This window comes from Mirounga angustirostris, unplaced genomic scaffold (assembly GCF_029215605.1).
Source record: "Mirounga angustirostris isolate CCGP_5_RB_7025 unplaced genomic scaffold, mMirAng1.0.hap1 SCAF_8, whole genome shotgun sequence".
Lineage (NCBI taxonomy): Eukaryota > Metazoa > Chordata > Mammalia > Carnivora > Phocidae > Mirounga > Mirounga angustirostris.
This window is the reverse complement of record NW_026991716.1, coordinates 3,806,541-4,739,902: the sequence shown is the minus strand read 5'-3', so window position 1 is coordinate 4,739,902 and position 933,362 is coordinate 3,806,541. Positions and strand designations below refer to the sequence as shown.

The 933,362-nt window shown below is 44.1% G+C and overlaps 11 protein-coding genes, 3 long non-coding RNA genes, 1 other non-coding gene and 1 pseudogene across 44 annotated transcripts; 4 read left to right on the top strand and 12 right to left on the bottom strand.

Moving 5' to 3' along the window:
- Window positions 1-24,994: 24,994 nt before the first annotated feature.
- On the bottom strand, window positions 24,995-195,433 carry DCDC2 (doublecortin domain containing 2). Its single transcript, XM_045865945.1, has 10 exons — window positions 195,141-195,433; window positions 189,416-189,470; window positions 142,194-142,270; window positions 141,925-142,056; window positions 139,069-139,215; window positions 137,023-137,077; window positions 127,958-128,120; window positions 48,259-48,359; window positions 28,530-28,832; window positions 24,995-25,133 (listed from the first exon to the last, which is right to left on the bottom strand). The coding sequence occupies exons 1-10, from the start codon at window positions 195,431-195,433 to the stop codon at window positions 25,029-25,031; spliced, it is 1,431 nt and encodes a 476-aa protein (XP_045721901.1). The 3' UTR covers window positions 24,995-25,028.
- Window positions 195,434-226,848: 31,415 nt separating this feature from the next.
- Window positions 226,849-260,111, top strand: MRS2 (magnesium transporter MRS2). Of its 3 annotated transcripts, none has more exons than XM_045866297.3 (11): window positions 226,849-227,147; window positions 229,020-229,093; window positions 231,648-231,684; window positions 232,882-232,994; window positions 241,984-242,157; window positions 244,010-244,140; window positions 244,588-244,704; window positions 245,981-246,133; window positions 246,364-246,481; window positions 257,841-257,954; window positions 258,497-260,111. In XM_045866297.3, exons 1-11 carry the CDS (start codon window positions 226,976-226,978, stop codon window positions 258,605-258,607), a joined length of 1,314 nt encoding a protein of 437 aa, XP_045722253.2. In that variant the 5' UTR covers window positions 226,849-226,975; the 3' UTR covers window positions 258,608-260,111. The 3 variants fall into 3 exon arrangements, with proteins under 3 accessions (XP_045722253.2, XP_064453166.1, XP_064453167.1); XM_064597096.1 differs by lacking the exon at window positions 226,849-227,147 and adding an exon at window positions 227,273-227,517; XM_064597097.1 differs by lacking the exons at window positions 226,849-227,147; window positions 229,020-229,093 and adding an exon at window positions 230,936-231,151.
- Window positions 260,112-262,025: 1,914 nt separating this feature from the next.
- GPLD1 (glycosylphosphatidylinositol specific phospholipase D1) lies at window positions 262,026-316,448 on the bottom strand. Its single transcript, XM_045866100.2, has 25 exons — window positions 316,343-316,448; window positions 313,425-313,480; window positions 301,239-301,317; window positions 298,297-298,394; window positions 297,755-297,865; window positions 296,753-296,801; window positions 295,383-295,437; window positions 283,139-283,246; window positions 282,885-282,912; window positions 282,654-282,793; window positions 280,155-280,220; window positions 278,202-278,322; window positions 275,693-275,832; window positions 274,064-274,250; window positions 271,766-271,876; window positions 270,487-270,561; window positions 270,242-270,398; window positions 269,661-269,802; window positions 268,869-268,974; window positions 268,691-268,784; window positions 265,992-266,168; window positions 265,500-265,660; window positions 264,244-264,270; window positions 264,086-264,136; window positions 262,026-262,158 (listed from the first exon to the last, which is right to left on the bottom strand). The coding sequence occupies exons 1-25, from the start codon at window positions 316,437-316,439 to the stop codon at window positions 262,072-262,074; spliced, it is 2,523 nt and encodes an 840-aa protein (XP_045722056.2). The 5' UTR covers window positions 316,440-316,448; the 3' UTR covers window positions 262,026-262,071.
- Window positions 316,449-319,462: 3,014 nt separating this feature from the next.
- On the top strand, window positions 319,463-345,770 carry ALDH5A1 (aldehyde dehydrogenase 5 family member A1). Of its 3 annotated transcripts, none has more exons than XM_045866092.3 (10): window positions 319,463-319,790; window positions 323,250-323,333; window positions 324,144-324,314; window positions 325,899-326,015; window positions 329,484-329,627; window positions 331,712-331,855; window positions 333,890-334,048; window positions 337,404-337,573; window positions 340,811-340,869; window positions 342,178-345,770. In XM_045866092.3, the coding sequence occupies exons 1-10, from the start codon at window positions 319,473-319,475 to the stop codon at window positions 342,381-342,383; spliced, it is 1,572 nt and encodes a 523-aa protein (XP_045722048.1). In that variant the 5' UTR covers window positions 319,463-319,472; the 3' UTR covers window positions 342,384-345,770. The 3 variants fall into 3 exon arrangements, with proteins under 3 accessions (XP_045722048.1, XP_054361681.1, XP_054361682.1); XM_054505706.2 differs by lacking the exon at window positions 342,178-345,770 and adding an exon at window positions 341,272-342,170; XM_054505707.2 differs by lacking the exon at window positions 342,178-345,770 and having other exon boundaries at window positions 340,780-340,869.
- A 3,093-nt stretch (window positions 345,771-348,863) lies between these two features.
- On the bottom strand, window positions 348,864-447,472 carry KIAA0319 (KIAA0319 ortholog). 12 transcript variants are annotated; one of them, XM_054505702.2, is made up of 21 exons: window positions 447,331-447,472; window positions 413,112-413,269; window positions 409,241-409,974; window positions 396,896-397,088; window positions 393,460-393,558; window positions 392,196-392,293; window positions 391,047-391,134; window positions 389,666-389,758; window positions 387,819-387,948; window positions 376,072-376,300; window positions 372,034-372,157; window positions 369,843-369,975; window positions 368,742-368,890; window positions 365,725-365,876; window positions 363,773-363,911; window positions 363,059-363,260; window positions 359,730-359,872; window positions 357,223-357,345; window positions 355,758-355,848; window positions 353,494-353,585; window positions 348,864-349,873 (listed from the first exon to the last, which is right to left on the bottom strand). In XM_054505702.2, exons 2-21 carry the CDS (start codon window positions 413,164-413,166, stop codon window positions 349,584-349,586), a joined length of 3,357 nt encoding a protein of 1,118 aa, XP_054361677.1. In that variant the 5' UTR covers window positions 413,167-413,269; window positions 447,331-447,472; the 3' UTR covers window positions 348,864-349,583. The 12 variants fall into 12 exon arrangements, with proteins under 12 accessions (XP_054361677.1, XP_045722247.1, XP_045722249.1 ...); XM_045866291.3 differs by having other exon boundaries at window positions 363,059-363,257; XM_045866293.3 differs by having other exon boundaries at window positions 363,059-363,218.
- On the bottom strand, window positions 426,118-426,224 carry LOC123838048 (U6 spliceosomal RNA). Its single transcript, XR_006789388.1, has one exon. It is a non-coding gene; the product is annotated as a U6 spliceosomal RNA (small nuclear RNA).
- Window positions 447,473-450,680: 3,208 nt separating the features above from the next.
- Window positions 450,681-465,676, bottom strand: TDP2 (tyrosyl-DNA phosphodiesterase 2). Its single transcript, XM_045866287.3, has 7 exons — window positions 465,454-465,676; window positions 465,289-465,374; window positions 461,604-461,777; window positions 460,796-460,887; window positions 459,220-459,338; window positions 457,562-457,732; window positions 450,681-451,806 (listed from the first exon to the last, which is right to left on the bottom strand). The coding sequence occupies exons 1-7, from the start codon at window positions 465,604-465,606 to the stop codon at window positions 451,525-451,527; spliced, it is 1,077 nt and encodes a 358-aa protein (XP_045722243.1). The 5' UTR covers window positions 465,607-465,676; the 3' UTR covers window positions 450,681-451,524.
- A 132-nt stretch (window positions 465,677-465,808) lies between these two features.
- On the top strand, window positions 465,809-476,056 carry ACOT13 (acyl-CoA thioesterase 13). The gene is made up of 3 exons (XM_045866290.3): window positions 465,809-466,064; window positions 473,015-473,199; window positions 475,804-476,056. The coding sequence occupies exons 1-3, from the start codon at window positions 465,984-465,986 to the stop codon at window positions 475,958-475,960; spliced, it is 423 nt and encodes a 140-aa protein (XP_045722246.1). The 5' UTR covers window positions 465,809-465,983; the 3' UTR covers window positions 475,961-476,056.
- Window positions 476,057-478,425: 2,369 nt separating this feature from the next.
- On the bottom strand, window positions 478,426-494,494 carry CUNH6orf62 (chromosome unknown C6orf62 homolog). Of its 2 annotated transcripts, none has more exons than XM_045866289.3 (5): window positions 493,464-494,494; window positions 489,709-489,885; window positions 488,624-488,746; window positions 484,023-484,157; window positions 478,426-479,826 (listed from the first exon to the last, which is right to left on the bottom strand). In XM_045866289.3, exons 1-5 carry the CDS (start codon window positions 493,503-493,505, stop codon window positions 479,701-479,703), a joined length of 603 nt encoding a protein of 200 aa, XP_045722245.1. In that variant the 5' UTR covers window positions 493,506-494,494; the 3' UTR covers window positions 478,426-479,700. The 2 variants fall into 2 exon arrangements, with proteins under 2 accessions (XP_045722245.1, XP_045722244.1); XM_045866288.2 differs by lacking the exon at window positions 493,464-494,494 and adding an exon at window positions 492,097-493,453.
- A 2,590-nt stretch (window positions 494,495-497,084) lies between these two features.
- On the bottom strand, window positions 497,085-499,076 carry LOC123837397 (protein numb homolog; annotated as a pseudogene).
- Window positions 499,077-499,995: 919 nt separating this feature from the next.
- LOC123837396 (uncharacterized) lies at window positions 499,996-543,514 on the bottom strand. Of its 2 annotated transcripts, none has more exons than XR_006789204.3 (5): window positions 542,596-543,513; window positions 542,186-542,251; window positions 540,185-540,288; window positions 522,812-522,867; window positions 499,996-502,413 (listed from the first exon to the last, which is right to left on the bottom strand). It is a non-coding gene; the product is annotated as an uncharacterized LOC123837396 (long non-coding RNA). The 2 variants fall into 2 exon arrangements; XR_010413469.1 differs by lacking the exon at window positions 499,996-502,413 and adding an exon at window positions 515,507-518,923 and having other exon boundaries at window positions 542,596-543,514.
- Window positions 543,515-543,626: 112 nt separating this feature from the next.
- Window positions 543,627-552,891, top strand: GMNN (geminin DNA replication inhibitor). Of its 2 annotated transcripts, none has more exons than XM_045866285.3 (7): window positions 543,627-543,757; window positions 546,040-546,097; window positions 549,172-549,249; window positions 549,877-550,024; window positions 550,647-550,729; window positions 551,031-551,141; window positions 552,450-552,890. In XM_045866285.3, the coding sequence occupies exons 2-7, from the start codon at window positions 546,047-546,049 to the stop codon at window positions 552,609-552,611; spliced, it is 633 nt and encodes a 210-aa protein (XP_045722241.1). In that variant the 5' UTR covers window positions 543,627-543,757; window positions 546,040-546,046; the 3' UTR covers window positions 552,612-552,890. The 2 variants fall into 2 exon arrangements, with proteins under 2 accessions (XP_045722241.1, XP_045722242.1); XM_045866286.3 differs by lacking the exon at window positions 543,627-543,757 and adding an exon at window positions 543,931-544,779 and having other exon boundaries at window positions 552,450-552,891.
- Window positions 552,892-560,962: 8,071 nt separating this feature from the next.
- ARMH2 (armadillo like helical domain containing 2) lies at window positions 560,963-564,449 on the bottom strand. The gene is made up of 2 exons (XM_045865944.2): window positions 563,767-564,449; window positions 560,963-561,536 (listed from the first exon to the last, which is right to left on the bottom strand). Exons 1-2 carry the CDS (start codon window positions 564,032-564,034, stop codon window positions 561,109-561,111), a joined length of 696 nt encoding a protein of 231 aa, XP_045721900.1. The 5' UTR covers window positions 564,035-564,449; the 3' UTR covers window positions 560,963-561,108.
- A 2,690-nt stretch (window positions 564,450-567,139) lies between these two features.
- RIPOR2 (RHO family interacting cell polarization regulator 2) lies at window positions 567,140-894,579 on the bottom strand. Of its 12 annotated transcripts, none has more exons than XM_064597080.1 (25): window positions 894,340-894,579; window positions 884,094-885,086; window positions 882,326-882,505; window positions 880,260-880,315; window positions 621,348-621,474; window positions 619,855-620,010; window positions 619,041-619,119; window positions 616,922-616,945; window positions 615,770-615,823; window positions 611,835-611,984; window positions 606,887-606,950; window positions 599,276-599,319; window positions 598,000-598,125; window positions 597,605-597,753; window positions 596,232-596,361; window positions 591,969-592,646; window positions 588,793-588,977; window positions 585,945-586,116; window positions 582,867-583,002; window positions 581,502-581,663; window positions 580,114-580,272; window positions 579,371-579,573; window positions 575,249-575,332; window positions 573,056-573,146; window positions 567,140-569,009 (listed from the first exon to the last, which is right to left on the bottom strand). In XM_064597080.1, the coding sequence occupies exons 3-25, from the start codon at window positions 882,355-882,357 to the stop codon at window positions 568,912-568,914; spliced, it is 3,159 nt and encodes a 1,052-aa protein (XP_064453150.1). In that variant the 5' UTR covers window positions 882,358-882,505; window positions 884,094-885,086; window positions 894,340-894,579; the 3' UTR covers window positions 567,140-568,911. The 12 variants fall into 12 exon arrangements, with proteins under 12 accessions (XP_064453150.1, XP_064453152.1, XP_064453149.1 ...); XM_064597082.1 differs by having other exon boundaries at window positions 882,326-882,373; XM_064597079.1 differs by having other exon boundaries at window positions 882,326-885,086.
- LOC135365519 (uncharacterized) lies at window positions 800,936-816,469 on the bottom strand. Its single transcript, XR_010413468.1, has 2 exons — window positions 811,820-816,469; window positions 800,936-811,247 (listed from the first exon to the last, which is right to left on the bottom strand). It is a non-coding gene; the product is annotated as an uncharacterized LOC135365519 (long non-coding RNA).
- On the bottom strand, window positions 853,792-880,252 carry LOC135365518 (uncharacterized). The gene is made up of 2 exons (XR_010413467.1): window positions 876,817-880,252; window positions 853,792-874,996 (listed from the first exon to the last, which is right to left on the bottom strand). It is a non-coding gene; the product is annotated as an uncharacterized LOC135365518 (long non-coding RNA).
- Window positions 894,580-933,362: the final 38,783 nt, after the last annotated feature.

Here is a 933,362-nt window from a genome sequence, read left to right as displayed (position 1 = left end):
ACATCTAAAAGCAAAATCCTCCCACCAAGGAGCCCTGCTCACGGACACAGAGCTAGTGGGTGTACTTCTCATTCCTTGTGGGAGAGATGGATGGAAGACCCAGAATGGCCTGGTCGAGAGCAGATTCATTGCCTCCAATACTCCTAAGCCAACCACGTGGTCCTTCATCCTTAAACATGAAAGTATAGCCAGAATCATCAGACACCTGGGGAAAATCAGCACCTTGAAAGAGGATACACAGAGAATAACAGAGTCCATGGGAAACATAAGTATTTCAGAACTCATAGGAGAACTCTAAAAAAAGTCTAATTAGCTTTCAAGAAGAAATGGCACCCATAAGACAAAAATAGAATACTATAAAAAAGGAACATCAAATAGTTTTAAAATAACAAATTACTACGTGAATAATTTGAAAGGCTTCCCCAAAAAGTAAAAATCCCCTCTCATAAAAATTTTAAAAAGAGATAAAAAATAAAAGACACAGAGAATCTGTCAAAGATAAAAAGATAACAGGAGAAAAATTATCAATAAAATAATAGAAGAAAATTTCTCCTGGCTACAGAATACAGAAATCTTCAGATTGGATGTGTCTGCTGAATATTCAACACTGTGAGTGGTTAAAGAAAAGAGACACATTTTTGTGAAATTTTAGGACAAAAAAGAAAAAAGCATCCAAGCTTCCAGAGAGAACAGACATCTACAAAATAATAGAAATCAGAGTGGGAAGAGAAAAGGGCTGTGATTTCAGGCAATAGATGGGAAGGTTACTTTTAGTCTACAGAAAGATACATTGACTCTTATGAAGGAGAAAAAAAGACAAGCAATAGAAACCCCAAAGGACATTTAGAAATAGGGGCCCCTGGCTGGCTCAGTCGGTGGAGCAAGGGACTCTTGATCTCAGGGTTGTGAGTTCAACCCCCATGTTGGGCCTAGAGCTTTCTTAAAAATAAATAAATAAATGGAAGTTTAAAAAGAGAGAGAGAGAGAAGGGAAATTTAAAAATAAAGTGCACAATGAAATCATGGTCCAAATTATTAAGCATGATTCTCTGATTAGAGTCTAAGACAAGAGAAGCCATGTGAAACCCAACCTTCCTTCCCACTGGGCACCCTATCGTTGGTGGGACAGGAGCTGGGACATGAACCCACAGACAGAGGACCGAACCCTGTGCCTCAAGGGGTCCTGCCACGACAAACACAAAGTCAAAATAGTGCAAACCGATTACTTGTTTTCAACCTTCAGAATCAAACGGTAGACAAACGAAATGCCTAAAATATGATTTTGAAACGGACTGCAAATGTGATCAATCTGATGCTGTAGCAATAAAGAGAGAGCTAGCAAGATGTGGAAAACAGAAGGGAAAGGATAAGGGGAGAGAAGGGTAGGAAGACTGATATCATCATCTGATCTAGTGAGAAATTAAGAGTGACTAAAGGTCAGGGAAAGAAGAAATGCATGTAAATTTAAGAACTTAATAACAAAGAAAAATTTAAGAAACACACTCTCTCAAAAAAAAAAAGTAATTAATTAAATTTAATTTAAAAAGGGGCGCCTGGGTGGCTCAGTGGGTTAAGTCTCTGACTCTTGATTTCGGGTTGTGATCTCAGGGTCGTGAGATCGAGCGTCACATCGGGCTCTAGGTGTGAAGACTGCTTAGGGTTCTCTCCCCTGCACCCCTCCCCACCCCCATGCTCACCTCGCTTGCTCTCTCAATCAATCAATTAATAAAATAAAATGAATTGAAAAAAGAGATAATGGCTTAACTTTAAAATTCGTTGTTAAGAAGACAGCGCAATGAAAGAACTGAAAATGAAGCACAAACATTAGAAAGAGAGGGAGTAAAACGAGCTACAGAGAAGATAAAGGAAACCCTCATCTTCCCATGATAGGAAATCACTCAATATTGTCTCAGTTAATAAATCAAGAAATCATAAATGTGTTATTTGCAGTTATGGAAGGAGCCACTAAGAAGAGCTTCAAACAGGAATTATTAAATTATTAAATTATTAAAAAGAGGTCGCCTCTCAGAGAGGCTGCGGGAAGGAGGCCAGGGCGGAGGCAGGACTATCTGAATTCACACCAGGAAGACCAGGACCAGCAGTGCTCCTGTCCCCATGGCCTTGACACAGACTTTAAGCAAATCGCTCGTGTTAGAGGCTACAAAAAAGGAGCATCCTGGGATCCTGCTGAACAAAGGCATCCGTCCTAGATTAAGTTTCTGGGAAGACCTCCCTGAGGAAATGTCCTGAAATATGAGCAGAAGTTGACCGGAGTGACCCTGGTCTAAGGAGGAATCTGTTCTTTTTTTGGGTGGGGGAGGTGGACTTGGGACTTTGAAGGCTGAAGCAAGAGCACAAAGTGCCAGAGCCAAGAGTGAGCACGGCACGTGGAAAGAACCGGATCAAGTGCGCTCCAGCTAAAGTAGCTCAGGACCCGGGTGGGGGGAGGGCATCTGGGACAAGGCCCTTAACTAAGCTGCAGGACTCCAAAGTGCCCAGCACCCTCTACAGCTGTGCAACACGCCAGACTGGAGGATGAGGCTGAGTAGAGGCAGAGGGCAAGGTTTATCTGCAGAAGGCCAAGATGGGGCCAGAGGAGAGAGGGAAGCTTGAGGACTGCAGAGGGCAGCTCAGAGCAGCCATGCGGGGGAGAGCAGAGGACGCGGATCAGATGTGAACACACCAACCAGGAGAGTGGACGCTCTGCGCCCCAATGCGTAAGGTGCCTTGGTTTTCTCTCAAGATCCCCGTCTCCAGCTCATCAACCCCCTCAGTCTGGTCCAGAGGAGCCGCTCCCTTGTTACTTCTCTTGCCTTTTGAGAACGAGAAACCATCAGCAAGAAACACTGAGCTTGTTACTCCCATGTCTTGCCTGGCCCAGTTTACTCTCGGCTCTGAGGGAAAAAAGAAAGAGAGGAATGTACTTTTTGTTCTGCTAGAGAGTCTGTTCCAGAGGACTGCACAGTGAGATGGACCTCGGAAATGGAATCAAAATAGCTTGCACTTACTGAGCACTTTCTCTGTTGCCCACAGTGTGATAAACACTGTTCTGCCTTTTTTGCATTTAATTTATCCTGGAAAGAATTCCAAGGGTGACCTCTTTTATTTCCTCCATGTTACAGAGAAGGAAGTCTAGGCTCAGAGAGATGAAGTAAGTCTCCCAAAAACATATGGCCAGAAAGTGATCAAGCTGGCGTTGATACCCAGGGGGCTTGACTCAGAGACTTCGCTCCCTTGGATAGATTCTGCTAGAAAGGACGAGAAAGTAGCTGCATCTCACCTCTCTTCAAAATGTCCCGGGTTAAACACGTCCTTTATCACAGAGCTCTGCACTTGTATAGAGCCGAAAAACATGGGCAGGGACTACTATGTACGTATGTTACCATATGCGGGAATTTGGTCTAAATCAGTGCGAGCAATGAAGGCGAGTCCCCCTCAGAACTCAAGCGCTGAGTTTACAAAAGATCCATCCAGAATGCTATTTTTGTGTTTTCCCAGAAATCTTAGAAAGGGCAGACCTGCTCACCTTTGAGAGCCCGGATGGTCAATACCACATCTGACTCATAGCTCTCCCCAACACCTAACATAGTTTCTAGTTCATGGCAGAAGCTCAAGAAATGTTTGCTGAATCAAGGTATGTTAGTTCAAAAAAGTGCAATAATTGTTCTTACCAACCCAATCTCCCAGTGACCTCTACCAATCTGTATGATATTGGTGAGTGTGTTTTGACCTATCCTAAAATGCATTTGCTGGAATTCCTGGAAGGTAGTGGTGCCTCAAAACCCACAGGAGGCTGGTGTATTTTTAACTATGTGAACACAACCCAACCCCTGATGGAAGGAGATAGCAAAGACTAGTGTTCAAGCACACAGACTCTGAAATCAGAATCCATGCATTCAAATCTTGGCTCTATCACTTTGTAGACTGCAGGACCTTGGCCAAGTCATTACAATTCTCTGTGCCTCCGTTTCCTTATCTATCAAGAATTATAACAGCAAGTACCTACTAGGGGTGCTTTTGGACATTAAATGCATTAATGCATCTAAACACTTGCAGCAATGACTTACACAGAGCCAGCACTCAATATAAATGCTAATGTCGTTAGCTGGGACATGGCTCGTTTACAATGCACCCAGTGAAGGCTCCAGTGGTCGGCCTAGGACCCCCATGTCCTGTGCACACGCTTGCTTTCACCCCTACAGCCGCCCCTACTGTCAGGTCTGAAGTGATATGAGCCTGCCAGACAGGGCGCTGACCTTTTCAACATCAAGTTTAATTAAGGCTGGTGAGTAGCTAAAGTGTAATGTTTCACGTCTTTCCATGTAGTTCAGTAAGAAAGATTTATTAACTCATTAAAATGTCTTGTTAGTGAGCTACCCAGAATGACTGCTACTCATCCCAGAAAACACCAAGAATAGATTCCGATTTTATTGACTTCCTAGGTGGCATTTGCATCACTAGACCATGTTGCTCCAACATGAGGATACAAAGCTTCAACAGGTGGGGTGGTTGATTAAAACTCACCTGCTTCTGGTGACATGCAAAAGGCTGAGATGGTGAGGCCACATCAGGCTGACACCATATCTTGCTTCTGAGTGGACTGAGCAATCGAGTTCCAAGAAGCTGGGTCTCTGGGATGTGCTGACCTTGCTTCCTGCAGACCAACCCCCTGAGCCCACCAACCTTGAGCTAATCTACTCTGCTCTCCATTTGGCCCATCAGACCGTTTCCATTTCTAAAATGTAATCTTTCGGGGCACCTGGGTGGCTCGGTCGGTTAAGCATCTGCCTTCAGCTCAGGTCATGATCCCAGGGTCCTGGGATGGAGTCCCGCATCGGCCTCCTTGCTCAGTGGGGAGCTTGCTTCTCCCTCTCCCTCTGTCATTCCCTCTGCTCTTGTTCTCTCACTCTCTCTCTCTCTCAAATAAATAAATAAAATCTTTTAAAAAATAAAATAAAATGTAATCTTTCTTGTTCTCCACCTGCCTCTCCCATCCTTTCAATCAATTTACAAATACATAGTTGTCTTTTCAGAATCTCACTGTTTTGCAGATCAGGGCTTCACCTCAATATCCAATTCCTCAAATTCTCTTCTCACCCCCATCCTGCAAAATGTGCTAAACTCTAGCATGCGATAATAAATTCACATTTATATTTTTGGTCTACGTGTGCATTCTCTCTATTCTTTCTCGTTTTTTTCCAATAGATTAGAAGCAGTAGAACACAGTGGTTAATGATGTGAGCTGGGAAGGGGTGAATCCAGACTCTTCTATTTACTAGTTGTGTGTCTTTGAGTAAATTATTGACTTTGTGTCTCAAGCACTTCATCAATATAATGGAAGTAATAACAGTCCCTTCCTCATATGGCTGTTGTAAGGACTACATTTTTTAAAAGCCAACTAAGGTTCTTAGATGAATGTCTATCAATAATTAAGTATCAAATTAATACTGTCATTTTGTTCTTGTGGTTCTTCGTTGTTTTTGTTGTTACAAGGTGCTAATGGGCAGGGGCCCAATCACCCATAGTGCCAAGCAGAGATCGATATTTAATAAAGTTCTTTTGATAATGGGCTATTGATGAGAATAGGAATGAGGGGGGAAATGCCAAATAAGGCCTAGGTTTTTAATAAAGTAGGCAACAGTGATTTCCCTAGCAACCAGATTTCTGAACGCATTTCCACCATCATCTCAAGCTTCCCATCTATTATGACAATTTCCTGCTTTCAAATATTGAACACTAAACAGGAAACTAGTTTGAGGATGATGGTCTCCATCCAGAAAGGAAAGCAATTTCCGCATCAAGTAACCAGACACTCTTCCTAGGAAGTTTCCTTCAGAAAATGGATATGATGAACATGGACCTTGAAATAATCTCAGTAGACTTAAAAATTTCACTCCTAGAAACGAAGGACACATTGCACTTCTGGTCTGTAGCCCAAATCGTCATCACGATTTTGTTTTATTTTCTAACTGGAGACTGTCTTCCGGAAATGCACAGAGGGATCTGACTCCAAAATTGAAAATGGGTAACTATCTGGTGACTCCCTCCCTCCTTGTACTGGGGTCGCGTCCATGGATGGGACCAGAGATGCTGGGATGCAGAGTTGGGAGGCACAGTGCTGTACATGATGGGAGCTCCATAAACCTTTCATTATGATGAAGATGTTCATGTTTAAAACTTATACTAGTATGATGTCCAAATAGGGGCCTGGTTACCCACTAGTATTTCAAAGGAAGCCTAATGCTGACCACATCACAGATGGCATAATAGACACTTTCCAGTATAACATTCAAATCACCTCTGATATTCTGTTTGGGCTACATGGGTTAGAATCAACAGTAATTAAGGCTCTAAGGTAGATATGAAGACAAAACCCCTGAATCTACATGTAAACAGTCTGTGTGTTCAATGTGGCAAAGCTTAGTAAAACTAATGTCAAGATAATGACACATAAAACAATATGTCTGACATGGGGCGCCTGGGTGGCTCAGTCAGTTAGGCATCCGACTCTTGGTTTCGGCTCAGGATCATGATCTCAGGGTCATGAGATTGAGCCCTGTGTTGGGCTCTGTGCTCAGTGCAGAGTCTGCTTAGGGTTCTCTCTCACCCTCTCCCTCTGCCCCTTCCCCTCTCAAATAAATAAATAAAATCTTTAAAATATACACACACAATATGGCTGACCCATCCCTACTCTCATACAGACACATACTCAGACACCATCAATACCATCTCCCTCTTTTTATATGGGACACCCTGAAAATTAATCAGCAGCTTTAGTGAGAGACAGAAGTCATGAACTTAGTAGGTCCAAGATAATAAAGGTATAGCAAGACCAAAAGTGGTGCTTTGGGGAATATTTTTGTCAATAATGGAAAAGCAACAATTAAAAAAAATTGATTCTGGCTTAAACATAGATAATGTAAAGAAGCAGTAAGAAGTCAGGGAAAGTTGGTAAGAGTTTCAGAAGAAGATGCCAAAAACCAAGTCGAAGCTAATAATCATGACATCTAACAGCTGCAGGGCACTTGCCCTCTGCAGAGCACTGTCCATGTATGCTCTCCATAAATCCTCACAAGTCAACAAATTACTGTTATTTTCTCCTTTGCCTAAATGAGAAAGCTGAGACTCAGAGAGGTTGAAAAAGTTGTCTAAGTCACACCGTCAAGTGCTGAGTGCCAAAACTCAAACCAGGTCTGCCTAATGCTGAAGCCAGTGTACTTAAGCACCAGAGACAGTGAGAATGACCCAAAATAAAAGTGGGAGAGAGTAGAGGAGGCAGCGAGCCCTGAATATGTTGTTATAGCAGCCTGAACAGACCAAGACAGGAACCCCCAAACAACAGTCAGTTTATGAACGAGCAATTAGAAAAATTCTGCTCACAGGCTCCTGGAAATAGCATGGACCTTTTGCTGTCCATACTACCTTCTTGATAGGAAAAAAAATCATATACACGTAAAATTAAAATCCAGCCTTCCAATATTCATGGGGTCCCAAATTTATACTACGCCAGTACTGGTGGGACTCCTCAAACGATGAAACAGAAGACCATGAAACCTCTAGGGCAGTGGCAAAAGGAAATGTGAAGCCTTTCCAGAGACATTTCCAGAACCCAGAGTATACTTGTCTCATGCAAAATAAAGAACAAAGATGAGCTCATGGTAACAAGGTGTAAGCCATGCAAGGGAAAGACCTCGGGAGGTCAAGTCAGCAGACATGGCAAACGGGGAAATGGACACCCAAGGAGGCACAAACAGTAGCTTTTAAAGTCTTATGGGTCTATAATTAAATATTTAAATTTAAGTATGTTCAAAATTATTAAATTTGGAAAAGGGCTTTGAGACATAATAAAACAACAGAACCTCCAAACAGACAAAAGAACCAATTTGAAAAACTAAGTAGAGCTTCTGCCAAAGAACCAGCCATTTTTTCCCAGATTTACTGAGGTATAATTGAACAATGAAAATTTATATATATATAATATATAAATATATATATTTTTATATATATATACATATTTACGGTACAACATGATTTGATATACATATACACTGTGAAATGATTGCCACAATCAAGCTAATTAACACCTCCGTCACCTCCTATAGTTATCTTTTTGTGTGTGGGTGTGGTAAGAACCCTCAAAACCTACTCTCTTGGCAATATAAAATTGTGAACTCTAGTCACCATGTTGTATAAACTAATAAAAAGTTTATACCCATGACCGACATCTCATTTCCCCTACCCCCAGCCCCTGGTAACCACCATCTTACTCTCTGCTTTTGAGACTCCACATACAAGTGAGATCATACTATTTGCCATTCTTTGGTTTATTTCACTTGGCCTCATGTCCTCTAGGTCCATCCATGTTGGCACAAATGGCAATATTTCCTTCTTTCTCGTGACTGAACTATGTTCCATTATATTTAGGTACTACATTTTCTTTATCCATTTGTCTATTGACAGACACTTAAGTTTTTTTCCATGTCTTGGCTAATGTGAATAATGCTGCAGTGAACACGGGAGTGCATGTATCTGAGATACTTCATTTTCTCTGGATGTACAATTGCTGGATCATAGGGTAGTACTATTTTAAATCTTTTGAGGAGGCTCCATACTGTTTTCCATAATGGCTGCACCCATTTACATTCCCATCAACACTGTGCAAGGGACACATCCTCACCAACATGTGTTATCTCTTGTCCTTTTGATAACAGCCATCCTAACAGATTTGAGGGGCTATCTTATGGTAGTTTTGCCATTTCCCTGATTCTTAGTGATATTGAGCATCTTTTCATATACCTGTCAGCCATTTGTATATGTTCTTGGAGAAAATGTCTATTCAGTTCCTTTGCACATTTTTAGAAAAGGTTATTAGGGTTTTTTGCTATTTAGTTTTATGAGTTCCTTATGTATTTTGGATATTAACCCCATGTCAGATAGATGGCTTGCAAATATTTTCTCCAGTTCTGTAGCCTGCCTTTTCATTTTGTTGTTTCTTTTTCTGTGCAGAAGCTTTTTAACTTGTAGTCCACTTGTTTTTTGCTTTTATTGCTTGTGCTTTTGGTGTTAAATCCAAAAAATTAGTGTCATGTCAATGTCAAGGAGCTTTTTCTTCTAGGCGTTCTTCTAAGGGTTTATGGTTTTAGGTCTTACATTTAAGTCTTTAATCCATTCCAGGTTAACTTTTGTGAGTGTCGTAAGATAGGGGCCCAATTTCATTCTTCTGCATGTGGATATCCAGTTCTTCCAGCACCATTTATTAAAGAGGTCATCTTTTCTCTTTGAGTATTCCTGGTGTCTTTGTAAGGATTAGTTGACCCTATAATGCATAGGTCTATTTCTGGGCTCTCCATTCTATCCCACTGGCCAATGTGTCTATTCTTATGCCAGCTCTTTTGATTACTACAACTGTGTAATATAGTTTGAAACCAGGAAGTGTAATGCCTCCAACTTTATTCTTCTTTCAACACTTCAGCTATTCAGAGTCTTTTGTGGTTCTATACAAATCTTAGGATTCTTTTATCTATTTCTATGGGGGAAAATGCCATTAGAATTTTGATAGGGACTGCACTGAATGTGTAGACTGCTTTGGGTAGGATTGACATTTAAACTATTAATTTTATCCTATCTATGAATATAGGATAGCTTTCCACTTGTGTTTTCTTTGATTTCTTTCTTATAGTTTCATAGTCTTATAGTTTTCATTGTATAAATCTTTCACCTCCTTGGTTAAATTGATTCCTATGTAGTTTATTCTTTTGATGCTATTATAAGTGGAATTATTTTCTTAATTTCTTTTCTAGATAGCTTGTTGTTTATGTTTATAAACACAACTGATTTTTATATGTTGGCTCTGTAACCTGCAACTTTACTGAATTTATTAATTCTAACAGTGTTTGGGGGAGTCTTTAGGATTTTCAATTATGATATGTTATCTGCAAACAGTGACAATTTTACTTCTTCCTCTCTGATATGGATGCCTATTTTTTTTTCTTGCTTAATTACTCTAAGAATTCTAGTACCATGTTGAATAGTAGTGGTAAGTAAACACTCTTGTCTCACTGCTAGTCTTACAGGAAAAACTTTCAGCTTTTCACCATTAGGATGTTTTTTGGGCTTGTCATAGATGGCCTTTATTATGTTGAGGTGCATTCCTTCTACACATAATTTGTTGAAGTTGTTTTTATCAAAGGATGTTGAATTTTGTCAAATGTGTTTTATGTATCTATTGACATGTTCATATGGTTTTTACCCTTCATTCTGTTAATGTGGTGTGTGTTTGTTGATTCGCAGATGTTGAACTACCCTTGCATCACAAGGATGAATCCTACTCGATCAGGTGTGTGATCCTTTTAATGTATTGTTGAATTCAGTTTCCTGCTATTTTGTTGAGGGTTTTTGCATATATGTTCACCAGACATTATTGGCCTACAATTTTCTTTTCTTGTATTGTCCTTATTTTGCTTTTGTATGAGAGTAATGCTAGCTTCATAAAATGAGTTTGGGAGTGTTCCCTCTTCTTCAATGTTTTGGAGGAGTTTGAGAAGGATTAGCATTAATTCTTCTTTAAATATTTAGTAGAATTCACCACTGAAGCCATCTGGTCCTCAACTTTTCTTTGCTGAGAGAGTTTTGATTACTGCTTTAATCTCTTTAGTCATTATTTATCTATTCAAATTTTCCATTTCTTCATGATTCAGTCTTGATAGATTATATGTGTCTAGGATTATATTTATTTCTTCCAAGTAATCCAATTTGTTGACATATAATTGTTCATAGTAGTCTTTTGTACTTCTGTGATACCAACTGTAATATCTCCACTTTTACCACCTTATTTGAGTTTCTCCTTTTCTCTTGGTTAGTTTGGTTAAAGGTTTATCGATTTTGTTTATATTTTCAAAAACAGCTCTTAGTTTCATTGATCTTCCTATTGTCTTTCTAGTGTATTTCATTTATTTCTGCCCTAATCTCAGTTATTTCCTTCCTTCTTGCTAACTTTTGGCTTATTTTGTTGTCCTTTTCCTAGTTCCTTGATGTGTAGGCTAGGTTGTTTGAGATCTTTCTTTTCTCTTAATGTAAGCATTTATCATTGTAAAATTCCCTCAGGACTACTTTTGCAGCATCCCATAAGTTTTGGTATGTTGTGTTTCCATTTTCTTTGTCTCAGGATACTTTTTGACTTCCCCTTTGATTATTTAATGCATTGGCTGTTTAGCAGTGCTACTTCATTTCTACATACATTTGCACTTTCCAACTTTTCCTCCTCATTTCTAGTTTCGTACCATTGTAGTCAGAAAAGATTCTTGATGTGATTTCAACCTTCTTAAATTTGTTAAGACTTTGTTTTGTGGCCTACATATCATCTATTCTGAGAAGGATCCAGGCACACTTGAGAAGAATGTGATTTCTGCTTCTCTTGGATGGAATGTTCTGTGTATGTCTGTTAGCTCCATTTGGCTCAAAGTATGGTTCATAGCTGCTGTTTTCTTGTTGATTTTCTGGCTGGATGATCTATCTGTTGTTGAGACTGGGTTATTAAAGTCCCCTACTGTTATTTTATTGCTGCCTACTTCTCCTTCAGTCTGTTAATATTTGCTTTATATATTTATATGCTATGTTGAGTGCATGTAGATTAATAAATGTTATAACCATAGTCATTAATCTTAAAAAAAAAAAAATCCAGTAGGTTAGATGCTGCTAAAGAAAGATGTGGGGAGGGGCAGCTGGGTGGTTCGTTGGTTAAGCCTATGCCTTCAGCTCAGGTCATGATCCTGGGGTCCTGGGATAGAGCCCGAGTCAGGCTCCCTGCTCAGCAGGCTGTCTGCTTCTCCCTCTCCTTCTGTTCCTCCCCCTGTTCATGCTCTCTCTCTCTCAAATAAATAAATAAAATCTTTTAAAAAAGGGAAAGATTTGGGGAACTGAAGAAATATCTGAAGTAATTACCCATAAACCAGCATAAAATATAAATGGGTAAAAATATAAAGAAAGATCATGACTTGGAAAATGAATTAAATGCCCAATACATATCTAAGGAAAGTTATAGGACAGAAAATATAGAATGGAACTAAGGTATTATTTAAAATGGTAAAACTGAGAATTTTCCAGAAATTCTTTGAGAATTTTCTAGAATTAGGAAATAAAGTAAATATGAAAAATAGATATATCAAAATGAGATCACACAATGAAGTAAAAATATATGTAAAGGAAGTAAATTCCCTTTTTAAGCACAAAATTCATAGACTGAATTTTTAAAAATCCACTTATATGCCATTGACAAAAGATACTTTTATAATGGCACAGAGAGGCTGAAAGTAAAAGAATGAAATAAGATACAGCCAACCACTCACCAGAAAAGAGCTGTAACAGTGGTGTGGATATCCAAAGAAATAACATAGCCTTTTAGTAAGACCACGAATGTTTACTCTTGACCAGCCCATAGAAATGCAGATTGATTCTCCTTCTTATTGGGTATTGAAGAGGACACATATGCCTGATCAACACAGGTACATACCATGTACCAGAGGCTGTGTTAATCTTTTCTAATAAAGACACTACATCTGAAACAAGCTTTTGGAATTGGGGCTATTTGTTACATGGTGGTACTGTATTATTGCTACTATTTGCAGTAGCCAGGCCTAGTTAATTAAATGGCGATATAATGGGGCTTCCACCCTTGAGTCCTTTAAATCTTTAAGAATAGCACTGACCTCTGTCATTCTCTCAACATGCGAGAGTTATTCTCTTGGCCTGCAGGGAAAGTTTCTTGGCCTTTCCCTCTGTAATAACTCCTATTCTTCAGGCCATAGGAATCAAGGTGAGGGTTGGGAACGGTCACTCTAATTCTTTATTTGGGCCTGAGGAAATGACCCTGGGTGGGTCTGTGTACCTAGTGGACCCACTGTGATATGGACCTTGGCTGGGACTCCCATGTATGATCTGACTCCCCTATGTCTCTACAATGATAGAGGAGGCCAGGATATCACTTTGGGTCCCCAAAAATCAGTGTCAACTTGGAACCTGTATCCACAGTGCTCAAAGTACTGGGCATATCCCTTTCTTCCATGTATGGTTATCCAAGTACACGTCTATAGTTCCTTTTGGGGAAGGAGTGAGGAAATTACCAAACTGCCCATGTCATGGTGTTTCAGGGTCCTTCTCCATGAGGACCTAGCCTCTGTAGTTAATTGGTTCTGGGACTAAAAAAATAGCACAGACTGAAAACCAGGCAAAGGATTGTGGCCACTTATTGGGGCAACTAACTTCAGCCTTCTGCTCATTCTTTACTCCATTTGGTCATATATATTAAGCAACATCCTTGTTAGCTGCCCATCTATCTTGCCTTTAGGAACACCTATCCTATTGACCATTCTTGCGGATTCTGCAAGGCAGGGTCCTGTGGATGCCAATCCAATACTGCTGTTCACAACAGTAATTACTCCAGCTTTGCTTTGGTTAAGTGCTATTCTGGGATCCCATCATCTTTATTGTTGCTACAAAGCCCAGTTCTGTAACAGCATCTCCTACCATCCATTCTAGCCTACAAAATATAGCTACTGCTGAGCTTCTAAAAAATGCTGGTGCTCACCAGCACATTCATTACCTTCATAAGTGGCATATCTTCCAAGCTCTCCTAACACTTTCATGTCTTACATAGGAGACTTATTCTAGCATGCTCACATCAAGGTATTTTTTTTATTTCTTCCTCCATAGCCTGCCATGACTGCCTGACACCTATATTTCATTTAATTGGAACCAGTGCTTTTTCCAGTCTTCTAAAAGCGATCCCAGTAGCATATTAGTACTGTGTCCCAGGGCCTGTGCTGGGGAATTCAATCTTGTGTCACCAGAGCATGCCTCCAAGTTGGCAAGCTCTCCATCCTGCTGTATATTCTTCCCGACTTGACCCAACATCCCCAGGCTCCATGCAGCCATGTTATTCCGGTTCTTGCAAGATGGGAAGCACAATCCAGTAAATGGTCTGCCCTTGAATGAGACCTCTGCATAGTATTCAAGCAAAGGGGGACTCTAATTTCCAATGAGAGGGAGTAATTTCTTCAGATCTAGAGGGTTCAGGAGAAACTAGAGTAGGTTCAAGGTTCTCAACTGCATCTACCCTGATGGTCCCACACCAGGTCTTGGGTTCCCAGTCCTTCCCCATTTGAGGACCTGGCAATGCCATAAAGGACACTTCTCTAGGCTGACAACTCAGCCTTCTTTGACTTCTTCTTCTCTCATTATGTCCTGGGTTTGGTCTTCAGCTCTATCTGCCTCTGAACATAGTAGGAAAGAATTCTTTTAAATGCTGCCAATGAGGCCCTTGGAATTTCACACTCTGCTTTAAATTGCTGATTAACAGACCTGAACATGTCATTTCCTTTCTTCAGTGTTCAAAGAGCACTTAGCAAGAGCAACCTAATTCCAGCCTTCCTCCTTAGTGTAACCACTTCCCCCATGTACCTCTCAAATTCCAGAGACACTGCACCAGCCAGTACACCCCTTCCACCTACATGCCCTCCGACCTTACCACAGATGACCCAGTACCCCAGAGACTATCAGAACTCCACCTACCTCCAGTCATGGGACACCCATTGCTGTCTGACTCCTGAGGGCTCCTCCTCCAAAATTCCACCCGAAAAATCTATTTCCCAAGCCCATGCTATTCTGGTACCCCTGTCTTAGGTCATATCTTCTAGATGCAGAAACTGAGATGAGGACTCTTGTATGATCAACAGAAGGAGGGAGAAGAAGAGTGAGAGAAAGAGGAGAGGGCAGAGGGGAAAGTAAAGACAGTAGCCCCGCAGAAAAGTAGCCTGATCTCACGGGGAGGTCTGGAGCACAAACTGTACCATTGAGTTGGTGTCATCTTGAGACGGCGGGGCTCACATTATTTCCTCCCACGTCAGTCGGTCATTGGCTGCAAGCCGTCACTGTGAGAATGGGACCTTCTGGGCAAGACAGTTTCTGTTTGACTTCTTCAGAGGAAGTCAACACTCACAGCACTCAGTGGATGGGTGCACTGGCCAAGTAAAATAAGATCTGGATGGGGTGCCAATAGCATCCCCTGCCCATGCCCCTGACCCGGGAGTCAGTGGGGAAAATAGAGAAACTTACAAAAACTATCTCGAGCCAAATGACAATAAAAAATAACTTATATTGGAACTTGCGGTTATAGGGAATATGCCACATATTGGTAGATGGACAGCCTCAAAGGCACACATTAGAAATGAATCAAGCCTAAAATATGATTAGCAAGGCATTCGACCTAAGGAGTTACGGAAAACACACAGAAAACAGAGGGAAGGAAATATGAGGGATAAGAATCGAGAGCAATAATGAAACCGAAAAAGAGTATAGAGAATCAGAAAATTGGGTATTTTTAAAAAACATTAATAAAAACAAATATCTGGTGATACTGAACAAGGAAGAAAAAGGAGATATAAACAATCCTAGAAATCAAAAAAAGAGAGAACATGACAACATTTAGACAAGAGTTTTAAAATGTTTTAAAAGAATACTATAAATAGCTTTGGCAAACAAACTTGAAACATGAAGGAAATGAACAATTTTCTAGCTAAATATAAATTGCCAACTTGACTCAACAAACAGAAAATCTATTAGGCATGTAACCACTAAAGAAATTAAATTAAAAAACAAAACAAAACAACTTCAAACACACACACACACACGATACAAGGCACGGGCAGTTTTAAAAGCAATCAAGCCCTCAAGAAAGAGATGACCCACAACTGCAAAATGTTTAGTGAACCAGAAAGGGAGGGAAACCCCTCCTCCTTATTTTGGGAAGGAATTATATCTTTGAGAGGAAAACCAGAAAAAGGTCATATGAGACTCAATCGAAAGAGCTCAATTCCATGTACAAACATAGACATACAAATCCTAAGTATTAGCAAATCAAGTCCCTCAATGTATAAAAATGCATGTACATTTTACCAGTTACTATTTGTCCTAAGAAGGTAGTAACATGGGACGCTTGGGTGGCTCAGATGGTTAAGCGTCTGCCTTCAGCTCAGGTCATGATCTCAGGGTCCTGGGATTGAGCCCCATTTCGGGGGTCCTGGCTCAGCGGGGAGCCTGCTTCTCCCTCTCCCTCTCCCCCTGCTCATGCTCTCTCTCTCTCTCTGTATCTCTGTGTCTCAAATGAATAAATAAAAAATATATATATTAAAAAAAAAGAAGGTAGTAACAGCGTAACATTAGTAAAAAAACTAAGGTAATTCACAACATTGAAAAAAACTAAAGGGAAAAAAGAATGAAAATCTTAACAGATGCAGAGTTTTATAAAAATCACTCATAGCTCATCCTTTCAGAGTTCGCAAATAAAGCAACTTCTTAGGAAACTACAGGTGAAAGAGAAATTTAACTTGGTACCTACCAAAAATATAAACAAATGTTACATTTAATGTTAAATACCGGAAGCATTCCCTTAATATCAGGGAAAGACAAAAATATCCACTATTGTCCCTTCCATTCAAGATGTGATGGAGGCTCTAGCTAGTTCAATAAGAATAGGAAAGAAAAAAATATTTTAGGATTGGAACAGAAAAAGAATAAGTGTTAGTTTTGCACACAGCATGATAGTCTTCATTAAAAATCCCACAGAAACTTACAAACTACTTTTAATAAGGGAGTGCAGCAAGGTGCTAAATACAAAATCAATTTACAGAAATCAATGGCATCCCTCAATATCATAAATATATCATTGGAAAACATAACTTTAAAAAATTATTCAATTCCCAATAGCCACAGAACTATAAACTCTCTGGGAATAAATATATTAAAAGATGTTCACGACCTTTACAGTAAAAAGTATGAAAGTTTTGGGATTTTTTTTTAAAGTCCTGGATAAATGAAAGCTTCAAATTTATAGCTATCTCAATATTATAAAGATCTATGCAGTTTTTTTATTATGTTATGTTAATCCCCTACATTACATCATTAGTTTTAGATGTAGTGTTCCATGATTCATTGTTTGTGTATAACACCCAGTGCTCCATGCAGTATGTGCCCTCTTTAATACCCATCACCCTATGCAGTTTTAATGAAAATCTCAACAGAGCTTTTCATGGATCCTGACAAGTTTAGCCTATAAATGTCTATGAAACAATAAAGAGCCAAGATATTTTTGAATGGAGTTGGGGGGTTCATGCAACCAAACATCCCTTCTTATTATAAAGCTATATTATTTAAAAATGAAGTTTCAGCATAAGGAGCTCAACAGAGCAGAGGGGAAGCAGAACATGAGGCCAGACAATCTATGGACAGATCCTCCTCTATAAATAGACAAATAGGCTATTTGTCACAAACATGCTTCCTTCATCTATGAACACAAGAATTTAATACACGATCACAAGAAGAGCTAGGAACCTCCAAGACTTGGACCCAAGAGATTCCTGTCCCAAGAGATCACGTATTTAAAAAAAAAAAAAAAAAAGAGAGAGAGAGAGAGAGATCATATCTAAAAGTTTTGGGAAAGGGAAAGCTTCAAGCATGGAGTATCACATGCCTTTTTAATTAGCACATTGTCATGACCATTTTTGCATGCTTGCTCTTTTTTTTTTTTTTTTTTAATTAGAGAGGAATCCTGCCTTTCAGTACCTTAGATGAGACATGTTTCCCATTGCATCTCGCTCTTGTCAACCATCCTGGATATAAAAGAAAAGAATAGTCACCACATGGGTGGAGAAGCAGCATCCAGACTCTCTATGGGGAGCTTGACCCTGGGCAGAGCCTCCTTGGATCCATGTCTCCACTGAGGTAGCCTCTCATACTCTTCTAAGGAAGGGGGCTCATTAGCAGGAGCCTAGAAAACAAATGTGGATAATATAGGATACAAAATTAATGTTATCTTGAGTATAAAGAGAATTTGTTGAAAATAAAAGTTCTAAACTACTATTTTCTCCTGTATATTCACTGACAATAAAAAAAAATCCTATTACATAATTCAGGACCCAGCAAGAAGGGATCTGTGTTCTTCTGTTTGGTTGCCATAACAAGACACAATGGATGGGGTGACTTCAGCACAGACACTTATTTTCTCGCCGTTCTGGAGGTAGAAGTCCTTAATCAAGGTGCTGGCGGATCTGGTTTCTGGAGAGGCAAACGGAGGGCTGGCTTGTAGAGAATTGCCTTCTCGCTGTGCCTCACTTGTCCCTTCCTCTGTGTGTGCAAGCCAGGAGCAGAAACTCACGTCTCTTCTCTTCTTGTAAGGACACCTGTCCTGCAGGTTTAGGCCCCACCCTTATGACCTCCTCCATGAGGACCCTATCTCCAAATACAGTCACACTGGGGTCGGAGATTTCCACATACAAATTCGGGGCGGGGGGAAGATAATTCAGTCCATAACAGTATTCTCCTCCAATCTTGACCCAAGAATGTCCCTAAAACACATGGGAACTTGGTATCGTTCCCACTACCAATCGATGGGGGAAAAGACAGCATGTTCAATAAATGGTGCTAACGAGATGTAAAGTAAAGCATAGGGAATACAGTCAATAATACTGTTATAACTTTGTACGGCGACAGAGGGTAACTACACTTACTGCGGTGGGCATGTCATAATGTATACCAATGTCAAATCAATATGTTGTACAGCTGAAACTAATACAACACTGAATGTTAATATCCTGGAATTAAAATAAAAACTTAAAAGAGAAAGAAACATGTTGGTTCTGCTTCCCTGCCCTGCTGGCCACTCACAGGAACAATAAAAAAAATTAAAAATAAATATATTTTCAAGAAAATGGAACATTTGGGTTTGAGGCAACTATGGGGTATCCAGCTGAGAGTTGTATGCCCAGGTCTGGAGCTCCCATGCAGAAGACACCTGCCCTGGAGACCCAGATCTGGGAGTCACAAGTACAGAGGTGACTGTTAATATCATGACTGCATGTGAGGTTGCTCAGGGAAACCACAAAGATTCAAAGAGAAGGAAGACAAACCAATAAATTAGCAGCCAGAGTCAGGGGAGAACCACAGTAATCCTCACGCTTCTCTGTATCCACAAAGAACAAATACAGTAAAACCAAGGGGCATCGCCTCGAGTCTTAAACCTGATGTGTATTGTTTTTGTTTTGCATTTTAAAATCATTTTGTTATTATGAAACCAATAACAAATGGAAAGAGAAGTGCAGGATGTCTCTGCATCATTTGTCTCTTTAATGGAAGATTGAGTTTGTGAGGGCATTTGAGAGATCCTAACAAACATTCAAGAGATTAAGGTCCCATTGGGGGAGGGGGGGAAACACTTGGAAACCTGCAGAAAAGCTGTATGTTTATTCTCATAAATAAGAATTTTATAAGCAGTGCATGGCTAGTTGCTTTAGAAATGACAATCGTTGATTGTAGGAAGTGTGTAAGATTTGACTTCGGCAATCCAGATGCCTTCTTTATTGGTGAGGTTTCCTTTTTCACTCTCATAGAATAACAAAGATACTTGGGTCAACTGCTCAAGAGGTATTATGCTCAGCTGTGTACCTCAACCCACATATTTTGTTATTACGTATCAAGAGGGCTCGTCCTTAACGACCTTTGTTTCTCAAACATGAAGGGAAAGCATAAAATGACTTTAATTCAGTAGAATGAAAGCAGGTGACTCGCCCACAATCGGAAGCCGAATTTTAGCTAAACTCTTTGTAAAACTGTAAGTTTAAAAACCGATTGTAAGTTTATTCCCATATCCATATCTACACAAAATATGTGTTAAGTTGGGCAATTTGTTCTGTTTTTAAAGATATCTTTATTTATCACATAACAAAAACTTTGGACCTGTGTTTCCCTAATACCATTTCATAAAAGAAAAAACAATGTTTTTTAATATACCTGAAAATTTCATCAACTAAACAACATGTATATGAAGATGTAAACAATTTTTCTTTACATAATGAAGCTTAATATCCATGCCAAATAGAAACAGAAGTATTGTTTGGTGTGTTGAATTTCCACATGGTTTAAATCAAAAAGTTTCTACTGCATTTGTGAAAAACGTCATGCAGAGAATTGGTAAATGAAATATAACCACACAACATTGTAAACAAACAATAAAACAGCCAGACACATTTTAGTTAAATAAAACAAAGATCTATTTACTCAAGAGATACAGTAAACTTTCATATTTCAGAATGAGCACTGATACAGAAATTAAAAACCTAATGCTCATAGTTTGATCAAAGCACAAATAATTTTCCTTACAAAGAGAAGTTCTAAACATAAATCACATAAAAATGATAAGCACAACTTAACTTTTACTTACATCAATAATCACCCATTATCATTGTACATAGTAAGGATTTAAGGCACAAAAGAAGCAGCGAAGCAAAAACCAGGGTGAGTTTTCTCCAAACTTCTTCGGATACGGACTCTGGTCATTCCCTCCTCCCACTTGCCATGACATTTGCAGCAATAACTCAGTCACTCAATTAGACTGTGTGGTTTAAACTGATCAACTACAGAGAAACTACAGAGAATTCATGTGGTCCCATTTGTAGACTGAAGCTAAGTCTGTTGTTGGCTCAAGTCAACGGAGCTCCATTACTCACCTCCTGATTTTATAAATGTTTTACGGTTATCCAGACATTTTAAAATCCCTTCCTAATTCCCCATATTTTATAGGATGTCATGCCTCTTCCAAAGTGAGTTTTCCTTCTTCGTCGACATGTGGGGACACACTTTCATGCTCTCTCCGAGTCACTTAGACTTCATGGTAGGAAATACGCAAATTTTATGTGGTAAGAACAAAAATCAGACCCATTTCCATACTGGGATAATTTCTGGAAAACAAGAATCTTAGAGTATTTACAAGATTGATATTTAATAACAAAGAACTGCACGTGCTTGTCACCTTAGAAAAACAGACTAACCTTAAAAAAAAGGAAAAAGAAAACAAGAAAGTGTTACCACTCCAGGATATGACAGTTGCTCAAGGACACTACAGAGCTTCTGCACTGAATTAGAACATTATAGATAAAGTGGTAGAACAGTAAGTCAGCCTTGTATTCTATTTGTAGTGCACCTCACTACTTGGTACCAAAGAGAGTCCTCTATGCATTGCTGTAAATCACGTACATATATTCACCAACAGTGATAACCTTTTGACAGAGTCTCTGTTGGTGGGAAATATTCTGCACCTAACGCATATGGTAGTTAAGTCTGGTAACAAAGAAGTAAGAGACTGTACTCTGTCGTTAGGTCAGGAAAACATGACGACCGATCTATCTATCTGCAATCACCCCTTCATAGAATAAGTTTTTCATTAGAATTCCGGTAGCTTTCTTACTTTGAAAATTTTAAATCTTTTAAATCCTACAGAAAACAATTTTTAAAGCACCATGATATAGATCATTTCTCAGCATTTCCTCTCTTTACACATTGCTTCTCTCAAAAAGAGTCTTATTCTATTAATAACGCAGGGCCTGAGGAGGCCCATTCAATAAAGTGTGTGAGTGCATCTGTAGAAGTATTTGATATGTATATGTGAATATCTATATATTCTCTTTCTGTTCAGATTGGCAACAGTTCACATGGAATGCTTTCTCTTGAGTAATTTAATCTGCTTTTAAAAATTTTGCGTTGCTACTTATTGAGCAAACGTGAAAGGACAGAGCTAATTCTTTAGGAGAGTCCGTTAATAACACAAAGAAGCCTTCCTGATGTTCTGTGGCCACAATTCTGAATACACAGATATTTCCTAGGTGAATGAACTTTATTCTTTGTGTGTAAGATAGGTCATTTACCAAAATGTTCCAGGATGTTGGTTTATGAGCTATACACTGGAAAAGCTAGCATGAATAAGTTCACATTAGTATGGCTACATACAAAAGCACTAGAAGTTTCCTTTCAAATTTATAACATCTACATAATTAACAAAAATATTCTTCAATATGAGAAAAATAGATTATTTCTATATTTAAGGAAGACCTGCATCATCTCTTAAAAACTCAGAAAACTAATACAATTATGTTTTCCCCATATATACCTAACAAGGCCATTGTGAGTTCATTTAATTAGCCCACAAAATTGTAATAAGAAAAACTGTGAGCCTGCAGAGCTATCTAATGGACTCTGAGCCACATAGAGATGGGATGGTTCTGTCTTTACAGACCATAGCAGGAACCAACACTCTCAGAATAAAACGGGAGGCATGAGAGTATATGTTCTTCCTGTGAGTCTGGCATTTGAATATTCTCCAGGACACCTAAGGGGAAAAGCAATGTCTTAATAAGGGGAAAGTCATTCTCTGGCTATAGAGAAAAACAATGAGTAAAAAGTTATCACATGGCCATAATATCATGCTGTGTAACTAGAAATCCATGGATGCTCAACAGATACTGAACAGAAGCTACTGAGTGAGATGATGTCCTTAGCATGAAAATGACGTTAGCTAAAAATCTGTATTTTGCTCTGCAAAACTCTAATGTTCCAATTCAACTAAGAAACCAGTTGTTTACGAATGTCTTACAATCCAATTAAGCTTGAGAAACGAGTTCCATAAAACTAGAACGAGGGGGTCTGTACCCACAGCCTCACCAAGAGCTGACATAGAGAAGCATTCCACTGGCTAGCACATCAGAGCTACGTGAGTTTGTCACAGCATCTTCTCTGCTGGAAACAATCCTTGCAGCCTGACCAAGATCTCTTCTGCTCACTCACATAAATGCTCCCCAGATCTGTCTGTGAGTCCAGCTTAACTGGTGCAGCTAGCCTGCCACGAAGACCACGACTCCCACAGAGAACACGTCCACACATGGGGGGTGAATCAGCTTTCCTTCTTCGTGCCAATGTCATCCTCAAAATGATGTTCATGCTTCCCATTCTCTGTGAATGATGTTTTCCTTGGTTAGACAACATATTTCATTCTTTTTTTTTAGTAGTATGTGTTTACAGTTTTAAGGTGATGAGTTGTTGTTCATCCCCTCAAGATAGGTCACAATATGTCTTGTCAACAGGTGGTAAAATATGCACATCCAAGAGAAGAATTATATCCCGATTTTTTCCACTTTTTGCTAGAGTTAACTGAGGCCTGTCATCTTCCTGAAGTGTTTGTATATTTTGTTGTTCATGTAAAACAACATTGGGATTACTGAGATGACTCTTAAAAAGGTCCTGAAAACCTAAGCTCTATAGTATAATGAGGAACATTAGAAAAAAAAAAAAATACAAGATCTCTTTTAAAGAAGGAAAAAAGAGAAACTCATTAAAGGAAGAAAAGTGAAAGAATCACCTTGATAATTAGTTATAATTTCTTGCATTTCATTCCTGATTTCTATAAACTATTGAACATCATTAACCCAGGCCCAATAATGGCATGGGAATTTAATATCAAAAAACCAGCTAGCCTATCTCCCTAGCAACACAAGATTGTTGCTTGTAGTTTACAGCGTTTCATATTGTCCCCTTTGAAAAAAATAAGCCTACCTGTAATAAGCACAATCTAGATTTTATACCAGAAATATAGAACACCCATTCACAATTCATCCTCCCAGATCAATATACCCTTATATCACCATCTCTTTCCAATACTGTTACGTTGTAGTCTCCGTTTATGTTTCTTATTTATAGAAAATATTAAAATAGCTGCTAGGAAAAAAAATACATTCATTTTCTGTAGTATTATTAAGTGCTTGATATAACTACCTTTATTCCAAATGGTTGGTTATGAAGCCTGGAGGGGAAGAAAATCTTTTAACCTTATGATTAATAATGAATTCTACAAAAGCACTAGAAGTTTCCTTTCAAATTTATAACATCTACATAATTAACAAAAATATTCTTCAATATGAGAAAAATAGATTATTTCTATATTTAAGGAAGACCTGCATCATCTCTTAAAAACTCAGATAGCTAATACAATTATGTTTTCCCCATATATACCTAACAAGGCCATTGTGAGTTCATTTAATTAGCCCACAAAATTGTAATAAGAAACTGGTTTCATCATGACAATTTAAACATTTTTCAACAGTTTCTATCAGAGGGCTTCTAATTATATAGGAAGGAATCTGCTTGAAAGTCTAAATATAACTGGCCATTAAAATAGACATTTGCTGATATCCCTAGGGGCAAAAATATGACAAGGCTAATCCTAATAGAAATAAGGCAAAAAACAAGTCAAATGCAGTCTTGGGTTTTTGTTGTTGTTGTTCTTTTATAAAAATCTGGAGAGAATTCGATCTTTAGACTAGCCAATATTGAGTTTTCTAACAGAGTAACGTGATGGAGAAGAGATGGGCATTATTGGTGAAGGTAGACTAGATCCATGAAAGTCCAGAGGATATCAGAACTTGCAAATTCTCCAGCCAGGCTGTGACTATAATTGGGTGTTCCATGGTAAAATTCCTTCCTGAGCGTATCATTGAAGCCATGAGGATGAAAACCTGAAGCACTTGAGGGACAGGGGGGTGCCCAGATGAATCACTAACACACTGAATGGAGACTTCCTCCTTCCAAAATGTGCTCTTTTTAATTTGCGTGAGATGGATTTGGGATAAGGAGGAAGAAAGGAAAGAATATCAACAAGTCAAGGAAACATTTCAATCTACTGCCGTCTCTGAAACTAAATTATAATTTGTTTATTCAAGAGTTTATTGCTTTAAAAAAAAAGTACATGCTTTCCTATTATCATCTCTTTAAAATTCTATGCCTTCCTAGATAAGTGCTTTAGAATAAGCTCCCATTTAATAACCTCACTTCTAAATTTATGGACAAGGTGTGGTCCTATCCTTTTTCATCGCTTACCAAGACAAGTGGCCAATTGTCATCCTGTGCAACTGTCCCTCCGTCCCTCTTATTTAATTTTTCTAAATGACTTTTACAAATACATCCCATGAAAAGAAGCCACTCTCCTTTAGTAGCTACTCAAAATTATCTAGTCTTTCCATTAAGCCTCTAATCTTAGAATCCCATAGGTAGTATTCAATATTGTCACATTATGTTCAGCAGTAACTACATCCTTATTATTCAAGTATTATAACCCTTCATTTTCCTGATAATCAATATACTCTCTTTTTTAAAGATTATCTATGCTACCACAGCACAGTCCTTGTTTTGTTCGTTGTTCTCATTTTCTTGCGGACTCGTGATTTTTACTTCTGGTCTTGGTGGTCTTTGAGGGTCTAAGTCAGCCTGGAAGAAAAGATACCAAAACAAAGATATTTAGCTCTTTAGTCCCAAAGGTCATAAAATTCACAAGGAAAAAAATGACTCCGTATTTCAGGTAATCATATAAATATTCAACTAAAAATAGTTCCCTGGGCCCGTCCCTTTTGTGTTCTAGTTGATCATGACCCAGTGGACATGCCACCCTCAATACCTTACTTGCACAAAAGCCCTACCTGGGACCATAAGAGCACAGACTCATTGCTTGTGCTGCAGGCTTTATTTTTCTCAATTTTTTTTTCTTTTTCTTTTTTCTTTTTAAAGACGTTATTTATTTAATTGTCAGAGAGAGAGAAAGGAGAGAGAGCACAAGCAGGGGAAGAAGCAGAGGGAGAAGCAAGCTCCCATGTGGGACTCAGTCCCAGGACCCTGGGATCATGACCTGAGCCGAAGGCAGATGCTTAACCGACTGAGCCACCCACGCATCCCTCAATTTTTTTTTCTTGATTTCACTTTAAGTTTTTCTTTTCAACAGCATATTTATACTTTTCATTTCAGCATTTTCAGAGAAAAGAGAAAAGTACAGCAATTCTACCTCATGTCACATTACCCCAGCCCCATACCAGTTGTTTTTCTGTTAGTTAGAGCTCACAAATTCCTTGTGAATATGGTACCAAGTACCCTCAAGTATCAGACAGATAAGGGCAGGAAGGAAACCAAGTACAGAGGCAGGATTTCTCCAATGGCATGTGCATCCCTGTGCTTGGACTTCTTTTATGGTATTAAGGATCTTGTCTCATTTACAACATGGCCTTCTCCCACTAGACTGAAATCCAAGGGGATGGGATTAGAATTCGCTGGTTTTCAAACTCTGCTCCATGGAAGGCTGGAGGCTCCATGGCCCTCATAAGGGCCACCCGAGTGGGGACAGGAGGACTAGCTCCAAGGCCCCTGCCCCTACAGCCATAATTTATGCTCTAAAAATGAAAAAAAAAAAATACTGGGACTCTTATTTCACATTGTTATCTCAGGAAGTGTCTCAAATAGAGCACGAGCTCAATCAATGTCCGTCGCTTGTGGTGTGTTTCTCCCGTGCTCCCTGCTGTCTTCCTGTCATCCCAGCACCCTGTGCCTAAGAATGGCTACAGGGCACAAAATGTTTCACGACAAACTGAACCCTTAGTCGTTCTAGAAGTAAACAATCCTTTTGAAAAAGTTAATTTTTAATTCAGGATTAATTTAGGATTCCTATGGATCTTGTTTTTCGCATATTTGATACACTTCAAATGTCCCTGAACGAGCAACGGAGGGAGAATGAAAACAAGATGCCTTGCCATTAGAAGAGAGATGAGTCAAGTAAGATTCAGTCTCTCTGTGGGTGACTGCTCTGCTTCGGCATTTGCAGGGTTAACATCCCTAACTCATCACATAGCAGGTACTTGTTCATTTGCAACCCCACAAGTTTAGATTCACCGTCAGTACATCCCCAGCCCCTGTACTTCACATTATATGACCTTGATCTTGACTGAGACCCGATTCTTATAAGGGGCCTATTTTTAAAAGTTAAATTTACAGAATGGAAAGATAGGCAATCCCTTCATTTCTGTACAACTGTTTCAGGTTATAAAACTGAATTAAAACCTAGAGCACTAGAAGAGTACATACTTGGATCTTATGACTGGGGTCCCACATAGGATCTGCACTTTGATTTCATGCTGTAGACGTTCATCAAAGGCAACGATAGCGAAAGGTTTCATGAAGCCGACTCTTGTAGTTACCATATCATGACAACGAGGACACTGTCCTCTACATTACTGTGCTTTCCAGATGATACCCCCAGATAAACCATAGTGCCTCCCTTGAGAAAGTGTGTGTGTGTGTGTGTGTGTGTGTATTCCTTGAGAAGTTCATTTTGTTTCCTTATTGAGGGAAAGGGAATCATGTAGTGGACTGATTTCCTTTTCTAATTTTAGCTACAAACAACTTCAGGATACGAATTTTCGCTCAATTTCAGTAACTAGGTAGAATGGCATATGGGGAATTTCTGGCTGACTACAACTGTGATTCCCTCACCCTGAGGAAAGATGAAACGGGAGACACACCTTGTGTTTTCACTTAGATGTTGAGAATGTTTTCATATAAACCAGACAACAGATTACAGACAACTCTGTGCTGGTTATTAAAACCTGGCCACAAGAAGGTTTTGCTATTTTACCATTACTAAATTTGATCCCCCCTAAGCAAAATAAAACAGATGAGTCAATAATAAATCATCAAGAAAACCACACTCATGAAACTGGGTGTCAGGAATGAAGACAGCAAGGCCCACTTGAGAGGTTACAGCCTGAGGGAGGTGGACGCTGACCAGAGGGATAGACAGGAAGGCTTCATTCTCAAGGACGGGAGGAAGGCTGTGGCTACCTCTTACACTATGACGTTGAACTTGAGCCTATTCATCAGTCTCTAGTTTAACCATCCATCCTCTGGAAGAATGCCTGCACGTCAGACTATCCTGCTGCAGGGCCCCTGTTTTCCCTGGTGGGAAAACAGGCTAGAAGGAGGCTTTACCATGTAATTCCTTACCCTCTCTGTATAACAAATAAAACCATATCTTATTAAGTGCCTGGTGCATCGAATGCTTAATTCAGTTAAATCATTTAATGTGGACTAAACAAGTGAAACTTTAACATCTCCAGAGTACAAAGCAGTCACCCATGACAGAGGAGATGTTCCTTCTTTCATGTCTAGATCTCATGGCCTTGATGTTCATTTCTTGTCTGTACCTTCCCTGATATTAAATTATTTTTATTTGTGTATATTTGTTATATACATTCTCAGGAGCCTCTGCAAACTCTGTAGAATGAGATAAGGGATGGATGGATGGATGGATGGATGGATGGATGAGTGGGTGGATGAGTGGGTAGATGGGTGAAATGGGTAGATGAGTGGGTGGATGTGTGGATGAGTGGGTGCATGGGTAGGTGGGGAATGAGTGGATGGGTGGATGGCTGGGTGGGGAATGAGTGGACGGGTGGATGGCTGGGTAGGTGAGTGGGTAGATGGGTGGGTGGGTGGGTGGGTGAGTGGATAGGTGGGTAGATGGATGGATGAATGGACAGATGGATGGATAGCTGGGTGATTAGTGGGTGGATGGGTGATACTGGGTGGATGGGTGGACGGATGGATGAGTGTGTGGATGGGTGTATGACAGGACAATGCGTGGATTCTCTGACAGGTGGATGACCATACTTTAAAGTGCCTGAAATAATATAGTCAAGTAAATGGTACTGAGTCCTTCCCTGCTCAACAGTAAGTGGTTTCAACGCAACTCTTAAGTGCTTGAATAATTCCCTAAGTGCATGGGCGTGTGCACCACACACGCATTCACACATGAACACAAGTGAGCAAAAGCCGTAGAAATACCTCATCTTGTCCACTGCCAGCTCCTTGCGACTTTAATTCCTCATCCACTTCCTCCTGAGGCTCAGTATTAACCTGATCCAGCTCCTCGCCATTTTCTTCATCGGTGCCTCCGTTAACGCGGGCGGGAACCGCCTGCTCCTCGCTGTGATCTGGGACCCCCTCAACTTGCTCGGAGGCATCTGTAGCCTCCTTCTCTCCTCCGTCTTCAACTTCACCATTCATTCCCGAAAAATCTTCTTTCTGCTCTGCATTCTTGTTTGCTTTTTCTCCGTCTTCTTCCTCATCTACTATTTCCGCTGGTCTCTGGTGGGTCAGAATGAATAATGGATAAAAGTAAGCAGGGCAACAGAGATTTTCCACTGCACGTTATAACGACGTAAAACTTCCTCACACGTGTGTAGTGCTCTGTAGCAGATAACGTGCTAATCTTTCCTGAGAACCTACTGAATGCACTCTTCACAGGGATTTTTCCTCATTTGCTCTTCACAACAATCCCATGAGGTTGGTATTATTCCCCTTTTACAGGTGAGAAAACTAAGGTACAAAGAGACCAAATATCTAGCCCAAGATCTCGCTGTATGGAAGTGGACAGCCAGGCCTGGACCAAGGCGTGTGACTCCAGGACCGGTGCTCATAAGCCCCGAGGCAGAGACGAGGCCAGACTGCAGGGCCTTTGGCCAATGTAGAGCGGAGTGTCCCGCCCAGAGGAGGAGGTTAAAAAAAAGTCTCTGTGGAGAAGTCATCCTCCTCATCGTGACTGCCTGGTGTGTATTTAGATCTCTAAATAGAGAAAGAGGGCAAAACCCTCCCAACAACCCTGCAAATAGAGAAAGAGGGCAAAGGACGTGAAGCCAGACTTTCTAGCACCAAATGTGGACCTCTGCCCACGCAATGCCTGGGGGCTCACAGTGTATCTCAGAACACAAACACGGTCGTGCAGGTCCAAGGCCAAGAAACCCTACGTCCTTTCTATAAAAATGAGAAGTGCTCAAGAATTTACGAGCTCAAATTAGTCGTTTTCCAAGTTATTTGGATACACGTAAATCTGATTTAAAAGACAGCAGGAGGCCGACTTCCAGAGCCAAGACTTTGGAGAATAGCCCAGGTTCAAGCCCTGGCCAGGCACTTACTGGCTGTCACCTCACTGCTTGTAACATGAGAAGAGTCCCCACTTGTAACATGAGAATATAATAAAACATCCAGGGGAAATGAATGAGAGAAGTTACATGCAGTGCCAACCACTGTATCTGGTACATCACATCCTAAGAAAACACTAGAGTCGCTTCCCATTTGTAGGACACGCTCTGTCCTGGAGCCCTTAGATTCTTCACTGCCTGCAATAAAATAACAGCTTTTCTTTTAAAGTATAGTATAGAAAGAACACAGGATTTATCCTAAGTTAGGACCCTAGACCTGCCTCTTTCTGGTTGACACTGGACAGGTCACATGGTCCTCCAGCACTGTAAAATGGAGGTCTGAGATGCAATTCACCCTGACCGCCCCCACTTCCAGCTCTGGAAGTCCATTCTCCTCAAACTGCTCAGATGCTTGTAATGAGGTCTTAACAGTCTTCTTTTTTTTTTTTTTTTTTTAAAGATTTTATTTATTTATTTGAGACAGAGAGAATGAGAGAGATAGAGCACATGAGAGGGGGGAGGGTCAGAGGGAGAAGCAGGCTCCCTGCCGAGCAGGGAGCCCGATGCGGGACTCGATCCCGGGACTCCAGGATCATGACCTGAGCCGAAAGCAGTCGCTTAACCAACTGAGCCACCCAGGCGCCCTTAACAGTCTTCTTGTAAGAGTTACTGTAATACTCTCCATTTTTGGAAGTAAAGAAAAAAAAAAAAAACAAAAACGAAACAGAGTGGAACCAAAAGTTCAGGGCAAAGCTCCACACAACATTATTTTAAAGAGGAAAAGAGTTGAACTGTGAAGTCTTAAATTCTGCCCAAAATAGAGTCTCAGTTTTGACCGCATGGTATCAAAGATACACTTTTAAAAAAATTAGTTGTTCTTAAGATATTCCAATAACCATGGCGTTTGCCATCATGCAGCTTAAATCATTGTACAAGCGAGGCTGGGTCTTCCACATTTCCATTCAGATGCTTAATGCCAAACAGTGTGGGGCCCCTGCGATCCCTAAGCTTGCTGCCCAGGGTGAGGCCCTTGGGAAGGCCAAATGCTGGACAGAAATGGGCACATACGGGGGTGGATCTGCCAGATGGTGCCAAGAGAAAAGACAAAGATTTATGAATTGGAGCCTACAATGCTTGGGAAGGATGTATAAGACTGAAATGAATGAAGGTGAGAAAAACCTCCAATTTCCAAGAGGCAAAACAGTATGCTCACATGCCCACACCCCTGTCCCACTCTCTCTACAGAGAACACTCATAAGCCAAGGAAGAGTCTGCTGAGCAAGATGGGTGCTGTCATCATGAAAGCAGGGCAGAGGAAATGTCCGGGGCCAAAGGTGGTGTGGATGCACCCCTGAGCAGCAAGGGCTTTGAGGGGGCTTCCTCAATTGGACCCTAGGGCAGAGAGGGGACCGCAGATGGGAAAGAGCTAGAACAAGGAGCCAACTCAGAATCACTGTGGGCAGCTTCCTACTCACAGGTCATGAGAGGCCAAGAAAAGGCTGGGGGGTCTCGAGCCCAGAGACCGCAAGCTCCTTTCTTAGGGACTCTGAAGGATGTGGGGGAGACTCACTGTGTGACCCTAAAAGACATGTGGAAGGCTCAGTCACCGTGATTCATGAATGGGCCTGGAGTACCCATCTGTGCTGAGCAGGACTCTGGATGTTGGGCATTGAGACAAATAGGACAGGAATCAAGGAACTCAGAGCTGGGCAGTCACAGGGCACACTGTAATATGGCCCGAGGAGAAAAGTGCCCAGCATGTGGGTCAGGAAGGGGACCTTTCGTGGCGGGCGTGGCAGCCTGCCACCCGGTCTCGGTCATGGCAACCGATGCAAGCCTGCGGGAACGCTGTGTGCAGGTGGGGTCCATCCACGGAGCCCCCGGCTCCCGTCGGTGCTGAGTGTTATGCTCTGCGCTTACGTGCTCATCATTTCGTGAAACCCTCCCAACAACCCTGCTAAGTACACCTCTTATGTCCCGCACACACATCAGGAAAAGGAGAAACCACGCAACGCCTTCAGCATCACGCGGCGGCGACCACACAAGGCGAGGATTTGAACCCTGGGCGAGAGTTTGCCCCCAAGCCCTGGTGTCCTTCCTTAAAGAAATACCATGAGAAGCTTCTACTTCACGCTCGAGTGTCCTTCCAACGGCCAGGAGGTGTGACCCCGCAATATGCAGCATTGCTTTTAACACTGAAAGAATTACCGACCTGAGATCAAAACATTTCTGGATTTCTACTAAAGACTTCTGGTGCGACCCAGCGAGGGAACGTTATAAAGATGGCTCGGCAGAGTCCCCGAAGCATTACCTAACAGAACTCCGGAAACACTATGGCACTGAGGGCCACCAGAAGCGGCGTTCTTTTTAGACTATTCCTGAGAAGTGGATAATTGTGTATCACCCTGCTAGAAACTTTTAGTGCACCTAACTCGTCCTATTCGGAGCAACATTCGGTTTTGGTTTTAAAGAGAAGTTATACACAATTTTATCATAAGAAACACTGAATGGTAATAACAGAGAAAACCCCAAATTTGCTGTGATCATTTAGGAATGTAGACCTGGGGGCGCCTGGGTGGCTCAGTTGGTTAAGCGACTGCCTTCGGCTCAGGTCATGATCCTGAAGTCCCGGGATCGAGTCCCACATCGGGCTCCCTGCTCGGCAGGGAGTCTGCTTCGTCCTCTGACCCTATCCCCTCTCATGTGTTCTCTCTCTCTCAAATAAATAAATAAAATCTTTAAATAAATAAATAAATAAATAGATAGATAGATAGATAAATAAATAAATAAAGGAATGTAGACCTGTTTCTTGTCTCTCTGAGAACGTATTACAAGAACGTACTGACGTCTGGTAAGGTGACTACTTCTGCGTCAACAGAAGTCTGTTTTCCCTTCCTGAAATCTGGACGTATACCGAAATGTGGCAAAACGGGTGTGAGTTGGCTTTTAGTTTTTAGTTTTGTGTTTCTCATCGTACCCTTTTTCTTCACTCCCGATTCCCAAACACATATACATTTTTTTCCTTCTTTTCAGGCAGGCAGCTGGGAGAGACCCTAACCTCTCTCCAAGGAGGGAGTCGCCCAGCCCTGAACGCGGGTTCTGTTCTCCCCACCACTGTGGGCGCCGCCGTGAACACGCAGTATTACTCTTGCATCCCATTCGGTCTGTTGTGCCTTCCCACCATGGTTACCTCACCGTCATCACAGGAAGCCGCGTCGGGTTAGCTCAGCTTTACAAAATGCAAGATTAAGGTGCTATGCTACCAACTGGATCAATTTAAATAAGACAGTAACAGGAGTTTAAAGGTTTATAATGCTTTAAAATATCCACAGTGTAGAACACAATTTATTATTACTACGACACTACAACTCAGGCCAAAAAAAAAAAAAAAAAAAATTCTGCTATGACGGATCTGTAATGAATAAACGAAAAGCAATGTGCTTTTGGTGTAATCTCCTTTGAAGCAGGCATTAAATTATTAAAGATGTTTCCAGTGCATACATCAATCAAATCATCCCAGGAAGGAACACTGGGTTTCACACCCATACACACACACACACACACACACAGATAAAATCTATGCCATGGCAAGGACCTACAGAGAAGCAAAAGAACACCTCTTCCACAAGACAGTGGGGGTCTATGGTGGGAGGAAGACAGGAGGGAGATTCAGCAAGCTGCACACTCCCTCAATCCTTGCCCTCCTTCTCTTGCTGCAGAGAAACTCTCCGGGAGGAGGCCGGTGCCCCTCACACACGCTGACCTGACGTTCGGCCCAGGCAACGGGACGCCCACAGAGCAGAGTCCACTCAGATGAATGCCGTTCTTAGAGGGCCTTGGGATCTCCCCTCACAGCCAGAAGAGCTCTTCCATGGGGGGCAGGCTGTGAGTTAGCTCCACACAAAGCCAGACACAGAAAGTCACTTATTGTATGATTTCATTTCCACAAAACATTCAGAATAGGTCAAACTATAAAGACAGAAAGCAGATTCGTGGTTGCCAGGCTTGAGGAGAAGGGAGAATGGGGAAAGGCTGCTTAATAGGCAGGAGGTTTCGGGGTGCCTGGGTGGCTCAGTTGGTTGCGTGTCTGACTCCTGGGTTTCAGATCAGGTCATGATCTCGGGGTCCTGGGATTGAGCCCCGTGTCAGGCTCCCTGCTCAGCCGGGAGTATGCTTCTCCCTCTCCCTCTGCCTCTATCCCTGCTCATGTGCTTGCTCTCTCGCTCTCTCTCTCTCAAATAAATAAATAAATCTTAAAAAAAATAGGCATGGGGTTTCCTTTTGGGGAGATGGAAAATGTCCTGAAACTAGACAGGGGTAACAGTGGAATAACACTGTGAATGTTCTAAGGGCCACAGATCTGTATATCTAAGAACGGTTAACGGTTAGTTGTATGTTAGGAGAATCTTCAATTTATTCTCTTTTCTTTCTTTCTTTTTTTTTTTTTTTGAGAGAGAAAAAAAAGGGAGTGAGAGCAGGAGCAGGAGGGGAGGGCCAAAGGGAGAGGGAAGGGAGAATCTTAAGCAGGCTCCACGCCCAGCACAGAACCCATCGCAGAGCTCGATCCCAGGACCCTGTGATCATGACCTGAGCCGGAATCAAGAGTCAGACACCTGACCAACCGAGCCACCCAGGCGCCCCTCTGCTTCAGCTTTTTTTTTTTTTTTTTTAAGATTTTATTTATTTATTTGAGACAGAGAGAATGAGAGACAGAGAGCATGAGAGGGAGGAAGGTCAGAGGGAGAAGCAGACTCCCTGTCGAGCAGGGAGCCCGATGCGGGACTCGATCCCAGGACCCTGGGATCATGACCTGAGCCGAAGGCAGACGCTTAACGACTGAGCCACCCAGGCGCCCTCTGCTTCAGCTTTTAAGGAAACTGTATGCCCCAGACCCTGACCACCAGGTAGAGCTATGTGGCCACCTCTCTGTATCTGCTAAGACGCCCACGGGATGTGCCGCCTAACTGAGGAACCAACCTCTGGTTATCGCCCTGCTTCATTCTGCAATTATACTTCAGCCAGTCGCCTCCTGGTAGGAAGTCACTGGTGGTGCCCAATGACTGAGAGAGCTGAGTGAATGAACTAACAAATAGAGCTGAGACGAGCAGCTTACTTAGAATTAAAATACAGAGGGGCACCTGGGGGGCTCAGTCCGTTAAGCGTCTGCCTTTGGTTGAGGTCCTGATCCCGGGGTCCTGGGATCAGGGTCCTGGGATCGAGCCCCGCATCGGGCTCCCTGCTCAGCGGGAAGCCTGCTTCTCCCTCTCCCGCTCCCCCTGCTTGTGTTCCCTCTCTCGCTAACTCACTCTCTGTCAAATAAATAAAGAAAATCTTTAAAAAGAAAAAATTGATTCTATTAAAAAAAAGAATTAAAAAACAGAAAGTGCTAGAAAAATATTCCTAGTCTTTACAACTGTGTAATTTCCTCAAAATACCCAAGCAGTTCTCAGGCTCCGTGCATTTAGCGGGACCTGCCCTATGGCCGGGCCGGGAGCAGTCGCAGCTAACAAGGCACCGGCGCCAGGTCAGGGAGCAAGGCTTGGGTGCACAGAGCCCACTTTCTGCTCGCACCTCCGAGAACCCTAGGAAGATCCTGGTAACGTTAATAGTTTAGGTAGAGAGGCGTAGACACGAAGCCAAAGGGAGGGGCTGGGGGGTTTGGGGAGGAAGGAGCAGGGATCCCAAAGGAAAAGGTAAGACTGAGGAAGGGCAGTTCATCTCGAGGGAGGTGAGGGAGAAGGAAGAGAAACAGGAAGGAAAAAAAAGTCCTTTCGCCAGGTCCAATCACAGGGTCCCTCCTGCAGATGAGGAAGCAGAGCTCGCAGGTGAGACCTCACCCCTCCGCCTGGCAGAAGCCAGTTCGCAGGTGGTGCCGAGAAACCGTGCGCCTACCCGAGCAAGAGGGGTTCCTGCACGAGATCTAAGACCGCCGATTGCTGCGGGGGGCATCGACGGCCAACGTCAAGTACACACTGTGCGGGGGGGGCAGCTGTGATTCTGCTCCAGGCCAGCGACGTCACTGCACGCGGCCCCGCGGCCCGGCCACGTCACCTCACCTGCCCCCAAGTACTAACGACATCACCGCACTTGGCCTGATTCCCCGCGAAGTCACCACGCCTGGCCCAAGTTCCCTTTGGAATTTGAGGGTGATCACAACGACCTCACAAGATTGTAGGAGGGAACAAATAGGACCGTGCACACAAAAGACCACCGTAAACTTAACGAGCTGTATATGGGTTTATTACTGTTAGCTCACCATTGAGTGGAAGGAGTCTAGAGGTTGTCCGACGGAAGGGTCAAGCACAGGGTTTGCACTAATGAAACTGTGTTCTGGGGGGCCACTTCAAGAGATCTCCCTTCTAAATCTCATGCACATGAAAACAAACAAAAAATCCTATCAGGACACTCAGCTACCGTCTTCCCCTTATGGGTTAATATAGTTAAATGCAGGCGGATGTTGGGGCACCTGGGTGGCTCAGTCGGTTAAGCGGCCGACTCTTGATTTCAGCTGGGGTCTTGGGATGGAGCCCCACCTCAGGGACGGCGCTTAGCGGGGAGTCTATTTGAGATTCTCTTTCTCCCTCTGCCCCTCCACCCACCTGTGGGCTCGTGCTCTCTCTCAAATAAATAAATACATCTTTTTAAAAAAATGCATGCTGACATTTAAACTTCTGGTCTATTGAGACTGTTAGGCATGATTTGCATAGACCATCATCTTTGATCTTGGCTACGCAGGTCAGGGTTTGCCTGGCATGTGTCTTTCACAACCAATTTGCCATCCAAGCTTCGTTTGTTTCTGAACTGCTATCCACTCTCAAAAGTAATACAAACATGCCAGCAAGAGGCACCCAACAAGGCTGGCTCACGTGAATGAGTATGTACATTTGGGTCATGCCTTCGTCTTCAGTTGGGGGGGGGGGCAGGCCGGCAGTAGCCAGTTAGGGGGATGATAAAGACAGAACTGTAGGTAGCACATTAAGCTTCTCAAAGTACCTTCACAAATATTTTCTCATTTTTCCCAAGCAGTAGGCGTGCAGAGTTATCCCCATTATCCAGAGTGGGAAACTGAGCCTGAGGAAAAGTCAAGCAACCTGCCAAGGGTTACGTGACCAGTGGGTGATATCTTTCATACGCATTTAAAAAAATTAATAAAGATTCTAGTTGAGGGACGCCGGTCCCAGTAGTTTATAAACTGGTCACCATGGTAACCAGGCACGCGCCCAGCCCCACTCTTCCCATGGGACAAACAGACTGAAAGACAGAGGGACTGGCTGGCTGAGCTGGGTTCCACCCCTCTGCCTCTCCTCTCTCTACTCGCCACCAAGCACCTGTCTGACAGACACAAGACTTCAAAAGCTGACTCGTCCAGTGAAAATTAGCCTTTTGATTTGCCTGGTAGACAAATCCCACTTTCTCACTCTTTGGGGCTGAACTGTGTCCCCTCAAAATTAACATGCTGGAGTCCGAACCCCCAGTACCTCACAAGGTGACTCTACGTGGAGTTGGAGCCGTTAAAGATGTAATGAAGTTAAAATGAGGTTCGCAGGGTGGGCTGTGACCCAATATGACTGACGTCCTCATAAGAGATTATACATACAAAGACTATGTGAAGACACAGAGAGAAGACATCTATCTACCAGCTGAAGAGAGAGTGCTCAGAAGAAACCAAGCTGCCGACACCCCGATCTCACGATCCCAGGCTCCGGAGCTGTGGGACGGTCAGTGTCTCCTGGTGACGTCACCCAGTTGGTGGGACTTTGTTCCGGCGGCTGAGCAGACCACGACGCTCACCAGGTTCCACCTTACCTCCCTTTTCCTCCTCAGCCCCACACATAGTCATGTCCATATTCATAGTCTTTCCTCTCTCTCCCTCTTTCTCCTTTCCCCCCCGTTTCCCTAAAAAGCCCTTCAGCACAAACTAGGGAAGTTGGGCTCCTCATGAAGGGAAGAGGGCTGACTCGATGTGGTGGGGTGGGGAGGGCAAATCCAGTCCTTCCCAGACATGAGTACTGGGGGCTGGAGAACGTCCTCCATGGAAGAGGCTGAAAGGAGCCCTGTCCCCTGCACCACGCCATTAACTCATTCTGTTCCCTCTACCTTCACCCGGAATGCTCTTTCTTCCCGTTAGACCCACCTTCTCTTCAAGTCTTCCTGGCTCCCTCAAGCAGCCGGCACGCCTTACCTGTGCTCTCATGAGACCTGTCAGATCTCCTCAGTACACTGTACCCACGGTGTGCGATTCTCTCTCTCACTCTGCCCCTCCCCACTCTCCCTCTTGTGATACGAAAATAGTGGGCAAAGATGCCTCGAATGATATTTGGAATGATTGTGGGAAAATGGGGCTCTACAGAGGCCCTCTGGAAGGTTCTAGAAGCAAGAGCTCTTTCTTATGCATCCTTGTATCCATCACCACATTTACCATGGTATTATATAGTCCTTGTCTTGACTTAAACACAAATACGCATCCTACAGGCCAAAGCCAGGGCAATATGTGCCTTTGGGAAGGGACAGATGACGGTGACAAGGCTCCCATTTCTTGGGCACTCTCCAGGTACCTGGTCACGATATGGTCAGAAATACACCACTTTGGGAAGGCATTTTTGGTTAAAATTTCTAATTGTAAATAGTACCTTGAAATAGTACCTCTTTTTTATTTTTAATTTAAATTCAATTAGCCAACATATAGCACATCATTGGTTTTTGGTGTAGTGTTCAATGATTCATTGGTTGCATGTAATAGTGCCTTTTTAAGTGAAAATGGTATTTTTTATGTTAAAAAATACCAATTTTATTGAAAGCTGGGAGAAAATAGGATTGACTGTCGACAGAATGTTGTTTAGCCATAAAGACTATCCTACAAGATTTATTCTAATTATGGCACCCTGCCATTCTTTATTAAGAGTCGTGTTACAGAAAGGAGACACAGCATAGCAAAGAAAACAAATCGGGAAGATGCTTTTACCTATGCTTCAAGTCTTCTCCCCTGATGAAGGGGATTTACTCCTTCCTTACATTTACCTCAAATTTTAGCCAGCTTGTGACTAAAATTTTTAGAGAACCAGTTTTCGGGTAGGAATCGTTTCTCCAAAGAAACACATCCATCCTAAAATCCTAAAATCTCAGGACTAGCTGATGCCTATGAGGAGCTGTGGAATCCTATGTCCTGTATAACGCACAATTCCTATGCTTCGCTGGAGTCAAGAAAGGGCATTCATTAGACCTTCTCCATGACACTCACTAAACCGATGCATGTTAATAGAACAACAAGGATCGCAGAAGTCACTCAAACGATTCCAGCCTCACGGCCTCTCTGACATCAGGAACATCCCCAGCAAGGCTAGAGTAACAGACATGTTGCACATATATGTACAATTACAGACAATATGTACCCTTAAACATACAAGTTTTTGTAAGAAAGCTGAGAACTTTTTTACCTTTCAAAAAGCATGTTACTTAGGGGCGCCTGGGTGGCTCAGTCAGTTGAGCATCTGACTCTTGGGTTTTGGCTCAGGTCATGATCCCAGGGTTGTGAGATCGAGCCCCTGCATCGGGCTCCACGTTCAGTGGGGAGTCTGCTTAAGATTCTCTCTCTCACTCTGCCCCTCCCCACTCTCCCTCTTAAAAAAAAAAAGCACATTATTTATCACAAGAAATTTGCTCTTACAAAGTTCCACTAGAAAAGTTCCACATTTCTCCTTAATATAACACCAGTGTTGGTATTCCAAGTGCCTTTTGCCTGCATTCGCTTATATGCATATCTCACTATTTATTTCGTAACAGACAGTCTGAGATAATGGTTGATTTGTATGGCAAGTCAGGAAAGGTCTGGTAGTTATTAGCGCTGGCTGCGTCCTAGCGGGGACGGCTCTCAGTATTCAGGATTCCTAGAGAGTGTGCATGCGGTGACTAAGGTTAACTCGGGATTCCTGAGTGGTGAGAGGAAAGGAGATGGAATATGGAAATCATATGGAAATGAGTCACAAAATGTCGAAGGCATCAATTACTTGGATGGTATTCACGGACAGCTGGGGCTGCTCGAAGGATTTGCACTTTAAACTCACATCACACCTTTGACAGTCACAGCAGCACCCAAAATTAGAAACGGGAAAGGCATCGAAACAGAGACCAGAGCTGATGTCCCGCCCCCTTTAGCAGTAAACGTTGATTTGTCTTATATTTACATTGAAGTTCCCTGAGGAATATATGTTAAGGTTTAAGACCCTGACTATCTGAGAGAATGGCACAAGTTAGAACTTTCTAGTCAAGGGACCCTCCCTGACCACCACGTCTCCTCCCCAACCCCCCCGTCACTTCCTCCTCCCCGAAACCCACTCCACCAGGAAGGGGAGATCAGCACCAACAAGGAACAAAACGACAAACCTTATGTCCGCTTCTCATGTAACATTTACTACATTCGTGCTTCGGGAAAGAGGGAGGGTTTGTTTCAGGCTCTGGGTAGGAGGCGTTTCTGTGGGGTTCGGGCACTGGGTGTTGCAGACGCCGAAGTCACCCTACTTGTTTTTATTTCTGTTGCCACGGAAACTAAAAGTCATCTCCTACGCAAGTTGAATGAGGTGTTTGGAAATAATCAGTTTCAATTTTTCATGATAGCAAAGTACCGCTTCCTGTTTTCAGCTTTCACAGAGGGGGGAAGAAAAATAAATAAATAAAAAGGTTCAAATGTGGTTTGAAGTACCGTGACCCACAAAAAAAGGGGGGTTTATGTTCACAGGTGCGACCCTGCAAGGACACAGTAGGGTGAGGCTCTGGCCAGCCACCTGCTGAGAGCTGGCTCACCTGAGCCCACAAAGCTCCCCCACGCTCCTGAGACATCCAGGAAGACAGAATACACTGAAACTTATATTTAGATAGCATGAGAACATTTCAGTCATCATTAGAAAAAAAAATCCCCATTAAGTTCTCTCGCTTTAGAAGTAAATGTTGATTTTCTCTCACATCAGAAATCCTCGAGGGCTACATTTTAACGTTTAACACCATTTCCATCAAGTAAACAGAAATCTAGAAACGGGATGTCACAAAGAGCCTTGCTGAGGATGCACGGGGAAATTAGGAAGCCAGGTCACCCGTATCTCAACTCCTGCAGAGGTCACGAGGCTTGCAAGCAGCAAACGTGAGCACGATTCACAGAGAGGATAGGACTTGAAAGAATGGTGGAGATATTGTTTGTTGGAGATATTGTTCCGTGAAGGCAGTGACAGCCGAGGAGCCCTCCACACAGACGGGATGTGTTGCTGTTTGTGGGAAAACTAGAAGTCCGTAAGCTCCCCCATTGCCCTTCCTCGAGGTGTTTGGAGAGAACCTCTTCAACGCAGGGCTTTGTGTCTTCGATGGCAAAATAAGGAGTTTGCACCTACGTCCCTTCTGGTTTCAAACATCTTATAATTCTTATTTTCACAAATCCATTCCACGGAAGTAGACCTACGGGTCTGGTCAGAAAAACCAGCCCCCTTTACACCTTTCTGTGTCTTTTATTACACGTGAAAAAGTAATGCAGGGAAGCTCTCCAGCTAGCTTGCCTTTCCTAGCAGAAACTGCAAGTGGCGGCCGATTCCCCATAAGCAGCAGGTTGGGTAAGTGGTGGGACCACGTGAGGGCACGGAGAACAGGACTGTGTCAATGGGCATCTTGGGATTTCAAACCTCTTGTTTCTGGTTAGACTACAGATTTTTTTTTTTTTTAAGATTTTATTTATTTATTTGACAGAGAAAGCACCAGCAGGGGGAGGAGCAGAGGGAGAGGGAGAAGCAGGCTCCCCGCTGAGCAGGGAGCCCGAGGCAGGGCTCAATCCCAGGACCCTGAGATCATGACCAGAGCCGAAGGCAGATGCTCAAATGACTGAGTCACTCAGGTGCCCCGACTACAGATTTTTTTTTTTAGTGGCATTATGTTCTATATGTGTAGACAAATAATCACAAGCTCAAATGTCCCTGGGAGCTGGGCAAATGACAGAAGTGTGTAATCCAGGAGTGGTGTTAGTAACACGGCGTGCTGGGGTCTGGGGTGCGCTGAAGAGTACCCGGGCTACTAAGGAGATTCTGTAAGCCCTGTGCCAGCCAAAGAAGAATCTCTTGTAGGAGATTTGGTCACAGGCTGCCAGTTTCTCATCATTAATGGAGATTCTATAAAAACAGTTTATTTCCCCTGTGATGAATTAGTGTGGAAGTGATTTCTGGTTAAATAAAGCAAGTTGAACAAATGTGAGGGTTTTGTTTTTTTTTTCACTTAGCTCCCTTCTGACGTCCCTCCAAATTGTCAGTAAAGGCAATTTTTAAAAAAAGGTGAACCTGTAAGGGCACAGAGGCCTGGAAAGGAAATAACAGCCACAAAATTTGGGAAACAGTAAAACCAGTGGATATGAGGCCAGTAAGAGCAGAACTGATGCTGCTCCTGTGGGAGGAGGAGCCAAGAAGCAGACCTCTGCCTGCTGAAGGACCTACAGAAAGCTGAGGGACTGGTGGCACCATCTATCTCTGGAAGACGGGCTGTAGGTGTAACTAAAAATAGGGAGACTGGCTTAGAGTCTTTAAAAGAAGCACAAAGACTCCCAAGATCCCCTCCCTACCCTTAAGAAATACAGGAGGTTTCTTCTCTAAAGATGTTGAACTACAGGGGTGCTGACTCAGCACAGCTGAGAACAAGAGCACCACGGGCACCATACTGAAACCAAGAAGAATAAATCTCTTTACCTAACAGCAAGATCCTCAAGCCCCCATCCCATAGTCAGATCCCCAAATGCTCACAGTCAGGCTGACACCCAAAAGATTCCATTCAAAGGAAACAGACCAACCCAAAAGAACAAAGAAAAATGGAGATCTGCCAATGAAATGGCAAAAACCAATCACTCTACAGTGAAACTCCCCCAACCCGAGGAGCTGAGCCTATGCATACAGAATTTCCCTAACGGTCAAGAAAAATCCCAGGATAACTCTAAAAAGCAGATCCAGAGAACACCTAACCAGCTTGAGGCCGATGACTGACGCGTCTGAGAAAAAGCTGAAGGTGAAATGTCGTCACTGCACATGCTTGCGCATGCCAAGAGGAAACCCACCGCCTGGCAGAGTTTAGAGATGGCTTGGTAAAAGCTACACAGAAAACTAAGCCAATGAATAAAAAAAGGCAATTACTGAAATAGGAAGGAGGAAAAGAGTGTTATGCAAGGAAGGAAATGTAATCGGAGTCCACTCTGTGGCTCAACTAACAATAAGGCTGATGTAGTAAAAATAACGTAGAGATTAAATCCTGACTCGGCCAAAAATCATCATAAAATGAGGGTGGAACGAAAGAAGAAGAGGGTCGTGTATGTCTGTGTTTGTGTGCGTGTGGCCTTATTGGGGGGTGGGGGAGGAGAGTCGGTAAGAGATTTAACCAGCCATCTTGCACAGTCATTAGAGATAAAGTTAATCGTATCTAAATCTGAAAACTAAAATCAAGAAAGTTATTTTATCAAATTTGAAATGTCACCTATTTAAAAGGATCTCCATTAGTTTATGTACCTCTCAGAATTAAAAAAAAAAAATGCCAATTAAACTGTGACATGCAATCACTCGTAAGACCCAAAGATTTCAGAGGCATTAAAATGGAAGGGAGGGAAAGGATGTATGGTTTAGAAATACAGTGGTGTCTTCTATGAGAAAGAGCTGAACTGGTTCAAACGGGTTATCTCTGTGGTCCAGGAATCCAGGTGGGGAGGGGTGAGGCACGTGGTTGCTACTTTTGTTGTAATCTTCGTTAAACCTTAAAAAATATTGTATGTGTCACTTTATTAATGGTTAGTTAAGTTTTAAACAAACAAGGAAGAAGAGTATATAGCACAACCTCCAATTAAAGAAAGCTTTCTCTGCTCCAGTGTCATGACACGGCTTAAATGCTGTTTAATGAAACTACTTAGCATAAAAACATCTTGTGATTCTCATTATTTTACTATCCAAAATCAACTACAAATGGATGAAGAGAGCTATAAAATAATCCGAAACCCTCGGAAGTTACTATCCCCATCTTCTGCCCTCTTCTCTCCAATGGAACAAAATCCAAATATAACTTCTTTTTTTGCCTATTTTATAGGTATTTGTTTGCTTGGGCTTCTGAGATGGGGGGTTCTCCTGCCTGACCCTTACTTACTAGAGGCACTTTACTTTTACTTAACTTTCTTGCCTCCTTAGCTTGGAAAAGCATCACTTTATAAGTGATACATGAGTCACCCATGCTGAAGTACCGCCTAATCAGAACTTGTTCTCCTGCTTATGAGAAACCAGACTGATTTGGAGTGTGCATGCAAAAAAAAAAAAAACCCTAATTTTTAAAAGAATACTTTATTCTTGTTAGACTTAAACTCTCTCCTGAGAAAAGATATTTATTCTCCCCAAATACATTTTAAAAAACATGTCATTCCTCAGTTTCCCCGGGGGTTTGGAAGTAGTCTTAGATCCAGGATTGTCTAAAAAAAAAAAATGACAAGAGTCTGGGGCGCCTGGGTGGCTCAGTTGGTTAAGCGACTGCCTTCGGCTCAGGTCATGATCCTGGAGTCCCGGGATCGAGTCCCGCATCGGGCTCCCTGCTCGGCAGGGGGTCTGCTTCCCCCTCTGCCCCCTTCCCTCTTCCCTCTCGTGCTCTCTGTCTCTCATTCTCTCTCTCTCAAATAAATAAATAAAATCTTAAAATAAAATCTTAAAAAAAAAAATTGTGTCTGATGGGGTGCCTGGGTGGCTCAGTCGTTAAGCGTCTGCCTTTGGCTCAGGTCATGATCCTGGAGTCCCGGGATCAAGTCCCGCATCGGGGTCCCTGCTCGGCAGGGAGTCTGCTTCTCCCTCTGACCCTCCTCCCTCTCATGTGCTCTCTCTCATTCTCTCTCTCAAATAAATAAAATCTTTAAAAAAAGAAAAATGACAAGAGTCTGAACGTTGGGACAGAGTTCAGCCATGTTCTTGGCTGGAATGAGTCTGCATTTACATACTTAAACACACCAACACCGTGCAGTAGAGGCAAGGACTCTGGAAGGTCTGAAATTTTACCCTACTTACAAGCTTACTCATTAGCCTGCCGTGATTTCAGAGACGTGGCAGAAGACATGAGACTCCTGGGTGAGAAACAAAGAACTTCATTGCTCACAACAATAGCGGAAGCCAGAGTATCACTACGGGCACCCACTCCCCGAGGCCCCGTTCCCACAGGGCAATGGGAAGGGGGGCCAGGAGATACAAATAGCAGCTCACAATCCAGGGAAAGGACCCAATCTTCTTTTTCCGAATACTTTTATTGTGCTAAAATACACATAACATTTACAATTTTGACTAATTTCTTTTTTGTATTTGTTCATTTATTTTAGAGGGAGAGAATGCATGCGTGCAGGGGTGAGAAGGGCAGAGGGAGGAGGAGAGAGTCTTAAGCGGACTCCACGAGCCTGACACAGGGCTCGATCCCCTGACCCTGAGATCACGACCGGAGCAGACACCAAGAGTTGGACGCTTAACCGACTCCGCCACCCAGGCGCCCCCAATTTTGACTGGTTTTGAGCATACAGCCTGATGGCACTGTATCTTTTATAACGGATACTAAACCTCGCTGGCCCTGCACCACAGGAAGACATTATCCTTATGACACTGGACAATAAACAAACCTGGCCTTTTCTCCATGCCAAGGGTTCTCATCTCAGTCCTATTAACATTTTGGGCTGAACAACCTTTTGCTGTGAGGGCTATCGTTGCATTACCGGATATTCTGTAGCATCCCTGTCCGCTTCCCACCAGCCGCCAGGAGTACTCCCTCAGTTATAACAATCACAGAATGGCCCCAGAAATGGCCAAACATCCCTCAGAGGCAAGGCTGCCTCGAGTTGAGAATGATTGTTCCGGAGGAAGTCACTAGGTCTGTCTTCCGAGCTTATTCAAAAGATAGTCCAAAGCAAAAGAAAAAAAAAAAAACAGAAAAGAAAAGATAGTCCAGAACAAAGGCAATCTGTCCCTCTGCTCATAAGATATGCAGAAACACAAGAGATCCATGGAGAATTGGCTCCCGGCAATAATTTTTACTTCTAAAACTTGATCTGCTATTCAGGCATGGATACATTACTTGGCCGATTACACATGATATTTGCACACACACACACACACACACACACGCCCTTGCCCGTGGCCCTTCGACTAAAATTATAACATGAGCCATTTAGATGATAGGGAATCAGTCCAAAGAAATTAACTAGGTATGGCCCGAAAGCGAGTGAACCTAAGTGTCGTTCATAGCTGAGCCAAGTAGTATATGATGACTACATTTCCTTTCCTGTGCAGGAATTTTTTTCCTTCCTTAAGCTAATAATTGGCTTTTGGGGGCTTGGGGTTTTGCAGATCACTCATACAATTTGAAATTGGACAGGCTGGCATTCAAATACAAACTTCTCTTTTTTTTAAAAAAAAGATTTTATTTATTTATTTGACAGAGAGAGAGCGAGAGCAGGAACACAAGCAGGGGGAGTGGGAGAGGGAGAAGCAGGCTTCCCGCTGAGCAGGGAGCCCGATGAGGGGCTCGATCCCAGGACCCTGGGACCATGACCTGAGCCGAAGGCAGACGCTTAACGACTGAGCCACCCAGGCGCCCCCCAAATACAAACTTCTCTATATAATGGTACAAGCTTGGACAAGCAAGTCCACCTACGTGAGCTCACTTTCTTTCTCTACATAATGCAGGGGTGATAAGACCTGGGGCTGTCATCACAATCATATGAGATAAAAGTACCTAGTAAGGTGCCTGGCACTTGGGAGGTACTTAGTAAACAGTACCTACTGCTTCATGAAGAACACCACGAGAGTACATCCACAGAGCTGTTCCTAACTATCATGGAGCTTTACGCTAACTCCTCCACACCCTCACTTGGTTCTTCACAGTATCAATAACACAGCTGCTGAGGATAGGGAACAGAAGAAGGTGAGGATAGGGAACAGAAGGTCAGCAGGCCACAGAGAGAATGACCCTGACACCGGACCCCGTAAGTATCTCTCGCCAACCACGTGCACCAGCCAATTCCTGCCCTATTTACCAACGGGGGCAAGGAAGAAAGGCGTTCTGACCTTTTGTTACCGGGTTTCATTTCCTTCGAAGTGACATCAGTGTGCTGACATTGCCCAGCTTTCGCCAGTCTGTTTACCCAGAGTCTCTGCACGCTCGCATGTTAATAAGCTAACCCTCTCCAGTCAAATGAGAAATGGAGGTCGGCAAACACTCAGCCAAGGCTGTTCAGGTCGCATCAGAGACCAGCTCCTTCCTTCTATCAGCTCCCCTTCCTGTGACACAAAACTTACAAGTAACGAAACCCCTATCACAGGTTTTGAAACTTGTTAAGTGATTAACAAAGAGATTTCTCTTTTGGCAATCGCGGTCTGATTCTGTCCTGATATCATCTGGCCTTCTGACTCTGGAATAAATTCGTCTTGTGTTGGGCAGCTCTTCGGGGCTGTACATCCATGATGATTACTCTTCTTTGTCTTCAAATATAACATTTAATTGCAGCTTTCACAGGAGACTTAAAATTCCATTTTCCCTCAGGAAAAAAAAATACCTATAACTGGAGTTTATGAAAAATTATTAGTTGTGGCTAATCCTGGGTAATAAATTGGATTTTTGAAATCTGTGTGATTTTTAACACATGAGGCTTTTCATCAGGAAGGCGATGCTTATGGGAAATGCCTGTAGAATAATCAAGCAGCAATTTCACTGCCACACTGTTAAAGACAAATACAACTGAGAAGATCATCTATGGAACTTGCTGGATTGTGAAATTTGCTTTCTGTAAGGGAAATCTCACATAATAGAGGACAAGTGACAATGCCTAGTGACTTCTCATTCCCTTGAGCCTGAGGTTACGACATCCTCCTCCCCACCTGGATGCCAATCCTCCATCTAGAAATGTAAGAAATCCGGCTGAGCTGTATTAAAAAGCCTAACTGACTTATTTCTTGCATCATTTAACCAACCCTAGCACTACTTCATCCCTTCTATAAGCACATGGACACACACACACATACTCACACACTCACTCTCATTCTCTCTCTCCTACAAGTACCGTGTTCTGTTGGCCGAAAAAGAAAATCAATACACACACAGCAAATAACGCGCATTGTACTTGTATAAGCAATTCTTCTATGAAAAATAAATTCCAACCACACCAATTTCAAGGACCCTAAAGGATAGAATAGCACAGCTTTTAAAAAAAAGAAAAAATTCTTTTCTGAATGGCGGACTTTTTTTCTAGATAAAAACCCCCAGCCAATATGCTTTTTCTGTATCAAACTTTCTCCCTCTTTGCATCTCACGGCTTACCCAATCCACCTTATTCTTCAATGCTATTTATTAAAGTTACATCAACATTATTAAAAAAATTAAAATTAAAAAAAGACAACTCAACTGGCTATTCTTTGTAGGACTACTAGGAAGACCTGAGGGTGTGTTGTGGGCCATTCGACCACCCAGCACCTGAGAGGGTCTAACCAGCCTACTCGTAGGAACAGCCTGGAGCAGATAACACAAAACTTGAAAGAAAAAAGTGGTCATTAGTTTATGCATATTTTTAAAAACATGGCGACTACCTGGTCAACTGGGATCTCAACTTGAGTGTCTTCATCTTCTTGGACTTCTGCTGCCCCCCGTGTCTCAGACCTCTCTGCTCCAGCTTTGAAAACGCCTTCATCTGTTATTGGAGACAAATGCACAGTGAAAATCAAAATCCAATGGTGACATCATGTGGCTGAACATTGAAACTGCAATCAAATACCTAATGAAGATAATGCTTAATAGGTACTTTGCCTCCCTTTGTACTGATGGGGTTTTTGCAGTCCTCCACCCCCTCCCCCCACAACACACACACACACTGCTGCATTTTCACAGGGAAGAGGGTCAGTGGTGAAGACAAGGCTGACCCAGCAGAGCAGAGCTGTGTCCCAGACTCCTCCTCACCCTCTGGCTGCTGATCTAGTAACACAACCCTGTACAGGTATTTAGATAGGAAGGACCTCACACCTGTTATCTGCTCCCCACTCCTATCCACAAAACAGTGATGATGCCTGTTGCCTAAAAATACTAGTTTTAGAGGTTCTTCTTTCCCACGAGAATGCCGGGCACTGAATATAGCGAGTTGGCATAATTCTATTTGGAGCAATAGTAAAATATATATATTTTTTTCCTGCAATAGAATCACTGATTCTGGGTCTCACACAAATCAATCTTTTAGTTTGCAGATTTCCACAGGATTTTCACAACCTAGGTCTCAAAAATCCTTAACCGTAAAATGTAACCTAAATCTCTAAGGCTTTAGGTTAAGCTCCCGTGACTTGTTTTCCCACGGAAAGCAACGATAGCTGTTTTCCGTATCCAAAGAAGTTTTCCTGTTTCCCCTCAGTCTTCTCTCCTCCAGGCCAAGTCATCAAAGCATCACAGAATCGTCGGTCATTCTATCCATGTGCCCCAAACTAGGCTTAAGGCTTCCGTCCTTCTCACAGATGTTTCCTCTGCCCAACTTTTAAGGATCTCCAGGGATGGAGATTTCACCTCCTTCTCTGGTAATCTATTACAGGACTCCCCCTGCAGTCTAGAAAATATGGTTTCATCTTTTATCTTAAAACCTCCTCTATTTCTCCACTGGAAGCTTGTTTCCCAGAGCACAATTATCTGACATGTGTCACACAATAACACTTCATATTGTTAAAGTTATAAAAGTCACTCGTTATTTATGATTAAATGGAAAACATCCCTTTACATTTGTGGAGGATCGAGTACATGTAAGGCGCCATGTGAGTCCATGTGGCCACCGAAGACATACATGAGATGTCGCTCAGGTTGCTTACAGACCAATGAGTGTATATTTGGAGATGTATACACACCCCCAGTAAGGTATTCCCCTGGAGGAAATGCTAGAACAGGTAAGGGCTGGAGTAGAGCACCATGGGCACTCAGAAGATACAGCCAAGTGAAAAAGGGAGGGAAGGAGAGAAGGAGGGAGGAAGTATAACCAAACTCAAGCCCTTCTTGTTTCTCCTAGAGAAACCCTTTTCCTTTTTAATTACTTTTTTGTAACTTGACTGGATATTAGCTTCTCTATTCTCCTTTTTAAAAAGCAGGGACAACAGAGCTGCCCTCGAAGCTGATTATACACGTTAGATTAATTCACATGGATTAACTCATTTTGAGGATTATCTACATCAATCATTTAATCCCAGACTGGTTCTTCCTATCATCCAACAAAGTCTTTCCACCCAATGACCCCTTCTTTCCTTCAGCTCTTGTATGCTTAAGCAATCCAGAGTAATTTTTCATTCACTAGAGTTTTCTCAGTTAAATCATCTTACATGTATATCAAAACTGAAAATATACATAGGGAATCCCTACAAAATCATCACCAAATGAGCATGTCAGCATTGGCAACTATTTTGGATTATTGCTAGCACTAATCCTCGCCAAAGACATGGCCCATGCAGCATTTCCAAGGATTATGTCCTGACTTGGTCTTGTCTTACAACTGAGGACGTGAATCCACAATGAAATCTCAGCCAAAACCTCAGCAACATCAGAAGAAAGAATATAGAAAGTGAAATAGAAAATGTGCTGACGGCCTCATGGATGTAGAAAGAAATACACAGTGTTTTGGTTACGCACTCAACAAAGCCATCTTTGACCTAGCAAGAGTGCAGGGAAGGCCACTTCAAGGGGCTAAGAAAATGGCTCACAATTATTCTGTCATAAAGCAGGAAAAGTGAAAGGGAGTAATCAAGTCTACAAAATTGGGAGTCAACAGATAGATATACGGTAAGCTCTTGGTCTCTCCATCAAACTCTGGGGAACTTGGAACTCAAGAAAACAATGACAGAAACTATACAAATAAATTCTGCCTTAGTCACATGTGGAGTTCATAACCTTGAGAACATGCAGAGGCAAATTTCAAAAAAAGGCTCCACAATTTATCAAATGTTATCTCCAGTGTAGTTTTAAAAGGAAAATGAAGCGTGTTTGACATTCATTGCTACCTTCCGGATTACCTTAGAAGACAGTAATCATACTCGTCCCCAAAATGTCCCTTGAGTCAACCTTCAGTGAAAGATGTTGCGCTCTAGTTATGACCTGAGTACATGACATTTTCGGATGACATTTGGGCATCCAAGTGTTACACTTGCTTTCAAAGACACTACCAAGAGAAACCTACAGATACGAAAGGAATACATTCTTAAATACTCACATCCAATGGAATGCTTAACTTGATCCAACCAGAGCTATGAATGACTTGCAGATGTGTTTTAGAATAAACATTTCACAGGAAAAGAAAAATAAAACCAATAATAACAAACAAAATAAGATTGAAAGGGCACTGGCATGGAAAATGGCAGCCATAGGATATAAAAGGCAAAGGGACACATCAAAAAACTCAACGTTGTGTACGGCGACAGAGAGAACGGAGAGATGAACGTGTCTGTCTGCAGTGTGGGTGGAGAGTCTTGCTCATCAGTGAACTGATGTGGGAGCCATCTCCTTCAGGGGCACGGGGCAAGAAGGGAAGGTCAGAAGGGAATTCACAGGAATAAATGGTGGGTAAAAAAAAAAGGGAAGAACAGCCAGGAAATTACTCTGTGATGGGAGAAAGCCTACTAGGATTTTAATGTTTATTATACATGTCATAAAATTAAAAATAGAGAAATACGAATTTCTAGAGGAAAAATATTTTTACACAGCATGTATTGATGATACATTGTTTATATAATACGTATGCATTTTAGAAAGCTTGGAAAATGAAGAAAACAAACATCCTTCTAACCTCATGACCCAGAGATAACCACCACTAATAATTTGACAACAGACTCTCTCTCCCTACCTTCTTCTTTTTCTCCCTCTCTTTCTCCCTTACACACACAAACACACACACACACTCATAAAAGTGGGATCTTATTGTATATATAATTTTTAAGTGTTTTTTGACTTTAAAATCACTTCCTGAGCATTTCCCATATCATGAAATGTTACCTGAACACACACTAAGTTGCTGGGTGTGGTGGTACCACATTGTAATTAATGACGATACTGAACAATGAAGGATTTTTTTTTTTTTAATTATGTTATGTTAATCACCATACATTACATCATTGGTTTTTGATGTAGTGTTCCATGATTCATTGTTTGCGCATAGCACCCAGTGCTCCATGCAGAACGTGCCCTCTTTAATACCCATCACCAGGCTAGCCCATCCCTCCACCCCCCTTCCCCTCTAGAACCCTCAGTTTGTTTCTCAGAGTCCATAGTCTCTCACGGTTCATCTCCCGAAGCATTGTTTTTAAATGAATAGGTAGATTTCATTCATTTGACTGATGGGTAAATATGTATCAAGATCCACCATATAAAAAATCACTCTGGAAAATCTGAAAGGGTTGCTCTCGACAACCTTAGCAGCTTCTGGAAAACTCACAGACACTTGGGCTATTTATCTTTCCACGTACCTGCCCTGTAGCTCCTTTCCTGCCCTGTGGGCCCTTGTTTCCCAAGAATAAGCACCGTGCACTCCCCACAGTAAGTCCTCAATAAATGCTCATTGAAATTTAAGTGGAAAGACAAGTTCGTGGTTTCATCTCTTCCTGCTCCGCGCCCCTCCCACCCTGCCCCTGTGCACTCCGCCAAGTATTGAATTTGCTCTTCCAAAACTTCCCCTGAGCCTACGGACATCCTGGTTTTGATACAACTTTCGTTGATATGATTAATCTCCTATAAATCCTCAGTCTCTCCTCTGAGTGTCTCATTTTGCAGGAAGCCTCGCCCATCTGTCCCTCTCCATCCTGTATCCACTACCTGAGTAGTTGCAGTACCCAGGCGATGAGCCATTCCACACCGTGGCCTGAGTACTTCAGCATCTCAATGCCACGGACAACACCAACTCCACTTTAGCACACATCCCCTTCATCCTGTGCAGGCACTTCCGTCACAGCCCACCTTCAGAGTCCACGGTGCTCGCTCCCATCTCATGCCTGCGTCCTCAACCTCTGGTTTACTCCTTTCACCCTTGTCCCCATGTGGCTGCCTGCTGGAGTCCGTCTGTAGATCAGTCCATCTGTAGCTCTCCATTTCTCCGTTCAGCTCTCCACACTCTGGCAGCACCACCAGCTGCTGCCTCCCTGGCCAACCCAAGCTCCTCTTGTTCACCTTCTAAGTGCTGGACCACCCAGAGCTGCATCGTGGGTCTACTTCTCTCCTTGGACGGTCTCATCAAGATCATGGTTTGAACACCAGCCATATGCCAATGACTCTCTAACCTAGATCAGCCTCCTCAGAGATCCCAAAACTTATATAACCAGTTGTCTAACTTGACATCTCACCTTTGATATCAAATGGGCATCTCAACCTTAATATGGTCAAAACAGAAATCTGGTCCTCCCCCCACCACCACCACCAACTGCTCATCATCTCTCTTCCCCACCCTAGGAAATGGCAGTACCCCTTAATCCCCAAATCTGGGAATTATCCTCACTTCCATATTGCTCTCACTCCTTGCATCCATTCCATTGTTATCTTGTCAATTCAATTTCCTTTTAAATATATGCCAAATCTGGGAATATAATTTCTGTCTCCACTATCAACTTGGTCTAATCACCATTCTCTGCAGGATGGGCCATTCATTGCAAAGCTTACACATCAGTGTCTCTCTTCTTCACTCTTGCTATCCTGCAATTCATCCTCCACAAAACAGCCAAGTGATCTCGATAAATGAGAAAGACTATTCAGAAACTCTCTAATGTCTTTCCCTCACGCAAAGAACCCAAGGTCTGTACCATGGCTTACAAGGGTGTGATCAGGCACTTACCCCCTCTTGGCACACACTTCATACCACTCTCCCTTGGCCCATTACACTCCAGCCACATTCTGTTTCTCCAACAGAAAACTCATTCCTGCCTTTGTACTTCTTATTCCCTCTGCCTGGAATATTCTTTCCCCTTTTTTCACATGATTGGCTGCTCCTTGCCATTCAGATCTCAGAAACCGTCCTCCTCCCTATTCCAGTAGCCACCCCGTCATTCATACTGCTGTTTTTAATCCTCTGCCTAGCATTTATTATGAGCTGATACTTTTCCTATTTATTTGGTGTTTCAGTGTTTGTCAGTCTCCACCAAACCATAAGCTCCAAGAGCGCAGGCAGCATGCCCATATTGTTCAGTGCTTATCCCCAGCACGTAATAGAGCTCAGCACGTAGGTGTTCAAAAGGTATTTGTTGAGAGAATGAAGAGCAGGCACTCAGAAACGTCTGCTGCACAGAGATGAAACAGAAGGAGCATACCACTTAAAAGCCACTAGCCCAGCCCATTAATTCCTCGTGCTGTTACAGGGTTGATGCCCCATCAGGCCCTACGCCGCACTGTAGCCTTGGATGAGGAAGGGGATATGGAGGTTGAAGAGAAAGAAGGTTGGAGTACCACCTACACAGGGATCGACTGTGTACGCTATGCTGTGGTAGCTAAGATAACAGCCCCCCAAAGATGTCCACGTCCTAACCTCAGAAACCGTGAATATGTTGCATTGCATGGCAGAGGTGAATTAAGGTTGCAGATGGAATTACTGTTGCTAATCAGCTGACCCTGAGATGATCCTGGATTAGCCTTGTGGACCCAGTGTAATCACACAGGTCATCATAAATGAAAGAGAGAGGCAGGAGAATCAGGGGCCCGTGACACAGTGTGAGAAAGACTTGCCTGGTCATTGCTGGCTTTGAAGAGGGAGGGGACCATAAGCCAGGGAATTGCAGACAACCTTAGAAAACTGAAAACGGCAAGGATGCAAATTTCCCCCCTTAGGGACTCAGGAAGGAACAAAGCCCTGCCAACACTCCGCTTACAAGCCAGTGAGGACCATGTCGGGATTCTGACCTCCAGGACCGTGCCGTAATGAATCTGTACGTTGTTTCAAGCCGCCCCGTTTGTGCTAAGTTGTTACCACAGTAACAGGAAATTAATACACCATGCGTCTGCCATTCAGGCCGTGGTCCGAAAAAGCGTGCAAGTCCACCGGCTTTTGTTTTCTTCCTCTGTTGTTACTTCTCCTTCTCACTCCCTTACGAGGTGCAGAAACCAACCACCACCGCCCCCAGACACCACCCCCCATCTGCCAGCAGGAAAGGGATTCCATTTTTTTAATGTCTCCCCCTACCCCGAAACCTCTGTAATAGAAGCCATTTGCTGGGGCGCCTGGGTGGCTCAGTTGGTTAAGCGACTGCCTTTGGCTCAGGTCATGATCCTGGAGTCCCGGGATCGAGTCCCACATCGGGCTCCCTGCTCAGCTGGGGGTCTGCTTCTCCCTCTGACCCTCCCCCATCTCGTGCTCTCTCTCTCTCTGTCTCATTCTCTCTCTCAAATAAATAAATAAAATCTTTAAAAAAAAAAAAAGCCATTTGCTAACAAACTAAAGAGCAGGGATAAATTTGATGCACAAAACTGCTCTCATTCAATTATTCTACTAAGGATCAAATTCAATGCTTGGATGCACATCCACCCAAATGCAGCTCTAATCTTTCTTGTCTGACTCGTGAGTAGACACTTTAGGGTATATTACACCGTAAAATAATAGCAAACGTGCTAGTAAAAATAAAAATGCTCCTCAATTATTTTTCACTTACCCCTTATGAATTTTATTGCCTAAAAAAAAAAAAATGAAAGCAGAGCTGCTAAGGTGGAGTGCTCGCAGCATTACTGTGGAGTTTCTCATAAATAGGAATCTGTTTCCCCGCAGAAAGGGAAAACAGACACTCGTGCTTCTTTAGCCTCTTCAGCTAGAGGGGCGGAAACGAAAGGGTTCCCAGTCTCGGGGTATCCATAGCCCAGTCTAGTAATGTCACAGGACTCGGACGTCCTTGAGTAAGAAAAGTTACCAGATAATGAATGGCAGGTGCATGGAATTGGTGATAATTAACATTAAAGCCCAACCACCTCGTTGAAAGCATACCTCCTCACTACAACTATTAACAATCGTTTTTAAATAGTATTGTAAGCCATATTTTGATGAGTTCCATGTTTTGAAATCAGTGGGAACTTATCAGGACAAATAAGAAGAAAAATCACAGGACAATGCCCAGTTCTGAGTACTCTCTGGAAATATGAGATATCTATTAAGTGGAAGCTCCACATGTAAGCAAGAAAAGTTTAATGTGACTATAAACATTTTACTATGATTTACTACCGAGACTGCCTCATCAAGAAATGGTAAATTAGAAACAAAATGTTAATTTTAAAATATAGCTCATTAAGCCCAGTAGAGAAAAAAATGTGGGGAAACAAGGAGTTTATAGCTCTCAGTGTATAAAATAATATTCTAGGAAGAAAAATATATATATATAGGTCTATTTGCAAGAAAAACTATGCACCCTATCTATGTGTCACATCAGTCATCAGAGACAGAATTAAAATTAAAATGGGTAAGAAGGTGACATTAAAATTATTTTCATTAGCTAATGTTAATGGGAATACATGCGCATGTGAAATATATCCAATTTCTAATACATAACTCTCCGTAGATAGAGATTACCGTCATCATATCTTATTGAAATTTAAAGGAAGCACTTCCCAAAAGCTGACCCCATGTGAGGCAGCCCCCATAACGTTCAGCAAGCAGGGAGGCAGGGCGGAAGAAGGCATCCACATGTAATAACGCTTCCTTATGAGAGGATATTGGCCGACCCTCCCCTGATCCTTGTACGACTTACACAATATCCTCACACCGCTCTCGGCATTGAAGGATATTATCGTTAGGAAGAATCAGAGCACGTGACAGCGAATACTCTGAGCATGTCTGAGGCAGTACAGAAATAAAACCCAAATGTTTTTTAATCACTGATCTTCTCCATGTGTTTCATTATGTCCCACAAACCCAAATGGAAACTCTTTCCAGAAACGGGAATATCACAAGTGATATTTTTCTTTGGCAATTTAGAATATTACAGGGAAACACCTTTATCCATATGCTTCTATAGGCTGAGTTTTCTCGGTCGTGGTTTATGTGTGGTTTCTTTCTATTCCCTGACTCCCACTGCAGGGTATTGAATATCACCTGTGACACAACTGAGGTTTAAATCTGACTGTGAAGCCTGCATAGACTTGATCTTAACCGCGATGGTTATTTTACCTTGACTTGAAATGGGTGCAACGAAATTTTCCAAGTGTAGAAAGAACTTAGAAGTAGGATGATTATCACTGATTTGCCCAGATCACGGGCAATTTTGTTCTTATCCCTGCATTCCTTTTTTAATCTTTTTTTTTTTTTGGATACAGATGTTTTATGATTTTCATCAAACTCAGAAATATTCAGAGGACAAAGAATGAAGCACACATTTACAATACGTAGAATTCATGACTCTTAACCATTTTGTAACCTATATAGACTAAAATCTGTACTAGATACACGGGACTAAGAATAATAAAGTACCTCCGATTAGGTTTGCCTAAGTCAGTAAGAATATAGGGCTTTACTTTTTCCTTTCTAATTTTGTTACCTTATAAAAATTCCACTGCAAATTAGTTTTAGTGTATCAGAATAATTGAGTTGTTCCTCTTTATACCCCAGTGACTTGAAGTTACTTAATAAGTGGCCTAAAATTCTCAGGTCCTGTTCTTAATTCTGGCTGGTCCAACTACCTTCAAACGACCTGTGTGTTCCAGTCTGTAACACAGCCAGCCCTCCTCAGACTACTACTCTACTCTAGGAATTTTCTTGTGGTAACAAACAGAGTACTTGCACATAATAGAAATACAGGGTTCTACTAAATTCCGCAACTTTTTGTTCATTCATTCATTCGCTCATTCATTTTGCCGATGTCCACTGAGCCTCCTCGTGCTCAGGCACGTGCTGGAGGCCAGCCGTAGAAAGATGACCAAGATGCTCTCTGTCTGCTGGGGAATCGAAGGAGAACATCAACGGCACAGAGTAAGCGTAGTGAGGGCTGCACAGCTGTCTGGAGAGAGTGCACAGGAAAGGGGGAACAGACAGGGGGACAGTCAAAGCTTCTGAGAGACAGAAGCCACAAATCCAAAGATGAATGGAACTCGTCCCTGGGGAGCCGAGGAAGGGCATCCAGACAGAAAGATCAGTGTGTGCAAAGCCCAAGAGGCAGGGACTGCAGGGCTGGGGAGGGTGGGGGGTGGGGAAGGATTCGGAAAAACTTGTCTGATAGAACAGACTCTGAACTTGGTCTTACAGATGATGAAGAGCAACCCGAGGGGCTGGGGTGGGGGGGTTGCCCGGTGGGAGGTATCGGGTCAGAGTGAGAAGGCTGGCTGAGACTGTAGGAAGGGAAGTCTGGAATGTGGGTCAAACAGAAGCAACAAGAGGCTTGAATGGGATGGGAAGTAAAGCCTGAAAGGATGGGTCCCCCACATCCATTGTGACAGCAGGACAGGCCCTGCTCAGGGGGACCATGATCTGCACCAGACTTGCAGCTCCCACGTGAAGGCAGTGGGAGTGGGATGGGCAGAGGGACACCAGGGACACAAAGCTATACTCCCAGGGCTCCAGGACCCCCCAGATGGGGGAGGGGAGAGGTGAAAGAGCTGCAGGGGACTCTCAGGTTTCCAGCCCCGGGGGGGGTCTCCATGGTTAGTAGAGCTATTTACCAAGATGAGGGACAGAAGGGAGATGATGAGTTCTGAATTGGATGTCCCAGTTAGAGGCCCCGGGGAAGCAACTCAACAGATGTGTCAGGTAAGTGGTTAGAGATACAGATCTGTTGACTAGGGTAATGTTCTAGGATGAGGACATAGATTTGGGGAGTATGTGAATGCAGCTGGTAAAGAAAGTCATGGGTCTGGACAATAACTTGCAATGAGAATAGAAGATGACCGGGGACGAAATTCTAGGAAGCAATGTTTAAGGGATGGGCAGAAGAGGAACTCATAAAGATTGAAAACAAATAATGACATCTATGAGAAAAAAATCAGAGAGTGAGCTGTCCGGGAAGCCCAGGGAAAGGAGAAAGCAATGACAAAGGAGCAATCAGTATTAAAAAGTATCCCCCAATAGGCAAACAACGACTCATGGATCACTAGATCAAAAACTAATGATGTATTGTATGGTGACTAACATAACATAATTAAATTTAATTTAACTTAAAAATAAATAAATAAAAAGTGTCCTCCAGGGGCACCTGGGTGGCTCAGTCGGTTCAGCATCTGCCTTCGGCTCAGGTCATGATCTCGGGGTCCTGGGATCGAGCCCTGCATTGGGCTCCCTGCTCACTGGGGAGCCTGCTTCTCCCTCTCCCCCTACCCCTCCCCCTCCCCCTGCTCGTGCTCACTCTCTCTCTCAAATCAGTAAATAAAATCTTCAAATAAAAAAAAATAAAAAGTGCCCTCCAGTTTGGCATCCCAGTGATCTGGTCAACGAGGTGAGAGCAATTTCAGTAGAGCATGAAGATCAGATTATATTGGGGTGTGGTTTGAAACAGTGGTGAGGAAGTGAAGACAGGAGTGTGGACCAGTCTTCCAAGATGATTCGCTGTGAAGCTGAGAAAACTTGTAAGACTGAACTCAGAGGCCTGAGGCCATGAAGATAGGGAGGGCTGAACGGGCCAAAGGGGGTAGGCAGGTGTCAAACCCCATCTTTTCTAACTCCCAGCTTCCAATGAACTTGTCACAGATGTCCGCACCATAAAGCTGTAGCTAAACCTACGTCCCCCGTGCACAAGCATGTCTAATGAAATCCAAGCATTCTTGCAAAAACTCAAATTGCTCCCCCAGCCACTCATGACCGAGTTAAACCAAAGCAGACCATCTTCATCTTGATAACACAAATGTTACTAGAACTCTATGTCATGAAAATACCAATTGTTCTTGCTATGCAGACATGTCCTGGAGTTTAAACCTTAGCTAAAATGTCTAAATGGTAATCTGTCTGTGGGGAGTCGGGGTTAGGGGGAGGCCAGGCAGCACCCATCCCAGGAAACAAGGCACCTTCAACCTGCAGGCCTAACTGATTTGGTCATTAACAATCATCTCAGAGAAATAAAAGACTCCTTAACTCCAGAAAACTACTAAGAATTCATTCAAGGAATCTCAAGACCCAAAGACTGAGGAAAAACCAGGATTTAAAATTTTCTAACTCTATCTGCAGTCCATAAAACTTAAGATGGAAGACTGAAACATTTCTCTACATATTTGTTTCCAAATTACATACACAGCATATACTTACGGGATTAAATACCTAGCTCAAACACGAAAATAGAGACTGCATTTTCAAAACTGGTTATTAATCCCAATTATTACTAAATTACTCCTTTGAGAATCTAAGACTCCAACATACACTTTCAACAACTAGCAATGATACGCTTTTTAAAACAATATGCTTGGGCGCCTGGGTGGCTCAGTCGTTAAGCGTCTGCCTTTGGCTCAGGTCATGATTCCAGGTCCTGGGATCGAGCCCCGCATCGGGCTCCCTGCTCCGCAGGAAGTCTGCTTCTCCCTCTCCCACTCCCCCTGCTTGTGTTCCCTCTCTCGCTGTGTCTCTCTCTGTCAAATAAATAAATAAAATCTTTAAAAAAAAAAAAAAAAAACAATATGCTCAACAATGCCAATACTACTGGAAGAATAAAGCCAGAATCACCACTTTTAAAATGAGTCTAATCCTCGAACCATGAGAGATGATGGACTCTGAAAAACAAACTGAGGGTTCTAGAGGGGTGGGGGGTGGGAGGATGGGTTAGCCTGGTGGTGGGTATTGAGGAGGGCACATTCTGCATGGAGCACTGGGTGTATGCACAATGAATCATGGAACACTACATCTAAAACTAATGATGTAATGTATGGGGATTAACATAAGAATAAAAAAATTAAAATTAAAATTAAAATTTAAAAAAAAATGAGTCTAATCCTGAGACCAGTGCTGGAGATTCTGTCAACTGCGGTCCTCACTCAGGGGAAGGGGACCCACAGGGCAAGTGAGCACATTGGCACAAACCAGTCATTCTGAATAAAGGGACTGGATGATTTTTCATCTCATCTATTTGGTGCAGGTAATATGCTTGAATTGTTCATTAAATCTGAGTGGGAGCATTTCAATTTAACTGTTTGGGCATTTTACAGATAGCATGCTTCTATTTGCTTAAGACAACCAAAGCGAGATTTCTTGAACACTTAGCACTGCAGGTGTTGATATTCGCTCCACAGTAATTTCTGGAGAGGACGATAAATTTTTGTCAGAATTGATGGCCTGCTAAAGCTGTAACTTCGCTTTGGTTAACATACAATGGGAAGTTACAATATACTCAATTCAGCATATCTCTATAAACTCTGTAATTCAAGGAACTGTTGTCAATAAATAGTAGACAGAAACAAATTTTTGCATGAGATATTCTTCTCTGCAATATTTTTCATGTTCCAAATCTGTTTTATTTAAAACAGCCTGAGATAAATCCACTTAAGTGAGTCAACTGAATTCCATCGTAAGATAATTATATAACCAGAAATATGTCCACATATCGGCAACTGATATAGACATTCAGATATAAAGTGACTACATATTGACTTAGTACAAAATTTGAGAGGATAAGGGAAACAAAAAAATGTCAAACCATCAATGGGAAAAGTGACCACAGTAGCTTCAATTAATGATGGGAAATATGCAGATTAGCTACAAAACAGTACTATTTATTATGAAACTCTTAAGGATGAAGACAGGTCAAAACAAATCAGTCCACACTTTGTTCATTCAGACTTAATGTTGATCCAACACATATTTACCGGGCACCCACCAGAATCTGCACTCTTTCATTTAGAGATTTAGTCTGTATTATAACAAAAATCTATGGATGATGTACTCTTGCAAAGATAGAAAACATTCTCCTCTAGCATTGTTGCCTATGATTGAAGTTCATCATCTAATAGTTTCCTTCCAAAAGGAATAACTCTGGCTCCTAAAGTTCAGGGAATGGTATATGTCAATTATCCTTGCTTCTTTCTTAACTGATAATTGAGAAATACCAATAATCTACTGGTGGGGTTTGTTTTGTTTTGTTTTGTTTTTAAGAGAGAGCGCACGTGCATGTGCGCACGAGCATGAGGAGGAGGGACAGACATAGAGAGAGAGAGAGAATCTTAAGCAGACTCCATGCCCAGGGTGGAGCCCAACACGCGTCTTGAACTCACGACCCTGAGATCAGGACCTGAGCTGAAATCAAGACTCGGATACTTAACCGATTGATCCACCCAGGTGCTCCCCAATAATCTACTTCTTTTCATCTTGGGGAGGGGGAAACAGAAATAAAGTGATCTTTCATTAACCTATAATTTTTAAGTATTCCCACTGCATTAAGTAGGTAAGAATTAACTTTTATCTCATCATATAATGTTTTCACATACTTGCAGTAAAGATAAAACACAAAGATTGGTAAGCCTAAGAAAATATCTCTTTTAGAATAGGGTAGAAATGCTTATTATCTGGTCAGGAAACATTTTTTTTCTTCAGCATTTACCTAGAGCAAGGTAGTAATAATAGTGACAATATTAATAACGATGATGATTAGCTAATAGTTATCGGATGCTTATTATATGACAGGCATTATTCTAAGCACATTACATGTGAAACTCATTTGACACCCAAAACAACTTTATAAAGTAATTGCTGACACTACCTGTATTTTATGTACAGACAACGAAGGTACGCTGATGTTCCCAGGCGGCAAGTGTTGGAAGCAAGATTCAGATACAGTGATTAAAACTAGACGGCTTGGGGAGGAGCAAGATGGCGGAGGAGTAGGAGACCTGGATTTCGTCTCCTCTCAGGAGTTCAGCTGGATGGGGATCAAACCATTCTGAACACCTACGAACTCAACAGGAGATCGAAGAAAAGAAGAGCAACAACTCTCTGAACAGAAAAGCGACCACTTTCTGGAAGGTAGGACGGGCGGAGAAGTGAATCTGAGGCGATATTCGGGAGGATAGACGGCGGGGGAGGGGCCTCCGTCGGCCGCTTCTGCCAAGTGATAGAGCCGCGGAGCACAAAATCGGAACTTTTAAAAGTCTGCTCCGCTGAGGGACGTCACTCTGGTGGCTAAGCGGGCGGTGGAACCCTCCGGGACAGTGTGGTCTCAGGACCCTCGGGGTCACAGGAAGACCGGGGGTGCCTGAGTGCGGCAGAGCTCCCAGGGATCGGAGCAGGGAAGCCGGCTGCAGAGGCGGAGCCCAGGCGCGGGCTCTCAGCTCGGGGTGGCCATTGACCGTGATCCGCGGCCCAGTCGGGCCCCTGCTCCTCCAGCGGGGACCCAACAAGCGGCAGATCCGGGGAGACTCACCTTCCTCCCCTGGGAGGAGCCGCGCGGGAGGGCACCGCAGGGATCTGCTGGGTTTGGAGACTCCACCCGGGGTCGGGTGCCAGAGATAGAGGAGCGCGGCCACAGGCCGGGTGAGCACGGGGTGCGGCCGGAGACCGGGGAGACGGGAGTGACTGGCGGCTTTTCTCTGGGGCTCACTGAGCGGGGCCCCGAGTTCTCGGCTCCTCTGGGGTGGAGATTGGGAGGCCGCCATTCTCACTCTCCGCCTCCAAAGCTGTACGGAAAGCTCGCAGGGAACAAAAGCTCCGGAGAGCAAACCCGAGCAGATTACTTAGCCCGGACCGGCAAGGGCGGGGCAATTCCACCTCCGGCAAAGACTTTTGGGAACCATGGCAACAGGCCCCTCCCCCAGAAATCAGCGAGAACAGCCAGCCAAGACCAAGTTTACCGATCAATGAGAACGGCAGAACTCCAGCGCTAGGGGAATACTGCACATAGAATTCATGGCTTTTTTACCATGATTATTTAGTCTTTCAAAGTTCTTTTTTTTTTTTAACTGTCTTTTTTTTTTTTTTCTTGAATTTTTCTTTTTCCCTTTTTCTTTTTTTTTTTTTAAAGATTTATTTATTTATTTATTTGAGAGAGAGAATGAGAGAGAGAGCACATGAGAGGGGGGAGGGTCAGGGGGAGAAGCAGACTCCCTGCCGAGCAGGGAGTCCGATGTGGGACTCGATCCAGGGACTCCAGGATCATGACCTGAGCTGAAGGCAGTCGCTTAACCAACTGAGCCACCCAGGAGCCCTCTTTTCCCCTTTTTCAACCAACATCTTATCAATCCCTTTTTAAAAAAAAAATTTTTATTTTTCATTTTTATTTTTCATTTTTAGAGTCATATTCTATCCCTTCATAGTAGTTACCCGTATTTTTGGCATATATATATATAAGTTGTTCTCTCTTTAAAATTTTGAGATCGTTTCTTCTAACAGATCAAAATATACCCTAAATCTCTATTGTATGGTTTTTTTCTACTCCCCTGACTGATCACATTCTCTCCCTTTTTTTTTCTCTTTCTATTTTTAAATCCTCTTCTTTCTTTTTTCAAACAACTTCTTATCAATTCCTTTATTAAATTTTTTATAATTTCCATCTTTACACTCATATTCCATCCCTTCATCATATCAACCCTTATTTTTGTACATATATAAGTTTTTCTTTCTTTAAAATTTTGGGAGGCACTTTCTTCTAACAGACCAAATACACCCAAAATCTAGTGTGTGGCACTGATCTATATACCAGCCTGATCATATTTGATCACATTCTGGTTTTTTGTTGTTGTTGTTTTGTTTTGTTCTGTTTTTGTATGTTTTTATCTTTATCTTTTTTCTTTCTTTTTTTTTTTTTTTTCTTTCTTTTTTTTCTCTCTTTCTTTTCCCACTGCTTCAGGTCTTTTCTGATTTCTTTAGAGTATATTTTCTGGGGACGTGGTTACTCTGCTAGCATTTTGTTCTCTCATTAATCTATTCCCCTCTGCACAAAATAACAAGACGGAAAAAATCACCTCAACAAAAAGAACAAGAGGTAGTACCGACTGCCAGGGACCTACTCAATACAGACATTAGTATGATGTCAGATCTAGAGTTCAGAAACATCACTTTAAAGATACTAGCTGGGCTTGAAAAAAACATGGAAGTTATTAGAGAAACGTTTTCTGGAGAAGTAAAAGAACTAAAATCTAACCAAGTTGAAATCAAAAAGGCTATTAATGAGGTGCAATCAAAAATGGGGGCGCTAACTGCTAGGATAAATGAGGCAGAAGACAGAATCAGTGATATAGAAGACCAAATGATGGAAAATAAAGAAGCTGAGAAAAAGAGAGATAAACAACTACTGGATCACGAGGGCAGAATTCGAGAGATAAGCGATACCACAAGACGAAACAACATTAGAATAATTGGGATCCCAGAAGAAGAAGAAAGAGAGAGAGGGGCAGAAGGTATAATGGAGCAAATTATAGCAGAGAACTTCCCTAATTTGGGGAAGGAAACAGCCATCAAAATCCAGGAAGCACAGAGAACCCCTCTCAAAATCAATAAAAACAGGTCAACACCCCGACATCTAATAGTAAAACTTACAAGTCTCAGAGATAAAGAGAAAATCCTGAAAGCAGCTCGGGAGAAGAGATATGTAACCTACAATGGTAGAAACATTAGATTGGCAACAGACCTATCCACAGAGACCTGGCAGGCCAGAAAGGACTAGCAGGATGTATTCAGAGCACTAAATGAGAAAAATATGCAGCCAGGAATACTCTATCCAGCTAGGCTGTCATTGAAAATAGAAGGGAGATGGGGCACCTGGGTGGCTCAGATGGTTAAGCGTCTGCCTTCAGCTCAGGTCATGATCCCAGGGTCCTGGGATCGAGTCCCACATCAGGCTCCTGGCTCAGAGGGGAGCCTGCTTCTCCCTCTGACCCTCTCTCCTCTCATGCTGTTTCTCTCTCACTCACTCTCTAAAAAATAAATAAATAAAATATTTTAAAAAAGAAAAAAGAAAATAGAAGGAGAGATAAAAAGCTTCCAGGACAAACAAAAACTAAAGGAATTTGCAAACACGAAACCAGCCCTACAAGAAATCTTGAAAGGGGTCCTCTAAGCAAAGAGAGACCCTAAAAGCAACATAGACCAGAAAGGAACACAGACAATATACAGTAACAGTCACCTTACAGGCAACACAATGGCACTAAATTCCTATCTTTCAATAGTTACCCTGAATGTAAATGGGCTAAATGCCCCAATCAAAAGACACAGGCTATCAGATTGGATTAAAAAACAAGACCCATCGATATGCTGTCTGCAAGAGACTCATTTTAGACCCAAACACACCCCCAGATTGAAAGTGAGGGGGTGGAAAACCATTTACCATGCTAATGGACACCAAAAGAAAGCTGGGGTGGCAATCCTTCTGTCAGACAAATTAGATTTTAAACCAAAGACTGTAATAAGAGATGAGGAAGGACACTATATCCTACTTAAAGGGTCTATCCAACAAGAAGATCTAACAATTGTAAATATCTATGCCCCTAACATGGGAGCAGCCAATTATATAAGGCAATTAATAACAAAAGCAAAGAAACACATCGACAACAATACAATAATAGTGGGGGACTTTAACACCCCCCTCACTGAAATGGACAGATCGTCTAAGCAAAAGATCAACAAGGAAATAAAGACTTTAAATGACACACTGGACCAAATGGACTTCACAGACATATTCAGAACATTCCATCCCAAAGCAACAGAATACACATTCTTCTCTAGGGCCCATGGAACATTCTCCAGAATCGATCACATCCTAGGTCATAAATCAGGTCTCAACCGGTACCAAAAGATTGGGATCATTCCCTGCCTATTTTCAGACCACAATGCTTTGAAACTAGAACTCAATCACAAGAGGAAAGTCAGAAAGAACTCAAATACATGGAGGTTAAAGAGCATCCTACTAAGGAATGAATGGGTCAACCAGGAAATTAAAGAAGAATTTAAAAAAATACATGGAAACCAATGAAAATGAAAACACAACTATTCAAAATCTTTGGGATGCAGCAAAGGCAGTCCTAAGAGGAAAGTATATAGCAATACAAGCCTTTCTCAGGAAACAAAGGTCTCAAGTACACAACCTAACCCTCCACCTAAAGGAGCTGGAGAAAGAACAGCAAATAAAGCCTAAACCCAGCAGGAGAAGAGAAATAATAAAGATCAGAGCAGAAATCAATGAAATAGAAACTAAAAGAACAGTAGAACAGATCAACAAAACGAGGAGCTGGTTCTTTGAAAGAATTAACAAGATTGATAAACCCCTGGCCAGACTTATCAAAAAGAAAAGAGAAATGACCCAAATCAACAAAATCATGAATCAAAGAGGAGAGATCACAACCAACACCAAAGAAATACAAACAATTCTAAGAACATATTATGAGCAACTCTATGCCAGCAAATTCGATAACCTGGAAGAAATGGATGCATTCCTAGAGATGTATCAACTACCAAAACTGAACCAGGAAGAAATACAAAACCTGAACAGACCTATAACCACTAAGGAAATTGAAGCAGTCATCAAAAAATCTCCCAAAAAACAAAAGCCCAGGGCCAGATGGCTTCCCAGGGGAATTCTACCAAACATTCCAAGAAGAATTAATACGTATTCTTCTGAAACTGTTCCAAAAAATAGAAATGGAAGGAAAACTTCCAAACTCATTTTATGAGGCCAGCATTACCTTGATCCCCAAACCAGACAAAGACCCCATCAAAAAGGAGAATTACAGACCAATATCCCTGATGAACATGGATGCAAAAATTCTCACCAAAATACTAGCCAATAGGATCCAACAGTACATTAAAAGGATTATTCACCACGACCAAGTGGGATTCATCCCAGGGCTGCAAGGTTGGTTCAACATCCGCAAATCAATCAACGTGATATAATACATTAACAAAAGAAGAACAAGAATCATATGATCCTCTCAATAGATGCAGAAAAACCATTTGACAAAGTACAGCATCCTTTCTTGATCAAAACACTTCAGAGTACAGGCATAGAGGGTACACACCTCAATATCATAAAAGCCATCTATGAAAAACCTACAGCGAATATCATTCTCAATAGCAAAAAACTGAGAGCTTTCCCCCTAAGGTCAGGAACACGGCAGGGATGTCCACTATCACCACTGCTATTCAACATAGTCTTAGAAGTCCTAGCCACAGCAATCAGACAACAAAAGAAATAAAAGGCATCCAAATTGGCAAAGAAGAAGTCAAACTCTCACTCTTTGCAGATGATATGATACTTTATGTGGAAAACCCAAAAGACTCCACCCCAAAACTGCTAGAACTCATACAGGAATTCAGTCAAGTGGCAGGATATAAAATCAATGCACAGAAATCAGTGGCATTCCTATACACCAACAACAAGACAGAAGAAAGAGAAATTAAGGAGTCGATCCCATTTACAATTGCACCCAAAACCATAAGATACCTAGGCATAAATCTAACCAAAGAGGCAAAGGATCTGTACTCAGAAAACTCTAAAATACTCATGAAAGAAATTGAGGAAGACACAAAGAAATGGAAAAACATTCCATGTTCATGGATTGGAAGAACAAATATTGTGAAGATGTCAATGCTACCTAGAGCAATCTACACATTCAATGCAATCCCCATCAAAATACCATCCACTTTTTTCAAAGAAATGGAAGAAATCATCCTAAAATTTGTATGGAACCAGAAAAGACCCCGCATAGCCAGAGGAATGTTGAAAAAGAAGAGCAAAGCTGGCGGCATCACAATTCCGGACTTCCAGCTCTATTACAAAGCTGTCTTCATCAAGACAGTATGGTACTGGCACAAAAACAGACACATAGATCAATGGAACAGAATAGAGAGCCCAGAAATGGACCCTCAACTCTATGGTCAACTCATCTTCGACAAAGCAGGAAAGAATGTCCAATGGAAAAAAGACAGTCTCTTCAACAAATGGTGTTGGGAAAATTGGATAGACACATGCAGAAGAATGAAACTGGACCATTTCCTTACACCACACACACAAATAGACTCCAAATGGTTGAAAGACCTCAGTGTTTTACAGGAGTCCATCAAATTCCTAAAGGAGAACATAGGCAGCAACCTCTTCAACCTCAGCCATAACAACTTCTTCCTAGAAACATAGCCAAAGGCAAGGGAAGCAAGGGCAAAAATGAACTATTGGGACTTTATCAAGATAAAAAGCTTTTGCAAAGCAAAGGAAACAGTCAACAAAACCAAAAGACAACTGACAGAATGGGAGAAGATATTTGCAAATGACATATCAGATAAAGGGCTAGTATCCAAAATCTATAAAGAACTCATCAAACTCAACACCCAAAGAACAAATGATCCAATCAAGAAATGGACAGAAGACATGAACAGACATTTTTCCAAAGAAGACATCCAAATGGCCAACAGAAACATGAAAATGTGCTCAATATCGCTCAGCATCAGGGAAATCCAAATCAAAACCTCAATGAGATACCACCTCACACCAGTCAGAATGGCTAAAATTAACAAGTCAGGAAACGACAGATGTTGGCGGGGATGCGGAGAAAGGGGAACCCTCCTCCACTGTTGGTGGGAATGCAAGCTGGTGCAACCACTCTGGAAAACAGTATGGAGGTTCCTCAAAAAACTGAAAACAGAGCTACCCTACGACCCAGCAATTGCACTACTGGGTATTTACCCCAAAGATACAAAAGTAGGGATCCGAAAGGGTACATGCACCCCCATGTTTATAGCAGCAATGTCCACAATAGCCAAACTGTGGAAAGAGCCAAGATGTCCATTGACAGATGAATGGATAAAGAAGATGTGGTATATATATACAATGGAATATTATGCAGCCATCAAAAGGAATGAGATCTTGCCATTTGCAACAATGTGGATGGAACTGGAGGGTATTATGCTGAGCGAAATAAGTCAAACAGAGAAAGACATGTATCATATGACCTCACTGATATTAGGAATTCTTAATTGCAGGAAACTAACTGAGGGTTGCTGGAGTGGGGGGTGGGGTGGGAGGGATGGAGTGACTGGGTGATAGACATTGGGGAGGGTATGTGCTCTAGTAAGCGCTGTGAATTGTGCAAGACTGTTGAATCTCAGATCTGTACCTCTGAAACAAATAATGCAATATATGTTAAGAAAAAAAAAAAGAAGAAGAAGATAGCAGGAGGGGAAGAATGAAGGGGGGGAAATCGGAGGGGTAGACGAACCATGAGAGATGATGGACTCTGAAAAACAATCTGAGGGTTCTAGAGGGAAGGGGAGTGGGAGGATGGGTTAGCCTGGTGATGGGTATTGAGGAGGGCACATTCTGCATGGAGCACTGGGTGTTATGCACAAACAATGAATCATGGAACACTACATCTAAAACTAATGATGTAATGTATGGGGATTAACATAACAATAAAAAAATAATAAGAATAAAAAAAACTAGATGGCTTGACCGCGCTTTTTTTGTTATGTTAATCACCACACATTACATCATTAGTTTTTGATGTAGTGATCCATGATTCATTGTTTTCGTATAACACCCAGTGCTCCATGCAGAACGTGCCCTCTTTAATACCCATCACCAGGCTAAACCGTCCCCCCACCCCCCTCCCCTCTAGAACCCTCAGTTTGTTTCTCAGAGTCCATAGTCTCTCATGGTTCATCTCCCCCTCGGATTTCCCCCCCTTCATTTTTTTCTTCCTTCTCCTAATGTCCTCATGTTATTCCTTATGTTCCACAAATAAGTGAAACCATATGATAATTGACTTTCTCTGCTTTACTTATTTCATTTAGCATGATCTCCTCCAGTCCCGTCCATGTTGATGTAAAAGTTGGGTATTCATCCTTTCTGATGGCTGAGTAATACTCCATTGTATATATGGACCACATCTTCTTTATCCATTCTTGACCGCGCTTTTAATGCAGGCTTTCTGATGTGCCAGTCATGACCCATTAGTGGATTGTGACATCAATTTAAGGAGTTGTAAGTAGTGGTTTTGAAGTAAAATAGAAGAAACCAGAAAAATGGATTGTGACACCAGGGTCAGCTTCATGGGCGTGGGAGCCAAGACTCTGCACAGGGCCAAGGGGTGGGGGTGGGGGAGTCTGTCTGTCGAGACTCAGAGTGAGTACAAGGGAAGAGTGTTATGCCTGCAACCGAGTTGGGGGCAGTGGGGTCACTGATGGTCCCTCAAGGCCACACATGCCATGAAAACCAGAACTTCCTCCCAAGGAGGAAATAATCCGGTGGCGCTCTAGGAAATACGAAAGACCAAGGATACTCCTGGCTTGCTCTCTCTTACTTGTGTGGCTTCCCTGGAGAAGTTGAGCATTCTGCTGGTAATGACAACACAGCATGGAAAGGAAATAGGTGGTGACACCTGGCCTCCTTTCTTTTCAGTCCTTCCTCACTCACCAGCATGCCATCGGTCGGGAGTGTTGGTAGAATGTGTGCAGGTGAAGGAGTGCGGTGAGCAGCTGAGTGAGTTGTAGGACAGTATTTCCACTTGTCTGGTGAGAGCAGAATGCACACGAAGGTACGAGCTAAGAAATGCAAACTGTGTGACTGGGTGATAGACACTGGGAAGGGTATGTGCTCTGGTAAGCGCTGTGAATTGTGCAAGACTATTGAATCTCAGATCTGTACCTCTGAAACAAATAATGCAATATATGTTAAGAAAAAAAAAAAAGAAGAAGAAGAAGGTAGCGGGAGGGGAAGAATGAAGCGGGGGAAATCGGAGGGGTAGACGAACCATGAGAGACGATGGACTCTGAAAAACAAACAGGGTTCTAGAGGGGAGGGGGGTGGGAGGATGGGTTAGCCTGGTGGTGGGTATTGAGGAGGGCACGTTCTGCATGGAGCACTGGGTGTTATGCACAAACAATGAATCATGGAACACTTCATCTAAAACTAATGATGTAATGTATGGGGATTAACATAAGAATAAAAAAATATATATAAAAAAAAGAAACGCAAACTGTGTCATTGTGTGGACATGCACAAGGTCAATGCTCTTACGTCTCGCATGTAAGACTGGCCTTGCACAATAGAAAGATGAAGGGCAAAGTTCATCCTAGTTACCATTTTTAATTTAATTTTCCTTTCTTTAGAATGACAGTAACAGTAAATAAAAAAACACCATGGAGAAAGAGGAAGACCGTGGAAGCAAGAGAAAAGTATATGTTTAGAGACCTTGAGTAGCACTTTTCTCCTACTTTTGGAATAAAAGGCGCCACGTGCTCATGGTGCACTGGACCCTGCAAACTACACCAGCCGCTCTGTGCAGTCCCCGTAGTAACTACTATTCCACACATCTTTTACTTCATGACACAGATATAGAGAAGCATGTGTGTGTACATGACATTGTACTTTTTTTCATAGTGGGTTACAGAAAATTTAAAAAGCCCTTCACTACACTGGAGAAAATAAAAGGCATAAAGTCTCTCTCTCCTTGCCACCCTGAAAGACAAGCCACTCAATCAGGACAACAGTTTCTGGCAGTCCTGTTCCCCATTATGTTCTAAACCCCTCTGCCCAATGTCTAAGGACCGCCATAATTTGGCCCAGCTTGGACTTTCCAACAACATGTCCCACAGCTCTGCCACTAGGCCCTTGCCCCCACCCCTAGAAGAACCACAGTGGCTCTGGGCCGCCTGTCCTCTCCTCCCCTGTCCCCCTTCAAGCAGGCCATCTCCCCCTTAGCTCGGCACCTCTACTCACGCCATCCCCAAATGGCCACACCCATCAAGATGCAACTCAAGGGCCACCTCCTAGAAGTCTTCCATCTCTCTGAACTTTTCGACACTTTCACTCCGTACCCTAACAGTACCACGTGGTAGACAATTAGACACTGTCACACAGAGGATATGAGATTGTTTCAACTCACTTCACGTCTCCCAACACCCCCGACGTCCAAGACAGTTGGGCTACACACAGCGCTCACCATGGAGCCAGGACAAGGAGAAAGGGGCCAGCTTCTCTGAAAGCCTAATATGTATGCACAGCACATTCCTCACAACCACCCTGTGAAGGAGGTACTTTTATCCTACTTTATGGATAAGGAAACTGAGGTTTCAATAACTTGCCCAAGGTTGCACAGAGCCAGGCCCAAGGCCCAGGTGTCTCCCGCCACAGTGTCATCTACATGACACCCACCTTGGAAGACGCATCCCCACCAGGAAGGCCAACAACGGCAAATTACACCTGCTGGACCGAACCCGAACAGATGTTTTAAGAGTCACAGGGGAGAGCTATTTTACTTTTGAAGTTCTGGGCTGCCTTCTAAGTTATGGAGGAAGAGAAGTAAACTCAAAAGTGAAGAACGGAGACACGGGCCCAGGTGGGGAAGGTAAAAGGGCACACAGTGGAAGGTCATTTTAGGGAAACAAATGAGAAAGAGAGAATATTCTTGACAATAAATCAAAACTGGAGGAAAGTGTAAGAAATGAAACTTTTCAGGAACAACAGGGAGCAGAGAGGTATCAGTTTAAAAACTTTGGCGGGCTCCTGGGTGGCTCAGTCAGTTAAGTGTCCAACTCTTGATCTCAGCTCAGGTCTTGGTCTCAGGGTTGTGAGTTCAAGCCCCAGCCCCATGTTGGGCGCTACGCTGGGCAAAGAGCCTACGTAAAAAATAAAAAACAAAAATTTTAAATGTTGACAACTCAGGCATAGAACTCAAATAATGAGTTTTTAAAAATTAATTATTGTATTTATGATTGATTATGACCTGAGCCAAAGGCAGACGCCTAACTGACTGAGCCACCCAGGTGCCGCTCAAAGTATGAGTTTGAGTCTGGTGTGTGCCCTGGAGGGAGTTTGGAGAAAGAAAGAAGTTTTGTCTGCTTAGGCTTCATGGATAGATAGCTGAAGACTCCATCTGTGAGCTTTTCTGTAAAAATCTCAACCTATGATTGAATCCCTTAACCATCATTCAAGATAATTCTTCCATGTGAAGTAAAACTATTTCTTTTCCTGATTTAGAGTTTAACTGTTGGAACCCTTCCATCAAAGGCATGATTGCCAAAATAACCACAGGGTTTAATACCTGGATGCATCAGAAATGCCAGCGGTGATAAAAACGTGAATGTGGGATAGGAGCGTAACAGACAGTGATACGGTACGAGAACATCCACAACAATTTCATTCCCAGCTCCACAGTGAAAAGCATGAGCTTTCATTTCAAAGAAACTCTGAAAAACCATCTCTTTCCCTCAGATGTTCCTAAGCTGATATATATTGTCTTTTTCATTGAGAGGCGAGTTAAAAATAAGGTGGGAGGAACGTGTTGCGCTCCAGATAGAACAGTATGCCTGTCAGGTGGCAGAATGAAGCAGACGAGATAAAAACAATCAAAATAGTGAATGCCTCTTCCAACAGTGAAGCCCCAAAGTTCCATCATAATCAAAACTATTTTTATTTCCAATCACATTCACTTCTTGGAAAATATTTTCCTTTTTGGGGACAAAAGCTGAACTAATTTTATGGGGGAAAAAAAGGTAATGAGGAAAGTGTGTATTTTCATTGGAGTACTATGTATGAATAAAAAAAAAAATCAATATATTCCTTTTCGAAAAGTCAGTGGCCAGGTGAGTTTAGCACACGTGAATGAATCCCACAGCTGGGTATACATGGAATCTAGCAAACCTCTATTAGAAGACTTTGGAAAAAAGCTTTTAAATAAAGAGGGAGCTCCTAATATTGAAACTGTGTCTCTAACTGGATTGACTTCATTCTGAATGCTATTCAAAAGAGTTCAATAGTCCAACCTTACATTTAAGTGTATTCCACGCTGTTCTTAAATACAACTTAACAAGCACATTTTTAAAGCCAGAAGATGAAACCACACACCAGGGTGGCCGCGAGCAAAGCAGGGCAGGCGGGCAGACGAACCCTTAGTGAACGCACCGGCAGGGGTGACGCGATGCCCGCAGAGGGCCCTTCACTGCTCCCACTCCGCTCGGCTCACCCTCTCCTTCCCAGCTACGTCCCCTACAAAATTCATGCAGGTCGCAGCAATTGTACCTTAACTCCGGAAAGGTCGTTGAATTGTCGGAGATGGTACGTGCTGGCAAATTAAAAACTAAAGAAAGAAATGCATAAAGAAAGAAATGTTTACACTAAATAAACAACCTGCGTAAATCTGTTGCACGTCTGACATACTTCCCTGGATTTACTGGCTTATAAAAGGAAGCTGTAAGTTGCACTGCCCGGGGACCGTGCTTCGCAGGCTTCTTCAAAATTATCCTGTGCCTAAGGATTTGTGGCCCGCGGTACCGACCACACGTGTTTATGTAACCGTCACTCCCGCACTCACCAAGGAAGGCAAAACGGACAGAGAGAAAACCATTCGGACTGCTATTCGTCTGAAGGAGTTTAAGAGTAAAAACTGTTCCTAAACGTCACTGAGCTTTCCCACCAGTGGAACATGAAAGTGAGAACTGGCTTTTGTCTGACATGTCAAATGACCTTGACCTCGCCCCTGACCTTCCCCTTGGCACAGAGGATTGGGACAATCTGGGTCATCTGCGATGCACACACAGAGGAAGAGTGTGGGAAGGTCTCTCCCTGAAGGGTAGAGGCAGTGAGGAATCCGCGTAGCCAGAGTGCACTGGGAACGGTCTCCAGATCTGGCGTTATGGTTTATAAGCCCCCCCCGCCCCCCCCCAACCGGGGCCGTCCATTCATTCGTTCGTTCGCTGTCTGAACTGTGTACCAACCAATCAAAGAAGAAGACAACCCTTGCCCCGACATACGCAGAGCACGCACTGAGGGTTCTGGAGGTCTGATGGACATCTATGTGGGGTACAATGGGGCACCGGGCACAGAGTCATCAAACACCCGAGGAGACGGGCACGGAGGAAAGGGTGTTGAAGCTGGTGCAGAAGGAAGAGTGCAAGGTCGTGCGAGTGAGTTGCAGAGCCCAGTGGCTCAGGTTCATCTGAGGAGCTGTGCAGGACGCCTCTGGGTGACCGACTGGACATTGAGAGAGAGAAGTCCTGCAGGGTCAGCTGAAGCCCCCGGCAGAAGGAGTTCAGTAAGCCAGGAAAAGGGACTTTGGTCCTGGAAAGGGGGGCCTCTGGCAGGGTTTTTAGCAGATGAGGAACACTCCAAGGTCTGAGCTTTAGATAGAGCACTCTGGAAGCGGGTGAGGGACGAGTTGCACGCTGGGGGAAAGTGGGAGGCGGGAGAGTCCGCGGGGGTGGATCACAGCGTGTCCACCTGGGACATCAGGTGACAAACCCAGAGACTCTAACATTGAAGGGGAGGCAGAGAAAGTAAGAGGAGTCAACGAAGAAGGCGGACAGACAGAGAGGCAGGAGGGGAACCAAAGAGGGCTGTCAAAGTTAGAGATGGCTTTAAAACAAAGCGATCAGAAGAGTTAAACAGCACTGTGCAGCCCTGGCTTTGTGCCAGGCACTCGGCATCTATTAACTCAGTGGATACAAGGCTGTGTTAATAATAATACTATTGTCATCTCATTTTATACTAGAGGAAATCGAGGCAGAGGGCATCTGAGGAACACGTCCAGGTCACACGCGTGTGAAGTGACACAGGAGGGGCCAAGAGGCCAAGTGGGAGGAAGCTAGATGCAACCTTCCGGAGGTCAAGGGCAGCGTGTGCCCCTGGAAGTTGAAAACTGAAGAAAGTTTCCGCTAGGTTGAAGCACGACTTGCAGGCGAGCAATTAGAGAGGTCGCGGGCGGAGCGCTCTTCTACGGAAGCCAGTGACACCTGAGGCTTTACTAATATGATCTGCTCCGTTCTCTGCAGCCGAAGCACTTGGCGGGTGTGTGTGTAAGCACGAGCACACGTGTTTGCCCACCCACACGTGCGGTGTGTGCTGGTGCTTGAAAATGAGAAGGGAGAAAGCCGCCAGAAGGCAAAGATCTCGTAAGCCCCTCTCGGGGGCGAAGGATGTAGTCCTCAGGATGGCAGGGAGCCACTCACGACCACCTGACTCCCCACACTTCCTTGAGTCTTCCCTCGTCCCAGCCCCTGGGTCTGCTTTTAGCTATTCCTCTTCTGCAATCCCACGGCCCCGTGGACCCGCCTGTCACAGGGAGCACCCACCACCCAGACTGTAAAGGCTAATGCACCTGACTGTGAAGGCCCTGTTGGAAGGGACCACGTCTTACTCATCTTTGGATGCTTAGCATCTAACAGGGCCATGAAATCAATCAATAAAAAAATAAACGTGCGGGTATGTGTTTCCGGCAGATAATGTGTTTTAGAAATACTCCTCCAAGATGGCCTGGAGAGCCCTGGGGGTAAAGACCTTTCTTCTAAGTCATAAACACGTTTTCTGCTCTCAGGTTTCCCTCCTCCAATTCAGGGGTTCCTATGACACCCACATTTTTGTAAGTGGCTGATGAATCTATGCCCCAACAAAAACTTGTCAATGCATCACTGCTGTGGGACTCCAGGTGCTTCTTAAAAACGTTAAAGTGGAACAAAATGTTTGCTCCATTTCAATGAGACGTACACAGATGATGAGGCTGTCAGTAAGTCATTCTCGAGTATCTGCTGTGCGTTGAACAACTTGTTACGCGTGATCGATCTAGAACAGGCAAGTAGACACGAGTAAATGAACAAGTCTGTCCCTGGTGTGGAAACGCATGCAGCTTAACTGCATAAACATACACGCACACAAATGAGTGTGCACATGTACATCTAGGCACGCGTATCTGTGTTTACAGACAGATGCAACCAGCATGCCACACCAGTCAGACTGCTCAGCTCTTCACTTAACTGGTGGGGAACTTCTAATGCTGGCAAGCCCGTGATTTGCTGATGTTCTATACATTACATAAAGAGAGCCTTCGATGGGAAGTTTTTGTTTGTTTGTTTTGTTTTGTTTTTTTAAAGATTTTATTTATTTGAGAGAGAGAGAATGAGAGACAGAGAGCATCAGAGGGAGGAGGGTCAGAGGGAGAGACAGACTCCCCGCCGAGCAGGGAGCCCGATGCGGGACTCGATCCCGGGACTCCAGGATCATGACCGGAGCCGAAGGCAGTCGCTTAACCAACTGAGCCACCCAGGCGCCCCTTTCGATGGGAAGTTTTGCCTACACGATCACACACACACACGGATATGCATGTTCTGAGACTACAGCTCTTTGGTTAAGTCTGAAACTCCTTTTTCTTTTTTAATTTGACCACCTAATTCAACCTAAATAAAGATTCCTCCAAAATCCTGGCAATTAACTTCCCACTTTAAATACATGTGCCCCGGGCGCCTGGGTGGCTCAGTCGGTTAAGCGACTGCCTTCGGCTCAGGTCATGATCCTGGAGTCCCAGGATCGAGTCCCGCATCGGGCTCCCTGCTCGGCAGGGAGTCTGCTTCTCCCTCTGACCCTCCCCCCTCTCATGTGCTCTCTCTCTCATTCTCTCTCTCAAATAAATAAAATCTTAAAAAAATAATAAATAATAAATAAAAATAAATAAATACATGTGCCCCCACTAATGTCAGAGCAGTAAAAAACAAAAAACAAAAAAAAACAGCGCATCACACCAAATCATAACACAGCGGGACTCGGTACTCTAGCACACGTCAGGGAAACATCTGCATCTGATCTTTCAACTATACACCTGTCTCCTGCGGTGCTATTCCCTCTTGCTTAAAGTCTTTTTTTAAAATAAGATTTTATTTATTTATTTAAGAGAGAGAGCGCGTGAGTACAAGTTGTGGGGTCTGGTGAGGGGGGACAAGCAGACGCCGTGCTCAGCAAGGAGGCCAACACAGGGCTCAATCCCATGACCCTGAGATCATGGCCTGAACCGAAAGCAAGAGTTGGACGCCCAACCGACTGAGCCCCCCAGGCGCCCCTTGCTTACAGTATTAATCACAAATTAGTCAACAAGTATTTATTCTTTGTCACATGTATGTTCGGCATTGTATAAGGATTTTTTAGAAGTGTAACACATAGGGGCGTCTGGGTGGCTCAGTTGGTTAAGCCGCTGCCTTCGGCTCAGGTCATGATCCCAGGGTCCTGGGATCGAGTCCCACATCGGGCTCCCTGCTTGGCAGGAAGCCTGCTTCTCCCTCTCCCACTCCCCCTGCTTGTGTTCCTGCTCTCGCTATCTCTCTCTCTCTGTCAAATAAATAAATTTAAAAAAAAAGAAGTTTAACACATAATATTTGTCCAGTGGTGGATTTGTGTTTTTATTGGAAATGAACATCCACTGATTGAGAGACTTTTATTGATACCCACTCCCACCCTCCGTGATCCAGGCAGGTATCGTCCTAGCATTCAGGACACAAAGATGAACAAAAGATGTGCACCCTGGCCTCAGATAGATCATGTTAATAAATAAAAACACATTCTATGTAATCGATACCATAATGAGGGGGTGCAAACAGCTAATGGTACCCTGAAAAAAAAAGAGTGATTGTTTCTGACTGAAGGCCTACTGATGATTTCACAGAGACACTGAAATTTTAGCTGCGTCCTGCAAGGCATTCACAAGGCCGGTGGCGGGACCGTCCCCTGCACGACGAGCATGAGCAGTGAAGACAGGGCAGACCCGCCAAGACCCACAAGCGACACACAAGAGACGGGCCTGGCTCTGGTGAGCAAGATGCCACTGACATTTCCAGGAGGGAGTCACGATCCCATCTGTGTTTCAGACAATAACGTGCAGCTATCAGGAATAAAGGGGAAGAAGGCTGGGGGCTGAGAACACCTGAGCCAGGGCTGCCCACGGGTAGAGAGAATAGGACCCAGGGTGATGGCGGTGGGGAGCACAGATGACTCTAGAATATGCTGGAAAGGGACCAAACAGCGCCCTGCGGGATGTAGCCAGGAAGAAACACAGCTGAAGGGGGACGCCGAGGGTTCTCACGTAGGTGTCTCAGTAAGATATATAAGGAAGATGTGTCTGGAGGGAGACACAAAGCATGGTTTGATTCAGGGTCTTCTAGGCTTGAAAATCCAGTGGCATCAGCGAAGAGATTCCGCAGGTAGCTGGGATGCAGGACTGGTGCTCCAGGGAGAGATGGAGGCTAGAGATGCAGAACCCAAGGGGGGGGCCTCTGACCTCGCCAAGGGGACACCACACTTGAAGACAGAGAGGCAGGCTGATCTTTCTTCTCAGCCTGAGGAGGAACAGGAAGGTAGAAGGGAAGACAGCAGACAGCACATCACCAAAACCAAGACAAGAGGTTTGAGATGATGGCAGGGTACCCACAAAACTGCAGCACGATGTACTGACTTCATTAAGCGGTAAGTAACACAGACACCTTTTTGGAAAACGAGCCTCCGTACCAGATGCCTGTTTGTGAGTCAGTACGTAGATGCTAAAGGTTCAGGTCAGTGAGCATGAGACTCTGAAGAAGAGAAGCCGAGCACTGGGACATTCCAGGCAGGAATTACAAGCAAGAACGGAGCACTGCCGGAGCAGGGGTAACCAAGGGACCCAAGGAAAGGGACCCGTCTCCCGGGATCCTACTGAGGGGTGGTGGGGGATAGAGCTGGACCCGCTGAAGGGCTACCGGAGAGCCCTGGCAATCCAGCGGAAATGCTGGGACCCTCCCGGACCATGGCCACGCCCCTGGGTCCCATCTGTTCTGTGCCAAAACCTGACCATGACTGCCCCAGATTATTCCTGGCAACTCTCTCCACACCAGCCTGCCCTAACAAGAGGCTGGGCAGGAGGACAGAATGACAGAACCAGCCCACTGCTTTTCTACCAGCACAGGCTACAGACGAGCCCGCCTGCCCATTCTTCCGCTGACCTCGCCAGCTCCAGGTGCACAGCTGACCGTGCCCCGATTGATCCGGTAAACCCAAGGGGGCATGTCAAAGATGCCCAGCGCCCTTAGCCCCGGGAAATTCTCATTAACCTATCGGGGTGGGAAGGGAGAGATAAAAGACCCAGACTTGCTCGCTGCTTAACAATTGTTCAAAGATGGTGATTCTCACACCTGCTGATGCCATCTCAAAAGAGCCTTTCGAGGCCAAAAAAAAAAGAACACTGTTCACTTTTTCTCCCTCATCCTCTTCCTTCTCTTCTGCGGTTTGTGCAAAAACACCCGTTGCAATCCATAGGTAGAACACTGGCCGGCTTCTTAATCTCGATGAAACACACATAGCAGCGGATTATCTGGGGATTATCAGCAACTTACATAACGGAACCTGAGGAACAGAAAGGGGTTTCGCTCTTAAATAATTAGGGGGAGATCCATTCTGGCTTCTTTTTGGAATCTGGAAGCCTCTTCCTACTGCAGACAGGATCAAAAGGTTACAGTAAAGTTTGAAGAAAGGTCTGCACCCAGCTTGGAGAAATTTACACATTGGCTTTTTAAATGAAGGCACTTTTTATAGCATTAATTGGGAGACTTCGAGCAGCAGGGGGTGAGAATTCATTTTTATTTTGTAAGGAAAATTCTAACCTCTGTCAAATGGCCTGGGTAGAAGTGAATTATTTTGAGTTTTTTCTCAAACTCTCAGAAATGGAGCTTTTACTGCCTGCCGTGTAATGGCCTTCTTTTGCCATGGAAATGTGGGATCAATCCAGCTTTAAGCAGAAAGATTTTTCTAATGCGTTTTTGGTATTTTTCAAGCTGTGATACAGCTGATAGGAGTTCTTATAAAATGAGAATTACAGGAAATTCATATTTATAAGCTTCTGCGAGTAATTTTGGAATGCTGACTTTTAAACATCTGCTAATGAAGATCTCCAAGAGCAGCCCTGCGTGCTGACTTTCCACATTCCCCACGTGGGCCCCTCCATGTGGCCCAGGGCTGGGGGAGCGGCCACGGCTTGCGGTCTTTCCCGGGGCAGGGCCCACTCTGTGAACTTCTGGGTGCTGTCCCTGAGCCACAGTGGAGGAGAGAGGGGCTGGACCGCGATCTTTAGGCGAGGTCCCCAGTGGCCACCTGCCAGGCGTGGCAGCCACAGGCCCCTCAGGTGCTTTGTGGTTCTGTGCGTAGCTTTTCATCTTCCCTGGAACACCGGAAATCACGACACTGTGAAGGAGACACATGGTGGAAAGATGCGGAGGCAGGTTTGTGGCCCCTGCTCGCCCTGTCCTGGTTTCTGATTGTGGCAGTAACAAACTGAAACCACACACATTTATTATCTCATAGATCAGGAGGTCAGAGTCTGAGATGCGTCTCACGGAGCTAAAACCCAGGGGTCAGCAGCACTGCCTTCCTTCCTGGAGGCTCTGCGGAAGAATCGGTCTTCCTGATGTCTCCAGCTTCCAGAGGTCACCTTCGTTCCAGGCTCGTGGCCCCCGTCCATCCTCAAGGCCGGCAAGGGCCTACCCACCGTTGAGTTTCTTACAATGTCAACTCTTCTGCCTCCTCCCCCTGCCGTTTAAAGAACCCCTACGACCCACCAACATAATTTGGGACCACTCCCTGTTTTAAGGTCATTTGATCAGCATCCTTAATCCCCCCTTGCCTCATAACATAACACATTCATGGATCCTGGGCATGAAGATGTGGCTCCTTGGGGGCCATTATACTGCCGATTGCATTCCCACTAAAACTTTCGAGAGAAGGTTTTCAAGTCATTTTTACAGTAAATCAGCTAGTCAGATAGAAAAGCTGTTTTCCTCACAACACTGACATTCTAATATGATTTTTTTTAAGTCCCAACACTTATGACCATGTCTTCAAACAACCAGTAAGTGAAGGTGAATCGTTAAGTATCTCTCGGTTACATTATTTTATACATGTGCCTTCAAAACCAACCAACCAGAGAGGCGAGTTCCCATGTCCACACTTAACAGTCACTAATCTTGGAGGGACTGCAGGAGAAGCCAGGGGGTGCTGAGCCCACACCCCACTGCTGGGCAACTCCCAGTCACACCATTTTCCCTGCCCGACCCGGGCGGCTGCCCGGACCACATTCCCCTCCTCCCTGGACCAGAAAAGGATTAGCACTTCTGAACTATCCCCTAAGTCCCAAAAGCAAACAGCCCTTTTGAGATTTTTTAAGAAGAGGGACATTTGAGAAATCCTTTCTTTAACCTTTCATGAATTCAACAATTTTTATTAGGCACCTAGTACTCCGTGTCAGGCCTGGTTCTAAGTACAAGGAATGCAGAGCGTGAACAAAAGCAGAGATCTTTGGCCTCATGGAGCTTGGAGGGAGGAGGGACAAAGGAGAGAGAGACAAAAACACAACAAAGAAAAGTATGACATCATCCAAGAGCTATGAAGTACCTGCCAGAGGATGTAATTTCAGCAGACTACCAGAGTAGGCCTCGCTGAAAAAAATAACACTTTAAGGAAGACCTGCAAAGCATGAGGAATGGGTGTCTGAGGGGAAAATATTCCAGGCAGAGGGAATGGCTGGTGCAAAGGTCCTGAGGTGGGAGCAAACAAAGAAAAAGTTACCAAGTATTAGGAGGGTATAGACTTTTCACTACAAAAGCTACCCCTAAATTTCATTTATATGCAAAAAGATCAAATCTTTTAGAAAAAAATTCTCCTCTACAACCATCTTCATTGTTTTTAAATCTTAAGACTGTCTAGTTATTCTTTTCATCAGCAGATACTCTGCCCGGGCCATGCTCCATGCCATGTGGTCGGGGCCAGCACCAGGGACCCAGGAGAAACTGGGAGAAGTCACCACGGAGGGGCCAAGTGACACAGAAAGGGGGAGCTTATGAGACACATGCTTTGCCTGACCCACGACTGGTCCTCCGTTCAGATGATTCCAGACAAGCGAGGGGAACATGGAGAACACATACCCCAGGGCACAGCGCCCCGTCCTGCTGCGTTTCCTTCCTGGCATCACTGTTCCCTGCCCCGTCCAGTCTCTGCACCTGTTTCCCGCTTTGTTACCTGTCTCCTTCACTAGAGTGTTCACCCCCTAAGAGCAAACATCTTGCCTGACTTGCTCGCCGCACCCCCCCCCGCGCCGTACCACCCCCCCCCCCAAGAGTGTGGCCCAGGGTCGCCTTCAGTATCATCATACGTGGGGTGTTCTTTCTGAGGTGCAGGCCAGGGGCCTGGTTGCAGAAGCAGGTAACCTGAAAAAGGAAAAGATACCAGGCCAGAAGCAATTCTTTCTCTGCACAAACACTGCCATTTCTCCATGCAAGCAGTTTGCTTTTAAAAGAACTTGCTGCTGGGGCGCCTGGGTGGCTCAGTCGTTCAGCGTCTGCCTTTGGCTCAGGTCATGATCCCAGGGTCCTGGCATCGAGCCCCGCATCGGGCTCCCTGCTCCGCGGGAAGCCTGCTTCTCCCTCTGCCACTCCCCCTGCTTGTGTTCCCTCTCTCGCTGTGACTCTCTCTGTCAAATAAATAAATTAAAAATCTTTAAAAAAAAAAAAAAAAGAACTTGCTGCTGCTTCCTGAAACACTTCTTTCCACCCAGCTCAGACCTGGGTCTCGTTGAGGTGAGCACCTACCTTCTGTCACTACCTGGGGAAACCTTCATCTGAGTAGAGAGTGCTGTTCTCCACACTCCAATGGAAAGCAGTGGAGAGCTGGAGGGAAGTTACGGCAGGAGGCATCAAAAAAAAAAAAACCAGAACTGTAATTATTTATATGATGAAAAGGTTGTTCTCGGGATGCTGTGCAGAGCACGACGTGGTGGAAGTATTCCCATCACATTAATAATAATAGTAAAAAGGCCTTCACCTCCCATGACAAGAAGTTGCAAATCTAAATAATTTTTATCTTCTCCTCTATTTCCCAGGATTCAACAGGAGCTCTCAGGCAGAGAGAAATTATTCACTGAGAACATTAAAATACTCCCTTTCAAAAATGACTTTGAGATAATATTTGTTATGTGACTTTGGTAATTACATAGATGTATATATATAAGATTATAATGTATATAATTATATACGCACACTCGTATAAATTTCTTTTACTTAAATGCTCAATTTTGTTGATGGAACGGTTTAAACTTTATCCAGCAATTTCATCTGCGGCCGCATATATGAAAAGATCTATGTCCGAGACATCAGTAATATCCAGGTACTCAAGCACTGCATTTAAAAACATATTCATATGAAATGCCATAAAATCAAAGCACCGCATCTCAATTAACCAGGCTCAGAAATATTTTAACTGTTCTCCCACAGCATAATATTAACTCGTCCTGTGTTCCACCACCCGACCCGTGAACGTTTACAGCTCCCCTACACGCAGGATATTTCCTCGTTTACGTGAGCACAATTGTCACCGAATCTCAGAACTTGGTCTCCTACGCCGGTTCGCAAAGTCAACTCAATCAGCATGCTCAGGCACTAAACCAACTCACAAACACTCAAGTGTGAGCCAGAAGGCCATCAGAATTAATTAGATCATTATATTTTAGAGCCTCAAAGGACTGTCGAAAGCAAACGGTTCAACCCTTTCATTTTCCAGTCGAGAGCAGAATTGTTGAATAATTTGCCTAAGGCATGACTAGACCCACATTTCTCACTTACACAGGCAATGCTCCTTAATCTACAGTATGCTATATCCGGCTAATAGGCAAAATATTATTGGGGGGGCGGGGGGGAGTCAACGTGAATTATCAATTCATATTGTTACTTTAGCGATCACGGAACAGTCTCTAGAGCTCAACAGAGTGCCGTCCAGAGAGTCACTGCTCAATAAATAGTTCCTAAAGGTGAATGAATGAATGAATGAATGAATGGAGTTCTTGAAAAAGTATATTTGTTTCAGATTATACTTCCTTCTGGCCATAGGAAAACCTAGCAAACTTTCTGTTCTGTGTCTGCCTAGGATCAACACAGGGACTGGCGTTCCCAGACTCAACTAAGAACAGCATGACTATCCCGGGCAGCACTCTGTGGCTTTTTCCATGTTGAATTCTTTCTGTTTTTTTTTCCCCTAGATCTAACCTGTTTTCAACCGGCACAAACTCAGGAGGCGAGGTGTTCTATCTGATGACAATGGCTCTCTGACTTCATCAGAAAGTTCTGATAAAATCGTCTGCCACTATTCCAAAAAGTTACATCATTTTTACATTTAGGCGTGTGGTTATGTGCATTTCTACAATCACCCTCGTAGCCTCACAATTAGCTCAACACGAAATCAAGGGAGGGTCTGTGTCCTGGACCTATGCCTGATTCCCTTTGGAACGAATATGATGCTTCTTCCCTGGAGTCTCTGCCCATTTGTCACGTGGCGTGGTTGTCTGCTTGCTTTTTGTTTGCTTAAGTCACTGCTATTTCGTAAAAATGCCAGAGGCTTATCGTCTGTGCCATGCTTTTTGATCCTTGACCACTTGCTGGATTTACTGTTACCTGTTTCGTATTTATGCCACCTTCTCTCAATGAGATTATAAAGTGCTTAGTGTTAGGAGGCGCATCTTACAGCATCACAGAGAGCAGTCAATAAATCCATGCTATTTTACCCCAGGCTTGATTGTCAGAGGCTACTGGAAAGAAAGAACCATGGAAAAAGAGCTGTCCACTCGGGCAGTTTAATTAGAAGCACATTCTTTCCAGAATTGTCTGTGGGCGTTTAAGAAAAGACGCAGCAATGGAAAAAGGTCCGAAATAAGTTCACTTAGCCAATCAGTAATGAGAAAACTTCTTTCCCTTTTCACCAGGTTGCTAGTTTGATAGATGAAGAAAATATCAAACAGAGTATATGCATCTCAACATACTAGTTCATGGATTCACTGGTCCAGAGCTTTGTGTATATGATGGTAAAATTTGGGATGGGAAATAAAATGATTATATGAATTTAAGTAGGTTTATTTGTCCATTACTTTGCTCAACAAATATTTACTGAGTATCTATTAAAGACCAGATGAGGGGTGCCTGGGTGGCTCAGTCAGTTAAGTGTCTGCCTTCGGCTCAGGTCATGATCTCAGGGTCCTCCAGAAGGAAGGATACGTGTTAAGAGGAGGTTACTCCTGCCTGTGGAGAGCAAAGCAGAAGCTGAACAAGCATTGTGGTAGAGAGATGAAAATCAGGGCACCTTCCCAACAGTGAGCAAGGAAAATCAGCAGAACATGGCCAACAACTGGGAACATGTGCTAAGGGGAAGGAAGGAATCGAGACTGTGCCTGGATTTTGGGCACAGGTAGGTGTACAAGTGATGATACTGATCCAGATGGAAAGTTCTGGGGCAAAAGATGGTTGGTTTAGTTTCAGGAATGTCTTTGAACTCTCTCCCCTCCCCCAAAATGCTCACCAGTGTCTGGGTGTCAAATTTGAAGAACAGGTGCTCTCATTGGCCCCTATCTATTTCAATAAACTTATCAAAATAATTGGATACCATATAGATAGGCCATTGTCAAATACCCAGATCATGGTAAGATGGAAAAGATAGCAAATAAATAAATAAATGAATAACAAATTCAAGACCCAAAATGATCATGACAGGCCAAGATACAGATCAACAAAATTAAATCTAATAGGAAAACATGGGGAGTCCTGCATTATGGGATTGGAAGATGTGACCTGACAGCTATTCATGTGAAGATAAATGGAAATTTCAGAAGCACTTAAACTTAATATAACCTACCGTGTCTGCAAACTCGGACTCCATAAAAACATGTAACACATTTTCTAACAACACATTTTTCGGGTTGAGGTGGACCACCAAACCCTCAGAGTCCCACCAAATGTTTCAGTGGCCACCACCATATATGAGGAGGGAAAACACGGACAGGAGTCCAGAAAACTCCCCTCAACCAGAAAAAGATCCCCTTTCTTTATTATACAAAGTGGACTTTGTGTAAAGTTCCCTTATGAAAGCACTCCCCTTCTAAAGCCACTGATTATCATCCTAGGGTACAATCATCCCATAGTAAATTCTGCACAAGTCAAATCACATCTTGGGTGTCTGCACTTTGTTCCAGGCATCACATCTGAAGGTGGCCACGGACACACCCAAAAGTTTATAGGGAGCATGTAACCAGGATGGGGGGGAATCCAGAAATCCTGCTCACTGAGGAATGGCTGGAAAATCAAGGATGTGTTCTCTGGAGAAAGGCCAAGATGAAGGGCAACATCTATCTCCAAATACCTAAAGGGTTGTCAAACGGAAGAGGCCTTCTGACGGGTCCATCGGAAGCAACGGGTGGAGATGGCAAGGGAGCAGATGATGCGTCCACCAGGAAGGGACTGATCATAGTCAGACTAACAGATATGGCTGCCCTGTTGAGGCCTCAAGCTCCCCAAAGGTGTGCAGGCCATTCTATCTACCAGACAACAAAGTTTACCAGGTTTAACAGCTTTGTGTTGCAACTGGATAATAAAAGACACATATCATCCAAAGATATTCTGCGCTTCAACTCCGCTAGACTCTACTTTCTAAGTTTATTCATTTAGCAAGTATCAGGCATTCATGTCTTAACATGAATATCTTCAAACGTGACCAGGCATGGTCGCGACCCTCAGAGAGTCCCCAGCCCAGTGGAGACGGCAGGCTGGTGAAGAAATTATTACACTACGTTGTGTTATGTACGGCCGAGGCAAGGACAAGCCACAGTACCCCTCTGAACACTGAGGGGGGTCATAAATCATTACTCCCCCGCCACAATACTCCCGAGGGGTGGACACATGACATGAAGCCAGGCCAACGAGCATCCTTTCTGTGACTTCATTTTGCAATCTCAGGTTAAAAGGTAAAGCTCTCTTTGCTTTGATATTTGTTCCTGGACAATCCCATCATGTGAAGGAAGTCTGTGCTCAAGAAGGGAGAATGCAGCTGATGGGTAGAGGACAGCTGAATGATGCAACAAGGATGTTGAGGGCATTGATGCTCCTGGTTCCAGCCCCTGAGGTCCCTCGCTTTGCCCTAGTCTTGAGAATTCTTTTTTTTTTTCAATTCTGTTGAACATTCTATATTGAAATCACCTATTTCAATATTCAATGTCACCTTCAACAAAAACATGCATACAATGAAATTATTCTATAAAACTTGCAAAAATTTATTTTCCAAGTCCAAGCTGGTGGAATGTACAAAAAGTAGAAACAGAAGACGTTGAGATTATGTGTTTCCATTTGTTCAACCAAGAACCCTGTTGAGCACTAACAGGGTGACAGGCAATGGGTAAGGGCTGGGCAGAGAACAGAGCGAACAGGTACGCAAAACAGCAAGCATCGGTGTAGACAACAATATAAGGGCGTACAGATTTGGGTACAGATGGAATGTAGTTAAGATACACATAAAGATCATGGGGCGCCTGGGTGGCTCAGGCAGTTGAGTATCTACCTCTTGGTTTCAGCTCAGGTCATGATCTCAGGGTCCCGGGATCCAGCCCCGTGTGGGGCTCAAGGGTGGAGTCGGCTTGTCCCTCTCCCTCCCCCTCTGCTCCTCCCCTCACTCATGCTCTCTCTCTCTCAAATAAATAAATAAAATCTTTTTTAAAAAAATACACATAAAAATCATGCATGGCATTATTTGCAAGTTAAAAAGTCAAAGTATTTTAGAACAAATCAACAGTGGCACAGACTAGCTAGAAAATCACAAACAACCAGTGTGGGTTTTGACCATAATGCTGAGTACCAGCTAAAAATCAGTCCTGATTATAGTCAGAATACTTCTTTTTTAATTCACCCTAAAAATTAATTATCATCCTTGAATCCTCAGTGGCTTTAAGGGGATACATCAGGAAGTAGGAAGAGGTTAGAGGTAGTAATTGAACATTGAGTTTATGCCAGTTTTTCTGATTACAGGCATCATGCAATTTATCTGCTGCTAATTGAACTGTAAAGTTTTTTCCACGGGGGCTTGGGGCTAAATTTGAAAGTGGTGGGCTTTTATGAAATTATTTGGTCAACAAGGTAAGAATAGGCCTGTTCAGCCACACATTGCTTGCCTAGCAATTTCCATGAGCTAAATTCACATAGCAGGCCTACATAGTGGAAAATCATTAATGCTATTATTTTGATGACCCTTTTGGAATAAATGACTTACGGACTAGGGAACCAGTCAATTTCAAAGTCAAAGGGATCCAGAGAGGCGAATCAGTGCTCCGCCGTCACACGTGGGCTGGATTGATAGAACACGGTTAATAGCATTAAGCTGCAGACAGAAACAAGAGACAGCCCACACAGAGGAGTACCAGATAAAGCTGGGAAAACAAAGAATCAATCCCTCGGGCAGCCGAGAGTTTAAAATATTCATAAAGCTTTCACTGCCCCAAAGCATCAGGGGCAGCTTCATTTCAATTAAGAGAACGGGAAGAAAACTGAATATTACAATAAGATAATGGGCTCCTACATGGGCACAACTATTCACGTAAAGTCAAAATGTCTGCTCACCAAGATCCTGATACCGTTAACAACCGTTAACAATGGAAGTCGTTGGTAAACGCTTCCTTGGGCAAAATCATGTTTTGCTGGTTGTGGGATTCGGGTACCCGTCAATTCCTATAACAGAGTACAGGCTGAAGTTTTACCGTTGGATTATAAGACCCATGACCCTCAGCCAGCAGGGGCTGGACACGGAGTTAAATAACCCATTACAGCTGTGCCTACGGTATGATCAACCAACAGACGCATTTAAAGGAGAAAAAAAATGGCTCTTGGGCTTTATACCTTGTAGGCCCTTCCAAACTATGACCAAGTAGAATAAGAAGAACCGTGAGCCCCAAACCTTTATAATGCTAGAATTTTCTACATGGAGCATCCTGGAGGACAGCACAGTTTACGTAAATATATTTCGCATCTTCCTCCCCTAAACCTTGACTGTGTCTGGAGAACAGGTTTCATTTATAGGTCACCATAAAAGGTATCACCCAGGGCGCCTGGGTGGCTCAGGCGGTTGGGTGGCCAACTCTTAATTTAGGCTCAGTCATGATCTCAGGGTCCTGAGATTGAGCCCCCCATCGAGCTCCATGCTTCGCAGGGTGTCTGCTTGGGATTCTTTCCCTCCCCCTCTTCCCCTGCCCCTGCCCCCGGCTGCTTGCATTCAATCTCTCTCTCTCTAAAATAAGGAAATAAATCTTAAAAAAGAAAAAAGCTACAATCACCAACTTCCCTTGCATTTATATGGGTAAGTTTCAAGGGAGAAGTGAAAATTAAAAGATTTGGAGAAAAAATAAGCAGTGAACCATATTTTTAAAATACATATATTTCCTGGGGTTTTAAAATAATTTCTCAAATATTCCCTAACTGCAAAAGCTCTACAGCAAACAAACAAAAAAAAAAACCCTGCTCCTCCATACTCATGAGAAGTTCACTAGGGAGAGTATTTAAATATCTTCTGGCAGTGTTTTTAAAGACCGACAAAGCACTCAGAGAGGAATCTCAAAAGAGCGAGTTTAAAAAGGCCACCCTCCCCAAAGTTCTTCAAACCTGTGATTGTTTACTTTATGTCTTTCTCTATCTTCATGCCTTATTCCTAAAGGAGAGTAGGATATATGAGTACAATTCCTGTTTTATTAGCTGTACAAATGGAGAATACAATTTCCTCAAAGAGAAATTACCCAAATAGCAGACTCCTAGTTTGTTATTATTTGTTGGCATCTGTAACAGTGACAAAACAAAATCTGGTCTCCTTAGCCAGCTCCCCAGGGCCCTTTGAATCCTAGGCCTGGGCTCCCTTCCCAGTTCCGGGTCATTCGACCCCCCAGAGTGCGTTTTACTGGCCTGCCCCCAGCTCACCACGGTCACCCTCACCTCAGAGCCTGGGCACATGCTGGCTCTCTGCCTGGAACAACTTTCCCCCTGTTTGTCTACCTGGAGGAGGTTTACTGCAGCCTCTGTCCCAGAGTCTTCCCCAACGTCTCCCCATCCTCCCCCCGGCCTCGCTCACCCCAGGAAGAGTCGAGTCTGGATGACAGCCCAGAAACCACATCTAACTCCTCACAGCAGACCCTGAGCTCCCCTAAGACAAACACTGCACTTTGCCCAGCATGGAGCCTGATGGAGGGAGACAGTTGATCATGCTGAATGAATGAATGAATGAATGAATGAATGAATGAAAACTCCCCACCAGGAAGGCACAGGACCCTCCCAGTCAAGACAGCCTGGTAGTCTATTTTCTGGGGTTTCTCCTCTGTCCAAACACAATTTGCAATGAGGGAAAACAGAAGAGAAACATTACAAAGACATAACCAGATTCGGAAACAAGCTAAAACTCTCAGCCATCGTGGAGAAGCAGAGTGGTGAGTACGGCGGAAAGCCCAGCCCCTGAGTTCCTTGCCTGGAAGAAGGGAGAAGGGCGGGCAGCTCCACCTGCAGGGTAGCCGAGTGACAGGGACTGGCGCCAGGCCGCACGTGAGAGGCGATGCACCTCTGGAGAGTGAGACACACTGCATCTAATCCAGGCCTTCCTCCACCAGGGAGCTGTGTGATTCTGGGCGTCTTGCTGAGCCCACCTCTGTTCCCTCATCTGTCAGATGAGGCTAGTAAGAGTCCCAGCTCACCGGGTTGTTGGCACTTGGCCAGTGTGGGCTGTTGTATTATTATAATTATTATTATCACGATTGTTGTTAAGAGGACGACAAAACTCCTCTTTTTCTATTGCTTCCAGGGGCTGCAGATGACATGGGGCTGAGGGCTCGTTTGGAAGGAAGACCGAGGCTGGACCCATGGCTCCCATGACTGATTCTGCATGCACTGGAGACCCCACATGGCCAGGACCCTGACTTCTGAGGTGAGTATGGTCTGGCCTGCAGGATCAGCTAAGCAGAGAGAGGCAGCCCAAAAGCCACGGGGAGGGGAGAGTTGGCGCGGGGCAGGGAGGGGAGGTTACTGCTGAGCAGGCCGCGAAGAGACGGCAGGAGAGAGACGGACCAACAAGAGTCTAAAGATAAAAGTCAGTATGTGCTCTCCACCCACTTCGTCACTTGGGTTAATACTTAAGTTCCACTCACACTCCTGTTTCATTTCAGGATTCACCCTATGATGAGCATTCATAAGGCCGGACGGTATGACCTCCTAGGAAAGAGAGCTCACCTCCGATCAACATCGACAGTAGCCTCCAACAGATGTCGGGACAGCCAAAGCTTCTGCTTCAGAAGCAGTTGCCATAAGCAGAACATTGCAACTCAGAAAGTAAAATCTAGAAGACTGCAGAAGGAATAGCTCCTGCTACTGTAACAGTCAAAATGTCCTTCTGTTCCTAACGTCACTAAAGGAAAATTCAGGAATGGGGACCTCCTACCTTTGCTCCTACCAGTCCCAATGGAAAAGGTGCAGAATGATTTGGAATCAAGAAGCCTTGTCAAAAGACTGCTCTTAAAAAAAAGAAGAAGAAGTATGTGAGGTTGGTTTAAAAATGAAGCAGGGTGGTGGGAAAAGGAACAAACTTACCCACCATAAAAATCACACAAGATGAGCAGAAATCACCCTGACCTTTCAGCACGTGACTGCTTTTGCCGCCTTAGATTCTCCTTCATTTGATCTGGCTGAGTCAATGTCACCAGCTCAGTGAGAACTGATTTGTGGGACATAAGGAAAAGCATGGAGGACATTAGGAGAAGGAAGGGAAAAATTAAGGGGGGGACATCAGAGGGGGAGACGAACCACGAGAGACTACGGACTCCAAGAAACAAACTGAGGGTTTCAGAGGGGAGGGGGTGAGGGGATTGGTTAGCCCGGTGATGGATATGAAGGAGGGCACGTACTGCATGGAGCACTGGATGTTCTACGCAAACAATGAGTCATGGAACACTGCATCAAAAACTAATGATGTACTGTATGGGTACTAACATAATTAAAAAAAACAACTGCGAATTATGCATCTGCAGGGCCAAGGCAGGGTTGCCCCTAAGCAAGAACAGGAAGCTGCTCTCTCCCCTGCCTTCCAGTCTCCGTTTCTGTGCCCTCGCCCAGTTTTCCTCTCTGGTCTGCACCCAGAAGACCGATGTAGCTTGTCCTCCTCCCCCAGCTCCTGTCGGTCCCCCCTGGGCACCCAGCCGCCCCCTCTGCTGGGGGTGCTCCGTGTCCCAAGTCAGTCTTTCATCCATCTGCAAACTCAGACAAAATCCCTCAGTGCAAACATGTGGCTGGAACTTAAAGTAATGTGATGCGGGGGGCGGGGGGGTAGGGAAGCAGGCTCACTCCTGCTGCAAACACAGGAAACCGCAGACAACACGTGACTTGGAAGTTTTCATCATAACTGAGCTCCGAAGAAAGGGCAGTCCCCAGGTACTGTCAGTAAAGAAGGCCGTCTCTGCACTTCAAGAGAGATGGACAGAGAGGTCAGCTCTAGTGGTCAGGAACTAGGAGCTTAACATCCACAAGGCGGAGGGCTGGAATGGAGACTGCAACACCAAACGGGGAACATGCCAGGGACTCCCCATCTCTGAGAAGTGGGATTTAAACCGTGCACTAGACCAGAGAGCAGCAAGAAAGCCAGGCATCCTTCCAGGGTCCTTGAGAAATCGAAACTCCAACCATGGACTGTGCAAAAGGCTACAAGATCTAAAGTTATACTATTCAAGTAGTGAAGAAATGTCCAGCCAAGAAATTAACCGTAAAACGGGTCCAAAACAGGACGGTGTCCGTGGCCTCTGCAAAAGCAAATGCAGAACACAAAACACTGTCAAGGGAGGCCTCCTCAATCCCAGGCACACGGGACGGTCCTAGCAGAACAAACTTCCCATTGAATATCAACCCACCACGAAAGTGTACAAACCAAAATTGACAAACTAACCACATGAAGGAGACTCAATAGACACAACAAGCAGAGAGAGTTGGCATTCCCAAGGGCAGGAGAAAATAGGGCAATTATAAAAGAGAGTATTTAGAAGCACATGTACCATCTTTTGCCATCTCCAACATACTCAACAAGATATCCTTGAACATCGATCTTTGGGCACATGTGCTAATTTATGAATAGAATCAGTTTGCAGAAGTTAGGATGACTAGGCCGAATGGTATACCCTCTTTTAACAATGATGTTTTCTAAAGCACCTTAAAATGATTAAAGAAATAAAGAGAATGGAAACAATGCTAAAAGTATACACAAAAACTGGCAGATCTGGAAAAGGATCAAATAGAACTTCTAGAAATGAAAAACGATGTCATTGAAATGAACAACTCAATGGATAGACTGAATACCCAATAGACCAACCAGGTTTTCTCAGTTTAAGACAGCATTAGTGATCTGGAAGATGGGTCTAAAGAAATCACTGCAACACAACACAGACAAAAAGAGTAAAAATCATGAGAGACCAAATTCCACCAAGAGAGCAAGTTGAGTATTTTCCCATAAGGCAGTTTTGTCAGGAAATGATATGCTTATATCTCCAAAGATTATTTCCATTTCTTTAAAAATGTATTATTCCAAATGACTAGATGTTTACTGGTGAAATTTTAGAGAAAAAAACTCCCTACCCCATTGAAATTACCTGCCATCTTACAGGCATTCACTTAATGGACCCGATGATAGGCTCTGTCTTAGACAAGCGAGAAGTCTTAACTTGGTAAAATGGGAGAGAGCCAGTTTTGGAGTTCTGCTTTATTTTGTTTTTTAACTAACTCTTACCTTTCCTGTGTCCATATGTGTGCTTCCTTTTGCATCATGATGAAGGTAATGGGAACTACCACGAAATCGGTCCCATTCTCTCACCGGCTTCCATTATAAAATCAGAAGTGTCCCCACAGAAAAAGATAACCCCAATGGGGATGAAAACATCTAGTCAAACAACTGGTCTTAATATACGTAAAGAGAGTCAACTACTGTTACGTTCTGAAGAATCCCAAGAAAACCACATGAAAAATCTGTTTCCAGCCAGGAAAATAACCCTGCAAATTGCCCATAACTCTTGGAAGAGCCAAACATTAAGGCACTATCACTTTGTAACTTGCTGCAAAGGAGCTTACTGTGGTCTTTACAACATGTAATTTTATTGGGGAGGAAGAAACAAGAGATGCATCGGAGGCTCTAGTCACCCAAAGATGAGGTACAGGAAAGATGGGATGCTGAAGAATGGGAACAGATCCTGTAAAGAGGAAGGAGAAAGCTCTGAATTTCCCAAATAAAACCACTTAGTCACTCAGAGATATGCGGGACTGTCTCCAATTCAAATAAGGACTGGCTACATTCAGTAGGACGCACGCGAAGAGAAACTGGTTTCAACGGGGACAGCTGGGAATACAGGTATAGCAATGGGCTTCAGAGGCAGAGTGATCTGTTCTGAAACTCAACTGTGCCCCTTAAGAGCTGTGTGATCTTAAGTATGTTCGTGAACTTCTCTCCAGCTTAGTTTCTCCATCGGTAGTTTGGGGACATTCAAGGAAAATACGTTGTTGAAAGTGCTTCGTATATACAATGGAATATTACTCAACCATCAGAAAGGATGAATATCTACCATTTACATCGACATGGATGGAACTGGAGGGGATTATGCTAAATAAAATAAGTCAATCAGAGAAAGACAATTATCATATGGTTTCACTCATATGTGGAACATAAGGAATAGCACAGAGCATCACAGGGGAATGGAGGGAAAACTGAATGCGAAGAAATCAGAGAGGGAGACAAACCATGAAAAAAACTCCGGACGCTGGGGACCAAACTGAGGGTTGTGGAAAGAGAGGTGGGTGGGAGGATGGGGTAACTGGGTGAGGGGCATTGGGGAGAGCATGTGATATGATCATGAGCACTGGGTATTATATGCAACTAATGAATCATTGAACACTACATCAAAAACTAATGATGTACTATATGTCAGATAATTGAATTTAAATTTAAAAAAAGAAAAAAGAAAGTGCTTCATCAAATGCCAGCACTAAGTAGCTGCTAAAGAAACGTAGCCATCCTTAGTCCCGCAAGACAGGTATCACTCTGGGGAGCAGGGCATTGGATTCAAACACCAACCCCTTCACTCCCCAGATCTAGGGCTTCATACACAAGTTACGTGTTCTGAACTCCACCAAGCCTCAGATTTCTCCTCTGTAAAACTGAGAGAGTAGCTGTCTCATGGCACCATTAGGAAAATTAAATTATACAACATGCATGAAGAACTTAGTATAGTGCTGGGTACATAGGAAACCCTTAACCCCTGGTAGGCATTATTATTTTCAAGCACCATTCCCTAAAACTAGTTTAACTGGCGGGAAAGGTGTGATTAAACAAAGGCCACTGTGTGACCTTTGGAATATTAAGACACCAAGGGTAAATTTTAATTTGTAGTTCTCCCATGCCATCCAAGGCAGAAGCGTCTGTCAACTACGTGCCAGATCCTCCACATGTGGATAACTCACGCATACAGAGAGAGAGTCCAAGCCACCTCGCAGAAAAGACGCAACAAATAAAAATCATGATGAACATTTTCAAACTACAAACTTCTGCAGAAATGTTAAATTAAGATGGAAGTTCACCAGGGAATAACTCGTAAGATGTTTGAAAATATAAAGCATCTGTCTTCACATTATGCCAATTAACCTAATGCCCTAATCCCTTTAAACCTGCAAATGCCAATTACCAGCCTACTGCCCAGTGAACAGCTCCAGTTTTTTGTTGGCATTAAATCATTTTAGGTATTTGTTCTCAGAAAGGAAATAGAAAGGTGTAAAATGAAGTGACAAAAATCTCAAAGGTCCTTGCTACTTTGATTTCTGTTACTCTTCCTCAATAGGGTAAAATTCTATCCTACAATGAGCCATTCACTCTAAAGTGACTCACTTAAAAATACTTGGTGACCCCCTACACAAAGGAATTAGCAGAGTGAAAGGCTCTGCTTTATGATTCTATTTAAAGGAAGGTTCATGTGAGCAGATTGCTTTCAATGCCTCCATAATTAAAAATATATACTACAATCACAGCTCCATGGAGATGTTTGACTTGCTAAAACCTATTTAACGAGTATAAATTGCTAAAATCCGACTTAAGGGATCTGATAGTTTGAGTTTCATGTCAGAAGACAATTCTTTATTCACCACGACACTTTTCCTTACTCAACTGAGAAATTTAATACAGCTTCTCTTCTAAAATTTTCCAACAGCGAAACCCAACTTTGCTCACAGCTATGCTGCTGAGACACACAGTAATGGAGCCTCTCCTGGAGGAATAATCTCCAAGTCTCAAGAGAAGGTGTCAACGTGCTTGTTGCAAAATGCCTGTATTTTAGGTTTCTTTTTTTTTTTTTTTTAAGATTTTATTTATTTATTTGACAGAGAGAGAGATAGCGAGAACAGGAACACAAGCAGGGGGAGTGGGAGAGTGAGAAGCAGGCTTCCTGCCGAGCAGGGAGCCCGATGTGGGACTCGATCCCAGGACCCTAGGATCATGACCTGAGCCGAAGGCAGACGCTTAACGACTGAGCCACCCAGGCGCCCTGTATTTTAGGTTTCTATCACCGTATCCCTGGTGTGTCTTTTATCCAAATCTAAATAAGCCCAACCAAAAGTGTTAAACTAAAAAAAACAAAAATGTTAAGGGTTGCAGAGTGAAGACAACGTTTATTGTAATTTACTGACTCTTTTGAAGAGCCCATTCCTCAGGAATATCATACCCCTAGCTCACTGTTGGAGAGTAAATATCCCACGTGGACTTGTTGAATGAGTGACTCTAGTCCCTCCCCAACGCCACTGCCCTTTCTCTATTTACACATTTAGGTTGCAATATTCTTTGAATTGTAAATTTAAGAATTAAATGTCTTCTTTTCTGTCTCATAATGGAATCACTGATTACAGTCTAACAGGATGAAATATGTTATGTAGAGGAGGAAAAATAACTTTTGTTCCACCCTCTAAGATTGAGTGATGGGGGTGTGTGAATTAAACTGACAAAAGATTAACAGGAGGGGGGCAGAGCAAGATGGCGGAGGAGTAGGAGACCTGGATTTCGTCTCCTCTCAGGAATTCAGCTGGATGGGGATCAAACCATTCTGAACACCTACAAACTCAACAGGAGATCGAAGAAAAGAAGAGCAACAACTCTCTCATCAGAAAAGCGACCACTTTCTGGAAGGTAGGGCGTGCGGAGAAGTGAATCCGAGGCGATATTCGGGAGGATAGACGGTAGAGGGGCCTCCGTCGGCCGCTTCTGGCAAGTGATAGAACCACGGAGCACAAAATCGGAACTTTTAAAAGTCTGCTCCGCGAGGGACGTCACTCTGGTGGCTAAGCGGGCGGTGGAACCCTCCAGGACAGCGTGGTCTCAGGACCCTTGGGGTCACAGAAAGACCAGGGGTGCCTGAGTGCAGCAGAGCTCCCAGGTAATGGAGCAGGGAAGCCGGCTGCAGAGGCGGAGCCCAGGCGCGGGCCCTCAGCTCGGGGTGGCCATTGACCGTGATCCGCGGCACAGTCGGGCCCCTGCTCCTCCAGCAGGGACCCCACAAGCGGCAGGTCCCGGGAGACTCACCTTCCTCCCCCGGGAGGAGCCGCGCGGGAGGGCACCGCAGGGATCTGCTGGGTTTGGAGACTCCACCTGGGGTCGGGGGCCAGAGATAGAAACGCGCGGTCACAGGCCGGGCGAGCACGGGGTGCGGCCGGAGACCGGGGAGACGGGAGTGACTGACGGCTTTTCTCTGGGGGCTCACTGAGGAGCTGGACCCCGAGTTCTCGGCTCCTCCGGGGCGGAGATTGGGAGGCCGCCATTCTCACTCTACGCCTCCAAAGCTGGACGGAAAGCTCACAGGGAACAAAAGCCCCAGAGAGCAAACCCGAGCAGATTACTCAGCTGGAAGGGGGCAAGGATGGGGCAAATCTGCCTCCGGCAAAGACATTTGGAAACCACGGCCACAGGTCCCTCCCCAGAAGATCAGTGAGAACAGCCAGCCAAGACCAAGTTTACCGATCAATGAGAACGGCAGAACTCCAGTGCTAGGGGAATACTGCACATAGAATTCATGGCTTTTTTACCATGATTCTTTAATCTTTCAAAGTTAATTTTTTTTAACTGTCTTTTTTTCTTTTTTTTTCTTTTTGAATTTTTCTTTTTCCCTTTTTCAACCAACATCTTATCAATCCCTTTTTTTAAAAAAAAAAAACATTTTTATTTTTCATTTTTAGAGTCATATTCTATCCCTTCATACTAGTTATGTATTTTTGGCTTATATATATAAGTTGTTCTCTCTTTAAAATTTTGAGATAGTTTCTTCTAACAGATTAAAATATACCCTAAATCTCTAGTATATGGTGTTTTCTATTCCCCTGCCTGATCACATCCTCTCCCTTTTTTTTTCTTTTTTTTCTTTTCTTTTTTTAAATCCCCTTCTTTCTTTTTTCAAACAACTTCTTATCAATTCCTTTTATAAAATTTTTTATAATTTCCATCTTTACAGTCATATTCCATCCCTTCATCATATCAACCCTTATTTTTGTACATATATAAGTTTTTCTTTCTTTAAAATTTTGGGAGGCACTTTCTTCTAAAAGACCAAAATACACACCAAATCTAGTGTGTGGCGCTGATCTATATACCAGCCTGATCATATTTGATCACATTCTGGTTTTTGTTGTTGTTGTTGTTGTTTTGTTTTGTTTGTTTTTGTTTTTATCTTTATCTTTTTCTTTTTTTTCTTTTTCTTTTTTCTCTCTTTCCCTTTCTTTTCCCACTGCTTCAGGTCTTTTCTGATTTGTTTAGAGTATATTTTCTGGGGACATTGTTACTCTGCTAGCATTTTGTTCTCTCATTTATCTATTCTCCTCTGCACAAAATGACAAGACGGAAAAAATCACCTCAACAAAAAGAACAAGAGGTAGTACCGACTGCCAGGGACCTACTCAATATGGACATTAGTACGATGTCAGATCTAGAGTTCAGAATCATCACTTTAAAGATACTAGCTGGGCTTGAAAAAATATGGAAGTTATTAGAGAAACCCTTTCTGGAGAAGTAAAAGAACTAAAATCCAACCAAATAGAAATCAAAAAGGCTATTAATGGGTGCAATAAAAAATAGGGGCACTAACTGCTAGGATAAATGAGGCAGAAGAGAGAATCAGTAATATAAAAGACCAAATGATGGAAAATAAAGAAGCTGAGAAAAAGAGAGATAAACAACTACTGGATCACGAGGGCAGAATTCGAGAGATAAGCGATACCATAAGACAAAACAACATTAGAGTAATTGGGATCCCAGAAGAAGAAGAAAGAGAGAGAGGGGCAGAAGGTATAATGGAGCAAATTATAGCAGAGAACTTCCCTAATTTGCGGAAGGAAACAGGCATGAAAATCCAGGAAGCACAGAGAACCCCTCTCAAAATCAATAAAAATAGGTCAACACCCTGACATCTAATAGTAAAACTTACGAGTCTCATAGACAAAGAGAAAATCCTGAAAGCAGCTCGGGAGAAGAGATATGTAACCTACAATGGTAGAAACATTAGATTGGCAACAGACCTATCCACAGAGACCTGGCAGGCCAGAAAGGACTGGCAGGATATATTCAGAGCACTAAATGAGAAAAATATGCAGCCAAGAATACTATATCCAGCTAGGCTGTCATTGAAAATTGAAGGAGAGATAAAAAGCTTCCAGGACAAACAAAAACTAAAGGAATTTGTAAACACAAAACCAGCCCTACAGGATATCTTGAAAGGGGTCCTCTAAGCAAAGAGAGAGCCTAAAAGCAACATAGACCAGAAAGGAACACAGACAATATACGGTAACAATCACCTTACAGGCAATACAATGGCACTAAATTCCTATCTTTCAATAGTTACCTTGAATGTAAATGGGCTACATGCCCCAATCAAAAGACACAGGCTATCAGACTGGATTAAAAAACAAGACCCATCGATATGCTGTCTGCAAGAGACTCATTTTAGACCCAAACACACCCCCAGATTGAAAGTGAGGGGGTGGAAAACCATTTACCATGCTAATGGACACCAAAAGAAAGCTGGGGTGGCAATCCTTCTATCAGACAAATTAGATTTTAAACCAAAGACTGTAATAAGAGATGAGGAAGGACATTATATCCTACTTAAAGGATCTATCCAATAAGAAGATCTAACAATTGTAAATATCTATGCCCCTAACATGGGAGCAGCCAATTATATAAGGCAATTAATAACAAAAGCAAAGAAACACATCAACAACAATACAATAATACTGGAGGACTTTAACACCCCCCTCACTGAAATGGACAGATCGTCTAAGCAAAAGATCAACAAGGAAATAAAGACTTTAAATGACACACTGGACCAAATGGACTTCACAGACATATTCAGAACATTCCACCCCAAAGCAACGGAATACACATTTTTCTCTAGTGCCCATGGAACATTCTCCAGAATAGATCACATCCTAGGTCATAAATCAGGTCTCAACCGGTACCAAAAGATTGGGATCATTCCATGCTGATTTTCAGACCACAATGCTTTGAAACTAGAACTCATCACAAGAGGAAAGTCAGAAAGAACTCAAATACATGGAGGCTAAAGAGCATCCTACTGAAGAATGAATGGGTCAACCAGGAAATTAAAGAAGAATTAAAAAAATACATGGAAACCAATGAAAATGAAAACACAACTATTCAAAATCTTTGGGATGCAGCAAAGGCAGTCCTAACAGGAAAGTATATAGCAATACAAGCCTTTCTCAGGAAACAAGAAAGGTCTCAAGTACACAACCTAACCCTCCACCTAAAGGAGCTGGAGAAAGAACAGCAAATAAAGCCTAAACCCAGCAGGAGAAGAGAAATCATAAAGATCAGAGCAGAAATCAATGAAATAGAAACTAAAAGAACAGTAGAACAGATCAACAAAACGAGGAGCTGGTTCTTTGAAAGAATTAACAAGATTGATAAACCCCTGGCCAGACTTATCAAAAAGAAAAGAGAAATGACCCAAATCAACAAAATCATGAATGAAAGAGGAGAGATCACAACCAACACCAAAGAAATACAAACAATTCTAAGAACATATTATGAGCAACTCTATGCCAGCAAATTCGATAACCTGGAAGAAATGGATGCATTCCTAGAGATGTATCAACTACCAAAACTGAACCAGGAAGAAATACAAAACCTGAACAGACCTATAACCACTAAGGAAATTGAAGCAGTCATCAAAAATCTCCCAAAAAACAAGAGCTCAGGGCCAGATGGCTTCCCAGGGGAATTCTACCAAACATTTCAAGAAGAATTAATACCTATTCTTCTGAAACTATTCCAAAAAATAGAAACGGAAGGAAAACTTCCAAACTCATTTTATGAGGCCAGCATTACCTTGATCCCAAAACGAGACAAAGACCCCATCCAAAAGGAGAATTACAGACCAATATCCCTGATGAACATGGATGCAAAAATTCTCACCAAAATACTAGCCAATAGGATCCAACAGTACATTAAAAGGATTATTCGCCACGACCAAGTGGGATTTATCCCTGGGCTGCAAGGTTGGTTCAACATCCGCAAATCAATCAATGTGATACAATACATTAACAAAAGAAAGAACAAGAATCATATGATCCTCTCAATAGATGCAGAAAAGCATTTGACAAAGTACAGCATCCTTTCTTGATCAAAACTCTTCAGAGTATAGGGATCGAGGGTACATACCTCAATATCATAAAAGCCATCTATGAAAAACCTACAGCGAATATCATTCTCAATGGTGAAAAACTGAGAGCTTTCCCCCTAAGGTCAGGAACGCGGCAGGGATGTCCACTATCACCACTGCTATTCAACATAGTATTGGAAGTCCTAGCCACAGCAATCAGACAACAAAAAGAAATCAAAGGCATCCAAATTGGCAAAGAAGAAGTCAAACTCTCACTCTTTGCAGATGATATGATACTTTATGTGGAAAACCCCAAAGACTCCACCCCAAAACTGCTAGAACTCCTACAGGAATTCAGTAAAGTGGCAGGATATAAAATCAATGCACAGAAGTCAGTGGCATTCCTATACACCAACAACAATACCGAAGAAAGAGAAATTAAGGAGTCGATCCCATTTACAATTGCACCCAAAACCATAAGATACCTAGGAATAAATCTAACCAAAGAGGCAAAGGATCTGTATTCAGAAAACTCTAAAATACTCATGAAAGAAATTGAGGAAGACACAAAGAAATGGAAAAACGTTCCATGCTCATGGATTGGAAGAACAAATATTGTGAAGATGTCAATGCTACTTAGAGCAATCTACACATTCAGTGCAATCCCCATCAAAATACCATCCACTTTTTTCAAAGAAATGGAACAAATCATCCTAAAATTTGTATGGAACCAGAAAAGACCCCGCATAGCCAGAGGAATGTGGAAAAAGAAAAGCAAAGCCGGCGGCATCACAATTCCGGACTTCCAGCTCTATTACAAAGCTGTCATCATCAAGACAGCATGGTACTGGCACAAAAACAGACACATAGATCAGTGGAACAGAATAGAGAGCCCAGAAATGGACCCTCAACTCTATGGTCAACTCATCTTTGACAAAGCAGGAAAGAATGTCCAATGGAACAAAGACAGTCTCTTCAGCAAATGGTGTTGGGAAAATTGGACAGCCACATGCAGAAAAATGAAACAGGACCATTTCCTTACACCACACACAAAAATAGACTCCAAATGGTTGAAAGACCTCAATGTGAGACAGGAGTCCATCAAAATCCTAAAGGAGAACACAGGCAGCAACCTCTATGACCTCAGCCGAAGCAACTTCTTCCTAGAAACATCACCAAAGGCAAGGGAAGCAAGGGCAAAAATGAACTATTGCGACTTCATCAAGATAAAAAGCTTTTGCAAAGCAAAGGAAACAGTCAACAAAACCAAAAGACAACCGACAGAATGGGAGAAGATATTTGCAAATGACATATCAGATAAAGGGCTAGTATCCAAAATCTATAAAGAACTCATCCAACTCAACACCCAAAGAACAAAGAATCCAATCAAGAAATGGGCAGAAGACATGAACAGACATTTTTCCAAAGAAGACATCCAAATGGCCAACAGACACATGAAAAAGTGCTCAATATCGCTCGGCATCAGAGAAATCCAAATCAAAACCTCAATGAGATACCACCTCACACCAGTCAGAATGGCTAAAATTAACAAGTCAGGAAATGACAGATGTTGGCGGAGATGCAGAGAAAGGGGAACCCTCCTACACTGTTGGTGGGAATGCAAGCTGGTGCAGCCACTCTGAAAAACTATATGGAGGTTCCTCAAAAAGTTGAAAATAGAGCTACCATATGATCCAGCAATTGCACTACTGGGTATTTACCCCCAAAGATACAAAAGTAGGGATCCGAAAGGGTACGTGCACGCCGATGTTTATAGCAGCAATGTCCACAATAGCCAAACTGTGGAAAGAGCCAAGATGTCCATCGACAGATGAATGGATAAAGAAGAAGTGGTATATATATATACAATGGAATATTATGCAGCCATCAAAAGGAATGAGATCTTGCCATTTGCAACGATGTGGATGGAACTGGAGGGTATTATGTTGAGTGAAGTAAGTCAAACAGAGAAAGACATGTATCATATGATCTCACTGATATGAGGAATTCTTAATTGTAGGAAACAAACAGAGGGTTGCTGGAGTGGCGGGTGGGGTGGGAGGGATGGGGTGACTGGGTGATATCACTGGGGAGGGTATGTGCTCTGGTGAGCGCTGTGAATTGTGCAAGACTGTTGAATCTCAGATCTGTACCTCTGAAACAAATAATGCAATATATGTTAAGAAAAAAAAGAAGAAGAAGAAGGTAGCGGGAGGGGAAGAATGAAGCGGGGGAAATCGGAGGGGTAGACGAACCATGAGAGACGATGGACTCTGAAAAACAAACAGGGTTCTAGAGGGGAGGGGGGTGGGAGGATGGGTTAGCCTGGTGGTGGGTATTGAGGAGGGCACATTCTGCATGGAGCACTGGGTGTTATGCACAAACAATGAATCATGGAACACTTCATCTAAAACTAATGATGTAATGTATGGGGATTAACATAAGAATAAAAAATATATATATATTAACCGGAGAAAAACTCCATTCTACATGCACCGAGCGGCCTCACAGAAGAGAAGTGAAAACCCCCAAAAAAGTGGTTAGGCGTGGGGGCTTTCATACCATTTTAACAAAGAGTGACAATTTGTGGAAAAGTGGGCAGACATAGGAAAAGCAGGGGTGGTAAACTGTGGGAAGGTAAAAATATGGGGAAAATGAATGGAAGATACGGGTTATTTGAGCAAGGTTCATTTATGCAGTCTCAGGTCAGTGTCCTCTCCAACGATTAAGAGCTGTCCTCTCCCTGGTATGTGATGAAGAGACTTTCACAAATGGAAATGTACACTCTGCTTTTAGGCAGAAGGGTAAAGGGCAATCAGTTTCTCTGACATCTACTGTCTCTCAATTGCCTTTCGCTCGAATGGTGGCATATTTTGGGATGGGATATTCTGATCCTCTTCACTCACTTCGAGAATGGCCACATGAGGCGATGAGAGCGAAGACAGTAGTGGGCTTATTCGTTCACCCCCGATGATGACAGTGGTCTGTGCTCTGAGCACAGTGTAATACGAGAGGTCAAGTCCTTTGTGATTTGTCAGGTTTTCACCCCTGTTCCTGAGTAGCCTCCACCCCCATCCTTGACCTTACCTCCCTGATAATCTCTCACTCGAGGCAGTAAGAGGTGAGGGGTGAGTGGGGGAAGACACTTACTGGTAAGAAGAACCTCCAGGCAGGTTGGAATTCATTAAGTCATGGGTGAGTGCAGACCAGTCACCAAAAGCAAAGAAGCCAAAGTCAGATCATCAAGTCCAGGTTACAGGGCCAAAGGAGAGAACAGGGCGGAGGGTAAGCAGAGGGTGGTCTGAACCACAAGCCCTTGTCAATTGCCAGTAATTATAAGGTACAGATCCAGGGTGGCCCCACTCTACTTAAAGGACTAGGACCAAAGGGACCCTACAGAGGTCACAATTTTGCAAATATTACATGCTTCCTCCTCAGGGCAATAAAAAACATGTCCTGAACATGCATTAGAATGTCCATATTCTATGCATTCAATTTCTGAAAGCATAGAAATTGGACCATCCAGAACGTCCATATTCTATGCATTCAATTTCTGAAAGCATATTGCACCTTCTAGTGCTGGAAGGCAAGAGCTATTGGTGGTACAATCTTAACATGCACAATTTGCATACACTAAATATGTAAAATATGTGAACAACTCTTAAAAAACAGACTGCATTAGAAGAACAGAAATAATACACTGTATTCTGCAAAATGTCATTTCCCAACTTACATCCCGATCCTTACACCCATCCTATTAATTCGGTACTAAGAAGAAAAAAAAAAAACCAGAAAATATAAATCATACCCCTAAAGCACTAATACATCAGGTACCAAAATTACATAGCATGATGATGCATAATTACGGCACTTTCAAACAGCATTTGAGAACATGTCACAAGCGATGAAAAATGTAATTTATTTCTACTGACAGATATTAATTGCTCTGTGTTAGAAAATTTTTGAACCATTACTGATAAGCAGAAATGGTCACATAAATGCCTGAGAAACAACTGCAAGGAAAGAAGTATAGTTCTAATCATAAAAACTCCCATAGCATAAGGAAAGGCAATTTCTCAAAGAGGACATCTATTATTAAAATTTGTAAATTGTTGCTGTGATATACAGGAAGAGGCTCAAATGTGAAGTCGCTTCCAGCAGGTCTAAAGTGTTATTAATCTCTGATAGCACTGGCTAATTGGAATTTAGGATTTTGCCTTGTTTCCTCAGCAAACCATCTTTATTATGGCAGAAGTGGAGCCTTCAGGATGGGAGGATACATGCAGAATAGATTCTTTCTTTAACACAGAACCCCAAATGGTCACAAACGAAATTCACTTGTGGTTTAGGAGGGCTGTGCTTTTCCCTCATTACTATTATTTATTACTATTACTTTTTTCCCTTACTACTTATTGCTACCATTCCTGCTAACTGGTTTCAGTCTGTTACTTTAGAGATTGTGGAATGTGGACAGCAGTATTGGGTTACGTTGGCTTCCATAGCTTGTGTGGCTAAACACAAAGTCATCACAGATCTCGCGAGACTCTACTATCTTCAAGGGAAGTCTAGGGGAGGTCCTTCCATCCACCATCTTCACTACCTCCCAACACCTGTGTCAACACCCACACTCTGCACTCTGAGGGCCCACCTAAGCTAATCTTCCCTGTACAACACTGCTTCTGACTCTTTGGGCTTGGGCACCATCTTTGTGTCTAAATTCTGCTCCACATCCTTTGGTCCCTATTTTTGTCAATAGCACCTCTGGTCTCTAAAAAACCTAGGCTGGATTTCTTGAATTATCATTAAATCCACCTTATCCCTTGCCCTAAGTCTCCTTATTGATCTTGCTATGCACATTATCATCTCAAATCAAATCATTTTTCCAGGGTCTTTATCAACTCCTTCCAAATTCATTCCGTCATAACGATCAGATCATTCTCCCTAAAAACATGACTTTCCCCACATCAGACCACTGTACACATATCACAATCTCCAACGCCATCCCTGCATACCTGCGGGATAATGTCTAAATGCATCAGCTTGACATTTAAGGCCCTCTGTGCTCTGGCCTCAATCTACCTCTTTGGACCAGGTAACTGTAATTCTGCTGACTGATACTGTCCCCTCTAACTAGTGTGATCTATGAAATACAAACAGAGAGTAGTGAAGTTTTCCTGCCTCTAGATTTTCACTCAGGCCAACTCCCTGCGGTTCACATCCCTGTGTCTTCCCATTTTTAAATTTCAGAACAAATTCCAGGCTCTCTATAAAGCCATTCCAGCTCATAATGACTGCCTTCTTCCTACTACACTCACATCATTTTTATTAAATACATTCTGGTATTTGTTGTATGTGGGGGTCCCGATTCCAGCCGGATCACAAGCCCTTGAGGGCATGGACTATGTCAAATATTTCTGAAATCCCATAACCTATGCTCCATGATTGCCTGCTGACAGCTGTCTGATCAGCATCTTTAACATGCAGAATCTAAAGGAAGGGGAGAGTGCATGCTGGCCTACTGAACAAAGCCACAGAACCAAAGTGATAAAGGGCAGTAGTAGAAACAAGAATCCTAAGCAGAAGATAGGTCAGAGCCAAAAGAAACCATGTGAAAACAAATGTGAATTCAAATATAGCTAGGCCAAAAGAGGAAGTCATGGTGAAAGCAAACAAGAGAGCAAAGGGATTTAAGGAGCAAAAAAGGGACAAGCAAATGGTAAAGGGAGGAAGAGTCTGGAGCCATTCCAAAGCCACAATGCAAAATTAAGAAACTTGACCTAACTGCAAACACAGGACACAGCACTCAACAATGATGGCACACAAACATTTTCAAGTACCTCTGCAATTGGTTAACCCCTGCAAAGCCACAAAGCATGTCTCAACAATTTAAAGAGGTTAATTTAAGTTACTTAAGTATGTTCTTTTGCCACAAAGGAATTAAGCCCAAAATCAAAATAGGATAACTGGAAAATCAAAAAAATGCGGTTTTGAAATTAAGTCATACCACTTTAAATAACCCCATATCAAAGAAAAAATGGCAATGGAAGTCTGAAAATAATTGGTGTAAGTAATGAAAATAAGACAAATCAAACCCATATACAGCTAAAGCTGTGGTTAGAGGGAAATTTATAGGTTTGCATGTATATATTAGAAAAAAGAAAGACAGAAAATCTATGTTCTAAATACCCTTCTCGAGAAGTTAGAAAAAGAGTAACAAGCTATGTTCAAAGAAAGCCAACGAGGGGAAATAATAAATATAAGGGCAGAAATTCAGTGAAAAATAAAACAAGTTATACAGAAAGATCAACAAAGTAAAAATTAGTTATTTTGAAAGACCAACAAAATTGATGGATCCAAAAAAAAAAAAAAAAAAACTGATGGACCACTAATTAGCAAGACTGATAATGAAAAAAAAGAAGTAAAATTACCAACATGGGGAAATGAAAAATAGTACATTAATATAGAACGTATAGACCTTTTTGAAGAGGATATAACAGTTTCGCACTAATAAATTTTAAGTTTTAAAAGTGAAGTGAATTTTTAAAACACAACTTACCAAAATTGACACTGGAAAAGATAAAAAAATAAATATCCCTAGAGCTATGAAAGAAATCAAGCCTGAAATTTAAAACCTTCACCTAAAGAAAACTCCAGGTCTAAGTGACCAAAGCAGTGAGATATCAGAAGGATAAAATATCATGGCCAATTTGGATTTAATCCAGAAATGCCAATTAAGTTTGATATCTAAAAATCAATGTAATTCACCACATCATAAAGAACAAAGGGGGGAAATCATAAAAACCCTTTCAACAGAAACAGAAAAGTCATTTGATATGATTTAAAACCCATTCCAATTTTTTAAAAAATCTTAGCAAACAAAAAAGGAAACTTCCCCTAATAAATCTGATAGAATGTACAAAAACTTAGAACAGACGTCATTCTTCGTGGTGAATTACTGAAGAGTTTCCTCCTGGGGTCAAGGATGAGATACAGATGTCTGCTCTCACTGATTCTATTCGATTTTGTAACGGAAGTACAAAAAAGTAAGGAAAAGGCTGTATGAGTGAAAAGAAGGATGTAAAGGACTTTTCTGAGTCTGTGAGTTGTTCTAGCAAATTATCAAATGGGGGTGAGGCAAGTTTCAAAGTCCCTGACTTTGCAGCCAAGTAGGACAGAGGTGAGGTCGACTGACACCTTCAACTGCCATCCTAACAGAGGGCCGTCTTGTGGAGCAGAGCCCTTAAACCCATGGGGTCAGCGCAGTGTCAGAACTGGACCAAACCGTGGGACACCTAGCTGGTGCTGGAGAGACGGTGTTGGAAAAGACACCAGGTATTCGGTGTCAAGAAGAAAAGAAAACCTCACACTGGCAAAGTTCTATTTCTTGATCCACCTGCTGGCCACACAGGTCTGCTCAACTTGTAAAGATTCATCAAGATGTGTACTTGTGATCTGAGCGCTCTTCCGTATGTATACACGAATGAAAAGTTTATTAAAAAAAAAAAATGTGCCCACGTCGTATGTGTGGGTCTGTGCAGCCCCTTGCCCCACTGGCAGGTAGTTGGATGCCCAGGTGAAGAGAAGAATCTCCAAATATCGGGCTATTTCTTTTTTTTTTTTTAAAGATTTTACTTATTTGAGAATGAGAGAGAGAGAGAGAGCACATGAGAGGGGGGAGGGTCAGAGGGAGAAGCAGACTCCCCGCCGAGCAGGGAGCCCGATGCAGGACTCGATCCCGGGACTCCGGGATCATGACCTGAGCTGAAGGCAGTCGCTTAACCGACTGAGCCACCCAGGCACCAATGAAACTTTATTTATTTATTTATTTTTATAAAGATTTTATTTATTAGACAGAGAGAGAATGAAAGAGAGCGACCACATGAGAGGGGGGAGGGTCAGAGGGAGAGGCAGGCTCCCGGCTGAGCAGGGAGCCCGATGCGGGACTCGATCCTGGGACTCCGGGATCATGACCTGACCCGAAGGCAGTCGCTTAACCAACTGAGCCACCCAGGCGCCCTATTGGGCTATTTCTGCTAGTTAAAGTCTAAGAGAATAGAGCCCAAGAAAAACCAAATGAATAGAGCAGAGTGAATGGCCTGAGCCTGCGTGGGACCAGGAGAGGGGCTCCTCAAGAGGCTGAGCATGCAGCCTTCGTACAGTTTGGTTTGCGGGGGGCCACAATTCAAAGTTATGCTCCCTCATTTAATGTGAGAAATTAGAAATGTAAATGATCTTTAGTCCAAAGGGGCTTTTAAATCCTCTAGTAATGGAAAATCCAATAGTATGTAGACAGCACTACACAAAGAATAATTTCACATTATAAATTGAGGAAAATTCATCAACTCTGGTTTTAACAGCCTCCGTTTTTTCTAGTGGCGTCTTTTTCAAGCTGGTATCTTAGCAGCACAGCGTACCAATACAGGGGCCATTCAACTACGTTGTGGTGGTTTTTTTATTATTATTCTTGTTAAATTATAACAAGATACATTTTTCGGTTTTCCCCACACAGAGCCATATATTGCACTTGAGCACTAATATTGATTTCTTAAGTCAAGTAAGTGGTCTTGTCTCTAACCTATTACTTTGCCTTGAATTTGAATAAAATGCATCTATTCCCCTGGCTATACATCTACTTCGCCTTTCCAGGGGGTGGCAGGTGCAGGCAGACTCTGTTTACCTCTACCACTATGAGATTAGCGATCTGATTTCATCAAGCGAACCTTGAGTAAGAAATATCATTAATAACTGCAATGCCCCAATTCAAATAAAAGCATAGCCCCCCCCCCCAAAAAAAAAATCATACAATGTTCAGAAAGTTCATTCTCTCATCAACCTTTACAAGGAGCTCACTACATGTTTGAAATCGAGCTGGATGATGAGCTCTCCGGGATGAATAAGGCAATAATGAAGAGGATCCTGGCTCTCAAATTGTTCACAGCCCGGCTTTTATAGAAACAATGATAGCACAGGGAGTCTTCGGGAGAACAAAGCTGATGAGAACTGGGAGGGTATTCAAGGCACACACAAAGGGACATGGAAAAGGTTCACGGAATCAAGAAACTCTAAAAAGTTCTTTATGTCCACCATGCATAGGGTAGGCGGGTGGAAGATGAGGTTGGAAGAGAGGCCAGGAAAGCGATAAGCTTTCTGATAAGCTGATAAGCTTCTGAAGGAATCTCATCAGAAGGGTTTTTGCGGTTTAAGGGCAAGCGGCAGGCAGGACTGGGAAGGACCGACCAGGAAGGAGCTCAGGAGACCATCTAGAAGGCTGCGGTAGTCTGTGTGGGAAATAAGGAGCTTCAATCAGGAATGGTGAGGAAGGCCAGTTTCGAGAGATTTGGAGAAGGTAGAATCAATGTCAATGGCTCGTGACTGGGTATGGAGAATGAGGAGCATAGAAAAATCCAGGCTGACTCCAAAGTTAACAGGATTACAATGATGGAAAGGGTGACGTGAAGAGGATTCGAAAGGAATGGGCAGTGTAGGAAGCAGGCAAACACCGTCTTGGACAAATCGCCATGGTGACCACTCTGCGACGTGAAGCCCTCCTGAGCACCGCCCCCTGCACATTCCAACCACACCCTCAAGCACACCCTTGGGGCACAACGCCCCCCATCTGCACGCTGGAGATCTCAGGACTCTGAGTCTCCAACAGCTCCTCCAGGCGGTCCCCCAACCCCACCACGTGTGCTCCCAGCCTCTAAGAAATGTAAATAATAATTTGTGAAATTATTATTTCACAATGTCACATAGACATAATGGAGCGTTAATTAACGCTCTGTATAATGGGGCAGAGCTTAGGTAGAGCAAGGTTAACCCAGAAACTAACTGGAGTGAGAGAGAATGAATGCCGAATGCCATATTTTTAGAGTTTAAAAAAAAAATTATTAGAAAAAATGACGTTGTTGGGCATAGACATTGAGCGTTGACATATTAATTAACGTTATTAATCCTTATGTGAAAGTCCGCCTTTCACATGGATTCTGTCCTGCCACCTGCCATGTCCTACCATAACCTAGACACACTTCTGAGTCTCCAACCCTATGTTAATCTTCATGAGAAGAAAATCATGTTTTCCCCCATTATGATGTTTCTCCTCCCAGGAGAGCACTCACGCCATTACAATAATAATAAAGCAGGTCTTAGAGGAGGTGGGGTCACCCAAGACACGCTTCTGTCCCTAAGTCCCCGGAGTAAACCATTTCTCTTCGAACTGGACCTGTCAGACTTTTCCTTTGGTCTTCAGGCTCCCTGGGCTTTCGGAGGTTATTTTGTATAGACCTCCCTTCCACGGGACAGGCAGGGACTGCTCATGTCCTGAATCGTCACTGCAAGCTGACGGAAACTGTAAACGCTCCCACGGACCCCCGTCCACACACATGGATTACCCCAGGGTTCTGGTTTGATGGTACCCTGAGCCAGGGACTCTGTGAGGAAAATTAAGCAAATAAAGGCAACGCAGGCTTTGGATAATATTTTGTGTAACACCTGCCGGTGGGGTGCTTGTGGGAAATCAAGGTAGAAATTTCAAGTATCATTGATCCTTGCACAATGTGGGTTTGAACTGCGCAGGTCCACTGACAGGCAGACTTTTTTCCCCGATAAATACAATACAGTACTGTAACTATTTTCTCTTCCTTATGATTTTAACACAATTTTCCTTTCTCAGGCTTACTTTACTGTAGGAATACAGTATGTAACACATACACAAAACATGTGTTCGTTGACCATTCATGTTATCGGTAAGGTTTCCAGTCAACAGTAGGCTATTAGTTTGGTTTTACTCGGATTTTCAACTGCGCAGGGGTAGGCACTCTTTGCCCCCCGCATTGTTCAAGGGTCCACTGCAGTCAGAAATATGGGCCTTCACCTAAGAAAAGTGGTTGAGCCTGCAAGCAAGTTCCAATGTCTCATCCAAAAGGAGGCTGTTGAGAATGTGCCAAGGGCCTTTTAGTGAGGGATTCATGAGAGTGAAAACTTAAAGCCTCCTAGTCACTTTAAGGAAAAGTCCCAATTTTCGTTGTTTTGGGAGCAATGGCTTTAGCATAAACAGTGATGTTAGCTGCCACTATTATGATTTTTAAGAAAAGTACATGGGAACTTTTGAGCTAATCTGAGAAAGGTTATAAAAATAACATTATAAGATTAAACCATCAAGGAAAAGCTCCCCCACCGCCAAACAAACAAAATTACAGGAGTTCTCCACCGTCCAATAAACAAATTCCTGAACAACCCCTCCCCTTACTTGCTCATCTTAAATTCAATTACTATTCTAATTTGGAAGATTAATTAACATTTAACTACTCTGGCTTTAAAATGCATTAGAGATTTAAATGCTGAACTTAGTCCTCTCTTTGCTATTCTTTTCCACCCCCACCCCCCCACCTCCCCCCACCCCAGATTCTATGCCCAGAACTTCGTCTCTCAAATAAATACTACTTCCCAACCTCGGTAATCAGAGTCCTGTTCTCCTGTTCTCAAAGCCTTTCACACGGATTCTGTCCTGCCACCTGCCATGTCCTACCATAACCTAGACACACTTCTGAGTCTCCAACCCTATGTTAATCTTCATGAGAAGAAAACCATGTTTTCCCCCATTATGATGCTTCTCCTCCCAGGAGAGCACTCACGCCACTGACTGTATAATGGGGCAGAGCTTAGGTAGAGCAAGGTTAACCCAGAAACTAACTCGAGTGAGAGAGAATGAATGCCGAATGCCATATTTTTAGAGTTAAAAAAAAAAATTATTAGAAAAAATGACGTTGGCTGCCCGGCTCACCTTTTCCTTCTGTCTCCTCCTAAGCCTTTCTGATCCTGCTGACCTTCACCCGTTAAACACTTACTTCAGCTTTGGGCCTTGGACTGGAGCAGCAACTGAGTCTGGGAGGGGAGAGGGGGGAGAAGCAACAAGGCAGCTCCCTGGGGCAGTGTGAGTGAACGATGGGGCTCCCCAGCCCCCTACCTCCAGGCTCCCTGATTCCAAGTACTCAAGGTCCTCATTTCTGCAGGAACATTTTGGAGACCAGTCCAGACAAATTCATGGCTCCTTACACACACCCTGCAATCAACCAATAGCCTCTTTAGGCACTTGCCACTTTTTATACAAGTGTTCTCCCGTTCATTTTCATTAACGCTCCATCATTATAAAAATGCTAAATAACCATAACTACGCTTCTAAATTATAACCTCAGGGTCAACCTGGGAATAAGGTCTAAAGAGAAATTTGATTGTTCTTCCAAAGTAATTTCTAAAAAATTAAACAGGAAACCAGGCTCACAAATGATAAACCGCCTTATATCCATCTAGCTCCCAAAGAAACTTCATTCCTTTGTCCCTTCTGTCCGAGAAAATAAAAATCCGTAAGGGATGAGTTTGTCCATCTAAACGTGGACTGAGCGCTGGACTAATTAGATCTGGAAGTCTGCTTTAGTTAGCACACCTTACCAAATGGAAAATGCAATAAATCTCAAATGCGCTAAGGCAGAAAGCACCAGAAAAAAATAGGGAGCCCGTCGGTCAGCGATGGTTTGTTTCCGCCCTGGGTGGCTCTTCTTCTTGTCATGCAGGGCAATGACAGCCCACAGCACGCATGCCAACATCAGACGGAATCATTGGGAACTCGGGTCCCAGGGAAGCGCAAATGGTGGCATTCTTCTTTCAGTTGAGAAAAACAGCCATCGTTCCCTTGGGCCCCTAATACATTCTTGGGCTGGTGTGACATGGGGACTTTCCAGCTGGATCTTTTTGGTAGTTCTGCAGTGAGAGAGGAATAGTCCTTCATATTCAGATTGCAGCGTGTTCACCTCTTACTAAAAACAATTTCAGGATTCTGAACTATCATTTCCTTCATATCCCTCATTAAGTACAGTCCGAATCAATTTTCTTGCTATTACTTTTTGGTGTTCAATTACTGCGCATAATGAGTCTGTCTATTTTCGATCTGAGACGTCAACGCTTTCTCACTCGTTGCATACAGGTTAATAACTCCACGCAGGCTACGCTGTGCCAAGATGCTCGGTGATAGGCATAGGGCTTAGCACCTTCTGTCTGGTCTTAGCTTCCCATAAAATAGACCCAGAATCTCTCCGACACATTTGGGCTCTACACAACTACAAAGTCTGATTAGGGCCACTGCGATCATGGAAAAACTCTAAACCTGAGGGCAGCGGACCTTGGCTCACATGCCGGGACACCTTGGCAATAAATGCCATTTGTTACACGCTTTCTGGCTTGCTGCAGACTGCAGGATACTAAATCTTCCTGTACGTTAGTCTTCAGATCTGTAGAATGGAAATTAGGATTTCCATCTATGAACGACACCTACCCCGCGGTGTTTGCGCCCTAAGATGAGCGAGGTAATTAGAGGTGTAAGGACTGTACAGATGTTTTTTCATGCCTACTTCTCCACGTCCTCCTTCTGAACTTGCTCTAAGAGTTGGGGGTTGCCCCTCTCCTCTAGGTCTACGGGTCCTCCCTGGGTCATCTTCTGCACTCGACTTCGATGCTCACCCATCAGCTGATGACCTCAGGAGGTATGTCTGCAAGAGGAGTCTTTCCATTTCCAGCTGGTCCATGTACACCTACACCGAGTGCCAGACAGGTCCCTCTGTCTGCACACATAAGTCTTCCCCTTCTCATGGATGCATCCCCCGAAAGTTAATGACACAACCATCTCCTCAGGCCCCTCGGGTCCCACTTACTCTCTCACACCGTCCCACGTGACCTCAGGTCACATTCATTCTGTCTCCTACATACTTCTCAAACCCGCCCTCTCTCCTCTATCCACCGTCAAAGATTGTCAAGTCCAACATTTTCCCTGTCCCGGGCCATAGCAGGCCACCTCCACACCCTGCCCTCATCCTCTCGGCCCAACCCAGAAGTCTACTGCACTTCAAGTTCCTGACTTTGCCCAAGGCCTTTCTCTGGCCACAGACGTGGACAGGCCAGAGCACCAGGGAGTTACTGTTCCAAGAACCACCCTCAACCAACGAAGGACAGGATTTAGCAGACAGATGTCTCGGTGTCCTCACCCCTGCCTGCACTGGACAGTTTTGAGGTATGTTTCATATACTCTCTAAGAAGGTTCCAGCAGCAAGACTCCCCAGTTGCCCACAGAGGACCCTCCTTAAGAGTAACCCCCCCCCCTTCTAAGCTCTCCTCTCTTCTACGTCAGACCTGCCCATGCTTCTGGAATCACCTCCCAAATGAACTACTTGCACTCAAGTCCTTTTCTGAGATCCTCACCTATCAAGTGAAGTTTTGGGGAAACCCATTCAGATAAGCAGGAGTGTGAATGGCATCGGATTTCTTAACAGCAACAATGAAGTAATACATTCAGAACACTCAGTGAAAAGTATTCCCAACCAAGAATTCTAGGTCTGTCCAAACTAAAAATTAAACATGAGAGCATGATGAAGACACTCTCAGACACGCTGAATGGGATAGCATCATAGAGTAAGAAATACATTTTGGCCTGGTCCGGGGTTCCTGGAGCAGAGCTCCTAACATGTTTGTAATTTCCTAAGTGATAAAGAGGAATGTGAGCATCTTTCAATATTTAATCTTTTGTCCTCAAATAACTCCAGTTCCTCAAACAATTCCAGAGCAGAGGGTGGAGAAGCGTCTTGCTATTTATAACAAGCTCTTTCAACCACATCTGAGTTTAAGCGAATGAGGTGACTTCCAGAGAGCTCCTAAGGATGGGGGCCGGTGGCCAGGAGAACCAACCATGTGATTAGGGGGTGGCAAACTTCCGGTCCCATCGCTGCTCCCACACCTCCAGGGAGGGCCGAGGGGCCGGAGGTGGAGTTCATCACTCCTGGCACTGATTTAATCGGTCATGCCTACATAATGAAACCTCTATTTACAAAACCCTACACAAAGGGGTTTGGAGAGCTCCCAGATTGGCTGAGGCATGGAGCTGGCTAGAAGGGCCGGGAAGCCTCACGTCCCTGCCCCCACATCTTGCCCCGAGCGTCTCTTCCATCTGGCTGCTCCTGAGTTGTATCCTTTACAACAAACCAGTGAGCTGGTCAGTCAACAGTCTTACTGAGTTCTGCGGGCTGAGCCAGCAAACTGTCGGATCCATGGAGGGGCCACAGGAACCTCCAATTTAGAGCTGGCCGGTTAGACGGACAGGAGACAACCTGGACTTGTGGTCGGCGTGGGATTTCCTCACTCTGACCCTGGGTCCTCCATCTCCCACTGCCGTGACGTCTCCTTAAAGCCCCTCGTAGCCAGTAAGGGAACCGAACACGGTGAGGCAGAGTGCGCTAGAATTCTTAGATCTGTCTGAACCTGAGTGCTCTCAAAAGCATGCTGTCGATTTTATTTGGCCGTCACTAATAAACATGACTACTGGTCCCCAAATGCACACACAGGCCATTGTGACTTCCCACTGTCACCCTGCCTGCTGATGGCGACACTCCGGGGCTTCGCTGCCCGGATGCGAGCGAGGCCATGCAGCCTCCAGACAGCATCCTACGACAGACCGAAACCATGGGTCTGAGCCTCCTGCTGGCTGCTTGTTTGGCCAAACGCAAACTTCTTAACCCTTCGGCGTTGTGGTTCCTTTATCAGTTAAATGAGGATGATGCTAACAGTAATGATGCCTGAGTCCTAGGGCTGATCGGAAGGTTTAATGAGACCGTAAACCTACAGCGCTCAGTCCGGTCCCTGGCACGGCCAATGCTCAGAAAAGGTGAGCTGCTTCCATGAGCTTTTGCTCTGATCAGAAGCACACAAAGAGACGGTGTCTCAGTGAATCCCCGTCAGAAATCCTCCCATGCCTTGCAACCTGCAAGGAAGCGGCGCTGTATGGCTACCCAGCCCAGCGCCCCCCACGCTGTGCCCTGCACAACCCGTCTTCCCACCAACCCGCTTCCACAACGGGGATCCAGAGTCTGAAGAAGTAGGGGACACTTCCACGTGAAAGGCTCTGCGGACTCTGCAGCAAAGATGATGGCTGAACTCGGCATAACCCAACATTTCCCAAACTTCTGTTTGAGCTTGGCGCTCTTACTACAAGAAACATCTATTCGGAGCATGCAAAACTGCCGTTCCACAGAACCCACTTTAGGAAGCGACCGTAAGTTCCCTGGGTGAGAGCTGGTGCAGAGCACCGGGCAGCCTCACCAAGGTCGCAGGAATTGTCCTCAGTGACCTGGGTGGAGGACGCCTGTTTCTTACCGTGGCACAGGGAAGACTCCTCCGTAAAACGACTACCCCTTTGCATTGGTGCGCTTCCCATTAGCACCACAAAGCCTGGGAGAAAGCCAGCTCCAATCAGTCCAAAGATGACGGACGTGTGGTCTGAACTTGGGCAGGGGCAGAAGGGGCCTGTCAGCTTCGCTCCCCGTGAAATGTGCCTTTCAGTACGGACGGCATTTTCTTTTCTTTTTTTTTAATGTATTTTTTTTAAGATTTTACTTATTTATTCGACAGAGAAAAAGAGCACAAGCAGGGGGAGTGGGAGAGGGAGAAGCAGGCTCTCTGCTGAGCAGGGAGCCTAATGCGGGGCTTGATCCCAGGACCCTGGAATCATGACCTGAGCCAAAGGCAGACACTTAACGACTGAGCCACTCAGACATCCCGATGGATGGCATTTTCAGGGGAATGATATGTTGCTCAATTTGGTATTATCATCCAGGTGTATAAAATAAGAATAAACAGATAGCTTTAAACCTACAAAACTCAAAAGTACTTTGCAGATATTTTCTCCTTATCTTTACCCTCATGGTGGTGGCATGCTACGTGGTGATTTGCAACACAGGTTATATCTTATTTCGAAAACAACAAGGGTTCCTGAGAAGAATAAAAATAGCGTTCATATATAAAATAGACCCCGGGGTACAAAAGCATCCCGGTGTCTCATATGAGTGGGGAAAGACCCCTGCCCTGTCTTGCACATGGACAAAAGGGATACAGAGGCGTATCAGCAAGAAGGAAAAACGTGTCCAGCACATAGACACACTTCAGCATTTACAAGTGGTAAATGGAGTTGGGTCATGAAAAAGGAGAAGGGAATTGCTTCTACTTTATCAAGGACGACTACTTGGTCAAGGTATAATGATGGTTTCCGGAAGAAACTCTGCTAGTGCTGAGCAGGGAGCACAAAAGAGAGGGAACGGAGGCAGCCTGCTGATTACAAAATGTGTGGTACACTGGAAGCACTCACTGAAGACATGAACGCGATGGTCTTCGAAAGGGGGCAGGGCTCCTACGTCCACGATTCATGAAATATGGAGAAGGAAACTCAGATGCTCAGAAGGGCTTGGGCTGCAAGAGGTGAAGTCCTAGAATGTAACTAAAAATCCTCTCAAAAAAATAAGATTGGGCCATTTGATAAATAAACTAGAGGTCAGCCTCAAAAGTATTCACCTGTTCCAGGCTCCCAAACTCTGAAGACATGGGTCTGAATGCAGCGGAAGGCCTGGACTCAGGTCCAAAGGTAGAGGAAACCCACCATCACACCACATTGCTGAAGAGGAAAATCTCGTTGGTGATAACTCATTCCTCCCACCTACAGAACGGAAAGGGCTCAAATCTGTCACCCCCGTTTACAAAGGGAAGATGAAACATTGAAGAATGGAAGAGAAGAAAGGTGGGAACTCCTCACAATCTCTCAGACAAGCTTCAAGGTCAACTGTGATATGTCAACACTCTCACCACCAAACCAAAGGGAGACGGCTCAGAGCTTCCCCCCACCGAAGCCTCCCTCACTCTCTCCCCCCTCCACTCACGGGCATCTGCGCCCCACAGATAACCCCATGGGGACGTCTGCCTCTCAGCCCGCGATGGGTCAGCATGGCAATTTCCAGAAATCTCTCGGCACTGATAGACCATTTGACTCTGGGAAATTGGGTTTCTCCTCTTTTTCTCTCCCATTTGTAAACCTAAGGAAATGCTATTTCTCTAATTCTGAGGATTGGTAGGCGGAGTTTATAAAATATCAGATTAAAACCCACAATGGAGATGTTCTGGAGCCTGGGTATCAGAATTGTGCCATTCATCAGGGTTTGCAATTTGGAGGCGTTAATAGTTAACACAAATGTAGACATAATGGACCTACACACACACACACACACACACACACACACCCTCTCACTTACTCAACTAACGCTAAGTGTTACTCCAAGCAGGATGTTCGGGGGGCTTGTCTGTGTCTCATGAAAGAGTGACAGCTGAGGAGTTGCCAACCCTCGAAAGGACCCACCCCCTTGTCCTGGTTTTACCTCACCACCTGCTAGCAGAAGAGAGGGGAGCTGGGAAGAGACCTGGCTCTTTCTTCTTCTTCCCTGCACCATGTCAGCCCCACGATCAGCATCTCGCAGCCGTCCCTGACATGAGACCCACCCCAACCCAGCCTCAGTCCGAGCCCCACCTCAGACCCCAGGATGAAAGGCCCCACTGGGGATAACCCAGTTTCAGCTTCTCCCTGAAAAACAGATGAGCCACACTCAAGTTCCTTGAGTCTTTTGTGTGCCAGAAACTCACCACGGGTACAAATTTCGTTTTCTCTAAAGTACGCTAGAGAAAAGTTCACAGCTAACTTTGGAGGCAGCGGGATCAAAGAAATAACTGCGAATTCGTTGGGGCCTTTGAGGGATCAAGAAGTACTGAGGCCCTGTCTACAAGTAATGGGGAGCATCAATGAAAAGGGAAGCTGACGCGCCAAAGCCTAAAGCTAGGGGAAAAAATAAAGATGAGACAATCCCAACGTTCTCCTCTTGCAGAGGATCAAATAATAAAAGAACCTCATCCCAAACCTCAGTGTCCCCCCGACCCCTGCCAAGCCCCATAATGCCAGGTCTGGCCCCCCGACCTCTGCATTCTTCCTCAGACCCAAACCCAGTCAGTTGGATCCCTGACCTCAGCCTCTTTGGCCTACACCAGAAATTTGACTGAGGGCAGCAGGGTACCACGGGTCCTCAGCATTCCAAAATGGAACTTTCAAAAGCTCACTTTCCCACTAGACACACTAGAGTGGGCATGGCAGGGAACGTGCACGGCATGTGTGTGTATGGGGTGAGAATTAAAATGCATTATGGGGAGGGGCGGAGCAAGATGGCGGAGGAATAGGAGACCTGGATTTCGTCCGGTCTCAGGAATTCAGCTGGATGGGGATCAAACCATTCTGAACACCTACAAACTCAACAGGAGATCAGAGAAAAGAATAGCAACAACTCTCTGAATAAAATGCATTATGGGTTACACAGAACTTTGTGGGCTACTTGTATGGAAAATGGGAGGTTAGTACTAAAATACCTACGGAGAGTGAATTTCTGGGATAAAAATCTTCCAAAGGTTTGGAAATAGCTAATGTAATTCAACAGCTCCCTAACTCTGCCTTGTGAAAACAAAAAAGTATCTTCCCACCCCAACCCTGGGCTACATTAAAAAAAAAGCAGCCCCCCAAACGAAATTTCCTACAGAGGTCTCAATCCTACCTCCACTGTAAAAAGAATGGTTTTCTCAGAGTGATTCTCCATCTGGGGTACAAAGTGTGTAAGAAAGCAGGATACAAACAGATTCTCTTTTAAAAAGGTTCTCCTCTCAAAAAAGATAAACATCTTCCTGGTAAGTCAGCCAGCCTCTAATTTTTCAACCTCCCGGAGCTGAAGTGAACAGCAAAGTAGACATTCCTAAACTAATTTTTAGTAAAAGAACTGGAATACCATAATAAACCTTCAAGAAATACTAAAATCCTTTATGTACTAGAATCCCGTCGGACAATAGGTCATTCCAACAAGGATCCCTGAGGTATGGGGGAATGCTTGCTTTATAAATTTTTATCGCCCTGGGACTTGATGTAGTAAAACGTGACCCATATCCCACAGTCCACACTGTCCCACAGTCCGCTTCTGAGCTAAGTCACTGTCGACGCAGGAATGAAAAGCCTGCATTTCTCCACCCAAAGGTGAGGGGGCGGCACCAGACACCAACGAATCCTAAATCTTAGCGCGGAGTCTTAAACAAAACCAGTGCCCTGTTCTGTGAACTCCTCCTGGTGCCTTCTGATAGACTTTCTTCCCGTACCTGATCCCCCTCAGAGGGTGAGGCCTGGGGGAGCCCATTTGGAAACATGCTTCTTGTTCTATTTTCAGAGCCTCCTGTGACTGGGGAACCACACAAGTAAGTGCCTGAGCTGGTTCATGGGCTGAACCGAAGCAGCTCAGGTTTCAACGCCCCGCGATCTGACTGCGAGGACGGATTGCAGTAATGCTCCTTCCCCGGGGGGAAAGCAGCAAAGCATGTGCAGAGTGTAGCTCTTAGAAAATTTAGGAGCGTGACCGCTCAAGGGCACTCACCCAGCAAGGTCATAATATTCAGACATCCCTTCCTGATGCTGCACCTGCTCCCCATCATTCATGAGGAATCTAAACATGTCAAGTTCCTTAGGAACGATCACAGAACTGATGCTGGGAATAAGCCAGGAACTGCATCAAGGAGGATGCTAGTCTGTGTGTGTGTGTGTGTGTGTGCACGCACTTGCATGCTCACGCACATGCTCACACCCGCAAACAGAAAGAGAATCAGGGCGCCTGGCTGGCTCAGTTGGTTAAGCGACTGCCTTCGGCTCGGGTCATGATCCTGGAGTCCCGGGATCGAGTCCCGCATCGGGCTCCCTGCTCGGCGGGGAGTCTGCTTCTCCCTCCGACCCTCCCCCCTCTCGTGCTCTCTCTCATTCTCTCTCTCAAATAAATAAATAAAATCTTTAAAAAAAAAAAAAAGAAAGAGAATCAAACATCCTTCAAAAGAAAACAAATCTTGTTTTTGCTCACGTTTTAAAACTCTGCTTTATGAACATAATAAAAATATAGGCAAAAAAAAGCAAAAACAAAAAAACTCTGCTTTAAAGAAAGTGTTTATAATGATCAATACCATGTAAGCTGCCGCAACACAGCCCTGCTTATTTTTTCTGCAGCCTTTCCAATATTTCCAAGGAGCCCTAAATTCACTGCACTTCCTGGGTTCTGAGGGTTCTAAAGACACTAATTTTTTTTCACATAGAAAATATTTAAAGGGGCGCCTGGGTGGCTCAGTTGGTTAAGCGACTGCCTTCGGCTCAGGTCATGATCCTGGAGTCCCTGGATCGAGTCCCGCATTGGGCTTCCTGCTCGGCAGGGAGTCTGCTTCTCCCTCTCCCACTCCCCCTGCTTGTGTTCCCTCTCTCACTGTGTCTTTCTCTGTCAAATAAATAAATAAAATCTTTAAAAAAAAAAAAAAGAAAATATTTAAAATACCAATGAAAACAATCGATCCCAAAATACTATTTCAAGACAATCATCATTACCACTTTGCTCGTGGTGGAAAGGGTAAGCTAGTTAAGAGCCTCTAAAACGTATCTCAAGGCACCACAAATCAGGTGGAAAGTGTATGGAAAACAGGCTGGCCAGTTAAGCTGGTATTTAAATGCAGCTCCAGAAATGCATTTCACACCCAACTTCATCAATCACCAACCAATCTTACTTTGCATCTTGGCTACCAAAAGAAAATGGGATTTGTTTCCCTGAAGAAATATGTCGCAGCTCTGCTTGAATTATTAAGCTTTACTATTACGGAAAGAAACAGAGTCGGAAAGAAAAAAAAAAAAAAAGAAAAAGAAAAAAAGAAAATTAGAGCCAGGTTGCCATCTACAGACAGTTATCAGCACTGCTCATTCATATAGCACTAGACACCCAAATATCAGTAAATATCAACAGTAGAAGAAAGACAACAGGTATGACTACAGCCTACATTATAATAAAAATCAAGATAGCCTACACAGTCTCTTTCTTCTCATTAACATTAGAACAGTATACAGGTAACAAACACTGGACCAAAAATTTGCACAATTTATCATACGTTACGAGATGATCTAGATATTCATCCTAACTCTAAAATTTAACACTTTGAAAGAAAATTAAATCAACCACTTAATCCCAAATGTAAAATACTGGTAAGTAACATGAAAGAAAATTAAATCAACCACTTAATCCCAAATGTAAAATACTGGTAAGCAGCAAAAACTATGTTTCATCTCTAACATCAAATTCTTGCGTTTTTTATTTGATATTTGTATATATTACAAAACGATCACCACAGTAAATCTAGTTAACATCTGTTACCATACACGGTTACAAAAACAACAACAACAACAAAGTTTTCCTTGTGATGAGAACTTTTAATACCTACTCTCTTAGCAACTTTCAAATATACAATACAGTATTAATTCTTTCATTTTTTACTCATTATGTTGACTCACCACACACCTTTCCTTTCATTTTGCTTACAGTCCTATTGCTTTTACTTTTCTAGACAATAAGCGCTCTTGAGATATGACTATCCAAAAGCACACACTTGGTTCTAATTACTAGAATAGAGGACATTAAAGTAAAAAACAATTGTGAGAATAAATTAATATGAAGCTGAATTAAGGAGTGAGAAAAGGAGAGATTTGAGACTATAACCTGGACAATTTCTACAGCCAAAGACATCTGGAGGGAGAGCTGATGGGGGAAATAGCTCAATTTTCAAAACTATGGACTTAAGCTAATATCCTTAAATTTGTCAAGTGATGATTTAATCTAGTGAACAAAATCCTTTTTTTTTTTTTTCATTTTCCCTGGAAAAAAAAATGTTTTTGGAAGCCAAGATTCATCTTCCAGGTTGTATGTTCTTTCTATCAAGAGGAAAAGATACAAAATGCTTCATCTCAACTCTTATGTACACTTCTGGATCACCTAAGTTTCTTACTGGGCCGGGTGGGGGGAGGTGGGGGGGGAGGTTCCACTCCCCCAAACTGTTGCTTGAAAGACACCAGCAGGGGGTGCCTAGGTGGCTCAGTTGGTGAAGCGTCTGCGTTTGGCTCAGGTCATTCATGATCTCAGGGTCCTGGGATCAAGCCCCACATTGGGCTCCCTGCTCAGTGACGAGTCTGCTTCTCCCTCTCCCTCTGCTCCTCACCCCTGCTTGTGCTCTTGCTCTCTCTGACAAATAAATAAATCTTTAAAAACAAAAAATAAAAGACACCAGAGGTCCAGCAGTTAGAAGCCTACATTTCGCTCATTATAAAACGACACTGGAGAATAGACACTTAACATGGGCAATAATCTAAAACAATTGCCAGGCTCTCCAAAGACAAGGGGTTGAACAACGACGGCCTTCCACCTTTTCCGAGCACTTTAAAAAATAATAATAACTTGCCTCAACGCTCAACGTGTTTCTTATTTTCATCCCCACAGGTACCATTGCTGAAAACTGAGAATTTCTACGAAAGCAAAAGTACTGATCATTTAGCTGTTCCGTAAAGGTTCCTTTCCAGTGCAAGAGGAAACTGTGGGTGTAACCTCATCCTACGTAATTTCTGCAAATGAGAATGACAAGGTGAAGGTCCCCTTTCTCCTGAGAAGCAACTGCTGAAACTAAAGACTTTAAAATACACAAACTAGGAGGAGGAATTGGGATTTTTCACATGCTAAGATGAGCCTCACAGAAAATAAGCCACATTTTACAAAAGCCTTTAATGAAACATATTCGTGAAGAGTTTCAAAGTATTACAGCGACCTGTCTATGTTGTGTTCTATGTTCCAGCGCTCGTTTGCCAATATTTATTAAGGGTCTCGTATCCATCAGACCCATGCCAGTTATTGCGAATAAAAACATAACACTTAGGAAGACCCAGCCCAGGGCCTTGGGGGCTTCACAATCTGGTATACTGATTAAAATAAAGCCTCTATGATTTTAAATCCTCAAGGTATGGCATATTCTTCCAGGCTAGCTTCTTTCCTTTGGTGCCTGCCGTAAAATATGCATTCAATAAACATTCGTTGGCCACATTTGACCCTGGCTTCCCCTGTTTCATCGTCAACTGTGAGGGATTATACAGACTTAACGATAAGCAAACATTCAAGCTAAATCTTAATATGAGCCCACATTTTGCAGAGAGCTGATGTGGCCCCCCAAAGTTAAGTGGCTTGCCCAAGGTCTAGAGCAGAGCTGTAAGGAGAATCCAGGACCCCCCCATCCCCAGCTGGTCTCCATCACTGAAATGATGCAAAGCCCCCTCTGCCCTTCCCCAGCTGGTCTCCATCACCGAAATGATGCAAAGCCCCCTCCGTTCTATCTCCTCTTTGTAACTGGCTCGTCATGCAGGCTGTTTCTCTCACTTACTCTCACGCAGCTTTCCCACGACTCCTTCATCGCCTGCCTCACCCTCTGAACCCCCACGAGTTCATGTGTCCCCTTCGTTGTGAGGCCCACAGTAGCTGTCATTCTAATGTGACTCTTCACAACAAATTCAAAAGAAGCTGAAGCTCCCAAGTGGAAGACAGAGAGCTGGCCATGAATCCACAATAACAGCCCATTCATCCTCCTCCCTCCCGCCCAGCATGTCCCCCGGCAGGTGTGTGAGGGGATCCCAGGGTGAAGGAGAAGCAGTCCCTGCACGGGGCTGTGGCCCGGCCAGCCCTCCACCCCTCACCCCTGCAGGTTCGTCCCACTGACACCACGCTTGGAATGAAACCAAAAAGAGCCTGTCTTCCCAAAAGTTCCCATGAAAAGTCTTCCCATGAAAGTTCACAATTCTGACTGCACAAATCTCATACTGATGAAAATGTTTAAAAACTTAGTTTATGGCATCTCTTACCTGGTGATGCAAGATACAGAACTAATTTGGGGACACGTCCTACTGGTAATGTTCTCTGGGTGTGTCGTATTCTCTTGGATATCAGTAAAATTAGGAAAACATCTTTTTGGAGAAAGGGATCTGTGACTAAAAGTAACTTGTGATCAATGTGAACAAGGGTTGTAGACACACAAGGAAGAGAGACCAATGTCAACAGTAGTTGGTAAACATGTTTATCAAGCCCTTTCAATAGAGGAAAAGGATGACAAGATTCACCTTTTTTTATACGAGACCACCACAAGAAATATTTTACCTCAAAGCATGTGTTCCTGTACACAACCTCTAATTACAAGCAGAAATTTTGGAAGGAGAAACAGAAGAATCTTTCCTACACAAAAATCTTCTTTGAAAACTCTCTTATAGGACGATAAGGAGCATCTTCCATGGGTCCAAAGAAACAAACAGATCTATTTAAGAATTAAAATCATATCAAAGCCTTAAGATGATAATCCATAAAAACAATATAATAACAACAAGGACAAACTTACCACTGTTTGGACTTATTTGTGGTGAGTTCTTTAACTTTACGTTTTGTTTCCCTTTCTTGGGTTTTTCCAAATTCACCTCCTCTTTTTTCCCTTTCCTCTTTGGGGGCTGAGGGGAAGCGTGGTCGTTGGATCCAACTGTTGACTTGGATTGACGATCATTTCCCTGAGTGGCAGAAGATTAGACCCTTACCATGGGCTAATGAAATCCCAAAGTAACTCCTAGTCAATGTCAGTCATTAACCGGCGGTAAACGGGGCAGGGGCGGGAGTGGACATATTCTGCTGATTCCCCATTCTCTGTTTTAATATGTACATTAACTTTTCCTGGTCCCAGGAGAAGGGTATAGCAGAAGCACGAGAATTAAAATATAGCTAAAAAGTACTGAACACTTGGGGCGCCTGGGTGGCTCAGATGGTTAAGCGTCTGCCTTCGGCTCAGGTCATGATCCCAGGGTCCTGGGATCGAGTCCCACATCGGGCTCCCTGCTCCTTGGGAGCCTGCTTCTCCCTCTGCCTCTCTCTCTCTCTCTGTCTCTCATGAATAAATAAATAAAAATCTTAAAAAAAAAATAAAATAAAATAAAATAAAAAGTACTGAACACTTAATATGTACCAGACATTCTATAAAATTATTTCAACCCTCACAACCCTGAGGCAAGCACTGTTTTCGCCCATTGCAGAGAGGAAGAAATGAGTCTTGCCCAAGGTCACGGAGCCAGCAAGGTCATTGCCTTAACCATCCTCTCCCTCCAGAAAAATCTACTGGACAAGGAAAAGTGACAGCCCTCAGTTTGACCACTTAATCTAGAAATACCTTCTTAACTAGTGGTCACTGTGAATACGCGGGTATCATCACACAAGGAGACACACGCTGTGCTTGTAGAAATCCTCAAATACGTACTCATCTGCTGGTGACTGCCATGCTCCCTGAGAATCGCAAATCCAGAGCCACATAGATCCAAGCAGCTCAAGATCACGCCTCTGCAAGGCAACCACCAATGATCACACATTCAGTGGTTGCCTGTGGTCTCCACGTGCCTCTGGGAACGAAGACCTTGCCTCTGCAAAGGAGGCTCTTCAGCATGAAGGCCAGGATGAGTTTCCCTGGCCCCAGTACAGCTCCCGGGGAGCCACGTAACAGCCACCACAATGGTGACCACTGTGAGCTCCCAAAGAACAGGTGCACTCAGACTTGGTCTTGCTGCTTGGCCATTGCTACAGCAAGAACCTCCCTCCTAACAAGACACCCTGGTTCTCGGATGCTCAGGTGCTAAACCCACTTGAGTGTCTTGAGTGTATAAGGTGTGAGGCTGCAGGAAGTAGAAAGAATGCAAGTTTTAGAGACCAAAATACGTGGCTCAGAGCCACTTCGCTGCCACTAACCGCCAGTGGGACCTCCGGCTACCTCCTGCCTTCTTTGGCCGCTGCCTTCTCAGTTGAGTGGGGCTAACACACCTGCCTATCTACGTGCTAACACACGATAGGTCTATCGTGACGAGGAAATGGTAACATTTATAAAATTACTAGTACGGTGCCTGTCGGGCAGTATTTGCTTGAAGAGTAGCAGAGTGCTTTCTCCAAGAGCAGAGTTAGTATGTCTTTCCTTAAAAATCAGATCCAACTCACACCATATTGGGTGAAATCTTTATGCAACATCTGTACTATGCTAGGATCTGAAAATAAATGTAGTAATATTAAATAAACAAATCTGCCTAGAAACCTATTATAACTGCTCATTTTAAACATTTATATATTCAGTCATCCAGAAGCACTGAAATGGTTTTAGCCATCACCCAATTAAGAATAGAAAAACTCACAGCCTTACAAATGAAGTTATTTATGCTATTTTGTCATAGCCTACAAGAAAATGAATTATGCATAGATTTATTAACAGTATGAAAACTTGTCCAAATCTCTAACACTCCTTTGCATAATTTAATTTCCCATTCCAACTGCAATTTAAACATAGACTTCCATTTAATTATTGCATTAACTGCAACCAGAGTTGGTGCTTATTTTCCTTCCTTTTCTCCAGTGATTCTTTCTCACAAGGCCCGTGGACTGCCTGGCAGAAGAAACAGATCATGCGATTATAGTGGGGATTCCACACCCATCCGCCAGGTCTCATGTTCCAACCTGTTTTCCATAGCATGTTCGTCCCATGATTTTGAAACTTCAAAAGCCTTGGATGAGCGGAGTCACCCTTCCAGCAAGCCTACTGGAAGGTTCAGAGATGCTGTGGAACTTTCGAGAACTAATATGAAGCTGAGTGAGTGAGAGCCCCTGGATCTGGGCAGGATGGTCCCTCACAGCTCTCTGGGAAAAGGCATTTTCTGCAAATGGTGTGTGACCAGGGAGAAGCGGTATTCATGCAACTTTAAAAGTCAACTCTCTTGTTGACTCTACAGGAAGTTCTGATTTGCTCCATTTCTGATAAGGACACTCCAAAGGGTTTATTTTGGAACATTGAGAAAGCCTGGTGGATTCCAATAACGCTACATAGCATGGCTTTGGTAATGGACCCCCACGCATGCAATTATTGGATCAATGACTGATTGTTGGGCGCTTTGTGAGGACTACACTAAACTAAGACAAAGGGAAGAATTTGTTTTGTAACTAGAAGCCTGGAAACAATTTAAATGCCTGTCTTTTTTTAACGAAGAAAAAAATGTTGATTCATCTAAAGTGCTAGCAATATAAATATATAATAATTATGCACAAACATATAAACTATATAATATATAAATATATTATATTTATATAATTTATATTATATAATTTATATTTAAGTTTATATATTTATATATATTTATATATAATATATTTATATTTAATATAAATTTTAAAATATATTAAATTTAAATATATAAAATATATTAAATTTAAATTTATATGTATTAAATATATAATATATAATATTATATATATTATATATTCATATTTATTCACATAGTTAATTATATAAATTATAGGTGATCTACAAATAAATTAGAGAGGGCAGGGGGGGACAGAGGAATGGAGAGGGGGATTTTTCCTTCCTTTTTTGAGACTTCCGCATGTGACTCACAACCTGGATACATAAATGGAGAGTTGTGGCTATCTGGGGGGCATAGGAAATAAAGGAGTTTTGCCATTCTCATACAGCTCTGCCGGTTCATAAAACAGTATTAACGAGTACTTCTTACGTGCTAAGTACCCGTTTAACACAAATATGGTATTATCGTCACCATTTTGCAGATACAGGGGATTAACTTTCTCAAGGTTCCCAGGTCTGATTTTTCTGCTACACGGAAGCTTCCTGAGGCCACGGCACTGCAAATATTTATTATATGGCATGATTCCCCGAGAAGGCCACCGGGAAGTGACAAACTGTGGCTTCACGCCAAAGGGAAGACAACGAAGCAGGGGCCTGATTTTGCAGCGTGTCCCACGCGGGAACCGGACCCCCGGGACCTGGACCACTGCCCTGCCTCCCACCTGCCACACAGCAGTGCATCTGACAGCTCTGAAAGGTGCCCTTCGAGCTCCCCAACTTTACTGAAACTCGGGGTTTTGTTTGTTTGTTTGTTTTAAGATTTTATTTATTTATTTGACAGAGAAAGAGAGATAGCAAGAGCAGGAACACAAGCAAGGGGAGTGGGAGAGGGAGAAGCAGGCCTCCCACCGAGCAGGGATCCCAATGCGGGGCTCGATCCCAGGACCCTGGGATCGATGACCCGAGCTGAAGGCAGACGCTTAACGACTGAGCCACCCAGGCACCCCAAAACTTGGGTTTTTTTAGTAGCTCCCTAGGCTCTTTCCAACACGAGCCACTCAAGTCAGGTGTCTTTCTTTACAACAGGAAACGTGGCCCCAGCCCCCATGGACACATGCCGGAAAACATGGAGCTTAAGATACTGTTGGGAGGGTCTTGCCTCCACCTCGGCGTGTTTCGGAGACGTGCCCAGGTGGGAGACTCCTGACCAGGAAGCTGGACCCAAACTCAGGCTGGTATTTCTCTCACTGATGTGGCAAAAAGCCCCTTTATCCATACCAGACTCGGTTTCCCAAAAGGCAAAATGGAGCTTTGGGAGCATCTGGAATTTATCTTGCTTCACAGTGACCTTGTGATACACGGATAATCGTGTTGGGTTTTTTGTTGTTGTTGTTTTTCACCAGAACGTTAGCAATGACGATATTTGAGTCTGTAAACTACTGATCACAGGCTATATCGGCCACGTGGTAGTAAGAACAAGAACTCGGGCTTTACTTTTCAACTATCTCCGAGTTTACACGTCTTCCACTAGGGGCCGCCTTGATCCTGCGTGGTGTGCCCCAGGGAAGCCTCCCGATCAAGGGGGTGGTTCTTCTCACTTAATAGGATTTAACACAATTCCCTTCTATCTTCCTTTTGTTTTCAAGGCCAGAACTGCAGGTTAAATGACTCTCAGTTTGCTCATGTCTGTGATCCCCCAGCGCTAGGAGTCTGTGTAGGGAATGGCTTTCTGGTCTCGTTCCTTAGCTGCTCTGGAAGGGTCTGCCTGAGCCCAGAAGCCCCCTCATCACCCGCACTCCCTACCACAAGGGTAGGGGCCCCTGTGCAGACTCCTGCAGCTTCTCTTTTTTTCCCACTAAGTTCTATCAGGCCCCCACCCACACTCCCCTTCCTTATGCACCAGAGTGATTCCTAGAAAGCCCTGCGAGAAATGAATTCCTAAAAATCCAGCTCTGCATCCCCTTCGACTTGTATCACCAGTTTGGGGGGTGCCTTTCCTGCTGCCTCCGGGGTGGTCCCTGCAGTCCCAAGCTAGGTCTCCCCCAGCCCCCTCATGCACACCCCCACTCAGTGCCAAGCAGTTAACGATCTTTAAAAACATGTACATTCTCCAGGGACCCAATTAATTAAAGGACAGGAGTAAAATAATCCTTCAGTTAAAAAACCAAGTCTGTGACTTTGGAATTGCCGACGGAGATGGTCCCTCCGTGAGGCTCACTGCCAGGCATCACACACCCACTGCACAGGGTTAGTGAGCCCCTGCCGTGCGCCAGGCGGGTTCTGCCCCTCTGCTCGAATATAACCTCCTGAAAGAGGCCTGCCCTGACCACCCAGATGATACAGCCCCCTCTCACTTCCTCTTCCCACACCCTGATGTGTTTTTCTTCAAGCTTATCCCCGATTAGCACCAAGTGTGTTATGTATGTGTCTTTCTCCTCCCCTAGAACGCACGTTCCACATCCTCAGGGCTTTCTCTAGACTCGCCGCCTCCCTCTTCCCATAAGCTCTACAAACAGTGCCCAGGACATAACATGCACTCAGTAAATGCGTGTCGGTTGAATGCACCGCTCAGAGACGACAGTTACAAGATACTCGAGGAGGACTCGTCATAGGCGCCCAGGTCACCTGCGTCACGTGCCTGGGTCCAGCGCCCCACCGCCTCCTGCTTAGGTTCTCCCCCTGACCCGCTTCTCTGTGGACACCACAGCCGGAGTGATCCCTCAGAAATGTAAGACCAACAACATCCCTCTCTTCTTCTCGTCTTCTAACCCTCAGATGGTGTCCCATCAAGGAATAAAATCCAAACTCCTAGCACAGTGTCTACAGACCAGTCTCATCTCAGACCACTCTGACCTTCTTCCTGCCCTCCTCACATGCCAAGATGCCACGCTCCTCACCAAGGGCCTTTGTGACCCTTGCCTCTGCCATAGAGGCTCTTTCCGGTCCTGCCCCGCCTTGCAGGACTGGCTTCTTTAGGTCATTAAGATCTCAGAGAATTTTCTATCAATTCGTGCCTTGCTACATTTTCTTTTCCTCCTAGTGCTTAGCACCATGTGAAATTATGTGTACATTTGTTTAGAGGTTGATAGTCTGTCTACCCCCATTCTCCCACTTCACCCCCATGCCCCGGCTCCACACACACACACAAGCACTAAAAGGAAAGTTCCATGAGGTCTGAAACCTGATCCGTTGGCCCCTGTGAGCCGGTCCTTTAGAGTGGCTCCTGGCACGTTAGTAACTGCTTGATAAGTCTGTCGAATGGCTAACTGAACGAGCAGATGGACAGATGGATGAATAGACAGAATGTTTTTGGAGTGTTGTGGAAAGAGGCAAACTCTACCGTCATTTTATTCTTCTAAGTTGGAGCACAGACATGTAATTTTGAGTCTTTGCTTTCTAGGAGATGGAAACATGTCATGATGTTGAGTCTTTCCTCCAAGGTCACTTCTCCAGGGAAGATCAGTCCTGACCTGCCTACCTAAATAGGTTCTCCTTCCATTGTCTCATATTCTCTGTACCTTTCTTTCATTCCTACCGCACCTTGTAATTATATATTGATTTCTGGAATTGTTAGTTTAACCTTGTTCTCCCCCAAGTGTACCTTGAGCTCAGAGCACCACGTCTTTTTTGCTCATCTCCATCTCCCTGGGGCTCTGTTCCATGCCAGATACACAGGAAACTCCATTTACTGTTAGAGGAAGCAGCATTCACAGCACAGATTCTAAATAACTTCCAAACAAGCAAGCAAGATGGATGTGCCTCTTGCACATGAATTTTAAAGCAGGAAACACATTGGGCATTTTTAATAAAAAATTTAGACCATTCCAAACCTCAGAATAATAAGCCCGTAATTCCAAAGTCTGGTAACTGTGAATGCAAAGAGTTGAGTTATGGTCTTGGTTCTGACACCAACTTTCCCGGCTGACCTAGGGGCACTTACGAAGTCCACTGGGTCTCTCTGTTCTACCACCCCTCTGCACTGGCATCGTGGGAATCGATGAGCCCACTCATGCCTGGGGTAGACAAGGAGATTCTGCCCCCAAAGTCCTGAAGAAGAGCAAGAGGACAAAAGGTCCAAACCCTACATTCATGGGTTCTATTTAGTTCTGGTAGCGGCTAAAATCTATGTTTGAGCCACTGGAACATTCTCTCTCCTCCTCCTCCTCTGCAGACCCGTGCTGTCTGCCTGCCTCAGGGCAGAGTCCTCGGCAGTCTGTGTGCACTCTCTCCAGGATCGCGCTCGACAGCAGGGAGGGCTGCCCCGCGCCGGGCTGGGCCAGGTGCCAGGAAGGAACAGCAGAGTGATGGGTCTGCTCTCCAGCTATGACTGCTACGCGGATGAACTTGCCATCTGCGCCCCAGGTCCTCGTCAGGCCTCGGTCTCCACCAGTTACAGCTGCTTGCTGAACACTTGCAACTAGATTCCACGATGACACCTCCAACTCAGTATGTTTGAAATCAGGCAGGTCATTATTTCCTCCGACTGCCCTCTTCTTGGCCAGGGTTGCACTATTTCCTGGGTGATCCATGCTCAAGAACCTGCACTTATCTCTGGCTCCAACCTCTCCATTAACCCCTGTGTCCCATCACCAAGGAAGTCTTCCATCTCTTCAAGAGCAATAGGCACCTTCCTAGCCTAGCTCTTTCTGCCTGATGCCAAGGCTCCTGCTTGCAATGGCCATGTAACGGATGTCTCTCATCCGTGGCCTCTCACCACGTTAAGTCTTTCCCCACAAAAAAAGATCTGACCTTCCTAGAACAGACGGGTTCACATTCCCACTTCTCGGAAGCCTTCGTGAGCTGCCCTCTACTCCAGGATAAGGACCAGACTCTTGGGTCTGACATTCAAGGCCATGTGAAACTGCTACCACCTACCACTCCAGGCGAACCAGCCTGCACACATGAAGGATCCCCTGCTCCAGTCAGCCTGAGGGACTCCCCGTGCCCCGGGGTCATGAGTGTGAGCTCCCTCCAGACGGGCCCTGTGGACTCAATGGGAGCCTTTGGATGTGCTCCTTCTACTGTCTGTGCAGAATTCCCCTTCCGTGTTTAAGTGCAGATCACAGCCTGCGTGACTGCCCCTCGGAGAGCACATCTTTGCTCCTTTCTCACACCATCCTTTCCATCTGAAACGCCTTCCCCTCATCGACCTTCACCCGTGGCAAACAACCCTCAAAGGCATGGCTCACATTCAACTTCCTTCGTGTACTTTGGCAAACAAACCTTTGACTCCCTCTGTCTTGCGTTTACCAATCTCACCGCAAACTCGCTGTTCAGCGTTAGCTCGTCAGTTACCTTTTCAGGCTCTGTTCTCCACTTCAACTGGACTGTCCGTTTCCTGAGGGCCAAAGCTTGGTCATAAACAGTGTAAGAGCCTCAGCTAACGAACGGGTGATAAATGTCTGTTGTTTGTTATGCTGAGGTCTGCACTACATCGCACAAAATGATTTCTTTTTTTTTTCCCCAAAGAATTTTGCATGATATACAAAAAGGTTGGGGGCGGGGTGGACTAAAGCATCATCAGGAGACACATCATCACCCAGCAATTGCTTATGTCAGAAAACACCAACGGAAGAATTCTGCTTAGTTAAATCAGGGGGCAGCGTGCACACTGGGGGGAAATGTCAAACCAATTCTGATCGCTGCTGGTCAGGCAGCTCAGTCAAAAGGGCAGAGAGAGAAGCCTCAGCCAGAAAAACCTGTCCAAGTGGCCCTCCAAGCCTGGCATCACACCCCTCCCTGCTAAGGGGTACGGACCAAAAATACAAACAGGTTATGAAGTCACCTACGAAGCGCCTGCCACAGTTCCCCCAGGAGAGGTACTGAACGGACATTCACTGAGTTAACAAATGCATGGACCAATCACAGATGGAAAAAATTCTGATAGGGAACGACGTAGAGTGATTCTCAGTCTTCGAAAGGAAGATAACTTGATGATTGCCTTTTTTTTTTTTTTTTTTACAAAAACATCCTTTTTTTAGTCTTTGTCAGAGATACAAAACCAGACTGAGCAGACCACTAATGTGACCTAATCCAAACTCTCCTCTACTTGTATGCATCATTGCCCAGATTTCAACTGTATATACACAAGGAAAAAGACACCTATTTTGGAACCTCTATTTTAAAAGTGTTAGTTCATTTTGAAGACCTTAACCGTAACGTTAATGTTCTAGCGTTGTTTCACATAATTGCTCATATATCACAAGACAGCTAAGTTTTATCTCTTCAAATTTAATTGAAACCCAAAGGACAGTCTCTCTGTGTCATATAGAAATAGAGAATATTTAATGAGTAAAGCATCTGATACTTACACTCCCTTTAGACTTTCTGGATCCTACAATAGGAGGTAGTGAAGAAGCTTTCTGACTGTGGAAACAAATCGCAATTTAGAAATCTGAATGTTATTGACAAATAATACATAATGCAAGATAATTGTCATCCCAACTTATCATCCCAACCTGCAAGTCATCTGCTTAAGGGACACAGGTGTTTCACAAAAAGTACCACATACTTTCCCGATTTCACAAAGACCACCATAAAATCATTAAAATCCAGTCCCAAAGATCTTTAATGTTCAACATTAAATGATTTTCACTGATGCTCCCTATAAACTTTTAGTACCACCTTTAATTTTTTTCGTAGCATTTTTATTCAAATCCCCAAACTTTCTGGATGCATTTCAAAAAGTCACTTCCTAAGCTGAGTGATGGTTTTGCCAGACTGAGTCAAAAACAATAAACGTCCATTGTTTTCATAATGTCTGCCGTGTCTATGTCAGAAGCTCAGAATGGCAAAACACCGGCGTTTATATTCAGTGAGCTTCTAGACCGGTCATTCTCAATAAAAAATAAAAGTTCACTCTGGCGGGCGCCTGGGTGGCTCAGTTGGTTGAGCGACTGCCTTCGGCTCAGGTCATGATCCAGGAGTCCCGGGATCGAGTCCCGCATCGGGCTCCCTGCTCGGCGGGGGGTCTGCTTCTCCCTCTGACCCTCCTCCCTCTCATGCTCTCTGTCTCTCATTCTCTGTCTCGCAAATAAATAAAAAATCTAAAAAAAATAAAAACATAAAAAAAAATTTTTTTTAAAGTTCACTTTGGCTGTAGGAATGTTGTTCCACATATGGTAGGAAGAGACCTATCTTGGAACCCACTGACCCCTCTGAAAAGAAGACCACACACAGATGAAGGTGTGTCTAACTAATTTGTCAGAGAGAGGCAACCCCGAGCTACAGACTTCTCATCGCCCTTAAGAACACACTGTAGCCAACAGCAGGTGCATCCAGTGCTGCTCAGCAGAGATCGTGAAGGATCTGACGTCATGGATGGCCAAGGACAGTCGTCAATAAGTCTGCTGGAAAATAATTCTAAAGTGCTGGAAAACCGTGTGCTCCTGCCCACTCCAAACACCGCCCCGAAAGTCCATTTCATCCCTTACTTATTTGGAAACCCTCCGCCAGCCTCTCCAGCCAGGCTTCACAAACTCCAAATTAATGGAGAACAAATTGGTGACCTTCTGCTATCTCTGTGCAAGTAACCCACACCCCAGCAGAAGGCAGCCACGAAAAGTCAGGTTCTGAGAGCTAAGTGGCCACGGAACATGTGGGAAAAGCAGCACAGGTGGTTAAAAAAAAAAAAAAAAAACCCCACCATGAGGAAGCCAGGGGGTGTCTGCATCTGCTGGGCGGGGGGCCAGGGTTCTGCGTGCATGCCTCCGCCAGCCCTCTGCTCAGCGGAAATAAGGCACCTTTCACAAATATATGACATTTCCTAGAGAAAAAGGGTTACAATGCATTGTGTGTAATTAAAAGTGCAATCTTCAAAATAGAAGTGCAATCTTCAAAATTTTGCATATAATAATTATAGTCTCTCTTGCTGCTCTATTTACTTGCACAAGGAGAATTATATTGTATTTATCTCATTACTATTAAAAGGAGTATAAAATATTTTTTTTAACACTTGTAGATGTTCATATATGCACCAACTGAAAACTATTTGGTCTAGCTAACCAGCGGAGACATTATTAAAACTTCGAATGATGTATGCTATATAGAAGCCCTCAGCTCTGTATCTTCTTCATCAAAATAAATCTTCATATTTACTATGAATTTGTAAGTGAATGGTTAAAAGAGAAGCTATATAACCTTTCATAGCTTCCCCCAAATTATATTTTTGTGCAAAAAAAAAAATCTCCAATCTCCAATAATGGCAAAAATCAATCAATCAAATCAATATATATCAAACATGCTTTCCATTCTAACTTATGAGCAAGATTATATAAGATATACCGGTGGTCAGCATAAGACAATGTTATTTCAAGTGGTAACTAAAATAAGAGATGTGAATGAGGATGAACACTTACCCATAGGACCTTCTCATGGTGGACTTGTCAAAAATTAATTCACCGTAAGGCAGTTTCTTAAACCTATCTCTGCCGACAGCCACATAAAACTGCCCATTCTCCAACTCGGCCCCGCTCTCAACAAGTTTTCCTTCTAACGTGTAAAGTCTGCCAAAACATGAATGCCCACAATTAAAATTTAAACAAGCATGGAAGAGCTACTTAAAATTACAAAGTTCAATAGAAGCATTCCTCTCTTAAGTTGGCTCATTTGTTACTATGCTAATTATTGAATTCAAAATGCCTCAAAGTCATTAGATTCTACTAAATGCCAGTGTTACAATGTAGAGACGGTTACCCTCTCTCTGTGTACAAGTACTTCATCCCAATCAACCTACCAACCCAACAGAAGGATCTTCTCCTGCTGCCACAGTAAGATTTCAGATGGAAAGCCCTGACTCGCACAGAATGTGGTGCTTTATTTTATTTTTTAAGATTTTCTTTATTTATTCATGAGAGACAGAGGGTGGGTGGGGAGGGGCAGAGGGAGAAGCAGGCTCCCCTCCGAGCAGGGAGCCCAATACGGGGCTCGATCCCAGGACCCCGGGATCATGACCTGAGCCGAGGGCAGACGGCTCAACAACTGAGCCACCCAGGCACCCAAACGTGGTGCTTTAAATGGACTCAGCTCCCACTGAAGATCGGTTCTTCTATTTCTATCTTGTGAGCACGTTTACAATTTATTTCCTTAATGTATTTGTCAGGTTGACAAACTTACTGCATTCTGTGCAAGAGCCCTCAGCCAAAACAGTACATCCAAACACACACAGAATGGGGTCCGAAAACAAGAGGCAAAAGAGCCCCTGGAAAGGATTAATGATGCAGAACGCATAGCATTCGTGCCTCTTCCTTTTTTTTTTTTCTTTTTTGCCTCCCTTCATCTTCCCAGAATCAAGGGATTTCACAAGGACCTCCCTTTACTGTAAAACTGCTGCCGCAGAAAACAAGGAATATGTTACTTATTAAAAGAACAGCGATAACTTTACTAGACGACTTAAAGTGTCCACAGAATTGTTTTTTCTAAAGAACAAGAAATAGCCGACTATTAGAAAACACCATGAAAAAGGCTATGCCTATTTTTGAAGGTTATAAACCAGAGTTCGTGACTGGAACGAATTTAGAAAAAAGCATTTAGAAAAAAAAAATTCTCAGACTTCTTATCTTACCTAATAAAGGTTAGTGACATTTGCAAAGAAAAAAAAAAAAGACAAAGGCATTGATCTGTCTGCTTCTTCACCGATGATGTAAATGGACATATCAAAAGAAGCCAAGAAGTACATAGAAAACCGGCCACAAAAACCCTGAAATGTGTTTGGGTTGATTTAATATAAAGATGCTCCCTCTTTATAACACTGTAATTCAATCCCTACAATTCTAATTATCAACACTTAACCCAGATTTTCTGGTTTTCCCTCCTTAACCTAGACCAGGATTTCTGAACAATGGTTCTATTGGCATTTTGGATCTGATAATTCTTCGTTGGGGGGGCGGGGGGGGCCTCCCTGTGAACTAACTGTAGGTGCCTCCTAATAGCACCTTTGGCCTCTACCCACTAGATGGTAGTAGTAGCCGCCCCATCCCCAGTGTGACTACCAAAAATGACTGGATGCTGCCAAATGTCCCCTAGGGGCAAAATCGTCCCAAGCTGAGAACCCTGGCCTGGACCCAGATATTCATTTTCCTTCAAAACAGGAAGATTGGAGTCAGTAGTTAACTTTTATGGCTTGAAATTAAAAGACAGAATCACTGTGGATCTGGAAACAGCCAAGATTTGACTGGTTTCCTCTGCAGGTAGTTAAGCATACAGAATAAATTCTAACCCACGATTTTAGGCTTCTTTTATAGGACTTTATTTGACCTGCTTTCTTCCCTTTTTTGCAAAGGGCAAGAAACATAAATGGGGAGTTGAATCGGTTTTAATGGGATGTTTCTGATATATAAATATATTGAGGCACAGGGAGGGTCCAACCATAAGACTTTTTAACATTCTGTTAAAGGAAAATGGGCATGTCCCAAGTGACCAGCAACCAAATCTCACTCATATCTGGCATTATACTGAGAATTAAGTTTCTCCAAGTATTCAAATATTGCAGTGGGGGAACATATATTTTCATTTCTGTATTTATACTTGCATATATTTTATTTCCATGTGTGAATTTGTCAGATCAATATATGTATGAACAGGTGTATCTGGGCATGCAACTGTGTGTATATATCTTTGGGTGCTTTATATTATTTATTGAGTGGGTTTACATTTATGTATATGTCAAAAGACACAACTGTATATCTAAAAAAAGAAAGAAAGAACTTTTAAGATCTGCCTTCACTCCTGACACCAAAATAAATCCAGAAGGATCAAAGGTTTAAATGAAATTAAAAGTACAAGATGAAAACACTGCAGAATATTTTTATAATCTTGGAATTAGGAAAAGCTAAGCTAGTCATAAAACTTAATGATCATAAGAAAAGACTGAAAATTTGACTGTACCAAAATTCAACTTAACTGTACACACACAAAAAAAAAACCATAAAGAATCAAAAATACAAACTGGAAAATATTTAAAACTCATAGGAGAAACGGCCAGATGCCCTAATATGTAAAGAGTGTCTATAAATCAATAAGATAAATATGCAAAGGCAATACAGATAGTTCATATATAATGAAAGATAAATTTGTGGGATTTATTTCGAGAATAGCTTAGTAGTTAAGAACATAGGCTCTAGAGTCAGACTGGGGACCAGTGATTCTGGAGCGTCCTGGGATTTTCCTGAAAGCTTCTGAAACCCATCCACCCAGAGAAGAAGACTCGGGCGTACCTGTGGACAGCTCCACTCCTCAAAGTTACTTTTTCTGTGACCATTTGTAACACATGATCCCACTGATTCAAGGTTTTTCTGGGGATGAGGAGGCGAGAAGCCGGACTTACGAGGTCTCCATTTGCAATCAAGCTGGAAAAAAAAAAAAAAAAAAAGCAAAACCAGCCAGCCACGCCATTTGAAACAGTTATACTTTTTAAGCTACAAAACAAATTCCAAACCACAAGGAAAGCAACCTTCCAGCCTCAAGGTAAAAGTCTTCAACTTACAAGATCGTGCAGGGCTCCTGAAGGGGTTTTCTAAAGCGAGCAGACACGTTGATTCTGCTGTGCATTACCGGCTTCACCTTTAAAAAACCAAAGAAATGCACATTACTGAGTGTGTGTTAGGTTTTCTTGTCTTTTTTTCTAGGAGTTGAAAACTGCAGGTTTTCAGGAACGGGCTGAGACCTGTTGTGCCTTTGTTAAAAACTTGTGCTTCTTCCCCCAACTACATAAACACTCCAGGCTCGCTTTCTAGCACTATCGTATACCCCTAACAAAGCTCTCAAGAAAAATTTCCCTTAAGCCCTGGCTTACTGCTCATGATCTGTGCCCACAATTGGACCTATCCTGAGAATTTTAAGGCAACATTTTAAACACTGCTTTCTGTAACACAGAAACAAAATAATCTTATAAAATCTGGAACTCTGAAGGGCTCCCCCTCCAGCCAGGCATACTCCTCTCTGGGGCTGAATCTAGCCCTCTCTCCCCACCCCACCCCACCCCTGCACGTGACCCCATCCCGTTTTCCCCATGGATTCCACTTCTTCCCCTCTCCATCAGCCCACTTTCTCTAGCCTTTGCTTCCAGGCTCTCCACCGCAAGAAGCACAAGGCCCCCCAGGGCCCCCTCTGCCTGAGGCCAGGTTTGGGCTTCCAGCAGCCCTCTCCTCCCTACTCAACTACATAGGGTTTTTTCCTGAATCGCTGCCCCTCATGCTGAACTCTAAAATTCCACTGCACGCACTCACTCTCAGCAGATCATTTCCTTCTGAACTTAAGGAAATTCCGGCAAACGGGCATGAAGACCCTGGAGCTCCCTTCCCTCCACAACCCACCTCATCTCCCTCTTCACCATTTCTCTCTGTTCTGCCTGTCTCCGGTGGAACCTTAGCCCTTTTTAAAGCTAACCCCCACCTTGGTTTTGTCTCCAGCTACCTCTACTGGATCCATTAATCATCCGCTGCCAGTGTCCTTCCCTGCTGATTTTTCCCAGAGCACTTACCATCATCTGACACATGACGTATTTTATTTATCTGATTTTCAATTGCTTGCCCCTACTATGTCCCTTTGGTGTTACCCTCAATATTCCCTAGTAAGGTACTGAGCACATACTTCATACTCTAGTAATTTTGTTCCAATGTCTTGCCTCTTGACCTTGATTATTTAAGACCTTCCTCGTTGGATTCTTGAATTAAAGGTGAAGGTGAACATGTCATATAAACAAATAACTTCAAAATTCTTGTTCAATTGGCTAAAATGTGCTATTTTTCTTTAGAGCATACATATCTATAAACATAACACACAGAAATTGATTAATACATGCCTTAAAAAATAATCATATAATTCTGAGTATATAAGTTGTTACTGGAATTAAATCAAACCACTTGTTTTGAATAGTAATTGTTTTCCTCATTCACCATGGCAAAAATTTTCCCCAAATGTTCATGATTAACCAGGTGAACTGAAGATTAACCTTAAATATATATTTCTTTGAGTCATTATAATTAAATTAACGAGGCTGTTTTCGGATATACTAATAATAGAATCTGAAAAAAAAAATCCAATATATCTGAATAGGAAAAAAAAGTAAGACCATTGTATAACACAATTGAAACTCTTTGGAAAAAGTACTATTTTTAATTTACAGTGCATTTTTTAATTGGCATTTCAAATAATAACTTCAATCGCACACACAAAAATAATCCAAATCAACTGCACATAAGGGAAATTTTTCCAGAACCCTTTTCAGGGATGAGGGATTGGTCATGTGGTGCTAATGTAGAGAATTATGGCTTTAGATAATGGAAAACATAATAATCAATTAAAATATGTCTCTAAAATTTGTAAATTTTCTTATTGGCCCATACAATTTCCCTTGCCTTTTATTTAAAAATAAGTAATATTTGAAATATGAGTATAATGTTAAGTATCAACAACACACCTAGTTAGGGAGGGATGGACACCCAGGGATGGGACGTGAGGTACTCCCACTCAGACCCTGGGTACCAGGAATGGCTTTCATTGGTGACTGATCAACGGCTGGCCAATGTTAGTTGTGGAATCTAGGACTATGGGACCAAATCAAATGAAAAAGTATCAATTCAAAATGCAAACTTTCATTTTGGACCCAGCACACTAATAATCCTCCTGATTGGTTTGGTCAGTTGGGAACCACCACGAAATAAAGGGAGGACATGCTTACAGCTGCTCTCTTGCCTGGATTCTTCACTGGGTTCAACGCTTGTCTCGGAAAACCCAGTTTATCTGGATACCCGAGAAGTAGGTAAGCCTAATTAATCAGAGAGAAGGGTCATTCCCTGAGTGGAAATTAGACAGCTGAACAGGTGGGTAGGTAGGTAGGTAGGTAGAGAGAGAACTGAATAAATATTTGGCTCACATTTTTCTTGAAACTAGTTCTAAAGCCAAAGGTGGCAAAGTGGCATAATCATGTTTACTCTGTTAGAATGAGGTGAGTCAGGATTCTAGTGCTGGTCTTCGGATGCAAATCACAGGTGCTTTCCAAAATATGCCCGTGTCTCTCCAATCTTCTTTAGATTGTGTTTATGTCATAGATGGCCATAATAAACACTTTTCAAAGCCCATAATGCTTCATGTGAACCTAATAAGTCTATACGTAATTTAACTCAAGTTCACCAATTCCACATGACATTTACTAGGACAATAACCACAGCTGGGTCAAATTCAAGTTAAAACCTACATGACTCAAAAAACATGAATCTGTTTGTTATAAAAATGAGCTCAGTGAAAGCAAAGTTGTTGCTTTGAAAATACATCTTTGAAATAATAATGCCAAAGTCTACAAAGGGAGTAACTGACTACAGGTCTACAATTCTGAGCTCTAGGACTGACCGCCAACATTTTCGATGAGAACCAATTCAATGACTTACACCTCGTTTTCTTAATCTGCAAAAATAGGGATAATCCTGCTAAACTAGCCCAAAGGGAGGCTCCATGAACTAATTAACCAAGAGGCAATGCCGCTCCCTGGGGGTTAGGCTGAATGCTTCAGAGAATCCACCCGCCTCAAATCTCAGCACTCATCACCTCTGAAACCTCTAGAAATCTAGGCCAAGAAAATCAAACTCAGTCTCAGGACCTGAGAAAATGATGCTGTTAAATGAGCACCATCCCAAAAATCTAGTGACCGCTGACCTCTTGTAAACACTCATTATACAATTTTAAAAGTCAGTATTAAATCACTTTTTTAAAAAAATACATCAAGTTTTTGTGACTGCCCATAATAAAGATAAATCTAGGCATTTGGGGGAAAAAATGTAATGAAGTTATTTATCTGCCACACACAAAGAGAGTTCAACTCTATTTTCCTTATTGTATGGATTTAAGAAAGAGTAGGTTCTCCAAATGGTAATCTTTGGGGAAACTTTGTTGTTACTACTTTTCAAAGACAGCACATAGCATCAAAGAGGAAAACAAAGTCCTTTACAAAACATTTCATCAGTTTTCACCACTTTCTGATAAATGAGAAGAAAGGAGCCAAACATGTATAGAAGACACCAGAGTTGAAAATAACTTGCCTAGGAGTCAATATAGCAGACGCGTCCAAACTAGGAATTGTTCCAAAGTTTTTAAAGTAATTATCCTTTTTTTTCAATATTACCATTTTTTTTAAAGATTTATTTATTTGTTTTAGACAGAAAGAGAGCAAGCAAGCATGGGGAGGGGCAGAGGGAGAGAGAGAGAATCCTGAAACAGACGCCCTGCCTCGGCACTGAGCTCAAAGTGGGGCTCGATCTCAGGACCCTGAGATCATGACCCGAGCTGAAATCAAGAGTCAAGAGTTGGACTCTTAACCGACTGAGCCATCCAGGTGCCTGTACTAATTTTTAAAGATTTTTTTTTTTTTTTTTTGAGAGAGAGAGAGAGAACACATGAGAGGGGGGAGGGTCAGAGGGAGAAGCAGACGCCCCGCAGAGCAGGGAGCCAGGATCATGACCTGAGCCGAAGGCAGTCGCTTAACCAACTGAGCCACCCAGGCGCCCCCTAATTTTTAAACAGAAGGAAGACCAGCCAAGATGCGTGATGGATGGTGATAATGCAATGTCCTGTGGGGATGTTTTATATGATAATTAACAATTGGAAAATGCCTCTGTCAGGGGGTATTTCATGCTAAGCTTCAAGGAATGAAACCGTTTATCATGGAGATACTCCATGGATAATTACTTTAAAAACTTTGGAACAATTCCTAGTTTGGACGCGTCTGCTATATTGACTCCTAGGCAAGTTATTTTCAACTCTGGTGTCTTCTATACATGTTTGGCTCCTTTCTTCTCATTTATCAGAAAGTGGTGAAAACTGATGAAATATTTTGTAAAGGACTTTGTTTTCCTCTTTGATGCTATGTGCTGTCTTTGAAAAGTAATAACAACAAAGTTTCCCCAAAGATTACCATTTGGAGAACCTACTCTTTCTTAAATCCATACAATAAGGAAAATAGAGTTGAACTCTCTTTGTGTGGGTTGGCATATATTTGGCAGAAATGTGACAAGGGAAGGCTGTGTAACAAGAGGTGGGGACAATAACCAAACTGCTCAAAAGAATAGCTGACTCACCCTCTCCTTGGATTTCTATCAATGATATTACATTGCATCTCAATTAGTATGAGTTGACACATTCTAACCTACAGAGTAACAGAGACCTTCTGAGACACAAAAATTACACCGTTTTCCTACCACTATTTTTCCCTTTTTCATATCTGAGCAAATACATTCTAATAACTGGTATGTAATTTGACAAATAAAATGCATCTGCTCTGCCTGTATCAGATTGTTTTTTTCATTTTAAAGGGTTTTTTTTTTCCATATTCAAGTAAACTAAAGAACAGTTCCACTTCGGGTTAGGAGGTAGAAGGTTGGAGGGGACAACAAAAACTGAAAGATAAGCTAAATAGCATGATTTTTTATATGTTAACTTCCCATGTCATGTGTGTGTGCAACACTGCACAAGGGTTCCTGTTTCCCCACATCCTCACCAAGACTTGTTATTTCTTGTCTTTTTGATAACGGCCTTTCTAATATGTTTGAACCTGTGAACTGATATCTCATTGTGATTTTGATTCGCATTTCCCTGATGATTAATGATGTCTTTTAAGTATCTTTTAATGTACCTACTGGCCATCTGTAGGTCTTCCTTGGAAAAACGTCTACTCAGATCTTCTGCCCATTTTTTAATTGGATTGTCGGCGGGGGTTGTCATTGAGTTGTATGAGTTCTTAATATGTTTTGACATTAGCCCCTTAGCAGATCTATGATTTGCAAATATTTTCTACCATTCAGTGTCAGATTCACAATATCATAACCAAGACCCATGTCAAGGAGTTTATTGCCTATGTTTTCTTCTAGGAGTTTTATGGTTTTAGGTCTTAAACATTCAAATCTTTAATCCATTTTGAGTTAATTTTTGTATATGGTGAGAGGTAGTGGTCAAGTTTCATTCTTTTGCATATGGCTGTCTGTCTGGTTTTCCCAAAACTATTGAACAGACTGTCTCTCCCCACTGTATATGCTTTCCTTCTGGTCATAAATTAATTCACCATATATGTATGGGTTTATTTCTGGGCCCTCTATTCTGTTCTGTTGATCTATATGTCTGTTTCTATGCTAATACCATACTGTTTAAATTACTGTAGCCCTGCAGTATAGTTTGTAATTGGGGAGCATGGTGCCTCCAGCTTTGTTCTTCTTTCTCAAGATTGCTTTAGCTATTTGAGGATTTTTGTGGTTCCATACAAATTTTAGGATGATTTTTTTCTATTTCTTTGAAAAAACGTCATTGGAATTTTGATGGGGATTGCACTGAGTCTGTAGATTGCTCTGGGTAGTAAGGACATTTTAACAATATTTATTGTTCCAATCCATGAGCATGGTAAATCTTTCCACTCATTTATGTCTTCTTCAATTTCTTTAATTAATGTCTTGTAGTTTTCAATACACAGTTTTTCACCTCCTTGGTTATTTATTCCTAGGTATTTTACTCTCTTCAATTCACTTGTAAATAGTACTGTTTTCTTTCTTTTCTTTCTTTCTCTTTCTTTCTTTCTTTCTTGACAGAGAGCATGCACATGTATGCACATGCAGCAGGGAGGGGCAGAGGGAGGGGAGAACCTTAAGCAGGCTCCACCTCAACATGGAGCCCACCATAGGGCTCAGTTTCACCACCCTGGGATCACAACCTAAACCAAAATCAAAACTCAGACTCAACCAACTGAGCCACCCAGGCACCCCTCTTTATTTTTCTAACAGTTTGTTATTAGTGTGTAGAAATGGAACTTTTTTTGTATTAAGTATATATCCTGCAACTTTACTGAATTCACTTACCACTTCTAACAGGTTTTTTTTTGGTGGAATCTTTAGGGTTTTCTATATATAATATCATGTCATCTGCAAGTAATGACAGTTCTACTTATTTCTTTCCAATTTTGATGCCTTTTATTATTTTTTTTTCCTTGCCTAATTGCCCAGGCTAGGACTTCCAATAGGATATTAAATAAAAATAATGAGAGTGGGCATCCTTGTCTTGTTCCTGACCTTAAAGGAAGTTTTTAGTTTTTCACCATTGAGTATTTTAGCTATGGGCTCATCATATATGGCCTTTTTCTATTCCCCCATTCCTACTTTGTTGAGAGGTTTTATCATAAATGGATATTGAATTGTGACAAATGCTTTTTCTGCATCTATTGAGATGACCATATGATTTTCATCCTCCATTTGATTTCATTTATCCACATTTTGTTAATATGGTGTTGTACCACATTGACTACTTTAAGGATGTTGAACCATCCTTTCATCCCTGGAATACATCCCACTTGATTGTGGTAGATGAACCTTTTAATGTATTGTTGGCTTTGGTTGGCTAATATTTTGTTGAGGATTTTTATATCTGTGTTCATCAAGGACACAGGCCTGTACTTTGCTTGCAACATTCCTTGCCTGGTTTTGGTATCAGGCCCAAGGTATCAGGGTAATGCTGGCCTTATAAAATGAGTTTGGAAGGCTTCCCTCCCCTTCTGTTTTTTGGAAGACTTTGAGAAGGATTCATATTAATTCTTCTTTGAATGTTTAGTAAAAATTCACTAGTGAAGCCATCTGGTCCTGGACTTTCGTTTCTTGGTAGGTTTTTGATCACTGATTCAATCCCCTTACTAGTAATCCATGTTTGGATTTCATCATGATTCAGTCTTGATAGGTTGTATGTTTCCAGGAATTTATCCATTTCTTTTAGGTTGTCCAGTTTGGGGCATACGATTTTTCAGAGTAGTCTCTTCTGATCCTTTGTAATTTCTGTGGTATCAGTTGTGAAATCTCATCTTTCATTTCTGATTTTATTTATTTAAGTCCTCTCTCTTTTTTTTCTTGGTGAGTCTAGCTAAAGGCTTGTCAATTTTATTTATCTTTTCAAGGAACCAGCCCTTAGTTCCACTCATCTTCTTTAGTCTTTTTAATCTATTTCATTTATTTCTTCTCTAAACTCTGTTATCTCTTTCCTTCTACAGATGTGGGGCTTCATTTGTTCTTTTTTTCCTAGTTCCTGAATGTGTAATGTTAGGTTGTTTATTTGAGACTTTTGCTTCTTGAGGTAGGCATTTATCACTATGAATTTCCCTCTTAGAACTGCTTTTGCTGCATCCCATAAATTTTGCTATGTTATATTTACATTTTTGTCTCAGGTATTTTTTTATTTCCCTTTTGATCTCTTCTTTGCTTCACTGTTCAGTAGGATTTGTTTAATCTCCACATACTTGTGAATTTTTCACTTTTCTTCATGTAATTAATTTCTAGTTTCATACCACTGTGGTCAAAAGGACGCTTTACGTGATTCCAGTCCTCTTAAGTTTATTGAGACTTTTGTGGCCTAACATAGAATTATGATCTATCCTGGAAAATGTTGAACTCTTTATCAGGTAAATTACTTATCTCTACTTTGTTAAGGTCTTTTTTCTGAGGTTTTATCCTGTTCTTTCATTTGGAATGGATTCCTGCGTTTCTTCATTTTGCTTGACTCTCTGTGTTGGTTTCCATACAGTATATGAAACAACCAACTCTCCCAGTCCCGAGGACGTGGCCTTGTGTAGCAGGTAAGCCCTGTTCAACCCTGCCCCAGCCCTTTGTCATCTCCCAACCTTTGAGCTTGCCTAAGCAGCCTATTATATTTTTAAGAGCCCCCAGTAGCTGAAGATGTGCCAAGACCAGTCAGTGTCCCTAAAGGGAAGCTCTCAGCACCTAGATTCAGGCTCTTCAGAATCCAGATCCTCAGGCAGCAGCTTTTAAAAGCATGTAAATATATATAGTCCTGTATATAGCCTTGGGGACTGCAAACATAAGCCCCACTAGCCTGGAGATCTGGCAGGTCTGACGGGCAGCAGTCACAAAAAATTAGGGTTCTAGACATAAAAACCAGGGTACTAGCTCTAAGTAAAGCTCCCATCTAGGAGACACTGGTGCTCTGGATTATGGCAGAGGGAGAACATAAAGATAGCACCCATCTTCCACCGTCTCTGGAGAAGATCCAAGTTAGTCCCTCAGCATGTATACACTCCTCGGGAAGGAGTTCTAGGTTTTGAGTTTTCTACCATTTGTGGGTTTGCCCTGCCAGGGATGGGGCTTATGGTAAGTTTGTGTCCCAGCCTCTCCTACCTGCTTTGATCTAGTTTTCTTGTTTGCCTTCTGTGTAATTGTCACTCAGCCAGGCTTTAAAGTTTGTTAAGAAATTTGTTCCAAATGTAGCTGTAGACTCAGTGTGTCCATGGGAGGAGATGAGTTCAGGATCTTCCTATGTCATCATCTTAAACTGGAACCCATTATTTTTTTAAATGCATCAAAGAACTTAGGATGCAAAGAAGTCTAAATGATTTGGGGCGCCTGGGTGGCTCAGTCAATTAAGCATCTGCCTTTGGCACAGGTCATGATCCCAGGGTCCTGGGATCGAGCCCCACATCGGGCTCCCTGGTCAGCGGGAAACCTGTTTCTCCCTCTCCCTCTGCCCTTCCCCGCTTGCTTGTGCTCTCTACCCCTCTCTCTCTCTCTTTCTCAAATAAATAAAAATCTTTTTTAAAAAAAGAAGTCTAAATGAACTAAATTCCAGACAGGGATGAGCCCTTTCTTTTTTTTTTTTTTTTTAATTCTTATGTTAATCCCCATACATTACATCATTAGTTTTAGATGAAGTGTTCCATGATTCATTGTTTGTGAATAACACCCAGTGCTCCATGCAGAACGTGCCCTCCTCAATACCCACCACCAGGCCAACCCATCCTCCCACCCCGCTCCCCCCCAGAACCCTCAGTTTGTTTTTCAGAGTTCATCATCTCTCATGGTTCGTAGACCCCTCTTATTTCCCCTGCTTCATTCTTCCCCTCCTGCTACCTTCTTCTTCTTTTTTTTTTTAACATATATTGCATTATTTGTTTCAGAGGTACAGATCTGAGATTCAAGAGTCTTGCACAATTCACGGCGCTTACCAGAGCACATACCCTCCCGAGTGTCTATCACCCAGTCACCCCATCCCTCCCACCCCAACCCCCACTCCAGCAACCCTCAGTTTGTTTCCTGCGATTGAGAATTCCTCATATCAGTGAGGTCATATGATACATGTCTTTCTCTTTTTGACTTATTTCTCTCAACATAATGCCCTCCAGTTCCATCCACGTCGTTGCAAATGGCAAGATCTCATTCCTTTTGATGGCTGCATAATATTCCATTGTGTATATATACCACATCTTCTTTATCCATTCATCTATCGATGGACATCTTGGCTCTTTCCACAGTTTGGCTATTGTGGACATTGCTGCTATAAACATCGGGGTGCACGTACCCTTTCGGATCCCTACTTTTGTATCTTTGGGGTAAATACCCAGTAGTGCAATTGCTGGATCATATGGTAGCTCTATTTTCAACTTTTTGAGGAACCTCCATACAGTTTTCCAGAGTGGCTGCACCAGCTTGCATTCCCACCAACAGTGGAGGAGGGTTCCCTTTCTCCGCATCCCCGCCAACATCTGTCGTTTCCTGACTTGTTAATTTTAGCCATTCTGACTAGTGTGAGGTGGTATCTCATTGAGGTTTTGATTTGGATTTCCCTGATGCCGAGCGATATTGAGCACTTTTTCATGTGTCTGTTGGCCATTTGGATGTCTTCTTTGGAAAAATGTCTGTTCATGTCTTCTGCCCATTTCTTGATTGGATCATTTGTCTTTGGGTGTTGAGTTTGATGAGTTCTTTCTAGATTTTGGATACTAGCCCTTTATCTGATATGTCATTTGCAAATATCTTCTCCCATTTTGTCGGTTGTCTTTTGGTTTTGTGAACTGTTTCCTTTGCTTTGCAAAAGCTTTTTATCTTGATGAAGTCCCAATAGTTCATTTTTGCCCTTGCTTCCCTTGCCTTTGGCAATGTTTCTAGGAAGAAGTTGCTTCAGCTGAGGTCAAAGAGGTTGCTGCCTGTGTTCTCCTTTAGGATTTTGATGGACTCCTGTCTCACATTGAGGTCTTTCAACCATTTGGAGTCTATTTTTGTGTGTGGTGTAAGGAAATGGTCCAGTTTCATTCTTCTGCATGTGGCTATCCAATTTTCCCAACACCATTTGTTGAAGAGACTGTCTTTTTTCCATTGGACATTCTTTCCTGATTTGTCGAAGATGAGTTGACCATAGAGTTAAGGGTCCATTTCTGGGCTCTCTATTCTGTTCCATTGATCTATGTGTCTGTTTTTGTGCCAGTACCATACTGTCTTGATGATGACAGCTTTGTAATAGAGCTGGAAGTCCGGAATTGTGATGCCGCCGGCTTTGCTTTTCTTTTTCAACATTCCTCTGGCTATTCGGGGTCTTTTCTGGTTCCATACAAATTTTAGGATGATTTGTTCCATTTCTTTGAAAAAAGTGGATGGTATTTTGATGGGGATTGCATTGAATGTGTAGATTGCTCGAGGTAGCATTGACATCTTCACAATATTTGTTCTTCCAATCCATGAGCATGGAACGTTTTTCCATTTCTTTGTGTCTTCACCCTCAATTTCTTTCATGAGTATTTTATAGTTTTCTGAGTACAGATCCTTTGCCTCTTTGGTTAGATTTATTCCCAGGTATCTTATGGTTTTGGGTGCAATTGTAAATGGGATCGACTCCTTAATTTCTCTTTCTTCTGTCTTGTTGTTGGTATATAGGAATGCCACTGATTTCTGTGCATTGATTTTATATCCTGCCAATTTATTGAATTCCTGTAGGAGTTCTAGCAGTTTTGGGGTGGAGTCTTTGGGGTTTTCCACATAAAGTATCATATCATCTGCAAAGAGTGAGAGTTTGACTTCTTCTTTGCCGATTTGGATGCCTTTTATTTCTTTTTGTTGTCTGATTGCTGTGGCTAGGACTTCCAATACTATGTTGAATAGCAGTGGTGATAGTGGACATCCCTGCCGCGTTCCTGACCTTAGGGGGAAAGCTCTCAGTTTTTCCCCATTGAGAATGATATTTGCTGTAGGTTTTTCATAGATGGCTTTTATGATATTGAGGTATGTACCCTCTATGCCTATACTCTGAAGAGTTTTGATCAAGAAAGGATGCTATACTTTGTCAAATGCTTTTTCTGCATCTATTGAGAGGATCATATGATTCTTGTTCTTTCTTTTGTTAATGTATTGTATCACATTGATTGATTTGCGGATGTTGAACCAACCTTGCAGCCCAGGGATAAATCCCACTTGGTTGTGGTGAATAATCCTTTTAATGTACTGTTGGATCCTATTGGCTAGTATTTTGGTGAGAATTTTTGCATCCATGTTCATCAGGGATATTGGTCTGTAATTCTCCTTTTTGATGGGGTCTTTGTCTCGTTTTGGGATCAAGGTAATGCTGGCCTCATAAAATGAGTTTGGAAGTTTTCCTTCCATTTCTATTTTTTGGAATAGTTTCAGAAGAATAGGTATTAATTTTTCTTGAAATGTTTGGTAGAATTCCCCTGGGAAGCCATCTGGCCCTGAGCTTTTGTTTTTCGGGAGATTTTTGATGACTGCTTCAATTTCCTTAGTGGTTATAGGTCTGTTCAGGTTTTCTATTTCTTCCTGCTTTAGTTTTGGTAGTTGATACATCTCTAGGAATGCATCCATTTCTTCCAGGTCATTTAATTTGCTGGCCTAGAGTTGCTCATAATATGTTCTTATAATTGTATTTCTTTGGTGTTGGTTGTGATCTCTCCTCTTTCATTCATGATTTTGTTGATTTGGGTCCTTTCTCTTTTCTTTTTGATAAGTCTGGCCAGGGGTTTATCAATCTTGTTAATTCTTTCAAAGAACCAGCTCCTAGTTTCATTGATCTGTTCTACTGTTCTTTGAATTTCTATTTCATTGATTTCTGCTCTGATCTTTATTATTTCTCTTCTCCTGCTGGGTTTAGCCTTTATTTGCTGTTCTTTCTCCAGCTCCTTTAGGTGTAGGGTTAGGTTGTGTACTTGAGACCTTTCTTGTTTCTTGAGAAAGGCTTGTATTGCTATATACTTTCCTCTTAGGACTGCCTTTGCTGCATCCCAAAGATTTTGAACAGTTGTGTTTTCATTTTCATTGGCTTCCATGTATTTTTTTAATTCTTCTTTAATTTCCTGGTTGACCCATTCATTCCTTAGTAGGATGCTCTTTAGCCTCCATGTATTTGAGTTCTTTCTTACTTTCCTCTTCTGATTGAGTTCTAGTTTCAAAGCATTGTGGTCTGAAAATAGGCAGGGAATGATCCCAATCTTTTGGTACCGGTTGAGACCTGATTTATGACCTAGGATGTGATCGATTCTGGAGAATGTTCCATGGGCACTAGAGAAGAATGTGTATTCCTTTGCCTTGGGATGGAATGTTCTGAATATGTCTGTGAAGTCCATTTGGTCCAGTGTGTCCTTTAAAGTCTTTATTTCCTTGTTGATCTTTTGCTTAGACGATCTGTCCATTTCAGTGAGGGGGGTGTTAAAGTCCCCCACTATTATTGTATTGTTGTCGATGTGTTTCTTTGCTTTTGTTATTAATTGCCTTATATAATTGGCTGCTCCCATGTTAGGGGCATAGATATTTACAATTGTTAGATCTTCTTGTTGGATAGACCCTTTAAGTAGGATATAGTGTCCTTCCTCATCTCTTATTACAGTCTTTGGTTTAAAATCTAATTTGTCTGATGTAAGGATTGCCACCCCAGCTTTCTTTTGTTGTCCATTAGCATGGTAAATGGTTTTTCACCCCCTCACTTTCAATCTGGGGGTGTCTTTGGGTCTAAAATGAGTCTCTTGCAGACAGCATATTGATGGGTCTTGTTTTTTAATCCAGTCTGATAGCCTGTGTCTTTTGATTGGGGCATTGAGCCCATTTACATTCAGGGTAACTATTGAAAGATAGGAATTTAGTGCCATTGTATTGCCTGTAAGGTGACTGTTACCGTATATTGTCTGTGTTCCTTTCGGGTCAATGTTGCTTTTAGGGTCTCTCTTTGCTTAGAGGACCCCTTTCAAGATTTCTTGTACGGCTGCTTTTGTGTTTGCAAATTCCTTTAGTTTTTGTTTATCCTGGAAGCTTTTTATCTCTCCCTCAATTTTCAATGACAGCCTAGCTGGATAGAGTATTCTTGGCTGCATATTTTTCTCATTTAGTGCTCTGAATATATCCTGCCAGTCCTTTCTGGCCTGCCAGGTCTCTGTGGATAGGTCTGTTGCCCATCTAATGTTTCTACCATTGTAGGTTACATATCTCTTCTCCCGAGCTGCTTTCAGGATTTTCTTTGTCTATGAGACTCGTAAGTTTTACTATTAGATGTCGGGGTGTTGACCTATTTTTATTAATTTTGAGGGGGGTTCTCTGTGCTGCCTGGATTTTGATGGCTGTTTCCTTCCCCAAATTAGGGACGTTCTCTGCTATAATTTGCTCCATTATACCTTCTGCCCCTCTCTCTCTTTCTTCTTCTTCTGGGATCCCAATTATTCTAATGTTGTTTCGTCTTATGGTATCACTTATCTCTCGAATTCTGCCCTCGTGATCCAGTAGTTGTTTATCTCTCTCTTTCTCAGCTTCTTTATTTTCCATCATTTGGTCTTCTATATTACTGATTCTCTCTTCTGCCTATTTATCCTAGCAGTTACCGCCCCCATTTTTTATTGCACCTCATTAATAGCCTTTTTGATTTCTACTTGGTTAGATTTTAGCTCTTTTACTTCTCCAGAAAGGGTTTCTCTAATAACTTCCATATTTTTTTCAAGCCCAGCTAGTATCTTTAAAGTGATGATTCTGAACTCTAGATCTGACATCGTACTAATGTCCGTATTGAGTAGGTCCCTGGCAGTCAGTACTACCTCTTGTTCTTTTTGTTGAGGTGATTTTTTCCGTCTTGTCATTTTGTGCAGAGGAGAATAGATGAATGAGAGAACAAAATGCTAGCAGAGTAACTACATCCCCAGAAAATATACTCTAAACAAATCAGAAAAGACCTGAAGCAGTGGAAAAAGAAACGGAAAGAGAGAAAAAAGAAAAAGATAAAGATAAAAACATACAAAAACAAGCAAAACAAAACAACAACAACAACAAAAACCAGAATGTGATCAAATATGATCAGACTGGTATATAGATCAGTGCCACACACTAGATTTGGGGTGTATTTTGGTCTGTTAGAAGAAAGTGCCTCCCAAAATTTTAAAGAAAGAAAAACTTATATATGTACAAAAATAAGGGTTGATATGATGAAGGGATGGAATATGACTGTAAAGATGGAAATTATAAAAAATTTTATAAAAGGAATTGATAAGAAGTTGTTTGAAAAAAGAAAGAAGAGGATTTGAAAAAAGAAAAAAGAAAAAAAAAGGGAGAGAATGTGATCAGGCAGGGGAGTGGAAAAAACCATATACTAGAGATTTAGGGTATATTTTAATCTGTTAGAAGAAACTATCTCAAAATTTTAAAGAGAGAACAACTTATATATATATGCCAAAAATACGGGTAACTACTATGAAGGGATAGAATATGACTCTAAAATGAAAAATAAAAATGTTTTTTTAAAAAAAGGGATTGATAAGATGTTGGTTGAAAAAGGGAAAAAGAAAAATTCAAAAATAAAAATACAGTTAAAAAAATTAACTTTGAAAGAATAAAGAATCATGGTAAAAAAGCCACGGATTCTATGTGCAGTAGTCCCCTAGCGCTGGAGTTCTGCCGTTCTCATTGATCGGTAAACTTGGTCTTGGCTGGCTGTTCTCGCTGATCTTCTGGGGAGGGGCCTGTTGCCGTGGTTTCCAAAAGTCTTTGCCGGAGGCGGAATTGCCCCGCCCTTGCCCCCTCCCGGCTAAGTGATCTGCTCGGGTTTGCTCTCCGGGGTTTTTGTTCCCTGCAAGCTTTCCGCACAGCTTTGGAGGCGGAGAGTGAAAATGGCGGCCTCCCAATCTCCGCCCCGGAGGAGCCGAGAACTCGGGGCCCCGCCCCTCAGTGAGCCCCCAGAGAAAAGCCGCCAGTCACTCCCGTCTCCCTGGTCTCCAGCCGCACTCCGTGCTCACCCGGCCTGTGACCGCGCGTTTCTCTCTCTGGCCCCTGACCCCGGGCGGAGTCTCCAAACCCAGCAGATCCCTGCGGTGCCTTCCCGCGCAGCTCCTCCCGGGGGAGGAAGGTGAGTCTCCCCGGATCTGCCGCTTGTGGGGTCCCTGCTGGAGGAGCAGGGGCCCGACTGGGCCGCGGATCACGGTCAATGGCAACCCCGAGCTGAGAGCCCGCGCCTGGGCTCCGCCTCTGCAGCCGGCTTCCCCGCTCCGATACCTGGGAGCTCTGCCGCCCTCAGGCACCCCCGGTCTTCCTGTGACCCCGAGGGTCCTGAGACCACACTGTCCCGGAGGGTTCCACCCCCCGCTTAGCCACCAGAGTGACGTCCCTCGGCGGAGCAGACTTCTAAAAGTTCCGATTTTGTGCTCCGCGGCTCTATCACTTGCCAGAAGCGACCGCGGAGGCCCCTCCCCCGCGTCTATCCTCCCGAATATCGCCTCGGATTCACTTCTCCGCACGTCCTACCTTCCAGAAAGTGGTCGCTTTTCCGATGAGAGAGTTGTTGCTCTTCTTTTCTTCGATCTCCTGTTGGGTTTGTAGGTGTTCAGAATGGTTTGATCCCTATCCAGCTGAATTCCTGAGAGGAGACGAAATCCAGGTCTCCTCCTCCTCCGCCATCTTGCTCCGCCCCCGGGATGAGCCATTTCTAAGTGAGAAGAAACCTATGGCTGCTTTCACCCTCGGGGGCACAGCCAGCCAGCCAGTGTGAGGGCGGACATGACAGAGGAGACCCAGATGTAGGGCAAGTCTATTTCACCCACTCATTCTTCCCCACAGGACCTTCTTTAAGTGCACAGAAGTGTAACAAAAGCTAAGAGCCAGGTAAAAGAGCAGAAAGGCGTTCCCATAGTGTGGAAAGCTGGAGGTGGGGCTGGAGCACAGAGAGAGCTCCAGTGATGTCTAGCTCTGGGCAATTTTCAACCTGCTGCTTTTGCAATGGGTCCTAGGGCGAGCACGTCTGTGCAAAAGCCCTTTGAGAGCAGAGTCTCAGTTTCCTACAGCCGTTTGGGTCTCTTGGACATAAGCCCTGTCAGTTTTCAAAGCCAGACATATGGAGGGCTTGTCTTGCCAGAGCATGGGCCCTAGCACTGGGGGTGCCTGACATGGGGCTCAAACCCCTTGTTCCTCAGGGATGTGCTGCATTTTTGCAAGATCCCTACATCTTGTGGGTAGCTGCGCTGGGAGTGGGGTTTTGGTCAAGACTTGTCTCTGCCTCTCCTAGAATTCTCAATGTGGTCTTTTCATCCTTTGTTTTGGAGTAGATACTCAGGTAATTCTCAGGTCTCTTTCAGAGAGAATTGTTCTATAGGTAGCTGTAGATTTGGTGTGTCTGTGGGAGGTGGTGAGTTCAAGGTCTTCCCAAGGCTGCCATCTTGAATCTTCTCCAGATTTTTGTGATCAATGCAAAATCACAAGAGATACATAATGCCCATGTGCTCTATTCATTTTTGTAACAGATTTCTATTAAAGGGGTTTTTTAAAACAAATACACATTTTAACCTTGGGTATTTCCTACAAAACATATCCTATACAATATCTGACATACTAAAATATCTTTTTCTAGTACTGGGCTCTTTGGGACTTAGGGAAACTAAGGTCCAGAAATACTGTTAATCTGGAATAGATATTTGAGGTATATGATCGTCTATGATAGTGAAGAAAAGCAAACATGGAATGTGTAGCTGGAAATTCCATCCCAGTTCAGCAATATGTTGTCTAACTCCATCCTTCTGTGACCACTGTCAGTTTCCTATGCTAACAAATATTCCTGCCCATGCCTAAATGTTAGTTCTTACCCCAGGATTCCATCCCAGCCTTCTTGGTCACATTTATCCAACTTGATGTTATTTATTATCAACATCACTTTGTTGATGATGATCCAATCCTATATTTAGTCCAGATCTTTCTCCTGATACGAAACCAGTTTTTTTTTTTTTTTAGTGTATACCATGCCTAGAACTGCATCAAACACTTTCCATATGTTGCCTTAACTTTTTTTTTTAAGGTGTTTATTTATTTTTTTTTTTTAAAGATTTTATTTATTTATATGACAGAGAGAGACAGCGAGAACAGGAACACAAGCAGGGGGAGTGGGAGAGGGAGAAGCAGGCTTCCCGCTGAGCAGGGAGCTCGATGTGGGACTCCATCCCAGGACCCTGGGACCATGACCCGAGCCAAAGGCAGACGCCCAACAACTGAGCCACCCAGGCGCCCTGTTGCCTTAACTTTTTACACCATCTTCATAAGATAGTTATTTTCAAATTAAGTTTACAATTGTAAAACACATCAGAATTTATAAAATGTTTTCATTGGGGCATCTGGGTGTCTCATTCAGTTAGGTGTCTGACTCTTGATTTCAACTCAGGTCATGACCTCAGGGTCCTGGGACTGAGTCCCAAGTCAGGCTCTGTGCTCAGTGGGGAGTCTGCTTGAGGATTCTTTCTTTCCCCTTCTCCCTCTGCCCCTCCCCCCACTCATGCACACTCTCTCTCTCTCACAAATAAATAAAACTTTAAGGAAGATAAAAAGCTTTCATTTACAGTGACATTTGTTCCTCTGAATAACATTATGAGGTTGGTATTATTCTAATTGTATAAATGGGAAAAGGAGAGCCTTTCCACCTGTCAAGGTCACATGGTAGGCAAAGCAGCAGACCCAAGAATCCACTTCTTCTGATTCCCAGCCCAAGCAGGATTCAGTCCTACTGCTAACGATGCCTAAGACAGAAATGGGCCACTAGGAGGAGTAGCAGACTCATATTCACACCTATTTAAATAAGATCTTTCTTGAATTATCTGTAATTGAATATATGCAAATATGTATATATACATAAATATATATATATAGGGATACCTAGAATGCCCTTATTCAGTGGTCCCCATATTTTCTCAAGACCACTCAAGTTTCTCACTCTTTGGCTTCTACCTATCAAATAGCCTTTACATGATTATATCAGTATAATTCATGGAACCTCAATGTGAATGAACATTGAAATACTTTAACCCCCAGAACTTCTAGAAATTCGAGGAAGGCATGGTGGCAAAATCAGCCCAGCCACTGAGATACTTTGGAGACAATATATTCATTGCTATATAATAATAAAAAGTTCCAACTACTCTAACTTCAGTGAGGACCTAGTTATAGAAGATGTCTCTAATTATAAAGAACAGGCTGGGGCGCCTGGGTGGCTCAGTTGGTTAAGCGACTGCCTTCGGCTCAGGTCATGATCCTGGAGTCCCGGGATCGAGTCCCGTATCGGGCTCCCTGCTCGGCGGGGAGTCTGCTTCTCCCTCTGTCCCTCCCCCCTCTCATGCTCTCTAGCTCTCATTCTCTCTCTCAAATAAATAAATTTAAAAAATCTTAAAAAAAGAACAGGCTGTTTAGAACATTCCCAGAAGGGTCCAACTGGTTTCTATGTGCTGATGAAACCACTCATCTCTACCTGGGTCCCCTGTAGGTCCCCATGTTGTTCTACCCAGTCCAGGGGCTGATTCCCAGAGGAAGGAGTTAGATTCATCTGTCAAGTGTGGATTAGCGTCTCTTATTCGGGGGCGATTTTTCTGCCAATACAAGATACCTTGGCATCAGTTGGTAGAATTTTCTTTTGAACTATTCTCTAAATGAATGCCTCTCTTCCTTGAAGCAGGAAAACAATTCAAAACAAAGTCACAAATAAATGACATGGCCATTCAAAACCATGGCGAGGTGAAAGACTTCCTTTTAGCTTAAAAGTGACCCAAGAGTGACATGTTATTATGAATTTGTCCAAACCCACAGGATGTACACCAAGAGTGGGCCCTAATGTAAATATGGACTCTGGGCATTATGATGTGTCTATGTACAAGTCTAGCAGGTGACATTGATAATGGGGAAGGTGTGCACGTGTGTGGACGTGGGACATCTCTGTATCTTCCCCTCAATTTTGCTGTGAACATGAAAATGCTCTCAAAAAAATAACAGCTAATAAAAAAAACCTTAAAAAGTGAACCAAAAGATGTCAATTATAAGTAACACATTCCTTGGAAAACTCTTCAGTATAACTATATTTTTAAATAAAGTGTCCAGATTGCTAAACCTTCTTGCCTTAAAAAGCAGAATGCCATCAATTGTTACCAAATTTTGAACCATCAAGTCAGTTTCCCAGCATACCACAAATTTTTAAACCATTGGCATTCTCATTTATTTTCTCTTTATTGCATTCAGTAGAATATTTTTTTTAAAAAGATTTTATTTATTTATTTGAGAGAGAGAATGAGATAGAGAGAGCATGAGAAGGGGGAGGGTCAGAGGGAGAAGCAGACTCCCCGCTGAGCAGAGAGGCCGATGCGGGACTCGATCTCGGGACTCCAGGATCATAACCTGAGCCGAAGGCAGTCGCTCAACCAACTGAGCCACCCAGGCGCCCAGTAGAATATTTTTAAAAATCAGATAATGCTATGGGACACCTGGGTGGCTCAGTCGGTTATGCATCTGCCTTCAGCTCAGGTCATGATCCCAGGGTCCTGGGATCAAGCCCCCTTATCAGGCTCCCAGCTCAGCGGGGAGCCTGCTTTTCCCTCAGCCTGCTGCTCCCCCTGCTCATGCTCTCTCTCTCTCTGTCTCTCTGACAAATAAATAAAATCTTAAAAAAATCAGATAATCGTAAACATTCTGAATATATAATGCTAAACCTCACATTTATTATCTTTATTCTAAAAATATCATTGGCAACAGGCACTTTACCTTATAGGAAAGCTGAACATGACTTGAGTCATTTCTAAGGCACTTATAAGTAAAGTCTGCATGAGTTTCCCTAATGCTGTGCTGAAGAGGGTAGTATGACCCCGACGAAGTTAAAAAATAACTGATTAACCAAGTAACCCAAGAGAACTCACGAGAAATTACAGGAAATACCACCCACCAAGCATTTAAAAAAATTAATTTTTTAATTGTCTTTTCTTTGGAATTCCTTCTTCACTCATTATATATATCATGCTTTACTATTTCGCCACTGTCGTTTTTGTTTGTTTTGTTTTCCCAAATGGGATTTTGGTTACCAAGCCACTGTAGGCAATGGAATGTAAAATTTCCACTAGGAATGTGGAGCAGTGAGGACGTGTGTCCATAACAATGCAAGATGAAAGTTAGCAATGCTGAGTATGCAGCAAGGTCCGGTGGGCGGGGTGGGGAACAGCTTCACCTGCATTTAAATAAGTCACTGAGCCCCAGGACTCCCACTGAGGAATGTGCCAAGTGTACATGATCTACATTCAGTCATTCATAAGCACTAAGGATGCTGTTAACCCAGCAGCAGAGACCAGGGGAAGGGCCCCTGGCGTTCTGAAGACCATGAGGTTTTCACCCACACATGCTGGTTGTGCTCCGCTCTGACAAGGGAGTACTGAGGAGGGCAGAGGGGGGTCTCCACCCTCAGGGAACTACCTGCGGGGTGGGATGTGGGCGTGAACAAGGCTGCATAACATTACTGAGGAGCACTAGGCTGGGAGGCAGCCTGAAGACCTTAGGGGTTCCACTCCTCCCCGAGTCACTGCGGCCAGTCCGCTCACCAACCTGGGCAGCCACATCCACTCAGCAGTAGGATGAGGAGACTGCATTCTGGTCATCTCCTGGTTCCCTTCAAATTCCCCAAATATCTCCCCAAAATGCAGCCTGTCTTGAATGAAAAGTAAAGCTTTTGAAATTAAACAATTAAAAATATCATTTGCTAACCCTGCATGTCGAAGAATGGCTAAGGCAATTGAGATCTCTATGGTTCGGAACAAAACATCATTCTGTACGTCAAGGGGGATCTAATGGGGTGTCGTCTCCTAACGCTTAGAGAAACCCAGTTGACTGCTTACAAGAGGCCCATCCGCAACCATACACCTCACAGAACAAGTAGGATAGTAATGAAATTTGAATTAAAGATTGAATTAATTTGAAATTTGACTCTAACATTGAGAGTCAATGTTAGAACAGTAGTTGCCGACTCACACTGTTCAAAAAAACACCCTCCAGGGCGCCTGGGTGGCTCAGTTGGTTAAGCGACTGCCTTCAGCTCGGGTCATGATCCCAGGGTCCTGGGATCGAGTCTCGCATCGGGCTCCCTGCTCTGCGGGGAGCCTGCTTCTCCCTCTCCCACTCCCCCTGCTTGTGTTCCCTCTCTCGCTGTGTCTCTCTCTGTCAAATAAATAAATAAAATCTTAAAAAAAAAAAAAAAAACACCCTCCACACATCTCATAGTTCGTTTTCTTTCCACATAGAGGGTTCACCCACTCAATGACATCTGTCAGTTGTCACCGTTACCAACTGTGTACCGGGCACTGGGGTAGGGGTTGAGTGCTCACTGGTAAATGAGTCAAGATCCCCGCCCTCAAGACGCCCATAGAATATAGTTCAGGGGTCAGTGACAAACAACAAGTACAAAATAAAACAAGCAAAAAATGCATAATCACGGATGATGAAAAGAGCTCGGAGGAAGAAGAGGCAGTGGTGAGATAAGACAGGTGGGGAGCAGTGGGTGAGAGCAGGAAAGGACAAGTTGGCAGGCACTGTGCACAGCCCCACCAGCCGAGGAAGGGAGGCTCGATGTCAGCCTAGGGGCCGTCCCGCCGGCACATTTCCACAGGGCTCACTCCGGCTGCTGCGTGGGGAGGAACTGCAGAAAGCAAGACTGGAGGCGAGGAGACCAAACGGGGGTCTGGTGAGTTACCCAAGTGAGAGACGGTGGTGGCTTTTCCGGGGGGCTGACTACGGGGAAAGAAAACGTAGGTAGAGGCAAGACATATTGGAGGTAGAAATTAGAACCTACTGGAGGAAGCACAGGGACAGCGAAGGAAGATCTACCCCCGCTGCAGAACCAAGGGTTTCGTTTTGGACGTTTCACTGGAGATGCCCGTGAGACCTCCAAGCAGCGGTGTCACCACGTAGGCGAGCTGGAGCTCATGGAAGAAGCCAGGGCTCGAGAGGCAAAGGGGGGTGCTGAGCGAGCGGGAAGCAAAGACAGGGGCTCAGGACCCAGCCTTGGGGTGGGACTACAGAGGAGAAATCATTCCACAGGAGACGGGGCCGAAGCGGACAGACAAGAAACAGGTCAACCGAGAGAGTGCAATGTTCCAGAAGGTAAGGGAGAGGGCCAGCTGTTGGGAGCCAGAATAAGATGAGGACAGGAAAATGCCCGCTGAACCGGTCACCGCAGACACCACGGGAGAGCTTGACAAGAGCATCATGAGAGGGATTCAAGACACGGAACCCTGCTGAAATGAGTTCAGGGCTTGCAAAGGCGGGTAAAGAAGTGGAGAGGGATCTTTCTGCTTGGCATTGTCAGTGTCTGTAGGAAACAGAATAAATTTAGGAAAAGCTCCTTCCTCTCTATACTTATATCTGCTAAAGCCAGGACGTGTAGGAGGCATTTAGGACGGGAGGAAAGAGAATTTCCAGCTTCCCTTGAAACACAGAAGCAGCTCAACTCAAGAAGCTAAGCAAGGGAGACCTTTGGGGTCACACAATTATATGTGTCACATATAAGGGGTCACAATAAGGAGCGTGCTGAACCCAACCACGAGAGAGGACACCATGGGACCCTCGTTGACCAGAAGGAGCACAGAGGAGGTCGGTTGGGCGAAGGAGAGGGAAGAAGGAGCCCAAGGAAAGCAAACCACATCTGCACCAGGGCATGAGGCTGGATTATCCAAACATAACTGGTGAAAACTGGAAAATTTATATGAAATTACTGTCCTACTTTTCTCTTTCCCTAGAGAAACACATGCCAAAATACTACCAAATTCAGAGTGCTTTAAGAAAATCAAAACTCCTACATGTTTTTGAGACTAATCAAATACCATTCTCCCAATAAGAGGAGATTTGGGGCAAAATTACATTCCTGATAACATTAAATTAAGATAACAGTTTTTCAAAATTCTATGGAGTTTCATATCCAGAGGCATAAATGTGCTGTATATGCCCTCTGACACCTCTCACATTTATAGAATAGAATATATAAATATTCTATTTACAGAATAATTCAGAAGTAGAAAAAAGCTATATCCTGTTATATACTGTTAACTAGAATACTACAGAGCAAAAACAATAGCGATTATCCAAATGTAACTGTAACTTACAGCATTAACTCAATAAAATAGTATACATTCCTATCAAAAATGATGACAAATACTACGTAAAGGTGAAAAATATAAGAGAAACAAGGGAAATACGATCAAAAATATAAAGTAGGTATAAAATATATGTAAGATACGTATAAAATTTGTATAAGATGTATTCTGTGATTACAACTCTCTCTATGCACAGAAAGATAAATAAAAGCCAGACAGACATATATATGGAGAAAAAGTGGAAGAGAATTTACAAAAATGAAATCCAATTGTTTCAATGATGGCCTTAGGGAAAATACAATTTTCACTTTAAATATTGTTTTAACTTATTCTAAGCTAATATTTTGATAATTTTATTTATTTTTGTTTTTTTAAAGATTTTATTTATTTAGAGAGAGATCAAGCGCGTGAGCAGGGGGAGGGGCAGAGGGAGAGGGAGAAGCAGACTCCCTGCTGAGCAGAGCCCAGTGTGGGGCTCGATCCCAGGACCCTGAGATCATGACCTGAGCCGGAATCAAGAGTTGGACGCTGAACCACCTGAACCACCCGGGAGCCCCTATTTTGATAATTTTTAAGCAGCAATTTTAAAAGTTAATTTTAGCAGCATGGCACTTGTGCATTAATAAACAAATAGACCAGTGGCATAGACGAGAAAGACAAAAGTAAGTACACTGGCAATTGAGTATATGGTCAAACAGTCATCTCAAATCACTGGGGCAGAGACAGGCTTTCAGTAAATGATCCTGAGACAGCTGGGTGGCCCAGGTAACTTTGGAAAAAGACAAAATTACATCTCTATCTCCCACCATAGACAAGATACCACCTTAGTCAAGGGGTCAAAACTAATTATCAATAATGAGAAGGGGTATCAAACATCATCTACTCTAAAGACAAAGACAAAACAAGAGGATTAGTTCTCCCTGGTGAAAATAAGTTTTCTCTCCCCACCTTTTTCTCAGAGGATTTACTTTAGAAACCTTGCAATTGCAGGTACTTTCTCCTGTCTCTGAAATGCATGCAACATCTCTCTGAAGATTAGATACCCTTTTGTCAACGTTAGGTCCCAAGAATGTCTTCTTCAAGGACCAAGGATGTAGATAAACATCAAGCAAGCTCGCACCACTATCTCCCAGTTTCAGTGGGTGGACAGGAGCCTAAGTTCGGTGGGCACTTCACTCCAAGTTGCAAAACTATGTGCTGTTATAAAGATAGGAGTAGTCTGGTTTTCTTCTGAATAAAGCCAATTAGCTAACACAGACCGGTCACCTCAATTACCAGGTGAATTCAGGATGAACTATGTGTGTTCTCAAGTCCTCTACTTGAGCAGTTGTTTTTTTGTTTTGTTTTTTTTTTTGGTTTTTGTTTTGTATTGTTTTGTTTTTTGTTTTTATCTTCAAAATCTGTATGGTCAAGGGCATCTGCTTGGTTATATGAAAGAGTAAGATTTCCTTCGGTCTTTGCAATCTCTGCCCCGTGATGCACATCATACTCTGGTTTAATGCTTAGTCAATAATAATAGTGCTTTCTTTCTCTACTACCTTTGTGGAGAGGATTTCTGGATTGAAAGAGGAGATTTTGTGTTTAATCTATTTCCCCAACAGTACCCTCTGACATGATGTACTGGGTGGTGCACAACCTCAACCTGATCACAAGAAAAACATCAGGAAAACCCAAATGGAAGGATGTTTTACAAAGTAACTGGCCCTCCAAGTTGTCATGGTCATGAAAAACTGAGAAACAGTAGCAGCTTAGTAGAAACCAAGAGGACATGACAACTGAATGCAGTGTGGGATCCTGAACTGGATCTTGGACCAGGACAAAAAAAAAAAAAATCAGTGTCAAAACTGACAAAATTTAGATAATATTTGTAAAAAGGGGACGGTATCGATTTTACTATCCTGCTATCAATAACTATACCATGATTGTGTAAGATGCTAACAAAGGAAGCTGGATGCAGTAAAGCATACAAAGGATTCTCTGCACTAGTTGGCAAATTTTGCCTAAAATTATTTCAAAATAAAAAGTTAAACAAATGTGGCTTTTAATACTCCATATTATTAATAAAAATCTAGGGATGCCTGGGTGGCTCAGTCATTAAGCATCTGCCTTCAGCTCAGGTCATGATCCCAGGGTCCTGGGATTGAGCCCCGCATCGGGCTCCCTGCTCTGCGGGAAGCCTGCTTCTCCCTCTCCCACTCCCCCTGCTTGTGTTCCCTCTCTCGCTGTGTCTCTCCCTGTCAAATAAATAAATAAATTCTTAAATTAATTAATTAATTAAAATAAAAATAAAAATAAATAAAAATCTAATACCTAGGAGGCCTCCCTCACCCTGTCTTCGCCTCCCGTGCCCCTGTCTTCTCCCAATTATCAGCCACCACTCTGCATTTAAAATGTTAACAGAAAGAAAAAAAATACTTCTGAGAAAATCAACAATAGACTTTCCATTTGTAACTAGACTAAGCTTAAGCACTTCCGTCTTGTGATTACATTCAGTTTTGGGTTTAGTTTCAAAGACACTCGATCCTCTATTACTTTGTTAAGTCAAGAGACAAGCTGAAAAGAGGGAAAAAATCCTCAAGCTACATTTGACACTAAATTAGTTATTTCTTGCACTCCTAAATCAGAGAAGGACAGTTCTCTCCCCGAAGATCAGTCATGGGTTTTGTCACCGATATGCAAGAGGTGGGGTCTTTTTTCACACACTAGCTCAGAACAGTAAGAAACAGTGGTTTATTGTTAACCAGTAAACCTAGCTTAAGTGGGAAAATAATCTGCATTCCCTTAGGGTACAACTAGGTCAAAAGAATCTCACCCCTATATCAAAACTGCACCATCTAGGAGGTCAAAGCCCATGATGTGCAAAAGAATGTTCAAGGTTCAGTGAGGAATTTTTTTTTAATTACAAGTGTAAGAAAACCTCAAAAAGTAACAGTTGGAGGCTATCACTGGCCCAGTGACACTCCAGTTTATGTAATTCACCCACTGTGAGCTTCCTTCCTGCCTAGGTGAATGAACTACATTCACCTAAGAACAGAAAATTAATGAGAATGCAACTGTTTTGAGGAAAACACAGGAAGAAATAAACTTTGTATTTGGCCCATTAAAGACCTAAGATTTGGGGAGGGGGGAAGCTTATGATACTTCGTGTCTCACTCATGAATAATTGTTAGCAAGAAAATCAAAGTCTGTTCCCTCTGTGTCCCCCATATCTTCATATTTCTCTTCCTTCTCGGTCTGGATTGCTTGGGTGAGAGCAGCTCATCAAAAAGCCTTGGCACTTGGGTATCTAAAATATTTTGACTAAATCAAGGAACATAAGAGATAGAAGAAATTACAATTAAGTGAGGCCACGTTCATCTTATTCCCAGTCTGCCTATTGCAGGGAAAGCCTTGGAACTCATAAGTCCCTGGAGTGAACCTCACCCCGTGGAACAGTCCAAAACCAGAATCTCCAGAGCTGCCTGGTTCAAATCAAACACCGTCTGGGAGGGAGTGGGGGCGTCCACTTCCTCCCTTACCACCCGCCCTTTTCAGATAAAGGCACTCGCAGGTCACCATCTTGAATTGCATGACAGTAAATAGGCAAATCTGGAGGTCTTCCTAGTGATAAGAAAAGCAGCATGGGATGTAGATTATTATGCTTTTAACACGCCCTATGGAGAAACCCTGAAAGTCTTAAAGCCTCAACCAACTAACCGCCTTGGAAAACTAACTTAGACCTTCCCTCCTGCCTGCAAAGACCGCAGATGTTTTACCCTCCACGCTGAGAGACTAACTCCCCCTCATGCATCACACGGGAGGCCCATTTCTGCAAGGTTGTTTCGCAAAGGATGAATTAAAGATTTTAGTTACGTTAGCACCACGTCCTAGTCCAGGAGTTTTCGACAAATGTGTTCCACAAAGTTGCCTGCGATTCGAAGCAGGTGGAGTGGATTTTTATTATTTTTAAAAATAAATTACTGGAGAACATTTTTCTCACTGTCTCTCTCCCTCCTCTGTCCTCACACTCACCTCTCAGCCCATAATAGGGTATATTCCTTAGCATAACAGCAAGATCTGTTTTTAAGAAATAAGTGCATACCTATAAGTGCGAGACGAGTCACCTTTACCTCACCACGTCTGAGTTTTAAAGTAAGAGGACCAAAAACTGTTTTCAGTCACACAACCTCACCGTTCTCACTACCATCTATTCACCAGCCATTACTTCAGACCTTCCTCTTCCACTCTCATGTTCAATCCTAGGCCACAAACCAGTACAGTTTTTCTTCAATGTCATCATATGTGGGAATAGAGAATTAAAATTGTTCATTGGGTTTCACGGGAAGTTCCAAAACCAGAAAGGATGGAAGGAAGTAAAGGAGGAAGGAAGGAAGTGGGGAGGGAACGAGGGGGGAAGGAAAGAAGGAAGGAAGGAAGGAAGGAAGGAAAGAGGAAGGGAGGGAGGAAAGAGGAAGGGAGGGAGGAAAGAAAAATGAGAAAAAGGTAAGAAGAAAAGAAAATTTCTACTCTGGTCAATTGAGGTAATTGAAGAAGCATATGTACCCATACATAATTTGCAATTTTGTGAGTAAGCACATCTACACAAAACTTCCAATTCTCCCTCTAAATGGAGAAAAGAAGGGATACAGATAATCACAACACTGGCTAATCCCAAAGTCATTTAAATTGAAAATTTTTTAAATCAGCATTTTGCCAATATATTTACTTCGCAACCCAAGCTAATGTGAAAGTAAATCTTCCTTTTTAGAACACATCAACAGGCAGAAGGACATCCCTTCGGTGGCTCCCAAGACAGTAGAAAATCAGTCCAAATTTTAAAGTTTACTCTAGATGATCCATAAAATCAAACATTGCATGAAGATTATTAAGAGCTGGCATCAAGAGAACAGACAGAGGAAAGAAGTCATAGTTTATCTAACACGTGAAGTATGGGAAACAGAACGCCCCCGCGACCATTGGTGCATGACTCCAAGATCAGACTCCAAGATCTCTGAGAAAACTCGAGATTGCAGGGTTAAAAATAACCTGAAAGGATCAGAGTGAAATGCCCCTAGGACGTGTGTGGCCAGTTCTAAAGTACGCAGCAAAAGATGTTCTGTAGATAGGAAGCCAGCTGTAAATAACACACTGCACTCTCCTCTCTTTGTTCTCTTGTTCTGTTAATAGCACATAGAGCACTCCCCTCTTTGTTCCTGTGTCCTGTTGTAATGATTTTGTATTCTGTTTTACATCCTTGACCAATCTTGGGGAAGTGGAAGAATGCGCCTTATTATGCCCCTGCTGTAAATCATTATAGATCTATATCACTGTAGAAGGTATATAAGAGTATGGAAAATAAAGCTTGGGACCTCGGGCTGTTTGCTGCGGGTCCCCTGTGCCTCGCTATACTGTCGTCTCTTTTTCTCAGTTCCTTCGCCGCTCCAGGTCCCCGACTCTCTGAGGTCAACAGTGAAGGAAAAAAAAACAACAAAAAGCCCCACCATCGCTCATATCAAATAAAACAAAGAATTAAAAAAGAAGAAGAAGAAACCACGATGAGAATGTATGAAGAAGTTCCACTTACATCCTCATTGAACCCTACCATCCTGCATTCTGGTTAGGACACTTGGGGACTGTAGTCTCCCCGGATGGACCGTTCGCCCTGTGAGCCCAGGGACTGCTTTACCCCTCGCTCTCTCCTCCGGTGCAGCCCAGGGGCTGATACGCCTCCAGCACCAACAGCGGACATCTGGGGGCTTTTGGGGGGCCATGCCCAAGTCAGTCAGAGTTAAGGAAACTGAGGACACAAGACAACCCAGCCCAGCACCTCTGACTCTCAATCCTGAGATCCTTCTACAGGACCCAAGCATTTTGTTTTTGTCTCTGCTGACACTCTCTCTGTTGACCTCCTTACTTGAAACTCATCTCTGCTAATATCTTCGGGGTCTTTTTTTAGCAACTGCCCGTGTGTAAGGGGCCTGAGTCCCACAGATAGAACTAGTTCTCACCGCAGCAATCCACTTTGTCAGCGACCTGTTAACATTATAAACTTACAATAAAGAAATAGGGTGTTGCTAGTCAACAAAAGGAATATTCTTTACAGGATGTTTTTAAAGCCTAGTCTCTATGCTAATGTATGCGTCTTTCCCCTTGCAGGTATTAGTCTCGCTTAATATGTATCTAGCTCGATTGACATTCTCTTGCCCACCATCGGCTACTCTCCAACAGAGGGCTAAGATGGCAAGCACAGAAAATGAGTTCTAGATTAATGTTGGCCCCTTTCAAGGAGGACAATATAGGCTACTTTCTGAGTAAAGTATAAATTCCCTGACGATGGACAAAAATAGTCTGTGTGTCAAAAGATGTCTAATACACTGTATTTGCTCCAGAAACACAGAAGAATACTTTCTCCATCTATACATAAACTTAACAAGTTCCTGCTCAGCTCACAGGGTAATTCTAAATCCCCTGCCTATTGGCACTGAGTTGCCAGCAACCGAGGATTTTCAGGTGGATTCCCCTGTGTAGATTTACCTTTACAGTTAGCAGATCTCCAGGTGATGAAGAGCTTAGATTCCTGTAAAGCCCACGACAAGGGATAGTAACCCAGCTGTTCTTTGGACACCCAAATATGCAATGCTTGTGACTCCAACTACCTGAGGCCACAACTTATATCTGAACATCTCTGGGCAAAGGGGAGTTTGTATACTTAGAATGTTCCAGGAACTGAGAACCCCTGCTTTGGGGCCTGGTTATAGCCCGGGGAGGGGGGGGGGGGGTTGGCATTTCCATAAGGTGAGGCCCATGGCCTCTCATAGCCCAAGGGTCTGTTGCCCAAACTGATATCCACCGCAGTTTAAAAGTTTATGCTTCTGTGTCCTTGCTCATGGGATTCTTACCTCATCTTCAATATGACTACTGAACTGCTGATTTTTTAAGACCCAGACCCTGCCTGAAGTGTCCTCTCTCTGATCCTCTTGCCATGGCAATATTAATTACATTCCCCTCAGAACGCTCGTGAACTTTGGGCTTAACTGTGGTCCGTTACTGTCACTTGGATGCATGTCTATCATTCTTGCTTAAAAAAGGCTAATCCCTATTTTTCATTTTCCATCCTGTTCAGCATCTGGCACATGGAGACCTCTACTTAATGTTTCTTGATAACTAAAGTGCCAAGACAACACTTCTTTCCGCTTTCCAATGAGGAAACTGTACTTTAGGTCTCAGCATCAGAGTTGGAACTCAGGCCTCTTTTGCTCCAAAATTCATGTTCTTTCCTCCAGGCCATGCCATCTCTCCACAATCGTGCTAACCTGAGACATTCAAATAAAAACAGATGGCCATTCCCTTACTGATGGAAGGATATAAGTTAAGACCTGGAGCCTTCATCCAGGGTAGATAAGCTTTGTCACCCAGAACATACGTAGATAATGGAGTAAGCCAGGAGACATACAAAATAAAACAGTAACACGCTGTTACTCCCTCGGCAGAAAGACGCATTTCTTGGAAATGCCTTCACCAAGTTTGTGTGTTGGTTTTCCTGAGCATAAAGTATCATATTGGGAAGAAAAAGCAAGTTCCATTAGATTTTTCATCAACTTGGGTTTCTGGAAACATTCCTTGGAAAGAATCCCACTGCATTTCTGCTTCATTTCAACTCCTCACTTTCGCCTTGCAATCACACAATTATAAAGGAAAGCAGGAATGGTGACCACTCAGAACCACAGACACGCTGGACGGAGACAGACAGCTTGGGCAACACTCCACGTCGGTCACCTCAATTCCAAACAGAATGGGAAATTGAGGAGGAATGCCTGCCATCACCCCCAAACTGTAAACAACCCATTTCTATGATTCGTCTGGGTTTTACAAGAGGTCTAGCTTACTTGGCGCTTTAATTACATTCAGGACAAATAGTTCAAGGAACCAATGAGATGACACAAAATCAGCCCCCCACCCCCGAAACAGTGAGGGGAGTTTGTATACTTAGAATGTTCCAGTTTCCTGCACTATCCGCTCTTCTACCAGCACGTATATTCCTCCTGCCAAAATGAAGACATGAATGAATAACATGGAGAGGGGTTGTTTGTGTTCAAGTTTCCACACTGTGTTCCTTTCCATTTGACTGTAGTGCTTACATAGTACGAAACGCTGAAGGAAAAAGAAAACACATTTATTTAAAGAAAGCAAGCCTCTTATCCTTTCTTGGATATGGAGAAAAAATAGCTACATGAACCTCCAAATGAAAAAGGATGGTCCCTCATCCACTGTCAGTCCCAACTAACGTCTTTAGCAAACACATTACCAGGGATTGCAGAATTATTTAACGGTTTTTTAAAAAGTTCCACTGCACAATGTTTAGAATTACTGTACCCCAATTAGCAATAACCATGCAAGGACCGTCTAGTCAATCCCCGGCTGATCCCTCCCGGTATTGCTTTCATTATGAGCACTCAGAAGAATAATTGTTTGGCTGGCTTGTTGTTGCAATTAGGTTTCCAGGTTACCAACTACCAAACAACCCCGGGGTGAATGTAACTTCTAGACATGCTTTTCCAAAGACTCCAAAACCTGCCCGATGCATCAGAAGATAAATTGTAATCTTCACACCCATAGGGAGTAGTGTAATAAATCCAAGTAAAGGGTCACCCTGTAGAAACAGTATTGGTTGGGGGCACGTGGGTGGCTCAGTCGTTAAGTGTCTGCCTTTGGCTCGGGTCATGATCCCGGGGTCCTGGGATCGAGCCCCGCAATCGGGCTCCCTGCTCAGCGGGGAGTCTGCTTCTCCCTCGCCCCTCCCCCTGCTTGTGTTCCCTCTCTCGCTGTGTCTCTCTCTGTCAAATAAATAAAATATTAAAAAAAAAAAAAAAGAAACAGTATTGGTTGGGCAATCTTGCACTAAAGAGTCATTCTGCCTGGCTTCGAAGGAGGAGCGATTCGGCCTTCCTAAACTATCTGAAAACTTGGCCTTTTAAAATCGGCCACCACGAAGAACGCTTAAGAATTTTGATCCTTGAAATTCGCTTTGCTGGTATGTAATCAGGCTACCTTCCTGATTTGAGACTGGGCCATCTCTTCCTAGATTACTGGGTACAGATAGGATCCCACGATTCAAGAGGAAGAGAGAATTTGGAAGGAAAGAGAGCCCAGCCACCGGGGGACTGGGAAATAGGACCCACGAGGAAGGGTTTTAAACGGACGTCATTCAGTCTGAATAAGAGAAGGCTAGGCTGTGGTTGAATCTGATTGTTCTACACTGTGATGAACTGTTCCCCAGCACAGAGGTGCCCAGCTGAGTACCCAAAAAGCTTAAATTGCAGTTTTCCAAACTAGGTATTCCCATCATTAAAATGAATCACAGTGGAAAGAACTGGAGCATTTTCTCTACTCCACAAGTACAATAGTTGGGGAGAGAAGGAATATTGAAATAAAAGGCTCTTCCTGTGTTCTTTCCAGATCCATGCTGACACCTGTCAGTGCCCCCTCCTGTGTCCCCAGCTCTCCAAATTCCCTCCCATCTTTTACTCAAGCCACCACTGTAATCTCACCCAGGCTATAAGGTCTTTCCTACATAAGTGAGGATGGGAAGGGGCTCCTGTCTGGGGACGTGTCATTTCCATTGGTTTCCCCTCACTCAGCCTTGTAACGCACACCCAGCCGTTTGGAAATCCAAGTCTTATTAGCTCAGTGTGGTTTCACGAGGCTTCTAACCTTTCTCAGCACCTTCTGCTTACATTACAAGCTCCTAAGAACTGCTAAGGACTGCCCTGCTCTTTTCCTTGATAAGCAACCCAGCCCTGGGGGCATGAGGACCGTGAACCATCTAAAGGAAGGGGCAGGCTTGCCCTCTTGTCCTGCTGATGATTTGATAGAAATAGCTTTATTTTGTAATTCCATGGGAAGTCCCTATTAATTTCTTTAAATGACAACTGACATGTATCAGCTTCTGAAAAAGAAAATGCATCTCCTATCAGTTAGGAAAAAAAATCCTTGTGCGGTTTACATGACAAATGAAACAGACACATTCTTGCTTGAAGTCGCACTTCTAATAAATAGATGAAGACCTTTAATTTATAGGACGTTCTAAATCACCTACACCACTTATCCTATTTGCAGGAAACAGGGAACTACTTTTGTCATATTACTAGTGAAGTTTCCTTCTACAGTGTCTTCTAGTTGGGAAAATTTTTATATCATGTTCCTCAGGATGCTAAAAAAAAAAAAAAGAGAGGGAGAGAGAGAGGAGGAGGAGAGCCTGTGTGCTAGTTCATAAGGTTATCATCAAATCTATGGATGCCTGAGGTAAGCAATAACCATATCTAAATGTTGTAAGCAAAAGAGATTTCCGGTGTGGCAGATGGCATTTTCCAAAAACGGCCACAGCAATATTTCTGGCCCACTTCTTTTTCTAGAATCTCGCCACTCACCATCAAGAGGTAAAGTCTATTTCCCCTCCCTGAAAACCTTGGACGGGACCTTGCACTGACTGGAAGAATGCAGTGGAAATGACTCTGGATTTCTCTCCCTCTTTGTCTCTCTCTATCCCCCCCTCTCCCACGCTCCTCTCTCCTCCTCCTTCCTCCTTCTCCTTCCTCCTCCTTCTTCTTCTTCTCTCCCTCCCTCTCTCTCTCTCCCTCTCCCCCTTCTCTCTCCCTGCCTCCCTCTCTCTCTTCCTCTCCCTTTCCTCCCCCCCCCCCCGTCTGTGTCTGTCTCCCCCCACCTCTGTCCCCCTCTCTCCCTCCTCCACTTCCTCCGCCCTCTCTCCCCGACCCTCCCTCCCTCCCTCTCCACACTTCCAACTCTGTGAAGATGCTCCATCTAGCCCACAAGGAGAGACCACATGGGACAGGGCCGGTGAGGAAGAACTAAATAAAGCCCAGCCGATGATCCACATTAGCTACCACTCACGCGAGGGAACAAGCCTTCGAAGGATTCCAGCACACTCCAGGCATGCTGGGGCACAGAAAAGCTCTCTCTGCTGTCCTCTCCCTGACTCCCCGACGACGCACAGGACCCACAAGCAAAATAAGTCCTTGTTTTGATGCTTCTAAGTGTCCTTGTTGAAGAACAACGCCAAGACCCAGTCACACACACAAGTTCATTGTGTGCTATTTTATCTGCTGATGTAGTTCCTTTTTCGTGTATTTATATGATATTCATCTCAACCGTTTATCAGGCATGGACTCCATGGCCACCCCAGTCAGAGGGAGTGATAAGTACCCCGCAGCACCTGTTGAGGGCGGGTCGTCCACGGAACACCTACAGTTACATTTTGCCCTTTTGGCCACCAGCCTGTAAAAGCAGCCAGTCTGAAGTCTTATTCCACGGGCCCGATGAGCCCTGAATGACATCACGGCGATGGGGCACGACACCCATCGACTGAGTTCAAACCGTGCGCTTGGCACAGTGCTGAGAGCTTAATATATCTCTGTGCGTCTAATCTCCGCCACAGTTCTTTGAAGAGGTATTATTATGATTTCCACGTTTCGGATAAAGAAAGTGAGGTCCACAGAGACCAAGTGAATTACACCTTGAGATCTTGGGGGGGGGGGGATGCAATTTGTGTCCAGCACGGATGCATGCCCTCCTCCCTTCTTCCCATCCTGAAGGCTGCTGTGTTAGCTGTTAGTCAAAACATCTGGTCAGAAGGTTTGCCAAAGAGACCGAATGGCCCTTTGGCAGTAAACACGATGACAATTAAAAATTCATTCATGGTTCTTGGTTCGATGTCTCCTTCTCTGACCTCTTTGCACCCTGTGGTAAATTTCCATGTAAAAATATTTTAGGTTTCCTGGGGGAGCCGTTTTATAAGTAGACATGCCAAAGCCATTTCAAGTGCTGTATTGGAAACATTCAGCATAAATATCCTGTCCTAGAGGGAATATTAGCAAAGGTTAAAAAAAAAAAAAAAAGACCATTGAGAATACAACTAAAATAAAGCCAGGCAAGATCCCGTGATGAACGAGAACTTGTTCAAGAGTATGAAGGCTATTGAAAGAAAATCGTGCCCCTTTTCCGGATTCACTTATATATCTTCTCTTTCCTAACATCATTAAAGCAAAGGTAATAAATAAATAAGACCCTTGGCCCTCTCAGTGCCCTTTCAAAACCAAAAAAGACACAGTTGGTGCCTCTCAACTATGAGCTCTGCCGGACCGTGTCTTGGTCACCAGTTTCTTCCTCTGCAAAATGGAAAAGTAACAATCCCCACTGCATACGGTTGTTGTGAGGGGCCTGGAACACTACTAAGCACACAGTAAAGAAACCCTCTCTCTCTCTCCCCACATCCCTCCGTCTGTCTCTTGCTCTCTCCCTATGGTGGGCTCTGGTTTTATACAACTCCCAACATTTGGGTCGGCTCCATGTCCACACAGTTAAGACTTCAAGTACTTCTGATTGTCACTGTTATTAAGGAAAAAGGTGGGGGGGCACCTGGGTGGCTCAGTTGGTTAAGTGTCTGACTCTTGATTTCTGCTCAGGTCGTGATCTCAGGGTCATGGAATCAAGCCCCGCATCAGGCTCCTTGCTCAGCGTGGAGTCTGCTTGTCCCTTTCCTTCCCCCTCTGCCCCTCCCCTCACTCTGTCTCTCTAAAAATGAATAAATAAAATCTTAAAAAAAAAAACAAAAACAAAAAAACATTCTCCCTGTCTCCATGAAGGGGAGTCTATCTGCCCACTGATGATAGAACCGTCTATCCAGTTGCCAGAGCCAGAAATCCAAGAATCATCCACTAATCTTCTCTTCATTACTCCCACACCCAATGAATCACGAAGTCCTGCCTCTCAAATCTGGTCCCTCTACCCTCTCCTCAGCCTCCCCCATCGTGAGCACCATGTTCCTGCCCACTGAGTGGTCTCCTGGCCTCCCGCCTGGCTGGGGCAGCAAAAGCCATCTTGTCGACTCCCTGCTGAACCCCTTCTATAACTTCGAATGGTTTTAGGAGAAAGTCAAAGCTCCTTTGAAAACCCTTTATCGCTGGGTCCCCCTATACCCCCAGAGTCTTGTCTCTCACAGACCCCATCCCCTCCCTGCCACCCCAGTGCCTTCCGGTTCTTCAGCCAAACAGAATTGGTGTGAGTTTCTGAGCATGCCCCATGTTCCCCCATCCGCTGAGACCTCCTCCTCCCCTGTCGGCCTGGCTGACCCCGCTCATCCCTTTAGAGCTCCACTGAAAGGCCATTTCTTCCAGAAAATGTTTCAGGAGTCCCCTGGCTCTGGCCCCTGCCCCTCTAAGACCCTGCGCTTCCTGGGCTGCCTGCTCTGTTAAGATGGCTTGCTTGCCTCCACCAGACAATAAGCTCCATGAAGGCTGTGACCTTGTCTGGCTTCCCTGCCGTTGTAAACCCAACTTAGCATGATGCCTGGCACATAAATAGGGGCTCAATACTTTTTTTTTATGAAAATTTTGTGATACTAATATTTTTACTACCAAAAAGAGCCATAAAACTTGTGTTACTCCCTAAAGCTCCCAACTTTCTCCTCCATGAAAGAAGGCCTAAAATAATAGCAGAGACACAGAGCAATTCATCTCCAGACTCCCCTTTCCCAAGCCCTGCAAACACAGCCCATCTGCTGTGAGTACGAGAAGACTATCATTATGATTTTACGATTCTGCCCCTATACTCAGAGTAGTCACATGGTGTCTGGGACACACAAGCTAAATCAGCATTGCTACCAGATTAGATGTACACATCCAGCCAAGACTGTCTACGAATGAATACATTTATAGTAAGCAGGGGACATGTCCCGTTGACACCAAATTTGATGCAAACAACTCTACTAACTTGATACCAGAAGGTAGAGCAAAGGGAACTCCCAAACAGATGGAGAATCATAATTTGAATATGGTCATATGGAACCAAGTGAATTAGGGAGGTGGGGGAGGTGAACAGCATTTAGAAATACATTACAGTCACTGAGTTAAAATGCTGGAAGTTCCCAAGGACAAATTACATCCCCTTTACTTCATTACATCCAGACCCATACATATGTGATTAGGTAGATTAATAGGTGAGAAGAGCCAGAGTTAATCAATATTATTGATAAAATAACTGAAACAGGAATAACACAAGTGAACAGCAATCTGACCAAGAGAAGCATCGCTTCACAGAAAGGTAATTTAATTCAATTTCCATATCGTCTTTGACTAAATTAAGTATCAGCCAATTGAGCATTCATGAGAAACAAGCTATCCATTTGCAAAAACCATACTAAAAGAGTCTCTTTGCTATAGTAATATATATATAAATATAGTAAAACATATGATATATATATAATTTTAAATTGAGATTTCCAATCACTTTTTTAATCCAGTTTTCAAAAGCAGGGGTGGGAGATCCCATGCTCCTTAATGCAAAACTTGTAGCACTAGAAATCGAGCTATCTGTTCACTTCTAGGAAAACAGGCTGTGAAGATGACGTTTGACTAATTAACGTACACTTTACAACATGGGTAATATTAGATGATTTGTTTTATAAAAATTTCTAAAAGTCGGCAGCCCAGTTACATTAGGTCATACAATCTGAAACAGGAAAGATGGCCATGGAAGTTCATAAATCTCTGAAACTCAAGGTGAGAAAACACACACACACACACACATGCACACACACACACACACCAGCACAGACTGCCATTAGAAATTTCCTAGAGAGAAATGTTCCAGGTTAAACATTAGACATTGCAAATACACCAAGTCAATTTAGTTTTCTCTCTCCCACAATCCCTTCCCACTTCGAGTTTTGTCCCCAGCTAAGAGGTGGGCTGAAATCAACCTTATTTCAACAAACCAAACATCCAAACTATGTAATCATGGGATGACATCTGAGCTTGATCTGGCTGGCTGCTTACAAAGGAGTCTTTCACAATGATAAATGGGAGTTCTCACTAAGGCACACCACCTACATACTTCCTGCTGAAATCAACCAAATGCAAATAAATAGCCCCCTTTTTTTTAAGTTGGCTCCATGCTGGGTGGGGAGCCCAACACAGGGCCTGAACTCATGGCACTGAGATTAAGACCTAAACCAGAATCAAGAGTCAGACTCTTAACCGACTGAGCCCCCCCAGGCACCCCAGTAGCCCTATCTTAAAAAAGCACTGTCATCCATCCATTTTGAAGTATGCTGAAATGTGTTATTTTATATATAAAGATAAGACTAATAGCCTGCTACCTACCTGCAAGATAGAGAACTTTACAGGTGTTTTTCCAGCATGGTGATAGAGGCAAGCTAAATTACGCATACACTCTCACCCATGCCTTCACCAGCACCACACTTGAGAGGGCTGTCTGGGGCCACAGACCTAGCAGAACTAAGAGGCCCATGGGGCCCAAGCACAAGTCCCTAGCTTCATTCCCATTGCTAATCCACCAGCAGAAAGTCCAAGGACTTATTGCTGTTCTGTGCTAGCTGGATCTTTGAAACAGTTTCTACAAGTGACCCATGTGAGAGTAAAATGGGAAAAGTAAACACACATGGACACTTTGTTCTAAATTAAAGAAAAATAAAATTTAAAATTAGGCATACACTGACAAGCTTCAATACCATAATCAGAAATCAATATATCGTCACAGATGATGATGTTATATGCTTGTTTCACATCACTGATTCCTCTGAGTTTCACTTCTCTTATTCCTTTAACATACCACCCTCTTGGGTTTTCTTTTCCAGACTTACATTGTGTGGGAAAAAACTGAAACATCTCTCAGGATGGTTGCTGTATCTGTTGAGGATGCTAGGCTACCTTCACTCCAGGGCCTCCTCCGTGGAGGGGTGGGACAACCCAAGCATGGGTCTTTCTGGGTTTCCCAGGAAGGCTCCCACAAAACCCCAGATCAGAAGGCATTTTGAAACTCATGTCAATCTCAACTCAGCTCTGCCATCTTGGTATGAAACTGAGACGTGCAAGTCAGAAGAATGGGTCTATCATTAGAAATAGGCAGAAAGGAGACATGACCCTTTCAGTAAGTGTTTAGCAGTCTTCACCAATTTTTTTAAAAGTTTTCTTTCAATCTGACTCAAATTCTTTAACCCTCACCCTATAGTTCAATTTTGTTTCCCCCTTTTTGGTACCCAGCTGTGATGGAGAAGAGCTAGTCACCATATTCTTTATAAGTACTGAAGCCAATTATTAATTAGGTCTAAATAAATCATTTTCTCCCCTTGAAGTAACAATCTCTGGTATTATGTTTCAATCTTTTTATTCTTTTTGGTGTATCTTATCTCTTCAAATTCTTTTCAGAGTCCTCTTACAAAAATTACCTTGTTGTACTTTCTGATCTGCACATGGTTAAGTGTCTTTTTATCTCTGTACGGAATCTAGCCCATTGCCTGACATTCAACAGGCTCTTGATAAATATCCTTGAGAAAATATGAAATCATTCATGAGCAGTATTCAATAAATGGCTGAGCATAATTTATTTGTCTTCCTTGGCTATACTTGGCTATTTTTTCAGTCACGCTTTCCCGATTATTCCTACCATATGGAAATCATCAAACTTTCATCACAAACAGTCCCTTTGACCCTACCAGAAAACTCAATAAGCTCCTTCTAACAATTATCCTAAAATGTGAATCTAAGTATTGATTTTCTAGTAAGTGCACAACTAGAAGTTTGGTATACCTTGGCAGAACTTCAAATCATAGTACACATTCCTAAAATTTCATCTTGTATGTGTCTGAATCCCATGCAGTATAAGAACAAGAAGTTTTTCTCTGTTCAGTAGGTTTTGTTGTTTAGTGGGGACTTAAATGTCTTATTACGAATAGTTTGACACTTCAATTAAGTGGTATTTTTAAACACATACATTTAGTTAGCAATTTATTTTATTAGATGCTTTTTCTTTTCTCTTCTTAAAAGGCTGGTAATTCTTTTCAAAAGGTTTATTATAGGTCTGCCTTTGCTCAGAACAGCTTATTACTATAAATTTAAAAATTATACATGTTCTAATTACATGTCTTTCACTTTCACACTCAAAATCATGTCTAAGTTCCAAATAGAGAATACAAAATATTTGGAACAAATGTCATGATTCATGCTAATGGACAAACTAAAATCACCAACCTTTTAGCTTCTGATCAGAGCTAATTAGGATTATTAACAGATAGTTTTCATTAGACCAATATTTTCCTGATTGACATAAATACTTTCTCACTCTTGTTCAAACACACACACGTACACAGCTCAATACTGAGAAAAAAGTAAAACAAGAAAGTGTCAGGGGAAAATGAAGTATAGCCAGTTGTTTTTTGATAGAAAACTGTGTCTTCATAGAGCCTTGGCAAGGTCATACTCACCTTGGAATCACCATGACCACTGATGGGAACTAGCTATCCTTGAAAAAACACCTCTTACTTAGCAGTGATATTAGAGAGGTGGGGGAAGGTAAGAAATAAAAGATAGGGGGGGCCTCAATTATTGTTGGAAGAACTCACAGATGTGGGTTTTCTCTTCTTTGATTCTTCAATAAATTAGTAAGCCTGTCTAACATAACCTGGAAATCTTTCCCTAAGTTAAAGAAAGAAATATTTGGGACTTTAACTATACAGTAGCTCCCCCTTTGAACCCAGAATTCCCAGGCTAAAGATTAGTGAGTTAAACCACAGAGCCCCATGCCTTCCCCACAGCAAGGTTAATAATTACACCCCATTTAATGTCTAGAATCTCATTTCCAAACAAAAGCCTTTAAGTAGCAAATCTCATAGTATGTTTCATTAGCGAGTATACCTAATGATTAAGCTGAAATATGAAATTTTAAAAATTATATTCAAAACCTCAAAGATATGCCCCAGAGTAACCTACTTAAAGTAGGGGCAACCCCCTTACCATAAACTTTTCCATTTTGATATTCCAGAAATCTCTCTTCTGATCTCTCCCCCTCTCCCAGGTGCTCCTACAAGTGTTCCTCCCCACTAAGAAGAAACAAAGTTTACCCAAATTCTCCATTAGTGAAAATCTAAGATGAAGGACATGGATTCAAGAGAATTCAACCTGATGGCTTATCCAACAAGGAGGCTCCCACTTCCTCAAAAAGGCATTCACTGGGTTCTAGTTCAGATTTTAATTTGCAGATCTCTTTAAGGCCCCACTGCTCAAAACTACAGAGAGCATACTTCTTCATGGACAGACCACTTAGACTAAGGAGAGCCTGATCTTCTGCCAGTCATCAGGTGCACGTGTCTGGTACCTCCACTAACATGTGAGAAAGAGCAGATAAAAGAAGGAGAAAACCAAACAGATCCTTGATTTTTTTTCAGAAATATAAATGTGAGGAACAGGCAAAAATCATCTTTTCTGCTGACTCTGAGAACACAGACTAGCAAGATTCAAGAAAAGAAAGCTCCAGGTTGTTCTGTATTAGACATCGATGGAAACTGCATGGGAGGTAGAGCAGAGGAGAACCAGACAGAGGGAGAAGAAGACAGAGGAGGCCAAGAAGGAAGTCCAAAGGCCCGAGCCTGAACTGGCCTAAGAGACCAAGGTAAGTTTAATAACGGGGAAGTCTGACATTCAGTTCAAAAGCCATTTAGCCCTCAAAATGAGGGCCTTGAACCAGACCAATGTACAAGTTCTTCAACAAAGATCATTGCCGATGGAGTTAAAAATCAATCCTAGCAAGCAAGAGAGGCTAAAGGGTAATCAAGTCCATGAGGACAGGGGCCATGTTGCTTGGCTCCCAGGGGACAATCAAAGTCTAGCTCATAGCAGTCACACAATCAATCCTTGTGAAGTGAATAACATTCATTTCATACACCTCTCCAAATTACACTGGAGAGACAATAAATGTATCACACAAAGGTTTAACTAAATTTTAGCCCTGCAACAAAATCTAAATAGATGGTGGCCATGCAGACCTTTAAATTATTTGCAACATCCCGCTCGTATGGGAAACTCGGAACAACCAGGCATGCACGAGGCAAAGAGATGTCTCTCTTAACTGTTGGTAAGGAATATTTGAAAGTATAGGGAATTCAAACTATTATCAGCCTATTAACGCTAGGTACTCTGCAGAATTAGCAGACCTCCCAGAGACTTAACAATTTAAACAGGCAGGTCCGATGCATGCATTCAAGCCCAATCAGCTAAAGACTAACCAGTAATGGGAACAAACTCATAGTCTCATGAAATCATATTTACCTACGTGGTGCAGCCAGGGATGGCACTTGGAGAAAGCACAGGACAAGGCTGAGAAAGAGGGAGGAAGGAATCATCTTTTGTAAGGTCTGGCTTTTCCTCGAAGGATTCTGAAGCCATGGCTAAGAGAAGCAGATTCAGTTCTGGATTGACTGCAGTTTGGAGGTGAGATCAGGAGAAGCGGAGATTAACTAGGGGTTTTTATGAGGTGAGGACAGTTGAATAATTAAAGATCTCCCAGGAAAATATGGGCTGTGCAAAGCAGGCCTGGACCGTCAGCAGTGAAAAAGCAGGAACCACTTAGAGAGGGGTCCCACGACCGTGGGAGAAGCGATGTCATCGGCTAACTTTGTAGCTGGCTTGCTGCGGGTCCATCCTTCAAGCCCGACTGAAGGCAAGGCTGTCTCTGTCTCTCTTCTATCCCAGCTGACTTCCACTCCCTCGGTAAGAGACAGGCTTTGACTCTTACACAGATGTGAGTATTAAATAATCCCCCCTAATCAAGTTGTAGAAAGGGACATTCTCAAAACCTTCATCTAGGAGAAACAGGCGAAAAATGAACAATCCTGACCCATAACCCGAATCCCATCTGCAGTTCCTCGGTCCTCCGAGCAAAGCTCTAGCCCAGCACCTGCGCCCTGGGTAACAATGGTGGGTTTGCTTCCTTGTCTCCTCCCCTGGACTCTACACTCCTCAAGAGGAAGAGCGGTCAAGTCTTCATTCCTGCCTGGCGCCCCCCACGGCCCCCAGCCCAGCACACGTGCTCCAGAGCCAAGCCGTCTGCTAGTCCCCTTCTACATGAATTGCACCAAGGTCTCTCACACGGTGAACCAGACTGTGCACTCCAGATGACTATTAATACCATCCTACTCTGAAGGATGCGCTACACAGGGCAGGATGACCGGTGAGATCGACAACTCTATGTCAAAGAAGGGAGCTTCCATTTGAAGGGTTCACAAAACAACTTTGTTGCAACATGATGGAGTCAAGAGCACATCAACAGCCCCACACAAACTGGACTGAATCCCTACCAAATCGAATCATTTATCGTCTGGTACTAGAGATGGGCATGCAATCGCCTTTTAGCAAGACTATAAATTCCTGGGGGTGAGAGGTTATGTGTGTCTTGCTGAGCTTTGCCCCCAGCACTCTGTGTTGCACGGTATAGACTTCCAATCCCTTGAAGGCAAAGCGGATGAGGTGGAGAAACAAGAAGCTCATTCGGTTAAAGCGAAAGGGAAAGAGCACAGTGGGGCCGGTAAGGAAGAGGAGAAGTATCCCGTGTGCAGATTAGAGGTTTCTAGCACTGGAGGACAGAGGACTCCCACAGCCGGCTTAGGTGGCCGAGGAAAGAGAAAAGCTGGTTGAGTTGACTTGGAACGTGGAAGCATCACAAGAGATCTGCACCCGGGCTGAGAGGCGGGGAGAAGGAAGCAAAGAGAGGACCAGAAAGACATAAATAAGAGATGAGCTGCCAAGGTCAGAAGATGAGCAACCCATCTTTATTAAGACCACCACTGATGGAGGGAGTGTGGGAAGAAAGATGAGGAGACGGCTATAGAAAACGCATGAGGACTGGGGGCATGAGTACAAGCTGATCTAGAAGCTTCCTTTATCTGGATATCAGTAAAAGCAAGACCCGCATATAGGGAGACAAGGGAATTCTGCTTTGAGCCCACCGTGCTACCCCATCTTGGAGCAGGTGCAAACCCCCACAGAGATGCCTTCTCAGTTTCTAATTCTTTTTTTTTTTTAAGATTTTATTTATTTATTTGACAGAAAGAGACACAGCGAGAGGGGGAACACAAGCAGGGGGAGTGGGAGAGGGAGAAGCAGGCTTCCCGCTGAGCAGGGAGCCCGATGCGGGGCTCGATCCCAAGACCTGGGATCATGACCTGAGCCAAAGGCAGACGCTTAACGGCTGAGCCACCCAGGCGCCCCTCAGTTTCTAATTCTTATCTCCTTTTTCTTCTCCCCCTTTCCTCCTGCCATCCGAAGTGTTGGCCAAATAACTAACCCATGCAGTTCTTTGGGGTTAGTGGAAGAGGTCCATTAGAGTTCTGCCTTTCTCTGTCCTGGTGATATGGCCACGGAGAGGAAGAGGAACAGGCCTGGCTGTCCTTTCAGTGTCTCTTCGAAGATGAGCCTCATGGAACAGAAAAGCAATGGCAGAAACCACAGAAGGACTTCAAATGTCAAGGTGACATGCACACTCTCATTACTGTGACCTGTGATCAGCAAGTGGATACCATTGTGTCTAAATTATTAACTAGCTACAGAGCACCCAGATCATACTGTGGACTCGGGTGAGGGTGCTCTGGAGAAGGGAAGGAGTGCGGCTAACTCCCAGTACCCACTGGCCGGGCTTCCTGCCCCGTGTGCGAATGAGCTGCAGGGGCTAGGACACAAAGCTGCACATCCTGCAGAATGCCTCTGAACTATAAAGGGTCTTTCTAGAGTACCGTGTGCTGGGGATTCTTAGAATTAATATGTTTAAGCAATGAGGATAACTGAATCATGTAGGCTGGTCTGATGGCCTTAGTATGTAGCCCAACACGGACAATTCGAACAGTATGACATTATCTCGGTTTTGAGGGAAATGCCTCCAATTTTGATAAGTAACATACTCACCCTTTATACTGGAACGTCTCTGAATAAGCATGGTATGTGCTCGTACTGCGCTGAAATATCCCCCCCTTGAACCTACTCTCCACCCTCCGATTCTATGTATCCATGTTCTAGACCCACTTCAAGAATTCTCTGAATCTCTCCCTGTGGCTGGGAGTAAGATATGTTATCTTCCTCCAAAGAATAGTGGTCATCAATCGCCTCTGACAAGGGGTGCCATCTTTTCTTGGCACTGAATGAAATCACTGCCTTAGATCAAGAAAATGCCATCTATGGGGCTCAGTCGTTGAGCATCTGCCTTCGGCTCAGGTCATGGTCCCAGGATCCTGGGATCAAGTCCCACATGGGGCTCCCTGCTCAGCGGAGAGCCTGCTTCTCCCTCTCCCACTCCCCCTGCTTGTGCTCTCCCTCTCTCACTGTGTCTCTCTCTGTCAAATAAATAAATAAAATCTTCAAAAAAAAAAAAAGAAAAGAAAATAGCCTCTGTAGTTTTTGTGAAAGGCCAGTGTCTATCAAGTCTGTTCTCAAATTTTGAACACAGATAGTCCTCTAACTTTAAACTTGTTGAATTCGAAAAGTTTAATTGTACATCGGTTGTGGAAAAGAGAGAGGTGTTTCCCCACAGTAAGAATTACACACATAATAGGTTCTCAGAACAGCTCACAAAAGCTAGTTCTCTACCTCAAACAACAGGAGTAATACTGTAGAACCGAGAGTTAAAGTGATATCTTTATGAGAAAATGCATTCACACTTCCCTTTGGGGATGCAGGGAACCCCAAAACTCTCCCTTTCTGGCAATGAAAGTAGGAACTCCTCTTGTTCAAAGCAGGTGTTGGGTGTGGTCTTGGTATGGACTTTAGGGAGGAGGGTCTCTGTGCTAAAGATCAAGACCAGGAATGCAGGGAATGAAATCATCCTTGGCTAGACTGGGAGGGAGGGTTGGGGAGGACAGAAGGGGGACAGAGGGCTTCAGGGAGGAGCGGGGCTTGGGTAGTCGAGGAGCACAGACACACTGCCTCTCACCACCTCTCTCATCTCCTCTGCATGCCCAAATTTCTTCTACTTCTTTCTCTTTAAGTCCTCTGGAAAGCTTTGTGGGGAAGGGTGGAGAAGAATTGAAAGGTGACAGCAGGGCCTATGCAGTTAGAAGAAAGGAGAAGAGGAGGGGTTCACCAGTGAGAAATAAAGTGCAAGAGATGCAGTCTCCTAGCTGGAGGGAAGGGGTGGGTTTCTCACATGTAAGATGTGCATCCATCAGTCAGAACCTTGTCTGTGGGGCTGGTGTACAGACCCGCAGGTAAGAGACACCAAGAGCTACTGATCCTCAGCAGAAGAACACTCAGCACATAATTAGAGTCCTTGTGAATGCTTCCCCCTATGAAGGATAAGCTTTTTAAGGAAGTGTATTTGAAAAATTTATTGCACACCTGTTGCACGTTGCCAATGTCTTCATCAAAGACGTAGAATCCAGAGCACCAGAACAAATATATGCTCATTTTTAAAGAATTCACACACCTCAAATTCTATCACAGAAATTTGGCCTTGGTCACCAATTTCAAGCAAGGTAGCCTGCTTTGAACAGTTGCACATCCTTCAAACAAAATTCCATCCAGAACCAATGCACTGATGTACTTTTTACTACTTGCTACCAATTCTAACTAGTGGTCATTCTTCAGCTATAACATAAGCAAAACCTGGAACATGTATATCTTTGTCCATAAATGATTATTAGAATGCTGTCCAAATTCTAAGACATGCTATAAGAAATACAAAAATGGCATTGTTATTTATTTGAACCTTCAAAATATTGTTTGCATTACCTCTGTATTAACAACTTCCATAGGTCTCTTCTTCATTTCTCCTATGTCCAAGTAACTGGGGGAGGAAAACAAAACAGTAAGGGTTTCTTTTATTGCTTTTGTGTCAGTTATGTAAATTTCTTACTAAGAATTATAAAAAAGTAAAGCAAGCCATAGGAAATACTTAAGCCTAAAGCAAAAATCAATAGCTAACAATTGAGAGCAATTAGGGTAGTAGGAACTGCTCTGAGCATCACCAACCAGAGCTGATACATGTCCTCTTCACCCAACGTCAATGAAACTGAAGTCTTAGAAACACGTATTTCCTCGAGGGAACATTTCCCCCCACAATGGTCGGCCCCTGACTATCTATGCGGTATTTCTAATTCTTTTTTTTTTTTTTTTTTAAGATTTAATTTATTTATTTGACAGAGAGAATGAGAGAGAGAGCACATGAAAGGGGGGAGGGTCAGAGGGAGAAGCAGACTCCCTGCCGAGCAGGGAGCCCGATGCGATGCGGGACTCGATCCAGGGACTCCAGGATCATGACCTGAGCCGAAGGCAGTCGCTTAACCGACTGAGCCACCCAGGCGCCCGGTATTTCTAATTCTTAAACCGATTTTGATGGAAAGAGCGGTTTGTGTATACAGGGCCTTAACAGCTCCATTAATCACAGCCTTTAGGTCAAAACAAAGGAAGTCCTGGGGCCCCTGGCTGGCTCAGTCAGGTTAAGCACCCAAGGACTCATGGTTCTGTCTCAGGTCATGATCTCATGGTCGTGGGATCGAGCCCCATGGGGCTCTGGGCTCAGCTTGGAGTCTGCTTCAGATTTGCTCTCTCCCTCTCCTTCCTGCTCACTCTCTCTCTCTCAAATAAATAAATAAAATCTAAAAACAAACAAACAAAGGAAGTACCGATAGCACGCCTTAGACCATCTGTGAAAGAGAAGGAAATCCTCATCCCTATGAAAACACTTTCATGATACGGAAATGCTCAGCCATGGGGGATGGTTTAGGCATTGGTTCTGCTAAAATGCACATGGGTGGACTAGTTAACCTCTGGAGACCCCTATTACTAAATTACTACTTGTTATAGATATTAACTAGTGATCCTTCTTTAGCTATAGCACGAGTACAACCTGTAAACCATACTTCAGTCAACCTCAAGCCCTAAGTCCATCACTGTGATCCAGTGCCCCTGTCCTTCACACATAGCAGGTGGTAATAAATGTTCTGATATAAAAAAATAAGTATAAATCTAGCATTTAATTTACAACCATAGATACAAAGATACCTCAACAACCATCGGTGCTGCGTTGTCAAAAAAAGAGTTTATATCAGAATTAATTTTATCTCTGTTTTGTTATTGTTTGCATTTTTGGATAGAATGCTTTAGTTAATCAATACCACTGGAAATTATATTTTTCTTACATAAACGGTGTTTACATAAGGCAAAACTCCCTCTGTTTAGCAATAAAAAGGCTCTTTTGCAAATCTGCAGGGACCGATTTCTGACATAAGAGCAAAACAGCTTAACTGCCATGTGCAGAAAAGTGATCTCAGATCCACAAGATTAAAGAAATAGAGTCAACTTCCAAAAACACATAGGAAAACTTTAGGGAAAATAACTATCTCTAGATTTATAATAAAGGTTTAAAATAAAAGTTTAAAATAAAATAAAGGGCGCCTGGGTGGCTCAGTCGGTTAAGCGACTGCCTTCGGCTCAGGTCATGATCCCAGGGTCCTGGGATTGAGCCCCACGTCAGGGCTCCCTGCTCAGCAGGATGCCTGCTTCTCCCTCTCCCGCTCCCCCTGCTTGTGTTCCCTCTCTCGCTGTGTCTCTCTCTGTCAAATAAGTAAATAAAATCTTTAAAAAAAATAAAATAAAATAAAATAAAGGTTTAATAGCTACCTCAAGTTTAATTATGGTTTCAAAAATATTAGGAAAAATCTGAGTAAAAGAAATTCAAGAAGGAAGTTGATCATTTTCATTTGAATAATTTTTTCTACCATTGCTAAGGTCCCCAACATCCTTTAGAGCCTAAATGACATAAATTACCCTCAATATCTTCTGGGCTTTCTTTTGTTCTGTCAATTGCCCCATTTGTTATGTAAACTTGCAACTGCTAAGCTTCAAATATATTCAGCATTTAAATCTTCTGGGCCTATCATTATAACCATAGATACTACTACTTTAACAGAAATAAATACACTAATCATCTGTCAGCAATGGAAAACTAACCATGGAAACTGTTATGACAAACTCGGGGTTTTTTTGTATGTGAATTAAAAGCAAAAATAACCATGCATGCAGCCACTCTGGAAAACTGTATGGAGGTTCCTCAAAAAGTTGAAAATAGAGCTACCCTATGATCCAGCAATTGCACTACTGGGTATTTACCCCAAAGATACAAAAGTAGGGATCCGAAGGGGTACGTGCACCCCGATGTTTATAGCAGCAATGTCCACAATAGCCAAACTGTGGAAAGAGCCAAGATGTCCATCGACAGATGACTGGATAAAGAAGAGGTGGTATATATATACAATGGAATATTATGCAGCCATCAAAAGGAATGAGATCTTGCCATTTGCAACAACGTGGATGGAACTGGAGGGTATTATGTTGAGTGAAATAAGTCAAACAGAGAAAGACATGTATCATATGATCTCACTGATATGAGGAATTCTTAATCTCAGGAATCAAACTGAGGGTTGTTGGAGTGGGGGGTGGGGTGGGAGGATGGGTGAGCCTGGTGGTGGGTATTGAGGAGGGCACGTTCTGCATGGAGCACTGGGTGTTGTGCACAAACAATGAATCATGGAACACTACATCTAAAACTAATGATGTAATGTATGGGGATTAACATAAGAATAAAAAATAAAAAAAAATAACCATGCAAATCTCTTGTATCTATATAAAGAATGACTTGAAGTTCCCTTTTATTTGCTTTGAAACCGGACCTGTTTTCATCTTTTGAATTCATAGTGCCAAATAAACAAAAGAGAACGTGAGCTACAAAAGTGAGTCTGCAACTTTGAGCTGTTAAGAGATTCCGAAACAGAATTCCATTCCCACGAAACTGCTTTTTATGGGAATTATTCAATTTTAAAAAATCAACAAAAGACATGATGAAACATGTATTGTACATGGACATAGGGATGCTTTATATTTATATGATATTCTGATGTTGACAGAGCGCGTTCACATCCACAGCGCTCACTTTTCTAACGACCCAGGGAGGCAGGCATGAATACACTCCTTGTCCTTATCAGGAAGCTGACTCGCCGGGTCAAGTGGCTTTGCCCAACGATATGCAGCTAATAAACAGCTCAGCATCATGTCTCTCGACTTTTAGTTCTAAGTATCTTCGAAGCACATGGCTTCGTTTAGTTCTGGTCTACAAAGTTAGACAACGTGTGCTAAAGGAGGTTTCCAAGAAGGGAAAACTAATCCCAATGTATCTGTCACCTCACATTAAAAAGAACGTCTAGCAGAACAAAAAGGCAGAACACTCCGAACTCAGTTGAAGCAGATCCAGGAAAGGAAAAAGGATATGAGACATTAGTGATATTTGGGGAAATATTTCTGTATAGTGAAAATTAGAATTCACAAGACTAGACTTTACAGGAAAGACAACTTTTTGCTATCCCGAGGCCCAAGCCGAATTTCAATTAAAATACTATATTAACAACTATGAAACATAAAGTAATTCCGCTCCTAGGTATATAACGCAGAAAAATGAATACTTGTACACAGCAATATTATTTCATAATAACCCAAGTGAAACAATCCCAATGTCTATCAGTGGATGAACAAAATGTGGCATATCCATAACCATGGAATATTCTTCAACAATACAAAGAATGCAGTGCTGATTCACACTACAACATGGATGAGCCTGGGAAACTTTATGCCAAGTGAAAAAGGCCAGAAACACAAAAGGCCACATGTTGTATGATTCCATTGATATGACAAATCCAGAACAGACAAATCCATAGAGACAGAGAGTAAGTAGATTAGCAGTTGCCAGAGGATAGGGAGAAGGGGGAACTGGGAGGAACGGGGTTTCATTTTGGAGTGCTAGAAATGTGCTAACATTAGTTCGTAGTGATGGTTGCACAACTCCACGAACCTATTAAAAACGACTGAAATAGGTAAAGTTTATGTTACGTGAAATATATCTCAGTAAAGCTGTCAATAAAATCCTATGGAATATTAAATTCTACCTGTCCTCCAATACCCACCCCCACCGGAAAAAATGTCCCTCAACTGCAAACTTCCACATAATTTTATTTTTCTAATTGCAGCTGTTCCTTTGTACCTTACATTAAAATGATCGGTGTGCATGTAGTCTCTGTCCTGTTAGATCTCAAACTCTTAAAGACAAGGAGTCACAACTTGTTCATCTTTGTTCGCTTGGCAGATCCAAGCACAGTGTGCTAACTCACTGCCCACCTACTATGAGTGAGCTCCCTGCCAGGAAGTGGGAGTAAGCACCCATCCTGACCCCCTGGGCTTGAAGGTCTAGCCATCAAGTACCTGCAGACAGAGATACAGGCAAATACCTTTTGGTATTTGGAAAAAGCGCTTGAAGGTCTAGCCATCAAGTACCTGCAGACAGAGATACAGGCAAATACCTTTTGGTATTTGGAAAAAGCGCTTGAAGGTCTAGCCATCAAGTACCTGCAGACAGAGATACAGGCAAATACCTTTTGGTATTTGGAAAAAGCGCTTGAAGGTCTAGCCATCAAGTACCTGCAGACAGAGATACAGGCAAATACCTTTTGGTATTTGGAAAAAGCGCTTGAAGGTCTAGCCATCAAGTACCTGCAGACAGAGATACAGGCAAATACCTTTTGGTATTTGGAAAAAGCGCTTGAAGGTCTAGCCATCAAGTACCTGCAGACAGAGATACAGGCAAATACCTTTTGGTATTTGGAAAAAGCGCTTGAAGGTCTAGCCATCAAGTACCTGCAGACAGAGATACAGGCAAATACCTTTTGGTATTTGGAAAAAGCGCTTGAAGGTCTAGCCATCAAGTACCTGCAGACAGAGATACAGGCAAATACCTTTTGGTATTTGGAAAAAGCGCTTGAAGGTCTAGCCATCAAGTACCTGCAGACAGAGATACAGGCAAATACCTTTTGGTATTTGGAAAAAGCGCTTGAAGGTCTAGCCATCAAGTACCTGCAGACAGAGATACAGGCAAATACCTTTTGGTATTTGGAAAAAGCTTTTCCAAGCATTACGCTAATAGCATAAACATGCAGGCGGCGGGAGGAGGGTCACAACAGTGGGGCGTGGTCAGGTCTACTTGGAATGAAAGTTTGGAAGAACTGAAGCAGGTGGAGGGGCCGAGTGCAGAAAGCAGTTTTCTCCTCTGGTGCCTACATAGTATCCAGTACTTCTAAATAATTTTTAAGAAATCGTATTTAAACTCAAGAAAGCAGGTGCAAGACAAAAGAGGAAAGGAAAGACAGGACAGAACACGCTGACGTACCAGCTGGGTCACTGAATGCTTTCCTGAGATTGCTTTCCTCCCGCTACCCACGTGCAATTCCTTCCCCGGGCACACTTTCAAGCCCCCGCCCCAGCTGCGGCGGGAGCCCGGAGCGCGGCATCCCCGCGCAGGCACAGCCCCGACACGCGGGGGCGGGCGGGCGAGGCGGGGCTCCCTCCTTCGCTCGCGCGAACCGCACACTCGAACGCAACCTTCAGTGGCGGGCGGGGGGGCAGGCGGACTCACTTGAGCTTCCTGAAGGCTTCCCGGCCCCCGGCCACGTAGTTGCCCCCGCTCTGGAGCTGCTCTAGCTTCCGGATGCGGTGCCCGGTCCGCGGGGTGTAGATGTTCCTGACGGCCCCAAAGGGCGCCTGAACGCCGCCCGTCACCTCCTTCAGAAAGACGTCGAAGCTGGACACCTTCTTCTCGTGGATGACGACGCGGCGCCCCGCGAAGAAGGGGTCCCCGTTGCGGTACACCAGCACGCTCTTCACGGCCGGCTGGGCGCGGTGGCTGGACCGGGCGCCCGTGCCGCTCATCCTCCCCGCGGGACGCCGCCCCGCCGGCTCTCAGGGGAGGTGCCTCTGCTGCCCGGCGGCCTCACGCACGCACCCCGCGGGGTCGCCTCCTGAAAGCAACGCGGAACACACAAGCCCGCGGTAAAAAAAAGGCCGAGCGACGCGACGGCCGTGCGCCTGGCGCGCTCCCCGCGGACACCTGCGGCTGCGGCGCTCCGGGCCCACGGCCAAGGTAGTTCCCCGTAGTCCGCACAGCCAATCAGCGCTCGCCGTGCTGGAAAAGCGCGCTACGCGCGGAGCCCGGGGATCGCCACCTCCGGACGCGAGCGCGCGAGGGGCTTTCCGCCCGCGAGCCGAGGCGGCGCCGGGGGGAGCGGGGGGCACGCGTTGGAAGGGTGCTCCGACTCCGTTCCTCGCTTCGCCCTCGTGTTACTCTTCAAACCGCTTGCCTCTTCTCGCCTTGCCCCCTCGCCCCTTCATCTCCTGCTTGCTCCCCAAATGAAAGCACTTAGGATTCTGGCTGGAACGGCCCAGGTTTTTATTTGCCGAAAAATAATGGCCGAACGTGCGTTGAGAGAGAAAGGGGGCGCTGGGGGAGGTTCGAGCTTCTGGGACCCCTCGCTCCCTCCGGCGACCGTCCGCGCCACCGCCGGCGAGGGGCCCGTGGGCACCGTTTGAACACCGTGGCGCGCAACCGAGTCCCAGGGCGGGAGGCAGCGGGTGGGGTCTCGGGGACGCGCCCGCCGCGGGGGTACCTGGCGACACTCGAGGGCCGGCTGCGGGAGGGGCGGCGAGGCCGAGGGCCCCGGGGGCTGGGCGGGGGCGCGGCGGCTCGGCTGGCACCGCGCTGAGCTCGGCGGCGGCGCGGCGCTCCCGCTGTTCCTCCGCTGCCGTTGCCTCGGCGGGCCTCCCTCACCCCCGGGGGGGATGGACTTGTTACTTCTCGCCGTTTCCATAGCGACAGCAGCCACGCGCGGAGCCGAGCGCGCGCCCGAGTCCCTTAGGCTTTGCCCGGGGCGTCCCCAGAGGGAGGGGAGAAGTAAGGGTTCCGGGGGGTGGAGGGGAAGCCTGGGTGGCATTAGCACGCAGTCATAATATGAATGCGCGCCCGCTGTGTGCCAGGCGCTTTGCTGGAGGTTGGTGATACAGGTGCAATATTCTGAGTGCCTACCGCCTCCTAACTTGAGGCTGAGAAGGGGCTTTTTCACTGCCTCCAGAAGGCTAACTGGCTAAACAGCTGTCTGTGCCCAAGACTCCACATCCATGCCGTTCGTGTAGATTGGGTCAGTGCATGGGTACGCAGTGGAACTTTAGTAAAGAGGTGCTGTCCAGTCCACTCTGGGACATACATATTGTGGGGCCAGGAAGAGTCTCCCTGAATGCTCCTTGTTGTGTGCAAACTTCATTACTGACTGTTCCGACTGCATTATATATGAACAAAAGTAGTTATTGATAATAACTGCTAGTAATCCAAAATTTACCAGGTAGCAGGCATTGCGTTAGGGTCTTTATGTAGATTGCCTAATTGAATGCTCACAATAACCTTCAGGGCAAGCATTGTTCTTTCTTCAGATGAGGAAACCAAGGAGTAGAGAAACCAAAGAAACTTACCTCTGGTCACACACAAAAATTCAAGCCCCGTTCTCTGTGATTCCAGAACTGCCTTGACAACCGTGTCATATTAATCTAAAAGGCAAATGTGTAAAACATTGCCATCTGGAACAGAAACATTTTTATTAAAGTTACCTAATACATTAATGCCTGGAAATTTCACAGTTTTCAAAGGAGACTAAAGAGAAGAGAATAATACAGAGAGATAAGAGGAATTTTGTGAGCCAGTTGTAAAGAATGCACAGGTTGAGAGAATGAATGGGGAGATTATCTGTGCAAATATGCTATCAAGCAAGGAAATAAGACAGAATACTTGTTTTGAGGGAAGGAAGGCAGTAAACCAAGTAACCCTCAGGCAACCTAAACCTCTCTCCCACCTACACTAGCCTAGTGTAAAATGAAAACGTGCTGCCCCTTGTTCAAAAATTAAGAATATCAAGATGACAACAGCAAAGCCTTAAACCAAACGTGGGGACGTTCCTAAGCGTGGGGCCTTGTTTGAAGTCCACGAAGCCACCATCCCACATGTACATTCTGGTTCCTTCCACAACAGTACCTCCAGTGCAGATCAGTCTCCCGGGGCCGGACTTATTTATCCAGTTGTGTCTTAGTGATGTGGTGACAAGTATTTATTTACTGGCTGTTGGGATGGGGAAGGCCTTGATTCATAGCTTTTGCCAATTTTTGTAGTTTAAATACTGCAAATGTGGCTGATTTCCAGCTACCAATCTCATGTCACTGAAGGCAAGAGATGCACAGTTGCATGCCCTTATTTGGTATTTCCATCGTACTGTTACGATAGACATGGAACTTCATAGATAATAGTAAAATATAGGTAGTGATGAGTTTTAAAGGCATTTATTACCTTTGCTTTTAATATAATTTATTTAACTGTACATTTATACAATTTAATTTTTTAGTGGCTGTGTTTGAAATTTTTGAAAATTTAGCAATTGACTCTGACAAGGTAGCTCTCAGCACACCATGCTCCTGAACAGCTACCCTAGACTATCAAAAGGCAGCCTAGACTTAACACGTTCACAGGCTCTCGTGTTTTCACCAACACCTTCTCTTTTCCTATGTTTCCCATCCCCATAAATGGGCCCTCCTCTACCCATCTGCACACACGCATTTCTCTTGCTCACAGAACACATTTGACTATGCAGAAAAACAACAGCAAACACAGTCATCTATTCAACCTTTCTGCTCCCTTTATTTGCTGAATTCATTTTGGAGCTGTGCTCTCTTGTGCAGAATCTCAAAACCACCAAGCAAAGGGAGAAGGATTCCAGAAGCCACAAAGGGTACATGAACCCCGACCACGAAGAGCTTAGGTGGAATGAGAAGCCGCTTCTGATGCATGCTGGGGAATGTTAGCATACACACAGAGAGGAGAGTTTTGTTTTTATGCTTCTTCCTAAGTGTGAGAAAGACCTTGAGGGTGAGAGATGGCAAAAGAGGATTCTTAAAGCAGTTTTATTGTGCATTAAAAATAATACCGTAAAGATATGTGGCGTTTCCTCAAGAGCCTGAGTAAATCTCTGAAATGCTTCCAAATCCATCTTTCTGCGGAAATAGTAATTGTTTCGATGTGATACTGTGCTGAAACCAGACCACATTGCTCCCTGGGTTTCTGAGCATTCTTCAGTCAGTCACCAAGCTCTATCCATTCTCCCTCTCAAATATTTCCCCATAAGTGAATCCATTTGCTCATCTCCAAATCCATTTCCACCATCATTGCCTAAAATGCCACCTTGTCTCCAGTTGTGTTTCACTACTCACCATTCTCCACAGGACAGCCAGCCTGAAAGACTGTTGAAAAACACACATCTAGTCATGTCCTTTCCAGCTGAAAACTTTTTGGAGGCCTCCTGTTTTTCATAAGATAAAACCTGACATCATCAACAATGATTCCAAAGCCCTGGGTATGCTAGCTCATAATGTTTTCATTCTATTCTCTTCTCACTCAACTCTCTCTATGGCCTCCCAACGTCAAGACCTGTCCTTCCACTCCTCGAATATGCCTTTGCACATACTTTCCAGCTCCTTGTCCCCCACATGTTTGGCTCCTTCCAACCAATAGTTCAAGTCCCAGTTAAATGTCATTTCCCCTCATTTCCCAGATCAGAATCGCTCTGCACTTATTACATATTTTCCTCCACGGGTCTTATAAGTTGTAATTATAAACCTTTGTAAAATTATATGTTTAATTTTTGTCTTTGTATAACTAGTTGTTTAATCTTTCTATAATTACATGTGTATATGTATAAATTCCCTGAAGGAAAAAAACTATGTCCATTTTATCCCACAGAGGCTGATATATATATATATATTTATATATATATATATAATAGTACTAAATAATTATTTAATGAGTGAATAAAGGCAAAATGTTTTAAGTTTAAAACATAAAAATTAAGATAGAACTTTAAAATATTTAGAAACTGCTCCTGTGGAAGAAACCACATTTTCAGATGAGCAAATAAAAAAGTACTTGACAACTAAAGAGATTCTAAAACTAATTGCTTAGCTTTGGGGAGAAAATAAATAGCCAGATGCAGACGAAAGCGCCTACACAGGAAGCCAGACTCTTTTTTTTTTTTAATCAATTAATTAACATATAGTGTACTATTAGTTTTAGAAGTAGAATTTAGTCATTCATCAGTTGCATATAATACCCATGCTCGTTACATCAAGTGAGGAAGCCAGATTCTTACCCACCACTGAGTTTTGTCAGTCTTTCAAGGCAATAAAGATATTTATAGAATATGGGACACACTCTGCTAGTTTTCCCTCAAAGAGTGTCATCACCTTTACAACTGGTGTTCAAAACTAAATCTCAGAAAGAGCAGCAACTTCAGCTTCTTGAGACTATGTTTCTTGGATATACATTTAGATAACGGTGAGGCTTCTGATAAACCCTGAATTCCTCTTGCCCAATTAACTGGTTCCAGTAACGACTAAACTCTTCTTCATATTCAAATACTGGGTTGTCTACCCCAGGTGGCTATATTTAAGTGCCCAAAGGTGTCTGTAAGAGGGACCATCCTCATCTCCTATTTACAGCCAAATCATGTAGGTTCTATCTACTTAACATGCCCTAAGCCTTCCCCTTCTCATCATGCCCCCTCTCCCTACCTTGGTTTAGAGCATAATAAGAATGTTTGCCACATATCTACGGAGTTATGAATAATAAAAAATAATTGTTTCCTACTTTAGCTGACTTACTGCTATTTAGAATATGAGATGAGTAATCACAATCTCTTGAAACAATAAACTTGAATCTTCTTTTTTTATATTGCTTCCTGTCATAAAGTAAACCTCAAAGGAACCTATAGCAATTTATCTTTAAATTCTACATAAACCAAATATCACATTTTCCTAAGTTACTATTTTCTTCCTCTGAAAGACATACAATTTCAAGGTGAGATTTAATATCAGTGAAAAACTTTGCAGTTCACTAGGGTATGATCTGCAAGCCCAACAGAAAAATGGCAAGTTTAGAGGCAGAGAGATGTTGAGAAAATTTACACAGAGCGCTTCTATTTTCCCTGAACTGCAGAAGGAAATATTATCTTGCCTGAATCTTCCAGCACTTAGCATCATGGTAAAAGCAGATGTTCAATAAATATTTGTTAAATGAATTAATCTGAGAGTTAAGCGTGATGCAGACATGAAGGAAGAAGGAAGAACCAAGCATCTCGAGGAGAGGTGGATAGCCACAATGATGTGCCCAACATTGCATTCAATGCTATTGTGGAATATATTTGTTCATATACAATCTCTGCCTTTAGTGGTTCTTTAAAAAGAATATTGGTAGAACTCCATTTCCAACGTGAGCTAAATATCCTGAATAACTGTCCTTCTAAAACAGTAAAAAAAAAAAAAAAAAAAAAAAAAAAACTAGATTAAAATATGTTGAAATCTTTTTAAATGCACTCCTAACTTGGCAAGAATGAAAAGAATTCAGAAAAACCAAAAGCTGAGTGAAAACAGCAACCTTGGGAGGTAAGCAAGCACTGAAATCAGCTTTAACCCTAAGTACACCTGCCCATGCCCAGCTGACCTGGAACTGATGTTCTGGTAGCTGTACAGGGAGGCAGGCACAAGAGATAAGTCTAGGACCTTCCTGGGATGGACAGAGGAGTCCCCCATGTGGATCTGGGATCTCAAGTTACACTGTAAAGATAATGGGCAACAGGTATTAACTCTCTTCACAGAGCAAGTACAGTGAGGAGATGTGCTTAATTTTACATGCATGCTAGAGGTAGACGTGGGAAGGAGGGATGGAGAAATTTCCCCCAATAATTGATAATCATAACAGTTGACTCTGGGTGGCTACTGAAACCAGTTACTATATCTTTGTGATTTGAATTAGGGGAGGCAGAGAATTAAATTTAAATTTAAAGTGATTCCGGTTAATTCCTGGAATTACCAGAGGCAGAAGTTAAGATAATTAATCTTAATATGTTTAAAGAAATAAAAGTATTGCAAATAAGAGTAAGAAACAAGAGACTTTAAGAAATTACCAAAGTTTTAAAAAATGGTAAGATAAAATGTCTGGAAATGAAAAAACATAAAAACTAAAATTAAAAACTCCACAGAGAAGTTAAATAACAGATTAGTCAAATTCAAAGAGAGAGTTATTGAAAAGTATATTCAAAGAAGTTACCCAGAAGCTGCACAGCAAGATGAATAAATGAAAAATATGAAGGAAAGGTCAGAGGCTAAATTAAGACTATTTACCAGATGTGTGATGAAAATTCCAGGAGAAATAGATACAATGGCACAGAGGCACTATCTGAAGTGTTTTCCAGAATTGTTGAAAGATACAAATCCTGGGCGCCTGGGTGGCTCAGTTGGTTAAGCGACTGCCTTCGGCTCAGGTCATGATCCTGGAGTCCCCGGATCGAGTCCCGCATTGGGCTTCCTGCTCGGCAGGGAGCCTGCTTCTCCCTCTGACCCTCCCCCCTCTCATGTGCTCTCTCTCTCTCTCATTCTGTCTCAAATAAATAAATAAAATCTTAAAAAAAAAAAAGAAAGATACAAATCCTTACATTTAGGAAGTCAAATGAATCCCAAGTAGGATAAATTTAGACAATCACCATCTATGTATATTGAAGTGAATCTGCCATAGAAAATATACAAAATAAGATCCTAAAAGCAGTTTGTGGAAAAAGACAAATTACCTACAAAGGAAAGACATTAATGTCTGATTTCTCTAAAGCAACAACAGAAATTAGAAGAGAGTGAAATAAGATCTTCAATGTTGAGGAAATAATTGTGAATATGAAATTTCTACCCAGCAAAATTATCTTTCTCAAGAATAGGTGCAAATTAAGAGCATTTGCCACCAATAGGAATTCACTAAAGAAAATTCCAAAGAACTTAAGTGTTAAAGAAAAATGGTCCCGATTAAGAGTCTGAAAGGCAAGAAGGAATGATGGACAAAGACATTGTTAACTATGTGGTAAATATTTTTAATGACTACATGAAACAATAATGACAATGCCTGATGTATGGTGTTTATGATACAATTAGAACTAACACATAAAAAAATTAAAAAATAAAAATAAAATAATCTGCCTTAAAAAAAAGAACTAACATATACAACATACATATGCATAATTGCATATAAATGGGGAGAGGAGTGATCAAATGCTATAAGAACTTCTTGTTTTCATACCCACTAGGATAGTTGTAAGAGTTTAAAACAACAAAAATATATATATATGTGTTGATGAGGATGATGAGGAGAAATTAAAACATTCATACAGGGGCGCCTGGGGGGCTCAGTCAGTTAAGCCTCTAACCCTTGATTTCAGCTCAGGTCATGATCCCAGGGTCCTGGGATGAAGCCCTGGGTCAGACTCCCTGCTCTGAGGGGAGTCTGCTTCCCCTCTCTCTCTGCCCTCCCCACCCCCCCCCCCACTCGTGCTCTCTCAAATAAATAAATAAAATCTTAAAAAAAAAAAGTTAGACAAAGTGTATCATGTGACCCAGCAATCCCATTTCTAGGCATATACCCAAGAGAATTGAAAACATATGTTTACACAAAAACATGTAATAAATGTTCACAGAAACAGTATGTATAACAGCCACAAAGTGGAAACAACCCCATCAACTGATGAATGGATATAACACATTTGGATGTAGATGGGGTTGGAAGCTGACGAATGAGATGCTAAACTTTACACTGCCCGTCTCCTGCGTCCTAGCCTTTGTTACTGGGACAAAGTTTACATCTTTTAGTACCTTTAGGGTGAGTGTTTTTCTCTGGTGATGCCTCAGTTTCGCATAAAGACACATTCCTGGTGGGTCCATCTGACAGTCTGGCAGACATGCTCAGATATATGTGAATCCCTGTAGTGGACATAGCTCAGACCCGAGCTGGGACACCTTCTTTCCCTCGCCCCTTCCCTTCCACCTTCCCTCCCTTCCTTTCTCCCTCCTGCTCCACTTTTGTGTGTCTCTCCTTTTACGCACATACATGTACAATGTTCACTTGCTCAACTATTTGGCAGGCACTGCTCTAAGCACTTGACAAAATAGTGTCCCACTCTTCTGAACATTTTAAGAATGGCAAGCGCTATGAACAGGAAAAGGGTATTGTGACGATGACCAGGGCAGTTAGTTAACATACATCGTAACATTAGTTTCAGGGGTACAATATAGTGATTCAACACTTCCATACATCACCCGGTGCTCATCATGATAAGTGCCCTCCTTCATCCCCATCACCTGTTTCCCCCATACCCCACCCACCTCCCCTCTGGTGACCATCAGTGTGTTCTCTAGAGTTAAGAGTCTGTTTCTTGGTTTGCTTCTCTCTTTTATTTTCCCCTATAATCATTTGTTTTGTTTCTTAAATTCCACATATGAGTGAAATCATATGGTGTCTTTCTCTTACTGACTTACTTCACTTAGCATAATATTCTCTAGCTCCATCCATGTCATTGCAAATGGCAAGATTTCATTCTTTTTTATGGATGAGTAATATTCAATATATACCACATCTTCTTTATTCATTCACCTGTCAATGGACATTTGGGCTGTTTCCATAGTTTGGCTATTGTAGATAATGCTGCTATAAACATCAGGGTGCACGTACCTCTTCAAATTAGTATTTTTGTATCCTCTGGGTAAATACCTAGTAGTGCAATTGCTGAATCATAGGGTAGTTCTATTATTAACTTTTTGAGGAACCTCCATACTGTCTTCTAGAGTGGCTGCACCAGTTTATAAAGAACTTATAAAACTCAACACCCCAAAACAAATAATACAGTTAAAAAGTGGGCGGAAGACATGAATAGACGTTTTCTTCAAAGAAGACATCCAGATGGGGCCAAGAGACGCATGAAAAGATGCTCAGCATCACTTATCATCAGGGAAAGCAAATCAAAACCACAATGAGATACCACCTCACACCTGTCAGAATGGCTAATGTTAACAACACAGGAAACAACAGGTGTTGGCAGGGATAAGGAGAAAGGGGAAACTTCGTGCACTGTTGGTGGGAATGCAAACTAGTGCAGCTGCTAAGGAAGGTCTTTCTGATGAGGTAAACATTCAGCTCAGCTAAGTGACAAGAGACTCAGCTGTACAAAATCCCGGCATTTAAGCATTCCATGCAAAGGAAGTAGCAGTGGTTATATTTATATCTTATATATTATGTGCCATAATCTGAGAGCTTCCCTTGCCCCTAAAGATATAAGAGACAGGATTTTACACTGAACCCACCCCTGGTTGGCTTGTTCCACGCACTCAGGTATAATGTTGGAGTCCACCTTGAGCGAGACCCACAGGGCCCTCAGCTGTAGGGATCCTCTGCAGATCCCTCTTGGGACACAGCCATAGTTTCAACTTACTGCACATTCTAATGGGGCCTCTGGGCATATGGTTTTCAGGGTTTCTAACCTCATTCCACAGGGAGGAGAACTTCAGGGAAATCCCAGCCGAGGTGCAGAATCACAGTGAGGAGAAGGCAACAGGGAGCCCACATCCCCCTGACCCCACATCCCTTATTTTCAGGGAATTCCAGATTCCACATAACTAAGCTCTAGGAGATGAAGAGTAGGAATTTCTCCAATCCCTGTTGGGCATTCTGATAGAGCAGGAGCATAAAGCCTGGATTCCCCAAATTGGCTAAGGGACTCAGGGGGCTGTAGCACCCCCATGAGGGTCAGGGTCTCCCTTTCAGCTCCTCGGAGGGGACTGTGGTCACCACCAGCTGGGCCTCCTCTCCGGCAGCCTCACTGATTTCCCCTGGATTTCAGGGCCCTCCCTGATGGGGCTCTGCCACCTTTGCATCACTGCCTTGGGCCACAGGCTCCCCGAGAGACACGGGCCTCCCTACCGTCTCCCGAGTGGGCATGGAAGAGAGGGCTATTTGCCTTGTGGATGCTTCTTGGGCTCATTCCTCCAATTGTCTTTGTTCATCTTCTTTTCCTCATGAGAATTCCTTTCATTTTCTCTCATCTCTTTACTGTATCACATCATAACAGTTCTTTTTTTTTTATAAAGATTTTTTTTTTTATTCATGAGAGACAGAGCGAGAGAGAAAGGCAGAGGGAGAAGCAGGCTCCCAAGGAGCAGAGAGCCCGATGCGGGACTCGATCCCAGGACCCTGAGATCATGACCTGACCCGAAGGCAGATGCTTAACCATCTGAGCCACCCAGGCGCCCACATCATAACAGTTCTTGAAAACCCATCTCAAGACTCACCTCCTCTGGGTGGCCCTCCCTGATTGCCATCGCTTCATTAATGTCTTCTTTGCTGAACCCGGACTAATACTAGTCTCTGACTCATACCCTCTTGGTAGCTCCCCTCCCTTCCTCTCTTTCTTCTTTCTATTCCTTCCTTTCCTTCCTTCCTTCCTTCCTAATAATAAACTTACTCATTTCGACCCTTCTAGAAAAAAACTATTACTATATTTTGAATGTATAATGATAATATTTCAAATGTATGTGAGGGATATAAAACATTAACAATAATACAAAGATATGTATACCCCCCCACCCGCTCAAGAGCAAAATATTACCATTTTCCCATGATATCCCAGTATGCTCCTGCCAGACACATCCCCTGTATTCTCCCACCCCACCCCAATGGGTAACCACTGTCCTGAACATTGTGTCTATCATTCTCCCTTACCTTTCTTTGTAGTTTTACCACTTTGGAACCCTAACCAATGAATTATTTAATTCTGCATGCTTTTGAATTTTACACTAGTAGAATTTTACTATGCATACTGTTTTGTGTGTTATTTTGGACTCTTGGGTTATGTCAGTGAAGATTCTTCCATGTTGGCCCATGCCGCTGAGTACATTTTCAGTGCTATATGGTGTTCCATTGGACGACTGCATCATTATTTGTTTATCCATTCCATTATTCTTCCACCTTAGCATTGTCTGTATTCTTATTATGAGAAATACTGCTATAAACGTTCTTGTAGATGTCTCCTGATGCACCTGTGTGGAAGGTTCTCCAGGATATGCACCAAGTATTAGAAATGCTGGTTCTAAGGGTACACACGTATTGAACTTTACAGACAACATCAGATGATTTGCAGAGTGGTTGTAGAGCTCCTGAGGCTCCACATCCTTCATGACCTTGGTTTGTCATCTCTTAATTTTTGCCAATCTGGGGCAAAATCTTGGAGATTTTAGTTAGAATTTCTCTGGTGTCTGGGGCGCCCGGGTGGCTCCATCGGTTAAGCATCCGACTCTTGATTTCAGCTCAGGTCATGATCTCAGGGTCATGGGATTGAGCCCCACATCAGGCTCCACGCTGGCCATGGAGCCTGCTGATGAGTCTCTTGCCCTCTCCCTCTGTGACTCCCCACCTGTTCGCACATGTGCTCTCTCTCTTTTAAAAAAAAAAATTCTCCAATTTTTAGTGAAGCTAAATATACTTCCACATATATTTATTGGTCATTTAAGTTTTCTCTTTTGTTAAGAGCCTGTTCAAATCTTTTGCCCATTTAAAAAATTGAGTCTAATGTTAGATATTTTTTTTCTCCTTACCTTTTTGGATGTTGAATAGCTCCTTATATATTCTCAATAGCAGTCCTTTATTGGTTATATATTTTACAAATATCACTTCCTTGTTTGTGGGGCTTTGTTTTCAATTTATGACTTTCTTGGAAATGAAGTTCTTAATTTTAGTTAAGTCAGATGTGTAAATCTTTTTCTTCATGCTTTGTACTTTTTGTTATTATTTAAGAAATTCTATCTTGAGATCATGATGATATTCTCTCATATTATCTTCTAAAAGATTTACACTTTTGCCTGTCACATTTAGGTTTAATCCAACATGAACTGATATTTGTTTGCTGTGAGAGAGGGATAAAATTTCATTTTATTCACATGTACAACATATTGTTGGCATCGTTTATTATATAATCTCCAATAACATGCTGCTATCTCTGCCATATACCAACTGTCCAAATATAATGTGGATCTGCTTATTTGCTTTCTCTTCTATTCCATTGGTCCAATTGGCTAGGCTTGCTGCAAAACTATGCTATCTTTATGGCTTATAATAAGTCCTGATATTTTTTTAAAAGATTTTATTTATTTATTTGACAGAAAGACACACAGCGAGAGAGGGAACACAGCAGGGGGAGTGAGAGAGGGAGAAGCAGGCTTCCCGCCGAGCAGGGAGCCCCATGCGGGGCTCGATCCCAGGACCCTGGGATCATGACCTGAGCCGAAGGCAGACGCCCCAAGTCCTGATATTTTTGTGAGGCATGTCCTAACATATTTTTCTTTTTTAAAAAAAAGAACATTTTTGGTATTTTGCTCCCCCATAACAACAACAACACAAAGATAGAACAAAGAAATTAAATTGGAAATGAAAAAGGAGAGGCTAATTGAAGATGCTACAGATATTGAAAAGAAAACCAGAGCATGTTATGTACATTACACCAATACATTTGAAAACCAATAAAGTAAAAAATTATCTAAATATATAACTAAGTAATCAGACTTAGCAAGTGATTTTTTTAAGAATTTTGTTATCTAGTTATTGCTGATAATGTATATAAATGCAATAGATCTTATATTTACTGTGTCCAGAAACTTAAACTCTCCTTGATTTTGTTTGCTAACATTTAGTTTTAGAATTTTTGTGTTAATGTAATTTGCTTTTGTTGTTGTTGCTGTTGGCCTTTCCAGATTTTGTTATGTAAAAGTTATGCTAGCTTCTGAAAGATTTGGTACTAGATCCAAATTATACTTCTTTAAATGTTTGGTTAAAACTCGCCAGTGAAATCACCAGGGAAGTCATTTGGGTCTTGTTAGTCATTTTTTGTTTTAATCAGATTTGGGAAGTTATATATTTCAGCAATATGCCCATTTCCTTCTTTTTCAAGTCCACTGGCATAAAGTCTTATCTTCTAAAGGTCTGTATATGTGGTACTGCCCGTCTTCTCCATTTCTGCTGTTCCTTTATGCTACATTCTTTCACTCCTCATTAATTTCACCAGAGTTTTGTTAACTTTATAAATCTTTTCAAAAGACCAACTTTTGGCTTTATTAATCATCTCTATGGTATGCTTTATCACCTTGTCATTTATTTCTGCTGTTTTACAAAAATGACCTTTCCTGTTATTTTCTTGAGTTTGCTTTTTTCCCCCCCCAACTTCCGAAGATGGAAGTTTATTATTTTTTAGCTTTTCCGTATCGATCCATTATCAGAGGTCGGAAAACTATGGCTGAAAAACCTGAAATAAATACTTCACTATAAAGTCTATAAAGCATTGAGTACCGCCAGCCCTTCTTTTATACAGTGTGTGAAATACAACGTGGGAGGGCAGGGGGAAGAAGAGAGGCATTTTGGTGCAGGGAGCAGGCCCCGCCCCGCCGGCCCCGCCCCGCCGGCCCCACAGGCCCCGCCCTGCAGGCCCCGAGGAGTCCACCGCAGCATCCACGGCTGGGTACCTGGCAGGACACGGCGTCACTCCACAGAGCCGACGGTCTACTGGTGTTGGCATCTCTGCCTTCACAAGCAATAGATACCTCGGGAAAAAGCACCAAAAGGAGTTAGAGCAGGGCATGAAGGACATACATAAACTGCGCTGCTTAAAGACCTCATGCCCTAGGAGCTCCTAGAAATAACAGGAGGGAACGTTCAGAGGCGCAGAGGGTTATGGAATGCACCTGTACTTTTCATGGGAAGCAAGAACTTACTAATTTTGACCAACTCTACCGCCTGGCCCGATATGGCCTGGGAAAATACAGGGCTTTGAGTCATGAGAGCAAGTGAGTGGAGTATCAGCAAAAAATTAATAGAATCTAGTCACGCTGAAAAAGACGAGTTAATAACTATTTTAAATACCAGTTTGTTTGTTTGTTTTTAAGATAAGAAACAACTCTGCATTACAGTTTCATCCAGAGATGCTGAGTTTTACAGGACTGTTTCTTCACCAACCTGCCACTCCTGGAGATCCCATTCTAAGGGGCAGTAGGGTTAATGAGATTCTTTGACCAATAAGCCCACTTGTAAACTACAAAAATTCTCAGAGGGATTCATCAATGCTCCATGCCTTCTGGAGGCATTTAACTAGCCACCTGGAGAATTCCCATCTCTAGACAATTATTTCACAATAAGGACCAAAAAATTGCCTGAGGTTTCCAGCTACAGTTAAATTCATTGGACTCGACATATCAGACATCCTTGTAGCTGCTGCACGTCATCGGTTAGGCACAAAACTTTGCTCTTGAAGGACTGCTCATTTCCTACACTAGATAGCGTATAGATGTGGCCAAAAATCATCTGTTCCAGAGGACAGAGAATCTGACCTCCAAAATCGACCCCCCTCAATATTTGTCAATGACAACAGACTTTTATTACAAAAGACAAATTTCTTCATCTGCTGAGATATTTTATGTTTTAAAATGCATACACATTGTTGGGGCTCCTGGGTGGCTCAGTCTGTTAAGCATCCGCCTTCTGCTTGGGTGGTGATCTCGGGGTCCTGGGATCAAGCCCTGCATCGCATTGGGCTCTCTGCTCAGCAGGGAGTCTGCTTATCCCTCTCCCGCTGCCCCTCCCCACCACTCGTGCTCTATCTCAAATAAATAAAAATAAAATCTTTAAAATGCATACACATTGCAATGCTTTCATCAAATGACTTAAATCTTAGTTCAGTAAAGATTTGCATCTATGTAACCTAGGTAGCCTCAAAATTGATCTTAACTTGGTTCACTCAAAGTGCCTCTACGCTTCACAGTAGATAAGTCGTGTTCTTCTTGGTACCTGTAACCTCCTTTCGAATCCTGGCTCCAACGCTGAACAGCTGGGTCACCATGCTTAACTTTTCTAAGTTCCCTCATCTATAAAATGAGCTACAGAACCCTAGGATTAAAACATAGTGAATGTATGGTGTTTGGAGAAGTGCCTGCCAAAGAGTTTGCACCAAATAAACACTATCTCTTATTTTTTTAAACAAATTTTTCTTGTGGAGATGAGTGTGGTCAATTGCAGGCATTACACAGAGAGCAACTGTAGGCTCAGTAGAATGTAAGAGAGCAGGGAGAAGACAGCCTTGCCTTAGGTTTAGTCTTGAGGTCAGTTGCCTCATTGCCTGAAACAGGCCCTGCTGGTGCTCAGCCCAGGTGCTCTTGGATCCCTGGGACCCTGGGTGTGTCCTATCACTGCCTTCTTTGTGCCACACTGGAGACTCTTCTCTACAGGTGGCCTTGAAGCTACTGGAGCTGCATCTTCTGAACCGGCAGAGAGCAGAGTGCCTGAGAGTGTCTTTCTCTCCCCAGCTTCCACCTACCTAATCATCCCGCACCTGCCCACTGCCCCGCACTCTGTGCCCCCGGTACAAGGGTGTGAAAGCCCAGACCCCTCGCTTTAGGTCAGGTTTCTTCTAAGGCAGAAGGTGTACATCAGAGTTCCCCTGTGGAATCAAGTGGAAGCTGCCCTTGGTGAGATGTTACCCGAAACCACATCATCATCTGGCTTCTTTCCAATTACCCTGGAAGCATTTTCAAACTAAGTCACTGAATACAAACCTATGACCTTACCCATTCTGACTTTCTGACTTCCAGTCCTGGACCTTAGCTGCCTACCTAATGCATCCATCCATCCATCCATCCATCCATCCATCCATTCATTAGCAAATGCTAGCTCAGAATCTATGTGGTACATAGCACTATTTCTCTCTTACACAGTGTAGCTAATATTCCGCCCTTCCTCCATCCATCTGCATCTTCTGTTTCTCTATCCTATATTCCCCAATACTCAACTGTATACTCAGGAATGAAGGGAGGAAGGGAAAGAAGGAAAAAAAGAAGTAAGGGAAGAAAGGTTTGTTTCCAGCTGAGTCCGAGCAGATCTCGGGGTCACGAGCACACACACCCCTCAGCATCCCCCTCCTCTGACTGGTGGTGAAGCTCTGCAGTCAGGACCAGTGGTGGTCAATTTCCCAGCAGTCGCCAGATAGTTAGGGACCATGGGAACCAGCTCCAAGTGAAAAACATTATGCACCTGGGGCGCTGTTGGCTGTTCTTTGTTAAACTGCTTCTCCTACAGACACAACCAGGATGCTGCCAGGATGGGCCCCATCTATAAACTGGACTTAAAACAGAGAACCCTGGCTCCAGAAAGCACCAATGGGCGGCCTGAGTTGCCTGCCAATATTGACCAAACAGGACGAGTCATTTTTCCCCCTTTCCCTCATTAGCATATTGGACCACAGTGGGAAACTGAGCAGGAACTTTCTATAAGCAGGTGTCCCCTCTGCTCTGGGAGGTCGGCCTAACCATTATGTTGGTCCCAAGCTATAGCCCCAATAAAGCCTTTTTGTGCCTTTGGTTTGGGGGTCCGGTCTCATTTTTATCACTGTCGGGCCCAAGAACCCACTCCTGTAACATTTTTAGAGGATTTCCCTGGTGTACCATTTCAGAAACTAGGAGATGCCTAGCATTTAATAACTACTGTATGTCCCACAGGTACTGTGTGAGATACTTGATATGTGTTTTAAATCAAAGAACATAGTGGTTAGTGGACTACGGATTACCTGAATTCGGCACTGAATTCTGATTCTGCACAGTGAGCATGGGACTTACCCTCTCGATGCCCACAGTCTTCCCGCCTGTAAAATGGGAGCAACGATAGTACCTATTTAGGGGGGCCTGGGTGGCTCAGTCTGTTAAGCGTCTGCCTTCGGCTCAGGTAGTGATCTCGGGGTCCTGGGATCCAGTCGGCCTCAGGCTCCCTGCTTATCAGGGAGCCTGCTTCTCCCTCTCCCTCTGCCGCTCCCCCTGCTTGTGCTCTCTCTCTCATTTCTCTCAAATAAATTAAGTTAAAAAAATGATAGTACCTATTTCATAGGTTATAGTGAGGACTAAACAAGATAATACATGTAGAATACTTAGTACAGTACATTATAAATGCTAGTGCTTCTTCTATTTTGAAAAAATTCCTCATATTCTCGGGTCACCTGGGTGGTTCAGTGGTTAAGTGTCCGCCTTCAGGTCATGATATTAAGGTCCTGGGATCGAGTCCCGCGATCAAGCCCCTTGTCTCCCTCTCCCCTCCCCAGTCATGCTGTCTCTCTCTCTCTCTCAAATAAATAAAATCTTTTAAAAAAAATCCTCATATTCCAAGCCACCTTTTTGTGTATGATCATAAGAAGAAAGTATAAATACATGATGGTAATATTCAGAGGCTAACATATTTAGCCTATAATACTATATATTGTAAATACTATGTAATATATAGTATAAGATATTATATATAATATAAATATAGTATAACACTATAATATAATAAAATACTATCTTTTTATATTTTTTTAAAAAACCAGCATCAGCTCAGAGTGATGTATGGAGTTGCTGTGGAGGAATGACCCCTATTTGCAGAACATTGAGGTGTCCGTGGTGTCAGTCCACTGGGGCTGCCATAACAAAGTCCCACAGACTGGGAGGCTTACCAGAAATGTATCGTCTTTCAGTTCTGGAGGCCAGAGGTCCTAGACCAAGGTGTCAGCAGGTGGTTTCTTCTGAAGCCTTTCTTGTGGCTCATCAATGGCTGTTTTCTCTCTCTGTCTTCACATGGTCTTCCTTCTGTGCACATCTGTGTCCTAATTTCCTCTTCTTGTAAGGACACCAATCACTGGATTAGGGCCCACCCTAATAACCTCACTTTAACTTAACTACCTCTTTAAAGACCTGGCATCAAATACAGTCACATCCTGGGACAACGGGGTTTAGGACTTCAACATACGAATTTAGAGGGGTACACAATTCAGCTCATAATATTCATTATTTGTAATTATAGCAGTCCCAATTCTAGCCACCTCATTTCTTTTACACAATGTTTGTCCTAAAGAGCATCTGGTTTATATTTATTAGTTACACCCATTTACTCCCTTTTTGGGAAAGTGGATAGGTCTACAGACTTAGAGTGGACTGAAGTTGACTTTACAGCTGGTGGCCAATGAAAAACACTAATCAAATGTTTCAAAAAGCCTTTAATTTTTTTAAAGCTTTTTTAAAGATTTTATTTATTTATTTGAGTTATTTATTTATTTGAGAGAGAGAGAGCACAAGCAGGGGGAGTGGCAGACAGAGGGAGAAGCAGACTCCCCGCTGAGCAAGGAGCCCAACGTGGGACTCAATCCCAGGACCCTGGGATCATGACCTGAGCTGAAGGGAGATGCTTAACCGACTGAGCCACCCAGGTGTCCCGAGAGAGGGAATCTTAAGCAGACTCCGTGCTGAGTGCCTAGCCCACCTCGGGGTGTGATCCCACCACCCTGAGATCATTGGCCTGAGCTGAGATCAAGAGTTGGATGCGTAACCAATTGAGCAACCCAGGCGCCCCTCCGAAAAGCCTTTAACTGATAGTTCAGTTGCATGAGGTACCAGAGAAGGATGTGGCAGGAGTCAGAACTCAAGTGATTACCAATTCATTCACCTGTTGATTTGTTTCTGTGTATCTGTTGGCATGTTGGTTCACACCCTCTCTGAAGCTTTCTGGATATGATCTGAAACCAGCTGTAGAGAGACATGGAAGGAAGAAGGAGGCCATTCCAGTTTGGCAGGTGACAGTTTTAATAAACAAAGGGAACATTCATGTGAGGTTTGTCTTGTTGGGAGCAAGATGAATGGAAATGGCATCCACCTGCCGTATCTTACATGTTTATAAAGAGGCTGTAACTGGGTTTAGTCATGTATACCATGCAGGTGTTCTCAACACCACATCACCATCTCAAAGCTGTGTCCTTGGAGTAGACTCTGGGAGTGGGAAAGGCAAGTGGGACACACATTCCCAGGACTGGGGAGGGGGTGAAGAGCCTCTGATGCCTGAGTCCAGCTCACAGGTCAATCATGTCTTTTCAATGACCTTCCCCAACATGGCAATATGCATCATTCGTATCACTCATCTCCCTTATTCTTATACACTCTAGTTTCTGGAAACTGAAGGATGAATTACTACACTCTCTTACAGAATACCAGAACCCATGTGAGAATGGATCTGTTATGACCTGTAAGGACTAGAACAAAGAGCTTGGCTTTTTAAAATGATTTCTGCTTAGTGGCAGGGCAAGAAGTTGCTAGGCTGACTTTCCTTGCCTGCAGGACTGGAAGGAGGCTGGAAGGAGATGTGATATTGAAACTTTTCTTTGGGGCGCCTGGGTGGCTCAGTCGGTTAAGTGTCGGACTTTTGATTTCGGCTCAGGTCATGATCTCAGGGTCCGGGGATCAAGCCCTGCAACCGGCTCCGCACTCTCCCCAGAGTCTGCTTGTCCCTCTCCTCCTGTCCCTTCCCATGCTTGTGCTCTGTCTCTCTCAAATAAATAAATAAAATCTTAAAAAAGAAAAGAAACTTTTCTTTGAGTAATTCCACTTACGGCACAATTTACTCTCTCTCACAAGGAGTTTATCATGACACTCTGGTTCTTGGAACAGAAAAGCTGTTTAAACAGAGCAATGTCTCCTCCATGGTGATTTAACAGTCCAGCAGTGGGGAGAATAAAAGCTTTCACAGAAGTAGACAACCTAAGCTCAGAATCCTTTCCACACTTCAGGGAAGTCTCCATTCCCTTCACTGACAATTAAATTATTTTTGTCACTTAACCAAAGCAAGACTTTCTCTGATTCCAGGTTAATAAAATTGTTACTCATTTTCTTCAGCTTGAGTCTGTGAACTGGCACATACCTTAGGAATGGTTTTACTCTGCCAAACTCAGTTTTGTTTTTCTGTCTCTCAGCTCCAATTTATTTATACACATAATCATTAAGTAAGTGGTGTAAATATCTTATTTACATAAGTCAGAAGTGGCGTTTACCGAAACAAATAAAGCCAAAGCTTAATTAGCAGTTACCCCAACTCCCCCGGAAGAATTCAAGGAGCTCTGGGTCAGTGATGGGGTTTGCTGCCACTCCAAGTTTTTATCCGATTTCATTAAAGTGGAAATTAGAGGAATGCACATCCGAGGTTGCTGATTTTTTATTGTTGTTGTGGTAAACTGTGAGTATCCTTGTATCCTTTCATAATTCAGATTTGGAGCAATAGAACAAAGCAATGAAACTGCATTAAAGCCTGTTCTCCACTCTTCCAAGGGCTTCTTTCCTATTTTCACACAACAGACAGGCTAACTGACCTGAATTCTAGATGACCTCAGCACAAAATTTTCTTTTCTTTCTATTTTTTTAATTCCAAAATTAAGATCACTATCCTCTAACACCAGCAAGTGTGCTTAGATGCCTCTGTGTCTGGCTCTATCATCATTAAAAGGGGATACTTCTGGCAAAATCTTAGATGCCCAGTTTGGACTACCATTTTTTTAGTCCGTGCTTTAGAAGAGTTTCCTTAATTCACTGACAATTAGTGGGGTAAAACGGTACTCTCTCTTAGTACCTGGGAGAGTTTTTTGTTTTGTTTTGTTTTAAGGTAGAATGTCTTAAGCCTCAGGGGACTGTAATAAATGGAAGACTTCGATGAAAGCAAACTACCCCCTGCTGTGAACAGCCAGGAGAGAAGTTAACCATTACAACATACCAATTTTGCAGGAAATTATGTCACTGATGCAGAAGTTATTGATTAACTGCCATCCAGTCTCTGGATTAATGGAAAGGGCTGCTTTAGTGAGCTATGATGTTCTGATGTCATTCAAAGTTTGGAAATTCTAGTTTAGAAAATTTGTATCGGTCAACAAAACCATGACTCACATAGGAGGTAGTATTACTGAGGCCAGACACCCTCGTATTTCCTCTTCACATGTATTGATTTCTACCATAATTATAAACTACAGAAGTTTCAATGATTGCACAATACATTTTTCAGCCCATCGGTTTTATGTCCTATTTGATCATTTCCCAGTGACTTTCTCAGATAGTGCAGTAAAACCATAAGGAGCTGTAGATTTGAAAAGCACTTCTTAAAACATCTATGTGAACAAACAAGAAGGCTTTAAGTCCATTTAAGTTAAGATGCAGTGAAACTTTACCTATTAAAAACCCAGCACACCCTGAACTCTGCCTAACTGATTTTCCCCATGATTAACTCAACAAATGACAAACAAAGAAAAAGTTAATATCAGGAATGCATTCAAGCCAGAAGAAATAAGAGAGGAAAGAAGAAACAAACCACCACATTACATTTATTCCAAGATGCCCATTTTTTTTTTCGCCATCTTTAGATCTCTGAAATCAGGGTGTGCCTGATTTTCAAGGAAGTCTTCCACTGCCCTTGACCAAGTAGTGTATCGTGTGAGCAAGGAGGAGGAACCTAGCCAAACTGCTCACGTTGCCACCACTTAAGCTCAGCTATGTGCGTGCCTAGTGCCTCACGTAATGAGCTTTATTGAGTTTTTAAATGAATTTTTTAAGATTACACCATGATTTAGCATTGAAGCAAAAAAGTTTTAGGAATGTCTTCATCAGCATTGTGCTTACATTTTCCCACTTATGTACAAGAATGTTACACAACAAAATCTAGGTCTAAATAAAATTTGAAAAACAGCTTATAGGTTTTTAAAAACCTATAAGAAAGAGGGGCGCCTGGGTGGCTCAGTTGGTTAAGCATCTGCCTCCGGTTCAGGTCATGATCCGGGGGTCGTGGGATCCAGCCCCCTGTGGGGCTCCCTGGTTATCAAGCCCCCTGCTGGGCTCCCAACTCAGCAGGAACCCTCTGCCCCTCTCCCTCCCTCTGCCCTCCCCCTGCCCCCACAGGTGCTCTTTCTCTCTCTCAAAAAAAAAAAAAAAAAACCTATAAGAAAGTATTATGTCATCATTTATTTGAAATCCTTTTCTTTGTTAGGGTTACATTAAACAATGGGGCATCTTGTAATCCCAGATATCTTGCTTGGAAGGAGTGTCATTCCAGTCCGTGGGCATCAGTCCTACGGACTTACATGTGCAGCTGAAAGCCCCCCACCCACCCCCCACTCTTCCCTTCCCTCTGTCCCTGCGGCTGTCATCATTTCTCCACCCCTAAAATCAGAGTCCCCAGGAAAGCGGGAAGCAAAGCCAGCAGCTGCTTCCTCAGGATCCTGCCATCATCAGCCAACTGGGATTATAAAACATTATGGAAATCAGGAGTTCAGTCAGGAAGAATTTACCTTTAGAATCATGACCCAGCCCACCAAAGTTTCACTGACTGTCGCAGAAAAGAATAAGAGTTAGACACATTCCCAATAAGAAAGGTTGGAGCAAAAGTGGCATCTAACCAACAACCCATCGGCTAAATCTGGAACCCACTCCCTGCACTTTCTCGAAAGCTTAAATGATGCCCTCCTGGATTATAATTTGGATCATAAGAGACTTTTCCTTAGGGGCGCCTGGGTGGCTCAGATGGTTAAGCGTCTGCCTTCGGCTCAGGTCATGATCCCAGGGTCCTGGGATGGAGCCCCGCATCGGGCTCCTTGCTCAGCGGGGAGCCTGCTTCTCCCTCTGCCTCTCTCTCTCTCTGTCTCTTACAAATAAATAAATAAAATCTTAAAAAAAAAAGAGAGAGATTTTCCTTAGGCATTTAGGGCTACATTAGAAATGTACGGATGCATCTCTCAGTTTTAAAACTTCCCTTCCTACGTCTGGTAAACTGTGGAAGGCCTAGAACATTTCCAACCCTCCTTGAAAAGTGAAATTCCATTCTTCTCATGTTATCCTAGATGATTCATAGCTGAACATGGTTGGCCATCATGCTGGGAAAGGGGATAGAAGAAGAGTGGCAAATCCTATGATAAGCTGGGCTTTTAGAAGACTAGAATGGTAATATTTAATAATAGAACACACGTCAGACATGTCATTACTCTATTTAATTCTGTCTCTCCCAATCTGAAATACTTGAAAGTAATTTTTCATCAGATTTGCTGTATCGTGTTCTTGGCTGTTATCTGGAGCCAATTCAAGCATATTACAGTATGAAGGGCATGTACGTTTATTTTTTAAAGCATAGAAGTGTAACACTTACGAGGCCCACTATCTTCACAAGCCAAAACGTAAACGTTTGACAGAAGCTAACTCTTTATAAGAAGAGAAAAAAAGAAACAAAAACCCTGGCTCAGATTTAACACCTTGTCAATACATGTGCGGATCGTGCATAAAGGTGGAGGCTGCTTCAGTTACCCGCTGTCTGCACAAAACCACGTGTTCTCTTCAAAGTCGAAGATGTTAGTCCTAACGCTTTTATTCTGAGAAAGTCTTTAAAACAGCCGGGTGGTGCATCAATCTTTCGTGTACAATGCTACCTTGCCATACTGATTTTGAAAATTATAACTGAAAAAGATAAATGCAATGGCAGGTGGGCATGACCTTCGATTTATAAGACTGGAGATGGAGTTAGCGTCCTGAGGTATAATCCAGTTGTGATGGTTAATTTCATGTGCCGACTTGATGGAGACAGAGCGCCCAGATGGAACAGTATTTCTGGGTGTCTGTGAGGGTGTTTCCAGATGAAATTAGCGTTCGAATCAATACACTCAGTAAACTGTTGTCCCCAGCAGGGGTGGGCATCATTTCATCTGCTGGGGACCTGATTAGAAAAAAAAGAAAGAAAGAAAGAAAGAAGAAAGAGAGAAAGAAAGAAAGAAAGAAAGAAAGAAAGAAAGAAAAGAAAGAAAGAAAGAAAGAAAGAAAGAAAGAAAGAAAGAAAGAAAGAAAGAAAGAAAGAAAAGCAGAGGAATTCACCACTTCTTTCTGCATCACTGCTTGACCTGGGATGTCAGCTCTCATTTTCTCCTGTTTTCAGACTGACACTTAAAGCATGGGTTCCCCTGGTTCTCAGGCCTCAGACTCAAGACTGAATCACATCACTGGCTTTCCTGAATCTGCAGTTTACAGAGGGCAGATGGGCAGATTATGGGACTTCTCAGCCATTATCATGGGGTGGGCCAATTCCTCCTAATAAATCTCCTTTTCTCCTATTGGTTCTATTTCTCTGGAAGATCCTGACTAATAGACTAACTGTGCTTCTGATTCTTAGGTTAGGAATTCCCTGCATCGGGCGCCTGGGTGGCTCAGTAGGTTAAGCAGCTGCCTTCGGCTCAGGTCATGATCCTGGAGTCCCTGGATCGAGTCCCACATTGGGCTCCCTGCTCGGCAGGGAGTCTGCTTCTCCCTCTGACCCTCCTCCCTCTCATGCTCTCTGTCTCTCATTCTCTCTCTCTCAAATAAATAAATAAAATCTTTAAAAAAAAAAAAAAAGGAATTCCCTGCATCACTTCACTCTGAAAGCACTTATTAAAATAGTCAATAAATAAGGGCGCCTGGGTGGTTCATTGGTTAAGCATCTGCCGTAGGTCATGATCCCAGGGCTCCCTGCTCAGGGGGATGCCCCCTTCTCCCTCTCCCTCTGCCCCTGCTTGGGTTCCCTCTCTCGCTGTCTCTCTGTGTCAAATAAATAAAAATAAAATCTTTAAAAATAAATAAAATAAAATAGTCTGTAAATAATTAAGCAAGCATAGGAATAGTGCTCCCTCCTGTGGCCAAAGTCCCAGAAAGTTTTCAAACGTGGGAAAGCTCTCACCTGCAAACCCCAGGTGGATCACAACAGAGCCAGACCCCAGAGAAGCCTACAGGTGCTGTATGTAAAGAGGATCGTGACTTTAAAGACTGGGCTTGTGGTTTTGGGTCATGGACACAAAGAAACCAGGACACATGTGTAAGTCATAAAACAAAAATAAAATTTAACTCAGTGCTGGAGTCTGGTAACATTAGATTTGGACATCTTAATGTCTACTATGTGTGAGGAAAATGTCTATCAACATTTAAAGGGATAGATCTTTTAAAAGGAAAAAATGTTCTTGAGGTTTGTGGATTCTTCTCCTTATTATAAAATACAGTGGTTCTCAGTCAGAAGTTATTTTGTTCCCCAGGAAAGAGTGGCAATGTCTGGAGATCTGTTTGGTTGTCACAACTCAGGGAAGGGTGCCGCTGGGACCTAGTGGGTAGAGGTCAGGGATGCTGCTAAACATTCTACGATGCACAGGACAGCCCTCCTCCCTAACAACGAATTATCTGGTCCAAAAATGTCAATAGAGCTGGGGTTGAAAAACTCTAATATTAGAATATTCTCTAATCCTTTTAATTCATATGTACATAAACCTTCAGCTCGTACAAAGAATTTATTCAGTGCAAAACCAAATACATTTTGCCAAATTTCCAGCAATAAAGTCAGAAACTCAGAAAGGATGCTTCTTACGAACTTAGTCCCATGTCTGACTACATTCTTTTGGATTATATATTGTCTTATAACTTGATATGCTTACAATATCTAGCCATTCTTTTCCAAAACAGAAAACGTATTTGATGTTTTGGTTGACATCCTCCATGAGATATAAATTTAGATATTCTTGTCCCTTGGAGAAATACTAGAAGGGTGAAGTTGTTTAAATTGACTCCAGGTGGGTCTGAAATGTTTTCATTAGAAAAACATGCCTGCTAGCAACAGGTGCATTGAGAGCAGGAGAGAGGAGAGAGAAAAATCTACTGCAACATAATCACCCCCTCTGGCAACCAAGGAAAAGCAAGTCTTCTAGGACCAGAATCCCCAGCCTGGGATGCCTGAGGCTCTAGGACAATAAGGAGAGTCTGAAAACTATCTTCAACATCTTAGAAATGATCTAATAATAATTGACCATTTATGTATGAGAAGCTGTATTAGACTCTCTAAAATGAAAAACTCCCACATGCAGACACTTACTATATACAAGTTCATTTCACCTGTTGTAATATTGTAGGAATTTCTAGATCTCTTGTGGGGGGGATCCTTTGTGGTTAAATGAAAAGTTGCAAACCACTGGCTCAGGAAACCTAACAGTCAGATGAGTGAATATGGGTAAACCCATAATACAATGTTGCACCGATCTTTTCCTCCAGCTTAGTACTTGCAGTGCTTAGTACATACTTGGTATGTAACAGTAAATGTAGTAAATATTCTGGCTGAAGCCAGAACTTTAAAAAGGAGTAAAACCTCCTCAGCTTCAGGGTGTCTGGGTGGCTCAGTCAGGTAAGCATCTGCCTTCAGCTCAGGTCATGATCCCAGGGTCCTGGGATCAAGCCCCGTATCGGGCTCCCTGCTCAGCGGGAAGTTTGCGTCTCCCTCTATCCCTACGTCCACTCATGTCTCTCACTCTCTCTAATAAATAAATACAATCTTAAAAAAACAAAACAAAACACTTCCTTAGCTTCAGAATGATAGTGACAGCAGTAAGAAAGCCCCAGGGGGAACAGTGGAAGGACAGTGGACCAGACTTCTAAACCCATTTCAGAGAACCCTTCTCCCACACCACCCCTGAGGATCTGCCTTTGTTTTTTCTAAGGAGGCATGAGGGTTGTTTTCTTATGGAACTTAACGAAAACTCAAGCTCTGGTAACTTCTAGTCCCCTTACCTTCACTACCCTCCCACCAGAGTCAAAAGCAGTATGCTCTGAGGGTGACGCCATTATTTTATTTGGGGTTCCTACCACTTGGGCTAGTACATGCTGGAACAGACCAAGGGCCCACCCCCTCAGTCTCTTGGCGAGCTCCTCCTCCATCCTCCGGTGCTGATTGGTGTCCCTTGGACACAGTGATCTGGACCCTCCTCCCCCTCTCATACCCTCCCCAGGCAACCTCCTGCACACTCACAGCCCCACTTATGATCTACATGCCCAAACTCCCACAGTTACCTGTCTAGCCTAGACTCCCTTCCCCGCTGCAGAGCAATGCATCTGGAGATGTACTCAAACTCCAATTCAACAGGTCCCAGGTGGAAAATACAATTCCCAATCTTTCCTCTAAACTCTTCTTCCTCCAGCTTTCCCTGACTCAGTACATAGCACCATCATTCACCATCTTGCTTCTCCCAGAATCATCGTTTCATCTTTACTTTGTTATTGAATGACTTGCATCCCCAAAGTTGTATTTTGAAGCCCTGACCCCCAGTACCTCAGAATGTAACTATATTTGGAGACAGGCCCTTTAAGGAGGTAATTAAATAAAAATGAGGTCAGGAGGGCGGGTCCTGATGCAATCAAACAGGTGCCCTTACAAGAAGAGGAGATGAGGACGCACAGAGAAAGACCAGAGATGAGCACGTACAGAAAATGTCCATGCGGGGGCACAGGGGAAAGGTCATTTTCTGCAAGCCCAGGACAGAGGTCTCAGGAGAAGCCAAACTTGCCAGCACCTTGATCCTGGGCTTCTAGACTCCCACTGTCAGAAAACAAATGTCTGTGGTTTAAGCCACCCAGTCTGTGAAATTTTGTTATGGCAGCCCTCGCAGACTAGTGTGCCTTCTCCTTCTTACCCATCACCAAGACCTACCACCCTACTTCCATCTATCTCTCCAGTCTTCCCTCTCCATAACCTCTTCCCTGCCCTCACCCAGCAGCCCATCAAGTCTTGTAAAGATGCCTGCAGAAGCCTCCCAGTGGTCTTCCTGCTTCCACTGTTCCCCAAAGACAGTCCAGGGTGGTCATTTAAAAATGAAAGTGGAGGGGAGCCTGGGTGGCTCAGTTGGTTAAGCATCTGACTCTTGATTTTGGCTCAGGTCATGATCTCAGGGTCATGGATCAAGCCCCACATCAGGCTCCAAGCTAGGCATGGAGCCTACTAAATCCATCCATCCATCCATCCATCCATCCATCCATCCATCCATCCATCCATATGAAAATGGAATCCTTTCCCTTGTTTAAAACCCTTTGATAGTTTCCCCATTTCTCAAAGAATGAAATCAAAACTCTTTAACTTGTCTAAAGCCCAGTTCTCGCCTGCCACTCTGGCCTCCCCTAGACCCACTCGAACACCATGTTCCAGACAAGGTCATCTCTGGCAGTTCTTCCAATGGCCAAATAACCCTGGTCTTCCCACCCATTTTTTTACCTCGTTGGGCATTTTTCTTAGTCCCTCACTGACATGTTGCTAATGCTTATGCATCCCAGTCTCAACTGAAGTGTCATTTCCTGAGAAAGGCTGTCCCTGACCTCCCTGTATGGAAGATTTTAAAAAGCTTCCAGAAAGAGGGTAAGTGGAGTGCTTGCCACTCACCTCAAGTCTAGTGAGAGGAACTTTTTAAGATCCCTCCAAGGGCTTAAAAAGGCCCCAGGCTCATACCTAAGCAGGGGATAGATAGCAGCTCTATGCCAGGGAAGTAACTGTGTTCCCTCTAATGGGGCAGATGTGACAGTGGGAAAAATCAGTCTGGGTTGTTTTTTAAAGGATCCTGCCCAAAAGAGCAGCATGTGGGGAAGAGAGAAACCTGGTCATTTGAGGCAAGAGGCAGAATCTGTAAATGATCAGGAGGGTCACTGTTCATATCAAAAAAATGGCAACTAGATAGGCCTGGGGGGAGGGGTAGGTCTTCCAGAGAACCCTGGACCAGCCCACAAAGAGGTCAGCTTTAAAACGTGCCCTGCCTATAGAGAACACGATGCCATCTTTTGGTAAAAATATTCCATTCATTCTTACTTGGCTTCACTTCCCCCAGCAAAGTCGGAAATGGCAGCCACAGAGTGAGAAATGGAGTGGGAAGGGATTGGGGGAGTTGTCTGGGATCCTTATCCACACCAAAAATTCTTCTTTGCCTCCAAGCTCAACAAGAAGAGAGGAATCAAGTCTTTTCTTTGAATTAGCGGTGATTAGTATACAGGGTCTGACACTGCAAATTATTGAATTGAAAATAGTGTATGGAGTGGACATTTTTTTTTTTTAAGATTTTATTTATTTATTTGAGAGAGAGAGAATGAGAGAGAGAGCACATGAGAGGGGGGAGGGTCAGAGGGAGAAGCAGACTCCCTGCTGAGCAGGGAGCCCGATGTGGGACTCGATCCCGGGACTCCAGGATCATGACCTGAGCTGAAGGCAGTCGCTTAACCAACTGAGCCACCCAGGCGCCCCTGGAGTGGACATTTTCAGTTACTGAATTGATGCCGGAGCTAACATAGGACTGAGAGACCAGGAAAGTCATGGAACCTACCCAAGTTTTTTAAGAGGCCAGAGAAGGACTAGCCCCACTCAGCAGGTTTGGAGGAACAAAAATAAAGTGGCTTCTATGATTACACCCCATGAATGCCATGTGTTCCGAGTACTAATCATAGTGGTTTCAGATCGTAAGTTACATAATCTGGGCTAGGTAGAGAAGGGAGAAAAGTTGGCAAGGGTCTGATGGGAGAACATAATTGTTGTGGGTATAAAGCCTCCAGGAGGTGAGGGTCAGAGAGTGTATTATTGGTATAAGATTTCAGACACGAAATAGTTCTGGGTGAGAACACAGTCCAGTGTGTGAGGCTGGGTCAAGGTAACTGACATGCTTTAGAGCTCCAGAGCTAAGGAAAGAGATTAAAGAATCTGAAGGCTAAATTGTTATACAGGTGCAGAAATCTTCTGGGATCCTGTCATGGCTTGGGCCATGGAAGATGACAATCAGATCCCATTCCCTACCACTCTAAGGAAATTGCTCCTATCATGTTCACCAGGAAACTCCAAAGTGTCACTTCCAACATAGGCAATTCTCACTTCTCATCTTATGTGTCAGTAGCGTTTGACATAATTGAACACTTCCTCATTCCTGAAATACTTTCTTCACTTCGCTTCAAGGATTCCACCCTCTGATTTTATTCCTCCTTCCTGGTCACCCCTTTTCATATTCTTCCGTTGGATCCATCTCTTGTCCTTAACCATTGAATGCTAGAGGATCTAGAGTTCAATCATAAGAACTTTTCTCTTTGCTGTCTCACTTCCTAAGAGATCTTACCCTGCCCTATGGCTTTAAATACCTCTCTATAGCCCCCAATATATATGTCTTACACCAATGTCTCCCCCAAACTCGACTGCTTACTTGATATCCCTGCTTAGATATCTATTTAATAGAGCTTCCAAATTCAGCATGTCCAGAAACAAATACCATCCCATAACATGATCTCCAACTAAACTTCTTCCATTCTAAAATTCCCTCTCAGTAGATGGCACCATGATTGCCCAGTTATTTAGGCAAAATATTTTGGAGTCAACTTCTATGCCTCTTTACTTACATCATTCTTGCAAATCTTGTCAACTCAGTCTTCAATATATAGCAGCAAGCTCACCCTGTCTCCCCTTCTCCATCACCTACCTTGGCACACACCATCATCACTCTCTCTCTGTCTCGACACTTATCTCTCTGTAATCTCTTCCCCACGCAGCAGAATGACCCATTTAAACATACATCAGATCATTACCTCTCTGTTCATTGAAGTCCCCCCATGGCTCCTACCCTTCCCAGATTAAATTCCAAATCCTTGACATGAATTGCAAGGTGATGTGTCTGGCCATGTCCCAGAGCTTTTCTAAGACTTTGCAAGGATATCTTAAACAGAGCTGTCTCACTGAGCTGGGGTCAAATTTTTAAAAAGAATTATCATGCTGTCTCAAAGAAAGGTCTCTGAAGGCATGTTTTTGGAAGCTTCAACACTGAAGCTGTTAATAAAATGAAAAATCTACCAGGTACGTTCTTTCCAGATTTTAATGCTTGATGTTTTCCTTTGCCCTCAATGCTAAAGTTAAACATCCTCTCTTCTGTGCTGGCTTCCTAATTCAGCTTCATTCTCAATACCCTACAGAAAAAAAAAGAAAGAAAGAAAGAAAAGGAAAGCTCTCTGTTGTGTTTCCTTAGCTGTGTTTATACACAGTGACTGAATGGCAATCTGTGAAACTCATGTCTGTCTTCTATTACTACTGTAGAAGGGACAAGTCTATTAACTCTCTTAAAGATATGCATATATACTGTATTTAATCACTTCTAAAACCCACCCTTTTTCGTATTTTAAAGACTGAAATTGGGATAAGTCTTGAAATGATACAATTAGAAAGCGCAATTTCTTTTCTTTCTTGGTGGTACACAAAGTAACGATTCCTTGAAATTGACACTATCTTACAGTTGATTAAATACACGGTGTAAATCTTGTGGGTTTACGTTCCTCAATCTTCACACGCGGTAGTACATCATTCCGTGGGACAGTTAATTATTTCTGCTACAATAAATTTAAATATAAATTGAGTTACGAACGGGCATAACTTCCTCACTTCCAAATATACGCACTTTGTCATACGTATGAAAGTGCGCCAGAAACTGCAAAGCGTTACACACAAGCCGGGTATTTCTTCACATGCCTGGTTACCTAGATCAATAACCCTTTACGCTCCGGGCTAACCTCTCCGAGGCCGCAAGGATCCGGGTTCGACGGCTCGCGCCCCGCCCACCAGCCCAAGCCCGGCCCCCCGCACTCTCCAGGTACGAGACGCGACCTCCGATTGGCCACGGGACGCAAGGAGCGCGCCCCCGAGGCATCTTCCGAGCATGCGCGGGAGGGGAGACGCAGGCGCGGCACGCCCCGCGCATGCTCAGTACGGAGCGGTCGCACCTCAGGCCCCGCGCGGGGCCGCGTCGCTGCTGCCGCCGCCGCCGCCGGGCCAGCCACCGCGCGGCATGAAGGGCTGGGGTGTTGCTGCGCCCTCCCGCTCGCTCCAACGCCATGGACTGCCTGCGGAGCCTGAGCCGGTTCCTGCCCCGGCGCACGCGGTGTCCTCTGGCCCGGGGCCTGACCCTTGGGGCGCGCCCCGTTGCCGCCTGCGGCCGCGCGGCCCAACTCCTCGGGCAGAGCCGGGCCGCGCCGCCGTGCGAGCCCCGCCGGCCCCGCGTGGCAGGTACTGCGCTCCCCGCCTCGCAGCCCAGGACGCGGGTCTGGGGTGTCCCCAGGGCCCCGACCCGGCGTGGCCGTGCCTGCCCCGCGCTCGGCGCAAGCCTCGGCCCCGGGTCCGCCCTTGGGGCGCGCGTGCGGGAGTCCCGGCGGCCCCCAGCGCGGACCAGCCTGTGCGCCGTGACGCTCCGGGCTCCCCGCTGGAGCGCTCTGGTGGGAAGGGTTTCTTGGTTCGTTTTTTAGCGAGAGTTTCGTCCCTATCTAAGTATTTTTCTTCCCAGTCTTCTTCCCTTTGGACATGGACACATTTTTCCGGGTGTTCAAGTGAGGAATGGGGACGCACCTGTAGATGAGGCTGAAAACGTCGAGATTTCATAGTAAGAGTGGCTCCCGAGAAAGATTGGTTTTTCAAGTAGGGTGTAGCAAGCCGCAGGGGGTCGGTAGTGGGGAGGAGGAGGAATCGGAGTTATTTTTTCACCAAATGATAAAGCAAATGTTAACATTTTCACAAATGTGAGGATGTAGGTGCTACTATTGCTCAGAAACAAGCGACGTGAAAATGCCTGGCTCCCGAAAGGATTGCGCTGTTCTCGAGTTTTCTCAGTTCTATACTCAGAATCCCACAGTAACTCACCCCCCCCTCACTAGAGTCTGAATTGGGGTACGCCCCATATTCCCTCCTTTAATGCTTGGGAACCCAGTTTCAGCCCATCTGCTGTTGTAGGACAAAACACTGAGATTCGGAATCTCAATGGAAACGTTTTATCTAACTTGTGGCTGATGAGCAAAATGCTGATTTACAGCTCTGACTTTTACCTTTATTCCTCTGACCCTTCTATAAAAGGGAAACAGCAAACCTCAGATGCTAACAAATTACATGAGACGCTATATGTAAGGGGAAGGAGTAAGATCAGAAATGAGTATTTCTGCATGTTCTGTGGAGTCAACATGATGACTTTGGAAGCAGAAAATAATTGGTAATACCTTTACACTTTCTGCCCATTCCTTTTATGTTTGGTATTTTGAATGGTGTCCTTTGTCAGTCCTTAAATTTACGTGGTTACACTTCAGAACTCATTTCGACTCAATCTAATCACGTTTTAAATAGACTTATTTTCAAATAAAGATTTTTCTTCATTCCAGTTCAAGGGCTTATTTCAGGAGTATTCACTAGTAAAGTATGTGGAAAAGTCAATATGGAAGTAAAATCTAGGTTTCATAATTTATACATCAAATAATCCTGATATTGGAATGCTGAAACTGGTGGTATTTAGGATCTATGTTTTCTGAAAGATATTTACCAGTATAATTTTCATGAAGAGCCTTTTTAAATTATGCAAAAAAAAGGTGAACATTTTAATCTCAGAACACTGTTACATATTTGTTCATTTGACTTTGAGGTACCAGTAATAATTAGAATAAAGGCGGTTGGAATCCATAAATTATTCTAGTACCTCACCTAAGCCGTTACTTTTTTTTTTTTTTTTTTAAAGATTTTATTTATTTGAGAGAGAATGAGAGAGCACATGAGAGGGGGGAGGGTCAGAGGGAGAAGCAGGCTCCCCGCCGAGCAGGGAGCCTGATGCGGGACTCGATCCCGGGACTCCAGGATCACGACCTGAGCCGAAGGCAGTTGCTTAACCAACTGAGCCACCCAGGCGCCCCTAAGCCGTTACTTTTAAAAAACATTCCCTGCCAAATCTAACATAATCCCCTACAGATGTTAACATTAGCAAGTAAGAGTGTTTCTTTCTCTTTTCTAGGAAAAAGTTTCCAAAAAATAGTAAAATAGTCAGAAGACCACATAATAGAGTTATATTGTAGCCATATGTTAATACCTATTGTGTGATTACAGAGAATTCTCTGATTTATTCTTCAGGTGAAATGCGCCGGTTCAGAACTTCGGATGCCTCTCAAGCTACTTTATCCAGTGTAGCGCCACTGTTTACTGTGGTGAGTGTGTACGTTTGATAACTTACACAGAGTACTTCCCGTACTTACTAAGTTAACTGAGTTAGACTGGTCGGCCAAGGTAGTACTTATTTTTTGTTTTATAGTGAATCATTATACTTCTAAGTCCTCTTGTCTTTGTGTTTTTTAGCTAGTGACCTGAGTGCCAGCTAGATTTACTTAACAGCACCCTTGGAACTTTGCTATTGACTGTGGAAGTCTTCTTTTAATCCTAGAACTGGTTGTTCGAATCACAGTTCAGCACTTCCTAGTCAAGATTTCCCTGTGAATCCATGTGGACGTCCTTGAAGGCTGTTAGCTGTAGGTGCTTGATCCTGTGCTATGCAATGTGATACATGCAGAAGCATTTTGAAGGCAGCGAAGTGTAATATTTAAGAGTGCATGCTTTGAAGGTTCATGATCTCTGCAACTTTCTCTGAAAAGATTCAGGAGAAAATAAAATAATAAGAAATAACGTGTATCCCACCCACATATCTCAAAAGAGAAAAATTAGGCCATCGGGGCAAAATGTTAGCAAAAGATGAGTAGGTGAAAGTCACATGGGAATTGGTTGTAAGATAGTCTTGCAACTTTTTTGTAGAGCTTTAATTTTTTTTTTTAGAAAAAGTTGAATTTAAAAAAGTAATGTGGTTGTTCTGAACTAGCATTCCTAAATTCAGATCTCAGCTCTGCCTCTTAGTATAATATTTGGTGGACTCTGACAGGGTATGATAACATCTTTATGCCTTTGTTTTCTCATCTATAAACTGGGGATTATAGTACCTACCTTATAGAACTGTTGTGAGGTTTGAATTACGACCGTATATAAAACCCTCACACATGTAAGCATTCAATATATATTAGCCATTATCATCATCATTATTTAGGCTTATTAACATAAGAACTTTTCTTTATAAACTATGCAAACAAAATAACCCCCAGAATTACGTATGAAAGTTCATACTGTTATTCAATGTTCTAGAACATTTGGCCAGTTTGGTTAAGAATAAATTCAGATATTAAATATTGAAAGAAGGTTCTTTGCAGGTGAAATCATTGTGTCCCAAGAACACTTAAGAAAATTAGTTGATACTATTTGAAATGAGAGCTTGCTAATCCGCTCACTCTAGATGATGTTACTTTATAAGATAAACATTTAAAAAAATGAGTTTGTATGATTTTTTATCAGAAAATATCTCATTAAAGGAAAACGGTAAAGATAAATATTAAGATGCAAAAATACTATATTAAGTTGAAAATGGAGGAGAGACTGCAGAAAAATGTAACACGAATATATTGAGTAGGAAAAGTCTGGGAGAACATTCAATAAAATATTGGCATGGCTTTCTCTAAAATTTGTCTTATTCCATGTGATTTATTTTATTTTACTTTATTTCAAATTTTCTGTAGCAGATATATTATTTGTGAAATAAATTTGAAGAAAGCTAGTCTATATTACACAAAATAGTTTCTTTTGATGTAAATTTGCCCTTGAACACTGGTGGCTTATGGTACTCACCTTGCTCTTATCTTTGCTCGTGAAGAGCAAGCTAAAATATACACTGTGAGATTTTATTCTGTTGCTGTTAACAGCATGCATGCGTTTCCGTGGTAAGAACCCAGCACTTGTACCTTCAGCTGGACCTTACAGTCTTTCTGAACATGCGTATTTAGTAGTAATTAGTACATTTCAGCACATATTCACACTTGATAGGTATTCAATACTTGTGGACAAGTATTTCAGAAAAATGTTTCCTCTGCTTTATAGGAAATAAGTATATTTTCTGCATCATGTCCTCTCTTCAAATTATCAGAAGAGGCCTTTTCTGTAAATCTTTGTTGATTCTACAACACTCACCAGAGAGACTCCATAGCCTCCAGTAGATGCTTAGATTCGCAAGATAAGCCACATGTGGTCTCACTCAGTTCAGAAGGATAAAGGATAGGAAACGCACAAGGGCAGCATCAGGTCTTTCCTCTTCCACAAAAGCCCTTGCAGCCATCCAGCGGCTTCTCTGGACCCCGTGTGACAGCAGGTGCAAGGAGTTGATGTTCTTAAAGGTGGGTGCGAGTTCCACCGTAGCTTAGAAGCCCCATACCTTTTAGTGCTGGTATTTCTTGTAACCATCTCCAAAGCCTGCAGCATTCCTGCAGGGAACACGGCCAGTTATAAGAGCCACGCCACTGAAGGAGAAGCAGGGGGATGGCTTCCCACCAGGTGTCCGTAATTCTTTCATAGTCTCCCTGGCCCTAAGCAATCTACCAGGCATTGAGCATTTTTACCATAAGCAATGTTGCTTAGTAACACAGCTGATACTCTTATCAGATTTCCAGGGGAGCCAAGACAGAAAGTTAATCAAAGGTCACATTTGTCCTAGCAGAGGAGAAAGGGATTCTTTTAACCCTTAACTCATCGCTGAATTTAACCTAAAGAAGCAGTTACGGCTTATCTGCACTGCCGTATTTGGGAGCTATCATAATACCATATGGTATAATACTGTAAAGAGCTTAGTCGTTTGGGAGAAAATAATATTTTGTTTTTATTATCTCTCTTCAGACAAAATTTGACAAAGAGGGAAATGTTACTTCTTTTGGTGAGTATCTTTCATTTTCTTACAAATCACTTTTTAAATCTGAGTGAATCTGATGAAAATCAAGAAACTGCAGTGTTTCGAGTAGGATAGTCTTTGTGTGTATGGGTGTATTGAAAGAGATCTATCTTCAGCATTTGTCCATCAGTCCTGCTTGGATCTGGCGACACCTGGATTGTGCATGTTGTCCCAGAACTGGTTTCTGTTTCTTTGTCAGAAGCCACTCTCTCTAACAGGATGTTAAAGGAGTTTTTTGAGAGCAGAGGCTGCTATGCAGCTGGAGCACATTTTGTTTCTTGAGTCTCCCTTTCCATGCCCTTCTCCACATGTACATCTCCTATTCCACATTTAAGGCAGACTTAAGTAGTACTACCGACATTGCAGTGGCAATGGGGGGCGAGACAGGAGGGGCGGGGCACCAGACGGCGCTCTGCTGATGATCGCTCTTATGGACAATTACTTTATAAAAGGAAACTAAGCATCACTTTACTATCTGACCTCAGTTGCCGGCTTCATTCAGATCTCCCATGTGCTTCCAGCCCCATGATCCTGTTCCTGCTCTTGCCGAGATCCTGGTGGGAAATTTGGGGTATTTTTTGCCCATTATCTTCTTCCAGTGACTGTTCTAATTAGCGCTCTGTCACAGGTGTGATTGGACACCACAACTATAGATGCCACTTGAACCATTTCTTGAGTTTCTTCATCCGTTATGCTTTCTCTTAAGTAATAAGGTTAGTTTTCAGGTGGGAGAATCTAGTGAGAAAACTATTTTCTCATTTTGTATTAGTCCAAGAACCAAGAAAATTGAATTCTCTGTTCACAGATTTAAAATACTGAAGATAGACAACATCAGAAATGTAGTTCTGTATAATCTGTATTTAAAAATAAAAATCCGTTTCTAGAGCTTAGAATTGATACTGTCTTAATTGTGTGTGGCTGTGGATTTTTATACTGGTCCCAAGGGACATCTAAATACAAAGAAATTTTATGAAGTATGGGTAAGATGAAAAAAGAATTATTAGAGTTTGACCAAATTTAGCGTATGTTTTTGAGGTAAAAATGGCTATTAAAAAAACTTATTTTGGCTTGTTTCTGGTAGTAGAAAATGATGTCGATGTTGGTGGAAGGGGTGCCCTGATCCTAAAGGCTTCCATTGATTGGTTTGGCCCACTCTCTTTGTTAAAAATATTTCTTTTATAGAAAAGAAGAAAACTGACTTATATCAAGAATTAGGTCTTCAAGCCAGAGATTTGAGGTTTCAGCATGTGATGAGCATCACAACCAGAAACAATAGGATTATCATGAGAATGGAGGTAAAAGGTTTTATGTCATCTACATTTCTCACTGGAATCTTACAAAAGTTACTTCCTAGCTGTCTTGATCAATATCTAGGTTAAAAGCAATTTTGTAATGAAATGGGTGTGTGAAACATAGGATACTTTATAGTATAACGTGTCATTTTGAGTGGAACTCCTCTTTCATGGATGCTGTACATGAAAGGCATAACTCTGCTCTATTTTATGTAGGAAAAGTTATGACTGCAGTCCCTGTTCTCACTGCTTGAATTTGGTCTCTGGTTTCTGAAATGATAAGAAAAAGAATCTTGACTTATAATAGACATGTTCAGTTGCATACATTTACATGTCATTAGAGTATAACTTCAGCTACCAAGAATATATTCTGGTTCTCCAAATAGACCAAGAATATCCCCTGAAGTTTATAATTTTAACTTAAATTTTTATTTTAACCAAAAGCTTCCTAAAATAAATTGTATCTTCCCCTGCCTACTGAGAGTGCACTAAATATAATTTGCCTTGTGATTCAGAGTAAATCTGAACATACGTAATTTTGGTGAGCTGAAGTCTAGGGTTCAGAAATAGATGAGACATGGTTCTCGATGATATGGGCCCTGCAGTAGACATTAGACCTCCTTTCCTCCCTTTTTTTTTTTTTTTTTTTTTAAAGATTGAAGATTTTATTTGAGACAGTGCAAGCAAGAGTGGGAGGAGAGGCAGAGGGAGAAACAGACACCCTGCTCAGCGGAGAGCCTCACATGGGGCTTGGACCCTGAGATCATGACCTGAGCCAAAGGCAGAGGCTTAACCAACTGAGCCATCCAGGTGCCCCTGAAGTCAGTTGCATTTCAATACACTAATAATGAAGCATCAGAAAGAGAAATTAAGAAAACAGTCCCATTTACAATTGTACCAAAAATAATAAAATATCTAGGAAGAAACTTAACCAAGGATGTGAAAGACGTGTACTCTGAAAACAGTAAAACACTGATGAACAATTCAAGATGACGCAAAGAAATGGAAAGATATTCTGTGCTTATGGATTGGGAGGACAGATATTGTTAAAATGTCTATACCACCCAAAGCAGTCTACAGATTTAATGCAATCCATATCAAAATACCAACAGCATTTTTATTAATTTTTTTTAAGTTTTTATTTTTAAATTTTATTTATCCATTAGAGAGAGAGAGAGAGCACGAGCAAGGTGAGGGGCAGAGAGAGAAACAGACTCCCCACTGAGCAGGGAGCCTGATGCAGGGCTCAATCCCGGGACTCCAGGATCATGACCTGAGCTGAAGGCAGACAGCACTTAACTGGCAGAACCACCCAGGTGCCCCTAAGTTTTTATTTTAATCACCAGTGCTCCTCATAGCAAGTGTACTCCTTAATCCCCATGACCTTTTTCCCCCATCCCCTACCTACCTCCCCTCCAGTAACCATTAGTTTATTCTCTATAGTTAAGAGTCTGCTTCTTGGTTTGTCTTTTTTTTTTTTCTTCCTTTACTCCTTTGTTTACTTTCTTAAATTTCACTTATGAGTGAAATCATGTGGTATTTGTCCCTCTGACTCATTTTGCTTAGAATTATACTCTCTAGCTCTATCCATATCTTTGCAAATGGCAAGATTTCATTCTTTTTTATGCCTGAATAGTATTCCATGATACACATATACCATATCTTCTTTATCCATTCATCAACCAATGGATACTTGGGCCACTTCCATATCTTGGCTATGTAAATAATGCTGCTGTAAACATAGGGGTACATGTATCCCTTTGAATCTGTATTTTGTATTCTTTGGGTAAATACCCAGTACTGCAATTGCTGGATTGTAGGGTAGTTCTATTTTTAGCCTTTTGAGGAACCTCCATACCGTTTTCCACAGTGGCTGCACCAGTTTGCATTCCTACCAACAGTGCAGGAGGGTTCCTTTTTCTCCACATCCTCACCAACACTTGTTGTTTCTTGTGTTGTGGATTTTAGCCATTCTGTTAGGTGTCAGGTGTATCTCATTATAGTTTTGATTCGCATTTCCCTGATAATAAGTGATAATGAGCGTCTTTTCATGTGTCTGTTGTTGGCCATCTGGATGTTTTCTTTGGAGAAATGTCTGTTCATGTCTTCTGCCCATTGTTAATTGGATTATTTGTTTTTTGGATCAGTTCTTTATGTTTTGGACACTATCCCTTTATTGGATATGTCATTTGCAAATATCTTCTTCCATTCCGTAGGTTGCCTTTTAGTTTTGTTGACTGTTTCTTTGCTGTGCAGAAGCTTTTTATTTTGATGTAGTCCCAATAGTTCATTTTTGCTTTTGTTTCCTCACCTCAGGAGATATGTCTAGAAAAATGTTACTACAGCCAGTGTCAAAAAAAGTTACTGCCTGTGTTCTCTTCTAGGATTTTTATGGTTTCAGGTCTCACATTTAGGTCTTTAATCCATTTTTAATTTACTTCTGTGTATGGTGTAAGAAAGTGGTCCAGTTTCATTCTTTTGGATGAGGCTGCCCAGTTGTCCCAAACCATTTGTTGAAGAGGCTGTCTTTTTTCCATTGGACATTCTTTCATGCTTTGTCAAGATTAGTTGACCAGATAGTTGTGGGTCCATTTGTGGGTTTTCTATTCCTTTCCATCGATCATTGTGTCTGTTTTTGTGCCAGTACCATACCGTCTTGATGACTGCAGCTTTGTAATAGAGCTTGAAGTCCGGAATTGCGATGCCTCCAGCTTTGTTTTTCTTTTTCAACATTGCTTTGGCTATTCGGGGTCTTTGTGATTCCATACAAATTTTAAGATTGTTCTAGTCCTGTGAAAAATGCAGTTGGTATTTTGATAGGGATTGCATTATATTTGTAGATTGTTTTGGATAGTATAGACATTTTAACAGTATTTGTTCTTCCAACTCATGAGCATGGAATGTCTTTCCATTTCTTTGTGTCTTCTTCAATTTTTCATAAGTGTTCGTAGTTTTCTGAGTACAGATCTTTTACTTCTTTGGTTAGTTTATTCCTAGGTATCTTACGGTTTTTGGTGCAGTTGTGAATGGGGTTGTTTTCTTAATTTCTCTTGCTGCTGCTTTATTACTGGCGTATAGAAATACAAGAGATTTCTGTACCTTGGTTTTGTATTCTGCGACTATTGAATTTGTGTATCAGCTCTAGCGGGTTTTTGGTGGTTTTTAAGGTTTTTCTATATATAGTATCATGTCATCTGCAAATAGTGAAAATTTTACTTCTTCCTTACCAATTTGGATGCTTGTTTTCCTTTTTGTTGTCTCATTGCTGTGGCTAGTACTTCCAGTACTGTGTTGAGTAAAAGTGGTGGGACTGGACATCCTTATCTTGTTCCTGATCTTAGGGAAAATGCTTAGTTTTTTGAGTATGATGTTTGCTGTGGGTTTTTCATATTTGGCCTTTTTATGTTGAGGTATGTTCCCTCTAATCTGACTTTGTGGAAGGTTTTTATCATGAATGGATGTTGTACGTTGTCAAATGCTTTTTTGCATCTATTGAAATGATCATGTGGTTTTTATCCTTTCTCTTGTGAATGTGATGTATCACATTGATTTGTGAATATTGAACCACCTTTACATCCCAGGAATAAATCCCACTTGATCATGGTGAATGATTATTTTAATGTATTTTTAATGTATTGTTGGATTTGATTTGCTAGTATTTTGTTGAGGATTTTTGCATCTGTGTTCATCAGAGATACTGGCTTGTGGTGATTCTTTTTTTGTGTGTGTATGTGGTAACTTTATCTGGTTTTGGTGTCAGGGTGACAGTGGCCTCATAGAATGAATTTGGAAGTTTTCCTTTCTCCTTTTTTTTTTTTTTTTTTTGAATAGTTTGAGAGGAATGGATAATAATTTTTCTTTAAATGTTTGGTAGAATTCACCTGTGAAGCCTTTCTGGTTCTGGACTTTTGTTTGTTGGGAGTTTTTTGGTTACTGATTGAATTTCATTGCTGGTAATTAGTCTGTTCAAATTTTCTATATCAGTCTGTTTCAATTTTGGTACTAGTTTCTAGGAACTTAAGCATTTCTTCTAGTTTGTCCAGTTTGTTGGCATAGTTTTTCATAATCTCTTATAACTGTATTTTTGCGGTGTTAGTTATTATTTCTCCTCTCTCATTTGTGATTTTTATTTTTGGTTCTTTTTTCTTGTTAAGTCTGGCTAGGGTTTATCTATTTTAATTGATTTTTCCCCCAAGAAAACAGTTCCTGGTTTCATTTATTTGTTCTATTGTGTTTTTAGTTTCTATATCATTTATTTCTGCTCTAATCTTTTTTATTTCCTTTTTTCTGCTGGCTTTAGGCTTTGTTATTATTTTTCTAGCTTCCTTAGGTGTAAGATTAGGTTGTTTGAGATTTTTCTTGTGTCTTGAGGAAGGCCTGTATTGCTATATATTTCCCTCTTAGGACTGCTTTTGCTGTATCCCAAAGGTTTTGAACCATTGTATTTTCATTTTCCTTTGTTTCCATATGCCTTTTTATTTCTTCTTTTATTTCCTGGTTGACCCATTCATTGTTTAGTAGCATATTATTTAATCTCCATATATTTGGGTTCTTTCCAGATTTTTTCTTATGGTTGATTTCTAGTTTCATAGCATTGTGGTCAATAAAGATGCATGGTATAACTTCAGTCTTTTTTAATTTATTGAGGCTTGTTTTGTAGCCTAATACATGATCTATTCTGGAGAATGTTCCACATACACTTGAAAAGAATGTGCATTCTGCTGTTTTAGGATGGAATGTTCTGTATATATCTGTTAAATCCATCTGGCTCAGTGTGTTATTCAAAGCCATTGTTTCCTTGTTGATTTTCTGTTTAGATGATCTGTCCATTGATGTGAGTAGGGTGTTAAAGCCCCCTACTATTATTGTATTAGTATTAATTACTTCCTTTATATTTGTTATTAACTGTTTTGTGTATTTGGGTGCTCCTATGTTGGGTGCATAAATATTTACAATTGTTATATCTTCTTGTTGGATTGTCCCTTTTATTATTATATAGTGTTCTTCTTTGTCTCACATTACAGTTTTTGTTTCAAAGTCTATTTTGTCCAATAAAAGTATTGCTACTCTGGCTTTCTTTTCACTTCCATTTGTATGAAAAATGCTTCTCCATCCCCTCACTTTCAATCTGTCTAGGTCTAAAATGAGTCTCTTGTAAGCAGCAGATAGATTGGTCTTGTTTTTTTAATCCATTCTGATACCCTATGTCTTTTGATTGGAATGTTTAGTCCACTTACATTCAAAGTAATTATTGGTAGAAATGTATTTATGCCACTTTATTGTTTTGTGGTTGTTTCTCAAGATTTTCTCTGATCCTTTCTTGTCTTTCTTTCATGGTTTGCTGGGTTTCTTTAGTGATAGACTTGGAGTCCTTTATTTTTTTACATATCTATAATTGGTTTTGACTTGTGGTCATCATTACGTTTGTATATAACATCTACATATTGCAGTCTTTATGAAGTTGATGGTCATTTAAGTTTGGAACCATTCTCCCCCCTGCCTCCCAAGTTTTAGGTATATGGTATCATTTTATATCCTTTCATTTTTGAGTTCATTGACTGATTTTTTATAGGTATATTCATTTTTACTGCTTTTGTGTTTCTAAACTTCATACTGTCATTTGTAGTCTTTCCTTTGCACTCAAAGATTCCCCTTTAATATTTCTTGCAGGGCTGGTTTAGTTGTCATGAACTCCTTTAGTTTTTGTTTCTCTGGGAACCTCTCACTCTCCTATTCTGAATGATAGCCTTGCTGGATAAAGTATATTTGGCTTCAGGTTTTTCCCATCTAGAACTTAAAATACATCATGCCACCCCTTTGTCTTGGAAAGTTTCTGCTGAAAAATCTGCTGATAGCATTATGGGGTTTCCTTTGTATGTAACTATCATCTTTGACTTGCTGCTTTTTATATTTTTTTATCACTATATTTTGCCATTTTAATTACAGTATGTCTGGTGTAGATATGCTTTTGTTGATTTTGTTGGGAGTTCTTTGCCTCTTGAATCGATATCTGTTTCATTACCCAGATTATGGAAGTTTTCAGCTGTTACTTCTTCAAGTAAATTCTCTACCCAGTTTTCTCTCTCTCCTGGGACTCCTACAATATGAATGATATTACATTTGATAGAGTCACTGAGTTCCATAAGTCTCTTCTCCTGTTGCATAATTCTTTTTCCTCCCTTTTGTTCAGCTTGATTACATTACTCTGTCTTCTAGGTCATTAATTCATTCCTCTGCTTCTTCCAGCCTTTTCTTCATTCCATCAAGCGAAATGTTTCTCATTTATTGACCCCTTTATCTCTTTGTTATTCCTCATCTCATTAAGGATCTCATTGGTGTTCTCCACTCTTTTCTCAATTTCAGCGAGTATCCTTATGATCATCATCATTTTAAATTTCCATCAGGCATGTTACTTATGTATGCTTTGCTTAGATCTCTGGCTGTGGCATTGTCCTGTTCTTTCATTTGGTATAAATTCCTCTGTCTTCTCATTTTGTCTAAGTCTCTGTGCCTACTTCTGTGCGTTAGGAAAGTCAGTTACGTCTCCTGTTCTTAAAGATAATGGCCTTATGAAAAAGAGGTCCTGTAGTTCCTGCAGTGTAGTGTCCCCTGTTTCCCAGGGCCTGGCACTTCTGCGAGTATCTCCAGTGTGTGCTGGGAGAGCTCTTCTGTTGTGTCCTGGCCACTTTATCCTTCAGGCCAGTCATCTGCAGAGGCTCTCTTTGCCTGTTGTGGACAGTGTTTGGTCCCTAGCCTGAATGTGGCACATTTTAACTAGGTGTGCTCTGGTCTGCTTGTGAAATGAGAGCTATTGCTACCGCCATGAAAACTAAGGCCTCACGAAACTCCTGGGTCAGGAGATGCAGTATGAGCAAGGGATTGGGCTGGTCTTCTTGGGGAGGGGGCCTGCTGTGCTGGGACTGAGACAGGCGTGACTGAGACGACCTGTTCCACCAGAGCGAGGGGTGGTGAGACTTGGTATAAGTGAGTTAGGTAGCGAGGGTCACTGCTAGGCTGGTTTCTGCAGGTGCCTCTGTGTTTATGCTGAGCGGCAGGGGAGGGAAATGGCGCCTACCTGTTCCTTTGTTCCTAGAGTGGTCTCTCCATGAATGGTGCCTCTCTGGGACACATTCCAAGATGAGCAACTAGCATTTCCCTACTGTGTGCCCCAGGTGCTCTTCAGATTGCTGTTTCCATGCTGTATGTCCAAGGTCTGTTTGCCCTTCCTTTTCTCCAAGAGCTGCCCCAGTGTCCTCTGTGCTCTAAGCATGCTGACCTTTAAAACTCCAGGCTTTAAGCCCCACTGGTTACAAGAACTCATGAAATTCAGGCTCTCCTGCTTTTCAAGCCAGTTGCTGCAGGGATTTGTTTTTCCTGTGCGCTGTCCTGTGTGCTAGTTTATCTCGTGTCCTTCCCTGCAGCCATGGCTCCCTCCCCACCACCTCGGCTACACGTTGCAGCTCCATCCTTCCTACCTTCTTTGTGGCCTCGCCTCTACTTTTGGTTGTGGAGTTTGATCTGCCAATCATCAGATTGATTTCTGGGGTACTTAGGATGGTTTAATAGTTACCTAGTTGTATTGGTGGGAGGAGGCAAGCCTAGTGTCCTACTCCACCACCATCTTTTCCTCCCAATAACAGCAGTTTTCACAGAACTAGAACAAATATCCTAAAATTTGTATGGAACCACAAAAGACCCCAGTTAGCCAAAGCAGTCTTAAAAAAGAAAAACAAAGCTGGAAGCATCACAATCCCAGATTTAAAGATATATTACAAACTGTAGTAACCAAAACAGTATGGTAATAGTACAAAAATAGATCAGGAATAGAATAGAAAACCCAGAGATAATTAATCTTTGACAAAAGAGGCAAGAATGTGCAGTGGGAAAAAGTCTCTTCAATAAATGGTGCTGGGAAAACCAGACGGCCTTATCCAAAAGAATGAAACTGGACCACTTTCTTACACCATACACAAAAATAAACTTAAAATGGATTAAGGACCTAAATGTGAGACCTGAAACCATAAAAATCCTAGAAGAGAGCACAGGCAGAAACAGACTCTTCACTATAGAGAACAAACAGATGGTTACCAGAGGGGAGGTGGGTGGGGGATGGGGGAAATAGGTGTTGGGGAATAAAGAGCACACTTACTATGAATGAGCACTGAGTAATGTATAGAATTGCTGAATCACTATATTGTATACCTGAAACTAAGATAGCACTGATAAGTATACTGGAATTAAAATAATATTTCCCCCTGATCATTTTTTAAAAGAATTATCTCTTTGATGTAGAGAGAAGTGTGTGATAAAGCAAATTTAGCAGAATGTTATTTGTACAGTCTAAATAATATGTATATAGGTGTTCACTGTGTAATTTTTCAACTTTATGTAGAAAAATTTTCATAATATGTTGGGGAAAAATGTGAAAAATCTCTAATTTTTATATCACTAATATAGTGGCCACAGACTACTCTTCTCACTTAACGGATGCCAGTCTTCAGAATAAATTTCTAATTTCTTGGTGCTCTAAATTAGAGTACTAAGGCTATGTTTTATCTTTATAATTTCAAATTAGCTTAATATGTTTTGGTGACAGTTTAAAAAAGCAACTTTCCCACTTCAGCCAAAGTAATCATGATTAAACTATAAATCTTTTCTAAAAGTCTACCAAATACATGACTTAAGAATACCTTATCTTGTTTTCTTTGTTCCCTGTTGTTCTTCTGATTATCCTGGAAGTCTTGATATGTAGCTTAATTCCAGTTGTGTTGAGATTGAGTTAGAAGTACATATATTTTTAGGCTTCCTTTTTTTAAAAAAAAAAGTCTTTTTTTTTCTTTTAATATGATTTGGTTTAGGCTTAATCCGGAATTAAAACAGTATTAAACCCTGTTTTATGAATGTTGTTCTTTTCCTATAGCTCTGCACCTTTCATGTATGCGTGTGTGCTTGTGTGTACATATGGATAATTTTTTTTTTTTTTTTTTTGCAGTATTTGAAAGCTGTGATAACTCCAGAGTGTCTTCTGATATTAGATTATCGTAATTTAAATTTAGAGCGATGGCTGTTCCGGGAACTCCCTTCACAGTTGGCTGGGGAAGGACAGCTTGTCACCCACCCCTTACCTTTCGAGTTCCGGGCTACAGAAGCCCTCCTACAGTATTGGGTAAGCCTGTTCTTACTTCACTTCTTGAATTTGTTCTTGTTTTAAAGTGCTGTTGAGTAGGAAGACAAGTTGGTATTATTTCAGTGGCACCTTCCCTAACCACACCCCGCCTCCAAACAAAAGCATCTGTGAGAGTCCTGGGCAGAGAAAGTACTTACTTGTGAAGCTGTATGACCCAATCAGATGGATCCGAGGTCTCCAGGTACAGTTTATAGAGTCTCTCTGAGCATCATACTATGACATTCACTCAGTTAAGCACATTTTAAGTTGGCTGTCCTTTGTATAATTTTGATAACTGTATTTTAGGGCTGATAATTCAAAATACTTAACATCCTAAATAGGATATAAGAGAACATATCAAAAAAGTTTTAAATGTATTCCATTTTATTCTGTAACTAAATTGTGTGTTGTAAAACTGCATACACATGATAAACATTACAGCTCAAGTAATTCTAATACTTCACATATCACTCTGATTTGTGTGTACAGTCCTTGGAGACCGCTAGATGATGCCACTGTTTGAGACCTACTTTGACATAGGAACCAGGTGTAATTCTTCTAATGATTCCCCCATTATGTGGATAGTTACTGGGTGTCCAGGGACTCTGTCAGGCCCTGAACAACGGTGGTCACTGCCCTCCTGGCCCCACAAATTGTTCATGATCTTTTCTTCTCCCCAGTAGTCAGGATAGTACTGTTCAGGAACTGGCTGCACGCAACAGTTGGTTCTAGGGCATGCTAACCAGAGTGAGAGAAGGAAGCAGGTAAAGAGGATGAGCAGTGGGTGAGGATTGGATCAACCCAGGACCCTTCCTTTCGTCTGCCCTGCTGTACCGAGGGAGTAGGAAATGGCTACATCCCCCACTCGCTCAGGTTCATGAGGGAGGAGCACCAGCTAGTACCAGCCGAGGAGATGGTGACTAGTTGGGGCACAGTTCCTGAACAGGGAACGTGCCGGGGAGGGAAAGGAGGGAAGGTGCGGTCAGTGGCAGGCTACATGGGCTGAATAAGCTCTGTCGAGCTCGTGCTGAGGTAAGTAGTACATGCTGGCATTTATGCCATTTGTCGTTTCCCCAGTCACTGCTTAATTCTGTTACACTGTTTACCAACTGGTATGGAAGTATTTCAGTATTTTAACAGTGGGTGTAGCTGTATCGGTGCTTTCCTGCTGGATGCCTAAATAATAAGTGTACTTTTGACTTGACACTGATTGATTTCTTTTTTTTTTTTTTTAAGATTTTCTTTCATTCATTCATTTGTCAGAGAGAGAGAGAGCACAAGCAGGGGGAGAAGCAGGCAGAGGGAGAAGCAGGTTCCCCTCTGAGCAAGGAGCCCAATGTGGGGCTCGATCCCAGGACCCTGGGATCATGACCTGAGCTGAAGGCAGATGCTAAACCGACTGAGCCACCCAGGCGCCCTGACACTGCGTGATTTCTTAAAATCCCAAGTTATGTTTTGGTTTTTGGAAGAATTTTTTTCACAGGAATTTTGAACTGTATTCTGTTTACAAAGAACATGGTTATTGTTTACCAAGTGTAAAGTATGTGTTTTAACCATGGAATGGCAGGCTTTATTTTAATCAATCTTGCATTCTTTTCATAATAAATGTTTGTGGGGGAAGACTCTTACAAGAGTTAATTCCCAGTCCACCAAATGCCTGGTAGCATTATGCATGGTTATCTTTTAACCTGGTAGATCTAATTTTTGAATCATTCCAGCCCTGACCATGTTCTGAAACATTACCAGCCTTTCTAGCTATTACAGATTTCTGTGTTTAATCAGAGGATTCACTGACCCTGAGTATTCTAAAAAGATTGTTTTGATTCTTATGAAAGGTCATGTTGTTATCTAGATCAGCACTCTTCAGGGGAAACTTAGCATTTTGCAGCCACTGATCCTTGAGACGTTGGAAGCTTTAGTGGATCCCAAACATTCTTCTGTAGACAAAAGCAAACTGCACATCTTACTACAAAATGGCAAAAGGTAAATATGGGTGATTTACCAATTTGGGAGGTAGACAAAAATATCTGAAGCTTCTCTTTTAGTAGTCCTGATAGAAAATGTGTAACATTAATTCAGATACAAAAAAAAAAAATACCAACTGGTTTTGCTAATGGTAATGGTTTTCTCTCTGTGCCTTCAAAGTAGGAAAGTAGCATAGGTGGCAAGTTGAGCTAAAAAGGGCACACAGACTAATGTTTATTGAAAAGCTGTTTTGCATGAAATGCAGTATTAGGGTCTTTATTTTTGGATGCGAATTGATTCTTAATGTGCATGGTAAATATAAAAAAAAAATTTTACAAGTTGGTGTTTACCATGAATATATAAGTGGGTCTACTTGATAAGATACTTTAGAAAGATACTTTTTTAATAGGGAAATGTGTTTATAAGTTAATGTTATTGATCATTTCTCTACAATTACTCTTCTAGTCTGTCAGAGTTAGAAACAGATATTAAAATTTTCAAAGAATCCATTTTGGAGATCTTGGATGAAGAAGAGTTGCTGGAAGAACTGTGTCTGACAAAGTGGAGTGACCCGCAAGTCTTGTGAGTGTACAATCCTGCTTTGTTACTTACTTTGTTAGGATCAGTCTTCTGTGTTCTGCAGGGTAGTTCTTCTTCGAGAACATAACGTTTTCTCCAGAATAGAAAATATAGGCACTTTTTATCCCCAGTTTCACTATTTTCCCGTATGTATTGCATCTGATTCAGTTTAAAGAGGATATATTGAGTGTTTACTGTGTACATGTCACTGTGCTGGGCTGTGATGAATATAAACCATACCTTTGTCTTCAAGGGACTGACCCCCAAAGTGGCACACACCTCTATCTGAATAACTTAGCCTGGGGAGTACAGTGGAAGAGAGGGAAACATACTCACATGGGTGCAGGGAGAGGGGGGTGAAGGAAAAGTAAGACACTGGCATATATTCTGTAGCTTTGGTCTAATATAAAAATACTTATCTTAGAAACCTTTTATCGCTTACAGAATTAGAAATTACTCTTCTTATGCACACTCAAGTTAAATGTTTACTTTTTAAGTACTCAGAATATTTCATTTTTGTTCTTTGTAGACAAGTATTAGAAATTAATGGAGACACCTCTGTAATGTGTATAGTTTCCCAATCTATACAGATTTTTTTAAGCATTTTGGGACATTAGTTATATTCTAATAAGGAAAAATTAAGATTATAAGTGCTGTTTTCTAGCAGATAAATATAGTAGCGGAAACTTGAACACACTTGTAACTCTTGTTTGTTTTGCGTATCAGGCCAGTCTGCGTCTAATACACTCTATAAGTATCTTTCACAGAGTACTTCAGTCCTACTTACTCTCCTTGGTAGGGGGTGGGAGGCATGAGTAAAGAGGCACAAAATGACTATTGACATCATTTAAGAACATCTTTCTTCATATATGAAAATGACATTATCTACCTTGGAAAACAAAAGCTTTTTATGTTTGTTTTTAGTTTTATTTTGCCTTATTTTCACTAATTTGCACTTATTCATCAGCATTTACACATGTGGATTTTCCTATAACTGGTAGTGCATATGTGCATGAGAATCCCTCGACTTGGGGCCACCGAATACAGTGAACCCATCTAGCCTGTAGACTAGAACCTGCGCCCTCAGCTTACTCTGTATAGTGTTTAGGACCACTTGACAAAGCCACTCACTGATTGGCCTCAATCACCTAACAGAAAAAACAAAGGCCACTTTTTTCATTGGTAGTTGAATATTATATATGGATTTGGAAAATTTTTCGTACCAAATGGATGATGGGTGTATTGGGGGTATGCTAATTACGTTAACTCTTAATTGAAGTGAAAAGAGCAGTGCTGGAATCGACCATGCGGAAGAGATGGAGCTGCTCTTGGAAAACTACTACCGATTAGCTGAGGATCTTTCCAATGCAACCCGGGAACTCAGGGTACTGATTGACGATTCACAAAGTATCATATTCATCAATCTGGACAGGTAAGAAAGTATCCTGTAGAACAATTAAAGGAATTCTGAAGTGATAAAGCTTTTAAGGAACTGTCATTTTGGGAGGAGTTATACCATCATTATCCTCTATAAATGCTACATAGAAAGATGTCCTTTTTTAAGGGAGTAGATTTAATTTCTGTGGTCTTTAATAGATGGTTTCGTGAATTTGCTGTGTATAGTTAGTGGGCCCTTCTGATCTAAGGTGTTCCCCTCTCCAGCCACCGTAATGTGATGATGAGGTTGAACCTACAGTTGACCATGGGAACCTTCTCTCTTTCTCTCTTTGGACTAATGGGAGTTGCTTTTGGAATGAATTTGGAATCTTCCCTTGAAGAGGTGAGACTATTATTTCAATAATCTAGGGATTATTTTTTGTTTTGAAGATCATTTTTTTTTAAATGGATTTTAAGGGGTACCTGGCTGGCTCAGTCAGTGGAGCATGCAGTTCTCGATCTTGGGATTGTGGGTTCGAGCCCCACATGCAGAGTAGAGATTGCTTAAAAATAAAATCTTAAAAAAAAAAACGGATTTTAAAAAAAGAGTCTTAACATGTATATACCCCTAGTGAATTAAAATGTATACTCTGATTCATTCAAAATTCAGGCAGTATTTTTAGACCCTGTTGTAACATAAATATAACTGTAGCCGTGGTTACCTCATGTTTCTCAACAAATGGAACCACACATGGAAAAGGTTTGACAAAACAGTATTACACTGTGAAGCAGTGCTGTGAGGGTGTGGTGACGCAGGATCTCACGATGAGATGGTGATCCTGCAGGATCATGCCCCGAGGGGGCGGTAAGCAGGATCACACAGTGAGGCCATGCTAAGGAAGGATTCCTTTTCTAATTCTCATGTGCCAGGCATTGGTAGTTTGCTTGCTTTATTTGGCAAGATCACAGAAGATGAATGTGCTATCCCTACTTTATAGATGAGAAAATAGGCTCAGGAAATTGGAAGTGATTTGCTATAAAATCACAGTTGGGATCTGAGCCCAAGACTTAACACTCTCCACTTTGCTGCCTTTTCACATTAATATAACACTAAGCTGCCAGAGCTCTTCATATCTTCATAGCCTGGTGTTTTCAGAAAATATCTTACTGGAGGATTTCTGGAAAATAATCTGAATATGCATTCAGCACACTCTGGCTCTGTGTCCTCATTAATCTTTTTTTTTCCTAATTTTATTTTACTTAAATTCAATTAATTAACATACAGTGTATTAGTTTGAGGTAGAGGTCAGATTCATCAGTCTTCTATAACACCCAGTGTTCATTACATCATGTGCCCTCCTTAATGCCCATCACACAGTTACCCCAACCCTTCACCCACCTCCCCTCCAGCAACCCTCAGCTTGTTTCCTACGATTAAGAGTCTCTTATGGTTTGCCTCACTCTGTTTTTATCTTACTTTATTTTTCCTTCCCTTCCCCTACCTGTGCTTCTCTCTTTTGTTTCGTAAATTCCACATAGGAGTGAAATCCTATGTCTTTCTCTGATTGACTTCTCTTGCATAATATCTTCTAGCTCTGTCCACAGCATTGAAAATGGCAAGAATTCATTTTTTTGATGACTGAGTAGTATTCCATTTTACACACACACACCCCCCCCACACACATCTTTATCCATTCATCTATCCATTGTGTCCTCATTCATCTAAAAGGTCTGTCCTCGGTCTCTTTGGCTGCCATCCTAGTTCAGCCCATGTCCTCTCTCTTCAGGACCCCCCTTTCGCTTCTGAAAAGTGGTCTGTAAAAGAAGCAGACCTGGTGGTCACTCTTCTGTAAAACTATTCATTGGTTTTTGAGCCCTTAAAATAAACATCCAGACTACGCGGCCTGCAGGCTCCTGGTGTGTGCGCCCACACCTCCAGGCTGAAGCTGGCCGCCTCGCCCTCACTGTGGGCGTTGGATCAGTATTTCCTCACAGGCCTGCTGCCTCCTGGCCCCAGCTCTCCTCGGCTCCCACCTCCCCTGCCTGGCCAGCTTCTGCTTACCTCTCACGTCCCAGCTTATGGGCCGCTTCCGAGGACAGTCTTCACTGAGGCACAGTCAGTGTTGGTCATTTTCATGCTCTTGATGTGAAAGAAAAATAGATGCCGTACGTTCGTTCATTCATCTTATAAACACACGTTTTGGGGCCTGCTATGGACTACGCACTGCTTTCAGCCCTGGGGAAGCAGCAGTGAGGGGCTGCCCCTGCGGAGGTTACGTGATCCTAGAGGAGAGAGCAAATAGACGTACAGTACGTTAGGAGGTAAGTGCCGTAACGAAAAAGCCAGGGGAAGAGATAGAGAATGTTCCCAGGAGGTGAGATAAGGAGCATCTCAGGTATAGGGTGGTTAAGAATGTCTTTCTGAGGAGATGACACTAGAAAGTGGGAAGGTCTGGAGGAAAAGTGTTCTAAGCAGCGGGGTCCACACACGTAGTTTTTGGAGCAGTTAATGGGCTGCGCTTGTCAAGCTCCTGACAAGGTCAGAGGGCAGACAAGTGGGAGATGGTGTTGAATTTGTAGAGCCCAGTGAGGGTTTGGATTTATTTTAAGTGTGTTAGGCATCTGTTGGGAGGCTTTTAAGCCCAAATGCAAGTTATTAAAAAGTTCAGAAGTAACCAAAGAACCTGGTGCAACATAGCCCAACCCTTGAAATTCTCAGAAGATAACTTCTAAAGACCTTTGCAGATTCCCCAGCGTGTGGCTACAGAACTCTTTAAAAGTTCCTGTCATTCTTTCAGATCATTTTTGTTAAGAATTGTGTTTCTGTACATACACTCTACAAGCTAACTTTTATACTTTTTTTTCATTTTATATTTAAATATTTTCTCTCACTTAATGCCTATTTAAAAAAAAAAAAAAAGGATTTTTAAATGTTCCTCTCTGATAGTTCCAGAATATGCAGTCCCAGGTGTAGGGCAACCCAGTTATAATGAGAGGTGAGTGGTTCATGTTCAGCTACTTGCTCAGTACAGGGTGATTGGCTCCCACCGAACAAGATTTGGATCAGTGCAAGGTCTCTGCTTCTGTGTAGACAGGGTTGGTATTGACAATGGTAAGTCTAAGATAGGAAAAACTTTTTTTACTTTTTATTTTAAGATAATTTCAGACACTTCTAAGAATAGTCAAGGAATTGCCATGGAGCTGTCACCCAGATTCTTTTATCACTGACATTGTATCACATTCCCTGTCTCATTCTATCTTTATGTACAGCCTTTTTTTCCTAAAACCACTTGAGAGTAAGCAACAGATGTGATGCCCCGTTACCTCTAAGTATTTCAGTATATGCTTCCTAAAAACATGGCCATTCTCCTCCAGAACCACAGTGCAGATGTGCAAATCAGGAAGTGGACATTGAAACAGTGCTGGTTTACAGTCTGAGGGCCCTCTACAGATTTTGGCGTTTGTCTTGGTGCTGCTCTTTACCTCAGAGAAGATCTTGAATCACGTGGTGTGCATCGTTGTCCTCTTTTCATCTAGACCAGTGTTTCAGTCTTTGTCTTTCATGGCCATGCCATTCACAAAGCGTACAGATTTGTAATTTGTCCCTTCATACCCTGTCGTCATTAATAGATTCTTCCTGTGCACTGTGTCAGTGTGCTCTCATGTTGAGGGTCCCCTCAGGAGGCACATGGTGTTTGTCCCATCACAGGTGGTAGGAACTTTGACCGTTTGGTTAGGGTGGTGTCTGCCAACTTAATCTCCTGTAAAGCTACTCTTTTTCTCTGTGGAACGAAGTTTCTTGTAGGGAGATACTTTGAGACTATTTGTAAAAGTCCTGTTATTCATCAAATTTTCACCCTCTAGTTTTCACAGGCATCAGTTGATCCAAAATTAATTCATGACTGAATCAGATATTACTGTCATGGTTACCAAATGGTAATTTTTTTTCTTTTTTGTTAGGTTTTTATTTTAATTCCAGTTAACATACAGTGTAATATTAGTTTCAGGTGTACAATGTAGTGATTCAGCACTTCTGTACATCCCCTGGTGCTCATCACAAGTGCCCTCCTTCATCCCCATCACCTATTTCCCCCATCCCTCCCACCTGCCTCCCCTCTGGTAACCATCAGCATGCTCTCTGTAGTTAAGAGTCTGTTTCTTGGTTTGTCTCTCTTTTTCCCTTTGCTCATTTGTTTTGTTTCTTAAATCATCTGGTATTTGTCTTTCTCTGGCTTATTTTGCTTAGCATTATACTCCAGTGGCATCCATGTCTTTGCAGATGGCAAGATTTCATTCTTTTTTAAGGCTGAATAATACCCTGTTGCGCATATATATATACACATACCACTTCTTTATCCATTTATCAGTCCTTGGATATTCAGGCTGCTTCCATATCTTGGCTATTTTAAATAATGCTGCTATAAATATAAACACAGGGGTGCCTGTATCTCTCTGAATTACTGTGTTTGTATTCTTTGGGTAGATACCTGGTAGTGTGATTGCTGGATCATAAGGTAGATCTATTTTTACCTTTTTGAGGAACCTCCATACTATTCTACACAGTGGCTGCTCCAGTTTGCATTCCCACCAACAGTGCAAGAGGGATCCTTTTTCTCCACGTTCTTGCCAACACTGGTTGTTTCTTCTGTTCGTTTTAGCTATTTTGATAATTTTGTTTTGCATTTCCCTGATGATAGGTGATGATGAGCGTCTTTTCATGAATTTGTTGGCCATCTGGATGTCTTCGTTGGAGAAATGTCTATTCATGTCTTCTCAGTTTTGAATTGGATTATTTGGGTTTGGGTGTTGAGTTATATTAGTTCATATATTTTGAATACTAGCCCTTTTATCAGATATATCATTTGCAAATATCTTCTCCCACTCCATAGGCTTGTCTTTTAGTTTTGTTGTTTCCTTTGCTGTGCAGAAGCTTTTTATTTTGATGTAGTTCCAATAGTTCATTTTTGCTTTTATTTCCCTGCCTCAGGAGACACATCTAGAAAGAAGCTGCTATGGCTAATGTCAAAGCAGTTACTGCCTGTGTTCTCTTCTAGGATTTTTGTGGTTTCAGGTCTCACACTTCGGTCTTTGATCTATTTTTAATTTATTTCTGTGTATGGTGTAAGAAAGTGATCCAGTTTTATTCTTTTGTATATTGCTGTCCAGTTGTCCCAAACCATTCGTTGAGGAGACTGTATTTTTCCCATTGGATATTCTTGCCTCCTTTGTTGAAGATTAGCTGACCATATAATTAATTGTGGGTTTATTTCTGGGTTTTCTATTGTGTTCCATTGATCTGTGTTTGTTTTTGTGCCAGTACCATACTGTCTTGGTGATGATTATAGCCATGTAATATAGCTTGAAGTCCAGAATTGTCATTCCTCCAGGTTTGGTTTTCTTTTTCAACATTCCTTTGGCTATTCAGGGTCTTTTGTGGTTCCATACAAATTTTAGGATTGTTTGTTCTAGCACTGTGAAAAATACTGTTGGTATTTTGATAGGGATGTAGATTGTTTTGGGTAGTATCGACATTTTAACAATATTTGTTCTTCCAGTCTATGAGCATGGAATGTCTTTCCATTTCTTTGTGTTGTTTTTAATTTCTTTCATCACTGTTTTATAGTTTTCAGAGTATGGGTCTTTCACTTCTTTGGTTAGGTTCATTCCTAGGTATCTTATTATTTGGGGTGCAATTGTAAATGGGATTTTTTTATTTCTCTTTTTGCTGCTGCTTCATTGGTGTATAGAAATGCAACAGATTTCTGTACATTGATTTTGTATCCTGCAACTTTACTAATTCATGTATCAGTTCTAGCAGTTTTTTGGTGTCGTTTTTAGGGTAGGGTGTGTTTTTTTTTTTTTAAGGATTTTATTTATTTGAGAGAGAGCATGAGAGAGGGGAGGGTCAGAGGGAGAAGCAGACTCCCTGCCGAGCAGGGAGCCTGATGTGGGGCTCGATCCCAGGACTCCAGGATCATGACCTGAGCCGAAGGCAGACGCTTAACCGACTGAGCCCCCCAGGCGCCCCAGAGGGTAGGGTTTTCTATCTGTAGTATCATGTCATCTGCAAGTAGTGAAAATTTTACTTCTTCCTTACCAATTTAGATGCCTTTATTTCTTTTTGTTGTCTGATTGCTGTGGCAAGAACTTGCAGTACTGTGCCGAATAAAAGTGATGAGTGGATATCCTTGTCTTATTCCTTAGGGTAAAAGCTTAGTTTTTCCAGTATGATGTTTGCTGTGGGTTTTTCATATGTGGCCTTTATTATGTTGAGGTATATTCTAAACCTACTTTGTGGAGGATTTTTATCATAAATGGATTTTGTACTTTGTTAGATGCGTTTTCTGCATCTACTGAAATGATCATACAGTTTTTATCCTTTTCTCTTGTTGTGATGTATCATGTTGATTGATTTGCAGATATGGAACCACCCTGGCAACCCAGGAATAAATCCCAATTGATTGTGGTGAATGATTGTTTTAATGTATTATTGGATTTGATTTGCTAGTATTTTGTTGAGGATTTTAGTTCTCTTTTTTGTAGTGTCTTTTCTGGTTTTGGTGTCTGGGTGATGCTGGTCTCATAGAATGAATTTGGAAGTTTTCCTTTCTCCATTTTTTTTTTTTTTAATAGTTTGAGAGGAATGGATAATTTTCTTTAAATGTTTAGTAAAATTCACCTATGAAGCCATCTGGTCCTGGACTTTTATTTTTTGGGAGTTTTTTGATTATGGATATAATATCATTGCTGGTAATTGGTCTGTTCAGATTTCCTATTTCTTCCAGATTCAGTTTTGGGAGGTTATTTGTTTCTAAGAATTTATCCATTTCTTCTAGGTTATCCAATTTTTTGGCATATAATTTTCTATAATATTCTCTTACAGTCTTTTGTATTTCTGTGATGGTGGTTATTATTTCCTGTTTCATTTCGGATTTTATTTATTTGAGTCATTTTTCTTTTTGATGAGTCTGACTAAAGATTTATCAATTGTGTTGATTTATTCAAACAACCAGCTTGTTATATCTTCTTGTTGGATTGTCCCCTTTATTATAGCGTCCTTCTTTGTCTCTTGTTACAGTCTTTGTTTTAAAGTCTTTTTTTTCCGATATAAGAATTGCTACCCCAGCTTTCTTTTCACATCCATGTGCATGATAAATGCCTCTCCATCCCTTTACCTTCCATCTGCAGAGCTTAGGTCTTGAGATGAGTCTCTTGTAGGCAGCATGAGATGGGTCTTGCATTGTTATCCATTCTCTTCACCCTATGTCTTCTGATTGGAGCATTTGGTCCACTTACATTCACAGTAATTATTGATAGATATATACTTTTTGCCATTTTGTTGCTTCTTTAATGGTTGTTTTTGTAGTTCTTCTGTGTTCCTTTCTTCCCTTGCTCTCTTCTCTCATTATTAGGTGGCTTTCTGTAGTGTTACACTTGGATTCCTTTTTTTTTTTATATTATTTTTTGCATATCTATTACTGGTTTTTGGTTTGTGGTTACCACTGGTTAGTATATAACATCTTCGCATATAGCAGTCTGTATTAAGCTGATGGTTACCTAAGTTTGAACCCATTCTTTACTCTTCTCCCCCCCACATTTTGGGTGTCATACTTTACATCCTTTTACTATGCATCCTTTGACTGACTTTTATAGATGTACTTATTTCTACTGCTTTTGTGTTTCCTACTTTTCATACTCTCACTTACAGTCTCTCCTTTCCACTCAAAGAGCCACCTTTAACATTTCTTGTAAGGCTGGTTTAGTGGTGATAAATTCCTTTGTTTCTCTGAGAAACCCTTTGTCTCTCCTATTCTGAATGATAGCCCTGCGGGATAGAGCGTTCTTGGCTGCAGATTTTTCCCTTTCAGGACTTCGAATTTATCATGTTACTCCCTTCTTGTCTGCAGTTTATGCTGAGAAATTAGCTGATAGCCTTGGGGTTTCCTTTGTATTTAACGTCTTTCTTTTGCTGCTTTTGAAGTCCTCTCTTTATCACCACTTTTTGCCATTTTAATTACTAGGTGTTTTGTTTTTTTTTTAAGATTTTATTTATTTATTTGATAGAGAGAGGGAACACAAGCAGGGGGAGTGGGAGAGGGAGAAGCAGGCTTCCCACTGAGCAGGGAGCCTGATGCGGGGCTCGATCCCAGGACCCTGGGATCGTGACCTGAGCCCAAGGCAAGATGCTTAACGACTGAGCCACCCAGGTGCCCCTCGGTGTTTTTTTTTTTAATATTTTATTTATTTATTTATTTGAGAGCGAGCATTTGGGTGGGGCAGCAATAGGGAGAGGGAGAAGCCAACTCTGATGAGCAGGACCCTGAGATCATGACCTGAGCTGAAGGCAGGCTCTTAACTGACTGAGCCACCCAGTGCCCCAGTTACTATGTGTCTTGGCATGGATCTCCTGGGTTGATTTTGTTGGGCTATTTCTGTGCCTCCTGGATCTGGATTTCTGTTTCCTTTCCCAGATTCTAGAAGTTTTCAGCTGTTATTTCTTCACATAAATTTGCTGCCCCCTTTTCTCCTTCTGGGATCCCTATAATGCCAGTGTTACTACACTTGATGGAGCCACTGAGTTCCTTAAGTCTGTTCTTGTTTTGCATAATTTTTTTTTTTCTCTCACCTGTTCAGCTTTACTTTCCATGACTGTCCTCCAGGTCTTCTGCTTCCTCTAGTCTACTAGTTATTCCATCTAGTATATTTTTAATTTCATTGATTGTGTTCTTCATCTCTAAATGGTTCGTTCTTATCTCATTAAGGGCCTTACTGATGTCCTCCACTTTTAAGTCCTGAGTATATGATCATTACTTTAAATTCTCCATCAGGGGGTGCCTGGGTGGCTCAGTTGTTAAGCCTCTGCCTTCTGCTCAGGTCATGATCCCAGGGTCCTGGGATCGAGCCCCAGCCCCGCATCGGGCACCCTGCTCCGCATCAGGCTCCCTGCTCGGCGGGAAGCCTGCTTCTCCCTCTCCCACTCCCCCTGCTTGTGTTCCCTCTCTCGTTGTGTCTCTCTCTGTCAAATAAATAAATAAAAAATCTTAAAAATAAATAAATAAATTCTCCATCAGGCATATTGCTTATCTCCATTTCACTTAGGTCTCTTGCTGTGACTTTGTCCTGTTGTTTCACTTGGGACATGTTCCTTTGTCTCATTTTGTCTGCCTCTTGGTGTCTGTTTCCACGTGTTAGGAGAGTCAGCTGTGTCTCCTGCTCTTGAAGGTGGTGGCCTCAGGGGAAAGAAGTTCTTTCTGCCTGCAGCGCAAGGTCCCCTGTTCACCAGAGCCTGGTGCTTCAGGGCTGTTCTCTGTGTGCTGTGTGCACCCTACTGTGTGGCCAGGCCACGTGTGTGCAGTGGCTGTTCCTGCTCCCTGTGGTGGTAACGGGTCAGTCCGGGGCCACCTCGGGCTTCGGTTGGGTCAGAGCAGGCATTTGCCAGAGCTGCGAAAGCACCAAACTGCAGGGTGCCTTCCCTGCATTGTCCCCCGAGAAGCCTGTGTGTGTGGTCAGGGCCTGCAGTCTGACCAGCTGGCTGCCCCTAGCCCACCTTGGGGGCCACACTCAGTGTGTGGTTAGCTTCCCTTCTCCCGGGCAGGAGGTGCTTTGGAGTGGTGCTGGCCCCTATGGGGGCAGCTTGCATGTGCCAGGCTGGGGGTGCTGCATTTGATGGGCTCTTGCTTTGGAGGGGTGGATGCAAACCCCCACCCCCCAGGTGTGGGAGGCTCGGTATTAGCAAGGTTTGTGTGGGTCTTCTGGGGGATGGGACCCTGAGCTGGGACTGAGGCAGGCCTGGCTGGAGGCTGCGGATGGGAAGCTCAGGGGTGGGAAGTTGGGTGCAGTGTAAGCAAATGCTGCTAGTTCCCCCAGGCAGCTGGGGGGGGGGGCAGTGGATACCACCTGCAGGTCCTTTGTTCCTGGAGGCGTCTCCCAAGATCTCTGTCTCTCCAGAACACTCTGAGATTAGCAAACGACTCTCCCACTGTACGCCCCAGGTGTTTTTCAAACTGCTGCTTCTCTGCTGTATCTCCCCAGGCTGTTAGTTGTGTTGTCTCTTTAATGGTGGGGACTCAGTTTCCTCTCAGCCTCTCCGCTCTCCTGAAGTTGAGCCTGGTGATTTTTAAAATTCCAAGTTTTAAGTCCTGCTGATTGTAAAAACTCACGGAACTCAGCCCCTCTGGTTTTCAAGGCCAGATGTTACGGCTAGTCGTCTCCCAGTGCAATAGTCTGGTGCTCCCCCTTCTCTGTGCTGGCAAGTTCCTTCCTCCGGTGGGCAGCCCCACAGTTTCATTTAGCTCCCCACCAGGTCTCCGTACTTTCTGCCCTCATGGATGTGGCCCCTTCTCCCACTTACTTGTGGAGTCTGTTCTGCCAGTCTTCAGGTCCTTTTCTGGGTTTACACTGATGTGAGTGTCGTCTGGTTGTACCTGTTGAGCTTCGGGTCCTCCTACTGTGCCATCTTCCCACAATTTCTGTGTGTGTTTGAAATTTCAAACTTGGTTGGAACTTAACCCCCCTGGTTTATCACATTTTGGCATTCTCAAATTTTTATTCACAGGTGGATTGTGGAACCAGTCTACAGCAAAGACAGTAGTAGTCTATTCTTCTAAATCTCATTTAAACATAATTTTTGCTTAATAAACTAGGCCCTCTTTTTGGATAATTAGAAATATATTCACCAAAAATAGTTAATGCATGTTAGCATTTGTCGTCCTGACGTATGTCTAAGTTCATGTTCCAAAGAGATGGGTTTTTCCTTCATATATGGTGTGCATTTCCGCCGGTGAGAGCTAATCGCTTGTGTAACACACTGCTGTGGGGCAGGGGGGGTCCCACTCTGGAGCTACCTGGGCTGTGGTTGATAGCCGGCTGGTAGCTGTAGACCGGGGGGTCTGTGGTTCCGTCCACGGAGGCATGAACATTACACTGACAGAAGAGTACAAGCTTGAAAATGACAGGAAAAATGTTTACCGTAAGTCAGAGGTTCCCAAACTTTCTTGGTTCATGATGCATTTAGTGTCTAGTGTCTTAGTAATTTTTTCATAGGATTACTAGACCAAAAGTTGTTACCTAACAAGTTGTTTATGAAGTAGCTAGGTCTCTTCTGCAGATGTCATTGTGTTTTCCTTGAAAACTTAAAATAATCTGGGGTGTTGTGATACCCAGGACACCTCAGCTCACAGCTTAGGAGCTATGCCTATAAGCAAAAAATTTAAATTCAGTTGTATGTCCTCTGTGATTAGAACTATTAACATTTGTATAAACGTAAATGAAGATTGGGAGGGAACACAAAGTAAAAGTGGTTATTATGTTTGGCTTATAGATGATTTTAAAATATTGAAGCCCTTTTATATCATGTTTCCCTTCTAATTTATTCTCTGATTCTCTGGGTATCAAGGCTTGTTCTTCGGTCCTTTCTATAGGAAAGAGCTGTACAAACAACGGAAGGCTTCTTTAAGGGGCGCCTGGGTGGCTCAGTCGTTAGGGGCATCTGCCTTCGGCTCAGGTCATGATCCCAGGGTCCTGGGATCGAGCCCTGCATCGGGCTCCCTGCTCTGCAGGAAGCCTGCTTCTCCCTCTCCCACTCCCCCTGGCTTGTGTTCCCTCTCTCGCTGTGTCTCTCTGTCAAATAAATAAAATCTTTAAATTAAAAAAAAAAAAAAAAAAAAGGCTTGTTTAAGCTCTGGGGCTACCATAGTATGGGAATTGTATTGCTAAGGAACCTGAGCTTTTGTGATTTAAATTAACTCTGTGTTCTCTTTTAGGACCACAGAGTGTTTTGGCTGATTACAGGAATTATGTTTATGGGAAGTGGCCTCATTTGGAGGCGTTTGCTGTCATTCCTGGGACGACAACTAGAAGCTCCTTTGCCTCCCGTGGTATGAAGGGTCTGGGTCGCAGCAGTGTAGCCGAAGGTTATGGTCTGGGTCTGCAGGCCGACCGACCGCCTGAGCTGGTGGTGTCACTGGCTTTGTGACCCTGAGCAAGTGATTTCATTTCTACATCTGTCGGTCAGGTCAGTGGCAGTGGTGTCATAGAGTTAGTGGGAGAATTAAATAAGCTGTGGAAAGTACTTACTACTGGGACAGTGCCTGGCCCGGTGAACAGCTTAGTGCTCTATGCAAAATACATCACTCTGGGATGAGCATTCTGCATTTAGACAGATGTTGGCAATTCTGCTGCAGGCTTTGTCATAGCTCAGATTGAAATTTAGAAAATGTAGTGTTCTCATTAAGAAAAGATAGAAAGTTTACCCTTTTTCTTACCTTTCTATTCCCAATTTACGCCAGGAATGAATACTTAGCGTACTGACACAGGGCTTGTAGTCTCCCCTCATCTGCTCGTCACCTTTCCTTTTACTCATGGCATTTGTTTTAAGACAGACCCAAACTAAAGTGATTAATTTTCCTGCTCTATTTAGATGGCCTCTTTACCCAAGAAGTCCCTTCAAGCAGACAGAAGGCTGGAAATGAAGCACAGCTTCCGGCCCGACGGTCTTGGATCAGGCAAGAGCGTCCTGACAAACCGTTAAGAGACATCAACACAGGAGAGACCGGGTTCCTTTTCATGGTAGTCACAGGAAACTTCTGGTACTCTTTTTCTTTTATAGAGTCAGACACTTGAAAAAAAATCACTAAAATTGTAATGTCTGATGATAAAGATATCATGGCGCACTCCACAATGCTGGAACTTAACTGCATTTTCAAAATTGAGGAAAGAAGCAAAAACCTTAAAATGCTGTTTTTATAGGCATGTGAGAATTGATTGTTGTATAGATTTTCTGATTTGTACATGTCTCAGGCCAAGCAAAGCCTGAAAACTTGACAGGCCCACAGTGGCGAGATCAGGTAGCAGTTCTTAGTAAGGGGATCATGTTCTTGGGAACTTTGTCTCAGGTAAGATAGGAAAATCCATAAACGAACTCTGAAAGTTTGTGCTTTAAATCAGCCTGTAACGTACTGTATTTTCTTGTATGTGTCCCCCTTTTATGGATTCCAGTTAATCAAGATTTTATTCTCTTGACCCCTGAAACTATTTTTCTCTGCTTGGCTATAATGGAAGCCTTTGGAAGTAATGCTGAAACTATTTCCATCCTGTTACTGCTCTTAGGTCACTCCCTGTCTTTAGAGTAGATGAAAGTGTACGTAGCCCAGTTAATCGATATGCCTACACCTCAGAGGTTCGAACTTCAGAGTGTCCAGAGCAGCTCTTCTACGACACATGATAATGTTGGGCTTACCTGCTACTGTAATAGGATGTCATGGGAGGCAGTTTAGGAGTCCATTTACCAAGTAGTTTCGTGATGGGAGTAAAAATGCTATTCCAGTAGCTGGTTCGGGAGAAGACAGAGTTGTACCTTTCCCCACTCCCATGTGTGGTTAGAAGAGGCCACTAGAAGCTGGAGGATGCGGTGGCCAGGCTGGGTTGGTCTCAGCACACAGTGGCCCACTCGGCACCTCCCTGTGGGTCAGGGGCACGCTTGAGGTGTGGGTGTCAGAATGTGGGAATACAGAACTCTCTAGCATCATAAATGTGATGACTTTGAAGACACTTTGATAACCTTTCCCTCTCATGGGACACTCCACTTTGTCACTAGGTAACCTATCATTATGACTTCGCTGTGACATGGGAAGAATTGAAAGCCCAAGGGGCTTGATTTGACTCTGATCAGGCACAGAATTTGGGCCTTTTTCTTTTGGGTGTGAGTTTGTGGAATAATTTTTTTTCCAGGAGCAACTACCTCTTAAGTGTGATGTAGAGAAGTTAACTGGTGTTTTATAAAGTTCTTGAAGGTGGTTAGATCAAGGAAGATTTCAAAATGTCAACTCACTCTGCTACCTAAGAAGTTAGGCGATTTTAAATTTTGAATTAAAATGAGCACAAGTGTTTGGTTATGTGAGCAAGCAGTCTTATTCTGTTTAACAAGGTCAAGGAATGATATTAGACTGTTTTTGGAAGGCCTCTAAAGAAATGTGGCTGAAGATAGCGAACTGTGAGAAATTAACCACTAAAATAAAAAGCTTTTGGGCACGTTATTCCAAGAATTGTACACAGCTTTATTTTTGGAGTTACAATACTTTTTCAAAGATTTTATTTGGCGGGGGAGAGGGAGAAGCAGGCTCCCCACGGAGCAGGGAGCCTGATGCGGGGCTCAATCCCAGTATCTTGGGATCATGATCTGAGCTGAAGGCAGATGCTTAACCAACTGAGCCACCCAGGCGCCCCTGGGAGTTAATATTTATCTAACAAACTTTAATAGATTTACTTTCATTACTTTAGTAATACCATGGAGCTGGTCTAATGGTACATGGACAGGGCATTCAGAGATCGGAGTTCATTCCCAAATGCACTCCAAATCTCTATAGGTCTGTGATTCAAAGGCATGGAAACCATGTTGATCGTGAAGTCTCGAAGCAAGTTCTTACATACACAGGTAATAGAAAAACAATCACAAATATGTACATCTGTTCCATGACCTTTAAGTTCAGATTTGTGTTAATCGAGATTAAAACCGTACAAGGTATTTCCATTTTTGTTAAGCATTTCGGAATCCATGCTTAGAGCTACAGTTAATACTTAGATTTAAAACGTAACCCACCTCTGGGGATAATGCACTGGACCCTGTAGACCAGTTTGTACATCTTTGCCATCCAGGTTGACCTTTGATAGTAGGACTTGGCACTTTTGAATACGGGATTAAGATGGTTAAATATCCTGTATAAATCCTATGTGAGAACTTGCTTCTGTCTGGTATGTTTAGACATTGAGAATGATCGTGTGTCAACACAGGCCCTCTTGGTCAGGGAGGTGGTGAGAGAGAACACAGACTTGTAAGGAAGAGGCCCGGTACGCTGCAGTTCATCAGCATGTTCTACTCAGTTAAGTCATTCTGGCCTCTTTCATTGTTCCCCAAATGAAACCAAAGGGTGTCTGTGCTTTTTTGCTGTTCCCTAGGGAACCGGCAGCCAGCACACTCTGTAAGAGACTGTCACACGAGTCATCCGAGGTGCTATCTAGGGGCGTGTGCCCACTCTTCCCTCTGTACTCCCCTTACGCTCACAATGTTAACTTGAGTAGCTTTCCCTTGATTTCTAATTTAACTTGACTCCTCAGCTGGATTCCTGTCTTCTTTGAACCATTCTCTACACTGCCTCTAGAGAAGCTAGAAAGGGTTCTTGCCATCGCTTATTTTGCTCCCTGATGGCTACAGAAGCCGTAACAACGCCTTCACGTGTTCAGTGAAGCTGGAAGCCTGGGTCGACAGCTTTCCGTCGGAGATGCCCTTCCGCAGGGCCTGCAGATGAATCCCGCGTCCCTCCCAGGCGGTGGCCTCAAGCCAGAGGGCGTGCTGGCAGGCTGGGCACGGCTTGTACCAGCCCAGTGCCACACGGACGCCTCTTAGAGGAACCAGGACCCATGTCGAGTCACGGGGTTCAACTGGGCGAACAGCCGCTTCTCAAAGGCAGTTGAGGGCGCTGAAAGGTGAGCTTTGAGTGTCGTGTTTGTCCTTCACTCTCTGACGCCCTGTGGAGTTGTGAGGTTCTCCCTCACCCCCGTACTTCTCACTGTGCTATTTCCCTGCTCACTTTTTCCTTGTATACTGTGCTTTCTATTTCACCTTGATTGGAACGGGTTACCAATTCTAAAAGGACATTTTTAGGAGAAATGGACAGATTTTCGTAAGAGCTAACCAGAGAGTCCTTTCCAGGCATCAGCCCTAGGTATTCACGTGAAGGGGAAAGCAGTTGTAGGGCAGGTCTGAGTCCCAGGTTTCAATACGGGGGAAGCAAGGAAGGAAGCGCTGGAAGGGGACACAAGTAAGCAGAGCATCTGTCGTCATTCCCTGGGAAGAGGCCTGTCTCCACTCCAGGAGCCCCACCTCTCGCAGGATCTACTCAGGCTCCCCTGGATGGGCCCCTCTCCCACCAGAATGTTCACCCTGGAGATGACTTGGCACAGGGAGGGGATGCAGAGTAGGAAGGGGTGGTGAAGTCTTTAATGGAGGTCGAAGCTATAGACGTGCAGTGCCCCGGAGAGTCGGGCTCCCAAAGAACTCCTTCCAGCAGCAACGACAACTTGGTTCTGTAGGGGACACAGAACAGTATGTTGATCATGCCTGTGAAGCTCCTGCCCTAGTCCACGCATCCTGCTGTGCTCGGGTGACAACAGAGATGGAGATGGGTTAGTGCCACGAGGTTTCAGAGACGCAGACTAAGGCAGCTCGGCTCAGGTGCAGGCCGAGTCCTAATTCCAGCCCGTTGCTGGAGGCTCAGTGAGTGGCCACTCTCATCCTCAGACTGTCCATGTCCACTTGTCAGCAGCACCAACAATCCCAGGTAGGTGTCGTGCAAGTGAAATAGTATGAACGTTCACCACAGTGAACTGTAATGACAAAGGTGAACTTGCAGTGTTGTACAGAAAGGAATCAACTGTGAATTACTTTCAGATCTCTAAGTAAGGGTTGATAGGTGTGTAATGTCTAACTTTCAGAAAACGAATTTTAAGAGTAAGCCAAGCTTAGGGTCCCTGGGTGGCTCAGTCAGTTAAGGTTAAGCGTCTGCCTTCAGCTCAGGTCATGGTCCCGGGATCAAGCCCCACACATCCGGCTCCCTGCTCAGCGGGAGTCTGCTTCTCCCTCTCCCACTCCCCCTGCTTGTGTTCCCTCTCCGCGCTGTCAAATGAAATCGTTAAAAAAAAAAAAAAAGACTAAGCCAAGCTTATGATGTAATCTGTCACCAGACCTTTTGAGATTCCCCCCATAAACTTTATAATCCATCGGGTTTTTCTTCTGGATAACCCTACATTTTAATTACCAGGCTTGCCTACAAATAACATTCAAGCAAGGGACACTTGAACTGTGGGCCACCAGAGGGCAGTGTCCCCAAATGCCCGTAAACTGGAGCCAGGTCCACCCCACTCTTTAGCCCTTGGTCCTATCCTGATGTGCATTTTATTCTACTTCCCATGTGTGTAAATGATGTTTTTCCTCAAAGGTGGGGACTTTGTCTCAGAGCCTGCACAGTTCTGTGCAATATCCTAGAGTAAACGAATGTATTCAGTGGTCTAGCTGGAGATGAAGATAAACCCTTTAACTGCTGTATCCATTAAAATCCACAATGTGCATACCCTTTGATCTAGCAATCTTCCAAGAGTATCATTAGCAGGGATATTATATAAAAATATACAGCTGTGCAAGAATGCTCACAATAGTAAGAAAACTGGAAATAATTTCAAGTAAATGTGAGAAAGTGAACCGGATAAAATAGGGTGCATCTGGACAATACTCTGCAGCCCTGAAGAAGGTAGCTCCACGTGTATTTGAGAGGAAGCAGGATACACTGCGGTATGCGAGCAGGAGAGAGTTTGTCCCTAGAGTCCTACAGAAACCCCAGAGTCTGGAAGAACATTAACAGCAGCTGTCCGACGTGGCAGGGGTTTGCGAGGTTCCCTGAAGGGCCCAGACCAGTATTCATGCGTGAGGCTCCAGGGGAAAGCGGTCTCTGAGGCCGCCGGCCAGCTCGTCCAGTAGTACGCAGCCCCGAGGAAGCCACAGACACTGAAATTTAAACTTCATTTCTTTTTTCTCCAATTTAGCTCACGGGCTGTACAGAACTCGAGGCAGCCCACAGGCTTAAGTTGCCGAGCCCTGCCCTCGGGGATGAAACTGGGAAAGTGATGGGACTGTGTGTGGATGTTTTTTTGTGTTTTTCTTTTTTCTTTTTTTTTAAAGATTTTATTTATTTATTTGACAGAGACACAGCGAGAGAGGGAACACAAGCAGGGGGAGTGAGAGAGGGAGAAGCAGGCTTCCCGCAGACCAGGGAGCCCGATGTGGGGCTCGATCCCAGGACCCTGGGATCATGACCTGAGCTGAAGGCAGACGCTTAACGACTGAGCCACCCAGGCACCCCTTTTTTGTGTTTTTCAAACACAATCTGAACGATAAAATGAGATCATCCACACCCCGGCCTTAGCATATAAATGTGAGGAGTGCAGTCCTCCTGCTCACCTTGTCTTTTGACCGCACGGTGACCACAGAGCTCCCAAACCTTGAGCTTGCCTGTAAAACAGGGGCTGTTAATGGCCTTTGGAAGACATGCCATATTTGATCAGTTTAAATAATAAGGGAAAGGGCACCTTCGTGGTTTTCCCGTAGGAGGTACTCACCTCAGGAGAAATCAGTACGTACTCGGCCTGAGAGGAAAGGATGAGAGAGGGACTGGTTACTGGGGGTGTGGGTTTTAACTACACTCTAAGCCCTATGCTTTGTTGCCCTTTGACACAGGAACTTAGCTCAAGAAAATAGATGCACAGAGGTGTTTATACATGAATATTTGTATCCTTATTTATAACGGTGAAATGAAATGGACTAAGGGACTAATAGCCACTTAAGTAATGTTTACATAAACTGGCTTATCCACAGATAAAACAGTAGGCAGCTGGGAAATGTAGGAGAATGTAAGCAGGCATAGAGAAAGGGTTACAGGTAAGACAAAATCTCGTTAAAAATCGGGTACAATAGGTCACAGTTGTTAATAAAATACATTCACACACTCAGTGTAATGATGGAGTGTGTGTTTGGTGCAGAGCCCAGTCCTTTCATTTCCGAGCTCTGTGACCCAGAGCATCTTCCCCTCGGATCCTTTGTCTCCACCTGGCATAGTGCCAACTTACCAGCTTTGATGTGAGTTAAAGAAGGGGCTGGAGGGAGGGAGAGATCTGTTTAGCATAGTGCCAGGCACAGAGTAAAATGCACAGGAAAAAATACCGGAAGGATACACATCAAAAGGTTATTTCTGCAGAGTGCAATTCTAGGTAGAAGATGTAATTTTTAAAAAAACTTCAATTTTACAATTAAATTAAATAATGGGTTTTTTATGCCCAGGGAACCCTTAAGGAAACCCACCTGAGAAAAGGAATAAAAGCAGTGAAACAGGCGCCTGGTGGCTCAGCAGTTAAGCATCTGCCTTAGGCCCAGGTCACGGTCCCAGGGTCCTGGGATCGAGCCCCACGTTGGGCTCCCTGCTCAGCGGGGACCGTTTCCCCCTCTGCCCCTGGCCCTGCTTGTGCGCTCTCACTCTTGCTCTGCACTCTCAAATAAAATCTTAAAAAAAGGCAGTGAAACAGGAAATGAGACTGCAGTGGCCCTGGCCTGTCTTCCTCTGCTGTGGGCTCCCACCCAGGGGGCGGGCTGTGACCAGAAGCAGGTGACACCACGTCCAGAGACCGCAGCCACAGGTACGGAGCTGCAGACCTGCAAGAACGCAGGGCCGCCTGCGCCCACGAACACAGGCATGGGATTGTGTCCTGCAAACAGTCCAGGTAAAAACTCTTGAGGGTCTGCAGTGGACGCCATTTTACGAGGCATCACCAGGTAGCCTCCTTTGCCAACATGGCATAGATTTTGTACAGGCACATGTTACCTTCTCTTCAGGACATGGAGCTATCCATGATTTGCATCTGCCCGTCATGTCGCCGAAGGTGATGTGCTTGCCATTATAGACATAAACACGGCCGTCTTCCCCACCCAGCATTCCAGAGGTGACGTCCGTTATCCTCAGGGGCGCCGCCAGGATGATTTCATCTGCAAGCCATAGAAACCAGAAGGAAGGGGCTCCCTCCTGTCATCCTTTCCGTTGTCCTAACCCAACCTCCCCCAAGTCAGATTAGCGCGTCCTTCATGCAGTCCACCCTCCCCACCCAGCAAAGGCTTTGTTTCCTAGTTGATCATCCATGGATGACAACTGATGTGGGTGGCTCTCCTGGTACCGCCTTCAAGAAGTCTAGCTCGCTTGGCTCTGGTCTCGCCTGACTCAAAATAGACATAAAGGCCCTTGGACTACTGAGCTGTCCATTATGAGGGCAGAGGCTACATGATCCAAAGGGACTTGATCCTTGGCCCTGTTCTTTCCCACCTAAGCCATCACCATCCAGGTCACTCAAGTGCAGAACTCCACCAAATCGAGAGAAGCGGCGGTCCCCGCTGAAGGTGCTGAGCAGAGAAGGCTGTGTGTCGGGGGTCAGTTCATACATCCGAGTGGTTCCGCCCTGGTGCAAGGTCATGGTCAGGAATGCCACTTTGGACACCTCATCTGAAATAAACCAGGACATGGTATCTGCTGCCATCCCGGGAATGAAGAGAAGACAAAGCACCAAATGGAGGCCTAGTCTTGCTTCAGCCTTCCATACCTCAAGTGACACAATGGCTCGGGATCACAGAACAGGCGTCTTCGGTGGGAAGGTGCAGCAGGCTTGGGCACAGAGACCCAGGCGTGGGGCAAGCGCAGGGCTACCCCATCAGACGGCTCTGACCCTGCAGTAGCCTCCACACGACCATCTTCCCTTACACCGCGAACTGCCTGCGTCAGTCACGCTCCTGACAAACCCGACAGAGTCTAAATTCCGGCTCTAGCGTTTCCCCCACATGTCAGAGAACAGAGCTGTCATACAGTCTGTCCCACCAGCCGGACTCCCTCACGGGCCCCAGGGCAGGGGACACCGCTTTGCAGTGTGGCCCATACTTGCTGTAAGTCATACTACTTTGTGTCACTGACTTTCAGGATTACGGGGAAAGTCGAAACTCGAGTGTCGAACTTGTGAATGCCAAGACTCTTTACTATCAGCATAAAAGGTGTGGAAAATGCCCCCCCAAAATTATAAAGTTCTAGAACGTATATTGCTTTCTGGAGCTTGATACCCAACGTGTGTGTTAAAATGGAGATTGTTGCAGATTATATAATTTTATAGTTTTACATTTAGGCCATTTCTAACTTTTTGCTGTTATAATTAAGACTGTGATAAAGATCCTTTCCTGCGGTTTGGAGTAGTTCCTGAGAGCAGATTCCTAGAAATAGTCCAAAGAGCATCCAAGGGAATGAGCATCTTTTGAGGCCCTTGCCCTTCTGCCAAACCTTTCTGGAAGGGGCACCGTCAGTCCACCTGTCACCAGCACCGTAGGAATGCCCACCTCATCTCGGCCTCGCCATGTTTGAGTAGCATCGTTTTCATACTGAAGATACTCCACAGTTCCTCATCAGCACCCTAAAATTCCCACTAAATATTTAAGTGGTTCGTTGTGTACAGTGACCACATAGCTTCAGCGGGAGCCTGAGCCCAGGGGCAGAGGGACAGGCCTGACAGGGTCATGCTCCCGACCACCGCCCTCAGGGATCACCCTGCAAGTACATCTGACCGTTCAAAGTGCAGCGAGTCTGTTACCAGAGAGCCGTGATGCCCAAACTGCACTGAGGGATACTGATCCTGTCTCTCATAAATAAATACATAAGGTTAACTTGTATATAATACAGATACGTAAATTGATCTTTTTATCTTGTTGTATTTTGTAACAGGAAAATACCAAGACAGGAAGGACATTAAAACAAAGTCTGGAAAGCTCTAATCACAGCACTCCAGTAGAAAGAAAAGTGAAGCAAATAAAATCACTCATGTTGCAAGAGTTTGGAAAGAGCTCTGTGAAAGGGGGAAAACCCCAACTACTCCAAAGCTAAGTCAGCATCCGGGGTTACAGTGCTGTGTCCTTAGTCATGCAATGAAAAATCTCGCCATTCTGGGGTGGCTGGCCGGCTCAGTCCACAGAGCATGCACCTCTTGATCTCCCGGTTGTGAGTTCAAGCCCCACGCTGGGCGTGGAGCCCAGTTAAAGTGAAAGAAAAGGAAAAAAAACATCTAGCCATTCTTTTGCCCAATCCACTCTTACTATTCTAATGTTGTGTGCAAAAATCTTCCTGAAAAATAACTTGACAATATGTAAGGAGAGCCTTATTAGTAGACCCTCTAGTCCAGGAATTAAACTATTCAGGAGGCAAGAGTTTTCTGTACACTGACATTCGAGAGAGAAGATGGTATTCACAATAGTGAAAAATTGGGAGCATCCTAAATTTCAGCTTAAGTTTTTTCTTAAATATCTGGATAAGGGGTGATTTCTATATACGTTTTTTCTTTCCACAAATTTCTACAATAATAAGCATGATTCACTTTGAGCATCTTCAAGGGAGTAGGTTTTGTTTTGTTTTGAAGATTTTATTTATTTATTGAGAGAGAGAGAGTGACACAAGCAGAGGGAGAGGGAGAAGCAGGCTCCCCTCCGAGCAGGGAGCCCGATGCGGGGCTCAATTTCACGACCCTGGGACCCTGAGCAGAAGGCAGACGCTTAACGGCTGAGCCACCCAGGTGCCCAAAGGGAGTAAGTTTTTGTTGGCTTTTTAAAACTTTCCCGTAACACAAGTGATGTTTTATTAACATAAGTCCTCAGCAGACCTAGTCCCGGTGAACTGATGTGTAGAATTTTCTGAACACCGCCCCCCCCCTTGCTCCAAGCTCAGTGAGACTGGAGCTTTAACAACACACTCGATTACTTTCATGAGGGATTTTCAACAAATCTGAGGTGGATATTATAATTTGTGTTTTGCGGATGAGGATACTAATGCTCAGGTAGGTTAAGTAACTTCCCCCAGGTTATGCCGCTTGCTATTACCGAGAAAAGGAAATACAGTCTGGTCTGTCTGGCTCCAGATTTCACAACCTTCCCCCCAAGTATGTGGTCAAGAAGCCACCCGACTAAAAACGCAGTCATGTTTCCCGGCGCGTGACCTACCGTGAGTCGGGGCTCCAGCCAGCAACACTTGTTTCCGGGTCCCGTTCACCAGCACGTGGCCGCTGGACAGGGAAGCCCCCAGCTTCCCCATCGTCTGTGAAATGCCGTCAGTCGGCACCATGCAGCTCTGAGAGCTCTCCCCGGTGCCCAGTCTCCGTGGGGGGAGCGGCAGCCTTACCTTGTCTCCGGAAATGGTAAACCAGCTTTGGCGTTGTGGGGGCAAATAGCCATACACCCGTCCGAGGCTCTGTTTCTCGTCGTGAGCGTGGAACAGGTGGCCCAGGCTGGAAGGAAGCACACGCAGACGGGGGAGAAGAGCGGGCCGACTAGTCAGGGCCCGGCGAACACAAGCCCCCTCTGCCCCGCCCCTGCCATCCTGGGATCCTGGGATCCTGGCAGGGGAGCGGGGTGGCTTTCTGCTGATGCGAAGCTCACCACTCTGCCTCCCCACTGAGGGCAGGTAGAGGGAGGGCCACGGCCACAGGCTGAATCGTGTTCCTCCGGAATCCACGTCGGAGTCTGAACCCCAGCACCTCAGAATATGTGTATTTGGAGACCAGGCCTCAAAGAGGCCATCATGGTCTCTGAGGTCATTGGGGTGGGGCCTGATCTAGTAGGACTGGGTGTCCTCGTAAGGACAGACACCAGGTACAGGCGCAGACCCAGGAGAGGCCTGGAGAAGGCGACCCCCTGCAAGACAAGGAGAGAGGCCTCGAGATGGCCGCCGCCAACCCCGCGCCCTGGAGAAGACACATCCTCGCGGCTTCTGCTACCCAGGCTGTGGGACGGTCACAGGAGCCCTGGCAGGCTCATCCCCCTCCTAGCTCCTGCTTCAGCTTCCGAGAATCCGCCACCTTGCTGCAGAGCCACAGCTTTTCCTTGTGGGGTCTGAGCCCCCAGGCGGGCCCCCGCGGCAGCTGGCACCTGCCCCTCGTGCCCCGGGGTCCCTGGCCCCCACGGGAGCACCCACCTACTGGTGTTCCTCCAGGTTGGGCTCCCCACCAGCAGCACGGTTGTGTTGTTCACGCGGAGCCCGTGGAGGGCGTAGCCGAGCCAGGAGAAGTCCGCCTCACCTCGCACCGTCCAGTTGGCCGCCTCCACGCCCAGCTTTTCTACACGAGACAACCAGTGCCCTTTACCTTCCGTGGGAGGCTGTCACAGGACAAGCACATTTCTGGAGCTCACTTCTGTGCGGTGGAGGATGCAATATAAACGGAGACCCCAGCGGGCAGGTCGGAGCATCACTGGGATGCCTTCCGAGTTCCCAGGCTTCCATGGAAAGCCTCTGCCAACAACCTACGGGCTCCCTTTGGATCTGGACCTGGAAGTTGGACCCCTTTTTGTGTATCAGTGATTCTACCCATATCACCTGGATGATAAAGGTAGACACTCTTGTATCTTATCTGCAAGAGGAAGAGCTATTAGAAAATTTAGATGACCTGATAGTGGAAGGAGGGAGATAGGACAGAAGCCCAGAGGCACGAGGACAGACTAGAGCAGGGAGGTCTCAGGACGTCTCCGCCCCCCCTCCTCCCCCCTCACAAGCACTACCTTTGTGGCTCCAGCTGGGGTCGGAATAAAACGCAGCCACCATGCCCTTCTGTTTCCCTCCACCCGGCGCGAAAGGGGAGCCCATCACCAGATCGGGCTCGCCGTCCTCGTTCATGTCTGCGGCCACCAGCGTCCAGCCCAAGTTACAGTAGGTGTCCTGTAGGGGAACCAGGAGAGCACGTCACACTCAAAGGCGGACAGCAGGAGGCAGCGAGGTCTGGCCCTGGCCCAGGGGGTCCCCGTACCTGGCAGGAGATGGTGACGTTGGGGCCAGAAGACAGTCCTCCTTGTCTGGAGCCAAAGTAGACGTACACCGCACCCTAGGCCAAAGCAAGCCGCGGGGCGGTCACTCAGATCACCAGAGAGGGGGTGAAGAGGACCTAGATCACCTGAGTCCCCACGGTCGGGAGCTCAGCAACAAACAGGACAAGTGGTTTTTACGTCTCTCACTTGCATCAGCGTGTTGGAGCTCCCAACACTGAGACAGCCACTCCTGTCCTTTCACACCACACACACTTGTTCACTGCACCGGCTGGACAACCCGCTCGCCTCCCCACATTGAGGCCAGCTCTGTTTCTGGCTCGCCCACGGGGCCTTCCCCTGACCCGGCCGTGATTCCTCAGAACACGACACGGCGTGTGGCCAGCGTCCACAGCCCTGAGACGCATGTGCGTCATCATTCCCTGTCCTGAACCAGCTCCCATCTTGTAACTTGCTGGTCTCCACCCTCACTCATTCAAGAAGCATTTATGTTCCACCACGAGCCAGGTGCAGGGAAGACCGTGTAAGTCAGACCACACTCTGTCCTCCCAAAAAGCTGGTCAACGGGCCGTGACACCACGGTGTGGAAGGGACTAGAGGGAAAGGCTTGTGGTGTGGGGAGAGTGACATGGGGCCTACATCACGGGCTGATGTCAGCTCCCAGGTGGGTGCCCTGTCGCTCCTGAAGGACGAAGGGGAGAAAGGGCCTTCTCCATGTGTCCTCAGGCGAGGGGGCCCGTGGGTCCAGAGGACACACGGCTCACAGAATGGAAGCAGAGAGTGAGGAGACGGGGACAAAAGCGAGCTTGTGGCAGGTCGAGGTGATGAGGGGCCTTTGGCCTTCTGGGTCACATAGGGTGCAGGAGCCAGTGCCCTGCCATGTACAGGGCACACGCAGACGAGAGCCTGCGCTGTGGGACCCGGGACCTTGGCCAGGGCACAGGGATGCAGGGAGGTCTCCACTCGGCGGTGAGGACGGGGGTTCTCGAGTGGCTGGAACCCCCGTCCCCTCACCACCATTCAGTATCTTGGTGGGAGGGAGGGGGCGCAAAATCGGGAAACCCAGGAAGGCAGAACTAGGTGCCGCCCGGTAACCCAAGGTCTTGTCAAGAACCCAAACTGAGGGGCCCGAGATCATCTCCCCACAAAGGCGGGCCTGGTACATTTGGCTGGCTGCTTCCCACGGACCTTCCCCCCAGACGTTCCACCCACCCCTGCCTCCCCCTCCCCGACCGCTCCCCCCGCCAGCTGCAGCAGCTCTACCGTGTAGGCCAGCTTCTCAGAGCCCACCGACGGCGCTCCCACAGCCAGGTCAGGCACGCCATCCTTGTTGAAGTCCAACACGGCCAAGGACGAGCCAAACCGACCTGAGGGCTGAAGCGGCATCAGTGACCCACCCGGGCTAAGCCACAGCCTCCAGAAAAGCAGGCGACTCCCTGGGAGTACAGGGACCCGGGCACCCGACCTGGACGCTGAGGGCCCAGGGACAAATCTGCGGCCGCCAGAGCACGTCCGCACCCCGCCTGCTGGGTGTCTGCCTGGAGGGGACGAGGAGGGGCCAGAAAGAAAAGGGTCTGTTCTCACAAGTTCTGGGTTTTTCGAAAATGGTCCCACATGAAGGGCCAGGCTCCCTTGGGAAGTACCCAAAATAAGAACCCCATACACCAGCAACACTGGCTGCCATGTGACGAGCACTCGGAACGTTCGTCCCACGGGAGGGCACAGCGTGGACAGCACCTTACATGCACGGGGCAGGTACGCTCACTACCCCCGTTCACGGCTTACGGATGGGAACCCCAGTCCATTCGGGGACCCTGCTCTTCTGAGCTGGATTCTCTCCTCCTGCTCTCCAGAACCAGCCTAGTCCGCAAAGCCACTCCCCCGGCTCTCCTGCTCTTTCACAGCACAGGCGACAGTGAGCAGTCTTGCCAAGCGGAGGCTTGCCCCACACGCGTTCCCACGGCCCAGAACCCACATCAATCATGTATTGGCCAATCGGGCTACACCTGGCGTGCAGTGGCCTCTGGAGAGGAACCCCCCTGCGAGGCGGGAACTTGAAGAACAAGAAAGGGTTGCTCTGAGCACCAAGCACAGAGGGGCAGCCAGGGAGTAAGGGCGCCGGGCTTTGGTCGCCAGCTGCATGTCAAGCCCTCCCACGCGTCAACCCGGCGCTCCCTGACAAGCAGACTCTTCCAGCAGAGCCACGCCCAAGGCCGCTCATCCTCCTCATTCTCCAGACAGGGACACAGACAGGCTAACTGCAGGCCTAGGCTACACCCACGCCTTCAGCGGCCATAACACGGCACTGCCTCCTTCCTTGTCCCACGGGTCTGAGAGCGTGCATCCCCCTCCACAGGCAGAGCCCGGCCGGCAGGAGCCCCAACGCTCTGACACGGCACGGCTTTGTGAGGAAGCAAGGAGCAGAGACGCCTGGGCGGCTCAGTCGTTAGCGGCTGCCTTCGGCTCAGGTCATGATCCCGGGGTCCTGGGATCGAGCCCCGCATCGGGCTCCCTGCTTCTCCCTCTGTCTGCTGCTCCCCCTGCTTGTGTGCATGCTATCTGGCAAATAAATAAGTATCTTAAAAAAAAAAAAAAAAAAAGGAATGGGTAAACTTATTTTGGAACATTCTCATGTGGTAGCAGAAGGTTCCAGAAAATGCTGTCCGTCTGGGACTGTGAAACCTCACACACTGGCCAGCCAACGGAGGATCACCTCTCCAATGCAGGGCTCCTTCTGTCCGGTCGTTAACCCCATACCCTTCATGTGTAAAGTATGTCCAGGCATGTCATCTTGTTTTGTCCTCACAGCATTAATTCCACAGCAAAAGCAGTTTCCCCAGGACAAAACCACGGTCTGATGTCAAGTCCAGCGTCCCTTGCCCTGCTGCTTGCTGCTGGGAGCGCGCAGTCCCACCAAAGCCCCCGAGCTCACCTGTGACCAGTCGCAAGGCTGCCTGTCCCCCCTTCCTGCTCCTGTTAAGGACTAATGCCAGTCGAGGTCCCTGCTGTCCCGAGACCGAGCGACACTGACTCCATGCAGAGCCTTTCTCCTACAGTCACCGTGGGGCTTTTCTGGGGATGCATCACCACTTAAAATCAAGGAATGAAATCTGAGCGAAGTCTGGAATTTAGGAAAGAGTCACGTACCAGAGTTGGTTTCTTATGTTTGATACGTTGACACCATAGTTACGTAAGACGCTACCTTAGGGGAAACCGGGTACAGGGTGTTTGGGAACTCTGCACTGTCTTTACAGCTTTTCTGTGAATCTAACATTCTTACAAAATAAAAATTCATATATAAAAAGAGGGAGACTTAAAAAATTCGGGGGGGGTGCTTGTAATCTCAAGAAATCACATCCTGACTGGCGACTCAGAGCAGCTCTGAATAAACAGCAGCTGTGTTGTGGGCGGGTACTGGGCCAACAGGCTTTTAAAAATGTAAGTGTTCCACAGACGGAGGCCACCAGCCATTTCCTGGCTATTTGCTCTGGGGAACCTGCCACGAGAGACGGGCAGTGGCTTATGGACACGAGAAGGGAAAGTCGGAGCCGGACGCCCCACCTGGAAACCCTCCAGGGTCACGTGGGCCTCCTTGTCGAGATCCAGGTCGAGGGGGGGCAGGCCCAGCTCGCTGCCGTACACGAGGTACACGCGCCCAACCTGGCTGTGGCCGGGGTGGCTGTAGCCTGGGGCGCCTACCACCAGGTCCCCGAGCCCGTCCTGGTTGAGGTCAGCCGAGGTCATTGCCCTGTGGGGGAAGAAGAGAGAACACCCCGTCCAGTGTCTAGGGAGAGCCATGGGTGAGACGGTCGCCTGCTTCTCTCTACAGAACTCCCTCTTGCTGCTTTTTTCACCCTGCGTGACTGTGGAGAATATCCACTTCTGAGGTTATATGGTTTGTGAGATCTGGTCTTGCTCTCCAAGAAACACAATAACAACACTGGACACATTAAGGCCTCTGGGCATTCCTGAACCTTATGACCCGAGCAGGTGAAAAGCATCTTCACAAAGCATCACATTCTGTGTGCAAACCCAGAGCCACGAAGCGCGATCCTGGGCTCGCCGGGAACACAGGAAATCTGCATCCGGCCGACGGCACCGGGAGCTTTCCGACAGACCAGGTAACAAACGGAAAGGATGGAGCCTGAGACCAACGTGTGTTAAGTACACCGTGTTGTTTCTACCATAGCTGCATAGGGTACCTTGTACCGTGAGGAAATTACATGTTCACCATATTTAGTGGATGTTTCCAAACGAGGGTCTATGACCCCCGGTTATAGATCAAAGGTCCAAATGTCTTTGTTGGGGCAGCTAGAAAGACCAGAAATCACGTTATTTATTGTAGTTCTCATGGCCATGTAAGGACTCCATGGCAGCACAGAAGGAAAAAGAGAAAAAAAGTTGTTTCTAAAGGGGCTGCCGCCCAGTGAGACAAACCAGACACACTGACCATGGACACACTGCTGTCCCCTGGCTCCCTGGGCTGGAAGCTGGGGAGGGACCTCTGCACCACCCCCCATTCCCCCTTGGCAGCAAGCCCAGCAGGGGACCACCTTTGGCTGCATCAGGAAGGCGGCCAGGAAGAGCCATCATGCACAGGGGACCAGCCAATAAACAGCATTCACCTCCTGTCGCCCGAGCTGGGGCTGAAAGCATCAGGGGCCCCCAAAAAGAAGGGCTGTCAGCAAATCGTTCCAAGGGAAACAGTGTCATCTGATCTGAGAAGTGTGGTTGAAAAAAGAGGTTTCCCCCAAACCGCCATATACTTGGGCTTGGTTTGGGTTGATCATGAAACTCAAGAGGAACCCCCAACATTCTAAGTATACAATTATTGTGGTGTGCTCGGCTTCTGTCCTATGAAGCGATGATATCTCCATCACTGTAATAGCTGTTTATCCACTCCTAACGTCGTGAAATTCCCAGAAGGACATCAAAGCTTGGCCATTGTTCTACAACACTTCATCATGGTAATTATTCAGTAAAGTGAAAGCTCCCTGTGTTTAAACACATTCTGACCCATTTTAAGGAGACAGTTTCATCTTTACAGTAACTTGACCACTATATTAATGTTTTTGTTGATGATAAACTAATTGGAATATAAGGTGCTAACAGGTGCCACCAAAACCATCTGTTGAAATGACTGAACTTCATACTGGGGACAGCTTTCGGGAGTAGGAGAAACACACCTACCAGCCGAGTCTCGCGTAGGGAACAGACAGGAAGTAAGATGCCAGGGGGCTGGAGACATGTTTCCATGACTGCTGGGAGCTGCCTGTGAACATTGTCCGTATGTTCCTTTCCAAAGTCTGGTACAGAAAAGTAAGGGAGTCCTGGAAACACAAAATCATTACAGATAAGGACATGTGGCATAATCAATGAAAACTATTATTTCTCATCAAAAGTATTAGACTTTCTAAAGGAAACCCATTTTGACAGTGCTAAAAAAATAAAGCATCAATTCCTATCAGTAAGATCCCTTGGGATGAGCAATTAGGGAGGGAAATCACGACCCCTGTATGCAGGGAGGGAGGGCAGGTGCGGCCCTAGCGTTCAGGTCCGGATGGCAACAAAGAGTTAGCTGGGCCTTCACCTGAACCAAAGTCAGGAGAGTCCCTACGAACCCATAGAACATAACAAAATCAATTTAACGGATTAAAACGGCTTAAACGTGGGGCGCCTGGGTGGCTCAGTTGGTTGAGCAACTGCCTTCGGCTCGGGTCATGATCCTAGAATCCCTGGATCGAGTCCCACATCCGGCTCCCTGCTCAGCAGGGAGCCTGCTTCTCCCTCTGACCCTCCCCCCTCTCATGTGCTCTCTCTCTCTCAGTCTCTCTCTCGCAAATAAATAAACAAAATCTTAAAAAAAATAAAACAGCTTAAACGTTCAATCTAGAACTAGGACTGTGTGTGTGTGTGTGTGTGTGTTTTTTCCCCCCACTCGGACTGCACCACCACCAGGATGCTGAAAATACCCTCCAAACCACAGCCAAATGGAGGGGCTGCTGTGTTTGCTTAGGCACCAGAGGTCATCTGCCAAGCGCCGGAAGCAAGCCAAGCACGGGGACATCAAGCCCCTCAGCATGGGATCTGAGGTGTTCTGAACGTGGTTGTGCAGACTTGAGTGGCCCCGAATAATCCCGCCCCGTGCAGGACCCATCCACAGCCAGGGCATACAACTCTGAATCCACCAAGGGCGAAGGAGACCTCACCAGGGCTCTGAGGCCTGGCCTGGACGGGAGCACAGTGGGCAGAGCCGGCCGGGGCGGGGGGGTGCCCTGCAGGACGGGGCTGTGCCTCCTGGTTCCGCACGCTAGCGTTCCCCCGTTGGCTGCCCCCAGACGCTCACCCTCATGCCCCCTGTGCCTTGCCCGCTCTTCCAGGAAGCACTTACTCAGCTTCTGTGTGCCAGGCACCAGGACGGGCCTTGGCAACAGAAAGTCCCTCTCCCACGGGACCACCCTTCCACAGAGGAGACCAATCTGAGTAACTACAGGACAACACGGTAAGTGCTGTGGTGGGGGGCCCAGGTCACGGTGGGCTACAGAATTCACGGAGCCCAGTGCAAAATGGAGATGCAGAGCCCCTGGTTCAAAAAAGTTTTAAGAATTTTAAAGATTTTATTTATTTGAGAGAGTGAGTGTGAGCGGGGCGGGGAAGGGAGGGAGGGAGAAAGGGTCTGAAGCAGACTGCGCTGAGCGTGGTGCTCCACGTGGGGCTTGATCCCACGACTGTGAGACCACGACCTGAGCCCGAACCAAGAGTCAAGACGCCCAACTGACTGAGCCACTCAGGTGACCCTAAGTTATTAGGAGTTTTAAGACAGCAAGAGCACTAACCCAAGTGTAGGGCCCTTCTCAGGGTGACTACAGGCCCCCCCGTGTGATAGCATACCCAGAAGCAGGCCTGCCCGGGCCGGGCCCAACTCCCAGGGGCACCAGCTAGATGGTGTCCTCTGAACCCTCCAGACGTTAAGAGCCCTTCACAATCCAATGCCTGCTTCCCTTCCCAAACCCCTCCTAGTGCCTTGTATCCCTGTCTTGTTTTCCAAGCGAACGAGTCTACTCGTATTTCCAAATATCCCCAAACTTTCCCAAGAGATACATGCTCACTGATGAAATACTATCTACTATTCAAGGCCTAATGCAAATGCCGCCTCTGCCGTGAAGCTGTCTCTGATTGATAGCGAAGATGCAAGCTTATCTTATAGGCAAAGTATTCCCCACCCACATGTTATTTCCATTCTATTTGCATATGATTATTTGTGTATTTATCACCCCAATTAGACAAATTTTCTAAAGGTCAGAGTCCATTTCCCTTTCATCTTAAACCCCCAGTTGAACATCTGACACTTAAAAGGTGATCTCACGGACGGATTTCATATGCATCATCCCCCTGCATGGGGCTCTGCACGGTGAGCCTGCCATTTTGCTGACACGGTTTGCCTAAGGGCAAAGCAGGCCTGGCCCAGGTGCCCAGGGCCACCTCGAGCTCAACTGGACTGGCCCAAGGCCACAGAGGTCCACACCCACATCTCAGAACATCTCTGGAAAAAAACAGATTTGGAGGCCAAGGATATTTGTGGCCTGGCTCATGCGCAGGTGACTCTCAGTGAATGACTGAAGGGCCAGTGAGTCTCTAAGGACAAGATCATGGGGGCAGCATGTCCCTCCTTCCCCCACGGGAAGCAGAAAACTCTTACCGAGGTCCAGGAATCCACGCTGAAGAGCACACCTCTTTTAGTATAGCTTATATTTTTCGTAACATCTTTGGTTAGGGATGCCGTCAGATTCCTATGGAAATCATTTTTCTGCACTCTGGAGCTGTTGAAAAGGGAAAACAAAATGGGTCAGACTGAGGGAGCAACAGGCCCCTGAATGAAGGAATTGAAGAATACGTCAAGTCGATCGCTGGTGAGAACGTAACATTCAAGTATCTGGAAGTTGAAGAAACACCTTTCATGTGACATCCCACGGAATTTTAATGAACATGTTTCCAAGGTGTAAAAGCCTGTCCTTTCAAAAATGCTTCCCAGAGCCTCAAAGTCCTATAGCATGAAGTTGTGAATTTCTTCTAGATTACTTAAAAAAAAAAAAAGGAGTTTCAGTATTCCACACAAATAGTCAAGAAATAATGTAGCTATTTGGGAAGCCGGCATGCGGGCGTACGGATTTATCTTTGAAGACCTGCTAGAATGAATCCAACGATAAAAGCACGTTTTCAAATTCATGCATTCTAACGAGACTACGAATCAGGTGCCTAGAGGAGACGGACAGGCTTCCCAAGTGACTGAAGTGAAGCCCACACAATGGGAGTGAGCAAAGGGGCGCGTGTGAAACAGCCCAGCGTGGGGACCCTGACAGTCTAGAGACTGCAAGCCCGACCTAAGGCACTCAAGTCAGTCACCAAAAAGGAAGGGAGGAGGGAGAGAGGGAGCAAAGAAAAGAAAGGAAGGAAAGGAAAGAAAGAAAAGACTGGCCTAATTTAATAAATCCAACCATGAGGGCTTAACTGAACCTGCCTGTCTTCTGTTCTTCTGAAGCTCTCTGCTCTCTGATCTTAGGACCCTTCACTGCTATGTCCTGTTTGAGCATCTAACCCTCGCTCACTCTGAAGTGTCTCGGTTGAAACACTTCTTCACCGAGAGCTCCCCTGGGACGGGGTTGGGATGCTCTGTGGTACATCCTCTTCCCTCCTACACTTGAGAGCATGTATGAGTTCTGGCCAGCGCCCATGCACCTGCCAGGACGCACGCCCTAATACAGCAGGAACGCCTTCTGCCCTGCTCACGAGGCCTCAGCGCCTAAACCAGCTCCTGGCAGCAGACAGGAGGAAATATTGCCTTATTGATATTTGTAGTATTAATACAGTTTTAAGCACATGCAGTTGGCACACGACCCCAGCAGGAGTACCACCCTCTGGCCCCCTTCCTCAGAAACTACCTAGAAGTCTCCTCACCCTGTCTCATCAATGACGACTTTCTCAGGGTGAAATATGGATAAAGGTTATGCATAATAACAGAGTAATATTACTATTACCTGCCATTTTTATTGTTTAGCGAGCAACTTCCTGATGTGCTGTTTACCTCCATTCCTGCATGCTATCCAGGCCATGATTTTGGGAATATGAACTTTACTTTTCTTTTTTAAGGATTTTATTTATTCCCTGAGCAGGGAGCCTGATGTGGGGCTCGACCCCAGGACCCTAAGATCATGACCTGAGCCGAGGGCAGACGCTTCACTGACTGAGCCACCCAGGGGCCCCTACACATGTTTTTTCTATTTTGCCAAAGGAGTAAGCTGTACCTCAAAAAAAATTAGCGACTTGTTCAAAATCACATGGCTGTAAACGGCAGACCTGGAATTTGAACCTCTGTGTGTCTACAAATCCTGTGCCTTCAATGTCTGTTGAGCATCCTTCCGGGGAAGATGTTCTTATTTTTTTTTAAGGTTTTATTTATGAGAGAGAGGAGGGAGGAGCAGAGGGAGAGAGAGCAGCAGACTCTGCACTGAGCGCAGAGCCCAACACAGGGCTCGATCGCAGGACCCTGAGATCACGACCTGAGCCGAAACCAAGAGTCAGTTGCTTAACCAACTGAGCAACCCAGGTGCCCCAAGATGTTCTGTTTCTAGGAACAGTTTTGGAATCCACTTACCCCTGGGTGCTGGCTCGTTGGCCGCCGCATGCAATGAACAGAGGGTTCTCAGGCAGGTTGCAGTCACTGGAAAGAGACGAATCAGGCATTTTTCTACCTCCTTCGCAAGCGTGAGTTTTACTGAGAATCGGTGGTGCACTTCAAGCTGCCTCCAGCAGCCTAATGCGGGGGGGGCTCATTGCCGAGCCAGACATGATGGGCGAAGAACCTCGGTCCTATCTGATGAGGGCGGACGAGCTGACTGCTGGTAGCAGGACGGTAACACAGGCAGCCCCACGCTCCGGTCAGCCCCGACTCACAGCCATCCTCCCATCCTCTTCCTCACCCACCCCCACCCCCCGACTCCACCTGCTGAGCGGTCCCCACACTAACATGAACCATCTGGGAATTCAAGATGGAAAGAAACAGTTTCCCAACTGTGCCCCTCTCTGCCCGATCATGCCCATTTTTTTTTTTAAAGATTTTTATTTATTTATTAGAGAGCACAAACGGGAAGGAGGGCAGAGGGAGAGGGAGAAGCAGACTCCCTCCTGAGCAAGGAGCCCGATGTGGGACTTGATCCCGGGACTCCAGGATCATGACCTGAGCCGAGGGCAGACACTTCACCAACTGAGCCACCCAGGTGCCCCTATGAATAATCTTTGAATTAAGTAGCACTCTGGCTGGGAATGTACCATTCTTTCGCTGTTTCTTTAGGAAGATACGCTACTAGAGTTTTATCCGTTAGCTAAGAAATGCTTATAATATGAAAACAAGTACATTGTTTCTTTCACTCATGAATTTGTCTTCTCTTTGGAGTCCCAAAGTTCTCATAAAGTTCCACAAGTTCTGATGAATCTTCCTTTGTGTGTGTGTGTTGTGTGTGAAGATGCAGTCAATTCATGGAATTTGCCTTGACAAATTAGAACAGAGATCAAGACACAATCTGTTTCTTCACAAACAGCTCTCCTAATTAAAGAATAAAGTCTAGCTGTCTGTAGCTATTTGGACAACCTAACCAAAACAAACACCAAAGCTGCTCTCCACTTGAGGATCATGACACATGGACTTTATAAAAACAAATAAATGCAGGTCATTCACACTCATATGACCAATATAAATTTAACTTCCTTCCAATAATAATTATAATACTAGTAGCCAACATGTATTAAGTGCTCCCTAATGCTAAACCATTTGCATGAGTGACCTCACGTCGTCCTCCCAACAACCCATGGCAAAAATAGAATTATTACTGTCCCCATTTCACAGATGAGAAAGATTAGGGAGGTTTAGCTACTTGCTTGGGGTAACTCAGCAATGAGAGGCAGGTCTTGCCAATTTCAAAGCCCATCCGCTATCTTTGTGTGCACCTAAAAACCCACAGCCACAGAAGGAGAGCCTGGGGATTCCACAGGAGGCTTATTTCACTATTAAAAAATAGTATTTATATTGGATTGTTTACTGTTTACCAACTGTTTAAAACAGGTTTTAATATTTACAGCCTAGTATCGACTTTATCATGCAAGGGAATTTGGTTTCAAAGCATAATATATAATTACGGTTACCATTCTTTGACTACTAGCAAAGGTTTTTAAGGGCACAGAAGAGTATCATCCAGTATGTAACATCCCGAAGCTACACGGATTTAGGTCCCTCCAATTTAGCCCAGCCCTATGCTCCTCCACCTGGAAGAGCCGCCTGGGGCAGACCCAGCCCTCGAACCCCGTCTCCCACTGCACGGCTGCTGCTTGAGCTCCGCGCCCTGCCAGCACGGGGTGGTGCCTCCACTGCTCCCTCTCCAGACCCCCACCCACCCCACCCAGGTCGGCAGCCGCAGACGGCCGCAGACTCCGTGGCCTGCTTGCGAACTGGCTCGGAGGGGAGCCCTGGCCGGCTCACGCAGCCGGCAGACTCTGCGAGCCTATGGGCCACTGCGGCTGGGATTTGGGCGGCCCGTCTACCCTGCTCTACACACCCTGGGCTGAGTCTCTGGCTAACACTCCTCCCGGACATGCATGGCAGGAGCTGGGCCCCAGATGCTGTTCCATACGGGCTGAGTGTCAGACTCCACCAGAAGGCTGTGATTTACAAATGCATCCATTTCTGATTTTACTTTGGAGTGGGGGTGGGGGGTGTTCAGCGAAGCGCTCTTTGAAACCCTTTATCCCTGAGATGACAGCAGGTGGAAAGGAGGCTCGCTGAACCGTGGCCGCTGGAGCCCGGGCACAGCCCGGGTCCTCCCGGAAGAGCAGACATAGCCCAGAGGTGGAGGGGGGCCCTCCCACCGAGCACGGTTCTTCAGGATCTCTGTCCCTGAAACAGGGAACAGCGGCACGTGTAATCAGACGGGAGTGCGTCTGAGTTTTGAGACCGGAGTTTCCATTCTTTTCCTCCTTGGTTAGGAGAGGCTGGCACTTCGTGAGACCTTTTCATCTGATCAAGTGAAAACCTGGGAGCGGCACCAGGAGAGGGAGGGACAGGGCAGGAGTGACTGGTAGAGGAAGTGGGGCAGGGTCTCACCTGGTCCCGTTCTCTAACATGAAGCTCGTCAGACGGTAAATATTAGTGGACCAAAAAGCCATGTCATCCAGTCCCCCCAGGAAATATTCTTGGAATTGTTCCACCAAAAATGGAGACTTTCTGGAGTAAGTGGAATAAAGCTATGGCACAGAAAAAGAAAACTCAGTAAGTTGTTTTTCCTGGTAACTTTATAATCCTTTAAATGAAGATTTTGAAGAATGAAGCCTTTACCTTGGAAATAGCTAACATCTCACCATACCTGCAATGTGAACAAAAATTTTGCCTGTTGAGTTGTGTTTGTACAAAGAAGTGAAGCAAATAAAAACCAAGCTCCATCTACATGTATCTATCATGATGCAACTGCCTTTGAAAAAAGCAAAAATCCAGAAATCCAAAACCCAACTCGGAGACTTAAAATGTCAGCAAGTGCACTAAGAAGTTACACACTCAAATCAACCACAAAGTTTCCTCTGGGTCACACCTACATTTCCAAGAACTGAAGGTATGAACAGTCAATAATTGCATTTTTGGTGATGACTTCTCGGCCATAGAGTTTCTTATAAATCTCCAGCAGATCTTCAATGGGCACATACCTGAGAAAAGCAATGGAATAAAATAAGATTCTGAAATTGAAGCTAATATCAGCAGCAAAAGCAGGGACCATTTACTCCATGATTATTACGTGCCAGGCATTATGCAAAGTGCTTTCCATGAACTATTTATTTAACCTACCTAAAAGCCTAGGTGGTTGGTACTACTACATTCCCACCGGACCTAAGAGGACACTAAAGCACAGAAAACAGAATTAATTTCCCCAAAGATGCAGAGCAAACAACTGATGGCTTAATCCGGTATTTATGAAGGTACATTCAAAGACAGGAAACTAACTCTTAAGGTACAAAAAGGATGTTTAGTCTTGTGAATTCACAGTTCAAGGAGCAATATATTTTAATTCTTTGGAGCACTGAATTTTTCTCCAAAGTTATTATTAATTTTTGAGAGAGAGAGAGAGCAGGGAGGGGAGGGGGAGAGGGAGAAAAAGAATCTCAAGCTGGCTACATGCCCAGAGTGGAACCCAACGCAGGGCTCGATCTCACGACCCTGAGATCAGGACCTGAGCTGAAATCAAGAGTCAGATGCTTAACCGACTGAGCCACCCAAGTGCCCCCAAAGTTATTATTTTTAAAACACCAAAAATAGCTCCTCTACTTAGAGTAAACAGTATAAGATGGTAAGAAGAATTCTAAATCAGGCTTTTGGTTGACAGCTCCTCATTGTTTCAGTTGGAAGAAGAGTAGCACACATGAGATTAATGCTAAATCATCTTCTGTCTTCATTTCTGAAGCCTTAGACTATACTGGACAGAAACCACAACCAAGCAAAACCCGATTTTAGTGTATTTATAAGAAAGAATCTATGGATATATCCACTTTTTAATTTACGAGAGCACCAGAGTTGTCCTCCCAACAGAAATAGCTTCAGGCTAGACACAATAATAAAAATATTTTTTTAGATGAATCACCACGCTAGCAAGAAGGTTTTCTTTTCCAAAAGCCCAAAACAAATTGAAACTGGAAACTTGAAGAGGTAAGCAAATGTGGAAGCCAAGCTTTGCCCCAAGCCCTTGGAGATTTTCCGATGGCTGCCTTGTATGCCGAAGATGTGGGCTGAAGCGTAGGAACCAGCCAAAGCAGCCCATCTCAGAAGAGACTCTGCACTGAAAGCTACACCCTCGGCAGGAGTATCAGCTAGAGACAAACCCAACCTATTAAAAAGGACAGCAAAGAAACTGGTCTTTATCTTGACAATGCACAGAGAAGGGGAGAAACAGATCTCCCCCTAAAACTCGTTAACTACTACCAGTCCCACAAATGTTCTGTCCTGCATTCATGCCATCGCTGTAATCAGGAAAATCTCAAGGGCTGAATGTAACTCAATGTGGTCCTAGGTTAACATGCCTCGAGGCAGCCTGCAGAAGTCCAGACAAACCCTCCCTGGAGAAATGCAACTCTACGGCCATGAGTAATTCAAGCACCATGGGACATAACCAAGAGAACCAGCGTAACTATAGTTAGAGCTGCTAAAATCGACTTGAGGGCAATAAGCATTCATTAGAGATGAGGAGAGTCACTATATCATGATGAGAAGGTTCAACTCACCAGAAACACATGAGATTTTTACACTTGAATGTACCTAACAACGTATCTTCAAAACATATATATACACACACACATACACACACATACACATATACACACATATATATACACACACATATACACATATACACGCATATACACATACATATACACATATACACACACATATATCTATATCTATATCTATATCTATATATCAAGTTGACAGAACCTCAAGGAGAAATGGGGAAAAAAAAATCCACTATCGCTGGGGGAAGTTTTTTAACAAATTTTTCTCTCAGTAATTATTAGATCAACCTAATATAAAATAAAAAGGCTATTTATAATTTTAATAGTAAATTTAATGAGCTTACACTAGTAAGCATATATGTAACATTAGGTCAAAAATTGGAGAACATTCTCTTCAAGCACAGATGGGATATTTACAAGAGTTGATTAATGCTAGACCTTAAATTGAGACTCAGTGGGAGACTCCTGACAAAGATGAAAGATGACAAAGCAGGAGGACCCTAGATCGATCCCATCTCACTGAGCCAACGCTCACATCAGTGCAACAACCTAGAAAACAACCCAAAGACTGGCAGAAGAGTGGCGCCTGGCTGGCTCAGTCAGAAGATCGAGTAACTCTTGATCTCAGGTTTGTGGGTTCCAGCCCCATATTGAGGATAGACATTACTAAAATGAAAATAATTAAAAAAAAAAAGACTGGCAGAAGAGACTCCACAACTAAATGTAGAGAAGAGACCAGCTCAAGGAGAGTAGAAAAGGCAGAGACATGGTGGGGCTGCTAAACCCCATGGGTCAGGGAGGGGTGAGAAGCAGATTATCACACTGGGGAGCCTGCAAGGGGGAGCTACATCCCCACAGCATTTAGCTTTGAAAATGAGAGGGGCCAAATGTTCTGAGTTCTAGCCAGTGGGACTTAAAGGCTAGAATTTAAAAAAATCAGTGGGCTTGGCTCTGGAAGAGCCCAGAGAGTAACAGGAAGCTCCGTCTCTGCCCTTAAAGAAATAGCACGACAGGGCACCTGGGTGGGTCAGTGGGTTAAGCATCTGCCTTCAGCGCAGGTCATGATCCCAGGGTCCCAGGACCAAGCCCCTCATCAGGCTCCCTGCTCAGTGGGAAGCCTGCTTCTCCTTCTGCCTCTGCTGCTCCGCCGGCTTGTGTGCATGCTCTCTAACAAATAAAATCTTGGGAAAAAAAAAAACAGGACAAAAATCACAGAAAGAGACCTAAGCAAAGTAAGTAATATGACTGATAGGGAATTTTTTTTTTTTAAAGATTTTATTTATTCATTTGAGAGAGAGCACAAGAGAGGGGCCGAGGAAGAGGGAGAAGCAGAGTCCGATCCCAGGACCTCTGGATCATGACCAGAGCTGAAGGCAGATGCTCAACCGAGCCACCCAGGTGCCCCGTGATAGGGAATTTAAAGTAATGATCATAAAGATATTCCCTGGACTTAAGAAAAGACTGGAGGCCATCAGTGAGATCCTTAACACAGAGATTAAAAAAAAAAAAATCAAATGAAGAACACAATAATTGAAATAAGAAATACACTTGATAGAATAAATAGGCTAGAGGAAGCAGAAGAACAAATGATCTGGAAGACAGAGTAATGGAAGCAATCAAGCTGAGCAGGTGAGAGAAAAAATTATGCAAAACAAGAATGGACTTAGGGAACTCAGTGGCTCCATCAAACATCATGGCATTCTCATTATAGGGATCCCAGTAGGAGAGAGAGAAGGGGGATTGGCAGAAAATTTATTTGAAGAAATAATAGCTGAAAACTTCCCTAATGTGAGGAAGGAAACAGATACTGAAATGCAGGAGGCACAGAGATAACTCCCCCAAAACTCAAGAAGGTCCACACCAAGACACATAATAATTAAAATGGCAAAAAGTCATGATAAAGAAACAATTTTAAAAGCAGCAAAAGACAGTTACATACCATACCCTGTAAGGCTATCAACTAATTTTTCTACAGAATCTGAAAGCAAGAAGGGAGTAGCATGATATATTCAAAGTGCTGAATGGGAAAAATCTGCAGTGAAGAATGCTCTATCCAGCCTTTAGAAGGAGAGATAAACAGTTTCCAGACAAAAACTAAAGGAATTCATGACCACTAAACCAGCCTTACAAGAAATGTTAAAGGGGACTCTGTGAGTGGAAAGGAGAGACCGTTAAGTGAAGAGTATGAAAAGTAGAAAACACAGAAACAGTAAAAAAAGTACATCTGTAAAAATAAGTCAAGGGATTCACCAAAATAAGAGGATGTAAATTATGCCACCAGATCCCTAAAATGTGTGTGTCGGGGGTGGGGAGTAAAGAATGGGTTCAAGTTAAACAACCATCAGCTTAAAACAGACTATGTGCAGAAGATGTTATATACAAACCTGTGTATGTAATGGTAACCACAAGTCAAAAACCACTAATAGATATTAAAAAAACAAAGAGAAAGGAATCTAAGTCTATCACTACAAAAAGCCAACTAATCATGAGAGAAAAGAGCAGGAGAAGGATCAGAAAAAAAAAAAAAAACTAAAGAAAGCACCACAAAATAAGTAACAAAATGGACTAAAAAACATACCTATTAATAATTACCATGAATGTAAATGGACTAAATGCTGCAATCAAAAGACATAGGGTGATAGAATGGATTAAAAAAAAAAAACACAAGACTCATCTATATCTTGCTTACAAGAGACTCATCTCAGACTGAAAGACACCTGCAGACTGAGAGTGAGAGGATGGAGAGGCACTTATCATGCACATGAACATCAAAAGAAAGCTAGGGTAGCAATACTTATTTTGGACAAAACAGACTTTAAAACAAACACTATAAAAAAATAAATAAAACACTGTAACAAGAGACAAAGGCACAATGTAATAAAAAAGGTGACAATCCAACAAGAAGATACAACAATTGTAAATATTTATGCACCCAATATGGGAGCTCCCAAACATATAAAATAGTTAATAGCAAGTGTAAAGGAAGTAACTGATAGTAATACAATAACAGTAAGGGACTTTAACACCCCACTTAGATCAATGGACAGATCATCCAAACAGAAAATCAAGAAAACAATGGCTTTGAATGACACATTGGATTCAATGGATCTAACAGATATATTCAGAACATTCTATCCTAAAACGGAAGAATACACATTCTTTTCCAGTGCACACGGAACATTCTCCAGAACAAATCATTTATCAGGCCACAAAACAAGCCTCCACAAATTCAAAAAAACCAAAGTCATACCATGCATTTTTTCTGACCACAATGCTATGAAACTAGAAATTATAAAAACTGGAAGGAACATGGGTGGGGGGATGGGTTAGCCTGGTGATGGGTATTAAATAGGGCATGTATTGCATGGAGCACTGGGTGTTATACACAAACAATGAATCATTAATGATGTAATGTATGGTGATTAACATAACAATAAAAAATTTTTAAAAACTGGAAGGAACACAAATACATAGAGGTAAAATAACATGCTACTAAACAATGAATGGGTCAACTAGGAAATCAGAAAAGAAATTACAGATTACACTGAAATAAATGAAAACACAACAGTCTAAAATCTTTGGGATACAGCCACAGGGGTTCTAAGAGGGAAGTTTATAGCAATACAGGCCCACCTCAAGAAGCAAGAAAAATCTCAAATAAACAACCTAACCTTATGCCTAAAGGAGCTAGAAAAAGAACAAAACCCAAAACCAGTGGAAGGAAGGAAATAATAAAGAGTAGAGCAGAAGTAAATGATGTAGAAACTAAAAACTAATAGAACAGATCAATGAAGCCATGAGCTAGTTCTTTGCGAAGATTAAAACTTTAGCCAGACTCGAGAGAGAGAGAGAGAGAGAGAGAGATTTTAAATAAACAAAAACCCCCCAAAGAGGGGAAATAACAAATGACACCACAGAAATACAAAAAAACTCTAACAGAATATTATGAAAACCTATACACCAGCAAGTTGGACTACCCAGAAGAAATGGATAAATTCCTAGGAAAATATAAACTACCAAAACTGAAACAAGAAGAAATAGAAAATTTGAACAGACTGATTACCAGCAATGAGACTGAATCAGTAATCAAAATCTCAAAATCTCCCAACAAAACTCCAGGACCAATGGCTTCACAGGCAAATTCTACCAAACATTTAAAGAGTTAATACCTATTCTTCTCAAACTATCCCAAAAAATAGAAGAGGAAGGAAAACTTCCAGATTTGTTCTATGAGGCCAGCATTACCCTGATAACCCAAACCAGATAGACACCATAAAAAAGGAGAACTATAGGCCGGTAGGTGTCATGAACATGGATGTAAAATTCCTCAACAAATGCTAGCAAACCAAATCCAATAACACATTTTTAAAAAACCATTCACAATGATCAAGTAGGATTTATTCCTGGGTTGAAAGGGTGGTTCAATATTCACAAATCAATCAATACTAATTACATCAATAAGAGGAAGAATAAAAACCACATGATCATTTCAATAGATGGAGGAAAAGCATCTGACGAAGTACAACATCCTGTCATGATTTAAAAAAACAAAAAAACAAAAAAACAAAACCTCCACAAAGTAGGTGTAGAGGGAGCATGCCTCAACATAATAAGGGCCATATATAAAAACCCACAGGGAACATCATACTCGATGGTGAGAAACTGAGAGCCTTTCCTCTAAGGTCAGGAATAAGACGACTGTGTCCACTCTCACCACTGTTACTTAACATAGTACTGGAAGTCTTAGCTACAGCAATCAGACAACAAAAAAGAAATAAAAGGCATCCAAATTGGTAAGGAAAAACTAACGCTTATTACTATTTGCAGATGACATGATACTTTATATAGAAAACCTAGAGACTCCACAAAAAACTCCTAGAGTTGATAAATGAATTCAGTAAGATCACAGGATACGAATGTCAATGTATCGAATTCTGTTGTATTTCCATATACTAATAGTGAAGTAGCAGAAAGAGAAATTAAGAAAACAATCCCATTTACAACTGCACCAAAAACAAAATATCTAGGAATTAACCTAACCAAAGAGGTGTAAAACCTGTACTCTGAAAACTATAAAACACTGATGAAAGAAATTGAGGATGATACAAAGAAATGGAAGGACATTCCAGGCTCATGGATTGGAAGACTATTGTTGACATGTGGATACGACTCAAGGCAATCTACACACTTAATGCAATCCTAATCATGATGCTTGGGTGGTTCAGTTGGTTAAGTGACCAACTCTTGATCTCAGCTCAGGTCTTGATCTGAGGGTAATGAGTTCAAATCCCTTGTTGGGCTCCATGCTGGGCAGGGAGCCTACTTTTAAAAAAATGCAATCCCTATCAAAATACCAACAGCATCTTTCACAGAGCTAGAACAAACAATCCTAGAATTTGTATGGAACCACTAAAGACCCCACATAGCCAAAACAATCTTGAAAAAGAAAAGCAAACCTGGAGGTATCACAATTCCAGACTTCAAGTTGTATTTCAAAGCTGCAGTAATCAAAATAGTATGATAATGGTGCAAAAATAGACATGTTAATCAGTGGAACAGAATAGAAAACCCAGCAATGAACCCATAATTATAGTTCAATTAATCTCTGACAAAGCAGGAAAGGATAGCCAATGGGAAAAAAGACAATCTCTTCAATAAATGGTGCTGGGAAAACTGGACAACTACAGGCAAAAGAATGAAAGTGGACCACTTTCTTACATCATACACAAAAATAAACTCAAAATGGGTTAAAGACCTAAATGTGAAACCTGACTATAAAAATCCTAGAAGGGAGCACAGGCAGTAATTTCTCTGACATTAGCCATAGCAACATTTCTCTAGGTATGCTTCTTGAGGCAAGGGACATGAAAGCAAAGATAAACTATTGGGACTTCATCAAAATAAAAAGCTCTGCACAATGAAGGAAACAATCAGAAAAGCTAAAAAGTATCCTATGGAATGGGAGAAGATATTTTCAAATGACATATATGATAAAAAGGGTTAGTATCCAAAATATATAAAGAATATTAAGTCAATACCAAAAAACCCCCCAAATAATCCAATTAAAAACGGGCAGAGAACATGGACATTTCTCCAGAGAAGACATGCAGATGGCCAACAGACACATGAAAAGATGTTCAACATCATTCATCAGGGAAATGCAAATCAAAACTACAATGAGCTATCACCTCAAATCTCTTAGAATGAATTAAACAACAACAACAATAACAACAAAACAAGCAGCAAGTACTGGAGAAGATGTGGAGAAAAAGGAACCCTCGTGTACTGTTGGTGGGAATGCAAACTGGTGCAGCCACTGTGGAAAACAGGATGGAGGTGTATAGAACTGCCTTATGACCCAGCAATTGCACTACTGGGTATTTACCCCCAAAATACAAAAACACTAATTCAAAGGGATACATGCACACCATGTTTATAGCAGCATTATTTACAAGAGCCAAGTTATGGAAGCAGCCCAGCGACTGACGAATGGATAAAGAAGAAGTGGTGTATACCTACAATGGAGTATTACTTAGCCATAAAAAATGAAATCTTGCCATTTGTAACAACATGGATGGAGTTAGTATAATGGTAAGTGAAATAGAGAAAGACAAAAACCATATGATCTCACTCATATGTGGAATTTAAGAAACAAAACAAATGAGCAAAGGGGGGGAAAAAGAGAGAGGCAAACCAAGAAATAGATTCATCACTATAGAGGACAAACTGATGGTTCCCAGAAGGGAGATGGGTGGGTGAATGGGTGAAACAGGTGGAGAGGATTAAGAACACACTTATGATGAGCACTGAGTAATGTATAGAATTGTTGAATCACTGTATTGTACACCTGAAATTATCTAACACTGCATGTTAACTACACTGGAATTAAATTTAAAAACTTAAAAGACTCCATAAATTTCACAGGAACCTGAAGAAAATAAATATATGAGTAAAAAGTAATAGAAGAGAAAATGAACATATAATAGAGAGGATCAATAAACCCAAATGTTCATTCTTTAAGATAATGAAACTGAAATGAGATTAGTTGTTGAAAAATGTTAAGGAAAGTCAGGATAAAGAATATTACAGATAACAAGGGAACACAAGTACAAATAAAAGAAATAAACAGTAAAGTATTAAGAACAACCTCATGCCACAATGTTTATACATTTAGATGAAATGGAAAAACCCTAGAAAAATAAAACACCTTAAGAAGAAATTGAAAGGGCGCCTGGGTGGCTCAGTCGTTAAGCGTCTGCCTTCGGCTCAGGTCATGATCCTGGGGTCCTGGGATCGAGTCCCACATCGGGCTCCCTGCTCAGCAGGAAGCCTGCCTCTCCCTCTCCCACTCCCTCTGCTTGTGTTCCTGCTCTAGCTATCTCTCTCTCTGTCAAATAAATAAATAAAATTAAAAAAAAAAAAAAGAAGAAATTGAAAAACTGTAGTCCTATAACCATGACTGAAGTTTTTAAGAAGTCCCTATAGAGAGAACACCAGGCCTAGGAAGCTTTACAGATTCTACCGAACATTCAAGCAATCAAAGTTTTGATCTTACATAGACTTCCAGAGAATAGAAAAGGAAGGAACACTTTCTACCTGATGCCATGAAGCTGGCATAACCTTGATACCAGTAAACCAAACAAGGAGAGAAGAAAGGAAAATTACAGTACAAGCTCACCCATAAATAAAAATACAAAAATCCCAGGCTGCAATAAATGCAACAAATATTAAAAAGAAAATATACTATTGCAAAAGTTGGTTTTGTCCCAGGAATTCAACTTGCTTAAATATTAGCAAATAGGGCGCCTGGGTGGTTCAGTCGGTTAAGCAACTGCCTTCGGCTCAGGTCATGATCCTGGAGTCCCGGGATCGAGTCCCGCGTCGGGCTCCCTGCTCGGCAGGGGGTCTGCTTCTCCCTCTGACCCTCCTCCCTCTCGTGCTGTCTCTTGTTCTCTCGCGCAAATAAATAAATAAAATCTTTAAAATATATATATATTAGCAAATAGATTAGTACAATCACTATATTAAGTTAAAAAAGAACTATTTCAATAGATGCAGAGTTAAGAGTTCAATACGTATGAAGTTAATTTATAATAAAAACTACTGGCAAACTGAAATAGAGGGACACTGCCTTAAGTTGATAAAGGATAACAAAAACCTAGGGCAAACATTCTATTTGATGAAATTTTGAATGCATTCTCTTTAAGATCACAAACAAGGTAAGTATGCTTAGTATCGCCAGTTCTATTGTACTGAAAATATTAGCCAGTGTGGTACAGCAGAAAAAAGAAAGTTACAAAGATTGGAAAAGGAAAAGCAAGATGGTCACAATTTGCAGATGATGCATTGTAGAGTCTACAGTAAATTCAAAAAATCTCTGGATATGTTAGAATGAATAAGGGAGCTTAGAAACGTTGCTAGAGGGGCGCCTGGGTGGCTCAGTCATTAAGCGTCTGCCTTCGGCTCAGGTCATGATCCCAGGGTCCTGGGATCGAGCCCCACATCGGGCTCCTTGCTCAGCAGGGAGTCTGCTTCTCCCTCTCCTTCTGCCTGCCGTTCTGCCTACCTGTGCTCTCTCGCTCTGTGTCAAATAAATAAATAAAATCTTTAAAAAAAAAAAAAAAGAAGAAATGTTGCTAGGTACAAAAATCAAAATTAGAAAGTGACTTGCATTCTATACAGCAACAATCAATTAGAAAATAAAACTGGTACCAAAAGTTACCATTCATGGTAGCAAATAAAAAGTCTCTGCAACAAAATTGAATAAAACCTCTAAGACCTTGATGGGAAAAACTTATACAACTTTGAAGTCATTAAAGTAGGCTTAAATAAAATACATAGCATATTTATGGATGAGAAGACTCAATATTTTGAATAATAAACTTCTAAAAATTCCAACAAGATTTTTCTTGGAACATGGCAACTTGCTCCTCTCACTTTATTTGAAAGAGCCAAGGCAAAAGAATTGGCAAGGTATGTCTAAAGAAAAAGGACAGGCTGGTGCTCGCTTCGGCAGCACATATACTAAGAAAAAGGACAGGCTGAGAGACTAGCCCTACTAGCTGTCAAGATGTATTATAAAGTCACTGTAATTTTAAAAAATCAGTATTGCTCATGGACAGGTCAGTAGAACAGAACAGAAAGCCCACAAATGGATCCAAATACATATGAAATTTTATGACAGAGAGGGCATTACAGGCCAGTGAAAAAAGGGGAGACTATCGATAAGTGTCCTGATTTGGGGACTATCTAGATCTACAGAAAGAAATAAAATCAGATTCTCTCTCAGAATATACAAAAAATTAACTCCAGGGAAATGAAAGACAAAGTTTAAAAAAATAAGGCTAAGTAGGAGAATGACCTCATGCCTTCAAGGTAGGGAAGGATTTCTTAAATAAGACATCAAAAGTACAAATTACAATGGACAAGATAGATATATTCAACTACATTAAAATTAAGTTCTGTTTATTAAGATACATCATAAGTAAAAAGACATGCCACAGACTGCAAAAAAATATAATAAACTAAGCAAAGATTAGAAGCCCTAATATACAAGAACACTCACAACTAAGTAAAAAGGCCAAACAAACCAACAGAAAAGGCTAAAAACTAAACAAGATTTTCACTTAATATCAAACACAGATGATCAATAAAATATGAAAGAATACTCAACCTCATTAATCAATGGGGAATGCAAATTAAAACTTAATGAGATACCATTACCCACCAAACAGGCTATTTTTAAGTTGGACAATACCAAGTCTTGGCAAATGCAGAAGTAAAACTACCATATAAACCTGAGGAGAGTATCAGTTGGGAAGACCATTCTCAAAGCCCGGGCTTGCTGATGTTAAATATGCATACACCCTATGACCCATCCCCCAATTCCATGTCTAGTGGTGATTACAAGAGAGATTTCCCTCTGGTGCACAAACGTATGCACAAAAATGTTCACAGCAACACTACATGTAAAGCAAAATCATTCCACACTACTTACATACCCGTCCCCATTGGAATGGAGTACTTCATTTGGTCTATCCATATAATGGAGGACCACATAGCGAGGAAAATGAGCTATAGCCAAACACATCAATGTGACTGTCTCTCAGACAGAAATGTAAGCAAAATTTGAATACACGCTACTCAATTCTATGTATCTAAAGATTAAAACCATGTACTATTTTGTATATGGACACATCCATCCATACTATTCAACTATAAAGAAAAGCAACAAAATGATGAACAGGAACCCCACAGGAGGGCTTACCCTGGTGGGAGAGAAGGCAAGGGGCTTATAAGACACCAGTAAGGCTTGCTTTTGACCAAGTGGTAGCTACACAGCTGTACATGATCTTATTTTTTACAAGTATTCATTTTTAGATGGCATCAGTCAAGTTCAAAGCATTTCCTTAAACTACTCTCATCTGCAGTTTTACTTTTCAAAATTTACAAATGCAAGACTCCTAATTACGTTGTAAGCTACATTTTCTAAGGGGATAAAAAGGGTCAAGCTTCTAAATGCCATTTAGAGAACACATATGTTAAGTGTAATTGTTCTTACCAGTGTCGTGCGAGGTAATTAAAATTGAACTCAAACTGGCTCAACACATCACCTCCTAAGATAGGAGAAAAATATTTACATTTGGTCGGTTAGTGACAAAACATGGCATGTTTCTTTCCACACAGATTTGCACAATCCAGGTCATTAGCTCATCACCTTGTCCACACTTTTCTGATCATTGTTTTAGGTACAAGCAGATCTTTAAGAAAACATAATCATTTCTATCTTAGCCAGTAAAACGTATGAATTAAGAAAGAAACACCATATAACCGAAAGTTTTTCTCTTTAAGGAAGGATGAACCATAAAGATTCTTTTATAATAGATTTTTTTTTAAGATTTTATTTATTTATTCATGACAGACAGAGAGAGAGAGAGAGAGAGGCAGAGGGAGAAGCAGGCTCCCAAGGAGCAGGGAGCCCGATGCGGGACTCGATCCCAGGACCCTGGGATCACGACCTGAGCCGAAGGCAGATGCTTAACCAACTGAGCCACCCAGGCGCCCAAGGATGAACCATAAAGATTCTTTTAAAACACCATTCACCATCTACTTTGGCTACTTCAAGGTAATTTACTATAGGAAAAAGATGGAGGGTACCATTTTAAAGCTAAAGTATTAGGTGACCTTAGGTAATGAATTTTAAGCTGATATAAAGGTAAAGCTTTTGTAAATTATGACACAAGTCAATGATGAAATGTGATTTTTTAAATAAAGAAATACACACATACAACTTTTCAGAAATACATCTCTCTGTCAAATGAGATATACCCATACTATAAATGAAGTATTAAAATAGAAAGCTAGTGGGGCGCCTGGGTGGCTCAGTCGTTAAGTGTCTGCCTTCGGCTCAGGTCATGATCCCAGGGTCCTGGGATCGAGCCCCGCATCGGGCTCCCTGCTCGGCGGGAAGCCTGCTTCTCCCTCTCCCATTCCCCCTGCTTGTGTTCCTGCTCTCGCTATGTCTCTGTCAAATAAATAAATAAAATCTTTAAAAAAATAAAATAAAATAAAATAAAATAGAAAGCTAGTTAGTATACGGACTGGCAAGATGTGATAAAAACACGTATTTTACTTTAAATATTTTACACATTTTGCTGTGCATCGGCACTCCTGTTACCTAGATAACTGCCTGGTTACCAGCCATTTCACAAAGTGACTGAACACCTATTTCATAGAATATGAAAATGACATTTTTACTCAGGAGAACCACACAGCCAGTCCTAATTCATCATGAAATGATCTCAGTTACGGAGAAAGAAGGTTATTCAACATAGGGGGGGAAAATACAGATTTAAGGTGCAGTAGTGACTCCATAACAAATGGGACAGAACTATCGCAAAAGAAACTTTGGCAAATGTAAATAAACAGTACCGAAATCACCCGCCGAATGCGCCTTGGAATAGGAGTAATGAAAATCAACCTGAGGAAGAAAGAGAATCATCTGATGTGTGTTTTTTATATAAATCACAAATTGTAGCCCAAACCCCTACCCCACAGCCCCACCAGGAGTGAGGAGATGAATGCCTAACCCGGTGAATGCTAAGGGTCTGTGCTAGACGGACTCGATTTTCCAAAAAGTTATTGTTAAAAACTGTAGTGGCAGCCAAGCTGTGTATTAACGGCTGGTAACAAAACCACTGCGAACGTCTGCACCTCGGAGGATGAATACACAGTCCCTACTGAGTCCAAGCAGAATGGGACTAAGAGCGACTGGTGACCGGGGGGGACTTGCAGAAACAAGAGCGCCATTTTCAGTTCGGGGCGATGGCATTTACATACAGAAAACGGAAAAACGGGTGCAGGGGAGTGGGAGGTTACGGAGTGGTGAGTCACAGGAATGAAGGCCAGGAGACAGTGAAGGGTAGTGTGGCGGGGTCGTGCGGGGACGGGGGGGCAAGCGCAGCATCTGGTATGGCCGCTGCTCGCCATGTCGTGCACCTGAAGCTCACGGAACACTGCGCCAACTACACGCAAGAAGGAAGTTTTTCTGAATGTTAAAAGAACATTTAAAAAGCACACACACACGTGGAATCATTCCTTCCAAATAGGACTAAGTGGCAGCTCTTCATATCCTTACTAATACAACTTGAATAAAACATGGGATTTCCCAAATATTGTTTGCGATGACACAGAACATCCCATTTATCGCGGATTTCGGTGCACGTTAGTGGTTCTGCCCGTGTGATGGAGTTTACGGAGCAGAAAGAGGAAGAGGAAGAGATGGACATGAAGACTGCTTTGGGCAAGAAGTCTTGCCTCCACATGACCTCTAAAGAGCCTCAAGTTTTCCTTTCCTCTGAAAGGGCCAGTTTTTCATCTTGGGCAGGACAGTGTGACTCCCGTACAGTCATCCACCTGCAGACATGTACTCACGGCTCCCATGGTCCTAAGGAATCCTTGCTCGATACCCAAGCTGTGCCAGCTAATGTCGGCCACCATGTGAGATGTAATGCCGAACAAGAAGGCTACCAATTTCTCTGTGTCCTGCCAAATAAGCAATTAGAGGGATGGGCACCTGGGTTATTTTATAAAGATCCTATTACAGTGTTTAATAAATAGGATTTCCACCCCCAAGACTTAACAATAATAAAATCAGAGGCGGGTACATTGTAGCTTCTAGTGACAAAAACCACAAAGGACTTTTTGAAAGTTTTGCAATGCCTTAGAAGGGCTTTCAGGTGATTTACTCTTGGAGCAAAATGGTGACCTACTGCATTTTTCTAAGTAGTTTATTCAGGTATTGACTAAGCACATCCTATGTCTGGCACTGAAGGTATAAGAGTGAGCAGCCCTCCCGGAGCCTGGGGTGGAAATCCTATTTATTTCCACCCAGGATGGGGTGCAGTGCAAATGCAGACGGAGGATGGGGGTGTCTGGAGCTGAATTTCCTCTTGGCACTAGAGGGCCGTGCCTACCTTCTCCCAGGGAAGAGGGTAGTTCTCTCGGATATAGTGGATGCTTGCATTCAGAAAGGGGGTCCAGTGCGTGCTCTCAGACACGTCATGGAATTGCCCTGGTGAGACAAGAGCAGGTCTCAGGAGTCTTTCTGAAAAAGCTGGAGATTCCCAGTGACATCTGCCACCACGCTACCTCCCGCAACCCTCCTCCTCCTTCCCTCCGAGCCTCTCGGGTTCTTCTGTTGATGTTCAGAGGAAGCCTCTAGGACAGAAGAGCCAGCTGGGAGAGAGAGAAAGCCAGACCGGCTCACAGCATCTGCAATCACCTGGGCTGCTATGAAGGTTGAAGTGTTTTCCATTTCTGTGCTAAAGGGAAGGAGAAAAGGGGTGTGTGGGGGGTGCCGGAGTCAGCAGCAGGGCGGTGCAGGTGGGGTGCAGGGGGGATGGGAGGGGGGCGTCACGTCATGAGGGGCAACTGAAACCAAAACTCCAGAGTTTAGATCCCTCTGTTCAAATGGTTTTGCTGTCGCTGAAGTAAAAACATTCTAACCAGTCTTAAATCATTGGCTTTTCTGGAAATGATTTTCAAAGACATTACAACTATGAAATTTGATTTGCTCTGTTTTCCTAAAAGATAGAACTTAAAATTCTATTTTACAGAATTCCATAAAAATCCAAAATTAAGTATAGCAGCAGCTCTTTGGACAAAAACTCGCCTTAACCAAATTGCCAGATCAAGCAAAGCTTTTTGTTCCCCTCTCTAATCCAACTGAACAGAAGAGAAAGCCCACCCAGAGCCTGCGGGGTGGTGGCAGCCAGATCACTGTCCCCACGCACCTGTCCCCACAGCTGAGCTGTCGCTTACTGAGGGTCAGCAGGGCTGCTTCTAATCCTGGGTGGGCCAGCTGTCATCGTTATTGTTACAGATTTGATTCAGTATTAGGTAAACTGATGAACAGAATATAAAAACAGCTGCCTCTTCGGCAACGGAGTGAGAACATTTGCTCTTCCAAGATGCAATAAAAGTGAGCCCTCAAATCAAAGACGACAGGTGCTGTGCAAGTAGGTATGTGTGGGATCAAGGGAAAATTTGGAAAAATCCATGAAAATCTAAGAGGAGTCTGCATCAAATTCCTCATAGTCAGCGTAGATTTCATAATGCTAATTGAGCTCACTGGTACATCAGTCTGCACTGGTCCTGAGCTTTACGTCAGGGAGGAGGGCATCTACTGGTGGAGGAAAAACAGAGAACGTGGAACACAGAGCCTTCAGCACTGTGAGTTTGGTTGGTCTCTTAAGATGTCATGTATTAAGCAAGTTTTCTCAAATTTTATTGTCAAAAAAAAGTCCTTTTTTGGGCGCCTGGGTGGCTCAGTTGGTTAAGCGACTGCCTTCGGCTCAGGGCATGATCCCAGGGTCCCAGGATCGAGTCCCGCATCGGGCTCTGCTCGGCGGGGAGACTGCTTCTCCCTTGACCCTCCCCCCTCTCATGCTCTCTCTCTATCTCATTCTCTCTCAAATAAATAAATAAAATTAAATTAAATTTAAAAAATCCTTTTTTAACTTCTTATGTAAGATATCAAGGAACAATTATCAAGAGATATCACAGCCTCCTGAATACAATTTGGGAAACGCTAAATTAGAAATAGGTCTAGAGAGAAAAAAACTAACAAGCAGGCAAAATAAAAGGATTAAGAAAACATAGTTAACAGCCTAATAAGGAAACAGAAGAAAAAAAAAAAAAACCCACCCAACCTTACAAATATGACAAATACAAAAGCGTACTTGGTATCATAACTACAGGAGTGGGTAACCCTAAACTTTCATTGAGCCTAAAGGCATTGCTATATTAAAACAAACATTGGTGGGACACCTGGGTGGCTCAGTCGGTTAAGCGTCTGCCTTCAGCTCAGGTCATGATTCCAGGGTCCTGAGATCGAGCCCCACATTGGGCTCCCTGCTCAGCGAGGAGTCTGCTTCTCCCTCTGCTCTTCTTCCCTCCCCAATCCCCCTCGTGTTCTCTCTCTCTCAAATGAATAAAATCTTAAAAATACACTGGGATTTTGACCCTGAGACTCCAAATACGGTTTACGTGACGTAAATGTACTGGGTATCTTTCATCTGTCCCTCCAGACCTGCTGTCCATCCTTCTCTGCCCTGCACAGTGCCCCTGAAGGGCTCTTTGCCCATCAGCTTTGGTTGGGTTGGGTTTGGCCAGTGGGGAGAATGGAGAGGAGACCAGAAAAAAGGAAGAGAGGTGGGGGAGAAATGTTCATTCTCCCAGATCCCCGACTTTGGGGTCTTGGGGGCTGGCTGTGTCCCTGACTGAAGGTCTGGCCCCTTCAGGGAGCCTCCCCATTCAGTTCCAGCAGCTGCTCCCTCCCTGCACTGTTCCTGCAGACTTACATCTGGCCTGTAGCTCTGTAAATGGTCCCATTATAAAACACCCCTCTGACCACTCTGTTGGAGTGCAACTTCCATGCCCGCTGGGGCCCCAATACACCCCATAAGCCCAGGTCACTGATAACACTGCCTTAGATCTGTACAACACTTGACGAAAGAATATGCATTAACGCCAAAAAAATCCAGTAAAGGGGCAAAGCAGGCTTATTATCATTACGTCACAGGCGTGGAAATAAGACTTAGCCTGGCAAGACTTTGAGGGTCACATGCTAACAGACAGCACAGCTGGAACAAGAACCCAGACCCTTCAGTCTCTTTCAAAATCTTTTCTCTTCACCAGAAAGCAGGAAAGCAAGTAAGGAAGCGTAAGATCGTGAAATCTTTCAGAATTTCTACGCTTAAGTAGGTAAGGTTTGGTTAAATGAAAAATGCAGTCATGTGAACGAAGTCACTGACCAACGACAGTGGAAAATACTCCATGTTAAGATTTCTTCTGTCCTAGCTGCTCCTGTTAACCAAGTGAGGGCAACATGGGGCTCTGCAAGACTTGATCTTACCTCTCTCGCAGATGCTGGGGTAGAAGGCATCAGGAAACACGGCTCCAGCCTGATACGCATCCTGGTGCTCAAGCAACAGCTGGGGAAGAGGAAAGAGAGATTAGGGGCAGAGGCAGCAGCCTGGGACAAGCCCGCCCTACAGCACGAGGCAGGATGGAAGGAAGGCGTGAAGTACATATTAAAATCTCGGGCATAATCCAAGACGACGCCCTACAACAGAGAACCTCAGGTTCTCCTAGCAAACACAGGCTGATCAAGTAGCAAATCACTCATTTAATTTCACCTCCTTTGGTTTCTCTGTCCACAAAAGAGCAGGATGTCCCCCCAAGGCTAGTTCACCGAAGGGTCCGTGGTAAGATTTTCAATGATCCGGTGAAAAATCAGTGCAATGAGAGAAATACAAACATATATACATATAACATACACACATACACACGATGTATGCCCATAAACAGTTACACCACTGACCCTTGAACGCAGATTTGAACCACCGGGATCCACTCAGATGCAGACTCCTCACTAGATATAGTAGAGTACTAGAAGTGTATTTTCCTTATTGCATTTTCTCATTAACATTTTCTTTAGCTGTTTTATTAGAAGAATACAGGATATAATACATATAACCTACCAAATAAGTGTAAATTGACTCATCAGTAATGCTTGTGGTCAACAGTAGGCTGGTAGTTAAGTTTAGGGGGAGTCGAAAGTTAGATACGGAGTTTTGACTGCCTGGGGATCAGTGTCCCCTATCCCAGTGTTGGTTCAAGGATCAACTATATATATATATAGAGAGAGAGATCTATTTATATACAAGTTTATAGTTGCTACGTGTACTTTAGATTCAGATGATGCCTTTTGGGCTTTTGGGGGAGGTTAAAAAATCCTTTCCCTTTTAAAATTATGGTAGAAGAACATATTTCAGCGTGCCTGGGTGGCTCAGTCGGTTAAGCATCTGCCTTTGGCTCAGGTCATGATCCCAGGGTCCTGGGATCGAGCCCTCCCTTGCTGAGCAGGGAGCCTGATTCTCTCTCTCCCTTTTCCCCTCCCCCTACTTGTCCCTTCTCACGCCCACCCCCATCTGTCTCTCAAATAAAATCTTTAAAAAAAAAAAAATTATACTTCAATGTTCTGCCAAAAAAAAAAAAAATTAAACTTCAATGTTCTGCTCCATTAACTGGCTCACTCCATTCCCTTCTCACCCCCTTGAGGTGGGCTAGCTGTTGGCAGTACCATTTCCCAGACTCCACGCAGAGCCCCTCTCACCCTCTGCTCCTTCAGCTAGCAGGCACATGCTGGCTTTGCCACAGAGGTAGCCAGGGACCCAGGTGGCCACAGGACAGAGCACCCATTTTGCTAGTAAGGAGCACGGCAGGGACAGAGCATCCCGGAGCCGACAGCCAAGGTGATGGCTGCTTACTTCCCAGACTGTGTAGGCGGCCGTCGGATCCGGAGCCAGCCGCGGGGCCGTGGCCGTCTGACTCAGCACAGGAGGCCCCACAGGCCAGTTCTGTGTGTGGTCCTCGGCGCCCTTCATGGATGCTCAGCCCAGAGCCTGCTCTTCCAGAGCTCAGTTTGTCAGCACCCAGTTCCCCAGTTCTGGGGGGAGCTCAGCATAAGCTAGCCAGAGGGGTTTCCAGGATCTGCAGATGAACTCTGATTGCCAAAGTGAAAGTTTGGTGGGCTAAACTTTTTTTTCTTTTTAAGTATTTAAGTAATCTCTACCCCCCCCCCCAACCTGGGGCTCAAACTCACAACCCTGAGATTAAGAGTTACATGTTCTTCCAACTGAGCCAGCCACGCACCCCCTAAGCTTTAAGTTTTTATTTGAGAGAGCGCATGTGTGTTTGTGTGTGTGTGTATTAGAGAGGGAGAGCGTGCAAGAGCAGGTGGGAGAGGCAGAGGGAGGGGAGGGAGAAGCAAGCTCTCCGATGAGCAGGGAGCCCCATGTGGGGCTCGAGTCCCAGGATCCTGAGATCGTGACCTGAGCCAAAGGCAGACGCCCAACCAACTGAGCCACCCAGGCGCCCCACCCTTAAACTTTTTAATTTATCCATAAGGACTTACTAATCCCCACTGCTACCAGGGTATTTGGCTCAAAGATGCACGTTTGATCAAACCTAGCTCAGTTAGAACCTTCCCTGAGACTCCTCATGGAGAGCTATGTGGAAGACAACCTCTTGTTGTCCCTTGGGGATGTTCAGCCTGAAGGCTGAGTTCTGCATGGTCCTCCACATGGAGAGAGACCACCACCTAGACCTCGGCATGCAGCTCTGCTCCAAGCACTATCAGTTATGTGAGCCAATGACATCTCCTTTTTCTCTAAAGATAGCTTGCCAGGTGGACTTTTGTCACTTAAAAATAATATAACTTTATTGAGTATTTACCTTGTCAGCCATGGTCTTGGTCACTTTATATGAGTAAGACTTGTTGAATCTGCATCTCTAGGTGAGGGAGATGCTGTTATTTAACATTAAAAAATTCTGAAGTAAACTTTGAAAAGTAGATGTGTCAGCAAAAGAGGAAGCTGCTGGTGGGGGAATAAGTACAGGCAGAGGATGCAAACTTCAGATATAAAAATGTATTTTTAAGCTATGGAAATAAAAAGAGCAGGATACTGGAATCAAGAGAGATCAATGAAACAGAATAAAGAGCAAGACACAGACTCAAGTATACACAACATACAATGGGGATGAATGAAGGGTGAAGTAATCAACCGGTGGCATTGGCCCGGGGCAGTGAGGGTTCCATTCTTGCAGGGGATCCAGAGTGGCCTTCATGACGTGGACTGGAAACTAACATTGACCAACAAGAGGCTCCTAGAGCCCCTCATGTGCTTTACGCCAAAATATATACAAGATGAATTAAAGAGTTAAAGGCAAAACGGAAGCCACAAAATTAGCAGGACAAAATTGGAGGGGATAACTGTATCATCTCAGATGGGAAATGATTTTTCTAAGCAAAGCATACAGGCAGAGACCATAGAAGAACAGAACGGTGCACTCAACAACACAAACACTGGAGCATTCTGCACAGTAAAGAGCACCGGAAGCAAACTGAAGAGAAAAATAACCATGAGAATCATTTGACACATGACGGGGCTGGTATCTTTAAGAAGTCATTCTTCCACGTCAAGATAAATATCCTGATGGAGAAATGTGCAAAACACGTAAGTGATTCACAGAAGATGTAATAGAAATAGTTGATAAACACCTGGAAGTGTATTTAACCTCATTAATTAATTAAAATGCCAATTAAGCCTATAACAAAACATTTTCCCACCTACCAAATGAGCAAAAAATGAAAAAATTAAAAATGGGTCCTAAAAGTGAATCTGTTTCCAAATCTGAAGATACTTATTAAGAAATTTCAATGAGGGGCTCAGTTGGTAAAGCGCTGGCGTTCCCCTTAGGTCACGATCTCAGGGTCCTGGGATCGAGCCCCAAATCGGGCTCCCTGCTCCGTGGGGAGTATGCTTCTCCCTCTCCCTCTGCAGCTCCCCCTGCTTGTGCGTGCACGCTCTCTCAAATAAATAAATCTTTTTTAAAAAAAGAAATTTCAATGAAATACACAAGCAACCGAGGATATTAATCCTTCCTCCATCATAGAGATCATTCCTGTTTCATTTTGGTTTTTTCCTTTGTTTCTGGGCCAGGACTCAGCTAGCAGTGCCACAGCTGAAGGGTTTGCCAGAAAAGGTCGGGAAACTGGTCACAAAACAAGGAGACTGGGCACGAAGAATACATATTGAGAATGATGACCAGGCTTCTCACTGTTGGAGAAAGGAGTCGCAGATACGGACACAGAGAACGCTAGAACGAATTCTCTGGTGATGGATCATAATTGGAGATATTCTTGTGTGAACTCCTGGTTTTAAATTAACAGGCAGATGAACACAAAAGCAACTTGAGGCAGAATCTGGGACAATGCAAGCACCAAGATAAATGATGATAATGTAATATAAACCATTAAATAGAATGTATATGGATATAAGTAAATATATGAAATGGGGAAGAAGGAAAGGCTCTATTTAACAGTAGAATGCCAAGAAATGTAGAAAGAGTGATGGAATCAGATAAACAGTTTGGCAACCATCATAATTACTTCAGGCAAGAATTATCAATAGATGATACAACTAGTGGGTAAAACTTTGATGAGAAATAGGGTATTTACATTACCTCAGTATCTCTCTCCACAAAATATTTACTTGCTAATTAAAAAGTAGAAAATACTTACTAACTTTCCAGTGTAAAAATGTGAAGATGTCATCTCAACCAGGTGATAAAAATTATCATCACTAGGACTTCTGCTCCCAGGAAGATGGAATAAACGTACATATTTAAGCACAACTAAGCCCCCTGGGCATTGGACACAAAATGAGCATAAGAAGCCCCTGCAAGGTGGAGGTAAGTATGCAGGTGGCTAGGGAGCTCAGGACCAGAAGACGACACTGTGGTGAATTCTCTGGGCTTTCTCTGTACCTCATAGGTCCCAAACTGGATACCACGAAAGCCTGCCAACCCAGAACCTCTAATGGGCATAAGCCAAACACACAAAAGCCACAAAGAAAGCCTGCTTTCTCTAACCATAAGTAAGACCAGGAAATGGGCGGCCTGGCAAAGACAGAAAACTTTTTGACAATAGCCTTTTACTCTAGCCAAACATCACAGAAAAAAACTGTGGCCCCACCCTCACCAGGACTTTCATTTGTCCCTGATCCCTACCCCTCAGTGTCAGTGGAGACCATGGGGAGAGCCGAGACATCCAGTCCCAACTGCAGTAACATGGCGCCTCTCCTGATCCCCACTGGGTGGGATCAGAAGAGGCCCAGGGAAGAGCAGGATGTCCACCACCACAAGGAGACATGCCCCAGCATCCGTAGAGGCCACAGTGAGGAGCAATAATTAGGCACTTCTACCCTTCCCAGCCGGAGAGGCATCCGTGGAGGCTCGGGGGAATCTTGACTTCTACCCATAGTTGGCAGTTAGGAGAGTTAGGAGGTGGTGACCCTCCCCATTCTGTTCCCCTCCCAAAATGGTGTCAGAAGAAGTCAGCTAAAACAAAAGGTTTCAGTAAGATCCAGAGTCTCATAACCTAATACCTAAAACGTCCAGGTTTCAATCCAAGAGCACTCATCACACCAAGAACCAGGAATCTCAAAAGGAATAAAAAGAGAGAACTAATAGAGGCCAAATGAAATGGTAGACATTTTAGAATTATCTGACAAAATATTTTAAAGCAGCCATCATAAAAAGGCTTCAATTACAAACATACTTCAAACAACCACCACCACCAAAATAGTCTCAGGAAAGGAATATATAAAGAACCACCCAATGAAAATTTTAGAAATGACAATATAATCACTGAAATGAAAGTTAACATCACCAGAAACAGTACACTTGACATTGGGAGTCTTCTGGTATGATGCGATGAGAATACAGCATCGATTCTGTGTTCTGTGGTATTTCTGTCAAAAGATAACCTGCACGGGGCACCTGGGTGGCTCAGTCGGTTAAGCGTCTGCCTTTGGCTCAGGTCATGATCCTGGAGTCCCGGGATCGAGTCCCGCATCGGGCTCCCTGCTCAGACGGGAGTCTGCTTCTCCTTCTCCCTCTGCCCCTCTCCTCCCACCCCTTGTGTGCACCCACAAGCTCTCTCTCTCAAATAAATAAAATCTTTAAAAAAAGAAAAAGATAACCTGCAAGGGGATCTATCATGAGAAACTAGCAGACGAAATCAAGCTAAGGTACATTCTACAGTTATTGGACTGTGCCCTTTCCAAGATATCAAGGTCATTAAAGACAAGGAAGACCTAAGGAACTGTTCTAGATCACATGGTCCTGGACTGGTTCTGGAACCATAAAGAAGATTATTGAGACAAGTGGAGAGATTTGAATGAAGCCTGAGGACTGGGTGAAAGTGTTATTCAATGTTGATTTCCTGACTGTAGTAACTGTGCTGTGATTCCATAGGAGTGTCCTTGTTTTTTGGAAATACACAATGATGTGTTAAAGGATAATGGGCATCATGCCAGCAATTCACTAGAACGGTTCAGGAGAAAAGAAATCAGTATGTATAAGTAGTGTGGAATTGCATGAAATCTCTGGACATGAGGGATTCCATTTTCCTTTCCAACTAACGAGCTCCTAAACTGGGCTGGAAGCAGCAACTGTTTGACAAGCGGTTGTTCCTAACATTTCAACAGAGCCACACGCATTCGGGTCAGAGGACAACAGTAAAGTCAATAAATACAAAGCACGGACTTTCACTTTATAGCACCAGTAATCAATAAGACAGTCATCACAAGCGGTTCGACTGGTCAGCACCAATACAGCAGGGTTTTTTTTTTTCTTCTCTGCTTTATGTAAATCCTGTAATTACTTCTTCCTTCTTTCTCATAAAAGCCCCCTTGCTTTCCCTGCACGAGTGGGACACTTTTCTGGTTACTCTGGAATCTGTGCTCTCCTGAATAAAAACCTTCGGTCCTTTTCTACCTCCTTTCCTTGGGGGACAACAGATAGGATAAAAGGGCAAATACGCCAACAATTGAGGATCTACAGGAATATGGCAAAGGGCATATAGGGATTGGCCTAATTGTCCGGCTTTTCTATTGGTATTTAATTACTTCCAAATAAAAAAGTTAAAATATAGAATTGGTTGAATAAATTATGGTACATTATGGTAATAGAAAAATATGTAATTGTCCTAAATGATTCTCAAGATTTCTTTTGACATGGGAAGTTATCACCGATATATTAAATGAAAAATAGCAAGTTGCATAGTGTGTAGAGTATAATTTGGGGGGGAAGAAGGTACTAATAAATTAAAAAATAATGCTGAGAATGATATAAAGCCAAGTGTCAACACTGGTCGTCTCAGAATGTTTTACAGTGTGCATCTCTCAGTTTTCTAATCAGAAAAGAAGAAATCTCTTCTGGAGGCAGGCAGGAGGAAGTAGGGCAGAGAGGACTGAAACCAACCAAATTAACTACCATTGCTAGGATTTCATGGTTAAAATACCACATTCTGTTTATTTTTATAGAAAGTAAATATATATATAATGAGTCCAATCATCACAGTATGAAACTAGAAATCAATTATTAAGAAAAAAAAAAACTAGGGAAAAAAACACATGCATGCTGAACACCATGCTAGTGAAAATGGATGGGTCAATGAAGAAATCCGAGGAAATGAAACAATACATGAAGACAAACAAAAATGGAAACACAATGACTGAAAATATTTGTGTGGCACCTGGCTGGCTTGGTTGGTAGAGCACGTTGTGACTTAGATCTCAGGGTCATGAGTGTAAGCCCCATGCTGGGCATGGAACCCACTTTAAAAAAAAAAATCTTTGGGATAAAGCAGAAACAGTTCTAGGAAGGAAGTTTATAGCAGTACAGTCCTATTACACGAAACAAGAAAAATCTCAAAGCAGCAATCAAACCTTATACCCAAAGGAACTAGAAAAAGAAAAACAAACCCCAAAGTTAGTAGAAGGAAGATAAAAGTTTAGAGTGGAAATAAATGAAAAAAATATGTATCAGTGAAACGAAGAATTAGTTCTTTGAGAAGATAAACACAATTGATAAACCTTTAGCCAGACTCAAGAAAGAGCAAGTAATAAATAAATAAAATCAGAAATGGAGAAATAACCACCAACACCACAGAAATACAAAGAATTATAAAAGAATACTATGAAAAATTATGTAACAAATTGGAGAACCTAGAAGAGATGGATAAATTCCTAGAAACATACAATCTGCCAAAACTGAATCAAGAAGAAATAGAAAATTTGAACAGACCAATTATTAGTAACAAAATTAAATCTGTAATCAAAAAACTCCCCAACAAAAGTCCAGAACCAGATGGCTTCACAGGTGAACTCTACCTAACATTTAAAGAAGAATTCATACCTATTCTTCTCAAACTATTCCAAAAAAGAGAAGAGGAAGGCAAGGCCAGCTTTACCTTGGGCCAATATCCTTGATGAACACAGATGCAAACATCTTCAACACATATTACCAAGCCAAATTCAATAGTATGTTAAAAGGACCATTCACCATGATCAAGTGGGATTTATTCCTGGGATTCAAGAGTGGTTCAATATTCTCAAATCAATGTGATCTATCACATTAACAAGAAGGATAAAAACCATATGATCATCTAAGGGATCTAGAAAAAGGATTTGATACAATATTTGTTCGTGATAAAAACTCTCAATAAAGCGAATTTAGAGGAACCATACCTCAACATGGTAAAGGCCTTCTTTGAAAAACCCACAGCTAACATCATTCTCAATGGGGAAAAAACAGAGCTTTTCTCCCTAAGGTCAGAAACAAGACATGGATGTCCACTCCCACCACTTTTATTCAACAGAGTACTGGAAGTCCTTGCTGCAGCTATCAGATAAGAAATAAAAGCATCCAAACTAGTAAGAAGTAAAATGGTCACCATCTGCAGATGACATGATTTAACTATACATAGAAAACCCTAAAGACTACCAAAAAAAAGCTATTAGAATAAAAGAATTCAGTGAAGTTGCAGGATACAAAATTAGCATGTAGGCATTTCTATATATTCACAATAACCTAGCAAAAAGAAAAATTAAGAAAACAATCTCATTCACAATTGTACCAAAAAGAATAAAGTATCTATAGTTTAATCAAGGACGTAAAAGACCTATGCCCTGAAAACCGTAAGATACTGATGAAAGAAAACTGAATGTGATGCAAACAAATGAAAGATATTCTGTGCTCATGGATTGGAAGGATTAATATTGTGAAAACGTCCGTATTACCCAAAGCAAACTACAGATTAATGCAATCCCTGTCAAAATACCAATGTCATTTTTCACAGAACTAGAACAAACAATCCTAAAATTTGCATGGAATCACAAAAGACCCCAAATAGCCAAAGAAATCTTGAGAAAGGAGAACAAAACTGGAGGTATCACAATCCCAGATTTCAAAGATATACTACAAAGCTGTAGTAATTAAAACATTTGGTACTAGCACAAAAATAGACACATAGATCAACGGAATGGAAGAGAGAGCCCAGAAATAAACCCTCACTTGGTCAATTAGTCTGTGACAAGAGAGTCATAATACACAACAAGGAAAAGACAGTGTCTTCAAGAAATGATGCTGGGAAAACTGGACAGCAACACGCAGAAGAATGAAACTGGGCCATTTTCTCAAACCAAACACAAAAATAAAATAAAGACTCAATGTAAGACCTGAAACCATAAAAATTCTAGAAGAAAATATAGGTAGTCATCTCTTGGACATTGGCCTTAGCAACATATTTAATATGTCTCCTGAGGCAAAGGAAGCAAAAAAATAAACTACTGGAACTATACCAAAATAGTTAAGATTTTGCACAGAAAAAAAAAAAAAACAACTCAATCGAACAAAGTAACTTACTGAATGGAAGAAGATATTTTCAAATGATACACTAATAAAAGTTTAATATCCAAACTATATAAAGAACTTCTAAAAGTTTAATATCCAAACTATATAAAGAACTTCTACAACTGCGTGCGCACGCACGCACACACACACACACACACAAAACACCTGAACAATCTCATGAAGAAATAGACAGATGGGGGTGCCTGGGTGGCTCAGTCGTTAAGCGTCTGCCTTTGGCTCAGGTCATGATCTCAGGGTCCTGGGATGGAGCCTCACATCGGGCTCCCTGCTCAGCAGGAAGCCTGCTTCTCTCTCTCCCACTCCCCCTGCTTGTGTTCTTGCTCTCGCTATCTCTCTGTCATATAAATGAATAAAATCTTTAAAAAAAAGAAATAGATGACTTAACGTTTTTCCAAAGGCCACCTACAGATGGGCAATACACATATGAAAAAATGCTCAACATTACTAATCAGTGGGGAAATGCAAATCAAAGCCACAATGAGATTATCATCTTAACACCTGTCAGAATGGCTAGATCAAAAAGACAAGAAGTGTTGACGATGTGGAGAAAAAGGAACCCTTGTGCACCATTGGTGGGTATGTAAATTGGTGCAGGCACTGTGGGAAACAGTGAGGTGGTTCCTCAAAAAATTAAAAATAGAAATACCATACGATCTAGTAATTCCACTGCTGGGTATTTACCCAAGAAAACAAGAGCACTAATTAAAAAAGATATATGCACCTGATGTTTACAGCAGCATTATTTACAGTAGCCAAACTATAGAAACAATCCAGGCGTCCATAGCTATGTGAATGGATAAAGGACATGTGATTACACACACACACACACACACACACACGACTATTACTCAGGCATAAAAAAGAATGAAATCTCAGCATTTGTGACTGACAACATGGATGGACCTAGAGGGTATTATGCTAAATGAAGTAAGTCAGAGAAAGACAAATACTGTATTATTTCACTTATATATGGAATCTAAGAAATACATGAACAAACAGACTTCTTTAATACAGAGAAGAAACTGGTGGTTGCCAGAGGGAAGGTGGAGGGTAGGGAGATCAGCAAAACAGGTGAAGGGGATTTAGAGGTACAAGCTTCCAGTAGTAAGTCAGGGAAATAACAAGTACAGCATGTGAGATACAGTGAATAATATTGTGGTAACACATGGTGATGGGTGGTGACCACCCTTATCGTGGTGAGCACTGAGTAACGTGCAGAATTGTTGAATCGCTGTGTTGTACGTATGTAATGTAGCATTATCAACTACACTTTAATAATAAAATAAGAATAGGAAAAAAGTATCAGGGCAATAATGACCACCAATGTGAGGTCAGCTTGCTTCTGACAGTTCTTATAAATACATACACTGATTTTCTCAGCTTTATGCACTTTTCTCTTTGTGTTAAGTCAAAGGTTTCAAAGAGCAGTCACCTCTGGATATAGTAACAAAAGATAATCCTAGAACCAACAAAATTCAGACCTCAACGAGTCCAGAAGTCCCCGAAGAGCAGGTGGACGAGGAAGAAAGAGACACTATAACAAGTCCCACATACAGAGATATAAAGTACATCATGAAAGGGGACCTGACAGTATCATAAAAGGTGAGATATCCCGACCCTTGTAAATTGAAAGTGAAGTATAAGCACTCAGGGCACTTAGTCATTTCCAATGATGTTATCGGTAGCTGCATCAGGACCAATGCGGAGGGGAAGGATCGGTGTCCGGTCCACGTTTCAAATTAAGTTAATGATACAAGCGTGGCTCTCTCTACTACAAAATCGCTCTGCACACACTCTGGATTGATTGTTCGCATGATGAATTAGGCAGGTTCTTGCTTCTCCTCCTCATCCTTGGCTACCTTCCACCACGGTCAATGAAGATAATCAAACACTGTTCAACTGCCAAGTCGGAAAGTTGAAACTAATGTCTACAAGTGGTTTGAAGACAGGATGGATTTCAGTTATCTCACCATCCTGTTTTCCATACTGAACTGTCAAAACTTAATGGTAATAATTTGATCCAATTCTGATGTCACCAAGGAATATTAATCACTCTTATCCAAAGTATTAAGAATCACCTTTGCACAAAGCATTATTTAGCCTAGAACCAGAAATAGTGTATAGGGTCAGAATAGGACCAATTTGAGGATAGGTACAGGAAAGCCATCAGATAGTCTTTACCAAGAATACAGTAGGAGGAGACATCAGACGAGCATCTCAGAGCGGACTTCTGAATAAACATTTCCTGCTCCTTGTGCTGATGCAATTTTTCTATGACACAGTCAAGAGGTGAAAAATTTATCTCAGGCATGACCTTTGTAAAAACAAAAAGCTGTACCATTTTAATTCTTCCTCAATTTTTCAAATTTTGATTCATCATTCGATTATTCCGGTGATACTATTTAAATGATAATATATATCATTACATATAAATTATATGTTTTATACATATAAAAATATAATAGTATTGAAATATTTTAATTGTATAATGTATATAATATATAATATGCATATGTTCAAGTATAAATTATATATAATATGTAAGTATACATAATATATATTCAAGTATATATTATATACCTATGTTCAAGTAGCACTGGAGGGGACATACACCTTTTGTAATGCCAATTATTAATGTTTTATGAAGACAAAAAGGACTGAAAATTATTGCCTAAGTATCTGTTAGGACCTTTATTTTGGCACCTATGGAAGAGAGTTAATGCACAAGGAATAAGAGAAATATTAAACTTTATACCTCTTTGTAGTTAACTCTCCCATCCTGAAGGTGGAGAAACTCCAGAGCTCTGTGTCCTGAGAGAAATATATAAATCAATTAAATCAACTGTAGCTAAAACAGAACTTATTCAAGACGTTTTAAAAGGAAAATTGGGGCATATGGGTGATGCAGTCGGTTGGGTGTAGACTCTTGGTTTCATCTCAGGTTGTGATCTCAGGGTCCTGGGATCGAGCCCCGAGTCAGGCTCCATGCTCAGCATGGAGTCTGCTTAAAACTCTCTTTCCCTCTCCCTCTCTCCCTCCCCCTGCTCATGCATGCACGCGCACTCACTCTCTGTAATAATCTTTAAAAAACTAAAATAAAAAAAATTTTAAAAAAGGAAAATATAATTTTGTCATTGCAACTGTCAAGGAAGGGGGAAATGAAAATTAAGTGTGTACTCACTAGTCATTTTCATTAGGCATAGTAAGATTCATACGATAGTTATATCACTAAAAAATACAATCAAATTTGCATGGTGATTTGAAGTTTCTGCTTAGCTGGCACCATGGCCCTGCAAAGCTAGGTCTCCGTTCCCTCCTAAGTAGAAGTAAATAATTCCCACATTTACAGGTGTGTTCACAGAGTCACACAAAATATATGTGATGTGATGCGCACAGTGGCTGATAAACGGTAGGAGCTCAGTAAACAGAAATGTCATCTTATTTTGCCTCAACACCCACCCCCAACCGAGATAAATGACCCTAAGCAGAAAATAGGATACATGGCCAAAACCATGGACTGAATCAATTACTCTCGACTGTTTTTTCATCAGTTGGGCCACATTAGATGGACCAAAAAAAAAATCCCATGTTACCTGCTCCACCCACTTGCAGGGACACACACACACACATCCACACCCTGAATCTTCCTAGAATCTAAGACGAACATGCCTTGTGAAGTCACATTCAAAGGGGATACCTTACTTCTGTTGTGAATCACATCCAGTTTTGTAATTCATACAAAAATACAGCCACTCCTCTAAGCATAACACTGTAAGATACGGGCTCCCAGCCCACATCAGTAACCTGGACACAGGATTGCCGGGATTTACAGCTCCAAGCCACCGAACGAGACCCGTTCTAATTAACTCACAGAACTGTCAGCCTTCCAACAGGCTTTACATTAAGTGAAAACATGAACCAAGAGATTTACAGAATCCTAAATAATTGGTAAATGTTGGGAGTTTTTTCTTTCACATAAGACTCCTCAAAATCTATGCAGGTTAGAAGTGGTCTTCAATTATGTTCACATAAACAAAGTTTTATAGTAATATATTTAATATCTTATTAAATATATTTATATATTTATGATATATAAATATAATAGATAATACAATGTATGCATATATTTAATATTAATATTTTATACAATGTATTGATATATTTAATGTTATTATTAATAGATTAATATATACAAAACATATATTCATATATGTTTAATCTATTAGGATCTTTGGTACCTACTGAAAAAAGGCAAGCAGTTATCCGATTTTATGAAAACTTCATATTTCATCTGTGTTTAAATACATTATACATTTTATATAATGTATTGATATTGTGTTAATGTATTGATATATTTAATGTTATATTAATAGATTAATATATACAAAACATATATTCATATATGTATAATCTATTAGGATCTTTGGTACCTACTGAAAAAAGGCAAGCAGTTATCCGATTTTATTAAAACTTCGTATTTCATCTGTGTTTAAACTAAGGATTAAAAACTCTCCATTTATACTTATTCTTGAATATTTCCATTTACACTTGTTCTTTCTCAGCCTACAGTTCTAGCAATTTCAAATTCTAAGAATTTACACCTGGACAATACTTTCAAATTCACTAAGACGTTCAGCTTCCTTACTTTACAGAAGAGGAACGCAGAGAAAATGAATTGCTCTGACTCACGTACTTCATTTACAGCTGAGCCGGTTTTAGAACCTGGGTCTAATTCTCTCTATTGTTTCCTGACTGCTCGTAGCAATAAATGTATTTGGAAAGAACACTGGACTGGCTCTCAGGACATGCAATCCTAGGCCAGCCCTCTAATGAGCTAGCTTTGAGATTCTCCAGATCGATTTCCTTGCATGTGAAATACAGGGACTGAGCTCAGTGACCTCTAGTGCCCTTTCAGAAGGCAAAATTCTGGGATCATAGGTTCTTGTCCACCAGAACTCAATAAATACCTCGGTCTACCTGGCACTGATAAGCTTACACACTTTATTTGTAATCTTGTTATGATTGGTACCTTCTGGCCAGGTGGCCTGACTATAAAATATTATTGATTTTATCTAAAAGAAAACCCAGATTTAATCGGAAAACTGTTGTAGAATATAATCCTATTCCATGAGTTAGAAAATATTACAAATACACTTCATTCAAGAACCAAATCCACCTGTATCTGGCACTCTGCCCTCACCCCCGAGCCCGTCCTCCCCAGCTCCTGTCATCGTCCCGGTCCCCTCTAATGCCAGTAGCCAGACGCCCTCGCTTCCTTGCCCTCCCTGGGGCCAACCACTTGACTCAGGGGACCCACTTCCATGGCCACAAGTGGCCCTGTACACACACTTGGAAATCTAAAACAACAAAAACAACATTCCTCACTCCTACTGAGTTCCACCCATCTTCCTCCTCTCCCATTCTATCAGTTCTGCTTCACGGCAACCGTGAGTTTCTCCAGCTCCTCACTGTTTGCCCACCCAGAGAAACAGCCAGGGGCCGATCATCAAGCACCCATCATTCCCTTGCCTCCTGCCCGCCCCTCCACGGAACCCACCTGACTCCAGTCCAGGGAACTTGTTACCAATAGGTGGGACCGACTTCACATCTCTTCCTTAACACCCTTTGACAGACTTAGCAATCCCTAATCCCAGGCAAGGTGCAGGCACTTACCTATCTCGATGTGTGTGGAGATGCCACATGGCGAACCCCCTGGGCAGACGGAGCCCAGTGCGATCAGCAGCCCAGGCCAGAACCTGCAAAGGGACATGCCCTCGTTACTCGCTGCTCCTCGGTGACACGAAGTGCTCAGAACTGCGGTGGCAGGTCCTGAAACCCAAGCCCAGACCTACGGCTTTCCCTCTAAGCAGGTCACTGACCAGGCAACCAAGCCTCATTTCAAAATAATAACACTTGCCAGTCAACTGTTTAACTACTGTTTAACTTCACCAGAACAGCAAACAAACTCCATCTGGGAGAGGGGGGAAAAAAAAAGCCATCAACTGAAATTTGAATGCTCTTAGCGGGGAGCATGGCCACTTTGTGACCCAGGTGTCCTCCAGATTTCTTGTTAACACGAAATTTGTATGGTCACCTTAGCAAAGTTGTCTCCATTTCGCTTTCTTCAAAAAAGACACAGACTCACCTGTCTAGACTGAGGGTCCACATGCTGGACCACCTCGGCTCACAAGGGCTGATCCCTCAGGCATCCTTTGCACACCTGTATCAGGGGCCCCCGAGTCCTCAGCCTCTGAAGCCCCAAGTGCTGGGAGAGCTTTTATGACGATCAGCTGGAGCTGGCTTCTCTTTCAGTATTTGGCAACAGATACTGACATTTGCATGGGATTACACAAGAGCAAGCACTCCTGGTCTATCTGCTTCTGGCTTATGGGGCTTATATCGAGTCTGTTGCATGGTCAGATTCCTGCACCCCAAGCAAAGATGCTGATTCCACTGGGGGCGGGAGATATGGGACAGATTTAAGACCAAGAAACAAGGATTCAGAAAATGCTAGGCTCAGAATATTACCTGTCAAGAAGTATCTGGTCTGTAGCACTTAATCCATGGGAAAAACTCGGTGAAGCTCTTCGTGGAAAAGGTGGTAATCTTACAGCTCAAATTATGCATATTATAAGTGAAAAGCAAGAAAGGGGATCCTGAAAGAGTGGGAGGAAACTGTACTCATGCTCAGGTGAGCAAATGGAAGAGAAGAATAGGAGAAGATGGGATGATTGAGACCCTTAGGTCTCTGTCAAGTTTCCTCTGTAACCTTAGCTTAGCCACCTGCAAGCCCCAAAGAAAAGAAACCCACAGCTCTCCCCGAATCCTGAGGGCATTGGGCCCCGCTGCTCCTGACTGCTTTTAGGCCAGAGGCCATGAACCTTGGCTAAGGTGCTCTCTATACATAGGCCTCATCTCCCCCGTACTGCAAGTGGGGGAGCAGATGGAGAAGGGTGGGAGTAGAGGTGGGAGTGCCCAGGACCAGGCCGGGTGAAGAAGAAAGGTTCCAGACTGACCCATCACCCCCAGCCAGGCTCTGGGAGGCATCGGGCAGCCTAGGAGCAAGACAGGAACCGGAGGGGAATTGTTCCTACTCTGAAAGGGGGCTTGCAGAGGGCACAAGACCGTCAGAGAGAAGGGGCGGCCAACATCAGGACTTTCCTAGGCCTTAGGAACTTCTGCCTTCGTGGGCCCCTTCCTTCCTAAAAATAAAAAATAAGATTTTACATCTCTGTTGACCTAAGTATTAATCTATTTATATTCAACCTAAAAGGTTTTTTTCCCGATTTTTAAAAGAAACAGTTTTGTGTGCCACTGAGCGTACTATGGACCGTAGGCAGAGGGCCTACTGGAGCAGTCAGCTGGAGAAGGGAGGGCATACTGTCCGAAACAGAACCTTACGGAGATTACGCGGACTGACTGGATCAAGAGAGCTGCCACGGTCGTGCCAACAGTAGGGCTCCCTCTGCAGGCAGCAGGTGGAAAGACGCCAGGGATACCCACCGGGCGGCAGTCTCCACTCCAGGACCTCCTCTCTTCCCCCAATTCCTCCGGTACAATACAGGAGGAAACAGCAAATACACACACACACACACACACACACACACAACTCTGCTGTTCCCACTTCTGCTAGATGTGACTCACTCAGGACTGAGTGACGCCGACTCAGCAAAAAAAACAAAGCCAAAATTTAAAGGTACTGCCTCCGCATTTTGCAAATAAGAACCCAACGTCCCAGAGAAAGTGGAAGAGCCCACAGGCTCCGGAAAAGACAGCAAGAGTCTCAACGCAGTAGGAATGGAGAAGCAGAGAGATGCTGAGACTAGTGCTCCTAAATCAATGCGTGGAAATGGGCTTCACTGGAACCCACACATTCGGAAGATTGCCCTGCTAAATTCATCTTTGTATCCTCGTTAAAGTTGAGGCTTCCTTCCTGCTTCCAGATTCTTAGGCTCATGTCTACTTGTAATGATACCTCGCTTGATTCCATTCTGACAAATGGTCCCTCTGACCAGTTGGAGGCCTAACTTTCATCTTAACTAGTGGCTTGTCCTAGGGCAGCTACTAGGACTCTGAACGTTGTGCTGAATTTAATGTAGCAACTCTGCGAAGCCAGTCATTATGTTATCTCACTATAAACGAGAGAACTTTCTGCAAGAGAAGAATTGAGGATGATCTGTGAAGGTCACACGCAGCTTGTCGACAACAGATTCTGAGCTTGGGGCCAAACCGGTCTCTCTGGGGAAGCACTGGGACACATCAGGGGGACGCCCTGCTCCCAGTGATGCGGGGAATAGGTAAACACACACCCAGAAAACCGTCCAGGCGGCAGAACAGGGAGCCACACTTGCCCGGCGCAGAGAACCCCCAGCCTAGACCCCGAGCGCGCGGGAGCTGTGGCGACGGAGAGCGGGGATCACGCCCTTGGCGGCTGGGGCACCCCCAGCGCATCGATGGACCCCGCCCAATTCCAGTGGCGGGGGATGCAGGTGGGGGGAGGGGGTGGACCGCGGGGGCGGCGGGGGGCGGCTGTCCTGCAGCAGCTAGGGAGCTAGGGAGTCATCACACAGGAGCGCTCGAGGCTGGAAGGCGAGGCCCGCGGGCGCATCTCCGGCAGCCCTCCCAGGTCTGGCGGGGAGCGAGGCGGCGCGCCGCGGAGGACCGGCGGCGGCGCCGAGGACGCGGGAGAGGGCGCTGCTCCGCGCCCCCGCGGCCCCGGCGCGCCCCCGCCGCCGCCCCGACCCTTGCACTCGGGCGCGCGCCCGCTTGCCTGCTTCCTGCCGCCGCCGCCGCCGCCGGGGCCATGGCGACCTGGCTGCGGCTGCGGAGCTGCCGGGCCCCGCGCCTCCCGCCGGCGCCCGCCGCGCGCGGCCTGCGGCCCCGCTGCTCGGCGCAGCCCCGCCGCTCTGCCGGGGGCCTGGCGGGCCTGTCCGCGGCGCTGCTCCGCACCGACCGCTTCGTGGGCGGCTGCTGGCTCCCGGCCGCCGCCGCCTTCCCCGTGCACGACCCGGCCAGCGGCGCCGAGCTGGGCCTGGTGGCCGACTGCGGGGTGCCCGAGACCCGCGCCGCGGTGCGCGCCGCCTACGAGGCCTTCTGCAGCTGGAGGGGCGTCTCGGCCAAGGTGAGCGCGCTCGGGGGCCCCGGGCTGCCCCACGGAGGAACCAGCCGCGTCGCCTCCCCCTCCCCGATTCCCCGGATTCCCCGGGCAGAAAGCCATAAAACCAAGACAGAGGTGATCGGCGAGCAGGTGTGGAGCGTCGGCTTGGTGCCAAGCACTGTGCCAGGGGCCAGGGACAGGCGCCGCCCCCCAGCCTCTGAAATTGTCCAGGAGGGAGGCGGAAGCCTTAGCTGCACCATGAAATTACCAGCGAGCCGAGGGCATGGTGAGCAGGTGGAGGGGCCTGAGCGGGGGGCGCAGGTGCGCGCCCAGGGGGCTCTCCCTGGCCGCCACAGTTCAACACAGGGAGGCTAGTCGGGAAATCGGGCTCCGTGCGGGCAGCCGGCCGTTCTCCAGGTTTCGGCCCGAGTAGAGAGACTGCTGTTAACTGACATGTCCTTGGCTTGTAGGTGGCCGTCTGCGCACGACCTTCCCTCTGCATTTGCCGGTGTCCTAACCTCTCCTCGTAAAGACACCAGTCATACTGGATTAAGACCCGCATCTATGACCACATTTAACCTTAATAACCTCTTTCAAGACGCTGTTCGAGATACAGGGGGTTAGGACTTCAACCTATGAGTGGAGTGGGCCCAATTCTGCCCACACATCAGAGTAGCCTCACTGAGGCCCCGGGCTGCAAAGATTGAAGGAGGGACGGGAACTCGGCTGGAGCAGAATTCCTGAGTCAGGGGCATGCCTGACCCGTTTGTAGAACAGCCCGGAGGCAGGGGCAGCTCTGAAGGCCGTAGTAACAGGGGGCGGAGGGGCTGGATCCAGTGGGGTGTGCAGCCATCCTAAGGACTGGGGTTTTACCTTGAGGGAGGCGGGGCACCACTCCAGGGCTTCGAGCAGAGCTGTGACCAGGTTTGCGGTGGGAAAGGGTACTCTGGCCCCAGCGTGGAGAACAGGTGGAAGGAGGGGCACGGTGGCGGCAGAGGCCTGTTAGGGGTCTGTTGGCGGAGATTGAGGCGAGAGGGGACGGCGGCTTGAACCAGGGCGCTCTGCAGAAGGATCTGTTGTGACCAGAGCGTCAGCTGGAGGCCCTGGTGATGTTGGGGTGCGAGCAAAAGAGGGGTCAGCCAGGACCCCAGGCTTCCAGCCAGAGCACCGGGAAGGAAGGAGTAACCACTAACCACCAGCTGAGACGCGGTAGGGGAGGAGAGACCGGGGGTGCTACAGGTGTCCGGGAAGCTCTTCCGGCCCAGACTCGGCTTCGAGACTGGTTGTTCGGAGCCCCAGGGCCGGTGCCGGGACCGTTCACGGCTGCCATCAGCTTGTGGTCACGTCACCCACCTGACATCCATGCCCCTGGAGCGTGAACGTGGCGGCGTCCGCTCGTCCTGCAGGAGCTGGAGTCTTCTCAGAGAACCTTCCTTCTTGGAAGGCTTGTGGAGCGCCTTGCTGAGGAAGTGGTGCTCGGCGGTCCCAAGGAAGGCAGGTCCGCCTCTGCAGGGAGGACGGGTGGGCTGTGGCGCGGCTCCGGTATAAGGCAGCCCTGACCCACCCCTCTTGCCCCCAGGCCTGTCTGTCCGCCCTGCCCACCCCCATCCTCGAGGTCTAGCTCACCTGATGCTTCTGCCGTTGGGCTCCGCTCTCCTCCCCGCTCTGAACGGTGGCTGGGTCCATGCGCCTTGGTTGGCCCTTCCCGGTGACATTGTTTGCATTGCCTCACGTCCTTCTTTTCACGGGTTTTAGGACCTCCTGTTTCCCAGCTCGCGAGCTCCTGCAGGATCTCAGGGGAAACGGGAGCCGGATACTTACGGCTCTGTGAGCTAACGCATTAGTCACCAATGGCGGCTTTAACAAATTAAGGCAAATCAACACGACAACCCAGATCTATTCTCTCACTGTTCTGGCGGTCAGAAGTCCCACGTGTGTTGGCAGGGCTGTGTTCCTTCAGGAACCGTTTGGGGCTTCCTTCCCAGCGTCTGGAGGCGACCCCCACCTCACTCCAGCCTCCGCTTCTGGTACCACCACCTTGTGTGCCTCGGACCGTCCTGCTTCCCTCTTAAGTGAGCCTTGTGGTTCCCTTGGGCCCACCTGGATGCCCTCCTCACCTCGGGATCCTTTACGCGATCACATCTGCAAAATCCCTTTGCCCTGTGAGGGAACAGATTCGCAGGTTCCAGGGATTAGGACGAGGCCGTCTCTGAGGGCTGTTCTGGGCGCGTTGCAGGTGCTTTATCTAGTGCTTTCAGTGGCTCTCTGAGGCAGAGACTTGATGCAGGGTACGGACGAGGAGCATGGCTGAGCTGGGCTCGGAGGCCGCCACCCACCACGCATCCCTGCTCAGGTGGGACGCGAGCCTCCCTGCTGGAGACCGACACACTCTCACAGCTCCTCACAAAGACCGCAGTGGTTTCCGGGGGCTGCCATCGCGAAGTACCACAAACCTGATGGTTTAAACAACAGAAACATACTGTCCCAGCTCTGCAGGCTCGAAATCCCAAGTCAAGGGCTGGTTCCTTCCGAGGGCTCTGAGGGACCGATCTGCCCCAGACCTCTGTCCTTGACTTGCAGGCGGCTGTCTTTTCCCTGTGTCCTAACCCTAACCCTCTGTGCATTCCTGTTTCTGTGTCCAAAGTCCCCCTTTTTACAAGGAGCCCCCTTTTATGTTGGAGTAGGACACACCCTAATTTTAGATTAACAAAACTTTTAAAAAGTTTTAACTTTGAATTTATTAAAAACTGAACGTCACTAACTTGCTTGCCTCGGTCACATCTGTAAAGACCCTGTCTGTCCCTGTCTGAGGTACTGAGGGCTGGAACGGCAGCACTTCTGTTGGGGGCACACACCATTAACCCCCGACACGGGCCGTGCATCCTGAGGGTGGCCCCTTGCCTCCCCTGGCTTCCGGTGTTCGGCCTGGACGTGTGTTTTCCGCCAGCAAGCCGAATCTACTTTGCATTCCTGCAGTTCTCACGCCGTTCCACGTCCTCTCAACCTCTCTCAGGCGAAGCATGGACTCTGTGTCCCGCAGGCCCTGGGCTCAGATCTTTGATTTCTTTCTCCAGGCCACGCCCCCTAGAGCGTAGGCTTTTGTCTCTCCCCCAGAATAAGCACTGGCCTGGAGTCATCAGATTCCTCCCTGCTCCTGCACAGGGTGAGCTCGCAACCAGAGCTGTGTGTGGTGAAGTTACTCGTCTTTGTGCTGTTGGACCCAAGTCTTTTTCTCTTTTACAACTTATGACTCAATACAACCCTTAGATGCAGCTTGAAATGGAATCTTCCTTATTGCTTATCAAAGGAAGGTCTGCACACCTGACACGAACATTGTGTTATATACACATCACTTACGCATCATTTTAAAAAAGAAGAAGACAGGTCAGCGTGTGTCTCCCCGAGCGTGAGACCACACAGCAACCGTTTGAGGACATGGAAGGTTATTTTGTATTTCTGTTGCTCTTTTTCTTTCCTTCCCAGGAGAGGAGTTCATTACTTCGGAAATGGTACGACCTAATGATACAAAATAAGGATGACCTTGCCAAGATAATTACAGCTGAAAGTGTAAGTTCAGGGCCCTAACTTGCTCCCCTAAGAAGCTGTCCCGGAATGCTCAGGCTCAAGCCCGGGCAAGCCTGCAGCTAAAGAAAATGGGAAGTCCTTGCCTAGTGATCAGCTATGCAGTAATTATTGTGTCAGGCCTCACATTTGCTAGAACAGTTTGTATGTTCTACCCTTGAATGATATACGAGAAACATAGACGGAGCTGGAGCCTGTTACACTAAGTGAAATAAGTCATTCTGAGGAAGACAGATACCATATAATTTCACTCATACGTGGGATTTAAGAAACAAAGAAAAAAAAAAGACAAAGAGACAGACTCTTACATACAGAGAACAGCCTGGTGGTTGCCAGAGGGGAGGTGGGCGGGGAACGGGGGGACAGTAATAATAATAATAATCCTGGAGAAATAGATTTTGAGTGGAATTTTGTGAACAATGCTTTACCACCATTCCACATTTTTTCTCTCTGATTGGTGTGGTTGACTTTCTTCACGCTGCGTGTGTGTGTTTAAAAACGTGCCAGAAGTTTCTCCATAGCTGTAATCATGGCTTCACAGCAGGGTCCCAACACCCAGCAGGCGTCCGAGGAGAAACAAGTGCGAAGTCGCCCTTCTAGCTGCCGGGGTGTAGACGGATTGTGGCCTGGCTTCCCGTCTCCACCTGTCATTCGTCTTCTCGGATGCCCGCTGGGGTCGCGCATTTCCCATCGGTCCCGGGGGTTTGGTAACGGGAGAGTGTCTGCTCTGCATGCCACCTGGCAGAGTCATGCCTTTGTCGTGAGACGCGGTGAATGTGTCCTTTTCTGCTCCAGGGGAAGCCACTGAAGGAGGCGCAGGGGGAGGTGGTCTATGCAGCCCTTTTCCTGGAGTGGTTCTCAGAGGAAGCCCGCCGCATCTACGGAGACGTCATCCACACCCCCGCAAGAGACAGGCGGGCCCTGGTCCTCAAGCAGCCCGTTGGGGTGGCGGCAGTCATCACCCCGGTACGAGGTCCGGCAGGACAGGGATGGGGATGGGAAGGACGGGCGAGGTCCCGGGGTAGGAGATGGGGCGGGACTGGGATGACACGGCCTCCTCCCCCCCCCCCGCCCCGCTGGCTCCGTCCCTCCCCTGTCCCGCGGAGGGGTGTATGCGGGTCCTCTGTGACACCCCGGTGCGGGGCGGTGAGTGGGAATGCCTGTTGGGTAACTCCTGCAGAGGCGGACGACCCACAGCAGGACCCGGGGCTTTTCTTCTAGGCCGGGCCTAGCACGTCGGAAAAGATCTTTTTTTTTCCTAAGACTTAAGCTATGACACATTTAATGTGCCATGGTGTGGGGAAAACTTTATGCTCAGTTTACGATTATCATCCACAGCCCAGTATTAGTGTGCCGACCAGCGGGCACTGGGCCGGGTTCTGCAGGTGAGAAGGTCTCCAGATACAGTATTGCGTCTGCCTGGGTGGGGATGCGGCCCCTGAGGGGCGCCCCGCGCTCTCCTGGTGACCAGCCTCGTGTGGCTGCCGTCCACGACGTCCCCCGTCTACTCCTCGAGGGTGGCCGCTGGGTGTCAGACACCCCCTTAGCCCAGCCTGACCAGGTGTGCCTCAGAGCTCACTGTTCCCCAGCTGCGTGAGCCTGGGCGAGGTACTTAGCTTCTCCCGGTTTCCCCAGAGTAATGTCCTCGTTATTCCCCGGTGTAGTAATACCGCAGCGGGTTGAGGTGAGGATTTCATTAATTATCATTTAGAAGTGCTTCCTAGCACAGAATGAGCACTGGACGAGGATTTGTCAAAATAAAAAAAAAAAATGCTGTTAATATAGATACGGTGATAACTACAAATATCCATCCATAAATAGAGAGAAGGAGGTCATAAATCATCTGCCATTTTCAAAATTACCTTGGCTGGTATTTTCTCCCAAAGGGTCAGCGAAACTACGGCTTTCAGGCCTAATCCAGCCTGCTGCCTATATTTATTTATTTATTTATTTATTTATTTTTTAAAGATTTTATTTATTTATTCATGAGAGACACAGAGAGAGAGAGAGAGACAGAGGCAGAGGGAGAAACAGGCTCCCCGCTGAGCAGGGAGCCCGATGCGGGACTCGATCCCAGGACCCTAGGATCATGACCTGAGCCGAAGGCAGACGCTTAACCGACTGAGCCACCCAGGCGTCCCTGCCTATATTTATAAGTAAAGTTTTATTGGGACCCAGCCATGCCCATTCCTGCACACACTGGCTGTGCCCGCCTCCACATCAGAACCACGGAGTCGTTGGGGCAGAAACTGTACATCCCACAGAGCCTAAATATTGACCATCTGGCCCTTTACAGAAAAAGGTTGCCAACTCCTGGTGTGGATAATCTTGTACTGTTTAAAATTCTGGAAAGGTTTCCTATGCCTCCAGAGTCCCTGAGTTGACACCCAGGTGTCAGGTGTCCTGAGAGCTCACCTGAGCAGGAGCCAGAGAACCGCTGTGAGAGTCCGTTGGAGCAATGGAATTGTTGACTGACTTCCTGACCTGCCTGGTTTTGAACTATGGGGCAGTCCATCCTGTCTCATACTTTCTCTGCTCTCCTGTCCCCAGTGGAATTTCCCCAGTGCCATGATCACCCGGAAGGTGGGGGCCGCCCTGGCAGCCGGCTGCACCGTGGTGGTGAAACCCGCCGAACACACGCCCTTCTCTGCCCTGGCCCTGGCCGAGGTGAGCCTCTCCCCCATGTTTGTGCATAGCTGACAAAGTCCAAGCCGGGATTATTTATCCAGGGCAGAAAGAAGCTGATTCGAAGCCTCCTTCTTTGGCTGCATCTCATGCTGGATGGGTTGTGTTTTAACTTCCTAGCAATTATTTTAAGTCAGATATTTGATTTTATTTTTTTAAGTGGGCTCCACACCCAGCGTGGAGCCCAACGCGGGGCTTGAACTCACGACCGTGAGATCAAGAGCGGATGTCCAACCGACTGAGCCCCCCAGGTGCCCTTAAGTCAGATGTTTTAGGAAAAAAACAATGGATGGGGGACTTCCTGACATCTGTAGACAATGTGTATTTTAGGCTGCCCTACAAATAGTACCTGTCCGTCACTTTTATTAAGTAGGCAGGCCCACGACTAAAATGTGGGCATTTCTCACATTTTAGGGAACCTCTTCTTTACCTCTCCCTTCTCCAGTTCAGTCAGCATTCAGTCAGGTCTCGCCATTCTCCTGTTTAAAACCGTCCAATGGCTTCTCATGTCCCCCAGAGTGAAGCCCAGACTTCCTACAGTGGTCTCCAAGGCCCTGTGAGATGCCACCCCCCGAGCCCCAATCCCCCCTCTGCCCTTACCTTACCTGTCACTCCGAAACTCCGTACCCCTCAGCTCTGGCCACTCTGACCCCTTCCACTCCTCAGACCACACCAGGCTCCCCCCAACCGAGCTCTACACCTGCCTTTTCTTCTTCCGGAAAGTTCCTCCCCAGATGCCACCTTTACAGGGAGGCTCTGCTGGCCCCCTTTTGGAAAATCACAGCCTCGGACTCCCGTGCTCCTGATCCTTTCTCTGCTTTGTTCTTCTTCCCGTAGCTCCGAGCCACCTGACATGCTGGCTGTCTCACGGACACGAGCACGTCAGGTCCGCGGAGACGGGGACTCGCCTCTGTTTCGTTCACTGCTGAATGCCAGAACCTTCTACGGTGCCTGGGCCCGGGAGGCCCTCAGGAAATGTTCGGGGTAGGGAGGGCTTCCGAGCCGTGAGAGCCACACTGAGTGTGGGGGTCTGTTTCTGGCCTCGTCATCTGCATCCTTCCTGGGCCAAGAGTCCTCCTCCTTTGGGTCCCTGCGCTGCTGTCTTTGGCCCTGTGGTCGGCTGGAGAAGCTTCTGGAAGGCAGCAACAGTTGCCACGTTTGCTGTTCGGAGCTCTCAGAGACCGGGTGCGGCTCCAGACCCTCAGGGCACTTCCCCCAACAGCATCTTATTTCAGAGGCAGATTGGACATTTTAGTCCTATGGAAACGTTAACCGAACGGAAGGCTTCTTTTAGATGAGCTGTTACGGTTTTCCTTGAAATGATTCTTAAATCTGCACGATGTGTGTAAGTGAACTTACGACTAGACTCCTCAGGCGTGCAGAGTTAGCGATGTGCTTCCTGCAGGTGACGGTGTTCAGAGCCCGCACTGATCTATGACCAGCAGACCCCTCCTGCTTACAAAATTTATTTGGAAACACACATCTGTGTTGATCGGAAAGGCTCAGGACCACGTGTTTTAAAAACCTCTATGAAGGGGCGCCTGGGTGGCTCAGTCGTTAAGCGTCTGCCTTCGGCTCAGGTCATGGTCCCAGGGTCCTGGGATCGAGCCCCGCATCGGGCTCCCTGCTCGGCAGGAGGCCTGCTTCTCCCTCTCCCACTCCCCCTGCTTGTGTTCCCTCTCTCGCTGTATCTCTCTGTCAAATAAATAAAAATCTTTAAAAAAAAAAAAAAAAAAAAACCTCTGAACCTCATCCAGACTTCGTCAGATGTCGGTTCGGCCTCCTCGTGTCCTTTTATCGGGAGACGCATACGGCCAGCTGTCTCTTGTCGTGACGTTGGCAGGGCTGCTGGTCAGTGCTGCTCATTTCTTTTCTTTTCTTCTTTTTTTTTTTTTTAAGGATTTCATTTTTAAGGCCTCTCTATACCGAACGTGGAGCTCCCTGCTTCTCATTTCTGAACCTAGTTTTTCCTTGTATTTCTAATTCTTCCCTGTGTTCCCTTACCTCATTTCCAGAATTTCTCTGATTCATGTTGTTCTTTTGTATCTTGATACTTCTTTTTTTCCTTCGGTGTCAGTTACCGCTTTGATCTGTTTTGTGGGCATGTCTTCTGGGAGTGCTTTTGTTGTCCACGAGGATGCTTTCTGCTCTTTAGTTTCTTCTTTTCTTCTAATCATGTTGTATGGGATTTGATTTGGGTATTTTTCTGAGCGTTTACTTCATTTTTATACGAAGTTGGCTTCCCTAAGCTTTTAGCAGGAGGCCCGATTCTCTAAGTCACGGGTGTCTTTTGTTTCCCCGCCCTGAGATTTCCGGGCTCCGTTCCCTTCCCCGCTTGACCCGAGCCTGCCCCTCCTTTATCACCTGCTCTTGCACCGGGCGGCCCCAGTGCCCTCCCGGGAGCAGCGGCGGGCTGTTCTCCGGCGGCGGCCATGGACAGCTTCCTTCTGCGGCTCCTCCCGCAGGTGCTGACGCTCCCAGCTGTCCCTGGCTCGGCACCCCCGGGTCAGGCGAGAAAGCAGGTTGCCAAACCCTCCCTGTTGCGAAACTTCCCGCGGGAGGGCTGCCTGGCTGCTTATCTCGGTGGTCTGGCCGGCCGGGCCTTTGCCCCCGTCGGCGTCTTTGAAGCAGGTGCCCGGGCGGTCAGACCTTAGGTCAGCCCCGCGGCGCGCTGAGAAACGACTGTCCTGGGCTCGCACTACATCCCGGTCTTGGAAGTGCGGCCTCGGATGCTGTGGTTTGGCTCTGTGATTGCCCTCTCTGCGTTTAGGAGGGGACTCGGAGAGAGTGCCACACTCCGCGCTTCCCGCCGTCTTCCCAGAACCCCAGGCGGATTTGCGCAGGGGTCACAGTCAGTGACATTCAGAAGCTACCGTGATTCCAGACGTGCCTGATCCAAAGAGGGCCGCGGCGGGTCAGCGTGCTGGCCCCGTCCTCCCTGGCGCGCGGCGTGGGCACCAGCCCCCCGCGAGGCCTCCCGTTCCTCACCACTGCCCTGGGGGGGTCCCCCGCGGGAAGGCCTGCCAGTGCCCCCCACACAGCAGGTGCTCCCCTGTGCCCTCTCCCTTTGCTTCTTCTACAGGTGAACCCAAAACTTCCAGAACTCTCCCTGGATTTTTCTCGGGAAAGAAATCCCAAGGGGTTTTTGTTTTGTTTTGTTATTTTTTTAAACAAAGTAGCATTAAAAATTAATTAAAATAAATTTAAACAAGAAAGTGGCATTAAAACCATGCTATAAATATTTAAATGTGTGACAACACATTTAAAATCACTTTAGCATGAATAAGGATCTTATTTCAGTTCCAAACATATTCTTATTCTGTCCCCCAAGCCAGCTTAGTTGTTTTTTTTTTTCCCCCATTACGTTTTTGGATTAAAACCTCTATTTCTCTTTTTCTGTTTTTCCAGTTTGATCATTTGCTGCCCCCTGTTTGCTGTTTCTCTTTATAGCTTGCAAACCAGGCTGGAATTCCACCAGGTGTGTACAATGTTATTCCCTGCTCTAGAAAGAAGGCGAAGGAAGTAGGGGAAGCGCTTTGTACTGATCCTCTCGTGTCCAAAATTTCCTTTACTGGCTCGACAGCGACCGGAAAGGTACGTGACCTAAGTCTCAAAGAAAACAGATGTCATTCTAATATTTTCTCTCTCTAGAGAGAGTAGGAAAATACTAGTTCATCTTTAGCACCCTTCTTAGGGAGATCTGCAGGGGAGGGTTAAGAGGTCTGTGGGATAAAGTAATGTCTGATCACTATCCAGAGACATTTTGGATGGTGTCCCTTACTTACCGTGACATGACAGAGGTCCTCTCGGACAATACTGAGGCATTGGGGTGACCAGAGTTCCCATTATTAGTTGCATGTAAAGTGGCTGAAGGCTCTCCGTTGTATGCCCTCAGTTCTGGAATGCACGTTTCTTTCATAATCTAGAATTAAAGGTTCCAGAAACATACAGCTGATGTTGAAATGGACGTCTTAGAACTGAACCAAAATTGTATTTAGTATAAATGTACTTACAGAAACAGAAAGGTCTTTTTGTTTCCTTAAAAAGCTTTATAATTGTGCATTGAGTTAGCAATTCTATTTCTACAAATTTATACTGAGAGAATAATTGCAGCGTTATTTTGAATAGCAAGGGATTGGAAGCCTAAATTTCCCACAGATGGGGGCTGAATAAATAAATTTATGGAACAGCCTGGCAATGGAACTTTAGGCCGGCATCTAAAGGAATGTTCTAGAAACATGTGTGCTACCATGAGAGAATCTTCACGATATAGTGTTACCCTGGAGGAAGAAGGTATAAGGTGTTATGAACATGTTAAGGTGTTCCAGATATGTGGTTAATTGGGAAGATAGAGCAGTTTACAGAACTGTATAAATCTACCATTCTGTTTTCTTTTTTTTTTTTTTTTAAAGATTTTATTTATTTATTTGACAGAGAGAGTGAACACAAGCAGGGGGAGTAGGAGAGGGAGAGGGAGAAGCAGGCTTCCCGCTGAGGAGGGAGCCCGATGCGGGGCTCGATCCCAGGACCCTGAGATCACGACCTGAGCCGAAGGCAGACGCTTAACGACTGAGCCACTCAGGCGCCCCCTACCATTCTGTTTTCTTAAAAAAAAAAAAGAAGTACATCTATATGAACCTGTGTATGTGGCCAAATTCCGGATCAATATACTTTAAAATTTTATCAGTGGTAAGCTAAGGGTGTGGGGGGCGCCTGGGTGGCTCAGTCGGTTAAGCGTCTGCCTTCGGCTCAGGTCATGATCCCAGCGTCCTGGGATCGAGCCCCGCATTGGGCTCCCTGCTCCTTGGGAGCCTGCTTCTCCCTCTGCCTCTCTCTCAATCTCTGTCTCTCATGAATAAATAAATAAAATCTAAAAAAAAAAAAAAAAAAAGCTAAGGGTGTGGGATTCTGGGTGATTTTATTATCTTCCCTATGTTATGATTAAGCCTATTACCATGTAATTTTTAATAGGTAGTACACTACATGGTGCAAGAAGCAAGGCAGTGTAAACATGCTTATGTTCAGAAGGCTCTTGCCTGCCCCTGACTCCCTCCCTTCTGTCCATGTAACTACTTTGAATTTCTTGTAGCCTTCCTCCTGTGTCTTTATCGTATACAAATATATGTTCTTTTTTTTTTTAAAGATTTTATTTATTTATTTGAGAGAGAGGATGAGATAGAGAGAGCATGAGAGGGGGGAGGATCAGAGGGAGAAGCAGACTCCTCGCCGAGCAGGGAGCCCGATGCGGGACTTGATCCCGGGACTCCAGGACCATGACCTGAGCCGAAGGCAGTCGCTTAACCACCTGAGCCACCCAGGCGCCCAATGAAACTTTATTTATTATTTTTTTATAAAGATTTTATTTATTTGACAGAGAATGAGAGAGAGAGAGAGCACATGAGAGGGGGGAGGGTCAGAGGGAGAAGCAGGCTCCTCGCTGAGCAGGGAGCCCGATGTGGGACTCGATCCCGGGACTCCAGGATCATGACCTGAGCCGAAGGCAGTCGCTTAACCAACTGAGCCACCCAGGCGCCCCTACAAATGTATGTTCTTATGCAAACGGTCATCCTGGAGACACTGCTGTGCCCCTGGCTCGTGCCCTGCTGGGTCAGTGTTTGAAACGAAGGCTTACCGGCCCGATCCTGATCCGGCGCTCACGGTCTATCGTCTGCCTACAGATATTGCTGCACCACGTGGCAGGCTCTGTGAAAAGGGTCTCCATGGAGCTGGGCGGCCACGCCCCGTTCATCGTATTTGACAGTGCCAACGTGGACCAGGCTGTGGCAGGGGCCATGACGTCCAAATTTAGGAACTCTGGACAGGTGAGTCCTGCAGTGTTTTTCAGGGTGTGTGTGGGTGTGTGTGCGCGCACGCGCGCGTGACTGTATTTCACAAAGATCTTACCGCCTAACTCACCTCCTGGAAGGAAACTTGCAGATTCCTTCCATCATTCGTCCTTTACTCACTTTCAGCACATATTTATTAAGGGCTCTTTTTGCCGGCAGCTGTTCTCGGCTCAGAGGGTCCAAAGAGAAATAAGGTGTGATCCCTGGCTTCGAGCAATTTCCTGAACAGATGTTTAATCACATTGTTCTCTTCGTCTTCCTACTCTTTGAATCTGGTTATTTTCATAGTTTTCCCCTCATTGGGCTTTTCTCTACTGAACAGATAAAATCATCTCCTCAGATACAAAACAGCCCACACAGCTAGGGTCTGAGGCCCACAGTCTTAAGGAAAAGGTAGGAAAATGTTGAGATTGTTCTTGAAAAACTCAAAACGCTATTGCCTGGGTCTCACTGTCCCTGAGATGGAGGGGGCCTGATGGGCACATGGTACAGCGTACCCAGGGGGTGTCCAGGTTGTCATCGGGAGAGTGGTGGCTCGAGCTCACACCTCCACAGGAAATCCTGGCTGAGCACATCTGGCATGACCTTCAGAGTGACCTGATACAGACGAGAAAATGGAACTCTGGAGACACTGGTTGACTTGAAGTCCTAGACCCTTGGGTCGCAGTCCCAACTCAGTGGACTGAGGGTCCCATCTCCCAGTTTCTCTCCAAGCTGTTGCCAGGAACCTGGCGTCTTACAAAATATTCTCAAGTACTTTGTCTCAGAGTACCATCAATAAGTGGTTTTAAATGCATTCCAGAGACAATAAAAACGCCTGAAAGGTAATATTGTGGGAAAAGGTGAAATGTTATATAGTACTCTGTATCAAGTAGTTTTCATCCTTGTATTGACCTTCGGTGATTAATTTCTCCCCTTTCATATAACCTTAAATAAGCTTGGTTGTTTCAGAAATACCTTTGTTTCCTTTTAGAAACGTAAAATGTTAATAGGTGTGACCTTCAGAGTCACACTCATAAAGCTACAACTTTGAGGTATTGCTTGAAGCCAATAAAAATGCATAGGACAAAAAATTATGTCTATATCTATTTACCTATAGTTTCTACTAGAAAAATACATGATTAAGAAAAAACACAAGAAGAAAATCTGTCAGCGATAACTGCATTTCCTATAATATGGTTATGTTTTATAATTTAAAAATATTAGGTCTAGGAGTGCTTAGGTGGCTCATTTGGTTGAGTGACAAGCTCTTGATTTTGGCTCAGGTCGTGATCTCAGGGTCCTGGGATTGAGCCCCATGTTGGGCTCTGCACTTAGCAGGGAGTCTGCTTGAGGATTTTTTCTCTCTCCCTCTCCCTCTGCCTCTCCCCCTGCTCACACATGCTCTCTCTCTCTCTAAAATAAATACATCTTTAAAATATATATATTTAGGTTTAATTAGGAAAAAAATAAGCGAGGGTCTTTTCAATAATTTAGGCTGACATGGAAGAATGGTCTTGTGTCCATTTTCAAAATGTCAGATTCAGCCAAACCCTGAACAGTTTAATAAGCTAATAGATATAAGTCAGTTTTTGACTGCCTTCCATCCTGCCCCTGCTCTGTTGTTGCAGCATCACTGTCTCTCATGGAGTTACAGGTTTTTTATGCTCTTTTCTTCTTTCCCTATTTGTTTTATAGTGGCTTACTTAAGCCATTGGAAAAAAACTTGGGTCAGGTGGCTTTCTCTTTTTTACACAGATATTTGTACTTGCTTACTTGTTTAACCACAAGGTGTGGCAGATATGGAGAAGGTTGGAGAAGAATGTGCACTTACTTAGTGCGTTTATCTTCGGGCCCCACCCACATGGGGAGGGACATGGCAGATTGGACACAGGACGAGAGCCACCTGGGGAAGTGTTTTCATATTCAGAGAGGTAGCAGCAGTCACACGTTTATTGGTTGGGTCAACAGCTTCTGACAAACTGTCCTGTGAGTTTGGGTTTTTTTATTTTTTTATTTTTCCCTGTCTAGACTTGTGTTTGCTCAAACCGTTTCTTGGTACAAAGGGGTATTCATGATTCCTTTGTGAAGAAATTTGCTGAGGCAATTAAAACAAACCTGCATGTGGGTAATGGATTTGAGGAGAGAACTACTCAAGGCCCATTAATTGATGAAAAGGCAGTAGAAAAGGTAAGTTCGTTTGATTTTTTGTTAAAGTAAATTTCATGGTTTCGATATCAAAGGCTTTACTAGCAAAAAACACTTTGGTAAAGTGCCCAGCAAGGCTGTTTTGGAAACAATGGAGAAATCAGGAAAAAGTGAATTTCTGCCCATAAGTATAAATCAGGTGGCTTCATCTGCCCATAAGCTTTTCTGGCTCTGGCATTACAGTGCCCATGAGATCTGTCACTTTAGATCTTCTACTGCCCTCCCTAAATTTTCTGTGATTGTGGTGATAATTTTATCCCTAGCTGCCCTAGGAATTAGGATCTTGAAAGACAAAGTTCTTTAATTTTTTGAACACCCAAAAGGAAAGGAAGACTGGTTTTCTTTTTAAAATCATGTATGTTTCAGCTGAAATGCTGGCTTCCATTGACAAAAAAAAAAAAAAATACCCTTCCAGAAGAGTCCTTGACAAAAGCATCCTGGTAGGGAGATACGGAATACCAGAAGCCATGCCCAGGATTTACAGATGGCAGGAAAGGGAAATTGCTTTTAGGAAGGATCTCTTTGTTTATAGAAAGTCACAGTCTAGATAGACCACTAGCTAGTTGTCCTTGTTGTTTTAAGACATAATCTTCTGTTTTAAAACATAATCCTTTTTAAGAAAGAAGATGTGGTGTGTATATACACACACACACATAAACACACACACACAATGGAATATTACGCAGCCATAAAAAAGAATGAAATCTTGCGGGCGCCTGGGTGGCTCAGTTGGTTAAGCGACTGCCTTCGGCTCAGGTCATGGTCCCGGGGTCCTGGGATCGAGCCCCGCATCGGGCTCTCTGCTCTGTGGGGAGCCTGCTTCTCCCTCTCCCACTCCCCCTGCTTGTGTTCCCTCTCTCACTGTGTCTCTCTCTGTCAAATAAATGAATAAAATCTTAAAAAAAAAAAAAAGAATGAAATCTTGCATTTGCAATAACATGGATGGCTCTAGAGTGTAACGTGAAGTACATCAGTCAGAGAAAGACAAATACCATATGATTTCACTCATATGTGGAATTTAAGAAACAGAAAAAAGGCACAACAAAAAAAGCAGACTCTTAACTCTAGAGAACTAACTGGTGGTCAGCAGAGGGGAGGAGGGTGAGGAGATGGGAGATATAGCTGAAGGGGATTAAGAGCGCACTTACCGTGATGAGCAGTGAGTAATATATGGAATTGTTGAATCACTATATTGTACACCTGAAACTAAGAAGGCACTGATGTTAACTATACTGGAATTGAATAAATAAAGGGGGGAAAACCCCCATAATCTTTTTAGAGTTGCTTACAAGGAACTTTCTTAGAATATGAACATCCAAAACAAAAAACAAAAAACGTGAACATCCCATATGTTCCTTCGGTAAATCTCTACTAGTGGAAAGGACTTTAATGAAATCATTTAAAGCAGACCGAAGTTGGAGGCTGGGTTGTATGTGGGGAAAGAAGGGTGACACAGCCAGCCTCCTGGGTGTCACCTGAGGAACCAAAATTAAGTTAGAGCCAGGTCAGCACCCACCTGTGCTCCTGCTGTTCATCGGCCGCCTGAGGACCAAGACCCCAGGGCTGCCCGGCCTCAGTGGGCAGTCAGGTCAGCGTCAGCCCGTGGGACCCAGGGGAAGCATCGAGGCTTGACAGAGCTCTGTATTCTTGCCTTGGGATTGCCCTAAGAGAGAGCATGCGTTAAAGTGTCCCTTGAAGTGCTCCAGCTTCAAGAGTGAGGGTGGGTGTCCTGGAGCTGGGCTCCCCTGCCTTGGCCCCTTGGGGAAGGGGGCTGTCCCTGAAGTGAAGCTGCCAAATCAGAATAAACCTGAGCTTGCCGTTGCCCCTCTTGTTCAGGGGAGAGATTGGAAACCACAAAGCCCACCCATGTCACCCACTTAAGTTAACCAAGCCAGTCCTTCACGAGGAAGGTGAGCAACCAGCAATCATGATAACTTTAGGGCAAACCCTCAGCACATAAGAGGAACAGTCAACCCTCAAGGAAGAGGATGAGTCTGGGAACAGAAAGGAATTTTCTTAGAACTGAATAGCGTTCTCCCTGTGTTTTCAGCAGATTGCCTATCTATAGAACAAAAGCAGGTTCTGTGAAAACGAGGCAATGAGAATGAGAAAGGTTTTAGAAATTAAACACATGATGGTCAAATCTTTTTAAAAAAATCAGTAGATGGGGGCGCCTGGGTGGCTCATTGGTTAAGCGACTGCCTTCGGCTCAGGTCATGATCCTGGAGTCCCGGGATCGAGTCCCGCATCGGGCTCCCTGCTCAGCGGGGAGTCTGCTTCTCCCTCTGATCCTCCCCCTCTCATGCTCTCTGTCTCCCATTCTCTCTCTCAGATAAATAAATAAAATATTAAAAAAAAAAAATCAGTAGATGAAGATGGAAGACAAGATCAGGAAGAGCTCTCAGAATTTAAAGCAAAAAACAAAGAGATGAAAAATATGATAGAAATTTGAAAAGAAATGAATTAATCTGAGGTGAGGGGATATCCATTTTAGCAACAGGTGCTCCAGAAAGAACTGGGAGGGGAAAAGTAGCATTATCAAATCAATAACATGAAAACTCAGAGCCAGGGGAAATGATGCTTCACATGGAAAGACTTTACCAACCACCTAGTGGAATGAAAGGGAAAAGCCCCAGATATATTCTGCTAAAACATGGAATGTCAGGAACATAGAAGAAGATCCTAAACACTTCCAGAGAGTGGGGGTCAGCTACCCGCCAAGAAGGGAGAACTATCTCTGAACATGACTTTCATCAACAACAATAGAAGTAGCGATGTGTACTCCAGAGTTCTGAAGCAAAATGATTTCGGATCACCATTCCGTCCCCAACCAACACAAGGTAAGACATCAGACACGCGTTGTCGGAAAACTCAGGAAGTAGGCGTTTTCAGTGTGCCTTTCCCAAAACAGCCACTTGAGGAGAATGTAATAGAACAGAATGAAAGCCAGGAGGACAACATGGCGCCCAAGAACCTGGAGCTAACTCAAGAGTGCAAAGAACAAATCCCAGGAAAACTGCAGAGTGTCAGGCTCAGAAGGACATCAGGCCATACTAGACCCTTCAACAAATTATAGGATCAGACAGTGGAAAACCTAAGAGCAGAGGAAGGTGGCACTTGCCCACACCACGTGCCGTCTTCCTGCCTCTGTGTCTGTGCATATTTGGTTCTTTCTACCTGGAAGGAACCAGGGCACATTGTTCTCAACCTATTTTTTAAGAAAAAGAAAGAAAGAAAAAACCGTTCCCTATAGATTTAACACTCTTAAGAGATTGTATCATCTCCACAGTTATCTTCAAGCCAGCTCTCCCAGGCTCCTCTTTTTCTCTTCACACAGGTAGAGAAACACGTGAGTGACGCGGTTTCCAAAGGGGCCACCGTTGTGACCGGCGGGAAGCGACACCAACTCGGAAAAAACTTCTTTGAGCCCACCCTGCTCAGCAATGTCACCAGGGACATGCTCTGCTCTCACGAAGAGACGTTTGGGCCTCTGGCGCCAGTCATCAAGTAAGATCACCCCGCCGGCAGGAAGACGGGAGAGGATCAGGGCAGAAGAGGGACACCTGGGCAGTTGGAGTTCTGTTTCGAGGCCCGGGGGTGGGGGGGTTCCTGCAGAGCAGAGCTCTGTTGTTTCAGCCGGAAGCCGAGTCCAGGTCATGGTTCTGGAAGAAAAAAAAAATGTGTTTTTATCATAGACCCCTAAATTCACCAGATTCTTTCCTTTGCCTTCTTACTTCTTGCTTTCGGCTGGTCCATCTTCTCAGGGGAGCACGTCCTCAAAGAGTTCTTTCAAGGGAGTCAGTGGCAGGTGAACTTGCCATGCTCTTAGGTGATGTTTTATCCCACTTTCAAAGGTCAGTACTAACTCACCTGGATAGAGTTCTGGGCTCGGCACTGTGAAGATACCACTAATTGTCTATTGTTTCCGGGGTTGTTAACCGAGAAAGCTGGTGTCTGCTCTTGGAGGGACCAGCTTTTCCTCTTGGAGGCTGTTAGGATTTCTCACGGGTCTTTGACATCCTTAAGTCTTACCGGTGAGGCCCATCGGGAGCGTCTCCACGCTGTGGTCCTAACGACTTCCTTTAATATCCCAGGTGTCTGTCTAGTCCTGGGAAATTCTTGGTCATTGTTTCTCCAGGTATTTCTCTCCCCCCATTGGTTCCTGAACGGCCTCCTAGGAAGCCTGTGGTGGTGCCATGCCCGCCTTACCCCTGCTTCTCTTCACGCCTGTGTGTTCACTGCACATCTTCATCCATTCCCGAGGCCTCCAGAGACTCTGGGTCCCCGCACCTGCCAGTGGAGTCCTGCGTTCCTCAGATACGCGCGCTCTGCTACCCAGCCCATCCGCCGCGCGCCTCGGTTACTCTTCCATCCCTGGCGTCTCCAGTTCATTCTTCCCCGTCATGGAGTCTTCCCGCTTCGTTTTTCTCCCTTACGTTGCCGTGGATGCTTATCCGTTTCTTCCGTTTTATTCTGTTGCTCGGTTTCCGCCTCCTACAGTGTAGGTCGTTCTGTATGTCATGCTTCTCCTTCTCAGAGCTCCTCAGATGTCTTCTCGTTTTCTCTGTGAGCTCGTCTGTAGCTCTTTGAACGCTTAGTGTCTGCCTTGGAGTTGTGGTAAAAAGCTTAGGCCTAGTCTGGGCTGCTTCTGATACATCTGAGCCTCAGGAAGGAAGCTTCTAGTATGAAAGTCCATTCTCAACACGACTGCCTGTGCCCCAGGTGTTTTTGGCTTCCTGGGGTGTTTTGTGGTTACCTCTGGAGTAACAAGAGGGGTTCAGGGGAAGAGGCGTCTGGTTCATGCTGTTGTCTTCACTCGTTTTGGGTGACTCACCGAGCCAGCGGGGCTCGAGTTCTGCCTGGGCCCCACCACCCTGAGCTGGCCCTGCTGCTTTCCTGCTTGTAGGCATGTACCATTGGCCCAGGGACCCAGGTCTAAGGCAACAGCACCTGAATCCGTAGGCACGGGGGGGGGGCGGGGGGGGCGCGGGTGCAGCCCCTCCCCCCTCCCCTGCAGGCTCCATGGCGCTCCGGCCCTTCCCAGCCCTCCGTGGGTGGCCCCTAGCTCTCTCCCACCTGAGGCCATCATTCCCTCAGGATCCAGCCACCTTCTCGGCCCCCAGAAGCGTCTTGTGTTTTTGGTCTTAGTTGCTAATTGAGGGTTTTTGAGCTAAGACTCTCTCTCTCTGTCCTCTGGCATCTCCAGCATCAGGTTCCCAGGGAGAGCTGGTCCCCGGCGCTACCCATGCTATCTTGTCTGGGACAGAAGTCTCTCTTGCCATATACTTTCCTGGCTTTGTTACCGTCTTGCCAATGAAATTCACATATTAATCCATCACTGGGGAAATGGACCGCTTGAAGAACTTTTGTCTTGTCTTTTTTTTTTTTTAAAGATTTTATTTATTTATTTGAGAGAGAGAGCACATGAGAGGGGGGAGGGTCGGGAGGGTCAGAGGGAGAAGCAGACTCCCTGCCGAGCAGGGAGCCCGATGCGGGACTTGATCCCGGGACTCCAGGATCATGACCTGAGCCGAAGGCAGTCGCCCAACCAACTGAGCCACCCAGGCACCCTTTTGTCTTGTCTTAATAAAAATTTTTTTACCTAGGATGTGAACTTGACATTTCCAAGGAGCCTAGAGGATGCAGTCAGTGGTGAGGAATGCAGGCTTTGGAGGTGAACTGGGTGTAGATGTAGGCTTCGCTGCTTCCCACCTGTGTACCCTTGGACGAATTAACTTCTCTAGTCCCAGGGTCCTCGCGTGGGAAAGGAACAGAACCAGTACCTGCTTCGCAGAGCGGTGACGGAGGTTCCGTTACGTGATGTGATAAGGCACGTAGCACAGTGCCGAAGCATTATGGTGGTCGTTTCGTCATCGAAGCGTGAGGTCAGGGAGGGGGACAAGTTGCTGCTAGCGGGCTCCGCTCTTCCCACACCTCTCCTCTGGGTACGGTGCTGGGCGCACAGCTCCAGGGTGTGCGGGAAGGTGAAAATCCTCAGGGATGCCACAGTCAGTGAGGTGATGACTCTGTTTCTGAGGGGGAAGTGGGAACACCAGCCGCGCGCTGTCACTCTGCTCTCCGGCGGGCAGAACGCTCGCCGTCTGTCTGCAAGTCGGCAAGCCTAGGAGGTACGGCTGCGCATCCTCGCGACAAGTGATGCTCCTGGGGTCCCCTCCTTGATCTCCCCCCGGAGCCCTCTTCTCTCCCTTCCCCTTGTGTAGACGGGGGCCCCTGCTGGCTCTGCCCGGTGCCAGCAGAGCTCGGAATTTAAGGATGGGGGCTGAGAGCCCTCTGCCCCAAAGAACGCTCCTCACATCTTGTTCCAGAGGAACAGTGGCAGAGCTGGAAGGGACCGCGGAGGGCTTTGGAACGACCACTCGGCGCCTCAGGCAGGAGCAGGGCCCGGCGCCGGCCCCCGGGAGCCTCTCTCCTCCGTTCCGCCTGCTTCCGAGTGGGCGCTGCTTGCGCTGCGGTCTCAGGACGTAGCAGAGCGGTCACCCCTTTAGAAGGCACTCGGTCTGACGTTCGGATGCGCTGCATCCCACCAGCCTGCGTGCCTCCTGTTCTCTGGCAAGAGAGGAGCCAGCGTGTGGAGCAGCGGGGCTGTTTTCTTCCGCACCTGCCCCGGGGTCTCGGTGCCGTTTAGCCCCTGCCGTTATTTGGGAGGCCAATCGGGAGACAAGGCAGCGGGTTTTCCCTACTGTCGCCTACAGATTTTGCTGACCGCGCATTCCACTTCGGCAGGTTCGACACAGAGGACGAGGCTGTGGCCATCGCTAACGCGGCCGACGTGGGGCTGGCAGGTAGGCGGCCCTCCTCGCTCGGCGCCGTGCTCCCCGTTTCTCGAGCTGGTGCCGCGCTTGCCTTTGAAACATCGCCCTGGGTTTTGAGAAGGAGACGCCATTGGGGTGTATGTTTTGTTACTTTCCGGGGCACAGGTGGGTTTGTGCAAGTTCCCGGCCTGCCGTCTGGTCCTTCTGCGTGTGGGCGCTCCCTGCAGAGAGCGGAGGGAGCGCAGGAGAAGAGGGGGGCAGCTTGTGGGGCAGCCCACGCCCCAAAGTCCCGCGGCCTCCGAGGCTTCATGCCTGCAAATGCCAAGTCTGTCTCTTTCCATTCTACCTGGCTCCCGGCGGCCTGACCCAGACTGAGGGCAACGGCAGTGGGCGAGTGTGCAGACAGAGCCTGAGTGGTCCCTGTCCCTTTAGTTTGGAGGTGGTCAGGGCGGCCGCAGCACGTACCCCGTTATCCTGACATCATTAGATGCACACACATGCACCCGACAAATCGACGTCAGTGCCCGCAGTGAGGGGAGTGCTGAGGAGGATACAGAGAAGGCCGTGGCTCCACAGAAGCTGCCCCTCCGGCTGTAAGAGAAGTATTCATAACAGGAAGGACGCGCACACCGTGGAGGCCCTTCCCCCATGCCGCCTGCAGAGAGTTATCCTAAGGCTCGGGTGAGAGGTGTGCGGGAGCACCTCTGGGACACGGCTCCGTGCTCCTTCCCTTCAGGGTGGGACGAGGGGAACCGCACCCTGCATTAGGTCAGCAGTGATGGGCAGCGATCTGATCATGCAGAGGTGGGAGGAGAGAGATTCTGGGCAGAGGGGACCAGGGGAGTTAAGAAGGAAGGACAAGGACAGTTTGGCCACAAGGACAGGATGGTTGGTGATTGGCATGATGGAAGGGAACGCTGAAAATGTTGCCTGAGTTCACACTGGGGAGGGTTCGAGTACCCACAAAGAATTTAACCTTATTTTGTAAACAGCAAGGAGTCACCGGATGGGGGGGCAAACAGAGCATGAGGAGAGTCCCACAGTCGGGTCAGAGGTGTGCAGGAGAGCCTGGGCCGCGCACGGCAGGATGTGGGGAGGTTACGGCTGCAGTCCTGGGAGGCAGTGAAGCGAGCCCCCGTGAGTGGGACAGAAGCAGAATGACGATGTCCCACGGGTCTGCGATGAAGCATGGACAGGACCAGCGTGGGGCCCCTATGGGAGCAGGGAGGATTCCAGGCCCGTGACGAGACACGCCGTCGCTGGTGGTATCCTCAGCTTCAGACGTGAGGTCTTTCACGACTGTCCTACGTGCTGTGTACGTCCTTATCCCCATGACAGGTTACTTCTACTCCCAAGACCCGGCCCAGATCTGGAGAGTGGCAGAGCGGCTGGAAGTCGGCATGGTTGGCGTCAACGAGGGACTGATCTCCTCTGTGGAGTGCCCTTTCGGTGGGGTGAAGCAGTCCGGCCTCGGGCGAGAGGGGTCCAAGTATGGCATTGATGAGTATCTGGAGCTCAAATACGTGTGTTTCGGAGGCTTGTAGGATTCGTTAGTTCTTTAAAAAAATAAAAAAGGAAGCTTACTTACATATATGTGGACCTGCCATCCATTATTTTAAGTGAATGAATAGGTTATTGGAATTAGGAATTTTTAAAAACTCACCGCATGCTGATCTCAAGCAGAGGGGAACCCCCCCTCCCCTTACCCGACCAGGGACCAGCAGATGCCACATGCCTGTGGCAGCCACAGTCTCCCCAGGAACCCGCACGGCCCCGGGGTGGGGGGGACGTCCCAAAGGCTCCATCACAGCCGTCCCCCCCGTGGCTCCGAGCCCCGACTGGAGGTCTGCAGGGAAGAGCCCTGAGCACGACGAGCAGGCACACCATCCCCAGCCGTCCGCCCCCTCGGCGCTGCAGAGCCTGCCGCGTGTTTGGAGGTGTTGCCGCACGGGCTGAATCGATGGGTTTTCAAGACCTCTGAAACAGCCCCGAATTGCCTGTGTTTCTGTGAGGAATGAAGGAGCACCTTTCCCTTTTCCTGGACCTTTTCTTTTTTTTTAGTTTATTTTTGTAGTCACCTCTACACCCAGCATGGGGCTCGAACTCACGACCCTGAGATCAAGAGTCACACACTCCACCGACTGAGCCAGGCGGGCGCCCCTGGACCATTTTTTAAGTTGAAGGCTTCACCGCCCTAAATTTGCTACTTAAAGATGATGTTTTCATTTCCGTCCTGCGGTCCACTTCATTGTGTTTCCTTTAGGAAACGAGCCTAGGCAGAAGGCAAAGCCCCTCCCCTGCTCGGCTGTGGACGGCGGCTCCGTCCCCCCGTAGTAGCCTTGTTCCGTGGACCTGCCGATCAGCACCCGTTCCTCCCGCAGACTGGAGACTCTGTACATGCCTCACTTAGCTCCATGGGCTCTTGTGAGCCTGACAGAAAGCGAAATACTCGCCAAAACAGAAAAAAAGAAAAGGAAGAAAACCTGGTGTAAGTACAGGAGCTATTAATACTAGTAGCAGCAAAGCCCCCCTTGGGCATCCAGCTGGTGAGGAAGGCTGGTGCCCACCTGCTCTCCCCCCTGGGACGAAGCGGTGGTCACCTGCAGCCTGCTCTTCCCGCCCTCATGGGGTGCTGCGCTCCTTCGCCTCCAGAAGAACAAACACAGTCTCACCACGGTGATCTCGAGGGGAAAACCAATTTCCATAATGGCCAATCCACCTAATGGAAGAGGCATGAGCCCTTGAATGTCAGGCACCCTTTATCCAATAAGAGTTTTTACGGTTTGTTATTTAAAGCAAAAATGACCGGTGTCTCCTATCACTCTGAAAGAGGAACTCTGATTCAGAAAATTCTAGGTTCTTCTGGACATGTCTCCCATCTGTACTCAGACACCGAGGAAGAGGAATCAAGGCTGTTCCTGGCTGAGGAAGCCAAGATAAAGCTCTTTCCTTTCCCACTCTCTCTGTGTGTGGAGTCCACTGACATTCTGGGGATATTCTGGGTAGTGGAAGGAGAGCCTGAGGGCAGTTCCTGCCACCCCCTGGGGCTTAGCATTCTTCCCTACGCCCCTGGGGAGCCGAGGTTAAGTCACCAACAGTCTGGAATGCCCGTGGGCACAGAGGAACTCACCTCCGGTCCTGGAGCTCCCTTCTGTTAGCCTGCATCATACCGGCTGTGTCCGAAACCCACAGAAGAAACGAGCTGACATCCACCTCCTGGTGACATAGCTCACCTGCACCCTGTTAGGAATCACATACGCGGCATGTTGTCAGTTTATTTCTTTTTGTTTTTATAGTTTTAGGTGGTTTTCTACATTCTAATTACTGAAGATTTGGATGTGTCCATCTGGTTTCTCTTAACAACAAACATGCTGTAACATTATTTGTTAGAAGTCTGGAACACTGATGCTGGGAGGTGTTAGGAGAATACATTCGCGTATGTGGGTAGCTTTGTAAGCCAGTGGATTCCTTGGCTGGGTGGTAGATCTGAGTTTTCTTGTCTGTTTGGCTCACCCGGTACATAAATTCAGGTCCAGAGACTCACTGCAATGTCTTTGATTAATTTTGTATTTAAAATGATTTGAGAAGGAAATAGGTTACTGTTTAGTAAAACTGTTGTGGGTTGTGGGAAGAAAGAAAAGTGTCTCTAACTGAACATTTCAGGGGATTATTTTTCAATAAGGTAACCCTATGTGATTGGGTTGCCAGGGGTTGGCAAACTACAGCCCACAAGCCAAATCTGGCCTGCGACCTGTTTCTGTACAGCCCAGAGCTAAGAATGGTTTTGTATTTCCAAATGATTGGGGTGGGGGGGAATCAAAAGGATAATATTTCATAACACAAAATTACAGGAAATTCAGATTTCAGACTCCATCAGTGAAACTTCATTGAAACACAGCCATGCCCATTCACTTAACACTGGATCCACGGCTACTTTCTAGGCAGGGTTGAGTACTGGCAACACAGACTAACAGTATGGCCTGCAAAGCCTATGGTATTGACGCTGAAAAAGTTTGCCAGCCCCTGATCCAGAGCTCCTGAGGCTGAGGGAGATACTGATCTTCCTGCATTTTTCAAGCATTATTTTATTTCATTGAACACCTGTGTAAAATACTTTTCTGGGCATTGCTCCAACGAGTTCTCACCAAGAACTTGCCGCAGCGGTGATCGTAGAACTCAGATGAAATTACCTGGGTAACAAGAGTGTGTTGGCCTAGAGAAAACTTCTCAATTTATTTTTCCCAGCTAGGCAGGGATTAGCATTGAAACAGCTTCTCTGCATGTTGTATTTATCCCTTTGAGTGGCTTTCAAACATGATTTTATGTCAAGAGTTGTATTCTTTTTTTTTTTTTTTAAAGATTTTATTTATTTGACAGAGAGAGACACAGTGAGAGAGGGAACACCAGCAGGGGGAGTGGGAGAGGGAGAAGCAGGCTTCCCGCGGAGCAGGGAGCCCAATGCGGGGCTCAATCCCAGGACCCCAGGATCATGACCTGAGCCAAAGGCAGATGCTTAACGACTGAGCCCCCCAGGCGCCCCAAGAGTTGTATTCTTTTCTCCTTTATTCTTATGGAAAGACTTCATGAAAATAAACATCAGAAGCACAGTGCAAATAAAATTTGATTTTACTGTTATACTGTTAACTTTAAATTGTGCCCACATGCCTGCCTTCTCAGAAGGCTGGAACCCGGGGTTTTAATTATTCATGTGCAGCTGTGTTAGCCTTTTACTTAATATTTAAGCTGTGATTTTTGTGTGTGTGCTATATTTTGTAGGATAAAACTTGGGAATAAGTGTAGTGGCAAGTGTGGAAACATTTTGCTTTTCAAATGTGCACAGAACTCATTTTTCCCGTTTTTGATAATTGTGTACATGTATCCATGCTCGTCAGCAGAGTTGTGTGTAATTAATAAATGTTGCATTAACAGAATTTCCTGTTTCTGTGTTAAGCTTTCTGGTTGTGGTTATCTCCGGTTCGTCATTTCAGTTTATATTGGGTATTATTAGACCAGTTCAGGTATGTATGAAGAATAGCAGTATGCCATCCCAAAATATGCTGCTTTGATGTAACAATTATTGTGAACTGAAGATGTCTAAAAGAAGCAGATACCAGAAAAGCTGTCTGCCCTCCCCCTATTTTCTTAAAAGCAGGACCTAAGTTTACAAAGGTGCCCCCACCCCTGCAGTAGGAAGGAAAAAGGTTGATCCCCAGAGACAACTCTAGATCCTGTCGGCCTGGAAAGGGCACCACAGGAATCTACATAACAGATTTTACCAACTGGCTTTTGTCTCTACCCTTGAAAGCCTACAGCTGCTTTCTTTCCTCTGTCCTGTCATTTCTGCACAAATGTATTGCTCTTTGTTGAGGATGTTATGTAAGCCAGAGTTTCAAGCCACCTCTTTCGAGTTCCTCATTCTTCCCTGGGTATCTCCCATGTGTACATGAGACATACATGTTAATGAACTTGTTTTTCTCTTTTTCCTCTAGCTTTTATTTCAGAGGTCTCAGCCAAGAACTCAGAAGGGTAGAAGGAAAATTATTTTTCCTCTCCTGCAGGTGTAAATAGTGCTCCCTCCCCAGAGAGCTTCTAGTCAGTGAATGCCGTGGACCAGGAGCATGCATGTGAGATTTTGTACCCTAGCATCTTCACGAGGATCTGTCCCGTGGTTTGTGCTCTTTGAATGTTTGCTGAACCAGACTGAAAATTTACATGGTTTATAAGTGTGGCTGTGTGAGAAAGTATACTCCAGCTTTCTCAAATTTGCCAGTCTCTTCTACTCACTCCACTGTTACCCATGACGTACTTTTCCTCAAGTTTGGGCTTTTCTGATACAGAGCAGTATGAGGAAGAAATTCCCTGAAATCCTGCTATTCAGATATAATCACCGTTAATTATTTTAACAGTGTATCTTGTATTTTCACCCAGTGCTCATTACTTTTTAAGAAATTTCATGTGGCCTCATTGAATCTGACATTGAACAGAAGTAAGTTCTTCATCGGAAGAAAAAGCAGTGCCACTGGATATGTCTTTCCCTTTGTTCATTCCACTGAATTCATGCATTTCTTTTCCCCTGCTTTGGTTTTTTAAAAAATGAACATACGGGGGCGCCTGGGTGGCTCAGTTGGTTAAGCGACTGCCTTCAGCTCGGGTCATGATCCCAGGGTCCTGGGATCGAGTCCCACATCAGGCTCCCTGCTTGGCCGGAAGCCTGCTTCTCCCTCTCCCACTCCCCCTACTTGTGTTCCCCCTCACGCTGTCGATTAAATTTTAAAAAAATGAACATACGGTATTTTATTTAACTCATTAATGAGGAAGCTGGTAAGGGTATTATAACCAGTTGAAAGAATAAGTGAAAAACTCCCACAAATTTTATATGGATGAGAAACCTTGAAATGAATGTGCAAATGGAAGAACACTAGCTTCTTCCACACGTGGGAGGGAAGTCAGTCAGACTCCCAAGACGCCAGAATTTGCGTTTTGCACCACTCTTCTCTACAATGGTACAGGGTCAGAAAGTGCCTCAAGGGCACTGAATGCGGGAATCAGAGAACCCAGGAAGGCCTGCTATGTGTAGACAATGCTTAGTGTTCCACTGAACCTGCTTTTAATTTTTAAAATTACTTTATTACCAGGAGAAATTACCCATTTACCTCTCAGTTTGGGGGGGGGTTCTTTACATCCTTGGCCTAGGCCTCTGCTTAAAAGCAAGTGTTACTTTCATCTTCTTCCTATTTCTTCCATTCTCTATCAGTAAATGTAAATGCTACAGCTTCTATTTTAGCCCGCAGCAAATTAAAAAGCAAATCAGTATGGTTTTCATTGATGAAATCTGGCAAAACTTTCTGGAAAAATAGGCCCTGCTTCATCTAAGAGTGTTGAAAGGCTACCAGCATATTCTATTTGCATGTGCTATTTATAAATGAATGGAAATGGGTTTGGAAATTGGCAGTCTGAAGATTTACTTACCATCCATCCATTTTATCAGCTAACTAGGAAGGACTCGCCACAGTGTAGGCTGCGAACAATCCCCCGTCCTGGTGATTCAGGGGACATGGACGTGTTTGCAGGTGTTGTGTCAGATTAGGTAAGACTGTGTGCTTTCTTCCGGTTGTGCTAAGACCTCAGGCCTGCAATTCTGGGCTCGTCACCTTGGGACAGAGGTGATAATAGGACACTTCAAATGCAGGAAATTTGGCCATTCCCTAAACTCATCTCAAAAAGGGAGACTGTTTAGTTGGAGAAATGCTGGTTGTTGTTGTTGCTGACTTCAATGGAAGAACTTTTAGGATTTCACTGTTAATCACGAATCTGGCTATTTCCCCTCCACCTCTTTCAACTTTTTATTTTGAAGTAATTATAAACTCATGGGAGGTTGCAGAAGTGGTACATTCTGCCATACCTCCCACCCATTTTCCCCCCGTGGTTACCATCTTACATAGTATCAGGGAACTGACATAAGTATCATACTGTTAATACAGACCTTCTGGCAGTTTCCCCAGTTTCTTGTACACTCATTTATGTGAATGTGTGTGTTATCCAACTTAATCCCATCGGTAGGAAGGTTTGTGTAATCACTGCCACAATCAAGATACAGAATTGTATCTGTAACTGTAACTGTGTCCACCTGTAACTGTAACTGTGTCCACCACCACCAAAGAAATCCCTCCTGCTAGCCCTTTATACTCAGCTTTGGAAGTAAAATCACTTGGCAAGGTTTCTTATTCTTGGGTGATGGGCATGAAGGAGGACACATGATGTAATGAGCACTGGGTGTTATATGCAACTGATGAATCGCTAGATTCTACCCCTGCAACTAATAATAGTCTATGTTAACGAAATTGAATTTAAATTAAAAACAGTATTTTTTTAAAATTTCATTCAATGTAACATGCATGCCAAAAAGAGTACAGAAGTGAACAACTTGCTGAATCTTCACAAGCTGAGCACACCCTGTGACCAGCACCCAGAGCAAGAAACAGAACACTGCTAGTCCCCGCCTGTGCCCCTGTTGGAATGACTACTTTTGTTTGGTTTTTAAAGATTTCTTTATTTATTTTGGAGAGAGAGAGAGGGCATGCGAGGGGGAGGGGCAGAGAGAGACGGCAGAAGTGCGGGGCTGTGGGGCTGGGCACATGGTTCTGAGAAGGGCCAGGAAGCGGGTATTTGGGGTTGGGATGGCCCTGCACACCGCTCCTCTGCCGTCCTCCAAGCAGGAGCGGGGGGCGCGTCTTCCATCACGGCTGTCTTGGTGCACAAACTGAAATCCAACTCCACTGAAGTCTCACCACAGCCTCACCATTTCCCCAACCATTTGGAAACGTGAAAACAACCGCGGGCTTTCGGGCCGCACAGAACAGGTCAGGCCAGCTTGCCCACTCTCACCCCAGGGAAGGCCCTCGCGCGACGCGGGAACTACTCCCCTGCTCCAACGGAAATACAGGCACCTTTATTTAGACTGGCCATGTCTCATACGTGGTCCCACAAATAAGAGCTGGTCAGACCTGGGAAATAGCGCAGGGCGGCCGGGGCGCCCGGGACCCTCCGCCCCCGGGCTGGGGTGCCTCCCGCGCCGCCTTTCGGCTGCATTCTTCGGCGACTGGCCTCAGTACCCAGGTCACATCCCCTTGCACTGACTGAAGGGCCTCGTGGGCGGGCTTCTCCATCAAGCAGCTGGAGAACCTTCCCTCCCCTGGCCCTGGGGGAGCTTCTGCCCTGGGTGGCGGGCAGGAGGCGGTTCTTCCTCACCCCGATCTCCGCCCCGCCCGGGGTCCACGGGATACCCAGGGCAGACCACCTCCTGGTGCACCTGAGGTCAAGGTGCACCCGTGGGGGAAGGGAGGCCAGGGGAGGCGGAAGCAGCACTCGAAACCAGAGCGCTGCCGCAGGGTGTGATCCCGCAGGAGGGACGAGGGAGGCTTCTCTGCGTCCTGTGTTCTCGCCATCGTCTGAAGGAAGTCCCCTGGGTCCCAGGAACAAATGGTCCAAAAGGCCAGCCAGAATCTGCTGTCCAACAGCTGAGGGTGGCAGTTCTCTGTATAGTAAGGGAGGAGGGTGGAAAGCATGGGCTTCACAGCTTAAAAAATTTGCATTCCGTTCGCAGATCTAGCACTCTTGGGCTGTGACCTTGCACAAGTTGCTTAACCTCTCTAGGACTCCAGGTCGTTCTCTGCCACATGAGAATAGTATCTCCTTTTCCAGGCTGACTGTAAGGACCAGTGGGGTATATATAAAACATGTATTATGCACATAAAGCACTTAAACGTTCACTCTTCTTCATTGCACGCTATCCACCTCCTATTCTGCATTCCTCGAAGCTGGAAATTTCTGGTTGTAGACAAAACAACTCTGTTCACTAGGTATGTGAGGGATTAAGTTTATGAAGATAAATACTGGTGTAGAAACCATCACATCTTCCTTCTAACATCACAGATAGACTGAACTGACTAGTAATACAGAAAGTGGAGGCATAAGCAAAGAAATTATTTTTTAAAAATAAAATTACAGTCTTATATACTTTTTAGTTCTGCGGTTCCCCAGAAAGTACAAAAATTGAAAACAAGATGATCTCATGAGGATGAGTATGACCAGAGAGAACAAAAGCATCTGCAAGCTTAATTTTGTTCAGGGACCCACAGCAACTATTTTCTCCCTTGTTCCGTCCTGATGGTTTAAACCTGATCCTCTTGCTTTTCCACTTAATCATGGTAAAGCAATCCTAGTTTCACAGAAACTTGTGCACCAGGATCCTGTTTAGGTGTGTTCACGCCTGAGGCCACAACACTGATTCTATCTGTGATGGGCCCCACCTCTATTCTAATCTTTCCAAAGAATGCCAAGGGCGCCTCCCAGGTCACCAGCCTCAAGACTATGGATGGAGAACCAACAGGGGCCAGCCACCTCCTCAGGCTATAGTTCACTCCAGGTCTGCTCTGGGGTGCTCTGTGGTTGGGGATGGGTTCCCCCCACCCATATATTTAAAGTGAGATTTATCTGGTTAAAAAAAAATGATTTAAGGGGCGCCTGGGTGGCTCAGTCGTTAAGCGTCTGCCCTCAGCTCAGGTCCTGATCCCAGGGTCCTGGGATGGAGCCCCGCATCGGGCTCCCTGCTCAGCGGGAAGCCTGCTTCTCCCTCTCCCACTCCCCCTGCTTGTGTTCCTGCTCTCGCTCTCTCTCTCTGTCAAATAAATAAATAAAATCTTAAAAAAAAAAAAAAAGATTTAATATATTTTTTTAAACCTATGAAGTGAGTGTCTATGTCAATTTGTTATCATGGAAAGTATCTGTAGGGGCCAATTATCATGAGCATCCCATCCTAATTAAGACGGACTACGTTTCTGAGTTTGAGAATATAGACAAAGTTGCTGAGTCATTATTCCTATCTATGGCAATCTAAATACATGCCTATGGACATACTCAGTACATGTTCCATCAGTTAATAATCACTTTTATCGCGTTTAACGTACACTGGGGCTAGGAGAGGCTTCGAGGTAGCTTTTCTAGGAGAAGGAAAAGGCAAAGGATGTTACCATGTGACCTTCAACTTTCGACCTACAGGTCGTGATGCCCCCACGTCCCTTTCTATGCCTCTGGTCCTCATCAGATGATTCTTACTCAGCTCTCCGATTCCCAGGGGCTGCTGTCAACACAGGGCACACGGTGGCTGGCCACAGCAAGGAATAAGCATACTGGGGGGCTTGCTCTGTACGGGGGTCTCAGTCAGCACAGAAAACCTGCCACACAGAAGACAACCCACACCTCAAGTAAGCTACTGTAACACACGCAGCCATGTGATTGTGTGGGTCCTACCAGAAAAACCATGTTCGGAACGTCGTCCTCAAGGGCAATCGCAGCTCCAGAGAGAAATCAGCCCTCTTTAAATGCGTGTTTAACTTACCTAAAGGTCTGCGGATAGACACAGGGGTAGTCTTTATTTCCACCTAGGTAATATAAATACCGCGCCACCTACGAAACACGAAACTCTTCTACGGGTATACCTAGTATCTGACCCAACCTGTATCCCTGTTAGCAAGCATCTCTGTTTAAAAGAGCAACGTTTCTGTTTTGTTTCATGTCTCCAACACCCCAAGAAAACAGATCTTTTAAATACAGGGACACACATCCAGCCCCGTGTGAAAGGACATTAATGCACTATTCTAACAAGAGTTAGTTCTGTGTTTTAACTCCCAGTAACTGGTCCTGGATTCAGCGATTCCTGTGGGTAGCCTTCGAGTTTACAAACTGCTCCATTATCTGTCCTTTGTGCAATAGCTGAAAGAAGCTCCGTTTCTGAGGGAACCATTCATAGCAACTTTTGGATTCCCTCTCTCCATCCTCTCTCGGCTGAAGATTGTGTCCTGATCACTGTCAAACTCAGACTCGGACACCATCAGGCTGGAGTTGTGCTCTGTGCTTCGGTGTTTAATACCTAGGGAGAAGCAGACAGATGCATCTTGGGGGAAACGGCCTTTTTCGCTCTCAGCTGTCTTTCTGGTTGTAGGTCCCATGTACCCAGTGGTGTTCTCTGCACCTTCAGAGCATCACTCACAACAGAGCAGGGGTTGGGGGCCCTGGTGAGCAGCAACAGGGGCTTTGGAGTCACCCCTGAGCTTGAACCCAAGCTTTGACACTTACTAGCTAGCTGTGTGATGCTGGACAAGATGCCTAACCTCTCTGGGCTTTCAGGCTCCATAACCATTAATACTGGGAGATGACCGAGCCCGTACTCCACGAGTTTATGGTGAGCACTCCATAAAACAGTGCAGGTGAAGCTGATGCCTAGGAGTTAGAGCTCAGTAAGCACGAAGTGAAAGCTGTTATGGTCTTACGATTTGGTTCAATCAAAATATTTTTGGTAGAATATGTGATTGCTGCTGGTCAAACTAGGAAATGTGGTATAAGATGCGATCCCTGCTCTCAGAGAATTTACAGTGTCTAGCTAAGGGCTTAAGACAAAGACTCCTGAGAAGATGGTTCAAAACAGGCAAGAAACGTTGAAAAATCAATCTTACAGGAATCAAGAACGGATAAGCACACACCGATCGGCCAGCATTGCTTCAGCGATATTTCATACAGGCAGGGATTTGGACAGGAGGACCGGGGAGGGCATGGAGTGCGCAGAGAGGCACCAGAAACACTGAGAGAAGCAGGTGGCCCGGCCCTACCCACCACGGGCCCTCGCCGGCTCTGTCAAAGCTTCATGTTCGCCTGCATATGGATCGTCAGCTAAGGGAAATGCTGTCGGGGAGCAGGCCTGCGGGGCGCAGCGCTCAGAGGGGCGCTGGGGCGGAGCGGGGCCGCACGCCCGACAGCCCAGCTGTGCCAGAGGCAAACCTGTTTGAAAAGCGGTCTTTGCCTGCAGTGGGGGCAAAGGGGGGGCTCAGCTGATAAGAGGCATTTCATATCTCTCAGCCGTTAAGGCCTCAAAGTGCGTCCCCAAAATTTCATGAAATTTAGAATACAACGATGCCTCCCCGTTGCATATCCTTGGGATTGGTGTAGGTTTTCCCTCCCACAAGCTCAGACTCACTCTTCCTTCCCAATTAAATTGCTGGCTCCAGCCTGTCGCTCCCCCTTCACCCAAGGGAACGCTCAGGCAAACCCCCCGATTCGATCCTTTCAAGCACCGGGCAAGCATCTTGCAGACCACCTTACCATACTTGGGCCTCAGCTCCATTCTCTCCTGGTCGTCCATGTTATCCAGGATGGTATACTTGGTTTTCTTCGTTATTTTAGTCCTTTTTCGTCTGGGAGGAACAACGAAAAGCCCAACTCAGGTTCTTAGAGAGGGAACCGGGAGCCAGGAATTAAAACACTAAAGGAAATGGTTTGCCTTTAGAATGGAAGGGTCGGCATGTGTAGGGATGATGTGCGTACAGAGCCAGGGCTGGGTTCGGTGGGGCTGAGGCACAGCGTGCATCCTGAACAAACACAGGAGCAGGGCGGCCGCCCCCCAGCGCCCACCTAACCGCAGGCTCTCGGCCAGGGCCCCTGGGAGCCACCGTCTGAGTACCTGAGTGCTGGCACAGAGAGCTTCCCCACGGGTCCTTCTTTACTCGGAAAAACCTGGACGCACACATTTCCCCCCTGAACCTACACTGCCTAGAAGGTCCAAAGATGCAAAGATGATATAAACTAGCAACCAGGAAAAACAAACAAACAAATATAACAGATTCCCCAAATTAACTGGCAACAGCCCAGGATTTCATTTTTCACAACGCATGAAAAACTGGTCCTTTGTGCATCGTCCTAAGCTGCCGAGGATTATGTGAAAACACACATCAAAGCCACGGGAAGGTTATGCTGAGGACAGTCCCAGGGCATTCAGTTTCCAGACAGGGTGGGGACTTAGAGCATGGGCCTCTAAAGCCTGATTCAGTGCTTACTAGCTGGGTGACTCTGAGACAATTTTTTGATACTTTGTGACTCCAAATTCCCACCTGTAAAATGGAAGTAAAAACAGTCCCTTTTTATACGGTGGTGGGAGGACTGAATAATATACATAAAGCACGGAGAGCCATCCGTCACAATGGCGAATATTTCATATTACTTCTTAATACGTAAAAAGGTCACGGTCAACCACTTTCTTCATCATCACCATCATCTGCTTGATATATATGCCACAAAACTGCAGAATGTGTATTTTTTTTTAAATTTTCATTTATTTTTATTTTTTGCAGAATTTTTACAGCCAAGCACAGCAGGGTGCCCATGGTCCCAAATAGCTCTGGGAAAGTTTACTGGGATTTAGGCCTCTGAGGACCTGTGCCCCCCCTTCACCAGCCTCACTATTGGGAAAGGAGTCACAAATAAAACCAAGATAATGTGAGCAGTTTCAAAAAATAACTATTAGTTACCGTACACATTAGTTTTTTTTATCGTGTCTTCTTTGGAGAGTATTTAGTGTTTTGTGTCGATAGTGGGCCACCGACATTGTCTTCTAAGGACTCGAGAAATCACTGTCCCTACAAATCTCCTCACAGAGGGCTGGGCACAGAGTTCTGGAAGATTGAGACAACAAGGCAGCTCAAGGGCTTCTCGAGGTCAGCTCCACCGAAGAAGGAAGAGGGAAAACACCGAAAACAAAACTTCTCTTTGGTGACTGCATGGTCTGGATTAAGGTTTTGCATTTATTCAATAGGATTGAGATAGATTCCATTGTTGCTTCACACAAAAGAATCAAAATCTAAATTTGCATCAGAATGTTTCTGGAACTCCTTCCTGTGAGGGCTGATCAATGAGGCCATTCCAGGAGTGTCTTAGTAAAGGGAAGGTGAGACTGATAGAAAATAACATTAGATTTGATACAGAAATCACTGAGCCTCCTAGGAAAGAGGAAAGCTGCATAAGAAAAAGCCGCCTCGGGCGCCTGGGTGGCTCAGTCAGTTAAGCGGCTGCCTTCGGCTCAGGTCATGATCCCAGGGTCCTGGGATCGAGTCCCGCATGGGGCTCCCTGCTCTGCGGGGAGCCTGCTTCTCCCTCTCCCTCTGCCTGCTTCTCCGCCTACTTGTGCTCTCTATCTCTCTGTCAAATAAATAAATAAAATCTTTAAAAAAAAAGAAAAAGAAAAAGCCGCCTCTGGTATTATTCCATGTATCTGGGCACACATGCCTTGCAGGGGGTGGGGTGGGGTGGGGTGGGGTGGGAGTACAATATAGAGGCTTTTGTTTTTTTAAGTAGGCCCCACTCGGAACGTTGGTCTTGAACTCAAGACCCTGAGATCAAGAGTCGCATGCTCCATCGACTGAGTCAGCCAGGCGTCCCCATAAAGGACTTTTAAAGTCTAGTTTGTCTTCATATAAAAGTGACTGTCAAATGGTTCAGCAGCTTAAGAAACCCAAGCTAAAGCTACTACAGCTATCGAGTTCCATTCCATGACGTGTCTTTATTCCAAGTAAATAAACGAGCAGGCGGGGTACCTCTTGCAGCAGTAGATGCAAAGCCAGGGCGAGCCCCCGATCAGCACGAGGACAGTGAGAGCCAACGCCGTCACGTAGAATATACTCCACTCTGGGAAACAAGAAAGCCAGAGGGGACACGGTTACACGCTGTTCGCAAAACAACTTTATTTCAGTGACTCACAATGAGTGTTTCTGAGTTCTTACGAGCAAAGGCCACCTACGGCCTCATCGGGCTGAGCAGAGCATAAACATGGTAAATGCAAATAAATCAAGAACAACTTAAAGGTACCCAACTTCGGTGCAATTGGTTCAGGGACCTCATGGGGTATATTTCATGCTGACTTAAGGACAGAATTATCAAAACCAAATTAATTAAGAAGTAATGCTGTGAGGGGCGCCTAGGTGGCTCAGTTGTTAAGCGTCTGCCTTTGGCTCAGGTCATGATCTCAGGGTCCTGGGATCGAGCCCAGCATCGGGCTCCCTGCTCTGCGGGAAGCCTGTTTCTCCCTCTCCCTCTGTCTGCCACTCTGCCTACTTACGCTATCTCTGTTAAATTAAAAAAAAAATCTTAAAAAAAGAAGTAATTCTGTGAACACCCATGTATGACACATCACAATATTCCTTCCATAATCACAAGAAACACAACCCTCCCCACCAAAATAGTTCTGGCTTAGTCTTTAATAAGGCAAAAAAAATATCTGTATGGCTTCCTATGACACATACACACTTCCGAGAGCCAGACAGTAATTCAGAAACCACCTGATCTGCATTCCTTCCACATCCTTGCACAAATCCAGTATAAAAAGCTTTGCAAGAGCAATTCGGGACAGAGAAACCAAGGGCCCAAAGACATAGGCTTAACCCTAGTAAGTGTTATATATGCTCTTTGGAATAATGACCCAAGGGCTGGCTATTTTCAAATTTCTCGGCCAAATACGTGCATCTGGATCCCCAAGGCAACAAAATTGCTCTTGGAAATAGACTGGCATTAAAACAGATTCCTCCCCAGAGGAGATGTCGGGGCACGAGCTGGGCTAGCTGAGAAGGTGGCTCCCATTCTTGGTGCCTGCCCGGCAGACATCCACGAGGAGTGGGCCAGACTCTCCCGTTCATCTGCGTCCAGCAGGTCCACACCAGGAAACACGTCACCAGAAGGCCAACTGAGCCCGAGCCAAGGCAGGTGCACCCCAAAAATGGCCCAAGGGGCACAAAGCAACTCTCTCGGCAATGCAGGCGGTGATTAGCCAACTCTGCTCTGCCCAAGTGGGTCTCCTTATCAGGAAGGTTTGCGGAAAAGCCTAGGCACGTCCGTCCACACTGATGGCAGGGGGTGGGGAGGATCTTAACTCACTGCGCCTTGGCTTCAGGCAAGGAGAGGGCGAATGTTTACAGCAGCAGAATGGGGCGGGTATCTCTGGTATTTCAAAAACCGGTGTGTCCCGACGCTCCTCGCCCACAGGCGCACCCCCAGCCCCAGACTCACCGCAGTTGCTCTCCCCATCCCGGATGTAACGCTGTATCAGGTTCTCCATCCACAGCCAGGAGCACACACAGCGCTTGGTGACGGGGTCGCAGTGACCGTGGCCAGAGCACTGCAGAAGGCAGCCTGCGAAGAGGGGGTGCAGCTGAGGCCAGTGTGGCGGCCGGCAGGAGGGCAGAGCCTGGCTTCCGCCCGCGGTGGGTTTTCATTAGCTTGGACCCCGATGGACGCATCTTGCTGACTCAAGAGCCTCTTACGGCATGCAGGGGGCCCAAGGGGTCTCTCTCATCAGGAAGCAAACGGCAGAAAAAAGCCAATCCACACCGGGTAACAAAAGCCTTAAAAATGTAGCCAACACGTAGTACCCTCTGGCCTAAGAGAGATACATTCTAAGAATTTATCCAGTGAAAATAACTGGGGATGTGCACGAAGATTTGTCTACAATTACAGCATTATTTAAAATCAACCTAAAGTCCTTGAGTGGAGGACTGGTTGAACGTATCCAGGATGGAGGACAATGCAGCCATAAATATCCTCTATTGAGGGAGAAATCGTAAAAGATTCGAAAAAAATGATAATATGATTTGCACTTAAAAAGCAGATTAAAAATATTTATCGAATTATCCTGATTGTATCACATGTTTCCAGAGAGGGAGGAGCTGGAAGGAAATACATCAGAATATTAACGAAAGTTAAATTTGGAGGGTGGGGATTCTAGGCTCAAGAATCTAGAGGATTGTTTTTTTTTTTTTTTTTCCTTTCTAGATATTCCAAATTTCCTATGATAAATAAGACATTACTTTTGTAGCTAGAAAAAAGGGGATTATTAAAAGATTTAAGTTAGTGGGGCGCCTGGGTGGCTCAGATGGTTCAGCATCTGCCTTCGGCTCAGGTCAAGATCCCAGGGATCTGGGATCGAGCCCTGCGTTAGGCTTACTGCTCAGTGCAGAGCCTGCTTCTCCCTCTCCTCTGCCTTTCCCTCCACTTGTGCTCTCTGGCTCTGTCTCTCTGTCAAATAAATAAATAAATAAATAAATAAATAAATAAATAAATAAATGAAATCTTTAAAAAAGATTTAAGTTAATGCACGTTGAGGACATCAGTTGTGGACAGACATCTCTCTGAAACATGCTAAACCGTCCACCCGACACTGCCGTGTCCCTCCCGACGCTCACACTCCTTGGCGCCTGTTGGAATGGCCACTTACTTCATCATGAGGGATCATGTTCCTCATAAGGTAGAGACAGAGAACTTGGACCAAGACCACATTTCCGAGCACACCCGTGAGTCAGTCTGGTGCCAGGACGGGGCAGCAAGCGAGGCGCCAGGACGAGGGTCCAGTGGGAGGCACCTGGAAGCTACCCTGCCTTTCCAGGAGTCCAGGAAACCCCACTGTCACAACACCGTGACGCCCAGGGAAAAAACTACATGAACATAAGCTTTTCCAGCCCAGAACACTTGTCTTTAAAACTGTGCTGACAGCTTAAATATGAAATTTCTGACAATGACCATTATCTGGAGTATAGTTTTAAAAAAACTGACCCAGGACTGCTGTTTCTCTTGCTTCCCTCAGAGGCAAAGAGCAGGTGGTAAACGTGCTGGAGGAAGCCCACTGTAAACATAAACGTGAACCAAGTCTCTGGACGCTAAACGTGAAAACTGTCACACCTCACTCCTCTTTCCATGCCAGTAAAACTTGGCCCTGACTGGCAAGGCTGAGTCTGATTTTTTTTAAGAATATTCCCAGAGGAGGGCGCCTGGGTGGCTCAGACAGTTAAGCGTCTGCCTTCGGCTCAGGTCATGATCCTAGGGTCCTGGGATCGAGTCCCGCATCGGGCTCCCTGCTCCTTGGGAGCCTGCTTCTCCCTCTGCTTCTCTCTCTCTCTCTCTCTCTGTCTCTCATGAATAAATAAATATATAAAATCTTTAAAAAAAAAAAAAAAAAAGAATATTCCCAGAGGAGGGCGCCTGGGTGGCTCAGATGGTTAAGCGTCTGCCTTCGGCTCAGGTCATGATCTCAGAGTCCTGGGATCGAGTCCCACATCGGGCTCCCTGCTCCTTGGGAGCCTGCTCCTCCCTCTGCCTCTCTCTCTCTCTCTCATGAATAAATAAATAAAATCTTTAAAAAATAAATAAATAAAAATAAAAAAAATAAAAATAAAAAAATAAAAAAAAGAATATTCCCAGAGGAATCAACCTATAGGCATATTCTTGGAGGAATTAAGCTCAATATTTAATTTCTGATTAGACAAATACTGGACTTCATGCCCAGTCAGTCCCAAAAGACTACGTGACCTCACTACTGTCCTGTCAGACTGCAAACACATCTTAGATCACCTCGTCCAAGAAATCTGTCACTTTAGCCTCAACGGGTATTTGGGTTTCTATGAGATTCTCAATGCATCTAATTTGATGGGATGTTTTGCTCAGTGCCATCCAATTCTGAATAGACAGCAAATATTTCTACTACTTGGACCCTGAAAGAAGGACTATTCCCATAGAAGACATACCTGCTGTGTCGATCCTCAAGACTTTGAAGAGCAAGGAATCGGCCTTCTCCTTTGAGAGCTGCCTATGCAAACTGTGGACCACGTCGGCAGCTTTGAGAACCTCGAAAGGCGGCCCACTCTGGACATAAAACACAATCACGGTGCTGCAGAGCAGACAAGAGGGAGGACAGCCACGGGGTCAGGCAGTGACCGACATGCCACATCCGCACCGGCCGTCTGACCTGGGAGGGTTTTGACTGCCCCAGCCGGGTGGTTTGGCAAGGACACGGGGACGTATCTCGTGGGCCAAGGAACTGATCCGTTTCTAGTCACAAATAAAGGCTCTTCAGCCCCAGAGCTATCTATTCACCTGATGACAGATAGACCTTTAGATTAAGAGGAGCAATATGCGTATGTGTGCAAACAGACTCAGCCGAGCGCGGGGAGATGTCCTTACTTTTATCTGTTTATTGAGATATAATTTACTTCCACTGGAATTCACCCTTCTAAATCGCATCACTCAGCGGCTTTTAGTATATTCACTACACTGTGTAACCATCGCCATCATCTGACTCCAGAACATTGTCATCACCTCAAGGAACCCTGTGCCCATTAAGGAGTGACTCTTCTTCATCCCTTCCTCTCTTCAGCCCCTGGCAACAACTCATCCACTTCCATCTCTCCTGGTTTGACGGTATGTCTGATACAAATGAATACACGAGGCATTCTGTCCCGCTTCTTCCACTTTGCATGATGTGTCCCAAGTTTATCCACGTCCCACTGTCTACCACAAATTCCTTCCCTTTTATTGCCAAACCACATTCCATTGTACGGACATTGCTCATTGAGTTTATCCATTCATCAACTGCTGACGTTTAGATTGTATCCACTTTTGGCTGAACGTATAAATCTTCATGTGCATGTTTCTGTGTGGACACACATTTATTGTTTCTCTTGGGTATGTATCTCCGAGTGGAATCACTGGGTCGTCTGGGAACTACGTTCAGCATTCTGAGGAACTAATTCCACACTGGCTGCACCCCTGTACATTCCCACCAGAAATGCAGTGTTCCAATCCTTCCATGTCCTCGCCAACGCTTGTTATGGTCCGTCTTCTGGATTACAGCCAACCTAGCGGGTGTGAAGTGGTATGTCAAAAGGATTTTGCTTTGCATTTCCCAATAGCTAATGACGTTGAGCACCTTTTCATGTGCTGATTAGCCATTTGTATGTCTTCTCTGGAGACATTTCTATTCAAATCTGTATTCGTTTTCAAGGTTGCCATTAAAAGTACCATAAACTGGGTGGCTTATAACAATGGAAATTTATTCTCCTACGGTTCCATAAGCTAGAAGCTCAAAATCAAGGTATTGTCAGGCCATCCTGTCTCTGAAGGTGTTAGAGGAAACCATGCCCCACACCTTCTTGCAGCTCTCCACAGTGGGCGTGCTTGGAGACCCATCAATCCACTGTCACCTGGTGATCTCCCTGTGTGTCTGTCTCTGAGTCTCTTCTCTTCTTACAGGGACACAATCACCCTGGATGAAGGGTGCACCCTACGGCAGTTTAACCTTATCTCAACTACTTCCATCTGCAGAGATCCTGTTTCCAAATTAGGTCACACAGGTAGTAGGGGTTAGGATGTAAATGTATCTTTTGAGGGGCCACAACTCAGCCTACAAGTGTTTTTATCATGAAAGGCTGTTGGATTTCATCAAATGCTTTTTTTCTGTGCCTACTAAGATGATCATATGGTTTTTGTCCTTTATTAATAGGGTTTATTACATTTATTGATTGACTTACCCTGCATGCCTGGGATAAATCCCACTTTGGCTAGGGTGTCTACATCTTTTAATATGTTGCTGGATGCAGTTTCAAAGTATTTTGTTGAGGATTTCTGCTTCTATATTCATAAGGGACATTGGTCAGTAGTTTTCTTGGGAATGTCTCTGGTTTTATTTTTAGTTTTATTTTTTTTAAAGATTTTATTTACTTGAGTAGAGAGAGAGAGAGTATGAGCAGGGGAGGGGGCAGAGGGAGGGGGAGAAGCAGACTCCCTGCTGAGCAGGGAGCCCTACATGGGGTTCAATCCCAGGACCCTGGGATCATGACCTGAGCTGAAGGCAGACACTTAACCGACTGAGCCACCCAGGTGCCCCTCTGTCTGGTTTTAATATCAGAGTAAAAACTGGCCTCCTAGAATGAGTTGGAAAGTGTTCCCTCCACTTCTCTGTTTTGGAAGAACTTGTGGAAGCGGTGGTAAATCTTTAAATGGTTTGGTAGAATTCACCAGTGAAGCCATCTGGTCCTGGGCTTGGTGGGAAGTTACTGATTACTGATTTAATCTTCACTTGCTATAGGTCTGTAAAAAATTTTAATTTCTTCTTGAGTCAGTTGGTATAGTTGTGTCTTTCTAGGATTGTGTCCATTTCATCCAGGTTAACTAATTTGTTGACATACAATTACTCAAAGAATAATCCTTTTTATTTCTATATGGTTGGTAGGAATATCCCCTTTCATTCTTCATTTTACTAATTTGAGTCTTCTATTTTCTTGGTCAGTCTAGCTAAAGGTTTATCAATTCTGTTGATTTTTCAAAGAAACAGCCTTTGGTTTTGTTGATTTTCAGACTTGTTCAGTGTTTGATATTTTGTAAGTAAGGGAAATGTGTGATTTGTTTTGAAAGAATGAAAAAATAATGAAATTTATGAAAAAATTAATTAAAATTCTATGAAAAAATAATTAAAATTCTTTTAACTTGGTATTTTTCTAAGTAAACTTCAGTTGTCTGGGAAAAAAACCTGAACAGAGTAGCTGACAATAACTGGCCAATGGATTTACTGTGAATGGTAGATTTTCATTCCCATACTCTTTCTCTCCTCCCACCCACCCTACTACTCATAGATTGGATAAGCATTCAAAAACAAAAGCTCAATTAAATATATAAATCTTATATAAAGGGCAGAGGTTTAGCCTCCTACACTCCCAGAAGACAGCAATGGTAATCGATGCTCCTCTCACACCGAGAGAAGCCTCAGCCCTGGGAATGTGGGGTAGGGATGAAGTCTGGCTGTGACGCATCCTCTGTGCCAGCCCCAGGCCATTTGCACGACCTCTGAAGATAGCAGAGCTAACAACCAGTTCCGGCTGATGATTGCTAACTCCTTCATCTGGAACATTCTCGGTCAACAAACATTTACTGAGACTTGTAGGAGGGACCTGGAATGACGTTGTCCTTACTGCTGCCCTTTGAGAAAAAGAATGTATGGATGGGATACAAGCATGTGCAAACCCAGACAACACGCAAAGGGAACAAACAGGATCCTGCCGGACAGGTATGCAGCTCACACCTGAGGTCCGAGTGGGCCTGGATCTTCTGAACCTTAACGTCTGAGTCTGGCACGTTCAGCAGGGCTGCCAGGTGTCTCATGAGGGTGTCCTTCTGTTGCTCGGTCAGCCGCCCCACGCCCACCTGCAGGGTCAGCTCCACCAGTCCACTCTTCCTAGGGTCTGCGAAGCCAGAACACACGGGAGGTCCGCTCTGAAATCCTGCTGGACAACATAAGGGGCAAGGCCCGCACAAGGGTTTAAAGAGTTTAAAATGATCCCGGGGTAACTTCTCAGGACTTAGGACTTTTCCTGGGAGATCTCCTGGGGAACCTAAACAGCCTCTGGGCTACCTTGAAATTTTGGCTCCGCACACCCTTCCCTCAGCCTCAGCTGCGGGAGCCGCTCCCGCCCCGTTTTCGTGGGGGGCTTGGAGGCCCCTCACTGGAGCTGCTCCCCCGCGCTCCCACCCTGAAGCTCATGCGTCTGCTTCACTTTCCGACAGCAACACCGAAGGGACACAAGATTCCTGCTGCCACATTCAACTCCGTGTCATGAGCTGAGAGGCCGGGTCTGTCTGGGGATACACAGTGAAGAGAAGGAAAGCCGCACTGTGGCTCTGGCCAGGAGCGGAAGCCAGCCACGGGAGGCACCCCAGCCGGGGGGACCCCGTCCACTGCGAAGAGTCCGAGAGCGGGCCGCCTATATCACAGACCAGCACGTTAGCCCAGGCGCACCTGGCCGCACTTCCACGGTGGCCGTGTCCGTGTCCGAGGCCCCCTGACCATCAGCAACTTGCAAGCGGAACGTGTAGACGCCCTCCACCAGATTGGTAAGCTGCAGGGCTGCGCTGCGGTCGGAGCCCTCGATGACATCCTGCAAAATAACGCGATTCTCAAGTCGATGCTCAGTTCCCAACTTCTGGCCCACTGCTGATCCCAGACCTCAGGGGCCTATGTTTCTAATGTGTGCATGACTGTAAGGGGCAGGCTGAAGAGGAAGGGGCTGGTGGGTTAGCTGAAGAGAGGGGAATCCTCAGCAGCTCTTCCAAAGACAGCACCAGGACGCACAGATTCCTCAGACAGAACTAATGGGCTGCACTTAGTAAGGGCTGTCCAGCCATTACCGAATTGTTCAGTTCATCCAACACAGGGGATAACCGTTGAGATGAGGGTGAAGCACCCCCTCTGGAGAGTTTCTGGAGATTTTCAAACACAGTTTTACAATAGTCTCTAATGTATCACATTTACCTTCTCAAATGACCCAAGAGCCCAAGTAGAATATTTCCGCTCCCGGGGGATCCAAGCTCCAAAGGATTAGAGCAGAATCTCAGACACCCCTGCTCTGCACTTGGTGACAGAAGAGGGTGGTAAGCAAAGGTAACAAGTGCTCTGAACAGAGAGTCGCTATACCTTGAAGCTAATCTACCTTTTGGCTGAAGAGCATTCATTCCAGAGGTGCTTCAGCAAGTATAAAGCATGTTCAGTTCCTTCCTTGTGACCACTTCTCTTATTTTTTTTAAGATTTATGTATTTATTAGAGAGAAGGTGAGAGCGTGCATGCACAAGCTGGGGGGAGGGGCAGCGGGAGAGGCAGAGAAGCAGACTCTGCGCTGAGCGCGGAGCCCGACAAGGGGCTCGATCTCACAACCCTGAGATCATGACCTGAGCCGAAATCAAGAGTCAGACGCTTGGCTGACTGAGCCACCCAGGTGCTGCTCATCTCCCCCCTCCCCACAAGACCACTTCTCTGGGGCACGTCCAAGAGTACGTCTGCAACTCTCAAGTCCTTAGCAACAGCAGGAGTGAAGATGTACCTAAAAGTATAGCCTAAGAAGTGGAGGGATCTATGCGGAGAAACGTCTGCCAGGAGCTAAAAACTTGGGTCTGCCTGGTTTGATTAAGGATGAGTTGGTTGACCTTGGCCAAGTCATTTTCCATCTCTGCATCTCGCTTCCTGTACTTGTGAAATGGGAACAGCGATCCTGGACCAACTGACCTGTTTGGCAGGATGGGAGGAAATGGAAAGAAACCACTTGGACCCAAAGAGGAACAGCGGGGAAGCTGAGGAGCAGAACGATTCCCACGGGAAGACTTGGCTTTAAAGTCCCCCCCCAGGCTGTGGTCTCCTACCCCAATGCAAAGTCTGGTCCGGGAAGACTTCAGCCTTTGCTTGAATCTAAGAGTAGCTGGCTGCCTCCGGGCCTCAGAGGAAACCCAGAAGCATAAACACCTTAGTGGGGAGCATGGAAAGGGAGATGAGGTCATAATAGAAATGCTGCTAAGGACTTAACTGTGTGGCCTTCACTTTCATCTGCTGAAGCCCTAGCCCCTAGTGCAACTGACTGTGTTTGAAATCGGGCCTGTAGGGAGGGAGGTAGGGGTTCCGTGAGGTCATAAAGGTGGGGCCCTGATTCCACAGGATTAATGTGCTTGAAGAAGAGACCGCAGAGAGCCAGCCCTCCCTCCCTCTCTGCTGTGTGGGGAAGGCAGTCACCTGTGAGCCAAACAGAGAGCTCTGACCAGGAGCCAAATCATCCAGAGCCTTAAGCTTGGACGTCACAGCCTCCAGAACTGGGAGACACGTCTGTCTGTGGTGGAAGCCACCCAGGCCACGGTATTTCCTTACAGGAGCCCGAGCAGACTGACTCGGCGTGATGTAAGCGGGACGGCTCTCATGGAGCACTCACCCCAGCAGCTGGGCTCTGGCCGTCCCGGACCCACAGGTAGGACACAACTCCTTGGTCATCGGTAGACCTCGAACCGTCCAAAGTAACGCAGTTATTGGGAAGCACAAGCACGTGGCGGCCACCGGCGTGGGCTCTGGGAGGACTGTTATTTCCTAAGTCAAACAGCAAAGATGAAAGCAAAGAGACGGATGTGAAACGCAGGGGGCAGAAGAGTGCGGTAGACTATCCACGATGGCTCCATCTTGCACATACGCAGATTTAAGAGCCGAGAGGCACTGTTTTCCACCCGTAACATATAGACGTTCTTGTAGCTCTGTTTACGCGTAGCTGTAATCTGGTGGTCTGTATACTGGGGAGATTTCTAACAACACGACAGTTTCTTTTTGAAAAAGAGAAAAAATTACCTTACTTACCAGGGTCCAGAAAGGGAAAATATTTTAGTTTAAAATATATTCTGAATCATTATGTACTGGTCCACACTCTCTGGCCATAGAAATATTTATTTCTACCAGGGCCACACCTTGCTTAAGCAAATCAAAACTTGACTCAAAAACAATCAGGCCTTCACTCCTCCAACTGTGTGTTAAATATGCATGAACAACGTTAAGAGCCATTTCTGATAAAATCGACTCAGGAGGGAGGAGCCAGGAGAATGGGGTGCAGGGGGAGACCATAATAAGACACAGCCCCACTGTGAGGATGAGGCTGCTGTGAGGGAAATCTGCGTGTTCAGGTGGCGTTCTGGGACCCTACCTGACCCTTGACCCCTTGCAAATGCCCCTTAAAAACAAGTCAAGCAAGTCATGGGGTGAGCATAGCCAGATGTTGATCCCAGGGAGCAATGAGCATCCCGCCAATCACCAGCCACTTTCCTCCTGAGAAAACACCCCAGAGGTCAGAGCAGAGGCACCTGGTACCATTAGCAGCATTTCCACATTGTCCACCACACGCCTTTTCTGGGAGGACTTGTGGGGAGAACCTGGTGTAAAGGAGGCTTAATTCCACCGTAGACCAAGGGGGAGGTGGAACCCACAGAAACAGACTGGCAGTAAGACTGCGTAAGCCCAAAAATCCTTCTGTGAGAAATGATTACTAGACCCTCTCTCGCTTCAAGGCTGGACTTAAGGCAGCCACCCCCTTCCATGCTTATGTCCCCGCAATCTTGAACTCCGTCAGGACGCTCCCCGGGCACTCTCCAGACACTCCATCGCCACAAATCTGCTATGTCCAAACTCAACCCCCTGCAAACCCAGGGATGCTCTTCTCTGGACGGAGGTCAGAGCATGGCACCACCACCCACCCATGCACTGAAGTCACTGTCCCTGAGTCATCAGGACACCCACCATCCTTCTTCCCTCCAGAACCACTGAGGCATCAAGTCCTGAGACTTCAGGCTCTAAGATGTCTTTCTAGTCAATCATTTCCCCCCTGCTCTCCCTGCTGCTGACCTCTCTTCCCATCAAACCATCACCTGCTTTAAAAATCCCTAACTCTCAGGTAAAATGATGTGGTGCTAGGGTTTGCTTTAAAATACTCCAACCAATGGGGCACCTGGGTGGCTCAGTTGGTTAAGCGACTGCCTTCGGCTCAGGTCATGATCCTGGAGTCCCGGGATCGAGTCCCGCATCGGGCTCCCTGCTCGGCAGGGAGTCTGCTTCTCCCTCTGACCCTCCTCCCTCTCATGCTCTCTGTCTCTCATTCTCTCTGTCTCAAATAAATAAATAAAATCTTTAAAAAAATAAAATAAAATAAAATACTCCAACCAAAATAAAAGAAAATATGAATGGCTAGACGACACAAGATTGGCAAACTGCTCTTGGCTGTTGAAGCTGGGTGATAGGGACATAATGGTCCAATGAGCCTACTTTCTCTACTTTTATATATGGTTGAAAATGTCCAGAGTAAAACATCTGAAAACAGCCAGACCCATGTCACTTTGCTGATAAAACTGCTTCAGCCTCTCCCGCCTGGCCAGCAGACGAAGTCCCAGCCTCCTTGGCCTGACACATGACCCTTCACAGGTTGAGGCAGAAGCTCAGCCACTCCCCAGCACACCCACCACTGGCTGGTCTACAGTACCTGACTTTGTCTGTCCAGCATGCTCTTGGACACCCCTGTGCTTCAACACATCATGATCTTCCATCCATCCATCCATCCATCCACCCACCCATCCATCCACCCACCCATCCATCCATCCACCCACCCATCCATCCATCCACCCATCCATCCATCCATCCATCCATCCATCCACCCATCCATCCATCCATCCATCCACCCACCCATCCATCCATCCATCCATCCACCCATCCATCCGTCCACCCATCCATCCATCCACCCACCCATCCACCCATCCATCTACCCATCCACCCATCCATCCATCCATCCATCCATCCATCCATCCATCCACCCATCCACCCACCCATCCGTCCGTCCGTCCGTCCACCCGTCCGTCCGTCCGTCCACCCGTCCACCCATCCGTCCATCCACCCACCCATCCACCCATCCATCCACCCACCCACCCATCCATCCAACCATCCATCCATCCATCCATCCATCCGTTCCAGTGCCCAGCATTTGTGAGTTGACATGAGCCTTGCATTGTCCCCCAGAGGACACAGAAATGTCTGGAACGAAGGTCCTCAAGCAGAGTGGCACGAGACTAGACCACAAGTTAACAAACAATATGGAACTTGAAAACATCTCTGCTCTTTGATTCCCAGGGAGGAGAGAGCGAGCATAACGCCATCACATGGACGCAGGTGTTTCATTGCCAGTAGTCACAGAAGAAGAGGGAAGCCCATAGAAGTTTCACTCGACACACAAAAGGAAATGCTATTTCTCTGCAGAGGGAGACTGGGAACAGCGAGCATGCTCAGGGGAAGAATGGCTTTTTCTTGGCCGACATGAGTTCAGAGTCTGCGGTGAACCGATAAATACCAGTGCTTCTGAACAATCATGGCTGAGGGTCTTGTGAGACGGGAAAGAAGGTGCCCACCCGCCCCGGTGCCAGGACTCACCCTTCTTCACGGCCACAGTGAGGGTGGTTGTGCTGCTCAGCCCCTGCCCATCAGTCACCGTCAGACGGAAGCGGTGGGTCCCCACCCGGAGCCTGCGCACCGTGGCTACGGCGTCGTCGGGATTTTCCATCTGCACGGCGCCAGGGCCTCTGTGGAACGGAAGTGAACAACAAAGCAGAGCAGGCATGGTATTCTGATTATGGCAGGCATGATGTTTGTGTCCTTATAAAAGCCCGTTTCTACAGCTAAAACACAGCATCTAGAGAATTCCAAGATAACTTTTTAAATCCACTTAAATTCTCTAGTTCAGGGTACGGGTCATAAGCTAATGCCTATTTTAGAATGAGCCTGCGAGATTTTTGGGGGGTTATTTTTTAAGATTTTATTTATTTATTTTAGAGAGAGTGCGCACGCAGGGGAAGGGGCAGAGGGAGAGACAGAATCTCAAGCAGACTCTGCGCTGAGCGCGGAGCCCAACACGGGGCTCATTCTCACGACCCTGAGATCATGACCTGAGCTGAAACCAAGAGTCGGGTGCTTAACCGACTGAGCCATCCAGGTGCCCCCAGACCTGTTTGGTTTTTTTTTAAATTGAACTGTCAGTGAAATGATTTGTCCTTACAAAACGGAGTCTTAGAAACTACTCCCATTCCCTCTTTGAATGAAATTAGGTTAAATCCTCATCTATCTTGACAGAGAGTATGGAAGAGGAAGGGATGAGCCAGATCACAGATCTCCGAAGGGCAATTACAGTGCAGTTATTAAGACTGTGGGCCCTGTCGTCGGAAAAACCCAGCTGCCCCCCTTACCGTCTGGGCAAACCTAGGCTTGTGATGTCACTAGGCTCTGAGAGGCAGAGCAGATGGTTTGAGTGAGTGTAGCCAGGAGGCCTCTGAGGGCCTCCCACAGGTCTCCCAGCACCTCGTCAGTTGTAAAGCTCTCCCACCCCAGATGGCCCTGTCCACACTTGATCTGCTCTTCAACAATGCTCCTCACTCCCCAGCATGCTCGAGTTGACTAATTTGGGCCCTCCAGAGAGGGGGCGATGTTAGCCCTGGGCCAGGGACGTGACCCCCACGGCTCAGGGGTAAGACGGCCTACCGGACGTGCTCCCAGTGGTAGAGGACGATGCCCTGGTCGTCAGTGCTCCTGCTGCCATCCAGGGTGGTGCTCTCCACCGGGAAGACCAGCTCCTTGTCTGGGCCGGCCACAGCCACTGGAGGCCTGTTGCTTTCTAGAATTACAGAAATGGTGGGAAACACTATTATCTCTTGGGATTAAGTCTTCGATCCCCTGCTGTCTTGATTTTGGCAAATTACTCCTATTTGGATCAGGCGGGGACTAGAGTGTACGGGACACCCGGGGAAATCCTGGGGAGAAACACTGCAGTTTTGAGGGTGAGGCTGGGGGGTACAGACAGAAGGAAATATTGTTCCCTAATACATATATGTTTGGTTTCCTTAAAAAACCTCAAGGGGCGCCCTGGGTGGCTCAGTCCGTTAAGCTTTTGACTCTTGGTTTCGGCTCAGGTCATGATCTCAGGGTTGTGAGATCAAGCCCCCCACCACCGTCAGGCTCCACACTGAGCGGGGAATCTGTTTGAGGATCCCCCCGACCTCGTGCATGTGTGTGCGTGTGTAATCTGTCTCTCAAATAAACAAACAAATAAAATAAAAGACCTGGAAAGTCATGGAGTCAAGAGAGAAGGAAAAGGAACAGGATGGGCAGATGAACGGAAGAAGGACTGGGGAGAGTGGGGGCAGGCAGGCAGGAACTGGGAGGAAGTGAGTTGACAGCTGCTTTGTTAGGCAAGACTTACTTCATTTTGTCTTTGTAGCCTCAGGGCCTAACACAGTGCCTGGTAAAGAATAAATGCTCGAAACATTTCAGTTAAGCGTTGAACAACAGTTAAAGGTATAAGGGGCGCCCGGCCAGCTCAGCCAGTAGAACACACGACTCTTGATCTCAGGGTTTTAAGTCCAAGCCCCGCGCTGGGTGTGGAGAGGACTTAAAAATAAAATCTTAGGGAAAAAAAAAAGATTAAAAAAAGCAAAAGATATAAAGTATTGCTGATATTGATATTGAAATAGACAAATTTTCTGTTAAAATAAAAGTCATGGAGTCAAAAACTGAGGCAGCTATGACCCAGTATCTGGACCATGTCCAACCCTCACTGTGCTACTCAGTAAAGTTCAGTGAGGCCGTGGTTTCTCTTGTCCTTAGGATCAAACGCGTGACCACCCATTACAAAGCCCTGGATGGGAGCCCCACCTCTCTCCAGAGCATCTCTTGGCATTCTAATCCCTGTACCTCACACTCCCACGTCCTCGCTGCTTTCTCTTGTCCCACTACGTTCTTTTTAATTCCTTCAACTACCAAACTCCCTTTCATCCCATGGCTTTCATACACCGTTTCCTTCACCTAAAAAACTCTTCCTCTTGCCCTTCTCTCCCCAGATTCACCTGGCCAACTGCAGACCTGAGCTCAGGTAAGACTCTCTGCAGATGCCTCAAGCCCACATAGGTGGGTCCTTTCATGGGCTCCAGTAGCGCTGTGTCCATCCCCTAGAAATGCACCGATCCTGTGGTTTTTCAGTGGACTTCCCCATGAGCCCTGGGAGGACAGAGACCAAGTCTTTCTTGTTTAATTCCACATCCCTGGGGTCTAACCACTAGCACTTACTACATACTAAGTGAATAAATAAAACAAATAAATGCGTTGCCTATAAGCTGAGTGTATTTTCAGTTGCCAGTACACTGGATGGTTACTGGGATTAGCAGCATCTTCTAGAAAAGTTCTAAAGCAAAGAGCACTGCCATGCAAAAACTAACCCCCCTTAAGGATATTTAAATCTGCAGGAAGGCAGAGCCCTGGCTTTTCATGAAACCATTAATGGACTGAGAGCTGACGTGGAGTCAAGTCTCCACCTGACTACGAGCCATTGAGCTACCAGGCCACACATCATGACCAGACTCTTCAAGAAGGCCCTGGAGCTCTGCAGCAGAATGGGACACATGGAGGAGTGTCTACCTGGCAAGTGGAGCCCTCGAGGGGCCCTGAGGATGTCCATCTGGGCCTCCGTGCCATGGTTTAAAGACACAGTCAACACAAGATTCCGAACTACAGTAGAAACCTGGCTTTGTATTAAGATTCAGCTCCTCCAGCCCCAATTTCTAGATAGTTAAGACATTTAGAGAATTTGCCTCCAAATTTCGCTTGTCTGAAGCACAGAAGCCCAGGTGTCATTTCTGCCTTAATCTCTGGGGCCAAAGCCCCCTTCCGTCTCACCTACCGGGCTGGACAGTCACAGTGACCACAGCCGTGGATCGCTGCTTTGAAGAATCTGTCACCATCAGCTGGAACATATAGTCTCCTTCCTGCATGGCCGACAAATGAAGGTATGGTGTCTCAACGCCCTAAGTAAAAGCAAGCAGAGATGAGAAAGAAAAAAAATGATAATTTTAAGAAGTAGCATGACGTAATGAAAAATGAATGCTTTTGGCTAAATATGGAGATCCTGCGTGAAAAAGAAATGTGTGTGCCCCAAGGAAATGCAATCTGAAGTTCAGTGTGTATCCTCACACGCTGCTGAAGAAGTACAAATTAATTTGGCCTTTTTGGAGGCCCATCTGGCAACATCCACTGACATGTTAAATGAGCATACTCCAACCAGTGATTCTACTTCTTACTACCTACACTAGGGAAATGCCCATGCACACAAGGAGCCTCACACCTGGATGCTGACAGAAGCATTGTTTATAGTAGCAAACAATGGAAACAGTCTAAATGTTCATCAACAATGCGGCACCTGGGTGGCTCAGTTAGTTAAGCAGCCAACTCTTGATTTCAGCTCGGGTCAGGATCTCAAGGTCATGAGATCGAGTGCTGGACTCCACACTCACTGGGGAGTCTGCTTGAGATTTTTTCTCTCCCCACCACTTGCACTCTCTCTGTAAAATCAATCAATCAATCTTTAAATAAACTTTCATCAATGGGGTGTGGCCAGACCCACCATGATACACTACAATGTTAGTTTAAATTTAAAGTTTAAAAGAATAAGGTAGATTTATACATATTGAAATGGAGTTGGACTCCATGCTAGGCGTGGAGCCTACTTGAAGGAAAAAAAAATGTCTGTAGCTTATAAATAATGAAATGAAAGATGTCAAAGACATACCATCAAGCAAAAAGAGAAAGTTGCAGAACAATGTATAGAGTGTGACAGATATTTCTATGTGTACATATGCATATACACAGAACACACAGAAAAGATTCTGTAAGGACAGACATTAAGCTGATAAAATTATCACCATAAGGGGACTGGGGTACAATCAAGGTGTATTTGTACTTTATCAGAAGTTACCTTATTTTTAACTACAAGAAGCAATTCATGCATTACTCTTACAAGTAAAAATAATTTTTTAAAACTCTAAGACAACAAAATTTTTCTTTTTTTTTTTTTAAGATTTTATTTATTTATTTGATAGAGACACAGAGAGAGAGGGAATACAAGCAGTCCCAGGGAGTAGGAGAGGAAGAAGCAGGCTTCCCGCAGAGCAGGGAGCCCGATGTGGGGCTCGATCCCAGAACCCCCCGATCATGACCTGAGCCGAAGGCAGACGCTTAATGACTGAGCCACCCAGGCACCCCAACAAAATTTTTCAATAAGACATTTTTTCAATTGAGTATACAATAGCTGTACTTGTCTCCAGGTTAACAACTTTCACTTTGTTGCTATTGTGTTGCTGTTGGTAACATTTCCAATTATTGCTTATGTTTGAAATTCATGGCATCATGGAAAGGATTTTTAATCCTAAACCCTATTATAATTTATTTACTTTTATAGATCCCAAGATTGTCTAAAGATAAATGTATCTGCATGTGTCTATTAAAGGTTTTAATGGAAAATTGAAAAAGAAAACTGATAGAAAATCAATTGTGTTATCACGAGGGGAACTTGTGAAATTTGAAATACATACTTTTAAGAACTTAGAAAAGGTGTTTTCCCCTACTTTGACTAAATAAAGCAAAGCATTTTGCTCTGAAAAGCTGTACAAAAGTATAATTTCCTAGTGCTTACTTCAAAATTAATATGGTTACATAAATGCTTATGCACACGGTACAGGGAATGTTGTGGCAAATGGTAAGTGGGCAGACTCACACATGTCACCAAGCATCCTCAAAGCCACTATAATCTCCAGGTAACAGCCTGGAGCCTTCAGATGGCCTTCCCCCATCTAAAGCAAAGCCTCGGCAGGATGCCCTACACGATGTTTAGACTAATAATCTAAGACTCCAGCTGACAGAGCCATCTTTGTGATTGCCCAGTTAATAAAAAGATCACCCCTTTTAACATCTTCATCTATCAATCACAAGACAATAACCTTGTTACTAGGGATAATCTCAGAGTGTCCTCTGCAGAAGGGCAGGTGTGGAGAAGCTGGCCCCACACCCAGCACTAGCTGATTCCCTTGGACATACGTTGGGCAGATATGGATGAATTCTGGGGTGTGAGCTTTGGGCACATAATTCTCAATAACTAAAGGAAAGAAAATTTGGATTTTTTAAAAAAATTTTATTGGTAAGTAATCTCCACATCCAACGAGGGGCTCTAACTCACAACCCTGAGATTAAGAGTCGCACGCTCTTCTGACTGAGCCAGTCAGGCACCCCTGGAATATTTTTTTAACCAAGGAAATACAATAATGTCCCATCTTTCTGTTTTGCAGGCAAAGCCCTCTGAATCGAAAGTCTTAGCACAACAGCAGCAAACAGCACGTGCTACAACCCTTAGACAGAGATGGACACTATGGCATGGCCCTCTCAAGTCCCATAAACCCAACCAGTCATTTTAAATTCATCACAATTGCAAAATACTGTCCAGAAACATCAGAAAGTAAAGTAGGTAAGCTTTCATGGGATATCTGACTTCATCTAAAATACTAACAAGAAATTTATGTTGGACAGATGAGATGGAATTTGAAGGAGAAGTACAAGGTGGCAATACAAGGTCCTACCTTTTTTCCATTAAACTTTCAAATAATAACCTGAAACTAACAACACGGTGTGTTAACTGGAATTAAAATAAAAACGAAAGGGGTGTCTGACTGGCTCAGTCAATAGAGTATGCAACTCTTGCTTTTGGGGTCGTGAGTTCAAGCCCCACATTGGGCGTAGGGCGTGCTTACATACATACATACATAAAATAACAAAAAAAGAATAAAATGAAAACTGTCAAATAATAACTTAAAAACAGCAAACTGGTTAGCAATAAAAACAAAGAGTTCTGGCCAGCACCAAGAGAAGAAGAAGCAATAGCGTACACTCATGTGCATACATACCACTCACAGCAAAAGTGTCTACGGTAGTATGTCTTTAGACAAATATATTTAAGATTTGAGCAAATTAAAATTTAGATACAAAAAGCTCTTAAAAAGAGACCACTAGATCCAGAAAAGATGACAATGAAGTTTCTAAAAATATGAGAAACAAAATAAGGAAAAATTTCCTGATAACAAAGTTCATGTTGGATTATTTCTAAAGTTTCTCCCAATATTAAAATAATATTTCTGTAGCAAATGTTGGGTCATACTTTCCCCAAACTAGCCTCAAGGTCAAGCTATCAACACAGGACCCACTTAGTTTCTATTCTGTGCTTACAGAGAACGGGTGAGGGGAAAGGATGTAAGTTTGGAAAATCTATGAATTTAGGTGCTCTTCTAATAGTTGTAATACATCAGACAATCTTATAAAACATTTTCTGGATTTATACCACATAACAATAATTTAGGTAGGTAGGAAGGTAGATAGATGTGTGAAGTTTTAAATGGACAGACATATAGATGGATGGATGGATGGGTAGATGGGTAGATGGATGGATGGGTGGGTGGATAGATGAATGGATGGGTGGGTGGATGGATGGATGGGTAGATGGATGGATGCGTGAGTGGATAGGTGGACAGGTAGATGGATGGACAGGTGGGTAGGTGAATAGATGAATGGATGGGTGGGTGGATGGATGGGTAGATGGATGGATGGGTGGGTGGGTGAATGGATGGATGGGTAGATGGATGCACGGGTGGGTGGGTGGATGAATGAATGGATGGATGGTTAGATAGATGGGTAGGTGGGTGGTTGGACAGATGGGTAGGTGTGTGGGTGGTTGGTTGGATAGATGGGTAGGTGGGTGGGTGGGTGGGTGGGTGGATGGGTAGATGGATGGATGGGTGGGTGGGTAGATAGATGGATGGATGGTTGGTTAGATGGGTAGGTGGGTGGGTGGTTGGATGGACAGACAAGTAAAAGTTTGAAGGCAGGATAGAGAACTTGCCTGCATGGCCACCTCTTTGCTCTCACTCCCTGGACCCAGGGACCACTCATAGAGGACAATCTGGTGATCATCACTGCTCTGGTTTCCATTCAAAGTGATGGAGTTTTGGGGCAAAGTTATGGTCTGATTTGGTCCTGCATTGGCGACTGGAGGATGGTCCACAGCACTGTTGACTATTAGGGCTGCAGTTGTGGAGTTAGAGGCTCCATCCGAGTCTGTAACAGTCAATCTACAAAAGGGAGAAATATGAGAAATAAAATAAGGAAAATGTTGCAAAAAAAAATCATGTTGCAAGAAGATGCCAAGTCTTAAGGCAATGGTCCATTTAGTCTGCCCATGGTACATTTCTCAGAAAAACTCAGAAGATGTGTAAATAGAAATTTGAGGATGAGGTTGAGAAAAGAACAGAGTATCCGAGGGTTTTTTTGTTAATGTGTTGCTGTTGGTTTATTTTAGTTTTAGCTAGTAATACAGCCACATGATGGAGTTGTATCTCATATGGGTTTCTGACTAGTCTTGGAGACGCCAGATGAATAAATCTTCCTCAACCAACATAGGAGCCTCCCTCTAGTACCTGAGACAAAGAATGTGTCGGAGTTAGGTCCTGCCTTCAGGTCTGAGCACGTGGAGACACTACATCACTCATCAGTTTTCATCTACAAAGATTTTGCATTTTTTTTATTCTCTTCTAGAGGACTTAATATAATTATGTTTTCAGAACACTCCTTGCAGACACTCGTTCAGGACGTCCTGTGGTGAACTCACTGCTGATGAGGTCCTGGATCAGGAAATAATATGGTCACTTCATCCTTCTGGGGTAAAGATGTCGGTTCTGAACAGTGATGAATGTTATACAGGTGTTAGTAGGAATAGGATAATGAAGCTATGGGAGGAACACAGGCTTTACATGTAGTAAGGTATGTGTATGGGGCACGTGTATTCTGTGCACCCTTTCACACTATCCCACACACTCCATACAACCAAGATCCAAACTCTGGTTCAGGCTCTGACACCAACCAAGCATCTGAGATCCTTCCTCCTCAGCCAGGCTGTCGGGACACAAACCGGGGCCCCTAAGGGGATTTCTTCATGGTAAAATGGAGACAGCAGCAGTAATGTGCCTCAACCAGATGATGAATTAAATAAAAATGAAATGGGGAGGAGTTAGGATGGCAGAGGAGTAAGGGGACCCTATGCTTGCCTTGTCCCTCAAACACAGCTAGATAAATATCAACTCATTCTGAACACCCAGGAAATCGATCTGAGGGCTGAGAGAGCAAACTGCCGAAGTAGAGGGAGAAAAGAGGCCACATTGTGGAAGGTAGGAGGTGCGGAGATGTGATTTGGGGGAGAAGAGAATCCCGGGTGCCGCAGAGGGGAGGGAGCCCTGATCACAGAGAGAGCAAAGAGCGCACAGGGGATTGAATAAGAAGAACACTTCCCCAAAGCCACTGACTGGGAAAATGAGCGAGCCTGCTTATTGTGAGTTTTTACAATCAACAGAGCTCAAAGACTGAAGTTTTAGAAGTCCGCACTGCAGCCAGTGTGGAGCCCAGTGGGCACAGTGGGGCTCCTGTGGAGAAGGAGGGCAGAGGCCTGGGAGTGGACAGCGTGGTCTGAGGATCCCCTGCATCGCACTGGAGAGACAGCTCCCCCTCCTGGAGTGTATTTGGGAGAAGTGGTACTGCCTCACGGGGACAAAAGAGCTGGCGGGCACCACGGCACTGTCCTGTTCATCAGCACAGGGGCAGAGGCACCTGCTGAGAGCAGCCAACCTGGACACCAGCTTTTTGCTGTGCTTTACTCTGAACTCCAAGCACCTGTGCATTCCTGCAACTGCCCTCTGGGGCAAACTCCTACCAGCCCCAGCGCCCCAAGACCCTCCTCCAGAGGATCATCGTGGGTCCAGCAGCGCCGAGTCCCTAAAATTTGGAGTTTTGAAACTCTGCCAGGTGCCAGAGATAAAATATAGAAGCACTGTGCCACCAGGTGGGCAGACAGCTCAGTCGCAGACACGGTGAAGGCAGAGATCCGAGGGATACCTGGCACACAAGGAAGATTCTTCACTCTTCTGTGAGGGTTTCCTGGACAGTGGGGGCACAAATTCAGGGACCTAATTTGATTAGGTCCCTGGCGTGTCCTTTTCTTGTTCTTCCTTTTGGGTGGGGGCCCAGGGAGAGGGTGGATGCCATTTTCTTCCTCCACCCAACAGCACCACTGGATTTCAGTGAGCAGCAGAGTGAGTGCCCCCTCCCCACACCCGTCCAGGGGAGGCTGGAGCCACTTACCCCAAACCCCACCCCCTGCACTCTGCAGGTGCTTCTATGCTAGGGCAAGTATGCCTAAGAGCCAGGGCAGCAGGCCTCTCCCCCAGAAAACAAGCACAAATCCCCCGCAAGCACCAAGTCTACTGATGATAGAGTGCTACAAAGTTACAGCTCTAGTGGAAATAGGATCCGGCCTTTTTTAACAAGCAGATGAAAGCATATCTAGTTAAAACTCATCACACACTGGACAAGGTCCAAACACTCCTTAGTGCAAGCAAGGAAAAACTCAGCAGAGGGCTGACCTGAGGGAAAGAGCCCCCAAAACACAGCAGCAGGGTACACGTAGCACAGACCAGACATACATCCCGAAGCACCAGGCCCTGGACAGTATATGACCTCTTCTTAATAAGCCATTACTCTCAGGAGCAGGAAACGTAACAGGCTTTCCTAACACAAAGAGGATACAGACCTAGCCAAAATGTCAACACAGAGGATATCATGCCAAAAGGAAGAACAAGAAAAGGACACGCCAGGGACCTAATCAAAACAGATATAGGGCGCCTGGGTGGCTCAGTTGGTTAAGCGACTGCCTTTGGCTCAGGTCATGATCCTGGAGTACCGGGATCGAGTCCCACATCGGGCTCCCTGCTCGGCAGGGAGTCTGCTTCTCCCTCTGACCCTCCTCCCTCTCATGCTCTCTGTCTCTCATTCTCTCTGTCTCAAATAAATAAATAAAATCTTAAAAAAAAAAAACAAAACAGATATAAACAATATGCCTGTTCCAGAATTGAAACAACAATCATAAGGACACTAGCTGGGCTTGAGAAAAGCATAGAAGGTATCAGGGAGTCCCTTACCACAGAGATAAAAGACCTAAAAACCAGTCAGGCTAAAATAAAAAATGCTGTAACTGAGATGCGAAACTGACTGGATGTAATGACCACAAGGATGGAAGAAGCAGAGGAGAGAAGAGGTGACATAAAAGACAAAATTATGGAAAATAATGAAGCTGAAAAGAAGAGGGAAAGAAAAATATTGGATCACAAGTGTAGAATTAGGGAACTCAGCAACTCCATAAAGGGCAATATCATTCATATCATAGAAGTCACAGAAGAAGAGTGGGAAAAGGGACACAAGGTTTATTTGAGCAAATTATAGCTGAAAACTTCCCTAATCTGTGGAAAGAAACACTCAATCCAGGAGGCACAGATAACTCCCATCAAAATCAACAAAAGCAGGCCAACTCTAAGATATATCACAGTAAAATTTTCAAAATACAGAGATAAGGAAAAAATCCTAAAAGCAGCAAGGGAAGACAAATACAGTTAGCAGCAGATCTATCCACAGAAACTAGGCAGGCCAGAAGAGAGTGGCATGATACATTCAGCATGCTGAATGGGAAAAATATGCAGCCAAGAACACTTTATCCAGCAAGGCTGTCATTCAGGACAGAAGGAGAGATAAAGAGTTTCCCAGACAAACAAAAACTAAAGGAGTTCGTGAACAATAAACCAGCCCTGCAAGAAATATAAAAGTGGACTCTTTTGAGCGGGGAAGAAAGACCAAAAACAACAGTGGGAAAAAAAGACCGAAAACAACAAAGACTAGAAAGGAAAAGAGAAAATCTCCAAAAAACAATGACTTTACAGGTAACACAATGGCATTAACTGCATATCTCCCAATAATCACTCTGAACATAAATGGACTAAATGCTCCAATAAAGAGAAGCGGGGTATCAGAATGGATAAGAAAACAAGATTCATCTATATACTGTCTATAAGAGACTCATTTTAGACGTAAAGACACCTGCAGATTCAAACCGAGGGGTTGGAGAACCATCTATCATGCTTATGAGCATCAAAAGAAAGCCAGAGTAGCCATACTTATATCAGACAAACTAGAGTTTAAAACAAAGACTGTAACAAGAGATGAATAAGGGCACTATATCATAATTAAAGGTTCTATCCATCAAGAAGATCTAACAATTGTAAATATGCCCCCAACTTGGGAACCCCAAATATATATATATATCAATTAACAACAGACATAAAGAAACTCATTGATAACAATACAATAATAGTAGAGGACTTTAACACCCCACTTAAATCAATGGACGAATCATCTAAGCAGATCAACAAAGAAACAATGGCTTTGAATGACACACTGAACCAGATGGATTTAACAGATATATTCAGAACATTTCATCCTAAAGCAGCAGAATACACATTCTTCTTGAGTGCACATGGAACATTCTCCAGAATAGATCACATACTGGGTCACAAATCAGCCCTCAACAAATACAAAAAATTGAGATCATACCATGCATATTTTCAGACCACAATACTATGAAACTTGAAGTCAACCACAAGAAAAAATTGGGAAGACCACAAATACACGGAGGTTAAAGAACATCTTACTAAAGAATGAATGGGTTAACCAGGAAATTAAAGAAGAAATTTTAAAAAATACATGGAAGCAAAAGAAAATAAAAACACGACAGTCCAAAACCTTTGGGATGTAGCAAAGGTAAGTATATAGTGATAGAGGCCTTCCTCGAGAAGCAAGAAAAATCTCAAATACACAACCTAATCTTAGACCTAACGGAGCTAGAAAAGGAACAGCAAATAAAGCCTAAATCCAGCAGGCAAAGGGAAATAAAAAGATTAGAGCAGAAATAAATGACATAGAAACTAAAAAAACAACAGAACAGATCAATGAAACCAGGATGTAGTTCTCTGAAATAATTACTAAAATTGATAAACCCCCTGCCAGACTTACCAAAAATAAAAGAGAAAGGATCCAATTAAATAAAATCACAAATGAGAGGGGGGAAATAACAACCAACACCAAAGAAATACAAAAAAAGTATAAGAGAATATTGTGAAAAACTATAGGCCAACAAACTGGACAACCTGGAAGAAATGGATAAATTCCCAGAAACATACGAACTACCAAACCTGAAACAGGAAGAAATAGAAAACTTGAACAGACCCATAACCAACAAGGAAATTGAAGCAGTCATTAAAAATTTCCCAACAAACAAAAGCCCAGGGCCAGATGGCTTCCCAGGGGAATTCTACCAAACATTTAAAGAAGAGTTAATACCTATTCTTCTCAAACTGTTCCAGAAAATAGAAACAGAAGGAAAACTTCCAAACTCATTCTATGAGGCCAGCAATACCCTGATAGTAAAACCAGATAAAGACTCCACTATAAAAGAGAACTACAGGCCATAATCCCCGATGAACATGGATGCAAAATTCTCAATAAAATACTAAAAATTGAATCCAACAGTACTTTAGAAGAATCACTCACCACAGTCAAGTGGGATTTATTCCTGGTGGCTGCAAGGGTGGTTCAGTATTTGCAAATCAATCAATGTGATTAGTTGACCACATTAATAAAAGAAAGAATAAGAACCATACAATACTGTCAAAGGATGCAGAAAAAGTATCTGACAAAGGACAACAATCATTCATGATAAAAGCCCTCAAAAAAGTAGGGACAGAGGAAACACCTTAACATAATGAAGGCCATATATGAAAAACCCACAGCTAATATCATCCTCAATGGGGAAAAATTGAGAGCTTTTCTTCTATGGTCAGGAAGAAAGGAATGTCCACTATCACCACTGTGATTTAACATAGTACTAGAAGTCCTAGCTACAGCAATCAGACAACAAAAAGACAAAAGTCATCCAAATTGTCAAGGAAGAAGTCAAACTTTCACTGTTGACAGATGACATGATACTCTAGGTAGAAATTAAATACTCCACCAAAAAAATTGCTAGAACTGGTACAGGAATTCTGTAAAGTCTCAGGATATAAAATCAGCACACAGAAGTCTGTTGCATTTCTATACACCAATAATGAAGCAGCAGAAAGAGAAATTAAGGAGTCAATCCCATTTACAATGGCACCAAAAACATAAGATACCTAGGAATAAACCTAACCAAAGAGGTAAAAGACCTGTACTCTGAAAACTACAGTAAACACTTATGAAAGAAATCAAAGATGACACAAAGAAATGGAAAAACATTCCATGCTCATAGATTGGAAGAACAAATATTGTTAAAATGTCTATACTACCCAAAGCAATCTACACATTTAATGCAATCCCTATCAAAATACCACCAGAATTTTTCACAAAGCTAGAACAAATAATCCTAAAACTTGTAATGGGAACCACAAGGGACCCCGAATAGTCAAAGCAATCTTGAGAAAGAAAAGCAAAGCTGGTGACATCACAATTCCGGACCTCCAGCTCTATTACAAAGCTGTAATCATCAAGACAGTATGGTACTGGCACAAAAACAGACAGATCAATGGAACAGAATATAGAACCCAGAAATGGACCCTCAACTCTATGATCCACTAATCTCCAACAAAGCAGGAAAGAATATCCAATGGAAAAAAAGATAGTCTCTTCAGAAAAGGGTGTTGGGAAAATTGGACAGCCCCATGCAGAAGAATGAAACTGGACCGCTTTCTTACACCATGCACAAAAATAAACTCAAAATGGATGAAAGACCTAAATGTAAGACAGGAATCCATCAAAATCCTAGAGGAGAGGGGCACCTCGGTGGCTCAGTCGTTAAGCATCTGCCTTCAGCTCAGGTCACGATCCCAGGGCCCTGGGATTGAGCCCTGCATCGGGCTCCCTCCTCGGCGGGAAGCCTGCTTCTCCCTCCCCCACTCCCCCTGCTTATGTTCCTTCTCTTGCTGTTTCTCTGTCAAATAAATAAATAAAATCTTTTAAAAAAAAAGTCCTAGAGGAGAACACCTGTGACCTCTGTGACCTCGGCCAGAGCAACTTGTCCCTAGACACGTCTCTGGAGGCAAGGGAAACAAAGGCAAAAATGAACTATTGGGATTTCATCAAGATAAAAAGCTTCTGCACAGCAAAGGAAACAATCAACAAGACTAAAAGGCAACCTACAGGATGGGAGAAGATATTTGCAAACAACATTATCAGATAAAGGGCTAGTATCCAAAATCTATAAAGAACTTATCAAAGTCAACGCCAAAAAACAAATAAATAAACCAGTTAAGAAATGGGCAGAAGAGTCTACGGCCGTACCACCCTGAACGCGCCCGATCTCGTCTGATCTCGGAAGCTAAGCAGGGTCGGGCCTGGTTAGTACTTGGATGGGAGAAACGGGCAGAAGACATGAACAGACATTTTTCCAAAGAAGACATCCAAATGGCCAACAGACACATGAAAAAGTGCTCAACATTGCTCGGCATCAGGGAAATCCAAATCAAAACCTCAATGAGATACCACCTCACACCAGTCAGATTGGCTAAAATTAACAAGTCAGGAAACGACAGATGTTGGCGGGGATGCGGAGAAAGGGGAACCCGCCTACACTGTTGGTGGGAATGCAAGCTGGTGCAGCCACTGTGGAAAACAGTAGATTTCCTCAAAAGGTTAAATATAGGACAACATTATGATCCAGCAAGTACACTACCAGGTATTTATCCAAAGGATACAAAAATACTAATTCAAAGGGGCACATGCACCCCATTGTTCATAGCAATATTATCAACAATAGCCAAATTATGGAAGCAGCCCAAATGTCCATTGGCTGATGAATGGATAAAGCAGATGTGGTATATATATAATGGAATATTACTCAGCCATCAAAAAGGATGAATTCTTGCCATTTGCAATGATGTGGATGGAGCTAGAAAGTACAATACTAAGTGAAATAAGTCAGAGAAAAACAAAATCATATGATTTCACTCATATGTGGAATTTAAGAAACAGATGAACATAGGGGAAGTAAGAAAAGAAATGAAAAGAGAGGGAGGCAAACCATGAGAGAATCTCAACTATAGAGAACAAGCTAAGGGTTGCTGGAGGGGAGGGGGGTGGGGGGATGGGGTAACTGGGTGATGGGCATTAAGGAGGGCATGTGATGTAATGAGCACTGGGTGTTACATGAGACTGATGAATCACTGAATTCTCCTGAAACCAATACTACATTATATGTTAGCTATCTAGAACTTAAATAAAAACTTGAAATAAAAAAAAGAATCAAAATAACCGCATAAAGTGGCATGAACATATACAATATGAGTGTACAAGTATCTGTTTGAGTCCCTGCTATCAATTCTTTGGGGGTCTATCTCTATCTAGAAGCAAGTTCTTCTCTATCTAGAAGCAAGATACAGACATGGTAATTCTATGCTTAATGTTTTGAGGAACTAACAAACTATTCTCTGCGCAGGTGCACCATTTTACTTTCCCACCAGCAGTGCCCAAGGGTTCCCATTTCACCATATCCTCACCAACACTTACTTTCCACTTTTTAAATAATAAGCCATCCTAATGGGGTAAGCTACTTCTTAAGCTGAGATTTCAAATAAACGTTTTCACAACACATGTACAATGTAAAATACTCTAGAGCACCTCTGTGAACTTTTTAGTCAAAGATGAATCCAATCAGATGCCTGGGAATTTCTTACCCTAGTCAGACTTCAGAAGATTCATAGATATATGGATGCATGGATAGATGGATTTCTTTGAAATCATTAAATTCTTCAAGGCCTTAAAAATATAATAAGCCAAAATATGTGGGATACAATTAAAGAGTACTTAGAGGAAAATTATAGTTTTAAAGTCTTGATAGACATTTAAGGAAGATTTATTTATTTATTTAAAGATTTTATTTATTTATTTGAGAGAGAGAGCACAAGAGCGGGGAGCGGGAGAGGGAGAAGCAGACTCCCTGCTGAGCAGGGAGCCTGATACGGGATTTGATTCCGGGACTCCAGGATCATGACCTGAGCCGAAGGCAGTCGCTTAACCAACTGAGCCACCCAGGCACCCTTAAGGAAGATTTAATATGAATGATCCAAGATTCTACTCTAAGAATTTAGAAGAAGAGCAAAGTAAATCAAAAGTAAATAAAAGTAAAGAAATAATAAAGATATGAGCAGAAACCAACAAATTAGAAAATAAACAAAATTAACACAGCTCTAGTTAGGGGTTCTTTGAAAAGATAAACAAAATTAACAAAATCCTTAATTAGACTGATCAGAAAAAAGAGAACACAAGTCATCAATAGAGTAAATAAAAAAGGAGTTATCACCACAGATTCTATGGGTATGAAAGGATAATATGAAAATACTATAAAACCCTTTGTGCCAACAAATTTGACAATTTAGATGGATTAGACAAGGTTCTTGCAAAATACAACTTATCAAAAACCTATGCAAGGAAAATATAAAACCAGCAACAGAAAATCTAAATAGCCTTACAACTATTTTAAAAATTACATTTGCTATCAAAAACTTTCCCAAAAAGAAAACTCCAGGCCCAGTGATTTTACTGGTGAATTCTATCAAACATTCAAGGAAGAAACACCACAAGTTGTTCACAAATGTTTCAGAAAGTAGAGGAGGAGAGATCACTGGCCACCTTGTTTCATCAGGCCAGAGTGATCCTCATACCCAAACTTGACAAAGACACTGCAAAAAAAAGAAAGAATGGCATTGACCAATATCTCTCATGAAGATAGACAAAAAACCCTTACCAAAATATTAGCAAGTTTAATCCAATGCTATATAAAAAGGATATCATGACCAAATACATTTACTCCATGAATGCAAGGTTGATTTAACATTCAAAAATACCACACAATACATAAAAATAACTCAAAAGAGATCAAAGATCTAAATATAAAACCTAGAACTACAGAGGTACTAGAAAAAAACATAGGAAATCTTTACAGTCTTAGGATAGGCAAAGCTTACTTAATTAGAACACAAAAAGCATAAAACAAAAGAAAAAAAATTGATGAATTAGACTTCCATCAAAACGTAGAATTTTTGCTCTTTCAAAGATTAAGAAAATACACTTGATCTTAGCCAAAAGGTTGAGAAGCTATTGAAAGATTAAGAAAATAAAAAAATCATATACTGACAGAAAATATCCACAACACATATATAAAATAATGAGCTTGTTTCAGAATGTATAAAGACTTGGGGTGCATGGGTGGCTCAGTCGGTTGGGCATCTGCCTTCGGCTCAGGTCATGATCCCAGCATCCTGGGATCGAGCCCCACATCGGGCTCCCTGCTCAGTGGGAAGCCTGCTTCTCCCTCTCCCTCTGCACCTCCCCCTGCTCTCTCTGTCAAATAAATAAATAAAAATCTTTAAAAAAAGAATGTATAAAGTCTCTTAAAACTAAATAAGACAAACAATACAATTTTTTAAATAAGGAAAGAAAGGGCACCTGGCTGGCTCAGTTGGTAGAACATGCGACTCTTGGTCTTAGGGTCATGAGTTTGAGCCCCCATGTTGAGGCAGTTTACTTAAAAAAATAAAGGGGACATTTAAAAAAATAAAATAGGAAAAGGATACTTCACAGAAGAAGTTATATGAATGGCCAATAAGCACCTGAAAATATGCTTATTATGATTGGTCATCACGAAAATGCAAATTAAAACCATAAGGAGATACTACCATTCATTAAATTAAATTAAAAAGACTGACTATACCAAGTATTGGTGAGTATGTGGAGACTGGAACACCCACCTCAGGAAAGAGCTTGGCAATTTCTTAAAATGTTAAACATAAACTCACCATAGAACCAGACCTTCCCACTATTCCACGATTTACCCCATAAAAATAAAAATACCTGTCCACACAAATACTTAAAGTAAATGTTAATGGCACCTTTATTTGTAGTAGTTCAAAGCTATAAATAGCCCAGATGTCCATACTAGATAGATGGAAGGATAAATAAATTGTGGTATATCCACAGACCAGAATAGTAGTCAGCAACAAAAAGGAACAACCTATTGGACAGACGATATGGATGAATCAAAATCATTTGCAGAGTGAAAGAAGACACAGGTAAAAAGGAGTACATATTATATGATTCCATTTATGTGAAATTCTAGACAGTACAAAATAATTTAAACTGACAGAAAGCAGCTCTGTGCTGCCCAAGGACAGGAGTGAAGAGACAAATGGAAATCCAAGGGGCATGAGGAGACTTCCAGGTTGAGGGACATGTTTATTATCTTGATTGTGGTGATGGTCTTCCAGACAGTCACATGTCAAAACTCATCAAGTGTTGTATCTTAATCATGCACAGTTCATTATGCTTCAGTTATATCTTTAAAAGTTATGGAAAGAAAAAGATTAAGAAACATAAATCACACAACTCTGCCTCACCCTGAAGATACAAAATTTCTTTCACATAACAACACAGCAAAAGGATGCCATCCCCATACCATTCCTACAAACAAAACCAAATGTTTCCAATAACCAGGCCCTTCCAATTCATACTCAGTCATGAGCCTATCAGTCGAAAGTGGCTGCCAACCAAAACCCCCAAGGAAACCTCAACGGCCTTGACCTCTTGATCAAAATGAAAAGAGACACAGTGTAGTGTAAAGGCAGGAGTTTAAGGAAATAGTCACAACACAAGTTCTGAAAGCACAACAAAGGTGGAGAAACCACTTGCCTGAAAGTGTAGTTTCCAGGAACGAGGTTAGACAGATGTAGGACGGGGGAATCTGTGGGAGTCTCCTCTCGGAAGGGGCCGCTAATTTCTTCCCAGTGGTAATTGACGATTTTAGTGTCATCCGTACTTTCTAGAAAGATTTATTTACTTATTTAAATTTTGTTTTATTTTATTATGTTATGTTAATCACCATACATCATTAGTTTTTGATGTAGTGTTCCATGATTCATTGTTTGTGCAGAACACCCAGTGCTCCATGCAGAACGTGCCCTCTTTAATACCCACCACCAGGCTAACCCATCCTCCCACCCCCCTCCCCTCTAGAACCCTCAGTTTGTTTCTCAGAGTCCATCGTCTCTCATGGTTCATCTCCCCCTCCGATTCCCCCCCTTCATTTTTGCCTTCCTTCTCCTAATGTCCTCCATGGTATTCCTTATGTTCCACAAATAAAGATTTAAAAATAAGTGAAGGCTAGAATGAAATGCAACAACAGTAAAACATAAATTTTGTAATTTATTGTCTTCATGCTTAAATTTGTTTTTGCATTGAATTATAGAATTACATAGATTTCAATGGACATGTCTTATGTGCTGGCAGGAGGATCTCTTCTTCTCCCTAAACTATCATCACTATTTTCCTCCTGAATTTCCTCAGTTGTGAATTTAAAAAAGCACAGTGACAGGCACTCTTGCTTTTTGAAGAACAGGAGTCAAGCAGATGTACCATATTGAAATGCTACTTCTACTCATCTCGACTACAGCACGTGATACCTTCCTGGTATTTTCCGTACGTATCTGAAGTGACCGATAAAGAATTAAGAGATGCTTACATATAAATACAACACGCCTTTACTATCCCCATCATTCAGGTGTAAATCCAGACAAAGGTAGTACCCTACAAGAAAACTTCCCTTTTCTGCTTTGGGAGAGAGCAAACCAATGTGCTGCGTAGAATCAGAGACTTAGACCTGGAAGGGAGCCCGCTGCATCTAATGCAGGGAAAGAACAAACTAGTTCAAATGACAGATTAATAACCCCACTTTCCTGTACCTGAGCTGTCCTGCATTAGAGAAATCAAAATGTGGTACATTCCCTCATGTAAATATTTTCATCTAAAATATGCTTTGTTTTCAAGCTGGGAAGGGGGGAAATGTGGATATTTATATTTGAATAGGCACAGATGGTGAGGTCAGTGTGATTTCTGTGTATTTGCAGACTTGCAAAATGGAGCCGCATTAGCTGCTGACAATTACCCTTCTTCCAACAACCAAGGCAAAGATTCTTTACTCCACCAGCTCTGGTATTAGCTTTGTGATGAAATGTACATAAATGCAAATACCGGTTACACTGAGATTGAACTTATTTTGTCATACGTCTCTGTCTATATTAATATACTGCCAAACGTAGGGAATGTTTTCATCTCTCTTCACCTGCACGGAGGCCTGGAGTCAGGGGCCCCTTCCACATATAAGAGAAGGAATGAACTCCGATTGAATAATAAACCCTACCCACCCTAGATGAAGGCAACCCTTCTCATATTTGTGAACGTGGTTTTCCAATTGCTCATCACATACACCTCGTCAAAAGGAGATTCTCTAAGAATCGCTTTAATTCCAAATCGAACAGTTAGGCTCTAAGGAAGTCTTCACGGACAGGTGGGACATACTGCAAGATGAGCTCGGCACAAAGCTGTGATGAAGGGGCCCCAGGGCTGTGAGCCACACGCACAACGACAGAGACGCTCTTGCGTCCTCCTTGGTGCATGAGCCCTCCCAGCCTCCACCCACAGCACCATACAACCTCGCCCTGTGCAGGGCGGAGAGGCCCTGACGCGTCGCAGGTACCCACGGCTGCCATCGAGGAAGGCCGACGTCCAAGGCAGGGTGAGGGCTTGCATCTGGGGAGAAACCACCGCTGTGGGGGGCAGGTTGACTCTTCTGGCTGTGTGACAGAGGAAGGGACACTGAGCCCCTTACGTGTGCACAGATCGTAACCCCAATAAAATCATCTGCTTTTTAAAAGTTGGTTAAAACATCCTGTCAAGATGGTGTTTATCCCGGGACGCCTGGGTGGCTCAGTCGGTTAAGCATCTGTCTTAGGTTCAGGTCATGATCCTGGAGTCCCAGGATCGAGTCTGCATCGGGCTCCCCACTCAGTAGGGAGTCTGCTTCTCCCTCTGCTCCTCCCCCTGCCCATGCTCTCTCTCTGTCGCTTTCAACTCTCTCTCAAAAAAATAAAGTCTTTTTTTTCTATTTTATTTTATCTTATTTTGTCAGAGAGAGAGTGAGCATGCACAGAGGGGAGGGGCAGAGGCAGAGGGAGAAGCAGGCTCCCCGTGGAGCAGGGAGCGGGACTCGATCCCAGGACCCTGGATCATGGTCTGAGCCGAAGGCAGACGCTCAACGACTAAGCCATCCAGGCGCCCCAATAAATAAAATCTTAAAAAAAAAAAAAAAAAGGCATTTACCCTACAGGCTCAACTGTGGAGAGTAATTCCGAACGGTTTGGAACTTTCCTATTAAATTTTAGGAGCTTGTCTGCAGATTTACATTTCTGCAGATAAGCCCAGGCTCAGGGGACATGTGTGATGATAACCCAGGGCTTCATCAAGAACATGAGTGCTAACTGCAGGCAAGGAGCAGTGGAGTCCAGTTCCAGCTCCTAGAGCCGTCACCTGGGTGTTCAATCTTCGAGTGCATGCACCCTCCCCTCCCCCAGCACCCGCTCTGGCTGGGATAACAGTCAGGCAGAATGGGCAAAGCCTGAGGGACAGCTGGGAGGCAGAGCTGGCAGAACGGTGGGCCGCCTCAGGTGCGCAGGCTGGGCCCACGCAGACAAAGGGCCCCGCTTCTAATTCACACGAATGCACTGGCCTGTGGGTTGCTGGCGGCCTGACCTCAGGTGCTCAGCGGACGGTATCTGAAACCCGCACCCCCCGACCCCCGCGGAAGGTGAGGCTGAGTCCTGGGGAATGGAAGTGGAAGAGTGCCCAGAGCAAAGGAGACGGCCAAGGGGCGGCCCTGTGCCACCTCCTCAGGTCAACCTTAAATAGCAGCGTTAAGCAAGTACTAAGAATTACACAGACCTCGGAAAGGAAAACAAAAGAACAAAGGAGAATCGTTGCATATGTTCTCTAGAGTAGAGCCAAACGTAAAAATAAAAAAGATAGATTAGCAAGTTATTCAGGCACCCAAAACGGAGATACACGCATTCTCTCACACAGGCTTACCTGGCTTAACTGTGACATTGACAAATCCTTCTCCAAAGGCATTTTCACCAGAAACTGCTACTTTGAAGGCATAAAGTCCTGCTGACAACTGCAACGTAAAGAAAAGTTACACAGGTAAACACACCGAAGACGTGACGGGTCCACTGCCTAGAAAGTGCTAACACCTCACAGAAGCCGCAGTCCTGAAGTGAGCGGAGCGCAGGGGCTGGGGAGCGTCTCCTCGGGAGAGGTGCCGACAGTGCCCCAGGGTCGAGGGTCACGCAGGAAGGGCCCGCGGCCTGGTTACGGACGCTCACGGGCGGACAGACGCCCACGGAGCCCGAACGGCCGAGGGCAGCAGCTCGTGGGCATGGGAATCACGCTGTTTTTACTAAGTCGCTGGGCGAGGCGGCCGTCGGTGGTCCGGGTGCCACACTCGGAGAAGCAGGGCTCAGGGACGCAGGCGAGAGGGGAGCTCACGCTCACCCCCAGCTGTGCGGTCTCAGGAACCAAGAGGAGATAGTCATCCGGCGGGAAACCAGACCCCGGGCAGCTCAGTCAGTTTATTGATCCTTATGGTTCGGGAGGGGGGCGTGTTTCTTCTGGTGAGGGGCCTACCTCCTGGAGCCAAAGCATTCGGCAGCTGGAATGGGATTACTGGCAGCTCTGCTGGGAAGCAGACAGAACCAGAATGTCTCTACCACTGCACAGAGAACAGGGCCGGGGCGCCTGGGCAGCTCAGTCATTAAGCGTCTGCCTTCGGCTCAGGTCATGATCCCAGGGTCCTGGGATCGAGCCCCGCATCGGGCTCCCTGCTCAGCGGGAAGCCTGCTTCTCCCTCTCCCACTCCCCCTCCTCTCTGTCTCTCTCTGTGTCTCATGAATGAATAAATAAGATCTTTGAAATAAAAAAAAAGAGAGAGAGAGAGAGAATGGGACTTGGAAGACAGACTTTGCAACCTCACCACAGAGACCCTTGGGCAACCAGCCTCTTTTCTCCAAGCTGATATGCCAAGTCATTCAAATAAAGAAAAACCATCCGAAAGTCTCCTTCTTTCACCATCTGCCTGTCTGTCTACACAGCAGGAAGTTCATTCATTTATCACCTTCTGTCATCATAAAACAGATTTCGGGGTTCAACCTCTGACACAAACAGCCTCCAGTTACTTACATGAGAGACATGAAGAGTTTGCATGTGTCTTTCTTTTATTTCATCTCGGTAGTTGACAGGGTGGCTTATTAAACTCCATTCGTAGCTGTAGGTGGTTTCTGGGAGCAAAAACAGAAATATGAGTCGTCATAAACTCGGGAAGGTCGCCGTACACAATCTGGGCGGAGGCAAGAGGATGACAGCCCTGACTCCAGCGGGAGGGGTACCTGAGACACTCTGAACTCTGCCGCCAACCTTCATCCAGGTAAGGAATAGCAGGGTTTCCTACCCTTTTAGTTTCCGTTCTATCAGAAGAACATACAGCTTATGCAAAATTCATGACATGTAGAAGGTGAAAGAAAGAAAAACATCTCCCTGATCTCCCACGTAGCATCTGATGACATTCCTTTCAGGGTGACTACGGATGTGTATCTACATTTCCACCTGGTATAATCCACTGTACTTCTTCTCCTTTTAATAAAAGGCAAGGAGATTTCCATTGGTTTCATCTGTTGTGGGGTTTCTTTAAGGACACCAACACGATGAAACCTTCTGTATGAAGGTGAAGCGGTCTCCCACCGTGAGATGCTAGTAGTTCAAGGGAGAAGTGCCTCAGCCGACAGCATTACAGACAAATGCCAAATATCATCACCTCTGCTTCAATGTCGACCCATATGTGGTAGGGGGAACGAATGAAGGAACACCTGCATGAGAACCACTCAGCACTGTGGGAACGAACACAGCCTAAGAAAGAAGACCTCTGACAGGTCAGGGGGAGAGCACCCATGTTTGGGGAAGAGGAGAGCGCTGCTCGAGCAGAAGAAAGGGCACTTTGAGCAACACGTTTCAAGGAGCTGGCGTGAGGCACCCTGAGCACCCCAGAGCCCTGCTGTCAGCAGGGGCATACCTGTCAACAGAGCGCGGCACACACCCCGTCGCCTCTCAGTGCAATCTTCCCGGGCTCTGTGGGTCAGCACAGCTCAGGCTCTGGGACGGGGACACCTCTCCTGCGCTCTAATTCACCCCTTGCTTTGCATCCTCAGCAACGCGTGACCTTCTGTCCCAACCAATGGAAGGACATGTCCTGTATTCAGTTTCCCACACTCCTCGATTTTAAACTATCTCAGTGAGGCTGAATGCTTACGACCAGCAGAGCCTCGTCAGCGCTCTCGGCCTTGGCCTTCGGTCGCGACCTCTCACGGTGCGGTGAGTAACCTGTAAAGACCGGTGAAGAGCGACCCAGCCCACCGGCCTCTGGTGTCACGAAGGGAAGTCAAGCTCTCACCTGCAGGGGGCGCACGCACAACAAAAGCCTTCAGGTCCACTTGGTCCTCCGGTAAAGTCATTACGAGATTGTCGCCGGCGGACACCGTGAGGGCTTTCACTACAAGTTGATTAGAAATAGTACAGTCCTTTATAAACAATAATGATGTTATATTACTGCCCTATAATAGGTTTGTTATTTATTTACTTATTTTTTTAAGATTTTATTTATTCATTCGTGAGAGACAGAGAGAGACAGAGAGGAGGGGGAGTGGGAGAGGGAAAATGAGACCCCCCGCCGAGCAGGGAGCCCGATGCGGGGCTCGATCCCAGGACCCTGGGATCATGACCTGAGCTGAAGGCAGACGCTTAACAACTGAACCACCCAGGTGCCCCTAGATTTGTTTTTAGATAAGATAACATAACATACTTTTATAATAGTTCTCCCTCTGATTTTATCTAAGACACTTCTTTCCTCTGGCTACTAACTGCACCACGACCTATATTATGATGCAGGGCAGATTTCGTAAATTTTAAGTCATCCATGGGAGGTGACAAGGTAAAGAAAATATGATTTGGGGGGCGCCTGAGTGGCTCAGTCAGTTAAGCATCTGCCTTCGGCTCAGGTCATGATCCTGGGGTCCTGGGATCGAGTCCCGCATCGGGCTCCCTGCTCGGCGGGAAGCCTGCTTCTCCCTCTCCCACTCCCCCTGCTTGTGTTCCCTCGCTCGCTGTGTCTCTGTCAAAAAAATAAACAAAATCTTAAAAAAAAAAAAAAAAAGAAAGAAAATATGATTTGGATTGACTGAGCACAGTGTTGGGTAACAAGGGTACTGTGGGTTGAGTCTCTTTTCTCTCTTACCAGACTTAGCACTTCCTGACTCCCTGGTATGAGCTATTTTTATTAAAAAATTGAGTGTAATCATAAGTGTTTCTGTATCATTAGTCACATACCGCTCAGTTCTGATAGCAGCCTCATGAATTATCGCTAATGGCCTTGCTCTTGGAACCTTTCCAAGAGAAAACCCAACCTCCATAAAGAGGCGATTTTAACTCAGGCAGCGGGGACATTCACTCTCATCAAAAGCACTTACCCACTAAGCCGGCCTTCAGAACCATGTCCATTCACCTTCTCCATAACCACGTTCACTCTCATCAAAAGCACCCACTAAGCCGGCCCTCAGAACCATGTCCATTCACCTTCTCCATAACCACGTTCACTCTCATCAAAAGCACTTACCCACTAAGCCGGCTCCCAGAACCATGTCCATTCACCTTCTCCATAACCACGTTCACTCTCATCAAAAGCACTTACCCACTAAGCTGGCCCTCAGAACCATGTCCATTCACCTTCTCCATAACCACGTTCACTCTCATCAAAAGCACTTACCCACTAAGCCGGCTCCCAGAACCATGTCCATTCACCTTCTCCATAACCACATTCACTCTCATCAAAAGCACTTACCCACTAAGCCGGCCCTCAGAACCATGTCCATTCACCTTCTCCATAACCAGCACAACACTGATGTACCCACTGGCTGGATGCAACTGGACATTCGTTTCACTTGTACAATACAACTGAGATAATGTCAAGATATCACACAGACAAAAGCAAAGTTTTTTTTGTTTCTTTTTTCCTTAAGCTGAGTGCTCTTTAGAGGTCTCAGCTCCTTGGAGATGCTGGGGGGCCATGTGGCTCAAACCCGCTCCTGTCCTCAGTCAGTATCCCGTCCTTCCAGTGCCTTCCTACACCAGCTGCAGGGGCCTCCCTGGTGTCTCAGGCTCCTCTCTCCCATCATTTCCACGGACTCTGCCCTGAAAGTCAGCAATTGTGGACCCAGAGGGGACACTGGTCCCAATGTATCATTTTACAGATGAGGGAACCGAGCCCTAAAAGGCCAAGTAATTGCTCAAAGTTATACGAATAATTAGCAATAAGAGATCCACTAATAATTAATTTAAATGTATTTATCTCAACAGACACACATACCAGATTACACTGTGCCAGGCTCCATTCCAAGGACTTTAAAATGATCACTTCATCTAAGCTTCTAACAACTCCATGCAATAGGTCCTATGAGAACCCAAGGCTCCTACTTCCCAGGCTGGTTTCCTTTCCAAAACACCACATGGCTTCTCTTCTGCTATTACCCTTCTCTGTACTCAAGCTCAGGATCAAAGCAAATCAACAAGGCAGAGAGAGTTATCCCCATAGAAGGGCTTAGGAAACGAGGTCTCCAATACCTCCTTTATTAGTAAATCTAATGGGAGCTCTTCAGTGTTTGCCATGATCTCTGCAACCCCTGGCTCCTTCATGACATCTTCCTACTCGGAAGTTTCTCTTTCCTTCCCTCAATCCATGCCCTCCTCCTGATGTCCTGCCTCTCTGGCAAGACCACTCAGCCAGCTCTGGAGGCTCCTTCTGGTCTTCCAGCTCCTAATGTAATGACGTCTCCAGAGTTCCTCTTCAGGCCTCTCCCAAGCTCACCCACTGCCCTCCGTGGAAGGTCCCATGTGTGCCCTCAGGCTTCAGTCACCACCTCTCTGCTGACGACTCCTGATCCTTTATCTTCAGCCCACCGCTCATCTAACTTTTAGTCCCATGTGCTCATCGATCTCAGAGTCCTGAGATTCTGCCAGTAGCCACTCATCAAATCCTAATGATCCCAGCCCCCTGATACCGCTTCAGTCTGGTTCCTTCTCTCCATCCTTGCAACCACTCCCTCTAGTCCTAATGGATCTTCTTGTCTCCAGTTGACTCCATATTATTTTCTCAAAGACAAATCTCATAATTTCATTTTCCTGCTTAAAATCACTCAGAGATTCTCTACACTTACCCGATAAAGCACAAACTCCTTAGCACAGATTACAGATCTTTTGAAATCTTGCCCTGCTTCCCACTCCAGATTCATACCTTGCCCTTCCCTCTCACGCACATGATCAGCTCCAGCCAGACTGACCTCCTGACTGCTCTCCCAAAATGTCAGAGCACCCCTGTACTTTCATTCTCTTGCACGGGGCAGGAAACGCTGGGCACAGTGCCCAGCGTTCCGTGAGTACTCACTGAACAGAATTATCATTATCGTTATTGCATGTCGCTGCCCTGACCTACACAACACACCAACCCCACTTCAGCTTGTTCTATCCCAGCACCGCCACCTCTGGAAAGGCTTCCTGGCCCTTCAGAAAGGTCAGGCGCCTCCCGTCGCTCCTGTCACAGCACTTCCCGTAGTATATGAAGACCAACTATTCACCCGTCCCTCGCACTGGCTGCCCTACAGATCACTGAGGAACAGACAAAGTTCATGTTTTCATTGCTGGTGGGGAGCACCGTGTCTAGTGCAGGAGAGAGGCTTAAAGATGTGCCTGGAGGGGACGAGTAAACCTTAACGTTGCCACTAGTCTATTCGACAGCATGGTTTTGTACTTTTCTCCAGCTGTATTGTTCTCACAGTTACCTGTCCTGGGAGCAGCGGTCGGAGACGCAGGTTGCTCTGGTGGGGTGGGCTCAGTGGGGACAAGGCTAGTGGGAGGGGTCAGGGCACCATGCTCTGGGCTCCGCACGGGGACTGTGGGAAGTGGGCTCTTCTCTGTGGAGGCTGGGCTGAATGCCACTCTGGCTGGAGGAGGATGACGGGAAGATATTAAAACCTAGGAGATCAATCACAAACTGTTAGGAAAGAAAAAAACAAAAAATGGTTGACCTCGTCAAGCAACACAATGTCACTGAGCTTTTACATAAATGAGATTCAATGGCATTCAAAATACCATGTTTAATATCACAAAATGTTAGAACTCTAGACCATGTTTTTTTTTAAGATTTATTAATTTATGAGAGAGACAGCAAGTGTGCACGCATGTGCTTGTGAGTGGGGGGGGGGAGGGAGAGAGAATCTCAAGTAGATTCCCCGCTGAGCAGGGAGCCCGATGTGGGGCTCGATCCCAGGACCCTGAGATCACGACCTGAGCTGAAACCAAGAGTTGGATGCTTAACTGGCTGAGCCACCCAGGCACCCCTAGACCATCTCTTTCAAATATTCTTTCTGCTACCTACTAAAAAAATATAAGAAAACTATGGGTTGAACAGTTATTATAAGTGAACACCACATGCAAGATGAAAAGAGAGAAAATAACTGTAGTGGGTCTCTGAACTAGTCAATAAGGCAAAAACTGAAGATAGATAATTCAACAGCCAGGCTTCTAGATTAAACAATCTTTGATTATAACAACTATTGTGTATAAAGTAACCGGAAGTTACAGTTCTAGTTAGCCAACTAAAGTGTTTTTTTTTTTTTAAGATTTATTTATTTGAGTGGGGGAGGGGAAGAGGCAGAGGGAGAGAAGCAGATCCAACTAAGCAGGAAACCCGACATGGGGCTCGATCCCACGACCCCAAGATCATGACCTGAGCCGAGATCAAGAGTCCAACGCTTAACTGACTGAGCCACCCAGGCGTCCCAGCCAACTTCAAGTTTTTAAATTATATACGATGTGCCAGAGAGGAAAGTTTCATCGTATAATAATAAAATGCTCTCCTGGGCCTCATCTGCCAGTGACTGTAGGGACCACGTAAGTAAAAGTCAGGCTAAGAACACAGGGGACCCACAGGGGAAGGTGCAGTGAGAAATCCACAGAAAGAAAAGCTCTAACTCCGATGTAACCCAGGGAAGGGGCTGCAGGTGTTTATAGAAATCGCACATTGGTATCTGCTGCAGTTAAGAAAAGTGAGGACACAGCAGACGTTCTGTGATTGGACACCTGATAGCTGACATCACTGCTAATTTTCACTGAATACCAGATATTTCAGTTCATAAACTGCCAGGTATTACTAGACAACTGGTAAAACCTTCAACAACAAATTTCAGGAACCAAGGCAAAAAGAAGATGAACCATAAATTTTTGAATATATTCATCAGACCAAGACAAATCAACTGATAACCGTTTTAAAAACCAGGCAGTGAGGGGCGCCTGGGTGGCTCGGTCGGTTAAGCATCTGCCTTTGGCTCAGGTCGTGATCCTGGAGCCTTGGGATCAAGTCCCGCTTCGGGCTTCCTACTCAGTGGGGAGCCTGCTTCTCTCTCTCCTCCCTGCTCCTTCTCTCTCTCAAGTAAATAAATAAATAAATAAAATCTTAAAAAAAAAAAACAAACAGGAGGGGGAGGAGGATGGTGGAGGAGTAGGCCACCTAAATTTCGTCTGGTCCCAGGAATTCAGCTAGATCGGGATCAAACCATTCTGAACTCCTATGAACTCAACAGGAGATCGAAGAAAAGAATAGCAACAACTCTCTGAACAGAGAAGTGATCACTTTCTGGACGGCAGGTCGTGCAGAGAAGTGAATCTGAGGTGATATTCAGGAGGATAGACGGCGGGGGCGGGGGCCTCCATCAGCTGCTTCTGGCAAGTGATAGAGCCGCGGAGCACAAAATCGGAACTTTTAGAAGTCGGCTCCACTGAGGGACGTCACTCCGGTGGCTAAGCAGGGGGGTGGAACCCTCGTGGGACAGTGTGTTCTCAGGACCCTCGGGGTCACAGGAAGACCGGGGGTGCCTGAGTGCGGCAGAGCTCCCAGGTATTGTAGTGGGGAAGCCGGCTGCAGAGATGGAGCCAAGGCACGGGGTCTCAGCTCGGGGTTGCCATAAACCGTGATCTGGCACAGTCGGGCCACTGCTCCTCCAGCAGCGACCCAACAAGCGGCAGATCCGGGGAGACTCCCCTTCCTCCCCGGGGAAGAGCGGCGCGGAAGTGCACCACAGGGATCTGCTGGGTTTGAAGACTCCACACTGGGTTGGGTGCCAGAGACAGAAGTGCTCGGTCACAGGCCGGGTGAACATGGAGTGCGGCCGGAGACCGGGGAGACAGGAGTGATTGACTGCTTTTCTCTGGGGGCGCACTGAGGAGTGGGGCCCCGAGTTCTCAGCTCCTCCGGGGTGGAGATTGGGAGGCCACCATTTTCACTCTCATCCTCCAAAGCTGTAGGAAAGCTTGCAGGGAACAAAAGATCCCGAGAGCAAACCTGAGCAGATTACTTAGTCCGGACCGGCAAGGGCAGGGCAGTTCTGCCTCTGGCAAAGACATTTGGGAACCACGGCAACAGGCCCCTCCCCCAGAAGATCAGCAAGAACAGCCAGCCAAGAACAAGTTTACCGATCAATGAGAACGGCAGAACGCCAGCACTGGGGGAATACTGCACATAGAATCCATGGCTTTTTTCCCCATGATTCTTTAGTCGTTCAAAGATAATTTTTTAAATTTTCTTTTTTTTTCTATTTTTTTTAGTTGAATTTTTCTTCTTTCCTTTTTCAACCAACATTTTATCAATTCCTCTTTTAAAATCATTTTTAATTTTTATCTTTACAGTCATATTCCATCACTTCATCATACTTACCCTTATTTTTGTATATATACAAGTTTTTCTTTTTTAAAAAGTTTTGGAGGCAATTTCTTCTAACAGACCAAAATACACCCAAAATCTAGTGTGTGGCTCTGTTCTATTCGCCAGCCTGATCATATTCATTTTTTGTTTGTTTCCCTTTCTTTTCCCCCCGGTTTTGGGTCTTTTCTGATTTGGTTAGTATATATTTTTCTGGGGTCATTTTTACCCTTTTAGCATTTTGTTCTCTCATTCATCTACTCTCCTCTGGACAAAATGACAAGATGGAAAAAATCACCTCAAAAAAAGAACAAGAGGCAGTACCGGCTGCCAGGGACCTAATCAATACAGACATTAGTAAGATGTAGGAACTAGAGTTCAGAATGACAATTATAAAGATACTAGCTGGGCTTGAAAAAAAGCATAGAATATACTAGAGAATCCCTTTCTGGAGAAATAAAAGAACTAAAATCTAACCAAGTCGAAATCAAAAAGGCTATTAATGAGGTGCAATCAAAAACGGAGGCTCTAACTGCTAGGATAAATGAGGCAGAAGAGAGAATTAGTGATATAGAAGACCAAAAGATGGAGAATAAAGAAGCTGAGAAAAAGAGAAACAACTACTGCATCACAAGGGCAGAATTCACGAGATAAGTGATACCATAAAGTGAAACAACACTAGAATAACTGGGATCCCAGAAGAAGAAGAAAGAGAGAGAGGGGCAGAAGGTGTATTGGAACAAATTATAGCAGAGAACTTCCCTAATTTGGGGAAGGAAAAAAGCATCAAAATCCAGGAGGCACGGAGAACCCCCCTCAAAATCAATAAAAATAGGTCAACACTCCGACATCTAATAGTAAAACTCACAAGTCTCAGACAAAGAGAAAATCCTGAAAGCAGCTCGGAACAAGAGGTCTGTAACCTACAACGGTAGAAACATTAGATTGGCAGAAGACCTATCTATCCACAGAGACCTGGCAGGCCAGAAAGGACTGGCATGATCTATTCAGCACACTAAATGAGAAAAATACGCAGCCAAGAATACTATATCCAGCTAGGCTGTCACTGAAAATAGAAGGAGAGATAAAGGGGGCCTGGGTGGCTCAGTCAGTTAAGCATCTGCCTTCCGCTCAGGTCATGATCCCAGAGTCCTGGGATCGAGCCCCGCATCGGGCTCCCTGCTCAGCGGGGAGCCTTCTTCTCCCCCTCCCTCTGCTTCTCCCCCTGCTCATGCTCTCTCTCTCTCTCTCTGTATCTCTGTGTCTCGAATGAATAAATAAAAAAACTTTAAAAAAAAAAAGATCAACAGGGAAATAAAGACTTTAAATGACACACTGGACCAGATGGACTTCACAGACATATTCATAACATTCCATCCCAAAGCAACAGAATACACATTCTTCTCTAGTGCCCATGGAACATTCTCCAGAATAGATTACATCCTGGGTCATAAATCAGGTCTCAACTGGTACCAGAAGATTGGGATCATTCCCTGCCTATTTTCAGACCACAATGCTTTGAAACTAGAACTCAAATCACGAGAGGAATGTTGGAAAGAACTCAAATATATGGAGGCTAAAGAGCATCCTACTAAAGAATGAATGGGTCAACCAGGAAATTAGAGAAGAATTTTAAAAATTCACGGAAACGAATGAAAATGAAAACAGAACTGTTCAAAATCTTTGGGATGCAGCAAAGGAGGTCCTAAGAGGAAAGTATACAGCAATACAAGCCTTTCTCAAGAAACAAGAAGGGTCTCAAATACACAACCTAACCCTTCACCCAAAGGAGCTGGAGAAAGAACAGCAAAAAAAGCCTAACCTAGCAGAAGAAGAGAAATAATAAAGATCAGAGCAGAAATCAATGAAATAGAAACCAAAAGAACAGTAGAACAGATCAATGAAACTAGGAGCTGGTTCTTTGAAAGAATAAATAAGATTGATAAACCCCTGGCCAGACTGATCAAAAAGAAAAGAGAAAGGACCCAAATAAATAAATCATGAATTAAAGAGGAGAGATCACAACCAACACGAAAGAAATACAAACAATTATAAGAACATATTATGAGCAACTCTATGCCAGCAAATTAGATAATCTGGAAGAAATGGATGCATTCCTAGAGACATAGAAACTACCAAAACTGAACCAGGAAGAAATAGAAAACCTGAACAGACCCATAACCAGTAAGGAAATTGAAGCAGTCATCAAAAATCTCCCAACAAACAAGAGCCCAGGCCCAGATGGCTTCTCAGGGGAATTCTACCAAACATTTAAAGAAGAATTAATACCTATTCTGAAGCTGTTTCAAAGAATAGAAATGGAAGGAAAACCTCCAAACTCACTTTATGAGGCCAGCATTACCTTGGTCCCCAAACCAGACAAAGACCCCATCAAAAAAGAGAATACAGACCAATATCCCTGATGAACATGGATGCAAAAATTCTCACCAAAATACTAGCCAATAGGATCCAACAGTACATTAAAAGGATTATTCACCATGACCAAGTGGGATTTATTCCTGGGCTGCAAGGCTGGTTCAACATCCGCAAATCAATCAGTGTGATACAATACATTAATAAAAGAAAGAACAAGAACCATATGATCCTCTCAATAGATGCCGAAAAAGCATTTGACAAAGTACAGCATCCTTTCTTGATTAAAACTCTCCACAGTGTAGGGATAGAGGGTACACACCTCAATATCATAAAAGCCATCTATGAAAAACCCACAGCGGATATCATAGTCAATGCGGAAAAACTGAGAGCTTTTCCCCTAAGGTCAGGAACATGGCAGGGATGTCCACTATCACCACTGCTATTCAACATAGTAGTAGAAGTCCTAGCCTCAGCAATCAGACAACAAAAAGAAAGAAAAGGCATCCAAATCGGCAAAGAAGAAGTGAAACTCTCACTTTTTGCAGATGATATGATACTTTATGTGGAAAACCCCAAAGACTCCACCCCAAAACTGCTAGAACTCATACAGGAATTCAGTAAAGTGGTAGGATATAAAATCAATGCACAGAAATCAGTTGCATTTCTATACAACAACAAGACAGAAGAAAGAGAAATTAAGGAGTCGATCCCATTTACAATTGCACCCAAAACCATAAGATACCTAGGACTAAATGTAACCAAAGACGCAAAGAATCTGTATTCAGAAAACTATAAAATATTAATGAAAGAAATTGAGGAAGACACAAAGAAATGGAAAAACGTTCCATGCTCATGGAGTGGAAGAACAAATATTGTGAAGATGTCAATGCTACCTAGAACAATCTACACATTCAATGCAATCCCCATTGAAATACCATCCACTTTTTTCAAAGAAATGGAACAAATCATCCTAAAATTTGTATGGAACCAGAAAAGACCCCCCATAGCCAGAGGAATGTTGAAAAAGAAAAGCAAAGCTGGCGGCATCACAATTCCGGACTTCCAGCTCTATTACAAAGCTGTCACCATCAAGACAGTATGGTACTGGCACAAAAACAGACACATAGATCAACGGAACAGAAATGGACCCTCAACTCTATGGTCAACTCATCTTTGACAAAGCAGGAAAGAATGTCCAATGGAAAAAAGACAGTCTCTTCAACAAATGGAGTTGGGAAAATTGGACAGCCACATGCAGAAGAATGAAACTGGACCATTTCCTTATACCATACAGAAAAATGGATTCAAAATGGATGAAAGACCTAAATGTGACACAAGAATCCATCAAAATCCCTGAGGAGAATACAGGCAGCAACCTCTTCGACCTCAGCCGCAGCAACTTCTTCCTAGAAACATCGCCAAAGGCAAGGGAAGCAAGGGCAAAAATGAACTATTGGGACTTCATCAAGATAAAAAGCTTTTGCACAACAAAGGAAACAGTCAACAAAACCAAAAGACAACCCACAGAATGGGAGAAGATATTTGCAAATGACCTATCAGATAAAGGGCTAGTATCCAAAATCTATAAAGAACTTATCAAACTCAACACCCAAAGAACAAATGATCCAAACAAGAAATGGGCAGAAGACATGAACAGACATTTTTCCAAAGAAGACATCCAAATGGCCAACAGACACATGAAAAAGTGCCCAACGTCGCTCGGCATCAGGGAAATCCAAATCAAAACCTCAAAGAGATACCACCTCACATCAGTCAGAATGGCGAGAATTAACAAGTCGGGAAATGACAGATGTTGGCGAGGATGGAGGATGCGGAGAAAGGGGAACCCTCCTCCACTGTTGGTGGGAATGCAAGCTGGTACAGCCACTCTGGAAAACAGTATGGAGGTTCTTCAAAAAGATGAAAATAGGGGCCCCTGGGTGGCTCAGTCAATAAGTGTCTGCCTTTGGCTCAGGTCTTGATCCCAGGGTCCTGGAATCGAGCCCCACATTGGGCTCCCTGCCCAGTGGGGAGCCTGCTTTTCCCTCTCCCTGCTCCCCCACTTTGCTCCTATTGTCTATCGCTATCTCTCTCTTAAATAAATAAATAAAATCTTAAAAAAAAAAAAAGTTGAAAATAGAGCTACCCTACAATCCAGCAATTGCACTACTGGGTATTTACCCCATAGATACAAATGTAGGGATCCAAAGGGGCACGTGCACCCCAATGTTTATAGCAGCAATGTCCACAATAGCCAAACTATGGAAACAGCCTAGATGTCCATCAACAGATGAATGGATAAAGAAGATGTGGTATATATATATACAATGGAATATTATGAAGCCATCAAAAAAAAAAATGAAATCTTGCTGTTTGCAACGACTTGGTTGGAACTAGAGGATATTATGCTAAGCAAAATAAGTCAATCAGAGAAAGACAAGTATCATATGATCTCACTGATATGAGCAATTTGAGAAGATAGACGATCATAGGGCAAGGGAGGGAAAAATGAAACAAGAGGAAACCAGAGAGGGAGACAAACCATAAGAGACTCTTGATCTCAGGAAACAAACTGAGGGTTGCTGGAGTGGAGGGGTTGGGAGGGATGGGGTTGCTGGGTGATAGACATCGGGGAGGGTATATACTATCGTGAACTCTGTGAATTGTGTAAGACTGATGAATCACAGACCTGTACCCCTGAAACAAATAATGCATTATATGTTAAAAAGAAAAACAGGTAGTGGGTTATAGGAAAAGAAAATTAATTTTCCTTATACCCGTCTAGCTTTTTGGGTGAGACCACCACTCCCCATAATAAAAAGGCAGATTAACAGAAGAAAAACAAATTTAATTATGTATGTACAGGTATCCCATAAGGATAGGAGATGCAAAGAGACGACCAAAACAGAAGATTTAATACATTTTAGACAAAGAAATAATAGAGTTGTGAAGAACTGACAAGACAAAGGGGTTTGGACTTGGGGGCAGTTAACGGTAAAGAAGGAACAGAGTTTGTGTATATTGTCTTCTTGAATACAGTCTTCTCTCCTAAATGCCCTCCTGGCACAGGGAGGTGGGTCAGATTGTCCTTCCTACACCGTCGTTTCCTAGGTACCATTAATTCAAAATAATCAATATGCCAAAGTGCCATGTTTGGGGATGACATTCTGAACCCCTACAGGGTCGACCACAATTTTAAGATGCTTGGTTTCTTTGAGGTTTCAGATATCAAGGTTTGTAAAGTGAGTGCTAATATAAGAGACTGTTCATCACATCTGTGCTGAGAATAGTAGGAAGTTCAGAATCCCTGCAAACCAGAGCTCCGGAACAGGTGTTCACAGCATATTATCGTGGTGCCTCTGTAGAGAATAGAAACCTGAGTAAGGGAGAAGGGCCCACAGTGGCCCCCTAACCCCCTGGCCTGAATACAGACAGGCTCTAAGGTGACACACCTCAAAATATCCATAACCCCAGGTGATCAATGGGCTACTAACACCTGAACACAGGTCCCAAAAAGGGAAAACTGCATACGTCCCCACACCTCCTCACCTCCCCCCCCCCAACAATTCCCCCTTAACCAAAGCCCCCCACCACCGCCTCCTGGCAGCCCTCTCTGCTTTGCTGTCCTGCCCACAGCTCCCTTGCAGTGTTCAATAAACTTCTATCTCCTCTGTTCTGCCCTGGGTGAATTCTTACCCACGCCGCTGGCCTCCACCTGACCAGCTTGCCCCACATTTGGTGGCCCCTCCCATCCGATCAAGAGACCCCACAGCCTCTGTAGATTCCACAAGATAAACCAGACTTTTTAGTTGTAGAGAGTCTTGAAAAATTACTACCAAGTTGAAATAAAGAATGGAGTCCATAGACAGTGGTGGGAAACATTTGAAGGGTTCACAGCCTCCACCAGGTCACGGCTGAGGGGCCGACTCCACTCCTGCCTCCTCTCCAGACCGATTCCTTTCCCACCACGGCGCCTCTCGAGGCTGGAAGGGCATGCCAGTTCCTCACTCACTCTTGGGCCCTGTGTCCATGGCCTCCACAGAGAGCTCCTGGCTAAGTTGTCAGCATGCAGGTCCTCCTTGACATAACCCACCCAAAGAAAATGGATCCTCCATGGAAGCAATGGGCACCCCCCGCTCCCCATTTCGACCTTCAATTTACATCTGGCTTGGTCAGCAAGAGTCTCAAATGCCTTTTTTCTTTTTTTCTATTCTTAATTACTGTGAAACACCTTCTTGTAGGTGCATCCCTCTGGTCTTGCGCACTTGAAAACAAAACTGCAGGAAACATCGTTTATCCTCTACGAATTTAATCTGGATGGGTTTCAAATTTCTTGAATTTGTCCTGTTCAGTCGCACTATTTTATGAATAATGCTGTTATGCGTCCTTGTATGTACAAATGCTTTCGTTCCTTTTGGGTAAAGACTTAGAGGTTGAGTGGCTGGGTCATATGATAGCTCTATGTTTATCTTTTTTTTTTAAGGTTTTTGTCTTGTCTTGTTTTGTTTTTAAAGATTTTATTTATTTATTTGACAGGGAGAGACACAACAAGAGAGGGAACACAAGCAGGGGGAGAGGGAGAAGCAGGGAGCCTGATGTGGGGCTCGATCCCAGGACCCTGGGATCATGACCTGAGCTGAAGGCAGACGCTTAACTGATGGAGCCACCCAGGCGCCCCTTGTTTTGTTTTTTTTAGAGACAGACAGTGCGGGTGTGCCAGCAGGGGTTGGGGAGGGGCAAAGGGCGAGGGAATCAGAATCCTAAGCAGACTCCATGCTCAGCATAGAGTGATCTCATAGGTCGTGATCTCAGGACCTGAGCAGAAATCAAGAGTTGGACATTCAACCAACTGAGCCACCCGGGTGCCCCACTATGTTTATCTTCTTGAGGAACTGCTGGGCTGTTTTCCAAGTGCCTAAACCATTTTATTCTCCCACCAGCAGTGCCTGAGGGTTCTCATTTCTCCATCCTTACTAATACTTGTTCTCTTTCTTTTAAATTCTAGCTACCCAGAGGAAGTGGTATCTCACCATGGCTTTGATTTGCATGTCCCTAAAGATGAATGCTATTAAGTTAATTATATAAGGAAGCGATTCTACCGAAGACAAAGAGAGACGCTGGAGGTGGGGGGCCAGTTATGAGAGGTTTCCATGAAGAACACAGAAAATAAAGATAAGGTTCTTATACATACAGGTTTCACTCCCTGCCTTGTCCAGCAATAAGAGTTTGTACTGATTTGGAATCATCCTCTTCCTAGTTCAGAGGAGGAGAGGCTTACAAATGGAGATTTCCCTTATAAATGTAAAGTTCCCTTATAAAAGGATAAATTGATTTTTTTTTTTTTAAGATTTTATTTATTTATTCATGAGAGAGAGAGAGAGGCAGAGGGAGAAGCAGGCTCCCAAGGAGCAGGGAGCCCGATGCGGGACTCGATCCCAGGACCCTGAGATCATGACCTGAGCCGAAGGCAGACGCTTAACCATCTGAGCCACCCAGGTGCCCCAAGGATAAATTGCTTTTAAGAGCTTCTCTTGTTAGTGTATTGTCTCAAAAATAAGCAGTTCAAGTCATCCTTACGCCAAAAGGGCATATTTTGGGGTCACATATTCTGATATCCTTCAATCCATTTTGAGTCAATTTATGGGGCGTAAGGTAGGGATCTAAATTCAGTTTTTGTATGGAAATATCCAGTTGTCCCAGTACTGTTTATTGAAAAGACTATTCTTTTCCCCATGGGATTTTCACGGCACCTTTATTAAATACAATTGTACTATTTTAAATACTTTTTTTGGTGAGAGAAGAAATCTCTGTTTTTGTCATTAATTCCAAACTTTCTACTTTAGCAGAATAAAATTATATTTCTTATGCTGCAGATCTAATGTTTATCAACACTAATTCAAGGATTATCTACAACTCAGTTCAGTTCAAAAAAAATTAATTTGAACGAAGGGCAAAATTTGTATTTCAGTGGAAAATGAAATACTGTCTATAGGCTTTCCCAGTTCTCTGATTCTAGACTTTCTTGTATGTGAGCTATTTTACAACTCTATCAATTGTAGGTAACTGATAATGATGAGGGAGCAGAAGGCTCGCTGAGGACAAAGCAGCAGCTGACCCCCTACCCCCCCCCATGTGGTATGTGTGACATTCCTCAGGCACTCCCGGCTGCCCTAAAGGAAAAACGAACGGTTAACCGATAAGATCACAGTCCTGCAGGACAGGAGTCTCCCTCAGTTTACCAATGTCCTAGTGATTTACAAGGAAGCTTTCTCATCAATAGCCTAACTTCCAGAGACCCATACCTCGGTTCCTGAAGCCCTAACATCACCCTCCCCTCCATAAAATTAAGGGAGGCTGAGGCGGAAGGAAATGCAAATAAAATGGAATTTCTTCTAAACCTGAAGCCCACTGACAAGGACGTGTGATAGGAGGAATGTAACATTCCTCCGGGAAACCCCCATCTGTCTTCCTGTTCGTGCCTCCTTAGAGGGGAAAACAGCCTTGGCCTGACGATGACCAGGCCTCCAGGACCCCGAGAGTCTTTAGCACACAACAGTCCTTCTGGACTCTCGCCTCCCCAGCTCCCAAGTATAAAGTCAGCCACACCTCACAAACCGGAGCAGCTCTTTCTGCCCACGGGTCCTGTCCCCGGGGTCTAATACAACCACCTTTTTGCACCAGAGACGCTCAAGAACTCTCTCTTGGTCGTCGGCTCCGGAGCTCACATGGCCGAACCTCACTTAGGTTCTAAAACTTCATCAAGTCCATCTGGGGCCTGGGGGTTTTCTCTGGGAAAGTGTGCTGTGCCTCTGGGCCTGCTCCCGGGACACCGGAGATCCCGGGGGAGGCGTGGCGAGGGGGAAGTGCTAAGTCGCCATGAGATGACTGGCTCGAGGGTGGAAGCCCGTTCCTTACGCCCTGGGCGCCCTGAAGGCACAGCGGAGGAACAGGTTCCGTTCCCTGGAAGGCTCTGGGAGCTCTCTCCCCAGGCGCCCAGCCTCCAGCGCACCCAGCCCCTCCCAGCCACGTCCCAGCCCCGAGCAGCCAGGCCCACCTCTCCTCCGGAGCCGGCGCTGGGTCGCTCCTGGCGCAGCAAGGCCTCCTTTCCCAACGCCTGTCCCCAAGGTGGGGCTGTCACCGAGGATGGCAACGAGCCGCTCTCCCGAGACCGCTGTGGGGCCGCGGCCCATGGGGGCGCGTTCGGCGGCCGCGGCGCAGGGTGGTCCTGCTTCTCGGCGGCCGCTGCAAGGCCGCCTCCGGCAGAGGGGCTGCCGCCGGCCCGGCCGCCCCGGCGCGGGCCCCAGGCCGAGGGCTCGGCGCTCCCTCTGGGCCCCGGCTTGCCGAGGGGCCGCGCGGGGGCTTGCTCGGGTTGCGCGCTGTCGTCCGAGTGCCCCGGCGCCTCCTCTGGGCCCCGCTCTGGGCCTAGGAAGGGCCAGTCCTTCCCGATCTCCTGCGGCGCGTCGCCCCACCGTCCCGAGGGCGCCCCCCTGTCGCGCAGCATCGCCCCGCGGTCCAGCAGCCGCGCCGGCCTGCGCACAAAGGTGAGGAAGGACCCGGGGGCGCCCACGGCCTTGGGCGCACAGCTCTCGGAGCGCGGGCAGCTCACCAGGTAGCAGCGGCCCTCGAGCCACCAGGCCAGGTCGCAGCCGGCCAGCTCACAGCACGCGGCCGTGCAGCGCACCGCGGGGCTGCCCGGGGGCCCCCGCGCGATCCTGGTGGTTGCCGGGTCCGGCGAAACGACGGCATTGGCGAACGTCCTCCCCTCGCGGCACGGGCCACCGGCACAACCTGCGAACAACGCGGTCCCCGGTGAGGAAAGGCGGCGCCCAACGGGAGGTCCCCGCGCCGCTCGCAGGCCTCGCCCCCCGCCCCCCTCTGTCCCGCCCGCCGCCCACCTGCCCGCCGGGCCCTCCGTGCTCTCTCCGTGTGCCTCCGTGGACTGAACAGAAGCATCCTTTTCCAACCGCGTCCTGCTTTTGTTTTATTTGTAATATTTTGCTCCTCACCCAAAAGTCAGTTATAAAGGTTTACTCTGGGGACATCATATTATTGCTGCTGTTAAACTGATTTTTTGTTTTTTTAAATCTCACAGGTTATTCTGATGATAGGTCAGTTGCCGGGGAAATATCAAAGGAGAGAAAAACTTGCCCTCAATACAGATCTGTAACAACTGGTCTTTTGGTTTTCTTTTAAAGATTTTTATTCGACAGAGAGACAGGGCACAAGCAGGGGGAGCAGCAGAGGGAGAGGGAGGAGCAGGCTCCCGGCCGAGCAGGGAGCCCGATGCGGGGCTCGATCCCAGGACCCCGGGATCATGACCTGAGCTGAAGGCAGACGCTTCACCGACTGAGCCCCCCCGGCGCCCCTGTAACAACCACCTTTAATCAGATTCTAAATAGCTACAAATATTCCCAGTCCGCAAACAGGACCGGTCCGAGGGCAGCTACCCCGTGTTCTGCAGACACAGGGTGCAGGCCCACAAGACAAAATGACAGCAACTGAGACTTTCAGAACCTTCGGCAGCAGTCTGTCATTCCCTGAAATCCAGAGGCAAAGTCACTTTTATTCTTTATTTGTTGGTAGAGATTTCTTTCCTAGTGAGGGCTTGTCACTGACAATTTTTTAAATTACTGTTATTTTCCTCATAGTGACAATCAGAGAGCACTTCTGACTGGAGGGAAGAGAAATGGAGTCATTTTTATTTTTACCTATATATACGTGATCATCATTATACACTTTGAAGAACTGTTCAGTGCCAAACACTGACTCTATAGGAAAGTCTAATTGGTCCAATTTAATAGGAATTAGATGTAACAGATACGCATCTTTCCAAATGAATAATCTAGCAACAAACTAATTCAACTGGAAGGATATTTTCTCAAATGCAAATCTACTTAATAGTTTTGGCCTTTTTTTTTTTAAGGCAAAGATAGTCTTTTTTTAAAATTATTTATTTATTTATTTGAGAGAGAGAGAGAATGAGAGAGAGAGAGAGAGAGAGAGCACATGAGATGGGGGAGGGTCAGAGGGAGAAGCAGACTCCCTGTTGAGCAGGGAGCCCGATGCGGGACTCGATCCTGGAACTCCAGGATCATGACCTAAACCGAAAGTAGTTGCTTAACCATCTGAGCCAACAGGCGCCCCTAGCCTTTTAATTTCTAACAAAAAGCTTAATATCGGATATAGAGGGGGGAAAAAGCCCTCCAGCTGAACATAAAAAAATAGCATCTTTAATTAAAACCAACTGATGGTGTACAACAGACAGGTAATCTCGGACTCCCACCTCTACTCTCAAAAATATTGCCTTTATTTGTAAAGATACCACTACATCCCTGAGTGGCCTTTGAAGACCCAAGCTAGAAACTTCTTCCAAACACACATGGTAGGATATGCTTTATTTCCCTGGAAAAACTGTTAGGTCATCTTCTTTTGGACAGTGTGATCCACAGAAAACTGCCATGTCTCATTTCTGGCGTTGGCCACCAGGCAGCTCAAAAGCCAACTTGTAAAACTGTCAGAAACCACCGTACAGAAGGCAGGCTGTGATCCTAAAGCAAGCAAACTGTTTCAGTGGCTAAGGAGAACTTTCCATGGCAGAAGCCTTGGAAAAGCTTAAAGTAGTTTTCAATCAGGTGGAGACTGCCATACACTTCTGGGGGTACATCATCCCTTTGTTCTGCAAAAAAAAAATCACCTGAATGATCTGTATGGACAGACATACCTTACACAGAGGTCTTAGTGCTCAATAAAGAAGTTTGAGAGGGTTTCCAACAACTAAACCATGCTTCTGTTGGGCCAAGTGGCCATAATTACTTAAGACTCTATCAGACTCACTCAACAAAAGCTCTTGAAGAGAACAGAGAAGACTTACTCATGTTCGTACCCTCTACACTGTCCCAGCCCAATCTAGGAACATAGTCACTCCATGATTGTTGACAAATCAATGAAATCATTGGCTAGCATTCTGTCAAAGGTAGAGAGGATAGAGAGGGAAGACAAAGAAATTGCAAATAATGTTCCTAATAAAGTAATTCAGGAATTTTAAATTAATGGAAAAATCACAAGAAAAAGACAAAAAGGAATGAAAAAGTGGGGATTTGAGAGAGGAAAAAAAAAAAAAGAGTGCTCAAACATTAGTAATCTATTGGGGAAGGACCGGGCTTTTCCAGTGGGAGCGTTTTCTGAAGGGCCCCTATATACACCAACAGTGCTTATAATAATTTAGCTGCTTCAGACCCCTGAGCCACACCTGCTCTGGTTCAGTAGGTCTGAATGCAGATAAAACTGCATTTTAACAAGGGTCACTCTCAGTGTCAAAAAGAAACAGGCCCAAAATGGAATCACTTATGTTAACCCCACAGAGATGACCTAATTGTAACTGCAGAGTCAGTCTCTTCCAGGAATGCAACTGAGACTCCTCAGTCTGGAATGTCCTGATCTACTCCTGAGGTCTTCTGCCTGCCTTGCCCTAAGGGAAGGTGACCTTGCCTCCTTCTGCCTTTGTGCATGAGGTCTGCCTTCGTGCCTTTTATATGTAAAATAATTCTGTTGGAAAGCAAACACACAGCACCTTCATTTCAGGTTATCTGAGTTGTTTTGGTTTTGTTTGTTTGTTTATTAGTTTCAGAGGTAGAGGCAGTGATTCATCGGGTACATATTACACCCAGTGCTCATTACATCACGTGCCCTCCTTAATGCCCGTCACCCAGTTACGCCATCACCCCCTACTCCCCCTCCAGCAACCCTCAGTTTGTTTCCTGTGATTAAGAGTCTCTTATGGTTTGTCTCCCTCTCTGGTTTCGTCTTGTTTCATTTTTCCCTCCCTTCCCCTAGAATCCTCTGCCTTGTTTCTGATCTGAGTCGTTTAAGCCAAAGACAGGAGGCTCGTGTGCGATGCTAGGGTCTCCAGGGTGATGGTTTCCTACCTGCAACAGCCGTCAGCAGCAGCAATGACGAGGGCACACTGGTGGGGGGTGCCATCCCGTCTCACACAGTGGATGCAGTCCGGCTTCCGAGGAGACCCGGGGGCCTCCAGTGCAGGCTTCCTTTGATGTTTCTTAGGAACCAGATTTGGACTCGGGAACTTCAAAGGAAAATTAGAAAGCAAACAGGAAGGAAGAAAAAGAGTACGTAAATGAGGAAACACACAAAATTATTTGTAGGATTTATTCATGTCACTGGGAAGCCTGTCCCGTTAACACCACAGGGCCCTATTCCAGGCAAGCCACCCACCCCAAGTTTGTGCAAACAGAAAGTACAGTTCCTGAGATGAGACAGAGGCTTTCATGCTTCTGTAGGGCCAAGGGCAGGCAGCCCCAAAATGGGCCACTTTGGCACGAACACTATTTTGAGTTAAAAGCAATCCAAACCCAGCAGATTCAGGAAAAGCTCTTTATCGCCTCTCAACTGCCTACTTGTATCAGGAAGAGAGCTATTTTTTAAAAAGATTTATTGATTTATTTATTTGAGAGAGATAGGGAGCACACACACATACACAAACACACACGTGTGTGAGCAGAGAAAGGGGCAGAGGTACAGGGAGAGAACCTCAAGCAGACTCCCCGCTGAGCACAGAGCCTGATGTGGGGCTTAATCCCACAACCCTAAGATCATGACCTGAGCCAAAATCAAGAGTCTGAGGCTCAACCAACTGAGCCACCCAGGAGCCCCAGGAAGAGAAATATTAACAAAGATTCCTCTCTACCTAAGAAACTTCTCTACCTGTGGTTTCCAAACACCTCCTTTCACCTTCCTGCTAGTGGTCTTTCTCCCCTCAGTATTCTCAGACCTCTACCCCTCTCTTTAGCTCATCATATAAGCCTCATTGTGCCTGACTGTCTTGGGAATTTCCATGCCTGTGTGGATTCCCCATACGTACACTATTAAATTTGACTTCCTCCTGTTAACTGTTTCCTGTCAATTTGACTCTTAGTCCAGCTAGAAGGACCTTAAGGGGCAGAGGAAATTCTTCATCCCCAACACTTGCTCCCCTTCCAAACCCAAACCTATGAAATAAGATGAAATCAATTATACTACTATATTTTGTCAATTCTGTAAGTTACATATTTTCATACTTGACCCCTGGAATCAGGATGTCTTAAGTCGGTCAAGCACTGGGCAGGAAATAGATACCATTGCTTGTATGTACATATTGATTATGCAGAACTGGTAATCTTGGCTTGGAAGAAAGACAGTATGAAGCACTCTTTTAAGAAATATTGCATCCCTACTGCTCATGATGATACACAGGCAATGCTGTGTGGGAAAAACTCAGCCTTGACAAATGATTCAGCAGAAGTAGATCAAGATTGTAGGGAAATTCAAGAGCACCTTACTTTATATTCACTTAGAGTTCCTTTTTACCAATGCACAAGGATGATTTATGATAAAAATCTGTCCAAATAAATCTATTTAAATGTGCGGAAATTTTCTGACAAGAAAATGAGGTGCTGTGGATAACTGACAGGATTTTTTTCTTCCTTAGTGGTATTTAAAATAATGATGCCTCTTATAATCACTACCATCGTAGAACAGACAAAATGTAGTAACAGTGGCACTTCATTTTTGTCTGGTAATTTCTTCAATGTGATCTTCATAACAACCCAGCCAATATTATTATCTCTGTTTTAAAAATGATGAGGGGCACCTGGGTAGCTCAGTCGGTTGAGCATCCAACTCTTGATTTTGGCTCAGGTCATGATCTCGGGTTGAGATAGAGCCCCACAACAGGCTCCACACTGGGCATGGAGTCTGCTTCAGATTTTCTCTCTCCCTCTGCCCTTCCCCCCCACCTCCCTCTCGTAAAAAAAAAAAAAAGGATGAAATTGAAGCACCAAAAAGTTCACTGAGGGGTGCGTGGGTGGCTCAGTTGGTTAAGTGTCTGCCTTCAGCTCAGGTCATGATCCCAGGGTCCTGGGATGGAGTCCCCTGTCAGGCTCCCTGCTTTGCCCCTCCCCCTGCTTGTGTTCTCTCTGTCAAATAAATAAGTAAAATCTCAAAAAAAAAAAAAAAAAATGTTCACTGATTTGTCCAAGGCTGAAAAATCAGTACTAGTGTTACTGGTCATCACTAACTCAGGAAACACATGGGTGAGCCCTGGTGCACTGCCTCAGCTGTTCCCTCCCAGGGAATCTCAAGGATGCTAGACAAATAGAAAGCAAAGTTCCTGGCTGGGTTTTCCAACACTGCTGCTGAACAAACTCAGGTAAACTTATTGTAAGAGAAGCCAATAACTCAAGAGAGAAGGGTTTAGAAAAGAGAATGGAAGAGATTTATTTTGGGTGCCTGCAGCAGGTGCAGGTGGCAGGCTCAAGCCCTAACACCTGACCCCTCTGCTGGCAAGAGAGATACCTTCTCATAGGGAGAGAGGTTCAGGGGGTATGTGCAAGAGAGCAGGCAGACAGCATGTGATCATAGATGGGGGTCGGCAGATGTTCAGCACACGATCATGGGTGGGGAAGGGGACAGGTGGGGTAGGGACTTCTAGGTATTAGGGCTTTTCTGGCCTGGTGGGTGGAATGCTCCAATCACTACAAAATATCTTCGCCAATGCCTCAGAAATAAGAACAATGGGTTTCAGGTAGAGCATCAGTTAAGGGGTCTTGTCTATTTCTGGTTTTAACTGTTGGGGTCTAGGGTTGAGCAAGAGGACTAGCTGACACTAGGAGGTCTGGACTCCAAGAACTTGCTATTTCAAGTGTGTAACAAAGGCTTCCAGGAGGAAGCACACCTGGATAAGGGCTTTCTAATGGGTGTGTCAGAACCTTGCTGTGGGTTGCAGGTTGCTATGTTCTTGTAAAGGAGATTGTGGTTCCAGTTCATACCATTCTTTCCCCACCCACACCTTTGTTCCCTCCCCTTTCACACATACACTCAGCCTTTTAGGAGAATACAAGACTCCTTGTCTTCCCTCTTCCCACCGCCCTTTCTAGAAGCAACACAGGACATTTAGAATTTCAGAGGGTGGAGGGGAGGGATAACAAAGAATGGGGCATGCCCCGACACAGACCTCCCGGCCCTCATTCAGGAATGATGTGGTGATCTAGGGGACAGGAGAGGTTCAAATGACAAAACTAAAACAATTTCAAAATGAGTCTGATGTCCTTTAGTCAAGGGAAAACAATCCATGGACTGGGGGCACACAGTGCCTCACAATCACTGCAGCAGTCTTCCCAAGGGGTGTGGGCAAGAGCAAGTTCTATAGTGCATGAAGGGGAGCGGAATTTGTCACCCCAAAGCATGCCACTTTGGTGTGAAGATTATTTTGAGCTAAAGGTAATCAATACCCAGCAGATTCAGGAAAAATTCTATACCTCCCCCTCAATTGCCTACATTTACGTTGGAAAGGCAGCCACTTCCAGGAAGAGAGCTATTACTAGAGATAATTTTTTTACCTAAGAAACTCATCTGTATAACAGGGCAACCTTTGTTTTTCAAACATCCCCTTCTTTCCTGTAAATGGCCTTTCTCCCCTTTGTATCCCTAAACCGCTACTCTTTTCCTTAGCTCAGGATGTTATATAAGCCTTAACTACCTGGCTACCTTTTTGGGTTCCATATTCTCATATTTTTATGGGGCTCCCACACATATGAAATTAGTTTTTCTCCTGTTGATCTGCCTTATGTCAATTTGATTATTAGAACAGCCAAAGAACCTAGAAGGGTAGAAGGAAAATTTTTCTATTCCTACAGGCATTAGAAGAGGCAACAAGAGAAAAGGGCATGATTGGCTAGGAAACAGGGGGAGGGATTCCTTATAAGGCTAGCAGGAACTGTTTTCTAGGGTAAGGTAAGCTCGCTAAAGCTGTTTGAGGACTGTGATTGGTGTATGTTAAGTGTCCTTGACAGATGTTTCCACAAGTGCAGGCTGACTTAGGTTTAGATTTGTGATGGCCTGGGCCACTGGGGCAGCCTCCATTTGTGGGTCCTCATAACAGATTTACTTTATCAGAGGCACCTGGAAAGGATGAGGAGTCTACAGACAAAATCAAACACAGCATTCCATGGAAGGAGGGTTTTAGAACTGCTAGACCTTGCTTTTGAGTCTTCATCAGGAAACAACTCAAATCACGAGGATGCCTCCTGTTCAGCTTCGCTGACAGCTCTGCCATCGACCCCTTGGAATAAGGCTGCTGCCCACCCTGCAACCATCACTGGTCCAGGCCCAGGGGAGGCCGAAGAGGGCCTCCAAGGGCCTGGTGTTACTGAGTTGACCATAGACTACGAGACCAGAAAGGAGTGCAGGTGACCTAAGGAAAAGTCAGGAGATGGCTATAACCCTTCTCCATGTCACAATAACAGAGGGCACCAGAACACTAACCTCCATAAGGTAAAGTAGGGAATGTCAGCATTCAGTAAGAGTCCCGCAAGCTTCCTACCTAAGACCCCAGAAGAAGAAAACCTGGGAGTGCAAACAATTTGCCACCAATAACTTCCTTTGTCTCCAGCAAGGAAAGTGTGGGTTGAGAGGCAAGTGGATAGAAGGGAAGACCAGCCATCTCCCACCTGCAGTAATTGACCAGTCTCTGCCGGAAAGGCAAGAGAAGAGCAGCTGGGGCTCCAGTAACAGCATTCAGTCAGCTGCCCAGGATGCTGCCCCACAACAGCAATGCTGCTGTCAGCCAGGGAGAGTTGGTCAAGAATCCCATGGATAAGGACCAGTCCTCTACCATACCATTGGGTACCTTCGGCCAAATTAAGAAAAGGCACCGCTCTAAGCAGAGACCACTCCAAAGGTTCACAGTTTGGCAAACAGACTGTGTGCCAAATTTCCAACCCCTCAGTGCTTTGGCAGATACCCCTGTGCAATGCACTTTCACAATTACATTGTGCCTGGACAGGAATTCATTGTCATTTGCTCAGTGGAAACAGTTCTCAGTAACAAGGGCGTTTCCTAGTCTCAATACCATAGTTAAGGTTCTCTTTATTTAGGACATTAATATGAGCAAACAATGGACCTCCATTTCCTCAGCATTAACCGGCATATGGACCAGATGTTACCAAAAGTCTTTTCAGCTCTAACACTTTATAAGTTTTACATTTTTAAATACATAGGTAGTAGTTTGTGGGTTAAATTATGTTTTGACATATCTTCCTATTTGATCCCCATAACAACTCTCTCTAAAGTAGTTCTTATTATTGCCATTTTACAAGAAAGGAAACCAAGTTTCAGAATCAGATCTCAAGGCTTCCCTGCAGTAGCCCCCGTCCACCTCTATGGGTCTGGAAAGTAAGCACATTCCACTCTGAGTTCCTTAACAAGACCTTCCTGACTTGTTCAGTCTCTGAATTGCCAATTCTCTTAAAAAGGGTCATGGTCTCTCCTGCTGCTTGCCTTTTGCCCACCTTCCTGTTGTTTTACGTCTTCAGTAAAGGGAAAGAAAAATATTAAAGAATTCACATAGAAAACCTGTCTACCTTCCAAAAAAAAGTTCCATCAAAGGTAAGGTTGCATCTGAGTGATAAAATAGGACTCTTCAAATAAGGCTTTACAAGTTCAAAACATTATAAATAGTACAAACCCATATGTCCTTACATAAACTCTGCATGGATCACCTTTATACACATAAAGATCTGAAAGAAATGCCCCTCCCAAGGTGAAAACCGGAGAGAATAATTTTCTTCTTCCTTTTCATGATTTTTTTCCTCTTCCTTTTTTCTTCCTTTCTTACCTGTATTTTCTTTCTTTTTCCTAAACCAGAACACATCTTACCTTTGCATTCATAAGATAAATTATAATTTTCATTTCTAAAGAAGGCTTAGGTATTTCGACATGGTCATTCTAACATGGCAGCTATTTAAAAAGTTACCAAGTGGTGTATAGAATGGATATTTCTTTCTTCTTCTTTTTTTTCTTTTAAGATTTTATTTTTATGTAATCTCTACCCCAACATGGAGCTTGAACTTACAACCCCAAGACCAAGAGTCACGGGCTCTACTGACTGAGATAGCCAGGCGCTCCTCGAATGGATATTTCTGGCCTGTTCTTAAACCTCCCTCCTTCTCTGAGTGTCTTGTTGTCCATGACCACTAGAACATGTGGAAGCCTTGACCCAAATGCATTCTTTCTCTTTGGATGATAGTGATGATTCAGAGATGAGGTAAGTAAGGCTCAGGAATAGGATCAGAGAATGAATGAGTAGGAATGGGGTGAGCCCAGGTGTGAGCAAAGTACAAAAGTATTTCATCAAGCAATAACAGAGCACTTCTTGTGCCAGGACCTGGACAAGAAAGGGATGATGAGCATCAAGGATGTAAAAACAGAGAGACTCAAGGATAAGGTGGTGGTGACCATGGCCAAGACTGCTCCTTGTCTATGCAGTGAACACTCTTCCCTTACTCCTTAGGAATAAGACTCAGATTGTTATTTGGAACACCAGGGTACCCAGCTACAGGACTACATTTCCAACCCCCCCCCTCTGCCTGCCACTTAGTGAAGCCATGACAGTCCCTTCTGTTGGCTCAGATATAAAAGGAACTGTTGGATAGGGCTTCTAGGGAAACCTCTTTTTGCCTTCCTCCTCTTTCCATCTTGCTGCTGCCTAGCGAGGGCATGAGGGCCAGCCAGCGGCTGGCCCTCTGCAACCATGGAGAAACCTCGAGAATGTAAGCCGGTTCTAGAATGGACATGGAGCTGCCAGAGCAGCCCTGGGCCACCAACCTTTGAGCTTTTCTGAGGAGGAAATAAACTTTTATGTCCTTTAAGCCACTGCCTATCTTGAACTATTATAAGGACCTAGATGTCATTTTAGTTAATAAGTAACATTACTCAGGCTTTTTTGTTGTTGTTCCGTTTATGGGCTATAAAACGCTTAGGTTCAAGTAAGCTACAGCAGAGACAGAGTAACAGCTGCTTTATGGAATGTCAAATGACAAAAATAAAACAATTTAGCAACAAGTTTGAGGTCCTCTATTCAAGAAAAAAAACAGTCCATGGATTGGAGGACTACAGTTCCTCACAAGCAACGGAGCATTCCTCCTGAGAGGTGGTGGGCAAGAGCCAGTCTTACTGAGCGTTAGAAGCAGCAATGCTTAAAAGGGCATGAGAGGCTGGGAGGTTGGCTGGGAGCTCTGGCATCTCCTTCTAAGGCTAGCAGATCCTATTTCCTAGGTAAGGTAAGTTAGCCAAAGCGGAGTTGGAGGACTGCCATTTGTATGTGTTAGGATTCTGTGACAGGTGTTTCCTGTAACTTAGATTTAGCTTTGTAATGTGGGCTGGTCCAGGGGCAGCCTCCATTTTCTGGGTCCCAATATATGAATAACTTTATCAGAAGATTTCAAATACGTGCACCTCAGTGGCTCAGTCCATGAAGCATCTGCCTTCGGCTCAGGTCATGGTCCCAGGCTCCTGGGATCAAGCCCCACATCAGGCTCCCTGCTCAGCGGAGAGTCTGCTTCTCCCTCTCCCTCTGCTCCTCACCCCTGCTTGTGTTCTCTGTGTCTCTCTCAAATAAATAAAATCTTTAAAAATATATCTTAAAAAAGAAAAGAACATAAATGATATAACAGAAAAGTGTAGCCACAATAGCAAACAAACAAAAATAATAAAAACCAGAAGACCTAGGAATGAATTCACCAAGATATCTGCCTATTTTAAGACTTAAAAATGGAAAGCTGTGGGAAACACAGGAAATAAATGGAGAAATGAATAGATGTTCTTGAATAGATAGGCTCAACATCAGAAATGTCAATTTTCCTAAATTAACCTATACATTTCTATGTTTCCAATAAGAATGATGCTGGCAGAAATTTTAATTGGGGGAATGGGAAACTAGACAAAACTGATTACAAAGTTCACATGGGAGAATAAACAAGAAGGGGAGGCAAGAATTTTTTGAACGAGGAGAGAAATAAGGGGAAATTAGTCCTACCAGACAGTGAAACATACTATAAAGTGACAATCATTAAAACAGACAGATATAGGTGCAAAAATAGGTAAGTGAATAGAAAACTCAATAAATGGGTCCAAATATTTGTAAGACTAAAGGACATGATTTAAAATGGCATCTCAAATCAATGGGGAGAGAGAGATTATTAAAGTAAATGATATGGGAAAAATGGCTAGCCATTTGAAAAAATAGTAAGTTGTATGCCTACCTCACACCTTATACTAAGAGAGATTCCTAACATAAAAAACAAAACCATAAAAGCACTTTAATAAACCATGGGATTGGTTTCTGACAAAGGTATCAGGATAGTTCAGTGTGGAAAGAAGTCTTTCCAACAAATGGTACTGCAACAACCAGGTATCAACATGCAAAATAATGAAATTTGACATCTACCTCACACCACATACAAAAATCAACTCAAAATGGATCAAAAACCGAAATGTAAGAGCTAAAACTATAAACCTACTAGAAGGAAACATAGGTGTAAATCTTTATTACCTTGGATTAAGCAACGGTTTCTTAAATATGACACCAAAACAAAAACAACAAAAGAAGAAAATAGATAAAATGGACATCAAAATTTAAAGATTTTTTTTTTTATTTATTCATTTGAGACACAGAGATACACAGAGAGAGAGAGAGAGGGAGAGAGCATGAGCAGGGAGAGAGGCAGAGGGAGAGGGAGAAGCAGGCTCCCCGCCGAGCAGGAAGCCCAATGAGGGGCTCGATCCCAGGACGCTGGGATCATGACCTGAGCCGAAGGCAGACGCTCAACCATCTGAGCCACCCAGGCACCCCGGACATCAAAATTTAAAATCTTCTGTGATTGAAAAGACACCATCAAGAAAGTGAAAAGACAATCCATAGAACAGGGTAAAATTTCTGTGAATCACATATCTAATAAGGAACCTGTATCCAGAATATATAAATAACTCTTACAGTTCAATAATAAAAAGGCAAATAATTTTCCCAATAGGCAAGGATCTGAACAGACAGTTGTCCAGAGAAAATGTATAAATGGCCAATAAGCACATGAAGCCATGCTTAACATCATTAGCTATCAGGGAAATGCAAATCAAAAGGACAAAGAGATACTACTTCACACCCACTAGCACAACTAGTATCAAAAAAAGCAAACAATAAAAATGTCAAGGATATGGGGAGAGAGAAACCCTCACACATTCCCGGTGGAAATGTAAAGTGACATGGCCACTCTAGAAAACAGTCTGTCAGCTCCTCAAACATTAAACACACTTAGCATATGATCTAGCATTTCTACTCCTGTGTGTGTATCCCAAGAGAAATGAAAACACATGTCCGCATAAAATTTGTGCATGAGTATGCACTGAATTATTCACAATAGCCAAAAGGTAGAAACCACCCCAATGTCCACCAACTGAAAAACTGATAACATGATGTGATATATCCATAGGTGGATTATTATTCATCAATAAGAAGAAATGAAGTACGGAAAAAAATTAAAATATTATGCTAAGTGAAAGAAGCCAGTCAGAAACAACCATGAATTAGATCATTCTGTTTATACAGAATACGCAGAACAGACATCCCCATGAACAAAAAGTAAATTAGCAGTTGCCTGGGTTGGGAGACTGGAGTAAAATGACGAGCGAATTCTAACAAGCACAGGATTTCCTTTTAGGTAATGAGAAAGTTCTAGAACATATTGTGGTGATGGTTGCACACCTCTGTGAATACACAAAAAGTTACTGAACTGTATAGTTTCCACTGGTGAACTGTATGCTATATGAACTATAGCTCAATAAAGCTGTTTTTGTTTTTTTTTTTTAAAGAAAAGAAACTACAGGACACTATATATAATGATATAACTATATAATCTTTGAGTGAGGAAGGCTTAGGAATGATATGAACTCAGAAGTCACAACAACAAAAAAATATGGGGATGCCTAGGTGGCCCCGTCGGTTAAGCAGCTGCCTTCGGCCCAGGTCATGGTCCCAGGGTCCTGGGATCGAGTCCCACATCGGGCTCCTTTCTTAGCAGGGAACCTGCTTCTCCCTCTCACTCTCTCTGCTTGTGCTCTCTCTGTCAAATAAATAAAATCTTTAAAAAAATATATGAATAAATTGATCCATTAATAAAAGGTAGGGATATAAATAAAAATTTTCATAGAAACATTACCATATATAAAGTCAGTGTCAACAACAAAGTGGGAAAAACATTTGCAACTCACATTACAAAGAATAATTTCCCTAATAAACAAGAATGCCCTCAAATCAATAATCATCCAAAAGAAAAAGTCCATAAACAGAACGCAGAAAAGAAAATATAAATGCTTTTTAAATACCTCAAAAGAGGTTCACAGTCAGGAATAAAAAGGGCTATCATTTTGTCACCTATGAGATGGTCATATATGAAAAAACCTTCCCACCTTCTTCTATCGGTGAGAGTCTGGCCACCCAGGCGTTCTCAGTCCTCGCTGATGGGAGTGTAATTGGCATAGTGTCTCTGGAGGGCAGGGTGGCACTTCGTCCTTCCAGCAAGCAATCCTACTGCTGGGAATTTATGGCATGAATATGCCTGGGCACTTAGGAAATCATATGCACAGCTGGTTACTCCTGGGTATAATATTGGTATTAGCCAAGAGGCTGGAAGCAACCAAACTTCTATAAGTGGGGAAGCAGTTAAATAAATTACAGTCTGCTCCTAACATGAAATCCCCTGCATTTGTGAAGAAAGAGAAAACTCTTAGCGTGCTGGCATCTAGCAAGCTCTATTGTTACGTGAAGAAAGAAAATGCAGAATAGTGATTATGGTCTTTACTATTTGTGCAAAAAGGGATTGGGGTGGGAGGAAATATAAATATGAATTTGCTTGAAAATAAATTACCCTCTAGAGGAATATACAAGAAACCATTAATTTTTTTTTTTTTTTAAAGATTTTGTATTTATTTATTTGACAGAGAGAGACACAGCGAGAGAGGGAACACAAGCAGGGGGAATGGGAGAGGGAGAAGCAGGCTTCCTGCTGAACAGGGAGCCCGATGTGGGGCTCGATCCCAGGACCCCGAGATCATGACCTGAGCCGAAGGCAGACGCTTAACGACTGAGCCACCCAGGCGCCCCCAAGAAACCATTAATATTTATTATGACTAGGGAGAGGGCAGGGACAGAGCCTTTTTTTTTTAAGCAAATAGCCTTTTGTACCCTTTGATTCCTGTGAATGTCTTTAATATCTTATTAATAAATAAATTTAATATTCTTGCTATTCTGCTTGGTCACTGGAGGCTTAGATCCACCGGCATCGAGAGCCTCAGTAAATCACAACAGCGATAGAGAGCCCGCATGAGGTTACACTCAGGAAATGTGTGTGACACACAGAAGGAAAGGGGATGAATAGGGCAGCCAGACTTAACAAATACGCATACAGGATTCCCAATTAAATGTGAACTTTGGATAAATCACATTTTTTTAATCATGCAATATTTAGGACATATTTATACTGTATCTTATCAGGCAACTCTAGCTAATCAGAAACACAATTAGTATATGTTCCTCCTGAGAAGAAGGTCTACATGCACAACACTATCAAGAAAAAGAGCTGACACTGATTCTTCACTCACGGAAGTAACAGCCTGACCCAGTCATTAGGCTGAATCCCCGCTGATGTATGAAATCATTTAATGTAAGCACGAACAGCTTGTGAACAAAAGAAAGAACACAAGGAGTTACCATCTTTCAAGGGAAAGGGAGAAAGAACCAAAGTGAGGGAAAGACTGAGCAAGCCAGTCTGTGTAAATAAAAAAAGGGATGTTTTCATATTTTAATTTTCAACTTTTTAAATTCAGCAATCCCAATTTCAAAGAGATACAATTATCGTGGTTCTCGGAAATATATTTTCAAATCCAGCTGACAGCTTGCATCTCAGCTGGAGCTGAGTGTATAGAAAAAATAAAATGCTGTATGTGACAGCCAGAATCCAACACTTCCAATATTTACTTCCTACAGTCTCGGTTTCTGGGTAAGGTTTGCCCACAGTTATCCATCTCACTGCAATGGAGCTCACTTTGATTCTGGAGGAAGTCACTTCATTAGCTGTCACCCATGAACTCAGGTCAAGGAAGAACCACCCCAGTGGCCAGTGGCCGGCTTCCCAGGACTGGGATGGACTGGGATGGACTGGGATGGACTGCTTACACGTCACACAGGCTGGTTCAGATGATGATAGGAGGCGGTGTTAAAAATGCCTGGACAGGACAGAGGCCTCAGGACGGGAGAGCGAATTGGTCACACCACCTCTCCATTTACCCTCCTCCTCCCAGCCTTCTTTCTGACGTCCGTACATCCGTCAGTCTCCCCACACTCTCCCTATGCTGCCAACATCCGGCTCAAAAGCCTGTTCTTCTAAGATGCCTTCCTCAGATTCCCAAACAGCCTCCAAGCCGAAGTCATTGCTCCGTCCTCAGGAGATGTCCCAAGGCTACGTTATCACCACAAGTAACACGCTGTATTAAAAATACAATTAACACTACAGAAAGTACTACTTACTTCATCATGTCCCCAACATTGTACAGGCATTAGTTTAGTGCTCTAACCCCCCCACCCCCTTACATTTATCATCCCCATTCCTTAGATGGTGAAACTGAGGCTCAGAAATACTAAGATGTCCAAGAACTGGAACGCAATCCAGGTGTGGCTGATACCAGAGAATATGTTCTTCCCACTACGGTGTGCTGTCTTATAGCTCTCTGCACTGAAAAAAAAGGCAAAGTAAGTTTTCTTCTAAGTTAGAAAAGCAATAAATACAACAGAAAATCTAAGCAACTAGGTGTAGCAGAACGAGCTTGCGTTACGCGCCAGTCCCTCTCTGTCACTCCTCCACTCTGCCAAGTGACCTCACAGTGCCATCCCTGGGCATCTCAGAGCCCAGTTTCCACGCATCACATTGTAAACTACAGGGCAGGGACTTGGACTGGTTGCCGTGCCAACCCCAGGAGCTGGAAGAGAGGTTAGTATGTGCCAGGAGCTCAGATGTAGCGAATGGATGTATGCATGAATGAATGAATGGTCAATCTCTCCTGGAGTAAGTGAGTTTGCGTGTCATCCTCGTGCAGGGACCATGCTCATCTTCTCTGTGTCGTTCTAATTTTAGTATATGCGCTGTCAAAGTGAGCACTCTCCTTGAATAAGTGATGCGTGACTTTAAAACTCAAATAATTATGAATTTTTTTTAAAAAAAGATTTTATTTATTTATTTGAGAGAGAGAATGAGAGAGAGAGCGCACATGAGAGGGGGGAGGGTCAGAGGGAGAAGCTGAGCAGGGAGCCCGACATGGGACTCGATCCCGGGACTCCAGGATCATGACCTGAGCCGAAGGCAGTCGCTTAACCAACTGAGCCACCCAGGCGCCCCCAAATAATTATGAATTTTTAACATGAATTTAATTATTTTATGTTAGACGCCTTTTTTACTTTGGTTTTTATTTACATACATGCAAAATGATATATGTATATTGCAGCACTGTTAATAATAACAAAAGCTTGGAAACAACCCAAATGTCAATGTCAATTGACAGCAGACTAGTTAACAAATTATGATCTATCCAGGTAATGGAATACTACGCATCTATAAAACAGAATTTTATAAACACACACATATATGTAATATCTATACACTATATGGACACATACATTCCTATATACTATATATGCATGTATAACATATAACGTATGTGCATAAATACACGTATGTACTGTGTATTACATACAGCACACATTATACACTTCGTGCATCCATACATAACACATGAATACACACACACACAAGCATATATATTATATACACACACTGACAATATTAGAAGATCTTTAGATATTAAATGAAGCAAGCAAGCCAGGTCAGTGTCTACAGTATGACACCTTTCTGAAGAAGACAGGATTCCTGCTTGCTTGTATTTGCAAAAAGACATCATGGACACGTATAAAATCAACAGAGTGGCAGATGTGGAGGGTGGGGAAAGGAACTGGAACAGAAAATAGACAAGGGCAGGAGCAAGACTTCTCACAGAGTATGCTTTTAAATTTTTTTTTTTTAAGATTTTATTTATTTATTTATTTGAGACAGAGAGAATGAGAGAGAGAGAGCACATGAGAGGGGGGGAGGGTCAGAGGCAGAAGCAGACTCCCTGCCGAGCAGGGAGCCCGATGCGGGACTCGATCCTGGGACTCCAGGATCATGACCTGAGCCGAAGGCAGTCGCTTAACCAACTGAGCCACCCAGGCGCCCCAGAGTATGCTTTTAAATACGTTTATTCTAGGTAATGTGATATTACCTCTTATCTTTTTAAGTTAATCCGTTTTAAAGGCAAGGAGAACTCCAAAACAGCCTCCCTCCCCATCTCCAAGGTCTGCTCTGAAGGAGCAACCAGCCACTTTCAACACCTGCAGCTCTACTTTCCGGTACTTGCCTTCACCTTTTAAAATACAGTTCTTGGGCACCTGGGTGGCTCAGCTGGTTAAGCGACTGCCTTCAGCTCAGGTCATGATCCTGGAGTCCCGGGATCGAGTCCCGCACCGGGCTCCCTGCTCGGCAGGGAGTCTGCTTCTCCCTCTGGCCCTCCCCCCTCTCATGCTCTCTCTATCTCATTCTCTCTCTCAAATAAATAAATAAAATCTTAAAAAAAAAAATAAAAAATAAAAAAAATAAAATACAGTTCTTAGCATTACTTCTTTTTAATTTTTTTTTTTTAAGATTTTATTTATTTATTTGAGAGAGAGAATGAGAGAGAGCACATGAGAGGGGGGAGGGTCAGAGGGAGAAGCAGACTCCCTGCCGAGCAGGGAGCCCGGTGCGGGACTCGATCCCGGGACTCCAGGATCATGACCTGAGCCGAAGGCAGTCGCTCAACCAACTGAGCCACCCAGGCGCCCTTTTTTTTAATTTTTAAAATTAACATATAATGTATTATTTGTCTCAGGGGTACAGGTCTGTGATTCATCAGTCTTGCACAATTCACAGCGCTCACCATGGCACATACCCTCCCCAATATCCATCACCCAGCCACCCCATCCCTCCCACCCCCCACCACTCCAGCAACCCTCAGTTTGTCTCTTATGGTTTTTCTCCCTCTCTGGTTTCATCTTGTTTCAATTTTCCCTCTCTTCCCCTATGATCCTCTGTCTTGTTTCTCAAATTCCACATATCAATGAGATCATATGATACTTGTCTTTCTCTGACTGACTTATTTCGCTTAGCATAATACCCTCTAGTTCCATCCACGTTGTTGCAAATGGCAAGATTTCATTTTTTTTTTTTTGAAGGCTGCATAATATTCCATTGTATATATATATATCACATCTTCTTTATCCATTCATCTGTTGATGGACATCTAGGCTGTTTCCATAGTTTGGCTATTGTGGACATTGCTGCTATAAACACTGGAGTGCAGGTGCCCCTTCGAATCACTACATTTGTATCTTTGGGGCAAATACCCAGTAGTGCAATTGCTGGTTCATAGGGTAGCTGTATTTTCAAATTTTTGAGGATCCTTCATACTGTTTTCCAGAGTGGCTGCACCAGTTTGCATTCCCACCAACAGTGTAGGAAGGTTCCGCTTTCTCCGCATCCTCTCCAATATCTGTCATTTCCTGACTTGTTAATTTTAGCCATTCTGACTAGTGTGAGGTGGTATCTCACTGAGGTTTTGATTTGGATTTCCCTGATGCCAAGTGATGTTGAGCACTTTTTCATGTGTCTGTTGGCCATTTGGATGTCTTCTTTGGAAAAATGTCTGTTCATGTCTTCTGCCCATTTCTTGATTGGATCATTTGTTCTTTGGGGGTTGAGTTTGATAAGTTCTTTATAGATTCTGGATACTAGCCCTTTATCTGATAGGTTATTTGCAAATATCTTCTCCCATTCTATCGTTTGTCTTTTGGTTTTGTTGACTGTTTCCTTTGCTTTGCAAAAGCTTTTTATCTTGATGAAGTCCCAATAGTTCATTTTTGCCCTTGCTTCCCTTGCCTTTGGCGATGTTTCTAGGAAGAAGTTGCTCCCGCTGAGGTCAAAGAGATTGCCGCCTGTGTTCTCCTTTAGGATTTTGATGGATTCCTGTCTCACATTTAGGTCTTTCAACCGTTTTGAGTCTATTTTTGTGTGTAATGTAAGGAAATGGTCCTGTTTCATTCTTCTGCATAGGGCTGTCCAATTTTCCCAACTCCATTTGTTGAAGAGACTGTCTTTGTTCCATTGGACATTCTTTCCTGCTTTGTCGAAGATGAGTTGACCATCAAGTTGAGGGTCCATTTCTGGGCTCTCTATTCTGTTCTGTTGATCTGTGTGTCTGTTTTTGTGCCAGTACCATGCTGTCTTGATGATGACAGCTTCGTAATAGAGCTGGAAGTCCGGAATTGTGATGCCGCCAGCTTTGCTTTTCTTTTTCAACATTCCTCTGGCTATTCGGGGTCTTTTCTGGTTCCATACAAATTTTAGGATGATTTGTTCCATTTCTTTGAAAAAAGTGGATGGTATTTCAATGGGGATTGCATTGAATGTGTAGATTGCTCTAGGTAGCATTGACATCTTCACAATATTTGTTCTTCCAATTCATGAGCATGGAGCATTTTTCCATTTCTTTGTGTCTTCCTCAATTTCTTTCATGAGTATTTTACAGTTTTCTGAGTACAGATTCTTTGCGTCTTTGGTTAGATTTAGTCCTAGGTATCTTATGGTTTTGGGTGCAATTGTAAATGGGATCAACTCCTTAATTTCTCTTTCTTCTGTCTTGTTGTTGTTGTACAGAAATGCAACTGACTTCTGTGCATTGATTTTATATCCTACCACTTTACTGAATTCCTGTATGAGTTCTAGCAGTTCTGGCGTGGAGTCTCTTGGGTTTTCCACATAATGTATCATATCATCTGCAAAGAGTGAGAGTTTGACTTCTTTTTTGCTGATTTGGACGCCTTTTATTTCTTTTTGTTGTCTGATTACTGTGGCTAGGGCTTCTAATACTATGTTGAATAACAGTGGTGATAGTGGACATCCCTGCTGTGTTCCTGACCTTAGGGGGAAAGCTCTCAGTTTTTCCCCATTGAGAATGATATTCGCTGTGGGTTTTTCATAGATGGCTTTTATGATATTGAGGTATGTACCCTCTATCCTTACACTGTGAAGAGTTTTAATCAAGAAAGGATGCTGTACTTTGTCAAATGCTTTTTCTGTATCTTCCCTTCTGTGTGAAGAAAAAATTCTCTCTTAAGAATTGGCAACCACAGGTTTGGTCAACCACAGGTTTTCATTGCAAGTTTGGTCTCCCAAGAGGAGAAATGAGCTTAAAGTGGACCTGGGTTGCCGGTGACCATGGGTACCTGGCAGGGGCAATGATAAATCCTTTCTGGAAGAGCTCTCCTTAACTCCCAGAGAGAACCCAGACAAACTTGAATCTAGAATTAAAAATTACAAAACATACAGGTACCCTCAAGAAAGGCAACAGAAAAGACAGGAGGATTAGGTTTCTGTGCTTTCCAGACAACAGAATTCTGGCAAACAAAAATAGAAAATAAGATGTTTAAAATGTTTAAGGAAATAAAATCACTAATAAGATGTAAGATTTGTATGACAAGAAGACCCTGACGGATTTGAAAAATAGCCAAGCACAAATTCTAAAAATAAGATATCATCTTTGCTATCAAAAGCTCAATGCAGGGGGCGCCTGGGTGGCTCAGTCAGTGAAGCGTCTGCCGTCAGCTCAGGTCATGATCTCAGGGTCCTGGGATCAAGCCCCGCATCGGGCTCCCTGCTCGGCGGGAAGCCTGCTTCTCCCTCTCCCTCTCCCCCTGCTTGTGTTCCCTGTTCTCGCTGTGTCTCTCTGTCAAATAAATAAATAAAAATCTTGAAAAGGAAAGAAAAGAAAGAAAAGAAAGAAAGAAAGAAAAGAAAGAAAAGAAAGAAAAGAAAGAAAAGAAAGAAAAGAAAGAAAGAAAGAAAGAAAGAAAGAAAGAAAGAAAGAAAGAAAGAAAGAAAGAAAGAGAAAGATGCCCAAGCTCAGAGGAGAGAGGAGCTGGAGAATCATGACCATATAGCTGGTGTTAAAGCCACAAGACTGGTTAGTTTTCATCTTAGCTAGGAAGCTTCCAAAGAGGCGAGCCTGTTCAATTTTACCCTGAAGGAAATGCTGACCATCCAGAATTGTGTTTTGCTTTTCCTATCCTCAACCTATCCCTCAGAACCTCCTAGCCTTACGCCTGTGCAGACGACTTACTGCCTACTGCCAAATCTCTCTGGTATTTCATTTCACAGCAAGAAACGGAAGCAATGTATCAGCCAGAGCTGACACACTGGATGCTGAGAAACACCTAGCTACGCTCACCTCTCCTCCTAGGGGGTCTCACTCAGGTCCTCCGCAGTCCCTCCCGCGACTCCTTTTCTTTAGGTTTCCTTTAGGTTTCTATAAACCCAAGCTTCCAGGAAAGGCATTGGCCACGACCAGTATGGAAGCCCTAAGGTCTTACTCTTTGTGAGGATGCTAGCAATTTCGTAAGGAGATTCCTGGGCACCAAAGGAGCCCCTTGCAGACAGAGGAGGTATGGGAGACCTGTGGGGCACGGGTACTTGTCTTAGGTTCTCTAATCACAGCCACCACTTAGCACCACCTCTGTTATCATCCAAGCTTGAGAGAACCAGGCTGCTGCAGTAACAGACCAAATACCCAGGGGTTCATGGTTGGAATGAACAGAGGCATGGTTCCATCCTTGCTGTTCAACGTGTCTGATCTCTATACAGAGGCAGATCCTGGCGGCAAGGACCACCATTATTTTGAGGACTGTCCAGAGACGGCACACAGGCAGAAAATCATACACACTAATCTTTCCGGGGGGAATCAGCTTCATTAGTAGAACTTTGGCAAGCTACGAATGAAAAGAAAACTTTCTAGTTCAAGATGGCAGACTGCACATAGGTCTATTTCCCCTTTCTAATGTTCCCAGTAAAAAATAAAAAATACAAAGAGAGGGAGAAGGCAGGCAGGACATTTGAACAGATGGAAGAAAAGGGGAATCTGAGACAAAAAGATGAATGACCTGATCTATGAGAAACAGTGCAATGCAGAAGGCGAAACGGTCAAAAGGAAAACGGAAGATGACCCTTAGAAGATAAATGGAAAAACCCTGTCACTCAGAATCCATCTGCACAGCTTCATATATCCCTTCCCAGAGTAGAGATGGAAATGTAAAAATTATGTTGCCCAGACGTCCTTGCACGTAGGATTCTGAATGCAGTTTAGAACCACTGAGATACACTCAAGTGAGATTTGGAAGTTGGAAGTGAAGCCGTGGCCCCCTCCTGATTTCCCTCAACGTGGAAGGAACAGTGAACCGGTGGGGGTTTGCCACCTGGTCCTGACCTACTCAAATTTGCGCTCAGCCTTGAGACCTGAACAGTGCAGCCTCCTATAACAAGTCCTGTTTTCCTTTTACGTCTCTATCAAATTGTCCACCGAGAATGAGAATAAAAATAGCGCTTTCCAGAGAAATGATGAAGTTACCATGTCAACCTCATACCATATACAAAATAAATCTTAGATGAATTACAGACCTAACTGTGAAACACAAAGTTTTAAGATTAAAGGAAAATATAATAGAAATATCTTTATAACCTCTGATTAGGAATAGCTTTATTAACAAGACCCAAAAAGCAAAAAGTGTAAAGAATATATAAATGATTATATAAAAATTTGTTCATTCTCAGGTATCTATTGATTCCTCAACTTGATAAACAGAATCTATGAAGACTCATCACTAACATCATATTTAATGGTGAAAGACCTTTCCTCCAAGATCAGGAACAAGATTGGGATGTCTGCTCTCCCTACTTCTATTCCACACTGTACTGGAGGTTCTAGGCGGGACATTAGTAAGAAAGTAAAATAAAAGCATACAGATTAGAGAGAAAAATAACAATATTTCTGTTTGCAGATGACACAATGTCACATACAGAAAATCCTAACGGGTCTATGAAAATACAGTTAGAGTTCAGCAAGGCTGCAAGATAGAAGATCAATATATAACTCAACTGTATTTCTATAGCAATGAACAAGAAAAAATAAAATTAAGAAGCATCATAATGAATGTAATGAATATAATGAATATTTGGTAATAAATTTAACAAAGTGTAAAATCTGTACAGTGAAAACTACAAAGTATATTAAAGAAATTAAAGAAGACTTAAATGAATGGAAAGATAACCTATTTTATGGTTTGGAGTACTGAACATGATTAAGACAGCAATATTCCCCAAACACAATTCCTGTCAAAATCATGACTGTCTTTTTTGCAGAAATTGATTATAACATTCATACAGAAATACAAGGTACCCAGAATAGCCACAAAAATCTGGGGGAAAAAAAGAACAAGGTTGAAGGAGTCACACTTCCCAATTTCAAAACTTACTACAAAGCTACAGTAATTAGGACTATATGGCGTATGGGCATAAAGACAGACAAATAGATTAATGGGATAGAATTGAAAATCCAGAAATAAACCTTTACATTTCTGGTCAGCTAATATTCAACAAAGGTGGAACAATTCAATAAGGAAAGAATAGTTTTGGGGCACCTAGATGGCTCAGTCATTAAGCTTTTGCCTTTGGCTCAGGTCATGATCCCAGGGTCCTGGGATCGAGCCCCACATCGGGCTACATGCTCAGCAGGATGCCTGCTTCTCCCTCTCCCGCTCCCCCTGCTTGTGTTCCCTCTCTCGCTGTGTCTCTCTCTGTCAAATAAATAGATAAAATCTTACCAAAGAAAAAAAAAACTTAAAAAAAAAGAGGTATGGGGCACCTGGGTGGCTCAGATGGTTAAGCGTCTGCCTTCGGCTCAGGTCATGATCCCAGGGTCCTGGGATCGAGCCCCGCATCGGGCTCCCCGCTCCGCAGGAAGCCTGCTTCTCCCTCTCCTGCTCCCCCTGCTTGTGTTCCCTCTCTTGCTGTGTCTCTCTCTGTCAAATAAATAAATAAAAGCTTAAAAAAAAAAAAAAAAAGGAAAGAATAGTTTTTTCCATAAATAGTGCTGGGAAAACTGGATAGCCACAAGCAAAAGAATGAAGTTGGACCCCTACCTCACACCACATACAAAAATTAACTTGAAATGAATCAAAGGCCAAAATTATAAAAGTGAAACCTATAAAACTCTTGGAAAAGAGATATATGTATCTTTGTGATCTTGGATTAGGCAACGGTTTCTTAGGTATGGCACCAAAGGCACATATAACAAAAAGAAAACTAGACAAAATAGACTTCACTAAACTTCTAAACATTCGTGTTTCAAACCATGCTATCGAGAACATGAACACACAACTGACAGATGGCAGGAAATATTTACGGACCATATATTTCATAAAGGACTTCTACTCAGAATTACAACTTGACAATAAAAAGACAAATAGCCCAGTTAAAAAAAAAATGTGTGCAGGATCTGAATAGACAATCTCCAAAGAAGATACACAATTGACCAAAGAGCACATGAAAAGATGCTCAACATTATCAGTCATTAGAGAAATGCAAACCCAAATTACAATGAGATACCCTTTCACACCCACCAAGATGGGTATCATCAAGTATCTCTAATAAACAAGTCTGGAAGATGTGAAGAGATTGGAGGCCTTGTACATTGCTGGCAGGGATTTAACATGGTACGGCGTCTCAGGAGAACAGTCTGGGCCCTTCCTCAAATGGTTAAGCAGAGTTACTAACTCCATTCCTAGGTATGGAGTTGGAAATACATGTCCACACAAAAACCTGTACGGGAATGTTCACAGTAGCCAGAAAGCAGAAATAACCCAAATGTGCACCAACTTAAGAATGGATAAACAGGGGTACATGGGTGACTCAGTCGGTTCAGCAGCTGACTCTTGGTTTTGGCTTAGGTCATGATCTCAGGGTCATGAGATTTGAGTCCCACGTGGGGCTCTGCACTCAGCATGGAGTCTGCTCCAGATTCTCTCTCTCTCTCCGTCTGCCCCTCCCCCTGCTCGCAGGCGCACTCTCTTAGACAAATAGAATCTTAAAAAAAGAATGGATAAACACAATGTGGATTATAGCGGTATATCCATACAATGGAATGTTGCTGGCAATGAAGAGACGAGGTCGTACTACAACAGGGATGATCCTAACAACACTGCGTCAAGTGAAAAAAGCCTCATACATGTTGTATGATCCTATTTATATGAAGTGTCCAGAATAGGCGAATCCATAAAAATAGAGAGTAAATTAGTGGTGCCAGGGACTGACAGGAAGGACTGCTTAATGGGTATGAGGTGAAGAAGATTTCTGAAATTAGATAGGGTGAGGTGTGTATATCTGTGAATATACTAAAAACTACTTAATTATATAAAAGACTGAATTTTGTGGTATGTAAATTATATCTCAATACAGCTGTTATTTAAAAGAAAGTGCATTGGGGGCACCGGGTGGCTCAGTCAGTTAAGTGTCCGCTGTTGGCTCAGGTCATGATCCGGGTGGCCTGGGACCGCAGAGTCAGGGTCCCAGCTCAGCAGAGAGCCTGCTTCTCCCTCTCCCTCTGCCACTCTCCCATGCTTGTGCTCTCTTTCTGTCAAATAAATAAATACGATCTCTAAAAAAAATAAAAATTTTAAGTGTATTGAGCACCTACATATGCAAGGCAGTATTCTAGGTTCTTCCCTTGAGGAGCTTATATTCCAGTGGGAGGCCCAGATAAAGTGTGTCCCGAGATACATAAAGAGTTTGCAGGTTTGACTGTGCAATTAGTCTTGGTAAATCATGCAGAATTATAGAGACAAAGAAAGGTTCTAGGAGGAAAAAAAAGAGGTTCTAGGAGGCTTCTAAGATATGAGTTCTGATTTTCAGGAAGGCAATAAAGGGGATTTCTAGAAATTGCAGATTGAGATCTGGATGCCAACCTCCAGGACACTGTAGAGTGAGACACTGAACAGATCATTCATGAGCACTTCAGAAAGGAAGCAACGACCAATTCCTAAGTGTGGTCTTTCAAAGAGTAGGACAGGCGAACCGAACTCGACTGTTTTTCTCTTCCTTCTACTTTTCTGCTCTAAATTTTCTATAATGATAACAGTAACATATCTTTAGTGACAAAAGAGGACTTTCTCTTCTTTTTAGTTGGCTATTGTTGGGATGGTGTCAGAGAGAAAAAATGCTATAAGCATGACAGGCTGTGTGACAAGATACCCTCTGTATGCGGTGGAGAAAGGCACCATGAGAGATCACTGACAGCTGGGGGTAGTGATTTCCTGCTCAAAATTTCTGCTGAGGATTTAGAGCTCAGTCATAGCCATGGATGGAACCACAGTGAGAATAAATTGGGAGGGAGGGTGGTCAGGTCTGGGTGAACGTATTTATTTCCCTCCCACTTTCCCTCCTGCCTTCCTTCCTTCCTAAACAGATCAGGATGAAGGAATGAATGATACAGGGAGGGGTCGGTCCACAGCAAAGAGCCTTCCTAAGTCATGAGCCGTGGCCCTGGCAGAATTAAGAAACCAACCGGATGGGGCGCCTGGGTGGCTCAGTCGTTAAGCGTCTGCCTTCGGCTCAGGTCATGATCCCAGAGTCCTGGGATCGAGCCTGGCATCGGGCTCCCTGCTCAGCAGGGAATCTGCTTCTCCCTCTCCCTCTGTCTCTCCCCCAGCTTGTGCTCTCTCTCTGTGTCAAATTTAAAAAAATTTACATAAAATTATCTGAAAAACTATTAGTTAGTACCCACAAATGATCTGGAAGAGGAACATTTAATTGTGTGGGTCATTTATATTCATTATTCAAAAAGTATTAAAGACTACAAATAACAGCATAAAAGTTCACCAGAAGAGTGGGAAAAAAACATGTAGTGCTAGACAGCATCAGCAACGACTGTAGAACATAAGCAATGAAAATATGTAAATAAGTCAGTGGAGTTTTGCCTTTATAAAGTCTAACTTGTTCTAGAGGAAGCACTGGTTGGAACTGTCATGTATTTTCACTTTTTATTTTTTTACTTTCAATGCAATAATTTTTCAAAGCAACCCTCTGTTTTCCTGTCTCCTAGCCTCGAAGTTCTCTTTAAATTGCTTTAATTTCAATACGTCGTATTTGATTCATACAAAAGTCATGAAACGTAAAATCATCCTGCAGGTTGTTATTAAAAGCCTGGACAAGGTCCAAAATGCCTTCCCCATTTCTATGTCCCCATTAGGTACTCATCAAAGTATGTATTTATTTGATATGATCCTTGCATTTTACTGTCTGTGTTTGTTTCCTGGGCTGCTATAACAAAGTCCAACAAACTAGTTGCCTTAAAGCAAGAGAAATCCATCCTGTCACAGTTCTAGAGGACAGAAGTCCACGATCGAGGTGTCAGTGGGGCCGTGCTCCCTCGGAGCCTGGGCACAGCCCTTCCCGGTGCTGCCTGGCAGTCCCTCCCATCCCTCGGCTTGTGGAGACAGCCCTCTGGCTCTGCCTCTGCCGTCCCGTGGTGTCCTCCCCGTGTGCCTCTATGTCCACACCTCCCTCTTCTTACAAGCCCATCAGTCCTATGGATTACGGCCCACATTGCTGACCTCGTCTTAACTCGATGACATCTGCAAAGGCTCTGTTTCCAAATAAGGTCGCATTCCACAGGTAGAGAGGTCAGGACTTCACCCTATCTTTGGGTGGGGGGGGGTGGGGGGCGGGAGACAGTCCAACCTGGAACACCATCCTTTGTACTTTTCAAAAGATGGGCTTTCTGGAATTTGCCCCCTTATCCTAACCCATGGAGTACCAAGAACAGAGAGCATTTTCCAAGTGTAGGGGGGGAAAAAAGCCAAATATCTTACGGTGAGAAGAAAGAGTAATTCTGGCCATCGGATACTAGGGGTTTTCTTTCATCTCTGCAGGCCAACTGACAACCAAGGTGGCATCCATGACGAAGGAGCTCGGAACATGTGAAACATCTGTTCCAGAACATGGATCCTTTGTCCCTGAGCTAAAATTTTGATCCAGGGGCGCCTGGGTGGCTCAGTTAAGTGTCTGCCTTCAGCTCAGGTCATGATCCCAGGGTCCTGGGATCGAGCCCAGTATCAGGCTCCCTGCTCTGTGGGAAGCCTGCTTCTCCCTCTCCCACTCCCCCTGCTTGTGTTCCCTCTCTTGTTATGTTTCTATCTGTCAAATAAATAAATAAAATCTTTAAAATAATAATAATAATAGAAGTCCAATGCACTAAAAAAATAAAAACCAAAAAATAATAATAATAAAAATAAAATTTTTGATCCAGGGGATAAGTATGATTTTTAAAAATTACATACTGCAAAACCCCGAAGAGGTATACCCTAGAACTGGCTTTTCTTGGTTGTATGTGTGTCCGTCAGCTCTCCCCGGACGGAGCCTTTAAACAGCATAACAAAAATGTACACTGAAAAAGTTATAATCAAATCATACTAACGAATGACTATTTTCTTCTGTTAGGTTCTCCTTCCATTTATTCAATATGTGTACATTTACGTTACCAAAACTATCATCTGAGGTTAATACAGTTCTTATTTTCACTTACTCGTCTGTCAGAAAAATGACTCTTCATTGTTACATTCTGCATAACTATTCTTTTTTTGTTATTTTGCAACGGTTCCACTGAGGTGATTACTATAATTTACTTCACCATCTCCTTACTGTTCAACAATTAACAGTTTTGTTTCTGATTTTTTACTTATATAGATAATGCTGGAGTGAAATGCTTCTGCAGGCTCAGAAAAAAAGCCAGTCGCAGGTCTCCTGCCTGAGGGAAAGGAAAACTGCGCCAAGGGGCCTCATCTTAGAGACCCGCGTGCATCTGCTGACCAGCATCTTCCTGCAGGCTCAGGCTGTACCAATCGCTTGTCCCTTGTGCGGTTTACTGACTAACAAAGCTAAGGCGGCAAACTCCTGCTTTTCAGAACTAGCAAGCTCAAACAACACAGGGCTGCGTTTCTATTTCCACTTAGCCACTGAGGCTGCCCAGGATGTTCTCTTCTTTCTACGATGCCTCCTCCAGGACTTCGCGGTCACTATGACAAAAACTGTCTGTGGAGGCAGCCTTCGACCTCAGGGGTGACGGTGGGCCAGGGGTACATCATCTAAACATCTCGGATTCAAGGAGTCAAATAAACAGCAGAGCTAGAAAGGAACTTGGCGATTTCCTGCTCATTTGGGGCGTGACTGGATAAAGCAGGTAAAAGAACAGTTCAAAGGACACATAGACAACATTTAGAGATAGGGTATACGCTGGGAGGAAGAAAGCTAAAAAGACAGTTACACTTAAATTTATTTGTGCATCGATCGGCCAACTGCTAGAGTAAATATTTTACCATCTTTTCTAAACTGCTGCAAAATTAAGACACTGCCTCTCGGCCCTCACACCGTAAATAACGCCACTTTTATATTCCTGGAGACACTGCTCCTATATTTAGAAGAAAAACTACAGCAGGTAAAACCTTGAGTGTACATCATGGGCTTTAAATAATCTCCCTAATGATGGGAATAGCTCAGTTTTCAATTGGCTCAGCACTTTTATTTCTCCCTAAATTCAATTCTTACCTAATGGGGTCATCACTGCTACCTAAGTAAATGCTTTGTCCCGTGCTATAATAATTAAATTAGCACCTCTCGAACACCCGGCAAGGGCAGGCCGGCGAGTGGGCAGGGAAGCCCCATCAGTGCTAGGTGATAGCCAGGTCCCGGGGCTCAGAGCTTGGTGTGTCAATGAAAGCGAATCCGCTTTGTGTCAAATTCTGAACACAGCTGGTGATTACTGTAGGGCCCAAGGGTGGGCTGCCCCCAAATGTGCCACTCTGTCATATTGATTATCCTGAATAAAAGCTACTTAAAAGACAGCCTGCACAACCAGGACACGCAGACCTTTCTCCATCTCCCGTGTGAAAGGCACCCTCCCTGTACCAGGAGGTGAGGAGACATCCTTAGCACCAGAGATGGGCAGTTTAGAGCCTAGAAGGCTGCATTAACACCTCTTGTTACTGTTTACTAATTTACCACCCCAGCCCAAATTCTGTTTAGAATTCCTCACTAATCAAAGCTTCCAAAGTTAAGTTTTCTTTGTCCTATCCATTTCTCAAAGATTTATTGTCTCTTTGTCTAAAATGTATAAAAACTGCCTGCCTTGGTCATTTCTTTAGGTCTCAGTTTCATCATTGGGCCTCCATGTACACATGTAATAAAACTTGGATTTTTTTTCCTCCTGTTAATCTGTCTCTTGTCAATTTAATTTTTAGTCCAGCTGGAAGATCTTGAAGGGTAGAGAAGAATTTTTCCTTCTCTTTGTTACTAAACTTCTGAATCTGGCAAGCCATTCATCAATTCGGAGACTGTTCAGTCTTTCAATTCTATTTATCAGCAGGCCTATGATCAGCTAGCCAAATAAAGTTTTCCTTTAGAATTTAACTTCTTGGCATTAAGTAAATAATTTGTTCACTTATTCCCTATGGTAGCAAAGGGAAAAAAAGTAGAATATTGTCAGCTATTAATCTATCCTAATTTTTTTTTTAAAGATTTTATTTATTCATTTGAGACACAGAGATACAGAGAGAGAGCATGAGCAGGGAGAGAGGCAGAGGGAGAAGCAGGCTCCCCACTGAGCCAGGAGCCCGATGCGGGGCTCGATCCCAGGACCCTAGGATCATGACCTGAGCCGAAGGCAGACGCTCAGCCGTCTAAGCCACCCAGGTGCCCCTTAATCTATCCTTCTAACAACAAGGAAATAAATGGTTTGTAATATTTATCATCACCATCATCAATATAACAGCCATTCATAATAGTGCTTATATTCACAAGGTAATTTTACATACTTCATATCATCTGAGCCTCCCCATAACAATCTGAGAGGTAAGAGATTGTGATCCTCAACAGGTGCGCAGAGTATTCTGTCTGAAGTGGCCGAAGTTCCGTGGCTCACCACTCAGGAGTCAGTTTCCAATTTCTCCAAAATGAGCTTCGAAGTTTTCAACGGGTAGGGAACATCCTCGCCGGCAAACGAAGGAGATGGAAGGAGATCTAGACAGCATGTGCAACTAGGGGCCGAGCCAAGAACGTAAAAACTTGGCAATGTTTCAGCACCATATCCTACGCTCTAACTTTCTCCCCTGGAAGCTGATAAAGTAAAGTAAGTTCTAGGAAATCTGTGCCAGTCAACACAGAGGATTCCCCAGGACTTCACTGGCAACAGAGGTAATGCCTTACAAGTACAGTGTAAAATGACGCCCTATTAGGAGATCAGATTTAAGGGAAACACAATCCAGCCAGTGTTGGGTTTTAAACATAGGAAGGGCAGTGCTGTGGAATGGGGAGTGAGCAGATTCTGTGGGGCCCCCAGGGGCAGATCAGGGAACAAGGGGGAGAAAATACAGGCCGAGAAAAAGGACCGACCCCCAGCCCCCATTTGTCGGCTTTCTAAGAATCCGGTGAAATGGTGAGATGTTTCCTCGTCATCAAATCCACCGCATTAATGAAAGAAACACAGACATTAGGGTTAGTATGACCAGGCCGGTGACGACCGACTAGCAAACTTCTTAGAAGTAGGTGCATCCCTGCGCAGCAGACAAATACACAGCTTGACAGGCACGAATGCTGAGAGCCTGTTCCCAGGCGTGGCCCGAAGCATGACAAAGATGTGCAAGGCTCAGTCTCTTTTTCAACACAATTACAAAGACCGTACTGAGAGACATGACCGAAGAGATGAGTAAGTGGGGATGAGATGTGGTTGAAAGACGACAGGGCGTGAGGTTCACAAAGAAACGGAGTATGAATTAAAACTCAGCAGAATGCTGTCAAGTACTTAATAGGATTCATTTGTAAAAAAAATAAAGAGGCAAAACTATATAAGGATATTTGGGGAATTAGAAGAAAAAGCAAAGGTAGATTCTAATACTCATTATAGAACAAAAACTATCTAAAATATAAGAACTAAAATGACATTTCATTATGGCTTACTCTATAACAAACTAGGAGCAAAAAAAAAAAATAACCCCAAACAAACAAAAAAACCCAAAACAAAACAAAAAAACAACCCAAAAACAATGGGATGGCAATTATGACATAATAAATACTATCATGACAACTATATGTTACTCATGAGGAGGAAGATTTACCAGAATGTTCAAAAGACTAACAAAATAATTAATGCCAATAGTGAAAAAAAAATGAAGGAGAAGGAGGGAAAACAATCTGGTTTCAAATGCAGGGGCAAAAAAGTAAGTTGGGACAGTTAAGGAATTAGACACTATGAAAGACAAGGCAAAATATTCAAAATATTCAAAAGTATTCAAGTTCCACGGAATTCAAAAGTGTTCTCCCAACGGCATTAATTTAACACCTGTTCTGAATGAACTCGGCGCTAAATGCTGGGAATACAGAAACAAGGCGGGTTTGCCGGGGACTGGCCTGGCCGACCAGCATGGGGACCCTCCTTCCAACAGAGGAATGGCCAGGCAGGACACAACACACGCACACTCCCCGTAATACACACTGCTACAAGCCACGTGAGTTCTAGAACACGAGGTCTTGTTTTATCTGCGGCAGTCTCTTTTTCTGGGGGACAGTCCGTGCTCTAGAGAAGTGGTAATCCACAAAGGATGATAAAAGATGTACAAGTAATCTTACCAGACCTGCCAAAACCAAAGAAGGAGCATCACAGCAAAGACTAAGGCACAAGGTTGACTGTGGCCCTGCGTGCAGTCAGGAAAATAGTCAGGTAGACGAACTGTAATCAGCAAGGGTGACAGGCAAATTCTAAGGCGGCCTCGTGACACTCATCCAGGGGCGCTGCTCCCGGGATTATGTTAGGATTCCCGGCAAAGATAATTTTGCAGATATAATGAAGGTTACTAATCAGTTGGCTCGAAGACAGGGAGACTGTCGGAATAATCCGAACCTATCATCAGAGCCCTTTAAAAGAGTTCTCTCCCTCTGCTAACAGAAAGGGAAGTCAGAGAGAAGATACGGAGCATGACAGAAACATTCTGTTGCTGGGCCTGATGATGAAGGGAGCGATCTGGAAAGAACCTGAGAGCTGCCTCTAGGAGCTGAGAGCCAGGGCTGGGACAGCTGTCAGGGAAGGGGCTCTCGGTCCTAGAGGTGCAAGGCATGGGCTTCTGCCAAGAGCCTGAATGAGCTGGGAGCACAGTCGTCCCCACAGCCTCCAGAGGAGAAGGCGCTCAGCAGATAAGGTGATGTGGGTCTAGGGAGACCCTCATTCATGCTAATACATGGGTGTTGTTTTAAGCCCCTGAGTTTGTGGCATTTTGTCCTGCAACAATAGCAAACTGTTACAGCAAGAAAGACGGTGGACATCCACTGACATCATGAAATACTACGGAGAGCCTCACAGACGCCACCACAGCCTAGAGAGACCAATGAACAGGGGCCAGAAGAAAGCAGAAGCATCCCATGGTGAGATGTAAAGCAACCGGGACTGCCCGGGCATGCCTCTTCACAGGGACTCTGTGTTGGGAGTTTTAGCTCTGTTCCCTTCCAAATGACCTTGGTAGAATTACGTTAGCTGTTGGAAAGGACCTTCCCAGGACCTTCCATATCCAGGCTAACTGGAGTATATGCATATACAACAACAACAAACCTTTTTTATTAACACATGGATAAACTTCTAGGCAGAAGCAATGCAAAATCTGTCTCTTTCTCTAAAATAAATAAATGAATCTTAAAAAAAAAAAAAGGGAGAATGGTCAACTGAGTGGAAGAAGACTAGGATAATAAGGTCAAAAAGTTTCTTCAGATTTGGGAAGAGCGGGTTCAGCATAAGTGGATAGAAAAGCCCAATGCAAGAGGGGGAAGACTAGCTAGTCAGCAGAGACGCATAAACACATATGACAGGGACTGGGGATCTCAGTCCTATAACGAGAGAGGTCTTTTACTCCAACAAAACGTGAGGCATGTGACATCTAGAATTTGGAGGTTTTGTAGCTTTAGGACAAGGAGGTTGAAGATACTGAACTAACAAAATATTTCAACCTCCTGATAAATACAAATACACTTGAGAGAGATGATAAAGATAATAGTTCTTTTAAAGGTAAGACATCTTCAGAAGCTGTTCTGAAAAAATTTTAAAGAAAGACAAGTACGTTCTATTGACCAGAAGACAGTGCGGTTATACATCGTCTACTTCGGTTTAATGACAAAAGCCAAAAAAATGGTAAGGTATGCTGATAGTCACAATCCTAGAACAGTAGGATCATCATCATCCTAGAAAGGTACAACCTCCTCACCTCATGAAGAAACATACTGCAAAATGTAATACATAAAATTTGTGGGTGGCAACACCGGAGTCAATTTGTTAATTTCCCCTTGATTCTCATAATTCTGGTGCTTTAAATTATGGCATGGAACAACGCCATCTTTAAAAATTCGTGTTGAGGTCTGAATTACGCCCTTACTCTAGCTATACTGCTTAAATTAAACAGATGTTTACTAGAATCCCTTGCTCTTTTTGAACTTGCGGAAAAGAATGTGCAGCTGGTTGGACATCGAAAAACCTTCCAACAGCTAACATAATTCTACCAAGGTCATTTGGAGGGAACAGAGCTAAAACTCCAACACTGTATCTTTATCTACCTGTGTATTATTTCTTTAAGAAGCTTTGCTCTGAAACTCAAGCATCCATTGTTAAAAGACTCTGAAATATGACGCAAAAGTAGATGTTATTTTGGCCTAAGCCTTTTTACTGCTTAGCGGAAATAAAATAATTTCTCACTATTGAATTCACATGAATAGTGTCTAAAAATACAGATTTAAAAAAAACAAACAGAACAAGAACCTACTAATTACTCTAGGCCTACTAAAACAAAACTCCCTCCTTCCTTGTGGTATTACTTATTTGGAATCACATGCCTTTAAGATTGTGATTATATTTAGCCCTGTTGTTTTGTTGTTATAACAATACTGCAAAGAAAAATTATGCATTTTATGATGGTTTGACACTATCAGTCAGAACAAGCTTTTGTCACATCAAAATAATTCTTAGTGCCAAGTTATTCTGAAGACAGAAAATACTTCCTAAAAAGAAAACTTATTTCAAGAATGATAATAACTTTTATCGATGTGTTACTGCATGCCAGGCAGTGAGCAAAGTGCTCCTATCAGTACTACTTTATTTAATTCTTAGAGGAATTCTATTAAGTAGGTCCTATTATTACCCCCATTTTACAGATAAAGAAACTGAAGCTCAGAGGGATTAGGGAATTTGCCAAATGTGACACAGCCATAAAGTGGCAGGTCCACGACCAAACCCAGGCCACCTGACCTGGCAATCTACATCAACTGTCCCCCAACGTGAAAGAGTCGTGCCTCGCTCTACATATTTATTTAAAGAGAATGCGTCTTCCCTGCTTGGCTAGAAAAAAATTAAGTCAAGAAAATTTGACAGCAAATCCATTCTTTTACATTAAGAAGTTACTGAAGCTCTCTTTTGACTACTTTTAATACGTAAAGATTTTGGCTGAATTATTTTTGTTTTGCTGAAAGAAAATTAAGGCCCCTCATGGCAAGGTGTGATTAGTCTACTGTGGTTCTAAAAAGTCTTGCTATGTGTTCACATCTCTTTCTCAAATTACAGAGGAATTCATCTTTCTCTATGACTCCTACATCTGTGACTGAATTGATTATCTCCAGTTTTCCTCGTTTATATGAGAAGTGATCTAAAATAATAAAAACAGAATAAAATACTGTATTTGCCGTAACTTCAGTGGTCTCCATGATTGTGGTCTTCTTACCACAAACAGTTTGAAGTGTTCAGACAGTGAACATGCATTTCAGGAATAAAGGAATAAATACCAAGGTTCACCTCAGAAATCCTTATTTTTGGAGAAGGAGGGCTGTCTGCAATTTGCTTTTTCTATTACCAAAAACATCATTCAACTTTTTTACGTAAGCACTCTTTAAACCAATAACATTTAACCCACAAACAAAAATGTTCGGATAGGGCGCCTGGGTGGCTCAGTCGTTGTGTCTGCCTTTGGCTCAGGTCATGATCCCGGGGTCCTGAGATCGAGCCCCGCATCGGGCTCCCTGCTCTGCGGGAAGCCTGCTTCTCCCTCTCCCACTCCCCCTGCTTGTGTTCCCTCTCTCTCTCTGTCTCTCTCTCTGTCAAATAAATAAATAAAATCTTAAAAAAAAAAAAAAAGTTCGGATAAAGAAACCAACAACAAAAATGGACATGAGTATGTGTATCATATTCTTTGCTCTTCCCATATAATTAAGAGAAAGGATGATGGAAAGAATGGGGACTCTCCTAATGTCAGTCCGATGCTCTTGATTAATAGTATCTTTTTTTTTTTAAAGATTTTATTTATTTATTTGATACAAAGAGAATGAGAGACAGAGAGCATGAGAGGGGGGAGGGGCAGAGGGCGAAGCAGACCCCCGCCGAGCAGGGAGCCCGATGCGGGGCTCGATCCCAGGACCCCAGGATCATGACCTGAGCCGAAGGCAGACGCTTAGCGACTGAGCCACCCAGGCACCCCATCAGACAATTTTTTTTTTAAGATTTAATTTATTTGAGAGAGAGAGAATGAGAGACAGAGAGCACGAGAGGGAAGAGGGAAGGGGGCAGAGGGGGAAGCAGACCCCCCGCCGAGCAGGGAGCCCGATGCGGGGCTCGATCCCAGGACCCCAGGATCATGACCTGAGCCGAAGGCAGACGCTTAGCGACTGAGCCACCCAGGCACCCCATCAGACAATTTTTTTTTTAAGATTTAATTTATTTGAGAGAGAGAGAATGAGAGACAGAGAGCACGAGAGGGAAGAGGGAAGGGGGCAGAGGGGGAAGCAGACCCCCCGCCGAGCAGGGAGCCCGATGCGGGGCTCGATCCCGGGACCCCAGGATCATGACCCCAGCCGAAGGGTCCACCGACTGAGCCACCCAGGCGCCCCTGATGAACAGTATCTGGATCAACAGCCATTCCGTGGAGCAAGTTCAGAGGGCAAGGGAGGTTTAAGCTTCGGATGACGGGGAGGGACAGAGTCAAAGGGAATCCAGCAGATGACAGCAAATCTCACGTAACTGCTACTGAACGCAGTTTAAAGCGCGCGATTCCCGGGGCCGGGCACAGACCCCACCCTGCTCGGACGCCGCCCAGCCGCGCCGCAGCCGGGGACGGCGCTTGCCCGGCGCCCCGCGGGGCCTGCGGGAACTGCCCCCCCGGCCTCAGGGCGCCGGGACCCCGCCTTCCGCGCGGCCTGGGCCCCGCCGCCCTCGCCTCGCACCGCCCGGCGCGCCGAGCCTCACCTGCCCGCGCCCGCCGGCCTGGCGCGCCCACACAGCCGCTCGCACGCGCCGCCGCCTCACGGGAGGGGCCGCCGCGCCGCGGGCCGCCCACGGCAGAGCGCCGGGGCAGCGACTCCGGTCCAAACGCGGCACCCGGGAGGCGACCGCGGCGCGCTGACCTGCAGCGGCGACGGCGAGCCCGGCGGCCGCGCCCAGCAGCAGGCTCCGCGCGACGACGGCGCCGCCGCTCGGGCCCCGCCCGGCCGCCGCGGCAGCTCCCGCGGGAGCCGGGGCAGCGCGCGCCCGTGACGCAGCGCCCGTTCGCCGCGCGGTCGCCGCGGCGACGCGCGCGCACGCGCCCCCAGCGAGGGGCGGGCCGCGGCCCCCGCCCAGCTGCGGCTCCCAGGCGCGGGGCACTAGCGGAAGGCTTCCGGGAGGGCGGGCGGCCTGGGTGCCCACCCCTCCTCCTTCGCCATGATCCTAGGCGGCCAGGGGGACGAGCCCCCGTCCATATGCCCGGGCCAGAGGGGTTCGAGGAAGCCAAGAGCGCACCACCTGGGTTAAAGACCCTTCGCGAATGTGTCCCCGAAGGGAAGGTACCCCACATGCACAGGCCCCGCTCCTCCCGCGGGAGCCTCTTTGGGCCCCACTGTGTCTTGAGCACCTGCTACTTTCTGATTTAGGTTTGCCGGTGCTGGATGGGGTCCCGTCAACTCCATGCGTTGAGTTAACTGGGTGCCCAGCGTATTTAGACTGCATTTGCGTCTACGGGAAGGTGATGATCTGAACCACAGGAAAGTCACGAGGAAGCCTCTTTCTTGCATTTATTCTGTTTTCTTACCATAAAGATGCTCAAGCATCTAGGTATGGTAACATAGGGCAGAAAAAGAAGCCAGGGCACTCCTCGAGCATTCCTCGCGCATTCCCATGCCTGGGAAGCATACAGCACGGAGCCTCACAGACCCGGTGCGCAAGCCCCTGCTAGGCTTCTCGATGGCTGCAGATAGGCCTTGGACGACTTACATAATCTTGCTAAACCTGTTTCCTCAATTATAAAATGGAGATAATAGCACTCATATAGGACGATTGTGGGAACTAAATAATGAACACTGAAAGAAAAACCTGTCCAGGACTGAAAGAATGGAAATCAGATTGGACCAAAAAGAAAAAAACCCTGCCATTGATCAGGCTGGGAAGACACAGATGAAGCCAGAAGCAAGTTAAGAGGAAATACTGTTTCTCCCAAAGTCATGCAATCAGGATGACTTCCCCAGATGTCAGAAGAACCTTCCTCTTAAACTCACACCATAAATGACTTAACAATCCTCTCTGTAAGTGACTATTGCTTTCTTACCCCAGACGCCCCCCTTGCTTTGCTATTCCCACCCAGACTGGCGATGCCCGGTTGCTACGCTCTCCTCTGCTCATGAAAGAACCCAATCTCTAGTTAACCCCTTTATTTTCCAATCTGCCTCTGAAACAATAACCCAAGACCGTCACAGAATCCTTCAGTGGGAACCCACACCTTACAAAAGGTACTTCCCTTTCTCCTCTCACCTGGCATTCCACAATATCCTGAGTGCCCTCTCACTGCACCAACAAATCTGACTTAAGACAACAGGCTTGTTCCCAAGGATCTTTAATACACGTGAGCTTAGCCCAGAATGTTCAACTTTTAACATTTTTTAAATCAGTGCCATTACAATGAATACCTATTTTGATACACATATAAATTTAGAATCTATTTTGGTACTGCATGAAAATGTTAGTCTGCCTCCCTAGGACACTAATGCTAGGACCCTATCCACTTCTCATCCGCATTTAATGGGCATTTTTTGAGCTCTTGCTACATGCCAGAGACTATAATAAATATTAAGGGTAAAAGTATGTATCTTTAATATAGCTTTTCTGACTTTGTCTGCTCTTGTTTATATGCTGTTGGCTGGGGTATTTGTCTTACCAAACTGTACAAGAAAGACCGGAATTACTCTATTTTGAAGGTGGGAGAAACTGAGGTCTAGCAAGCTTCAAGTATATTCCACACCAGGCGCAAAGAGGTGTTTAGCCTATTGAAATAAATACAAGATTCTGAGTTGGCATTTCCCCAACGGAAGTAAGGTACTCAGAGCTACTATACTGGAAAAATTTGAGAGCCAAAGTAAAAAAAATTCAAGATATTGAAAATTAGTAGGTTCTTAATTCTTGCATTTGTTGGGAATGGTTTAGGGGTGCCTGTCGGTTGAGCGTTCCACTCTTGATCTCAGCTCAGGTCTCCACCTCAGGGTTGGGAGTTCAAGCCCCTCATGGAACTCCATGCTGGGTGTGGAGCCTACTTTAAAAAAAATTAACTTGTGGGGCAAATGGCTGGCCCAGTCAGAGGAGTGTGCAACTCTTGATCTCAGGATCGTGAGTTCAAGCCCCACATTGGGTATAGAGATTATTTAAAAATAAGTAAGTAAACTTTTTTAAAAAGTGATTTAATTGTTCCTATGGACATCAGTCAAAAATGATTTCTTAGAAATTTGTCATTATAAACAGTAAATGGGAAAGTATTTCACTTGAATGCTCTGAGTCATATAAAAAAATGATGCTCCTGGGGCGCCTTGGTGGCTCAGTCGGTTAAGCGTCTGCCTTCAGCTCAGGTCATGATCTCAGGGTCCTGGGATTGAGCCGCATGTCGGGCTCCCTGCTCAGTGGGAGCCTGCTTCTCCCTCTCCTCCCCGCTTGTGCTCTCTCTCACTAGCTGTCACTATCTCTCTCAAATAAATAAATAAAATCTTAAAAAAAAAGAAATGCTTTCAAGGTTTTCAAACAATTTGATAATTATTTAATCTAATACACAGTACTATATATTCTATTTTTTATAATTAGCCTTTCATTCATCTAAATTTTTTTTATAATGTGATGTAAGGTATGGTTCTTTCAACAACTATTCTTCCAAGTGAATAAGCAATTTATGCCAAAAACATCCTTTTCCTATATAAATGAACTATTGCCTCCATAATGTATGCTATTAGCATTCTCATTTGAAATGATTAAATAAGTATAAACAAATCTCCTTTCCACTGTCACTACAAAGGGAATATTATATATAAATTCAGCTTGTCTTTTTTTAGGTGTTTCCGCTGTTAATTTTGACACCCCTGATGAAAATGAGGCTCTGTGACTTCTCATTCTAATTATTCCCCCTGGCTTTCCTTTTTTACACTGAGGTTGTCAGTGTATGCTTGGTAGTTCTTGGTGGCTTGAGAAGCTTCATAGACGCAGTTTTCTTCCTCACAAAGGTGAGTAGCAACAGTGGGCCAGAAACAGGAAGCAGGTAAAAACTTCAATCGCATCATGGGCACAAAAGCATACTAAAACAAACTATAAACAAGTAAAATTCTTTATTTAAAGTATTTTTTTTACAGGGAGAAAAGTTTCTTTAAAGCACGTTTAAAAAGTGCTCCTTATCCCTCTCCTGTAAAATAATTCAATTTTATAAGAAGTAAAACTAAAAGGCTATTCCTCTTTAAACATTTATTTTTCTCTTAGGAAAAAAGCCCAAATGCAGCTAGAACACCGACTTTAATCATTATCAAGCCTAATTTTGCCTCTGTTGGCAACATAAACAGCGACATGTTGACAAACATGAGTTTTAAAAAGTAAAGGAATTTCAAATCAGAAGATTTCATTTATAGCTTACCAATCACATCCTCTTAACTGACAAAAATAGTCTGCTATAGGACAGTTGACATCTACTCAAATGGACATAATCATGGCTTTTTTCATTTAAGATTACCTGAATTAAAAGATCCACTTCCCCCAAACACAATAACCTCTTATTTTTATTTTTAAAGATTTACTTAAAATATAAACTATTTAGTGCCTGATTTTAAAAATAAAATATAAAGGCTAGCCCAGGGACAACATGGCCCTGCTTGAGAACCAGCCGGCAGCTCTGAGCAGGATTAGGAGCTCTGACGGTCTTGGTGGCTTTTATGAAGAAGTCTCATATTCTGTATGCTTTAATTTAAATAAACATCAATATTTAGTTCTGAAATTTAAGGACACAATCCACAAAATAAAAATCACAGTAGTGTTTTCTTCTGTTACAATGATGTAGTATATTAATTCCTCCATATAACCTACCTTTCCAGACAGGTAGAAATTACATTTACAAAAATCCAGAACAAAATTACTCAGAAGATAGAAAACTCTTATTTGGAAAGCATTTCACAAGATTACATCGAGGTTGCACAGAAGACCCCAGTGATCACTAGGAAATCTACCACAGTCCAGTTTTTCCAACCCGAGGAGGTCCAAACTTTGGGGAACGATATGGCCACTATCTGCTGCTGTCCTGAAAAATATTCGATCAAAACGAAGCTTACGAGCAGCAGATATTCCAAGATTAGAGTTCATCTGTGTATCCCATGTATATTGGCAATGCTTAGGTTTGCCCAAGAACTCCCAGACATCCAAAATGTTGCTGGGTAAACCACCACACTGGGTGACCTGAAATGAAAAAGAAAACTCTTTAAGATTCAGTCCTTTTCCTCCTAAACTAAAAAAGGTTTCACTATTATGTCTAAGTGCAACATTTCAAATCAGAACGTCACAAATTACTGCCCCAATGCAAGATTATGTATTAATATTAAATATATTATAAAATGTATTTTGCTGTATGGTAATAAGTAGGTAGTATAAAAATACCTAAACAGCCAGAGGTCTGGAATTTGCCCTTCTCTTCTGCCGTAAATAGATTCCTAAACTCTGGGTAGCCGATAAAACTTAAAAGGCTGGAAACTCACAGCCTCTGTTATTGCTATTAGTTTTTGAAAAATGAACACAAGTGAAAAGCAGGCAAAACTGTTACTCTATTTTAGTCTATAAATGTAGACGTATACCATGTATGTGATCGACTAAGGTCAACTGCCTTCAGTTTCATTTGAAATTTATATCAAATCCTCCTCCCTCTTCACACTCCAGGATTTTAAAAACACTTCACTGTGGTAAAATACAGGCATGCCTCCTTTTATTGCACTCCACAGACACTGTGTTTTCTCCAAGCTGAAGGTCTGTGACACCACTGCATTGAGCAAGTCTGCTGGTGCAATTGTTTCCACAGCATTTGCTCACTTCGTGTCTCTGTGTCACATTTTGGGAATCCTTACATTTCAAACTTTCTTACTATTTCTGTGTTGGTTACAGTGATCTGTGATCAGGATCTTTGATATTACTATTGTACTTGAGCCCATATGACGGTGAACTTAATGTTGTGTGTGTTCTGACTGCTCCACTGAGCAGGTTTCCTCTTAGGAAAAAAGCCCAATGCAGCTTTTCCCTCTTCTCTCTCCCGCTCCGTGCCCTGAGACACAATATTGAAATTGAGTCACTTGTCTCCCACTTTAAATCGAAAGCTAGAAATTATTAAGCTTAAAGAGGAAGGTATATCTAAAGCCAAGATAGGCCAAATTGTAGGCCTCTTGCCCTACGCAGTTAGCCAAATTGTGAATACAAAGGAAAAGTTCTTGAAAGAAATTAGAAGTGCCACTCTGCTGAACACATGCATAGTGAAACAGCATTGCTGTTGATACGGAGAAAGTTCGAGCGGCCTAGATAGATCACACCAGGCACGACATTCCCTTAGGCCAAAGCCTCATCCAGAGCAAGGCCCTAACTCTCAATTCTATGGAGGAGGAGAGGTGAGGAAGCTGCAGAAGGAAAGTCTGAAGGCAGCAGAGGTTGGTTCTGAGGTCTAAGGAAAGAAACCATCTCTGTAACCCAGAAGTGCTAGGTGAAGCAGCAAGTGCTGATGGAGAAGCTGCAGCAAGTTCTCCGAAGACCGAGCTGGGAGAGTTAATGAAGGTGGCTGTAATAAAAAAAGAGATTGTCAATGCAGATGAAGCAGCCTTCCGTTGGAAGAAGATGCCATCTGGGACTTTCACAGCTCGGGCGGTCAGTGCCTGGCTGTGGAGCTTCAAAGGACAGGCCGACTCTTTTGGGGCTAATGCAGCTGCAGACTTGAAGTTGAAGCCAATGCTCAGTCCCCATTCCAAAAATCCGAGGGTCCTTAAGAATACTAACTCTGTATGGAATTGTTCAATCACTGTATTTTACTCCTGAAACTAATATAATACTGTATGTTAACTGTACTGGCATTAAAATAAAAGCTTAATAATAAAAAAGGATTATGCTAAATCTACTCTGTGTTCTACAAGTGGAACAACAAAGCCCGGATGACAGCACATCTGTTTACAATATGGTTGACTGAGTATCTTAGGCCCACTGTTGAGACCTACTGCTCAGGAAAACAAAACAAAAAACTCCTTTCAAAAGGTTACTGCTCACTGACAATGCACCTGTTCACCCAAGAGCTGGAGATGGACAGTGATATGAATGTTGTCTTCATGCCTGCTGACAGAGCATTCACTATGCAGCCCATGAAGCAAGGAGTCATTTCCACTTTCAAGTCTTATTATTTAAGAAGTACATTTCATAAAACTATAGCTGCTGTATATAGTGATTCCTCTGATGGATCTGGGCAAAATCAATTGAAAACCTTCTGGAAAGGATTCAACATACTAGATGCCATTCAGAGCATTCATGATTCATGGGAAGAAATCAAAATATCAACATGAGCAGGAGTTTGGAAGAAGGTGACTCCCAACCCTTGTGGATGACTTCGAGGGGTTCAGGATTTCAGTGGAGGAAGTCACCGCAGATGTGGTAGAAACAGCAAGAGAACTAGAACTAGTGGAGCCTAAAGATGAGACTGACTTGCTACAATCTGATGATAAAACTTGAAATAATCAGGAGTTGCTTCTTATGGATGAGCAAAGAAAGTGGTTTCTTGAGATGAAATCAACTCCTGGTGAAAACTGTTGAAATGACAACAAAGGATTTAGAATATTATGTAAACTTAGTTGATAAAGCAGTGGCAGGGTTTCAAAGAATTGACTCCAATTTTCAAAGAAGTTCTATTGTGGGTAAAATGCTATCAAAAGGCATCGCATGAGCTGGTGCAGCCCCTCTGGGAAACAGTATGGAGGTTCCTCAAAAAGTTGAAAATAGAGCTACCATACGATCCAGCAATTGCACTACTGGGTATTTACCCCAAAGATACAAATGTAGGGATCCGAAAGGGTACGTGCACCCCGATGTTTATAGCAGCAATGTCCACAATAGCCAAACTGTGGAAAGAGCCAAGATGTCCATCAACAGATGAATGGATAAAGAAGATGTGGTATATATATACAATGGAATATTATGCAGCCATAAAAAAGAATGAGCTCTTGCCATTTGCAACAACGTGGATGGGACTGGAAGGTGTTACGCTGAATGAAATAAGTAAATCAGAGAAAGACATGTATCATATGACCTCACTGATAATGAGGAATTCTTAATCTCAGGAAACAAACTGAGGGTTGCTGGAGTGGGGGTTGGGGTGGGAGGGATGGGGTGGCTGGGTGATAGACACTGGGGAGGGTATGTGCTATGGTGAGCGCTGTGAATTGTGCAAGACTGTTGAATCACAGATCTGTACCTCTGAAACAAATAATACATTATATGTTAAAAAAAGAAAGAAGATAGTAGGAAGGGAGAAATGAAGGGGGGGGGAATCGATGGGGGAGACGAACCATGAGAGACTATGGACTCTGAGAAACAAACTGAGGGTTCTAGAGGGGAGGGGGGTGGGAGGATGGGTTAGCCTGGTGGTGGGTATTGAGGAGGGCACATTCTGCATGGAGCACTGGGTGCAATGCACAAACAATGAATCATGGAACACTACATCAAAAACTAATGATGTAATGTATGGTGATTAACATAACAATAAAAAATTTAAAGAAAAAAGGCATTGCATGGTACAGAGAAATTACGAAAGCAAGAGTCAAATCAATGCAGCAAACTTCATTGTCTTATTTCAAGAAATGGCTACAGCCATCCCAACCTTCAGCAACCACCACCCTGATCAACATCAAGGCAAGACCCTCTACCAGCAAAAAAGTTTATAACTGGCTGAAAACTCAGATGATGGTTAGCATTTTTAGCAATAAAGTATTTTTTAATTAAGGTATGTACATTGCTTTCTTAGACATAATGCCAGTGCATACTTTAAATAGACTCCAGTACTATAAACATGATTTTATATGCAGTGGGAAACTAAAAAATTTGTTTGACTTGTTTTATTATAATATGCACTTTATTACAGTAGTCTGGAACTGAACCTGCAATACTTCTGAGGTATGCCTGTATATGTAAAAGTTAGCACAGTTCTATGGCACTAAGTACATCCACGAAACTGTGCAACCATCACCACCAACCATCTCTAGAACCTTTTCATTTTCCCAAACTGAAACTCTGTACCCGATAAATACTAACTACCCATTCCATCCTCCCCTAGCTGCTGGTAACCACCATTATACTCTCCGTCTGTATGACTTTGACTACTTCAGGAAACTCATAGGAGGAGTCCTAAAATATTTGTCCTTCTGTAACTGGCTTATTTCACTTAGCGTAATGTCCAGGGTTTGTCCATATTGTAGCATGCTGTATTTCCTTCCTTTTTAAGGCTGAATGATACTCCACTGCACGCATATACATTGTGCTTATCCATGCATCTGTCAATGGTCACTTTGGTTCTGTCCGTGTTTTAGCTATTGTGGATAATATTAGCTGCTATGAGCACAGTGCACTGACTCTTCAAGACCCTGCTTTTCTTTGTTTTGGGTATACACCCCAGAAGTGGAATTGCTGGACCATATGGGAATTGGAGGAATCACCACACAATTTTCCACAGCAGCCATACCACTTGATATTCCCATCAGCACTGCACAAGGGCTCTAATCCAAATCCTCGCAAACGCTTGTTATTTTCTGGCATTTGGCTAATATTGATGCTAATGGATGTAAAGTAGTTTATCTCATGGCTTTGATTTACATTTCTCTAATGACTAGTGACGCTGAGCATCTTCTCTTGTACTTATTGGCCATCTGTATTTCTTCTTTGGAAAAATGTCTATTTAAGTCTTTTGCTCATTTTTAAATCAAGTGGTTTCTTTATTGTAGAAATTCTTCATATAACATCAATATCATATTAATTATATTATTACTCACTTGTCATCTATAGGATTTGCAAATATTTTTTCCACTCCATGAGCTGCCTTTTCATTCTGTGATCATGTCCCTTGATGCACAAAAGTTTTTCATTGTGATAAAGTTCACCTTATCTTTTTTTTTTGTCTATGCTTTTCGTGTCACATCCAAGTCGTTGCCAAATCCAACGTCATAAAGCTTTTCCCCTTTGTTTTCTTTTTATAGTTTTAGCTCTTACTTATAATAGGTCCTTGATCCATTTTGAATAAACTTTCATATAGGGTATATAAAGCAAGGATACAACTTTGTTTTTCTGCATGTGAATATCGAGTTTTCCCAACACCATTTGTTGAAAAACAGGATTTTTCTTTTAAGCAGGTCAGTCAACCAGGTACCACAAAACAGCTACCATGAAGTTACTGATTTGCAAACAGTCCACTAGTTAGACTTTTTAAAAAATGATTTGTGTACAAGGGCACAAAATCATAAAGAGAAGCAGAGCACCACTTTATTTAGGATACTGCCTTCACTTCCGAGGTCCTGACAGGCTTTCATTTCTCATTTCACTTCTTCCTCTACTCCTGGAGCTTAGGACAGTGAAATGAACGTTTCAATTCACTTCTAATCTGATGTGAGTTCAGCCAGAGTTGGGGGAAAAGGCAAGGCCAGCTTACCATTTAATATGATCTAAGTCTACAGATCCTGAAAAATCCCAACGCGTCTCAAATGAACTAAGGGGAAAGAGACTTTGTTTCAGTCCTGGAGATGGCAGTACCAGGAAAGGGGGTAAAAAAAAAAAAAAAAGCTGAAAAAAGAAAACTCAGAAGAGAGGTAGGGACAATTGTGATGGCCAAATCTTTCTGTTCTTTTCACCTTGCAACTCAAGATACTGCAAATAAATCTTTTCTTAACTCTTTCTCTATACCTCTTTTTAATCAACATATATTGTTCTGTGTTGTCTGTTTCAGATGCAGTATTTCTGTTTTCCCCCAATAATGGAAGCGCTCCTACTGCTTCTGCTTCCCCAGTGCCCAGGCCTACAGCACAGGCCAAGTATTTACTGAGTTGCATTTGCAAGTCACTTACACATTGTAACAGCTTTGCTCAAAAGAAACCTAAATTAGTTTCTACAGCAATAATCTGCCCACAAGCACAGAACGGACTTTGTCACTCACTTCATAATCCCTTAAATTTGTATCTCCTGCAAATATAACTGTAGCTGACTCTGGAGCCTCTTGCATTTTCTTTAAAACCGTTTTTAACTGATTCATTCGTTCCTTAGCATGCCCTCTGGTGCTCTCCAAATGAGAAGTCATAAGGCAAAGTTCATTTCCCGACACACTTGCCTGCAACAGGATAAACAGTTATAGTTTAAGTTAAAGTTCACTAACCACTAATGCTGAAAAATTTGATAACAGAATCGACCGATTATTCAACTGATTGGTATATATTTACCAAAGCAAAACTATATAATCAGCACTGTGCTCATATTTCTAGGTCAAGGTGTAACATGATAATCCTGCTCCCAAAGAAGACTACTTAGCAAACACCCACTACTACTTCAAGACCTACCTCAAATGTCATCTCCACTGGAGTCCTTCCCCAATGTCCCCAGGCAATCAGTGGCTCCCTCTGCTATATTCCTATAGCATTTTAAAGTTCCCTTCACTGAATTACAGCATAATTATTTCTCTCCTACAAAGTCATGAGTCATTTGAAAGAAAGATGGTTGTTTTATTTTCTGCTATTACCAAGAGCTTGGCACATAGGTACTCAAAAAAAAAGTCAGTTTAATGAATGAGAATCATTTACCATTTTGCAGTTAAGATACTAAAAATGCAGGATCTATTAATTATTTAAACTAACTGCCTGCAGAATCAAGTCCAGATTCTTTCACACTGGGCATTCATGACCTTCCGTAATTTGGATCCAACCTATTTTACCAACTTCTTGTCACACTACCCCTTTTCATGCCCTCTATACCCAACTGAATATAATGTTCGTTTATACTTATATATGTCCTTTCTCATATACTTATATATATATACACACATCCTGCAATATACAATTTGCCAAAGTTTGCTCATGGTGGTTCTGCCACCTGGACTCTTCTTAACGCCCACATCTTACAGATTTTTCAGGGCTCAATTCAAATACAAATTCCCTCATCAAACTTTCACTAAACAACCTAGCTAATCTCATCACAAGAAAAAAATTTTGTGACCGTGTATGGCAACAGCTGTTAACTGGATACTGTGGTGATCATTTTGCAACATATATATATCTATCCAATCATTGCATTGTACACCTGGAAGTATACACTGTTGTGCCAATTATATCTCAATTAAAAACAACAACAACAATCTAGCTAACAGTTACCTCTAAACTTCCATGGCACATCATTACACCTCCTCCAGGGGCATTTATGCCTTTCCTTTATTTTAGTTACTATATACTACACTCTCTCCCTTGCTAATCTATAAGCTCTAGGAGAGTAAGATCTTTTGATTCATTCTTGTAAGCCTCACGAGTTTAACAGAGTACCATATTCAATGCATTTAGGAAAAAAAAAAACATTTTAGGAAGCAAATGTGAACTGTTAGTAAATTCTTGAGTATTCTTAGGAAGATACCTAATGGGTCAGGATTTTATGTTTACAAATTTTTATTGAAATTTGTGTAAAAACTTAATTTACAATGTTCTTTAAGACTAAAAGAATGTAGAAGAGACAACATTTTCTCTAATGGCAATTAAAAAAAAAAAAAAGATACCACAATGGAACTATAAGAAACAACTCAATCTTTAAAAAAGTCAATTTAAAAAAATTACTTACATACACACACAAAAGGTTTCTCATCATTTTTGTATTTGGAAAAGGGATAATCTCTTGGCTTTTAAATTTCACTCTCGATTTCTTCAACATTATAGCTGTGAAATATCCTTCTTCACGACCTTCAAATGTTTGTGGAAAAGAATTTAGGCTGAGAAGTCAAGAGTATTTGCAGTTTATCACAAGTTCCCCTACTGAAGGTTTTATAACAGGTACAGATACTTAAATGGATCTGAATCTTCAAAGTAAACTATTATTTCAAAATAGGTGAAGACAGCCAACTGAGTCCCTATGTTTACGCCCTCCCCCCCAACATAGCTGGATATATCGAAGAAATATAAAAATGAAAAAGAATTCACATAAGTGCCAAAAATAGTTAATGCCAATATCAAGCAAGTAAATTTGAGAAATTTCTGAAAGGAAAGATGAGACTTACAACTGAGCCAAACTAACATGCATTTACTTCTCACCATGTAAGCACCAGAAAAATTATAGTAAATGAATAAAAAAATTAGAAATGTATAAAATCGTAAGAAGAGGAAAGAATAGAAGTAGAGGGGCAGTGAATAAAAGCTTCCAACTGTTTTTCAGAAAACAAACTAGCTGAAAAAGTGGAAAGTGATTTACTGGAGCAGAGGGAAACCAGAAAAAGAGGAAAGGGGGAAAAGGAAGAAACAAGGGAAGGAAAGGGAGGGCTAAGGAGGACAGCAGGTGGGCTAGAAAAATGGCAGTGTGCAAGCAGGTAGGGGAGGGTGAGTGGGACAGAGGAGAAAAGGAGAGAGGGAAAGAATTTTCCAGAACTGAAGGTCACAGTCCTCCAGTTTGAAAGTTCCTACACAAGTTCAGCACAATGGGGGGAAAAAAAAAAAAAGACCCAATAAAACAAGGAAGGAAACCAAGTTGAAGGAATAGCATGGTATTCAGAAAACAGAAATCTAAAACAGAAGAGTCAAAAAAAATCCCCAAAGAATGCAGAAAAGTTGTCCCACAAAGACAGAAAGAAAAACAGAAACAAGAGATTACCTTCTCCTTAGCAACTGAGAATTTATTATAAATCAAAATTAAAATCACATACTATGTAAAAGTGAAAGTCAAAGAAAACACGAGATTTCGCCAACTATTACGGAATGTAGCCAGTGTGTGGTACATTAAATGCATTCAGTAAAAACAAAATAGGTGGAAAGTCAAAAAACTATTCAGGGCAAAAAACTAGGAAAAAACCCAAAATCAATTAAAAGGAATAAAAACAGACTTTTAGAAAAAGTATAACCAAAATGCACACTTACCACACTTAAAATTTTTAATAAATTAATTTCACTAAAAAATTACTCCAGGTCTCAAAATTTTGGCTAAAAATTTACATTTTCCTTAAAAACCATCCATTTCCAATACTTTTCACATATATTAAGCTATAAAACATATTCTCCTATGGTTTTTCTAGTATCCTGTGTCTGGCTTACTTTTTTCAAACTTTTTTTATTTTTGCTTTTTTTTGTGTGTGCTCCTGTAGGCTAACCTTGATTTATCTCTTTCATCAACTGTTTTTCAAAGACAAAGACAATAACAGGAAAATTGTTACCTGTAATAATCTCGTAACTACTTGCTCTCTTCTTTAGGTAGCTACAATACGGGGGAATAACTTCCTGTAGGAATACCACATCTGGGCTGTACCTAATTCAAAACATCAATTTATAATAAATCCCAGGTATACTATTTCATTTGCTGACACCTAGATTAGCAAAAAACCACAACATAAAAGAAACACAAAATTACTGCCCCCCTAGGGCACCTAATATTCAATGTTTATACTGATATTTGATAACTATAAAATGAGAAAGATCTGTGCTATTTAACAAGTACTGTAAAGATCAAATTAAGTAAGAAAAACACACATATCACTTTCAAGTGAAAAGAACTGGAATCACTGACTACAGAAATCAGTATATGGAGAGCCTACAAGGGTCCCATACTCCATTAGATGCCTTACAAATTATCAGTCCTTGTGGAACAGTTAACCATGACGAGGAAACTGAGCTGCAGAGAGCTCCGGTGGTTCACAAGGGATTACAGAAGGTCATAGAGCCAGTGGGTAGCAGATACAGACCATTCTGATAATTTTACTTTCAGAGCAATAATTACATACAAAGTTTAAGTGAAACAGTACTAGAAAGCATCTAACAAAAATTAGTGTTCCCTCCCCACCTTGTCCACACTCTTGCTCTCAGAGGCAGTCACTCTCCATTCTTTTACATGTTTCTTCTGAGAGCTAGACTTTGAACTCAGATCAGATTCCAAAGCCCATGATCTTGACTGTTACCCTCTTTGTAGATAGGTAAGCCACGTTGCACGTTATCATGCTACCATTGAACCTAAGTAATAATACTTACAAAGTTAGATAGGAACACACCCCTCGAGCTCTCTCTGGCAGATTGTTTAGGTCCAGTCCATCAACATTCCAGGTAATGAGAGAGAACACGCTGCCATCTTCTTGCTGATTCCCTTCAGATGTACTGGCTTTAGAACTAACGGAATCAGTTGTCTCCTCATTCGTTAGGTCAACACTGGCAAGATTACAGTGAAACACAACTCTGCAAGTCATCTCTGATCAATTCTAAATTATTTTCTAACTATTTGTACTCCTCATCTTACAGATAAATAAATTTTAAAAGAACCCTAAAAGTATCTGCCTATAGAAGAGCAGAAGTCATACAACTAAGGAAAAATAGATTCTTACGTGTTATCCAAATGTTTGCTCACTTACATAGTTAGAGCCAACTCAATATCCCTCAATGACATGGGTCAGTCACTAAAATGATTTTGTAAACTATGACCTGAAATTAGACTATGTAGTGTAAGATTTCCATTTTGGATTCACTTTAAATCATATGTGAAATATATGAAACATACGGAATGAAAATCTCATTGTGAGTAACAGCTGCCATTTTTGTTAGTCCCCTCACTGAAAGGTGAAGTCTAACACCTCTCCCCCCGAACCTGGGCCTTACTGACTTGCTTGACCAACAGAATATGGTGGAAAGGAAATCCCAGCACTTCTGAGGCTTGGTCATATGAAACTTTGCAGCTTTCACTCAAGCCTTTTCGAACACCGTCTCCTGAGAGATCACCTAAGAGGTCTGACTACCCTGAGACTACCACACTGGAGAGGCCACACGCACAAGCTCCAGTCCATGGTCCTGACGCCACCTCACACCATCCCCACCAAGGACAAACCATTATTAAAAGGTGACTGCCAAGCAGTTATATACCATACATAAATTTAAGAAATAGGTTTTTATATTTATAACTTTAATCAATTTAATGTCAGTATTTTAACTTTTTAATTAAAAAATTTTATTGAGATATAATTGACATATAACATTATATTCCTTTCAGGCACAATAAAACGATTTAGTATTTGTAAACATTGACATGTGACCACCACAATAAATCTAGTTAACTTATTATTTTAACTTCTTATTTTGAAATAAAATCAGACTTTCAGTAAAACAGTAAAAAGATTTCTTTTCACCATTCACCCACATAAATGTTAACATTTCACGTAACATTTACTTGCTTTGCTCTTTTTATTCTGAAATGTGTGCATAAATACCTTTGTATGTATTTCCTAGAAACAAGGACAGGCTTACCTGTATACCCAGCATTACTGAACATCAGAAAGTTATCACTCATACAACATTATTATATAATTTTAAGACCTAATCAAATTTTGCCAACTGTGTCACAAACGTTCCAGTTTACCATTCTGGGATAGGGAACTCCTAATGGTCCTCCCTTCCACCATTACTCAGCTGGATTCACATTTTTTCTGTGGGACTATTTCAGGGAATCCACTTCCTGTTTCCATTTCTTTCTTTCTTTTTTTTTTTTTTAAAGATTTTAATTTTAAGTAGGCTCTACACCGACCATGGGGCTTGAACTACAACCCCAACATCAAAAGTGGCATGCCCAACTGAGCCAGCCAGGCACCCCCTGCACATACTTTTTTTTAAAGTAGGCTCCACCCTCAAAATAGTGAGGGCTTGAACTCACCATCCTGCATCAAGACCCTCTGTTTCAATTTCTTTACTGGTTACAATTTAGGTTGCAACGGACAGAAATTAACTCAGGCTCCTATGAGCAAAATAGAGGAATTTAGAAGAAACAGAAACATGTCACAGAGCCAGGTATGGGAATGCAGCTATCCCTGAGGAAATGCAATCAAGGCTTTCTCTTATCTGACTCCACGGACTCAACTTCCCTCGGCTTCATTCTCCTTCTGCAGACCACCGTTCTCAGCTTTCCCCACAAATACTAGGTTAGCATGTGACCATTCCAGCTCCACAGGAAGATTCAGACTGAGCTCTCTTCCTCCCAGTCTGGAAATCCCAGGAGAGAGGATCTGACTGGCCAGCTTGAGCTAGGCGAATACTACAACATGGGAGGCAGAGCCCTGTCACTGCGGATGGGGGACAATTCCCCCTTAAATAAGAGGCTAGTCAGGGAAGGGAGCCTAATGAAAGGATCTTACTACATCTGTAAACTGGTGCAGCTGAAAAGATCATAGGGAGAAAAGTGTCTTCACTATGAACAGTTAACTCCACAGGTTGCCCATATATCTGGGAGAACTTTATATACATTTACTGAGAGATTATGTGCCAAATACTGTACTAGACTTTGGGAAATTAACAATGTATAAAACAGATACTGACTTCGCCAAATGGGTGGGTAGTTTAGTGGGAGACAAAATATTAAACAGCAATTACAACATAAACTAAGTTACTATGCGATCATGCAGGATGCTGTAAGATTACCTACAAGGGGAAACCTACCCAGACTTGAGAGATCAAGGAATGCTTCTTGGGAGATAAGTCCTGTCTAAGATGGGCCTTCAGGTAAGTAGGACTTAGCATGGAAAGAGTCGAACAAAAGGTTCTAGGCAAAGGTAATAAATGATGTGGGAAACAAAGGCAAAAGAACAGCTAAATTTCCTTACTACCTACATCCCGTTGACAAGTCCTTGAAACAGGCAGAGTGACCTTCCTCTAGGGGCTCAGCTGCGTTGATGTTAATGCTTTGCTAAGGTCCAAAGTCAATCTCAGCCGAACTCCCCAGGATCCTGTAAGTCAACTTCAACGTATAAAAAACACCCTTGGGAACTTCCTCTATCTCTACCATCCTCCCCCAAGCTACACGGTGGCAATCGTCGTCCCCCAAGCATATGGCCACCGATACTCATCTGAAGGGTCTCAGGACTGAGTTTTTACTAGACAGTAACAGATGACCTCCTCCTAACAACAGCCAGCCCCCTCAAGGTCCTGGAAACCCTGCTCCAAAATACCCTGGGGGCTTGGGCTGTCCCCACCCCCTCCCAACTCGAAAGCATACAATGGGCCACTGCTCCCAGTGCAGCGCTCTCCGCCCAGGGGTCCTGTGCCCGCGCTGTAACAAGACCGCCTTCTTTGCACCCAGGACGGCTCAAAACTTCTTCCCTGGGAGCTGCGTGGCTCGGTCCGTTCCGGGGCCGCCTTGGGCTCCGGCCATGATCTCAGAGCCCTGGGATCCACCCCCGCACCTGGCTCTCAGCTCCGCCGGGAGCCCGCTTCCCCCTCTGCCCCTCCCAGCGCTCAAGCGTGCGCGCTCTCGCTCGCTCGCGCTCTGCAACAAAATCTTAAAGAAAGAGTTCCTTCTTGGCCGTGGGCTGCAAACCCCGACCGTTTCTACGCCAATCAGTACCTTCACAAAGGGCGCAAGGCAAGAGAAAACGCCCACTGGAGAGAGCGAAAGCTGGGTGCCCCGTGACCCCCGCGGCGTGCGAAAGAGGCGGTGAGGGGCCCAACCCGGGAAGACGGGCAGGGGTCCAGCCGCGCGCCGGTGCCAGGCGGCTGGCCGGCCGAGCAGCGCGGAGACCAGCCTCCGGCGGCCGCGGGCAGGGAATGAACGAGCGGCCCAGGACGCCGCGCACGCCCCGGGCCCCGCTCTCCCGCAGCGCGCTCGGCCTCCCTCCTCCGGGCCGTCGGCGCACGCGGAGAAGCCCCCAGCCCCGCGCCTCCGCCCGGCCGCGCGCCCCCTCACCAGGACTCGGGCCCCGCCGCCGTGTGAGGGCGGCTCTCCGCGGCGCTCTCCTGCCCGGGCGGCTCGAAGAAGGAGTTCAGCGCTCTCTGAAAAACACACACAGCCGTGAGACCCGGGCGCCCCCCGGCCCGAGGTAAAGAGGCCGAAGAGAGCGGCGAAGCCTACTTCCATCTCCCAGTCGTTCTCGGCCAGGTAGCGCTGCGCCACGGCGGCGTCGCAGCTGGCGACCGAAGCGAACTCCACACGCAGCCGTCGCCGCTTCTTCACCTCGGGCTCGCCGTCTGCCCGCTCCGCCTCCGAGCCGCTCGGCTTTTCCATCGGCTCGCCCCGGCCCCACCGCGCCCCTCGCCAGGGCGGGAGGGCGGACGTTCGATCTGCGCAGGCGCGCGCCGCCCCGCGCAGCCTCCTCAACGGCCCGGCCGGAACCGCGCTCCGCCCCCGGACGGCGATGGGCGTGGCTGCGCCGCGGGAGAGGCGGGCGGGGCGGGGCCCACGGCGCGTGCGCGGTCACGGCGGGGCGGGGCGGGGCGCGACGTCGGAGCGCGCGCAGCTGGCGGCCGAGCGCCCAGCGGGCGGGCAGGGCGCGGCTTTCCTCGCCCCGCTTGTCCTGGCTCGTTCGCGGACGCCGGGCCCCCGCCCCCCGGCTCGCCCGGGCGTCCTTCCTGCGTTGTGCCCGGGAGCCGCGGCGGCCCACGATGAGCTGCCTGACGCAGAATGTGCGCGAGCTGATGAAGGCGATGACCCGTGGCCCCGGTTTTGATAGAGTTTTGGAAAAGGTATTGGGGGGAAGCGGTGGCTTCTACAGAAAGCACGATGCTGGGAGCGGGTTGCGCGGAATTGGTGTCTCTCGCCCGATTCTGCTGGACCGCCGCGGCAAACGCACCGACTAGTAATGACCGCGTGTCCGGCCAAGCGCGTGGCGTGTTCCGCGGGCACGGACATAACTGAGCTCAGGTCTGCCTCGATTTACCGTTGGGTTCCTTCCGGGTCAGACCCGCTGCCGGTTGAAAGATCAACCCCCTCAAGGTCCTGGAAACCCTGCTCCAAAATACCCTGGGGGCTTGGGCTGTCCCCACCCCCTCCCAACTCGAAAGCATACAATGGGCCACTGCTCCCAGTGCAGCGCTCTCCGCCCAGGGGTCCTGTGCCCGCGCTGTAACAAGACCGCCTTCTTTGCACCCAGGACGGCTCAAAACTTCTTCCCTGGGAGCTGCGTGGCTCGGTCCGTTCCGGGGCTGCGCCAGTGTTGAGGGTGCGCAGGTCACTTCTCAGCCTGCAGCTGGGCCGAATCGTCCAACAGCGCCTGTTCCGTAAAAGTGTTGAGCGTCTCCTGTAGTTTACTGAGGACTGTACTGCAGCTGAAAAGGGAAATGGTCGTATAGGTACAGAACTTTGTTTTATTTTTTGTTGTTGTTTGCTTTTAGAGAGAGAGAACCTTAAGCAGGCTCCGGGCCCAGTGCGGAGCCCGAGGCGGGGCTCGATCTCCCATGAGATGCAGCCTGCCGGGCGCTCTGTGGTCCTGACCTGAGCCGAAGTCGAGAGTCCGAGGCTTGACCCACCGAGCCACCAGGCACCCCTAGTTAAAGAATCATCTTGAGTGTAGTCGCTCACCCTCCTGCTGTGGCCTGGGGCTGGCTGGGAGCTACCGCCAGCTCACTGCCACTGCCCGGCATGTCGAGAGCGTGGCAGTGTGTGACTAACTTGGGAAAAGCTCCAGATTCAGAATTCGAAGTTTCTGTTGGATGTGTAATGCTGTCACACCGTCGTAAAGTTGAAAAATCTTACGCCAAACTGTCATAAGTCAGGGAATGTTTAAATGATTATCAGTTGTGAAGACAGAATTGCTTGGTTTCAGAGCGGGAAAGGACTTTAGAGTTCGAGCCTTCAACAAACAGGTACCCCTAGTGCTCTGACGAAGAGAGTAAGAGACACTGTCTACACTTAGGATGCACTTGCCCGGACGCCTGGGTGGCTCAGTCGGTGAAGCAAGCGTCTGCCCTCGGCTCAGGTCATGATCCCGGGGTCCTGGGATCGAGCTCCGCATCGGGCTCCCTGCTCCGCGGGAAGCCTGCTTCTCCCTCTCCCACTCCCCCTGCTTGTGTTCTCTCTCTCGCTGTGTCTCTGTCAAATAAATAAATAAAATCTTAAAAAAAAAAAAAGATGCACTTGCAACCTCGAGGATTAGAAAATAAGTAATTGCAGTAAGGTAGGAAAGCCAAGTTCCAGGTAGAGTGGTGCTACCTGGAGTCAGGCAGGGTTGGCGTCTGTCCGCGTGGCGCATGAACAGACTAGCCCAGATTCCTAGTTTTCAGTGTCTTTGTAGAAATCATGTTATGTAGGATCATTTATAAATAAACATGAATAACAGAAGCCCTTGGTTATGGCAGATTTGGAAGACATTAACCTAAGAACTTTTAGGTTTTTTCTAAATATTTTAAAGTATGCATGCCTGTTCCCCCCCTTTTTTTTTCTTCTTAGAGAGGGAGGGGGGTCAGGAAGAGGCTGAGGGAGAGGGAGAGAATCTTAATTAAGCAGGCTCCATGCCCAGCACAGAGCCAGATGTGGGATTTGATCTCACAACCCTGAGGTCATGACCTGAGCCGAAATCGAGAGTCAGACGCTTTCCTGACAGAGCCACCCAGGCACCCCTGCTTGTTTTCCTTCTGATTAGGCAAGAGTATTGGGAAATTGCCAATACGTAATTTAAAAGTGGAGTTTAAACACAGACCAACTGCAGTCATTTGTAGGAAGAATGTAGGCTGTTGGACCAAAGTCTTCCTTCTGGAAACAACATTTGGGCTATATTTTCAACATGTAAGTAACTTTCCCTAATTATATCCAAGGGCTTTTGTGAAAAACATAGGAAATAATACTTAGACAAATGTATTTAATGTTTTCAAATAGCAAACACTATAAAATCCAAGGATATGCTACTTTTTAACAGTAACTTTTGAGAGAGATAATATGCAACAAAAGAAGCGTTGGAAGCAGGGGAAGAGTGTTCCAGGCAGGGGAACAGCAAACGTGAAGGCTCTGAGACTTTTAAACACCGTGTACTTGCGGCAATTCCAGAGGAATCCCAGGCGGGCGAGCTGGAGGTGAGATCTCACATACGGCTTCATTGTTACTGTAAGGACTTCGGTTTTTACTTCAAGGGGTTTGCACGGAAGACTGACAGAACTTGACGTGTGGCTGGGTCAGTCCCATTGCTAATGAGCGAGCCGACACAAGGCCGGCCAGGGCGGGAGCAGGAAGGTGAGGGGGAAGGCAGCTGCCACGCCTGGAGAAGTGACAGCTTGGGCCACAGTGGCAGGGTGAGGAGTCGTGGATGGGGGCTAGGGATGTGACTGGGTCCTGGCCATGTCGGAAGATACAGCGGACAGGGTTTGCCGATGGAGGGCGAGTGAGGACAGAGGAGTGAGAACTCCAGGCTGGGGGCACCTTTCCCTCTCAGGCTGTTTGTCCCTCGAAGACCGTCTAGCCAACAACTATCTGAGATTGCGCGTGGCTTGCATCGCTCACTAGACTTCTCGCTTTCTCCCCCTGCCCCGCCCCCCAGAGTTACACTGCCTACAACTTGAGCACTAGTATTCGTATGCTCAGAAAGGAACCAGACTGCAGAAGGTTACGCGGGGGATCTGATCCGATCACCTTCAGAAAGGCACCTGCTCAGTTTGTTCAGGCCTCGCAAACGAAGCAGAGTTTAATTCTGATGGCGAGAAGAGCAGGTGGGCTGTGGTCTGTTCCAGTAATGACATTTATGTTGAGTATGCTGAGCCAGACGCCGTATTAACAGTTTACCTACATAGTTCGTGTGGTCCTCCTGACCATGCTGGGAGATAGGTACTCTATGCAGGAGACAATTGAAGCTAACTTTCCCAAGGCCTTACAGCTAGGCAGTGGGGTCTAATCCCGTGTCCGCTCCAAAGCCCTTGCTGGTGACAGTCTGATAGTGCGTAATGTTAGAGAACCTGTCCTCTAGCTTGCAGGGTGAAGCTGAAAGCAGGTGTGGCCTTGGGTAGTCTTGTGAGGCTGAGTGATCAGTTGACCCTAAGACTCCGGTGGGCCCTGGAAAAGAAGCCAGCAAACGGATGGTGGAGTGGCCAGTGGAGGAGGAGGAAACCCAGAAGGTGGGCTTGGGAGTTAGGGAAGGGCCAGGAAGCACTGAGAGGGGCTGAAACGTATCCGTTGAGTTTAATAATTAGGTCTTTCAGGGACTGCATTTAGTAAGAGAGACAGTTCCAATTGGGCAATTTTAAGAAAGATCCATGTGAAACTATACAAACCGACTTGCAGTTTGATGGCTGTGTTCGAGTCACAGCTTTAACAGGAAGGATGAGAACTCAAGTGTTCTGTGACACGCCAGGCCTTGCTCTCGTTGCTCAGCTTGAAGGTTATCTTAATCTTGACAGAACCTACGAGGACAGTGCTGCTATGTCCACTTTACAGGGGGGAGACCTCGGTGAAGGATCCGGCCCAAGGGCTCCTCACCATCCCTCTACAGCCACCTGTGTTAAAGACACACGCTGCACACCCGAGCTGCGGGCCTGCCCCCGCAGCGTGACCCGCGCAGGCCCTGAACATAACTGTGCACGTTCACACGCTGTCCGCAGACACCTGGTATCTGCACCGGGTCGCCCAGGAAATCAGCAGCGTCTGTCATCAGGGCAAACTGATGCCAGACAGTTTGCCAACAGCCTCTTGCACAAATACATGAAACTCTCGTTTTCTGTGCTTTTGGGTGTACATGTGGGCCTCAGCCTCCTGTCTTGGGGGACTCCTGTTTTCATATACCCACATGTTCTCATGCCGTGGGCCACCCTGCTTTGGGCCCGGCACAGACACCCTTACCGAGCTGGAGACCGACCGACCTTCATCCGCCAGCAGGCACAGTGAGCTAGTCCACAGGGATCAGCAGCAGGCACAGTGACGGCGGTCTCTTCAGGACAGAGCGAGCGGACACATCAAGCAAGGCCTGAGGAGAATTCTGGGGTCTGGACAGAGCTCCTGCTAGGGACCACCTCCTTCACTGCTCTTGATTACTGGGCATCCCTTCTGTCTTTGCTGAAAAGGTAGAGGAGGAAGGGGGAGACTGTCACCTCAGGTATGCTATGTGTGATGGAATTGGAGCCTAGGTGTTTGGGTGAGAGGAGCAGGGCGCCATGCCGCATGAGTCACATAGACTCAGGTGAATGCATGAGGAACGGGGAAGACACAGTTCATTGCAGGCCTACAGAAAAGGGAGAGATGATTGTATGTGCACATACATAATTTTTATGATAAACCAAGGAGCCCATGGGTCAGACTGGGCTGAGCCACAAAGGTTCTTGTCAACCTCCTGCAGCTGCCCGGCCCGTGGGATCCTGGGAATGGAATGTATCCGGGCAGTTAATTCTCTGTATTGTTGGGGCCACAGCAAATATATTCCTGACCCCACTGCATCATAAAAGGCTTTCTTGCCATCCTCCCACAAGACACCGAATGAATCGGGACCTACTTGTCTGCAGCAGTCCAGGTGAGACGTGAAGGGAGGGCATTTTGCATAGTGGTTAAACCTGAGGTGTCGGAGTTCAAGGAAGATAAAAGTGTCGACTTCACAGATGAGTGAAGGTGGAAATAATGCATGCAGGGTTGCTGAGTATGGCCCCTCACACAAAGTTAAACAGGTGTGTTCCCTATAGCCCATATCTTAACTGAGACTGAGATCTTCTTTTTCCTTTTTTTTTTTTTTTTTTTTTAAACAGTATTCTCCTCATACCCCCATTCTTCATCAAAGAGAGGTTAGCTCTCCGTTGGCCTCTTCCCCAACAAGATTATTAATTAGCTTTGGGAGGTTGGCTAGGACATTCCCTTTGTTAGCTCCCATTGGCTGAATTCCTTTATTTTATGTAGGGAGACGAGAAATGGCAACACATAAAAGCATTTCTCTTGCAGTTATCAGGGTGACCGTCACAGAATGATCTCTCTTCCAGTATATACTTTAAACCACTCTTGTACAGGAGTGTGTCCTTTGGCCTTTCAAGTTGGGAGAAAGAAAGAGTTAAAAATTGTATTCTGCAGTAGAAAGTTAACATTTGTATTACCTGCTGTCATCTCAGCTAAAGTTAGATAATCAAGTGGGACTTTAACAACTAATCTCTACTAAACACACCACACCTTTACATTGCACCAAACTACCTTTGGTGTCTGTGAGGCTCCCTATTTAGTTCTCTTCCCTGAGCTGCCTGGCTTCCTTCCCCATTTTCACTTGCCTCACTCTTCCCAGCCTGTCAGGATTCAGTTGTCATTGCCCAGGAAGCCTTTCCTAATGTCTGTTCTCTGAAAACACATACTTCTGTAAGTTAGATATCCTTCTAGCAACTTGTATTTATTCTGTCTCTAGGAAGTCCGTCCCCCATGTACTCACCTCTCTCTTTAGGTTGTGAACCCCTTAGGAGCAGGGATTGGATTTCATTCATCTTCACATTGCCAGTGCTTGCTATACTCATGTAAATGCCCAAATAAGGGGAGTTTACGCCGTGGTCCTGCTTGATGTGTCTGTTTATGAGGACATCCTGTGGCTAGATCATTTGTTGTATGAATACACTTGATCCTGTTCTAGTATTTACTTGCCACTGATGTACCTGTTAGGTAAAACAGGACATAAAATTGTTTAGGATGATTTTTGTTGTATGGCTCTGTTTCTGTTTTACTACAGGGCCTAGTTTTCAGGAATAAACAACAGCAAAACCCTAAAGTTGGGCTTTTGAAACTCCAAAGTGTGTTCCTGGTGGGAGCCATTAAAGGCCAGTGTATATCCAGAGACTTCATAGTTAGTGTTGAGGGAGACTTGAAGACAGACCTAGATCTAAATCAGTTCTGTCACATCATAAGTGACCCCAGCAACAAACCACTCTGAATTTAAGTTACCTACAAAATGGAAATTATCCCTTCCTTATTATGTAGCATATGTTCGTGTCCCGCTCAGCGCCCAGCATAGGAAAATGCTCAAGTAGCATTTAGGTAGAATCTAACCATTTAATGCTTGAGACACTTTCATGCAGTTCTTTTTCATTAAAATACTATAAATGGGCAGGGCCTTAAAAGCCGCAGTTCAACTCTGCTGGATTCTATTGTTAAGCTTTTTATATTAAAATGGGTTTATGGTATAAGTTTGTTGACTCTGGTAACTCACTGAATTACTGAATTTCTTCCAGCCTGTTTTTTAAATTGTTTAAACCATTCATTACAAAGTCATTATAAAAATTATTCTCTGCAAAAACTAGGGAACATCCAAATCACAGGGACCAGCTAGCTTTGTTGGTCCACAATTTCTGTGGAGACATTGAGAGATGTCAGGTTGTCACACATAAGGCTGAAAAGCTCAGAATATTTCTGCAGGGTGGAGATTAACAAAAACTCTTTCCCTAAATATTCCTTTTTCTTTAAGAAGAATTTACATATGGGTTAATTTCTGTCAGATATTGGTAACATTTGAATTTCTAATCAACTTCTTTGGGATGACCTAGTTTAAGATTTTATTTTTAAGCAATCTCAACACCCAACGTGGGGCCTGAACTTACAACCCCGAGAGATCAGGAGATGCATGGTCTACCGACTGAGTCAGCAAGGCACCTCTGGAGTGACTCCATTTAGTCCAGGGATAATTCTTGATGGGCTGTTTGGGCTTTCTTAATACCAAAGAATGGTCAAAAAAATTTTATTTATTTTATTTTTTTGCACTTAGGTGACTCTGGTCTCTGCTGCCCCTGGGAAAGTGGTTTGTGAAATGAAAGTAGAAGACGACCACACCAATAAATACGGCACTCTCCATGGTGGTCTGACGGCCACCTTAGTGGATAACGTATCAACAATGGCTCTGCTGTGCACTGAACGGGGGGCACCAGGAGTCAGTGTGGATATGAACATCACGTATGTATCCAGACTGTACTACAAGTAACTTTTTTTAATGTGAAAACTCACTTCAAACAACTGAGACTAAATACCTTTATAACATAAATACAATCGGGGGTGCCCTGAGCTGGTCACCCTGAAGTGTACCTATCGGTGGGCCCTGAAAGATCCCACAGCCTTAGAATCTACCAACTAGAGGAACTCATTTCCACATCAGGAATAAAGGGGCAATGACCTAAACATTCCAAACAGCAAACAATTCAGTTCCTGTTATGTATACGGGGCGGGGGGTAAAGCATCACAGACTCACGGCCTGGAACTGTTCCAGTCCTTACAGCTGCCACTTGTCCGGAGGTCTTAGGGCTGTACTGAGTGCCTAGAAAAAAGCCTGAATAGAACTCAAAGAGAAGTTGGATAAGCCTTCATAAAGTATACACTGCCTTGTAACAAGGTGAACACAAGTGTCCAGTTTTGCAATCCTGTATGTTTCCTTGCAACCTCGGACGTGCTCTGCAGACATAAACTACATGATCAGGACGCAGCCCCCCAGAAGTCAGGCTGTCACCCACCACTGTGACAATGCCTGCAGGGGTCATCCGCTTTCCAGGGTGAGAAACTCACTTCCAGCATCAACCAGTACCACTGCTGGTCCCACCAAGAGTGCAGCGCCCAGGGGTTTAGTTTCAAGACAGCTGCTTTTTCCACCTACACAACAGAACAATGACTTTTGTTGGGGGGACAGGCAGCGATTGTGAGGGGGAAGCCAATGTTATGCAACATGAGGGCAATGGAAAGAATGTCAGTTATCAGATTTTTTAAACAGTCTAAATCTTTTATTAGGCTACCTTAAGAAAGTTCAGCCCTTCTTTACCATAGGAGTAAATTGAGGGTGCAGTAAGCAAATCACAGGACAAGAGGCAGATGCTCTTGAAATTAAGATCTCCAGAGGTTCTGCTTATTGTGCCGGTGAGTACATTCTGCAGTCCTCACCTTAGTCCACCTGGTGAGGGGTCAGGCCAGCTGATGACTCCATTTTGCCTCAGGAGCCTCTGTTAAGAGCTGAGGTCTTCAAACAGCACTGCATCTCATGATCTTCTGAGATACTACTGCTCTCACAAGCCTAGAGAATTTTTAGTAAGTCAAACATAGTTTCCACAAATGTGTGGTCAAAGTATTGGTCACAATAAAGAACGGCCTGAGCTTCAAAAGCTGACTTACATGAACAGAAACAGTCTCAAAGATTTACTGTAGATATTTCAAAAATAAATGAGTGACAGCTTATGACTAAGATAGGTAGGGAAGTGTCTCTTAAAAAATATATACAACTCATCACCAGGATTCTAAGGGCCTCATATCAGTTCTTGTAATTCTTATATTAAATAGTTTTGAGTGCAGTAAAGTGCAGAATTTACTCAAGTGCAGTTGAGTGAATCCTAAATACTGATATGACAAGATACAGTAGTCCCCTTATTACCCCCAGTGGATGCCTGAAACCACAGACAGTACCCAACCCATTATATACACATATATATGCTTTTCCCTATACCTACATAGCTATGATAAAGTTTATAAACGAGGCACAGTAAGATTAACAACGATAACAGAACAAGTGTTAACATGCTATGATGCTGTACGGATGTGGTCTCTCAGCCTACCTCGGACTGTGCGCACCCTTCTAGTGAGGATGTGAGATGCAGGGCGTACATGATGAAGTGAGGGCAGTGACAGGCGGGGGTGCGGCATTAGGCTACTGTTCACCTTCTGACAGTGTATCAGGAGGATCGTCCACTTCCTTCTGGACCGCAGGTAGGGGGAATCTGCAGTAGAGACGCCAGGCAGTACTTCACCAGGGAAGCTGAGTAGATTAAATAAAAGCTGGGGAAAATCTTTCACCAGCCCCAAATAAACAGGAGGTGGGAAACTTAAAGGCGTGGGGGGAACGCCTTCCCATATTTATGGGAAAAGAAACTTGTGTGGATATGGAATGGGGAAGATGAACTTGGTCAAGGACCAGCCATTCAAATTTGATAGGACAGAAAGCTTACTGACACTATTCCTAAGCTACTTTGAGGAGGAAAATAAGCAACACAAAAGAAGGCTGTTAAGAGATGCACACAACTTCCCTTCTTAAAAAAATTGCTGTTAGGGGCGCCTGGGTGGCTCAGTTGGTTAAGCGACTGCCTTCGGCTCAGGTCATGATCCTGGAGTCCCTGGATCGAGTCCGGCATTGGGCTCTGCTCGGCGGGGAGCCTGCTTCTCCCTCTGACCCTCCCCCCTCTCATGTGCTCTCTCTCTCATTCTTTTTTTTTTAAAGATTTTATTTATTTATTCGACAGAGAGAGAGATAGCGAGAGCAGGAACACAGCAGGGAGAGTGGGAGGGCGAGAAGCAGGCTTCCTGCTGAGCAGGGAGCCCGATGTGGGACTCGATCCCAGGACCCTGGGATCATGACCTGAGCCGAAGGCAGACGCTCAACGACTGAGCCACCCAGGCACCCTCTCTCTCTCTCATTCTCTCTGTCTCAAATAAATAAATAAAATCTTTTAAAAAAAATGCTGTTAAAAATTGGAAAAGTAAAAAATTATTTGCTGTTAACTATATTTAAATCTGTTTCCCTTCAAGGTACATGTCACCTGCTAAAATAGGAGAAGACATAGTAATAACAGCGCATGTTCTGAAGCAAGGGAAAACACTTGCATTTGCCTCTGTGGATCTGATGAACAAGACCACGGGAAAATTAGTAGCACAAGGCAGACACACAAAACACCTGGGAAACTAAGCCCAGCAGTTTGGCCCAGACACCCAGCAATAAAGACCAAGCGTAAATTTGACTGCAACAAATGTAACTTTCAAAATAAATTAGCACAACCAGAAATAGTTATTTTCTTTGGGGAAAATGACGAACCAAGTGGGACATAGGATGGGACTGTCTCCTTTTTTTTATTTTAAACCTCTTCAGTTTGTTTATAATCTTATATAGATACTTGGACGAAAAAAAACCTTAGCTGAAAGGGTTTCTGAAAACTTAGGTAAAGCAAAGAAGCCAGCAAGACCATTTTGAGATGAGATTACTTTAAAACTGAAGCCAGAATTAAGCTATGAGAGAGAGAGGAAGCAACTTTAAATAAATTTGGAAACCCTATCCACAGTTAAATGCTGATTTTTCCTTTGCTTGTCATGCTGCTCTCTGCTCAGAGGGCAGAAGTAGACTTCCCAGGAGCAGTGAGCACACAGGGCGGGCACCCAGTTCTTAACTTCTAGTATTTCCCTCTAAAAGGAACCCGGGCTTCTTGGAGAAAAATAGCTGATTTCAGGACTGGGAGGCTGGGATAGGGAAATTGACATTAACACATCTTGTGCTTGAAAGTAAGCCAAGTGTTCAAGAAAATGGTTTAAGAGGATGCAAACTGCAGCACTGAGAAAAAGAAATTGCTCAATCACGGATCACTGAGGTAGATAACGTGGCAGAGACAGGAGGGCTCCTCACGACAATGCTGCTCAATGTGGAGGGGAGGGGTAGATATTACCGGTTGGCAACTGTCACGTGGTTACAGCAGGGGCGCCTGGGTGGCTCAGACGGTTAAGCGTCTGCCTTCGGCTCAGGTTGTGATCCCAGGGTCCTGAATCGAGCCCCCCCCGCTCCCCAGCAGGGAGCCTGCTTCTCCCTCTGCCTGCTGCTTTCCCTGCTTGTACACTCTGTGAAAAATAAAATCTTAAAAAAAAGAAAAAAAAGATTGGTTACGGCAAAAATGAGAAATCATCAGCCGTGCTTCTGATAAAGAGCAGGGCATGTTCATGTTTCCCAGATTGCTTCTTAATTGCAAGGAGAAAAATTGTAACTATACAATGCAGAAACAGGACACCACCTTGACCAATCAAAATTAACATCAACCAAGAGCAAAGGGACAGTGCATTTCTGGATATTAACTGGAAAGAGTGAGGTCACTTGAATTGGGTACTGGCCAGAGTGCATAACCGCAAATTGAACCATGAAGAAACCTCGTTCAAATGCAAAATGAGGAACACTTTCTATTTTAAAACATTAAGCCTACTCTACAAAAATGTCAAGGTCAGGGGTGCCTGGGTGACTCAGCGGGTTAAGCATCTGCCTTCGGCTCAGGTTGTGATCCCAGAGTCTTGGGATCAAGTCCCACATCCGGCTCCTTGCTCAGCGGAGGGCCTGCTGCTCCCCTTGCTTGTGCTTTCAGTCTATCATCTTAAAAAGTCATCAAACAAAAGCCAGATTAGAGACTAGAGATTTGACAACTAAATGCAAGGGTCCTGTAGTGAATGGTAGGGAGATTAAAAAACACAGGATATTAGGATAGGACCTGAGAATATTAAGACAATTAACAGAACTGGAATATGGACGATAGATTAAGGTGTATCAGTGTTACATTTCCTGAATTTGTTAACTTTACTGTGGTTATGCAAGAATATCCTTGTACTTGGGACAAATGCTAAGTACTAGGGGGTAAGGAGTAAATATGTATGCATGATGTATGGACCAAACTCTCAAATGGTTCAGAATAGATGTATAAATATATGTAGAAAAAGTGGGGAAAAAATGTGGCTAAGACATGGGTAAAGGTTATACAGGAGCTTTCTATTACAACTTTTCTAAATTTATCCTAAAATAAAAACTTAAAAACCAAGGGCTGCTAAAGTGCATGACTTAGTAACTACACAAGTATAATTCAATATAGAACAGTTAAGAGCTTGGATTCTACAGAGCCAGCCAGCCTGGTCTTAAATCCATCCCTGCTCTGGATGTGAGCTTGGGCAAGTTAACTAAACCTCTGTAGCTCTTTCCCCTCGTAAGACCAGAGTTTTGAACAGGGACTGCCCATGATAAACATTCACAGGCATTTGGTTCAAACAGATTCTAATTCTCAACTGATGAGAAAACATGTGAACACCTTTTGAAATAAAGAATATTTTTCTGAGGCACCTGGCTGGCTCAGTCAGTGAAGCCTGTGATTCTTGATCTTGGGGTTGTGAGTTCGAGCCCCACCTTGGGTGTGGAGCCTACAAAGTCTGTTTTTCTTTTCCATGAGGCAGGGAACAAGCCAACCTGCTCACTGTTAAAGCTGACAAAATGTCTTTGATTCCTATTCCTGAAATCACAAACGCATCTGCCATTTTTTGTCCTTCTGAATTGGCCGTTGAACTATGGACTGTAAAATAACCCCCAAGGTCGTAACACCTACCCATTGACTTGGGAAAAAAAGTTACCACATCAAGTTTTGTGTATTCACCTGAATAGTCAGGGAACTTTCACCTATTTTATTTAGGTTTTCATTTTTTCAAATTCCAACCAGAAGCTAAATACAATTGGAAACCAGTAAGCACTAAGTTTTACTCCAAAGGAGTAGGATCATTCAGATTTACTCCATAAAAGTATGCAACCCTTAAGCAAAGCTTTTCTTCATTAAAAAGAAAAAAAAAAAACCAAAAACCTGTACAGTAGTCTTTCCTTATGTTCACTGCACAAAATGAGTTCTGCTTTTAGAGCTTTGACACTCAATGGTTTTTTTAACAATTTTAGATACCAACTTTAGTAACTTTTCTCTACTCGAAAAAACCCTCATACGTTTTTCTTTAGGATGGTGTAGAAACCAGTATTTCTGCACCATTCACTGGATTTTCTTTCTTTGTAATAAAAATCTCTTTAAAACCAAAAAACAAAAACCAAAAAGGAAAGTCCTCTACCTATCATGGTTTCTGCAGCTATGAATGTATTTCTCAGTTTTATAGCTGCTTTAGCTACTTCAGACTCCTGATCTGCTTTAATGTGTATAAACTGTATCCACATTCAGCAGAATACTCTTACAACAGCAACTTGGGGAAAGAGATCTGGAAATAAAACACATACATTTATGAGTACCAGGAAACAAACATGGCCCAGTAAAACATGAGGCAAGAATGCCTACAATGAGATGCTTTTTTTTTTTCCCATTTAAGATTTCTTTCCCGTGGTTGTGTATCTATGTATTTTTTTTTTAAACAACCACTTCTGGTCATTAGAGTGAATCTGAGAGTGCTCCGGAACAACGGTGATTACAGCAAAGCTATTAAGTTTTTTTAAATGTTATTTATACCTTTTACATTCACTTCTCACCCTCCAAATACCGCTGACAGATGTCAAAGAGGCAAAAACCAGCACAAATGGAAAGACCATCAAAAATGAGTATCACCTTGTGCTTTCAGATACATTTAAGCATTTCAGTGAACAATAGTCCTTTCATTTCACATTTTTAGTAAGATGCTAATGCAGTGCAGCAAATATGCAAAGCATCTTCTTTCACACAGTCCGTGCAGAAGACACCTAATTTTTTTTAAGTTCTGAGACACAATTAAAAAAAAAAAAAAAAAAATCCAGGATGAACAAGTTTCAAAATGCATAGTGTTCTGTGCATGAGTCCATTTTCTTTAAACTCTGAAAGAATAAAGTGTAAGAAAACAAGAAAACCAATGCTGCTGCACTCTCTGATCTTGTCCATTTTGCCGGTCAGCACTCTACTCTGGCATGTAAGGATGGAGGTGGTCCTCTATGGTGCCAACTGCCCAGTGGGTAAGCTGCTCCTGTGGCAGGTAGAGGCAGATGCTGCATAACTTGAAGATCGTAGCTTTGTTTTTTGGAGTCTGAAAGGGAAATAATTTTAATAATCTTAATAAAGCCTTAACATAGCTGATCAACTGTCACATGAAGTCACTCTCCCACAACCGTATAAAGCACTTACAGACACAGTAACAAAGCATACAGAGTAAGGGAATAAATTATGGTCTGTACCCACAGGGACCTCAATCTAGTCAGGAAGACAAAACCTTGCCATATAAAATACAGAAAGAATAAACATGATTATAAACTAAATGTTTAGAGAATTTATTCAAAACAAAAAATTTAAGGTCCGGAAAGTCAACCATGACAACTTGCTAATGGAAAGTAAAGTTAAAGACATTTCACAGAGACAGATGATCTAAACAGAGGCATGAAGCTGTGGTCTGTATACAGAAAAGACAAGAAATGTCAGAGTAGAAGAGAAAAGGTAAGAAACAAGTAAAAAAGAAAAGACTGAAGCATAACCTTAGGGTAAAGGGCTGGAAGAAAGCAAAGGTATTACCATTATTATTAGTTTCACATCTGACTTATGGCAACACGTGCGAGGTGCCTTCACAGATCACCACTGCGAGTAAATGGAAGTTACCCCCTGACCCGCCTTCAAAGAACTACTTTTCACCACAGCACCTCTTAAAAAAGGGCAAAAGCAGTCTATATATGTGATGAACCTATACATTACGCATTTTTTTTTCATTTTCAATGTTACAACCTTTTATCATTTACCCAACAAAGAACATGCTCACAGAAGATGTCCTAGCCAGTAGAAGGTTGCATGTGGATTAGAATCCAGACTCCAGGAACATGCCTCTCTACCACTTGCCCATCCAAAATTATCATTTGGTCTAGCTCTTTTTGTACTTTTTTTTTTTTTAAAGATTTTATTCATTTATTTGACAGGGACAAAGCAAAAGAGGAAACACAACCAGGGGGAGTGGAAGAGGGAGAAGCAGGCTTCCCGCAGAGCAAGGAGCCCGATGTGGGCCTCGATCCCAGGACCCTGGGACAATGACCTGAGCTGAAGGCAAACACTTAACGACTGAGCCACCCAGGCGCCCCTCTTTTCATACATCTTACGTTTTGATAAAGGACACAAGATCTCTGCTAGATGATCAAGTTCCTTAGTTTCCTGATTTCCTCACCTATAAAATAGGAGTAATAAGATCTACAACTCACAGAATTTTTGGGAGGATTAAGTGAGCTCCTACTTGTAAAGCTCTTCCCACCTGGTATGTAACAGGCTCTGTGCTGGCCACTCTCCTATCAGTTCCCTCATTCTTCTATATAGCACAAATGTGGCCACAGATCTCCAGTTTATGAAGATCAAGAACAGAACCTGAAAGAAGGGGGACCTACGAGCACTGAAGACCAAATGCATCTACAATGAGGGTGACACCAGCCATCCCACTTTGCCCTGGGGATTGAGGTTTCTAGGACTTGGGACTTCAGTGCAAAAACCAGGCCATTCCAGACAGACTGACTGCTGGTCACCCTACCTACAACCCAAATTTATTAGTTTATGAGCCTACAATTCTCTCTTCCTTAAAAGATTGAAGCTATTTGCTTCAAAAGCACAGAAAACATCAACCTTGATATAAAACAGGAGACAACTTAATACTTATTTAACAAAGTAACTCCAAGTCACCAGTTATTTCTATATATTACTGATCTATATATTTGCAGGAAAATGAAATCTCTACATTAGTATATAGTCATTATTAAATCTTCTAAGACTAAAGGTCTGTTGTAGAATCCATAAAGTCAATAGCCTGCTATACAGTATTATCTCAATAAATTACTCAAAGTACACAAGTAGTTAAAAATGAAAAATAAGGCAACTTAAAAATATCCACCATAGGAGAGCTAAGGTAAAGAAGAAATGCAAAAGAAAACCCCCAAAACCCAACCAAGTCATGGGTTTTCTGTTTTATGAAATGCCTTCACTGAAATCAACGTTCTGTTAATCCCCACAGCTCATATTTGTACCTATAATACCATATTTACTTAGAACTTGCTTACAAGATACCAAGTCCACGTGTAATCTTGTCAAGTGGTTCTTCCGCTCCTTGAACACAACAGTATGATTCACCTTTTTATTTTTTACTACTTTGCAGACTCTAAGTAAAAATAAACCCATGCTCTAAAATGCAAAATTAGGGGCGCCTGGGTGGCTCAATCAGTGAAGTGTCTGCCTTCAGCTCAAGTCATGATCTCAGGGTCCTGGGATCGAGCCCTGCATCAGGCTCCCTGCTCAGCAGGGAGTCCGTTTCTCCCTCTCCCTCTGCCTCTCCTGGTTCCTGCTCTCTCTCAAATAAATAAAATCTTAAAAAAAAAAAAAAAAATCAAAATGAGTATCGCAAATACTCTTCTAAAAGTCTTTACTTAAACTGCCTCCGCAGAAAGGCCCCCTCCGGTGTCACCATCAGAGTTCATACCCAACAGCTTACACATCCGCACCACTTCCTCTGAGCGCTCACCAACTGCATACTGTTCTGCCCTACTGCCTCCCCCATAATGGAGTAGAACTTCTGTCTTGTTCACAGTGTACAGTGCCTGGCACACAGCAAGTAGGCACTCCGTTGTTGAATGAATGGTAATTAAAATGCTACTCTTAATTTTTTTTTTTTTTTTAATATTTTACTTATTTATTTGACAGAGAGAGACACAGTGAGAGGGAACACAAGCGGGGGGGTGGGGGAGGGAGAAGCGGGCTTCCCGCTGAGCAGGGAGCCCGACGCGGGGCTCGATCCCAGGACCCTGGGATCATGACCTGAGCCGAAGGCAGACGCTCAACGACTGAGCCACCCAGGCGCCCCTAAAATTATTTTTAACAAGACATCTGTTATAAATTCCAAGTGAGGATATTCAGATTTAGGTTGATGAAAACAATGTTCTAGAGAATAAAAAATAATCTGGAATACCTGGATTGCTTAAATTGGAAGTGCTTATTTAGAACACATGTGGAGACTCTGAGAAACAAACAGGGTTCTAGAGGGGAGGGGGGTGGGGCGATGGGTTAGCCCGGTGATGGGTATTAAAGAGGGCACGTATTGCGTGGAGCACTGGGTGTTATACGCAAACAATGAATCGTGGATCACTAAATAAATAAATAAATAAATGTTAAAAAAAAGTAGTAGATACACAGGTTATATGCCAATAACAACTCAATAAAGCTATAAAGTAAATAAATTAAAAAATAAGTAGAGGGTTTTTAAATATATCATTCTCAGTTTTGGTCTAATCTTGAGAAATATGTAAAATAATTTTTAAACTATGAACTATCAGATAAATTAATGAATTAGGAGGACTATTTTAGTGTTTAAAAAAAATAAAAAAATAAAGCACATGTGGATCTTTTAAATACAGATATACTTCATCCCTTTAGATTTTTATTTAAAAGGTCTAGGGCCAAAGCTTCTCAAAATATAATGTGTTACTACTCATCTAAGGATTTTGTTCCAAACACTGATTCTCTGACCGAGTAGGACTGGAGTAGCGCATAGATTCTACATATTTAAGGATCTGTTACCACCATCTTGTTGACCATACTTTACATTAGAAAAGCTCTATCAGAGCGTTTCTTTTTAAGATTTTTATTTTATTTATTTGCGACAGAGAGAATGAGAGAGAGAGAGCACATGAGATGGGGGGAGGGTCAGAGGCAGAAGCAGGCTCCCTGCTGAGCAGAGAGCCTGATGCGGGACTCGATCCAGGGACTCCAGGATCATGACCTGAGCCGAAGGCAGTCGCTTAACCAACTGAGCCACCCAGGCGCCCCTATCAGAGCGTTTCTTAAACTCTACTGCCATTGGAATCATGACGTTTAAAAGCTCCCAGGTAGTTCTACTATGCAGCAAAATTTGGGAACCACTGTTCTAGGGTGAGGCCCAGGATAGCTGTTTGATTTTTTTTTTTTTTTAAAGATTTTATTTATTTATTCACAAGAGACAGAGACAGAGAGAGAGAGAAGCAGAGGGAGAAACAGGCTCCCAAGGAGCAGGGAGCCCGATGTGGGACTCGATCCCAGGACTCTGGGATCATGACCTGAGCCGAAGGCAGACGCTTAACCATCTGAGCCACCCAGGAGCCCTAGCTGTTTGATTTTTAAATAACTTCAAATATAATGCAGTGTTGAAGTGGCAGAACAGAATTAACATAGATAGAAAATAGTCTAACAAATGAGCTTTTTAAATGAGCTGTTAAGTAGTTAAACAAAGCTTACCTGCAAGTGCTGTCTGTCAATGAAGAGAAACACGGACTGGTTAGGATTGTTGACAACAATTCCAGTCTTGTCCTTGCGGCTCAGTACATGCAGAAACTGTTTTTCATAGTCACCGTGATGAAACTCAAATTTGGCCTACGGAAGAAATACATTTACATGTAACTACAAAGATGTTACCCTACCTGAAACATCTATTACATCTATATGCTGTCCAACATGGCAGCCAATCGTGCCTACTTAAATTTAATTCATTAAATGCAATTTAAAATTCACTTCTTCAGTAACTCTAGCCACATTTCAAATGCTCAATAATCCGATGTGGCCAGTGGCCACCATTCTGAACTGAGATATATTCCTTCATCACAGAAAGTTCTAGTGAACAGCACTCCATTATAGAATTTGACCTTCAAGAAAAACTTTGCATCAGAGTGACTTGATCTAATTCTCAATGATTTTAGGTCAAATTCTATAAAACAAGATTTTCTTTCTTTTTTTTTGAGAGAGGGAGACAGAGTGTGCACATGGGGGGAGGGGGGAGGAGGAAGGGGGAAAGAGACAGAATATCTCAAGCAGACTCCCCGCTGCGCTGAGTCCAATCTCAAGACCCTTAGATGATGACATGAGCTGAAATAGTCAGACAATTAGCCGACGGAGCCACAGATGCCTCTAAAACGAGACTTTTCAAACCTATTTTGCTCAAGACTCCCAACTTAGTACTTTTAATTAAGCCCAATGACATCTCCCTCCTTTCTATTTACAAAGAATACCCACTACGGATGGCTTTTGCAAAGAAATATATTCCAATCTTAGCTGCACATCTCACTGCTTATGCAACCTTGTATATATCCCTTAACTCTTCTAAACTTCACCTTCCTCTCCTGTAAAATAAATGGGTTCTAACAATCAAAACAGTTAATGAAATGAAACAGTGGGGCTTTAAAGCCCACACCTGAAATATAGTTCCAGTCCTCACACAGATGGGCTTGAGGATATATGAACCCCTCAAAAATTTTTAAAATGTTATGCACATTTTTCAGATTAAAAAAATTTTAAGTTATGGAAGAACTATTACCAAATCAGAACAGTCTTTTACTCTTTTAACATGAGGAAGATCAACTCTATCCTCCCACAAAATGTCTGCGGAGACCAAATGCTGGGTGAAATGACTAGGCTAATGGAGAATTCAAGAAACGGAAATCTTAAAAAATCTCTTATTTAGATAATGTTGAATTATTAAAAAAAATAAAAGACTGTTAGTCCATTTGATTCAGTTTTTATTCTCTCATTATGTCAAAGACTATAGGAAATACTAACATGGAAAAATCATCAGTTCCTGCCATCTGAAATTTTAGCACCCAGCTTTTCTTTCAAGCCGTAAGATACCCTATCCCTACAAACGATTGTGTAAATATGATATTCAATTGTACCTCTGCACAAATTCAAATATTTACTGAACTCTTAGTATATGAAAAGAATGTCATTAAATACCAAAAAATATGAATAAGGTTATCCCACCCTTAAGGGGCTCTTATACTGCCCAAAAGGGCAAAGCACATGCAAATATAAAACCTAACTTGCTTCAGATCTTTCCTAGAATAAGATGTCGTTATTTGTAAAACCCTAAAATGGGTTATCTTCAAAGTCCATGTGAAGAAGGGAGAAAACTAACACAGTAGGCACTGTGGGCAGTATTAGCAGGTGATTTTTGACTGGGCCTTCAAAGAGGACAGTAATTTTCCCTGGGGAAAGCACTCAGAAAAGGTAACCTGGGAAATGCCATTCCTGGAACAAGACCGACATAAACACGTGTCAAAAATCAGACTACTGCCTGGGACACCCGGGTGGCTCTGTCGGTTAAGCATCTGACTTCCGCGCAGATCATGATCTCAGGGTCCTGGGATCGAGCCCCGACGTCCGGCTCTGCTCTGTGCTCATCAGTGAACCTACTGGTCCCTCACTCTCTGCCCCTGGCTCCTGCTCATGCACTGTCTCCCTAGTGAATATACAAAGGTTTGGGAAGGAACAGTCCACACCAAAAAGAAAACTCTAATTAAAGCAGCATGAAAGCAATGCCCAGAAGTAACAAAATATTTGAATAGTGTGATAAAAACTACCCTGCAGCAAGAGCATTTAGGGATAAAGAGGAAATAAGAGATATTTTAATAGCACCTCTCAGTACCCCATAATACTCTGAATATAGCAGGAATTCGTTATTGAAACAACCTTTACGATGGTTCCTACTAAATCTCATTACTATCTAGATCTTCAAGTGCTTCAAGACAAGAAAAAAAAAGGTTTTCAAGTTAAAGTTGACCTTTCCTTTTCTCATTTGCCTTAAGAACTAAGTTATTTATATTTAAGGCTTCTCATTCAGGATCAGGATACTCATTTATTTTAAATTACCGGGGAAGTAAATTCATCTTTACACTGAACTTGTTTCCTGTAGTTGAACTCTAAAATTACACATTACCTCTATCCTACACAGTGCTTATATTCAGTCCATAATTTAAGGTTTTCATAGTACAGGGCACTTCCCACAGTACAGAGTAGCAAATTAAAAGCATAAACTTTACAGGATTTATGTCTTGACTGCCACTTAACTACATGATCTTGTGCTGTTTACCTAATCTCTAAGTGCCTCAGTTTCTTCCTTTGGAAAAGGAGGTTCTTATCTGCATAGTTCTTTTAAGGATGAAGACTAAATGTATATAAAGTATTCAGGACACAGTCTAGCACAGTCAACACTCAATAAACAGCCATGATTTCAAAAAGTAGGACTTAACTTGAGACAAGACTATTTTAACAACAACTATTCCAAATAATGTCTCAGATGGAAAGATACAGTATTAGAAATTTTAAAAGGGGCGCCTGGGTGGCTCAGTCGTTGGGCATCTGCCTTCGGTTCCGGGATCGAGCCCCGCATCGGGCTCCCTGCTCAGCGGGAAGCCTGCTTCTCCCTTCCCCACCCCCCCTGCTTGTGTTCCCTCTCTCGCTGGGTCTCTGTCAAATAAATAAATAAAATCTTAAAAAAAGAAAAAAAAGAAAGACATTAAATAAAATATGAATAATGCACCAAATTTTTTTCAATGGAAATTGCTGAATTAAAAAAATAATAAAGGGCGCCTGGGTGGCTCAGTTGGTTAAGCGACTGCCTTCAGCTCAGGTCATGATCCTGGAGTCCCGGGATCGAGTCCCGCATTGGGCTCCCAGCTCAGCGGGGAGCCTGCTTCTCCCTCTGACCCTATCCCCTCTCATGCTGTTTCTCTCTCTCTCTCTCTCAAATAAATAAATAAATAAAATCTTTTAAAAAATAAAATAAATAAAAAAATAATAAAAATCCTAAGAGTGCCTCTCAGTTGAGGTGCAAGACCTGCTCTGATAAACATGCCTTACCATTCCTGTCTTCCTGCTTTTTATATCCAACTTCTATTCTCCAACAAGTTCATGTGAGTCAGATATTGTCCACTGAAGACACACATAAATACAGAATACTTTTACCTTTCTTTAGGCTATAGGTTATCTTTAGAACTTATTTCTGTCAAGTGAATCTTAGAAAAAGGAATAATAATTTGAGCTGATGGGTAGGAACATTACCATGGGGACAGGGGGAGTATACCAACTTGTCTATCATACACAAAAGCACCATAAAGATGGTTCATAGTAATGGATGAATGCAAATTTTTTCAATGATAACTTTGTATTTCTAAACAATCAGCCTAAAATAGGCATTCTAATATGTAGTTCAGTATGCTTAAAATGAGTCTTTAAATGTCTTTATTTAGGTTTCTGATTGTGAACAAAAGTATGATCATTGTAGAGTTATGAAATGTGTGTACATACACACACACACACACAGTTAGCTACCTGACCTAGAACTAACCATAACTAACATTTTGGTGGATATTATTGTACTTTCTCTTTTATTATAAATAAAATTAGGATCATTGACACTTGGGCAAATGCTCTTAAAAACTGGAAATTATCTAGTACCTCAGGTGACAAGTCCAAAGTTAGCACAGTGTCGAGGAAGAGTACTGAAGAACCACTACCAGATTAACTTATCTCCTGTATAGTTTTATACACAAATCTATTTTTGGAAAATGATTTTTTTAAAAAGACTATTTCTCTGAGAGAGGGAGGGAGGGAGGGAGGGAGAATGAGTAGGGGAGGGGCAGGAGGGGAGGGAGCAGCAGATGCTGAACCGACTGAGCCACCCAGGCGCCCCTGGGAAAGGGTTTCTGAACGCATTTTGCATTTCTTAGATCAGACTCGTTAGAGAGCCCGATGGTGCAGGGGAGAGATCTTCTCAAGACAAGTTCATTCACAGGCCCTTCGACAAATCAACACACATCTACCCTGAAAGGTTTTCTCTGGCCATTATTTTAAAGACACACTGAGGTAGTTAGGACTACCTCATTCTCAAGAGATTCTGTCACCCAAACGCTTTCTCCTCTTGTATCACAATATTCAAACAGATGGGAGCAACTTATGAAGTAATAAAACCGATTAGAGTAATGCATATTCCCCCAAATTTTCTTAACTTAGGCCGTATTCCAGAAGTTTTTACTCACTCAGCGCACACCACACTTAGAATAAAATACCTGAACAGGCCTAAAAGGCTCATCAGATTCCTTCCACCTAGAAAACAGGAGACAGACAATTTTCTCAATATCATTCCGAGGCCAAAGAATGAAATCCATCTCCTGAGTACAGCCAATTACATCCTATAAAAGGATTAAAAAAAAAATTACTTTCAGAGAAACAAAGCTGTAACAAGGTATGTCACAAATTATAGGTTTGATTATAGAAACATTTCACAATACAAAAGGTCCACTATGTATCATCTTATATACCGAGAGATAATAGGACTGTATATAATCTGAATACCTCATGGCCTAATTCTAATTTTTATCTTGTAGAGTCCACCTACAGCCACCCAGTCCAGTGTTGCTCACACCAAGACCTAAATTAATCAGCACATGGTGAAGACTCCAACTGAAGCTGATTTTTTTTTCTTGTGAAGTCCCTGTATTTTTATTTCCATTCTTCAAAATCAGAACCTAGTTAACATTTAAGCAAAGGTGTCTTGAAACTTCTAATATTACTCACATTCTTATTACAGCTGAAGTGCTATTTTTATTATATACTTACAGAAAACTGTTTTTTCCATTCTCGTTCCTTATCACAGTCCAATGTATTAATTTTCAAAGGCCAATAAACCTTTTTCAGACCAGTACATGGTTCTCTCTAGCCTTCCCCAACGCCAGTAATTATGAGGATGTCTTTTCAAGTATGTTCATTTTAAATTCCAGTTGAGTTACAGAAGTTTAGAAGGTTGGGAATAATAATTCCTTCTACTTTAAGTTCCTTATTTATAAGGAGCATGATGTTAGTTCTCACCCCAAAAAGAAAAATCTAATGAACAGTAATATAAAACATTATTCCCAGCAATAATACACACCATTATCAGCATAATACCACAGAGGAAAAGTTATCCATGTTTTATCTGAACTTAAAAAAAAAAAAAAATTTTAGACCTGAGCTGAAGGCAACTGCGTAACAGACTGAGCCACCCAGGCGCCCCTGAAGTCAACTCGTGACCACAGTAACTACCCATACTTAGCGGGGAAAATGCAAGTTTAACTCACAAAAACTTACCAAATCAAGACCGAAAAACAGAACTTACCCTTCTCATAGACTGGTATCGAGGAGCATGGAGCTGTACCACATCCTTCTGTAAAAGCTCTATGGAACTTTCCAAGGAATAGCTGGAATCTCGCACACCTTTCAGGATATTTTCTTCGTAATTATTTGTCATAACTGGTATAACCTCAGACACTTCAAAAAGTGCTGATTTTTTCTTCTAAAAGCAAAAAAAAAAAAAAAAAAAAGGTCTATTAACCCACCAGTAGCACATTGTCTTTTAACACCCAGTTCATATTACAATGTCATGTACCTTTACTCTAACTCAGCAAAATTATTAACTCAGGTAATTTTTGTACTGATTTTCAAATAGGTGGATCCTTCTGTTATTTCCCCAAGCCCCATTACCCCAGCCACACACAAACAGGCTATTATCAGACTGTTTTACTGCATGGTTTTATAGTATCATGGTATCCATTACAGGTAACTTATTTTAAACAGTATTTCTTCAACACTGAGAAACAAACACTAGACATACCTAATGTTTAAAAAAAAAGTGGTTTACTCTTGATATATTTTCATTTAACTGATTCTACATACAGCTAAATTAAAATCTCAGCAGTTTAAAAACAAAGCTGTACAAATTAACATATTTTTAACTCCTTAAGGGGTTAAGTTCCATTACTCCTTTTAGATATAACAACTGTCAATATATGAAACAAGAAAAAAAAGGTCTACCAAGGTTGAGTTTCAAATTTAGTTGTGACCAAGTGCTCATCAATTTAGGATATAAAACTCATGAACCTACTCAGGACAACTGCCTGCATACTGTCCATTCCTAAGAGTAACAATGGGGTTTTATGGTGTTAAAGAACTAGATGGTACAACTTGGGGCATCTCATATATTAAATACCAAAAACTCATCTTACCACTTGTATCTTGTATTTCTAGTGAGCTTACATTATAATATCCTCAGTTAAAATCTGATCGTATCAATTCTGCAGTCAACATATTAACAAGACAGAATGGAGAAGTAAATCCTGGGTACTACCCAATCTTGGGATAATCACTTCGAAACAAACCACTGTGAAACCACTTTACAATGCTAAACTAGAGCTGCTAAGAGCATTCTTAAACACAGGCATACCTTGGAGATATCGCAGACCACAACAATAAAGCAAGTATCACGGGGAGTTGAATTAATTTTTTGGTTTCCCAGTGCATATAAAAAGTTTGTTTACACTACACTATAATCTATTAAGTGTGCAATAAGCATTTAGGTCCAAAAAAACAATGTACATATCTTAATTGAAAAATAACGCTAAAAAATGTTAACCATCATATGATTTCAGTAACTTGTAGTAACTGATCATAGGTCACCGTAACAAATACATTAATAAAAACGCCTAAAACATTTCAAGAATTAACAAAATGTGGCAGAGAGACATAAAGTGAGCAAATGCTGTTGGAAAATGATGCTGATGGACCAAGTCAACCCAGGGTTGCCACAAACCTTCCATTCGTAAAAACCAAAATTATCCACAAAACGCAATAAAGTGAAGCCCAATAAAACTGAGGAATGCCTGTACTAATAAACTTTCATAAGAGTTAAGAATGGGATAAATACTCGGGAAACTTCCGAACATGAAGTACATACCACACTAAGAATATACTTCTAATTTGAAAGTAGCTCACAACTTAGTTGCAAAAATCAAAGTAGTATTTCCTTATACTCATAACCTAATCTCATGTCAAACAGATTTAAAAATACTGCTTTTATCATGTTCTCCTTGACTACTCAACAACTCCTTATTTGCTATTTAACTGTGAAACGAATCCTGATTATGTTCGCCAGCCACCTCAATGTTTAAATTTCCTCTTCAGGTCCTTTTGAATTTTAATAAATTGCACTTCCAAACACAAATTAACCATTTCAGTATGTAACTGTTCCTAAAAATTAAAGTGTACTGTATTTCATCAAATGTACCACGAGAAAAGGTATCTTTAGCATGAAGTTGAACAGACTATTTACTTTTAGCATATAAACATTGATTCTAATTCACCACTTTCAACTATCCCACTTTAGATAATGCTTAAATTCAGCTATAATGTTCTCTATGTAACTCCACATAAATGAAATTTCTTGTGAAACATAAGTGAGAGTTTTACAATGTTGCTCACCCCAGGTTACCTAAAAAAGGACCCTACCGAGCTTTAGATCATTTCCAACCCAAGGAGTACCCAAGCCTTCCATTCGTAGTTACACCGCAACTACACATGCAGAGAACTACCCGGGAGGGTTCAGGTTAAAGCAGACACGTAGATTTTTGTCAACCACTCTTTAAACTAATATACAGTTATTTACGGGTAACAAACAATATACACTTACAAAAATCACTTGTGCTAATTCACATTAAGAATTTTAAATTACCTTCTCCTTGAATACAAAGGCAATATACATCTTGAAGTCAAACTGGTCAGCTAGAGATTCTTTTTTCTTTCTAAGCTGAGCACGTAGTCTGTTCAGAGCTTGTTTCTTCCGGGAGTTTGGGTCCCCCATTTTGAAATACAGGTGGTACTAAAGCCTTTGGAAATTGTCACTAAACTATGGGCACTTTTTCTTAAGACTCAAGTACAACAGAAACAAGTCATTTTTTTCCTGCTAATATGATTGAATAGCTAAAATCACGACTGTAACCCAAAAACTGCACCTTCTGGCGATATTAGCAGACTGTCATATTACAGGGTCAAGAAACAAAAGCTGCTGTCCAGTCATGTTTGGACAATAACGTTAGGGGTTATGGGAAAAAGGAAGGGGAGGAAGGAAGGAAAGAAAGAGAGGAGAAAATACTTGGAACTAACTTTTTGGAAAACACATCTGGCTTAAATGCCAAAATAAAGGCTTTGGCGGGGAATGAAAAGCCTATTATCGGGATTTAGGTGTGCAATAAAACACAGCTGACACCAGTCCAATCCTTAAAATCCATCCGGATTTTCCCCCCTCTTTAGAGAAGGGATTATGAGAACGAACGGGGAAGGGGAAGTGTGATGATCCCTGCTTTCCAAATACCAAAATAAAAAAAAAGAATCACAAAGAAAAAGGGAGAAAGAAACCCCCCCCAACCCCCCCCCAACACCAAAACAGGGTAGGTGAATGAAACCGAAATATCCAATTGGATTTTACCCAGCCAGACCCATGGCTGTAGTACCTAATTAATTCTTAAGTTATCTCAGATTTCACTATTGCTATGTATTGTCAGTGCTTGTTATTGATTACACTTGGTGGTGAGCAAAGAGAAAAGTGCAAAATCGGCAGAGCAGGAAGGGGAGAGGTACAGGGCTTCCCTGCAATCAACTACAGTGTATACCGGGGGCGGACAGCTGTTGCCCAAAGGAGCCATGAGAAAAAACAGCGGAGTCATTTCCAACTTCCCCATCACCCACATTTTCACCCCCAGGCGGCTGCTAACGCTGCTGCCATGGAAAATCATGATGGCAGAGAGAAAGGGGGTATATAATACGATATAATTATTCTTCCGGCCCTGTGGTTAGACCTGATTAATGCCCGGGATCCCAACACCCCCAGCCCTGCGGTGAGTCCTACATTCCCCGAGGGAGCCTTCCCTAGAAATCTGCCCCCGTTCCAGATCGTGGGCAGCGCGACTTATCTTCCTGCGAGCATTGCTGAGGCAAAGGTGGCGGGCTCTGCTCCCAGACCCCAGGCGGTGCCCAGGGACCACCTGCCTTCCACCCCCCAGGTCCCACCCCCACCCTTTGCCTTCAGCGGCAGCGACTCACTCGCACCACGGGAGACACAGGATCACTCAGGTTTTCACTCATTTCATCGTGGAAACAATTCCCGCCCGGGTAGAGTAGGCGGGAGAGGGTAAATGGGAAGGATCAGTGGGGAAAAAGAAAATAGTTGTGTTACTATTAATTACTTTTTGGAAGTATGCCCAGCCCACCCCCCCCCCAAAAAAAACCCCTGAAGTTCCCGGATTAGCTCGCTCGCTCTCTCACGTTGAACAGACCATGTTTCCCGAGTTCGGACAGTTTAGGGTGGGGTCCTCAGTTTGCTTCCCGAGGGGGCAGGGGTGGAACTGAGGCAGCTGGGGCGGGCGCGGGTGACGGGGCAATCCCCTCCCTGTCCCCGCGGAGACCGGGACTCACTGACCGACTCTCGGGCGGGGTTCGGGCCCTCTAGCCGCAGCCTGCGGGCGGAGCGGTGGCGGCGGCAGAAGAGGCGGCGGCGGCGGGGGCGCTGCTCGCGGCACGGGCAGGAGCCATGTCAAGAGAAAACCACCAGCCAACTGAGCCCCTCCATCCCCGCTGCAGTGCGCACTGTGACCGGGCCGCCCGCGCTGCTGCCGCCGCTCAGCCCCCACCTGGGACCCATAGTCTGGCTCGGCGCCCCGGGCGGCGGCGGAGGGAAGGACGCGGAGGCGGCGGCGGAGGCGAGAGAGAGGAGAAACGAGGTGGAAAGAGGGGTAGGGCTGGTTCTGGCGGCGGAGGGGGAGGGGAGGAAGGGGAGGGGAGCCCTGCGCTAAGGGTCTGTCGGCGAAGCAAACCCCCCAAAAGAAAGTTATTTCAGCTCAAGCATCGGCTCTCGAGTCTGTCTTCCCCCCGCGGGCGGGTCCCGGCGCTCAGCAAGGAAGCTCGAGGAGACCCGGAGGGGGGAGGCCGAAGCGCAGCGTGAGCGTCCGCGGTGGCACAGCCTCGTTGCCCCCAACCGCTGGCTGCGGAAACGGCGGCGGCCTCGGGCGCCTCCCGGGTCCGGGGCAGAGTCGCGTTTGGGAAGGGAAGCGAGAACAAACAACTTAAGATGGCAGCGACGGCCGCTGCGTCACACGCCCCTCCGCGGCACCGCCCAGAACGCTCTGCGGCTGCGCACCGCGCGGGCCGCCACCATCTGCGCCGAGCGAGGGGGGGGGCTGGAGGCGGAAAGTGCTTTGCGCCAGTCAAGCGGAGAGGAAAGACGGGCAGGGCGAGAGGCCGTGAGGAAGCTCTGAGAAGGGGGAGTCTTTGAATTTAGACTTCTTAGCTGATATTCCCGCCTCAGAGGGGAGTTCGCGGCTAGAGACGCCCCTCTCGAGCAGTATGGAGCTCCCACGGGGCGGGGCAAGGGGCAACCCGTACTCCCGCCGCCCCCTCCGTCAGGAAGTCCCAGCTCCTGAGTTGGCTCCTCGCCCCTCCCCCCGCCGTCGTCATAAGGCCACGCCCTCCTCGCTCCCGGACAAAGCACCCGGATGGAGTCGCTCTTCCGGGGTCTGGGCCAGCCCCTCCGATAGGTCTGGCCCGAGCCGGGGGGCGGGGCGGAGGCGAAGGCGGGGGCGGGGCGACGGAGGGCGAGGGAAGTGTGTGTTGGAAGGCCGGGGAGAGCGCCGGGTCGCCTCCCTGCGCTTGAATTCTAACCGACCGCAGGGTCTCGCAGCCACAGGCGCACTGGGGGCCTCCGTGCCTGCAGGGTCAGCAGCGCGCCGCTGCGGGGAGACTCTTGCGCCGGCCCCACGCGGCTCCGTCCCCACCTCGCCACGCGCGCCGGCACGGGGGGCGGGCCGCCGGCTCCGGGGAAGGTCAAAGACGCCGCCCCGCGACCTCGTCCCCGCGTCCGGAGTCGGGTGCTGTCGGGCCCCGCCAGGACCTCGGGGCCGACCCCCGGTGGGTCCACCCCTCAGCGAGATGGGAGGAGGGTACTGCTGGACGTTTGCTGCTCGCTGAATCCCACGTCCTTGGCTCGCAGGACCGCTGATGTGCTGACGACGCGGTTCCGTGTCAGAGCAGCGAAGGTCAATACTTGCCGGAAGCGAAGCTGTGCTCCTTTATGAACCAACTGCTCACCGTGGTGAGATGTGCGGTGCGTCCTCAAATTACTGCCCTTCACTTGGGAAAACCAACGCAGATTACCTGCAGTAACCTTTTTTTTCCACTCGGGAGCCACCCTTCCATATCAATTCTTGTCCAAAACTGAAGGATGAAATTCCCGCGGTTTCCAAATTATTGCTAACCTTGAAAAGATGAAGGTAACATTTTGCTAGTGCTTCCCTGATCGATTTTCGCAATCGCGCACTAACGATAATTGGAGATGATCACAACTGAAGGTTTAGGGTAGTTTGTAACATTTGGGTTACCAAAAAAAGGTATTTAAAAAGTTGACACTGGTTCTTGTCTTTTTTTTTCTACCACCAATATTTGTTTTTGTTACAGCAGATTACAAATTCTCATCAGTATAAATATATATAACTTACATTTGCTTGTAAGACCAACGTTCAAAAGTAAAGATGAGATGGGGTCTCTAGTTGTTACCAGAGGTCCAGTGGCTGCAACTGGCACGAGGATGTTCTGTTCTTCACAAGTCGGGGGATGGACACACACACAGCTAATAAAACTAGAATCTCCATCCCCACAAAAACTTGCGGGGACAAACCTAAAGGGCAAAACAAAACCTACCAAGACTCACATGACAAACCAACAGTAATCTGCACTCCAGTCTATAGCTATGATCGTCATTGTCACCTTAGTGTCAAAACAAAGTAGAGGATTAACAGAAGGAAACTGCAGCTGTACATAAAAGAAAATACATATTCTCTGTAGAGTGTATTTAGATTGATTTTGTTAAATAACGACATTAGAATTTCACAGGTTTTAAAACCAGGACAATACTGCTCTTTGATTTTCTTTCTTTTTTTTTTTAAGATTTATTTATTTTAGACAGAGTGCATGAGTGGGAGGAGCAGAGGGAGAGAGAATCTCAAGCAGACTCCACACGCTGAGCGTGGAGCCCCTCACAGTGCTCGATCTCACCACCAGGAGATCACAACCTGAGCAGAGACCCAAGAGGCGCCGCTCAACCAACTTCGCCAGTCAGGCGCCCCGGATTTTCTTTAAAAGTCCAACCCAGTGGCTCTGTTGCTCATATGCATGATTTGTTGCTGCAATGTGCTACGTAAAATGAATGGTACCAAATAAGCTAGGGATCCCATCTGCAAGCCCCAGCCTTTCCCCCGACTTCAGTAGGCATCACTGATAAATCAATCTTGTGTACAATTCCTTACGGCTAACCCTTTCACCTTCGGCAAGGTTACTTAAAACTCCTACAACTTTTTAATATTGAGAACCATTTAAAATATTCTTAATGCATAAACACAAAGATTTGGACTTAAACCAGGAAAAACAATAAAGATTTTGGCTTTTTTGATAAATATTTATAATATTTATTCTTCCTTAAAGTGGAAGCTCAACTTTACCCCTGAAATGTAGCTCTGCTAGGCAGCTGCTGATGTGCCCTCCTGGGAATTCTGCATAGCCTACCTCTTGTCCCCAGCCCAAGCACAGGCCACCATGGTCTTGATCTCTAAGACAGGCCAGCACTGAGGATGGCAGGTGAATGGCTTAAAAACAAGGGAAATCATTTTGCTTCCCACACTGTTTTATATTCCAGTAAATACGCTTTGAATACAGATTCTTGTTCAGATACTTCTGCCTCTCCATTGTCAGAGATTTGTAAGGGGCTATGGGAGTCAGAGCGGAACAGAGGGCAACATTTCCTTGACTTCTTTAGCCTAACTGCAAGACAACTCTTCTCTGGAATGCTTTTTTTCCCCATTTTTCTCAAAATCACCTCCCACAGAACTCTGCCTGGACATGCTCCTTGGGACCTTTGGAACTAGTGAAAAGTATACTGATTGGAAACACAAAGTTCCCTTTGCTCCTTTGGCCTCTGCCCCTACCCTTGCCTAAATACAGACAAAATACAGAGGCCACAGAGACTGCTTAAAGCTCAATTTCAAACGTCTTTTGTAAGTCACTGGAGAAAGGGTTGGTGGGAGAGGGGTTAGTACGCTGCCGGGACTGGGCTTTCTAATGCTGCCCACTGGGCTTCCAAAGGATCCATGGGGCAGGTACCTGCAGGCCCCTCTGCGTGCTTATCTCCTGAGGCCAACCTGCCATCATCTAACACTAGATGTACTAGAACCACTGAGGTGCTGAGCAGTGGCTTCAGGAAGGGACTGGAAGCAGCCTGCCCGTCTCAGGCTGAGGGAATGTCGGCCGCTTGACCAGCCTGGGAGACGGAGGGGGGTGGGCGGCCTGAGGGTGGCCTGCGGCGCCGAACACGTTGGATACCGTCTGGGAGGGAGTGATGCCCACCACAGGCACATGCGGGGCTGGGCAGGGCATCCTGGTGGCCACAGGATAGGACAGGGCAGGGACAGAGGCTGGCTGCGGGGGTGGGACCACGCCCACTGGCACCGACTGAGAGGTGAGCAATGCATTTCCTGGGAAAGGCCACGCTGGTAGGGTAATAGCAGTGAGTGGAGGAGGCTGGACAACTGGCTGCAGAAGGACAGCTGAGGGCTCTCGGACCCCTCTTGTAACCGGCGGTCAGCCTTGGCGGGAGTGCTTCTGCGACCAGCCCGGGAGAGACCCGGAGACGCAGCGCCAGTAGACCGACCGCACTCCGTCCCCGAATGTGGGGCTGCCGTTGTCTTGTTCGCAGCGTTGGGGGCCTGGGCACAAGGGTTGGTTTCCGCACAGGCACTGCTGTTGGTGCAAGAGCAGTGAGGTCTGGCTTAGCAGCAGGACCACGGAAGGCTGAGTCAGTGTCATTATCGTGAATGTCAGGAGATTGCGAAGCTACCCCTGTCACTGGCTTGGTCCTCAGGGCAGATGGGAGGACCTCTGGGGGCCCTGGGAGGGTGTGCTGAAGGCACCAGGGGTCTGTGAGCGCGGGGAGCTGATACTCTCTGCTTCCCCTCCCACTCCTGGCACTTCTTGGCATCTTGGATTTGTTTCAGACTCTCCTCTCTTACTGTTTGCTCGGTGGTGGCTGTGACACGGAATGACCCTTCCCTCATCACTGGCATCAAAAGTAGCAGTCACTCTGTATTCCTTCTCCTGCGTCTGCTTCTGTCCTAAACAGGCCGCAAAAGCAGAGCCGATTGCGTGGCTCAGTCCTTCACCCGTGTCCTTGACGGCCAGGAAGCAATGACAGATCCAGCGCCCAGTGGTGCCGTCACGACTTATGTCAGAGACGGCTCTATCAAAGGTCCTCTGTGGGGCACAGGAAGAAACTGTTTCTGTTGTCTGCTCAACTGTGAGGTCCTTCGTTTTTTCATCCACAACTCTGAGTCCACTTGCTGATGCCCACAGGACTGCCTTCCCTGCTTTCTTTCCAGTTTTTCCAAAGAAGCCTTGGGAGAACTGCCTTTCAGCTTTCAATCTTTCAACAGCATCTTCACCGATGCGCATTTCTCTTGACTCGTCAACTTCTGCGAGGCCACGGTCCTTCACTGGGAAGCGACATTGTCCAGTACGAACCCCTCCTTCATCTGCTGTCTGCCACTGGTGTGGACGACTGGCCTCTGGAACCTAAATGTCTTTCTTTCTCCTAAAACTTTGCCATAGTTTCTTCATTTTACTTTTTACAAGCTGGCTCTGAGTCTTGGCTGTGCCCTTTACACCCTGTGTGACTCTGGACAAGCTTCGTAACCCCCCCAAGCCTCAGGTTCCCCATCAGTCCTCAGTGAGGTGTCTGAGGATGGCTGGTACACCAATATTCCGATCTATGGATGTGAATCAAGATCTTGGGTCGCAACAGCAGCTACGCGGGACCTCCTCTCTGGAAGAAGTTGCTCAAGCCCCAAGTCTGCCCCTGCCCCTGACCAACTCCAGAGCCAATGCCGAGACTCGGCCCCCGGTCACCACCACGCACCACCACCTCCCCCATGACAACAGGCCCCTGGTTCATGCTTGTTGATCTGGCCCTGACTTGTACCCATGTCATCCCCATAGGAGAGTTCTTTTAATAACAGCTACATTCCATAAAATTTACCTAAAGTGTACAATTCGATGGTTTTTAGTATTTTCAGAGTTGTCCAATCATCACCGCAATTTTAGGACATTTTCATCACCCAGACAAGGAACCCTGTACCCATTAGCAGGTACTCCTCTTCTTTCTCTCCCTCAGTCTTAGGCAACCATTAGCCTATGTTCTGTCTCTGTAGATTCACCTTCTCTTACATTTCATATAAATGGAAGCACACAATGTGTGTTCTTTTGTGACTGGCTTCTCAGCATAATGGTTCATTCATGTTGTGCTGTAGTATGTTTCAGTACTTAATTCCTTTTTAATGCCGAGTAATAGTCCACTGAATATTTCATATTTTTTTATTGAGGTAAACTTATATGTAAGTTTCAGGTATACAACATTATAATTCGATATTTGTGTACACTACAAAGTGACCACCCCCAAAAGTCTAGTCACTACCCATCACCATACAGCTGAGCCCCTTTACCCATTTCGCCCAGCCCCCAACCCCCTTCCCTTCTGGCAACCACCGCTCTGTTCTCTGTATCTATGAGTTTGTTTTCCTCTTGTTGGTTCGTTTGTTTTACTGTTTAGACTCCACTTATAAGTGAAATCATACAGAATTTGTCTTTTTCCAACTGACTTACTTCACTTAACATATACCCCAAGGTCCATCCATGTCACTGCAATGGTAGATTACCTCCCTTTTTATTAAGGCCGAATTGTATTCTATTGTATTTATATACCACATCTTCTTTTTTAAAAAATTTATTTGAGAGAGAGAAAGAGACAGAGAGAGAACACAAGTAGGGGGAGGGGCAGAGGGAGAAGCAGACCCCTGCTGAGCAGGGAGCCCGTTGTGGGGCTCGATCCCAGGACCCCAGGATCATGACCTGAGCCAAAGGCAGAAGCTCAACTGACTGAGCCAGCCAGGTGCCCCAAAGACCACCTCTTCTTTATCCGTTCATCTATGGATGGACACTTGGGGCTGCTTCCCTAACTTGGCTATTGTAAACAATGCTGCCATGAACATAGGGGTGCATATATCTTTTCCAATTAGTGCTTTCATATTCTTCAGATTAATCATCTTTCGTTTATCCACTCACCAGCTGATGGATAGTTAGGGTTTTTTTTTTTTTTCCTCCTTTTTGGCTATGAAGAATAATATTGCTATGAGCATTTGATTAAAGGTTTTGTAGAGACATATGTTTCCAATTCTCTACAGAGAGAAATGAATTGACCTAGCAGTGAAATTACTGGGGCAAATGTTAACTCTATCTTTAACCATTTGAGAAACTGCCAGACTGTTTTCCAAAGTGATGGCACCATTTTACATTCCTATCAGCAGTGGATGGGGACTCCAATTTCTCCACATCCTTGTTATTATCCCTCTTTTTGATTCTAGCTATCCTAGTGTATGTGAAGTGGTATTTGATGGTGGTTTTGATTTGCCTTTCCCTAAATTTTAAGGCTGTGAAGCATCCGTTCATGTGCTTTTGGCCATTTTTCTGTTTTCCTTGGAGAAATTTCTTCTTTTTTAAATTTATTTTTTAAATTTAAATCCAATTAATTAACATATAATGCATTATTGGTTTCAGAGGTAGAGGTCAGTGATTCATCAGTCTTATATAACACCCAGTGCTCATTACATCACGTGCCCTCCTTAATGTCTATCATCCAGTTTCCCCATCCCCCCACCCACCACCCCTCCAGCAACCCTCAGTTTGTTTCCTATGATTAAGAGTCTCTTATGGTTTGTCTCCCTCTCTGGTTTCATCTTATTTTATTTTTTCCTCTTTTCCCCTATGATCCTCTGTTTTGTTTCTTAAATTCCACCTATCAGTGAGATCATATGATAATTGTCTTTGTCTGACTGACTTATTTCGCTTAGCATAATACCCTCTAGTTCCATCCACGTCATTGCAAATGGCAAGATTTCTTTTCTTTTTTTTAATTTTATTTATTTATTTGACAGAGAGAGAGACAGTGAGAGAGAGGGAACACAAGCAGGGGGAGTGGGAGAGGGAGAAGCAGGCTTCCCACCGAGCAGGGAGCCCGACATGGGGCTTGATCCCAGGACCCTGGGATCATGACCTGAGCCGAAGGCAGACGCTTAACGACTGAGCCACCCAGGCACCCCAAGATTTCATTTTTTGATGGCTGAACAATATTCCATTGTATATATATACCACGTCTTCTTTATCCATTCATCTGTTGATGGACATCTTCGCTCTTTCCACAGTTTGGCTATTGAGGGCATTGCTGCTATAAACATTGGGGTGCACATACCCCCTTTGGATCCCTACATTTGTATCTTTGGGATAAATACCCAGTAGTGCAATTGCTGGGTCATAGGGTAGCTCTATTTTCAACTTTTTGAGGAACCTCCATACTGTTTTCCAGAGTGGCTGCACCAGCTTGCATTCCCACCAACAGCGTAGGAGGGTTCCCCTTTCTCCACATCCTCGCCAACATCTGTCGTTTCCTTTATTCAGAGATTTTGTCCATTTTTTTTTAGTTGGGTTGTCTTTTTATTATCGAGGTGCAAGAGTTCATTATTCTACATATAAGTCCTTATCAGATATATGATTTCAAGTATCTTCTCCCATTCTGTGGGTTGTGTTTTCACTTTCTTGGTGCTGTTCTTTGGAACACAAAAGTTTTAAGGTTTGATGAAGTCCAATTTATCTATTTTTTCTTTTGTTGTTGCTTATTCTTGTGGTGTCTTATCTAAGAAACCACTGAAAAGTTTTTGCACCACTATAATCATGAATCATGAAAACAGGAGCAGATGTCGAGGTAAAAAACGAAGTTTCCCATTTCAGCTACTAAGAAACAGAATTGGAGATTCTTGGTCACAGCTGAACAACTCCTATAACACTGTGTTCTGAGGGTCTGTGTCACGTCTCAGTGAGATGAGTCAAGAAATATCAGCAATGTGCCCTGGAGGAAGAAAACACTTCTAGCTCAATTTTCTCTACAATTTGGAAGGGCTTTAAAATTGGAAGGATAATCAAAGGGAATACATTTTTAAAAAGCCATGACCGCAATGTTCTGATGAAATTCAGATAAAAGTCAGATAGAACTCAGTTAAAATTTAGCTTCGTTAACAATGGAAAAACCTTACCCAATCACGTTAGAAATGGCTTCTTTGAGTTAGGCTGCTTCTAACAGTGGGATTTGTGGAGTGAGGAGGATGGCACCTTGATTAAAAATATCTGCTTAGGGGCGCCTGGGTGGCTCAGTCGTTAAGCGTCTGCCTTCGGCTCAGGTCATGATCTCAGGCTCTGGGATCGAGCCCCGCATCGGGCTCCCTGCTCCGCGGGGAGCCTGCTTCTCCCTCTCCCACTCCCCCTGCTTGTGTTCCCTCTCTCGCTGTGTCTCTGTCAAATAAATAAATAAAATCTTTAAAAATAATAAAATAAAATAAAAATATCTGCTTAATCTCCCCTTGGAGGGTTTAAATGGCACCATTAGATACATCGTGTAACATCTTCTTAGTTGGAAAGCAGGCACCACCACAGGTTACATTTTTAGTAAGAGAACACTTTATGAAGGTTCTGTGCTAGCTCGCTCCCTGGATCCAGAAGGCTCCAAGTCTAACCTCCTGACCTCTAGGCAAGCCACCTCTTCTGGGTTCATTCCAAGTCAGGAAATGATTACTCAAGCATATGCTTACATAGCCTACATATAGGATAGTAAGAAAGCCAATGACGTGTTTAACAATTGTTCTTCACTCTTCTAAAAGGAACCAGATAATTTACCTTTAAAATATACGTTGTCTGCACACACCTTCTCTTGTCTTAGAAAAAATCTGGTTTTCTCAACATCTCCCCTCATACTTATGACCATGCTAGATTTTTCAGGAATTCTCAAATATTTTGTTCCTTCATTAGTGCTATTAGGTTTATGAGACATGGTCTTGACTTATGGTCATATTTATGATACAAAGATTAATAAGCACGATACAGGACAAGTTTATGCTTAAACTATGCAGGCCTGGAGAACTATCTCCGATACTCTACAATTTGATCCTAGAACCAGCAGCACCAGGGACCTGGTCTCCAAATTTCAACCATACAGGTTTATCACCTAAGGTAACTATGATAATGTGGGCTAAGAAAAATTGCACAGTCCAACAGAGCTTATTCACGGCATAGACTCTAGCATATACAGCCTTCCCATCCACAACGGAGTCACAAGGTTACTAAACAAAAATGATATAAAAAGGAAAAAGAAACTATGTTTTGAGACCTTTGCTGGGGTGGGGGTGGGGGAGTAGGAAGTTTCTTAATTTCTCCTCTAATCTGAGCCTAATTTCATGTGGGCCCAAACTAGGGAGGTCAGTACTCATTTGCAGGCTGACAGTGGGCTATTTGTTTAGTGAAGGCCTAAAGCAAGACAGAGGCTTGGAAAATGAGATTTGGCCAGGTTACCAGCATTGTCCCCAAAATTGGAATGTGGTTGAGAATCCAAGGAATATGCATGTGAATACTCATACTGTACCATGGATTTTCTTTATTTTTTAACCTTTTTTCTTTCCCCACTCCCTTTCTCTCTCTCTGTTTTTTATTTTCTACTTCTCGAACTCTTGGCAGGAGGCTCGGTTTCTCACCACGTGGGCTTCTCCGTAGGACTTCTTGAGTGCCCTCAGAGCATGGTAGTGGCTTGTCCCAGAGTGAGTGATCTCAGAGAGAGAGAGATGAAAGCCACACTATCCTTTATGACCCAGGCTTGGAAGTCACCCTCCATGACTCCCACATTGCTTCCACAAGTCAGCTCTATCGGGGTGGGAAGGAAGTGCACATGAATACCCTTGTGTTCAGAGTTGGGGATCACTGGTGCCATCTTGGAGGCTGACTACTATAAATATCTTTCGTGTTGTGTACAAAACATGCGAGGGAACTTATCAAAGACCTCCAGTTCTATCATAGTTAGGATAGACTAGGCCAGAAGTCAACACACTTTTTCTTAAAGAGCAATAGTAACTATTTTCAGCTGGCAGGCTGTATGGTCTCTGTTGTAATTAGTCAGTTCAGTGGCAGCATAAACAAGACATAAGCAAATTTGCATGTCTGGGTTCCAATCAAATCTCATCAAAACAGGCAGTTGGCCCATTGGAGGGAGTTTGCTGACCCTGAGCAGCAATAATTTATGCTCCGTGGCTTAAACCACAAAGGTTTATCACTCACACTATTTCCAAAACAGGTCTGCAGGGAGACTGTTCATTATGGACTTTGAGGAATTCAGAATTAGAATTATGGAATACCACATGCTTCCACAACCACTGAAACAGAAAACAGGAATATGGCAAATCCCTCATGGGCTTTGAAAGCGACCACCTGAAATGACATCACTCCTACTCTCATTTCTTTGGTCAAAGCAAGTCACGTGGCTACCCTTAACTTCACTGGATCCCAGCAGTATGACCGTTCCATGTGCCCAGAGGAGAGGGAAGCAGATCTATTTGGTGAACAGCAGTGATTACCACCAGAACCATATTTTCTTTATTTTTTTATTTTTTTAAAGATTTTATCCATTTATTTGTCAGAGAGAGAGACAGAACACGAGCAGGGGGAGAGGCAAGCAGAGGGAGAAGCAGGCTCCCTGCCGAGCAAGGAGCGCGATGTGGGACTCAATCCCAGGACCCTGGGATCATGACCTGAGCCGAAGGCAGCCACTTAACCGACTGATCCACCCAGGCGTCCCTCTTTCTTTTTTTTAAAGATTTATTTTTTGAGAGAGAGATTGAGTTCACAGCTTGGGGGAGGGGCAGAGGGAGAGAGAAACCCAAGCACACTCAGTGCTGAGCACGGAGCCCAGAATGGGGCTTGATCCCACAACCCTGAGATCACAACCTGAGCCAAAATCAAGAGCTGGAGTCTCAACCGACTCTACCACCCAGGTGTCCCCAGAAGCATATTATTTCTTACTACTTGTTCTTGTTCCACCACTAGACCTCTTTCCTTTTAACTGAAGATTTTATTTATTTGGCAGAGAGAGAGAGCACAAGTAGGGGGAGCGGCAGAGGCAGAGGCAGAGGGAGAAGCAGGCTTCCTGGGATCATGACCTGAGCCGAAGGCAGATGATTAACTGACTGAGCCAATGAGGCGTCCCTATAAAGTCTATTTTCAAATCACATTTTGCTACTTTGCTTTTCCCAAGCCACTCTCACCTCAATTGCTTCAACTCTGGCGGATCTGTATTGCCCTGGCTTTCAGCAGACATTTACACTTTATAACTTACATTTTTTTCCTTAGTGAAGAAAAATCAGCATTTCCTTTGCCTGAAATGGAGCATCCCTAATTCAGCTTTCAATTAAAAGATAAGTGTTTTACTGTTTCCAGCAGAAAAAAATATAAGCTATTATCTACTTTCTTTCTTGCAAATAGCAGGGAAGTTAACCAATTACAAATACTTATTGAATATCTATTATATATGCATACTGTGCTATGTGTTTTGAAAGACAGAGAAAAATAAATTCTTGTCCCCAAAGACTTTTTAATAGTTACCAACATAATAATGAACATTTGAAATAAGAGTGAGCAATACTGGACTATATAATTAAGAGCTGAATTGTGAACAATAGGCATTGAGTTGAATAATAGTATAAGATAAAAGGGAGGCCAATGAAAGATGAATTAAATAGATGGGATTCATGCAGGAATACGCTCAAGTTCACTTCAAAAGTTGGGAAGAATTTCACTAGGTTAAGGTGGGAGAAAAGGGAAGAGAAGAAGGAAGTTTCTGAAAAAAGGAACACAATAACCGAGGGCACTGAAGGTGGATGCGAGTCTGGCATATCCATGAGAGAGTAAAGATATCAACCCAAATCCAATGAAAGATGCCCATTTAGAAAGAGCAGGAAATAATTTAGTAAAGATAGAATGAAGCTTTCGTTCCAAACGGCAGCCACTTGTCTCCCCCCTACTTCCAATACACAATTAAAAAGAAGAGTAAATCATTTTTTTAAATGAATAAAGCCATAACAGCTATGAGAAATGAGAAAAGAGCAATCAGCAGACAATAGCTTGTATATAATACCGATGGACCGATGCTAGCGGGGGTGAGTGGTAGCAGCCCAGCAAAGCCCTCCCCTCTCTGGCTCCCCATTTTTTCATTGTAACAGGAAGCCTCCCTGTGTAGCAAGCTCTGCTCATGAACACAGAACTCCCTGCAGCCTCTTCTGCTTTCTGGGTAATTCGCGAGCAGGAAAACAGCTCCATATGCAATAGTACAGGAAACACATCTAAAAAAAATCAGCTTATTTTCTCTTTTTTAAATATAAAAAACACCCCCCCCCCCCCCATCACTGGGCACGGGAGGGAAATCAGTTACATAAAAAGAACCAAAACCAAACAAACAAACAAAACCAGAAGAAGCAAAAGTAAAGGTTGACCTCACAAGGACCAATTTGGGTAACAGAAAAATAATTTTCCACACCTCTAGTTAATATTTTTGGAGGTATTCTAGATACAATAAATACCTAAAGTAAAAACAAGATGCCATAAATAAGGAACAATTAGAGAACAAGAAAGAGTACTTGGAAATTAAAAATATGCTTGCCAAACTTTAATTTTTTCTACAAAGGTAGAAATATGACATGAGAGAAAAAGAGAAAGACAAAAAGTAAAGAGAAAATATAAAAGAACTGGAGGTCTGTAACAGGTCCACAACACAACCAATACGTGTTCCAGAAAGAGAGCCCAGAGAAAATGCAAGGATAGAAGTTATTATAGAAATCACTGAAGAAAATCTACCAAAGCTAAGATTGAAAGAGGATACTGAGAGATTAGCAGGATAATATTAGATGTACTAAGGAAAAAAAGAAGATCCAGAGAGCACTGAAAGAGGGAAGAAATTGGTCACCTTCAAAGGAATAAACAGGCTATCTGCAATTATTAGACATCAGAAAACACTAAAAAATTTTTTAAAATGTATTAAAACAACTGGATATCCATATAGAGGAAAAAGAAGAATCCTGAGCCCTACCTCAAACCATACATGTAAACTGAGATGAGTTCCTGACTAAACATAATAACTACAACAAAAAGATGGGAAAAAACACAGGAGAATATATATCTTCACGACTTGGGGGTAGGAAGGACACTGAAAGCAAAAGCTGTAAATGGAAGAATTGATAAATTCATCAATTTTAAAACTTCTGTTCATCAAAAGATATTGTTAAGAAAATGAGTAGTCAAATCACAGATTGAGAAAAAAATATTTCCAAAACATACTTGACAAAGTTCTAAAATCCGTAATATATAAAGAACGCTGCAAGAAAGGAAAAAAAAAAAGACCCCTACAATTCAAAAAAGATAATCCATGTTTTTATTTTTTATTTATTTTTAAAGATTTTATTTATTTATTTAGAGAGTACATGTGATTGGGGGAAGAGCAGAGAGAGAGGGAGAGGAAGGGGGAAAGAATCCCTAGCAGACTGTGGGGCCATCCAGGTGCCCCAGATCATCCATGTTTTTAAATGAGTGAAAGATTTAATTAGATACTATCTAAAGGAAAATTCACAAATCACACATGAAAAACTGCTCAAAATCATTAGAAATTAGGAATGAAAAACTAAAACCAAAATGAAATACCATTATATAGTCACCAATATGGCTGAAATTGGGAAGACTGACAACAAATGTTGGCAAGGGCTGTGGAGCTACTGGAACTCTCTTGTTGGCAGGGCTATAAAACAGGAAGACCATTTTGGCAGAAGATCTGAAGGTCCTCATAAAATGAAACTACTCTATGACTTCACAACTCCACCCCTAGCAATCTGTCCAAGAAAAATGGAAACTATGCCTACCAAAAGATGTGTGCAAGAATGTGTGTAGCAGGGCGCCTGGGTGGCTCAGTCGGTTAAGCGACTGCCTTCGGCCCAGGTCATGATCCTGGAGTCCCGGGATCAAGTCCCGCATCGGGCTCCCTGCTCGACGGGGAGTCTGCTTCTCCCTCTCACCCTCCTCCCTCTCATGCTCTCTGTCTTTCATTCTCTCTGTCTCAAATAAATAAATAAAATCTTAAAAAAAAAAAAAAAAAAGAATGTGTGTAGCAGCTTTATTCACAAAAGCTGGAAACTGGAAACAGTCCCCGTGCATCCATCAGTAGAAAAATGGATAAATGGTGGTACATTCATACAATGGAATGGATAGAGACCACAACACGGATGAGTATCAAAAACATGATGGAAAGAATCCTTACACAAAAGTGTGACTACTGTATGAGTCCATCTACATAATGTCCTAAACAGAGATAGTGAATCCATGATGCAAACAAATCAGAACAATGGTTACCTCTGGTGCAGGGATTTACTGGGAAGGGACAGGAAGGAAGGTGCAATGTTCTGTATCTTGATATGGGTCTGGGTTGCATTGTCAAAACTCACTGAATGGTACACTTCAAATTTTGGCATTTTGCAGTCTAGAAATTTTAGCTCAAATGAAAAAAATCGTAAACAAATATCAAATTCTAGGTAATGATATGCATGCTGACGGGTCTGGGAGTCAAGGGCAGGGTCGTCTGCGACTTATTTTGAAATTCTGAGAAAATAAGATGGATCAATAGATGAACAGAGGGATGGATAAATGGATTTTAATAAAGCAAACATAATGTTAATCATAGAATCTAAGTGATAGATGGGTGTTCAATATAAAATTCTTTCAATTTTTCTGTACTTTCAATTTTTTCATGACGTAGGGATAAAAGAAAACAATGAAATATTACTTTCAACATTTTGGAAGAAAATTATAAACCTAGAATTTTATGTACAGATGAACTGTCAATCAAACTATTGATAAAGCTATTTTAGGCTTTGCAAGAAATCATGAGTTTTTTGCCTACCCAGAATCACTTAGGACACCATCTCTTCCTCATCCATGGGGTAGGGTCATCCTACCTCTCAACCTTAGGGGTGGGCAGGTGACCCAGGTTTGGCCAATAAGCTCACTTCATGCCCTGGGCCACAGGGATTGTTCAAACATGAGCCAAGCAAGGTCCATTAAGAGACTTCCTTGGGGATTTTACTGGAACTGTCAGTAAAGTAGTTTTAGTTTTGCTAGGATCACAGTCTGTGAAGAAGACATGAGCCTGGAGAGATGCTGGAACCTATCTTTGCCAGCACATGAGGTAAGCTTGCTTGAGCATGAAGCTGGCCTAGAAGGAAACAAATGCAAGCACGGAAAAGAAGAAACAAGGCAGTGATGACACTGTTTGAGCTCCTGGATTCATTGTGGATCATAATTCTCTCGTTCTTTAAATTACAGTGGAGAAAATTATCTATCTATCTATAGATTTTATATAAATTCAAATTAATTAACGTATAGTGTATTATTAGTTTCAGGGGTAGAATTTAGTGATTCATCAGTTGCATATAACACCCAGTGCTCATTCCATCACATTCCCTCCTTAATGCCCATCACCCAGTTACCCCAAGCCCCTCCCCTACAGCAACCCTAAGTTTGTTTCCTGTGATTAAGAGTCTCTTATGGTTTGCCTCCATCTCTGTTTTTATGTTATTTTATTTTTCCTTCCCTTCCCCTGGGTTCATCTGTTTTGTTTCTTAAATTCCACATATGAGTGAAATCATATGGTATTTGTCTTTCTCTGACTTATTTCACTCAGCATAATACTCTCTAGCTCCATCCATGTCATTGCAAATGGCAGGATTTCATTCTTTTTGGTGGCTGAGTAATATTCCATTGTATGTATATGTGTACATATATATATATATATATATATATATATATATATAATACATCTTCTTTATCCACTCATCAGTAAATGGACACCTGGGCTCGTCCCATATTTTGGCTACTGTGTATTTTTAAAAAATATTTATTTACTTTAGAGAGAGAACAAATATGCATGAGTGGGGGGAGGGGCAGAGGGAGAAAACCTCAAGCGGACGCCTCACTGAGCACGGAGCCCAATGCGGGGCTGATCCCACTACCCATGAAATCATCACCTGAACCGAAACCAAGAGTCAGATGCCCAACTGACTGAGCCACCCAGGAACCCCCAAATATTAATAATATAGTGAGAAAATCATATTTTCCCCTTGGTCGTGAGTTGAACAGTACCCCCCCCCTTAAATTCATGTCCACATGGAACCTCAAAATGTGACATTATTTGGGCATGGGGTCTTTGCAGATATAACTAGTTAAGGATCTGGAGGTGAAGGCATCCTGGATTTAGGGTAGTCTTTCTATGAGGAGGAAAGGACACACACAGAGTCACAGGGAAGGAAGCCATGTGAAGAGGGAGGCAGAGACTGGGGTATTGAAGCTGCAAGACAAGGAAAGCCAGGACTGCCGGAGCCACCAGAAGCTAGAAAGAAGGAAGGATTCTCCCAGAGCCCAGAGACAGCATAGCCTTGCTGACGCTGTGATTTCAGGCTTCCAGTTTCCAGAACTGTAGGAGAATAAACTTCTGTTGTGTTAAACCACCTGGTCTGTTGTCACTAGGAAACAAAAATACCTCTTAATAAGGAAAAAAAAAATTAGAAACACTAAAAGCAAAATGTCCAAATGTGAAGCAAACTAAAATGTGGCAAGATTTTTGAGCAACTGGTAGAATGAAAGAAAAGAGGATGTGTTTGTACAGATGTTAAGAGCATATTGTTTTGAACAGTCCAGGGATGGTTAACAACGGATCTTAGGGGGAAAAGTCTACTCCTGGCACAATATTTGGCTCCACTGTGAACAATATTTATGTAGTCATAATAACATGAGGCCTATGTATTGACATAATATTTTCAGAATAAACCCATAAACATAAAGCTCTTAAATACTCTCACACACAGACTGTAAATGTGATGATCTTTGACAATGTGAAGCTAAAGATCTACCTGACAGAAATTGTTGGTGGAGTGTGTGACTCTTGATCTCAGGGCCGTGAGTTTGAGCCCCATGTTGGCATACAGTTTACTTTAAAAATAATAATAATGATAATAATAATTAATAAATTATAAAATTACCATCATTTAAAAATTTTAACATTCTTTTTTTTTTTTTTTTTTTAGGTAGGCTCCATGCCCGGCATGGAGCCCAATACAGGGCCTGAACTCATGACCCCAAGATCAAGACCCAAACTGAGATCAAGAGTCAAATGCCGAATCAACTGAACCACCCAGGTGCCCCCCCCAAAATTCTTAAACAAAAAAAAGTTGAAAAGTGGAAGGAGAAAGAGAAACGGAAGAACAAGAGCCCTAGTAATCTCATTTTACTTTGTAAGGAATTAAGAAATACTCTCAAATGTCGGATGGCAAGAAAAAAGCTCAGGACTAAAAATAATTTATAACTATCAAAAACTGGAAGGCAGAATGAGGCGAGATGATATGGGGGCAGTGTTTCTGAGCCTAATTCTTATCTTTCATAAAGAGCAGAATGTCTAAATTGATAATAAATACATGCAACTTAAAAATACTTGTATAATATTATTATTTAGAATTATGGAGTAACCAGCAAGGCAAGAAAAAAGAGATCCAGGGTGCCTGGGTGGCTCAGTTGGTTAAGCAACTGCCTTCAGCTCAGGTCCTGATCCTGGAGTCCCTGGATCGAGTCCCGCATCGGGCTCCCTGCTCGGCGGGGAGTCTGCTTCTCCCTCTGACCCTCCTCCCTCTCATTCTCTCGGTCTCAAATAAATAAATAAAATCTTTAAAAAAAAAAAAAAGAAAAAAGAGATCTGGTGGAAAGTAATTTCCTCAAGCATATTCTAGATCAAGGAAACTACACTGAAGCCTACATCTGGGCAATGGGCCTAGGGTTAAGGCAGGACTGTTTTTGTTTTCTGGTTTTTTTTAATATTATCATTTCTATTTTTTATGTACATGAATGGCTTTGATAAAAATGCCAAAAGAGGGGCACCTGGGTGGCTCAGACAGTTAAGTGTCTGACCCTTGATTTTGGCTCAGGTCATGATCTCGGGGGTGTGAGACCGAGCCATAGAGCCTAAGGTCAGGTTCCGCACTCAGTGGGGAGTCTGCTTGAGATTCTCGGTCTCTCCCTCTCCCTCTGCCCCTCCCCCTGCTCGTGTGCTCTCTCTCTCCAGAATAAATAAATAAACCTTTTTTAAAAAATGCTAAAAGCAAAGATGAGGTGGATCAGATTATAGATGGCTTTACAAGGACTGGGCAGGGAAATTTATACTAGATTTCGACCTGACGATGGCACTGGGACAGGTGGTAAAGACATGGATTTAGCATTTACTAGGGAAAGTCCAGAAGACCCAGCATCTGGGTAGAAGATGACAGAGGTAAAAACAGAGGACAGTAGAGTTTTTTGGCCTGGGGGACTGTAGTGGATGGAATTACCCACCCCCTTCCCCAGGTCTGTGTTAAAGCCCTCCAAATCCAGTACTCCAGATTATGCCCGCATTTGGAGTTAAGGCCCTTAAAGGCATAATTAAGGTCTAATGAGGTCACTGGGGTCGCTCTAATCCAGTGTGACTGGTGTCCTTCTAAGAGGAGGCAGAGACACCAGCATTGTGTGTGGACACGTAAGAAGGTGGCCAGTCTGCACACCATGGAGAGGCCTCAGGAGAAACCAAACCTGCCAGCACCTTGATCTTGGACTTCCAGCCCCCAGAACTGTAAGGAAGTAAATTTCTTTTGATTAAGCCACCTTCAATCTCTCTCGTTTCTGTGGGGTTTTGCTACGGAAACCCTATAAAACTAATACGGAGATGAAGAAAATAGCCATGCCATGACCAAAGGCAGGACAATGGGAAGGAGGAGTGAGTTTGGTAAGACAGATACCTTCAAATTATGGTTCGAGTGAGCTAACCAAGAGTTTCTGCATGGTAAGCAGCGAGGGGCACATGCCTAAGTGAGCAAGGGGCCCAGGCCTTTCCGGCACAGAGGTAACAGCTGTAGGAAAGATGGGATTTTGGGATTTTGGAGTGAAAGAGCAAAGAGAGCCTGGGGGCCTTGGGGGCTGAGGAATGGGAGTATCCAGCAGGGGGAGGGCATGAGGGGGAGAAGCTGCACAAAGAGAAAGAACAGCAAGCTAGCAGGATGGAAGCCAAGAAGAGAGCATTTGAGGTAGGAGAAATCTTTTTTTTTTTTTTTTTTTTTAAATGCACCAAGAGGTCAAGAGATTGAGAAACCAGAAAAGAATAATGGGGATTTAGCTAAAAAGAGGTCATTGTTGACCTTTAAGAGAACAGTTTCAGTGCAGCTGTGGGGAAGGAAACCAGATTGCCAAATATGCAGTGGGTTGAGACTATGGACAGAGGAAGGCAAGGAGGATTCAGGAGATCAGGGAGGCCCCGGGGAGAAACAGCATGGTGGGAGTGACGAGGGACTATCCAAGGACCCGTTGCAGCTAAACGCAGAAGGAACCAAGGAGGTGGGAAACACAAGAGAAAGAAGGGAAGTCCTCCAGGGTGGTGTAGGATGGGTGGGAGCAGGAGGAATGAGTTTATTTTAGAAAGGAGGAAGGGTAAGACTGCCAGGGAGCCAGGAGGGAAGAGGCTGCAGAGATTTTGGGAACTAGGCGTCAGGATAATTGCGAGACTGATTAGGAAGTCAATGACTGCGAGGGTCAGGGAGGGCAGAGGGACCTGGGGGAAGGAGAGAAAGTCTGTTAGAGAGATTATGAGTTCAATAGAAGTCAGTAAGAAATCGGTGAGAGGCCCCAAGCAGTACTAACACCCCGTGACTATGGGAGCTTAAACACTCATAAGAATAAAGAATTCAGGGCTGCCTGGAGCAGTTTACGTAACCTTTGTGTGACCTCAAGAAGCTCCTTCCTGAGTCTTTTTCTGTGATTGCACTGCCATTTCCAGTGTTCTGGAATTCCATCCCACAAGCTGAAAGCCATTTATATACTCCGACACCAGGAGGAGTCTCTGCTAGGAAGATTTTTAGTACAAAATCAACTATTCTCTGTTCCAAGTGAAGGATCTAAGTGGTCTGCAAAAGGCAACTGGCTAACAGCTTTGCAGAGGAATATTCTGCTAAGCAAGATTAACCGAGACCTCTGCACATGCTAGGCCCGCAGAAAGAAAGGAACTTTGGAAGTAAAGATACGAGTCACTCGGCAGCTTGGCAGCCGGCATGCACTCAACGGCTCAACCGTGGCCTCCGCACGCAGACTCCTTGCTTCTGCTCTGCCAGGCCTATGCTGGTGGATTCATGAACTCAAAATGGTTCCCGTGGCTCCCAGCCTCTCAGCTACATTCAAAGGCAGAAAACAGCATAAAAGCCTCTGTCCTCCTGGGGCTCCTCTCATCAGGGGAAAACATGTTATTTCCCAGCCGCCCTGCAGTGGTGTCCCCTCAAATCCACTTGCCATGCAAACAGATCACAGGCCTGGCTCCTCTTAGGTGTAAGGGAGGCCGACAAAAGGCTTGGCTGCTAGTGACTTATCCCAAGGGGTGGGTTTACCCCCCAAACAAAAGCAGGGGGGTAGCTGTAGGGTAGGTAACAGTGTCTGTCACAGTGAAGCTAACCCATGCACATAAACATTTGGTCTTAATTCTGCATCACATTTTGTATCATGTTTTCTGGGGGTTTTGGTTTTGTTTTTTTATGATTTTTTAAATCTTTCCTTCCAGGGACTCTATTTTCTTGTATGGGTGTGACTATAGTGTATATGGGTGTTTTTCCTAATAAAGTATAAGGAAATACCCATTTGTATTTTTGTTCTAGTTGATACCTTTAAAAATATAAATTCATATCTTACATGTAATCCTCTATTTCCTTTTTTTTTTAAGATTTTATTTATTTGAGAGAAAGAGAGAGAGTGAGAAAGAAGCGTGATCAGGGGCAGAGGGAGAAGCAGACTCCCCACTGAGCAGGGAGCCCGGCATGGGGCTCGATCCCAGGACCCTGAGATCATGACCTGAGCCGAAGGCAGACGCTTAACCAACTGAGCCACCCAGGTGCCCCTCCTCTATTTCTTTAGACAGGACGAATGACTCCTTACTATGAGAACTGGTGAAATTAGTTTATTAACACTTCTTCCCTCCTCCTGCTCTTTTTAGTATTTATCTTTACATTTTTAACTACACTTATTCTATAACACTTGATTTATTAGTTTTAAATGATCTATTATTATCACTGGCTATTAAGAATGATTGAATCAGCACAACTTAAATGACCTTCCTCTTTCTGTCATTTTTCCTCTCCCTACTATGTACTTTCTGTCTAGTCAAATGGGAATTGGGAAAAGGCACGTGGAACTTCCAGTGACGTACAAGGGAGATTTTCTTGCTTGGGAGATTGGTAAGAAGATGGCTTTTCACTTTGATACGGAACTAGATACATGGCCTCGTTGTGAAGGAAGGACCGGCTTCCGGCTCAAGGTTATCCTGCTGAGATGTACAAGTACCAGCATCTTATAATCAGTAGTGTGTGGAACTAAATATTAAGGGAAGTCTAGTAGCAGAGTCTAATATCCAGCATCTCGTACTCAGCATCCATCAAAGGACTCAATCTGTATGAATGTGCAGTTCCCCTCAGGTCTGCGTTAAGCAGGCTCTGCACCCAGGATGGAGCCCAACATGGGGCTTGAACTCACCACCCTGAGATCAAGACCTGAGCTGAGATCAAGAGTCAGATGCTCAACCAGCTGAGCCACCCCAGCGCCCCTGAGGTCTTATTTTTTTTTTTTAAGATTTTATTTATTTATTTGAGAAAGAATGAGAGAGACCACATGAGGGGGGGGGGGGGTCAGAGGGAGAAGCAGACTCCCTGCTGAGCAGGGAGCCCGATGCGGGACTCGATTCCGGGACTCCAGGACCATGACCCAAGCCGAAGGCAGTCGCTTAACCAACTGAGCCACCCAGGCGCCCGAGGTCTGTGTTTTTAAACACAGACTTTCTTCTGAATGTCATTAGTAGTTTGGGACCTAAGGCTGTCCAACCCAGAAAGCCGTGTAAAATGGGATAATCCCCTTTGCCCTAAGATTACATCTTGGGTTTGGTGTCACCCTGCTTGTTCATGCAGCTTCTGCAAACTTTGACCTTCTAGACTCTGCCTAGACCACTCATACCTCATGTCTCCTGTTTCTGAGTTGACTTCCTAACATGGGATCTTCTTTCTAGCACATCACCAGGACCTGCCTAGCCTCTTTGGCCACATATTAGCTCTTCTGGTACTTGACATCTTACCTTCCTGCCTGTTCGTGTCCACCAGGCCCCTCCTGGCTAGCCACACTCTCAGTCCCCTCCTCACTAGACCGAGCCTGCCCCATTGCCACTTCAATCCCATAGTGGCACTTAGTTGGAAAGCCAAAAAATGAGAACACTGCTCTGAAAACCCAGGAGGAGGAGTGTGCATGGGGGGAGTTGTCTACAACCGACTGACGAACTTTTTCTGGAAAGGCTCGGAGAGTAAACAGTTGAGACTTTGCAGGCCGCGCAGTCAGAACCACTCAGCTCTGCCTTTGCAGGAGGAAAGCACCCATCCCGCTAGGGTGGATTCCAATAAAACTTCATCTATAGATGCTGAAGTTTGAATGTCATTTCATGTGTCATGAAATAGTCTTTTGGTCTTTTTTTCTTTCATTATTTAAAAATGTAAAAAAAAATGTAAAAACCATTCTTAACTCGTGGACTGTTTAAAAAAAAAAAAAAAAAAAGACTACAGGCCAGATGTGGCCTGCGGGCTATTCTTCGCCACTGTCTGGTCTCTGAGACTGAATGTCAAACACTGAGCTGGCCCCGTGTGAATCCTAATGGAAGCAGGTTCTGTGGTTCTGTCTATTTAATGAGAAGGCATGTGATATCCTCAATGAGTGCTACAGAATTATTTATTGAAGGAGTCCTGTATCTCAATGGGATCTTACCATTGCCCTAAGTTCAGGAATATCTAAATACCAGAAAGTGGAAAAAGAAGGAACACGTGGACATCCGATCCCCCACAGTTCTTTGTTTTTCTTCCAAATTAACCAGAAATGCAGGAGAAACTGACAGATAACAGCCTTGTTTTGTTCAAATGGCCTCATCTAGCTTATTCTAGCCTCAAGAAAGACAGCATTTCTGGCGTCCTAAGTACCCAAAATATTAGAAAACTGTTCTTAGTCTGATTGTGTTTGATTGGCTCCTTGTTAGTTTAGAATCAACAACCTGAGCTGAATATTTTAACATGGATTTTACTTGGAAAATGTCAAATCTTTAATTAACAAGCTTTTTTAAGGTATAATTTTCATGATTATAGTAATCACCAGGATAATACTGAGCAGCTCATTATCCATACATCCATTGTTTTACTCAACATCATAGGTTAGGCTTTTTTTTTTTTTTTAATAAACTTATTTTAGAACACTTTTATGTTTACAAAAAGTCAAAAAGATAACAGAATTCTCATATAATTCTCATGCACTTTCCCCCAGTGTTAACATTTCACATTACTGTAATATGGCTGTTTTATTGTCTTACTCAGCTGTTTTACTTCTGTTAAATCTGTATCGGCCACAGTTTTACCATATTTGGGAAATAATAGAAAATTAAAAAAGAAACTATCCTGCTTTTTAAGCTAGTTCCTTTTTTTAAACTTGTCTTTTCCAATAATAAACACATATGGCTTATTAAGGGTCATCTTATATGCTAGTTTATTTTCTGCATTTTGTTGATTTAAACATCCAAATTTCTTACTCCACTTAAAAAAAATAAAATAAAAGAACCCCACTCAAGGACTCAGCTAGCCTCCTCTCTTGTTCCTTATCTGATACATCAGCGCTGCATACTGCTCTCTCTCTTTCCCACTCTCAAGGTCCATCTCACCTCTGCCCAGCCTTACTTCTCAGCGCAACTGAAAGCATAACTCCTCAACAGCAAAGAATTTCTGAAGGGAACATTCACCTCTCATTCAGGTAACAGAGGGAGTTAGTTGAACAAGCTTTTCCCTTTTGATGCTAAGAGGATTAGATGTAGTCCTTTCAAGCGAAACAGATTCATTAGCTCTGTGAAGCATTAAGACCAGAAATCCATGTGTACTGAGTGTATTTAACCTGTTAATGGGGGTTTGTAACCGTCAACTTTAAATTATCTGTGGGGGGGGGGGGAATTTTATCATGGACAAATGACATCCCGCAACTTTATAATTGAGAAAGATGGTATTTATTCTGCTTTAATCTCCACCAAATCTTTCCCTTACGCCTCTAACATTGCAAAATCGTTTTTGCTTTTTACCTGCATTCCTCCCTCTGGATAGTTCCGGGTATAGTTTCTCAGTAAACATGCAAAGGCCAGAAGATATAGGACTGGAAGGTCAAAAGGAAGGAGCAGTGACTAAGCAGTTCATTCTTAGCCAGACATTCTCATGGGTTCTCCCACAGGAAATAATTTCTTTCCATCTTCTGGTGCCTGATAGGCCTTTCATAGAAGACAAAACGTCCTGGTTCTTAATTTGAGATAAAGGATGGAGCTGGGGCCATTTAGAACACCCATGTTCAAGGGCAAAGCAGAAAGGGGAGTTGGTGAAGGGTTCTGAGCAGGGACCCTGAAAAAGCAACAGAAGGAGCCAAGTGTCATGAACACTTTCACATGGTCAGTTAAAAAGAAAAAGTATCTGCAGAGAGATAAACATGGCAAGATGTTGACAGCTGTTGAATCTAGGTGATGGTGACGGGCACACAGGCCTTCATAGTATTATTCTTTCAATCTTCATGTACACACAAAATTTTTCAAAATAAAGAGGATGTGAGAAATCTGTGGATAGACAATATATGTTTGACCTTTTTCTTTTAAAAATACTGGGAGAGAGGCACCTGGGTAGCTCAGTCGGTTCAGTGTCCAACTTGATTTTGGCTCAGGTCATGATCTCAGGGACGTGTGAGCAAGCTCCACACTGAGCTCCTCGCTGGGGTGGAGTCTGCTTAGGATTCTCTGTCTCCCTCTGCCCCTCCCCCCACTCTCTAAATAAATGAATAAATATTGGGAGATATCCAAATATGATGGGAACATAAAATCACCACTGAAAAGTCATGATTAAATGTTCATAGTCATACTTGAGGGAACGCAGATCATAGATCTTTTTTTCCAGTTTCTTTGGCACTTTTTTTGGCAAGCGAAAAAGGTCATAATGTTTTCATGCAATACATACTTGGTTCTTTAACAACTGTGACAAATAGCAGAAAGAATTAAAGAATGCTACACTTTAATCCATTCGAAACACCAATATTTTGGGTTGTACATAATTAAAGAAATGTCTAAAACACTTTCTGAATCACTGTAGTAGCCCATACGGAGAGGCAGGCCTTCGGTGGGCAGGGGAATGCAGAGTCACAGAACTCCTCAATGTTACACAACTTCTATATAGTACCTTGACTTAAATCCAAGAGCAAAAATTAACACTTTCCTCTATTTTTGGTGAACAACGCATGTAACCTTAAATATCCTTTCCCTCTGGATTCTACCTAGGAACAGTCTAAATTTTTTTTTTTTTTTTTTTTTTTTTAGGCTTTCTAATTTTTTATCTAAGAGAAGGCAGGCTTGGCACTTTTATACTTACATCATCAATGTTAATATTTCTTGGGATTGCAGGAAGATTCATATTTTTTTTAAAGATTTTATTTATTTGACAGAGAGAGACATAGCGAGAGAGGGAACACAAGCAGGGGGAGTGGGAGAGCGAGAAGCAGGCTACCCCTCATCCACTTTCAGCAATTACCAGCATTTCCCAGGCTTGTTCCATGTGTTCCCCACACTGTTTTTTCTTCCTCTGGAGCATTTTAAAGTAAATATAGATAGACACCATATCATCTCACTTATAATATAGGAATACTTTTTAAAGATAAGGGCTTTTTCTTTTTTCTAAATATGCCAACAGCGTCATCATCACACCTAACAAAATTTATAGTGATTCCTTAATAGCATATATTTTGGAGTAAAGTATTAAGTTTCCAATAATTCTTAATATAATTTTGTTTGAATTTTCTTATATTGGCCTTAATTGGCCTTCTAAAGACTGAACTAACATGATACTGAAGAAATAAATATCTATATTTGCTATGGGCTGAATGTTTGCATCCCCCAAAATTCATGTATTGAAACCTAATCCCCAAAGTGCTGGTATTTGGAGGTGTGGCTTTTGGGAGGTGATTAGGTCATGAGGGTGGAGTCCCCATGAATGTGATTAGTGCCCTTATAAAAGACCTCAGAGGGGCACCTGGCTGGCTCAGTTGGTAGAGCATGTGACTCTTGATCTTGGGGTCATGTTTGAGCCCCATGTTGGGTATAGAACTTACTTTTTTTTCCCTTGATATATGAATACTTTTTTTTTTTTTAAGATTTTTTTATTTTGAGAGAAAGAGTGAACCTGAGAACACAAGCAGGGAGAGGGGCAGAGGCAGAGGCAGAAGCAGACTCCCCATTGAGCAGGAAGCCCGCCATGGGACTTGATCCCAGGACCCAGGGATCATGACCTGAGCCAAAGGCAGACGCTTAACTGACCGAGCCCCTGAATACTTTTTTTTTGGTAAAGTATTTATTTTTAGTAATCTGCACACCCAACATAGGGCCCAAACTAATGATGCCAAGATCAAGAGTCACAGGCTCTTCTGACTGAGTCAGCCAGGTGCCCCAGCTTAATTTACAACAATAACGACCACCACCACCACCACCAGGGGCCTCAGAGAGCTCCCTTGCCCCTTCCAACATGTGAGCATGCACACGAATTAGGAAGCAGGCTCTCACCAGACACCAAATCTGCCTGCACCTTGACCTTGGGGTTCCCACCCTCCAAGTCCATGAGAAATAAATTTCTATCTTTTATAAGCCACGCAGTCTATGGTATTCTGTTATAGCAGTCTGAAGTACAGTAAGATAGTACTCACGCACCGGCCTTTAAGAAACTGAAGCTCATGGGCACCTGGCTGGCTCAGTCCGTAGAGTATGTGACTCTTGATCTCAGGATTATAAATCCGAGCCCATGCTGGGTATAGAGATTACTTAAAAAAATGGAATCTTTAGGGGCGCCCGGGTGGCACAGCTGGTTGAGTGCCCGACTCTTGGTTTCGGCTCATGTCGTGATTTCAGGGTTGTGGGACTGAGCCCATGTCAGGCTCCATGCTCAGCACAGAGTCGGCTTGGGATTCTCCCTCCCTCTCCCTGCCCCTCCCACTTCTTTGCCCAATCTTTTCGGTTTCTCATGCTTCTCTCTCTCTCTGTCACATAAATACATGAATCTTTATACATAATCTTTGAAAAAGAAACTGAAGTTCAATATTGCCAAAAGTATGGCAAGACAAGTTTTGTCACTGCTTATTAGTGGGCATGTAAGCTGGTTAGCGTACCAGGCGGATGGCATGTCAAAAGCGTAATTGAAGGCAGTTGGATGAAAGGATTACTCACAGATGTGCTCAGAGCTGAGGGCTCCTACAAGGGTCGGTGAAGCACCAAAGTGGAACAGCTGCAGGAAGTGGTTCGCACGGGCGCTTGCAGAGCCAGGGGAGGGGGCTCTGACTGAAACATGGCAGGAGGGGTAGGGGAGCAAGCCTGGGGCTCCTTCCTCCCATCCTCCCATCCTGCGCCTGTGTTTCCCACGGGGAACCTGACTGGAAGTCAGTGGGTGAAGACACTGTTGATACAGTTTTACAGAGGTCGGCCTCTGAAGGTACAGAGGAGAGTGGAGAGAGGCAGTGTGTATCTATCTAGGGGGCAAGCAGGTGATCCAACAGGGAGACAAATTCACACCATCTACCAGTTCTATTTATTTATTTATTTTTTATTTTTTAAAGATTTTATTTATTTATTCATGAGAGACAGAGAGAGAGAGAGAGGCAGAGGGAGAAGCAGGCTCCCGCGGAGCAGGGAGCCCGATGCGGGACTCGATCCCAGGACCCTGGGATCATCACCTGAGCCGAAGGCAGACGCTTAACCATCTGAGCCACCCAGGTGCCCAGTTCTATTTATTTTTGAAGATTCTATTCATTTATTTGACAGAGAGAGAGCACACAAGAACGGTGAGTGGGAGATTGAGAAGCAGGCTCCCCCCTCAGGCGAGAGTCCAATGTGGGGCTTGATCCCAGGACCCTGGGATCATGACCTGAGCCAAAGGCAGATGCTTAACTGACTGAGTCACCCAGGCGCCCATTATCTACCAGTTTTAAATGAACACCTTTGTATCTAGCAATTTGACTTCCAAGAACTCACCTTACAGAAAATCTCAATGTAAATCAAGTTGGAAAATGAAAAAAATAGGCTTATTTCGTATTTGTCGAGAGCTTACTGTGTATGAGGGACCAAGCAAGGCATTTTACACTTCATCCACACAAGAACCCTATGAGTTTGGCATGATTACTACTGCCATTTCACACTTAAGGAGATTACAGGTCCGTAAAGCTAAGACAGGGCCACAGAGTTAATCAGTGACAATACTGGGACTTACCCGCAGTCAGTCTGACCCCAGTGTCCGAGCTCTAGGGAAATCCACGGCAGCACCGTCTGTAAAAACAAAAGCCTGAGTACAACCCCGAGACGAGGTAAATCAATTATGCTGCATCTACACAACAAAATGCTGTGTAGCTTACGGAAGAATGGAGTAGGTCTACAGATACTGCCATGGAGAGATACACAGTACGTGGGCGGAAAACAAAGGCACAGAACGTTGTGCCCATTCGTACACAAACATGAAAGGTATGCAAGAAACTGAACAAGGGTTATCTTCTGGTTACCAGAACTTGTAATCAAGGGAGAATTTTCCATTGTGTACCTTTTAGTCCTGTATTTTCATATATACATTATTTTTCAATAAATATGTGATTTTAATATGTCTTATTTTTCTTTTTTTTTTTTTTTAAAGATTTTATTTATTTATTTGAGAGAGAGAGAATGAGAGACAGAGAGCATGAGAGGGAAGAGGGCAGAGGGAGAAGCAGACCCCCTGCCGAGCAGGGAGCCCGATGTGGGACTCGATCCCGGGACTCCAGGATCATGACCTGAGCAGAAGGCAGTCGCTTAACCAACTGAGCCACCCAGGCGCCCATTATGTCTTATTTTTCAATGTGACTGAATAAAAAGTCACACACATCGCAGGCAAACACAGGTAAAGTGTCCAGAACTGAATAACAGGTAACATTAATAGAACACTAGTCTAGAGGGTTTTTTTTTTTTTAAAGGTTGTATTTATTTATTTGAAAGAGAGCAGAGTGAGAGAGAAAGAGAGAGAGAGCAAGAGCACGGGGCTGGAGGGGGGGAGGGTGGGCGAGGGCAGAGGGAGAGGGACAAGCAGATGCCCCGCTCAGCAAGAGCCTGATGTGGGCTCGATCCCAGGACCCTGGGATCATGACCTGAGCCGAAGGCAGGAGCTTGACTGAGCCACCCAGGCGCCCCTAGATAATTTATTTTTAACTAATCTCTACACCCAACCTGGGGCTCGAACCCACAACCCAGAGATCAAGAGTCGCATGCTCTACCCACTGAGCCAGCCACGCACTCCAACGAACATCTTTTTTTTTTTTAAACCTAAACACATCTCTTTACATTTATTTTAGTTGAAGTATCAACCTGTTAGTTTGGAATTGGGATTCCAGCCTGGGGAGATGGTGGTGAATCCATACTGGAGAGTCCACCCTCCCTCCCACCTTGAGGAGACTCTTTAAACCTGAGGAGCACACCTCCTGCACCACCATGGACATTGCTGAGAAAGCTACTACGCTGGGCAGTGAGTGCTGGGCAGGTCTGGGACACCACCTGGACGGGCTGACTCTGATGCATTAATTAATCAACAGTCTGTATGGTTAAACTGCTGATTCATCTGTCCTCATTTCTTTATCTTGTCCCCAAGGACAACATGCTAGGTTTTTCTCATCGTTTTGCTGGAATCACCGGTTTTATTCCATTGATTTAGCACTATAATTGCACCTCTGTCATCACCTCCTTTTTTTAAGAGAGTCAGGATTGAAGGGACTTGTTTACAGAGCACCGGTGGGCTTCTGTCCCCATGTCATTCTTACAGACGACTCTCTGAACCATTCGTGTAGTGCAGTTTGCTCACAATTTTTTTTTTTTTTAAGATCTTATTTATTTATTTGAGACAGAGAGAATGAGAGACAGAGAGCATGAGAGGGAGGAGGATCAGAGGGAGAAGCAGACTCCCCACTGAGCAGGGAGCCCGATGCGGGACTCGATCCAGGGACTCCGGGATCATGACCTGAGCCGAAGGCAGTCGCTTAACCAACTGAGCCACCCAGGCGCCCAGTTTGCTCACAATTTTACCGACAATATACATTTCAAATTTACTAGTCCCTATTTTGAGAATTAAACTTTCTCCTGTTTTTTTCTTCCCCTCAAAATTTGAGATTTCTTTGCCCAATCTTTCGGTTTCTCATGTGTCCTATGATTTCTCAAAGACTAATCCCGACGACTCAGCATATGGGCCGATTCCTACGTTATCCTATTTTGTATAGTTCTAGATACTTTAATTCATTTTAAACACCTGCATTATTGGGCTTCAATTCGTTCCTTTGTTAAAACTTGGCAGATTACTATAAACTTTGCTTTACAAGGAGATGAAGAAAAATCATGGGCTGTTTTCCTGGCTTATTGCTATCTCTTGGCATGTATGCTAATTCCATCAAAGTGGCGAAAATACTGCTCTTCCTGTTTTTAAAGCCAAATATGCTTCTCCCAGCCCTTTCTCTCCCAGTGGGGTGGGAGGCCTGGAGAAAGGCTCCCTGTTGTCACCTCCATCCTGTTGTCCTCCTAGAAGAGCAGCTACTAATTGCCCGGACCCAGGTCGGTGGCTGGGATACTCTGCTTGTGGGAGAGGTCACCACAGGGCACTCTTCTACTCCCCCTGGCTGACGTGGTGCCCTCCAGGCAGGTCGGACATTTGTCATTTTTCTCTTCTCTGTTTACATAAAACCTCAGGCAGCGGTCTCAGTTCCTGCTTGGCAGAAAGATTTAGGTCCTGGGCCTAAATTGTGCCCCGGGGCCCCGTGGACCAGAGAGCTAAAAAGGCCGTTACAGGAACCTGCATACAAATGAAGAAGTTGGTAGAGGTTCCTACATACACTGTTGACACATCTTGAGAGCCTTCAAGGGAGCAGAGATGGTTGGGCTGAGGCAGGGTTTGGCGCCCTGAGTCGTCCTCCAGGACCTGCTTCTTGAGTGTTCCCCTGAGCAGTTGCTCAGAGTGGCCCCGTGCTTGGTTTTTATACTGCTCTTACCATCTTGAAATTAGGAGCAATTTTCTTTAAAACGGGGACTCTCGTGATCATCCTACACTGGGCCCGCCCAAAGGATGCAGACAGTCCTGACCTGGACGTTACTGCTCACAGAAACCTTCAGCTTCTAAGGGGGAGGATAGAACTCTGTTGTAGGTTTCACACCACTGTGTAGGTTTTTGCTCCTATTGCATTCATTTCGAGGAAGGTACTCTCCCCTTTTATCTTCTCTACAAACCTTTTAAAATCCTGAACTTCCGAAAAAACTGTACTAGTCCTTCAGACGCCTCCCTTCTCTTTTCATTTTCACAGACATGCACGATTGGGGCTGGAGCTTGTTTTTCTAATTTTCTTAAACACTCCAGGGTCTCGAATCCAACATGAACATAGTTGGGGATATATGTGGCTTCTTTTCATTGAATTTCTTTTTCAATCTATTTTCCATAAACCTATTTCATATCTAACCCTTACATACCCCAAAGGAAAAAAGTTGCATTAGCAAATCTGTAAGACATATAAGACATCCTATAACTTCCCCGGCTTCTCCTTTCCATGGAGGGTAGCACGGCCTTAGCTCTTCTAATTTCTCATATGCCTACTTAGACATGCCTTGCTCGCCCATGACAATTCTCTTTTCTTTTTCATTCTGGGAGGAAGAAAGTGATTCTTTCACACATCCATTTCAAAATTATTTATCAAGTCTCTTGCAAGAAAATAGCCGTTCTCGGACGGTAGAAAGTAACTTCGCTCTCTCTGATAGATTGATTCCTTGTGATTTCTCTCAAGGTCAGTGAAACATGGTCATCAGGCCAAATTCAGCACATGGTCTGTTTTTCTCTTGCCTGAGAACTAAGAATGGTTTTTTCCTTTTTTAAGGGTGGTAAAAATAAACAGACAAACACTATGCAATAAAGAAAGCCTAAAATACTTAGTATCTGTCCCCGTAGAGAAAAAACTTTCCCAAACCTGGATTTAGAGAACTGTAACAATCTGCCCTCCCTCTAAACAGAAGTCAACAGAAAAAGTTACTCTAAGCGTTGGCAACAATGGTCTTCAGCGTCTACAGGGTCCTGAATCCTGTCTTTCCTCTCTGTTCTTCCCGCACAGCAGTGGTTTACAACCATTTCTACTGTGCCTGAGAGCATCCTATTGGGCTCTAGGCCCTTGGCAAGCCCACAGACCTTTCTGAGGGAAGTCGTCCCAAACACAAGCTTCCCACATGAAATATTTGTGGCTTGTGCTCTTTGCCAGAAGCCAAGCCTGCTGTCCGGACAGGAGTCCAAGGCAGCCGGGGTAGAGGGAGAAACTCCCCTCCAAGAGGAGGGTACAGGGGCATTCTTCCCAGCGGGGATGCTCATGCTGGAGAACACCGGCAGACCCACCCAATCAGGCGCTCTCTTTTATAGGCCCTACAAATGCTCAGATGTACTCAGAAGAGCCTCAAAAACTCAGGTTATTGGGCGCCTGGGTGGCTCAGTCGTTAAGCGTCTGCCTTCGGCTCAGGTCATGATCCCAGGGTCCTGGGATCGAGTCCCACATCGGGCTCCCTGCTCGGCAGGAAGCCCTCTTCTCCCTCTCCCACTCCCCCTGCTTGTGTTCCTGCTCTCGCTATCAATCTGTCAAATAAATAAATAAAATCTTTAAAAAAAAAAAACAAAACTCAGGTTATTTGGGGCACCTGGCTGCTCAGTTGGTGGAGTGCGCAACTCTTGGTCTCAGGGTCGTGAGTTCGAACACAACACTGGGGGTAGAGATTACTTAAAATAAAAATTAAAAAATAAAATCCTCAGGTTATTCACTCAGTTCTCAGAGGCCTATTGCTAATCTCGGCTTTGGAAGTAGTGTGACCCAGGGTGACTGGTCAGCTGCCGAGGGGGGCTGCTACACCACGTCTGGGCCCTGAGTCTCCGTGCCACGTACCTCCACGTGTGTCTCTTTCTCGCGGTGTACCTGAGCCTAAATAGTCTGCCACAGGTGCAAGCCTGCATCAGTTTCCCCTCTCTCCCGGGTGGTCTTCCTGCTACCACCCTCGCCTCAGCAGCAAGCCTGCGCCTTGCTGAGCCTCGTTTCAGCCTTTCCTTCTGCCACGGGAAGCATGTCCACGTGGCCAACCTAGGAGGGGACGGGGCGGTATTAGCCGACACCCCGCAAGCCTGTACCTGGGTGGACTGCATAGCTATCCAAACTGCGTAGCTGGTCTTCTACCCTCACCATGGGCTAGCTATTCTAAACAGCGTCACATAAAATACTCCTGCCTGAGAACAGTCTTGCTGGTGGGTTCCAACCAACTGTAGCAGTTACTGTTGGGTTTTCCTAATATCTATGGATAAGCCTGAAATGAGCACTTTTTATTATTCCTTTAGTAAACATTGTACTCTCCATGCAGGTATTCAGAGACCTCCCAGTTATGTGGCTGGCATCCCACACACCCACCCCATCATTTCCTCTTTTTTAATTGTTTAAAACTAGAAAGTGACTCATATCCAGTCAGGGGCGCCTGGGTGGCTCAGTCGTTAAGCGTCTGCCTTCGGCTCAGGTCATGATCCCAGGGTCCTGGGATCGAGCCCCGCATTGGGCTCCAGCCCCGCATTGGGCTCCCTGCTCGGCGGGAAGCCTGCTTCTCCCTCTCCTACTCCCCCTGCTTGTGTTCCTGCTGTCGCTATCTCTCTCTCTCTGTCAAAAAAAAAAAAAAAAGAACATATCCAGTGGTAGTATTTAGTATTTTCCCCTAAATTGTATCTTTTGCATGCAATACAAAAGTATCAAAGTATTACTTCCCCCCTTTTTTGTATTGTAATTTTTCTATCAAAAATTTTTTTCCTACTCACATATGTACAAAGTTCAAACCAGAAAATTTTCACTTTTTGCATTTACTCTCTGGTCGTTTTACTATTAGCTTCATTTCATGATTCCTGAAAATAACATTTGTTAAAAAAAGATCCACTCTAAAAAAACTGGTACATGCAGACAATGAAATATTATTCAGGACTGAGAAGAAATGAATCATGAAGAGACATGGAGGAAACTTAAATGCATATTACTAAGCGAAAGAAACCAATCTGAAAAGGTTATGTATTGTTTGATTCCAACTAAATGAGCTGTGGAAAAGGCCAAACTACGGAGACAGTAAAAGGATGAGTGATTGCCAGGGGTTGTGGAAAGGGAGGGATGAACACGTGGAGCACAGAGGAATTTTAGGGCAGTGGAAATATTCTGTATGATATGATGCACACATCATTACACGTCGGTTCAAACCCACAGAATGTACAACACCAAGAGTAAAGCCCGAGGTAAACAAACTATGGACTTTGGGTGATAAAGATGTATCAGAGCAGCCTCATGAACTGTAACAAACGTACCACTCCCACTGTGGATGCGGACAACCCAGGGATGGGGGCAGACGGTATATGGGAAAATTCTGTACCTTTGGCTCAATTTTGCTGTGAACCCAAAATTGCTCTAAAAAAAAAAATAAAGTCTTAAAAAAAATCCATTCCGGGACTGAGCTCAGTGCACCTCTGGGCGTCCCTCTTTCAGTCCCCCGTGTTTAACTTCTGTGCTCTCCCGCCCTCCCAGTGGCCACACTGGCTTCCCAGCCTTACCTGTTTTTCCCTTGCCCCCTGCAACCTCTCCCTGGCTCCTGGCTCCACTCTCGCAGCATGTAAACATGCTCAAGCATTTTCCTGTCTTGTCTTCCCTCCCCTGCCAGACTGCTCTAGAGTTTTCTGTGCTTGCTGGTTCCACAGGTTCACAGGCTCCTCTATCCTCCATCCACTGGGGTGTGACTGCAGTCCCCACCTCCAAGATGCCACGCTCGCCTGCTTTCTCCTGCCTCCTGGCTTGCTGTCTTTTCTCCATCTGTGTCAGACTTAGAGCCTGAAGTCCTTACATCTCCCGCTCCACAACGTCCCTGAGGGATCTCAGTTACCTTCAGAGTGAGGACACCTAGACCCAAAGAGTGCAGAGATCCAAGGTCACACCGTGTGACAGCATTAGAAGGTCGTGTTTAATCTAAGTTGACTGTGTGCTGGACACTGTGTTGGAGACACAGCTGAGAATAAGATGGCATTCGGCCCCCTCCGACTTCTGCAACCTGCAGAGCCCTCCCTTCTCCCCCCATTCCACCCCCACCCCAGCCCCCCGTTCCACTGGGCCCCGGCCTGTCTAGTGTCAGGTCTAAAATGTCCCTTCATCTGAGACGTCGTCCCTGACTGCTCTTAAGACTGGCTGGGTTCTTGCCTTGCTGTGTGCCTAACACTGCCCCCTACCTACTCCTATGCATTTCTTACTATGCCTTGTAATCGTTCGCTTATCTATTCTTCCCCACGGGTGCCTCCGTGTCTTACGGTTGTAGATCTTTCCTCTGCTTGAGCTGAGAAGAACAGAGCAAGCCGTGCTACTAGGAGCCACACCAACTCTATTTTGGGCAATGGACAATAAGCTCACCGAGGGCATCAGGCCTGCATCTGCAGGTTCTGTCACGTCCATGATACCGGGCGCACTACCTGGCATACGGTAATTACTCAGAAAGTGTTTGCTCTTTGAAGAATGCACGGAAACATGAATGAATGAACCACTTGACTTTATGCTAAATGTTGGAATGGAACTTTGAGAAATACCCTAATTTCTTGGGCAGAGAAAAATAATAGAGTAGGAGGGCTATTCTGTTTGGAGGTAGACAAATGGACTAGCCAGCCTCTGTGGGTCCCTGCCAATCCAGTGATTCTCAATTTGGAAGTAGGATTTATTTTTCTTTGTTACTAAAATTCTAAAGAACATTGCTTTGCAGAGATATTAATGAAAGGATAGTTCGTTCACTCAATAGGTGAGAAAATCAATATAGTATATAGCTTGTCAGATGCATGAGTCTTTCAAATTCAAGTTCTGCTTTTAGTTACATTAGATAGTATTGCCACCTAGTGGGTAATATAAAAATTCTTCCTGGAACTACAAGCCATGACTATTTGGTAAATTATTGTGAATAAGGTGATTAACATTCTGAAACTGAACCTAAACAAGCTATTTCAGGTCTCTGTTGGCCTGGTATTTCCTGTAACTCAGGAGATCTGACCGACCTGCTTATCATGAAGTCAATGGAAATTTCTAATAAGGAAAGTTCAAGATTTCTTTGAAACTTTTTGTCTTTAAAATACATTCCACTCGGGCGCCTGTGTGGCTCAGTGGGTTAAATGTCTGCCTTCAGCTCAGGTCTCTGGGTCCTGGGATCAAGGCCCAAATCAGGCTCCCTGCTCAGCAGGGTGTTTGCTTCTCTCTCTCTCTCCCTCTGCCCCTCCCCCCTGCCCGTTCTCTCTCTAATAAAAGAAAAAAAAATACATTCCACTAAGAGTGCACAGAGCACTGTGTTCAAAATGTACTTGAATTAATTCTTTTCTCTACGTGGTTACATTACCAATTTAATACACAGGATTGCTTTAGGGTTTGCTTTTGTTCATTCATCTTCACTTAATTTTTTCCAACATTTTATTATAAAATTTTCGAACAGGTAAGCTGAAAAAACTTTTAGAGAACATCTGTACACCCACTACCTAGAGTCTACCATTAGCATTTTACTATATTTGCTTTACCACATTCATCTAAACATCCCTGTATCCACCCATTTTATGTTTTTGAAGCATTTTCAAAACAAACTGCAGATACTGGCTTGTTTCCCTCTAAATACTTCAATGTCCATATCATTAATAGAGTTTTTATTTTTTCCATTTGTGAAATAGTCACATAGTTCAAAAGTAAAGAAGTAGATGCTCAAAAGTCTTACTCCTATCCTGTTCCCCACTCCCATTATTATTATTTTTTTTAAGATTTTATTTTTATTTATTTGTCAGAGAGAGAAAGAGCACAAGCAGAGGGAGTGGCAGGCAGAGGGAGAAGCAGGCTCCCCGCTGAGCAAGGAGCCCAATGTGGGGCTTGATCCCAGGACCCTGAGATCATGACCTGAGCCAAGGCAGACCCTTAACTGATGCCAGGCGCTCCCCAGCCAGCCTCCCCACTCCCATTGAATAACCATATTCCATTTCCATTGGCTCCTGATTGAGCCTCTCTGTTTCTTTTTTATGAAAATATAAGTACAGACATACATTCTCAATGCTTTCTTCACTAAAGGTAGAATGCTATATATACTTTCATTCTACTCTTTTCATTTAATGCCATATTGCCGTGGGAATTCTCCATTTCGGAGATCTCCCTAATTCTCTGTGTATGGCTTCATAGTGTAGAGAAACCGTAATGTATTCAGCCCACCTCCTACTTACATGCAGTTGAGGTCATTTCCGATAGTTCGGCATTATACATCATGCTCTAGTACATACAGCCAACTCCCATGCGTCAGCCGTGCGTGAGAGCGCTGTGTCCTCCCAGGCTCACCGGTAAGAGTTTTTATTAGTATTCTGTTTTATTAGTGTTTTATTACTATTCTGTTGCCGTGTGGCAGACTGTCATGCTCTTACCAGCTTAAAACCAAACACATTTATTATCTCATAGTTCCTGTGGGTCAGCAGTCTGAGCACAGCTTAGCTGGGCCCCTTGCTCATTACACAGCTGTAAATGAGGTGTTGGTCAGGCTGTGTTCTCATCTGGAGGCTCCGCTGGGGAACACTCTGACTCTGAGCTTGTGCAGGTTGGTGGCAGAATTCATTTCTTCGGGGCTATAACGCTCATGGTGGCTTGCTTCTTCAAGGCCAGTAGGAGAAGGCCTCTGCCCTCAGGAGAGCCCTCTGTTGAAGGGCACCCTACTAAGACGTCAGGGCCACCAGGATAGTGTCCCTTTTGGTTAATTTAGAGCCGAATGATTGGGGCCTTAATTACATTCATAAAATCCAACTGCCTTTGCCATATACTATAACCTATTTAAGGGCATAACTCCAAAGATCAGATATCATGGGGGGCTGCTTTAGGATTTTGCTTACTGGAAGAACAGTTGTCAAGCTTTTGAATATTTGCCAATCTGCTTGGTGAGAAATAGTTTCTCAGTGTTTTAATTTGCATATGTCTTATTATGAGTGAAGTTGAGTGTTGTTTCATACATTTAAGGACCATCTGTAGATCTTCTTCCTTGAACTCTCTGTTCCTGTGTTTAGCCCTTTTTCCCATTGAGTTTGTGGCTTTTTTCCTTCAGTGTTTTTAGAGCTCTTTATAAATTAGGGAAATGAGGTCTTTGTTTGTGAAATACATTGCACACATTTTCTCTCAGCTCGTCATTTGCATTTTGTCTCTGCTTATGGAATTCATCAGGTTTTGAAGATGTTGATAATAAATTCAATTTTTTAAGACAACGTATAGGCCACTACTTATATAGGCTAAACAAAAAATACCCAGAGGCCCACGTACAGCACATGGACCACTATCCACACCATCCTCTGCACCAACAGTGTCCCCTAAAGACAGCTGACTATATACAAATATACTACATATACACACTTTTTAACATCACTTGAGTCATAAATTTTGAGCCTCCGTTGATAGTATGTTTCACCACTTCACTTCTCTTAGCTGTGCTTATAACTGCCTCAAATGGCTCGTCAAAAAAATAAACTGGTGCAAAAATCTGTGGGTGCCAAGGTTTTTATGGCCAAATATTTTCCAATATTTCCACCCCTTCACTCCTTGTTTAATCCTTTTTAAGTTACTATTTTTAAAAAAATTATTATTGGGGCACCTGGGTGGCTCAGTCGTTAAGCGTCTGCCCTCGGCTCAGGTCATGATCCCAGGGTCCCGGGATCGAGCCCCACATCGGGCTCCCTGCTCCGCGGGAAGCCTGCTTCTCCCTCTCCCACTCCCCCTGCTTGTGTTCCCTCTCTCGCTGTCTCTCTCTCTCTGTTGAATAAATAAAATCTTTTAAAAAAAAAAAAAATTCTTTTTTTTCTTTTTTTCCTTCTTCCTTTTTTGTTTTGTTAAAGTCTTTTTAAATCTTCATCTTTAGAGTTACATTCTATCCTTTCAACGTATTTATTTTTGTATATAAATAAGTTTTTCTTTCTTTACAATTTTGAGATGTAATTTCTTCTATAAACTGACCAAAATACACCCAGGATATAGTGTATTGCTCTGTTCTGTTCACCTGTCTGTGTATCTCTCTTCCCTTTTTTTGTTGTTGCTGGGTTTTTTGCCCCCTCTTTTGTTTTTTCTTGTCTTTTAAGTTTCATTTTTACAATTACATTTTATTCTTTCATTATATTTAATTATTTTTGTACATATATGTTTTTCTTTCTTTACAATTTTGGGATCTAGTTTCCTAAAAAACAGACCAAAACACACACAGGATCCAGTGTATTGCTCTATTCTGTTTACTTGTCTGATTATATTCTCTCTTTTTTTAAAATTTATTTTAATTTATTTTATTTTTTCAGTTTTGGGTCTCTTCTGATTTGTTTAGTATATATTTCTTTGGGGTCATTGTTGCCATTTCAGTATTTTCTTCTCTCGTTCATCTATTCTTGTCTGGACAGAATGACAAGATGGAAAAACTCACCTCAAAAAAGAGAACAAGAGACAATACTGAGTGCCAGGGACTTAATTAGTATGGGCATAAGTGAGATGTCAGAACAAGAGTTCAGAATAACGGGCGCCTGGGTGGCTCAGTTGGTTAAGCGACTGCCTTTGGCTCAGGTCATAATCCTGGAGTCCCCGGATCGAGTCCTGCATTGGGCTCCCTACCCGGCAGGGAGTCTGCTTCTCCCTCCCTTAACCCCTCTCATGTGCTCTCTCTCATTCTCTCTCTCTCAAATAAATAAATAAAATCTTTAAAAAAAAAAAAAAAGAGGGGCGCCTGGGTGGCTCAGTCGGTTGAGTGACTGCCTTCGGCTCAGGTCATGATCCCAGGGTCCTGGGATCGAGTCCCACATCGGGCTCCCTGCTCTGCGGGAAGCCTGCTTCTCCCTTTCCCACTCCCCCTGCTTGTGTTCCCTCTCTCGCTGTGTCTCTCTGTCAAATAAATAAATAAAATCTTTAAAAAAAAAAAAAAAAGAAAACCTTTAAAAAAAAAAAAAGAGTTCAGAATAACAATTATAAAGATACTAGCTGGGCTTGAAAAAAGCATAAAAGACACCAGAGAACTCCTTTCTGGAGAAATAAAAGAACTAAAATCTATTCAAGTCGAAATAAAAAAGACTATTAATGAAGTGCAATCAAAAATGGAGATTCTAACTGCTAGGATAAATGAGGCAGAAGAGAGAAATAGTGGTATAGAAGACCAAATGATGGAGAATAAAGAAGCTGAGAAAAAGATAAACAACTACTGGATCACGGGGGGAGAATTCGAGATAAGTGATACCATAAAGTGAAACAATATTAGAATAACTGGGATCCCAGAAGAAGAGGAAAGAGAGAGAGGGGCAGAAGGTATATTGGAACAAATTATAGCGAGAACTTCCCTAATCCAGGGAAGGAAAGAGGCACCCAAGTCCAGGAGGCACAGAGAACCCCGCTCAAAATCAATAAAAATAGGCCAATGCCCCGACATCTAATAGTAAAACTTACAAGTCTCAGAGACAAAGAGAATATCCTGAAAGCAGCTAGGGACAAGAGGTCTGTAACCTACAAGGGTAGAAACATTAGACTGGCAGCAGACCTATCCACAGAGACCTGATAGGCCAGAAAGGACTGGCGTGATATATTCAGGGTGCTAAACGAGAAAACATACCTAAATATCATAAAAGCCATATACAAAAAGCCCACAGCAAATAGCATATTCAATGGGGAAAAAACTGAGCATTTCCCCTAAGGTCAGGAACACAGCAGGGATGTCCACTATCACCACTGCTGTTCAACATAGTACCAGAAGTCCTAGCAACAACAATCAGACAACAGAAAGAAATAAAAGGCATCTGAATCGGCAAAGAATTCAAACTCTGAGTCTTTGCAGATGACATGATACTTTATGTGGAAAACCCAAAAGACTCCACCCCAGAATTCCTAGAACTCATACAGGAATTCAGTAAAGTGGCAGGATATAAAATCAATGCACAGAAATCAGTGGCATTCCTATACACCAACAACGAGACAGAAGAAAGAGAAATTAAGGAGTTGATCCCATTTACAATTGCCCCTAAAACCATAAGATACCTAGGGATAAATCTAACCAAAGAGGCAAAGGATCTGTACTCAGAAAACTACAGAACACTCATGAAAGAAATTGAGGATGACACAAAGAAATGGAAAAATGCTCCATGCTCATGGATTGGAAGAACAAATATTGTTAAAATGTCCATGCTACCTAGAGCAATTTACACATTCAATGCAATCCCTGTCAAAATAACATCAACTTTTTTTTTATAGAGCTGGAACAAATAATCCTAAAATTTGTATGGAACCAGAAAAGACCCCGAATAGCCGGAGGAATATGGAAAAAGCAAAGCAAAGCTGGTGGCATCACAATTTTGGACTTCAAGCTCTATTACAAAGCTGTCATCATCAAGGCAGTATGGTACTGGCACAAAAACAGACACATAGATCAATGGAACAGAATAGAGAGCCCAGAAATGGACCCTCAACTCTATGGTCAACTCATCTTTGACAAAGCAGGAAAGAATGTCCAATGGAACAAAGACAGTCTCTTCAACAAATGGTGTTGGGAAAATTGGATAGCCACATGCAGAAGAATGAAACTGGACCATTTCCTTACACCACACACAAAAATAGACTCCAAATGGTTGAAAGACCTCAATGTGAGACAGGAGTCCATCAAAATCCTAAAGGAGAACACAGGCAGCAACCTCTTCGACCTCAGCCGCAGCAACTTCTTCCTAGAAACATCGCCAAAGGCAAGGGAAGCAAGTGCAAAAATGAACTATTGGGACTTCATCAAGATAAAAAACTTTTGCAAAGCAAAGGAAACAGTCAACAAAACCAAAAGACAACCGACAGAATGGGAGAAGATATTTGCAAATATCAGATATCAGATAAAGGGCTAGTATCCAAAATCTATAAAGAACTTATCAGACTCAACACCCAAAGAACAAAGAATCCAATCAAGAAATGGGCAGAAGACATGAACAGACATTTCTGCAAAGAAGACATCCAAATGGCCAACAGACACATGAAAAAGTGCTCAACATCACTTGGCATCAGGGAAATACAAATCAAAACCACAATGAGATACCACCTCACACCAGTCAGAATGGCTAAAATTAACAAGTCAGGAAACGACAGATGTTGGCGAGGATGCGGAGAAAGGGGAACCCTCCTACACTGGTGGTGGGAATGCAAGCTGGTGCAGCCACTCTGGAGAACAGTATGGAAGTTCCTCAGAAGGTTGAAAATAGAGCTACCTTATGACCCAGCAATTGCCCTCCTGGGTATTTACCCCAAATATAGTGATCTGAAGGGGCACCTGCACCCCAGTGTTTATAGCAGCAATGTCCACAATAGCAAAACTATGGAAAGATCCTAGATGTCCATCAACAGATGAATGGATAAAGATGTGGTATATATATATATACAATGGAATATTGCTCAGCCATCAAAAAAAAAAAAAAAAAAGAAATCTTGCCATTTGCAACAACGTGGATGGAACTAGAGGGTATTAGCCTAAGCAAAATGAGTCAATCAGAGAAGGACAATTATCGTATGATCTCACCGATACATGGAATTTAAGAAACAAAACAGAGGATCATAGGGAAAGAGAGGAAAAAATAAAACAAGATGAAACCAGAGAGGGAGACAAACCATAGGACACACTGAACTCTAGGAAACAAACTGAGAGTTGCTGGAGGGGAGGGAGGGAGAGGGAATGGGGTAACTGGGTGATGGGCATTAAGGAGGGCATGTGACATAACGAGCACTGGGTGTTATATAAGACTGATGAATCACTGACCTCTACCTCTGAAGCCAATAATACATTATAGGTTAATTTTAAAAAAGAAATAATCATAACAAAAAATAAATATTACAGGGAAAAAAAAACTTAAAAAATGTATTCTTTTCATTAAGAACAAGATGAACAGATTTTCCAAAAAAAAGGGTTTTTTCTCCTCTTGAGAGCCTTTTTAAGCTTTTTAAAAGTAAGCTCTGTGGGGCGCCTGGGTGGCTCAGTTGGTTAAGCGACTGCCTTCAGCTCAGGTCATGATCCCAGGGTCCTGGGATCGAGTCCCGCATCGGGCTCTCTGCTCCTTGGGAGCCTGCTTCTCCCTCTGCCTCTCTCTCTCTGTCTCTCATGAATAAATAAATAAAATCTTTAAAAAAAAAAAAAAAAAAGTAAGCTCTGTGCCCATGATGGGGCTAGAACTTAGGACCCTAATATCAAGAGTCACATGAGAACCATTTTAAAATGTAGGAACTGCTTGGCTCTTCTTCTAATACAATAAAGTTCAAATGACCACAAAAAGGAAAAGACAACACACATGGCAGGACTACTCAGGTACTTGCCCTGATCAGTCCTGGAGTGCATGCTGGCTACTCCCGCTTTGAAGTGAGGAGCAAGCAGTTGAGTAGAGTAGACTACGAAAGCTGCAAGCTTTCTGTTATGGGTTGAACCCACCCCACCAAATCATAGGCTGAAGTCCTAACCCACAGTACCTCACAATGTGACCTTATTTGAAGACAGGGTCTTTATAGAGGCAATCAAGTGAACACGATAGGGTAGAGCCTGCCTTACTCTGTTTGGGCTATTATGGCAAAAATACCAGAGACTGGGTGACTTAAACAATGAACATTTATTTCTCACAGTTCTGGAGGCTGGGAAGTCCAAGATCAAGGGGCCTGCAGATTCTGTCTGGTGAGGGCCTGCTTCCTGGTGCTTCTTGGCCACCTTTGCACTGTGTCCTTACATGATGGAAGGAGTGAGGGAGCTCCTTGGGATCTCTTTCATAAGGGCACTGATTCCATTTATAATTACTGCCCAAAGGTCCCCACCTCCAAAGAGTATCATATCGGGGATTAGGTTTCAAAATTTTGGAGGGACACCAACATTCAGTCTATAGCAGATCCTAGTCCAATATAACTTATGTCCTTACAAAATGGGGAAATTTGGACACAGAGACTGATGCAGGAGGAGGAGGATGGGAGGAAGAGTAGGGAGAAAGTGGCTATGTCCAAGGGCCAGATCCTCCCTTTACAGATCTCACAAGGAGCCAACGTCTGCCACTAGGAAACAGAGCTGCAGTCCTTCATCTGAACATAACACTTCACAGTTTTTGGTTCCTTTGAAACTAACAAGACATAAGGCACAATTTGCTCTCTCCTTCATAGAAGATGTTCCTACTAACCCATCAGCTGAGCATGGGGTGTAGTGTACTTCTAGGCCTTCCCATTTGAAGGGGATCCAAGTGCATCCTCAGTCAAGGTCCACGGAAGGCTTTCTTTCCCATTGTGGTGCCTCATTTTAGGTAAACCTGACTGAGCCATCGGGTGCCCAGATATTTGGTCAAACATTATCTGGGTGTTTCTGTGAGGGTGTTTTTAGATGAGATTCACGTTTAAATAAGTAAACTGAGCAAAGCAAATAGTCTTTTGTAATGAAAGCCTGACCCTCCCCCAGCCCCATCCCCTCAATCCCCTCCCATAGGAGAGAAGCCTCCTGCCTGATGACCCTTGAACCGGGACATAGGCTCTATAGAAGCTTCAGGCCTTCAGATTCAAACGGGGACATTGGCTTTACAGATTGTGGACTTGCCAGCTGGCGTAATCATGTGGGCAAATTCTTTATATCTATATCCATCCTACTGGTTTTGTTTCTCTTGAACAAATACCTAATACACCTGTCCTCCCTTATGTAGCCAGCAATTCATTCTCACCACATAAGCTGACTCAACAAGTTCACTTTTATAAAATTAACTCTGTGAATTTTGTGACAATTTTCTCCATGCCCAAATCCTTAGAGAAATGGTCTGGGTTTAAGAAATAAAACATAAATAAATATCAAAGGAAAAGAGAGATTAAGAAAACAATTTCTGCTTGGAATGCACTTGTTTTGAAAAAGGAACACAGACAGCCCATTGTGAAATTTTGGCAGCTTCTTTATACAAATGACAACTAGCAGATCTAGATATGTCTTTTGTAAATAACGAACTTCTCAGGATCAATACTCATTGTTCTGAAAAGTGAAAGTTAAAACATCCTTTTTTAAAAAAACAAAACAAAACAAAAACACCCTTTTAAAATTACACTGGGGCGCCTGGCTGGTTCAATAGGAAAAGCATGCAACTCTTGATCTCAGGGTCCTGAGCTTGAGCCCCACACTGGGTGTAGAGATTACCAAAAAAAATAATAATAATAAATTTTATGGGGCGCCTGGCTGGCTCGGTTGGAGGAGCATACAGCTCTTGATCCCAGGGTCATGAGTTTGAGCCTCATGTTGGGTGTAGAGATTACTTAAATAAAATGAAAGAAAGGAAGTGAGAAAGAAAGAAGTTAAGCTTTAAAAAAAAATTAAAAAAATAAAATACAAATACAGTGAAAAGAAAAATTACATATAACGGCTTATTACATATAATGGTGTATGTTCATCATGGACTACATTCACTATGTGTTTTTTCATTTCCTTGGTACTTTATAATCACCTATTTACTGCCTTTTATCTTAAAGCTGATTTATCATCATTAAAATTAGTATGTATCTCATGTTATTAATTATTAAAATGTTACCTTAAAAATAAAAACACTAGGGTGCCTGGTTGGCTCAGCTGGTAGAGCATGACTCTTGATCTCCAGGTTGTGAGTTCAATCAAGCCCCACACTGGGCATACAGCCTATTTAGAAAAATTAAAAAATTAAAAAAATTAAAAAATAAAAACCCTAGGGGCGCCTGGGTGGCTCAGTTGGTTGAGCGACTGCTTTCGGCTCGGGTTATGATCCTGGAGTCCCTGGATCGAGTCCCGCATCGGGCTCCCTGCTCAGCGGGGAGCCTGCTTCTCCCTCTGACCCTCCCCCCTCTCATGTGCTCTCTCTCTCTCAAATAAATAAATAAAATCTTAAAAAAAAAACCAAAAAAACAAAACAAAACAAAAAAACCCCTAAATCTGATAAATTGTTTGCATCTGAATTTCTTTTCTGCTCTCATTTTTTTTCAACTTTGTGCACATTTCAGGTAACCTAAAACATAAATTCAACTATTTTAATATAATTCACAGTAGAGGAACTGGATCACTACAAATGATCCTATATGAGCTTTTTGAAAAGACTGTAATAAATTGTTATGTGTTCCCCCAGGGAAGCTTTCAGAAAAATAGGGATTATCATGTAATAGGCAATTTCTGAACTCTGGCTGAAAACCTTGGGAATTTAGTTTAGCCTTAATAAATGATAAATTTTAAAAAGGGACATGTCCTCTCAGTTGGTCCTACTGCCTTTCATTAACATTTTAATTTATCATTATTCTTTATATCATGTTAAATGACTGGTTTTGTTTTTCTATTACAGTTCATTATTGTGCTTCTTTTTCTTTCCTTCTCTTTCGGTAAACTGATTATAAATGTTCTTGGGCAAGACACGAACAAACAGCTCTCTACTGCACAGCAATGTGGAAGTGGCTAATAGATTACAGAGAAACATCCGTGAATTTTTTTTAAACTTGTGCATGTAACATTGCAGTCAACTGAAGGATTATACGCGAGCCAATGTTACTGCACAATCTCATCCGATCAATACCCGTAGTTTCCTTAGTGCAGATAAGACTACAGGATATTTGGATGTCTAGGGCCAAATTCTGATTAAACGACAACCACTTGCCACTTTTTTCCAGATCCCTACAAAATTGTTTTCCCTATAAATTTGTTCTTCAAAAACAGTATGAAAGCATACACTGTAGAGACATTCCCAGTAGTGTGGGGGCTTGAGGATCTTCTGCCTCTGGAGAGAGGAGTATTTTCAGAACCTCTCTCTTTCCATATGTGGACTTCGAGTCAGGAGATCCGAAGTCTGTCTGTCACCGGCTAGTGGTCTGAGATCTTGGGCCTGTAATTTAGCCTCTCAGTCTTGTGAAGTAGGGAGTAGAAAACATCTCCCTGACAGGGCTACTAAGAAGATTCACTGGGATGACGTATGTTGTGGTATTTTAGCACAGTCATGTCTCACTGAAATACAATGTGAGACACAAACGTGAGCCACATCGATCATTAATTTTTTTTTCAGGTAGCCATATTTTAAAAAGTAAAAAGAAACCAATGAAATGAATTTTAACAACACTTGCATTTTTTTTTTTTTTAAGATTTTATTTATTTATTCATGAGAGACAGAGAGAGAGAGAGGCAGAGGGAGAAGCAGGCTCCCGCGGAGCAGGGAGCCCGATGCGGGACTCGATCCCAGGACCCTGGGATCATGACCTGAGCCGAAGGCAGACGCTTAACCATCTGAGCCACCCAGGCACCCAACACTTGCATTTAACCCAGTATATCCAAAGTATCATTTCAACATGTGATCAGTACAAAAAATTATGGAAATGTTTTACATTCTTCTTTTCACTCTAAATCTTTGAAATTCAGTATGTATGTTACATGATAGCATATTTCGATGAACACTAGCCACATCTCAAGTGCTCAATAGTCATTGTGTGACTAGTGGCCACCCAACTGGATAGTGCAGGTACAGATCTGAATTAGTCACATTAACTAGTTGATCATTTAGCAGGCAAAGCAAAAAGGATCTTACCTAAGCTGGTAAAATGGTTGTTTCAGACTCTGGGAGCCTCACGATTTTTCCTAAAGCAGGAATCATCTTCGGTATGTTGAATTAAAAAAAAAAAAGTCAAGCAATACTGAAATGTATAATGTAAAAGTCTCCCCACACCATCCCCAAACTAAGAAATACTATTAGCAACTACAGATAACATTTAGGTAAGTGGGTTTTGTGATACTTCTGGAAAATCACCAATTCTCTTATTGCTCCTCAGGCTTTTAACCTGGTGACCTCATGATTCTACCTCCTTGGTTTGCTTACCATTTTCTTATGGAAGAGATTTGTCTTTCCCAGTTTTTTTAGTTCTGTTAGGAAACATTATGAACTTTGCTTTATACTCTACCCAGTACAGGCTACCTGAATAGAACATTGTATATACTTACCATTTTGGGTCTTTCCAGCGATGCCTTTTTATCATGCGGCTGAATGAAGAAACTGGAAGTCAGAGTCACTATTTTGACCGGCTGGTGTTTCACAGTCAAAAGACGCTGTGCTTGTACTTGGCACTGGTCGTCAGGATCTCACTTTGGAAATCCGGTCTACGGATCGTTTTCCAATCAATGGACTGTTTCCTTTACGAATTTAGATTTTATGTATGTCTCCCAAACAAAGCCAGGACCACAGCACTGTGCTCTGTACATTGTGAGCTCGGTGGAAGAGAAACCGGGGCGAGGCAGGAGGTGGGCAGGTGGGCAGGTGGGCGCACAGGTGAGACAGCTCCGCCCGAGAGCGGCGCTGTGCGCGGTGCGGGGCAGTCCTCCCTCTGAGAATGACAATCCCAGGAAAAGTCAAGGAATGGGAAAACAGATGTGCGCAAAAGGCCAGGCTCCGGTGACCCCAAACGTGCTCTGTCACAGAGGAGCTGAGATTTTGCAGACGAGCGATAAAGCAAAGCTACAGGCGTCGCGAAGGGGACCCCGCTCCTTGCATTCCCGCGCCAGATCAGTCCTGGGCGCGCGCCGGGCGCTCGGCGAGCGGCGGCAGGAGCACCCGACGGCCGAGTCCAGCCTGCGGAGCCCCCAGCGAAGCGCAGCACAGCCAGGGTGCACGCAGCCGGAACACAAGCGCCCGGAACACAAGCGGGAGTCCGCGCAGCCACGGCTTCGCCCACAGGTACGCCGGGCGCTTCCGATACGACAGCTTGTTCTCCCCGACTGCGTGTCTAGCGGGAGGGCTTGCCCCGCCCCCTGCCCTTGACAAGGGCAAAGAGAAGAGAGCCTTGCACCGAGGGGAGAATTCCCAGGCAAGGTCAGAGGGCAGCGACCGCCCCGCCGGCAGAAACCCCCGGGCGGCCCCGCCCCAATCCGCGCAACTCCCACCGCGCAGGCGCAGGAAGGGGCGGGGCCGAGGGGCGGGGCCGAGGGGCGGAGGCGGGAGGCGATTCGCGGGATCCGTCTGGCGTCAGCTGGTCACGTGGCCGTCGCGCCGACGAGCGGAGTTCGCCAGCTTTCCCAGCGGCGGTGGACCGTGTGCGAGGCGCTCCCGCCGCAGCTCCCTGCGTCCGCTACGAGGACCGAGCGCGCCCGTCCGATAAGCGTGAGAGAGGTGGGAACGCGGGGGCCGCTCCTTTGACGGCTGCCGGGCCGCGGCCGGAGTGGACGTTGCGGGGAGCGCGCGGGAGGCAGGGCCCCGCGGACGAGGGGGCTGCCCCATTGGCTGGGTCGGTTTTGGCGCGCTCTCCTGTCCGCGCTCCCGATTGGTTGGCGGGCGCGTCCCGGACGCGTGCCCGCGGCGGGAGCCCCGGCGCGCCGCCCCGAGTCCCGCCGACCCCCGGCTTGCGGCGGGAGCCCCGAGCCCCGCCGACCCCCGGCTTGCGGCGGGAGCCCCGAGCCCCGCCGACCCCCGGCCTGCGCGGGGAGCCCCGGTGGGAGCCGCGGCGGGAGCCCCGAGCCCCGCCGACCCCCGGCCTGCGCGGGGAGCCCCGGTGGGAGCCGCGGCGGGAGCCCCGAGCCCCGCCGACCCCCGGCTTGCGGTGGGAGCCCCGAGCCCCGCCGACCCCCGGTCTGCGCGGGGAGCCCCGGTGGGAGCCGCGGCGGGAGCCCCGAGCCCCGCCGACCCCCGGCCTGCGCGGGGAGCCCCGGTGGGAGCCGCGGCGGGAGCCCCGAGCCCCGCCGACCCCCGGCCTGCGCGGGGAGCCCCGGCCCGCCGCGTCGAGGGGCTCGCTGTGCCCGGAGCCTGCGGAGTCCTGCGTCGCCCGCTGAAACGACCCGCGGTTGGTGCCGCTGGTGTCTCCCGGGGCGCCAGCCCCTGCACGGCTGCCGACCGGAGTGTGACAGGCCTAGGAGAGACTGCGCTGGGCCAGGGGCTGCCACCTGTTGGGGCCGCGGCCCTGACGGAAGCTCACCGCACGTCGCAGTTCGGGATGCAGCCCGACGAGGCAACGGGAAGTTTCACGGAGCCGTGCTTGCGCCTCGCATGCTGTGCGCGCGGTGTTCTCTCCACGGTGTTCGAGGCCCAAGTAAACGATTGGGGGATCCCGGGCTGCGACGTGCGGTTTGGGAGAACATTGCTCCGTTTCGTGGGTCCCCGTCAGCTTTTGCCTAACGTGAGCTAGAAGGGAAGATAAGGTGCGTACACCGTTAGGGGCTTTCCGGTTTAAACGCTCGTCTGGGCTCGTGCTAGGCCCGGTGTAAATGTGTGAGCCGGAGGGGAGTCGCGGGCGAGGTCTGAAAGCCGCCGCGCCGAGTAAAGGCATACTCGGCCGCAGTCCAGATGTTTGGCAGGCGCAGACCTGCCCAGGCGGTTCGGAGGTTGGGTTTGGCGCGAGTCTGGCCCAGGGGTCTGGTTAACCACGTTGCGTAATCCCTTTATCTTCTGCCCCCTCCTCCCTGCTTCCCGCAGTGTCTCAGTCACGGTGATGGTTAGACGTTCCCTACCAGTGTGAATACATAAGCTCAGATCGGATATTAAATCACTGCAGACCTATTGCTGGCTACCAGGGCCAGTTTTATTGTAGCTTAAAACTGCCTTTGAAACAACAGCAAAGTTAGAATGCTCTTTGTTTTTTAAGGTTTTATTTATTCGTTTGAGAGAGAGAACAAACGGGGAGCAGCAGACAGAAGCAGAGGGAATAGACTCCCCGCTGAGCAGGGAGCCCAACATAGGGCTGGGTCCCAGGACCCTGGATCATGACCCAAGCCGACCTGATTGAGCCACCCAGGCGCCCCTAGAATGCTCTCCTTTATTTTTTTTTTTTTTTAAAGATTTTATTTATTTATTTGACAGAGAGAGACACAGCGAGAGAGGGAACACAAGCAGGGGGAGTGGGAGAGGGAGAAGCAGGCTTCCCACGGAGCAGTGAGCCCTATGCGGGGCTCGATCCCAGGACCCCGGGACCGTGACCTGAGCTGAAGGCAGTCGCTCAACCAACTGAGCCACCCAGGCGCCCTAGAATGCTATCCTTTAGGACAGACTTGAGCATACCCACGTACCTGGTGACCATTTATCGTTTTGCTTTTCTTGGTGACCATTTCTCAGGTTTTTTTGAGTCCTCTGTTTAATCCAGGACACCACAGTGTTTTGTAAATTTGTTTAGAATACCTAATTTTCCTGTTGTAACAAGATGTTTCTAACCAGAATTATTGTGTGTGTGTATGTAATATAGATAGTAAGAGTCACAAACTTTAGTCCCTGTAGTCATTGATGGGGCTGAGTTTGGGTACAGTGAGAAAAGATCATAGTTTTACTGTATAGTAGTAATGAGTTCTATGATTGTAAATACTTGTAAATACTTGCAACAACAACAACAAAAAAATCTAAACTCCACCTTCGGGTGCAAACCACTTTCTGTTTATGGTATAAATTACTAGTTTTTTGTACTTCACCAGGTGTATAATGAATCCAAATATGAAGCAGAAACAAGAAGAAATCAAAGAGAATGTAAAGGTATGTGATAGAATCACTTTCATTTGTTGAAGAAAGCATGTGGTTAGAAGCATTTTGATATGATTTAACTAAATTTAATCTGGCTATTGTTTCTATAAACTTTGAAGTGCCGAGCTTTTAGCTAGAGGACAAGTAACACTAGAGAACTTTAAAAAAATTAATTAAGGTTGAACAGTTAAGTTTTATGATCCCATTGCATGGAATCTCTTTCCGTTTGTTTAGGTCTTAATTTCTTTCAACAATGTTTTGGTAGTTTTCAGAGTATTGAGTTTTATACTCCTTTTGCTTAATTTTTTCTTAAGTATTTTTAATGCTACTGTAGATAGAATTGTTTCTTAAATTAAATTTTCTGTGTGTTCATTGCTACTGTATGGAAAACAGTTGATTTTTGCCTTTTGAATTTGATCTTAAATCCTGCAACCTTGCTGAACTTATTAGATCTAGTAGTTTTTTAGTAGATTCCTTAGGATTCTCTGTAAATAAGATTGTGGTTGCTTTCTTTCCACTCCTCCATTTTATAAAATGACTTTACTAAAATCCTTTGTATCTTGAGAATTGGTGTCTTTGACTAGAGACACATTTTGCGTTACAGTGCACGTGTGTCCAGAGAAGATCATACTCATTACCATCGAACCTGCTTGTTTTGCTACGCTTTTTGAATCCCAGTATGATGCCATCACTGGAAATCTTATCCCAAATATTTATTCGTATAACAATAAGAACAGAATTTAATTTTGAATTTGTAACTTTGACTGATTTTGCTCTTAAGGTTCTAAATGAATTTACAACTTAACAAGCTTCTGCCACACAACTTAGAGGGTGAGGGTTCCCGGTAATGAGACCACATCTTCAGGAAAACTATCATTTTTAATTTAAGATTTAAATTAAATAGAATAAATAAAAGCCTTTCATAAGTGATAGCAGATGCTTTCTGATAGATGGCTTACCTTGCCTTAGTGTCCTTACATTATTTTTCGTAAATAATAACTGCATTGATAATTTAAGTCCATCTCTTTCCATTTAGGATGATGACATTTTCCCACTGGGCTTTGTGTGTGTGCTTAAACTTTTTCTTATGAAAATTTTCAAATATTCAAAAATAGAGTCAATAATATAATAATCTCAACTTTACAGTTTTCAACAGTTATCAATATATGGCTAATCTTGTTTCATCTACATTTTCATTCACTCCTCCTTGAGCCACATAATTATTTTGAGGCAGATCCCAGACAGTTTATATCATTTCAGCAGATCTTTATATCTAAAGAAAAATGTAATGTGTACTAGCTAGAGTACAACTATCTTGGATATAAAAGGACTGGGTTCTGTTTGATTCTTGATTTAGCCTCCACAGCTCTGATGTTGGGTGAATTATTTAGCATCCCAGCCTCAGTTTACATCTCTGTAAAAGGAAGAGATTGGACTAAAACTAGATCTATAAGAGTGAATTATAGGAGTTCATGGATTTCCTACCAATTAGGCAAAACTCCATGTGAGTAGTGCTCTTGTGTGTTTTTTTTTTTTTTTTTTTGAGAGAAGGGTTCCCAGAATCCCAAATGGTTTTCTAAAAAGATTAAGACCTATTAATATCTAAGAACCTGAACCTCTTGGCTCTAAAGAGTCTGGTATTCCAATGCATGATCTGTATGAAGAGAATGATAATAGCCATATTCCATCTTGGGGGCTGGGTGCTTCAGGCTTATATGTACAAAAGTTAATCTTAAAAATGGCCATTTTTTTGTGTGTGGCATTGATTTATCTGGCTTCTTTGGCCATTATTAGTAGCAAGCATTTAAATAAATTAACACCTCCTATTCTTAAGGGTCCAGAGTTAGGTTTTCTTCTGTTTGTCTGTGGACTAATCTATAATCTAAATTACATCTGAAATGTTGTTATAATATTTGTTCTCAGAGTAGCTGGCATTTGTTCTTCAGTTCAATAGTGAGATAATAATCGGCAGTAGAAACTGTACCGTGGGAAAGGTGAGCTCTCGTCCTGTGAAGTACTGCATGGAAGCAGAAACTTTCCCACGCTGCTTCGGTGTCATGTTCTTGCTGCCCTTGTTTGAGTGTTCACCATTGTTTGCTATCCCATGGCGGCAGGATAACTAATGATTTTTTGCAAAAAGAGAGAGCGCTTTCAGATCAGGAAATATATGGGAAGCTATTTACATGTTATAAGGAAGGCTAAGTTTTTTCCAAAACAGTAGTGTAGGCAAATTCACAGTATTCTCGTGTGCCTCTGGCATGGACTTTGTGGCCGTCTCCTAATGAATGGGCTTGAAGCAAAACTGCTTCTGCAGTCAGGTGAAGATTGCGGGGGGCGGGGGGGGGGGGGTTGTCCTCTTAGATGTGTTTTTGGTTCTGTATAAAGGTGTGTTCTGAAAATTGTATTCCTTTGGTGAATACATATACATGTGTTAGGGGATAGTTGCTATTGAAAGGAAGTCTGAGATGAATCTTTTTGAGTAGGGGAAGAAATATTTTGCAGTGTAAATAACCTTTTTTCCCCCAGTTTACCCCTTTTTGGGTTTCTACTGTAAATGTTATGATGTCTGGTAGGTTTCTAGTTTCTGTGTGGCAGATCTTTTTAAGAGCGAATACAAATATTCCTGTTGTACTGCAGTTTCATCAATATGGTCTGAAGTATTAGAGCTTAGAAATTTTGTTATATTTTTTAACTGGATGTGATTAGTTAACAAGGTGACTATAATACAGCATGTATTGAAATGGAAGGAGAAAACAATGAATCATGGAACACTTCATCTAAAACTAATGATGTAATGTATGGGATTAACATAAGAATAAAATAAAATAAAATGAAATGGAAGGAGAAAAGCTACTTGTGTCAAGTTTGGGTAATGTGATCCATTAGGCTTTCTTTAAACTTTATTATAATTTAGGGAAATAACAAGTTTGCCAGTTGAAAAAACCAATATATTGCTCCTATTTAATTATATAGCAGACCAAATACTAGTATTCTTAGTGTTTCCTCTTTCCTAAATTATAGGAGTACGAGAGTAATAACCCGTATAACAACTGAGTAACCAGATAATAAATTTCGTTGACTTTTAGAATAGTCCTGTGCCAAGAAGAACTCTGAAGATGATTCAGCCTTCAGCAGCTGGATCACTTGTTGGAAGAGAGAATGAGGTATGTGTTATCGGGCTAGAATGGTACAAATGATACTAACTTTACATTAAAGACCTTTCCAAGATGTCCTTGATCCGGAGGTGCCTCGGTCATTGAAACTTGGAAATAATTCAAGAATAACGATTGTGTATTTCTCTCAGAAATGGTTTTTGTATTGATCGTTCAATTTAGGAAGTTCAAAATTTGTATGAAGACCTACAGTAGCACTGGGATGATGTAAGAAGTTATGAGTTAGCCAACAGGAATAATGTTTGATGTTTTGGGAATAAAATGTTACAGTCATTCATTTACCCCTGTCTGTAAAGGATAAAATTACAGATGAGGGTGTCTAGACTTTTACAGGTCTGAAAATACGGCCTTTCTGTGGTACTCAGTTATTTAAACAAAAAAAATAATTTCAGCTAAGCCTTAGACCTAAGTCTAATCTAGGATAGTTGCTGCAAATAAAATTCCTAAAAAATAACTACATTTTGGTAGAGTTTTAAATTTGTGATTCTTTTAAAAGATCCAAAGATTTCAAACAGACATATGAGTGCTCTGTTTTTAATACATACATGATAAAACCACCCAACTTTCTTGTTCATTAAATCAAAATAAATGAGATTGATGCATGTATTTTCATTGTAGTTGGTTAAAGCCTTGTCCAAAAGGAAACATTGGAACGACCAGTTAACATCTAAGGCTTCCAGCTCTGGAGTTGTTTTTGTCCCAGAACATAGTGAAAATAAAAATTTTAGTGAAGTTACTCAAGAAGCGTTTGATCTTATGATTGCAGGTATGAAAAAATGTATAACTTTTCTTAAATGTTTTAGTTAATGATAAATTTAAATTATTAATATTAATAACTAATTTAATATTTAATTATTTAAATATTAAATAAAATAACAAATCACTTATTATACTGTTACAAATCCTGCCCACAGCCTCTTAATCTGGAGACTCTATTAGGTATTTTACTCAAATGTTTAGATAGTTGAAAATTTCTTATGGTATATACTGTGAACAGGCTTTACTGTTTGGTAAGATCCAAATATGGGTGAAATATTAAAAGGTTAGTGATTAATATGACAGCTCTGACATTAGATTTTCTTAAGTGTCACAAGACTTGGAAATTGTCTTTTCAAAAGAAAGTATCTAGAGAATGATTTTGAAGAAAGGAACTTGCACATAGCAGAAAATGAAGGGACCCAGCAGCAACGTGGCTGAGCTAGAAGGAGCCTATTGTTCGTCCTAGTTCTAACTGGAATGGCAGTGGAAGTCAACAGAGGAAGCTGGTGATGTTCCATAAAGTGTTGTGGGAACATTTTTTTTGTAGAAAAATCATTGGGTTTTTACAGTAGCATATAATAGTATAATAATATTTTCAAGGTTTACATGAAAACGTTAATTTATTTTAGAAAATCCATCCTCTCAATATTGGAAAGAAGTGGCAGAAAAACGGAGGAAGGCGCTCTATGAAGCACTTAAGGAAAATGAGAAAGTATGTACTGACTGTAGTTTGTGGCAATCTTCAACATTCCAGGATTACTTTCCTTCTGCTTGGTTGGAGTGATATAAACTAGCTTTAATGTTGGTCTAAGACAAGTCTAATCAGAAAGGGAGCTCTGTTACCAGAACTGTTACACCAAAGGAGCTCATCGAGAGCCAGAGGTAGCACTGTTGTTAGGAACTTTGTGTAAATGTGTCTGTCGGTTATTCTCCGTTACAGATTTGGAGGCATGGTAGTTTGGTTTCTAGCATGGCAGATCAGTGGAATACTGAACTTTATTTATGTCCTATAGCTTCACAAAGAAATTGAACAAAAGGACAGTGAAATTGCCCGCCTGAAGAAGGAAAACAAAGAACTGGCAGAGGTAGCAGAGCATGTGCAGTATATGGCAGAGGTGATAGAGGTAGGTATTTGAACACTCACCTGACTCCGAATCCTCTGTTTTTTCATCATTTGAGGTAGCAGTGTAATCAGTAAGTGTGCGGGCTCTGGAATCAGATTTCCTGGGTGTGAGTCTTCGCTCCCTGCCCAGCATCATCACGTTTGTTGAGTCAAGCAGGTTATGTATGTTGTCAGGGCTTCATCTTCCTCATTTGTAAGATGGGAGTAAAATATGCACTTTGTAGACTTGTCATGAGAATAATGAGTTATAACGATGAAAGTGGAGAGAAGTCCCTGCCCATAAGAGCCCCAGTGACTGTTAGATATTATTATTATCATGAAGCAAAAGAACATCTATTTTCTTGTAGAAATATAAAAAGGAATTTACTTACATATGGAAAATTTTTCTTTCACAGTTGACAAGTTTTTTGACAGGTTTTAATATAACGAATGCCAGTGTGACATTACCGTCATGTATAAAACTGTTAATTGGTAAACTAAAGTTTGGTGGTCTTATCTGACGTTTTATTTGGAAGAAGCTAATGTGTTTATAAGAACTAGCCTGGGGTTGGGGGGGGGGGGGCGGGCGCCTGGCTGGCTCAGTCAGTTAAGTGTCCGACTCTTGGTTTCAGCTCAGGTCATGATATCAGGGTCTTGAGATCAAGCCCGGCATCAGGCTCCGAACTCAGCAAGGAGTCTGCTAGAGTTTCTCTCTCCTTCTCCCTCTGGCCCTCCCCCTGCACGCTCCCTCCCTCCCTCCCTCTCTCTCATAAATAAATCTTTAAAGAAAAACAAAGAATTAGCATGACTACTTCACTTACAGTATTGGACTAAAAAAGTAGGTCTTAAACTTATTCACGTTTTCGAAAAATCGTATTACTGATAGGAAGAAAGTTTTTCAAATATTAGCTTTTCTTGTACTGAATTGCTTACATTTTAAAGCCGTGACAGACTTCCTGTTCGAAGTTTTCCCTTGGAAGTAGTGAATAGCTCTCCCAGCTGCCCTGAGTGTGTTGGTCCACTGCAGACTGGAAATCAGAAAACCTGGTTCTTCGCTCTAGGTAGCTTGAGAAGCACTGACTCGAGTGGACTGTGGGGGCATGTCAGTGCTTTAAAAAGATGAGCAAATGGTTAGGCGCTGTGACTTCGCTGAAGTGGGATCTAGCGTGGGGGAGACCTCGATAAAACACCTGACTGTCCGTGAATGTAATTGGGAGACTTTACGAAAAGGACCTCTTTAGAACCTTGAGGGTCAATGATGCCAGCACACTGCTAATGGACTCGGCCTGTACAGTGTTGATAGTAAATTGTTGGTTTATTCTTTCAAAAGAGACTGCATGAGGAACCTCTGGGTAACTCTGAATCACCAAACAGTCAGGAGTGTGACTCGGAAGAGGAAACCAGTGAGGACTCGGACGTGGAAGCCCCAGATGCTGGTACGTGTGCTGAAGATGCTGTGTCTTCCTCGACAGATGCAAAACCGTGTGTGTGAAAGTCACGCTTGTCTGACTTGAGAAACTTACTGCCAGAGTTACCTCCACTAGAGCTCTTTGTAGCAGAGCAAACAGCTGTACTGCGGAGTTGGAATCAGACCTCCTTGTTTGAATCCTGGGACCCCCGTTGCATTAAAATACAAATACTATGTATTTTTAATCTGTGATGTTTTATGTAAATAGCATTTTCTCAGTGGTCAAACATGACTTGTGTATATGATAAATAAACTTCAGTCTCTTGTTGAGCATTGTGTGTATCTGGGAAGAATGAAGTATAACCAGGCTAGAGAAAGTGTGTCTGTTTCTGTGGTTTTATGTTGTTTTCTTTCTGTTGCTCTGCTATCTTGGAGAAAATGAATTTATCCTTTTTTTTTTTAAGTAAGCTCTACACCTAGCATGGGGCTCAAACTCACCACCCCAAGATCAAGAGTTGCTTGCTGTACTGACCGAGCCAGCCAGGAATTTTTTCTCTCTCTTAAGACTGAGATGGTTGAGGTTTTTACTCCCAAGTCTGGTTGTACTTCAAGCTCATTGTAGGGACTGTTGATTTCCATATACTCTTACTCAGTACTTCTGATGGTGGAGTGTGAGAATCTAGTATTGGACGCTCCCCACATGGATCTGAGTAGCCAGGAAAAGGCCCAGTTGGCTGGTACAATCTGACTCTTCTTGGAAGCTTAAAATGGTGGGTGATTGTTCCCAGGAGGGTGGGGGGGTAAACATTCACTTAGATGCAGGGAAAAAGCCAAGGGTTGTGAAATTTTCTGTTGACATATTTCACATATGTTGCAGTACAGAGTATGTATATTGAGGAATAAGAAGGGTGGATTAATTAGGGATTTCCCATATGTACTGTTTCGAATGAAGAACAGGAGAAAGGAAATTGTTTACGAAGTACATAGCTTTGGGATGGAATATGTTCTTTGAGAAGCATACCAAGTACTTTTTATATAGATGGGCAATAAAGAGCTTGTCGAGCTTTAAAGGATTCCTTTAGGCAAGGTGTATTTATCCTTACAGAACTTGAATGTTCTTACCTCTCATATTGAGTTAGTCTACCTCAGTGTTGATGGTTAAAGCTTCTATTTCAGAGCCTGAACTGAATGCTTTGAAAATGGAAGTGATATTAATGTACAGCAACATTGTCCAAAAAACTTCGGGCCACCTAGCATGGTGGCCAGTTCGCCGCACGAGGCTGTTGAGCACGTGAAATGTGGCTAATGTGAATGCGGAACTGAACTTTGATTTATGTTCAAGTAGCTGCATGAGGCTGCTGTGTTGGTGCAGCTGTTTTAGGTATGGGCCAGTAGCCTAAGATCCAGTTAAGGCGATACATTTTATGCTAAGTGTTTTTTACTACAGTAAAAAATAATCTAAAGAATATTACGGGTTAAGGGTAGAAGGCAGTCAGCCAAGAGGCTATTAGAATGAATGAGAGCTAAGCAGAAGAGGGTGACCTGGCAAATAGAAAGTATTTCTGGAAAATGCGAAAGATGGATTGCCAGGATTTGGCGGTGGGGAGCAAAGGGAAAAGGGAAGTGAGGACTTTACAATTTAATGTAAAAGCTATCACTATTAATCTAGAAGAAAATAAAGGGAAAAATTATAGTGACTGGTTTTGGCAAAGATTGCTCAAAAAGGACACAAAAAGTACAAATTCTATAGTAAATTGGACTTCATAAAAATCAAAAACTTCTCTTTGAACGAAGAGAATGAAAAGATAAGCCATAGACTGACAGAAACTATTTGGCAAAATCTCCAACAAAAGCTTTGTATCTCTAAAGAACTCTTAAACTCAGGAAGTAGACAGCCTAGCTTTTAAAATGGGGAAGATTGGGACACTTGACCAAAGGGTGTATATAGCAGACCAGCACATGACAAGATGTCTGCAGCCTCGGTCGTTAGGGAAACACAAATCAAGCCTGCAATGAGCTGCTGCTGAGCTGGCAGAATGCAGCTGGCAGAATGGAAACATGACCATACTGTGGCGACATACTAAGGCCATGAAGCCAGGGCATCTTCCCTGTACTGCTTGTGGCCAGGTTCAGTACTACAAATGCTGTGGAAATGGCCATTTCTTAAAAGCTAAACCTGCATTCCTTAGGATCCAGCCATTCCACTCCCAGGGGTGCTTACCTAACAGAAATGAAAGCATATGTCCACGTGAAGACTAGTCGGCATATTCTCAGTTTTATCTGTAGTAGCCGAAATGTCCACCAGCAAATGAAAGGATGAACAGATGGTGGTGTATCCATACGGTGGAATACCACTCAGCAATAGAGTAACAGTTGGCATAAACAACATGGACAAATCTCAAATGATGTTGAGTGGAAGAAAGCAGGTAAGAGTACCTGCTGTTTGCTTCCATTTAGATAAAACTAGAATCTTGAAGGAAAGCAAATCAGTTGCCTAAGGACCTTGGCGTGGTTTTGGGGATCGATTTTTAAGTCTCCAGGACCTGGGAACTGTGACCCTAGATGATGGGGAATTTGGAAGAATTTACTTAAGATGATGAGTCTGATTTTTAATTAGGTATCAAATGCCAGAACACCTCAATGAAATGCCAATGAAGGTCAATCACGCCTGGCAAGTTAGCATAACTTACTTGAAGTTGACTTAAAAAATTCGGGGGAGGTTCTGTAAGGATAACGGCAACAGGTTAAGAATCAACTGGAAAAACGTTACGTGTGAAGCCTGGATTAGACTGAACTTGTCAGTATATTCTATAAGGTCAGTATTACATACTAAAGTAGCCAGGATAGCCCACAAAAGGGTTTGGAGCAGGGGGAAACGAGAGCCCTGGTAATACAAATGGACAAATCCTAAATAAAATGGTAAATCTAATCCAGTTATATACTGAAAGAGAAAACATGATGACCACGTTGGGGTTTATCCCAGGGATGCGAGATTGTTTCAGTATTAGTACACACTTGAAATTCTTCACATTGAAGGGCAAGAAAGCCCATAATCCTAATAAAATAGCATCAATAAAATTTAACAGCTGGGGCGCCTGAGTGGCTCAGTCGTTAAGCATCTGCCTTCGGCCCAGGTCATGATCCCGGGGTCCTGGGATCGAGTCCCACATCGGGCTCCCTGCTCCGCGGGAGGCCTGCTTCTCCCTCTCCCACTCCCCCTGCTTGTATTGCCTCTCTCACTGTGTCTCTCTGTCAAATAAATAAAATCTTAAAAAAAAAAAAAATTAACAGCTAAGCCAGGAAAAGACTTGATAAAAAGCTATCTTCCTACGCCTAACAAACATGGTGAATGATTAATGGTGAAGCTTTAGAAACAGTTGTAAGGTCACGAACTAGAGAAGAATGGGCCACAATTATTACTAATTATTTTTGAGGTCTCAGCCTGGTGCAATCAAATCGAAGAAAGCTAATTATGGGAAGGAAAAAGAATTCATTTACATAAGAAAGTCCCAAGAGCGACTAGAAACAAATTAAGTGGCCAGATTTTAAAATCACCTTAAATTAATTGCTTTTCTATATACAAGCACAGACAAGTTTAAAAACAGTGGGTATGGGGGGATGGTGAGAGGATCTGTGATGAGAAGTAAATGTTACTAAGATGTGGCAAAAATATTCTTAAAAAGTTCTGGGACATGTTCTGTCTCTTCCTGCCTTCCTCAGAGTTCTTTTTAAAAAATAGAAACTGTCTACTGTGAACAGAAACAGAATTCACTGGAAGAACAGAATGGTCCTGAAGAAGCAGAAACCAGCATGGGGGACCCTCTAACAGGTGCTCATTGGCATTGTCTTAGTGCTGATTTTCTCCCCTTTCCTGACATGGCGAGATTGGCGTGGCCTGGCTTATGTCGCTGCTCCTTGGGAGGGCAAGATGGCTTGGTTGACAGTCTCTTAAGATGACACCGTGGGCCAGCTATCCCCTCGAAATTGCAGTGTCTCAGAAGAAAGAATCAATTCTAGTTAACCAGACACAACACATGTCCACTACTCAGCCTTGGGCCCTTGCAACTTTGCTCTGTTTAGAAAACTCCCCCACTAACCCTGTCGCCTTCAAGAAACCTCAGTTGAATTTTAGGTTCTAGCTCATTAGGTCATTAGGTCAAGAAGGATAGGAGTTGGCATATTTGAGCTCCTGGGGCCTCTGGGTGGGATAACTCTGAGGTGCGTGTGTTGTGTATTTACCAGCAGGCCCTCAGCAGGATCACAAGTACCGTCTACTTATGGTGTAACATTCTTGACCACACACCTACTCGCTTTCTTCCCTTCCCTGTTGCTAGTTCCTTGGATCATCTTCCAAATACAGTTCCTGCACTCAAATTCTTGACTCAAGTCTGTTCTAGGAGAACTCAAATGTTGGGGAAGGATGAAGTTATAAGGGGTAACAAAGGAAAATTTAAAACTAATTATTAGAACTTTGGCAAACCAGTTTTAAATTCAAAGCTTAGCATAAAAATACCCCAAAGCCCAAGTCTAAGCCTTATGTTTTACCACCTTCAACTTCCAGGTGAGCCAGAGACCAAAAAAAAGAACTTGAATACAGCAATAGAGCCAGGCTGCCTTTCAAGCTACACCTCTGTAGATAAAATGTTAACCCAGAGTTCTCTAAGCATTGTCAGAAGAGGGGCCTTAGCAATTTCTGGTTAAGCAGGAGAGTCAAACACAGCCGTTTATCTCCTGTGTCTCCCTAGATCCCATTAAAGATAATAGTAAACTACAATCAAAAACTAATGATGTAACGTATGGTGACTAACATAATAAAAAAAAAAAGAATCCATATTCCTACTAAAAAAATAATAATAGTAAACTACAAAAGACATAATCTCACCCTGATGAAGACAGCTAATAGTCCAGAAAAGATGAGGGAAAGTGACAAAGCAGGGCCCAGAAGGAAACTTAAATGAAAATATAAATATTGCCAAGAAACCCATTTCTAGAAATCTATTCCACAGATGTACTCACACGTGTGAAATGATCTATATTTAAAGTTATTACAACTTTAACCTGTCAAAAGACTGGGAATAATCTAAATGTCCATGCTTAAAATTATATAAATTATAGTTCAGTCATACAGTGGAATACTCTGATGCGGTAGAAAAGAAGAAACTCTAAGATACAAAAACCAAGACCAAGGATAAAGTATTGGTATGTACAACAACATTTTTCACAGAACTAGAACAGATACTCCTAAAATTTGTATGGAACCACAAAAGACCCTGTATAGCCAAAACAATCTTGAGAAAGAAGAACAAAGAAGTATCACAATCCCAGATTACAAGATCTACAACAAAGCTGTAGTAATCAAAACAATATGGTACTGGCACAAAAATAGACACAGAGGTCAGTAGAACAGAACAGAGAGCCCAGAAATAAACCCACACTTGCATGGTCAATCTATGACAAAGGAAGCAAGAACATACAATGGGGAAAAGAATCTTCTATAAATGGTGTTGGCAATACTAGACAGCTACGTGCAAGAGAATGAAACCAGACCACTTTCTTACACCATACACAAAAATAAAATGGATTTAAGACTTAAATGTGAGACTTGAAATCATAAAACTTAGAGAAGAAAACATAGCCGGTAAGTTCTTTGACGTCAACCATAAAAACACTTTTCTAGGTATGTGTCCAGAGGCAAAGGAAACAAAAGCAAAATTATAGTATTGGGACTACACCAAAATAAAAATCTTCTGCCCCGCCAAGGAAACCATTAACAAAACAAACAGGCAACCTACCGAACGGGAGAAGATACTTGCAAATGATACATCCAATAAAGGGTTAATATTTAAAATAGGTAAAGAACTTACACAACTCAACACCAAAAAACCAAATAACCCAATTAAAAATGGGCAGAGGACCTGAATAGGCATTTCTCCAAAGAAGAATACAAATGGCCAACAGACACATAAAAAGATGCTCAACATTGCTAATCACCAGAGAAATGCAAATTAAAACCACAAAGAGATGTCACTCTATGTCTGTCAGAATGGCTAAAATAAACACAAGAAATAACAAGTGTTGGTGAGGATGTGGAGAAGAGACACTGTGGAAAACAGTATGGAGGCTGCTCAAAAAGTTAAAAATGATCCAGTAAATTCCACTACTGGATATTTACCCAAAGAAAATAACATTAATTTGAAAAGGTATATGCACCCCTGTGTTTATTGCAGCATTATCTACGGTAGCCAGGATATGGGAGCTGACAATTACACAGTGTGAAACTATGGAGAGTGGTTGAACAGCTATAGAGAGTGGGAATCAATCAGTGAAACTAAAGCCACAAAACAAAGGAACAAGACTCCAGGGAAAACAGAGTTGTACGAAGAAGAAAATCACACTACGCGATATGACTTAGCCATGAAAAATGTTGAAGTATTCCTATTTGTTTTAATTAACAAGTTATATAGTTAATTAACAGTGATATAGGTAATGCATCCTTTTTTTAATTTAAGATTTTATTTATTTATTTGAGGGAAAGCGGCAGGCAGAGGGAGAAGCAGGCTCTCCGCCGAGCAGGGAGCCCGATGCGGGACTCGATCCCAGGACTCTGGGATCATGACCTGAGCTGAAGGCAGACGCTTAACGACTGAGCCACCCAGGCGTCCCAGATCTTCCAATGATGGCATGATTATTCCTGAGAGAGGAAGAGAAGGGCATGTGGACACAGGCAAGGGACAGGGTTACAACCCTAAGTCTTATCTGTCATATTAAGAAGTAAAAGGAAAAATACCTAAAATTGAAAAAAAATTAGCAATGTATAAGGGGCGCCTGGGTGGCTCAGTCTGTTAAGCATCTGCCTTCGGCTCAGGTCATGATCCCGGGGTCCTGGATCGAGCCCCACGTCGGGCTCCCTGCTTGGCGGGGAGCCTGCTTCTCCCTCTCCCTCTGCCTCTCCCCCTGCTGTGCTCTCTCTCTCTCTAATAAATAAATAAAATCTTAAAAAAAAAAGAATTGGCAATGTATGTGAACTATTTACAGCTATGGAGGTAAGTAAATACCAGAAGAAATGGCCAAAAGAATTCCAACGGTTACCTCTGGGAGTGTGAATCAGGAGGGAGTTTGGGGATTGCTATTTTTCTGTCAGAGGCCTTGGGTTATTTGACTTTTAAAATCATGTTCGTGTATTACTTTGAAATATAATAAAATTTAATTTAAAAAGCATTTAAAACTACAGGCAGGCAGCTCCACCGCACAGACCTCCGAGTCCAGGTGCTTGTGGGACCCGAGTTGTGTTTAAGTATTTATTTAAAAAAAAAAAAAATCATGTCTCCTTCTGTACTTAAGCACTATTCTCTTTTGCACAGCCGAATATTTACAATTATGTTTCATGTCGGGCATTCTGCTGCAAAACCATAAAAAAAACGGGACACAGGAAAAAAAAAAGTAATTTCTGCCCACGACCCAGTCTCTCAATGGGACTACCGATTTGCAACCCTTAATCTACCCCGGTAAATGGGATGCTAGCTGGAGAAACTCTGCGTTCACAAAAGCCACCGTGGATGAGCACGTAACAGGTGCGCAGCAAAACACAGCTTTGCCTGGTTGAAGGTCTGGGAACACCTCCCCCACCCCCGCCCGCGAGAGGCCTGTGAGTCCACATGGTGTGATCCGCGTCCCTCTCAGCGTTCCTGTAATAAATACAAGTGGGGATCACAGAACGACACCACCTGTTTAGTAAAGGCGGAAGCATCAGGCTGGGGCACAGCCTGGTCAAAGCCCATTGGTGACAAATGAAAGCGCATAATTCAACCTACGGTGGCCGCAGGTCAGCTAGAGGTGACTGTTAGTGTAGCTGGAGAAACGGGTGCACGTCCCTTAGGCACTTGCGATAAATATTACCTTTTGCAATAAAGCTTTTCATGACCCCGGGGAACACAGAAGTCAAGTGCAGGTTTTCTGTTACCTCTCCCCTAACGATCCAATAGGGAGGGTGCACATCTTGGTAGGAAAACCCAAGGGCCTACCTTCAGGCTGTCTAGGGGTCGGAGCAGAGGGAACCCCACCTCCATCCAGAGCTCCCTCAGGGGAGCTGAGGGCTGCTTTTCTGGGATGTTCATTCCCCCGAATTTCCTGCTGGCCCGACATACAACAGAATCATGTTCCGGTGGCCAGAAGAGCCTCTCGGCTAAAGGCGTGGCAGCTGGAGGGCCGGCACTGAAATCATCGGGGCTGAGAGGATACAGGTGGGGTAACAGTGCCCTCTACAAGGGGTAGCTGGGGGTTGGGTTGGGTGCCTTGGCTGTATGTCATCTAATAACCCCCAAAACATACCATTGCTCCTAACAGTTATATACATAACTCATCTTTCAATGAATCCCCATATTATGAATTTAATTTTTCTGAGGTCATTTTAAAGAGTGGCCCTTTTCCTACGTGTGGTTATTTCAGTGACCGTTGAAGATTTATGTAGAATTTCTTAACTACCTAAAAGAAGACACCGAAGAAGACTGTATCGACTTTTTATTATTTATTCCGGTTTTCCAGGCTGTGGTATAGACAGCTGCGTCAGCTGCATTCGGAGAAATTAATTCCTGTGAAAACCAATTAGGAAATACAGCACCTCTGCAAAATTCTCAGGCCACCCAGACCAATTCTCAGTCGCCAGTATTTGCAAGTGATATTTCAGAATACTGTAGTTTTTAAGCTCCTTTACGCAGGACAAGTTATTGCACGTCATGACGGAGAGAACATAGCAAGTCCAGAATTTAACAAGGAGGCCGTTGTTTATTTCACTTTTGGTCATAGAGTCGAGTTTGTCCTCAAAAACCTCAACGAGGATAGGAATAAACTTCAGATGTTTGGCCCTCTTCTGGCTGACGGGGTTTAAGTAACACCAACACGCTATACTCTGGAGCAACAAGATCTTTACCTTTGGTGCCATGTCATGATCTTTCAACAAGTGAGCTACTTCTTTCATGTACTCAGCTGCAAATTTCCCAGCAGCTGGTCCTCCTGGAAAACAAGTATTTGCATTTCAGAAGTATTGCTAGCAACATTTGAGTGCTGATGCCTCCATATTCTTTCTGCTGTATACTGACACGTTGACTCCTGCACTTCCCTAGGCAAAGCCCTGGAAATTCCCTGCCTGCCTAAGCCTCCTCCCTCGTTCCTTCATTCAAGCACCCGACCGTCAGTATCTCAAGGTGAGCAAAACCGGCGGTGCTCCCTCATGGTCTTATTCCGGATTCTCTGTCTTCAGTCCTTGAAAAATACCTAGAGTGTTAGAGCAAACAAAAAGAAAAACCAAAATGCCGCCTTGCAAAGCCAGCAGGGTCTAACTGATGAGAGAGAGGCTTTTCATGAGTTGTCCATTGCTATCCCGTTCTCTCTGATTTCTCATCTCTCAGCCCAGCTCTTGCAGATCGGGGAGCAACGTGACCTTAAAAGATTTTTCTTGCTTTGGTTACGGACCCAACCTGGTCCTAGACTCTACTTTCATCATATACCTGAACCCCAGATTTCCCTTGTGCAAATCTCAAACCCCAAGAAAGTAGCCGAGAAAACATGGGATGAGGACTATTGAGACGGGAAGAAGTAGGTGGCATGGTTGGCCAGATTCTGGCCACTGGAGCTGTGAACCGGCTTGCATTTCTCTTATTGGCACTCTCATAGTCCTACAGGCCCAAGGATATTCTAGCCAACGATAAAGCTTTCGTTGAAAGCCTGGGCATAAGCCCTTCCCTGCTTCCCACCAGGATAACTAAGACTATATAACATCAAGTTAAGGAATTCTGACCCTCTTATAAGTAGCTAGCTCTTCCCCCAAATGGCTAGACAGGCAACTGGTCTTCTCAAGCGGTGGGCTCCTTTCCTCCTTCCTTCACACAGGCGTCTCTGGTCTTCCTTCTAGCTCTATGCCAGTGGTTCTCACCCATTCTGGCCCCTAGAACCCCTTGGTCCTTGAAAATGGTAAATGTTTTCTCTCATGGACACCATTTGAAAAATGTAGTCTCTCAAACTCCCATCTAGGTAACTCATTTTACCCTTAAAAAAGAGATCAATCTATCTCTGATAATTAGAGCTACCAGCCAGAGCTTCTAATCAAGAGACATGTTGTTGAGATGAATGGATAATGAAGAGGTGGTATATATATATATATATAAAGGAATATTACGCAGCCATCAAAAATGAAATCTTGCTTTTGCAACGACGTGGATGGAACTAGAGGGTATTAGGCTAAGCGAAATAAGTCAATCAGAGAAAGACAATTATTAGATGATCTCACTGATACGAGGAATTTGAGAAACAAGGCAGAGGGTCATAGGGGAAGGGAGGGGGAAAATGAAACAAGACGAACCCAGAGAGGGAGACAAACCATAAGAGACTCTTAATCTCAGGAAACAAACTGAGGGTTGCTGGAGGGGAGGGGGGGTGGGAGGGATGGGGTGGCTGGGTGATGGACATTGGGGAGGATATGTGCTATGGTGAGCGCTGTGAATTGTGCAAGACTGATGAATCACAGACGTGTACCCCTGAAACAAATAATACATTATATGTTAATAATAAATAAATAAAAATTTAAAAAAAAAGAGATGTGTTGTTGAAGATTATCTATAAAATTTCATTGTATATCCTGAAATTTATTAGGAAAAAAACGTGGGAGTGAGTTTAAACCTGATGATTACTAGAGCAGTGTGTGTTTAAGCAGTTTACCACTTAACTTTCTGGCCAAATATACATTAACAGTTGCTTTTCACTGATGTACTGACTGTCTTTCCTGGTAGGTGTTTTAATAGCATTAAGCTCTTAATGATTTTTCTAAGGTAGTTTCCGCGTGACGCATTTTTACAAGATAAAAAATAAAATCCCAAGCGCTTTTACTCTGTGTTGAAATCATATTACTCGGTGGGAGTTACATCAACTCAGTATAGATTCTTTGATTTTTTTTTAACATAATAATGAGAACTTCGTTAGGCAATTTCGGTATGTGTGTTTTTAACTAATAAAAGTGGGAAAATTCTCCATCATTTACTTGATGGACTCACTCTTGCAAAACATGAGATCCTTGAGAAAATGATTGGCAAATGTCTTTGGTCGTACAAAGACAAAGAACTAAAACTTTAGGCAAAGGAAACGTCCTGGGCATCTAAGACCAGACCTCTGAAAAGTCACTAACTTACGGTGTTATAACAAGCAAAGAGATTTCGGGGAGCTCTGTGAGGCCAGCTGGCTCAGTCCGTACCTGTGAAGGCCAGCAGTCCAATTCGGTGCGCAGCTTGAGCCCTCTTCTCAATAGCTAAAGATTCATCCTTTAATAAATGGCCAAGCACCACGATTTTTTCTTTGTGAAAAATACTCTCAGCGGAAGGGACATCTCCTTCCTCCTCCTTCTTCACGAAAAAGGGCTTGACAGTGACATTCCAGAACTTCTGCACACGCCAACACAGCCCCGAAAAATAGCGGTAAATCCGCGTCCAACACTGCACATAATAAACACGGGTCTTAGCCATCGCGTGGAAAGAGCCAGTGGTGGTTCAGCAGCCGAAGTTCATAGTCAAGAACTCTGGAATGCATCACTTAGCAACCCTGGAGAACGGAATACACAGTCAGGGGGAAGCAGGGATGCCTTGATTCTTCAGGCCGGCATCGAAGGCCGTCTGCGATTTCAGCTACACCAAGTTTCCTTTCACTTCTCTGGGTGCGTAGCATCTCGGCTTGGACCAAACCGGTTCCCCCTCACGCACATGAGGCGCATTCCTGCCTTTGCACCTTTGCTTGGGCAGCGCCTGCTAGCAGCTTGCCTGTTTCACTTTGCTTATTCCGACACATACTGAACCTCCTTCCGTAGGATTATCCCTGTTCTGCTTGTTTGTCACGTAATCAGACTTTTTCTCCACATCACTGATGTCCTGTATTGATCCTGTCTCGCTGAGAAAATAGAAGCAGGCTAAAGGGCACTTGCACAGTTGTCTTCACCGTGCCCACCTAGCTGCATCGTGCACACGGACCCCTGCTGTCCGGTTATGGACGCCCTCTCCATTCATGCAGCATATTTCAGCCACCCCTCGCCCCACTCAGGGAGATGGCTCTACAGCTCTTCTCTTGCCTTAACTAATTTTTCCATCGCGACTGGATCGTTTGCATCATCAACAAGCATGCTGTACTTTTTCTCAGTAAAAAAGTAAAACGCTTTCTTGACCTCATATAACCCCTCCGCCGAGTTACTGCTCTGCGCCCCTTCATACAACAACTCTTCAAAGAGTGGCCATACTCACCGTTTCAAGTATTCTTCCATCCTCTCTTGGATGTACTCCAAAGAGAGATTTCCAACCCACGAATCTACTGGGATTGCTCGTCAGCGTCACTGATGACCTTCATTCTGCTGAATCCAATTCTCGGTCTTCAGCATTTGACACTTTCTCCTTGAAACGCCTTTTTTCCTAACTTCTAAGCTGTCGTACCCAATTGTTCTTCTGCTTACCACCCTCCATTTCCCTTTGCTGGTTCCACCTCTTTATGACCTGTAAATAGTGGAGTGTCCCAAGCCTCAGGCCTCATAGGCTCTTCTTTGTTTCGATCTATACTTCCTAGATAAACCAGTCTCCCGGCTTTCAGTGCCATCCATAGGCTGAAGACTCCCAATTTTATATATATATATTTCAAACGTTTTATTTTTAAATATCTCTACTCTCAATGTGGGGCTCAAACTCACGACCCCGAGATCAAGAGTCACATGCTCCGACCAACTGAGCCAGCCAGGTGCACCCCCCTCCCCCAATTTTATTTTTAACTGGATTTCTCACCTGAACTCCAGACATATTCAGTCGTCAACTTGATAGCCATCCAGTTGGCTGTCTAAGAGGCTTCTCAAATATAACATGTCCAAGTCAGAATTCCTGGTCTTCCTCTCTAAGCCTGCAGCAGCTCCCTTTCTCTGTCTTGGAAGATGGCACCCCATCCTTGCACCTGTTCAGGTTGAAAGTGTTGGATTCATCCTTGGCTTTTATCTGTCTCACATTTCACTTCCAACTTATCAACAAGGCTCTGCTTGCAAAGTAGAAATGTGGACCTCCCCGTCCAGATTTGGGATCTTCTACAAAGTGTTACACGCCTGGACTCTTCAAATACATCAAGGTATACAAGCTTGAGAGGAAAGGGGGTGCGGGGCTACTGTTGTAGATTAAAAGAGCCTGAAGAGACATGACAAACATGTAACCCACTGTTGGAGCCCTGGATCCACACCTGTGTGCATGCACGTACGTGAGCACGTGTGCAGATGCAGTCAAGGGCAGGAATGCGACAGCGTGGGAAACAGAGACATGCATTGTCCAGCACGGTGGCCACAGGGGCTTTGGAGCGCGTGAAGTGTGACGAGTCTGAACTGATATGGGCTGTAAACGTAAACTACATACTGGATTTTGACGACTTAGGATGAAAAAAATGCAAAATATCATACTGCTAATTTTTGTTATTGATTACAAGTTGAAATATTTTGGATATGTTAGGCTAAATAAAAGATGTATTACTAAAGTTAACGTCCCCTATTCTCTGTACTTTTTAAAACGTGGCTACTAGAAAATCTAAAACCCCAAGCATGGCTCCTCTTCAAGGCTTTTGTGCTTATTGTTATCTCTGCTTGGAATGTTCTTCCCGGAGATATCCACATGGTTCACCCCATCAGTTCCACACGTGCAATTTTCTGTCAGACCTTCCCGGACCACTCTCTTCTACCCCGTGACCTTTGCCCTGTCACTTGTCCCATCCCCAGCCTTGTACAATTATGACTGCCTTCCAGATCTTGTTTTCTCGCCTTGCCAGCATATAGGGCAAAGATTTTTATGCCTTTTGTGTTTTCTTCACTGCTGATCTGCAGTGCAAAAAACAGTCATATTCTTTGAGCGTACACCTTATTCACAGTAAGTATGCAAAAAAAATTGTTGCATAAATGAAAAATTAGAGATCTAGTTTTTAGCAAACACACAAAGTATACTTAGAAATTTCTCAAAATCAAGGTAGTATTTATTTAATAAGAGATATTATCTCTGGGAAAATTTCAGGGATAAAAATCTTTATTTTTCTATTTGACTAATTTGCTTTTCGGATACAGTGAGAAGTGCTGGTGTTGTCTGCTGAATGGGGGTTTACAATTTTACTTTATATTTTGTGAAGTAAGGAAGGCAATTCAGTTAAACAGTATAGAAATGAACCTTATAGGGAAAAAAAAAAAAAATCTTTTCCTGCTGACTCAGCAAAAACAATCACTGGTATTTGATGTCAGTTGGTGAATACTTGTGCTCACAGCTGAATGCGAGGGGCCCGTCTGTGATGATGCTGGTGGGGTATGGGCTGGGGCACACACAAATAAATGAAGGCTCTTTTCATCTTCAGGGGGCTCATGGTCTCTGCTCATAGATAACACGATTCTGAAACACAGCTCTTTTTGCTCCCATTAGCTTTACAATAAATCTGAGAGGGCAATATTATGATCCTCATTTACAAGTGAAGGAATTTCAAGATAATGATAAATTCAGGTTGAGAATGAGGTGCACCGTGTTGTAGAAATGCCAGGTGAAGGAGGGCATGGGAAAAACGTAGAGCAGGCTCTGCACATGAGACTAGTAATTCAAAAATAATTTTTATTTTAACTTACATGATTGAAAGAGTGATGGATACAAATGCCACAAAACTAAAAGCACCCCCTTCGAGCAAAAATAAAATGCAGAAATGAATACAAAAGATATGGAATTAATTACTCATGCAATATTCAAAAAATTAGAAAAAAAACCCAAACAAACCAAACAAAAAACTGTAACATTTGTGATTTGACTTTCTGTAAAAAGAATCATTTCAACCATTTAACATAGACTATAGACTATACATACTAACCATAGACTGTACAATGTACCTTTAAAATGAAGGATATATGCATATATATAATATTTATAAATATACAAATATATATACACATTATGACTTCACAGTTGAAAGAACTATTTGCCAGGAAGCCTGGCAAACAATTTTTACTTTTTTTTTTTTTAATTTTTTATTTTAAGTAGGCTCCACGCCCAATGTGGGGCTCAAACTCATGACCCTGGGATCAAGAGTCACATGCTCTACCAACTGAGCCAGCCAGGCACCCCAACAATTTTTACTTTAAAATGGAATACGAGTTGTTCTTAAAGGTCTTGCTAAAATGTAAATATTTGAAAGACACCTAAATGATATTTTATACAAACACGTCCAGAATACAGTTGATATTCCACAGTTTAAATAACACTCACACATATTATTTTGAGATCTTGGCATATCCCATCATGTATACTCTTAAGAGGAAGAAAAGCTATTGAGTGGTCTTGTAGTTTATTTAGAGGACTTGCTACCCTGATAGGGAAGCAATAAAGGAAGCTGTTACTTTAACTATTTGGCCAAGAGATCCCACCCAGGGATCAATGATTTCTCTGGGGGCAGTGACGGTCCCTAGGGGCATTCTTCTCCTTCCTAATCTCATGGTAATTCCTGTAGAAGCAAGGACCACTTGGAATGTCCTTCTGCTCTCACCCCATTAAGAGTCCTCCAACTTCCAAGTACTTCTACTTCAAAGAGCGTCACAGCTTTCTGAATCCATGACTTTTGGTTTTGATTGGTCATAGCAGCAAAATATCTCTATTGTAAAAGTATCATAAAAAAATGGCTCTTGTTTAAAAAAGCTTAAACTTTGAATGTGTTTTTTTAAGGAGTACAGGTATAAACTTAATAAGGTAGCTCTTAGTCATCCACCTGTCTTTTAACCATGGAAACATGCTTTTGGGACTTTCAGGATGGAGAAAAGAAACAAAAGAAGTAGTGGAGGCTTGAGGAAAATAAAATTAAAAGAAAAATTAAACTCTTACAATGTGTCGTTTTACCAAGTTCTGCAGGCAAATCTTTATTTGAAGAAATTCTTTTTTTTTTTTGTGCTTTGCATTAAGGTGAAATTAGGTAGCTAACGGGGCCACTCAACCCTGAGAACACGACAGAGAAAAACTGCAAGGCGTAGGATAGGCATCAAAGCATCACGTGACTATTTTAGGCTTATAGAAGAACTTCCAAAAAAGTACAAAGATGGCTGTTTTAAAATTCCACACATACGCGATAAGATGGGCTCTTTAACTAAGTACTGTCAGACGCCATCGACAATAAAATCTACAGAGTACTACACAGCCCGATTCTACTGGCCAAAGGAAAAGTGGCTAGGTCCTGGAAAACTCGATTTTGAATTCTATCTATAACACGTTACATTTCCAGACAATCTCAACAGAGCGCTTCAAGTTGTAAGCATTCCCGCTCGACCCCAGCACCACCTTGATGAACAGGGCCATTTAGAAAGAGAGCTGTACAGGAGAGCACATTAAAATGCCGTAGCGACTTCCGTCCCATGGCGCCCTCCAACGTGAACACAGTGAGGAAACTTGTCCAGTTGTTCATATGCCAGCCGCCCGTCTTCCCCTGCACACAGAACATCAAAAACCAACAGCAGTTGGAACGTGGCTTTCTCATTCATCCCTCAGGATAACAATACCAGTTGTTTGGGAATGGATCGCTGTGTAATTTCGCTGTTAACTTTACGTAGGGAAATCATCTTCCGATACTCTTAATTATGTTGTTTTCTAGGTAATGTTTAAATGACCAAGAACTTTTTTTATGGTTTTTTTTTAAGATTTTATTTATTTGAGAGCGAGAGAGAGCATGGGTGGGGGGAGGGACAGAGGGAGAGGGAGAAGCAGGCTTCCTGCTGAGCAGGGAGACTGATGCGAGACTCGATCCCAGCACCCTGGGATCATGACCTGAGCCGAAGATGGACGCTTAACCGACTCAGCCACCCAGGTGCCCTTTAAAAAACAAACAAACAAAAACTCCCAGTGCAGTTAACATACAGTGTTATATTAGTTTCTGGTGTACAGTATAGTGATTCAACCATTCTATACCTTATTCAGTGCTCATCACGATCAGTGTGCTCTTCATCCCCATCACCTCCACCCCCACCCACCTCCCCTCTGGTAGCCAGCAGGGTGTTCTCTAGAGGTAAGAGTCTGCTTTACGGGTTTGTCTCTTTTGTCCTTCGTAGAACAAACAAGAACTTTTGAGGGAATGCAAGAGACTAAATGAATGTCAGGGTGTGAAACAGTAGAAGTTCTACGGGCTTTTGATGGGGATAATTTCGCACGATAGATTTCTTCCTGAGAAGTCATATGGATTATATTTTAAGTGCGTTAGGGATTTCAGTATGGCTGATCCTTGACTTCAAAGCATTGAACTTCGACAGGACTTTTACTTTTTACATTACATATTGGCATATCTAAACGGTCTTTTGTAAAAGTCAAACTTAGGCTGTCACACTTGAGCTAAAACATTACTCTTTGCCATGGACCCATGTGGTGATCTGTCTACCAGCCAGCAGCTAGGTCACTTCCATCAGTAGTCATCTCGAACAGCCAATACTGATTTGCAAATTATTTGAACACTCCGTACCGTTTTTCCTATCTAAAACAATGATTAGGAAATGGGAAAAAAATCATAGATAACTAGTGATAAGAAGCAGGCGTTCATGCATTTAATACAAGAAGGACAAAGATGGGAGTATGAGTTGTGCTCAATCACAAGTTCATTGCGAAGAAAAAAAGATTCATGAAATGCTGGGACTACATTGATGTTAGTGGGTTTTTGAAAGGGAGTGTAATTATGGGTTTTATAATATACTGTAGTCCCTGAAAACAGAAGCCTCTCAATCAACCAAAAGTTTGTCTTTGCTTTTAGGGGGGGTACATTTAAGTTTTTCAGTCATACATCACATAGAAAAGTAGGGATTCGCCTGCATTTAAAAGAACATGGTGAACTTTTCTCTTGGCAAAGGCCACCAATTTTTAGAGATTTCTGTTGATTGTTTCTGCATGCCTTGACTTTTCTGAGGCAAATGTTATATTTTTTCACCTTTTTTATTACTTTGGAGTAGAACCCTTTATTTGAAACAAAATATTTACACAAATCCCTGATACATAAAACACTGAATATAGCATCTTTCCAGGTGATGACAGGGGGAGACAGAGACAGAGGGCCTAAGTTAGGCCCATTCCTACCTCGCCTACTTGCACATACCCTGGATACCTTGGCTAACTAACCCTATTTAAAAAAGAGCGAATACCTGGCCAGTTCCTAGTTTGCTCATGGATATATTGCAAATCAGAAGTGTTCAGTTCTTTCCCTAGAGTCCCCCAGAGTCTGGGTGGGTCAGGATTCCATCCCGGTGCTTACAAGTTCTGGGGATCCATAGGTGAGTTATGCTTCCATGTACCGCTCCCTAAAATGGGACTATTTGCACTTTTCCCTCATGGAGTCCATGGGATGATTAAATGAGCTAACCCATGCAGATCCCTCAACCCAGTGCCCGGCACAGAGCAAATCCTCTACAGCTGTACCCCAACATTACCACGGAGATACAACCAGGGCCGGTCTACGGGGCACCTCACCCTGACTAACGTCCAGTGGCCGATGACCTGTGTTGGCTCCTCCTCTGGTCTTTTAACAGCCCTGTGAAGCAGTCAGGGTGTTAGAGGAGAAGGGGCCTGCGCTCTGGGATGTCTGGCATGGGTTCCAAACCGGACTGAGATCTAGCTGGAGCACAATGGAATGGCCACAGCTAATGGGGGAAACTGCTCTGCCCGACATGGCAGCCACCGGTCTCGTGTGGCTATGCAAGTTTAAATGCTCACTGCTCAAAATTAAATAAAATTAAACTTCAGTTCCTCATTCACAGTAGCCATATGGAAATGCTCCCTAGCCACCTGTGAATACTGGGACAGCCCCGTTACCACAGGGGGATCCAGTGGATACAATTACTGATTCAGCCATCTGTGTGAGACTGTATTTGTGTATTAGGGTCAAAGGCGATTCAGAGCATTGAGTTCAAACTTGTTTCATGGTAGAATCACCTGGAGGCTTTTAACACAGTGCCGAGGCCCAATGGAAAGAGCATCTTTGGAAGCAGAGCCCAGGCATGGGCGCATCTTAAAGCTTTCTTGGTGATGCCGATGTGCGGCTGACATTGAGAACCACCAGCTGGTGGTGTGAGGGGGCACGGGGATTGGGGGGAGCAGCGCAGGGCAAAAGCCAAGGTGAAGGGGCGCCTGGGGGGCTCGGTCGGTTGGGCGTCTGCCTTCGGCTCAGGTCATGATCCTGGGGTCCTGGGATCGAGTCCCGCATCGGGCTCCCTGCTCAGCGGGGAGTCTGCTTCTCCGTCTGCCCCTCTCCCTGCTCATGCTCTCTCTCTGTCAAATAAATTAATTAAATTAAATAAAAAGCCAAAGTGAAGCGCGGATAAGGATGCCTCCCGGAGATGCTGCTGGGGGTGCAGCTTAAGTGAAGTTTGGGGCGCCCCCAGCAGGGCTCACGCTCTTCAGCTTGCACTGGGTGAAAAGGCGTTGCTGGTTCTGCGTTCCTAACGTCCGGCTTACCTTCATTGTTATTTCAGGGCACGAAGGGGTAAAGGAAGCTCGAACTAATAACACCCTGGGCACATTTTTAGGGAATTACATCTTTGTATGCCTAAAACAGCCATAAGGAATAACTGTTTTATCCTTTAAACAAACATACGCTGGCTTGGATTTCCGTGCGGTGGATGATATATTCAATAGCAGAAGGAAGTGTTATTACACCAACAACTGTAAGAAAGGACGCCTACAATGGATGTGATCTTCACGGTGATTACAAATGCCATGAGAGTCTCCCTGACGTTATTAAGCCACTATAGTCAAGCCGGGGTGGCTTTTTTCCAACGAGTGGTATCAACCGGATAGAATTTGAGGACTTTCGGGAGTCTAGTTTTTACACATTGAGAGCAGGTGTAGCATTAAAATAGCAACTATCTGTTATGCAGGATTAAGAGAGCCTCTCTCCACCCTCCTCACTCCCCAGCAGGAATAAAGGTATGCAGCCTGGTGGGCACGAAGCTTTCTAAAGTGAAGTGAAGGGCAAGATTTATCTGGCTATTCCAGAATAAAAGAAACACTTCACTTCTTCTCTCTGGTGTCAGGGCTCAGGTGGGCATTGGCCCACGGGGCAACCAGGGGTTCATCGGAGAGCCAGGGTGAGGCCCTGGGAGCAGGGGGTTAGGGCATACCCTGGGGCGCGTCTCCGCAATCTCAGCCACTCACCGATCCCTCTACGAGGGCCAGCCCAACCTTGCCATCCCAGCTGGATTCCTGACTACTGTCTCAGCCTCCCGGTTCAAATCTCTGTTCTTGATTCCAGAGAGCGCACAGACTGATCCATCTAGAGAGGCTCCAGAGAGCAACCCTCACCCTCTACACCGGACGGTGAGAACAGGGCATTGAAGCAAGATGGAAACTGACCAGTTCCTCATACCCTGTGTGAGTGTGTGTGAGTGTGAGCAGAGAGCCCACGGAGGGAAACTGCTCAAACAGTGCACACGAAACATCTCCTTTCACTTCCTTCCTGAGTGCCAAAAGGAAACAATCGGGTAAAAAAAAAAAACTCACCGAGAGACAAGAGGGTCTCGGAGGCCACGTTTCTGATTTCTTCAGTGTCGGACTGACACAATGTCACGAGCATTTTAATGCTTTCGGTGGCCTGCAGGGAGAAAGTCGTGAGATAGCGCTCTGACACTTCTGTCTGGGGTCCCCCGAGTCGCAGTACCCCACAGCTGGTGCGGACGTCAAGGCCATCTCCCCCGGGGGGCCCCACGGCTCGCTGAGTGTCATCCAGGGGGCACGGTACTAGAATTTCCTGGGACGGAGCCCAGGGCGCGTGCTTGCAGGAGCCCCGACAATCTGCTAAACCCCTCATTTCCCAGAGGACACCCCAGAGGGCGTCAGGAAGCCGGGAGACCAGCCTGCTTTCCAGAAGAGAAGCCACTCCTGGGAGTTCTTTCTGCTGTACCTCCCTGCTTCCAAGACAGCGCTAACGTACGAATTGTTAATGCTTAGTTTAGACCAAAACGGAGGCGCGGAGTAAAGGTGGGTGGTGGGAATTCGTCTGTGTGTTTACTGCGCATTCATCTAGCACTTTCCGAACAGGGCAGTTCGCCAGGCACGGGAGACTCAGCCATGAAGACATGGTTCTGGCTCTCAAGAGGTTACACTCCCGTGGAAAGCCAGACGGTGGGACAGAGAGTTACTACAGGGCATGACATGGCTGGGAAATGGGACCTGGTCTGACCAGGGAAGTCTCCACAGAGGAAGGGCGGTCGTAGAGCAATTAGCCAAGTGGGGCAGTGTGTGTGTGTGTGTGTGTATTGGGGGGGTGGAGAAGGACATATGTTCCATGCGAGGGGCGCTCCTCAAAGACAGCCTTACAAGCCGCAGGAAGGGTTTGGGCCTTCACTCATGGAATCATGGAAAGCTACAGCGGGGCTTGGGAAGCAGGGCTCGTGTTGTGTTAAGAGCGTTCTCGCCGTGGCCGAGAGCACGCACGGAAGGCGTTGGGACTCCGAGGAGGCAGAGGCCGCTGGTGGGGAGGTGGCTCGGATCCGGTGCACAGAGCGGGGAGGCAGGGGACAGACGCGGGCTGGAAGGACGCAGGCTGTACAGGGTGTGAGGGTGAGCTGCACGACCCACTGAGATGCCGAGGGCTGGGTGCATCTGCGGTGACTTGCTAGTGGACACAGCCAGCAGCAAGCCGGCTACATGCTGGGGTGGGGCGCGGGCTGGGAGTCATCAGTGCACAGACGGGGACGGAACACGGGAGCGAGCGCGGGGAGGCGGCGGGGGGCCTAGCGTGGGGTCTCTCGGCACAACACCGGCCAGGGCCAGGGCGGCTGGAAGCGCAGGAGCCCGCGTGGGGCGACACAAAGAGCTGCTCCTGAGATTCTGACGAGCTGACAGAGGGACCAGAGGGCGACGATCTTTCCCGGGAGAAAGCCAGGCCCAGGTAGCGCTGGTGCGAGGGGACAGCTGACCGCGGTGGGCAGTGTGGGCAGACCACAGCTTATTTTAGCCCAGAGCGACAGAGGAGGGGCCCCACGCGGGGCTCGATCCCAGGGCCCGGGGATCAGGCCTGAGCCGAAGGCAGACGCCTAACCGACTGAGCCACCCAGGCGCCCCGTCCCTGCTGTTTTTTTGTGCATGAGAAAGACTGGGGAAATCATCATGTCACCTCTCTTTTGGGATAAGGTCTACGTTTCTAACCCTGACCTGCGGGCTACTGAAACACACGACTGTTTTCTGAAAGTTGTTGGCTCTAACAAAGTCACATTTAGTGAGCAATTTAAGAAACACAACAGGGGATCCTAGGGCAAGGGAGGGAAAAATAAAACAAGACAAAATCAGAGAAGGAGACAAACCTTAAGAGACTCTTAATGACAGGAACCAAACTGAGGGTTGCTGGAGGGGAGGGGGCCGGAGGGATGGGGCGGCTGGGTGACGGGCATTAGGAGGGAATGTGACGGGATGAGCACTGGGTGTTATATGCACCCGACGAACCACTGACCTCTACCTCTGAAACTAATAATATGTTAACCACATTGAATTTAAGTAAAGAATTTAAAAAGAAGAAAAAAGAAAAACGAAAATCAACAACAAAGATCCCCAAACAAACACACAGGTTCCACAGCGAAGGAAGTAAGATGCGCTGCTAACACAGTGCTCCCGAGCACGGGGAGAGAGCTGTTGGGCGTCCGTGGCCCCCGCCTTGCTCCGAGCTGACCTGTCTGGGTCTCTAAGGCTGGGTTTTACCTGCAGGCTCTTCAGGGCCAGACAAGCTGCCTTCTGGAGCTGGAGGTTTGCCTTTGTCAGCGCTTCACAGTAATAGAGCAAGGCCTGAAAGAGAGGGAGGGACCCCGTCTGTGGTTTTAGAGCTATCACTGTAGATAAGACATGTCACACTACCTTCAGAGCAAAACAAAAATCCACTAAAATTCATGTTTATTGAAAGAGCTGTCTCTTAATTCAATACGCTAATTGCTTATATTCTGCCAGGTCACCGACACTGGGCAATCGAAGTTGGAAGATCCCAAGTGACGACTGCAGCTTTCCAGAGACCCTCAGGGCTAGCGAAAGTGCTCAGAGTGTTTAGAAGGAAGGCACAGAAGAGATAGATGTGTTAGCTCCAGGGACGGCTGCGCGAGGCTAGGGGAGTCACGTGGAAGACAGTCACCTTCCAAAGTCACAAGGCAGGCTCAGGAAAGCGATGTGTGGACTGGCTGGGAAGGATGGGTTAGATGTCAGCTGGGAAGAGGACATCCCAGCAGGAAGGAGGAGTGGAGGAGGCGGGCCCAAGGATGCTCTGGATAAGAATCTCAACGTAAAAATTAGTTATTTCACGAGAAAGCTCGTGTCTTTCTCCATGCCTTATATTTCTTAGATTTGTCTCTTCCACAGCCACATGTCTTGTCAGGGTCTTGATTTCATGCCTGGATCACCAGCCACCACATTTCTGCTTCCAGCACCTGATGACGAGGGATCCCTTCTTCAAGAGCACGTGGCGTCCATCAGGAGCCCACCGACTGGCCCCTCTCTCAGAAGAGCAGAGGCCTCCCTTCTTTGTTTGTGCCCAGCATCAACGGGGAATGCCTGACTCCTTATGGGCATTTCCAGATCCTGCGAAGTTGGCTCAGCACCCCCTCTGGGTGCCCGCTGTTCCTGCCATGCTCACAGATGTGCCCGGGTGCCATCCTTCGCACAGGGGGGCCCTGTGAGCTCTGCTCCCCTTTGGACAGACCTCGTTCCTGATGATCTTCAGAACTGGTTCAAGAACCAGGCCCTGCTTCACCAACCACCTTGGGACCGGCTCTCTACCATCTTCTCTCTGATTTCCTATGACTTACCTTTTCCTTGGTTCTTACTAAGCTAATTATCATTACTTACATACATCTTTGTTTATAAGCATCAACATTACTTTTTTTTTTTTAAGATTTTATTTATTTATCTGATAGAGACAGCGAGAGAGGGAACACAAGCAGGGGGAGTGGGAGAGGGAGAAGCAGGCTTCCCGCCGAGCAAGGAACCTGACGTGGGGCTCGATCCTGTGACCCTGACATCATGACCTGAGCCGAAATCAAGAGTCAGATGCTTAACCGACTGAGCCACCCAGGGGCCTCTGGTTTTTTGTTTTTTAAATTGATTTAATTCCTAGCACCTAGAATGAATAATACCCTATACATAGTGAATGGCCCAATCAGATCTGATGACACCATAGTGCCTGGATGAAAGAGCGTGAAAGTGTCATCAACCACCTGATGATGTGTTTGCTCATGACACGGCACATAGCTGTGATTAAACACGGCCTGTTTTCTCAGTTCTATAGAACGACCTACTCTTCTAAAAAATGGAGATACAATTCACATACCACCATATTTGCCCTTTAAAGTGTTTGACTCAGTGGTTTTTTGTGTACTCAGAAACCATCATCACTACCTCATTCCAGAGCATTTCCATCAGTCCCCAGAGAAATCCTGTACCCATTGGCAGTCATTCCCATTGCTCCTCTGTCCGGTTCCTGGCAACCACTGATCTCTGTCTCTCTCCGTGGATTTGCTTACTTTGGACATTTTGTGGGAATGCGATCACGTCATACGTGGCCTTTTATGTCTCGTGCTTTCACTGAGCACGATGGCTTCAGGGTTCATCCGTGTGTCAGCACTTCGTTCCTTTTAGGCTGAACGATATCCCATTGTAAGGAGAGATCGGATTTTGTATATTCATCAGCTGATGGACATTTGGATTGTTGCCACTTTCTGGTTGCTAGGAATTAATAATAATACTAAATGTTCCATTTCACTTGGGCTTTTGCATAGTCCTCATCAAGTGGATGAACTTGAGCACACAATGATTCTCTATTTTCCCATTTCCCTCTGGTACCCCTCCCAAGAGCCCCCAGGTTTAGCCACCAAGCCAAAATTTAACCAGTTCCCCAAACCATACATTCCAAGGCTTAAATGGCCGATAACAACTTAAATGGTCCTTGCTCTCAGGCATGTTTGCATTGTAACAATGATTCCAGAGGGATAAGGTGCTGGATGTGGGCCTGGGTCAGTCCACCACTAGTAGTAGGATCTTTGGATGAGACTTCTGGACCATACTGTCCCTTTGAGCAAGAGGACTGAAACTCTGTTGGCTTGAGCAGGAAGTGGGCACTGTTTCCCGACTCGACAAAGCATTCGGCACTTCCCTGTGCCTTGCAGAGACGTACAGTCTCACAGAACAAGTAAGCGTCACCTTGCCCACTTGAATTTGAGCAGTTGCCCAAGAAATGGTGGCTGCCACGATACTCAGCTTGGTAAGAGTTCCAGGAAGCCAACAGGAGGTGCCCTGGGAAGCAAGAAGTCCCTGTCACCTTGCAAGGTAGTAAGCGTCTCCTCTGGTGGGTCCTAGATGATTACAGGAGCAACAACACCCCAACAGACAGAAGAATAGATATTTCCCACTTATTTGGGTCCAGGGAGGAGGGGTGAGTAAAAAGCATCAAAAATGAGCCAACATACGTCTAGTTTGCTTCAATATCTATGGTTTTCTGAAGGTTTGAGATCTACAGAAACACCAGGTCTCACCGAGGTAGTTTTGTATGGCTTTAGCCCTTCACATCTGGTGGTACAGAATTAACGTACTAACGTTTGCTGTTTCATACATGAAAAGATGGAAAGAACTCAAGGTTTGGGGAGGGCGGGTCAAACACTTCTAGGTGGTATCTAAGTTGTTCCTCTTAACTAGTGTGCCACCTAAGCCATCTTCAGTTAGTGAAGGTTCATTCGTGAGAAATGAATCCAAGACCTAAGGATGAGATTTGAACTGGAGACGCAAACATTCCACCACTCCCTAGCTTAGCTAATGCCTTAGAAAAGTTCAGCCCTTCTCAGAGTTCAACATTTGACCTTTCCAAGGATAAGAAGGGACCAGTTTAATTTTCTTGAGCTGATCTGAGGACTGACATGAGTTATCTTTTATTTTTTATCTTTTAAAACTTTATTTGAGAGAGAGAGGGACAGGGGCAGAGGGCGAAGGAGAACCAGGCTCCCCACTGAGCAGGGAGCCTGATGTGGGGCTTAAACCCAGGACCCCGGGATCATGACCTGAGCCAAAGGCAGACACTTAACCAACTGAGCCACCCAGGCGCCCCACGAGTTAGTTTTTAGAACAACTGTTCAGATTGTCAAGGGTTCCCAGAGGACCAAGGCTGCCGTCTGTACAGGGCCCCTGGGTGCTCGAATCACAGATGCCTGTTACCCCTGGATGGTACTGAATGAAAGCCCCGGACGAGGTACACCGCCTCTTCCCTGGCAATGAGGAGTGATAGCTTTTAAAATTAAAAATATTCTTGTTCTTTGAGCCAACAGTTTGATAGCTTGACCCCAAACTACTCATAAAATATGTGTGCATGTATGCTCACCATGATATTTTTCAGAGTGGGGAACTAGACTAATGCCGATCAATATGGAACGAGAAAATAAATTAGGGAATATCCATGCCCTGAGATGTACATTAATCCATCAAATGGGATGAAGTAGATCAACATGTTCTAACAAGGAAAATCACCATGACATAGTACATTTAAGAAATCAGTTACACAACAGAACAGTGTGATCTCATTTAAGGAAAAAATAATTATATATGTGAGCAGATATGTAGAAAAACATTGGAAGGAACATACACCAAATTATTAACAGTACTCTCTGGGGGCTGGACTTATAGGCGCTCAAATATTTGCAGTATATTTTTGTAGTTTATGTGGTGTGACAGATTATATGTTATTAATAGGCAGAAGAAAATTATTTTGATAAAAAACAGATGGCAAAATATTCATAGTAAATGATAGAAAATTAAACAAGCTTCTGGCTTGATGTCCATGATTTGGGGCTTTACCTTTTCCCTGAAATGCTCATCTCTGGAGGCTGCGGCCAGGTAAAGCATCACAGCCTGGCTCACTTGGCTGTCATTCCTCATGAGCAGCAGGGCCAGGGTCCGGAGTACTTCCTGCTGGGCTGGGAGGCTGCTGGGTGCGAGGTCACTCATGGCCTGCAGCAGTTTCTCATCTCTCAGCGATTGCAGAGTCTGAATCAAGGAAACTAGCGAGTAAAAAGAAAGCAGAATACCTTCTAGTTCCATCCACATCATTGCAATAAGCTTCATGCCACACTCCTAGGCTGGTGCCCATTCTTTTCATTTCCTGGATTCCCAGCCGGAGATCTGGTTTTCCATCCTCCCTCCTTCCCTTATCAACATGTCACTGCATCTGCCTTCTTGTGAACCCCACTTCTGCTTATTATCATGAAAGCACCACCAAAAAGGGCAACCTAAAATAGTACTGCCTGTAGACTTGATCCCACTAATGGCAAATACTATACACTAATGAAGAAAAGGAATTACATCAGTAAATCATTCAGTAGCTTCTCGTCAACACTACATCCCTTCTGGATGATTGGGATGCTCTTCATAAATCCCCGCTTCATTGCCAAGAGGCTCGCTAATGTTAAGGGTCCAAAAGTCATTGAAAAGGCAGATCTGATCCCAGCTGTTGACTTGGGGGAAAAGGAAAGGTTCATCACTAAAAACTACGACTGAAAAGCCCGGAGCCGACTCCAAAGGGAGCCAGCAACGCGTCCCACCTTGCTTGGCCAGCTGGTTCACGTGACTCTCGAGGTCGCTCACACCGTGGCTGGTAAAGTAACTGTAATACTGGAAAACAGTGATGACTTCCAAAGGGAGGCTGGAGGGGAGCAGAGGCTCAGCCCGGTCCAGGATTTGGGAGACCAGGGTGCGGAACACTGTTTGGAAGGGAAAGAGGGGAAGCAGCTTTGAGGAGACGTGACCATTCATTCATGTTTTACTGAGGTACATGGCAGGGCGAAGTCCGGCAGGTGAGCTGATCCTCAGAGTGAGGCTGCATGAGTTTTGCGTCTATGTGTACACCCACCTATGTGACTGCCATTTGGGTCAAGTTACAGAACACGGCCGGCACCCCAAGGGTGAGCTTGTGACCCCCGAGCACCATAGGTTACTAATAATCTGACTTCTGTCAACACGTATTAGCTTCACTTGTTCTTGAGCATCATGTAAATGGAATTATCTAGAATGTACTTTTTGTATCTGGCCCCTTTTACTCAACAAAATATCTGTGAGATTCATCTAAATTGTTGCTTGTAGCAGTAATTTATTATTCTTTTTTTTAATATATTTTTTATTTTTTTTAAAGATTTTTATTTATTTATTAGAGGCAGAGACAGCGAGAGCAGGAACACAAGCAGGGGGAGTGGGAGAGGGAGAAGCAGGCCTCCCGCCGAGCGGGGAGCCCGATGTGGGGCTCGATCCCAGGACTTTGGGATCATGACCTGAGCCGAAGGCAGACACTTAACAACTGAGCCACCCAGGCACCCCGTAATTTATTATTCTTTTTAAAAACTGCTGTGTAATACCTTATTGTATGAATGTTACTATATATATATATACAATATATACATACACATAATACTATATATATATACACATTCTATATACATACAGACACACAGAATACATTCATTTTCTTGTTGGTAGGCATTTGAGTTGTTTCTTATTTTCAGCTTTTGTGAAGAAAGCTGCTATGAACCTTTTTTTAGGCGTGTCCGTTTTTGTGAGTATAATCATGTATCTCCCTTGATATATTTAGGAGCGGAGTCGCTGGGTCATAGGGTAGGGGTATATTTAGCTTTAGGAGAAAATGCCAAACAGTTTTTCCCAAGTGGTTATCCCCCGTGACACTCTCGTTTTGGTGACATTTTAATGAAAAAAGTCTACAGCCACCTAAATGGCCATACAGAAACACAGTGCTTTTAGAAGTCACTGCTGATACTCTGAATTAAAACACGTTCAAGTCTTTCTTTCCTTCGATGGCACTGAGTAGACGAGGCTTCCTCTGCAGGGTCAGCCTGTCCCAGGGGAAGGGGGGCGGGAACCCGCCGGTGCCCACCTGCAAGTCAACGGCAGAGACGCCTTCCTCCCCACCACTGCCCCGTACCTGGGTCTGCAAGTCCTGGGTATTCTCTGTTGATGGTCCTGGCGAAGCCAGCTTCTAGCTGCTTCATCACTCGGTCGGCCGAGCTGTGGTAGACGGCCACTGGGCTGCAGCACTTGGTCCAGAAGGACAGCAAAGACAGCTTTTTGTGAAATTCTGGGATGGCTGGAAGAGAAGAGCAGCCCCCACCCCACGACGCACGTTCTGAATGAAGCAGATGAAGAGATGTACCTGCGCGGGGGCGGGGCCGGCACCAGGGCCTCTCTCTTTCTCTCTCTCTTTTTCTTAAGACTATAGTTTTTTTGTTTGTTTGTTTGTTTTAAGATTTTATTTATTTGCGAGAGGGAGAATGAGAGGCAGAGAGCACAAGAGGGAGGAGGGTCAGAGGGAGAAGCAGACCCCCCGCCGAGCAGGGAGCCCGATGCGGGACTCGATCCCGGGACTCCAGGATCATGACCTGAGCCGAAGGCAGTCGCTTAACCAACTGAGCCACCCAGGTGCCCTTAAGACTATAGTTTTAAATTTTTTTTTTTTTTTAAGTAGGCTCTACACCCGATGTGGGGCTTGAATGCACAACCCCGAGATCCAGAGTCGCGGGCTCCACTGACTGCCAGGCGAGCCAGCCGGGCGTCCCCTAAAGATTGTGGTGTTGAATTGGAACTACAAGATTCCTCTGTATGTGACAGATTTTCCAAAGGGCAAAGACGTTATTATTAAGGAACTCCTCTAGCCTGGGCAGCCAAGAAAATGCAGCAAAAGCAAAGCTGTTTGCTTTTAGTGAGAGAAAACACAGTAGCTCTACGCTTGGAAGATGCTCCCACCATCTCCTCTCTGGTAACTCAACAGCAAAACACCGTATAGGCCCAGAGAAGGACACCTCAGGCGGTTTTTCTGCAGGGGATGACACAGAGCGGGAGGTGGCTCGAGGAGTCTGACACGCTGCCCGGGGGGCTCCCGGGCTGAACTCATGAAGAGCATCGTGCCAGGCCGCACAGGGTCGGCGTTTCTCCTGCGTGTGCTTGTGATCACGAGGAGGCGCCTGGGAGCGGGGAGGACATGGGTCACTCGCACCCTGAGTGTCCGATCCCTTTTCCTGCCTCTCAGCCATGTGCCAAGGTCCCCCGCGCCCGGGAGGAGCCGAAGAGGGGGCACAAATGCACGAGGAGAACCTACAGGGCCTTCTGTTCGAGGCTTCATCAGACCTCACCTGGAAGACCCTGGTGTCTTCCAGTGTGCAGCCATTCCTCCACGTTGGGGCCCGAGCGTGGGCTCCTGCCGTCCTGACACAGCAAGGATGAATGTGGCCAAGGAGTGTGGGCCAGTGGCCGCCGTCTGCGTGGACAGCGGTGTGACGCGCAGCTCGCTTACCTTCAATGACGGAACTCATGTTCCCTATGTTCTCATGGCTGACTGCTGACAGTTTCTCCACCACCTGGATTTGCCTAGAAAGCTTCTCTAAGAGATTGCTCACCACGAATGGGGTTTTGCTTGAGAAAACAATTTGCTGAGGAGACAAACAGAACCAGTGAGTCAGTTAGGTTGTTGTCGACCAGGGTTTCCGGGCCCAACCTCCTCTGTCCTAACTCGGCGGTGAGGATAACTCAACCCATTCGGGGGTTTGGTTCCAGTTTGAGAATGTTCCTCATTCCATGCCGATGACAGCATCTGATGAAATCACACCCATGTTTTTGTTGCTTTAAACGTTTTTTTCGCGCCCAAATAGATTCTGGAACGTTCTCAATAATAGAGCTGCAAGGTTATTATAACGTTGCCTTTGCTTTTATGTATTGTGACTCTGTAAATCCTCTTTGAGACTTGGAAGGCATATTTAGGCTGCTTATCTGTGTGCTAACAGAAAAAAAGATTTATTTTACAAGTAGTAATTTTTCACAGCGTGGATTTCATTCCTTATTTTCAAGCTGAAAATTAAGAACGTGTTGTAGAATAATCATGATTATAATCAAGACTACCTCGTTCTAATTAACGAGTGCTTTTTATGTACCATGCACTGGTCTGAGCCCATGTATTAGCTCATGCTATTTCTCACAGTCACCCTGTGAGGTGGGTACTATTGATAGTCCATTTCAAAGATTTTATTTATTTATTTATTTATTTATTTATTTATTTATTTCCTTCCTTCCTTCCTTCCTTCCTTATTTATTTATCTAGAGAGTGCCCGAGCAGGGAGAGGGGCAGAGGGAAGAGGAGAGAGAATATCCCAAGCAGACTCAGAGCTGAGCAGGGCTCAATCTCATGATTCTGGGATCACGACCTGAGCCGAAACCAAGAGTCAGACGGAGCCACCCAGGTGCCCCTTGATATTCCATTTTACTGCTGAGGAAACTGAGGCCAGGGAGATCAAGAAACGTGCCCAAGGCCACATAAATAGCAAGTGATTTCACCTATGTGCAGGTCACAAGAGTCAAGGGCATGAGGACAGAAGTCAGTTGCTGCCTGAACGTTCTCGACCTTTCTTTGTCCCTCGGAGACCTGTCCCAATCACGTGGTAGGCATGGATGCAGGATGCAGCCTGTAGTGTCTTCCTGTATGAAATCCTCTAGACTACACAAATAGGATTTTCAAATTCAGAGGTCTAGTGTAGCAATTATGTACTGATGCCTTTCATGTAAGTAAATACAGTAGAAATGAACTGACTTGGGGCATGGTTATAGCTATTATGATCCTTATGGAATGCCCATTTTTATCTCTTTGCAATTATATACCAAATGAAGACATTAACTCACCGATTCAGCAGTGGATGTGAGTTAGAAATTAAGTTTCTAATCCTTACTCCTTCATTCTACATCTTTATATCTACCTCTTTTGTTTTGCTGGCGCTGATCTTCCCCACAGAAGAGCTGACTTGTTATAACCATGGCCTGAGTACAGACAAGAACATGGCACTGAATATTGCTTGCCAATTCGTCTTTGAGAGAAAACATCCATTCCTTCATGGAAGAGAATTCTCTTACGTTTCACAAAATAATGGCTTTCCCTCTAAAAGGCAAATGGGTCGCTGGCTCAGCCCAGAATCAGGCTCAGCCCAGAATCAGGCTCAGCAAGGACAAAGAACTGTGAAAACTGTCTCATTCAAGTAGTTGGGGAATAGAGAAGAGCTATAAAGTAAACCACAATCCTTGCCCATTTTGGCCTGAAAAAAAAAAAAAATTGCACCTCCTGCCAGATTGTCAGTAAATGGCTTACAAATTCGACAGTCAACAGAAGAGATCAACTGGGACGTTGGCCAAGTTAGTGCAAGAGTCCTAATTGCCAACCAGTTTCCCACAGCGTCTGAGGTGACTTTGCGGTTCTTTATTCGTGGAGGAGAAGCATATTCTACATCTCCTCACAAATGTATTATGGAAGAAGCACATTAACCCACTTCTGGCCTCTATGCGACCCCTTCCTCCTTACCCTGCCTCTTGTCTTCCAGTGGGTCCCCTGCTCTTAGGAGCATGATTCCTCCTTCTTTGACACCCTTCCTGCCTGGCCAATCCCCCCGGAAGACCATTACGTTTGCTTTCCCATTCTCATCCTGTTCCCCACACATGCAAGTAGGCTGGAGCAGACAGGCAACCAGGCAAGGAGGAAGCATTTAAGTAGATGCTCAGGGAAAACGTTTTGTTCAAGAAGCTAAAGCACTTCCTGCAACAAAAGAATTTTGAAATATTTGCTCCACTGTTACAAAATCTTAACCGGTAAACAACCTGAAATGAAAAGAAAAATAAGCCCCCAGTGTCCCAGGATGAGAGCTAACTGGTGATGATAATGGCCTATGAAAGTATTCGTTCTCATTGCTGATAGGTATTTATTCAAGATCTGGAAAGCCCGGGTTATATCCTGCAGCATTTTGCCTTTAGCTGTCCAGGTGGTAGAAAGCTAAGTCAGGGGACAACTGCACGTTAACAGACGCTCGTAACTCCTGCTTTCAAAGTCCATTCATTTGCAGATGGCAGAATACAATTTTTTTTTCCTTAGTCATATTTCTCTTTTATCAAATGATTTGAGATCAAGTGCTAACCTATGACCTTTTAAAGTGTGGAGAGCTAGGGGGCACCTGGGTGGCTCAGTTGGTTAAGCGTCTGCCTTTGGCTCAGGTCAGGGTCCCGGGGTCCTGGATCGAGCCCCATGTCGGGCTCCCTGCTCTGCGGGGAAGCCTGCTTCTCCCTCTCCCTCTGCCGCTCCCCCTGCTGTGCTCTCTCTCCCTCTCTCTCAAATAAATAAAATCTGAAAAAAAGAATAAAGTGTGGAGAGCTAGGTTTTAAGACAGAAAACCCCTGGGTCCAGGGAGGATGGCCACGCCCACGAGAATGTTTGAGTTGGCCCAACTCGAAGGAGGACTGTTGTCTTATTCCTGAATTTTCCTTTCTCGGGCATAACTGAGAAAGGAAGCCCACCTGCTTGTGCACCCACACCCTGGGCTCTAAAGCCAACACGGTCACCCACCTGAACGAGCCGGGTGCAGTATTGAAGGTGCCCGACAATGGCGATGTCCAGACTCTCATTGCCTGTGGTCAGCGGCAGGGGGCTTCCGGCCACACTAGTCCCAACTCCCGTGTCTTCCGTCAGCGCTTCGCTGAGGTGCCCCCTGGCTTCGGGGTGTACTGATCTGTAAGTGCTGAACCAGGAAGGGGGGCGAGATGTTAGATTCTTTCATCACAGAAACGCCAGGTCACCTCAACAAAATGAGGGAAGGCCCCCCTGCCCCATGGTGCCTACCGAAAAGGAGGCTTCCACTAAGCCTGCCTTGAAAAACCGAGATACCTTTCAAAAGCTACTTCTTGGTTCAGCCTGGCCACCAATTTGCCTTGTTAAAAGATCACGCAAACAGACTGCTTCCAGAGTTCTCTGTTTGCCGCCCAAGCACAATGAGCCGTTTGTGAAGCCGGCACACCAAGGAGTCTTTGAGACAGGCTCTCATTTTGCACTTGCTACACTTTCTTGCTCTGTGGATGGGGGTGCTTTGCCAAAGTTTCTGGGATTAAGCCACTCTCTATATTTGCAGTGGCCCCCAAGAGCAATACCATCAAGAAGCAATGTCAAGGCGTCTTCTTGGCCTCAGATCAATTGCTACTTGAAGAAAAGGAAAAAAAGGAAAGCTGCCAACAGGAGACATGATGTTCTGCCCCAGACAAAGGCTACAAGGGGGCATTTGAATCCTTCCAGGAGGCGCCTGCTTCTGCCTCTCCTGCCCGGTTTTAGCCTCACCGTGGAGCTGTCTCAAGCTGTATCACGATGGGCACTTACATTTTCTGCTGCTTCTATTATCCAATTTTGTTCTGAAAATTAATCTGTGTGGGAAAGAGGGAGTAGTCTCATTTCACACGAGGGAGGGCTGCCTGGCAGAGATAGTCACCACCGTGTCCTGTTACACAGCCGGGGGGCCAGGCAGCTGGTGGCTCCTGGGCTCATGCCCCCAGCCCGTGATTTAAGAAGATCGTGCACCCGAGCTTAGAGGCCTTGAGCGCTTTACTCCAACCCCCAGCTGCCTCCAAGGGGAAAGCACTCTCTGTCCCAGCCATCCGCACATGTTTAAAACACACACACAATTTCTACAATTTCCCCTAATCCCGCTGATGACATAAAATCAAGCATTTTAGACAATTCAATATCAACGGTCTATAAAATGTACAAAACCCACGATTTTTTTTTTTTTAAGATTTTATTTATTTGACAGAGAGAGACACAGCAAGAGAGGGAACACAAGTAGGGGGAGTGGGAGAGGGAGAAGCAGGCTTCCCGCGGAGCAGGGAGCCCGATGCGGGGCTCGATCCCAGGACCCTGGGATCATGACCTGAGCCGAAGGCAGACGCTTAACCAACTGAGCCACCCAGGCGCCCCAACCCACAATGTTTTTGTTGTGAAGATGCTTCTGACGGCAACAAGAGTAAGAGTTTAGACCGATGTCTGACTTTGACATATCATGTAACAGCTTAAGCTAACGAGTAGACGGATTTTTGGTTTAGAAGCATTTCACAAGTTCGATCAGGTTAGAAAAATCTCAGCACAGAATGTAGGAGCATAACGTCAACCTTCCATTCATTACATTTTGTTTGCCATGCCCTCAGCTTGCTCAGTGGATAAATTCTGTTTCTCACGGGCGCCTGGGTGGCTCAGTTGGCTAAGCAGCTGCCTTCGGCTCAGGTCATGATCCTGGAGTCCCGGGATCGAGTCCCGCATCGGGCTCCCTGCTCGGCAGGGAGTCTGCTTCGTCCTCTGACCCTATCCCCTCTCATGTGTTCTCTCTCTCTCATTCTCTCTCTCTCAAATAAATAAAGTCTTTAAAAAAAAAATTCTGTTTCTCACATTTTTGTTTCCTGATTTTGGAAGAATGAGCCCTCTAGGGACAAGAAAGCCCTCAAAAATGTTACCGGAACATCACCCACAGAGAGGTTGGTGAAGATGGGATAGCTGGAGCTCCCTGTGACTTGAAAACTTGTTTGCATAACATGTCAAAGGTAAAGATGGTGGAGATCCACCCTTTCCTTCGGGAAAGTATGTGTGGGTCTCACCCCAACAGTTAATGAAGGTGAGTATGCTCAACTGTGCTTGTTTTGCTTTAGCTGAAGTCACAAAATAGACCCCAGACTCTAGCTCCAAACACAAGTTCTGGCTGTCCAAGAAAGCCTGATGGAGAAGGTGATGGTATTTCACCTTCATTGTCCCTTCCTGCTGCCTCACCCCTGCCCGCCCCAGAGAAGGCGCATTCTCCACCTGGTAGACTGGAGAACAAAGCAATCAGTTCTCAGTGATCAGTTGGGCATCCCTCGTTCTAAGAGAAATAGGTGGCCGGGGCTGAACCTGGCTTGGATATGGGCACTGATGAGCTTGATCTACAACTACTTTGCCAAAGGGGGCAAGAGGTAAAGGGGTGGAAAAAGCAGAGCATAACAAAATGAAGAGATTAGAAATCGGACGAGAACCAAGTACAAACGGATCATCCAGTAAGAGTTCTCCGGAAACATAGCATATCTAGTTAATTTAGAATTAATTACACTGGGGTCAGGTTGTAGACCCCAAACCCTCTAAGATGTAGGCGCACACACACACACACTCATACAAACATGTCCCCTTCATTTATGAGGAAGAAAAGAAAGCAATTCATTTTTTCTTGAACTGCACAAAAGAGGTTAATGATATTCAAAAATTGTCTTCAACAATAACGGGGAACCGAAAGGCAATGGCCAGTCCTGTGGGGAGTTCTCCTCCCGGACAGGTACCCAGGTGCCGCCCGAGAGTGACAAAGGACCACTGTACAGATCTTAGAGGTGTAAGCACAGAACTTTACACTTACCTATTTTTCTCAGTCTCAGTGTCTGAAAATACTGAGTCCGCGCCTCCACCAACATTACAAACCTCATCACCATCCTCCTCCTCCTCGTCAAAATCAGAGGTGTTCAGGAAATCAAAGCTTTCTAAAGCACTTTCAACTGTAAGACTTAAACTGGAAGACCTGCTGCGGCTTCCGGCTGGCTTGCACTGCAAAGGCAGAAGGCATCAGGGAGAAGATCAACACATCCAGAAGCAGAAAACGCGGCACACAACATTCAACTTGAGATGTGACACTTTCTGGGTTTTTTTCAAGCTTTTATTTTTTTATTGAGCTTGGCGTTAAAACAAAATGCATTTAAAATCTTCATATTTAAAAAAAAAAAGTACAATGATGGATAAAATGACACAGTATCTGGGGTTTGTTCCAAAATCATCTGGAGGGAAAGAAGCAGGGAGAAGAACAGACAAAACAAGACTGGCCATGAGTTGACACTGTGGAAGCCGGGGGTGGGGGCCATGGGCACATGGGGAGGCATTATAGGATTCTCTCTATTTCTGCCTGAAAGTTTTATAATGAAAAGTTGAGGGAATACGACAGCCCAGAAAGCCCTGGGAAACAGAACTGCTCGAGCCCTCCCTCTGCCTAGTGCTCAACCCCAAAGAAAATACAACCAGCAGGCAAATCTAAAGAGTCATGGGGTCAATGCCAAATGCTAACCAGTCCGTAAGGTTATGTGGTCATGTCTGCACTGTCCTGAGACAGAAGCTGGCTGCCCAAGGAACCTGTTCTAAAGGATTAACAAAACCAACCCCAGAAAGAGAAAACGACTCCCACTCACCCAACTCATACTCCCTACGTAAGTAGACTTCAGTATTAATTTTACATTCATGGCATGTAATTGGCTCTGTGCGTCGAGGAGAAAAGGAAGGGCATGGGCGGCGCAGGAAGGAGCCCCGCGTCCTCTATGGCTTTACCTCTGCAGGGACAAGTTCCGCCGCTTCCCTGACTGGGCCCTGGGATTATGTGAGCACACCCACTCCGGGGTCTGCCGGACACAGACAGAAGCATGACAAACAGAACAACATCAGCTGCCAAGGGCACAGGGATGGAAACACGTCCTTCCAAGTATTCAAGAGGACGGACGCTGGGGTGCATTGAATGGGACCAGTCCTGCAAGGCAGAAGAACCAAAGGTCCTCCATCCAGTTAGGTGGCCCTCCTTGCTCACTTCGTAACATAAGGCAGGCAGTGCCTGGCGGGGATCTGTCTCTGAGACTCAAGGTGGAAAAGCACAGGGGAAACCGTCTTTTGGTCTCTTAAATCAGAGTTGTTTCATTCACCCTCAGTGATCTCCGTCCCAGAGGCAGCATCATTTAGTTTCTGATCCTCAAGAGGCTTAGCATCCTGGGAATGTGAAGGGGGGAAAAAGAGAAAGCTTTGTCTAGCAGATGCTTTAATTCCGGCTGGATCCACAGCCACTTGCCCCAGACCTAAACTCGAATGCTGTTTTCAATCACAGAGAGCGAGAAGGAGCCAGTCCAGACGCAACCCAGTCCTAGGGTCTTCTTTCTTAATTAGCTATCTGCCGAACTTGACCTCACGCAGGATGGATGTGTTCAAATATCTATCGTAACAAAGGGATGGACACTTAAGGATTTTAGAGGCAGGATCGTGTTGGAACAACAGCAGATTGAAATAATACTCTGGAAAGAAATCTGTGACCACCAGGTGTTTATAAGACTCACAGATGGCTTGCTCAGTGTTCGCTGGTGGATCCAGCTACTTACCAGCCATCTAGATGCCTAGAAATGGGAGCTGCTCTCCCCACTCGCTTTCTCTAAGGCGTTTGCTGTAGGTGGGGGTCAGTTGTGTCTTTAAATTTCACACCTTTCGCCCACTAAGCAAAGCTGGTCAACTCTGAACACAACAGTTTGTTGAGGGAGTAGAAGGTGTTTTCACTGGAGAATTAGACAAGCAGCCTCCATGCCTGAGTCCTGAGCGGGGGCTTCTGAGAAGTGTTTTCCAGAAAGCAGATTCAGAGAGCCCTGGCCTGCTTCTCAGAGGGTGTACTTGCAGCTGAATTAGTCTGTCATGAGCACTGGAGGACCTGGAGAGTTGGGGCAGGAAGTCTCATCTGCCCTGGGGACCAAACCCCTCGGAGGTAGGTAAGCACCACCGAGAAGGGTAAGACAGTCAGCAAAGCCCTGGAAATGTGTTTCCATGTGCCACTAAAAAGACCATGTTTTACGAACAGTCATACAAGGGGATGAGACAGCCTTCTGTGGGCTGAATCTCAGCTTGCCCCGGCACCTTATTTTCAAGCCCATTTGATAGGAAAGGTCACCAAAGAACAGCTCTTTCGTGGAAAAGGATCCAATTTCTCTTCTGTAGAGCAATACCAGAGTCGCAAAGCCAAGAACACAAGAGGGGGCAGTGGGATTCGGGACAAAATTCAGCTTCTGTCTTCCTGCGCGGTGTTTTAAAAAGTTTGATCCATATGCCCCGTGACAACATATCTGCTCTGGTGTAGCAACCATAACCTCATTCTTAGGTCCTCCCCCGGCCTGAGAGGAAAGCATCCCTCTCGATCTCCCCTCCCACCTGGTCCACCCTGAGCTGTCTGACCAGGAGCAGGGTTGAGAAGGATAGCTCTGCTGGCCTTGGGGGTCCCTGACTTCCAGAGCACAGGAGATGGTGATTCGTGCATGAGTAATCGCAGGTTCTGACTCACGGGTCGGGACCAGACCAGAGAAGGGGGATGCAGGGGGAGGCAGGGCGGGGGGTGCAGGGGGAGGCCGGGTGGGGAGATGGGCCTGTGGCTCCCACATCGGGGTTGCCTGACTCTTGACTTCGGTCAGGAAGGGACTCTATCCAGTCGCATCTCAGTGAGATTATGATCCTCAAAATGCCTCCCTTTCCCATTTGGGATTGCAGTGACTAACTCTGGGGCTGGAGGAGCTCAGACATTCCTCAGGGCTGGTGATTTAACTCCTAATCATCTTAGTGAAGCTGATCTGCTGTCAGGGAAATAAAAATGAACATGCGCTCCTGGTGTTTAAAACTCAGTGCCATTCAAATGACGATTATCGGTTCTGTGATGAAACAGGATAAAACATAAAGATACACAACTTTCAAGAGGATGTTGGCTCCAGACACCTCTCTCCAAACCTAATCCAATTTCCCTAAAATGGTACTTACTTTTAGGATATCATCCAAACGCATGACTTCCTGGTTCAGATCCTGAAACTCTTTGTACTGCTCTTTATGTGGTTCTAATGCAAGGAATAGCCCACTGAACGCATCCTCCAAGCTTCCATCGAGGAAGGATCTACAGCCTTCGGACTCTCCACTGACAGAGCCCTCAAAGAGCAGCCTCTCCGTGGCCACCGGCACCTCGGCCGAAGTGAGCCTCTTGACCAGCTGCTTCGTGATGTTTCCTTCGAACGTGTCCAGCTCCACGGGCTTGAGCTCAGAGGCCTCGTCAGACTCTCGCAGGAGAGCCTCTGCCACATCCTTCTCCAGGAACAGGTGCGCCGGGCCGGCCCCTGCAGACGCTTGGCCCGCCTCAGGGGTCCGGGGCCCGTCTGTGTCCTCCTTCACCTGTGGCTCTGGCTCTGGGCCTCCTCTGGAGGAGCTTCTGGAAGATGCTGAGCCGGAGTCCTCCGTGCCCTCGTTCTGGGAGGCCAGGTTGCTGTGGCTGAGCTCTGAGGGGGTGATGGTAATTTCTGGATTTGCTGAGCCCGTGGTGGACGGAGAGCCGGTGGGGTGGGGGGTGAGGGCACAGTCCCCGTTGGGCAGGTCGCTGACGCTGAGAGACAGGGGCGTTTTCTCCTCAGCTGCCTTTCCGTGGTCAAAGACGTCATCAGGTAGATTAGACTGTGGATAAAAGGCATCTCGTTATTATTTTAAATATGAGTGATGTGCTCGGTGTGATTTATTTCCAGACAAAATGCCAGGCAATGAAAATACACAACCAGCACTTTCATAACGTTAACATGTTAGTTGTTGATTCTGTGCATGCGTGTGTGTTCACACACGTGTGTGTGTTTGTGGTTGGAAATGTGGCAAAAGAAAACAAGCCCTTACAAACCATTTCTGGCGTTGCAGCTAGGTCGAAGTTCATTATTCTATTCTTGGGTTTGACATTTTTCAAAAGGAAAGATAGGGGGCGGGGAGGGAACAGAGCCTGTTTCCTAAAATCCAGGATCTCGCAGTATTTGGCAGCCACGGCTATGAATAACACTACCACATTTTTTTTTTTTTTTTTTTTTGGCATTTGTCTTAAAAGACTTTCCAACACTCATGCTAGTTCACTCAAAAGATGTGCTGCTTTGTTCTGCTTCAGTTCTCGTAAATTATTTTAAAAGAATCTCTACCCACAAATCCCAAGTCCTTGAAAATGTTCTATTAATTTAGTAACCATGCCACAAATAACTGAAGGCCAGGAATATACTTGCAAAGCCTCCATAAAATGGGAGAAAAAGATGTTTTGGTTCTTTTTCAGGATTGCAAAGCCAGAACTCTTGGGGCGTCTAGAAACACCACGTCCTCTTGTCAAGCTGACCCAGGCTGGGTCAGGTACGCTGTGATTCATGAAGCAGAACTCAGAAGGGAGAGAGGTCACAAATATCCAGGTAATCAAGATCATTTGTTTATGCAGGCATTGAAATGATTTCCAAGTCATCGCTCCCTGTGCTGTGGTCTGTGTGGTCTCTCACTTCCCAAATGCTGCTCCGTGGAAAAAGTTTTCTAGTGATTGGAGATCAGCTCCTTCGAAATGGATGATTTCTCTTGGGTTCTGGATTTGATCTTTTAAGTAAATGGTAAGTACCAAGCTCATGCCTACTTGAATTCTATGGGCAGCAAGGAATGATCACAATAGTGCTGGGAATAAGCCCAGGAAACAAAAATGTTTCCGGCAGTGAAATGGGAGCAGACAGAAAGACAAAAGCTCCCCGTCCTCCCCAGCAGTGTTCCTGGTCCCCCCACTGCTGGATCGGGGCCCCCCAGATCCTAACATGTGCAGTTAGCTCAACCCAAACTTTCCATTCTCATCGGGTTGGAGGGCGATTCATTTTAACCACGGGATGAGTAAAAGGATGGGTCCCCGGGGCACTCAAGTAACATCTGCAGGCTCAGGGTCGCCTCTAAAGAATGTTTTCTTCTGTTAATGATCCCCGAAGTGTGCTACTCAGAGGTGCTGAGGGTGGAAGGAATTCTGGAACCTTCTCAGCAGCTGCCAAGGAGCAGGTGGGGCCCCAAGGGCTCCAGTGATTGTTTAATTCAGTGTCCTCTGTCTGCACCCCACACCTTCCACCTCAAGGAGAGAGAAAGGGGGAACTTATGGTAGGAACGGGGGTCCCTTAGGCATCCCCCAGAAGCCTTGGGCCCTCCAGGTGGTCCTGCCCCATCTCATCTCATCTTCAAAGCACCTCGCCTGGCAGCTTGGGGTGGTGGGAGGCCCCATGCTCCTCAAGCCGATTTCTCTTGGGCCTCGTGCTCCTAAAGCCAATTTGTGCCTATGTAAGTGGACAGCGTGGAGTTAGACTGAGTTGAGGGGACTTACGGTATGCCAAGGGGACGAGCCCATGAACAGACACACGACAGTGCGAGGGAGTGTGTTCTAACTGAGGCATGGCATCATGAGGCAGGATCCCGGCACGGGCAAGGCTGCTGCCCGGGAAACAGGTGGTCCCGGAGCTCAGCCCCGCAGGATGGGGAGGTGTAGGCGAGGAGGACGAAGTGCCTTCCGGAAGGAACAGTGTGTGCGTACAGATGGCAGCCCCCGAAGAGGGTGGTGGAGCTGGAGGGTGGTGGGTGTTCAGGGGGCTGGAGAAGGGGACCAAGAACGGGCAATGGCAGGCATGGCAAGCTGCACTGAGGGCCAGACGGGTGCAGCCGCTCTGAGGAATCCGCCTTTATCCAAAAGGCCACGGGAAGCCATCGAGTTTTTTCTAATCTTGCTCTCATTTAAATTATGCCATTAAAACCCCTACCAACTCCCTCCACAACTCACAGTATGTGAGCATGAGTACACACGTTATATCGATAGTTACGTATACAACTGCTTCCACTATACATCCGTTTTTTGATCCATGCGTTCACACACATTTCCCTCCTAGAACGTTCCCAATTGCCTTGGAAACTCCACTGCGTTAGCCTGGCCCTTCTCACCTGTGCTTTGTAATTCACCAAATTAGATGCGATTACTATCATCATTAACTAGAAAACTTTTAGTCCTTTCCTTTCTGCACATTCAAAGATTACTCTTCTTTTTCCCCCCAAAGTAACTTTTATACGTCTGCAAAGAGCAGGCTCTTCACGTCTGTATGTACATGTGTGTGTATCCTCTCGTGACAGCATGTGTGACACAGAGAATGTAGCCGACCTATTGCATTCCTGACTCCACCATCGAAGGAGCTCCGTTTACTAACATAGTATAAAACTAACAGACGCTACCCCGTAAACTCAGGCTAAGAACCGCTTTAAATAAAAATAGCTCTAGGAAAACTGGCCTGAAGCCTTCTGACTCCCTTGAACCCCAGGTTTTGAAGGCTAAAACCACGTGTGAAGACTGTCCTCGTGATAAACTCGCCTCACTTGGGAGCGAACACCTTCTTTTCCCGCGAGTGTAATTGTATTTTTCAAAAATGACAATCTTGTTACCATGGATATCTTGGCCACCGCGGCGAGAAATCACAGCACAAAAGCAGGGCGCAGGGGGGAGAGGGTCAAGCGGTGGCTGTGACGAGGGCGCATGCAGGAGCACCCTGCCCGCCCCAGGGACGGGACAGCTGTGACCACCGCCCCGTGAGCGACATGGAGGAGAGACACGCCGAATGAAGCAAACGGGCCCCGAGCCCCCCGAGGCAAGCACTGCACCGCAGCCAGGCCACCCACACTCACGGAAAACTCTAGCTCGGCCTTGGGTCTCAGCCTGAGGGAGGGCAGGTCACTGAAAGAGCAGCTGCGGGATAGCTTGGCAAAGAAAGTGTCCTGTAAGGCACTCAAGACAGACAGCCGCCGCGGCTTGGCTGCTGAAGGCCGCAACCACCTCTTCAGAAGTCAAAGCAAGATGGCGGAGTTAGCGGAAAGCCCCGGTTACCATGTTTCGTTAGCGTTCTAGCAAGCATTTCTGATTACAACAAGGACACCGTTATTTACATCCGTTCCTCTAAGAGACTGACCTCAGAGAATCTCCAGAAAAGTCTGCATGTTAACAAAGCGGTCAGGGGGCCGAGGGGAGAGGGAAGATGGGAGGTTTACTGCCCGCGTGCAGATGGCCCAGGGCCTCTTGGAACATGCTTTTCTTGGTCACTCCTTGATTAGGGGGAGCTTTGGGATCAGCATGGTCAGGAATTACTGAGAACCCCTAACACCGGACGTCAAGGGTTTCACATACTGGGTGTAAGGCCCACCGCGAGTTTGACATGTCTCCTCCGTAAATCACAGTGAACTTACGAAGAAGGAGTGATCCTTCAAAGTGGGCGTCTCTGGAGTACCCTGGCTGTACATGGACATTCTCCTCTGGAGGGCTGCCGCCTTGTTCCCAGCGCCCGAGGACGCGGTCATGTCCTCCACATCAAATGGGCTGCAACACAACAGATCCCATGAATGCACATTCGTTAAAGTCCCCTCCAACCCCTGGACTGCAGGCTGAGAAAGCACCTCATCATACTAAAGTCAACTCAAACCAGTGGGAATTGGGCTGGCAGAAAATGAACCAAGATAAAAGAAAGTGGAGCAGAAAACGGAGCCCAGACCCACCCAAGGGACCACAGATTAGCATTCTAGCTTTAAGTGCAACTTATCTATACACCTAGACACTAGATAAACCTGTTTCTCTGCTCATATTAGAAATGTAAACATTAATGCTTGTCCAACACACAATGTTGAAGTCTGTAAAAAGTCTTTGAGCTTTGCAGGGACAGACGGGTTAACAATACAAGAAAGTAACAGACTATTGTTCTAAAGAAAACAAACGTAGACTCCCACTTGCTTCCGTGGACACAGAGACTCTTGCAGCCTGCGAGGAGGACAGTCTGTCCACCATGACAACTTATCATCATGCCATCCGGTTCATCCAGCGAGATGAATGATCTTGTGTTCGATAGGTCAATGACTACAAATTACAAGGAGGGAAGGCCGGGCAAAAGGCACAGACAGTGTTTCAGTGACAAGAAGCAGGGTCCCTGCTCCTTCTGTGGCTCACCCTCCATATTGGAAAGGGGACCCTGGGATCATGAGCCAAGCCGAAGGCAGACGCTTAATGACTGCGCCACCCGTGCCCCCCAGAAAACCACCTTTAAGTTCACTGCTCTGACAAGAGGTACCTCTTGCCCTTTGGAAATGTTCTATTGCAGGAGAGTGTGAAGGATATTGAAAAGTCTCCGAGGGCCACGTACAGTATATGAGGTGAAGTGGGAGAGGTGATGAAAACCCTATAGCGAGAATCGGGATCTTTCCAAGGGTGAAGTATCTCCTACTGGACAGTTATTTTCCTTCCAAATTAGCTTGATTAAGAGCTATATCTTTTTAAATATATATATAACGGTTGACAGGGAGGGAAGGCAGCAGGATAAAGTATTTTAAAACAGGAAGTAGGAGAGAACAGTGATAAGACAGGTTCTCCACTTATGGAGACAACAGCGCACGAGCATCATCTGGTGAGCCAGGGGACAGATCCTCAGGCCCTGAGAGGTTCCGACAAAGGTCTCGGTTGGACCCGAGCATGTCCTGTGATGAGCTCCCTGGGGACTCTGACGGTCCAAGCGCCACCCTCGAAACAGCCCTAGCCTGCAGCACGGATTTTGGAACAGAAAAGGGCCACTTACTACCAGGTGATCTCCAGGCTCAGTTTGATGGTGCCGAGGTCGTTAATGTCAACGGCCACCACCTGAGGTCGGGCAGCAAAGAGCTCTTTGGTCTCGCAGGTCACACTGCCGACCAGGAGGTGTGTGGCGAGCCCTTTGAGTTCTGTGACCTGGTGAGAGAGGGGGAGGGAAGCCTTAAGGGGAGCACGGGAGAAAGGCCAGGCACACTTCCCCCGTGCTCTTCTCGGCCCCCTGTGCGCGAGAGCAGTGGTCTTCACCACGGACTCGGGGTGCAGAGAGGAGTCTGCGAGGCGGGGGTGGGGGGCAGCGGGAAGCAGTCATGAACACAGGTCCCCACCCACGGGCCACCCAGCCATGCAGTGGGAAGACAAGGAGGGGCGGAGATGATACTAAACCTTGATGGAGATGAATCCAACGATCAGGGGCAGGAACACCACTTCCTCCCCATCCCAGCTCTGCTTGCCATTGGCTTCTATCTTGCCTTTCAGCTTCCACCTCTGTCGGCCGTACTTCATGAAAATCTGCGGAGAAGAACCACACCTCAGGTTCCAGGCCTTCCCCATCCCAACACCAAGATAAAAAGGCAGGGAAATAAGGCAGCTGCCTCTCCTCCCCTTCTCCATCCTCTTCCATCTACCCTTCTGGTGGGTTCTTCCAAATTTCCTGGGGCCAGGGTCGGGGGTGGGGTGGAGTGGAGAAGAGGCTTTCAAGGGGGAGTAAGGTCTGCTTCCCTCCAAGAGGGCGTGGAGGGCCTTCTGTAGTAAAAGGTCATCACACCGAGCCCTTCCGTGTCACCGCGGTCATGGGGACCAGTTCCCCCATGAGGCTACGAGAACTACTCCCCGGCTCCCTTACAGGGAGGAGAAACCATCAGCTAAAATCTACTTAGCAGCCAGAAGCAAGAAGTAAGACTCCCTCCTCCTGGATGAGGAAGACAGAGCTGAACAAGGATTCTGAAATCCGACATAGTCCCGGGAGAGGGTCTCCAGCTCTCCTTGCTCAGACAGGAAGGTGCTCCTCCCCCTGCCCTCCCCAAGAAGAACGATCATAGAGTGTTTTGGAGGAGACAGTTAGATAAAATAATTAAGGGAAGTTCCCTTTTGAAAGGGGAAAAGATAAAAGGCTTTTTACTTTATGGAGTATATCTTTATACAGAAAGGTCTAGATACTAGTGTTCTTTATGAGCACTCATGATCCTGGATTAGCTTTTGCATCAGGAGAAAAGACTTCTATCAAGTACAACATTGGAACACTAGGGAAAAGATCAGTATGGATCATATAACAAGTAAGGGTAGCTAAAGGGCCAATGTTAAGTTAGCTGTGTTGAGAACTGCACAATGAAGATAGGAGAGCATGTCCTTCTGTTTTTAGGAAAATCATTTAGGGGCAAAAGGTCCCAATGTCTGTGCATTAGTCTAAAATGGTTCAGCACAATAACAACAATCATAGCAGTAATAATAAAGCCAATGTGACATAATGTTAAAAATTGGTGTCTGGATGAAGAGTATGTGGGGGTCTCCATCTCCAAACTTTCTCATTGGCTTAATTTTTTTTCAAAATCAACAAACGTAAAAGGGAAAAAAAAAAGGCAATTTAAAAGCAAAATAATGGCCACCTGACTCCTGCCCCTCAAATCCTCGATTCCAACCCGCAGACCGACAGGATACTTACTTCATATTGATCTCCCGGACAGAGGCGAGCAAAACCAGCCAGACCTGTAAGGAAGCCACTGGGATATGAGGTGTAGAATAGATTCCCCCTCTTCACAAACCCACACCAGCACAGTTACAAACCCAAGCGTCAGACCTCTGTGAAAGCTCATGCTATGGTTTTGGGGGAGCACCTGACAGCACAGCCACGGCTGGGAATTCCATCTATCCCGGTCGGAGAGAATATTCCTGACTGGATTAATCAAAGATGCTGCTTTCTGGGGCAAAGGAGACTGTCGGGCAGGGGCTAGAACTCTATGTACCTTTGGCCAATTGAGGGTCCACCCAGATTCCAGGATCAGAGAATTAGGGCCAGAAAGATATATTCATTTATTTACCCAAAATATTCCCATGAACATAAACGGCTCTCCTGTTTTTCTCTCTGTCCCAAGATTTGTGATTTCTGATAAGTGCCTCTCGTTTGGGTGAAGATTCTATGGACCCTTGCCTCTCTCCAATTCACTCATTCCTGTGTTTTCCTTTTCCTATGTACCTGGCCTAATGATACCACCATCTACTGTATTATGAAACCGCTTAAAATGGATTATCATCTACACAAAGCCAGTGATTAAGAGAACAAAAACCAACCAACCAAATGACAACAACCCACACTCCCCAAATGGAGATGGGCCTTCCCTTCGATGGCGCCATTCCTAGCTGGGTCTGCTCAGGCTGAGCTCCAGCCCCAGGCCTGCCGTAGCAGCAAGAACACATCATGTCACACCACTGTCGTGGGACATCTCAGGGACCCTGGGTCTCATCAGTCTTTTCTTTCTTTCTGTAAATATTTGTGGAGACTCAATGTGTGGGAGGATCTGTGCACTGGGGTAACAATCTGCAAATTAAGAGAGACTTCCCTGGTACCCAGAAAACAGAACAAAATGTGGTTCAAGTGCACAGGGACGAAACAGACAAGGACAAGACACAGTAAGAGGAGTTAAAGCTGAAGTTGATTTCTGTTTTATCTTACCAGTGAGCCCCCTCTAGATATTAACTCCAGTTTCTTCACCTTTAAAGGGGGGTAACAATGTCCACCTCATAGATCTGTTTGTAAAGACAATCGATGGCAGTGATTGTAAAGACAACATGTAGTAATGATTATATATTGGGGAGTGGGATAAACTATTGCTTGAGCATGAGCCAGACACAGTCACCTAAAAGATGTTATCTGTATGAAAAGACAGCAAATTGATACCCATCAGAGATGGGAAAAGCAATAAAGAGACAGTAAAAGGAGGTTTTTTCCTATATTTTGTATTTTTGTAAAAATGTGTGACTTATATAATTGAACAAGAAACTCTATCTCATTTAACATAGGATAGTTTCATGGAGGAAGGTGGCATTTGAACAACAGAATATCTCCACCGGCAAATGAAGGCTTGGGGAAGAGGACACTTCTGGGTGGAGTGAGTGGCCTGTATTCACTCAGCAATATTTCCGGAGTGCCTACTGTGTGTCAAGCATGAATAAAATTGTGGGGAGGGAGGTACGCACATCACACGTACACAGTAAATGTAGGGACTAAACTTGTCAACAGAGGCTTATCAGTAATCCTGGCTCATTGTAATCAAGGAGTGAAACAAATTTAACAAAAATGGGCAAAATCTTTAGTACTTTCTCATTTTCTAAAGAAAAAAAAAAAACCAATACAATTTTATGATAAAGAATTCCAGTTAAGAGTTTAGTACAAATGGTTATATACAATGGACTATTACTCGGCCATAAAAAAGGATGAGATCTTGCCATTTGTGAGAACATGGATGGAGCTAGAGAGTCTAATGCTAAGTGAAATAAGTCAGGCTGAGAAAGACAAATACCATAGGATTTCATGTATATGTGGAATATAAAAACAAAACAAATGAATAGACAAAAAGCAGAAGCAGACCCATAGATACAGGAAACAAACTGATGGTTGCCAGAGGGGAGGAGGGTGGAGTGATGGGCCAGATGGGTGAAGGGGAGGGGGAGGTCAGACTTCCAGTTACGGAGTAAATAAGTCATGGGCATGAAAAGTACAGCATTGGGAATACAGTCGATGGTAATGTCAGAGTGTTGTATAGGGACAGATGGGAGCTACAGTCATGCTGAGCACAGCATAACATATAAACTTGTCAAATCACTATGTTGTACACCTGAAACTAATGTAACATTGTGTGTCCACCACACTTCAATTAAAAAAAAGAGTTCTGTACAGATGTTTAGGTATCTTTAATAAGATAGGCAGAGAAAAGGCTATTTGGGTATTCATGACAATGTTTACAAAGTTTAACACTGGTGGAGTGATTATGACTTTAACCTTTTTGTCTATTTGCCCATATTTTAAAAAATGAGAAAGTACCATTTATAAATTTTAAAACAGATTCGAGCAGAACCGTCCCTCACTTTTAATAGAGGCGGCCAGAGAGGAAATTCTTTTGAACTGCTGGTACAGAGCAGCCCTGGGACTCTTCCATTCCCTCACACACAGGATGTTCATTCGACCAGCAGATCCCTTGGTGGCTCAGTCTCCTCAAGCTGCCATTTATGACCTTTGAGTTCTTAGTTGTTTTTATATTAGCTTAAACATGGTTCTACCCATGGAAAGATGATGAGGACGGTATCACACAACGTATTTTGCCTGCTGTGAGTAGCCCCATGAAGCTGTGAGACTGTGGAATGAGTGAATCTGCTTTCCGCCCATCTCAAGGACACTCCAGGATTAAGATGATAGACAAGGTCCAGGGAGGCTTAAAAAAAGCACCTGCTGTTACCACCATCTGTCAGTAGATGGCAGCAACCCACCAGCTCGTTCTGCCCCCCTACCCTCAACGCCCCTGAGGACCGGTCTAACAATTAGAATCTAAGAAGCCACTTCAACAGATTTCCTGAAATAAGAGCACAATTTAAAAAGTCAATGTTCAATAATCATTTTCTGGAGGATTTGGATTTTTTTTTAATACATCAGAAAAAAAGCTCAACTGACTGGTTTCTACAAACGGGAATTGGCGAGACATGCCAATTCTAAGAAAATCCAAAGTGCCCTTTAAACCTCTGCAGAGGGACACCTGAGCGGCTCAGTCGGTTGAGCGTCCAACTCTTGGTTTCTGCTCAGGTCATGATCTCTGGGTCGTGAGATCGAGCCCCGCATCGGGCTCCCTGCTCGGCGGGGAGCCTGCTTCTCCCTCTCCCACTCCCCCTGCTTGTGTTCCCTCTCTCGCTGTGTCTCTCTCTGTCAAATAAATAAAATCTTTAAAAAAAAAATGACCAGAAATTTCATATCTGAACTTAAACAAATGGGAAAAAGGTACTTGGAAGGCATGGCTTTTGAGCCCAGGAGCCCAGGTTATTAAAGCAAAACTTCTTGAAACTGCTTGTATTTTTTTTTTTTTTTTAAGATTTTATTTATTTGACAGAGAGAGACACAGCGAGAGAGGGAACACAAGCAGGGGGAGTGGGAAAGGGAGAAGCAGGCTTCCCGCCGAGCAGGGAGCCCGATGCGGGGCTCGATCCCAGGACCCTGGGATCATGACCCGAGCCGAAGGCAGACGCTTAACGACTGAGCCACCCAGGCGCCCCGAAACTGCTTGTATTGACATCACCCCGAGGCGCTGATCACCAGCATGTTGTCGACCGGCACCAGCCCGGCAGAAGCGGGTCTGCTGCCTGCTGTGCTTCCTGAAGTTCCAGCTGCTCGTGTAAGCCAATCACCGTGGGGCTTGCAGGATTGAAACCAACAGCGGGGCAATTACAGTTACAGCTCGATGTCTTTCAAACCCGGCCAGAGGCCTGCTGGGATTTTCACAGCTGGGGAAAGGTTCATGTTTTCTCAGCAGTTTTGTGATGACTGCTGCACCGTCTAGAAAGCGCTCATGATGGCCACTCTGCAGGCCGTCATGGGGGGTGAGCGTCTGGGGTGGGTGGGGGTGGGGGGCTTTTATGTCTATGGTGCCTCTTCCTGTACCTTTGGCTGTTTTACCGTAAACACCCAGATACAACGGCTCTTCTCTGGCCTCGTTTGGAAGGCCCAGATGCCACAGTACGTAGCCTCCCACTTTTCCTTCCTTTGCTCGGAGACTTTTCTGCTGGAAGAATGCTCCCCATTTTTGCTAGTTCTATGATGAGCTTCCTTTCCAAAGATAAAACAGATCGTACCTGCTGACAGCACATATACACAGAAAACGATGGCTGGGTATTCGCGACAATGTTAACAAAGTTCCGCACCGGGTGGAGCGATGATGAAAGTAAGGAAGTCACACTTTGCTCCAAGGAAAGGAGCCAAGCGGCTGAATGGCCAGGAGTTCTGTTCCAGGCCTCCGTGATTTATTGACCAGGCATACACTGTGCAGATTCACTAGCTCACAGGCAGTTCTTCCCTCTGCCCTGAAAGCCGGGGAGGCAGGCCTGGGCTTGGAGATACCCACTACCTGGGATTGCACTGGAACGGAGCACAAGCTGGGAGAAGCAGCAGCTTTCCTTGAGAGACCACTTTTCATCTGGGTCCTGGCTAACAAGAGGCCCCCTCGTTAGCCTGACATTCAAGGCCCACGGACGTCCATAGCTCTTCTTCTAGTAAAGGCTCCCGCCCAGCCAGGCCACCTGCCATTTGTCAACGAGCTCTTCCCTCTTTGGTGAATGCCATTCCCTTGCTGTTCACCTGCCCAGAGCAGCCCCTCTCGTTCTAATTCAAGGGTTACACTGGGGAGCCTTCCTCCTTCCTTCCTGCTTCCCTCCCCCTAGATAGGTGAGTGGCACCCTTCTCCCGTCACCCGGGGAGCTTCAGAGACAAGCTGGCCACCCCAGTGGTCTGGGGTGGGTCATTCATTCCACTGAACTTAAATGCACTGGCTCATACATCCATTTTTCTCCAGTGGACTGTGTGGAACTCAAGGCCAGGGGCCACTCATCTGGATGCAGCCTCGTGCTCGGCCAAGAACAAGAGTTCTGTAACCGATCAGTTGTTTCTATCAACAAGGCACCCACACCCCCGGGGGCCCAAACTCTGACACACACACACATGAAACCAAAAGGGTTGTTTTCTTTGTGTTGGGTGGTGCAGAAAGGGAAGTGTGGAAGGGTGTGGCTGGAGGAAGCGGGGTTACCAGGTCTGACAATATTATGAAATATCCTCAGTGGATGTCAGTATGTGTGCTGTGGGGTGGTTATGTTTTACCAGAAGGAGTCACAGATAAGAAAGTAGCTGATTGCAAAGATGCAAGATTTCTTGGCAGCGTGAGGAGGCTTCCCTTTTATCAAGAGAGAGGAAGATTTCCATGGAGGTGTTTCCTTTGAAAGGCTTCCTAGTTGTCGTTTGAGTTTTCATGTTAGATTAGGGACGTGCAAAGGGAGAATAATCTGTAATGAAAAAGGAGAGTATGTTTTGGGCCTAGAGTCCCCCTGGGGGAAACCGAGCGCCCAGACAGAAGTGATGGAAGCAGACCAGGCGGGAAAGAGAGAACAGGCAGAGGCAGAGAAGGAATTGCTCGGTAAACAGGAGGTTCTGTCAGCCCACCAGGATAACCCTTTAGGACCCAGGGCTATTATTTAGCCGGCGCCCAGGTCCCCCAGGGATGGTGGGCCCCCCAGCACCATCATCTGCCGGACCCCCAGGCCTGAAGCTCCACACCCACGCTGCCCATGGGCTGGGCTGGAGATGGCCCTCCCACAGAAGAGGCCATCCGTGGAGCAACAGTTTCTAGTATTGGCTCTGCTCTCTTCGAACTTCCCGCCTCATAGGAGACCGAGTGTGGGAATATTCTAGAAGCCAGGAGCCCTGGAATTCAGTTTCACGTTTGACTCCAACTCACTATGTGACTTCTGGGACAAGTCATATAAAATGGGGAAATGATCATCCTGCCAAAAATGGATGCCTTGGATAACAGAAATCAGGGAAATCTGGTACTCCCTGTGTGAATCGTGAGAAGATGTGTGACCTGAGTCTCTCCCAGCTGTGAGACCGACAAGTCTGCACGGATGGTGCCGAGTGTCAGGGCACATGAGAGGGACGTGTTTTCTGCTAAACACTGATTCGGGGCAGTTTTTTTCCAGAATGAGGCTGCTGATGAAATCATCTTGCGAGTCTTAAGACAAAATCTTCCAGGGCCCACTCTGACTTGCTGGGTCTGGGGCAGGGCCTGAGCGGTTTTGGAATCTCAGACTCAGGTAAGAGGACCCAACATGAAGACAATAAATGAAAAACTGACAAAGCGCGGAGGCCCCACCCCAGTGGGACAGCAAGTGTTGAGATTTCACACTGAATGACAAACCAGTTCACACTCAGGTCTGCCATAGAGAAGAATGCAGCCACTGGGGAAGCTGAAGGTCAAGGTCGTTGGTATTCTAGGAATAACTCATTCAGAGTGGTTCTCACGGGGGTGCCTAGTGCTTGATAGAAACAGTTCCTGCAGACTAAGATGACTCACTCGAAAACGAAGCTCTCCTGTTGAGCACTTAAAAAAAAAAAGTGCCCCTTCCCTATTCCCTTAATTGCAAAAAGTCGACAAGAGGGTGATTAAGTCTCCATTAGCAACAACCCAGGGATCAAGCTGCTGCAGAAACAGGACCAGAGTAGCTCCACCCCAGTTCTCTCTTTGCCACAGTCAATGGGTCCACATTCAAGACAAACGGACTCGTGGCTGCCAATTGGCGAGCCCTTCCCGCAACACCCGGGCCACGCTCCGTTTCCTAAAGCTGGCGTGCCTTTTTTTGTTCTGAAGATGCCACGGTACAGATATCAACAACCAATCATGCTTCTAGATCAGAGCTTTCCAGAACAAACACCAGAAATGCACTGGACAGAGGAGGAAAATGCACAGTCCTCTGTGGGTTTTACACTAAAAATAAATACCATTAAGTAATGGGTGGGTAGTTTGCAGAAAATGTGAGCAGGAAGGAGCGACTGAAACGATACCCAAAGAAGCCAAGAGACAGATCGAGGACGTGGGATGGTCTGTACAACATTGGTTTCTATGCCAAGTCAACAGTAGGAGGAAAATGGGAAGGGTCTGCTTTAGATGAAAGGAAGCCTAAGAGACACCTAATGACCAATCACAACGCATGGACCTTATTTGGCTCCCAGTGTGAACAAACCAACTGTACAAAGCATTTCGGAGACAGCTGGGGAAACTGGATAATGGAGTGGATGAATAACAAAGGCATATTAATTTTATCAGATGTGATAATACTTGGCATTGCGATTATTTACATAAGAAGCAGCCCCCGTTCTTTAAGGGATGCATATTGAAATACACACGGGCAGACTCATACATCTGGGTTATATATCATCAAAGGGAAAAACAGGGAAAAGCAAATGTGGCAAAATCTTGCTAATTATTAAATCTAGGTGATATGGGGTTCATTGCAACATTCTCTTCATTTCTGTGTATGCTTGAGGTTCTGCCATAATAAAGATTTAAGGGTGCAGGCAAGTCTCAGGACTAGAAGGTTCTGGAACATCAACACATTCACAAATGGGGAGGGGTGAGCGTGGGTGGCACAGTGTCCTTGCAAGAAAAGTAAAAATAGCGTGTGCACCCAAACTTCAAGAAGCTCTGTCTGTGGAGACGGCGCCTTCCTCTCTGAACAGGGGAAAGAGTACCTTTCATCTTGATGGAGAACTCCCCCAGCAGATTCTCCAGCTCTGCCTCGATGGTGCACATATTCTGTGAAGAGGACAGAAAACGGGCATCAGCACGCGGCTTCTGTCACCAACAGCGCAAAGCACGTGATGTTCTAGTACCTGCAGACAACTACAGCTCGAGGCTCGAACACCAGCATTCACCTGTTTGCAGAGAGCTCCCCAGCCCTGCCGTGAAGCATTCTGGACAAAATTCCACCCCCCACCCGGAGTCTACGCAAGCCTTCTGGTGTACGGGAAATTTAGAGCACAGAAGAACAATTTCACTTATTTCCATGCACAACGGTGAGGATTGGGATGCTAGACAAAAAGGAAAGCAGTCTGGGGGCGCCTGGGTGGCTCTGCCTTCGGCTCAGGTCAGGATCTCAGGGTCCAGGGATCGAGTCCAGCATTGGGCTCCCTGCTCAGCGAGGAGTTTGCTTCTCCCTCTCCCTCTACCCCTCCCCACTGCTCGTGATCTCTCTCTCTCTCTCTCAAAGAACTAAATAAACAATCTTTTTTAAAAAAAAAAAAGGAAGAAGGAAAGTAGTCTGCTCCTAAATGGAGAAGATCAAGGTTCTTAAGTCGCTGACTTTGGGACCTCCTACAGCAGAAGACTCGCTGTGTTTCCTTCAGATGTTACATCAATGATCTCATCACATTATATCATAAACAGACGAATCCAGAACGTGATATTCTGCAGGAACTGGCCTGGATTCTACAAAAAGGTAATGTGGGAAAAAAGTTCTAGACCAAAGGAGCTAAAGAGACATAAAAACCAATGCCACCAGTTACCTCCCAATAGATCCTGACTTGAAGGACAATACACTAAGACAGTTATCAAAGACATGACCGGGCCAAATAGCAGCATCTGAAGATGCACAGACCATTGGATAACTCCGTTAATTGACTAACTGTCTGAGTTGTGGGAATGGCGTGTGTTTGTGCAGGGAGACACAGGCGGCCCCTGTGGGTTCTGTGCAAAACACTTATGGGCTGAAGGGTCGCCATGTCCATTACTTACTGTCAGATGACTCAGCAAAAAAACAAGGATAAAGAACGAAAAAGTTGAGCATAGGTGAGAGAAGGAAAGCAAATATGGCAAGACGTTACCAACTGGTAAAGGCGGATGGTGTTTATTTTTTTTTTAATTTTTATTTATTTTTTTTAAAGATTTTATCTATTTATTTGAAAGAGAGAGAATGAGAGAGAGCACATTGGGGGGGGGAGGGTCAGAGGGAGAAGCAGACTCCCCGCCGAGCAGGGAGCCCGACGCGGGACTCAATCCCGGGACTCCGGGATCATGACCTGAGCCAAAGGCAGTCGCTTAACCAACTGAGCCACACAGGCGCCCAATGAAACTTTATTATTTTTTAATAAAGATTTTATTTATTATTTGACAGAGAGAGAATGAGAGAGAGAGAGCACATGAGAGGGGGGAGGGTCAGAGGGAGAAGCAGACTCCCCGCCGAGCAGGAAGCCCGACGCGGGACTCGATCCCGGGACTCCAGGATCATGACCTGAGCCGAAGGCAGTCGCTTAACTGACTGAGCCACCCAGGCGCCCCAGATGGTGTTTATTATAATAGTCTTGACTTTTCTGTCAGTTGGAAATTTCTCTGAATAGAAATCGGGGCCATAATAACAGCAGTTCTGTGTCCTGCAAAGTGAGTGAAGCTGGCTTCCTGCGGTAAAGGCCACGTGCCCCCAAAATGATTCCTGGGCCTGACAAGAGTCCTCCGCTCACGCTACTGCTGAGGGCCCCCCGAAGGCAGGAGGAGGGACACCATCTAAGTGCGTGGTTAGACAGGTCACTACGAGCACCGGCCCTGCTTCCTCCGGATCTGAGGACCTCAACAGAGCAGTCGGAGCTAGAGATCGAAAACGGAAAAGTGCGCGGCCAGGGCTCTCCCGAGGCGGCCTTGACCGTCCGGCCCCCGGGAGTGGGCTGCAGGCTTCTCCCCCAGCAACCGGCCTCCATGGTGGGGGGCGGGGGTGGGGGGCACTCCTGCTAGCCCACAGCCCCGTGGGCACCGACAGGGAGTGCTCTGTCTGCACTTTGTGGGCTCAGGACTTCAGGATTGCTGAGTGAGGCGACAGCGCCCTGTTGTTCTCTCCAGAAGATGCTCTCCCGCACCGGTGTGTCGATGGGGTGGGAAGACGGTGGCACTGCCTTTGCCCTTGTGAGCTCTGGGTACCTCAGAGAGCTTCGCAGACCTCGGGGAAACGTCCTGAAGCCTGGGCTCCTGCCACTTGAAACAAAGCCTCAGTATCGAAAACCGCTTCTCTCAGAGCGCTGCGCGGCCCGGTGAAGGAACACATGGCACTTTCCCGAAACGCCGGGGACGTTAGCCTGCAAGCAGGGTTGCCACGAGCGTCTTCAAGAAAACATGGGGGCGCAGCTAGTTTAGCAGGTGATGCTCTTCCGATTCAGCCGGGCAGCTGTGGAGGAGCCCTGCCGCCCCTGCAGCAGGCCCCCGAGCCTCTCCTCCAAAACGCTCTCTGTGATAAAATCCCGGCTCTGCGGCTCCGTGAAGACAAAAACCACCCGATGTCAGGTAGGACGCTACAGAAGTCCGACTCCTTTCTCCCCGAAGGCGCAGTTCCTCTTGCTGAAACGGTCCTCTACATCTTCGAACATGGGAGCGGAGTCTGATGCCACGTGCCGGCACCTGGGCAAGGATGGGTATTTCGGAAACAGCCGGCGAATATTCTAGAAGGGGCAGCTTCTCCAGGCTGCCGGTCAGTTACCTGCTCCTGGACTCCGAATGACCGTTTTAAGTGCTCTTCTATTTCTGAGACATGCACAGATGAGGTCTCAGGGACCAGGGCTGCTTCTAAGACAGGGCGTCTCAAGCCCTGGGGCCACGAACTTAGATGGGGGGAAGAGAAAGTCCCCATGATTTCACAACCAGTGAAATGCATGGCGTGGAAGCATCACGGATGTGGGAAGCCCCAGCGGTATGACTGGTACCTGTGGGTCTCTGACACATAGAAATCACTGGTGTGTTCATGCCACACCACTGGTTCCAGAGAACCTTGAACAGTCACTCATACTTATGGCTACTTTAAAAGTTTATAACTTCTGGGGTGCCTGGGTGGCTCAGTCGGTTAAGCGACTGCCTTCGGCTCAGGTCATGATCCTGGAGTCCCGGGATCGAGTCCCGCATCGGGCTCCCTGCTCGGCAGGGAGTCTGCTTCTCCCTCTGACCCTCCCCCATCTCGTGTGCTTGCTCTCTCTCATTCTCTCTGTCAAATAATAAATAAAATCTTAAAAAAAAAAAAAGAAAACAGTCTCTTTTTATACCCTCTCTTGTAGAATTCAATGGCTAGGAAAAAGAAAATTCAAAATGGGTTATATGAGGGCGCCTGGGTGGCTCAGTCGGTTAAGCGACTGCCTTCGGCTCAGGTCATGATCCTGGAGTCCCGGGATCGAGTCCCGCGTCGGGCTCCCTGCTCGGCGGGGAGTCTGCTTCTCCCTCTGCCCCTCCCCCCTCTCATGTGCTCTCTCTCTCTCTCATTCTCATTCTCATTCTCTCAAATAAATAAATAAATAAAATCTTTAAAAAAATAATATAAAATTTTATAACTTCCAGAGCTGATAATTTAGATGTGCTAATAATAATGTGGCATAAACAAAGCACAGCACTGTATCAAAATATTTTGCTTTTTAAGATATTTTGGTAACTGTACTACTAATACTGAAATGACTATTTCAGTATCATTAGTTTCTTCTGAGTTCCTGGATTCCACATATTTTATTTTGTGCATTTAATAAGCATTCTTCTGAAAGGGGAATATAGGCGAAGAAGCCGAAACACGGAGAGAGAGACAAAACGGTTCAGACCAGAGACACTGCTGGAGCGACCATACAAGGTGACCCATGGGGTCAGAGGCTCAGCTCCGGGAACTGCCCAGCAGACCCCATGAACCCTCAGGAGGCTGATGACTTCATTTATGAAATTCGATCTGCGAGCAGACACTCGGGTTAGTGAGATGTGCAGCTTGAATTGTTCAGTCTTCCATCAAAGACACTTGGTATCAGGTGACCCCAGGAGGAGGGAAGGCCTCCCTGTGTCGGATGCAGGGGCCTCAGAGACAGAAGCCAGGGGAGGCCCACTTCTGCTTGTGGCTCTTTATCTTGTCTCCTTGAAGAGAGAAGGGGACTTCCTTAGCATAAAATCATCACAGGCTGGAGTGTTGGTGATACCCAGCTTTCAGGGCAGCTATCTTAACCGCTAGGGTGGTTCTACTTCTGGGAATAAAGCCAGATTTGCCTGGACACTAGAAAACTTAGGAGTGCACTTAGAGCGTCAAAAACCAGGGCCCTGGGCGCCTGGGTGGCTCAGTTGGTTAAGCGACTGCCTTCGGCTCAGGTCATGATCCTGGAGTCCCGGGATCGAGTCCCGCATCGGGCTCCCTATTCGGCAGGGAGTCTGCTTCTCCCTCTGACCCTCCTCCCTCTCATGCTCTCTGTCTCTCATTCTCTCTGTCTCAAGTAAATAAATAAAATCTTTAAAAAAAAAAAAAACCAGGGCCCTGTGGCTGACCCATGCATTCGCTGAACTTCTCGACAAGCATTCGTAGCCTCCCTATGCAGAGATTGCAAGGCAGCAGGGAGCACAGAAGAGTTCAAGACTTGGTCAGTGAACGGCTTCGTAGCATCTGACATCTTGCGGCTTTTCAGTTTCATGAGCAAGCACGGTCCAAGGCACTAGGAGATGAGTGACTGCCAGGTGACGCTCGGGGACCAAGAAAGGCCAACGGAGGCTGTGGAGTCCACTGAAGACTGACTGAACCAAAATACGACCGACAGAGGCGCCCGAGACTCATCTTAAACAATTCCACAGACAGCCCCCAAAGAGTGCAAGAGAGGCAAATGGTAAGACAGCTCCCTTAAGGGTAGGATGAGGTAGCCAACCGGCACATACCTCCGTGTACTCCCTGTAGCTGCGACTGATCTCCGACAGGCTCTCACGGGCAGCTCGGCTGCTAGGCGAGGCCGCGAAGGCTTGCTTCATTTTGCTGGCACCATCTTGGAGGCGTCTTTGGATACAGTACCCTTCGTAGAGTTCATCTACCTGTCAGAATCACAGGAGGGAACACGAGGGATGTAACTATTTAATCCCACTTGAAAGAAGTTACACAGGCCATTGTTCAGTCCAAAAGATATTTATGTTTCTGACCTCAACAAGGAGACTCTAGTAGAAGTGTCATCCTTTTATTTATTTATTTATTTATAAAGATTTTATTTGAGAGAGAACGAGAGCATGAGCAGGGGGAGGGACAGAGGGAGAGAGAGAAGCAGACATCCCTCTGAGCAGGGTGGCTCAGCTGGTTAAGTGTCTGCCTTTGGCTCAGGTCATGATCTCAGGGTCTTGGGATCGAGCCCCGCATCGGGCTCCCTGCTCAGAGGCGAGTCTGCTTCTCCCTCTGCCTCTGCCCACCCCCCGCCCCCGCTCTTGCTCTCTGTCTCAAATAAAATCTTAAATAAAAAATCATCTTCAATAAGGAGCCTCAACAATATAGAAAATAAAGGTATTAAATTATTCTTAAAATGAGGGTGAAGAGGGGCACCTGGGTGGCTCAGTGGGTTAAGCGCCTGCCTTTGGCTCAGGTCGTGATCCCGGGGTCCTGGCATCGAGCCCCGCATCGGGCTCCCTGCTCCGCGGGGAGTCTCCCTCTGCCCTTCCCTGCTGCTCATGCTCTCTGTGTCTCTCTCTCAAATAAATAAAATCTTTTTTAAAAATGAGGATAAGGGCGCCTGGGTGGCTCAGTTGGTTAAGCGACTGCCTTTGGCTCAGGTCATGATCCCGGAGTCCCTGGATCGAGTCCCACATCGGGCTCCCTGCTCGGCAGGGAGTCTGCTTCTCCCTCTGACCCGCCCCCCTCTCATGTGCTCTCTCTCATTCTCTCTCACACAAATAAATAAATAAAATCTTTAAAAAAAAAAATGAGGATAAAACACAACTGTCAAAACTTGATCAAACTGAACACTTAAGAACTATGCAGTGTTTGTTTGTGTAAATAATACTGCCACTAAAACAATAAATGGAAACACTGGAGGTGAGCATTTTTCTGCTATACATCTACATTTACGTCCAAACAATCATACGCTGTTTGCAAATGACTATTGATCATACTCATCTTATAAGCCTGAGAATCACTTACTATCTTGAAGACAGCGATTCTCAATCAACCCAAGGCGATTTTGACACCCCAGGGACATTTGGCCAAAGCTGGAGCCGTTTATTTCCAGCCTCACAGCGGGGAGGTATTATCACCATCTGGTAGGGACAGAGGCCAGGGATGCTGCGAAACATCCTGCGGGACAGAGGACAGTGCCCTACAACAAAGACTAGCTCCAAATATCAATAGTGCTTAAGTCGAGAAAACCTGGTTATTGCTGATCACGTATATGTCCACAGTCTTGCGCTCTCCCCCATTATCAGCTCGCTCCCCAGTTAACCACAGGAGTTTGCAGGCAGATGAAAAGGACACGAACCCCAGGTGTTGGCAGAAGCAAAGGAAATCAGGGACTTCTGTGAGGCAGGGATCTGCCTCGGCCAACTTGAATTTTTCATTTCAGTACAAACTTTATTCTCTCAAACGGCTGTAGAACCAGAGGAAGGTGGAGATGAATATAATGGGTTTCAGAGTTTAAGATTCCTCTTTTGTTCTGAAAGCAAGTTTTTGGGTGCTGACGACAAAGCATCAGGAGGACCTGTTAGAGTAGGTGGAATTTTCCACCATTGCAATCTCTGTCTAGACGTCAATCACACTCAACTTAGAAGATGCACATTAAGAGACTGGAAATTATTCTCTGGTTAAAGGATTCTCTGTTGCTCTTTCCTTCAACAACTCACTCCACTTTGGTGAGAGCAATTGCCAAACTCTGGAAGCAGCCTTTCGTCTTTGGAGTCGATGGGTTTGTCTCCGATTAAGAGGGAGATGTAAGGTCAAGGGTGGTGAAGCTGCTGATGAAATCTTTGGGTTCGTGACTGGCAGAGAGGGTGGCTGCCATACCCTAAAACCAAGCTAAGACTCACCTGGTGAGCTTGTCAAAATGCTGATGCCCAGGCCCCCCCCCTCTGAGATGCAGATTCAGTAGGTTAGGGCTGGGCTGGAATCTGGAATATTACATAAACATTGCAGATCGTTCTCATGGGGTTGGTCCCCACAAAACCCCTAGAAACACAAGAGCTGATCCCTCTTCCAGGGCAGGCCAGACTGTTTCACCCATGGGGTCCCCTGGGAAGCTGCCCCTTCCTCTGTTTTCCCCACTACTGGGTTTGCTAAAGTCTGAGACTGTAATCCTCTCTATAGGAAACTGCTAATCCTCTCTATAGGAAACTCCTCATGGGGACATCAGGTTAGCCCTAAAGATGCAGTCTGTTACTCTGCATTTGCAGAAGAGTTAATTCTTTGTTTTCATTTCAGTGCCAGCCTATCCTAGCCCAGTGGAGTTAACCTGTAGGATAAAGGGTAACTCTGTACCCACTTGAGTGGGAACGGGCCGACTGTAGGCAAGCGTTGGTCTCATCCACACGTCAGCAGGGACCCTCACCAAACCAGCTGCTGGACTCATTCAGTTAAATACCATTTGTGAGACATGCTGTGCTTAAGGTGCTGCAAACAGACCGCCCCCAACCTTTCGTGCCCCCCGGGGTCGTCATGGCTAACCACGACGGCTGCAAGGTGGATAAATACACTCCTGCCTGAGAGGGATTTTGTTTTCTTGCTGTGTTTCTAACTAAACAGAGTAATTTGCCAACACCTGCCTGCCACCCAGATACATCTGAATGGATGTCATTGTTTTATTTGAGTTTAACAGAAATAGGAGCAATTTCAGATTCGCCCAGGTAATAGATATTTTTCAAAGTGGAAACATGCAAAGACAGCTGCATATACATATGTTTACATACATCTAAATCGTCACAGAATTTTAAAACAAAAGGATTCTTAGGCTCATTTAGATTGAATGCATGCACCTCCCGGCCCCATTTCACGGAGTGGAAAACCAAGGTTCGCATGGGTGATATAGCCCAGAGAGTATGTGACTGGAGCCTAGGGCTTCTGACTCCTAGCGGAGAGATCGAGGCTGGAGACTGAAGGCTCCAGTCTCTCTACTTGGAAGAGAGGCTGATGCACATGGATGCATATAGGAATGACCATTGGTGGGATTTAGCGGCTCCCAACGGGAACGGTTTTCTGGTTGCCCCAGTAACTCTTGGTAGTGTCCAGAACAATGGGGTGACAGTCCCACTCCATGCTAGCCTGGTTGGATCGTCAGTGAATGGTTTGTAGGGTTCAGGGCTGGGTGTCAGGGGTCCTGAAAAAATGGCCCACGTCGACGGGGGCGACAAAGATGAAAGAAAAGGTGCCTGGAAACCACGCCATGTGAGGAAGGACAGAAGGAGCCAGGAGCTTGAGAAAGAGTTAGGGACGTACATGGCACCTGCCCTTAAGTACTTTCAAGGCCCTCGTGAAGAAGTTTACGGGGTACCAAGCTATATGCGTGGCCCCAGAGGGTCCAGTTATGCAAGTGTGAAGTTTCGTGTAGGGGTGAGTCTGGTTCGATCTTTACCAAGACTGCACAGGGACTAAAAGCCCAGCAGGAGGCTCTGTGGGAAACACTTCAATGTTTGTTGAATGGAAGGAGAGTCAGAGCTATGCCAGACTGTCAGGCTCTTTTCCCCTTTTTCTCCATCTTTCCTGCCCATTGGAGGACTTAATTGATAATCAGTTTAGGAGTCAATTAGGTAAGACATTCTCCGCGGACTACGTGCCATGCTTAGGCCAAAGGCGTATTGATTAGTGACTGAGGACAGAAACCCAGAAGCCAAGACAACGGGAACTTCATTACCTTACTAATGTGAAATTCCAGGCGTCTCATGTATCTTTCAATCGTTTTAATTTGCTGGAATTAAAAGAAGAAGTTTGAAAAGGTACAGCCATTTACAGTTTAACTGATCTAGACCAACAAGAATATCTTCTTCCTGATCTCAGACCCCAAATTGCCAGAAAATGCTAAATACCTCCCCTTCCTTCCAATCTTGGCTATTTCAGAGAATCTCTAATACCAATTTGGAAAGTATTTACTAAAACATCGAATAAATATTCTGAGAGATGAGCTTGAGTTAGTAATGGGAATCCTTGTGTTGAACATTGAGGGAGGCCAATCAAATGGAATTCACTGGGTTTCTAACAGGGCAATATCCTGTTGGGGCCTTCTTCTAATCCTTCACAGTAACATATTTTATCATCTCGAAGATGAACTCATGCCCCTACAGTTTAGTGTCTCTGAAACCGGGGTGCATTTTGAAACTACTGTCCATTCGTGCTCAAAGATAATCACAGTGGTTCGTGTGTCATCTCTTTGAGTTATAAATATTGTTATTACATGCATTAAACTTAATTACCCTCTCCAGTGTCTTCAAAAAACATTACACCATGATTCAGCATTAAAATTACGTATATACAGAAAGGCATGCGAAGAGACCAGCAGCATATATGAATAAATAAAAACAAACTCTACATTTAAAAGAAGCCTAGAAGAGTTTTGTCACGAAGTATAAAATACACATTTTAAGTGAACAGAGAAAACCGTGCCAGGGTTTACCTGGAATCACTTTTTTTCCCTTAGGGAGATATAAAATAATGGTGTGTTTTTCAGTCAAAGATGTCTTCAATTTGATGAAATACGGCAGTCAATTAGAGAGAACACAGGTAAGGACCTTCAAATACCTGGAAAGTTCTTGAACTTATCAGTGCACAGAGAAACCCTACAACCAAGTGGCATTTTTATGGAAGTGACCTTCAAGATGTTATTGGAGCTACAGATCATGGTACTTATTCACCCGCCCTCATTAGATACAAGAATGACTTTTACTAGGCTTAGAAAAATCATCAGTTCTTGGAGATCTGGTTATGCCTAAAGAGGAAATCACAGACCTCTCTGCAAACATGCAGTGTTTTATTTTTTCGCAATACTCCCCCCCACAGAATGATAACTTACCTTGTCTAGGTCATACAGCACACCCTAAAATAAAAAAGGAGTGTCCGGATTAAAACATAGTTTCCTCACAATTGTTAGTGATTTCAATAGAGGGATTCAGTTTGCATTTCTGCATTTCCGGGGAAGAAATGATCACTCTTGCAAAGTTCTGCTGGGTTATTTGAAATAGCGGCGAGAGTACTTTTAGGGGCCCGTATTTATTTTCCCTCTGTGTCTCCAGAATTCCACCCCAATCTCTCTGCACCCAAGGGTCTCACTTGCTTTCAGCTCTCCTCTCTTACATCCTGAGGGGCACATAAATTCATATTAACTTTTAAATAAGGAAAGCAAGTTAACATAGAATGGAGCAGGGATAGCACTTGCCCTCCCATTTAAACATATAAAACTGGTGTTTAAGGAGAGTCCTGGAGGGCAGTGATAGGCTTTTCACAAATTGTTTTTTTTTTTTTTTTTTAAGATTTTATTTATTTATTTGAGAGAGAGAGAATGAGAGAGAGCACATGAGAGGGGGGAGGGTCAGAGGGAGAAGCAGACCCCCCGCCGAGCAGGGAGCCCGATGCGGGACTCGATCCTGGGACTCCAGGATCATGACCTGAGCCGAAGGCAGTCGCTTAACCAACTGAGCCACCCAGGCGCCCTCACAAATTGTTTTTTAAGCAAGTTCATTTCCTGTGTGTTTGTAATAGCACAGTGTAATCAGCACAGCATCCCCATGTCCCCCATCAGGAGGGTTTCTCTACGGAACACCAGGTTCCAGCAAGAGCTCCTGCGTCCATTCACTATTGTTCTCCAAGGAGAAACATGTGTTGCCACTGAGGATGCTCAAGGGCATTCCAAAGCGGAAGGCCATTCCATAAGGAGTCGCTCCCCACAGAGATGGGGCGGTTCCTACTGTAACATCATCGGGGGATAAAATCTTTTAACTTCCGTAAAGCTTTTAGCCTCTGAGCCTTTGGAAAGGACACGACTACGCATCTTAGCAGATCTCCGAAAACAGAAGAAGACAGTGGCTATGGATGCACAGCTCTACCTCTTAGTGCGTGGAGACTTTTCCTGGGCTTTCGGACACCTTGGAAGATTAAGATGTAAGATCATTTTGAACGGAACAAAATCATTTAAAATAGTGTATAGGGGAGAAGCACCTCTTCAACCAGGTAAGTCCTCACAAATTTATTAGAATAGAGGACACCTGTGAGCTGCGGGTCGTAAGGACATGTAATGGAACGGGCTCAGGGGCTGCTCCCACCTTCTCGTAACAGGTGCCCCTGGGATCCCCTTGCCCTCCCTGACGTCATTGACCTGTACTGTTTTTTTAGTTGTTCTGGGCTCCAAATTCTGTACTAACAAAATGCTAGGAGAACCCCAACTTTTCATTTCCTTATATGATTTGGAGGAGGGGTAGAGGGGGTTGCAGCTGCTTCTGTTTAGTATTTTTTCCTGATTATAAAGCGTATCCACATAAACATGCTTGGAAAATACTGAGAAGTATTAAGAATAACTTTAACTGGGGCGCCTGGGTGGCTCAGTCGGTTAAGCGACTGCCTTCGGCTCAGGTCATGATCCTGGAGTCCCGGGATCGAGTCCCGCATCGGGCTCCCTGCTCGGCAGGGAGTCTGCTTCTCCCTCTGACCCTCCGGACCCTCCCCCCCTCATGCTCTCTCTCTCTGTCTCTCTCTCAAATAAATAAAATCTTAAAAAAAAAAAAAAAGGTGAGAAGACGGGGGCGCCTGGGTGGCTCAGTTGGTTAAGCGACTGCCTTCGGCTCGGGTCATGATCCTGGAGTCCCGGGATCGAGTCCCGCATCGGGCTCCCTGCTCAGCGGGGGGTCTGCTTCTCCCTCTGACCCTCCCCCCTCTCATGCTCTCTCTCTCTCTCTCATTCTCTCTCTCAAATAAATAAATAAAATCTTAAAAAAAAAAAAAGAATAACTTTAACCTTCTCATATATGCATGAGGAAGCAGATAGTACTCTCCCCCTTGGATCTACTTTTCTTAAAGGTTCTTCCTCATCCCTGTACCCTTCCCCAGACCCCTATCCCCATCCAGTAGGGAAAAAAAAAGATACTCAGCCCAAAAAAAGGAATACTGGGTTAACATCCTAATGATCGGATGGTACCTACCAGGCGAGAGTTTCTTCTCATATCTTTTAACTGAGCTGTCAGCTTGTCCAACTCTGTCTGGTGAACCTCCAGATATTCACTGCAAAAAGAACAGGAAACCTACTCGTGACCTCTGTACCGTGCTGCCCTTGTCCTTCCGAAGGGGACGAGGAACCTGAGCCCTGCTCTGGGGAGGGGAGAGTCGGTGGGGAAGAGGCTGCATATCTCCTAATCTCTCAACTTTCTGAAAGCTCCGGGAGTTGCTTCTGATACCATCCAGATGGTCAAAAAGGAGAGCCCCTGTGAGGCTGCAAGTCCAAAAAAGAAAAAGCAGAGGGGAGGGAATGGCGCAAATGATGTTTTGGGTCTCCTGGGTCCAGGCTCACAGAATTCTATCTAGTGAAATATGACACCAACTCTAGAGGTCTCCCCACACACCAGGGAGATTTTATTCTGGGCCAACAATCCGTATAATAATAGACTATAATATATAACATAATAACTTGGGAAGGTTTCAGAATCCTTCCTCAGCGATCACTAAAATGGAGCTGTCTGTCCATCACCGTTTATGTGAAATCCCAACACTGCGCTGAGTTAAACACATCACTAGTTCGGATCTCCCTCAATGCTATGGATGTGATGCGGAAACTTGACATATTTCACATGTTTGAGACTCATTGAAGGCTTCCTCAATTACGGTGCAAGAATAAAATGTCTAGTACAGAAATAGACATTTTAAAATGATCTCTTAAAACTTTCCCGTGCACCCCTCCTCCCCGTGAGGATTTTAGAAAGGAAAAACGTTCTAGGGCGCTCTTAGCGTCGATGTTCTTACTCGAGTCCGTTTTTCAAGGCTCTGACGACCTCTTCCACCCTCTGAGGCTGAGGCTCTTTGGGAGGGTTGTTGTTTTTGTGTCCTAAATTGTGCATTTTCTTCAGTTTGGCCTGAGGCTTCTTGAGAGCGGAGGGATTTTCGATGAAGGAGTTACATCTGTGCAAAGGAAAAAGAAATTGTGAGTCTCGGCATCCAAAAGGGTCTGAGCAAAGAAATGCCCTCTGAATCATTTTGTGTTCATATCTGTGTCTTGTGGGGAAGGTACGGGTCCCCGATAGCTGAATAACCTGAGCCATCCCACGTGTGGTTTATTGGTGGATTTGCTATTAGATTTATGAACTGCTGAAATCTGGAAGCTCCGCAAGGCAGTGGCTCCCCAGGGTCAGGTCAGGGGCTCTGAGTGAAGACACACCATGCCACTGAACCCTTACAGAAAGCCGAGGACAAGTGCTTCCAAGGAAACGAGGAAGCAGAACCGTCTAATCCGACGAAAAAAATACGCGTGCTATGCAATGTTGAGCACAAGCGTCTGCTGAACTCGACTAGGATGTGAATGAACAGTTTCTGGATAAAGGGCTACTCCAGACGGCGTTAGAGAGAGGCACACGTAGCCGAACCCATGGCTTTGTGTGAGCTTTCTTTTTCTGGAGTACATTATCTTTAGGTAGAACGCAGAACTCAGCATCTCTGTTAGTGGCAGGGACGCAGCCTGCAAGCAGAGATGGACACCTGAGAGAACTTAGACCCCAACCCCGGATCTGATTAGGAGACCGAGAGTCCAGAACCTCACCGACCCAGCTGTCAAAGGGAAAGCTGTGACCTCCGAGTCTGGCAGGTGCCCGCCCTGCACCTCCCAGGCTAGTTACTCTTTTCCTCAGCATAACTGTCCGTACCAAAGGGGACAGGACAGGTCGAGGACGTAGGCCCCTGAGGGCCCAAGACCTCTGTCGTGTCGGAAAAACTGAAGACAAACTTTTTCCATGTTACCTATTTCATGACCCGTGTGTTCCTTCTTGAGTTCCCCGAAGTCCTATTTTAGAGGAAGGGAGATTCAGGAGAAACCGGAAGACTAACTTTCCCAAGCCTGTGTCTGAAGGACATCTGCTGCCCAGAGTCGCTCAGCAGAGGCGGTCTTTACCCACTGCGTAACTTAGAGCAAACACAGTCTCCCCAGTCTGGCTGTGGTGGGAGACGTGCGGCCCAAAGGGGAGGGGGCGGGGAGAGCCAGGCACACAGACTGCTAGCTTATCCCAAATCTCCAGCCATCTGCTTGGCAGGAGGAATTCTAGATGACAGAAAGAAATTACGGCACTTAATTTTTGGTACATTACGTCTTTTCCTTGGAAGAGATTAAAATACCATGCACGCGTGTGTGCGTGCATGTGCATGCGTGTGTATGTTTCAACAAGGCTGAACGCTCGCAGAGCCTCTTGAGGGCATGAGCTCACAGCCTTCTCGAGCTGCGTCCCGGGACAGAACCACACCCGACTTGCCTGGACCGTCTCTCCTGAAGGCCGCTGAACCCCGCGAAGGACTGGCTTCTGATGATCCCATTGGGCCCCCCAGGAGAGAAGGACTGGGATCCTACCAACATGATTTCTGGGAGTCTGGCTGGTAGTCCTGGAAGACAGTGGAAAGATTAGGGCAAATTACAGGCAGGTCCAGACAGAAAAAACACTACACTTGTCAACAATGGCAAAGGTGAGGGGAGGTGAGGTGAGTCATGAGACCATTAGTTGTTTGTAAGTCTTCTTTCCTACGACCTGTTCTTTTCAAGCCAAAGGGTTCAGCTCTCAGGTGAAGAAAAAAAAAGATACCCACCTACGGAGACAGAAATAAACAGAGATTGCATACAATCATCAGTCATTTTAGGTTTCTTTTCAGGGATTTTTTTTTTTAGACAAGGTTCAAGAACATGGACACTTCGGAATGTTTACCTCCGTTCAACAACAAAAACAACAGCAGAAACACACAAATAGGCCAAGTCAAAGTGTCAGCCGGGTCCCGCATCACATTCAAAACACAGTCCAATCTCAGGGGAGAATTCGACACTGAGACGTCAGATGGCCGAAAACACTAGTTTTCTTTAAAGATGAATTGACTTCAACGTGTTCTCCTTTTCTCTACCCTTAAGTCTATTTCGAAAGATAGGATTGCGTCACTCTTGTGGGAGCATGAAAGAAAACCAGTAAAGAGAGCGTTCCCACAAGTGCTGATCATCTATGTTATTATGATACGAATACCGGAGCAGAGGGACAAAGAGAGAGGGCAAGACCGCAGGAAGCACACCCCCCGTTTCGGTCGCTTGCTTGGCTCTTGTCGAGACTCCCCTCGAATGACTAAGATGCATTGTCCAAACACAGCTTCGGCGGGCCCGCGAGGCCAAGGTCAGTTCCCCCCAAGGCGGGCCTGAGCTGTCAGGTAACGCTTTCCCCCGAGGTCAGGCGCAGTGGAAGCACATACCATTGTGTTAGCAGGGACCCTCAGCCCAGAGAGGGGGGCGGCCGAGGAGCAGGCTCCCAGGAGAAGGGGGAAGCAGCTACTGTCCAGACTGAGGACGTCCAAGGTGGGCAGACACCAAGTTGGCCTGTGTGAACGGCATCAACCACCGTCCTCCAAAGACCCAGCCAGCCAGCAAGAACAGCTAAGAGACACAGCAGAACTTCTGCGGTCTATCCAGATGTGATAGGAGATGGGACAGGATGATAGGATGTGATGGAGGAGCCACCCCACCAGGCCCTACTCAGGCATTCTATTCTAGGCAGCTGAGCAAAGGAAGGAGGCTGCAGGGAGCTGCCTCCCCAGAGAGAGGACACGCAGGCCCCTCCCCCGTACCGCGACTGGCTGGGGTTTGCAGGCATTCTTGCAGGGCCCGGGTGCTGACTCACTCACGATGGGCCCTGCAGGAGGCAGCAAGCCTGCTCTTTGACCTGGCTGGGACAAGAGTCCCACCCCTTCCATTCCAGCCTTGGGGGGGGGCGGGTGGTGGCCGAGTTTAAGTTTTGCAGGCATTCTTCAGAATTTTCAAACTGATAAAGTGGAAGTGTGTGTGTGCGTGTGCAGTAAAGTTCAATCTAGTGCACCAAGGGCAGGACAAAATGCAGGACTTAATGAGGTTCTCCTAAGTGCCCTTGGCTGCTTACGAAGAGGTCCGTCCCCTTCTCGGGTGCATGAAGCATGCCTGTGTGACCTTTGTATCCACATTCAAACTCGTCATCAACATCAAGAAGACATTATAGCTTGCGTTATTTCTGTACTCAAAAGGGTTATAATCAAAAACACATCTTAAGGTCCAAATTTGGCAATTTTTCTTTTTTTAAGTAGGCACCATGCCCAGCATGGAGCCCAGTACAGACTCGAACTCACGATCCTGAGATCAAGACCTGAGCAGAGATCAAGAGTTGGACGCTCAACTGACTGAGCCACTCAGGTTTCCTGAAATTGGGCAAATTTTGTTAGTATTGTCTCTCATTTTGTAAATTATTGTTCAATACATCTGTTGTTGCATTACGGAGTTCTTTGACCACAGGAAAAGAATGAAAGCATTTAAAAATATTTTAATGGCATGATTGTCTTGTACTTCCTAGAAATTTTTAAGCCAAAAAAAATTTTTTTTTCTCTTATCCATTGGATTGGTAGTTTCCACTATGGACATCTGGTTCCCTCTGCCCAGGCATTCAGTTTAACTAATGCGGAGTGCCACGTGGGTGTCCAGATTTTGAAAAAGTCCTCAGGTGATTCTTAGGCTCAACAAAGAAAAGGAAAAAAAAAAAAGGTGATGTTGGCTGAAATTTTCAATTTTTTTTTGAAATTTTAAAACTGCAGTTAAAATAATCTGCTATAATTTCTCAAATCCAACTTTTGAGAAGTACTATTCAGTTTTTTAATTTAATTTTATTATGTTATGTTAATCACCATACATTACATCATTAGTTTTTGATGTAGTGTTCCATGATTCATTGGTTGCATATAACACCCAGTGCTCCATTCAATACATGCCCTCTTTAATACCCATCACCAGGCTAGCCCATCCCCCCACCCCCTCCCCTCTACAACCCTCAGTTTGTTTCTCAGAGTCCAGAATCTCTCATGGTTCGTCTCCCCCTCCGATTCCCACCCCCTTCATTTTTCCCTTCCTGCTATCTTTTTTTTTTTTAACATATAATGGATTATTTGTTTCAGAGGTACAGGTCTGTGATTCAACAGTCTTACATAACACACAGCGCTCACCATAGCACATACCCTCCCCAATGTCTATCACCCAGCCACCCCATGCCTCCCACCCCACCCCCCACTCCAACAACACTCAGTTTGTTTCCTGCGATTAAGAATTCCTCATATCGGTGAGGTCATATGATACATGTCTTTCTCTGATTGACTTATTTCACTTAGCATAATACCCTCTAGTTCCATCCACATCGTTGCAAATGGCAAGATTTTGGGGTTTTTTTGATGGCTGCATAATATTCCATTGTATATATATATATATATATATATATATATATACCACATCTTCTTTATCCATTCATCTGTTGATGGACAGCTTGGCTCTTTCTACAGTTTGGCTATTGTGGACATTGCTGCTAAAAACATCGGGGTGCACGTACCCTTTCGGATCCCTACATTTGTATCTTTGGGGTAAATACCCAGTAGTGCAATTGCTGGGTCGTATGGTAGCTCTATTTTCAACTTTTTGAGGAACCTCAATACTGTTTTCCAGAGTGGCTGCACCAGCTTGCATTCCCACCAATAGTGTAGGAGGGCTCCCCTTTCTCCGCATCCCTGCCAACATCTGTCATTTCCTGACTTGTTAATCTTAGCCATTCTGACTGGTGTGAGGTGGTATCTCATTGAGGTTTTGATTTGGATTTCCCTGATGCCAAGCGATGTTGAGCACTTTTTCATGTGTCTATTGGCCATGTGGATGTCTTCTTTGGAAAAATGTCTGTTCATGTCTTCTGCCCATTTCTTGATTGGATTCTTTGTTCTTTGGGTGTTGAGTTTGATAAGTTCTTTATAGATTTTGGATACTAGCCCTTTATCTGATATGTCATTTGCAAAAATGCACAGCGAATATCATCCTCAATGGGGAAAAACTGAGAGCTTTCCCCCTAAGGTCAGGAACATGGCAGGGATGTCCACTATCACCACTGCTATTCAACATAGTACTAGAAGTCTTAGCCACAGCAATCAGACAACAAAAAGAAATAAAAGGTATCCAAATCGGCAAAGAAGAAGTCAAGTTCTCACTCTTTGCAGATGATATGATACTTTATGTGGAAAACCCAAAAGACTCCACCCCAAAACTGCTAGAACTCATACAGGAATTCAGTAAAGTGGCAGGATATAAAATCAATGCACAGAAATCAGTTGCATTTCTATACACCAACAACAAGACAGAAGAAAGAGAAATTAAGGAATCGATCCCATTTACAATTGTACCCAAAACCATAAGATACCTAGGAATAAATCTAACCAAAGAGGCAAAGGATCTGTACTCAGAAAACTATAAAATACTCATGAAAGAAATTGAGGAAGACACACAGAAATGGAAAAACGTTCCATGCTCATGGAGTGGAAGAACAAATATTGTGAAGATGTCAATGCTACCTAGAGCAATCTACACATTCAATGCAATCCCCATCAAAATACCATCCACTTTTTTCAAAGAAATGGAACAAATCATCCTAAAATTTGTATGGAACCAGAAAAGACCCCGAATAGCCAGAGGAATGTGGAAAAAGAAAAGCAAAGCTGGCGGCATCACAATTCTGGACTTCCAGCTCTATTACAAAGCTGTCATCATCAAGACAGTGTGGTACTGGCACAAAAACAGACACAAAGATCAATGGAACAGAATAGGGAGCCCAGAAATGGACCCTCACCTCTATGGTCAACTCATCTTCGACAAAGCAGGAAAGAATGTCCAACGGAAGAAAGACAGTCTCTTCAACAAATGGTGTTGGGAAAATTGGACAGCCACATGCAGAAGAATGAAACTGGACCATTTCCTTACACCACACACAAAAATGGACTCAAAATGGATGAAAGACCTCAATGTGAGACAGGAGTCCATCAAAATCCTAGAGGAGAACACAGGCAGCAACCTCTTGGACCTCAGCGGCAGCAACTTCTTCCTAGAAATATGTCAAAGGCAAGGGAAGCAAGGACAAAAATGAATTATTGGGACTTCATCAAGATAAAAAGCTTTTGCACAGCAAACGAAACTGTCAACAAAACCAAAAGATAACTGACAGAATGGGAGAAGATATTTGCAAATGACATATCAGATAAAGGGCTAGTATTCAGTTTTAAATAAGAAGTACTATTCAGTTTTAAATAAGCCTCTCTCTGCAAAGTTTAACTGTCTTGTTAAATGAATTAAACAGTGAGAGAGTAAAACATATGAACTGGATGGTAGAATAATTTACCTTCTACGGTTCAGTGATAGATCAGGAATGGTCTTGAGCATAAAACAAATGTTTGCCCAGGATTCTCAGAATGTAAAATGCTTCAGGATGGGTAAAACCCTCAGAGGCTTTTCATCACAGTTATAGGTTGAATGGGTGATCCGTAGAAACAAGACTTTCTGGTCTTAGAAATGATCATTATCAGGAAAGAATTTGGCCGAGAGCTGGTCTGGGCTGAGATCTCTATCCTGCGGTCCATTCTCCTGAAAGCTGACAAACTGCCCCAGGACAGTCATAAAACTAGCATGCCCCCCGCCCCCCCCCGCCCCCCCCCCCCCCCGGCCAGTCAGGCTCGTGGAGGAAGGGAGTAGGTTGGGACGGGGTAGATGGAGGAGGCGGTCTTAGGAACAAGAGTATACACACACACGTGCCCCATCCACACCCCCAACTCTGAAGCAGGGCTAGTTCTTTGAGACCCGTCTTCCAGCTCCCCCAGCCCCTCCCCACTTGCAACTTATCCCACAGACGCTCTCTTACCACCTTTTTGGTGACCCCACTCCCACCTCAGGGCCCACTGAGTCGGCTAAGTCTGCAGACTCTTCCTGGCTTCCTAGAAACCCCATGGATGCATTGTTCCCAGCATCCAGGCAAAACACCCCCAAAATGACACCACTCCTTTTCAAGGCCTTAAGGACTTAAAACCAGTCATCTCCACCAGAGCAATTTACATCTTAGCGGCAAATGCTCCTTTGGCCTAAAAGCCTTAACTTAAGAAAAAGGACCACAGTAGAACTGCAGTATTGTGGCCGTTAGGGGTATAAAGCGGTACCCAAAGTCTGGAGGGCAATTTGGTAGTATCTGTTTGAGAAGTAAAACATACGGATCCTTTAACGCATCCCATCTACTCTTTGGTATGTCCTGTAGACAAAGACTCAAGTTCACAGATGGGCATCTATGGGGTGTTCATGACAGGCAATGTACCAGTGGAAAAATGGAAAGGATACGAATGTTAATCTTTTCAGCAATGGTCAGTACATTATGGCAAAACCATGGGAGAGGATACTCTGCCGCAGTTGAAAATCAATAGGCCCACATAGAAAGATCCCAGGGACAAACTGCGGAACAAAACAGAGTGTGATACCAGGAGTGTTAAAAACAGAACAATATAAAACCATGTACATGGAATAGAAAAGTCCTGAAAGCATCCACAAGATAGTCTATGGAGCAGACGGACTGACGGGTAGTCAGGCATATTTTAATGGTTGTATTCATTTTCATAAAGGAAATATATTTATGTATTATTTGTATGATGCAAAATTCTTTTTTTTTTTTTTTAGATTTTATTTATTTGAGAGAGAGAGAGGGAAAGAGAGACCATGAGAAGGGGATAGGGCAGAGCGAGAGGGAGAAGCAGACTCCCGCTGAGCAGGGAGCCCGATGCGGGGCTCGATCCCAGGACCCTGAGATCATGACCTGAGCTGAAGGCAGACGCTTAACTGCCTGAGCCACCCAGGTGCCTCATGATGCAAAATTCTTTTTTGGAATTGCAAACGTTTGGAGGTGCCCCGAGTTGGGACTGGAGGAAAAAGAACATCACACACAAGAGTATATATGATGGGACAGATGGCAATGAGACTTATCCTGGGGGGGGTGGGGGGGGGTGTCACTTCGTAATGTGGAAAAATGGTGACTTGCTGTGAGATACACCTAAAATTCATAGGATATTGCATGTCAATTATACCTCAATTTAAAAAAAGGACAAAAAAAGAACATATCTGGTAAGTGTTGGGTAACAAGTATATTTACTCTGTCATGTATATTTAATAGTCTTGCAAAGGAGAAATATGATTTCTAAGAAATGAGGTGTTTGGTGTCACAAATTCTCATTACGCCAGAACAATTCCGATCCCCCCAGCGAAGTCCTTATTATGAGTTCTCAGCTTTGTGCCATCTTTATTTTCATCTGCCAAACTTGTAGGCGGGGGGACGGTGCTTAGCCTGCCCTGGACCCCAGACATCACGCCATGGTTCTCCAAAGACCATATCTCGTAACCAAGAAATTCCACATAAAGCAACAAACGCTTCTCTGGATACTGCTACTTAAAACTGCTGGGGCTTCCAGAATGTCTGCAGTCCCTAAATTATTGAGTCCTCGCCGGGTCTTCCTGACAAGACCGGCAGCAGCATTCCTCTGGATGCCTTCCATCACAGAAAAGCTTCAGATCTCAGGCCACTGGTCAAGCTGCGGGTCTGCTCCTCGCTTTGCTTTGTCCCAAGAGGCCCGGCTGGTGCACGAGGCAGCCACCCCACCTGCCATCCCCCAATCCATGGCAAAAATGGAACTCCTCCGGAAAGAATCCCAAGCACCTTGACTTAAACAAGGCCCCCCGTTGGGAGCTGAGCCTCTCGGAAAACAAGCCAGAAAGCCCCAGTTCTTTCTCGTCTTGACTGTTTCCACAATGAATCCCGAGGCTTCCTCCTCTCCTGCCCAGTGATGCGATCCAAGCACAGACCAGGGGCTTTTGACGTGAAAACAAGTATAGGATTTCATACATCATAACATGGGGATACAGGTGCCCTGGGCCCTGGTGGGTGCTAGGGACCGCCACCCTCTGACAGAAAGTTCTTGAGTTTGTTTAAATTAGAAGGTAGCTCCTCCAATCAGCAGGCAGCTTTTGGAGAAGGGCACAGAGCCTGGAGATGGCAGGGTCTGGGGAGGGGGCTGAGGCAGATAAAAAGAGGCCAGGGGATCAAGGACTCCCCCCTCCCTCCACTGGGTCTCCTGCCTTGCTTAGACCGGAAATCGAATGTGCAAATCTGGGTGCAATTCAGAGGGGGGAAAGAGCCAGCTACCTGGAGAACTTAGCTATCGGCTGACTCTCAAGAAGAAATGAATGAGTGATAGAAATCGCCCCCGCAGATTTGCTGGCAGGGTGGGTGATGATGAGCTTTTATCCCTCAGCAGGGCCCTACACACAGCTCGTGGTAACACTCCCAGCAGAAGTCATAAAAGAGGAAGCAAAACCTTTGAAAAGTTCAGTCCTGGTGACAAGTCTATGTTCCATTGTATTTTTAGAAGTTGGCACTCTGCCTTATATGTTCTTGTGAGTTTGATTAGCTTGAGTTGCAAGCCTCTCTCCCCAAATTGGAACCGTTCCTCTTGGGGACCCATGAGGTTAGGGATGCTAAGGTAAGGATCCTGACAGCCCAGTTACAGGCTGACCTCCTTTCAACAGCTGTCAAGCAAGAGTCTCCAAGCTGACTAGTTCAGAGAGGTTGAGTTGGAGGCACGGATTAACCTGTAAAGTAACTGGGCAGACTCTCTCGTCTGCTAGAAGGAATGTGAAGATGATCGTTAGAGTTAAGTATGCTGAGGTTCATTTGCAGAAATAGGAATTATTGAGCTATTTTGAGTTTTTCCAGGCGTAAAAGCACTCTGCTCAGGAAAGTACAAAAGAAGTGGAAAGAAGGCAGGGCAGAGATGGTGAGAGAGACCCAGTGTGCCTCCAGTAGAATTTCAGTGTATTTTGTATTCCTCAAGTCTCTCCTTTCCACTTAAAACATAAAGATTTTTGAACATAATGCATGCTAAATTTTGTATCCTGCTTATTTTTATCAGATTCTTTTTATAGGACCATGTCGAGGGGTTTATAAATGAGCTTTTTTCTTAAACCATCTTTAAAAGGGTACTTAGGTCTACTCAGAGTCCATGTGTTCCTTTGGTTAATAAAAGGAAATCCAACCAGTCTATGTATACAATCTTTTTATTTCTGATGTTAAGATGTGGCCAAAGGCAAAGGGGACCCCTGCAAGGCTGACACCAGGGTTTCTCTTTGGGAAATGAGGGAGCAGTTAGCATTAGCTCACGTGTAAGTTGTGGGACACCAAACATCATGACATTAAAACACAGCACAATGGCTGTGTCATCGTCCTAACCCTTGAAAAGAAAGGTCTTTAGGGTGTTTTCCTCTTTTTATTTAACTAAATCTTCTGATTAAGAATGCATACGGGTAATTCTGGAAGATTCCCATTGATGATAGGAAATACGAGACATCTGAGATTTCCGAGTGACGAGATATCAGGGATATCTCCATTTGCACCAAAGCATTGCTCACGAGAGGAGAGGGTCTACTTAAAAACCAACAGTCGCCAGAGTTTCAAAGCTATGCCCTTTCCAGAAGTTAGACTGAGACCAATCCTCTGAGATAGGACGATGACCAGTAAGTCAGGTGGAAGGTTGCTGGGGTGATACGCTGGCAAAGTAACAAATGCTATAATCAGTACAAGTGTTTTCCTGGTGCCAAGGATGGGAGCAGATACAGGGGCAGGAGAGACCTTTGGGGTGTCAGGGGGTCATGCCAAAACTGTACTCTGGCCATGGTCGGACAAGAGCACACATTTCCTAAGACCCAAACTGTACACTCAGGATGAATGAATTTTATGGTATGCGAATTCTACATCAATAGAGCTACTGGGCGCCTGGGTGGCTCAGTTGGTTAAGCGACTGCCTTCGGCTCAGGTCATGATCCTGGAGTCCCGGGATCGAGTCCCGCATTGGGCTCCCTGCTCGGTGGGGAGTCTGCTTCTCCCTCTGACCCTCCCCCCTCTCATGTGCTCTCTGTCTCTCTCATTCTCTCTGTCTCAAATAAATAAATAAAATCTTAAAAAAAAAAAAGAGAGAGCTATTAAAAAATCACGGTCAATTTTTAGAAAAAGTCATCATTCCTTCTGCAAGGGGAAGTGCCAAGAAATCAAAGACTTGAAAGGAAAATGCTGACTCAATGACCAACCACCTGAGAGTTGATGGTTTCATGATTTGATCCTGAGGCCACGTAGGATGCTGCACGCCTTCTGAGTCATTTCTGCATGCCCGATTTGTGTTCCTCTGCTCTGCTTCTTAACAATGCCATCCTGTTTATGCTCCCCACATCTTGGTCAAGAGCAGAAGTATAATTCAGTTGTCTGAAAGAGGCATGTGGGCCAGATGTAAATAGCCCGCTATGCTAAATGATGATTTAAGATGAATCCTAAAAATAGGTCTCTGTTTATTATATGGTTGCAAGGTACCCATTACAGAAGTTGACTAATCTTAAAAAAAAAAAAAGTAGATATATTTAAGTCATTGGTTATTTTTTGTAACGTACTAAATAAATTTAGTCAATGCTAATATTTGCTTTTCGGTTGCCAACATTGTTAACTAAATAATAAATGCATGCATGACACATGACACTGACTAAGACAAGTGACCTGGATGGATACAAAAATCTATAGAACAACCCAGCATAGCCTCACCTTCAGCAAGAGATGGAAGAACCAACATGGCCCCTTGGGCAATTCCCAAACTTGCTGGATCTCCAATTTGGTGTCCATAGAACAAGAGTTGTATTTCCTCCCCATTTTAACAGACAAGCCTTTTAAGGTTCAACTGAGATCAAAGCATCATTCAGTCTTACAATTACAAGGATACTTGGACATCTCCTAAACCCCACTTCTCATCATCCCTGCAGATGGTAGGACGTCTGCCTGAAAACATACCTAAAATCAAGGAGTGCTTTCTAAAAGGTAAAGTGCTTGAGAAACACAGAGACTATGATAATAAAGACTTAGGTTCAATTAACTTGGGAGAAACAGAAAGATATTCATCTTTAGAATCGCTGGAAACTGATAGTGATGGTTTTCTTTCCTTGTTTCTAGGAGTCCATCAATTGAGATATAATTAAGTATATGGGGGTATGCTCAACACTGGCAGGCTGCGATTTGTTGTCCAAGATCCAAAGAGAACCCAAAATGATCTCTACTTTAATCAGTCTTAATAATGTAATTGGAGAAGAAGATATGGCTGTCTATAAGCAGATGGGAGACAACTCCCGCTCCTTGTTATTCCCCAGTTTCATAAAGAAGACAAAACCGACTACCTCCAGAACGGGAATGATCTGGAGAGGCAAAAGCTAGCGAAGCTGGAAACTAGCATCTTTCTGAAGGCAACAATTTTTAGATAATTAAAAAACCACACCACTTTAAATACTGATAAGGACTAAACACATGAGTGTTTGGGAAGCCTAGTTGAAAAGCCAATTAAAAAAAAAATGTGATTTTGCAATAATTTAAAACTTACACAAAAGTTGTAAAAAAAAAAAGTATGAACAGCTCTCCTATATCCTTCATCCTGATTCATTATTTGTTGACGTCTGCCACATTTTACTTTGTCATCATCCCCATGTACACACACACACACACACACACACAATTTCCTAAATCATTTGAGGGCAATTTGCATATACATATTTACATGTATATTTGCTCTTCCCCATTGAGCAATTTGCAAATAGAATGCAAATTTACTTTTAAATATGACCATGTGTATTTCCTAAGAACATAGACATTCACTTACATGGCCGTAGTACGATTGTTAATGTCAGGAAATTAAACGTGAACACAATACTATTATCTAATGTACAGACCTTATGCAAATTTCACCAATTGTCCCCAATAACATACAGCACATCATCTCCCCCCCCCCAACCCTCATGACAGGAGACAATCCAGGATTGTGCACTGTCTCTCTTGTCATGTGTCTTTAGTCTCCTCTAATCTGGGATGGTTCCTTGGCCTTTGTCTTTCATGACATTGACATTTTCATATGGCACAGACCAGCTGTGTTCTAGAATGTTCCTTAGTTTGGGTTTGTCTGACATTTTCTCATAATTAGATTCAGGCTCTGCATTTTTGGCAGTGACATCACATAAGTGATATTGTTGTCCTTTTAAGGAATTGCATCAGTAGATACAAGGAGTCACGTGGTCCCATGATTGGTGGTGTTAACGTTGATCACTAGGTTGAGGTGTGTTTGGCCAGTTTCTCCCCTGGAAAGTTACTATTTTTGTCTCTGTAATTGATAAGTGGTTGGTAAGGAGGTACTTTGAGGCTACGCAAGTATCTTGTTACTCTGACTCAGGAGTTTTAGCCTCCATTGATGGTTCTTGCCCAAATCAAGTATTACTATGATGGTGGCAAAATGGTACTCTTTGAACTCAATAATATTTTTCTACTATGAGAAAGAGCTTTCCTTAATCTTTTTTATGTATTTGTTTGTTTATTTCTTTATTGTCAGGATGGACTCCTGGATTCTTATCCAATGAGTTTAACCCATTACCTTCATTGACCCAAAAGCCAACTGTTCTTCATAGCATTTTCTGAGCAGTTCGGCTAGAGGGTCTTTCCTCATGAACAGCAAAACTCTGCATCACTGGCGGGAACTCACAGATTCAGGGACCCCCTTTATTATAACTATTTTCTTGAACATCTCATCTCTTCAACCCAGCTATAAACTTCTGAGGGTAGGCACCATCTATCTGCACTGACTTCTTTGATTCTTAGTACAAGGTAGGATAGAAAAACATTGGCTCTGGTGCCAGGCTGGTCCAGGTTTCACCCAAGTCTCCAGTCCCCCCTACGCTCCAACTTTTCTCAATAAAATGATGACAATAATGTCTAAGTCACCTCGGTTGTTGCAAGGAGAAAATGAGATAATGTATGTAAAAGGCTTCGTGTGAACTAATGGTGTTTCCTGTTAACTAGAACTTGTCCTTTGAAGATGCATCTGACTTTTCTCAATTATGTGGAAAGTATTAATTATAAAACCATATATATTTTACAAGTGAAGAGACCTACAGAAATAAAGTAATTTGACATGACTGTTTCCTTCTTTCTCTCTCTCTTATCACCACTCAAAGCAATGACAGCAGAGCATGGTAAAGCTATTTTAAGGGTCTCGCTGACTCATTTGAAGAGTAAAGAAGAAATGTTAATAGCACGTCTATCCTCTGGGACAGTCAGTTGCAAGAGCCTGTAGGTAATTGACACCATTACAACCTCTGGGGAGAATGAAAACTGTTTCTTCTTCTATTCTGGTGGATCAAATAAACGCAGGGAGCTGCGGCTGGCCTCATGACAATTAGAAGAGAAACGATTTAGGACATAAAACTAGCTTCAATCTCAAGAGGGGCTGAGTGGATTTTCACTAATGTTGTCATAACTCATCTTGAAATGAAAAGTCTAGAACACTAATAGACCTTCATTTGGTGCAAGCTACATAGCAAAACAAGACCACCTGTTTCCTGGTCTGAAGGAAAGAGCATTTTGCACTTCAATGGAGGCTGAAGCTATTAGCAATAGTAAGTGCATTTACATATATCTCTATTTAAAACCCATGTATATCAAAAGGGAAAAATCTCTTGGGAACACTGTCCCCAAAGACAGCTGGCTGATCTTGCTGAGAGAAACATACACCCACCACAAAGCCTCACTTTCTGATCACCAGATTCAAAAACAACGCTCTGATAGAGAAGAAAATGGCCCTGTGCCTGGCACCATCAACTCCTTCAGGCTTTCCTGCAGGCAGCCTGTTTATCCCTAGAGCTTGGCAACTCATTTCTAGCTAATGGTGAGTGTTGCTTCTTTACTTCAAAAAAGCATCAAAATGATACTGACATCTTCTATGGCTGTTTGCCTCTACAAAAATTACCATTTTTGTAAGCTCTTATTTTTTTATTGTTTTGCTAGAACCGAGCTACATCTTTGGAAATCCTAAACAGAAAAAAAACCATGAAGTTCTAGGAGAAGGTACCCAGTAATTATGCACAACGTGCTTTTTCCCTTGCCCAGCACGTGTGATGAACACTGATATTCATTAATGAGCATGAGACGTAGAAAAAGGATTAGTGCCTTGTAATCAAGCTATGTGGTATGTTTCATCCCAGGGAAAGGATAAATTACCTTTTTTTTTTTTTCTAAGATTTTTTTTATTTTTAAGTAATCTCAGCACTGAATGTGGGGCTCGAACTCACAACCCCAAGATCAAGAATCACATGCTCCACTGACAGAGCCAGCTGGGTGCCCCAAAAGGATAAATTATCTTAAAGCTTTTCAGATACGGCTTACATAATCAAACTAAGACATATTCTTGCATATGGTCCTTTTTTTTTTTTTTTTGCCATCTGAACAAGTAAATCAAATTGACTGACGATTATGTGATGGCAAATATAGCTAAAACCACGGACTTGATCGTGGTGTTGTGAAATGATCATGGCCTTCATCTGAGCTAGGTAGGAGGTTACAGCTAAGCTCTCGCAACACGAAGGTAACACAATGGACTTAAAACTAAGGCAGTTCCTTCAAACTCGAGTTACATTAGTCATTTTATTCCTGTTGTTATGACAACACTTTTAAAAGCAGCACTTCAAACGCTTAGCATTCAGGCATCTTATTATAGACTTGAAAATGACACCTAAGGGTATGCAGGGCTGCTCCTGGGGGCTTTAGGGGGTCTGGTAATCATGAAGAAACCCAGTTAGCGCACCTGGACTCCTTCTGGGCTTTGGCCCCCAGAGTCCCTAACTTGGCTTTTTTTCTACCAAAAAAAACTAGTGAGGGCTCATCCAGAGGAGGGAAGCGTACAGAATTTATGTGGGAAGATATGCATTATTATTCACAGTCTCTGTTCCTAGTTGCATATGCGAACAAGACACTCTTTCATGACCTCACCTATATCATTTTCTTGGTTACAGCCTGTGTTATGGAGCTTTTACAAGTCTGGTAAAGATAGTGTATTCTGTTGTTGTTATCATTGTTGTTTTTAAGTAGGCTCCATGCTGGGCTTGAACTCACGACCCGGAGATCAAGACCTGGGCTGAGATCAAGAGTCAGACACTTAACCAACAAAGCCACCCGGGCGCCCCAATGCAAACATGTTCTGATGGCCCTACATAGTTGCTTACTGTTAGCTATTGAAGTGGTTCGCTTATGTAACTATACGTTCATAGAAAGACTTCTCATAGCACAGATTTATCATGAAAATTAAAAATTGATAAAGGGATATTGGTGTTGGAGTGAACCCGTTCCATGAGTCAACTGCCCAATGATCAATCACACTACAGTCCGATGAAAGTGTAGAAATGTTCATTAGATTTCAAAATTTTTTTTAAGCAGCCTACAAACAGAAAAAGGTTTTGACTAAGGACACGAGCTAGCTGGATATTGGCATTTTCCGGTCATTATGTATTAATAGGGAGAACTTAATCTGTCATGTTGAATTCTCCCTGCCCCGAAGTACATTTCTCTGATAATTTTAAACTGGGTCTCCCTACATCTGTGGTGTTTTGTATGACGGTGTGTGGATTATTATTAAACAAAGTACAGCTGAAGTAAACTGTACCGATGGATTCCTTTTGGAAGAACTTGGTGTCGGAAAGTTATTCCGGGATTCTAGAGGAGTTAGGCTGGGCATGAGCATGTCATCATCTGCCAGCATCTTCAAAATTGAGTGGCTTTTCAGATTTGTTCTCTGGACACATGTTCTCTGCATGGTAATTTTGGCAAATTAAGCAGCTATAATAAGGATCATGGTTTCATTACTGGTCCTTGCTGCTGCATACCAAGAAGGTGGCCATGTGAATAACATCTGCTGAGTTATTTTGGGTTGCCAAAAACAAATAATTTATCATCAGAATGCAAAGCAGTTAGGTATAGCTAGATTCTCAACAAAGCAGAATTATGTTCCTTTTTATGATACCAAGACTGGTTAGTAATTTCATACTATCCTTTGCTTTCTCCAAAGGAATCGAAGCTGTAAAAACAGCAAGGAAGCAAAAGCCCATCTAATCCTTAGCTTAAAGTACAATTTAGTGCAAAGAAAGAACAAATGTTTATGGCTTTTTCCAACCAAAGAAAGACCCACACCAAAGAACTGGATCCTTCCACATATGGTAAATTTCTAACACCCAAGACAAAAGAACACGCGACAGGCTTATTTGTACACATGTGAAATGCTGTATGACTTGGATTCTGAGCCCAAAAGACACGGTCAGGATGCTTTCCCCTCTCACTGTCCTGAGTCAATTTACCTAGAGAGGAGGGTCAGATCCATTTTTTTTAAAAAGATTATTTATTTATTTGAGAGAGAGAGTGCAAGGAGGAGCAGAGGGGAGGGAGGGGGACAAGCAGACTCCCCACTGAGCTCAGAGGCCAGTGCAGGGCTCAATCCCAGGATCCCAAGATCATGATCTGAGCCAAAACCAAGAATCAGATGCTTAACCAATGGAGCCAGGCAGGGGCCCCAGGTCCATTTTTATAGAGCAGGAAAATGAGGGGTTGGAAGACTTTTCCCAAGACGACCTGTCTCCCCTAACGCACCTCTCAACCACCCCCTCTCACCAGCTTGAAACCCTGCTATCTGCTAGACCTTCCCTATGATCACTCACGGAATTCACTCCATTTGCTGGGTCACACCAGAACTGTGTGAAGAACTACTTTCAGTCTTCTGGGACTGAGATCTCACTCTGCAATGTTTGGTCTTCCTTTGGCCCTTGTCTTTTATTTTTTAAAGATTTTATTTATTTATTTGAGAGAGAGAATGAGATAGAGAGAGAGAGAGCATGAGAGAGGGGAGGGTCAGAGAGAGAAGCAGACTCCCTGCTGAGCAGGGAGCCCGACGTGGGACTCGATCCCAGGACTCCAGGATCATGACCTGAGCCGAAGGCAGTCGCTTAACCAACTGAGCCACCCAGGCGCCCCGGCCCTTGTCTTTTAAAGTGTTTCTTGGTTCACTGGTGAGAAAGTGGTTGTCACTCATTTTCGTGGGTCCTTACTGACTGTCTCCTTCCTCCCCCTCCCATCAGCGTGGGTGGCGTTCTAAACAGAGTGAGACCTGATGATTCTTTGGACAGCCTGGGAGAAATAAAGCAGGGAACAGATCTCCCTGGGACCACTTTGCAGGACCTCAGACAACTTACCAATCAAATAATTTCTTCAAGGAAAAAAGAGAAGGGGTAGGGCAACAAGAGATTCAACAGACCTACCAACCAGATGCAATGTGTGGATCCTATTTTGATCATGATGACAAACCAACAGAACAAAGGTCATATTTTAGACACTTGGGACATTTTAATATGAAGTAGATATTAAAAAGAACTATTGCTAATTGTTTAGGCACAGAATGGAATAAGGATTATGTGAGAAAATGTCCATACTTTTGAGACACACACCAAAGGGTATAGGAGTGAAATGACCTAAGGTCTAGATTTGCTTTAAAATGTTTCAACCACAATAACAAAAGGAATAGATGAAGCAGATGTGGCAAATTCTTGACAACTGTTGCAACGGGGTGATGGGTAGTCAGGAATTTGTTATTCCATTTGCTCTATTAAGTCTGTTTATTGAATATTTTAATAATTTATTGGTTGTCTACTAGCCCAGTGTTAGAAAAATAAGACAATCTCAAGTAGCATATGGGTATCAGGACACTCATCCAGCATAAAGCAGGAAAGAATGACTTTAGAGACAGTAATAATTTTTTTTTTAAGATTTTACTTATATTTTGAGAGGGAGAGAGAGAGCAAGAGAGAGCACAAGAGCAGGGGGAGGGAGAAGCAGACTCCCCCGCTGAGCAAGGAGCCTGACGCAGGGCTCAATACCAGGACCCTGGGATCATGACCTGAGCTGAAAGCAGACACTTAATCAACTGAGCCACGCAGGTGCCCCAGGAGACAGTAATTCTTAACCTTTGCCCTCTTTATGGACCACTTCAGGACACAGTAAACGGAAAAATGGTGAAGGCAAGATGGATACGATGCAGGATAATCCTTGAGTTGCTCAGATCCTGGTGTAGATAAAGACGAGGTCATCGAGAAAGGAAATTTGTCTATTTTCTCTAAGAAGAGAAGGAGATTTTGTTTGACCTTTTAGCTTGGTGGGTCTACTCTATCCCACTTCAAAGCAAACAAGAAGTCTATAATTTGACCACACTGATGGTCAAATTAACTGGCTTTAGGTTCCAAATCCACCTAATTTTCCACTGCACTCAGGCCAACATCTGTGTAAACACAGGCACTCCAAACTGGAACCATGTCTCTTGGGCCAATGGAAAGGGAGCTGTGTGGTCAGGGAGCCTCAGAGTTTGCCTCTGTCCTCTGGCTAGCAGGGAGAAGCTCGTGGGAGTACCCTGAGACTTTCACCATTGACAAGGGGACAGGGAGGTCGAAGGCTGTCAGGACTTGCAGCAACAAATGCATACTTCAAGCAAACTGGGACTGGGCATGGGACTGGGTAATAAGAGCCATGCAAAATCAAAAAAATGAAATAATCTCCGTGTAGGGAAGGTAGGCATTCAAGCCAATGGACAAAGACCTTCTCCAGCACAGGGAGCTTCTTTCCAAAGAATGTAGTAGCAGGTGCTAAATTAAGAAGACTTTAGAATAGGTGACCCTTTGGAAAGAAAAATAGAATGGTTCCTCTTCTGGTGGCTAAGCAGCTCTGTGTGTCTCCAGCATCGCCTCAGGGCCTCAAAGAGGAGATTGGAAATAACGTTTTAGGTTTGCAGACTCTTCCTTTCCAAAGGCTTTGACAGCTACTCTATATCCTGTTAGCAACCCTGTCGGGTATGATAGTTATCACGATTCCTGTTGTTTAGGTAAGAAAACTGACCTGTAGGCCACCATCCACAAGACTGTTGGAAGAGTTGAGTGTCTACCTCCCAGATCTGTCTTGTGTCTACCCAACTCCATTTTCCTTCAGCTGAGAAGGCAGAATTCCTCCCCTAGTTTTCTTTGCCGGTTTCTTAACGTGACTTCCCATCAACCCGGAGCAGAGGGTCATCAGTGTTCAGAATGCCCCACCAACATCATCCATTGGTAGTAACTGGGTGCTCAGATGGCTCAGAATGATACTTTTCTATTAGGCTCCTTGTGTTGTATTTTCTTATTTTATAACCATTCCCACAATGAGGTGCTCATTATGGGTTAACAACACAGTATAATAATGACAGCAATTTATTTTTTTCTAAGATTTTATTTGGATATTTGAGAGAGCAAGACAGAGCAAGCATGAGCTGGGGGTTGCGGAGGGAGAGGGAGAAGCAGACTCCCCACTGAACAGGGAGCCCAATATGGGGCTTGATCCTAGGACCCTGGGATCATGACCTGAGCCAAAGGCAAACACTTAACTGACTGAGCCACCTGGGCATCCCATGACAGCATTTTAGATTCAACAAAAATAAACAGGCAATCTTTGCCATTCAGGGGTAATGCCCTCCCTGTACCTTTACACTCTGGTTAAATCCAGAGAATCATGACCACTGTTAGCAACTCAGTCATTGGTTTATTTGAAAACATTTGCTACACTGAAAGAAATATTTAACCTATATCCCAGCCTCTGTAACTTCCTATTAACTATCAATAATTAGAAAAAACCTAACATACTGCAACATCTAATTTAGATGTTCCCAAACCTGGCTGTGTATTAGAGTCCCCTGGGGAGTTTTATTTCTATTATTATTATTATTATTATTATTATTATTATTATTATTTACCCGGAGAGCTTTTTAAAAATGTCACTATCTGAGCCTTATCCCCGGAGATTTCGATTTAGCTGATCTGGGGTGGGGCTTGGGGATAGGCATTCTTAAAAAAAATCTTCCCAGGGTTTACATTTTCTCTGTGCACATGGTATGCAGCAATCACTGATCATATCTCCCTTCCATTCTTTTAATATGTAAAAAATTAAGTCATTAATGGGTCTCTGGTCACCTGATTCCAATTCCACTACAAAAAATATTTGAAAAAGACATTGCAAGTCTTTGTCAGAAAAGCAGGATATAATTGTATCTTTATTGAATGACAGAAAAAGGGAACGGTTCTGAGAATCTTAGAATTTAAAAGAAAAACTTTTCCATTCTTGCGAAGACTTAAAAGTAATGCTTTCTAGGGGGCGTTTGGGTGACTTGGTCAGTTGGGCGCCTGACTCTTGATTTTGGCTCAGGTCATGATCCCAGAGTCATGAGACTCCCCCCCTCCCCCCTCCCCCCCCAACTCCAGTCAGGCTCTACGCTCAGTGGGGAGTCTGCTTGAGGATTTTTCTCTCTCCTCTCCCTCTGGCCCTTCCTCCACCCCACCTGCTCCCTCTCTCTCTCTAAAAGAAATTTAATGCCTTCTATCTCAGGGCTGTTGGGATGAAAGAACTCAGCCTGCCTGGGTTTGTGGCCAGCAAGACCACTTTATATGTGCAGTTTTGACAGGTTGCTTAGCCTCTCCAGGCCTCAGTTGACCTCACCTGTAAAATGGGGATGACAAAAAGACCAAGTTCACAGGTTGCTGTGAAGAGTCAATAGGTCAGTGAATGTCAAGTGCTTAGAAGAGTGAATATGCATTTGCTATTTGTATTGTAACGGTGATGAGAATGTATTATCAAGTCATTTTTAGTTGAATAAGGTCTAGGTTGAGCCTTCCTGTGCATCTCCCAGAGGAGAAAAGCTTCATAGGAGTTGATTGCATGAGTTTTATAATTTACCTAGGTACTGTGTATTCTCTAGTCTCTTGAGAATTGAATTAGTAAACTGAGCTAGTCTTCAATGATAGAGATTATATGATATGTGCAGAGGGAGTCAAAAACAGTTGATTTTCCTATTTAAAAAATGCAGGTGGGGGGCGCCTGCCTGGCTCAGTCAGTGGAGCACGTGACTCTTGATCTCAGGGTTGTGAGTTCGGGCCCCATATTGGGTGTTGAAATTACTTAACAATAAAATCTTTAAAAAAATGCAGTTGGTATTAAATATGGTGCAGGACCTAGGATATTTTACCCCATAAGCAGGCATTTTTTAAGAGCTGATTTTCTATGGCATGATTTGCTAGTTTTTCAGCGAACACCCTCCAGACAATCAGCAGCTCTGAACATTTTCTTTTTTGAAGGATGTCATCCACACTGTATGTTTCTCAAACCTCTGCTCAGACTTTGGAATTGAAAGTACAGAGAACATTGAATGTGGGTGTTGAGTACAATCAAATGGGATGAGCACAATTCAGAATGTGAACTAAGTTAATGTCTTTCAAAAATGACATGAATTCACATAGGAATGTATTTTGATCCCGTGGAGGGATAGAATTTTTCTGTGCACCAAAAATATATCATTTGGCAGAATGGCTCTATTGTTTCCGAGTTAGCAGTGCGGGGTTACAGCCCCAAGAGCAGATGCCCCCCAAGTGTTCAGCCTGGCGTACTCAGGGTGAAGAGGAAAGGGGGCCACAGTGCAGACAGGTGCCTAGACACAACCAGTCACCATACCCCACCTTCTGCCACCCTCCAGAGCTGGATTCCAGATTACACTGTGTGCCACAATCAATATCCGCAGCAAGAAAGGGCAGTATTAATTTACAGTTACGTTTCTGTTAGTACTTCTGGAGTCAAGGAAAATGGTTCACGTGAGAACATTTGTCCTAGCAAACGAAGAGCACATGTAAACATCGTGCATGCAAGTATCACATATTTCCTGAGAGCGGACTCAGCAATTTCATGCCATTGAAGCTCTAGTTGATTGATAAAGGGTCTCGAGTTATACAGACTCTTAGAGAATCCCACAGCCAGTGTCTTCGTAAGGGGTAGAGAGAAGGAGCAAGTGAGAATAAAGAAGCAGCAGGATCCAGAAGTTCAAACATATACGTGCACACAAAGACCCATCAAGTCGTATGGTAGGCATGTGGTTATCAGTTGGCAGTCATGCAACTGGCATCTCCCTCTTGGGACATTGACCTCTTGGGACATTGACCTTGGGACCATGGTTTCCTCTTCTGTAAAATGGGATCATAGTATCTATGACTTAAAGCCTTATGAGGATTGAGGGACATCAAGCTTGTAAAGCAAAATGCCAGGCACAAAGCATGTACTCAGTGAAACTGACGCCTATCCCATCATCACCATCATTATCACCATCTTCGTCACCATCATCATCCTCATCAAGGTCAAGAATAAAAACACCATTGGACTTACCAAAACAATGCAAGTCTTATGTTTTTATGCTCTGATTTATTTTGCTAATCGAGTTGGTCTTGCTAGAACCTAAAATCTCAAGTGAGAAATTCTGGCACATTAACCAGATTATTATGGAGTTGCAACTCAATTGTCTGAGCTGGGCTCCCCTGGGAGGGGTGTGCGGGGAGGGTGGGCAAGGGGTGAGTCACGCTCAACTGCCCCTGAAGACAGAATCTGATTAGGGCATGTAACTTTGCCTTAGAAAAGTGGGGTCACTGTTTTCCAAACAATAGCAACTGAGGGCCAAATATACATGTTCTTTTTTTCATCATGAACTGTCCTCTGACTGCTCCTTTTGGATTTTTAGGGGAATCCAGTGGAGGGATAAGAAAATCGGAGTGGAGTTCCAAACACAAGGTGCTGCCTTTTGAACCTGACTGCAAGGCGTTGTTTTAACTAGCTCAGTTTAACCTCTTTTACATATAAGTTCCCACATAAGACATTTCTTTCTTTTTTTTAATTAGTTAATTTTCTTTCTTTTTTTTAATTAGTTATTTTTTTTTTTAAGATTTTATTTATTTATGGGCGCCTGGGTGGCTCAGTTGGTTGAGCGACTGCCTTTGGCTCAGGTCATGATCCTGGAGTCCCGGGATCGAGTCCCGCATCGGGCTCCCTGCTCGGCGGGGAGCCTGCTTCTCCCTCTGACCCTCCTCCCTCTCATGCTCTCTGTCTCTCATTCTCTCTCTCTCAAATAAATAAATAAATAAATAAAAATCTAAAAAAAAAAAAAAGATTTTATTTATTTATTTGAGAGAGAGAGAGCATGAGCAGGGGGAGGAACAGAGGCAGAGGGAGAAGCAGACTCCCTGATGTGGGGCTCGATCCCAGGACCCCGGGATCATGACCTGAGCCGAAGGCAGACGCTTAACCGACTGAGCCACCCAGGCGCCCCGAGACATTTCTTTTATAATTTGTTGCCAGGGGAATCCGCCCTCTGAGGAACTACTGTGTTACTGTCCATCTTTCTGAAAGCAAAAACTGAAGTGATAATCTACCACGGACTCCCTTTTGCCTAGTTTCAAGGAAGTTCAGAGCAAAACTCACAGCTCAATTGTAGTGCGAACATTAATTCCTTTTTTGTAGCCTGTCTCAAATGTTTGAAAAGTCACGCAGTGTAATTTTTTAAGCAAACTTTTACCAAGTCTTATTCTTCTCTGAACTATTTTATATGAGTTCAAACCATCCATTGCTTGATAAAACTCACAAGGATATTTCCATCCATGTCCACTCAATGCTCCATAATTTGTTCCAGCTGCTTGTTCTAGGCTTAGCTTTTGGAAGCCACTGGATCACAGAGATGCGGAGACCGTGTGGAAGCTAGTAATCATGACTATAAATCCCCCATCAGTGTCGACAAAGGAAATCATCATCAGTCCCACTAAATTATTCCCACAAAAGAAATTAGACTCAGGCTAACATGGGGCCCAGGAAGATAACTTATCTCACATGGATTTGAAAAATGGGCACTTCTGGAAAAGATGAACCGGGAGTTAAGTCAGTAAATTAAAGCTGTTGTTCTGGGAATCCTATTCAAATCCAGTCGGTCCAGACCTGAGGACTCTATTTGTGATGCACATCAAAGGGAAAAGAATACTCCATTTAACACACCCATGCAAGTTGCATCTCACACACACTCGTTACTGCTTCGAATCTTTTCTAATAGAGAAACAGAGTGGCAAACTGTACAACGATTAAGCAGAGCTGACATGATTCATTTTTCTTCAATTGCAGGTAATTACCCTATATAATTCTCCTATGCATAAATTAAAGCTGCACGAATGAACAATGATCTTGTAACTAAGACAAAATGGATAGGGGGATACTTCACATGTGGGTATGGATCAGACAACAGTCTTTATGAAAAGGAATGCATGATTCCTTTTTCCTCTACTTTTTCGCTATTTCCCTCCCCCTTTTCGGAGCGGCCCAGATCTCTGAGGCATCGTGAGGGTTAGTCGTGTGCAATGAGGAAGGAGCCTGGCCACCGACAGGGTGTGATTTATCACGGTGCACAGCCTACTCTGAGGAGTGGCGCCTGGCTCATGTCTCCGTTGGGGTCCTATGCAGACACACTGCTTACCTAGCCGGAATCCGGAACCTTGTGGCTGGGCAATGTCCAAAACCTTCTCGATGATTACAGGAAAATATCAAGGAGTCTCACTCATGCCTGGTATCAACCTCAGCCTGAGAACCACATGGACAGTCTTTGAGGACCGAGTTGCTACGCCAAGTGATCCAGCAACCTCAACCCAGCTCAGTCGTGCGGGGGGACTCCCGCTTCCCGAGCATGCTACTCAGTGGCAGTTCCTGTGGGAACTCTGAATACGGGGTCTTTGTGTATTTACGCCCACAGCCACAGTCCAGACCACCCAGGTTTAAAGGTGGGCTCTGCTCATACGAGTCTTGCTGGGCTTCATGTCTCTCATCTATAAACTGGAGATGATAACAGGAATGACCTCAGGACCCTATGAGGACTCAGGAAATTAAGACAGGTGCCTGGCACACTGGAAATGCTATTAAAGGGTCTCTGTTATTATTCCAATTACTATTGTAGAAAACATTTTTATTTAGATTGGGTATTTCACAATAGAAGGGGGGCTTTACGTCAACATGCAATATGACACACATGTACCCTCATTTATAATTCAGGATTTGCATTTATTTTTAAAAATTGCAATGACTTGGGGCGCCTGGGTGGCTCAGTCAGTGAAGCGTCTGCCTTGGGCTCAGGTCATGATCTCAGGGTCCTGGGATCGAGTCCCGCATCGGGCTCCCTGCTCAGCGGGGAGTCTGCTTCTCCCTCTGACCCCTCCCCCCACTCATGCATGCTCTCTCTCTCTCAAATAAATAAATAAAATCTTCTAAAAAAATTGCGAAAACTTCAGACACCCCTGTGCGCAGGAAGGCCTGGCCTCTGTGCCACATTCAGGATCATGTGATTTACCTACAGGAAGGTGATGGAGGAAGGTCCTTTTTGGCAGATGTAGTATGTGTGCGAGGTCACCTGGGTCTATTCTGCCCCCATCAGACTGTGAAGGATGAAACTAGTTCTTTAAGGGAAAAACTCCACATTTCCTCAATCTGGTTTTCTCAGTACCTCTAGCTCGATAACTACACATCCACATAATGGAAGCATCTTGCGTTAATGCAGCCCCTCAGCCTCTTTCTGCTTTGGCTGCTCTCTTCCATCACTGGGGAAAGAGTCACTTTGCAACAACGGGAGCCCAAAAAAAAAAAAAAAAAAATTACATCTGGAAAATATCTTAATATGAGGAAACACACACTGAGGATCTTCAAAACAAAACACAACAACAACAACAAAACCCTTGAAAAAGAAACAGCACATGTCATTTCGATCCTATTTTAAGCCAAAGACTATTACGACAAAACTCAAAGGTCAAACTTTTCTGGAAATGTCATGGGAGCCTGAAACGGGAGCAGTTCCTGACCCTTCTCCGGTCATTATAGGGGTAGGTTTCCATGTGCAAAATACATATCAGACTGAGAGCATTAGTCAGGTAATGAGAGAAAAGACTCAGACTTCGGGCTCCCGATGAATTTGGGCTCAAATAGGCCACATTATGGTGAGTGCATGTGGCAGGCAGAACAAATCACCTCTCCCTCTCTCCAGCCTCACGCTGTTTTTGCCACAAAGGCTGGCTGAGTGGGTCTTCTGGGGCCGACAGACCCCAAACGAGGAGTGGGGACACTCAGTGCTGACCCAGCCCTTCAGCACCGTGATGTTGGACAAACCACTTCATCTGTACATTCTGCTTCCCGATCCGGGGACCCAGGGGCATTAATTGAGTCCCGCTACCTTACAGGGCTCTGAGGCTTCAGTGGGACATGATGTGAAATCTGCAAACGTCCACAGGGCATAGGGCAGTATCACGGGGGTCTTGAACTTGGGCTTCAGGAACGGTAAACTTTAGGAACAGGGAAGGAGGCGTGTGCAGAAAAGAGGTGGCAGAGAGAGAAACAGGGCAGTCGGCCTGCAGGGAGAAGGGGCTCCGGCGTGGCTGACCGCTCCGCGGGGGCCAGGGCCCTGTGGGCCAGCCGGCTACCCTTTCATCTCCGGCTGTCCCCTCAGGGGGTCCCCACGGTGAGGACACCCCCCAACTCAAGGCCTGCAGCACCTCCACTGCCCCGCTGCAGCAGTTCTACTCTAAAAACAGGTTCTTTGGGGGCACCTGGCTGGCTCCGTCAGAGGAGCATCAGCTCTCGACCTCGGGGTCATGGGTTCAAGCCCCATGCTGGGCATGGAGATTACTGCAATAAATAAAGACAAACAAGCAAACTTAAAAAATAAATAAATAAAAAGAAGTTATTTGGATTCTTGCTTTTTCACGTGTTGAATTGGGCAGTTTAAAACCCCTCAATGCTACCAGTTCCGTGCAAACAAACAAACCAAAATGGTGACAGTTTGCTTCAGATATACATATTTTTTAAGAATTTCTACTTATTCATTTGAGAGAGAGAGAGTGAGAGAGAGCACAAGCAGGGGGAGAGGCAGAGGGAGATGGAGAAGCAAACTCCCTGCCGAGCAGGGAGCCCGATGCGGGGCTCCATCCCGGGACCCCGGGATCATGAGCTGAGCCAAAGGCAGACGGTCAACCGACTGAGGCACCCTGGTGCCCACTTCAGATACACATTTTAGGAATGAGTTTCTTAGGCTGATATTCTACAGGAGGGGAAGGTGGGCTTCAGATTTGGTTTTTCTACTACTAACAACTGTCGTGTTATTTTCTCAGAGTGAAGAAATGTGACGGGAATAACACAAGATGGTTTGAATTCATCTTTGTTCTGCATCCGACTGCATGGACCAATCCAGTTATTTATTGCAGGCTGACAAATCATCCCAAAATGTAGTGGCCTAAAACAACAACAGTGAGTCAGGAACTGAGAGGGGCTCTCTGCCGGACCTGGGTTCTGGCTCAGGGTCTGGTCTGCAGTCCGATGGCGGCTAGATGGGGAGCAGGGTGCGCAGAGGATCCAGGAGCTGGCCAGGCATCTTTCTCTCTCCTTGTGGTCTCCAGCCTGTCCATGTGCTCGGCTAGTTGGGGCTTCCTCGCAGTGTGGTAGCATTAAGAAAGTCAGACAGCTTACAAGGTGGCTAAAGGCTTCAGGAACAAGCATTGCAGCCCGTAAGGTAGAAGCTGATTTGTCCTTTAGGACCTGTCTAGCCCTGGAGGCCACATTTCCTATTAGTGGAAAAAGTCACAATTTGAGGGAGGGGAACCTAGCCCTCATTTCTCCTTGGAAAGAGTCTCCAAGTTGCTTTGTAGGAAGGGCATGTTGGCTGGATATACTGTTGAAGACATCTTTGGAAAATATAATCTGCCCTATAGACTGTCTGCATGGAGTTAAGCTATAGAAACCAATGTTTATCCCTGACACGGATCCTTATGTGCGAACTCTCCTTCATGCCACCCGGCCAGAGAGCTCTAACCAATCTCTCCTTCATGCCACCCGGCCAGAGAGCTCTAACCAATCTCTCCTTCATGCCACCCGGCCAGAGAGCTCTAACCAATCTCTCCTTCATGCCACCCGGCCAGAGAGCTCTAACCAATCTCTCCTTCATGCCACCCGGCCAGAGAGCTCTAACCAATCTCTCCTTCACGCCACCCGGCCAGAGAGCTCTAACAAATCAGACAAGAACGTCTAGCGTGCCTTCTGATGCCTTCCCCACTCCTCCCCTCTTGGGCTTTGATGACTTACTAACGCATGTGAAACTTCCTAAGAATTTCAGGCATCCACTTCTGTTGCGCCTCATGCTGTGGTCCCTGGGAGCAGGATGCTTAAGAGTGCCGGGCACACACTTGTGGCCCCCCAGGCCCCCCGTGACTTCCCGCGGCAGATGCACTCAACGTGGCTCTGGCCTCCATGTAGGATGCCTTCCGGCCGAAGCTGGGAAGCACCCGGGACATTTCCTAGGACCCCCTGCCGCTAGGATCCCACATGTGCCGCCCACCAGGAGCACGTGCATGAGATTTGCAGGCAGGAGGGACGGGGAGGCTGCATGTATCAGTTTCCTATGGCTGTTGTAACAAATTCCTTCAAACTTAGCAGCTTCAGATGACACACATTTATTATCTTACAGTTCCGGAGGTCAGGAGTCTGACATGGGTCCTACTGGCTAAACTTAAGGTTTCAACACACTGTGTTCCCTTCCGGAGGCTGCAGGGGGGATTCCATTTCCTTGCTTTTTCTGGCTCCTAGAGGCCACCCACATTCCTTCTCTGTGGCCCCCGGCTTCATCTCCAAAGCAGGCCATGTTATATCTCTCTTACCCTTCCTCCACAGCCCTATGACCACAGATGGAAAAGCTTCTCCACTTTGAGGGACCCACGCAAGGAGACAAGGCCCACCTAGAGAACCCAGGATAATCTCAAGGTGCTGGATTTCATTACAGCTGGGAAGCTCCTTTTGCTACCTGAAGTAACATATTCCCCAGAGAGAGAGGAGTTCTGGGAATGAGGATGTGGCTATCTTTGAGGAGGGAGACTTCTCAAATCGGTAGGCAGCTTCTCGATGATTGCTCAGGCGGTGACTCCGTTAGTGACCCAATGTGACTTTCAACATTGTTCTGGGAAGTTCGACCTGGAGTGTGACCCCACAATTCTGTAAGCCATCTGATTGTACATTCTACAGCTGAAACCTGAGGCATCTTCTCAGCACTAGACCCTTGCACCTGTCCCCTTCTCTCTTTTCTAAGCTCCACTTATTTCTGGGGATGAGGCATCACGACATTAGCTTCAAACTTGGGAAGACAGGAGTCGTTCCAAAGTGGCTTAAAATGCTACCGATAACCTTATAAATGAAAAGTATGTCATTGCCACTGAAGGGTTACCAGCTGGCCTTTGCCTTGGAGTCTTCACTTAGAGCCGTTAACCTTGAACCTCCGCATACCAGCAGGGCACCTAGTGTGTGTCACCTTGATTAGAAGGTAGGCTGGCCCAATTAAAGCCAAGGCCACATCACCCCAGGCCTTCCTACGTAGCACAAAGTGGGGAAATCAAATGCCATACTGGGGATAACCTCTTGGGCATTGCATCAGCTCCAGGAAACCGCCACTTTGAATTGATTCCTCCAGTTAGGAGAAGGAAAAGCATGTGCTCTTTGTGTTCATCTGCACTGCTTTTGTGTTTTAAGGTACCCCCCTCCCCAAACCCGCCCCATGCTCCTGCCCTTGCCTCCCTTCCAAAAGCCCTCCTAGAGGACACGGACAGAAGGAAAGAAGCTTGAAGAGAATGGGGTCATTGTTCCTTCAGTTCCTTCCTGGACAATTTGCTGGAGAAGGAAGAGATCACCTCCAGGCTAGAGGGGAAGGCCAATGGCATTAAACCCCAATGATAAATGGCATATACAAGAAAGAGTTACACGACATTGTTTTTCTGTGCACAGGCTGGTTTTTGGAATGATCACTGTCAGCTTTGTTTTAGCATTCTCAGCATTATTAATAGCCTCGTTTCATACTTGTTCCCGTCTGACCTTTGCCAGGCAGGCCTCCTCGCTGTCCTGAGCTTTCCTACCTTCAGCCTCGGTCTTAAAGCTAGGTCACAGGCAGGTAGTTAATACTTGATGCCTCCTAGTCCCTATGCAGCACGCAAGCCCTGAGGACACAGAACAAGGGAAACGGAGCCTCTGTGTCCTCCAGGCACTTAAGGTCTTCCTAATCTTCCCATCTGGCGAGTCTCCCCTTTTTCCTCCCATTCATCTGTATGCCTACAGCAGGCTCAGCAACAAAATCTCCTTCACAGCCTTCTTCTCCTGCCTCTGACCTCACAGTCCTCATTGCTAGGGTGACCGGGGGACTTACTGTCCCCTCCGGAACACTTCTGAGTGCAAGAGGGTGTTATTAATAATTATGCCACCACAGCAGGTGTAGACAGGACAAACCAAGACCTGTGGATGGCACACTGTTCAACACGACGGGGTTCTGCCTACTTCTCTTCCAGACTCTGTGCTCCCTGGAATATAATCAGTAGCATACTCTTTTATACTGAATGAGAAAGCTAACTTTGGCCAGGTCCCAGAAGGGTTGCTCAGTAAATAGGTGCTTAAAATGAAGAAAAAAAAAATTAGTACTCCCCTAAATTACATAACACTGCAGACGTGGACTTCAAATCCACCTCAGAAATAAACATGATTGTTAATCACTATATTATATTTTAGAATGCTAGGTAGCATGAAAAATATTCCCTTTGTCTAAGGCTCCTCCCTCCTCGGTGTAACAGAGAGCTGGTTTTGATCTTGGGGAACATAACGCAGACACATTGCATCTCATTTGCTTTCACTGTTAGAAAATATCTAATCTCCTTTTTAATCAGTGTAATGAACGTGTGAAAATATTCACCTCCACACAGTCCTCATCAGTGTCATGTAAACAATGCACAATAAAATCAATTGGAGTGGTTCCTTTCCTGATGGGTCCAGGGTTTCCTCCAAAGGAGGGCAACCCAGCATTGGGCCATATGTAAAACGATCTTCTCTAGAAATCTTGCAAAACTCTGAGAAAAACATCTCTGATTTTTAGGAAACATTTCCAACTAAAGTGGGATGAGTGGACTGTGACCAAAAAAACCCTGGCCATTAACCCAAGAGGAACTTGGTGGCCTCAGGGAGGAGATCCAGAGAGGGAAGAGGATGTGTGGGTGTTTCCATATGAACTCACTGAAGATCAATGTGTTGAGTGATTTTGTTCAGTCGAATCAACTTGAATGCTTCCATGTGTACAATGGTGAGGTTTTCATTTTCAGAGGTAGAATGTTGTCCCAAGAAACTGCCTATCAGGATAGGATTTCAAAAATGGAGAGAAATGAAAGGCCAGAGGAGGGCTCCCTCCAGATGAAAGGCACATACTCTACTTAAAAAAAAAGAAGAAGAAGAAGAAGAGGGTTGCCTGGGTGGCTCAGTCGGTTAAGCGTCTGCCTTCAGCTCAGGCTGTGATCCTGGGGCCCTGCAATCCAGCCCCATGGTGGCCTCCTGCTCAGCGTGGAGTCTGCTTCTCCCCTTGCCCCTCCCTCCACTCATGTGCTCTCTCTCCCTCTCTCAAATAAATAAAATCTCAAAAAAAAAAAAAAAGAAAGAAAGAAAGAGATGCCTGGGTAGCTCAGTTGGTTAAGCATCTGATTCTTGATCTCAGGGTGGTGAGTTCAAGCCCTGAGTTGGGCTCCATGCTGGGTGTGGAGGAAAGAAAGAAAGAAAGAGAAAGAGAGAGACAGAGACAGAGAAAGAGAGAGAGAAAGAAAGAAAGGAAGGAAGGAAGGAAGGCAGGCAGGCACCCATTCATAATCATCTTATTTTTTAATAGCTTTCCTATAATCACACTGTGGGGTGTTTACATGCCAACTGCTTTATGACACTATTCCACATCTCGATTTGCCCTTGGGGAATCAATTATGTGCGGCTGGCCTATCTGTAGCTCCTCTCCCCACCCCCTCCCCAATTCCCTTGCTCCATTGTCTGTTTTCTGTTGGTAGTCTTTTCTGGTTGAACGGCCACAAACACAAGCTGTCTATCTCGTCCAGCTCCTGGAGTTCGGCTTGGCAGATGGAAATAACCTTGGTCAAGAAGCCGTTCGGGAGCACGAGGCCCTGCTCAGGCCACCAGGGCAGAGGAAGCTCAAGTGGGAAGTCAACTGTGTTGTTGCCCCAAGGAGCACCCACCGTGTAAGTGTAAGTAAAACAGACTTTCACTTCTACCACCACTTCCTCCCAAGAGAAGCAAGAAACTGGTTGTAGACTTCTGCCTTCGTTTCAGAATGAAAACAAAACAGCTTCCTTATTTTTCGCCCCAGCCCAGGGCATGCAATGAGCAGTAAAATAAAACACTGGTTCGCAAACTCTTCAACCCAAGAGACTGTTGTTTGCCTGATGTGACCACTTAAAATAAAACGTGCGAGCTGTTCTGCTCCCTCTCCGTAACTGCCTTTGTCTGGGCTGTCCTCTCTTGACACTGAAAGATGAGCCAATAATCCGCGAATTAAACCGAAATGTAACAGAGAAGTGACTCGGTTACATTTAGAAGTGGGCCTGTGGTTGGTATCACAGCCGGGCTGTGGAGTTTTACCATAGTAGGGGTGTTTCCATGTAGTGACTCAGACGCAGGGTAGACACTAGGCAGTCGCGGCAGGGCCCCAAGCCAATGGACTTCAAGACTCAAGGGTGGAATTTTTATGTGAGTTTAGCTACCAACACACAGAGACATAAATAGCTCCTTCCCAGCCTCTTTGGCTTCCCTAGGTCACCCGTGAAAGGGGATGGGTCCCTTTCCCGCTGGAAAGAATTTTACTTTGCCGTCAACATAAGGAAGGAGAGCCATTTCTGGAATCTGTGTTTGGGTACTCAGAATGCTGTGCATGTCCTTAGTGCATGCTCTCAGTTATTCTTTGCTATGGCTTAGTATTTCTTTATATTTATACTAAGGATAAAACATTCACAGTGAAATCTCACATTAGAGTGTCGGAGAAAGAGAGAAGCCACATGAATCGGGGGGTCTTTTGGAAAAGCAACCCAGACAGCATGTGTTTACTAAACTGACTCTCCAATGTCACGTTTTCAGATGGTTGGACAGACACATGCATTACCTTCCTGGGGAAGAGCCATGATTTGGCAGGATCTCAGCTGAAGGGCGAGCTGAGCACAGGAGGCTTGACCCAGAGGGCTGGGCTGGGAGGAAGTGGTGAAGAGGGGGGAGGCCCTTTCCCCTGGCCGCCCTTACCCTGCAATTTGCTCCTACAGAAGGGATATGGCTACTGGCTGCTTCCTAATTAACCACTGGAGAATAGCCTGGCGATGCTGGTTCTTAGAGAGTTCACGGTGATGCCCCCTGCTTGTGACAGACAGAGAGACGGAGACAATGCGGGTAGCCGGTGGGTGCTCCTGGGCGAACTGAGTCTGGTCCCACGAGGCTGGAGAAGCAAGAGGAAGGAGGCCACTAAGCGAATACCGAATACCAGGGTGGGGGTGGCAAGGAGAAGAGGAACATTCTCAGAGCCAGAGAAACCTCACAGAAAGCAAAAAGGAAGAGCTGGTTGCCTGTCAGGTAACAAAGGGGCAAATGCTGACCCAAGATGCACAGCCCAGTCCCGTAGAGAGAGAGGGCCAACTGCAGTTTCTTTGGGAATGGGGGCAATGATTCGTCTAGGTCCCAGAACTTCAACCAAGTGCATGGATCTGAGCATGTAAAAGGTGGGAGCAGGAGGAAAGACGGCCCCAACATGTTTCCTGGGACTGTCAGGATCGGTTCCGGCACAATCCCAAGCTTAAACATTTCCTCTTGGTCACTCAAGCAACACCTACGTCTGTCTCCAGGATAAGAACCTTCGCGGCGGCCAATCCCTACTCCCCCCCCCCACCCCGCGCCCCCCATCAGCCTGGCTCTCCTGGTTTTCCACGGGCTGTCTTGCCCCGCGAGGAGCTGCCACCCCGCACCAGGGACTCGCACGGCGCTTGGGCCCCCTTAACATCTGGATGGCGGCCGCCTGCGCAATTTCAGACAGCCCCCACCCCCTTATAAATGAGGCGCTCTCTCTCTGCTCCCCACCGCCCCGGGGAGGAGGATAGGAGGTGACAGTCTCCCGGCGACAGAGCTGCAGATGCCTCTCTTCTGCAGACCCCTCCCAAAGCACAGAAACTTGCAGGGTGCCCCCGTCCTCAGGTGCATCGCCCCTCCCCCCATCCTTCCAGACCCAGCTCGGCCTCCGCGCCACCCATTTCTCCTGCTTGCCCCTCTTCTCAATTGTCATCGCGCCCCCCCACCCCCACCCCACCCCACCCGCGTGGATTTCAGACCCGCGGGGAAGGGGCTGGTTCCCAGCCAAGCTCAAGCCCGGCAGCCTCGGGGCAAGTGAGGGCGCCGGACTCGGCTCAGGCCTGGAGAGTGCCGGAAGCCGCTGGGTGACAGCGGGCCGCGGGGACCCACCCGAAGGCGTCCGCGCCGCCACCCCGGGGCACGGACGGCCCGACCCGGCGCGTCCCGGCTCCTGCTACGCCCCCGGGCACTGCCCCGGGCCCCTCACCATCCCCGCGGCCGGTCCCTCCGCTCCCCCCCGCGCCGCGCGGCGCCGCCTGCGGAGGGGCGCGTGCCTTTCCCTCGGCAACTTCGCGGGCCTCCCCCGCGGGCACAGACGCGCGGGGCCTCCGCGCGCAGCAAGCCCAGGACGCCCCGCCGGAAGGGCTCCCGAGCCCCGACGCTCTTTCAAGCCCAGCACGGCCCTGGCCACCCAGACCTCACCCGGGTTGCAAGCAAAGTGAGAAGCAAAAGGGGACCCCGAGGAGGGGCACGTACCTAAAGACGAGAGTCCCCCGTCATGGCCAGGGCACGCTTGGGCTCCCCGGCACCTAACAGCCTCGCGGCCAGTGCAATCTCCCGGCGGCCGGCGCCCGCGGCCTCGCGGACCGCTGAGCTCGCCCACGGGGCCGAAGGGCCGAGGCGCCGCTGCAGGCAGCGGGGTCCCGCGCGCAGACCCCAGCGGCCCGCCCGCGTCCGCTCGCCGCAGCCGCGGCCGGGGCTGCGGTTGCGGGGCCGGCGGGGCCGCGCGCGCAGGCGGGGGGGCGGGGGCGGGCGGAGGGGAGGCGCGGCCGCGCGGCGGGCGTGTGAGCAGGGCGGGGGCTGCGGAGACGGCGGCTTCTCGGGCGCTCGGGCCGAGCTCCGGGAGGCTGCGCCGTGCTCCGGCCCCCAGCGGATGGCGGGCGCGCCAAGCGGCTCAGCGGGAGCCGGCGTGGCCGCTTCGGAGTTAGCCGCGGAATTCGCGCCGGGGGGCGAGCGGCCGGGGGGCGGCCCAGGCCAGGGGAGACCCTTTAGCCCACCTTTTGGGATCTGGAATGGAGACTGTGCCTTGAAAACAGTGCGCGGGGGTGGCCGCGGCGGGCGTGTGTGTGCGTGCGTGTGTGTGCGTGTGTGTGTGCGTGTGGTTGGGGGTGGGGTGAAGTTGGTTGTTCAAGGCAACACTTGTGTTGGAAAGCCCCCCTGGGGACACCTGCTTTGTGCGGGCACTCCACTAGGCCCTGTTCGGGTAGACAGATCTTGTAGTGATGGGGAGAAACAGTTGGGGGGTTTGGGGTTTGCTTTCGTCTCCGTGGATTTGAACTATACATAAAGCTTTCCTTTGGGAGACAGTGGGTCCGTCCGACAACCCATTCCGTAGAGTCTTTTGGAGTGGAAACATAATGTATGAGACCGGGAGTCTATAAGGACCCAGAGACAAGGTCTCAACAGGGAATGTCCGCTCTGCTTCGGTTTCCTTATCTGTAAAGCCACCATACTGAATAAATTGTGTATTTAGGGTAGGTTAAATAACACAGTACTGCAGGTGCATCTCCCCACCCCTCACCCCAGCTTGGGATTCAGTAACTTTGTGAGTGAATTGGTAAGAATTGACGAACTTAGACAATGACCAAAAGGGAACATTCCAGGAGACTGTGTCAGCATAGGAACACCTGTATCCAGTTGTGGGGAGGAGACCGCATCCTCAGCCCCAAATATGAACAGCCAAAAATACAGCCTGATCCACGAATCACAACCCACCTAAGGGTACGATAGGAGCAGAGTGCGCTGGATGTTTAGAAAGGCTACCCACGAGCAAGCAAGCACCAGTCTCCGTTAGACCAGGAAGTACAGCTGAGCAGTGAGTGCCTTGACAGTCCGAGCCTTTGGTTTTTCAAGACACCACTTCTCTTTGCCCTTCTTTTAACTTACAGAATAGTTTCTCAGTCTTCCCATGTAGGCATTTCTTTCAGAGGAGAAAAATGTGTCGACCACATGATAGGAACATTCCAGTCTGCCTGGCCAGTTATTCTTCATATGTTTTCAATATTGGTATTCTAGTCAACACGTAAGTCCCTGGTGAGGTTGGCTGACTTGAGCCAGTCCTTGCTGTGCTGAACACTACAGTTCACTGACTCTCTTCTTATATCCTTGGTTTTGGAGCAGATCCTTCACAAGCATTGTATCATTTATTCCTGAGGTATATTCAGCAGTAGGCATCACTACTCCCATTTCATGGATGGGAAAACCAAGATCCAAGAGTGTTAGTGTGACTTGTCCACGGTGTTGTTTTAAACAGCTACGTTTGTGACAATTTGTCACACAGGAGTAGATAACCAATACAGAAAGAGTCATCTTTTAAAAGATAAATATGTTGTGGTCACTCTCCTGCTTAAAACCCTGTGTGCCCCATTTATTATAGAATAAACCCAAACTCCATACCAATGCTCACAAGTCCTCCCAGCCTCATGCGTACCCCCTCGTCCTCTTACAGAGCTCAGGCCACAAGGACCTTCCTTCAATTCCGTAAACATGTGAAGAGAGGTCTTCCTTGACCACCCACATCTTTAAGTATAGTCTTCCCTCCAGTTATCCTTTTTCAAAACCCTATGTCTTGTAGAGCACTAATTGTAAATTGTAATGGTCTTATTTGCCTTTTTGCTTGTTTCTTGTCTCTCTTTCCCTGGACTGTGAGATCATATGGGCAGAGACCCTTTCTGTCTTGGATACTGTATCCCCAACACAGGGCAAGAGCTCAGTACCTACTTACTGAATGGAGGATGAATCCCTCTGCCATTCTGGATCACTCCTTCTTCCTACTTGATCCTTTTCTTCCCTTGTCAACCCCACCCTAGCCTATATCCATCTGCTTGGCCTTTGCCTGTTTTTCAATAGGGGAAATTTGTCAAGATCCAGCTTAAATACTCCAGACTCTGTTTTCCCCAGACCCCTTGCCCCTTTCCCTTCTCCCTCACCTCGGACTGTCATAACATTTTAGATCTTAGCATCTCTGCAGATGCTTAACATCTTCGACCATTGATTATAGCTCTTTGTGTAGGATCTGATGGTTCCAGACATTTCTCCCTTTACCTCCCTCTGGACAAAGAGACCTGGAGAGAAGCACAGATACGTAGTAGAAGTTTGGGGAGAAAGGGATGAGCTACTGCAGATTAGCATCAGTGCTAATAGGGCTACGTAGAAAACTCCTGGAGGGAAGAGTAGGGCCTAATATCCACCCCAGAGGATAGTAGACTTTCTACTTCCCCACCCTATCAGTCTGCTGGGGCCGCCATAACGGAATACCACAGACTGGGTGGCTTAAGCAACAGACATTTATTTTCTCAGTGCTGGGGACTGGAAGTCCAAGATCAAAGTTCTGGTGAGGGCTCTCTTCCTGGCTGGTACTTGGCCATCCTCTTGCTCTATCCTCACATGGCTTTCCTCAGTGCATGCACCCAGAGAGAGGGCATGAGCTCTCCGGCGGTGGCTTTCTTACAAGGACACCAATCCTTGTGCATCATGACCTCATCTAAACTTAATTACTTCCCTATTCCAAATACAGCCAGACTGGGAGCAAGGGCTTCAACATAGGAATTTGGGGGAACACACACATTCAGTCCCCAACACCCACCTCCCCAACGCCACTCCTTCCTAATGAGGAACGGGGCTGTTGGAGACTTCACATGAATTTTATGGGAGGGAGGGGGCAGAGGATTTCACAAGGATTATAGATGATGCCTGGTGCCTTACAGACATTGTCTCACCTAAGCCTACTACAATCCCTCTTTCTATTTCTGCCCCCATCGGAAAGATAAGAAAACTGATGCTCTCGCAGGTTGAGAAAGTAATTTGCTCACGATCACAAAGGCGAAGCTTTTGCTCAAAGTCAGAGGTGAGAAATATTTAAGGCTCTGTTTGCCCTAGTACATTCCACTCTACACCCCAGCTTCCCCCTTTGGGCTCGGAGTATCTTGTTGAGGCTTGGGTGCGAGTGTGGGGGCAGGGGTGTGTATGTGGGAGCTGGAAGCCAGGGGACCTTGAGGGGCATGGGAGTGGCTCCTAGACTTCCTGTGAGCTGGCCTCAGCATCTCAGCTTTGGGACTGAAGCTCTGAATGGGAATGAGGCTGGCATGGTAAGTCAGATATCCTCCTCGAGCTCCGCACCCCCTACCCCGCTCCAGGAAAGGAACGCAGCACATGGGGTATGCAAGGTGAACGCCCAGCATGGGCTCCTTTCCCTCATTGCACCTGGTAGAGGGGTCTGTCCTGAGGGACTTCGTAGACTCCACAGTTCCCAGTGGAGACCCTTTCTCAAGATCAGGGACTCGTACGAGTGAGGGACCGGGCAGCATGGATTTGCACAACCAGGACACAATCCTTAGTGGAGTGTCCAGTCTGAATCCCAGAGCCCAGGGTCACACAACCAGATAGAGTCAGCACCAGAACCAAGACCTCCTGGCGCATAATCCAGAGGGCTTCACGCCGCCTCTCAAATCACCGGTCCTGCTGTGGTCACCCAAGTCTTCATTCTTGGGTGGTTATTTCTCCTTGTCTCCTCTCTCGCTGTTAGAATACCACTTGCTTCTCTCTAGATCCCTACTATCACTTAACCAGGATTCTTCTAGCTCAAAACTTCACTGATCCAAGTCTTTGGAGACACCTTGGCTGAGCCCTTGGAACCTCATCCAGGGAAACAGTGGGGCCCAGAGCTCATCAGGCACCGGGCGGGGTGGAGGAAGGGGCGCAGATATTAGAGAAAACTCTGCTAGTTCAGACTCTATGTCACTCTTTCATGCCCCTGGAAAGACATGGGTCTCCCAAAGGAGAAAGAGTTTAACGCAGGTCCCTCTGCCCCCCTCCCCAGATGTCAGTCTTAATTGTAAACACCCCAAGGTACCGATGAGAGCTACTATTTCAACAAGTTGTTATTTCAACAAGCTGTTATTTCAACTAAGGGCAGAAGACACCGAGGTAAACATGACAGTCATGTAACCTGTCTTGTGCAGGCTGGCATGAGGACAGCCAGACATAACTGAGGTGGGTGTTAGGAAAGAGGAAGAAGTACTATGGGTGCTATGGGAACTGTGATTATTTCTGGTTCCATAAAACAGGGTGTTTGAACTTCAGCAGCACTGAAAATGGTCTCTTGCAATAGCTGAATTTTACCCTGCTTTTCACTCATGGGCATTTGTTTAAGCTCCTTTTGTTAAGCCCCGATGGGAACAGCATTGGCCAAGCCAACCCGATTGCTCTTTCTGTCACCAATTGATCTAGTAAATACACAATTCCTCGGTAGAAAGCAGAAGAGCAGGCAAAATGCAACCAATTTAGTTTCCTGACTTAAAGATTTAGATATTTAATATGTGCCTGAAGACCCACTGCTGTCATGAAGCGATATGGATGGAAGGTCTCCAAGATTTGGTTATATCTAGGGACCCTATTTATTTATATTTCTATATATTCCTTCTGCCCATGATGCTAGTGCATTCTGGCTTCTAGTCAGTCTAATTGACTAGTCCTAGGGGTAGGCAGATACAACTGAGATCTAATCTCTTTTCGTAACTATGATGCTCAATATCCATGTGGACAGCAGATCTAACATCATGATTTTGAAATTCCTTCTCTACTCTTATGACCTTCCTCTGTAGGCATTTGGCCACCCACGTGCACGGCCAGATCATGGCTTGGAACGCTGCCAGCTCTAAGATTCTTGAACCCCTTCCTTATACTGTAACTCTTCACCCTCCACTTTGCTCACAGCTGCTGAATTCTTCCTTCGCCACTCTGGCCAATCTTTCCCTATTTCTTTTTATCATTGATTTTCTAACTTGCGAAGTGCAGGAGAATCACTCTGGGAAAGAGTTTAAAATGCAGATTTGTGAGTCACCCTCTCTCCCATTCCAAATCGGCCATTTTAACAAGCATGTTGATGGTTCTGGCACATTTGTCTCAGAATGCACTTTGGGAAACACTGGTCTGGATAAGATCCAAACAGGTGCCCAGCCCACTTGGCACACTACCAAGTGGCTCTAGAAGCCTTTTCAGTACACCCCACCGCCCGGCACTGCCGGCCCTAAGTTCAGCTCTTCCAGCCACGCTCAGTGTCCAAGGAGCAGCCCTGCCAAGAGTCTCTGACCTGGAGACACTTCGGTTCTATTTTGGTTCTGCCAATAGAAAACTCAGGGCACGTCTCGACCTTTGAAATCCGCGTCCTCACCTGTCAAATGAAGGATGTGGACAACTCGATTGCCAAGCGTCCTTTCGGCTCTGACATTTGACCATTCCTGCTTCCATCGTTTTGCTCAGGTCACTTCCACTGCCTGAAAATTCTCTGCTGAGAGTTGCCCATCGCTTTTTCTCTGATGTTTGTCTCTACAAGTCCTGCCTAGCCTCTGAAGCTCTAGTCCAACACCAGCTTCTTCATGATGCCTTCCTTGGCCCGCCATGCTCTCCCCACATTCTCCTCTAAGTGCCGTGTCCCCCTGAGTACAGACCCAGGCCCCTAATCTCCTTCCGTCCCAGATATTTGGTACCCTTCTCCTCATTAGTATATATGATCCTGGACATCAGAAACTACATTCAGGGCCACTGACAGTATTGGAAGCTTTATATTAATGAGTGTGGAGGACAGTCAGCTGGCTTCTGTCATCTGTCCCCCCAGAAAAAAGAGCGTAACGTTCCTGCATTGATTGACATCAGAGCTGTACCTACAGAAAGAAGGAGGCTTCGCTTTGACAAATGACAGCTGGGTCGTGCTTGCCACTTTCTGAACTGCTGAGAGCAAGGCCTCGTTTTCCTCTGCCCGTGTCTGGCACTGATGAGGGAGTAGACATCTCAGGCTGTGGCTTCTCACCATTGTTACACTATCTGCTTGCACAATGGGAAACGTGTTTGGCCAACACACCTAGCATTTCAGTGTGTCCCGGGAACGAATGTCTCAGAGACGCTGAAATCAGGCCTATCCACTTGGGCAAATGATCCCCGTCCAAAACTCCACCTCCACCACCACTTCTAGTTTCTACGCCAAGTGACCCGGAAGGCTGTGTGGGTAGAAGATAGTCAGCAAAAGGTTCAAAGCTGGCAGCAAATAAAACATGCCTTAAATGTGGCAAACAATCCCCTTCTATCCAGAAACTTGAGATTGGGTTGCTCGTACATTATTATTATATGACAGGGAGAGGTGATTTTCTGCAGTAATATCATTTTGACCAGCAGTCCCCAATTTTTTGGTCTCAAGACCTATTACACAATAACATAGTCTAGGCTAGCCATTTTAAATTCCATGTAAAGTGTGTATGTGATATATACATATATATACATATATACATAAGTGTGTGTGTGTGTGTGTGCGTGTATATATAAAGCATAATCTAGACTAAACCCCTTTATACTTAAAAAAATTAGGGGGCGCCTGTGTGGCTCAGTTGGTTAACCGTCTGCCTTCAGCTCAGGTCATAACCTCAGGGTCCTGGGATCAAGCCTCCCATCAGACTCCCTGCTCAGCGGGGAGCCTGCTTCTCCCTCTGCCCCTCCCCCTGCTTGTGCTCTCTCTTTCTTTCTCTCTCTGTCAAAAAAATAAATAAAATCTTTAAAAAAAATTATTGAGGCTCTTTGGGACCTTATAAAAGAGTGTTGGGAAACCTCAGGGGTCCTCAGAGCACATATTGAGAAGCTCTGATCTACCCCGACAGACATTCGGGCAGAATGTTAACTTTGCAAATTCCTGGAGCTATGAACGCTTTAAGGCTGAAGGCAAATGGTATAAATTTAATTCACTAAGTATTATTGCACAAAGACACTAAAATAAGTATAAAATATTTTAAAAATGACTGTAGAAGTGATTGGAAACTGTCAGTATGTATGTTTAAACACAAGGCTTAGTACTTGGTAGGTAAGCTGTTTTTTAAGGTTATAAATTGACTTTTGCTTTATAGTAAATCTGTTCCCTTTTCCTCATCAATAGGGAGACATAAAAGAAGAGATTTGTCTGTAAGCTTCTCCAAGGTGATTTATTTATACCGTGTCCCCAGGCCCGATGCAGTCCCTGGCTAGCAGGCTATCCTGCATCGCCCCTTCCTGTCCATCCTCCAGCTTCCAGTCTCTGCCCTCTGTCCCGGGGGGTTGCCCTGCCCTAGGACGCCCGGTTGGGTTTGGCCAATGGGAGCCCCAACAGGAGACAGGTAAAAGGAAAGGGAGTGAGGCGAGGATATCCATTCCTTGGCTCTTCCCTGTGAGGTCATGCTGGGCTGGCTGTGTCCCCTCTTAAAAGATGACTACTCCCCCATGGTAGCCCTCTCTGCCTCCGTCCTATAGGTTCTAGCAACCTCTTCCTCTCCCCTCCTTTGGACCCCGCAGTGGCACTGGCCCCACTGGGCCCTCTGGTTCCCCCACACTCCACCCACACCTTCGTGAGCCATCTCTTTGTAGAGGAAGCTCCCTTGAATTATTCTTTTTTTTTTTTTAAAGATTTTATTTATTTATTCATGACAGAGAGAGAGAGAGAGAGAGAGAGAGGCAGAGGGAGAAGCAGGCTCCCCGCAGAGCAGAGAGCCCGACGCGGGACTCGATCCCGGGACCCTGGGATCATGACCTGAGCCGAAGGCAGACGCTTAACCATCTGAGCCACCCAGGCGCCCCTCCCTTGAATTATTCTAATTGGCGGGAGCCATCAGTTTCCTGATAATGCCTTGATGGATACACATTAGTAGTTGCCTATTGCTTACTGAAAAAAATGTAAAATCTGCTTGTATTCAGTCATTCATGTTTCAAAATTCTTTCTTCTTTAGTTAACTCTTGTTTTTGTTTCTCTCTCTTTTTTTTAGAATATTTTACTTATTTTAGAGAGCAAGTGATCAGGGGAGGGCAGAGGGCGAGGGAGAGAATCTCCAGCAGACTCCCTGCTGAGTGCAGAGCCTGATGCGGGGCTCGAACTCACGACCCTGAGATCGTGACTTGAGCCGAAACCAAGAGTCAGAGGCTTAGCCAACTGAGCCATCCAGGCGCCCGTGTTTCTCTTTCGATCTTAGCCCAGGGCCATCGTTGCACATAATCCTGTACCATCCCTTTCCTCCTGACTGGCCCCCATTATGCAAAGTGTCATCCCAAACATCAGTCCCTCCCTAAGGCGTAAGAATGAGACTATCAACTTCAGGAGGTGAATTTAGGAGGCATCCCAGGCCCGGCAGCCACATTACTGAGAACTTCCTCATGGCCAGTGAGGCCTCACGATCTTCAGGGACGTTCTGCTGGAGTCCAGTTCAGCCTGAAACGGGTCTCTGCGAGGTTAAGTGAGCTGTCACTGCTGTTCGAGCGAAGCTGGATGTAGCGCGAGTGGCAGAGCACCCGGACGGCCTGGCACACGGGAGAACACCCTGACTCGGGGCACAGGTTCCTCCGGGCTGAGCCCTTCCCTGGGCAGCTGCTCCTGGTCCTGCTCGGGGAGGCGGGAACCAGCTGCGGGGTGGGAAGGCCCATGACCCCTCCGCCGGGCCTGGAAGGCATTAGCTACCCTTGCTGGCTTCAGGGTCTCCGCCTCTTTCTTCCTGGATCACCACTTCACAGCCTCCACCCCTACCCCCACAGATATTTTATGCAAAATCGGGACACCGGAGACAACCGCCCTCATCTCCCCGCCCCCCCCCACCCCTCCGTTTCACTTTGCAGAGGTGAGAGTGGAAATCTGACTCCCCAAGCGCAGCTTGCTCAACCCACAAAGGCTCCTCGGGTAGCAGGAACGGAGCCTGGCCCCATATCCCCCACGTTCCTTCTCGGCTCACAGGCAGTTCACAGCTCTGGCAGCTTTGGGTGGGGGCTGTGACAACGGGACCGGGCGCCGTCACCCTCCATGATGAGCCAGGCAGCACGCCTGCTGTACTGTCCCTGGTTGACAGTGCGCTTGAACCTGATAAATTATTCACGCCACCAAAGTGTAATTGGCTGTCACATTCGAAATAGGGCATTCACGCTCAGGCTGCTGGAGGTGAAGATCTCGCCGCCACGGTAGCAAATCCAAGTGCTTTGGTTTAAGCAAATCTCCAGAGAAAGTGGCTTCTCCGAGCAATCCCCCATTAAATAGCTTTCATCGAATCCCGGTTATGTTTTCATTACTGGCAGCAGGAAGAGCCTGGAACAGCTGTTTGCTGGCAGGCTCGAGTGTGGGGGCGGATGGAAGGCTTTGTTCAGCCTCTTCCTTCACTGACCCTTCCTCAACGAGCCCCAAGGGGCTCCTCGAGGAAGATAAATGTGAACACCTGCTCTCGTTTGCTCTTTGCACCGGAGACGGTGGCCAAGTCAGAACGAGGAACGTCACCACCAGGCAGCGGCAGGTTTTAGAAGCACGAAGGTGCACAGGCCTCTCGGAGAAGAGCCTCTCAGCCTTGGGTGCCACGTTCAAAGAGAAATTCAAGGTCAACAGCTGTGGCCGCGTGCCCCCGCGTTTCATATCCTGATTCACAGACGACTGGCCCCTCTTCACTGCTCAGAATACACTTGCCCTCTTGTCTGCAAAGATGTGTTACTCAACTCAAGTACCCGCTGGAATACAAATATTTGACTGGCTATTTTAGTGTTGGGAGAGTTACTCACATGTTAATATGTTCTTGTAATGGTTTTTGAGGATACCCAAGATTATCTTACAGGAGGAAGAACAGTTTTCCCCAGGATTAGAATAAACAGAAGTGGTTGAAGATGTCGCTTGGGGGATTTGAGTTAAAATCAAAGTGAATATGCTGATTGCCAGCTCTTGGTGTTAAATGGATGTGTCACCGAGAAAAGCTGATAAACCTCCCTGGGGAAGGGAAAGAAGGGAGGGAGTTTAGCAACGAGACTGACCCCTTGCCTGCCTTCTGTTTAGGAAGATAGACCGAAAACCTCTGTAGGTCTCCTCCTGCAGAGATTCTACGGATGTAGAGCCTTGGAGCCAAAGGGAAAGAAATGCAAGCATTTTCACTTGGTGAGCAGAGCACACAATTCAGGAGGCCACATACAGACGGAGAGTCTTGGATGCTCTTCTACAACTATCGGATTTATCACGATGGTACTTCCAAGGATAGCAAGCTCTCTCCTTCAAATACACCCTTGCAAGAAGCCTGCCCTGCTCATCCAGCCATTCCCCTCTGTTCTTTCCTTTAATTTCCCTTTAGTGTTTATAAACAGTTTGCATTACAGTCTTGAATGCCTGGTTTTAGGGAACAGCCCATATCAGTCATACAGTCCAATCCCCGTAAGCTAGAGATGAATCTGTGAGTAATTTTCACTGATATGTATGTCACCAACACTTCCCGAGCACCCACTGTTGCGGCTGCTTGGAGTGGGACTCGGCGAAGCCAGCCGCCATGTGCATCTACACTGCGAACATAACCCACCGGAACTGGACCCGCCTCTCAAACCCCCTCCTCCAGCAGCCCCCCTCGTCTCAGTAAACAGCCGAATCGTCCTTCCAGAGCTTGGGCCAAAGTGCTGGAGTTATCCTTGGCAACACCGCCCCACCCTTACGTCCAGAATTAATCAGTGTCAGGCCTGGGAAGGGCCCCATCTGCTCTCTCCTGGAATACTGCAAGTCTTTCAAGTGGCTTCCCTGCTTTTGCCCTCCAGGCCCCCATCTTCACTTTCAAGACAACAGTCAGAATGATCCTTTTGAAAGGCAAATCAGATTATGTCACTGTGCTCAACACCCACCAGGGTCTTCCCATCTCCCATGGAGCAAAAACTCAAATCCTTACCATGGCCTGTAGGGCTTTACAAGAGCTGGACCCCCCAGAAACCGCTCAGATCTCATCGTCCACCCCTCTCTGCTTTCACACACCGTGCAGCAGCCACACCGGCCTCTGGCTCTTTCTGGAACATTCTCCCCCAGAAGTCCAGGTCAGACCCCACAGCTCCATCAAGCATCGGGGTATCTATCAGCAAAGCCTTGTTCTGACCTGACCACCATGTTCTAGCCTTCTGACCACCTTGTTCCATCCTTCTCACCCTGCACTTAATTTTTCTCCATGACCCTTCTTTCCATCGGACACATCCCGTTGTTCCCTGTCTACTGTCTGTCCCCCTCCATGGCAATATAAGTTCACAAGGGGTGCGGCATGTCAAAGTCACTGCTGATCCCAGCAGCTGAATAGAACCCAACCTAGTGCATGGCAGACATTCAGTAAGTCTTCTTTTTAAAAAAAAAATTTATTTATTTGAGAGAGAGAGTGAGAAAAAAGAGAGAGAGAGAGCATAGCAGGCAGATGCAGAGGGAGAAGCAGGCTTCCCACTGAGCAGGGAGCCCGATGCGGGGCTCGATCCCGGGACCCCGGGATAATTACCTGAGCCGAAGGCAGATGCATAACCGACTGAGCCCCCCAGGCGCCCCGGTAAGTATTCTTTAAATGAATGAATAAGCAAATCTTATATCCCTAAACAGTTCATAAGCTCCTGAGCAAGCTGTGTCTTCTGATGATGCTTCTCCTTTCTAGATAAGCCGCAGTAAGTGCCCATCTCAAACCACTGATGCAGAGATTCTAAAAACTGATTCCCAACCAGACGGAAAGTGGTAGGAAGAATTCCCATACGTAACTCTCATGCTATTCTGTTATAAAGAACACAGTCTTTCTAAGAAGGGCAGTGGGCAATCTTTCTAAGATTGTCAGCTAAGCCCAGCCTTGGTCAGAATCAGCCACTTCTGTCTCTCATGGAAATTCAGTTCCCTCCTGTGACATTTTTTTTTGATGTAGTTATTCTTAACTCATATATATATATATGCGGTAAAATGCACATCAGACTTACCATCTTAATAATTCTTAAGTGTATATAGTTCAGTAGTGTTAAATACATTCACACTGTTCTGCCACCAATCTCCAGAGCTCTTTTCGTCCTGCAAAACGGAAACTCCATACCCTTAAACAACTCCCCTTCCCCCCTCTTCCCAAGCCTTGGCAACCACCCTTCTGTTTTCTGTTTCCAGACATTTGACTACTTTAGATATTTCATATAAGTGGAATCATACAGTATTTGGTGGTGTTTTTGTTTGTTTGGTTGTGACGGGCTTCTTTCACCTAGTTTAATGACCTCAGTTTCCTCCACATTATAGCAAGTGTCAGAATTTTCTTCCTTTTTATGGCTGAAGAATATTCCACTGTATGTACGGACCGCATTTTGCTTGCCCATTCAGCCATCGATGGCCAGTTGGGTTGCCTGCCTCTCTCGACTTCATGAAGACTGATGCTGTAAACTCAGGGTACAAATATCCCTTAAAGACCCTGCTTCCAATTCTTTTGACTATATACCCAGAAGTGGAATTTCTAGATCATATGACAGTTCTATTTGTAACCTTTTGAGGAGCTGCCATACTGTTTTCCAGAGTGGCTGCACCAGTTTGCATTCCCACCAACAGTGCACAATGGCTCCCTGACTCTTTTGGACAACAAGATATTTTCCCCTCCAGCAATTTAAAACTCCTCAAAGATGCCCAATAGAGCTGAACATTCCTGCTGTTTCTGACGCTTAGCAACCAGGAGCCAAGCGGCCCTCACTAAATGTGCTTGTGTGTGGTGGTGCTTTTCCCTCATTCCTTCATGCCTGTTTTGAAAAGGCTTCCTTGTCCTCAAATTAACATGCGGGCTAAGTGGACACACACTGGTCTGCATTGCAGACGAAGGGCAGTGGGCAAGAGCCAGCTCTGTCTTGTGGTGACCAAAACTCTGCTAATCCCATGTTATCTTCTCATGCAAAGGTAAGTTGTTTCTATTTGTAAGCCGGCCGAGGCAGAGGGAGAAGCAGACTCCCCGCTGAGCAGGGAGCCCGATGCAGGGCTCGATCCCAGGACCCCGGGATCATGACCTGAGCCGAAGGCAGACGCTTCACCGACTGAGCCACCCAGGTGCCCCAATAAGTATTCTTTAAATGAATGAGAAAGCAAATCTTATATCCCTAAATAGTTCATAAGCTCCTGAGTAAGCTGCGTCTTCTGATGATGCTACCCCTGAGGCCTGGCTTGGTCACTCCACAGTGAATCGGGAGACTTGGGGTGATGTGTGTGGAAGAGCCAAGAAAAGGACTGGAGTCATGCTCACACATCAGTGGTTCCTTACCACGAGTTTCCAAGGACTTTGGACCTTGGACACCTGGTGACCCAAAGAGTCAAAAGGGGAGGAAAATCCCTTGAGCTGATGCGGAGATGTGAGTGGAAAGGACCGTGGACACCCCCTGTGTGCTTTCTTTCACCTCATTCACTGGTGGGCTGGGAGAACACGTCCCTAGTCCCACTGTGTCTCCCCCTAAGTGATGTTGCGCCCTCTCTTTGGTTTTGTCTTGGACCACAGATTTTTCATCATCCTTCCAGTTGGTATTACAAAGCAGTGTCATATGGTGACATGTATTCTCTTAAAAAGAATATTTAAAACAACAAAGCGGGATAAATCTTCCTCTTAAATGGGGATATAAAAATAAGATCCTCCCAGTGGATGTGAAAAGGAGAAGAGCTGGAGGGAGACACGGTTAAGAAACTCGCAGTGACCTCAAGAGGCAAAATGATTTGGAATTTGATAACGTAGACCTGGGGTCAGCAGACTTTTTCTAGAAAGAGCCAGATAGCAAATATTTTAGGCTTTGTGGACCAAGAGGCAAAAAAACAAGGAAATTGTGTAGCTACCCCATATAACAAGAGAGAAAATAAAATTTCACTTATTTTTATTGACAAAATTTAAAGTATAATTGAGCACTTGCTCTTTTTTGGTATTCCTGGTCTGCTTAGGAGAAGAATGGAATTCTTTTTCTTTGGGAGAACATTTTGCATAACTGGAGTTCAAGGTTTACTGTTCCCCATCACCAAATCAATTGCAAATGTTCATCTGTAAAAACCATTCTCATCTTGCAGGCTATGAACAAAAACAGTGGGCTGGGATCGGCCCGCAGGCCATGGTTTGCCGACTCCGGACTAGGTCAAGAGGGGGCAGAGAGCCACTGACTCCCTGCGTGCCCTGTTCAGCAGCGCCTGGCGCGTCGTAAAGGCTGGGGTACCATCGGTGTTAGGAGGATACACGGGGCTTTTCTCCATCCTCTGCACTCTAGCCCGCGTTGTAAATAACCAGAGGTTGTGTTGTCTTTTCTCATACAGATGGTGATGCTCCTGACCCACCATCAGTTGTGTCTCCAGGAGTGGGGAGGATTTGGGCCGATCCATTGCTAGTCAGCCCTGCTACAGCTGATATGACTTCTGACCCAGCTGCCCAGTTACGTGCAGTGGTCATAACTTCCATGGAGTGGGGCTCCACCAAAATGTGTTGATTAGTTCACAGCAGGTTGATCCTATTAATTTGTTCTCTGCCCCATGCAGAATTACTATTAAGCAACTGAGTTAATATTTGTCTTCCTGGATGTGTGTGTGCACATTAATATATTTACAAAAATATATATATACAAACAGATCACCACAATTTCCTCCAGGAGTTTTTATCATTGAAAATATTTTAAAAAGCAGTGGAAGTAAAAACACTGCACTAGGAGAGAGGATGTTCAATGTTGAAGCTTCATTTAAAATCTTAATGGCTGTCCTAAAATATTGTGACATGTATATAATTCAAATTTCAATGGGTGTTATCTTTAAATTAGAAATGTTTTAACAAATATAGAAAGCCTAGCCTTTCTCAGATTACTGAGACGGGGGAGGCAGTAACTGTGGTATGTTTACCGCAAGTAAATATTTACCCAGGAAATAGGGACTGTATGTCATTAAAGATACTGTTAGAGATATGATTCCTGACCTCCAGAATTCCTGACCAAGGCGAGGGGACTCTCTCCACAAGAAAACTGCCCTAGTGTCTATTACTCTTTAATACTCAAATAATTTCCAGAGGGAGACCAGATTGGCTAATAATAAAAAATGGGGGGCACCTGGGTGGCTCAGTTGGTTAAGCGACTGCCTTCAGCTCAGGTCGTGATCCTGGAGTCCCTGGATCGAGTCCCGCAGCAGGCTCCCTGCTCAGCGGGGAGCCTGCTTCTCCCTCTGACCCTCCCCCCTCTCATGTGCTCTCTCATTCTCTCTCAGATAAATAAATAAAATCTTAAAAAAAAAATGGGTAAGAAATCACATACTTATTTTGTGCCAAATGATGGGCTTATTCTGAGCCCTGCCTTGGTCACATGGTGGAGATGAGATAGCAGCCAGGCTTATTAATTCATGAGCCAGAAACACCTTTATATTCCCAGGGAAGTATCTGAAGTGAGCACTCTGAATAACTCTGCTCTCGTCAGCTTGTGTCTTTGTTGATCACAGGCTAGGAGTAGGAGAGGGGAATTGTATAGACTTGGGAGGCTGGGGCAGCTGAGAAAATCAGTCTGATAATAACTGACACTTACATAGTAGGCCCTTAATGATTTTCCATTACCTCACACATTATCTCCTTGAACTTCCCAGCAATTTTCTCAGGAGGTCACCACCACCACCACCATGACCACCATCATCACCACCACCATCATCACCACCACCATCATGACCACCATCATCACCACCACCATCATCACCACCACCATCACCACCACCATGACCACCATCATCACCACCACCATCATCACCACCACCATGACCACCATCATCACCACCACCATGACCACCATCATCACCACCACCATCATCACCACCACCATGACCACCAGCATGACCACCACCACCATGACCACCATCATCACCACCACCATAATCACCACCACCATGACCACCACCATGACCACCACCACCATGATCACCACCACCATGATCACCACCACCATGACCACCATCATCACCACCACCACCATGATCACCACCATCATGACCACCATCATCACCACCACCATGACCACCAGCATGACTACCACCACCATGATCACCACCACCATGACCACCATCATCACCACCACCATGACCACCAGCATGACTACCACCACCATGATCACCACCACCATAACCACCATCATCACCACCACCATCATCACTACCACCATGACCACCATCATCACCACCACCATGACCACCACCACCATGGCCACTATCATCACCACCATGACCACCATGACCACCACCACCATCACCATCACCATGGCCAACATCACCACCACATGACACCATCATCATTGCTATCACAATTACCATCACCACCACCACCCCAACATCATTATCACCATAATTATCATCATCCCCATGTGGAAGAAGGAAAGTCAAGCTTCTGAAGGGTTAGGTAACTTTCCTAAAGTCAAACTACTAGTAAATTGAAATAGATCTTTTGAGTCCAAATATTTTGCTCTTTCTTTTTTTTTTTTTAAAGATTTTATTTATTTATTTGACAGAGAGAGAGATAGCGAGAGCAGGAACACAAGCAGGGGGAGTGGGAGAGGGAGAAGCAGGCTTCCTGCCGAGCAGGGAGCCCGATGTGGGACTCGATCCCAGGACCCTGGGATCATGACCTGAGCCGAAGGCAGATGCTTAACGACTGAGCCACCCAGGCGCCCTATTTTGCTCTTTCTACTACGCCCTGCTATTCCCTCAGTTTAGAAGTCTGAATGGTAATGATCAAAGATTTAAAAACAATGGTGGCTCTAGAATTTTTGTAAGCAAAGTACTTAGTATAGCAACATGGCTGGAGAAGGGGTTTGGCCCTCTGCTAGAAGTTGTTTGCAAGCATATAACTTTATATCCAGAGTGTAGATCACTCAAAATAGTCATGTTTTCTGAAGAAGCTTTTTTATCATGTTTTTTTATTAAGAGTTAAAATTCTAATTTTATGTTTCAGTTTTTAGGGATACTAATGGAGATTAATTGGGGGCTGAAGCATGCCCCACCGCAAAGACATCCTTGGTACCCCTCAGTATATAAACCAGAAACTGAAGGAGAAGAGTTTGTTTTTCCTAATATTTCAGTCACATAATTTATCTGAAAGTAGTTAAAAGTGCCTTCCACAAATCACATCTGCATATTTGATTCTCTGACATACTTTTCTTCATGTACCATTCTAATCAGCTTGTTGTGCTGATATAAATAAGAAAAATCCCACCGTAGAAAATATTTTCATATTTACTCCTCAGAGTTTCCCCAATGCCAATTTAGAGAGAAAAAAATTCTATTCAACTGCTCAGCCAGCTGACTCCACTTGTGATCTCAAAGTCAAGGTATTCTCTTCTTGTTTCTTAGCTGAATGGATGGTTTAGAATGAAGTTGAGAGGGAGAAGGGTCCAGCTGGTTTTCCCCTGTTGCTGTTTTGAGTGGTATAGTATATTTAAACATTTAACCCCCAATGATCCAGAGACTAAGAAGGAAAACATTGCAATTTAAAGATGGCACCATAATCTCATCACTTTTCAGAAGGCAGCAATTTGTTCTTTCCTCTCTTTGTTTTATTTAGAAATGTTTATTTCCTAGGGCTACACCTCATTATACAGCTGAAGATGAAATACCAGATCTTTTTCTCTGTTTGCTAGGTTATCTATTACTGACAATCTTTAGTTGACACAGTGTTTTTTTCCTCTCTTAAGTTCTTACTTTGTATCCATCATTGACCTTCCCGTGTCTTCTGCCTGAAGCATTTGCTCAGGGAGGTAAAGCACGGAAAATGTAAGATGTTGAAAGTTCACGTGAGAGTGATGCTAATATAAAGTATTTTTAATTTGTCTTCCGGAGTAAAACTGGCCACTATACCTGCTCTTTGCGATCCAGCATAGGTCAAAATCCTCTTAAAAAAATCTAAAAATGATCAAGTAGATTGTTTTATCCTGGAAGGGAAATTCTAGATGCCTGATGAGATATGCTCTGTCTACACAGCACAAAGTGGTTTTTCAGCTTAAATGACCTGGTGTCCCTACCAACAAGGATCGAACACATCAGATGCTCATCAGATCCCTCCCTCACTCCAGGGTGGACGCGTGTTAGGGAATCATCCCACTCCCAGTCAGCCAGGTTCATCCACATCTCGGTCTTCCCAGAAACCAGCCCCCAGGATAGCCTGGAACATACTGAGTATGTTCACTATCCTACCAGCACACGGGCACCTGGGTGGCTCAGTAGGTTAAGCATCTGCCTTCGGCTCAGGTCCTGGGATCCAGCCCCACACTGGGCTCCCCGCTCAGCCAGGAGTCTGCTTCTCCCTCTGCCCCTCCCCCCCCATACACACACGTGATCTCTTTCAAATAAATAAAATCTTAAAAAAAAAAATCCCCCCAGCACCTACATTTTTGGGTTCACTTTCTTCTCTCCATTTTACTTGCCAGGACCAGTCACTATTTTTTTTTCTTCCTCTCTAACTCTTCTCTGCCCTTCTTCTGGTAGTGGAAATAGTCATTTCCATTTGACTCAGCTAATACCTTTTCCTTCTTTAAAATCTCTTCTGAAACCCACTGAATCACAAACATCTTTGTTCAACATCACAGCTGTTTGGCAAACAATCAATAGGCAAAATTTAGCCATCCAAAAATAAATGAGAAGTTGAATAAGCCTGACACTTGCTAAGCACAAGAAAACATGTGAGGGACAGTTAACTGGAGAAACCACATCTCTCACTCATATGCTGACTTGAGTAAGTGAAGTGACTTCCATCAAGGGGGAAGGCAATGCTACCAGTTTATTTCTCCATTTTGGTCATAACAACTACACATTTCTTTTGCTTAAAAACATTTTTTTTTTTTTTTTGCCACACACAAATGGGTATGCTTATAATTTTCGTTCTCATGTCCTATAAAAGACATACTTGAGTAGGTCTTATACCATTCCTAAAAGGACTTGGTGGTGGCTCATAAAGATATGAAATAAGCATTTAAAATGCTTTATTTGTGCTATTGGGCCCCTTTGGCATTGGCCTGATCTAAATAGGTCACTCTGAGGTCACTGGAGGCCATTAATCGGGGGGGGGGGGGTGGACTTGTGGTTAAAACAGCCCACATAGCTTCAGTGCAATGTGCTATTTTAGTTTGTCCTCCTGAAATGACACCAGCTCTTTGGCACCAACCAAAGAAAGCTTCCTAGACATCCACGGGAAGGGAATGTTCTGCAATGACCCAAGACACAGGTGACGGAGGCATGACTTACTGTGGGGACGTCTGTGTCTGCTCCACAACCTGTGAAAACAAAGGAGGGAAAACCACTTCCAAGCGAAGTGTTTCTCCAGGACTCTGAGGGGTGGAAGCGGATCCAAGCAATCTTGGCAAATCACGAAAGCAAAGAGTGACCAACTGTTTTCAACTCAGGAAACTAGGGCAGCTCTTTCTACCCGTTTTCCAATCCCATTACTTGGGTCCACTTGAGAACCCCAGATACGGATTTTTGGAGAAAGGTCCAACATAGCTAAATACTAATTATTATATTTATACGATGTAAAGCGTGGCGTAGTCAAACAAAAACTCCAACTCCTCCTAGCCAAGATGTGTATATTTTTATGTTCTTTTTAAAAAAAAGATTTTATTTATTTATTTGAGAGAGAGAGTGAGAGAGAGAGCATGAGATGAGGATAGTCACGGGGAGAAGCAGACTCGCCTCTGAGCAGGGAGCCCGATGCAGGACTCGATCCCAGGACCCCGAGATCATTACCTGAAACAAAGGCAGACGCTTAACCGACTGAGCCACCCAGGCGTCCCTGCGTTCTACCTCTTAATACTTTTTACTTAATACAGAGGGTATGACTTAACCTCTGAAGTTTTGGGATTTATTGGTTTTGTACATATCGTTAATTTAATCTCTTCTTTCTTTTAACTTCGGAAAGGGCGAATGTAATTCAGGAAACAACATCAAAATACACCAGATTCGAGTAGACAGCATAATTGTTTCCCTATTAAAAAATCTCTTCCTTGGCTTCATAAGCAGTAGAGACAGAAAGTGAGCATCACTTCTACTTACAGTTCTCTTTTTTTTTCTTTCATAAATCTTTTGCAGTTTTCTTGTTCTCTCTAAACTGAAATTCCTTTTGAATGGGAAAACGTGCTAATTTACTTAGCCTGGGGAAATGAGAGAGGTTTGGTTCAAAGCGAGTGGTATTTTTTCCTAAGTATCTGCTGGTCTGTCCAAGAGCAACAAACAGCTACTGGTTGAATGTTTTCCCTGTGGCCCGTTCATCCTCATCCTGGAGGGTTCTCCTCCTCTGGGGAGGTTTACCAGGGACCCAGGACAGAAGTATTCTCGTGCCCTGCTGCATTGTACCAGGCCCGGAGAACCTTTGAAGGTCCTGCAAAAACTTTGCTGTTTCCTGTGGCCTTTCTGGAAGCAAGGTCTTACAAGGCTCATGAGTGTCCAGGGAATATAGGAGCCCGAGAAATACTTTGCACTCATAACTGTGAACTCGAGGTGTGTTATTATTCTAACCGTTGCACTTGACAAGAGAGCACTGAGCGGGGCCGAAAACAGGGCAGTGACTTGTGGCTTTGAGGAAAGAAGCAGCTTTAATGGGTGCCAAGGAGTCATTTCGGCTGCAGAACCAGAGACCGACCGCCACCGGGGGAACCGTTCCCTCCCACGGACTCTGCTCTGTTCCCGGAAGCTGGCTGGGGGCCTCCAGTGGGCACGACACTGTTTTCTCTTATTATTCTGATCACCACCAGATGCTATAGTTATCATTACTATAATTGTCCATCCAGCTACCTCTACTCACATACACCAGCCTAGCTGTCAAGAAGGCACAGTGATAAAACAGATGAAAGCCCTTTAATTTGATACGTTTGAAATAACGATGGGAAAAAAGCGTCTCCTTCCAATGACTGATCTTTCCATACCTTGGTAATCAAATTGATCATTCTCCCGAGAAAGAGTAAAGTCTACCTGATAGCAACCATGTTCTGAGTGGCATGATGATGTTGGGGTTATTTGGAAAGCAAACCTGAGGCGCTCTGTGTGTGTGTGTGAGAGAGAGAGAGGATGGAAAAGAGGGAGAATAAATATCGGGACTTCTGGAGGGTAAGTGGATCACTGCTTCTCTCTCTCTCACTAACCATTTGCAACTCTCCCCTAGTACAAGAATGGAGGGACACATCAGTGCTTCTTAATTCTGTGAACCATAACATTTTCTTTAACCACAGAAAACAATAGCTGAAGCAAACAGGATCTCAGAAAGGCAGTTAAAAAAATATTGTGAGCATGACTCATTTTTTTTTCTTCCCAGATCTCTATGTGGTCCATAAACCTAAATGAATTTACATATACTTGTAAGCAAATGGACCTAAATTCTACATCTGTATTCCTTTAGGGGGAAAGCGTTCTTTAAAAATGTGTCCATTGTGAGGAAATATGGTTGCCTTAGTAACAAGCTCCTGGGCATTTTCCTTCCATTATATCAGAACCAAAAGCTTTCTGCTTTCCTAGGCCTGTTAAGTGAGCCGAAAGCATGAAACATAGAGCAAGCTGAATCCCTGTAGGTAAACGCATGTCACTGTGCAGAAAAGATTAAGTAATAGAATGCTGGAATTCTTTAAATGAAATCTTACAGAATGTGTAATCACCCCTCTTGTTTTAGATGGAGGCAAGGCTCAAAGAGAGGACATGACTTGCCCAGGACCCTACACCCACACGACGTCAGGGTCAGCGCTCGGATCCAGCTGCCAGTAACTTGTCGGATGAATGTTCGCCATCTCATACCTCTGAACGGTGGTTTATGAAGCTGAAGGTCTGTAAATCAGTCTTATTTTGAATCCATTAGGTTACCCCAACATGTGAGAAAGCTCTTGGGCTTCACCTTCTATTCCATAGTAGGAACTGGTATTTATTGAGCACTTACTATGTGGTAGGCACTATTCTAAGCCCTTCCCTGCAACAACATTTAATCAGCCCACCGCCTGTGAGGTTGTTACTCCATTTTATAAGTGAGTAAACTGAGGCACATAGCAATGAAGTAACCTGCTCACGGTCACAGAGGGATTTAGGGGCAAAGCCCGGGCAGTGTTAACCCCACTGCTGAAACTCTTGGCTGCCACCCCCAGCAGAACTTGCTTAAATGAAGCACCAGCTGGCCAAGCTCTCGCAGAAATAGGCAAACATGAGCCAGAACTCAGAGAACCAAATAAAAATACACTGGGATGCTGGACTTACAAGGATTCTTTCGCTCATCTTTGGAGATTATGTTCCATGACAAATTCAGTCCAGAAAGTGTAAAGCATATCACATGTGAAGCGCAATGCAAATACTACGAATCTATTGTGAAGATGATCGGTACGACCCAACAGCACTGAGAAAACAAGGTTAGCGTAGCGAGTTACGTAACTTGCATAAGTCACAAAAGGAGTTCGAGGCACATGAGATTTTGAATCTGCATCTTGTCCGACTCCCTACTTGAGTCTTACCCATGCCTGTTGAGGTTGAAATAATCACCTTAATCATCAGGAATGCTCATGGGAGAGATCCTACAGGTTCATCAAGCCTGCTTTGCTGAGGTCTTAACTCTCCCTCAGGGCGGGGCCACACATAAACCGTAGTGTGGCGCATCGGACTCTAGATGGCGCTCTTTAGCACCACAGTCAGACACGCGAAGAATCGCTTTGGGGAAAAGAAATGTGGTCTGGGGGTTTTGTGGGTTGGGTGAAAAATCAGCATTGTCCAATCTAGGCTAATCTTCCTAGCTGTAAGCATTTTTTAAGTCCTGCAGGGGGTGAATATCTAAGGTCAAATTTCAAGAGGCCCTAAATACCTGTCATCAAGGTAAAGCAACAGATTGAGAAGTTGGCAAACACCAAGCAAGCTGGTGTAGGTATTCTTCAACCTGATTTTGGTTATGATAAAACTTCACATTACGATTTTAAATATTTCTGAGGTCAGAACAAAATAATGGAAAGACATTGAAACACTGGTAGTGGTTACACCCTAGATGAGTAGGTTGCAAAGGAGTCTTACTATGTATACTCTGTAATTTTTCTTCAGTGGATTTGTATTACTTGAGTAGTCACTCAAAATTTTACTAGTGCTCATTAAAAAAAAAATTACTTGATAGAGTTTTCAAAAACTAGCTATGGTTTCTTACGGAAATCAACCCAAGTGATGAGATCCCTGAGCCCAGATTACCATTTATTTAGACAATTTCAAGTTCTAGAAAAGCTCCATCTCATTGGCAGCACTTGGACAAGACATCTGCAGGTTACGAAATTAGCCACTGAAAATTATAACCTGTATAGCCAAACCCCACCCCACAGGTCTGCTTGTGGAAGAACCGCAAAATAAGAAGGGAAAACTACATGGTGCCAGTGAGTATCAGAAGCTAGCATCCCAGCTGGAAGAAAAGGAGGAGGGCGTGGACAGTTGGGTGCCAAATACATCTGAGGAAGAGAGAAAGATTCAAAGGGAAAGGGAGACGGAGGAGAGGCAGCTGGTGCAGATGAAAGCAATATGGTGCCATGGAGAAGCATCCATGGTCCATCTGTCCAACTGCTCCCCCAGCAGCTCAGCGGTATGCAAAGCACCACGACAGGCTTCCCTTAACGTGTTAGGCAAGAGAGCACAGAAGGACGGGGAATAACTGAGCGCTCATCTCCTACCCTAAACATTTATCTAGTCATGACTTAAAAAAAAAAAAGATATTTGGAGGAACGAGTCAACTCCCTGGCGTCCTGCTTTGCCTCGTATTCGGTGGTGCCTAGATGGATACCCACAACCACCAGGATGCTTTCAAAATACTCCAGCTGGGCAAAAGTTTCAAAGCTAAGCAAAGCAGACCAGAATGGGTCCTGCCAGAAAGACATTTACCTTCACCAAAAATATCATCCTCTTCCTCGCCCAGGAGCTCCTCGGGGTCCAGATACTGCATCTTGGAGAGGGCAATCAGCCGGCGACAGGAGGAGCGCAGCACGCACACTGACAGTCCGCACTGACACCAGGGCTCCCCGGGGCGATTTCGTCTCCCCCGCTGCAGGTTGCGAAAGCCCTCAGGGAGGCAGCTTCCGCCTCTGCCTCTGCCTCTGCCGTCGGAAGGCAGCTTCATTCATATGAATAGGCTCCCTGAGCCTTTCCGAGTGCATTCCACGTGGGGTAATTCTCGCCCCTGAGAAGAATTTTGGGGAGAAGGGGGGCTGCAGATCCGGTTCAACCTGAACACAGACACCACCATTGCACAGTCTGAGTGCAATGAATTCTTTCAAAGCTACAACTTTCAGTTTTTCTTAAAGAGAAAGGCAGGCTTTTAACTTTCTTAGGAATTTGAACACAATGGGTAGCGTAAGAGAGGGGGCTGTTCACATCTATCTTGCTTTTGCGTCCATGACAATTTCTCCCAGAGCACAGCCAGCCACTATGCCACACCGAAGGGGCATTTGGGGGGACCAAGCTTCTCGTTCACTCGGTCATAGCTGCCTTCTTTCTTTTTGCAAACCTCTTGCATTTGAGAAGGAGAAACTTTACAAGTGTTTGAACTGAGTTCAGCGCACGTGTAGGTTCTTATTGGCTCAGTTAATCTATGGCCAAGCAGTAGGTAACTTGTTTGGGTCAAACCACTTCCATTTCACAGTATGGACTCCGTCTGGGTCTTCAGACCATCACTAACATAGAAGAAAACCGACGCCAAAGGCAACTCCTCCCAGAGAGGGAGGAGTCACCAACCGGGGAGCCTTCACAGGAGCACTGGGCAGGTCCCCATAGGAACTACCCAGAGCTAAGTTCCCTATGGGGCTCAAACACCAGTGTCTGAGTGATACTGCAACTTCGTGTGAGGCTCCAGAGCTCTCTGTTGTGTTGTAAAGACCTCACAGGTGGTCAGAAGCTCAGAAAAAGCAAATAGGGATAATGGCGAGGAGTTGTTAGCCCCCAGGGTTGACTTCTGGCAACTATTTACTGAGTAGGGTTTAAAAAAATATAGATGATAGATGATAGATGATAAATAGATTTAGATTTTTATTTATTTGAGAGAGAGAGAGTGAGAGAGCTCACGAGAGCAGGGTGAGGGGCAGAAGGAGAAGCAGACTCCCTGCTGAGCAGGGAGCCCGACGTGGGGCTCGGTCCCAGGACCCCGGGATCATGACCTGAGGCGAAGGCAGACGCCTCACTGACTGAGCCACCCAGCTGCCCCTAAAAATATATTTTTCATTCATTGGCTTTATTTTTTAGAGCGGTTTTAGGTTCACAGCAAAATGGAGAGGAAGTAAGGGTTTTCCTATCTACTCCCTGCCCATGCACAGGTGCAACTGTCCCCATTAGCGCCAGCCGCATCCCCATCCCCAGCATCCATCATCAGAGAGGTGTCTTTGTTCCAATTGCCGAGCCTACGCTGGCACATCGTAATCACTCAGAGTTCACAGTTCACCTTAGGGTTCGCTCTTGGTGTTGTATGCTCCATGGATTTTGACAAATGTTTAATGACATGTATCCACCATTACAGTATCATAAAAAGTAGTTTCAGCACCCTAAAAACCCTCTGTGCTCTCTTCTTCATCCACCCCTCCCACCCACCTCCCAGCAACTGCTCATCTCTTTTAACTGTCTCCATAGTTTTGCTTTTTCCAGAATGTCATATAGTTGGAATCATACAGAATATAGACTTTTCAGGTTGGATTCTTTCAATTAGTAATACACATTTAAATTTCTTCCACGTCTTTTCATGGCCTGTGAAGTCATTTCTTTTTAGCGCTGAATAATATTCCACCGTCCATATGGACCATGGGCTCTTCATCCATTCCTCTCCGGAAGGATGTCTTGATTGCTTCCAGTTTTGGCCATTACAAATGAAGCTGTCAGCAACATCCATGTGCAGGCATTGGTGTGGACATAAGTTTTCAACCCCTTTGGGTAAATACCAAGAAGCACAACTGCTGGTTGGTATGATAAGAATATGTTAAGTTTTGTAGGAAGCTGCCAAACTGTCTTCCAAAGTGGCTGCACCATTTGCATTCCCACCAGCCATGAATGAGCATTCCTGTCATTTCATATCCTCACCAGCATTTGGTATTCACAGCGTTCTAGATTTTGGCCGTTCTAATAGGTGTGTAGTGGTTTCTCATCGTCTTACTGAGTGCTTTCGGAGAGACTGGCACTCTGCAAGCTCAGAATCTGTCTCCTCCTCTATCAACTGCACCCGTCACATTACACCAGCTTCTCCGAGGGGAGAGTAAGGAAAGTGGGGCTGCAAAAGTCCAGCCATGAGAAAGTGTAACCAAACTCAAGGGGTTTGTCACTTGGGGTGCATTAAATTGAATACAACCCAAGGAAGTGTAAGAAGCAAAGAACTTTTTATTACTTGTTACAAGTAAGAAGACAGGGACCTAGCTCTCAAAGCACCATCTCCCCCTGGGGCTAGCACGGGAAGCTTTTATTCAGTGTATTAGGGGGCGGGGTAGGGAGCTTACATATACATTGGGGAACTCACACATATTCTATTACTTAGGCACTTTGGCTCAGTTGTACAAGTCTAGCGTGTCAACGTGCGATTGCGTACACCCCATGTTCAAAAAATGGCAGGAAACCCAGCCCATAGGAGGAGATCTTCATATTGTAATGAACTAAAAGTAACTTCAGGACAACTCGGGGGAGGGGGACTCCTTCTGCACAGGTCCTCAGCTCCAAACCCGCTCAAACCGGCTCACAGGAGGGACTATCAGGTGAAACACCGAGCTGGGTGTCTCAATGCTGAGGACTACTCTTTCTGCAAAAGAAAACACATTCCTTCCCCGCTTCCCCCCCGCCTCCCCACTTTCCCCCGATAGCTTTCAGCCCTCTGATTTGAGTACCGCCCCACTGCATGCTAGCTAACAGAGGAATTCTAGAGTCCGTTGGTTCACGAAGGGCTACTTGGGCACCAGCAATGGGCTTATCCCTGCTCTGGTTGCTGTGGGGTTCCCAAAACCAGCATGCAGCTCAGGGGCTGCTGGAACCTCCAATCCCCCTCAACCAGGGCTGGGACCGTCCCCAGGGCAGAGTTTGGACATATGTGAATGTTTGGGGTTGCACAATGACTGGGGGTATTACTGGTATTTAATGCCTTGGTAACCTTCCTGCGATGCATGGGGCAGTGGCTCAAGAGAAGAACCGTCCAGCCCCAAAGGCCAATAGAGCCTCTCCTCCACTTAGAAATACCGAGAGGCAGACAGCTGGGGCAGATGCCTTCTCTAGCTCTCCTTCGTTTCCCTCCTTCCTGACCCTTCTACCACCCCCCCCCACCCCGATTCCCACTCAAATGACTTTTCTGGTCAAGAGTTGTACTTAATGACTTAAAATTAATAAAAATGGATCTGAATCGTAAGATGGTGCAGCCACCACAGAACAGTATGGAGATTCTTCAAAAAATTAAAAATTAAAAACAGATGCCACATGACCCATCAATCCCAATTCTGGGTATATATCCAGAAGGATTGAAAACAGGATCTTATCTTGAACTGATACCTGCTCTGCCATGTTCAGTGCAGCATTATCCACAATAGTCAAGATGTGGTAGCAAGCTAAATGTCCATATATATCTCTCACCTTCTTGATCCATTCAGTAATGGACTCATCCATAATCCATCCAATAATCCATCCGATAATCCATCCCTAAATATTATTCAACCTTATAGAAGAAAGAAGTCCTGTCACACGTGGATGAACCCTGAGGACATGATGCTAAATGAAATAAGCCAATCACAAAAAGACAAATATGACATGACTCCCCTTATGATGCATCTAAAGTCTTCAAATTCATAGAAACAAAAGAATGTGGTTGCCAGGGGCCAGGGGGAGAGGGGAATGGGGGCTGTCATTTGACAGGGTCTCCGTCATGCAAAATGAGAAAGTTCCAGAGATCGGTTGCACAACAATGCACAAATAGTCAACGGGGCTTAAAAATTGTTAAGAGGGTAAATTTATGTTATTTGTTTCTATCACACACACACAATGGACCCAAATGCAGGATATCTGGGTTCGCACTGGATGGGAGGAAGGGAGGGTGTCAGTTTTGACCATTACTACATTTTTTACCCATCATCCCCGTGCCCCTTACTCTTTGCAGTCCCATGATGGGGATGCTGTTCCTTCACAGATGAAGCAATGGGACTCTGAGAGCTTAAATAACTTTTCTAAGAACACATAGCTGGCGAGTGGCCAACTGGACTAGCTCCAGGGCTCACCCTGTACTTCTCGTTGTCAGAACAGCTTTGGGAGGCGGCGCTGCAGAGGATCTGGGTCACCACAACATCCCAGTGACTCCTGGGATCTGTACCACTTCCATCTCCTCCCATCTCAGAGCCACCAGGTTACCATGTTAATCCTGGGCCCCCCAGCCTTTCTTCATCAGCAACTTAGCATGGTCTCTCCAGGCCTATTTTCTATATTTTCCTGTTATGGGCTTAATTGTGCTCCCCCAATCCCACCGCAATTCATATGTTGAGGTCCTAACCCCAGCACCTCAGAAAGTGACCTTGTTTGGAACTAGGGTCATTGCAGGTGTAACTGGTGAAGATGAGGTCATACTTGAATAGGGTGGGCCCTTAATTCCAATATGAATTGTCCTTATAAAAAAGGGGGATTTGCACAGAATCATGCACACAAAGAGAACACCATGTGAAGATGAAGGCAGAGATCTACAAGCCAGGGATGCCAAAGATGGCCAGGAAACCCCCCAAACCTATGCAAGATGCATGGAACAGATTCCCCTCACCTTGTCCGGAAGGAACCAACCTTGCCAACACCTTGATCTTAGGCTTCTATCCTCCCGAACTATGAGACAACAAATTTTAGTTATCAAAGGCCCCCAGTTTGGGGTCCTTTGTTACGGTAGCCTTAGCAAACCAATACACTTCCTCATTGGGCTTGTTCTGAGGATTAAATAGGATAATTCATGTAGAGGAACTGACATAGCACAGGGCACACTAAACACAGCCAGTCATAATTATCCAGCTTATATCTCTCACAGGGCAGCGTGGGGCCATTTCTCTGATCCAAGTGTCAGTGGGGGTAGGGAATGAGCAGTCACCATGCTCAGTACAAAATCTCAACAACCCTCGGTAAGTTCCCCTCGGTCTTGTCTTCTCCAATTAGATATTCTAAAAACAGCTAACAGTCTCCAAGAACAAACACCTAATGCCACTGAGAACACTTTGAAAGCAAGGAATATAGAAAATATGGTCCATGCTCTCCAAAATTCACACTCACTCTACAGAGATAAGACGTATACGCATTAGCTAAGCCGGAAAACTAATGAAATACAGAGGCAACTAAAAATATGAGTAAATTTCAAAAGCAGTGTTGGGGCACCTGGGTGGCTCAGTCAGTCAAGCATCTGACTCTTCGTTTTGGCTCAGGTCATGACCTCAGGGCCCTGGGATCAAGCTCTGTGTCAGGCTCTGTGCTCAGTGGGGTCTGCTTGAGATTCTCTCCTCCTCCCTCTCTCTCTCTGCCGCCCCCCATAAATATTAAAAAAAAAAAGAAAAAAGTGTTGACTAAAAAAGTCTCAAAAAATATAAATAGTATGATTCTGTTTATATAAATGCCAAAAATTGGCAAAATGGAGAAAATATATAATTAATAGCTAACACATATAATGCCAGGAATAGTTCTAAGTCCCTTGATTCACTTAATTCTCACACCAACCCTGTGAAATTGGTATTATTATCTTCATTTTACTTCTAGGCCCAAGAAGTAAAATGACCCAGCTAAGGTTATACATCCTGTGGTGGAGCCAAGATCTGACTTAAGCCCCAGCTTTACCCTCACTGACCACATTACACGGTCTCGCATATGTGGAAAACATAAGGGATGGCTGAGCCATTTGCAGGTCCCCAGCTGTGGATACTCCAAACCTTTCCTGACGTGGCTCCTTGACGCCTGTTTGTCCTCTCAACTTGGGACACATCCACTCATCTTCCAGAGCTTGGTTTAAGGGCTACCACCTCCATGAAGCTTCTCTTATATCTCCAGGTGGAAATGCTTAACCTACTCCCTTGGTCCACCTATTTATTTATGTACCTATTTCACCCCTGCCCTTCCCTCCTTAAGGGCAGGGCCTCTTTCCTCTTAAACTTTGTATCTTCAAACTCCTAGGATATTACTAGGAAGAAAGTCATTGATCAATTTGCATTTTTTAAAATGAGTAACAGTGACTAAACGAATGGCCAAAAGCTCTAGTGTGAATCGAATACAAGAGGGCAAAACTTTCACTGGAGAATTCACCCTAGAATCTATAGGGGAGGGAAAAAAAACCCTTTCCTCTATCCTTTTAGGTCTTTAACTGGGACCTGTGAATTAAACTGACACAAGACAGGTTAACAGGAGAAAGGGCATAGAAATTGTATTAATATTTCTATATGCAGAGGGGCTTCACGGAAAAGAAGTCGAAATCCCAGAGAAGTGGTTGACTCGGTCTATATATCATTTTAATGAAGAGCAATAAGCTGTGGATCAGTGGCTAGACAAAGGAAAAGGAGAAGGTCTGGGCTCCTAGAGGTGGTAAAGTTGGGGGAGGAGGCTAGGATGTGAGTGATCAATAAGGGCTGTTTAATAACATCTGTTTGCGCGCTCATCTGTCTCCAGTGATAAAAGTGGTCTTCAGTGATGAAGAGTTTCTCGCCCCGGTGGGAGAGAGCAGACCTTTGCAAAGGGGACTGCCTGCCCTGCTTTTAGGCAGGAAGGGAGAGGGCAGAGAGTTCTCCTGTGTCTTCTGTTTCTCAATTGCCGTCAGCTAAAAATAATCCTAATGCCAATGTGGCATATTTTTGGGTGGCCTATTCTGAGCCTCTTCAAATCTGTACTAGAATAGAAAGACCAAGGCTCAGGAAGCTCAATGTGCACAGCTAGGCAGTCAGTGAGGGGGAATTAAGGGGCTGTAGGTTACAGGGAGTAGTTCGACTACCTCGGAAGACGTGGGTCTGGAATGACAACCAAAGGACCTTGCTTTTTCAGGGACTGAGGCAAACAGCTCTGATAACCAGATTTGGGGTAGAGAACAAAAGTAAGGTGAGCCAGTATGAGCCAACTCTTTCATTGCAAAGACTGTTTGTGACAACCTGGGCTAAGTGTAACAACAGAATCTCATCAAGGTCAAAGGCGCGGGAACTTGGCAAAGCTTTTATACTACCCTAAACAGCTGGTACCCACTTTGTGCTATCCCTAGGGGTTCAAATTTCAAAGACATGTGAATCCTCGTCCTTGCTTTGAGGAACTTCACTCACCGGCTCCTGTGGTCATTCATTCATTCATTCAGTCAGTCATTTATCCACCTATCCCTTTGAAAAATAATCATAAATGTCTAGTATATTTCAGGTCCAGTGGGAAACATTTAAGTAAATGTGTAAGTGTGCATGCATTGTGCTGAACATATAAACATCAACATGTGGCATGAAAATTTAGAATGATGAACTGTTTATTTATTAATTTTAAACATTTTTTGCAAAGCTTGCTCTTTTGAAAAAGAAACTTCCATCTGTGAAGTGCTTAAAGGAGGAAGCCATACTAGTGGGAAAATGTCATCATCCAATATGGGCTTTCATTCCAATAGTGGATGAGCTTCACAATCCCTTCTCTGTCTCCACTTCTGGAGAATTTCCCAGTCCCTCTAGAAAGTGTTTCTGATTTTCAGATACAAACACTTCAGAGCAGGGAAAAGAATCTGAAATAATTAGGGGTAAAGTGTCCAGAAACAGAAAGGAGAACCAAGTAGGAGAGAGGAATTGAAACCAAGGAGTGGTTGGAATCAAGAAAGAAAAAGAAGGTAAAAAAAAAAACCCACAAAGCCAGAAATAATCTTCTCTTTGGGTACCTTGGCCTGTAAAAATGCACTTAAAATGTGTCTAATGGCGGAATGCCACGACCAAGGAGCTGAGACTCAAGGAACACGGTTTTTAATGACATTCTTGTTTTCAGGTTGCCAAGAGGAGATCCCACCTTGTGGGATGACAGCACAGAGGCTTTGGAAGCCTTCCTGCAGGATTCTCCAGTTCTAGGTGTATCTCTCAGTTGAAGGAATACGTTTGTGGCAGGTGCTGGGGAAGGATGCAGAACAGGCTGACCAAAGCCCTGGATGGTTCTCTCCAGTAGGACTGAAGACAATGAGGATAATTGCCCAGTGAATGCATCTGCTCACTCTGCTCTGGAAGGAGGGAGGAGAGCCCAGCAAAAATGGTCTCTATGGCAAGACTCACACTGGGTATGGTTTGTAAGAAATAGCCCTGGGCTAAGGGTCTGACTGCTGGGAGTGGTTAACCCACAACTAGTGACTTTATAAAATGGCATAAAAGGCACTGGTTCTGGGATTTGACAGAACTGAATTTTGATCCTGGCTTTGCCACACCAGCTCTTTGCCTGAAGTTATTGAATATGACTCTGCAAAATAATAATCCGGAGTTCAGCCCTCTCTCCTCAAGCTGTCCCAAATTAAAACACAATCTTTATCAATACTTTGTCTATACTATACAAACACAACTATACAAACAGTACCTTGTATAATACTATACAAGCATAACTTCAAGACTCAGTCGCTGGCCTGTACCCTCTGTCTCACCCAGGATGTAATTCCAAAGCCTCTCCAGTATAGAAACCCCATGACTCCACTGATAATAACACCTACCTCCTACGGTTTTGATAACATGAATCGAGACAGGAATCCTTCTCTGTGGCTCTATAACCCACTTTCTTTTTTTTTTAATTTTTTTTTTTTAAGATTTTATTTATTTATTTGCGAGAGAGACAATGAGAGACAGAGAGCATGAGAGGGAGGAGGGTCAGAGGGAGAAGCAGACTCCCCGCCGAGCAGGGAGCCCGATGCGGGACTCGATCCCGGGACTCCAGGATCATGACCTGAGCCGAAGGCAGTCGCTTAACCGACTGAGCCACCCAGGTGCCCCTATAACCCACTTTCGAATAGTTACCAGGGACCGCTGTGCAGTGAGCCCCTCCTCCCCCCTTCTAAGCTCAGGACCACCTTCTTGGCCCGGGAGCTGTAGGAAGGTGCGGAAGCGGTCAGGAAAGGAAACTCAGAGGGCAGAGAGAACCAGTCCTTCAAGTCTTTGGGAAATTTAGGGGAGGCTTTAGGGGGAGTTACAATGCTCCTTCCTAGACTGTGACTCTAGACCCAAAAGGGCATTTCCTTCCACCAAAAGGAGGCCAGATGATAAAGTGTGACTTTCTGAACTTTGAAAGCAAGACATACCTCTCCCCATCCTAAATCTTATGATGGGAGACTGCTTGGTGGTACATAAATCATTGGGTGCCAACCCAAGGGACAGTATGCAGTACTGTTATTTAAAACACAGATGACATTAAATGACCGGGACTCAATCCTTTGGCAAATCACAGGTTTTCCAGCCATTTTCAACGAATGGAAAGAGGATCTCATTGAGTTGTTACTGATAGATGAATAAGCATAATTTTTGGTGATAGGTCATTATGAGATCTTTGGCATATGATTGAGAAAAAGCTGGGAGAATCAGCTGGGATATCAGAGAAGATGGTGGAGTAAGGATCTTCAGGAACCATCTCTTCTGCAAAAACAAAAAGGAGCACTGGAAAAAATCGTGATTTGTGCTATCCCCACCTCCTCTTCCCCAGCTTGGTGGTAGCCTTGAAAACCAAGAGCCTGCAACCATAGTGCAAATAAACTGGCAGTCATTGGAATGGTTGGGGAATGCAGTTGGAGTTTCAAGACCCCAATCCCAGAAATGCCATGTTTGATCTGGTTGTTGGTTTCCTGGAAGATCCGATTGGCAAGGCTGTCTTTATTTAACCTGACTCAGAGTTATTCAACCTGGGCCTGCTTGTCGAAAACAGAGGTAATTGGTAAACACTGAATCTGCCTAAGGCAGTGGTAAAAGCCCTAGGGAGGCGGGAGAATCTGATTTCCAGAGTTCCCATGTAACATTATTTAAATTGTCCAGTTTTTAGCAAACATTTATGAGACTTGCAAAGAAGAAACTATGACCTACACACAGAAATCAAGACAAAACAAAGCCAGTCAGTAAAAACTGTCCCTGAAGAAGCCTAGATGTTGGACTTACCGGGACAGAGACTTTAAATTATCTATTTAAAATATGTTCAAAGGGGGCACCTGGGTGGCTCAGTCATTAAGCGTCTGCCTTCGGCTCAGGTCATGATCCCAGCGTCCTGGGATCGAGCCCCACATCGGGCTCCCTGCTCTGCAGGAAGCCTGCTTCTCCCTCTCCCACTCCCCCTGCTTGTGTTCCCTCTCTCGCTGTATCTCTCTCTGTCAAATAAATAAATAAAATCTTTAAAAAATCAATCAATCAATAAAATATGTTCAAAGAATTAAAGGAAACTAAATATGAGAACAATGTCTCTATAATATAGAATATCAACAAGAAGGTAGAGGCTATCAGAAGAAAACAAAAATACTAACTTGAAAAGATAGATACACCCCCATGTTCATTGTAGCATTATTCACAAGAGCTAAGACATGGAAATAATCAAAGTGTTCATTGATGGATGAATGGATAAATAAATTGTAGGACATATCTATACCTGTCTATCTATCTATCTAAAATAGAATATTAGTCATGAAAAAGAATGAAATCTTGCCATTTGTGACATTAATGGACCTTGAGGGCATCATGCTAAGAGAAATAAGTCAGACAGAGAAAGACAAAAACCACATGATCTTTCTTATATGTGGAATCTAAACAAACAAATAAACAAGATCATAAATACAGAGAACAGATTGGTGGCTACCAGATGTGGGGGGTGGGAGGTGATAGAAATGGGTTTAACAAGAAATATAGAAATTATAAAATAAAGAACCAACTAGAACTCCTGGAGATGAAAAGTATAATATAGCTAAAATCAGAAATTCACTGGAGATGCTCAATATCAGATTTGACCAGGTAGACGAGAGTCAGCAAACTTATGGGAGGTCAACTGAAATTATCCTGATTGGGGAAGAGAAGGAAGCAAGAGTAATGAAAAATGATCAGAGTCTGCTAGAACTTTGGGACACCACCAAGCATGCCAATATATATTTAATAGGGCCTTCAGAATGAGAAGAGGGAGAAAAAGAAGCAGAAAGAATATTTGAAAAAGTAGTGGCCAAAAAGTTCCCAGATTTGATGAAAAGCATTAATTTATACATAAAAAAAAAACCTCAACAAACTCCACATACCTAAGCTTAAAGATATCTACATCTATATACATTATAATCAAACTGTCAAAAGCCCAAAACAAAGGGAGAGTCTTAAAGCAGAAAGAAATGACTCATCACATACAAGGGAGACTCAACAAGACCAACAGGTGATTTCTCATTAGAAACCACAGAGGGCAGAAAACAGAGGATAACATATTTAAAGTCAACCCATAGATGAATATTACTGAAAGAAAAAAAGATTGTCAACCAAGAATTCTATATCTGGAACACTATCCTTCAAGGATGAAGGAGAAATGGATGTATTTTCAGATATGCAAAAGCTGAGGAATTTCATTTATGGTAGAAATATAGCCTAGACCTGCCTCATAAGAAATACTGAAAGGAACATCTCAGGCTGAAATGAAAGGACACTAGACAATAACTTGAAGCCTTGAGAAAAGATATAGAACACTGGCCAAGGTCATTGCACTGATAAATATAAAAGGCTTAATTTTTTTGTTTTTGTTTGTTTGTAACTTTCCCCCACATTATTGAAAAGACAACTGCATAAAGCAATAACTACAAATCTGTGTTGATGGATGTAATTTGTATGACAATAACAGCACAAAGGAGGGGGAATGAGTAGAACTATACAGGAGCAAAGTTTTTATATACTATTGAAATTAAGACGGCATTACCCTGAACTAGATTGTTATACATTAAGATGTTAGTTATAACCCCCAGACATTAATAAATAAAAATATAGTAAAAGAAGTGACAAAACAATTAAAATTGTGCACTATTTAACGCGAAGAATTGGGCAACAATGCTATAACAAACTCCCTTCTCATTTCTTTCTTTATGTGAACTTGGCTTCTAAGTGCTTACACCTGTGGAAACAAAACATAAGAATATATCATGAATTCCTGTTTTACTACAGCAAAAAGTAATATTCATCTATGGGTAGATGAATTAACTGAAAAAAAGGCAATTTTGCCCATCTCAATAAGAGATACATTTCCAATAAAATTTTGATTTTATGTTAGAAGTCATTACTTATCAATATACACTATATATATGTTGTAATGATCAATTTTGTACTACTAATATTTGTAATAACTCTATCCAGACAAAATGTTAATGCTTAAAACCATTTAGTCATGGGAAAATGATACATACATATGCATATTTTTTTCTGGCAGAGAGTTGTGATAGAATGATTGAAAAAGACTTTCAGGTATAAAAATACATTATATTGTAAGAAGGGAAATTGTCCCACTTTTGGGCCAAAATAAATCTTCATGGAGTGATGGAATCAGCATCACCTTCTGGGATGTATCCAGCATTTCTAATAAAATATACTATCAATTTTCTAATAGATTTTAATGAAATAAGAGTTCATCTGAAATATTGATTGATCCTATCTGCCTAACTTACAGCCTTAGAGTGAGCCTAATGATCTCATCTAGAAATTCTTAGAAAACAGAGTCTAATATATTAATGATCAGCTAAATATCATTTCTTTCCCCTATTAAATGTCTTACTAGTTACCAAATAGTTACGGTGGCTCTCCCAGGGGTGTTTCTCTTGTGACAGGTATAAAATGAAATGCTGACAATTTATCTGAGAAGTTGCCTTAACAATTAGGATAAAATTCCACTGGGGTGGGGGTCAAAGAATGGAAATACAAATTCAGCAAGAAAAAGAAAAAATGTAAAACATTTCCAAATCTCAAAGAATAGGATCATTTATTTTTTTATGTGGATGATGGAGATATATGTATGTATGTATGTATATATATATATATATATATATAACTTATTTGTTTATATTATATATCCTTTGTAACTTTTAAAACTTATGACAAAAAATTTTAGATATGCAAGGGTAAATAGTTTTCCAAAATTTACTTTGGGTTTCAAAGACCTAGACAGTTAAAGACCATTGGTGCAGACCCCACGTTAAGCAGGGCAGAAGCACAGCAGGCCCTGTAGGCCAGGGATCAGGAGCAGGGGACCCTGGAAAAGCATATGGCAGCCGGGGGCCCACGGCGGCTGGGCATCGCAGAGGGAAGGCCTGGTAGCTCCATCCCTTTGCAAGTACTAGCTCTGCGGGTTGTGGCCCATTTATCTCCTGACCTGTTATTCTTCTCCTCAAAATTTCTTCTTTGTGGGGATGGCAACAAAAAAAGAAAGAATTTGAAATTTGTTATGTTCTGATTTGGGCCAAATGTGTTTGAAAACTCTTCCCACCATGGCTTCTTTTTGATATGTGAATATCTCCGTGACTTTGATTTTACAGAGCACAGAAAAATAATTTGGGTCAAAAGATCTTTCAATGACTACACTCCCCCCCCCAAAAAAAAACAACAACAAAGAGGAAAGAAGGAAGTGTTAGCAATCCATCCATCACAGCCACAAACTCAGGAAATGAATGGGTGAGCCCTGGTGCTCCGGCCAACTGTTCCCTCCCGGGGAATCCCAAGGGGGCTGGATAAATCGAAAGCAAAGCTCCTGGCTGGGTTTTCCAACACTGTTGCAGAACAAACTCAGACAAACTCATTGGGAGAGAAGCTAGTAACTCAAGAGACGAGGGTTTTGGGCACCTGGGTGGTTCAGTTGGTTAAGCGTCTGCCTTCAGCTCAGGTCATGATCTCAGGGGGCACCTGGGTGGCTCAGTTGTTAAGCGTCTGCCTTTGGCTCAGGTTGTGATCCCAGGGTCCTGGGATCAAGCCCCGCATCGGGCTCCCTGCTCGGCAGGAAGCCTGCTTCTCCCTCTTCCACTCCCCCTGCTTGTGTTCCCTCTCTCGCTGTGTCTCTCTGTCAAATAAATAAATAAAATCTTAAAAAACAAACAAACAAACAAACAACGAGGGTTTGGAAAAAAGAACGGGAGAGATTAATCTCAAGTGCGAGCAGTTGAGGGCTTTGGCTGGCTCAAGCCTTCATAACCAGCTTCTCTGCTGGCAAGAGGACACTGAGAGTCTTACAGGGAGAGGGTGAGTGTGTGTCTATGTGTGTGCATGTGTGTGTGTGGGGGGGTTGTATGTGCAAGAGAGCAGGGCACAGAGTGCGTAGTCACGGCTGGGGGTCCGTATGTGTTCAGTGCACCATCATGGGCAGGGAAGGGGCCATGTGGGGTGTGGTCTTCTAGGCACTCGTTGACATCAGGGCGTTTCTGGGCTGGCTCTGGTGGTTGGGATGTTCCAGTCACTGCAAAACACCTTCATCAATGCCTCAAGAAGGTGTGATAAAAAATAAGCACAATGGATTTTAGTTAGAGCATGAGTTAAGAGTCTTGTCTGTTTCTGGTTTTCACTGTTGGGGTATAGTAGGGTTGAGCAAGAGGGTTTGCTAACAGAAGGAGAGAAAAAGAAAAAGCATGAGGGAAGGGCAGAATATTTTACTTTTGGAAGGAAAATACGTCCAGACTGCACCTCTTTTTTGCGGGGAGGGGTGTTTATTGTTTGCTTTGTTTGTGCTTTAAGGTTCCATGGGAGACTATCCAGAGACACTCATGGATTTGAAATTTCAGCCCTCCAAGAAATTCAGAAAATTGTGTCCAGGGCAGAGATGAGCCCTGAACAAGCCCTTAAGATGCTGAAAGTCTTCATCCCCAGGTTCCCAGCCCACCTTGGATGAGCTTCCAGCCTGCTTTGTGGGGCAAGAGGAAGACCTCCATGCATGGTCCATTTAGAGGGACCAAATGGAGAATTCTAGACTAAGAAATTCCCACTCCTCCTTCATTTCCTGGTACTCTCCTTCCTCTTTCCATGTTTTGTTTTGAAGTATAAATCGCAGTAAAGAGGATCAGTGAAAACAAATACATAGATTTAAAAAAAAAAGGACAATGCCATGTGTTCTATGAACTGAATTAGGGCCCAATCCAGCTCTGGATTCCCTGGATGGAGTAAAATGCCATCTTTCTTTGACTCTGCCTCCCCAGTATTCCCCATCTAGCATTAATTTAACAGTGGTATTTAAGCTTCTACCGTTACAGAAGTGGAATGGCCCAAACCCTCCACCAAGCTGGTGGAGAAAGAGGATGATCCAACTCTGATTCTCTAGTTCCATGTGCCCTGTGACCCTGGGTGTAAAAAAGAACTACCTTTTCTTCTCTTCCCTCTAAGAGGAGACTAGCTGGAGGAGAGGGGAAGGAGGGAATGGAAGGAAGGGAAGGAAGGGAAGGGAGGGAAGGGAGGGAAGGGAGGGGAGGGAAGGGAAGGGAAGGGAAGGGAAGGAAGGGAGGAAGGAAGGAAGGAAGGAAGGAAGGAAGGAAGGAAGGAAGGAAGGAAGGAAGGAAAGAGAGAAGAGAGGAAGGAAAAACCAAGAAGGGGCTGCCTTGATTCTAAACGCAAGGGCCCGGCAGGTGCGCAAAACGCGGGCAGGGAGGCGCTCAGCCTCCTCTCTCCAGTGATTGTGCCTGGGAGCTGGGACTTATTAATCAGTCTGCATACTTCAAAAAAAAAAAAAAATTTCCCCCTTTAAGTGTGAGCTCAGGTTGCCAGTGGAGAAGCTTTGTTATCAGCAGTAGGTCTTGACTTTGAGACCTGGGGTTGCCCTCCCCTCTGCTCTGTCTGGTCCCTGCTCTGATCTGTCAGCTGAGAACGTGAAAACAATCTATGTTTCATCTCCTCACCCTGCGTCAGGCCCTCCGCCTTACCTCCTCAAAACCAGACCTTTCTTTTCCTTTCCTAGAACTCGCCCTGGTGCGAGAGCTCACGGTGGAGGGCCACCCATCCTCTCTGAGACCGCAAGCCCAGCCGAACCAGGGAACCACGACTTATAAACAAGGGTGTAGACCAAAGAGTGTGCTGGGGCCCGGGCAGGAGGGGGAAAAAAGCAAGAAGAAAAACGCCCTGCAGCTCGAGGTGGAGGTGAGCAGAAAGCAGCCAGGCCTCCAAAAAACAAGCAGCACAAAACCAAAACTCAAACCTCGTGAAACTGTCCTGAGGCTGAAGGCTTTCAAAGTTGTTTCCACTGTGGATTTGAGAGACTTGTCCCATTTTCCCGAGGCACCCGTGTTGTAAACCCTAATCCCCACAGGTCCAGCATTCGGGTGTAGGGTGCAGGGGGAGTGCGGGGCTGTCCCTCCGCCTGGAAGGGTCTCAGTGTTTCTCAGGCTACCTAGAGGGTCACATTTTGTGGAATGCTTGGCTCTGGCCGGTGGGGGCTCTCAGCTCTGCCTGTAAATAAACAAGCAAATTTGGAGGAAAAGGGGCAGGGGGCAGTGAAGGTGAGTGTGTGGGCCTCTTCTGGGGGGACTTGCCAGAAGCCAAATGCACTATAAAGGGCGATTTCCCATCTTCCAATATCATGGAAACCCATGGTGGTGATAGGGCAGGAGTTTCACTAACCCCCTGAGCTGAAAGGCCCCCAGACATCAGAAGCCGGGTAGCAAGAATTCAGGAGGGCAGGATTTCCCCCTTTTCCCTCAGGTTAAGCTCTGAGGTGCATGGGCCCACCCCACAGAAGGGGCTGCTGCTGGAGATAGGTCAGAACAATAGATGAGTTACTTTCCAGGGTGCCTCGGTGGCTCAGTTGGTTAAGCGACTGCCTTCGGCTCAGGTCATGATCCTGGAGTCCTGGGATTGAGTCCTGCATCAGGCTCCCCGCTCCGCTGGGAGTCTGCTTCTCCCTCTGACCCTCCCCCTCTCATTGCTCTCTCTCTTTCAAATAAATAAATCTTTTTTTTTTTTAAAAAGGAGTTATTTTCTTACAAAATTGCATCCAGTGTTTTAACGAAGTACAAAAAAGGGGAGGCGTCCAGTGTCGTGTGTGGGTGGGATGGAGGGACCCTGGAGGGGAAGGGGCAGGTTAGGCTCTGTCCTCACTCCTCAACCGACACGTGACCTCCTTTAAAACCTGTAAACACACCCAGCTTCCTGGTCACACCCATGTGGTTAGGTGGTTATTTATAGAAGAGTAGAAATGTCCCTGTGCTGGGGTGGAACAGGGTGGCAAGCAGAGCCCCTGAAGTTCTTGGAATAGCACCTGCTGGCCCTTCTGTCACCGAATAGCACCTAGTAAAAAGTTTTGCAGAAATAACCATTATCGATTATAGATATTACCTGATGGTAATGATTCTGTTCAGTCCCTGTTTTGACCAGATAACTCTATGAGGGGGGACACTTGGTGATACTGATCTTCAAAGCAAGATTCTTTCTCTTGCCCCCCTCCACTCCTCTCTCCTCAGCCTCAGGAGAATTTGGGCCCTGCATTGGCTCTTGCACACGCCTAGGATCTCATGGTTTACTTCACGATAATACTAATCCCAACAAAGGCCTATTTCTCCTCAGAAATTTGGGAATGTGTGTCAATCATTCCTTGGAGTTCCTTCTGAGGTAAGAAAGGAAGTTCAGTGTGACTGTCCTCACTTTTCTGATGGGGAGATTAAGGGTCAAGAAACCAGGTGAAGAGGCAGCGATGTGGCTGAGTCGCTGGGGCAAGCCAAATGCTTTGCAAGAGCAGCTGAGCCAACATTGTGAAAACTCATGCCAGGGAGGTTCTTAAATGGATGACTGAAGAGCGCCATATACATGAAAGAAAATGTATCCACGTTAAAAAAAAAAAAGCCCCAACATTCAGATATCTAATGGGCAAAGGGGACAGGGCTGGGTGAGGAGGGTTTGCCCCGCTGGGGCTGATCTTTCAAATCTCTTATTTTCTGTGAATGCGGCCGTCTCCCTGAACAGTCCAGGCATACAACTCGAAGCTGCAGGATCTAGGTCATATTTTATAATTTTTTCAGCCAGTCTGTCCTACTCCACATTGAGCTCTGTTTGAAGTTTCAGGTCTGATGGGAACCAGTGCTCCATAGACATTTTCTAAATGAGTGAGTAACTGAGTCCCTGTGGTGGTCTCTCAACTCCTCAGTGATCAGAGGCTGTAGAAGGTTCCTATCAGCACAGAAGTAGGAGAATGTAACCCAAGAGAACTGTGGGTGGTCCTGGGGTGTTAGGAGCTTGGGAGCACCCTTTTGCACCTATAATGAGATTTATCCCACCTCCCACTTTGGGGGGAAGACCATTAACACAAAGGGCCTGCCAGTGCTTTTCAGGTGTGGAAGGATTTGTGTTGTCTTCCAAGTAGGCAGACCCCAGGCCCTGGAGAGACAGGGACAAGTAGATAAATTTTCTCATGTAAATCAATCATCTAATCCCTGAGATTTACAATTGAATAGGTGTCCAGACAAGATGTTATCTGCCAACTACTGGGGGGGGGGGTGCTTCAAATTTTATTGACATAGATAAGACTTTCATCAAAGAATCCCCTTGAGAGGATTTAGTAAGGAATTCCAAAGCAAGGTGTTTATAACTATAATGTTTCTCCACCACTTTGTCCCAGGCTTCTGCTCCTAGTTCTTTTTCCCTAATTTCTCTCCTCTTTTTAATGCACTAAAAGAAAACTACATAAAAGACTCTTAAGAGAAACATTTAAAAGAGGGATAAGGGAAATTTCACGGGAGGGGACATTAGGAAGATTGGATGAGAAAAAGAAGTTCAGACCTGGCTCCTTGGATGATTTTCACTGAGCCCAAGTATAAAGAACACAGTCAGCTTTAGTAGTAATGTTTAGTTCCCTTTTCTGTATACTCACTGGAATAAGATGGTGTATGGGAACGGAACTTGTGGTAAAGAAAACCTTGCCACAGAAGGACTCCACCCTTGCTTACCTTCCTCTGGAGCCAGCATCAGTATGTAGTGAATGGTAAACGTGGGGCTTCCTGTGTTCTGCAGTGTGCATTGCTACACCACTATCTCCAGTGGAATGAACCAGAATACAAAATTTATGGCTCTTTTGAAATGTGATGAAGCAACATACAATTCAGAAATAGGGTGGTCACATTTTCTGTATTATGTTGCACTCTTGCACAACATGTAAGAATACAACATGAGAAACCTATGAAAGGAGGAAATAGAACAATTGAGGTTGTTGGCTAGGGAGGTTCTGTAGGGTAAAGGCAGAATACTAAATACCCCATCTAGCCAACATCCTCTCATGGCTATTATTCCTGTCTCCAAGCCTCTACTACTCTCCCCTCTTCCATTATTCTGTCTCATCATTCTTCCATCCATCCACCCACCCATCCACCCATCCGTCCATCCATCCAACCCTTCATCCATCCACCAGCCATCTATTCATCCATCCACCCACCCACCCATCCATCCATCTAGTCATCCATCCACCCACCCATCCATCCACCCATCCATCAATCCATCCATCCACCCATCCATCCATCCACCCACCCATCCATCCACCCACCCACCCATCTAGTCATCCATCCATCCATCCATCCATCCATCCATCCATCCATCCATCCACCCACCCATCCAAACATCCACCCACCCATCGATCTCTTCATGCATCCATCCATCCACCCACCCATCCATCCACCATTTATTGGGCATCATGATGTTCTAGCTGCTGAGAATACAGACATCAGTGGCAAGCCAGTAAAGGTTAAACCACCAGTGTTTGTTGATTTTCATAGTGCAAATACCCCTACCTACTACGGCTGAATTCAAGCTACCAACATTACATCACTGAACACAAAGTTGGGAAGAGATACTCAGTAGCACACAATTATACAGTGTTTCCAACACACAGATACAATAGATGTAAAGAACCTCAAGTACACAGATAACTCTTAAATATGGTAGTTTGGAAGTGACGAGTTTTGAGTATTACTAAGTTTGCTGTCAATATATTTAATTGTACATTTATATAATTTGACTTTAGATAATGGCTGTTCTAACAATCAGCTCACAACATTTCTTAAAATTTAACTATTGGCTCTTGTGAGCAGATGTGAGTTTGCTCCAGCCTACCACTAGACAGAGATAAATAATGTATGCTGTCCGCTTTATGAAAAAGTTTTAGCTAGAAACAAGACATATACTTATGTAAATAAGCAGTAGTCCTCCAGTTGGTGTGATAGTGCAATAGGGAAAGTGCTGGGTGTAGAATTAGTAGGGAAGTGGGGTGCCTGGGTGGCTCAGTCAGTTAAGCATCCAACCCTTGATTTTGGCTCAGGTCATGATCTCAGGGTCATGAGATTGAGCCCACACACTGAGCATGGAGCCTGCTTAAGATTTTCTCTCCTGGGTGCCTGGGTGGCTCAGTTCATTAAGCGACTGCCTTCGGCTCGGGTCATGATCCTGGAGTCCTGGGATTGAGTCCTGCATCGGGCTCCCTGCTCGGCGGGGGGTCTGCTTCTCCCTCTGACCCTCCTCCCTCTCATGCTCTCTTTCATTCTCTCTCTCACAAATAAATAAAAAAATCTTAAAAAAAATTTTTTTTCTCTCCTTTTCCTGCAGCCCCTTCTCACTCACATGTGAGCACGCATTCTCTCTCTCTCAAAAACACAAAAACAAGAATTATTTTGGAGACCCTCCAAAATAAAATCACCTTGAGGACAGCGTGGTGACTTGGACTCAACACAAGCACCTAAGAATAGAGAGAGGGTTGGTTTGAGCCCAGCATGTGGCCTTTTCCAATCAATAATAGTTTTTCTTTGTAGTCAGTGTCTTCAGACCCAAACACCCTGGGACAACTGTCATCCTAGGCAGAGTGTTGACTGAGGAAGGGAAAACTCTAACTTGGGAGCTTAAGCCCAGATACTCTTGCAGGACAGGTGAGGACTGGGGTGAACACAGACCACTTGGTGTAATAGTCACACCTGTCAAACTGTGCAGGACCAGTCCTCACTGACATCTCATGGTAACGAAATGAACAGCATATATTGGATTAATGACATTTTCCAAGTCCCACAGTTCCTGGTATCAATAGAAAAATTTATGCCCTTTGGAATGAGAAAGCCCCTGAGATTTTTTAGACACTTTGGTGGCTGGCAAGAATTTAAGGGAGGCTCTCCTAATGTGGCATATGTGGATTTGAGCAAATACTGGGGAAAAAAAAGAATTAAGAGTTATGACCATTTGTATTCTGACTTGTAGAGCAGATCATAGGGGACAGAATCTGCCACGTACGTGTACATGTGCTAGAGAAAAAGATGTTGGCCAAAATGTTAACAAGTGGTATCGCTAGATGATAATTTCGTGTGTGTGTGTGTGTGTGTGTGTGTGTATGTCAAATCCTGAGATCTAAGCTAGATGATAAATTTTGGAAGGAGGATTTACTTTTATAGATTTGCTTGCATTGTTTAATAATTTCATCTATTTTTCCGTCAAAAAATGTAATGAACAATATCCGTCAATTGCAAAAAAGGCAAGGATGGTTAAAGAAGGAAACAAAAAAATCAAACCATAATTCCAACAGCTACAAATAACTGCTGTTAATATTTTGGTGTTTAACCTCTAGACCTTCTGCTAGGTGATGTATGTCCTTTGTACCCTCTCATCAGCCTTGTGTGAATCTGACTCCTGACCTGTGCGTCTGAGCCCCAGGTGTGGGGAGCGGGGGCAGAAGGCTCACAGCTTACACTGTTATTACGTTAGGTTTTTTCAACATGGTAGCTCCTTCAGCTTGGCTCACACATTTTCTTTTAAGATTTTTTTTTTTTTTTTGAGAGAGAGAGAGGGAGGGAGAGAGAGAGAGAAAGAGAGAGCACAAGCAGGGGGAGTGGCAGGCAGAGGCAGAAGGAGAAGCAGGTTCCCCACTGAGCAAGTAGCCAATGCGGGACTTGATCTCAGGACCCTGGGATCATGACCTGAGCCGAAGGCAGACACTCAGCCAACTGAGCCACCCAGGCATCCCTCACACATTTTTTTAACCTATCTCAATTAGCCCTGTTTCATTCCCTACAACTATGTCATAGCTGGAACCATTCTCTCTATAGCTTACCTCCCACTTCAGAGAAAATACAGACCATCACATGTGATTTTTTTTACTTCTGTAAGGGCCAAGGGCAGGCCAACCCAAGATGGGCCACTTTGGTGTGAACATTAAGTTAAAAACAATCCAAACCCAGCAGATTCAGAAAAAGCTCTTTACGTCTTCCCCAACTGCCTACTTTCCCGAGAAGAGAGCTAGTAACAAAGATTCCTCTTTACCTAAGAAACTTCTGTACATAAGAGGGCACCTGTGTTTTCCAAACACCTCTTTTCATCTTCCTGCTAGTGGTCTTTCTCCCCCTTGGTATCTTCAGACCCTTACCCTCTCCTTAGCTCATATAAGTCTTATTGCCTGTTTTTGGAATTTCCATGTCTGTGTGGATTCTCCATACATACACTATTAGATTTGATTTTCTCCTGTTAATCTGTCTCACGTCAATTTGATTCTTAGTTCAGCTGGAAGGACCTCAAAAGTCAGAGAAAATTCTTCCTCCCCAACACTTCCTTCCCTTCTACCTCTAAATCTATACCCATCCTTTCTTCCCTGTTTCAGATGAGAATCTACCTTTTACCTTGACTAAGGTAAAATTTTTTTAAAAAAATCACTTTTTTTTTTCTGGCTTCACAGGTAATTATATACATATTGGAAAATTTAGAAATATAAGAAAACACACAAGGGAGAAAATAAAGTCACATATAATTTGACAAGACTTTAAAAGATTTTTAAAGGATGATCACTGCTAACATTGTAAGTTCTTTGTTTTTTCCCTGCATGATTGTATGTATCTGTACATTAAATATTTTTTACACACTGGAAATTACTCCGTACATACTATTTCATGTATCTCCTTTTCCTCTTACAATAGATCATGAATATTTTTTGCATGATGGCTACTCTTTTTTTTTTTTTAATTGAGAGAAAGAGAGAAAGGGGGTGGGGAGGGGGAGAGGGAGAAAGAGAATCTTAAGCAGATTTCATGCCTAGTGCAGAGCCTGACATGGGGCTCAATCTCATCACCCTGAGATCATGACCTGAGCTGAAATCAAGAGTCAGATGCTTAACCAACTGAGCCACCCAGGCTCCCCATGGCAAATATTCTACAATGAGACTTTTAAAATAATTTTTGAAAGTTAAGAATCACTTTTGTAGGTTTTTTTTCCTTATTTTAAAAGTAGTGTGTACTCATTGTAGAATAATTAGAAGATACAGTTAAAAGGAAGAAAAATCTAGATACCTATAATCCCACCTTTGAGGTATGACCAGCTGACATAATTTTATATAAACCTATCTTATAAAAATAGGTTCATAACCAGCTGACATTTTATATAAAATCTATCTTATAAAAATAGGTTCAGCCAGGCATCATTATTTATTTATTTAATTTTTTTTTTTAAAGATTTTATTTATTTATTTGAGACAGAGAGAATGAGATACAGAGAGCATGAGAGGGAGGAGGGTCAGAGGGAGAAGCAGACTCCCCGCCGAGCAGGGAGCCCGATGCGGGACTCGATCCTGGGACTCCAGGATCATGACCTGAGCCGAAGGCAGTCCAACTGAGCCACCCAGGCACCCTATTTATTATTTTTGATATGCAAATATTAGCCCATTTAATCCTCATAACACCTTTTTTATTTTTTATTTTTAAAAATTATTTTATCATGTTATGTTAATCACCATACATTACATCATTAGTTTTTGATGTAGTGTTCCATGATTCATTGTTTGCATATAACACCCAGTGCTCCATGCAGTACGTGCCCTCCTTAATACCCATCACCGGGCTAACCCAATCCGCCTAACACATAATGTGGTCGCTATTGTGATGATATCTCCATTTCCCAGGTGAGGAGACGGAGGCCCAGAGAAGCTAAGTAACCTGTCCAAAGTTACATAACAGTTAGTGGTAGAATTGGGATATGGACCAAGGCAGTCTGCCTCCAGAGGCTGGATGTGAACAATTCAGCTATAGAGCTCTCAACTTATAGAGAACATCTTTCCGTGTTGGTAAATATCACTCTTTGTCATGCTTATAACATTCTACTACACCTCAGATATTGAGTTTTGTTTTCTCATGGTTCTTTTAAGATCTTCTTTTCCAATTAATAGTTGCATAGGGAATTACTTTCATGCTGTGAAGGGATTCTCATTTCAGCTTTTTCCAAATGGTTAACCAATGATCCAAGTTTTATTTATTGAATCACTTAGCCTTTCTCCACTAATTTAAACTGTTGCCTTTGTTTTGGCTTCTCTCTTCTCTTGCTTTCTTTGGAAAGTTGTTTCATTTAGTATCCACTCTCTCTCCTGGGTCTTGAAAATATGAGCTAGCTTTGAATTACCTATACATTTGCTTGGTTAATTGATTGATGTAGTTGTCCACTTAACAAAATTTATAGGGGATGCAATAGTGAATAAGATTTTAAAAACTTTCCTGGGGCTTACAGTCTATAGATGTATATGACACTTTTACAAAACACTTAAATGTCATATTTACAATGTGCCAGGCACTGTTTTTAGTGATTCACAAATACTATGTCTTTTAATCCTCATAGCAAATATATCAGGTAGGTACTGTGTTTATCTCCATGTTTCATGGGAGAAAATGAAGCATGGAGAGGTTAAGTAACTTGCCCAAAGCCTCTTAGCACATAAGTGGGGAGGTGAGGAGAGTAAGTAGGCAATTCCCAGTTAATGCAGTAAGAGTTACTTATCACGGGGGAAATACAGGGTTCTGTGGCAGCTCTTAGCAAGGGCACTTGGGGCCATGACACTCAGGAAAGACTTCTGCAGGGAGTGCATCCAAATGATTCCTGAAGAATGAGAAGCAGTAGGCTGGTGAAGGGAACTGGGAGGGTGGGGGTAAGAATATTTAAGCTGGAGAAAGCAGTAGTACAAAGGCCTAGAGAAGAAGAGAAAGAGAGACTTATCTCCTAGAAGGTGGCCGGAACGGAAGGTGGGGTTGGGTGGGTGGGAGGTGAGAAGTCCTAGACTTGGAAGGGTCAGTAGGGAGCCATTGTCTTGTGAGTCACTTGAAGGGAATTTTAACTGTAGTCTAAATTAAGAGGAGACACTGAAGGGCTTTAAACAGGAGAGAGATTACTCTAGTTGCCACATGGGAGATGGGTATCAAGGGCACAAGGGTGTGGGCAGGGCAAAGTGTTGGAAGGGGTGTTCCAACCATCTTGGTGAGAAATGATGTTGCCTTCAGAGCAGTAGAAATTGGATGGAGAGAAACAATTGGACTCAGGTGTTCCCTTGAAGGAGTTTGATTGGATGGGTGAAGAGGAGGGAAGTCAGTGATTATGACCTGGGTCTTGGCTTAACCAACAAATCTCCATATTACCATCTTATGGCTGTGAGGAAAATGTGGATAATAAATCAACTAGACTTAATATGCAGAGAAGAAAAGATAACTTGCCTCTGGTCTAATCATTACACTCCTATGACTTCCCCCTTTAGCATTCACTAAACCCTCAATGAGGGAGGGCTGTAACGTTTATAAATATGGCAGATGTTAAAGAGTATTATCGCTGATGATGGGATTAGGCACAATTAAAACAAATTTTTTTTGCAGCTTTACTGAGATATATTTCATATACCATAATATTCACCCACTTAAAGTATTTACTTCAGTGGTTTTTAGTATATTCAGAGTTGTAGAGTCATTTACCACAATCTAATTTTAGAACATAGTCAATACCTCAAAAAGAAACTCTGTACCCATTAGTAGTCCCTCCCTGTTCCAGTTTCCCTACCTCACCCCTGCCCCAGGCAACCATTAATCTGCTTTCCGTCTCTGGATCTGTCTATTCTGGACATTTTGCACAAATGATGTCATAATATACAGTCTTTTGGGGCTTGCTTCTTTCACTGAGCATAATGTTTTCAAGGTCCATCCTTGTTAAAGCATGCGACAGTACTTCATTTCTTTCATTGGTTGAATAACATTCCGTTGTTTTGTTTATATATATTCCATGTTTTGTTTATATATTCATCCATTAATGGACATCTGGGTTTTTTCCACTTTTGGGCTAGTAAGCATAATGCTTCCATGAACACTCATGTACAGATTTTTTGCATGGGCATGTGTTTCTCAGAGTCATTGGACCATTTTATATTCCCACCAGCAATGTGTGAGCATGTTAATGTTTCCACATTCTCTTCAACATTTGTTACTCTGTATTTTTCACTTTAGCCATTCTGGTGGGGGGTGAAGTGGTGTCTCATCACAGTCTTGGCTTGAATTTCTCTAATCACTAATGATGTTGAACAATTTTTCATGTGTTCATTAGCCATTTGTATATTTTTTGGGGGGTAAATGTCTCTACAAATTCTATGCTCATTTTTCAATTGGATTATTTATCTTTGAAAGAGTTCTTTATATATTGTGGATACAAGTCCCTTGACGGATATGTGATTTGCAAATATTTTCCCCCATTCTGTGGGTTGTGCTTTCTTAATGATGTCTTTTGATACACAAAATTTAAAATTGATAAACTTCAATTTATTTATTTATTTATTATTTTTTGTTACTTATGCTTCATGAGAAAACACTGCCTAACCTAAAGTTAGGATTTGCTCCTATGCTTTCTGCTAAAAATTTTATAGTTTGAGGTCTTACATTTAGGTTATGATCCATCTTGAGTTAATTTTTGCATATGGTGTAAAGAAGAGGCTCAAATTCATTCTTTTGATGTGGATATCCAGTTGTTCCAGAACCATCTGTTGAAAAATTTCCCCATTGAGTTATCTTGGCATGCATAAGTTAAAATTTGTTCTTTATACTTTCCTTTTTCCCCAAAAATTATCCCCCAAGAAAGGAAGAAACAAAGAAAGAAAGAAAAAAGAAAACCAAATCCATAATCTTTTTCTTCTTTTTTTTTTAATGGAAGATGCAGTAGGTTTTGCCTGAGTTAGATTTAACTGGGTATCTTTTCTGACACCAGATCACACCATCCTTTTATCTTTTGCTCATTATTGAAACAGCCAGTCTCCTCTCAAGTCCTACTGTTTTAGAGTTCGTGACAGTGGAACTGTCTGGTGAATCTTAGCTATACAAGTAAAGTGAAAGCCCCATAAAAATAGCTAAGAATTTTCCCAAGGACTTTATGTGTCAGATATATGGGAGAAGTTACTCTTGTGCTGGGGCAGGAAACAAATGTAGTTTAGCTGCCTAAGTTATTTGGTTATAATGCCAAGGTTTTTTCTTATTTTAAGTAGTTTTAAGTAATGTCTATGCCCAACGTGGGGCTCAAACTCACGACCTTGAGATCAAGGGTCACATGCTCCACCGACGGAGCCAGCCAGGTGCCCCTATAATGCCAATTTTTAAAATGTTTTCTCTACCCCTGAAACTAATAATACATTATATGTTAACTAACTTGAATTTAAATAAAATCTTTAAAAAAATAAAATGTTTTCAAGGTTTATGAAGAAGCATATATGTTTGGTATTATACATTTGTCAAATGAAACTTTAAAAATACTTAAATCCTTCTGATGACATTGTGGTATGGTCAACTGCATTAGTCTTTTTAAGAGAACCATGGTGATATGAAACATACTGAAAGTTCACCCAGTGATATCTTTTGGAAAATAGCCTAAGGAAATATTCTAAGAGAATTAAAAAATACAAAGATGTGTTATTTATAATGGGCAAAGATGGAAAAATATTTCAATGCCCAAGAAACAGAGGATGGGTAAACAAACTATATTTGACAGGAAAATGCTATAGAACCCTAACTACTGACGATGGTTATTACAGTGTGGTGCGGAAATATGTACGAATGCGTATACTAATGTGAATTGAGCAAAATAGAATGTGCATATATACCTGGACTGAAAATGGTCTAAGGATGGATGGAGGCTGACAGATTTCGAAACTAATTTAGCACAATATTGATGTCCGGTAGATTTATTTCCACAGCACACACACACACAAATCTGCTTGCATGTAAAATGGAAGTGAAAACAAGCTTTCTGAGGGCCTCTGTATTTCTGCAACATAACTTTTTCTTAATTATTTCCTAATTCATTGAATTCTTATTTTAATATCTAGGGGGAAAAGAATAAGCACTTGGAAACAAGAAAGTAAAGATTTCTCAGAATTCAGCTGTTGAAATTATTATTCCCGAGGAAGATGACCAATTGCTTAATGAAGCATTTTTCACTGATGCTTGATGGGGCACGCTGAGAACGTGTCTGCCCATAATCCGGGTTGAGGGAGAGTCAACTGTTGATCTTGGGCATTGTGCGGTGTATTCATTTCCTGGGGTTGCCGTGAACAAAGTACCACAAACAGGGTGGTATTAAACAACAGAAACTTACTCTGTCATGCTGCTGGGGGTTAGAAGTCTAAAACTGAGGTGTCAGCAGGGTTGGTTCCTTCCGAGGACTCTGAGGGAGAATCTACTCTTGTCTCTTTCTCGCTTCTGGTGACAGTTGTCTGTTTTTGGTGTGCCTCATCTTGTGGACACATCACTCCAGTCTCTGCCTGTGTCTGCCCTACATTCTCTCTGTCTCTGTGTCTTCCTATAAGGACGCCAGTCACATTGCATGACAGGCTCACCATACTCCCCTATGGCCTCATTTTAAGTTAGCTAATCACATTTATAATAATACGGTCACATTTCCAAATATGATCATAGTCTGAGATGCTGTGTGTTAGGACTTCAACAGATTTTTTTAAGGGGACAAAATTCAACCCACAGCAGGTGGCCTTGGGGTTAATTTAATTAATGTACTGTTCTGATTAATTCCAAAACAAAACCTCAGCTTCCCATGACAGGCCTTAGAGGGATCCGCTCAGGAACAGTGCTTTGTAGTGGGGGAATGGTCCCAGGAAACTGGGACAGATTGCTCTGGTAGGCTGTTGACCTTTCTCCCTGAGAAGGTGGCCTCACTTCCGGTTGACCATGGATGTGATGGTTAAGCCCAGTGGGCAAAGACAGAGGCTGTTTTGTGGGGAATCTCTTGGTTTTATGTTTCCACACACTGGAGAAACGCTCCTGTCCTCATTACTCCTTCACTCGGACTCCTCAGTGGGTGAAGAGTGACTTAGCTGATTGGTGTATTTGGAAGATGGCTCCGAGCATGCTCCATGGAGCCCCTTTCCCTCCCTTGTGGAACCAGCTGTCTGCAGTTCTGCATTTTTTTCACACATGAAATTGTGCTGGGGCAATGTGCTCTGGGGGAGGCCAGTGGTGGTCCAGCGCCGCTTTTGACCGGGTGGGTGAGTCTGCCTCATGCTGAAGGGTCGGGATCAGCCTATCACTTGGTCCACAGACCATAAGGCACGCTCTCCACCTGGCCTTTTCCTATCCTGGAAGTCTGTCTGCATTTCCAGTACTTTAGGTGATGCTTTGGTTTTCTTCTGCCCGCCTCCTGTGTCTAAGTCTCACTCAGATCCAAGTTCAGGGAGAAAGAAGAGATGCCTGTCTAGGTTTCCTTGAACTTCCAGAAAAGGATGCAGTTCTGCCAGATACGCCCTCTGCCCTGGAAGAACCGCGTGTGGAACCCACACCCAGGTACGACAGGGCGGACGCAGGTTATGACCCTCCAGCTCCCAAGCTCTTCCTCCACGCACAGTCGGGAGAGAGGGGCAGGGTGTGCCGCAGCCCCAAAAGGGGCAGCGGTGAGAATGAGGGGCTACTCTGTCCATGTCTAGCTGCTTTTATGCCTGTTTATCAATCAGCAAACATTTAAGGAGAGTCTGGTCTGGGCAAGGCGCCATCCCAGTCCCTGCCAGGAACACAAAGAGCCAGAAGGCAAACACGGTCCATCCTCAATGGATTTACAGTCTTGTTGGAGCAAGAGGTGCATAAAAAAGACAAGTTACATTACAAGACAGGATGTGGTCAGTGCCAGTGAGTTTTAGGGGCCATTAAAGTGCCATAAAAATTCCGAAGAGGACGAGAACACTTTGGGACACGGTGCCGATAAGAAACGGGGGGTAGAGGGGGAGATACTTGCTGGATAGGAGAATTTTCCAGGCCAGGAGTACAGTGTGTGAAAAGGGCCTGAATTCAGAATGTTAATGATATCTTAGTAAGCAGTTTGAGCAACATTGAAGGAGTCCCTGTTGTGTCAAGATCCAGGGGACAAGGCGGATACAGTGTAATGTGGTACTCAGATGGGCAGGCTCAGCCCCCAGCCCCGTAACCTGGACTTTCAGCTCAGACTCTTACGAATGGCATGCTCTGGGGCAAGTCACGTCACCCCTGCATGCCTCAGTTTCCCCGTCTCTGCGCTGGGCACTGTCATAGGCTCTGAGGATACAGCAGTAAGGGAAGTCCCTGTTTATTTCATGCTTGCTGTAGGCATAGGTGGTGTTCTAAGCACTTTTTCTACTAATTCATTTAATCCCCAGAGTGACCCAGTGAGGTGGGTACTTTTATTGGAAAGTGTGGTCCAGAGAGGTCTCACAACGAGCAAGAAGCAGGGGCAGAATGCACACTCCAGAGATCTAGCACCAGAAGCCATGCTTTGAACCCCTGTGCTAAGTTGCTTTGAAGTGGAAGGTTCTCTGAAGGTTGTGGCAGGGGGGATATGTGATTGCATAGCGTGGTGATGACCTTGAGCACTAGAGTAAGGAAAATCAGAACATCTCGCAAGTCGAGTTCTTTCCAGTTTACCGCTTTGCTGCTTGAACAAGTTGTTTGGATGTAAAATGATAGGTTCCATGTGGCCACTGAAGGCCTCGCAAGAAAGTTAAAAAAAAAAAAACCAAAACTATTTTAAGATTTTTTTTTCCTGTAATGTAAATTGTGGTTTGAGGAGGAGACAGTTCAGAGGTAAGGGGGAGACTCATTAGAAGGGGATGATAAGCCTGGATCGAGGGCAGGGTTTGAACAAAAAGGAAGGGGCAGAATTGAAAGACACTCCTAAGGGATGAATATTAGGTCCAGGAAAAATGTTTAACACACCAATCTATTCCAGGATTAATGCCAGAGATACACAGTGCTGTGATTTTTAAAGGACTCTGCAATCACTACCTAATTAATCTATCCCACTGGGAGGCACACTTATCATTAAAAGGAGGCAGCTAATTTCAAAGCTTCATACCCTTCCTTCACAGTTGAGCTTTACATTTGGTTTCCAGAGTAATAAGTGTTGCCTGAAGAGCTGGGAAAAAAGGAACCTCATGTTCGTTTTCTGTAGTAGGTTTTGAGCTTGTAGCTGCTTATTCCTTAAGCATTAGAAAAGCAATACCTTACAGCTGAAACAGGAGATTGTAGACTGGAATGTGTAAGAAGGTGATATAAATCTTCTGGCTTCTGTTAGCTCTATGAAGAGCCCTCAGTTTAAAGAATGATGTACATCTGCTCATCTTCAAGAGAGAGATCAGAATGTCAGTAGCTGTATTTGCTTGAGGACGCAAGGGAGATTCAGTGATCAGGAAATGGAAGAAGGACTTAAAATATTTCTGTTCTGATTGAGGCCAGGTGGGAGAGAATTTGAGCTCCAAATCCCCCTGGGGCAGGATTATCTAATCCTCTTGCCCTTAACCCTTTTGTTTGGTTGGTATGGAAACGTCAGCAGAGATGGCTCGGGTTCTTCACCCCACTTCCCAAACCTACCACACAGGGCAATAGTTAGCAAACCACATGAGGAAAAGACAATGCTTATTCTTTTCATAAAACTTCAGCATAGTTTCAAATCTCCAGAGAATCCTAAGAACAAATGTAAAATTCGAATACCACAAAGCTGGGACGCCTGGGTGGCTCAGTCGGTTAAGCGACTGCCTTCGGCTCAGGTCATGATCCCAGGGTCCTGGGATCGAGTCCTGCATCGGGCTCCCCGCTCAGCGGGGAGTCTGCTTCTTCCTCTGCCTGCCGCTCCCCCTGCTTGTGCTCTTTCTGACAAATATTTTTTTAAAAAAGAATACTACACAGCCATTTATGAAACGTGCTAATGTGTACATGCTACTGCGTAAGGCATTTCACTGAGAAGACAAGGATAAAAATGTCTCTGACGGAATTTGTATCGGCAAGAGAACAGGCAAGCTGCGGAAGAGTTTTGCATGGCACGATCCTATTTTCTGTTTAAAAAAAGGTGTATGTACGTAGGTGTGTTTGTGAGCGCATGGGAACGTCTGTGTATTTATCTTCCTTGGGATTCATTTAGCTTCTTGGGTAAAATATCCATCTGTTGTGGAAAATTCTCATACCTTATGTTTTCTTCTTCTAAATTTTTATTTTGAACAATTAGAGATTCACGGGGAGTTGCAGGAAACAGCACAAAGAGGTCCCATGGATGCTTCTCCCAATTTCCCCCAGTGGTTACACTTGGCCTTGGCAACAGCATAGTAGCAACTCCGGGAAATCCGACGTTGGCACAGGATGTGTGTGGTCCTGTGGTGTTTCCCTGATGTGAGGATTCCTGCACCCGCCACAGCACAAAAGCAGAAGCACCGGCTTGGTCCCCAGAAAGGTCCTCTGATGCCGCCCCTTCCCAGGCACTCAGACCTCCCTCCCCCTGCAGTCACTATTCCTAATGCCCGGCCACCACCAGCCTGGCACCAAATGTTTGACAACAGTCGAGAACGTTATATGAATAGACCCACGGTGTGTGTCCTTCGGAGATGGGCTTTTTTCACTCAACACGTTGCCTTGAGACCCATCCAAGTCCCTGTGTGTATCACCGGTCCCTTCATTTTTATTGCCGAATAGTCTCCCACGGTTGGCTGAACCATGGTTTAACCATTCACCTAGATCAGATGTCAGTAGGTTGTTTTCCAGTTCTTGGCTACTACAAATACAGCTGCTATGAACATTTGTGTCCAGGTGGTGTGTGGACATAAATTTTAATTTCTGTGGAATAAATGCTGAGGAGTGGGTCATGTGGCAAGTGTGTGTTTTTTTTGTTTTGTTTTGTTTTTGTTTTTTAAAGATTTTATTTATTTGACAGGGAGAGATACAGCAAGAGAGGGAACACAAGCAGGGGGAGTGGGAGAGGGAGAAGCAGGCTTCCTGCGGAGCAGGGAGCCCGATGCGGGGCTCGATCCCAGGACCCTGAGATCATGACCTGAGCCAAAGGCAGACGCTTAACGACTGAGCCACCCAGGTGCCCCGTGTGTTTAGTTTTTTAAGGAAATGCCAAATTAATTCCTGGAGTGGCTGTATTGTTTTATAGCCCCCCAGGCCCCAAGCAGTATGTGAAATATCCAGTTTCTCTACATCTTCGCCAACATTTGGCATTGTCAGATTTCATTTCAGCTGTTCGAATACATGCGTAGTGAGAACTCATCTTAGTCTCGCATTTTTCCTAATGACAAGTGATGTTGAACACCTTTTTATGTGTTTATTTGCCATCTATGAATCTTCTTGGGGGAAGTAGCTGCTCAAACGTTTGCTAATTTTTAATAGGTTTTTATTTTCTTATTTTTAAGTTTTGAGAGTTCTTTGCCCTATTGTTTGCTCTCTTGCTTGAACCACTGGTTTTTCTTGCGATTTCATTTATGGAAATTACTTGAGGCTCTGGACAAAGGTGGGTTCCCTTCAGAACATTGTTTCTGCCAGGTACCTGGAGTCACAATCAGCTTGGACTCTTCTAAATTAAATTCTTGGCTTGAGGAATTTTGATACCTCCAGGTGTTATGAATTTTTCCTGCCAACCCTTATTAGGACCAGCTTCTGGTTCTAAATTCTCATTTTTTTTTCCCTTTCCTCTTGTAAGTTTGAAGGTTCAACATAATTCCTAGTCTTTCCAGAAGGGGTGGGTGTGGGTGTAGGGATAGGGTTGGGGAGCTGGCTTATTTCCAGTTCATTCTTATATTGAGAGTGAATCCTTTGGGATCTCAGCTTCATATGTGGTGGAGTTGGTGGTGGAGGGCGGGGAGATCTATTAAATCTTGGGCATGCCCTGGGTTTTGTTTGCTGTGTGAATATATTTTTTTCCTTAATTTTTTCAGTCATGAGATTATGGGAAATTATATTTGACTTTCTTTTTATATGTTTTCAATTTTTTAAATTAATCAAAAATATTAAAATGAAACAAATTTTCAAAATGTGAAATAAAACACGCCTGAAATGCTTTTTTTTTAGAAGCTAATATTAATGAAAGATAGTGACATATCCAACTGTATTTAAATTTCCTACTTAATAAACAGCTAACAGTAGGGCAGAATGGAACAGTTCTGGGGATCAGAAACGTTCTTTTGGTAAGTGTTTCTAATAAAGAGTAGAGGCGTGCCTGGCTGGCTCAGTCAAGAGAACATGTGACTCTTGATCTTGGAGTTGTGAGTTTGAGATTACTTAGAAAATAAAATCTTTAAAAAAAAAATAAAGAGTAGAGAATACGTGAAGTCTGAAGCCCTTCTGTAGAAGAAGGGAAGAAGACAGCAATCTAATAGAAGAAGGGAATGTTGCTCTCACACCGGGGAACAGAGCTACCGATCAAGGACAAGTGTGTATTCGTTTTCTACGGCTGCTGTAACAAATGATCACAAACTTAGTGGCTTAAAACAACACAAATTTCTTCCTTTACAGTTCTGGAGGTCCAAAGTCTGAGCGGGATCTCAGCAGGCTGAGAGCAAGCTTTCAGCAGAGCCACGGAAGGCTCTGGGGGCCAGTCATTTCACTTGCCTTTCTCAGCTTCTAGAGGCTGCCTATGTTCCTTGGCTTATGGGCTTCTCCTATCTTCCAGACCAGCAGTGGGTCTCATAGGATATTCCCGGATCATCTCCCCATCTCAAGGTCAGCCGATTAACATCCTTAATTCTATCTGCAGTTGTAATCCCCCCTTACCGGTTCACCGGTCTTGTCGGTAGGACATGAACATCTTTGGCGGGGTTGGGAGGGTGGGGAGTGTCACTATTCTGCCTACCTTAGAGGGAAGAAGCTTTTAGGTCATTTGGTCTAATTAAGATGGTGAATGCTTTTACAAATTACCTGCAGATCTGTGAAGCAAAACACACAAAGACAAATACACAGCTAATGAATTATTACAAGGCAGACACTATCATAACTTTTCCCTAGGTCTCGAAGTGCAACTTCGGCAGCCCCTGCAGAAGTACCTCCATGTGCCCTGCCCCTATCCCGACCGGTACTTTCAAAATTACATATCACATGGTAGACACAACACTCCATAAATTAATTCTCCTGTGTCTGGCAAGGGTTTCAAACCCTGGAAATTTGTAGGATCTTGGATTATGACAGTGGAACGAACTGGGTACCTTGAAACTTGTGCAAAATTAACTGGCAGGAAACGGGTTGCCTCATTACAGAAAGAGTAGGATTGGGTGAAAAGCATCAACGGGAGTATACAATCTTTCTTTTCCCTTCCTTGGCTCTGGTTCAATTTCTTCTCTTTAGCTACAATTTCTTCTCAGAGAAGGAGCCAGGCTGTGAAACCATGCCTCCCATCTGAGGCTCTCTTTCCTTTCAGTGTGATGCTCAAGATCTCAACCTGGGGGCCCAGAATCAGTCATAAAGTCATTTGGACAGACTGCCATCAAGCTCTCTGCAGGACCTGAGCTAATGCCTCCTGCAAAACTCTTTATATAACAATAATAATACTAATAATATAATTAAGTTATACATGTAATTGAATGATTCTGGGAATAAAATAGTCAGTGAGGCAATTTCTGGAGGTCAATGAGAGTACGTTTCATATTTGAGCTACTGAAGTTAAGTCACCCCTGGGGAAACCACAAACCAGATTTGCATGGAGTTTTACTGAGTCTCATCATCCTTATTAATATGGTCTTAATTTACAAAATTACCTAATCCTAGCCCCAAATGTTTTAATACTGTGTTTTTGATCCCTGTATCAGACAGCTGGGATGCCACGTGTTGGGACCCTGCCGAGTTGGGAAATTATACATTTGATGATTATGAAATTGGTCTTGATTGATTTAATCACTGTAATCATTGGCATTGTGCAGATATGCAACCGGGAAGTTTTCATTCCAACAATTACATACGATGAAGTCAAGTTATGTGGGAAGCTCATCCCTGTGTTTATTTCTGTCTAAATGGGAAGAAGGAGGAAGAGAGGGCAGGGTATGGCGCTGCCGGGTGAACCCACATGAGGCAGCCAGGCAGTCCCTGTGCTGTACCTGGTTTCCTCCGGACTTGGCCATGGCAAAGAAGTTGTATCTAATTAAATAGATATTTATGTCATTATCCCTCAAGAGGATTAACAGGCAGAGTATCTGGCCTACGGTAGGAACCCCATAGCTTTTAGTTTCTGTCCCCATGACATCCTTTAAGGGGGTGCAGGGTGGTGTGGAGTGGTGGGCTTCTCTTCCTTTATAACTACCCCTCACTCTAAATCCCCCAGTGGTGGGCCAGAGGGGAGCTGGAATGCCTTCCTCCCTCTTAGTTCTATTGATTCAAGTTGCTGACTGAACAAAGGAGTGTCTCCCCATTGGGAACTAGGGGAGCTAGTCAGTCTTTGGGGAGGGCTTTGAATAGAGCCAGCAGAGCCTAAAACATTCTCATCGTTATTGTATCTCAGAACTCTGGCTAGGGAAGGAGCATGCTGCAGCTTGAAAAATCTGCTCCTTTTCACAGATTCTGGATCATGAAGTGGAAGGAGGCGGTGTGTGGGAGGGTAGGAGTGACAGAGAAGAGAGAAGGATCTGGGGAGAAGTTTGGTTTAAGCTGTCGTCCAAGTTCAGAGTCGTGGATGAAGACACACTGCCCACTGCCACCAACACAGAACCGCAGCGTGGTAGGAGGAAGGAGGACTTTGGGGACCATCAGCTCCAACCCCTTCATTCTGATGAGGAATGGGGACCTGGTGAGGGTGACCAAGATCACACGGCGGGTGAGAAGGCGAGTGGACCCCGCACATATTTCCCAGGTGACTCGCTGCACCCACAAATCCATTTGTAACCTATACTTGGCCCCTCTTCTAATTGGCCTAAAGCTTCCATTAGGGCAGAAGTTACTGGATGAATAGAAAGAATATATTAGTTGTTTTCCTGTGAGATAATACACAATCTGGTTTAATCCTCCAGATAGCCCTGTACGGTAGATAGGTTCGCTATTGTCTTTTATCCGTGAGGAGACTGAGGTTTCAGAGATGTTATGTGATTTAGGGATTAAGTGGGTGGGACTAGAGTCCAGGTCCTTAGATCCTAGACCCGGGGCCACACATCTCAAATGGAAGACCCCAGTCCTGCCACATCCAGTGAACCTGCATACATCACACCATGATCCCTCTGCATCAAAGGCCAATTTCAGTTGCCTTGCGAGCATCTGACAAGGATTTTGAGGCCTCTTCTGCCTGGGGGAGCATCTTTGGGGTATTTTTAGCACCTGCTCTTGATGGTGTGGCTCCCTGATGAGGACAAGCACCATCTCCACCAGCCTCCAGCTGAGAGTGGTTCTCAGCTGGGGCACTGGTGCTCCTGGGGACCTTTGGAAATGTCTGGAGACATTTTTCATGGTCCACGTGAATTGAGATTGGAAGAGAGACTGGGGAGACGCTGTGGGTGCCTATTGAAAGAAGAGTGGGGCAAGGAGAAGGGAGGAAATTTTGAAGTCGGGAAACATAGTACTCATTTTCAGTAAGGGCAAAAAAGTATCCATTTTAATTGAGTCTATGGTGTTATCGTGCAGTGGTGAGGGGCTCGCACTCTGTGCTCAGATGGCCTGGGTTGGAGTTCTGGCATCACCATCAACTAACTCTGTGATCTTGGGCAAGTTGCTTGGCTTCTCAAAGCCTCAGTTGCCCCATCTGAAGATGGGGGCTATGATAGTGCTCACCTCATTGTGCTAGCATGACAAAGTTCCAGAACAGTGCCTGGAGCATGGTCAGGGCGAACGGCGACAGTCTTATTGCTGTTGCCTTGGCAGTAGTCATTGAACAAAATACTAACATGGGCTATGAAAGGGAGGATCCATCGAGGCTTAGAAAAAGCAGCAAAAACCAGTAGGGAAGGTGGTGCTCACCATGGTTAATAATAGATTGAGTACAGACTTTTTCCATTTGGAGTGGACACTCGCCATAGTGATGATGTGGGCTCACTGGCAACAAGCCAGCCTGACGTCATTGCTTTCCTTGCCAGGGAGACTTGGATCGGGGAGCCCAGGGAGACAGGTGGCATCTGGGCTCAGAAGTCACTTCAGGATATCCACATGCACGGGATGGAGACATATGCGCTGATCCAGGGATGATCGAGCTGGTTAGGACGAGCTGAATGCCTACCTGGCAGGAACTGGCAGCCCGCTGTGGCTCTTTCCTATTACTGGCCCTTTCAAGGTTTTAATCACTAGTCTAGAATGTATATTTTGCAAATTTATTTTTGGCAGCATTATTTTTCTCCCTACGCATCGTTAAGAGAAAGCCCAGGATACAAAAGACGAAAGAAGCGCTTCTCTGACTGAAGCATCGAGGACACTGGAGAGGGTACCCTTCATTTCCCGAAGCAGCTGCGGAAGCTTGAGGCCTCTGAGCCAGATGGAAGCAAATTGCCAGATTTGCTGATCCGAATGCGGGAAGGCAGTGACCCCGCTGGGCTGGCTCGGAGCCTGGGCTCCAAAGCTGTAGGAAGCGAACTTAGGGCGAACTGCCTAAGAACTTGGCCTTGACTTCAAAGTCAGCAAGCAAAGGTGTGACTTGGAGCAAGGTAACTAATTGCCACGGCTCCGTTCCTCTCTTCGAAAATGAGGATGGTAATGGTACCTACCTCCCGGAGTGTTTGTGAGATTCAAAATGAAATAATAACGAACATAGAGCTTTTGACATATTATTATTAATATGACATGTTATCAGGGAAAAGAAAAAATTCTGCATTTGGATCCTACCGTGGTATGCAGAAACGCAGAGATGGAGTTCATTGGCAGTTCATGTACGAAAGAAAAAGTAGGCATTTTAGTGACGATGACACTTGGTGTAACAGTCAACCATACCATAGCCAGCCACAGGAAAGCACGAATGCAATCTTAAACTGCATAGCTTAGAAAATTTCCATCTGACTTGCTCCTGCCCAGTTAAGCCCTCCCAGCCTGGGAGTCACGCTCTGCTAGGGAACGAAGAGAATTGGGCCGCTCACAGAAGGTTGGTGAAGGCCCCATACAGACTCCACAGGGCTTGAGGAACTGCTGGATGAATCATGATGTTTATATCCAAAAAGAGAAATCTTAGATACATAGGATAGAGGTTTTCAGATATGTGGGTGGGCCTCGGGGATTTTGTAGTAACTCAAAGAGTGGGACTTTAATGGAGTAGATGTAAGCTCCGCATAACAAAGAACTCTCCGGGAATATGTTCTTTGTCCAGCAGCACAATGAACTGCCTCAGGAGGTAATAAATTCCCTGTCATTGGAGGTGTGCATGATTTGACAGGGTATATGATAGAAGGAGCGCACGGGTGGAGGGGCTGGGTGATTCTTCAAAGCCCTTTCAACCTTGAAAACTCTATATTTTCCTAGTAAGTTATGAAATGCTGAGTAATGCCTTTATCTGATGGGTAGAGATAGGGATAAGATCTCTTTATAGAAAACATCTGTTAATGTGAATCCTGGGCCAGTACCCAAGCTGGGTGTAGTCTTGTTCATCTGCTGAGGGACTCAGGTACGTCTCAGTTCTTCGTCTGTCTTAGGCAGAAACTGGTGAATAGGTAATGGAGGGAGAGGAAGGAAGAGAAGAAGGAAGGGAAGGAGGGAGAGGAGGAGGCATCTGTCAAAATATAGTCATTGGATCTGCATAGATATTTCTTCAGATAAGAGATTTAAGTAGCCAATTAGTGCATGAAAAGATGCTCAACATCATTATTCATCAGGGAAATGGAAATCAAAACTACGAGATACCACACCACACAGACAGATAACAAGTGTTGAGTAGGCTGTGGAGAAATTGGAACCCCCATACACTGCTGGTAGGAATGTAAAATGCTGCAAGAGTTTTGGAAAACCACTTGGCAGCTCCTCAAAAGTTACCATACGACCCAGCAATTTCATTCCTAGGTATAGACTCAAGACAAATAAAAACATATGTGAGCACAGGGTGGTAGATGGAAGTGTTGAATCACTGTATTGTACACCTGAAACCAATATAACACCGTATGGTAACTGGAATTAAAATAAAAACTTAAAAAAAATGCCTATGTCCACACAAAAACTTGTCCAAGAATGTTCACAGCAGCATTATGTAAAGATTTTTTTGCAGGGGTGTTAAGTAGGCTCCACGCCCAGTGAGGAGCCCAACATGGGGCTTGAACTCAGGACCCTGAGATCAAGAGCTGAGCTGAGATCAAGAGTGGGACACTCAACCGACTGAGCCACTGAGGCGCCCTAGCATTATGTATAATAGCCAGAAAATGGAAACAGCTCAAAGTTTGGACTGTGGACTGTTGACTGGACAAGTAAATTGTGCTCTGTGCACGCAATGCAAGCTCCTTTGGCAAAGGGAATTAAGTAACGACACACGGTACAGCATGACTGAGAAGTCACAGCACGCACAGTACTATGCCAAGACCTTCAAACCGTGATGCGAAGTGAAGGAAGCCAGTCACAAAAGACGACATATGACATGATTCTACTGATACGAAATGTCCAGAATAAGCCAATCTGTAGAGACATAAAGTAGGTAAGTGGTGGCCAGGGCCTGGAAAGAAGGGGAAGTAAGTGGTGAATAATAATGGGTATGAGGTTTTTTGAGGGGTGGAGGAGGGTGGTGATGAAAATATTCTAAAATTAATTGTGCTATCGGTCGTACAACTCTGAATATACTAAAAGCCATCGAATCGTGTACTTTACCTTGGTGGATTATATGGTATGTGAGTTATAGCTCAATAAAGCTGTTGTATATTTTTCCCAAATAATGTATATGTATATATGTACAATGTGTATGTATATATGTATAATGTGTATGTATATAATGTGTATGTATATATGTATAATGTGTATGTATATATGTATAATGTGTATGTATATAGTTACCTATATATATATACACATTCATTTGGAAATGCTACCAAACTACTAACTTTTGACTGTGAGGGTACCCACACAAGATATGCCCAAAAGATACCACTTTGGGGTACTGCTTCTTTTGAAATAAAGTTACATAAGAAATAGCGGGTCTAAGAAAGATGCTCTGACCCCTCTTTGCCCCCCTGATAGCAGGAAATAAATCTCCCATGTGAAAGGTACTCTCCCTGACTCTCCCTGCGTCAGGAGCCAGAGAAAAGCCCTGTCACCAGAGACAGAGAATTCAGGGCCAAGAAGGCCGTATAAACAAATCTTGTCACTAATTTACTAACCCACGCTCAGATTTCTTTGTCTTGTCAATTTTTTCACAAATGGATTGCTTTTTTTTTTAATTTAAAAGGTATAAAAGCTGCCTGCTTGGATCACTTCTTTGAGTCTCATCTTTCTATGAGCTCACGTACATAGGTATGAAATTTAATTTCTTTTTCTCCCACGAATGTGTTTTAAGTCAACTTAATTATTAGGCCAGCCAAAGAACCTAAAAGAGAAGAAGTTGCCCTCCCTACAACTGTGATAGTCCAGCTTCACATAAAGATTTTAGACCTATCTATGGCAAGTATAAAACAGAATGGGAAACATCCTTTAACAAAGAACTCTTCCAAATAAAATAAATAAATCAAAATTAAAAAGAAAAAGATGAACAGCACAGTAAAAAAAAAGTTGGGTAAAGGATACAATGTGCAAAAGAAGTACAGATGAACAATAAACTCAGAAAAGCATCAAACTCCTTAACAGTTTTTTGGAGGGCAAATTGGCAGTATGCTAAGAGTCTCATAAATACGCATTCCTGTTGGGAATATCACATCTAGAATAAGGAACAAGGAATATATGCAAACATAGTTCTGTGACATTGTTTATGATGGCAAAAAAATTGTTGACAATCGAATGTTTAACAATAAGGAAATGGTTGCATACATTATGATATATCCATACTTTGAATTATTGTGCGACCATTTAAATTATTTTTGAAGAAGACTAAATTATGCTAGAAAATGCTTGCAATGTTAAGAAAAAAATTTAAAAACCCCACTGCATATATAGTATGAAACCAATTTTGCGGGAAATAAACCATGCATATGGAAAAAATACACCACAGCATGGTAGGATTACCAATGGTTTCTATTTTTTGCTTGAAACTTCTCCAAACATTCTAAAAGGTCTACAAGGAACATGGATTCCACTTTTTTGTATTTCTTTGTAATCATAATAAAGATAAATGTTAATTTAAACTAAGACATTTGGAACAGGAAGCAAACTACTAATTCTTGATGAAGAGCAAGGTCTATCTAGAACATTAGAGGAAATTGAGACCAAATACTTATCTCCAAAAAAATTAAAAAAAAAAGGCAGAGTAGTTTCATATTATATTGTTCAAATATAAGAAAACTCAGGGAAATTATATTAATAAACACCTTCTGGTTTGTTTTTTTTTTAAAAGATTTTATTTATTTATTTGACAGAGAGAGAGACAGCAAGAGAGGGAACACAAGCAGGGGGAATGGGAGAGGGAGAAGCAGGCTTCCCGCGGAGCAGGGAGCCTGATGCGGGGCTCGATCCCAGGACCCTGGGATCATGACCTGAGCCGAAGGCAGACACTTAACGACTGAGCCACCCAGGCGCCCCCACCTTCTGGTTTTGATAAGAACTTAGCGATGGGAGGCAGTAGTGAGGTCCAGCCACCGGCCCATCAACAGTGGGAGGGTAACTATTGTTCCTGTTGAAAGGCTGCCCTAATGTTTTGGGGGATTCTAGAAACACCTTTGAAATCCTAATTATTCAGTATGTAACTATTTTGAGAGCTAAGGTCTCAGAAAAAAAGTTCGAAGTGTTTATCCAACTGCATACAAAGCTTCCCTGCCCACCCCAGTATTTAGTCTAAAGCTGCTTAATCAGCAGTGGATTTGGGGGTAGCCAGCCTAAGGTCAGTGGAAACTTGATAGATGAGTGGATAGCCTAAGGTTGGTCAGGGCTGCCTGTTAATTCTGAAATGAACCTGGGAAGAAAAAGCAGTGTTCAGCTTGGTGAGCTTGAGTACTGGAGCTTCTCTGAAACTTCCAGAGTGAGGATTTGCTATCTCAGGATAAGTAAGAAAGCACTTTCAAGTGCAAAATGCTTCAAAAACAACCGCATTGCCCCAATATGAATCTAGCGTGAAAGGGTCTTTCCCCTTCCTACAAGTCTCTGTTTGCCAGGCCAGTATACTGCAACCTCAAAACTATTTTTGCTAAACTGAAGGTTACCACCTGGATGGTTTTAGGCTCATCCTGTAACTTCTCTGAGCCTGAATTCCCTCATTTTCAATAGGAGAGTGCTTTCAAATTTTGAAATCACAGAATTCACTGAAACTACCACTTTTATTCATGCACACATGCATATACCTCATAGAAATATATAAATATGTAACATTTTAAATGACTGGTTTGGAATCAGAGTCTCATTTATACCAGAGATCTCTGAAGATAAAAGCCAGTTGAGGGCGCCTGGGTGGCTCAGTCGGTTGAGGGACTGCCTTCGGCTCAGGTCATGGTCCCGGGATCCTGGGATCGAGCCCCGCATCAGGCTCCCTGCTCCGTGGGGAGCCTGCTTCTCCCTCTCCCACTCCCCCTGCTTGTGTTCCCTCTCTCGCTGTGTCTCTCTCTGTCAAATAAATAAATAAAATCTTAAAAAAAAAAAAAGCCAGTTGATATATGAAAAACCCACAGCTAACATCATATTCAATGGGGAAAAACTGAGGGCTTTCCCTCTAAGGTCAGGAACAAGACAAGGATGTCCACTCTTACCATTTTCATTCAACATAGTACTGGAAGTTCTACCCACAGCAATCAGACACGAAAAAGAAATAGGAGGCATCTATATTGGTAAAGAAGAAGTTAAACTGTCACTATTTGCAAATGACATGATACTATACATAGAAAATCCTAAAGACTCCACCAAAAAACTACTAGAAATAATAAATTCAGTGAAGTGGCAGGATACAAAATTAATACACAGATATCAGTATTTTTGTACACTGATAATGAAGCAGCAGAAAGAGAAATTTAAAAACACCATTTACAATTGCACCAAAAAGAATAAAATACCTAGGAATAAACTTACCCAAAGAGGTGAAAGACCTGTACTCTGAAAACTAGAAAACACTGATGAAAGAAATTGAAGATGACACAAATGGAAAGATATCCCATGCTCATGGATTGGAAGAACAAATATTGCTAAATGTCCTTTTTACCCAAAGCAATCTATAGACTCAGCGCAATCCCTATCAAAATACCTACAGCATTTTTTACAAAACTAGAACAAATAATACTAAAATCTGTATGGAACCACAAAAGACCCTGAATAGCCAAAGCAATCTTGAGAAAGAAGAACAAAGCTGGAGGCATCACAATCTCAGATTTCAAGATACACAACAAAGGTGTAGTAATCAAAACAGTATTAGTACTGGCACAAAAACAGACACATAGATCAATGGATCAGAAGCGAGACCGCAGAAATAAACCCACGATTATATGGTCAATTGATCTATGATAAAGAAGGCAAGAATATATAATAGAGAAAAGACAGCCTTTTTGTAAATGGTGCTGGAAAAACTGGACAGCTTCATGTAGAAGGATGAAACTGGACCACTTTCTTCTTTTTTTTTAAAGATTTTATTTATTTATTTATTTATTTATTTATTTATTTATTTAATTTATTTGAGAGAGAGAGAGGGAACACAAGCAGGGGGAGGGGCAGGGGAGAGGGAGACGCAGACTCCCCGCTGGGCAGGGAGCCGGATGTGGGGCTGGATCCCAGGACCCTGGGATCATCACCTGAGCAGACACTCAACCAACTGAGCCACCCAGGTGCCCCAAAACTGGACCACTTTCTAACACCACACACAAAAATAAACTTAAAATGGAGTTTTGACCCAAATGTGAGACCTGAAACCATAAAAATCCTAGAAGAGAACACAGGCGGTAATTTCTCTGACGTTGGCCAAAGCACCATTCTTCTAGATATGCCTCCTAAGGTAAGGGAACCAAGAGCAAAAGTAAACTATTGGCAGTACATCAACACAAAAAGCTTCTGCACAGCAAAGGAATCAACAAAACAAAAGGACAACCTACTGCATGGGAGAAGATAGTTTTGAATGGTGTATCCAATAAAGAGTTAATATCCAAATATAAAAAGAACTTATACAAACTCCACATCAAAAACCCCCCCAAATAATCCACTTAAGAAGTGGACACAGGACCTGAATAGACATTTTTCCAAAGAAAACATCCAGATGGCCAACAGACACATGAAAAGATGCTCACTCAACATCACTCATCATCAGGGAAATGCAAATCAAAACTGCAATGACATATCACCTCACACCTGTCAGAATGGCTAAAAAACACAGCAAACAACAAGTGTTGGTGAGAATGTGGAGAAAAAGGAAACCTCGTGCACTGTTGGTGGGAATGTAAATTGGTGCAGCCACTGCGCAAACCAGTATGAAGTTTCCTCAAAAAATTAAAAATTGAAATACCATGTGATCCAATAATTCCACTACTGGGTAAAATTTACCCAAAGCAAATGAAAACACTAATTCAAAAAGATATGTGCATTCCCATGTTTATTGCAGCATTATTTATATGAGCCAAGATATGGAAGCAACCTAGGTATCCATCAGATGAATGGATAAGGAAAATGTGACAGACACACACACACACACACACACACGAATATTATGCAGCCATAAAAATGGGTAAGATCGCGCCATCTGAGACAACATGGATGGACCCAGAGGGTATTATGCTAAGTGAGAAAAACAAATACCATATAATTCCACTCACAAATGGAATCTAAAAAAAAATGAATAAACAAAAATCAGGATCTGAACTATAAATACAGAGAACAAACCGCTGGTTCCCAGAGGGAAGGGGGCTGGGGGTTGGCAAAATGGGAGAAGGAGAGAGGGAGATACAGGCCTCCAGTTATGGAAGGAGTAAGTCTGGGGAATATGAAGCAGAGCATAAGGAATACAGTAAATGATATTGTCATCGTGTTGCGTGGGGATAGATGGTGTCTACACTTGTGAACACAGCATAATGTATAAACTTGTCAAATCACTAAGTTGTACACCTGAAACTAATGTAACATTGTGTGTCAGTTATACTAAAAAAAAAAAAAAAAAAAATTCCAACTGGCTCAACCGAAATGCCATGGAAAAAATGTCCCCTCCCTTCCCCTGGTGTCTTCATATACCAGAAAGCAGTGTCTGAAATTTCGCAGTCGGAGATTTGTTCTATGTCACTTAATGCTGCTAGAAGCATGCACTCTACGATCAGACAGACTGGCTTCGAATCCTAAATCTACCTAGCTCTAGGACCCGGGGCAGGCCATTTCAATCTCTCCATCCTTCAGTATTCTCATTCACAAAACGGTGCTAACATGCGGAACTTCCTCACAGGGTTGTCCCAAGAATTGAATAGGAGAACACATGTCCTTCCCAATAAATATTCATTATTATTTCTTTCGGTGGGAGAATTTCAGAACAATGTAAGCATCTCAGGGCAGATGGGGAAAGGATGGGAAGGCTGATGGAATGTAGCTGACCTAAGTCTCACCTTCTAGATGCATTCGCTTAGGCCTGAGTGCACCCTACAGAGATTTATACATTTTTGGATAAAGTTTTAATCCAGTTTTCTCTCCTTTGCAAACTAATTCTTCCCATCCCCAAATCCCTTCTATAATTAACCTTTCAACATTTTCTGTTGTTCCTTATGGAACAGTTAGAAACAATGGTCTTGGGGGCGCCTGGGTGGCTCAGTCGTTAGGTGTCTGCCTTCAGCTCGGGTCATGATCCCGGGGTCCTGGGATCGAGCCCCACGTCGGGCTCCCTGCTCGGCGGGGGGCCTGCTTCTCCCTCTCCCACTCCCCCTGCCTGTGTTCCCTCCCCCGCTGTGTCTCTCTCTGTCAAATAAATAAATAAAATCTTTAAAAAAAAGAAACAATGGTCTTGGTTTTCCTCTTTCAGAGGGCGTGTGTCTTGTTTGTGGGTGCACAGAACCCCACTCTGCTCCACTCCCTGTGGGTTTATATCTGGGTGACCCCGAAGCCATGCAAGGAACCTACAATGATGCGCTAGTTATTTCCAAAGCTATAGATTTTACTTATTTATTTAGCTGGTTTCTTAGCTCCAACATAACATTCTTCTTCCTGTTTTTTTTTTTCTTAAAGATTTTTAAATTTATTTTAGAGAGAGAGGGAGAGAAAGTGCAGAAAAGCAAAAGACAATGCCCACAGGGGCAGGGTGGGGCAGAGGGAAAGATTCCCCGCTGAGCTCAGAGCCCCATGTGGGGCTCCATCTTACAACCCTGAGATCATGACCTGAGCTGAAACCAGGAGTTGGACGCCTAACCAACTGCGCCACCCAGGCGCCCCTCTTTTTCCTGTTTTTAAAAGTCATACTCTACATCTCCTATCCTATGGGAGATGCCCCCCCCCCCCCCCCAGCCAAGTCACATCACCTTGTGCATACCCAGGCGGAAATGTGTCTTCTGCAAAGTGGGCACAGGGAGCTTCCCCTTTTGAAAAGATCTTGATGAGATCAATGTAAATGGGATCTTTTTCTTTCTGTAACCAACTCTCTGGTGTTTAAGAAAAAAAAAAAAAAGACTTGTAGGTTGATGGCAAGTCTCCAGTTCTGCTGTGCTGGGGAAGGGAGAGACCAGTTCTCAAGAATTCCTTCACGCCATGTTGGGACCCAGAGTCAAAGAAACGGTCGGCATGTCATCCATAGGACTAGTTTTAACTTGGACAATGACAAGCAAGTTGGCAGTATAGCATGGTGATTAAAAGTACAGGTTTTAAAACTAGCAGATCTGGGTTCAAATGTCCACTTAGCCACTCACAAGTGCCTTAGCTATATTTTCCTCCCTTCGCATGGTGGGACTAGAAAGACATCTCTCATAGAGATTAAATGAAGTTAGTAATCTGGCACATCATAAGAGCTCAATAAATGGCACTAAGTATTAATACTGCTGCTGGTTGGCCACTGACCAGGTTTCTGACCACCAAATACTGGAGGTAGGAGCTTAAGTTGGAGAGGAACAGCCTATAAGAAACTATATCTCCAGGTAAAAATCCTTCTGCGGGGGATGCATCAGAGAATCCCATCCTAGACTGGCTCCTTGGCCTTGAATATTTAACGCAATCCAGATCTCTTTTGCTTTTCTGCAGCGTCAGCATTGTTATTCCTAGAGCCACAGAAAAGCCGCTAAGAATCTCAATAGATGCCATGAATTACTTTGAATTACTCTCTCCTCAGCTTTGCCCAGGTTCAGAAACGGAGGAAGCAGGGAAAACCCTTCCTAGTTTACCTCCTGGAGCAGTCCGAGCGGAGGCTGTCGTAGCGGGAGGCTGTTCACCAGGATCTCTTGGGTATCTGTACACCTTTCACACGTCCCCAGTAGTGAGCCAAATCCGGATGCCTGGTCCTCTCAAATGTGACCCAACGACATCATGTTTGGCAAATATATGCATTTTTATACAAATGGATTTAAAGAAATGGAATTGTGTACTTCCCCAACGCGAACATAAGAGCATCGGCTAAGCTGTGGGTTTTGTTCTTTCCCTACCTTGGGATAGCCGCAGGAGAGACTATGGCTGGGGACTTAGGGGAGCAGAAGCCCCCTCGCACCTGTAAGGTGACGGGAGCACCCGTCCGCTCGCAGGTGCAGGCAGGCTACAGGCCAGGGGGCTGTGGACTCACCGAGGCTAGCCACGGCCCCCTGCTCCCTTCCTTCAGCCCGCCTCCCTGCCTCCTCGGCGTGCTGAGGCTGAGGCTGGGCTGGGCAGGTGGTAAGTGGGGTTGGACAGGATCCACCGAGAAGCAGAGCGAAGCAGGATGGGACCAGGCGATCCCTTCTCTGGCACCCCAATGAGCCCATTCATTCACTGTCCCCGGCTTCTATCTCAAATTCCTCTGCTTTGCCTCTCGGCGGGATAACTTTCTCCACCTCGGTATGACACACAAAAACAGGGGTGGGTCTCAAATAGTTGAAATTCTTTTCCCTCCACCACCGACTCTGCTCTCCTCCAGTTTGAACAAAAGGGCGTAGTAGAGTTTGGATGAAAACCAACAGGGTTACAAAGAATTTTATCTTTGGATAAGGTTTTCAATGGCTGCCTTCTGTGTCCAGAGAGATCAGAGTTGCCTCGTGAGTAAGTAGAAAGCACTTATCAACCCAAACAAATATTTTCCCAGCTTTCCCTTCCCGGTGGGGCCACACTGGAGGCTAAAATGCGAACGGTCAGCCATCCATTCCTGCTGGCTCTGTGCACTCTTCCTCGGCTGAAGCAGAAGGAATTCTGAATTTCACAAGGAAAGGGGTGAGGTTTATGAAATATAATGACAGAAGGGCTCGCTTTCTCCACCTCTAGGGGGCAGGTCCTTGCCTGTAGCCCCAGGCCAGCCAGCAGGGCCCTTCCGGAGCTTGCTCTGTCTGCAGATCCAGTCGTCTGGATCTGTACTGAGGAGGTCCACGTTCTCCCAGGCAGCCCCCAACCCCAGTGTAGTCTCGCGTCACCTGCAACCCGGTATGCTTGGCCCAAGTGGATTAATACCGTAGACTCTGCAGCCATATTGCCTGGAGTCTCACCTCTGCTTCCACCACTTGCTAATTGTGCAACCTTGGGCAAGTTACTTAACCTCTCTGTACCACAGCTTTGTCCTCTATAGAACAGAGGTTATGGCAGCACCCACCTCCTAGAGTTGTTGAGAGGATTCAAGGAGGCGATACCTGTAAAATGCTCAGAAGGCTTTCTGGCTCCTCGTAAATGCTCAATAAATGCTAATTACTGTTCTGGAAGCCCAATGTAGCATAGAGAGGATGGGGCTTACCTTGTCCCTTGGCATTACTGAAACACAGAGTTTGCTCTAGACATGGCCCCTGGGCTGGGCCTCCACTGTTGGACTTACGAGGAACGAACCTGTAAGAAAACCCTAATCCAGAGTGTTTGTCCCAGTGTCAACCTCTCAAAGACTAATCATGTCTTAGCGAAATCTTTGTCTTTTAAAGATTTCTTTCTTTCTTTCTTTCATGCTTTCTTTCAGTAACAAAAGAAAAACATACTTGTGGTAAAAAAAATTCATAGAATTCTAAAGTATAGAAAATGAAAACCAAAAGCATTTCTCCACAAAACCCACTTTCCAAAGACTGTGAGCAATTACTGGCTTTGTGCAAAAATAAATAAATAGAAATGAAATGGGTAATAATTTTGTTTGGTTGTTGCTACTCCAAGATCCAAACTCCTAGTTTCGCTGCTTATTCATGCACAATGAATTATTCAGTAGTTACAGGACTAACGTGGCCAGTTCGAAAGATACTAATTTAGCGAAGTTTTCTGTTTTAGTTCTCAGTGACCCAACTTGTCTTGTTACTATTGCCCTCGTCAGATTCATTCTCAACTAGTATTATACTTTGCTAATCACACATTTCTGAAGCCAACTGGGATTATCACTTATTCAGGCACTAAATATTTATTTTTATACTCACAAAAAAAATCTCTTAGTGTCTAAATGTTTTTAGACATTAAAGAACATTTGATCTCCATGACTGGCTTACTGTGTGATTTCCCGAGAACCAGAGAGAGTAGTTGGCTGACACTCCTGTGTTTTCTCTACATATGAAATGGATGCAATGTATTACTTTGTCAGATGGTTATAATAACGACTCAAGTGTGAAATACCTCTATTCAAAAGTAGTTAAGGTATTATATTTCTGCCAATTGTTCAATTGGACTTCATCACAATTAAAAACTTCTGCTCTTTGAGAGACTCTGTTAAGAGAAGGAAAAGGCAAGTCACAGAGTAAGACCAGTTCTTTGCAGAGCACGTATCTGTTAAAGGGCTTCTATCCAACAATAAGCTCTGAAATCTCAACAATAAGAAAAAAAAAAAAAAATGAAACCGGTCCAAAGATTTGAGCAGACACCTTACCAAAGAATGTATACAACTATCAGAGATGCACATAAAATATACTCAGTGTCATTAGCCATTAGGGAAAGACAGATGAAAGCCGCAGTGTCCTGTTACTACGTATCGATTAGAGCGGCCAAAAGGAAACAACTGACCACAGCGTGTGTTGGCAAGGATGCGAAGGAACTGGAACATTCTCCTACACCCTGCTGGTGCTTATGTATACCAGTACACCCTCTCTGCAAAACAGTCTGGTAGTTTCTTAAAAAGCTAAACATACCCACCATACAACCTAACCTTTCCAGGCATTGGTATTTAGTCAAACCAAAGTACAATGTATGTCTACAGAAAGACTTGCTCACAAATGATCATAGTGGCTTTACTGATAACAGCCAAAAACGGGAAGTGACCCAGATATTCATCAACAAGTGAATGGAGAAACAAAGGGAATACCGCTCAGGGATTAAAAAGGAACAAACTATGGGTACACACAACAATGTGGATTAATCTCAAAATAATTATGCTGAGTGACTGAAGCCAGATGAAAAAAGAGTATAAAAAAGAGGTCAGATTATTCAGTAATGCTAAAATAAAGCAAGTATGCAAATATGTATATAAACTTTGGAATCTGATTGACCGGAGTTCTAATTATGACAAAGACAGCTAGTTGTTTCCAAAGAGCCATTCTCTCCTTATCCCTTAATAGTAGAACCCCTGAGTCTTAGCTAAGCACATTGCTGTCTGGGATAAAGACATATTTTTTCTGACCCTCTTTGCAGGTAGGTGTGGCCATGATTAAGTTCTTGCCAATGGAATACAAGCAGAAACATTATGTGTGACTTTTGAGAAGTGTCTTTAAAGGGTGGGGCACACACTTCTTTGGCCTTCCTCCTTTCCGCTGACTGGAATGAGGATGTGAAGCCTGGAGCATGAGTGGCCCTAATGGGCCATGAGGAAGGAAACACATGGGAACAAAAAGGGGTAATAACATGGAAAGAGTCCCAGATCTTGACATCTTGGAGCACCATATCAGCCCTGCATTATTTGCTTCTGGCCTATTAATACAGGACAGAGAAAAAGAAATAAACTTCTACATTTTGTTTAATCTCCCTGTTTCCTAGCTTGTACACCTGGGCTTAATCCTATATATTGGGCGAATAACTTCCAATTTTCTAATGTATAAAATTTGAATAATTTTATAATCGTCTCCATTTTTAAGAGTTATTATGAGGACTCAGTGAGAGAATACATTTAAAACACTTGCCATTGTGTCTGGCCCCTTAGTAAATGCTCAATAAAATACAAGCTTCAGTTACTGTTATTCTTTACCTGAACACATCCATGATGTAGGAAGTAAAATCCGCCCTAAGGTCTTAGCTCAGGGACTGCTGTAGCGGCTGGCGTCGTGGGCATCCCTGCTGCCCTGGCGCGTGGTGGGATCTGTGCTCACGCATCCCACTGCTGCAGTGGAGACTGGCCCCGGCGCCCGGGGAGGCCTCCAACCGCTCTGCCACCTGCTCCGATCAGCTGAACGAGCACGACTCGGCGTGGAATGAAAGCACTGGACTTGCTGTCCCCCCCTCAGAAAATGTCCCCGTGCATGGCAGCAATCCTCTCCATTGTGAGCAATCCCATACTTGGAGGGACCTTCACTTTGTCCCGTCGAAAGTGGCACATCGACTGAAACCCACAAGAAACCGCACTATTTGAACCATGATCATTCTCAGTATTTTCAGCAGGGGCATCCATCCCGTGGACACGCTAGTCTTCGAGTCAGTAAACTTGGATGCGCTGGTTTAAAAGGAAAGAAGGCATCTTTGCTGGGAGAAAAGGGGTCAGTGACTGCTCGCAATTCATGAGCTTCCTCTCTCTGAACTTGGCCAGAAAGTAGGTAGCCTGGGATGTGAAAGGCAAGAATGGGGCCACGAGTTCCATGGGCCAAGTGATAAAAAATAAAAATAAAAAATAAAAAAACAGAACAAAACAACAACAAACCCCCCAAACTGACAACAACCAACCAAAAAACCCCACTAAAGTGAAAGACAAGGATGTAAGTGAGCAAAATGCTTGACACTCCCAAGTTGCTGACTGACCTTGAATCTCTCGGCAAGAGCACACCGTCCCAGGAAATCCAAACCCAGTGGATTATAAACCCAAGAATGAAGGTACCACTCAGGACGTCCAAGCCAGCTCATATACCTCCAGCCCCGACACTTCTTCGTCACGGGAGGTGACCCGATGACTCTGTATCCCTCCCACCCCTACCTCTGTCACACACACTTTCCATTACAGGCGATTTAGGAATGAGAAGTAGGGAATTCCGGGACCATGGGCCCCCTGCCATGGTTAACGTAAATCCTATAACCGTCCACAGGTCCCGGTGTCTGGGCTGATGCAGGGGGTAATTGCAGATAACTGTCTGCAGACTAGTCTCACTGAGAGTGATAAGCCACTCTGGGAAACTTCTATGTTATTTTACATGATTTGGGACAGTAGTTCATAGAATCATTGACAGAGTCAACACTCAAGGGCTGTAGGGGTGCTGGAATAATGTAACCAAAATAGGTCAACCTCCATTAGCTACAGATGCTGAGGTCCTGCATTTAAGTTCCAGATATCAAGTGTGGACAGAGGCTGGAAAAAAAATCTGAATAATAGTTCAACGTGATAAAGATTACAGGAAGCACTGTCCAAACCCTCTTCCACAGAATTCTTTCAAGAGAGTCACAGTGTGTGTGTTGTGTATTAATTCATGTTCTTCCAAGGAGTTATTAAATACTAGGCATTGTGGTAAGTCCTTCCTGTATATTTGCTCATTTAACCCACATAACAACCCTCTGTAGTAGGTACTATTATTATTGTCCCAGTCTGTCTATGGGGAAACTGATGCACAGAGTGGTTAGGGAACTTGCCCAAAGTGACACAGCTGGAAGAACTCACACTTGAACTGGTGCTCATGCTCTTAATCACTATGTCATAGCCCCTCCCGGCGGACTCATCAGTAAAGAAACAGGTTGAAGTTTGAATTAGAATTTCACAGACTTGTTTGAGCACTGAACACTTTTTTTTTAAGGCACCCAAGTATATCCAGTAGACTAGAGCTTCTTGACACAATTTGGGAACTAGTGCTAAGGTTAGCTGACCCAATTAAGACCAGCAAAATGGTATTGTTGCTAAAAACTGGAATAATGTCATGTGGCAACAGAAGTATTCTACTCAAGAGATGTGGTTGTCCTACTGCGTGCTCTGTGCTTATGGGAGCATCATGCTTCATCATAAACCAAAGACAACTGAGGGTCTGAACATCACTGTCATATGACCAGCTGACGTCACTGGGAAGGTATAGTCTGGAGAGGAGAGGAGGTGGGATTCATTTCTTTAGCTATGTGAAGGGCTTCCATGTATTCCCACACAGGACAGAACTGGGATCAACAGGTAAAAGTTATAAAGAATCAAATTTCCACTCAGAATACAGGAGAATTTTCTAGACCATAACCGGCATTTTGTGAAATGTTGAATAGCTGACTCCCTGGGACAGCCGAGCAGGAGGCCGGCTGTGGGCACGGCCGGGGTGGCAGCCCAGGTGCGGTGGGAACAGTGAGGTCAGGTCCCGGCTGCCCCTCGCTAGCTCTGGCCTCAGTGCCCTCAGCAGGCAAATGGAGGTAGGATGCATACTTCACAGGGTTCTGTCAACTGAGGTGAGGGTCAAAAGAGGTTTAATGACGACATGCCTAATGGGTGGTGTCATGTGGGAAATTGTGACACAGAGGAAATCTCCAAATACAGACCACCAGACACACCATCCCAGGGCTCATGGAGCAGAGAGGCTCACAGGCCAAATTGAAAAGCCCAAATCACGTATTTGATGAAATCATTTAAAGCACACAAAGAGGGGTGCCTGGGTGGCTCAGTCCGTTAAGCATCCGACTCGATCTCAGCTCGGGTTTGATCTCATGGGTCGTGAGTTCAAGCCCCGCATCGGGGGGTAGAAAAAAGCATGCAAAGAGATGCAGAGGGAATAAGATGGAGTACATTAAAATGCTTATAAAAGGATGGGGTGCCTGGGTGGCTCAGTCAGTTAAGCGTCCGACTCTTGATTTCAGCTCAGGTCATGATCTCAGGGTCCTGGGATCGAGCCCCGCATGGGACTCCGTGCTGAGCTCGGAGTCTGCTGGAGATTCTCTCTCTTCCTCTCCCTCTGCCCCTACCCCTCCCCACATTTGCTCTTTCTCTCTCTCTCAAATAAATAGAATATTTTAAAACGTGCTTATAAAAGGGTTACAAGCATACTCTATAAATCTTGACTGTGCAACGTTCACAACGTAAAGACCAACAGCAAACTGACAACAGACTGGCTTTGTCCCCAGGGGCAAATGCCCTTGTCACTGGTGACAAACGCAGCATCCACAGGGTGAATCAGAAGGCCCTGGAGGTTTGTCAATGTCCTCACCAGTCATAATCTCATGCGTAACTGGAAGCATCGGTCCTTACCCACCCTGATAATGTTGATTAATATAATAAACTAACCAGGCCTAACTGTCTTGTCATCAACAGATGGCTTGTCTTGCTTCCTCCCATTTGTCTAAGACCCCTTGCTACAGACCACAGATCTGAGATGGACTGTTTCTGAAGAACCGTCAAAGAATCTCAGTAACAGATGGTACCTAACACCTGTCAGATTCTACCCAAGGACTGAATTGCGATTTTCAGGACTCTTTCAGTCCAGAGGCAGACTTCGTGAAGTAGAGCTTAACCCGAGACCAACAAAACAAGAACTAATTAGCTGGGACTGAAAGAACGGATTTGATTGTGGTTCATGTTCCATGTGAACTGCGTCTTAATCTCTCTGTTGAACATGGAACACACTTTCAGTTGGTATCTTGTTGCAAACTTTCCCTCAGATTTCAAAACATTATTCTATAAAAACTCTTCTGATACATTTTCAAAAGAACTCAAGGAATAATGATTCTGCAGAAAAGACGTCATCTATCCATTGATCTTAGAATCATAGTTAAATACTCTGCAAAGTGTATTTACTACGTTTCTTTTTGTTGTGAGGTAGTTATTTGCATAGATTCAATACTCAGTATCTCATAATGTACCTGTGTAAATAAAACAGGCCAAGTACAGCAAAATATACTATATCAGAAATAAAGTGTTCAGTCCTGGTTTCTGGACATTTTCTCACAAGGAGAGGGTTGGTTTATCCAAAACCTAATGATGCTTATGGTCATATTAGAACATGTGCTTTTAGACTATGTTTCAGCACACTCGAGTGATAAAAGTGTTAGCTTCTGGACCTGTCAGAGAATAAAACTGAATCAGCTTTAATAGATATCTAAAAAAAACAAAAACAAAAACAAAACATTGCAAACAATGCTTCTGATGAGGATGCATAACAGATAAGAAGTCAACACCAAAACAGGAACTTTGTCATGGCAAAGACAATAGAGCAGATGACAAAGATGTGCTACCTGGATGCAGTATGTCTTACATCCTGTGGCCTCGTGGTCTGGGGAAGGGCTTCGGAAAAGGCTGGGCGGATTGGGCTCACGCTGATATGAATGAGTTGTTTAAAAGATGCTGTTTTCCATACTGTTTACTGTGATAATGACGGTTTATAGTTTTAGCTTATCTGTATGAGGTATTGGAGGGAGAGAACTGATATTCTAGGGGTGACGGGTCACGTGTGTTTGTTGCATTATTGAGGACTTTTTCTTCAGAAGGAAAAAGTCAGATGGGTTGGATGAAACTCATAAGATGTGCTAAGTCAACCTGAGCAGTTAGTAAGTAGAGCACGTGTATGTTACATGTAGAAGGAAAAGAATGAACACGCCATCCTAAAATTCATGAAATAATAAATATACATGAGATATTACGAAGTACTAATACAAGAAAACCTAAATACTCAGGATACAAAATATGCATGAACATTCAGTGTTCATAAGGCCTTGATTTGGCCAACCATTGATACCACCCATCACGGCCTATTGCTTTCCCTCTCCAAGAAATATAAATAAAACCTATGGTTGGTCCATAGGCTAACCATAGCTGTGGCCAAGTGTACCTGCCCCTGTCCCCGTGTCTCTCTGAAAAGTGTGCATTGTTAGCTCTGGGAACCTTCTATCTGTGGACCACCTTGTGCAAAGCTCAGTTGAGGTCTTTACAAATCATGGCATCAGTGGTGAAGGCTGATGTGGCAGAAAGAGAGAGAAAGGACAGGTGAGTTTTGCACACCTTAGGATTCAGGTGCTAAGGCTCTTCAACTCCATCTGCTCCCTATTTTGTTACCTTACCAGATCGCTTCCCACTTGCTTCTTGCTATGTATTTTTAATTGACTTAATAACCCATGAGATTTGAGCATCTTAATTTAATCTGTGAGCCTTTGTGCTGTGTGGCCCCTGGGATAGCTTGCCTGGTAGTGTACTAGGAGGTATGTCCTGCATCAGGGTAATTTTCCACCAGACAGATGGGATCCAAGGTTCTGGAAACCTTGGCCAGCTAACTGTTAGGATCATGTTCCGCTGCTCAGGCTCCCAAGGGAAATCTACATACAGCGTCCGAGGGCCATCCGTGGAATTCCACCTGTGGATTTATGCCCGTGGAATTCGCAGTGCAGCCTTACTATGGGGTTCCTGGTGTGCTGGGCCATTTGGAGCCTTAAGTCCTTCTGCTTAGGTCGGGCGTCCATCCAAACTGACTACGTTGTCTCCTTATTGCCCAGGCCCATGGCCAAACTGCAGTTCAAGGGGTCAAGGAAAAAAAGAGCCTCCTGGAGACAGCGGGTAAAGGGTGCGAGCGTAATCTGCTCGCTCCAGGCTGTCCCCGGGAAGCCGCATCCCTCTTCCTGTACCTGATTTCTGGGATAAGAGAGGATTCCATAGAGAGAGTTCACCATAGGGACTCAGAGTTCCAGTCCCTGTGGTGTCTACCTGGGGGGTAAGACAGGGAGCCTAGCGCTCCACCTGGTGGCCAGTGTTGTATTAATACTACAATAGGTTTCCGCCAAGAATCTGTGTACTCAGGGTTAGGAAAAAACTTGATAATTTTTCTGTTTTCTCAAGGATTCTGCAAGTGGTCACAAGATTGGATACTATACAAGGGGACCCTCCTTTGGAGGCCTGTTGGGCGGCGTGACTTTTAAAGTCCATTCAAAATATTAGGTCTTAAGAAACTTTCATAATTTGTCTTGTCACACGAAAGACATTACGGGCAGTCCTCACTTCGCATGGTTCCCATAGGCATTGACTTCAGTTTTCATGATTTAGTTAAGAAACAACAGTCCCTCAATTCCAGTTGCTGGGGCATATGAACTGTAAGTGATTGTGTAAAGTACAAACTTCATTTCTATCTCCTCCCCCCCATAAATCACTTCCAACAATGACTGACGTGCATTTACGACCTGCTATGTCAGACAACTCATGCACAGACAGCAAAGTGCATGGCCTCATTGCCTCCTTGTCTCCCGGTGACAGACCAGGTGACGTTTCACAAAAATGGGTCCCTGGAAGAGAGAACTGGCCAACAAAGATAAAGATGCAGCCAAAAAACAAAAAGCAGTAACAGGAAAAGTGAAATCCAAACTGAGTGTCAGGGGGCATTACAGAAGTCATAACTGAGTGAGGGGCAGTCACTGCCCCATTGGAGGGATGCGGCCAGAGGAGCTTCTCGAAGGTGGACGTACTGACAGGAATGAGGGAAAGGGTGAGGTCACACCAGCCAAAACTTCCCATTCAAAAAACTCTCAGGTATATTTCATGACATTGAACGCACAGAGCATAAAATTTTGGAAGCTGATCCACACTTAAGAGAGGAGTGTGACAATTTGCCAAGGCGTAGAAAAGATGCATGCTGCCTGTTGTACATTATACAGAAGGTAGGCACAACTTAAACTACGTCCCATAAGTTTTTACAAAGAAATAAAACACTTTCCTGATGTTTCTCATGTTTAAATTCGTTACTAAATAAACATTGGTTTTACATTTCCTGCCACTCCCTTGTCTATTTATAACTGACACTGAAAGAGTTTTTAATGTTTTGACAAGCATTTTTAAAGTTTACGGAACAATCATCATTTTCCTCTTGATTGTACGATCACTTGGCACAATTTCCACTTGCTGGATTGTTTTTAATGGTCCTGCACAACCATGCAACGTGAGAGCTGTCTGCAGTCTTTAAAGTAGGGCTGCAAACTCAAATGCCTTCAAGAACCAGGAAAGAGAGGTCAATGGGAGAAGCAGGAAGAGGGGATAATTGGCCATGAAATCCTTGGCTTTCATGGACAATGGTAGAAACTGTGCCCTTCCTAGGAAGCTGTATCCTGGCTTAAGGGGGCAGCCTCTGCCCAACCCTGTGAAGGCCACCTGGAGAAATACTGGCCAGGGTTGGCAGCTCTCCTAATTCTTCAGGAGATGCCTGAAATCTGGATTGATGGATGAAATGTCATAATTTTTAAACAATGACAGTTTGGAAGGGTGAGAAGTCAGATGATTAAGAAGCCATAATGCTTCTGCTCACTTTCTCGTGGAGTAAACCTGTTGTGTCGCTGGAAGGCAGTCCACCGTTGGAATGCATGTAGGGCACCCAAAATGGGGGATGCTTAAGCACAGGTTTGTTGTTATCACATTAGCTAGGTGTTGTGCAGAAGAAAGCAGGACTCTCTGGGGAAGGAAGTAGGGAAGTTTTGCTGGGTGGGAATAGAAGGCACAGAAGATAAATGGCTGCCGTGGGGGTGAGGTGGGGGCTGAAGGGAGGGGGGACCTTCAGGTGCCCATAGACTCAGCAAACTACTTCTCAACTTGTTTAATGAGACTAGAAGTTGGCAAATTGATTTTTATAACCATTCTTAGATATTGGAGGGACATTAACCATCTGGAATTCCTATTTAGACAAGTAACAGCAACTCTAGCTCATAGTAGACAAGTAACAGCAACTCTAGCTCATACAGATGAGCACTATGAGTTGGAAGAAATCCTAGCAGCCACTTAGCCAATAGCTCAACCAATGCAAGAACTTCCCTTCAAAACTCTTGGCCAGAGACCAGCCGGCTTCTGCCTGAACCACTCTCAGGGACTTGCTTTGCCTTCTGCAAGTCCGACTGGCACCCTCACTGACATGCTTCTGACATGCAGGGACAAGATGGTTGCTCAGCCAAGAGTATGACCGCCATCTTGCTCAGTGAGAACAGAACTTTTGCGAATGGAGGGTTTGACGTTAATATGGCACAGTGGAAAAAAGAGGATCTGGAGGGCAGATACGATTATCCATATAAATATACCACTATTTTCAGTTTGAAAAGAATAACCACTGGATAAGGAATCATTTATGAGTTTGGAGAGCTGAACCCAATTTTTGGTGGAGGTGGCCATGTATAAAGAAAGCCACTGCTCCTTTGGAGTAATTCATAATCTTTGACTCTACAAAACATCACCTCCTTTAGAAGTTATATTAACAATGTTATAAACATTTAGGAAAAACATGTATAATCCTATACAGGAACACTCTTTTTCTTTTGCATCTTTCTTTCTGACCAACCCTTGTTCAAAAGTACACATGGTTTTACACAGTTGTCACCAAAGGATTCTTATCATTTGATTTTGAAGAAGACTGTCGCTTCTCCCCTAAATATCCATTTCCCCCTTCTTTCTTGTTAATGAAACCCTAGTCTTACCTCCTATGTGGCAATGGGCTCAGGCCCAGACAGTGGTAAACCAGTTGTGGTCATTCTGTTCCCCATTTTCCCTTACAACAACACAGAGAGGTGATCTGTCAACCAGTTTGGGCCAAAAAGACATAAGGAATTCTTGCTAGGGGTGCTTCTGGGAACATTCTCATTTTTGTCATAAAAAGAGTATTCTCTTACCCCTTCTTCCTGCATTGATCATAGACATGATCACTGGAGCTTTGGCAGCCATCTTGTGACCAAGGGGAAAGCTCTGGAGAATAACAGAGATGTTGACCTTGAACCAACAATAACACTGGATTTCTTGATTTCTGAGAAAAATAAATGCTATTTGAGCCACTGTGTTTAACTTGTCTGTTACTTGCAGCTGAATATAATCCAAGTTGATCCAAGTATTTTGTTTCTACTTTCTTATTCTCTATAATGGGTCATTGCATTTATATGTCATATTTGATATAATTTAAGCTATTTTATTGAGAATTTAGGTTTTTAGTCATTTGATGTTATAACCAATGCTTCAACAAGCGTCTTTGTGCATTTAGCTCTTGATTTTTATCAATACTGTGCTAAAGGCTATGATATCTTGATGGCATTTCAATTGTCTTGCAAAATTGCTTTTCAGAAGGATTATATAGGGACACCTGTGTGGCTCATCTGCCTTCTGCTCAGGCCATGATCCACTCAGCGGGGAGTCTGCTTGTCTCCCTCTCCCTCTGCCCTTCCCCCTGCTCCTGCTTGCTCTCACGCATGCACTGTCTCTTTCTCAAATAAATTAAATCTTAAAGAAAAAGGATTATATAAATGTAACATGCCTCCAGCAGTATATGAATAAATTCATTTCACCATAATTTTTATTATCAGTGAGTACTGCCATTATTTTTTGGCTGACTCTGTAGGTATAAGATGCTACTTCGAGTTTGCTTTAATTCATGGCTCAGTTTTTTTTTTTTTTTTAAGATTTTATTTATTTATTTGACAGAGAGAGAGACACAGCGAGAGAGGGAACAAGCAGGGGGAGTGGGAGAGGGAGAAGCAGGCTTCCCGCCGAGCAGGGAGCCCGATGCGGGGCTTGATCCCAGGACCTGGAGTCATGACCTGAGCCGAAGGCAGACGCATAACGACTGAGCCACCCAGGCGCCCCATGGCTCAGTTTTAATAGGAAGAAAATAGTGATTTGTGTGGCAGGACTGAGAATAAGGCCAAAGCTCTCTGTGAATATGTAGGTTCTTTGCTCCCTTCTGTGCATCATCTTCTTTTTGTTGCAAGGGTTTGTGCTGGAGAGCAGGACCCCAGCCTTAGCAGGCCTCCTGGCTTTGCGGTTTGTCTGCCCTCTAAAGGAGACCCTCGGTCTGGGAGTGCATAGAGGCCCTCCCTGGCGCTGGCTGTGGCTGCTGAGGAGGCTGGAGGCCTCAGTACCAGTCTGCTGAAGAGGCAATGAATTCTCCAAATGGGTCTATGAAGAAGGAAGAGAACAGTCTCCCACAGAGAATCTATCCTGGGGTGGGCATGAGAGGGCAAGGAACCTGTGGGTAGGTGGCCATGGGAGGAGGGCTCTTCATCAGCCAGGCCTGGCCCAGGAAACCCCAATCCCTAAAGCCCAATCCAGCCTGTTGTAGAGCTTGTCTTCCACTAGACCCTGTGCCCAAGGAGAGTGAGCTAAGCAAGCTTGGGGACGAGAGTCACAGGGCCTCAGGTGGCCCAACCAGGGGCTCTGGTCACATAGGGGACCCAAGGCACCCCTGCTCAGTTTGGTCACAGCTCCCAGGTATGACAAGGTTGTACGTGATCACATGAGCTAACCTCCTCATATCACATCTCTGCTTCGGAACCATCCCTGACTCCCAACCCCCGAGTGCAAGGCCCTTCGGGAAGCGCCTCACCGATTCCCCAGCTCGGGGCCACCTTCCTCCCCTCCCCACCAATGTTTCTGCTTCCTTTAATACCAGACAGTCCAACTGTGCTGACGTACTTGACATTCCCAGACAACACTGTTCACTGTCAATGCCCAGCTCAGAGGTCGCCTTCTCTGGGAACCCCTTCCCTGACTCCCTCGGTGTCCCAGGGAGGAGCAAGCCACTTCTTTCCTTGTGATACTTCTCTTGTGTGACCCTGAAACTTTGCCTGCATTCTGTCTCAGCCCTATTATACTGTGCACAGGGGCCGAGCCCTCCACCTTTTCCAACTTGGTATTCTTAGCCCATCGCCCAGTGCACAACTCACACATGCCACCCGACAAATGCTTGCTTTGTTAGTGGTATCTCTCGGGTCCAGCTTGTCCGGGGATAGAAGGCTTTCTTCGGTTGTCATCACATCCATGGTCAACAGGCTATGAATGTCCCTTCCCATTCTCATAGTTTCAGTTGCTGGGTCACTAGCAAGGTTGGATTCCCATGGTTCTCGACCCTGGCTATACACTGGATTAACTTTTGGAACTTCCAAAACCTCTACAAAGCAGATCACAGCACAAAACAAGTAAATCAGAATCTCTGCTGGTGGGATGCAGGCCTTTGTGCTCTAAAGACTCCCCACATGATTCTAATATACAGATCTGAGCTGCAAACCTTTCCTTTAAACAACCTTGAGCAGCTGATTTTAAAAAGCCTTTCCTGCGTGCACACGATGTAGCAAGCACCATCTTAGACTTGGAGGTGGGGTGGGGTGGGGTGGGGTGGGGGGGAGTGGGGTAGGAGATACTGTTTGCTTCTGAGGGAGGAGGAGCCTCAGACTCTCTAGATTAGACATAGCACTTGCCCCGAAGAGACTGCAATCTGTACATTTGCAAGAAACAATAGCAAGTGGTGTAGGATGGTATCTAAATTGCATGGTTTAGATCAAGTTTGCACAACAGTGGTGTTTTGGGTTAGATCGTTCTTTGTTGTGCTGGGCATTGTAGGATGTTTAGAAGCATCTCTGAGCTGTACCCACTAGATGTGAGTATCAATCAATACCCCCATCACCAGCATTTATAACCACCAAAAAATGTCTCCAGATAGGATCCAATGTCCCCTGGGAGTACAATCATTCCCTGGTGGGTTTTGATGTAGGTGCTGCATGTTACTAAGGCATGTAGGTGAGCTGTATGTGCAGTAAAAGGTCTAGAGCAGTGTTTTTCAAAGTGAGCCCCCGGCTCCCCGGCAGCAGGGCATCGCCTGGGAGCTTGATGAGACTCTGTGTCCTGGGTCCCATCCAGACCTACTGAATCCCAAACTCAGGTTGAAGTCCGCCGGGCGGTTCTCATGGACATTTGGTTCTCCGGGCTACTAAAAGGTCTAGAGAGTTAGGAAAGATTGGATGCTCTGGAGCAAACGGAAAAATTCTCCATAGAGCAGAAGCATTTCAGGTGAAGAAGGCAGCATTAGGGAAGGGTTTTCAGATGGAAATTATCCTTCCCTCCAGAGCCATGAGCTTGACCCTCATACTATAGTCTGGCTGGGCTCCAGTCCATGCACCAGTGGAGACTGATCAGGGAAGCTGGGGGAGGTGATGTGGATGACAGGGACAGAGGGTTGGCCAGTTGACTCTGAACTGGCCAGCTCCCCTAAGGACACCTCACCCCACTCCTCGCCACCCCACCCCTCACCCTTCACCTCCCAACTCCAGCCATCCAGAGCCATGAGCGTGCCCCTAGGACTATGGTCTGGCTGGGCTCCAGTCCATGCACCACCTTGCCTCCAGCCATCCAGAGCCATCAGTGTGTCCCTAGTACTGTGGTCTGGCTGGGCTCCAGTCCATGCACCACCTTGGCTCCAGCCATCCAGAGCCATGAGCCTGTCCCTAGTACTATGGTCTGGCTGGCCTCCAGTCCATGCACTGCCTGGACTCCAGCCATCCAGAGCCATCAGCATGTCCCTAGTACTGTGGTCTGGCTCCATTCCAGTCCAGGCACCGCCTTGACTCCAGCCATCCAGAGCCGTGAGCGTGCCCCTAGGACTATGGTCTGGCTGGGCTCCAGTCCATGCACCACCTTGGCTCCAGCCATCCACAGCCATCAGTGTGTCCCTAGTACTGTGGTCTGGCTCCATTCCAGTCCATGCACCACCTTGGCTCCAGCCATCCACAGCCATCAGTGTGTCCCTAGTACTGTGGTCTGGCTCCATTCCAGTCCAGGCACCGCCTTGGCTCCAGCCATCCAGAGCCGTGAGTGTGCCCCTAGGACTATGGTCTGGCTCCATTCCAGTGCATGCACCACTTGCTTCTCCTGCTGAGAGGTCCTTGCTGTGGTCTTAAAGCCTGGCTAACTTCTATTTTCACTTCACTCTTGATTAGCGGCTGCTTCCTGTAGAAACCCTTTCCTGGCCCCCAGGCCTCAGGACGAGGTCAGATGTCCTTCCTGTTCGCATCGCAGCCGGTGATGCCCAGGTGTGAACTGCTCACAGCTCCTCAGATGGAAGTGCCTGTTCGTTAATCTCTCCCACTCGCCCCCTCCCCCACCCCTCACTGGACTGTCTGTAAGGGAAGGGGCTGTATCCTGTGTGCTCATGTGCCCCCATTTTCTGTCTTTAGTCGTCACAGTAATGCTGGCAGGTCCTTCCCATTGCTCTAGGAGACCGAGCGCTCTGTGGTCCTGCAGAGTTCCTCATGCACTCGGTGAGCTCTCAGAGAATGGACGCTTTGTGCTTTCCTGGACTTCTCTAGAGGAAACACAATCGCTATTTCGTATCTTCCCCTTACAAGCAGTGAAAGTGCTGGGGGCAACAGTGCCCTTTAAAGACGACCAAATCCTTCAGGCATGTGACATTTTACTCCTCTCTGGACCACATTCCGTTTCTGCCACGCAGTCCCCTGACCAGAGAGAAGGCAGGGCACTTGGCTCTCCCCCGCACCAAACCCATGGGGCCCAGCACGTGCAGAAGGGACCCCAGCTGCGGGAACCCGCCCGGCTGCCTGGGGCGAGCGAAGGTCACAGAAATGACAAGGCGCATCATCAGACCTGAGAAGGATTCATCCCGAATTAGTTCATGAGTCTCATTCCTCCCGAAAGGAGACGTGTGGTTTATCGCACTCACAGCCAGTATAAACTTCTGCGGCTTAAAAAAGATTCAAGTACAAGAGCAGTTGAGGCAAGTTCACATGGATTGTAGATGCGGTCCAACTTTCAGTGGTTCAGACCGAACGTTCAGGCCTGTCTGCCATTTACTTTGATGTTACCAGGCAGATTGGACTGTTGAGGGGAAGGACTGGCGAGGCCCTATTTGACCTTTCGCACAGCGTTGCGTCTGTAGAACATTCTAGTTTCTCCCAGAACATCTATGTCTGAAACACAACTCCAGTCATCCAGCAATTGAAGAAAATCCAGGGAAGGTATTTTGACTTCCGAATTTAAGAGGATCTTTGGGTAAGAGGTGTCTCAAGATGTATTTTTATTTAACTCTTCCCTCCGTGTTGGTCAACGAAAATCCCTGTCTTTCAGAATTAACGCACCCCCATTACTACCATCAGCTTGAAAGGGGATGTTACTTCTCCTTCCAAGTCTGATTTTCTTTACCTTCAGACAAAAGTGTTCTTTCTCCAGGCTCAGGTGTTTCCCACAGGTAAGTGTAAATTACAGGTGCTTATTTTTTCAAATCCCATTTCTGAATTCACATGTTAAAATATTCTAATAAATCTGACCTCTGTGCAGCACGGCCACATGCCACTGTTCTTTCCTCTGTGAGCTAGAAGTGCCCTTCTCGGGACCGATGGCCAACCACTTCCCTTCAGGCTGGCCTTGTGTCTACACCCCTCCAGGTGTTCTCCTGCCCACGAGGGAGAGGAGGACCTGCACACAACGCTGCTTTGATGGCGGTCCCCCCAGGATGAGGGAAAGCACCTGGCCGGGCTCGGTGTCCCTACACAGCCCGTGATCTGAGATCCCATATTCGAGGGGCCACCGAGGTGGGGGGGCGGAGGCAGAAAACCGAGGGATGCTGTTTTAGACTTTGCAGGGGTTGTTTTTGGAGAGAAGCCATGCCAAGTGTGTGTGTGTGTGTGTGTGTGTGTGTGTGTGTGTAAATCTTCTATCTTCAAAAGGAAACAAAAACTTTTCCAGTTTTTTCCTTACGTGCTTTAGAATCCTTACATTTTAATGCCCCCCTTTGGATGGCATAACTGCCACTCAAATCTCTTATACTCCAAAAATAAGCTCATTCCCCAAATATATCCAAGCAGCCTACACACACACACACACACACACACACACACACACGCACGTATCACCCACTCCGTTAAACCCAACGCTGTGGAACTCTCCCACCCACAAACCATAGCTGACAGCTTTGCACCAAGAGAATTTCTCTGCTTCTGTCCCCACTCGGTAGAACTGATGGGACCTGGAGTAGCTGTCACATTGGTCACCAGAGGTCACCTGGGATTCTCCTCTACGAAGGAGGAGCCTGTCTGGGTTGTCCCTAGACTTGGGCCACACTCTACCTCCATCGAACCAGATGTAGCTCAGAGTGTCCCTGACCGAGATTACAAGTCAACTTAGGAGACAAAACTCCCCTCCCCACTCCCCTTTAAAGTGTCACAGGGCCACCTACCTACATAGGCCTTCATAGAATTTATACAACTGTGATATTTTGTGCTCTCATTTTCCTATCTGTACATTTGCAAAATATCCCCCAAATAAGCAGTGTTTCTAATTTTTCACTTAAAAGAACCATAAGAAATCTATACGTCTCACCTTAATGAATGAAAACAATTATTCTTAACCATGAACAGAGTTAGAAAACAGCCGCTCATAAGAGGGATTTAAAAAATAAAATCTCTATGGACATGTATTTTCACCAAATGCGAAATATGCCATAATTGAGCTTGTCCCCTGCTTCTCCTCTCTAATGTGATCTTTTTTTATGGTTCATGAACTCTGGGATCCCAGCCCCCAGACGATGTAGGTCTCCTATCACGGCGACTCACTAACTTGGTACTATGGTCTAGATGGCCATGTCTACCTAAATTCATATCTTGAAATCCTAAGCCTCAATGTGATGGTATTTGAAGGTAGGCCTTTGGGAGGTGTTTGGGAGATTAGTGCCCTTATAAAAGAGACCCCAGGAGGATCCCCCACCCCTTTTTCCATGTGAAGACACAGCAAGAAGAACCAGGAAGTGGGTCTTCACCAGACAACGGTGCCTTGATCTTGGACTTCCCAGCCTCTAAACTGTGAGAAATGAATGTTTGTTCTTTATAAACCACCCAGTCTATGGTATTCTGTTATAACAATGTGAACAGACTAAGATATTAATTGCTCATTAAAAAAATGTTTTCAGATGATAAAAGCAATAGAACATTTAGAAAATGAACAAAATGAAATTCTAGAATTCCATGCCCAACATAAAACTGCTGTAAGTTTTATATAGTTCCTTTCTTTTTTTAAAAAAGATTTTATTTGACAGAGCACAGAGGGAGAGTGAGAGGGAGAAGCAGACTCCCCACCAAGCAGGGAGCCCAATGCAGGACTCAATCTCAGGACCCTGGGATCATGACCTGAGCAGAAGGCAGATGCTTAACCAACTGAGCCACCCAGGCGCCCCTATATAGTTCCTTTCAGACTTTAACCTTTTTTTGTTTTTTAAGTAGGCTCCATATTCAATGTGGAGTCCAACACAGGGCTTGAACTCACGACCCTGAGATCAAGACCTGAGCTGAGATCAAGAGTTGAATGCTTAACTGACTGAGCCCCTCAGGCGCCCCTCCTTCTAGACTTTAAAATTTTGAATATTTACTTGAGGATATTTCTATTAAACAAACATTAAACAAACAGTGAGAATATCACAGAAATTCATGAAAGGAAAATGAGTGGAGTAATCTCTAATCTCTGCACCCAGAAATAAACACAGTGAACATACATAAATCCAGTTTTTATTTCTCCTGTCATATATCAATACATACTTTTAAATGGATTCTTTCTTGATGCTCTTATGTCTGTTCTGCCTTTATACATTCATTTGTTCATTCATTCATTCAACAAACATTTATTGAGCACCTACTATGCACCAGCTAGCACTTCACTGGGGTTCAAACAATGTACATGTTCTCACGATGCTTGTAGCCTAAGGGAAAAGATAGATCTTACACAAATAATTACTAATTCTTCTTTGAGGAATAAATTGTACTTGTCTATTGGCCTTAAAGTTTCATCTCCTTTTCAAACCTCTCCCCCTGTCAGGCCCCCACACATTCTAATCTCTGCCTACTTTTTGTCCGTTCGTACCCAGCCATCGTAAGTCAGGTGACAGGTGCCCTGGGACTGTTCCCGCTTACACATCTCACCCCATGTCCTCCCCAGGCAGGTGAGTCCCTGAGCTCAGAGGCAGCTCTTTAGAGGACAGACTGTACCCCGAGTGGCCTTGCGAAAGCTGCTAACACTACGAGAGCTTCCAGATTTCTGAGAATCCCCCGGAGTAATGAGAAGGGGAGGCTTGGGAGAAGGAAGTCAGTGCAGCTAACTAAGGAGCAGGGCTGAGAAAGAGGAAGCATTCACCCTGGGTTTTTTGGCTTCTAGGCAGCATTTTGCTTTGGGGAAAACAAACAAACAAATATTTCCCTGGCTGAAAGCCTGGAGGAACCGGACCCCAGGCACTGCGGGGTGCAGCTGTGCTATGCCCCGCGGCCCCTGGAACAGAAGCTGTGTGTGTCTCCATGCCAGGGGCTGAGTGGGCCCTCCTGTCATCCAGAAGCTGCCGAGGGTTGGCCAGAGCCAAGGGCCTGGGGCAATTATCTATTTCACTTCGCCCAAGCATCTACTCTGTTTGGGCTACAGAGACATGGACCTTTTTTTTTTTTTTTTTTTAATATCTTCCTAACAGGGCTAGGAAAATAGCCAATATCTTAACATTTTCTTTTCTTTTCTTTTCTTTTTTTAAATGTTACCTTCATTTTTTATTTTTTTTTTTAAAGATTTTATTTATTTATTTGAGAGAGAATGAGAGAGAGCACATGAGAGGGGGGAGGGTCAGAGGGAGAAGCAGACTCCCTGCCGAGCAGGGAGCCCGATGCGGGACTCGATCCTGGGACACCAGGATCATGACCTGAGCCGAAGGCAGTCGCTTAACCAACTGAGCCACCCAGGTGCCCCTTAACATTTTCAAAAGACTATTAAATGCAAAGTGCCACGAACAGGGGAGGCTCCGTGTTCGTGTGGAAAGCTGGACCTTGGGGGCTACCCGAGTTACGACCTGCACCACAGAGGACATGTTTATTTAACAGCTCCTGTCCTTCCCTCATGGTTGCAGGGCTGAGCTTGGAGGACGTGCCGACTCATTTTTGCGTCCTCGGTGCTGACACAGTGCCTGGTCCGCCGTAGGCACTCAGTACTCTGACAAATCCTGGTGTGATAAACTGGGAATGGGCCATACTGCAAATGGTAGCATGGATGAAGCGAGTGGGTGTCTCGGGGACACACAAGAAACAAGATATGGCCCCAAGAAGTTTCCCTCAATCTCCAAAGCAATTATTTTTATAATTACTATTTCATTCCCTTTTTGCTTCTCTAAAAGCCCTCTGTTTTATAAACTTAGGTCTCTCTCCCCCCTCCCCCCCACTTCTGTCCATGACCCCTTCCTCCCTGTCCACTCCCGTCTCCCTTCTTGGTGAGCTTGGTCTCCCATGGCTTCGGCTCCCACCTGTCTCTCCATGACTCCCAAATCTACATCTGCGCCCGAGCTTTTCTCAGGGCCCCAGATCTGTTCCTTGAGACATTTCCACATAGATCTGTGAGAGGGGCCTCAGATTCCACCATGTGAGTTCCTCATGCCCCCGCCTGTCCCCACCCCCAATCTGCTAGGCCACCTGCTTCCTGTTATAAATATTTAGTGCTATCACTTCAGGGAAGCTCTGGAAGTTCCTCCTGTAGGAATGTCCCACTGGATGCTCCTGCCTCCTCTCTATCGAGCTGCCAAGACCAGAGTGGTAGGCTGCATCCTGGTCCCCCCTGCCAAGATGGCTGTGTCCCAATCCCTAGACTCTGTGAAAATGTCAGCTTACATGGCCAAGAGGACTTTGTGGATGTGACTAAGGATTTTGAGACAGATGACGACTCTGGATTCTCCTAGCGGGCTCAACGTCCTCACGAGGGCCTTTGTAACAGAGGTCAGTCAGGGAAGGAAAAGTGAGGGCACAACAGGGGTTGGAATGAGGGAGCCAAGAGCCAGGAGGCTCTGCAAGCCACAGAGGACAAGCATGCAGGCTCCCTGGGAGCCCCCCACTACCCCCCAAGAAGGATGCAGCCTTTGATCTTAGCCCCATAAGATCATTTCAGACTTCGGACCTCCAAAGCTGCCAGATAATAAACTTAGGTCGTTCTCAGCCTCCGAGCGTGTGGTGATTGGTTACAACAGCCGTAGGGGACGAGCACAGAGATTTCAAAGAGCAGAGTGAGTGGGAGACAGGCTGCCAAAAAAGTGGCCCGTGATATTTATTTCAAGGATCAAGGTGGTAGAAGTGGGTCCAGGAGCAGGGGGGGTTTGGTGAGGAGACAGACCTGCAAGGTGATGGCTCGAGGGGGGGGGGGGGAGGCTGTTGGCCTTTGAGGGTCCCCTCCCCATCGCCTCCCACCGAGCTGGCCAAGAGGCTGCAAGGGCGCTGCTGGCGAGCTTTGCAACGTGCTTCTCGCTCTGGGGACGCGTGGGCGACTAGGGCTTCACCTGTTCCTGCAAAGGCTGAGGCTGACTGAGGACAGTCTGACTCCACTGGGAAAGCGGAGAGACCCCCAGGGCCCCCAGAATCCAGGGACAAGTGAAGACTCACAGGAAGGGATCTGGAGGCCAAGGCAGGAGGGCAGCTGTGGGACCTTCCGTCCCAGAGGTAGTGGGACAAGGGGTGCATTAGGGGCCCCCTTGGATCAGAGAGGGTCCCCCGGGAGAGCGAGAAGGGTTGGAGTCCTGTGTCCATAGGGCCTCCTGCAGGGCCAGGCAGAGCGGAAAAGTGGCTGGGGAAATGCTGTAGAGCTGGGGGGTGGAGGAGGGATCGGCTGGGGTGCAGAGCGAGGCCCCTGGGGGGTCCCGCCTGAGGGCTCAGAAGGGGCTGGGTTCAGCGCTGCGTGAAGAGGGAACCGCCTGCCGCAGCCCCTCCTCTTCCGCGTCCTGCCTATTCCACGAGCCTGGACGCAGTAAGTCCGGCCCGGAGCCTATTTTCTAACTAAAAGCGATCAGAGGTTATGTCTGAGGGTGAGCGGAACGGTCTTGCATAGGCTGGCCGCTCTTCACCAGAAGCAAAGAGCACCTCCCCGCACCGCCCACCGGGGGCCAAGGGACAGCGGGAGAAGATGGAGTTGCATCTTGAGACGAGCCCCGCCGCCTGCGAGCTGGCTGGAGCCGCCCCAGCCGCGGATAATCTCCTGCACTCCTGGCCCAGGTCCCGCCCTGGCCCCCCACCCCCGCCCCCAGCCGGCCTGCCGTCTCCCCCAGGCCACCGCGCTGCCCAGCTGGGGCCCAGCACTCAACAGCCCCATCACCCCTTGCTCCAAACATCCCTAAACATCGGGTACCTCCCCGCCCTCCGTCTAGAGAGCAGAGTTCCTACCGCTTCGTGGGGCTTCCCTGGCCCTGCACAACCTCCATCGCTCACCCCATGTCCCCTGTCCCCACATCTAGCACAGCGGCTGCTCTCTGAGCCAGGCACGTGCCCCAGGACCTTTGTGCTTACTCTTCCCGAGTCATCGTCTCCCCTGTGCCATCACACTTCCTTCTCTGGGGACGTCCTGTGTCGTCCTTCGTGGCGGCGTGTCACTGCTCACGAAGCCGTGGCCACCCTTCCTGGGCAGAGCTGCCCCTCCCTCCCGTCCTCCGAGGGTCTCCCCGGCCCTTCATTCATGTCCAGCCAAGGGCACTGCGCTCCAACCTGGGATACCAAGGTAGGTAAGACGTGGCTCTGTGCTGACGACCTTCAGGACACCCAGTCTACTAGATGCTGACAAGCGGAGAGGCATCATGACAGTGGCCGTGCCCCGAGTGGGGGTCACCCCGATCTGCCCTGGACTGGAGTCATAATACACGATTTCGAGATGCCGCGCACACACGTCCCCTCCACTCTGCCGTGAGCTGCTGGTCCGGGACACACCCGGGGCCAGGAACAGGATCAGGTTTTTATCCCCTCTGCCTCCTCTAGGAGCGCCTTACACACAGTAGACCCCCCATGAGGGTCAGTTTAATAGAAAAGAGAAAAAACCCCACCTTCATTTGTGCAACGACTTATAGGTGTCCACGTACTGTTCACAGGCTCTTCTAAGGCCCTTCTCTAAGACAGTGGTTCTCAAGTTCAGCTCCTTCCCAAAACTCCTGTTTCTGAGGTCCCACCCCCAGAGACCCCGCTGTAATTACCCTGGTGGGGTTCAGGCATCTGTTTGCAAGCCCCAGTCTTCTCGGGGATTCCACCACGCAGCTAGGATTGAGGGGCACCACTCTTGGCGCTGGGGCGGGTGTGACCCCCACTTTGTACGTGGAGGCTCTGAAGCAGGGAGAGGCTCAATGACCCGCTAGAGCTCACGTGGCTTGTGAAGGGAGGACCCAGGACACGGACTCAGGAGGGTTCGGGGCCACCCCGACTGCTGCCTCAGCTCAGGGAGGGCAGCAGAAGCAGGGAAGGGAGCGCGGATCACCGTGCAGGATCCTGCTGGAGCGCCCTGCCTTGGCCTCGTGGGGGAAAGCGAACCATTGACAGCACCATTAGCCGCAGGGAGCCCACGAGGGAAGCGTAGCTTACTGGGACCTGTGTCCAAAACAAGACAAGACCTGCTTCCTTGTGACAGGTCAGACAAAATACAGCATTCTTTACGGCCTGCTTCTTTGCCTGACAACTTTTATTGTGATTAATGGTTTCTCTGAATTCACTTGCCTTCTCCCAGTGACTCAGTCCTAGATACTCCAGCCTGAGGTGCTAATTTGGTTGATTACACAAAAGGAATCTCTTAGAAGTTATCTTAAGACTCCGAAGGCCAAATTTCCCAGAAACATTCACTTCTGCCAGATTCCAAGACCCGTGATACAGTTACTCATTTTTAACTTTGATTGAACTTTGTTCAGAATTACGAAATTAAAAGAAGAGTAAGAAACCATAAAACTAATTACCACCTAGACAGCTTCTAGGTTATAAAGAAGTTGAATTCCAAAGTTTGTAAATCAGTTGTTCAAAGTGCATAATAGACTCTCCCACAGAAACCATGTTTTAAAGGGTGGTCAAGTTCTCAAGCTCTCCCGTGAAGTTTGTCTAATGTAGGAGATAACAAGGAATATTAGAAGAATGGAGAAATCCAGAAATTCTCCATGATTATTTTCTGGGAGAAAAGCAGAATAAGGAAAGAACTATACTTCCGGCGGGGCAGGGGGAGGGGGAAGGAAAAGGGGTTGCCCCTCAATTGTCTCCAAGCAACTGAGAAGCTAAAGGGACACAGCCTTTTGCCATCCAAAGCTGGATGGAAATGCCAGGTGAAATGGGGTCACACAATTTAATATTTTATGTTAGGAACTGCGTGTATACACACACATGTATACATATATATATGCATACACATACATCCTCCCACACATATACACACATGCATACATATTTACACACATACAGATTTAGGGGAAAGGATCTCTCAGGCTGGAGGAGTTTCCCAGGACCAAGGCTTTGAGTCTTGGGTGAGACACTGGGGATGAGACAGGGATGGCCCAGACTCCACACATCACTGCCATATGACTTTGGATCTTTGATCTGAACTCCTGAATGTATCACATACTCATAGAACCACATTTTAATCTGCTCTTCTGCAAAGTAAAAGCTTATCGAGGAACTCTGTGTTACACTGTGGCGCATGAGGTGAGTTGCATGGTTTGATTCTGTATCACACAGAGAATCCAAGCGAAGCTTTTATCCTTAGTGTAGGATCCACTGCACATTACATGTGCATATTTTGTGTCCTTTAATAAAGCACAAGCCAGGGGCGCCTGGGTGGCTCAGATGGTTGGGCGTCTGCCTTCGGCTCAGGTCATGATTCCGGGGTCCTGGGATCAAGCCCCACGTCGGGCTCCTGGCTTAGCGGGGAGCCTGCTTCTCCCTCTGCCTCCCCCCCTGCTCATGCTCTCTCTCTCTATCTCTGTGTCTCAAATGAATAAATAAAATCTTTAAAAATATAAAAAAAAAATTGTTTAAATAAAGCACAAGCCGGAGCATAAGTCAAATGAAACAAGTTCTTAATTATTTGAACCAGACTGCATGCCCCCACCTCATACCATATACAATAACCAACTCAAAATGGTCGTAGACCTAAAGGTTAGAACAAAAACTATAAAACTCTCAGAAGAAAACACGGGCGTAATTCTGTGTGACCTGGGATTAGGTAATGGTTTCTTAGATACGACACTGGAAGTCACTAAGTGACAAGAGGAAAAGTAGATAAATTGAACTTCATCAAACTGAAAAACTTTTGTGCTTCAGAGGATACTGTTAAGAAAAGCAGAAGATGACCCTACGGTGGGAGTGGATATTTGCAAACTTGATAAAGATCTGTGTCCAGAATATAGAGAGAATGCTTCCCACTTACAATAAAAAGATAAATAGCCCAATTTTCAAAAATGCGGTAAAAGTTTGAGTAGACAGTTCTGCAAAGAACATATACAGATGGCTAATAAAGACATGAAGAGATGCACAGAGTCAGGGAAATGCAAATCAAAACCACAGTGGGATGTTAGTTCATGCCCACTAGGCTGGCTAACATGAGAAGGACACACAACATCCACTGTGCGCGAGGATGTGGAGAGATTGGAACCCTCCAGTGTGGCTGTTGGGAATGTAAAATGGTGCATTCACCGGGGAACATGATTTTGCAGTTCCCCCAAAAGTTAAATATAGAATTAGCACATGATCCAACAGTTCCGCCCCTAGGTACCAAAAGAAATGAACACGTATGCCTTGCATAAAGACCTACACATGAATATTCATTAGCAGCAGCTTCCATGACTGGCAAAATACAGAAACCACTCAAATGCCCATGAACTGAAAAACAGGGAAACATCATGGGACACATCCATACGATGGACTGTGACTTGGCCATAACAACGAATACTGACACTTGCTACATGGCTGAACCTTGAAAACATCGTGCTTAGTGAAAGAAGTCAGACACAAAAGGTTATAGATCGTATGATTCCGTGTATATGAGCTGCTCAGTATATGCAAATCTGCAGAGATGGGAAGCAGATGCGTGCTTGCCCAGAGCTAGGGAAGGTGGAGGGAGAAATGGGGAATGACTGCTAACAGGAAAAGGGTTTCTTCTGGGGGCGATGAAAATATTCCACACTTGGCTAGTGATGATGGCTGCACGACTTTCTGAGTATGCTCGAAATTATGGAACTGTCTGCTTTAAAGAGGCAGATTGGATGGGATGTGGATGATATCTCATACAACTTTAGAAAACAAAACAAAACCCAGAACCCACAAGATCCCTGCGTCCATGGAGGGGGCGGTCCCAGATCACCGGTTATTGCCTTATCAGCAGAGGGTGAGCAGATTAAGTAGCATCCCACTGTGGATCACTGGAAATCTGAGATTTATGCCCCCTTTTAGTTTCAGCGGTAAGCATCTGCGGAACACACTCCAGCACCAAGTGAGGTGTTCATTAGAACACACAAAAATAGCATCCCACCTACCGAATATCTGTCATCTCTGTTCAGATCGCTTTTCTCGCTCTCTCTCTCCTTTTAAAAAATCATCATATACATGCAGATCCCCAACAGGAAGCTCTTTTTTTTTTTTTTTTTTTTTAATGTTATGTTATGTTGGATCATACTCAGGTCCTATTCTCTGAAAGCTCAGTGATTTTTTTTTCCTGGAACAGTGGTACGTCAGTGGTGGTCTGAAGATGGTGGGTGGTCCTGGACTAACCAGCAAATCAAGTGGCTATAGCTCCCTTGGGGGCAGGGCAGGAGGCAGTGGGGTGGGGACGGTGGGGAGCTGGGTGGGGAGAGCCTCTCTACTTGAACAGGGCAACCACTTCCGTAGCAGGGGGCTGTTCCAGGAGATAACATAAGCTGGAGATCTGGATTTTTTTTTAAATGTAAAGTCTTTATTTTGCCAATGCATTTTTTAAACATAGCATTTGTGGGCTGAGTTCCCAGCGGAGGCCACAAGTGTGTGACCTCGGCTCGAGGAGGCCTCTGCCTTGGTTCTTCGGTGCAATTAACATCAGAATTTCAAATCAGAGAGTGTTGACGTGGCCCCTGGAGTTCATCTAGTTCAACCTCCCACTCCATAGTAAAATCCCTTCTACAACAGATGGCCACCCTGCATTTAAGTAAGTTAACAATTCAAGCCCGAAATGTGTAGTTTCCGTATTGGCCTCTTAATAAAAAAATCCTGTAGGGTATGGGTTAGGGAGGAAGGCGGTGGGAGAGCTGGGTTGAGAGGGGCAGGCCTGACATATGGAGCTGCAAGGGGCTTCCATGCTGGTTGATTTGTTTTGTTTTGGTTTTTTGGTTTTTTGGAGGACTCTCTTTTGTGACCAACCCTAGTATTTTTTTTTTTAACCCTAATTCATTAAAGTGTATCAGCATGTTTGGGGTTTAGTTTTTCTGGAATTCCCAGAGGAAGACAGAATTTTAGACCTGGAGTGGCCCCCAAAACTACGGGTGTCTGAATCCCTCATTTTACTAAGATCCATAAGGCTTAAGCTGTTTGCTCAAAGAATGTCAGACATTGGCAGCCAAATCCTACTGTAGTTAATATTTCTTTCAATGGGTCAAGTTGTAACTCATAAATAGGATCCAAATGAAAGTATGATCACATTGAAATTTCCTGTAGTCTATGTAACAGACTCTCTCAGCACTCATGGGTTTTTTTAGATATAGAAAGATTTACAAAAAACCAAAAAACAACAAAACCCCCTATTTTTTTGACTTTCTGAGCTACCTTCATGGCATCATGTGATAACTCACAAAGTTATCTATTCATAGAGCCCACTGGAGATTACTTATCATTCTGAAGACAGCGTTGGCATGAACCACAGAGGTCTCCACAACTCATTTCAGGGTTCCCATCTTCCCAATAAAACCCTTTTGCAAGCTGTTGCTAAGTGTTGGATTAACTTGTGTTTCTCTTCCTTTATTTGCCATCTGAGGAGACTTGGCAGATAGTGGGAAAGACAAGGAGGAGAAATGAAAGACTCAAAGAGCCCCTGAATTTAGTCAATCCATCCCTGCATAATTGAAAATTGTGTGTCACTTGGCACAAAACACTAGGAGTGGAATTCTTTTGGTCACTAGGGACGGTGGGGAAACAGGGCCCAGCAAGTGGGTGGATCAACAGCAAGGGGCCTGTGGGATCCTGCCCTTGGCTTGCATTGTTGGTGTTTTTTTTCCGCCTTGGTACAGCACCTACATACAGATTTGACAAGCCAAAATAGGAATAAAAACACAGGCAGTAATAATGACCCCTTATTAAGTGTAGAGATAGTTATGAGTCATATTAAAAGTCAACAAGACCTCAGTTCCGGTAATCATCAAGATATTTCCCCCCCCTGCATTTATACTTGGTCCTTCTCTTTAATTATATAGAGCTGCCCCCAAAGTATTGAAATGATAGATGGGAACACCATTACTGCAGCAGGGGACCCGAGCTTTTGAGCTTTATCATTCATGGTAGCCAAATGCTACATTTCAGCCTGTCTCTGCTCTCAGTGCAGCTAGGAACCTTCGAAACCTTTTGTGTGAATCCAGGAGGGAAAACAGTCTGGCAAATTCTGACAAGCATCTCTTCAAGAGCACATTTGTACTCTGTTAAAAAGCCCAGGCCAACTGCTGCTGGTCGTCATGGGAACAGACATACACACCATTTACACATCAGCTTCTGAGATGAGCCCGAAGTCGCAAAACCTCTCCGACAGGAGGGGAGGTGAAGCCCAGAGCCGCATCGTTCACGCAGCCTAATGAACGGGTGTCTTCGGTCTTCTGAGGGGCTGCGGTGGGCATGCTGCCCTCTCCGTGTCCTATTTGTAACCGGCTGGAGAATTCATGGGCTCTCCTCCACTTTGTGTAAACTTCAGGACAATTCAGTCGGTCACATTTCCTTTCTAAAGCCTGTTTACTAATTGATGCCAAACAGTATTATAGTCACTGGGGGAAAGAAGGAAGGGCCTCTCTTGCTTATCCCTCCTGGAAATCAATTTCCCTAGCTTTCCATGGAGGTTCTGTGGGGCACACTTAGGTATTGGGGTGGGGGGAAGCTGGGGGAGGAGGAGGTCTTTCATGGGCCTGCAGAAAGAGAGGTTAATCATGGCTTGAAAGCCTTCTCCTGAAAATGGAGTTCTAAAGATAATAAGTAGCTGTTCACCCAATACTTCCCGAGGCCTAGGGCCTCAACAATGGAATGGAGCTGTAGGAAACAAACCCACAACAATGGAAAATTTAGACTGAGGGGAAGCTCGATCCCTCCAGGTAAACCTCAGTGAATTCAAGTGGAAAAGAAGGATGGAACACATCCTCCCCCATTAGTCTTGAAGGGAAGCCACGGGAGCTCTATTCATGAGCAGTAAAATTAGCTGCGTGTTCAATTTGCATGACATTTGTTATTGCAATAAGCAGTCCACAGCATGACTTAATTGTACCCCCTACAAACACCTAAGAGGAAGGAGAAGGAAGGAAAAGAAAGGGTTTCATCCACTGAATGACAAATAGTCACGAATCCAGGAACATTTAGCAACTGGTGATGGAGTGAACATCATGAGCAACGCATGGCTAATAAAAGTTCCAGGCCTGATGGTGATAAACTTTCCCCCACCGCTCCATTACTTTTTTCCTTCCTATAATTATGAACATTCATCACATAAGCTCTGACTCTAAAATGTCAAACTGTCTCCTTGTAATTTTGCTTTCTCACCTTGCAATTTAAAAAACTAATTTTACCGATTCCGTTTTTTATTCCAGGTCGTCTTTCAAAAAACAATCCCAGGAAAAAAAACTCAGGGGTAAGGATCCCTTCACTATCTGGAGGTATTCTAATACCCGCTAGGTATTGCACTTAGACACGGTAGGTCAATAGGTTATAGCTTAAAGGAAGAGCTTGTTTCTCCCAGAGATTTCAGACTGGCATGCAGACAGGTGGCAGACATTTTGGAGGGAGGTGGTGGCAGGGCTAACATGGTGTTTGAAGAAATGGCATAAATGCCTTTTAAGCTTTGGCTCTGCAGTTTGCCACAGTCCCCCCCAATTCTCTAATGTCTCCACCTTGCCTGTCCACTTACTTAAGCAGCCTACTCTAAGGCTTGGAGTTCACATCTCGCATGTATTTGCCCGTGTTCTGCTCTTCTTCCCTTTGGTGTGCGTTCAGATTAAGTCTTTTCTTCAAGAATTAAGTCAGGTCCTCCTCTTCGGGTCTGCTGGTCTCACATGGCCCTGCCTACCTCCCCTCTCCGGAGCCCGTGGTCTCAGTTCTTACTTGTTTTCTAATTGGTCGTGACGCTGGGTAGTAACCAAGTGGTAAAGTCCTGGAGGTGTGATTTGCCGTTCGCGTGTTCTAACCCAGGACAGTGGTCGTTGTGGTGCAGGAGCCCAAGAAAACCATGTCAGGTTAGGGTTGGACAGGACTGAGGGAGCGTGCACACCACTACAATCCCATGGATCCGCACTGATTTCCAGAGAAAACCGGAAACTACTGTGCAGTATTTAGAGCTCCTCGTGATGGGAATTGTTCTCCTTGGGAGTTGAGATTCATAGTTGGGTTATTTATAGAAGCCTAAAACCGTGCATTTCTGCCTAAAACCTGTAAGTAATAACAGTTGTCAAAAGTGGGATGTGCACACACATCTAAGTAATTTCATGATCTCACCTAGGGAAGCCATGGGGTTGAACTGAAGTCTTTGGAAACGGTATTGGTTTCCTGTGGTGCTGTAACAAATTATCACAAATTAAGAAGCTTAAACAATACAAATTTATTCTGAAGGTCAGAAGCCCTAAAATCAAGGAGTCAGCAGGGCTGCTTTCCTTCTGGAAGCTCCAAAGGGAGATTTTTTCCCCTTGCCTTTTTAGTTTCTAGAGGCCACTTGCATTCCTGGGCTTGTGGCCCCATCCTCCACCTTCAAAGCCGGCCAAGCAGCATCTTGGATTTTTCTCTTGGATCATCCAGCCTCCCTTTTATAAAGATCCTTATGATTCCATTGGGCTCATCCAGATAACCCAGAATAGTTTCCCTATTTTTTTTTCTAATCAAGCTCCACACCCAAGGTAGGGCTTAAACTCACAACCCCAAGTTCAGGAGAGGCACACAGATTCCACCAACCAAGCCAGCCAGGGGCCCCAGGTTCCTATTTTAAGGTTAGCTGATAAACCATATGAATTCCACCTGCAGCCTTCATTCTCCTTTGCCATGGAACCTGACTTATTTACAGTTCCAGGGACCAGAGCAGACTTCTTTGGGGGGCATTATTCGGACTACCACAGTGACACTCATATAATAACCAAACCACCAAGAGAAAGCTACCATATAATTCTGTTTTAAAACAGTTATATTCCACTGGTATTCTAAAATTGCTGATAGAATGAAGGAGGCTTAACCAAGATGCTCTACGATGGTAGAGCAAAAACCGGTTTTGAACATGGAGATGGATTATTTTTCAAGAAAGGGGATGATTCAGTGATTTAGAAGTGTTTTGCCAAAAAAAAAAAAAAAGTGTGTTGCCAGAAAAACCACCAAGTAGAAAGAAACTAAAACTTCAAAAGTCAAAGTATGCCTCCCACCCCCAATCCACACACACACACACACACATTTAATTCTTGTGACTCCACAACTCCTGAACCATTTGTGTGGAAAACTCGGACCTCTCCATCCCTCACTGCCAATCCTCCTGCTTAAGCTCCATGTCTTGGGATAATGCGCGTGAAACATGCGTGCTACTGTATTTGGATGGGCCAAACCCATTTGATCTCCAATCCAGGAGAGAGAGTCAGGGCAGAGAGGTGGCAGGTCTTCCCACATAGGAAGAGGGGATCACAGACCAAGAAAAGGAAGATGAAGGTATGTCATTCAGGAACTTTTCTGTGGTTGTAAGAAACATATGTCAAAGTGGCCACACAATTGTTCAAGAGGCAAATGAACATAAAACCATGTTTACTCTTAGAAACCAAAGCTTTGTGGGAAATCTTGGATTTACGGGGGGGGGGGCTAGGAAAGCATGTCTGTTCATTCCCTGATCCTTTCCTCTCCCCCTCATTTCTGAAGTTGGGGTTTGGAGACCCTATTACCAGAGGATTTTTTCTTAATGGTTAATTTTGCTCGACTGGGCACTTCCTTTCCCTTTGCATTTTGTAACACGTGCCAACTCTCTCCCCTCCCCCTCATTTTTTCCTCTGTAAAAAACGAAATGAATATATAAAGACTTACTAGTACTGAAAAAAATCAAGGTACAGACAGAAATATGAGGTGGTTTTACTTTTTGCTTTTTCTCTGTAGACTGCCATGTAGAGGACAATCATAATTGATTTATCCTAAAGAGCTATTGTATGGAGAAATGGAAAAGATGTCTCATTTTGGCAAGAAAGGTAATAACAGCAGGAGGAACTCAGATTTATGAAATGTAGAGTCAGGGATGCATTTCGTACCCTTCCTGATTCTATGGTCTTTCTGTGTACATATGCTGAGCTCCTACCATGAACCAAATATTGCCAAGGTTACAAAGAGAAATAAAATCATATTTGTCCCCAAGAAGCTCACAGTAGGGAAGAAAGGTAATTTCATTACTGTATAGTATGAAGTAAAATTCTCAAATATACCTAAACCCTGGGAAAATCCAAAAGGTGAGAAAAAAACTAAATGTTCTCCTTGAGAAAAAAGTTTGGTCAAACAATCCTTGAACACAGTTGTGTTTAGTGACAGGAGCCCATAACTGGGATTTAGATTTGTCAATAAATGTTAAAAGTAGGTCATTATACAAAATTACTTAATTAGGAGCTAAGGCTTTAGAAAAATTTATATGAGTGAATAATGTGTTATATCCTTGTTTCTGTTAAAGTCAAAAGAAATGTTTTATGTTGGGTTTAGGAAAAAAACTAGAAAGTGGCACCACCTGGTGGTTACTACCCAAAGTGTTGAATTGACCTTGCGATTTCAAATACGGGAAGTCACCTTGACTAACTCAGAAGTCTTATTAATGCTTTACATAAAAGTTGCAAACTGATATGTTCCCAGAAAATCAGAAACATAGAGAAAATATTTAAAATTCTGGCCAGAGCAAATCCAGTAATATCCAGAATAATGTACCACCAAAAAAGAGAGTTTGTATATAATATTCATTGTATAATATTGGCTTTCCATGATATAATAAATAAGAATTTAGCCTGGTAATGGGTATTAAGGAGAGCACATATTGAATGGAGCACTGGGTGTTATACGCAAACAATGAATCATGGAACACTACATCAAAAACTAATGATGTACTGTATGGTGACTAACATAACATAATAAGAAAAATATTTTAAAAAGTTTTTTTTAAAGAATTTCTTATTCTGTTATTCTTTCTCCATTTTTAAAAGCAGGAATTCATCTACACAGAACTTTTCAACATCAGTTGTTTGATCACACTGCACTCCCCCAGTATTTCAGCCAACAAAGCCTATTTATTTGTAGAAAATCAGTCCTGTAAAGTTTTCCACATTCTGATTTGGGCTGGTTACTTCTTCATGGTGTTGCTTATTTTTCTATTCCTTATACTTCCTATAAATAGTAAGATCTAGATTAGATAAGATCTTGATTAGATTCCAGTTCAATTTTTTTTGGTAAGACTACTCATGGGTGGTGTGGTATGCTTCTTATTCATCAAATCCCGAGTCCAGTTGTCCTGTTCGTAGTGATGTTAAGACTGTTTGGTAGGTTCACGTGATGTCAGTTGGATCCCTTCATTATCAAGTTCCCCAATAACTTCTCATTGAGAGTTGGGACATCTATTAATGATCACTGTCTCTATCCATGATCTCATGAGGATTGCAAAATGATGATTTTTATAAATGCTTTTATTCCTTCTACATTTACAGTGGGGATTTCCTCATCATCTTCTTAGTTTGTTTGAAATAGAATTTGTACAGGGAAGAAAGGACAAATGTGTGATTTACTTCTTTAAAGTGTATTTTGAGGATAAAAAGTTAGTGTCCTAGCAAGCTCCAAAGGGGACAATGATATTTTATGTGTTTCATTATGAATTCAGACTGTTATATATTTGATGTAGTTCAACAAATAGCAGGTATTATTCTTTTGATGCTCAGATTACCCCACCTTGGACCACTGAGCATATTTTTGACACAAATACTCTATTCATAATGTAGTACAATTGTTAAGGCACACTCTTAACACTCTCAAGGTAAATTTACTACTTTCAAGGAGGGAAACTGAGCAATATGTACCAGGAGACTTAAAAATATTTATACCCTTCTATCACAGAGGAATTTTTCTATGAAAATAATCAGATGTGAAAAAAATTATACAAAGGTATTAATTCTATGCAATTAATTCTGAACAATTAGAAAGAGATGCCAGTAGGCTTTGATATATTTGTATGATGAAATATTATAGATACCATATTAAAAATCCAGTTTTTGAAAAATTTTCATTATCAGGGGCATTTTTGGATATTATATCAATTGAAAGAAGATTACCAAAATCTTATATATGATTCAGTTATTATGTATAAATATGTATATAAACAAAAGACTAGGAAGACATATTTCAAAATGTTAACAGTAGTTATATCTAGACGGTGGGATAATAGGATTTTTTATGTAGCCTTTGTATTTCATTTTATAAATTATCTCTACCAGTATGTATCACATTAGATCCTATTACAAAGCAACTAGTATTGAAATTTGTGTGAGTAAAATTGATTTGTTATTCTTTGAATAATAAACCGAAGTGATTATCTCCTTTTGTATTAGTGGAAATTGTGCAAGAAAGAAAACATTTTTTCCCTTAACCAAAAGATCATTGTGACTTAGTTAAAGAATGAAAACAGAACTGAGCTGGATTTAACATGAAACACATGAAAGACTTCCTGAGGTCTGTCCTATTTTCCCTCCTGGGATCTGCTCATTGCAATTAATGACACTTCTCCAAAAATAAATTTCCCCTGTGCCCGCCAATGAATCAATCTGGTATTTCAGCTTGATTCTTATGGGGAATGAGGAGCCCCACCACAGATTAAGATGGATGTGTCTACCATTTGTAATGGATACCACAGGGCATCTCCTCCCACCAGTTCCTTTTTTGATAGTGACATTTTCTAATTTTTGACATCCTAATGTCTAGTTGTCACTTTGAAAAGTCTGAAAACCCCAGTTCAAACCACTTATTAAGCCCTTAATTTCTGCTTTCCCTTATTACCAAAGTAATAATAAGTGTTCAATGTCAAAAAAAATTAGATAACCCCGATGAGCTGAAAGAAAATAAAATTCACAAATAATTCTGTCAAAACACTTCTAACATGTTGGCATCAATCCCACTTCCTGGATCTATATGACTAGCTTTGGGGACAAGATTCATATCTAGTTTATTATTTCCTTTGCACACAGGACACACACTTCCTGGGTGTTTATTGATGCTCGAAGTGAGCTGAAGTGGAAAAAGAAGAGAGGGAAAAGTAGAGCCCTTCTGGACAGGGCGACCCCATGGAAAAGGCACAGATGGAAGAGTGAGCTCTCAGTGTTTGAGGTGGGGGAGGCCGGTCCTGCCTAGTAAGAGGGGTCATATGTGGCAATTACGGGAGGAAAATGGTGGCAAATGCGGCATGACTATGGCTGAGGACCATACTGAAATCTATCCTATTATATGAAAGTCCTTAATTCCTTCGTTCTTTGAATCATATAATTGGTTTATAATGAAGGTTGGTGGCAAGGGGACCTATGTAGAAATAATCCCATAAATTTGATGAAATTAGATACATTTCTTTTCTTTCTTTTTTTGGTATAATTTACTTGGAGTACAATTACCCCTCGCAGTATACAGTTTTTTGAGTTTTGGCAAATGTATACAATAGTGTAACCCCCATCACAATCAAGATATAGAAGAGTTCCATCAAACAAAAAAGATTCCCTTGGACCTCTTTGTAGTCAACCTCTCTAACCAACCCTTGGTGGCCAATGATTTGTTTTCTATCCTTACAGTTTTGTCCTTCCAAGAACGCCATGTGAGTTGAATCATAACAGTAGGTGGCCCTTTGAGTCTGGCTTCTTCCTCTTAGAATAACGCATCTGAGCATAATTCAAATGTACGTATCAGTTCCATTCCTTTTTCTTGCCTCATGGTATTTCATTGTATAGATATACCACAGTTTGTTTAATCATCTACAGTTGAAGGGCAATATATTTCTTTTTAATATAACACATATAACTAATATTGTACCTTCAACCAGCCCAAACAAGAATTCTAAGTTTTAGAGATCTATTTATTAATTGTCAAAAATAGTTGGAGACAGGAAAAAGAGAAAATCCAAGTAGAGCATAAATTAATTTTAGAAATATGGATGTCATTACCCAGTAGATTCATTTTCAGAGCAGTCAGAGAAAGAGAACGGCTGAAGGTCTCCAGGTCTGTGTCCCAGGGCAGCCTCACTGATGAGTGACCAGAGAGGAAGGAGGGCCTTTGCCTGCACTTCCCCAGAAGATTCTCTAGAGCCACCTCCCCTGTTTGAGGACCTCATAGAGCCAAAGCGCCATTGGGCTGATCAAAGGTTGATATTGTTTCTAGATCCTGCCAGTGTCTTGTCTTCAGTTCTTCTCCACACTCATTGTAATCTGGTGATATCCTTCCTACCACAGTGTCCTTTAATGGCACACAAAGTGATTTTCTATATTTCTAGGTACTTATTTGAAAAGTGAAGTTGCTATTCTTTCTGCCTCACAACATTCTCAGGGGCCAAATTGGTGACTCTGGGTTAAATATCATTGTTAGGTCAGTAATTAGTCAGGTTAAATGGAGAAAAGAAAGTCGGAGAAGATAGGGGGACAGGGAAGACAGAGGTGACAAGTAGAGGTGTCAGTCTATTCATCTAACTCTAAGGGGAACCCCTCTCTGCCTCATGCCCACTCCCACCCACAGGTCCTGGTGTTCACGTGGGTGGTGGGAATTAGAAGAATCTGATCTAAGATATAGGCAAAGGTGTAAAAAGGTAATTTAAAAACATCTACTTTTTAGTTCTAGGGTGCTTCTAGACAAAGAAATTCAAGTAAGTGCCTGGTGGTTTTTAAATTTTCTGCTACTTGGAACTAATACCTTGGATTTACAGAGAAACTATCTACTGAGCAATCATGCTCTGGGAGGCCAGAGCTGGGGAAACATTGGGTATCATGACAATAAGACTTTTTAAGGGTTAGAAATCTAAAAGCAGCAAGGTGTTTAAAAAATGGCAGGAACAGACTTCCGGGAAAGATGGCTCAGGTGCATTATTCTAAGCTCACCTTGTCCCATAGTACAACTAGATAATACCCACATCAGTGTAAATAATCCAAAATATGACCCAAAGACTGACAGAACAGACTCTCTATAGCTAAATGCAGACGAGAGGCCACATTGAAGAAGGTAGGAAGGGTGGAGATCAGTTTGGAGCTAAACGTACTGTCCAAGAGAGGAACGGAGGCCACGAGCATGGAGAGGGGAGCAAAACTGACCCTCACACCAGGCACCCCGGCACAGGGAACCTGCAGAGGGCAGAAATAACATTCGGCTGTGAAACCAGAGGGGCCTCGTTCTTACAATCAGCGGGGCTTAACACCTGGAACTTCAGAAATCAGCAGGCTGGGTTCCAGGAAAGCCAGGAGGGCAAGATGAAACTGAGTCCCTGCCCTAAAGAGGACATTGCAACAAAGAGACCCGTTGAGGTACAGCATAGAAGCAGCAGTTTGAGAGATGCCTGGGGCGTACGGGAGGGAGGTCTGCCTACTGATCTCCGTGTGTGCAGGGCAGCAGGGATATTTGGGAGACCTCTCCAAGAACAAAAACCTGGTGAGGGTCATCTCCCCCCCGCCCCTCCCCCCCACCCCGTCTCCCAGCTTAGATGCATGGACACCTGCAGGAACCAGCACAGCAGGAATATCCTCCACCTTGCTTTCAAATAGTGCACCCCTCTCCTTGCTCTGTGAATCCACCCACTCCAGCCCTATGGCATGAGTTTCTAAAGTGGCTCCAGGCCCCTTCACAGAGCAGACCTGCAAACCTCTGCTAACACCACGTGCCCTGCCCCCATATACCTGCACCCTCCGATCTTTCCCTGGCTGGAGCCCATTTGAAGAGGTGCCACAAGCCTGGTAGTGTGCGAGTAGCCCCAGTAGGGGTCAGCACCACTCCCAAGTGACTCCTGCCCCAAGGAGAGGGGAAGATAACCACATAGGCCAGTTTGACTGTGGCCCCAGTAGGGGGCTGGGGGGAGACATCTGTTCTGACTGCTGGCCCTGCCCACCAATGAAAGCTTCTCAGGAGAGAACAAAGCATCCTGCAGGCCAATGCTACTGCATCTCTGCCGAACACCTGCTCCAATTCGACTCAAGGCCAAGGGAGACCCAGACTGGCCCACTGGCAACACCGGGACCAAACCCTGCTCACAACCGGGCAAAGAGAGCCATTGCAGATGACTGGACTGAGGACAACTGTGGCTCAACCACAGCAATAGGCTGCACACAACACACACAGTAGACACTCCCGAAGTGCCGGGCTCTGGTGAACAGGGGACCTTGCACTCCAAGGCACTGCAGGTCCTCTTCTCCATAAGGCCACCACCTTTAAAAGCAGGAGATGTGGCTGACTTTCCTAACACATAAAAACAGACACAGAGAGCAGGTAAAAATGAGAAGACAGAGCAATATGTTCCATATATAAGAACAGGACAAAATCATAGCAAGAGAGCTAAATGACATGGAGAAATATGCCCAACAGAGAATTTAAAGTAGTAGTCATAAAGATACTCACTGAACTTGAGAAGAGTGGAGGAGTTCTGTGAGACCTTCAAAAAAAGAGAAAACATGAAAAAGAACCAATCAGAGATGAAGAACTCAATAACTAAAATTAGAAATATACTAGATGGAATAAATAGTAGACTAAAGGAAGCAGAATGGATCCATGACCTGGAGGATGGAGTAATAGAAAGTAGTCAAACTGAATAGGAGAGAAAAAAAATAAAAATGCAAAATAAATAAAAAAGGAAAACAGACTCAGGGAACTCAGCAACACCATCAAACATAATAACTTTCACATCATAGGGGTCCCAGAAGGAGAAGAGAGAGAACAGGAAGCAGAAAATTTATTTGAAGAAATAATACCTGAAAACTTCCATAATCTGGGGAAGGAAACAGAAATCTGGATCCAGGAGACACAGAGAACCCCCACAAAATCAACCCAAGGAGGTCCACACCAAGACACATAGTAATTAAAATGGTAAAAATAGCGATAAAGAGAATTTAAAAAGCAGCAAGGAAAAGAAAATAGTTACATACAAGGGAAATCCCATAAGGCCATCAGCTGATTTTTCAGCAGAAACTTTGTAGGCCGGAAGGAGTAGCATGCTATAGTCAAATGCTGAAAGGAAAAAATCTGCAGCCAAGGACACTCTATCCAGCAAGGTTCTCATTCAGAATAGAAGGAGAGCTAAAGAGTTTCCCAGACAAACAGAAGTTAAAGGAATTCATCACCACTAAGCCAGCCTTACAAGAAATGTTAAAGGGGACTCTTTGAGTGGAAAGACCATAAGCAGGAGTAAGAAAAGTAGGAAACACAAAAGCAGTATAATTAAATGTATCTTTAAAAATCAATGAAATAATTCACAAAATAAAAGGATGTAAAGTATGACACCATATCCCTAAAATGTGGGGGAGGGAGGAGTAAAGAATGGGTTCAAACTTAAGTGACCATCAACTGAATACAGAAGATGTTATATATAAACCTAATGGTAACCACAAATCAAAAACCAGTAATAGATATGCAAAAAATGAAGAGAAAGGGGAATCCAAGTATATCACTAAAGAAAGCCAGCACCCATGAGAGAAGAAAGTAAGAGAAGAACTACAAAAACAACCATAAAACAAGTAACAAAATGGCAATGAGTACATACCTATCAATAATTACTTTGAATGTAAATGGACTACATGCTCCAATCAAAAGACATAGGATGATGGAATGGATAAAAAAGCAAGACCCACCTGTATGCTGCCTACAAGAGACTCATTTCAGACCTAGAGAGACACCTGAAGATGGAAAGTGAGAGGATGGAGAAGCATTTATCATGCACATGGAAGTGAAAAGAAAGCAGGGTAGAAATACTTCTATGGGACGAACTAGATTTTAAAACAAAGACTGTGACAGGACACAAAGAAGGTCACTACATAATCCTAAAGGGAACAATCCAACAAGAAGATATAGCAATTGTAAATATTTATGCACCCAACATGGGAGCACCCAAATACAGAAAGCAGCTAATAACAAGCATAAAGGAAGTAATAAATAGTAATACAATAACAGCAGGGGACTTTAATACCCCACTTACATCAATGGATAGATCATCCAAACAGAAAATCAACAAGGAAACTGGGGCTCTGAATGACACATTGGACCAGATGTATCTGACAGATACATTCAGAGCATTCCATCCTAAAACAGTGGAATACATATTCTTTTCAAGTGTATGTGGAACATTCTCCAGGACAGATCACATGTCAGGCCACAAAACAAAAAGATTTAAGTCATAATACCATGCACCCTTTCCAACCACAACGCTATGAAACTAGAAATCAACCACAAGAAAAAATCTGGAAAGACCACAAACACATGGAGGTTAAATAACATGCTACTAAACAATGAATGGGTCAATTAAGAAATCAAAGAGGAAATCAGAAAATACTTGGAGACAAATGAATATGAAAACACAACAGTCCAAAATCTTTGGGATGTAGCAAAACTGTTTTAAGAGGGAAGTTTATAGCAATGCAGGCCTACCTCAGGAAACAAGAAAAATCTCAATTAAGCAACCTAAACTCGCACCTAAAGGGCCTAGAAAAAGAAGAACAAACAAAACCCCAAACCAGTAGAAAAAAAGGAAATAACAAAGATTAGAGCAGAAATAAATGCTATAGAAAGTAAAAGAAAAACAGTAGAACAGATCAATGAAACCAGGAGCTGGTTCTTTGAAAAGATCAACAAAATTGATAAGCCTCCAGCCAGACTCATCAAAATAAGAGAGAGGTGTCAAAATTAGAAATGCAAGAAACCGACACCACAGAAAAAAAGGGATTATAAGAGATTATGGAAAATTATATGCCAACAAATTGGACCACCTACAAGAATAAGTTCCTAGAAATATATAACTTCCCAAAACTGAATCAGGAAGAAATAGAAAATTTCAACAGATCAGTTACCAGCAATGAAATTGAGTGAGTAATCAAAAAACTCCCAACAAATAAAAGTCCAGGACCAGATAGCTTCACAGGTGAATTCCACCAAACATTTAAAGAAGAGTTGATACTCTTTTCACCCAATTTCAAAAAATAGAAGTGGAAGGAGACTTCTAAATTCATTCCATGAGGCCAGAATTACCCCAATACCAAAACCAGAAAAAAAGATACTACAAAAAAGAATTACAGGCCAATATCTTTGATGGACATAGATACAAAAATCTTCAACAAAATACTAGGAAACTGAATCCAACAATGCATTAAAATAATCATTCACCACGATCAAATGAGATTTATTCCTGGGATGCAAGAGTAGTTCAACATTCACAAGTCAGTCAATGTGATACATTGCATCAACAAGAGAAAGGATAAAAATCATATGATCATTTCAATAGATGTAGAAAAAGCATTTGACAAAGTACAATATCTATTGCTGATAAAAACCCTCAACAAAGTAGGTTTAAAGGGAAAACACCTCAACCTAATAAAGGCCATATATGAAAAACCCACAGCCACCATCATACTCAATGGTGAAAAACAGAGCCTTTCTTTCCCCTAAGGTCAGAAACAAGACAATGATGTCCACTCTCACCACTTTCATTCAACGCAGTGCTAGAAGTCCTTGCCCCAACTTTCAGACAAGAGAAAGGAATCCAAATTGGTAAGGAAGAAGGGAAGCTCTTGCTATTTGCAGTTGACATAATACTATATATTGAAAACCCTGAAGACTCCACCAAGAAACTTCGTGAACGAAAGAAACTGAAAAAAATTTCATGAGATTCAAAGTTATAGAGCTTGTTGGTTTCTCTGAGTCACACATGAGTCATTTTTGAAAGCACTGTGTTCAGAAAGACAGTTTTATAAACGAGTGCTATTTACAGGTAAAACTAAAGGTGAAAAGTCACTCAACACTACATAAGAGGCTGTGTGATTAGTCAGAGCTATTGTGTGCAGAAGAGAGGAACTGCTTCCCTTGGTTGTATTTGGCTGTTCCTGAGGATTTTATTAGATATTTATAATGGTGTGCATTTGGCCACAGGCATGGAGGAGAGCTGAGGTTCATTATGTGGGGGTCTCACAAATTCAGATTTATGATAATGCACATTAAGTAGTCTAAAGAGTACCTTTGCCTAGCAGATGAAAAATGAAGGGCGAAAGAGCAGATGGAAGAGATTCACCTCCTAAAGCACTCTGGAAGCTCAGGATGTAAACAGTGGGGACACTAACTGTAAGTCCTTGTTTCTCCTTAAAAATAAGGAGCCTGAGAATTTCTACAAGTCAATATTTGGTATTCTATTTCCAGTTGCTGTGTGTTTTTATTTTCTCTTTCTGTGCATTTTTAAAAGTGAAAAATAATTCATGTATACTCTGAAAGAAATTAGGGGTATGAATCTAGAGCGTTAATTCTCCTTGTGATTTCTTTGAACTTGTGACCGTTCATGGTGTATAATGGAGATCACAGCGGTCTTAAATGCAAGACCATGATCATTTTAAAGAGAGTAAATCGGGGGGGAATCACAAGGTATAGCACAGGAATTCCCCCTGAAAGGAAGCTGGCAGGAGAGGAGAGGCTGAAGACCAGGGGGATAGGTCGCGCGTGTTCTCCAGTGGAGGCCAAGGGCAAGAAGAGGCAGGTCCGTCTGTCTGTCCTGGCTCCTGAGCCCCCCTGCCATTCGCTGGCTACTGGGGTGTGGGTCTGCTGGCTGACATCCAGGGCCCCACAGTCCCGACACCGCAGTGGCCAAAAGGAACCACTCAGGCACATGCCACTTTCTGGATTCCCCCAGCTTCCTAGAAGCAAGTGTTCTATTTTTCAAACAGTAAAACAAACAAGAGTAAGCCCATTAAGAACTTCATGATAAATTCTATATATTTTTATAATAAATTATATTTTTAAAATGACACCTAAAATTGTAAAGGTATGCTCTTGGGCACTAGACTAAGAACAGAGACATGTGTATGGTTCTGCAGGTGGACGAAATATTTTCCCACTCGCCGAACGCTCCAGACTCTAGCGAGGGGTGGATTCCGCCCGGCCCGTCGGCGGATGAACCTGGAGGGGCTGAAGGACACACGAGCACAGTGCTCACTGGTGGCCGAGCCTCCTGCAGCTCGGGGAGGGCAGGAGCTCCGAGGTGGAGGGCATGCACCTCTCCCCAAGGTCAGAGAGGAAAGTGGAGAGCGTGACCTCCACGGGAGGGGCTGGTCTCCAGGTGCCAATCTAAGGGAAGGCGCATGGAGGAGGTCCCCAGTTTCGGGGTGACCACGTACACACGATGACCTAGGAGCAGGTGGAGTTGGGGGTTCCTGGTGGGTATGGAGAGAGGCATCTTCTGGGGAACCCAGCAGCAGCCCTGAACCGAGCTTGGGAGTCTGTGCTGGGGAGGAAAGGGCCCCCAGGGTGGGGGGGCGTCACCACATCCTGCAGCGACTCGAGTCACTCTCCCTCCACCCTCTTCCGCCGTTCAGCTGAGCCTCTGCGCAGTTGTAGGGAAACAGGCTCAGAAGCCACCACGGGGATGGGAACCGGCCGACCAGGGAGGGAGAGGCGAGTCTTGCCGGTCAAGGGCTCATGAGCAGGGCTGGAACTCCAGAGGCCACAACCCTGGTCTCAGAGGGCAGGCTGAGCCTGCCTGATCTCCCCTAGTTCTGCCTGAGATGCAGGGCCACCTGTCTGCCCAAGGCAGTTGGTTGCTCCAGACAAGCCCCAGCTCTGAGCCCAAGCTGGTTGGGTGGCCAGTTTCTCAGTGGTCCTCACCACCCTTGTCCGGCATAGAAAAGAAATTGGGCACTCAGGGTAGATACTCCACGAAGATTTTAACACTTTGTTAGTGTTTTCCTTATGCGTATTTCTCAGCTTCCTGAACATTGAGCATAGCTCCGGAGACACGCGCCCAGTAAATACCACACACCGCCTTTACTGGGGCAGACATTGCCAGCCCTGGAGCCCACCTTTGGGAGACCCCCAGAGCTGTCTGCATTTCAGTGGGACCCAAACTTTGAGATTTGGGGGCAGAGTAAGATGAATTTTCTAAATGGACTTCTCAGGGGGCTGGAAAAATGGCTAGATTGGGAGTTGGCTGATTTGAGCCGGAGTCCTGGCAAGTGAAAGTTTTAGCAGTAAGAACGAGCGGGGATTGTAAGGAAATTATTTTGAATCTGGGCTGTATCCTGTCACTTAGTAACTATGAGGCCCTTAGCAAGCCCTTCAATTTGTCTGAGCCTCCAAGTCCTCCCCTGCAAAATGGATTCAAAGACCAACCTCATGGGGTTGGACGGAGCATTCAGTGAAAGAATGACTCAGCACCTAGCATGGTGCCTGGTGGGAGTCCTGTCCCAGGGGAAACGGTAGGTACTCCCCGTTGCTCCTTTATTTCGGAACTTTCGTTCCCACACAAGTGAAAGCAGATAATACAGATCTTTCTACCTTACAGAGTAGCTGTGAATTTCCAATGAGAGAATATGAGTGAAATCAGCTCAAGCCACAAAAGCGTAAGGTTGGAATCATGTTTATCAAGTTGACACGTTGGGACCCGGCGTCTGGGCCACACTGGCATCAGGAAGCAATGGAGGGGAGTGGGTTTGGTTTGATGTGGGAAGAGGTAAGGCGAGGCCCTGAAAACGGGGTTGTATCTGGGACTGGAGAGCACTGGGACTGGGATGACTGGGGCAGCGGAGTTCTGGAAGGGATACCCCTAACGTGTGACGAAAGATGGGGTGCACAAGACACTACGGCCAAACTTCTGGCCTGGGCAAGAAAGGATGTTTGTGTATTGAACACTAAGACGGTAAGTGGTCCAATTGACGTCTCACAGATGATCAAAGACCTGGAAGCAAGTCCCACAGCCTTGGAGAGGCCGCTCACAGTCCCCCACATCACAGATGACGCAGAAACGGAGATTGCATTGGGGGACGGTGAACAAAAGAGTATGTCGTCTCACCTTGAGGATTAGGTTTCTCAGTTTAAAACCCAAACAGCTTCATTTTAACTGTGAAGTTAAATTCAACTTCAACTTCATTTAACTTCTATTTGGAAGGAAATCAAGTTTTTGTCCTTTGGGGGAATTATAACAATGTCTGGGCTACTCATTTAAAAGCTGGATTAAAAGCTGAAAGCTAATGTACGTGATCTCCTTAAGAAATCAAGACATCCTTTCACTCTTTTCCTTCTGTGTGCAGGATGTTCTCACTCTTGATGCAAAACACAACATTTTAATTCGAGTTAGGGAGAAAAAATGGAGAGAGAATGGGGCAGCCAGAAAGCTCCTCAACTCCAGCAGGACTCCTGGATCCTCCGAGACGGTATCTTAGCTTATGGGGGCCAATGCAGCTGTGTGCTGATTCTGGGTCTCCCTCTGGTGAGAGCGATCCCCGTCTAGGATAGAGCTTCTACAACCACATACAGGAGGGTGGACGACTGGTCTGACACATTCTGAACTGTAATCATTTTCCACCGATTGAGCATCCTGAGTAGGTCCCACCGATACTGCCAGAGTAGAGATGAGGCACAGGGGGCCTCCAGAGAGGTTCATTGTCCTTGATTTGCCTACAGCTTCCCCTGAGAGCGGAACAGATACACGAAGACCATGGAGACCTGGGGGGTTGTCCACTCTGATTGCTGTCTACCCAGGGTTTTTGACTAGAGATCTTATCACCTGCAAATAATCACACCTTATAAAGATACACTCAGTAATGGGACACCATCTGTAATGAAGAACAGACATTCATGCCACAACATGGATGAACCTCAAATGTATTCAGCTAAGTGAGAGAAACCAGACTCAAAAGGATCCAGACTACAGGTGTCCATCTATAAGATATTCTGGAAAAGGCAAATCTAGAAGATCATTGGTTGACAAAGTCTAAGGAGAGGGGTGGATGGCAAATAGGGCAGGAGGGAATGTTTGGGGGGCGGAACGTCTAGATCTTGATCTTTGAGGTAGGTGGTTAGAAAGTATTCATCAGCCGCAGATGTTTGTCAACATGATAGGATTGTGTGCTAAAAAGTGAAAGTACTCTTTATAAAAAATACTCTCTGTAAATCATACCTCAATAAACTTGACTAAAAAAATTTTTTTTAAGAACCGTTAACAAAGATTAAATGACAGATATGTTGACGTGTTTAGAGCGAAGTATCAAGCATTAAAAAATAAGATTTGTTGATGGTTTGATAGAGGAATGGAGGTACGGATAGATAGGAGACAGCAGAGTAAAACATCAGGGATAGAATCTAGGTGGTAGGAGCGTAGGTGTTCCCACTATAATTCCTGCAGCTTTTCTGTATGTGAAAATTGTTACTAATGAAATCTTGGAACACATTTAAAGAACAGAGATCACACATCTCCTTCGTCATTGGCACCATTTAGAGGGGTGCTTGCAAGCCCACAAAATTCCTCTCATGTCATGCCCTCTGATGGGCTCAAAAGAGCATCCTTTCTGTCCCTTTGAAGTCATCCAGACAGAACTAAAGCTTCCTCTTGGTCCAGAGGGGAAATCTCTTGACGTTCTTTGCAGCCTCGTTTACATGGATTTGCTCTTTTCCCTTTAACCCAGTATTAGCAAACAAATTGTCTGTCACGGACTTGAAAATGGAAGGAGTGGATTAATTTGGCTCTTTTGGTAGCAAATCCTCAGGGAACAAAACTTTGGGCGGCAGCATTCAGAGCCAGCAAATATCCCAGGCTCTGTTTTCTCGATCTTGCCTGGCTATTCTCTGTGCAAGCTCTGGCTCTGGATGTCTCTCTCCATTCTGTGACGGGGACGAGTGCCAAGCCACCCATTCCCAAGCACGAGAACACCTCTGGTACCTTGGAAACCAGGCACCAAGGGACCAGCCTGCAAGGGGATAGGGAATGGTCTTGTTTCCAAGCTGGCATTCATTTTGGTGGGCGGGGGGGGGGGGGGGGGGGGGCACAAAGATTCGCCCTTTGTAGGAGAATAGTTCCACCCTACATTACCATCTGGGGACTCAGAGGCAGCACCCCATGGGTGCAGAAGTCAGAGACTCCAGGCAAGGTGAATAATTAATCAGATGCTTCAGTCCTCATCCAGTACAATCCATTTTTACAATTATAATCTGTGTGTGTGTATATTTCAGTGAATCAGATTAGGTATACTTAAACTGCCCAAACTCTGCAAGCTTTCATTTCCATTTGCCTGTATGGACCCAATATAAAGATATTTACGGTTTTTAGATATAGGAAGGTATTCAAGTTATGTTGCTAAATGAAACAAGCAAGTTGCAGAGCAGATCCGGCAAAAACAATACATTGAGTTTATTTTAGTGAAATAAATGTGAGCACTCCGTTGCAGGGTGGTGGGCTGGGGATTCTAGATGACTTCCCCTCTCTGTCTTGTGTGTTTGTGTGTGCTTAATTCTTAGATCACGGAGACAGTGGCTTTGTATCAGATCAAAACAAAATGAACAGGTTTGTTTTTTAGTGTTCCTGCCCAAGCTCATGGTCTTCCCAGTCTTGACAGTGAAGTGCCCCCGTGTGCGTGTGTGTGTGCGTGTGTGCATGCACGCGTGCCCGTCTACACACACATTCACATGCAGTTAGACAAGTTCTAATCTTGCTATTTTGGAGGAAAACCTGCTGTGCACGTAGTAGGTTATATTTGGCGGACATATTTCGAGATGGTCTCCGTTCCCTTAGGATCCTCCTTCCCCCACCCCCAACTTAATAGACTAGCTTAACGCTACGGAGAAAATGTGCTATTTTGCTAATTTTCTGCTTCTAACCAGAGACCATGTTGTTATTCTAGTGCTTAACTTTGGGGCTCTTTATATCCGTCTACAAACCACCAACCTGAGAATAAAAGGCTTCAGGATCTGTCACCAAGCCCTGAGTTCGCTAATCCCTCTGCTGTTTTCATTCCTTTTTATTTTTGTTCGTTGTAGTTGTCTGTGTTTCTTCTTCCTCTCCTTCCCTTTGCCCTCCACACCCTCTCTTTTGTCCACCCTTGGCCGGAGACAGCTAAAATATCTGTTCAGATCAATGGACATACAAAGAGAGCACTTTCTCAACCAACAGAACCCCCTTGAATTATTCACAGTATCTCCCTTTCTCGGGTTTCCTATCCCTTTTCTTCCCTTATAGTAGGAGCTGGAATGGGGCCCTGGGTAATGGCGCTCCTGGACTCAATCATGAAGGCAGGAAGAAGAAGGGTAAGTCTTCTAAAGAAGCAATTGTTCTTCTGGATCATGAGGAAACAGGGAATGCCACGTGTGAAGGTATATAAATAATCCTTGCATCAGTATGAATGCTGGGGCCTCTAAACAAAATACAGCCAAATTCTCCCAAATTGGCAGAACTGTGGGGTAAACAAGACGAGGGGAGAAGCTCACACCCGGAGGGGGGTTGCTGCCCGCTGTCGAGCAGAGGCTGTTAATGGACAATTTTAGCAGGTGGATAAACTAGAGCCCAGGAGAATATGTAACTTGGGGATGACAGGGAATGTCCTAAAAGGCTTCCTTCTTCATTTTTTTATGCTCGGGGTGACCTCCTCATTGACCTCCTTCCGAATTTTTAAGCCTATGGCTTTACAGGAGCCAGAAGCCACTAGAGGAATTGTCCCCCCACCGGGAGGTTGCGGGGGGGCGGGAACGGGGCCGAGAAGGCCACCCCGGAGCAGGCGCTGTGCCCCGAGGAGTGGACATCCGCGAGCAATGCTGATGGAGTCAGAACGACAGCCGGAGGTGGGTGGCGGCACCCCCTCTGCTCCAGTCTGGGCCGTCTGGGCGCTGGAAGGCTGTATCCGCAGCCCCACGGCTTGCCCCAGCCCGGGCACGGATCCCGGGGCGAGGAGCCCCGGGGAGAAGCGGAGAGGGGTCCGGCCGACAGCCTGTCGGGGGAGCCTTGCCAGGTAAGAGGAAAGTGGGAGCAGCAAGCGACAGGAAGTGGGTGGCCCTGTGAGCTGATGCTGGTGCTTGGGCGCAGGGCCAACCACACAGGCCCCGTGGACCGAAGCGCCCTGCACTCTCCCCCTTCCGTGGGCCTCGCTGGCTCCCTGGGACCCGCCCAGCATCAGCTCTTGGCTTCAGCTTCTTCTGGAGACCACCAATCGTGTAGAAGAGACCACAAGAACTTTCTAGAAGCAGAGCGCCCCGCGGGGTCAGGAAGGACGGCTGGCTTCTTCTGTCCTTGTGCAGGACGGTCAGTGGAGGACTGGCGCGGACAACCACGGCCTGGGGACAGGTCTGCAGAGCTCAGCTCGCCACCTGCAGACCCTGCTCCGCCCCGTCGCGGTTAAGGATCCCCCCACACGGGCGCCTGGGTGGCTCAGTCGGTTAAGCGACTGCCTTCAGCTCAGGTCATGATCCTGGAGTCCCGGGATCAAGTCCCACATCGGGCTCCCTGCTCGGCGGGGAGTCTGCTTCTCCCTCTGACCCTCCCCCCCCCATGTGCTCTCTCTCATTCTCTCTCTTTCAAATAAATAAAATCTTAAAAAAAAATTAAAAAAAAAAAAAAAAGGATCCCCCCACATGGAGCCAGGGGAACGGTGGGGGCAGCCGAATGAGACAACCAAGTCCCGGTGCCCCTGGGAAGGAAGTCATCAGTATGTGGGACAGGAGCATGCCCTAAGCTCAGCCGTGTAGCAGGCCTGTCACCGTGGTCTTTTCAGGGACACACAGAACTCGCTTCCATTCCGTTCCCTGGGGCCCACAGAGGCTGTTCTCCTGCGGCCTTGTCCATCGAATCTCCACCCAGACACGGAGCGAAACCCTTCAAGGAGGGCAAACCAGTAAGTCCCACTCAGACTAAGTGGTCTGGATGGAACTACTTGTACGGAAGATGGCGGCCTGGGGATCCACTCTTGGCAAACACACCATGTTTTCCAGACGAAAGGAGTTCTGGCACCCCTGGGGCTAGAGTGGTCTTCCCTGGCTTGGCTGGCCCCTCCTGCCTGGGGTGGTGCACTCGGCCAGACATGGGGGTGGGTGAGGTCGAGGCTGAGGAAGAGGAGCTCCCTTCTCCAGCACGGCCTTCCCCCCCCCCAGCCCAAAAGCATGGTGGGGACACTGGTGGTCCCTCTGTACTATCCCACATGTCACCTGCACCATTTCAGTTCTCTCAGATGCCAAGAGCCATCATGCCAAGGACCAGGCACATGCAAGGAGCTGACACAATTAGGTCTTAATCCCCCAGTAGCACCACGAGGCTGGTACCCTTATGATCGCCCTTTTATGGTGAAGGAAGTGGACATCCAGGGAGGTCGAGTGACTTGCCCACAGGCCTGCAGCTAAGAGGTTGTAAGCAGCCCAATCTCCCAGTTATCAAAGCGGATACACTTGCCAGGCTTCCTTTCCCTAATGTCGGCAGAGTAAAGGAAAGAAGGGTTCGAAGCAGCTCCCCCTCACTGCCCGGACACTGCTCTCATCATTCAGAGAGTCCAGGTTCCCCCTGTGCTCATACCCCTCTTTACCTGGGGGTGTCAGGTAAGCAGCCGGATAAGGTTTCCAGGGCATCGGATGAGCCCCTCCTCAGTCTGCCCCCATCACGTGTTTGGCCCTTTCTCTGGTGGCCCCTTTAAAAAGGCAAACATCCCTGAGAAGGGTAACACATTCTAGCTCTCATCCCTTGGCTCCATTATGTTCCATCCCGCACTACCATGGATTCTAAATAACATCAATATCTCATTACAGACACCCGGGGTGAAAAGAAAAAGAAAGGGGCACTAAGGGAAAATGGACTTTGGGAGTTGTTGCTTTAACAGGGATATAATTTTGATTGAACTTAAACCTTTCCGGAGTATGCTAGGTGCCAGGCATCTTGCCGAGAGTTAGAGGTATACAGAGCACGCTCAGAACTGGTTTCTACTTGAGGAGATTTCAATACGGACTGTGTGTTGAATAATATTAGGGGACCACTGATTTTATTAGGCAGTTATATAGAAAAAGGACCTTACTTTTTAGAGATGCTCTTACTAAAATATTTAGAGTAGAGATGTCATAATGTCTGCAATTTATTTTAAAATACTTGGGTAGGAAGAAGATGAAACAAATATGGCAAAATGTTAGCAGTTGTTAAATTTAGGTGATAGGTATATGGGATCCATTGTGTAATTTTCTCTACTTTTCTGTATATTTGAAGATTTTCATAATAAAAAGTAAAAAGAAAAAGATTTCCAGCAGCTCAAAATCCAGGTTCTATTGCAAGGATGACAGGTTTTGTGATAAGCGGAATCCAAAAATGGCCCCTTGATTCTTGACCCTGGTATATACATGTTCATGTAATTCCCTTACCTAGAGTGTGGGAAAGATTTGTGGATATGATGAGATTTTACTTCCATGGTTAGGCTATGTCATATGGGCAAAGATTAAGGATTTTGCAGATGTAATTTAGATCCCTGATTAGGGGCGCCTGGGTGGCTCAGTCGTTAAGCACCTGCCTTCTGCTCAGGTCATGATCCCAGGGTCCTGGTATCGAGCCCCACGTCAGGCTCCCTGCTTGGCGGGAAGCCTGCTTCTCCCTCTCCCACTCCCCCTGCTTGTGTTCCCTCTCTCGCTGTCTCTCTCTGTCAAATAAATAAATAAAATCTAAAAAAAAAAAAAAAATCCCTGATCAGTTGATTTTGAAAGAATCAAAAGAAGATTATCCTGGGTGGGCCTGGCCTAATCAGGAGAGCTCTTTAAAGGAGAGATTACAGGCAGTACCACTCTCCGGGTTGGCCTTGAGAAAGCAGAACTGCCATGTTGTAGAGAGGGCCATGTGACAGGGAACAGCAGGGAGCCTTCAGTTGCTGAGGGCCTCAGTCCTACAACCACAAGGAACTAAATTCTGCCAACAACCCTGGAGCTTGGAGGGAGACCGTGAGCCCCAGAGGAGACAGTGGTTCTGGCTGACGCGTTGACCACAGCATTGACAGACCCCTCACTAATTCATGCCCAGTCTCCAGACCGATGGAAACTGCAAGGTAATAAATGCGTGTTGTTTTAAGACAATAAACTTGTGGTAATTTGTTACAAAGCAGTGGAATACAAACGCAGGTTTTGGCTGTTGAGGCAAATCTGATTGATTACAAACAGCAGAGCTGGCTCAGAAAGGATTCCAAGCCTGGGAGAGCGCAACTGAGCTGTGGTTGATTGGCAATGTCTGCCCGGGCACAGAAGTGGTGGCATGTGGCCCTTTTATTGCCATTCACCGGTCCCTTTGTGGGTTGGGGGGAGAAGGGTTATTAACTTATTTTTCTCAATGACAGAAAAACCCCAAGGGTTCTTCTTGGGTCTCTGAGTCAGAGGGGACGCTGACCTGTGAGAAAAGCCTCAGAGAAAGCGGATGGAAAAAGTTATCAAAGACGGAGTTTAGCAATTGCAGAACAATGCCGAGGGCTAGCCTGGTGTTTGCAGTGAGACACTTCTCCATCGTTCTCTCTCTCTTCGGTGTCTTCACCCTGTTTGCCTTTCTATGGCCTCTAATTCAAATATGCACAGGTGTTCCATGAGTTGCAAAAATCAACCCGAAACAAAGTCACTTGATCCCCTGCTATTTCTGACTCATGCTGCCTCGAACCCGGCGGGGCTCTTGACCACCCTGGAGGAGAGTCAGAATCCCCTCCTTCCTCAGACGCTTATGCCAACGAGGTCGGGACTGGCCTGCTTCATGTCAAACTTGGAGGAAGCATTTATCAACACATCACTGTTTCATAGTAAAACCGTGCAGGAACCTTCCCCCGAGGCCCAGATGTTAGTCTCATCACTCAAGTAAAATTGCAATAACGAAACAGGTCTTTGCCCCAAATTCTTGTTTGTGGGGGGTCGGCCACCTCCCCATCGCTGTATGACAGCACAGACCAACCCATCCTTTCTCAGTGACACGTCCCATGGCAGAGGGGTTGTCCGAAACCCCTGGGACCACAGCCCTTTTCCCAGGGAGGCAGAAACTCAAATCTGAACTCAAGTAGGCTCAGGTGAAAGAAGCAGATGAGTAAGAAGGGAAAGGCTCTCCGAAAATTGCTCACAGCTCTTTAACTGTATTAAAGACTTTTGCTGGGTGCAATTGCTCATCCGTGGGGTGCCATTTGAAACCCAACCAGCCCAGCTTAGCCTCCTAAGCTAGTAGACCACCACTGTGTTTGTTATTTACGTTCCTAAACCACTCATTCCTCTTAATCTAATTGTCTGCACCAGGGGCTAACACGTAAGTCTCGTCAACGTATAACTAGACTTACATAACACCCCGGATGGGCCTTTAATGAGAGCAACACCCAGCCCTGAAACCAGGGCTCCATGGCCCACAGTAGTCCCATCCTGCATCCGAGCATCCTATCGGCTATTTAGCATTTAAAGAGTTCACAGCCAGGGTTTAGCCTTGAGAGCTCTTAGAAATTAGCATGTTTTTGCTTTTCTGGAAAATTCAGGAAAACTGGCAACTTGGACCTCCATTCCTCGTGGAAGCAATCTGATGACATTAAACAGTGGGTGCCTTTCTGCGGGAGGACATGTGCTCCCCCCTTTTACCACAGTCCCCACTGCTCCCTGTTGCCTCCTCAGGCTGAGGCCACATGTCAGTTGTAGTTTGTCAGCATGGCTTCACTGGTGCTTTTCTGAGGACAAAGAAGAAAAGGGGCCGTTCCTCACCGCTGTGAAAACCGCCCTGTGCTTCTCAAACTAGCCTGGCTGACTGTGTGAATTTGCTGACATCTGACGTAAATTACCCTTTCCGGCAACAGACACACACCAATATGTTACTTATTGGTGGGTAATGGTCTGGGCATACATTTGGAATGCTTTTTCCTTCTCAAATTACTTCAACACCGAAATCTCCCTTTTGGTTAGCGTTCCTGTCAACTCAAGGGGAACCTCAGCGTGAGTCTGATCATTTAAGAAACAGACGACTGGTCCTTTAAAGGAAATGTGCCTCCCTCGCGTTTCACCCACTCTGACTATATGGTTGTTCATTCAGACGCGGCATGTTCTCCCCCCACCCCAATAAATGAAAGTCCCAGTTCCCACAACGCCTTGACTGGTATAAATATTTATCTGTATTTTCCATCTAGACGCAGAAAGAAAGAGGCCCTCTCTTCTTGCTACTTGAAACAAAGTGTATTTCGTTACCCCTAATTAGGATCGAGCTGCAGGAAGCAAACGGGAAGAGAGAGGAGAACAGAGGCCTTCAGGAGAGGGTGCCCAGGACGACGGAGAAGCGGGCAGGTAGGAGTGCGTGGGGAGGGTGGAGAGAAGGCAGGCCAGCAGCGAGGAGGGGCGCAAGCCACACCCTTGGGACACTCACGGTTGAGCTGCCGCCTCCGGATCCGGTCCCTCCATGGCCTGTTTCTGATCCAGTGCAATCGAGAAGGTAGCACCATGGTCCCAAGGTGAGCCTTCTAAAACCTTCTCATGGCGGGGAGCGAAAGGGCGCGGGCGCACAGCGACAAGGAAGACAAGGCCAAGTGCACAAAAATTAAAAAAAAACAAACCCAAAACACCCGCTTCTCTTTTTTTGTGTCTGAGGCTTCCGCTGACTTCTTTAATCGTGTAACTTGCTTTTCCTTTCCTTCCCTGAACTCCGCACAGGCCTGAAGTCACTGCGGCGCCGGCCGGCGGGGCCCAGCCTCTCCCGGCCTCCTGTACCATGTTTTATGCATGAAGATGGTGAGGCCGTAATTGATTCTAGCGGAGCTCCTGTGTCGGCCCCGCGTCCGAGGAGCTGGGCGCTGGCGGGGGGAGGGCAGGGGGCTGTGTCTGCGGGAAGAATGGCCTGAAATGGGAATCCCTCTCAGCAGGCAGGATTGAAGCTCAGAGCTTGGCTGCCAGGAACGCTTGGAGACCGAATCAGGGCAACGGCCCTCACCTTTTAGGGCACATGAGTTCTTTACCGCTGGTCCCTCGCACCTGGCACGGGGCGGGCGAACAATAGGTATTTGTTGAATGAATGAATGGTTCAGCGATAACCAACCTAAGGACTTTTTGGTGTCCACGTGAGTCCTTTCCGCCAGTGAGCCTGCTCGGCTCATGGTCCTCAGCTAGGCTTGCTTGAACCTTCTGGCCACAGTGACGGGGCCAGCCCCATGCACCTGCGCCCCTCAGGCTGCTCTGGCCCACAGCCAGATGGTCCTCGTTTGTTCGTTGGTTTGCTTCAGTGCGCGTCCAAACAGCGAGGACGCTTCTTGGTGGCAGGTGCTGTGTCATCCTCTTCCCGGGCTGCCTCGGACTTTGGTTCCCTGGGAAACTGGTGACATCAAGGAGCGGCTGGTGCCTTCTGCCTCCCGCAGACCACCCTGAATAAATACACAGTCTAACTCAATACACTGTATGTCCTCCATGCAGGACCCCAGCTCCTGAAGCTGCCTTCGGCGGGCATTGCTGAGCTGTGCCTGGGCGGAGAAGTGCTCTGGGTTGTTCCGCCCTGGGCAAGGTCTGCTGCTCCAGACGGCCACCAGCTATTGATCAAAGCCTTAGGGACAGTCTTGCCCTGAGGTTCCAACTGGAGAAAAGGGACACTCTGGTTCCCAAATGTAACCCAAGAGAATCCAGCTGCTGGCTGAAGGCAGAAACCACCCTGTCATGTCTCTTCCGTGTGTCTCCTGCGGCCACAGCAGGGGGAGGGGGATGGGGAGCTGCGGAGACGTGGGAGTTGGGAGGGACATCTCTGTGCCTTGTTGGCTTCGGCTCAGAAGGGAAAGAACCTGCCGACCTCCCAGGGTTGGTGCGATGAGATGAGATAAAGTTAAATAAGTCTAGGGGTTGGCGGGGCGTGGGATGGTTCCCCAGGAGCTCACTAGTAAACCAGGGATGAAGTCATTTCCGAAATACCTGGGTGCAAACTCTTGGTAGCCTGCTGACTCACCTCCTGCCTTTGACATCACTGGACCTCAGTATCTTCATCTGTTAAATGGGGATAAGAACGGCAGCCGCTGCCTTAGGGTTCAGCTGACGTCACGAGTGGATACGCACCACGGGCTAAGAATTGTGTTCAGCATAAAGAAATTGCTCCTTGTTGTCAGCAGGTACTGTTGGACAGCAACACAATTTCATCCAAGTCGGCAAACTCCCTGGGCCCTTGGTTCTTTATCTGCAAAACGAGGGGGCCTGGGGTACCTTATATCAAGAATCCTGAGCATTCGTTTCCTAGTGCTGCCATAACAAATTACCACCAATTTAGTGGCATAAAACAACACATATGTCTTACCTTACGGTTGGGGAGGCCGAAGTCTGAAGCGGGTCTCACCAGGCTGACAGACACCAGGGTGTCCGCAGGGCCCCAGGGGAGGCCCTGTTCCTCGCCTTTGCCAGCTTCTAGGGGCTGCCCGGAGTCCTTGAATCTATTTCCAGGTGATCCTTGTTAGCCTGAGGGACCACCACCCGGGGGGGGGACGGTTTACACCAAATACGGTGACTCAGCAATTGACCCTCAATTGGGGTCACCTGGGGCTTAATGGGGCGAGACAATCACCACCGGACCCTGATGTGCCTGCCTCTCAAGCTTCATTTTCTGAAGCAGGGGGAGGGGAGAGACCATGATCAGGACAAAATCTATGTAAGGTAGCCACTGAGAAGGTTGTATGGACTGTTGCAAGTGGACACAGACCCCTGGAAGGACACAGACCGTAGAAGAAAACCTCGTATCTGATGAGGGCCTAGGAATGGAGTCTTGTCTGCCCCTGACCCCCACAGTCGTTCCTGGCAACGCATTTCTGCTCTACATGGTGCTTACCATAAATCAGATCAGGTGGCCGCCAATGAGGCACATGAGTGGAGAGGAAGCTCAGAGAGGATGCTAGCTTCCGCCACCTTGGTTCGCCGTGGGCTCTTCAAAGTCTGTGCCAGCAAAGAACTTGAGCCTATAGTATGTGATACAAAATGAGGCATTTTTTTCCTCCTTCTTTTTTTTTTTTTTTGCCATCAGTATCAGACCTTCTTTCCTCCTCATTAAGCCACACATTTCCTCAAGCTTCTGCTCCATGAGTCACTGCTTTTCTGATGCACATAATTTACAACAGCAGCTGAGGGAGAAGAGCAGGTCAGAGGGGGGTGGAAAAGAACAGTTAAGTCTGAAATGAAAGGCAGTTGAAAAGTTTGCATTTCCTCTTCTCTAGTGCATTTCAATGCAGATCGGGCAGGTCTGCTCATTATAATCATGGAGAGACTGGGTTTGCTGGGGGAGGGGATGGAGCAAAGAGCAGAGGACTCACCGCCATGCTTTCTCGTGCTTTCCGGTCACACTGGCCGCACTCTGGACCCATAGCTCCCACCAAATGGTTCCCTCTTCTGACTCCTCGAGCCTCACCTTTTCCTCCATCAAGCACAAATTCGTGCATGCCTGGAATAAATGGTCTGTGGAGTGTTCTCCCCGGGAACATTTTCATTTGTGCTAAGTGTCAAATATCATTTGACTATTCTCTGGGCCTGCGTTGCTATGAAATTTTCATAAGCTGCAGAATTTCCTGGCAAACAGAGATTCTGCTAGGAGCAATGTGTTTAAAAGAACATGGGGAGGGGGAAGCATAATTATGAGATCCTTTCTTCATTTTTTCCTTCAACTCATTTTCAATAAATGGAAACTCGATGTCAGGTTCAGGAGAAAGCAGGCCAGCATATTTATTTCTACTTGAAAACTGTCCTGGGGAGAAACAGACCTTTAAGGACTCCGTGGAGGATGGAAACCGCTGAGACAAGGCACATCATGCTACTTTGAAAGCAAACCACTAAGGGAAAACTTGGTATTATTTTAAAGTAAAAGCTCATCAAACACCAGGAGGAAAGAATAGCACGGCACTTAATTGGTTTCTCTCCTGCCACAGACGTACATGCAGGACAGAGGGCTCAGCTCGTCCTCTGGAAACTGGAAGGGGAGTAGGAACCAGGTCCTCGCCGTATTTCTCTGGCTGGCTATCTACCCACACTCATGAAGTGCTTACCAAGAATTAGGCTTTGTGTTGCATGCTTTAAGGAGATACATGCTTTTATTTCATTTCCCCATGTTCTTATTAATAAGTAATGAGAGCAATCGCGTTTTACAGAGAAGAAAGTGAAGCCCAAGAGTGGTTGCTCTAGATAGTAATTATCGAATACATGCTTTGCATATATTAATTCATATCACTGTCGTGATGATCATGAGCCCATTTTGCAGATGGGAAACTGAGGCACAGATAGGTTCAGTGATTTGCCACGATCACACGCCTAGCAAGGGGCTGAATGGGATATGAATTCAGGGAACCTGGCTCTGTGTTTAACCACAGCCTATATTAACTTTTCAGATCAAGGAATTAAAAAGCACTGCCCTGTAACCGCATACTGCACACTTCGCACTCAGTGCTTCTGAAGGTTGGTGCTACATGGTGTGCATGGCCTTGGCAAAGAGAATTATGGAGTAATAAAGAATTGGACCATTTGACAACTACTAGAGACCTTTCTTAGACAACATCGTGTCCAAAAGTCTCATTTTAGAAAAGATGAAACCGAGGCTCAGAGAAGTCGCGACATGCAGAAGTTTGCCCAGCAGGATTAGGTGGATGGCTCCGGGCCACGCCTTCACCCTCCCATCCCCGAACCTCAACACTGTGTTCTTCCCGCTGCTGCTGACATGTGCTTTCACAGGTGCTTTGAGGCTCAGAACATCGTTGGAGGATGGTGTCTATGGAGCACACAGAATTGTGAGCTGGCCTCCGAGAAGCACGAGGCTCAAGAGAGGCCAGTGCCCGCTCTTACGTGCGCACTTCTCGCCGCTCACAGCCCGTCACTGCCCTGTCTCCCTCCCCCCGTCCTCCCGGGCACCGGCTCCTCCACAGCCCTTCCTGGCTCAGTGAGCAGCCCCACCTCCCGCCCAGTTGCTGCAGCCAGCGAGGTGGGCCCTCCTCCTTGCTCTCTGCTCCTCATGCCCCACGTTCAGGGGTTCTACTCCGGGTCACCTCTCCGATCCGCTCCCTAGCCAGCCCCACAGTCCCTGTCCTGGCCCAAGCCACCATCACCTGTCACCCGAACCACCTCGACGACCTCCTCCTTGGGGTCTTCGTGTCCCATTTTGGCCGCCCGCTCCAATCCACTTGCTGGTCACAACCACAGCCATCATTTGAAAATCCAGGAATGACCACACACTGCCACCACCAAAAGCCCTTGGGGAAGGGAGAGGACTCTTGGGATAAAATCCAGATTCCTTAACCTCATGAGCTGTTTCCATGAGAGTGGAGAAGAGGAGACAGGTAATGAAGACATTCGTCTCCTAGGTGAGACACCAGGAGTCCAGTTGGAAGGACTCATCCTCCCGGGCACAAGACAGGGAATTGCCCGTGTATGGAGTCGAAGCTTCAGGAGGTGGGGTCCAGGATGGCGCCCAGGGAAACAGATACAGGAATCACTCAGCTGCGAGCCTGTTGAGTAGCGGACCCCAATCTGTCCCCCGAACCCTCTAAATTGACAATCCCTGCCAGGCCTCGCTGAAGAAGAGTCTTATTTTCTTCTGTAATTAAGGGCCCAGATATTTTAAGTTTCACAATAATTGATTATGCAAAGAGTGACGGACATCCACGGCCTCTCTGTGGGGACTAGAGGAAGGCCGCTGTCTCAGCTATTCTGGCAGCCGGATGGAGACGGAAGAAAAGTATTCGGGCAGGGTCTGTGTCACCTTTGGGGTGGCTTCCTCTGGGGATCCTCAAGATGGAGAGGACACGTATTTCCTTATTATAGTGAGTCACAGAACTTCCAAGTCTTCTTGGATCTCGATGTTAGTGGATCTGGACCCTTCTCAGCCTTGTCAGAAGAGAAGGGATAAACGACGCCATGATCTGAAGATGGCTTCTCTTCTCTTCCCCCGAAGTAAAGTAAGAATCAGGACTTCCCAGAACTCCAGAGCTGGAGAGACCTAGAGGTCGCTGCCCCACCCTTCACTTCACAGAAGGGGAAGCAGAGATGCAAAGGACAGAAAAGTCTCGTCAATGCCACAAAATCAGTTCGTTCCCGAGGCACTCCTAATACCCCGTTGTTCCGGCGCACAGTTCAGGGCTCTCTCCACATGCACAAGCCATTACAAATCAGGCTTCCCACATATGAAATGCATGCATTTCTCAGCAATGTTTGGAACATTCTATCTCATGTGTGAGCAAACACCATAACAAGGACTCTATTTTAAAATGGTGCCATGAAATCAGAGAGTCTCAAAACTTTCACACAGCTTGATCCCAGAGGGATATTTATAGGATGGGGGTCATGTATATTTATATGTATTTTTTGGACAGGGAGGGAAGAGAAGGAAGGGAGATAAGGAAAACAACAGGGAGGGGTGGTCTCTCCTTGATGTCTCTGCCAAGGGTCCTGGACTCACAAGCATCTGTCCCACCTGCTTGAAGGAGCTCGTCCAAGTAGCCCAGAGGTGTTTTCTTCACTAGGTTAATCCAATTCAGATTTTTTTAATGTTGTAGGCACTGGGCATATAAAGATGAATAAAACATGGATTTGCCCTGGAGAGCTTAAAATCCTGTGGGGAGTGCAGACAGATTCACAAACAACTATATGGCCAGATCCAATGGGGTTGGTGTTGGAGGAGGCCCACTGAGTCATTTGGGAGCCCAGAGGATGACAAAATGATTCTGACAGGAAGGGGAAAGCCAAGGCAGGTCTGGGGAGGCGGTGGAATCCGAGCTATGCCTTGAAAGACTGGAGGATATCAAGAAGGGGAGAGGAATGAGGAGAAAGGCCTGGCAAGCCAAAGACTCGTGTGCGTCAGCGCTGTGGGAGGACATGACAAAGAAGGAGGGAAGGTCCAGGGCAGGGAGTGCAGCCTGAAGGGCAGGGCTATGGGGAGGCTCCACAGTGGGGGTGGGACGGACCCTTCTAGTCCCAAAAGAAGGGGACTTGTTCTGCAGCCACGGGCCTGCCCCACCACTGGGGTCTTCTGCCTCCTCCTCAGAGATCTCACGCTTCCTCCCTTCACCACAGCAGACTTGACAACAGAGTATCAGAGATGCTCCATGACGACACAGGGTGTGGCCACACAAGGACGCCAAAGGATGGTGGTATCTCGAGAGACCAGAAGCTGCCCCTTGGCGTCTTGGAGAGGGCAAGCACAGCCTTCATGGAGTCGTCTTGTCCCAGGGTGGGGTGTTTTGAGGTCCAGAGCCTAACTGAGAAGCAAGGCACCCAGGGAAGACTCGTCTCTAGGAACTACCTCACACTAAGCAAAACCTCAGCAGAAAAACACAAATCAAAAAGGAAGTCCGTTTATGTACAGAGAGGAAAAGAAACTGACAAAATGAAACCTTTGGGTTAACTGGTCAAGATATTTAAAAGTGAAACTTTTAAAATATAAAACACATAAGCATTGTACGTAGCCCATAGCAAACATTGTGCCAAGTGATCTGGGGGCATTACCCCTGCATACCTGGAAAGCTGAATTATCATCAGAAATTTGCTGGGTGAGAGTAAAATCTGAGCCAATGAGTTAGGTGGTTGATGTCAATGGTTAGTGTCATGGAGTTAGGATAACCAGTTCCTCCTGGTTTGCCAGATGGGAGCTGCCAGGCTCATGTCCTGGGAACCACCTGGTCCTGGGTGAACTGGGGTGGCTGATTGCTCAGAGTCTCTCTCTCTGTTTTAGGGTTTACTTGTGGAAAGAACTGGACAGCTGTCTCATCAGACCCCTTCTCTCCTGGACAGCTTCGGGTGAACACGGCCAAATTCCAATTTCCATACCTTACAGTTCTTTCTTACGGTCCTGCACTTTCTTCCTACATCTGATGACATAGGTTCATCTTGAGACCACTCCCTCTCCCAGCGTGCCTTCCTACTCTGCGGGGGTGGCCAGTGCCAGCATTCTGCAGACTCACCTGCCCCCAGAGTTCCCTGTGTGACTCGCATCTGTCAAGCAGGAGCCCCGATGTGAGCCTGGGAGGAGCGAGTGGGCAAAGCAAGTCGTCGGCCTCGTGTCAGAGAGTCGACTGTGTGGCAAGCATAGTTGTTTGTATTCTCCCCAGATGAGGAGGGGCAGGGCAACTGGTCGACTCAGAAGCTTCCGATCATGGTGGAGGCTTGGTGCTTCTGGTCACTGCCTAGCTCCTGTTCTTCTGAGTTCAGACAGTGCACCTTGAGTCCTCCCAATGATGTTATGAGCTGTCAGTTACCATTCCCAACATTCTTTTTGCATAAATTAGCCAGAGGATCCTGCAATTTGCAACCCCCAAACCCGCAGACTGGTACAGAGGGTAACTAGGATGCCATCACCCACAGCTTAATAGTAGCACTCTGGAATGCTTGCATTGGAAGGAAATCGGAGGCCGTATCCAGGCTCCGGGAGAACGCCCACTCTGATGCCCTGGGCCTCTCTGTTATGGCACCAGAGAGAGAGGAACTACAGTTGGGCCAGACTCCCACCACCTGTGGTTGAGACAACGGACAGAACCATGTCTTTCCTCTTTTGTTTTACAATCATACCATCCTGTGTATGGTATCTTCTGCTAAGGCGTTGACTTTGTCGGTGTAACTCTGGAAATCAGAGATGTTAGACCTCTATCTTTACACCGAAACTGTACAAATAGAAGCTATGATTCTCTTTGATGTCAAGGGTTGAATTATTGTTGGTGTAACTTTTTGAAGAATGTAAATGCTCTGCTGAAAATTTCTTGCTCAGCAAAGATAAAGGAGATTCAGAATATTTACATTGTCACTATATATGTCCCTATGTGTTACAGTATGTGTGTATTACGTGTAAGAGTATTATAAACAAAGTGGCTACAGAGAAGGAATGGAGATCTTGCTCGAATTTAAATCTGTATAGATTCTATTTCTTACAATCCTAAGTTCCCTTTATTAGTCAGTAGTTTAAAATAAAATTCGGTTTAGTCCTCTATAAAGTTTGTAATACGTGCTTGCAATAGGAAATGATATTTGTTACACCGGCTGTAGACTATGACTATTACAGGAAACAGAATATTCTTCCTTAAACTATAAACGAAGTTATCAGCCTTGTGCTATTTTCTCTCCCACTGTGTTCATTGCTTGGGTTCCCCTGTTGGACACAGAGCACCTCGGCTGGCTCTTCTCACAGCTGGAGAAAGAAAATAAGGCTACTCTGCCCTAATCCACAGCACAAAGCATAATTTCTTTGACAATTCCTAGAGTGTGGGGTTCCTCACTGTCTCTCCCTTGTCCCACCTCCGCCCGAAAGGGCTCATCCCCTGGGGGATTTTCTCTCCTAGGGGCACATTTACTTTCAAAAACTCAGAGGGTGCAAAGATGAGGCCCCCCAGCTGCTAAGGTGGCATCGTCTGGCCATTGCCTGTTTCAATACCCGTCGACGCAAAATGAACCAAGCTTTCCAAAGAGAGTTTTATCTGAGCCCAAGTTATGACAGCTGCCTGGGATACACAATCTTCACAAAGAAGAGAGAGCTCTGGGGAAGGAACATTTGGTCTGGGGTTATATATGGTTTGTTTTTGTTTTGTTTTGTTTTGTTTTTTACATGAAGAGTTACAAATCATCAGGATGAAAGACATTCCAGAAAATTACAGACTTTATCTTATGTTTTTAGTATGTGCAAGGCTCTATGACTTTAATCTTATGGGAACCAGGGAGGTTTGTTTTTCTTATCTTTGTGTTTGGAAGGGTCCTTTTTGGTTATTTTTCATTTTTTTTAACGAAGCAGATGTACAAGTAAGCTTGGGGCAGAAATAGAGCCCACGCTCTGAGGTTTTGCTCAGTCATTCTGACCTTGGTAAAGGTTAGAGTGGAGCTTCCCCGGGGACCGAGTAGCAGGGCCCAGAAACAGGAAAAGTTGAACATTTCCTTTAGTACACCCAAGAGTTGGGGCGCCTGGGTGATTCAGTCAGCTGAGCGTCTGACTCTTGATTTCAGCTCAGGTCATGATCTCAGGGTCGAGGGATGGAGCCCCACATTGGGCTCTATGCTCAGCATGGGTTCTGCCTGAGATTCTCTCTCTCTCCCATGCCCTCTGCCCCTCCCCGCCTAATCTTTTGGCACCTTGCCTCTGTTCAGACTGTCAGCAGCCATGTCCTCTCCACCCGGATTTTTTCCCTTCCCCTTCCTGCTGGCTACTTTAAATTTTATCTTTCCATACTTCCCCAGCTACCTCTGCTTTCAAATTCTTGGTGGTGGCCTGGGGTTTAAGGAGGTTAAGTGGTGTCTCCATCCTGGGTCCACCACTCGCTGCCTGGCAAATCACTTCACCTTTCTGTAAGACCTACTTCCTCATCTGCAGAGGGGACCGCGAGGCCAGACCTCATGAGGGTGTTATAATATGGTGCTTAGTAACTCTTAGCTGTCTGTGAGTCGTATTAGTCAAAAAGAGGTGATGGGCTGGTCCACCATTCGATAGTGGTGATGGTCACGCATGGATTCATCCACGACCCATCAGGCCCTCCATCCAGCATCCTTATGTGGACTGCAAGATGGCCTGGGAGGGAGGTACCAAATGGCCTTGATCTTTGAGGCCCTGGGCTCTCACCAGTTGAGTTCACCTCCACACGCCATAGAGACAGGGGACAAAAGACATCATGTAAATAATTAATTAACTTATTTAATTAAACCAATGATTACTTAAGCAAGGCAGTGTGGTAGAGTGGTTAAAGGATTTCCCTTTGAGGTTTGGGCTTGGATCCCACTTTGTGAACTTGGGCAAGTGTCTTTGGGGCTCAGATTCCTGATCTGTAAAATGGGAATGAGGGTACAGAATGCTTGAGCTTTTACTTCGTCTTGGGCACTGGGCTAAGCCCTTTATGTGGCTACTTAATCCCAGCATCATTACAACCTTATGAGGCAGGTACTGATATTATCCCCATTTTGCAGACTGGGACAATGAAGCCCAGTGTGCTTAAGTAACTTACTCCAGGTTGTACAACTAATAAATACCTGTCTTTTTTTCCCCAAAAGATTTTATTTATTTATTTATTTGAGAGAGAGAGCATGAGCAGGGGTAGGGGAGGGGCAGAAGGAGAGGGAGAAGCAGACTCCCCCCACTGAGCAGGGAGCCTAACTCGGGGCTCCATCCCAGGACCCTGGGATCATGACCTGAGCTGAAACCAAGAGTCGGCTGCTCAGCCGACTGAGCCACCCAAACGCCCCTAATAAATACCTGTCTTATGGGGGGTTGGTTTCGGTGACTAAATGAGACAACACTTATTAAAAACTGAGCATATTCACTGAAAGCCAACAGAAGCCATGGATAAACTGTTATTCTTTAATGATGATAATTTAGGATCAGTATTATTGTTATCTTACATTTGTCATCTTACCAAGATGGGTCATATTTCTAACTCACCATATGGCAGGAAGATCCTCTGAATAAAAGCCTTTAATACTTCTTAATACCCGAAGAGGACAGCATTGTTGACATGACCCATCTCTGAGAACCTCAAGAATCTGAAACATCCACGCAGTTCTTGCTGCAGCTGGGAAAGGGAAATATCTACAGGTATCCTTAAACCCAGACAGTTATAAGAAAAAAAAAATCCTCTGTGGGGAGAAGGCAGATGTGGAGAGAGAGAGAGAGAGAATCATCTGCCCTAATTCCTCCCAAAAGGAGGCTTGTGTGCTGGAAACACATTCTCAGGGCCCCAGAGTACATACCTGCCATCAATCCTTGCAAAGGTCCTGGGGCCCCCATTAGATCACTTGAAAGCACCTCCCTCGACCCCCGCGTGGTGCTGAGGCAGGGGACCAGGAAAAGAGAAGCACTGAGCCACTGAGAGATGCCGCAGGCCTCCAGTCCATCTACCAGCGAAGCCACACCTGACGGGTTAGGACCAGGGCTCCCTACGCAAGAAGAGTCAAGTTCCAATTTCTGGATCCAAACAGATGGTTTGGACTAACTTGGGCAAGTTAGTTAGCTAGCTCTTGGGACCTTGTTTTCCTCGTTGGTAAAGGAGGAATAAGAAAACCTTCCTTGTATCTCCGAAAAAGCCATGTATGTTTTATGCTTAACGGAATGCCTGACACTTAGCAGAGTTTCACAAATGTTAACTGTTGTTACTAATAAGTATTATCTGAAAACGCCACTATATGAGGCAGTAGGACCATAGGGATATACAGTCCCTGACCTCCAGAGCCTACAGACACAAAGAAGAGACAGACTAAGTGCCATAAAATGATGGGCCCTCCGGCAGGTGCTCAGCTGTATGGGAAGATAGGGTGGGGCAGTGAGAGGAGACACGGGTGCAGTCGGGCACAGGCTGCAGGTGCCCAGGAGGTAAGAGTTGAGGATGGTTGGGGTCTGCACTGACGCGAAGAAAGAAAAAGCTCAGTGGAAGCTAGAAGGGGCTGGAGGAGGAGTGCTGAGGAAATGGGAACACGTGGCACTCGGGAAGGGGACAGGAAGAGGGTAGCCGCTGCTCACCACACCTGCCCTATCTCTGCTGGGATCCAGAAGCTCGTTTCGGGGCTGGGCAGATGCCCCTAAAGGAGTCATCTCTTCCGCCACCACCCACGGCTTCACAAATCACAAGCCGAGAGAAACCACACTCTGGAACAAGAGCTGGGTGCAGGTTTCTCCGCAGTGACTTTGAACATTACATACAAAAAACCGCACATGGTACTGTGAATTTCTGATCTGGATTGCTCCTTCGCTTCCAATATCAATTGATAGAGGCTTCTGGCGGAGTGTGGAGACAAGAATGAGCTCCATTCTGCTGTGGGTTTCTGTGGGTCTCTGGCCATGCCGTCCCTACCTCCTCTGTGCCCAAAGTTACTCTGCCGGGGGCTGAGTTTGGATAAACACTAGAACTATCTGATTGCTCATCAAAGAACATTCTTCCTCGTGGTACAGCAGTGTAAGTTCAGAGTGTTCCGCAATTATATGCCAAAGGAGTTCTTGCTTTCTCTAATGAACTTTGCAAACTGTCAGCCTAAGATGAAGTTTGATCCTGGGAAGGATTTCTTCCTTTATTTGTCCAATTTTGCAGCACTGCTCATTCTCCTTAATCTTCCATTTGTCTCTCTGCCCCGAGTCACTGATAGAAGATGAGAATGAATTTTGGCATTTTCTTCTCTTGCTGGGAAGAGTTCCAAACGGATCTCTTTGAGGGCAGGAACACAAGGGTCCTATTCCTTGGGTGATGTTATTGAAGAATAACCTATCTGGCTTTGTCAACACTTGGTAAAAAGTATACGGTGATGACATGATGACAGTAATCATGATCATCAGTCATGTGCCATTTTCAGAATTCACGGCCAGTTCCACTGATAACTTCAATTTTTTTCCAGAGAAATATTGGCCTGAGGCCCCCAGAAACATTGCTTCATGGCCTAATAAGAATTTGCCTGACCTATTTTGTGGAGGCACATTCACCCTGGTCCTACGGTTGTTTCATGCAAAAGGGAGAAATGAAAGTTTTTACTGCTGACGAGGTCCCATTTGCTTGAGTCAATTAAGGCCACTGAAATGATCAGCCCTATAAATGTTGTTTTAATGGAAACAAAGTCTTCACGGGTCCAGATTGGGTAGATCTGTGCCTCGAGAAGGAAACAACTCCCTTCTTCATTCTTTTAGCTGGGTTATCGGGTGGGGCCATCATTCTTTGAGGATCAGACTACTATTAACACATGGGAATAAACGCCTTCAATCGTGTGATATTTGCGGTTACGCCGAGCAACACATCTTGGTTTTTCATGTAAACAGGAGAGTAAAGCTACCAACTTCTCATCCTCCCATAGACGGAGGCTGAGGAGAAACCTAAACATCTAATCCTTACAAGGTGACATTTCAGAGTTAAGGGAGCCTGGGTTCTGTGTGTTGAAGGGAGGGTTCGTTAAGAGGGAAATGCCCCAGACAGGTAGCTATTTCTCAGTCCACGTTGGCTCAAAAATGCACAGTATGCAAAGGACGGTAGGACGGGGGTGCCAGGTGAGGGTATCCAAGACAAGAGGTGACACTGTTCTGACCAACACAGCAAAGTTTGAACTCCACTACTTGGCAAGTTGGGAAAATCTTCCTTCTTAAAATTTGAGACGACTTTCTCAGAAAATAAACATTTGTTCCTAGACCTGCTCTCCCTTACCTGTACGCTTACCTGGAGGAGGATTTTGTCTCCGAGTGCGCATGCCCGCCCTGATAGTGGGAGACCTCCAAGCCAAAGCCAGCAGGGCCCCCCACTGCCAGCCAGGAGGCCGTAGGTCTTGGTGCGGTGAAGGCCAGGGCTGACAGCGCCCCTGAGGCATTATCTGAGTAAATATTCCAGGCTGGAGGAAATGCACTGCCTGGGTACAGGCAGGGTCCTGGACTCAGTTTCTATGGGTGGAAAGGGGTCCCCTAAATGGTGGGTGAAGGATGCCTGTGTGAGATAGGAAAGAGCATTTTTTTAATTTTTATTTTTCTCCCACTGAAAAATTTTTCGATTTTTCTTCTTGATTCGAAAGCAGGGAAAACTGCGTGCACTTCACGAGGCTCTCCTGTAAAGGATTTAGCAACCCCCAGAGCTCAGGAAGGGGGTCCGCGGGGAAGCAGGTGCGGGGCTGTGATGTGGTCCTCTTCCGCCACCTACCGACAGCATCGCTCACTGCGGGTTCCAGACGCACCTACAGTGCTTGTTCTGGGGACCACAGCGGGATGGGCACCAACTCCGGAAAAGTAAAACTATTCAAGGCACGTTTACTGCATTCAGGTTAAAAGAGGTTTATTGAGGCCGCAGAGGAAAATACATGTTCTGACAATCGAGGTTACCTATTTTATTGGGTAAATTCGCTCTGATTTTCAGCTGCTAAAATAAATATATAAGCATAACGGGAGGCAGAGTTGTCTTCTTTCTTACATTAGGTTAATACATAGAGGTACTGCATATTTTTACGTTTTTGTTGTTGCTGTTTTTTAGAAAATATGATCACCCTAAAGGTACTGATGGAATTTTTAGAAGAGAAATAGTAGATGACTAATTTGCACGCACGAGAGTGACACGTCTACAGAATTAACATTACAGATCCGTGGGAATCCCCATATGCAAATAGAGCATGGGAAACTGTCCATATGTTATACGGGCTTGTACTTTCACTGGAAGATTGAGAAGATGCTACCCTACACACAATGGTTCATACCCTTGCATTCAACAACAATCCAACTTCAAGAATTCCATCCCAAGGAAATAATTCAAAACCATGAGAAAAGTAATGGGGATGATATTCTTCGTAAGATCAGTAAATGTTCAACAATAGAAGAGTTAAAGTTATGGTTTGTTCAGAATATGGAATATTAGAGAGGCATGAGAATTACTTTAACATGTAGCAATATGAGAAACGCATTCCCACAAAGATATAAACTAGTAGAGAAAAATAGGAATATTGAATAAAACTGGAAAAGAATATTAAAAATACTAAAGCTGAGTTACAGTCTGTTATGTTATGCATACCAGTATTTGTTTTCCTAATTACATAACAGATACAGAAATGCATTCTTGTTGTAACACATTTAAGTTATATGGAAGTGTATTAAGTAAGAAGTGGAGAATCCCATAATCTGCCTGCTCCTAGCTTGTCTGCTCCCAATTAATAGATAATGTAAGCTCTCCAGATCTTCTTCCTTAGAGTTACACACACACACACACACACACACACCATTACATGTAGTTTTATTTTAACATAAAAGTGAAAACATTGTATTTCTTGCAACTCAATTCTCCTAAAAATATACATTACAGGTCTTTCTGGATCGATATAGATCTACCTCATTTTTTTAAACCACCATTTAATGTGATCTACTCTAATATATTTAACTATTTCACAACTGATAGACACTTGTCTCTTCTAGTTCTTAAAATAATAATTCTGCAAATGACCCCTTGTATATTTATCTTAGTACACCCTATTAATGAATTTAAGCTTCTTTTCATTTTTGTATTTCCTTAGAGAATTTCCTATTCATACCTTTTGCAAATTTTTCTATTTTATTGTTTACATTTTTATTTTTGATTTGTTTGGGGCCCTCAATGAAGTTTTTAGATTTGAGATTTCACTGGATTTAGAGATTGGTACAACATAGAATGTTTTTGTCCAGAACATAATTTTTAAAATTTTTATTTAAATTCAATTAATTAACATACAGTGTATTATTGGTTTCAGAGGTAGAGGTCAGTGATTCTTCAGTTGAATATAACACCCAGTGTTCATTACATCACGTGCCCTCCTTAATGCCCATCACCCAGTTATCCCATCTCCCACCCACCTCCCCTCCAGCAACCTTCAGTTTGTTTCCTATAGTTAAGAGTCTCTAATGGTTTGTCTCCCTCTCTGAGTTCATCTTATTTTATTTTTCCCTCCCTTCCCCTATGATCCTCTGTTTTGTTTAAGTTCCACCTATGAGTGAAATCATATAATTGTCTTTCTCTGAGTGACTTACTTCGCTTAGCATAATACCCTCTAGTTTCATCCACATCATTGCAAATGGTAAGATTTCATTTTTTTGATGTCTGATTTATATTCCATTGTATATATACACCACATCTTCTTTATCCATTCATCTGTCAATGGATATCTGGGCTCTTTTCATAGTTTGGCTATTGTGGACATTGTTGCTATAAACATTGGGGTGCAGGTGCCCCTTTGGATCACTACATTTGTGTCTTTTAGGGTAAATACCTAATAGTGCAATTGCTGGGTCATAGGGTAGCTCTATTTTTAATTTTTTGAGAAACCTCCATACTAGGTTTTCCAGAGTGGCTGCACCAGCTTGCATTCCCACCCACAGTGCACAAGGGTTCCCCTTTCTCCGCATCCTTGCCAACATCTGTCGTTTCCTGAGTGGTTAATTTTAGCCGCAGAACATGTTTTCCCATTTATCCTAGTCTTCTTTTATATTCCTGGGTAAAATGTTATTGTTTTTCTTTATTTAAATCTTGTTCACTTCTTGTTATATAGTACATAAAGGAAGACATTTTTCAATGGTTATTTACATAACTAAAATAATTTTAATGGAAACAATTACGAGCTCCAGCTGAAAACATAGCAGTTTTTTTAAAGCTATAATGATCTGTCAAGTAATAACTCAAAAAAGTATAATTATTAGGCTACTCATTTCCTTGTATATAAGGAAAATCAATAGATTGATTTCATGTCCTCTAACAAACCAAAAACACGATGTAGACACAAAAAATGAAACATAAAGAGAGAGGAAAAACCAGAGCTCAGGAATAGTAGGGCCTGTTTTCCTTTCGTTGGGAAAGCTGCTCACCAGCTGGCAGTTGCAAAGCAGCCAGGCGGAGTACCCAGCCGTGGGCAGCTGGGTCATCCAAGAAAATAATTTCAGTTACTTCATGATCCTCCCAAACTCCTTGAGCATTTGAACTGTGAAGTCTTCCCATCAGGACATCTCACAGTGTCTCCCTGTGCCCTCTCTCCGCACCCCATCTCCATTAGACCAGGCCTCGCCATTTCCCTCCTTAGAATCTTTCCAACCCCCAAAAGATGTGAATAAAGTTGGCTAGTAATAATGTTTCTGGTACAATTTTTTTCAAAAACAAGCTGGAGCATGATAAACTGATCTTACAGTTCTGAAGAGAAGATGTACAAGAATGGCCTTGTATTCGGAGGAAAGAGAGCAATAAAAGAGAATTCATCCCACCTGCTTTTAAAACACGCTACAAAACTAAAATAATGTGAATAGCAAGACACTGGCGCAGAAACAGGGAAGTCAATCAAATGGACAGAACGAGTTTGCACTTTTTCACCGTGCCCTTGACAAGTCCTACTTGGCCAGTTTCTGCACCAGGACGACGTGATGCACCATGGGGCTGCAGATGAGCTGCCCTGCGCTGAAAACAAGTTTTCTAAAACTCTCATTTTTCCTTGAGCAAAGTAAAGCACTCATTTAGAAGCTATTTCTTAATTTCAAAAACATAGCAATTTTATGATTATCTTGTTGATTTTTATCTTAATTGTGCTGTGGTCTGAGAACACACTATATATGATTTAAATCTTTGAAATTTGCAGAGACTTGCCTTATAGCTTAGGGTGTCATCATTTTGTGTAGAAGACCTGTGTATCCTCGAAAAGAATGGGTATTGTGTTGGTGTTGGGGGCAATCTTCTCTATATGGTTATTAGGTCTTTTTACTTAATTGTATTGATCAACCCTTCCATACATGTGTCTGATTGGTTTATCATTTACTGAGAGAGGTGTTTGCAGACATCTCACCATGACTTCAATTTGTTTCTTTGTTTAGTTACATCATTCTTTGCTTTACATATTTTGAGGCTATGCTATTATTATATACATGTAAATTTAGGTTTTTATATCTTCCTGGTTATTTAAAACTTTTATCATTATGGAGACTTAGAGAGAGGCCATACAAATGTAGAGAGAGACCACATTGAAAAAGGTAGGAAGGGTAGAGACTTGATCAGGAGCCAAACTGACCCTGGGTATCTGACCGTGGGAGGGAGGGATGGTGTAGGCACGGAGAGGGGAGAGGAGCAGACCACCCATGCCAGGCACCCAAAGCACAGGGGATCTGCACTAGGAAGACAAATCCCCATAACATTTGGCTTTGAAAACCAGAGGGGCTTAACTCTGTGAGTTATTACAATCAGCGGGGCTTAATACCTGGAACTTTAAAAATCAGTGGGCTCGCCTGGGTGGCTCAGTTGATTAAGCGTCTGACTCTTGGTTTCGGCTCAGGTTGTGACCTCAGGGTCATGAGATCGAGCCCTGTGTCTAGCTCCACACTCAGCACAGAGTCTGCTTGGGTTTCTCTCTCCCTCTCCCTCTGCCCCTCCCACTAGTGTGCTCTCTCTCTCTCTAAAATAAATAATCTTTTTTAAAAATTAAAAAAAATAAAAATCAGTGGGCTTGGCTCTGGGAGAGCCAGAGGGGGATAGAAAACTGAGTGCCTGCTCTTAAAGAGATAGCACAACAAACAGCCCCATGAAGATATAGCATAGAAGCAGCAATTTGAAAAATGCCTGGGGTATATGGGAGGAAGATTTGTTTACTAATCTCAGAGTGGGTGCTAGAAGGGTGTGGATTGTTGGGAGATACCTCCAAGAACAAAAGAGCTGGCAGGTGCCATTTCCCTCCCCTGACCCACAGCCTACATACACAGACACCTGTGGGAACAAATACAGTGTGAACACTCTCCACCCAGCTCCTGGCCCCCAGTCTTCTGCAGTCACACCCATCCATCTCGGCCTCAGCAGTTTTCCCATTAGCTGCAAATCCCTTCCCACAGCGGACTGGCACAGGCCTTGATGACACTGCACCCCTGGTGCCGAGTTATCCTGTGGACGTGCCCCCAGCAGGAGTCCATCCAAAGCAGAGCCACAAGCTGGCAGTGTGCAAGCACCCCTGAGAGGAGGCACAGAGAGCCCCCAACAAAATCAACCCAAGGAGGTCCACACCAAGACACATAGTAATTAAAATGGCAAGCAGTAGTGATAAAGAGAATTTAAAAAGCAGCAAGAGAAAAGAAAATAGTTACATACAAGGGAAATCGCATAAGGCCATCAGCTGATTTTTCAGCAGAAACTTTGCAGGCCAGATTTCAAATGCTGAAAGGAAAATCTGCAGCCAAGGACACTCTATCCAGCAAGGTTCTCATTCAGAATAGAAGGAGAGCTAAAGAGTTTCCCAGACAAACAGAAGTTAAAGGAATTCATCACCACTAAGCCAGCCTTACAAGAAATGTTAAAGGGGACTCTTTGAGTGGAAAGGAAAGACCATAAGCAGGAGTAAGAAAAGTATGAAACAAAAAGCAGTAAAATTAAATGTATCTTTAAAAATCAATGAACTAATTCACGAAATAAAAGGATGTAAAGTATGACACCATATACCAAAAATGTGGAGAGGGAAGGAGTACAAATTTAGTGCTTTTAGAATGGGTTCAAACTCAAGCAACCATCAACTTAATACAGATTGCTGTATGCAAAAGGTGTTATATATAAACCTAATGGTAACCACAAATCAAAAACCAGTAATAGATATGCAAAAAATAAAAGGGAATCCAAGTATATCACTAAAGAAAGCCAGCACCCATGAGAGAAGAAAGTAAGAGAAGAACTACAAAAACAACCATAAAACAAGTAACAAAATGGCAATGAGTACATATCTATCAATAATTACTTTGAATGTAAATGGACTAAATGCTCCAATCAAAAGACATAGGATGATGGAATGGATAAAAAAGCAAGACCCACCTGTATGCTGCCTACAAGAGACTCATTTCAGACCTAGAGAGACACCTGAAGATGGAAAGTGAGAGGATGGAGAAGCATTTATCATGCATATGGAAGCGAAAAGAAAGCAGGGTAGCAATACTTCTATGGGACAAACTAGGTTTAAAACAAAGACTGTGACAGGAGACAAAGAAGGTCACTACATAATCCTAAAGGGAACAATCCAACAAGAAGATATAGCAATTGTAAATATTTATGCACCCAACATGGGAGCACCCAAATACAGAAAGCAGCTAATAACAAGCATAAAGGAAGTAATAAATAGTAATACAATAACAGTAGGGGACTTTAACACCCCACTTACATCAATGGATAGATCATCCAAACAGAAAATCAACAAGGAAACTGGGGCTCTGAATGACACATTGGACCAGATGGATCTGACAGATACATTCAGAGCATTCCATCCTAAAACAACAGAATATATATTCTTTTCAAGCGTATGTGGAACATTCTCTAGGACAGATCACATGTTAGGCTACAAAACAAGTCTCAACATACTCAAAAAGATCCAAGTCATACCATGCATCTTTTCCAACCACAGTGCTATGAAACTATAAATCAACCACAAAAAAAATCTGGAAAGACAAATACATGGAGGTTAAATAACATGCTACTAAACAATGAATGGGTCAATTAAGAAATCAAAGAGGAAGTAAAAAAAAATACATGGAAACAAATGAAAATGAAAACAGCCCAAAATCTTTGGGATGCAGCAAAAGCAGCTCTAGAGGGAAGTTTATAGCAAAACAGGCCTACCTCAAGAAGTAAGAAAAATCTCAATTAAACAACCTAACCTTAGGCCCAAAGGAACTAGCAAAGGAAGAACAAACAAAACCCAAAACCAGTAGAAAGAAGGAAATAATAAAGAGCAGAAAAAAATGATATAGAAACAAAACAAAACCAAACCAGTAGAACAGATCAATGAAACCAGGAGCTGATTCTTTGAAAAGATCAACAAATTCATCAAAATAAGATAGAGGAGTCAAGGGGCGCCTGGGTGGCTCAGTCATTAAGTGTCTGCCTTGGGCTCTGGTCATGATCCCAGAGTCCTGGGATCGAGCCCCACATCAGGCTCCCTGCTCAGCTGGAAGCCTGCTTCTCCCTCTCCCACTCCTCCTGCATGTGTTCCCTCTCTCACTGTCTCTCTGTGTCAAATAAATAAAATCTTTAAAAAAAAAAAAAAGAGGAGTCAAAATCATAAATGCAAGAGGAGGAACCAAAACTACAGAAAGAAAGGATTGTAAAGGAATAATATCAAAAATTATATGCCAAAATATCGGACCACCTAGAAGAAAAGGATACGTTCCTAGAAACATATAACCTCCCAATACTGAATCAGGAAGAAACAGAAAATTTGAACAGATTGATTACCAGCAATGAAATTGAGTCAGTAATCAAAACTCCCAACAAACAAAAGTCCAAGACCAGGCGGCTTCAGAAGTGAATTCCACCAAACATTTAAATAAGAGTTAATACCTATTTTCACCCTATTTCAAAAAATAGAAGTGGAAGGAAACTTCTAAATTCATTCCATGAGGCCAGAATTACCCTGATACCAAAACCAGATAAAGACACCTACAAAAAAAGAGAACCGCAGGCCAATATTTCTGATGAATACAGATGTGAAAATCCTCAACAAAATATGAGCAAGCCAAATCCAACAATACATTAAAAAGATTATTCATCACGATCAAGTGGAATTTATTCCTGGGATGCAGGAGTGGTTCAATGTAAGCAAATCAGTCAATTTGATATATCACATCAATAAGAGAAAGGATAAAAACCATATGATCATTTCAGTAGATGCAGAAAAAGCATTTGACGAAGTACCATATCCACTCATGATAAAATCCCTCCACAAAGTACGTTTAAAGGGAACATATCTCAACCTAATAAAGGCTATATATGAAAAATCCACAGCCAACCTCATACTCGATGGTGAAAGACCGAGAGCTTTTTCCCAAAGATCAGGAACAGGACAAGGATGTCCACTCTCACCAATTTTATTCAGCACAGTACTGGAAGTCCTCGCCACAGCAATCAGACAACAGAAAGAAAGAAAAGCATCCAAATTAGTAAGGAAGAAGTAACACGATTTACAGATGCAGTGGATTCCAGGGCAAGGTGCAGAGGATAACTTCATAGTGTTTGGCTTACATCATGGAAATGAGATTTGAGAGGGAAAGAAGGCAGGTGATGTGGGGTAGAACAAGAAAGAGAAGGGTGATGTGGATGCAGGCAGAAAAGAACCATCTAATCTGAGTGAGAAGCAAAGTGAGGACACGCAGGGTCGATGGACTGGAGGTCTTGGTGATATCAAAGAATTACTGGAGTGAGGGTATCCAAAGGACATAGCTGGAAAGTCGGCATGAAAATAAAGATAGGCTTGGTGGCAAGAAAACATATCTACATTTTAAAATAATCTTTATTTGCTCATCATATACATTTTAACATGCATTCTATTGATATATATTACATTTATTTTTCAGTAATAATTGAATAATTTATTATATAGTATAAATGACAAAATAGGATTCCTGAATTACAAGCATTTCTGTATAATGTGTGAGGTGAGCCAGGGTAATGGAACATCAATGGTATTAATCTCAAAGAAAAACAGATCAACATTTCCGTTACCGAGTGTGAATTTAGGTATTTAGGGAGATTAATTCCACCCCTGGATTCTCGTATCTTCAGAATTAAAGAGGTAGTATGTATAATCAGAAAAGCAATTCTGATGTTCAATCAATGAGAGAGGTGTGTGTGGGTGTGTGTGTGTTGTATTAGAAACAACAACATGTTAAAATAGAAACCTTCTGAACAATCACATTTTCTAGGGATAAATTTGCATGGCTGTGCCTTAATCCTGCAAATATCATCAAAAACTACAATCAGTAGCAGAAACAGATAAATTAGTTGCCTATCTTCACCACTGAAACAATGTTTTCACATGTTCAGAAGAAGATTTCCCAATTTTTTCAAGGTATGGATTTTTATTATTGATTTTTCTATCGATTTTAAAAGATTTTTGTCTACAAAACTTATTTTCTTACTAGTTAGTATTCATATTTTTTATTAATCAAAGAACTTTCCATTTATTAGAATTTATAAGCATGAAATGACTAATTTTGTCCCTGAATCAGTATCATTTCAGTCCCAGTGAAATTTTACCATTGAGGGAAGCTTCTGCAGCCTTGTTTTGACAAATGTATGATTTCAACAAAGCTTTCTGAAAAACTAAAAACAGCTCATGAGCCCTCTTACCTGATTCTCTTAATGAACCCTATTTGGGGAATCAATCTATTAAGGAACAAAATGTCTATTAGTACATTCTCCTTTTACAATTCTATTTTAAGTTTTTCCTCCTTCCTGTTTCCTTATGGTCATTCATTTATCTATTTCTCTTCTTTCTTCTCTTTTTCTAACCCAACTTTTGCTCCCCCACCCCTTTCTGGTTTCCTCGTTGTCCCCTAGAGAATTGTGTCTCCTCTCATTCTATTTCTTCAATGCTTGGATTCAATCTCCTTTCGTTACGCTTTGTTGCCCATAGACGATCTGTTCCTGCATGGTCATCGGTTCTTTTCCAGAGAATTAGGTATGGAATAAGTAAAACATAAATTATCTGGCTATGTAGCGACCCACAAACATAAGATATGTGAACATCTCACAAGAGCAACATGTAATTATCCATTTTTAGTCTCTTTGGTATAAGCCTCCTGTGTTCAAGATGTAGCATCAGTAAATTCTTGAGTTTTGTTTGTTTGGCATCTCTGTGAATTTAAGATATTAAGTAGAAATCTCACTTTAATACTTTCATTTTTTACAGCATTGGGACAAATTTTTTAAAAGATTTATTTTAGGAAAAAAAAAGATTTATTTTAGAGAGAGCGTGCGCGCAAGTGGGGGAGGGGCAGAAGGCGAAGGGGAGAGACTCTTTCTCAGGCTCCACACTGAGCACAGAGCCCCATGCAGGGCTCAATATCACAACCCTGAGATCATGACCTGAGCTGAAATCTACAGTCGGACCCTTAACGACTGAGCCACCCAGGCGCCTCTGGGACAAATTTTTAATCTTATTCATCAGTTGGAGTCACATAGCCTTTGAAGCTTCAAGGTCAGCGGGAATCTGAAACTGGAACGTGAGCTGGACTATGACTCTTCTCCCAACTTTTGCCGGATTCGTGAAGTGACTGACTGTAGGTCACAGGACGCGCCTGTTGATTTCATCAGGTGGAGACAGTCCGTGTTTACTCCTCACTTACCATGTGCTACTCATTCTTTCAGAAGTGCCTGACGCGTGACCCAGCCGTGAGGTAGGTGTTATTATTAGATCCACTTTACAGATGAAAACCTGACACACAGGAGGCTCACTAATTTGCCCAAGGTCACACGGTAGGTGACAGAGCCAAGATTTTAACTGGAGAAGTCAGATTCCAAGTCTGAGGTGCTGACCACCGTACTTTATTGCTTCCCCGATGCAGCAAGTGCAAAACGCACACGCTGACCTCCTGACTTACCTTCATCTCTGCTCCAGTTTATCCACCCGCTTACACAGAAGCACCTCGGACCATCTCTCGGAACTGCTCCAGCTCCAAGACCTTGACCTCTGTGCTTTCTCCATCCTTCCGTGCTTCCTGGCTTTCCTAACCAGTGACCGTGCTCGGCATCTCCACTGAGCCCCCCTGACTCTACTCTCCCAGCACGGCTCATGCCTCTTCTCTGCCTCCCTCACTTCTCTGTAGTCCTGGGAGGACTTGCCAAGGCTCTAATCCACCTTGCATTTTTCTTCCTTTTGACTTCACCCACTCTTGCTGTCTGGAATATTCTTTCTACCACCTCTCCCCTCCATTTCAGCTTTACGAAGAACGTAACCCAAACTCTGAGCCACTCTCCGAACACCACCTCCCCTCCCCACCCAAAGACTACCTTTTCCAGAATGCTCTTCCTGGTCATTTCAAAAGGTCAGATGTAATCTCTCTCCCCTCAGTGTTTGTAACACAAATATAGTCTACCTTATAATCCAGTTATATGTGAATTCCCTTAGCATCCCCTCTAGCTTATAATCGTAATTTAGAAGATCTAGCCCAATGCTTTGTGCTAGCCTGGAGACCAGAACAAAAAACTGAAGTATAGAACAAAGAACTTCACAACCGAAAAAAATGTTCTACTTTGATCCTTAATTTTACTGGTAAGGACACTGATGCCCAGTTTAAGAGGCAAGTCATACTGACAGTGGGAGACAGAAATTCACAGTTCCTTCCTTCCTTATTGCCTACCATGAATAAAATCGCGTGTGCTCCATACTGTTTCAGCTCTTCGTGTAGACTAGCATTTTCAGTGTGTTGAATGCAGTCCCTTCCAACGGGACAACTGTGCCTTATTTTTATTTTACCATGTCAGGTCTTGCTTTAAGGAATTCTCCTATGTAAAAATAGAGAGTTATATTCTGTACACAAAAGCATTCGACCCTGGCACTAGTAAGGGTACAGGTGAGTGAGTCCTCTCCTGTGTGTACCTGGGGAGGACACTGGCTTGCTGGAACGACCAGGCAGAGCGCACTGGATGCCGCCACTCCACCCCTCAGGACGCGTCCTGAGGAAATCACTATGAGAGTGTGCAAGACGCACCTACGTGTTAATTTGCCGAATCACTGTTTCAAATAGTGAAAAGTTAGAAATGGCTTATAGGTAGATCACAGATGGTTCAGTAAACAGGCAGGTACAAAAGTCTGTATGATATGATTCTATTTTTACAAAAAGTGCGTGTGGACGCGCTTGCAGACGAAAAGAAAAGATTAACCAGACACCAAGATCTAAATGGCTTTCTTGGGGTGGTGGGTTTATTTGTGGTTTTAACTCTTTTCTTGGAATTTTTTTTGAATTTAACTTTAAAAAATTTTTTTAAATACCTTTTCTCAAATCTTCTGTAGTAGAGATATATTATTTTTATAACCAGAAAAATAGTAAATAAACTCATAAATCCCATTTGAAGAGAGACAAAGATAAACTAGGCTGTGACTGTTTCTCAAGATTCATTAGGGGATACTCTTACATTTACGACCTGCATTATCAAAACAATAGAACAAAATAGTCTTTAGCATCAATATTCTAGAAGCTTCCAAGAGGAAACTATTTTCTTAGGAAAAATAACCTCTCAAATCTCCCCAAAAGCTGCTTCATTCTTTTTCCAGAAGAAGTCAGGTATATGTTCTGTTGAAAATGAACAAAAGTTAAAATGCTTTACAACCATTACAAAGTTTGAGGTTTGAGGCTCCTGACTGGCTCAACTGATGGAGTCTGTGACTCTTGATCTTGCAGTCATGAGTTCAAACCCCACGTTGGGTATAGAGATTACATAGAAATAAAACCTTAAAAACTTTTTTCTGAGGCTGATCTGTGTGTCTCAACACAAGGGATACCAAAGATACACTGATGAGTAAAAAAAATATGTTACAGAGCGTATGTACTAGGAGAACATTAAAACAACAACAAAACAATAACAAACTTTTCCCTCCAACTATATGGGACATTTTATTGAGAACAACTCTATTTAGATGAATGTTGATACACTCAGAAACTGGCCTGGGATGCTATCCACTGAGCTTATCGAGAGTTATTAAGAGTTTGCCCTGGAGAGTGGGTGGAGGAAAGGCAGGAAACAGGGTTTTGTGGGAAGAGTGGGGTAGATTATTTACTTTCTATTTTACGAGTTTTAACATTCTTTGCATTTTCTAAATGTAAATTTTTTGAAAACATTCAAAAGGAAATAAGTAAAAGAAAGAAAGAAGGAAATTTTAAGACATGCCTGTGTTTGCAAGCCAAGGCAGAGCCAGATGGTAAGTTCTGCTTATTTACTATTAAATTCCTGCATTTTTCAGAGGGTCAGTAGTAAAGATAAGAAATGATTCTCCCTCTTGGTGATCTTTTGCAAATATAAAAATGGCAAATTGGCCTTTCTGACATTTCAGCTCAAATGTTCCAGATATAATCTTAAAGATGTACACAGTTTTGTAATGAGACACTTACATGGTTTTGAATTGGAGGCAGGAAGAAACTCAGTGGGTCATTCCCCTTAACCAACCAGTCCACCAAATTCACAAGGGGCTGGGCACAGGCTAAAATGTGACATAGGAAAGGACTGTCTTCAATGACCATGTCCTTGTCACATAAACACCACCCCTCATTCTCATCTTGCCAAATACACACCTTCCCTCTAATAATGTCCCTTCATCTCCTTTACCAAAAAGTACTTCCAGAAGGGACTGAAACACATTTGTATGAATGTAAAATTATGACTCTTTAAAATATTACTTTCCTACTTTCCTAAGATTTGCTTTTCACAGGTTAACAAAGGAATGAAGCTCTAATGGTGGAATCTCACATATCCATCAGAATCTGGGGGCATAGTCAGGCCCTGACTCTGCTTATATACACCCATGACCTCCTCTGCAGTGGTCTTGCATGTGGCAGGCATTTTCAGACTTACAGATTTTGGTATATGTCAGGATCCTGCTGCAGCCAGGTTTGGAATCCTATATACAAGTCATCCCAGCAAAGACCATTCTTCATCATGTGTCTGATGACGTCAACCCAGCTCCGGATCTGAAACAGATACAGGACAGCTAGCAGGGCTGACCCAGCCAGCACAGAGTATCGACCTCTCATGTCCCTGGGAGAATCAGCTGCCTGTGATGGCAGGGGCTTGGACAGTCCTGGAGAAAAGTCAAATGGAGTAGATATCACAGGCTCGGGGAGAGAAGGGACCACGAGGGCTTCAGAAACCCAGGGAAGGAGAACAGGAAAGGGCTCAGGAGCTGGGGAGCAGGCATAGCGACTGAGAGCACAGAGTCCCATCGCTGGGTTCAAATCCAGCCTCCGGCTGTGGGAAATAGGCAACCATTCTGCACCCTGATTTTCTCACCTATAACATGAAGATAATGGAACCTTCCTCAGAGGCTGTCATGCGGATTAACAGAGTCAAGACTTAAAAGGAGGCCTGGCACACGGTAAGCTCTCTGTGAATGTGTGCACTGCAGGGTTACTCTGTAGGTGGAGCGTTTATTCTCCTTCCAGAACATTCAGAGGCAAAGCAAAGACTGCAAGTTTACAGCAATCTGTGTGTTTCAGGCCTGCCACGGAGCAGGGGTCCCTTAATTAGGTGGTCAAGCCCTTACCTTTCAAGAGTCCCCACTCCTGACACGGAAGCTGTTGAACAGTCAAAGGAGCACAGGATTAGAAGACGAGTGGAGTTGGTTTTGAGTGTCAGCCCCACACTTACTAATCAGGCGACCTTCACCTTGCTAAGCCTCTCTTACTGGGCTGTTGTGAGACAAAAATGGTATCGTTTATAAAAAGGAGCTTGGGGTAGCATGCAGGGGCAGGATGCTAAGATCAGACATGGCTTTGACATTTCATTAGTACCCGTGTTCAAGTTTCCCAGGAGCTTTTCCAGTGTCGGGAATCAGCTTTTTTTCCTCAGGAAATAGCACATGAGTGCCGGCCAAGGCCAACTGTCATAAATGGCAGGCTCTTCAGTGACACAGAAGGATTTGAAGATGGGCACCTTGGATTTATTTCTCTGGCCTGCACCATCCCTGTAAAACCATATGCATTGTGCTCTGAAACACAGCTCAGAGGCCCTGTTCTTTTGCCAGCAGATTTAGAAACTTGACGGCACGGTTTGGTCAGGATGAGGCTGCCCCTCATAAGAGTGGGATCCCGATCTAGTTCCTCACAGTGGAGGGGAGATGGCCTTTCTGACCTTTCATTCTGGAGGATGGGAGTCTCCCCCCACAGGAGACTGTGGGACAGGACTGAGAAATATTTAGGGTAGAAAATGGGAAGGTCTAAATAACTGATTAGCTCTGGGGATGAGGGGAAGGGAAGGGTGGAGGGTTACTCCCCTGTGTCTAGTGTGGCTCAGGGTCAGGGGACAACATTGCCAACAATCCAGAAAAGGAGAAAGAGCAGTTCTAGAGAAGGAAGAGGATACGTTGAATTTCGAACAGGTTGAAAAGGAGGTACCAAGGACTTGGGAATCTGGGTGATGATATATCTAGTGGGCAGTGGATGGTAAAGAATCGCAAGCATGACCATGTTGTAGGGCGGGACGTGAGGGTTTTGGAGTCATTAGCAGAGAAGTGGTGCCAGCAGACGAGGTCACCCAGGAAGAGACTCGAGGGGAAGAGTGAGTTGAACAGAGAGCCCTAGAGGGAAACAAGCTTTTAGTGATGCCTGGAGAAAGAGAGACCCCAAAATAATGCAGAAGGATAGTCAGGAAGTGAAAAAAACAAGGGGTAGTGTCATAGGAATGGAGAAAGGACTCCAGGTCAAAAAGATGGACTGGGTGGCTCAGTCGGTTAGGCGTCCGACTCTTGATTTCGGCTCAGGTCATGATCTCAGGATTGTGGGACCGAGCCCTGTGCTGAGCACAGAGCCTGCGTGAGAACTCTCTCTCCCTCTCCCCTTGTCCATCTCCCCATCCCGCACCACATTCTTTCTCTCTCTCTCCCAAATAAATAATCTTAAAAAACAAAAAAAAGATGGACAGATCACATGCATAAATGTGTCTTCTGTGTACTTCCAGGCCCAACTAAAATGTTCACAACACACTCACACAGGTATAAGCTGCCAGAGAACAGGAAGCAAAGCGAGTCATTGACAAGCAGGAGATTTCACCTAAGTTGAATCTGGAAAGCAGGCTGAGGAGTGGCAACCAAAGACAGAGTCACAGGATCCTGGAGCACGAGAGGAGGGGCATCCGGACATGCAGGGAGTAGAGGTGGGTTCCCAAGGACGACTGTGAGGACACACAGCACAACGTACATCAAACAGCTGACCCCTTCCTATGCCTGTGCTTTGCTCTCACCAAGTATCTTCGAACAGTTCTCTGAGTAAAAGAATCGATTTCGGGGGGAGAACAAGGGCAAGTGGGATCCGTGTGATGTCTTGAAGCAAGGAGCTCCACACCTTGGTACTTGGGAGACCCCCAGCCTCACAGCCAGCTCCTCACTTCCATACCTCAAACTGGTGACCTCCTGACCAAAGGCAGCCTAGACGTTGTTTCACAGTCCCTTTTAAAAACTGAATTAGCTGGGTGCCTGGGTGGCTCAGATGGTTAAGCGTCTGCCTTTGGCTCAGGTCATGATCCCAGGGTCCTGGGATCGAGTCCCGAATCGGGCTCTCTGCTCCTTGGGAGCCTGCTTCTCCCTCTGCCTCTCTCTCTCTCTGTCTCTCATGAATAAATAAATAAAAATCTTTTAAAATTAAAAAAAACAAACTGAATTAGCTTTCTGCTAAGTTGTCAATCTGGGTATTTCACATAAAAATCCAGACTTCCAAGTACTCTGGAAAAATTCAGATCAGCTGGAGCTCCTCAGGTGCGGACCCCTGCCAACCCAGCACGTCCTTTCCACATCCACACCCAGCTCTCCTGAGCACAGGATCTGCCTTGGGCCAGCTGTGGGCGCCGAAACAGGAAGTCCCCGCCTTTAAGGAGAGGCTGCTGGGTGACAAGTGCTGTACCTATACGGAGAGCCCTAAATCAAGGACCTAGACCAAGTCCTAAGCTTGAAAAGTCTTTTTATTGGTGAACAGAGATGAATCCCTTACTTCTTGAAAGTCACTTACAAATGAAGAAAGATCAGCCTGCGGTAAGCAACGTTGCATACGAGAAGCCGAAGGAGCGATGCCTTCGGGTGTCCAGGGAGAGTGACTTGCCCGCCAGCATCCTGTGCTCAGCTAACCTGCCCTGCGGCGGGAGGCCAGAAAGTATTTAAAGTTTAACTCCCACGCACCCTTTCTTCAGCAGTTACAAGCAGAGAGTCCAAAGCCAAGGCGGCTTAAACCTGGCTGGGGTCTGGAAGCAGATAAGGGTGGTGCAGGGTGACAGATCTGCAGCAGACCTCAAGGAGCCCATCCAGACTGGAGCAGGAGGAGGAGGTCAACTACCAGAGCCATGCATCTAGGAGAGAGGGAGAGTTGGTGAAACGGAAAATACACTTATGAGTTTGAAAAACTCATGGTTAAGAAAAGGTAGCATGACTTAAAGGGTCTATCCAGCAAGAAGATCTAACAATTGTAAATATCTATGCCCCTAACATGGAGCAGCCAGTTATATAATGCAATTAATAACAAAAGCAAAGAAACACATTGACAACAATACAATAATTGTGGGGGACTTTAACACCTCCCTCACTGAAATGGACAGATCCTCTAAGCAAAAGATCAACAAGGAAATAAAGACTTTGAATGACACACTGGACCAAATGGACTTCACAGACATATTCAGAACATTCCATCCCAAAGCAACAGAATACACATTCTTCTCTAGTGCCCGTGAAACATTCTCCAGAACAGATCACATCCTAGGTCATAAAGCAGGTCTCAACCGGTACCAAAAGATTGGGATCATTCCCTGCCTATTTTCAGACCACAGTGCTTTGAAACTAGAACTCAATCACAAGAGGAAAGTTGGAAAGAACTCAAACACATGGAGGCTAAAGAGCATCCTACTGAAGAATGAATGGGTCAACCAGGAAATTAAAGAAGAATTTAAAAAATTCATGGAAACCAATGAAAATGAAAACACAACTATTCAAAATCTTTGGGATGCAGCAAAGGCAGTCCTAAAGTATATAGCAATACAAGCCTTTCTCAAGAAACAAGAAAGGTCTCAAGTACACAACCTAACCCTCCACCTAAAGGAGCTGGAGAAAGAACAGCAAATAAAGCCTAAACCCAGCAGGAGAAGAGAAATAATAAAGATCAGGGCAGAAATCAATGAAATAGACACCAAAAGAACAGTAGAACAGATCAACGAAACTAGGAGCTGGTTCTTTGAAAGAATTAACAAGATTGATAAACCCCTGGCCAGACTTATCAAAAAGAAAAGAGAAAGGACCCAAATCAACAAAATCATGAATGAAAGAGGAGAGATCACAACCAACACCAAAGAAATACAAACAATTATAAGAACATATTATGAGCAACTCTATGCCAGCAAATTCGATAACCTGGAAGAAATGGATGCATTCCTAGAGATGTATCAACTACCAAAACTGAAGCAGGAAGAAATAGAAAACCTGAACAGACCTAAAACCACTAAGGAAATTGAAACAGTCATCAAAAATCTCCCAAAAAACAAAAGCCCAGGGCCAGATGGCTTCCCAGGGGAATTCTACCAAACATTTAAAGAAGGATTAATACCTATTCTTCTGAAACTGTTCCAAAAAATAGAAATGGAAGGAAAACTTCCAAACTCGTTTTATGAGACCACCATTACCTTGATCCCAAAACCAGACAAAGACCCCATCAAAAAGGAGAACTACAGACCAATATCCCTGATGAACATGGATGCAAAAATTCTCACCAAAATACTAGCCAATAGGATCCAACAGTCCATTAAAAGGATTATTCACCACGACCAAGTGGGATTTATCCCTGGGCTGCAAGGTTGGTTCAACATCCGCAAATCAATCAACGTGATACAATACATTAACAAAAGAAAGAACAAGAATCGTATGATCCTTTCAATAGATGCAGAAAAAGCATTTGACAAAGTACAGCATCCTTTCTTGATCAAAACTCTTCAGAGTATAGGCATAGAGGGTACATACCTCAATATCATAAAAGCCATCTATGAAAAACCTACAGCGAATATCATTCTCAATGGGGAAAAACTGAGAGCTTTCCCCCTAAGGTCAGGAATGCGGCAGGGATGTCCACTATCACCACTGCTATTCAACATAGTATTAGAAGTCCTAGCCACAGCAATCAGACAACAAAAAGAAATAAAAGGCATCCAAATCGGCAAAGAAGAAGTCAAACTCTCACTCTTTGCAGATGACATGATACTTTACGTGGAAAACCCAAAAGACTCTACCCCAAAACTGCTAGAACTCATACAGGAATTCAGTAAAGTGGCAGGATATAAAATCAATGCACAGAAATCAGTTGCATTTCTATACACCAACAACAAGACAGAAGAAAGAGCAATTAAGGAGTCGATCCCATTTACAATTGCACCCAAAACCATAAGATACCTAGGCATAAATCTAACCAAAGAGGCAAAGGATCTGTACTCAGAAAACTATTAAATACTCATGAAAGAAATTGAGGAAGACACAAAGAAATGGAAAAACGTTCCATGCTCATGGAGTGGAAGAACAAATATTGTGAAGGTGTCAATGCTACCTAGAGCAATCTACACATTCAATGCAATCCCCATCAAAATACCATCCACTGTTTTCAAAGAAATGGAACAAATAATCCTAAAATTTGTATGGAACCAGAAAAGACCCCGAATAGCCAGAGGAATGTGGAAAGAGAAAAGCAAAGCTGGCGGCATCACAATTCCGGACTTCCAGCTCTATTACAAAGCTGTCATCATCAAGACAGTATGGTACTGGCACAAAAACAGACACATCGATCAATGGAACAGAATAGAGAGCCCAGAAATGGACCCTCAACTCTATGGTCAACTCATCTTCGACAAAGCAGGAAAGAATGTCCAATGGAAAAAAGACAGTCTCTTCAACAAATGGTGTTGGGAAAATTGGATAGCCACATGCAGAAGAATGAAACTGGACCATTTCCTTACACCACACACAAAAATAGACTCCAAATGGTTGAAAGACCTCAATGTGAGACAGGAGTCCATCAAAATCCTAAAGGAGAACACAGGCAGCAACCTCTTCGACCTCAGCCGCAGCAACTTCTTCCTAGAAACATTGCCAAAGGCAAGGGAAGCAAGGGCAAAAATGAACTATTGGGACTTCATCAAGATACAAAGCTTGGAAAGCAAAGGAAACAGTCAACAAAACCAAAAGACAACCGACAGAATGGGAGAAGATATTTGCAAATGACATATCAGATAAAGGGCTAGTATCCAAAATCTATAAAGAACTCATCCAACTCAACACCCAAAGAACAAAGAATCCAATCAAGAAATGGGCAGAAGACATGAACAGACATTTTTCCAAAGAAGACATCCAAATGGCCAACAGACACATGAAAAAGAGCTCAATATCGCTCGGCATCAGGGAAATCCAAATCAAAACCTCAATGAGATACCACCTCACACCAGTCAGAATAGCTAAAATTAACAAGTCAGGAAACGACAGATGTTGGCGGGGATGCAGAGAAAGGGGAACCCTCCTACACTGTTGGTGGGAATGCAAGCTGGTGCAGCCACTCTGGAAAACAGTATGGAGGTTCCTCAAAAAGTTGAAAATAGAGCTACCATACGACCCAGCAATTGCACTACTGGGTATTTACCCCAAAGATACAAAAGTAGGGATCCGAAAGGGTACGTGCACCCCGATGTTTATAGCAGCAATGTCCACAATAGCCAAACTGTGGAAAGAGCCAAGATGTCCATCGACAGATGAATGGATAAAGAAGATGTGGTATATATATATACAATGGAATATTATGCAGCCATCAAAAGGAATGAGATCTTGCCATTTGCAACGACGTGGATGGAACTGGAGGGTATTATGCTGAGCGAAATAAGTCAAACAGAGAAAGACATGTATCATATGACCTCACTGATATGAGGAATTCTTAATCTCAGGAAACAAACTGAGGGTTGCTGGAGTGGGGGGTGGGGTGGAAGGGATGGGGTGACTGGGTGATAGACACTGGGGAGGGTATGTGCTCTGGTAAGCGCTGTGAATTGTGCAAGACTGTTGAATCTCAGATCTGTACCTCTGAAACAAATAATGCAATATATGTTAAGAAAGAAAAAAAAAGAAGAAGAAGAAGAAGAAGATAGCAGGAGGGGAAGAATGAAGGGGGGGAAATCGGAGGGGTAGACAAACCATGAGAGATGATGGACTCTGAAAAACAAACTGAGGGTTCTAGAGGGGAGGCGGGTGGGAGGATGGGTTAGCCTGGTGATGGGTATTGAGGAGGGCACGTTCTGCATGGAGCACTGGGTGTTATGCACAAACAATGAATCATGGAACACTACACCTAAAACTAATGATATAATGTATGGGGATTAACATAACAATAAAAAAATAATAAAAATGGGCAAAAGACCCGAATAGACATTTCTCCAAAAAAGATATACAAATGGCCAACTGGTACATGAAAAACATCACTAACCATTAGGGAATGTAAATCAAAACCACAATAAGATATTATTTTACACCTATCAGGATGGCTATTATTAAAAATACAAAAGGCAAAAATTGGTGAAGATGCAAAACGCTTGCATGCTGCTGGCGGAATGCAAAATGATGCAGCCATTATGGAAAACAGTAAGAAAGTCCCTCAAAAACTTAAAAATAGAACTACAACATGACCTAGCAATCTCACTACCAGGTATTTATCCAAAAGAACTGAAAAGAAAATCTCAGAGATATTTGTGCTCCCATGTTTAGTGAAGCGTTATTCACAATAGCTAGGTACAATTTTGAATCTAGAGTCAGCAATAATGTATTGTATACTTCAAATTTTGTTAAGAGAGTAGAGTTCATGTTAAGTGTTCTTTCCACCATAAAATAAAATAGAAAATAAAGACTGAAGTCTGCAGATTGAAAAAAAAAAAAAGAAAGAAAGAAAAGGTAGCATGAGAGGGATCCGGGTGGCAAGCAGAGGAGCTCTTCCAAGGACAGGCATAAGCAAACTTCAGCATAAGAAATCTCACTAAAATCCTGACATATAGGGGTGCCCTGGTGGCTCAGTAGGTTAAGTGTCTGCCTTCAGCTCAGGTCATGATCCCAGGGTCCTGGGATCGAGCCCCACATCGGGCTCCCTGCTCAGCCGGGAGTCTGCTTGTCCCTCTCCTGTTCCCCCTGCTTGTGCTCTTGTGCACGCTCTCTCTTTCTCTCAAATAAATAAAATCTTTTTTTTTTTAAGATTTTATTTATTTATCTGAGAGAATGGGAGACAGAGAGCATGAGAGGGGAAGGGTCAGAGGGAGAAGCAGACCCCCCGCTGAGCAGGGAGCCCGATGTGGGACTCGATCCTGGGACTCCAGAATCATGAGCTGAGCCGAAGGCAGTTGCTTAACCAACTGAGCCACCCAGGCGCCCCTAAATAAAATCTTAAAAAAAAAAAAAATCCTGGCAGATAAAAGCACCAAAAGCCACATTACAGAGGGCCAAGTATGCAGCAGGCGTGATGATTCAGCCCACAGTACATTTACGTCTGCCACAGAGCTGCTGTTTGCGTCACCCAACAGATGCATTGTGAAAAGCTGTGAAAAGGTGACTTTTGGTTAAATATTTTACATGAACCTGTGAATCAAAAAAGTCCAAAGATGAATCTCCTTTAAGGCTAACAGATACCTTAATGTATAGATTTGGTGAATTCAGATTTGAGAAGCAACACAGTGGCTAATACCTAGACTCTGGAGCTAAACCCCTGAGGTCAGTCCTCCGCACCATCGCTTATGAGCTGGACAGCCTCAGGCAAGCTCCTGGACATCATGGCGATGTCCTCATCCACAAGTGGGGAATATAGTGATATCTCGTCCATAAGGTTGTTGTCGAATAAATGACATATAATTTTATAAAGTGCTTCAAACTATGTAAGCCTTTATTAAATAAAGCAATATATTTAATAGATCCATTTTGCTTAAAATGGGTGCTTTGCATAGGGTCTTCCTATATGTGAAAACCCAGTTTTTTAAAACCCAGAAAGCAGGCAGTAGGTTATTGGTTTTACTGAAGTTTTAGCCTAGGATTCTCTTCAATGGCAAGTACTTTGCTGACACCAAAATACAAGTCAAATGATTAAAATGTAGCTTAAGAACATATCTGATCTAGGGGTGCCTGGGTGGCTCAGTCGTTAAGCGTCTGCCTTCGGCTCAGGTCATGATCCCGGGGTCCTGGGATCAAGCCCCGCATTGGGCTCCCTGCTCAGCGGGAAGCCTGCTTCTCCCTCTCCTACTCCCCCTGCTTGTCGTTCTTGCTCTCGCTATCTCTCTATCAAATAAATGAATAAAATCTTAAAAAAAAAAAAAAGAAATGAAGAATGCCTTTGACGAGCTCATTAGTAGCCTGGACTTGGCTAAGGAAAGAATCTCTGAGCTTGATGCTATGACAATAAAAACTTCTAAAACTGAAAAGCAAAGAAAAAAGACTGGGAAAAAAAATGGAATGTAATATCCAAGACCTGTGGGAGAACTAAAAAAGGTATAAATAACATACATATAATCAGAATACTAGGAAGAGAATAAAGAGAGAAAGGAACAGAAAAAAAAATATTTGCAATAAAAATGACTGAGAATTTCTCCCAAATTAATGTCAGACATCAAACCATAGATCCAGGAAGTTCACAGAACACCAAACAGGATAAATGCATAATAAAATAAAATAAAATAAAATAAAATAAAATACATAAATAAATTTACACCTAGGCATATCATATTCAAATTGCAGAATATCAACAATAAAGAAAAAATCTTGAAAGAAGGAGGAAAAAAATCTTACCTCTATAGAGGAGCTAAGATAAAAATTACACACTAATTCTTGGAAACTGTGCCAACAAGAAAAGAGTGGAGTGAAATGTTTAGAGTGCTGAAAGAAAAAGGCCCACCAATCTAGTATTCTGTATCCTGCAAAATTATCCTTCAAAAGTAAAGGAGAAATAAAGACTTTCTAAGACAAACAAAAATTGGAGGAATGTGTCACCAGTAGACCCACCCTACAAGAAAAGTAAAAAGAAGTTCTTCGCAGAAAAGGAAATGGTATAGGTTAGAAACTTAGATCTATATAAAGAAAGAAGGAGCATTAAAGAAGGAATAAGTCAAAGTCAAATAAATTTTTTTTCTTAGGTGATGTAACAGATAACAGTTGGTTCAAAATAATAATAGCAAAGATGTATCCAACTATTTTAGCTTATATATAATTGAAATTAATGACAATGATACAAGGGAAGGGAGGAAATTATTATAAGGTATCTGTACTACTTGTGAAGTGTTATCATGTTATTTGAAAGTGGACTTGGACTAGCTGTAAACCTATATTGCATACTCTAGGGAAACCATTAAAAAAGTTTTTAAAAATACTATTATTGACATGCTAAGAAAGGAGAGAAAATGGAATCATATAGATGCTCAATTAAAAACACAAAAGGCAAAAAAAAGAAGAGTGGAAGAAAAAAATAGAAACAAATAACAAGAGCAATGAATAGAAAAGAGGGACAAATATGGTAGTTATAAATCCAACTATATCAATAAATACTTTAAGCATCAAAGGTCTAAATATACCAATTAAAAGACAGACTGTCAGACTAGATCAAAAAGCAAGATCCAGCTATAGGCTGTCTGTAAGAAACCAGTTTTTTTTTTTTATTTGAGTATAGTTGACACACAATGTTACATTAGTTTCAAGTTTTCTCTTCAAGTTTTTATGGAACATTCACTAATACAGACCACATTTGGGGCCACAAAACAGACCTTAATAAATTTAAAGGAATAGAAATCATACAATTTATTCTCTAAGAGCACAAAAGAATTAAACCAGAAGTCAATAACAAAAAAATTGCTGGAAAATCCCCAAATGCTTAATGATTAAACAACACACCTCAAAATAAAGGATGTGTCAAAGAAAAATCTCAAAAAAAAATTTCTCATATTTTAAACTAAATTAAAATACGAGTCATCAGAATTTGTGAAATGCAGTGAAAGCAGTGTTTATGGAGAAATTTATGGTGTTGAATGCATATATTAGAAAAGAAATATCTAAAATTAATAATACAAGCTTCCACCTCAGGAAACTAAAGCAGAGCAAATTAAATCCAAAGTAAGCAGACAAAAAGAAATAATAAAAATTAGAGCAGAAATCAATGAAATTGAAAAAAGAGAATCTTTAAAGAAAATGAACAAAACCAAAAGCTGGTTCTTTGAATGGATCAATCAAATTGTTAAGCTTCTAGACAGGTTAACTAAGAAAAGAAAGAAAACACAAATTACTTATATCAGAAATGGCGAAGGGGACAACACTACAGATCCCATGAACATTAAAAGAAAAAGAAAGGAATACTATGAATAATTCTATGCTCACAAATTTGATAAGCTAGATGAAACAGACCAATTCCTTGGAAAAAAAAAAAAAACCTGCCAAAACACACACAAGAAGAAACAGACAATCTCAATAGGTTGATGTCTATTAAATAGATTGAATCAGTAACAAATAACATTCCAAAACAAAAAAACATCAGGCTCAGATGAGTTGACTGGTGAAATCTACCAAACATTTAAGGAAAAAATTATACCAATTCTCTACAATTTCACTCTGAATATAGAGGCAGAGGGAATACTTTCTAATTCATTCTATGAGCCCATCATTACACTAATATCAAAACCAGATAAAGATGTTCCAAGAGAACTATAGACCAATATCTCCCATGAACATAGATGCAAATATCCTTAGTAAAATAATAGCAAATCGAATTCAACATTATGTGAGAAGAATGATACATCACAGGTAGGATGTATTCCAGGTAATGAAACAGTGGTTCAGCATTAAAAAATCAATTAATGTAATCCATCAAGTCAACCACCTAAAGAATAAAAATCACATGATCATATAATAGATACAGAAAAAGCATTTGGGGCACATGGTGGCTCAGTCGGTTAAGCATCCGACTCTTGCTTTCAGCTCAGGTCATGATCTCAGGGTCATAGGATCAAGCCCCACATCGGGCTCCACACTCAGTGCAGAATCTCCTGGAGATGTTCTCTCTCCCTCTCCCTTGCCCACTCCCCCCCACCCCACTTGCACTCGCTCTCTCTTTCTAAATAAATAAATTCTTTAAAAAAGAAAAAGCATTTGGCAAAATCTAATGCCCATGCATGATAAAAACACCGTAAACTAGGAATTGAGGGGGAACGTCCTCAACTTGATAAACAACATCTTCAGACAACCAAAAGCTAACATCAAACTTAATGGTGAGAAACTAGAAGCTTTCCTGCTAAGATCAGGAACAAAGAAAAATGTTCCCTCTCACTACTTCTTTTCAACATTGTGCTAGGACTCAACATTGTGCTGGAAGTCCTAGATAAGACATTAAGACAAGAAAAAGAAATAAACATATATAGATTGAGAAAGGAGAAATAAAACCATCTTTGTTTGCAAATGACATGATCATGTATGGAGAAAACCTGAGAATCAACAACAACAAAAATCTTGGAACTAACAAGCAATTATAGCAAAGTTACAGGATCCAAGGTTAATATACAAAAGTCAATCACTTCCCTATATATCAACAATAAACAAGGAGAGTTTGAGATCAAAAACACAATACTATTTACATTAACAGCTAAAAAGATGAAATACTCAGGTGTAAATCTAACAAAATATATATCAGATCTACATAATGGTGAAAAAATCAAAGAAATAAATAAATGAAAGATTCCATGTTCACGGATGGGAAGACAATATTGTCAGGATGTCAATTCTTCCCAGCTTGATCCACAGAATCAACACAATTTCAGTCAGAATCCTAGCATGTTATTTTGTGGATATCAAATGATATGAAGAGGCAAAAGACCCAGAATAACCAATACAATAGTGAAGGAGAAGAACGAAGTCAGAAGATTGAAACTACCAGACTTCAGCACTTACTATAAAGCTACAAAAATCTACAAATCAAGACAGAGTTGCAAAAGAATACACAAATAGGTCAATGGAACAGAGTAGAGAGCCCCAAAATAGACCTACACAAATACAGTCAACTGATCTTTGACAAAGGAGCAAAGATAGACTTCTCAACAAATGGTGCTGGAACAACTGGACATTCACATCCAAAAGAATAAACCTAGAACATACTCTTCTTACAAAAATCCATTCAAAATGGCTCAGATACCTAAATGCAAAATGCAAAACTATAAAACTCCTAGAAGATTACATAGAAAATCTAGAGCCCCACATCGGGCTTTGAGCTCAGCATGGAGTCTGCTTGAGACTCTCTCTCTCCCTCTTCCTCTGCTCCCCCCTTGCTCATTCTCACACACGCTCTCTCTAAAATAAATAAAGAAAGAAAATTAAAAAGAAAAAAACTAAACATAATCTTACTATACAATCCAGCAATCATACTCCTTGGTATTTACCCAAATGAGTTGAAAACTATGTCCACACAAAATCCTGCAGATGGATGTTTATAGAAGCTTTATTCATAACTGTCAAAATCTGGAAGCAACCAAGATGTGCTTCAGTAGGTGATTGGACAAATAAACTGTGGTCCATCCAGACAATGGAATAATACTCAGTGCTAAAAATAAATGTGCTATTAAGCCACAGAAAAACACAGGGAAAACTTAAATGCATATTACTAAATGAAAGAAGACAAAATGAAATGCCTATATATAGTATAATTCCAACTATATGACATTCTAGAAAAAGGCAAAACTAAAGAGACGGTGGTTCCCAGGGTTTAGGGGTGAGGGACAAATGAACAGGCAGAACACAGAAGTGAATGAAACTCTTCTGTATGATATAATGGTAGACACATATCATTATATATTTAACCAAACCCACAGAATTTATACAAATTGACACACCACCACCAAAACGAACACTAATGTAAACTACAGATTTGGGGTGATGATGATGTGTCAATGCAGGTTCATCAGCTGTACTAAATGTCCCACTCTGGTGTGGTATGTTCACAATGCGGGAGGCTCTGTAGGTATGGGGCAACGATATGGATGGAAACTGTGTACTTTCTGCACAACTTTGCCAAGAACCTAAAACTTCTCTAAAATATAAAGTCTATGTAAAAAAAAAAAAAAAAAGAAAGAAAAAAGAAATGAGCTATCAATCCATAAAAAGACATGGCTGAACCTTAAATGCATATTACTAAGTGAATAATCCAGTCTTATTAGGCTACATACTATGTGATTCTATTTATATGGCATTCTGGAAAAGGCAGAACTACAGGGACAGTAAAAAGATCAATGATTGCCAGGGGCTCAGGGAGTGGGGTGAGGGTCAAACAGATGAAACACGGGAGAATTTTAGGGTGGGTGAAACTAATCTGTATGATACTGTAACAGTGGGAATGACATTACACATTTGTGAAAAGCCACACAACTCTATAGAACAGGGTGAACCTCAGTGTAGGCAAATTTTTTTAAAAATCACTTAGAAGGTGGAGGGATCCTAGGAAAGAATGTGTATACTCAGCCTGACTCAAGGTGTGGGGGGGGGACATAAATTCTTACCCCTTAAATGTGTGTGATTTTCTGTCAAAGAACACCTCTTGGGAAGGAGGGAGAAAGAGAAAACAACTTTACAGTGGAGAAATGTGACAAACACTACCTCATTCAGGTGCTCAAGGTCAATATCAACAGTGATAAATTATGTTCCTATGTGACCTTGATGTGATGTAATGAAATGGCACTTTACCTCTGTGATCTTCCTCCCCAAAACCCATAACCTTAGTCTAATCTTGAGAAAAACATCAGACAAATTCCAATAAAGAGATGTCCTACAAGATATTTGATCAGTATTCCTTGAAATTATCAAGATCATCAAAAACAAGGAAAGCCTGAGAAACTGTCCCAGCCAAGAGGTGCCCAAGAAGACATGATGATTAAACGTAATGTGATATCTTAGATGTGATCCTGGGACAGAAAAAGGCCTTAGGTAAAACTAAGAAGATGTGAATAAACTAGTTAAGAATAATGTATCAACACTAATTCATTAATTGTAACAAACATGTCATGTAGTGCAAATGCTAGTAATAGAAGAAACTGGGTGTAGTATATGTGAAAACTATTTACTAGCCTCTCAATTTTTCTATAAATATAAAACTTTTCCAAACAAAAAAGTTTATTTAAAAAGTAAATGTTAAGTTACCTTGTTTCAAAATTTGTAAGTTATTTTATTTAATAAAACCAAAAAACATAAAACTTAATGCTTTAAAATGTGGCCTGATAAATGAGGCAAAGAATAAAGTACATTCAAAATAAAAGAGTGACCTAGAAGAAACCATAGGCAGTAATCTCATTGATATTGGCCTTAGCAACATTTTTCTAGATATGTCTCCTCAGGCAAGAGAAACAAAAGCAAAAATAAGCTATTGGGACTACACCAAAATTAGCTTTTGCACAGCAAAGGAAGCTATCGACAAAATGAAAAGGCAACCTGCGGAACGGGGGAAGATACTTGTAAATGATAAATCCAATAAGGGGTTAGTGACCAAAGTATGTAAAGAACTTACACAACTCAACACCCAAAGGAACCCAAACAGTCTAATTTGAAAACCAGGCAGAGAACCTGAATAGACATTTTTCCAAAGAAGATGTACGGATGGCCAACAGACACATGAAGAGATAGATACTCAACATCACACACATCATCAGGGAAATGCAAATCAAAACCACAGTGAGCTACCCCCTTACACCTGTCAGAATGGTTAATATCAAAAAGACAAGAAATAACAGTGTTGGGGAGGATGTGGACAAAAAAGGAACCCTTGTGCACTGTTGGTGGGAATGTAAATTGGTGCAGCCCCTGTGAAAAACAGTAAATTAAAAATAGCAATACCATACAATCCAGGAATTCTAATGGGTATTTACCCAAAGAAATGAAAACACTACTTTTCAAGACATAGGCACCCCTATGTTTATTACAGCATTATTTACAATAGCCAAGATATGGAAGCAACCAAAGTGTCCACTGATAGATGAATGGATAAAGAAGAGGTGGTGTACAGATATATATATAACAGTGGAATATTACTTAGCCATAAAAAAGAATAAGATCTTGCCATTTGTGACAACATGGTGGACCTAGAGGGAATTATGCTAAGTAAAATAAGTCAAAGAATACCATATGATTTCACTTGGAATCTAAAACACAGAACAAAACAAACAAAAGCAAAAACAGACCCATAAATACAGAGAACAAACTGATGGTTGCCAGAAGAAGGAGGTTGGGAAGGCGATGGGCAAAATGGATAAGAGGGAAGGGGAGATACAGGTGTCCAGGTCTGGAATGAATAAGTCACAGAAATAAAAGGTACAGCATCGGGAATACAGGCAATGGGGTATTGTAATAGTGCTAGATGGTGACAGACAGGAGCTACACTCATGGTGAGCACAGCATAAAGTATAGAGATGTTGAATCACTATGTTATATGCCTGAAAGTAATGTTAACGTTGTGTGTCAACTATACTTCAATTCAGAAAACTTTTTAATGGATAATCCTCCTCCGTTGGCTTATTGGGAGGATTAAATGGAATAGCAGGAAAGCAATCAGTGCTGCATGATGCCATTTATCTGCAGCATCAGGAGCAGTCAAATTCAAAGAGACAGAAAGAGGAAATGGTGGCTGCCAGGGCTGGGGGGAGAGAGAATGAGGAGTTACTGATCAGTGGTATAATTTCAGTTTTGCAGGATGAAGAGTTTTGGAGATGGATGGTAGTGATGGGCGCACAACTTGTGAATGTAATTAATGCCACCGAACTGTAAGCTTAAAAATAGTTCAGATGGTACATTTCATGTTATACGTATTTCACCACAGGTGTTAAAAGAAGCACTTAGAGCATTGCCAGACAACTTTTGTTCATCTGAGAAAAAAAAGTAGAAGAGTGAGCTACTTACAGGAATTATAGGAAAACAGAAACAAGACATACAAAGATAGTCAGGGAGGAGGGGGGAAGAAGGTGGAAATTGTGAGGGAGAATTCTGAGATGAATGTTGTGAGGAAGCAAACTGCGCTCTCTGGTCACAAGGAGCCATACTTTTCTCCCTTCCTGGTTTTAAAGCCTGACGCTTTGAGAACCGAACAAAATATTCATTTAATCAGCTAACCATATAAAATGTATTGTTATTATTATGGCAATTGTATAAGACATTTTCTGTCTTCAAAGTGTTGTGTTGAATGATAAGAGATTGTCAAGAGTTGACAGTTTTTGCAAAAAATGGCAGTTTCAGATAGTTCAATCTATTATACAGAGCCAGTGTTCCTATTCTTAACATTTTATAAACAACAACAACAAAAAATGAGCTCCTTCATTTGTCTATTAGGGCACACACTACATTCACACAGAACCTTATGGTTTTCCAGGTCTTATTTAATCAGAACCTCACCAGTCATCAACATAAACCCATGAGGAAACTATCTTTACAAAAATAAATGGCCTTTTTACAAGAAAGTAAGGATAAAATAATAAATGACAATAACAGACAAAATAGTAACTAACACCAAAGATTTGAACCACACAATTAACAAGCTGCACCATATATGTATATGTATGTATAACCATATGTATAAAACCATCTGCCCAACAACACAGAATGCACATTCTTTTCAAGAGCACACAAAACCTTTACAAAATTTAACTATGTATACTGAGCCATAAGGTAAATCTTATCAAGTTTCAAAGTACTGAAATCATAAAGAACACGTTATCTGACACCAATGCAATTAAGTTAGAAATTTTAAAAAATGTATACAATCTATATACTTGGGTCAAAAATAAATCATAAGGGAAACTAAGTAATATTACACATTGAATATTATGAGAACTAACACATCAAAATGTGTAGTATGAAGGTAAGCAGTGCTTAGAGAGAAATATTTAGCCTTAGATATGAATATTTCAAAAAGGCTAAAAATAATGAGCTTAGCATCCAACTCAAGAACATTGAAGAACAATAATTCAAAGAAAGTAGAAAGAATATAAGAACAGATATTAATAAAATAGAAACTCTACATATATAGGATCAACAAACACAAAGGTATTTCTTTGATAAGACTAATAATGCTGAAAAATGTCTAATGTAATTGTTAAGTAAACTAAGAGCAAAAATACAAATGCCAATATTAGGAATGAAAAAGAAAATTACAGATTCTACAGATCACTAAAAATATAGTAAGTGGACAATATTAACTTTATTTCAATATTTGAAAATTCAGATGAAATGGATAAATTCCTAGGAAAATATAATACACCAAATGAATTTAAGAAGAAATAGCAAACCTGAATACTCTTCCACCACTAAAGATAATGATTGGTGGTCTAAATTTTTCCCACAAAAAAAACCTCCAAGCCCAGTGGCTTCACACAAGTTCTACTAAACTCAATGTAGAAATCATTTCAAACTTACAAAAATTTTCAGATAATTGAAGTGGCATAAACAATTCCCCCAACTCATTGTATAAGGCTCTTTTAATCTTTTTTTAAGGTAATCTCTACACCCAGCATGGGGCTCAAACAAGGTCAAAGTTGCATGTTCTTTTGACTGAGCCAGCCAGGTGCCCCAAGACTACCTTCATCTTTGGGACAGGATGAGAAAAATCAGTTAGAGGCCAATTTTACTCATGAATGTGGATGCAAAAATTCTAATAAAAATATTCATAAACCCAGACCAGCAATATCTGAAAAAGATAAAACACCGTAACCAGCTAGGCTTTATTCCAGAAATTTGAGGTTAATTTAACACTAAAAAAATTAAGAGAACTCTCCACAAAAACAGATTCAATGAGGAAAATCATATAATCATCTCAATAGACACAACATTTAAGAAAATTACATCCATTCATGACAAAAACTCATAGCAAAATAGGAAAAGTTCTTATTTGAGAAAGAATATGTAAACCAAAGCAAATCAAATCTTACAGCAAATATCCATAATGGTGAAACACTGAACACTTTCCTTTGATCCTGGAAATAAGATATGAATGCCTCCAATTACCACTTTTATTCAATGTTGTACTGGAAGACTGACAAAGAAAAAGAAATTTTAAAATATAAGAGTTGTGGGGCGCCTGGGTGGCTCAGATGGTTAAGCGTCTGCCTTCGGCTCAGGTCATGATCCCAGGGTCCTGGGATCGAGTCCTGCATCGGGCTCTCTGCTCCTTGGGAGCCTGCTTCTCCCTCTGCCTCTCTCTCTGTCTCTCATGAATAAATAAATAAAAATCTTAAAAAAAAAAAATAAAATAAAATATAAGAGTTGTAAAAAAAAAAAAAGAGGCAATTTAGAGGGAGACTGAAGCCTTTTAAAAGATGTTTTGAGCTTCTAGAATGACTGCAGCCTGGAAATTTCAATTTGCTCGGTAACAAATTTGATTTGAGTTCTTTGAAGCCAGAAAACCTTTTCAAAAGCAATTATGAGAGCATGGCGGGTAAGTGAGACTTCTGGAAGCACAAACATTCAGACAGCTGAGCTGAATTTCAGTTGTCTTCAGATACCAGCCAACCACCCACACAGATCCACCCCTTAGAGCTCAGCAAGTGGGCGATGAGTTTGGATTCCCTGCCAGCACCAGAGTTGTGGCTGGGTGTGGGGGGGTGGGTGGGTGTGGGGGGTGGGGGGGATGTATGGGTGTGTGGGGGGTGGCTGGGTGTGGGTGTGTGTGGGGATGTGTGTGCACAGGCACATGAATGGGGTGAGAGAGGAGAAAGCATCAAGGAGGAATTAATAAACCCCTTAACTTTGTGTATGCTCCTAAAAGTGAGTCAGCTTGTTACATACACATATACACAGTTTTTTTTTTTCTAATGCAATAAGAATAACTGCTTTATTAGAGAGGAAAAAAGATGGCGGAGGAGTAGGGGACCCTATTTCAACTGGTCCCCAGAATTGAGCTGGATATCTACCAGACCACTCTGAGCACCCACGAAACCAGCCTGAGATGTAAGAAGACCTGGATCTCTACAAACAGATTATCACAGGCGGTTGGTTGTGAGGTACCAAGCGGAGAGCCCTGATCCTGCGGGCAGATATCGGAGGATAAACGGCGGCGGGAGGGAGCCTGGCCGTGAGGATCCTGCACCGCCGGTGAGTGACAGCCTCGTGCGCTGCGGACGGGCACAGACTCGAAGCCGGTAGCGGCGGGAAAGGACTTTAGGGCAGCCCCCGGGGTGGGGGACCAGACCGGCGGGGTCACGTGCACGCGAACTGCAGCCCCCCCAGGACAGAAACCCGGAGCGAAGGTCGCGCAAGCGAACTGCAGCCTCCGAGACGGAAACCGGGTGCGCCGGGGTCGTGCTGGTGAACTGCAACCCCCGGGGGTGGGAACCCCGAGCGCTGGAGTCGCGCATGTGCGAACTGGGAGCGGCTGGCGGTTTTAGAAGCACAAAGGGCAGAGACGCGCCGGACCTGGAGGCAGGACTGGGGGTGCTGCGGAGGGGCGCACAACCCAGGCTGCTGCAGTTTATAGCAGCACGGACAGAAACGGAGACGGTGTGGCCTGGAGAGCTCACTGAAGAGCAGACTGAGGTCTCTCTGCCCTGAGGCAGAGGGTTGGAAACGGTCTCTTCTGCTCTGACTCGCGGAACAGACGCGGAAAGCCGCCAGGGAAAGGCGCCAGAGAACAAAAGCCCCAAAGACTGATTCCCGCTGAGCCCATCCCCCGCCACAGGGGCGCAGGGCAACTCCGCCCAAACAGGGTTGCCTGAGTAACAGCGTGGCAGGCCCCTCCCGCAGAAGAGAGGCTGGGAAAACAAGAGGCCAGCAACCCTAAGGTCCCAAGAAAACAGGTGCATCTTGCTTGGGTTCTGGTCAATAATTTGGACTCTATACATTCCCTCAAACACCCATCAACAGAATGACAGGAGGAGGAGCCCCCAAAAGAGAAAAGACTCAGAGATTATGACTTATGCTGCAGATTTACAAATGGATGCAGATATAACCAAGATGTCGGAGATGGAATTCAGGCTAGCAATTGTGAAGACAATGGCTAGAATGGAGAAATCAATTAATGGCAACATAGAGTCTCTAAGGGCAGAAATGAAAGGGGAATTGGCAGACCTTAAAAATGCTATCAATGAGATCCAATCCAATCTAGATAATCTAACAGCTAGGGTAACTGAGACAGAAGAGAGAATAAGCGATCTGGAAGACAGTATAATAGATAAAAAGGGAAAAGAGGAGCCAGGGAAAAACAACTCAGAATCCATGAAAATAGAATCAGAGAAATAAGTGACACCATGAGGCGTTCCAATGTCAGAATCATTGGAATCCCGGAGTGGAGAGAGAGAGAGGGCTAGAAGATGTATTTGAGCAAATCGTAGCTGAGGACTTCCCTAATCTGGGGAATGAAACAAACATTCGAGTCCTAGAGGCAGAGAGGACCCCTCCTAAGATCAAGGAAAACAGGCCAACACCCCGGCATGTAATAGTAAAACTTGCAAATCTTAGAACCAAGGAAACCATCTTAAGGGCAGTTAGGGGGAAGAGAGTCCTTATGTACAGAGGGAGGAACATCAGAATAACGTCAGACCTATCCACAGAGACCTGGCGAGCCAGAAAGGCCTGGCAAGACATATTCAGGGTACTAAATGAGAAGAACATGCAGCCAAGAATACTTTATCTGGCAAGGCTTTCATTTAGAATGGATGGAGAGATGCAGAGCTTCCACGACCGGCAGAAGTTGAAAGAATATGTGACCACTAAGCCGGCCCTGCAAGAAATATTAAGGGGGGTTCTATAAAAGGAGAAAGACCCCAAGAGTGATCTACAACAGAAATTTACAGGGACAATCTATAAAAACAACACCTTCACAGGCAACATGATGACAATTAATTCATATCTTTCAATAATCACTCTCAACGTGAATGGCCTAAACGCTCCCATAAAATGGCACAGGGTTGCAGATTGGATAAAAAGACGGGACCCATCCATATGCTGTCTACAAGAGACTCATTTTGAACCTAAAGATACATCCAGACTGAAAGTGAAGGGATGGAGATCTATCTTCCATGTCAGTGGACCTCAAAAGAAAGCTGGGGTAGCAATTCTTATATCAGACAAATTAGATTTTAAACTAAAGTCTGTAATAAGAGACACAGAAGGACACTATATCATTCTTTTTTTTTTTTTTAAAGATTTTATTTATTTGACAGAGAGAGACACAGCGAGAGAGGGAACACAAGCAGGGGGAGTGGGGGAAGGAGAAGCAGGCCTCCCGCGGAGCTGGGAGCCCGATGCGGGGCTCGATCCCAGGACCCTGGGATCATGACCTGAGCCGAAGGCAGGCGCTTAACGACTGAGCCACCCAGGTGCCCCACTATATCATTCTTAAAGGGCCTATCCAACAAGAAGATCTAACAATTGTAAATATCTATGCCCCCAACATGGGAGCAGCCACCTACATAAGCCAACTGTTAACCAAAATAAAGAGTCATATTGATAACAATATGTTAATTGTAGGAGACCTCAATACTCCACTTTCAGCAATGGACAGATCACCTAAGCAGAAAATCAACAAGGAAACAAGAGCTTTTTTTTTTTAATTTTTTTTAATTTTTTTTCTATTCTTATGTTAATCCCCATACATTACATCATTAGTTTTAGATAAAGTGTTCCATGATTCATTGTTTGTGCATAACACCCAGTGCTCCATGCAGTACGTGCCCTCTTTAATACCCATCACCAGGCTAACCCATCCTCCCACCCCCCTCCCCTCTAGAACCCTGTTTGTTTTTCAGAGTCCATCGTCTCTCATGGTTCGTCTACCCCTCCGATTTCCCCCGCTTCATTCTTCCCCTCCCGCTACCTTCTTCTTCTTCTTTTTTTTTTTTTCTTAACATATATTGCATTATTTGTTTCAGAGGTACAGATCTGAGATTCAAGAGTCTTGCACAATTCACAGCGCTTACCAGAGCACATACCCTCCCCAGTGTCTATCACCCAGTCACCCCATCCCTCCCACCCCACCCCCCACTCCAGCAACCCTCAGGTTGTTTCCTGCAATTAAGAATTCCTCATATCAGTGAGGTCATATGATACATGTCTTTCTCTGTTTGACTTATTTCACTCAACATAATACCCTCCAGTTCCATCCACATCGTTGCAAATGGCAAGATCTCATTCCTTTTGATGGCTGCATAATATTCCATTGTATATATATATACCACATCTTCTTTATCCATTCATCTGTCGATGGACATCTTGGCTCTTTCCATGGTTTGGCTATTGTGGACATTGCTGCTATAAACATCAGGGTGCACGTACCCTTTCGGATCCCTACTTTTGTATCTTTGGGGTAAATACCCAGTAGTGCAATTGCTGGATCGTATGGTAGCTCTATTTTCAACTTTTTGAGGAACCTCCATACAGTTTTCCAGAGTGGCTGCACCAGCTTGCATTCCCACCAACAGTGTAGGAGGGTTCCCCTTTCTCCGCATCCCCGCCAACATCTGTCGGGAAACAAGAGCTTTGAATGATACATTGGACCAGATGGACCTCATAGATATTTACAGAACATTCCACCCTAAAACAACAGAATACTCATTCTTCTCGAGCGCACGTGGAACTTTCTCCAGAATAGACCACATACTGGGTCACAAATCAGGTCTCAACCGATACCAAAAGATTGAGATTATTCCCTGCATATTCTCAGACCACCATGCTCTAAAACTGGAACTCAATCACAAGAAAAAATTTGGCAGAAATTCAAACACTTGGAAGCTAAAGACCACTCTGCTCAAGAATGTTTGGGTCAACCAAGAAATCAAAGAAGAACTTAAACAACTCATGGAAATCAATGAGAATGAAAACACATCGGTCCAAAACCTATGGGATACTGCAAAGGTAGGTGGTCCTAAGGGGGAAATACATAGCCATCCAAGCCTCACTCAAAAAAATAGAAAAATCCCGAATTCACCAACTAACTCTACACCTTAAAGAACTAGAGAAAAAGCAAAAAACAACGCCTAAGCCACGCATTAGAAGAGAAATAATTAAAATTAGAGCAGAAATCAATGAATTAGAAACCAGAAACACAGTAGATCAGATCAACGAAACTAGAAGTCGGTTCTTTGAAAGAATTAATAAGATTGATAAACCACTGGCCAGACTTATCCAAAAGAAGAGAGAAAGGACCCAAATTAATAAAATTATGAATGAAAGGGGAGAGATCATGACTAACACCAAGGAAATAGAAACAATTATTAGAAATTATTATCAACAACTATATGCCAATAAACTGAGCAATCTGGGTGAAATGGAGGCCTTCCTGGAAACCTATAAGCTGCCAAGACTGAAACAGGAAGAAATTGACAACCTGAATAGGCCAAAAACCAGTAACGAGATTGAAGCAATGATTAAAAACCTCCCCAAAAACAAGAGTCCAGGGCCTGATGGATTCCCTGGGGAATTCTACCAAACATTCAAAGAAGAAATAATACCTGTTCTACTGAAGCTGTTTCAAGAAATAGAAACAGAAGGAAAACTTCCAAACTCATTCTATGAGGCCAGCATTACCTTAATCCCCAAACCAGGCAAAGACCCCATCAAAAAGGAGAATTTCAGGGGCGCCTGGGTGGCTCAGTTGGTTAAGCAACTGCCTTCAGCTCAGGTCATGATCCTGGAGTCCAGGGATCGAGTCCCGCATTGGGCTCCCTGCTCAGCAGGGAGTCTGCTTCTCCCTCTGACCCTCCTCCCTCTCATGCTCTCTGTCTCTCATTCTCTCTGTCTCAAATAAATAAATAAAATCTTTACAAAAAAAAAAGGAGAATTTCAGACCGATATCCCTGATGAATATGGATTCCAAAATCCTAGCTAATAGGATCCAACAATACATTAAAAGGATCATCCACCATGACCAAGTGGGATTTATCCCCGGGATGCAAGGGTGGTTCAACATTCACAAATCAATCAATGTGATAGAACACATTAATAAGAGGAGGGAGAAGAACCATATGGTCCTCTCAATTGATGCAGAAAAAGCATTTGACAAAATACAATATCCTTTCCTGATTACAACTCTCCAGAGTATAGGGATAGAGGGAACCCTCCTCAAGCTCATAAAATCCATCTATGAAAAACCCACAGCAAATATCATCCTCAATGGGGAAAAGCTGAGAGCCTTTCCCTTAAGAACAGGAACACGTCAAGGGTGCCCACTCTCACCACTGCTGTTCAACATAGTACTAGAAGTCCTAGCAACAGCAGTCAGACAACAAAAAGAAATAAAAGGTATTCAAACTGGCAAAGAAGAAGTCAAACTCTCTCTTTTCGCAGACGACATGATACTTTATGTGGAAAATCCAAAAGACTCCACCCCCAAATTACTAGAACTCATCCAGCAATTCAGTAATGTGGCAGGATACAAAATCAATGCACAGAAATCAGTTGCTTTCTTATACACTAACAACGCAACTGTAGAAAGAGAAATTAAAGAAACGATTCCATTTACAATAGCACCAAAAACCATAAGATACCTTGGAATAAACCTAACCAAAGAGGTAAAGGATCTATACTCTAGGAGCTACAAAACACTCATGAAAGAAATTGAAGAAGACAGGAAAAGATGGAAAAATATTCCATGCTCATGGATCGGAAGAATAAACATTGTTAAAATGTCTATGCTACCCAGAGCAATCTATACCTTCAATGCCATCCCAATCAAAATTCCAATGACATTTTTCAAAGTGCTGGAACAAACAATCCTAAAATTTGTATGGAATCAGAAAAGACCCCGAATTGCCAAGGAAATGTTGAAAAAGAAAAACAAAGCTGGGGGCATCACGTTGCCTTTCAAGCTATATTACAAAGCAGTGATCACCGGGGCGCCTGGGTGGCTCAGTCGGTTAAGCGTCTGCCTTCGGCTCAGGTCATGATCCCAGGGTCCTGGGATCGAGCCCTGCATCGGGCTCCCTGCTCAGTGGGAAGCCTGCTTCTCCCTCTCCCACTCCCCCTGCTTGTGTTCCCTCTCTCGCTGTGTCTCTCTCTATCAAATAAATAAATAAAATCTTAAAAAAAAAAAAAAAAGCAGTGATTACCAAGACAGCATGGTACTGGCACAAAAACAGACATACAGACCAATGGAACAGAACAGAGAACCCAGATATGGACCCTCAACTCTATGGTCAAATAATCTTTGACAAAGCAGGAAAAAAGACAGTCTCTTCAATAATGGTGCTGGGAAAATTGGACAGCCACATGCAGAAGAATGAAACTTGACCATTCTCTAACACCATTCACAAAGATAAACTCAAAGTGGATGAAAGACCTCAATGTGAGACAGGAATCCATCCAAATCCTAGAGGAGAACATAGGCAGTAACCTCTTTGACATCGGCCACAGCAACTTCTTTCAAGATACATCTCCAAAAGCTAGTGAAACAAAAGCAAAAATGAACTTTTGGGACTTCAACAAGATAAAAAGCTTCTGCACAGCAAAGGAAACAGTCAACAAAACAAAGAGGCAACCCACAGAATAGGAGAAAATATTTGCAAGTGACATATCAGATAAAGGGCTGGTATCCAAGATCTATAAAGAACTTCTCAAACTCAACACCCAAAAAACAAATAATCAAGTCAAAAAGTGGGCAGAAGAGATGAACAGACACTTCTCTGAAGAAGACATACAAATGGCTAACAGACACATGAAAAAATGTTCATCATCATTAGCCATCAGGGAAATCCAAATCAAAACCACACTGAGATACCACCTTACACCAGTTAGAATGGCAAAAATGGACAGGGAAAGAAACAACAGATGTTGGAGAGGTTGTGGAGAAAGGGGAACCCTCTTACACTGTTGGTGGGAATGCAAGTTGGTACAGCCACTTTGGAAAACAGTGTGGAGGTGCCTCAAAAATTTAAAAATAGAGCTACCCTATGACCCAGCAATTGCACTACTGGGTATTTACCCCAAAGACACAGATGTAGTGAAAAGAAGGGCCATATGCACCCCAATGTTCATAGCAGCAATGTCCGCAATAGCCAAACTGTGGAAAGAGCCGAGATGCCCTTCAACAGATGAATGGATGAGATGTGGTCCACATATACAATGGAATATTACTCAGCCATCAGAAAAGATGAATACCCAACTTTTACATCAACATGGATGGGACTGGAGGAGATTATGCTAAGTGAAATAAGTCAAGCAGAGAAAGTCAATTATCATATGGTTTCACTTATTTGTGGAACAAGGAATAACATGGAGGACATTAGGAGAAGGAAGGGAAAAATGGGCGGGGGGAATTGGAGGGAGAGATGAACCATGAGAGACTATGGACCTGAGAAACAAACAGGGTTTTAGAGGGGAGGGGGGATTGGTTAGCCCGGTGATGGGTATTAAGGAGGGCACGTACTACATGGAGCACTGGGTGTTATACGAAAACAATGGATCGTGGATCACTACATCAAAAACTAATGATGTATTGTATGGTGACTAACATAACATAATAAATTAAAAACTACAAAAAAAAACCCCACAACAACAACAACAACAACAACAAAAGAATAACTGCTTTATTAGAGAAGAAAGGGTATCTGTAGACTATTTTCCACTGGGGTGTAGAGTTTAGTTCTGGCCCCAGCTCATCCCTGATTCCTACACTCTTCTGACTGTGCTTCTGTCTTCCCAGCCCCTGGAGCCCAGAACAGTGTCAGCTCAGGCAGATCCAAACCCAGATCTCCTGGCAAGTCTAGGATCCTCTTCTTGGTTTATTTCCCCCTATTTGACAAACTCCTTGTCCCTTGGCTGGTCACTATTCCAGCTCTTGCAAGCAGCTCTTCTATGGTTCTTTAAACAAATACAATAAGCCATAAAGGACTATCAGAGAGTTGGTCGGCCCATCAGTTTTTTAAAAACTCACCTCAAGTCCTTCCTCCATTGAAATCACTCCATTTCTTTTTCTTTTTTTTAAGATTTTATTTATTTATTTGATAGAGAGGGGGAGAGAGAAAGAGAGTGTGCACATGAGCTGGGGTGGGGGTGGAGGCAGAGGGAAAGGGAGAAGCAGGCTCCCCGCTGAGCAGGGAGCCTGACTTGGGGCTCCATCCCAGGACCCCAGGATCATGACCTGAGCTGAAGGCAGACACGTAACCGACTGAGCCACCCAGGCGCCCCACTCACTCCATTTATAACTGATTTTTCTTTCTCCCGAATTCCTGGAGAATTCTGCACCTCACAAATGGCACTTGAAGAAAAAGGAGTAATACTAAATTCTCTAAATATGTTGTTTGTGTTTGTCGTGTCTCTTTGTAAGATTGTAGCTTCTGGAGCACAGAGAATGTAATGTGACTTAGGACCTGTATCAACCAGGACGTTTACAATGGCACAAAGAGAACGACTCAGTAGCAAATCATCAGTCAAGGAGCAAGGCAGTTTTAACCTGTCCTAGTTGGAGAAATGTCTGTTAATAGGGTAAAGGAAGAAAGGATTCCGACACGAGGCAATTCTTCTAGGTAATACCTGCCCTGAAAGTGTTCTCCTTCCCAAATCGAGAGTCTCTCAAATTCTTCCTTCCCTAGTCCTACAACGTATCATACAATATTTTTTAAACTGAAGTACAACATATAGTAAGGTGTGCGCTTAATCTTCCTGACTTTGTACCCAGAGCTGTGCCCCGGTAACCGCCTCCACACTGAGGTACAGGGCATCGGGGGTCCCCCAAGCAGCTCCTCCCCTGCCAATCCCCACGTAAGGAGCAGCCACTCTTCTGACCTCTGTCACTACAGGGTAGTTATGCTTACCCTTGAATGTTATATAAATGCAACCAGACAGTCATATATCCGGCCTCTCTTTCCTACCTGCCGTCATGACTATGGGATGCATCCATGGTATTATACACAGCAGTGGTGGGTTCCTTTTAACTGCTGCATACTCTTCCATTGCGTAAATATGCTACGTTTTCTTTATCCTACTATCATGAGATATTTGCACTGTTCCTTGTTTTTGTCTGTTATGATTAAGTATGCTAATGAAAATTCTGATGCATAACTTTTGGGGACATAAGCCCTCATTTCTGTGAGGAGTATACCCAGGAATGGCATTTCTGGGTCAAGTGGCGTATAAACATCAAACTTAGGTAGGGACAGTCAACCAGTTTTCTGGAGACGTTCCTTTTGCAGTATCACAGTTTTTCGCACCAGACATGCTTGCGGTGTTCTTCAGTGTGCGAGGAGCCAACGGGACATCGCCAATTGCACACTGAGTGGCTGTGAACTCTGGTGACTGGCTTACCAGCCCTAACCCGAGCATAGGGACAGCTTAAGTGAACGGGCACCCGAAGGTATGGCGTGAGGACCAGATGCATCACAAAAATGGCTCTAAATCGGGTAGACAAAGGAGAACAGAACGAACAGTAGAGAGTCTGTTATTCGCTCCTGGCTAATGGTGATTCGAGCATCTGAGAGAGGAGCAACAGTGGGTTCCTACCAGAGGTACCCTCTCTAGGTGTGTGCTTTACGGCTGGAAACGGTACATTTATTATGTGTTTCATAAATTTTATGTAAGCCTCACTTAGGGAAAGGAGGTAGGAAACTGCCAGGAGAAACGCATAATTGCCAAGGGACCCGCATCACCTGCCAACACTGAGGAACCCAGACCTCCGTTTAGATATAGGAGAAATCAAAGGGGGTACAAGAATCACTACACATGTAAGGGAAATTGGGTATCAGAGATAATAGCAAGTTGAGTGATCAGAGCCAAGCTGTCTCTCCCCAAGATGGACTTAGTACAAAAGACAGAACTTTAATCTTTTTCATTAGTGCACTGATGTATAAACATCATCATTTTAATGGGAGGACCCTGAATTCTCTTGAAGAGAAAATAGACCTAGTGATAGCTTTTCTACTTGTTTAAATATTGACAGAGAAAGAAACTAGGACTCCGGAGAAGGAAGTTCTGGAATGAAGGGAGGTGGGAGGAGAGACAGAAGCATCAGGGCAGGATGGGCCCTGCTGAGGAAGGGGGTGTGTAGAGCTCCTGAGATGGGGAGGCTGCAGGACTTTCAAGGACAGCGTGTCCTCTCCGGCAGGCTGTGATATCACCCCCTCCTTATACCTCCTGCACAGAGAGCCCCACACAAGGTGAGTGGCACCTGGGAAACACAGGGAAAGACGTGTTCTCTGTCTGGGCCAGGATGGGCTATAAGGAACAGTGAGGTCAGGAGATCATTGGCCAAAGAAAATTGGACCTCTAAGGGACCATATGTACAAAACCCATTGGAATTAAAAAGAAAAAAAAAAAAAAAAAAACCTAGGGGAGGCATTAAATTTCCCATCAGGTATGGGATTGGGAGTTAGACATTTTATTTAAGTCTCAAAGTTCAAAGTGACCCGTTACAGAGATGGAACAGGGCATACTCTGTGAACTAAGAAATTAATTTACTGAATCTCCCCCCCCAAAAAAAAACAAAGGGAGAGAGAGAAATTATGAAACTCAAAATAAACAGGAATAACATATGAGAATAAATAGGAATTTATCTTTGGAAGGAGAAAAGAGAATGAATCGAGAAGGAATGATCAAGGAAATAATAAGACAACTTTTTTTTCAGCTGAAGAAAAACTTGATTTCATACTTAAAGGATCTAATGATTGTTGGGCAGGAATACTGAAAAAAAAAAAACATACCACAGATAATCTGATGACATTTACAAGGGACAAAAAAATCCAACAAGAAATCCTACAAACTTCCCGACCACTCTTCTACCCACCCTAGTCCTTCCACCAAAAGCCTTCCCCTAAAGCAGCTTCTGACCTGGGAAAAGACACCTGCTGGTGTCAGCCCCCTCATGTGAAAATGAAATGCTGGGGGGTGTCAAGGGAATGAGGGGACATTGTACAGCCTGATGATGACTCCAGCATGGCCATAAAAGGAACACCTCTTCAGACTTGCACGGACTGGGAATACACATTTCAACTGCACCCCCTGAAAGCCCCTTCTCTGGTACCCTCATCCCCTCAGTCTCAAACTCTGGTGAAAACCCCCTGTAACAGAACGCTTCTCCCATGGGAGATCTGTATTCTGCCCACTCTCGCCCACACTGTGCCCCTATTCTCTAGACCTCTAAACACTGCCCTATTAAAAACCTCCCCGAGATGATAGTCTCTTCTGGCAACTATCCTCTTTCTTTTTCATTGGCCAAGTTTTTTGTTACTCTTATTCCTCCTCTCCACGTCCTAACTTTCGCTCCCTGGTGGCCATCTGGCTTCTCCCGCCAATGCCTGGAACGAAGGCCATCCAGGGATGGGCGATAAGCATCTACCAATCCTCATCTTACTGGCCTCACCATTACACACAGCTGCTGCCCATCTTCTCCTTGAAACTTTCCACACTCTAGAAATCACAGAATGAAATACATTTGCTCCTGGGTCTCCAGAGCTGTTTGTTCTGTTTGCTGGGTTTGGTTCAGTTTTCTCCTTTTCTGCCTGACTTTAAATGCTCCTGTCCCCCAGGCTTCCTTCCCACATTGCTCTTTTCAGAGACTGTGTCTGTCTCACTGATTTGTTTCCAGAAATCAGACCATCCTCAAGTAAAAAGCGAGATCTGCAAGAAGGATCCAGGGATATCTCAAAGAATCCAAGGTCTCATGCATGCCTAGAACCTCTTACTTTTTGTCACTACAGGGAAAACCCTTATCCTCCCTCTCCTTGTGTTTCCATTGCATGTGGCAACAGAAACAATGACTAATCTGAATGGCCAGACACACATTCACAGGATCAAGTGCATCTATGGGTAGGGCCACAGGAGTGGAATCAGTGAAGGGGGCAGGCCTGGGTTCTTTTTTAGGCTACTGGCTGGACTCAGAATTTCCCCTGCAAGCCTAGTCATATCTCTGTAGGCACAACAGAACATGCAAATCCTCTAACACAAATCCAAGACAGGAGATTGGAGGCCTCATGTAAGCCTTCATCTTCAGTCATGTTCCAAACATGGATAAAAACATGGCTTTTATCAAAGAAGTCTGCACAGGGACTTCTAGGGCACTGCACTGATTAATAAAATCGTGATTTCCATGCATCTGCAAGGGGGTCTTTGTGTGTATGACCAATGTACCAGAACCTAGAGGACTCTTTCCCTAAGCAGCCTTAGTAGAAGCTGAACTCATTCTAGGACCGTGCTGTTATGAGCTCCGAAAGACAAGCACTCTACTGTCTTTTCTTTTCCTTGCCTATATCTGGCAAAGAGCCTGGACCAGAGGCACACAGTAGGTGGTTAATAAATATTGGCTCAACGAGCAGATCTGCAACATGTTCCTTTCTTGGCAGCATTAACTAGTCTGCTTCTGTAACCAGCACACAGCCTTCTAACCCTGCTTCCATCTTCCCTTCCCACCAACCCCAAAGGCCATTTCTGTCTCATTCCCTCATTCCTGGAAGAATCTCACAGGTAAGTGTCAGTGTTTTGAGTCTTCTGAAATTTCAGGGAAACAAATACGGAATAACGTTTGCTGACCAAGATGGACAGTGTCCTTTGCCAGTACAGAAAAAAAAAAAAATTCTAATGTAATTGTTTCACTGAGTCAGTTTAATTTTTATATTTATATGAGATTTATATCTGTGGACAGCTGCCTCCCATCTGACAGGAAGTGGGCCCAACAGGAGCGAACACTGTTCCTCTTCCTTTCTGTACCAAGAGGAAAGCCAAGAAGGGCAAGAGGGAGGGAGATACTTCTTTATTTGTCCTCGACTTGCATACCATGGATTGCTCTCCATCTCCACTGTGACTAATTTCAGCCGGTACCTTCCCATCAAATATAAATGACCAAAGGTCCTAGCCTATCCACCGGCCTGCAACTGCCACGTATAGCTCTTGTTTTTAAAATCTGTGCCAGAAGCCCACTGTGTGTCAAGGCATTTGGTCTGTATGCTCAGGGGAGGACATCCTCTGTGTCCTCCCAGCACAAAGGACACAGCTGTTCAGCTGAACACTCACAGGGCACCTTTCGGTGTTAGGTCTTAGACTAAGTGCTGGGGATATCAAATCCAATAGGATACAGGAGCTTACAGTGCAGTGAGAAAGACAGACATCTTTCTGTCAGTGGAAATGTGACAGGTGACCAATACCCCACCTTGGTTCTAGACTTCCTCTTTTGGTCCATTGTCTCAAGAGCCTCAGGCTATTGTCTCTTTCTCTCCTAATTCTTCAATCTCTCATCTCTATCTGGCTCCTTCCCTTTGGCATTTAAACATGTGCAAGCCTCTCCAGTTGTTGTTGTTGTTATTGTTTTAAGATTTTATTTATTTATTTATTTTAGAGAATGCTGGTAGGGGGGCAGAGAGGCAGAGGAGAGGGACAGAGAATCTCCAGCAGACTCCACACTGAGCGCAGAGCCTGACGTGGGGCTCGATCTCAGGACCCTGAGATCATGACATGAGCCAAAACCGAGTCAGACGTCTAACCAAATGAGCCACCCAGGTGCCCCAAGCCTCTCCAGTTTTTAAAACTAATTCTTTCCTAATTCACTATTGGCCCCCAGCAATGGTCCTTTCTCCTTACTTCCGAGAGAGTAGTGTTCACTCACTGTCTGTCTCTCTCTCTCCCCTCTCTTCTTACTTTCCATTGACCCCTCAAACCACTCAATATAAGTTTTACCCTCATCATTTCAGCAAAAGTGTTCTTCCTAAGTCAGTGAGATCCAAATGATGCTTCTCAGTCGTCCGCTTACTGGACATCTCCGCTCTCCCAGCACCCTGGACAATGTTCCCCCTTCTGAAACACTCTTTCCCTGTGGCCTCCGTGGAAGCCTTCTTGACTCTCTGTCCACCTGCATCTCCCAGCTCCTACCAAACAGCAAGCCTGGCCCGCCGGGGGAACACAGGGCCTCAGCCATATCCACAGGATTCTCACCCGGACTTTAGGAGGAACCGCCTAATGGAGCCTCCTGCTCTCCTCCTGCCAACCCACCTCCAACCTCCTTAGCACGTTACAGCCAAATGAGCTTTAAAAATGCCAGATGTAATCATGTCTCTTCCCTGCTTACAGCTCCCAGTGATTCCTCACTTCCTTGAGGATAACGTCCAAAATCCTTAGCATGGCTTGTAATGCACATACCGGTCAGATGTGCGTCTCCGTCTCTAGCGTTATCTCCACCTACTCTCCCCAGCCCTCTGCCCACTCTGGCCAGTGTGACATTCTTACAGTTTTCCTGATGTTCCGTGGACTTTCTCACTTCAGCCGTTTCCCCTGCTGGAACAGTCCCCCTTCCCATCTTTGCCTGGCTAACTCCTCCTCACTACTCAGATTTCACCTTAAATGCCACTTCACCTAGAAATCTGATACCCAAAGGTTTGGCTAAATCCCAATATAAGCTTCTATAGCGTGTAGGAGTCTTCTTAATATCCTGCACACCTGTTATTACTTATTCAACGTCTGTCTTCAGCCCTAAACATTAAGCTAAGTGAGAGCAGGGGGCTGCCTGTCTTGTTCATTGCTGTATCTCCAACACCTAGCATAGTGCGTATTTCTGAATGAATGAATGAACAATGAATGTACTAAATGCTATAAAAAAAAAACTAAGAGAGACACCTAAGCAGTCATCACAGGACAATGAGGATCGGGTCTTTTCCAAATCTATACTACTACAATTTCTATGGGAAATTTAGTGGAAACCTGAGGACAGGTTTATACAAAGAGCCAGATGTTTGTAAAGGGTGGGTATAATTACAGAAAACGGTTGAGAACTTCACTGACTTTTTTTTTTTTTTTTTAGATTTTATTTATTTATTTGAGAGAGAGAATGAGACAGAGAGAGCGAGCACGAGATGGGGGAGGGTCAGAGGGAGAAGCAGGTTCCCCGCCGAGCAGGGAGCCCGATGCGGGACTCGATCCCGGGACTCCAGGATCATGACCTGAGCCGAAGGCAGTCGCCCAACCAACTGAGCCACCCAGGTGCCCGAGAACTTAACTGACTTTTAAGAGAACCACTGTCCTTCTAAAGTTTCATAATATAAAATACAAGATCGAAGGCGTGACACTGTCCAATAACTCTGGCCAGCAATACAGTTCACACTCTGAGGAAATATTTGTTATATCAAATGCGTGTTGCACATTTTCAGCTGAGTAAAGGCGTGGCAGAATAGGTATAAACAATAGCTTCTGTGATGAGGCACTGAAATGAGCTCACCTCACAAATCGACAGTGCCTAGACCTAGGAATCAAGGCTTTCCATAAATGAAAATTTGACCTAGGTAAGAAAACAATGCAGCTTTTTAAAGTCATAGATGTTTAGGGTGGAGATGGACCTGAAATTATCCAGCCCGTCCCGCCCCCCGCCCCCCCCAAACCCTTCCTCCACCCGTGGTGCGTAATACAGGAAGTGGTGGCCTGTAGCAGGTTAACTCACCTCCCTAAGGTTCCATGTTTGGTTAGTGGCAAACTGGTTAATGGAAACCAGATTTCTATGCCAGTGGAACTTAATTCTTTCTGATTCTTGATTCTGTAAACTCCAGTTTTATGGAATTTATAAGCCTTCTCCAAACCATGGCCTGAAAAATGGTTGTCTGGAAACTCATACTTTCCTCCAGTCTCTAATCCTGATTCACCAAATAGCACACCCTGAATAAAACAAAGCCTTTAGGTGCCACTAATCCCAATAGCACCTTCCCCTTACCACTCACACTGTTGAATGCATTAGGAGGCGCTAAGAATAGTGGCTGGAGAACTTTGAATAACAGCCTGACATAATATTCTGTTCTGTGGCTTTATGTAACATCATCCCCTTCTGTCCGTTCTGAGTCCTGGGGAAATCAGTCTCCCTGCTGTCATGGAATATTTGGGAAACTTTTGTGTTTTAAAACATTACTCAAGATGATCCAAAAATTCCACTCCTAAATTCTAAAAGCATTTAAAGCAGGGAGGGACTCAAACAGATACTTGTCTATCAATGTCCAGAGCAGCATTATTCACAATAGCCAAAAGGGGGAAATGGCCCAGGTGTCCATCAAGAGATGAGCGGGTAACAAAATGTGGTGTGTATATACACACCATGGAATATTATTTGGCCATAAAAAGTGAATGAAATTCTGATAGGTGCCACAACATGAATACAAGTGGGAAATAGTCTGCTAAGTGCAATCACTCTGACTCAAAAGGACACACATTGTTCCCTTCCGCAGAGGGGAGATACTTAGAATAGGCAAACTGAGACAGAAGTCAAACTGGTTCCCAGGGCTGGAGGGAGGAAAGGGGTCCCTGCTTAATGGGTACAGTTTCCACGTGGGATGATGAAAAAGTTCTAGAAGCAGATAGTGGGTGGTCACATAACTTTGTAAATGTACTTAATGCCACTGACTGCATGCTTAAAAATGATGAAGATGCTGAATTTTATGTTATACATGTTTGACCACAATTAGAAAAAGTATTCAGCAGCTTCCAGTTCCAGCCACAATGGGATCCCAACACATGTCTAAGTAAACCCACAAGAAGGGGCAAAAAGAGAAACAAACAAGAAACGGGAAAGAAAAGAGAAAACCAAAACAGTCAATAGAAGCTCTAGCATGTTGATAACGATCTTAAATGTAAGTAGTCTTAGTGCACCAATTAAATGACAGAAATGGGCAGTGAGAATTAAAAAAAAAGCGTGATCCAATAATATGCTGACTAGAAAAATTCATTTCAGATGTGACATGGGTTGGTTGAAGATTAAAAAAACAGAAAAAGATATGCCATACACACATTAAGCAGAAAGCAGGATTTGACTATATTAATATCCATTTAATCAGTCATCATTAAATAAATAAAATATTTAAAAAAAAAGGACACCTGGGTGGCTCAGTCAGTTAAGCATCTGCCTTCGGCTCAGGTCATGGTCCCAGGGTTCTGGGATCAAGCCCCATGTTGGGCTCCCCACTTAGTGGGGAGTCCACTTCAGGATTCTCTCTCTCCCTCTGCCCCTCCCCCGCTCTCTCTCTCTCTCTGAAATAAGTAAATAAATCTTTTTAAAAAAAAAAAAAGCTAGTTCTCTTGGTTCTTCTTCTCCTTCTGCTCGAATTCAAGAACAGAATTTCTTGAACTGACTCCCTGATCTGATGCATAAAACAAGGAACCCTCCAGCATTTGAATGAGAGAAGTGTTTCTCAGGTCTGAGAACTTTCTCACCCCCTCCTCATTCATGCTTTAAAGACTGGCACTGGCCAGTATCTTCTTTCCTTATGAGGACTGTTCCATTTCTAGTTCCCAAACTACCAAGAACCTAATTATTAGAACTTAATTACATGAACATGGAGAGGCAGGATTTTTTTTTTTTTTTCTCATTTCCATGGAGTAAATATGGTCAGTGTAAGAGTGAATATAATTTCCAGGATCAGAAACTAAATGTGAAATTATGAGAAAAAAAGTAAGCCCAATGCAATGTATCCTTCCAGAGCTAAACTCAATAAAGAATAGATATTGACCAATACTTAATGAGCACCACCTGTAAGGAATGTGGATCTCCTGTTCAGATGGGCAGGCTTTGCATCCGGGTTATACATCCAGGGGTTAGAACCTATGATGCACAAAAGGCATCTCTAGCCACTCGTCTTCCTGGTGATCTTGCTAAGTAGTGAGAAAACATTAAGAAGAATATAATAACTGTGTGTGGGGTTGATCAAGGATCAGCAGTTTTGAAGGTCAATAATAAATATAAAGAAAATGATTTTTCTTAGGATATTTATTTCGGGGAAGCTACAATAAACAAACAATATATAATCAAGGAGTTGCTAGAATTAGACTCGTTTGCAGAGATAAATGTGTTATCCCCTATCATTCCAGCAGTTTCAATCTTCCATTTGTCTGGTGGGAAATATTTGACCCAACGTCTTCCAGTCTGGAAATTAAGAGAATGCTTTCTTTCATAGGAATGAGGGGAAGTGGCAGATTTTATTTTCCAAAGATGACCACAACTTCCCACAGGCTATTCTTACAGTGTGCCTGATTTCCTCCCACTGGGCTGTGTGGTGTCTGTGTTCCTCCCCTCCCATGTGGGTGGGAGCCTGTGACTGCCCCACGCAACAGACTGAGGGAAGTGACACTACATGGCTTCTGAAGCTTGGTGTAAAATACCACAGCTTCTACCTGGCCTTCTCTTGTGGGCCTGTCCTTGGAAGCCAGTCCCCACGTTACGAGGGACCTGGGCCACAGGAAGGAACCACACGGAGGTGTCTGGCAATCCAGCTAAGGGCTAAGCCTCCATCGTTCCCAGACATGTGAAGGCGCAAGCTTTCCAATGCTTCCATCCCCAGCTGCGCCAGTCTCCCAGCTGAGGCTCCAGACAGCACGTGGCAGAAACAAGTTGTCCCTGGTGTGCCCTGTCTGAGAATGCCTGACCCACAGACTCTGTGAACATAATAAATGATTGCTTTCTTTACTGGAAAAAAAAATTGCTCAAGTGATGCTTAAATTAAGTTTCCCATTAGTATAAAATGAGAGCATTACAAGTATTGTCATGCTTGGGGGGTCAGACACAGAGCCCTAATTTCAACAGTACTAACACAGTGCAACAAGGGCTCTATTAGAGGAAAGTAACGGAGCACATGGAATCCCCCAAACTCTCATTTCCCCACAGCATGAGCCAGGCATAGATGGTCTACATACACCAAGGCCAAAGTCCAGCAGAGGATGGCCAGCCTTGTACAGCAATCTGGATGCACAAGAGAAAGGACGTGACCTCACACCACATTACACATCTAGGCTGTTACAAACTTATGCTGGCCTATGGAATACTTTGGTTCTCTGCGTCATGAGAAATGAAAGATGGGAGCTCTTGGCCCAGAGAGGAGAGTAGGGAAAATGCATAGGGAGGGCCCACGCCTACAATGAAGGTCAAAGTCTGCATACAGAGGGCCCTGGAACAATCTAGGAGAGCCTCTGCACACCCAGAATGCTAACATGAGCCAGAAGCCTTGCTGCCCCTCTGCAGACCAGCTCAGGCCAGCTCAGCCTGGCAGAAGGAGGAGGTGCCTAGCCCGTCCAGATTTGCCTCCCAACAGATACAAAGAGAAGAAAGTGAAAATCTTCCTTAACCTTCTCTTCTGCCCTCCTCCCATCAAAACAAATTGTCATTTTCACCCTTCAGATTGACAGAATTTTAAAGATGAGTATTATGCAGTGTTGGTGAGCACGCTGGGAAAGGTCTATGTTCATAATAATCACAGGAGTATAAACTGGTAGCTTGGCAGGGAAATTTGACAGTATCTATTAAATCAAAATATAAATATCCTCTGACTCAGCAACTCTACTCCTATATAAGTTTTTTAAAGACATACTTTAGCACTGGTACAAAAAGATGTCTATTGCAACAAAATACCAACAGAGGAATAAACAATTTTATGGCACATTCTTCCATGAAATACTACACAGCAGTTATGAATAAAGTAGATTTATAGGTACCAACAGAAATAGGACTCTACAACACACTTTTGTCCATTTACATTTTTTTGGAATGTGTAAAAAATGCCTACTTATAATTACCTTGGTTTAAAATTAACATATTTCTTAATGCTACAAAATTGCTACACTGTTGCTAATAGCAATAGACAGTTGCTCACCAGCAGGTGAAGCCTGGAATAGACCAATTACATCTGAATCCCCCGAGCATCTTAGAATCTAGTATATCATAGTCACTCAGAACTGTTTAACAAATTAATATATGTGCTGCCGAGGCGAGCACTGTTTAACAAATTAATAAAACAGGCCAGCAGCTCTGAGGCTCCTTCTGGTTCTTCTTTGATTCTAACTGGGGAAAAACAGAAAAACTGTCTTTTTTGATAAAATGGTCCCAACGATACCTACCTCAGAGAGCTGCTGTGATAAATAAAGCTATCCAAAATCTAGCAACTATTTTTTTTTTTTTTTTGGTCTTCACTGGATAAAAATGACTTTTCTGCCAAGTTCAGAGTCACTGTGGACGTTTCAGAGAGGCTTTTTTCAATGAGTGTGGAGGGAGATGAGAGAGGTGTGAAGGAGGGGGCAGGAAGAAGGGTCAAACATTAAAAATACTATTATAGACGAGGGAGGAGAGGGAGCTGACGTCAAGGGCCAAACCTGAATGCGACTCATGTTAAAGCAATGTCGAGAGTTAGGAAAAGCTTTCTACTTGTTGAAAGCTTTAGGCATTTAATCCTCACCACCAGGAAACTCTTGAAGCTGGGAGTGGCCCCCATAGAAGCCCCGCTCCAGTTCTCTCAGCTCATTGTCATTTCTTGATGGTAACTGATGCGAAACTAGACTGCAGGCTTTTAAAACTTATTGGAGCAGAGAGAGGGTGTAAAGCGAGTTATTAGTTTCCTAGGGCTGCAGAAACAAGTTCTCACAAACCAGGTGGCTTAAAATCACAGAAATGATGTATCCCCTCACAATTCTAGAAGCCAGTTGGGGAGTCTAACAAGAGATCTTCCCCCCAAAAGCAATCCCAGTGGGTAAAACCATCAATTTAAGAATGAATGTAGACATAAACTAGTTTTGCTCCTCAATTCCCCACTTCTCCCATCTCAACCCCAGCTCCAGAAGATAGGCAAGAAAATTACTAGCTCAAATTTTAGTGCTAATAAGTAGGAGAAAGAAAAAAAATAGAAGCTAGCCTTCATGAGTGTTTTCAGTCTGAATTCACACCAGCTGGGGGAACTGGGCAAACCTCTTGGGGATCATTTAGTTGAGAGCAACCCCAGACTAGTAGCTCCCATAAACCTGGAAGAAGCAAATGCTGATCCCGTCTGGAGGGTTCCACCTCTAACTCAGCTAATGATAATTTCTGCAGGCAAAGTTCCAAAGCATCAAGCAATTGATAGTGCTCAATTATTAAAGCCCCATAAGAAAGGACCAGCAAAAAACAAAACAAAAAAACAAAAACCAACAGACTGCATGAGAAGGTCCACAGTGTTACAGTTAATCCAATTCTATGTGCCTGAGGCCTGAAATACGTGTGTTTACATACTTATACATATGCAATGTATGTATAAAGGAGTTATCAAGCAAATTCTAAGCAGAGAACACTGATATAGCCATATTAACAATAAAGAAAGCATGTTTTAAGCAACAAACATTGCCAAAGAGAGGCATTTCATAAAGATAAAAGGATCAATTCATCAGAAACCATCACAATTTTTTTTTTTTAAGATTTTATTTTTATTTATTTGAGAGAGAGCGACCGAACAAGCCAGAGACAGACCATGAGCTGGGGTGGGGAAGAGGGAGAAAGAGAAGACTCCCCATTGAGCAGGGAGCCCTAACCGGGGCTCAATCCCAGGACCCTGGGATCACGACCTGAGCCCTGAGCTGAAAAACACACGCTTAACCGACTGAGCCACCCAGGCGCCCCAGAAACTATCATAATTTTAAATTTACATACACTAATAACAGCCTCAAGACACACTATACAAAACTATGAGGAGTCACAGGCGAATTCAAAATCACAGTAGATTTTTAAACAGTCCTCTCAGTAACTGATAGAAGCAGCGGATAAAAATGTGTTTTAATTCGTCTCCGGAGGGCACCGTCGCGGCAGGTCCGCCAACAAGTGAGGCCTTCTCCTCCGGGGGAACCACGGGAGGGCTTCTGGAGGCGAGGGGCCCCCAGACTCCCCCCGGAGGGGCAGGCGCCGCAGGAGGGAGGCTGCAGACCCAGGGCCGCGAGGGAAAGGCACCAGAGTCAGGGAACAGAAAGCAGCATCCACCAGGGGAGACAGGCTGGGAACCGCGTGGGAAAGGGAGTCACCGGCCCGCGCAGCCCGGGCGTGAGGATGGAGAACTCGGGAAGGCTCCTCCCCGCCGCGTCACACACCGTGGCCGACTTGGAGCTATCTGCGACCTCGCCTGCCACCCCCTCGCCGAGGCCGGCCATCCCTGGCTGGGCTCGAGCGCCGCGCGCGGAGGAGTGCGCGCTGCTCTTTGGCGCCCTCGCCGCTCCGCGAGCAGGCGCCGCGCTAGCACCCCGCGCGCTCGGCCCCCGCGCGCCCTCGGCCGCCCCCCCCCGCGCGCCCTCGCCACTCCCCGCGCCCTCGCCTCCCGCGCGCGCTCGCTCCCCGCGCGCCCTCGCCGCCCCACGCGCACTCGCCCCCGTCCCCTGTCCTCGCCCCGCGCTCGGCCCCCACTCGGCCCCACTTGGCCCCTGAGAGAGGGCCGTACCTTCCCCCGGCCCTAAGTGGCCTTAGAGAGAATGTTGTATTGAGTTGTGTCCCGCTTCCAGACTAACTTGAGCCATTGTCAGAGAAATAGTAGCCCCCAAAGGTACGAAAAAATGTTGGAACGTGTCAAGAGAAAAAAAATTAGTAATGATGAAGACGGTTTGAATATCACAACGACCACACCTGACCTAATGAAGATTCTACACACGCGCGCGCGCGCGCACACACACACACGGTCAATGGGCGCATGAAAAAGTGCCCAACAGTATCATTAGGCATCAAAGAAATGTAAATTAAAACCAAAAACGAGTAGGAAACAAAAGCATTAAGAATGACTTCATGTATTTCTACTTCTGGTCAAGGTGGAATAACAGGGACCAAAGTTACCCTCCTGTTTGAAATAACAACAACAACAACAACAACAAAAAGACATAGATAGATATAAGTATCATATATAACATACCACTCAACAACTGCAGAATTATTTTCCTGCACACATGTAAGAGTTATAATAACTGATCATACACAGGCTTCATCTTCACAAATTTCCAAGGAATAATATCATACAGAGATACAAGATTGCATATATCATAATGCAACTAAGCTCAGAATCAAAAACAAAATGATAACTAGTAAAATTCATGGTTGGAAAGTAAGAGACATTTTAATATAATATATTGGTCAAAAATAAATCATAATAGATCAGAAATTATTTAGAACTAAATACTAATAAAAACATACATATCAAACTTGAGGGATTCATTTGAAGCAGGATGTAGAGGGAAACACGGACATTAGAAAAAAAGTCTGAAATTTAATGAGCTAAAAATTGAGTCCAAGTACTTAGAAAAAGAACTGCAAAATAAAGAAAAAGGAAATAATAAAGAGTGGAATTTTATAAGCTAGAAAAATACAATAGAGATCTATTCAAAATAATCTACTTAAAAGTTAGTTCTTTGAAAAGATCAAAACAAAATCAAAAAGTCTCTAGTAATTTTACTGGTCAAGGACAAAAGAGAGAAAAGACACAAGTCACCATTACCAGGGAGAAGAGATTATACTGTAGGTGTTGCAGACATTAAAAAGATAAAATAATAGTATAAAAATCTTTGTGCCAATAAACATAAATATGTAGATGAAAGGGATAAAATCCTAGAAGAGTATCAAACCCAGGATATTCCATCAAAATTCCATTATATATCAATTAAAACCCTACAAAAATAGCAACCCTAAAGTATCAAGGATCAGAAGACTCTGTTGTTAACATGCCAATTCTCCCCAAATTGATCTCTTGATTCAATAGATTCAGTGCATTTCCAATCATAATCTCACTAACATTTTTTTTGTAGAAATTGACAAGTTTACTCTAAGATTCATAGAAATACAAAGGACCTAAATAGCCAAAGCAATCTTGAAAAAGAATAAAGTTGGAAGACTTATAATACCTGACTTCAAAACTTATTATAAAACTAGAGTGAAGACAGTATGATACTAGGAAAGGATTGAAAAATTAGATTGGGATAGAATAGAACCCATTTGAAGTCATAAACCACAACAAGATATCACCTCACACCTGTCAGCAATGGCTAAAATCAAGAACTCAAGAAACAACAGGCGTTGGAGAGGATGTGGAGAAAAAGGAACCCTCGTGCACTGTTGGTGGGAATGCAAACTGTATGGAGAATAGTATGGAGGTTCCTCAAAAAGTTAAAAACAGAACTACCCTATGATCCAGTAATCGCACTACTGGGTATTTACCCAAAGAACACAAAAACACTAATCCAAAGGGATACATGCACCCAGATGTTTATAGCAGCATATATACAATAGCCAAATTATGGAAGCGCCTATCGACTGATGAATGGATAAAGAAGATGTGGTATATACCTACACAATGCACTATTACTCAGCCATAAAAAAGAATGAAATCTTGCCATTTGCAATGACGTGGATGGAGCTAGAGGGTATAACGCTAAGCAAAATAAATCAGGCAAAGAAAGACAAATACCATATGATTTCACTCATATGTGGAATTTAAGAAACAAAACAAACAAAGGAAAAAAAAAAAGACAAACCAAAAAACAGACCCCTAACTCTAGAGAACAAACTGATGGTCACCAGAGGGGTGGCGGGTGGGGGATGGGGACACAGGGGAAGCGGATTAAGAGCACACTTATCATGGAGAGCACTGAGTAATGTATAGAATTGCTGAATCACTACATTGTACTTCTGAAACTAAGGTATGCTACTATGCTAGAATTAAAACTTTTAAAAATTAATAATAAAAAATAAAAATATTTCAAAAGTGGAATAAAAACAAAACAAAGACTAGGAGTCCTTTGTTATTTTTCAGCAAATGGTGTTAGAATAGCTGGATGTTCATATGGGGAAAAAAATTAATCTTTATCCCTAGCTCACACCATATAAAAAATTAATCTGAGATAAACTGAAACATGAAACTATAAAGTTTTTGGAAGAAGTAATGAAGAATAACTTCATGATTTGGAGGTACACAAAGATTTCTTAAAAATGACACAGAGGGCGCCTGGGTGGCTCAGTTGGTTAAGCGACTGCCTTCGGCTCAGGTCATGATCCTGGAGTCCCTGGATCGAGTCCCACATCGGGCTCCCTGCTCGGCGGGGAGTCTACTTCTCCCTCTGACCCTCCCCCCTCTCATGTACTCGCTCTCCCTCATTCTCTCTCTCAAATAAATAAATAAAATCTTTAAAAAAAATGACACAGAAAGCATTACCATAAAAGAGACACTAATAAATTAGGCTTCACCAAAAACTTTTTAAACTTCTGCTTAACAAAAGATGTTGTTAAATAAATATATTTAAAAAAAAAAAAGAAAAATGAATAGGTAAGCTATAGACAGGAAGAAAATATGTGCAAAACACACATCTGATGAAAAACTCATGCTCACGATATACAACACAAGAATTCCTACAACTCAAGAACAAAAAAATAAGCAGCCCAATTAAAAAAAAAAAGGCACAAGTTTTAAACAGACATTTCATCAAAAAAGATGAACCACTGGCCAATGAGCACATGAAAAAGTGCCCCACATTAGCATTAGATGAGAGAAATGTAAATTAAAACCAAAAATAAGTAGGAAACAAAAGCATCAAAAATGACCCATGTGTTTCCACGGCTGGCTAAAATGGAGGAGACGAGGGATCAGATTTACCCTCCTGTCTGACGCTTTAATTTTTTATTAATTACACCCTGAAATTAGCTTGGATCTTTTATTTAAAGTGTTTCAACCAATTATTAAGGTTTATTCCATCTCTTTAACGCTTTAATTTTTTATTAATTACACCTTGAAATTAGCTTGGATCTTTTATTTAAAGTGTTTCAACCAATTATTACCCTCTTGTTTGAAACAACCAAATATAAAAGGGTGCAGGGGGGACCAAATAGCTGAAAGAACGGTGCTCAAAATAAATTGGACAATAAAAAACAGTGATCTCTAAGAGACAAGTGAACCAGTGAGGTGAGCAGAATGATTGCCCCAGCTGACCGTTTGGAGTTTCCAGGGCGCAGAGCGGGGAAGAGACACCTTTCCAGAAGTCTCCCTGACTTGCGGAAACTGCTGAGGGGCTGGAGAGTTGGAGGCTGTCGGAGTTTGTCCACCTGAGAAACGGAGGCCAAACTGAGAAGGAACGAGGGTCTTGACTCGGGGTCTCAGAATTGCAATTCGGGGGAGCACAGATTCCAGAATAACCAGGAAAGTGTCCCACTCGCGCAGGGAAAGCAAGGGCTTTTTATGAGAAGGAAGGAAGAGGGAATTACAGGATTTACGTAAAAGAGAGAGGGGGGAAAAACCCTCCCGCACTGGGGCTGATCAGTTGAACTGCTCGTGATGACTATCTTAGGGACTAGTGGCCCCATCAAACGGAACCACCCCTGCTATGTATTCATCAACTTTACTGTCGTCCTCTGACCCGAATGCGGGCGGCTCAACCCTTTGTCATCACTGGCTGCTGAACTCCAGTTTAGGAGTTCGTTAGTTGGAATGAAAAATGGAGTCCCTCATGTCCAGAGGTTTTAGGCAATCCCATAATTCCCCCTCCCGATCAAGATTTTTGTTCTTAGAAACACATCCCAGATCAGCATTGTTCCCTCATGGCTGGAGCTGAAACGCTCTGTTCTGGACCTAGGAAGTCCGCTGCATACTTTATGAACCAGCTCGAGTTTTGTTCAGTTAAACGGTTGCCTCTTTTCCAGGGGTGGCCTTACAGGGGGGCTCCCAAAGTCGGGCCCGGACTGTGTCAGCAATTAGCTATTTGATAAGAGGCATTTCTATGGCAACAAAAGGAAAACACAGGTTAATGGCTGGAGCAAATGATCAGCCCCATGCTGCCACCGAGGTTTCTGGAAGCCAGGCCCAAGGCACCTCGATGCAGTGGGGGCAGGCAGTGGCCGTCCCACAGGTTTTTCTGCTCTGCCCTTTGAGTATCTCCTGATCTTCTCTCAACATGGGCTGTTCTGGTAATTTCTCTGAAGTTTACCTCAAGTTGTCTAGCTTCAGTCTGCAGGCCTTCAGGGGGAAAGGGCAGCTTCAGTTCCCAAAGACTCCAAGTGAGAAAAAAAACGGGACAAAACGGGAAACCTTTGTTTGGAGAGTCACAGTCAGATACTCAAGGAAACCAGAAGAATTCAGGATCCAGCCCAGTTTCATCAGAAAACAGCACACATTCAAAGTCCATCAGAACGAGAAGCTAACAAAAATGTGTTAGTAAACAATGTTTTTCTCTAAAATCCCCCTGATTTCCCCCTAATTTCCATCAAGGATAGCTAAATTAAGATAAATTTGTTAAGGGGCGACTGGGTGGCTCAGTTGTTAAGCGTCTGCCTTCGGCTCAGGTCATGATCCCAGGGTCCTGGGATCGAGTCCTGCATTGGGCTCCCTGCTCGGCCAGGAGCCTGCTTCTCCCTCTCCCACTCCCCCTGCTGTGTTCCCTCCCTCGCTGTGTCTCTCTCTGTCAAATAAATAAAATCTTTAAAAAAAAAAAAAAAGATAAATTTGTTTGTAAAATAAGTCCAGTTTTCACAAAACTTGGTCTAATTATTTACATAAGTGCGGCAAGAATAGGGGTTGACCATGTCGACTCTTTAAAACCTGCTTTGCGGGGTGCCTGGGTGGCTCAGTCGTTAAGCGTCTGCCTTTGGCTCACGTCATGATCCCAGGGTCCTGGGATCAAGCCCCGCATCGGGCTCCCTGCTCAGCGGGAAGCCTGCTTCTCCCTCTCCCACTCCCCCTGCTTGTGTTCCCTCCCTCGCTGTGTCTCTCTCTGTCAAATAAATAAAATCTTTAAAAAAAAAAAAAAACCTGCTTTGCTGGAACATTTCATAAGGAAGGTCCAGACTGAACTTTTAATAGCCTATCAAGGCCAGAAGCCAAGCCAAATCCTTGCCATCAGACTTGACCTACAATACCCATAGATTTGGGTGAATTCCTCCTCTCTTCTCAAGGTCCCCAAAATATCCTGAGGTTCCTGAGCCTGCCAAGAAGTGACCTTCCTTGCTCACCTGGTAAGGTTGCTGGGAACCCTGTAAATAAGGTACCAGGCTGATTTTTTCCAAGGGGCTTTATTAGCTCCATAAAGCCAACCTCAGTTCCTTAAAGCTGCCTGGTCATATCTGAGTCTTTGCCTCTCAAAGATGACCTTTCAGTCAAAGCCTTGGTAATATAACCATTATTTCCAATTTTGTCCTATTCCAAGCAGAAGAGATTTTTATTGAACTTATGGAAATGACTATAATTGCCGTGAAAATAAAAACACTCACTGAGAGTTTCCAAATTCTGGAGGGATCGAGTAGGGAGAAAAAGACAAATGCTTCATATTTGTTTATAAAGGAATATATTACCAAATTTCTGTAAGTTGTAGATACCTTAAGAGAAAAAATTTTCCTAAATCTGGGAGAACAAATATTAGGGAATGGAATATTTCAAACAAGAGTCATAACAACTACTAACATCTTCCTCAATCCATTCAGTCCTGTGTTAATTCTTGTTCTGTTGGAATCCAGATTTCCCACCCGTTCTGGGAGTTCTTACTAGTACTGGGAGTTTAGTTTTATAATATTAAGGGTATCAGAAACCTGTATTTGTCAAAAGTTCTTTCCATGAATCTCCTTGAAGAAGAAAGACATTTCCAAGAGCATCAGAGTAAAACAATAACCCTAAATGACAAAGACTCAAAAATGGCCAATGCTTAAAGATCTGATGAGGGTTCCTGACGACACAATTGACAAGGAAATTGGGTTATTCTGTGACACACAACAAATAGTTCCCTACTAGAAATACAAGCGATAACATTATGCCAGGACATATCAAAACTTTAGGAACTTCATACAATTTCTGGAATAGTTGTATTAACAGCATTCCCTCATACACTATAACCTAAGAAGGCTTATTATCACTTACCTGACAATGCTTCTCTTGTAATTGAACATACCAAATAAATGAGTCTAATTAGTCAAAAAGACTTCATATAGAATTTGAATTTGGGGAAGTCTGTCAAAAATATCAGAAGGTTTTAAAAGCACATAACTGAAGAGGATCACAGATCATTATAAAGCTGAATAATTATCTACTGAACTGAAGTGACAACAAAAGATTCTAAAGGCAAATGCAGACATAGTTGTTAGCAAAATTTGCTCTTATAAGAACATTCCGTTTTCTTAAGTAATCAAAGACCTGATAAAGACAAAACATAGAGACTGTTTTTCTATGCAGACTACAATAAAGATAAAGAAAAACTTTGCTTACAATTTCTTACTAAGAACACACCAATAATGTAAGAAAACTTGATCACTTTAACAGAGAGAAAAACCAAATTCCATCTTGCACCAGTGTATTGTGGTATTAAAACTCATGCATTCCACTCTTAGCCCTGACCACACAAAATTCCTTCCCCAAGATTCCTTTTTCACAGACTTTCTACAGCTTTCTTTTTTTACATTCAGATTTTGTCTATGTTTTTCCTCCTTAAACAACCAACCTCACTTTAGGACAAAACTAGTTTTTTTTCCCTCAACAAAAAAATGCATCTCCATTCCTCATCCCTTTTCTCACCAAAAACACACATCTCATTCTCTCTGCATACAGACATGGTTCCCTTATTATTTCTAGTCATTTCATCATATTTATTAGAATTCTTAACCCTTAGAAGCCTTAATTTCTAGTGAAAACTAAGAAGTAAACAATTATAAATTATTATACCAGCATTCTTTATATAAAATTTATGAATACATTTAATAATTTTTAGAAACATATGCCTCCGCACAGCAGATTTCTCAGCATGGCACAAAACATGTTTACTAACATACCCAAAATCTTTAGTTTCTCTCTAAGAGAAAGTCAAAAGTAGATACACATATGGTTAATCATTAATGTTTCCGTATTTTATCTTACTTGGAAATGATCTAGATATTTAATGCTATCCATCATGTAATTTAACTTAGCAAAACTAAGGTTTTAAGTTACCCTCCAAAAAATTGGGGAAACTATTAAGTAGACATAAATATTATTGAAAAGTTCATTTATAAACTTCTATCTGACATTTAATTAATTCACTTGCTCTTAATAATGTTTAGATAATTCATGAAAATTTCATGAGACATTAAATAGAGACATGAAAATCTCATGAGACATTAACCATCATCTCTAAGTTCTCTTTCTTGCTGACAAATTCTAGAACAGGGATAATGAGTTTATTTGACTTTTAGTAAACCTGAGTAGAATATATGCATTATATTTAATGCTGACAACTTTAAAGACATACCAGGTTTTTTTTTGTTGTTGTTGTTTTAATTTATTTTTGAGAGAGAGAGAATGACAGAGAGAGAGAGAAGGAGAAGGGTGAGGGTCAGAGGGAGAAGCAGACTCCCTGCCAAGCAGGGAGCCCGATGCGGGACTCGATCCAGGGACTCCAGGATCATGACCTGAGCCGAAGGCAGTCGCTTATCCAACTGAGCCACCCAGGCGCCCAAAGACATACCAGTTTTAATTAAACCATCTTCAATTTGTTTTGGGTTTTTCTTTCCCTTTTGGCTTTTTTTTTTTTTTTTTTTTTGAGGACCTGCCCTGATACGGAAGACCTCTCCCTGCCTGGGAGGCCAGCACTTCCTGCTGGAGAAGCACCATCACTAGATCCCCCCGCTCTGTCCCCTGGGTTCTGAGCTTGGCTGCCAGCCACAGCCTGCTCCTGGCCTTGCCCACCTGCCTGATGGAGCCAGGGAGACCCAGGCTTCTGCTATCCCCCAGCCCCCTGCAGCAGCTGACCTTGCTCTGGGAAGAGCCCATGCTGGTGCTCTTCCACACTCACGGCCGGATGTCCTGACAACCAGGCCAGACCCAGCCATGGAATGACCGCCAACTACAGCTGCCCTGGGACACCCTTTCTTGACATACTACACACGTTAATCTCACATGGGACCATCTCATCTCCACTGGGGAGGGCAGACACCCTGTCAGCCCTCTTTCTACCCTCCCCTACCCCAGCCCACGCTTCCATCCCCATGTAACCCATTTGAACAAACTATTGTACCATTTCTGTCTTTCCTCCATGCTCACCAACCATCACAACCAGTGCCAACTCAATCGCATATATATATTCATACAGTGGGGGTTTTAGTCAATTTCACAGGGTCTTGTTTAAACCTGCTCAGTTGACCCCTCACGAAAGCTAACTTGGATTGCACTAATGCATCTTTTTACTAGCTGCCTAATAGTCACTGCTATGAAAATTCCGTAATTTATTCACCCATCTTGTTAATCAGTAGTTTTTTTACAACTACGAACCATACTTGCAATAAACATCACTGAAGATATACTTTTATGTACTATGTTTTCATTTCTTAAAGACTGAGTCTAAGAGGAGGGGTTTCATTTCTTAAAGACGGAGTCTAAGACGAGGGGCCGATTGGCTAAAGCGTACATGCATTTAACAGTGACCAGACCGTTTTCTAAAAAAAGCTGTAACCACTCACATTCCCACCAGCAATACCCACATTCTGCTTGCTCATCAGCAGTAGATATTTTCACTTTCTTTCCAGTCTGAAAAGAATAAAGAGATACCTAATTGTATGTCACTTTAATTTGTATTTCTCCATTATTGAGTTTCCGAATCTTTTCCTGTGGGTGCTGAACACAGAGATCTGCTCTTCTACAAACTGCCTTTCTGCATTTTTCACTCATTTTTTTTCTTCTGGGCTCTTCTGTCTTCTCGTCAAGTTGGAAGAGCCATTAAATGTATATGATATACATAGGCTCTCTCTTTCCTGTACCGTAAACAGTATTCTCCAGTTCTGTTCTTTGTTGACTGACTCCGCCTCCTAGATCTTTGCGTACAAAGGTTCCCTAGTCAAACGCAGTCAGACAGGTCTCTCACGTAGAGCTTCGGAATTTCCAGCTTCCCGTTCCTAGGATGTCCTCCTACATTTTCTTGCGAGAGTTTTACATCTGTACCTTTATATTAAATATTGAATTCACCTAGAATTTATTTGTATGTGTAAGTTAAGGGTCCAATATCTTTTTCTTCCAGACAGTTGGACATTCCAGCACCACTGACTCAATAATTCATTCTTCCCATTGAAATACTGCCCAGGTCAGCTATTAAATTCCCTTTTATCTCAAGATCTGTTTGTGTTCTGGTCCACTAATCTGTTTATTCCTGTACTAATACCATATTGATTTGATAATGGTGGCACCATAGTATCTGCTGAGATTTAGTCAGAAAAATGCGTGCTCAAGTATTACTCTTATTTTCACACTTTAAAAAAAAAATTATTTATTTGAGAGAGAGAGAGAGCATAAGTAGGGGGAGGAGCAGAGGAAGAGGGAGAAGGAGACTCCCCATTGAGCATGGAGTCCTACCCGGGGCTTGATCTCAGGACCCTGAGATCATGACCTGAGCCAAAGGCAGACACTTAACCAACTAAGCCACCCCGGCACCCCTATTTTTCATGCTTAAAACTATTCTTCAGCATTTATTCTCCTAAAAAAGCTGAGATGTCATCCAATTAAAAAAAAAAAACCTAAAGGATCCTAAGTGCAAATTAATTCATTTGTTAATTTTCAGAGCAGGAGATCTCTTAGTTCAGAACTTGCTTTACAGTCTTCAATAAGACCTTCTAGTCTTCACAAAGGCTTTGTGTCTTTATTAAATTTTTTCCCATGGTTTGTGGGTTTTGCATTATCATGAATGGAAAATTTTCCTTTTTATATCACTAAGTACTTATTCCACTATAGAAGATTTTTCTGTATTTCACAATATCCAGCCACCTGATCAAAATTTTTTATTCTATTTTTAAATCTCTTGGATTTTCTAGAAACATAATCCCATTGCAAAGTTTTCTCTCTTCCTTTCCAATCTTTGTAACTCCATTTCCTCGTTTTCCTGCACGTATTAACACCACAAAGAATAACGATGGTGATAGCAGACACCCATCTGGTACCTGATTTTAACTGACAATATTTTTAGAGCTGCTATTTGGCAAAGCTTTGTCACTGAGTTTAGTAAATAAGTTTTAATATACTTAGCAACCACTTATTCTTGGTTCTGAGACCCCCGCTCCCCGACCAAGTCAATGTCCTTCCCGCATGTTCCCCAATGTCCTTCTTAAAGCACAGCCCACGATGCTTTGAAGCCCATGTGCATCATACATACGCACGTACAACTCACTGTCTTGGGGCTCCTCTGCCCAGCCTGACTGGAATGCTCCCCTGGAGGTTTCAGTGCCTGAGCAAGCTGGGGATCGCTCTTTTAATCAGAATTCATTGAGCTGAAAAGCAGCATCACCAAATCAGGAGCTGCCATGATGCCCTGAAATCAGAAGCTTGTTAAACCCACCTGGCGTGAGGAGCAAAGATCCATCAGGAGTGAAACAAGTCTAGGTTGAACGACTTCATGCCGTCATCATGAAACATCTGGTAACTTCTCCCCTCTCCCGCAGCCCCTCTCCCAGACACAGCATTTTCAAGGCATTGGGAGTCACAGGTCTTCTGGATGCTGTGTGCCCTCAGGTTCCTGTCCCAGCTCAGAGCGGCAACAGGCTGACCCAAGGGTCCCACGTTATTCCTTTTATTTATATTCCTATCCCTGGACATACCTTTTATGTTCATTAAAAATGGAGATCTTTTGTCCTTTACTGACATCCCATGGGATGGCCACATCCTCCACAGAGGCAGAGGCATTAAATTCCCATCGGTAGCCCAACAAATATCATACACAACTTCTAAGTGGTCCCCCAGGATTGATAACAGTCCAAATCTCTTCATTCAGCTGAGCCTCATCCTCATCCTGAAAAGCGATCTATTTTGGCACCTTGTTATCATTTACTGTCCACAACAGACTGAGAACACCATCTCCTCCTGATGCTAAAATTTCCCCATTTGGAGAAAAACGCATGATCCTGACAGCTTTGGTATGATGAGCAAGAGTGGACAAAAATTCAACAATTCCATCGGGTCCTTTTTCCACCTTCCAGATCCTAACAGCGATGTTTGTGCCTGCAGACGCCAGTCTGTGGATCCTCCCGGCTCTGCCATGCTGGATGTCCAGGCTGGACACGGGCTCCTTCTTATGCCAGGCTATTTACAAATAATGACTTTCATCCTCCCGAGTCTGGGAGCAAAAAAAAAAAAAAAATCCCTCGGGCATCGTTCTTTTCCCTAAGACAGGAAAGCTGCAGGGATGCACCTGAGTTTTTATTTATTAAAGATTAATCCTAGCTTATGTAAACTTAAAACTTACTTGGGTTCATTTCTATTATATTTTTGCAAATTTAATTTATATAAGCACCTTATTTTCTTTAAGCCAATTCAATGGAGCTCTTTTAGAAATTAATTTTACCAATACCATCGGGAGATAGAAAAAAACACTCTTCAACAATTGATGTTGGGAAAACTGGACAGCAACATGCAAAAGAATGAAACTGAACCACTTTCTTACAACATACACAAAAATAAACTCAAAATGGATTAAGGATCTAAATGTGAGACCTGAAATCATAAAAATCCTAGAAGAGAACACAGGCAGTAATTTCTCTGACATCAGCTTTAGCAACATTTTTCTAGAGATGTCTCCTGAGGCAAGAGAAATAAAAACAAAAACAAACTATTAGGACCATAACAAAATAAAAATCTTCTGCACAGCCAAGGAAACAATCAACAAGACTAAAAGACAACCTACAGAATGGGAGGAGATATTTGCAAATGACATATCTGATAAAGGGATAGTACCCAAAATATATAGAACTTATACAAACCAACATCCAAAAAACAATCCGATTAAAATGGGCAGAAGAAATAACCAGACATTTCTCCAAAGGAGACATACAAATGGCCAACAGACACATGAAAAGATGTTCAACATCATTCATCATCAGGGAAATGCAAATCAAAACTATAATGAGCTATCATTTCACACCTCTGAGAATGGCTAAAATCAAAAACATAAGAAACAACAAGTGTTGGTGAGAATGTGGAGAAAAAAGAACCCTCGTGCACTGTTGGTGGGAATACAAACTGGTACAGTCACTCTGGAAAACAGTATGGAGGTTCTTCAAAAAATTAAAAATAGAACTACCCTATGATCCAGCAATTACACTACTGGGTAGAGAATACAAAAAGAATACAAAAACGGTAATAAAGAGATATAGGTGCACCCCTGTGTTTATTGCAGCATTATCTACAATAGCCAAATTATGGAAGCAGCCCAAGTGTCCATCGACTGATCACTGAATAAAGAAGAGGTGGTGTACAGTCATTTAAAGAAGAGTTAATACATATTCTTCTCAAGCTGTTCCGAAAAATAGAAATGGAAGCAAAACTTCCAAACTCATTCTACAAGGCCAGCATTACCTTGATTCTAAAACCAAACAAAGACCTCAGTAAAAAGGAGAATAACCTGGAGAATAAAAGGAGAATAAAAAGGCCAATAACCCTGATGAACATGGATGTAAAAATTCTCAACAAGATACCAGCAAACTGAATTCAACAATACATTAAAAGAATTATTCACCACAATCAAGTGGGATTTATTCCTGGGCTGCAGGGCTGGTTCAATATCACAAATCTACCAATGTGATATATATATATACCATGTTAATAAAAGAAAGGATAAGAACCCATGATCCTCTCAAACAAGAAAAACAAGCATGTGACAAATACAGCACCCATTCTTGATAAAGAGCCTCAACAAAGTAGGAATAGAGGGAACATAGCTCGACATCATAAAGGCCATATACGAAAGACTCAGAGCTAATATCTTCAATCGGGAAAAACTGAGAGCTTTTCCCCTAAGGTCAGGAACACAACAGGGATGTCCACTCTCACTATGACTATTTAACACAGTACTGGAAGTCTTAGCCTCAGCAACCAGACAACAAAAAGAAATAAAAGGCATCCAAATCAACAAGGAAGAAGTCAAACTTTCACTCTTTGCAGATGACATGATACTCTATGTAGAAAACCCAAAAAACTCCACCAAAAAATTGCTAGAACTGATACAGGAATTCATCAAAGTTGCAGGATATAAAATCAATGCACAAAAGTCTGTTGCACTTCTATACACAAAAAATGAAGGAGCATAAAGAGAAATTCAAGGGGCGCCTGGGTGGCTCAGTTGGTTAAGCAACTGCCTTCGGCTCAGGTCATGATCCTGGAGTCACAGGATCGAGTCCCGCATCGGGCTCCCTGCTCGGCAGGGAGTCTGCTTCTCCCTCTGACCCTCCTCCCTCTCATGCTCTCTGTCTCTCATTCTCTCTCTCTCAAATAAATAAATAAAATCTTAAAAAAAAAAGAGAGAAATTCAAGTAATTGATCCTATTTACAATTGCACCAAAAATAATAAGATACCTAGGAATAAATCTAAACAAAGAGGTAAAAGATCTGTACTCTGAAAACTACAGAACACTTATGAAAGAAACTGAAGAGGACACAAAGAAATGGGAAGAAATTCCAAGCTCATGGATTGGAAGAACAAACATTGTTAAAATGTCTACACTACCCAAAGCAATCTACACATTTAATGTAATCCCTACCAAAATACCCCCAGCATTTTTCACAGAGCTAGAATAAATGGATCCTAAAATTTGTATAGAACCACAAAAGACCCCAGATAGTTAAAGGACTGTTGAAAAAGAAAAGCAAAGCAAGAGGCGTCACGATTCCGGACTTCCAGCTCTATTACAAAGCTGTCATCATCAAGACAGTATGGTACTGGCACAAAAACAGACACATAGATCAATGGAACAGAATAGAGAGCCCAGAAATGGATCCTCAACTCTATGGTCAACTCATCTTCGACAAAGCAGGAAAGAATGACCAATGGAAAAAAGACAGTCTCTTCAACAAATGGTGTTGGGAAAACTGGATAGCCACATGCAGAAGAATGAAACTGGACCACTTCCCTACACCACACACAAAAATAGACTCCAAATGGTTGAAAGACCTCAATGTGAGACAGGAGTCCATCAAAATCCTAAAGGAGAACACAGGCAGCAACCTCTTTGACCTCAGCCAAAGCAACTTCTTCCTAGAAACATCGCCAAAGGCAAGGGAAGCAAGGGCAAAAATGAACTATTGGGACCTCATCAAGATAAAAAGCTTCTGCACAGCGAAGGAAACAATCAACAAAACTAAAAAGCAGCCTACAGAGTGGGGGAAAATATTTGCAAATGCCATATCTGATAAAGGGATAGTATCTAAAATCTATAAAAAATTTATCAAACTCAACACCCAAAAAATAAATAATCCAGTTTAGAAAGACATGAATAGACATTTTTCCAAAGACATCCAGATGGCCAACAGACACATGAAAAGATGCTTAACATCACTCATCATCAGGAGAACACAAATCAAAACCACAATGAGATACCACTTCATACCTGTCAGAATGGCTAAAATTAACAACACAAGAAACAACAGGTGTTGGCGAGGATGCGAAGAAAGGGGAACCCTCTCGCACTGTTGGTGGGAGTGCAAACTATATGGGGAACAGTATGGAGGTTCCTCTAAAAGTTAAAAAATTTTTTAAAAGTTCTAAAAATAGAACTGCCCTATGATCCAGCAATAGCACTACAAGGTATTTACTCAAAGGATATAAAATACAGATTCAGGGGCACCTGGGTGGCTCAGTCAGTTTAGCAACTGCCTTCAGATCAGGTCATGATCTCAGGGTCCTGGGATGGAGTCCTGCATCAGGCTCCCTGCTCTGCAGGGAGTCTGCTTCTCCCTCTCCCTCTGCCATTCCCCCTGCTTATGCACTCACTTTCTTTCTCTCTTTCTCTCTCTCGGTGTCAAATAAATAAATAAAATCTTTAAAAAAATTACAGATTCAAAGGGGCACATGCACCCCATTGTTTATAGCAGCAATGTCCACAATAGCCAAAATATGGAAAGAACCCAGATGTCCATTGACAGATGAATGGATAAAGAAGATGTGGTATATATGTACAATGGAATACTACTCAGCCATCAAAAAAATGAAATCTTGCCATTTGCAACAACATGGATGGAGCAAAACTGTATTATGCTAAGCAAAATAAATCAGTCAGAGAAAGACAAATACCATATGATTTCAGTCATATGTGGAATTTAGGAAACAAAACAGATGAACATATAGGAAGGGGAGGGAAGAAGACAAAGGGAAGCAAACCGTAAGAGACTCTTCAGATAGAGAACAAACAGGGTTGATGGAGGGAGGTGGGTGGGGGGACGGGCTAGATAGGTGATGGGTATTAAGGAGGGCACTTGTGATGATGAGCACTAAGTGATGAATCACTAAATTCTACTGAAACCAATATTGCATTATAAGTGAACTAACTAGAATTTAAAGAAAATTTTGAGAAAAAAATTAAAAATTAAAAAATAAAGAAGAGGTGGTGTGTAAACACACACACACACACACACCGTGGAATATTATTCAGCCACAAAAAAGAACGAAATCTTGCCATTTGCAATGACATGGATAGAGCTAGAGAGTATAAGGCTAAGCAAAATAAGTCAGTCAGAGAAAGACAGATACCAGATGATCTCACTCATCTGTGGAATTTAAGAAACAAAACAAATGAGCAAAGGGGGAAAAAGAAGAGAAAGACAAACCAAGAAACAGACTCTTAACTACAGAGAACAAACTGATGGTTATCAGAAGGGAGGAAGGTGGGAGGGATGGGGGAAATAGGTGATGGGGATTAAGGGGTGCACTTGTGATGAGCACCGGGTCATGTATGAAGTGTTGAATCACTATATTGTACACCTGAAACTGATATTACACTGTAATGTTAACTACACCAGAATAAAATAAAATAAATAAAATTAAAAATAAAATAAATAAATAAAATGAAATGAAATGAAATTAAGGAGCCTGGGTGGCTGGAGGCTCTAGAGGAACCTCCAGGTTGTCTAATTATTACAGAATGAAGTGCAGCCCAAACCAGGATACCTAGGCGGAGGGCAGGAGAGAGAGACAGAGAAGGAGGAACTGTAGTGGTTTCTCAGTGAGCTTTTTAGATAGTCTCTGAGAGAGGTCAGACTCAGCTCTAGAAGGTTTAGGGTTATTCTCTTATAAGGAAGCAAGTTGAGAATCATTTCATTTCTTGGAGACCTCCAAACACCAATTGAAATATGCTTCCTATTCAAATTGCTTGGTTTCCTTTTCTTTTTCCAATTGTGCATGCAAATAAACTAATTTGGGGATCTCAAAAGATGGCCAGAGTGGCCACTCCAACACCAGCTCAGCTGGGTCCAGTAAGACTAAAACTGACATAAAATGGATTCACAACATATAACCCAGCTGGGGCTCCAGGCAGGGGCTCTCTCCAGCAGCGATTTTCCAAAACAAAGACCCTGCTGAGTATTCACCAGACAGAACATAGCTCTCTGTAGTTCAGGCAGACAGACAGACAGAAGCTGTCACCAGAAAGACACCCAAATAAAACTAAGCTGAATCTCAACCAAAAAGAGGGAGGTCCAGAACTGAGAGGACTCACCACTGGAACTCGGAGCCATCGGGGGACTATCAGAGCGCAATGGCTCGAATCTACGCAGGCTCCCCGCTGAGCAGGGAGCGGGATGCGGGGCTCGATCCCGGGACCCGGGAACATGACCTGAGCCGAAGGCAGGTGCTTCACCGACTGAGCCACCCAGGCACCCCTGGATCTCACTTCTGACACTATTTAGGAAGCAAACCTGGAAAGGAACAAAGGTCTTATTCGGGGTCTCAGAATTGCAATTTGGGGGAACACAGATTCCGGAGTAACCAGAAAAGTGTGCCACTCATGCAGGGAAAGTGAGGGGTTTTTATGAGAAAGGAGGAAGAGGGAATTACAGGCTTTAGATGACGAAGAGAAGAAAAACCCCTGCAGTATTGGTGCTGACCAGCTGGACCACTTCTGATGACCACCTTCAGGATCAGCGGCCTCATCAAACGGAACCGCCCCCACTACATATTAACTAACTTTACTGTCGTCCTCTGACTCGAATGCGGGCGGCTCTGTTGAAAAGTTAGGAGCGGGTGCCTGGGTGGCTCAGATGGTTAAGCGTCTGCCTTCGGCTCAGGTCATGATCCCAGGGTCCTGGGATCGAGTCCCGCATCGGGCTCTCTGCTCCTTGGGAGCCTGCTTCTCCCTCTGCCTCTCTCTCTCTGTCTCTCATGAATAAATAAATAAATAATCTTTAAAAAAAAAAAAAAGAAAAGAAAAGTTAGGAGCAACGATTTGTCATCAGTTGCTGCTTCCGGCCCAGTTCAGGAGCTCGTTAGTTGGAAAGGAAAATGCAGTCCCTCGCGTGCAGAGGTTTCATACACTCCCACCTCAGTTGGGGGGACGGGATACCGAAGACCAGAGCGTCGCACCAGAAAGAACCTGGAGATCTGCACGGGGGCCCCCCTCCGGGGTTCAGCTGAGCATTCATGGTGTGGGGGGGAAAGAACCCCCTGAAAAGATTGCAGGAAACAGACACCGGCCACTCCCGTAGCCCCGGGGAGTAGTGTGACTCTCTGCATCTGACTCCTCGGAATGTCCTGCATCGTGAGGGCACGTACCCCAAACCTCAGCCCTCAGACGTCTAACACTCCGAAAACGTCTCAGATTCCACGCTAACTCCCAGCCACACAGTCAGCCGTGTGCCAGGCACTTGGAGGCCTTGCTGACCCTGACCAGCCTAAGACAAAGCCTGATTTAGGAGAGGTGTGGACACCTCTCTGTACCCTTCCACCGCTCACCACTGTGACCACCACTGCCCCGCACCACACACACAACCTTGCCCCATCCCACCCACACTGGCGTCCAGGGTGCTCCTCCTGGCCTGCCATCCCCAAGCTCTGGGACTTTTCCCTCACTGCTCCTTCCTGTCAATCCTGCCTTGCATCCCATTCCTTCAGCCTCAGGCTCTCTGCTTCTCAAAGTGGCTGCCAGCCTTCTCGCAACCCCACCTGAACCCCATCTGTGCCCACGTGTGATACACTACAAAGGAAGAGGTTTTACCCCCTGCTGTTCCCCATTTTCCCTCTCCGAAACCCATCGTCCCCCCAGGCACTAGGTCATAGGAGTTGGAGTTTCCTGGGATCGGGATCTGTCCACACAGGAGAGGCTATAGTGCTAGCAATGAGGAGAGGAAGAGCGAGCGAGCAGGCCTGACCCAAGGACCTCATCGGGCTGTTCCCTGCTCCGGACTTCAAATCAGCTATTTCTCCTAAAAAAAGCTCTGGTTCCTTTTGTTGGAAATAGCGTCTGGAAATAATAGTCGAGGAGACACGGCCACTCTTACAAGACGTTGATGTGCTCACAGTTTGGGATAGTGTAAAGAAGTTTTTGCAAATCATATACAATCCTAAAAGACTTGATTATTTAAGAATGGATTATCTGGATCTCTTCTAATTGCTTACATACCTGTGTCCTTTCTGAGGCCAGGAGTTTGAGAACCGTCACCTCTTCTTCACTGATACCTGGCCCAAAGCTTGGAGCATGCTAGATACTCAGAACAAATTCACCAAATGAGAAAAATCAGGCTTTAGATGCTTAAAAGAAACTACCAAAAATGAGTTTCAGAAATATGAGGAGAAATGACAGCATAATTAGAAGAACTCAATGATTTGAATTAGGTCCAACATTTGCTCGGATGGTTAAGTCCACGTATATTTGCATTAAAAAGTACAGACTAGGGCGCCTGGGTGGCTCAGTTGGTTAAGCGACTGCCTTCGGCTCAGGTCATGGTCCTGGAGTCCTGGGATCGAGTCCCACATCGGGCTCCCTGCTCAGCGGGGGGTCTGCTTCTCCCTCTGACCCTCCCCCCTCTCATGTGCTCTCTCTCCCTCATTCTCTCTCTGTCAAATAATAAATAAAATCTTTATAAAAATAAATAAAGTTTCATTGGGCGCCTGTGTGGCTCAGTCAGTTAAGCGACTGCCTTCAGCTCAGGTCATGATCCTGGAGTCCCGGGATCGAGTCCCGCATCGGGCTCTCTGGGTGGCTCAGTCGGTTAAGCGACTGCCTTCGGCTCAGGTCATGGTCCTGGAGTCCTGGGATCGAGTCCCGCATCGGGCTCCCTGCTCAGCGGGGGGTCTGCTTCTCCCTCTGACCCTCTTCCCTCTCATGCTGTCTCTCATTCTCTCTCTCAAATAAATAAATAAAATCTTAAAAAAAAAAAAAAGTACAGATTATTTTAAAAAGAGCACTTCCATGAAAAGATACAAGACTTAATTCCCTACTTCAGGTCATCCCGACTTGAGCTTTTCAACCTAAGACAATTATCCAATAGACAACCGTGGGAAGGCAGGTCTGAGCTCACAGCTGGAAAGTGTGTCCAGTAGGGCTGAAAGTAATGGAGATCCCCCCACCACCCCGTTGTGGAAGGGTGTTGGCAGGGTCGGGCAGGGGTGGCAGGTTGGTTGAGAGACAGGACTTCTTAGTGGATGGGGAAGCACATGGATGGACCAGGCCTGTGACGCTGCAGACTGGCCTTGGACAGTCTGGAGCCTTTCAAAGGGGAGGGTAGGACCTGAAGCCTAGGCCCTGTTAGGAAGCTGGATGAGGTGACAGAGGTGGATCTGCTGGTTGGGGGGGGCAGGGAATGGACGGGTGTAAAAATGGGCCTCTCTTCCTCTGTCTCCCCCGGACGTCTGCATCTAAGTTTCCGCTGACCTTGGCTGACGCGAGTCCATCCTGCTCTTGGAGCATCTGCTGGCTTGCACTCCCTTCTGTTCCTCTTTCTGGCCAGCAGCCTCTTTCTCCAGGAGCCCTTAACTGGCCGTAATGTGGAAAAGACAACAAGGATTTTTGCTTGCTAATGGGGAAAACCCAACTCCGGTTGCCTGCAGCACAAGGTTGTTGTGAGGAAACCGACAGCTCTGAAAACCAGTAGGCATGTTTCGAGAACCAGCCGTGGAAATTGGCAGGACCCAAGGTAGCTTTAGGGGTGAGATCAGCAGGAGTGAAAGGATCCATTGCTGGCAGGAACGGTCTTGTCCAGGATGTTGCCGTTGGGATCAGCCAGCCCTTTGTCAGAATCTCCAAAGAGAGCTTGCTCCACCACGGCCCTAAGGAAGGGGCTTCTGGAATGGAAGGCAGCCCACTGGATTTCCACTCCCACCAAGACTACATGCGACGGGGAGAAGTGTTTAAAGCTGGCAGTGTCGTCACGAAGAGGGAATGAATGAACGCTGGTCAGCCAAGAAAGGGGTTGGGTTTTTGTTTGGTTTGGTTTGGTTTTTTTACTCAAGACATTACTTCTTATTATTATTTCTGTGAGAAATGAATACATGAACACGAAAACACAGTGCCAATAAATATCATAACCACACTAGGTATTACTTCAATCATACGTCAAGAGGTATGTTATTCATAGTGTTTCCAGCTCATACAGCAAAGCTGTAAGTTTGACATGACGGTTTTATCTGTAACTGATGCTCAGGGAGGTCGAAGTGCTAGGTCATAGCTAATTATGGCAGAGGTGGGATCTGAATCCAGGACAACTGACTTCAAGCAGACCACCGTCCCATGATGCCTCTGATCCCCCCAATTAGATTGATTTCTCTCTCCTTCAACTTCTAACATCACTTTTGACACGACTTTATTTATCATCTTTTGCAATATTGATCTGGGCATGTTTCTTTCTCACTCAGTATGATCATCACAGTTACTTAGTGATCCAAATTTTACGATCATTCTTGAATTTTTAAAGTCAACATTTTGTTTATTAAAAAAGACCTTTTAAATTGAAAGCTTATGTCTTGGTTTAGTTTCTTTTCCTCCCATGAGTTAGCAACTTTAACAACAAAAAGCTCCTCACCCCTGGACTAAGGCCAGGAGGAAAAATTCCTTTATTAAAATCAGCCAACCCTGTTCAGGGGCCCTCTTCCCACCCCCAGGTTCCTTCACAACTTCCCTCAACCCCATCAGAAAAAAACAGTCATCAAAGCCTAGGTGTTTTGGGGCGCCTGGGTGGCTCAGTCAGTTAAGTGGCTGCCTTCGGCTCGGGTCATGATCCCAGGGTATGGGATCGAGCCCCGCATTGGGCTCCCTGCTCAGCAGAGAGCCTGCTTCTCCCTCTCCCTCTGTCTGCCGCTCTGCCTGCTTGTGCTCTCTCTCTGTTAATAAATAAATAAATAAATAAATAAATAAATAAATAAATGCCTAGGTGTTTTTCCAACTTATTACCATAATATACACAATATGCAAAATACAAAATTGTATATACCCTGGGCAATGCTAGAAAGAACGATATAGTCAACTTCCATGACCCAAACTCAACAACTCATCTCTACCTCCACTCATATCCTCATACACCCTCACACACGCTCATACACTCTCATACACACTCTTTCACACACTCACACCACCCCCTCACACCCGCTCACACCCCTTCACACACCCTCATACACACTTTCACATACATCCACACACAGCTACACCCCCTCACACACACCTTTACAGTTACAGACATTCACACCCCTCACACACTCACACCTACCCTGATGCCCACACACACTCTCATACTCCCTCACCCACACACTCATGCACTCACACACACCCTCCTCACACACCTACGCACTCAAACTCACACATACTGTCCTCTCCAGTGGGATGATTCTAAAGCCAACCCCAGACATCATGATTTCATCTTCTCATATTTCAGTACGTATCTCTAAAATATAAGGATTCTAATAAATGTAACTACAAACCCATCACCAAATCTAATACATTTACTAAAAATTCCTTAATATTATCTAATATCTAGTCAGAAATCAAATTCCCCTAGTCATCTTACGTATATTCTGGAACAAATCAGGATCCAAACCTGGTTCATACATTTCAGCCAAATTTTTTTTTTTAAGATTTTATTTATTTATTTGACAGAGAGAGACACAGCGAGAGAGGGAACACAAGCAGGGGGAGTGGGAGAGGGAGAAGCAGGCTTCCCGCGGAGCAGGGAGCCCGATGCAGGGCTCGATCCCAGGACCCTGGGATCATGACCTGAGCCGAAGGCAGACACTTAATGACTGAGTGCCCCATTTCAGCCAAATTTTTAAGGAGATACCTATAACTGCCCAAAATAATGAGATTGCTCTATGTGTAATGACGTGGAAATACCAAGTGCCAAGATACATTGGTGAATGAACATAACTATATGCATAATATGATCCATTTTTGCCTAAAAATTATGCATTTCAATATACATATAAAGAAATCTGAAAGAATAAGCCATTTGGTACATACCCAAATTTTAGACTCCCGGAAGACAATCAGGTGTTCAGCATAAAGCATACTGTTTGCACAGGGCGCCTGGGTGGCTCAGTTGGTTAAGCGACTGCCTTCGGCTCAGGTCATGATCCTGGAGTCCCGGGATCGAGTCCTACATCGGGCTCCCTACTCAGCAGGGGGTCTGCTTCTCCCTCTGACCCTCCCCCCTCTCATATGCTCTCTCTCGCTCTCTCAAATACATAAATAAATAAATTTTTTTTTAAAAAGCATACTGTTTGCACAAATGGTTTCAGCACACTGAGCCCCTCTTATCAGTTAATCACGGACATCCTCCCAAAATCTAGGTTCTCAGTTGCTAGTCCCGGGACAACCTCATAAGCAGGCCTGTCAGAGGATACCATTCCTTCCCACCAAGTTAACTCTTTTCAACACAGCCAGCAAACAATTAGAAGGAGTCAAGTGTACAATAAAAATAAAAATTACGGGGCGCCTGGGTGGCTCAGTCGTTAAGCGTCTGCCTTCGGCTCGGGTCATGATCCCAGGGTCCTGGGATCGAGCCCCGCATCAGGCTCCCTGCTCAGCGGGAGGCCTGCTTCTCCCTCTCCCACTCCCCCTGCTTGTGTTCCCTCTCTCGCTATCTCTCTATCAAATAAATAAATAAAATCTTTAAAAAAAATAAAAATAAAAATAAAAAAATAAAAATTACATCAGCAGCCTCCAGTCTGTTTTCATGGTGAAAATGGTGAAGCCAGTCAACCATATCTCTTTTCAGGAAATCACATCTTCCTCCCTCCAGAGACCTGGAGATATAGTGCAGAGTCCTAGTGTCACACTTCCGGCAAGACGGCCCCCTTCTGTGGACAAAGGCACTGCATTTCTTGTCCCTTTCTTCACTTTTCACAGCCTCTTCCAAGAAAATTTAGGGCCAACCCAAAACAATCCATAGAAAGAGTTTTCCCTGTCTCTATAGCAGTTCTCATTCATTTGCTGTCTTTAAGGAAGGGTTTGGATGCCCTGGTCTAAGGTCTTTAAAATGGAGATTTGATTTTGAGCTTCTTGGTCACTCCCACAGTCTTTGATAGTCCTTTCCAAATCACATAACTTGGACAAAGAAAGAACCTAGCCAAGTGCCTGATCCATCAGCAGGTTCTGCCCAGCCCAGCCCAGGTGGCCATACTTGGGTAACTCTACCCTCACTTTTGGGGTGATAACTTTTGCCCTTTCTTTCTATGCAAAATATCATAATTCATACGTCCAAGCATCTACACTCAAGATATCTTGGACAGTGTTGATTTAGGACATGCTATCTGATGTATGTTCAGCAATTTGAGGATTGTCCAAAGCACTAGACCATCTTGTCTTGTCTGGTCCACATGGAGTTCTTTCATTGTTTGCAATTCAATCTCTACTGAAAAATGATAGAAGTGGAGAGCTTGGAGGTCACTTGCTGCACTTACAAAATCTGAAAACTCAGCTCAGTTCTGGGATTATTTATATGTTTTACTTATAAACCGGAAGGCTTGTATTTCCTTCCTCACAGCCACACCAACTTGTTATAGCCATGAGCCAGATACCTGCCACTTTGGGTTTGGAAATCATTGAAGTTACACATCCTTAAGCATATCCCTACAGAGTGATATAACTCTGAACAACATATAAAATCTGCCTACAAATAAATGATATGTTTGGGGGCTTTCTGTGCTTTTATGATTTCCCCTGAGAGGCAATTTTAGCAAATATGTTGGGCAGTGTTCTTTTTCTCTGTTTTAAAATTTGTTTCAAATTTCACTGCTTGGATCAAATAATCCACAGTCAAAGACATTTGATTACCTTAAATGGGTATGTGATTTCTACCTATGAGTCACTGTGAATTGGCATATCAAAAAATCTTCCATTAAAACTTAGAGGATTTGGGGGCACCTGGGTGGCTCTGTCAGTTAAGCGTCTGCCTTTGGCTCAGGTCATGATCCCAGGGTTCTGGGATCGAGCCCCGTGTTGGGCTCCCTGCTCAGCGGGAAGCCTGCTTCTCCCTCTCCCTCTGCTGCTCCCCCTGCTTGTGCTCTCTTGCTTGCTCTCTCCTTCTCTCTCTCAAATAAATAAATAAAATATTTTTTAAAAAATAAGATTTTTGTCTACTATTTTCTTGACTCATTTTGTGATCAAATGCCTACTGCCTTATGATATCTCTTTATTGTTTATTGACTAATAGTTCACATGTGCTTTGTTAATTTAACACTTCAGGCCTTTGTCTGGTCTCTCAAAGCTCCATAAAAGCAACGACTATATTTTTGGTCACCTCTGCATCAAGCCAAGTGTGGGAAAAGTCACTAGTACCTACTAATCTTTTGCTGAATGGATGAACAGATGAGTGAATGAATAGGTTGTCAGCTCCTGAAGAATGTGAGCTTTCTCTTCCAATATCTTTACTAGATAAATATTTGTTTTCCCGAAGGACAATCTGAGTGCTCAGGCAAACACCGGAAAGGTGGCTACGCTATGATGCTTCTCCATAATCAAAACTTCACAAGCCATTCATCTCTTAGAGATACACGCAGATGCACGCCAAGAGATGAAGGAAAAGATTTCATGTCTGGGATTTGCTTCAAAATAATGGGTGGGGAGGGGGAGATGGGGAAACAAGGACAAGCACAACTAAAACAGGGTTAACCGTGAAGTGGACCAAGTTGAAGCTTATTGTGTGTGCGAAAATTTTCAGAGTGCATTTCACAAGAGATACAGTGTCTACGCTGAGCACGGATGTTTGTTTACACGCCTACTCTAGTACGTTGTTTTCTCTGGGGAAAAGAGGCACTACGGATTGATTACCTACCATAGCCAACGTCTCTGGCAACTTTTTAATACCCTTTATATCTGGGGAATTCCCCACTGAGTCCCTGCCTTCCCAACACAGAAGCCAGAAAGTCACCCTCCAACCTCCTTTGTGTGGCTGGGGTACAGATCCGGGACCTGGAGCCTGTCCACCGGACGTACTCAGGTCCATGGTCAATTGAGAGGAGTCCCAAGAATAGGAGGCACCAGGGAGAACCGTTTCCGGAGAGGGGGGCGGTGAGGCTTCAGCCTGCAGCTGCAGCTCCGGCCAGCCTGGCAGCTCCCTCCCCGGTCCAGGCCTCCGTCCAGGCACTGGTGCGTTCAGTATGTACTTTGGCACTGGTCCTGGATCCTCGTTATTTTTAACTTCCAATGTCCATTAACAAATTTCTTTACCGCTTGCACGAACTCAGGTAGGTTTGCTTTTTTTGTTTTTGCAACTAAATTCCTTCACTGATACATCTACCTCCCACTAGGTACTCGATATGTAGTATCTCACTGAATCTGGAAACAATAACCCACTGAAGTTCGAAGAGGGCAGGAATGATATTATGAAAAACCCGGTTGGCCATGCCTGGTTGTTTGAAATTTACTTTGTATGCAAAGGGGAGCCGCTATATAGTATATTTGAAAAGGAACTGAGGGGGCTGCAGAGACAGTGGGAGGAAAGCCTGAATCATCTCAGGACTTTCTCCTCCAACACAGAGGCAACAGAAAGGACAGCTCTGTGCCCAACACAGTTACTCCAGAAGGCCGCTACAAAGCGAAGACTTCCTCGCTTCGGCCAGGAGGGGGCGCACCCAGCTCCGGTCCCTGCTCCTCTCCCCAAGGAACAGTTTGTGTGTGAGCATGTCCCTGCCCACCTACCTGAGACGGGGTAACTGGCTGATGGGCATTAAGGAGACACTTGAAGTAATGAGCACTGGGTGTTATATGCAACTGATGAATCACTGAATCCTACCTCTGAAACGATAATACAGTATATGTTAATTAAGTTGAATTTAAATTAAAAAAAATTTTTTTTAACCTGTAAAAAAAAAAAAATAAGTCAACAGCCAATGCTCCCCTCTTCCATTATGGAACCAGATCTGCAGAGCACTGAGGAAGGTCACTCCAATTGCCAATGCTAATACTAGGCAAAGCAGTCCGACGGGAAATATCTTTCCAATAAATGGTACTGGATCAACAGAACATCCATATGGGAAAAAAAGAAATATCGATCTTTACCTCATATCTGCACAAAAGTTAGCATGAACTAGACCATAGGTCTAAGCATAAAGGATAAAACTCTAAAGCTTATGAAATAAAACGGAACAATACCTTTGTTGGCTTGGGAACAGGCCAAAGTTTCTTGGAAATGACAAAGAAAGCCATAGCTATAAAGGAAAAATTGATAAATTAGACTTTACCAAAATTTAAAACTGTGTTCATCAAAATACAGTATTAAAAAAATGAACAGACAACCACAAACCAAGCTAATATTTTACATAAGACTGATAATTAGAATAGATAAGGAATTCCTACAACTCAATAAAAAAAAAGTCAAACAATCCAAATAATTAGTGGGCAAAATATCTGAACACATGTTTTACAAAGGAAGATTTATCGATGGCAAATACACGAAAAGATGTTCAACATCACTAATCATCAAGGATTAATGATCACAGTCCCAGGAAAAAAACACAAATTAAAATCACAGTAAGATACTACTACCACCCATCAGAATGGTTAAATTTAAAGACTATAACACCAAATGCTGGCAAGGATGTGGTTCAGCCACAATTCTCGTACATTACTGGGGGGAGCACAATTTAATGCCACTTTCTAAAAGGTGTCGCAGTTTCTTATAAACCTAAACAGATGCTCACACTGTAAACCAGCAATTCTACTCCTAGATGTTTATCTGAGGGAAATGAAAGCACATATCCACAGAAAAGAACATACCAAACTGCTCCATTAGGATCTTTATTCATGATAGCCTCAAAGAGCAAACAGCTCAGGGGGCCATCCATAAGAGAAGAGTTAAACAGTCCACGTTCACACAACAGAATACCACTCAGCAACAAGGAAGGAACGCTAGTGCTTGTAACCATGTGGATGAGTCCCAAGATTCCACTTGTTAAGTGAAAGAAACATTCCACCGAAGACTACATACCATCACTAATCATTAGGGAAATGCAAATCAAAACCACAATGAGATAGACACCACTTCACACTGTTATGGAACCTGGACTGGATCGCCTGATGGAAGAACCAAGAGGCACCCGGAGACCTTGGAGGACAGGAGGTTTATTTAACGCCGGAGGGCTCAGAGGAGAGTGATCTCCAAAGGTCTGAGCCCAGAGCACAAAGGGGGCAATTTATTCACTTCCACTTCCACATACTTGGCACTTTTGGGGTGTGCGTGAAGCAGGGCAGGGAGAGGAACCCGGAAGAGCCCTGAGGCAAGGACTGGGACTCTCCTGCTGGCTCCATGGCCCATCTTAGGACACAGATTTTCCTTATCAACCATTAGGATGGCTATTATGATCCCACCACACCCCCCAAAAAACCCAGAAAATAACAAGTGTTGGGAAAATGTGGAGAAATTTCAACCATTGTGTATTGCTGTTGGAAATATAAAATGGTTCGACTAAGCATGGAAAATAGTATGGGTGTTTCCTCCAAAACACAGAATTACCTTATGACCCAGCAATTCTGCTCCTAGGTATAGACCCAAAAGAACTGAAAGCAGAGACCCAGACAGCTATTTATACGCCAGTGTCCACAGGCAGCATTATTCACAATAGCCAAACGTAAAAACAACCCACATGTCCATCAAGGAAAACAAAATGGGGTACACCCATATAATGGAATATGACAACACAGCCTTTAAAAAGATATGGAATTCTGATCACAGATGAACCTTGAACTCGTTATGCAAAGTGAAATAGGCCTGACACGAGAAGACAAACACTGCAGGGCTCCACTTATAAGGGGTTTCTAGAAGAGGCAAGTTCAATAGCAATTAGCAGGGGCTGAAAGGAGGGGAGAAGGTGGAGTTAGTGTTTAATGGGTACAGGGTTTCAGTTTGAGATGACGGAAAAGTTCTGTCGATTAGTGGTGACGGTGACACAAGAGTGAATGTATTTTATGCCACTGAATGGTACACTCAAAAAAGGTTAACGTGATGAACTGTCTTACGTATATTTTACCACAATTTTTCAAAAACAGGAATGGGGCCTTGAACATTACCGAGTTAACTCCCTCCCCATATCATTGTCAGGTGACTTTTTTCCACTTTTATTTCACCCTATTGAGGCTACTTCCCAGCACAGTGTGTGTATTCTAGTGCTCTTGTGGAGGAAAAACAATATGACTAAGAGGACAAATAAAACATGACTTACCAGGAATACAAGAAAGCCCTTCGCTCGCACATTCATCGTGTTGAAAATCTGAAAAGCGTGAAGGGGAATAATGAAGTTGTTGTTAGACCTGTTAGTGCGGTGCCGAATGTTATTTCGGAGAACACCTTTCCTCGCCCAAGGTCCACATCCTCTTCGTCAGGAAGACATAACCAGAGATGGCTTTGAATTAGAAAACAACACCATATAAACATGACTTCTTACCATTGGCTTCACGCCCAGTCATTTCCAAGCTTTGGGAAAGTTAAGGCTACCATGCGTCCCCAAATGGGTATCCCATTTCGTTGTTCCCCTTTTGCTGAGTATTTGGCTTGTGTCACGTATTTTTATTAATATAAATAATGCTACTCTAAACAACAACAAAATAAATAAACAACAGCAAAATTGCTAACCGTAGTTTAGCTGTACATACAGTGGGGTCTCAAATGCATATATAGAAAACAGTCCATGCCTATGTGCAGAATCACCGGCTCCGGATATTCATTCCACCTCTTGCCCTGGGTAACAGCTATGGGGTTTCCTGAGACTGACAACCCGCTCAGCCAATCAGGATAATCCCATTCCCCTGCCGTCTTGATTAGTTCAGATAGTCCAGACCCAAGCAAATCAGCGCAGGGGATGCCCCAGCCACAGGGACTGATCTTCAGCAGCAACCTGGTGTCTGGGCACCATCTCCCAAAAGAGTTGATGGGGCTGATGACCTCTCAACTGCCAAAATCTGTCCTAACCCACACCACCTTCCCCTAGAAACCCTTCTTGTACGGAGATGTGGTTCATCCGCCAATGAAGAAATCTGCCAGATTATTCTTCCAGATTCCCGGCACTGATTTCCAAGGTGGGGGGCGGGGGGTTAAAGTATCTTGAGCAGAACAAGAAAGGGAAAGCTGAATCTTTACTCCCACCTCCATTTCATAGTTGAAATCTGAACAAAAAGATGTATCTTTAGAACGAACCACAAACTAGACTTGACACCTACTGTCTGGGGTGTCAAAGGAGAACTTGTTCTAGAACATATCAAAGCGGAATTGTGCGTGGCAGGATCAGGCTGCTAAGACGATTCGTTGGGCCAAGAACCATGTTCAGACGATTAAACCTGAAGACAAGGGCAGGATGGTGTACAGACTTCTCACCAAAGAAAGGCAGTGGACCTGGGCTTGATCGAGGGCACTCTTCGTTTTTAAAAATGGCAGCTAGGTTATTACCACTGGAAACTCAAGAACTCTCCCAAACAAAGAGGGAACAGAGCGCTCACAAGAACAAAACGGAAGCTCCCTTTAACGCTGACCACCGGAGTAGCTGTGTTGGATGACCTATGTTCTTCCCCAGCCATAAAGGATCCTGTACTAATGAGGACTAAAGGTAGCTCAATGGAAAACACCTGCTGCCAAACTGACTTTAAATAAGGATCCCTCAATCTTCGTTCCCTTCTTGGTGCCATGATGCAACAGAACGAGTTCGGGTTTCTCTACCCTGTTTCAAAGGCTGCAGCCTTTGAAAGAAGCCTTTTAAATAAATCTAGGCATGAAGGCAGTAACTGACAAGATAATATTGTGCCGAATAGGAAATGATAGTGACCTAAACCATGAGCCAATTTGTTCATCTCAGGAAATAAACCTGATGTTTTCTGGATATCCTATAAGGTTCTTTCCATATGACATTCACAGTGACTTATATAGGACTAGGAAAAACTTACACACTAATTTTGGAAATACTCGACAAATGCAGCAGAGTGAGAAATTGTCAGATCTACCTTTCGATGAGGATTTTCTCTGTTGGCATATCAGATGAAATCCTGACTTATGTCCAAGATTCTCTCTGAGTGCACCTTCATGATTTCAGATCACCAGCAGCAACAATCTCTGGCTCCCCACGCAAGCTGCAGGGTCGGTGGTCCTAACCACAGCAGCAGGTGCAGTGGACAGAGGCACGGGGTGGGTCAGCCGCGGCAGAATCAGCGTCGGAGGACAAGGCTAGTGCAGGTTCCCCGCACACTTGCAGGTCGCAATTGTGACCCAGCTGTGCCTGTCAGTTCTCTGCAGCAAGACCTACCAGTGTGAGGTCTTTTCAGAATTTCCCGGCACATCAGGATTCTGCCATCTGCCGCAGCGTTGAGTTTACTCAGCTGGACTTGGCTCTAGGAAGTTTGGAGACATCACCACACCTGATTTATAACTTCCACGATGTGGTCAGCTGTTTCTGGAAGTTTCTGAAAACCAACAACACGAGGAAATGAACAGCCTACGGTACATTCTCAGGCGTGTCATGCAGGGGATGTGTCTTTCCATCAGTGTCAGCCAGAAACTCCACTCCAGGCTCACAGACATTTTACAAGTTTCAGAACAGAAACCTATCCAGCTGAATTAAATGGCATAAATAACACTCAGACTGTCACAGCCTTTGGGCTCTTCCTTACCCAACAGAAACCAGACCTTTCGCAGAATGACATTGGGAAGCCCTGGGCTGGCTCAGTCGGCGGAGCGTGTGACTCTTGATCTTGGGGGATGTGAGTTCGTAGCCCCACGTTGGGTATAGAGATTACTTAAAAATGGAATCTTAAAAAAAAAAGAATGACATCCAATGAATGCCTCTAACTCCATACCCGATTTTCACCTTGGTTTTGGATGTTGCTTAAGGTAAGATTACAGAAGCGTAAAGCTGGGAATGTCCGGGGCCAGCAAGTTGAAGTGGAGGTCTGAAGACACATTGTACTGTCATTCCATTCCAAGCTGATCTTAGAAGACAACTTAAAAAATAAAATTGAAATAGGCATTCATCAGTATGAAAATAGAAACTGTGCCACAACAAATAGTAATATGCTGCTCTTCACTTTACTCTGAGCACCATTTTATATGAAATACTTATTTGAGAACAGAAATGAGCATTTCAGATGCTTTTGAATTAGACAGAATATTCTCGGTTTAATTTTGTGGTTTTGGAATAAAAATGAAACACATAGGGTTTGCATTCCTGGACTGTTACTAGTAAATCAAACACAAAATTTAAGAAACTAAAGCTATTGCCCTGTGTTTTTTTAGCTCTGTTTTTATGTCAGATGTTAAAATAGTGTTTTTATAAAATGAAAATCTCAGTGCTTTTCTCCTTCACAATTTTTTTTTAGCCTATAACAGTACAGGATTTATAGTTTTTATAAAGTATGCCATTTTTCTCATTAAATTAATAAGATCTTGTCGGCACACAAATATGTTACTTCATAAATCCAGTCATTTTGATTGGTTCTGATGTGTTAGAACCATACTACTCATCTGCTTTATTCAGGTAATACAAGGTGAAAGGTAAGTAATTTTTGAAAAGAGAAGTATTACTTAGCCTAACGTCTTCTAGATTTTAATATTATATGCCTTAGAATGAAAAACATTTTTGGAAGGACAAAGATCATCTTTCCTAATTATTTCTTAATATTTACATAAATATGAAGACCATAGCACTTAACCTTCATAAGTGTCTTCAGGAGAATTTTTTCCTTTAGGAAGACCTCTGTACAGATAATTGGACATAGTTTAAAATGTTTACAATGTGTAAAAACTCTGCTGCTAAATGCAATCATTACTCAGCTGCAATCAGGAAACAAAAAGGTTGATAGAAAAACTGCATCAAACAAGAAAAAGCCAGATTGCTGAGGATGCGACCCTTCAGAAATAAAGGTTTGAGTCACCCCGGTGGGTGGAGAATCCTGGCGAGCTGAGGTCACGGCTGAAAGTCAAAGAAAACCACAAACACTTTGCAGAAGAAAGAAGTTCTAAGTATCACCTGTGTTTCTTTTTAGGTTGTCTAATTCTTCTTGATTTGATTTAATATTAATATTAGTTTAATTAATATGAATTGGTTTTATATTTTTTTCTAAAAGATACTGCCTTTTGTGCAAGTTTTCAAATTTATTGACAAAATTATGGATAGTAGTCTCCTGCTTTTAAAAGTCTCTCCCGTATCTGCAGTTATACCCATTTTTCATTCCTAATATTGTTTATTTAGGCCTCTATCCTTTATCCACCTCCTTAGAAGATGGCGAGTTTTATCATTTCCTTTTTACAAAGAAGATTTTCATTTTTTGATTGTCTTTATTGTTGGTTTGTTTTCTAATTATTTTTTGCTTTTTATTACCTCCCTTTTTTTTTATCTTTTTATGACCTCCTACTACTTTTTTCTTTTGTAAAGATTTTATTTTTAAGTAATCTCTACACCCACCATCGGGCTCAAACCCACAACCCCGAGATCAAGAGTTGCAGTCACCGCCGACTGAGCCAGCCAGGTGCCCACCTTCTTTCTACATTCTTTACCCTTTCATGCTTTCAATAGCTTCAGGAGTAAAGAGCTTCATTTCTTCATTTCCAGATTTTAAGTTATTTTTTAAATAAATGCATATAAGGTTACAAATGTTCCTTTGACTTAATCTCAGAAGTTCAGATCTGTAGAACCTTCTCAGCCCTTTGGGGATATACTCTGTCATTTCTACTGTGGTTACTCTTTAACCCACAACCATTGGGAAATGTCTTTATAAGTTTCCAAACATTTAGATTCTTTTCCGTCCTTTTATCATTTCTTTCTGATGTCATTATTACAATATGGTCAGATAATATGGTTTATGTAACTTTGATTCTTAAAAATTATGACTTCTTTGTTATAACATAAATAAGTCCCGGGGATATAACGTATGGCATGGTGACTATGGTTGATAATACTGTGTTGTAAATTTAAAAGTTAAGAGAGTAAATCCTGAAAGTTACCATCCCAAGAAAAAAAAAAAGGTGTAACTGTGTGTGGTGATGGGTGTTAACTAAACTTTTGTGATAATCATCTTGCAATATATACTCTAGGAGCCGAGGGCAGGCTGCCCCAAGATGGGCCTCTTCGGCATGAAGATTATTTTGAGCTGAAGCCAATTGAGACCCTGCAGGATCGAGAGAAACTTTTGTGCCTCCCTTAGCTACATAGAAGAATCTAAATTGGGAGTCTTTCCCAGAATAAGGGCTATTACTGGAGATAAATGTTATCTGAGTGACCTATCTGTATGGCAGGGCAAACATCTGATTACCAAACATCTGCCCTTGCTCCTATTCCTCTGTAATTGTACTTCCTTCCAAAGTCCCAGACACTGAGCCCCTTCTCCTTAGTTCAGGATGACGTATATGCCTCGTTTTGCCTGATTGTCTTTGGATTTGTACATATATGGACTCCCCATAGGTATGTTATTAAATTTTATTTTCTCTGCTTAATTTGTCTCATGTCAATCTGATTCTTAGTCCAGCTAGAAGGACCTTGAAGGGGACAGGATATTCTTGCTCCACAAGAATTCATATATCAAATGATTATATTCTACACCTAAAACTAACACACTGTGTGTCAATTATATCTCAGTTTTAAAAATGATGACTTCTTGGGGCACCTGGGTGGCTCAGATGGTTAAGCGTCTGCCTTCGGCTCAGGTCATGATCTCAGGGTCCTGGGATCGAGTCCCATGTTGGGCTCCCTGATCAGCAGGGAGCCTGCTTCTCCCTCTTCCTCTGCCTCTCCCCCTGCTCATGCTCTCTCTCTCTCTCTTTCTCTGTCTCAAATGAATAAATAAAAAATTATTTAAAAAATAAAAATTATGACTTCTTTAAAGTGAAGACTTTCTTTATGACCTAGTGCCTGGAGTGGAGAGGGTATGGTAATATTTGAGAATTGAATTGGGTATTATTGAAGTTTTAAACACAATGGACTTCTGGTAACCAAAAGTTACTAAATCTGGCCAAGATTTCATCAAGGATTGGGAAAGGGATATTTCACAGAGCATGACTGAAAGCAATGATGGGAAAAAAATAAAATTTCTTCACACTTAATCCCCCACGGAAGCAAGACTACTTAATAAGCCAACTATAGAAGGTCCTCAATACATATTTGCTGGAAAAAAAAAAAGTTTTACCCAAGAGGCCACATCTTCCCAAAAAGTTTTTATATTCGGATTCTCTTTGCCTAATTCTCCCTAATCTAGAGGGCTTTTCTTTGTTTTTCTTTTTCTTCAAAATCCTGATCAGCTTTCATTCCCAGTTTTGTTTCTGTCTAAATTCACTTAGCTCTCAAAGAAGCATGTCTATTTCTGAGGTCAAAGGCTTTCCTATTTTCCGAGGGTCCCCTAAGAGGATGCATTCCTGGCTTGACTGCTTAGGAGCATGAGCCTCTGCTTTGCTTTTCCCCACCAAGCCCATGCCCTCCTGGGGTCTGTCCCAGCGGGTCTGCGGCTTTATACTAACAGGCCACCAGGTGTCAGTGCTGAGCCATAGGAAAGGAGCAAACTGGAGGGCGAGGACAAAATGTTGAAGGAGGTAATACAAAATCATCAAAGATCACCCATTTTCAACCAAAGCAGGTGAAAGAAGCCATGGCAAGAGTCTGAAGAAACGGAGGGATCATCACAAGTTTGAAAAAATTGCCCAAAGTGCTTAAAAAAAATTGGTACAATTATTATTAACACCAAAGTAACAGGGTGCTCTGGGGAGCTGAATGTCTGCAGAGGACAAAGGGAATACTGAGTCCGTGAACCACCCTGCCGCCCCCATCTCATCTTCCTTCCCATCCATTCTTATCTCCTGCCCACCAGTCGGAAGAACTAAGGCAGCCATGTAAACCCCTTGCCAGGAACACCTCCAGACGTCCTGACAGTTTCTTCTGACATTTTTGATGCTTGGCTTACTGTTCCCATGAGTACATGTGTTTGTGCAGAAACCAGTGAAGGGGCTGAGATTCGCACTGAGCTGCCATGAGGTGGGCCTGAGACACAGGTGTGGATGTGACAGCGGACAGAAGCATGAGTGAGCAAGCTCTCACGAGTCGCTGAAGTCAGCTCCGAGAGCCCTGGCCGTGGCTTTGGACCAAGTGTACCCACGTGTCTCAGAGGCAGGGAGGTCCCAGCTGACATTACCTTGCTCAAGTTCCTCTCATCCTAAACAAAGGCCTCTTCAGCCCTTGGACGCTCCTTTTCATGGTCTCCTTGAAAGTATGGTCTGCATTTTTGGTGGCAGTTCCAGCACCTTCTGCCATCTGGTGATTACTCTCACCAAGGTCATAGGTAATGACCTCACGGGGAGCATCCTCAGTCCTTAGTGTACAGGACGTCTCTTCCACATGAGGCACCATGGATAACTTTCCTGGCATCTCTCCTGGAGTTTTAGCATTTCAGGTCTTACATTCAAGTCTGTAACCCATTTTGAGTTTATTTGTGTGTGTGGCGTAAGAACGTGGTCCAGCCTCATTCTCCGGCACGGAGCTGTCCAGTAGCCCCAACCCCGCTTACTGAAAAGCTTGTCTTTACCCTGTTGTATATTCTTGCCTCCTGTGTGATAAATTAATTGACCACATGAGTGAGTTTATTCCTGGGCTCTCTATTCTCTTCCATTGATCTGTGTCTGTTCTTGTTGCCAATACCACAGTGTTTTGATTACTAGCTTTCTTGCAGAGCTTGAAATCAGGGAGTATGATGCCTCCAGCTTTGTTCTTCTTTCTCAAGATTGCTTTGGCTACTCAGGGTCTTTTGTGGTTCCATACACATTTTAGGATTCTTTGTTCTAGTTCCGTGAAAATGCCACTGGTATTTTGATGAGGCTTACATTGAATCTGTAGATTGCTTTGGGTGGTATGGACATTTTAACAATATTAATTCTTCCGTGTGACTTTTTCTTTTTAGATTTTATTTATTTATTTGACAGAGAGAGACACAGCGAGAGAGGGAACACAAGCGGGGGGAGTGGGAGAGGGAGAAGCAGGCTTCCTGCTGAGCAGGGAGCCTGATGCGGGGCTCGATCCCAGGACCCTGGAATCATGACCTGAGCCGAAGGCAGACACTTAACGACTGAGCCACCCAGGCACCCCCCATGTGACTTATTTAGCATGATACCCTCCCTCTAGGTTCATACAGGTTGTCGCAAATGTCAACATTTCATTCTTTTTATGGCTTTATACATATATATATAGAGAGAGAGAGAGTGTGTTTGTGTATATATATATGGTGTGTATATATATATCTCACATACGTGTATATGTATATGTGGGGTGTGTGTCTGTGTGTTTGTGTGTGTATACCACCTCTTCTTTATCCATTCATCTATCAGTGGGCACTTAGGCTGCTTCCATATCTTGGCTATTGTAAATAATGCTGCAGTAAACACAGGGGTGCATGTATCCCTTTAAATCAGTGTTCTTATTTTCTTTGGATAAATACCCAGAAGTGAAATTGCTGGATTGCATAAAATTTCTTATTCTTATTAAAAAAAGAAATGTGATTCATTTTCTTGAAGATTCCAAAATGACACTTTGTTACCCTAAAGTCTGAATTAGGACAGGTAGGATTACAGTGAAACTCTAGCAGAGTCATGTGAATGAAATCTGAATAAAGACAAACCTTCCCAAAGAAGGGTCATATGTCTACAAGGGAGGAAAATCTGGTCCACCCAACCAGGTAAATAGTACACACTGGAAGGCTTTATTGTGTTCTACTGCTAATGTTCATCTAGTGCTGATTGATTTCCTATTAGAATGTAATGCAGATATAATCTGAGAGCTTTTTGACAATGAAGACCACCACAGCTAAGAAAAAGAACACCATTTATATTTCAGCGATCCAGATGGGTTATGATAAATGGCTGCATAACACATTTCAAGTAGAAGATATGTAGACAGTGTTTCCCATTATTTTTTCATGTTAAGGGACTATTAGAATAGAAGGTATTCTATTAAACTGCACAAATATAAAATGTATATAACTGGACCGCTTTCTTACACCATACACAAAAATAAACTCAAAGTGTATTAAAGACCTAAATGTAAGACCCGAAAGCATAAAACTCCTAGAAGAAAGCATCGGCAGTAAACTTTTGGGCACCAGTCTTAGTGATATTTTTTTGGACCACTCTCCTTAGGCAAGGGCAACAAAAGCTGAGATAAACAAATGGATGACATCAAACTAAAAAGCCTTTGCACACCAAAGGAAACCATCAAAAAACAAAAAGGCAACTTACTGAATGAGAAGCTATTTGCAAAGGGTTACGTCCAAAGTATATAAAGAACATACACAATTTAATATAAAAGACAAATAATTTGATTAAAAATGGGCAGAAGCCTTGAAAAGACATTTTTTCCAAATAAGACATGCAGATGGCCAATAAGCACATGAAAAATGCTCAACCTCACTCGTCATCAGGGAAACGCAAATCACAACCACAAGGAGATATCACTTCACTCTGGTCAGATGCGCCATTATCAAAAAGACAAAAAATACTTAAACACTGGTGAGGGGGTAGAGAAAAGGGAGTTCCACTGTTGGTGGGAATGTAAATTGTTGGTAGCCACCATGAGAAACATTACGGAGGGTCTTCAAAAACTTAAAAAAAATAGAACTCCCATGCAGTCCAGCAATTCCACTTCTGGGTGTTTATCTCAAGAAAACAAAAACACTAATTCAAAGAAATATATGCCCCGCCCATGTTCATTGCAGCGTTATTTACAAAAGCCAAGGTATGGAAGCATCCTAAGTACCCATCCGTAGCTGAATGGATATACAAGATGTGGTGTATACACACACACACACACACACAGGAATATTACTCAGCCATAACCAAGAATGAAATCTTGCCATCTGTGACAACACAGATGGACCTAGAAGGTATTATGCTAAGTGAAATAAGGCAAAGGAAGAAAAATACCATATGATTTCAATTGTATTTGAATCTTAAAAGATTGACTCAATCTTAAAAACAAAACAAAACAGAAACAGACTCATAGAAACAGCAAACTGCTATTTACCAGAAGGAGCGGATAAAGGAGTGGAAGGAAGAGGTAAAGAGGATTAAGAGGTACAAGCTTCCGATTTTAAAATAAATAAGTCATGGAGATGTAATGTACAGTGTACCGTGTAGGAAATACAGTCAATAATATTGTAGTAACTTTGTGTGGTAACTAGACTTACCACGGGGATCATTTTGCAATGTATAAAAATACTGAATCACACATGATACACATCTGAAACTAAGAAGGAGAGTGTGTCAATTGTACTTCAATAAAAAAAATAATAAAAACTTGAAAATAAAGCAGTGCTGGAAGGGGAAAGAAGGAAAATGAATCAGAGGAACTGTCAGACGGACTGAATTACAGCATTTGACACACCTGTTCCATAGCCCCATGTAAATGTAAATGTAAATTCATTACATTAAATAAAATGAAAAATTCAATTTCCCAGTTGCACCAGCCACTCTTCAAGTGTTCAGTTGTTACATGTCTACTTCACTGGAGATTACAGATATAGAACATACACACACACAAACACACACACACACACACCACAGTCATCAGTCAAGGACCATGGTAATAGAATTAAAGTTTCTATGCTATACACTAAACTTTGGCCTCTATTCCCCTTGTTTTAATTAATTTGATTATCAGGTTTTCTTATTAAATTAATATATGCCATTAAGATTTCCCCCCCTCAGTTGTCAATCCCTGATTCAGTTACTAAAAGATGTTATAACGTATCTTTAAGTAAAAAATAATCTGGATACTGCCCTTCCTGGAAGGACGGACATAGCTATGAATTCGGGCATGTATTTGGTTCAAATGAAAAGAATGATACATTTAACAAAACTTACAATCTATAGGGCGCCTGGGTGGCTCAGTCGGTTGGGCGACTGCCTTCGGCTCAGGTCATGATCCTGGAGGCCCGGGATCGAGTCCCGCATCGGGCTCCCTGCTCGGCGGGGGGTCTGCTTCTCCCTCTGACCCTCCTCCCTCTCATGCTCTCTGTCTCTCATTGTCTCTCTCGCAAATAAATAAATAAGATCTTTAAAAAAAAGGGGGGAGGGGGCGCCTGGGTGGCTCAGTCGGTTAGGCGACTGCCTTCGGCTCAGGTCATGATCCTGGAGTCCCGGGACCGAGTCTCGCATCGGGCTCCCTGCTCGGCGGGGAGTCTGCTTCTCCCTCTGACCCTCCCCACTCTCATGTGCTCTCTCTCATTCTCTCTTTCTCAAATAAATAAATAAAATCTTTAAAAAAAAAACAAAAAAAGAGGGTGCCTGGGTGGCTCAGTTGGTTGAGCGACTGCCTTCGGCTCAGGTCATGATCCTGGAGTCCCGGGATCGAGTCCCGCATCGGGCTCTGCTCGGCGGGGAGCCTGCTTCTCCCTCTGACCCTCCCCCCTCTCATGTGCTCTCTCTCATTCTCTCTCTCTCAAATAAATAAATAAAATCTTAAAAAAAAAAAACTTACAATCTGTAGAGAGCTAGCGTATCTGTACTGACTAGATCCTTACACGTCGGGTCCCAGCTGTGCTGTGAGTACTTAACTGCTCTGAGGCTCAGTTTCTTAAGCTGCACAGGGAATTGTAAGAGATTTTTGGTAAAGACGAAATGAGACCGTGCATGGAGATGCACAGACTTCGCAGACATGAGCGAGGAACGAGTGACAGTAACCATCTGTGATGGCAAGTCAGTGGGCGTTAAAGATTTCAGCGACTTCTGCACCTCAATCTAGGGACCGCTTTCCCACCAAAGAGCCGGAGGCCCGCAGAAAAGCCCCCTCTTCCTGCCAAAGGGGCAGGGCAGAGAACCGACTGACAAACCATCGGTGGCGCAGCGCACTTCGTGAGAACGCGGCTGCGTGCTTTTCTAAAGCAGCCTGTGATCGGCGGCTATTACTCCAGAGTGGCCGGCCTCGCCTCGGGAGGAAGCTGCTCGAGCCCTGCAGCAGCAGGGGCATTGCAAAGGCTGTAACGGTCAGAGCCCAGGCCTGCTCTGAGGACGACGCAGAGGCCCCTTCGCACCGAGGGCGGCCACCGCCGAGCAGCGCGCAGGCGGCGCCCGAGGCCAAAGGACGCGCGCCCCGGGAATCCGGAGCCCCCGGGGAGTTAACACCGGCACCACAGCGCTCGCCGACGACCACGCGCGGCCTGCGCCGCCCATCCGCCCACGCGCGTGGTCCCCCCTCAAGCACCGCCCGCCCGCGGGGCCAGGACCCACCGGAGGACGGGCACCTGCCGCTGCTGTGGCACAAGAACGCAACAGCCCGTCTTCGTCGGGACTCGGGGGTTTGTTCGTCCTGGGTTTTTGCCTCACTTTTGACCCTTTAAATGCTGCAGGAAAAGGGTGCGCGTCCCGGTCGCTGAGCTTTTGGCCGCGGCGCGCGCCTCCCCGCCGCGCCCTCAGCCCGCCCCGCGGCGGGAAGACGGTCTCGCGAGGGTTGGTGCGCGTCTCGCGCGGCGGGCGCGGCGGGCGCGGCGGGGCTTAGGACCCAGCGGCGAGCAGAGGGCGCTCGGGTCGGGGCGGAGCCGGGAGCGGGGGCGGCGGGGAGGGGGAGCCGCGGCGGGCTCTGGAGGCGCGCGTTTTCCTTCCTGCAGCGCGGGGCGGTCGCCGTCCTCCCCGGTCTTCCGCACCGTGCGTTCCATCCTGCAGTGACTCTGGGGTGAAGGGACGAGCTGGTGACCGAAAGAGGGGCACGCGACCTGGAGAAAGCTGCAGCAGTCGGGGAAGATGGGAACGCACAGGAAGCAAAATACCCGCGTGCTCCCTGTCGCGGGCCTGGGCTCCCTGCTCCGGGGCCTTTGGTGCACGTTGCAGGTCCGCCGGCCGCCCAGCTCGTGCGGAGCCCCGGAGCCGGATCTGAAGGCAGCACGGCACACCGTGGTCTTGGGCGGCCGGCTCGGCCAGGCTCGGCAGTGGAGGAGGAGCAGGGCCAGGGACGCAGAAGAGCACGTGGCTGGGATTGGCCGCACGGACTCGGATCAGATAGCCGGTATCTGAGATCATACTCTAAGTGCCCAACCACATGGCCTCGGAAACAGCAGAGGTCAGACTGATGGGGATGGGAGCATATTCACAGCCCCTCAGCTTGCACAGGCCAGCATGTTAAGAGTGACTGAAAGACTGGATGACGTCCTTCCAGTTGAGCCTTTATATCAAAGAGGAAACACAAGAAAAGTCGGTCAAATAACGAGACGGTTATTTAGGACATTTAAATTGTATTTCTGAACTTCAGTGAATCAATGTCAGAGGAAACAATGACCTATATTAGATAAAATGCACCTGGATAAAGGTGATTATAGGAAGCCTTGATAAGATAGGACACACATGGCATGATCTAAAATTCACTTATGGGGGGGCGCCTGGCTGGCTCCTTCAGTAGAGCATGCGACTCTTGATCTTGGGGTTGTGAATTCAAGCCCCATGTTGGGTGTAGAGATTACTTAAAAATAAAAAATCTTTAAAAAAAAATTCACTTACAGAAATTTTCGTAAGTTCAAAGAATTGTTAAGCGGAAATTAAAGACTGCGGTAAGTATTGCTAAGGCCCCTTAGGATAGAGTCCCTCCTTTCTGTATATCCAGAAGGAGAGCGAAGGAGAAGCCGGGTGCAGCCATGTGAAGTGAGAATGAACGTACATTCCTGGAGAATTTGTACAACTACTTGTCACTCAGAATGGGCACCTGGATCCTGGCTTCCTGAGAGTGGTTTGGAAAGCCTGAAACCATGGGGACTTAGATGACACGTACAATTTGTTATTAGAAATCCCAAAGACAGAGTAATCATTCTAGGACAGACGTATCTGCAGTATGTGAGAGGACAAATCGCCAACACAGATCCTGGACGATCAGCAGAAAGCCAGGAGCCAGGACCCAGAGCAGAACAATTCCCTTGACCACATCTAGTGAATGGGTATTTATCACTGGAACAATGGTGCATATAATTTGTGATATATGCATTCATGCTTGAGTCGAGCGTTTAGCAAATAGAACCTAGTTGTATGTCGATGAATGACAGTAAAATAAAATTTATAAATTCCTGAATTAAGGAGTCCCTCTGGGGAATGCTAAAAATGATACCTTCAGCTATCAGCAATCCAAACTATAGTGCTTAGAATGGGCAGGCTAGTTAAACAGCGTAGCCTGACTTAAGTACCAGCTATTGAATCAGAATCATCTTGGAGTGCTTGCTAGAAACAGAAATCTTTAGCATCCATCCCAGATGCACTGAATTGGGGCTTAAGGATCTGCCTGTCAGCCACTTCCCTAGGCAGTTGTGAGACCGTCAAACAAACCATGAGCAGAGCTTATATTTCAAAACGAGTAAATGAGGACTTCGCCACTAAGAAGATCTGAGACTTCTGACCTTTCTAAAAGGCGTGGGGCAGGAGCCTCTGTCCTGAATCCTGCCCCTGGGACATCCAAGAGCCCCAAAACTGCCTACGCTCTTGAGCCAGACCCAGGATTTTCTCAAATAGGTAGAAGAAGGGGCTTCCACCAGTACCTGTGGGATGACCAGATCGAGGCCCCAGGAGCTCCATTCTTGAGATTTTTAACCCGTCCCCCCAAGGAACCCCATGGGCAGAGTGCAGGGGAAATTGCCCTGACTGCCCACCATCGTGCAGGATGAGAAGTCCCTCTGGGACCCCAAACACCCCTACAGGTGTATAACTGACAATGTCTGGGGAGGGAAGGAATGCTTCAAATGCTGGAGAATAAGGCTTGTTCTGGGGTTTGTTCTTTCTTAAAGATTTTATTTATTTATTTGACAGAGAGAGAGCGAGTACAAGCAGGGGGAGCGGCAAGCAGAGGGACAGGGAGAAGCAGGCTCCCTGCTGAGCAGGGAGCCCGATGCGGGGCTCGATCCCAGGACCCTGGGATCATGACCTGAGGTGAAGGCAGATGCCTAACGACTGAGCCCCCCCAGGAGTCCCTGGGGTCTGTTCTTTAGCATGGATATAACAGGAGCATCTAACTATTACATGGAAATGAAGATTGGTCTTTCCCGTGCCCTCAAGGGAACCACGAGCCTGCACCCCTAACAGCTGAGCCCTCAAGCAAATGTGTGTGAATGTTTTTATGTTAAAGGAAATAAACCTTTTAGTTAAAAATAAATAATATATTGATGTCAGTTTCTTCGTTTTGACAAATCCTCCCTGTAATGTAAGATGTTAACAACGAGGGGAAACAGGTGGGAGGTTATATGCAAACTCTCCTCTTCTTGCAGTTTTAAGCCTGACATTAAAATATTTAAATATTTTAATATTTTAAAATAAAGCTTATTAAAAGTAACTAAACACAAGGACGCCACCTGCTGGAACCTGCGGGGGGTGGGGCTGGGGGTGGGGCTGGGGGAGCACAGGTGGGTAGATCTCAGACCCTACCTTCCTCCAGGCTCTGGCCTTTCTGGCAGAATTTCGGCTTCCATGACTCGGAGATTTTCTCCTTTCAACATCCCTGAGGATGGTGTCTTAGCACTAGTTTTCCCTTCCTCATGGGGTGAAACTTTTTAATCTGTAACCTCTACTTAATCCTTCGCGCCAACCCATCTGCGCTGCAGCCCACCGGCCGCTTCTTCCAGCCGCTGCCCACCCCCAGCCCCGTCCCTATTGCCATCTTGTTAAGGCCATACGATCGAAAGGGTGGGAATGAATTTGCCTACCTCTAAGATTTGGCTTGAAATGTATTTCCTCACTGTTTATATTCTTTGCATACGTAGCTACTCTGAGAACCACGCAAGGCACAGTAGTGGGGGTGAGAAAGAACAAAAAATGGAGGGGGGGCTCATCAGCTTTACTTGGAATCCTTCATAAGGGCACAGTTTATTTTAGAGTGTTAAAGTTGTGTTCCACCACGCTTATTTTAAGAGGTAACTATTAAGAGGGACAATTTAAAAAAAAATTTTACGGGGAGTGCTGGGCCCTTTCCAAACTCCCAGTTTAAAGAATATGAAGGAAGTAGGGGGACTTGTTCTCTTTGTGCAGAACTCTGAATGGAGTGCATTGTGTGAGGCCAAAGGAAAACCTCATTTGGGTAAGATTCTAATTGTATTCTTCCTTATCATGCTGGAGAAGCTGACAACCTATATTTTACCGCTCAAAAAAATAATAATAAAAGGCTTAACTTGTTCCTAGTGCAGAACTCAGGAGTGCCTGAGAGAACAAGTGGAATGAAATGTTCCCTTTTGATTTTCTTCTCTTTCAAAGCCGTTAACCCGCTGTTTATTCGGAACCACTGGATGTGGCCTGCAGAATCCAGGAACGCAAACACTGACCTTTTATTGAGCTGATACATTCAGCGCACGGAGCTTATGTTGTTCAAGGTATAGCCCCTGCCTAAGCAACCTGCAATGTCGAATCGTGACAGATGTTAGAATACCTTTGTTACGAGGCAGTGGTTCTCAACAGGGGTGATTTTGCATTGTCTGGCGGCAATTCTGGTTGTCACAACGGCGGGTGGGGGCGGGGGTGGGGGTGGGGATGACAGCCCAGGTGTCTAGTGGGTAGAGGCCAGGGACACTGCTGAACATCCTACAATGCACCGGATAGCCCGACAACGAGGAAAATCCAACAAGCATCATCCAACCTGAAATGTCAATAATCCCAAGGATTCAAGAGCAACTCTCTGAAGTTCATTTAAGGTTGAGAAGACAGTATAATGTAAATTGTAGGGTAATTGGTATAGTGCTCTATGTGTGATATAAGAGGTGCATCAGAAGAGCAAAGGAGTGATCACAACCACTTGGGATAATTGGAGATTTCAACGGCCTTTCAAGGGGGCTTTTCTGTGGTCCACGGTTCCTCATTTTTTTCCTGAGTCTTACAGATCATCTAGAGTCCCTAAGTACCGTATTGCTATATTTCAGTCAATAAGTAGCTGGTGAAAATCCTTGCTTGGCCACATTAACTCAACATCTCTGTGTCTCTGTTTTCTTTGCTGGGAAGGGACAGGTAGAATGCAGAAGCCCTAAATTTCCTCCTGGATTTGAATAAGTGACAGTTCTCACTCTAAATGTCTGTCTAGTGAACTGTGCCCCCCAAAACATGCTTCTCAGCCTTCTGGGGTGAATGCACTCCCGTGAATATCTGTCTCCCCAACATGCGTGTAAATGCAACGATTTGCTTATAATCTCAGGGGCTCCCCGAAGCCCTTCTCTGGACCCCTCCAAGGGCACGTGGATCCCAGATTGGAAATTTCTGCCCCAGAGTTTCCTGAGCAACAAAATCTTTTGCTGGGTCTACCTGATCCCCGGAAACCTGACCCGGCTGTGTTTTCAAAGCTAACAAGTTCTTTCTCTCTTGTGCGACGCCCTCATCTGTCTCTTGTTTTTTCTATCATGGAATTATGTTTTTATTTTTCTACTGCGGCTTCGCCCAAATCATTTTAGTTAATCTCATGGTCTTGCCAAAATCCACCTGTCAGAGCAGTTACTCTGACCTGCCAGGTTGGGCTATCACCACTTTCTCTCAATATTAGAGTGTTTCTGGTGGGTTCCCTTCAGCTGAGGGAACAGCCAGTGAATGCGTCCCTGAGGTCCTTAGGGAGAAGATCCTGACTGGAAGGAGCTTAGGAAAGACCCCTAGGGAGGGAAGTCTGCTATAAGCCAGCAGGGTGCACAAGAAATGGCCTGACTCCCCCCAGAAGAGAGGTGCCAAGGACTGCTTTGCCGCCACGAATATGGCCGCGAGACCCTAGGTCTACGCAGCTCAATAAGGTAGCTGCATGTGCTACTGAGCGCTTGAAACGTGGCCAATCCAAACTGAGACATGCCACCAATGGAAAATACCACCAGATTCTGAATACTTGACATAAACAAGGAATATAAATATTTCATTAATGATTTTTATATTGATTACATGTGGCAATGATGATATTTGGGATATATTAGGGTAAATAAAATATATTATTGATGGTAATTTCACCTATTTCTTTTTACTTTTTCCATGTGGCCACTGAGAAGTTTCATATTACACACGTTCCTCAGATTTAGGCCTGCGTTGTATTTCTATCAGACTGCGTTGCTTTAGAATCTCATGGAGTATCCCCCGAGCGCTGGTTTTAACCTCTGTGGAGATTCCTTTTCTATCAAATGTATGTGACCTGCTGAAGGGCTGGTACCTCCTACTGAAGAACCAGCCCAGATAGCTGGAACTTTCTTAGATTAGGCAAAGGTTCTGAGATCTGGAATATACTTTTAATTTTAGATTTTTTTTATTTTTAAAGATTTTATTTATCCATTTGAGAAAGAGAGAGCACAAGCAGGGGGAGGGGCAGAGGAAGAAGGAGAAGCAGACTCCCCGCTGAGTGGGGAGCCCAACATGGGGCTCCGTCCCAGGACCCTGAGATCATGACCTGAGCAGAAGTCAGATGCTTAACCGACTGAGCCACCCAGGCACTCATGGAATGTGCTTTTAATTGGCTAGTACATGATCTTGTAATGAGTACTATAGATGGAATATTTGTGTCCCACCAAAATTCATGTGTTGAAACCTAATGCCCAGTGTGATGGTATTAGGAGGTTAGGCCTTTGAGAGGTGCTTAGGTCATGAGGCTAGAGCCCTCACCAAAGGGCTTCTTACTCTTATAAAGCAGAACCCACAGAACTCCCTAGCCTCTTCCACCATGTGAAGAGACAGCAAAAAGACAGTTGTCTATAAGGAAGTAGGCTCTCACCAGACACCCAATCTGCCAGTGCCGTGATCCTGCACTTCCCAGCCTCTAGAACTATGAGAGACAAATTTCTGTTTTCCATAAGCCACTCAGATTATAGTATTTTTGTTATGGCGACTCAAATAGACTAAAACCATGAGAATTACCAGTGTTCTTGCTATGACCATAAACCCTGTGATGTTGGTGAGTATCAATCACTGGTGACCTTCAAATAGCCTCTTGGTATTAGCCAAGGTGGGCCCCAGCAATTCACTCTCAGTGGTGGGATATAGAGGTTGAGACTGGAATCTTCGGCCAAGGATGCAACTCGTCTCCTTGGTGGTGCTTGACTTTTCCCTACTGACTTGCATACAAGGAATACCCTGACACATGATGAGCAGAAGCCCAAATATTTTATAGGCAGATACCTTGAGGCTATGTAAATATAAAATTTTTTACCTACTAGTTTTAGCATTCATTGATGTTTCTTGGCTCAATTCATTATTTCTTCCACGGTTGCCAAATAGTGCTTTTCAAACTCCAACATTCCTTCTATTTATTATTTGGAATTTTGCTGTAAGAAAAATCTTTTATTCTTATTTATTTATTTATAGCGGTGTGGACTCGTGGATTGCTAGTTTATTCAATGGGTTACAATTCGTTACTTATCATTTATTTTGAAGATCAAATTATCCCAGATTTCACCAGTAAAAGCCCCACTTAAACTAACTCTGGTGTCCTTTTTGATATGTCCCCATCATTCTTTGAGAATTTCCTTACTTCCTGGCAAAAGATGTCCCAGGATCATCTTGTACTTTTCCTGCCCTAGCCATGGACTCAGCCATTTCTGTACAAAGCTCTGGTTCATCTTGGTGAAGAGTGGTATTTAAATACCAAGATGTGGGCACTGGGTGTGCTCAGGGCTGTTGGGGTGTTGCTGCTGCCCTCGGCCCTCTCGGTAGACAAAGCTAAGGAATATATGTATCTGCATAACACATGAATGCATATCTTTATTTCTATATCTAGATGCTAGATATCTTTTGAAAACCTTATATTCACACTACAATTCCAATCCCACAGCACAGACTGGTTCTAGTTTTTTCCTTTTTCATATTGGCAACTCCATTCTCCCACAGTGAGAAACTTGTTTCCCATTATCTTCAATATATTCACTTACTGGCTCATCACCACCACCAACCCAATACACTACGAATCTCCCCTTGCTGCTACCACTGCAATCCCCCCAACTCATGTGAGCAACCTCCTAAACCCACTAGGGTTCCAAAACCCTACGTCAGGCCATTGCCACGGCCCCCCAAGTGGGTGTTCTCCTTATTCTTCACTGGCTCTGATATCCCACGCTGAGCTGCTCCTGATACCACTACCCAGACAGGGATGTTCTCCTCACTCCACCCCTGCACAAAGGCTTACCTTATTCTGTACTTCGTAACGGCTTTGGACTGCAATCAGGAAGTCAGGCGATCAGGCGGGCATGGATCAATTAAAATATCTTTGAGACAATTTAGAGCACAAGCAAACATATTTTATAGTCTTTAGGACAGCCTAAATGGTTCTTCACAGTCTCATCCTGTCTACCTATAGTAGAATCAGGTGCGTATCTTAGGTAAGTAGCTTAGTAAGAGGGTGCTCGCTCTTGGTGTACAAGAGGAGGCCTAATTTACAAGAGGAGGCCTTCATTGAGAGTGTCACTATGAAGCAGCGTATTCATTTTCAATGATATATGGTCTTGTAAAAAGAGATCTTCTCTGTTTATTGAAGTCAACAGGATATTTAGTACCTAAGGTAGTTTTTTATTCAATGGCATATCCTAAAATGACCTATGAGTTCAAATCAAAGTCAGAATGGATGAATCTATATGCCTGTAACATTGTGAAGGAGCATTTGGGTAGTAAGTATCCTTTCTCCAGAGTGAATTGCAATGTGAGGGAACAGTATCTCTAATAGAAAAACATTGTAGAGCCACCAGTCAGTCAAGCATCTGACTTCGGCTCAGGTCATGATCTCAGGGTCCTGGGATCAAGTCCCTCATTGGGCTCCCCGCTCAGTGGGGAGTCTGCTTCTCCCTCTCCTTCTGCTGCTCCCCCTGCTCGTGCTCTCTCTCTCAAATAAATAAATAAAATCTTTTTAAAAGATAAAATGAAAATGAAAAAATGGGATCTTGAGCTTTTCTCAATGATACATGTCACAAACATTTTCCCATGATATTAGATACTCTATGACCTCATAATTTTAGTGGCTATGTAATATTTTGTTGTATAGATGCACCATAATTTAATTAATCACTTTTCCGGTTTGGGGTATTTTCATGGTTTCATACCTGGGCTGTTAGAAATGGTGTTGTAATCAACGTTTGTAAATAAGTATTTGCTCACATCTGTGATTATTTCTACAGCATAAACTTTTACAAGTGGAATTTGAGTCTCTGGAGCAAATAGTGTTGTACAAAATTGTGTTACTATCATGATTTTAATTATATGTAAATCAATAGGATATGCAAAAAGGAGTAATATACTTTCCTGAAGTATGTGACAGTTGTTTATAAATATAATTGATATACTATTTAGCATTTTGGTTGGACTCTGTGCTTAATAATCCCTAGAAAAATCAAAGAACAAACGGTCTCCCAATAGTCTCAAAAAAGTAGGATTGCTAGTTTGATCCTAGTTCCAAGGACTTCCCTTGGCTTTTGTGGTAATAAAGAAATTATTGCCTCATCTCAAACTTGCAGAGCAAACACTGAAATATTTATTTTGGAATATGTGCTTTCTATGTGGATAGGCTTTGGAATTTTAAAATCTTTCCAAAAACACTTCAGAACCACAAAATACAATAAGCTTTGAATTAAGTATTAATTGCACTTTTCTCTTCCCTACTGTTTGATCAATTTTTTAAGAGAAAAAAAAAGTGCTACACAGAGAACAATTAAATCTTAAGACTTGAATAATTTTTTGTGTGCTGTTGTCTGGATCCAGCAGACTGGATCAGATGACCTCCTGAACTTGTTTCAGCTGAGCAATTCCAACTTTTATATTCAATGAGCTTTAACTTGGAGAACTTATCACCCGCTGCTCAACCAAGCCCTTTCCTCTTTACCACACATTTCCTTTGTGCTTTAATTTTCCTTTTATAGTCACAGAGGGTGTCTGCCAACCCTCCATTGTTGTCATTATGGCAGTGTTTTTACATGAACATTACTTTAGCAATGAAGGAGACAAAGGAGTACAATGCCAAGTTCAGTAATTCTTATACAGTCATTGGCATAGAACATTCTTAGAGTATTAACAAAAACTTTAAAGTCTTGGTTTAAAATCTGATGTAATATGATTATACTTGAGAGTAGAAGAAAATTCTCAAATATGTAAGCCTTAAAGTGCAAAGGAAATACAGTGCTCTTTTTTTTTTTTTTTTTTTTTTGCACAAAACCTTCTACAGAAAGATGGGGGAAGAAACCCATCACAGTGTTCTATATTATTTATGCTCTCTAATTCACTGAACTATAGTTTCATAATTTAATGAAATTCTTGTTGTCTATATGAGTCTACTGCTCTGACATACTGTGTAAATGATTTATGTTCACTGGCCTGGTTCCGCTTTTGTTGCTACTGGTTGGTGTGTGTGTGTGTGTGTGAGAGAATCTATGTTGAGCAGTATAATGGTCACCCATTGGTTGATCCTCAATATCTATGCCCGACTTAACCTTTTCTAATAGTCCCCATTTCCACTTGGAGATCCACAGCTACCCTATCTCCAACTATCCACTTCAGGAATGGAACAGATGGCACGTATTAAGGCAGAGAAGACATTCTATTGCACTACCACAGTGCTTAGGTCAGAGCTGAGCCTATGGTCCAAGCCAACAATGAATTTCAGGACTTTTGCTGGCACTTCTGGAACACTTTTCTTTTTTTCCACGTGGTATGGAATGTAAAGTTAGAACTATTATTGTTACTTTGCCACCATGTAGGATGCTAACCTCAGAATGAATCCAATGCCCAAAGAAGGAAACACAGAAAATTAAAGAGAAATTTAACCTTGATTGATCCACACCTCGAAAAATAAGTTCCCTTTGTTGTGTAATGTGGTTTGATTTAAACTTTCTGTTACTTGCAATTGAAAGTATCATAACTGATGCAGAATCTCAGAAGTAGTTACAGTCCTGGAGAGCATGGAGGAAGCCACATGGTTCTGGCCTTCTTCAGTTCTTCTCTAGAATGTTCTTCTCTAGATCAGTGTCCATTAGTTAAAGAAGAGATGAATGGGAGGTAAGGAGAGAGAAGAAGTCAACCCAGCTGTCATGGTTAATTTCATGTGACAACTTAATTGGACTAAGGAATACCCAGGTGGATGGTAAAACATTATTTCCGGATGTGTCTGTGCATGTGTTTCTGGAAAAGATTATATAGATGATGATGTTGTTCTATACACCTAAAGCAGTTTCTGGCTGCTTTTTCACTATGTTCTCTATGTCTCCTCCAGGCATGCATAATATAGCTGGTAAACCCATCCAATGAGTTCTTAATTTTATATATTATGTTCTTTTCTTCTAGAATGTCCATTTGATTTTTTATTATCAATGCCAGTTCTAACATTCTTCATCTTTTTATTCTTTTTATCCATTTTCATCCATTTTTAAACATTAATTATGGTTGTTTAAAAAAATCAATGTCTGCTAACTCCAACATGAGACTTACGTATGGGTCTACGATTGTTTGTTTTTCTCTTGATTTTTAAGTCACATTCTCCTGCCTTTTCACATATCCAGTAATATTTGTTGTATTCTGCATGATGTGTATAAAAGAATCATAGAGGCTCCAGATGACATCGTCCTCCAGGGAGTTTCCCTTTTCTTCAGTAGATTGGGCGAGAGATTGATTATCTCAATCCAACTAGGGATTGAGCTGGGCTAGACCTCACTGTAAGTTCACTAAACTAGATCTGCTCTGGTTCATCCTTATCTCTTGGACATGGTCCTCCAAGGCTTTTAATTGAGAACCCGGCAGTCTTCGTCTCCTTAGCCCAAGAGGATGCATTTTACTCTGTTCTTTGAAGATTCTGAGCTGTTAGCCTCCCTCTGTTTAGCCTCCCACTCTGTACACTCAAATATGGCAGATGCCTTGAGGGGAGACCAACTTCATATTTGAGACAGACTCCCTCCTTCTAGCAGAAGTTTGCCTCCTTAGCATTGCAGAATGCAACCTCTCAGCTGCCTTTACATAACCAGAACTCACCAAATGTCTCATGGTAAAACCAGCCACATTTGCAGTTCCTCAAATTTTCAATCTGTCACTCCAGCCATGCACAAAATTTCACTTGTTTCTCTTTCTTCCAGCAGAGTCCCACTGTATAGGCTAAGCCTGATCCTCCCTCTGTGCCTAGATTCAGCAAACAGCTTCAGGAAGAAAACAGCAAATCATTATCAGCGGACTCCAGAAGGGCTCCTCCTTTTCTGGAATTCCGGGCACCTGGTCTTCATTGCTCTCACAGCTCTCTGATGTCTTAAAAATGTGCTGCTGTAATTTCTCCAATTTTTCTGATTGCTGCACAGGAACACTGTGTGGCTGTGATCTATTTTATTCTACTCAAAAGGGGAATGCCACTTGTGGGTAACCTCTTAATTAAACTAGCATTTAGTGTGGTGGCTCGAGAAGTAGTCTCAAAATTCTACCTTACTAGCTATTTGACCATGGAAAATTCACTTAACATCTCTTAGGGAGAATAATGGCTACTTCTTTGAGTTCTTATATGGAGAACTTTCAAAGTATAAAGTGTTTTAAATAAAAGGCAGTCTCTTTTTTATTCATTTATTTATTCATTCAAAGACACTAGTTGAATACTTAATATATTCCAGACACTTTGCTAGAAACTGGGTGGTAAAAAACGAATGAATAATACTTGGAGGCATGATCTCACAAGGAGCTCACAATTCTAGTGGGGAAGAAGAATAAATAAGAGAAATATATTGTACAATTAATATAAGTATAAGATAAAATGGCATAGAGAAAGGAATAAGTAATTCCTTTGATAGGGTAGGTAAGTTATGGAAGATTTCTCTGAGAAAGTGAGTGACTTACAAGTGAAAGAGACTGCCAGTTGTCCACCTAAATCCATTCCCCATCTGTTCCACAGAAAAGAGTCATCATTGGACAAATAGCTACACACCTGGAGAACACAATCTCAGCCTCCTTTGCACCTAGGTATGATATGACTGTGTTGAAGTTCTCACTGAGATGAAAATAAATAACAATTGTCATGTGTGCCTCTTAGCCTTAAAGTCTTTCATATAATATGCCCCATGCTTCTTCCCTCTCTCTGAGAGCCAGGGCATAGGCATTCCTACACCCAACTTAGCCACACAGACAAGGACAGCAACCTAGGAGAAGGCCAAGCAACAGGATATAAAGAGTCTGGGTCCTTGAATGATCATGTGCAACCTACTCATCCCACTAACTTGGAGTGCTCACCTCCAAACTCACATGAGGAAAAAAGGAGTTGTTTTCTTTAAGCCATTCTATTTTAGAAACTTTTTGTTATTCTATCTTAGCTGTACCATACCCAATTGCCCTGAGAAATACTTCTAAAAACCAATAAGAAAATGATAAGCCAAATAGAAAATGGGCAAAAGTCATGAATAGGCAATTTATGAACGAGGAAATGTAGATGGCCAATAAACATATGGAAAGAAAAATTCAAACTTACTAGCAATTAAGAAACTACAGATAGGGGCGCCTGGGTGGCTCAGTTGGTTAAGCAGCTGCCTTTGGCTCAGGTCATGATCCTGGGGTCCTAGGATCGAGCCCCACGTCCGGCTCCCTGCTCAGCGGAGAGCCTGCTTCTCCTTCTCCCTCTGCCTGCCCCTCTGCCTACTTTTACTCTCTCTCTATCTATCTGTCGAATAAATAAATAAAATCTTAAAAAAAAGAAACTACAGATAAAAATAAGATGCCTGCTTGCTTATCAACTGATTTCATTATATATAATGTATATGATTATATATGTAATGTATATATATATATATCTTAGCAATTCACTTCTAGGCATTCATTTTAAGGAATTATTTTTCAGAATATGGGAATGCATTTAGAGTTGTTAGGTTATAATTTATATATTTCAGAATTGAAAGTAATTTATATCCTTAATATTAGGTTATTGGGTTAAATAAATCTGGGTATAAATAATATTCCATCATTTAAAATGATTAGTGGAGGGGCACCTGGGTGGCTCAGTCAGTTAAGCATCTGCCTTTGGCTCAGGTCATGATCTCAGGGTCCTGGGATTGAGCCCTGCCTCGGGCTCCCTGCTCAGCGGGGAGCCTGCTTCTCCCTCTCCCTCTGCTGCTCCCCCTGCTTCTGCTCTGTCGCTTGCATGTGCTCTCTCTCTCTCTCAAATAAATAAATAAAATTTTTTAAAAAATAAAATAAAATGATTAGTAGAGGCCCAAGAGGTGCCACTTGAAGTGAGAGTTACCTGTCTGACCAGGCAGTCATGAGTGAATAACAGGATTATGGACCCAGGTCCTGGGAGCAGGAGATTTTAAGTGACCAAGCTTAGCACAGCAATCACAGAAAGTTTCTCATCCTTTTCCAAATCTTTATTAGAGGGGAAAAAATCCTCTAGAAATTGTGGCTATGCCCTGGCAAATAAGGAAAATTACATGATTTAAAATTATGCCCCTGGCTGGGAAGTTATTCAATGATGGTTGAACATATTTGCTTAAGTCCAGTGGTTCTGGTTTAAGACAGATAAATACCCATAATACAAATACAGTGCATATTTTTCTCAAGTTTCTTGGAACCATGAAACAACACAAGTTCTGTTCAACAGGAATTTGCCTTTAAATGTGGCTTTCACTTCTGAGGGAAGAGAAGTGTCTTTGCACATCTAATCTTCTTGGAGTGTGTTGGGTTGTCTGCTGATGCTCACCAATAGTTTATAGAAAGAAAAAGAATACATCTGACTTGGGTGCTGTACTAATTGTTGCCTCTTATAAAGTCGTTCCTCAAAATTCACTTTGAAGAATATATAATAATTGATTTCAACTGACTTAAAGCAATTGTTTAAAAAAGGTCAAACCTATCAGAACACAGAAACTGAATGTGATGGGAATGTTAAGATTTCAAAACAATTGAAAGGACTGCGGGAATGGGAAAAGGTCACCGTACTTTCATTCCAGAACATACTGGTAATATGGCTAAGTATGTAGATGCATATGTATTGCAGTTGCATTGAGAGGCTGTGCCTATTAAGGAATGCTTGATTATCCAAAATATCTTGAAATACATGGTTTTCAGAAAGACATGTATTCTGAGAACTATGAATCGTGGAGGGAATCAAAACCTTTCTTTTAAGCCGTATAGTTAAAACCACCAGTGAAAGGTAATCTATTTCACAGCAAAGTTGAAAAATATGTGAAAGAAACATTTTCAAGAAGTCTGTAGAGCATGCAACTCTTGATCTTGCGTAGTGAGCTTGAGCCCCACATTGGGTGCAGAGATTACTTTAAAAAAATGATGCTTTATGGGGCACCTGGGTGACTCAGTCGTTAAGCGTCTGCCTTAGGCTCAGGTCATGATCCCAGGGTCCTGGGATCGAGCCCCGCATTGGGCTCCCTGCTCCGCGGGAAGCCTGCTTCTCCCTCTCCCACTCCCCCTGCTTGTGTTCCCTCTCTCGCTGTGTCTCTCTCTGTCAAATAAATAAATAAAATATTTTTTTTTTAAAAAAGAAGTTTTAAAAAAAAATAACTAAATAAAGCAAATCTTCATATGGCACAAGAATATAATTGATACTTCTATGAAGAAAGATGACCGACATTTATTACCAGAAATGACAAAAAGCAGTCACCATTAACTTGTGGTTGTGTTTTACAAGAAGACATTTAAATATATGTAGCTATTTTCTTATGCTTACAAGTGTTTAAAATGTTTTTAATAAAAAATCAATATTAATATTTTGTTCACACTGAGGCACTAGGTAAGGAAAATATCATAATTATTAATATGCTATGATACCAATAACCATTAAAAAATAAAAACCATCATGCTCTTGACATGATGAAATATATCCATGAAATCAAGATTTTATATTCAGAGAGAATGTTGTCGAAACTAGTTTCACACAGTTTATAAAGCTCATTCTTGGTATTTCTGATATCTGCTGGAATCAGCATGTCATGAATGTGTGTATCTACATGAAAAAAAAGAGATGGATATTACTTTGCAGATGCTTAACTTGATATGTTTATGGAATTAGCTAATTTATACTCACTTTTTTACTGTGGGCAGATTTCTAATATCTTTAGTTCTGTGCAATTTAAATTTCTTGTATTTGAATAAATTCACTATTTCTAACTTCTGCTTTTTTAAAAAAATAACTTTGTGGAAGTACATTTATCTACTCGCAGGAACATCTTCACCGCTTATGAAGGAGAAATATTAAGCTATGAGCTTATTTTTGTGACATATAGTTCGTAAGCTAGAAAAGGAGTCTGGAACAGATACTAGTTGCATAGTAGGATCACCAGGGGAGATTTTAAAAATCCAATGACCAGACACGACCTCGGTTTCCCTAAATCAGAATCTCTGCATTGGGATCTCAGGCATTTACTTCAAAAGCCCCCCAGTCAGTTAAGCATCCCACTTGTGATCTCAGCCCAGGTCTTGATCTTGGGTTTATAAGTTTGGGCCCTGCACTGGGCTCCACGCTGGGCACAGAGCTACTTTAAAAAAAAAAAAAAAAAAGAGCTCCTCAGGTGATTCCAATATGCAGTCAAGATTGAGAACTACTGGTTTAGAAATACACGCACACACAGATGTGCTCTCTCTCTCATTCTCTCACGGGCATGCACACACACTCACACCTACAGTAGATCTATGTGTCGATCCCCCTGTGATGTGGATTATGGGAAATTTTTATATTCTTCTTTTTGCTTATCTGTGTTGTCTGCAATAAACATGTATATTTTATACAATAAACATGTAAGCAAATGTATGTAACTTTTGAAAGGCAATGAAAATCGGAAGGAAAGGATAGAAGGAAGGATGAAGGGAAGAGGGAGGGAGGGATGGGGGAGGGAAAAACAAAAAGGAAAGAAGGAAGGAGAGGTGGTTTTTTTTGTTGTTTTTTTTTTAAAGATTTGATTTATTTATTTGAGAGAGAGACAGAGAGAGCACAAGCAGAGTGAGTGGCGGCAGAGGGAGAAGCAGGCTCCCCACTGAGCAGGAAGCCCCATGTGGGACTCGATCCCAGGACCCCGGGATCATGACCTGAGCTGAAGGCAGACACTAAACCATCTGAGCCACCCATAAACCTCTCCGAAAGGAGAGGTTTTAAATGAAACCTGACCTTGCATCAGCTCAGCAAGGACTGGAGGTAACATACATGCGAATGGGGATGGGAACCATACATGGTGTTGTTCTGGTGGTTGAGGAGCATGAGTGAGTTGGAGAAAGAGCTAACAGTCTCCACCATGTATTTGTGCTTTATTTTTTTTATCCCATTCAATCCCAGGACCTACCCTGCAGGGTCGATAGGTCATTTTCTTTTACAGATGGGCAGACGAAGGCCCAGAGAGGTGAGGTGATTTGCTGATAATACTGTATGAGCCAAAGCCATTATCCCACCCCTAAGCTCACCTTCTGTGGTGAGGAAAAGAAGGTCGTTGGGCACAGGGTAATTCTCCTTGGCGTGTCTAACAGCTCTTAATCTTTCTTGTTTTTCTTTTTTACTCTTGTGAAGAACTGATAGCTTTTCCAAGCTTTTTTTAATATATATATTTTTTTCTTTCTTTTTTTTTTTTTAAGATTTTTTTTTTTTTTTTTTTTGTATTCATGAGACAGCGAGAGAGAAAGGCAGAGGGAGAAGCAGGCTCCCAAGAAGCAGGGAGCCCGATGCGGGACTTGATCCCAGGACCCTGAGATCATGACCTGAGCCGAAGGCAGACACTTAACCATCTGAGCCACCCAGGCGCCCAATATATATTTTTTAATTTTTTAATTTTTTTAAAGATTTTATTTATTTATTTGAGAGAGAGAGAATGAGAAACAGAGAGCATGAGAGGGAGGAGGGTCCGAGGGAGAAGCAGACTCCCCGCCAAACAGGGAGCCCGATGCGGGACTCGATCCTGGGACTCCAGGATCATGACCTGAGCCGAAGGCAGTCGCTTAACCAACTGAGCCACCCAGGCGCCCCTATATTTTTTTTTTTTTAAGATTTTATTTATTTATTTGAGAGAGAGAATGAGGGAGAGCGAGTACATGAGAGGGGGGAGGGTCAGAGGGAGAAGCAGACTCCCTGCCGAGCAGGGAGCCCGATGCGGGACTCGATCCAGGGACTCCGGGATCATGACCTGAGCCGAAGGCAGTCGCTTAACCAACTGAGCCACCCAGGCGCCCGCCCAATATATTTTTTTTTCTAAGAGGGCTCCACACCCAAGGTGGGGCTTGAACTCACAACCCTGAGGTTAAGAGTTGCATGTTCTACTCGAAGCTTTTTAGATGCCACTTCTGCCCGAGCCCCACCTCCTCTTGCTTGTCCTTGGATGACCGTAGGTTCTTCACAGTGCAAAGCTACACAAATAGCTTCGTTAGAGGAATTGTCTAGACTTTCTACTGAAGAATGCTTGCTGCCACTGCCTAATGAAGACCCAACAAGACATTAGAAACCCACCCAGGCTCTTTGCAAACATGGCTGGGCCAGAGCATTGTCACCATGTGCTAAAAGCACATAAGTTTCCTGTCAGCTCCCGTGAGTTGACAGCTGCAGCCGTAGATGGTAAATAACAAAAAGAAAAGGATTATCTAAGTGGCAAACCTTACAGGAGCCAGAGAGAGTCAGGCAAGAGAGAGATATCATTTAGATATGTCAGCTCTAATAAGTAAACTCATCATTTTTTGAAAAGATTTGTGTATTTATTTGAGAGAGAGAGAGAGAGCGTGCCTGTGCAGGGGGAGGGGCAGAGGGAGAGGGAAAGAGGGTCTCGAGCAGACTCCCCACTGAGCGCGGAGCCCGACGCTGGGATCGATCTCATGAACCATGAGATCACCACCTGAGCCAAAATCAAGAGTTGGACGCTTAACCAACTGTGCCACCCAGGCGCCCCTGTAGATTCATCACTTAAAATAGTATATCAATCAAGTTTTTAAAAATAAGTGAGCCCTTGGAACCCCACCCTCTTTTCCTGTATATTTTAGGCCAGTGCTATACATCTACATTTCAGTAATATGTATCTTGGATTAAAGGAAGATGTTTAAGCTTAAAATAAGACCATTCTAATTTCTTCCTGACTTTGTTCTTTATCACCTCCCTCAAGTTCCCCTTAGACAAAACCAAATGCAATTATAATTTCCCATACTTGCTGGTTTGCTTTATTTAATGGTTGGTAACCCCAAATAACTTCAGAAGAGCACACAGGAAGCCCAAATCACCTCCAAGACAGGGCCGGTTGACTTGCTCAAACAGTCCCAAATGCTCAAGACGGCTCCCTCCATCAGTTGGCCTTCCCTCTGACCCCATTTGACACACTGTCTTCCTGGCATCTTTCCTTCAGCAGGATGGTATGAAAGACAGAACATCAGCTCTGGAGTCAGGCTGTCCTGGGTTCGAATGCTGACGCTACTGTGTCTTGGTCATGTGAGCTTGATGCTGTTGTTCTGGGCCTTAGTTTCTATATTTTCAAAGTTGGGAAAGAATTCTTCCCATGTGCTTCTTAGGAAAACTTCCAGCGTGAATATGTATCAAGTGACTGACCCAGTGCTTAATACAGGGAAGGCACTTAACTGTTAGTTCACACACATATCTGGCTACCATTCCCGTTACCCCCAACACACTCCTGCCTGCCACCTAGTATTAGCATGATGGTGGTTCTCCCTAGATAGTACACTGTCCTCCAGGAGACTCCATGCTCACTGGAGGTGAAGACGATGCCCGATCCTTGATAAAGATCATGTAGGCCTGAGCGTCAGTGATGGGCAATAACCAATGTCCTTGGCTAGCCAACCTTTCGACCAGGAGTAATTGAGGTGTATGGCTAGGCCAGTGCTTATCACTATCAATCAGTGATTGATACACTCTGGTCAGAAAGCCTGGCCGTGGCCATTACACTCCTTAGCTCTAGCAAAGTATTTTCCAATATCCCATAAAAACAGAGCTTTAAACCATTCAAATCAATACACGCCGTGCAACGTAATTAGAAAGTATCCACTCTAAGACAAAGAGTCATTTAAGAAAGGCTATTGATTTTTGATTTGTAAACACAGGAGGCCCAGGCTCACCTACAGGACCAGGCTGTGGGGCCCATTCCTAGCTGAGGCTACACCATAGAAAAATGTCTGATGCTCTCTTGGAACGGATCCAAGACAAATATGCCTTAGAGCAAACAGCCCCCTGAGTCTCATTGTCTTCCAGACGCAACATGTTATTTTGCTGTCTTGGAGGTAATTTCTGAAATATCTGTCAAGTGAAAAATGCTCACTGATCTATATAATATAAAGCCCTGTGTGACTTGCGGGAAAGATCATACTTCATTCAGCTCAGCAGCATTTGTAGATCAGAGTATACACTGTGAATTCAGTAAGTGCTAAGTAACTGTGAGTTGCATTGAACTGATCAGTGCTGGTCTGTTGGAGGGCAGAAAAAAGAAATACTTCAGTGTTCATATTTTTGACTTAAAAAGTCATTCTCATGGTCTTGCAGCTGAGACCCACTCCCCGGCCCAATCTGATTTCTTTCAAGGCTGGGATGATTTCCACCAGTTAAAAAAGCATGTTATTACGTGTGGAGGTTTGGATATAGTTGTGCATATTTAAAATCAAATTCCTCCGAAACATTCTCCCCTCTGAATATTTCTCACCCAAATTCGGTCTTCTTCGGTTTCAAGCGTTTAAAATATAAACAGGGTTTAAGGGCGCCTGGGTGGCTCAGTTGGTTAAGCGACTGCCTTCGGCTCAGGTCATGATCCCAGGGTCTTGGGATCGAGTCCCACATCGGGCTCTCAGCTCAGCGGGGAGCCTGCTTCTCCCTCTGACCCTCTCCTCTCTCATGCTGTTTCTCTCTCGCTCGCTCTCTAATAAATAAATAAATACAATTTAAAAAATAAATAAATAAAATATAAACAGGGTTTAAACCAAGCTGCAAAATGTAAACTAAAGACTGGCATTTGGAAAAGACAGGCTTCTCCATGTATGCACCAAAATAATGGGATGATTGAAAAACATTCCAGAGGGGACACATCACCTGTTGTAAAGATCGCTTTAAGTACTTAGCCAAACGTCCCATTCCGTAAACCAGTCGAGTGGCAAATTAAATACAATGCTGAATTGCTGTGTTGTCCTGTGGCTGAAAACAAAAGCCAAGAGTAAGGGACCTGTCACTGCCTCTTGACTTAGCAAAACTGTAAAAAGCTATGCTATTTGATGCCAACAGGCTTCAATAAATCTGACACTCTCAAGCACTGCTGAGAGCAGCAAGAATGATGCCTTTCTGGAAAGCAGTTTGGGAAACCACAAAAAGTCCCCAGCCTCTGATCCAACTTCTGGGATTTTATCCTGAGAGACTTGTGCAGATCTGAACAAAAGCTATGCGCATGAAGACATGTCAAGGCAGCGCGGTCCATCCAGGTGGACGAGAGAAGCGTCTACACTGCAGTGCTTACAGAAGCACCGTGTCCCTGCTCTAGGGACTGTTCACGTCAAGAATGACTATAAAATCCTAGCATATGGAAAAATGTATGAAGAGTTCGACCTAAGAAACAAAAATTGTAAAATAGAAAGTTACTATTGTGTTACAGCAATAATTACATAATTAATGCATGTAATTCAAAAAGAGTAACTAAAGTAACTAAAGGTGGCTGGGTGGCTCAGTCGGTTAAGCATCTGCCTTCGGCTCAGGTCATGATCCCAGGGTCCTGGGATCGAGCCCCGCGTCAGGCTCCTTGTTCATCAGGGAGCCTGCTTCTCCCTCTGCCCCCTGCCCCTGCTTGTGCTCTCTCTCTGTCAAATAAATAAGTAAAATCTTATTTAAAAAAAAGAGTAACCAAAGAGACACCCACAATGATGGCAGCACCTTTGTTAGAAATCGAGCACTGTAAGAGGATACGTAGTTTAAAAACATTTTCTCTTTCCCAAATATTCTATATTGTCATATTTAATAAGTAAAAAATGGGAAATAAGACCTCCAGAGAAAGAAAGCAAGCATATGATGTACTTAACCCAGTAAGGCTTGTTAGACCGTCGGCTGTTATGCAGCCATCTGATGGATGTGTACTTTAATTCTAAAATTCTGTGCTTGTTAGCTGGCCTCCTTCTGGGGCTTATCATTTTAAAAATGAAAGCACAAAAACATTCCCACGTAGGATTAAACCAGGGCCATCGCCTTTCTTGTCTTCGAGGGCTCCTCTCTGTTCCAAGCTGAGTAAACTGGTGTTATTCAGCTTGCCTCATGTGATTGAAAGAAACTCAAATCTTTTTCTTTTAAGTACTTTATTTATTTATTTGTCAGAAAGAGGAGAGAGAGAGAGAGCACAAGCAGGGGTAGGGGCAGGCAGAGGGAGAAGCAGGCTCCCCACTGAGCAAGTAGCTGATGCGGAACTCGATCCCAGGACCCTGGGATCATGACCTGAGCTGAAGGCAGGCACTTAACGACTGAGCCACCCAGGTGCCCCAAAAGAAACTCAAATCTTTATGGTTGCCCACGGGAACTTCACCAAATTCCGGCTTTCCTTTTGAGTTGTGGAAATTTGAGCTGTATTTGAGCAAAAATAAAATATCCAAGGTCTGATTCTTTGGGGACCCGCTCTGATGGTGGTGGGTTGTTGTGCTGCATGAGGATGTCTCTTTAGCTCAAAAAACTTACCTACTAACAGGGTTAAAGACGTATGCCCCAAGCATAATATGTGGCACTATTATTGTATAGTTAAGAACCTGGGTTCAAGTACTTGCTCTTTCACTTACTAGATGTGTACCCGTCACAAAATAAAACAAGAAACCCTCATTTCTTGGTACGTATGAGTAAAAGTGAATAAGAGTCCTAATGAGGATGCATGTTTTAAAATGTAATCACGGGTTGTGGTGTTCCCCCCCCCCGCCAAAGTGCTCCCTGATGTAAATTCTGAAGTGCTCTAATGGTGTAGAATGTACATGTGATTGTATGTATATATTAGTGTGTGTGTATCCGAGACATTAATAATAAAATGATGGTTATACAAATTGCCTGTCAAAGAAATCTGCTTGTTCAGCCTCACTGTGAGCCAGGACCCCCGCCCCCCCTCATAAACATCTCAGCAACTGCTGACTGTGAGTCTATGGGTTCAGAGAAGTTGTAGATTCTTTATCGCATTCCTTTCTCGAATAGCATTTATACAGGAATCCTTAGCCTAGAGCATCTCAACTACCACACAGTGAGTAAATACCAGGTGTGTTGACATTGTGATTCCTCTCAGCCCTTAGGGCAGCCCAGGAGGGCCTGGGGATGTACCGGAGCCCCTAGAAAGACCCAGTCCAGTCGAGAGCTGCCTTATCTGTCTACGCCAGTGTGCTGAACAAAAAGAATCATTTTCTACCTGTGCATGCCAGGAAAGGGGTTGGAAAGCCTCTTGATAGACACTGGTCTCATTGTGGATCACTTGTACATTTAAGTCACATACTTCTTAGATCTGTCTTGGCTTTTCATTGGCTCTCTTTCTAGCTGTTTGTATTTTATTGCTTTAAATTATTTATGCTTTTTCCACAGACACCGGGACAGATGTGGGATGTCCAGGGACTGGAGCATCGGTTAACGAGCAGCGAGGTTCCTGGCAATGTCTGCTCAGAGGTGTCATTAAATGATCTTACAATTGTGCTAGAGCTAGACAAGACTAGAGGGAAAAGTGGAACCCACCCAGATCTCATTTAGGAAATGTGGAAAATTTTCAGAATAAAATGAAACCTTAAATAGATTATTTTAATCTAGCCAAAAAACTTAAAAATCTAGATGAAATTGCCAAACTCTACCAGCCTTAACAGCTATGGAGTAGGTCCCTTGGTCTTGGGGGACTTGGGCTGGGAGTGAACCCCTTGTGGAGGGAATAGGTGTGAGGTCTGCCGCCTGTCCTACGTGCTTGAGCTCTCTACCAAAATCTCCAGTGTGATATTGAGAAGACAGAATTAAGCAGAGAAGTCGATTTGTTTTGCTTTTTTTAAGGCATAAAACCAGTGCTAATATTTTAGGTTTATATTTGGGAATAAACTGTGACTAATGTGGTTCCTTGAGGTAATGTAATGTTTAACAAATTTTGAATATACTATTTAGAGTATTTAACAGATTTTCACAGTGCTTCCAAATTTAAAATGTGAAATGTCATCATTAATTTAGACTTATTTTAGGTTTCAACAAGATGGGGAAATTGAGACTCAAAGAGGTTAATATACTTATCCATAGCTGGGATCAGAAAAAAATCCACATCCAACAGACCGGGTTTTAAGTACTGCCTTTACCATTTTTTGCCCCATGACCTTGGGGAAGTGTTGTGAGCTTTCTGTAAAATTCTGCCAAGGCCAGCTCAGCAGGGTTTTTGAGGAGCAAATGAGGACAAGTATAGGAAGGCATTACCTAAAAGTAATGTTACTAGTTATCAACACGGTAAGGCCTAGAACCTACTTACTGACTCTCAATTCAATAGCGTCTTCCTGACCAGTTCCCAATCAAGTTTTCTCTGCTTTCAAATGATCTCCTTTTCTTTTTTAAATCTTTGCCCATTTTTGTCTACAATGACCAGCATTTATTGAGTATGCATCTTGTTCTTGGCACCGTGTAAATATCATGCAGAGCAAGGTATGTGAAAAGTTCGTTCGCGCTACCCAGAGCCCGCATACTATAATGACAGATGCCGAAGCAGACCGAAATCCTGATCTTGAATAATTTCCTTTACCTCTTTGCACTTTAGTTGGTCCTTCCACACAATGAGCGATAATATTATTGTCTCAAGAAAAATTATGTGGGGGCACCTGGGTGGCTCAGTCATTAAGCGTCTACCTTCAGCTCAGGTCATGATCCCAGGGTCCTGGGATCGAGTCCCACGTCAGGCTCCCTGCTCAGTGGGGAGCCTGCTTCTCCCTCTCCCCCTGTTGCTCCCCTTGCTTGTGCTCTCTCGCTCGTGTTCTCTCTCTCAAATAAATAAATAAAATCTTAAAAAAAAAAAAAAAATCATGTGAAGGACATAGCACAGTGAATTAATACAAACTATCTGTAATAACATGAACAAATCCTAGTAAGAATAATTACCTGGAAATGAAGCTGAGTAACCCCCAGAGTACTGAGTGATGTTCATTTTCTGACCAAGCAGAATAGAAGCATCTTGCTGAACATGCCAGGTATTCACTAGAGAATCCCAAAGAACCACAGGTTAGGTAAGGCTAAAGCAGCCTAAAGTAAAGATTATTCCAGGCCGACCCTGAAAAAGACAAAAAGTATTGAAAGTTGATCAATAAGCCTGCTGGAACAAAACTCAAATAGTGTTATCTTTAAAAGAAAACACAAAATCCAGACACTAAATAATAGCTTTCACAATGTCAGGTATCTAATCAAAGATTCTGAGGCAAAGAAGCCAGAAAATGTAACCCCAAAACAAAACCAGAAAAACAAGCAATCAAAAGAAACGTGTGTGTGTAGGTGTTCAGGCAAACAAAAAACAAAACAAAAATAGCAAGCAAATGATGACTCTAATATTTAGGATCAAGATATCCTCTGAGGGAGATGCAGCAGGATGGGATAAGGGAGGAACACGTAGGTAAATATAAGTTACTTGTCATATTCTGGCCCTTGGGTTGGATGATGTTCGTTGTGTGATTAAAATAAGTAAAGGACGCCGTGAAGGGACCAATGATGATGACCATCACCAGCCAAAGGTTATCATTAACCTAATTCTCTGCATTTGAACTCAGGGCAAAGGGAGTAAAATGGGAGGAGTAGAAAAGAACACACCACATACAGAGAGTGTGGGACAGGAAATAGCAGAACTTTCTAGAAAATGAAAAAAGGCCAATGTGGCGGACACCTGGAAAATCAGCAAGATGTGCCTCTCGGGACAGACTCTCGCCGGCCAATCCAGCAGAGGCAGTTGTTCAAGCAAGAGCGTTCATATATTTTTTTTTTTTAAAGATTTTATTTATTTATTTAATTGACAGAGAGAGAGAGAGAGACAGTATGAGGGGGAACACAAGTAGGGGGAGTGGGCGAGGGAGAAGCAGGCTTCCAGCTGAGCAGGGAGCCCGATGCGGGGCTCGATCCCAGGACCCTGGGATCATGACCTGAGCCGAAGGCAGTCGCTTAACCAACTGAGCCACCCAGGCGCCCCAAGAGTGTTCATGTATTAAACCATGGTGTGAAATACAACGGTCATATGCTTGGCAAAGGGGGCCCGGTTAATGGAGGCAACTGTCAGAAACAGTTACCAGCACCCCGTGTGGAGGCAGCCCCCACGTTATTTCTGGATTTGGTTCTTTGTGGAGTTAAAGAACTGCTTGAGAACTTTCTCCGAGAAACATTCTCCTGGGAGCTCCCATTCGTTCATGTGACAAATTCTGAGCGCCCACTACGTGTCAGGCTCTGTTCTAGGCACCAGCAAGGCACACGGCCCCCCAGTGAGTCCCAATCTCGGTGCCCCCCAGCGGGAGCACGTTGACTCTGCTAGTCACCAGCAGGTGGCAGTGGTAACACTTCTTAAGCAACATAATCGCTTTAGGAATAAATCCAAGGACAGCCTCTTTAACTCAACCTGCAGTCAGACATAGTCTGGCACTGATGTGCGACCTTGGGACAGGCATTCCACCCCTCTGCAGCGCCTGAATAAAGGAGATAGTGAAAGCACCTAGTTCATAAGTGGTCTTGAGGATTAAATGAGAAAAGAGCTAAATACGAAGGATGGTCTGGTGAATGTTGGCATGCAGCGTGGTTGATACGGTTCCCATGCCTTTTTTTTTTTTTTTAAAGATTTTATTTATTTGACAGCAAGAGAGGGAACACAAGCAGGGGGAGTGGGAGAGGGAGAAGCAGGCTTCCCGCGGAGCAGGGAGCCCGATGCGGGGCTCGATCCCAGGACCCTGGGATCATGACCCGAGCTGAAGGCAGACGCTTAACGACTGAGCCACCCAGGTGCCCCGTTCCCATGCCTTTTGACACAACACATCACCTTGCCAAAGTAGGAGTAAAATCAGATGGCTAAAACTAGTATTTCTTCGTAGAGCAACAATGGTATTAACAGAGAAGGAGAGGATGTACATAACTAAAAACGTAACAAAGGATCGATGCAACCTTAGGTGATCATTTGAAAGAAAGCAGGAAATTGGGCAGAGTTTTAAATTACTGTTTTTTCTCATTTTTAGAATATCTTGGTTGTCGGATGGCTACCTAGTTGTACTAACCCCAAGTCAGTGTGAAGTACTGGTTGATTTCCTATCTATCAGGGGCACAGTTGGCTGGCTAATGGAGTTCCTCGCTAGATAGCCAAGGGAAGCAGAGGGCTACAAGAAAGTGAACAGTTTCTAACAAGCTTATTGTTTCTGGGACAAAGGAGACGGTTGTTCCAATACCTCCGGATTGCCTCTGTTCAAGTGAGCCAGAATTCAGGTTCAAAAGCCTCAGTGTCAGCTTACCTTGCTTCTAGAAAAGATACGGCAGGGCAAAACTGCGGAACAGAGTTGGGGGCCGAGGGGCGAGTAGGAGGACTAGGATTCTTTTTTTTTTTTTTTTTAAGATTTTATTTATTTATTTGACAGCGAGAGAGGGAATACAAGCAGGGGAATGGGAGAGGGAGAAGCAGACTCCCCGCTGAGCAGGGAGCCCGATGTGGGGCTCGATCCCAGGACCCTGGGATCATGACCTGAGCCGAAGGCAGACACTTAACGACTGAGCCACCCAGGCGCCCCAGGAGGACTAGGATTCTTTCATAGGACTTCGAGAACGGGCTCAAACAGATTCCCAGAAACAGACAGTTATTTCTCGAGAAAATCTGGATATGCAAATATAGGTATTTACTGAATAAATTCATCCATATGGGAATGATTAAGATGCTTCAGGGCATAGATGATTCCAGTACAATCTCAAGAGTTCAGGTAAAGAGGCCAACCGTGTTTCCATTTGCAGTCCGAAACATCCACACTTTTCTCTAGTAACAAACAGTGATGTCTCACAAGAAATCTTATCCTTTGGGGGGAGCCTCACAGCCTGAACTGACAAGCAACTGAGCAACACTTTGCTCATTTTTATGAAACCATGTGATGAGATTGAACAAAGGAGCAAGAACCTACTAGATGATCCTCACTGCTGATAGACGTCAAGGGCTCAGCATCCGTAAATGGTAGCTATTACCGTTGTCATGACTTCTCATCTAACTAGATGTTTTTGAAGCAGGCTTGATTTTTCGGAGTAGTTCTTGGTTCGCTGCAAAATCGAGTGGAAGGTACAGAGTTTCCTATACCCTCCCTGCCTCTCCTGTTACCAACATCCGTCACCAGAGGGGTACCTCTGTTACAACGGATGGACCTACCTGGACACATCACTGTCACCCAACGTCTGCAGTTTACCACAGAGTTCACACTTGGAGTTTTACATTCCGAGGATTTGCACGAATGTATGATGACATGTATCTGCCATTATAATATCCCACAGAGTAGTTTGGCCTAAAATCCTCTGTGCTCCCACCTCCCTCCCCTCGGTCCCTGAAATCACGGATCCTTTTACTGTCTCCATAGTTTTACCTTTTCCAGGATGTCATACAGTTGGAATCATACAGCATGGAGCCTTTTCAGATTGGCTTCTCTCACTTTGTAATATGCATTTAAGGTTTCTTCCATGTCTTTTCATGGTTTGATAGCTCATTTCTTTTTAGTGCTGAATAATATTCCATTCTTTGGAGGACCACAGTTTATTTCTCCAATCATGTCTGAAGAACATCTTGGTTGGTAGATTTTTTAATTAGAGAGTTTGAAAAAATATCAAGAACTGCTACCTTCTCTTTTATCTTGACTTATTCCTTACTCCCAAGTCAAGGCACCTTCTAGAAACTGTTTCTGGTATCAGGTTCCGAAAGTGATAAGCAAACCTTTATGGTTAATTTTGTGTACATAAATATTAGTCAAGAAGAAAAAGAGTGTGAAAAATACTTACATCATTCACTAATAAAGTATTTGCTATCCTTACTTTATTTTGTGATCTATCGATATGTTAAAAATACACACACACACACCCTTAAGTTCAAGGGAGCAAAGCAAAGCAAACCAAAACAAAAACAAGTATAGCCCCATAGTCAGCAACCATGACACAGTAATTTGCTGAAATTTCCTCTTAATTGTTTTTTTCTAAGTTTTATGCCAACTTTATTATGGTAGCAGAATTCTAAAATCAGCCCACATAGTCCCTGCCTTGACTACTCCCTCCTGTAGTATGTGGAAGGCCCTGTGAATCAGATGGGACGTCACGACCATGATCAGATTACGTTATGCAGCACAGTTAACTTTAAGAAAGGGAGACTATATTTGGTGGGCCTGACCTAATTGGGTGAACCCTTACAGGCAAAGGAGACTTGAAACACAAGAGGGATTTGATGGAAGGGAGGCTTTTGCTGGCACTGAAATGGAGGGGGGCCATGTGCCAAGGAATGAGAACAGCCACTAGGAGCTGAGGATGGGGCCTGGCTGACAGCTATTTTTCCAGAAACAGAGACCTTGGTCCTATAAGGAACTAAATTCTGTCAGCATCCTCAGTGCTTGGAAGCAGATTCTTCCCAAGACCCTCCAGAAATGAAAATTCCTGGTAATATATTTGAAAATTCTGAGAGCTCTTTCATCTTCTCTGATTTCTAAAATAGAATCCCCAGGGATTCTTGAGTTTTCATGGATGCTATGATTTTTTTAATCTGTCTGATGATGTAATTGTAGATTTTTTCCATCAGTCTTATTGTGGCATAACCTACAGACAATAAACCATATGCATCCACTTCAGGCGCAAAGTTCAGTGAAGTTTGACGAGTGTATGCCCTCTGTTCCTCTAGCCATAGTCAAGATAGCAAACATTTCCATCACTCCGAATTGTTCCGTGTGCCTCTTCCCAAACACCTCCCAGCTCCAGTTCCCAGGTAACAGCTGATCTGCTTTTTGTCACTATGGATCAGGTTTGTCTTTCCTAGAGTTTTACACAAATGGTATCAGTCAGTATACAGTCGTGTGTGTATGTTTTAATTCTGCTGCTCAACAGGTTTTTGCGATGCATCCATGTTGCTGCATGTACCATTATTTCATTGCTTTGTACTGCTGAAGTATGAACATGCTGCATTTGTTTATTCTTCTACTGTATACATTTTGTTTTATTTCATTTTGGGATGTTATGAATAAAGACACTACAGACATTCTTGTGTAAATCTTTGTGGGGTCGTATATTTTTATTTCCCTTAGGTAAACATAGAGGAGTGAGTTGCAAGGTTGTATTTCCAGCATTGGGTTAGCTTTGTAAGGAACTGCCAAAGTATTTTCCAAAGTAATTGTGTAATTTTCCATTTCCATTTCCATTTCCAGTTACTTTGTCTTCACCAACACTTAGTATTTTCAACCTTTTTTATTGAAATTAGTGGATGTGAAGGTACTCAGTATGGTTTTAATTACTGTTTCTATGATGGTCAGGTTTTATTGACTTTTAAAAATTATTTGTCCGGGGTGCCTGGGTGGCACAGTGGGTTGGGCGTCTGACTCTTGGTTTCGCCTCAGGCCTTGATAACATCATGAGATCGAGCCTCGCATCAGGCTCTGTGCTCAGCACAGAGTCTGCTTGAGACTCTCCCTCTCTCCCTCTCCCCACTCCCTCTCTCTCTCTCTCTCAAGTAAGTAAATAAATCTTTGAAAAATTATTTGTCCATTTTCAGTTTCATTGATTTCTGCTCTGATCTGTATTATTTTCTACTTACTTTGGACTTCATTTTCTCTCTCTTTTTTTCTTTTCTACAGCTTCTTCTTCTTTTTTTTTTTTTTAAGTAGGCTCTAAGCCCAATGTGGGGCTCAAACTCAAGACCCCAAATCAAGTCTCTGCTGATGAGCTGCTAGGCACCACTTTCTTTTATAGCTTCTTAAAGTCTTCACTAAATGCCCAGGATGAGAACACTCAAATCCCTGCTTGAACTGGTCTGAAAGCTCAAATATCTCTTTGCCCTTCATGAGCTCTAGGAATAGCTGGGTTTACAATACCCCAATTGTCTGTTGCCTGCCCTTGCAGAATCTCACCCTATTTGTGTCTGACCTAGTACTCAGCCAAGACTTGAGGGATTCCCTCTGCTGATATCTGGAGCCTTCTTCAGCCCAGCTTCCCTCTCCTTAGAAATCTACCTTGCGATATCCAGCTGTCTCTGCCTCTCTAAACTTTACCTTGGCTGGACTTCATGCAAGATCCCCCTCTTTGCACCCATGATCCAGCTATTCCCAGGCAGAAAATGGGTCATCATAGCGGTCTCTTTCCTTGTTTCCTTTCTTTCCAGGATCCACTCCTGTCCTATCTCATGTCCAATATCTGAAAAATAGTAGTTTCTTGTATTTTGTACAATTTTCTACTTTTTGATGGCAAAGAATGTCTAATTCTTTTTCCATCCTGACCAGAAGCAGAACTTTCCTCACTACAGAGTCCTCCGTGCTCTCCTGCGTTCCTTCTTAGGGTCTCTCGCTTTTATGGTAGAGGCGTTCCTCAAATATCAGTGTTCCTTAGGTGTCCATATTTAACAGTGAGGCATAACAAAGCTGATCTGAAGCTCTACGTGAATGGGCAGGGCTGATCTACTGATGGGGCTCAATTTAGGGTGATCGATGGGGATCTGACTTTTTCAGTGCCAAAGCCCCATGTATCAGTAATCCAGGTTTTCTTTCTTTCTTTTTAAAAATATTTATTTATTTATTTTAGAGAGAGAGAAAGAGCGAAGGGCCAGAGGGAGAGGGAAAATCTCAAGCTGACTCAGTGCTGAGCATGGAGCCCAATGTGGGGCTCGATCTCACGACCCTGAGCTCATGAGCTGAGCCGAAGCCAAGAGTCCGAAGCGTAACTGACTGCACCACCCAGACGTCCCCACAGGGTTTTCTTTTAAAGTTACTCAATAACCTAGGAGACAAATTCTCTAGTCCTCTATCAGAAATTATAAGCCTTGCTGTTAGTCTTTCGAGAAGCAAGCCTAGAAAGAAGTTGTGGGGTGGGGGGTTACACTTAGGAGGTAGACTGTCTCTAAATTTCCCTCTTTTCAGTATGGTATGACTTCTGACTTTTACCCTCTGCTGTTCCAAGACTCAGTCCTTTTGATTCAATCTCTCCAAAGAGTAAACCTCCAGTCTTGGGCAGCTGGGGGTGGGGGAGCGGCTCTTGGGGGTGGTTTTTGGGGTGGTAGGTGATCAGCTGTGTAAGGTGGAGGTGGGAATCTGAGCGTCAAACGCTTCCTTTTAAAGTGTTTATCACCCCTCCTGGGTTTTCTTGCTCTCTCATTCAGCACTTCTGCATTCAGAGATAATTTGTCTCTGGTTCCTGAGATTTTTCCTGGGTTCTGCTATAGAAATTAGCTTGCTTTTTATTTGCTTTCTCTCTGCTGGTTTAGAATTTGTCTTTCTTTGGTCTGTTAAGTCAGTTACCATTCCTCCACTGGCTTTCCCAGTTTCCAAAATGTTGACTTTTCTTACTTGCTACCACCTCCTATTTTTTGGTCCTTGTGGTTTTATGCATTTTGATGTAAATTTGTAGACTATTTTTAAGAGCAGTTTCAGATTTACAGAAAAAGGGAGCAGAAAGTACAGAGTTTCCATATACCCCCTGCAAAGGAAAAAAATGGCTTTCCTCCTTTTTACTAAAGATTTATCTATTTAGGGGCGCCTGGGTGGCTCTGTCAGTTAAGTGTCTGCCTTCAGCTCAGGTCATGATCCCCAGATCTTGGGTTCGAGCCCCGAGTCAGATTCCCTGCTCAGCAGGGAGTCTGCTTCTCCTTCTCTCTCTGCCCCTCCCCCCGATTGTGCACACACACACTCTCTCTATATATTTATTTGAGAGAGAGAGAGAGCATGAGTGGGAGGGGCAGAGGAAGAGGGAGAAGCAGACTCTGTGCTGAGTGTGGAGCCTGTTGCGGGACTCGACCCCATGACCCTGAGGTCAGGACCTGAGCTGAAACCATGAGTCAGACTCTTAAGCTTAACGGATTGCACCACCCAGGCACCCCATTCCTCTATCTGTATGGGAAAAACCCAGTTCTTCTCTCCTCTGTCTTTCTTTCCTGTGTGTCTTTTTTATTTTTACAGAGAACATTTCACTTCTGACATTTCCAGTCACTGAATGCTTGGAAGTTTTTCCCCACAACAAGCAATTCTCTGTGACATCGGCTGGGTGTCCCACAGTGTAATTTCATTCTGACCTATCTACCTGGAGATAGTTTGGTTATGCCACAGGTTAAGCGCTCAGTCCCATTGGACTGTTCCCATCCCACTTCAGAAGCCAATCACTAGGAAGTCTCTAGGTCACCCACAACTTCTGTCCCATTTGGCTACAGATCAGAGGTTCCCATGATCCCCTTCTCAGGTTCCATTAATTTGCTGGAGCATCTCACAGAACTCTCCCAGAAACACACTAACTAGTTTATTAAAGGATGTGATAAAGGACACAGAGGAACATCCAGGTGAAGAGATACATGGGGTGAAGTCTGCGAGGCTCCTAAGAGCAGAAGCTTCTGTCCTTATGTGGTTGGGTTGGGTCACTCTCCTGGTGTGGATGTGTTCACCAATGTGGAAGCTTTCTAAACCCCATACTATTGGGATTTTATGGCAGCTTCCTCATGTAGGCACGATCAATTATTAACTCCATTTCCAGTCCCTCTTCCCTCTCTGGAGGATGGGGGTGGGGCTGAAAATTCCAAGCTTCTAAGCATGGTGGGTCTTTAGGTGACTAGCCCCATCCAGGAGCCACCAGGAACCCACCCAGAGTCGCCTCATTAGAACAAAAGATGCTCCTAGTGCTGTTAACACTTAGGAATTTGTAAGGGTTTTAGGAGCTCCGTGTGAGGCACAGGGTCAAAGACCAAGTATTAGAACAATAGATGCTCCCGGTGTTCTTATCACTTAGGAAATTACAAGGGTTTTAGGAGTTTCGTGCCACGAACTGGGGGCAGAGACCAATGTACATATTTTCTATTATCTCACCCCCCCTCAGCCTCCACCCACCATAATTCCCCTTCTTGTTCACATCTCACATGAGTTTGGTACATTTGTTACAATTGATGAGACAATATTGATACAATATGATTAATTGAAGTCCATAGTTTACATTAGGGACTTCATGCCTTTTTTCTCTCTCTTTCTCTCTCTCTTCCACTCTATTGGGAAGAACAGCATTATATAAATGTAAGTATTAAATCCTCTGTGTTCAACAGAAAGTCCGCCGGATAGCCTTTTGGCTGCCCCATTCTGGAGTTATCTGCATTCCGCTTACCCCGTTTTTCCCATTCCTGTTCACTCTTCAGCCCACTGCAATTTATCTTATTCCCTCATCAGTCTACTGAAATTGATCTCTCCAAAGAAAGCAATTCTTTCCTTACTGCTAACTTCAGGCAATGCACATTATTCCTTATCACATTTGAGTTTTCAGCAGCACAGGACACTGTGAACCCCTTCCCTTTCTTTTTTCTTTTTTTTAAGATTTTTTTAAGAATACATTCCCACTGATCCCTGCCCTTGATATTCACATTGTGCAGTCACCTCCCTCACTGACCTGGGTTGATCCACTGATCCCTGTGACCAGTAAACTACAGCAGGAATGAGGCATGTCATTCCAAAAATAAGTTATCATTTTCTGTCTCAGCTTGTCTTCCCACCACCCGGCCCCCCACCCCCATCGCTCAAGCTGGAGAAAGCCAGGTGCTCCTCATGAGGATGCTTAAGCAGCCCTGAGTGTCCTGAAGAACTAAGGCTTCAGCCGAAAACCAGTGAGGATCCGAGATCTGCCAAGACTCTGTGAAGCCCAGTGAAGCCTTCAATGGACCTTCAGCTGCACCTGGCTGCAGACCTCAAGTGCATGAGAGACTCTGAGCCAGAACCACCCAGCTAAGCTGCTCCCAAATTCCTGACCCACAGAATCTTCGATGTAGTAAATGTTTGAGCCTCCAGGTCTTGGGGTGGTTTGTTACACAGCAATAGATAACTTATACAGTCTCCCTTGCAGCTCTACTTTTTCTGGTGGCCTATAATTCTTCAGAGTTCAAGTTCTTTCCTCCTCACAGTCTATATACTTTCCTTGTTAGATCTCACTCACTTCCTGAGATGGATTTCCTCTGTGATAACCACAGTCATCTAATCAGATAAGTTAGATTTTCCTACAAAATTCTACGACTTCAGATACCATATGTTGATGAATCTTGAATCTACATGTCAGACCTTCCCATGAACTTCAGACTTCCCTATCCAGCCACTTAATGACCATCTTGCCTTGGATGCCCTGTGGGCACCTCACGCTCTTCAGATCAAATCTAAACCCCTCATCTTGATTCACCACATATGTTCTCCTCAGTGCTTGCTTTTCCAGTCAGTGACAGCCCCCTCCTGCCCACTCACCAACCTAGAACCCGGGGCCTCACCTCCTCTCCCTTCCTCCCTCCACCCACTGTTCTCAGATCTGACCAGCCCTTTGCCTTTACCCTGGCTCAAGCTACTATTGTTTTTGTTGGTTTTCCCCCCTCTCATTTATTGCAACAGCTTCCTAACTTCTCTTTCTGCTTTTAGCAGTCTTACCTACCTTCCCATCTTTTCTATTATTCCAAGCAGGTAATCCTTCTAAACAAGAAAATCGGATTGTGGTGCTACCTTGCTTAAAATCTCTCAAAAACTCCCCCTTTGCTCTTTGGATAAATCCAAATTCATTTGGTAGCTCCTAAGGTCTTGCAGGACCTTCTAGTCCCCCTCCATCTCCACTGATTAAAACTTTTTATTTCAATTTCTCCATGTTTTATCTTGTTTTCTGGCCTGTACACATTTTCACTCCCACCTCCCCACCCTCCATCCCGCACCTCGGCATTTGGAGCAATTGCCCTTCTCTCTCTCTCTCTCTCTCTCTCGACTGCTTCATCAGGGTTCCATGAAAAAGCCGCATAATTCACCATTTATATCCTCTGGCAAATAGTAAGTGCTCAACTCAACATTTGTTGAGTAAGTTTGTAAAGGCACCTCCCCATGTAGCGCTCTCTTCCCCTTCACTTCTATGAATTTCTATGGCACTTACCGAACTCATCATTTGGCACCTAAGGAAATGTTTTGCATTTACTTTTATGATTTTCTAAAAATGTTCAATTCGGTTAGATTTAACGAATTCACACCTGCCACGGGGCTGACACTGGACTGACTAACTGCAGGGCAATCGAAGATCACCTTAATCTTCCTCCTAGAGAGGGAGCATCTTGTGGGCGGGTGGGGGCCAAGCCCTGGCCATCTGCAAACTTCCCACAGAACACAGCCCAAGAGCCTGGAAAAGGGGCGTAGCAAAATGCTTGGCCTGCACATCTCAAATTCTAGGTTCAACCGTTGACTCTTACTCTGTGACTTTGAGCAAGTCACTCCACAAATCTGAACTTATTTCCTCATTGTGATATAAAGATAGAGGAATTACAGTTTCTAACCCGTCAGAGGCTATTAGTTGTCAGATGCACCACTGATTCTAGAGCAGATATTGTACTTGTGTTGGGTGTGGGGTGTGAGAAGCATGATGTTAATTGCCAACGCCAATTATAAAATGCGTTCTGATTTCATTAATATGAAAATGAGCAAAAGTGCTTCTTTGAATCAAGGCAATGTGATATCTTTGGAAGTGTTCAGGTGTTTTGAATATGGAAAACCATTGGGTGAGTTCTGATGATGGCACGCTCGAATAGAGTTTCTGAGTTAATAGCTGAGTTGACTTTTTCCTTCTTGCTCAGTCTTATCTGTGAAGGATTTGTTCTGATTATGATTGACAATTTCAAACATACATAAAAGTGAGAGCAATGAGCTCTCATGTACCCATTATCCAGATGCAACAAAAATCAATACAAGAGCTCTTGTTTCATTGTTATTCCTATGCAGTTCCCCATATAATGGCATTTGTGAATACTTTAAAGGAATATTATCTAATGGTCATCTGCCTCGCACTGTCTTCTAATCAGAGATACAATAATTTTTTCCTGGAGGTGTTTGCAAGCTTAGTGTGCATTGTATATTTTTCCAGAAAAGTTTACATTACCCAGTTGAGAAACACACATCTCCTTAAGAAGGCCTCTAGCCAATGATAGTTTCTAAGGGTGGGAAATGGAAATTTTGTTGGTTCCTATATATCTGAATATCTTCCAGTTTTATTTTATTTATTTTTTAAAAAATATCTTATTTATTTATTTGAGAAAGAGAGCGTGAGAGAGAGCATAACCAGGGGAAGGGGCAGAGGGAGAGGAAGAAGCAGACTCCTCACTGAGCAGGAAGCCCAATGCAGGACTCCATCCCAGGACTCTGGGATCATGACCTGAGCGGAAGGCAGACACTTAACTGAGCCACCCAGGCACCCATATCTTCCACTTTTAAAACCAGTTCTCAATGTAGTATGCAAGATCAGAAATTGACTTGGGTAAGTTTATGGGTTTGTTTGATTGATTGTTGATAGCTTGCTGATTTCTTTTGTTTTGTTTGCATGGGTTTAATCATTATATGATATGGTTCCAACAATAGTGTATTAGATCATTACAGACAATAGTATTTTTAGCAGATTTTTAAATTCAGAGTGTACTTTCTCACCAGAATGCACTACAAAATATACTATATGGATATGAACATGTGCCTATGAACTAAAGATAAAAGTCTATGTATAATTTTCTAAAATAATTTCGTTACTCCGTATATATTACATTTTGCAACTGTGTTCAGGTCCAGTAGGGATGCTCTGAAAAACCAGTTTTCTCTTTCTTTCTAATAGATTTGTTTATCAGTGCTAGTGGTAATGCCCAAACACGGCTATATAGAAATATTTACTTAGATAGGGGCGCCTGGGTGGCTCAGATGGTTAAGCGTCTGCCTTCGGCTCGGGTCATGATCCCAGGGTCCTGGGATCGAGCCCCACGTCAGGCTCCCTGCTCGGCTGGAAGCCTGCTTCTCCCCCTCCCTCTGCTTCTCCCCCTGCTCATGTTCTCTCTCTCTCTGTGTATCTCTGTGTCTCGAATGAATAAATAAAAAAATCTTTATAAAAAAATATTTACTTAGATGAAGCTATAGTTCATCTCATTTATAGTGACAATCAGTTTCATGTGGTGGTTTAACATGAATTAAGACAGTATAGGCAGGGATGACCTTACAATTCTGGAAGTTAAAGGGCAGTTTCACTGAGGTTAAGTTTGCAGCATTGGAGGGGTGGGTAGATTTCAGTAAATAAGCACTCATTTCAGAATTCGAAATGCATTCTCTAAGCTGGCACCATTGATTCTATTGTGCAGGGGGATGTTTACCACGGGCTGGGTTATGCAGCATTATGAACAGTGCTCCTTGGAGTTCTCCGCTTGCTATTCTGAAACATATTTGAGTTTTGCACCCAAAATCAGCCAGTCCTTTTTCGGTATCGAGATAGGAGATTCATTTGAATCCGTGCTTTCAGAGATGCCAGAGCCAATCAAGACCCTTCTTGCAGTGGAAAAAAAATGGATTCTTTTATTGAAATCCCAGCTTCCTCTACAAGATGCCAAGGAGCACTGAATTACAGGACTGCCATACAGCCTTTCCTTTATTCTTTCCATCACCCCGGGGCACGGGAAAAAAAAAAAATCTTTTGTCCTTATTTTCACAAGTTACCACATGGTTTGTATATGTGCTGCCGAAGCGAGCACTTGTTACCACATGGTTTGGAACCTTCAGGGCTATTTCTGAAACTCCATTGGTGTGTGCCAGAAAAATCCTCTTTAACACACACAGTTGAATGGAAGATAGTTTTGAGATGTTAATTTCCATTTATTGGGCAAAAAAGATATTTAATGCACAAAGGAAACATCTAACTTAAAGCAACTTCCAATTTTTGAGAAAACATCAGGGAGCCTGAGGCCACAAGCTTTAAAACCAATCGGTTCACAAATGTTTATTGAACACCTATTTTGCGCAAGCCTGTTGAGGAGGTTTAGAAGTCTGAGATAAAGTCCTGCCCTCAAATTGCCCAGAGCCTAGGTAGTTGGGCAGACAAATCCAAACTCAGGGAGCAAAGCAAGAGTTAAACAGTAAAACCAGATAAATATATAAGCAGTGTAAGAAGGCACTGTATGGTTTGGGCTTACAAAGTGTTTCAGGCAATATACTCTGCTGATTTTTAATACAGGGATCACAGTGCCCTGAAAACCGCTGAAAATCTTCACAGAGAAGGTACACATTGGGCTGGATTGAAAACACAGGTAAGAACCAAATAGCCTTAATGGGTTGGGAAGAGCAAATAGTCTTGGAAAGAGTCAGGTTGTCGGAGGGGGGAGTGGGAGAGGTTAGAAGCGTAGCAAGGACCATATCGGGACATGCCTTAATGGTAACACCAGGCCGAGAGGCTGAAGATTACTCTTGCCGATCCAAGGTCG

Bases quoted from the DNA above. Each gene is read 5' to 3' on its own strand.
- DCDC2 (XM_045865945.1), bottom strand. From the start codon at position 195,433: ATGAGCGGCACGGGCGCCCGGTCCAGCCACCGCGCCCAGCCGGCCGTG. The intron at 189,471-195,140 runs GTGAGTCCGCCT...TTCCTCCCCCAG, and splicing joins GAAGCCTTCAGGAAGCTCAA to TTACTTGGACATAGGAGAAA. The intron at 139,216-141,924 runs GTACGCCCGAGT...ATGTTTTGGCAG, and splicing joins AGGAGTGGAGCTGTCCACAG to ACTTTACACGTTAGAAGGAA.
- MRS2 (XM_045866297.3), top strand. From the start codon at position 226,976: ATGGACTGCCTGCGGAGCCTGAGCCGGTTCCTGCCCCGGCGCACGCGG. The intron at 232,995-241,983 runs GTAAAAGGTTTT...TTTTTTTTGCAG, and splicing joins GGATTATCATGAGAATGGAG to TATTTGAAAGCTGTGATAAC. The intron at 246,482-257,840 runs GTGAGACTATTA...GTTCTCTTTTAG, and splicing joins TGGAATCTTCCCTTGAAGAG to GACCACAGAGTGTTTTGGCT.
- GPLD1 (XM_045866100.2), bottom strand. From the start codon at position 316,439: ATGTCCCTTTGCAGGTTCTGGCCTGGGCTGCTGATCGCACTGGGCTCC. The intron at 280,221-282,653 runs GTGAGACCCTGC...GTCTCTTTCCAG, and splicing joins ATGTTAGAGAACGGGACCAG to TGACTGCAACCTGCCTGAGA. The intron at 269,803-270,241 runs GTAGTGCTTGTG...TGTCTCGTGTAG, and splicing joins CCCCAGCTGGAGCCACAAAG to AAAAGCTGGGCGTGGAGGCG.
- ALDH5A1 (XM_045866092.3), top strand. From the start codon at position 319,473: ATGGCGACCTGGCTGCGGCTGCGGAGCTGCCGGGCCCCGCGCCTCCCG. The intron at 331,856-333,889 runs GTGAGTCCTGCA...TTCCCTGTCTAG, and splicing joins AATTTAGGAACTCTGGACAG to ACTTGTGTTTGCTCAAACCG. The intron at 340,870-342,177 runs GTAGGCGGCCCT...TCCCCATGACAG, and splicing joins GGCCGACGTGGGGCTGGCAG to GTTACTTCTACTCCCAAGAC.
- KIAA0319 (XM_054505702.2), bottom strand. From the start codon at position 413,166: ATGGCACCCCCCACCAGTGTGCCCTCGTCATTGCTGCTGCTGACGGCT. The intron at 397,089-409,240 runs GTGGGCCTGGCT...TTGATCTCCTAG, and splicing joins GCGCCGGCTCCGGAGGAGAG to GTTTTAATATCTTCCCGTCA. The intron at 372,158-376,071 runs GCAAGTTCTCTA...GCTTTTACTTAG, and splicing joins GCAAAGAGGTGGCCATGCAG to GGCGTTGAGACACCATACCT.
- TDP2 (XM_045866287.3), bottom strand. From the start codon at position 465,606: ATGGAAAAGCCGAGCGGCTCGGAGGCGGAGCGGGCAGACGGCGAGCCC. The intron at 465,375-465,453 runs GTAGGCTTCGCC...TGTGTTTTTCAG, and splicing joins AGAACGACTGGGAGATGGAA to AGAGCGCTGAACTCCTTCTT. The intron at 451,807-457,561 runs GTGAGTGACAAA...TTTTCATTTCAG, and splicing joins CAAATTTAAGGGATTATGAA to GTCACCCAGTGTGGTGGTTT.
- ACOT13 (XM_045866290.3), top strand. From the start codon at position 465,984: ATGAGCTGCCTGACGCAGAATGTGCGCGAGCTGATGAAGGCGATGACC. The intron at 466,065-473,014 runs GTATTGGGGGGA...TTTTGCACTTAG, and splicing joins TTGATAGAGTTTTGGAAAAG to GTGACTCTGGTCTCTGCTGC. The intron at 473,200-475,803 runs GTATGTATCCAG...TTTCCCTTCAAG, and splicing joins AGTGTGGATATGAACATCAC to GTACATGTCACCTGCTAAAA.
- CUNH6orf62 (XM_045866288.2), bottom strand. From the start codon at position 492,225: ATGGGGGACCCAAACTCCCGGAAGAAACAAGCTCTGAACAGACTACGT. The intron at 489,886-492,096 runs GTAATTTAAAAT...TTTTGCTTTTAG, and splicing joins CCTTTGTATTCAAGGAGAAG to AAGAAAAAATCAGCACTTTT. The intron at 484,158-488,623 runs GTATTTTATTCT...TTTCTTCCGTAG, and splicing joins AGCCTTTTAGGCCTGTTCAG to GCCAAATTTGAGTTTCATCA.
- GMNN (XM_045866286.3), top strand. From the start codon at position 546,047: ATGAATCCAAATATGAAGCAGAAACAAGAAGAAATCAAAGAGAATGTA. The intron at 549,250-549,876 runs GTATGTGTTATC...TTTTCATTGTAG, and splicing joins TTGTTGGAAGAGAGAATGAG to TTGGTTAAAGCCTTGTCCAA. The intron at 550,025-550,646 runs GTATGAAAAAAT...AATTTATTTTAG, and splicing joins GTTTGATCTTATGATTGCAG to AAAATCCATCCTCTCAATAT.
- ARMH2 (XM_045865944.2), bottom strand. From the start codon at position 564,034: ATGGCTAAGACCCGTGTTTATTATGTGCAGTGTTGGACGCGGATTTAC. The intron at 561,537-563,766 runs GTACGGACTGAG...CTTGTTTTCCAG, and splicing joins TGGACTGCTGGCCTTCACAG to GAGGACCAGCTGCTGGGAAA.
- RIPOR2 (XM_064597089.1), bottom strand. From the start codon at position 679,603: ATGCAGTATCTGGACCCCGAGGAGCTCCTGGGCGAGGAAGAGGATGAT. The intron at 596,362-597,604 runs GTAAGTGGCCCT...GTTGTGTTGCAG, and splicing joins AGCCTGGAGATCACCTGGTA to CCCATTTGATGTGGAGGACA. The intron at 595,827-596,231 runs GTAAGTTCACTG...TGACTTCTGAAG, and splicing joins TGAAGGATCACTCCTTCTTC to AGGTGGTTGCGGCCTTCAGC.